The sequence below is a fragment of the Saimiri boliviensis genome, chromosome 20, assembly GCF_048565385.1.
Source record: "Saimiri boliviensis isolate mSaiBol1 chromosome 20, mSaiBol1.pri, whole genome shotgun sequence".
In the NCBI taxonomy this organism is placed as follows: Eukaryota; Metazoa; Chordata; class Mammalia; order Primates; family Cebidae; genus Saimiri; species Saimiri boliviensis.
In genome coordinates this window covers 25996629-27150061 of record NC_133468.1, presented here as the reverse complement: position 1 = coordinate 27150061, position 1153433 = coordinate 25996629, and the positions used below count along the sequence as shown (strand labels likewise).

At 42.3% G+C, this 1153433-nt stretch overlaps 1 protein-coding gene, 1 non-coding gene and 2 pseudogenes across 5 annotated transcripts; 1 reads left to right on the top strand and 3 right to left on the bottom strand.

Annotated features, from left to right (window-relative positions):
• The first annotated feature begins 102658 nt into the window (after positions 1-102658).
• LOC101033713 (small ribosomal subunit protein uS8-like) lies at positions 102659-103053 on the top strand (annotated as a pseudogene).
• An 81741-nt stretch (positions 103054-184794) lies between these two features.
• LOC101043021 (HCLS1-associated protein X-1-like) lies at positions 184795-192749 on the bottom strand (annotated as a pseudogene).
• Positions 192750-194551: 1802 nt separating this feature from the next.
• On the bottom strand, positions 194552-1142824 carry SDK1 (sidekick cell adhesion molecule 1). Of its 4 annotated transcripts, XM_074390484.1 has the most exons (46): positions 1142495-1142824; positions 807538-807697; positions 788562-788668; positions 785510-785657; positions 611152-611285; positions 489462-489573; positions 488580-488770; positions 480645-480728; positions 476604-476798; positions 473702-473818; positions 471405-471572; positions 469348-469450; positions 466716-466892; positions 455662-455798; positions 433188-433335; positions 432074-432214; positions 426130-426311; positions 405504-405619; positions 403094-403286; positions 389003-389101; positions 379792-379983; positions 377308-377429; positions 346696-346805; positions 343706-343856; positions 342895-343132; positions 329340-329455; positions 327258-327447; positions 324961-325059; positions 309731-309925; positions 306898-307099; positions 297336-297439; positions 294118-294188; positions 283171-283306; positions 281737-281796; positions 278362-278463; positions 254350-254465; positions 252141-252327; positions 250273-250410; positions 240491-240652; positions 239595-239720; positions 227896-228060; positions 223751-223888; positions 216831-216951; positions 212231-212360; positions 195702-195826; positions 194552-195136 (listed from the first exon to the last, which is right to left on the bottom strand). In XM_074390484.1, exons 1-46 carry the CDS (start codon positions 1142790-1142792, stop codon positions 195070-195072), a joined length of 6573 nt encoding a protein of 2190 aa, XP_074246585.1. In that variant the 5' UTR covers positions 1142793-1142824; the 3' UTR covers positions 194552-195069. The 4 variants fall into 4 exon arrangements, with proteins under 4 accessions (XP_074246585.1, XP_039316540.2, XP_074246584.1 ...); XM_039460606.2 differs by having other exon boundaries at positions 194552-195826; XM_074390483.1 differs by lacking the exon at positions 281737-281796 and having other exon boundaries at positions 194552-195826.
• On the bottom strand, positions 1133034-1133140 carry LOC120360479 (U6 spliceosomal RNA). The gene has a single exon (XR_005576967.1). It is a non-coding gene; the product is annotated as a U6 spliceosomal RNA (small nuclear RNA).
• Positions 1142825-1153433: the final 10609 nt, after the last annotated feature.

Here is a 1153433-nt window from a genome sequence, read left to right as displayed (position 1 = left end):
AGTGATCTTCCTGTCTTGGCCTCCCAAAGTGCTGGAATTACAGGTGTGAACCACCACACCTGACCTGCTGCTGGTTCTTATAACACCTTTGTGTGGATTATAGGACAACCTTCCGTAATCGGTTGGAAATTACAGACTTCCCAACCAATGAAAATTTCTGTATTTCGTTGGAGCCTGACATGTGACTGCCCTCTGCTGGAGAATTGTAGAAATTCTTTGTACAAATCTTAGATGCTCGTGTTAGAAATGGTGCCCTTGGGCAGTAGACACCCTAGACAACCAGGCAATGTGACCCCGGCCATTCTCCACTCTTGTCAACGCATACGGGAGGTAACCTCTGGTGATCTGCCTGCCTTGGCCTCCCAAAGTGCTGGGATTACAGGCATGAGTCATTGCGCCTCACTTTTACAGGTGTATTTTTACAGATAAGCAAATGGAAGCCTACAGAGGTTGCACAGTTGGACCAAGATCACGCTAACTGCAGGACTGTCTTGGATCTTTCTGCTCTTCTGCCCAGATATCATCTGGTTTAGAAGCAGAACCCCTTAATGGTAGCACTGGGTACAATCTAGGTTGGACACCTGTGATTTGTAATATTCCAGGTGTCAGTGTCATACCGCTAAACGCGTAACATCTTTCTTGGAAATGTGGGTCTTTTTGGTCTTTGATGTTACATGCTTTCAGACCCTAAATGCTGAAAACCACTGAAGTCTTACTCCATCATCTTCCAGGGTTCTCCAGAGTGACCTGATGTTTCCACAAGGCCATACAGTGGCCTGTCTGTGGCGGGTTGGAAGTCTGTGTCCCCAGTCGTGGATTTTTTCCAGCCACCATTGGGTCTCAGAGTTTCCAGATCTGGGAGGTGTCAGATCTCATTGCTGTTAGAAAAGCTGAGCCAGTTTCCATGTCGCCTAGCTGAATGTGGCTGCCCTCTGTCCTGGAGAGACCTTTTTCAGATTGGCAGGTGTCAGCAGGCTTGATTCATGCCTGAGGTTTCGAAGTCATCTTCTTGCTTGCAGGGAGCGCGGCTCAGCTTTGATTCCAGCCATGGCACAGAGGCCATGGCTCCTGCACTCTCGCTGGAATGAGTTCAGTCTTGCCATCGCTGAGAGGGCGTAACCAGGCTATTGTGGGGTAAGCAGCCCTGCACTACGCCCGCACAGGGGTATGGTGAGGATTCTATGTGAACTGCACATGAAAGTGTTTAGAGAAAGAGAAAATGCTGGGCACATACAGAGCATGATGATTACAGCGGAGGAGAAGCAAGAGGGGGAGGCGGCGGATGGGAGGGCTTTTGATTTCTTCCTCTGGAGTTGGTCCCAGGGTGTGGAAGCCTCCCTGTTTCTCACGTCGCCGTGGCCTTGCAGGGGGCTCCCGGCTCACGTGCATGCTAGATCAGGGAGTGGCTCCATTTCCTGACATTTCAGATCTGCACTTTTATTTGCACTGGGTCTTTCCATTGAAGACATCTGCCAGCAAGATTAAATAAAGCTTTTCTTAGGCCATGGAAAGGTGATTATTTGCATTATGTAGGAGTAACCATCCATGAAAATGAGAAATTTCCCTCTTCAGAGGAAAATAAAGGGAGGCTGCCTGGAGTGTCAAGGCCACGACTCACCGGGAGGGCGACGCCTTTGGAAGGAAGGGGGTTTATGATGTGCAGGGGTGGTTATGGGCGTGAAATCTTTCCAGAGGGTGGAAGTCAAAACAGGTTGGACGTGTTCATTCTTCTATTTCCTCATTAAAGAATCATTTACGGAATACACACCTTGTCCTGTGCCCCAGGACTCTGGAGTCCAGCGTGTAGGCAGAAATGGATACCCACATGGCTGATGAAGTCCTGTGGGGGCATAGATGTGGGAAAAATCAATGCTTCTGGGGAGTTGGGTGTCAGGGAATGTTCTGGAGATGAGGTAACATTTGCACTAGGTCTTTTTTTTTTTTTTTTTTTTTTGAGAAGGAGTCTCACCCTGTTGCCAGGCTGGAGTGCAGCGGCACAATCTCAGCTCACTGCAACCTCTGCCTCCCTGGCAATTCAATTCTCCTGTCTCAGCCTCCTGAGCAGCTGGGATTACAGGTACATGCCACCATGCCTAGCTAATTTTTATATTTTTAGTAGGGTTGGAGTTTCACCATATTGGCCGGGCTGATCTTGGACTCTTGACCTCATGATCTGCCTGCCTCGGCCTCCCATAATGCTGGGATTACAGGCGTGAGCCAGCACGCCTGGCCTGCACTGGATCTGAAAGTGTTCATATGAATTTTCCAGTTAGACAAGGAAGGAATAGGCATTTATGGCGATGGAACGGTACATGTAAAGGCTCAGAGGCTGGAAACCATAGGGGGTTTTGGGGTATGAGGGACAGCCTAGAGCGGGTGGAGCACCAGGCACTTCAGGAACAGGAGCTTCATTAAAAGGGGGCTATCTGTCTCCAGGAGAGGAAAAATACTATTAAAGGGAGACTCTCTCTTGTCTTTTCAGAAGGAGGGTAGCTCTTCTGATTGGCAGACTGAGCTAAAATTCACTGCTAGCACACATGTCTTTCTCCGTGGGATCTGTTTTCCCGTTGCCAGAGGCATCCCTACATGCTCAGAGTCACAGCACACATGCTTGCCCTGTGTCCTGCAGTCCCATGAGCCTCCCCATGGCCAGCGGGGAGGCATGGGACACCCACGCACATACACAGCAGACAAGCTCCTAAGATGAGGACTTAAAGGAGCCTGGATCCCTGCATGACCTAGAGGAGCAGAGCACTCCCACCGTGGCCTGTTCCGTGAGTGGGAGGTACATTTTTGTTTTATTTAAAATTTTAGAGACAGGATCCCACTCTGTTGCCAAGGCTGGAATACAGTGGTGTGATCATGGCTCACTGTAGCCTTAACCTCCCGGGCTTAAGCAGTTCTCCTCCTTCAGCCTCCTGGGTAGCTGGGGTTACTGACACATGCCACCATTATTCACCAACTCCAGAGGAAGAAATAATAATTTTTTTAATAATAAATTTTTATTTTTTTTTGTACAGATGGGATCTTGCTGTAGTGCGCAGTCTGGTCTCGAGCTCCTGGCTTCAAGTGATCCTCCCAACTTGGCCCCCCCAAAGTGCTGGGATGACAGGTATGAACAACCACACCTGGCCTTTAAGCTGTTGAGTGTTTCAGGCTTGTTTGTTACAGTGGCTTGCTTTACTAATGCCTCAGGTAAGAAAGGGAAGGTAGGTGGAGAGAAGCAGAACTGGCGGATGAAGGCAGGCTCTCTTTGAAACACATGCAGTGCGGCTGAGAATGCACGGACACAACCCAGATACAGTGTATGGTGCACCAAAGCAGGACACCACAGCTGAGGCGCAAGTTGGAACCCAGAGGGGAGCAGGTGTTTTTGGGAGGATTCATAGCTGCAAACAACACAGGACACCCTGGATCGAAAGGAGTTTAGGTAGCTTACAGATGTGCTGGGTGGGAAGGGGTTGGGACAGAGATCAGAACTGGAGGCTATGGGCTGGGCGCAGTGGCTCAAGCCTGTAACCTCGGCACTTTGGGACGCTGAGGCAGGAGGATTGCTTCAGCCCAGGAGTTCAAGATCAGCCTGGGCAACATAGTGAGACCCCATTTCTACAAAAAATTTTCAGAAATTAGCTGGGCACGGTAGTGTGTGCCTGTAGTCCCAGCTACTTGTGAGATTGAGGTGGGAGGATCACGTCAGCCAGTGTAACACCCGTATGACCCCACAGGCCACCCCTGGAGACACTCCTCCAACCATTTTCTCCCCACTGCCCCCCGCATGGGGGATGTCCCACTAGGGCACTGTCCTGGCTGCCTCTCAATTCCATGTCGCTTTCCGTAGGGTGGTGGCCTTCCTTCCTCAGGGTGCTCTCGTTTGGGTGGGGGCCTTGTGGAGCTGCATCTGATGGGCGGCACCTGTGCCAAATACCGGCTCTCAAGTGTGTTGGGAGGCTGAGTCCTGGCTTCCAAGGGGAGAAATCCTTGTACCATGGGAGGGTCTTTTGAAGGCCCTGCACGGCCATGTCCAGGACAAATGATCATGACTTGACGGTTTATTCCTCCTAGGGCACAGGGCAAGCTGGGGAGAGTAAGGAGGTTTCCAGGGAAGCTGTGGCATTTGACCTGGGGCTTGAGAAATGAGTAGAGTTTTTGACAACAGAGAAGAGGGGTGAGGTGGGGCGCGTCTCAGGAGAGGAGGCTGCCTGCAGGGTTGGTGCAAAGGGTGGTGGGTGTGTGCGGGTGTGTGAGAGTGATGTGTGCTTGTGCGTGTGTGTGACTGTGTGTATGTACATGTATTTGTGTATGCTTGTGTGTGGTATGTGTGTACCTGTGTGAGTGGTGTATGTGTGTACGTGTGTGGTGTGTGCATGTGTTATGTGTTTTATATGTGTGCTTGTGTGTAGTATGCATGTATGTATGCACACATAGGGATGTGATGTGTGCAAGTGTATATATGTACACGTGTGGTATGTGCACACGTGCATGTGTGTTGTGTATATGCATATGTGTGTGTGATGTATGTGTGTATTGTGTACGTGTGTGCTTATTTGTCATAGTATGTCAGCACATGTGTGCTGTCTATATGTGTACTTGTGTGTGGTGTGCATATACATGTGTGTGTGGTTTGTGCACATGTGTGTGTGTGTGTTGTGCAGTGTATGAAGGGAGACAAGGCTGGCTGGTAGTTGGGACCTGATCAAGGGAAACAACTTTGAATTTCAAACATGGCATCTGATCTTTGCTGGTGTGGGGAGCTCTGGAGTTTTAGGGTAGGCAGTGGACACTGGCTGGGGCTGCTAGAAGGTGACTGTCGTGGCCGGGCGCGGTGGCTCACACCTGTAATCCCAGCACTGTGGGAGGCCAAGGCGGGTGGATCACGAGGTCAAGAGATTGAGACCATCCTGGCCAACATGGTGAAACTCCATCTCTGCTAAAAATACAAAAATTAGCTGGGTGTGGTGGTGCATGCCTGTAGTCCCAGCTATTTGGGAGGCTGAGGCAGAAGAATCACTTGAACCCTGGAGGTGGAGGTTGCAGTGAGCTGAGATCGTGCCACTGCACTCCAGCCAGGTGACAGAGTGAGACTCCATCTTAAAAAAAAAAAAAAAAAAAGTGACTGTAGCATGGTGGATGCTGGGCTGGGCATGCTAGGAGGTGGGCCAGGAGACTCACCAGGGAGGAAATGCTGTGTTGACAGGGGGAGGCCCAACGATGTGGGACTTGGGAGGCGGAGTGGGGGTCCAGGCCTCGCCTGCCTCGTGGGGAAGGCTTTGCAGGGAATGCTGGGGCCACACAGGTGCAGGAAGCTGGGTCAGCATGTGGCAGGGGAGTGCCACAGCTCAGCTGTGCCTCCTATTGGGATCTTGTCGGGGGTATTCTGTGGAGAGCCTAGTGCCTGAGACACTTGCTTCCTGAGGCCAAATAAGGCAAGGTGGAGAAGCAAGTGTTGGGTCAGGACTAGAATCTCAGGCCAGAAAACCCGTAGGAAATGAAGACAAGGGACCAGAGAGCGGATGCAACAGTCACTGTGCCTTTCCCAGGGAGTTTGAATGGATCAGACCAGGAGGGAGGGCAGGTTGGGCATCAAAACATAAATATCTGCAACACTAAGCTTTAGGTGTGGAAAATAAAAAAGAAAGAAAGAAAGATATACCATGAATAACAAATTGCAGCACTGCTTCTAATCCACAGGTTTGGTGTTTTTCAAAGAAAGTTACAGTCAGTGATTTACTGCCCTAAGACTTGAAGATGGATGATTTGGGTTTGCACATGCTGACACACACCGTATTCTCACTCTTATTTGCAGAAAAGACATGATTTCTTTTTCTGGGAGTGCCTTCCATCTCCAGATAAAATCCTGTGTGTGTCAAAGGGATCTTAGAGACTGCGTAATTTTATCTGCATGCTGAATATTCTAGAAGCTGCAGGGCAGCAAGTTGTGTTGTGGATTGCAGTACACATCCTCAGTGGTCCCCCATGTTACTGGCTAAGTTGATTTTTTCTCCAATTTTTTTAAACGTGTGAACTTCCATACATTTAATTTTGCATCTAAAGCATTTGCAAACAATATATCAACATTTATAAAAGTGAAACCGCTATAAACCACATGAGCATGTACAATGCAATACATATATATTCTATCATGTGCTTTTTTTTTTCGAGACGGAGTCTCACTCTGTTGCCTAGGCTAGAGTGCAGTGGCATAATCTCTGCTCACTGCAACCTCCGCCTCCCAGGTTCAAGCAGTTTTCCTGCCTCAGCCTTCGAGTAGCTGAAATTACAGGTACCTGCCACCACACTCGGCTAATTTTTGTATTTTTAGTAGAGACGGGGTTTTGCCATTTTGGCCAGGCTGGTCTCGAACTCCTGACCTCAAATGATCTGCCCAACTTGGCCTCCCAAAGTGCTGGGACGACAGGCGTGCTCCACCATGCCCGGCTAATTTTTGTATTTTTAGTAGAGATGGGGTTTCACCATGTTGGTCAGGCTGGTCTCGAGTTGCTGGGCTCATGAAATCCACCCACCTCGGTCTCTTAAAGCGCTGGGATTACAGGTGTGAGCCACCATGCCCAGCCAGCTAGAAATCAGGGTTTGACATGCAGGCATCCCCCGCCCCCAGCAGCCTCAGACAATATAACAGTGGTAATTAGAGGATAAGTTCTCAGCCTCCTCCTCCTTGGGTGAGATGACTCCTGGTGGTACAGATAGATTCTTTCTGCTCTCCGGACTCAGGTTCTGTTCCTTTCTTCAGAGGTTCCTGGCACCAAACGGTTGATAAGTGGTGACCTCCTTATCAACCATTGCAGTTACCTATTTCTGGGTAACAAACCATGTCAAAACCCTAATGACTTAAAATGACAGCACCTGCTTACTTCTCTTGGTTCTGCAGGTTGCCTGGGCAAGTCTCCTGCTGGTCTTGCTTGGGGTCTTTTATGTATGTGTGGTCAGTTTGGGACCAGAATGTGTAAGATGTCTGGTACTGAATCATCGAAAGGTCGAACTCAGCTATTTTTTTGGTGGTGGCTTGTGGGGTGGCGGGGACAGCTCAGCCTTTCTCTTTAGCTCAGAGATTTGTTCTCTGCATATGCATTTTCCTTGAGGTCTCTCCTGCAAAGTGGCTGGACTTCTTGTATGGCAGCTGCCTTCCCTGAGTGTAAAGGCAGAATCTTCTAGGTCTTCTGAATGCTGTGGCTACGGCTGGCAGAACATCCCTTTGGCTGCATCCTAGTGGTTAAAGGTAGCCACAGAGAGGCCGGGTGCAATGGCTCACGCTTGTAATCCCAGCCCTTTGGGAGGCTGAGGTGGGCAGATCACCTGAGGTCACGAGTTCGAGACCAGCCTGGCCAACATGGTGAAACCTCATCTCTACTAAAAAAAAAAAAAAGCTGGGTGTGGTGGTGGGCCAGTAGTCCCAGCTACTCAGGAGGCTCAGGCACAAGAATTGCTTGAACCTGGGTGGCAAAGGTTGCAGCGAGCTGATACCATGCCACTGCACGCCAGCCTGGGTGACAGAGTAAGACACCATGTCAATTAAGAAAAAATAAAAGCTAGGCACATGGACAGCTTAGATTAGAGTAGGAGAACAAAACTCAGTGTGAATACCAGGACGTGTGATTCTCTGGGTGCTGTCCTTGCAGGCAAGTTACCTCGTTAACACGCTGTTTCTTGTCTTGTCCTTCTTGTTCCTGTGTCACCCCTCCTCTCTCCTACTGGGTCCTGGGATTAACTCCCAGGTAGACTCCTTGCACATCGATCAGCATCTCAGTGCCGCTGCTGGGCTAACTCAGATTAAGACAGCCCTCTACAATCGCCAACTGAACAGACAGTGGTGATGACAAGAAAATCCACAACATCAAGGCTTTAGTGATAATCATGTCTCCACGCTGCCTTCAGGTCTGGGATTGTATGTCAAACATAAGTTTTTAAAAGGCAGCATATGTTGACCAAGTGCAGTGGCTCACACCTGTAATTCCAGCACTTTGAGAGCCCAAGGTGGGCAGATCACTTGAGGTCAGGAGTTCCAGACCAGCCTGGCCAACATGGTGAAACCCCATCTCTACTAAAAATACAAAAAGTAGCCAGGCGTGGTGGTGTGTGCCTGTAATGCCAGCTACTTGGGAGGCTGAGGTGGAGGCAGAAACTTGAACCTGGGAGGCAGAGGTTGCAGTGAGCTGTGGTGACATCACTGCATTCCAGCCTGGGTGACAGAGCGAGACTCCATCTCAAAAAATAAAACGAAATAAAATGCAGTGGATGTCTATAATTTTATCTACTCAGGCTTCCATTTTTGGAGAATTTCCCTTCTCTCTGGCCTGTGCCCAGATTCTTTTTTTTTTTTTTGAGACAGGGTCTTGCTCCCTTTGCCCAGGCTGGAGTGCAGTGGTGCAATCACAGCTGACTGCAGCGTTATCATCCTGGGCTCAGGTGATTCTCTCACCTTAGCCTCCCAAATAGCTAGGACTACAGGTACACACCACACACCCAGCTATTTTTTTTTTCTTCATATTTTTAAAGTAGAGATAGAGTTTAACCATGTTGCCCAGGCTGGTCTTGAACGCTTGGGTTTAAGTGATCTCTCCACTTAGCTTCCCAAAATGCTGGAATTACAGGTGTGAGCCACCAGGCCTTGCCCCGTGGCCCAAATTTTATCTGTGGTCTCATTGGGAGCTGCCGTTTGTTCCGCATGTGCTGCTGGTACGGTCCTTTGCTCTGGAGGTGGCTTCTGATCACAGCTGGTCCAACCAGAGACCTTTTCTGAGGAATGCAGCATTGGCACTAAGAGACTCCAGGTGGGTTGGAGTTGAGCAGAGGCCTTGCGGGCCTCAGTAAAGAGACACCCTGTGTCCTGCTGGGAGAGATCGTTTTCTCCTCATGGCCAGGCGGCAGTGATGGCAGAGCGCCTGGATCCCCTGCTCTGGTTCCTGGTTTCAGTCCATGCTTGAACCTACACTCATCACTTTTGTACTCATATTATAAAAATCCTCTCTGGTTTGGTTGTAACTTAAAACCAAAGAAATCCTGCTTAATACAGAAATGGTGGCCTCCAGGTGCTCAAAGTGTCTTGTCATCAAAGTGGGATTCAGCTATGTTTATTAGCTGACACTCACTAAGTCTGGAGGGTAGAAAGCTTTACAACACCCAGGGTCAGAGCAGAATGGCTTCAGTTCCACTTCCTGTCAACTAGGAACACGATGACTCAACATGGTCCATTTCCCAAGCTCCCTATGGGCTTAAAGCTTTACCGTGTTGGAATATGATTTAATAGATGATTTTTTTTTAAAGGAAAGGGCTGGCATGCATTAAACAAACAAACAAACAAACAAACAAACAGGCGACTGGAAATGACTTGCTCACTCTGACTGACCCAGGCTATATGTAAGGATTAAAGAGTAACACTGGATTTTATTTTTATTTTTATTTTGTTTTTTTGAGATGGAGTCTCACTCTGTTGCTCAGGCTGGAGTGCAGTGGCACAGTCTCAGCTCACTGCAACCTCTGCCTCCCTGGTTCAAGCGATTCTCCTGCTTCAGCTTCCCAGGAAGCTGGGCTAATTTTTTATTTTTACTAGAGACAGGGTTTCACCATTTTGGTCAGGCTGGTTGGTCTTGAACTCCTGACTTCAGGTGATCCACCTGATATCTAAAATCCCCCATCACAGTCCCAAAAGCTTAAAATTTCCAATGCTGAAGTCCTGAAAGCCTAATTCTGGGGAAGGACTTTGTACATTTTTGATTATAGCATGATAGTTGCATCATGTCAGACGGACCTATTATCTTGTTACTGTCTTTAATAGAAAATTAAGTATGATTTAAGCAGATTCCCATAAGTGCCAAGTTGAATGGGGTAGATTTATGGACTTAATTTTGTGGGCCAACTTGGCTCAATTAAGGAATATCTAGAAGCCATACTAAGGTTATTATTATAAAAAGCATTATTTTGGCCAGGCACGGTGGCTCACCCCTGTAATCTCAGCACTTTGGGATGCGAAGGTTGGTGGATCATGAGGTCAGGAGTTTGAGACCAACATGGTGAAAACCCGACTCTACTAAAATAAAAATAAAAAAGAAATTAGCTGGGCATGGTGGCAGGCACCTGTAATCCTAGCTATTCAGGAGGCTGAGGCAGGATGATCACTTGAACCTGGGAGGAGGAGGTTGCAGTGAGCCAAGATTGTACCACTGCACTCTAGCCTGGGTGACAGAGCAAGACTCTATCTCAGAAGAAAAAAAAAAAAGCATTATATATTTTTTGAGGTGTGCTCATAAAGGTGTGCTCATTCCAGAGGAGATGAATGTGTGGGCCTGAGTGTACTGGGTGGGGAAATGTGCCCTCAGTGTTGGTGGGCACCATCCAATCAGCTGGGAGCCCAGAGAGAACAAATTCAGGAGTCAAATTGGTCACTCCGAGAGCTGGGACAGACTTTTCTGCTGCTACCTTGGACATCAGATCTGTTCCAGCATCACTGATCTGGGCTCCAGGACGTACACCAGTGGCTCCCCAGATCCTGAGGCATTTAGCTTTGTACTGAGAGTTACACCATCAACTACCCAGGTTCTGAGGCCTTCAGACTTGAACTGAACCATGAAGCTACCATCACCCCAGGGTCTCCAGCTTGCAGGTGGTCTATCATAAGACTTCTGAGCCCCTGTAATCATGTAAGCCAACCCTACTAGTAAATTCCCTCTCATCTATCCATATCCGTATTCTGTTGGTTCTGTCTGCCTGGATGTTGGAAACAGATGCTTGGTGCTGCAAAGGAAAATTAGCTCTGAGACAAAGGATCTCTCAGCAAGTCAATCTTTACTTTCTGCAGAAAGGGTGCTCCTGTTAGCCATCCTGCTATGAGAGTACAATGAATACAGGAAAAGCAGACATATTTATCCCTTATTCATTGGGAGTCATCCTTACTGTTGTGTCTGATCTCCATTGGCTGGAGCCAAGCCTCACGATCGAAAACTGAATCTGATTGGCTAATAACTTAAAATTCTAAATAGGTAAGAGCCATGGAGAACAAAAAGGAAGTCCAAATAAGGAAGGAGCATAGGCTTCGAGCTGGGACATGCCTGTGAGCACATCCAGCACAGATATCTTGGTTAAAGCACAAGGACATAGAATGTACTACATGCCTGTGAGCATGGCTAACAGCTACATAGGATAGGGCTTAACAAAGAGCTACTAGCAAAAAGCAAGAAGGCCTTGAAGAAAGTGTTTAAAAGAGACTATTATTTCTAACATTTATTATTATTATTCTTTAACAAGAAAGGAAACTTAGAAGTGGAACTTTTCTACTTCCCATACTGGAGAACCCTGATTAATACAGATTTAGTATTGGGGAAGCCAAATATCATTCCTCCTTACTGTATTCCTTATGGCACAGAGGAAGAGATCTGTGAAACTGTCCCCTTGAAAAAAAGGCCGTATTATATGTCTGAGGCTACTTAACGGTGAAAGATAAAAGTTTAAAGCCTAATTATTATCAGTGCTTCAAAAGCAGAAAATCACTTGATTGCAGTGGCCAAGCAATAACCTGACTTTGAAATGGTCAGCACCTACAAAATTAGCAGCCCACAGCAAGTGTTTCGAAGATTACAGAAGAAATGAAAATTCAGGTGAAAAATAAAATACAAGAACCCCCCCGAGGCCAAATTATTCCATCATGTACAACTCCTGCCCTTCCACACACTGCCACCAATTCGCTATGCTATGTATTTTGCCTTGGTGTCATTTCCAATACTAGAGGTATAAATTGTGTAAAGACTTTTAGAGTGCTCTAATTCATTTTCTGCAGTTTCTGGGGGAAGTTAACTCCAGGAAAGTGCATGATCACAGTGACTTCCTGGGTAAGCATTGTGGGTGTACATCAAAACATCGAGCCTTCCTTGATAAATGAAGAGATGTTCTTTTAGTACATACACCTGAATTTGTGAAAGAAACTTTCTGGAGGTTGTGACTCTTTGGGCCACCTATTGTGGTTTTTTTTTTTTTTTTTTTTTGAGATGAAGTCTCGCTCTGTCGCCCAGGCTGGAGGGCAGTGGCACGATCTCAGCTCATAGCAACCTCCACCTCCTGGGTCCTGGCTCAAGCAATTCTCCTGCCTCAGTCTCCCAAGTAGCTGAGATTACAGGTGTGAGCCACACGCCCAGCTAATTTTTGTATTTTTAGTAGAATCGGAGTTTCACCATGTCGTCCAGGCTGGTCTTGAATTCCTGACCTCATGATCCACCTACCTCGGCCCCGAAAAGTGCTGGGATTACAGGCATGAGTCACCGTGTCTGGCCCCCATTATGGTTTTTAGTGGATCTCATCCGAAGACTTAGATCGTCTGTCACAGTGTTTCAGATGACCACAGTGATACAGCTGGGTGCACACAATTACAAACCAGAGTGATATGCATTCATACGTTTTGCTTTTTGACCTATTTCTTTATGAATACAGTTCATCTGTTCATAACTGTTGACCCATGTGATTGTCATTACTATAACTGTTTCTGCTTGCAAAAATATGCATGTTATTATTGTCTATTTTATTGTGTAGAGTGGCCAAGGAAGTGCCTATATTGTTTTTGTGTGTTTCTCAAATAAGTCCTCTTTACAAATGTAAACAAGTTGATTTTTTTCTTTTCAATATTGGGTTACACTTTTTCACCCAGGCTGGAGTGCAGTGACGCAATCATAGCTCACTGCAGCATTGACCTCCTGGACTCTGGGACTATAGGTGAGCACCACCATGCCTGGCTAACTTTTGTATTTCTTTTTTTTTTTTTTTTTGGATGGGGTCTTGCTCTGTCGCCCAGGCTGGAGTCAGTGGCATGATCTCGGCTCACTGCAGTCTCCGCCTCCTGGGTTCAAACAATTCTCCTGCCTCAGCCTCCTGAGTAGCTGGGATTATAGGCCCTTGCCACCACACCTGGCTAATTTTTGTTGTCCAAGGTGGTCTCAAGCTTCTGGCCCCAAGTGATGCTCCCACCTTGGTCTCCCAAAGAACTGGGCTTACAGGTGTGAGCCACTGCACCTGGCTAAACAAATGTCTTTTGAAGACTTTTTTAAAGATGGTCTTTTTCAGAATTCTATTTTTGAGGTTTTGATCTTTTGGTTTCGTGATTTGGGGGATTTTTAGACTGCAGGGATGTTATTCTTTTTTTGATTTCAACACTGGGAATTACAGCATTTAGGATTGTGTCTTTTGGGGTTATGACCCAAACCCCCCAGTCCTCCTGATTCATTTACTCATGACTCATTCGTCTGTTCATTGAACAAATATTTACTGAGTGGCTACCTGACAACAGGTTTGGTGCTATTGTGGGCTGAGCAACCAAGGTGCTCATGGAAAAGGTGCTGTTGAAAATCAGGAATGGCTTGGGTCAGGATCTGAAAGTGCTGGCCTCAGGGCTGCACATCCTCCTAAAGGCAGGCAGACCCAAGAAACAGCCACCCAAATTTCCCCCTAATGTTTTTTTGTTTTGGGAAAAATTAATTATCTGCAGAAAAGTTATAAGAATAATACAATGATCAGCCATATTAGCCCCTATTTTTTGGATAGGGTCCTGCTCTGTTGCCCAGACTGGAGTGCAGCCATACCATTGTGGCTCACTGCAACCTCTACCTCCCAGGTTCAAGCAATCCTCCCACCTCAGCCTCCCAAGTAGCTAGGACTACAGGTGTGCGCCACAACACCTGGCTAATTTTTTTTTTTTTTTTTTTTTGTGTAGAGGCAGGGTCTTGCCATGTTGCCCAGGTTGATCTTGGACTCCTGGGCTCCAGTGATCTGCCCACCTCAGCCTCCCGAAGCACTGGGATTACAGCTGTGAACCACGGCACCCAGCCCATATTACCCTCTATCACTGGGTTTTCTGTTGTAATTGGGCAGAGGGTTAAGCTGTTAGCTCCTAGACACTGCCTTGAGGTGCAGCTCAGGGATTTGACCCACCAGAGCAAGTAAAATTCAGCAGCTCGATCCATACATGTAACTCACACACAAGCCCCTGAAGCTGCCCACTATTCACTCCTTTCTCCCTCAATTCATTTATTCATTCAACAGACATTTAACTTCGTGCCTACTCTGCAGCAGGTGCTGGGCTGGGCACTGGATGTTATAGTAACAATAAGAGTATCATATGGGTGTATACATTTTCCAAACTCATAAAACTGTTCACTCAAAATTGGCACACTTATTGTATGTAATTATGCTTTGATGACATTGCTTGAAAAAGTTCTTAGGGACTTGCATTCACATAAAGTCAAAGCTGGACCTTGGGGGAAAAAAGTAAAAAACAAAAAAAGTAAAAAGAAAGTGATTTGCAGCCGGGCGCGGTGGCTCAAGCCTGTAATCCCAGCACTTTGGGAGGCTGAGGCGGGTGGATCACGAGGTCGAGAGATTGAGACCATCCCGGTCAACATGGTGAAACCCCGTCTCTACTAAAGATACAAAAAATTAGCTGGGCATGGTGGCGCATGCCTGTAATCCCAGCTACTACTCAGGAGGCTGAGGCAGGAGAATTGCCTGAACCCAGGAGGCGGAGGTTGCGGTGAGCCGAGATTGCGCCATTGCACTCCAGCCTGGGTAACAAGAGCGAAACTCCACCTCAAAAAAAAAAAAAAAAAAAAATAAAAAGAAAGTGATTTGCATTCATGTAGTGGAGTATTACACCTCCAGCAAAAAGAAGGAGGTAGGATATATGGACTAATTTGGAACAATCTTCAAGATGTAGCAAGTGAAAAATACAAAGTGCCTTACAATGTGCACAGTCGGTCTGTTGTATGTCGATAAAATCTATTTATGTCCATGAAATCGTGGCTTTCCTCACTGTGTGTTTGGTCGAGCCTCTGCCAACTCACCACCACTCTAATGGGAGTTTTCAGCGGAGTGATGTGGTCAGCCTATACTCTACCTCCTGATTTTCTTTTTGGAGATAGAGTCTTGCTCTGTCACCCAGGCTGGAGTGCAGTGGCAAAATCTCAGTTCACTGCAAACTCTGTCTCCGGTGTTCAAGTGGTTCTCGTGCCTCAGCCTCCTGAGTAGCTGCAATTACAGGTGGCTGCCGCCATGGCTGGCTAATGTTTTTGTACTTTTAGTAGAGACGGGGATTCACCATGTCAGTCAGGCTGGTCTCGAACTCCCGACCTCAGGTGATCTGTCTGCCTCAGCCTTTCAAAGTGTTAGGATTACAGGCATGAGCCATTGTGCCAGGCCACGCCTCATTTTGACGAGAGTTGTTCTGGTTGGCATGGGGAGGCTGGACTGGAGGCAGGGAGGCCAGAGAAGAGGCTGCTTTGGGCACCCAGGCAAGACACAGAGGACCACAGTGATGGTGATGAAGGACCAGTGTACTCAGACCACAGCGCTAGTGTGACAGTGATCATCTGCTGGACATATGTGCGTGTGCATGCGGGTGTGTGTATTAGTCTCTTCTCACACTGCTATAAATAAATATCTGAAACTGGGCAATTTATAAGAAAAGAGGTTATTTATTTATTTATTTATTTATTTATTTATTTTTTGAGATAGAGTCTTACTCTGTCTCCCAGGCTGGAGTGCAGTGGCACGATCTTGGCTTGTTGCAACCTTTGCCTCCCAGGTTCAAGCGATTCACCTGTCTCAGTTTCCCAAGTAGCTGGGATTACAGGTGCCTGTCACGATGCCCGGCTAATTTTTTGGATTTTTAATAGAGACAGGATTTCACCATGTTGGCCAGGCTGGTCTCGACCTCCTGGCCTCAAGCGATCTGCTCGCCTCGGCGTCTCGAAGTGCTGGGATTACAGGCATGAGCCACTGCACCTGGCCAAATTTTTGTATTTTTATATATGTCAGTTTTATCGAGGGATAATTTATATATCGTGAAATTCACTCCTTTCAGTGCGCAGTTTTATGAATTTTGAAAAGGTTGTATAGTCACAGAACCTCCCTGACAATGAAGATCTAGACCATTCCGTCAGCTGGCCAAAGCTCTCTGTCTGTACTCACCATCTTGTACCCTCCTCAATCTACTGTAATCCGTCTTCTGCCCCCAACATCCCACTGGAAATTCTCTGATCAAGGCTGGGTGTGGTGGTCCGTGCCTGTAATCCCAGCTACTTGGGAGGCTGAGTTAGGAGAATTGCCTGAACCTGGGAAGCGGAGTTTGCAGTGAGCTGAGATTTTGCCACTGCACTCCAGCCTGGAGACAGAGAGAAACTTTATCTCAAAAAAAAAAAAAAAAAAAAAAAAAAAAAAAAAATCTTGGTATTCTTCATTGAATAGAAACATTTAATTTGGTATAATTAAATCCATCAATTTATTTCTCTTATGGGTTATGTTTCTAAAGTTTAAGTAGGTCTTACCCAAACAGTTCATAAAGATAGTTTCCTCCAGTCTTGGTTTTGACTATCTTTCCCAAAAGATATTGAGGGATTTGGAGTCTTTGATTGCAACATCAGGCAAGATGCAGCTGGAGAATCAGTCTTCTCAATGCCATCCCTTTTTTTTTTTTTTTTCTTTTTAAGACTGGGTCTTGCTCCATCACTCAGGCTTGAGTGCAGTGGCACAGTCTTGGCTCACTGGAACCTCTGGCTCCCAGGTTCAAGCCAGTCTTGTGGCTCAGCCTCCTGAGTAGCTGGGATTACAGGAATGCACCACTACCCCTGGCTAATTTTTTGTATTTTTAGTAGAGACAGGATTTCGCTATGTTGGCTGGGCTGGTCTCAAACTCCTGGCCTCAAGTAATCCGTCTGCCTCGGCCCCCAAAGTGCTGGGATTACAGGAGTGGGCCACCATGCTTGGCCCCCAATGCCATCTGCTAAATAGCCAGCACTCCTCACATTGATTGGTGGGAAGGTCCCTTGGAAATGTTAATAATTTGGACATTGTCCCCTCCAAATCTCATGTTGAGATGTAATCCCCAGTGTTGGAACTGGGGCCTGGTGGGAGGTGTTTGGATCATGGGGGCAGATTCCTCAGGGCTTGGTGCTGTCCTCGTGATAGCGAGTGGGTTCTCACCAGATCTGGTTGTTTAAAAGCATGTGGCATCTTGCTGCATTCTTGCTCCTGTTTTTGCCACGTCAGATGCCTGCTCCCATTTTGCCTTCCACCATGATTGAAAGCTCTCTGAGGCCTCCCTTATAGCTGAGCAGATGCTGGCACTGTACTTCCTGTGCAGTCTGCAGAACCGTGAGCCAATTAAACCTCTTTCCTTTATAAATTACCCAGTCTCAGGCATTCCTTTACAGCAACACAGGAATGGCCTAATGAACCCTGAAGGGTGCATTAAGATAGAATACAGTCTTAGACATGAGTCCTGGGTTTCTGTTCTGCTTCACTGGTCTATTATTCTGATCTTGCACCAATAGAGGGTTATTATTATTATTATTTTTTGGACAGAGTCTCACTTTTTCACCCAGGCTGAAGTGCAGTGGCATGATCTTGGCTCACCGCAACCTCCACTTCCCAGGTTCCAATGATTCTCCTGTCTCAGCCTCCCTGGTAGCTGGGATTACAGGTGCCCATCACCACGTCTGGCAATTTTTTGTATTTTTAGTAGAGATGGAGTTTCACCATATTGGTTAGGCTGGTCTTGAACTCCCGACCTCAGGTGATCCACCTGCCTCAGCCTCCCAAAGTGCGGGGATTACAGGTGTGTACCACCACTCCCAGTGCACCAATAGAGTTTTAAAAAATTATGATGGCCTGGCCGGGCGCGGTGGCTCAAGCCTGTAATCCCAGCACTTTGGGAGGCCGAGGCGGGTGGATCACAAGGTCAAGAGATCGAGACCATCCTGGTCAACATGGTGAAACCCCGTCTCTACTAAAAATACAAAAAAATAGCTGGGCATGGTGGTGCGTGCCTGTAATCCCAGCTACTCAGGAGGCTGAGGCAGGAGAATTGCCTGAACCCAGGAGGCGGAGGTTGCGGTGAGCCGAGATCGCGCCATTGCACTCCAGCCTGGGTAACAAGAGCGAAACTCCGTCTCAAAAAAAAAAAAAAAAAAAAAAAAAAAAAAAAAAAATTATGATGGCCTTAATGTCTGCTAAGGAACGTTCCCTTCTTTAACCTTTTTTTTTTTTTTCCTCTTTTTGAGGTCAAGGTCTTGCTCTGTCACCCAGGCTGGAGTACAATGGTGTGTATTAGTCAGGGTTCTCTAGAGGGATAGAAATAATAGGATATACATGTATATTAAGGGGAGTGTATTAAATATTAACTCACACAATCACAAGGTCCTACAATAGGCTGTCTGCAGGCTGAGGAGTAAGGAGAGCCAGTCTGAGTCCCAAAACTGAAGAACTTGGAGCCCAGTGTCTGAGGGCAGGAAGCACCCAGCACAGGAGAAAGACGGAGGCTGGGAGGTGAGGCCCATCTTGTCTTTTCAAAATTTTCTGCCTGTTTTATATTCTAGCTGCACTGGCAGCTGATTAGGTGGTGCCCACCCAGACTGAGGGTGGGTCTGCCTTTCCCAGCCCTCTGACTCAAATGTTCATCTCCTTTGGCAACACACTCACAGACGCACCCAGGATCCATACTTTGCATGCTCCAATCCAATCAGGTTGACACTCAGTATTAACCATCACAAGTGTGTGATCACGATCAGACTGATTGCAACCTCTGCATCCCCAGCTCAAGCAGTCCTTCTACCTCAGTCTCTGGAGTAGGTGGAACAATAGGCGTGTGCTGCTATGCCTGGCTATTTCTTGTATATTTTGGAGAGACAGGGTTTCACCAAGTTGCCCAGGCTGGTCTCGAACTCCTGGACTCAAGTGATCTGCCCACTTTGGCCTCCCAAAGTGCTGCGATTACAGGTGTGAGCCACTGTGCCTGGTTTACCCATTTCTTAATTTGACTTAGATTTTTGTGACCTGTTACTCCATAAATAAATTTTGAAATAAATCATACAGTTGCTTAAATAAATCCAGCTGAAAATTTGATTGGGGATGCACTGAATTTACAAATGACTGTGATGTTTCCAGAACCCAGGGAGCTGGAACCTGAGCTTGGATGAGAACTCTGACCTGCTGAGTCCCAGGTGCTCTTAGCTACCTGTTAGCATTCACACAGGCAGGGAGGAGGTACTGCAAATGGTGCTTCACGGTGCATGCCAGGGTAACTGCAGGTGACAAGAAATAAGAAGATGAAATGTCACATCTGCAATGCCTACCTGGATTTTTTTTTTCCACCACAAAAAGCAAGAATGAGACTTTAATTTTCATGTGCACATGTCTACAGCCTCTTTGGTTTCAACTTCACCTTGAGCAAATAGCCCAAATCAGCATCCCATCTGCACCCTTTCATGCCACCTTTGGATGAATGGACTTGTGCATCCAGCTTTGACAAGAAGACTTACAGTGTTTTCTGCTTCTGAAGCTGAGTGTGATCTTACACGTCGGAGCGACTCAGGTGAGAAGAGTGAGTGGCAGACGCCAGCCTTCTACCTTGATGTGCTGATGAATGGAGACCCCAGCTCATCCATCACTTCTTCAGCTGTCAGGGGAATTCCTGCATCCGGAAGATCTGTTTTCCTTCTACAGTATTCGAGAGGGAAAAAAACAATCCTTCCACAGCATCTGGTGTTAGTGCTGAATCTACTAGGAAAGTGGAACTGTAAAATGTAGTGTGAAGACGCGTTCTGATATGGAAAGACAAATGGATGTGAAGGGAGTGCTGGAGGGCTGTGGGTGGGAGATGATGGTGGTATCCTGACTATAAAGCTCAGAAAGGAGGCAGGTGAAGTCGTTCATGCCTGTAATCCCAGCACTTTGAGAGGCCCAGGCAGGAGGATAGCTTGAGTCCAGGGGTTCAAGATCAGTTTGGGTAACACAGTCAAACTCCATCTCTACAAAAAAAATAGAAACATAGCTGGTCACGGTGGCTCACACCTGTAATCTCAGCAGTTTGGGAGGCCAAGGAGAGTGGATCACGAGGTCAGGAGTTCAAGACCAGCCTGGCCAAGATGGTGAAACTCTGTCTCTACTTAAAATACAAAAATTAGCCAGGCGTGGCAGTGGGTGCCTGTAATCCCAGCTAGTCGGAGGCTGAGGCAGGAGAATTGCTTGAACCCGGGAGGCAGAGTTTGCAGTAAGCCAAGATCTCACAACTGCACTCCAGCCTGGGCAACAGAGCAAGACTCCCTCTCAAAAAAACCAAAAACAAACAAACAAACAAACAAACCAAAAAGAAACAGTTGGGTGTGGTGGTATGTGCCTGTAGTTCCAGCTACTTGGAGGGCTGAGGCAGGAGAATTGCTTGAGTCAGAAGGTCAAGGCTGCTGTGAGCTAGGATTATGCCACTGCACTCCAGCCTGGGTAACAGAGGGAGACCCTGTCTCAAAACCAAAATCAAAGCCAAATCAAAATCAAAATAAAAAAAGGAAAAATTAGCCAGCATGATGAGACATGCCTATAGTCTCAGCTGCTCAGGAAGCTGAGGCAGAAGGATTGCCTAAGCCTGGGAAGTCGAGGCTTCAGTGAGCTATCGTAGTGCCACTGCACTCCAGCCTGGGCAACAGAGTAAGACCTTGTCCATAATAAAAAAAAAAAAAAAAAAAAAAAAAAAGACAGGAAAAAGCTCAGCCAGTCTCGGTGACTCACGCCTGTAATCCCAGCAATTTGGGAGGCTGAGGCAGGTGGATCACTTGAGGTCAGGAGTTTGAGACCAGCCTGGCCAACATGGTGAAACCCTGTCTCTATTACAAATACAACAATTAGCCAGGCGTGATGGTGGGTGCCTGTAATCTCAGCTACTCTGGAAGCTGAGGCAGGAGAATCACTTGAACCCAGGAGGCAGAGGTTGCAGTGAGCCAAGATTGTGCTATTGCACTCTAGCTTGGGTGACAAGAGTGAAACTTTGTCTCAAAAAAAACACAACAACAACAACAACAAAAAACAAAACCACATACACACACACACACACATACACACACACACACACAAAACAAAACAAAACAAAAGCTCAGAAAGCATTTGGAGGTGGCAACTTTATTGAGAATCAGGCAGCTATAGAGTAGAAGCATTAACAGGAACTAGCCTCCTATTTTTTTTTTCTTGAGATGGAGTCTCGCTCTGTTGCCCAGGCTGGAGTGCAGTGGTGTGATCTCTGCTCGCTGCAACCACCTGGAATTACAAGTGTGCACCACAATGCCTGGATAATTTTTATATTTTTAGTAGAGACGGGGTTTTACCATGTTGGTAAGCCTGGTCTCATCAAACTCTTGACCTCATGATCTACCTGCCTCAGCCTCCCAAAGTGCTGGGATTACAGGCGTGAGCCACCGTGCCCGCCCTAGCCTCCTATGTTAATGGCTCTCCACAGAGGCAATATCAGTGTGGAATAACAATACTGACCTACAGAATAATTCAATAACACAGAGTATCACACTGACCTACAGAGGTGCTGTAGATATTTGGGGGCTGTTGGGAGGTGTTGACCTTTGAAGAACTAGAAAATGAAAGCAATAGGATTGTCTGTTTTTCTTTTTTTTTCTTTTTGAGACAGGATCCTGCTGTCACTCAGGCTGGAGTGCAGTGGTGCAATCATGGCTCACTGCAGCTTCAAACTCCTGGGCTCAACCGATCCTCCTGCCTCGGCCTCCCAAGTAGCTGGGACTACAGGTGTGCACCACGCCCGGCTAATATTTTATTTATTTGTAGAGATGAGAGTCTCACTGTATTGCTCAGGCTGGTCTTGAACTCCTGGTAATCTTCCACCTCGGCCTCTCAAAGCGCTGGGATTATAGGTGTGAGCCACTGTCCCCTGCTGAGACTTCCTTTTGATGAGACAGTGTATTGCCCTTAAGGGCAAGAGATGGGCTGGAGCAGAGACAATCAAGGTCACCAGCAGGGCACCACATTGCTCCAGGACAGCAGGATTGGAGGGTGTCTGACCTGTTTTATCTGAGGGTTTCTCAGACTGTAATAGCAGTCCTGCGTGACAGTGTGTCAGGGAGCTCCAGAGCAAATATGGCATATCTTCTTGGGAGCTTCAGCTTGACCTGGTGGCAAAGTACGTTAGAAGAGAGCTTTTATTTGCAAATACCTACACACAGAACATAGATTAGAATGGGTAGTTTCACTTGTTTTAAAGATACAGCTCCAGGCTCATTTGGACTAGGACTCTATGTCTCCTGGACATTGCATTCTCCCTCCACTGCTCTTATGGTACTTTGATAAGATGTTAGAGACACAGCGTGTCTGTAAATAAATACGTCCAGCCCAAGGGCAGTGTACACCTTCAGGGGAGGCGGAGGGAAAGCAGTCTCAGAGGCTTCAGCAGATGCTGTTGGTGCTCTACCCAGCTTCCTGGGGTTCCTATCACAGATGGGGTGCACCCTCTCCAGATCCTCATCGCTTGTCTTGTCAAAGCTTGCACCTGTGACCTTCTGTAGAGGGCTTCTTCTGGGCACTAGAACTGCCTCCCCACTTCCCTCACTAGCTCCGTCCCCTCCCTGTCTGCTCTTCCCCGCTCTTTTTCTGGTTTCTTCTGGGAGCACATCCTTCATGCATCACTTGCATACAAGTCTCCTCAGGGTTTGCTTCTGGTGAATGCGACCCAACAGAGCGGCCCACAATGAATAGTTCATTCAAGAGCTCTCAGCACTTATGGGCATTCTGACCACTGAACTTGGTATTTCTGATTTCTGTGGCAAGGCCTTCTTAGCATGCAGATGGATGTATGTGCTTTGGTCATGGTAGCTGTGGGAAGTAAAAGTTCCTCTTCAAAGTTTCCTTTCTTGTTAAAGAATACATCATGAGTGAGCTAATAACTCTTTGTTAAGCCCTATCCTATGTAGCTGTTAGACATGCCATGCTTACAGGCATTTCATGTATTTTATGTCCCTGTACTTTTCTGTTCTGGACATGCTCACAGGCATGTCCCAGCTTGCCATTGCTTTTACCTGTTTAAAAAAGTCTTAGGTTATAAGCCAATCAGGTTTTAGTTTAAATTGTGAGGTCTGGCTCCAGCCAGCAGAGATCAGACATAGCAATAGGGACAACCCCAGAGGCTTTTAGCTGTTTTAAAAAAATCTTAAGTTATTAGCCAATTGGGTTTTAGTTTGAATTGTGAGGTCTGGCTCCAGCCAATGGAGATCAGACCCAGCAGTAAGGACAACCCCAAATGTGTAAGGGATAACTTTGTTTTTCTTTGTTCGTTGTACTCTCGTGGCAAGATGGCTAGTGAGGGTACCCTTCCTGCAATTCAGGAAGTAAATATTGCTTTGCTGAGAGATTCCTTGTCTCAGCACTAATTTTAGTTTGCAGCACCAAGCATCTGTTTCCAGCAGCAGCTGAGCACGTCTGGGTCCCATTTGCAAGAGCATGTCCAACGCGGGATGGAAACATTAGGATGGATATTGGACCTTTGACCCAATGAGACCTCTTATTGAGATGTGGAGCTTGCCCCATTGCCTTCTGATCTGTACAGGGGAATGTGCTGCTCGTGTTGACCTTGGGAAATTCTAGTTCTTTCTTCAATGATTTCTCATGGCAATTCCATGGGATCTTTCCTCTCATCCAAGGAGATGCTATAGACAGAAATAAGTATTTCTGGCTGGGCGCAGTGGCTCACTCCCATAATCCCAGCACTTTGGGAGGCCGAGGTAGGGGGATCACGAGCTCAGGAGACTGAGACCATCCTGGTAAACATGGTGAAACCCCATCTTTACTAAAAATATAAAAATTAGCTGGGCTTGGTGGTGGGCACCTGCAGTCCTAGCTACTTTGAGGCTGAGGCAGGAGAACTGCTTGAACCCAGGAGGCGGAGGTTGCGGTGAGCCAAGATCGTGCCATTGTACTTCAATCTGGCAACAGAATGAGATTCCATCTTAAAAAAAAAAAAAAAAAGAAATGTTTCTGGTCTGACAGTTTTAATTCTCATCATAGATGAGTAGTGGGCAGTCTGGTATCAACTCCCAGACATTGCAGGTTTGTTACTCATTGGTCACTCCTAGAGAGCAGCAAGACACACAGACTTGGGCAGTTTCCTTAACCTCTTGGAAACTTCCTTTTCTCATTTGTTAAATGGAACTAGTAACTCTAACCACAGAGGCACAGAGGTAGGAAAAAACACAGCCTCCTTGAAGAAGCAGAAATTAACTCATGGTACCAGGAAAGTAGAGTTGAAGTTGGGGTGCAAGGCCAGATCGTGTTGGGCTTTATAGCCAATGGTCTACATTGACTACTACCTACGGTTGTGCAAGCTGCCTACTGCACAACTCCAGAGGGTGCTACTGCATAGGCTACAATGAATTTGGAAGTGTTCCTTCCTACTTTATATTTTGGACAATGTTGTATAAAATTGGTGCTAATTCTTCTTTAAGTGCTTGGTAGTATTCTCTAGTGAAACTATCCGGAGCTGGAGATTTCTTTTTTGGATGTCTATTATTAATTTTAGATCTTTCCCCTTCTAATGGAAGCATTTAGTGTTAAAAATTCCCTCGCTGGACTGCTTTAACTGTATCTCACGTATTTTGCTATGTTGCATTTTCATTTTCATTCAGCTCTATATTTTATTTCCTTTGAGACTTTCTCTTTGTCACATGGATTATTTAGACGTGTATTATTTAATTTCCAAGTGTTTGGAGATTTTCCTGTTACCTTTCTATTACTGATTTCTAGTTTGAGTTCACTGTGGGTTGGAGAACATACTTGGTATCACTTAAACTCTTCAGTTTGTTGAAGTTTGGCCAGGCGCGGTGGCTCACGTCTGGAATCCCAGCACTTTGGGAGGCTGGGGCTGGCGAATCACGAGATTAGGAATTCGAGAGCAGCCTGACCAACACAGCGAAATCCTCTCTCTACTGAAAATACAAAAATTAGCTGGGCATGGTGGTAGGTGCCTGTAATCCCAGCGACTCAGGAGGCTGAGGCAGGAGAATCACTTGAACCCAGGAGGCAGAGGTTGCAGTGAGCCAAGATTGTGCCACTGCACTCCAACCTGGGTGACAAAGCAAGACTCCATCTCAAAAAAAAAAAAAAAAAATTGTTGAGGTTTGTTCTGGGACACAGGTCAGGATATGGCCTATTTTGGTGGGTTCTGTAGTTGTGTTTGAAAACATGTGTATTCTGTTGTTGGGTAGAAGGTTCTACACATGCCAACTAGATTCTATTGGTTGCTTGTATTGTTCAGTTCTCCCGTAATCTTGCCGATTTTCTATCTCTTGGGTCTGTCAATTGTTGAGAGTGTAGTAGTTGAAGTTCCTGACTATAATCGTGTATTTATCACTACAACTTCTGCCTCGTGGGTTCAAGCGATTCTCCTGCTTCAGCCTCCTGAGTAGCTGGAAATACAGGTGCATGCTACTACACCTGGCTAATTTTCTGTATTTTTAGGAGAGATGGGGTTTCACCATGTTGGCCAGGATGGTCTCAATCTCCTGATCTTGTGATCCTCCCGCCTGGGCCTCCCAAAGTGCTGGGATTACAGGCGTGAGCCACTGCACCCAGCCTAATTTTGTATTTTTTGAAGAGACAGGGTTTTACCATGTTGGCCAGGCTGGTCTTGAACTCCTGACTTCATGATCCACTTGCCTAAGCCTCCCACAGTGCTGGATCTATTGTTCTGTCATCAAGTTCATGGATTTTTCACTCTGTCATATACATTCTGCCACTGAGCCTCTCCAGTGAGTTTTAAAATTTTGTTTGTTGTAGTTTTCAGTTATATAATTTCCACTTTTAAAAATATCTTCTATTCGGTAAGGTTTTCTATACTATCTTGTCTGCACTGTGAATCTCTGATTCTTAACTACTTAAAATATATTTTTCTTAATTGTTTCATTATTATTATTGTTATTATTTTTGAGATGGAATCTCTCTTTGTTGCCCAGACTGAGTGCAGTAGCGTGATCTGGGTTCACTGCAACCTCTGCTTCTCAGGTTCAAGTGATCCTCCCACCTCAGCCTCCCAGGTAACTTAGATTACAAGCGTGCACCACTATGCCTGGCTAATTTTTGTATTTTTAGTAGAGATAGGGTTTCACCATGTTGGCCAGTCTGATCTTGAACTTCTGAACTCAAGTTGTCTGCCGCCTTGACCTCTCAAAGTGCTAGGATTATAGGCATGAGCCACTGTGCCAGGCCTTGCTTCATTTTTTTTTTCATTTGTTTGATGGGTATTTGTAACAGCTTGTCATAGCTTTTTAATGACAGCATCTTTAAAACCAGATAATTTCAACATCTGATTCAGGTTAGCGTTGACAACTGCAGATGACCTTTTCTTATTCTTATTGTGATTTTCCTGGTTCTTGGGATAATAAATAACTTAAAAATTTTTACCCTGGAAATTTTGCCTGTTATACTAAGAAGCACTGGGTTCTATTTGAATGTTCTATTTTAGTAGACTGTCAACCTCTTTAGATTTAGCCTACTTTGTGGCTACATTACCCAGTGACAATTTAGTTTTCAGAGTCCATGCTGTGCTATTTTGGCCTGCTTGGCTCATCTGCTGCTGTGGGGGCTCCCACTGATCTCTGCTGGTGCCACACGTGGGAGTGGAAGGCACTTTCCCTGGTTGAGTTACCTGGCACCTCTCTATGGGTGAAGGAGCTCTCCGGCCCAGTAGGGTGAAGGGTACCCCTCCAGCTCATCTTTTGTTGTTGACAGGCTCCCAACCCTGCTGGGGCCATTGGTGCGTAAGCTATCTTTATGTGTAGGAAGAGAGTGTGTGCAGGGACGGATGATAATTTCTTGACTGGACCATTTAGTGTCATAAGTGGGAGAAGGGATAAAGATCACTTCCCAGGCTGGGTGTGGCTTCTTGTAGGTGGGATCCCCCTGCTGGTGCTAGGATGACCTCATGACTTCTTTTTTTTTTTGAGATGGAGTCTTGCTCAGTTGCCCAGGCTGGAGTGTAGTGGTGTGATCTTGGCTCACTGAAACCTCTACCTCGCATATTCAAGTGACTCTTCTGCTTCAGCCTCCAGAGTAGCTGGGATTACAGGTGCCCACCACCATGCCTGCCTAATTTTTTTGTATTTTTATTAGAGACAGGGTTTCACTATGTTGGCCAGGCTGGTCTCAAATGCCTGACCTCAGGTGATCCTCCCTTCTCGGCCTTCTGAAGTGCTGGGATTACAGGTGTGAGCCTCCACGACCGGCCAGGACTTCCTTTTGATACAGGATAGGAACGTGTCTACTTAGTTGATCTTCTGCCGTTATGTTGGGGCTTAGGGGATACATCAGGTCTGAGTTGCCATCTGTTGCTGTGAGATGTGGGGACACTCACTTGTTCCTTCAGTCTTGAGATCCCTAGGCAGTCTGCCTTCCTCTTTCCACTTTCCAGAGTCCACTTGTAGACTGCTGTTTTATGTCTGGGACTTAGTTGTGTTTTGTGGGAAGGAGAGGGAGAGTTGAGTCTACACCATCTTCTCTGAATTGCAAATCTCCTATTCTCAACTACTTAAAAATGTCTTAGGCAAGGCACAGTGGGTCATGCCTATAATTCCAGCACTTTGGGAGGCCAAGGTGGGCTGACTGCTTGAGCCCAGGAGTTGGAGACCAGCCTGAGCAACATGGCAAAACCCTGTCTCTACAAAAAAATAAAAAAATTAGCCAGTTGTGATGACACACACCTGTAGTCCCAGTTAGGAGGCTGAGGCAGGAGAATAACCTGAACCCAGTAGGCAGAGGCTGTAATGAGCTGAGATCACATCGCTGCACTTTAGCATGGGCGACAGAGTGAGACTCTATCTCTAAAAGAAAAAGAAAATTAGCCACGCATGGTGGCACACGCCTGTAATCCCAGCTACTCAGGAGGCTGAGGTGGGACCATCACTTGACCCTGAGAGGTGGGGGTTGCAGTGAGCTGGCATTGCACCACCACACTCCAGCCTGGTGACAGAGTGAGACCCTGCCTCAAAACAAAATGAAAAAAAAAAAAAAATCGAGATCGAGGCAGGAGGATGTCTTAAAACTAGGAGTTTGAGACCAGCCTGGACAACATAGTGAGACCCCATCTCTACAAAAACTTAAAATACTTAGCCAGCCATGGTGGTGCATGCCTGTAGTCCTAGCTGCTTGGGAGGCTGGGGCTGCAGGATGGCTTGAACCTTGAGGCTGCAGGGAGCTATGATCGCACCACTGCACTCCAGCCTGGACAACAGAGTGAGGCCACCTGTAAAAAACAACAACAACAAAACTTTGTCTTCATCTATTTCATTGTTTGCCCTTTTTCTTTCTTCATGAAACACCTGCTCAGCTTTCCTTGTCTGTTCTCTTGTGTCTTCCCTGTAATTTGCCCTTTGTTTCTCAAACGATTTCCAATTTTTTCTCTGAGCACTGTCAATTTCTTTTTCATAATCTCTGAGCTCTTAAATTTCATGTTTGTGTTGTTCCTTCAAAAATTCAATTATTTTCTTAATTTGTTTTAGCTCATGTTGAAATACTGGGTCTTGGCTTTCATCTGTGGCACACTTCATTTGTCTGGGATGTTCTCTCGTCTGCTGGAAAGTTAAGTTGCTCTTCTGTGTCCTTTTTGTTATGGCACCTTTGTGTGAAGGTCAAGCCTATTCCTTTGCTGTGATTCATTGTTGAATGGGATGTTTTTTTTCTGGAAAATGACCAGAGATTCTGCTAGAGGAAGGAGTGGACGAAGGTAGCCTTCTGAAGAAGTTTTGTGTCTCAAGGGCTCCCTCCTCTGTTATTACCACAAAGGGTTCAAAATAGAGCCTCTTGAGGCAGCCTACCCTCTGGCTTCTGGAGCCAGTCCTGGTGCAGGAGGGCTTCTGTATCCACCCATGTTTTAATTTGGATTCTCAATAGGTCTTGCCTTCTAAGTAGGGAGAACAGTTGTCCTGGTTTGCCAGTGACTGCCTTGTTACTTTTATTTTTCTTTTATTTTTTTTGAGATGGAGCCTCACTTTGTTGCCCATGCTGGAGTGCAATGGTGTGTTTGGCTCACTGCAGTCTCTGCCTCCTGGGTTCAAGCAATTCTCCTGCCTCAGCCTCCTGAGTAGCTGGGATTACAGGCGCCCACCACCATGCATGGATAAGTTTGTATTTTTAGCAGAGACAGGGTTTTGTCATGTTGGCCAGGCTGGTCTTGAACTCCTGGTCTCAGGGGATCTGGTTGCCTTGGCCTCCCAAAGTGCTGGGATTGCAGGCATGAGCCACTGTGCCTAGCATCGTCCCATTTTTATAAGGTCACCAGTCACACTGAATTAGGGCCCACCTTCTTCCCATGCGACCTCACCTTACTAATTACATCTGCAAAGAACTTATTTCCAAATATGATCATCTTCTCAGGTTATGAATTTTTGGAGGGATGTGATTTAACCCATAACACCTTGCCCCTTCCCTGGGACATACAGTAAGGAGCACAGTAAGAGAGAAAACCAATGACTAATATCAGAATCTTATTACATCCAGAGGTGTCTCCAAAATACACTCATGACTACTCCATAAATAAAGATGCTACCCCATACATATATACAACTGCTCTGTACCTACAAAAATTAAAAAAACTCAAAATACGCCATGACAAAAGTGTGTCTTGAATTCCTTTTAAAATAGGAGGGAAAACACCTTTTTTAGACTTCCCGTTCTTCCCTAGCAACTGATTTGTCACCTTCTTTCTGCAGAAAAAGTCCTTGAAATCATTGTCTCAAGATGCCTTACACAGCGGGCAACATAGTGAGACCCCATCTCTACAAAAAAATAGCACAATTAACCCGGCAGGGTGGTGTGCACCTGTAGTTCCAGCTACCTGGGAGTCTGAGGTGGGAGAATCTCTTGAGTCCAGGCGGCTGAGGCTGCAGTGAGCTATGATTGTGCCACTGCACTCCAGATTGAGACCTCATCTCTTAAAACAAACAAACAAACAAAAAAAAACACCAGACCAAAAAAACCAGGTTTAGCTAAACTAAACCAAATCAAGAACCCAAACAAAGCAAATTTCTCTAAATCGCACCTTGACAGCATAACCTTCCTTGTACACATGCATGTTGAGGTATGTCTGTTTTACTTTAGCCAGTTTTCACAGCTGAATAATCTAATATGTAAACACTTTCCAGATGGTTCTGTTTATATAAAATTCAAAATGCTAAACTATAAAACCGGTTGCATAGATTCAAGAATACTGTCAGTCATCTGAGATAATTGCAGGTGTACCCACTGGGTAACACTCCTTCACCTTGTATTACAGACAATTCATACTCAATGCAAAGAGTTTGAAAAAAAAAAAAAAACCCAGAGTAAACACAAAAATTCAACATCTGTCTTATATCCTGCTACCCAGGAATAACCACTCCTAATATTTTGAAAATTATCTTACAGTTTTAAATATATGTGTACACCCATAAATTATACATACTGCAAATTATTGAAGAATAATTACCAAATTCTATATATTTATAAAATTATATATTTGTATAAGATGACAAGACATACATATTTACAAAATTAATGGTGCGTTCAGTGGGATATTTTTATGTCTGCTATGTATTTTTTTACTCTGCAATATTTTATGAATCTTTTCATATGAATAGATGCTCTTCTTCAACATCAACTTTTTATTTTTTTATAGCTGCACCTATTGCATGAATTGCCCTTTTTTTTCTTGTAAAGGAAAAATTTCCTGTGCATTTTTTTGTTTGTTTGTTTTAGGTGGAGTTTCGCTCTTTTCACCCAGGCTGGGTGTGCAATAGTATGATCTCAGCTCACTGCAACCTCCCCTTCCCAGGTTGAAGTGATTCTCTTGCCTCAGCCCCCCGAGTAGCTGGGATTACAGGCACGTCACCGTGCCCAGCAAATTTTTGTATTTTTAGTAGAGACAGGGTTTCACCATGTTGGCCAGGCTGGTCTTGAACTCTTGACCTCAGGTGATCCACCTGCCTCAGCCTCACAAAGTGCTGGGATTACAGGTGTGAGCCACTGTGCCCAGCTTCAGGTGCATTCTTTATGTCCTTGGGCTTGTTTTCAATTCCTATCTCATTTAGTTTTTTTTGTTTATTTGTTTTTTTGAGGCAGAGTCTAACTGTGTCACCCAGGCTGAAGTACAGTGGCATGATCAGAACTCACTGCAACCTCAACCTCCCAGCCTTAAATGATCCTCCCACCTCACCTTCTGAGTAGCTGGGGCTACAGGTGTGCACCATCATGCCCGGCTAATTTTTTAATTTTTGTAGAGATGGGGTTTTACTATGTTGCTCAGGTGTGTCTCAAACTCTTGGACTCAAGCGATCCTCACTGCTGTACCTCCCAAAATGCTGGATTACAGATGTGAGCCACTGCCCTGACATCCCATCTCATCTGGTTCTCATATGACTGTTAAGGCAGTCTTGTTACCACTTCATGGGAAATAAGGCTAACAGAGGCTCCAAGAAGCTGCCTCTTGTATGTGGAGTTAGAATCCATACTCAGGTTCTTTGCCCAACATGCTCTTTTACCATATCCCAGCTGCCATGAACTCACAAATAAATGGAAATTCTCTGAAAGTTATCTTTAAGGCTGTTTTCACTTCTAAAATGATATTTTAAAAGTCTGAGAAATCTCTTCAGACTTTCAGGCACAGGTTATATGCAAATGATGCTGGAAAGTACTACATAAGGAAGCTTCATACGTTGTCGTGATTTAATGTGTGGTTCTCAAGCTTTGTTCCTTCAAGCCTGGGGTGCCACAGGCGCACCCTGGTGCAAGAACTCCCTGTATTGGCCTGGCAGAGCCGGGAACTTTTCGTCTGTGGGGGAGGCGGTTGTCCTGTTTTAAAATTATTATTATTGTTGTGGTTGTTATTAAGGTTAAATTCACGTAACATAAAAATTAGTCTTTTTTTTTTTTTTTTTTTTTTTTTTTTTTTTTTTTTTTTTTTTAAAAAGATGGGGTTTCACCATGTTGGTCAGGCTGGTCTTGAACTCCCAACCTCAGGTGATCCGCCTGCCTTGGCCTCCAAAGTGCTTGGATTGCAGGTGTGAGCCACCACACCTGGCTACAATTAGTCATTTTAAGTTGAGCAGGTTAGTGGAATAACGTCTCACAATGCTGTGCAATGGCCACCTCTGTTGGTTCCGGTATGTTTTCATCACCCCAGAAGGAAAGCCCGTTCCCACGGCACTCTCTCCCCATTCCCTGCTCTCCAACCCTGGCAATGCTACCTGCTTTCTGTCTCTATGGGCTCATATCTTCTGGATGTGTTATTTAAACAGAAGCACAAAATTACTCTTTTTTTAAGAAGGGGTGACTGAGACAGGAGGATCACTTGAGGCCAGGAGTTTGAGACCAACTTGGGCAACATAGTGAGATCCCATCTCTACAATATATGCAAAGATTAGTGGGGCGTGGTGGCACACACCTGTGGTCCCTGCTACTTGGGAGGCTGAGATGGGAGGGTTGTTTGAGCCCAGGAGTTCTAGACTGCAGTGAACTATGATTGCACCACTGCACTCCAGGCTTGGGCAGTAATTAAACTTGGGCAGTAATTAAAGGTTTTTACACAGCAGAAGAAACTATCGTCAGAGTGAACAGGCAACCTACAGAATGGGAGAAAATTTTTGGAATCTACTTATCTAACAAAGGTCTAATATCCAGAATTTACAAGGAACTTAAACAAACTTACATGAAAAGAAACAACTCCATCAAGAAGTGAGCAAAGGATATGAACAGACACTTCTCAAAATAAGACATTTATGTGGCTGACAGACATATTGAAAAAAAGCTTAAAATCACTGATCATTAGAGAAATGCAAATCAAAACCACAATGAGATACCATCTGATGCCAGTCAGAATGGCAAGTACTAAAATGTCAAGAAACAACAGATGCTGGTGAGGCTGTGGAGAAATAGGAATGCATTTACATTGTTGGTGGGAATGTAAATTAGTTCAACCATTGTGGAAGACAGTGTGGCAATTCCTTAAGGATCTAGAACCCAAAATACCGTTTGACCCAGCAATCCCATTACTGCGTATATACTCAAAGGAATATAAATCACTGTTATCAAAATACGTGGATGCACATGTTTACCGCAGCACTATTCACAATAGCAAAGATGTGGAACCAAGCCAAATTTCCGTTAATGATAGACTGGATAAAGAAAATGTGGTACATATACACCATGGAATACTACGTAGCCACAAAAGGGAAGGAGACTGTGTCCTTTGCAGGGACATGGATGAAGCTGGAGGCCATCAACCTCAGCAAACTAACACAGGAATAGAAAATCAAACACTTCATCTTCTCACTCATAAGTGGGAGTCGAACAATGAGAACACATGGACACAGGGAGGGGAACATTACACACCTGGGCCTGTCAGGGGTGGTGAGGGGTGGGAGAGCATCAGGATAAATAGTGAAGCCATGCAGGGCTCAAGGTCTAGGTGACAGGTTGATAGGTGCAGCAAACCACCATGGCACACGTATACACATGTAACTGATCTGCGCATTCTGCATATGTGTCTCTACTTAAAGTTAAAAAAAGAATAAAAGAAAATGTGAGCAGAGTGCCATAGAGAAACTAAGACCTGGATATGACATAAAGTACACGCAAAGTGCTTTGCACACTGGCGAGGGCTACACAAGTAATGCAAGGAGTTAGAATTTCTCACTGGGGCTGTTCCAGTTGTACTGTGGGATCCGCAATAGTCAATTTCATGTGTCAAATTGGGCCATGGGGTGCCCAGCTATTTAGTCAAACAGTCTTCTAGGTGTGTCTCTGAGGGTGTTTGTAGATGAGATTAACATTTGAATATGTGGACTAAGTAAAGCAGATTGCACTCCCTAATGTGGATGGGCCTCATCCAGTCAAAGGCCGAGATAGAACAAAAAAGCTGATTTTTCCCTGGGTAGGAGGAATTTCTTCCTGCCTGACTGCCTTTGAGCTGGGATATGGGCTTTCCCCTTGTCCTTGGACTTGAACTACCAGATCTTCCTGGGTTTTATACTGTTAGTCTTCAGAGAGAAATTCTATCATCAGTTGTCCTGGTTCCCAGACCTTCAGACCGAAACCGAAACTACATCATCAGCTTGGTGTGATGGAAGGGGAAGGAGTCAGAGGCTGAGCTGGCGAGGTGGACAGTACTGAAAAATGGAAGGGGTCGGGCGCAGTGGCTCACACCTGTAATACCAGCACTTTGGGAGGCTGAGGTGGGTGGATCACCTAAGGTCGGGCGTTCGAGACCAGCCTGATTAACATGGAGAAACCCCATCTCTACTAAAAATACAAAATTAGCCAGACGTGGTGGCACATGCCTGTAATCTCAGCTACTTAGGAAGCTGAGTCAGGAGAATTGCTTGAACCTGGGAGGCGGAGGTTGCGGTGAGCTGAGATCATGCCATTGCACTCCAGCCTGGGCAACAAGAGTGAAACTCAAAAAAGAAAAAAAAAGAAAGAAAGATGGAAGGACATTAAACTCAGGCATACAAAAGTATAAAGTTTGCTGGGAAGTAAAATATATAGACAAATACAGAATAATGTATACTGTAATGGTGGTACATATATCACCATTAATTCTGGTATAGAAGTTAAAAGACAAACGTATAAAAGTAACTATAACTATAAAAATGTTAATGGATACACAATATAAAAAGACATAATTTGTGACATTGGCAACATAAATTGGGCGGAAGAAGTAAAAGTGTAGAGGTTTTGTTATGTGATTGAAGCTAAATTGTTATCAGCTTAAAATGAATTATAACCATAACTTGCCTTCTTTTCTTTTTTTGAGATGGAGTCTCACTCTGTCACCCAGGCTGAGAGTGCAGTGGTGTGACCTTGGTTCACTGCAGCCTCTGCCACCCAGGTTCCAGTGATTCTCCTGCATCAGCATCCTGAGTAGCTGGGATTACAGGCCTCCGCCACCATGCCTGGCTAATTTTTGTATTTTTAGTAGCGATGGGGTTTCACTATGTTGGCTAGACTGGTCTTGAACTCCTGACCTCAGGTGAACCGCCTGCCTCAGACTCCCAAAGTGTTGGGATTATAGGCATGAGCCACCATGCCTGGCCACCTATAAGATGTTTTATGTAGGCCTCATGCTGACCATAAAGAAAATACCTATAGAAAATGCTTAAAAGAAAATGAGAAAGAAATGAAAGCACGTCAGCACAAAAAATCAGCAAAACACAAAGAGACAGCAAGAAAGGAAAAGAGACAGAAAAGCTGCGAGACAAAAAACAGTGAACAAAATAGCAATAGGAAGTTGCCTTAGTCCATTTTTGCTGCTATAATAGAATATCTGAGACAGAGTCATTTATAAACAATAGACATTTGTTTGTTGTAGTTTTGGAGGCTGGGAAGTCCAAGATCAAGGTGTCAGCATCTGGTGAGAACCTTCTTGTTGTGTCATTCCATGGTGGAAGGGCAAAGTGAGGGATGGGATGGGAAGAGGAAAAGAGAGTCAGGGAGAGAGAGGTAGGAGGAGGGAGAGAAAAGGGGCTGAACTCATGCTTTTATGAGGAATCCACTCCCATAAGAATGAACCCACACTTTCCAGAATTGCAGCATGAATCCAGCACCTCTTAAAGATCTCACCTTCTGATACTTCTGGCATTGGGGATCAAATTTCCAGCACATGAACTTTGGCGGACACATTCAAACCGTAGCATACATCCAACCATATCAATGACTTTAGATGTAAGTAGATTAAACACCCCTGTCAAAAGACATAGAGTGACTGAATGAATACAAAAAATAACACCCAACTATGTTGTCTAGAAAAGACCCACTTTATTTATTTGTTTATTTTAGATAGAGTTTCGCTCTGTTGCTCAGGTTGGAATGCAATGGCATGATACCAGCTCACTGCAACCTCTGCCTCCTGGGTTCAAGTGGTTCTCTTGCCTCAGCCTCCTGAGTAGTGGGACTACAGGTGTGCACCACCACACCTGGCTAATTTTTTTACTTTTAGTAGAGACGGGGTTTCACCATGTTGGCCAGCTGATCTAAAACTCCTGACCTCAGGACATCTGCCTGCCTCGACCTCCCAAAATGCTGGGACTACAGAAATGAGCCACTGTTCCTGGCCCAAAAGACCCACTTTAGATTGAAAAAACACACATAGGCTGAAAATGAAGAGATAGAAAAAGAATGTGTGATTAAAGGTTAATATCTGAAATATATATGGAATATACAACTCAGTAGCAAACATCCTGAGAACTTGATTAGCAAATGGGCAAAGGAGTTGAATAGACATTTCAATGAATAGACGTTCAATAGACGTAAAAAACATACATATGGCCAACAGGTATGTGAAAAGATACTCAATATTACTAATCATTAGGGAGACCTCATCTATACAAAAAATAAAAATAAAAAATTAGCTGGGCATGATGGCATGCACCACTGCACTCCAGCCTGGGCAACAACGTGAGACCCTGTCTCTAAAATAAACACACACACACCACACACACACACACACACACACACACACCCCAAAACACCAAAATCCCTTGGAAGCCATGGACAGTTTTCACAGGGGAGTAAGAGGATGGGAATGGATACAAAATATGTGTGCAGAGACCAGTGAGGAGGCTCTGGCCATGGGCCAGGTGAGAGGAAAAGAGTCTGGACTAGATGTGGCTGTGGAGGTGAAGAGATGTAGATGGAGTTAGGAGGTATCAAGAGGGAGAAACCTACAGGTCTTGGATTGGGCATGGTTACCTGGATTAAGAGAAAGAAGGTGATGAAAGTGCTTTGTAAATGGTGAAATCAAACAATAAACACATTGGTTATTATGAGAATTAGAGGATTGCCTTTGGGTGTACATCTCATAGGAGTAAGTATTTTCTCTTTAGACTTGGTGGACAGCCACATCGTTAGACAGTTTTATTCATCAGCATAAACTCTGCTAGCTGCTGGAACAGATGAGCCGCAGACTCAGCAGCTACTGTGATCACGTTTGTTTCTCCTTCACGTCACAGGCTGTAAGCCAGCAGGCTGGGCAGGAGGGAGCCTGAGGTTGAACCTCCCAGAGTCACCACCAGGTTGCTTGTGGAGAAGTGGTCTTGATGATGAGAGACAGGTTCCTTCAGGGATGCTGAAGTTGGCCAAGTTGACCCTTCAGTAGAAGCTGGTGTGGCATATTGTGTCTTCCAAGATGGCCATGACAATGTCTCCTGTCCTGTGTGTTTTTCTAGAACCCTGTCTCCTGCCATTGAGGTCTCTTTTCCTCAAACCTGGACAGAGCTCAGTCACAGCTTTGACTCATAGAGTACAGCAAAATTGATGCTATGTAATTTCTGAGTCTACGTCATAATAACATGGTACACTTGGACTTTGTTCTTGTGGGACACGTGCCCTTGGAGTGCAGCCACCATGCTCTGAGGAAGCCCAAGCAGCCATGCAGAGACCACATAGAGATGTCATCCATATGTAGGCGTTCTGGCTGACAGCCTGCTGAGGTCTGAGCCCATGCACAACATCAACTGCAGGCATGTGAGAGAAGTCATCTCTAGAGGACTTGACCCCCCAGCATCCCCGCTGAGGCCTCGGACATGGTGGAGCAGTGAGAAGTCATTCTGTCTATGCCTGGTCCTAATTCCAAGCTCACAGAATCTATGAGCTGAATGAAAGTCTCTCAATTGAGGGGTCAGGGCCTTCTGGGATGCCTTTTTTTCTTGTTTCTGGCAGAGCCCTGGCCCTCTGGCCTTCCTAATAAAGGCCCATCTCTTTCATTTTGTTCTCTGGGGAGGAGCCTGTGAGGACAGTTGCTATAAATGGCTTAATTTTATTAGGTTGAGCCTTCATTTGTTCTGATCCCAAGAGACTCTTTGGAGCCATTGCATGCCCTTTAAAAATCGAACTAATTGAGCTCTAAATTAATTAGAAACATAAGGAAATTGATCTTAGAAGCAAAGTCAACTGAGAGGAGAAGTGAAATTAAAATTGAACCCTAGACAAAGGTTTACAATCCCACCTGGCTCTGTTGGACAGAGGCTGCTCTGCTTAACCAAGCTGATGTTCTTTTTGTGGAGGTGATTGTTTCTCATCAAGGTCTCCTCCAGGATGTGATTCTGATGCTTCCCCAAATGTCAAGGAAAAAAATCAGCTGGGCATGGTGGTGTACACCTGTAGTCCCAGCTACTCGGGAGGCTGAGATGGGAGGAAAGTTTGAGCCCAGGAGGTCGAGGCTGCAGTGAGCTATGGTTGCACCATGGCTCTCCAGCCTGGGCAACAGAGCAAGACTCTATCTCAATTAAAAAAGAGTTTCATACTTTGGGAGGCCGAGGCAGGCAGATCATGAGGTCAGGAGTTTGAGACCAACCTGGCCAACATGGTGAAACTCCATCTCTATTAGAAATACAAAAATTAGCTGGGTTTGGTGGCATGCACCTGTAGTCCCACCTACTCAGGAGGCTGAGGCAGAAGAATCGCTTGAACCCAGGAGGTAGAAGTTGCAGTGAGCCAAGATCACGCCACTGCACTCCAACTTGGGCAACAGAATGATAATCCATCTCAAAATAAATAAATAAATAAATAAATAAAGTTCCTCAAGTAATTATACTAAAAGTCATACAAAAATGGAAACTGGTTGTATTAATTCGTTTTCATGCTGCTGATAAAGACATAGCTGAGACTGAGTGATCTGTAAAGAAAAAGAGGTTTAATGGACTCATAGTTCCATGTGGCTGGGAAGGCCTCACAATCATGGCAGAAGGGTAAAAGGCACATCTTACATGGCAGCAAGCAAAGAGAGGATGAGAACCAAGAGAAAGGAGTTTCACCTTATAAAACCATCAGATCTTGCAAGCCTTGTTCACTGCTATGAGAAGAGTATGGGGAAACCTGTCTCCATAATTCAATCATCTCCCACTGGATCCCTCCCATGACACGTGGGAATTGTGGGAGCTACAATTCAAGATGAGATTTGGGTGGGGACACAGCCAAACCACAGCAGGGGCCAAGAATGGTGAAGACAACATTGAAGAAGGAAAACAAGGAAGGAGGAGGAGAAGAAAGCTCTGAACTGCTAACAAAGACCAATTCCCAAGACCTCTTATAAAGATGAAGTAATGAAGATGGTGTGGAAATAGCTTGGAGATGACAGGCAAAGGCTGACAGGCTTTTAAACTAAAAACAAAAGCCTTGAGCTAGAAATATTCATCTCTGCAGGAAACGAAAATGTCTGCAATGTTAAGAAGAATCTGGGAGAGAACTGAACGACTCATGCAAATGGTGAGAGGGGTCACCCTGGATGGCTGGGCTCATTCTTGGCTGCACAAAGCCCCCAGCTAAAGGGACAGATGGGCCCAAAATTCAGGTAGCCCTTGACTTGCTAAGATGTGCCCTACCCGGCTGGGTCTGCCGGAGAAGCGCTTTGTTCCCTCCAAATTTCATTGTAAAGAATTTAAAACAAATAGCAAAGCTGAAAGAATGTTAAGGTGAACAACCATACACCCAGCACCTAGAGTCTACAATGAATATTTGACTCTGCTGACTTTAGCACAAATCTAACCATTTCTCCATCCCAGACCTTCTTATATCTGGGTGCATTTCAAACAAACTACAAACATTGGTATGCTTTTTCCTAAATACGTCATGCACATCATTAACTAGAGTGTTTGTTTATGCAAAATTTGCATATGATGAAGATGCACATTTTTTTGTTGTTGTTTAGATGATGTCTCACTCTGTCGCCCAGGCTGGAGTGCAGTGGTACAATCTTGGCTTAATGCAACCTCTGCCTCCCTGGTTCAAGTGATTCTCCTGCCTCAGCCTCTCAAGTAGCTGGGATTACAGGTATGCATCATCACACCTGGCTAATTTTGTATTTTTAGTAGAGATGGGTTTCTCCATATTGGTCAGGCTGGTCTCGAACTCCTGATCTCAGGTGATCTGCCTGTCTTGGCCTCCCAAAGTGTTGGGATTACAGGCGTGAGACACCATGCCCAGCCCTAAATGTCATTTAATTGTACACTTAAAACAATTTATTTTTTGTTATGTGAATTTCACCTCAATTAAATAAAAAAGTAAAAAGAAGCGTCAGTTAATAATTTAAAAAATGTTATCCCACAGCATTACCGCATAATCTAGAAGCCAGGTGGAGAGGATGACATTGGTGCCTTTGATTCTGTCCTCACTAATTGGAATGAACTCTGGTTTCTGGCTACGGCAAACTGCCTTTATGTGATTAATTTAGAAAATGTCATGGTCAAGAGGACATGCTGTGGATCAGACTGGCTTGGGTCTCAGGCGGGGCTCCGTCACTTAGGAGTTGTGTGACCTTGGCAAGATTTTTAATTTTAACAAATTGCTCATTTATTATCAGCAGCCCAGGAGGAAATGTGTGACTATCATCCAATCTTCTACATTTAAGCTTTAATGTCTTATGAACTCTCACCTGAGAAAATGTCAATGCCAGTGGAGAAACATCCAAGAAAGAATGAGGGTAATCGGAAATCATCATATTCCAAAATGTTTCCAAATGTTAGAAAATTAATCACCAACCAAAAAATACTTCTGGGAGTCACAGAGACTTAAATTCTTTGTGCTTCAGTTTCTTTATTAGTGAATTGGGAATAATAAAATCCCCTATCTCGGTGAGGATGTGCCGAGGTGAAGGGTGTTTAATTGTTGACCCAGTAGCTGCAAGCTTTGCAGCTATAATTATTAGTATTAATTCACTCATTAGCTCTGGCAGGGCAAGAAACTTGGCTGCTTTTTTTTTTTTTTTGCACCCAGTAGACCCAGCTTTGAATAGAGTGCACAGTACTCAATGAATGATTATTTAATGAATAATTGAATGCAGGATATCAATATTTAAAATCCAAAAACATCTTTGGATTTAAGATGGAGTCATACCTTTTCTGCACCATTCTAGTTCTCATATTCTTCGAGATTCTCTAGTAGTGTTTAACAAAGCAGTCACCACCCAGGAAAGACCAGGAAAAAATGTTTGTTGAATGAATGGATAGATACCTTGCAGGAACTTGTCTGGGCTCCTTGGATGTAGAACATTCTTTTTCTTTTTTTTCTTTTCTTTTCTTTCTTTTTTTGATTTTTAAACATGCTTTATTAATTTTTTTTGGTTTATTGTATTTTTATTGTACTCTGGGCTCTGGGGTACATGTGCACATCCTGCATCCTGCAGGATTGTTGCATAGGTACATACATGCCATGGTGGTTTGCTGTCTCCATCCCCCTCCCCTGTCACCTGCATCAGGCATTTCTCCAGGTGTTATCCCTCCCCATCCTCCCCCACCCCCGCTGTCCCTCCTCTCCCCTTACTCCCCTCACCCCCACCTAGCCCAGTGAGTGTTGTTCTCTTCCCTGTGCCCAGGTGTTCTCATTGTGCATCACCCACCTATGAGTGAAAACATTTGGGGTTCGGTTTTCTGTTCTTGTGTCAGTTTGCTGAGAATGATGGTTTCCAGATTCATCCATGTCCTACAAAGGACACAAACTTGTCTTTTTTAATGGTTGCATAGTATTTCATGGTGTACATGTGCCATATTTTCTTTGTTCAGTCTATCATGGATGGGTATTTGGGTTGGTTCCAGGTCTTTGCTATCGTAAACAGCGCTGCAACAAACATACGTATGAATGTGTCTTTATAATAGAGCAATTTATAATCCTTTGGGTATATATCCAGTAATGAGATTGCTGGGTCAAATGGAATTTCTAGATCCTTGAGGAATTGCCACCCTGTCTTCCATAACGGTTGAACTAATTTACACTCCCGTCAACAGTGTAAAAGTGTTCCTTTTTCTCCACATCCTCTCTAGCATCTGTTGTCCCAGATTTTTTAATGATCGCCATTCTAACTGGTGTGAGGTGGTATCTCAATATGGTTTTGATTTGCATTTCTCTAATGACCAATGATGCGAGCCACCATGCCTGGCTATTTTTAAAAATTTATAATAAAGAGGAGGTCTTGCTATGTTTCTGAGGCTGGTCTGGAACTCTTGAACTTCAGCGATCCTCCCACCTTGGCCTCCTCAATACTGGAATTGCAGGTGTGAGCCACCCTGCCCAGCTGGGACGGGTTTTTCAAATTGTATCGTATTGCACTGTAGAAGATTTTGATGGTCATTACTGATGGGGTCAGAGATAAACATTTATCGGAAGCCAAGGCTGATGCTGTACAGCCATCAGTGCCCTGGGGACTCCAGAAGCCTTAGAGGGCAGTAGAATTCTGGTGGCTTCTTTCAGCCCATGTGAAGAAGTGAACACCTCTAACTTGCTGCCTTGTCACAGAACCAAGTCAGCCTGAGCTGGTGGGAGAGAAAGAAAGAGCCAGTTTCTCTCTCTCTCTCTCTCTGTCTCTCAGATGGTGTCTTGCTCTGTTGCCAGCCTGGAGTGCAGTGATGCAATCTCGGCTCACTGCGACCTCCGCCTCTCTCCTGGGTTCAAGCCATTCTCCTGCCTCAGCCTCCTGAGTAGCTGGGACTACAGGCACGTGCCACCACACCTAGATAATTTTTTGTATTTTTAGTAGAGATGGGGTTTCACCATGTTGGCGAGGATGGTCTTTGTAAGGGTCATTGCTGAGTTTAAAATGAGGAAACTGAGACCAGCATAAGAAAATTAAATGCCAACTTATTCAACTCCCGGTGAGGTTCCATGGAAAGGTGCCAGGGAAGTCACGCAGGGCTTCCCGAGGCGTGGGGTGTTATAGCAAGTGAGGGTGTCTTGATTGGTTATGAGGGAACAGGACGTGGTTGGGGCAAGCTACTATTTGTAGGTAGGCAGGATTTCTGGTGAGTGGTCTGCCCAGTGGGAGTGGGATCTGAATGGGGCAAAATGCTATCAGGCAGGTTTTGGTGGGGCTTCTTTTAAATTTTGGCGGGGTTTTTTCAATGGCAGGCCCTGAGCACAGAGTGGTGACGCGTAGTTATCAGGCGGGGAGAGGGATGGGCGTGTCCGAGCTCCCGGCGAGGCAACTGGCCTTACAGTCTTGATCTCTTGACTTCATGATCCACCTGGTTTGGCCTCCCAAACTGCTGGGATTACAGGTGTGAGCCACCGCACTCAGCCCGGTTTTCCTATCTCTTACCTACGGGACAGTTCATTGACTCCCTGGCAGCGAGAGTCAATCTCCATGTGTGGAATCCTGCCAGAACTCGAGGGGCTGGCATGGACCAAGGTGCATGTTCCAGGGGTGCCTCAAATCCATGGCCAGAGCATCTGTAGCCAGAGACCTTCCCAAGGAAGATAGGGTAGGTTACCCAGCTGGGCACGAGCAGGCAGCTGGCTGACCTGTGTCTCTGACACTCTACTTCTCTTTCCTCCTGACGTTTGCCTATGTTTGCCCTTTGTGGTACCTGCACTTTTGCACACGACTCAGTGGCATTCCTAATGACCTCTGTCTCTTACAAGAAGCCACATGTCCATCTGTTAAGCAATAAAAGAACATTTTGGCCGGGCGTGGTGGCTCATGCTTATAATCCCAGCACTTTGGCAGGCTGAGGCGGGTGGATCACCTGAGGTCAGGCGTTCAAGACCAACTTGGCCAACATGGTGAAACCCCATCTTACTAAAAATACAAAAATTAGCCAGGCATGGTGGTGGGCGCCTGTCATCCCAGATACTTAGAAGGCTGAGGCAGGAGAATCGGTTGAACTCGGGAGATGGAGGTTGTAGTTAGCTGAGATCGCACCACTGCACTCCAGCCTGGGCGACAAGAGAGAAACTGTCTGGAAAAAAAAAAAGAACATATTGATCTACCATGGGCTGGTGCCCCCTGCCAAGAGTGTTTCAGATCACCCAGCAATGATGATAGGCTCCCTTTGACTTCAGGGAGGACCCAGGGATAACTCTTGTTCTCCCAAATTCTCCTGGAACCCAGTAGAAGTCTGCCTTTGTCTTTAAAGCCTTTTAAGTTGACATTTATCTATCTTGGGGTGGGTCTTTATTATTTATTTATTAATTATTATATTTTGAGATAGGGTCTTGCTCTGTCATTCAGGCTGGAGTGAGGTGGCATGATTATGGCTTACTACAGCCTCGACCTCCCAGGCTCAAGTGATCCTCCTACCTTAGCCTTACAAGTAGCTGAGACTACAGGTATGAGCCACCATGCCCAGCAAATTTTTCTAAAATTTTAGTAAAGAGGAGGTCTTGCTATGTTGCCCAGACTGGTCTTGAGCTCTTGAACTCAAGCGATCCTCCTGCCTTGGCCTCCTCAATACTGGAATTACAGACACGAGGCACCCATTCAGCTGGGATGGGTCTTTCAAATTGTCTTGGATTGGATTGTCTTTTATTTAAGAAATTTTGTCTTTAATAATTGCCTAATGATGGTTTCTAGTTTCAGGCATTTTCTAGTCTAGTCAGTATGGGTAGGGCCCTCTTAATCTTCTGACCAGCAGAACATTAAAAAAACAAAACAAAACATTTTCTTAAAAAATAGAGCCAGGGGCTTGCTATGTTGCCCAGGCTGGTCTCGAACTCTTGGCTTCAAGCAATCCTCCCTTCTTGGCTTCCCAAAGTGCTGGGATTACAGGTGTGAGTCATTGCATCCCATCATGTTTGCCCAACTATTTGAATATCCTATTGCAAGTTGCCCTAGTAATTCACAATTATATTTGCATACATTATCTGGTATAAGAAGAGGGCAAGGTGATTCACTTGACATGAGGACAGACAGCAGTGTATGGGTGGGAAGTGGTGAATCTTGATGGCAGGCAGATTCAACTGGGAAGGAAAAGAAAATAAAAGAATGTGCAAATGGGTCGGGGGATCTGTCCTGACAAACGTCGCTAAAGGGCTTTCCCCTTTAATTGGAGATTCTGTGGCTCTGTTGGGCCCTCTAGGAGCAGAACCCCAGTGATGGCAGAAAGTGGCTGGTTTGGCCGGGCATGGTGGCTCATGCCGGTAATACCAGCACCTTGGAAGGCTGAGGAGGGCAGATCACCTGAGGTCAGGAGTTCAAGACCAGCCTGGCCAACATGGTGAAACCCTGTCTCTACAAAAAATACAAAAATTAGCTGGATGTGGTGGCGGGCACTTGTAATCTCAGCTACTCAGGAAGCTGAGGCAGGAGAATTGCTTGAACCTGGAGGTTGCAGGTTGTAGTGAGCCAAGATTGAGCCACTGGACTCCAGCCTGGGTGAAAAGGGTAAAACTCCATCTCAAAAAAAAAAAAAAAAAAAAAAAAAAAAAAAAAAAAGGAAAGAAAAGAAAAGACAGAAAAGAAAAAGAAAGTGCCTGGTTTGCCTTTTGTGTGTTTGACTTAATGCACACGTTTCCAGGACGGCATTGCATACAGCATTTGAGAGCTGCTCATGTGTCTTTATCATCCTAAAGCCTTTTTGAAATTCTTCATCCGTTCCTCACAGCTCTGGCAAAGCGTTGCTTAACTTTCAGATTGATTATTCTCTGAAACAATCAATATGGGCCTTTGTTAACCTTTGAATCAACTTCTGTTCCTCAAATCTCTTTGGATTTCGGCTATGATTTGAATGTTTATCTCCTCCAAAACTCGTGTTGAAACTTCATTCCCAGTGTGGCAGTATTGAGAGGTGGCCTTTAAGAGGTAATCGGGTTAGGAGGACAGCTCTTGTGAATAGATTAATCCATTCACAGATTCATGGATTAATAGGCTAGCACAGGAATGGGACTGGTGGCTTCTTAAGAAGAGGAAGAGAGACCTGAGTCTCAACTTCGCTGTGTGATTCTCTGTGCCGTCTGGGAACTCTGCAGAGTCTGCCTGTTAGTCCGTTTTCACACTGCTGATAAAGACATACCTGCGATGGGGCAATTTACAAAAGAAAGAGGTTTAATGAACTCACTGTTCCACGTCGCTGGGGAGGCCTCACAATCATGGTGGAAGGTGAAAGGCAAGTCTCACATGGCAGCAGAAAAGAGAAGAGTTGCTTAGGGAAATTCCCCTTTAGAAATCCATCAGATCTCGTGAGACTTAGTATCATGAGTACAGCATGGGAAAGACCTGCCTCCATGTTTCAACTACCTTCCACCAGGTCCCTCCCACAACATGTTCGTGTTCAAGATGAAATTTGGGAGGGGACACAGCCAAACCATACCAGTCCCCACAGCCAGAAGACCCTCACCAGATGTACCCCCTCCACCTTGGACCTCTCAGCTTCTATAACTGTAGGAAATACATTCACTTTTAAAATAAATTACTCAGCTGAGCATGGTGGTTCACATCTGTAATCCCAGCACTTTGGGAGGCTGGGGTGGGTAGATCATTTGAGGTCAGGAGTTCGAGACCAGTCTGGCCAAGATGGTGAAACCCTGTCTTCACCAAAAATACAAAAAACAGCTGGACATGGTGGTGCACACCTGAAATCCCGGCTACTAAGGAGGCTGAGACAGGAGAATGGCTTGAAACTGGGAGGTAGAGGTTGCAGGGAGCCGAGATCGTGCCACTGCACTCCAGCCTGGGTGACAGTGAGACACCATCTTAAAAACAAACAAACCAAAAATAAAATAAATTACTCATTTCATTTGTTCTGTTATAAGCAACAGAAAATGGACTAAGGCCATTCTTTATTTCTTCATTTTCTTGGTTCTCAGCTCTTCATTGTTTTGTAATAATCTTGGAGCTGTGGAATTCTATTGAAGAAATGTTCCAGATCATCCAACAATTAATGTAGGCTTCCCTTGTCTTCAGGGAGGATCCAGGGGTAATCTCTGTTTTACTAAATTGATGCAGAACTTTTCTCCAAAGCCTTTCTCTCCTGCAGAGCCCAGTGGGTGACAGAGGTCATAATTACTCTCATACATCTTTTTCCTTCTTTTTTTTTCTTGGAATTTACTAGAAATCTATCTTTGTCTTTAGTCCTCGAACTTGATATTTATCTGCCTGAGGGTGGGTCTTTAGGGTTCTGTTGCAGATTGCCTTTTATTTCAGAAGAGTCGTCTTCACTAATCGTTCGGTGATGGTTTCCAGCTGCAGATGCTTTCTAGTCTGACACCAAGTCTCCCTGACTTGTTTTTGCTTTTCTCTGCTATCCTTCCAGTCTTTTTTTTTTTTTTTTTTCATCATCATCACCTTGGCTGGAGTGCAATGGTGTGATCATAGCTCATTGTAGCCTCCTACTACTGGGCTCCAGTGATCCTCCCACCTCAGCCTCCCTAGTAGCTGGGACTACAGTCACGTGCCACCACACCCAACCAATTTAAGTTTTTTTTTTTTTTTTTTTTTTTTTTTTTTTTTTTTTTAAGAGACAGGTGTTGTGTGCTATGTTGTCCAGACTGGTCTCAAACTCTGGTCTCAAGAGCTGGGATTACAAGCATGAGCCATTGTGCCTGGCCTCCTTCCAGCCTTTTTTATTTTTGAAACAGAGTCTTGCTTTGTTGCCCAGGCTGAAGTGCAGTGACATGACCTTGGCTCACTGCAACCTCTGCCTCCAGGGTTCAAGTGATTCTCCTGCTCTAGCCTCCTGAGTAGCTGGGACTACAGGTGGGCGCCACCATGCCTGGCTATTTTTTTTGTATTTTTAGTAAAGATGGGGTTTCACCATATTGACCAGGCTGGTCTTGAACTCCTGACCTCAGGTGATCCACCCATCTCAGACTCCCAAAGTGCTGGGATTACAGGTGTGAGCCATCGTGCCCAGCCTCCTTCCAGTCTTTAATAGCTCCAAATCAAGTCAGTTGTCTTGGCAAAGCCTCAACACCCCTGATTTTATGTATGTCCTTTCCCCTTGGAAGCTCCCTAACTGTAATCTGAGTGTGTCCTTTTTTTTGAGATGGCATCTCACTCTGTCGCCCAGGCTGGAGTGCAGTGGCATGGTCTTGGTTCATTGCAACCTCTGCCTCCCTGGTTCAAGTGATTCTCCTGCCTCAGCCTCCTGAGTAGGTGGGATTATAGGCGAGCACCACCACGCCCAGCTAATTTTTGTATTTTTAGTAGAGACGGGGTTTCACCGTCTTGGCTGGGCTGGTCTCAAACTCCTGACCTCATGATCCACCCACCTTGGCCCAGCCATGTTGCCTAATTTTTACTGAACACATGGTGATGAAGAAAAAGGAAGAGGGAACCTCCATGTTGAATATACCTGGTTTCCAGGTATCCCTTTTCTATTGACATAGCTGTTGGCATTTACCTATGCAAGCTTTTAGCTTGCTTATCTATGCTTGCAGCTTGATTTTTCAGGCTGCTTTTTGTTAGAAAAGAAATGAATTGGGGGCTGCTTTTTGTTAAAAGGAAACTTTACCAAGGACTCTCTTACCCTCACTATCTGCCTAAATAATTTATTTCTAGTTCCTGTATCAAAAGCATGGGAGTAAATCTTCACGATGTTGGATTTAGCAATGATTTTCTATCTTTCTTTTTTTTTTTTTTTTTTTGAGATGGAGTCTCACCCTGTCACCTAGGCTGGAATGCAGTGGCATGATCTCGGCTCACTGTAACCTCCGATTCTCCTGCCTCAACTTCCCAAGTAGCTGGGACCACAAGTGCGTGCCACCATGCCCAGCTAATTTTTGTATTTTCAGTAGAGATGGGGTTTCACTATGCTGGCCAGGCTGGTCTCAAACTCCTGACCTCAGGTGATCTGCCCACCTTTACCTCCCAAAGTGCTTCCAGGCAAAGATTTCTTGGATGTGACACAAGCATCAAAAGAAAAAATTGATAAATTGGACTTCACCAAAGTTAAAAACTTTTGTGCATCAAAGACCGCTATCAAGAGAGTGAAAAGACAGCCCATAGAATTGGAGAAAATATTTCAAATCATCTATCTTATGGAGAAGTAATACTCAGAGTATATAAAGAGCTCTTACAAAACAAAAGGACAACTCAATTAAAAAATGGGCAAAGGACTCGAATAGATATTTCTCTGAAGCCATACAAGTGGCCAATATGCAGATGAAAAGATGCTAAACGTCATTATTCACACGGGAAATGGAAATCAAAACCACAGTGAGATACCCCTGCCTACGCACCTCCTGGCTGTGATTGAGCACAACGGGATGTAACGGGCGTTGGCAAGGATGTGGAGAAACTGGAACCTTTGTGAATTGCTGGTGGGAATGGGAAATGGTGCAGCTGCTGTGGCTGTTTGGTACGTCCTCAAATAGTTGGACGTGGGATTACCATAAAATTAACAGCAATTGTTCGGTATATATCCAGAGGAATGAAAGCAGGAACTTCAAGAGCTTAAAGAGATACCTGTATGCGAACGTTCACAGTAGCATTATTCGTAGTAACCAAAAGGTGGAGTCTGCCCAATTGTGATGAATGAATGTATAAACAAAACGTGGTGCATCCAGGCAATGGAAGATTTCTCGGCCGTAAAAGGAAATGATATTCTGATATGTGCCAAAACATGGATAAACACTGGGGACACTATCCTAAGTGAAACAAGCCAGACACAGAAGACAGATATTGTATGATTCCTGATACGGTTTGGCTGTGTCCCCACCCTCATCTCATTTTGAACGGTAGCTCCCATCATCCGCACATATTGTGGATGGGACGAAGTGGGAGATAATTAAATCATGGGGCTGTTTCCCCCATACCATGAGCTACCGTGCCTGGCCCTAACTAGATTCTGAATTCTAATCAGGAAAAAGTATTTTTCTGATGATTATTTTACCTGAAAGTCCTTAGGGCTGTTTAGGGAAGAGCAGTCTTGGATTTCACTTACATTAGTGTCCTAGGTTGCTGTGGCAAATTATAACTGGGTGGCTTAAAGCAGTAGAATTGGGCTGGGCGAGGTGGCTCATGCCTATAATCCCAGCGCTTTGGGAGGCCGAGGTGGGTGGATCACCTGAGGTCACGAGTTTGAGACCAGCCTGGCCAACATGGTGAAACCCCATCTCTACTAAAAATACAAAAAATTAGCTGGGCGTGGTGGTGGGCGCCTGAAATCCCAGCTACTTGGGAGGCTGAGGCAGGAGAATCACTTGAACCCAGGAGGTAGAGGTTACAGTGAGCCAAGATCGCGCCACTGCATACTCCAGCCTGGGCAACAGAGCAAGGCTACCTCTAAAAAAAAAAAAGAGAGAAGAAATTTACCCCCCTGGCATTTTATTCAGAAGTCAGAAGACTGGACAGGTCCTAGGCATCTGGTTCTGCCTCTTTTAGCTTTAATTTATTGTGAGATACAGGGCCAAAGAATGTGGGTTGCTAATCCCCACTCTCAGCCCCAAGGGTCTGCATCAAAGTTCTCAAATTCTTCATCAAAAATCAAATTCAGATATTACTTCTTATTCAAAGGCAGTGACCTTGAGCAAGCCCGTTGTCTGTTTTTGCAATTCCAAGCAAGGCTTTATGTAAACCTCAGACTCTGCGGAATATTTTTCAGATTATAAATCTAAAAATATGCTTAGTATAAAAACACTACATTCTTTATATCAAAGGACTATACATATTTATTATTATTATTCCATTTCCAGACAATCTCTTCCCATTTCCTCAGAGATCACAAATGTTCAATTATTTCTTTCTTTTTTTTTTTTTTTTTGAGACTGAGTTTCGCCCTTGTTACCCAGGCTGGAGTGCAATGGCGCGATCTCGGCTCACCGCAACCTCCGCCTCCTGGGTTCAGGCAATTCTCCTGCCTCAGCCTCCTGAGTAGCTGGGATTACAGGCACGTGCCACCATGCCCAGCTAATTTTTTGTATTTTTTTAGTAGAGACGGGGTTTCACCATGTTGACCAGGATGGTCTCGATCTCTTGACCTTGTGATCCACCCGCCTCGGCCTCCCAAAGTGCTGGGATTACAGGCTTGAGCCACCGCGCCCAGCCAATTATTTCTTAGATATGTCAGAATTACATAGACGTATCTCAAAAATGGTTTTCATTCTTTTCCCTCCCCTCCCTCTTTCCCTCCATTTTCCCTCCCTCCCTCCTTCCCTTCTCCTTCCTTCCTTCCTTCTTTCTTTCCTTCTTTCCTTCTTTCCCTCCTCTTTCCCTCTCTTCTCTTCTTCCTCGTTCCCATATCATGGCCTCCTCTTTTTGGTTTTATTCTGGAATCATTTTTGTTTATTTGGGCTTGTGTCTCTCTGCTCCAGCTATTATGCTGTGAACGTTTTTTTTCCTTCCTTTTCCTCTTTCCCTGAAGGTAAGACTTGTAAATCCACTTTTCTAGACACAGCTTGACTACACTCTCTTTCTTGTAATTTTGCTAACTGGCCTCAAAAGCCATTTGTTGTGAAGCATTCATGGACCAGGCTTGGTAATTTCCAAAGAGAATTAAGGCCACTTAGGATAAAAGGCACATACAATGAGATTATTGGATGAGAAAAATGAATCAAAGCCATGTAAGGGACCAAATGTGCTCCCTCAAGGACTGAGTTACTCTAATTAAATTTTAGATTTGGCACTGAGATTCCTATTGGTCTGGGCAATAAGAGAAACGGCAACATTGCATAAGTCACTTTATTTAATAGAGAACAGAACTGGTCCATTTGTTATTAGGAACCTTTTCTGGTTTTCAGCTGTAAAAGGAATTTTCCAGATCGGTATCATACAAGGGATGCTGAGCAAGATAATCCACAAGGCAGAGATTATTTTGACCTAAAAGATTTCTGGGCTGGGCATGGTGGCTCGTGCCTGTAATCCCAGCACTTTGAGAGGCCAAGGTGGGTGGATCACCTGAGGTCGGGAGTTCGAAACCAGACTGGTCAACATGATGAACCCTGTCTCTACTAAAAATACAAAAATTACCTGGGCATGGTGGCAGGCGCCTGTAATCCCAGCTACTTGGGAAGCTGAGGCATGAGCATTGCTTGAACTTGGGAGGCAGCGGTTGCAGTGAGCCAAGATTGGGCCACTACACTCCACACTCCAGCCTAGGTGACAGAGCACGACTCCATCTCAAAAAAAAAAAAAAAAAAAAAAAGTTTCTGCTTCTCCCTCTCACAGGAACCTGGGGGATCCACCTGTGTAACTTAGTTCAGTCCCCTGGAACTGAACAAGTTGGCTTTCTGAGTGTAAGGACCAGGACTGACTATGTTTTTGTTGGACAGCATCAACCAAGGCCTTACATGCATGCTGGTGACGGCAGAGGTTTTGCTGTGCTGTTTACACTCTTGTGTTGAATTCTAGGTCAATTGCTTCTTAAAGCCACTCTGGGTCCCTGATAATAAAATGAGCTCATGAACTTTCTGTGGAAAAGTGGTAGCAGCAGGGAGTTTTTTCCACATACACCATCTTGCTTTGTGTCATGGGATCTTTCAACCCTGGGCTCCACTGCTAGGACCCCAAATCACTACTTGGCCAAAGGAAATGATAAAAAATGATGATGAGGATGATGATGGCAATGTCAGCCAACCTTTCTGCTTATCTTTGTTGAGAGCTTAATTTGTGATAGTCTTGGCCATGCCTTTTCTTAATTAATCTTAACAATAGCCTTATAAGGAATGTGTCCTGCTGTTTTGATCTTCATGTTATAGGAGATCAGAGGTCCATCACATGTCTGAGTTGGGTGGTACCTGCATTATCTCCTTAAGGCTGCCACAACAAAGTACTACAAACTGGGTGAGTTGAAAAATAGAAATTTAAGCTGGGTGCAGTGGCTCATGCCTTAATCCCAGCATTTTGGGAGGCTGAGGCAGGCGGATCCCCCGAGGTCAGGAGTTCAAGACAAGCCTGGCCAACATGGTGAAACTCTATCTCTACTAAAAATGCAAAATTAGCTGGGCGAGGTGGTGCATACCTATAATCTAAGCTACTTGGGGGGCGGAGGCAGGAGAATTGCTTCAACCCGGGAGGCGGAGGTTGCAGTGAGCCAAGATCATGCCACTGCACTCCAGCCTGGGTAACAGACCAAGACTCCATCTCAAAAAAAAAAAAAAAAAAAAAAGAAAGAAAGAAATTCATTTTCTCATAGTTCTGGAGACCAAAAGTCCAAAATCAAGTTGTTAGCAGGGTTGGCTCCTTCTTAGGGGCTCAGAAGAAGAGTCTTCTCCATGCCAATCTCCCAGCTTCTGGTGGTGACCAGCAGTCCTTGGCTTGGAGCTGCAGCCCTGCAATCTTGACCTCCTTCACTGTGGGACTTTCCCCCTCTGTGACTATGTCGTCACTGACTTCTCTCCTCTGTGTGTATCTGTCTCCGTCTCTTTTCCTCTTCTTGCAAGCACATAAGCCATATTGGACTGAGGGTCCATCCTACTCGAGTACTGCCTCATCTTAACTGACATCTTAATTACATCTGCCAACACCCTACTCCAAAATATGGTCACATTCATAGGTATCGGGGCTTTCAACTTCAAATTATCCTTTTGGGGAACACAGCTTAACTCACAGCAGTGATCTTTTTCTTGGGGCACCTGTCCAGGAGAGACACAGGGAGACTTGGTAAAGGCAGCGGTAGGAGTAGATGTGGTCACAGAGGAAGCAGAACCAGTGAGAAGCCAGGTGGCTGATTCAGCGTGACATTTCAGTGATTTCATGACTGCTGAGATGATTGTGGAAGATGCTGTTTATTACTGACTCAGTGGTCATTTTCCCCTTCTTTTCTAACAGCATCCCGATTTTATTTCAGTGGCAAGGTGGCCAACGACAGGGGAGAGATCATCACCAGTTTTTTTTTTTTGTTTTGTTTTTGAGACGGAGTCTTGCTCTGTTGCTCAGGCTGGAGTGCAGTGGCAGGATCTCAGCTCACTGCAACCTCTGCCTTCCAGGTTCAAGCAATTCTCTGCCTCAGCCTCCCCAGTAGCTGGGATTACAGGTGCTCATCATCACGCCCAGCTAATTTTTGTATTTTTAGTAGAGATAGGGTTTCACCATCTTGGTCAGGCTGGTCTTGAACTCTTGACCTCGTGATCCTGGCCTCCCAAAGTGCTGGGAAGCCAGGTGTGAGCCACCACGCCTGGCCGATCATCACTAGTTTAATGCACATGTTGCCATCATCCCATTCCTCTTGGCCAATGATTGGTTTTGGGTGAACATGTGATCCAGTTTTAGCCAACTTGATAAAAGGGAAATCCTTCTGGGGCCTCCTGGAAACAGTTTCATCCATGAGAAGAGAGAAGTGTGTGAGGACAGAATCCCTTTACCCTCAGGGGAAGAGATGGTGCTTTGAGCTTCAGCAGCCATCTTGCAACCATGAGCGGAGCTACTCTGAGGATGCAAGAGCTGAGAGATTAAAGGAATTTTGTATTTAAAGAATCATTGAACCAACCCTGGCACTCTCAGTCTCGTTATTGTGAGAAATAAATATTTTCAGCTGCTGCTTATCCATAATTATTTTGTTTATTGCTTGAGGCCAAATATATTCTTTATGATATTATTTCAATATTCTGTGTCTCCATGCATTTTCATGTAATCCTGAGGTAAATTTTTTTCTGAGGTGGGGTCTTGGGGAATGCAGTGGTGCTATCTCAGCTCACCGCAACCTCCACCTCCCTGGTTCAGGTGATTCTCCTGCCTCAGCCTCCTAAGTAGCTGGGATTACAGGTGTCTGCCACCATGCCCAGCTAGTTTTTGTATTTTTAGTAGAGACGACATTTCACCATTTTGGACAGGCTAGTCTTGAACTCCCAACCTCAGGTGATCTGCCCACCTTGGCCTCCCAAAGCGTTGGGATTACAGGCCTGAGCCACTGTGCCAGGCCCTGAAATAAACATCCATTACCTAAGATTGCTATTGTAGACTGAACGTTTGTGTCTCACCCTGCCTCCAGTTTGTGTGTAGAAACTCTAACCCCAATATGATGGCATTTGGAGATGAGGCTTTTGGAAAGTAATTAGAGTTAGACGAGGTCATGCGAATGGGGCTTTTGTAATGAGATTAGTGGTCTTAGAAGAAGAAAAAGAGATCTTTCTCTTTTATCCTGTGTGAATGTGCTAAGGAAAGGCCATATGAGAACATAGCAAGAAGGTGGCAGTCTACACCTCAGAGAGTCCTTACCAGGAAATGAACCAGAAGGCACCTTGATCTTGGATTTCCCAGCCTCCAGAACTGCGAGAAATGCATTTCTGTTTTCAAGCGACCTATTCTATGATACTTTGTTACAACAGCCCAAACTAACTAAGACAGTTATGCATCTGTGTATGCAGTAAACATATCTCTAGTATTTGCAACTTGAAAGAGATTACCACACATCTTTCAAGGAGTCAAAATCTTCATGAGTTTGTTTGGCAGCAGTTTCATTTCAATAATTTTTTGGGGGTAAACAATTGAAAGTGATTGGAGGAAAGAGACTTGTGGGCTGATTGTTAGTGGCTGTAAATACTGCCATGAGAAGCGTCTTGATGCAGTAACAACTTTATGCATCTTTATGGCTGTGGGGTCTAGGGCCAACCTTGTGGGACTATCAGCTTCGTGGTTGATCAGTGGCTAGCAGTATCTTGCCTAAGCCTCTCTTCTTCCTCCAGTCTTCTGTCCCTCAGTCACCAGAGTGGGAAGGTCTGCAATGATGCAGAACCCCCAGTTGGTGGAGTCCGCACGTGACCCATCAAAGATGAAGTGCAGGCAGGCCTGCTATTGGGAGCACCAGCCTTAATGGGTTTTCCTACAGAGATAATTGATGTACAGATGCAAGAAACTAACTGCTTTGTGATTGACCACTTAGAAAGAAATGAGCTTGCCTGCCACTGTGCTTATCAGGTTGAGTATCACCTATCGGAGGGCCAGATTCCACAAGGGGAGGAGAGGCCTGGAAGTGGATATTTTAGTCATTGGTTCCTCTGCGTAGTGGCATTCAGGGAATGTGCGGATCAATCTCCTTACCTATAGCTCAAATCTCTTATTGCTCAAATCTTTATTGCGTTTGGTTTTTAAATTGTGGTAGGCTCTCTCTGTGCCTGCAGACCTGTGTGATTAGGCTGAGATGGAAACCTAAGATCACTCGACCATGGAGACTTGGCTATAGCTGAAAGGCGCTCACATTTCTATGAGGCCAGTGGAATCCTTGAACATGGTTCTCATTCTGTATGAATAAGAACACTGGCTTCTCTGAGGCCTCTCTGTGAAGGCAGAGTGAGGAAGGGCCAGATCCTAAAATGAGGTCCAGGCATAGAGGAACGAAGCAGCGTAACAGACAGCAAGCGGTGAGAATAATGTCACAATAGGCTCTTGGTGACCCTCTGTGATTGAGGGGATGCACTTTGACAAAAGCTCATTATTGGAACTGTATTCTCAGGAGTCTTCAGAGAAGCAGAGCCTACAATACGATGCATATGTGTGTTGAGAGCGAGCGAGAGAGATTTATTTTAAGGAATTGACTCCTGATTGTGGGGGCTGGCAAGTCTGAAATTTGCAGAACAGGGCAGCAGGCTGGAGACTCCAGGAAGAGTTGATGTTGCAATCTTGAATCCGAAGGCAGTCTGGAGGCAGAATTCCTTCTTCCTTTGGGGAACTTAGTCTTTTCTCTTAAGGCCTTAACTGACCTTGTGAGAGTAATTTGCTTTACTCAAAGTCTTTCAATTTAAATCTTAATTCCTTCTGAAAACTACCTCCATCGTAACATCTATATTGGTGTTTGACCAAAAGCTAGGTCTGACAAAAAATTAGGTAGCATGGCCTGGCCATGTTGACATAATTTTATCTATGTGACAAAATTAACTATTACAGGAGCAGATAGTCCATGTTTTTACCTAGTGTGAGAATCCCTAAGTCATGGTAGAGTTGACTTACTAAATAGACATAAGTGAATGAAATATCCTGGAAGAATTCCAGCTAGAACCCCTCAGGAGCACTTAAGTTTGGAAATGGTTATTAAGTGTTAACTCTAGGATTGGGACCATGAAACCTTCAGCTGCTTTTAGCTAATCACCATTACTTTAAGAAGATCTCACAGTGGAAGAGGGAAAGGGCCTGATGAGTGAATGTAATTATTGCTGTTGGAGTTGCTGATGCTATCTATCACCTACATGTTACCTCTCTTTCTTGACTGTTCCAGTTCTTAAGCCAGAGACTCACCAGCCTTCATGTCTATAAAGTCACAATTCCTGTGATCTGGTTACACTTTCACTTTATTGATATGGGACCCGTTCACATGGTCTTTTTAAGTTGCTGGCAATTCCTGGGCTGACACTTCTGCCTTTTGGAGAACTGTTTTGTCCTAACGTAAAGTGAATTGTTTGAGCTCCCTCTTTTGCTTCATAAGGTTGCAAACCCCAGCTTAGTTCCATCAGTAAAATGGCCCCCCTCAGCAGGAAGTTACGGGGATGTATGCTTTCAGAGGTGGTGCGCAGGCCCCACAGAGAGCACGGCCAGGTTTATCCAGGGCTGTCTTGTCTACACACTCTCAGGTGTGTCTCAGTCGAACAGTCCAGATCTCTGGCAGATCAGCACCCAGCATTCAGGACTTGATGTTCAGACTTTGTGAGTACCACAAAGAGGATTTTATTTTTGCCTGGAGCAAAATCCTGGGAAGGCACAGTGGTACTTAGCACTAAGAGAAAAGCAGGGAGGACTCAGGAGGCGCTCATTAGCTGCGTGCATTAGATTCATACTTTCCTGTCTGTAGCATGAGCTCTTGGTGACCTTCCCCGCCACCATCCCCTCCCTCCTGAATGGCTTTGAAACTTGTTTATTAGGCAGCCCAAATATTCACCACCAGATAATTTGCACTTACTTGAATTCTCTCAATAACTGGTAAATTCCCTGTGGATATTCCCATGGCTGCACCCCAGCTTTTGCTCCCTGTGGCATCCTTTGAGGATTTTTGAGAAAGAACAAGAGGGTTCTGTTTTACTTCTTTTTCTTCAAAGGCAGCACCCTATGGGTGAGTCTGAGCAGAGAATGAATATAACAGACAAGATGGTGCCTTTCTATTGACTTCAGATATTTAACCATGAAATGAGTTTTTTTTTTTTTTTTCTTTAAGACCTCCACCTTCTGGTTTCAAGTGATTTTCCTCCCTCAGCCTCCCGAGCAGCTGGGGTTACAAGCACCCACCACCACACCTGGTGAATTTTTGTAATTTTTTAGTAGAGACGGGGTTTTACCATGTTGGCCAGGTTAGTCTCGAGCTCCTGACCTCTTGATCCTCCCACCTCAGCCTCCTAAAAGAGCTGGGATTACAGGCGTGAGCCACCACGCCCAGCCGTGAGTTTTTTTTTTTTTTTTTTTTTTTTTAAACAATGGCAGAATGGTGTATACCCATCACTTGTTTGATAAAATTACCAAACAGTCAATTTAACTTAATGTCATATGTGCCACACTGACTGTGAATTTTGGCCCAGCCTTTGTGGCTAATGTGGTCCAGTGCTTTGTCCACAGCCAGGCCTCAAGCTCATGTCCACAAGGCTGGCAGCAAAGCCTCTGTGCAGGCATGCTCTGCCCAGATTTCCTTTCCCTCAGCCCCAAGGCTTGTTTCAGACTGAGGCCTCTCTTGTCTAATTACTTGCCTAAAAATTCCATACTTTTTCCCTCTGAAAAAAGCAATCTGGTCAGGCATGGTGGCTCACATCTGTAATCTCAGCACTTTGGGAGACTGAGGTGGGAGAATTGCTTGCGGTTAGGAGTTCAAGATCAGCCTGGGCAACATAGCGAGACCCCATCTCTATTTCATTAATTTAAAGAAAAAGCAATAATTTCTTCTCACCACTTCCCAGATCAACTCTTTAGTAGGTATACCCCAGGACCCACATTTCTGGGACTTTCTTTTGCATAATTAAAGCATTACAGTCAAAACTTAGCAACAGGAAGATTTACTTTTAAGCTTTATTTTATTATTTATTTGTTTATTTTGGGGATGGAGTCTTGCTCTGTTGTCCAGGCTGGAGTGCAGTGGCATGATCTTGGCTCACTGCAGCCTCCACCTCGGAGGTTCAAGGAATTCTCCTGTCTCGGCCTCCTGAGCAGCTGGGATTATGGGCGCCCACCACCACACCTGGCTGATTTTTGCATTTTTAGTAGAGACAGGGTTTCACCATGTTAGTCAGGCTGGTCTTGAACTCCTGACCTCAAGTGATCTGCCCACCTCGGCTTCCCAAAGCTGGGATTACAGGCATGAGCCACTGTACCCAGCCACTTTTATATTTTAGAAGTGTAAACTTAGAGCAAGTGTTAGTTTTTTTTTCTTTTACTTTTAAGTTTAGCGGTACGTGTGCAGGTTTGTTACATAGGTACACGTGTGTCATGAGGATTTGTTGTACAGATTATTTCTTCACCCAGATAGTAAGCCTAGTACCCATTAGTTATTTTTTCTGATCCTCTTCCCCCTCCTACCCTTCACCCTCCAGTAGGTGGCGATAAGTGATAGTTCCCAGTGTGTTGTTCCCCTCTGTGGGTCCATGTGTTCCCATCATTTAGCTCCTACGTGTAAGTGAGAACATGTGGTATTTGGTTTTCTGCTCCTGTGTTAGTTTTCTAAGGATGATGGCCTTCAGCTCTATCTATGTCCCTGCAAAGAACTTGATCTATTCCATTTTTTAGCTGCATAGTATTCCATAGTGTACAGGTACCACATTTTTTTTTTTTTGTCTTGAAACAGAGTCTTGCTCTGTCACCCGGGCTGGACTGTAGTGGCATGATCTTGGCTCACCGCAATCTCCGCCTCCCAGGTTCAAGCGATTCTCCTACCTGAGCCTCCTGAGTAGCTGGGATTACAGGCACATGCCACCACCACACCTGGTGAATTTTTTTAGTTTTTTATTTTTTTGAGACGGAATCTTGCTCTGTTGCCCAGGCTGGAGTGCAGTGGCATGATCTCAGCTCTCTGCAATCACTGCCTCCTGGGTTCAAGCAATTCTCCTGCCTCAGCCTCCCGAGTAGCTGGGACTGCAGGCACCTGCCACCATGCCCGGATAATTTTTGTATTTTTTTAAATTTTTAAAATTATTTTAGTAGAGACAGGTTTTCACCATATTGGTCAGGGTGGTCTCGAACTCATGACCTCAGGTGATCCATCCGCCTCTGCTTTCCAAAGTGCTGGGATTACAGCTTTGAGCCACCTTGCCCGGCCACGTACCACATTTTCTTTATCAAGTCTACCATGGATGGGCATTTAGGTTGCTTCCATATCTTTGCTATTGTGAATCGTGCAGAGCAAGTATTTTAATTCGTCATGTCCTGTGTGTATGTGTAGAGGTGACATTTCCTGACTTCTTCCGTGTGGAACGGGAAACTGTAAAGCGAGTCCACTTTGCCATTTGCTCACTCTTCATTTTCCCACTGAACAATGTGACTTAGATGTATGTAAATCTGCTAGACTAAAAGAGGTCCCTTGTGTCATTAACTTCCTAATTCCACTAGAATTTTAGAGAGTACTCACAAGATAAATGAAAAGGATGTTGAATGAGGAGATAAGATATTGTGTATTCCTGGCGTCACTTGCTCGCTTTCCCTCAGCCTCAGTTTCCCCAGGTGTCCCTGGAGGTGATAATTCAGAGAGTTATGAGATTTTAGAGAGGATACATGGAACACCACTTCAGAAAGACAAGGAGTTACTTAGGTTACATTGACAAGGGTGAGTTGCTCCGTGTCTATGATACTCGGAGAAAATTCAAGAGTGACTTGAAATTCTTCATTTCAAATATCTCCTCTGTTTTCTCGCATTTCCCCTAAGACATCTCAGAATAAACTTCCCTCTAACTTCTGGTGAAAGAGAGCAAGACTGATTTTACCAGGTTCAAATGTTCCACTCCCCTCCCCCTCCATTAGGGGTAGGGTCCAGGACATAATAGTTACATTTTACATTGTTTTTCTTCCCAGTGTTTTGGGATGCTGACATAGAATGGAAGTGTGTCCATAGAAGTATGGGAAAATATGGGGGTACGTCTTCCAGAAACTTCCATTGGGTAGACTTGTTGCTATAATGAAGTACCTCTGGGCATGGAAGGTGGTCTCAGCCCAGCCTTTTGGGATAAAGCTATCCATCATAAAGCTTTTGAAGGCTTGTCCTACCGAGATTGCCATATGTCACCAGGCATGGAAATCTATTGTGAGAAGTAGAAAAGTTCCTTTTTAAAATTTCCTTTCTTGTTAAAGAATAAGTCATAAGTGTGCTAATAACTCTTTGTTAAGCCCTATCCTATGTGGCTATTAGACATGCCATGCTTACAGGCACATAGTATATTCAATGTCCTCGTACTTTAACCAAGATATCTGTGCTGGACGTGCTCACAGGCATGTCCCAGCTCACCATTGCTTTTACCTGTTTAAAAAAGTTTTAAGTTAGTAGCCAATCCGGTTTTAGTTTAAATTGTGAGGTCTGGCTCCCGCCAACGGAGATCAGACACAGCAGTAAGGATGACCCCAAATGCATAAGGAATAAATATGTTTGCTTTTCCTTTGTTCTCTGTACTCTGGTGGAAAGATGGCTAGCGAGGGTACCCTTCCTGCAGTCCAGGAAGTAAAAATTGCTTGCTGAGAGATCCTTTGACTCAGTGAGTGCTAATTTTTCTTTTCAACACCAAGCATCTGTTTCCAACATCTATTATCTGAATCAGGCTGAGAACATTGTAAGTTATCACTTTTCTGTAGGCTCTGATGGCCCAGGGACTCCTAGGGTCACTTTCTTCCTAGCATCTGACTATTCCTCTCTTCTCCATTTTTTCTTCCTTAGATCCCCTGCAATACCATGAAATGCCTTATTTGCTTCTAATATGTACTCATAGATACATGGCATTATCTCCTTCCCAGAGGGAGTCACTTTTAATTAAAAGCAAAAAACCATGCATTTAAAATTTGGATTTAATATGTGCTTTCGAAAGGAGGGCTGGGGATACAGGTAAACAGATCGGGAAGGTGGGAAGGCATTTGTGCTCTGCTTTAGTTTTACTTTCTCTGCACATGTGGAGTTTTTTAATTAAAAAAGAATTTTTAGCCAAGACTTTTCAGTAGAAACATATGCAAGTATTTCCAGTCTGCTCCATTCTGCTGACTTTGAAGAGGAGAGGTGGGTATGCTTAAACCACTGTGTTCCCTGGTGGGCTGATGGACTTGATGATTTTGTAGGGTGACCTCAGCCAATTGCAGCAGCTGTTCCCTTTTGGAGGGGCTGGAGGTTTGGCAAGAGCAGCGGAAGAGGTGTACAGGGTGTTTGTACGCCGCAAGTAAGTGGGAGTAGGCTTTGCATGTTCATGCCTCTTCATCCTTTCTTATTGAATCCTCAGAAACCACGGTGCTGGCTCGGGGGTGCTGCTGAGTTTGGCACAGCCCATTAGGCGATTCGACTGATTAGGAAGAGCCAACAGGCTGGGCGCAGTGGCTCACACCGGTAATCGCAGCACTTTGGGAGGCCGAGGTGGGCAGATCACCTGAGGCCAGGAGTTCGAGACCAGCCTGCCCAACATGAGGAAACCCTGTCTCTACTAAAAACACAAAAAATTAGCTGGATGTGATGGTGTGCACCTGTAATCTCAGGTACTTGGGAGGTTGATGAGGCAGGGGAATCGCTTCAAACTGGGAGGCAGAGGTTGCAGTGAGCAGAGATTGTGCCATTGCACTCCAGTCTGGGTGACAAGAGCAAAACTCCATCTCAAACAAACAAACAAAAAAGTAGAGCTGGATCTCCCTGGGCCTGAGTCTACCTGTCCCAGCAACAGGTAGTCCTCACGTGTACCATGAGCCTCTGTCCATCTTGGTTCACCGCAACCTCTGTCCTCTGGATTCAGGTGATTCTCCTGCTTTAGCCTCCTGAGTAGCTAGGATTATAGGCACGCGCCACCACACCCGGCTGATTTTTGTAATTTTAGTAGAGACCTGTTGACCAGGCTGGTCTTGAACTTCTGACTTCAGATGATCCACCTGCCTCGGCCTCCCAAAGTGCTGGGATGACAGGTGTGAGCCACCACTCCCAGCCCCCAGTTCCTTCTTTAGAAAATGGCTCTTGATCTTGAGTGGACATAAGGGCTACCCAAGAAAGGTTGTTAAAAATGCAGATTCTTGGGATCCACTCTCAAGCAAGACTGAATCTGGAGGCATCTGGGGTGGCACCCAGGAATCTGAATTTTAACCAGTGATTAAAGAAATCCTGGGATTGGTGTGAGATCATGAATATAAAGAGACATGTCCAGGCAATCCGAGGAGAAAAATAATGCAGTCGCTACCGGAATCAACTTGTCACTGTTGTTACCCACAATGTCACACTGTACCTTCTCCACCCAGAAATTTTTGAAAAAAATATGTGGAAGAATCATCCAAGAAATACGATCAGTCTGATGGAGGACGGGAGCTAAGTGCTACCTCCGTAACTTACGTCAGTGGTCCAACACTAAATCTGCTCAGCACCCACTTAAGCCTTCTAAGCTTTAGAACATTTTTGGAAGTGGGCAGCGTATGTGTAGCACCTCTCATCCATTTTATTTTTTGAGATGGAATCTCACTCTGTCACTCAGGCCGGAGTGCAGTGGTGTGATCTCGGCTCACTGCAATCTCCACTTCCTGGGTTCAAGTGATTTTCCTGCCTCGGCCTCCCGATTAATTGGGATTACAGGCATGAGCCACCACAGCCAGCCTCTCATCCATTTTTATATACGATCATAAAACTATTTAACATTCTTCCATGAAGTCAGGGAAGAGGTGACTTGTAGAAAATCTTCCAGTCTGTCCTGGCAAGTGCAAATAATTTAGAATGGAGCACAAAATACCAGACACTGTAATTCAACTGAAAATAAATATTCTAGTGGTCTATTGCCATGAACTGGAATCCCGACAGCAGGGAAGCAGGTGCTGTTGGTATATATCACATACAAAGACTCAGCTTTGTGTGTCAAAAATGGGCTTGCCTGCCTGCTAAGAGGTCCACACCTACATTTAGGAATAAATGTAAATAATGAAAAGCAGTTAAAAATAAATGATACGTGCTTCTTTGTACTCCTTTATAGACTTTGTCCTTTGGTTTCAAATTTTTCTACCCTTAATATTACCAAAGATCTCTCTTGAATAGTTAAAACAACATTGTCTTTTAAAAATTGTAAAATAGGAAATTTTGGAAAAATAGGGCAAAGAAATGATTCATCATCTCATTATCACTTTTGAGCATCCCAAGTCTTTTTCCATTTGCACACACATTTTTATGAATTTGGGATCAGTGTGTCTCCACTTTTCATCTCATATTGTGTCAGATAAATTTTTCATGTTTCTGACATATCTTTAATATTATAATTTCTAATGACTGAGCACATGGACTCTCCTTAATTAATTTTCCTCTCTTAGATAATTTGGTTGCCCTCAATTTTTCACTAACCTAATGTCCTTTTTGGATAATGAAATATTTTAAACCCATAAAAAATGACAAAGAATGGTATAGGAAATATTCATGTACGCATCACCTAGACTTAAACAAATGTTCTGTTATTTCTAACCGTCTCTTTGAAGGGCTATTTTGTCTTTTATCTCTTACCTGTTTGACATGTCCTCATTCCTTTTATGAAGACTCAAGTGGCTTCTGTGGTCAGAATCTTGCTGTGTCATACCCTAACTTGACCTGGAAGTTAATATTGCTGTGTATTGTACAGCAGGGGTATGGATGATAAAACGTTAGGATGAAAGTCTGGTTTCCTGGGTGTGACTCCAGCTGCAGAATCAGGCTTATGAGGTTTAATAGCTGTGTTTTCCCATCAGAGATTGTATGGTGGTCCACAGTCTGCACTGTTTCTCATAGATCCTGACATGATCCAAGAGCGCCAGTGAAAAAACATTACACTATCTTTACAAACTGGCAGGTAGGCATCCACTTAAAAAGTTTTAAAAATGTATTCATTTACTTAGAATTTTATTTTGAAATAATGATAGATTCACAGGAAGTTGGGAAAAATGTACAGGGAAGTCCCATATACCCTTCATCCCATGCACCCCAGTGGTAATGTCCTGCATAACTATAGTATGGTATCGAACCAGGAAATTGCCATTGGTGCAATCCACAGAGCTTATTCAGATTTTATCCATTTTATGTGCGCTCTTGTATGAGTGTGTGTGTGTGTGTGTTTGTACATGCATGTGTGTGCATCTCTGTGCAAATTTGTCACGTGTAGATTTGTGCAACAACCATCACAATCAAGATACAGAACTATTCCATCACCCTAGGGCTCCCTCTTGCTATTCTTTTATTTATTTTCAAAATTGAGGCAGGGTCTTACTATGTTGCCTGGCCTTGAGTACAGTGGCACAATCATGGTTCACTGCAGCCTGGCCTCCTAGGCGCAAGTAATCCTTCCACCTCAGCCTCCCGAGTAGCTGGGACTACAGGTATGTGCCACTACACCTGGCTAATGTTTGTATTTTTTTTTTGTAGAGACAGGATTTCAGCATGTTGCCCAGGCTTGAATTCCTGGGCTCAGGAATTCAAGATCTGCCTGCCTCGTCCTCCCAAAACTGTTAGGATTACAGATGTGAACCTGGCCTGCCTTCCCCCCCTTTCTTCCTTCCTCCCTCCCTCCCTCCCTTCCTTCCTTCCTCCCTCCCTCCCTCCCTCCCTCCCTCCCTCCCTCCCTCCCTTCCTCCCTCCCTTCCTCCCTTCCTTCTTTTGATCTTTCTTTGATGGAGTCTGGCTCTCTCTATCTCTGCTTACTGCAATCTCTGCTTCCTGAGTTCAAGCTATTCTCTGGCTTCAGCCTTCCCAGTAGCTGGTATTACAGGCGCATGCCACCACACCCAGCTAATTTTTTTTGTATTATTAGTAGAGACTGGGTTTCACTACATTGGCCAGGCTGGTCTTGAACTCCTGACCTCAAGTGATCCACCTGCCTTGGGCTCCCAAAGTGCTGGGATCATAGGAGTGAGCCACCATGCCTGGCCACCACTCCCTTTCTACTCTGCACAGCCCTGGAGGAGGTGCCAGGTCTTGTTCCTGTCTATTCCACTAGAAGAACAGGTTTCTTACTGCAAAGGCCATTTGTATTTAAAAGGAGATTGGGACATAGAGACTGAAAACTACACCAGTGGGCTGGGTGTGCCCTCCGCTCTCACAGGAAGTTGGGCCTTTGGGATGAAACAGTAAACACACTAGACTATTTTTATTTCTGAACTGAAGCCGTGCCCTGACATGTGCCTCATTCTCCCCGCATTGTGCCATTCTTTGCCTGCTGCTGTTCCCATTCTGTGGCGCACTTTGATTGGCTTTTCCATAAACGCACTTTACTGTTTCCTTTCTGGCAGAGAAATGGATTTCTGTCTCCATCTCTGGCAGAGAAATGGCAGGGACGGGGTATCCCAGGTCTCAGATGTCTTACAGTTTTGGCGAATGGACTTTTCTCAACCCGACATCCAGGGAAGTAAAGTGCCTGCAGCAGGCGCTGGGCTTGAAGGAGACTATCCCAGGTATTAATCACCCCATGGCCCTGTAGCCATCTGGCCCAGTCCTCAACCCACCCTCTACCAGTGTTTTGTAAGTGGCTTACATCACAGTCTGGGCTCCAAGACCCTTTGTGCTCTGTCCTAAGGATTGGGCATAGCAACACTAAGGACTAATTAATTGGTCTGTTTACAAAGCCATGTGACCTTGCACTATTCCGCTTACTCCATTTACAGGTGGTTGTGAAAAATGAAAGTGATTTCTCCATTCACATATCCATTCAAAAGTTGCCATGCCCGCTATAGCACTCTTAGGCCCCAGGAATATAGAAATGAATGAATTATGCTTCCTACCTGGATGATCTCGTAGTTTAATGGATGAGACAGAGCATAATTATTGTACATACAGTATGACAACCGTCGCCATGGGTACGTTCATGAAATGCCACTGGAACGTGTGTAAGAGGAGGGAGTCAGGGGAGGCTTCCCAGAAAAGGGGATGTTAAACTGAACTTCATTCAGTCCCAGGACACCGAAGTGGAAAGTGCCCACATGGTCATATTCTAATGTCACTTCTCTGCCTGAATATTGGGCAAATTGTGGAATTTGCTAGTGCACAGTGGAAGATTTAATAAAAACATTTATACTGGGCACAGTGGCTCATGCTTATAAATCCCAGTGCTTTGGGAAGCCAAGGTGGGAGGATCACTTGAGGCCAGGAGTTTCAAGGCCAGCCTGGGCAACATAGCAAGACCTTGTCTCTACAAAAAATTAGCTGGGTGTGGTGGTGCATGCCTGTAGTCCCAGCTACTCAGGAGGCTGAGGTGGGAGGATGGCTTGAGCCCAGGAGGCTGAAGCTACAGTGAGTGTGACCACATCACTTTTCCTTCCTTGTTTTTTGCTTTTACCAACAATTCTGCAATAAGCACTGCATATAACATACACTGATGGAAAATAGCAAACAATTTTAGGCTGTTGGAAGCGTGTAACACCAGATTATGCCATTTGGTTCTCCAAAGTGATTGTACCAGCTTGCATTTCTATCATATTTTAATGCCATTTTTTATTAAACATCTGGCCTTGTCAGACTTTCTGAGTTGCCAGGAAGTCTGGCAATGAAATGGTACCTCACTGGCCGCTGTGTGCTGGAACTGCATGGGATAGCAGGTTGTGTGCGTTTCATTCCAACTCTGGGTTCAGCAACTTCACCAGGTTAGTCTGAAATTGTTTTGTTTTGAGACAGAGTTTCACTCTTGTTGCCCAGGCTGGAGTGCAATGGCGTGATCTCAGCTCACTGCCACCTCTGCCTCCTGGGTTCAAGCGATTCTCCTGTCTCAGCCTCCTGAGTAGCTGGGATTACAGGCATGCACCACCACGCCTGGCTAATTTTGTATTTTTAATAGAGACAGGGTTTCTCCATGTTGGTCAGGCTGGTCTTGAACTCCTGACCTCAGGTGATCCATTTGCCTTGGCCTCCCAAAGTGCAGGGATTAGAGGCATGAGCCACTGTGTCCAGCTTTTTTTTTTTTTTTTAATTAAAAAAAAAAATGAATGAGAGGTTCTTATGTTGCCCAGGCTGGCCTTGAAAACATAGCCTCACTTCCTCAAGGACCAAGACAACCCGCCTGAGCCACCGTGGCTCCTGCACCCAGTCAGTTTTTTAATTTTTTTTTTAGAGATGGGGTTTCACTGAGTTGGCCAGGCTGGTCTCGAACTCCTGACCTCCTGATCTGCCTGTCTTGGCCTCCCAAAGTGCTGGCATTACAGGCATGAACCACCAAGTCTGGCAATTTTTGTATTTTTAATAGACATGGGGTTTCACCATTTTGGCCAGGATAGTCTCAATCTCTTGACCTCGTGATCCACCTGCTTCGGCCTCCCAATGTGTTGGGATTACAGGCATGAGCTACGGAGACTGGCCATACTTTATGTTTTTTATAGGTGCAGAGTACTCCTTTTTATGGATCTACTACAGATGCAATCAGTCCCCTATCAATGAACATTTGGGTTGTTTTCAGTCTTTTGTTTGTACAAAAATGTTACAATAAATAGACTAATACATGGGTCATTTTGTATTTTACAAACATATATTTAGGATAGGTTCTTGGGGGTAGAATTTGTCAGTAGTGTGTAGGAGATTAGAAAATATCTTTATTGAAGTATAATTTACATGCCATAAAATGCAAATATTTTAAGTGCACAATTAAATGATTTTTAGTAAATTTACATGGCTCTGCAACATGATCGCTATCCAGCTTTAGAGCACTTCCGCTACCCTCAAAATTTCACTGTGCCTGTCTCCAACCCCAAACTCAGACAATTATTGATCTGTTTCCTATCTTTGAAATTCTGCCCTTTCTGGAAATTTATCATATAAAGGAAATTGTCCAATATGCAGATTTTCGTGTTGATCTTCTTTTACTTAGCATCGTGTTTTTGAGTTTCATTAATAGTGTTTAATGTCTGATGTGGTTTGGATTTGTGTCCCTGCCCAAATCTCCTGTCCATTGTGATCTCCAATGTGGGAAGTGGGGCCTGGTTGGAGGTGATTGGATTGTGGGGGCAGAATTCCCCTGTTGGTGCTGTTCTTGTGATAGAGTTCTCATGAGATCTGGTTGTTTAAAAGTGTTCATCGGCTGGGCTTGGTGGCTCATGCCTGTAATCCCAGCACTTTGGGAGGCCAAGGTGGGCGGATCATGAGGTCAGGAGTTCGAGACCAGCCTGGCCAACATGGTGAAACCTCATCTCTACTAAAATTATAAAATTTAGCTGGTCATGGTGGCATGCACCTGTAGTCCCAGCTACTCGGGAGGCTGAGGCAGGAGAATCGCTTGAATCCGGGAGGTAGAGGTTGCAGTTTGCTGAGACTGCACCATTGCACTCCAGCCAAGACTCTGTCGCAAAAATAAATAAATAAATAAAGTGTGCAGCACCCCCCCCTTCTCTCTTCCTTCTTCTCTGACCATGTAAGATGTGCCTGCTTCTCCTTTGCCTTCTGCCATGATTGTAAGTTTCCTGGGACCTCCCAAGCCATGCTTACCATACAGCCTGAGGAACTGTGACCTAGTTAAACCTCTTTTCTTTATACATTACCCTGTCTCAGGGATTTCTTCATAACAATGCAAGAACAGACTAATTCCAGGTCTCAGTAGTTCATTCCTTTTTATTATTGAGTACAGTGTACTGTATATCTATATCACAATCTGTTTGTCTGTTCATAAGTTGATGGATAGTGGCATTGTATTCAGTTTGAGGCTCTTGTGAACAAAGCTGCTATGAACATTTGTGTACATCTCTTTGTGTGCACACGTTTTTGTTTCTCTTGAGTAGATACCCAGGAGCAGAATTGCTGATTTGTATGATAAGATTTATGTGATAAGTGTATACTTAACATTTAAAGAAATTGCCAAACTGCTTTTCAGTTTTATATTCCCACCAATGATATTTGAGAGTTTTAGTTTCTCCATATCCTTGCAAATTGACAATCTTTTTGATTATAGCTCTTCTAATAGATGATAATGATATCTCAGAGTGGTTTTAACTGGCATCCAGCTAATGACTGATAATACTTTGCATATATGAGCTACCTATATAACTTCTTGATGGAATGTCTATTCACATATTTTAATTCAGTTTTTTCTTTTTTTGAGTTAGAGTCTTACTCTGTCACCCATGCTGGAGTTCAGTGGCATGATTTTGGCTTACTGCAACCTCTGCCTCCCAGGCTGAAGCAATCCTCTTACCCCAGCCTCCTGAGTAGCTGGAACCACAGGCATGTGCCATCATGCCCAGATAATTTTCATATTTTTTGAAGAGATGGGACTTTGCCACATTGCTTTGGACTTGAACTCCTGGGCTCAACAGATCTGCACACTCTGGCCTCCCGAATTGCTGGGAATTACAGGCATGAGCCACTGTGCCTGGCACTTGACTTTTTTTTTTTTTTTTTTTAATTGGGTTGTTTGTCTTTCTCTTATTGAACTGTAGAAATTCCTTATATATTCTTGATACAAGTTCTTTATCACATATGTGATTTGCAAATATCTTTCTCAGTCCGTGAGTTGTCTGTTTTTTTTTTTTTTTTGTAGTTGTTGTCGTTGGGGGAGACAGGATGTCACTCTTGTCACCCAGGCAGGAGTGCAGTGGCGCACTCACGGCTCACTGCAGCCTCTCCACCTCCTACCCTCAAGCGATCCCCCCACTTCTTTTTTTTTCTTTTTGTAGAAGTGAGGTCTCATTATGTGGCCCAGGCTGGTCTCAAACTCCTGGGCTCAAGCCATCCTCCCGCCTCGGCCTCCGGAAGTGCTGGGATTACAGGCCTGAGCCATTGCACCCGGCCTTTCCGTTTTCTTAATGGTGTTTTTGAAAAGCAAATATTTTAAATTCAGATGAAGTCCAATTTATCCCTTTTTTCTAATATAAACTGCGCTTTTGGTGTCATATCTAAGACATTTCTGCCCAACCAAAGGTCACAAAGATGTTATCCACTGCTTTTTTTATGGATGCTTTATGGATTCAGCTCTTAAATTTAGGTCTATGATCCATTTTGAGTTAATATTTTACACAGTGTGAGGTCAGGGTTGACGTTTCTTATTATTTAGTGCATAAGAATATTCAGTGGTTTCAGCCCCACCTGTTGAAGAGACTATCCCTTTTCCTTCCGACGGTCTTGGCACCTGCGTAATAAATCAGTTGACGATATATGTGTGTGTCTTTTTCTAGGTTCTCATTTCTTCCTGCCATCTTTACTTCTAGCCTTTCAGAAGTCTTTTAAATATCCCAGGAGGTAGAGCCCTTTGAAAAATTATTGATCTCTTTTACTGTTTATTATAATCATCCTTTTTTTTTGGGAATCTGGCCCAAGTCCCCTGTAGGGTTGGGTGGGGTTAAGTGCACAAAGGTGTCCAAAGTTATCTTTGAAAGTGTTTTTATTATTCAGTACCTCCCCGTGCCAGTTTCCCAGGTCTCCTGTGTCACTAGGCACATTTCTTTAACTACGGGCACCTCCCCTGCTGGGCACAGTTTACTGAGGAATCGTAAGCCTGGGACCAGGCTGGAAACCCAACGCATCTCCCCTGGGTTTTCTCTGTTCCATGAGACTCATGGGGCCCTCATGGCCCCTAGAGATGCCCCCAAATTGCAGCAATGCCAGCTTAGGAACCTATGCCCTGCTTACAATCTAGAGAGGTAGAAGATTCACCACGAGTTCATGAACATGTGTGTTTAAGGCCATTACAATTCCATTTTGATTAAATTCAATCCTCAAGTATTTGGATCTTTTTTTTTTTTTTTTGAGATTGAGTTTCACTCTTCTTGCCCAGGCTTGAGTGCAGTAGCATGATCTTGGCTCACTACAACCTTTGCTTCCCAGATTCAAGTGATTCTCTCGCCTCAGCCTCCCTAGTAACTGGAATTACAGGCACTCACCACTACGCCCATTTAATTTTTCCATAGTTTTAGTAGAGACGGGGTTTCATCATGTTGGCAAGGCTGGTCTCAAACCCCTCACCTCAGGCGATCTGCCCACCTCAGCCTCCCAAAGTGCTGGGATTATAGGCATGAGTCACCACACCCAGCCTAGTATTTGGGTCTTTCCTCTCTGTCCTGGGTGGGTGAGACAAGGCCTGGTTCCCACCAATCCTTCATGCACCTTCCCCAAAACACCCCCCACGGCTAACAGGGGAGACACACATGTGCACAAGCAGCCGTAAGTGCTCTGTGAAAGGAGGCTAATGGAAATACAGTCTAGGCAAAGCCGTGGCCCAGTGGGAGAGTTGGTGACGTTCAGGACAGGTTGTGGGTAGTCAGGATGGAAAAGGCTTCCAAAACCTGATGTTTGAGCTGGGTTTGGTCCAAAAATAAGATAAAGATGGCAAGAGTATTCCAGGCAGAGGAATCAGAATCTTGCAAACTTACCCAGGTTTAGACCAGCAGAGTGTAATGGAGGAGTTTGGAATGAGGGTGAAATTGTTGAAGCCAAAGCTGGGAGCAGAGGGAGGCTGGGTTTCAAGGGAATGAATCTGTTCTTGGGATTTTACCTTAATTTTTTAAAAAATTAATTAATTAATTAGTAATAGAAAGAATTAATTTTTAAAGACAAAGTTTTGCTCTGTAGCCCAGGCTGAATTGCGGCGGCATGATCACAGCTCACTGCAGCCTTGAACTCCTGGGCTCCAGCCCTCATCCTGCCCCAGCCTCTGGAGTAGCCAGGACTACTACAGGTGTGCACCATCAAGCCTGGCTAATTTTTTATTTTTATTTTTTGGTAGCTGTGGGGTCTCACTATGTTGTCCAGGCTGTTCTTGAACTCCTGGACTCAACTTCCCAAAAGTTGAGTCCTCCTGCCTCAGCTTCCCAAACAGCTGGGATTATAGGCATTAGCTACTGCATCTGGCCATTTAATTTTTTTTTTTTTAAATTGTGAAGAATACATATAACACAAAATTTACCACCTTTTTTTGAGATGGAGTCTCGCTTTATCTCGCCCAGGCTGGAGTGCAGCAATGCGATCTCGGCTCACTGCAATCTCCGCTTCCTGGGTTCAAGCGATTCTCCTGCCTCAGCCTCTCGAGTAGCTGGGATTACAGGATTGCGCCACCTCACCCAGCTAATTTTTGTATTTTTAGTAGAGACGGGGTTTCACCATGTTTGTCAAGCTGGCCTCAAATTCCTGACCTCGGGTGATTCACTTGTCTCAGCCTCCCAAAGTGCTACAGTTACAGGCATGCGCCTAGTCCCATCTTTTTTTTTTTGAGATGGAGTCCTGGTCTGTTGCCCAGGCTGGAGTGTAGTGGCACCATCTCAGCCCACTGCAAACTCTGCCTCCTGGGTTCAAGCAATTCTGTCTCAGCCTCCCAAGTAGCTGGGACTATAGGCAAGCACCACCATGTCCAGCTAATTTTTGTATTTTTAGTAGAGACAGGGTTCCACCATGTTGGTCAGGCTGGTCTTGAACTCCTGACCTTGTGATCTGCCCGTCTTGGACTCCCAAAGTGCTGGGATTACCCTGCGCCCGGCCATCTTAACTTTTTGAGTGTAGAGTGCAGGAGTGTTAATTCACATTGTTGTGTAGCCATCCAGTCATCTCCAGAACTTGTTCATCTTGTGATCCTGAAACTCTGTCCCCGTTAAACACTCTCCATTCTCCCTCCTCCCTGGCAACCAGCATTTTACTTTCTGTCTCTATAAGTTTGATGAATATAGGAACCTCCTATGAGTGGAATCGTATTGTGTTTGTCTTTCAGGGAATGGCTTGTCATACCGCATAACGTCTTCAGGGTCCATCCATGTTGGAGCAGGTGTCAGAACTGATCTCCTTTTAAGGGCTGAATAATATTCCATTGTATGACAGGCCACATTTTGTTCATTCATCCATCTGTTCATGGGCACTTGGGTCCCATCTACATTTTGACTTTCGTGAATAACGCTCCTATAAACGTGGGTGTGCAAATCTTTTTTTGAGACAGTGCTTTCAATTTTTTTTATTATTATACTTTAAGTTCTGGGATACATGTGCAGAACGTGCAGGTTTGTTACATAGGTACACAAGTGCCAGGGTGGTTTGCTGCACCCATCAACCCGTCATCTACATTAGGTATTTCTCCTAATGTTCTCTATCTCTTAGCCCCCAGCCCCCGACAGGTCCCAATGTGTGATGTTCCCTTCCCTGTGTCCATGTGTTCTCATTGTTTAACACCCACTTAAGAGTGAGAATATGCAGTGTTTGGTTTTCTGTACCTGTGTTAGTTTGCTGAGAATGATGGTTTTTAGCTTCATCCGTGTCCCTGCAAAGGACATGAACTCATCTTTTTTATGGCTGCATAGTATTTCATGGTGTATATGAGCCACATTTTCTTTAACCAGTCTATCCTTGATGGGCATTTGGTTCCAAGTCTTTGCTATTGTGAACACTACTGCAATAAACATATGTGTGCATTCAATTCTTTTGGGTATACATCCAGACATGGAATTACTGGGTTATAGGGTAACTCTGTGTTTAATTTTCTTTTCTTTTTCTTTTTTTTTTTGAGATGGAGTCTTGCTCTGTTGCCTAGGCTGGAGTGCAGTGGTGCAATCTCAGCTCACTGCAGCCTGGTAGAGACCTTTCACATGCCTACTAACAGTGCACAAGGGTTCCGATGCCTCCACATTCCCAATACTTGTAATTCGCTGTTATTTTCTTTTAGACTAACCATCCTAATGGGTATGTTTACTCCACCTTTGATAAAAAGAACATTTACCTGTGAGTCACCAGATTGTGAAGACTGACTCCAGTTAATGATTTTTATGTGAACGGACTCCCCTGAGGTTGGGCCAGGTTTGACGCTTGGAACATTTGACAAGTCAGTGAAGGTCATCTCTGGATCTTCAACCACCAGGCTGTATTTTCCTTGCAAATCTCGCCCGCTGTGTCTTGTGTCGCCAGCTGGTATTCTCACTCCTGCTGCTTCCATTCCTCTCATGGCTGGAACACTCTTGTCTCCTGCCTTCTGCAGCTGCAAAACAAAATCGTTTATCACAGATAGAGGGTATAAGACAGAGCAGACAGGCTGGACTCAATAGCTCACGTCTGCAACCCCAGCACTTTGGGAGGCAGAGATGGGAGGATTACTTGAGGCCAGGAGTTTGAGACCAGCCTGGCCAACATAGTAAGATCCCATCTCTACAAAAAATTAAAGAATTAGGCTGGGCACGGTGTCTCACACCTGTAATCTCAGCACTCTGGGAGGCCAAGGTGAGCGGATCACCTAAGGCCAGGAGTTCGAGACCAGCCTGGCCAACATGGTGAAACCCTGTCTCTACTAAAAATACAAAAATTAGCTGAGAGTGGTGGTGTGCACCTGTAATCACAGCTACTCAGCAGGCTGAGGAAAGAGAATTGCTTGAACCCAGGAGGCAGAGGTTACAGTGAGCTGAGATCGTGCCATTGCACTCCAGCCTGGGTGGCAGATAGAGACTCTGTCTCAAAAAAAAAAAAAAAAAAAAAAATTATAGAATTAGCCTGTAGTCCCAGCTACTCAGAAGGCTGAGGTTGGAGGATCACTAGAGCCTAGAATGTTGAGGCTGCAGTGAGCTGTGATTGCATCACTACACTCCAGCCTGGGCAACAGAGTAAGACCTTGTCTCTGAAAGAGAGAGAGGGAGAGAGAGAGGGTTTGAGAGAGAGAGAGAGAGAGAGAGAGAGAGAGAGAGAGAGAAAGATCAGATAAAAGCAAACAAAAATGAACTCTGTCTGAGTCCTTCCACTAAAACCTGGGTCCTCCCATTACCTTTCCTCGCTTTCTTTCTTTCTGTGTATGAAATTGCCTGGGTCTTTATCTCTCTTTATCAGCTTAGAGTGTCAGGTTTTCTTACAAGCTCATTGGGCCGTTCTAGGGATCAAATGAGATTATAGATGGGCAAGTACTCAGGTTTGAAGTGCTACATCAATGTATAGGATTATTATTAATCTCTCATTGATCTCTTCATACAGAAAAAAAAAAAAAGCCTCCTCCCCTGGGGTTTCCATGGCAAAGAGACGGCTGTGACTCTCCTCTCCTCAGCCCCAGCTCCTCTCCTCTGCTGAATCCAGCTCTGATGCAGGTAACACCATCATTGCCCTTGTGATTTATGACCAAGGAGCCCACACTGTAAATCAGAGGTTGTAAGCCCGTTTGGAATCAGGTGCATATATTTGTTTTGCTTGGCTTGTTGAATGTTTTAAAACTATTTTTATTTTGTTGTCAGCATAGAGAAATCAGGAGAGTTACCAAAAGATAAATAAAATTTAAAAATCCAGGTTTTCAACTTTTTTTTTTTTTTTTGAGATGGAGTCTGGCTCTGTCACCCAGGCTGGAAAGCAGTGGTGCAATCTCGGCTTGCTGCAAACTCCGCCTTCTGGGTTCAAGCGATTCTCCTGCCTCAGCCTCCAGAGTAGCTGGGATTACAGGCAGGCACCACCATGCCTGGCTAGTTTTTTTGTATTTTTAGTAGAGATGAGGTTTCACTATGTTAGCCAGGCTGCTCTTGAACTCCTGACTTCAGGTGATCTGCCCACCTTGGCCTCCCAAAGTGCTGGGATTAAAGGCATGAGCCACTGTGCCTGGTGGTTTCTGACATTTTGGGAAAGATGTGGAAGCCTGAAGAGCTGGCGGTGCGGGCCTGTGTTGCTTCTGCTGACAGAGGGGCCTCTCCCCACCGTCTGTACTTGCTCAGGGGGTTTGCTTTATAGGCCTGATGGGAACGGGAACCCGGTGTGAGCAGGGAGGAATAACACCCATCAGTGATCTCTTGAGGGTGTTTCTGAGCAACACTGACCTCAGATGATCCACCCACCTTGGCCTCCCAAAGTTCTGGGATTACAGGTGTGAGTCACCATGCCCTGCCGTGATAATGTGTGTGTGTGTGTTTTTTTTTTTTTTTGGTTTGTTTGCTTGTTTTTGTTTTTTAAAAAGAAATTCCTTTCAAGGATAAAGTTACCAGTCTTGAAACTCACTTTGAACCACAGCAACACAAGACTTCCTCTTCTCTCCAAAGTGGGACAAACAAACTAAACAGACGTTTTCCAAAAAGCTTTACAACCTCTACTCTGCTGTTCCCCTTGTCACACAGCTCTGTCAGTGAGTCTAAATTTAGATTGTCCCTTGTTACGAAACCAGGACATTCCATTTTTGTTCAAACAGGAATGACACAGAAGTCAGTTCAGCTGCTTTTAATTCATAAAACGGATGCAAATGTATCTGAGGAAATAAAAGCCGCTAATTGCATCGTTATTTATAATGGCACAAATTGGAAACAACCACAGTAGCCAAAAGCAGGAGAAGAAAATGAGTCACGGTGTGTGTGCAGTCAGAGAATATGATATAGACATCAAAAACGACAGCTACAAAGACTCGGGGCAAGATGGGAGGTGCTGATAGGAGGCTGCATGCAAAACAGGACGTAAAATCATACACGTGCTGCTATGACGATGACGCATATGTCACACGCACTTGAAAACAGGAAAACATGAAAAAAGGTGGTAACGAATCGGGATACTTTTTATGGGGGAGTTTTTTTTTTTTTCTTGTTTGCTTTGTGAAGCCTAAGTTTTGCCACATGAGAAAACTTTTAAAAGATTACGTTATTAAGAGAAAGAGAGAAAGAAAAAAAAAAAGAGAAAGAGAAAGAAAAAAAGAGAGGCCGGGTGCTGTGGCTCACGCCTGTAATCCCAGCACTTCAGGAAGCTGAGATGGGAAGATGGCTTGAGCCCAGGAGTTCAAGACCAGCCTGGGCAACATAATGAGACCTCATCTCTACCAAAAAAACAAAAAAAAAAAAAAAAATTAGCTAAGGGTGGTGGTATGGGCCTATGGTCCCAGCTGCTTGGGAGGCTGAGGAAGGAGGATTGCTTCAGCCTGGGAGGCAGTGGTTGCAGTGAGCCAGGATCACACCACTACACTCCAGCCTGGGTGACACAGCAAGACCCTGTCTCAACCAAAAGAAAAAAAACAAAAACAAAAAGAGAGAGAGAGAGACAGAAAGAAAGAGAGTGAGAGAGAAAGAGAAAAAAGAGAGAGAAATATATACATAAGATACAGAGAGAGAAACAAAAAGAGAGAGCCAGAATTAAAGTGATTTTTGTTTTGTTTTGTTTTGAGACGGAGTCTCTTTCTGTTAGCAGGATGGAGTGCAATGGCGAGGTCTTGGCTCACTGCAACCTCCACCTCCCTTGTTCAAGCAATTCTCCTGCCTCAGCTTCCCAAGTAGCTGGGGTTCCAGGTGACTGCCACCACACCCAGCTAATTTTGTATTTTTAGTAGAGATGGAATTTCACCATGTTGGCCAGGCTGGTCTCGAACTCCTGACCTTGTGATCCACCTGCCTCAGCCTCCCAACTGCTGGGATTACAGGCTTGAGCCACTGTGCCCCGCCTGCAATTGAGTTTTAAAGTTAGGGTGGCCTAGTGGGTGTGGCCTTTGGACTGATTCAATACCCTGAATTGGATGCGTCCAGAGAGTGGGTGTGTGTGTGGAATGCTTTTAGTGCCCCGTTCTCGTTAGTGATGGCGTGGCTCACGCTGGTCCCACCAGAGCTGCATGCCGTGTGACAAGCTGGCTGCTGTTCACCACCACGGATAGGTCAGGGCTTAGCGTGAACTCAAACGCCTTCTAGCCTTTTTGAGTTAAAATAAACTTCCTACTACTCCGGATCTGATTCAGGAGCTAGAGTCTTCCTCTGTGCTCTACGTGGGTGGCTAGGCATTTGATGACACTCCTCAGATACTGGAGGCAGAACCAGGTCCACAGTTTTGCCAGTGGGAGCCTCTGGCCTCTGAAGGGAGGCAGCCTCCACCAGGAGGTACCCTCTGGGGGGTTGGGCTGGGGTTTCAACACAGCTGCTAGATAGATACAGTACTTTCCAAAAGCCGCTATGCCAGTGAGAAGGCGGAACCCAATTTGATTTTCCTTCCTCTGTGGGCAGGTGTTTTCTTTCTCTCTGCCTTTCCTTTCTCTCTCTTCTCCTTCCTTCTCTCCCTCTCTTCTTTCCTTCTTTCTCTCCTCTCCCTCTCTTTTCTCCTCTCTCTCTCCTCTTCTCTGTCTTTTCTCTCTCCTCTCTCTCCCTCCTCCCCTCCCCTCTCCTCCCCTCCCTTCCCCTCTTCTTCCCTCCCCTCCCCTCTCTTCTCTTCCCCTCCCCTCCCCTCCCCTCCCCTCTCCTTCCCTCTCCTCTTCGCCCCTCTCCTCCCCCATCCTCCCATTTCCTCCCCTATCCTCCTCTCCCCTCCCTTCTCCTCTCCCCTCCTCTCTTCTCTCTGACTCTCTTCTCTCTCCTCGCCTCTCTCTGTCCCTCTCCCTCTGTGTTTTGGAATCTTTTGGGACTGCCTCTTGATCCCTGTTGTGAAATTCCTCAGTGCTGCATGTAAGTGCTTATCTCTTCATTCTCTGTGATCAGCTTCCAGTGAGCTCATTCAACACAAATTCTGCTACTGACGGGTATTGCTACTGAGATTTGAGCCCTGGTTGAAATAGAATGGCTGACCTGTGGAGGCTAGACCCCAGTTTCTCTGCTTGGCACACCTAGTTTAGGTGATGGGTCAAGGAGCTCTAGGCCTGAACTCCAGGCCGGGCAAGTCAGAAGGGCCCGCAAAGCCTTTCCTGTGTGATGGATGCGGGGCATTGAAGACGCCAGTTGGCTGGGCCCCAGAGGCAGCTCAGCCTCCCATGACAAAGTGGCAGCTCTCCCTGTGGGACACACTGTGTCTCCCTTTCTGCTTCCTGAAGCAAAGCCTAAGTGACCAGCTCTTTTGGGGCCTTTTGCTCACAAAGGTTCCCCTAACTGCTTGGACCTCACTGAGCTGCATCCCAGCGGCATCTGCACCAGCCATCCAGTCTCTGCCACGCAGAACCTGCAGCAGCTACGGGCACTTAGCAGGTGGAGCTCAGGCTGCCGGACCACGGCAGATGCACGACAGGCTGTTGGGAGTGGGAACTGTGGAAACAGATGGTGGTCGCTGGTGGAGCAGACTGGGTCACACATGCATGGCCCAGCATTGGCCGTGGGAGAGGAGGGGCAGACATCCTGCAGGACAATGAGAGCTGCATTTGCTGGGCACCTGCTGTGTGCTCTGATGAGGCCCATGGGAAGTAAGCAGCTGAGAGAGACTGTGACTTGTTTTCAGTTTTTCACAAACAAGGCTGCTGTGAACGTCCATGCTCTGGCCTCCCTATGTACAGGGGCTGGTGTAGAGCCAGAGATGGAGAACTCTTTGCTATTTTTACAGGTGCTGATAAATTGCCTTCCAAAGCAGGGTGTGAGTGTTCCATCTCCCTATCCTTTTTTTTTTTTTTTTTTTTTTTTTTAATTTGAGATAGGATTTTGCTCTGTTACCCAGGCTGGAGTCTAGTGGTGCGATCACAGCTCACTGCAGCCTCAACCTCTTGGGCTCAAGCGATCCTCCCACCTCAGTCTCTCCTGAGTAGCTGAGACTACAGGCACATGACATGATAGCTAATTATTTTATCTTATTTATTGTTGTTGTTGTTGAGACGCGATCTTGCTATGTTGTCCAGGCTGGTCTTGAACTCCTGGACTCAAGCAATTGTCTTGCATTAGCATCCCAAAGTGCTGGGACCAAAGGTGTAAGCCACTGCATCTGGCCTCTGTGATTTTTAACATAGGATTTGAGAAATATTTTAACTGAAGTATTCAGTGTCTGACTTATGTTTTATTATACAATGTTTTTATTTAAAAGAACTCTAATTTTGGGCAGGCACTGTGGCCCATGCCTGTAATCCCAGCACTTTGGGAGGATGAGGTGGGCAGATCACCTGAGGTCAGGAGTTCAAGATCGGCCTAGCCAACACAGTGAAACCCTATCTACTAAAAATACAAAAATTAGCCACGTACGGTGGCACATGCCTGTAATCCCAGCTACTTGGGAGGCCGAGACAGGAAAATCACTTGAACCCTGGAGGTGGAGGTTAAGTGAACCAAGACGGATCTCACTGTGTCGCACCACTGCACTCCAGCCTAGGCAACAGACTGAAATCTGTCTCAAAAAAGAAAAAAAAAACCCTCTAGTTTTGTCTAATACCTGATGAATTGCGTTAAAAAATTAAATTAACATATGATAATTGTACATATTTATGGGGTACATCATGATATTGCAATACATATAATTTATAGTGCTTAGATCAGAGTAATTAGCACATTCATCATCTTGAACATTTATGATTTCTTTATATTGGGAGCATTCAGTATACTCCTTCGAGCAATCTGAACTCACATAATATATTATTGTTAACTGTGGCCATCCTACAGTGCTATAAACACTAGAACTTATTCACATCCTATCTAGCTGCAATTTTGTGTCCTTTAACAAATCTCGGTGGGTCATAGTGGCTCTTGTCTGTAATTCCAGTGCTTTGGGAGGCTGAGACGGACAATTTCTTGAGCCCAGGAGTTCAAGACCAGCCTGGGTAACATAGCAAGACCCTGTCTCAACATAAACGGAAAAAAACTAGCCAGGCATGATGGCATTCACCTATAGTCCCAGCTACTCTGGAGGCTGAGGCAGGGGGATGGTGTGAGCCCAGAAGTTCAAGGCTGTAGTGAGCTAAGATTGTGCCACTGCACTCCAGCCTGGATGACAGAGCGAGACTCTAACTCTTAAAAAACAAACCCCAAACCCAGAAATCTCTCCCTATTCCTTTCTTTTGATGAATTGCTTTTTTTTTTTTTTTTTTTTTTTAGGTGGTGTTTCACTTTCATCACCCAGGCTGGAGTGCAATGGTGCAACCTCCACTAAATGCAACCTCTGTCTCCAGGGTTCAAGTGATTCTCCTGTCTCAGCTTCCTAAGTAGCTGGAATTACAGGTGCGAGCCACCACACCCAGCTAATTTTTGTATTTTTTAGTAGAGACGGGGTTTCACCGTGTTTGTTAGGCCGATCTTGAACCTCTGACCTCGGGTGATCTGCCCGCCTCTGACTCTCAAAGTGCTGAGATTAGGATTACATATGAGCCCCCGTGCCTGGCCTGACGCATTACTTTTTACTCAGAAACATTTACCAAGTACTTACTGGGTGTCTGGCACTGTCCTAGGTGCTGAAAACTGAGGCGGACGCATAGCGGGACGCAAGCAAAGCCCTTTCCTTGTGGAGCTTCCACCAGAAGTGGATGAAAGATGCCAGGGTCTAATAATTGCACTCCTTGTCACAGGATGACAGGCAGGGACAGGAGTGATGCATAAATGTGAACTAGAGTCAGGGGTGGAGAGGGGATGCAATTTTAGGACAAGAAAAGCCTCTCCAAACTCATGACATGGGAGCAAAGATCAGAATGAAGTGATCAGTATCAGAGGGTCCATCAGTGCTGACTAAGTGAATTAGAGTTGCATATAAAAGTTTCCACTACAGCAGTACCTGTCTAAGACACATCAAAACTGCCCCTTGTGTTCCATCACATCTGGCCTGAGCCAGCAGCCACTGACTTGCACTGACCCTAAATCCCCTCTGGAGCAAACTGAAGACATTTTCCATGCCAATGAACAACAAGGCTTATTTTAACCCTCGTGCACACGCATATGAGCTCTTTCTGCTGCAACCACAACACTGGTGATCAATCCTCGATTAGCACAACCAGCAGGGCTCCCAATCCAGAACTTATTCCTTTTATCTAGCTGTCATTTTGTGTCCTTTAACAAATCTCAGTGGGGCATAGTGGCTCTTGTCTGTAATCCTAGAGCTTTGGGAGTCTGAGACAGGAGGATTGCTTAAGCCCAGGAGTTCAAGACCAGCCTGGGTAACACAGGAAGAACCTGTCTCAACATAAACTGAAAAAAACTAGCTGGGCATGATGGTATGCACCTGTAGTCCCAGCTAGTCTGGAGGCTGAGGCAGGAGGACGGTGTGAGCCCAGGAGTAAATGCTGCATTATGCTCAGTGCATTTTTTCATGAGCTCTTCCTCCTTTGCTTGCATCTGAACAGACTCAGCTCTGTATTTTTTAAAAACAAGCTCTGGTCGTTTTTCTTTATTCATTCATCATCTTTACTGTGGCTGATCTCACACTGCAAAGTAGCACCCATGCTATTCTTATCCCTTGGGTGCCTGTTTCCCTGAAGTTGTGCCATGAACAATGACCAGAAATGAAAACAAACTTCCAAAAGCCTTGCAAGTTGTCATTTTTTTTAATCACAGAGGAAGCCAGAAAAAAAATCACTTTGACATTCAGGAAGGAAGACAGAATTTACTTTCTGTAGCAGGTGAACTGCTGGGAGATTTCTGATGCCCTTTCAGCTGTCTTCATTTCTAAGGAATGTTTTTTGGTATCAGCCAAATATCCAGTGAGCTATTCTGGACACTCAGTGAATTAGAAATGTATAAAGTTAAGAGCTGAGTCGTTACTCAGTAACTTTTGTTCATAATGCTGATGGTCATGGTTAGTGTAATACCATCATTCAAAGCACGTATTTTGTCTTAATATTCTATGGTATTACATTCATGCAATTTGATGAACACACATTCATAAAAAATACTGTCTAGGGAAGGGTGCAGTGGCTCACACTTGTAATCCCAGCACTTTGGGAGGCCAAGAGAGGTAGATCAATGAGGCCAGCAGTTCTAGACCAGCCAGACCAACATGGTAAAACCCCATCTCTACTAAAAATACAAAAATTAGCTGGGCATGGTGGCACCCGCTTGTAGTCCTAGCTACTCAGGAGGCTGAGGCAGGAGAATCACTTGAACCTGGGAGGTGGAGGTTGCAGTGAGCTGAGATCACACCATTGCACTCCAGCTGGAGTGACAGAGTGAGACTCTATCTCGAAAAAAAAAAAAAAAAAAAAAAAAAAAAAAAAAGAATTGTCTAATGCCTAGTATACTTCAAAGTAAAATCTATACAATAGAAGTGTAACCTGGCTGAGTGTGGTGGTTCATGCCTGTAATCCCAGCACTCTGGAAGGCTGAGGTGGGTGGATCACCTGAGGTCAGGAGTTCAAGACCAGCCTGACCAACACGGTGAAACCCTGTCTCTACTAAAAATACAAAATAAGCCAGGAGTGGTGGCACACACCTGTAATCCCACCTACTTGGAAGGCTGAGGCAGGAGAATCACTTGAACCCAGGAGGGGGAGGTCGCAGTGAGCCAAGATCACATGTGGACTCAGGGAGAGGAGCATCACACACAGGTGGCAGTAGTGGGTGGGTAGGGGAGAGACAGCAGGGAGTGGGGAGGGAGGGGATGGTGGGGAGGGATATCATGGGAAGAAATGCCAGATATAGTATGCACCTAAAATAAAATAAATAAATTAAAAAACAAAGAGTGAAACTCTTGTCTCAAAAACAAAACAAAAAACAAAGAAAACCACAAAAACGAAAACAAACTCTAGTTTAAAAAAATCAAATTAACATATCATAATTGTACGTATTTATGGAGTACATAATGATGTTGTCATACATATAATTTATGGTGATCAGATCTGACTAACTAGCACATTCATAATCTCAAACATCTATGATTCGAGGGCCTGGAAGCTCCTGGAGTCTCCAGGCTGGTCCACTCCAACCAAGAGCAGCCTCACATCTTGACTCCAGTGGTTCCATTTTTTTGTGTGTGCCGTAATGAAGTCAGCAGTACCTTTGACTTTTAGACCCTAAGCCATCTGTATCTGTTAGAAGTTTTTAAATTTCACGGGACAGAAAAAAAACAATTCAGAATGACTTTGAGGAAAAAGAAATTTATTGGTTCATGCAATTGCAAAGTCCAGGGATAGGCCTGGCTTTAGGCATTCAAATGATGTCAGCTGGAGAGATGGGGTCTCACTCTGTTGTCCAGGCTGGAGTGCAGTGGTGCAATCATAGCTCATTGCCGCCTTGAACACCTGGGCTCGAGCAATCCTTCTACCTCAACCTCCCAAGTAGCTGGGACTACAATCACGTGATAGCACATCTGGCTAATTTTTAAGTTTTTTGTAGGGATGGGGTCTCACTGTGTTGCCTAGGCTGGTCTCAAACTCCTGAGCTCAAGTGATCCTCTTGTCTCAGCTGGAAGGGGTGTTAGTATTTATGTTGCAATTGAACTTACTCAGGGTAACAGATTAGATAATTAATAGTAGGATTAGAATGGATGGGATTAAAAAAAAGAGAGGAAATAGACTTTCATGAGGCCTTTTTGAGTAGATATGGTAATGGAGGCTGAAACTTGCGTGTGTGAAATGGTTTTTGGCATAGACTTTTGTAGTCAAATTAGGTTCTAGCAGAAGTGAAGCCAGAGTTTGCCTTGGGGACAGGCTTGAGTGGGGAGTTGAACAGTGAATCGTGGCTGGATAAAAACTTAGTATTTTAGAGAAGTTGAATGTCTGTAGTGGGTGCTTTAGTTTAAGGTTATTAGTGACGAGGTTAAGCTCTATTGCCAGTAAGAGGCCTGAGGCGGTCATGCCTAGGAATCCCAGTGCTTTTTCCAAAGCACTGGGATTACGGACATGAGCCACATGTGCCTAGATTCTATATTTTCTTAGCTCCACTTGCCTCCAAGAGGAGGCTGGTTTCCTTATATTCTCACGTTGTCAGACTCCTATTCCTGTTCACTCACTGTGATCAGCTTTCAGTGAACTTCCTCAACATGAACACTGCTACTGACCAGTATTGCTATTGATCTCTGGTTGGAATAGAATGCCTGACCATGGAGGCCTGATCCTGATTTCTCTCCATAGTGTAGGTGGTTGGTCAAGGAGCCTGAGATGGCTGGGGCACGTCTCAAGCTCACGGTTGCTGGGTTCCACCCTCAGGGTTTCTGATTCAGTAGGCTTGGGGTAGGACCCAAGAACCGGCATTTCTAAAAAATTCCCTGGTGATGGTGAAGCTGCCAGTCAGAGAGCCATGCTTTCAAGAAACCTTCCCTCAATCCATCCTCTTTTCTTCTTCTTTCTTTCTTTCTCTTTTCTTTTTTCTTCCTTTCTTTCTTTCCCTTCCTTCCTTCCTTCCTTCATCTCTTTCTTTCTTTCTTTTTCTTTCTTTTCTTTCTTTCTGAGACAGAGTCTCACTTAGTCGCTCAGGCTGGAGTGCAGTGGCATAATCTTGACTCACTGCAACCTCCGCCTCCCAGGCTCAAGCGATTCTCCTGCCTCGCCCTCCCGAGTAGCTGGGATTACAGGTGTGTGCCACCACACCTGGCTATTTATTTTTATTTTTTATTTTTAGTAGAGACGGGGTCTCCCCAAGTTGGCCAAGTTGTCCTCGAGCTCTTGACCTCAAGTGATCCCCCTACCTCGGCCTCCCAAAGTGCTGGGATTACCGGTGTGAACCATTGCACCACCTGGCCCAACTGTCCTGTTTTCAAACCGTCCTCATTTTTGGTCCTCATCTCTAGGTCTCACCATGGACTGCCCTGTATTAGAGATGAGACTGCTCTATATTCCTCTCATCTCAGCCCCGTTCAAGCCCCTGAGAGCTACGGATGCCCTTTCTCATTCAGAACACAATAGACATGAACGTTGCCAACGAGCATCTAGATTAGTAGCGAAAAAGCTAAAAGCCTCTAGGTAGTCTGTTAGTCACTAAAGGCGCAGAAGTCCTCTTTAACCCATGATTTCCGTCCTTTCAACCTTCCTAATAGGGTTCCCATTTATCCGCACACCTCACCACGGTCCCCCCCAAAACGCAGCCTCATTTACAACTTTAGAAAGGAAAATTTCACATGCTTCCCCTAGAGAGTTAAAGCAAGGAGTCATTAGCGTAAATGCTGTTGCCACTCAGCAATTTGAAGGAAATCTAAATGCTCTTCCTCAGATGGTGCCAATTACAACCGGCGATGGAGGCGACCTCCTGCCTGCCCCACGCTGTGGCAGCAATCACCGTGTATCTTCTCAAATGGAGGCAAAGTGGGCTCTTCTTCCCTCCACTTGTAAGCATTCTCCTTGCATGCCTGGCACAATTGTTTCTGTGCCTCTGCCCTGTGCTCTTTTCCCTGGCTACAAGAGGACCGAGAGAGATGAAAACTGTGCAGGCATACAGCACATCTCTGCTTGTGTCATGTATGCTCACATCCGTTTGGCCAGAGCAAATGCCCAACATCAGCAAAGTAGGAAAATAGATTCTGCCTCTGTAAGACGACACAGCAAGCATGCAAAATGACACAGCAGCAAGAAAAACAAAAATTCAGTCTACCACACCCTGCACCCACTTACACCAGGGAAGAGTTTTTCCTCTCCAAAGAATCTTCAAAGAAAAGAAGAACTTGGCCAACAAAACATCACATCAGCCTTTATTTACTCAAAAGGAATGTGCAGGCTGGGCGTGGTGGCTCACACCTACAATCCCAGCACCCTGGGAGGCCGAGGCAGCTGGATCACCTGAGGTCAGGAGTTTGAGATGAGCCTGGCCAACGTGGTGAAACCCTGTCTCTACTAAAAATACCCAAAACATTAGCTGGGTGTGGTGGTGGGTGCCTATAATCCCAGCTACTTGGGAGGCAGGAGAATTGCTTGAACCTGGGAGGTAGAGGTTGCAGTGAGATGAGATAGCAACACTGCACCCCAGCCTGGGTGACAGAGTGAGACTCCATCTCAAAAGAAAAAAAAAAAAAAAAAAAGATGAAGATAAAAAAGGAATGTGCAGTTTAGCATTCTAGGCCAGACTGGCTTTTCCCTTGGGTAGAATAGATGATTATCCGGAAGTGTCTTGGAGGACTGTTTTGTCTGAAATCCTACAGTTCATTTCCTGGGGTTCAGTAATGGTCCCACATAATACTCTTCCTAATAATGCAAATTTCACTTCCTCTCATTCCATTCACAGTACCTCCTTGTGAAGAAGCCAGGGACTGCATGAAGACACTGAATGGCTCAGTAGGAGAAGAAGTGGTGAATGAGATTTGCTGAAGTGCAGGGTGTGGTAGATTGAATTCTTGTTTTTCTATCACGCATGCTTGCTGTGTAGTCTTACAGAGGGAGAATCTATTTTCGTGCTGTGCTGATGTTGAACATTTGCTTTGGCCAAAAGGATGTGAGCATAGATGATCCAAGCAGAGATTTGCTGTATGTTTGCACAGTTGGGAAGGTACTCTTGCCCTTTTGCTATTGACATGAGAAGAGCTTCTCCTGAATAATTTCTGCCCCTTTAACATGGATCCTATAATGAGTACACTTGATGCAGACTGAGGTTAAAATCATACAGGTGGAAGGGGTGGGGCCAACCAGACTTGTTAGCTTGAAGAAGCAGAGACTCCTAGATGAGCCCAGTTTAGTTAAAAAAAAAAACACATGCCACTGAATTATTTTTTGGTCTGTTCATTACACAGCAATAGCTGACTGACACACAGAGGTCAAAGATACTGGTGAGAAAGTTGGGATTGCCAAAGAAGGCGTTATCACCTTCTTAAAGTTGCCTAGACAGTCTCTGCCCCCGTATCATAAATCACAGGTCTATGCACGGCTTTACCAAAAACCTGATTCATTTTTATCTCCTTCACAATGATTTGCAGGATAATGATGTCACTAAGCAGCTTTTAAAACTTTCACATTAGCCAAGGGATGGGATCAGAGCAAACACTTTGGCAGGATTTCAAAACTGAAGGGGGGTTGTGAGAGGTGGGTTCATTTATAATAAAAATAAATGACTTGAAGGTTTTAGTTTTCAATTATTAAGATTCTAGTGCCAAAGGCCCAGTCATACAATTTCGTTCTTAGCCATTTTTGCTAATATCTGCTCAGTGTTTGACACCTAAATACTCAGTCAATCAACAGCTATTACAGAGTTCTTAGTACATGCAGTGTTGCACATGGAGCTGCAGAGAGAATATAAGAAGTAAAAAGTGCTCCCTACTCTTTGAGAACTTATAATTTACAGTAAACACGAGCCAGAAACAGAGTAATTATTCATTTAAATGTTGAAAGAATTTTAGCAATGGATTCTTTAATAGCTTAATTTTTTTTTTTTTTTTTTTTTTTTGAGACGGAGTCTTTCTCTGTTGCCCAGGCTGGAGGGCAGTGGTGCAATCTTGGCTCACTGCAACTGCTGCCTCCTGGGTTCAAGCGATTCTCCTGCCTCAGCCTCCTGAGTAGCTGGATTACAGCCACCTGCCACCATGCTCAGATAATTTATTTTTTATTTTTAGTAGAGACAGAGTTTCACTATGTTGGCCAGGCTGGTCTCGAACTCCTGACCTCAATTGATCTGCCTGCCTCGGCCTCCCAAAGTGTTGGGATTATAGGCATGAGCCACCGTGCCTGGCCAATAACTTAATTTTTATACATTATTATAATGTGTGTTTCTTTCAAGTAACTTACACAATATAAAAAAGCACAAAGAAAAAAATGGGTTGCTAATAATGCTAACATTCAGATAGGCATTGTTAAAACTGTGATGAATAATTTTCAAATATTTTTCAAGGTATGCATATTTTTGTACACACATGTTTCTTTTTAACAGCAAAATGGGCCTGGCATGGTGGCTCACACCTGTAATCCCAGCACTTGGAAGGCCGAGGTGGGAGGATCACCTGAGGTCGAGAGTTCGAGACCAGCCTGGCCAACATGGAGAAACCCTGTCTCTACTAAAAATACAAAAATTAGCTGAACATTGTGGCATGCGCTTGTAGTCCCAGCTACTAGGGAGGTTGAGGCAGGAGAATTGTTTGAACCCAGGAGGCAGAAGTTGCAGTGAGCCGAGATTGCACCACTGTACTCCAGCCTGGGTTAAAAAAGAAAAAGTCATGAGTTTTAGTCTGTCTCTTGAAGTCGAAGGCTATCTTTCTCAAGTTGATAAGTTGGTTTGAAAAGTCTGATGTACTTGCAACTCGATTTAAAACTTTGAATTTTGCTTCTTTTTTCTTTTTCTTTCTTTCTTTCTTTTTTTTTTTTTTTGAGACTGAGTTTTGCTCTTGTTGCCCATACTATAGTGCAATGGAGCGATCTTAGCTCACTGCAACCTCTGCCTCCCGGGTTCAAGCAATTCTCCTGCCTTAGCCTTCTGTATAGCTGGGCTTACAGGCACCCACCACCACGCGCAGATAATTTTTTGTATTTTTAGTAGAGAAAGGGTTTCACTATGTTGACCAGGCTGGTCTCGAACTCCTGACCTCAGGCAATTCACCCACTTTGGCCTCCCAAAGGGCTAGGATTATAGGTGTCAGCCACTGCACCCGGCTTAAATTTTGCTCCTTTCTACTCAATGTCCCTAAGTCCCTTCTTTCTGTCTAGTACACCAGAGGATCAGGTATACATGTGCAGAAAAAGAAAATGGGACAGAAGGTGCGGTGCGATAGCATCACTCCTAAGACTTTGACTCTAGCTCACTCTGCCTTCTGTTTTTCCTCCCAGCTAGCCATCCCCACAGCAGTGACTGCTTTCAGCCAACCAGGCACTCTCTCCACAGACACCTCTGAACTGCTCCAACGTTTCCATGGATCTGAAAACTGATTGCGGGCAGATGGGACCAGTACTGCCTCACTCACCAAATTCCCCCCTGCTCCCTGATGGTTAAGGCTGGGCGCTTCACCCACATGCTGCCCTTGCTTTGCTTCTCTGGGTATACAAGTTTTGCTGTAATCAATGATCTTTTGACTTAGTGGAAAAGGATACTGCACGCAAGGAAGGAGCTCGTAACGAACTTAAATGTGCACTCTCTTTCATAGAGCAGTGTGGAATTAACAGACCCAGGAAGGGGAACTTCCTGCCCTGGTGGAGTGGCTTTTCACTGGGTCTCTTTTTACTGAGTTCTTCTTTTCTCTGCAGGCTCTTTCAGTTTCTGGTCCCCAAGTTCTGTGTCTGACCTCATGGAGAGTCAAAAAGCAACAAAAACAAAGGCCAAATATAGCAAAAGCAAAGGAGGAAAGAAAACGGAGGGTGCCTGCATTCTTTCCATTTCCAGAGACACGAGGATTCCTTGGGTTCTTCTACGTGGAAATTGCTCTTTCCCCATCTGGTTTCTCTGACTCCATCTAGGGAACCAGAAGATGGACAACAGCTGAAATGAGCCCCTCCCTTAAATCCAAGCCATGTCTGCAGAAGTCAGTGATTTTACAGCTTTCTCTGGAGGAAGAGGGAGGGGGCCATTATCTTAACTACTCTTTCCACCCCTGTCTCTTGTTTTAAGAGACATATCTAAATCATAGGGTACTCAAAGGTTGGAAATAAAAGGATGGAGAAAAAGATCTGTCCATAATATACTACCCAAAAGACTGTGGTACTTAGATAAATAACAGACGAAATGGACTTGAAGATAAAAACCATTAGAAGGCATAGAGCTGGTCTCTGCATAATGGCAGTATGTTCTATTTAGCAAGAAGACAGACATTCTATACAGGGATGCACTGGGTAAAATATCCCTAGACAGATGAAACAAAAAATGGACAGCACTGAAGGGGAAATTGATAAATCCACCCTTGCCATTCTTTCAATTATTGATAAGCCAATCACATGATCAATGAGCAACGATATGGGTAATCCACACAAGCCACAACCTTGATCCACACGGAATTCTGCCTTTAGTGCTAGAGACGTAGAGAGCCCTGATCACCTGCAGACACTAATTGTACAAATGCTAGGCCACACAGTAGCCTCCATAAATCTTACAGAATAGGCTTCATAGTCTTTGTTTTCTGATTACATTGCTATGAAGTAAGAAACTTCTCGGTCTGACACCCAGGCTGGAGTGCAGTGGTGCAATCATAGCTGATGGCAGCCTTGACCTACTGGGCTTAAGTGAGCCTCCCTGCCCCAGCCTCCCAAACGGCTAGGGCCATTGGTGCTTGCTGCTATACCTGGCTAATTTTTTTTTTTTTTTTTTTTTTTTTTTTTTTTTTTTTTTTTTTAAGAGATGAAGTCTTGTTATATTGCCCAGGCTGGACTCAAACTCCTGGCCTAAAGTGATCCTCTTGCTTCGGCCTTCCAAAGTGCTGGGATTACAGGTGTGAACCACTGGTGCCTGGCCAAGTTAAAAGTTAATACAAAAGGTATATTTTAAAAATGCTCATTAGTTGGGAATTTAAAAACACACTGCTAAATAACTTGTGGGTGAGAGAAGAATTTTTTTTTTTTTTTTTTTTTTTTTTTTTTTGAGATGGAGTCATACTCTGTCACCAGGCTGGAGTGCAGTGGCATGATCTCAGCTCACTGAAATCTCTACCTCCTGGGTTCACAAGATTCTCCTGCCTCAGCCTCCCAAGTAGCTGGGACTACAGGTGCATGCCACCACACCCAGCTAATTTTTGTATTTTTAGTAGAGATGGGGTTTCACCATATTGGCCAGGATGGTCTTGATCTCTTGACTTTGTGATCTACCCGCCTTAGCCTCCCAAAGTGCTGGGATTACAGGCATGAGCCACCATGCCTGGCTGAGAAGAAATCTTAATGCAAGTTGAAAAAGAGCCAAAAGGCATGCAATGGGCATACTTTTAAACTGGAAGCTTTGTCCTTTTAAGGTCACTATATGACTCTCTGACAATGACCTTGCTTTTTGAGTACTAAGAGAAAAGAAAACAAAATGTCTCAGGCTTGTCATGTACCCTTCGGTCTCAGACCTTGGGTCAGCTATTTCTACAAGGAATGTTGGTTCCTGTTAGAGGAGAATGGTATTTAGATATCAAAATATAGGTGCAGAGGTGCTCACTGTCCCGGTAATGGTACACCTAGGACACCCTGGCTTGTCTTTGCTTCTACAAATATTAACACTAAAATATCAACTATTGAATATTGACACTTGAATTCTCAGAATGAATTTGTAATTTTTATAAGATTAAACTTTTAAATTTAAACATTTAAACTTAAAGTTAAATTTAAATATTAAATAGTTTAATTAAAAACAATTTATTTAATTTAAATGTTTAAAACTTAATACTATTTAAAAGCAAAATCCAGGAAATAGAAACTTTCTAAATTTTACATTTGCATTTCCTTTCTTTTATGGTGAAAATCTTGTCTCACCTATGATCTAACTTGGCTTGTTTCAAAATAACAATATCAATATTACTCAACAGTAAAGCAAAGCAAATATGGCTGGAGAGCTTTTGCAATTTTATTTTATTTTAGTTCTCAAAATATGTCCCACTAAGAAAGTATGCTCTAAGTCCCATATTCTAAAGTTGTGTGAAATATCGCTTAATATTCTTTATGTGCTTATGCTATCAATTTTATGCATGATTAGGCCCATTCATTTCAGTTTGGTTCAAATTTTTAGGGATTTACTTATTTTGTTTTGTTTATTTCCCTCCCTCCCTTCCTCCCTCCATTCCTCCCTCCCTTCCTTCCTTCCTCTCTCTCTTCCTCTCTCTGCCTTTCCCAGGCTGGAGTGCTGTGACAATATGATCTTGGCTCACTGCAGCCTCGACCTCCTGGGCTCAAGTTATCTTCCTGCCTCAGCCTCCTGAGTGGCTGGAACTACAGGCCTGTGCCACCACACCCGGCTAACCTTTCACATTTTTGAGTAGAGACAAAGTCTTACTATGTTGTCCAGGCTGGTCTTGAACTCCATGGCTCAAGTGATCCTCCCACCTCAGTCTCCCAAAATGCTGGGATTACAGGCATGAGTCACAGAGCCTGATTTTCTTACTTTGTTTTGATTTAATTTTATTTTTAAAGAAAGATATTTTAAGCAATTACATGGTTCCGATGTCAAAACCACGTAACACACAATATTCAAGGAAGTTGGAATTCCATCTCTATTCCCTCCACCCATCCCTCCCTGGCCCTGTAGGTAACCATCTCTAATTAGTTGCTGGTTTGAAAAAGAGAGAGGAGAGTTGAAAGAATGAGAGAGAGAGAGAGAGAGAGAGAGCACACACTCCCGTGCTTCCCATGACAGGGAAGTGAAAACAGCTGAGCCTGTGGGCAGCCTTTGCCAATTTCCTGAGCCAGCACCAACCCTTCCCTCCCTCTTCCCTGTTCATGCTATTATTGTTAAATCTCTCTAATTTTTTGTATTAAATCTCTTCGAGCTGGAAATGTCTAAATTGGTCTCTATTTTCCTAACAAACTCTGACTGATACAGGTGGAGCCTGTCCCTTATTTCCCCCAATTTGGCATCTTACAATTTCCAACTCTCACGGAGAGAGGGGTGGATATCTCAGGTTGGGAGGCACCCCTAATGTCACAGCCCTCAGAAAAAAGGAGCATTAGCCTCAGCAGACACTCAGACATATGACAGAGCTGTGCTCGTGGAGATGGCTAAAGTTCTGGGGCAGGAAGAGAAAAAGGCCATGGAATAGATTTGAGAACTCAGGAATAGGTTCAAGTGCCCATGGGAACCTGTGAGTGATGACGTGGAGGCACCCCTAATGTCACAGCCCTCAGAAAAAAGGAGCATTAGCCTCAGCAGACACTCAGACATATGACAGAGCTGTGCTCGTGGAGATGGCTAAAGTTCTGGGGCAGGAAGAGAAAAAGGCCATGGAATAGATTTGAGAACCCAGGAATAGGTTCAAGTGCCCATGGGAACCTGTGAGTGATGACGTGGTGTTGGCTTTCAAACCACAGGCAAAAACTGGATTCTTTACCATATAATTTCAGGCAAATAGACAAGCCATTTTTACAAATATGATAGGACATTGGATTTTGACCACATTCTTTTTACAAAAATAAATTCCGCTGGACTCAGGTGATCTTCCTGCCTCAGCCTCCCTAGTAGCCAGGACTACAGGCATGAGCCACTGAGCCTGGCTCATTTTAAAACTTTTTTTGTAGAGATGGGGTCTCGCTTTGTTGCTCAGGTTGGCCTCAAACTCCTGGCCTCAAGTGATCCTCTTGCATCAGCTTCCCAAAGTGTTAGGATTATAGGTGTGAGCCACCACACCCAACAAAAATGTAAGCTTTATGAAAGCAGAAGCTCGGTGTTTCACTGCTGAATTTCCAGTACAAGCACAGTGCCCAGGACTTGGGGAGAAGCCCTGTAACTGTTTCCTGAATGAATCCTGATCATCCAATAAGACATTTGCATGGATTAGTCCAGGGATCAGAAAATGTGACTTGTGGGTCAACTTCCAGCCCTCCTCTTGTTATTGTAAAAGAAAGTTTTATTGAAACACAGCTATATATTAGCTTACTTTTGCACCATGGTGACAGAGGTAAGTAGTTGCCACTGAGACTGTCTGACCTGCGGAGCTGAAAACTACTGTCTGGCCTTTTACTGAAAAAGTTTACCCATTTCTGTATTCGTTGATCAGATCAGCCAGTTGCCCCTAGGAGGGCAGCACTTTGGAGGAAAAAAAAATACAGGATTCATTTTGATTTTTCCACACTTCCTTTTTCACTTTATTAATCATTTATTTAGTCAGACATTGTACCAAGACCTCGGATGCTACGGATCGATAGGGAGCCAGCTAAACCGGGTAGAATAGAAAGATGTACCAATACAGGTCCACAGTCCTTACATGCAACTCCAAAATTCAAAAGTTCTGCAAACTGAAAGTTTTTGGAGCTCTGTTGGCTGCAAAACCTGACCTGAGCTGATGAGGGACTATTTATAAACATTATTTTCCTCACCTTCTCTGAATATTCATGTTTTGCTGCAGAAATATTAATGGTTTTGATCATGGGGTGCTGCATGTGGATCCTTCAGGTGTTTTAACGCAGAACAGAGCAGCTGCAGACACAACATAATATCTTTTTGAAAGCTGCAAAATGCTGAATTCCGAAATACATCTGGCCCCAAGGGTTTCAGATAACACACCTTGGCTTCTAATTGTAACACGAAAAACAGAGGGCTTGACTTCGTACAGTGGGAGAATAAAAATCCTATAAAACTGTGGAGGCTTGGGGGCTCAGGTGGGCAGCTCTTAATAGGCATCTGGTCGCTAAGTATATATTAGGCATTCAGGAACATTTGGGGAGATGACAGAAGAAGGAAGGGAGAGTTCCAGAATAAGCCAGAAAAATGAAAAGCAAATTTCTCATTTTTCCTAGATCTGACCCTATCTGAGGCCTCATCTGTTATGAGTTGAACTCATTCACCTCCCAGTAAAATTGTGCCACTTCTATGATGTTGACGTCTTTTTGACCCTTTGCATGATCTTTTCTTTTTGACTGATGTCCCCTTTTTTAGATATCTAGTATTCTCATGTTGGAGACATTCCCCAACATTTCTGATTCTGGTTTTGGTGAGGACACTGGAATGACAGAGCTCCCTGTCCCCAGCCTCCTATATCACTGGCTCAGGGGTCAACATCTGGTGTGTTCTGATTGGAGAGGGCAGGTCACATGTCCCAGCTTGAGCTGCAAAGGAGGCTGGGAAAATGAGGTGTAGCATTTTCAGTCCTAGTCATGGGGGCGGTCTGCACCCATCCCTGTAGACCCCCTCCCCCCAGTCCCCAAGAAGGTGAGAACTTACCAAATGCTAAGAGGGGTTAAGATACTGGGCATGTAGGATGAATGACACGTTGGTTGATGTGTTGGAGAAGTAGAATGATGGTAAAGCAAAATGGAGCTAAAAAACCAATGAAATCATGGAAATTCCAAAATGATCTGTTGTTTTGATTGTGTTTGCTATAAATGGGTGTCAGTCTTTGCATTTTTTTTCTAGCTTCAATTTAGAATTAAATTATACTTTCAGAAGCTAGTCATTTTTTTATGGACTGATTGAATGACTTCATTGATTTGAAAGAATATTCGGCCAGCTGCCTTTAATTGCTTTCTCCCTTTAAATCAAAGGTGCTTAGATTCAGGCCTAGGTCTGCTCCAAATTAAGTGATTATATGTTGTTACCTCCATACTCTCCTCTAATTTCTTGCAAGTAAATGGTCTATTCACTTCCCCTCCTAAAAGTAATGATCCATTCACAGAGGTAACACGTGCCATCCTGGGTGATTGGCTTTCTGGGGAGAGGTGGATTTTCATAGTGTAGGCAGCTCCCTTAGAATTCTTATTAAAAGGACCGAACTGAAGGTAGAGAGAGGTAACAGGAATGGTTGCCAGGACGATCAAGTAGGAAAAGTGGTGTCTGTAATCGAGTTGCTTTTCTCTGTGCTGGATTTTATTCATTAAAAAATGGAGAGTGATTGAACATCTACTCTATGTAGAGTTCTACTACCATGGCAGCATTATCTCTATCTCTCTATCTATGGCTTAAGGTCAGGGCTACTGAGATATCTATCTATCTGTCTATCTATCTATCCATGGCATAGGTGAGGGGTGTTGAGATGTCTCTCTCTCTGTATCTATGCATGCATGTACTATATCTATCTATCTATCTATCTATCTATCTATCTATCTATCTATCTATCTGTCTGTCTATCCATGGCATAGGTGAGGGGTGTTGAGATCTCTCTCTCTGTATCTATGTATGCATGTAATATGTATTTATCTATCTATGGCATAAGGTCAGGGCTATTGAGATCTGTCGCTCTCTATGTATCTATGTATGTACATATCTATCTATCTATTATCTGTCTATCTACCTATGGCATAGGTCAGAGCCATTGAGATCTCTATGTATCTGTTTATGGCATAAAGGCAGGGTTATTGAAATCTCTCTCTCTCTCTCTCTCTCTCTTTCTCTCTCTCTCTGTATCTATGTATCTATGGCATAGGTCAGGGGTGTTGAGATCTCTCTCTATGTATGGATATATGTATGTATGTATCTATCTGTCTGTCTATCGCATAAGGTCAGGGATGTTGAGACCCGTCTCTCACTCTCTCTCTGCATATACACTGTACTGTCAGAGAGGACTTGAAGGGGATAGGCGAGAAGGAGGTTGTAGGTGAGAGGCAAAGCTCAAGCAGAGAGACAGAGGTAAAAATGAAAAAAACAAACAAACCCATGACTGAGGACAATGAAGATGTCTCAATCAGTCAGCATTAGGTATATGGATCCGTGCCAGTTGTCACAGCTTTGGTAGGAATAGCTTCTTGTGGAATAAAAATCCTTTGAAATGCAGTTTCTTGGGCACCTTGAAAAGCAGAGAACATAAGTGGCTATCATGAAATGCAATCTAGTTAGAACAAATTGTCCAGGCATGAAGGTGAATTAGCTGCAGAGATGCTGATGGGTAGGGACTGCCTGATGTGGTGACTACCATCTGCTCTATTATAAGGTGATAATTATTCGAAGTGACCTCTCAGCCCATCTCTAGACTAGTATAGAAGAGCGACAATATTCCCCAATCCACTTAAAAGAACCTTTTGTGTCTGAATTCTGTTTGAAGGAAGGGAACTCAGAATTGACAGGGAGTAGTAGATAGTAGATGGAGACAGCTGGGGGCCTGGGTGAGGCAGGGGCTTAGGAGCTCTGGGAAGTGGAAAAGTTCCTCTTCAAATTTTCCTTTCCCATTTAAGAAAAATTCATACATGTTAAAAATAATAGTTTGTTTTAAACACTTTCTTCAAAAGCCTTCTTGCCTTTTTGCTAGAAGCCCTAACCTATGTAGTTGTTAGTCATGCTCACAGGCACGTAGTACATTCTATGTCCTTGTACTTTAACCAAGATATCTGTGCTGGATGTGCTCACAGGTATGTCCCAGCTCGCAGCCTATGCCCCTTCCTTATTTGGACTTCCTTTTCTTTGCTCCGCATTGCTTTTACCTGTTTAGAAAAGTTTTCAGTTGTTAGCCAATTGAGTTTCAGTTCAGATTGTGAGGTCTGGCTCCAGCCAATGGAGATCAAATGCAGCAATAAGGACAACCCCAAATGCATAAGAAATAAATACGTCTGCTTTCCTTTGTTCGGTGTACTCTCCTGGTAAGAATACTAACGGGAGCACCCTTTCTGTAGGAAGTAAAAAGAATTGCTTTGCCGAGAGATCTTTTGTACCAGTGCTAATTTTTCTTGTGGCACCAAAAAGAAAAATTTTATGCGTAACAGGAGTCGAACGTTCTCGGGGAAACTTTTACGCCAACATTTCCTAGAGGCGAGGACTTTGATGCATGGTAAAAAGGAATGAAGAATCCATGAAAGTGTCACAAAAGAGAGAAGGAAGAAAGAAAGCCAGGGCCTCCCTTGTCAGCACTGTCGTCCATTTCTGCCTCTGTGTAAGATTCTATTGCCTTCCGGAAACATCGCCTCCCCTCTGAGGCCCACACATTCCTTATCTTTCCCAATTGTGAACATTATCCAAGGACCAATCTTGGCATGAACGCATCAATGTGAGTACTTTTGATAATCTTCTTTTCCTTGAAGACCACTGGTGTTCTTAAGACTTTTTTTTTTTTCTTTGAATCAGGGTCTTGGTCTGTTGCCCAGACTGGAGTGCAGTGGTGCAGTTTCAGCTCACTACAGCCTCTGCTTCCCGGGCTCAAGTGATCCTCCTGCCTCAGCCTCCTAAGTAGCTGGGACTACAGGCTCAGAGCCACCTTGCTCAGCTGATTTTTGTATTGTTATTAGACACTGGGTTTCACCATGTTGGCCAGACTGGTCTCAAACTCCTAAGCTCAAGTGACCCATCTGCCTTGGCCTCACCAAAGTGCTGGGATTACAAATGTGATGGGGTAGATAGTTGCCTGGTACCTGGTCTTGGGAGATTCAGGGCAGGGGAAACAGTGGTTTGGTGTGTGGGAGTTAGATAAAGGAGGGGTCAGCTTGGCCAGGAGATGCATGTCCGAAGTTCACTTGCTTTCCATCTTTAAAAGTCCGCGAGCTCTCGGGAAGGGCAGTCTCTCCCTGGCCAGCAAGATTTTCAAAATGTAAACGTGGTAAGACACAGAAAATTCAAGACATGATGAATACGGATGTATTTAGCTTTAGTAGATGTTGCTCAACAATTTACCAAAGGGGGTTGTACCAGTTCGCTCAGTTCACTCTTTCACCGTGATAAAAGGCTGTTCCAGCTGCTTCACAGGATGGACTAGCATGTGTTATAACACCGCAGCCTTTTTTTTTTTTTTTTTTTTTTTTTTAATTTTAACCATTCTGATGGATATGTAGTTGGATATCATTGTGGTTTTAGTTTGCTCTTCTCTACTGAGCAACTCTTTGTATGCTTATTAAATATTCAAGCTGGGCACAGTGGCTGCTCACGCCTATAATCCCACAGGTTTGGGAGGCTGGGATGGGAGGATCAGCCGAGTCCAGGAGTTTGAGACCAGCCTGGGCAACACAGTGAGGCCTCATCTGTAAAACGAAACACAGAAAAATTAGCGGGGCGTGGTAGTGTGCATCTGTAGTCCCAGCTACTTGGGAGGCTGAGGTGGGAGGATCACTTGAGCTCAGGAGTTCGAGGCTGCAGTGAGCCATGACAGTGCCACTGTACTCCAGTCTGGGCAACAGGATGATACCTTGACTCTAAAAATAAATACATAATAATAAATAAATATTCGACTAGGCCGTGTTTTTTGTGAAATGTTTGCTCAGATCTGTTCCCCACCTTGTAATTAGGTTATGTTTATCCTCTTTACGTACTTAGTATGATTTCTTTGTCAGAGCTCTCTGTTGTGAATATCTTACCAATGTGTGTGAATTTTCTTTTTCTGTCCTTCATAATGTTTTCTGATGAACAGAATTTTTTAGCATCAAGTGTAATGTTTGAGTCTTCTCTCTCTCTTTTTTGTTTTGAGATGGCGTCTCACTCTGTCGCCCAGGCTGGAGTGCAGTGGCATGATTTCGGTTCACTGCAATCTCCGCCTCCCAGGTTCAAGCGATTCTCCTGCCTCAGCCTCCTGAGTAGCTGGGATTACAGGCACCTGCCACCATGGCCAGCTAATTTTTGTGTTTTTAGTAGAGACAGGGTTTCACCATATTAGCCAGGCTGGTTTTGAATTCCTGACCTCAGGTGATCCCCTCACCTCGACCTCCCAAAGTGCTGGGATTACAGGCATGAGCTACCACGCTTGGCTGAGTCTTCTCTTTCATGGTGAGTTCCTTCTGTGTTCTTCTCCTTCTTCTTCTTCTTCTTTTTTTTTTTTTTTTTTTTTTTTTTTTTTTGATAGAGTCTTGCTCTGTCAGCAGGCTGGAGTGCAATGGTGTGATCTGCAACCTCCGCCTCCCAGGTTCAAGTGATTCTTCTGCCTCAGACTCCTGAGTAGCTGGGACTACAGGCGTCTGCCACCATGCCCAGCTAATTTTTTGTATTTTTAGTAGAGACCGGGTTTCACCATGTTGGCCAGGATGGTCTTGATCTCTTGGCCTCATTATCTGCCCACCTTGGGGTGCCAAAGTGCTGGGATTACAGGTGTGAGCCACTGCGCCCAGCCCCCTCTGTATTCTTTATAAAAATTTGGTTCATACTCCGAGTCCTGACAAGTGTATGCCATGTTTTCTTCTGAAAGCTATTTTGTCTTCTCACATTTGGATCTATGGCTTATAGCAAATACATCTTTTTTTTTTTTTATCGGGATGGAAGGCATCAGGATTCCTATTTTTCTTTCCATGTGGATGTCTAAAGACTCCAGCATCATTTATTGAAAAGACCCCCTCTTCCCTTCAGAATGGCAGTGGTGCTGTTGTTGATGAAGTGACCGTTCGTGTGTGGGTCTGAGTCAGGACTCTGGGCTCAGCGTCCCTGGTCTCTTTATCTATCTTTGTGTCAATAGCATGCTGAAATCCTTGCTAGAGCTTTAGTGAAAGTCTATATTCTGTTCTTACTTTATTCAGCCAACCTTGTCTCTCACAATTTTGCAGGATAAACTCTCTAGTTTAGTGAGACTAGTTTTTTAAATGTTTGCCTATTTATTTGCCTTTTTGTTTTCATGTTTAGAAATCAAAATGAAAAATGACTTGAGTGCATTTTTTTCTTCTTTTTTTGAGATAGAGTCTTGCTCTGTCGCCCAAGCTGGAGTGCAGTGGCATGATCTTGGTTTACTGCAATCTCTGCCTCCCAGGTTCAAGTGATTCTTCTGCCTCAGACTCCTAAGTAGCTGGGATTACAGGTATATGCTAATTTTTTTGTATATTTAGTAGAGACGGGGTTTCTACTATCTTGGCCAGGCTGGTCTTGAACTCCTGACCTGGTGATTCACCCGCCTCGGCCTCCCAAAGTGTTGTGAATACAGGCGTGAGCCACCGGAGTGCAAATGTTAAACTACTGAACCCTGTTGTGCTCTGGTGGGCTGGTGCTGAAGCTGACCCCCTTGGTTCCCCTCCAGCCTCATGTCTACCATTCATTCACTCAGTTGTGTTCATTCCATGGGTATTTATTGAGTGTCTATTATGCACCAGTCTCCTGCGCAAAACAACAGGAAAACAGCAGTCTCCTTAAAGCTTCTAGCTTAGAGAAGGAGCCCTAGAAAGATGTTGTAAACCGCAAACAAATAGCATATTAAAATTATCAATTGTGGCCAGGCACAGTGGCTCACACCTGTAATCCCAGCACTTTGGGAGGCCAAGCTGTGCAGATCACAAGGTCAGGAGTTTGAGACCAGCCTGGCCAATATGGTGAAACCCCATTGCCAGGCATGGTGGTGGGCACCTAGTGTCTCAGCTACTTAGGAGGCCGAGGCAGAAGAATGGCTTGAACCTGGGAGGCAAAGGTTGCAGTGAACTGAGATTGTGCCACTGCACTCCAGCCTGGGCAACTGAGTGAGACTTCGACTCAAAAAAAAAAAAAATATATATATATATATATATATATATATATATATATATATATAAATAAAATAAGTCATAATCACAGCTTATGATTAGGGCTTTGAGGAACACAGAAACAGAACACGGTGAAAGAGAGCAATGAAAGCAAAACTCCATGTGTAAGTGGTCTGGGAGAGCTCACAAGCCAAGGCTTGGAGGCTGAGAAGGAGCCGGCCTTGCAAAAGACAAGCTTGTTCTCAGCTGGGAAGTTAATGCACTTGCAAAGGTCTCAAGGCAGGTCCCCAAAGGATTCCAAAAACTAAAGACAGAGGAGCACACACAGCTGCAGTGACAACTCTTAAATAATGGATTCATCTAGAACTGATTTCTTCAGTGTTTGTATGTTCTCGGAACGTAAGGACTGGGTCCAGTAACCTTTTTTTTTTTAAATTTCTCAAACAATTTGCTATAGCAAGAAGAACACAGTGTGATGATTACAAAGTATTTGTGGAACGGAGTTGTCAACACATTGTCAGAAGCTAGAGGTGCATGACTGGAAAGGCTGACAAGCTGCCTTTGGCTTTTGTCACTGGCGAATTATTTGTCTTGTTTCGGTCTTGGAAAAAGAACAAAATCAAATGAGTAGGCTTCCAGGAGCATGCCCTGCATCTTACGGTTTATATTTCAAGATTTATCATCACTCATTTGTAACTTCTTTATTCATGGATGAGGTCCACATTACTCTTCATTACCTTTTAGGTACGTTGTGAAGAATGTGAATGAGTAAGTAATTAACAATGACATATAACTCTGAGCACTCTCTCCTCCCGTCCTCTTTCAGCCATCTTTCTACGCCGCCACAATGGCGCGCATGAACGTCCTGGCTGATGCTCTCTGGAGCATCAACGATGCCAAAGAGAGAGGCAAATGCCAGGTGCTTATTAGGCCATGCTCCAAAGTCATTGTCCGGTTTCTCACTGTGATGATGAAGCATGGTTACGTTGGCGAATTTGAAATCATTGACGATCACAGAGCTGGGAAAATTGTTGTGAATTTCACAGGCAGGCTAAGCAAGTGTGGAGTGATCGGCCCTAGATTTGATGTGCAACTCAAAGATCTAGAAAATGGCAGAATAATCAGCTTCCATCCCGCCAGTTTGGTTTCATTGTACTGATAACTTCAGCTGGCATCATGGACCACGAAGAAGCATGACAAAAACACACAGCCAAGAAAATTCTGGGATTCTTTTTCTAGGGATTTAATACATATATTTACAAAGAAAATGCCTCATTAACAAAAAACATAATTAACAATGATAACGTCTTCTGAACCTGGGGTGGGTAAAAATGAAGTATTGGCTGTTATTGGGCCATAGGTTTGGCCACAAACCACTATTTTTATCATTAACTCATTCAATAATAGGAGATGGAAAGAAAGCCTGGGAAGAGACATCATGTAGCTAACCATGGGCCACGGTGGTGAATCAATGGACATTCCCACCATATTTGAAGTAACCAGAGAGGATCAGCTGTGGCATTGGGAGGGCAGGCTCCAGAGTGTCTATACCTCCTCCCATCTCTGCTTCATCCTTCTTGTGACCCTAAAAAGTCACTTAATACCAGCATGCCTCAGTTTCTTCATTCATAAAGGGAAGGTTTTACTATTACCCACCTTGTAGGAAATGTGGTGGCCATTATATGAGATAATGGGGACTGTGAGCTGAACCTGACCTGCCATTTGTTTCTGTACAGCCTGTGAGCTAAGAATGGTTTTTTACATTTTAAAATGCTTGTGGGGTGGGGAATAAGAGGATAATATTTTGTGACGTGTAAATTAGATGAAATTCAATTTTGCCATCCATGAATAAGGTTTCATTGGGACATCCATGCTCCTCATTTCCACGTCATCAATGGCTGCCTCTGTGTGTCAGTGTGGGGTTTGGCAGCTGCCGCAGGAATCACGTGGCTGGCAAAAGTTTGCTGAACTCTGGGTTGATGCAGGAAAGAGCTTATCACAGCAGCTGGTCCTGTGTCAGCTACTAAAATAATGTATGAATAAAAATGTACACAATCATTTGGGTTAAGAAAGTAAATTGGTTCCCCCCATCCTTTGCCCTCCCTTTAAGATCTCTTTATTCTCATTACTGTTATTTTCTGAGGGATAGAGGAACATCCCAAGTGGTGGCTGAGATTGAATTTTCATCACCTTGAAAAGAGGGCATTGGGAGTCAGGTTTTTATGATTTAGAGAAATAAATCAAGGTGATTTTCTTGCACCTGTGCATTTTAGAACAAATCTGGCATGTGTATGTGTATGTATGTATGTGCCTGTGTGTGCATATGTGTGTATTGTGTGTACATATATATGTATGTGTATTTGTGTGTATGTGTGTTTATGTGTGTGCATATGTGTATTGTGTGTGCACATGTATGTGTATGTGTGTGCATATGCATGTGTATATTGTGTGTGCACATATATGTGCGTATGTGTGTCCATATGTGCACGTGTGTGCATATGTGTGCGCATGTGCGTATATATGTGCATATGCATGCATATATATGTGTGTATGTGTGTGTGTATTGTGTGGATACATCTGTGCATATGTATGTGTGTATGTTGTGCATATGTCTCTCTGTGTGTTATGTGTTTGTGTATGTGTGTGTCTATGTCCACATGGCTCACTCCCATGAACAACCACCATCTTTCCTCCCCATCTTCTAGTCCTGTCAGCTGGGCTTGGGAGACTTATTTTCTCCTGCTTCAAATATATATATGTATGTATATATGTATACATATACATACATGTATATATAAATTTTTTTTTTTTTTTTTGAGACGGAGTTTCGCTCTTGTTACCCAGGCTGGAGTGCAATGGCGCAATCTCGGCTTACTGCAACCTCCGCCTCCTGGGTTCAGGCAATTCTCCTGCCTCAGCCTCCTGAGTAGCTGGGATTACAGGCACGCGCCACCATGCCCAGCTAGTTTTTTGTATTTTTAGTAGAGACGGGGTTTCACCATGTTGACCAGGATGGTCTTGATCTCTCGACCTCGTGATCCACCCGCCTTGGCCTCCCAAAGTGCTGGGATTACAGGCTTGAGCCACCGCGCCCGGCTAAATTATTTTTTTTTGAGATGAAGTTTCATGCTTGTCGCCCAGGCTGGAGTGCAATGGTGCGATCTTGGCTCATTGCAAACTCCACCTCCAGGGTTCAAGCAATTCTCCTGCCTCAGCTTCCCAAGTAGCTGGGAATACAGGTGCCCACCACTACATCCAGCTAATTTTTGTATTTTTAGTAGAGATGAGGTTTCACCATGTTGGCCAGGCTGGTCTTGAACTCCTGACTTCAGGTGATCCACCTGTCTTGGCCTCCCAAAGTGCTGGGAATACAAGTGTGAGCCACTGCTTCTGGCCAAAAATATATATATTTATTTGACTTCTCAAACATTGGTTTCTCTCCTCCTACCCCACTGGCCACTCCTCAGCATGGCTTTCTGGTTCCTCCTCACTTTCTCAGATTTCAGTGTTGCTATGCCCAGGGCCAAGTCTCTGGGGCTCCCTCTCATGTGTCTGAGTTGCCCACATCATCTCATCCCCTGGCTCTTGGCTGAAAACAGCATCCTCATGCCGGTGCCTCTCAGCTTATGTCTCTGGGCTGGATTTCTCTCCTGAGCCCCAGATGCTGACATTTGACCAGCTCTATCTACCTGGATATATCTGAACACTCTCCTTTCCAAAGTGAAGTCCTGCTCTTCTCACCACAGACCTGTTCCTCTCTCAGCCCTTCCCACATCTGTAAATGCCAGCTCCATCTTTCCCATGCCCTCTCATTCCCTCATAACCCATGTCCAATTCGACTTAAGTTCCATTGGTTCTACCTTCAGAAAACCTGCAAAGTCTGGTCTTATTTTACCATTTCCTCCACTACCACCATGGTGGAAGCTATACTCACTTCTCACTCAGATGATGTCAGTGGTTTCCTTACCAGTCTCTTAGCCCCACCTCTTCGTCGTCTATTTTCAAAATAGCAGCTAGATGAATCCTTTTATAACACAATTCAGATGACTTCACTCTTGTGTTCAAAACTCTGCAGTGATCCCCCTTCTTATTCAGAATAAAGGCGAAAGGTCTTACTCGATTGCAACCCAAAGTAACTGAAAGGATTAGAACACAGTTTCAAGTAGTTTATTCAAGTGAAAAGCTGAGACTTGCCATTCAGGTGACATAGACTCCAAAGGAATAGAGTCAGTGCTCTGAAGTTAAAAGCTAAGGTCTTGCTTATACTGGCAGAAGACAAAGAAATTTAGTAAGATTATAACACTTTCCATACAAGGCTGTCTTGAAAGCTACCATGTAATTGTTACATTTTCTTTTCTTTTTTGTACAGCTTCTTTTCTTTATAGCTTGTTTTCAATTTCTTTCCAATTTAAAAGAGTATATTTAACATTCTGTCTTAGGTACTGTAACAGTCATGGAGTCTTCGTGTCAGAGAGGAAAGAGGGAAGTTAATTTACGGTGAAGATCAACAGTTAAGAGGGAAGGGGTCCTCCCTGGTGTCCTCCCTCCCACTTTAAAAATTTTTTTCCAAAACAATGTAGGTGAGAAAAAAAGGCTAATCTATAACCAGAGTAACAAAGGTTACAGTTGCCTGTTTATGTGACTCAGGTCCCATGATCACATTTCCTTAAGGCTCAAAGTGTTTTAAAGTTCTAACAGCTTAGATTTTGAATTACACATTTTTACATTATGATGCCATGTAATCTGATTCTGGTTTTCTTTCTGGCCTGGTCTTTCAACCCTTCCCCTTGCCCCAGCCGTTCTGGCCACCTTGCTGTTCCCTGAAATAACAGGCAGGCTTCCACTTTGAAGTTCTCTCTTCCTGGAAGGCTCTTCCTCCAGAAGGCTGCAGTTTATTCTGTCATTACTTTCATGATTCAGCTTAAATGTCACCTTACTAGGGAGGCTTTCCTCTATAAAATAACAAGATTTTCTATTCCCACCATTTCAGCACTTTCTAACTCCCTCATCCTGCTTCATTTTTCTCCGCCGCGCTTATCAGACAGAAAATATTTATCACTAGCTATCTCTCACTAGCCCCATCAGTGCGGGGGCATTGTCTGTTTTGTTTATCTCGTTTCTCCAGTGCCTAAAACAGAAGTTGGCTCATAGCAGGTGCGCAATGAATATTTGTTGATGAGTGAATGATACTATAAATAAATCCAAATAAACCCATATTTACTAGAAATATAAATAGTTTGACGTCTCCAGCTAAAATACATTGTCAGAATAAATACGAAACCAAAATTCAACTATGCGTTATATATTAAAATACATAACTTTATGTATCCATTATCTATCTATCTATCTATCTAGTCTACTATCATCTATTTATCTATCAATCACCTATCTAGCTTATCTATCTACTTATCTATCTTCTAGCTTTACTCTTCTAAACATGGACTTAAATACAAATACACATTACAAATAATTTTTATCTCTTTGTAAATGGAGTTCAGTGAGACCTCTTTGCTAACAGTTGATTTCTAAATGTAATCTAGTTAATAAAACTACACTCCTTCCCAAATATCTCAAAATGACCCTTCCCACTGCTTTAGGACCTGACTTTCTTTCTAATCAGTCCAGAGGATTGAGTTTCTGCCACATCGTCCATGGAATCTGGAATTTTATTTTCAAATGACCTTCTAGATCAAGAAGGCATCAGGTTGTGCGTTACAAATACGATTGGTTTTGGTATTTTTACAAAATCTTTCTCTTCTTGGGTTTTTCTTTATTTGTAGGAATGTTACCTTGCCATCTGGGACTTTTCAAAGGTGAATATCTCCGGGCTGTGTCCCTCTGACACTCTTTGAACCATTATGGTTTATTAAAAAGTCAGGGCTTAAAAGTTTCTATTCCTTTCCCTAAAACATCTGTTTCCAATAACTCAGGCTTCCTTTGGAAATTTGAAATTCTATGATTTTAGGCTTTCCAAAAATAGGTTCGCTGCATCTGCCTTTCAGAGTCATGACAGCTTCTTCGGGATGTAGGCTTATTTCAAAGAAACAATCTTCACACTGCTTTGGTCATTTCTGCCCTTTGAATGGATATTTTCTTAATGTATGTTCTCATTGGGGTCTTGGCACAGATGGAAAAATTCCTTTATGATTACAAAGTATTCCCAGCCAGCCGAACACAGTTAATAGATGCTCATGGCTACATAGTTCTATAGGCTAGTATTTCTAATACAGAGGAATCCTTGTCCTCATTTAATATAGCTCACAATTTAGAGGGGAATGAAGGATACAGATGGACTTTATCCTAAAGACTAAATCAATTGGTGTTCAGGATGTTGAAATGGAAAGTTTTCTGTCTCAGCCTTGTCAGGATAGGTAGACCGAGTCTAGTGATCTGCCAGGATCAGCCCACTGTCTGCCAGCAGGTCATCAAAAAGAAGGTAGAGAATTTATTGTGCGGACTGTGGAAATTGGAAAGGGTTTCCTTGGGGTGCAAAGGTATTGGTGTGCCTTTGAGAGAAGCTGGCACGAGCCTGGTGGTGTGTGAGGGACCCAGGGGTGGGTGTCAGACTCCCTCCTGGGAGCGGTAAAGGCTGTGGGGCCATGGGGCACCCTGGTGTCAGGGACAAAGAAAGAGGGCTGTAGGTACCTGCTCTTCCCACAACGGCAATGCGGGATCCAGTGTGGGGTAGGGGTGGGGGTGGAGGAATGGCTAGATGTAGATTCAAGGCAGCGAGCTATTGTGAAAGCGACTCCCAACGTACAAAGGTGTCCTCGAGGGCAAAGTGACTCCGCAGATGGGTGGTGGACTGCAAGAAAACCATGGTTGTAGGAAATAAATAAAGGGGTGGCAGGGGGAAGAGCGAAAAAGAAAGAAGCAGGAAAGAAATGGAAGAGGAGAAAGAAAAATGAAGAGGAGAGGTCATGGGAGTAATAAGGCAGATACCACATTTACAATAAACTAAGTGTCTAGCTCAGTGCTATGCATATGATGTGTCCAAAATGTGTACCTGAATGGTTTTAAAAAATATATTAATTTGTATCTAATAACAAATTATCTATACAATTTTTGTTATCTATATAATTTGTTATCTGTGTAATGCTCCAGGAAATAAAGGCATTTTGGGAATTTCTTGATACTGTTAATGGCCCTTGTCTCCAATAGGAAAGAGCACTGAACATGAAATCAGAATTCCTGGATCTGTAGGATATTGAGCAAAGAACTTGATCCCACTGGCCTCCTGAGTCTTATCTTAATAAGGGGGTTAAAATATCTAATTTCAGAGTTATTGTGAATATTTGGTAAGAGTGTATAAAAATGGTTTGGAACCTGTAAAGTACAATAACAGTGGTTTTCTGCTAAATTTTCCTAGACCTATCTCCTATCCCATTTACCCCTATCTCTGTCTCAGCCACCAGGGAAGTGAGTCCCTCCAGATCCTTTTTCTATACTGTTCCTAGTACATGCTCTGCACAGATCATGCAGCAGTTTAAAACAAGATGACTTGCAGGGCTTCTGCTTTTCTCCCAGACTATGGTACTGTTTATCCTTCTTGTAAACTGAAGAAAGGCATACGTGCTCTGGCCGGGCTGGGGAGGGACAGAGAAGCTTGCCCTGACACCCACTCCCTCCACTCCCTCCACACACAGCCCTATGACTCTATGACACCATTGACTTCATTTGTTGTAATTCTATCTGTATCTGTATATCTAACTGTGGCTGTATCTGTATCTGCAACTATTTTAATTCCCTTAGCAGACTGTACTCTGAGAGCACTGACCATGTTTTGCTCATCTCTGAAGGGCCAGCTCTAAACTCTAAGGTCGTGCTTGACAAGTTGTAAAGATCAGTAAGTATTTGTTGGATGAAAACAAATTCAGGATCCTCACCAGCCACCATGCCAGTGACTAAATCTGTTGGCTACCTGCCAGGTGGGGAATATCACCTGTTAATAATAAAACCTGAAAATTTATTACATAAAAAAAAAAAAAGAAAGAAAACCATGGTTGTTGAAAGCAGTCTGATGGAGGAGGCACTACTTATAACAAGGGAAATGTAGTTGGAGTTCTCAGCAGGGTAACATATAGGGGAGCCCTAAAGACACCCCTTAGAGCTTCTGCAGCATTCAGAGTGCTCCACCCCGGAGTACCACTGCACCAGCAGCTCAGCTTCCTCCCCAAGGTGCCTGGCTCTAGGAGCTGATGACAACAGCTAGGGGTGTGGAAGGAGGCTGCATTAAAGGAGCCTTCTCTCTCCCACTGGAGGTTCCTAATTCTAAAGCCAGCCCAAGCCAGTGGAGGAGAGTTTCAGGTTTAATATAATCAGGGAATTCTAGTGTTTTAATCCCTGAAAGAGATACTATTTATTTATGCATTTTTGGAAGCAACCCAAACGTCTATGTGATCTGCCTGAAATTTCATTAAGGGCTAAGAAAACTAGCCAAGAAAGTGAGTTTGAAAAGTCCGTAGCCAGAAAGACAGATATTTTTGTTTGCTACCAAGAAGCGAGCTCCTTTGATAAATCATACATGGGTTTTTCAGGAAAGCTTAAGCCAAGTTAACAATTCACTTTCCTAATGCAAGAGTCCTCATCCCTTCTAGGCTCTAGACAAGAACTCACGGTTTATCTCAACCCCTCAAATATTTACCTTAGGCGGCAAATCCAGTTTTACTACCACCTAAGTCAAACAACACTCAGACTTCAAGGAATTTACAAGAACATTATTCAGGGAAGATTAGAGCGGGGAGATTAACACCAGGGTCAATGTCTCTGAGAAGTGTCAGAGATTCTTCAAACTCTATGAAACTGCAGGCAAAAATGGTAAGATCCAAGTATTATTTTTTTCCTGGGTGGAAATATAACCTTGCTCATTTCCTCAAAAGTGTTTGTGACCAAAAAATAGTCAAGAACCCCTGAGTTAGACCTCGGATCTCTGATGAACTACTTGAGATAAAAGGAGTAAGTGCTCTGTCTGACAGCCAGGTGAATGACATGAGTACTCTAGGAGCAGGTGCAGAGATGGAGGTATGTGTGAAGGACCATCCTTAAGGCTCAGCACCTGGTTAGAAAATAGGAGGTGTGAGATTTGAATCTGGTTGAAAAAAAAAAAAAAAAACGAAAAGAAAGAAAGAAAAGAAAACGGGAGAAACTACCAGGACTGGAGAGAGGAAATAAACTGAATCTCCAGACAGGCTCAGCAACTCAATGGGGGTGCTGCAGTGAACATCTCCATGAGAGCACCCCTCCCTGGACTGAGACATTGTGAAACCATCCCTATTATCTTTATAAAATTAATCATGAAAGAAGTGGGGAGAAATGAAAACAAACCAAGCTCGCGGCACATCCAGCATCCATCATGCAGTCTGCTTTCTCTGACCTGCTTCCTCATGGCTGTTTGGTGCTTATTGTCCTAGAATCATGTAGACCCTGCTGCAAGGTTACAGCTCCCACACCTGTTCTGCAGATAGCAGCTCGAAACTTATGAAATGTTACGTTTTCCCTTTGAGATACTCCTTCAAGTCTTGCATACTTATGAAAGTAACAACTTGTTTGATCCAAAACACCCTGCTGATGCCAGCTGGTCTGAAGGACCCCACAGATGCTGACTCACCAAAGGATGCGGTTTTTACCTTCTGATGATTTCATTCCCCTGACCCCACCAATGAACAACCCCAATTTCCCAGCCCCTCATCCTCCATAATCCCCTTTAAAAAAACCCAGAATTCCTCAGAGAGATGGATTTGGTTTCCTGCCATCTCTCTGCTCGGGGTCCTGCTATCACTAAACTTTCTTTGCTGCAAACTCTGCTGTCTCAGTGCATTGGTCTGTTACTCTGCAGGGGGCACAGGAACCTGTTGGTTCTGTAACAGCAGAGCCTGCCTTTGCACCCCTTCCTTGCTCAGCCACCAGATGCAGGCCACCCAGGAAGTGGTGACCTTGGGCGGGGTGGCTCTCTGCCACTGAGGCTCACCTTCAGGAGCTGGTGGCTGAAGGCACACACTGGCCACACTCTCCCAGTTGGGCAGCAAAGCCTTCCTTGAATAAGATTCCATCCCACAGCTCCATGTCCAGTACAGCTGCATTCTTTCTTCCAGAGTTAGTCTAAAGAAGCTCTCCAAGAACATCTGTTTCCCTTCGATGGTTTGTTGTATTTTCCCAGAGAATCAGAGGGCTATGCTTAGCTTCAGTTCAAAGGACCATTCTCCCTCCCACTGGAGATTTGCAATCCTAATTGCCAGCCCAAGCTAGTGGAGGAGAGTCTTAGGTTTAATACAACTAGGGAGTTTTAGTATTAGAGTGTTTTAATCCCTGAAAGAGATACTGTTTACTTACTTTTTTGGAGGAAATAAAAAAATCTATGTGTTCTGTCTGAAATTTCATTACGGGCTAAAAAAAACTGCCAAGAAAATGGGATTGAAGAGTCCATAGGCAAGAGGGAGGATGGAGCTTTGCGTTTGCTACCCAGGGACCAGCTCCTTTGATAAATCTTACATGGGTTTTTCAGGAAGTACAAAAAAAAAGCTGAAGTCAAATTAAACATTTATTTTGCTAATGCAAGAGTCACCCCTCTCTTCCAGGCTGTAGATGAGAACTCATGGCTTATCTCAATCCCTCAAGCTGTAGGTATGGCTTCAACTTGACTCAAATGTACATCAGAAGATGCTCAAACTTTGAAAGAAAACCAAGTCTAAAGTTCAACTCAGAACCTTTCTTACGAATCATGCACAATTGTAATTTTTAGAACTAACATTGCAGCTTCTGAAAATAAAAGAATAGGAAGAGCAACAAACCGATAAACAGAGAAGCATCCTGGCCTTCTTTGTGCGCCTTCTGGCTTTGCTGCTGCCGCAGCAGGCACTGACCGTGCTGGGCTTCTGGGATCCAGGTCTTCACCTGCTCTCAACAGCTTGCCAGCTGGGCCCGTCTCTCCCCAATTAGAGATTTTACCTTCACAAACAGCATCCTTCCTAGGACGAGGCTCTGACCACCCAGAAGAACGCTTGCCTTTTGCCTTTTCAACTTCTGTGCCCTTAGCTCCGGTTTAATTCCTCACCAAGTGTCAGTACAGGAAGGAGAAAAGAAGGGGTCAGCTGTCAGGGCAGCTTTGTGCTGGGAGCATTACACCCTCGTGGCTGTTTTCCCCAATTAGAATGTTTTCTGGACAGTTTGCTTGTGAACTAGGGGCATAACCTGTTCAGCTTCCTCCTTTTGAAAAAAGCCCGCTGATTCTCTGTGTCCATAGCGAAGTGTTAAAAAAAAAATCCCTATTGTACAAATTCAACATTTGATATAGCGCCAGAAAAACTGAGCATCTACTGAGAATATGTAATTCATCATTAGTTCCCTAAGCATATTGATGATTACGTAGCTTTTAACATCGAAGGATCCACCAATTGATGGAGGAAGATGGAAACTAAGATGGTCCCTGATTTTAAAAAAAGTTTAAACTCATTTAAAAGAAAAAAAAATTACAGAACGGAAGTCTGGACGTTTCTAGTTTTCCTTCCTGGAGATTAACTGAGCCATCTGAAACTCTTTGAGAAACTGATCTTTAAAAGGCTTTGTGATAAAGTTTAAATTTTCCTCAAATACTGCTGTTTCTCCAACAAGAAATGTTCCTGCTGAGGCTGGGACAGGCTCACAGAGAACGACTTAGAACATGGGATTTGTGGCCTTGTGTGGTGGCTCACACGGTAAGCACGGCACTTTGGGAGACCGAGGTGGGAGGATTGCTTGAGGCCAGGAGTTTCTGCCAGCCTGGGCAACACAGTGAGACCTTGCTGCTACTAAAAAGAAAGAAAGAAAGAGAGAGAGAGAGAGAGAAAGAAAGAGACAAAGAAAGAAAATGGCAACATAGTGAGACCTTGTTGCTACTAAAAAAAGAAAGAAAGAAAATGGTGTTTGTGAACTCTATAACCAACTTCTGAGTCAACATGGAACTTCTTGGCTACATCCATTCTTTCTCTCTCTCTCTTTTTTTTTTTTTTTTTTTTTTTTTTTTTTTATTGAGATGGAGTCTTGCTTTGTCGCCCAGGCTGGAGTGTAATGATGCAATCGGCTCATTGTAACCCCTGCCTCCAGCATTCAAGTGATTCTCCTGATTCAGCCTCCGGAGTAGCTGGGATTACAGGCACCCACCACCACGCCAGGCTAATTTATTTTTAGCCCATGTTGACCAGGCTGGTCTTAAACTCCTGACCTCATGATCCACCCACCTTGGCCTCCCAAAGTGCTGGCGTTAAAGGCATGAGCCACCCATACATTCTCTCTTCATGGAACTTAGGATGGGGAATCATACATCCAGCCCTCCTTCAAACAGAGCTCATGAAAACTGACAGGACCCTCGACAAGTGACTTGTAAGTATTCACATTTAAGACCAAGTTTTTTCTTTTTATTTAAAATTTCAGGATAATAAATATATCCATCTTGTCCAAAAGCTTCTTTGTGTCCCGCTGTGGTCTGTGTGTTAAGAACACTTAACATAAGATCTACACTCTTAACAATTTATTTTGTTTATTTTGAGATGGTCTCACTCTGTCGCCCAGGCTGGAGTGCAGTGGTGCAGTCACAGCTCACTGCAGCCTCAACCTCCCAGGCTTAATCCTCCTGCCTCAGTCTCTACCCACCTGATTTCATTTTTTTTTTTTTTTTTTTTTTTTTTTTTTTTTTTTTGAGACAGAGGTTCACTCTGTCACCTGGGCTAGAGTGCAATGGCGAGGTCTCAACTCACTGTAACCTCCACCTCCCAGGTTCAAGTGATTCTCCCACCTCAGCCTCCTCAGTAGCTGGGATTACTGGTATGTGCCACCACACCTGGCTAATTTTTGCATTTTTAATAGAGATGGGGTTTCACTGTGTTTGCCAGCCTGGTCTCGAACTCCTGACCTCGTGATCCACCCACCTTGGCCTCCTAAGGTACTGGGATTATAGGCATGAGCCATCGTGCTCAGCCTATCCTGATTTCAATTCTTTTGGATGTATAGTAATTCCTGCTTATCTGTTGGGGATATGTCCCAAGACTCTCAGTGGCTGCTTGCAACCATGGATAGCACCAGACTCAATTGCTGTCCATCCAAACACAGCTTCCATTCATGTCTTCCACCCATACATTTAAGTACTTTTCTGTCTACATTAAGCACTCATCACACACTGTGGCCATAACTTTTGCAGACTGAGAGGTGACAATAAAACCAGCACACCTTTTTCCCTCCTTCTTTACAATTGCATAGACGAAAGGTTCGTTCTTACTGTAAATCTTACCAGCCTCAACATAGATTTCTTTTTCTTTCCTTATTAAGTTGAGAACAACTTTCACTTCTTGACTTAAAGGAAGTGCTTGATGGCTTCTCTTTGGCAAATCTGAATTACCAGCATCTCTATTCTTGCACTTTCGGGACAATATGAAGTAAAAGAAAAGCCAAGAAGCTTTTCATATTGTCCAGAAAGTGCAAGAATAGAGACTCAATGTGTACAGTGTGGATCCATGGCATGGATCAGTCACGTCCTGAAAGGGACAGAGTGGGGCAGCTCAAGATTTCATCAGGCTGTTCAGGACAGTGTGCAATTTACAATTTATGAATGATTTATTTCTGGAATTTTCAATTTTATATTTTCAGATTACCATTGACCGTAGGTAACTGAAACTGCAGAAAACAAAACCATGGCCGGGCATGATGGCTCATGCCTGTAATCCCAGCACTTTGGCAGGTCAAGGTGGACAGATCACGAGGTCAGGAGTTCGAGACCAGCCTGATCAACATGGTGAAACCCTGTCTCTACTAAAAATACAAAAATTATCTGGGCTTGGTGGCGTGAGCCTGTAATCCCAGCTACTCGGGATGCTGAGGCGGAGGTTGCAGTGAGCCATCTCTGTACCATTGCACTCCAGCCTGGGCAACAGAGCAAGGCTCCATCTAAAAAAAAAAAAAAGGCAAACAAACAAACAAACAAAAAACCCCAGAAACTAAAAGCATGGATAAAAGTTACTGTTGTATACCCAGAAGCGGGATTGCTGAATTATCTGGTTATTCTATTTTAAGTTTTTTTGAGGAAGCTTCATATTGTTTGCCATGGCGGCTGCGCCAATTTCCAGTCCCTGCCCACAATGTACAAGGGTTCGAATTATTCAAACCTCACCAGCACTCGTCATCGTTTGCTTTTTTGTTAGTAGTCATCCTGACAGGTGTGAGACGATATCAAACTGCAGTTTTGATTTTCATTTCCCTGATAATTCATGATGTTCAGCACCTTCTCATGTGCTTTTAGCCATTTCCATGCCCTCTTTGGAGAAATGTCTGTTCAGCTCACTTACCCGTATATACATTGGTTTATATATAATGTGTATGTATGTGTATTAGTCCGTTTTCACACTGCTGGTAAAGATATAACCAAGGCTGGGCCATGTACAAAAGAAAGAGGTTTAATTGGATTTACAGTTTCACATGGCTGGGGAGGCCTCTCCGACAGAATCATGTCTGAAGGCAAGGAGAAGCAAGTCACATTTAACGTGGATGGTGGCAGGTAAAAAAAGGGGGTGTGCAGGGAAACTCTGCCTTACAAAGCCATCAGATCTCCTGAGACTTATTCACTATCACCAGAACAATGCAGGAAATACCCACCCCAATAATTCAATCTCCTCTCCCTGGGTCTCTCCCACCACACGTGGGGATTCAAGATGGGATATAAATAAATAAAAAAAATTAGCCGGGCATAGTGGTGCATGCCTATAGTCCCAGCTACTCAGGAGGCTGAGGCAGGGGAATCCCCTGAATCTGGAGGCGGAGATTGCAGTGACCCTAGATCGAGCCACTGCACTCCAGCCTGGCAACAGAGAAAGACTTCGTCTCAGAAAAAAAAAAAAAAAGAAAGAAAAGAAAAGAGAAGAAAAGAAATTACTGCCTTGCTGTTGCAGAGGAAGAAAGGCAACATTTGTTACAGATCAGCTAGTTGCTGAGCATGTGCAGACACTGTACTGAGCACTTCCATAAGTGTCAGCGCACATAATCATTATTATTAATATCTCTGATACAAAGATAAGGGAAGTGGCTGGGTGCAGTGGCTCATGCCTGTAATCCCAGCACTTGGGGAGGCTGGGGTGGGTAGATCACCTGAGGTCAGGAGTTCAAGACCAGCCTGGTCAACATGGTGAAACCCCATCTCTACTAAAAATACAAAAATTAGCTGGGTGTGGTGGTGCACACCTGTGATCCCAGCTGCTCCAGAGGCTGAGGCAGGAGAATTGCTTGAACCGGGAGGTGGAGGTTGCAGTGAGCTGAGATCGTACCACTGGACTCCAGCTGAGGAGACAGAGCAAGACTCTGTCTCAACAACAAAACCAACCAACCAAGCAAACAAAAAAAAAAAACAAAGATAAGGGAACTAAGAGCCAAAGCAGATATGCAGGAAAACCAGCTCAAATATCCTGACTCCACTGCACGTTGGAGATGATGACAGGCATAAAGGCCGTTGGCATCTGTGACAGTCAACTTAAGTTCTTACACAAAGGACATATGGCAGAATCCCTACTACATAGTCAGATGCCATGGAGAATAGGCACAGAGAGGAGTGATCAAGAGAACTATCAGAGAAATAGTGAATGGAGGAGTGAGTGCTGGGGTATCTTACACTTTCCCGGAATGAGGCAGGATGTGGGATCTTGGCTCATTTGTAAACTTGTTGAAATGCTCCTGGATTTTCTCAACATAAATATATTACAGTTGGGCTTTCCCCAGAGGTATATCCTAAGGCAAGTTCAAGTTTATTTGGGAAAACAGTGGGAGGGAAGGAGAAGGAAATACAGCCAATACAGGGTCCATTATCAAGCAACCTTCCATGTGGATACCTGTAAAATGGTACAGGCACTCTGGAAAATTGACAGTTTCATGGAAAACTAAACATATGCTTACTGCATGGTTCAGCAATTGTACTCCTGGGCATTTATCCGAGAAAAATGAAAACTTGTGTCTACTCAAAGCTTGTATACGGATTCCTTCCCACCATGATTGGAAGCTGGCTCAGCTTCTGGGGAGGCCTCAGGAAGCTTCCAATCATGGTGGGCAATAAAGGAAGAGCAGGCATGTCACATGGTCAGAACAAGAGAGAGAGAATTGGGGGAAAGTGTCACCCACTTTTCAATGACCAGATCTAGTGAGAATTCACTATCACAAAGATAGTACCAAACCATGAGGGATCCACCCTCATGATCCAATCCCCTCCCATTAGACCCCGCCTCCAGAATTGGGAATTACAATTCAACATGAGATTTGGTGGGGACAAATATCTATACGCTAGCAAGCCCCAAACTAGAAGCAAGCAAAATGTCCCTCATAGGTTAATGGTTAATTGGTGTTTTGCAGTGCATCCATCCATGGAATACTGCTCCCTACTAAGAAGAAATGACTTTTTTTTTTTTTTTTGAGATGGAGTTTTACTCTTGTTGCCTAGGCTGGAGTGCAATAGCGTGATCTCAGCTCACTGCAACCTCTGTTTCCTGGATTCAAGCAAATTATCCTGTCTCAACCTCCTGAGTAGCTGGGACTACAGGTGCCCACAACCACACCCAGCTAATTTTTGTATTTTTGGTAGAGACATGGTTTCACCATGCTGGTCAGGCTGGTCTCGAACTCCTGACCTCAGGTGATCCACCTTCCTCAGCCTCCCAAAGTTCTGGGATTACAGGTGTGAGCCACTGCACCCAGCCAGAACTATTGACACAGGCAACAACTTAGCTGGATCTCATGGGCATTATGATGAGTGAAAAAGCCAATCCCAAAAAGTCACATCCTATATAATTCCATTTCTATAATATTCTCAAAATGCCAAAATTATAAAGATGGAGAATAAGTTTGTGGTTGCTGGCATAAGGGATGTTGGAGGCTGAGGATTGGCTGGAAAGGAGTAGAATGAGACGTGTCTTTGTCAGGATGGATCCATTCTGTGTCTCGATTACGTACAAACCTACATGTGATAAGATGACAAAAGTGCATGCACATGTTATGCCAATGTCAACTCCTGTTTTTCTACATTCTGCTATAATTAAGATGTCACCATTTGTGGAAACTGGTGATGTTTTCTTTTCTTTCCTTTTCTTTTCTTCTCTTTTTTTTTTTTTTTTTTTTTTTTAGACAGAGTCTTGCTCTGTCACCAGGCTGGAGTGCAGTGGTGTGATCTCTGCTCACTGCAACCTCTACCTCCTGGGTTCAAGCGATTCTTCTGCCTCAACCTCCTAAGTAGCTGGAACTATAGGTGTGCGCCACCATGCCCAGCTAATTTTTGTATTTTTAGTAGAAACGGGGTTTCACCGTATTGGCCAGGACGGTCTCGATCTCTTGACCCAGTAATCCACCTGCCTCGGCCTCCCAAAGTGCTGGAATTACAGGCATGAGCCACGGCACCAACCTGGTTGATGTTTTCATGAGACCTCTCTGCACTCCCTTTTCAACATCTTGTGAATCTATAATTATTTCAAAATTAAAAAAAAATTTTAAAGAGTGTCTAATGCCTATGGTTTCTGAAAGTATCAGATGAGATAATAACTAAAACACTTAGAAGAGTACCTGAAACCTAGTACACACTCAACATTAAAAATGGAAAAGCACTGTCTCATAATATGAGTTCCATAATATATCTTCAGATTTCAAAATAGTTCATGTGAATGTTGGAATTTTATTTTGGCAGGGTGCCGGGTGGTGGAGGTAGCGGTTGTTCCTGGAAGTCTGGAAATATTTTCCAGTGAATTTATCAGGATTAGTTTTTTTCCTTTGGTTGAAATGTTTTGTTTTGGGTAATTGCAAATTTATGCCATGAAATTGCAAGAACTGGCCACTGTGGCTCATGCCTGTAATCCCAGCACTTTGGGAGGCTGAGACAGGTGGATCATGAGGTCAGGAGTTCGAGACCAGTCTGGCCAACATGGCAAAACCCTGTCTCTCCTAAAAATACAAAAATGAAAGCCAGGCACAGTGGCTCATACCTATAATCCCACCACTTTGGGAGGCTGAGGCAGATGGATCACCTGAAGTCAGGAGTGATCCACCTTCTAATTAAAATTCAGAGCTTCTGTACAGCAAAAGAAACCATCATTAGAGCAAACTGGCAATGAACAGAATGGGAAAAAATTTTTGCAGTCTACCCATCTGACAAAGGACTAATATCCAGAATCTACAAGGAACAAAAACAGACATACAAGAAAAAAACAAACAACCCCATTCAAAAGTGGGTGAAGGATATGAACAGACACTTTTTAAAAGAAGACATATATGAGGCCAACAAACATGAAAAAATGCTCATCATCATTGGTCATTAGAGAAATGCAATTCAAAACCACATTGAGATACCATCTCATGCCAGTTAGAATGGCAATCACTAAAAAATCTGGAGACAACAGATGCTGGAGAGGATGTGGAGAAATACGAACACTCTTACACAGTTGGTGGGAGGGTAAATTAGTTCAACCATTGTGGAAGACAGTGTGGTAATTTCTCAAGGAACTAGAAATATAAATTCCATTTGACCCAGCAATCCCGTTACTGGGTATACACCCAAAGAACTATAAATCGTTCTACTATAAAGACATATGCACATGTATGTTCCTTGTAGCCCTGTTTACAATAGCAAAGACCTGGAACCAACCCAAATGCCCATCAATGATAGTCTGGACAAAGAAAATGTGACACATATACACCATGGAATACTATGCAGCCATAAAAAATGATGAGTTTGTGTCCTTTGTAGGGACTTGGATGAATCTGGAAACCATTCAGCAAACTGACACAAGAACAGAAAACCAAACACAGCATATTCTCACTCGTAGGTGGGTGTTGAACAGTGAGGACATGTGGATTCAGGGAGAGGAGCATCACACACTGGGGACAGTTGGGGAGGGACAGGGGGTGGTGGGAAGGGTGGGGAGGGATAACATGGGGAGAAATGCTGGATAGAGTATGCACCTATACAACAACCCTGCATGACCTGCACATGTACCCCAGAACCTAAAGTAAAATAAAATTAAATTTAAAAAATGAAAAAAAAAAAAAAAAAAAGAGAAGGAAGTGATCAGCCGTGTCAAATGCTGCCACTAGGACAAATCAGATGAGAGCTGAACACTGAGCACTGGTGAAATTGACAAAGGGTGATTGAGTTGGAATGGTGGCTTTAAAGGCCTGATTGGAGTCAGCTTGAGGGATACTGGCAGGCAGGGTGCCGGCAGGCAGTACAGAGGCAAGATCGGGATCAGCGGGTGACGTGTCAGAGGAAAAGCTCCAGGCTTGTGGAGCTGCCATAGCGAAGTCTTAGCGGCACTGGACCTCGCCCAGCAGAAACTGGATGCGTGTTTATCAGGAACATTGCGGTAGGGATAGATGCAGCCTGTGGACGTTTGAATGTGATGATTTATTAGGCCATTTACAGCTCCGAGATTCTATCATTCACTTTGCCATGGGTTTTATGAAAGTCAGTTATTGTGGTCATAGAACCCCAGGGAGCGAATGCACCTTGCCCTGGAGATAACGGCGAGGCAGAAGGATACTCCTGCTGTAGACCTCTGTTTCCACTGTGTGTTCTTTTCCTTTTTACAGTTGTACTTACATTCCCGGCTCCTTGTCTTAAAATGCGGACTGTAAACCAACTCCCAGAGAAGTACCGGGATTCTTCATCGGATCAATAGGGAGAATTGAAAGAAAATTGTCAAAAAGATGCCTGCACAGTCGACAGAGCTCCCCGGTGGAGAGGAAACAAATGTTCTTTAATGAATAATGAGAATGAAACTCATTCCTGAATCAGGCTGCACTTGGTGTTCACATGCAGAGTACAAAGGGCCTCGAAAACTTTGTTTAAATGAAAGGAATATTTCGAGTAGTGCATAAGGGCACCCTCAGGAGGCAAGGCAAGTCACGCTCTCACTTTCAATTAGAAGGTAACTTGATTTTTGAAGAAAATCCTCGGTGTTCAGTACAGCTCGGTGTAGCTTTTCTCAAATATTATTTTAGATTTTGGTTAGAGTTATTCACATTTCTGGCATTACTTTTGACCTCATTAGGCATTTAAGGAAATTTCTTTTTTGAGGTAGGGTCTCACTCTGTTGCCCAGGCTGGAATGCAGTGTTGCAATTATAGCTTACTGCAGTCTCAACCTCCCCAGCTCAAGTGAGCCTCCCATTTCAGTCTCCTGAGTAGCTGGGACTACAGGTGTGTGCCATTACGCCTGGCTAATTTTTAATTTTTTTGTAGAGGTGGGGTCTCACTATGTTGCCCAGGCTTGTCTTGAACTCCTGGGCTCAAGCAATTCTCTTGCTTCAGCCTCCCAAAGTGCTGGGATTACAGACATGAGCCACTATGTCTGGCCCTATTATGCACTTTTATTTTCCTTAAAACATATATCCCAATTTAAAATGAGCATATGCACTTAACTGCATATGTGTCTATTGTCCCTGTATCCTCCCTAAAATGTAAGTTCCATAACCTATCTATGACTTGGCATTTCATAGATGTCCGACATGAATTTGTCTTCTAAATCTGGTTTAATGTGTTTCAGCCTATGACACCAATCTGCTTTTCTGATGTTGGGAGTAGGTGTGGCCCTGAGACAGACCCTCATCAAAATAAATGCTCACTGTCAGACCACAATCATCCCCATTTCCCTTTTCGTTTATTTATCTTTCACTTTAGAGAATTGCAAATGGTCAGATACTGCTTTTCTGGATTTATTTTACTTTTTTTTTTTTTTTTTTTTTTTTTGCCACAAGGGATTGCCACATATCATACTTTTGGCCAGTGGGACTTAAGGGAACATTTGCTGAGAGCCTTCAATACTTTTCCTTCTTTGTTACTAGGAAGTTACCATTTTTTTTTGAACCATTACAGGAAATGACCTTTAGCCACTGCCCCATGGCTTCTTGCTTTTGAATTAAGTCATAATGGCTGAAGCTGCAGCAGCCCATCGTGCGTCCATGAGGCAACAGGTGTGAGATCCAAAGGCCTGTATCTTAAGGATGAAGAAGCAAACACTGGAAATATAAATGCAGATAAATCACATTTCCTTTGGTTGAGATGGTGGGGATGAGAGGGCTGGGGCATGAAAGAGGGAGAAGATGGAATCCTAAAAAAAGGTAACAACAAATTGTCTATCATGAAGGCATGCAGAAAGAGCTGTGGTAGCACAGATAGAAGCAGAATGCTCGCGAGGCATCTGTAACAACTATACTCGGCTGGGCGCAGTGGCTCACACCTGTAATCCCAGCATTCTAGGAGGCCGAGGCAAGCGGATCATGACGTTAGGAGTTTGAGACCATCCTGGCCAACATGCTGAAACCCCGTTTCTACTAAAAATACAAAAATTAGCTGAGTGTGGTGCCGTGTGCCTGTAATCCCACGTACTCAGGAGGCTGAGGCAGGAGAATTGCTTGAACCCAGGAGATGGATGTTGCGGTGAGCTGAGATCACGCCACTGCACTCCAGTCTGGGCAACAGAGTGAGACTCCATCTCAAAAAAAAAAAAAAAAAAAAAAAAAAAAAAAGAGGTGGGAACGACAGGAAAAGGAAGAACATTCCAGGCACAGGTCAATACACATGTAAAGACTTCTGGAATGTTCTGGAAGCTGATAGTATGTCAGAAGAATCAGTGCACATGGAAATGAGGTAGGAGATGGGGCTTGACTTGACTCTGGACCACATTGAAGACTGGCAGAAATAGGAAAGAGAGAGATGAAAGAGGCTCTTTCATCTCACAAGACATGCCTACTAGTGCCATGACAGTTCACCATTGCCATGGTAACACCTGGAAGTTACAACCCTTTTTCTAGAAATTTCTGAAGAAACCCTTAATTTCTAGGTAGTTGAGCATGAGAATAAATACAATGGCAGAATTGCCTTGGCGCTGCTTTTCTACACACACTGCCTGCAGGGGTAACCCTAACTCTGCAGGAACAGTCACCTGGCTATACACTGCTGCTTCAAACAAGCTGTTTTCTTTTCTTTCTTTCTCTTCTTTTTTGAGACAGGGTCTCACTCTGTCACCCTGGCAGGAATGTAGTGGCAGGATCATGGCTCACTGCAGCCTCAACCTCTCTGGGTTCAGGTGATCCTCCTACCTCAGCCTCCCTAGTGGCTGGGACTAGTGGCTCCCTAGTGGCATGCGCCTCCATGCCCAGCTAATTTTTCTTTTTTTTTTTTTTCTTTCTTTCTTTTCTTTTCTTTTCTTTTTCTTTTTTTTTTTAAAAAGATTGGGTTTTCACTATGTTGCCCAGGCTGGTTTTGAACTCCTGAGCTTGAGTGATCTTCCCACTTGGGCCTCCCAAAGTGCTGAGACTATAGGCGTGAATCACCTTGCCTAGCCAATAAAGCTGTGTTATTCCAGCTCTGGCTCACCCTTGAATTTCTTCTTGGGTGAAGCCAACTATCTTTCTGGGCGGAGCCCCGATTTTGGGGTTCATCTGCTCCTGCAACAGAAGGACTTCTTAAATCCCACCACAGGTTTCTGGCCAGACAATGAGCAGTGTTTGGAAAGAGCAGTCATTAAAAACCCACAGGCAGTTTTTAACTGATGCAAACTGTCACTCTCTTCTTTCCCCTGGGACCTGTGTATGAACATCTTGACCAGTTTCCCCATTTGATTTATATTTCTGGCAGCAGCTCAAATGGGCCAAACTCTTCTATTTAAGAGATGGATGTGGGCCAGGTGTGGTGGCTCATGCCTGTCATCCTAGCACTTTGGGAGGCCAAGGTGGCTGGCTCGCTTAAGCCCAGGAGTTTGAGCCAAGCCTGGACAACATGGTGAAACTCAGTCTCTACTAAAAATGATAATAATAAAAAAAATCTGAGCATGGCGGAGTATGCTTGTCATCTCGGCTACTCAGGAGGCTGAGGCAGGAGGATCGATTGAGCCAAGGAGGTTGGGGCTGCAGTGAGCTGTGATTGTGACACTACACTTCAGCCTGGGTGGCAGAGCAGGACCCTGTCTCAAAAAAAAAAAAAAAAAAGATGGATATGCTTATATTCCATAGGAAAAATGAAGTTAGCTAATACTGGACACAGGATCAGAATAGGCGACACAAGGGTAAACTGCGACCACAGCTTCTAGGATGCTGATGAAAAGAGACTACTGAGAATGGAGGTGAATGTGTGTTGGGAAAGACATAGACCATTAATACGCATTGCGGGCTCAAAAAACCTTCTAGGCACAGAACCAGCAGCGTACCCCAGACTCTCACCTTCCCATGTGTAGTAGTGTAACATGAAACAGCAAAATAACTAGTGTAACTCACTCCATTTTTGTTTAAGGAGGCTTTACCCTGCATGTAGGCTAGGATAATTTTAGAGCGCTGAGATCATGCAAAAAGAGACCGGGTGGGTGGCTCATGCCTGTAATCCCAGCACTTTGGGAGGCTGAGGCAGGTGGATCACAGGATCAGGAAGTCAAGACCAGCCTGGCCAATATGGTGAAACCCCATCTCTACTAAAAATACAAAAATTAGCTGGGCGTGGTGGCAGACACCTGTAGTCTCAGCTGCTCAGGAGGCTGAGGCAGAAGAATTGCTTGAACCCAGGAGATGGAGGTTATGGTGAGCCAAGATTGCACCACTGTACTCCAGCCTGGGTGACAGAGCAAGGCTCCTCAAAATATAATAATCATAGTGCAAAAAAGCAATCAGTAGTTTTTGAAACTAACTCTGGGATGAAAGGAAAAGTGTGTAAACAGCTAAGCGGGTTTTGTTAAAGATTTGCAGGAGCCCTGTGAGCTGACCTTCTCAGATCCTTGCTGGCGTCCAGATGTCTGCACTCATCTGTCACCTCTTTATCCTAATCCCTTCTTCTTCCCCTGCTCTTAACATCAAAGGAGGCTGAAATTTTTACTGACTTAAGATGGTTTCTTAGGACACTAGTCTGTCATCCTCTTGCTTTGCTGGCTCTCCAAGTAAAGGCACGTTCCTTGCTCTCCAGCTCCTGTCTCTCAACTTATTGGCCATTGTTCAGCGAGCAGAGTGAGTTTGGCCTTGGTTATAGCACATTGCATTTTCTGAAGATAATCTCCATGTCTTCCACCCCATAGACCTCCCTTATGGTGTGTTATTTTTGCCCTTCTGACCTAGTGGAAGACTCTTTGTCTCCTGGCCTAGGACCTGGGCAGCCCTTGGTACTGCCTCCACCAGTAGAGTGCAATGGAAACAATGCAATGTGACTTTCAAATGAAAATTTGAAAATAAATTTTTAATTTTAAAATTTTAAATAAATTTTATTTATTTTAAATAAAAATGCCTTTATTTAAATAAAAATAAATTAAAATGCCCATAAAAATGCCTTGCCCTCCTGGAACCCCACTTATGAAACCCAGCCACCATGCTGTGAGGAAGCCCAAGCAGTCCACAGACGAGAGAACTGCAGACCCCTGAACCACAGCCAGCTGAGGTGCTGGATGACAGCCAGCACCAACTTGCCAGACATGTGAATGTGTCATCTTGAAAAGTGGATTCTTCAGTATTTGGATAAACTGCCGTAGGTGATGCTGTTTGGAGCAGAAGTGGGTTGTCTTCTTTGAAACCTGGAGATAGTGAGCAAAATCAATAATTGTTGCTAAATTGCCAGGTTTTGGGTGGTTTATTGCACAGGAATCAATAACTGATTTTGTTACTTTATTAATTTATTTTGGAGACGGGGTCTTGCTCTGTTGTCCAGATTGGAGTGCAGTGGTATGATAATAGTTCACTGCAGCCTTGAGCTCCTGGGCATAAGTGATCATCCCACCACAGCCTCTTGAGTAGCTGGGACTACAGGCATGTGCTACCATGTCTGGCTAATTTTTTATTTTTAAATTTTTATTATAGGGACGGGATCTCATTATGTCGCCCAGGATGGTCCTGAACTCCTGGCTTTAAGCAATCCTCCTTCTTCATCCTCCCAAAGTGCTAGAATTATGGACAAGGGCCGCCACACCTGGCCAATAACTGATTTTAATATTACTGCCCTCTTCCCACAGCAACATCTTCCAGTCTACTTACTCTTCTTATAACTTGATGTAGAGAGTCCTCCATCAAGTGATAGGATCTGTATTCCCTGAGCTCAAACCTTGGTAGGCTTGTGACCCTGGCATAAATGACACTATAGGACTCCCAAAGTTGGGTTATAAATGGTGATATAGCTTCTCCTTGGGTCTCTGGGGATGCTCACTCTTGGAAAGCTGCCATGCTGTGAGGAAGCCCAGCTAGGCCATGCAAAGATACTCCAGGGAGAGGTCACATGTAGGTGCACCAGCCACCAGCCACCAGCCAGGCTGCGGTCCAGGTCAGCAGCTGGCACCAACTTCCAGACACAAAAGCGAGGCTGACTTCAGACCTACACAGTCCAATATGATAGCCATTGGCCATAGATTGCTATTTAAATTTAAATTAATTGAAGTTAAAATATAGTTCCAAATTCAGTTATTCAGTAGCACTAGCCACATTTCACATGCTCATAGGTCACATGTGGCCAGTGGCTGCTGCATTGGATGGTGCTGTTCTAGATGTTTCCAGGGCCCAGCTTTTGTATCACCTCCCAGCTTTGAAGTCTTTGCAGTAGACGCTGCCGATGTGGTGGAGGAGCAGCGACAAGCTGTTCCTGAAGATCTGTGTCTGAATTCCTGACACACAGAACATGTGAGCGCGATAAAACAATTGCTTCATGTCTCCAAGTTTTGGGGTGGCTTGTTGTGTAGCAATGGTACCTGGAACCCCACGGAAAGGCAGGGGGGAATCAGACACAGCTGAATGCACACAGGCATGGACCTGGAAGAAGATACTATTCTCTGCTACCTTGCATTATAAGGGAATCAGGGGGCAGGAATTACATGCATGGGGTTACTGCTTTGCTCCTGTGTGAACATCCTCTTATTGGATGCCAAATGCCTGGGAACTTTGTGTACTGGCTGCTGTGGTTTGGATCTGTGTCTTGCCCAGATCTCATGTGCAGTTGTAATTCCCCGTGTTGGAGGTGGACCCGGTGGAGGTGATTGGGTACAGGGGAAGATTCCCCTTGAATGATTTAGCATCATCCGCTCAGTGCTTCTCTTGTGATAGTGAGTGAGTTCTCTGAGATGGGGCTGTTTAAAAGCACATGCACCGCTCCCCTCCCTTTCTCTTGCTCCCACTTCTGCCATGTAAGACACCTGCTTCCTCTCTGCCTTTTGCCATGATTGGAAGCTTCCCAAGGACTCCCCAAAAGCAGAAGCCACTATTCTTTCTGAACAGCCTGCAGAACTGTGAGCCAATTAAATCTCTTTTCTTTATAAATGATCCTGTCTCAGGTTCTCAGGTATTTCTTTTTTTTTGAGAGAGAGAGTCTCACTCTGTTGTCCTGGCTGGAGTGCAGTGGCATGATCTTGGCTCACTGCAACCTCCATCTTCCAGGTTAAAGTGAGTCTCCTGCCTCAGCCTCCCAAGTAGTTGGCACTGCAGGTGTGTGCCACCATGCTTTGCTAATTTGTTTGTTTGTTTTTCAGTAGAGACGAGGTTTCACCATGTTAGCCAGGCTGGTCTCTAACTCCTGACTTCAGGTGATCTGCCCACCTCTGTCTCCTCCCAAAGTGCTGGGATTACAGGCATGAGCCACCATGCCCGGCCTCATATATTTCTTTTTTTTCCTTCTTTCTTTTTTCTTTGAGACAAAGTCTTGTTCTGCTGCCCAGGTTGGAGTGCACTGGTGTGACCTTGGCTCACTGCAGCCTCTGCCTCCTGGGTTCAAGTGATCTTCCTGCCTCAGCCTCCTGAGTTGCTCATACTACAGGCGTGGGCCGCCATATCCTGCTAATTTTTGTATTTTTAGTAGAGATAGTGTTTCACCACCTTTGCCAGGATGGCCTCGATCTCCTGACCTTGTGATCTGCCCACCTCGGCCTCCCAAAGTGCTGGGCTTACAGGTGTGAGCCACTGCACCCGGCCGTCAGGCATTCCTTTATAGCAATGTGAGAACCAACTAATATACTCAACTTGTTTCAGCGGCCTTGCAGTCTCATTTGTTTCTGTTTCATTTTTTTTATTCCCTATTTGCCACTAAAAGAGTTTCCAAGTGATTTTTTTTTTTTGGTGACTTTTGGACAATAATAGAAATGTACATAAATTTAAACTTGGGTGGAATAAAAATCACATATATTTTATAAATAGAAGACAGCTGCTATGACCAAGGTGTTTCTTGGGCAATAAAAATGAACATGCTTGATCTCTTTTTCTCTAAGATGCAGCCTATTTGGGCATTAGAAAAACAGTCATTTGGAGTGAAAATGAGTAAAAAAAGTAAAGTAAAAAGTAGAATTAAATGAAGCTGTTGATTGGAGTCAAATTTGATTGGCAGGAGAGAGAGTTCGGATCTATCATAGCTATGCTTTTGTAGCTAATTTTTCCTTCGTTAATAATTCCTGCATACCGTGTGTTCTCACTTATAAGTGTAAGCTAAGCATTTAATGCACAGGGTCATAAATTTGGGTACAATAGGCTGGGCATGGTGGCTCATGCCTGTAATGCCAGTACTTTGGGAGGCTGAGGCAGCTGATCACTTGAGGTCAAGAGTTCAAGACCAGCCTGGCCAATATGGTGAAATGCTGTCTGTACTAAAAATATAAAAATTAAACAGGTGTGGTGACTCATACCCATAATCCCAGCTACTCAGGAGGCTGAGGCAGGAGAATTGGGACGTGGTTTGCCAATGGAATGCACTTATTTAGACTATTCCTCTTCCTTCCTTGTCCTCCTCCTCCTCATAATCTTCCCCCTTCTCCTCCTCCTAAATTTTCCTCCTCCTCCTCTTACTTGTCCTCTTCATTCTCCTCCTTGTGTTGCTATAAAGAAACACCTGTGACTGAGTAATTACTTTATAAAGAAAGGAGGTTTAATTGGCTCATTATTGTGCAGTCTGTACAGCAAGCATGATGCTGGCATTTGCTCAGCTTCTAGGGAGGCCTCAGGACGCTTCCAATTATGGCAGAAGGTGAAGGTGGAGCAGGCACGTCATCACGTGGCAAGAGCAGGAGCAGGAACTGAGACAGGGAGGTGCTGCACACTTTCAACCAGGTCTCATGATAACTCACTCTCTGATGTGGTTTGGCGCTGTGCCTCCACCCAAATCTCACCTTGAATTGTATCATGGGAGGGACTCAGAGAGAGGTAATTTAATCATGGGAGTGGGTATTTTCTGTGCTGGTCTCATGATAGTGAAAGTCTCATGAGAGCTGATGGTTTTATAAATGGGAGGTTCCCAGCACACGCTCTCTTGCTTGCCAACATGTAAGAGTGACTTTGCTTCTCCTTTGCCTTCTGCCATGATTGTGAGGCCTCCCTAGCCATGTGGAACTGTGAATCCATTAAGCTACTTTCCTTTATAAATTACCCAGTCTTGGGTATGTCTTTATTAGTAGCAGGAGAACGGACTAATACTTTATCACATAAGGACAGTGCCAAGGAGGAAGGTGCTAAACCATTCACAAGAATGAATGATCTCCCATGATCCAATCACCTCCCATCAGGCCCCACCTCTGACATTGGGGATTACATTTCAATATGAGATTTGGTCAGGGACACAGATCCAAGCTACATTGCCTTCTCTTCCTCCTCCTCACTCTCCTCCTTTTTCTCCTTCTCCTCCTTCTTTCTTCCCTCAATTCTCAAACCAAGTTTGGTAAAGAAAATGAAGAGAACCCTTCATTCAATTCAACAAACCTGCTATGTGCAGGTGCCCACCAGGCCATGGGGATACAGAGACCGATCTCCGGCCTCATGGAGCTGAGATTCCAGGTCCCGCCACACCTGCCTCCCCTCTGGTATTGGCCCCAGAATCTCTATTGCAATTCCATGGGCTCTTGAGAGCACCAAACACCCTATCGTTTCTGCTGCAGGATGTTTCCTTCAGAACATGTAAAGAAGAGCAGATAAGAAAACAGACTAGAACTGTAGCGATAATGAATCCATCTGTCAATATTTCTTCCTGACTTTCTCAATTAATTCATATTGGTTGCAGAAAAATCAAACAGTAAACTCAACAAAAAGAAAAAAAAAGGAAAGTTTCCCGTAATTCCATTCCTCTACTGAGAGGCTGATGTTAACATCTTAAGTTTTTTTCTTCTACATTTATTTCTATGCAAATACACGTGCAGTTTTTGCAAAGCTAGGATTAAAGGACATGTATAGTCCTGTGGTCTGTTTCGCTCACTTAAAATACGTTTTATTTTATTCTAAGTCAAATGAACTTTCTAACCTGAGCTGAGAAAAACAGGATGAATCATCAATGCTGTTTCATGTTATTTGCTTATCGGAACGTTTCAAGTTGTGGATTCTTGTGTCAGGGGTGCAGGCTACAAATACATTACCTGAAAAGATGTCATTAATTAAAGGATTTAAATAGTTCAGCAAGAAAAATAATTCACAATATGTGTTTCTACAGGATGCTATCTCTGTGGCTGGGTCAATTCTATTAGGTCGGCACAAAAGTATTTGTGGTTTTTGCCATTTGAAAAAGTAATGGCAAAAAACCGGAATTACTTTTACACCTGCCTAATAAACAACGCTCTGAAATGGGAACCAAGGATTATGAACTCAGCTGATGGAAACCAAAGACAGTTTGTTTACAGTAGATATTGTCTCCAGGGTCTCTGTGCAGGAGGGATATCAACCCCCATCCCAACCCAAATTAGTGGTTGCTGTGTACTGAGTGTTTATGTCTGCACCGAATTCACCTGTTGAAGCCCTAATCCCCACTGTAACGGTCCTCAGTGATGGGACCCATTGGAGGTAATTAGGTCATGAGGGTGGAGCCCTCAGGAATGGAATTCGTGCCATTATAAGAAGAGATGGCTGAGTGTGGTGGCTTATGCCTGCAATCCCAGCACCTTGGGAGGCTGAGGCGGGCAGATCATGAGGTCAGGAATTTGAGACCAGCCTGGCCAAGATGGTGAAACCCGATCTCTACTAAAGATACAAAAATTAGCCGGGCATGGTGGTGTGCATCTGTAGTCCCAGCAACTCAAGGGGCTGAGGCAGAAGAATCGCTTGAACTAAGGAGGCGGAAGTTGCATTGAGCTAAGAGTGCGCCATTGCACTCCAGCCTGGGCGACAGAGTGAGACATCGTCTCAATAAAATAAAATAAAATAAAAACCCAGTCCTGAGTATGTCCTCACAGCAGTATGAGAACGGGCGAATAAAGCATTTTACATGAGGTAGGAGCCTGGCAGGACTTGTCTTCTGCTCACAGCTCTGCTAACCAAAACAAGATCTGTTCCAGACAGAATGTAGTGAAAAACAAAACAAAACAAAACAAAACAAAAAAACCCAAGCTCTCAGGCACCAGCAGGTGGTGAAGAAAGTGATCCCCAGCTGCTCACCTTGCTCATTGGCATAAGACACTCTCACCGGCATCCTCAGTTTGCATTGACCCACTCCTTAATTTGCAGGTAATTAAAAGTAGCTTTACATGAATATAAATACAGTTGGCAAGAACCCATAGCTTGCGTCTTGCTCCTCAAGGAGCAGTACCGTTCAAAGAAGATTGCTGTCCAACACCACTGGCTTGCCGTTGAATTTTTTCCTGAATGAAGCCAATGAAGCCTCTTGTTCTGACCCCACTTTTGGGGGCTTGCCTATCTTGCCACATAAGGGCCTAGAGGTTACTTCCCAGGAGCCAGTGAAGGACCAGACTTTTAATGTGCAGGGTTTGGACAGCTAACCTGCTGAGTTAATCCTTCACTGCATAGGTCCCTTTTCACCACTGGTTACTTAAACTCATCAACTGTGCTTTAAATTTCTGTATCATCCCTGACACTGACTTGAAGCTCAGCCCAGCGTGAAGATGAGAGATGAAGAGTGTCTTTACGGTACCTCCTGCACAGCCACTTCTCTCATCTTGCTCTTGAATCTGATTAAGAAACTAATGAAGGATTTATTTATGACAGAAATTGGTAATGCTCTTCCTGATGTGCTCATAGTCAAGAAAATAGATAGGTCAGCAAGGAATGCCAGCTAAATAGAACTCAAAAATCTGGAATTGCGATCAAAGGATAAATAGCTATTCAGGATTCAACAGAACCTAATATAACTGGTACTGTTTAGATTCCCTTGGCACTTGCGTGAGTTAATGAATACAAGTGTAGGCTAATAATACAATGAAAGATCAGTAAATGTAATGGAATTATGATGACTTTATTGGGGAATATTACTTGATTTTTCTCAAGATGTTATTATTCATACTTGAGAATTATAGTGGTTCAAATCCTTATTGGAGTCTCCAAAGAAAGCATTATTTATTAACTGTTACAAATACCTTCCCAAGGTATTATAAAGAGTTATAATTGAAAAAATCCTCAAAATGAACACACACACACACACACACACACACACACACACACACACACACTCTCCTTCCTGAGCCACACACATGGGCCTATGGAATTAAACACTCAACACCAGACTTTTTTTTAAGGTATATAATCATCAGTAAGTACATAAAATGATGGTGGGCCTCCATGGAAATGCAGATTAAAGCCACACTTACCAGGCTGGCAACATTTAGGAAGGCTGACTCTAGGAAATATTGGTGAGAACATGAGTCAATAGGATTATTTATATTTTACCAGAGATGGTGGAAATTGATGCAATGACCTTGGGAGTCCATTTGGCAATATCTGGTGTTGACGACACCCCATCCCAGCCCCCGGTCCCCAACCTCCATCAAATCCTGATTGCAATCCCAGGTCCAGATCCTAGAGAAAATCGTGCATGTACATTCACGAAGACTCTTTGAGGAGGTCCGTAGCTGCATTGTATGCAAATGGGAAAATGATGGAAATAACAAATTCTGTCTTTAGGAGTTTGGGTGGTGTACAGTGATACAGCCACACCAAGGAATATCTTTGGGGTCTGACAGTGCACCTCTGAAAGCTCTTGACTGCTAGTGCTCGTGGCTTTTTGATTGTGGGTACTTTCTCTGATCACGGGAACCTAATTAACCTTTGCTCAGCCCCTCTCCTTCCCAACAGTCTTCAAACAATGGCTGGTGGAAAGCCCGGGGCCACCATTCCTCCAACACCTGTTCTTCCTGTTCTCCAAGAGTTCTTGGAGAAAGGAGTCACACGGAGACTCTGCTGGTGCACCAAGATAACCTGTGAAACTACCCTCTGTTGATTGGTTGCTTTCTCTTCCAATCTAATTTCCCTTTGCCTCCTCCTTGGATCACCTTCAAATAAACAACCTGGTTGAATCTTTGTCTCAGGGTCGGTTTTTGGGAAAACCCAGGCTAACACCTGACTTGCAAGGAGCTCCTTTTGGGAACATTCCGTCAAAATCTGTTTCTTAGCAATTTTTGGTAAAGGCTCCCGCGGGTCCGCCATACTTCCATTCATAGCAAGAAGCATTCATTGTCTCTATAATTCACCCATTTCTCTCCCCTGTGCCCTCATCTTTGTACCCTATAAGAACAGGAAGGCTCTGATCTTTGGGATATGGTTTTCATGTCTATGAGTCTCATAGACTGACTCCTTCCCACACTGCCATCAATATTCCCTGACAGCTCCTCTCACCTACTCACTCACCCTATGCCCACCTGAAGAAAGCACTTTCCCCGGAAAATGCATCTGTTAAATCTCTGTAGGTCCTAATGTCTGTTTTTGTTTTTGTTTTTTTTGAAATGGGGTTTCACTCTGTCATCCAGGCTGGAGTGCAGTGGTACAAGCTCGGTTCACTTCAGCCTCGACCTCCTGGGCTCCAGTGATCCTCCCACCTCGGCCTCCTGAGTAGCTGGGACTACAGCTGTGCACCACCACAGCCGGATAATTTTTGTATTTTTTGTAGAGATGGGGGTCTCACCATGTCACCCAGCCTGGTCTCAAACTCCTGAGCTCAAGCAATCCATCTGCCTAGGTCTCCCAAAGTATGGGGATTACAGATATGAACCACTATACCCAGTCAGGTCCTGCTGTCTTGATCACACATCTGCACACCAGAGAACACAGAGGGACAGTAGTCTCATCTCTACTGTCAGACTTTTAGATACCTTTGAACAAATCAGAGACTTTTTTCTCTTATCTTTTGATAAAGAACCTTATTATCTAGCTGTCTTCCCTTACTATCATGTCTGAGAAGGTCGTGCCACACCACGGATGGGGGAGGGGTACCCGTTAACCATTGATGATGACTTTCAAATTTAAAATGTGTATGAATAGTCTACTATGAGTACCTGAAGATACCATATCTAATATGCTTCTCAGGAGTGAGTTGGAGTCAGATGAATTAGAATAATTATGAAGCAAAATAAAAACTATTTAATAACCCTAATTTTATTTAACAGCACATATGAAAATTATCCTAGTTAGAAACTGGTCACTTTAACTAAAAGCAGGACAAATCCTGAAAAGGGATTCTAAACCTCAAGAATCTGATTTAGTGAGGTTCAAAGCTGGGAAGTCCTACATCTTTTTATGTTTCTTTAAATCTCTTCTGGAACAAGAAGGGTTCTAGATGAAGTCAATATTTAATTTTTTTTCTGTCCAAACAAAGAAACTCCTGAGATTGAAAAGGGATGCAAAAACAGAAATAGTTTTGAAAATATCTTTATTGGCTAACAAATTGGTTTCATTATATTAATGGACCTATAAAATAATTCCTTTCAAAAGCTGTTTTTTAAATCTTTAAAATAAATAACTGAAATGTATAAGCATTTATTATCTGTGTTCTACATGCAGTTTATCACTACCTTAAGGGAAAAATAATTTTAAATTTGTTATATTAATGATCTGACATTAAATATTAAAATAGAATATTTATGCTTGCTAGTCATTCACATATTTCTCTCTGTTTCTTAGCCATATTTACTTCCAATATCACATCACTGGCATTTTTCTGAAAAATAAAATTTTTCAATTTTTTTAACGTTATTTTTCATAAAGTTACCTGCAATCTTCTTCAAAGTGGCTTTTACTGTTAATGAATTTGAAAATGCTGACACTTTAGATTGATTCTTCTCAGTCAATCATAATATTTTAAATTGTAAAAATGCTTCTCTCTACAGATGCTGAGGTTTTTGGTAATCTCAGAGCCATTCAGATACATGGAAGTTATCAATTTTAATATTTTTTGTTAAAATGTGTAAATATTTCAGTCTAATTTTTTAACAGATTTTGTCTTTTTGCTATCATTCAGAACACCTCTGTTGACAAATATCCTTATAAATCAAAATTTGTGAAATAATTTCCTTTAGTTTCAATTCTTCTGAGTGTTTTGCTAATCAGAGCTGCTGGGAAATGATAGGTACTGAGTATCAATTTATCAAATTATAAATAGGAGCTGCATTGAAAGATTTTTTTCTCTGCACATCTAAATCACTCCCAAACACACTTTTAGAAGTTTAAAATTAAATCTTGTACGTGGTTTGAGCTCACATCAATTAAGTTGTTTACTTCCAGGCTTGCTTTTGTGGGGACAAATTTCAATACCTTCCTGATTGCACACTTTATTTCCAATAATTGCATTTTGCTAAGATCTTCAAGTGTTGGAGATCTTTCGGTATGCCATGATTACTTTAATTAAAAATTTCCAACTGACTTGAAAGAAAAATTCATCCAAAATTTCGAAGACTCATTTACAAAAATAATAGTCACAGTCATTGTAGGAGATTTATTTAAATAGAGTTCTATTTTAAATTGCTTAAAGGCTCAGACATTTCTAAAATACATTGAAGGTGAAAAGCAAGGAAAGTATTTATTTTTTAAAAATGTATCTGGGCAGCATAGTGACTCATACCTGTAATCCCAGCACTTTGGGAAGCTGAGATGGGTGGATCACCTGACATCAGGAGTTCAAGATCAGCCTGGCCAACAAGGTGAAGCCCTGTCTACACTAAAAATACAAAAATTAGCTGGGTGTGGTGGTGCACGCCTGTGGTCCCAGCTGCTTGGGAGGCTGAGTCAGGAAAATTGCTTAAACTCAGGAGGCAGAGGTGCAGTGAGCCAAGGTCATGCCTGGCAACACAGCAGGACTCAGTCTCAAAAACAAAAAACAAATGATCATAAACATCATTTAAATAATATTGTAGTTTAGTCACTCTTAAATAAAAATAGTTTTAAGGTGCAGCAGGCATAGTTTCTGTTTCTACTGAGGGAATATTTGCTGCATATTTGGGAATAATTATATATGTAGCACAACCTGCTCAAAGTACATTTTTTGTTCCTTAGGTTGTGTAATTTGGTAAGAATGATGTTTTTATCTTGACACTGTACTCCGTTAAAATCTGTTATCATCACGGTCAAAACATTATTTTATCTTCAATGTTGAACTTAACTGAATTTTCAGTAGCATTTATGATAATGTTGATTCACCTTCAACATGATGAATTTTCAAGGGCTTTATTTTGATCATATGAATTGGATGAAAAAAATCAAACTGGATTTGTAATGATCTGATTTTCTAGTTGAAAAGCTCGCCAGGATTTGGATATGGGTGTATCTTTTATGGAATGGGGCATCTTTCAGCCCGTTACAAGTCTTCAGTGGTTTAAGACAGAGGTTTCCAACTTCTGGGGCCATGGACCAGTACTGGTCCATTGGGAACTGGAGCACACAGCAGGAGGTGAGTGGCCAGCGAGTGAGCAAAGCTTCATCTGTATTTACCAGCCACTTTCCATCGCTTCCATTACTGCCTGAGCTCTACCTCCTGTCAGATCAGCCGCAGCGTTCTATTCTCATGGGAGCATGAACCTTATTGTGAACTGTGCATGTGAAGGATCCAGGCTGCCTGCTCCTTATGAGAATCTAATGCCTGATGATCTGTCACTGTCTCCCGTCACCCCAAGATGGGACCGTCTAGTTGCAGAAAAACAAGCTCAGGGCTCCCACTGATTCTACATGATGGTAGAATCTACATCTATTATTATTGCAATGTAATAAGAATATAAATAAAATGCACAATAAATGGATATGCTTGAATCATCCTGAAACCATCCCTTCACCCCTGTATTTGGAAAATTGTCTTCCACTAAACCAGTCCCTGATGCCAAAAGGGTTGGGGACTGCTGGTGGAAAGTCAGTCCCTCAATGGATGTGTAGTCACATCAGACTGAATCTAGTTCTTCAGCTTTCATGTAACGACGTTGAGAATTGTTGTTAGTTGCCGTGGTTATGCACACATAACCTGAGCGTTCCCAGATGAGCCGAGCAGCCAAGCACAAAGAGAACCTAAGTGCTCGGCTGAGGATTCGGGACTGAATTAAGAAGCAGACACCTCATGGCAGGATCCAGGATCCAATCAGAGCAAGCTCTGGCGTCACACCATGACAGCATCCAGTCAGATCGTGTGTCTTGACATCACCTCACTGCAGGATCCAATCATATCACACCTCATTATCCTATGCTTATAAAACCCCACTCAGCTGGGGAGACTTTGGGGAGCTATCCTCAGTGCTCTCCTGTAATAAAATCCGCCTTGTTTAATCCTCCCTGGTTGTGGTCATTGGGTTGATACCTACCAAGTGACTGAGCCTACCCATTGGGGGTTAACAGATCGTCTCATTGGAGCTGGGTGAAGTTCTTGATATAATAGTTTAGGCTTGGGGGGCATAGTGAGGTGGGGAACTAAAAGTGAATTTTAACACATATGTAATTGCTTAATAAGCAAATGCTTTGCCCCTTTGAGTGATCTCATGTCCTGAAAGGTGTCTATCTGTGGGAAGTAGAAAAGTTCCTTTTTAAAGTTTCCTTTCTTGTTAAAGAATAAATGTGTTAATAAATTTGTTAAACCCTATCCTATGTAGCTGTTAAACATGCCATGCTTACAGGCATGTAGTATGTTCTATGTCCTTATACTTTAACCAAGATATCTGTGCTGGACGTGCTCACAGGCATGTTCCAGCTCTCCATTGCTTTTACCTGTTTAAAAAAGTTTTAAGTTGTTAGCCAATCAGGTTTTAGTTTAGATTATGAGGTCTGGCTCCAGCCAACAGAGATCAAACCCAGCAGTAAGGATGACCTCAAATACTTAAGGGATAAATTTGTGTATTTTCTTTTGTTCATTTTCCTCTTGTGGTAAGATGGCTAACAGGAGTACCCTTCCTGCAGTCCAGGAAGTAAAAATTGCATTGCTGAAAGATACTTTGTATCAGTGCTGATTTTTCTTTGTGGCACTGAGCATCTATTTCTAACACTGTCCAAGCAGTGTTGGGTTCAGATAATTGAACTTGAAGAAGCTCCTGAATCAAAAAGTGAATTTCTTCACTGCATGACAGCCCGTGTGCCTGAGCAGAAATCCTACAGTCTCGGTCCTAATCATTAAGGTAAGTGCATAGAGACTGAGACAGCCTCACAGGGGCAAGATGAATCTTCTGACCTCCCTTCCCTATGTCAAGGTCTTGGAGGGGAGGCGTGGAAGAGAAGCAAAAGAGAAAGCCAGCAATTGACAACCCACGCTTCATTCACCATGGGAACTCTTGGTTGGATATGGCTCCTCCCAGTGGCCCCCAGACTCCATCCGTATAAAGGCTGCAGCAGAGAGGAAATGTCATCCCCACCCGACCCAGTGCATTCATCCAAGTGGAGACATCAAATAATATTGGATAATACCTTTTAGTTACGCGTGTTATTGTGCCTTCAGGGCTGAATGAGAGTCTCAGATCATTTGCTACACTTCTGACGTTATTAGGCTGAGGCATCCCAGAGACATTAAACTAGGAGTGTAATTACGGCGACACAGTACACTAATGGGAGAGCTGGGCTTCAAATCCCCACCTACATCCTCTTGACATCTCTGCCATGACTTCCTGGGCATCAGTAAGCTGAAAGGTCTCTCCCTGCCTCAACGGTCCTGGGAATCCTTTGTCCCTGCAGAGCAATCTCTGGCCCGTAAAGCAGCAAAGAAGACATAGCCTCTTGAAATTGTAACTATATGTTTTACTCTTTCTTCTGATTGACTCCTCTTTCCTCCCCTCCACCCCTATACACCTCATTTCAGCCTGTTTCCCCCATTTCAACTCTCTCCACTCTATGATTCCACCCTGGGTTCCTCTCTGTCAAGCTTGATTATCTTGGGGTCACCTGTGCTCCAGTTCTCCTGACCTAGGGTTCTCCTTGGAGGAAATTCTGAGTGTCCCCTGTTCTTATAAGTTACAAAGGCAGGGTGTTCTTGAATCATTTCTGACATGAATATTTTTATTATTTTAATTTTAAAATTCTTATTCCTAGTATTTTTTGGAGACAAGGTCTCGCTCTGTTGCCCAGGCTGTACTGTAGTGATGTGATCATAGCTCACCACGGCCTCAACTTCCTGGGCTCGAGTGATCCTCCCATCTCTGCCTCCTGTGTAGCTGGGATTACAGGTGCATATCACCATATCCACCCTGAAATGTGTATTTTATTTTTAAAGGAGAGCTGTTGCTGCTGTGGCTTCACATTTTTAATTCTAAATGTCTTCATGAGATCCATGCTACTGCGGACTCAAATGTGAGGAATTAACACGTGAAGCAGAAACATATTATTAGTTAGGGTTTTGTTTACAAGCAACAGAGACTGGATGTGGTTAATTAAAGCAGAAAAGGAATTTGTTAAGAGGATTTTAGGGACCTCATGGAGTCCCCATGAGGTCTAAGAAGCAGGCTTGGAGGCTGCCTTTGCCATTAATGATGTCCCCAAGTCACACTGGTGAAGATGCTGCAGCCGCCACCCTGGTTCTCTGAGAGAACTGCTTGCCTGTCCCCTCTATCCCAAACACAGCAGCTGTGTCTACTGCTGGCTTTGGACACCGGACACAGCAGCTCTGCTGTGGCCACTCTTGGCTGGAAGAGACCCAGGAGTTCCTTTTCCCTTGCCTCACTGTCTGCGATTTTAAAACTAGTCTGTAGGAATGAACAGTCAGACTGAAGCCTCTGCCATGAGCATGTGCCCAGCTCCCTGGGAGTCTGGAAAGTGAGGAGTCGGCATTTTTCAGCCTGTCTTGGATGACCCAGAGTCAGCCCTGTCTGAAAAAGGGCAGAGCCCCCAAACACAGAAAGGAAGGAGGCACAGGTGCACACTGCCCAGAATTAACCACGTTCACAGCAAGAATCTGTGATGTGCCCACTCGAAGTGACAACAAAATAACTATCTTCCTAAAATATAATTTTGGTGATGCCATGTTCATACAGTGAGACTTTCAGTGCATCCTGTGTAGTGGCGAAACAAAGTTTGGTCATCGTCTCATCAGCACCAGCCCGTCTTCTCAGGTTCAGACAAAATATTTCCTCCATGATGAAACTGCCTCTGATCTCGAGCTGAAATCAGGCACTCATGCCCCTGCATTCCCACTTAAGATTCAGCTAAGAATTCATTCATTCATTCATTCACTGAAGGAATTTTTAGCAAGCACCTGCTATGGACACTCTATCAGTGAGGAATAAGTCTCTGTCCTTGTGGAACATACATTCTAGAAAAAAGAGATAATGGCAAACAAATCAACAAATGTATGTATAAAATGTAGTATCAGATTCCACCTCACACTCAACAAGATGGCTGTAAGTTAAAACATGGAAAATCACCAATGTTGGCAAGGTTGTGAAGACACTGGAACCCTCATGCTTTGCTGGTGGGAATGGAAAATTGTGTTCCAGTCTCTGTGGGAAACTATTTGCAGCTCCTTAATGAGTTGAACACAGACATGTCATGTGACCCAGTGATTCCACGGCTAGGTCTGTACCCAAAAGAAGTGGAAACAAATACTCAAACAGGCACACGTGTGCATATGTGTTGGAAACAGATGCTTAGTGCTGCAAAGAAAAATTAGCACTGAGACAAAGGATTTCTCAGCAAGCAATTTTCACTTCCTAGACTGCAGTAAGGGTACCCTTGCTAGCCATTTTGCCAAGAGAGTACAACAAACAAAGGAAAAGCAGACATATTTGTCCCTTACACATTTGGGGTCATCCTTACTGCTGTGTCTGATTTCTGTTGGCTGGAGCCAGACCTCACAATTGAAACTAAAACCCGATTTTCTAACAACTGAAAACTTTTCTAAACAGGTAAAAGCAATGGTGAGCTGGGACATGCCTGTGAGCACGTCCAGCACAGATATCTTGGCTAAAGTACAAAAACACAGAATGTACTACATACTTGTAAGCATGGCATGTCTAACAGCTACATAGGATAGGGCTTAACAAAGAGTTATTATCTTACTTATGATTTATTCTTTAACAAGAAAGGAAACTTTGTAGAGGAAATTTTACTTCCCACAACATGTTCACAGCAGCATTGTTCACAACAATCAGCAGGTGGAAAACACCCAAATGTCCATCAATGGGTAAACAATAAGGTGCATGCATCAATGAAACATACAATGGAATATTACTCAGCCGTAAAAAGGAATGAAGTGCTGTGTTAGTTTTCTACAGCTGCCATAGTAAGGTACCATAGATTGGGTGGCTTACACTACAGAAATTTATTCTCTCACAGTCTGGAGGCTGGAAGTCTGGGATCAGGTGTCAGCAAGGTTCATTTCTCCTGGTGCCTCTCTCCTTGGCTTGCAGACACCATCACCATCGCCTCCCCATGTCTTCATATGGTCATTCCTCTGTATGCGTCTGTGTCCTAATCTTCTCTTCTCATAAGGACACCAGTCAGACTGGATTAGGGCCCACATCAATTTCCTCATTTAACCTTAATTATCTCTTTAAAGACCCTATATTAAAATGCAGTCATCTTCTGAAGTACTGGGGGTTAGGGCTTCAATATATGTATTTTGGGGGAACATAATTCAGCCATAGTCAGTACTGATGTTAGCTACAAAGTGAATGAAACTCAAAAGCACGATGCTAAGTGAGAGAAGTCAGACACCAAGGATCATATGTTGCATGATTCTTTTGATGCAAACCATCCAGCACTGCTAGAGCCTTAGAGGAAGAGCATTGATTAACAGGCACATGGCTTCCTTTTGGGGTCATGAAAATGTTTTGGAATTTCATTTCTTTTTATGGCTGACTAATATTCCATTGTAGCTGGGAGTTTCACAACATTGTGGATATTCTAAATGCCATTGAATTGTTCATTTTAAAATAGATATATTGTGTGACATGGATTTCACATTGATAAAAAATATATGTATGTATAATATTGAATATTTTTAAATGCTGGGGAAAAAATTAAGCATGGCAGGTATATTTGGCCATTCTTGCATTGCTATAAAGAAATACTTGAGACCAGGTAATTTATAAAGAAAAGGGGTTGGACAGTCATGGTAGCTCATGTCTGTAATCCCAGAACTTTGGGAGGCCAAGGTGGGTGGATCACGAGGTCAAGAGATTGAGACCATCCTGGCCAACATGGTGAAACCCTGTCTCTACTGAGAATACAAAAATTAGCTGAGTGTGGTGGCACATGCCTGTAATCCCACTACTTGGGAGGCTGAGGCAGGAGAATCGCTTCAACCTGGGAGGAAGAGGTTGCAGTGCACTGAGATCACACCACTGCCCTCCAGCTTGGGCAACAGAGCAAGATTCTGTCTCAAGAAAAAAAAAAGGTAGAATCAAGTCACAGGTAATTTCAAGTTTCTTGAAAAATGACAAAATATGATGTCACTGACAATCAATATGATAATTTAGGAATAAGAGTCCTTCTGGAAACAGCCTTTTTTAAGCCACTTATAAAAATCACATTTCCTTATTCATAACACTATATTGTAAAACTTAGTTTCCTTCTTTCCCTGCTGCAATTCCACTTTAGTTTTATAAAATAAAGCCCACCTGGTATACTGGAAACAGCTCAGCCTTTGAAACCAGACAGTGCTGGCTTATCTCTACTTAGCAAAGTTTTTTTGGGAAAATTGCTTACTTTGTCCAAGCCCTGAGGAAAATGCTTTTAAGCTTTCAGATGCTTTTGATGATTCAATGAAATACGTAAAATGTTTCACATGTAATAAGTGCTTCATAATGTTGACTTTCTTCCTCTAAGCATATATTTTTTAAACATAGTGTAACTAAAAGAGAGAAATCCATCTGTGGGTGCTCTAGTTATATCGTTGTTGTTGTTTTTTTTTAACTGAGATTTGTAGTTCTTGGTTTTTGATTTAAAAAATATTTATCAAGATTTTCTCTGAAAATAGCACTCTCTTGAAAATCAGAAAGATGTGGACCTGCTTTATAGTTCTGTAAAGTGCTTTGCCATCACTGTTTTAATTTTGTCACTGCATTCTTAAATCTTTACAAAGAACTCTTCAGTTCTTCAGGCTGACTTGACTTCATTATAATAATAATTATTAATTATTTTAGACAGAATCTTGCTCTGTCACCCAGGCTGGAGTGCAGTGGTGTAATCTTGGCTCCCTGCAACCTCCATCTCCTGGGTTCAAGTGATTCTCCTGCCTCAGCCTCCCGAGTAGCTACAGGTGCCCACCACCATGCCCAGCGAATTTTCGTATTTTTAGTAGAGTCTGAGTTTCACCATGTTGGCCAGGCTGGTCTCGAACTCCTGGCCTCAAGTGATCCGCCCACCACCAGATACCAAAATGCTGGTATTACAGGCATGAGCCACTGTGCCTGGCCTGGCTTCATTATTTTTTAAAAAAATTATATTAAATTATAATTCTTAAATAGGTCAAGTAAGTATTTGGTGAAAGAGATGTATAGTAAAAACTGAGTCTGGCCGGGTGTGGTGGTCACGCCTGTAATCCCAGCAGTTTGGGAGGCCAAAGTGGGTGGATCATTTGAGGTCAGGAGTTTGAGACCAGCCTGGCTAACGTGGTGAATGTCTCTACTAAAAACACACAAAATTAGCCAGGCGTGGTGGCAGGTGCCTGTAATCCCAGCTAGTTGGGAGGATGAGGCAGGAGAATCACTTGAAATTGGGAGGTGGAGGTTGCAGCGAACCAAGATTGCGCCATTGCAGTCCAGCCTAGGCAACAAGAGTGAAAATCCATCTTAAACAAAAGAGAGGACATTCTGATGTTTGCTACAGCATGGGTCAACCTTGAAGACATTAGGCTCAGCGAAATAAGGCAAACACTGTGTGATTTCACTTACAAGAGACACTTAGCATAGTCAAAATTAGAGAGACACAAGGTGGCCTGGTGACTGCTAGCGGCTGTGGGGAGAGTCGAATGCGCTGTTATTGGTTAATGGGCGCGGAGTTTCAGTTTTACAAGATGAAAACAATCCTGAAGGTGGATGGGTTGCTGGTTACGCAGCATTGTGAATATGCCTAGTCCCACTGAACAGTGCACTTACAAGAGGTTAAGATGGTAAATTGTATGTTTTGTGTTTATTTTACCACAATAAAATAATCGGAAAAAAGGAATGAATGATAGATACAGGCAGTAGCATGAGTAGATTTCAGATGTACTGTGGAGAGTGAAAAACTTCCCGTTCAAAAGGCTCCATACTGAATCCTGGCAACTGAGGAGGCTGACGCTGGAGAATCATTTGAGGCCAGGAGTACAAGACCGGTCTGGGCAACAAAGTGAGACCCCATCTCTACAAAAAAAAAATTAGGCTGGTGTGGTGGTGCACACCTCTGGTCTCAGATACTCAGGAGGCTGCAGCAGAAGGATCACTCAAGCCCAGGAATTGGAGGTTACAGTGAGCTATGATTATACCACTGCACTCCAGCCTGGGTGACAGAACAAGAACCCATCTCTTAATAAAAAAAAAACCAAAAAAAAAAAACAAGAAACCAAAAACTCGTGTAACTAAGTGTCACCATGGAGATTTCTCATTTCTGCCACAGCCTTAAGGACACAGCATCTAACCAACAAGCAAAGGCATTCCAGAATTCTAAGTAAATGAAAGACTCATCAGGCATGAGGCCAGTTACTGGAAGGACGAAGAACTAAATCCCAGTGGAACAGCCCTCAGGCCTTCACAGGTACCTCGTCTGTGTTGTTCACATGTAATTTTCCTAAGCTTGGAGACTTTGTTTCCCAGCAGACAGTAAACGCAAAGAGTGGGAGTTTCTTTCCACACACCCCCCAAAAAAAGAAAGAGTAAGGGGTCTGTTGGGGGGTGGGGGGATTAGGGGAGGGATAGTAGGGGGAGCTGAGGTTGGGGAGGGATAACATTGGGAGAAATGCCTGATGTAGGTCACTGGGGGATGGAGGCAGCAAACCACCATGGCATGTGTGTACCTACGCAACAATCCTGCAAGATCTGCACACGTACCCCAGAACTTAAAGAATAATAACAACAATAAAAAAAAAGAAAGTGAGGCTGAGCATGATGGCATTCCTCTGTAGCCGCAGTGACTTGGGAGGCTAATGAGGGTGATCTCTGGAGCCCAGAATTCAAGTCTGCAGTGAGCTGTGGCCATGCCACTGCACTCCAGCCTGGGTGACAGAGTGGGGCCCTGTCTCTAAAAAAACAAACGCACACACACACACACAAAGAGAAAAAACAAGAGAGGAGATAGGAAAAATACAAACAGGCTGGGTGCAGCGGTTCATGCCTGTAATCCTAGCACTTTGGGAAGCTGAGGCGGGTGAATCACCTGAGGTCAGGAGTTTGAGACCAGCCTGGTCCAACATGATGAAACCCCATCTCTACTAAAAATGCAAAAATACATGGCATAGTGGTGGGCACCTGTGATCCCAGCTACTCAGGAGGCTGAGGCAAGAGAATTACTTGAATCTGGGATGTGCAGGTTGCAGTGGGTCAAGATGGCACCACTGCACTCCAGCCTGAGCAACACAGCACGACTCCATCTTGAAAAAATACAAACAAAACAAAAGGCTACATGCTATATGATTCCATTTATATGACATTCTCAAAAAGGCAAAATCACAGGGCCAGACTGTACATCAGTGTTTTCTGGGAGCTTAGGGGCTGGGGAAGGACTGGCTCCGGGGGCACACAAGAGAATTATTTGAAGTGATGGGTGATGGTAGCTGTGGTCACACAACTATAGGCATTTGTAAAAGTCACGGAACTGTGCACTGAAAGGTAAAAGTTTATTGTATGCACGTTATACCTCCCTAAAACGACCTTTTAAGAAGTGAAAGAGAATGGAGGAAGACGTTCTGAAGGACTGGTCAGAAAAGAAAGCCTTGGAAAATATTTAGAAGAGAATATTTAGAAATCTGAACTAAAAGTTATTCCGCAAGCCAGGCATGGAGGCTCACTTCTGTAATCTCAGCACTCTAGGAGGCTAAGGCAGGTGGATCACAAGGTCAGGAGATTGAGACCATCCTGGCTAACATGGTGAAACCCCGTCTCTACTAAAAATACAGAAAATTAGCCGGGTGTGGTGGCACACGCCTGTAGTCCCAGCTACTCAGGAGGCTGAGGCAGGAGAATCGCTTGAACCTGGGAGGTGGAGGTTGCAGTGAGCTGAGATCTTGCCACTGCACTCCAGCCTGGGTGACAGAGAGAGACTCCATTTTCCTTCCCCAGTCCCTAAGCTCTCAGAAAACACTGATGTACTGTCTGGCCCTGTGATTTTGCCTCACATTTAAACTTCAAACACAGTTTAATGAATTGTACAGTCAACAGCTATATAGCACCCCCCTAGATTTCACGGTGAATATTTGGCTGTATTTGTTCCATCGTGTTTATCTCTCCATCCACCCATCAGTCTTTCTGATTTTTGATGCATTTCAAAGGAAGTGGCAACATCAGTGCACTTTACCCCTGAACACTTCAGCATGCATCTCATGAGCTAGAGCTCATGTTTGTTTATGATTATTTGTAGGTGAAATTTACATATAACGAAATGCACATCTCAGGTGGGAGTTGATGTGTTGACAAGAGTAAACACCTATCACCCGAGATCAATTCTCTCCTGCCCCTCCCTAATAAATTCCTGCCCTGCCCTCCTGTCCCCCTGCCTCCCTGTCCCCCTGCCCCCCAGAAGCAATCACGAATCTGCTGTTGCTATAGATGTATTTTGTCTGTTCTGGAATTTCATATCAATGGAATAAAAGAGCACGTGGCACTGTACTTTCCTGCGTCTGGCTTCTTTCACTCAGCAAAGCACATCTGAGGTTCATCCTTGCTGGTACATGCATTGGTCGTGAGTCTGTGATTTCTGTTCAATGCCACAGGATAAAGTGAGGCACACGGAGGATCACAGAAAGGCTGTGAAATTCATCGCTTTCATTTGAACAAATGGAAAGTTCGTTCTGATCACTGACAGTTACTGAGAAAGAAGGAATGGGGTTGAGAGGAGCCCAGAAGACGGATCCATTGAACCCTCCAAACCTACCATGATCAGACTCTCTTTTGTCTCTTTTTATATATGGGTGCTTTGGATACGATTTTGTTTGAGGACCGAAGAAAAAGAAAGGTTTCTTCTACTAAATAACATTTGAAGAACCGCAGAATGGGAATGGGTCAGGTGCATGCATGAGTGGTTGTTTTCTGAATGGAGCCCATACTCCACCTAGAAGCTGTCTCATAGTCAAGAGTTTTGAATTGTTTAGAAAGTCAACAAACATTTTGCTGCCCAGTGTGGGCCAAGAAGTGTGTTAAAATCCGGAAGCTTCTGCAGACCTCAAGACAAGATGCTACCTGCGGTGATTCATGGTCTAATTGGCAAGATGGGTTGAAGACACTCAAGAGCCCTTGCCATTTGTTCCAGGTACGTTTGATGCAGTCCTTCTGGAGAGCTTATGTCTCACAGAATGCCCAGAAAGCCTGATAAGCTCTCCCTGAGCTCTGTGAAATAGGAAAGGGAAAAGGATTAGAGCTGGAAGACGTGTGCAATATGTTTACTGCGGCATTGCAGAGGAAATATTATTGGGTTTCTGCACAGTTGGTGTTTTCTGAACCAATTTTACTCAAGTTTCAGGTCCTGGACTAAGAACAAGCTTTGCAAGTTAATTGGCAACTGCATAGACAGTCAGAGAAGTCGAGAGAGATTTACTGAACTCTCTGCAGAGAGGAGGACGTAATCAGGATCTCGAAGACACCTGGTTTCTCTGGCCCCTGGAGAGGCTGATTTACTTAGCAAAGAGGTGAAGTAAGGACTCAGGCTCACTCCTTTTCCAAGGAGCCCTTCAAGGGCAACTAAGCTAATGACACCGTTTCAGGCTTTTGCTATGTTCACGCTTCCAGATGCAAATCTATGTTAAGGATTTAAAATAGAGAGCATAGGTTAAAGCCATAGAAAACAGCAGCTTAGATAAGAGAAAAACTTGTTTTCCTCTCGGAGCAGCTCCTAACAATCCTGGGATTCTCAGTCCAGGCAGTTGGGAAGGCTCCACACTCCATGAAGTCACTCTGTGATCCAGGTTCTTTCCACATTGTTGCTCCTTCATCACCTAGATTCCTGTCCAAATCCAGCATGCTGGGAGCTGCATCCTGACTGCTTCTGCTTTCCAGATGAATGAAGACAAAAGGGCAGAGTCCAAAACACATAGTTTTCTTTCAATCAGAAACTTTCTGCTTACCCTCTGCTTACGTCCCATTGGCCCCAGTTGGCCCCATGACCACATCTGGCTGAAAGAGAGACTGGGAGATGTAGTTTCCAGGCAGTTGGCCAAGCACCCAGTTCAAACTCCATAAACATGAAAAAAAAGGAAAAAAGAATTTGGGAAGACATCCAGCAACAATCTTGTGAATGAGCCTCTCATGGGAAGCTTTTGAGAAACAGTGGAAGGAAGTGCACCGGAGCTGTCTTCACAGCCACAAGTATTTTTCTTCTCTCCTGTCACAGAGTTAGGCAACTGCTGGTACATATGGCTTCCCTCTCTACAGCTCTCTGCATCTCTGAACTAAACCAGGTCCACAAGAGCGTCTCTCATGCGTCTTTCCCTGGTTTCCATGCTAGCTGGTGTCATAGGCAGCAGGTGCAGCTGCTGAGCTTCAAGGTGAACACCTCACTTTTGGGAGGTGCCTTGAGGTGGTGCGTTCCTCAGCTGCAGCTGGGATCCCCCCACTTTTTCCCTTCCTCTCCCCCGTTGCAGTTCTGCTCCAACCCAGCTGTTTTCTAAGTCTGGACACGCACTTCAAAGTCTGTGGACTCTATCTGTGCCTTTTCTGGCTTCCTTGAAAATGGAGTTGATGCAGTGTTTAAATTCTCCTTGCTCCTCATGTATGATTTCCAGGAGGAGGTGTAGAAAAACGTTCTTATGCAGCCATGCTCATTCCGAAGCCAACAGAATAGTTTAACGAGTCACTTCATTCTGGTTAGAAGGAGCCAAGGACTTGGCCTCTTGGGATGAGGTGGTAAAAGGAATTTCTCTGTAGGGCAAAGAGACTGCAGCAAGTACCACTTTAGGCCGTGACAGAAAATCAGCTTGATTAACGACAACAAGGTCAGGTGAGGAGGAGGGAATGCGTCTGGTTTAAGGATGAAAGCGATGTCTTATTGTATGCCATCCAGAACAGCCCTGGTGATACTGCCCTGGGCAAAACGTAAGCCAGTTTTCTGTGACTGAAATTGGCTGAGATGGAGGCAGGTAATGATTCTACAGAAAAAAAAAAAAAAAGTAGAGCCTCCAAGAAATGAATGTGTAAGAGCCGCAAAGTAAGGCAAAGAGGGCATTCCCCAGCGCGCCTGCATTTCCTACCAGGCATAGCAACCATGGGTCGTAAATGAAGCCTGAGCCGAGGCCTGACGGTGCCTCAAGGGCCATAGCTCTGACTCTAGCTGCTGTCTCCAGTCTGAAAAAAGACAGAGAAACTGCAGCTCACATGTGAGCTGATTATGACTCGCAGCACACACATTTTTTTCTAGAATGTCCACTTTGGTGTTTTTTGTTTTTTTCTTCTGAAAACGTATTGCTGGACTCCGAGCCAGAGATGTGATTATTTCTGTGTTCTCATGATGCAACCCACCACCAGGCTCAGGATAGGCATTTTGCAATGTATTTAGATAGGGGAAGCTGCCCAGCTTTCTGCTGGGAATTCCTTTTTTTCAGCACATGCTTTGTGAGCCAGACACACTGCTTGGTGAGGATATAGTGCTGTTTCGTTATATTGATAATATAACTAAGGTGGCCGAGTGAGGTGGCTCACACTTGTAATCCCAGCACTTTGGGAGGCCAAGGTGGGCAGATCACGAGGTCAAGAGATTGAGACCATACTGTCCAACATGGTGAAACCCTGTGTCTACTAAAAATACAAAAATTAGCTGGGCGTGGTAGTGTGTGCCTGTAATCCCAGCTACTCAGGAGGCTGAGACAGGAGAATCACTTTAATCTGGGCGGCAGAGGTTGCAGTGAGCCGAGATCGTGCCACTGCACTCCACCCTGGTGACAGAGCAAGACTCCATGTCAAAAAAAAAAAAAAAAAAAAAAAAAAAGAGAGAGAGAGAGAAAGGAAATGATGCATGTTAATTGAAGAAACTCTAAAAAGCAGAAATCATGCCATGCTGTATGCAATCTTAGCAGGGATATCACCATTTTCACATTTTGGCATGTTTCTTTTCAATTATTTTTTCTCCAAAAATAATCTCAGGTCATGATAGTTCTAAGCAACAAACAAAAAACAGAATAAGGAATAGGACAGCTCTGGAGTTACAGAGGCACTGCTTTGGATGAAATGGTTGCGAACGCCTCTCAGTGGGGAGGGGCAGGGAGGTGATGTTTTTACCGAAACTGAAATGACAAAAATACTTAGGAAGAACAGAGTGCAGATGAAGAGGAGAGCTGGAACAAATGCCAGGAGGTAGGACCAGGTCTGATACGACTGGACCCGAAATTCTGGAATTTATTGAATTTCAGGAAGAGGCAAAGAAATAAATAAATAAAAAGAGGGCAGGGGGAGATGTCAGCAAAGACTCATGGTAGGGAGGTGAAAATGAGGTACGTATACACCGTGGAATACTATGCAGCCATAAAAAAGAATGAGATCACGTCCTTTGCAGGGACATGGATGGAGCTGGAAGCCATCATTCTCAGCAAACTAACACAGGAACAGAAAACCAAACACTACATGTTCTCACTTATAAATGGGAGCTGAATGATGAGAACACACAGACACATAGAGGGGAGGAGCACACATTGGGGGATTTTGGAAGGTGGAGGTTGGGAGGAGGGAGAGGATCAGGAAAAATGACTAATGGGTACTAGCCTTAATATCTGAGTGATGAAATAATCTGTGCAACAAAGCACCAAGACACACATTTACCTGTGGAACAAACCGGCACAAGTACCCCTGAACTTAAAAGTAAAAAAAAAAATAAAAGAAAGAAAGAAGCTCTGTGTTTTAGCCCAGCACTCATTTGAATATATAATTAACACGAGTCAGAAGGACAAGACAAATCCCAGCAAACCGATTCAGCAGAAATATCAGCACCGGTTATTGACCTCAGCAGGGGAGAGAAAAAGCAATCAAGGAGGCTTGTAGCGGCCGGTGGACGAGATGTACCCTCCCAGACTCGGCTCCCCATCCGGGACGAGCGATTGTTAATCTGTGCACAGTAAAAGAAGGTAAGGACAGCACATAAACAATACTCAGTGTCTTAAAAAATGAAACCATTAGTGTAACTGCATCTGCTGCTCATCCCTTGCCTCCTGAAATGCATGAAAAATCCCTTCACTAGGGCCAATTAGGATCTGCTACCACTTGTACAAGAAGGGCTGCTTATTAGAGGTGACAACATAGTGCTAAAAAGACACTTAGAAATAAAACTCAAGCTGTAATCATTTGGCTGAATAAGACTCCCTGGTTTTGTCAGCCTCGTATATTTGGTAGAAACCCCTTTATGCATAACCATAAGGGTTATATCTGATTACTAATTCTGTTTTATGGTTTTTTTGAGATGGAGTTTTGCTCTTGTTGCCTGGGCTGGAGTGCAATGCCATGACTTCAGCTCACTGCAACCTCCACCTCCCAGGTTCAAGCGATTCCCCTGCCTCAGCCTCTGGAGTAGCTGGGATTACAGGTGCCTGCTACCAGGCCCAGATGATTTTTTGTATTTTTGGTAGAGACAGGGTTTTACCATGTTGGCCAGACTGGTCTCAAACTCCTGACCTCAAGTGATCCACCCGCCTTGGCCTCCCAAAGTGCTGGGATTACAGGTGTGAGCCACCATACCTGGCCTCTGATTTCTATTTATGATGGTGCACCTGTGGCTGGGTGGGGGTTATGGGGGTGTGGGCGAGACTTGGGTGTGCCAGAAACGTTCTGTGCCTTCAGTATCTATAAATCAACTTAGTTTTGTCTGAGTCCCTGTCCTGCTTTGCTGATGGAAATATAACCTCCGATGTTTTTGTTACTGTATCTCTCCTTATGGAAATTGTGCTGAGGTTTTGGAGAGCTAGAGAGCCCCTTGGATCACAGATGGATGTGGACAGAGACAGCTGTCAGTACTTGCGGACTGTCTAAAGTGCTTTTTGCTGATTCTGATGTAGTTTAGAGGTCCTAGAACCTTTGGTGAGGCTGAGTCCGGGCTGAGAGCCACCTCCTCTCCCCCCATAGGACATCAGGTGGCCATTGTCTCTGAGGTCCCAGCACCACCTTGGGGCATAGCTAAAGGTCTGGCACAGGTGTCGGCTGTTGAGGGGAACTGTAGCCCCCAGCTCCTTGCAGTCAAGAGAAATTTCTTTTTTGTTTTGTTTTGTTTTGAGACGACGTCTCGCTCTGTCGCCCAGGCTGGAGGGCAGTGGTGTGATCTTGGCTCACTGCAATCCCCGCCTCCCGGATTCGAATGATTTTCCTGCCTTGGTCTCCTGAGTAGCTGGGATTACAGGCACACACCACCACACCTGGCTAATTTTTGTATTTTTTGCAGAGACAGGGTTTCACCATGTTGGTCAGGCTAGCCTCAAACTCCTGACCTCCTGATCCACCCACCTCAGCTTCCCAAAGCACTGGGATTATAGGTATGAACCACTGCGCCTGGCTGACAAATTCCTTTTTATCTGAAACAAACTCCCCCTCTGTTTCCACGTTTTCCTCAGAAACTCACTTCTGTCTTCACATTCTGTCTTTCTCAATGAGCTTAAGGATTTGAATATTGACCAGATACAGAAAGTATCTGGCAAGCACTTCCTGTCTTTCTTTCTGCTCCAAATCTTCAGAGGCTGACAGCTTCAACAGGGAGAAAACAGGTAAGTCCAGGGGGAAAAGAAGTCTGGCTATCTGTCTACATCCATTTTGGCTGGAATAACAAAAATACCATGAACTAGGTACCTTAGAAACAGTAGACACTAATTTCTGGTTGGACATGGTGGCTCACACCTGCAGTCAAAGCACTTTGGGAGGCTGAGGTTTGAGAATCACTTGAGGCCAGCAGCTTGAGACCAGCCTGAGCAACATAGTGAGACCCCATCCCTATTTAAAAAAAAAAAAGTAAAAGATAGCTGGGCATGATGGTGCATGACTGTAGTCCCAGCTATTTACTGGAGAGGCTGAGGAGGGACGATTGCTTGAGCCCTGGTGTTTGAGAAAATAGCGAGCTGTGATCACGCAACTGCACTTCAGCCTGGGTGACACAGCAAGATCCTACCTATAAATAAGTCATAAATGAAAAAATAAATAAATGAAAATAAATTTGGCCAGGCACAGTGGCTCATGCCCATAATCCCAGCACTCTGGGAGGCCTAGGTGGGTGGATCACCCGAGGGCAGGAGTTCGAGACCAGCCTGATCGAAATGGAGAAAGCTTGTCTCCACTAAAAATACAAAATGATCCAGGCATGGTGGCTCATGCGTGTCATCCCAGCTACTCCGGGGGAGACGGAGGCAGGGGAATTGCTTGAACTTGGAAGGTGAAAGTTGCAGTGAGTCGAGATTGCGCCACTGCCCTCCTGCCTGGACTACAAGAGCAAAACTCTCTCTCAATGAATGAATGAATGAATGAATAAATTTTAATCCTCACAGTTTTGGAGTCTGGAAGTCTGGAATCGAGATGCCAGCAGATTCCATGTCTGCGAGGGCTGCTTCCTGATTTACAATCTTTCTCCCAGTGTGTCACTCAGTGGGAAAGATGAGGGGGGTCTCTCTAGAATCCATTTGATAAGGGATTTCATGAAAGGGCCACCCTCATGACCTAATCACCTCCCAAGTCTCCATCTCTTTTTTTTTTTTTTTTTAAATAGTCCCCAGTAGCTGGGACTATAGGCATGGACCACTATGCTGGGATCATTGTTTAATTTTTTGGTAGAGTCGGGAGCTCACTCTGCTGCCCAGGCTGGAGTACAGTGGTGCAATCATGGCTCACTGTAGCCTTGAACTCCTGGGCTCAAGTGATCCTCCCACCTCAGCCTCCCGAGTAGCTGGGACTACAGGTGCACGCTGCCATGCCCAGCTAATTTTACAATTTTTTTTGGTAGAGATGGGGTTTCACCATGTTGCCCAGCCCAGTCTTGAACTCCTGGGCTCAAGCAATCTTCCCGCCTCAGGCTCTCAGAGTGCTGGGACTACAGGTGTCAGCCATGGCACCCAGCCGGCTCCGCCTCTTAATACCTTGGAGGTGGGGATTTCAGTATAAATTTGGTGGAGGGAGAGGACACAGACATTCAGACAAGAGCAGTATCTCAAACAATACGCTGATGTTTTGACTGGGAGATCCATGCCTTTCCACTATGAGAACTCTGCATTTGAACAAGTCAAGGACTGTGCACCTCTGGACTTGTCCTTGTGTCTTCTGATAAACTCTTAAAGAATCACCAGGGAATACGATGCAGATGCGTCTGGTATCTTTTAATTCATGTTTCTGGAGTTGGGATTGCCATCGACTTTCTCATCTATTAATATAATAGAGGTCAGTATTCAAAACTGTGAGCCAAGATGATCCCTGCAGACGTCCAGCTGTAGAAAGCAGCAAACCCTAGAGTATGCGGGTTATAAAACAGCATTAGAAAGTGGTAATGTCCCTAAGAGTCATTTATTCATTTACGCAACCTCGTCCAGTAGCAGCTGGAAATGTCAATGAAGAATCCTTTCAAATAAAGCAAAATTAGATAAAGATATGCCTAGGGCATGAAATTTAGACTACGGTAATAAAGCTGTCCTTTGTAGGTGAAGATGATGTCACTACCCTGTCACCAGGAGACTCTGGCTTTAATTATCTTTCAAGTAAATAGAATGCATTTGTGCTCATCTGTGTTAGTCTTTTGGTTTTAGTTTCTCAAATCCAATTCAAGTCTCAGTTCTGGGTAAGATAGAATAAGTACACTGCCATTTTTTCCGCAGTATATAATTATAAAACCTGGACAGAATGCACAGGGCAGCTACCTGAGGATTCTAGAAATTAAATAAATCCTAGCAGGCAGATCAGGGACGAAGATCAGAATTCAAAGAACCACCAAGTGGGTGGCGAGTGGCAATTTTCCCTTCCAGTATTACCAGCTAGAAATAATGCATCTGGAAATCCAGCGGTGAGCCCTGGTGCCAAGGCAGAGAAGCTCAGAAAGACAGTGCAGAGCTGGCGAGGGCATCCTGTGACTATGGGATGTTCCGGCTCCGGGAGGAAAAAAAAAAGACTCCTAACGTACAGAGGGAGAACAGAAACCCCCCTTTTCAGGTTTTCTTTTTCTCTTTGTTTTTGCCTCTTTCTCTTATGACCCAGCCCTCAGGCAATCCTGCAGAGGTGTGGCAGCGAGGGCCAGCAGAAGCCATGCTCTCTGGAGCAGAGGTTGCTGCGCCTGCCTTTAGTGCGGTAGGGATCTTAAAAGCCGGTCTCTGTTCTCTCTGTGTCTTTCACCACTTGGGCCCAGGAAATTGGGATGCAGCAGGGAGATCATGGAGAGAGAGGAGCTCAGGAAAGCCTCCGTTAAGCTCCTTATGAACTCCAGTGCTTGCTCCCAAGCATAGCAAAGAACTTCAGAGATGAACTGATGGAGAAACCACTTCTCAGGTCCCAGATGGACCAGTGGCTGGCACACGCCCAGGAGAGACATGAAAATTCTGTAGATGTCTATACCTTGAATATAACTTGAAAATTGCCAGTTAAGTTACACTGCATCTTTTTTTCATGTGCTTAACTGTTAAATTGCCTCAGCTGTTACAAAGAGTAGAGAAGCTATAGAACAGATTTATTTGAAAGAACCCTAGGGGGCTGGGTGCGATCACTCATGCCTGTAATCCCAGCACTTTGGGAGGCCTAGGCGGGTGGATTAGTTGAGATCAAGAGATTGAGACCATTCTGACTAACATGATGAAAGCTGTCTGTACTAAAAATACAAAATATTAGCCAGGCATGGTGGCACGGACCTGCAGTCCTAGTTATTCGGGAGGCTGAGGCAGGAGAATCACTTGAATCCAGGAGGCAGAGGTTGCAGTGAACTGAGATTATGCCACTGCATTCCAGCCTGGGCAACAGAGCCAGCCTCCATCTCAGAAAAAGAGAGAAAAACCTAGGAATAAAACATTTGATTTGTTTTTGTCACAAAAAAAGGGGCCTCTGGGAATGGGCTCTTTCTCTTGCCTTTTCACCTTTAGCCATGGGATGACAGAGCAAGAGGGCCTTGCCAGATGCTAACACCTTGATCTTGGACTTCACAGCCTTCATAACTGTGACAAAGAAATTTCTGTTAATTGTAAATTAAAACAAAGGCCCACAGAACCTGTGACTTGAACCTACCAAGGTTAATTGTTCATTAAGCAAAAATATCAATACTCTCTATCAGATGGCTCACACCTATAATCCCAGAGGATCACTTGAACCAGGGAATTTGAGACCAGCCTGGACAACACAGTGAGACCCCGTCTCTACAAATAAAAAAATTTAGCTGGATATGGTGGTGCATGCCTGTAGTCCCAGCTACTCAGGAGGCTGAGGTGGGAGGATCACTTAAGCCCAAGAGGCTGAGGCTGCAGTGAGCCATGATCACATCACTGCACTCCAGCTTGAGTGACAGAGTGAGATTCTTTCTCAAAAAAAATTATTTTTATGCTTTAAATAAAACCATGAAGAAAATGAAACTACAACTCACTAACTGGGAGAAACTGTTTGCAAATGTATACCTAATAAGGGGAACTTGTATTCAGATACATAAAAACTCTTACAACTCAATAATAATACTTTAAAAAATAACTCAATGTGAAAAAATGGGCAAAGATCTAATAGACACTTCTCCAAAGAAATGTCTAAAAAATGGCAAAAAATGTTTTAACATCATTACCATCAGGGAAAAGTAAATTAGAACCACAATGAGATATCACTTCCCACCCTCTAAGATGACTGCAGTGAAAAAGACAAACAATAACAAGTGTTGGCAAAGATGTGAAGAAATTGAAACTTTTGTGCATTGCTGGTGGGACCATAAAATGTTCAGCCACTTTGGAAAACATTTTAACAGTTTCCCAAAATGCTAAACATAGAATTTTCACTGGCCCAGCCCTTCTACTCCTAGATATATGGCCAGTAGAAATGGAAACATTAAAAACTTGTATGTGAATGCTCATGGCAGCATTACTGGTAACAGCTAGAAAGCAGAAACAACCCAAACGTATGTCAGCTAATGAAAGGTTAACATGTAGTCTATTCCTGCAACAGAAAACTTTTCAGCAATAAAATGGAACACAATACTGAAACATCCTACAATATGAATGAACCTGGAAAACATTGTGGTAAAGGAAAAAAACCTCAGCACAAAGTATCACATATTGTAGGATTCCATTAATATGAAATGCCTACAACAAGCAAATCTGTAGACACAGAAAGTAGGAGGTGGGTAGTTTCCTAGGGCTGAGGGTGGGAGCTAAATTGGGAGTGATGCTTAATTGGAGACAAGGTGTTCTTTCTTGGTGATGAAACGGTTCTAAAATAAGAGTTTATCAGCAGATGGTTGCAAGACTGTGCGAACATACTACAAACCATTGACTTGTTTTACTCTATATACTCTAAATGGTGAATTGAATGGCACATAGTTATATCTCAACAAAGCTATAAATAAAGCAATGAGGTCAATATTGGAAAATGATGCTGGCTGATTCACATAATCACTTCACTGCTGTCGTCTTTGACATGTGTACAACAGTATCTGATATGAGTCAAAGGATATTGCTGTGAAAAATAAGGCCACACAAGTGCCAGGTTAGAGTTTGGAAAGATTGTGATATTCAGGGGTGAGGCCTTATTGGTTGTATTTGCTCATATTTTGACAGAAGTGATGTTGGATTTTGCCCAATGTCTTCATCATCATGGAAACCTTAGTATGCTTGAGTTAGAGCCAGTAGGTCTATGCCACATATGGAGAAGCCCCCGAGAAACCCCCAATTCTGCCCTATTAGAGGAGTCCATGGGAACAATGCCTGCTCTAGGATAAAGTCCCTTCTTATGGCTGTCTTGGTGCACAACTCCAGGGGACGCTGTCTGCACTGCGATCTATGCAGAGGATGGCTTCTTGCATGAATAGTTCCACCTGGAGTCATGCAAGCCACAGAGCTCACATGCTATCCACACATTCTCATAGTAAACAATTGCAATTGGGGGCTGTTTATTTATCCCTGATGTTCCTGTGGTCACTCCAAATTAAGAAAAGGGATACAGGAGACTGTCATTAAGTTCATGAAGCCTTTCCAAATTTGTGATAGCTGTATCGTCGGGTGACTGTCAACCCGCAGTACTCGTGGCCGCTGCACAAAACCTCTTCATCTTTAGGAAGCGCGGAGACCATGAGACGTACTGAATACGTTTCCCATTGCGTGAGTGATGTCTGGTCTCTAGCATGCATCTCCCATGAAAGATTTCAGATGGACAAGAGATGTCAATGTGTAAATTGGTCCAGATATGAGATGACGGAGCCGGGGAGCTGAAGGATAAGTCATGTCTTGGAGATGTCTTGGTTGCAAAGTGAAGTCGGGAACCCCCACTGCAGCACCAATATTTTTATCTGTGTCAAATCTGGCTTTGGGTCCTGATCTCCAGGAGCACCAACAGACATTTGCAGAGGTGGGAAAATGCGACTTTGCAAAGGAGTCACTGCCCAAGAGCCAGCTGCTGTGGGAGTGACAAAGGAGGTTTTGAAAGGGGTAAAATGCTGGGGCTCATTGTATTTCATCAGCCACCTCTTTGCAGTTTAACTTTTACACAGCCCTCTTAGGAAGACTGCTAGGGTTGTTACACTATTTTACATTTCTCCAAATATTGAAAATTTGAAACCCGAGTTTTAGGATCATAAACGTAAATCTGAGTGGCGGCGGGGGGAGGGGGCACCTCGTCTGGAGTAGGGATTGGGATAAACCAGACAGAATGACTCTGGGTCTATAATGCAGCTGGTTAATATGAATCACATTACTGTGTCTGGCTCAGAGATGGTCCAAAATCTTCTTTATTGTCTGTGCCTCAGCTGTTCTCCAGAAACATTGTAGCTACTCTTATGGGTAGATGATGAGACAGCCTGCCTGTCCTAACCAAGAGCCAGGTTTAGGGTTTTAAGTTTTCAGTGTTACATTTTTGTCTCCATTCTCCAGAAATCATTATGTGCATTATTAAGGACATTATGTAGTCATTATGTGCATTATTAAGGACGTTCACTGCCCATGTTCATTGGCTAGGATGCTGCTAGTGGCCAGGGGGTAAAAAGTAACCCAGGATTCTGCACAGCCACATGGCAATGTGGGGAAGAGGGGATTCTGTCAAAGACAAGGGGCTTTGGAAAACCAACACCCATCCCATGCTCCCCTCCGAATTGTTCTTGTGATTTTTCATAAAGCAGCTGCCATTTTCCACCTGTTCTGAGCCAGCTGTGGTAATAGGCTCTGATAAAGGGGATAGTAAATTATTGACTGCGAATGAAAAAATAAAGAAAACCCATGGCAGTGTTTTCGTGGTTGGTAACTGTTGTGGTTTTTATTTAACCCAGGGACAAGGAACTGAAAATCAGCTCCACACGCATTTGTCGTGACTCTAAAGGGTAAAGATACAGAGTCTGAGTTTGTGGTCAGCCTTCCAAAACCTATCCGTCCTGCTTTCCTTTCATTCACATTTTTATCTGATAGTTTTCACCTACTTGTTTAATATAATGGGCAGTTTTCAGTCTTTTTTTTTTTTGACATAGCTATAGCCTTTTAAAATTTAATTATATTTTTTCCTGATAATAAAGATAGTTCGTTGACTGTAGAAAAGTTAAAAAATACCCACAATCATAGACAAAACGTATATCCCAGATCACACCTCCCAAAAGCCAGCCAGCGTTCATATGTCAGTGTTTGCCTCCCAGACTCATCTTCAGAGTCCATTACTGAGTGCCCGGTAGATGCCAAGCACCGTTCTTTCCAGTATTTTCATGTGTATATGTCTAAGTGTTTAGTTATTTCAGAATGACGATCCACTTCATTTTCTTTTTCGTATCCTGCTTTTCTTCCCTAACGTTTTATTCCTTGCACTTCCTAATGCCAATCAACAGCTTTTTAATTGGTATATATAATTTGTTATATACATCTGTTACAGTTTAACTGTTTACTTATTCTTACATGTTTAGGAGCTTTCTCCTTTCTGGCTGATATAAATTCACATCTGCATATAAATCTTTGTGTGTTTATTGAATTGCTATTTGAAGATAAATTGCAAAACAGGATTCTTTAGTCAAAAGTAGGAGCTTTCTGCAAACTTTGGAGGCACGTTTCCGAATGGTGCTTCTGAAATCTTCTGGGATTCTCTCTTCTATGAGCAATGAATGGGAATGCCATTTCATAGTACTTATACTCACCATGCACTACCTTTTCTTTTTTTTTTTTTTACAGCCTTGATTCTTTAATACTTCACTTTGCCTTATTTTTGACTATCATATTTTTGACTATTAAGAAGTACAATATTTTACATATTGGCTAGATATTTATTTTTCTCGCTTTAGAGCTTGCTTTCAAAGCCATCGTCTTTTGTACTTATTTCTTTTTAATTTGTCTTCTCACTTTTTTGTTGTGGCTGGTCTTCCTACTTGCACTTGATTCATTTTTTTTCAAATTTAAACATCATAGTCCATTTTTTTGTGTCTGTTGCCTCTTCTTTTTCTTTCTCCTTCCTTCCTTCCTTCCTTTCCTGCCTTCCTGCCTTCCTGCTTTCCCTCCCTCCATCCCTCCCTCCCTCCCTCCCTCCTTCCCTTCTTCCCTCCTTTCTTCTGCAAAGTGAAGTCAGGAGCCCTCACCACAGCACCAGTATTTTTCCTTGTGTCAAATCTGAAGTGTCTCATGACACTTGCAATGCATTATGGGCTGCAATAAAACGCAGGAGCAAGACCGTAAAGAACATACTTGAAGCCCCTGCCTAACAATCAGTAGGTGACATCCGGGAAGATCGTGACCCCGAAATACTCAGCCTATGAGGAACTGGGGGAGGGAGATGGGCACTAGGGAATCAATTGCTTGTTGAAACCGGGCTGGGTGTGCCTGCATGCCAGACACCCAATCCCGGAAGACTGCATATTTGATGATTAAAAGCTGCACGTTTGATATTCTCTGGGTCTCTAAGTCCGTTTGTTGGGTTTGGACAGTGAGTTTGTTTCTCACAAGCATGAAACAGACTAATACAGAAGGCAAGCTGAATGTACCCCTTCTTCCTCCTGCTTTGTTCTAGCCCTGTCTCCAATAATTGGCTGGCGCTGCTCCCATTGATGGTGGGTCTTCCTCTCCCAGTGCCCTGCTTCACAGGTGAATCTCATCTGGAATTGTTGCAAAACCCCCAATTCAGGCTTGTGTACTTGATGCGCAGGTGGAGCTGATAATGAGACACTGGTGTGTGGAGATAAGAGCAAGGTTTATTTGATTTGGCCAAAGCAAGAAGATGGGAGAACAGGATCTCTCCAATGTGTCTTATCAAAAAGACGAAGCAGGGAGTTTTTTTTTTGTTTTGTTTTATTATTATTATTATTATTATTTTATTTATTTATATATTTTTTGAGAGAGTCATGTTTTGTCATCCAGGCTGGAGTGCAGTGGCACAATCTCAGCTCACTGCAATCTCTGCCTCCCAGATTCAAGCAATTCTCCTGCCTCAGCCTCCTGAGTAGCTGGGATTACAGGTGTGTCCCACCACGCCCAGCTACTTTTTGTGTTTTTAGTAGAGATGGGGTTTACACCATGTTGGCAAGACTGGTCTCGAACTCCTGACCTCATGACCTGCCCACCTCAGCCTCCCAAAGTGCTGGGATTACAGGCGTGAGCCACCGCACCCTGGAGTTTTTATGCAGCTACGGAATAAGGGAGGGAGATTTCAGAGAACTGAGAGGAAACATCTGTGTTTCTTTAGTCTCATATAATACGCCTGCCGCAGTCAGCGTTCCGGGCGTCAGCAGCTGGCTGCAATGCCCTCGAAGGCGGTCATTCTGTCTGCAATTTTTTTTGTGTGATCCCGGAAGTTATCTCCAGCCTTGGCAACATGGTGAAACCCCCATCTTTACTAAAAAGACCAAAAAATTAGCTGGGCATGATGGTGTGTGCCTGTAATCCTAGCTATTGGGGAGGCTGAGGTGGGAGGATCCCTTGAACCCTTGACAAAGAAACAGCACATTCTCAGTTTATGATGGTATTGTATGGACAAGGGATTTCAGGTATGGAATTCTCGAGGGGCCCTGTCTTAGGCTGTTCTTGCATTGCTATAAAGAAATTCCTGAAACTGGGTAGCTTATAAAGAAAAAAGGTTTAATTGGCTCATAGTTCTGCAGGCTGTACAGGAAGCACAGTTCTGGCACCTGCTCAGCTTCTGGGGAGGCCTCAGGAAGTTTCCAATCATGGCAGAAGGGGAAGGGGAAGCAGGTACATCGTCACAAGGCCTGAGCTGGAGCAGGGGAGGAAGGAGGTGCCATACACTTTTAAATGACCAGATCTTGAGAGAACTCACTACCTGGACACCACCACCAGAGGACTGCTGATGCTAGACCATTTATAGGGAATCTACCCCCATGATCCAGTCACCTCTCAGCAGGCTCCACCTCCAATATTGGGGATTACAGTTCAACATGAGATTTGGGTGGAGACACAGATCCAAACCACAGCAGGCTTGGTTACAGAAACACCCTCATGACACCCCCAGAAACATTGCTTCCTTCACCTGCCATCTCTGCGTCTAGTTAGTTTCCCAAAATTAACCCTCACAGCCATGGCATCTGGACCTCAGTTGGGCAAAGATTACACAGATCATTGTGGATGAGAATTAGCTTTGGGTGATTATTAAGGGCTTCATCTCCCAAGCCACTCAGCCTGCAGAAGCCCCCAACCACCAGGTCAACAAGAAGGGATATGAAACCAGAATGTGCTGATGGGTTGATTGGGTTTTCACATGACATGTGCTGGGGTGGGAGGCAGAGTGCCTGATTGTAAAGGAAGAAAGCTTTGGAATTTCAGATCACACTTTCCTTTTTTTTTTTTTTTTTTTTGAGACAGGGTCTCACTGTGTCACCCAAGCTGAAATGAAGTGGCATGATCTTGGCTCACTGCAACCTCTGCCTCCTGGGTTCAAGCAATTCTCCTGCCTCAGCCTCCCAAGCAGCTGAGACTACAGGTGAGTGTCATCACACCCAGCTAATTTCTTGTAGTTTTAGTAGAGATGGGGTTTCACTGTGTTAGCCAGAACGGTCTTGTGATCTGCCCACCTCAGCCTCCCAAAGTACTGGGATTACAGGCATGAGCCACCACGCCTGACCTCAGATTACACGTTCTTCGCATGTGGTTGTAAAGGGATGTGGGGCCATCCAGGCACCAAGCACGGTGCACGTTTCTTCCTGGGATCCAATGTTCCGAATTCCCTTGTAATTACCCAAAGCTAATTCCCAGGGTGCAGCTTGAGGGGTTTGAAACTTCCCGTGACATGGATTCTTGCTTTTCACTCCCGAGTCTCCACTGTGACCCTGGGCCTCAGTTTCAGTGTGATTTCCTGAGCAGTACAAAGCTCCTGTCTCCCACTGCTAAGGGGATCTGCAGAGAAAAGCAGAGAAGACTCTGAGGACGATTAAAAGGGTTGCACATGTTCAGAACTGCAACGTGTCCAGCACTGTCTGTATGTAAATCAGGAAACAAGCCTGCTCCCCGTCCTCACGTCCTCTCAATTAGGTCTACAAGGCCTCTTCCTTGGAAAAGCAGAAGCAGTTGGGAGTTTTAAAGCAAGTCTCAATTCCCTCCTCCCTGACCCCAGCCTCCATCAAAACCATTTCTAGGCCAGGTGCAGTGGTTCATGCCCTCAATCCCAGCACTTTGGGAGGCTGAGGCAGGCTGATCGCTTGAGCCCAGGAGATCAAGGCTTCAGTGAGCTATGATCACACCACTGCACTCCAGCCTGGGCGACAGAACCAGACCCTGTCTCAAAAAACAACCACGAAAAGTTTCTGAGGTCCCCCCCAACTTTACTTCAGAGTCCTACGATTAGGGGCATGATGTCTGCAGGTTCCAGACCACATGTTGTAGCACGTCTACTTTGCAATGCAGAGTATAAAACAGGAGTCCGCCGGGTGAATTCCTGGTGGAACCACCTATGAATTCTTCACAGTGCAGTGAAAAATTTCACCTGGGCCCAAGGAGAGGTTCAACCGTTGGCCTCCATTTCAGGAGGTGACCTCTAAGCCCTTGGAATGTCCCGACTAATAGGAGTGTTTTTGTTTTCCTGGGGGCCTCAGGTCTCACCAACTCTTCTAACCATGTGATTTAGGGTAGGAGATTTGGGCAGCCCAGTATTGGCTCAACCTCTGGATGGGCTGGGGCTGAGTTCAGTGTTGGAAACAGATGCTCGGTGCTGCAAAGAAAAATTAGCACTGAGACCAAGGATTTTTCAGCAATGCAATTTTTCCTTCCTGGGCTGCAGGAATGGTACTCTTACTAGCTATCTTGCCACGAGAGACAGCAAACAAAGGAAAACACACACATTTATCCCTTGCACATTTGGGGTTGTCCTTACTGCTGTGTCTGATCTCCGTTGGCAGGAGCCATACCTCACAATCTAAACTAAAACCCGATTGGCTAACAACTTAAAACTTTTCTAAACAGGTAAAAGCAATGGCGAGCTGGGACATGCCTGTGAGCACTTCCAGCACAGATATCTTGGTTAAAGTACAAGGACACAGAATGTACTATGTGCCTGTAAGCATGACATGACTAACAGCTACATAGGATAGGGCTTAACAAAGTTATTTAGGGCACACTTATTCTTTAACAAGAAAGGAAACTTTAAAAAGCAACTTTTCTACTTCCCACACTCAGCCATGTGGGGAGTCAGCCCTGCCTATGGGATGGGGCCACAGGAAAACCCTGGTGTGGAGGAGCCTTCCTGGTTGACTGTACTTTGTGTATGTGATCACACATTGTCAGGGGGTAACGCTGTCCACAACTCTACGGGAGAGGACAACAGACGCTCCGTGTGCGGAACCTTCGTGGGCTCTGCCTCTGCATGCTGATTTTAATCTTTTCCCTGTGATAAACCGTAGCTGGGACTATCACAGCTCCCAGTGAGTTCTGAGTCTTTCCAGCAAATCATTGAACCTAAGGGTGGTCTCGAGGGCCTCTGAACTCGCAATCGGTGTCAAAAGGGAGGGCGGTCCTGTGGACCGCTCCTGAACGCGGCATCTCCCTCCCAGCTAGCCTGGCTTCTTGCAGACGCAACCCAAAGACCACGGGGACGTCTGAATCAAATAAATTGGATTGAAAGTAGAGAGAGTGCTGTCTCACCGGGGTCTCTTTGCAGGTCTCCGTGGGGAAATGCTGCTGGAGCCTGGCAGAGGTGACTTCAGAGAGAAGAGAGCAAACCTCGTTGCAACACGGAGCAGAGGCCTAGAGCAGAGAGAAGGAGAACACAGGAGCCCAGAGACTTCCCACTGCCTTTCCCGAGCCTAATTACCAACCAGGAGATGATCAGAAAGATACAAACATGACGGCATCTTTGTTTTTGGACACTTACGTGAATCCAAGTGATTTAAGGAAGTCTTGAGGCCAGGAGTTCCAGACCAGCCAGGGTAACATAATGAGACCCCCTGTCTCTACGACAAATGAAAAAATATTAGCTGAGTATGGCAGTGGCATGTGCTGTGCCCAACTACTGGGAAGGCTGAGGCAGGAGCATCGTTTTAGCCTGGGTGTTTGAGGCTGCAGTGAGCTATGATCGCACCAGTGCACTCCGCCTGGGTGACAGAGTAAGACCCTATCTCAAAAAAAGAAATTCATGTGGTTCTTCATTCACTTCTTCCTCATGGCCTGGCATTATGGTGGATAAGGTGTCGTTGTAGGTTTTATGGATTGAATTGTGTCCCCACCCTCCAGAATTCACCGGTTGAAGTCTTAATCCCTAGGACTTTAGACTGTGACCTTATTTGGAACTGGGGACACTGCAGATGGAATTGAGTTAAAACGAGGTTAAACTGGAGGAGGCTGGGCCCCCAACTCAATAGGGCTGGTGTCCTTATGAAAAGACCCCATGGGAAGAAGAGATAGAGGAAGCTACCACCAGCCGGGGGACCACCAGAAGCTGGAGAGGCACCCCGGACAGATTCCTCCCCTGTGCCTTCAGAGGGAGCACACCCTTGCAGGCACCTGGATCTCCAGAGCAGAGAGAGGATCACGCCCTCCTCTGTGAGGCCTCCCATAGCAACACGGTGGGGAACAGAGAGGGCACTGAGGGCTGGATCTGTCAGTGCTGGTGCAAGGAGAAGGAGCCGTGGGCACGCTGTGCACGTCAGCAAGCATGCCTGCAGGAGCCGGCGTCTGAGGTGCCCTCCAGGATGGAGGCGTTTCAGCAGGTGGAAAGGGGGACAGGTGTGCGGCGAGGCCAGGGCTGGGGAAGACATCCACGTCCAGGCTGCAGAGCCAATGGGAGGAAGGACAAAGCCGGGAACCGAGACGCAGTGGTCGTCTTGGGGCTGGTGGGCGCCACATATCCAACTGCAGGTGGCTCCCAGGGGAACAGGCTGTGCCCCAGAGGCGGGGCCTGGCCCTGTTGTGCCTCGCTCACTCCAGGCAAACGCAGGAGGAATCCTGCTGTGCTTGACCCGCTGTGAAAAGTGATTTAGTTAAATAGGTTCCAGGTGATTCCTTTGATTGCAGCCATGAGGATTTATGCAGAAAAGGCCGCGAACTTAAAACCCTTCATTGAGGTTGCTCTTGTGACGGCTCCAGCGCATGCGTGGGGTGGCCAGAGCGTCCTCAGTCCGCTGCTCGCCTGGGTTCCCGACGCCATCCTCCGGGCGGGCCTCATTTGTTAGGCTGTGACCCCTCAGTGAAGCCGGAATAATGACTTGCTCATAACCGCGACTGGAAAATTAAATTTTATTTTCAACACCTCTTTAGCCTTCTTGCTGGTGATTTGCCTGGCTCCAAGCCCGTCTCCCTATGGCTTTGCTTTTAATATCTGGCCATAAACCCCTCAATGTTACAGCAGCTATAATCTGGTCCTGATGTCACATTCCTCCATAGAGTTAATTAAATTCCAGGCATAGTACGTGAATGGAGATTATAAAACTCCTTGGCTGGAGAGAGGGGGTTGGACGCTCTTGACCGGCATCTGGGTGCACATTTGGATTTCTGTTTACAGTGGCATTGACATAGGATGGGAGAAGGCCATTTGGGATTGGGTGGGAGGTGGCTCTTCCAAGATCCTTTTGAAAGTCCTACTATAGGCTGGGTGCAATAGCTGAGGCCTGCAATCCCAGCACGTTGGGAGGCTGAGCGGGGAGGAGAGAATCCCTTGAGCCCAGGAGTTCAAGACCAGCCTGGGCAACATAGCAAGACCTCATCTCTACAAAAATTTTAAAAAATTAGCTAGGTGTGGTGCCTGTGGGAAGTAGAAAAGTTCCTTTTTAAAGTCTCCTTTCTCGTTAAAGAATAAATGTGCTAATAACTTCGTTAAGCCCTATCCCAGGTAGCTGTGAGACATGCCACGCTTATCAGGCACGCAGTACACTCTATGTCCTTGTACCTTAACCAAGATATCTGTGCTGGACATGCTCACAGGCATGTCCCAGCTCTCCATTGCTTTTGCCTGTTTAGAAAAGTTGTTAGCCAATCTGATTTTAGTTTAGATTGTGAGGTCTGGCTCCAGCCACCGGAGATCAGACATAGCAGTAAGGATGACTCCAAATTGTGTAAGGAATAAATGTGTGTGTTTTTCTTTGCTCACTGTACTCTCGTGGCAAGATAGCTAATAAGAGTACCCTTCCTGCAGTCTAGGAAGTAAAAATTGCATTGCTGAAAGATCCTTTGTCTCAGCGCTGATGTTTTATTTTTTATTTTTTGTGGCACCGAGCATCTATTTCCAATAGTACCACATGACTGCAGTTTCAGGTATTTGGGAGGCTGAGGTGTGAGGATCACTTAAGCCCAGGAGGTCGAGCCTGCAGTAAGCCGTGATCATGCCACTGCCCTCCAGCCTGGGCGACAGAATGAGACCTCATCTCTAAAAGGAATAAATGACAAATAAAAATCCTACAATGCTTCCATAGTTGTCTATCCAAGAGAAACGAAGACGTATGTTCATAAAAGGCTTACACAAGAATGATCATAGAGGTATTATTGGTTTTAGCTGGAAAGTGGAGGCCATGCAGGTATCTGTCACCCAGAGCATGGATAAGCAGACTTTGGTACATCTCCACAGCAGACCACCGCTCAGCAATGAAAAGGAAAACATGCCACAAAAATCACATACTGGATGACTCCATTTTATGAAGTTCAGCAACCGGCAAGACTAATCTCGCGCAGTGGAAATCAGAACAGTGGTTTCCTGTGGTGCAGTGAAAACTGGCTGGGCAGGAGTGCAGGGAACTTCCTGGAAGAGATGTGTGAAAATTCCTTATCTTGACAGATGGAGGGTTTGCACTGGTAGATTTGTTTATTAAAGCTCACACAACCGAGCACTGATAACCTGGGCATTTCACTCTCCAAACATTATCTTGAATGAAAATAGTACCAAGACGACACAACCCTGAAAGTGACCAGAGCTTAGAGCCTCTGGTGCTCTCATGGTGCAGGACAGAACTCCTTTGGCTTGGGCCAGGCTTGGGATCACGGTGCAGAACACGAATGGGCTCGTCCTCTGGGGAGCTCTGCTGTCGTCTTGCAGATCCTCTCCGGAGATCCCATGGGGACATACACTAGGCTCGAGTGTGAAGGGTTTGCTTAATCTTAATCTGCTCTGCAAAGGACATTCGATGCATGGGGAAGTTTTCCACGGGATGTAGTTCATCTCCTGTATTTCTTATTTATTTATTTATTTTTTGAGACGTAGTCTTGCTCTGTCACCCAGGCTGGAATGCAGTGGCCTGATCTTGGCTCACCGAAACCTCTGTCTCCTAGGTCCAAGCGATTCTCCTACCTCAGCCTCCCGAGTAGCTGGGATTACAGGCACCTGCTACCACGCCTGGCTGATTTTTGTATTTTTAGTTGAGAGGAGGTTTCACTGTCTTGGCCAGGCTGGTCGTCAACTCCTGATCTTGTGATCCACTCGCCTCAGCCTCCTAAAGTATTGGGATTACAGGTGTGAGCCACTGCACCTGGCCAGGTTTGCTTAATTTTAAGCCACTCTTGCAAAGGACATTACGATATGTGGGGAAGTTTTCCAGGTGATATTGTTCAGCTCTGGTATTGCTTTTCTTTTCTTTTTCTTTTTTTTTTTTTTTTTGAGATGGAGTCTTGGAGTCTCGCTCTGTCACCCAGGCTAGAGGGCGGTGGTATAATCTCAGCTCATTGCAACCTCTCCCTCTTGGGTTTAAGTGATTTTCCTGCCTCAGCCTCTCCAGTAGCTGGGATTACAGGCACCTGCCACCACCCCTGGCTAATTTTTGTATTTCTAGTACAGACAGGGTTTCACCATGTTGACCAGGCTGGTCTCGAACTCCTGATACACAATGAATGTTTGTAGCAACTTTCATCATAACAGTCCCCAACTTAGATTTTCCCAAATATTCATCGACAGCAGAATGGGTACATAAATGCTGTTATATCCATAGGATGAAATACAGCGATGGGTGGGGAGTGGTGGCTCGTGCCTGTAATTCTAGTACTTTGGGAGGCCAAGGTGGGCAGATCACGAGGTCAGGAGTTCAAGACCAGCCTGGCCAACATGGCAAAAACCAGTCTCTACTAAAAATACAAAAAATTAGCCGGGCGTGGTGGAGCATGCCTATAATCCCAGCTATTCGGGAGGCTGAGGCAGGAGAATCGCTTGAACCTGAGAGGCAGAGGTTCAATTGCTTGAACCTGCAATGAGCCGAGATCAAACCACTGCACTCAAGCCTAGCAACAGAGTGAGACTCCATCTCAAAAACACAACAAAACAAAACAAAATTAGCTGGGCGTGGTGGTGCTCACCTGTAATTTCAGCTACTCGGGAGGCTGAGGCAGGAGGATCGCTTGAACCTGGGAGGTGGAGACTGCAGTGAACTGAGATGGCACCATTGCACTCCAGCCTGTACAACAAGAATGAAACTCTGTCTCAAAAAAAAAAAAAAACAAAAAAACTATAGTAATGAAATGAATGAATTCAGCCACACAGCATGAGTGAATGTCCATGACATGGAGCAAAGCAGGCTGGAAACAAGACAACTGGTATACCATTCGATTCACATGAAGCTCAAGAACAGTCAGACTTCCCTATGGTGATAGAGGTTGAGCAGTGGTCACCCAGCAGGGCGAGGCAGGGGGAGGAAGAAGTAAGGAGGAGCATGGGAGAACCTTCTGGAAGCTGGGAATAGTCTACATTGTGATTTGGTTGATGGCACACAGGTAGGGATATATGGGGAAAAGGCACTGAATTGTACATTTAAGATGTGTGGTTTACTGGGAATAACTCAATAAAAGTGTGGATTTTTTTTTTTTTTAGAGAGGAGAGCTTGCTCTGTTGCCCAGGCTGGAATACAGTGGCACAATCATGGTTCACTGCAGTCTCAACCTTCTGGACTCAAGCAGTCTCTCGCCTCAGCCTCCTGAGTTGCTGGAACTATGGGTATGCACCACCACATTTAGCTAATTAAAAAATATATTTTGTGTGTGTGGAGATAGACTGTTGCCCAGTCTGGTCTCAAACTCCTGGACTCAAGGGATCCTCCTGCCTTGGTCTCTCAAAGTGCTAGGATTAGACATGAGCCACTGCATGCCACCGAAAAGTGGCTTGTAAAAAAAAAAATGACCCAAAACTACTATCAAACAGAAAAAAAGGACAATTCAGATAATGAACAGAACTAAGTTCTAGTAATTCATGGAGGAAACTGCTCCCATCTGTTTAAAGGAACAAAGTCTTATCCTTTGAGTCATTCTTATCCTTACACCAGCTTCCTGAAGCAGAAATGTACATCTCTGCAAAAACATTTGTCCAAATTCTTATCCCCTGCCTCACTCCCCACCCGTTCCCCCACCCATATCCCCACCGTTAAAAGCTGTAACATGCTCATCTGTCCTGGCCTGCAGGGAGAAATGGTGTGAAATGCATCTGTATTCCAAAGCAAAATTGTCCTATTCTTGAAGCTTCATTGAACAGGATGTGTTTTGGAGATTGAATATATGTAGATTTATTTACCTTCTAAAAGCAACACCCTGTACTTGGCAGCCACCAAGCAAGCCTGCCCAGGGAAACATTTACAACTGTTTTAATACTCAGAAAACCGTGGACAGAGGTGCTCCACACCTGTCAGGTATCTGCAGAGTCTGTGTGGGCAGAGACAGGCCGATGGTTTCCCACTGAGAGGGCCAAAGTCGGGGGCCAGGCTGGCTCTTTCCTGGTGCTGGGATGGTTCGCATAGAAGAGCAAAGACACCATGGATTAGAAGGGCCCAGGCAGGGGCGGGAGTGATGGCTCACGCCTGTCATCCCAGCACTTTGGGAGGCTGAGGCGGGTGGATCACCTGAGGTCAGGAGTTCGAGACCAGCCTGGCCAACATGGTGAAACCCTGTCTCCACTAAAAAAAAAAAAAAAAAAAAAAAAATTAGGCCTGGTGGTACAGCACAGCTGTCATCCAGCTACTCAGGTGGCTGAGGCAGGAGAATAACTTGAACCCAGGAGGTGGAGGCTGCAGTGAGCCGAGATCATGTCATTGTACTTTAGCCTGAGCTATAGAGTAAGACTGTCTCAAAAAAAAAAAAAAAAAAAAAGGAGGGACCCAGGCTGGAGGCAGTGCCCGAACCTCTAGACCCCTGGAGGCCCTCAGCCCTACACAGGTGCACAAGATTCCCACTGATACAGACAGACCCGCCTGCATGCTGCCCAGCCTGGACCACAGGGGCCAGGCAGTGACCGAGGCCTCAGCTCGTAATTTCTAACTCTAGTAAAATCTTCACATTTTAAAATAGCTGTTCTAAATTCATTTGTGCTCTGGGCCTTTTAGCCCATGCCAATAAAGTGCACAGCCGGGAGAGCCACGTGGGGCTTGTCTCGCTTCGTCCCATCAGCTATAAAAGGGAGGGAGAAAATCCTAAATGTTCATGGCTGGGCTTCAGGGCTGTGACCCACCTCCCCTCGACTTTAATTCCCAGACGCCGTAAAGAACCAGCTGCTCCTCTGCTTGGCCCTCCCCGACGGCCACACTTGCTCCTTCACGTTCTCGCCAGTGTTTTGCACCAGAAGGTCTCTGTGAAGTCTGAGGAGGGAAACAGCCGGAGCACAATGATAGCAGTTCAGCATTTTGTCCTGGGCATACCCACAGGTCACCAGCGCCAAGAACGACACTTGGGTGGGTCAGTGCTGGTCTCCTGTGAAACCTCCGTTAGCCAGAATTGCTGAAACCAAGGGGGAATCAGATTCATTAAAGAGAATTAAGGGCTGGGTCCAGTGGTTCATACCTGTAATCCCAGCACTTTGGGAGGCTGAGGCGGGAGGATGGTTTGAGCCCAGGAGTTTGGGCTTACAGCAAGATTTATTTCTACAAAACGTGTGAAATAGCCAGGCATGGTGGTACACACCTGTAGTCCCAGCTACATGGGAGGCTGAGGTGGGAGGATCACTTGAGCCCAAAAGTTGGAGGCTGCAGTGAACTACGATGGTGCCACTGCACTCCAGCCTGGGTGAAAGAGTGAAACCCTGTCTAAAAAAAAAAAAAAAAAAGGAAGGAGGAATGAGAGGCTCTGATTAACAGGCTTGAGCAAGAAAAGACTTTTATTTCGTCCTTTTAAAAAGCATCAGGTTAGTGAAAACATGATGATTTTTTAAACGTTTGAAGCTTGAATTGAGTTGCCTGCTTCTGAGAAGTCCAGGCTCTGAAAATCAGTCTCTTGGAGACTGAAGCATTGTGTTTGTGTGAGCAATCCCCAAGCGGGAGAGGACACTGGCCCAAATTCTAGATGGAGGGATATTGGTGCAATGTGTGTCAGTGTTCAACAACCTGCTGGCCTGGAGAACCAGCATGCGTCTCTAGGAATGCCTGCGGGGTAAACACTGCTGCCAAGACCACCTTCAGGCTACTGCAGCCACGCCCCCGAACATGAAGTTGGGACGAAACGCACAGAATAGGCACTCACATGTAGCAGGTGCAGGGTCCAGCTCACTGCGTACCAGGTATGTCTCTCCCAGCTGCAGACTTCTGTCTTTTTTTTTCCTATTCTACCTACAACTTTACTCAGCTATCATCTGGCTCCTTGTGCCTACATGTCAAATGCAGATAGAAAGTCTGGCCAAATTGGCTGGGTGTGCTGGCTCACACTTGTAATCCCAGCACTTTGGGAGGCTGAGGTGGGTGGATCACCTGAGGTCAGGCGTTCAAGACCAGCCTGGCCAAGATGGCAAAACCCCATCTCTCCAAAAATGCAAAAACTAGCTGGGTGTGGTGGTGCGTGCCTGTAATCCCAGCTACTTGGGAGGCTGAGACAGGAGAATCACTTGAACCTGGGAGGCGGAGGTTGCAGTGAGATCATGCCGTTGGACTACAGCCTGGGTGACAAGAGCAAAACTGTCAAAAAAAAAAAAAAAAGAAAATCTGGCCAAATGAGGCTTTGAGTTCCTTGCTGGTTAATGAAAATTTCTGACAACACAAGCTCTGTCCTTTTCTTCAAGATGCTATTTTTAAATTTGATTACGTTGTTTTGAGATGGAATCTCACTCTGTTGCCCATGCTGGAGTGCAGTGGTGTGATTACGGCTCACTGCAGCCTCCTCCCACCTCAGCCTCCCACGTAGCTGGGACCACAGGCATGTACCACCATGCCCGGTTAATTTTATTTTTTGTAGAGAAAAGGTCTTGCTACGTTGCCTAGGTTGGTCTTGAACTCCTGTGCTCAAGCAATCCTCCCACCTTGGTCTCCCAAAGTGCTGGGATTACAGGTGTGAGGCATGGCGCTCAGCCAAGATGTTGTTTTTAATAGATACTATTCTGGCAAAGCTAACTGTGGCATTTGGGGTTTCAGTTTCTCGGCCTTAAGACTGGTTTGGACCAGAGAAGGTTGCTTACATTCAGCCCCACAACTCTTCCTTGAGAAGAATTCTGTTTATTATCCAGCGTGGGAAGTAAAAAAGTTCCTCTTTAAAGTTTCTTTTCTTGTTAAAGAATAAGTGAGCTAACAACTTTGTTAAGCCCTATCCTATGCAGCTGTTAGACATGCCATGCTTACAATCACGTAGTACATTCTGTGTCCTTGTATTTTAACCAAGATATCTGTGCTGGACGTGCTCACAGGCGTGTCCCAGCTCTCCATTGCTTTTACCTGTTTAGAAAAGTTTTAAGTTTGTATCCAATCAGGTTTTAGTTTAGATCGTGAGGTCTGGCTCCAGCCAATGGAGATCAGACACAAGCACTAAGGATGACCCCAAATGCGTAAGAGAGAAATTTGTCTGTTTTTCCTTTGTTCATTGTATTCTAGTGGCAAGATGGCTGGCAAGGGTACGCTTCTTGCAGTCCAGGAAGTAAAAATTGCGTTGCTGAAAGATCCTTTGTCTGTAGGCCGGGCGCGGTGGCTCAAGCCTGTAATCTCAGCACTTTGGGAGGCTGAGGCGGGTGGATCATAAGGTCAAGAGATCGAGACCATCCTGGTCAACATGGTGAAACCCCGTCTCTACTAAAAATACAAAAAATTAGCTGGGCATGGTGGTGTGTGCCTGTAATCCTAGCTACTCAGGAGGCTGAGGCAGGAGAATTGCCTGAACCCAGGAGGCGGAGGTTGCAGTGAGCCGAGATTGCACCATTGCACTCCAGCCTGGGTAACAAGAGCGAAACTCCGTCTCAAAAAAAAAAAAAAAAAAAAAAAAAAGATCCTTTGTCTCAGCTAATTTTTCTTTGTGACACCGAGCATCCATTTCCAACACCCTGGTTGAGAAGCCCCTCTTTTCCTCTGTTTCCACCTTAACTCCTTTCTCATGAGGGGGAACTGAGCTCTGAGGTACTTCCCATGAAGTGGGAACCCACGAACCTAGCACAGGGGACTTCATCCCAGTGTGGTGAGGTCCAAAGAGCCCCCTCCTCCCTGGCTCCAGGCAAAGAGGAGGGCAGCTCTATGTCACTGGGACCTACATGTAGGGATCTCAAGATGAACCTTCCCCAGCTCGCTGGGAGGGAGGGGGCAGGAGAGACTCACAGGAGAGTGTGTGCTGTTGCTACATCTCGGTTTAACAATTTGAAGCCTGCATCCTCCCTCACCTCCCACCCTCTTGCTTCTTAAGAATGACTTACAGCCTGGGCAACATAGCAAGACTCTGTCTCTACAAAAAATTTAAAAATCAGCCAGGAATGGTGGCATGCACCTGTAGTCCCAGCCACTGTGAAAGCCAAGGCAGAAGGATCACTTGAGCCCAGGAGTTCAAGACCAGCCTGGGCAATGTAGCAAGTCCCTGTCACTGCAAAGAAAACTTAGAAAGTTATCCAGCTATTATGGCATATGCCTGTAGTCCCAGCTACTTGGGAGACTGAGGCAGGAGGATGGTTTGGTGCCCAGGAGTTTGAGGCTGCAGTGAGCTATGATCCCACCACTGCACTCCAGTCTGGGCGACACTGTGAGACCCTGTCTCTAAAAAAAATAAAATGCTGCTTTAGGTATGGCTCCGCTATTTTGTTACACATATTATTGATGCAAAGATAATGCCTGAACTTACCTATAATGCAAGAATTCATGCCAGATGGCGATGTTCTCAGATATTTAGCTGCTCCTGCTGAGAGAAATTGGGAAGAGGGTGCGCCCATCCTCAGGGGGACCTGGACCCCAATCCAGGTTGGCCTCCTTGGTTACATGCACTCTCGGAATTGGGTGTCTTTCCTTTAGCGCCATTAGATGACAACAGATTCATAGATGAGGGTGGGGCAAAGGGGCTCATGCCTATAATCCCAGCACTTTGGGCAGCCAAAGTGGGCAGATCACCTGAGGTTGGAAGTTTGAGACCAGCCTGCCCAACCTGGAGAAACCCGTCTCTACTAAAAGTACAAAACTAGCTGGGCATGGTGGCACATGCCTATAATCCCAGCTACTTGGGAGGCTGAGGGGGAAGAATTGCTTGAACCCAGAAGGCGAAGGTTACGGTGAACCCAGATCGCACCATTGCACTCCAGCCTGGGCGACAAAAATGAAACTCAGTCTCAACAAGTGAACAAACAAACAAACAAACCAGATTCACAGATGAACGCCTGTCTCGGCCCCTAGGATGCAAGGGAGGAGGGTTATGGGCACCACTTTACTCTCGATGCCTGGAGCCCAGAGAATCTGTATTGAAGAAGGAAAGGAAGGATGGGAGAGGGAGAAAGTGAGAGGAAGGAATAAAGGAAGGGAGACAGGGAGAAGGAGGGAGGGAGGAAGAAGAGGGAAGGAGGAAGAAAAACCAGCTATGGAAGATGGAAAGACTTCAGGCCCCAAGATCCGCCACCTCCCTCCAGCTCAGACATCTTCCTGCCCCACAGGTAGGGCCTCTGAGCTGGAGGGCTCAGCTTCCTCCCTGCCTGCCCTTGGGACTGGCTCGCCAACCAACCTGGAGCTCTCCGCTGGGGAAGGCAGGGGAGATGACAGATCTGAGCCGCTTCCATTTCTCATACACAAAAATGGGTATTGAATTGCTGTGTGATTGCGCCAGCAATTCAATATCCATAGGCTAAAATATCAACCTCCCTCTAAATCTTTTACTTACACAAAAACTAACCTCAAAGCGATCATGGTCTTAATGTAAAACATAAAACTAAAACTTTTAGAAAAAACAAGCTGGGTGTGGTGCCTCACATCAGTCATCTCAACAGTTTGGGAGGCCAAGGTGGGCGGATCACCTGAGGTCAGGAGTTCGAGACCAGCCTGGCCAACATGGTGAGACCCATCTCTACTAAAAATACAAAATTAGCCAGGTGTGGTGGCACACACATGTAGTTCCAGCTACTTGGGAGGCTGAGGCAGGAGAATTCCTTGAACCCAAGAGACAGAGGTTGCTGTGAGTTGAGATTGTGCCACTGCACTCCAGCCTGGGCAACAGAGTGAGATTCAGTCTCAAAAAAAAAAAAAAAAAAAAAAAAGAAAAGAAAAGAAAAAGAAAAAGAAAAAAGAAAGACATAGAAAATCTTCAGCTACTTAGGAGGCTAAGGCAGGAGAATCACTTGAACCCAGGAGGCAGAGGTTGCTATGAGCCGAGTTTGTGCCACTGCACTCTAGCCTGGGAAACAGACCAAGACCGTCTAAAAAAAAAAAAAGGAAAGAAAAACATAGAAAATCTTTAGGATGCAGGGGCCTGGTAACGCATTCTTCGGCACGAAGCCAAAGTATGATCTATACAAGAAAAAAGATCAATAAATTGAACTTCATCAAAATTAAAAGTATTTGCTCTGTGAAAGACCCTGTGAAGAGAGGGGAAAGGCAAGCTGCAGACTATGAGCAAATATTTGCAAACCATGCTCCTAACAAAGTACTCACCCAGAATATATAAAGAATTCTTAAACTGAAAAGCTGAAAAAAGCAAATAATCCAATTAGAAAATGGGTCAAGGACAAGACATTTTACTGAAAAGGATATAGGATGGCAAATGTGCCCATGAAAAGATGTTCAGCGTCACCACCTAGCAGGGAAATGCAGATTCAAACCACAGTGAGACATTGCCACACACCTGTCAAGCTGGTGAAAAGAAAAACTAGGGACAGGACTAAATGCTGTTGAGGAGGTGCAGAAAATGGTTTCCTCCCACATTGCTGGTGGGATGTAAAAATGGTACAACTGCTCTAAAAAATAGTCTGGCAGTTTCTGACAAAAAGAAACACTCTTCACCAAATAACCTAGCAAACACATTACTGGGCATTTCTCCCTCTGGAAGGAAAATTTAATGTAGGCACAAAAGCCTACATGTAAATGTTCACAGCAGCTTCATGTATATAAACCAAAACCTGGAAACAACTGATTATCCTCCAACATGGGAAATGTTAAATAAACAGCCCTACCTCCGTACTATGCATTGAAACAAAAAAAAATGCTGCCCAGGTGCGGTGGCTCACATCTGTAACCCTAACACTTTGGGAGGCCAAGGCAGACAGATCACGAGGTCAGGAGTTTGAGACCAGCCTGGCCAACATGGTGCAACCCCATCTCTACTAAAAATACAAAAATTATCAGGACATGGTGGCACACACCTGTAATCCCATCTACTCTGGAGGCTGAGGCAGGAGAATTGCTTGAACCTGGGAGGCGGAGGTTGCAGTGGGACGAGATCATGTCATTGCACTCCAGCCTGGGTGAGAGTCAGACTCTGTCTCAAAAAGAAAAAAAAAAAAGATTCTCAAAATGACAAAATTATAGTGAAGAAAAACAGATGAGTGGTTGCCAGGTAGGGATGTCACAGATGAGGCAGGTGGGTGTGACCATAGAGGGGACAGCTTGGTGACCTTTCTGGGGGCGGACAGTTCTGTATCTTAATGACAATAGGTTTTATGTGAATCTGCAGCAGTGGTAAAATTGTGTAGAACTCTAGACACACAAGATACTGACTGTGCTCATCTGAGCTTTCTGGGTTTTCTCTTGAACTGTAGTTGAGTGAAGGGCACAAATGAGGACCATCAGAGTCCCCTGGGTGACCTTCCTTTGCCTGTAAGAGCCAATAGCTTTTAATTGTCCATTTGGAGGAGACTGTATAAACTGGGTAATAATGAAACTGGGGCAATCTATGCAGCAACTTAATGCATTTAATGAATTAATGTGTTTAACGCAGCCATTTAATGTATTCAGACAAATCCAATTTCTGGATTTGTCTGAATCCAGGCCAATGTGTCAGGTAGAATCTCTCTCTCTTTTTTTTTTTTTTCCTCAAAGATGGAGTCTTGATCTATCGCCCAGGCTGGAGTGTAGTGGCATGATCTCGGCTCGCTGCAACCTCTGCCTCCTGGGTTCAAGTAATTCTCCTGTGTCAGCCTCCCCAGCAGCTGGGATTGCAGACACCCATCATCATGCTGTCTAATTTTTGTGTTTTTGTAGAGATGGGGTTTCACCATATTAGCCAGGAGTTCAAGTCATTGAACTCCTGACTTCAGGTGATCCGCCCACCTTGGCCTCCCAAAGTGCTGGGATTACAAATGTGAGCCACCGCACCCAGCCTCAGATAGAATCTTTTTTTTTAAATGCAGAGTTGGTTAGAAGATCTTGGAGCTCTGTAGATCAGGAAAGCCTTTCTCCTTTTGTGCAATTTTGTACAAATTGAGGCTGAACTTTTGAGTCTGGACCAAACACAGTTGCCGTGGAAGCAAAGGGTCTCTTTTCATCTCTGTGCTCTTCTTCCTGAGATCCTGGCAGTGTCTGGTTATGATGGTTTTTCCACAGGATGGTGCAGCCACTGCGTATAGGGCAGGGAGGACTGCAGTGGGCTAAGGTTCAGTCACGTCTTTGATGACGCGATGTAGGAAAATCTAAGATGCAAAGCCTAAGGCTTACTGCGGCCTCTGAGTGACCGGTGCTCATGTCTTGCTGGGCCAATGTTGGAAATAGATGTGGGAAACAGATGCTCTGCGCCACAAAGAAAAATTAGCACTGAGACAAAAGACCTTTCAGCAACTGAATGTTTACTTGCTGAGCTGCAGGAAGGGCCCCCTCACTAGCCATCTTGCCATGAGAGTACAGTGAACCAAGGAAAACACACAAATTTATCCCTTAACACATTTGGGGTCGTCCTTACTGCTGTGTCTGATCTCCATTGGCTGGAGCCAGACCTCACAATTTAAACTAAAACCCGATTGGCTAACAACTTAAAACTTTTCTAAACAGGTAAGAACAGTGGAGAGCTGGGACATGCCTGTGAGCACGTCCAGCACAGATATTTTGGTTAAAGTACAAGGACATAGAGTGTACTATGTGCCTGTAAGCATGACATGTCTAACAGCTACATAGGATAGGGCTTAACAAAGTTATTAGCACACTTATGATTTAAAAAGAAAGAAAACTTTAAAAAGAACTTTTCTACTTCCCACAGCCAGTTCCTTGGAGCGTGATCCGAGCTCCTTGCAGGGAAGAGACCAGTCTTCAGCACAGGCCTCCCTGATGCTGAATCCCGTTCTGTGTGGCAGGAACTTTATTTGAAATGACCTGACTTATTTTCTGTCCTCCCTCTACTCAGAACATCAGCTCTGTTAATGAAGACAATTACCTTGTCTTTCTTATCTGTCCCTAGCACATAGAAGTGGCTCAACTCCTAGCAGACCCTGGGGAAGGGCCCAGACAGCTTAAGATCCCCACCCCCGCGGGGTTACATCATAGAGATCCAGAAGGCCGTCTGTCCTCAAGTTGTAGCCACTGTATTTAAACACAAGTCAGGTTTGGGTATGAGTTCTGCAGTCACTCTCGAGAGACAGCGAGATGTGGGTCTCCGTCTGTGGAGGTCTGACCTGCAGACCCTGACTCAACGACGGATGAATGGACGCACTCTCACACCATTACAGTGATTCAAGTGGGCTAGTGATGGCCGTTGGCTGCTTTCAGAGGATGAAATGCAACCAATCGCCAGACCCTCTGTCCATCTACACTTTTATTCATAACAGAGGTTCTAAGTCAACACCCTTGTGGATAATTAACACGGTTAAGAAAATAGTTTTAAGACTGATGAAAGCTGTAGGTTCTGGGGCCCCAGAAAAAATGCTATTAACAGGCAATTCCCCTTTGTTCTTCCCCGGAGAGGGCCACCCAGCACAAAAGTTAACATGAGTACACAGTTAAGAGTGGAGACAAACGGGTCTGGTGTAAACAGACTTAAACTGGGAAAATCCTCCTCCCTATTTTCTCCCTAACTTAATGGACTGGCTGGCCACCTTCAGCCTGCCCCAATAAAACCTTTCGGCCTTCCAAAAGGTTTGAGGCTATAATCTATAACCTCCCCTGAATATTTTCTGCAATATTTTGCCGCCACCTCAAGTGAATAGCAAGACGGGACAAGACTCCCAGCCACTCAATGGCTTTCACTTGTTAAGAAAGTCCTTTCACGGAGACTCCTTGATGGCAGGGATGGCTGGGTCTGGTCACCTCCGGCTGGGCACTTTCTGCCTTATTTCCAATGATTGGGAAGCTCTGTTTCCTCCCTATCCATTTTTATCTGTCCCCAGATCGTCCCACCCCTCTGTCTCAGGGTCCGTTGATCCTTCCCCCATCATAAGGCATCCCCAGCTTCCTCCTGCCTGCCACGAGCCCTGCTGGCCCTGGACACTTAAAAACAGTAGCAGTTGGCCGGGCGCGGTGGCTCAAGCCTGTAATCCCAGCACTTTGGGAGGCCGAGGGGGGTGGATCACGAGGTCAAGAGATCGAGACCATCCTGGTCAACATAGTGAAACCCCGTCTCTACTAAAAATACTAAAAATTAGCTGGGCATGGTGGTGTGTGCCTGTAATCCCAGCCGCTCAGGAGGCTGAGGCAGGAGAATTGCCTGAACCCAGAAGGCGGAGGTTGCGGTGAGCCGAGATCGCGCCATTGCACTCCAGCCTGGGTAACAAGAGCGAAATTCTGTCTCAAAACAAAAAACAAACAACAACAACAACAAAAACAGTAGCAGTGGCAGCAGCAGGAAGGAGCTAACATCTGTGGAACTATTTTTATTTATTTATTTTTATTATTTTTTTGAGACTGAGTCTTGCTCTTGTTGCCCAGGCTGGAAGGCAGTGGCGCGATCTCAGCTTACTACAATCTCTGCCTCCTGGGTTCAAGCAATTCTCCTGCCTCAGTCTCCCAATTAGCTGGGATGACAGGCATGTGACACCACGCCTGGCTAATTTTTGTATTTTTAGTAGAGATTGGTTTTTGCCATGTTGGCCAGGCTGGTCTCGAACTCCTGACCTCAAGTGACCCACCTGCCTTGGCCTCCCAACGTGCTGGGATTACAGGCATGAGCTGCACGTCTGTGGAACTATTAAAAGCAGCCAGGACTGCGGGGGCGTGCACGTGCATCAGAGGCGCTTGTGTCTACAGCTGTGATGTGGTCAAGGTGTCACTTGGCACCTGGAACTTTTCTCTGTGTATTCTGCCAGGTCAAGCCATGTCTTACACTTCTCTGCAAGCCTCTGGCGGTGGCCTGGTGAGTCCAGGGACTCAGGGATGGGGAGGGTGGGGAACCTTCCTGAATGCCTTCCTGATGTTACCTGAGGCTTGGCCCAGTGTGGGGAATTCAAGTCAGCTGCTGGGCCCTGGGTAGCTCGCATGGTATAGGGGCAGCTGCAGATCCTCCGCCACACCCAGAGCCCAGGTTTGTGCTGTCTCCAGGCCCTGAGATTCCTCCTCTTCCTGCAGCAGCTTTCTTTCCCACCCCTTGTCCTCACCCCATCCAGCATCCCTGGCCCCCAGATGCCAGGGGAAGCTCCATTCCTTCCCATCTCCAATTAGTCCTCTGATGGAGGTGGGAACCACCTGACCCCCACACCACCCTGCAGCAGGCAAGTGTTAAAAATCACAAGATCCAGAAATCTGGAAAGGAGGCTTTATTTTTTATAAAGAGCCACAGCCTGTGGCACAGGCTAAGGGAATCCCCCGGAATGGACCGGCCAGGTTGTAAGATGCTCATGGAAACAGAGTATAAGACTCCAGGAAGCAGAAACCAACAGGTGCATTTTGATTTAGAAAAATGTAAACAGATCATCTACGTGAGTACTGCACACAACACATCATCAGCTGGTGCAAGTGAGAGAAGGAGTGGGGTTTTGACAGCATCTGATGCAGAATTGAGCTTCCCGCACACACATCGGGAAGACAGCCGTTCACAGCCTGCCTCTGGGGGACACAGTCACAGCCACACAACGCTCTTGATCCCTGACATCCTGTAGTGTCTTTGGTTTAGCTGCCTCTGGCTCAACCTGGCTCAACTGGCTATTTCCTCAGCCCAGCCATGGGGATGAATTTCTCTGCCCGTTGGCTAGATGGGAGCAGCTTGTCAACAGAGGGCAGACAAATTGTCTGGTGGTAGATTTGGTTAACCAACCTTCCTGACAGCAGACAGGGGCATTGGGCGAATGCTCTGACCACCTCAACCTCCATCTCTGCCAACACGTGCTTCCTTATGCTGTTAATCATGTTTTGCAATAATCTCTGTTAAGAGCCACCAAGATTCTTCGTGGTCTAATTGAGATTCCAGTGGGTTTCCAGTTTTAGTCTGAGCTGGAATCTGATTCATTTGGAAGGCAACAGAACATCCAGAGTCAGATTTAGTGGGGACTGTCCTGGCTGTGACAAAAGACAATCGGAATTAGAGGCTACTCAGAAAGGGAAGACACAGAGGATGGGATGCAGGGTGTGGGTGTGGAAGATGGGCTTCAGCTGGCTAAGCTTTTAAGTCAAGCATTACAAATATAAATTAATAAATACATTTATAAAGATTATGAATAAATAAATATTTCTGAAACTACAAAATATATTTTTAAAATCCATACTTTCCAGTACAGATCATTCTGAACGGACGATGGGACTGACCCAAGGTACAATTTCTCATCCAAAAGATCCTAAGTTGCCTGCAGATGAAATGCTAACTGCAGTCCATCTTCAGTGTGGGATAGTTAAAGCGGATACAGGGCGCGGCCTCCTCTCCAGGTACGGAAACCTTCACTTAGGAGGGAGGCGGAATCGGGAATGAACCTTCACTTCCCTGACTATGGCCACGGAGTGGGCTCGTCCGGTGTTTCCCGCTCGGGCCGCTGACTCTGGGGCCATGTACCCGGCATGTGGTCTTTTTTTTTTTTTTTTAAATCATAAATAAAGGTTTTATTGGTCAGTTTGGGTGAGTGACAAAAACTGACATACCCCCAATTCACTATTCCACATATCCAAGGCCCTGAGGTGGCAAGAGGGGAAGCTAAGCTTATTGATGGTGGGCAATGGGCGGGCGGTGGAAAGGACCTGAAGGCTTTGAGGGTTAACAAGGCTACCGGGACCGGAACCAACGTCCTAGGAACAAGTCCAGGATGGAGAAGGCATCATCCAGGGCTGGAGATCCTGGTGGTTCTGGGTCACCCTGGGACTGCTATCTGCCTCATTGCGGCCTCTGTCCGGCCCTCACTGTCCACCGCAGTCCTGCGGTGACATCTGGCTTAGTGATCTTGGTCACAGAGACGCTCTTGAATGTCACCTGGCGGTGACATCTTCCATCTGGCCTAGTGATCTTGGTCACAGAGATGCTCTTGAAATAGGATTTAGGCTGGGGCTGTAGAACCGAGCCAAGACCCTCCTGGGCAACCCGGGAAAAAAAAATCATTGTCCTCTCTGGTTCTAGGATGGGGTCCACAGGCCATATGTCATCAAACCTACGAAACGGTCTCTGAGAGCCCCAGTCTGGTGCTGGTTTGGGGATTCACTTCTTGCATCACTCTCCAAGAGCCCCCCAAAGATCCTGGGCTGGTGACTTTCTGGATACTTAAGCATTGAGTCCCGAAGTGTTCATCCCTCCCACAGTCTCTCACCAGATGTCTCTGACTCGACCTGGAAGTTCAGAAAGATGGGTTATAAATTCTGTTTTAAGAGGGGCTATTTTTTTCATTTACTTAAAACCCCACCTGTATGAATGGGTTGGTGGTGAAATCTTGGAGTAGCTGGGTTGGGCCATCTCTGACCTACTCGTGACGGCAGGTGTCCTGGTCGTTTGTCCCTGGTTTTCCCATGAACACCTGGGAGGCCAGGGTGGAATGGTTCACACATTGACTGATGGACCCTGTTTCTTACCTGAAGTTCCCTGAGATGGTGGTGGTGGAAGCAATGGTGACAACAGGAATAAACTAACAAATGCTAACATATCTTTGGTGTCTTCACACTGCTTTCCCACTAATTTTCCATGTAAGCCTCAAAATGAAAAGAAAACATTTATGCGGCCAACAAACATGAAAAAAAGCTTATCATCACTGGTCAGTAGAGAAACGCAAATCAAAACCACAATGAGATACCATCTCATGCCAGTTAGAATGACGATCATTAAAAAGTCAGGAAACAGATGCTGGAGAAGATGTGGAGAAATAGGAACGCTTGTACACTGTTGGTGGGAGTGTAAATTAGTGCAGCCATTGTGGAAGACAGTGTGGCAATTCCTCAAGGATCTAGAACCAGAAATACCATTTGACCCAGCAATCCCATTACTGGTTATATACCCAAAGGATTATAAGTCAGTCTATTATATGGACACATGCACATGTTTATTACAGCACTGTTCACAATAGCAAAGACTTGGAACCAACCCAAATGCCCATCAATGATAGACTGGATAAAGAAAATGTGGCACATATACACCACGGAATACTATACAGCCATAAAAAAGGATGAGTTCATGTCCTTTGCAGGGAAATTGATGAAGCTGGAAATCATCATTCTTAGCAAACTAACACAAGAACAGAAAACCAAGCACTGCGTGTTCTCACTCACAAGTGGGAGTTGAACAATGAGAACACATGGACAGAGCGAGGAGGAGAGGAAGATCACAGACTGGGGCCTGCTGGGGGAGTGGGGGGCAGGGGAAGGATAACATTAAGAGAAATACCTAATGACGACAGGTTGATGGGTGCAGCAAACCACCATGGCACGTGTATACTCATGTAACAAACCTGCACGTTCTGCACAGATATCTCAGAACTTAAAGTATAATAATAATAAAATAAAATTTTAAAAATCTAGTGTTATATTATGGAATAGAAAATAATTAGAGAGGGATGTGATTTTTCCCAAGACCACACAGCTAGGAAGTGGCTTGTTCTCTCCAGCTGAGGACTGTGCCCGTTGCCTAGGAGGCCAAGAGAAGACGGACACTGAGTGCTGGTGAGGGTGGTCTCCCCAGGCTGGATGCCTGGGCATCTCCGATTCTCTCCTTTTTATCGGGAAGAATAACACATGCCCACGGTGAGAAATGCAAGCTAGTCCCCACTCTGGTTCCTTTCCCTTCATTCTTCTTTCTAGAGGCAACCCCTGTTACCAATTTCTTGTCCATCTTTCCAGAGATAGTTTGTACTCTTTCTAGCACATGTATGTGTGTTTACACACACATATGGAGATGGCTGTCTTCATGCATGTAATCCCATTTCATTCCTTTTTTTTGAGATGGAGTCTCTCTCTGTCACCCAGGCTGGAGTGCCGTGGTACAGTCCTGGCTCACTGCAACTTCTGCCTCCTGGGTTCAAGCTATTCTCCTTCCTCAGCCTCCCAAGTAGCTGGGACTATAGGTGTGAGCCACCACGCCTGGCTAATTTTTTATATTTTTAGTAGAGATGGGGTTTCACCATGTTAGCCAGGATGGTCTTGATCTGCTGACCTCAGGTGATCTGTCTGCCTTGGCCTCCCAAAGTGCTGTGATTACAGGCGTGAGCCACCGCGCCTGGCCTGTCTCATTCTATTAAACAGCTGCATGGGTTCCCATGTGTGGAGTAGCATAATTCATTTTCTAAATCCCCTTCAGATGAACATTTAGGTTGTTTCAAGTCTTACATAATGAAAAACAACACAATGCCTGCTTTCTTTCCCTTTTAATTATTTTTTAAATTAAAGTAACATATGTAAAAGTCAAACAGTATAAGAAAACATGTCATAAAAGCTGATGGTCGCTTGTGTGGTCTCAGCTCCAGGTCTGCTTACCCTGCCACAGCCCTGTAGCCCTGACTTTGCATCCTAGGCTGGCACTTCCAATTCCTTTAACTACTCAATCCTGTATTTATCCTCATCTTTCTTTCTTTTTCTGAGATGGAGTCTTGCTCTGTCACCCAGGCTAGAGTGTAGTGGCACCATCTTGGCTCACTGCAACCTCTGCCCCCTGGGTTTAAGCAATTCTCCTGCCTCAGCCTCCACAGTGGCTGGGACTACCACTGTGTGGCACTACATGTGCCATCACACCTGGGTAATTTTTGTTTTTAGTAGAAATGGGGTTTCACCATGTTGGCCAGGCTGGTCTCAAACTCCTGACCTCATGATCTGCCCACCTGGGCCTCTCAAAGTGCTGGGATTACAGGTGTGAGCCACCATGCCTGGCCCTCATCTAAGTACTGTGCTTTGCTGTGACTTTGATCATTTTTGATCTTTTTTTTTTTTTTTTTTTTTTTTGCAGTTTATGACTCCTCAGTCAGGAATTTTAAGTCTTAGCCTTCACCCTGTTCACAAACATTAGAAACATTGCCCTCCCTCACTTCCCAAAAGAGTTATATCACAATTTGTGAACAAATCAATACACAAAGTTCAACATATAATAGCTACTTAAATACCACCCACAACTGAGCCACGTAGTGTGAAATTTCCTTTCTCATATGACTTTCTTTGCACATGTGGCAGACATTTCAGCAGCTCCCCAAACCCCAGGAGTACGGGCCTCACTGGCAGGTCAGGCAAGTCCAGGGAAGAGGAGTTCCCTGAAAGTGACTGGTCTTTCCATGTGCTGCAGAGCACGTCTCTAAAAGTGGCCCTCAGAGGGAATGTGGCATGCAGGGTTTGCATCAGGGTCCACACTTATGGAGGGAAGAAGGACAGTACTGGGCAGAGCTCAGCCATGTTGTGGGCCTGGCAGAGCCTTGGCCCAACTCCCTGGGAGCTTCAGGGTAAACGTGTCCCACCAGAGTTATTCCCTGTCTAGCTAAAATGGCCAGGCCTTCCTTGATAGGCCCACTTCCATCAGCCAGAGATGTGGATGCTCCTGGAAGAATGAGTCCTTGGGTAAGGCAAATCTCTGTAGCTGAGGCAAATCCTGAAGGCAAGGCACTGGAGGCCTTCTCTGCAACATGGTATTATGCCCTTTCTTGACAGGGGCTTAGGGGGTGCACTTCTCTGTCCACCCTGCATGCATGGTGTATACACATATACAGCCCACATACACATATATGTACAGTCACACACAAATGGAAGCATGCTTATTTTGCACTTAATGGTATGACTTAGAGATTGCTGTGCCCCTACCCTGGGCCCGGAGTTCGGTTACGGGCAGGCTGCAAGGCGGGTAGCATCCGACATGCTGCCATCTCCCTGAAGCACCCAGCATGTGGGGATTGTACAACAGAGTTGGTATTGGGGCATGCAAACAAAGGAAGAAAGGACAAACTGCAACCTTGCAGAACTCACGGCCTGGTCATGGGGAGGATGCAAAAATCATGAAGGAACAAGGTCCCAGGTTGTGGCCTTCCTGAGACAGTGGGTGGTTGGGGATGGGGGGGACCGGGCTAGCTGGAACTGTTGGGGTGGGAAGGTGTGGTTCCTGAGGAAGCAACTGAGCGTGGGCTGAGCAGGAAGTGCAGAAAAGGGAAAGACATCACTGGTGGAGAAAGCAGGAGCAATGGGCGGGAGAGAGTGCAGTGAGGGAGGCCAGGCCAGGCCACACCTGTGCTGGGGGCTCTGCAGGGGGCCCACTGGGAGGCTGAGTGGCCCCTGTCTCCAAGAGAGATGCCTTCGGAGACCTTCCAAGGGACTTGCTGGATCTCCACCAGGTTTATGCCATATCCCACCTCTGCGGCAAGCGAGTCCAAGACTCCAATTCTCTGGCACTCAACATCGTTGCAAAACGTTCCCTAAGACAGAGGAGAGGGACCCATCCCTGCAAACCTGGGACTCCACCAGGGGAATGGGATTCTCTTCTCGGCCTCCCTTTGGGGACCCCATGGGGCTCTCTGGACCCACCAGGTCTGCAGGCCAAATCTATCGGCGGCAGCTGGAGAATCCCACAGACACGGATGCATTTTCAAAATGCCTCAGAAATATGACTTTTTTTGTAATTAAAATATTTGAGTCTGGATGTAATTTAGCCCCATAATATAGTGGTTTGCTTAATGACTGCAGAATATTGTCTTATCTGAGGAGAAGCAGGACGTTTTAAGACCACAGAGTCCAGAATTCACAGCTTGGAATTTTCACCCATGCTGGCTGTTAATTGACTTGAGCCATTAAAGGGAAAGAATTTCTGGCAAATCCTGAGGTGTTGGTGCAAATCCACAGACATGCTCAAATCCTTTTAAAATAAGCATCCGGTGAGCCAACCATTTCAGAAAAACAGGCTGCTTCATCAGGTTTGCAAAGGCTTCTGTGGCTCCTAAATAAAGTTTCTGCACGTGGTTCCACTTCCTGACAAAGACCAAACCTCTAAAACCTAACCGCATATTTAACAGACACTGGCAGAACTGTGCGGAATTTTGATTTTCCTGGGAAGCATGGAAAGACCTCGTTGCCCACCTCAGAGCCACGTCTTGGTCTGCCATTTTTTGGGCACTGTGGGTCTTGCCTGGCTGTGATATAAACCAGGGCACACAGGAGAGTCCCGTCCTGTATTTTAGTAGAGATAAGGTTTCACCATGTTGGCCAGTATGGTCTCAATCTCCTGACCTTGTGATTCACCCGCCTCGGCTTCCTAAAGTGCTGGGATTACAGGCGTGAGCCACCGTGCCCGGCCTTGCAGAGGTATTCTTATCTAATCATCCAACAAGACAGGGCAGTTCTTTTCTCTGGGCTAACTAGTTGCATTTAAAACTTTCTCTCATGAACTTTTCAGAAATAGTAGTAATGATGGGGCTTTGCATAACCTATCCATATGCCTTTCCTCTTTATAATAGGAGAGGATGATGTGGGGAAAATAAAATCTTCTGAGCAGCATGTGTGTTCAGCCCGAGAAATCGCAGTAATGACGCCAGGCTCCAAGCTGCAGGGAGAGGTGCCTGCCTCCTCCCAGGATAATGGCCCACGGATCTGAGGGTGACTGCAGCCTTGTGGGAGGCAGTGCTGTGCAGTGGTCAGACCTAGGGACCAGGCTCTGGAGCCCCCAGCTGCCCCGGTTCAGAGCTGATCTGTCCCTGGCCAGCTGGCTACACCTGGGCAGATGGCTTCACCACTCTGAGTGCGTTTCCTCATGTACAAAATGGGACCCCTACCGCACCCACCTCACAGGGTCCTGGAGGGAGTTCTATAGCCGAACAAGAGCACAGAATACCGTCTGGCACATGGTATGAGTTCAGTAAATGTCAGCATTCCCCACAGCAGCTGCAACTTCTGAAATATTGGAGTTGGTGGAAAATATGCAGATTTGTGGTAGGATGTAGGCTGGCCATGGTGAGAAAATGAAAGTGCTCTTACCTGGGGCTTATCAGTGGCAGCGACTGCTTCCGGAGCAAAAGGGTAATGTTGGCAAGGTCAGAACCCCAGCCTTTTCTTCAAGGTCAGAACCCTGGCTCCTCCCCAGCCCCTCCTCCAGGCAGCATGGCGTCCTTGCTGCATTGGAATCACTTGGGGAGCTTTCAAAACAAATCGATGTCTGCACCCAATCCCCAGAAACTGATTTAACTGGCCTGGGTGTGGCCTGGACACTGAGATTTCTAACGTCCCTAGGCCACTGAGACCCTAAAGCCTGCAGGTGATACGGGGGCAGCCGTGCTTCCTCCTGGTGGCCCCGACACTGCAGCCGGAGGGGACCCGTGTTTCACAGGAGCCCAGGGCTCCCCCAGTGATTGGCGGATGCCTTTGAAAATTCTGCTGCAGGCACCCTGCAGTCCCAGCACTTAGGGAGGCTGAGGCGGGAGCATCACTCAAGCCCAGGAGACTAGCATTGCAGTAAGCTATGATTATACCGTTGCACTCCCTCCTGGGAAATAGGGTGAGATCCTGTCTCTTAAAAGGAAAGAAACAAGGAAAATTCCACTTCCAAAAGGGAAGGGAAATGGCCTCGTCTCATTCCCAGAGCACACCTGGAGCCTGACAAACTATGGTGTGGCCAGACCCCTTAGGAGGGGAAGGCCATCTTACTTACAGCTCCGCTTCCCCCACCCAAGGCAAAGTTTGGCTCTGAGCTGTTCTTCCCCTTCTGGGCACCTGTGAAGTCTCCGGTGGCCCAGCCAGGTGGTGGGTGGAGTTGGGCTGGCCCTGGGAATGCTGCTGGTTCAGGCAGAAGGTCTCCCTGGCTCAGGCCACCCTGCGAGGGTGTGAAGTGGTTTTCACTCCAACCTCAGCTCCAGTCCGGGGATGCTCACTGCCTGTACGCACCTGCACGCCAACAGGATGGGCTCTGATAAAGGGAAGGGTGTGTGGGGGGAAGGCAGAGGGGTCCCATACAGCACTGGGGTGAAGGAAGTGGTTCATATTTACAACCTTAGAATTTGAGAAGGTTCCTAAGGCCTCCTGAGTCACTCCATCCACACTTGAAGAAAACCACAAGCACTTAAGGAACAAAATAATGTTTTTATTAAAAATTGTACCCATAGCACCTCTCTGTCTTCCTACAAGTTGTTTTTTTCTTTTTCTTTTTTTTTTTTAAACGAGATCTGGTTTTCTGCACAATTTCAGAATACGTTGTAGGGAACACTTCAGGGCTGACCGGGGCACTCCCTAAACCAGAAGGTGACGCAGGAAGGAGACATGTCCCAGCAGGTGAGCTCAGCTCAGGGGTTTCCACTTGTCCTCACCTTTCAGACTGGATCCAGGGACACGGACCGACAGGGAGCCGCACTTAGGAACACAGACGGGTTGCTCATCGGGAGAATAGCTACACTGTGCGCCATGAACGCTTAAGAAATAAAAACCATGCTACTAGCCGTTACAAACACCATGCTTCAGCCCGGTCACAGTCAGATAGAAGCACGGCCTCCGGAGAACCGTGCAGAGTGAGCCACCTCCCAGGGCTGTGGAGGCCCCTTCCGCGCAGTGGCCGTCTGTGCCTCCTCTCCCCGGGGTCCCTCATTATTTTGCTATGGCATTGAATGAAGTGTGCCTTATAAAAGCAGGCAGGGAGAGAAGCTGAAGGGGAGGCTGGGGAGAGGGGGTTGGGCTGGACCAATTCACCCAGAAGGTGGCTGCGCAGGAGGCCGAGGGGACACGGCCTAGCAGCTCTCAGCTCACCTGCCTGGAACCTGTGTCCTGGCGCCCGAGGAGGAGGGAGCGCTGCACGCCCATCCTTGTGGCTCACATGGAGCCTCCTTGGCCCTCCGTGACAGCATCCTCACAGGGCCAAACAGTGTGAAATAAACCGCGTCAGGGGTGGGGTAGTGGGGTAGGATTGGGGGGTAGGTGTGGGGGATGGGGAGACTCAGCCACTGCCATCACGAAGCACCTGCAAGGTGTGACTTTCGGCACAGCAGGAGAGAGCGGGAGCGCGTTCCGCCTAGGCTGGCTTAGAGACATTTTGCTTGTCCTCTTTTCAAAACCGAGATTAAAATACAATATCCATCTTCCTAGGGTGTGATTTTCTTTCCCTTCCCTGAAGATGAGGAGTTAGGAATCGACGCTTCTCAAAGCCCGTATTGCTCTAAAAGGCTGAAATCGACCTGGAAACACCCAACTCTGTTCCTTCGCGAAGGTGGTTCTCATGGGACAGGGTCACTCTGAATGATGGGCGTGGGCACCATCTCAAGCACAGTCCAGCAGCAGACAGGAGGCCAGCGCAGCCTTGGACAGTACACCCTGTACAAATCAAGGTTTACTAAGAGTGGAGGGAGACAGAAAACACGAGCTTGAAATGAAAGTGTCATGATGCTGTATCAAAAACCCAAGAGCAAAACACGCCTTGAACCTGGTCATCCTCAACCTCTCTCCCGGGCATTTAAAGCCACATCCTTACGGCTGAAGGGAGCAGTCGGAGCGCACAGAAGGCAGCGCTGTCCTTGTTCTCCATTTATCACTTCTCTTCTGAGAAATTCCAGTGCTCACATCCTGGCTTCCTGCCCACCACGCCCTCTCCGGCGCTGAAAAGAAGGACGCAGCTCTGTCCACCATGTTGAGTCTCGTCCAGGGAACTGTGGGCTGCAGTTTTCATGCAGAAGTGGCTTTGGGCAGAGCATCTAGGATTTTTGGTTTAGAATATTTCCCCCTCCACTCAGGAAAAGGAGGAGAAAAGGAAGAAGGAATGGGGAGGAAGGGAGGGAGGGGCGGAGGAAGGGGGAGAGGGCAGAAGTAGGGGAGGAGGAGAGGGAAGAAGGAAAGAAGAGAGGGAGGAAGGACGGAAGGAAGGGAAGGAAGAGAGAGAGAAAAAGGAGACTTTGCGTACTGTCTACTTTTGGAAGGACTGAAAGGGGTTTCCACTCCAAACAACACTCCTTAGTCTCCTGGGGCCACACCCAGCAATGCTGACAGCAGGGAATCCAGACAGTATCCATACCCTCTGCCCACAGAAGTGCACAAGACATTGGGCAAGCAGAGGCCGCACCGTCTGTACGTGGCCAGGAGACTGGCCCCTGGTGGCACTGGCCAGATACTGCTCAGCTGTCCCCTAACCTCAGGTCACTGGGGGAACAGTCCCTGCCATTCACAGTGCACAGTGGGACACTGACAGACTGATCTTGAATCTTGTGTGTGTCACGCTTCTGCTGGTATGGGGGCACTTGGGGGCACTTACAGGGACCTGGGGCACACACGCCCAGCAGGGCACCCGTTCCATCCAGACCCGGGCCCCAGGCTGAGGGGTGGACCACAGCAGCCCAGCCATCTGTTGCAAAAATGATGTTGAGGGGCTGGAGGCATGGCCATGCCTGGACTGTTAAGTTTTCCAAAGCAGTTCATACTATTTTCATCTAGCCAAAAGATTTAAACCAAACAAGGATGATTAAAGAAAAAGAAAATATTTCCGGAAAACCTGTTAAGGCTAAAAGCTGGCCTCAGACTGGGAGGGGGTCAGCAGCAGGACCAGCGGTGGAGAAGCCGAGAAGGCAGGACAGAGGGAGGGGCGGCCTGGTGTGCACGAGGCAAGTTGGGAGCGCGCGTTCTCAGAGCTGTTTTGCTTTATTTGCAGACACTGTTGCTTTTCATCTTTCCCACATACAAAGCTGAACAATGAATAAAAAGGCACCTGGAGACAGCAAAGACGCATTCATTTCATGTGACATCGTTTAAAAAAAGATAAAAAGATTTAAAAAATACTCTGGTTAACAATGCACGCTTCCTACATAACAAGCAATCCTGGAGAAGCCGTCCCATGGCCTCGTGTTCCGTGGAGTTGGCCGTGTGCTGTGCTGTGGGGAGGAGAGGGCCCTTGTGGCGAGGCCTCCCACTCCCACGCTGTCAGGTGGGAAGGAAGGAGGAAGGACAGGCAGAAGAGCCTCAAGACCGCACCACGGCAGTGACGCAGACGGTGACAGCTGGGTCACACCTGAACATCCCTGCCTGGCCTGTCAGGAATCTGAAAGCTGACTCCTTGCCTAGAAACTGCTGAGTGAGAACATTTCAGAAAGGGATGAAGTTGGGACAAAAAGCGCTGAGTCCAGGGAAAAACGTTTGCTTTTCAGACCCCAGGAGTGAGCTGCGAGCCAGGATGTCCTGTGTTGAGAAGGGTGTGAGCCGCTGGTTCTCTGGAAGAGGAGGTAGAAAGAGACAGTGACCAGCCGGGGCAGCTCTGAGATGTCACCTGACTCTCCACTCCCTCTCCCTGCTTGAGCCTTCCTAGTTGGTCTTGAAGATGGAAAAACCCAGGGCTGGGGAGGTCTGAGGTCCTCCCAGGGCCCGGAGGTGCCAAGCCATTGCACCAGTGAGATACACCTTCTCTTAAAAAGAAAAGAAAAAGAAAGAAACCTGCTTCCTGCAGCGATGTTACAAAAAGCCATTTAAAAAAACCTTCCTAATTGAAATCTAGTGTCCACAAGTAGGTAAAATCATCACTTATCAGAATTTTTTTTTAAACAAAAACTTCAGCTCAGTTATTGGAGTTGATTGTCTTAACAAAAATAGACTCCGCAAAGTGTTCGCCTCCGTTCCGCCCTGAGGGAGGCGCGCCACTGCGCTCACACGAAGGAGGAGAAGCCGGTGAGCGGAGTCCGCGCGCCGGGGCCAGCTGGGGTGTAGACGCCGCCCGCGCTCTGCGTGGTGATGACCGGGTGCAGCTGTGCGCCTGCCTCGGCGCCAGCCACCGCCTCGTACCTGTGCGGTGCAGGGGCGCGGCCCTGGGCCCGGCGCTTCCACGAGTTGTAGTAGGTGGGGTCGCTCATGTAGTGGTTCACGAACGAGTGCTTGGGCAGTGCCTCCTCGTAGTCCGAGTCGGTAGCCTGCGGGGCAGGAGAGAGGCGGTGTGAGCATGGGGCAGGGCGTGGCCACTGCGGGCCAGAGCATGCTGGACAAAAGGCCTGGCGGTGGGGAGTACCTCTCCGGGTGGGGGGGGGGCTGTGTCGCGGTCTCAAGCCCTCTACCCCTCTACATGGGAGAGCAGGCAGCCCCCACAGGTCTCCCTCTCTGATCCAGGCCTGGCCAACACTGCTTTCTCGCTGCATGCAGCCCCCTCACTCTGCACCAGATGGTCTGTAGAAGAGCTGGGCCTCCACCCAGGAGAGGTCTATACAGCCTCCTTTCCTCAGGAGAGGTCTACACGGCCTCCTCACTCAGGAGAGGTCTACACCGCCTCCCCACTCCAGGAGAGGTCTACATGGCCTCCTCACTCAGGAGAGGTCTACACCGCCTCCCCACTCCAGGAGAGGTCTACATGGCCTCCTCACTCAGGAGAGGTCTACACCGCCTCCCCACTCCAGGAGAGGTCTACACGGCCTCCTCACTCAGGAGAGGTCTACACCGCCTCCCCACTCCAGGGGAGGTCTACACGGCCTTCTCACTTAGGAGATGTCTACACCGCCTCCCCACTCCAGGGGAGGTCTACATGGCCTCCTCACTCAGGAGAGGTCTACACCACCTTCCCACTCCAGGGGAGGTCTACATGGCCTCCTCACTCAGGAGAGGTCTACACGGGCTTCCCACCCCAAGAGAGGTCTACACAACCTCCCTATGCCAGCAGAGATCTATGTGGCCTCCACACACAGCCCCGAGGGGACTCTGCCTGCCCCATGGATCGTAGCATAGAAGAGCCCCAGGGCTGGGGGAAGATCTGGGTCTTCAGCTTGCCTGAGACTAAGACATGGGCTGCTACAGGCCCAAGTGAAAGGATTCTGGAGGTGATGAGGCAGAGGGGAAGAATCGGGAAGGGAGTGGAGGGGCGAGGGCCAGAGGGGTGCATCCTCCCCTTGCAAGTGACCCTGCAACATCACATCCATGGAGCCCTCTGACGGTGGGGAGGTCAAGAAATGAAGCCGCCTGAATAAGCCAGGAGTCTCATACGTCTCTCCCCGCCAGATATTGAATGGCCTGGCCCCTCAAACACCTGGAAAAGTGGCCTGGGGCCTCCCACTGATGTTTGAAGATCAAGTCCCTTTGAGCTTTTTCCCCCCTTTTTATAAAGTAAATCAGCAGATTCCATTAAGAACATGGACCCCACACGTTTTCTATGATGTAAAGTCATTGGAAGGACTGTTAAAGGAGAAAGTGGACTTTGGGAGGCTAAGGCGGGCAGATCACAAGGTCAAGTGATCGTGACCAGCCTGGCGAACAGGGCAAAACCCCATCTCTACTAAAAATACAAAAATTTGCTGGATGTGGTGGCAGGTGCCTGTAACCCCAGCTACTTGGGAGGCTAAGGCAGGAGAATCCCTTGAACCTGGGAGGCAGAGGTTGCAATGAGCTGATATCGCCCCACTGCACTCCAGCCTGGGCAACAGAGCAAGACTCTGTCTCAAAAAAAAAAAAAAAAAAAAAAAAAAAAAAAAAGAGAAAGAAGAGGCTGAAATGGGTATTTTTTTTCCCCCAAGAAGGTGAAGGTCTCAGTTTTGCTGGTAAATGCCACATCCTCCCAGATGCACGGAATCATCATGGGACCCTCACCTGTGTGTCCCTGGAGCTTCCTGAGCTCCTAGGGGATCCACCTGCTGACACAGAGACTGAGGCTCTGCTGTGGAACCAACACTAAGATACCTCCAGAGCCCCCATCTCTCACAGGGGTCAGGCGGAGCTGCCCTTTTTCTCTCCCCAGAGGGTATCAAGAGAACCGGGGAGGGGGTAAAAGAGTTAGCCGCCTCGAAATGACATCTGAGAATTATCAGCTGCGTTGAGGTAGCAGATTCCTGGGTGTGGCTCCAGCGATCCTGACTCTGTGGGTCTGGGGGAGGCCCGGGAATGTGCATTTAGAGGCCCCCTGAGGACTCTGATCAGCGGTCAGGCTGGGAGCTGTGCCCTGTGGGTATTAAGATGGGGGGCTGTGGCTCCAGATGTGGGCCCCACTGCCAGCCACAGCAGCTCTTTCAGAAGTAAACATTCTAGAAGGAAAGTTGCAAATCCAGTTCCCCCTACGGTGTGTGAGCAGCGTCCTTGCAGCTGGCAGGGGAGGGGGGCCAGGGGATGGGAGAGCTGCCAGCTCCCCTAATTTTTCAGGGAGTCCACGCTGAGACCCAGGAAAACAGAAGCATCCCTGGGTGCGCTGTTCCTGCCAGCTGCTCTCTCATCTGACAGTTGGAGAGTGAATTACCCACATCAGCACCCAGGCAGGAAGATCTGATCTGTGAGCTGACACTATCCCGCACCAGGGGATGTGCGTCCGTTCCGGAAGCCTGTGAGAGCAGTCAGCCTCCAGGCTGTGCAGAAACCCCATGGAGGTGTAGCAGGGAGCCAGAGACTCCTGGGATTTCGGGACACAGACTGAAAATCTAGCTCTAACTGGAATATTTACGTGAAAGTAACAGTGAGTCACAGATTTGGAACTTTTCTGAATATTAACTGTAAACTGTTTGGTTTATGGTACAATAAACAGAACAGCTGAATCCATCTGTGGCTCCTCTGCATTTAGGAGAATTGCGGAGGTAAGACATGTCTTCCCACACACACTGGGACCCCCGATCAGCCAGCTTCTCCTTCGTCGGGAGAGGATGATAAACGTGGCAGTGGCTCCTTTTTCGAGATCACCAATCACACACCAGATTAATGCCCCGCCGTGATCTTTGTGACTGGCCGAGGATCTTACGATGCAGATGTTATTATTCCATTTTATGAATAAAGAAGCAAGACTCGGTGGGAGAGGCTGGGTGGGAGCCTGCACCTGAACTCCCAACCCCTGACAGCTCACCCACCTCCACAGATCCTGCAACTTCCTCCCAGCTCCAGGTTTGAATCCTCCTGGATCTTCTGAAGAGGTTCTACAGCCCCCTATTCCAAATTCCAAAAACCACAATGCTCTGAAACTCAAAAGGCTTTTTAAGGTGGTGACGGCTGAGCTGACTTGAGCTAACTTGGCAGCTTACCCCCAGCTGAACTGATGTAGAGCCATTCAGTGTGAATATTCTCATGTTTTGCTATAAGCAGACTAATGTGTTTGACTACAAAGTGCTGGCCTGACCCTACTGGAGCTGTTCCTTAACAATGTACTCCCAAACTTGAAAAACACGGAATTTTTAAATATATCTGGTCTCATGGTTTTTAGCTAAGAGATCAGGGATCTGTATTTGTGGCTAAGATTTATTTATTTATTTATTTATTTAATGGAGTTTCACTCTTGTAGCCCAGGCTGGAGTGCAGTGGCACTATCTTGGCTCACTGCAACCTCCGCTTCCCGGGTTCAAGTGAGTCTCTGGCCCCAGACTCCCGAGTAGCTGAGATTACAGGTGTCCACCACCACATCTGGCTCATTTTTCTATTTTTAGTAGAGATGGGGTTTTACCATGTTGGCCGGGCTGGTCGCGAACAACTGACCTCAGGTGATTTGCCTGCTTTAGCCTCCCAAAGTGCTGGGATTACAGGCATGAGCCACCATGCCCAGCCTGTTTAAGATTTATTCTTCATCTGTTTTCTAAAGGCCTTGAGGTGGCTTATAAAGGAAAGCTCTGTGTAAATGCAAACAGAAGAAAACAGAACAAAGATCATTTGAAAGAAGCCACAGGAATTTCCACGATTCGCCCCTGAACTGGATTTGTTACTTCTTTAGAGACCAACTTGGAATTGAAACTTCCTGAAACTTAGGGAAAATCACACGTATTGAAATGCAGTGAAGGTATCACTTTTCTTGTGAGAAATTCACAGAATGGTTAGGAACGAATGACAGAAATTTAGTGCTAGGTTTCACAGACTGGGGTTAGGGTTCATTATTATTTGAAGGTCAAGTATGAGGTTCAAGACTTTCACCGTCTTTTGACTATATTCCCAGGTCCCAGGGGTCTTCCCCGTTCAACTTCCATACCACAAGGGATCCTGGTGTGGAAAAACAAGAGAAGTGGTGACTGGATTCAATTTCCTCGTCTTGTGTCTGAAAGAATCAACATCCCCAAATGCAAGTGACCTTCTTTGGGTCATACTGGCCGGGGCCAGACTGGGGCCAGAACCAGCCTGGTTTCTCAGCCAGAGGTGACAGAAATAAAGTCTTTCTGGTAGCAGGGAGGAGAAACCTTCAACCCCAGTTCTAGAAAAGATAAACACTATTTATATGGGTGCGTCTTATTTGAAAACTGTCTCTGCATGGTGGAGAAATCATCAATTGCAGTGGGAGGGCATGCCATGAATTCTGTTTCAGTTAGTCTGTCTTGTACCCACTTGGTGGCCCTTTGGGCATCTCTCTGCCCCCTGCATGCCCCTGCCGGGCTGTAGGGACACAGGGTTCATGTCAGGTGGGGCCTAGGGGTGGTCCGGAAGGAACTGCTGAGCTCTTGCTGGAGTCTACATTTCCAAGAGCATGTCCAGAACTCCTTAGAGAATGAAGATGACACATGGCCCACACCCATCTGCGTGTTGATATCATTTCCTTCACGGCTTGTATGTATGTTGCTATGTTATTATGATGTGTTTCCTCAGCCAAAGATCTAAAAATCCTATAGTTTCAAGAGAAAAGTCTGTGACACATGTGGGTGCCAAGAAGGGGGCCTGGCAGGAGACACAAATTGGGAGTACATGGTTGTCCAGCTCACAGTGATTCCTGTCATTTGCATCTGGGCCTCAACCCCTTCTTTGAAGAAAGCAGTTCTTCCACACCACATGGATGGGCTAGCCTGTCTCTCAGAAAACTGGAATTGGCTGATGGCTGGGCATATGACTTCAGCTCAGCGAATCAGAGTCTTGCCCTGGGATTTTTTTTTTTTTTTTTTTTTTCACACTGCAGCTGGAAGGGAGGAGTGCTTTGTTCTGGGGCGAAAAGCTGAGAGGCAGTGAGTTCTGAGTGGCCACTGCCCACAGACCCAGCCAAGTGATCTATAATAACAGCCAACCAGGGAGAACAAAACCATTGTGCAGAAAGAAGCAGAGACAAGAGGCTCCAAGAGGTTTCTCTTCCTTCTTGCTCTCTATTTAGGGAGGAGAAGTGAGAATATACCCAGGGCCACATGACAAATAAATGCCAGGCAGAGCTGGAGCTAAAAGCTGAGCTTCCTGGCTCCTGCTCAGCTCCTGTCATTGCCTCTTTGAGAAAGCACAATCTTAAAATGCCATTCTTCCTCCTGCTACCTGCTCTGTTTATTATTTATATGACATTATTATTTTTTAATGGGGATGTATTTTAGTGAGTTACAATTACTGACAAAAAAGAAATGCTGCAGGGTCCTTTTTTGGTAAGTTTCCTGTGTGATGTGAAGTAGCAACGTGTGTCGGTTTCCCGGGAAACCCTGGAAGGACAGAATGTGATTGGATGTGGTGTCAGACTGTGAGAGTTTCTAAAGGTGCAGACCTGCTCGTAAAGCTGCTAATAAAGATAATCTTAACACCTTGGGTATTATATTGGCAATATGAAAGACTCAAATATTATTAAGGAATTAATTAGGTACAATGAGGTTGGTCTAAGTTGGTCGGAGCAGGTGGGATTTTAAAGACAGTTTCTTTGGATTTCAAAAACAATTTTTAACATGATTGGAACAGCAGATATCATTAATAAGCAGCCTTGTGATAAAGTCATGACAAACCCTCCAGTTTCTAAACAGGAAAACAGGAATAGCCACAGCATGTGTCGTGTGACACTTACGGTCTAATTCAGAGCAGCACCTCGGATCAGGCAGGCTCCTGTGCACCTGGGAACTGATTCGCAGGATTTTCACTTTAGCAATAGTTCTGAGAATGGTTTAAAAATTCCCTGGGGATAAAAGGATGGCATCCCTGTTTTCTTAGTGAGATCGTAGCTTCTCAAGACAGTTTTTCTAGCAGAGACCGTATAGGGCTTCGCACTCTTATACCGTGGGCCCTGGGAGAAGAGGGTGAGCAGGATAAGCTGCCTCTGTCTGTGGTTCTAACCAGCAAACATGCTGTATCAAAACACTGGCTTGAAGCCAGGGCCAAGGACGTACATTACTCTTTATTCCTAACATCTCAGTTTATAATATATTCAAATCTATAAGCTGCCTCCAGTAGAGAGGATAAACGTCTTAAACCTTCATCTAAATCCAAGCCACTTTTTAGATAGTCCTATTTGAAAACCAGCATTGCAGCTTTGGGATTTATTCCATTGCTGAGCAGCTCTCTGACTGTTTGCCCTGCAATGCGTTCTCCTCTCTCTAACAGCCTTTTCTACAGTTCTGTGACTTGATTCTGTCTCTGTAAATTTGGTGTTAAAGGACCAGGCCGAAGCCCATGTTTCTTCCAAATTCCCTCTGAATATCAGAGTTACTAGTCATGAAGGCAAGGCTATTTCTGGAATGGCAATGTGAGGAGATCAGCAGACCCTCTCCTCAGCTTCATTTAACAGGTGAAAAGTATTTTATAAACAACCATCTAAATCTTCGAAGGCTGGGTGCAGTGGCTCATGCCTGTAATCCCAGCACTTTGGGAGACCCAGGCAGGTGGATCACCTGAGGTCAGGAGTTAGAGACCAGTCTGGCCAACATGGCAAAACCCCGTCTGCACTAAAAATAGAAAAAATAGTCAGGCATGGGGCTGCACACCTGCAATCCCAACTACTTGGGAGGCTGAGGCAGGAGAATCACTTGAACCTGGCAGGTGGAGGTTGCAGTGAGCCAAGATCATGCCACTGTACTCCAGCCTGGGTGACAGAGCGAGTATCCCTTTCAAAAAAATAAAAAAGTCTTGGGCAATGGTGCTAAGAGTAGATAGCAAATGGAGAAAGATTTATACAAGAAGATCTGCTAAATCTCACCTAATAATGAGAGTCTGTGGTGCCTGAGCCATGACCTGCTCTCACTACCCAATGCCCCCAGCCCAGTGTGACAGAAACTCTACTCTGGGCAGATATGACAACATGGTAGGGCTCCTGGTCTAGGAATTTAACTTGGAGAGGAAAGTTCTGGCATCTCTTACCCATCTTCCCCTTTCCCCCAACCCAGCTCCATGTTGAAGAAGCTCTATTCTAGGCAGAGATGCCCAAGAGTACTGGGGCTCCTGTCCTGTCCCTCATCCAGCCTTCGCTAGGAGGCTGGGAGTCTATACCAGGTGTGGCAGGCCAAGAATACTGGGCCCTGATTGCCCCACTCCAGCCTGTTTGTAGGAAGAAGTCTCACACTGGGAGCAGCAAGCCCAGAAGTCCAGGGACTGCCCTCTCAACCCAGTGCCCTGCTTGTGTGGCAGGTGTCTCACCATGGAAGAAGGAGGCCATTGTTCTCACCTCCAGCTTTGGTGCTGTGACATAGAGGTCCTGCATGGGGTGGACAGTTAGTCTATAAAAGGACAGAGAGCTTCCAGCTCCACCTGATGAAAATGACTTTATTTGGAACAGAGCATACCTAAGGACATTGTCGAACACTGTGGAGCCTTTAGGGGTAAGGGATGAAGAGGAAGCTGGTAGTTCCATGTCAGCAACAATGGAAATTTAACAGAGAGAACCAGGAAAAGAGACTTCTGAAGCTAAGAAGAGGCCTCTTAGTGTCAGTGCAAGCTTCAAAGACTGACAGCATCTGGTAACCACAGAAAAGCTGGACTTCAACTGGATCGGAGGTGTAGAGCAATTTTTGCACTAAGGCATTGCTGAAAAAAACCAGAACTAGCAAGTAGTAGAGGTGGACTGCTGGTTGTGATACCAGTAGTGGTAAACCATCCAGAATCTTAATGGGGACAGGCAAAGGGAGCCCAGCTAAAACCACAGTCATCCCTGGGAGGCAGGAAGATGCTATGCATTGCCCAAGACTGAGGAGCAACATCAGAGCATACACAATGCAGGGGAAATGGACTTTACTGAACCAATCCAGCCAAATCACTGAAAAAACAAGCAAATAAGCAAGCAGCAATAACCTTCAAGGAGGCATAAATGTCATTATTCAGAGTTATTACGATACATTATAAAATATGATCTGTTTTCAAAAAACCCCAGCAAAGTATAATGCATACCCAGGAAAACAATAAAAAGAAGGTAGCCTCTGAGGGTGCCTAAACATTGGACTAAGCAGGCAAAGACTTCAAAGGCAGCTATTATAATTATGTTCAAATAACTAAAGAAGACCATGTTTATAAAATGAAAGAAATGTATGATCACAATTGAAGAATATCAATAAAGTGACAGAAATTACTTAAAAAACCAAAGTGGGAAGTTCTTGAGTTGAAAAATATAATAACTGAAATTTAAAATTCATTAGATAGGCTCAGTAGTAGACTTGAGCTGGCAGAGGAAAGAATCAGTGCACTTGAAGATAGATTGATAGAGATTATGCACGCTGAAAAAAGACTTAAAAATTGACAGAGCCTCCGATAAATCTGAGACGGCACTAAGAGCACCAACATACGTGTCATAAGAATATCAGAATGAGAGGAGAAAGAGAAAAAGGCAAAAAAAAAAAAATACTCAAAGTAATAATGACTTAAAGTTTCCCAAATTTGATGAAAAGCATTAATCTACAGGCAAAATGTATACAATAATAGCACAAAAAGAAAAGGAAAAAAATATAGCTATAGGAGTAAAGTTCCCCTAAGTCACCAAAATTTACTATAAATTTTAAGTAGATACTAAAACTAGAGTAAGCCACTAACAAAAATAACCAAATAAATACAGCAAAAGCAAAAACAAGGAAGTCAAAATGATATATTTGGAAAATTCATTTAACAAAAAGAAACTGATAATGGAAAATAGAGAATAAAGATATGAGACATACCTTTATTAGAAAGCAAATACCTGATAAAGGGGTAGATATAACAAAAGGATATAACAATTATAAATATACATACACCTAACAACAGAGCCTCAAAATACATGAAATTAAATGAATAGATGTGAAGAGAGAAACAGACAATTCAATACAAATAGATATTTCAATGAATTAGCAAACGGAAGAACTGAGGAGAAGAGCATACAAATAGAAGATGGAAACAACATTATAAATCAACTAGATCTACAGACACATGCAGAACACTCCACCCAAAAGCAGCAGAATAACACATTTTCTCAAGTGGATAGGAAACATTCTCCAGTACAGACCATGTGCCAGGCCTTAAAACAAGACCCAGTGAATTTTAAAGGACTGAAAATAAATATATAAAATAGGTTTCTCTAACCAAAATAGGATACAATTAGAAATAAATAACAGAAGGAAATGTGGGAAATTCACAAATATGAGAAAATGTAAAACATAGCCCTAAATAACTATTGTGTCAAAGAAGAAATTACAGAGAAAATTTAAAAAATACTTTTAGATAAGTGAAAACAAAACCACAACATATTAAAACTTATGAGATTAAGCTAACACAGTTCTTAGAGGGGAATTTTTAGCCATAAAGTCTTGTGTTTAAAAAAAAAAAAAAGGAAGATCTCAAATCAAACAACCTAAACTTCCAACTTAGAAAACTGAAAAAAGAAGAGCAAACTAACTCCAAGGCAGGCAGAAAAAAGAAAATCATAAAGATTAGAGTAGAAATAAAATAGAAAGTAGAAAAATAAAAGAGAAAATCAATGAAACTACAGTTAGTTCTCTGCAAAGATTAACAAAACTGACAAAACTTTAAACAGAAATAAGAGAAAGAAGGCTCAAATTATTAAAATCAAGAATGAATTAGGGATATTAATTAACACTGCCTTTACAGAAATGAAGGATTATAAACAACTGTATACAATTATGAGCAACTGTATCTTAACAAATTAGATTAATGAGATAACATTAAAAATCCTTAGAAAGACACAAATGAGTGACACTGACTTACCAAACAAAGGAAAAACTGAATAAATCTATAGCCAATAAAGAGATGAAACTTGTAATTAACAACTTCCCACAAACAAAAGCCTAAGACCAGAGGACTTCACTGATGAAATCTGCCAAACATTTAAATAATTAATACCAGCTTTGGAAGTAATACTTCTTAAACCATTCAATAAGGCCAATGTTATGCTAATATAAAAATTACACAAAGATATGTAAGACAAATAAACTACAGACCTATATCCCTTATAAGTACAGACATAAAAATGCTCAGCAATATTGCAAACTGAATCCAGCAACATATAGAAAGGATTATACAATATAAACAAAGGGCATTTTCTGCAGGCATGCAAGGTTTAACATCCAAACATTAGTTAATATAATGTGCCATATAAATAGAATAAAGGACAAAAACCAGCCAAACAGACACAGAGAAACCATCTGACAAAATTCCAAACCTTTTGATAATAAAAACATTCACCAAACTCAACCAGATAAAGGGCATAAAAGTAGAAATAATCTGAAGTGGAAAAAAGTTAATAGAGTAGGTCTAACACAACTAGCCTTACAATGTCCTGCTTTCGAAGATTACCCTTGGTTGGCATCTGGGAACTTGATTGGTAAAAAGTTTCTTTCATTGATAAAATATTTTCCCTAGATTATATGAGTGCAGTGGCTAAACTGCACAAATAATGTGGTTTATGCTAAACATTTGCTTTCTTTCTGGAGTCTGGAGTTTTGCTACATGCTTGGAGGAGGATGCCTATGTGACCAGCTGCCAATAAAAACCCTGGGCACTGAGTTTCTAGTCATCAGTACCTACCCTGCAGGTGCAGTTTGCTCTAAGTACAAGGCTATGGTAAAGCTGTGGTAGACAACAATTCGCATGTGTCCTCAGAACTCCCTGGTAGAGGATTAAGTGTGTCCTGTGTGCCTCTATAGGAGGGGACTCTTGTAAGCAGGAACTGGTCTCCTCTGGACTTTGCTCTGTGCACATTTTCCCTTTGCTGATTTTGCTCCGTATTCTTTTGCTGTAATACATCTTAGTCATGAGGATATGTGCTGAATTCTGTGAGTCCTTCTAGTGACTAACTGAACTTGGGAGTATGCTTGGGGATTCCAGACACAACAAACCCTAATGTTCATCAACTGATGAACAGATTTTTAAATATATTGTATCCATACAATGAAAATTTCCCCCATATAAAGAAATGAAGTACTGATATGTGCTACAACATATATCAGTGAACCCTGTTGAACCCTGAAAACGTTTTGCTGAGTGAAATAAGCCAATCACAAAACCACACATTGCATAAGTCTGTTATATGAAATGCTCAGAACAGGCAAATCTATAGAGACAGAAAGTGGCTGCCAGAGTTTGGAGGGAGAAGGGAACGGGAGGCGACTGGTAGAGTTATGGGGTTTCTTTCTAGAGTGATAAAAAAAGTTCCAAATTTGTGGAGGTGACTGCAAAACTCTGAAACTACTAAAACCCACTGAATTGTATATTCTAAATGGGCAAAGTATATGGTATGTGATTTATAACTCAATAAAGCACTTTTTAAAAAGAAGATCCTGACTAGAGTAGGGTTTGGGACTAGGAGGAACTAATTGTCAGATGGCAGCCTTTTCAAATCGCCCTGCGATACTTGGCCTGTGTTCCGTTAGACCCTACAAAGAAAGGTGCACTTCCCAGCTGGATGTGGTGGCTCATGCCTGTAATCCCAACACTTTGGGAGGCTGAGGCGGGCAGATCACTTGAGGTCAAGAGTTTGAAACCAGCCTGGCCAATATGGTGGAACCCTGTCTCTACGAAAAATACAAAAAATCAGCCAGGCACGGTGGCAGACACCTGTAATCCCAGCTACTTGGGAGGCTGAGGCATGAGAATCACTTGAACCCAGAAGGCTGAAGTTGCAGTGAGCTGAGACAGCGCCACTGCACTCCAGCCTGGGCTACAGAGCGAGACTTCGTCCTCCCAACCAAAAAAATACACCTCTGTTCCAAGAAAGCATATGGGTAAATACGTCAAGGAAAATATAACATGTTTGTTTTCTGTGAAGGGAGAAGTTCTGAATTGAAGTCGGATTTAAAAACAATGTGAAAGAGAACTGATGGAACTTACAGATCGATGACTTAGTCAAAGTGGATCAGATGCATTGAAATCAGTATGCAAGTGAAGGAAGCTAGTCACAAAAGACAACGTACTGTATGATTTATTTAGATGAGAGGTCCACGGGGGCACACCTAGAGAGGTAGAAAGTAGCTTAGTGGTTGCCAAGAGCTGGGGTTGGCTGCAGGTTTATGTGGGCGGAGTGACTGCTAATCAGTACAGGGTGTTTTGGGGGCTGATGGAAATGTTCTACGTTTGACTGTGGTAATGGCTGCACACTTTTGTGAATGGACTAAAAACCACAGAATTGTGTACTTCAAATGGGTGATTTGTATGATATGTGAATTATGTCTCAATCCAGCTGATTCAAATAGTGGTTCAAAGTGAACTTTACCATGTGAGCTGGCACTTCCAAAATGATCTAAGTCCCCAGCTCCCTCTGTTGGGATCCCATGAATACTGAATGCCTTCAAATCTCTCAAATTCATAAGCTTCAAAAGCAGGAGGCAGCAAGATTACACAGCAAAGAGCTCTAAAGACAAGGGAGGCCACGCTTTATCTGCCCAAGAACATGGGGAGCACGAGATGATCCATGTGTGGGGATTCTTAGCTGGCACTCCATGGGACACTAGGTGGAGGGGTCTATAGAGACTTCTGGGGTGCCTTGGGACCTCAGCTCCTTGGTGAAATTCTGCCTGAAGGTGGAGAGAGTGTATGCACCTTTCATCAGCTTCCAGAAGCAGCCTGTGACCCAAAAGGCACTAGGAACCTCCATTTGCGAGAATGCTTTCCTTCAGCACAGGGCTTGCCACATGGGAACAGTGTGGCCTGGCTCCTGGGACCCTCACCACACCAGCCATGCTGCCTGAGACTTAATTCTGAGAGCAGGACTGGTGGGAAAATGGGATTTCCACTTAGATGCTGAGGTCTGCCTCTTCAGTACAGCTCATCAGTGCGTGTCTCGAGAAAGACATTCAAAAACTCTTAGCCTCGGCTTTCTGCCTGTTACATGGGATGATAACAACCTCTGTGCAGAATTCCTTTTAGTGTGGGTTCCATGTCCTGCCCTCTTCCCCTTTTCCCCCCTCCCCACACTCATCTCCCTCCCTCTTGCCACCTCTGTGTGTTTGTATTTAGATGTATGTGTGTGTGCATATGTGCAGGTGTGTATGTGTGTGTGCATGTGTGTATTTAGGTATATATGTGTTGTGCATGTAAGTATGTATGTGCATGCATGTATAATTGTATGCATGTGTGTTTGTACTTGTATTTAGGTATGTATGCATGTGTATCTGTGCATGTGTACTTGCACGTGGTATATGGGTGTGGTGTGTACCTGTGTGCATGCATGCATGTTTTAGGTGTGTGTGTGCATACATGTGCATGTGTACATACAATACGTGTATAGTTTGCACATGCATATTTAGGAATGTGCATGTGTGTATGTGTGTATGTATTTAGGTATGCAGGTATATGTATGAGTATGTGTATATGATGTATGTCTGTACATGCATATTTTTGCATGTACATATTTAGGTATGTGTATGTGTATATATTTAGGTGTGTGCATGTATTCAGGTGTATGGGTATATGTATGTGTGTGAATGTATTCAGGTGTGTAGTTACATGTATGTGTGCAGTATGCATACTTATATATGCCTGTGTCTAGGTATGTGCATGTGTTGTATTTAGGTATGCATATGTGTATGCATGTGTGTGCATGTATTCAGATGTATAGGTAATATATGTGTGTGCATCTGTGTATGTGTACATATGTGTGCATGTGTATGTGTGTGTATTTAGTCATGTGTGTGTGTTGCATATATTTAGGTATGCATGTGTGTGTGTGTATTCAGGTGTGTAGGTATATGTATATGTTTGCATGTTTGTACGTGTACATATGTGTGCATGTGTGCAAGTGTGTATATTTAGGTATGTGCATGTGCGTGCATGTATTCAGGTGTGTAGGTATATGTATGTGCATGTGTGTATGTGTACACATGTATGCATATGTGCTTGTATCTGCATGTATCAGTATGTATGGTTAGCTCGGTTCATGGGTGTGCTCAATAACCTTCCGTAAAAATTTGCCGATGTTAAATCTCCAAACACACCACACATGCAAGACGAGAAACAGACCAGTGTATTCCATTAGCTCATGTAGAAAACGCCTTTAGGAACAAGTAGCTCAGAGTTCACGGATCTAATCCTGCCCACCTGCTCTAGGACACACCTCCATGGATGCCTCCATCCCCTCCTCTGGTGTGGGGCTGGAGGAGAACGCTGGGGAGGGGAGGGGTACACTGAGCTCTGGAGACACAGGGGCCTCGCTGGGAGTCAGCTTCAGCAGTTGCCTGCTGGACGACCTCAGCCTTTGACCAACAGGGAGGCTGGCCCCACCTCAAGGGTGGGCAGCACAGGAGTGCACGTTCATCTTGGGCCTGGCCCACAGTGAGTGCAGAAAACACAGCAGCAAGTATGCAGCACACAGGAACCACCCACAGCTCTGACACCTCCATGGTGCCCGGATTCTCTAAAGAGCAGCAGCCTGGCAGCAGGGACAGGCCCAGGACTGGCGCTGTGGGGTGCAGCTCTTTGGTGATGGAGACTATCCTGCTCAAAGGCTGCCCTGCTCCACTCCACGTGCTGCTTTTGTACATGTAGCTAGCTTGTGATAAGCTTTTTCCTCATCACAAAAAGACAGGTCAGTTTTGCAGGACTTCACTTGACAGCCCCTCAGTTTTAGACAAATGTCCCTTTCCGAGCATCTGCTTTGCCACCTGCTGTTTTTGCCAAGCCCAAGGCTACAGCGCCGACAGTGAACCCAGCGTCCTCTGTAAACAGAACACATGAAGCAAAGCAGAGCCGGCCTCGCCACACCCACCTGCTGGCCCTTCCTGCGGGGAGTTCATCTACAACCCACAATTGAAAAAAAGCCATTTGATAGAGCCCTGGGGCTCAATAAGGCCTGAATTCAGGTTAAAATGAAGGTGAGACATGTTTTAGATTAAATATTGATTTAGAAAATGAGTGCCAGGAAGTGGGGCAGGCCTACGTGTCCAGCAAATGGTGGCTGGTTTTCATCCCTCTCCAGACCTGGCATATCTGAAAGAAAAAAGTCCAGGACTGATGGGGCAACCTTTCCAGTTGCTGCTTCAACCATCTTTGCTGGTAAATGTCAGAAACGCAGATGGTGCACCTGTAGGGAAGGGGTGCTGACACCCCCTTGGAGCCCCCTCATGGCTGCCTTGCTGGTTAAAGACCCTTTGGGTGAACACCAAGACTTTGCACAGGCGACACACTCCACTTCTGAACTGCTGCAGGGGAAGCCTGAGGCAGGTGGGCCCTGGGGTCCTGGAGGGAGCACTTGGAGGCTGACACTCTTGGGAAGCCATCTCCTTGGTCCAGCTGCTCAGTGAGGAGAGGAACACATCCTGGGTCTGAGCTCACCCTGAGCCTGATACCTGACCCGGAACTGCCGTGAGAAAATCCCTTTTCTTTAGCACAAGGGAGGGAGCTAGAACAGAAGCTCCCTGGACAGGTGGGAGGCTGGCAGGGTATGCGGGGAAGCGAAGGTTCGGGGTGAGCAGGAAGCTCCTATATGGTGAAGGTTTCACATTTTCTATCCGTCCTGCAGGATCAGAGCTGCTGCCACTCTAACAAGGGTCTAGAGCAGGTGTCCCCAAACTTTTTACACAGGGGGCCAGTTCACTGTCCCTCAGACCATTGGAGGGCCGCCACATACTGTGCTCCTCTCACTGACCACCAATGAAAGAGGTGCCCCTTCCTGAAGTGTGGCGGGGGGCCGGATAAATGGCCTCAGGGGGCCGCATGCGGCCCGTGGGCCGTAGTTTGGGGACACCTGGTCTAGAGACTACCAACCTATGTTTATCTCTGAAAGTGAAATGGAGAGAGAATGGGCTTCCAGGGCAGGAGTCCACACTGGGCAAGTTACTGATCTTCCCTGAGCCCCACTGGCTCCATCTGTAAGAGGTGGTTTAGGTCGTTATCCCTAGGACTACATGAGATGGAACATGTGACAGCAACCAACCGACACTGTCTGCTGGTGCCCAGGCAACACCCACATTCTCCTCTGCAATACACCCCTCATGGAGGGCATCCGCCTTGTTTATCTCACTGCAGACTCTGGGACTTGGGAACTGGAACCTGTTCTTCCATGAACTGGCCTTAGAGTGTAGACTGCTCAAGGCTGTGTGAGCCCTGCGGGGCCCAGAGCAGGCTGTGGGGTTGACCCTGGGCTCCCTTACGTTTTTCTCATCTGCAAAATAGAGTCCTTTGTCCTTGACTCTGCCTGTGAGGATGCTGTGAGACTCAAATAGGACAACACAGCCTGAGAAGGTAGAAGTGTCCCTGCAGAAGTAGGGGTGCATGGTCACTGCCCGGAAGTAGGCGCTGACACTGACCTCGGATTCTGACACATCCGCCGACTTCTCCTTGAGGCTCACGCTCTCGGTCAGCGCGGCGCCGTTGTACTTGTTGCAGATGTCCTCGTCTGAGTAGTGCAGGCCGCCAGGGCTCGGCCGGGGTGGGGACCTAGGATGAGGACCCACACCACAATTACCCTCTGGGCAAAAGACGCCATCCCCCAGAGGTCTCCTAACCTGGCACCTGGGCTTTATTGTGCTGGACAAAGAGGAAACCCACAGTCTTTGACAGCACTTTGGCAACTGATGCCAAAACTGCTGAGCACTGGCTATCTGGTGAGTTAACAGCCCCGTGTACCAGTGCCTGTCAGTGTGGGGACTGTGCTAGGCCTACAGGCACAGGGGAAGAGCTGGTCTGTGCCAGGAGGGGCAGTGAGACATTCACATACAAAGAGCACCCTGAGGTCGGGACTGATGGGAGGCTGGGGAGCTTGGGTGCCCACCAGCTGCAGGCAGGGGAGTGTGGTGGAGAGAGATGAGGATGAAATTGTGAGGAAGCATCTGATCTGCCAGGTTAAGGAGTGGGAATTGTCTCCTACAGGTAAGAGGGAATCAGGGAAGTTTGCACCAGGCCTGATCTCCTTGTCTGGTTGGGGAGTGTTCATCTTCTCAGGCTGATGGAATTCTAAGATGGCTCCATCACTGCCTCCACCCCATCATCCCATCCTTCGAATGTGGGAAGGGCCTGTGACGTGCCTCTAATCAGTGGAACATGGCAGACAGAAGACTTGGTTACATTAAATGGAATGGGTGAAGAACTACTACTCCCATCACTCCCATGATCACATGACATTATAGGAGACCCCATCTTGGCCGGCTGGAGACAGAGATGCTCTTGCTGGTCTTGCAGAAGAAAACAGCATGTTGTGAATAGCCCCTGGAGAGGACCCCATGGCAGGGGACCATGAGCAGCCTCCAGGACATGAGGGAGACCTCTAGAGGAGGGCCAGGAGGAAGCTGGGGCCATTGGTCATGTGGCCACAAGGAAATGCAGGCTGCCAGTAGGCTCCATGAGCTTGGAAGAGGATTCTTGCCCGGTTGAGCCTCTAGATGAGAACACAGCCCAACTCCACCTGAATTATAGCCATGTGAGGCCCTGAGAAGAGGAACCAGCTGAGTTGTCCCCAGACTCCTGTCCCAGGGAGACTGTGTGGTGCTACATGGGTATTGGTTTAAGCTACTAAACTTATGGTTATTTGTCATATAGCAACAGAAAATGAATACTCTCTTGAGAGGGGAGACTATCTGAGCTGAGTAAAAGCCCAGCTTCTGTTTTTTCAGATGGAGAACTTAGAACTTGGGGGAAAACTCTGAGCACAACATTGCTGAATTTTCAAACCAGGCAGGACTGACTGCTTCCTAGTTCTCTGAAGGGCGTGCAGAGATTTGACAGTGAGAGCAGCCTGTGGGCAGTCAGATAGGCAGCTGTGCACTCAAAGGGGCCGCATACAGGACCTCCAGCAGCCCCAGCAAGCCCCCCTTCATGCTGCAAGGAGTGAGTGCAGAGCCGAGTGGTGGCTGCAGAGGGAGCATCTTCTCATCCCTCAATGGGAGAAGTAACCCTGGGTGATCAAGCAAGGAAAGGTTACTGGCCAGGAAACCAGGCCTTGGCTGGAGACTCTGCTGGGAAGGCTGGAAGGGATGGAGACTTCTGGCTTTGTGTAGTGGGTGTTGTCTACCTTGGGGTGTGCCTCAGTTTCTCCTGGAAAGCCCAGTGATGGCTCAAGGGCCTTTCTTTCTCTATTTCAAAGGTAATTTATTTTGTGAAAGATGCAATGTCTCATCTAAACACTTGGGCACCTCTTTTTATCTAAGGAGCTAAAATGGTCTCTTCCCCACAAAGAAATTGGAAGCAAAACACATGTATTGGAGAGATAGAAATCAACTGTGCCCATATTTCAAAGACATTTTGGGGATGGCACTACAGGATCAATCTCAAGTGTCCCTGCCCAGAGACTTCCCCTCCCAGCAGATAATCCTTTCCATTTGGGGTCACATTTGGGGTCTGATATGGTTTGGCTGTGTCCCCACCCAAATCTCATCTTGAATTGTGGCTCCCATCATTCCCATGTGCAGTGGGAGGGACCCAGTGGGAGGTACTTGAATCATGAGGCGGGTCTTTCCAATGCTCTTCTCGTGATAGTGAATAAGTCTTACATGATCTGATGGTTTTACAACGGGGAGTTCTCCTACACAAGCTCTCTCTTTGCCTGCTGCCATGTAAGGTGTGACTTTGCTCCTTGCCTTTTGCCATGATTGTGAGGTCTCCCCAGTCATGTGGAACTGTGAGTCCATTAAACCTCTTCCCTTTATAAGTTACCCAGTCTTGGATATGTCTTTATTAGTGGTGTGAGGACAGACTAATACAGAGTCCTACTGCTAGGACTGAAAAGGTGATGGCTTATTTAAAAACTGAAGGGAAGGGTCTATTTCCTTTTCCACCTTAATTTTATTTTGTCCTTGGGTCTTAGCAGGTTCAGGAGAGTTTGCAACCAGCCCTACTGGGAAGTTCAGGGCTTAACTGGAGCCAGTGACCTGGATGGACAAATCAAACCAAAGAGCCTCTCTCCCTGGGAAGTGTGTAACTTGCAGAGCAGGGAAGCAAACTCCCAGCTGGCGTTAGACCACCCAGAAGTCTCGGCCTGCGCTCTGTGCTTCCATCAGCTGGAAATGATAAGGCAGTGGGTTCTGCATACATGATTGCATATTGAGAGGTGTAACCTTAGAGCTTTAGAGACGGCCACTTATAAATGATCAAGGATGGAATACCTGAGGACAGGGGCAAAACCCTCCCAGACCCAGTAGCCCCTGCAGACTCACACAGCTCCTTAGGTCATGAGCTGGGCTGGGGAGCCTCAGAGATGGAGCCATGTAGGCAGAACATCTTCCATCTTCCACCCTGACCTGCTCACGCCCCTCCATGGCTGCCATGAAGCATCTCAAATACTTCCTGTCTCGGGGAAGGCTCTTGGTCTCCGCCTACCCAAGAGCTCTTCTTTAGAAATGGGTTTCTGGGATTGCCTCCCCGCAACACCGGGTAAGACCATGCTCACAGCCCCTTCCCCTGGAGCCACATGCAGACTAGTTCTGAAGATACGAGGTTCCTTCCTGTACTGGGGCCCCCTCTGGGAAAAGTCTTTGTGGGCTGAGAACCTCCAACCTCACCATCAAATGATGTTTCTTTTTCCTAGAAAGCAGATGGACTTAACAAACTGAACGAATGTCTATTCTTGGGCAATGTGCTTGAAGGCTTTGAGTGTCTCTTCTCAGACTCAGAAGACAGATTTGCAGCAAGGGAGCAGGGCATATAATATTTTTAAATTCTTTGTGACAAGTTACTCCTGGCCTTGAAACTACCTGTGGTTGCTTTTTCATGTTTCTGTTACACGGCAGGAAAAACTTGCTTCCCAGTAGACAAATGAAATGAAAGATGTGATCAGACGTCACCACCAGCATCTGCCTCCAGCCTTAGGGAAGGCCTTGTGGGGTGGCGGCCTGCGGTGCTCTGGACTGGCGCCTATGGGGCTGGCAGAGAGTCGGCAGCTGGGAGATGGCACCCTCCATGCCTCGGCAGCATCCGAGTGGTCTGAGATTCCCAAACTGCAGTGGAGGGCGGGGGTGGCATAGGGACTCTCCAGGCACTGCTGGCCCTGCAGCTTTATAGACAATGAAGGGAAAAGGAAACCCTGGGGTCTCTCTGGGTCTGGAGGATGTGTGATTTCCATGCTCTTCCAACTAAGTGTAATCCAAGGTGAGTCTGGCCAAAGGAGAAGAGCTCTCTCCATCCCGATGCTGGGGCACCCAGGGAAGGCCCCGACTATCTGTTCTCCAGGTGAAGCGTCCTCAGGTGTTTGAGGTTTTCCTTCCAGGCGCTCAAGACCCCTCCCCAGTCCTGGCCCTCCTCCTTAGTCAAGGGTACTCAAACCAGAGGATGGCGCTCTCCACATCAAAAAGGCAAACTCAGGTCATCCTCTGTCTTCTTTGGGAGAAACCCTGTTTCCTGCTGGATTTAGGAAAAGGATTAAAAGCTAAGAGGCTTTGGTAGTGAAAATCCTTCTCGCCCACACTCACATCCACGTATGGAATGGCAATGTGAATCAGCACAGAAAACTTTGGAATACCCAGAACAATGAAATCAGCAACAAGCACCAGGCTTGTATGTGAGGACACCTGGTGAGGCCTGCAGCAGCCCAGGTAACACCTCCGTGAACTAGGAACGCTCTGATCTAAGGTGCCCACGGTGGACACAGGAGGCTAGCCTGGCAGCCACTGGGTGTCCCAGGTCCTTCCCACATACCTGAGGCCCTACCTTCTTTCTAAATCTCCAGAGATGCCCTGAAAACACTTCTAGCCACTCTGCCAACCCTGTCTCTCCTAGACTCAGGGCTGCCCCTGGTGGGCTTGGGATCTCACCTGCCAGTGGGTTAGGTTTTGCTTCCTGGAACGATGGCTGGGTGGGGGCAGGATGGGGGATGCTGGAGGCGCCAGTGGGCATAGGCCATCAATGGCGGCACCCCAGCCCTGCAGCTCAGGTCCCTGGGTGGGTGCGACATACTGGATCACAGCACTGCCTGCCTACCTGGTCCCGTTCTTCTTGGAGAAGGTGCTCTTGACATTGAGGTGGCGACTACTGAGCTCCAGGGCAGCAAATCCTCCGTTGTCCAGGGTCACAGACTCCTCCATGGTGGAGATGCCCTTCCCTAAAGCCAGGCAGGAGAGCAGGAGAGACATGTTACTGGTGTGGCCACCGCAGCTGTGCCAAGCCAGAGCTGGCCAGAGAGGCAGCTCCTGAGTCCTGCTGCATGCAGAGCCCAGAGCTGGGGACACCTGCTTCAGCCCCCAAGGCCCTTAGGGCCAAGCTGGGGCAAAAAGCTAGGTATTGATCACAGTGTTGGAACAAAGTGACAATATTAACATTTCAGTTTGTTCTGCCTGATCCTAAAATACCAGCATTCTTGCCAGTGTTTTATGAAAATATACTCAGAACACATGAACTTTTTTTATTTATTTATTTTTTTGGTAGCGATGGGGTCTCACTATGTTACCCAGGCTGGTTTTGAACTCCTGGCCTCAAGCGATCCTTCTGCCTTGGCCTCCCAAAGTTCTGGGATTGCAGGTGTGAGCCACTGCACCTGGCCAAGAATGCATATACTTTTTAAAAGTCAGGGAAGTTAAATAATAAATTTCAAAATAAAAATTCACAACCATTTAACAAAACAGGAAATAAAAACAAATGCATGGGAGTGTGACAGCTAAAGAAAGGATACAGGGCTTCCTTCTGAGGTGATGCAAATGTTTTAGAATTGACTGTGGTCATGGTTGCATACATCTGTGCATTCCCCACTGAACCGTACCCTTTAAAAAAGAGTAAATTGGCTGGGTGCTGGGGCTCACGCCTGTAATCCTAGCACTTTGGGAGGCCAAGGCAGGTGGATTGCTGAGCTCAGGAGTTCGAGACCAGCCTGGGGAACACAGAGAAACACCATCTCCACTAAAAATACAAAAAATTAGCCAGGCATGGTGGTGTGCGCCTGTAATCCCAGCTACTTGAAAGGCTGAGACATAAGAATCACTTGAACCCGGGAGGTGGAGGTTGCAGTGAGCCGAGATGGCGCCACTGCACTCTAGCCTGGGCAACAGAGTGAGACTCTGTCTCAAAAAAAAAAAAAAAAAGAGTAAATTTACAAAGTTACAAATACATAGCAAAACATAATCTAAAATATATCAACAGATCACACAAATAAAAATAAAGTTTTGAAAAATCAACCTAAAAAAGAAATTCCACTGGTTTTTCTCATCCCATTGTGCAGGAAAGTCCAAGGCCTCCAAGTGGCTCCCGAGCTTGGCCTGGTCCGTCCATCCCGCCTACCCCCATGTCACCTTCCAGCCCTCAGCCCCTCCCTAACACAGGTTTCTCCCTTGGGAATCTCCCTGTTGCTGGAAGCTCCTTCTCCCAGTATTTTCTGGGCTTCTCATCCCTTCCTGCAGAGCACAGCTCAAATGCCCTGAGGCCAGAGGGGTCCCCCCTGACCACACAGAGTGAACTCTGTTTCTCACGCCCATGTACATGTTTGCTCTTCGAGGTGCAGACTTAAGTCTATCACGTTCCCCAGTGCCCCCCCGCCGCCCCTCCAGCCCCCAAGTCAGCACCTACACACATACCAGGGGCTTAGCAGGTATTTGCTAAGTGTGTTGACATTTCTAAACCCCAAGAGGCTCTTCTCAGCTCGGACCTGGCCCCAGTTTGATGTGCCTTAAACCTTAATGTGTGTAATGGAAGAACACAGAGCAGAAAATGAAAGATGGGCTTGTCTGAGAGAGGGGATTTGGGATGATGGGAGGTGAGCAGGTGGAAACCAAGATCAGAAAGGAATTCAGACATGGATGGGAGGATAAGAAGTGAACACAGGAAGGGTTGTCAAGGGAGGCCGCAACAGCAGAGGTTTAAGTTTCGCATGTCTCCTGGGCAGGACGGGAGACATTCTGGAAGATAAGTATTATTTTTTCCAGGCTTCAATTATGATGTTAAATTAATACTCCAGGGTGAGGCTGAGCATCAGAAGCTGCAGGTCAGATCTGCCTTTTCAAGTCTGTTTTCCAGATGGAGGAGGAGAGTGAAAGGCAGGGAGATTTTCTATGCACCAGACACAGGATTCTGTAATAGCATTAACTCGGGAAAATGACACGTCATTCATACATTGTAAATCCCACAGGAATCAAACCTGATTTATGAACACTTGTTAGAAGTGAATTTATACAGAAAAAAATAAGTCCTTTCTTTGAGGGATGAATTGCTTAACATTATAGAAGCAAATATGGAGGCATTTTAGGGGCCTGGTTTTTTTAACCCCTCTGGCACAAGGACAGTGGGACTTGGTAGCTGGGGTCAGGAACCTACTCTGCCCAGTTCCTTGGCCCAGAGAGCTAATGTAGCCTGCTCCTCTTTTTAAGAACAGCTCATCAGGGATCCGCCTTTCCAAAAAGAGAAGACCCAGTTGATGGGAAACCCTCCAACCAATGAGTTGGGCTCAGGAAGAGGTCTGGCCCAGCGGGTGTGGTGATATCATAGAAGTGACCATGTTCTTGGGCTCTGTTACAGCTCTGTTGGATGCTTCGTGGGATCAAAACAGGCCGGGATCTGTGGCCCATGCCTGTAATCCCAGCACTTTGGAAGGCTGAGGTGGGAGGATCACTTGAGCCCTGGAGTTCAAGACCAGCCTCACCAATGTGGTAAAATCCTACCTTTATTTAACAAACAAAAACAGGCTTTGGTCTAGAGCTCAGTTACATACTCGTTATCCAAAGAAGTGGTCTCACTGGTAATTATGAGGTTTGTTAAATTGAGGGTAATCAAATGTACAGCCTGCGCTAATCTTGAGTGTTCAGAATGATGTTTTGTGGTTGTGAATGTCACCACCGACCACGCAGAGAGATAGAGTACATTCAGCACCTGTGATGCTCTCTCATGTACCTTCCCTGTTTATACCTCTGCACCAAGAGGCAAACACGATTCTGCCTTCTGGAAACTTCCATTCACTGTGGGTGTTCCTGGCCTTCATGTATATGGAGTTACGAGGTCTGTGTTCTCTGTGGCTGGCTTTACTCTGCATTCATTTGTTTCTTTCTCAAACAACAGTGATTCATTCAGCAATAAATGCTTATTGACAGAATGTCTGCTCTATGACTGGCGTTGAGTTTGTGCTGGAAACACAGTAGCGACCTGGCTTAGAGCTGGAGCACAGACCCAGGACAAGGTTCAAGCTGCAGTGGGAGAGAAGAGCTATGCCATGGAGATGTTTCTGTGACAGTCTGTGAGCCACAGCAAAACATCAACATCTGAGGTGTGCCCCAGTTCACTGTTTGTATATTACGTAGTATAAGAGGCCTCCTGTTTAACACTTTATACTTTTTTTGTAAGAGACAGGATCTCACTTTGGTGCCTAGGCTGTAGTGCAGTGGTGCGATCATGGCTCACAGGCTCAGGTGATACTTAGCCTCAGCCTCCCAAAGTGCTACAGCCTCCCAAAGGATTACAGGCATAAGCCACCATGCCCGGCCACATCTCATACTTTCTAATTGTATTATAAAATTTGATTAGGCCAAGCATGGTGGCTCACATCTGTAATCCCTGCACTTTGAGAGGCCAAGGCGGGTGGATCACCTGAGGTCAGGAATACGAGACTAGCCTGGCCAACATGGTGAAACACTGTATCTACTAAAAATACAAGAAAATTAGCTGGGCGTGGTGACAGGTGCCTATAATCCAAGCTACTCAGGAGGCTGAGGCAGGAGAATTGCTTGAATCCAGGAGGTGGAGGTTATAGTGAGCCAAAATTGTGCAACTGCACTCCAACCTGGGTGACAAACAGACTCTGTCTAGAAAAAAAAAAAAAAAAGCAATTGCATTTGAGTAAAGGTACAGAGTGGGGATCTCTGAGGCTGGATGACTCAAACACCCTTATCCAAGACACATGGCTAATCTGAGTGCAGGCAGGGTCAGCATCTGGGTACTGAGGCCTCGAGGGCTTGCTGGGCTGTACCTGGCTGCCCCCAGAAAGAAAAGCTATTGCACCTCTCTCAGCACCTACAGGCAAATGAAATGGAAAAGTGGACGCTGGCCTGGCAGATACACCAGAGAAGAATGAATGTCACGTTTTGGCCTAGTGGTGCAGTGGGACACGGGAGGAAGGGGAGGAAGGGGAGGCCGGGGAGGAAGGGGAGGAAGGGGAGGAAGGAGAAGAAGGGGAGGAAGGGGAGGAAGGGGAGGAAGGGGAGGAAGGGGAGGAAGGAGAAGAAGGGGAGGAAGGGGAGGAAGGGGAGGAAGGGGAGGAAGGGGAGGACGGGGAGGAAGGGGAGGACGGGGAGGAAGGGGAGGACGGGAGGAAGGGGAGGACGGGGAGGAAGGGGAGGACGGGGAGGAAGGGGAGGAAGGGGAGGCCAGGGAGGAAGGGGAGGAAGGGGAGGAAGGGGAGGAAGGAGAGGAAGGGGAGGAAGGGGAGGATAGGGAGGAAGGGGAGGACGGGGAGGAAGGGGAGGAAGGGGAGGAAGGGGAGGAAGGGGAGGAAGGGGAGGAAGGGGAGGAAGGGGAGGAAGGAGAGGAAGGGGAGGAAGGGGAGTATGGGGAGGAAGGGGAGGAAGGGGAGGAAGGAGAAGAAGGGGAGGAAGGGGAGGAAGGGGAGGAAGGGGAGGAAGGGGAGGACGGGGAGGAAGGGGAGGACGGGGAGGAAGGGGAGGAAGGGGAGGCCGGGGAGGAAGGGGAGGAAGGGGAGGAAGGGGAGGAAGGAGAGGAAGGGGAGGAAGGGGAGGAAGGGGAGGAAGGGGAGGAAGGGGAGGAAGGGGAGGACGGGGAGGAAGGGGAGGACGGGGAGGAAGGGGAGGAAGGGGAGGAAGGGGAGGACGGGGAGGAAGGGGAGGACGGGGAGGAAGGGGAGGAAGGGGAGGCCGGGGAGGAAGGGGAGGAAGGGGAGGAAGGGGAGGAAGGAGAGGAAGGGGAGGAAGGGGAGGATGGGGAGGAAGGGGAGGAAGGGGAGGAAGGGGAGGAAGGAGAGGAAGGGGAGGAAGGGGAGTATGGGGAGGAAGGGGAGGAAGGGGAGGAAGGGGAGGAAGGGGAGGACGGGGAGGAAGGGGAGGACGGGGAGGAAGGGGAGGAAGGGGAGGAAGGGGAGGACGGGGAGGAAGGGGAGGACGGGGAGGAAGGGGAGGAAGGGAGGCCGGGGAGGAAGGGGAGGAAGGGGAGGAAGGAGAGGAAGGGGAGGAAGGGGAGGAAGGGGAGGAAGGGGAGGAAGGGGAGGACGGGGAGGAAGGGGAGGACGGGGAGGAAGGGGAGGAAGGGGAGGAAGGGGAGGACGGGGAGGACGGGGAGGAAGGGGAGGAAGGGGAGGCCGGGGAGGAAGGGGAGGAAGGGGAGGAAGGGGAGGAAGGAGAGGAAGGGGAGGAAGGGGAGGAAGGGGAGGAAGGGGAGGAAGGGGAGGACGGGGAGGAAGGGGAGGACGGGGAGGAAGGGGAGGAAGGGGAGGAAGGGGAGGACGGGGAGGAAGGGGAGGACGGGGAGGAAGGGGAGGAAGGGGAGGCCGGGGAGGAAGGGGAGGAAGGGGAGGAAGGGGAGGAAGGAGAGGAAGGGGAGGAAGGGGAGGATGGGGAGGAAGGGGAGGAAGGGGAGGAAGGGGAGGAAGGAGAGGAAGGGGAGGAAGGGGAGTATGGGGAGGAAGGGGAGGAAGGGGAGGAAGGAGAAGAAGGGGAGGAAGGGGAGGAAGGGGAGGCCGGGGAGGAAGGGGAGGAAGGGGAGGAAGGGGAGGAAGGAGAGGAAGGGGAGGAAGGGGAGGATGGGGAGGAAGGGGAGGAAGGGGAGGAAGGGGAGGAAGGAGAGGAAGGGGAGGAAGGGGAGTATGGGGAGGAAGGGGAGGAAGGGGAGGAAGGAGAAGAAGGGGAGGAAGGGGAGGAAGGGGAGGAAGGGGAGGAAGGGGAGGAAGGGGAGGAAGGGGAGGACGGGGAGGAAGGGGAGGAAGGGGAGGCCGGGGAGGAAGGGAGGAAGGGGAGGAAGGGGAGGAAGGAGAGGAAGGGGAGGAAGGGGAGGATAGGGAGGAAGGGGAGGCCGGGGATGAAGGGGAGGAAGGGGAGGAAGGGGAGGAAGGAGAGGAAGGGGAGGAAGGGGAGGATGGGGAGGAAGGGGAGGAAGGGGAGAGAGGGGAGGAAGGAGAGGAAGGGGAGGAAGGAGAAGAAGGGGAGGAAGGGGAGGAAGGGGAGGAAGGAGAAGAAGGGGAGGAAGGGGAGGAAGGGGAGGAAGGGGAGGAAGGGGAGGACGGGGAGGAAGGGGAGGACGGGGAGGAAGGGGAGGAAGGGGAGGCCGGGGAGGAAGGGGAGGAAGGGGAGGAAGGGGAGGAAGGAGAGGAAGGGGAGGAAGGGGAGGATGGGGAGGAAGGGGAGGAAGGGGAGGAAGGAGAGGAAGGAGAGGAAGGGGAGGAAGGGGAGTATGGGGAGGAAGGGGAGGAAGGGGAGGAAGGAGAAGAAGGGGAGGAAGGGGAGGAAGGGGAGGAAGGGGAGGAAGGGGAGGACGGGGAGGAAGGGGAGGACGGGGGGAAGGGGAGGAAGGGGAGGCCGGGGAGGAAGGGGAGGAAGGGGAGGAAGGGGAGGAAGGAGAGGAAGGAGAGGAAGGGGAGGAAGGGGAGGAAGGGGAGGAAGGGGAGGAAGGGGAGGAAGGGGAGGAAGGAGAAGAAGGGGAGGAAGGGGAGGAAGGGGAGGAAGGGGAGGAAGGGGAGGAAGGGGAGGACAGGGAGGAAGGGGAGGAAGGGGAGGAAGGGGAGGACGGGGAGGAAGGGGAGGAAGGGGAGGAAGGGGAGGAAGGGGAGGAAGGAGAAGAAGGGGAGGAAGGGGAGGAAGGGGAGGAAGGGGAGGAAGGGGAGGAAGGGGAGGAAGGAGAAGAAGGGGAGGAAGGGGAGGAAGGGGAGGAAGGGGAGGAAGGGGAGGAAGGGGAGGACGGGGAGGAAGGGGCTGACGCCGCACCCGTGCTGCAGTTCTTGTACTTCTTATTCTGCCCGTGCAGGACCAGGGCGAACACCACCAGCAGGATGACGATCAGGCTGGACAGAGCCATCACCAGGAGGAACCACCACTCCTCGTAGAACGGGGCTTCCACTTGAGCTGCGGAGTGCAAAAGACACAGATACACAGTGATGTGGGGCAGACACTCCAGGTGCAGTCACCCCCCGAGAGCCAGGTGGGTGGCGGGGAAGGCTGGGTGGATAACTCCCCGTTACAGGTGAGATGAAACCACTGTCCAGCCCAGCAGGTGGACTTTTCCCACGGGACAAGCTCAGGAGGTACCATGGGTCCTCAGCAGGCTTTGGGAATTCAGCAGTCCCCATTCTCCACCTTTTCTGTGCAATCAGGCGCCAGGCTCCTCTGTCCCCCAAGCTGCCCCATGCCCTGGAGACTTCTCATCTTTGCCCTTGCCCTGACCTTGCCCACCAAAACTGCCCTTCCTGCTTGATTTCTCCTAATTTCATCTGTTTAAAAATACTGTCTGACCCGGTGCAATGTAGAGAGATCCCATCTCTAAACACAAACACACACACACACACACACACACACACACACACACACACACACACACAGAGCCAGGCACAGTGGCATGTGCCCAAAGTCCCAGCACTGTGGAAGGCTGAGGTGGGAGGACTGCTTAAGCCCAGGAGTTTAAGATCAGCCTGGGCAACAAAGCCAGACCCCTTTTTCTACAAGATATTTCAAGTATTAGCCAGGTGTGGTGGCGCACCTGTAGTCCCAGCTACTCAGGGGGCTGAGGTGAGGGGATAGAAATTTCTTCCTCAGATAGAAATCAGTCTCTCCGCAACCTGAAATCCTTCGGTGGTTCCCATCAGCCACAGGGTTAAACCCTGAGCCCACAAGGCCCCCGAGGACCTGCCCCTACCACCTGCATGTCTGTAGAAACCCCTGCAGCAAACACGCACTGTGTGATTTTCTCCAACTGTTAGCCCCTCCACAGACCAGGAACCCCTCAAGTCTGGGGCTGTGTTTTATTATATTTTCTGCCTCTAGCAAAAAAGCAAGCTGAATGACTAGCCCCATCTTTAGATGTGTTTTTGAGAAATGAACAGAAAAAAATGCATTTAAAGGAGGCTTTGAAGGACACTCTTCTTCCTTCTGTCTTGTTCTGCTCGCTAAGAACAGAAGAGTGGGGAATTGTTTCTTGGGGTGCTGGGTAGTCCTGGCATCCCATTCAGGGCCTTCCATGGGCCTCTGCAGGGGAATGGGTTCTGTGGCACTGGAAGCCTCCAAGAACACAAAGCCTCTCACAGGCAAAGCCCAGGCCTTGCCCCTCAGCCACCAGAACCCTTCCAAACACAGCCACCCAGAAGCTTCTATATCTCATGAAAGAGGACGTATGCATACTGGGAAGAAAAGCAGGGAATTGGCTTTGGCCAACACAGTTGTTCACAGGAATCCTTAGGAGATGATGGTGCTTTCAATCCAAAAGACAGAAGTGGGTTTGTGGGCCACGCATTCAGTACTCCATACAGCAAGTCTGACAGATGCTACACTGATCACCAGCCAAGTGGCCTGGAGTGGGCCTGGCCCTAGCACCTGGCAGGAAAGGCCGGCCGGCTGTTCTGGAGGACTCTTATGTCAGGTGGGACACCCTGTGCCAGGTCTGGCCTGGTCCTGACGCTAGCAAGTGATGGCTGCCGGCTTCCCTGAAGGATGTGATGAGCTCAGTGTAGTCATGGCAAGGCCGGCTCTGTGTGCGACAGAGTTTCAGAGACGCCTGAGCCACAGGTCCCAGGAAGTGGGGCCAGGGTGTGTGTTTCGCGTGAGGAACTTGCTTTGTGTGCATGTGGAATTGCTCTGTATCAGTTTTCCAAAAATAAAACTCATGCAGCAAATCTTGAATCACTGAATTAGGATGAGGGGTGCTAGGGGTTCCTTATTCTCTCTACTTTGAGGTATGTTTAAAATATTCATAATTAAAATTAGGGAAATGCGAAATCTGTACTTTTTCTACATCTTAATCATTAAAAAATCAGTGGTCAGCTGGATGTGGTGACTCACTCCTATAACCCCAGAACTTTGGGAAGCTGAGGCGGACAGATCATTTGAGGTCAGGAGTTCGAGACCAGCCTGGCAAACATGGTGAAACCCTGTCTCTACTAAAAATACAAAAATAAGTTGGGTGTGGTGGCACATGATGGTAATCCCAGCTGCTTGGGAGCTGAGGCAGGAGAAATCACTTGAACCCAGGAGGTAGAGGTTGCAGTTAGCCGAGATCATGTCATTGCACTCCACCCTGGGTGATGGAATAAGACTCCATCTCAAAACAAAACAAAACAAGACAAAACATCAGGTGGTCTTCTGGGTCCCTTCTCACAGGCCCTCTTACAGAGCAACCCCAGAATTCAAGCATGTTCCCAGGCAGGGCACCAGGCGTAAGGCCCATGCTCACCCACAGGCATGTTCCCAGGCCGGGCACCGGGCTTAAGGCCCACGCTCACCCACGGGCATGTTCCCAGGCCGGGCACCAGGCTTAAGGCCCGCGCTCACCCACAGGCATGTTCCCAGGCCGGGCACCGGGCTTAAGGCCCACGCTCACCCACGAGCAAGCACAGGAGTACTTGGTCCTTCCTCCAAACTCACAGCACACCAAGGCCGAAGGCTGTGTTCCATTTCAACAAGTGTGGTCGGTAGCTCAGTCAGCTCTAAGCAGAAGAGAGGAACAGCTTCTTCCTGGTCCCAGGAAGAGGACCAACGGAGCTGGCCCTGCCTGGAGCTTCTGGCTGAGGCTCTGCTGCCCTGACTCAAGGCCCCCCTGCCCTTCGTGCTGCTGAGAGTCCCTCTCCTCAAACACAGCCCAACCCTCTCTTAACCCCCAGCGTCCTGACTTGCAGCTGGTCTGCATGACAGAATCACTCACTGCAGGGTGAGGAAAGTCATGCCCGGAGCCATGGAAGTCACTGTCTGGGGTGAGGGCTCAGTAAGGGTGTGTATTTAACCTTCTCAAATAACCCTAAATTGCAGCCTGGTTTGAGACCCTCCCAGGCACATGGGGGATTGGGGGTGGGGCATGACCAGGGACCAGCTTCACCACCCCTCTCTTCCCCGCTCCCTCACCATGGCTCTTCAGTGTCCAGGACTTTTTCTCTGCCACGCTTTGCCTACTGCAGGTTTTCCTTCCACTGTGGGATGCTTTGGGCACCTTCCTGATTCCCAGGCGATGTCACCGCCCTGCCCTGTGTGTCATCACCCCTGCCATGGCTGCTGACTGCAGACACGTTTGTCACCTAATACGTGTGCTCCAGGAAAGGAAGCCTTGCCCTGGCTTTCTCTACCACTTCCCCCCAGAGTAGACCTGCACCCACAGTGGCCTCTGGAGCCTGCAGCACCTCACAGTGATGAGCAAGCAGAGAAATGCCCAGCCTGGGAGTGGCAGTACCTCCACCTGCACCTCAGGGATGGTGACACTGCTTGCCTCATGCCCAGAGCAGCTATTGTCCCCAGCCCCTCTGGTGGCTCTCAGGGAGGCCCCAGAAGACATGACCTTTTGTCAGGTACTTGTGGGCTCCCCCATTGCTGCTGGGGGGGGTTCTTGCCCCTCCAAATTTCACACGTGCTCCCCGGCAAGGATGCATCAGCTATCACAGGGGCTCGGGGCTCTGCTTTGCTTGGGAATACCTTTGCCACAGAGGGGACACTGTGTGGTTCAGGCTCATGCCTCTGACACTTGCATGCATCTCTGATTTTAAAACCTATGAAGAAACACATGAGGAATTGCTGGAGCACAGCGTGGACACAGAGCCCAGAAGGGGCCTTGCTGGTGGTGGTAAGGGAGGCTCTGGGGCCTGGGGACCTGCCAAGGAGGATGAGTGGCACTGGGGAGGTACCCAGGAATATGGGTGGCACTGGGGAGCTGCCCAGGAGACTGGGTGGCACTGGGGAAGTGTCTAGGAGGATGGGTGGTACTGGGGAGGTGCCCAGAGACTGAAAATGCCCTCCCTACCAGCAGGCTCTTTGGGCAGAACCCTCCACTAAGCTGAAGACACCTAAAGCAGCAGGTACGAGGGTTCCTTTCGTCCCCCTTGACTCCATTTCTCCTTCCAGTCCTTCAGAAGAAGAGAGACCTCCCAGGAAGGGCCTACCTGACACGGCCATGGAGGGACTGCTGGGCTCCCCGTAGCCTGCCTCGTTCACAGCCACCACTCGGAATTCGTAAGTCACTCCTTGCCGGAGCTTATCCAGGCTGAGGGTGTAGGAGGTGGCACTCCGTGGGATGTCCTTCACAAACATGTCCCATAAGCCTTCATCTGTAAGAGGATAGGGAGGCGAGGGCAGAGGTTAGAAGGGTGAGCTCCCAGGTGCAAGCCCCATGCACCTGCCCGGTGGGTCGGCTTGAGGCGGCCCTGATGAGGCATTTGGGAGCCTTGGATTCAAAGTGAGTGCTGAATGGGGATGGAGTTTCAGTTTTGCAAGTCGAAGAGCGCTCTGGGGACAAATGGTGGGATGGCTGCAGAACAATGTCAGTCTGCTCAGTGCCACTGAATTGTACACTTGAAATGGTCACAGTGGGAGATGTCAGGTTATGCGTATCTTACTGCAGTATATATATATATATATATATATATATATACACACACACACACACACACACACACACACACACACATATATATATATATATATATATGATTTGTTATAAACCTCATAGATAGGAAAACATTAAAAAACTTGAACTTAAAGCCAGAAAACTGACATAGAAAGTTAGAAGCATATGAGTTGGGTTCTGAGACATCTCTCTAGCCACAGAGCAAAAAAAAAAAAATGTGATCAGTGAAATCTGTGATTAAAAATACCATGATGAGCCAGGCACAGTGGCTCATGCCTGTAATCCCAATTCTTTGGGAGGCTGAGGTTATAGGAGTGCTTGAGCCCAGGAGCTGGAGACCAGCCTAGGCAACATAGGGAGACATCATCTATACAAAAAATATAAAAAATTAACCAGGCATGGTGGCGTGCACCTGTGTTACTCAGGAGGCAGAAGCAGGAGGACTACTTGAGCCTGGGAGGCTGAGCTTGCAGTGAGCTGAGATTGTGTCACTGCACTCCAGCCTGGGCAAGAGAGTGAGACCCTATCTCAAAAAACAAACAAAAAAAGAACTTCGAAAGCAAGCAAGCAAGCGAGCCTATGGTACTACAGCATCAGAGTGAAAGGGCTGCTGGAGCCTGGGGCCAGACAGCCTCTTTGCAAAGTCTGGCCTCACCAATTCAATTAGCTGTGTGACTTTACACAAAAAAATGGAACTTCTCTGAGCCTTGTCTGTAGAATGGTGATAACAAAGGCATCTTCATCACAGATTTGCTTCTAGTATTAAATAAGTTAATCTATAAAGTGTTCAGAACAGTGCCTCACACATAGTAAGTGCTGCACATGTGTTTTCTCAAATAAAATATAAATTTACTTCTAAGAAGGCTGTTTGTTAAAAAAGTGGGCTCAGAGCCCAAAATGTTCATTTGAAGTAGCAATCCTTCATGAATTGTATTTGCTTGTATAGGCACAAAAGCAGAAAACCTGGTGAGGGAAAATCCATTTGAATATGTGTGCACCTGTGCTGACTGCCTCATGGGCACTGAGACTGCTCTGGAAATCAACCTTATCACACACCTGAAATCACCAGGTACACTCAGATGGATTAGCCCAATAGTAAACAGGAAGAAAATTGCTATTGCATCTGTCTGTATTTGCAGAGGATTTAGACTTTGCACCAACTAAGTCCTTACAGTCACAGGTTAATGAGGAATAGATGTGAATGAGATTTTAAAGGTACAAATCTCTGTACAGCCAGAAAGGTAGTACAATATTGATCTTCCCTCCCTGCCTCCCTCTCTGCTTGCTTTCTCTCTCGCTCTTTCTTGCTTCTCCTCTCTTCCTCTTTTCCTTTTTTTTTTTTTTTGGATACAGGGACTTGCTCTGTTCACATAGGCTGGAGTGCAGTGGTGCAATCATAGCTCACTGCAGCCTCAAACTACTCGCTTCAAGCAATCCTCCTGCCTCAGCCTGAATAGCTGGGACTACAGGTGTCTGCCACCACGCCTGGCTAAGTTTTCAATTTTTATTTTTTCAGTGACAGAGTCTCCTTATGTTGCCCAGGCTGGGCTCGAAGTTCCAGGCTCAAGCCATCTGCCTGCCTCAGCCTCCCAAAGTGCTGGAATTACAGGCATGAGCCACTATGGTTGTTATTTCTAAATATTCTCATTTACAGCCATTTCTCACCAAAATCCTCATCACCACTAGTAATATCAGAATGGCAAACCAGAATCTAAGCTTCTCTTCTTCCTCCTGGGATGTTGAGGCTCACATGCAGAATGCTGGTTGTATTGTAGTTTATGCTGGCTGTATGTGGTTTATATTTTCATATGTGAGTTTGGCATCAGAACAGTCAGGGAAGACTTGCTCATTTACTCTGTGCAGGCCTCCTCTTGCCCTGGAGAACCTGTTGCCCCTCCTCTCCTGCCTCACTCCCTTATTCAACCACAAATGCTGTCCACTCTTTGGTCAGACCCTGTGCTGTCCATCAGGGAATCAGATGAGACTGCTGTTCTCAGTGAGCTATCCACAGCCTGTGGACAGGGGATGGAGGAAAATCAAGAGTCCTTTAGCCCTTTCAGACTCATCTTTTTGAGGCCAACCATGACCCCACCCCACATTCCAGGAAGGAATGGCTGCTTCTGCCAATGGGCTTCTAAGGCACATCAGCACGTTTGCTTGCCTGCTCACACCATCAGGCTTAGCATCATCCATCCATCCATCCATCCATCCATCCAACCATATATCCATCCATCCATCCATCCATCCATCCATCCATCCATCCATCCATCCATCCATGTAACCATCTACCCATTCCATTCGTCCTCTCATCCCTCCAGCTATCATCTATCCATCCATCCTTCCATGATCCATCTACCCATGTAACCATCCATCTATCCATCCATCCATCCATTACCCATCCATTCCTCCTTCCTTCTCTCCCTCCATCCATCCATCCGTCCTTCCATTTATCCATGTAACTCCTTTTCCTTCCTTTCCCTCCCCTCTCTGTGTCCTCTCCCCTCCCCTTCCTTTCCCTCTACCATTCACTCGTCCATCCATCCATCCATCCACTCACCCTTCCTTCCTTTCATCCATTCATCCATACACCCACCCATCTATTCATGCATTCATTCATCCATTCACCCATCCATCTATCCAACCATATATCCATCCATCCATCCAAACTTCCTTCTTTCCTTCCATCCACCCACCCACCACCCACTCACTAATTTACCTACCCATCCATCTGCCCACCCACACTTCCTTCCAATCAACCAACCACCCATCGTCCCCAACCCCATTCATCCCTCTTTGTATCCCATGGCTCTTCTCAGGGCCTAGTACAAGCTGGCTTTCAATACATAATAACCACCACTATTTTATTTACTGCTTACTGTGAGCAAGTCACTATTTTAAGGGCTTTAAATATGGAATGAATTATATTTCTCCTCTTAAACCATAGACAATTTTATGTTGTAATAGACAATAAAGACCAAATACAGACTCTTATAAACTGGATGTTGCTTAAAGCCACTGAAATTAAGAGACAAAGAAAGTGAAAGGTTTCTTCAGACTTCTCTGAGGTTTGAACACCTCTGAGTGGATTCTCTGAATGTCTTTTGCATTAATGTTTCTGTAATGCTTTCCTGCTTCTGAGAAAAAAAAATGATTCTTCCTTCCTCTACCATCACCTAAAGGCCACATTTTATTTTAAGCGCTCTGTCATAGCTCCAGGAATTGTGTGCATTTTTTATAATAACATTTTAAAATATTGATACAGAATCTTAATGCAGAACGATTTATTTAGCAGTCCATTTACACTCAAAAATGTTGGGGGAGGGGAAATGTCATACCGGGAGAATTTCCTTCTGAATTAACAGAAGAAAATGTCCCCATTTTTATTCTGCTTAATTCTGCCTTTCCCAAATTAGCATATTTTCTACTCCAGCTATAATTCACCGGGCTACTTATCCCGTACTAATATTTACACCATGATCACTGGTGGGGAAGAGAAAATTTGGCAGCTGGTAAGGCTCTGTCTCCCAACTGTGGATTGTGTTTCTAATTTGTATTATGCTGTTAAATATCTCAATAAATCAATGATGGAAAAAAGTATTGCTACAAATTAGAGGGAAAATAACATTACAGAACTATTAGCAAAAATGAGATTTGTGCAATCGATTTTTCCATGCTCCAGGACAGTGTCTGGATTTCCATCTCAGTCTACACTGCAAAGGACAGCAGGGCCTTATCCTTCTGAAAGGCAGTTCTGGGCACACAGTCAGCTGCTTGTCAATCAACCCTCTGGGATGTCCAGAAGAGCCAGCCTGGCTTCTCTTTCCCACTGAACGAGCTGTGTCGCCATGATAGGAAAAGTAATGCATGGCTGGAAGAGCATAGTCACGACCCCTGAAAAGCCGCATCCCCGGATAATTGATCCCCCAAAATGACTGAGGCCCAGGCTTTGAACTTCCTGCGGGTAATGTCCACCTCTGGCTGGACCTACCACCTGATGTCTGAGGAGGGAGGAGGTGCCCGGGTGGTGGTGGGTGACTGCAAATCACACCTGTCTATGGGACTTGGTCCTTCCTTCCTGGCTGCCTGAAAGAACACTTTCCTGGACTCTTGCTACTGAAACACCATGGGAGAGATACCACTAAGAAAGCAAGAAACCACTGAGACAGGGACTTTGCAAAATAGTCCTAAAGAAGCCACGCTGTCACCACAACCTCAAATCCTGTCCACCTCAGAAGGAAGGATGAGTGGGGAAAAGCGAGAGCCAATTCAGCTCCCCATTGAGGCTGCTGTTCTTTAAAGAATATAAACTATTCATCTTCATTTTTTACAGTGTCATTTGTCCACTTAAACAAGGGAAGTGGCTAATATTGGAGAAACTTGAAAAAAGAATCTTTTCTATAGAAATAGGTTTTGCTATCCACCCATGCTTGTCTCCAGCCGACAGAATGAGTCAGCTGTTAGCTTCTGGTGCCAGCATCTCCCCCGCCCAAACGGTAGAACGCACATCTGTTCCCAGACAATGTCCTAATATACCCGGAAACGTGATCACCTCTTTCTGAATTGAGCCGGAACCCAGCGCAGCACGTCCAAGGGTCTGCACTCAATTTATCCCTCCAACGCCCAGAACAGAGCTGTGTGCTGCAGGTATTAGAGCCGACGTCATGCCAATACAAAAGTTTGATTTCATGGACAATTAAACAGGGTCTCCATGCTGAATGAAACTGTCATTCACCGTCCAAGATTGCTGGTTCACCGACTCACACAACCAACCGCTTGACTGTCAGCCTGAACCTCAGAGCAAATGCAAGCCTGTCAGCTGTTTATTCTTAAATACTGCCATTTCTCTTTGTATAAATGGTCAATCCAGTTTACAAATTTTACTGAAGCAGGTGGGGCTTAAACAAGAGGTTAAATATATCTGATTTAAAAAAAAAAAAAAAGAAAGTTACCTTCCATCCAATGCTCATTCAAGGCAGGAGACAAAATGCATTACATGTTAAGATGAGGAAGAAAGACAGCTGGTGATGGGGGCTGACCCCAGGAAGGAGTGGGAAGCAGAGCTGACAAGCTGTCAGAAATATGCTTATGAAAAAGACAAGCAGTGAATGAGGAGACTGTGGTGCCATCAGAGCCATGGCAGCAGCCCCTCCTGCTGAAACTGCTGACTTGGAACTTCTATGGATGTCAAACCTTCAGAGAAATACTGATTTTCTTCCTTATACACTTGAAAACTCCTGTCGCCAAAGACTGAAATTGAACAAAATCAATGGAGAGGGAACTGGAAATTCCCCAGGGGGACTACCAGTGGACAGTGGTCCAGGCCTCCGGCTGGGGGGTGTCCCCATCAGGCATGGGGCCTGTCCTCCAGCCATCAGCCCTCTTATCTGGGCTAAATACGTTATTTGAGAAAAAAAAAAAAAAAAAAAGCAATACAATGTCTGCCTGCATTGGGTAGTTTCTAAATATGTATTTCATAGCTGCTTTGGAGAGGAAAATATATTTATAGTTCCTTTAGTGTCATTCCAGTCTATTGTGTAAATATGTAAATGAGGCTTCATGATCTACACAGTAAAATGCCTTAGAATAATCTGTGTAAATAAATCATCTGCATATGCCCAGTGCATCGTTTCCAGTGCCTTCCAGGGAGCTTTGCAGCATTGATTTGGAGGAAACTTACACACAGCCAGAGAAATGAACGTGTCGGCCAGGCCGTGCTGGCGGACGCTGATGGCAATGTCCTTGGGCCCACACTCACGGAGCGCCCTTTCCAGGAGTAAGAGGTAATCTGTGCTCTAGCCTGGTGCTAATTTCATTAGCTGCTGCTCGGTTCTGCCTCTCCACATGACCACAGCAACAAGGGCTATGCAGTAGAACCTGCAGGGGTGGAAGGAAGGATGGGGGTGGGAGGCCAGGACGCTGCACTACCATCTGCCCAGACTGCTCAAGCCCACCGGCCGCTTTCTCCAAAGCAGCAACAAAGCTGATGAGTGGCTTGTCTCCCAGGGGCAAGGCAGAGACTCAGCTGGATACAGAGACATCAGGCCGAGCCGACCACGTGGGTCACAGGGTCTGCCTGGCATTGAGTACTCATCTCCCAGACACCCAGTGGTGAGGCCCCTGCATGGCCTCTCCCAATACAAACCAGGATCCATTCATTGCACGTCAAGCAAACCCACTCCCTGCCTGGAGAACGTCTTGCCAGGGAGCTTCGGTGGGGAAAATGAGATGATACAGCATTTAATGTTTTGTGTAATGAGGCCTGTAATAGATGACAGCTGAGATCCAAAGCCCTCAGGTCCCAGCAAGGTGTTTAAATATTGACAATCCATAAAGCGTTTCATTTGCCTGAGCTGCTGCTGGCCTTAGTCATGGAAGGGAGAGGGTGTCTTTCGCAACCTCCCATGAAAGACCACAAGTCCAGTGACCCACTTGGGTTCCCTTCATGATCTGAAAGGGAGACCGTTGGCGACCAAATGCTTTTGAATGTCTGGTAGCCAGGCAGAAGTAAGTGCAAGGTCTCTGCCCTTGCTGAAAAAGCCAGCGTCTTCCTGGCCAGTCTATTGTCATGTCTTAGTCCCCCGAAGGTCAGTTTCCATACTCTGGCTCCAACCCTGCTGAGCTCAGACTCAGCTGACTTCAGAAGCTTCTCCATGTTCGGGCAGGCCCCTCCAAGCCGTGGACCCAGTGTGAAGCCCTGACTGGATGACATGCCAATTACTTCTTATTCACACGGCCTGCCAGACTCCCTGGGTTGCACCAGTAACCAACAGGCGCCCGTTCCTTTTGTGATGGCAAGTGGAGCAGCACATGAGCACCTGAGGAGAAAGTAAAGGGCTCCCCCGGCAAGCATGAGAACCAAAGCCTTATCGCTTCTTGGAAAATGCCGAGATGTGTTCATAGCTTTAAGAGGCTAAGCCCAGGCACCTGTGTCTGGCTGGTGCTGCCCCATCTCACAGGCTGGTCTCTCACACAAGAGTGCTGAAAGACACATTGGCGTACTTGACGGAGCAGGCTGAGGATGGGCATCCCTGGCTTTTTAAATGATTACTTTAAGCTAAACATATGATTTTGAGGTAGCTGAAGAGTCCCATGTGGTTGTAAGAAAAAAGCAGAGAGTCAGTCCATGTGTCCTTCACCTCATTTCCCCCGATGGTAACACCCTGCAGAACTGTGCTGCCATCTCACAACTGGGACATGGGCAGGGGTGTGGACGAGATGCACAACGTTCCTTCTGTGGCCCTGTGACAGTCACACGTTTGCTGGCATCCTTCATCTCTACTCAGGGAGGCAGGTGTTCAGCGGGGAGGAAGTTGCATAGCCAGGCCCTTCTGTGGTTTTCTGGTGTTGGTGTCTTTTTTTTCCGAGGCAGAGTCTTGCTCTGTCACCCAGGCTGGAGTGCAATGGTGCGACCTTGGCTCATCGCAACCTCTGCCTCTTGGGTTCAAGTGATCCTCCTGCCTCAGCCTCCTGAGTAGCTCAGACTATAGGTGCGCGCCACCAGGCCCGGCTAATTTTTTTGTATGTTGTAGTAGAGATGGGGTATCACCATGTTAGTCAGGCTGGTCTGGAACTCCTGACCTCAAGTGATCCACCTGCCTCGGCCTCCCAAAGTGCCAGGATTGATTACAGGTGTCTTAATTTGCTCTTGGCGCCATGGGTCCCTGTGGTGATCTGTTGGCTCAAGGATACTTTCTCAGAATGGTTGAGATGCATAAAGAAAAACTGAAAAGGAAACTAATTGTACTGGTGATATGGTTTGTCTCTGGGTCCCCACCCAAATTTCATGTTGAGTTGTGATCCCCAGGGTTGGTGGAGGGTCCTGGTGGGAGGGGCTTGGACCCTGGGGGTGGGTTTCTCACGAATGGTTAAAGACCATCCCTTTGGTGCTGTTCTCATAACAAGGAGTGACTTCTCAGGAGACCTGGCTGTTTAAAAGTGTGTGGCAACCCCCCCTTCCACCTGCTTTGGCCATGTGGCATGCTGGCTCCCCATTCACCTTCCAGCATGACTGGAAGCTTCCTGGGGCCTCTCTGGAGGCAGAAGCCACCATGCCTCCTGTACAGCCTGCAGAACTGTGAGCCAATTTAAACTTCTTTATAAATTACTCAGTCTCAGACATTTCTTTACGGCAACATGAGAAGGAGTCATATGCCTGGTAATGCCTACAATCACCTGAAGGCACCTGCAGGTTCCTGGTAGCCCGTGTCTTCAGGTAATGCCGGAGGCGTGGAATACGGGTGGTTTTCGGTAGCCCGTGTCTCCAGGTAATGCTGGAGGTGTGGATTATGGGTGGTTTTCGGTAGCCCGTGTCTCCAGGTAATGCTGGAGGTGTGGATTATGGGTGGTTTTCGGTAGCCCGGGTCTCCAGGTAATGCTGGAGGTGTGGATTACAGGTGGTTTTCTTTACGCTACTTGTTGGGCAACGCCATTCCTTGGAAGATGCGTAAAGAGCTGGGTTTAGGTGACTTGCGGCAACTCAAAAATCTATGCTTCATCGACTCATTAGCTGACAAGGTCCAGCAGAGAGTCTACAAATGACTGTGATTTCAACATAATGACACGTCTAAACAGCATCGTGAAATAGCTGCAATGGCTGGGAAGTTATATGAAAGTATTGCTGGGAGTCTCACAGGTCCTGCTATTAGTTATGTAGTTTCTTAGCTACTAGTATGCATTGAATTCTGTCCCTGCTCCCCACTGCAAACTCATATGTTGAAGTCCTGACCTCCAGGACCTCTGAATGACCTTATTTGCAAATAGGGTAGCTGCGGATATAATTAGTTAGGATGACATCCTGCTGGAGCATGTGGGTCCCTAGTCTAGTATGACTGGTGTCCTCATAAAAGCTAAAACCGAGACACAGATACACATACAGGGAGATCACCATGGGACGGTGACACCAGAGATGGGTGAAGCACCTGTCAGCCCAGGATAGCCCAGGATGGCTTGTAACTACCAGAAGCTCGGGGAGAGGTTATAGGAAACAGATCCTCCCTTACAGCCTCAGGAGGAGGAACCCGCCCTGCTGCCACCTTGACTGTGGACTTCTGGCCTCCAGAACTGGCAGTCAACCCATGGCTGTCATTGAGGCCTCCTAGTTTGTGGGACTTTGCTACAGCAGCCTGGGCAAATAAAAGAGCCTACACACATAATTAAAGGAAATGCTAAATCCAGTTAGAGGTCAGTGAAAATCAAATGTGTTATTTTCCCCATCTAAGATCATGGATCTGCTGAGTTCTATTGATGAACCCCTTGATAGGCTGGAAGAGCTGAAGAAATCAGTGCTCTCCCTGGATGTGGGGAGGAAAGTGTCTGAAATGGTTTCTTTTCTTTTCTTTTTTTTTTTTGGAGACAGAGTCTCGCTCTGTTACCAGGCTACAGTGCAGTGGTGCGATCTGGGCTCACTGCAACCTTCGCCTCCTGGGCTCAAGCAGTTCTCCTGCCTCAGCCTCCCGAGTAGCTGGGACTACAGGTATGCACCACCACACACAGCAAATTTTTGATTTTTAGTAGAGACAGGCTTTTCATTATGTTGGCCGGGATGGTCTTGATCTCATGATCCACCTGCCTTGCCCTCCCAAAGTGCTGGGATTACAGGCATGAGCCACTGCACCTGGCTGAAATGGTTTCTTAAGTCTGGGCTGCTCCCTGCCACTGGCCTGCTCCCCCTTGGCCTCATTTTGGCCCCAGACCCCACATTTCTCAGCTCTTGTCAATCTCCGAAAGTGCTCTTGAATCAAAGAGCAAAGGGCCAGCTGGCTGTGCTAGGGGCCATCGGCTTTCACAGGTAGTGACCACAGGAGGGCCTGCCAAACTCACATCCTTCACCAGCTCAAGACCCTCTGCTTCCACAACAAGACAGGCACCACGCTCAAAGGAATCAGGGTCTGTCAGGTGAGTATGTCTGGATTTCTTAATTATTGAGCCAAAGAAATGTTTACGTTGCCTTTGAGTAGAGATTTTTTCATGCTTATGCACTACGTTTCTCCTTAGAAGTTTCTAGAAGGCGGCGGGGCTCAGTCGCTCATGCCTGTAATCCCAGCACTTTGGGAGGCCCAGGCAGGTGGATCAGTTGAGGTCAGGAGTTTGCAGCCTGGCCAACATGGTGAAACCCCCTCTCTACTAAAAATATAAAAATTAGCCAGGCGTGATGGTGGGTGCCTATAATCCCAGCTACTCAGGAGGTTGAGGCAGGAGAACTGCTTGAACCTGGGAGGCCAAGGTTTGCAGGGATCTGAGATCGTCCCACTGCCCTCTAGCCTGGGTGACAAAGTGAGACATGATCTCAAAAAAAAAAAAAAAAAAAAAAAAGTTTCTAGAAGGCAGTTGTAACTAATCATCTTTCAAAAGCAATTTGGTGGGGGAGGTGGGAACGTCTGTCCTGGCACAGTGACAGATGTAACTTTGGGGTCTTTCTTTGTGGTGTAACAGCCTCTTTAAATATTAGACTAAAGCAGTTCCTAGCACCAAGGTCCATCTGGCGGGCGGGGTTTGATGGTTCGCTTCCTGAATAGCATCCCTAAAACATCACCTATTTTCATGCTCAGATGTTCATGATTAACTGCGCAACTATGTGAAGGTCATGTTGAAGCTGTTCTGTGCTCTCTGTGTTAGGTGACACCCTCTAGCTCTAAGCAGTAATATCCGATGCAACCGATCAGAAACTCATTTTCCAATAATGTCCATCCTTAGTTATTAAAGTCAAATGGAAGGAAGGGTGAAAAAAAAAACCCTTTGGGTGAATAGGGTTGGAAATGGATCTTAGACCTCATTTTCAGAAGCCTAAAAAATGAAGCCAATGATGTGTCGGTTTCACTATTAATAAGAATCTTCATATTATCAGAAACAAGCATGACTCTTTCCATCTCAGCTGCAAACATTTAGAACCCTGAGATTAGTCCCTGAAAACACTCATGGATGAGTTAGAAAATGCCTTTCGTGTCCCTAAGTTCTCATTCACCTATTTCTAGGAATAACCATTATCATCCTAAGTAAGTGTCCTGGGGCTAAAACATCCCAAATCGAGTGCCCTTAAGGTTATCAGCACAGCTGTGACTATGAAAACTGGAAGGAGTTGAGTGAGCAATGATCATTTTCTTTCACCAAAACCACCCTCTTTCTCTCAGCTTTGTTGGAGAAAATGCTGAAAGAGAAAAGGATGGAAGCCCCCGACAATTTCAGAAGCATCACTGTCAGCTGGGCTGAGACACCGTTTATGGGGCCCGCCAACCTTACCTGAGGGCCGGGCCTCGATGACGTAGCCTGTGGTGGGTGTGTCGCCAGCATATCCCTCTGTCCATTGCAAGGTCAGCTCAGAGGCAGACTTGGTGACCAGGACATCTCTAGGGGACCCTGGGGACCCTGTGGGATAAGGAAGAGGTTAGGCATCAGCCCTGCTGTGGGGGGCTCACATCCCACCATGTGAGATTTCAGTGGCGGTCAGATTGGTCAAGGCTGCAGAGCATTTGGGCAGATTACTTAACCTCATGCAGCCGTAGTTTTCCATCTTAAAATCAGGGAGTCAAGGTCGGGCATGGTGGCTCACACCTGTAATCCCAGCACTCTGGGAGGCTGAGGTGGGTGGATCACCTGAGGTCGGGAATTTGAGACTGCCCTGGCCAATATGGAGAAACCCTGTCTCTACTAAAAATACAAAATTAGCTGGGCATGGTGGTGCATGCCTATAATCCCAGCTGAGGCAGGAGAATCACTTGAACCCAGGAGGCAGAGATTGCGGTGAGCCGAGATCATGCCATTGCACTCCAGCCTGGGCAACAATAGTGAAACTCCATCTCAAAAGCAAGCAAGCAAACAAACAAACAGAAACAAGGAGGCAAGGCAGGGCACGGTGGCTCATGCATGTAATCCCAGCACTTTGGGAGGCTGAGACAGGTGGGCACAGTGTGGGGCACCCTGCACGCGTCATGTCCAACCTCTCTTTCCACCTGCAAAGTCTGTGTTGACATGTGCTTTTGAAGACTTCCATGTTGCCCAGACGTCCCTGAGTTTATGCCAGCTCTCAGCCACCAGCACTGCCTTAATGAGCATGTAGACGGATCCCAGCTCAGTGAAGCAGGAGGCGAGAAGCTAAAGTTGCAACTGACACTGTCTGCCCCTGGTGTTCCACTTACCCTCAGCCGGCCCGGCTGTGACATTGGCTTGGAGCTCAGGCCCGTAGGTGATGGTCCGAGCTTGGACATGGAAGAAATAGGTCACCCCCTTGGTGAGGTCCCGAACCTTCAGCCAGCGCTGCCAGTTCCCTCTCACTTCCACGGTCACCACCTTGCTCACCCCTGCAGCCGCCAGAAGCAAAGGAAAGAAAGGGGCTCAGCTTGGAGAAGCAACCATGCACCATCTGTTCCGTTGTGATAACAGGGCACACGGTCCCCACAGTTGGCTAAGGAAGTATTTCTTACAATTAGGAGGAGTTTACGTGGTGATAACAGCTAATTTTCAGCATAGATAAGTGTAATTAGAGCTTAAGCTTGATAAGTGGGTGCTGACAAAAGAACAGAGGCTTACAACACAAAAGGGGGAGGCTGCCATCTGAGGAACGATGCCAGGGAGGAGCAGGGGAGGGGGTGATGGTCCTGCTTGTCTCCAGGTTAGACACTTTGGGAAATGTCCCTTCCCACTTGGCTCTGAGCTGTGCAAAGTCTGGTGTCACTTCCATGGTGACTGCAAGCTTCCTGACACAGTCACGAGTGAGGGAAGTTATATGGTTTGCCTGTGTCCCCACCCAAACCTCATCTTGAATTGTAACAATCCCCCTGTGTCAAGGGTGGGGCCAGGTGGAGTTAATCGGATCATGGGGGCAGTTTCTCCTACACTAGTCTCATGGTAATGAATAAGTCTCATGAGATCTGATGGTTTTAGAAATGGGAGGTTCCCCATACACACTCTCTTGCCTGCTCCCATGTAAGACGTGACTTTGCTTCTCCTTTGCCTTCCACCAGGCATCCCCAAACTTTTTACACAGGGAGCCAGTTCACTGTCCCTCAGACCGTTGGAGGGCCACCACATACTGTGCTCCTCTCACTGACCATCAATGAAAGAGGTGCCCCTTCCTGAAGTGCGGCGGGGGGCCGGATAAATGGCCTCAGGGGGCCGCATGTGGCCCGCAGACCGTAGTTTGGGGACTCCTGCCTTCCACTATGATTGTGAGGCCTCCCCAGCCATGTGGAACTGTGAGTCCATTAAACCTCTATCCTTTATAAATTATCCAGTCTCAGGTATGTCTTTATTAGCAGTGTGAGAACAGATTAATACAGGGAGAGTATAAAAGATGCAGGAAGATACTCCATCTAGTTAGAACCCATGAGGAGGCTGCAGCCTGCCTGCGTTGGACAACTTGTGGCATATGGGTCTCAAACAAGTCATCGGAACTTCAACTGTGGACGTGGAAGCAAGGATTTGAAAAATTAATTTTTCACTACAAGTACTGATACCTCGATTCAGAGGACGATGGCAACAGAGACAAAAGTCCTCAAACCTATGTGATATTATAAGCAAGTGATAATGCAAAAGTCTTGCTGGTTGTATTATCTAGAAATAGAAAATTGAGATTTGACATTTTTGGGGAGAGAATAAATACTGAAAATTACACAAATGCAGCATTTTCCAGAAGGAAAAATAAAGTTCTTTGGTCAAACAAGTTTGAAAATGATGCATTAAAAAAAAGTTAGGTAAGTTCTCAACTGCAGGAGTTCTCAGAACTTTCAGTAGATTAATATCCACCAGGCAGCTCTTGGAGGAGGATACCAAGGTGTAGCACTTCCGAGATGTAGTGATTGGCAGAACTCATTTTCAAAGCAGCATCCCTGAGAGGGGCTGCACTTGGTGAGTGGCGCCCACCATCCTGGGTCCACCTGCCCAGCACTGCCCTCCCACTGTCAGCCCAGAGAAACAGACGCCCTTGGTGTGGAAGGGCTGTGTGTTGCTGGTCAGCACCTGGAATACCCCAGTCACCTCGACTTCAGGACAGAACAAAGCGCCTTCTTATTACAACACGGGTCCATCTTTCAAAGCCATCAAAGCAGATTTCTCTTATCCTAAAAATCTCCAAAATGCCTTCTAGCTGGTTCAGTGTTTTCTTATTATGCCATTTATCAAACATTTATTCAGCTAAATAATTTTCTTCCCAATTATTTCAGAGAAATTTTGGCTACTGATTTCATTTTTCGGTTTTGTTTTGAGACAGAGTTTTTGCTCTGTCACCCAGGCTGGAGTGCAATGGCATGATCTCAGCTCACTGCAACCTCTGCCTCCTGAGTTCAAGTGATTCTCCTGCCTCAGCCTCCTGAGTAGCTGGGATTACAGGTGTGCACCATCATGCCTGGCTAATTTATTTTTAGTAGAGACGCAGTTTCACCATGTTGGCCAGGCTGGTCTCGAACTCCTGATCAAGTGATCCACCTGCCTCAGCCTCCCAAAGTGCTGGGATTACAGGCATGAGCCACCACACCTGGCCAATTTTGGCTACTTTTGAGTGACCCTCCAAATCTGGGTTTTCCTTTAGAGCAACAGGGAATTTCTGCCCAGAGCCTGACCCTGACCTTCCATTTCTCAGAGGGGTGATGAGGATGACAGTTTGTGCACACAGTGACTGTCACCAGCACACAAACTGGGTCCTGTCCAATGTAAAGTGATTCTAGAAAACAACTGTTTGTTTTCTTTTCAGTGTTGTTAAAAATGCCTTCATTCTCCCTGGAGCAAAAACAAACTCATGTAAAAATTTTGTAAATTCTATCCCAATAGGAGGCAGAGCCAGCCTGGCTGCCTCCCCTTCTCAGGTGTGTCAGAATTTTATTTGTTTAATCAATTTTTAAACCATGCCCTGCACTACAAAGCCTCAGGATACACTCCCACAAACCACCACCATTTAAGACATTAAAAAAAAATGTAAAAACAGGTCTGCCGTAAAATTGGTTTGCTAAGCACATGGTTCAGTGCTCAAGTGGCCTGGTGCTCCAGCTGGACTGGCGCTCTGGGTGGACTGGCACTCAGGGTGGTGTGGCACTCCAGGTGGACTGGCACTCAGGGTGGCATGGCGTTCCAGATGGACTGGCACTCTGGGTGGCCTGGCACTCTGGGTGAACTAGTGCTCAGGGTGGACTGTCACTCAAGGTGGACTGGTGTTCCAGTGGCCTCGTGCTCTAGGTGACCTGGCACTCTCCGTGTTATGCTGCTCCAGGTGACCTGGTGCTCTAGGTAGCCTGGTGCTCCAGATGGTCCAGTACTCCAAGTGGTGTGGCATTCCAGGGGCCTGGTGCTCCAGGCAGTGTGTGGCATGCTGAATGGTGCAGTGCTCCAGGTGGTGTGGTGCTCCAGATGGTGCGATGCTCTGGGTGGGGCAGTTCTCAAGGTGGTGTGGCACTCTGGGTGGCGTGATGCTCCGTGTGGCGTGATGCTCTGTGTGGCGTGATGCTCTGGGTGGCGTGGTACTCTGGATGGCCTGGTGCTCCAGGTGGTGTGATGCTCTATGTGGTGTGGTACTGTGTGGTGTGATGCTCTGGGTGGTGTGATGCTCTGTGTAATGTGATGCTCTGGGTGGTGTGATCCTCTGGGTGGTGCGGTGCTCTGGGTGGTGCGGTGCTCTGGGTGGTGTGATCCTCTGGGTGGTGTTGTGCTCTGGGTGCTGTGGTGCTCTGTGTGGTGTGATGCTCTGGGTGGTGTGATGCTCTGGGTGGTGTGATCCTGTGTGTGATATGATGCTCTGTGTGGTGTGATGCTCTGGGTGGTGTGGTGCTCTGGGTGGTGTGGTGCTCTGTGTGGTGTGGTGCTCTGGGTGGTGTGATGCTCTGGGTGGTTGGTGCTCTGTGTGGTGTGGTACTCTGGGTGGTGTGGTGCTCTTTGTGGTGCGGTGCTGTGTGGTGTGATGCTCTGGGTGGTGTGGTGCTCTGTGTGGTGTGGTGCTCCAGGTGGCCTGGTGTTCTGGACAATGTGATGCCCTAGGGGTCTTCTAGGAGTGTTCCCTACAGTGACAGTGATGGTGAGGGATGGCCCTGGGCTCTGCTCAGCACATCAGATGAACCACGACTATGTTCTTAGTGGAGTGACTAGAGGAGCTGCCCATACCTGGTAAATGCTGTGTCCTCTACTTCCCCTGGCCTGACTGGTGAATGCCTGGCCAGAATTTTGCAGATGTCTGCCCTAGGCATGCCCTGGTTCTGAGTAGGAAGCATGGAAAGAGGTCAGAGGACCCCACAGACCCCTACTAGGTGAGATCACTGTTTACGTTGTAACTACTATCTTTACTACATTTTAAAATATTTTGTCCTCACAATATACTTCAAGCAGGTAGCAATTCACACACTCACTCACACCCACACACGCACAGTCACACACACATACAAACATAAACATATGGATCATTTTGTGGCAGTCTTTATAAGAGAACTTCTATGACCATAGCACGTGAATATAATTCCAGTCCAAAACAAGGACACCTGATGTTTCATTGCATTTGCAATTGTTTTTTGGGGACATGGGCACACTCCACGAGGCATATGAAATATTGAAAGTTGCAAGGAGGTCCGGTTACTGCTTTGTGGTTCTCCGTTGGATATCCTGATGCAATAGTGAATGGGTGAGGGTCTGGATTTTTCATAAGAGGACCCCATACAGCCACAGCTGTCTCCTGGGGGCCTCAGGGAGGAGCATAGAGGAGGGCAGTCCCTCTGGGTGAGAGGAGCAGTGGCCATGGGGCAAGGCCCGTCTGGGCCTGGAGGTTCAGAGCAGGGAGCGCTGGACGAGCCGGCTGGCATGTTGGATGGTGCAACCTCCGTGGGGTGCAGGAAGCTGCTCTGCTTTTTCCCAATCATTGCCTTCTGTTCGACCACCCTGCCCTTGGCCTCACTCCATCGTGCAGCACTGTGGTCCTTTCCAGGCTATCCCGGCATCCTCCCACATTCAACAGAGAGTTCACCTCCTCCCTTCCCCAGCCCCAGCAGGCCAAGATGCTCAGAAACTCCTGCAGGCAGAGAGCAGCCGCCAGGATGAGTGCTTCGTGAACCACCTTCCTGCCAAGGCTGATTGTGAAATCTGCAGAGTCAGCTGGGAGGAATAAAGAATGAAAAAAACGGGGATGGGAATGAGTCTGAAGCCCTCTGCTTGCTCCCCGTGTGACACTGGGCGGGGCGTGTGGTCTCTGCAGAGTCCTTGGTTTCTCCCTCTGCCCTGAAGTTGGTGGTGCTTACCTCATAGGACCATGGTGAGGGGTTCGGGGGATGAATGGGAATGTCCAGCCGAAGGTCAGGACCCTGACTCTATTGTCTAAGAATGCATCAAGTAACAGGTGCTCTGTAATCAACACGGACTCCTGACTTGCTGTGCCTCACATGCATGGATGTGAACAAAACCACTCCAAAACCAAGTGGCTCGACACCACCACCACTGAACCAGCTCCCAGTCCTATGGGGCAGTCCTTCGGCCGGGCTGACCTGCGCCAGACTCAGCGTGTATCTGTGGTCACATAGTGAGTCTCACTGGGGGTCGGCTGGCCCAGGTGGCCCCTCTCCTGCTGGGTCATGGGTGGCTGTCACCCCACAGGCCAGCCCAGATGTGTTGACGTGGTGGCTGGGTTCCAAGGGTGGCAGGAGGGCCAGGGTGCCTCCCAGGTGCAAATGCTTTTGAATCTACTTGCTTCATGAAAACTATTGTCCCACTGGCTAAAGTGAGTCCCGTGGCCCAGCACAGTCTGTGTTGGGGGACTCCACCCACAGGCTGGACTCAGAAGGAGTGAGCAATGGGCCCCCGCCTCTGCCCCATCCACCTTCTCCACCCACCAATCAGGAATCTTCATCAGAGGCCACTGTTCTGGCCCCCGGATGGGATATAAGCTGACTCAGTGAGTCTAATCTGTCATCTTGGTCCACATTCTTCTTTGGCATGTGTGGCTGTGGGATGTGGCTTGTCAGACAGGCCGGGGGTTAGTGTCTCACTGAGCCAGGGTTCTGGCCAACACCATTGGGGTAGGCAGGGGAGTGCCAGGGTTCCGAGGCTCTGCTGCCATTCATGGTGAGTAGGACCTTCCCTGGGCGGCCATGAGGTCCACTTGGGTGGAACCGGGAAGCAGGATTGCTGAGTCCTGCCTGAGGGAGAAGCCAAGAGGGGTCTGAAGCCTACAGCCAGACTCAGACTCATCCCAGGCTGACAGTACCTGCAGCCTGACGGTGCTGAGGCGGGAAAGACCCTAGCGGGGACCCCCTGGCTTAGTCAGAGCCTGGTGTTGTGTCTAGAGGCAGCTCCGCAAGGCCATTAGGCAGGGGCTGGACACTTGATGTCACCATCACAGCTGGGTAGCCCACACCTGGATCTGCCACTTGACTAATGTGCAAGAATCGAAGGTCTGGAAAGTGCCCTCCTGACAAGCCCAAACATGGGAGTCCGTATGGCTTCTTCTTCCTAACACCCGGGGGGGGGGGGCTGATGAAGCTGTTTCTGCTGAGATCCTGGCCACCCCTCACCCTGCAGAGCCAAGGAGGGAGTTGCGAAGCAAGACAGCGCTGTTCCCTTCAAGCTCTAGTCTCAGAGCACACTGCCTTGGTTGCAAAGCCAGGAAAATCCAGGCTGAAGGAACCAGCCCTTCACAACAGATAAGAGACAAGGCTGGTGATGGATGGTCTTGTTATCTGTGAAAAGTGGTGAAAATGGTTGTGACAAAAGTGACTCCAGCTGTTGTCATCCAGGGGAGAGGCAAGACCTTTACTCAGCTGTGCAGCCCGTGATTTGTCTGGAATACGAAGAGCTTTAGTGAATCCTCCTCATGCCCCGTCTCTGAAGTTCACCTTCACATTTACTTTCAGAAACGTGAGCGCTCCAGACACTTTTGGCCCATAGTGGAGCAGTTTAGGCCTTGGCTCTGGAATCAGAACACCTGGGTTCAACTCCTACCTCTCTTCATCACTTTTGAAACGCAGGCCTTGGGCAACTGTCTTCATGGCTCTAAGCCCGATTTCTTTGTCTGCAAGAGGAGAATAAAACCTGCAGCCACAATGTAGAGCTGTTATGAGGATTTGGAGATAACGGATATTAAGGGCTTAGTACAGTGCCCGATTCGAGCTCAACAAACATCGCTTATCTCCATTATTATGCTTGAGGGGTGCCTTGTGTATAGTGAGAACACAAAATGCCCGTGTGAGTGGAACACACTGAAATGATTGTCTAAAAATCTTCCGAATGCTTTGACTTTCCCAGTGATGCAAAAACTGTCACGAAACAAACAAGAAGCAGTGACGGTGGAAACACAAGGGAGCCAGATGTGCCGGGTCTTGTCCCTGGAAGACTGGGTTGGGAGAAAGGTTTGGTGGAAGCCCAGAAGTGATTCTGGCGTGGAAGTGCAGAGAGAAAGGGACCACAACAAATCCAGGGCCCCTGTGCGGCACTTCTGACCGGGTAATGACCCATGGAATGGACTTGCCTGGAATGAAGTACTTTCTTGCAAGACGAAGAGCAGCAGCCCAGGAGAGAAGCCAGAGGCACACACCATGGAGTTACCCGGGAGACTCTGCACAGCCATTAACACAGAAGACTGGGGAGTGGAACCAGTCACTTATTTGAGGAAGAGTGGGAAACTCGAGCTGTCTTTGATTAGGAAAGCCTCGTAGGTCAATCAGAACTATGATGCTTTCACAATCATTTCTCATTTGAAGGGTTCTAGTTGGTTATCACCCTTGAAAAGGCATTTGTAATACAGGCTCATGGAACCTGTGTGTGTCTCCAAAATTCTCTACCATTTCTCCCTGCAGACTGAACAAGAGTGACGGGCATGCCTGCTTCTGTGCAGCTGCTGTGGGCAGCCGTGTCCAGATCCCCTGGCTCCCAGGCAGGTGCTGGGTTCTCGGAAGGACACAACAGAACCCAGCTGCCCTCCGCCCTTGAAGCAGCCAGGCTAAATCCATGTCCCTCCCGTGGCCTCTCTGCCATTTCAAAAACCACACCCACGTCTCACCTCTACTGTTATTTACCAAAGTCCATCAGTTGTCTAAGATGTGCTTCTCAGGTTTTCACATCTCTGATTTGGGACGCAGCTCAGAATTGATGATACAAAAATATTGGGCCCTAGTTTATTGGGAGCATTTTTTCTTTCTGAGTACTTCATAAAATAATGATGAATCTCGTAGTGAACAGCATCTGAGATTTGGTGAAATAAAAATCTAGTGCTTAAATTTTCTTAATCACATCAACTCCCTGTTTCATCTAAACGTACTTATTTTAAAAGGAAACTTTTATCACTGCTTTAAATGGAGCGCCAATACTCATTGATGTGCTGGTTGTATTTTTTCCTCCCAGACATTAAGTAATCTATAATTTTTACATCTGTCTGTGTATATTACAGGTGGAACCTTCCCCTGGATTATAAGGCAGAGGTGGCTGGACTTGTATTCCCGCCCACATTGTGGTGAGGAAGAAATGCTTCCTGAGCCGGAAACTTCAGTGGACACACTGGTGTCTAGGTGGCAGGAGAGATGGACACAGAAGGCATTAGAATAATACCTGACCCAGCAGGTTTAGAGTAATGGCCACATGCACAGCAGGGCAGAGCCACTTGCCCCCAATCCCCATTCTGTGGCTTCACAATCAATACCCCACTGGCTCCACCTTCAACACACACCCCTGATCTGGCCACTCCTCCCCTGCCCCGCACCCTTCCCCTTCCTGCTGTTCCCCTGGAGGATGCTGCTACAGCCCCAGTCGGCCTCCTCACTCCCAGCTCTACAGAATCTCTGCCACCCATTCCTCCTCCCTGAGACATCTGCATTCCACCTTCCGTCTTCACCTGTCATTCGTTTTCAAGCCCATGATTTCCTCTCTCAAACTCCTTTGTGATGGAAACACTTTCCCTGCTCCTCTCTGGAGGCTGTTTCCCGTTGATCTAGGAAGTGCTGAGATGATCAGTACCTTCTTTCCATCTGTGGCATTGAGACGGGTGATTTGGCCCGAGGGATCCCGGTCTTGGGGCAGTCAGGTCCTCCTGCTCCTGTCTCACTCTCCAGTGGGATCCACCACAGCCCCGTGTGCTGTGGCCTGCAGTGCATGCACCCCACTCACCAAGCTCTGGCCACCGGCACCACTCAAGCTCTGCCCACTGTGGGGCCCTGGATTGGCTGATCCTCTGGTCGGAAGCCCTTCCCTGGGATTCTTGTGTGTCCAGGCCTTTGTCACTCCAGTCTCTTCTGTAAGCCTCTAGTGTTAGCCCTCCCCTCTTTGCTTCAGCACATTAATCACACTCAGGCTGTTGTCACTTTAATTACCTGTGTGTTACGTCTGCCCTGGAATAGGAACTCCCTAGACTTAGGAAAGCCAGGGTCTTGATAAACAAGCCAGTCAAGATCCTGGCTTTCCCAGGTCCTTCAATTCCAGCATCTAGAGCAGGTCTTGGCTTTTCCAGCATCTAGAACAGGTGCTTCATAGATGTCAGCCGAGTGCGTGGATGGGCGGAGGGTGGCACCAGGGCACTGTCTAAGACACGAGGATGTCAGTGCCCCTCCGAGGATGCTGAGGGTACCCGAAGGCCCATATTGCAAGACGTGGCTTCAAGTGGAACCTCAGGTGGTCTCTGTCGGTGACCACAAGACAAACATCTTGGGAGGAACAGGAGGGGAATGTCTTGGGTGTGACAGAGACAAGGTCAAGGGCGTATACGACATGGCTCTAGGGAGAGTGCCGTTCTGGTCTCAGAACACAGAGGTCTGGTCTTGACCTGGCTTTTCCTCACAGGCCTCTCCCAGCGAGTCCCCACTCCCCACACACTCAGCTCTGGCCCCCGCCAGCTCAGATTCCAAAACCCCCTGCTTCAGGTACCAGAAGACTCCTGGCTCAAGGAGGAGGTCAGGCGCGGCTTGCTGTGTAGACTGTGGATGGCTGGGCATGACGCGGCCCACGCTCCCATCTCCCCAACCCCAGGTCTTACCTTGGACAGGGGCCAACGGCTCGTACACCACCCGATAGCCCTGCAGGATGCCGTTGGCTGCCGCAGGCTCGCCCCAGGAGACGTTGAGCGTGGTGGAGGTTATTTCTGAGAACGCCAGAAAGCTGGGGGCTCCAGGGGCTGGGAGAAGAGAACACAAAGAGACTTTTACGAAGGCCCCTTTCTAGATCATATACATACATGTCTGTGCCTCTGTATAGAATAAAAAATGTTATTAGATGTTATTTTCAACTCAGTAAAAATCTAAATGCCGTAAAATGAAAAGATTTATTGATCACCTCAGAACTTCCAAGGATCCATCAGAAACACAGACCCTCCCCAGAAGAGCAGAGAAAATGACAGTGCTTAAACACAAAGGGGCTGGAGAGACGAAACAGCAAAGGGATAAAAATGAATAATAGATGGAAATACAAAACGAAACACAGAGAGCTCCATTTTCTAGCAACCGCTGGAGGATTCCAGAGGCCCTTGTCCTGCTCTTGGTGGGAGAGACGGAGCTCTGTGATGGATGAAGCCTCTCTTGAACCCTCCTCGCCTCTCTCTCAGAGGCCTGGGGGGTTTCAGAGGACGCCCTCAGCTCCTGCACGTGAAATGTCCCATGACACTCTCCCAGCTGTGAGCGTCCCCCTGGGTCTGGAGGAGGGAGGGGGCTGATGGGAATATCTAGAACTACAGAAGGCCAGGGGTGTGGCCAGGGTGACATGGAGCCTGGTGGCAGCTCCCCCTCTTCCCAGGCACTGTGTAAGGTGGGCATGTAGCAGGGGCTGCCCCTACCAGACGGCCTAGATGGGGGACCTCATCTCCTCGCCCCAGCGCCCTTGCTGCTCAGAAATGCCTGTTAAGTGGCAGCCCCTGCTCCCTCTCTGCCCTCCCTCCAGTCTCTGGTCCCGTAGCTGTGACCTGCCAGGCCAGTAACGCTCAAGGTGGCCTCACTCCCATCTCTGTCCATAGGTTGCCTGTGTCCTTCCAGCTCAGATGTGGGCACTAGATGAAGCCCAAAGAAGTGGCCCTCACAATCTGGTTGTGGTCAGCACGTGGGAGTGTGATGCCGAGGGGCTCTGATTCCCGGAGTCCATCGTCTGTAGGGTGGCTGAGCCACAGGACGTCGGAAAGCTCTGAGCCCTGTGTCTCTGCCCATGGCTTCTAGACCTCACTCTCCCGGTCTTGGACTTCCAGAATCCTGCAGAGGGCCTCGGAGAGCGCCCGGGAGTCCAAGGCCAAGCTGCTTCACAGCATACTCCAGGCCACCGGGAAGCTAAGATGCGCTGGAAGAGGGGTCTGCTCAGAACCCACGCTGCGCCCTGTGTGTGGTGAGGAGGCCACAGCAGTGCGGCGCCTGTCCAAGCCCTCGGGACTGGCCTGTGGTGTGCATGCAGTGAGCAGTTTCCAGGGGTGGTCTGTGGCCCTGAAACCCAGGGGAACGCCTGTCACCGTGGCCTGGACTTGCTGCCCAAGGAGCCCACCCTCAGGGATCTACACACACTGTAAGATGACCCTGATGAGAAGTTCTGTCTCCTGGAGGAGCTGGAATGGATCCCATCAGCTATGAATGAGGCATCGATGCAAACTCAAAGCCCTTCCTCCCCTCTGATCCTCCAGGGCTCTGGAAAAAAACATGCATTGCTCCAATGCCCCTAACATCTGTGCCACCGTATATCAGTCTGAGGCCAGGCACATGGAGAACACATGAGCCAAACCCAGTCCTGCACCTCCAGAAACTCCCAGCTACACAAAAGGTGTTGCCTTATGCCTGGGAGGGCCAGGAACCACCGTGCAAGGTGACCTGAGCTGGTGCTCTCAAAATACGTGTCCAAGGAGGCCTGCCCAAAGGAAACCCGCCTTCCTCCTACCGGCCTGGTGGGTGCGCCCCTGTTGGGGGTCACTCCTGGGCCCATCTCCAGCAGCGTTGAAGGCGGATATGCTGACCAGGTACTTGGTGTGGCTGGTCAGGTTCTTCAGCCTCACCACGGGCTCAGGGAGGAACAGGACCTTCATTTTCTCTGTTTCGTTCTGGCTGTCTGCCTCCCAGTAGTAAATCTGTTAGGAAGAGCAAGAGGTTGGGGTGGACCCTGGGGAAACCTTCTCGGAAGGGTGACCACTGAGGGGTACGGTCAGAGTGAGGCTCGGGGGGAGCTGAGTTCTGGGGTGAGCTGTGCCTGGGTGGGAAGGTGGAAAGGCTCCCTCTCAGAGGAATCAGGGAGAAGCTGAGGCTACTGTGCATATATGGGGACCCCCGGCTGCTGATATTGTTTGGGAGACGACGTTGAACATTTCCCTGTTACTCATCTAGAGTATGAGCCTTGCCTCATTAAACAAAGTACTGTTGAAGATGAGGTCTGAGGACGCAAGGGAAGCTTCCCTTTAGCTGCCAACGACGTGCCTTTGCCTGCAGACCTAGCTCTGTTGGTGTTTTGATTTTTGGCCTCTCCCCTTTCCCCGTCTTCTAGAGAGAAGGGAAGCCACCCCGTGTCTATCCCCTGCTCCAAGCTGTGGAGAGAACAAACCCCCCAACTCCTATGATGCGTTCCCACATTTTGTTCAGAGCCGACATCAAAGTATTCATCAATATGGCAACGTACTTTGGAGATTAAAGCAATCAAAAACAACAGGCAGGAGAACCATGTTGGGCTCAGGGCAGCTGGGAAGGCCTCATTCCTCTGGGGTGCCATTTCCCCTTGTCTAGCTTTTATGTGCTTGTAGTTGAACTTGATGGCCGAGCACAAAGGTTTAAAGAGGTTGCCAGAACTGCCTCCCTAGACAGCTGGCCAGAAAGCACCGCTGCCTCTGGCCAGTGCCAGCTGCGCTGCCCAAAGACAACACCAATCAGAAGACCCGTCTTGGCTCTGTGGGCCTAAACCAGAGCCAGGCTATTGGAGTGGCTTGGCCATGTGAAAAGGCAGCATGGAGGCTTCAGGGAGGCAGCCTGGAGTGCCCCAGGGCTGGTACTCCTGCCTTGCACGCCCACCCACCTCGCTTGTGCCAGGCAGGGCCTGGCAGGTAAGCATCGCTTATTTCTACCTGCAGGATGCAGCTGGGCTTCTGCTCACTGAACTGGCCGTCTGTGATCTTCCGCTCACCCAAGGCTTGCTAACTTGAGCTCTATACCTAAGTTCAGTGTCTTTATCATTACAAAAATTAGAAAACATATTTTGGACACACATAAATAGCGCGGTGCCTGGAAGCTCATGGGGCTTTCCATGAGCTCATTGGTCACTGTAACAGCCCTGCCATGGAGGATGGGATTAATTTTCATAAAATACCTGCAAAAATCATCTTTAAATGGACATTTAATTGGCCCAGTAGTCATTAGGGCAGGCTCGCCCCCAGAATCTGATGACTGATCGACTAGGGCCCCAGCAGACCAGACAGGGGAATTTATTCCAGAGAAGGATGGGGGCATTTTTGTGGCAGAGACCTGGGATATGTATGGGCTCCTGTACTCTCTAAGCAGGCCAGGCCTCAGGGATGGGACGCGGCCAGGCGCTTCCCGCCCCTGGATAACCCAGGCCTGTGTCGTGATTCCTCACTTGTCGCTTTACTCCATGGCCTGCTGCCTTTCTTTTTCCCCATCTCTAGAGCATCCAGGGACTATGGGCTTCTCATGTATGAGTGTGGCAATTTTCAAAGTGGGGATCCCAGGGACCTCACATCTGGGACCTCGTGAGGAATGCAATTGGTGGTCCCCATCCCGGACCAAATGAATCAAGGGAATTGCTCAGTGTCCAACTGTGACCCAAGGGCAGGGCTGGGATGGGGAACCCCGTCTCTTCCGGGTGCCCCATGTTCTTTTACTGCCAGCCACTATACTGGGGGCTCCAGGGTGGGCCCCAGAAGCGGAAGGGTTCCTCAGCCAGGCCATGGGGACAGAGTGGGGAGAAGCCACTGGATGAACAGGGGCCCCCAACCTGGGTTGTTTTGTGGTGGGTCCCACCCACAAGCAGCTCTGTGACCACAGCTGAGAGGCCAGGTCCAGCCAAGCTTGGACGCTTGGGCCCCAGTTCTCCAGGTGGAATGCTTGTGGCATCGCAGTGGGCAGGACCCCATGCAGAAGGGCCTTGCCTTGTAGCCTTGGATGTTTCCGTTCTGGCTCTCCGGGGGTGGTGGGTCCCACGTGACCTCCAGCTGACTGGCCGTGAGTGGGGTCACCTGCACGTTCTGCGGGGCCATGGCAGGGGCTGAGGAAAGAGTAACATGGAGAAAAGCTGAGATGTCCATTCAGAGCTAGCTGGGCCCCTCGCCCACATGCCCACAGGGCCCGAGTGTACCCGAATTCCACTGGGAGCCACATGAGCGATTCTGCTGTAGGCCATTACCCTGGCTTGGGAGGCCTTGGACACAATCAAATCCTGGGATCCATGGCTCTGTGTCCCTGCAAGAGCTCTCAGCCCTTTTATGCCAGGGAAGACTGCAAACCCATCCCATACGATGTTCTTAAATGTATAAAATAAAATATATAGAATTGCAAAGAAAAGCGATTATACCGAGATACAGTTAGCTGAGTATTTGAAACAAAAGGTATGAGATCCTAATCTACGTGCTTCTTGGTTAGCACCTGACCAGGCTTAGGGGCTGGTCTGATGGCTGCTGTGACAGCAAAGCATTGCTGGGTCCTAAGGATGTTAACCTGAGGTCCCAGCAATGCCTGGGACATGACAGGGTCACCGTGGCTCTGTTGGTGAGGGAGTCATAGGATTCCTGACTGCCATGATTTTTGTCACTGATATTCCTGATTGAGATGAGAGAAAATTGGCTGTGTTCCCATCACAGGTTCAGGCATCCCTGGCTACATAGCCCTGATGTGGATGAAGCTCGTCTGGACACACAGAGCTGTCTCTCCAAGGGCGACAGGAAGATCCAATGTCTGAGAATATTGCTGCACCTTGCTGTCTGAGGCCAGCTCTGGCTTCCAATTCTGAAGATCCAGTCTTTGCCTCCAACCCCCTTGCTCCCCCTGGGGAGGAGCTCACTGGGGTGTTGTCTGTCTGCAGGGCTAAGTGGCACATGCAAAAGCCCAAGACACACAAGGAGGACGTGGCCGCACCTCCACACCTCACCACACAGCCATCGGGGAGCTGAGAGCTCTACAGAGAGCACACACCTGCATTCCAGAACGACTCCATCCTGTCTGCACCGTGCCAGCTTCACACCGTCTTCAAATTCCATGCTGTGCACTTTCTCTTGACGGCCTGTACTCTGCTACTCCCTCCTCCCACTGGGGATCTCCCGGCTGTCCATGAGCTGGGCCCTGGGAAGCTCCAGGGCAGCTGTGCAGGGGGCCTGTCTCTGGGAGGCAGATCCAGGAGGCAGAGCGGAGCCCTGCTCTTTACCTGCAGCTGGGGCTGTGGCGCAGGAGTGCAGCCTTTTGACCAAGTCTCTTTACAGACCATTGAAGGAGACGATAAAACAGTCGCTGTCTGAGGGAGATGGCCCAGCAACCCAGCTCTCTGGAGAGGCCTTCTTGGGAGAGACTGACCTCAGGACTCGCCCCTTCCCTTCAACCCCTCCCCACTTTCTGCTCTCTCCCCCTAGTGCAGAATATAATAGTAATTAACACCTACCCAGCCCGACACCAACTATTTATTTTGTTCTAACTGTGTGGTTTCCGTATTATCACTGCCCACCCTGCCGTTAATGGAAATGTTAATAACCCACACCAGGTTGTTGTGACAGATGCTCAGCCTCATTATCAGAAATTCTTATTTACCGCTCCATTAAACAACAGAATCACACAAAAAACAATTCAATCAAAACTAACTGGAGGGATTTTAACAGCCACATTAATAATCCAAAACATAAATAAAGTTAATGTCTTCTGCATGTTTGCCACCGGCAACTCCATTGCAAAATTACTGTTGTACAATTAAAATGTGAAAGGCAAAATTGAGTGCGGCCATTACCCTGGTAGTTGGTGAGACATCGCCCTCGCCCCACTGTGACACCCCCAGGGTTTCCTTCTAAAGACGGCCCAACTCAGTGCTGGATATTCACCTGTGTGAGCTGCAGGTGAACCCCCAGAAATCAGGGGCCCGTATGCCCCTTCTCTGGTGTGGACACGAGCTGGGCAAAGGCCCCCGGGCCTGTCTCAGGCAGCTGAGCCACACCCACCAATGCTGCATCGAGGTGCTGGACCATAAAAATACTGCAGGCACCAAAGCATTTTTTGTGGACATCATCAGGGAAGAGAGAAATGTATGTCAACGCTGAGCAAAGCATATTGGTTTGGAGATTTCGTTTTTCGCTGCTGAAAGCTGCTAGATCTTCACCCTGACAGCAGAATGCCTTTCATGAAGGCACTGCTGTTGACAAGCCCAGGTGCAACTCTCACTCTTCGTAAAGCGTGTGTGGTTTGGGAGCCAGGGAGCATCTGACTGTCATTCGCTTTTTGTTTACCCACTTTAGTGTTTGTGGTGTAAGGAAGACATACATATCAGCTTGGAAGCTTTTTGTTTAAAAAAAAAAAAGAGTGAAATTGTTTTTAAAAAGCATTTTAGACCAGCAATGACTGGCATCTGCTGATAGGTAGATTGCCTGCACTGGTATTTAAAGGGTAAGGTGCAAAGCTGGGGCTTTCTCTGGGGGTGCACACTCAGATCTGCAATGCCATTGCAGAGCTGAGTGACCAAGGTCTTTGGTGGGATGGGTCTTATACCCTTGCCAGGGGGCCTCTGTGGCCTTGGAGAGGGATTTTGCAAGTGTAGAAAATAAAAATAAATAAAAGTTCCTCTTCAAAGCTTTCCCCTTAGTTCATTATAAATAATAGCTTCTTTAAAAGTTCTAGACCCTTTGCAAATACTCTTGAGTAACTGTTAGTCATAATAAAGAAATAAGTGTATCCCGTGTTCTTAGTTCTTACACTTTAACTTAGATATTTGCCCTTGCATGTCTGAACAAGCCCAGGCAAGTCTAGATCATAGCTTATTCTTATTCCTTATTTGGAAGTAGTTTTGCCTCTCTAATAAGCATTCTTCAAGTTACTTCCTCTTTTCAGTTGGTCTCCTCTGCCTTTATCTATTTAGGAAAGTTTTAAGTTGTTAGCTACCTGGGTGCAGCCTAGACTGTGAGGTCCAGTTCCAGCCAATGGAATCAGGACACAGCAGTAGGTGGATGTATTAGGCATAAATGGCCCTGCCTCCACTGTTTGGTGTGCTCTCGTGGCAGGGCTGCTGGTGAGTGGCACCCTTTCTGCGGAAAGTAAAGTTGCCTTGCTGAGAGAAAATTTATATTTGAGTGCTACTCCTTTTGCAGTACTGAAAATTTACATATAACACTGAGGCAATGAGAGAGAAGGTTCCAGGACTTCTGGAGGGACCCTCACCTGACAGCCATGTTTGAATTCCTGACATTTCTGAAATGTTCCAGAATTCTGGCTGGCTGCTTGAATGGCCTTGCACAGTTGGTTTTGGGGGATAAGCCGGGCTGCAGTGTGGCTCTCCCAGGGCCTCCTGCCTCTGCAGGAAGGGGTGGGCTGGACACTACAGGTAAGCCCCACACAGCAGCAAGGACAGTGTTCTGTCACCTTGCCCAACCTCCCTGGGCTTGCCATCCCTATGTGGCCAGCTAGCTTCAGTTGGATCAAAAACAGTGGCTAGGATGCAGTGGCTGTCCCTGGCTCAGTCTGAATTTGCTGGTAGGTGGAGAGTGTCACCTCAGCTCATGGTTCTAACTCCATGTTCCACCAGACCTAGGGCAAAGCAGGACCGGCAGCTCTGGGCTGCAGGTCCCTTACTTCAGGGCTTAGGAACCTCTGCTATAAGGTGAGGCAGCTGGACAGACACTGGTGTGGCTCCTTTATTCTTATTCAGGAGAAAAAGAATAAAGGTCCTATATGGCAGTTGGTGGAGGAGTGGAGGCTTCAGAGAGTGAGGGAAACTTTTCAGAGCTGTAGGAATTAACTGCAGGGAGAATGATGCTCATTCATTCAGGTTCCACTTACTCATTCAAAACATTCACGTCCTCCAGGCCAAGGGTTGTTCATCTGATCTAGGGACAGTGACATGGCCCTGGGACTGGTGGTAGCCCCAGCTGAGGAAGGGCTGCACATTTCACCCTCTGGCCCTATGTGACCAAGTGGCTCACTTTCCAGAGGGTCACATGGCCTGCAACCTTCTCTTCCTGCAGCCTTGAGGCTGGCCAGTCACATGGGGGCTGTGCCCCTAGTCAGAGTCTTGGGACAAAAACAGCAGGAAGAAGAGATGACGCCAGCACTCGGAGGGTGGCAGTGGGAGGGACTAGCCACTTGGAGGTTGTTTGTTGTCCCAGCCTAACCCTGCCAAAATCTTCCCAAATATTAACCAGGGCCTAGGCCTGGGACTTCAACACCAGATGTCTAAGACAAGTTTCACCAGAGAGGCACACACATCACAATAATCATGGTTCCAGGGGGAGTGTGAGGACAGGGTCAGGGCCCTAGAGAGAGCACTGTCCAGTTGGGGACATGGATGTTTCTGGGAAAGCAGAACATCAGGCTGGTCCTTAAATAACAGGGAGGATTTGACACTTGACAGTGGGCCAGGGAAGAAGGGCACTACAAGGGCACTGTAGAGGTGGAAGGAGAAAGAGGAGAGAGGTAGAATACAGGGGCACCTGTTGGGTTCACACCAGAGAGGTGGTCATCCTACTGCTAATCCACCTTGTGCCACACTGGGTGTCTACTGTTGCCAGAACCATGCTGTGCCAATGCTGGGCATCTGCTGTTGTCAAAGCCACGCTGTGCCATGCCAGGTATCTGTTTTTGCCAAAGTCACCCTGTGCCATGCTGGGCATCTTTTGTTGCCAAAGCCACCCTGTGTCATGCTGGGTGTCTGCTGTCACTATAGCCACCCTGTGCCATGCCTCCTGTCACCAGAGCTGCCCTGTGCCACACCAGGCACCTGCTGTGGCTAGAGTGGTATTAAACCATAACAGGTCACACTAGATCTCTACTTTCAGCTTTTGTGGCCAATTGATTTACTGTTTGGGTAAAGCAAGGTTTAAATGGATAATTTAACAATCAATGTTAATGTGTTAATATAAGGAAATAATTGTTTACATGATTAAAAAAAATTTTACATTCCTCAGTTTGCTTTAATGATAACATTTTCCTGGTGAGCTACTCTTTCTGATTCCCTGTGGAACTATGGGAAATAGGATTCTCTGATCTAATACACCTTCTTTGCAAACCTTGCCAGGGATCTGTTCCCTATAGCAGCAGGAACTGGAGACACGTTCCAGGTCTGGATGATTCTGCAGCTCTGGGGGCCTTCTCAATGCACCAGGAGGTTTAAAGGGATCACCTGGCTTCTACTCAGGTGGGGATAAGTGAGAGTTGGAGGCAGAGAGCAATGACTCAAGGCAGAAGTGTAAAAAGCAAGGGGCATAGCCTGAGCAGGCAACCCAGGAAATGCAGAGCCCCACGTATAGGCAAGTGCATAGCCCCAGGAAAAAAGGACACGATGCCTGGTGCACCCCAGCCAGCTGAGCAGTCATCCACCCTGCCCACCAGGAGCTTCAGGTCCCTACGTGAGCTGAGGGATGTAAGGGCTTTTTCGCAACTATTCAACTCTGTCTTCCTATGGCAAAAGCAGCCTCTAACAGTCCATAATGCATGGGTGTGGCGGTGCTCCAATAAAACTTTATTTACAAGAACAGGTAATGGGCTGGATCTGGCCCCTGAGCTGTTTGCAGATCTACCTCCTGGTACTCACGTCTTTGGGAATCTCCTTCCCTTGAATGTGGGCTGGATATGTGGGTTGCTTCTAAGGAGAATGTGGCACCACTGTGACTCAGCAACAAGAGCCTGTACCTTCTCTCCTGCTTGCATGCTCTTGCACTCTGACCAGCCCATGCTAATGAAGCCAGCTGCCATACTGTGAAAGGCCCCATGCAGAGGCCCTTCATGGCAAAGAATCGAAGTCCAATAGCCTATGAGAAATGAAATCCCACTAGCAACTGCATGGGTGAGCCCAGAAATGCATCCTTCCCTGGTTCAACTTTCAGAGAAGACCATAGGCCTGGGTGTTACTGTGCCAGAGATCCTAAAGCAGAGGACCTAGCTAAGTGTGCCCAGATTTCTGGCCCACAGAAACCAAGGTAGGAGATGTGTGTTGTTTTAGGTTGCTATGCTGGGATCATTTGTTACGTGGTAACAGATGACTGATACATCCCAGCTGTAGCTCTAGCTCCTCTAGGAAGGTGTCAGCCTCCGCCTAGCCTCTGCGCATTCTGAGGTCTCCAAGACTGGCTGGAGTTTGGTGCAGCCCTTGCCATCAATGTAGGATTTCATGATATGTGTGTGTAGGGCCACATGTTTTTACATACAGCTAGACCCAGCTCTGGGCAGGGCACTACAGGCACTACACAGAAGAAATGTTAATAGATGCTCCTGCCTTTTTTTTGTTTTTGTTTTTGTTTTTGAGATGGAGTCTCGCTCTGTCACCCAGACTGGAGTGCAGTGGTGCGATCTCGGCTCACTGCAACCTCTGCCTCTTGGGTTCAAGCAATTGAACTCAAGCCTCCCGAGTAGCTGGGATTACAGGTGCCTGCCACCACACCTGGCTAACTTTTGTAGTTTTAGTTGAGGCGGGGTTTTTACTGGCAGGTGTGTCAGTGAGGACGATAGAATTCTAGAACTGTGCATGGGTTAATTTGAGTGACTCTGAGTACAAGTGCCTTGAGAACACAGGCGAGGACTGAGTTGCTGCATGCTCTAAGTTCCAACTGAGCACAGGCTGTGTGGAGAGAAAGGCAGGGCACTCCAGGTGAGGGGCTGAGAGCAGCACAGGTGTGGTGGCTGGGGCAGGGGACACTCTCCTTCCACAGCCCTGGGGGCAGGCCTTAGTCTGCTCTGCTGTGACATGGAAGCTGCAATCCTAACAAACAGAGTGGCTTTAAAGACTGTTTTAAAAACAGTTGTCTCCATAGGAAAAGGAGGTTGAGGCCAGAGAGTGTCAGACTCATGATAACAAACGTATCTGTCTTACAGATATTTCCATTTAAAAGGTTACCTCCAAACCCTCAATACTGAGACAAACCTGGCATTTGATTTCATCCAGTAATGATCTTTGCTTCCCATCATCAGGAAATAGTGCTTACACCTGCTTATCAGCTCAGTCGCCATCATTGCCCACTGTTACATAAACGATGTTAAAAGCCACTCGAGCCAGCCAGCTCTGCTGCTTGCAGACTGTGCTTGCTTCCTGGCCCGCAGAGTAAGTCCCCATCACGCAAGATCCGGGTCCTCACAGATCATGATGGCATCACAACCAGTGGTGTTCATGCTGCAATCCACAGCCCCTAACTCATCAATTGCATTATATGCAGTTTGTACTCACAAAACTCAACCTATTGGAGAAAGATTTTATTCCCCTTTTAGAAAACTAAGGCTGAGTGAGGTGGCTCTCATCTGCAATCCCAGCACTTTGGGAGGCCGAGGCGAGAGGATTACCTGAAGTCAGGAGTTCAAGACCACCCTGACCAGCATGGTGAAAGCCCGTCTCTACTAAAAATACAAAAATTGGCTGGGCGTGGTGGTGCATCTATAATCTCAGCTACTTGGGAGGCTGTGGCAAAAGAAGTGCTCCAACCTGGGAGGCAGAGATTGCAGTGAGCCGAGATCATGTCACTGGACTCCAGCCTGGGTGACAAAGCAAGACTCCGTCTCAAAACACACACACACACACACACACACACACCCAAAACAAAAAAACCCTGAGGCTTTGAGGGGTTAAGTCACAGGCCTCAGAATGAGCTAGATCTGCACTTGGATCTGCCTAACTCTAAGGTCCAAGCTGCTTCTCTAAGGTGGGAGTTGTAAAACTTTAGGTAAAGAGCCAGCTAGAAAGGATGTTAAGCTTTGAGGGACATAAGGGCTTTGTTGCAGCTATTCAACTCCACCTTCTTATGGCAGAAGGAGCCACCAACTTGTTAACAAGCATGGATGTGGCAGTGTCCTAATAAAACTTTATTTATAAGAACAGGTCACGGGCTAGACATGACCCCTGAGCTATTTGCAGATCGTGCTCTGAGGCAGAGGGAGGGAAGTTCAGGAGGGCTGGGATGAGAGCAGAGGCCTAGACTGTGAGCTGGTGCGTCAAGAAGAGCCTTGGGGCAGAATTCAAGGCACCTGGCCCAGGTGACCCAGACCAACGCCCTTGTGATCTTGTCCCCATCCTTTAACCCTGGAGCTGTCAGGAGTGCAGTGCATACTGCCAGCAGGTTCTGGCCACTCTGGGACCCCTGTGAGGGGTGTGTGTGTGATGGGCGTGGGCCGCTAGCAGAAGGTGGCACTTCTGTGACAGCCTGCAGACAACAGGAGCTATAGAATGTTTCCACGGAGGCAGCTGACCACTTGGCCCTATGGGGCAAGAAGGAGGGCAAAGGCTGGCTTCACGCCCTCAGTGCCCACGTCCTGAAGCCCTCTGTCTCAGTTGTGATTGGATTCCACAGGGCCTCACTGCTTTAGATGCAGTGGTCAGGCCTGTGCGTCCTGGTCCCACTGACCAGCTGAGCATTCCTGCAGAACCCTCTGAAAGCATCCGCACTTCGCTTTTTCTCACCTGTGAAATGAGGATAACCTTTAAGCCCTGCATCTGCTTGCACGTGGCCAGTACCTGTCGTCTATGACAAAGGAGACCACCGCAAGCAGAGGGTGGGGGTCCTCCTGAGTTTCCTACAGTCCTCCCACATCTGAAGGCCTGGAGGTGCTGTGCCAGATACCAGTTGATCTCTGGTCCTCTAGGGGAAGGTCAAAGGAACACTGTTTACAAGACCCGGGGGCAAAAGAGGGTGAAAGAAACAGGCCAGGCCAACAAAGAGCAGCAGGACAAGCTGACCAACTCAGGACAGCAAGCCCAAGGCCGGCAGCAGGCATTCTGCTCCCCCGTACACCACCGCAGAAGCTACGAATGGGGTTTTACAGCCTCATACGAGCCTGGCCTGGCTGGCCATTAGGCCTTGACCGCAAAGCATCCATCCTTTTTATCCTTACAGAAGAATGTTTTCAAATAACTTTTTTTTTTTTTTTTTCTGAGATGGTGTCTTGCTCTGTCTCCCAGACCAGAGTGCAGCGGCATGATCACAGCTCACTGCAGCCTTGACCTTCGGGGCTCCTGAGGTCCCACAGGACCTGAGTAGCTGGGACTACAGCATGCATCACCAGCATCACCATGCCTAATTGCTGCTGCTGCTTTTTTTTTTTTTTTTTTTTTGGTAGAGATCAGGTTTTGCTACATAGCTCAGGCTGGTCTCATATCCAGAGCTCAAGCGATCCTCGGGAGACCTGAGTCTCCCGAAGTGCTGGAATTACAGGCATAAGCCACCACAGCTGGCCCTGAGAACTCTTAATGAGGGCAAAGTACCACCAGTCTCTGTCCTAGCCAGCCTGGGTCGCCCTCTAACCCTAGGTGGGAGAGGAGGCCAAGGTCTCATGTTTACCCTTGTGATCTGCAAGCGGATTGCTGTAGGCCACTCCCATTATTTCTGTTTAATAAGATGAAAAGTTAAATAGCATGTTCCAACAAGAAGCAAGACTGGAATTCCAGTCTAGATGGTCTCATTTCAGAGCCTGACTTTCCTAGCTATGGCTTTAGTACCTCTGGCCTTGTCATAAAGAGTCTGGGGAAGGACAGAGGAAGCCCTTGTTAGCCAGGAAGCAACATCCCTCTGATAAATCCTCTTCGAACACTTCTCCACTAGGTACTGTGAGAGGCACTGGCTCATGACGGAGGATCTGTGTGTCTGGGATGGCACTGGGCACTTGTTCTCACATGGTGCACAGTCTAGAGCAGGCCACGGGCAGGTGAGCAGGCCATTCTAGCCCTAGGGGTGGGCTCTGTGCTGGGGATGAGCCCAGAGCACTGTTGGGGTGAGCAATGCCTGGGCCGAGGAGGGCTCCCCAGGCCAGGCGCATCTAGGAGAGACTTGAGGAGTGGAAAGGAGAGTTACACATGGAGAGTAAGGGGCAGGGAGGGGCCAGCAGCTGAGGTGGAGCGGGCTGCGTGTTCAAAGCCTCGAGCGAGAGGGCGCAGCACGTCTGGGGGACTGAACGGCTTTAGAGATCAGAGGTTTCTCTGCGAAGATTTGAAAGCGGAGAGTGATACAGTCAAAGCTGTACATGAGAAAGGTGGCTTTGGCTGTAGCTGGGAAGTGCAAAGGGTGAGGGGATACTGCCTGGAGGAGCTTCTGCAAGGACGAGGGCTGCAGAGGGCAGTCTGAGCGAGGGCGGGGCTGTGACAGGGAGAAGAGTGACAGAGGTGGACCTGCTGGAAAGGGCCTGGAATCCACCAGTCGCAGTGACCAGGGAACCACGTGAGCTGAGGCCTCGAGGGTTTAAGTCACATCCCCCATAACGGGCTAGATTTGCACCTCAATCTGACTTGCTTGAAGGTCTACACTGCTTCCCTAGTCTGGGGCTTTTGAAACTTTCGATGAAGGTCCAGATAGTAAGGGTAGTAAGCTTTGAGGGACAGAAGGGCTTTACTGAAACTCTTGAACTCCGCTTTCCTGTGGCAAAAGCAGCCTCTGACAATATGTAATGCCTGGGTGTGGTGGAGAGACTGGGCTGAGGCTGGGGTTTCCGTCATGAATATTTGGGGTGGGTGGACGCACTCTTCCCAGGGCAATATGTGAGCAGGCTTGTTACCACCGTTGCTGCTGCTGCCAAGAGGCTGGAGAGGGACAGCGATGGCTTTACTCCCAGGCAGAGCTCCTGCAGCACTGCTCTGAGGGTCCCTCTAAGGATCTGGTCCCCTCTGCAGCACTGCAGGTAAGGAGACTGAGCCCCAGGAAGGCAGAGCAATTTGCCCAGGATTATGGGAACAGAGCCAGGAGCCAGACCTAGGCCTTTTGGCTTCTAAGTGCCTCATCTTGGCTATTACACAGAAATGCCATTTTGGACAAGTTGTGTCAAGGAGCTTGTGGGTCTCCTGGCAGAGATGCCAGGCAGACAGTCGGACTTGCAGGCCTGGGTTCCACCAGAGTCTTCCAGATGGGAGGGGACTCATGGGGGAGTTGTGACTCCAGAGGCAGCTGAGGATGGGGAGTGATGTGGGGGAGGGATGGGGGAAAGCTGAGCCCCAAGTAACCCCAGAGAGAAGTGGAGCTGGAGTGGCCAGGGCTGAGTGCTCTGGAAACCAGGCTTTGGAAGCCATTTCTCAAATCAAAGGCCAGGGCAAGACTGGGGACACAAGCTGCCACTGGACTTTGCAATGGGCAGTGAATCACGTGACTATAAGAAATCACAGTGCACTATTTCAGAGTTGCTAGAAGAGTAGGTTTTAAATGTTTTCACCACAAAAATATGATAGTATGTGATGTGATGCATAAGCTAATTAGCCTGATTTAATTATTCCACATCGTAAATGTTACTTTGTGCCCCATAAATGTATATGATTATTATTTGTCAAATAAAAATACAATTTTTTTTTAAAGAAGCTCATACATATGCATCATGGTTTCAATGGCATTATGGGCTGGGGCTGACAAGTCTGGAAGGACAGAACTGTGGGCTGTCAGAACAGAAAATTCCATGGGAATTCGAATGTGGACTGGATATTTGATTATACTAAGGCATTATTATTAATTTACCTGGGTATACGAATGACTTTGTAGTTATACACTGCGATGTTTAATACTGAGTGTCAACTTCATTGGATTGAAGGATTCAAAGTATGAATCCTAGGTATGCCTGTGAGGGTGTTGCCAAAATAGATTAACATTTGAGTCAGTGGGCTGGGGAAGGCAGAGCCACCCTTAATCTGGTGGCCACCATCTAATCAGCTGCCAGCAAATATAAAGCAGGCAGGAAAAAAGTGAAATGAGAGAGACTGGCCTAGCTTCCCAGCCTACATCTTTCTCCCAGGCTGGATGCTTCCTGCCCTTGAACATCAGACTCCAAGTTCAGTTTTGAGACTCAGACTGGCTCTCCTTGCTCCTCAAACTTGCAGATAGCCTATTGTGGGACCTTGTGATTATGTAAGTTTATACCTAATAAACACCTAAATATATACGGAAGTTTATTAAATATAAAAAAATATATATTAACTATATGTATTTAAATATATATATTAACTATATATATAAACTCCCATATATACTATATATATATGGGAGTTTATCAAATATATATGTATAATATATATAACATATATATATACTATATATATACTATATATATATATATATACTATATATATATGTATACTGTCACTGTGATGCTGATAGTCCTTGACATGAACTGTTTAGAGAGTTATTCAAAACAAATGCATTTGACACTCCTGATTCACCACTCATGAGAGGAAAGGAGCTTAGTGACTCTATACATAATACCTTTGGCCATATGTGGAGAACCAAGAAATGTAATGAAGCTGGTTGGTTGCTCCTCAGTTCAGTGGACAAAGTGATGACAGAAAATGATGAACTCAGGGATTCTGTCTCCTGGCTTCAGAAGCAGATACTGAGTCTCAAATCTGCTAAGATTGCCTTGAGTGACAGTCTCATCTCCTGTAGAGAAAGAGCTGAAATTGTGGAAAAACAGACACACGCTCTCATCATGTGAGTGGCTGACCTGCACTAAAGCTGCACGCACAGCCTCACCAAGCGTCTACTGTTAAACTGAGGGCACTGACTGAACAAGACTGGGACCCTGCAACTTGGAATGGGGATGTGTGGGAGGACCCTGTTGAAGCTGGGATCACTGAGTTTGTAAACTCTGACGAACATTTTTTGCCAGAAGGAACAGCTTCCCTGTCCCCAGTAGTGGCAACATCCCAGCCCATTGTGGGACCTTGTGATCATGTAAGTTAATATTCAGTAAACTCTCCTTTAATGTATATCCATAATATATGTATATATAAATATATATTTTAATATATTTGTATTTTTAGATTTATATATATTTTATATATTATGTATTAATATAAATATATTAATATAAACACATGATATATATTATATAGATATTAATATATATTCTATATACAGATATAATATGTATTTATATAGAGCCTATTGGTTCTGTCCCTCTAGAGAACCCTAACATGTGTGTCGAAGGGTTCTTGTAGGGATACATGCTGACAGTATTTGTGAATAAAATGATATGATGCTGTAGACTGCACATGAAGTCTGAGAGCTGCTTCAGGATGGTATAGGAGGGGAGCGGGTAGGTGTATGGATGAAACAGGACTGGCCATGGTGCCTTGCGGTTGAGCTGGGTGGTGAGTGCAGGAGTGTTCTCGACAGAGGCGGGCCGTGGAGATATTGTGACTTTGGTTCCAGATCTTTGAAAAAGGGAGTCACATACCTTTTTTGGTTTCCCAGTGAATATAAAAACTGTTCTACTACTATACCAGTCTGGTCAGTGTACAATAGCATTGTCTGAAAAAAATACTGTACATGCCTCAATTAAAAAATACTTTACTGAAAAAACAGTGCTGTCACAGAGACACAGAGTGACACAGAGTGAGCATGTGCTGTTGGGGAAATGGCACCAGCAGCAGGGCTGCCCCCAACCTTCCATCTGTAAATGACGCAGTATCTACGAAGCACACTAAGGCCAAATGCAAGGAGAGTGATGCGCCCACACTTGTCTATCTACTTCTGTGCATGCTTGAGATTAACCCAACTAGAAGCTGAACAGCAGAAACACAGGCAAAGAGGGGCGAGTTCTCTCAGGGAGAGTGTGGCTGGGGAGGAGGAGCAGGGCCAGGGATTGAGAGAGGCCTGGGGGTGGGGTGAAAAACTGCCGTCAAAGCCCTTTCAAATCTGCTGTCCCAGGTACACTCCCAACAGTGGGTTGGGTGTGAACCCCGCTTCTGCGGGAGATTCAAGCCCCTGGGAGGGGTGGTCTGCCTGGCCACACCCATGGAGACAGCGCTTCCCTCCTCTGGGAGGATGTGCCAGCTTCTCCTATGGTGCAGAGCCCACCTGTAGCCCCCAGTTTACCCTGAACTCTGCCACTCATGGGAGGCCCCAACCCCGGGCTGAACAGCTGAAGGGCGGGCCCATACCTCGGGGCTTTCTTGCTCCCCTTCGTGCCAGCAAGTGGCTGAGCAAGTTGGTGCTAAAGAAAGAGGCCTTTGCTGGCTGCTAGTGTGGTGACCGGAGGGATCCCAGAGAAGCCAGCTAAGGGCCTTTCCAAACGCAGCCCTGGGCATGGGAAGATGCTCCACAGCCTTTGTCTACAGTTACGGATTCAGCTTAGTAAAAACACCATCCCGCCACCTCAGTCTCCTGGGTACCGGCACCTGCTGGGCTGAGGGAGCAGCGAGTGAAGCCTGAGCACGTCCCCCCGGCCTGGGGGCCAGGAGGATGCCCACTGTGACCACAGTGTGGGTGGGCCTGGCAGGACCTCAGGGTTCCTGGGGTCAGTCTCAGGAGTGGGTTTGATTTTTCCTCCATATACCACAAGGATATGTTTCCTGAAGGGTGGAAACAAAAAGTGAGGGGATGGGATTTGCATTTCACAAGGGTCATCCCAGCAGAAGTGTAGAGGATGGGTGGACACTGGCCCCAGAGGCTTCCCTGAGAGCCTCCACCAGAGAGGCCGAGTTAGGCTCACACCCAGGGGGCACGGCACCTCCCCCCCCTCCCCTCACTGCAACCTCCGCCTCCCAGGTTCAAGCGATTTCTGACTCAGCATTGATGAGGCTGCTCTCAGGGCCATCCTCCCCCTGGGCTTCGTCTGCCTCAGGCACCACAGCTCCGTCCTGGGAGCACCTGAGCTTTCTGAGCAGCAGCTCCTGTCACCCACCCTCCATAGTCCTTCCTCCTACTCTTCTTGACATCCCATCCCCATGGTGCTTTTAGGGTGTCGGTTCCTGGCCTCAGGCCTCCCACAGGCCTCAGCAAGAGGGTGTCCCGGACAGGGTATGCTGCAGAGAGCCTGAAGGTAGCAGTGAGTCCTGAAATCCTCCCTGGCATGGGGAAGGGGCGGGGCAACCTCTGAGTCACTCAACAACACCTGTGCATGGCTGCTGTGGGCCGGGTGCAGTGCCCTGGAGAATTCCCCCACAGTGGAGGCACCTGCATCCCAGAACCTCTCCACTCTGCACTCCTTGGCAAGGGTGTCTTAGATTCCTTTGTGCATGAAGGGAACATCTAAAAAAACATAAGCTGCAGCCCAGAGGGTGGGACGGAGCCCAGGGAGCCCTCTGCCCCCTGCAGAGCCTAGATAAAGGTGACTCATCACTCATCAGTGCAAAAGGAGCACTGGTTCCCACCCAGGGTATTGTGACCATTTGTGCCCAACACACAGTAGGCTCTCGGCAAGATGTTCATCCATCATCCAGGACCATGTCGACGGCACTGCACACAGCACAGACCCTCGGCATCCACTGGAGAGTGTGGCCACAGAAATGACAGGGCAGCCTGTGGTTTGCACAATGTCATTACCGTGTGATGTTAATAATTACCCAGGGAGCCCTCTGCACATCGCTGCTGAGGTATTGCTGCCTGGGAAGTGTGGGATTGCGACGTTAATTACCCTGTAAACAAGTGCCATTCACACTTTCCTACAAACACGTTTTCAAACTAACATCACTGAATCCTTTTAATTTCACTTAATAGGCACTAGGACTGGCTTTATTTGTCACTAGGGGGAGCTGAAACAGCGAGAAGCTTTGTTATTTTTTTTTTCTCTCATTCCAACCAACAGTAATTAAAAACCTGGAGCACTTAGAAGAAAGGTAGGACCCACATTGTATAAGGTTTTCATTCTTAAAAAAAAAAGAGCAAGTATTTTCAAGATACTTTTCTGTCTTCTACAACCACATGTACACCAAGAGCAACCAAATACCACCTAAAGTCACTGAGTTATTTTATTTTTTGAGATGGAGCCTTGCTCTGTTGCCCAGGCTGGAGTGCAGTGGCACAATCTTGGCTCGCTGCAGCCTCTGCCCCCCAGGTTCAAGTGATTTCTGGCTAATTTTTGTATTTTTGGTAGAGATGGGGTTTCACCATGCTGGTCTCAAACTGCTGACCTCAAGTGATCCACCCGCCTCAGCCTGCCTCCCAAAGTGCTAGGATTATAGGCATGAGCCACTGCACCTGGCCCACTGAGTGATTTTAAATGCTGGACATGGGTCTCTGCCTGTCTTTTCTTTTTTGGTGAAAGTTGTAGGGCTAAAGGCCACAGTGCTGGACACTCGGCTCTGACCTGAGCTTGGCAGTTACTCTCCATTGGGTGTAGAAAAAAGGTAAGTTCTGGCTCCCTTTTTTTGGGAAAACCTATGTTGCTCTTTTTGCTGGACTAATATTTAACATGCCTGAGGAACCATGTGAGGCTCGCTCAGCCTTAAGCCAAGATTGGCGATGGACAGGGCAGGGACAAGCCGTTACAATACCCAGGCTCACAGCAACCACTGCAATAAAACTGCCAGGAATGACTTAACAAGCAGCAGCAGAACCTGCACCAGGATCGCTGCCAGCCCAGCAGCACGGTGCTGGAGGGACAGCCAGCTCCTGAGGAGCAAGCACAAATAGACGAATAGGAGGACAGCGAAGATTTCCAAATCCCTTTACAATTTAATACCTTTCCATCAAAATCCCAGGAGCATTTGCCTTTTTTGAGATCTTGCCAAGATGATTGTAAAATTCACAGAATGGCTGAGAAATTTTAGAAAACAGGAATAAGACAAGCTCTCTTAAATATGAAAACATGTGTCATAAACTCATATAAATGAAAGGTTTAGAGGTACCAGGGCAACAGGAAAGATGTCTGTGGAATGAAGGAAAGTCCTCAGACAGACTTGACTGTAAGAATTTAAAACATCATTAAGATGCATCACAAATAAATTAAAAATCAATAGATGGTTTTGGGGGGAAAAACTCTGGAAACAAATGATCTATTTAGAAGCTCACTTCATGCCAGGTTCCAGAATTAATTCCAGCAGGATGAAAGAGTTCAATGGAAAACATAAAACCATACAAATTCTGAAAGAATTTGGGTGAATATTTACATGGCCTCAAAATGGGAAGGAGTGATGCCTCAGATCCAAAGGTTTGAGCACATGACCATTTAAACACAATAAATTGAAGGCAACAGAAAGGGAAAATGATTTGCCATAAACATGATCAAACATGAAATCCTTAATCTATAAGATGCTCTAAGAAATCAACACAAAACACTTAAAATAAGATGGAGACCAGGCTTGAGAATCCCCTGAGCGAAGTCCATTAAGCCGTGGAGACAATCTTGACCTTGCTGGTTCTGCAAACATAAACAAAACTTAACCTGGGCTATGACTACATTAAAGAAAAATAAAACTTAAGCCCTGGAGCCCCCACTACTTCCAGCCCCTAGAAGGAGGCTACAGATGCCAGGGGTGGTGATTCTAGGTCTGGCTACCACTAGACCCCAGATCACAGGGCAAGATCTGGAGAAAGCCTGTGGAGAAGGAGGCTGGAAGGGGCACCTTTCTTCCCACGGAAGGGCTGTGCCTGGCCTGCACCGTCTACAGGGGCCTAGGAGATTCCAAGGCACCTCCTGGACTGGCTGGGCAGACAGCAGGTGTGCAGAGCATTTGAGGGCTTGGTGGAGTGGGCTGGGGGCTTCTGGTCTCTTCCCAGGAAGCTGGAACAGCCGGGTTTACTCATCAATCAATAGCAGCCCTTCCTCCTGATTCACCCTGACCCACCTTCCCAGCTGCAGGCCCCAGAAGCCCCCAGGACTGCCGAGTGACCCCAACCATCAGCAGCAGGGCTCAGCAGGCAGAGAAGTGAGCTGGCTCTGGGAATGAGCTAAGGGTCAAGGGAATTATGAGGCCACAGGCTCCAAGATGGTCTGCGTGGGAACACCACACCTCCTTTTATTTGGAGGCTCTGTCCTTGGGCAGCTGCCACTAGCTCTGGCTAAAAAGAGCCCCTGGGGATAGCAAGGGTGCACGAGGGGTCGCAGCGGCCAGTGTGGGTGTCAGGGGGCCCTATTCTAGGTGAGGAGGCCTCGCTCTTGCAGTCCCTGGGAGCTGGGCTGGGAGCCATGCTTGTCTGTGCTAGGACCCCCATGGCAGAGTGGGTAGAACCTGCCTGCCCCCACTGTCCCCACAACACATATGGGGCTGGATCAGTTTTTGGTCAGCATGGATTCAGAAAGAACAGAAAACCATGGGCTTTGTTTGGTGTTTGCGGCCAGCCTTGCTGTTTTGTTTTTGGGAGTGCTAATGGTTTCAGAGCTCCTGGGAGTTTTCAGAGCCCTCCCTCTTTGAAAGGACAATAGCCGCAGGGCAAACAGGAGAGCTGGGCCAGGCACCTCTGGACAGGAGGCCTTGCTTTAGGACCTCCCTGAGCCCCCTGGGCCCTGGGGCTTCTCTATCCCCCCTTAGAGTTCAGGGGTCACTCCATCACTTGTGCTTCTGGGCTGGTGGCCTGGGCTACGCTAGTTGTTCCCCTTCTTTCATTCCTGTCTACATGCGTTCTCTTTCCTCCTCCCTCCCTTCCTCCAACATCTTCAGAATGTGTTCTGTGTTCCAGGTTTATGCTAAGGTTCTGGGAATGAATAAGAGGGGTCCCTGCCCTCGTGGAACTCAGAGAGAAAGGAACCACCCTCAGGTGGGTACACAAAGAGCTGTGTGTGTGGCATGTTCTGGAGCAGAGGAAGAAACAGCTAGTTCCGCCAGGGGAGAGAGAACACAGCCACCCCTCCAAGGGCTGGCATGGACGCTGGGCTGCATGGGAGGGAGGACTGTGTGTCCCCCAAGGGACATGAGTTGGGAGAAGTCATTCTAGCTGGCACAGCTTGGTATGGATGAAGGGCACATGCTGAAGGGGGGCAAGACTGGGGGGTCTGGAAATACAGGCAGGGGCTGAGATGCCTGCCTGGGGTCTGGGCAGGAGTGCAGGCTTCTCCTGAGACCAGGAAACAGTGAATGTCTTGAAGGCTAGAGCATGGTTCCTTTATACCCCACAGTGCCCGGAACACTGCAGAATGTGGAGCTGGGCCCAGAACTCTGACTGGGAGTCACCTGAACAGCTCTCCTGCCAAGGAACCCACAGACACTGCCCATACCTCCACCAGAAAAAGTTCTGGCCACCTGGTCAGGCTCTGCACATGAGCGCTGCAGGACAGCTGTGGTGAATGCCCGGTTCCCTTCTTCTGACAGCAGCACTGGATCTCCTCTAGGGACCCTCTCGCCTCACAGTTGGCCCATGTGGTCCAGGTAGAGCTGACATCTCTCTGCCTTTGGGCACCTCAGGACATTGGCTGTAGCAACTAGTTTTGGGATAGATAAGCAACTAAAGGCAGGCTGAAAACAGCCAGGTGACTTCCAATGCAGAAGGAAGCTCTCTGTGCCAGGGGCTGTATGGCCACCTTGACGAAGAGCCTGATCAAGGAAGGAGCCAACTAGGAGGAAAGTGGATCCAAGAGGCCACATGGAGCAGCTTGCTGGGGCGCTGGATGCAGCCATGCCTGAAGCTGTCCCAGGCTCCGCAACTCTTCCAGTGCAGGAGTTAATAATGGTTCTTTCAGCTTAAGCTGGTTTGCATTGGGTCCTACCTCCTGCATACTAGAGTCCTTACTGTTATATTATTTTTAGCAATTTGTAATGCCTGGACTTGTACATCAATCTCAACTAAGAATCTAAAAATTGCCCCTTCTCTCTGACGTTAAACAGATTTAAGTAACACATATTTGAACTGTGGGTACCCAGCAATCATCTACTCTGAACATTTCTTCATTTTACAGATGAGGCCAGACAAACTGAGTCACTCACCCAGGGTCCCCATCATTCACCAAATTCTGACTGGGGGCTGACCCTGGGCCAGGCACATTCTGGACATTCGTCTTGTGAGCAGGACTGGCATGTTAGTGGCAGCAACGAAGCCAGAACCTGAATCTCTTCACTCACAGCTCTCCCCACAGCAGCACGAGGTCTCAAAGCTGGACTCAGAGGGGTTAAGGGACTTGCCCACGGTCACACAGGCAGTAAATAGCAGAGCCGACGCTTGGACATGCACGCTTACCTATGGGGCCATGGCAAAGTCTTAGTTTGAGCATAAAAGCCTTTGAGCATTTTGGGCCCAGGAATTTGTGGTGCTCTGAAGCTTCCAGCTGAGGAGACGGAAGTTGGCCCTATTTAATTTCCTTTTCTGAAGGCCCACCAGGCTGACTCAGCACACAACTCAGAGGCTGACTCAACACATGAAGACCGTTTTCCATGCCCCATGACATCATCCTCAGCCAGTCAGCAGCACCTACTCCCTAGCCCCCTGCCCACCAAACTATCCTGGAAATAACTAACCTCTGAGCGCTCAGGGAGACCAACTCCAGTGATAACTCTGGTTCCCTCACATGGCTGGGCCCTAATTACACTCTCTCTTTACTGCAATACCATGGGCTCAGTGAGTGGGTTTTGTCTGTGTGACAGGTAGAAGGAGCCCACTGGGTGGTTATGTCCCCTTGTGTAAACCCCAGCTCCTAGCACTGCTACCCCATGCCAGGGTCCTAAAGTAGCCGCACAGCCTCTGCCGGCCTGTGCACCCTCACCAGCCCTGCCTCTCCTCCCACATGCCAGGGCTGCAAAGTGGCCACACAGCCTCCACCAGCCTGTGCACCCTCACCAGCTCTGCCTCTGCCTCCCCTCCCAGGGCGGCAGCCTCCACCAGCCTGTGCACCCTCACCAGCTCTGCTTCTCCCTCCCCACTGCCAGGAGCCTTCAGAAGGAGCCTCATGGAAAGAGCAACCCAGGACATGAGTGTCTATGTGGCAGATGGTGACAGTGTCATTGGCCGTTATGGGAACAGAGGCCACCCATTCCTTCTCCCTCCCCTTCCTCAGGATGAGGAGCTTCCGATTAGCCTTCCCTGCAGCCCCGCTATGAGACACTGATTCCATCTTCCTTCAACTCAGTGCATTCGAGGGGCCCTGTCTCCAGGGCATGTCCCTGGGCACAGGGTTTCCCCAGCTGCACTCCTACCCTGTATCCTAATGTGGAAGTCTGGAACCTCCATTTGCCCAAATGATGAAGGTATTTTTCAGCCCCTCTGGCAATAACCCTGGGGGCGAGAAGCCGTTTGGGATGAAGCAGGCATGGTCTAATAGGGAGGATCAGCATTAGAGAGAAGACAGCCCCACTGCTAGGGGGAAGGCAGAGATGTGCACAAGGCACCCAGGATAGGAGCGCAGAGGAGAAATCTGGGCCCTGCCTAGAGAGACAGGGACAGGGAGGGCTCCCAAGAGAGGAAGCACTGGAGGGCATCCTGGGGCACCAGTAGCTGCTCCTCAGGGGATAAAAGCATAAAGGGTGCTTCAGGCCTTGGTCAGGTTAAACTGGAGAGGCTGCACAGGGCACTCTGGGCGGGTGTGACTCTCGGCACCTGCCTTCAAGCTCTGTGAGCAGCACAGTGTGGCCAGGTGGAGCTTGTGTGTGCATGGAAAAGGCCTCGGTGGTCTGGGCACAGCAGGTAGGCTTTCCTTACCCTTCTGTGGGACTCCAAAGGGTGCAGGTGGCAGAGCTCAGGCCTCCGGGCAGAGGTAAGTCACGTGGAGGGCATGGGTGTGTTGAGGAGGAGGCAGAGGAGGGCAGGCCTCTGGAAGGGAGGGCTGGAGCAGGGATGCCCATGTGGGGAGGGGAGGGAGACGCCACATCACACTGTTATGCCAACCTCAGAGGCCAGGCCCACCTCCAGCCTCTGCAGCTGCCTCTCACACCTGGGCTGTCTCAGCTCTGCACTGCGGAAAAGTCCCTCACTCCCCCATACTCACAGTAGCACATTCAAAAGTCCAAAAGGGGGAAGCCCCCTGAGGGTCCATCCATGGAGGAGTGGACACACCAAATATGGCAAATGCATGCAATGGAATATTACTCAGCCATGAAAAGGAAGGAAATTCCAACACCAGCTACAATGTGGGTGAACCTCAAAAAACCTCATGCTGAGTGCAAGGATTCAGACACAAAAAGACAAGCATTGCATTACTCCATTTGTAGGAGGTGTCTGGAACAGGTGAACTTGCAGTGACAGAGAGTAACTGAGAGGTTGCCCAGGATGGGAAAAGAAGGAAGAGAGGGTTTGCTTAATAGGTATGGGATTTCTGTTTGGGAAGAAGAGGTAGTTCCAGAGACGGCCATTGGCGATGGCTGCTCAACATTCTGAATGCGGCTGAACTGTACACGTAGAAGGGTTTAAATGTTATATGCATTTTTCCACAATGACAGACTCATGGCCTGGATGTGTCCCTGCCCAAATCTCATGTCGAGCTATAATCCCCAACATGGAGGTGGGGCCTGGCGGGTGGTGATGGGGACATGAATGGCTGAGTTCTCGCGAGATCTAGTGGGTTAAATGTGTGTAGCACCCTCCACACCACTCTCTCTTGCTCCTGTTTTCACCATGTGAGACACCTGCTCCCTCTTCAGCTTCCACCCTGGTTGGAAGCTTCCTGAGGGCTCCCCAGATGCTGAAGCCACGATGCTTCCTGTTCAGCCTGGAGAACTGTGAGCCAAGGAAATGTTTTTTCTTATAAATTACCCAGTCGCTTTCCAGTGGTATGAGAAGCAAGGAAGACACAAACAGCGCAAGCCTCAGACCTGGAGCCGGGTGCGGCACCCCGTCCCACTGCGGCTTGGCTTGCCCCTGGCACGACTCCTGAGTTTCCTGTACCACTCCTGGTTTCCCCGCTGCTTGCTAAAGCTCTTTCTCTGGACTTCTGCCTCAGTCCCTGACTCTCAGGGCCTGCTCAGGTGGCCTGAGCCCCCTGGATCCTGGCATCCCACCCCCGGGCACAGGTGGACCCTCAGGCAGAGTGTCAGCACCCACACCTGCTGCTTGCAGTTCAGACACTGAGGCTCCTGGCCCTCCTGTCCTGTGCTCCCCCCGGGGCCACAGGCTGACCTACCCACCCCGCCGACCTTGGGGGCCACCTGGGGCCCAGTCACCCGAATACGAGCAGAGAGCACAGAATCTGCTGTGGCCACTGGCCCCCACCCTTTACTGAAGACACCCTGATGCCCCTCCCTGATAGAACCCTCGGCGGCCCCCCATGGCCCTCAACGGGCTCTTCTCTAGCCAGGCCCCTGCCTGAGGAAATGCCTAGCCACACCTCGGCGGTTCATCGTGACCCCTGAACAATCTCTGTGCAGGGAGAGGTAGAACTGCCGTACGCTCTCACTGCCCCACTGAAAAGGCATCCTCATTTGTATGCAAATGCTGCTTGACCATTCCAGAAAAAAATCCTCTGGGCTAGACCCTTAGCGCTATTGATTAGCTTATAACAATATCCTTTCCCAATTGCAAAAGGTCACCCGATGTGTTTCCCTCCTCTGTCCCCCCAAGTCCAAGCTGCTCCCTGCCCGCTCCGGCTGTAAAGCAGCTCCTGCAAAACTGAGCCTCAGGGTCACTCCAATTATCCCAGGCCTGAAGCAACACCCTTCTAAATCTGCACCAGCAGCACTGAGCAGAAACACCAGGCTCTATGTGAAGTCAGGGAACTCTTTAAAATTACCAGCCAGTGAGCAGGGGGAGGTTCTGTGGTCTTCTTGTCCAAAGGGAGGCTGTTGCTTTCATTACCTGAGGCACGCTAGGCCCGACGAGGGATAGTCAGAATGTGATCTAAAAATGATGTTGCTTCTCACTGTGAGCCCTACAGAAGGCAGGGTCCCTTGAATCAGACCTAAGAGTCATATCTTATCTAAAAGGGGTGGAGACAATGGTCCACTGGACTTTCCAAGACCTAGAGAATGGGCTGTTACCAGGATATCAGGCTGGTTCCAGTCACCAGGCCCCTGCCAAAGCCCATGGAAGGACTGAGGCAGACATCTGCCCCTCCAGATAACGAGGTTCCATTTCGCACACACCCAGATCCCCACTGAGTTAACACTACTCTCATAGAGCAAAGCCACACTAAATATGATGGCCCCAGTTATCGAACAAACCCTTTGGGTCTCAAAAGCAAGACTTGACCATTCCCTTAAGCTGTCAGGACATTCCAGCTTGCCGTGGAGCCCATCTTTTCCAGCCAGTGCCGTGGAGACCTCGGCCCCAGTAGCAATATGTTCAAGGAGCAAGAACGCTGCTGGGCATCTGAGGGGCTTGGCCACAGCACGCCTGGCTGTCCCCACCACTATGGCCCTTGCTGGCAGAGGGCTTGGGGTGCATGGAGCTTACCGGCCTCGCCGACAAAGACCTCCACAGGCGCGCTGGCTGGGCTCTCACCGATGATGTTATAAGCAGTCATTATCACTTCATATCGCCGGTACTTCTTTAAATCTGCAGGGTTAAAGGAAATGGGATCAGCTTCCACCAGGACCATCTTCTGTTCCTAGAAAGCTTTCCCTATGAACCACACTGAAGGAAGCAGCACCCTCCAAGGAGAGGAAGGGGATTGCTGGAAGTCTGTGAAATGCCTGCATCCTCTGTGATAGGGCACTCTCCTCCTTTCCTCCCTATTAATGAAGCACCCACCAGCATTAAGCAAAAGATACACCCATTCTATCCTGTGTTCAGGTAAAAGGCAGAATGGAGGCTGGGCTCAGGCTCATGCCTGTAATCCCAGCACTTTGGGAGGCTGAGGCAGGTGGATCACCTGAGGTCAGGAGTTTGAGACCAGCCTGACCAACATGGAGAAACTCCGTCTCTACTAAAAATACAAAAAATTAGGTGAGTGTGGTGGCAGGCGCCTTAATCCCAGCTACTTGGGAGGCTGAGGCACGACAATTGCTTAAACCTGGGAGGTGGAGGTTGCAGTGAGCCAAGATCACACCATTGCACTCCAGCCTGGGCAACAAGAGTGAAACTCCATCTCAAAAAAAAAAGCAGCATGGAGCTCCCTCCTCTGAGGTATATGATTTAGAACAGGGGTCCCAACCCCCAGGCCACTAACCATGACATGTTAAGAACCAGGTTGCAAAGCAGGAGGTGAGTGGTGGCGGGTGAGTGAGAAAAGCTTCATCTGTATTTACATCTGCTCCCCATCCCTCGAATTACCGCCTGAGCTCTGCCTCCTGTCAGATAAGCAGAGGCATTATTTTCTCACAGGACTGTCAACCCTAGTGGGAACTGCACATGTGAGGGATCTGGGTTGTGCACTCCTTATGCTTTGCACAACCTAGATCCCTCGAATGTACAATTCACAATAGGGTTTGCACTCTCATGAGAATCTAATGCCTGATGAGCTGTCACTGTCTTCCATTGCCCCCAGATGGGACTGTCTTGTTGCAGGAAAACAGGCTCAGGGCCCCCACTGATTGTACATGATGGTGAGTTGTAGAATTATTCCATTATATATTACAGTGTAATAAGAATAGAAATAAAGTACACAACAAATACAATACACTTGAATCATCCCAAAACCATTCCCCCACCAGTTGGTCTGTTGCCTTCCACAAAATCAGTCCCTGGTGTCAAAATGGTTGGGATCCCTGATATTTTTTGAGAAGGAGTCTCACTCTGTCGTCAGGCTAAAGTGCGGTGGTGTGATCTCAGGTCACTGCAACCTCCACCTCCTGGGTTCAAGCAATTCTCTTATCTCAGCCTCCCAAGTAGCTGGGACCACAAATGCGCACCACCACGCCTAGCTAATGGTTTTTTTTTGTATTTTAGTAGAGACGGGCTTTCACCATGTTGGACAGGATGGTCTCGATCTCCTGACCTCATGATCTACCTGCCTCAGCCTCCCAAAGTGCTGAGATTAGAGGTGTGAGCCACCACGCCCAGCCTGGAGACTCCTGATTTAGAATAAAAAACATAACCTGGGCCTGCCTTTTGGTTCAGAACCTCTCCTTGAAATTATGAACAGATGGAGTAAGACTCTGGCATTTAAAATAGAGTATAGAAAGACATGGGTAACCAAAGGCCTCTGAGACCTTAGTGGCCATGTCCTGGGAAAGAAAGGGTGTGGGCTGCTGTACACGGAGATCTACTCGGGGCAGGTGGCCAAGCACCAGCTCGGCACTAAGTGACAGTGGGAGAGTAACTGACCTTTAAGCCAAAACATTCTGGAAGTTTCTTCCAGTGGTGAACACTGCATTGTGAGTGGCTTGGCTTTTCTGAGGCACTGCACCTGTGCCTGGCACCTGTGTGCTGGTGTGGATGGTGGTATGCTTGGGCCTGCAAATCATGCCTCCTGCTAGCTACCAGCCCAGCAGAGCTTCTGTGACTCAGGCCCCCGTCCGTGGAGCGCTGCCTTCAAAGAGATGTTTACAGGGTCTGCCCATGCTGCGGAGTCAGTATCTCAGCACGCTGGAGCTGTGCTGCCCTGCAAACATCCCCACTCCTGCAGAATGCCGGAACACAGCCGGGGCTCAGGGAGGGTCAGCCTCTCCCTCCTGTCTCCTCCACTTCCCAAATCAGCCAAGTTCCCTGTGTTTTAGTGAATAATATTAGGGCTCCACAATCTAGCCCTGCAGTTGGATTTTGAAATTCCTTCCTAGCTAGGAATCAAAGAAGAAACAACATGGGTTGTTTAAAGGCTAAGGGAGGTTGAGCGGATTAACAAAACGTGGTCTATCATTTAAGTGAATATTATTCAGTCTTGAAAAGGAAGGAAATTCCAACATCTGCTCTGACATGCATGGACCCTGAAGATGTTATGCTCTTGAAATATGCCAGCCACAAAAAGACAAATATGACATGATTCCATATGGGGTCCCTGAGTTGTCAAATCCATTGAGCCAGAAAGTTGAATGGTGGGTGCCGGTGGGGAGGGGCTGTAAGGAGTTAGTATTTAATCAGGACAGAGTTAAGGTTTGGGAAGATGAGAAAGTTCTGGAGAATGATGGTGATGGCTGCATAATGGTGTGAATGTGCTTAATATCACTGAACTGTATACTTACAAATGGTTAAGGGAGTGTGTCTTCTGCTATGTGTATTTTACCACAATAAGAAAAGAAAGAGGCTGGGTGGGTGCAGTGGCTCATGCCTATAACCCTAGCATCTTGGGAGGCTGAGACAAGAGGATTGCTTGAGTCCAGGCATTCAAGACCAGTCTGTACAACACAGCAAGATCCTGTCTCAAAAAAAAAAAAAAAAATTAGCCAGGCATGGTGGCACAAGCCTGTAGTCTCAGCTACTTAAGGGGATGCTGAAGCAGGAGGATCACTTGAGCTGGGAGTTCAAGGCTGCCATGAGCCGTGAGTTCAAGGCTGCCGTAAGCCATGATCATGCCACTGCACTCCAGCCTGGGCAACTATGTCGCTTAAAAAAGAGAAAAAAACGAGTGTTTGTTTGTTTGTTTGTTTGTTTGTTTGTTTTTTAAAGACAAAGAAGGCAGCTGGAGAGATCTTGTTCTATCTGGCTTTCTTCTCTGTCTCAAACTTGAAGACCAGATATTAGTAAATTTCCCTAGCCTCTGTTTCTAGAGGCTTCCTTTCCTGTCTCCCTGGTGGTTTGGTATGTGGAGATGCAGCATTTGAGAGGTGATTCCAGAAACTTGGAGCCATTAATCCAGGCTGGCCTTCCCTTGCACTGAGAGGCCAGTGAGTGCGCTCTGGGCGTAGTGTGTGCACTTTGTGGTGCGGGCTTCCGCAGAGAGCGCACACTTACGTGTTAGTTCACACATCGTCGATGTGGAGCTGCTGTTCACTGTCTTGAAGCTGCTTTGGGCTATTGGGGTAAGCAAAGCAGAAAGGTGGTTAGCATGCAGGGACGTGGTCATTACGGGGGATGTGCGGTGGGAACAGGGAAGACAGGTGCCTCACTGGGATGCCAGCCAGTTTCCACACTGCACCTCCCAGGGCAATAAAGACCGCACTGCCACCCAAGCTTTCCACCTGCTCCCGGTAACAACAAGGCACCCCAGTCCCAGACAGGAGGGGTGCATTCACCACTCGGATTCTGTGAAACACGTTAGTTTTCGGCACGACTTAGTGACAAGCGGCAGGACGCCTTTTTTCCCGGTCAGCTGGACGAGCCCAGCAAACCACCATAGAGAGAGCTTTGTGACCAGGTGTGTAAGCCCAGCCACATCCTGGGGCCTTCTATCGTGCTGTGTTTTAATTTTGCGAAAAAGACCAGGGAGATGCTAACTGTCTGGTGGTCATCAAGGGCCACCTTTGGCATGTGCTGAGAGTGCAGATCACAGCCGTGCACTTTCCCGTCTTCAACATTCACCAGTACCACACCTGGCCTGTGCTGGGGCACGCTGTGTGAGCACAGGAGCTGCCGTCTGCAGGCGGGGCCTCACGGAGGGAACCGGGTGTGTGGAAGGCCCCGCGGCTGGCGATGGCAAGTGAGCCAGGCAGCCCTGTTGGGAATGGCAGAGAGTGGGAGGGCACCATCCACGTGGCATGTTCTGGAGCTGTTCCCTCACTCTGTTCCCAGCACAAGGATGTCAAGGGACAAAGAGTACTTTTGTGACACCATTTGGTGGGTGCCAGGAAATGAACCCCTTCAAACCTCCATCCAAGGGAGGAGAGGTGAGAGTGGGCAGTCGTACTTCCCCAGGGTTCCAGAGTTGCCTTTAAGGCAGCTGGACCATCATCAGAGCCACAATCATGGCACAGTACAGGCTGAGCTGGGATCAGCCAGGGGATGAGCACCGTGGGCTCCAAGCTGAGGCTGTGCAGCATGCAGAGTGTAGGTGTGCAGTGCCTGGTATAGACAGGTGGGGCCTGTGCCTGGATTTGGTGGGTTTTACAACAGGTTTCCACTGGCTCCCTGCCTCCAACTCAGGCCCCAAAGCCCTCTCCCACTGAAGCCGGGAGTGCGCACTCCCTGGAGGCCCGGCAACTGCTCTCCTCTTAACACAGTCTGTGGCAGACAAGGCCCCTGTGTCTCTGCAGCTGCACCCACCTGCTGCACACCTACACTCTGCATGCCCCTGGTGAGTAAACCTGCCTGCTCCCTGTTCCCGCGGGCAGGGCTGCCTCTCCTCTCAGCCTCCTCTGCAGTATTTCCCACCATGATGTGCACTGAGCAGATCCTGAGGGTCCCCTGGGAACCTCCTTCCCTGCATCAGGACAGAGGGTACAGTCTCACCTGTGAGCTCAGCGCGTAAAGCTATAGGGCTTTTGAGCGTCTTGGCCTCGGTGCCTGACCCAGCCTCGTACTCCAGCTCCCGGTAGTAGATTCTGTATCCCTGAAGAAGGCCATTCAGGCTTTCGTCCCTAGGAGGCTGCAAAGACATCACACCGACTCAGCCACGCTGCAGGAGTCAACCCAGCCGGCCTGCAGCAGGGCTCACCTCCACCCCGTTTAGTTAGCCAGCTGCACAGAAAGAAGTCGCAGGTTCCAGCAGCAGGTGTCAGATTCGTCATGAGGAACGAGGCAGCTCCCAGGGCACAGCACTGAGCTGCAGAGTCACTCTCAGAACCCTGGTTTTTGTGTGCATGTGTGTGGGGACACGGCCATTTTGTCCCCTGCCCAGCTCAAATCCTTAAATGAGCACCAAGGCCGGGGCAGGAGGGTGGAGACAGACGCAGACGGTGAGCAGGCTGCATGCTGTGTGGTGAGCCCAGAGCAGGGTAGAATCTCAGGAGGCAGCCTGCTCTGAACCACCCATCAGCTGACCCCACCTTCCTTCTCACCCTCCACCACCCAGGCTGTGGCAGCCTCACTGTGCCCCTCACTGATGCCTCCCCATGCTAGGCCACCCCACCGTGCCTCACTCATGCCTCAGGCTGGAATCCCCATGGCCCCAAGTAGGACGCCTGCCTGGCCTACTGCCTTGCGGTGCGGTGATGTTTCAGCTGCCCTAAGCAACAGATACACTTTTGCCATCCAGCTGTGATCCCGCAATTCTTTCCAAGCCACGGCCAGGCGTTCATGAGACCCACATAAGAATTCAGTGAAACAGGGAGGACAGGCAGACAAGGAGGCGGCAGTTCAGGTCTTGCTAGAATCTAAACACAGGATCGTGAGACCCAAGACCTGCCGTCTACTTTAAGATGTGGCTGATCGCCACTCTAGACCCAGTGCAAGGCTTGCCTCTTCCTCCAGTCTGTTTCTGTTAATACGTTAAGTGTGGGGAGGATGTTTCCACATGGGAGACAAATCTGAGACTGAGAAGAGTCCTCCTACTCCAGGCAGACACCCTGTAAAGCCTCAGTAACCTTCCCACTCATCTGGGGGCTGAGCCTCTGAGCATCTGGTCTCCCTTCTTGGGATACTCAGATGAGGGATAAGGAACAGGAACCTGCCAAGCTGTGACCAGAAGATGGCTGAAGATGCGGCCATGAAGCCTTGTCTGAGGATGGATGTGCATGGAACTTCTGGTGTCCCGCTCACTGTGAGGTACCTGCATGTACCGCAGCACCATCCTGCTCCCTGGGCAGAGCCATGGCTTTGCTGTACAAGAGCCCCTTTGCTGTGGGTTGAACTGTGTCCCCCTGAAAGACATGCTCAAGGCTGAATGCTGTGTGGCGAGCCCAGAGAAGGGAGGCGGCCTGCTCTGAACCACCCACCAGCTGACCCCACCCTCCCTCTCACCACCCTGACACCCGTGAACCTGACCTTATTTGGAAATAGTCTTTGCACATGCAATTCATTATGACAAGGTCATACTGGATTAGGGAGGGTCCTAATTTGATGAGTGGAGGGAAATTATGAGAAGAGGGAAGTTAGGACACAGGACACACAGGGGGAACACACAGTGAAGATGGGGACAGAGACTGGAGTAATGTGTCTATAAGTGAAGAATGCCAAGAGTTGTCACCGGCTACCAGAAGCTGGGAGAGGCAGGAAGGATCCTCCCTGGACCCTTCAGGAGCAGCAGGACTCTGCTGACACCTTGAGTTTGGACTCTTGGCCTCCAGAGCTGTGAGAGAATAAGTTTCTGCCCTTTGAACCACCTAACAGGTGGTAACTTGTTTTGCAGTCACACAAAACACAGCCTTGTAATCCAAACTCTCCAATCATCGCTATCCGAACCCAGGCACCAAAAGGGGTTGGATGTTTAGATACTTTCTCTTTAGACTCTTGCCACTCGTGATGCAAAACCCAAATGTGGAGGAAGTGGTGTGCTTTGCTCCCCAGGCTCTCTGCGAGAATAGTGAGGATAGTGAGGGGCACTCGCACAGTGGCAGCAATGAGGAACAGCACTCATACGTGGAACATGTGACACTAACGCATGCACCGGAGGCACAGTGTGCACCCGGCAGACTCAGGACGTTTTCCAAAATGAGGCCTGCTACCACGTTAGCTTGGGTAGCCCCAGGACACTGCCATGTAGGGCCGCTGGCAGCTGTCCCTCTCCAGGACTTTCTGACTCCCCTGCAATGCTCCCAATTCAGGAACAGTACTACAGGATGCAGAAAAGCAAAACAGGAATACCTAAGTGGATTTGCTGGGTCTTTGTGATCCATGTCTGAGGGGCCCTGCAAACCCACACCATTAGACACCACTCCAACCTGGACACGGTTCCGCTTCTGGCCCATGTGCAAACCCAGGGGCTAAGAGAGCTGCTGTCCAGGGAGGATGCTTCTGAGTCCCCCGTGTCCCTGACACGGTGTGCTTGTCAATGCCCCACAGCCCTCCCAATTTTACAGAAAGTTACGAGTCACTCATCCATCCCATGGGCTGCAGCCCCAGCTCCGAAGACTCCTGCTGCCCAGCACAGACCAGAGAGGGGGAAACAGCCCTGCCAGGCATTTGGCTCCAACTTCTCAAATGGACAGTGGAGTTGGCAATTATCCAGGAGGGATAATCCTGCTGGCTTTTCCTTTTCTCTCTTCACCCTTCACTGGCCATCACTAACAGCTGAGGGGACCCTGGTGCTGGTTCTGCTCCAGCTCCTCTGCTCTGGCCTCGGCTGGTCACCTTCACAGGGCCGAGGCGTGCTTGGCTTGGACACCAGGCCAGAACCACCGACCCAGAGTCCAGGGACTTCAATGTCAAGTAAAGTCTCTTGTTTTTTGCTTTTTTTTTAAGCTATAAAAATACAAGACACCCAGCTAAATCTGAATCTGAAAATTATTGTTCTGGAATTCAGATGTAACTGGGCATCCTGGGTTTTCTCTGGATACTCACTCCATCCCCAGTGCTGCCTGCCTTCCATCAGGACAACCTACAGATGGAAATGCTTTTAAAAGCACCTCTAGTAACAGAGCTGGAGAAACAATACAGAAAGTGAGCCAACACAGATGAGGGTCTCTCCAGGGTGCAGGGTACCTGAGGCAGTGGCAGACCATCAGCAGGGCACAGCAGGGTCCCTGGGGCACGTGGCCACCCCATCTGTCCATGCCCTGTGGCCACTGATGACTTTCTCCAGCAGGGAGTCCTTCCTCACTGGTTCAAGGGGCTCCCAGCACCGCTCAGTTTGCCAGGAAAACAAAATAAAACCCAAACCTGACCAGCGATTTCTGAGCTCGGGAAGCTGAGAACTGGCAGAAAAAGAAGGAGTGAGAATTGGTGGCCCAGTCCAGAGGCTGGATGGGGGAGCAGGCGGGAGAGGCTACAGTGTCTGCTGACTTCATTAAATGCTCTTTTTCTTTTCTACAATTTTGATGACAAAACAGCATTTGGGATGCCAGCAACGGTCACTCACAGGTGTCCTGGGCTTCTCATTGGTTCTTTCTCCAGCTCACCCATCCTGGGCCCCCAGTCCTGGTCTGCCCCCTAGGGCTTGGCATGTCATATTGTTTCCTAAAAACTGGGGGTGCTGATGGGGTTTGTTTTTGGTTTCCTCCCTGTGGAGTCTATAGAATCACATTCAGAGCAGCTTTTTTTTTTTTTTTTTTTTTTTTTTTCTGAGATGGAGTCTTGCTCCGTTGCCCAGGCTGGAGTGCAGCGGTGCAGTGGTGCAATCTCAGCTCCCTGCAACCTCCATCTCCTAGGTTCAAGCAATTCTCCTGCCTCAGCCTCCTGAGTAGCAGGACTACAGGTGGCTGCCGCCACGCCCGGCTAATTTTTTGTATTTTTAGTAGAGACAGGGTTTCACTGTGCTAGCCAGATGGTCTTGATCTCCTGACCTCGCCAACCCCCTGCCTCAGTCTCCCAAAGTGCTGGGATTACAGGTGTGAGTCACCTCACCCAGCCCAGAGCAGCTTTTAGGTTTTCAGTGGTTTTACTCCCACTCTTTAAAAATTTGTCCCTTGTGCTAGGAGTGGGAGCCATTCAGTGTTGCATTCAGCTTCATACTGGGTGCAAACAGTGTTGTGATGAAAACAACAACAAAGATGTGGGGGCGCGGTGGAAAACCTGTGTGCGTAACACCCACACACACACGCAGTCAACTCACATCACACGCAATGGGGTTCTGGGCAGTCTGCTCTTTTTTTATTCTTTTTGAGACAGGGTCTTACCCTGTCGCCCAGGCTGGAGTGGAGTGGTACGATCACAGCTCACTGCAACCTCCACCTCCTGGTCTTAAGTGATCCTCTTGCCTCAGACTTCCAAGTAGCTGGGACTACAGGCATGCACCACCACGCCCAGCTAATTTTTAAATTTTCTGTAGAGATGGGGTCTCACCACATTGTCCAGGCTGGTCTCAAACTCCTGGGCTTAAGCGATCCTGCAGTTTGCTCTTTCATACTCTAGTCCTGGTTATCTCATGGGTCACAGCTGAGACTGAAATTAAAACCCTCATTCTGTAGGGCATCATTTTTCAAACACAACTGTTAGCCACACTGAGATAGGTTTACTGAACCTCTTTCTTAGAGGAAATACAATGGATGCAAAAGTTGGAAAAGTCAGTATGTAAGAATGAAGACAGGCGATTCTCTGCAGGCCATCTGGATTTCAGAGAGAGGAGGCCGTTTGCTCTCCAAGGTGATTTAGCTGACTATGTTAGCCTGAAAGAGTACAGGACATCTGTCCCATGTGACTCAGGCAACTGCACAGATGTGGCTCTAAGGGAGGCAGGAGAGCGCTATGCCCTTGGGCCCTCCCACAGAGAGGGAGGGTAGTGCCCAGAGCCAACAGGAAGGCCTGGTGTTCTGGCTCCTTGAAAATCTGCACCTGTCTCCTCACACTGCCTCACCAAGAGGGAAACACGTACGAACACTGAACTCTGCCCCTCGGGATATGTCTTGCCATCTCATTGCGTCTAGGAGAGCTCCTGAGCTATCATGCACCAGGTGCATGACTGAGGAAGATGGCTCTGAAGCCTCAGAGAGGGTGAGCACACTGCTGGGAAGAACTGGAGGGTAACAGCAGGGAGCGGCTTTTGAGCCGCCCTTGGAGGAGGAGGAGATATTTGATGAGGGAAGAGGGGCTGGCCCTTTGCAAGGTGGACACAGTGCCTGGTGTAGCCCCACAAGATGCGAGTGAGGGGCATGAAGGACAGGGTCACGTCTGCAAGGGTCTAGGAGCAGAAGCCAGGCTACAGGTATGGTTCCTGGGGCCTGAGCCAGGACTAGCCCAGGTCCTGAGTCATTCCCCACTTCAGGCTCCCCAGAAGGAGACTGGCCAGAATGGAGCTTCCTCCAATCCACTGGAGCCATGGATGGGTTTGGTGGGTCCTGTGGGCTACTGCTAGTCCTGGTAACAACCAGTCTTGCAAAAATGCAGAGACAGGAGCCCTTTGCTGAACGACAGATGGCAGTGATTTCCAAGACCCTGAGGGCTTCTGACTTTTCTTTTCCGGGCCCCTGACACGGCAACACTTCCCTGCTAAAGGCTTTCACCCAGCACCCAGCTGTGCATACAGAGGGCCTGCTCTTTTTGCCTAAGGCTCCTGGTCCACCCACATGGTCCCAGGCAGTCCTGCTGGGAGTCCTGTCCTTGCTGCTCACACTGGTGGCACGGTGGGAATGGCTGGATTCTGGGCAGTGAAGATGAGAGCCCCCAGCTTCCATTTCTGTGCTCTGGACTGACTCAATCAGCGGGACGAAGGGGCAAGCAGACAGATCAAAAGCTTGTAGCCGGGGCAATGTAAGTACCAGCCAAGCAACCTCACCCTGTGGTCACCTTCAAAGCCTCCCTCTCACCCCAGATTAGACCCGTAGCAGCTCCAGGCACTGAAACCTCAGCAGGAACACTGTAGAGGCCTCTAGCCAGCTCTGCAGACACACAGACGAGAAAGGATTGCAGAGAGAGCAATTTACTTTTGGGGAAGGAGGGAAGCTTGGGTGGGATGGGGAGGACTGGATTCATTTCACCAAAACTATCAACTAAGCAGAAAGTTAGGAGCTTGGAAAATAAAACTGTTCTCCCTGGGGACCAAGTGTGGTTTCCCAGTCTCTGGGGCTGGAAGATGGAGGGGAAGGGGCTGAGGGTTACTGAGCTTGGACTCACAGATATTTCTAGCCAAGGCAGATGGGACAATTTAGAGATATAAGGAGAAGAGGCCAATCTCCCTCCCCCAACAGGCACAATGTCCATCAGCCACTGGCCTGGGGCCATGTTTGGCCAACAGGCTAACTGATGCTGTTTGCACCAGAAATCCCTGAAGAGTCAAAATGCATAAATGCATCCCCACCAAGCAGGGGTCTTCCAGGCCCGGGGAGGGGATACAGTCGGCCCGTACCCTCAGAGGGTGGCTTCCTTAAAGGCAGCAGCTGGCACAGGTCTCTCTGTTAGCAAGTGCCATCTTCCCAGTGGGAGCCTTATAAAGGGTCTGGTGGCTTCACAGAGATGCGCAGGCCTGCCTGCATGGGGTTCTGAACTGGGTTCAACCAGTTTCCATTCCTGGACTTTGGGATTAACCTGTGAGTAATCTGTGAAAGAGGCTCTCCAACTCTGGAGGTGCTTTGGAGGCATCCGTAGGGCAGCTACAATGCACCCACGAGGTCAAGGTCAGGCTCCAGATTCGGGTCCTGGCCCTGCAGCCACCTTGCAGTATAAGCTTGGGCTGGCTGCTCACACTCCCAGGCTCAACCCCGTGCCCGTAACAGGCAGAAGTCTGGCTGGACGGTCTCCAGAGTACTATATGACTTGAAACAAAAGGTTCGCTTTGCACTGCAGACCGGTGTCCCCAGCCCGTCACATGTCTCTGACTCTGCATACACCTGGGGGCAGGCCACGTCTGGGCCATGTTCGTGTTTAAATGCCCACAGCAGCTGGGCCAGGCCTCAGCCATGGCAGATGCTCAGTCAGAGCCGGAGTTCAAGATGGCCTCATCTGTGTATCACTGCACGCTGGCTTGGTGATCTGTGTGGAAAGAAGCTTGAAGGGAGCTGGGAGCCCTTCCTCAAAACACCTTCCCTCTGCCTGCCATGCACCAGAAATTCCGCCAGCAGACTGCTGGAGGTTCTTCAGTTTTCAAAAGCCCCTGGGTTTTTTTTGTTTTGTTTTTGTCTGTCTCCAGGCTGGAGTGCAGTGGTGTGATCTCAGCTCACTGCAATCTCTGCCTCCCAGGTTCAAGCGATTCTCCTGCCTCCGCCTCCCGAGTAGCTGGGAGTACAGGCACGCGCCACCATGCCCAGCTAAGTTTTGTATTTTTAGTAGAGACGGGGTTTCACCATGTTGGCCAGGATGGTCTCCATCTCTTGACCTTGTGATCTACTTTCCTTGGCCTCCCAAAGTGCTGGGATTATAGGCGTGCCAAAGCAAAAGCCCCTGTTGAAATACAAATGAACTGGTAGGAGTCTGCCTGGATTTTATCACCAGATGTGAGAGGCAGGAAGAAGTCAATGCTCAGGGGCAGGGAAGGGCCGGAAGAGCTGCGAAGGTGGGCAATCTGGAGGCTACAGGGCTGAGTGGAGGGAAGGCCTGGAGGTGGGAGGAGGCAGGATGTCCATGGGGAGCCTCCCTCCTTCTAGCTACTTGTAAGGTGTCCCCTGGGCCCCCTGCAGTTGCTGGCCTCTGTGGAATCTCCTGCCCAGATCCCTCTGCTGAGCAGGGAGTACGGGGAGGAGGGAGGGAGGGGCAGCAGGATAGGGCCTAACTCTCCTAGTTCTAGAGACAGGGAGCTGGGTTGAGGGAAGCTCAACTATGTGCCACCGCCTCATGTGAGTTTGGCAGAGCAGGTGCCCAAATCCAAACCTAATCCGTCCACCATGATCCCCTGGGCATCTGAGCTTTCAGTTTCCATCCTGTGCCTTCTGCTTCATAGAGAGTGGAAGGAGTTCAGTCCTGATGGTTCTGAGAGCACAGGAGGCCCAACACACCATTCCATGCGAGACATGGCATCAAACACCACCGACATCACCCAGAAGCTTTTGCTCAGGCTGTGCCAGGGGCCACGCACTTCTTCAGCCTTTTACTGAAAGGGCCTGTCTGTCCTGCAAAGTATATTCAGGTGCCGTTCTAGCCAGAGTTAGTTTTGTTCCTTCTGCTGTCTTTCCATCAATGCCTTATAGAGCCCACTGTGCTTAATGAAAGCTCTTCACATTCTACAGCCTGCCTCAGTCCCCTCCGGAGCTCAGCACCCCACACAGGAGCTGGTCCTTTGTGGGTGATGGTACAAGTCAAGAGAAACAACCCCAAGATGTGTTCTGAAGAGGCAGGATGCCTCCCCACCTTTGCCCAGGCAGCTGTAACCCTCCTTTGGGAAGGTGCCTGCTAGAAACTAGAGTCTATCCTCCACTGAGAGCCTCCCTGAAGGTGTGATCAACTGCTTAGTATTTTTTTCTTTGCTAGAAAACAGCCTCAAAACCCACTTACAGGCTGGGCACAGTGGCTCATACCTGTACTCCCAGGACTTTGGGAGGCCGAGGCAGGAGGATTATTTGAATCCAGGAGTTTAAGACCAGCCTGGGAAATGCAGTGGGAAGTCCTTCCTCCCTTTGCCAGTGGCTCCCAGACGGATCAGAAGCTGTGATTTCCCAGGGGCAGGAGTTGGGCCCAGGCTGTTTTCTTGGTTCCCACTCCGGCCCCCTAAGCTCTAGTAAACTCAGCAGGGCCGAGTGCCACTTCCAGTTAGTACTCTTCCAGTTCCACCAGGAGACACTGGGACATTCTTTTATCCCCTAGAAAGGTTCCTGTCTTATCCAGAAAAGCTGGATCCCTTAGCAAGAAAAAGGTGGCCAGAAAGCAGCCCCGCACACACCATGGACACATGAAGGAGACTATGTGCTCTTCACAGAACCCAGCTTGTTACATGCCCACGCTCCATCCCTCAGACAAGTGGTAGTAGCAAGTGAAATGGGGTTGAATCCCATAAATTGCCACTTTGATACCTCAAACATGATCATATTTCATAGGATCATACAGCAAGAGGGGGAAGCAGAGCCCCTCCCAAAATCCCTCCAAGCCAGCCCCATCCACAGCCCAGACAGGCTCTTCCCAGCGGGTTCCTCTCCGGCATCTCTAGCACCACACAACTCAAGCCCACGCCCAGGAAGGTGGCTGATGCTGCTCACTCAGCACGTCTCTCTCCTGGCCTAGCAGGCATCTCTGGCACCTCCTATCCTAGCCTGGCCCTGGCCATTGTCCTCCGTGCTACAGAGTGAGGCCACTCTCCTTGGAGTCGCCCTTCTGCAGGGCCCTAGGAGATGCTCTGTCTGGGACATCCCTGTGTGGCCTCGGCTGGGTTTCCCAGCATCCCTGCCCTTTCCCGCAGCCCTTTCCTTTCCACAGAACCCTGTGCTGCCTCCCCCATGCCAATGGAGTGCATGTGGCCAGGATACCCCCTCGCTCTCCAAGGTCATGTCCAGACCATTTTTCCCCTCCTGCTTTTCTCCTGACTGCCTGAACCATTGTTCCCACCTGCTGCCTCAGGACCCTGCCATTGTCCTTGAGGACAGCATCAGCTCCAAGGAAGAGGCTCACGCCCACCAGACCACCCTCCCAACCCCAGCTCCCAGCAGCCACTCCTAGGTTGACCTGGCCTCATGCCAGCCCCATCCCACTGTGTTCCCAGCTCCCCAGCAAGGCAGCCTCCACTCTGGCCTCGGGAACTTCCCTGTGGGCCAGAAGCTTTGACTCTGCCCTTGTGTTTGGTCCCCTGCCCGTCTGTCTGTTGTGTCTGCTGCCAGGCCAACCTCCAGCCCCGAGGAAACTCAACATCTGCCTGCCCCAGACCCAGGCCACGTGAGCTCTGGGCAGAGTCCTCCATACAGATCACCAACCCACCCTTCAGCAGGGATCTCCCTGGGTCCTACAGCCCTTCCTCATGCAGTTTTGTGCCTCTGTTATTTTTGCCATCAATGCACTTGTTAGTAAACATTGCCCAAAATTGAAACTAAGGGAAAGAGACAGCAGTGTGTCCTTCAATGCCTTACTGAAGCATTGCTGAACAGGCCCCACCAAGGATTCTGTGATTATCTGGAAGAATATGCCTTTGGTTGACTCACTGCATGCTGGAGATTAAAGACTCAGACTTAGCCGGGTGTGATGGCTTGTCTATAATTCCAGCATTTTGGGAGGCTGAGGCAGGTGGATCACTTGAGATCAGGAGTTAGAAACCAGCCTGGTCAAAATGGTGAAATACCATCTTTACTAAAAATACAAAAATTAGTTGGATATATTGGTGTGTGCCTATAATCCCAGCTAGCTGGGAGTCTGAGGCAGGAGAATCGTTTGAACCTGGGTGGCAGAGGTTGCAGTGAGCCAAGATTGTGCCACTGTACTCCAGCCTGGGCAACAGAGTGAGGCTCTGTCTCAAAATAATAATAATAAATACAGACCCAGACTATGGGAAAATACGTACAATCTAGTAGATATTTTGTCTAGTTGCAGATGACTTCTCTAGTAAAGCTAACTCCAGAGGCTGCAGTTTTACTGCTGCTCTGGAGGGTGATAACCAATTTGTGTATACGTAACAGCCTTGCTCCAGTGTCCTGGGTCAAATGCAGAGACATACTCGGTTCCTCCAATGCTCTCAGACCGGCCTCCCCATCCTGCTGGTCCCTCCTGAATAAGGAGTGTCAAGTTCATTCGCTATGTGCATCACAGTCCTGCTTCTAATGTTTTGGAAACTACACCGAGATGATGACTGACACCATTTCACACTTGCGTTTGTGAGTCTGAGGGGGCGTCTCCTCGGTTCTATTCTCAAACGCTTAGCTTGGGGCTGGGCTTGCAGTTCATGTCCAGACGTCATGGCTTAATGCGCAGGAAAACGAGAACACATTTGACAAAACACACAATTCCCCTTGTTCTTACCTGCCACTGTATCAGGACAGAGGATGTGGTGTGTGGCGTGGCTGATACAGATCCCGGGGGCTCTCCTGGAACTGAAAACACAGGAGGGGAAAGCGGGTGTCAGGGTGGTGGTTATGTTCCGCTGCCCTTCCCAGGGCCACCCCCAGGGAGTATGGGAAGCTGATGAGCCCTGCCTCCTTCCTTCTCCAGGGGTCACCTTCTCCTGCCCTTCCTCAGGGATTCCCAGACCTTCTCTTTCAAAGCCTGTGCCTGGGATAGGAGGGATTGGACCCTAACAATGGCCCTGAGAAACAGACTCAGACTGGGCTCTCCCCATGGTGGACGTTCCTAGAGGCACCTCTCCAGTGAGGGCATCGTGGAGCAGTCTGGCTGTGACCCTCCCTGCAGGGTTCGGATCTTCTGGGAGTGGGAGAAACATATATATATATATATATATATATATTTAAGATACCTAGGTGAGAGCTACTTTTCCTGAATAGGACACATGATCACACCAGATCACTTGGTTTGAAATGCTAAAGGACTGTCAGGAAAGGGGATCAATTTCTAGTGAGGCTGCAAATGGCTGGGACAGCAGAGTGAAGGGGATCTGCCAGGGATCTGCTCTGCTCTCATTGGTTTGACTCTGTCCGTGGCCATGCCCTGCACTCTGGCCAAACTAAACTTCTTGTCATCTGCCACATCCAGGAGGTCTTCTGTGCCCTTCTTTCCTGTCTCCTCTACTCCCTCCGAATATATGCGGTCCTATCTGGGCATACTGAACTGAAATCTTATGCCTCCCCAGATCGCTGAGGCCCAGCAGAAGCCTGACACACATTCTGCGTCCAGTCCATATTTACTTGAACTGAATGAGGATGTTCTTCCCATAGGTCCACTTGTGCATCTAGCAGACACCTCTCCACTCAGCACAGAGAATCACCTACTCTGTGATTCTTTTCTAGGCCTGGCAGTGCCTGCGTCAGTCACACCTCCACCCTCCCCATTCTGCTTTAGGGACAGGTCTCCCTCCAGCTCCCCTCAACCCATGTTGTTCCAGCTTAGTGGTGGGCCCTCTAGCCAGTTTCCTGACAGCCCTGGTGACACAGCAGTTCCATTATAGGGAGTTCTCAATGTCCTCGAGTTTTAAGGTTATGCAGGGAAGTAGAAATCACTGTAAAAAGAAACTTCATCAGTAAACCGCCCGCATACTCAGAGGACTCTCCCTATCTTGCCAAGGGTTCCCCACCCCCTGGAGAGTCTGTGCCTGTCAGTCTCTAGATAGTGCAAGACAACACAACACAAATACAATGCAAATCCATTGCAAAGAGAAACTGCACATCCCAGGCAAGGCGATGACCAGATAGGCGTATCAAAGTCTGATTTGAATATCAAAGGATAAGAAAGGCCTCTTGAATATTTTTTTCATAAATGGTTCTTTTTTTCATAAATGGTCCTTTTGGATGGTGCCCTGAAGGTAAAAGGAGGCTGCTGCACTTCGCTCTCACACAATCTGTCAGAGAGGTTACCACAGCAGTATCAGCTAGTGTGGGGTTTTGTTCTTGATTCTAAGATTTAGTGCTTAGTTGCAAACATTATCTCAATTGTGTTAAAGGTAAGGTTAACATGAATGCATTTATATAGTTTTTGTTTTGTAATTTAGTTCCTGCAAAGCCTTTCCCTTGTGGTTGAGTGTGAAATTGGTCCCCGCTTTAAGCAGATTAACTGGAAAGGCTTTTCCAATTACAAGTAGCCTTGGCCTCCAGGTTTGCTACCATAAGGTGGTGCAGAATTTGCATGTAGCCTGCATACATCCTCCTGAATACCTTAAATCCTTTCTAGGTTACTCATAAGACCTCTTATAATGTTATAATTTGTAACATTGTTATATAACAATGTTATACATTTGTAACAAATGTTATACATTGTTGTACATTTGTACAATGTTATGCATTTGTAACATTGTTATAACTGTAGGAGCTCTCTTGAGCAACCTATAAATTGTACGATGTCATAATACTCTCCAAACAAATACAGAGTTACATTATACTTCTTTAATTTTTTTTTTTTCTCAACATTTCGAGGATGTGGGACTCTTGGACAGTGAGCTCCTGGGGCTAATCCCAGCTCCCCAGGGCCCATTCACTAAGGCCTTGGACCACTCCATATACCCAGAGCAGCTCCTCTCTTCCTCACTGGCTTCCCCTAGGGCTCCGACAAATTCCTAGGATTCAGGCTCAGCAAAGAGTTGGGTGAGAGGCAGGAGCCATAAAAGCCAGCCAGTGTTTCTCTAGGGGCAGGCATGGTTTTCCTGTAAGCACACCTAGGGCCTGTTGGAGCCCCTTGTAGGTTCTGGTCTGCTGGGAGTACAGGGTTTGCAGCAAAATAGCCTCTGTGAGTTATTGAGAAGCTGGGAATGGTTTGCTCAACCCCTTTGCTGGTCCCTGAGGTCCAGGGAGGCCTGTGTGGGAGAAACCACACTTCCAGGTCATCGAGAGAGCAGAACTGAAGATGCGAGGTCACAGAGCGAGCCAGTTGGAAACTGGTGTATTGGAAAATTCTTCCACTGGAGCGTTAAATGGTAAAGACAGTGCTTTGGGGGTAGGCTGAGGGAATGATAATGAAGCACTGCTGGGTGAACTAAGTGCTTGGTTTCCAGCCTGGGAGCTGAGCTATTACCCACCATCCATTCTTTTCCATCCCACCCATCCTGTGATCACGGCTGGATGTGGGTGATAGAGCTGCCTCCTGGGCTCACCACAGGCCTGGACCACACAGAAGGACAATCCATCTTTAGGCCCAGTGCCACAGAGGTGGGATGGAACGGGTGAAAACGCCACCTGGAGCTCGGAGGAGACCTCACTTCCTATCACTTACCTGCATTGTTGCCAAAGAGTGGCTCGAGAATGAGAAAAATTGGGAAAATCTCTTAAAACCCAGCTACCCGCTGACATTTATTTTTAATGGCCCTATCAATTATTCAATTTCTGGGATGCTAATGGATAGTAGGGGCTTTGGAAGCCAATCAAAGAAACTTCCATTCCATCTGGAAGCCCTTGAAGCCTTGATTTATGATCACAGGCTGTGCGGAAACCCTCCAAGCTGCCTGTCACTAATGGAATTCTACTGCTTGCCACCACTCCCTGGTGACCCCTTCCTGGCTCAAGACGACAGTGGGGCCTCAGTGTCCTAGGGTCCAGGGGCAGTGGCCAGGAATGTGGTCTGTGCCCTGGGTTGCTCACCATCCTGCAGCGTGGTCACTGCCTCTGTCTCCGAACTGAAGTCGCTGTCCCCAATGTCATTGGTGGCTTTCAGGCGCAGCTTGTAGGAGGTGAAGGGCCTCAGCCTGCAATGTGGAAGAGACCGTGACTGCTGGGGCCCTGCCACTCTGCCCTGCCCTCAGGCGCCCCTGGCAAAGCCTTGGGAAAAGGGGCAAATCCCTCCCCTGTCCTGAGACTCTAGGCTCCTGTGCGTGTCTGTTAGCGGGGAGGCTGTTCTTGACTCAGACCCAGTCACTTCCCAGGTGCAGTGAACAGGGGCTTCAAGGGGACCCTGAATCTGTCTTGGGAGAAGCCCTTGGACACCTGGGCCACCGTAATCCTCAGGGAGAAAGGAGCTGCACAGAGGGCAGTGAGTGCAGGGCATCCTGGCCCGGGGGAGATTCTGCGCAGGGCTCCTTGGGGAGGCACTGCCAACTCCTCACTGGAGCTGCCCTGGCACTCCAGTCAGCACTGCTCCCCAAGGAATGTCGGGAATTTCTCAGGAAGAGCTGACTTCTGGGGCCCTTGTGCTGATCTGGAGTATAAAGCGAGTTCCCGTCTATGTCTCATGCTTTGTCCTCCTGGCGCTCTTTACTGGCCAGGCCCAGCCTTGAGGGCCTCTCCAACGTCCACCACCTGTCTGGCTGCAGGCAAAGACCCACCAGCCCCACATCCCTGCTGTTCACTGGGGCTGACATGGTGCCAGGCGCATGGCAAGCACAACCCCTTTCAACCCGTGTGAGCTCTGTGAAAGGAGGCATAATTATTCCCATTTTTAGGATGATAAAACTGAGGCCCACTGCTGGAGGACTAGTAAATGGCAACATTCACATGTCACTTTACATAAGACCACATCCCTGGCAACCATCCAAGTGAAAAATGCCCCCGGACCTTCGAAGATGTCAACAGCACTAAGGCTTCCCCGAGGTGCCTTTTCGTGTTACCAATGCAGGCCTACTTCCATCTGCCCACCCACCTTCCTTCTGTCCCTTCTTCCCTCCCTCCCTCCCTTCCCTCCTTCTTTCCTTCTCTCCCTTCCTGCCTTCCCACTTTCCTTCCTTCCTTTCTTCCCTTCCCTTCTTCTCTCCTACCTTTCTTCATTCCTCCCTCCCCTCCCTCCTTCCTTGTACGTCTCCCTTCCCTCTTTCCTTCCTTTCTTCTTCCTTCCCTCCTTCCTCCTCTCCCTTCCACCTTCCTTCCCTTTCTCCTTCCCTCCTTCCTTTCTTCACTACTGCCTTCCCTCCTTTCTTCTTTCTCTCCCTTTTTCTCCCTTCCCTCTTTCCTTCCTTCCCTCCTTCCTTTTCCCTTCTCTTCCTTCCTTCCTTCCTTCCTTCCTTCTCCCCTTCCTCCCTCCCTCCCTCCCTTCCTTCCCTTTTTCCCTCCCTTCCCTCCATCCCTCACTTCCTTCCCTCCCTCCCTCCGTCCAGCCATTCTACAGGCAATGGGTCTCCTGTGCCAAGTCCCATGCCATTCCTTAGACTAAGCCTTCAGCCACACTGTTGTGTGCACATGACGCTGGGATCTTGGTCAAGCCCCAGTCGGTCACGGACCCACCCTACAGCCCGTGCATGCTCAGTCACTGGCTGGCTGGCTTCTCTCAGATGCCCTTCACGTGACTTCAGAATGAGCAAGTGAGAAAGCTGCTCTCTTATTCTCCCCGGCAGGCAGTGGCTCTGCATCAGGTGAGGGCTCCAGCCTCCTTTCAGTTTGCAGGAAACTTGGGGTGCTTCAGGACTCTCAACCCATATACCCCACATCTAAAATCTCCTCAATGATCACTCTAAGCTGACGCCCTCATCACCTGAAAACCAATCTTCTGTCCTCCCATCCAGTGGAATCTGTAAACCAGTGGTTTTCAAAAGGAGCCCTGTGGACCCTCAGGACTCCAAAGCCCTCTGAAGTCCTGAGCCCCACACGGCCCACATCAGCTAGCAGCATCTCTATGCTCACTGGGTTTATGCATTCGGCCTGGGTCATATTTGGTTTAAGGGAAGGATTCTGCTTTTTAGAAAACTGAAAACCATTTCTGGAAATCATGATCAGATTCTATTGCTGCTTTCATGTCACTGTCCTGCTTAATATCAGATTACAGTGTTTCTCTACCAGCTCACACCTCAAGGCATGCCTTTCCACTGCAGCTCTCCAGAACCTGGTCTGGTCATGCTACTTTCCAGTCCCTGACTGCAGGCACGTCTCAGCCCCTCTGCACTTAGCATCCACAATAGAAAAACAGCCACAGGAGGCAGCTGGCCTTGGTCCCAGCTTTAATGGAGATGCTTCTAAAGTCCAGCCATAAAAATGACCTTTGCTCCAGGTTTCTGGGAGACAACCTTTGCTAAGTTAAAACAATTTTCCCTCTGCTCCTACATCCTAGAGGTTACTTTGTCTTGTCTGGGTGATAACCACGTTATGTGGCCTCCTGTGGCCTCCCAGCCTTGTCTACCCGCATGGCTTACTGTAGCCCCACTGGCTCCTTCTCTTCCTGTACCAGGAGGCAGCACAGTGAGCATTAGGAACATGAAGCATGAAGTCAAACCACCTGGCTTCTACCTCCCAGTTAACCTTGGACAGCATACTTTGCCTCAGTTTCCTTATCTGGGCTGATAATAGCACAGGCATTGTGAAACCAGTGTGAGGCTTAAACTCAGGTGAAGCACTCAGCAGAGTCAGGCACGTGGTGCAAGCTCGCGAAGGATCAGCTGTTCCTATGGATCCGTAAATATCTGCTTAGATGGCTGTCCCCTGCACCTTGTTCCTTCCCTTCATCTTCTGCATCACAATGGGTGACATTTCCTTGACGACTGCCTGTCTGTCTTTACAGGACATCCACGAGGATGTGATCTCCCTGCCTTGTCCACCTGCTAGGTGAACAGGGACATCCACAAGGACAGGGACTGAGTCAGCCTCCTTTTCTGCTGTACCCCAAGAGCCAAGAACACCCAAGAGGTGCTAGGCAGATCTGCAGAAGGCAGACCTGAGTGAGTATGCTATTCCCCATCTCTGAAGTTTCTCAGCGCGGCAGTGGGAGGGGTGCCTATGAGGACATGTAAATACTAGCGTCGTATCTGGAACACAGTAGGTGTTACAGAAATGATTTGTTTACTTGTTTATTTATTTGTAATTATGTTTATTTATTTATTTTTCTCGCTGGCCTCTGGCACTGATTTGCAGTTGTATTCAGCACCACACCATTTAGAATTTCACACTTTGCTACAATTTGGGGGGTTTGGAGCCACACTGCAAGCTCCTTGAAGCCCCTCTTTCTCCACTGTCCTGCCTGGGTCTGGTGCTGAGCCGGGCACACGCAGTGTGCTGTAAGTGTGTGTCAGGTGGCTGGACACATCAGCCCGGCTCCCAGACAAATAGGGTTGGGTGTGCAGGAGGACAGAGAGCAGAGTTCCTAGTGTGAGGCCTGTGTTTTGCTGGGCTCACTTCAACGAGGATTGATGAAGTGTCTCTGAGAGCTGCAGGGAACACAAAGTGCAGATCTGCGGGAGTTAACCCTCTCGGCAGAAGCGACGCCAGTGCCCCGAGACCCGAGACCCGGCGGAAAGCAGCTCCAGCAGCTAAGGGAGCAGCAGCCCCACCGCCCAAATGAGACACACAGAGGGAGGCACTATCATCCCCTCTCCTGGTTTTGTGATCCCAGACGGTAGCATCCTCTGTGCATTCACCCTAACCTGCCTCTTTATCTCCCTGCAGCACTGCTCCTGTGGACGACTGGTCTACCTCCCAGCTCAAACGTCTGATCCTTGAGACCCCTACCTCCATTGCTCCTGCCATGCTCCCTACTGTGGCAGAGCAGGACTTTGGTGTCTCCACAATAGAAGAACAAATGCACACAGGATGCAGAAACACCTTCCTGCAACCCTTCTAATTCCCCCCAATTCTGCACTCTGTTCATGCTGCCAGGCCAGCTCAAACCTCTGCTTTGGAGTGGGCCAAGCAGAATTCCAACACTGGCTCTGCCACTACTCACTGGAGCGGTCAGTTTCTCAGAGCCAAGCTGTATTTGGCTATGGAAACAGAGAGAGCAGCACCCGGGCTTCCAGAACTGTTGTGAAAATGTCATCACACCACCCATCCTCATGGAGTTGCACAGATCCTGGCACACAGCAGGCAGTGAATACATGTGATGTGCTCTTTCCTGTCTTCCTGAAGGCTTTCTCTGACTCCCGCACCCTGGAGCCCTCCCTTGTACCCAAGAACCCATCAATGCTGCCTGCTACCTCCCCGGGCCTCTGCTTTTCCCCATGCCTCACCTCCCAAGTCTCCACGTACAAACTCAGAAACTGGATAGACGAAGGGATATTTTTGAGATCACATCTGCCATCTAACCTCTTTCTTCTAATCATCCCAAACTCAGGAAATAAATAATTTGGATAACACAGGATCCTCACTATCCAAACTTGCTATCAGAACTCTTGCTACCCCAAATCAATGATCAATATATTTAGAAAGTCAGTTTGTACACGTACTGCCTGGAATGGCTAAATCATACACACGAACTTGACCTCCACAGCCAAAGTGTTCTGGAATGGGTGTCAGGGAAGGACGTAGCTGAAGTTCCATTTTCCTCCCTCAGAGCTAAATGCAGAGAGATGGAGTCTCACTCTCACCAGGCTGGAGTGCAGTGGTGCAATCTTGGCCCACTGCAACCTTTGCCTTTTGGGTTCAAGCAATTCTCCTGCCTCAGCCTCCCGAGTAGCTGGGACTACAGGCATGCATCACCACGCCTGGCTAATTTTTGTATTTTAGTAGAGACAGGGTTTCACCATGTTGGCCAGTATGGTCTCGATCTTTTGACTTCATGATCCACCCGCCTCAGCCTCCCAAAGTACTGGGATTACAGGTGTGAGCCACCATGCCCAGCCACAGTCTTAAACAGGAGGAGCTCCATTCATGCATTTTGGTTCTAATATAAAATGGATGAGTGCTGAGCATCTTTTTAAAGCGATTCACTGATGTCTTTATTTACTTATCTGGAAAGCACTAAAAATGTTTATTAAGAATTCACTATGGGCCAGGCATGGTAGCTCATGCCTGTAATTCAGTACTTTGGGAAGTGGAGGTGAGAATATCACTTGAGGCTAGGAGTTTGAGACCAGCTTGGGCAACATAGTGAGACCTTATCTCTAAAAAATTAAAATAAAAAAATAAAAAAATTAAAGCATTAGCTGGCCATGATAGCATATACATGTAGTCCTGGCTGCCCAGGAGGCTGAAACAGGAGGGTGTCTTGAGCCCGGGAGGTGGAGGCTGCCGTGAGCAATGACCCAGCTCTTGTACTCCAGCCCAGGTGACAGACAAAAACAAACCAACCAACCAAATAAATTAACAAGAAGACTCAGACATCACTACTGCATCGCAAAGAATATCAAGCTCATGTAAAATATCCCTGCCCAAGTTCATCTGATTCTTTTTTTTTGGAGATGGAATCTTGCTCTGCCGCCCAGGTTGGAGTGCAGAGGCATGATCTCGGCTCACTGCAAGCTCCGCTGCCCAGGTTCCAGCAATTCTCCTGTCTCAGCCTCCCAAGTAGCTGGGACTACAGGTGCATGGCACCACACCTGGCTGATTGTTGTGTTTTTATAGAGATGGGGTTTCGCCATATTGGTCAGGCTGATCTGGAACTCCTGATCTCAGGTGATCCACCCGCCTTGGCCTCTGTAAGTGCTGGGATTACAGGTGTGAGCAATGGTGCCTAGCTCATCTGATTCTTAAATACTGGTGCTTTTTAAAATTACATTATATGGAAAAAGAAAAAAAACAAGTCATCTGAATGGAGCTAGTGCTGGCGTGCTGACAGTCATTTAATCCCTGCTGTTTTCTGTGCTAATTCCCTCTGGGGTTTTCTGTCTTCTGTTTGGACCCACTGCACCTATCCCACGGTAGGGCTCAGAGGAGGGGCCAAGCCCATCACTACCCGGATGCACGGCCACCTGCTGAGCCCATGCGGCCACTGCTCTGTCCTAAAGTGACATCCAGAACCTCCAAGTCACACTGTGCTCAGAGCCCCTCTCTTCTTCCTCTCTACTGCACTTCTGTGGGAGGCTACCCCATCTCACAACTTCAATCCCCAATTAGGCACTGGCAATGCCTGAACACGTCTCAAACCCAACCCCTCTTCCTGGGGGTCTAGACCCATAGTCCCTGGATGCAGTCATGGTCACCAAATTTAGACAGTTAAACTCTTTATGTTTTTTGGATACTAGCAGATTTTATGCAACTGGTGAAAGTAAAATGTAGCCGTCAGGATTATTAAACAGGAAGGGAGATTTTACTGTGCCAGTGTCCAAAATACCACTTTCCTGGGATTTTCCTGTGACATCTTCTCTATTGATAGGCAGAGGAAGCATTTGTCCTAGTTCTGGCTCATTAGGAAATTGACAACGGTCTCTCCTATATCAAATTAAACTGTCGGTCCTGAAACATGGGCCTCTCCTTTCCAACATGAAGTCCCTGGCACACAATTAGTCTGTTTGGTTTCAGAAGCCTTCAGGAAAAGTGGCTGGATATTTTTTTCCTTCTTTCAGGTGGTTACACAAAGGATGCGGTTGTTTCTATCTGTGAGCACACTGCCAATTAAGCTAAGCATCTAGTGTGGTTTACTAAGTCAGGCTGGGCGCACCCAGCCACACTCCCCTGACCTCGGGGCTGTGCCGGGAGAATTCCAGGACTCTGGGAGGATGCTGTCTATAACTAGGAGTGCCTTCCTCTGGAGGAATGATGGTCGTGCTTCTCGAGGTCCTTTGCTGTTACTCTAAGGGTAAGTGGGATGCTGGCAGGAACCTGGCGGACAGTCTGACTATTTCAATTGCCTTATTTCTTGGCTGCCAGTTTGCTGGCGGTCAGTAATGAGGCAAACCTTGGACTCACAGAGATGGAAGGAACAGCAGGATCTCTGCTCCAGCCCTGCCTTTCACAGATGTGAAGACAAAGTCCCAGCAGTCAGCCAAGGGTGGGACTTTTCCAAGGCCACGTGGCTACTAAGGGAGGCTGACTGCGGAGAGCTTGGTGTTCAGATGCACACACACTGGGTTTCCAGATATTGCAGACCCTTGTAAATTAAATGCAGAACATGGATTGTGTCTATGAAGCCTTGACTTCTGGCTCATGGAATGTGATAGCTACAAACACCTCAGGAAATATCTCTTCTATTTAGAGAAGTTGAGGCACCAGCATATGCGTTACTTAAGGTATCTCTGCCTCAATGTCTGCGTGTGTAAAATGGGGATGGTGAGAAGTCTGATCTGTATGTCCACATGGTGGTTATGAACATCATATGAAATGACACGTGGAAGTGGTGTTGAAAATGACAGACTCCAGATGGGATGAGGGGATCCTGGCAATGATGATGGTGATGAGGATGACGGTGGTGGTGGTCGTGTTGAAGTCCTGTCAAAGCGTTAACCTTCTGGAAGCTAAGTGACTAGATCACAAGGGAAAGACAACATCAGAGGGGACGTCCAGCCAGAGCTGCTGCAGCCCCGCTCTCCTAACATGAGGGGCATAACCATAGTTGTGGGAATGGAACAGCTTTGCTAACTTTCAACCTGCCTCCATATGGACCTCACCAGATGCTGTGCCCTGCAAGTGGAAGGCCAGGCAGTGACCTGCTGGAAACAAGCTCTGTGCGTAGGGACCATTCCACCTCAGTTTTCAGGAGAGCAGAGGACTGCTTGGACCATGAGACTGGAGAGGGTGCCAGGGTGGGTCCTTTGGGGCTGCAGAGGGCTGAGCTGTCCTTCTTGGTCTGTGGTCTCCAGTGGGGGCCTGGGAGCCACAGCATGAGTTCCTGAGGGTGCATGTGACCTGCTTTGGGCTGCTCAGGGACTCTGGTCAGGATTTCCGTTTGACACCTAGCCGCACCTCCTGGGAACACTGTGTTGGGGTGGCAAAGGTGATATTGGCATCCACAGTGACTGTTCCCAGGGCCTTATCATTATCTACAAACCTCACAACTCAAACTCCAGAGAGCCAGAGATACCTAAGAACCCATCACCTGTCCCAGATCACTCAACGGCAAGTGGCAGAAGCCAGGCTGAGCCTGCACAGTTCCAGCCCTGTCCCAACACGCCCACTGGGTCACCCCACCTGAACAAGTGTTTCGCCTCCATCCTCTCCAATGCCAGCCTTGGGAGGGGCTAGGTCCTTAAGCCTGGGATGGGAGTTTTGGGGGGCTTCTCTTCTCTTTGATCCCCACCATTGTCACATCTAGGACTAGTGACACCCAACTCCAATCAGGCCTCACTCTAAAGCCTGAATTTTGTCCCTAGGGCAGGGCGGGACAGGGTGAGGGTGGTATTATGAGGAGCTGCCAGGGGCTTCACCTGGGACCTGCCTCCCTCCCTATGTTCAGGTTTAGCCGGGCAGGGCTGAGCCAGGCAGCCTCAAAGATGAGGCCGGCTGGGTGCCACGGAGGCTGGGTGGGGGCTATGTGCAAGCGACCAACTTTTCTGGCCTTGGTCTTCCTCTGTAGAGTAGGTCATGGTCTCCACTTACGGGATGACTGCAGGAATGTAAAGCTGACCTGTGTGACCACCTGAGAGAAAGAAGAAGCTCAGCTAGCCTGGAGACACCGTCTCGGCCCCTCTACCCTCTTAGGCGCTGATGCAGGCTCCAGAGTTCTTGGACACTGGACTCACTCCAAGAGCCCTGCTCCCCAGCCTGGAGTGTGAGCTCAGTGACAAGTGACCAAACTCCAGGCAGATGAGAAGCACAAGGCAGGTGTCCCGGGTGGCCTTGCCCGGGCAGGGCCTATAAACCCAACATGCCCCAGGAGAGCCTGGGCAGGGCACACAGTGAGGGTGCGGGACTCCTGGGGTGGCTTCAGAGCCCTAGGGCGCCTGTTTGTGCAATGGTGGCAGTTCCTTTGGCTGTAAAGAGTGGGTGGACCTGTAACTGCAGCCATGAGGACCCTGGGGGACCCTCAGGATACCGCTGCTACCATCAGCACAACCCTCTCCCATGCTGAGAGCAGCGGTCCACTAAATAACTGGGAACTGGGTGAGTGGACAGATTCTTGTCTTGCCCCAGGCACGCCCTCCTATCTTCCAGTCAGCCATCACAAAGGAAGCACAGCATTCCTGGCACCATCCATCTCCCTGCTGCTTTTGAGAATGCAAAGGAAAGCAACGTCCCTCCAGCCCAGGACACCCAAGGCTGACCCTACCCTCCTCCACATGCTCCCCTCCCCAGTGCCAGCCTTGGAAAGGGCTAAGACTCGAGCCCCTACATCCAGCCCCCCATCACCTCTGCCTCACCAATCCCTGGGTCCTGGGGTGTTCAAACCAGCCCTGCACAGCTGGAAGAGCAGACTCCTGGAAGGGGCTGGAAAGGGCTGGAAGTGGGTCCTTGGAAGTGGCTCCAGGACCAGGGAGTTCTGGGGTTCCCAGCATGGGGAATGTCAAAGTAAAAGGGGGCCTGTGCCCTCAAGGGTGTGCCTGCTTGCCCCACACAGACTCCCCACTATCTAGATAGGAGCTGGTTGGAGGTGGCCAGGACCTGGTTCCCCAGTGATGTCCTCCTGCCTTCTCAGTACCTTTCGACGACGCAGGCTGTGGCCTCGTGGCTGATGGATGAGGAGAAGGTCTGCCACTCCCCCCGGGGCAGCTCTCGCACCTGCACCGTGAAGTACCGGATAGGGGAGGCCCCATCGCTGCCTGGAACCCACTGGAGCTGGAGGCTGCGTGCGGTCACTTCTGCCTGGGGCACCAGGAGTTCTCTGGGGGGTGCCGGCCGCTCTGCAACCAAACAAGGACAGACCAGGGGCATGTGAGAGGCTGCCCTTCCCAAGGAGGATCCCCAGGAGGCTACACCGCTGTACAGGGCTGACTGCCCACCCATGAGAGCTGCCTGAATGCAAAGGACAGGCTGAAGCCAGTCCCTTCCTTGCAGAGGCCGACACATAGGAGCAAAGCTGCACAGGAGTCTCGGGGCCACCAGACCACCAGGCACTGTGTCTGTGATGACAGGTGGGGTCGCAGGGGCTTGGGGCTGCTCCAAGCCCTGTGGTCCCTTTGGTCTCTCTTTTTCTGATGCTGGGCTCAGTCTACCTTTAATGCTGAATTTTCTCCCCGCCACAGTCACGCAGAGCCTGAAGCATCTACAGCCCCTACTCAGTGCTGCTCTGGGCTGTCACTGCCTCTAATGTCTGCAGTAGCTTGGACAGGGGCTGCGGGGTGCCCAGGGCCAGGCTCGGCCTGGAGTGCCCATCATCTGGCGCTGCTGGGCCTCTGCACTCCATCGATTTCAGCAGAGAAGCTCCGCAGCGGAAGGAATAATTGTTTAATTGTTTATCATGAAGATTATTGATTCTGATTAGAATGTGTGGCGTGCGTAAAGCGGCAATTGATTGCTGGCCCGCAGTGGCGGGCGTGGGAGGAGTGCGTCCGTCTCACTTCATCAGCACTCGCCTCCCTCTGCAAGCACGCACCCTGGCCGCATGATTTCTCCTGGCCTCCGGGAAGGTGGCCCAGGGTCTCCTGTTTCAAAGGCCCCTTCCTGGACTCAGCGGTAACTAGCAAGTCTCTTGGATTCCCTCTCCCTGAGCCATGAGAACAGAGGATGGGGGCCCTGGTGGGAAATCTCTGAAATCTCTGGGCCCGATAATCAGGTGCCATGGTGTAGGGTGGGGCTGTGGAGTGGGACGCGGGGAAATAAGAGGACCCGCTGTGAGACCACGTCTGTGACGCACCTGCACACATTCCTGGCTCACGGGAGGGGCACAGTCAATGCTTAAGAAAAATGAACCATAAAACTGCATGAGTATACTGGAAAATGAAGTCAGAATGTCTGCTTGGGAGTGTCATTACCATCTTCCTGAGATGCCGACAGCCCCGAGTGCTGATACCGAGGGTGACAGCAGGAAGATGGGAGTGCCCCTTCATAGGGCATCTCTTCCATGTGCTTCATGCTGCAAAAGCAGCTTAGGTGTCTGTGGTGACTGAGGGCTTCCATCCCTCCAACTAATAGCATTAATAATTAATAATAATAGTGATGGTGGTAATGGTCATGGAGGGGACGTGCTTTCATTGAATGCTGTGGGGGGACTGAACTTGGGAACTCATGCCTGCAATCACAGAGCTTTGAGAGGCTGAGGCTGGAGGACTGCTTAAGCCCAGGAGCTGGAGACCAGCCTGGGCAACATAGTAAGACCCACTCCCCATCTCCACAAAAATTAAAATAATTAGCCTCATATGGTGGCTTACGCTTATAACCCCAGCACTTTGGGAGGCCAAGATGGGTATCAAGGCAAGACTCTGTCTCTACAGAACATAGTTAGCAGGGCGTGGTGGTGCGTGTCTGTAGTCCCAGCTACTTTGGGGCTGAGGAGGGAGCACTGCTTGAGCCCAGGCATTCCAGGCTGCAGTGACCTACGATCACATCGCTGCACTCCAGCCTGGGCAACAGAGCAAGACCTTGTTTCAAAAATAAAAAAACAAAAATAGGAGAGAGGTCAGAGCTCTGTGCTCCAAGTGTCCCTACAGGGGTGCCTGGAAGCTCCCCCACCCTGTCCTCATTCCCACAAGGTCCCTGGGTCTGGCTGTGATGTCAGGACCTGGAATGGGAGCCAGGGCTGTGGAGGTGAGGGTTCTGTGGCATCAACCCTGGACGATGCAAGGTCTGAGGACAGGCATGAATCCCACTGAGAAGGGCGCCTGCTATAGACTTTCACGGGAAGAGCTGGCCTCACGGTGTCAGAGGGGGGTCCAAATCTCAGCTCCACAGCTGTGTGTCTGAGCAAATTAGTAAAACTCTCTCAGATTCCACCGTCTCTTCTTTGGTAAAAAACAGAGCTAATGCCACACTGCTCCCTGGGCTCCAGGGAGGATAAGCCAAGTGCAGTGCACGGAGCACCTGCCCCCCCGCCCCTTGTGTGTGGAATAGAGCCCTGCTCGCCTGGCAGTTCTCAGCGGGAATTCAGCTGTTTGGACAACTTACTTACTGAGAACCTGCTCAACGGGTGATACGGCTTTAATATCAGAGACCGGGGGCTGCCTTCAGGGAGCTCATCCTGAAACGTGGTGACTGTGCAGCCTTGCCCCAGGTACTCAGCCTCTGAGAGCAACGTTGCTCTCCTTCAACCTGAGACCATCTCACGTGTCTGAGAGAGGTGTGAGGCTGAAGGTGTCACTGCGAAGCTCACGTGTCTGAGAGAGCAGGCATGAGGCTGAAGGTGTGACATACGATGCTGTTGGACAGCATATCCAGCTCCGTCTTGGGCTACTGGGTGTTTCGTAAATGCTCATGTCGCTTCTCTTTCTCTGAAGGGAAGGCTGAAGCCTCCCAGGTACCCGAAGACCCCGGAAGGTCTGACTGAGGAAGCAGCACCTGCCACGTCCACAGCATCCCTGGGTCCCCACAGGTCTTACCTCTCTTCTCGGTGGTGATGACGGTGGCCTCCAGCGGCTCCCCCCAGCCCTGCCTCGTCTTAGCAGACAGCCTGAAGATATATGCGGACTCCGGGGCCAGGTCGGTGGCTGTGAACTGCCTCACTGTGGCACCAACCTCCACGGTGGTGAAGGTGTGGGGGCTGCTGCTGGCCAGGCGGTAGGCGATCTGGTACCCTGCAGGCAGGTGGCATAGAAGATAGCCACTGAGTCACTCACCCATGGTACAGGGACATCCTGCGCCCATACCCATGCTGGCCCTTGGAGTAGAAACCCTGGCAAGGCCATCTGTCTCTTCTCTGTTGCTGGAGGTCACTGCCTGTGCATGGAAAGGGCAGTCTCGTGGCCATGATGAATGGTGGGCCCTGCGTGGAATTTCCCCTGAAGCTTGTTTCCCCCTCCATCCTTCATGGGAAGAAGGGGTGAACACGGGTTCATCTTTCCTGAGGACACCAGCACTTGGCGAGCATGCCACAAGGACCTGGTCCCACCCTGCTCCCCATGGAGCTGCAGAGGGCTGTGGCTTCTCAGTCCCTGCCTTTCCCTCCCTCCTGCAGGCCGGCCCTCCCCCTTTCTCTTAGGAAGTCCTTTAATTCTTGCCAACAGCAGCATGGCCTGCGCAGACAGGACAGCAGCCCCACACTTGCAACTCCTTCTTCCCTCCTCCCTCTTCCCTGTCTGCCTGCACCTCTGATCCCCAGCTTCCTCCTGGGAGCCCAGCAGCCATTCAGCCCCTTCTGTGGCCCCACCCCTCCTGAGCAGCCCTACCAGGGCAGCTCTGCTTACAGAATCCCCCCGGGCTTCCTAGTTGAGGGAAGGCTCCTGGCTCCTTAAGTTTCTCTTAGGATGGGCTTGGGGTTGACCAGACATTCCTTATTAATGATCACCCCTCTCCACTGGCCGCCCCAGGCCTCCCCCACTGGTGTGTGGACGGGCCTTGTCCACACCGTCCCTGGCTCGCAGACAACATGTGGACTGGCGACCTGTGCTGATTAAAACCAGAACGGATGGGGTGCTGTGGCTTCTAACAAAATTAATGACAGCTCAACTGTTGGAGTTAAACAAAAGCTGCACTCTGGCCTCGACAGGGCTGCGTCTTTGTGGAGCGGCCTCTGTGCAGGGGGCTCACCCTGTATGGAGAGGAGTTGCAGGGCAACCCCACACCACCTGCCTGTAGCTCTTGGCCCCTGCTCTTGGTCTCTGCTCTGGTGAACACTGCTCTTGGCCTCTGCTTGGGGTGGACCCTGCCCTCTCTCTGCTCTTCCTGTCAGCCTCTGCTCGGGTGAACCATGATCTTGGCCTCTGCTCTGGGTGAACCCTCCCTCTCTCTGCTCTTCCTCTTGGCCTCTGCTTGGGTGAACTCTTCCCTCTCTCTGTTCTTCCTGCTCTTGGGTCTCTGGCTTGTGGGCAACTGAGCTCACGGGCATCCTCCCAGCTCCTGTACCTTGTTACTCATCCAAGAGTTTAATGAGCTCCTCCTCAGCCTGCCATCTGGAAGGTCAGACTTCAAGAGCATCCTCGCATCAGGCCCCAGGCATCACCAGTCACCATCAGCATCCTAATCACCACCACGCAGACCAGGGACACACACCCTGCCCTGCCCATGGCGCTGCCATCTCTAGGCCCAAGACCAGGTGTCTGCAGGACCCTGAACTGAGGTTGCCAGAGTGGCCATCACAGCCACTGCCTCACCTCCAACAGACAGGCTGTCCTCCCCACGATGGGGACCAGGTGTCCTGAGACTTCCTGGATGTGGCCCTGCTGGCCTTAGGCCTCTGACAAGGGTATCCCTGCTAGAACGCTGTTCCTTCCCAGTCACTGAAATACTGAAGGCAGCATAGAGATGGCGGCCAGCTCTTCCCCCAGGCCTCCCCTTCCCCCCTCCTCTGTATAGTGACAGTAGGGAGAGGGCCAGCTCTTCCCCCAGGCCTCCCTTCCCCCCCCCCCCCGCCGTGCCCTACCCATTCGTAGTGAGAGTAGGGAGTCTGCCACGTGCACACAATGGGAGCCCAGTCTGAGGCTTCCAGGATCCTGGCTGCCCTGCACCCTGACGCTGAGGAGAGCATTGCTACAGCAGCTACACTGCCCAGCACATCCAGGCAGGGACCCTGCTGCATCCCTGCAGTGCTTCCCATGGCAGACCTCACCGCAGGCCTGCCAGGAAGCATACAAAGAGGACGAGGCTGTGAAGCTCAGAGAGGGACTCCCAATGAGAAAGTGATGAGGGAGCTGGGCTGAAGCCCCACATGCCTAGTCTTCCTGGGAGAAGTAAACACCCACGCTGATCTGTGAGCAAAGGGAGAGCATCCCCTCACCAGGTCCCAGTTCCTCGGGCTCACACACCCCAGGGCCCACCACACAGAAGTGTCCTCTCCAACAGAAGCCAGTGGCCCCTCAAAGGAAGGACACACCTTTGGGGGAGCACCTCTGGGCTGGAATCCTGCTCTGCAAATCATTCACTGTGTGATCATGGACGAGCAATGTGGCCTCTCCAAGCCTCAGTTTGCTGGACTACAGGGTGTGAGTTGAAGACACGACGCCTCACGGGAGGCTAGCAGTGCTCTGGGGCTCACAGTGGTGATGACCTGGCTGGCACAGCCATGCCTGGTTGCTCCTGGCTTTAATATTATTAAAAAATAATCACAGTCACTACTTCTCCTCCTCCAGCCAGCAGGACACCTTCCCTGCAGTCCGTCGCCCTGTGGCGGCCGGTATGACCACAGAGCTATCAAGCCTCACACAGCCTCCATGAAATTTTGTTCCTAGGACCTGTCCACAGGCACCAACGCAGGGTTGGCGCTGTAGGCCCTGCAATTCCAGGACAGGGTGGTGAACGCCCACCGGAGGCAGCACAGGGGCACAGAACAGACATGGCCAAACCCCCAGGCAAGCCCTGAAGAGGGGGACCAGGACTGGTCATCACATAGGAGCAACACCCCCAACTTTGCAATGCCTGATTGAGTTAGCTACCTATGGTGCATGCTCAGCACTGAGCAGGCCACAGAGCCGGAGCCCCTGGGCTGGAGTTCCACCTTGAAGCAAAAATTCCCCAACAGTGTTCTGCATCATCAGAGCCAGAAGAACAACCCTAATTCTAAGGCCTCTGGCAGCTGCCTTCTGTCGGGAAACAGCACCTCTTGCCACGGAATCAATATTCATATTGGAAACGTTCTAGGCTTAAGTTACATTTTGTTTAAAGGCATTCAAAATTCTGTTATGATTTCTTGAGTTGGATAATATTCACATGGCTCAAAAATCATGCAAAAGTGTCGAGTAAAGAGTGTAAAGTGGCCAGGTGCAGTGGCTCATGTCTGTAATCCCAGCACTTTGGGAGGCTGAGGAGGGTGAATCACTTGAGGCCAGGAGTTCAAGACCAGTCTGGCCAACATGGTGAAACCCTGCCTGTGCTAAAAATACAAAAATTAGCCGGGCATGGTGGCTCACTCCTCCTGTAATGCCAGCACTTTGAGAGGCCAAGGTGGGCAGATCACGAGGTTAGGAGTTTGAGACCAGCCTGACCAACATGGTGAAACCCCATCTCTACTAAAAATACAGAAATTAGGTGGATGTGGTGGCACGGGCCTGTAATCCCAGCTACTCAGGAGGCCAAGGCAGGAGAATTGCTTGAACCTGGGAGGCGGAGGTTGTGGTGAGCCAAGATTGTACCATTAGACTCCACCCTGGGTGACAGAGCAAGACTCCATCTCAAAAAAAAAAAGAAAGAAGAAAAAGAAAAAAAAATTAGCTGGGCGAAGTGGCAAGGATCTATAATCCCAGCTACTTGAGAGGCTGAAGCAGGAGAATTGCTTGAACCTGGGAGGTGGAGGTTGCAGTAAGCTGAAATCATGCCACTGCACTCCAGCCTGGGCAACAAGAGTGAGACTCTGTCTCAAAAATAAAAATAAATAAATAAATAAATAAAATAAAAATAAAAAGAGTGCAAAACATGTGTCCCTCCAGTCTGTCTCTTATAAACAGGTGCGATCACTGGTTTCTTGCATTATTTCTGGAGGAGAGTTAAGGATACGAAACATCCCTGTTTGGGAAGTTGGAAATGACTCCTATTTCCCCACAACCACCAGGGGAAAGTCAGTCTGCGACTGGCACAAAAAGCAGGTGATCTCGGTCCAATGCCACCATCTGTGCATATTTTTAAACTAAAGAAAAATACTTTGCAAAGAGAAACCACACTTTGGCATCCCAGGCCTCCCATCCTGCCCTTGGCTTTTCTCACGGACTCCCCCGAGGTCGGTGCCCACCTGTAAGGATGCCTGCTCTCCTCTTGGATCCTTTGGAAGGTTTCTCATGGTTCTGGTTCTTCTAATACTTCCCTTAAGTTTCCATGTATGCAACTGACTCAAGCCTTGGCTTCTGTGGACAGTAGCTATTGCAGGCTTGCTAGGGACTACTGTGCTCTCTCACCCAGACTCTGCCTGTCACAGTTTTGGTTATGTTATTGTTTTTCTTTCTCCTAGTAGTTACTTTTATAGTTTTTTTGTTTGTTTGTTTTTTGAGATAGGGTCTTGCTCCATTGCCCAGGCTGGAGTGTGGTAGCATGATCACAGCTCACGTGTACCAGCTAGTTCTTGGGCTCAAGCGATCCTCCAGCCTCAGCCTCCTGAGTAGCTGGGACCACAGGTCTGAGCCACTGTGCCTGGCTCTAACCTTTACACTTTTAAATACATTTATATTGTTATTATCTGATTTATGAACTAACGCTGAATGATACCTTTTGACACTCGCCCACTGCTATGAGAGATACGTAAAGCAATGTTCACATGACCTCAGACCTTCCCCATAGACGTGCCTGGGCTTTGTGAGTCATTTCATTATTTGTATGTTGTTGTGACATGGAGTGTTTGGACTTCACTGTGTAACCAGGGGCTGCAGGTGAAGAGTAAGGCCCATTTCAGTAGTGGGTAATGGGACACATGGGGAGATCAAGGCTGGGGACACAACTGACCTCTGCACCTGGCAGAGCTGCCACCAGGATTTCAGGACACATACAGAGGCCAAAGCATTCTAAGCCCAGAAGAATGGGCTTAGAATTTCTGGCCGAGAAAGCAGGTGATCTCGGTCCAATGCCACCATCCCATGCATAGTTTTAAACTAAAGAAAGATACTTTGTAAAGACAAGTCACACTTTATAATAACACAAAAGACCACACTGGCAATAAGAATTGCCAATAAGAATCTGATCAAACACAACCCTTGAAAAACATCAAGAATGGGCCAGGCATGGTGGCTCATGCCTATATTCCCAGCACTTTGGGAGGCTGAGGTGGGTAGATCACTTGAGGTCAGGAGTTCAAGACTAGCCTGGGCAACGTGGTGAAACCCCGTCAGAAGGCTGGGGCAGGAGAACTGCATGAACTCCAGAGGTAGAGGTTGCAGTGAGCTGAGATCACGTCACTGCACTCCAGCCTGGGTGACAGAGCAAGACTCCATCTCCAGGAAAAACAAACAACAACAAAAAAACCCTGAACCAAAAACATGAAGAATGATGTGCAGCTTGGCATAAGTTCAGGCATTTGAACCTCGTTCCTAGAGATGAAGAGATACGAATCTTTCCCTAAAGCAGCAGAAACCATTTTTGTTAAAAACAGACTGATGTATGTATGTGTGGGTTTCAGCCAGCTCCAACCACATTGACGAGGTGGGCTGATTTTGCACAGCGGCTGAACAGATTTCTTTTTTGCAGTGTAAAAAAACATGCCTATCCCTAACAGCAAGGAGAAAGCCCCAGATGGAAGACGCTTGGAGGCCTGGCCCTGCTACACGATTAACGAGGAAATTACCTGGTGTCCCTGATGGCCAGGAACACACCTTTCCTGCAGATACCACCAGCCTGCCTAAGTTCCCTTAATTTGTTACTTAACATGTTGGAGAGTTGTGTGTGATTAAGACTTCTCATTCAAAATCTAAATTGCCTTTCAGTGACTATGTCTGAATTAATGATGTATTATTTACTTTCAGGAGCAGGACATGGTTACAGATGTGTTTTCATTATTGTTTAATCTTTACTGTTTTACCATGTTTTATCTCCGCTAAGATTATTCCATTGCTAGTGGTAGTAATCCTGAGATGAAATGAAGATGTTGTTCAAAAGCATGTCTTGTGGATCACAGGATTTGGGGATTATGTGGGAACTGGTTTTTTCCTGCCAAGCCATCTGAGGTCTGCTTACAGACCCTCCTTCCTATTAATGGCCCCACCTGACTCTTCCATCCTCCCCAGGGTGAGCCTTGCCCTTGGCCATGCCACAGACTACACTGGCTTCCATCACGTGGTCATCACTCACTCCTTCACTGCCTGAGTAGGCCTCATCTCACCTACCTTGGAGGATACACTGCCTTGGATTTGTGGGTTGTTTCTCATGTGTGGTTGTTGCCTCTGTCTCAGAAGCTCCTGACTGGACAGCAGGAGACCTGAGTCCTGATCCAGCCCTCAGGCAAGTTCTAACCTCTGCCTGACTCTTAATTCTCATCTCTTGCTATTAATCATTTTTTAAAATTCAAAACAGAGGGCTGGGCGTGGTGGCTCACGCCTGTAATCCCAGCACTTTGGGAGGCCGAGGTGGGTGGATCACGAGGTCAAGAGATCGAGACCATCCTGGTCAACATGGTGAAACCCCGTCTCTACTAAAAATACAAAAAAAAATTAGCTGGGCATGGTGGTGTGTGCCTGTAATCCCAGCTACTCAGGAGGCTGAGGCTGGAGAATTGCCTGAACCCAGGAGGCAGAGGTTGCAGTGAGCCGAGATCGCACCATTGCACTCCAGCCTGGGTAACAAGAGCAAAACTCCGTCTCAAAACAAAACAAAACAAAACAAAACAAAACAAAACAAAACAAAACAAAAACAGAAAGCAATTCAGAGAAAGCCACTCAGCAGGATATTCTGAAGGTGCTTGTCACAGAGTGGGGGAAGCCCCGCACTGTGGGGTCAGGGGTCCCCCTTGGGCCCAGCCATAGAGCTGTACCTCCAGCATGTGACACCCATCTGGGAAGGTGGATTGTTTCAGAAAATGCAAATTAAATGGAGCCCTCTGGAAAAGCCTTGGGGAGTAGCATCAAGTAAGAGGTCTGTCAAGGTGGGCCAAGGAGAGCCCTATGTAGTGGGCACCGGAGGCAAAACCACCAGATCTGAGAGGAGGAAAAGGAAGCTGTGAGGTGCAGACAGGGGTGGAACGGAGTGGCAGAGAGGACCCACAGGAGCTGCGCTGCTGTCTGCAGCAGCTGGAGCACAAGGAAGGGAACCTGCATGCTCCCAGGGAAGTGGCGGCAGGGGGACAAGGCACTCTGGATGTCACACTTCCGTGGGACTGGTGGGGGTCATCGTTTGCAGAGCTGGCCTTGAGGTGCACAATGAATAGGCTCATGGCAGGACGGCGGGGCTTGCTTTTCAGAGAGGCCTGGAGCCCTGCCCCAGTACAAGATCCTTTCCATTGATGGACTCTTTCTGCATGAGTCCCAAGGGCTCCACCCAGCTCCAAGACAGCCTAGACTGCGTGGGGTGAAGCCCTGTGATGTGATGCTAAAGCTCTCTCAGCCCCTCAGTCCCATAGTGCTCCTAGGGCTTCAGCTTTTCAAGATTTTATATATATCTGAAAAAAATATATAGCTCTTGAAAAATATATACAAACACACAAGCGTATCATATACAAATACATACACATATGTACATACATACATATAGTTGTGGCCATATACACATACACATATATATACACACACACATAATTGCTTCCTTATAAAAGCCATCCAAAAAAGCAGGAAAAAACAAAGCCCCATGAAATCACCTTTGGCCCTTATTACCCGGAGGCCAGGACCGGAGTGCAAGTGGTTTGTGGGGGTCACCCCAGGAAAGAGGAGGTGGGTAGAGAAGTGAGACGGAGAAGGAGGCTGATGAATGTGTGTATATCAGGGCAGGAGCTGCGGGGCCGGGCCTCTTCCCACTGGGGGGCTGGTGGAGGACCTGTTAGCCTCGTCCCTGACACATGACACAGGGGAGAGCTGCAGTGTGCACACTCCGTCTCTCAGCGGTAGGTTGAGGGTTGTTGGGGACACCCCTTGAATGTATGGTCCAGTCTTCAAAACCCAGCAGGCTCTGCAGTCACAGAAAGCCCTTGGCCAGAGTCCCAGACAGTGGCCTGGAAGCTGGGGTGGCAGCATGCTGATCTACAGCAGGGCCATGCTACCACTCAGAGATAACTGTGTCTATCTTGGGACTTTTTTTTTTTCAATCAGTTTTTTCTTTTCTTTTTTTTTTGAGACTGAGTCTCACTCTGTCACCTAGGCTGGAGTATAATGGCGTGATCTCAGCTCACTGCAACCTCTGCCTCCTGGGTTCAAACGATTCTCCTACCTCAGCCTCCCAAGTAGCTGGGATTACAGGTGCTGGCCACCATGCCCAGCTAATTTTTGTATTTTTAGTAGAGACAGGGTTTCACCATGTTGGTCAGGCTGGTCTCGAACGCCTGATCTCTGGTGATCCGCCCTCCTTGGCCTCCCAAAGTGCTGGGATTACAGGCGTGAGCCACTGTGTCCAACCTTTGGTAATCATTTTGCTATGCATATGAGTATTCAACAAACCCAGATTTCCACACTCAATATGGGTTTTTCGTTCTGTGATTCCTGCACAACATAGCAAAAACATGTTTTCCCTTTAGAAACATGAGTTTTAATAACTGTAGTCTGGTGCGGTGACTCACATCTGTGATACCAGCACTTTGGGAGGCCAAGACAGGTGGATCACTTGAGGTCGAGAGTTTGAGACCAGCCTGACCAACATGGTGAAACTCTGTCTCTACTAAAAACACAAAATTAGCTGGGCATGGTGGCACATGCCTGTAATCCCAGCTACTCGGGAGGCAAGGCAGGAGAATCACTTGAACCTGAGAAGTGGAGGTTGTGGTGAGCCAAGATCACGCCATTGCACTCCAGCCTGGGCAACAAGAGAGTGACATTCTGTCTCAAACAAAACAAAACAAAACAAAACAAAACAAAACAAAACAAAACAAAAAAACAAAAAAAAGAACAGTGCACTGGGTGATGGTTCAGCCAGGCCTAAGTAGGAAGCAGGCGGTTTGCAGTGGGGTCGCCCTTCCCTCTCCTCCCCTGACCTTTAGGGTGCAGCCCTGGCAAAGCCCCCGTGGGATAACGTATGCAGACTGCAATGCATAACACCATCTACTGCTCATTGCAGGAATCTGGGTTCTTCTTTTCTCTCTGATCTGGTTTCCTAGGCACTGGAAGAAAATTTCTTGGCCTCTGAGTTCTATTTGTACCTTCCTATTATTTGCCCTAAAATAAAGATAGTATCTGGTCCCCAACCACAGTTTGCTGAACATAAAGATGAATGGCTATATCTTACCTCGACACGTTTTAAAGGTCCTAGACTCGATGGACAAAAGAAGACAGCTTTTTTTTTTCTTTCTGTACATTAATGGCACAAAGGAGCAGCTGAGTAATAGTCCTTGCATTTTTAGAGAATAATGATAGATGGTGTTCAGAGATAAGAGAGTTTCCGTGGAAAAGGCTAGTTATGTAATTACAGTTACAATGAGATCAGAAACACCTACGTGTTGAATTTCAGTGATGCAAGGCCAGAGCAGTGGTGTCTGTGAGGGAACAATGAACAGGCCAAATCAATAGCAGCAGTAAAATGTGGCCTACGAGGAGCCCTATTTTTAAGGTTATGAGTGAATTATGATAATACAGGCATTAAAAGGAGCAAGGCCAAGTACGAGACATATTGATCCAAATGGAAGATTAAAAACATCAAGTGAGAGGCCTGAGTGGGTTTCTGAATACACCTGGAAGACAGTGGAGGTGCTACACATTTAGACAATCAGAATCCAGAAAGGGCCTGAGCCACAGGCATGAGATGAGTTCCAGAACTGTCCACTGCTTGAGACAGAAGAAGGTGCTCCTTTGTGCTCAAGATACTAAGGAGATGAGCCTGGTTACTGGAAGCCCACAGGCATCTCAGCTCCAGGCCAGTCTGAAGACTGATGCCACAGAACTACACACAGAGCAATGTGCAGACGTCTGCCTGGATGTTTTAGGTGGCTGCAAAGCCTTTGAGATAGAGTCTTGCTCTGTCACCCAGGCTAGAGTGCAGTGGTGCAATCTTGGCTCACTGCAAACTCTGCCTCCCGGTTCAAGTGATTCTTATGGCTCAGCCTCCTGAGTAACCGGGATTACAGGTGCATGCCACTGTGCCCAGCTAATTGCAAACCGTTTATAAATTGTGCATTTCCCTGGGAAACAAAAGGCATAATCTGAGAGTTGCCATTCAGTGAGACATCACTGGGGCCCCAGTGCTCAGGACCTCAAAGCATGGCCATCAGGGGCTTGTGCTGATGATCTCTCTGCAGCTGCTGTCAGTGGGTGAGTTGGGAAGACACCCCCTCCAACACCCATGAATGGGTCAGAGAACCCACATGCCACTGAATTGCCCCAGGAGGCCCATACTAGCCAAGCTTAGATATCATGGCCCGTGGGTTTTACAGCTTATCCATCCAAGAGATGGGGATCAAAACGTTGAATTTCCAAACAGGGATCATACTCGCTAGAGCTCCTGATTCTCAGCGGAATTCCCAAATACCCTTCCTAATAAGCTAAAGGTAAATGTCAGGCCCTCACGGGCAGGAGGCCCACTGACAGTGTAGCATCCCATGTGTCTGGCCAGGGCAGGCCCACATGGATCTGAAGAGCTCATACATCATGTTAGTGTAATAGCAGTCAACGGCATGAGGAATCAGGTAGTGGGAGGGAGGGATGTCTGTACTTAGGGGGCTCCAACCCCACTCTCCCCAAGAAAGGTTCTAAATGCTAAAAGCACTCTGCAGTAAAATATTTACGCAAATAAGCAAGTGTTTTCTCCTCTAGGCGCCTGCTGGTGGCTCACGCTGTTAATCTCTTTTGGAAATGCAAGAACATGTTTTGATATAGATCACAAAAGCTTGGGCGGCAGAGGTGTTTATGTACTCAGAAGGCTGAGCTGCCAGAGTGGGAATACTGATTCAAGGTCTCTGGATGTAAAGTGAGTCAGGTGAAAAGATGTTTTCTTTTCTCCCCCGTGAACACCAATCTGAATTTGCAGGAAGTGTCTTCCCATCTTTCCTGCAGCCTCCGAGGTTCGGTGTGCCGGCTGGAATGACACAAGGGTGACAGGATACCCGGACAACACACATGACAATTACAACCAAATGCTACACGACAGACAAAGGAGGCTGGGCCATGAGGTTGTCTGCCTCACAGGTAGACCTGGTGCTGTGTGATTCTGCAATGTTCTGCCGTGGTTGGAGCGCTCAGAGTATTTAAATGATCACCTTCTCCTTACCTGGGCTTTAGTGCTTTCAATGACCACAAATCAAAATCCACACCTCTCTACACACATTTGGAACTCCCTGGAACCCAAACAGCCTTCTAAGTTTTCTTTCTCTTGTCAGCAAGAACCATCTGCTTCAGCAACCAGAGTCACAGAGAATGAAGCGAAGCAGCGCACCACTGGTGCATGCAACGTAAACGCTAGGACCAGGCTGAGCCTGCAGGGATCCAGGAGGCATGTGAATAGCTCCAGGTTAAAAGAGCCTCTAGCCTCTGCTGGTGCCAGGGAAACGATGAAATATTCAATGTGATATGGAAGCTAACATTTACTCAGCATTTACTATGTCGCAGGCACTGTTCCAAGTACAACTCATTTCACCAGTGAGGGAGGCACAAATGTGCTTCCCCTTTGAGGGATGGGGAAACTGAGGCATGGGAAAGCTAAGAAACACACATAAATTCACCCAGCTAATAAGCACTGAGATCTGAGTCAGATCCTTATCCACGCTACCAGCCTGCTTGTCAGCGATGCACTGTTTAAAACACACGGGAAAAGAGAAGCAGGCAGCTCCAAGGTTCATGCCTTCTAACTGCAGACTACAGCTGCTTTCTTTCTTGCTGTTTAAGTGAAGCTGTGATGAACATCCTTGTGCATTTCTCCTTGTGCACACAGGCAAGAATTTTTCTAGGATGAAGGCCTGGAAGTGCAGAGCTGCTGAGTTACAGTGTGAATGCGCTCGCCTTTCCTGGGGATTGCCGGAGTGCTCCCCAAAGTGGTCGCACCAACTCCCATTCCTAGCAAGAGTATACGGGTCTTGTTTCTTCACATCCTCATGTAAACTTGGCATTGTCACAGTTTCTTATGGTTCCAAATATGGTTAAAGTGAAACGGGATTTCATTGTTGCTTCAATTATTATTTTACAGTACTCTTGCCATCAGAAAAACAAATGTCAGAGACACTCTAACAAGTAAACGACAGATGATAAACTCAGCTAACTGGCTCACTGGACAGCGGGCCCCACACTGCGCCTGCGGGAGTGCTGAGAACAAGCCTGACCAGGTGGACACGTGCAGGAAGAGGGCCAGTGAGGACCGGGGCCTACAGAGGAGAGCCGCGGGAGTCCTCAGGAAGGGCTGAGGCCCTGGAGAAGCGGGCATGTCAGGCAGGGCCCAGCCTACAGAGGAGAGCCGCAGGAGTCCTCAGGCAGAGCTGAGGCCCTGGAGAAGCGGGCATGTCAGGCAGGGCCCAGGCCTACAGAGGAGAGCCGCGGGAGTCCTCAGGAAGGGCTGAGGCCCTGGAGAAGCGGGCATGTCAGGCAGGGCCCAGGCCTAGAGCCGGCTGAGGCCAGAGGCTCCCCACGAGTGCAAGGAAGCGCTTGGTCAAAATCACACCGCTAGAATCTGAGCACAGGTCGGTCTATGGCAAGAGAGAAGCACAAATGAAGCGCATGCTTTGTTCCTGCACCTCTCCCACATCTTCACACTCCAGAACTGATTTGTGGCAGCCCGGTAAGGTGACAATGAGTGGACGGAGATGACCACAGAGTGAGGACTTGCCAGGAGGGTCTACCAAGGCTGGCAGTGGGAGCCAGGGGCCCTGCCATGGTGGAGGTGGGGCTGGGGCAAGCCCGCTTCTTCATGGGGAACACCGTTCCTGTGGACTCCTGTGCCTCTGTCCATGTTTCTTGTTTTACAGCGTGCTGGGTTCAGATCCTGCATAATCAGATATTAGCCCTGCTTGCTCCAGAAAAGGCTGAAGCCTGGGTGCTATGCTGAGGTGGAGGCCTGCCTGGGTGGGGTTCCTGCAAATCTTTTCACCACAGCTGTCTGCTGGGCAGACCATGTCCTACCCCAAGACTGGGCTCATGAGGCGGGCACCAGACGTGGCTGGGAGCTCCCTCACCCCTGGTCCAGGTCCTGAAACGCTCGCCTCCACAGTGGCTGCTGTGGCGGCTCATCTGAGATTTCAGTAGCAGGAACCCACAATTCCAGAGGTCACCTAATTCAGAAATGCTGTACTCAGAGCCAAACATTTCTATCTAGCAACTCCAGAAATCACATAAAGGAAGAGGCAAAGTGAAAACAGGCCACAGCCTTTTTGTACAGAAGACTTAGGAGGCTCCAGGCCCCCTCTCAGGGAAGCAAGAGCTCAATAAATATTTCACTCTGTGTCCACCCTTCTCAGGCTGCCAGAGTTATTACCTAAAAGGCAAATCTGACTGCGCTGCTTTCCCACTTAAAGTCCTTGGATGAATTCCTGCTGCCGTTCAACACAGGCCTCCAAACACTTTTTTAGAGATGTAAAAGTTCTTCTTCAGACTAACTATTAGAATCCCAAGATCAAACGCAGGCAAAAGTGGTGAGTTTTACCACCTGCTTGTAAGTTTGGTTTTATAACTTTACCGTAAATCACCTAGAACACAGGCTAGCCGAATCAGGGGTCTCCTGTGTGTCACGATTCGGTCAACATCCCGAAAGCTAACCTGGGGCTGGGGCAATGTTCTGTGCCTGCCGCCCTTGCCTCTAATAGGCCAGTTTAAAATGTCCAGGTCCCAGGGCCACATTCTCCAGGGCACAGCAGGGAACTTACAGCAGCTCAAGACCTGGCCCAGCGTCCATCTCTACCCTTGGAGCTGTCAATGCTCCCACAGGCTAAAAGTACTTGGTCTTGGCTGAGTCGACACCCCTCTTCCCTTCTTCCAAGGCCACCATCTATCTTCAGATCCCACTAAAAAGGAGGCTTCCACCCACAAAGACCCCACAGACAAGGAGCTATATGTAAGGCATTTAATGAAACCTTTTCCAGGTTGTTTATCTCACTGTATTCTCACCATATGTCTCCCTTAAGGGACCATGGGCATCTTGAGGACAGGCATGCCCTCATTCATTCCTCACCCCTTACTGTGTGTACCACGCCAGCACAAAGTCCTTGATTTGTCTCTGTGAAAGGGTGAGTGAGTAAAGGAACTAGGAATATTTTAAAATATAATTTGCTGCTTTGGGGAACTGGGAAAAATTAAGGCTTTTCATCAGTGTTAGCAGAGCTGGTATGCTGGCTGTAATGTAAACAAATTCCCTGGGACCCAAGGCATGTGCTTCATCTCGGTGGCTTCTTACAAGGACTGGGTGCAAGCACTGTAGCAGAAAGATGTTTCCAGAAACATGGGAGAAAGATGTTTCCAAGTCTGCATCTTCTATGAAAAACTAGACTATTTCCCAAACACACATCAAAACAGTGGGATACTTCAGAGAGGAAAGGAAGGTCGATTACAAATGGAATTGCCATGAACCACAAACGAAGGGAAGAAATTCCAGGTTGACAAAACATAAATTTCATTCCATACCAAAAACCCTTGGTACCTAGCTCAGAAAACAGCCAAGAGGACCACAATCACCTCAGTTCAGAAAACTCTAGGCTGCTGGAGACAGGCTTTTTTTAACGTCATAAATATATAACCAACAGGGAATATGTCACCATTCTGACTGTTGTTTCTCTCCTTTCAAACACCACTACAGTATTCCTTCTTTTTTTTTTTTTTTTTTGGGGGGGGGGGCGCGGATAGGATCTTGCACTCTCTCTCAGGCTGGAGTGCAGTGATGCAATCTTGGCTCACTGCAGCTTCAACTTCCTGGGCTCAATTGATCCTCCCACCTCAGCCTCCCAAGTAGCTGGGACTACAGGCACATGCCACCATGGCTGGCTAATATTTTTAGTGTTTTTTTGTTTTTGTTTTTGTTTTTGGTAGAGATGGGGTCTCACAATATTGCCCAGGTTGATCTTGAACTCCTGGGCTTAAGCCATCCACCTGCCTCGGCCTCCCAATGTGCTGGGATTACAGGCATGAGCCACCACGCCTGGCCACCGCCGCTCCCTTACCCAGGATAATGCCGTTGGGTTCCTCCGGAGGTTGCCACACGATTCGCACCGAGGTGAGTCTCACTTCAGGGAACACGAGCCTCACTGGTGGGCCTGGGGCTAAAGGGAAAACCACAGTGATTCAGATGTCAAGACCATGTTCCTTGGGTGTGTGACAGGTTATAAAGGATTGTGAGGGCCAGCTGTGTATAGTAACTACCACAGACTACACTGTCGTTGGTTTAGAACCCTCTGAAGTTTTGGATCGATGACTTTTGGAACCTCACGGCTAGTATGGCTCCCTCAGGATCTTGAGAAAACACTTCACTTTAAACCCTGCCCATCTGCTTTCTATGACTCCAAAGCAGGCTCCTGAACTATGCCAGGAACAGTGTGAGTGTAACCAGCATACTGGGAAACAAGTATATCAGTCGCTGAATGACTCTGAGAGCAAACATCAGGTTGAGAGAGAAGATTTCCTTTATCTGAGCTCAGATCCCCTTAACTGGGTTTGACATCTGCAAAGCAGGTGGTAGATAAGGTGGCCTGAAGTTCCTCCCAACTCTAACGGAGGTTACAATTTCTGATGAAACAACGACTTTATCCTCAATCACTCTTCCCGTAGGCATGCCACCTCTCTCCCGTATCATCCTAGAAAATTAAGAGTTGATGTGCACAAATGCATGTAATAATTCTTGCGTGTGGTTCAGTGCACCGATAATTCAAAAAGCAGTTAGGTGTGGTGGAGCTGCTCAATAACAGGGTCAGAGCCCTCATAAAATACATTTACTTAAACGTACAGGCAAGTAAGTGTGTGGCCAGTATGAGAGCTTCTTGTTGGAATTAATAACTGATTGATTCTCAGATAAGAGACAATGGGCATGAAACAATCAATACGAAAATAAAAGGCTGTGTGTTCGTCATTCTAGGCCTCTGAGTTCTGCCCCTGGCTATGAAGCTGGAAACAGTATTTTAAATTTTGAACGTGTGTTATGACACCTATTCTGGGGTGAAATAAATGTCTGAAGGAGGCCACAGGCTCTCGCAACTAGGACTAGGTCACAGATATGCAAACACTGACTTCAGCCTGAAGTAGTGCTGGAATGAAGAGGAGGAAAGGCGTGTCTACAGGAGGGCTGTGAGAGAGGAAGAAACAGCACTCCAGGACTCGCCAATGCGTGTGTCAAGACGGGTAGCTGCAGTGGGCCTGGTTCGAGACATACTTTCCAATATGCCCCTTTTTACTTTCATTTGGGAAACCTGGAATGCACCGCACTGAAGCTGCAGATCGCTTTGCAAAGAAACAACATCCACATTCCCTTCCTCTCCTGGATCCCCCTCTAACCTGAGACCCTGTGTCAGGGAAGGATGGACAAGACCTTCCATAGGCTCCTTTCTCTCCTGGAGGCTGGGCTCAGCTCAGGGACGGCGCTCTCTGAGTCTCCTGGAGAGAGCGCTTTCCACTCAGCAGTTAAGAGAATTTCCAGGCTAAGTTAGTTACTTAGCAAAGATGCTTAAGGAAACCAACAGTCGCTTCACTTTTTCAGCTGCTTCTGATGATCCCCAAGGTTGGTGTTTTGCGGGGGCGGGGAGATCAGTATTTCTCCCCCTGATGTATTCATTACAGTCTGTTTAATAATGAAAATGTAACAGCGCTAACCTTTACTTCTTTGACATCTGCAAAGCGGGAAAACATATTTACGGATGATTTAGACTTCCATAAAAACAAAGCTGGCAAGACGTGCTTGTTATTCAGGTCTGGAAACACGGGGATCTGGGGACCTTGGGGCGTCAAACACGGGGCTTTCTACAACCTCTAATTATCTCTCGCAGTGCAAACGGTGAGACCCGGGCAGTGCCAAGAGAATGAAGGCATGAGGCCCACTGTGGATTTTTTAAACTACAGTTGTCCCCTCTTGTCTGCAGTTCAGGCATCCCCTAGGGGTCCTGGGCTGTGTTGCTGGATAAGGGGGCACTACACTGGGTGTGTGTAGCCCCAGCCAAGAGGAGCGTCCACAGCTCACATCCACAGCTCAGCCCTGCCCCAGCCTTTAGTGCCTCTTCCCAGCACTGCCCACAGCAGAGTTATGAGGGAAACTCTGCACAGGTTCATAATTAGGCTGTAAAAATCCACTCCAGGCTGAAATTGGCCATATAAATGCTCAGCGACTGAAAAACAATTTTGTTTTGTTTCCCTCAACTGCAAAAGAAAGTGGTTTGAAAATTAAGTTAAAAGCGACAACAACCCAAACTGTTTGCATTGGAAATGCCAAGCTGGGAGGCTGCGAGGTCCCCGAAGGCACGAGGCCTGGACATACCGTCATCCTTGGTGCGCTCCAGGATGAGGGGCGTGCTGGGGACCCCGTTCCCGATGCGGGTGAACGCCAGCACCTGGAGCTCGTAGAGCACAAACTTGCGCAGGCCTGCCAGCAGCGCCGACTGCGTGTGGTTCCCTCGCACCACGTGACTCCTGGGCTCCGCATCCAGGTCTTTGGCCCGGAACAGAATCTGCGGCATCGACACAGTACGAGGGTTATGGGGCAGCAGGTGCCGGGAGGGACCTCTGTGGCATAGGGCAGGCCACCGTCATGAATCAAGGCCTAGCCCGCTGTGCTTTGTCCCTGAGGACAGCTACCTGCAAGGCTAATCTGTACCCACTGGCGTTGGGGGAGGAAGGTGGTGGTAGAGTGACTATGCTCCAGGGGATGCTGAGTTAGCGTCCACGGCTTGGCGAGTCTGCTGCCTGGTCATAATTTGCATGGTCTGAGGGCCCAGCTGCAGCCATGCCAACCACAGCCACTAAAACAAAGACTCGATGATGGACACAGACACATTCTGCTTCCTGCCACAGGAGCCAGAAGCTCACTGGGTTTCCCAGCCATGGAAGCTGGGTTCCTGCCCCAGAAGACCTGCTGTCCTCACACAGATGGGAACTCCGGCCTCCTTGGGCCACCTGCAGCTGCGCAAGCGGTACGCACCCCACCCCAGGCTGCTCTGCACCCCACCCCAGGCTGCTCTGCTCCAGGGCACCCAACCCCAGGCTGCTCTCCTTCAGGGCACCCCACCCCAAGCTGCTCTGCTCCAGAGACTCCTGCTAAGTCCTCACTCTACACCCATCCTCTCTGAACTACTCCCTGAGATCAGGGACCTGAAGGCCATAAAGGACAGAGTCATCAAAGAGGCGTTTGAAAATAGCACAGCAAGCATGTTTCTGTGGGCCCCAGGAATGTAGTGTGGATTTTTGGTCACTGAACCCACTCAACGGGACTGCCATGTGTCACAGAGCCAGTAGGGAGCACTTAGAATGCCCAGGGAAGGGGGAAAGCATAGGAGAGCAGGTGAGGGAAGCAAAGAATAGGGATGTGAAGTATGGAAGGGCAGAGGAGACACGCTCAAAACCCAGGGAGCAGCAATGTGACAAGCATGGCCTTGCTGTCTGGGTCCAGAAACGCTCATTCTGATACCTGGCATTGCTGAGCCAAGGAGCAAATGGGGAGACAGAGCCTGCTGCCCCTGAGGAACAGAAGGGGGTTTTAAAGGGCTGGGGTGGACGTATGGCAGATGGAAACCAGAAATGGTGCCCCAGAGAAGCTGGGACAGACCCAACCCTTCCAGCTGATGCCATTGCTGGGACTGTGAGGACACACATAGAAACATGCACACAGTGATCCGCCTCCCTCAGCCCTTCACATGAGCAAGGTGTGCTGTGTAAAAGACCCACTGAATTCTCACACCAACCCTGGGATGAAGCTACCATTGTTTTTCCCATTTTACAAGTAGGGAGACACAGGCACAGTAACTGGCCCGTAGCACCGAGGCCATTGAGGGCAGAGCCAGGCACAGGCCCAGAGGTCAGTTCCCCTCCTGCTGTGCTTTCCTTCAGGCACCCTGTTTTGGCATTTGTGATGTGGTTATACTAATGCCTAATTCCCAGACAGCAATGAGGCTTAGATAAGACAACTGGATGCATTTTTTTTTTTTTTTTGAGATGAGTCTCTGTCACCCAGGCTGGAGTGCAGTGGCATGATCTTGGCTCACTGCAACCTTTGCCTCCTGGGTTCAAGCAATTCTCCTGCCTCAGTCTCCTGAGTAGTTGGGATTACAGATGCATGCCACTACACCCTGCTAATTTTTTTGTATTTTTAGTACAGACGGGGTTTCACCATGTTGGTCAGGCTGGTCTTGAACTCCTAACTTTGTGATCCACCTTCCAAAGTGCTGGAATTATAGGAGTGAACAACCATGCCCAGCCAACAACAGGATGTATTAATAAAAATCACAAACTGGCTGGCGCTGCAGATCTGTGGGAGAATAGAAGGCTCATTGCTTTGGGGGAATGGCACATGGTCGCATTTCCCCAGCCCACTCTTTACGCAAAAGGAAGTCACCCCATCACACACCTTGTAGCCCAGTATGAGTCCATTCTGGTCCTGCTCTGGCACGGAAGCCCACGTCAGTAAAATCTGGGTTGAGCTGACAGCCTCAGCTGACACGTTTTCAGGGGCTGCTGAAGGAACTGCAAAGAACCAGTGAAGTAGATTGGCATCCAAAGTCTAAAGCTTCTACAAATAAAGATCCAGTTTTCACCCAAATAATCAAGTTGTCCTTGCAACAGCAACGTATTCTGAGCATTCTGTAGTGATCAGATTAAACCGGCAGGGGTATAACAGACATGTAAATCTCTTTAATATTAGTAACAAATTCCATAAATCCTGGGTATTTAGCAGCTCAATTTTACCTGAGTCCACCCAGCAAGAAAAACAAAGATGCTTGGTCTGTTTGCTGTATTAACTTGTAAAAACTGCAGACTTTTATCTTGAATAGGAAATCCTCACTTTCAGACACATGCCAGTTCACTGACAGCTCTGAACATGGTATTCCTTGACAGGGACAGGAGAGGCTGAAGAGAGGAGGGGACACGAGGATTTACATAAAAGAATGGAAAGGGAGGGCAGGTTGACTAGGTGCTTAGCCGGTGCCTGTCTGTGCCAACTGCCTTCAGTTACATAATTGCATCTAATCCCACAATGATCCCAGTGAAGCTGGTACCATTACCACTTTTCTACCAGTGAGAAAACTAAAGCTGAGAGAAAATTGTATTCATCCATTTTAATGAATGATCTTCTACAAGGAGATAGGCAGCAGAGGCCAGCCATGCCCTTCTTGACCTACGCACACTTTTTTTTTTTTTTTTTTTTTGAGAGTGGAGTGCAGTGTTGTGATCTCGGCTCACTGCAACCTCCACCTCCTGGGTTCAAGCAATTCTCCTGCCTCAGCCTTTGAAGTAGTTGGGATTACAGGCATGCGCCTTACACTATGCCTGGCTAATTTTTATATTTTTAGTAGATACAGGGTTTCACCACGTTGGCCAGGCTGGTCTCGAACTCGTGACCTCAAGTGATCTGCCTGCTTTGACCTTCTAAAGTGCTGGGATTACAGGTGTAAGAAAATGTCAGATCATTTTCTTACTTTCATGCAATCTCTCTTCTGTCTACACTATCAATGAACTAATTTGTCTTGATAGGTTTGCAATGATTCAGATATAATGTGTATAAAAGCAGTGAAACTTTAAAAGCACGGGCATTATATTCTAGATAATCTCCATTTGCTTCGTTAATTTTCTTGTGGACCCATTTAAACTTCAAACACCATTCAGACGAGAAAACCTGGACCTGAGCTAGCCTCCAGCAAAGTCAGAGAAGGCACTGTTTATAAACAGCATGGAGGAATTGCTCTCAGTTGGGCCTGAAGATCCCACCACACTTCAGGGCCACCATGGTTGAAAAAGAAGGAGACACTTTAGGTCCAACATGTCCTATGGGGGAGGGGTACCATGGGAGCCCCCAGAGCAATGCAGGCTCTGGGAGGTTATTGCTTGGTGGCAAAGTCTCCTTTTGAACTCGGGTGGTCTCCAGGATACCCAGGGAAGTAGCCTGGGGTGACGGAGTAAGGCCAGACTTGGTGGAAGCCAGGGATGCTGCTCCAATCACCTGTGTCTCAACTGTCCCATTTGTGAAAGGCTAAGCCTGGCCTACCTTCCTTTGAGTCTTCTCCCTCTCCCCTCTTGGTGGCCAGTACTTGTTGGTCAACAGGAGATCAATAGCTAGTTGTTTTGAAGAAAGTGAAAGGAGATGCTAGGACTAGTCCTAGCCTATAGAGTGAGAATGGAAACGAACTCTGAGAAGTGCCTGGTAGGGTGCTGGCACACAGAGATAAGTGGAAGCATCTTTTTCCTTCCCCTTTGCAAGCCAACTAGGGCTCCAAGAACAGCAGGATGCACACATGCACCTCTGTAGCAGGAACACTCACAGGGCTTGCTCTGCTCTTTCTTAGACTTCATCCATCCATCCATCCATCCATCCACCCACCCACCCACCCATCCATCCATTCACTCATCCATTCATCTATCCATCCATCCATCTACCCACTCACCCATCACTCATCCATCCCTCCATTCATCCATCCACTCACCCATCTATCCATTCACTCATCCATCTATTCATTAATCCATCCATCCACCCATCCATTCATCCACCCATCCATTCATCCATGCATCCACCCATCCACTCATTCATTCATCTACCATCCATCCATCCACTCACCCATCACCTATCCATCCAATCATTCACTTATCCATTCCTTCAGATATTCAGACTTCCTCCTCATTACACGGAGACTGAGAGGGTAGCAGTGTTATTTAGTTTAACATGGGGGAGGGGTTGCACAATAATGCAAACTGTGACATTTGATTGTCACACTGCATAGGGTGGTCCCCCAATCCAATATGACTAGTGTCCATATAAAAAAAGGAATTTGGACACAAACACACACATAGGGAGAGTGCCATGGGAGAAGACAGACACAACACACAGGGAGAATACCATGGGGACATGGGAGAGAGGCTGCCTAGGCCATGGAACCACCAGATGCTGGAGAGGGTCCGAGGACAGATCCTTTCCAAGTCTTCAGGGGGATCATGGCCCTGCTGACACCTCCAGCTCAGATTCCACCTTCCAGAATGGTAACAGGATACATTTCTGCCATTTAAGCTACCCTATTTGGGGTATTCTGCTATGACACAAACACAGTTTTTAAGACAATGCCAGTGTTAGTTTGCATCCTGGAAGAGCTGTTTTCATGCTATATAGCAAGCTTCTCCCCTCACCACCAAACAGGCGTTTTTCTAGACAAGAGAGGGGCAAGAAAGGGCAGGCCCATAACAGGCCATAGCCTAACAGGGCCAGCGGCTGAAGATGACTAAGCCTCAGGATCGGGGGTCAGCAATCACACCACACCATCACTACACCCTGTGGGAGTCTACCCAGAGGAGAAATCACAGAGGATCCTGAAGAGCAAAGGCCTGAGATGCCTGCCGCCAGGGAGGGGCATGTTCCCTGGTCCTGAGAGCCCTGGGAGTTAGCATCTCTCCTGAACCCTTCTCTCCCTACCATGCTGGGCACCTTCCCTGCATAGGCATTAGATAGCTGTCGAGTATAGGTCAGTGAGTGTGTCCACAAAATAGAAAACCCCTAGTTATGCCTGTCACTATAAAATCACAGTGAGCCCCCTTGTATATCTGGAGGGAGATGTCAGTCAGTCCAATCTTCGCAAATAAGTCAGTTGAGTCATTCATTTAGTTATTCAGTGTGTTAATGAAACAATATCAATTTATTTGAGCAGAGAGCTGTCACAGAAATGGAATACTTGCAATGTTAAGTTTGCTCCATTCTCCAAAGAAGAAGGGGGCTTGCCACAGATGCAGCCCTGGGTTCCTGGTGCCTTCCAGCTATGGCTCCACCTGGCTTACTCCTGCTCCCTAGGCCTGCACAGAGCTCTCACAGGATATCTTAAATACCACCATGGCTGTTACCAGGAAATGGTTGCACATTGCTCATATTATAAAAAAGATTGATAGGCTGGGCCCGGTGGCTCATGCCTATAATCCCAGCCCTTTGGGAGGCTGAGGCGGGCAAATTGCCTGAAGTCAAGAGTTCGAGACCAGCCTGACCAACATGGAGAAACCCTGTCTCTACTAAAAATACAAAATTACCTGGGCATGGTGGCCTGTAATCTCAGCTACTCAGGAGGCAAAGGCAGGAGAATCGCTTATACCCGGGAAGCAGCTGAGATCATGCCATTGCACTCCAGCCTGGGCAACAAGACTGAAACTCTCGAAAACAAACAAACAAATGAACAAACAAACAAATGAACAAACAAACAAACAAAATTGATAAACCCTGAATAAACTATGAGCTAAAGGGGGCATTAACATTAAAAAAAGGTAGATTAATAATGTATCTGACTTTATTTAGAATAAAATAAGAATACCAAACACACTGTATGCCCAAGACGTCAGTACTAGGTCCTAAAACCTCTGTCCCCATCTGTAAAAAGAGAGGCCATTGCCACAGCAACATATATGTTCCACTTCTGTAATCCTTAACTGCTTCCTGTGGGTCCCTCTTTGAAACTGTAAGTGCCCAATTCTCCCTATAGACCTACAAATCACAGCTGTTTTCCTAAGATGTGGCAGGATGTGCATCTAGTTACTGGAGAGCCAACTGTGCCCTTGAAGAACGAGGGAAACCTGGGGATTGCAGCAACTGAGACACCTACTGGGCTTTGAATGTGGCTGAATTTCTTACACAGAGACAGGGAAGTGAGGTGGCTAAAGCAGAGAAAATGGCAGAGTTCAGGAATAAAAATTTCAGCAAATTCAAATTCTCCCAGGACAACATCTGTCCTGGAGTTGGAAAGTTTTCAAGAATTGAAAAAGAAACCTCTTACCCATCATCTATTTTGAGGTAGATGCAATTCCTTTTCTAACCTTATATCTTATGTTTTGAGATGCTCTTAGGAATTCCCCTTTCATTAAAAACAAAGCCATTCCATGGCTTATTTTCTCCTTCGTTTTTTTCTCTCCCCTCTGTAGGATTTTACACTATGCAGTTTGTTATTACTCCTCATGTGGTCTCTCCTGGTTTTTAAGGCCTCATTTGTTGTTAGAATATAACATAATATATCATAACATGTCAAAGAATCTGTTAAACTGCACTTGAAAACTGTAAATGTCATTGAAATGTGGCTCCAAGTGTTCTGCTCTGTGTTCCTTGCATATTTTCAGCACTCCTGCACACTGCACCATTCCTAAGCACCTAGGAGCTGCTATCTCCATTGAGGGGAAACTTATTTCAGAAAAAGGGTTGTGGTTTTATTCTCTCTCCAATCCCTCTCCCTCTCCACTGGGTCCACTTTACCATTCAGCTCTGACAACCCCTTCACCTTCCTATCTCCTCCCCGCCTCCCCCATCTCAAAAAAGGATGGAGTTCACTGCTGGGGAGGGTAAGTGTCAGATGTCAGTAGAGCCAGGGAAGGCAAAAACTCAAAACTGCTGGACCTGGGAAGGCCTTGCCAGTCAGAGGTGGGGAGATTCCCAGAGGAGGCTGTGAAAGCTCCATTCTGATGAGCTAACAAGGTGGGGAAACTGAAGTCCTGGAGCATCTGGGCACCTGAGAAACCCCAGGTGGGAGGAGGAACTGAGACAGAGAACCAGCATAGACCACAGAGTGGTCCAAGAGGGGTCCCTGGGAGTTTGTTATTCCATCATTAAACATGTCCAGAATCTGAATCATCCACATCTTGAAATGAAGATCAATAACCCAATTATAATTTTTTTGATGAAAATAAGTGAACTAAAACTATTCTTTCCAGAGTGATATCTGTTGCACCAAAATTTCTAATTAAACATAAATTCAATTAAAAACTAAAACTACCCTTCTCTAAGTTATAACTCTCAAAAAAGAAAAAAAAAGAATGTAGTAACTGACAAAACAAAGCTTCAGTTGCAAGAACAATTCCTATTCTTGATCAAAATCTTCCCAACAAGTGAACGGAATATGAACTATGAACAGAAAAACAGTGAGACTGATATGGCCGATTCTGTGAGGGCTCTACGTGATTCCTGTCGAGCCATATGTATCAGTCCATTTTCATGCTGCAATAAAGAAATACCGGAGACTGGGTAATTTATAAAGGAAAGAGGTTTAATTGACTCACAGTTACATATGGCTGGGGAGGCCTCAGGAAACTTACAATGATGGTGGAAGGGAAATGAGAAGCAAGGGCCTTCTTCACATGGCAGCAGGAGAGAATCGAGAAAGCAAAGGGGGAAGAGCCCCTTATAAAACCATCAGATGTTGTGAGAACTCACTATCATGAGAACAGTATGAGGGAAATTTCCCCCATGATCCAATCACCTCCCATCAGGTCCCTCCCTTGACACATGGAGATTACAATTTGAGATGAGATTGGGTAGGGACACAGAACCAAACCATATCACCATACATGATGCAATCTGCTAGGACAAAGACAAATCCACTTGCTTCTTTTGATACAAAATCTATATCTCAATATTAATTAAAACATAGTAGTGTCTACAAAAATAAACAACACTGCTAGAGAAAGTCTCTTCGGGGTTCTTGTGCAAAGATGATACAAGATTGTCTGAAAAGAACAAAGTCATAAGAAAAAACCTGGAATGCATTTACATATAAAATATTATCCTTTGCATTCTCTTCTTGACTACTATAAAGATACATTTCCAACAGCTGGCAATGTAGGTATGTAATGTTTGTAAAAAAAAAAAAAAAGATAGTCTCAAAAATCAGCAGTTTTGCCATAGGTTTCCTTTTTTTTTTTTTTTTTTTATTTATTAAAAAAAGAGTGTTCTTGGCCAGGTGTGGTGGAATCTCAGCACCTTGGGAGGCCAAGGTGGGCAGATCACTTTAGGTCAAGAGTTCACTAGCCAACATGGTGAAACCCCATCTCTACTAAAAATACAAAATTAGCCAGTCATGGTGGCAGGCACCTGTAATCCCAGCTACTTGGGAGGCTGAGGCAGGAGAATCACTTGCACCCAGGAGACAGAGGTTGCAGTGAGCCAAGATCATGCCACTGCACTCCAGTCCAGGTGACAGAGTGAGATTCCATCTCAAAAAAAAAAAAAAAGAGTATTCTTTGAAAAATTATAAAAATGATATTTTTATTTTGATTAAATTGCCTTCATTTTATATTACATTTAGTCTGTTGTTTTCTGAATAAAATCCTGGAAGATTAGTTTAGCTGGGTATAAAATTTGAAGTTGACAATTATTTTCTTTTAGCTCCTTCAAGATTACTATACCATTGTCCTCTGGCCTCTGTTGTTCTTGAGTAGTCACTTCAGTCAAATGGCCTTACCTTTGTGATTATTTGCCTTTCACTCTAACTGTTTTTAAGATTTTCTCTTTGGCATTTTACAGTTGTACCAAATATACTTTGGTATGAATTTGGTTTTATTTACTCCACTAAGGATTTGTGTTTCTTCAGTCTTGTAAATAATGCTTTTCATCAGCCTTGGAATTTCTCAGCTATTATCTTTGTGTATTTTGTCACTCTCATTTTCTTCCTCTTTCATTCCCTTTTGAGTCTGATTAGCTATGTGGTAGATCTTCTCACTCCATTCTTCATGTCTTTTAATCTCTCTGTCATATTTTCAATCTTACATCTTTATGTTGTTTTTAGAGTTATTCACTTAAATCTAACTTCTAATTTGGTAATTCTCTTTTTGGACCAGCCTGACCAACATGAAGAAACTGTGTCTAAACTGCTTTCATTTTCAATGATTGGGTCCCATTTGTTTTTTTCTTTAAAAAAATCTGCTTTAAGAAATACTATCTTAATCTTTCTTATTAAGACTTTAATCATTTTAATTGTAGTCATATATTTTATCTCAGACTTGTATATATTTTAATGCAATCGAAGCCCTCTATCTTTCTTTCTTGCTTTTTAAAAAGCTGGTCATTTTTAGTCATGGCAAATTATTGCCTGTGTGCTTCACAATTGTGATTCATCTTTTAAAAGGCTTAATTTTTATTTTGGATAATTTGGTTTTGGCAGTATCTCTCTAGAGAGGAGTCATTTTTTTCTTCTTTTGATTGCCCAGATGGACTGGCCTGAAACCATGTTTCTTTAGTTTTTTGTGTATTTCTTTTTATTTTATTTTTGGAGGAGAGTAAAATCCTTTATTGGAGTATAATATGTAACTATTTCAGGAAGAGTTGATCAGTGTTTTCCTTGAGGGTAAGAAGATACTATACACACATCTTCAGGGCCTTCCAACCATAGGCAAAGTGTGCAATCTATGAGCCATACTTACTACTTTTTTTTTTTTTTTTTTTTTTTTAGAGACAGGATCTTGCTCTGTCACCCAGGCTGGAGTGCAGTGGTGTGATCATAGCTCATGGCAGGCTAGACCTCCTGGGCTGAAGTGGTCCTCCTCCCTCAGCCTCCCAAGTAGCTAGGACTACAGGCATGTGCCACCATGCCTGGCTAATTTTCTGTAGTTTTTAATTTTCATTTTGTAGAGATGGGGTCTTCTTGTGTTCCCCAGGCTGGTCTCAAACTCCTGATAATCCTCCTGCCTCTGCTTCCCAAACTGTTGGGATTGCAGGTATGAATCATGGCCCCTAGCCCATACTTATTTTAATGACATTTTATCTGTATAAAATTAATCTTAGGAAGGCTGAGCTTTTTTTTTTTTTTAAAAGCCTTATTATGAGATGATTGATATATCATACAATTCCCCTAAATTGTACAATTCAATGTTTTTTTTAGCAAATTCCGAGCTGTGTAATCATCATCATGATGAACTCTGGAACATCTCATCATCCCCAAAGGAAGCTCCGTTTCCATTACCAATCACTTCCCATTCCTCTCAAATGCTCTCCCCTGGTCTAGGAAACCGGGAATTCACTTTCTGCCTTTCTAGATTTGCCTATTCCAGATGTTTCATACCAACAGAATCACACAATATGTAGTCTCTTGTGACTGATGTCTTTCACTTAGTCTAATATTTTCAAGGTTCATCCACACTGCCGCATGTATCAGAATTCCATCCATTTTTATTGCTGAATTATCCATTGCATGCATAGACCACATTTTATTTATCCGTTTGTCAACTGACAGACATTTGGGTTGTTTCCACTTTTTGGCTACTGTGAATAAAGCTGCTATGAACATTCATGCACAAGATTTTGTGCAGACATATGATTTCTATTCTCTTGGGTATATACCCAGGAGTGGAATGGCTTTGTTGAATGGTGACTCCCTGCTCAACCTTTTGAGGAATGCCAACTGTTTCTTAATGTTTCTGCATCATTTTACATTCCTACCAGCAACGTACAAGGGTTCCAATTTCTCTATGCCCACCAATACCTGTTATTGTCCACCTTTTCTTATTTTAGCCATCTTATTTTAGGAGTGTGAAGTGATACCTCGTTATGGCTTAGATTTGCATTTCCCTAACAGTTAATGATGTTGAGCATCTTTTCAAGTGCTTGCTGGCCATCTGTAAATCTCCTTTGGAGGAATGTCTATCGTGATCCTTTGCCCAGTTTTTAATTGAGTCATTTGTCTTTTTGTTGTGAAGCTGTAAGAAGTCTTTATATATTCTAGCTATAAATCCCTCATGAGATATATAATTTGCAAATATTTTCTTCCATTTGGGGAGTTTTTTCATTTCCTTTATAACATTCTTTGAAGCATGTTAAAAAGGTTTTCACTCTGATGAGGTCTAATGTATCTACTTTTTCTTTAGTTGCCTGTGCTTTTGGTTTCTGGAACCAAATGTCACATTAATTTCTGTTCTGGGAGTTCCTGGGCCATTCATATAATGAAAATTCAAAACCTAATATCGAGTTGGGCACAGGACTCAAAGTGACTCTTCATTCTCTACTCTGTCTCCAGCTAGACATATGGTCAAACCTCTGCAGGCAGAGAGTTTCAGCCTCTCCTAGGAAGGAGGGAATGGCTTTTAAGAGCCATGTCTGAAGTGCAGGAATTTAGGCCTTAACTCTCAGCTTACACAGATTCATAGATGACTCTCCTGTTCCTGCATGGCCATCAAATCCTAGGTCCTGAAACCACCAGGAAAGAACCAGCCTGACCCCACCCCACCCAGGGCAGTTGTGGCACCAGCTCAGGACTTCCTGCTGAACCCTTTCTAGTTCCTGTTACATCTCTGACATCTGAGGATTTCCTGTTTTCCTTATGAATGCGTTGATGAATTTATTTACTTGTTTTTCTGAGGCACATCCTGCTCTGTTGGTCAGGCTAGAGTTCAGTGGCATGATCACAGCTCACTGCAGCCTCAAACTCCCAGGCCCAAGCCATCTTCCCACCTCAGCCTCCCAGGTAGCTGGGACTATACTAACCTACCCAGGGCTAGCATCACTGACTCCATCTTTTTTTTTTTTTTCTTTTTTGAGATGGAGTTTCGCTCTTGTTACCCAGGCTGGAGTGTAATGGCACGATCTTGGCTCACTGCCACTGACTCTATCTTAGCTGTAAACTCCAACCTGCCTTCCCCCTTCCTGCCACAGCCCCTCTGAGTGCATAACTGGGTCATACTGCACTTAGAAGCATTGAAGCTACTGTTCCTAACACTTGTAACCATTGTAACCGCATCCTGCTTGACATACCTCCCCACTGCTATTGTAAGAAAAAAGTTTCCCTTTGATCATTGTGTAGAAGGAGCCTGATTGCCCCTCTTCTTGGTAATTGTATGAAAACCACCTGTGTCCGCAGCCCGTTCCTCTAACCTGCTTTTCTGCTTCTATAAAATTCTGTTTCAGCTAGGCTCCTCCTCCCCTATCTCAATCAAGGTATAAAAGTTAATCAAGCCCCTTCCTTGGGACCGAGAGAATTTTGAGCATTAGCCGTCTCTTCAGTTGCCGGCAAATCAATACAGGACTCTTAATTTGGAACACAGAGCGTGGTGCGTTCCTTCTAATTCGTTCAGTTACAACAGGACTACAGGTGCATGCCTGGCTAGTTTTGTATTTTTTGTAGAGATGGGGTCTCACTATGTTGCTCAGCCTAGCTAATTTTGTATTTTTTGTAGAGATGGGGTCTCACTGTGTTGCTCAGGCTTGTCTTGAACTCCTGGACTCAAGCCATCTTCCTGACTCAGCTTCCCAAAGTGCTGGGATTATGAGTGTGAGCCACTGTGCCCAGCCAATACATTTAAGATTTCAAAAACTTACATTTTATCCATAACTTTTTGTTGGTTATAGCAGAAGTTTTAATTTTGAAAAAATATGTTTGTGGCCTGCCTTTTACTGGACTGAGAACTGTCCCTCGGAAGTTCTTAAGTTCTCTTCTTTGTCACAAAGATTCAGACAGTGAAGATAACAGAGCTTTTCAAAATCTGTGTGATCACGATCCCAGGCTGAGTGTCAGTGTGTCTCCACCTTTCCTCTGGAACGTAATGACAGCTGCAATCTAAAGGAGAGCTGAGGGACACCGGGCCGACTCTGCTGCTCGGGTGGTTCCCTCCTTAAACACTGGTCCTCTCAGAAGCACACTGGTTGTCACCACGGCTGCTCTTCCAAGGCTCCCATTAGTGGGCTCCAGGGTTCACGCCACACCCTGAGAGCATTCCCACATGGCAATGGCTCCACTTCTCTCTACTACTGAGTAAGAGTCCTCCCATCTACCCTCACCTCCTGTCCTCTGAGAAGAGTAGGAAGAAATAAAACTACCAAGCGTCACAGGAGCTTTTGCCTGGAGCTGGTGACCAAGAGTGGAAGAGCATTGAGGAAACCCGGGGGTCTCTTTGCGACGCAACCCACTGTGCATTACAGCAACATACGTGGGCAGCAGCAAGTTCAGACCTGTCACGGGTGGGAGCCAGGGGATGAGCAAGAAAGGACGAGAGGAGCCTTTCTCCAGAGCTTCCTAGGCCATTCCACACCATAGCACACAGAGCGGTTGGCACCTGCAGATAACTGGGCCCTCACTGGTGCCCTCAGGTTGTCGGGTACTGCTGGGCCTAAGCCCAGGGTACAGACTCCTTACCCTGGCCTGGCTGCTTCAAGGGTGGCGGGGTGGTGTGGGGCACACCTGCACCCATTGCAGTACCTGGCAGGGTTAAGATGAGCGTTAGGAAGCGATAAGGGGCTGGCACTGCCCGGGGCTCCAGGGCCCCCTTCCTCATTGCTGGGAGCTGATCTGCTTCCTCATTCCAGCTGTCCTCAGAGGCCGCCCTCCCACCTCGGCACCACCGTCCATGTTTCCCTCTTCATCTTTGGAGCAGACAGGCCAGCCCTGGGAGCCCTGGGCACCCCAAGTGTCTATGCCTTTCTCCCTTTTAAACTCCTCCGTCCTGAGGACTTCGGTCCCCAAAGCCACCTCCAGCCATGCCAACAGGCCCTGTGCCCCGGTGTCCTCTACCTCCTCTCGCTGACTGTGTGAGGCTTTTCTCCGATGCCTGCCATGCACTTGCCTTCCTAGTTCATCCTTTCGTCCCTTTCCCATCAAAGCCACTCTGAGTTCCAACTGTGTCTCCTAAGGCAGTTTCTAGAATCTAGTACATTAATTAATTTTTCTATTGAAAACAACAACAGGGGAACCATTTCTGCATGGCATCATAGCACAGGGACAGAGGCAGGGAGGCTCTGGGTAAGGGAGAGGGCAGGCACTGGGCATTTCTGAGGACTCTGGGGTGGAAAGAGCTGTAGGCAGGCGCTGGCTACCTCTTGACTCCACAGCTTCAAGGGTGATTCTGTCCCCTGGGAGCCACAAGAAGAGGAGGACTCATGCTAGGCTCAGGAGCTGTCTCCAGGAAACACAGCCATGTCTACGACAGCGGAAACAATGGAGCCAAATATGCTCATTAACACAGGGAGTCGGTGAAGAGAGAAAAAGAGAGCGAATAAGAGGGTTTGATACCAATAAGCAAAATGGATCAAGGCCCCCTGGGGGAAGGAGCCAGGGAGTCTTGTCCTTTTCCTCTGACCACTGGTTCACCATCTCAACCCTCTAGGCCTCCTCTTCATCCCATGTTCGAACAAAGGTCAGGAATCTAAGTCGTATTTCCAACAGCCTATGTTAGTCCAGAATTAACAGCCCCTCCCTCTATCAAGCACTGCTGTGACTTTCATTCAAGAAGCCTGGACAGAGATGCAGCTGGTTCATTCCTACTCCAGACAGAACCTCAGTAATTCAGATCAGACTAAAGGGACCAGCGGCAGGTGACAGTGAGTCCTTAATGAGCGATAACTGCTCTCCTTCCCTGGGTTTCTAAAAATTCAAGGGAGGCAAGAAAAGCTCCTCCAACCCACAGTTGGCCAGTGGAAGTTAGTCCACAAAGCCTAAAAATCAGGTGGCCCTGCTTTCAGCATGAGCACAGTGCAGCAGAAGTCTACTCAAGGTTGGCCAAAAACACTTCTCTCTTTCTTTCTTGCAACTGGCAGAACCCCACGACTGAGCCCAAAGAAGATGAACAGAGTAATGTTCCACTTCTGAATAGGTTTGAAAGGGCCCATTCTTTGCCTTCTTTTCCCTGCTGGCAGCTGGGTGCAGAAGGAGATTAGTCCCACAGAACAGTAAAGCCTGGGTCCCTGAATCACCCATGGAAGAGAGCCACTCACCAAACAGGAATACCCACCTTAGATCCCAATATGAGTGGGAAATCAACTCCTATTATGTTCAAGCAATTAAACTTTTGGAGGTCTAGTTACTACTACAGGCTGGATTACTTACTATACTACCCCTATTAATTTGTGACAAGAAGGTCCTGAATCCCTTGTATTTTAAAGATTCCCCATTGGATCTTTACACATGCTTGCTTTTCGTCATTGGTAGTGAAAACAATTCCTAATTTATAAATCGGTAATGTGAGTCAAGCCCCTGTTGGAAATCACCACCAGTTTCTAATAAGTGGCTTGGGGCCCTAATGAAGTCGGATGGAAATTCCTGCCGAGTTTTGGCCTAATTGTGGATTAGGAAATCTCCAAGACAGACACAAGTGCGACAGGCCAACGAGACACCACTAGGCTGGGATACGGAGGCTCAGGGGCACTCAGCCCCATCTCTAAGGAGGTGTCTTCAGGACAGGAACAGCCTTTCCCTCACCTGACTCCCGCGTCCGGCCCCGCACCACCTCGCTCCATGGCCCGGCCCCGACGGCATTGAAGGCCTGCATCTGCAGCTCGTATTCCATCCACTCCTCCAGCTCCTCGATGGTGAACTCCCTCTCCAGCCGGTCACTGACGACTTGGGCCAGTGCTGAAGACTGGACGTCTGAGCGCCAATACTTAATCCTGTAGCCCACAGACTCGGGGTTCCCGTTGTACTGAGAATCGGGCAGGGGCTAGGAATGAACGAGGGGGCGTGATGAGCTGACATTTCAGAACTGCCACCCTCATGGGTGAGGCCAACTCCATGGAAGAGGCTTTCCTGGGGTAAATAGTCTTAGAATCATCTACTTAATTTTTCCCTGAAACTTTTCTTCTGTGAATTAAATGAAACCCTGTCAGTAACTTTGGCTGCATATAATTTCTTTTAATACATTTTGGCTTAATTTTGTGGGCAAACGTTCTGATTAAATATCAGGCTGGCTCTCTTACAAATACTGAGTATTGGTTCCATGTTGACCTAGCTTAAGGACCTAGAGGTCCGGCCTGTGGCACCATCAGCTTTCCTGCCCCAAGGAATAGTCCTCAGTTCCAAGAAGAGAGTAAGCAATGCTACTAATTAATCGGATCTCCTGGGCTGGCCTGAGATCCAACACTAATTGTAAAATGCAATACTTTTTGGTTTAACGATGAGATTAGTTTTCACTAGGACAAAGGCGTGACTAAGAAACTCCTAAGCCCTGGATTTTGTGGGCCCCCGCTCACTCAGGACCCGTGAGCCTCTAGCCTCCCTTCCCACCCCCACTCACCACCCAGCGAAGCCGAAGACTGGTCTCACTGGCAGTCCGGACCGTGACGCTGGCTGGAGCCACATCGGGTGGGGCCTGCAGGGTCTGGATGACGCGGGAAGACTGACTGTAGGGGCTGGGCCCAACAATGTTCACTTGCTTCATTCGAAATCTAAAGGCAAAACCACTGATGAGAGTTACAGCGAAGCAAAGGTCAGAAGGAAAAAAATAAACAAAATCACAAGGTCCTGACCATTTCTCAAGGGAAATCTCAGAAAAGTGTCTACCCATATCATAAAGGCCATTGCTCAAGAACACCCTCTTTTCACTTGGTTTCATTAAAAGTGCAAATTGCGGCTGGGGGCAGTGGCTCACACCTGTACTTAGAGACCAAGGCGGGAGGCAGTGGGGGATCACCTGAGGTCAGAGTAGCCAGGCCAACATGGCGAAATCCCATCTCTACTAAAAACACAAAAATGAGCTGGGCATGGCCGCATATGCCTGTAATCCCAGCTACTCAGGAGGCTGAGGCAGGAGAATCACAGAACCTGGGAGGCTCACTTGCAGTGAGCCAAGATCGTGTCACTGTACTCCAGTCTGGGTGACTGACGGAGTAAGACTCTGTCTCAAAATAAATAAATAAATAAATAAATAAATAAATAAATAAATAAAAGCAAATTGCATATGTGGCCTTTTTTTCCCCTAAAAGACTTCAAAGAATGGTACAGGTACATCAATTGCAATGTAACAATTTTCTATCTGCAAGTGAAACGTAGTTGGATGGGTTGGGTGTCCAGAAATCGATAATACCAGTTGCCAGCAGCTGATTCAAATTTAAGATAACCTCAAGGGGTTAAAGAGCAAGTAGCTATGGTACCAGAATTAGAATGTCGGGATGTTACTACCAATTGGCAGTTTTGAAGTCCAGCCTTTTAAATGACCAATGACACCCCTGCACCTCTTTTTCTGTTGGTTCAGGAGAAGAACAAGGGGCCCCAGAACCTATTGTGAAAGGAAAATATCCTGGGTCCCCCAAATCATGAAGCTAAAACAAACAAAAAACCTCAAGCTGGAAACTGCTTAAGGCAAATCTGCTTCTCTCTATTCAAAGTTCTCTCTCTGCTCAGGGAGATAAATGCATATCTGATTGCCTCCTTTGCAATGGCTCATCAGAAACCCAGAAGAATGCAACCATTTGTCTCTCACCTATCTGTGCCCTGGAAGCCCCCTCCCTGCTTTGAGTCTCCCCGCCTTTGCTTGCTCCACTTTTCAAGACTGAACCAATGTCCTTCTTGCTTATATTGATTGATGTCTCACATCTCCCTAAAATGTATACAACCAAGCTGTGCCCTGACCACCTTGTGTACATGTTGGCAGGACTTCCTGAAGCTGTGTCATGGGTATGTCCTCAACCTTGGCAAAATAAACTTTTTTTTTTTTTTTTTTTTTTTTTTTTTTTTTTTTTTTTTGGAGACAGAGTCTTGCTCTGTTTCCTAAGCTGGAGTGCAGTAGCACAATCTTGGCTCACTGAAGCTTCTGCTTCCTGGGTTCAAGTGATTCTCCTGCCTCAGCCTGCTGAGTAGCTGGGACTACAGGTGCTACCACGCCCAGCTAATTTTTGTATTTTTAGTAGAAACAGTGTTTCACCATGTTGGCTGGGATGGTCTGGATTTCCTGACCTCATGATCCACCCTCCTTGGCCTCCCAAAGTGCTGGGATTACAGGAGTGAGCCACCGTGCCCAGCCAAAATAAACTTTCTAAAGTAATTGAGACCTGTTTCAAATTTTCAGGGTTCACACCACACTCTGTGATTCTAATCCAATGAGTAACTGTTAGACCTTTGGCAAGTCAGATTATCTCCGTTTCCTTAACTACAAAATGAGGGGGAAGTCAGATGTTCTTTAAAACCTACAGGAATGCTTCCAGTTCTTTCTCTTCTTTATTCATATATAAACAATTATTTAAATTCAGTTTACACACAAGAAAAAAATCCCAAGTTTACTATAGAGGTTCCTCAAATGTACCTGAATTTCAGACAGGGACACTGATCTCTAATTACAGTTTCTGATCTTTGAAACAATTACATAGCTTCAGTTAATTTCACATGGTAAGTCTGGAATCCCAACAGCTCATTTTAACCTAAACTGGTTTTTCTTGAAAAACCAGTGCATTGTGCCTTGATTTGTCCGTTCTAAGCTTCTGAAGCATGTTAAAATGAATAGAAGCTAAATGGCATCTCTCATTAGTTCTTTTGTTTTTTTTAAACTCTAACTTGGGTTTTGTGCTGGAAAAAAATTCTTCACAACGATGTGATTTCACCTTTTACTCCCTGAATTAGTAATTCCTATTCTTTCATTCTCCAATCTTACGAAATGTATCCATCCTGGCAGAACAATGACATAATCAAACTCAACATCTGGTGATAACTGGAAATTTTATCTCCTTCAGTGGTCTTACGGGAAGTGATCACAGCACTAACAGCTCATGATCACCCTGCCCTTTGTTAAGTCCAAGGATTTACTGTCCGGACCCATTTTGGGGATCAAGAAGCTAAAGGTTAAATGGCATATTAAGTGCTTGATGAGTGAGACTAGCAGCTCCTGGGCACTGCCTGGGAAAGGGAGCAGAGGATCTTCCTAGGTCAGCTGCTTTGTTTGCACATAGCATGTTAATAGTCCCAAGAGGTTGTGGAGTTTGGTAAAGTGCCACGTCTCTGCTGCCTGCGGTTCTTCATTATTTGGCCTAATATAATAGGCTATTTCCATGAGGTGTTTTGCCGGCTGGTACTGATGGAAGAAACCTCGTGAGTTTAACATTTGCCTATCATCTCCCCTGTAATAACACCCAGCTATGCATCCTGCCTGCTCCTTAAGGCTTTGATATACTGTTACTGCCACTTAGAAACATCTCATTTACATATGTACGACTGGGTTTTACTATTGCCAACAGAAGCCACCTGTATAGGCTGCCATCGTTTCCTCCTGCGGCAGCTTACCATTGCTGTTCTCACCTGTAGTGAGTATAGGGTGTGAGGTTTGGGATCTCCAGCGTCTGGGCATCGGGCTCATTCTCTTCTTCATAGAGGGTGACCCACTCCTCCTCATCGCCGATAGCTCCCACCTGTGCAGAGGGAGACACTGAGATGGGCTGGACACATTATAGGGATTGAGTCTGCCCTGTAGACCACGTGCACCTGCTGGTACCTGGTGAGCTGCGCAGGGCTGCAAGGTGTCCCCACACCTGGGACAAGTTGAGTCCTGCACAATCCCTTCTTGTGCCTTGGAGATACAGGCTCTTGCTATGCCCACCATCAAGTCTGGGTGAGTTTTAGTAAAAAGCTCACCATCAAGAACTGGGCCACAGGATGACTGGAAGTGAAGGGTGAGCCCCCTGGGAATAAAACTCTGAAGGCTTGGAGGCCATCAGTGATGGAGAGGACTTTCCACACCATCTCATCCTTCTTCCTGTTTGACAAGTGAGGGCTCAGAGAGAGCCTGGAGAGAAAGACTTGGCCAGGACCACAGTGAGCAGTGACAGAGCTGAGGGCACAGGCTGGGGGTCCAGCATCATTTCTACCACTGGCTGGCCAGGGGCTCAGTCTCTCCTGGGCCTACCCCAACCCTTTCTGCCTCAAACACACACCAAACAGACACCACTGCTGGGCCACGGCATAACAAAAGTCCTTAGACAGAGAAGGACGAGGCTTCTGCCCTGGAAGCCAGACTGGCAGGCACAGTCCCCATAAGATTTAAAGAAACCTTAAGGGGTTTAAAGAAACCTTGTGGCAGCACTGATGAGGGAAGAGCCACTCCCTTCAACAGACACTTGCCTTTTCAGAGTCTGCTGGCAAGGCCCATGGGGTGCCGTCCAAGCTCCCCAGCTTCTGCCTCTCCTGAGTCTTTGCTCTGCCCCATGGTCTGTCTTGTGCTGATTTTACTACCCGGCTGGGAGCTCCACACCATCAGCCTGCTAAGCAGCATTTTCATTTCCCCTAATCTGACCCTGAGCCCCACCTCTCACTCATCCTTGCGCTTTTCAGAAACCCGAGTGCCAGTGCCGCTTCTGCTGCTGCGCCAAGCTGACCACGTCCATCTCTCCCCTTTGTCAGTGCCACATAAGCCATGCCAGGAAGGGACCATGGGGGAGACAGCCATGGCCTCGTGTTCACCAGGAGAGCCCTGGAGCTCTTCTTTGGAGATCTCTGCAGCATGGAGAGCATGTCAGGACAAATAGGTTGCCAGAGCGGGATCGGCCTGGGGCCTGGTGCATTTAACACTTCGTAAGCGGCTTAAATGACAGGATAGGAAACCAAGCCGGCAGGTGGCCAAGTCTTGGGAGGGTGGCAGGAAAAGTCCAAACAACGTTGGTAAACTGGAAACATGGATGCAGAGGAGACTGCATAAGCAGGCGTGCCGGTGGCTCGCTTCCTAGAGAACTCGAAAGGCAAAGCACAAAACTCCCAGTGCTCTCAGCTGAAAACATCCACATGGTCGGTGGCTCCTCCAAACGTTACACACAGAGCCACCGCATGACCCAGCAACTCCGCTCCCAGGCACTGACTCAAGAGAACAGACAACAGGTGTCTTAACAGATACCTGCAGGCACATGCTCCTAGTGCACTAGCCACAACAGCCAAAAGCCATGAACAAAGCAAAATGCCCAGCACTGTGTGGATACACAAAAGGACTCTGCACCATAGAACAGGATTCAGCCACAAAAAGGAACAAAGCACCCGCACCTGCTACCACATGGATGCATCTCAAAACATGATGCATGCAAAGTGAAGGAAGCCTGACCGAAGTCCATGCACCATGCGATTCCATTTTATGAAATGTTCAGGATCTGTCAATCCATTGAGACAGAACACAGGTTGGTGGCTGCCAGGGAATGGGGAGAGTAGCGGATGGGAAGTGACTGCTATTGGGTATGAGGTTTCTTTGTGGCGTGATAAAAATGTTTTGGAATGAGACAGATGTGCTGGTTGCACAGCATTGGGAATCTACTAAGTTGTGAGTGGTACTCTTGAAAATGGTTACTTTTATTTGAGGTGAATTCACCTCAATTTAAAAAAGAAGCATTAAAATGAAATGTAGAATGGCTCCAAAAACATTTGGTAGAGAACAAGCTGGAGGTCAGCATAGTTAATGAATAGCCTGGAAGTCAGCAAAACCACAGGGAGGTGTAATCAGGAAAAGACTCTGCAGCTTGTGCAGCCAGAGGGGAAGGGGGCACATCCCCTGGCACCAAAGTGGGCCAGCTCTTAGCACTGGGGTAGTCACTGAAACCTTCAAATCCTCACTTTGGAGACACAGGACATAAGAGTCATGTGGATAGATAAAGGTTCCACAAAACACTTATCTTGGAGAAGGGAGGGGTCTAGGTGAAGTTGGAGTTGGACTAGCTCTGGAGTTAGACAGGACCAAAGCCTCCCTATCCCCTCGTCAGTGCCCATGGCAGCCACTGTCTCCTTCCATCGCATCTGTGAAGAGGGAAGGGACCCGGGAGTAGAATGCTGAGATTGGAGCCATCCAATCCTAATACGCAAAAGAGAACAAACTTCAGGACCCAGGGATCTCATGGGAGCTCACTCAAGTCGGCTCGAGAGCTCTGGCCCCAGCAGAGTGTCTAGTGGAGAGGGGCCATGCAATATTTATCTGCACAATTGATGGGTGAATGGACCAACCAATAAGCTAGGAAGCTGGAGGATATTGTTCCAGCCCAAGTTACACTGAAAGCAGCTGAGGCCCAGAAAAAGAGTGACACATTCAAGGTCACTAAGTGTTTGTTACAGATCAGCACAGCTCACCACACCTTACAGGCCTCCAGGTAATGGAAAACATGCATTACAGCAGAGGGAAGGGCAAGCAAAACGAGCTGCTCAGGCTTCCGGGGGAGGCCCTTGGCTGCCCAGGCAGTGTCTCAGGGGAGGAGATGGGGCTGGTGGGTGGGCTGGGACTAGATACTGGGGAGTGCGGAGGACCGAGCTCAGCATTTTTTCAGTTGGATTTTACTGGGTGCAAAGGTCCTCCCTGTTGAATGCGGATCCCGTGGCATGGTTTAGTGGTTTCAGAGTCCTTGGTGACTTAGGTGGGATCCTCCTAGTGAAACCAAGCCTTTGGGTATTAAACCAAAGCACTGGGCAATTTTGTGGAAAATAATTTTTTAAAAAAGGAAGAAAAGAAGAAAAAGGGATGACTTCAGTTTCAGGCCATCAATTCAGGATCTTTTATTTATCAATCAATCACACATAAGCGCTAAGGAAAGAGCCGGCTGTCAGGTCGCCCCCGGCTCACGTGTGTAGATCACGGCACCAAGTGACCGGTGGGAGCTTTGCCCGGCAGCTTCCTGTCTTCCAGGTCCTTGGCTGATCTGTGCATGTGTAAGGGGAAAACAGATGCCTGCAGTTCACCTTACTCTCCAAGACCCCCAGCAGCTCTGTGGATGCTCATTGACCTTTGCTAAGCGACTCCATGTCTCCTTCCTCTGGTCTGACCCTGCAGCCACCCCCTTCCCACCCTGGATGTGTTTTGGGCTGCCTGAGAAATGAAAGACTGAGGAACATTGGTGTCCTGGAAGGGGACTTTTCCTGGAGCTCCCTGCCTTCCTCTGGCCTGGATCCCCAGCAGGTATGGGTTCAGTCTGTCTGGCTGCTTTCCTGGCTGCAGAAGCATTCACCTGAGGCCTGGGGGCTTCCTGATCCTGTGGGCTCTCTCATCCTGTCAGGCACTGGGCACTCAGGAGCATGCTCTTGGCCACAGGGGCTACTTCGGGGTCAGCGCTGGTCAGGGCAGCGACTCTGGGGTTTAGAGCTGTTCTACCCCTGTGACCAAGATGACGGAAGAGAAGTGGTTAAGGGCTGGGAGGCTGCCTGGGAGAGAAAGGCAGGCACTGCATTGAGAAACCAGGAGAGTGGAGAAAGCGCAGCAAGAGGTCTCCAGGCTCATCAGGTTTCTCTGAGAACGCTGGGCCTGTGGCTCCCTCTGCAGAGATGCTGGGAAAACGGCTGCAAGGTCAGAAACAGGGGCCAGCGGGGCAGCCACATCCTCCCCGCCAGAAGAGCCCAAGGAGGGAAGCGTTTTCTAGGGCCTGTGGCCATTCTCCATGAGGTGACCCCTCACCTGCCTTCTGAGCAGGGTGTGTCTGGTTATCTACAGGGCTGTTGTTTTGCCGAACATAAAACAGTTTCAGGGCCAGGATCAACAGACTGGGACAAGCACGGGCCGCTGAATGTGGCAGCCAAGGTCAAACGCCCTTGCCCTTCCTGCCCAGTGCCTGGTCTCCCTTTTTGAAAGATGTCAACTGGAACAGGTGCCAAATGATTGGCGAGCCCAGGCAGGCACCACATGGCTCCATTAGACTCTGCCTGCACTTCCTCCCGCAGCCGTGGTTTGTCATTACCTGGAGGCATCACGCAGTCTCCAACACCTGTCCCCTGCACCTCTCTTTCCTCTCTGAGTACGTCTGCTCCTTCTGCCCCTTCTCTCTGCAACTGGCTGACTCCTTTGGAATCTGGAGAGCGTCCGGGCCTTTGGGAAGCCTCTAAACATCATCCCTCTCAGCACTGCCCCCGCCAGGCTGCCAGAATCTATGTCCTTATTCTGTGCTCGCACAGCCTCTTCAATGTAACCCCAGCACAGTGCAGATGATCATTGTCAAAGCGTTCATTTAAAAGCACAACTCCCGGCCAGACGCTGTGGCTCATGCCTGTAATCCCAGCACTTTAGGAGGATAAGGTGGGTGGGTCATCTGAAGTCAGGCGTTCAAGACCAGCCTGGCCAACATGGTGGAACCCCTGTCTCTACTAAAAATACAAAGAAATTAGCTGGGCATGGTGGCACATGCCTGTAATCCCAACTACTCAGGAGGCTGAGGCAGGAGAATCACTTGAACTTGGGAGGCAGAGGTTGCTATGAACTGAGATTGCACCACTGCACTCCAGCCTGGGTGACAGAATGAGACTCCATCTTAAAAGAATAAATAAATAAAAACATAACTCCTGGGAGACATAACAGGAGGATCTCTTGACCCTGGGGGTTCAAAAGCAGCCTAGGCAAGATAGGAAGACTCCACCTCTACAAAATAATTAAAAAAAAAATTAGCCAAGGCATGGTGGCATAGCCCATAGTTCCAGCTACTCAGGAAGCTGATGCAGGAGGATCATTAGAGCCCAGGATGTCAAGGCTGCAGTGAGCTGTGATCACACCACTGAGCTCCAGCCTGGATGACAGAGTGACATCCTGCCTTGAAAATAAATAAGTAAAAACCCACAATTCTTATACAAATACAGAGTGTGTTTCAAAGATTTACTTTGCTCATTAATCAGGAAATAGGATGGTAAAACTGGTTCAGAGGGAAATATACATCAAAGTATGTAGAGTGAATGAAAGAAAGAATGCTCAAATAAGATAAAAAAGTTAGAAACAAAACCGGCTATGACAGCAATATAACTGTGACCTCTGGCTTTGCAACTCATAATCTTCTACCAGGTAGCATCTAACTTCACAGAGTCTGGGGCAAATCAAAAAACAGTAAGTCAAACACAATTATCCTCCCTAATGTGATGACTCCTATCAGGTTTATTAAAGCAGGCTCTAGGCCAGGTTCAGTGGCTCACACCTATAATCTCAGCACTTTAGGAAGCCAAAATGGGAGGCTTGCTTGAGTCCAGGAGTTCAAGACTAGCCTGGGCAACATGGCGAGATCCCATCTCTACAAAAAATACAAAAACTAGCTAGGTGTGGTGGTGTATGCCTGTATTCCCAGCTCCTCTGGAGGCTGAGGCAGGAGGATCACTTGAGCTCTGGAGGTCTAGGCTGCAATGAGCAGTGATTACACAACCACACTCCAGCATGGGCCACAGAGAGAGACCCTGTCTCAAACACAAACAAGCAGGGCTCTAGTATTGCAGTCAGCAAACTCTAGCCCAGGGGCTGAATCTGGTCCACTTCCTGCTTTTATAAATAAAGTTTTATTGCAACACAGCCACACTCACTTGTTTGTGTGGCTGATGGCTACTTTCATGCTTTTGCAGCAGAACTACAGAGCTGTAATGGAGAACATCTGACCTGGAAAGCCTAAAGTATATACCATCCGGCCCTTTGCAGAAAAAGTGTGGCAAGCCCTGTGGGAGTGTACCACCCCTGTGGCACTGACTCCTTCTCCTTGGCTTCTGAGTCCTCTCACCATGCTGTGACATCACTTCGGCCTGCTTGTGGACTCACCCTGAGGCAAGTCCAGGGTCTCACCCATCCCTGCACCTCCAGCATCTCTTCCAGGGTCCAGCCTCAACTTGGTGTTTGTTTAACCCATGAACAAATCTACAAATGAACATGTGAATGATGTAAAAATCAGTACTGAAAATGGGTTGCTTTACACACAGCTCCAAAACAAATGATCACCAAAAATGTAACTTTACTTAGAGATCTCTAGGGGAGAAACTGCAATTTCTATAATCAAAGGTTTACATTTTTGTCTGAAGAGGCTAGGTTTCTTTTTGGAGAGAGGCAGGAGTTCTGTAATCCTTGCTGGGCTCCTCCACTCTCTCGTTAGATTTCAAGGCCATCAAGACAGAGTGTTCTAGAAGCAAGTAGGTGCTTACCAGCAATGTGCTGACTTAGAGGGAGGCAGAATTCTCTAAAGATAAAACAAATCAAAGCTCTGTCGGGAAGCTGGAATTTTGAAAGGCATTTTTGTTCTTTAACTTTTTTTTAAGGCTAATAAACAGCACTTTACAATACTTAGGACAAAGGCAGAAATGCCGCCTATTTCTAATGCCACCTGGCAGGGGCAGCCCTTCAGGCCCATTAGGAGCACCGTCTGTCCATTAAACCCACAGGGATGCTGCTGCCCACCATGCACCCACAGCTTGCCCAGTTCTGGCCAGAGGTTTGGTGCCAGTAGGCCAGGATACTGGGTCTGTGTGCGTACATGAGGTCAGGCCTCGCGGAAAACTGGTGGAAATCAGTGGGTCTGGCAGCACCAGGGAAAACTGGTGGAAATCAGTGGGCCTGGCAGGACCCGCTGGAAGGCTCTGGTGGCCATGATGAGCTCAGCACTCCAGAGTCCAGAGTCAATGGCTGCTCAGAGGACAGTCATTAACCTCATCCCAAAGGTAATTCTGTGCACGGAGGGGAAGCAGACAAGGCACAGCTGTGTGTGGGGAGGGGCGGAGGGACACACGGAGGCAGCCCCCTCCATCCAGAGCTAAGAAGACGCTCCAGATCTCCTTCCATGGAAACCTGCCAAACCAGACCCACCCTGCCCGGCTGAAAGTCTGGTGTCAGCAGGAAAACTTGCACGTCTAGCAACTTCTGCAGACACCAAGTACCCCTGCTTCTGAGGGCCGCTCCCCGCGCCCACCCCAGCCAGATGAAGCCTCCCAAGAGGGGGGCCACTGCAGAGGGAGGGACAGATGGGGGCTTCCAGCAAAGGCACAGGAAATCAGGAAGGCCCAGTGAAGCCCAGAGACAAGTTCCCCTAAAAATATCTGCAGAGTTTGCACACCTGATGAGCTGGCAGGGGACGTGATGTGACGCTGCACTATTTATCTTCACTCCCAAGGAGGTTTTAGGCTTTGATCCAGCCCATTGCTGGATTGTCAGTCCTTCCCTTCAGACTTCTGTCTTTCCGAGGCGTCATTGTTTTGTCTTTACTGTTTCATACTCTTTCCATCTTCAGAGGCAAAAGGGCTGTGGACTGATGAGGTTTTTTCCTGCTCCTGAGCTCCATGCTTGGGCTCCCGGGGTGCTGGCTCTCTCACTCTGCCCCCACTCCCCTTTTCTGCCCCAGCAGCCCCAACTGAAGCCTCTCCTGAGCTTGTCCTTGCCTTCTCTTTCCTCCTTTCTCTTGCAAGGCCTCCTTCCTGGAGCCCTTCCTGTCCCTCCACAAGGAGACAGAGACCTGGGTGCAGAGCCCCCTTCCTGCTGACCACAGGCAGATGCTTCTGAGCACCGGCAGCTCACACAAGTCAGCCTCACCCCAGAACCGCGATCTTCCTCCCAAGACGGGCCCCACCTGTGGAAGGCCCTATTTCTGGTCACGACACCACTGTCCTCTGTCATGGAGGGTCAGTGCTGCTTCTGTCCCCCTTTCCTGCTGTAAGTAGCAGGGTCTCCTCCACAGCCTCTCTTACATGTGCTTGATTTCAGCAGCAGGAACCCGATTCAGAAGCTCCAAACCTCTTGCTTGAACTATTTTGATAGATTAGTGAGTTTTAAAAAATGCAAATGTCATTCCTACTTTAAAACAAACCTTAGGGTCAGGGCTACACAGCTGTTGGTTTTTGGGGCCCAGGCAAGGCGGCTTCTCGGGCAAGCAGTGTGGAGAACACAAGCCTAAAGGAGACCCCTAAGAGCACCTCCACGTAGACCTCCCTGCCTGTGGTCACGCGCCCCATAGGGCTCCTCTGGGGCAGGCCTCAGGATGTTCTGGGCCTCGGGGCTCACAGCCACAGGAAGGAAGGGGCAGGAGATGAGCCTGGGGCCCCTGTTAACCCACAAGCCCCCAGCTCATCCATCTCACCCGACTCTGATTCACAGCTCTTGCTGTGCAGAGTGGTCCAGCCTCCCTCTCCAGGGCCAGGGGCGCCTGGTGCCCTTCTGCCCTACCTTCCCCACTGTTGTAGTGGGTCCGGTTGCTGTGATGACCTGCCACAGACCGGGCGGCTTACAAGCAATGGGAGTTCATTTCCTCACAGCACTGGGGATGAACGGACCAGGGGGCCAGCCTGGGTGGGTCCCAGTGAGGACTCCCTTTCAGGTTGGGGATGGCCAAATGCCTCTGTATCCTCACGTGGTGGAATGGGAGGGGCATTCATCCCATCGTTAAGGGCTTCACTCCCTGACCCCATCTTCTCCTAAAGGCCTCCTGACACCCTCGCCTTGGGGGTAAGGATTTCAGCACAGGAATCGGGGGCATACTTGGTCCACAGCACCTGGCACCTGTCTTACCTCCTCCTTGCTCCCTGCATTCCGGCCAGTTTGTTCACATCTCCCAAGTGTGTCCCCTGAAACAGCCTTCCCTCCTGATCCCATGCCCTGAAGGAACCAGCTCCTCCATAACGCCCTTCTCCTGGAGGCCATCTCTGCCTGTGAAGGCCCCTGCCCTGAGAGCCCTGGGCCCTTTCTGAGCTGAACCCTGCAATCTCTCCACCAGCAGCTCCAGTCTGTATCTGTCCCTCCCCCATCAGATCCGACCCCTCTCAAGGGGAAACAGGGACGCTATTGCTCCCTGTACCACATGCTGTGACTCCCCACTAACGTTTCTAAATTCCTGAAAGGCGGGCGAGGACTTCTGCTCCACTGCCCAGGAAAGGGAGTGAGGAGAGTGGCAGCGGAGGCTCCGCAGCCAGAAGCTCTGGGGTGCGAGGCCTGGCCCGAGAGACACTGAGCTCCTCGGCCTTCTTGTCCACATAGCGAGGACCACAGTGGTCACCCCAAAGGGTTGTCAAGAGCCCCCAATGGGACGAGGTCAGCCCAGGACACTATGGCCTATGCCAGCAAGCTCAGTGACCAGCAGCCAGAGTTTTTTAGGGACACTATTAGACAAAAACAAGCCAGCCCCCAAGCTCTTCCCACCAGCTGCACCTCCCCTCGGGCCACCTCCCATCATGTCCCGCTCACACACGACCCACTCTGTGCCTGCCAGGCCTTGCCTATGGTGTGTTAGCCACCACTTCCACTGGACGTGGCACACCTGGGCCTGGCTGGCCCTGGAGAGACGGCCCTCCCAGGGTGAGCCAGTTCCCGGAGACAGCAAACAGCTCACTTGGAGGGTACTTGTCATACCCAGTCTCACCTCCTCCTCTGTGAGCGCTCACACTCAGAGCTTTGTGCCCCTGTCCTGTCACTGGGGTGGGGATCTGACAGCAGGAACAGCCCCCAGGCCTGGAGCCTGCTGAGACTGTGACACCAGCCAGTCTTAACCTTGCCTGGCCCAGCCCGTCCCTTGGAAGCCACAGCAGAGGTTTCTGCCATAGTCCCCTCCTTCTCTGCCTCCTGACCCACCTGTGCTTCCCCATGTGGCCCTGCCCCCTCCCCTTGGGATCTGTCAGCAACAAGCTATCTTTCCAACGCCATTTGTCTCCTGATCTGTTGGCGTCACGTTTCCCGAGTAAAAATAAGATCTATACTTTAAAACAGTGGGTGCTGTGCAACTTTCTAACTCTGAGCCTTTCATTCCTCTCTTCTCTTTGCTTAGGATGGCTTCCTTCCCATCAAAAGACTGTGTCTCCTTCCCCACCTGAGTCTCACCGCCTCTGCAGAGCCCTCCCGGCTGACCCTGCCCACTCACTTGCTTTCACATACTCCCCTGGCAACAGTTCATTCCGATAATTCTCACAAGTCTCACGTGTACCAACATGTACACTACAGTTCTGGCTGGGCACAGTGGCTCATACCTATAATCCCAGCACTTTGGGAGGCTGAGACTGGAGGATCACTTGAGCTCAGGAATTTGAGACCAGCCAGGGCAACATAGGGAGACCCTGTCTCTACCAAAAAAGAAAAAAAAAAAAGGGGGAGTGTGGTAGTGTACTACTGTAATCCCAGCAGCTCAGGAGGCTGAGGTGGGAGAACCACTTGAGCCTGGGAGGTTGAGACTGCAGTGAGCCAAGATGGCACCACTGGACTCCAGCCTGGGTGACAGAGCGAGACCCTGTCTCAAAAAAAAAAAAAAAAATTTCCATCCTCCCTCCCACATCCCTTCTACCGAAAATTGTGAATTCTTGGAGGGAGAAACTAAAAGGTTTTCACCTTAGTAATCTAATATGTAGCATGATACCTGAAACAATAAAATCTATAAAACAGTAGGTGCTTAATAAATGTTTGCTGGGTGAATGGACGAATGAAGGAAAGAAATATAAAACCTAATGGCTGGAAAAATGAAACACACAGGCAAATCTAAGAATCCAACAAGAGAATTAGGATGAAGGAATCAGAGCACGGAACGGTCCTTGGAAAGAATGGGGAAATATGAGTCTCATAAAATTTAATTTGGTCTGACAGTTGTGATTTATATATACGTTGACCTCTATTTCTCGAAAATGACATTTGTGGTAAAACACTTCCTTGGGTCCCACTTGAGTTGTCACTTACGCTGCAGTATTTTCCCCTCCCGTGGTAGTTTTAAAGGTCCTGAAATAGGACCTAAATGGATCTGATAGACTCATGAACAAAAAGGCCACTTTACAACATTCATCTCATACGGATTTTCTATGCCGGTTGAGAAATAAGACAGAAAAGTCATTGTGAGGGTATTGTTATGGACAATCAGGCAAACAATAAACATCCTGAAATTTCTGAGTATGTATGTCATTGTCACCTGTCTCCACAGTACCTAAACGCTTAGGCAGAGACATTACACCAGAACAAAAAATGAGGCCCGTCTCGGCAAATTTACCCAGATGACCATGGTATTATTGAAGGCGCCATTAGGGCCAATGACAGCTCTCCTGTGCATATGTGAATGACTATTCAGAAATAATGTCACTCTTGTTCCTCCTATTATGAAAAAGAAATCCAACTACAGTCAGCGTTTATTACAGCCGAAATGCTGACAGATACTTATCCAAAGGGCCACAGACAGGTCTCACGTCCATCCATAATGAGGGAAGGAGGAGACACAAGCAGTGATGAGAAAGCCCCAACCCCAGATCTTGAAGTGATGACATAAAAACATTTGGTTTATGAACCTGCAGGAGATGGAGCACACTAGAATTTCTCCCTCCAGAGGTCATGGGTAGCCAAGTGGACAATTAAGTCAATAAAGGATGGAAACTTGATTGGGCCTTGGGCGGCTGGGCTGTCTGTCTCAGCTGGTGTGTGCCATGCCCTGTCCACCTGCTCACAGGCACTTCCCGGCATGATGCCTGACTTCTATGCAGCAGGCCTTCTGCGTGCCCAGGGGAGATCCTGCACTGCACAGACAAGGTCCCTGCTCTCACTAAGCTTGTGTTTTTGGGAGGACAAAGATGGTAGCCACGTAATAAATAAACACAGGATGTTACTATACTAAACGCAGCAACTTGAGAGCCCCTGGCCATACTGGCGCTCTCTGCTTCATGACCCAGGTGAGCCCCTCACCTACAGCCAGCCCAGGCCGTCTTGCCATCTTTGTTTGTTACGAGGTGGGGTGGGGCAGGAACAGGCCAATGCCTCTGCAGAGATGGGGAGCTCCTGACCTTCTGCCCAGCTGGGTGAAGCCTGGGACACCAGTGTGCTGGGTGAGAAAGTCAGTTTCTACCAGGAAGAGGGGATGGGGATTGCTGGATTTGACATTTTCAAGCTGTGGGAGTTCCTAGTTCTGCTTGAGTGCACTGCGAGTACCACCAGCTTGACTCTCCACTGCTGCTGTGGGTGTTCAAGCCCAGGCTGATCTTTCCCTGGGCTACAGATACAGTCACTGGGGACTTAGCAGGCCTGGGTTCTCTGATCATAGCAACCCACATGGGGATTTCAGTGTCCCCTGCCCCTGATTCTCAGCTCCTGTGTGAAGCTCATCCTGCCTGAGCCTGCTCTGCTGGCCTGCTTGGTTTCCCGGGTATTTTCCAGGACGTGGCCCTGCATTCACTCCACAGGCCTCCCTCTGAAGAAGGCGGTCTTTCCTCCAAAGCTACAGTGTCTCAAGCAGCCTTCTTGGATGCTAAACACTTGCCTTGACTGCATTATTTTTATTATTAGGAACTTCCATTTATTAAATGTCTACTATGTGCTAATCCCATGCTACAGTGTTAAATGAATTGCTAGTCTCCGAATTTTATGATGAAGAAACTGAGGCTCACAGAGGTCCCACAACCAATCCCAGTTTGGCTGGCCCAGAGCCCCTGTTCTCCACCGTCTGCCAACCAGCCAGTTCTCAGGCACTGTCCCTCATACCCCTAACAACCATTGCCGGGAGGGTGGTTCATTGCTGAGGTGCCTGAAGTTCCTCTCTGGTGCTGGCTTTACCGGGTAAGCTCGCCTTCCCCTGTCCTGGCCTGTGGCCACACAAATCCAAGCAGGTCCCAGCTGGTTCTGCCCTGCCACAGCCAGGCCTGGTTCCAGACGGAATGCTGGCAGCATTAAAGGTAGAGTGAGGAGATCTGAGTGTCTTATTCCAGGCGTCTCTGGGATTTCTAAGCCTTGACATTGTCTGATGTGCTCCTAAACACTGTAGACTTGAAGAGAGGAGAGCAAATCACAGAAAAGACATGCACAGCAAAGTGGACACTTCACAGCTACATCTCAGGACAGGTCTCTTCTGACATGTCCACGCCACCTATTTTAGAAAGGAAGGTCCTCATAATGAGATGGGGCAGGGATCCCTCTTAGGGACCAGTGGGCCCCCCAAAACATGGAAATAAAGGAAAATCTTGAGTTCCTTCAAGGGAAATTCCAGGCATCTAGCTAGCCCCGAGAAGTAAACGAACAAGTCTGGGCATGGTGGCTCACACCTGTAATTCCAGCACTTTGGGAGGCCGAGGCGGGTGGATCACCTGAGGTCAGGAGTTCGAAACCAGCCTGTCTCAAACCAACATGGTGAAACCCTGTCTCTACTAAAAATACAAAAAATTAGCTGGGCGTGGTGATGGGCGCCTATAATCCCAGTTACTCAGGAGGCTGAGGTAGGAGAATCACTTGCACCCAGGAGGCGGAGGTTGCAGTGAGGCAAGATCGTGCCATTATACTCCAGCCTGGGCAACAGAGAGACTGTCTCAAAAAAAAAAAAAAAAAAAAAAAAAAGTAAATGAGCAACTTGACAAGCCAAGCAAGAAGGTAAAAGTAGCTTAAAACAACAGCCAAGGAAGCTAGAGTCAGGAGGTGTTTGGTTTCCAATATAAGCTAAAGTGACATCTTAACCATACAGCCCTGAGTTGTTTTTCAGAAACCCAGACTCCTACCAAACAGATATGCTATGGCAGGTCCGCTACACGTAGACCTCAGACCTGGGGGAGCTGAGGACTGAACTCTAACCTCTGTTCTTTGTTCTAAATTTCTTCCTGAGAGGTCTGAAGGAAGTCACACCCACAGGCCAGAGCCAATGTTCTTTTCTGCTGATCCAAAATTTTTAGACAAAGCTTCGCCCCCTTAACCAATCACAAATCAGAAAATCTGAATTTACCTAAAACCTGTGGGTCCCTGCTTGAAGATGTCCTCTTAGGTCAAACCAATGTGTCACCTCTATGTACTGATGCACAGCTTTGCCTGAAGCCTCTGCCTCTCTGCTTTTACAGATCTTGACTAAGCCACAGGAGAGGTCAGGTCTTAGGCATGAGTGACCCGATTTAAATGCCTCACCTTCTCTCACTGCAATCCCAATGTCAATGGTTTGGCTTGCTGTCCCAGGCAGGTGCACAAGTTCAGTTTGATAACAATAAATGAAACCTCCTCTGAGGCCCCCGGGCCTTTGCTTCTCCCTCTGAGGCACGGCCACCTGCCATGAGGTCTTGGGATCTTGCCTCTTTCCTGAGTCTCTCTTTCCTACTCACTGAAGGCAGGTTCTCTTGGTATTTGCCTCTGAGGCCCCTGCATCTAGCACAGAACTGGAACACAGCAAGTGTCAGCACATGGGGACTGGAGGGGCCAGTGAAGCAGAGGCAAGTTCTGTGGAATGAAAATCCCACCCCAGGATTCCTGGGCAATCCATTTGGCTTTAAAACCCCTGGCCAGGCTGGGCATGGAGGCTCATGCCTATAACCCCAGCACTTTGGGAGGCCGAGGTGGGCAGATCATTTGAGGTCAGGAGTTCGAGACCAGCCTGGACAACATGGTGAAACCCCTTCTCTACTAAAATAAAATTTTGTAAAAATATAAAAACTAGCCAGGCATGGTGGCATGTGCTTGTAATCCCAGCTACTCTACTAGGGAGGCAGAGGCAGGAGAATTACTTGAACTCAGGAGGTGGAGGTTGCAGTGATCTGAGATCGCATCATTGCACTCCAGTCTGGGCAACAGAGTAAAATGCCATCAAAAAAAAAAAAAAAAGAGGGAGAAAAGAAAGAAAACCTTGGTCCTTTAGGCAAAAAAGGGGACTGCCCCCTGGGTTGTACAGGCTTCAACTTCTGAAAAGGGAAAGCAGATACACTCATCTGCTGAGACGACATTTCTCCAGGATTCACCTCTGGGAGAAATGTATTGCAAGAGGCTTTGGATCAAGGGCACACTAGGGAAACAGAAAACCCCATACATCCTGCAGGATGTCCTCGCAGGTGAGTGCCTCAGCAAACAGCAAAATGAAACACAGCCCATGGCCTCCCATCCATCAGCCCGGCATCCGGTCCCTCAGCACAGTGTGTGCTGAGGAGATAGACAGTGTTGCTTCACGCCCCCGACTTCACCAAGGCATGCGTCATTCCAAACGCTGTCACTGTTGATGGCGCCGGCAGCCTCGGCGTCTCTAAGTGTCCTACCTGGGGACGCCCGGGAGCCCGGCTGCTCTGTCTCCACTACTCTTTAGTTACAGGGAGACCAGCACTAAACAGATTTGTGCTTTATTTTATTAGCCCATAACACTCTCTCAGACTGTTTCTTCTAAGCAAATGGCTACTATTATGCACAAATAAGCACTAAGTGGGAGGTTTTTTTTCTTTCCATTTTCAGAATGAAAAGAGTTTTAGCTGTACCTAAAGTGTTACCACTAGCATCATCACTATGGAAAACTCTGCTCAGAGCAGGCTTTTGAGGAGACTAGATGTTATTTTGGCTATTAGAGCACAGCAAATGGCCGTGAATGGCAGGGGTTTGCAAAGGTAACAGAGCAGACAAACAGGAGTGGCAAATGAAAACATACAACATTTGCATTCTCGCTTTTATGGTGCACCATAAAAATGTGGGAAGAGATGTTTTGCTCACTCTACAGTCAAAGGTTACTAATTAAGCAAAACATTACTGAGCTAGAAATCTCTATAAAAGCTGCTTTTTTTTGCAACCCACATCTGAGCATCAGCTTATTATAGGGCCTTTCAATGGGCTCCTCCAATGATTAGGATCCTTCATTCCATAATTCACTGAAGATATAACTCTAAGTAATAATACCTTCTTGGTGCACTTTTAAAAATGGTTAGCATCTAAGGGAGACTTTTCTGCAAAGAAGATATGACTGAAGAGTGGATCAAAGGGAAGCAGCATGAACACTCTTCCAGCACAGTGTTGTGGTGGGAGGCCTTTGTCCCCGCCTGGCTCTGCTGGTCTCCGCCTAGGCTCATGTTCACAGAGCCTCGAGACAGGGCTCAGCTGCTGTCCCCTTCCTGGGCCCTTCACACCCACCTGATGGGTTCTGTTGTTCCTTCCTCAGTGTTCTCCTGGCAGCCCAGCAGACCTCTCTGACATCACTTCCCTGACGCCTACATGATTAATGATTTTGCAACTAGACCATGTGCTCCAGAGTCTTTCTCCACCCCAAATTTCAGCCCAGGGTCAGGCACAGACTAGTAGTCAACCACCACTTCCCCAGCAAGAGGCTGTGAGAGGGAGCCCTGGAATCTCCCTGCAGTAGAGAAAGCCTGGGTTTTTCTTGCATCCCATTTAAAGAGGATGAGATGTCGGAGGTCCCAGAGGCCTGATCTACACTAGCTACAGCTTCAAGGGTCCCGCTGCCTGGAGTTTAGGACAGCTGGGCTTCATGGGTGCCTCTAGAGCCTGCCTGGACCAGGGAGCCCATGGGACATTCTCAGAGAAGTGGGTGGGGCATGAGAGCCAGGTAGTTCTGGGAGGACCACGGGACGGGGTGGACGAGCACATAAGGAGGCTGGGACAGAGCCACAGATGATCTCAGGGGCTGTCAGGTTTCTCAGAGGAGATGCATTCATAAAATATCTCAAGATCTACAGAACGTGGAAGCGTGTCACCTCAGATAAGTCAGTGTAACACCATGTTCTGGTTCTCTCAGTCTCAGTGAGACAGGCATTGTTATTTGAGCTTTACAGGTAATGAACACGACCTAAAAGACTACCCTAAAGCCACACAGCTAGAAAGCAGCAGAGCTGAGATTCAGGGCCAGCTTGCTCTAATCCCAAAGCCTATGCTGCTTGTGTCCACATCCCTGACAGTTTGGTGCTGCTCGCTCATGTCATGGCATCTTTCCTGGGGGATGAGTCAGAGAGACCCGTGGAATGTGATGAAGGCTTGGAAGATGGCATGTGGAAAGAAGCAGCATGGAGGTCCCCAAAAGATTGTGTGGCCAGAGTCCTGGCAGTAAGAATGAGAAGAGGGGGCTGCAGAATTGTTCTTTCCCTGGATGGAGCCGTAAAGGTGTTGGGTGATGATGTGGAGGGTTGGAGTGTATTCTGAGTCTGTAGAAGGCTGAACAGAAGCTCTTATATACACTAGCCTGCCAGTGAAATACCCTAAGAAGGTGTTTAAAGAGGTGCCTGTTCATTCATCACTGTTAAAAGCACACTCTGTGTTGGCCTGGCACAGTGTCTCACGCCTATAATCCCAGCACTTTGGGAGGCCAAGGCAGGTGGATCACCTGAGGTCAAGAGTTCCAGACCAGCCTGGGCAACATAGTGAAATCCTGTCTATAATAAAAATACAAAAATTAGCTGGGTGTGATGGTGGGCACCTGTAACCCCAGCTACTCAGGAGAATCACTTGAACCTGGAAGGTAGAGGTTGCAATGAACTGATATCATGCCACTGCACTCCAGCCTGGGAAACAAGAATGAGACTCTGTCTCTAAAAACAAAACAAAAAGCATACCCTGCTGTAATAGCAGGAACAGGTCTCAAATAAAAGCAGGATTGGTTTGGCCAACAAATGGATATTTGTGCTAACCTCTGCCACATCAGATCATGATATTTTCTTGGGATAATTTAGTATACAACTGAAATCCAAACCAATTGTTAAACTGAAAGAAAATTAGCACAATATAAAACCAGGGTAGCATTCTTTTGAAATAAGAAAGAGATAAGATTACAACCGGATGTTTTTAGAAAACAGCTAACCCTTTCATGGTGGCAAGGACAGAGGCTTAAATGCATAAACATAATTACAAAGACATAGGATGACATAAAAGAACAAATTTATAGTACAGAATAAGCCACTAGTTACTAAAAAAAAAAAAAAAGGAAGATTTGAAGAAGTAAGTAATAGAGCTCTGTAAAAGTGAAAAAAATGCCGTTGAAATTCAAAACTCAATGACTAGATTAAAAACAAATTAAACACAGGTCAACAGAGAATTAATGTACTGACAGCTGGATCTGAGGAAATCACTTAGAAAGTCACACACAGAGATGAAAGGACAAGACACATGAGACAGGTGCTAAGAAGCACAGAGGAAAGAGTGAGGAGTGGTCTCCTGTATCTAATTTGAATTCTAGAGGGAGAGAAGAGAGGCTATATTCAAAACAATCATGACTAAGAATTTTCTAGGACACATAAATTCTCAGATTCAAATGCTTAACAAATCCTGAACAGAATTGTAAAAGAGATCCCTTGCCCATTGCTCCCCACCTCACATACACTTAAGCTCCAGAACGCAAATGACCAAGCGATATGAAAATGCTAGATTATCTACAAAGCAATAAAAACTGGCTGGGAAGCAAGCTTCAAAATCAACAATAGGAGCAAGAAAAAAGATGAGATGTTAACTTCAAACTTTTAAGAATGACTGCAATTAGAATGTTAAACTATCATTCGGAGAAAGGCACTGGGGTAAAGGTATTTCCAGACTGCCCAGTGCCCACCATGAGAAAATGTGCCATCCGCTAACTTGCACATGGAGAACAACTAAAAGACATACTTGAAGGAAAAGAAAATTGAACCTGGAGCAAAGACTCGGGAAGAAAGGATGAGCAGAAAAATAAAAAATAAAAAATAGCAAATGTGAGCCAGGCCTGGTGGCCCACACCTGTAATCCCGGCACTTTGGGAGGCTGAGGCGGGTGGATTACTTGAGGTCAGGAGTTCCAGACCAGCCTGGCCAACATGGTGAAACCTTGTCTCCAGTAAAAATACAAAAATTAGCCAGGGGTGGTGGTGTATACCTGTAATCCCAGCTACTCAGGAGGCTGAGGCACAAGAATCACTTGAATCCAGGAGGCAGAGGTTGCAGTGAGCCTATTGCAACCTCCTGCTACTGCACTCCAGCCTGGAGTGAGATTCCATTTCAAAAAGAAAAAAAAGAGAAAGAAAGTGGTAAATGTGGAGAAATCTAAGCCAGTACTCACTATGAGACAAGATGCCAATAAGGATTGTTGCCTTTGTGGATATAGAAAATTGAGGCAGAATCAACATGCTAGACATAATCAATATGACTTTACTGGACTTCAGGGATTTTTAAGTCCCATACTACTGGAAGGAAGATAGTGCAGTAATGTTAGGCTTTGATAACTTAAGTTTACATGCAAAATTTTTAAGGGTAGCTATCATCCTCTCCTTCCCAGAGTAGGGTGTGAAAGAGTCCAGTCAGGAATCAGGATCTGGGCAAAGAAGGTGTCCAAGCAGGGTGGCAGCCCACTTTGGTCATGAGACTGGCCACATACAGTAAAATTCATCAAAAAATAAATATATTGAGGATACTGCAAGCCAGAGAAAGGCTGGCATAGATGTAGAAAGGGGACAGTTTACATAAACTGAGGGTTTTGCATTGTATTTGGAGGTGATGATGTGAAATAATGCTTACCAGAATATGTGGCTAGATATGGAAACTGACCTAGCTACAGACATATGTACATTCCTTGCTGGGAGCAGTGATGCCTCAGTGGCAATGGCAATGAGCACACTACTACCTGGATCTTGGCTCCTAAATCCCACTCTCCACTGCAATAACCCAACATTCCAGAGAGAAAGAACAAGATGAGTTGGGAACATCTTGTACCAGAAGATAAGGAAGTGCTCAAAGAATGATGAAGACATCAAAAGAATATGGAAGCCAGCTGGAAGTGCCCCCACCCCCACTGGCCAAATGGAGGGAAGTTTGAGCATCAAAATTAGTAATGATAGCAATGGTTGAAATCTGTTAAACAAAATACAAGTCATGAGTCTACACTGATGATATTTCAAGGAAAAATAAATGAAAAGAAAGCCTTTGCTTTCAGAAATAAGCTCATAGATAAATGTAGAAGAAATGATTGAATTTTTAAAAAAATAACTGGTGCTCTCATTGTTCTAATTAATTCCAGCAAGAAATATTAATGGATGACAAACTGGTGGATGGGACTGGAAAGGGAAACGGGGTTTTAATAGAATCTCAAAGTATCTTCTCACAAAATGCTGATTAATTAAAGCGGGTGGTATGGAGGTGGGGGTAATTTTAGAGTGGAGAAATCTTAGTCAAGTGAGCAAAATAACTGGACCAACAACAGGACATGCCAAGGCCAGGTCAAACCCAACAAGGCATAGCAGGAGGAGCCCAGCATCACTTCCCCCACATTCTGGCCAAAAATGCACCACTGAGGACTACTCCTAAAGACACTAGTATAAAGCCAAATCAAGAGGAATCTCAGAAATAACTGGCCTGTAGTCTTAAAACTGTCAGGGTCACAGATGCCAAGAAACAGTGGAAATGGCAGGAGACCACTGGGTGCAGCCCATGTCCTGGGTGGATCCTTCTGTTATCAAGGGCTTTTGGGGTCAACTGTTAAAACATGGATGGGGGTTTTGGGTGAAGGGGTGCTCTCTGTAGGATTCTTAAGGCTTTTCTGTAGTTTCTAAAATACTTTTGAAATGAAAGGGAAAGAGTACCCTTCAAGGGAATTGGAAATTTCAGGTAAAATGTTAAACCACTGGCTGCAGGCTATGAGCTGGCCCAGGAGTCAGGAAGCCCCAGGGATTCATGGCATGTGGGCTCTTTGCTATGCAGCTTCCCTGCCCTGGATGCTCAGAGACAGACAGGGGGTATGCTGCCAACACAGGACTGGGGAAGGGGCAAGGCCACTATGGGGAAGGCAGGAAGCTTGTCTGGTTCATTCTTCCTTGGGGCACCAAAACCTCTGAACTTCTGGGTAAAAGCAGCCCAGGAGAGGCTGCCTAAGCACATCCTGCCACCAGGGCCCAGTACAGAGGCCCCTTGAGGTGGTGGGACCCACATTGGAGATGCAGATCTTTCATTTCCAAGTCTCACAGATGGAAGAGTAAGGCAGCCACTGTCCCAAGGGTTCTGATGAACTGACTTGTGGGTCTGGGCGCCTCCCTGCCCACTACATGTGGCACAATTGGGAGGCACTAGGCACCCTGTGCAGATACCTGGGAAGGTGAAGACCCTGAGGGAGGGTCTCACCTCCACCTGAGATACCTCATGGTGCAGATGCCCACGAGGGTCCTCCACCTGAGGGCTAAGGAACACGAGCTCAATTCAATCTCTGTTTATGAAAACTGGTGAGAAAATAAACTACTGATTTTAAAACCCAAGCCAGGCTGGGTGTGGTGGCTTACATCTGTAATCCCAGCACTTTGGAAGGCTGAGGCAGGCAGATCATGAGGTCAAGAGATTGAGACCAACCTGGCCCACATGGTGAAACCCTGTCTCTACTAAAAATACAAAACTTAGCTGGGTGTGGTGATATGTGCCTGTAATCCCAGCTACTTGGGAGGCTGAGGCAGGAGAATTGCTTGAATTCGGGAGGCGGGAGGTTGCAGTGAGCTGAGTGCGTGCCACTACACTCCAGCCTGGTGACAGAGCGAGACTCTGTCTCAAACAAACAAACAAACAAACAAACAAACAAACAATTCAAGCCAAACCAACAATCAGAAAAGGCCAAGTTCATTTATGAACATAGATACAACAATCTTAACCCCAAACAAAACAAACATCGTGACCAAACTGCTTCTGTCTCAGGAGCTCTCGAATGGTGAAATAGAAGGGCAACATGAATCACCTTATCAACAGATGAAATCAGAAAAACCATACAAGCAGCTCAATAGATGAAAAAATACTCTGATGCAATTACATTTATTTATACTTTTAAAAAACTAAAAAACCCAACTCCTAGCAAACCAGGATTATAAAAGAATAACCTTAACCCAATACAGGCTGGATATTAAAAAAAAAATAGCCTACATCAATGGTGTAAATGTCGTACCTGATGATAAAATCTAAAAATAATTATTTAAGGTAAGTAATAAAACAAAGATTGCCTTTTATCACCGTCCCAATTCACTATGATAGAAGAGGTCCTATATCTCCCAGTAAGATTACAAAATACTCGAATAAGAAGAAACAGGCCAGGTGCAATGGCTCATGCCTATAATCCCACCACTTTGGGAGGCCGAGGCAAGTGGATCACCTGAGATCAGGAGTTCCAGACCAGCCTGACCAACATGGAGAAACCCCATCTCTATGAAAAATACAAAATTAGCCACTCATGGTGGTGCATGCCTGTAATACCAGCTACTTGGGAGGATGAGGCAGGAGAATTGCTTGAACTCGGGAGGCAGAGGTTGTGGTAAAAGTAAGCCAAGGTCGTGCCATTGCACTCCAGCCTGGGCAGCAAGAGTGAAACTCCCTCTAAAAAAATAAAAACAAAACAAAACAAAAAAACCCCAACAAAAATACAGAAAGAAAGAATATTAAAAAATTCAAAGGAAGAAATAAAACCTGTCACTATTAACAGATGATATGAATTCATTATAGGAAATTACAGTAAAACTAACTAACTAACAAGAGAATTCCCAAAGTTTCTGGTTATAACATCAATACACAAGGCTGAGCAGCCACAGACTTCCCAGGTTTGCAGGCTCAAATCCAGCTTCATGGCTTGGCTGTGTGACCTGGGCAGGTAACCCAATCCCTCATGTCTCATCTGTGACACGGGGTGATAATGGTAACCAGAGAGCCATTACGAGAATTAAATGTGTTAATAGTTGTGAAAGCACTTAGAATACAGAAGGGTTTATTAAAGAAACAAAAACATTTAAAAATCAATTGTGTTCCTCTATGCCAACAACACAGGTAGAAAATATAATTTAAAATATGCACACGTGAGTTCATCCTCATGACAACGTTGCAGATAGTACTACTGGCCCCATTCTCCAGATGAGGAAATTCAGGCTCACAAAGAAGAAGCATGTCTATAAAGCCAGGAAATAGGGGCGCTAAAAAAGAGGAAGCAGGTCTGTCTGATCCAAAGCCTGTATTCTTCACATTACAGCTTTCAAGGTGCATTGATCGCCCCTTGTTTTCCTGGAACATGCTATATCTTTTCACTTGTTTAAATCTACTTTTATCAGCTGCTTTCTTTTTGGCAAAGTGCTGGGCTCTCTAGTCCTGCCTTCACCTGCTCACAGAAAGGCAAGAAAGCAAGGGGCAATCAAGGCACCTCAAAAGCTGCAATGTGAAAAATACATTGGGCTTTGGATCAGACAGACCTGGTTCCTCTTTTTTAGCAACACCATCAGATGTCCACAAGAGTGGCCAGGAAAATCCTAAGGAAGTCAAGCAATGTGTGTGTGTGTGTGTGTGTGTGTGTGTGTGTGTGTGTGTGTGTTTGTGCGCGTGCGCATACACGCATGCATTGGTTGGGGGGAAGGAGGCCTCACCAGATGTTAAAACATAGTTTAAACCCTCTCTAAGTAAACAATATGGAATGAGTGCATGAATAACCAGACTAATAGAAGAGAATGAAAAGTTCAGAAACAGACCTAAGTGCATATGGGAATTTAATGTTACAAATCAGGAAAAAAAATGGTCATATTAATAAATGACACTGAGGTAATTACATAGCTATTTGCGAAATGATAAAAATGGATTCCTACCTCACTCCATATACAAGAACCAGTTTCAAATGGATGGAGTTCTAAACGTAAAAATGAATTGGTAGCAGAAAATTGGTTGGGTTCCTTTAGAACCTGAAAGTGGGGAAACCCTTTCTTCGTATGATTCAAAAGCCAGAGGCATGCAAGAAACGAGCCATAAATTAGATGACCATTTTTTTTTTTTGTATGGCAAAAAATATATACATGCTGCTGATGGGAATGCAACATGTTACCACCTGCAGAAGAGGGATATGGCAATGTCTGGGAAGTTTACATGTGCATTTGCCTTGTAATCCAGCCAACCCATGCCTGGAAATCTACTCCAAAGATACAGTGGCGAAAATACAAAATGACTATGTAAAAGGCTGAAAATAAGCTTAAGGCTGAATGAGGCCCCCTGGAGATGCCACACCCTAATTCCTGGAACCCATGAGTATGCTGTCTTACCTGGCAAGAGAGGCTCTGCAGATGGGATTAAGGGTAAGAGCCTAAAATCAGGGAGGTGATCCAGGTGAATACAAGGCAATCACAAGTCCTTAAAAGTGGAAGTGGGAGGATGAAGAGTGGGCCAGTGAGATGATAAGGAAGGAGGAGGAAAAACCCAGAGTCTGAGAAGACTCAACCTGCCCTGGCTGATCTGAAGATGAAGGAAGGGGATCCTGAGCCGCAGACCATGGTGACCTCCAGGAGCTGGGAGTGACCATGGCTGACAGCACAGTATGGGGACCTCAGTCCTACAACCACAAGGACTGGATTCTGCTGCAACCTGAATGAGCCTGGAAGCTGACTCATCTCCAGAGCTTCCAGAAGAAACACAGCCTTGCAGCCTCCCTGATTGTAGCCAGTGAGATGCATGTTGGACTTCTGACCTACAGAACTAGAAGACAACACATTCATGTTGTATCAGCCACTAAGTTTTTGGTCATTTGTTATAGCAGTGATATAAAACTGATAAACATCCCAATGCCCGTCAGCAGAGGACTAGCTACAGAAACAAACCCCAGCTCATGCACACCAGGAGACCTGAGCAAGTGTGAGAAGAAAGGCCAAGTGCATGCTGGATGCCCAGGCGTGTTCAGGGTGCACTGTCATGGGAAGACAGCAAGGTGCAATACGTCACCTTCTGTGGAAGAGAGAGGAAGTACACAAATACAAAGAGTTGCTTATGTTGCCAAAAAAGGGATAAACCAAAAGCCTAATAAATATGGGTATCTACAGGGCAGAAACCGGGTAAGGGGACAAATGAACAGAAAGTTCTCTATATAGCTCTTTTTAAATGGTTTTGACTTTGAGATCATGTAAATGGGTTATATCCTCAAAAATCAATTTAAAATCCTCCAACAATTTTTTAAAATGTAAAATGAGTTAGGCATGGTGGCTCACACCTGTAATCCCAGCACTCTGGGAGGCCAAGGTGGGTGGATCACTTGAGGTCAGGAATTTGAGACTGGCCTGACCGACATGGTGAAACATCATCTGTACTAAAAATATAAAAATTAGTCAGGCATGGTGGCGGGGGCCTGTAATCCCAGCTACTCAGGAGGCTGAAGCAGGAGAATCACTTGAACCTGGGAGGCGGAGGTTGCAGTGAGCTGGGATCATATCACTGTACTCGCTTGTGTGACAAAAAGAGGTTCCATCTCAAAAATAAATAAATAAAATGTAAAATGATTTTTAAAGAAAGCCAATGCTCAAAATTGAAGCAAAAGAACAAAACAAAGTCCTGAAGTGAATGAACTTAAATCTGTATCAAAATAACCACAGAGAGAAAAGAATGTTGTGGCCTCAGAACATGGTATTTCAACTGTACTTTTATACTATAAGTAGAAACTAAATATATTATAAATGGAATGTAAACTGTAAGTATAAACTGAATCTATTATACTTCCATGGTATAACATATTCTAAGGACAAATATTTAAATTTCATTCACTAGTCTCTGTTAGTCACACCACTGAGATTATCATTTTGAAATTCCTAATACAATAGTATTTGTGTTTTAACACAAAGGTTTCATATAAGTAAGATACACAGGTAAATTCACAGACCACAGGTCTATGCAACTTTGAAACTCTTAATACAATAGTAGGATAAAGAAAATAATCATTTAGGAGTTCTAAAAAGCACAGTTTTAGTGTAAAGGAAAATATATTTAAAATATACATTTAAGGTCTGTAATCTTATATTTCAATTGGAAATGTCAGTATGAACTCATGATGCTTCAAAAGATTGTTCTCTGTCTACTCGGAAGGTGTAGAAGCAGCAATCAGTTGGGAACCATGAGCACCCACCTTGGTGCTCAGGTTATCGTCTTTAAATAGCATTTGACACTCATGAAACCAAGGCCACGAAGACGTGGCTCCATCTCAGCTTGAGGCAAGAAGTCATCAAAGAGCGCAGACTCATGTCAGAGCCCTAGGATATGAAAGTCTCCCGAGGCCAAAGCCAGGCCAATTCTAGGTTCAAAAAGAATGATGACTACAGGTGGCTGAAACCTACTGAACATGTAAGAACCTATGCTTTCATAACGATACTCAGCAAAAGAGACCTCAGGACAAAAAAAGAAAGAAAAAAAAAACCCATTTAACATTGGAAGTAACCAGGGGATCAATTCCTCATCCTTAAAATTGGTAATTAAGGGAAAAGAATTAAGCATTTATTCTGCCTTCCCGTATTTGAGGATCACTAAATAGTCTGAGGGATGAGGGGAGATGCTTCTTTTCAGAGTTCCAACAGCTAAATGAAGAAAGATTGATAGAAGTAGAAAACTATCATCTCGAATGTCCTAAGAATATAATTAATTCAGGCAAAGATCATGGATGGATGAGACCATTAGATGAAAAGCTGATGGAGAAATTCACAAGGTAGGGATCAGTCTGCTACACTCTGCTGCCCAAGTTAGCACCCCTGAGTGGGACAACTAGACCTATGTGCCTCCAGTCTACTGCAGTAACTGGGAAGCAGTCTTAAGGAGGGAAGGAAAAGAGGGAGGGAGGGAAGAAAAAAGGGAGGGAGGGAGGGAGGAAAGAAGGGAGGGAGAGAAAGAAGGGAAGGAGAGAGGAAGGGAAGATGAGAGGGAGGGAGTGAGGGAGGAAGGAAAGACAAGAGGGAGGGAGGAAGGGAGAAAGGAAAGAAGGAAGGGAGGGAGGAAGAGAGGGAGGGACGGAGGGAGGGAGGGAGGAGTGGAAATGGAATCTACCAGTCCTTTGCAATGAACTTCCAGTTTACAGGGAAAATGGGGGGTAGAGGAACAGGTCAAGTAACCCCACAGAGTTACTTGAACAGGTCAAGGATATTACCAGGTGCATCTCCAATGCAGATGTCCCATGGGATGACTGTCTGGGTTTTCTCAATGAGGTAACTGCACTGGAGAGAAAGGGTGGGGTATTCCTCTGGATTAAGAGATGCAACTTACAGTGACTGGAAGCAGATGCATGGTTGTGGGGATGGGGAGGCTTGGTAGGGAGGGATACTGACGGCTGCAAGGACACCTTTCAGGATGAGGAACATGTTCATTATCTCGACTGTGGTCACAGCTTTCCAGGTGTGTGTATATGTGTAGCTGAGTCAAAAGTTGTCAAACTGTCCACCTTAAATATATGCAGTTTACTGTACGTCAATTACAACTCAATAAAGCTGTTTTCCTTTTTTTTTTTTTTTTTATAATTTGAGAGACATGACAACAAAATAGAGTAAACTTTGTTTGAATCCTACTTTTATCAAATCCACAGTAAATAGGTGTTTTGGAGACTGGGGAAATATGAGTGTGAACTGATTATGAGATGATATTAAAATGTTCAAATTGCAAGGCACAGTGGCTCATGCCTGTAACCCCAGCACTTTGGATGGCTGAGGCTGACAGATTGCCTGAACTCAAGAGTTCAAGACTAGCTTGGGCAACATGGCAAAATCCTGTCTCTACCAAAAATATAAAAAGTTATCTGGTGTGGTGGCACATGCCTGTGGTCCCAGCTACTCAGGAGGCTGAGTGGGGAGGACTGCTTGAGCCCAGGAGGCAGAGGTTGTAGTGAGCTGAGATCGTACCACTTCAGTCCCGCCTGGGTGACAGAGTGAGATCCTATCTCAACAAAACATTAACAGTAATTTTTTCAGGTATGATGATGGTAACATGAGAGAAGATATCCATATTTTCATGTAAAGTTTTCTTTAAAAAAAAATTTTTTTTTTTTTTTGAGATGAAGTCTCGCTCTGTCTTCTAGGCTGGAGTACCATGGTATGACCTTGGTTCAGTGAAACCTCTGCCTCCCAGTTTAAGCAATTCTCCTGCCTCGGCCTGCTAAGTAGCTGGAATTATAGGCACCCACCATCATGCCCAGGTAATTTTTGTATTTTTAGTAGAGATGGGGTTTCACATGTTGGCCAGGCTGGCCTCAAACTCCCAACCTCAAGTGATCTGCCTACCTCTGCCTCCCAAAGTGCTGGATTACAGGTGTGAGCCACCATACCTGGCCAAAGTTTTCACTGAAGTAAGACGCAGGCAAGCTCACAGACCACTGGTGTATATGCAAAATAAGCACACGCATCTAACCCAGATGCACATCAAGAAACAGCACTCCTGTTATTCCAGACGCCCCTCCTCAGGTGGACCCCTCTCAGTCACTGCCACCCCCATGGTAAGTAACCACAAGGCTCCCAGGGGAACCCGGCAACACCAAAGATTACTTCTTCCTGTTTTGGAACATTCTATAAATGGAATCACGCAGCATATGCTCCAAGTAGGGGTCTGGTTTTTCTTTTGCTAAACATTATGCCTGTGAAATTCATCCATATTGGCATGTGAACAGGTATTTTAGACACACGTGTGAAGTGTATGGGGGCAAAGTGACATGTAGTCTGAAATATGCTTCCAAATACGCCAATAAACTGGAGATGGACAGATGTGGCGAAATCTTGAGGATCACTGACTTCTGATGGATATAAGGGGCTTTGCTATATTATTCTCCCTCCTTTTACATATATTTAAGATGTCTTACATTAAAAATGTAAACAAATAGGTTGTAGGACATAAAGCCAGGATGCTGTGGCTGAGAAACTGTGCAGAGAGTCCCCACATCACATCTTTCCCTCCTGGGCGAGTTTAAACAACACTCCCAGACTCCCCTGTAGCGACACCCAGCCACGCAACCAAGTTCTGGGCAACAGACCGTGGGCTAAAGGAGCATCATCCACTCCCAGGCCTGTCTGGATGCACAAATGAGCTCTCATATATTGAGCCCCATGATGCTGGCATTTCTGTTGCTGTGGCCTTCCTAGCCTAGTGTGACACCACACGCTAAAGTCTGCAGAAAGCGCTGCCTCCTGGCCTCAGCTATGTGGCCCTGTCAGACACCAAAGACCACAGCGTGTGCTTCTGTGGGCCTAAAAGTATTGCATGGCTACTTCTGCTGATGGATTTTTTTTTTTTTTTTTTTTTTGAGACATAGTTGTGTTCTGTTGCCCAGGCTGGAGTGCAATGGTGTAATCTTGGCTCACTGCAACCGCCACCTCTACATCCCGGGTTCAAGCAATTCTCCTACCTCAGCCTCCCGTATAGCGGGGATTACAGGTGTACACCACCATGCTTGGCTAATTTTTGTATTTTTAGTAGAGATGGGTTTTCATCATGTTGGCCAGGCTGGCCTTGAACTCCTGGCCTCAAGTGATCCACTTGCCTCAGCCTCCCAAAGTGCTGGGATTAAAGATGTGAGCCACTGCACCCAGCTGATGGATTTTAATACTAGAATTGGTTTTCATGAGACATTGTGATTCTTGTCCTATATTTAATCTTATGCATTTTAAAGCTTGTTTCCATTAATTTAGTCTTCATTTGCTGGGGTCTGATTTTCTTCATCTGATGTGAGGTAGGGCTCTACTGCTATTTTTCCTAAGTAAATAATTGTTCCAGCCCCATCTGTGGGTCAGACCCATCCAGATGGCTTCTACCTTCAGGATCCTCCTTAGGTTTTCAGAAATGTTTGCTTAGTGGAACTTTTGAAGAAGTGGATAGAATTTGTTCCCTAATTTATGGCCAATTTCCGGGAGTGGATCATCTTGCGATATAGTACAAGTACAGTCATGAAAACCACTAGGATTTTACTGCAGATAATAACTATTTTGAAACTTTACTACTCCTTATAATTTGGCCCTTTATCTTTTTCCTCCTGCTTTTATTGGAACATGGAACTGGTGGATTGCATGGCTTCGCCCATGCCAGCGTAATCCTATTCAAACCAGGTGCTGTCCTGGACCCTCCGTGCTCCTGTGCTTGCTAGCACACCTGGAGTGGGACCGTAAGTCTCTTGGGGGGCCCACTCTCTCAGGTCCTGTGGAACGTTCTCCCAGTTCTCCCCAGACTCACTCCCTGTCACGCCAGGGCTTGCTCTCCTCCCTGCAGCACCCAGCCTCCCTGCTGCCCCTCAAATATAACAGCTTTCCCACAGCTGGAGGTCTTTCTTTCCCAGACAGCACTTTTCTCCTCGACAGCAGAAACTCAGCCAGCTTTGTCTACTGCAAGAGCCCCCATGCCCAGAATAGTGCCTGCAGATAGAACAATCGTCTCTAAAAATATTGTTGAATGAATGCATAGCTAATGACACACAAGCTGTACCAAGCAATTAATCCTATTAGTATATTTAGTGGCTAATTGTGATATAGAATTTTTAAAAACTCAATCAACGATGCTATCCAATTTTGGATACCTATTTTGCATCACAGCTTTCATTTTAACCCTTCTTATCCTTGTTGTATCACCTGGTAGGACCCCAGACTGACATCTTGTTCCTTGTTTTCCTACATTCTGCCCTGGTATTTGGGCTATCCTCAACCCCTGGTGCTCCCTCTCCAAGTATGCCCCTCTCCTCCACACCCCACGACATCATCTGCAGGGACACCACTCACACACAGGCTCCAAGACTGCTCTTGGGAAATGCCAGCTTCCGGTTTGCGACACACATACCTGGCCCTCGACAATCCACCTGGAGATGGACGTTTTCCCATCATAGCCGGGCCGGAACTGAAGAGTGGCAGAGCGAGGGCTGATGTTGGAAATGACCAGGTTGGATGGAGCACCGGGAAGGTCTGGAGAGGAACCAGGACGGAAGAGGAGAGATTTACACTCCACCACAGCTTAGGAAAGGTATCCAATGCGTCAGCTTCAGAAGTAAACAGTTTTGAAATGATGCTATACCAAAAAGATTTGTTTTCAAAAGCATGAAAGTGAGAAGCAGCACAGCTTCCCCAGGGACATGATCCATGCATGGTTTTTACTTTAATAGGGTGACCCAGTGAGTTTAGCAACACGTGGCTAATGTGGCCTCGTAGATGAGAAACTTGGAAGGCACATGCTACGTCTTAGGCATCTCTGTACACTGTAGGTAATTAACAGATGCTCCCTTAATGAGGAAGGGATGAATGAATGTAATTCTTCCTGGCTCCTGAAACAATACAAAGAACAAACGGCCATGCTTCCTTTCATAACACCGTAGCCTCGGGGGGATAAGAGAGCACAAGCCTAGGACTGCAGCCAGGCAGCATGACACCTGGTCAGTATCAGGTCTTGAGCCTTAGGTTTCTTGGGTCTGGTTTCCAAGATGACCAAATTCCAGTGAAAGTGCAGAAATCTCCTCATTCTGCTTGTATTCAGTTGCTCCGGTAACTGGATAAGGTGGAAGGTAGGTTCTGAATGAGCCTGCCATTGAGGGTGCCTGTGGCTCAAGCCTACTCCTAGATGAGATACCCTTCAGTACACTCACCCCAAAGAGCGTCTCCCACTCAGAAGTGTAGCACTGTGAGTTCAGAGTGAGAGCTTTTATATTACTGTGCAATGCAAAATACTCTAGAGAAAGACAAAGGGATAAAATGGTGGAAAAAATGCAAGGCTAGTGCAGCTCTCAGACTGTACTATCTCTGAGGAATGCTTTCCTCATTTGCTGTTGCTTGGGGTGTTTGAAACCAGGTCTTACACAGGGACAATGAAACTATTTTGGTGATCAATTCATTATCGGCACAGGCAGGGTCCGTAGGATCTCAAGGGTCCTTTCTACTTCTAGTTTTTAATGAATTTGAAATAGAAAAATGTTTAAATCGAAGGACAAGTGGACTCTTTCCTTTCTATTTCTTAGCTCTCTAGATTTTTAAATGGTTCTTCAATCATTAATGGCGATAAACTTCAAGAACAGTAAACAGAACACAGCGTCCCCAAAGCAGTCCTCGCCATCTGAGTTGTTTCCAGCCACTACTGAGGATGAGTGGGCAGAGCTGAGGACCCCTCTCCAGCGACAAGCATTCAGCCTTGGCAATGAAGGAAGGGCAACTTCAGCGCCTCCTGCACATTCGTTATCAGGGGTTTGGCCAAAGCAGCCAGGCCTCAGTTTCCCCTCTAACGCTCCGCTGTGTGGCTCCAGATGTAGTATGGATCATAGTGTTCCTGGAAGCACAGCCTTCTGGAGGTCAGCTAACCCATTTTCCTGCCTTGGATGTACAATATCCAAGACATCCCAGGAACATCCTGGCAACTTGCACACAGATGTGCTTCCAGGGTTACCCTCAGTCACTTATGTACCTATTTTAAACCAATTAAACCACATGCCATTTTGTTGATATGATTTGACTATGTCCCCACTCAAATTTCACCTTCAATTGTAACTCCCACAATTCCCACATGTCATGGGAGGAACCGGTGGGAGGTAATGAAATCATAAGGGCGGCTCTTTCCTGTGCTGTTCTTGTGACAGTGAGTAAGTCTCACAAGATCTATTGGTTTTAAACATGGGAGTTTCCCTGCACAAGCTGTCTCTTTGCCTGCTGCCATCATGTAAGACATGACTTGCTCCTCCTTGCCTGCCACTATGATTGTGAGGCCTCCCCATACGGAATTGTAAGTCCATTAAACCTCTTTCTTTTGTAAATGGTCCAGTCTAGGGTATGTCTTTATCAGCAGCAAGAAAATGGACAAATACAATCATCCCTACTGTTTTGAAAGTATTCATATTTTAGATATGCATTGGGAACTGGCTTTAAACACTTTCAACGTGTGTTCTGGGTACTGGCTATTGGTTTAAAATAAATGAAAAAACTGAATTCTTCCATAAATCAAAGACTTCTGTCTTTACCATACTACATTTCATCATTATTTTGTAAAAACATTTTAAAATAATACTGATTTCTTGGCTGGGAGTGGTGGCTCACTTCTGTAACCCCAGAGCTTTGGGAGGCCAAAGCAGGAGAAGATAGAAGAGATGTGAATGCGTGTTGGAATTTCAGCTCTAGAGAATGAGGCTGACATAGAGTCAACATCCATTTATCCTCCAGCATCTTGGCAGGAGGCCACTACTTTTCAATGCACTCAGTGGCTTCCACACAGAAGTGCCAATCAATGTTTAGCCTCAGGAATCTTTAAGGGAAAGGCGACAGCAGGAGGACTGCACATGATTTTACTGACCTGGGGGCACTCCAGAAGAAATGGTGGATGACGTCACCAGGCCAGCACCCACGGCAGTCACAGCGGCCACATCAATGGTATAGGTGGTGAGAGATGAGAGGCCTTGGATCTTGTACTCGTGTGTTGTACTATTCAGGGTGTGCGTGAGACGAGAATCGTTCCTGCCATACACCTCCCAGGAGATCTGGTAGCCTGGAAAAGAACAGGACCAGACCAGTGTTGGTCTCCTGAAGGCCTGGGCTGACCTGGATGCCACAGCAACATCTTTGCAGTCTTGGAGCTTTGGAGAACTCAGCTGGGTATGCTGAAGGCGCTTCAGAGCCACTGTGCTACTGAAATGAAGCACAGATCAAGGCTCCTTCCTCCGTGCATCCATCAAGATCTCATAAGCCTGTTTATGGAAGTGATGGTCCCACCACGGGGGACCATCCCTCCCTACCAGGGTGAGCTTCACAAGGACAGGGCCTACTGGATGCTCTGGTAACCTCAGCACCAGGTGCATGGATTGAAAAATATGACAGCTGCCAGCCTGCTGTGCCCAATTTGACCTTCTCTTGTCAAATTATGAATGCATTTAACCAATAATTCCATTAAAAATTTTGTACATGTGTATGTACATTTCTATTTATTTATTTTTGACTCTGTTGCCCAGGCTGAAGCACAATGGTGCAATCATAGCTCACTGCAGCCTCAACCTCCTGGGCTCAAGCCATCCTCCCACCTCAGCTTCCTGAGTAGCTGGGACCAAAGGCATGTATCACCATGGCTGGCTAAGTTTTTGTGGAGATGGGCCTTCCCCTGTTGCCCAGGCTGGTCTGGAACTCCTGGGCTCAAGGGATCCTCCTGCCTTGGCCTCCTTAAGTGTTGGGATTACAGCCAACGCACCCAGCTAATCATTTCATTTCTGGAAGCTGATATTTTCATTATACAGTATTTTAAATCAATGGCTTGTCTTGGGTTGCAAGTAATTCATGGAAACACTTCTACTTTTTCCTTTACAAAATGCCTGATAGATCACCCTTCCATTTTGCAAAGTGCTTTGCCTGGAAAAGTTTCTTTTCACCTGTGTGAGTTTTACTTCTAGCTCTGTCTCTCCCCTTTTAAAATCTATTTTCTAATAAATTTGATTTCCCCCTATACTCTCTTTAGTCCAGTGGAGACTCATGATCAAAATTTATTCAACCTGGGATTCCACTGTAAGTTGGGGCTTAGATAAAACAGACCCACCGGGTATGGTGCATTACACCTGTAATCCCAGCACTTTGGGAGGCTGAGGCGGGTGGATCACCTGAGGTCAGGAGTTTGAGATCAGCCTGGCCAACAAGGTGAAACCCCGTCTCTACTAAAATAGAAAAATTAGCCAGGCATAGTGGTGGACATCTGTAATCCCAGCTATTCAGGAGGCTGAGGCATGAAAATCACTTCAACCCAGGAGGTGGAGGTTGCAGTGAGCCAAGATCACACCACTGTACTCCAGCCAGAGCAACAGAGAAAGACTTTGTCTTAAAAAAGAGGAAAAAAAAGAGAGAGAGAGAGAAAAGACCCAACTATCTCCTGAATCAATCAACTCCTGTGGAGGGAAGTTTATGCGATTAGGGAACACAAAAGTGTCTTTTAAAGAGGGAGACAGTGATAGAAAGAGCTCAGGGGTCCACAGGCAAAAGAAAACAGCTGAAAACGCTTGCTCTTCCCTATTTTTAGTCAATAACCTCAGGGATATAGAAGTACTAGGATGCACCTGCAGCTTCCTCCTCATTCTGATGAAAGCAATAAATAAAGCTAGGAGTTGCACTTGCAGGTAAACAAAGATTTAGTGGACAGCATCTGGAGACTTTACTATTTGTTTTAAAAAAGTTAATGTTGTAACCAGCTCCCGGTGGTTGTCTCACAGACCCCATACCGCCCTGCAGCTTCTGTGCGTGGGCAGGGGGGACTCCCACGTGGGCTCATGCAGGGGGAGCTCCAAGGAACAAGGGCCGCCGAGGGGCAGCCTGGACGCTGGGTGTCTCCAGAGCACTCGGAGTGCCTGCCATCCCGTGAGCCATCACCAAGTGGTGCTCCCCACCTGCCTTCAGGATCTCTGCCCGGGCCCAGGCAGGTCACTAAACCATCCTCCACGGTAGCTTCATCCAAGGCGCCAGGCTGCTTCTCAAGCCTTGGTCTCCTTTTCCTCCTCACAGGGAGAGGGAGAAGGCTATCCAGGCTGACCACTCACCATCACCTTCTCCCCACTTTCTAACTTTATTAAAAAATATATATATATGTATGTATCCATATATATATATATATATATATATATATATATATATAGAGAGAGAGAGAGAGAGAGAGAGAGAGAGAGAGTCTTGCTCCATTGCCCAGGCTGGAGTGCAGTGGGGCAATCACAGATCACTGCAGCCTCAAACCCCTCAACTCAAGCAATCCTCCCATCTCAGCCTCTCAAGTAGCTGGTACTATAGGCACTGGCCACCATGCTTGGCCAAGTTTTAAAATTTTTTGTAGAGATGGGGGTCTCACTATGTTCCCCAGGCTCGTCTCAAACTCCTAGCATCAAGAGATCCTCCCACGTGCCCTCCCCAAAATGTTGAGATTACAGGCATCAGCCACTGCTCCTGCCCAGCCCGACTGTAGCTTTAAATCTTAGCATTTCCCTCATCTGCCCACCCTGACGATGAAGATTTCTAGCTTGCACTATTCTTTCCTGTAACCCTCACAGCACACCTTTGAAATTAGAACCATTGTTATCCTATTTCACAAAGGAAGGAACCACACCAGAGAAAGCTTCATGGACTTGCTGGAACCCCAGACAGTCCTCAGTGGATCAAGGAAATGATACAGTGGTCCATCTCCAAGACAAAGGCACCTTGAATCACTTAGGTCAGCAAACTACAGAAGAAACAGGATGTACTAGGCACCTGCTTGGAGCGCCAACGCCTCCTTGTCAGCCTCCCCCAAGCTTAGTTGCCCCCACCTGAACCAAAGAAGTTTAGTCTAAGATGAAAGTTTACTATCCTGCCGAATAGCTCATTTTCTTTGTTCTTATCAGCCTGCCAACCGCTTAGGTCATAAGGCAAATACTTGAAGAGCTCCTGAGTGGACTAGTATTGCAATGCATTGTGTGTGGCAACAAAATGCAGCAAGACAACCCTAAAAAAAAAAACCTAAAGCCCATACCCAACAACCAATAGGCAACGTCTGGGAAGATTGTGGCCCCCACAGTACCCAGCCTATGAGGAAATGGGGGAGGGACAGAGCACAAGTGGATAAATTGCTTGCTGTGACCGTGCTGGGTGTGCCTGCCCATCAGAAGCCCAATCTTGCAAGATTGTCATTAAAAGTCTCACTTTTGCTGTTCTCTGGGTCTCTAAGTCCATTCTTTGGGTTTGGACGGGTGAGTTTGTTTCTTTTTTTCTTTTGAGATGAAATTTCACTCTTTTTGCCCAGGCTGGAGTGCAATGGTGTGATGTGGGCTCATGGCAACCTCCGCCTCTGAGGTTCAAGCAATTCTCCTGCCTAGCCTCCGGAGTAGCTGGGATTACAGGCATGCGCCACCATGCCTGGCTAATTTTGTTTTTTTTTTAGTAGAGATGTGGTTTTTCCATGTTGGTCAGGCTGGTCTTGAACTTCTGACCTCAGATGATCTGCCCGCCTTGGTCTCCCGAAGTGCTGGGATTGCAGGTGTGAGCCACTGTGCCCGGCCTGAGTTTGTTTCTCACAGTGGATGAGACCCTGCCTCTTGAAGAGCCTTTTCCTCCAGTACCTCCTCCTGATGTGTGTGAGGGAACCGAAAGGCATCCCTAACCTTGGTGGGTCACAGCTGGTCAATCACTAAATAATTTGATCCTCAGGGTCTACTCTGAACGTATGGGAAGAGGAGCCTTTGCTCAATGTTACAACCTTGTCTGCCAGAAAATTTTCTTGGTTTAAAAGCTGTTCTTCATCAGAATTTACTAAAACACAGCATCATGTTCATCACGTCAACCCAGAGCTAAAACCTGGCAATTCCAGTGTTGTCAGGAAGGGCAGTGTTGCTAGGATTTGTTAGGATCAACGTTGAAAACACGGTGTGCTCAAATGGTTATGGATACAAACAAAAACCAAATGGACAGTTAGAGAGGGCAATCTGCAGAAAAACGCCAGGAGACATGGCGCAGGCTCGGGACGTGTGATGCCTGTGAGCACAGATGGATGGAGTGGTGGGCAAGAGGTGGGAAAGATATCCTTGAATTTACGAACAACAGCTTTTGGGGAACGTGTGTGGAGGGCTTGGGCAGCACTGGCCAGGGTATGCGTTCTCCGCTTCCAGCTCCTAGAGGAGAGAGGAAAGAGGCACCCAGAATCCGGAGCAGGGGTACCTCCTGCTTGGCATCCTACCTGCTCCCAATGGCTGCTAACTGAGACTAATGGCCAGAGGAGTTTCAGAAATAATTTTCTGTTGATCTGAAGTAAATTCTCTACAAGAGAGCAGTGCATCCAATCACAAACTGTCTGTCTGCATCCTGGCCCTCATAAATCAGAGTTTACGGAGGGAGAATAGAGGACGCTAACATTTACAATGAGCGCACAATGGGCAATTTACTCGGGTGGGTACAGCTGCCCCCTGCTCCACACTTCCCTCTTATTCCAGGCCTCCAATTAAAATAAAGGCTGGGGGTTGCTCAGCACCAACCAGGGCTAATAAACCACCGTTTCCAACAGCGCCTCTAGCCCGTAAAGCAGCACTGAGCCCAGGCCCAAGCCGTCAGCCATCCTGGGCTCCTGCAGCTGCCTTTAATAGCAGGTGCAGCCTTTGTAGGAAGCCTTCGAGAGGATGGTGGCACTGCACCAACCCTTCCAGAAACTGGCTTTTGTTGGCCAAGTTTGCCCACGAACGTGGGTTTTTTTTTTTTTCTGTCCTTAATGAAACACTCTGCATTTAGCACAGAGTAGAATTTCATGGGGCTGCCAGCACATTCCACTGGAAATCTGTCTACTTGATGGGTGCTTGGGAGAGCTTCCCTGATTCGGGCATCACTGGGCGTGACAGGGTGACGTTGGGTTGGTGAGGTGATAACATCTCATCTCACCTCCTCTAGGACCTTCTCTTCCAAAGACCTGCAGGCATCCACTACAGCTTCTGAGCAGGAATGGAGAACACAGAGCCACACAAAGGGAGAAGGGGACAATGTGGCCACCAAGAGGAAACTGCAGGGAGTCTGCCTGGTGCTCCCACTGGAACTTTGCTGCCCGCCACGGCACAGGCATCTCCTAACCCAGCCTCTGCCTACACCCAGCCTGGGAAAGCTCCAGCTTCAAAGTCAAGTTCCACCATAAACAATAGACTGCTGCTTGCAACTACAGGTATTTATTTAAATAAAATACGAAAATGAGTTCATGAAGCCCCATTAGCTGGTGAAACAGATGATCATAAATTGGAAACATTGGCAAACACCGCTTAGCCATGAAATGTTCACTCAATGCGAATTATTATGCCCATAGATTTTTTTCTTTCAGCTTTAGAACAGGAATGAGGTGTGTGCTGTGTTCACAAAGGGCAGGGCAGAGGCCAATGTGTCTATCTGTAAAAAGGGAATTCCTTCTGTGTGGAGACTGTCTACCAAGGAGTCTCTGCCAGATTTCCAGAACATGGCTGAGAGTAGACCTGAAAGGCGACTGGGCAGAGACGAATTCTTTTTCTCACCCAAGTAGCCCGGTTTCTGGGGTCAGTGGTGAGCAGAGCTCTAATTCCAGCCTCTGAATTGGTCCCTGAAGGGTCTGAACTGGAAAGTCTTTTTCTTCCAAATGGTAGCGTCCAGCTCAGCTTTTAAATATCCTGCCTCCCACCAGTTCATTTGTTTTTCCTTTCTTTGAATGCTTTAAAACAAGATTAAACTAAACAAGGTTCTTGCCATCTAGAGTGGCCTCCCCAGCTTACTTCACCCTGCCTTTGCTTAATTCCTTGACTCCAGGCAACAGGAGGCCCTTTTAATTGTACATACTCAGCACTTGTGACTATTTACTTAGCTGACAGACCCAGGGTATCGTGTCCAATTCTGGTAGTAACTTTGCCCATTCCTGGAGTTTTCACACTGTTTAAAGTGGGCATTTCAAAAGGCAAGCTTCTGAAAGGCAGAGCCAGATTCATAAATTTACTTTTTTTTAAAAGTTAAGGTGAGGCCAAGCACAGTGGCTCATGTCTGTAATCACAGTGCTTTGGGAGGTTGAGGTGGGGGATCACCTTAGGTAAGAAGTTCAAGACCAGACTGACCAACATGGTGAAACGCTGTCTCTACCAAAAATGCAAAAAATCAGCTGGGTGTGGTGGCACGCACCTGTAGTCCCAGCTTCTTGGGAGGCTGAGGCAGGAGAATCGCTTGATGGGAGGTGGAGATTGCAGTGAGCCAAGATCGAGCCACTGCACTCCAACCTGGGCAACAGAGCGAGACCCTGTCTTAAAAAAAAAAAAAAGTTAAGGTGATGTTGTATTGGCTCCAAGGTGACCCGGTGTATGGGCTCTGGACATCTCACTCTATCGGGGATCTGGTTGGCACAGATGATTACAGGAGATTCTACCAATTAGTAGTGGTGGGGTTGGCATGGGGTTTGCTGCATAGCAGGAGTTCTGTGTAGAAACAGGTCACTGTAGGAACACAGTTTCCCACTGCCCACTGTGCGCCGGGGCATCTGGGATGCTGCAGTGACCTCCCAGGAGCACTACAGGAAACCTCAGGACACTCAGTGTGAGCCTCCAGCTGGAGGTGGCTCTGTTTCAAGGTCAGAGCATGCCATGCGCCCTTAGATATAGCCTATCTTTGCAAAGTAAAGTTTTTGGTGGATGCCATGATAAGAAAACAAGTATCACATGGAAACTAACATGAACCGGGAAATGAAGGTGGAGAAGCTGGGCAGTGCCAGACAGGTGCAGACACCCCATTAAGAACCAACTGTGGCCACTGAAAAAAGAAATGCAAGTATTATTTCTTTCGACTACCACATATTATTTTTTAAATGGCAATTATAATCAATTAAAATATGTTATTAGCATATACACACTTCAGTTGTTTGGACCTAAATACTTAATAAACAGAACTGTTAGGCATTTCTTGGCCTTGGAGTGCTTTGAGAAAACTCTGAGACACTGAGAGGACTGTGGATGGGGAAGGTGAGCATCCTCTGCCATGGTGCTCAGACTATGGTTCAAACCTTACCCTGGCACACAACGCTGCAGAGGAGGGAGCGTGCACACACCTGTGGGCTGTGGTCGTGGGACACCACCGCCCTAAAGCTCACCCTTGTCATTGCCAGGCCTGGATTATGAGACACCCCCGGTGTGGTGACTGAGAAAGCAAAACGAGATCCTGTGAGGCTAAGGTGCCAGGCACAGGGGAAGTGGCCAGGGTGCTTGCTGCCGTCATCCAGGCCACCAGCGTGGGGAAGAAACGGCCCCCCCAACTCTGCAACCTGGCAGCAGGGACAGCCCCACTGCAGGCTTGTAGTCTCTGGGCAGCCCAATCCCAGCACAGGCTTCTTGGACATACCCAGAGAGCATGAGCTTGCTTCACAGAACAATCAGGCACTGGAATTCCGTGGCTCTCGCGGACAGCTGAGAACACGGCCGCTGCAGAGAGGTGATGCAGCTCAGCTCCGAACTGACCACTAGCATGAAGACAGGCAACTCAGCCTCAGGGACCAGCTGCAAAATACCCAGGCAGGAGGCCCTGTTGAGACATGAGATGCCACAGGCAAAGCCCCTAGAGAGGGATGAGGTAGAGGCGACCCGTACATGGCTGACAAAGAGGAAGATTAAGTGGCTTCCTAGAAATCTCCAGTAATGTTTATTAAAAAAAAAAAAAAAAAAAAAAAAAGGATGCCTATTGGAGGCCAAGCGGCTCTGGGCCAGGCAGTGGGCAGCCACAGACATAACTTCTTTCAACTAATCCTCCCGACAGCCCCAGTCAAAACTGAGGATCTCAGAGGTCCGTTGAGGTTCTTACAGTGACTAAGACAGTGGAACAGGGGGCCCTGCCCAACTCATCTGAGGCTAAAGCCCATGCTGCTTTTGTCAAACCAAGAATTTTTTCTGAACTAAGATGTAAATTAAGCTTTAACCAAAAGGGTTTTTCAGAGATATCTATAAAAATTTGGCCTGGCGCAGTGGCCTGTAATCCCAGCAATTTGGGAGGCCAAAGCAGGTGGATCACTTGAGGTCAGGAGTTCAAGACTAGCCTGGCCAACATAGTGAAACCCCATCTCTACTAAAAATACAAAAGTTAGCCGGGTGTGGTGGCGGGCACCTGTCATCCTAGCTACTCAGGAGGCTGAGACAGGAGAATCACTTGAACCAGCAAGGCGGAGGTTGCAGTGAACTGAGATCGCGCCACTACACTCCAGCCTGGGTGACAGAGTGAGACTCCGTCTCAAAAAATAAATAAATACATAAATAAATAAAATCATTAAAAACTCCAAAAATGGTGAACTGTTTCCGACAGAGACCTCTTAAAGCAGGAGAGGAGATTTCACCGCCCAGGGGCCTCTAAGGCTCAGTCCGCGCCCCACGCACAGCTGAGAACCTCCTCCGAGGTACCTGCTTCACGATCTCCTCAGGGCTCTCACTGGAGGGCAGGCTGGGGAGGGGACCCAACATGGGATCTGGAATCAGAAGACCCAGATCTCATCTTGGCTTTGCAGCTCACAACTGTGGGATGTGGGCCAAAACATGGGCATGGGAGCCTCATGATCACACCTCCTGGCTGTGTCTGAGAAGGCTGGCTGCACACAGGAGCTCTCAGTGCCATCTGCTGAATGAAGGGAAGGTCACCTAACCTCTCAGGGCCTCAGTTTCCTCATCTGTAAAATGGCCATAATATTAATATTGATCTTACCATGCTGCTATGAGAATTAAGTGAGACGTATACATGTGAACACACATGTCAAAACATGACTCACTCTCATTGATCAGAGACTTTGGAGGCCTGGCAAAATCATGCAAGGGGAATAGATCTCAAACTATAGCTGCTGCCCACACAGTGACAGGCCCCTGGACTAGGTGGGCTCTTGCTGGGGCAGTCTCAGTGCTGGGACTCTGCCACGTGTCCAGGAAGACATTTCAGTCACTCTCACGAAGGCCGTGGGCATGGGTCCCTGCTGTCAACAGTTTGGTTTGACACGATATCCACCTCTTTTTGTGAGGACAGACTTATCTTTTTCTTCTTTGGAAGGCAGGGCTACTTACCTATAATGATGCCATTTTTCTCCAGGGGCTCCTGCCAGCTGACCTTGAGAGATGTGTCCAGAATCTCCGTGAAACTCAGATGTCCCACAGCTCCTGGCTCTACCAATTAAAAGCAAAGTCATCTGTTAATACAATAGCCCCAGTTTTCTTCTGATCAGAGGTGGGGGGAAGGTTCTAACTATGGAAGGAAAGTGGTGGGCTGGGGCTGCAGAACGCTGCAGGAAACATCAGTGAAATGCAGAAGGAAGGAGGGCATTTGAGGCACCCTGGTCATCATCATATACATTACTTTCTCCAGCCTCATCCTAGCCATGCAGGGCACTGAAGCTACCGGTGGCAGGAAATTTATACACAAATCATTCTGTCTTTCTCCTTGATCTGATCTGATTAGAACAATCTGACTGCTGGATCCTCAAGAGCAACTGCTTCCTCTGAGTGTTCCTCCACGGTGCATGCAGCCCCGTGTCTGGCTTGTGCGGGTACCATCAGGAACCTTGTGCAGGCCAGAACAGGACCCTGGGCTCAGGGGCAGGCTCACCTGCCAACCTGGTCCAGAACTCCAGGCTCCACACCCCACTCACAACCCTGAAGGATTCCAGAGGGGCAAGCCAGTGGCCTGAGAAAGTCCCAGCAAAAACAAATTCCTTTCCCGGACGTTTCTGTGCCCTGTGGCCCCCTTGGCAACATGGGTGGGCAGAGCTGCAGAGTTACGCTTGAACACCGGAGTCCGAGCTGGGTGTCAGACCTGGCTGAGCTGCTCGCTGGCTATGCAATGACACTCTCAAAACCTTAGTCTGTTCATCTGTGAAATGGGGAAAATAAAGATAACTCGGTGAGGCAATTGTGAGAATAAAATGTAATAAAGCATGAAAACATGTCCCAGGCACTATGAAAATGCTCCATGATCATCAGCTGCTATCATCATGATGAACCTCTCATCAGAACGTAGTCATTCCTAGGACTACATGGTGGCCACCCCAGAGAAAAGACTTGAGAGTCTAAAGTGTGAGTTAAAAATCCAAGACACAGGCCCAGGTCAGCAAAGCAAACTGTTTGAGGATGTGCGGCCACAGGCGCAGAGCTCCGCCCCACAGGCAGATGGACCCCATCTGTGACTCAGGGACGGCAGGGGCATTCGGTGGTTCTGACTCCCTCTCTTGCACCAGCTCACCGAGGTTTAGAGCAGTTAAAACTGCTCCCATAGCGGGTTCCACAGGCCCAGCCCACACTGTGTGGTGATGGGGACGGAGGAGAGGATGCCTAGCAATCCGGAAGAGACGGGTAGATGTGGTGAAGGCAGTGTTCTCCCGGATGCTGTTACTCTCAAGCCCTGCTGTGTGCCCCCAGCCTGCCGTGGTCTCTCTATAGCCACAGCTGCTGTGCAGGGCATGAGGAGCAGATGGAAAGGAAACACTTTTGGGGAGGCTGGTGTCTTACAATCAAATGGAAGGAAGGGGTGAGGGGAAGACAGACAGTGCACTCCCATTCCCTAAGCCAGGCCCTTTGCGGTGCCTGAAAGTGCCCCTCTGTCCATTGCTCTCAGCAGCAAACACAAACACAGCTGCCCAGGTTGTCTCTGCTTCTCCGCCTGCCGTTCAGGGCCCCACCTCCTCTCTGACAATGCACCCATGCTTATTCCTCCAGATACCCATTCAGGAGAAACATAAATGACAAAGCCAGGGAGGATAAAAGGGAAGGAGGAAAGGGTGGTTTGAAGGCAGAACTGGAGACAAGGGAGGAAAAGAAGAATGGAGAAGAGATGAGAACTCCGTCCATTTCTGCACCTATCAGTTACGTACGTACAGCCTCCATGCCAGGCAGGGAACACTGGTTCCTACTGAAAGCTCCATGCCACACGACTCCCCTAGTGAACCTGCTGGATGGTGCCACACTCAGATCTTTTTAGTGATAAAAAATGCCAGTCTTTCAGCTTAAAATAGGAGAGCATGAAGTCAAGGGTGTCAGTTGTCCTGTTAGAGTTTCTGGGATTCCTACAGAGAAGCCTTACCCCTGCAAAGTCCCTGTTCTGGCTATTGCTAACCTCACTTGCACAAACATTAGATTTTTAGGGTGAATTCCGTACTGAGCACTCAGTTGGTACTTGGACAAAGCCTTCTAAAACAAGTTGTAATTTTCAAAAAATGGTAACAGCCTCAGGGGGAAAAAAAAAACACTCATCTGGATGAAACTTTGAAAAGACTTTACACAGATAAGCTCAAACACTCTGACAAATTTCACTTTTCTAGTGTGGAAGATGGTAAAATAGAGTGGCTGTCAAGACCATCTCATCCTCCTACAATTGTGAGCTTCCAGAAAGACATTCTGACGGATTTTTGAACTGACTTGTTCTTTTTTTCAATTGATGGAGAAAGGAAGAAAGCTTTTTGCTCCTTTTATATTCTCAGTGTTTCTGCTTCCTGGATCCTGCCCAAAGATGCTGTCCTCTAGCTCTGCTGGAACCAGCTGGAAATGTCTCGGCTTAAAATTTATATTCCATTTCCTCTTTACTGCCACCATCCCCCAACAAATTCTCATTTCCTTGGAGCTTTAGAAAAGAAGGCGGGCTGGGTGTGGAACTAACTATAGTACCATCAGCTAGAGAGAAATGGAGTCCATTTCTCCAGCACCCAAGAGTCCAAAGCTTTCTTTACTTTCTTTTTTATTGATACATAATATCTGTACACATTTCTATGGTCCATGTGATGTTCTGTTACATGCAGATACTGAGTAATGGTCAAGCTAGGGTGTTTGGAGTGTCTATCACCTGGAATATTTATCATTTCTGTGTGTTGTGAACATTTCAAATCCTCTTTTCTTGGTATTTTGAAACATACATCACTGTTAACTACTCACCCTACCATGTGACTGAGCATTGGAACTTACTCCTTCTATCTCACTGAATGTTTATACCCATCAACTAACCTCTCTTTATCCCCACCACCCTGCTCCACCAACACACCCCTCCCAGACTCTAGTATCTTTCATTCCACTGTTATCTCCATGAAACTGACTTTTTAAGCTACTACTTATGAGTGAGAACTTGTGATATTTGTTGTTCTGAGGACATTACTGCCCTCCAGTTCCCTCCATGTTGCTGTAAATGACAGTAGTTCATTCTTTCTTATGGCTGAATAGTATTCCATTGTGTATATACACTGAATATTCTTTACCCACTGGTCCACTGATGGACACTTAGGTTGATTCCATATCTTGGCTACTGTGAATGCTGCTTCAGTAAGCATGGGGTATGGGTATCCTTTGATGCACTGACTCCTTTCTATGGATAAATACCCAGTGGTGGGATTGATGGCTCATAGGGTAGTTTTATTTTTAGTTTTTTGAAAAATCATACTGTTTTCCATTGTGACTGTACTAATTTACATAATCACCAAGTGTATCAGAGTTCCCTTTTCTCCACATGATTGCCAGCATTTTTTTTTTTTTTGTCTTTTTAATTCTAGTGATTCTAACTGGGATAAAATGATATCTTATTGTGGTTTTGATGAGTATTTCCTTGATGGTTAGTGATGTTGTGCATTTTTTCATAGACATGCTGACCCTTTGTATGTCTGTTTTTGACAAATGTTTATTCATGTCCCTTGCTCACTTTTTAAATGGGATTTTTTTTAAACTGTTGAGCTGAGTTCTTTGTATATTTTAGATATTAATCTCTTATCAGATGAATAGTTTGCAAATATTTTCTCCCATTCAACAGGCTGTCTCTTCACTCAGCTGACTTTTTCCTTTGCTGTACAAACGTTTTTTAGTTTGATATAGACTCATTTGTCTATTTTTGGCTTTGTTGCCTGTGCTTTTGAGATCTTAGCCATAAAATCTTTACCTACACTAATGTCCTGAAGTGTTTCCCCTGTGTTTTCTTTTAGTAGTTTTATGGTTTCAAGTGTTACATTTCAGTCTTTAATCCCCATCTTGAGTTAATTTTTTTATATGGTAAGAGATAGGAGTCTAGTTTCAATCTTCTGCATATGGATATACAATTTTCCCAACACCAATTATTGAAGAGGGTGTCCCGGCACCTTTATTGAAGATCAGTTGATTGTAAATATGTGGATATATTTCTACGTGCTCCATTCTGTTCCATTGGTCTATGTGGCTGTTTTTAATGCCAATACCATGCTGTTTTGGTTATTACAGACTTGTCATATATTTCAAAAACAGCTAGTGTGATGCCTCCAGTTTTGTAATTTTTGCTATGGATTGCTTTGGCTATTTGGGCTCTTTCTGGGTTCTACAAGAATTTTAGGTGTTTTTTTTTTTGTTGCTATTTCTGTGAAAAATGACATTGGTATTTTGATAGAGATTGCATTGAGTCATTAGATTCATTTGGGCAGTATGGTTATTTTAATGATGTTAATTCTTCTGATCCATGAGCATGGGATGTCTTTCTATTTATTTGTGTATTCTTCAGTTTCTTTCATCAACGTTTTATAGTTTTCTTTGTAGAGTTCTTTCACCTCCTTGGTTAAATTAATTCCTATATATGTTTTTCTTTTATAGCTATTGTAAATGGAATCAACTTCTTGATTTCTTTCTCAGCTACTTCATGATTGGTGTATAGAAATGCTACTGATTTTTGTATGTTGCTTTTGTATCCTGCAACTTTACTGAATTTATAAGATCTAGGAGTTTTTTGGTGGGGTCTAGGTTTGTCTAGATACAAGATCATGTAATCTGCCAAGAGAACAATCTGACTTCCTCTTTTCCAATTTAGATGCCTTTATTCCTTTGTTTTGCCTGACTGCTCTGGCTAGGACTTCCAGTACTATGAATAGGTGAGATGAAAGTGAGCATCTTTGTCTTGTTCCAGTTCTCAGAGGAAAGGATTTTAGTTTTTCCCCATTCAGTGTGATGTTAGCTTTGAGTTTTTCATATATAGACTTTATCATGTTGATGTATGTGCCTTCTATGCCATTTGTTGAGAGTTTTTATTACAAAGGGATGTTGAATTTTATTATATGCTTTTTATGCATCTGTTGAGATGATCATATGGTTTTTGTCCTTTATTCTGTTGGAGTGATGTATCACATTTATGGATTTGTGTATGTTGAGCCATCCTTGCATCCCTGGGATAAATCTCACATGAGCATGATGTATTATCTTTCTGATGTGCTGTTGGATTCAGTTTGCTAGTATTTTTGTTGAGGATTTTTGCATCTGTGTTCATCAGGGATAATGGCCTGTCTTTTTTTTTTGTTGTGTCTTTGTCTGGTTTTGGCATCTGGGTAACACTGGCCTCACAGAATGAGTTAGAAAGAACTTCCTCTTCAATTTTTTTGGACTAGTTTGAGGAGAATTGGCATTAGTTCTTCCTTGAAAGTTTGGTAGAATTTATCAGTGAAACTATTCAGCCCTGGGTTTTTCTTTGTTGGGAGACTTTTTAATTACTGATTCAATCTCATTACCCATTATTAGTCTGTACAGATTTTATGTTTCTTTCTGATTCAAGCTTGGTTATATGTTTTCAGGAATTTATCCATTTCCTTCCTCTATGTTTTCCAATTTTTTGGTGTATAGTTGTTTATAAGAGTCTCAGATGGTATTTTCTATTTCTGTGGTATCAGTTATAATGTCTCTTTTTGCATTTCTGATTTTATTTATTTAGGTCATCTGTCTTTTATTCTTCTTAAGTTTAGCTATTAGTTTATTGATTTTGTTTATTTTCCCTAAAACTCAATTTTGTTTAGTCATTTGTATTTTTTTAAATTGCATTTTAGGTTTTGGGGTACATGTGAAGAACATGCAAGATTGTTGCATAGGTACACACATGGCAGTGTGGTTTGCTGCCTTCCTTACCCTCACCTGTACATTTGTATTGTTTTGAAGTCTCTGTTTCATTTAGTTCTGCTCTGATCTTTATTATTTCTTTCCCTGCACTTATTTTGCATTTGGTTTGTCCTTGATTTTCTAGTTCCTTGAGGTGTATCACTAGGTTGTTTAAAATCTTTCTACTTTTTTTCTAATGCAGGCATTTATTGTAGCCTCTTAGCACTGCTTTTGCTGTATCCCACAGGTTTTTGTATGTTGTATTTCAATTTTCACTTGTTTCAAAAAAACATTTTTTTTTTTTAAAGCCTATGGCACCCGGTATTCCCAGGTGGTCTCCCATCCAAGTACTAACCAGGCCCGACCCTGCTTTGCTTCCGAGATCTGACGAGATTGGGTGTTTCAAGAAATTTTTAAATTTTCTCCTTAATTTCTTTCTTGACCCAGGAGCATGTTATTTAATTTCCATGTATTTGTTCAGATTCCAAAGTTCCTCATTATTGATTTTCAGTTTTATTCCATTGTGGTCTAAGAGTATATTGATATAATTTCAGTCTTTTACAAGTTGTTGAGATTTGTTTTGTGTCCTAACATATGGTCTATATTGGAGAATGTTCCATGTACTGATGAAAAGAATGTGCATTCTGTAGCTATTAGATGAAATGTTCCGTAAATGTCTGTTAGGCCCATTTAGTCTAAAGTGCAGTTTAAATCCAATGTTTCTTTGTTATTTTTCTGTCGAGATGACCTAATGATGAGAGGGGGATGTTAAAGTCTCCATCTATTACTATACGGTTGTCTCTCCCTGTAGATCTAGTAATATTTGCTTTATATATCTGAGTACTCCAGTATTGGCTGCATATATGCTTAGAACTGTTATATCCTCTTGCTGAATTGATAACTTTATCATTATATGATAACTTTGTCTCTTTTTACTGTTTTCTACTTATTTTATCTAGGTGTAGCTACTCCTGTTCACTTTTGGTTTCTGTTTGCACAAAATATCTTTTTCTGTCTCTTTACTTTCAGTCTACATGTGTCTTTACAAGTGAGTTGAGTTTCATGTACACAGCATATACTTAGGTCATGGTTGGTTTTTGTTTTTGTTTTTATCCATTCAGCCAGTCTATCTTTTTGGATACTTTGGTCCATTTAAATTCAAGGTTATTATTGATATGTGAGGGCTTATTCTAGTCATTATTATGATTTCTGGTTGGTTTGTATATCCTTTGTTCCCTTCTCACTGTCTGTCTTTGAGATTTGGTGGTTTTCTGCAGTGGTAACATTTAGGTTTTTTCTCTTCCTTATTTGTGTGTTTGCTCTACTAATGGGTTTTATACTTTTGTACATTTTCATGTTGGTAGATATTTTCCTTTTACTTCAGGTGTGGGAATTCATTAAGCATTTCTTGTAGGGCCAGTCCAGTGGAGATGAATGCCCTCAGCTTTTACTTACCTAAGAAATACTTGACTTCTCTTTCACTTATGAAGGATAACTTTGATGAGTATAGTACCCTTGGCTGATAAGTTATTTTTTTCCCAGTACTTTGAATATATCATCTCACTTAAATCTACTGTTAGTCTGATGGGAGTTCTCTTATAAGTGGCTAGATGCTTTTCTTTTGGTGATTTTGGAATTCTGTCTTTAACTTTTGATAACCTGTCTATAATGTGCCATGGAAAGGACCTGTTTGAATTCTATCTATTTATTTGTGAATCTCTGAGCCTCCTGTATCTAGATGTCTAAATCTCTTGCTATACTTGGGAAGTTTACAGCCATTATTTTGTTAAATCAGGTTTCTGTCCTTTGGTTTTCTTTTCATCTTCTGGGACATCAAAAATTCAAATATTCATTGCTTTATGGTGATTCATATGTCATGTAGCTTTTGTTCATTTTCAGATTCTGAAATTTCTTCTGCTGTCTTATCTAGTCTATTGCTGAAGCTTATGACTGTATTTTCAAATTTCAGTCAATGAATTAATTAGTTCCTGGATATCTGTTTGGTTCTTTTTTTTAATAATACTTATCCCTTTGGTAAATTTCTCATTCATGTATTGAATTGGTTTTTGGATTATTTTGTATTATTTATCTGTGTTCTCTTTGATCTGAATTTCTTTAATATCATTATTTTGATTTTTTTCTGGGATTTCATAATTTCTTTTTCACTGGAATCTGTTGCTGGAGAATTACCATGTTCCTTTGGAGCTGTTATATTTCCTTGCATTTTCATATATCTTGTGTCCTTATGTTGATATCTGCACATCTGGTATAACAGTTGCTTCTTCTAATTTTTTGGATTTGTTTTCATAAAGGAGGGCTTTTTCCTGAAGATGTATCTATGGTGTTGATTGGGTAGGGCACTTTGGCTTTGATTCTGCATGAAGCAGTAGTGTAGTTTGCATATAATTTATTTGGCTGTAAACAGCATCAGTGGTGTCTGTGATTTCCTTAGCAGCTTAAATTGTTAGTAGAGGTTGTGGTAAAGTTTTACTGGGGACAGGGACACCAGGTGAGCCAATCCTTGGGCCCCAGTAGTGGCAGCAGTGGGCTGAGTGTGCCTGTCCTTGGGTCCCAGAGTGGTCTACACAGGTGCTGGTGTTAGCAGGTCCAGACAGGCTCATTCTTGCCATTCTAGGTGGATTTTTCAGGTGATGACAGTGGCTGCAGGGGGCCAACCAGGTGGGTGGGTCTTCAGGGCCCTGGACAGCAGACATGCTGCAGGCTGCCTGCTATAATGGTACAGCAGGTTGGGTGGACCCATCTCAGGTCCCCAGGAGGAGTACTCAGGTGCTGATAGTGGTGGGCCAGGCAGGGTGAACCCTGGATAATGTTGCTCATACTGAGGGAGGCAGAGCAAGCTGGGCAGGCCTGTCCTCAGGACCCCTGGTAGTGTGTGTAGGTGCTGGCTGTAGTCAGTAGGGGTAGGGTGACCCTGAGTCTCCTGGCAGAACACTTGGTAGGAATGGCAGTGGCTACACTGTGGCCCTGCTGCTGGGGAGGTGTGCTTCGGACCCAAGTGGCAGGTATGGGTGGGAGAGCCTGACCTCAGGGTGCTTGGAAGTGGAGTCTGTCCTCAGGGTAAGTGAAAATGCCCAGCAGCCCCACCATTGGGGATGATGGGATCACTGCCAATGGCTTGCACTTTGCCTCTGGGGGCAGCAGCCAGCAGTGGTGGTAGCTGTGGGCAGGGCATGTCAGTGGGGCTCCAGGCTATGGAGATGCAGAGGTTGCCGGGACCCAGGGCAGAATGGTCTGGTGGGGCTGGACTCTCATAGCAGCATGAAGCAGTGTCTGCTTAGGGCTTCAGCATGTGGGGCTCAGTGTGAGCTCCCTCTCTGGAGCAGGACATCACACGCTTTCCCTGTGTGATTCTCTCTAAGTGAGTCTTGGAGCCTGTGAGTTTTGAGGGCCTTTTCTGTGGCTCAGATTGCAGGAATCTGTGGTAGGAATGTGGACTACTGGGGTCTCTCACTTTTCCTTTTCCCACAGTGGGGAACCTATCTGGGTTCCCAGCTGATCCCAGTCCTGGTAGAGCTGCCTCGCCTTACCTCCCTCCTTGCCATAGGTGCTTCCTGTCACTTCTCTACTGAATTCCAGGTTCTCTCTTAGATCTATTTGAAGTGTGGTTACCTACTTGCTGTTTTGGTTCTTCTTTATGAAGGAGGCCAGTACCAAGTGACTGTGGTCAGCTGGCCCCTGAAGCCCCTCTCATTCCAGGCTCCAAACTTTCCTTTTAAAAGCTACACCCCCAGAGCTGACTTCAACCTTACCTTCAGTCTTTTAATGTGATATCTGGTAACAGATGGGCTATTATCCTAAATAGGATGAACAGACTCCCTGCCTATCAAAAAATGATGCAGTTAGAAAATTCTAAAAAAAACTGATATTATTTCCAGTTTTCTCTGATGAGACATAAAATTTACAACTGAAAAGCATAAATAGACATTTAAAAAAATCATTCATTGAACATTCACCAAGATCAACCACATCCTGGGCCATTAAACAAACTTCAACAAATATAAAATAACTAAAATTATACAAAGTGTGTTCTCTGATCATAATGGAATCAAATTAGATATCAATAGCAAAAAGACAATAGCATCTCCAAACACATGGAAATTGAATAGCAGAATTCCAACTAATTCATGGGTGAAAGAGAATATCTCAAAGGAAATAAAAATACAGAGAACTCGATGAAAATGAAAGCACAGAGTATCAAAACGTGGGATGCAGCTAAAGCAGCAAAGAAGCAGAAATGTACAGCACTAAAACGTTCACAATGAAAATGAAGAAAGGTCTCTAACCAAAAACCAACATGCCTACCTCAAGAAATCAGAAAAGTGAAAGCAAAATACACTTGAAGCAAACAGAGGAAAGATATAATAAAGAGCAGAAACCGATAAGGTTGAAAATGAAGGAGACCATGAAGAAGAGAATAAGACCTGGAACAAGAGGCTGGTTCTTAAAAACAAAACAAAACAAACACAAAACAAACAAACAAACATAAAGTTGGTGAACCTTTAGGAAGAATGACAATGTTAAAAAGACAGAAGATACCAATAATCAATATCAGGAATAAAACAGGACATCACTACAGATCCTGTAGCCGTTAAAAAGGTAGTGCTGCAGATATTTTCATACTCACAAATCTGAAAATCACCAACTACCAAAACTCAGCCAAGATGAAAGAGACAACCTGGATAGTCCTAAAAACCATTTATAAATTGAATTTATATTAAAAATCTTCCTAAAAAGAATTCTTCAGTCCCAGAGAGTTTCACTGGAAAATTCTACTAAACATTTAAAGAGAAATTTACACCAATTTTACACAGTCTCTTCCAGAACATAGAAGAAGTGGGAATACTTCCAAACTTTTTGTTTGTTTGTTTGTTTATTTGAGATGGAGTCTCACTCTGTCACCAGGCTAGAGTGCAGTGGCCTGATCTTGGCTCACCGCAACCCTTGCCTCCTGTCAAGCAATTATCCTGTCTCAGCCTCCTAAGTAGCTGTGACTGCTTACATGCAAAAGCCCTTCACCAAGTACTAGCAAAATGCACCACCATGTCCAGCTAATTTTTGTATTTTTAGTAGAGATGGGGTTTCACCATGTTGGCCAGGATGGCCTTCATCTCCTGACCTCGTGATCCACCCACCTTGGCCTCCCAAAATGTCAAACACATCTTGAGACCATATTACTCTGATTCCAATACCATACAAAGATAACACAAAAAAAGAAAACTACAGATTAATATCTCTCATGAACTTACATCCAAAAGCCCTCCATCAAGTACTAGCAAGGTGAAACCAACAGCATATGAATAGAATTATACACTGCAACCTAATGTAAGTACACAAAGCTGGTTTGACATTTGCAATTTAATTTAACCTATCAACAAACTAACAAGAAAAACCAGATGATCATATCAAATGATGCAGTAAAAGCATGAGAAAAAAATTAACATTTATTCATGTCAAAAATTCTCAACCAATTAGTAATAGTGAGGAATAACTTCAACTTGATTAAAAAAAATCATCCTTAACAGTGAACAACTGAGTATTTTCCCTCTCAGGTGAAGAGAAGGCAAGTCTGGTCTTATCACTTATTCAGCATAGTACTAGAAATTCTAGACACTGCAAATCATGCAAGAAAAGGAAACGAAACATATACACGTCCAAAAAGAAGATCTGGAGGAAGGTGGATGTGGCTATAAAGGAACCTGGATGATTTTTGTGACTTTGGAAACATTCAAGATCTTGATTATCATGGTATATACACAAACCTACACATGTGACAAATTGTACAAGTCTAAACACACACATATGCACAAACAAAACTGGAGAAACCCAAATCAGATCTGTGAATTGTATCAGTGTCAATATCCTGGACATGATACAATACTATAGTTTTGGAAATGTCAGCTTGGCAGAAACTGGACTATAAGTACATGGTTTAAATATTATTTCATATAATTGCATGTGAATCTGTAATGGTCTCAATAAAAATTTCAGTTAAACATGGCTGAGCATGGTGGTTCATGCCTGTAATCCCAGCACTATTAGAGGCCGAGGTGAGTGGATCATCTGAGTTTGAGACCAGCCTGGCCAATATGGCAAAACCCCATTTCTATTAAAAAATGCAAAAAATTAGCCAGGCATGATGGCCGGCACCTGTAGTCCCAGCTACTTGTGAGTATGAGGCAGGAGATTGCTTGAACCCGGGAGGTGGAGGTTGCAGTGAGCCAAGATCCTGTCATTGTATTCCAGCCTGAGGAACAGAGCAAGACTCTGTCTCAAAAACAAAAAACAAAAAGAATGAAAAAACCTCAGCTAAACAAAAGCATAAAGCAGAGAAAAGGCAGAAAGGCAGAGTATGGGAAGAACTTCTGGGATGAATTCACAGCAGCAGCATGGCTACTTTTCATTTTATCTTCTTTGGTGAGGAGGGGTTGTTGGTCTCAGAAGGTCAAGAAATTCATGTTTTATTCCTCACATATCACTCACATGACACAGATCTTGAGTCAATGGTGAGATCATTCCAGGATTGTGTCTAGGAGAAAGCTAGGCTGCCAAGGGTCAAGGAGAACATAAGGTGTTCAAGGTCAAAGTAATGGTTACACTGAAAGGATTGGGGGCTATTCTGGCAGCTCCGTGGGCAGCACAGTCAGGAGATGCCGATTTTGAATGAAGAAGACCTGAACACATTTGTGGGTGGAGGGAAAGCATTCAATAGTAAAAAGATCAAAGAATAGAGCCATGAAGAGGGACAGGGGAAGAAGGGAACAGGATGATGGAGGACGCTTAGAGAGGCCATACTTCATCGTTTGAGAGGAAAGGGGAGAGAGGCAAGGGCAAGGACGTGGAAACAGTGGGTGAGGTGGGAAGGTGAGGAGTTCATCCTGGTGGCCTTGGCCTCTGCCGATGTCACCTGCTGGGAGTACAATAAGGCTAGGGGTCCAAGAATGGGGTAGAGCAGCACGGGGTAGAGCTGGTGACCCGCGAACTCCAGTAGAAACAAGTTCAGAAGGCTGAGCCCATCCAGCACTGGGGGAGAGACAAGCAGCAGCTCTGGGTGACTTAAAAAAAAAAATTATCCTTGTTTTAACTTTCACTATAGAGGGAGTAAAGACTCATGGTAGAAATTAGAAAATACAGAAAAATACAAAGTAATCTGTAAAAACGACTCATAATCATACCACATAGGGATAGCAAGTATTAAATGTGTGTGGCATATTCCTTCCATGGACTTTTCTCCATTCATATTGTTTTCATGTGGTATCTTTTGAAAAAATTTGGATCTCACAGTTTTGTATACCATTATTTCACAATGTACTATCATGGCCATTTTCACTCACAATTTTTGATCTTCAAAGTTTTGTTTTTTCAACAACTACAAAATATTTCTTATATTGCCATTCTATGCTTTTTTCCAATCCTCCCCATCTGGAACATTTGAATGCTTTTCACATTTTTTTTCTGACTACAAATAACTGTAACAAGCTGCCTTGTATATAAATCTTTGTGTGCATCTGTGATTATTTTCTCGGGGTAACTTCATTAGCTAATGTTTTCCAGATGTGTCAGCTGGCCTGCAAGCAGAGAAGGCATGGGTTCAAACTGACCAGATGTAGATAATGCAAACTCATGGAGCTTAGAAGGGCGTGGGGGAAAAGGATCCTAAGCAAGGGTCAGGGAAGAATGGGCTGGGAGGCATCAGGAAGATCATGGAAGGAGGTGCAGGAATTAGAAATTGAGATTTAGGTGAAGAGCAAGTTCAGCAAGACCAACGGTGTGGCTGCACATCTGGAACTAGACTCTCCACCTCTGTCCCCAGGTCAAAAAAGCCATGTTCTATTCCTCCTGTGTCACTCATTTCACACAGACTTGAGTCAATGGTGAGATCATTCCAGGAGAGTGGCAAGGAGAAAGCTAGGCTGCCAAGGGTCAAGGAGAACATAAGGGGTTCAGTTAAAGCGATGGTTAGACTGAAAGGAAGTTGGGGGATATCCCGGCAGCTCCAGGGGCAGCACAGTCGGGAGCTGCCGATTTTGAGTGAGGAAGACCTGAACACATTTGTGGATGGAGGGCAAGGATCCAATGGTAAAAAGATTGGAAGGCCACAGCCATCCTCTGCCAGGTATTACCAGTACTTTCTGATGACCGATCTCCTTGGGTGAGCTGACTGCAAGCACTCTAAGAATACAGGGCTTCCTCATGACCCACCCCTGCCCTTGCCTGATTCTGGAAGTCACAGCAGTGCACACCTCTTTGACAACTGACTTAATGAGACATGCAGAAAGGAATACTCACTGTCTTCATGAGTCCAGACAAGCTGAGGTGTGCTTGGAGGCCCGTCCCCAGGGGTGGTGAAGCACAGAACCGAAGTGAAATAGGCAGTGAACTTCTTCAGGTTTGTTATGTGCCCGTGGTGGACTCCATGGAAATCTGGGGCAATGGTGACGACAGTGACAGCCTCAGGGGCATCTGCTGGCCATGCTAGAAGCTGAGATGGAACAGGGTGAAAAAGACATCCCTTTTTCTGTGGCATTGCTCCACATACACTTCAGTAGCAGAGTTTTATTTTGCAATGAGTATGTCTTGTCAAACATAAAATCATAATTAAGAAAGGCCACAAATCCTATGTCTTATAATAACACTTCAAAAAAGTTGAGATAAAAGTATAGTTTATAGGTTTTTGTTTACAAATATATATATTCACATGTATTTTATATTTGTATTTATAAATAAAATAGCTACTTAACTCATGTTGGAATAATGGATATGCCTTCAAATCTTCACCCTCTCTTCACTTAAGACATTTAAAAATATATATAATATATACTATATATACACATATAATACATATGTATATATTATATATACACATATCTAATATATACTATATATGTCTACATATCTGTATATATACATATATAGTATATATTATATAGACATATATATATACATATATAGCATATATTATATGGACATATATATATACATATTTTTGAGACAGAGTCTCACCCTGTCACCCAGTCTGGAGTGCAGTGGCACGTTCTTGGCTCATTGCAACCTCCACCTCCCAAGTTCAAGCGATTCTCTTGCCTCAGGCTCCTGAGTAGCTGAAACTACAGCTGTGTGCCACCACGCCTGGCTAATTTTTTCTATTTTTAGTAGAGACCGGGTTTCACCGTGTTAGCCAGGATGGTCTCGATCTCCTGAACTCATGATCTGCCTGCCTTGGCCTCTCAAAGTGCCTGAATTACCGGCATAAGCCACCGCGCCCGGCCATACATATGTATTATATACACATATATACTATATATTATATATACATATATACTATATATAACATTTTAACAGTTAAGAATAAAGATGAAACCATCTGTTAATTCAGCTAAAACAATGCAACAATGAAACAACACAAACATTTTTCTAGAAAGCACCTACTCTGTCTCAAAAAAGGCATGAATAATTCAACAGGAATAATCTTAATTATTTATAATTTATATCATACTAGTTTCGTGAAAAGGATTTTAGAAAACTGGTTACAGTTTTAAAGAAATAAAGTATATATATGCATCCTAAGGAAAGCTGTTTTAATGTTTTGGCAGCATTACGTATGTGTGTGTGTTTTAATTCCTTTGACGTCAAACATTTCTAGGATTAATTGGGTCTGAAAGTTGACACGCTGTGGGACGCCAAGGGTATTCACACAGATCAAACTGACAACAAAGTCATCACACGAGCACCGCAGCCTCACCGATGAGACTTGACAGGAGAGGCAAGAAGGCAAAAGCATCTGGGTGAGCAATATAATTTTCTTTCAAAAAAGCTTCTGGCTCTGAATACTTCTGAGGAGAAACAAAAGGCAGGGTAAATTTCCAGCTACTCCTGCCTTTCTGTCAGATGAATAAGTGTTTCAGCAAGTTGAATCAAAATGGGGGAAAAAAATGAACCGTGTGCCTGAGGAAGCACACCCTCTGAATGTGAAATAACCAGGTATGAAAGCAAATGAGATGGAATCCCTTCACGTAAAGAGCTTCCCTGGTTTACTGGCTATTAAAGATTAGTGGATGTATTGCAGCTAAATCAAGGTGGGCTCCCAAATCCAATCAGGAGAAGTTGATCTGAAAGGGAAGATCAGCTGTTCTTTTGGAAGGTGTATCCGGGCACATCAATGAAGTTAACGCACTCCGGTAATTAAGACATAAGAAGTTGGATGATGGAAATGTGTCTATATGTGTCTAATTCAGTCTGGGTGGGTAGAAACAACCGGTCTCAGTTCTTTAGACAGAGCTCTCCCTGAAGTAGCAAGGGAGGAGAAGAAATATCTTCTCTCGATGGAAATATCCCTTTGCCGGGGGCCTGTGTTCTCCTGAGAGGACCTGCTTCTGGGAAGAAGTGATGTGTGCAAATAAATGTTGATTCTAATCACCGAGACAGGACTCCGACTGGACATTTAAAAATGAATGGCCTTTCTCATAAGAAATTGCTCACTTATGTATGAACCATACTCTTGATAACTAAGATTTTGAGTTTCTGAACCTGTAGAGCTGATGCCAAGAGTTTGGATAAATGGTGATCTCCCCAAGGTCCAGATACTCTGTATCTTGATGCAGCCAGCTCTTGACGCACAGGAGGGGCTGCCTCCAGCTGCATTGCACAGTGGATCCAGACAACGACAGCCGCCCACAGGCCCTGAACCCAGGCCACATACCTTGTATCCCTGGTTTATGCCGTTGATGAACTGCTGAGGTGGAGGGTTCCACAGGAACTGAATGGTGGTGGAGTTCACGGCTTCCGTCTGCACGTTCTGCGGGGGCGCGGTAGGTACTGTGGCACAGTGGTCATTGACGACAGCAGAATAAATGGCAGGCAGCAGCATGGGGAGGAGAGATGGAAAGGAAACCCTTAGCTGCCACTCACACTCACAGGCAATTACCGCACTAAGACCAAGGAAGTATGATAAATGTTTTGGGAAGCTTACTGTGGCATTACAAAGAAAGAGAATGGGGCTATTTTTCATTTTCTCTTGCAGAATTCTTTAAGGCATAGGCAGAAAAGTGGACAAGAGCATCCTTTCATTCTACAGATGAGCCTTTCCTATAGTTCCAAGATGGACAGCAAGCAAAGCTTGAATTTCTTTTTCAATGATCAGATATTTGAGATCAAGGCAAGTTTTCATCTAGAGATCCTCCCTCAATATATACCACTCTGTTTCCAGCTAAATTGTTCATTACATGGAAAAAAAAAAAACAAGCAAACAAAATCATCACCCTCCTCCCATATACACTGTTAGTTATCCATTTGGAGGCAAATTTCTCTTTGTCTGTCAATGGGGACAATCATTTTTGGATTTTCCATGGTTTGTTTCTCTTTTATAGAACAGCTATTGAATCCAGTTATACACCTGCCAAATGACTGCCTTCAAGGAGTGCCCTTTCCAGGGGACATGCTCGTGTAACTTTAAGAGTGAGATGCTCTGCAGAGCAGTAAACTCGCAAAGGGCAGGTGCCTGCCTTTGGCCTGGGAGGGCGGGAGGGCCTCATCTGGACTGTGTTTGGGAGGAAGGGTGGCCTGTGAGGGGTAGGGTCTTGAGAAGGACACTTTCAGCTGGGGGAGCCGTGGGCAAAGGCAAAGTGCTGCCAAGGAGCCTGGCGAGGATGGGTGCGTGGAGAGCGCAACTGGATGTGGGGAGGGGGTAAGCGGGGTGCCGGAGGTGCACGGGTCTCACTGGGATTGCCTATCACACCCAGCAGCATGGCTGGTCACTTATATATAAGGCAATAGGGAACTGCAGGCCTTCCGGAAAGGGCAGTGGGCAGGGATACCTTCTTCAGGATGGGAGCCCCAGGGACCTGCAGAGAGAGGCCAAGCCTCCGCTGCACCATCAAGGCTTCTACTGGGTAAAAGGAAAGTCCTCGCTCTTCGGGTGCTTGTTCTGAAAGTGAGGCACGGAAGCCCAAGGGATCCAGTGGATCCACGTAGAGAAACAAAAACAATTGTCTTCTTGGCCCAGAACACATGTGATCCCATGTGGTCCTGGTAAAAATCACTACATTTTTCTGGGCTCCCTTCCCCAAAAGCCCATCTCAGGCAGAGATCAAACAAACATAAACTTCACCAAGCCCCTCAAGTCTTCCCAGGTGTGCAGGAGGGCCCTCTGTCCCCAACCACTGCTGTGATGCCCCTCAGTCCCCTCTCTAAGTCACCAGGAAACTGCCCTACCTGCCATCCAGTAAAATGTGTGGGTTAAAAATGGACACAGGGCTTCCTGTGCCTGGGATGCTGAGCTTTGCAAAGAACATCACATCCGCCTAAGAACAAGACTGAATGAAGTGCAAAACAATAACTTTTCCTGAGCCCACAAGGGAGCTTCACTTGCGCACCAGCCAAGTGTTCAGAAATACAAGGAAAGATGGGCCTCTCCAAGGAGTCAGGATGGGTCCCATTTACCCGTCACAGAGCGCGGGAGGAGGAGACAATGGAAATTCACCCCAAATTCTCAGTAAACGGCTGAAGGGTGAATGTGAGCTATAAGAGAGGACAGAATCTTTGGGAGCTACAGACATACAGCATCTGGAGGAACAAGACGAGGACTACGTGTATTTCTTGGGTGATTTCCAGCAAGCATTTGAGGACTAAATTAAACTGATTCTAAAGCATTACCCTGATACCAAAATCAGAAACAGCCACTGAAGGAAAACTATAGACCAATATCCCTCATGAACACAAGTTCAAAAAATCCTCAACAAAATATTAGAAAATAAAATTCAACAACATGTAATAGTCATAATCTAGCCTGTTCAAGTGAGGTGTATCTTATATAAGCAAGGCTGGCTCAAGATGCGAATAACAAAGTAATTCCTCACATCAACAGAATAAAAAAGAAAAACATATGAACATCTTAATAGATTTAGAAAAAGCATCTGGCAAAATTTAATAACCAATTGTGGTATTTTAAAAAAGAAAAAACCTCGCAGCAAAGCAGAAATTTAGAAAAAAATTTAAACTTTAAAAAGAGCCCCTCTAAAACACCTAAAGCTAACATCTTATTTAGGCAATAAAAACAGAAAATAGATATAAGTTTAACAAACTATGTGCAATACACTGAAAACTACGAAACACAAGTGAAGGAAACCAAATGCCTAATTAATACAGAATCATATCACATTAATGGACTGGAAGAAAACACAGTAAAGAGGTCAATTCTCCCCAAACTGATCAATACAGTGACTCCAATCCCAATCAAAATCACAGATACACTGCACTTCATCCTGGGTGACAGAGCAAGACCCTGTATCAAAACAAAAACAAAAACAAAAACAAAAACAAAAACAAAAACAAAAACAAAAACAAAAACAAAAAAAAACTCAGCTAGATGTTTCTTAGACATTGAAAAGGTGATTCTAAAATTGATATGGAAAAGCAAGGTAACTAGAATAGCCAAAGCAAGTTTTGAAAAAAAAAAAAAAGGGGACAACCTTTACTGTCTGATTTCAAGACTAACTATAAATCAATAGAAATTAAAACAGGGTGTTACTGGAGAAGGGGTAGACACATTGACCAGTGACAGAGAATACAGGCAAGAAATTACACATGTATCACTGGCTTTCAATAAAAACACAAAGAAAAGATAGTAATTTCAACAAATGGTACTGGAAATATTAGACATTCATTCACAAAATAAGACAAAATCTGGATCTATACCTCATACCATTTATAAAACCTAACTCAAAATGGATCAAAGGCTTAAATGTAAACCTATAATTATAATACTTCTAGGAAAAAACAGTTGTGACATTGGGTTAGGCAAAAGTTTCTCAGATACAATACCAAGGACATAATCCATAAAAAGAAAAAAAAAAGAATAAATCTGACTTTATGACAGACATCTGTTAAGAAAATTAGATATAAATAGGAATTTTCCAGGCCACAGACTGGGAGACATGTGCAAGACAGATAACCAATGAAGAACTTACACCCAGGTCAGGTGCTGTGGCTCATGGCTTATGGCTATAATGCCAGAACTTTGGGAGGTTGAGGCAGGAGGATTGCTTGAGGCCAGGAGTTTGAGACAAGCTTGGGCAACATAGTGAAACCCCATTGCTACAAAGAATTACAAAAGGCCAGGTGCTGTGGCTCACACCTGTAATCTCAGCATTTTAGGAGGCTGAGGCGGGTGGATCAACCGAGCTCAGGAGTTCAAGACCAGCCTGGACAACATAGTGAAACCCCATCTCTACTAAAAATACAAAAATTAGCTGGGCATGGTGGTGGGCACTTGTAATCTCAGCTACCCAGGAGGCTGAGGCAGGAGAATCACTTGAACCTGAGGGGTGGAGGTCGCAGTGAGCCGCGATCATGCAACTGCACTCCAGCCTGGGTGACAGAGCAAAACCCTGTCTCAAAAAAAAAAAAAAAAAAAAAAAGAATTACCAAAAAGAAAATTAGGGTGTGGTAATGCATGCCTGTAGACTCTGCTACTTGGGAGGCTGAGGTAGGAGGACTCCTTGAGCCCAGGAGTGTGAGTCTGCAGTGAGCAGCTAAATAAGACTCTGTCTCTTAAAAAAATAAAAGAATAAAAGCCAATTTTTCAGAAAATATAAAGAATTTTCAAAATTCAACTATAAGACAACCAAAAATGTGAGCAAAAGGAACAAATAGTTTCTTCACCAAAGCCAATAGAATGATAGGAAATCCACAAGTGAAGAGAACCTCACCTTCCTATCACTGGTCACCAGGGAAATTTACCATAATGGGATGCCCTGGACCCTTATTAGAAGAACTCAAACTACACAAACCAACTGCAATAACAACCAGTGTCAGTGAAGATGTGGAAGGCCTGAGGTCCTCGTGGCATGAGAGGGAGATGCCCATGACACGGCCATGGGGTGGGACCGTTTGGTCCTTTCTTATGAAGTTAAACATGAGTGCGCCACGTGCCCTGGCAATCCTGCCCCTGGGTGACTGTGCACAGGAGATGTAAAGGTTTACATAAAAATCTATATGAAGCAGGGCATAGTGGCTCACACTTATAATCCCAGTATTTTGGGAGGCCAAGGTGGGAGGATTGCTTGAGCCCAGGAGGTTGAGACCGGTCTGGGTAACACAGCAAGACACCATCTCCACAAAAAAAAAAATTTAAAAATTAGCTGGGTGTGATGGTGCACACCTGTAGTCCCAGCTAGTTGGGAGGCTGAGGTAGAGGGGATCATGAGAGCTCAAGAGATTGAGGCTGTAGTGAGCTGTGATTCCACCACTGCACTCCAACCTGGGCAACAGAGTGAGACCCTGTCTCTAAGTAAATAAATACGTACATACATAAATAAAATCTATATGCGATATTCATAGCAGCTTTAATAATTACCCCAAATTTCAAACACTCTAAATTTTTAAACAAATGGATGGGAAACAAAACTGTGGTGCATCCATGGAATGGGACGCTACTCAGTAGCAGAAGGGAACAAAATACATATACACATGAACACATAGGCAAATCTCAAATGCATGACACTAAGGGAAAGAAGCCAGATTCCAAAGACTGCACACTGCACGCTCCACTTATATGATGTTCTGAAACAGGCAAAGTTATGAGAAGAGAAAACAGCAGTGCTTGCCAAAAGCTGGGGCAGGGTAGAGGGGTGATTACAGAAGCACAAAGGTGTTTGGAGGAGGTGATAGAAATAGTCATATCTCCATCACGATGGTGAAGTGGGCTAACGATGTTTGTCAAAATGTATTTGTAACTGTACACGAGAAAGGCTGAATTTTACTATATGTAAATTATGATACCACAATAAATCTCACTTTTAAAACATGCTCCAGGCAGGGCATGGTGACTGACACCAGTAATCCCAACAATTTGGAAGGCCCAGGTGGGAGGACAGCTTGAGGTGAGGAGTTTGAGACCACCCTGAGCAACAGAGTGAGACCCTGACTCTACAAAACATAAAAAATGAGCCAGGCATGGTGACGTGCACCTGTAGTCCTAGCCACTTGGGAGGCTGAGGGGGCAGGATGGTTTGAGCCCAGGAGTTTGAGGTTACGGTGAGCTATGATCCTGCCATTGCACTCCAGGTAACAGAATGGGGCCTTGTCTCTAAAAAAAAATAAGACAAAGCAAAATGCTGCACATTCTTTGATACTTTTCCCATGAAGAGGTGGTGTCTATGTCTGAAACCCTTCAATGTAGGCTCTGAGACTGCTTGACTAATAGCAGATGACCCAGGTCCTAATAAACTAGCAACTTCTCATTGGAGCAGCCGTAGGAGGGTGAGGATCCTGAGACTGCAGGCTGGTGAGGCCAGGGGCAGCTGCCTCAGCGGACAGTGGAGGGAGCCAGCCTTCCTGCCTTCCTAGCCGCTGTGCCAGCACGTGCACAAGACATCTTCCCAACTGAATGAGTGGCACAAACGGTCACATATCCAAGCCCTACTCCAACTCCTGACCCCAAAAATCATGACATATTACAGGTGTTGCTTTTAACCTCCAAGTTTTGGGGTAATCAGTTAGGCAGCAATAGATGACCAGAACAATCTCTGCTAAAGGAAAAAAAGAAAACAAGAGGGGAAGGAGAAAAAGGAAGAAAAGGGAAAGGAAAGAATAAACACCAGGAGCGACTGGGAAAAGACTAACAACTGTTGTGACATTTTCCCTTAGAACCCACAACCTCTGGGGTTGAGGAAGGCATCTCATTCTCATTAGGTTTAGCTCCAGGGTTTCATGAAGCCTAATTACTGACTCTGGAATGCCAGAATACCAAATATCAAACATCGTTAAATTCTCTAAAATAAGGCTACACAGATCATATGCAAGAAAAAAATATTTGCATAATTTAAATAAGTAGTTGTTTTCTGAAGATTCAAGAGGACGTCTGTATCTTTGCTTGGCAGCAGCACAATCCTCACATCAAGTTCTGGTCCTGCATCCTGGAGGCAGTGCCTCTCGGGCGCACCCTGATTACATAGAAACAAACTCTTAACTGAGCTGGCCCATGTAATAAGGCATTTCCCCGCCCTTCCCATTATGTGGGCTACCTAAAACCACCAGCTCTTACACTTACTCTACCTGGGATCCTGGCTGTGACACCCACTCTACCTGAGACCCTGCTTGTGACACCAGCTCTACCTGCGCTTCTGGCTATGACACCTGTCCTACCTGGCCCCATGATACCCACTTTACCTAGTCCCTGGCTGTGACATTGACTCTACCTGTCCCCGTGACACCCACTCTATCTGAGCCCCTGGCTGTGACACCCAATCTCCCTAGTCCCTGGCTGTGATACCCACTCTACCTAGTCCCTGGCTGTGACACCCTCTCTGTCTGTCCCCATGAAACCTACTCTATCTAGTCCCTGGCTGTGACACCCTCTCTACCTGAGCCCCTTACTATGACACCCACTCTACCTGTCCCCATGACACCCATTCTACCTAGTCCGTGGCTGTGATACCCACTCTACCTGTCCTCATGACACCCACTCTACCTAGTCCCTGGCTGTGACACCCTCTCTACCTGAGCCCCTGACTATGACACCCACTCTACCTGTCCCCATGACACCCACTCTACCTAGTCCCTGGCTGTGACACCCTCTCCATGAGCCCCTGACTGTGACACCTACTCTACCTAGTCCCTGGCTGTGACACCCACTCTACCTGTTCCTGTGATGCCCACTCTGCCTGAGCCCCTGGCTGTGACACCCACTCTACCTAGTCCCTGGCTGTGACACCCACTCTACCTGTTCCTGTGACCCCCATTCTACCTGAGCCCCTGGTGTCAGATTCAGAGGCTGACCTGTGGGCACGCATTCTCCTTTCCCAGTCACAGGACAAGGGACATTCTAAGGCCTCAGTTTCCTCTCTCTCAATACCCTAAGCTTAATTCAAAAAAATCTCCAAGCCTGCCTTTATTCCCAGGTCCTCGGCTTCTCTTTGTCCTAATTGTTGCCATCAGAAGTGACTCAGAAATTTGTTGACAATGGAATTAAAAATGCCCTCAAGCAAGAAAGAGTTACAGCCAGCAAATCCTTCTTGACAGTGTTGAAAATAAAAGAGTGGTTATGGCTGGGAAGGTCTTAATTATGAGGGTTATATAACTCTACCCCTTCTTAAGCCAAAGACAAGGGCTTAGTCCCACTATGCCACAGAAAAGGGAAGGCCAAAGGGGTTTTGGCCATGCAGGGTGGCCTCCTGCTGCTCAGACTAAGCCTCTAGGGACACTTCCTCCCCAGATGATTAGCATTAGGCTCTTGCTGTGCCTCCAACACCAGGCCTGGAGGCAGCCTGGTGATGTGACAGGTGTTATGCTCCTTTCTGGTTTTCACTGAGCAGAAAAATATCTTTTCCTTGGATAATCTCCCCCCAATGAAGGCACACACCTGAGCAGGCTCACAGCCTAAACCCATTGAACACGGTCTTGATGCTCACAGCCAATGACAAGGTGTTCTGTCCTGAAGCCCCCGACACTCAGGGAATAATCACAGGTGAAAGGAAAAACCGGAAAAGCAGTTTCAGGCACTAGGGGTTTCATTTGTCATGGAAATGTGTGCAACCTTGATCAGACAGTAGCAGTTTCTCCTACTTGGAGAGGAAATTTCCGGGAGTGGGCAGGGAAGACGGAGGCGGGACAGTGCAGTAGTCTCTCACTGTACCTCGGATGGGTTACAAAGGGGCCAAGACACTGATGTCTGTTAGTTTTCAGAGTCATAAACCATGGTTTACAGCCATTCAAAAACTTGCAACTGTTGAAATTACATTTCATGCTGTTTTCACTATACATATGCTGTGTTTTCACTACACACAGGCATTGCACATTGCTCAGTGAAAGAAGCCACTCTGGAAAAGCCACGTGTTGTGTGATTCCAACTATATATGGCATTTTGGAAAAGGTCAAACTATAGAGACAGCAAAAAGATCAGTGACTGCCAGGGGCTGGCAGTCAGGAGGGATGAACAGGAGGAGCACGGGGATTTCTCAGGCAAGGAAAGTCTTCCATAGGCTCTAACGATGGATACATGTCACTATACGCTTCTCAAAGTCCACAGAATGCACAGTGCCAAGCGTGAACCCTAATGTAAGCTATGGATTTTGGGTAATGTGTCAAGGTAGGTTCACTGAGCATAAGAAAGGTACTGCTCTAGTGGGGGACGCCGATAAGAGGAACAGGCTGTGTACACATTGGACAAAGAGTATATCAAAACTCTCTGAACCTTCTACTCAATTGTTCTGTGAATCTGAAACTACGCCAAAACAAAACAAAACAAAACAAAAAAAACACAAAAAAGTAAAACAAAACTATGCATGTGGTTCCTGTAACTTTCTAAACCCAGTAACTTTCTTTGGAGCATCTGCTGCAGAGAGGCACAGGGTGGCTGAGCCACGTGGCACTTTCCTGACACCCCCATGGACCCCGCGTTATCAAGCTGTTTTATTTCAGTTGCAAGTTGTTTCTCATATGCGAATTTGTCTGTACCAGGCACAGGACCAATTGATACGGGAGCTAGAAAGAAATTATTTAGGCAGATAGTGAGGGTAAAAGAGTCCTTGGCAAGGCTTCCCTTTTAACAAAAAGCAGCTCCCAAATCATTTCTTTTCTAATAAAGATCAGCCTGAAAAATCGAGCTGCAGACATAGATAAGCAAGCTAGAAGTTTGCACAGGTGAATGTTGGCAGCTGTGCCAGGAGAAAAGGGCTACCTGAGGGCCAGGTGTGTTCAACACGGAGGCCCTGTCTTCCCTTTTCTTTGTCACTACGTGTACAGTAAAAACACAGGCAACATGGTGCCAGCCAGGCAGAGAACCCATCTGCACAATAAAAGATTAGGGTGAGGGTGGCCACATTTTCCCACGCTATGCAAACGGCACATCTAGTCCTAACCAGTTTTTCGTGCCTTATGCAAATTGCACACCTGCTCTGACCAATCTTTTGTGCCCTACGTAAATCAGACATTGTGTCCTCCAGCTCATCTGTAAAACCCTTTGCATTTTGCCGTGAACTGGAAAAACCCGCTCGGGACCCCTCTGCAGGAAAGAGCTCTTCTCTTCACTGTGATGTTGAGCCTTCCTGTTCAAGAACATGGTCCATTTGTTTATACCTACTGTGGTGACTTTCAGGAGCATTTGCAGTTTTCTTCATCTATGTTGGGTATTTCTTGTTAAATTTATCCCCAGCTTTCTTTTCTTTTCTAATGTTGTTCTGTTACTGTAAATGGGATCTTATCTTTGATTATAACTTCAAGCTGTGTTTTGCTTGTGCATATGAAGTCAGTTTGTTTTTACATGCTGATTTTATAGCTTGCTAGTTTACTAAATTCTTTATTGTTCATAGCAGTTTCCAGATATCAGATCTTATTATCTGTAAGTAAAGATAGTTTCATCACTTCCTTTTTGGGCCTTATACCTCTCCTTGCTTTCTCGTCTACAGCTGTGGCAAATATGTCCAGTTCAATTTTAAGAGCAGAGAAGGCTGTGGGCATCCTTATGCTTCTGCCTTCAGCAGGGATGCCTGTAGGGTTTCCCAATCAAGTAGATGGAGAACACACATCCAGGGGGTGGACGTACATGCACAGTTTACCATATTGAATAAATGTCAATACATTTCTATTTTATTACATGTTTGTACTCCAGATGGGTGTTGAATATTGGCAAATGTCAAAACTGTATTCTTGGAATAAATCCCACTTGAATAAACGATCTACTGTTTTAAATGCACGGTTGGACAGCTGGCAGGGCTCATGTTTATGAGTCCCAGGTGTTACATTCTTCTACCTATCAATGCCTAAAGAAGGTTCCCAAATTGGAGGGTGCATTAGAGGACATGTTGAAACATATATGAAAGTTCTGACTCAGTGGGTCTGGGGTGAGGCCTGAGAATTTGTATTTCTAACAAGTTTCTAGGAAATGTGAATCCTGTTGGTCCACAGAACATCTTTGAGAACCACTGCTGTAAATTTCCTATACTAATTATTTTCTCCTCCCTCCCATCCTCCTTCCTAATCTAATTCTAATCTACCTAATTTTCTACCTTCCTGTCTGCTTTCTTTCTTTCCTCTCTCTCTCTCCCTCCCTTCCTCCATTCTTCCCTTGGTTGTTGCTTTGAATATATCTAGATTCTAATTAATTGATTGATAGAAACCCCCTACTCTCATCCCCACAAGCCTCTTCTCCTCTCCTCTACCAGGACTGTGTGCTGCTGGTTATAGCCCCCAGAGTCTGTGACTATGTCCAGCAGGAATTTTCCCTGCCGCTGAAAAGAGAGACACACATTTTTATTTTCTATATTTAAGTCAAATAATGTGATGAAATTAATATAACACTTATTTGCAACACCCCTGAGTAAAGACAGTTACTATTCATCTTCCCTTCCATCTGTGTAAATGGAGAAATAGTTGAAAATAATCGTTAATCAAAGGAAACCTGTGCTGACCACGGAGCTACAGGATGTTTTGGAGATTTGCAACATGTCAAATAAAATTAATAAAGTGATATTAGGAGGTGCTGAGATAGCAATTCATAGGCCTTCTTGGGCCAGGTGAAAGTGAATATCCAGGCCTCTGTGGTAAGAAATGAGTGATTCCTACATCCTACTTAGCATCTTTATGGGACTGGGCAAACCCCACCTAAACATGCTAAGGAGCCCACTGAGAATGCTGTAAAATCAGCTGAATTTAGCACAGAAGGAAATTAGAGTGCACTGTCCGATATTCTAACATGCCCAGTTGAATTTACTAAAGCAACACTACCTTACTTTTTACAGATAAACCATGAAATCTCAGTGTCTTAACACAGTGAAATTTCACCGTCCATGACCCTCAGATGCAATATCAGTTCTCCTGGGTGCTGGGCAGCCTTCACTGGACCATTCAGGGCCCACCTACTGGCTCCCATCTCCTCTAGCAGGCCAGGGGCTGGGAGCCCAGTGGCCAGCCAGGGCAGCTGCTTCTACTGCACACAAGAAGCATGAATCTTCATGTCCTTGCCATAACGGCACACCCATTTTTCATGATCCCAAATGTATACAGTTTCAAATATGAGGGACTGACACGTCTATCCAGAACTTAGTGGGGGTTCACAGGTGTCCATTTCTCCAGGTTACCTCATAGAATTAAACGTATACACCTTTCAAACCAGGGAGCAGTGAGCTCATTACCTGGAAGAATTACTGGCCGCACACCACTGGGTGGGTGTATATATTACAATTTGTGTGCTGGCTGTTATCGTTAATTCCAGATTGTTCTGGGCCACGGCTGAGCTCTTGCGTCGTTATGGTTCTTGCAGTTCTGATACACCTGAAGGTTCTCAATGCATTAAACATTTCTATCGCATTATTATGTTTACAAACCTTTGACTAATAAGCTCGAATATCTTTCCTGATGGCCTTGAGAAGAAAATACTTTAACACTTAAAAAAGTGCTATGTGTCCCTTTCTGAACTTATTTTGTTTCCAAATCTTTATTTGCTTGGCATTGAGAGAAGCATTTGGGGCCAGTGTTTAGGCTGGGGTCGGGAGCACATCAGATGGGGAGAGCCTGCAGGCCCTGGCAGGCTGTCTGCACACTGAGCCCTTGTGAACCCAGTCCTCTGACTCTGAAGCCAGTTGGGAACAAGATGATATTTCTATTCACGAAATACAAGTTTCATTCCTAAAATACATCTTTACTTGCACCAAACACCAAGTTTATAAAACACAGGCCCAAGGCCGCCTCGAGTGGGTGGAAGCTCTAGCTGCTTGCTTGGGCTCCGGCTCACTTGGTGTCTCCTCCTCTTCCTCTCCTGACCCTTGCTTCCCATGCACCTGTCTGCGTGCATTTTCCACGTCTGAACATTGCATATCTGTGGTTTCTCTTCTGCTCTTCCCATGATCAGCCTTTCTCTCCAGCTGTGGGTCAAGTGGCTTTTCCACACAGTACAGGGACTGAGGTCCTGAGGGTGAGTGCTGCCTGCGGCCTGGTGTGTCCAGGGTGCTGAGCGGCATACCTCCCCAATGCTGGGGACACATTCATGGACATCATTTCCCATGCACCTTCTTGGCTGCAGTCCAGATTCAGCTTTTCCAGCAGGAAAATGGGTCGGAAAGAATCTGCATTTAGGCTCCTGAGCAAAGCCAGGCTCAGCATCAGCATCACCCCGGAAGGGTTGCTGTTGGATGTCATGATGCAGAAAGACAAGAAGGCCTAACCCACATGTGACAGGGCTCAGGACAGCAAGAGTTGGGGCAGAAGGCAGGGTGTGGTGCTGAAGATGGAGATTAAACCGGCGCAGCTTTGGGTATTGAGACAGGAACAATAAGCCCTGTGTTTTTAATCAGACATCTATTTATGCTGTGTTTACTTACAGGTTAGGCATTGTGCTTGGATATGGGAATACAGATATGAAAAGACAAATCCGACACAGCCCTTGCCCTGATGGGGTTCCTAGGCTAGCAGGAAAGACAGGCCTGTGAGTCACAAAATAAGGCGATGCTCATAGTAACTTAGACTGGTTTATCTTTCCACATGTCCTCTAGTAGCAGGTGAAGGGCAAGTCCCAGGAACCCCTTCCCTGTGTACACAAAGGTGATCTTCAGGGATACGGATGCTAAAGCCCACCCTCCCTGCTCCACCCCAGGCCTCCACTCTGTGCCTTGGCTGGCGGCCCTGCTCACACCCTCGCTCAGACCCTGTCCGTCTTTACAGTTGGAGGGACAAGACAGGCTTCACAGACCAGACCTGAAGAATCCTAGGTTTGGTAAAGGCTTTTTCTGAAAGGGAGGTAAGAGTCAGTCAAACCAAACAGCCTATATTGCTGGAATTCAGTATTCTTCAAACTGTAGGTCACAAATACACTCATGGATAGGGAAATCAATTCAGTGGTCACAGCTTTTTAAATAATGAAACAGAATGGAATAGAACAGAAAATACCAAAGTACATCACACACTGAGAGAGTTGCTATTGTTCCATGAACGCTGTATCAGTGTGTGTATGTGCTGGGTTTCAATGCAAAATAGAGTTCTCAATGTGCACTGTGGTCCAAAGTACCCAGAGGCCACTGCAAGCCCGCCCTCCATGGCAGCAGAGTGAGAGGAGCGCTTATGCCATTTCTACTCCACATAGTCACAGCAGGAAGAATCTGGAAGTGATTCTTCACCATGCGTGATACATTTAGAATGAAAAATAAAAGGTAAATTGTAGTGACGGCAGATGATAGCCTGGGCTTGGGAGCCCAGCAGACCCAGGTTTTGGTTCTGGCATTTCTCAGCATTGTCTAGCTATGTCACCTTGGGAAAGTGAGTTGCCTCTCTGAGATTCCATTTTTGCCTCTGTCAAATAGGGATATGATGCTTATCCTGATGACCACCAGGGATGCGTGGAATAAGATAGTGAGTGTAAGGGCGCAGCGCGGCATGGTGAAGGCTGGCATACAGCGGCTTCCCCTAAAGTGCGAGCTTCCTGCTCTTTCCTTTCCTGCAGGTTCTACAAGACCAAATAAAGTCCATACCTAATGGAACAGCCCATATCTATTTTGTTCAGCTTTTACTTAGTGTTTTAGGTAATGCTGGGAGAATCTGGAACATTATCCTATTCTGCAGGTACAGCCTGAGGTCTAGAAAGTCGGAGGGATTGAGAAACAAATCTTTTGTGCAATGTCACTTAATGCCACATTGAGAATTTCCCAAGAGGAGATAAGAATGGGGCTTGCAAACAGAGTGCCCATTTATAATCCTCGCTTTAGAAAACCTTTCACAGCCCAAGTGAACATTTAGGAGCTTTTACTAATGAGGATAACCAAATGTTTTTTTCCATTTCTTTTAAAATATGAAATATTTCTCTTTCATTATAAAGTAATGTTCTGAAACCAGAATAAATCATTATAGCACATATATAGCTGTTATAAGAAGAAAAATGATAAAGAAACAAAGCCAGGAAAAAAAAGGTAAAATCTTGGTGTGCTCAGAATGATGATTTATAGCATAATTTGTCTTTGGACCCCTTATAGAAAAACCAACATCTGCATCTTAATGGATGAATTTCCAAAAATGAATAGAAGGAGTTTGCATATCCATACAGACTTATTTTAGGACAAAACTGTAATCGATGACACTTTCTATCCTGGCCGGGTCTAGTTTTCCACACTCAGGTGCACTTGAAAATTTCGCAGCCATGTTATTTCTCTCTGTGTCTTTCATCCCTATTTGAATAATTTCTAACAAAAACTGAATTTTTGAGCCAAACAGTGAATCAGCATCGACTGTGAACTACTGATTGCTTCAAAGCTACATTATTAGAAAGTTGCTGAAGTCAACACTGGCAGTAAGAAAAATGTTTCTAATTATACTGGGCACTTAGTTATACACGACTTACACTCTACGGATTTTTTTCCACTCGAAACCAACAGCGTATTGATTTCTGAGTAAATTTAAGTTATTTGAATTTAAAATTCTTGAGTAAATTTATTTTCCATTTCATTGTGGATAATCATCATGGAAATCTGACATGCGGAACTGAGTCTGTTGGAGTTTCAGGCCACAGCTTCTATGACAGCACCAACCTTTCCTCTCACCCCTCGCAAAGTTCACTTGGCTGAAACTGTATTAGAGTGTTGCTACTCAATTTGTAAGTTAATATGTCCCGTTTTAAAATGCCTTGAGCTGAAAAGGTCATGGAGGCACCGTTAATAAAATCTATTAAATGCAATTGGCGGACAAGATAATGGTGGATGGTAGATGGAGGGGGATAAGAAAAGCCAGTAAAGTTAAAGGGTTTATATTAAGTAATCCCCATGTGTCCAAGGTGCTAGCCCATGCTGAGAACTTGCAAAGAACTGGAGTTGACAAACCATGCATTTTAAATATATCTCAGCCATAAATGGGATTGAAAAGGAAAATGAGGCGTGTCCAGTGAGTAGTAGGTTCAAATGGCTTCAGGGGTCAACAACGTACTACGCTGAAGACCTGCTGCTGATCTTCCTTAAGGATCTGCCTTGAAGGAAACACATTTGAGACCAAAAATCATGCTCTAAAAGAATGAGCTGCTACCTCCCCTCGCCCCCACCAACTTGCAGCAAACAGCTTTTCTATTGCTCTGTGCCTGCTGCTGGTGCCAATCAGGGCAGCCTGCATGCCCTCCATTCCCTCAGCCCAGCAAATCCTGCATCACTGCTAAGTTCTGTTTGAGACGGACAGCCTAGCAAGTTCGACACCCACCTCATGATAGTGCACGGGGCCCCATCTTTCCCTGGCATTCTGATACTTTCTCAGGAGGCGCTCAGTCCAGGGGCCTTATTAAAGTCAAGATGAATTAATTCTCATTTCCCCGGATGCATCAAGCTGCCATTCGCTGAAGGGAGGAGGAAAAATGAGGCTGGCTGGCCTAGGGCTTCCTTCCCCTCCTGGATGGGATCTCCTGCCTTCTGCGTGCTCTCTGACACACTGTCAAATTCTGTTTGCAGACATTACAATAATTTCCCAAATTATGCTGACAAATAATTAATTTTATGAGTTATGCTTTCCCTTTCAGTATAAAAGCGTTTTAATTACTCCCTTTTCAGCTTCAAGGACCTACTCAGGCCTCTAGGCTTCCTTGACAATCAGTGCTAATAGCTGGGGGGGTACTTCAGGCCCCTAAGTGCGGCTCCTGGCAGCAAATAAGCATTGAGCACTTCATGCCCAAACAGCTCCACGGAGCTGGAGCCTGAAGTTGAGAGGCCCTCAGGGGAATTCGGGGGCCTGAGGCTGAGGGGCCCTCAGGGGATGGGTGGGGAGCCTCAAGGGATAGGTGAGCCGCCAAGGCCTGGAGGACCTGTGCCTTTGCAGTTTTCACTCAGTGTGAGTTTTCACTCAGGAGCCCATTGTCAGGAAACTTCATCTCACTTAGAAAGTGAGGCCGAAGCTCTGAGCTTCCCCTCCCATATCCATTACTCCTTCCTTCCTTAACAAGGAACAGAGATGTGTCCCGCTGAAAGGCCACACTGCCAGCCTCTCCCATATAGAGAGAATTCCAGGAATTGTAAGCAGAGTCAGCAACAAATGGGACTTCTAAGGAAGTTCCTTAAAGGTGGGCATATTGTCCCTGAGGCACAACCCTGAGCCTCCTCCTTGCCTTCTTGGGTGGGGATGCAGCGGCTGACAGTGTAGCAGCAGGTGTGCCATTTGAGGCATGTGCTTAAGTGGCAGGCAAAAACACAAAGAACCCTGAATCTGTGATGACCCTGGAGCTGCCACTAGGACTCTGCCCCACCCACTGCCCACTGCCCAACCCCCTGATATGAGAAAACTAAAAACACTGCTCCATCTTATTAAGCTCCTGTCACTGTGGGTCTGTTTCTAGCAGCAAGACACCACTCCTAAGCAACACAGACAGCTGCAAACTCTTAGATGCCCCCACCACGTGGATCACAGTGAGTGCCTCTTTAGCCACGGCCCTTGAGTCCACAGCACGTTTTCTGGGTGCCGACTGAGGACTCTTTGAAGCATGCCCAGCACCCCTATCTGCGGATAGATGAGGGGTAACCGTGCATGAGTGAGGCTGATCTCTTTGACTTCCTGCTCATATTTCATGAATGTCAGCCTCACCTCCGGGGCCAGACTGTAGGCCCCCAAGGATGATGACATGCCAGGCATCTTCCCTACCCTCGGAGTCAGGGCCCGTCTCACAACTCCACGCACGCCGCCGGCTCTCACATCACTTCTTGAGTCTGTCTGATTTTACTGTCAGCAAGATTGCCTCCAGATCTCTTCCTGTGCAATGGCCCCTATGGAAGCATTCAAAGACTGTAGCAGACACTTGTCACAGTGGAAAAAGGAATACAGACAAAGCACCACTGCTGGCACGTGTGAGATGTCTCGTCTTCAAAGTCTTTTCACACGTAGTATCTCATCTTCTTTTCACAGCGCCCTTGGAGTCAGGACAGTTCTACAAATGGAAACTGGAGGCTCGGAACGGGTACAGGTGCTTCCTGAAGGCACATTAGTAGTAAATGCGGAGAGTGAGGCCTGGATAGACTCCCAGGAAGGGCTCTTTTGGGAGTCACGCATCCAGAAAGATGTGTGAATATATACGTGCATATGAAACCTGTTGTGCTCACCCAGCTGCCATCACAGTTCCCCTGAAACATTCACAATCCCTCTTGTCACTCTGCTTCCTCATGTGTCACTTTCTAGGCAGATCCCTCTCTGTCCTGTTTATTATGTCTTCCTCTCCAAAGCCAGGCAAGCATCGCCCTGTCTTCCCTTCACCTTCCCAGCTCTTTCCAAACTGGTGGTCTGATGTCCTCTCCTAGCTGTGTCCTGTCGCAGAGAGGAATGTGGATTTGGGACAGAATTCATATGCTCATTTCATCCTGTTCCATGGTGGCATGGCTGACTGGGAGGTCCTTGAATAGCTCAGAGGGATAAGTGCAGTTGACTATACCAAGGCATCAAGGCTGTGTAGCCGGCCGTGTCCCCCAGGCCATGGGCCACCTCCTCCTGCAGCCTGCCACATGCCTGACACCAGCCACATCCAAAGGACAGTGTCCTAATGCTTTGGTCAGTAAGTGTTATCACCCCCAATTTGTTCTGGGACTCAAGCATGTCCCTTGAACAAAGAAGGGTCAGATGGGTGATGCCTGGCATCTTGAAGCTGTCACAAGCCTGAAATGTTCTGCCTAGTGACCCAGGAATGGGTATAGGGTTGGAGTCAGGGTCTGGAAGAAAAGCATGACGTGAACTGCCCAATCCTGGCAAGCTCTGGGGAGATTCCCCAGGGGCAATTACCATCCCACCAAGCACATGGGAGTCTGAAACATGCAGAGAGGGAGGGCTGAGTCCCTCACAGGGAAGACAGAGCCACCTGTGTTTCCACACTGGGCTTAGTAGAAAACAAAAGAGGGCCATCCATGTCCATACAAAGTTGTTCCAGGGAGTGCCAAGGTGGAATACATGAAGACAGGAATTATGACCGTGTCTGCTGGGTGTCCCAAGACCCATGAGGGACTCTGTGCGCCAACCACCAATGTTAAACACCCAAGCAAGGGAAGGATGGTGCTGCTAAAGAGCCAAGCTACAGATGGGAAACTGCATGTGCAGCATTATTCACTCATGAATAGTGGTTTTTTGTTTGTTTGATTTTTTGTTTTTAAAGCAGATAGGATGAACCAGATGTGGAACAATCCAAGTCAGGTTCTCATCATATGTGGGAAAAAGTTTGTTCCCAGAGCAAAGCATAATTTAATAATTTCCCCATCCAGAAGGCTGCTTGGATGTGGAGGTGGGAACCCACCCACTGAGCCACCATCTTAGGGGGAACCCTGTGCCCCAGCCCACTAGTCTAAGTGCAGACCCTCACCAACTAGGCTGAAATCTCCTCTCAAGTCCTAGCGACATCAGAGGAAGACAATATTGCACAGAGAACAGCAGTCTTGTCTTGGAAGCCTGGATATCAGTGCTGGTTCTGCCTTTGTGGCCATGTGATTTCAGACCAACTAAATTCCTGCTAGCTAATATTCAGCTTCCTTATCAACAAGTGCCTGAATATGAAACTTGCCCTGCTCTATCTTATAAATTGTCTGCACTTTGAGGAAGGGGTCCAGGCCCTGTTCCTGTTTTTATACTCAGTCCCATTGTACAGGAGGTGCTGGGCCTGTTCCTATTTTTATACCCAGCCCCATTGTACAGGAGGCACTGGGAGGTGCTTGTGGAGCAGAAACTGCATTTGTTTACAGAGTTGCTGGAAGGCACAACCTTGGAATCCATGTGAGCTGTTTTGAAAACGATGGCATCCCACCAAGACTTACATTCCTATCCCTTCTTGTTGCCAGCCTTCGGAGCTGGGGGACATGCATCACTTCATTTTTTTGTCTCTGGAGTCCCTGCTGCCCTTCTCTGCTCCCGGCCTCCCACCTTTCCATGCACAGATTCCTCCTCCTAATGCAGCATTTTGCTCATGTCACTCACAGCTCTTAAGCCTTTAATGGTTCCCCAATGCCAACTGAATAAAAGCCAGAATCCAAAAGCTCAAAGCCCTTCTCAATTAGGTGGAGATCCACTTCCCTCTGCCCCATGCAAAACTCAAATGCACCGTCAAGAAAATGAAACAGTCACAATTAATAGTAATAAGGGATTACTAATAGCAATATGAGTCTTCTAAATGTTTCTAAGTTTACTGTTATTTTATTAAATACCCTAATTAAAGCAAATGCTAACTGTCCAAGTTTTCAGCCATTTTCCTTTTCAAATGAGTAATCAAGAATCACTTGCAGATGGACAGGTCCTTCCTGGCTGTCCTGTGTTTTAAATATTTCTGCTAGTCACTGTGCAGGCAGAACTGACTGCACTTAATTTATAAAGGAGGATTTATGGACTTACAGATGACAACAGACAGCCAATCAATAAGGGATGATAATAACGGCATGTAATATCAAGGAACATTAGGTCTCAGGCATGATTTGGGGAGAGAAGTGGGCAGTTAGAAACCTTATCATTTGAAAAAGGTCAAGGTCTGGTAGCAATAAAAATGCCTAAGCAAATAAAATCACACCTGTGAATCAGGCGAGGGCATAAATCGCAGAGTGAAAAAGGATTTTAGACTTTGTAGAAAAATTGCTTCCCTGGGCAAGGATTTGGGCTGCTGTAGGACAAATGAGGCTGTGCTGGGAGAGGGTCTATTTATTCCTGCTAAGAGCAGTAACAGTGAGATGCAGATGCGGAGGGGGTTTCCAATCCTCGCGCCTCCTGGGGCTGACACCTGCATTCTTCAAAAACAGTGGAGGAACCAGATGTGGTGGAGAGCCTGCAATGCCATGCCAGGTCTTACCACATATATTTAAGAACCACTGGCTCTATGACATTTATGTCTGGTCAATTTTTTTCCAGGGGTGGGACAGTTTTTATTGATGTAGTAGATTGTCTGCTGTGTAACTGAAAAAGGCAACCAAAGAAAAGTACGAAGTTGTAAATTCTATGACCAATAATCATGTTATATCTTTAAAAATACTGTGAAGAATAATCACGCTCTTTGAAAAACACTCACACTATCACACAGAACTCCACAGCCAGCTTTCCTGCAAAAACCTACAATCATTCCATTTAGAAAAATCCAGCTCCACAGACTTTTCAAGAATAGATGCACCCACTAACGGGTGTGTACCGAAACGTCCTTTCCATAGTCACTGAAAGAAGCAGCTGGAATATTATTTGTCTCCTGTCTATGGTACTGCTTTAGTTGAGGAATAGCTGGAGAGATCCCAATAAATATGTGATGAATTTTCTTCTAAACGCTCCCTGGGGGACGGAATTCTCTGTTTTTCTTTCTAACGCACTCCAGTTCAACTTTGCAAATCCCACTCCCCGGCAAAGATTCTGCCAGCTTGTGGTTTTAGAGACAAGCTTACCTCCTTGCAAGGTGTACTCGGTGACTGCCCTGCTGAAGACGCCCAGGCCGGCCCCATTGTACGCTGCCACCTGTATCTCGTACTGTGTCCAGATGATCAGGTCCGTCACCAGGCAGTAGTTCACCTCCGGGCTGGTGATGTTCCGCTGCTGGTACTCTCCGGGAAGGCCGGCCAGACGGTACCTGCCATGAAGGAAGCCCGTCATGGTAAAGAAATAACTGGACCCTGAAACTGCGTTTACCTGCAGCTATTCTGCAGCGTTGGGGGAAATGGAAGTAAATAAACAAGAGCAGAGCTGAGAGGTCAGCCTTAAACAATATCATTTCCTAACTCGATGATTTTTTAAAGTGTGCTTTAATCTCACAGTGATTATAAGCTCAAGGCAAAACGGAACTGACATTTCAACTGCATTATGGTTAAGAAAAGAATTATAACTTTTTACGTGTAACTCGCCTGGAGACCACAGTGACTTAGTACCAAAAATTCCAGACATGATTTCCGTCGGGGAGCTGCTGTAAATCATTTTGGGAAACATTTTCCTCTTGTGAGTCTGAAACGTGGGGAGACTTCCAGAAGCAGGCAGCACACAGCCTCACGGTCTCCAGGGATGGAGCTCCATTTACGAATTGCAGGTATGTCCAAGTGTATCCCAGAATTGGAATGAGTGGCTTTGAAAAGATGTTGAAACTTCCAAAATACCAGTCCAATGCTAAGGATGACAAATTGCTTTGCAGAAGACCTTTGTGGTTGCTTGTGCAGTACGTTCTTAGGTGGAAATCTGAAGTTGTCTTTATGAAAAACATAATGTACACAACTCAAGACTTAGAATGTACAAATTAGGAAATTGCTGTGTGTACTGTGAGAAGATTTTCACAGTATTCTTTTGATGAGCAAATGTGTTTCCATGATTTGGTCTACAGAAGTTAAGGCACTGAGGCTGGGTGCGGTGATGGCTCATGCCTGTAATCCCAGCACTTTAGAAGGCAGAGGCGGATGGAACATGCGGTCAGGAGATCAAGACTGTCTTGGCTAACACAGTGAAACCCTATCTCTACTAAAAATACAAAAAATTAGCCAAACACGGTGGCACACGCCTATAGTCCCAGCTACTCAGGAGGCTGAGACAGGAGAATCACTTGAACCAGGAAGTGGAGGTTGCAGTAATGGCACCATTACACTCCAGCCTGGGAAACAGAGTGAGATTCCATCTCAAAAGAAGAAGAAGAAGAAAGAAGAAAGAAGAAAGAAGAAAGAAGAAGGGGAAGGGGAAGGGGAAGGGGAAAGGGAAGAGGAAGAGGAAGAGGAAGAGGAAGAGGAAGAGGAAGAGGAAGAGGAAGAAGAAGAAGAAGAAGAAGAAGAAGAAGAAGCAGAAGCAGAAGCAGAAGCAGAAGCAGAAGAAGCAGAAGCAGCAGCAGCAGCAGCAGCAGCAGAAGCAGCAAAAGTAGCACAAGCAGAAGCAGAAGAAGCAGCAGAAGCAGAAGGAGCAGCAGCAGAAGCAGCAGCAGAAGCAGCAGAAGCAGCAGCAGTAGCAGTTGTTCATGCACTGAACTGACTCAGGTAGTTTACCGAACTTTCATGGATCAGCCCTGCTGAGTAAAGCCAGGGGCATGCCCCAGTAGGAGTGACTGCCCCAACATCCTGCAGCTTCCAAAAGCCTCTAATTTCTACCCTGGAAGTGGCTCCTGCCTCACAGTCCCATACTTGAGTGGCAGCAAATCTGTTGGCTTTTCATGGTGTGTGAAAATCTTCAGGCTCCTCCAGGACACTGAGCTCTGAGCTCTGTGGATTCCATGTCCATTACTTGGGTGGTTCCGGGGGGGCAGGGCATCTGAGCACGAAGGCGAAGGATCTGAGACAGACATGCAGGGACAGGAACATCAGTAAGGCTGCCGATGTCGGAGCAAAAAAGAGACCCAGAAATTCAGACCTTAAAATGTAAAACAACTTTCCCAAGAGAAGGATGGCTTGAAAATGAAGTGAAGAAATAGAGAAATGGTCATACAAGGTTCTTCAAAAAAATCAGGAGTTTCCAAGAGCATTCTCTTGTCCCCTCTTGCTGCAGGCCATTTGCAGTTGGTGGGGCCTGTTTGATAGGAAACAAATGATCAAAAGCAGATGGCCCTTGAAGAGCAAGAATGTACCTGGTCTCCTTCTGTCTCTTGCCTGAAAGGAGCAAGTAGCCCCTGGGCTCACCTGGTGGGAGACTCAGGGAAGGGAGAGTGTTATTCTGTGATGGGCAAAAATGAAAGTCAGGCTGGGCATGGTGGCTCACCCCTACAATCCAAGCACTTTGGGAGGCCGAGGCGGGCAGACCACGAGGTCAGGAGTTCGAGACCAGCCTGGCCAACATGGTGAAACCCTGTCTCTACTAAAAAAAAAAAAAAAATTAGCCTCATGTGGTGGTGCACGCCTATAATCCCAGCTACTCTGAACCTGAGGCAGGAGAATCGCTTGAATCCAGGAGGCAGAGGTTGTGGTGACCAGAGATCAAGCCACTGTACTCCAGCCTGGGTGACAGAGCAAGACTCTGTCTCAAAAAAAAAAAAAAAAAAAAAAAAAAAGTGAAAAGTGAAAGTCAAGTTATCAAACTACATTGTTGCTTCATAGTGTGTCTACCTCTGACTCCTTTACTGAACGACCCGCTCCAAGCAAGCACATGTGCAATTCCCAGAGGGTGTTCATATCATTTATGTAGCATGATGATCCTCAAGGCAGTGGCCCTCAGAGAGAAAGCCTTGGCATGGATTCACCTGTGTGATGGACATTTCCACTTACATTCACCATCTACAAAAGACAAACTCTTAAAATAAATGGCACTGAGACAGTTAGACAGCCGTTTGGGAAAAGGTAGAAACTGGCTCCTTGTCTACATCATGTACCTGAGTAGTCTGGGCATACTGGCACCAAGCACCATCCGTAATCAATACCACAGAATGAGCGTGGCCCTTAAGAAGGATTCCTCCTGTGGACTCAATGCTACACGACGCACATTCCAGGGAAGAACAGAGGAGCCAGCATCAGAAGACTTTGCTCAACAGCCAATGAGGAGCTGGGTGGTCTTGGGAAAATTCCAAACTTCTCCAAGCCTTGCTTGCCGCCTCTTTAAGGTGGGAATGATAATAGCATTTCTGTGCTTGTTGCAACAGTCAAAGGAGACAATGAATGTAAAAGACATGAAGGTGTAAAGCACTCCCTAAATATTTTTTTTAAACACCACTCTTCTATTGAGAAGCATGGAAAAGATAATTATGAGTTATAAGGAACTACGCCTGCATAAGCCACCCATCTTCTCTGGGGCCCACTCTTTATACCACTGTGAAAAACAAACTGCAGAATTCACATCTTCAAAAGAGCCTGTGCTCCCCTCTGGAACAGGCACGCTGGCCCATTCTGACCAGTGGCTCCGGGTGCTTTTGTAATAGTCACAGGATGTCTAAGAAGGTCACAATTAATAACGGAAGTGCAGGGCAGCCTCCTCTTACTGGTAGGATATGTTGCCCAGGAGACCATCTCAGCCAGAACAAGATGATTTTTTATACGGAAATAAACAGGAGAATGTTTTTAAAGGACATAACCCCTATGCTCCTCTCAAAGAAACACCCTGCCTATTATTATAAATATTTTATTACTGCACACGCATCCTAACTACTTCTTATGGCTGGAGCCACGAAAGTGATTTATTTCTCTTTGCTTTCCTTGCATTGTGCCTCAGATCTGACAGAGAGACTGTGCCCTGGAGGATACAAACTCGCAGAGAGCTGATGTGCAGACCAGAGGATCATGCGGAAATGTTTCCAAGCAAATTCATTTTGGCATGGCTCTTTAATTTCTGAAAACTTTGATATTCACAGGCCTAGGGTAGTGCACCCTCATTTTCGGGCTTTCAGGATTTAAGCCCCTGCAAATACAGATGCCCTCATCTCCAGCACCCAATTCCACTGACCCCATCACAGAAGATCCTTCTAACACTAGTAATCCCCCGAAACAGAGAAATGTGCAGTCCGAGATGCAGCCTCATAACATCAGAGAGATTTTATTATTAAACTCTGTGCCCCGAGCCTGCTTCTGTGGAATGACTTTTAAAGTCTTTACTTGGCAGCTTCAGCCTAAGGAAACTTTTCCTGCCTGGGCTGAAGAGAGGTGACAGGCCCTTGCGGCTGAGTAGAGAGGGCGGCTAATTATTCTCATTAGTCCAGGGGTGCAGAACGAAGGTAACGGCTAAGGGGCCAGAGCAGATGTGCCACAGGAGCCCTTGGCCACAGGCAGCAGGGAGCATGGAGCTGTTTTCCAGAGCAGAGAAGGTCAAGCAATTAGATACTGTCCCAGAGGATCAACAGGAACCAGAGCCTGCGGCCCCCACCCCAGGGTGACAGAACTGCAAGCTCCTCTTGTCCTTCTTTGAAATGAGGAAGGACAGTTGGAGCCTCAAGACAAAAGGGGCCCTGCTATTGATTGGAGCTCTCTGTGTACCCCTGGGCATGGCCCATTTAAACCACTTCAGGTGGGTCACGGTCTGGCTTACATTTAGAAGAGAATCCCTGTACTGGAGGAAAAACTTGAAAACCGTGTCAAATTGGTTTTGGCAGGCAGATATTCAAGGCATATAGAAAAACACATAATAAATGATGAATGGATGACTATACAAATATATGTAGGGAAGGCGTTGCCCCTCATATGCAAGGATAATGGAGTTGAAGATGCAACATTTCACAATTTCTTACATTTCTCTAAGAAATTAAATTTGTCTACTTCAGACCTTTGTTAGCCACTATTTACTGATCACACACTTAGAACAAGCCCAGGATGGGAATAATGGATACCCACCATGCTTGTCCCAATAACAGTGGTAAAATTAACAAATACATCCACAGTGCTGCAATCTATTAGAAGAGATTTAACAATCATCATGGAATTCTGCTTTACTTTTTCTTTACTTGTATCAACAGGCCATTGCAATTATCACGTTCAGTGTAATTTTTAAATTAGCAGTAGTTTTGGCAAAGGAGATTTCTTCTCTCAAACACAGACAAGTTCTGATACAGTGTCCCCAGTACTCCTAGAAGCCCAACTGTCCTTTACAAAGCAAAGATAGCACACTGGCCACCCTTCAGCCACACCTGGCCTGCAGAAGTGCGCGTTAGCCCTGCACTTTGTTTCCAGATACATTGATTTTATTTCCAACATCTAAAAGTTGTGAGGTTTCAGGTAGAAAGCTAGATTTTTGGATTTCTGGAAATACTAGAAGATATGGCAATAGTGAGCAACGTATCAGCATGGTAACAACTGGCTAACAATTACATCAAATTAATTATTCTTAATTTAAAATTACTGTATTGAACAACACATGCCCCTGGTTGAAAACTTAAATGGAATCAAATGACTCACAATGAGGCTGGGCGTCGGATGGATCACCTGAGGTTAGAAGTTTGACACCAGCCTGGCCAACATGGTAAAACTGTCTCTACTAAAAATACAAAAATTAGCCAGGTGTGGTGGCACATGCCTGTAATCTCAGCTACTCCAGAGGCTGAAGCAGGAGAATCACTTGAACCCGGCAGAAGTTGCAGTGAGCTGAGGTCATGCCACTGCACTCTAGCCTGGGTGGCAAGAGTGAAACTCTATCTCAAAAAAAGTAAAAAACACAAAGCCTCACAATGAATAATATACCTGGCTTCCAACCCATAATACCCCATCATTCTCCTAACAAAATGCTACCCAGACACCAGTTTTCTGTGTGTCCTTCATGGCTAGATACACACAGAATGTCTGTGCAAGACTGCCCACATTGGCCTGTGTACTCCAGTTTGCCACAGTCTAAAGTCTCACACCTGGACTGATTCTTTGGTTCCTGTTTGGCTTTTATAGACATTAGAGTTTGCAACCTCAGTGAATCGATGCTTGGCTCTGATGGTGGCCTAAAGATGGCCAGTCACTGGCTACTTGCCTGAGGATGTATCCACGCAGCACCCCGTTGTGCTCTGTTTCTGGGGGCGGCTGCCACTGGACCATAATGGACTGGTTGGTGCGCCCACTGGCTACTATATTTTTGGGGGGAGCACTGGGTGGTTCTTCAGGTAACATCAACCTAAAAATAAAAGACAGGAAAAAGAGAGATCAGTACCAGAAATAGAGGGGGCCCATTTGCATTTCATTTATCTTGCTGAATCTTAAGCCTGACTATTCATGAGAATCAGGTTTTGAGAAAAGCAAAACACACCACTGATGAAACTGAAAGGACATGAGAAACAGTTACAACAAATCAACATAACAGAAAATCAGTTAACCAAGCAATGGGAAAGGCACGAAGGCGACTTTGTTCCATTTGAATAACCCCAGCGCGTGGGCTCTTTAGAAAGAATGCAAGCCTGAATGTGTACGCTGGTGGGCCTGCCATCTCAGACTCCTCCCAAATTGTTTCCTTCGGCTCTTTCAACATTTCTCATCTCAAACTCCCACATTTTGAAAAAAAGGCATTTAGAACTCAGCTGTTTTACAAGTCAAGCCCACTGAAAGCTCAGGTTGGTTGGGGAGGGCGTGCTGACATGTGATGAAGCCATTTTCCCACGTCACCTCCGAATGAGCTTTTCCAGAGGCAGCCCTCCCAGGGATGGCAGAGCAAGACCACTCAGGAACACGACACCTCTGCAGAGACAGCGGAGTCTTTCCCTTACAGCACCCCGCTAGGTGTTCACTTGTCAGGACTGTGGCGCCAGCTTCCACCTGGCAGTGGGGTGGTAAAGGACATGGAAAATGTGTAAGCTCTTAATTTCCTGTATAGAGAGGGCTGTGCTGTGAGGAATGATTTATGTAGGCACAGCCAGATCGCCACAGGAAAAATCTGAGAAACCTGCCTCACAGCAATGAAGGAAGGCCCAGCTAAGTCTACATGGGACTGTGTTTCCCTCTTTGTGACAGGCTTTTGGGCTAACATTTTGGTCAGTGTCCCTGAGGGAGGCTGTCCAGTTGCTGTGTTCAATTTCTCCACCTAATGTGATGCTGCTGTTTGGCGTTCAGGCCCTGGCTGTTCCATGCCCCCACCTGGGGTGGGATTCACGCACCTGCTTGTCTCAGCGCTGTACTGGCCCCTGCCCACTTCATTCACTGCGCATACCCGGAATTGATAGGTGCGAGCCGGAGTCAGGCCGCTCACGGTGACGCCTGTCATCTCGGGGCCAACATTTGACAGATGCACTTTCCATGGAGAGTCTGAAAGAGTGAAGAAAATGAATTCAAGCCCACAGAAGTGCATGCCTGAATAATAACAGGTGAGTGCAAAGGCCTTCTCAGGAAACATCTCATTTGCTTAGCAGGCCAGCTCTAGGAGAAAGAATGTTTATCCCATTTAGCAGATGTGGAAACTGAGGCTCTGGCCCTGTGGCTAGTAACTAGCAAGCCAGAAAGGAAACTTACCCCCATGCTGCTATCAACAAGCAAAAGGATTTTTTTGTGTGTGCAACCTGCATATGGCGGTTTAAAAGGAACCAGAATGTCCCTAATTCCTGTGTTCAGTATGTAAGGGGAGAAAGTTCTCTGTCGGCTCACATGGTTGGGCAGATTGCAGATTTGTCTCCCCGAAAAGGATGCCGCACATGTCACTGAATGATAAATAAAAACTATATTCATTAACATTTTAATAAAAGAGGAAATGAGCACGATAAAGACAGATGGGCTGTGTATTTCGCAGCCCATCTGTGTGGCAGGCCCATTACGCCACCACACCCCTGAGTGGCTTTGGCTGGAGAGAGACGGAATGAAATTCACAGTGAGTTTAGAATATCTTCCCACCCAGCTTTCCAGCAGGTGTGGAAGAGTAACTCTGCCAGCCAAATGCGCTTTCTTCGGCAAGGCTTCCGAGGGTTCTGCTGGAGATCCTATACCCTCGTATGGGTTTTTGCAGAGTTTAAACATGCGTTTCAGCCCAGTCAACTTGTGGAGTGATGCCCTGGAATGAACAAGGTCTGGCAGTGACTTCCAGCATCCGCCGTTGGTTCTCTTCCTGAATTTGGAAGATGCCTGAACTGAATTTTCAGGTTATTAGTAAAGTAAAACCTGGGTGGGGGAAATTCTCCTGGAAATTGAGCTGTCTTGCTGACCGGAAGTGGTGCTAAGTCCCTTTCATCCACATTACAGATGATCAGAAAGAGGTGGCACATGCTTTCTGCCATGGTGCCGGGCTGGGCAGAGCCTGCAGACAGCACCAGCTGCATGTCAACATTCACACATAAAATCCCAGCCACTTCTCCAAAAACCTACAGCTCGAACCACAGGAATTCACAAGTCTGTGCTATGAGTTCATCAGAAATGCACTCTGGCTCCTTACAGATCACTAAGCAGTGGCCATAAATTGCTCTAAAATGAAAATGAGAGTCTCGAAGGCAACTTTTGTTGCCTCACACAGAGATGTCTATCACTAATTCCGAATCTGCTCACTGGATTCCTTAACACAAAGTTAAGCTGCTCTGAAGCATGACGCCAGTTGGCTATGAAGATGGAATCTTTCTAATTATTTCAAATAAAGCTGCTTCCAAAAACAGCTTTCTGGGAATGCAGTCTTTGCCACCAGCTGGGCATTTCAATGTTCTTGGCTTCTGATTTCCAGTGACATGGATAATGGGCAGCTGAATAGGATCCCCTCTCTGTGTGTCTCCTTTAAAAACAAAATGTGTGCATTCCCAGTTACCTACGGAAGAACTCATAGCAACTTCTCTTGTCTCTCTGGGAGCCTGAAACCCTTCTACTTGCATCAGTCAGCTCAGGGTGATCTGGTTTGCTAAGCAGTTTCCCTTATAGAATACAGCCATTTGTCAATGTGGAAGATGAAAGGCCCTTCCCCGCATCAGGGCAAGTGGACTCGGTTGGTTGGAAGCAGGGCCCCTTCGTGCTAAGTCCAGCTTCCATGAAAATATTATTCTCATTCTGAAGATAACTGGTTGGTGAAGAAAGAAGCATGGAGCCCACTGCTGACTATGAGCTCTCCCACTTACGGGTGTTCAATTTTGTTTGAACTTCTGTAAAAACAGTGGACAATTCAGAACCACAATGATACTGCATCTAATACCCACTAGGGTGGGTACTATTTTTAAAAAACCCCAAAAAACAGAAAATAACAGGTGTTGGGGAGGAGGTGGAGAAATTCTACCCCATCGCACTGTTGTTTCAAATATAAAATGGTGTAGCTGCTGCAGAAAACAGTATGGGGGTTCCTCCAAAAATGAAGACAGAATTACCATATGATCCAGCAATTCCGCTTCTGAGTATACCCCCAAAGAAATGAAAAGGAGAGGTTCGAAGAGCTATTTGCACGTGTGTGTTCACAGCAGCTTTATTCACAGTGGCCAACAGGTAGAAGCAACCCAACTGCCTGCCGCCGATGGCTGAATGGGTAAACAAAATGTGGTCTGCCCATAAAATGCCTACTACTCAGCTTTTTTAAGGAAGGACATTAGGACACATGCCACCACATGGATGAACCTTGAGGACATTATACTAAGTGAAATAAGTAACAAAAAGTGCATACTGTATGATTCCACTTATATGAGACATCTAGAATAGTCCAATTCACAGAGGCAGAAAGTAGGAGGAGCAAGGGAAGGAGAAATGGGGAGTTACTTTTGGTGGTGCAGAAGTTTTGCCACATGAAAGAGTTCTAGAGAAGGATGGTGGTGATGATTTTACTACAGTGTGAATATGTTTAATGCCACTGAACTGTGCACTTATAAATGGTGAACAGGGTGAATTTTTTTTATATGTGTTTTACTGCAATTAAAAATTAAAACAAATGATGAAAAGATGGGGGGATAACAATAACCCCCAAGACTCCCTGAGTATGAAATAACATACATTGAAAGCATCTAGCTGTAAGCTTGGCCCAGGGTGCTGGATAGCTCCCTCTCCCTAGATCCAAGCTCCACTCTCCCTACCCAGCTCTGCCCTGGAGGCTCCTGCCCTGAGGCTTCCCGTAGATAAAGGGAGCAAATTTAAGTCTCTTCCTTCCTCACTGGGAGGCTGCCTGGGTCCTTCATCCAAAGGGTACTCCTCTTTTCCAAGTGGGCATCCTATGCAATCTCTCCTTCTGGGGTTCTGCATCTGCCTTGGGCTCTTTAACCTAAGGGTTAAATCAGCTCTGAGGCTCGAAGCCCCAGGTAACAGTGGTTCCTCTCCACCCACACCTCTGCAAACATTCCCTTTCTAAAACTTCCTCCTCGATTGCTCTAATTCAGCAGTGCCATCTTTTCCCTGCAGGATCCTTGACTAATACTGGACCCAGTAAAGCTCTTTTTCCACCCTTTTCTTCCTTCAGATGTCACAGTGTCTGGAAGTGAACCATTCACCTGCTTGGTCAGGTGCAATGAACAAACGTAGTTTCAGACAGAGACAGTCAGAAGGACAACGGTTGTAACCAGGTGACTGAGGCGATTAATCAGACCGCAGGATAGGATACTGCCTTCCTGCCCCTGGCCCCATCCTGCCAGCCTGGCCCTGCCTGATCCTGGCTGTCTGTTCACTCAAGAGTGTAAACAGCTCCTGAAAGTCCATAACCCCAGCCTCGGTTATGTCCAGAGTCTGCTGCCGGGTTTGATTTGACAACAGGGCCTATTAATCTCCTCTGCACCTCCCGGCTCTGCTCAGTCCTGCTGCAACTATAGGATTCTTTATTTCTTCTTTTTCCTCTCCTGCTAGAAGATAAAAGGTCTGGCAGGAAAAGAAATTAAACTGAAAACTAATACAAATGAACCCGATCCATCTCTGGGCACCCTGATTTGTACCAAAAAATAAAAAAAAAAATTGGTTTGGGAAAGATTTGCTCATTCACAAGCTCTGGAAGTGCAAGCTTGCTGAGAACTGTTAAAATTTAAATAGCAAGTCTGTTCCTGACAATCAATAAGCAACATCCCTTTAAAAGGTCCTCCCCAAGCCGGTCCTCACAGAGGAAGGCCACAGGTGCTTGTCTTGGAGGCTCAGGGGTAGAAGACTCTTTTGATAAAGGAAACTCATCCCATAAACGTTTAATACCTGTTTTCTTCTCCTTCAGGGACTCTCTGACCTGGAAGACTGAGGGATTGTACTTCCCCAGACAGGCTCCGTTCTACAGAGGGCATCACTACACTTCTGTTTTCTTAGTAGTAAGGCCCAGAATATTGAGGAATTAATCACTACCCCACTTCAGCTGTTGGTTAAAAAGCAGGTGGTTTCCAATTTTTGAAAATGTTCCGCAAGTTTTTTCCAATAAAAAAGAGCATTACCACTTTCTCAACTAAAGGTATCTGAAGAAGGAAAATTTTTTCTAAAAGAAGATTTTTCTTTCTTTCTTTTTTTTTTTTTTTTTTTTTTGGCAGGGTTGGGAGGAGGACAGGGTCCTGTTTTGTCGCCCAGGCTGGAGTGCAGTGGTGTGATCTCTGCTTACTGCAACCTCTGCCTCATGGGTTCAAGCGATTCTCCTGCCTCAGTCTTGTCCCATTCCACCCCTCCCCTCACAACCAGCATTCTACCCCCCAGTCTGGGGCCACAGGTGTGTGCCACCATGCCCAGGTAATTTTTGTGTTTTTTGTAGAGACGGGATTTCACCATGTTGCTCAGGCTTGTCTTGAATACCTGGACTCAAGCAATCTGTCTGCCCTGGCCTCCCAAAGTGTTGAGATTACAGGAGTGAACCACCATGCCCAGCCAGAAGATTTTCCTTAATTGCCAAAAGCATCGTTATATGATTAATACATAGCATTTTGATGGCAGTTTGCAGCCTGGAAGTGCTTTCAGGTCTGAAGCCACAGAAACCCACTTGGGGAGGATTTTCGCTCCAGGAAATCAAGACTCAGGGAAGTTTAAATAACTTCTGACCTTCACAGGTGGTGGCTACCTAAAGTGGCTTTATTTCAACATCACCAGAAGTAGAGTGGCTGGTCTCATTTGCCTCCTTGGGTTCCACGCAGGAAGTACCCACAATATCCAAGAAGTATTCACACACACACACTGTCACATAAGAAATGAAACCAATCAGAAATGGAGGGCAGCTCAAATCCAGTCTGCAAGCAATGAAGAAGGTGCAGGAATGAATTAAATACCAAAAATCCTCATCTGGGACCTAGGCGCTTCTATAGGACAACTGTCATGGTTTCTGCCCAGTCAGGAATCGGGGAGGGTGGTGGAAGTTTTTGGATTAAGAGACACAAGACACAACCAATACAATGAATGAACCTCGTATGACTCCTGATTCAAGTGTAAAAGGACCTTTTTTTTTTTTTTGAAGACATTTAGGGAAAATTAAATATAAACTGAATAGCAGGTGATATTAAGGAATGCTATTAATTTTGTTAGATGTAATCAACTTTGTGAGCTGCTTACTGACCACATAGGGATGAAATGACATAATTTCTGGAATTTCCTTTAAAATGCTCTAGCAAAAGAAAAGTGAGGAACAGATTAAATAAATGTGGTTGAAATGTTACTGGTGGTTGAAGCTACATTTTTGTGTTTATTTAGTACTTTTAATAATAAAAAATTTTTAGAAAGTGACTATTTTTGTCACAGTATTGCCTGCATGGCGCATTTTATAACTGTTGTGATTGTCTATTGGCAGGTGAAAAATGTAATTTGGTTGATGCTTCACTTTGCATTTTTATATGAATGAGAATGAACATGCTTTTATTAAAACAAGGACAGTTCCCCCAGGTTACAGAGTTAAGTGGAAAGATTAGTTGCAAATTTATTATTTTTCTAATTCTAATTCTACTACTGTTTTGGTTACAACAGTCTGCATATTGAATCTCCTGAAATAGAAGTATTAGCTTATAATAATAATGATTATCCATTTAAAGAGTTATTTACTGGCTAAGCTCCCTTGCGATCTATTTTATTCCCTGTTTGGTCCTCAGCAACCAGAAGAGTGCCTGACACACAGTAGGAGCTTAATATCTATTTAGCGAACAAAAGCACCCACTCTGTTGGAGCTACTGTTAATGCCTGTATGTGTTGTACATGGTCAACCCTCACAGTAGCCTTGAGGGAGAGACGATGATCTTCATTTCCACATGAGAAATGGATAGAGTGAAGGCTCATGGTGTCTCCATTCACCATTAATGCTCCCTGTGCAAGCTCCACCGTGGTTTTTCCACATCTCACTGGTGCCTAGGATTTAAAGCTGGGAAGTTACAGGATTGGCCACAGAGATGAAGGAGAAGATGAGCTTGTCTTGGAGCAATGCCTGCAAGGGCCCTCACCATGGAACTGAGAGGGCGGCCTTGTGCCACTCAGAGACTCCCTTCCACCACACCAGAGTGTCTCTCTAGGCATTGAGTATAAGCAGGCTGAATTCCTTAGGGTAGCACTGCACACTCAAGGCAGGTGTTGCTGAGAGTCTAACCCTAGGCATAGATCAAGTTAAATTCCTCATGTCTGGAAGGTCTATCGAGCATTAGCAGTGATGAGTCATGTTGACAGGGTCCACCCATGATGTGATATGATGAGAATGGTATTTTACCTCCTTCTTCCCAAAACCCCATAACCCTGGTCTGGCTAAGAGAAGAACATCAGACAAATCCTGATTGAGTGATGCTCTACGAAACAGATCCTGGATGGGATCCTGCAGGAGAGCGGGAAAGACGTCATCAGGGAGACGTCTGCAGAGCTTGCAAGGGAACAGGGACTGATAAGATGTCACTGTGAGCTAACTGATTGTGACAAATGTACCATACTAGTGTCACAGGGGAAACTGGGGTGGGGGGTCCATTTTTTGCAACAATTCTATAAACCCCAAACTGCTCTAAAATACAAAGTTTAGTAGGAAAAAGGAAAGACCTATCATGAATGGTTGGTCCAGAGCCAGGCAGGGGAGGGGCGAGTAAGGAGGCCCTGTGTGGGACCTGCAGTGGAAGGTCATGTGTTTTGCAAGAGAAGAGCAGATTTGTGCATGTGTGTGTGTGTATGGTATATATACTATATATATATATATATATATATATATATGGTATATGTACGTTATATATACCATAAACCATAATACAAGTTCACTTAAAATTTTTGGAAAATAGAGTATGAGAAGGAAATGAAATGAAACAAGCATAGGTCCATATTGCGGTTCTTGTTTTTTAAACTATTCTCATAGTTGCTCAGTGCTTTGGGTAATTACTTTCACATTTTGGAGACTCTGACCTGTATCTCAGTGTTCAGCTCAGTGAGTTACTGAGATTAGTTTGGTGGAAGGAATGACATTTCCTCCTCTACATTAAAGTGCCCTTAAATTAGTCAAATGAACAGAAAACACAGTTTGAAAGCCCAGACAACAAAGAACTTCAGCCTCCATGCAGTTAAACTGCTTGGGGTGAGGCTTCAGAATCCACTCACCCCTCCAGGCTGGAGCCTGGGCTCAGAGATGGGCACAGCCAGAGCTAAGAAAAAGCTTCTCTTGGTCTAGTCAGAGCTCACCTGGGCACTAAGAGAGGAGCATAGACAACAACTAGTTATGCTAAGGTTATATAAAAAGTTTTCTGAAGGATTCTAGTTAAAAACTATTACAATGACAAAAGGAACACAATTTTTAGTGACACTGTAGAATTCCAAGCTTAAGCTGGTAAATACATTTGTAGAGTAGACTATACTCCTATAAGGAGACTGGTAGGGCCCCCAGATGAACACAACTCTATCAAGGCATGAAACATATTTAAGACAAACACAGTTTGAAAAGAAAATAGTGAAACAGACCCGTTCATGGCAACCCTGGAAGATAAGATGAAGGCCACAGGAGTGACAGGGATAAACCACTAAGGATGCCTGAGAAAGAAAGGGGCTTAGGCCAGGCAAAGTCTTCATAGAACAGGGGGAAGAAAGAGTAGGAAGTAGATGGATATTTTCTACCTGAAACAAGACACCAAAGAGTGGACAGTATGAATACATTTTGATATCCTTCCTTTTGGGAAGGCCTTCTCTGTTGTATATGTCTTTAGAGAAACCATAAAGATCTGCAAGGTCAGGATTAAAATGCACCAAGTTTTTGCCTTAAAAGTTAAGAACTAAAGAGCTGAGATATTTAGAAATACATGAAACCCCCAGCTAAGGAGCACAGCCAAAATGATCCCAGAACAGGCTTTGAGGCCATAGACTGTTCACATCCAGGGCACTATGGCCTCCAGAACCTTAGGTCAAGACACCAGAGGTGGCTCATTGAGGCCAAACTTTGGCTTGGACCCAAGGGGAGAGATATGCTCACCGGGAGGTGTGGGCCGATGTGCTGGAAAAGCCATTGCCTCCAGAGAAGGGGAAGGAGGTTGGAAATGGTGACTGGACACATTCGGAAGCTTGGGGAACTCGGCCTTGGGTGGAAGATCCATTCTGATGGTAGCAAACCCGTGTGACAGGCTGGAGATGGTGAGCAGGCAGTGGGTGGAGCAGGGGGCCCTCGCTGGGTGGAAGCTGGCCTGACTTCTGTGAGCTCAAGCTATGAGAGCCCTGCTGTATTCTGCACCGCATGGTCACCACAGGCTCACTTGCACAGGAAGTTACGCCATCACGTGGGACAGCCTAGGTCAGAGGTTTCCAGAAGGTGAGGAACAATCAAGGATGTGGAAGCCACCCTGGGCTCTCTGACCTCACCTCATCTTGCCTGAGGGCATAAAACTAAGGGGAAGTGAACTCAGAAGCAGACCTCAGCCCCTGTGGGCTCCCAACATAGCCACGGTTCCCCACTTCATAAACACCTGTACAGATACTGTCTCCCCAGATACGCATTTATTAAATGGGGACAAATGCGACACATGCGAGGCTTTATATGCAAAAGCCCAAAGAAAGACGAGCTAAAATATGAAATACTCTCCAACAAGTCTGAGGCCATTAGAAAATGCCTGTGTGAGGTGTGTTTCAAAGACAGCATTAAATGATTTGAAGCATGAAGAACAAAGTCTCTTTGCCATTTTGGCAAGCAAAACAGCACAAAGCCCATCAGCTTTTAAGTCCATAATAGCAACAGGGAAGGGAGATGTTTAACAGATTGTGGAGTGACAACCAGGAGCAGCTTTCATGGAGAGTGGGGTGGAGACAGCAGATGGGTTCCCTACATGAAAAGGCACCTGTGGCAGAGACAGAACCAACCGAGCCATGCAGCTCAGAGACTCTCTTTGTGGAGGAAGAACCCCTCCCCCAAAGGCTTGGGAGAGGCACTGGGCCTAGGAGAACGTACTCCAAAAGCTAGTCTAGGACCAGCAGCTGACAAAACCAAGCAGAGGTGGAGAGGCACAAAAAAAGCAGCAGACCACTGTGGGCACCAGGACGTTCCATGCTGGAGAACGGACAAGCTGCCTGGAGGATACTGCAATCTGAACCCAAAAATTTCATGCCAGAATCAGCATGGTCCAGTCAAGTTCATGGATGCGCTTCCCAGACCAGTGTGCCTCAGCGGGCCTCCTGCTTCCAGGTCAGGCCTGGGGTTCTAGGTCCCTTCCTAGGGAAACCCCATCAGCATTTTGGGAATGACCACCTCCCTGCTCCAGGCCCTCGGCCTCCTGCTCACCTCCACTCCTCAGCCTCACACAACAGCTCCCTGTAGGCCACTGCCAGGTTACTCTTGCTAAAAACGTGCCTTCACACCCTCTTCCCTAGCTCCCAGCTTTGTGTAGCTCTGTTGTACAAGACTCAGGTCTGGCATCATTTGGCCCCTCTCTGTTCCTCACAGGAGTCCCTTTTCAGCGAGGAACGATGCATGCTAGGCTGTTAGCAGTACTCCCTCATGGTGGGGGGAGATAAGAACTCTTCCTTTATATGCTGTGTACTATTTCTCCATCTTTGATGAGTGTGTATTACTTTGTACTTGAAAATACATTATTAGTTAGAAAATGGTTTTTTAAAAAGCAGTCCATTTTAGCCTCCAGCTTCTCCTCCTCAAAGATCCTTCTGCTCTTACTAATTCATTCACTGGGAGATTTCCTGAACTCCCATTTCGCCACCCTGCATCCAAGCCTCGGAGTCCTTGGCCACTGTATCCTCAAACGCACCAGGGCATCTGAATCCTGTTCGTTCCAACATTCTGCTCAAGGCCCACCTTGAAGGGCCTCCATGTCCATGCCTGCCCACAGGGAACCCCCCTTCCCTGAGGGTCCTGATTCTCAGTTCCACTTTCCTGGCAAGTGAGCACATACTACCCTACACCCCCTCGTGTGTTCTTCGATATGTGACTTAATTTTGCTAGTGTTCTTTGCCTTGCAAATTGACCTCATGCTCTTCCAGGTATCTCCTGGTGTCTAATACTGTCAGGCGGGAGTGGATGCATGATTCGCAGACTTGCCTGAACTTACTGTGCTCTGTACCCAAGGGAATGGTGAGAGAGAAAATAAAGGGGAGAAAGAAGGTCGATGGCTGATTTCCCATGAGCCTGCTCTTAAAGGAGGGTCACATGATACATATGTGTGCATGTGTATGTGTGTTTGTGTGTGTGTGTGTTTGGGGAGAGATCTCTGGTTTTTTTATTTGTTTGTTTGTTTTTTGAGATGGAGTTTCACTCTTGTTGCTCAGGCTGGAATGCAATGATGCGATCTTGGCTCACCATAATCTCTGCCTCCTGGGGTTCAAGTGATTCTCCTGCCTCAGCCTCCCAAGTAGCTGGGATTATAGACATATGCCACCATGCCCTGCTAAGTTTGTATTTTTAGTAGAGATGGAGTTTCTCCATGTTGGCCAGGCTTGTCTTGAACTCCCGACCTCAGGTGATCCACCTGCCTCGGCCTCCCAAAGTGTTGGGATTACATGTATGAGCCACCGTGCCTGGCCTGATATCTCCTGTTTTTAAAGAGAGCTTAAGGATCTTCTAAAGTAAAAATCTGCATAAAAATGGGTGATACATGAAATAAATATAAACAAAAACAAAAACTAATTCAAACTCATAAGGGAGAAGAATTCAGAGATGTGCTAAGCAGATGGAATGACTTAGGTACTTTAATTAGGCACTCAGGGTAGCTTTGGGCTTCCTGGCAGCCAAGGCATAAAGGGGCACATGGATGGCAAACTTGCAAAAGGAAGCTCCCATGTTCCTCCAGAGAAACAAGTATTCCCTAGGTAGGGGAGGCACCAACTGCATAGAACTTCACGTGGAAGACAGTGAGTGATGCAGAAGATACAGAGGTGTCGTTCCTCTGCACATTGCTAGAAAACATGAAGATATGGGATGAACTCCTAATTCATAGAAAACAGTGTTGTTTTCTGAGTTAAGGAAGAGTACATTATTTCAGATTTGAGCCTTGGGAACCCTGAGTCACAGATGACGACCACGTCCCTCAGAGCACCAGCTCTGAAACCTGTCCTGGGGGCACGGCCTTGGGAGTTCATGCCAGACCCTGAAGCTTATTCATATACTGAATTCTCTCATATAAATGTAGGGGTATTTCTAAATGTTGTATTTTGTTATTTTAAGAATAATTTGCTTAGAAATAAAAAATTTTCCTACATAATTTTTTAAAAAATCCAAGAAGTAGGAATGGAAGGAATGTATTACATGATAAACAAACTGTTCATTCAGGTCAGTATCCTGTTCATTTTGATGACAGCAGCCAGCTGTTCTAGACAGCCTGCTGTTGCCATCATGCCAGCTGCCGCAGTGAGGAGCTGCCAGGGCTGCACGCTCCAAGAAGCCGACAGGAGCAGAGGACACCTGGGAGCTCTGCCTCTTCTGAGGTGGGGCAGGAGCTCCCTAGGTGCCCCTGTAGCCACCCAAACCATGGCTGCGGATCTGGGCCTCCCACTCCACGAAGGAGGCAGGAGTCCTGCCTGCCCAAGTCATGGCCGCAGATCTGAGCCTCCTTGTGCTCTTGAGGGGCTGGAAGCAGGAAGGATCCCTGCCCTCTTGGGCGCAGCTGCAGCTGCCAAAATCCGTGGCTGCAGACGCAGGCATTCTTGTACTCTCTGGGGCTCAGGAAGGCCCCCCTACCCTTGCAGGCTCAGAAGTGCCTGCTTTCACTACCTGGCTTCTCCCTGCTGTTGGCACTGCTCTGATCTGGGAGCAAAGTCAGAGCAAGCATGAGTGCCATGAATGGCAGTAAGAGGCAGACAGATTCCTGGGCAGAAGAAGGCAGGTCTCTGATGAGGCCCTACTTTCAGACCACTGAGGGCCTGAAGGCTGGGAACAAAGCTGCCAGTCCCCCTGGAGTGGGAACTTGTGGTGCCTTTTCCGGGCCCACTCATGGTTACCCAACGACCAATCAGCACGCACTTCCTCCCCTCTTATGACCATAAAAACCCTGGGCTCAGCCAGAGCTGAGCAGACGACAGGAGGACCAGCTGTAAAGAGGAGCTACCCTCCCTGCTGGGAGCTGCAGACATCGGAACAACCTCTCCAGGGCCTCCTCTCCACTGAGAGCTGCAGATGCTAGGACAAAAAGCTGCAGAGAGAAGCTACTACCCTCTCCAGGGCCTTCTCTCTTCTGAGAGCTAAACACTTAGGATGACCTGCTGGTAGAGAGGAGTCGCCCATTCCAGGTCTGCTCTCTGCTGAGAGCTGCAGAGGCGATGGGCCGACCTTCCTACAGAGAGCAGCTACCCATTGAGGGTCTCCTCTGGGCTGTGCTGACACTCAGTAAAGCTCCTCTTCATCTTCCTCACCCTCCATTTGTCTGTGTACCTCATTCTTCCTGGATGCAGGACAAGAACTCAGACAAAAGTGCCACTAGCCAGAGGTTTCTGGCTAGAAAAGAGACACCCCAAAGATCCGTAACAATTCCCTATATGTTCAAAAACAGGCAAAACTAATTTATGGTGACAGAGGTCAGAAGAAGGGGTCAGACTGACTGGAAAGGCCACACAGAACCTTCTGGCATGTTGTAAATGACTTGAATTTTGTTTGAGGTGTGGGCTGTATGGTTGTATATATTTGTCAAAACCCCCTTAAGATCTCTGCATTTTGTTATATTCAATTGTATCTCAATAAAAAACAAACAAATATCACACATAACAGTAAAATCCTAGTAGACATCCCATTGAGATCAGGAAAAAAACAAGAGACATTGCTATGCCAATTATTTAAAATTATTCCAACCAACTCAGTGAGATAGGAAAAATAAAAAGAAAACAATACTTTTTTTTTATTTGGAAAAGTTACGATTGTCTACCCTGAAAGCAAAGACGAGCAATGGAAAAACCATTAGAATAATAAAAGAATATGGAATGTAGCTGAATGAAAAATCAATACCTAAACATCAGTAGTTTTCTTATGTTCTGACAATAACTAATTAGAAGATGAAATGGGGAAAAAATTCCTATTCACAGTAGCAATGAGACAAAATCTTAGGACAACCTTGACAAAAAAAAGTATAGAGCCTTTGGTTATAAACTTGCAAACCTCACTAAACAGCTGAATAAATAGGGACACATATTATTTTCTGGATGGAAAAACAGAATTACTAAGAAGTCGCTTCTCATAAAACAATTCATAGGTTTAACATGATTAAAACTTCAATGGGACTACTTTAGAAACAAAATAATTTCAGTTTTTTTCTGGAAGAATAAATTATGACAAGTAATAACAAAATTCTGAAAAGCTGAAGAGACTTGCTTTATCAGTTATTAAAAAACATTCTGGAAGTAAAGCAATGAAAACACTATGAAACTGGCAGAAAAAGAGATAATGAATCAGTGGAACTAAATAATGCACCAGCAGAGCAGATTTTTGTATAAACGAGTCCTCTGAACATGCAAAGAAGGAAACACCATAAATAAATGGATTATTCAATAAATCATGGTAGGAAAATGGACCATCTGAAAGAAAGGAAAAGTCAAATACTGGAGTATATAACACACCTAGATTCCAGAAAAATTAAAGAGTTAAATACATTAAAAACGAAACCTTTAAAAACAAGGCAAAAATCTTAAGAATACTCAATTTAGGCTTGAGAGTGTTAAAATACCCAAACACAAAAGTAATGAATGAAGTGACAAAGGAAACTATCAATAGATTTAACTACATAAAAATCAAACACTTCTGTATGCGAAAAAGTAATGTACAAAAATTAATGGTAAAAGCAAACTAAAAAATACTTGTCACAAATGACAGAAAAAAAAAAAAAAAAACCCCTAAGGCCTTGGATAAATAAATGGGGCAAAGGAAATGAACAGACCATAGCAGAGAAAGTGCACAAAGCCAACGCAGAATGGGTTCAACAATACTAGCGATCAAAACACAAACTACAACCACCATCAGAAGGCCTGAAACTCAGAACCCTTAACCTTCTGAATGAAGACCCAGGAGACTATCTGCAGAGTTGGAGTAGAAAGATCATTCAAATAACTTCCTTCTAGATACTTGCATTAGTGTTGCTGTCTTGCCTTTACTGGTGCCCTGAAGGCTGTTTGCCTATTGGTTGATTCAGCACTGCTGAGGCAACTCAGGAGGGAGGTGTTGGGGTCAGCACCCCCAAGGGAGGAAATGGGGACAGCCCCCCAGGGGAGCAGATGGGGACAATACAAGCAGAGGAAGACATGGGGATGGCACTCTCAGGAGAGGGGCTGGGTGTGGCGTCCCAAGGGGAAGAAGATAGGGTAGCACTTTGAGACCAGAGTCAATGCCTGGGGTCTGGTGGGTCAAAGGTAAACCATGGACAAAAGGAGATGCTGAGTAGGAGCTGACCAGGCAAAGGCAGAGCTGGCAGGATCAAGGTGAGAATTCCCAGACTTGCTGAGCAAAGGTGCAGTAGCACTAAATATCTGGTGTCCTCAGGGAATCTGGAGCAATGCTTTGTTGCTGAAGCAAGAAAAGCAGAGTGGTGAGTGGCTAGAAATAAATCGGAGAGGCAGGGGGTGGTCAGAGAGTAAACAGTGCTGCTACCATGCTAAGAAGCCTAGAATCCCCTCTTCAGGGAACAAGAACGTCTATTCAGAGGGAGTAAGGGTGGCAACTTGGGAGGACACGGGCCAGGACGAGGCTTTGTGCCATGTCTGCAGTACCAGCTGGTGTGGGGAAGCCTTTCTGCCCAGCTCCAGTGGCAGCTCCTCTGAAGATCCTTTGGAAGGCTTTAGGCAGGGGAGATTGCTTGGTCAGGTTCCTGCATTACTGAGCTCACTTTGGTGGCTCAAGGAAGGATGGATTTGAGGAGCCCAGATCTGCAGATCACACGGATGAGGCAGCAGCCTATTAGGCTCAGTGGTGGCAGGAACAAAGAAGGGCAGGCAGTAGATCTGATAAAAATGCAAGAGGTAAACCCCAGAAAATTGATTGATTGATTTGTTGGGGAGAATTAATGGTGAAGGAGTCAAGAATTACCTTATGTTTGTCTCTTTTTTTTCTTTTTTTTGAGACAAGGTCTCACTCTGTCGCCCAGGCTGGAGTGCCCTGGTGCAATTGTGGCTCACTACAGCCTTGAGCTCGTGGGTTCAAGCAATACTCCTACCTTAGCCTCCAGAGTAGCTGGGATTATAGGCTTGAGCCACCATACCTGGCTAATTTTTTAATTTTTTTTTGTAGATATGGGGCCTTGCTATATTGCTGAGGCTGGTCTCAAACTCCTGGGCTCAAGTGATTCTCCTGACTCGGCCTCCCAAAGTGTTGAGAACACAGGTGTGAGCCACTGTGCCCAGCCTTGACAGTATTTCTAACTTGGAAGAGGAACAACTTTGGGGGCAGATGATGAGTTCTATGTTAGAGAGCTGGAGTCTGATAAGCCCATGGGACATGGAGGTGCAGATGTCTGGAAAACATTTGGTTACAAGAATCTGAAGCTTAGGGAAGAGGTCTAGGTTGGAACACACATTAGGGACTTATGACATGTGGGTCAAAGGTAAACCATGGAGGAACACAAGATCTCTAGGAAAGGCATGTGTGATAAGAAGACCAGCAAATGAGTGAGACAAAGCAAGGAATTCCAACCTTTTAGGGGCAGGAGGGGAAACAGAGTCTTCAGTGAGTCAGAGAAAATGGACAAGAGAAGAGAGAATAAGAAGGAAGAATGAGGAGAAAGACTTAAGCCAAGCCCTAGGAACAGAGGTCTGTATGGGGGAAGTGACCAAGAGCATTGCTTGCAGAGAAACTGAGGGGGTGCAGACTGAGCTGTGCTCACTGGCTGTGCCCTTTAGAACAATGACAATATGGCCTCAGGAGAGGAGAGGAGATGGAACAAGTGAGAGGCGAGGAGGTGCAGAGCTCACTCCTTTGAGGAAGAAGCCAGGAGAGAGAGAGAGCTTTGAGACAGAGTGTAGAGAGGGAATAAATATGTAGCCAAGCCCCAGAGGAAGGGCTGGGGGAGGGACCAAGGGCTTGGGTGTAGGGCTGGCTTTTGACATATGCAGGATTGTAGCGATTGCTTTTATTCTTTGTGCTTTAAGGAATTTCTAAATTTTTACTAATGAGCATGTATAACTTGAATAATAAAAAGTACAAATGTATTTTACATTTTAATTAAATTTAAACATTACAAGGTACAATACAAAATCACAATTATGAACACTCATCCTATTAAAAACTAACAGTAGGACTGAGTAGAATGAAGGATTCTGAATTTTTAATATAAGTATGTTTGTTACCTACAAGCCATTTACCACAAGACACACAACAGCAGGTGTTAAGATTGAAAAAAATCATAAGAAAAATACTTAATTTTTCTTAATAACTGGCAAAAGGCCACCATCCTTCTATTTCAGCAGTGGGATGCCTTTGCCCAACCCTGTGGAAAACACACGGGGAGTTCAGTTTGAGAACCAGGATGGCCCCTCCCAAATACCAAGGTTACTATGGAAACTGGTGGCAACTGTTGCATTAAAGAGTATCTAATTCCATGATGCAATGCCGATTCACTCATGTTAAGGAATAAATTTTTAAAAAGGCAAAATAATGGCTCTAATACAAGTAGAAAATCAACATGTATCAAAGAATTTTAGTTAACTCATTAATTTATGAGGGAACCAGTAAGATGTTTCAACCATATCAAAAGAGAAAGCAGACAGCACACAACATATTGATAGTGCTAAAATGAATTTATGAATAGATGCAAAACTGGTCAGTATCTGCAGAGCAATAGCCAGTTATATTCTACAGGACAAAATTTGCATTTATTTGCATTTCTGTGGAAAAGAAATTTGCGTTACTGAAAGTGCCTTACTATAAGATTTCTACAATTTACAGAGATAAGTAGCCCAAAGACAATGGAAAGTGCGGGTCCCTAGCGAAGCAGATAGTCCTGAGGGGTGCCAGGTGAGACACCCAGTAAGCCTTTTTATGGCCCAGTGTAAAGTCTTCCACAATTTTTATCTGACAGTCTCCCTCCATGGGATCATAATAATCTCAAAAAATATCATTCTTGATCACACTCAGTAAGCATTTTAGACAGTGGGCCAAATGCTTTTATTATTCAACAGAATTCTCAGCCTGGTCACAGGGTCTCCACTGTCAAGCCATCAAGAATCTCTGTAGTCTCCTTCAATGCAGGGATCCCCCAGGCTTCCCTCATCTGCCACCTGGTCTGACCCTCTGCCCTCCTCAATCCACCAGGTGAGTACCTTGACACAGGCCCAAGGACACCACTGCCCCTCTTTGAGCCCCAGGCACCTGGGGCAGAAGAACCACTAAAGTTCTCGGAGAGGCAACCCCTGGGATGCCTGCAGAAGGCCATGTGTATCTTCTATCCAGAGATGCACCTTGAGTCCAGTGTATGGATGCAGGCCCAGTTTAAGCCCCAGGCTCTGCTCCATAGAGCTAAGAACCCCCTCTGCAGTGGCAGAAACATGGTTAGGGCAGAGGCCATCAAATGCCTGCCTCACCCACTAAACCACGTGAGTTTGGCCCCTGCAGGATCCCTGGCTTCCAGGAGAATAGCATCCCAGTCAGCCTGCCAGGAGGAGCTGGCTGTGGAGGGTCTCCTGAGTAGCTGGAGGGATAGACCTAGTAGATGGCGTTATTTAGTGCTGACCACTTGCACATGCTGAGTGTAGGCCAAGTGCAATTTCCATTTTAGTGCACTTGCTGCTAAGCTGTTCTTTCTGGCTCTAATTAGCCAGCAGGTTCAGCTGCTTCTTCAGGGCATTTGTTGCTAATAAAAATAAAAACCAGACCATTGGCCCAGATGATGGTGCTGCTTTTCCTATTTGCCATGGTAGGAAGACGTGGACCAACCAGCTGGTAGCAGCACAGGCTGCTTCAGCCAAGGTCCCAGGCCTCCTTTACACAGTGGAAATCAGAACAGGCAGGAGGCAACCATGGTACCCACTCTAGATGCTGCGTGCCATGATACCCACATTCCGGGCTCTGAAGGAAAGAGAGCTGGAAATGTCAGCACAGGCCCCGTCAGGAAAGCCAGAGGGTAACAGGGGTGACTAATGTTCTCTGTCTCCTTCTGAGTGTAATAAAGCAGCCAGACACCTATAGAGCCATCCTGTGTGTGCCAGGCACTCTGCCGGTGTCATAGCACAGAGCACAGAGTCTGACACATGGACCCTGCCCCCGCTGAAGGGGTTCATGGTCTTGCCAGAACACAGACAACAGCCAGGAACTGTGATGCACGTGCTGAAAGGGAAGTGTGTCTAATGGCATGGGAGTCCTAAGGAGAGAAAAACTGTACCTGCCTGGGTGTAATGGGACATTACAGAAGTGATATTCAATCTGAGCCACCAAGAATGAGTAAGAACTTTCCCAGATAACACCCTTACATACTGCCAGCAACGCCCTAGCCCCATCTCATGAGCAGCTATTTCCTACGGAGCCTTGAGTCCTGGCACTGAGGGGCCCTTGCTGATGCTATCCCTCGTTGCCAGCCTGGCCCAGGTCTGATGTCACATCTTCTTTGAAGACTTTCTCTGACTTGCCTTCTATCCAGTCACATTACTATGTACGTACCTCACCAGAGAATGTGTTATGAGGGGGATAGAGCTTCTGACCGGCTCCTTGCTGTTCACAGTGGAGACTGATCATGTCAGCTCTGCACCCAGCACCCAGAAGAATGCAGAGCAGATGCCCAACCCAGATTCACCGATTTAACGGTTGGCTGGATAGTTACACACGAAACCTGCTTCTCACTGAGGCAAGAGGTCTGGCTGGAGGAGCCACTCACACTGCGAGCTGAGAAGAGTGCTGCCAGGCATTCTGAAGCAACGCCTTCTTTCACAGAAACTGGGGAAGGTAGAATGCCTCTGTTTTGGAAGACAGTCCATGACTATAATTTTTAGTCCATCACGAGGGGACTCCACTGGAGAGAATGATTTCACTTCATTTGCTGAATACTTACTAAGTGTAAGGGATGAGGAACACCAAGACAAAAGGAGACGCAGTCCTGAAGCCCAAGGCAACAGTGCCTGATAGGGGCTGTCTTTAGGGTGGATGCAAACCAGAATTCAGATGACACCAGCTCTGCTCCTGTCCTGCCCTCTCCATCCAGATCACTGTCAAGTCCTGTTTTCCATGCAGGCAGCACAGCCATGACATCCTCAGGAAACTCTTCTCTCCTCTCAGAGGTTATCTGAATCAGTAACACCCTGGCCGTCCCCCTTTGGTCAGAGCCACTGAGTGGAAGCTAAGATGGCCACCTGCATGCAGGCTGGTTTCTGTCCTGCCCCATCTCTGGGAGGAAAGAGTCCAGAGTGGGAGTTGGAGAGACCCTGCAAGGGAAGGAGGGCCTGGACTCCAGCCTGAGAGAGGCCACTGCAAGGAAAGAGGGGCCTGGACTTCAGCCCCAGAGATGCCCCCGCAAGGGAAAAGGGCCTGGACTGCGGCCTCAGAGAGGCCCTGGCAAGGGAAGGAGGGGCCTGGGCTCCAGCCTCAGAGGTGTCCCTGCAAGGAAAGAAGAGCCTGGACTCTGGCCTCAGAGAGGCCTCAGCAAGGGAAGGAAAGCCCAGACTTCAGCCTCAGAGATGCCCCCACAAGGAAAAGAAGAGCCCGGACTACAGCCTCAGAGGTGCCCCCTTGAGGGAAGGAGGGCCTGGACTCCAGCCTCAGAGATGCCCTGGCAAGGTGGAGAAGGGCCTAGACTCTGGCCCCATTCCTAGGTGGTGCCCAGGACTGGAGGGTGTAACCTTAGAAGCCCAAGACACAGAATAACATACTGCCTCTGGGCCCTCCCTTGGTGAACTGGCTTGCGTGATGCCCAACTCAAATAACGGTTCTTCAGATTCACAGCACAGCTTCCTTCACAACCACACAGACTGATGCCCAGGTGTGGCCTCCCCATGAAGCCCCGCTGCAGCGTAGGATGGGACACTCAACTCCCCAAAACTCCTCTGAGGATGCCTGACACTCATGATGAGCACAGGCTCTGGAGTTAGGCAGCACAGGGATCCCATCTTCCCCTCCCATCACCATGTGGCCCTGGGCAGTGACAGTGACTTAGTTTCTGCACATCCATTTCCTTCGCTATAAAATGTGAATCAAATGGTGTGGCTGTGGTGTGAGCATGCAGTATCAACAGAAGGGAACCTCTACCAGGAGAAGGCGAGGGTGTATAAAAGGTAATTAGGAGAAATAAAGTGAGTTATGTCCATAATTGCAGGAGGTGTGTCCAGGCTGGTGTGAGCTGGGAAGAGCCACAGCAGAACCCAGACTAAACCTGCCCACAGAAGTAAGCAGCACCAGGGACCCACAGGGAGCTGGGTTTCAGGGGACGGTACCTGAGAGTGCACCACTCCTAGCTGACCTGAAAACTGGATCCTGTTTAGAACACCAGTGCCATCAAGAGACAACCGCAGGCCAAATAAAGTTGATCATGGTAAGAGCCATGATACCTACGTCTGGCTCTGCCCTGGGGAAGGACCAGGGAAGGAGACCCTCATCTGGAATAAAGGATGGGTGATGTGGGTTGGCTGTGTCCCCACCCAGATCTCATCTTGAGTTCCCATGAGTTGTGGGAGGGACCCGGTGGGAGGTAATTGAATCATGGCCGCAGGTCTCTCCTGGGCTGTTCTCCTGATAGTAAGTCTCATGAGGTCTGAAGGTTGCTGTAAGGGGGAGTTTTCCTGTACAAGCTCTCTTCTCTTGTCTGACATCATGTGAGATGTGCCTTTCACTTTCCACTATGATTGTGAGGCTTCCCTGACCATGTGGAACTGTGAGTTCTCAATTAAACCTCTTTCCTTTGTAAATTGTGTAGTCTTGGGTATGTCTTTCTCAGCAATGAAAAGGGACTAACACAGATGGGATAACAGAGGGTGGCCTCCAGTTTATTAGGTATTAGAAGGTTAAATCAGGCTGGTGTGCTGGAGAGCATCTTTGTGGAGGTAATGGGCTATCTACCATGAAGGGTAACAATATAGCCCTGTGGGTTTCCAGGGGAAGGAACAGGCTGTGAGATGAGATGCTTGGCCCATTGAGGGAGTCTACATCAAACCCATGTTGATTTTCATGTGACCTGTGTGGCTGACCGGTGTGGAGAAAAAGCACAGTAGCCCAGGGTGAGCTGAGGCTGCAGAGGGAGGGAGGTGTTTGGCTTCTATATTGCACGCAGCAGGAAGCCCTGCAGGACTTGTACAGGGAACTGGCCTGGTCTGGGTATATCTTAGGAAGATCAGTGTTGCTGTTGTTAGGGAAATGGTTTGGAAAAGGAAATGGGGCCGGCTGGAAGGCTGGTGCAGTGGTCCTGGCAAGAGGTACCAGCGGTCCGAGGCAGAGAGGAAAGAATCAGAATCCTAGTTCATAGACTGAGAGGACTACTGGTGCAGGGGTGTATGGCGGGGAGTGCTGGGGTCCATGGAAATGAACTGGAGACTATTCCTAGGCTTCTGGCAGAGGAATACAGAAATGCAGGGTGCTGGGTGTGGAGATTAGGGTGGCTGCAAGAGTGAGGTGAAAAAAACATTAAAAAGATGCAGTGGAAAGAAGGTAAGTTGGAGAGGTCTGTGAGACAACCCAATACAGATGTCAAGTCACTGGGCCCCATAAGTGATCCTGGAGGCTTGGGTGAAGGATAAAAATTTTTGAGTCATCAAGGGAAATAGGCCATTTAAAATCACAGGAATGCATGCGATTTCCTAGGAAAAGATTCCAGGCAGAGCAGAGAGGTGTGAGTGGGTGAGCACAGTGGGGGACATGTCACCCAGCCAGCTGGGAAGAGAAGGGAAGAGGGGTTTGTCGGCTGGAGGAAAGCCAGGGCTGTGAGTAGCCCACGGAACAAACATGTTTCATGCAGAAGAGTTCCAAGGACGGCGCTAAAGGGACAGAGGGGCCCTGGAAGGTGAGTTGGGAAAAGGGTACTGAACACTTGGCACCACATCTATACCAGAGAAAACTTCCCAAAGATATGAGCTGTGGCGGCATTGGTGAACTCTCAAGGGGCAGGCATTGTTAACCCACCTCCAGCTCACCCTGGGAGTGACACTATGCAGAGCTTTGCTCAGGGCAGCCTGGTGTGCACGGACATCCCATGGGGCCCCAAATCCACTCTCCCCCGAGACTAAGAACTTCTTCCCTTCCCTCTCCCAGGCCCTGCATGGCCTTTTCTCTTTCCTGAAGGGCAGGCTGTCTTTGAAACCCCGTAAAGCATTACACCATTTTCCTAGTATTTTTGGGTCTGACCCAGAGGTAAAGGTTAAGGACATTAGGCGCACACATGAAAATCTGATTATCATCCATGGTGACAGTTTCATTTTGCTACTTACTGTTTTCAGACAGCTCCACGATGTAATAAAGAATAGGACTGTTTCCATCAAAGGGCCGGACCCAAGAAAGCACCACGGCATGGCTGTGGGAAGAATTAGGGCTGGCCAGGAGGTTCTGAGGTGAATGAGGCAGTTCACTTGAATTCAACGGGATGAAAAGGAAAAAGAAGAAAACAGACATCAGAATCCATGGTTGGCCTCAGTTCTTACGTCAGACAGTCCTGGTGTGTCATGTTTTAGAAATGAAGAACATAAAACATAAAAGCACAAATGTTAACTCTCTTCCCCGCAAAAAAGACAAACAAAACCCAGCTTCACCATTCACAGTGTTACTTTCTCTTCTGATTATAATTTGATTGAATCCTTACGCTAGGTACCAAAACAAGTATGGACACTGTCATGTAAATGGGGAGAGGTGACGCAGATGTTTACACATGTTCTTTAATTGAGAAAACTTGGACAACGATTTGTTTTTACAACTAGAAGCCAGTAACGGAAACACCGTATACACAGGAAAAGGCCTGGTAAATTTAATGTGAAAGTTTCCCACCCTAGCCATTTGGAGTTATGAGCAAAAGTGCCCATATTTATCCTTAGACAACATAGTTGCTGCATTTATTGGCAGCATGAGGTTAGATTGTCATTATATCTTCTGTTGAAGTTACGGGGATTTGGGGGAAGCACTTAAAAGGAAATGTGGTGAAAATCACTAACTAAATCCCATGGAAATGGCAAATAACACATCAGCAAGGCTATAAAATGGAAATGCAATTAAAGCAAATAAATTATTTTAAAAGTTACTAGTAAAAAAAAAGTTTTTACTGGGATTTACTGGTGACAAAGTTGCAAAACCCCACTGCATGGTTTCTACCAATACTGACTCTATAACCTTAAAATCATGAGCTGCCTGGGCCCTGTATTTACCTTTCATGTCTCCTGAATCTGGAGCAGGACCCCATTATGGGGCTGTTCTGGATGGCTGCCCCTCCATAAAAGCTCCAGGCAGTGCCAAGGAGAGGGGATGTTGAGTGTGACCCGGCTCACCCGCTAACTAGTTTTTGGTCTCTTAGGCGTCAATTACTGCTGAACCACACAGGTCAGAACAAAAAGCCATAATTATACTCAATACTTTTAATTTTAAAAATGTACTCATTACATTTTGGAATTTATTAAGTTGTTTTGTGCTTTCAGCTACCTAAGAAACACAGCTCTCTCCAATCCATGAACACCATTTATAAGCAGACTAATATTTCTAATGTAGACTGCAACTATATTGTACCTTAGTGAGATAGAGAATAAATGCGAGCCCAGAATCTTGGCTTGTTTTCTCTTTAATTGTGAATTAAGTTTTAAATCAGAAAAGGAATTCTTCCTTTCTTTTATTTATTTTTTGTACAAATGGGGCCTGACTATGTGGCCCAGGCTGGTCTCAAACTCCTGGCCTCAAGCAATCCTCCCACCTCTGCCTCTCAAAGTGCTGGGATTATAAGCATAAGCCACTGCACCTGGGCAGAGCTGTCATTTCTGTTTGAGTTCTCTGTAACCAAATCTCCATTAGAGGTGGAAATGCCAGGATAGAAACAGCAATTCTACTTCTCCCAAGCCCCATTTCCTATTTCCCCGACCCTCAATCCTGAATTGGTTTGGTCTGAAACCAAACTACGAGTACCAAAGTTGAAAGAGTCCCACCTGAAAAGAAAATACAAATAAACCTGATAGACAAAGCCAAATAAAATAGTTTATCATAAAGAATGTATCTGATCTGGAGTGGAGCTTCTTAACCCTGAAGTTTCCCAAGTGATTGGGATGGTTTTCGTCACCACAGTGCACCTCTCAGAACACAGCTGAGCTCATGCTTCTTGGGGGACTCATGATGGTCCCCCAGGTCCTTCCAGGTTAGGTCTGGCCATGCTGGGAAGGCCAACCATAGCATTAGAGGGTTGGGGATTTGAGCCAGTGATGGCAGCCCAGCCTTCAGGACTTTGGGGAGTGGAGGAGGCTGGAGACTGGGTTCAATCATGCAGCTAATGATTCAACTCTGGGAGACTTGGGGACCATGAGGGTGGTAGGAATGCAGAATTTGTCCTGGATCGCAGAGAGGCCAGAGAGGGTCAAGGGATAATGTGCTGGTCTGCACAGAGAGACCAAGAATGAGCTTATGTTCACCATTTCTGGGATGTCTTTTTGATATTGACTCTTGAACCCCAAGGGCAGCTCACTGGAAGCAGTTCTGACAGACTGGACAAAATGTCAGATGATAATCTGTAATAGTCAGGATAGAAGACAGACCATGAAACTCAGGGTGGGTTAGAGGCTCAAGGAGCCAGGCAGCTTTGCAGACACACAGCAGGAGTTGGGGAGAAGCCGGAGCAGAAGGGTGTACAACAAGCTCAGGATAAACCTTGCAGAACAGACATTCTCGGCCCAGGCGACCATGCTATAAGATGTGGACAGGCTCCTAGGAGACAATAGGAAGAGTGACCTGTGGCCCCTGACAAGCTGCCCTGACTCTACACACTTTATCTGATGGCCTCAAGGGGGTTACATTTGATTGAACTCTAAATTATGAAAGTGTCTTTCCTATAGTGGTGAAAACATGGGGTTCTTGTGCTTGATTTCAAATCATGCTTCTCTTAGCCCAAGGTGGGAATGCACACAGAAATGACCCATCTTCCAGGTGGGTGGACTGCCTTTCTCTCGGGGCTGGAGTGCTTTGCAGACACTCACTTCAATGTAGGCCACTCACTGGGCAGCTTCTGCCCTCCTGGGGCCAGCTCCCATGGTCCCTGGAATATGCTCACACGTGTCCCTCTGTCCTTCTGCCCCCTCTCAGAGCTGCTCTGTCTCAGCTAGGATGTGATTCTGGTCAGAGTGGTTTCTGCTTTCCCTCCTGACAGCAGACCATGAGCAATGGATGAAAAGAATCTACTAAAGGCAGGCACACCGAATAGCAAAAATGGTCACGAGAGCCTGAGATTACGGGATGTAAAAAGATATTTTAAAAGATTAAAAATAAATACTTAAGAACTGAAAAAGCAAGTCTTTTGAGGCTTAGTGTAGGTGCCAAGAGCTATCAGCCCAGCAGTGCCGAGGACCTGAGTGCCCATGATGTGCAAAGAAGCACTCAACCTTCTCTGCTACTGTCCCATGAAGTCACTCCATTGGCTCAAAGTCATACTTTGTGTGATTGCCCAATGCAAATGTGATTTTTCCATATATCACAGGACTCAAGCATTGGAAGGAGATACAGATGTTTCCCAGTTCCAGCTTCTACCCTCTGTGAAAATCCCTCTATAATATCTTTTGTCTTCAGTATTACTTGTTTCATACTGTAAAGGGCCTTGTTATAGAGAGGTGTGTCTCAGATATATAGCAGGGTCAGTTCCTGACCATTGCGATAAAGTGAATATTGCAATTTAGCGAGTGACACACATTTTGGTTTCTCAGTGCATGTAAAAGTTATGTTTACAGTATACTGCAGTCTATTAAGTGTGTAATAGCATTATGTCTAAAAAACATGTACACACCTTAATATAAAAATACCTTATGCTAAAAAATGTGAACAATCATCTGAGGCTTCAGTGGGTCGCAATCTTTTTGCTGGTTGAGGATCCTGCTTGGATGCTGATGGCTGTGGACTGACTGGAGTGGTGGATGCTAAAGGCTGGGGTGACTGTGGCAATTTCTTCAAATGAGATAGCAGTGAAGCCTGCTGCGTCCATAGACTCTTCTTCTCAAGAAAGATTTCTGCATGGCATGCAATGCTGTTTGATAGCATCTTATAGAACTTCTTTCAAAACTGAAGTCAATCCTCTTGAACCCTGCCACTGCTTTACCAGCTAAATTCATGCAGTATTCTAAATCCTTATTGTCATTTCAACAATGTCCACGGCATCTTCACCAAGAGTTGATGCCATCTCAAACCACTTGCTTTGTTCATCTTTAAGAAGCAACTTGTCATCTGTACAAGTTTGATCATGAGATTGCAGCAATTCAGCCACATCTTCAGGCTCCACTTCTTTTTTTTTTTTTTTGACACAGAGTCTTGCTCTGTCACCAGGCACCAGGCTGGCGTGCAGTGGCACAATCTCAGCTCACTACAACTTCTGCTTCCTGGGTTCAAGCAATTCTCCTGCCTCAGCCTCCCAAGTAGCTGGGACTACAGGCACGCACCACCACATTCTGCTACTATTTATATTTTAGTAGAGGTGCCGTTTCACTATGTTGGCCAAGATGGTCTCGATCTCTTGATCCGCCCACCTCAGCCTCCAAAAGTCCTGGGATTATAGGTGTGAGCCACCACGCCTGGCCTTCAGGCTCCACTTCTAACTCTAGTTCTCCTTCTGTTTTCACATCTGAAGCAACATCCTCCATGGAAGCCTTAAACCCCTTTACCCTCATCCATGAGGGTTGGAATCGACTTCTTCCAAACTCCTGTTAATATTGATATTTTGACCCCTTCCCATGAAACACAAACATTCTTAATGGTATCCAGAATGGTGAATCCTTTCCAGAAAGTTTTCCATTTACTTTGCCCAGATCTTTCAGAGGAATTATCATCTATGGCAATTATAGTCTTATGAAATATATTCCTTAAATTAATGAGACTTGACAGTCAAAATTATGCCTTGATCCATGGGCTGCAGAATGGACATTGTGCTAGCAGGCATGAAAACAACATTCATCTCCTTGTACACCTCCATCAAAGCTCTTGGGTGACAAGGTACATTGTCCAAAAGCAGTAATATTTGGAAAGGAATTTTTCTTTTCTGAGCTGTAGGTCTCAAAAGTAGGCTTGAAATATTCAGTAAAACGCTGTAAACAGATAAGCTGCCATCCAGGCTTTGCTGTTCCATTTACAGAGCACAGGCAAAGCAGATTTAGCATCATTCTTGAGTCCTAAGACTTTTAGCATGGTGAATGAACACTGACTTCAACTTAAAGTCCTCAGCTGCATTAGCCCCTAATAAGAGAGTCAGCCTGCCCTTTGAAGCTTTGAAACCAGACACTGACTTCTCCTCTGTAGCTAAGAAAGTCCTAGATGGCATCTTCTTCCAGTAGAAGGCTGTTTCGTCTACAATGAAAATTTCTTGTTAGTGTAGCCACTCTCGTCACTGTTCCTAGCTAGGTCTTCTGAATAAATTACCAAGTTTCTCCATCAGCACCTGCTGCTTTATCTTGTACTTTTATGTTATGGGGACAGCATTTTCCTAAAATTTCACAAACAAATCTGTGCTAGCTTCCAATTTTTCTTCTGTAGCTTCCTCACCTTTCTCGGTCTTCATAGAACTGAAGAGAGCTACGACTTTGCTCTGGGTTAGGCTTTGGCTTAAGAGAATGTTGAGGCTGGTTTGATTTTCTCTCTAGACCACTCCAACTTTCTCCACATCAGCAAGAAGACTGTTTCACTTTCTCATCATTTGTGTGTTCACTGGTGCACTTTAAATTTTCTTCAATAACTTTTCCTTCACATTCACAGCTTGGCTATTTGGAGCAAGATGCCTAACTTTTGTCTTGTCTTGGCTTTCAACATGCCTTCCTCACTAAGCTTCATCCATTCTAGTGTGTTTTATAATGAGAGATGTGCAACTGTCTTGGATACTTAGAGGCCTTTGTAGCATTATTAAGTGGCCAAATTTCACATTGTGTGTCTCAAGGAATACAGGGGCCCAAGGAGAGGGAGACAGACAGGGAATGGCCAGTTGGTGGAGTAGTCAGAACACACACGACATTTATAGATTAAGTTTGCCATCTCACTTGGCCACAGTTCCTGGTGTCCCAAATCAATTACAGTGGTAACATTAAAGATCACTGATCAGGGATCACCATCACAGATACAATAATAGTGACAAAGTTTGAAGCACTGTGAGAATTCCCAAAATGTGACACAGAGACACTAAATGAGCATATGCTATTGGAAAAATTGCACCAATAGATTTGCTTACTAAAGGGTTGCTGCAAACCTCCAATTGGTGGAAAAAAAATTGGTAAAAACCATGCAATACCTGAGACATTCAATAAAAGAAGGCATGCCTTATTCTGGAAATATAAACTATTTCTTTTCTTTTCTTTCCTTTCCTTTTCTGAGACAGAGTCTCCCTCTGTCACTCAGGCTGGAGTGCAGTGGTGTGATCTCGGCTCACTGCAACCTCTGCCTCCTGGATTCAAGCAGTTCTCTGCCTCAGCCTCCAGAGTGGCATGGATTACAGGCACACACCCACCACACCTGGCTAATTTTTGTATTTTCAGTAGAGATGGGGTTTCACCATCTAGATCAGGTTGGTCTTGAATTACTGACCTCATGATCCACCTGCCTCAGCCTCCCAAAGTACTGGGATTACAGGAGTGAGCCACCGCACCTGGCCACTATTTCTTTAAATTATAAGTTTTGGTTATTTAGAAAATGAAGCTTGTGAGATCCTTGACTAACCCATCAATAACAGATAAATGAAGCTTTAATATATTCTGAATCCATTTCAGAAAATCTTATCTAATGGGGATAGATTACGTTGAGACATTACTCTGCCAACTTTGAAAGGAGATAAATGATCAGCAGAGTGACTCACAGACAGTGATAAGCACACAGGCTGATAAATGGAAGAGGTCTCAGAGAACAATGGAGGCGAAGCCCAGTGCTGAGTCACTTTGTAATTTAAAGAGAATAGGGGAAAAATCACCGTCCGGCACAGGACACCACAGGAATATCAGAAATTAACAACAACAGAAACCCAACTGTACAGGAGGGAGATTAAGCGAGGTGTGTATGAGAAAAACAGTTTTAAAAAACACTCAAAAGAAAGCAATTGGTGCAATTGTGGCTGTAGGGGGGAATTGCTCTGGCAGAAGAGGATCAGATAAGTACTTTTTCTATATAAAAGGCATTGGCCCTTTAATGCACAAATGATGGCTTGGTCAAACCCATCTTCTTTGACTTCACTCTGAGGATGAAGATGATGGGGCTTGATAACTCTGGGGAAACAGTATTAAATTCTTCACTCCTTGTGATGGCTTTGTCAGAAGTGGTTTTATAGAAAGAAACCTCTCCCACTGCCTCGGGGTCTTAGAGTCAGCTCCGTAAATTGGGTTTTCTCTATACTCCAGGCTCATGAGAATTAGTCTCTGATTTCAGGAGAAGAGATGAAATGCTAATTGGATCTTTAAATGATTTAACAATTAATCAATCCATAAAGCCTTAGGAGCCTGGTCCCTCTGGTGTGCTCAATACAGGAAGATGCTTTGGGGAATATGAAGTCATCCCGGAAACTGCTCCTGTCCCCATGGCACTAGCAAACTAGAGCAAAGACGCTACTAAAACACGGGGTGACCAGCATTTAATGATGACTTGTGTTGTAATTTACAGGCTGCCTCATGGAACCATCTGGAGTTTTAGAAGCCTCTTCTCTCAGGCAGGGGATGAAGGCAGAGCCCTCCCAAATTAGGGAGGATGAATTAGGGAGTCCTCCTCAGTAGGGCAAAAGACAGCGTCACATTTCAGCTCAGTAAGTGGAGTGAGGCTTACCCAGACATTTATTAGGCTCCTACTGTATACCTGGCACTGGTCCAGGCATAGAGGGCTCCACAGCAAACAGACACATCTGGAGTCTAGTGTCAGAAGGTCACAGAATGTGGTCAGAATAATGCCGGGTAAAGGGCTAGAAAGTTCCCAGCACCAGGAGGCAGGGTGCTGCTGGGAAAGGGGGAACAACACTCGTGTACGAGATGGTAAGAAATCAGGAAGAGCTGGGACTTACACATCCCTCCTCAGCTGGCTTCCACACCAGGATGTTATAAACCTGGGTGGGTGCCATCCTCACAGCCATCCTTTGAGATGAATGATATCATGTCCAGTCTAAAAGGTGAGAGGCTGAGGCTGAGAAGTGAGGTGACTTGTCCAAAGTCACATGACAAGTGAGAGGCAGGCAGGGCCTCTCATGCAGGCCTCACTCCTATCAGCCCACTGTGGCCAGCAGCCCAGCTAGGACTGTGGTGGGTGCGAGGTGGGTGTGGGGGCCACCCTTCCACTCAGGCTTAATGAGGTGAAGCTTGGTGCTGAAGTGCAAAACATGGGGCAAACAGTTGTGAGATGAGGCCAATGGATGGTCTATTTTTGAAAAGCTCACTTCTAATGCTCCTAATTTCTATATTTAACAAAGCAGTTTTGAACTGAAGTGGAAAGGCAAAGAGAAAACAGGCTTTCAGGCTCCTTTGAAGGACACTGTTTAGCCATAAGTACCTCTCAGTCCCTTCCCTTCTGCAATGAGAGATTTTTTTCTTGTTTTTTCTTTTGGTTATCTGAGTAAATGATGGAAACATAGGGCTCAGTTTGAAAGTTACCTAAGAAGGACAAAATGCCCTGCCATCATGAGTCATTATTATTATCATTCTATTGTCATTATTGTTGTAGAGTCAAGCCCTGTTGAATCTAAAGACATACCACAAGGGAACACCCTTCCCAATTCGTCCAGATTTGGGATAGAGGAGCATTCACTGCACTAACAATTCATGAGGAACAACTGTCTTCCTAATAAGTTCTGTAACCAGTTTGTACTTAAATTGGTTTGGATCACAAATTTGCACAGATTTCTATATTTAGAGATGAGGTGTTTTACCATTACAGAAAGCCTATTATTTTATACATACAGCAACATTTGCTGAAAAATGTATTTTACTTAGAGGAAATAAAATAAGCAAACAGTAGGGAAGATATGTAAATCAGTAGAACATAAAATTGTGCAGAATAAAAAGAATGGGCTATATTGGAAGTATGCAATTTGGCTTCTGCTCACAGAGTATGAACTGCTAACACTTATTTATTTGATACTAATGATGGATGATCTAAGGTTCTCAAAGGTAGCTTTAAAAATGTGCATAGTACAACAGCTCCTAGGAACTCACTGGCTGTATCCTCCAATATGATCAGAATGAAAAAAAAAATCCTCAGCTTGAGACCCAAAAGGAAGGAGGAAAGAGGTGGGAGCAGGGCTGGGCCAGGGCTTTGGGCACTGGCTGTTTGGGTTTTGGTGGAGCGACCTGAGCTTGCTTGTTTAAACATGGTGGGAAAACCAGGGCATATGAGCATCAGGGTATGAATGGTGAACAGAAGGAGGCCTGCCAATGGGCTGACACATACACACATTCATTCATTCCTTCATGCATGCATGCAGGCACCAACCAACCCACATATATTGACTGAACACCTGTTATATACCAAACACTATGTCAGGTACTCAAAATTCAAAACAGTGCCACCAAGGTACTTATGCGCTAGGAGGACAGGGAGCCACAAAGACATGCTTGTCCTCTACAGCATGGTCAGTGCTTCCAGGAGGATCAGCTGTGGGCAGGGAAGAGCTGCAAGTGGAATCCTGTTAACTGAATGGCAGGAAGTGCTACTGTGGCTGAGTGCTAAGGGCTACATGAGCAGGAAACCTCTGGGGAAGCCCGTAGATGACAGGAGCCCAGAGACAGCAGATGGCTGGGGTTCACTGCATGGGGGGCGAGGGCATGAAGAGCAGAGCCCAGGGTTGTCAGCTCCAATGCCTGAAGGCAGGGGCTGGGGGAGACCTCACTGCCCCATGTGTACACAAAAGCTGGAGGACCCTGTGTGACAGCCTTCCAGCCACATCACCAGGACCCCCAGTGATTCTCTGGAGGACCCCCTGTGTGGCAGCCTTACAGCTGCAGAACCAGCACCCCTGCTGATTCTCTGGAGGACCCTCTGTGTGACGGCCTTGCAATGGCAGCACCAGGAACCCAAACCCACTCCTGCCAGCCAATTCCGTAGGGCCATGGGGACTCCTGCCACTTCATGACTAACCAGAATGACCTCTGTTGTCTAAGAGAACAAGGGGTCATCCTAGAAGGAGACAGAGGAGGAGGTGGGATGGGGTTTTTTTCAGGTACTGAAGGCACCACAGGGCTTTCCAGACTGGCTGCTACACATCGTGAACCTTTTACATCCATAAGTAGGGGCTAGAGGAAAGCTGTTTGTTAGTTCACTAATTTACACATGCGTGTGGCAGACACAGAAGCCATGTGCTCAGCACTTAGCAAGCATTCTTCCCATTTTTAATCCACTCGGCTAGAGTCTCGGGATTCAGGGAGCAATGAGACACGGCTCCTATATTTGGAGTGTTCAAATTCTATTTTTAGGGAACGGTTTTGTATACAGAATCTTTCCTGGATCAAGGCGGGCAGGGTCCAAGGAGGAAATCTCTCAAGATTGCCTTTGTCGAATGGCCCAGCACATCAAACGGCGGCCAGGGATGGACAGGCTGGGGATACCGCCGGAGCTGGCTGCTGCCCTGATGAGTGCTCAGTTGGGATTCTTTATTTTCAGGTTTTATTCCTGTACTCTTGCACTCAGGGAATATTAAGACGGCACAACTTTTGAAAAGCAAATAAATACATGTGAGAAAAATAAAATTTGTCAGCAGGCATTTTGGTTTCCCGGTCCATGAATAGACAGGGGAGTGGAGGAGAAGAGACACAGGAGACGGAAGAGATGGATGGTTTCCCACCTGGGCTCTTCAGACCCCGCAGGAAGGCCCAGATTGGAAATAATGGGCAGCCACTTTCTGTTTCCAGGATTTCAAAAGACTGAGTGGAAAGTTTCTATTTACCCACGAAGAGGCCGCTGGGACTGAATGAAGGCCCAAGTACAGGTGGCTTTCACGGGAACGACCTCGCCTCAGTGGGCCTACCCCGACATTTCTCACAGATTGGAAGCTCTCAAGGACGTGGAAAATTGAACTTGCTGCTTAAGCACAGGGTGGTCAACAGGGCCTATCAGGATAAGGTGTCCATGGGAAAAATATGACAAAAAGGATCAGCGGAGACAAAAACCAACGATCATACCATCTACACCAAAAAGGAAACTTTTCAATTTTGAAGTTGAACAAAACCATACATAGCTATTTAGCATGATGCGCTGGCCTCTGACTGCTGACTTGGGACACAAGGTGGCATCACACGTATGAAGGGGCAGTGACACATTGGAGCGCAGGAATGGAGATAGCCAGGAACTGGCTCGTACCAAGAGTCTCGGTACTCACATCACTTCCAGCCGGGCCATCCTGGAATCGTTCCCTCCTTCAGAAACAATATCGCAGGTGTAGTCGCCGATGTCACCCGACCATGTCTGGCTGATGAGGAGGGACCCGTCCTTCTCCACCACGATCCTAGATGTGCTCAATGGTGTCAGGACCACGTTGTCCTTCTTCCAAACATAGCTGTGGGCCAAGCAAAGGGTCTTGAGTTACAAACCCACAGGGACAGAATCACTGGTCCGTCCTTGTCTCTTAAAAAGCAAGCAACTGACAATTTTGTGAACCGACTTTACAAACCACTGAACCCTGCTTGTTGAAAGAGTGAATTCCTTCCTCTCTCTCTCTCTCTCTCTCTCTCTTTCTCTTGTTTTTGAGACACAATCTTGCTCTGTGGCCCAGGCTGGAGTACAATGGCACAAGCTTAGCTCACTGCAGCCTCTACCTCCTGGGTTCAAGTGATTCTTGTGCCTCAACCTCCCACGGAGCTGGGACCACAGGTGTGTGCCACCACACCTGGCTAATTTTTTGTATTTTTAGTAGAGACAGGGTTTGTCATGTGGCCAAAGCTGGTCTTGAACTCCTGGCCTCAAGTGATCCACCCACCTGAGCCTCCCAAAATGCTGGGATTACAGGCCTGAAACACTGCACTTGGTCTAAAAAGAGAGAAATTTATGGCATATGAATTAAACCAAAAATAAAAAGCGAAAAGAAAAGCAACCAGATACCTTGGTCATGATACAAAAATGGATGCTGAGGTTAAAAACAGGACAATGAAAATGACTGGCCCTGCTCGTCAGACCTTGTGTGTTGGAGATGAGACTCTGTAGAACCATCTGCATATCTGTCACCTGTGAAAACTGCACCTAACATTCCCAGCCCGGTAATGTTCCCAGAGGACAAGAGTATTGTCTGGACAGCAAGCAACAATTGTTTAAAAAAATCCACAGACTGGAATTGCCCAACTCATGAAAAAAAAAATCACACTTCAAAAACATATTTTCTTAAAAATTGACCATTCTGGCAGATGGTCCTTAAAATTGCATTTCTTTCTCATTTAATCTAACTGTAGCAATTTTGGCACATTTTTCTTTTCAAATACAGAATCAGTTGAGAGCCTGCCCCGTCTTTAGATGACCATGGGCAGGGGCAGTACTCACTGCTATGTGGAATGAAAGTGCTATTTTTCTTTTCCACAATCATTTGATCAGATTTTCAAAATGTGCCCAGTTCTTTAAAGCCTTCATATTCATAAGCACAGACATTTACAAACTACTTATCAGCAATTACCCTGAGATAGAACAGGACTGATTCCACAAGAGGGAGATGGACTGGTTGCTCGCTCCCGGGCACCGCATCCGTCTGGTATGGTCACTTAGGGCCTGGTGCTCCTCAGGGCAGAGCAACCCTGGGATAAGGGTGAGTAATCCAGTCCCATTTTAGGAGGGGGTCTCTCATTTAATCTCATATAACAAGCAACAGAGAAGCCAAAGAGATCGGAGGGGGTTCTTTTTGAGCTGTCAGAGTAGCAGTAAAGCAGATTTCCTTGAAATCATACTACAAACCACTTTGAAAGGAATTTTTCCCACCACTAGTGTGGCCACCAGCGGGGCTCTAGGTCATCTTTCACTTGCTAGTTTTTGTTTTGTTTTGCATTCGGCACTCTTGTACCTAAACCAAACTTGGATTCTGAGCCCTGGGAAACTCAGTGGAGTCCCTTGGAGACATAGAAATTTACAATTTGCCCAACACCTGCTCAAGAAGCACGAGAGAATGGCCGAGTCTCTGCATCCTGCTGCTGACTGTGTGCTCCCAGCCATCCCCTCTGCTCAGAGTCAGAGGCCCCGGAAAGCAGGAGGACATCTTGAGTTGCCCATTCGACTTACGCACTGCGTCCCTTCTGGGCTAAGGCTAGAGTGAAAATACTCTGATGACTGGATTTTTCATTTTTATTTTCAAGGCTGATTCCAAAAATTTACAACTATCCTGCCTGAAGGTGGTGGCTCTTCAGGGAACAGCTCCCCAGGGCCACCCACCTGTCTGCTGCCACACCTTCACCTGGTGTCTCATATTTTGCACAGTTACTTTCCTGGCCTGAATTCAAACAAAGACAGGATGTTGGCATTCCTTCAGAGAACCCTCACGTCTGGTCTCCTTCTCCTCACGTACCTTCCTGTGAGTACACTGGGTGCTGTGGCTGCCTTTCTCCTGTGCACAGGCCTCCCTCCCCCAATTGATAATGAAACTATCCCGAGAGTAAAGAACTCCCCTCTGAGAGCGGCATGGCCCCCATGTAAACACTGCTGAATCCTAGTTCATCCCTCTGGATTCTTCTCTCATTAAGTATCAGCCTCTGACAAGTACGTTTTACAGATAGCGTATTAACCTTGGCAGGAAAAATCATGAAAAGCGGCACTGAAGTCATGAAGTGGAACGTAGCTCACTGTAAATAATACATAAGGCTGGAGTGGAAAATGGGATTTGCGTGATTAATGACGGTGCCCGCAACTAGAAGATGCCGTAATCAGGGACCTGCAGCTGAAATCCAAGTTCCCCCAATTCTTCCTTCTCATCTCAACTTCACTTTAGAAGTGCACAGAATATCAACAAGCCCCAAAGCACTGTAACTGATTGTGCTGACCGGAGCGAAACCCGGGGGTCATGCATGGCTCCACAGCGCAGGGTGGCCGTGGTCCCTTTGATCACCACGTGGTCCTCAGGAGGGTGGATGATGGACGTTCGATCTGAAGAAAACACAAGTCACAAATCAGATGAAATGACAAGTTTGAGAGTTTCTGCCCACAGGGAGATGATGCACCGGTCATCTGACATCACAACCTCCCAAGTTTTCTCTCATCTTGGCAGAATGAGTGTAAATGTAAGCTCTCAGAAATGCTAGGGGAGTTAAAAACAAGCAAATAAGTCAACCGTTGCAGCAAAGTAAGTTAGCCTACCCACTCATCTTTAACCTTAAATGCCAGGGAAGTAAATGAACATGGGCGATCACATGCAGATGTGAATGAGGCTCTAGGCTCTTATATAAAATCTAGATTCTTTTCCAAGATGACCATCATTCTAGTCATTTCTCGTGTCTGCATGACACTTTGTGAGTCTGCCAAGTGCTTTTGCTTAAATTGTTTTATTTATTCCTCACGACAATCTCATGAGGACTATACTATTACTCCTCCCAGTTTTCAGGAAGGAAAATGGATGTTCAGAGAGAAAGTGACTTGCCCACCTCCCCCAAGCCAGTACGGGGTGGGGACTCACAGCATGCCAGTGTGATGGGTCACTGTAGCACCCCTACCTCTAAGGGGGAGCTGCTCTGTTCTGCTTCCAGGAACAGGGCCCAGAACTTGGGAGTTACACAGCTAAGTTCGAGGCCACTGACCCTACTAATGGTGAGTCCAGAAAAACATCTCTGTATCTTTGTTTTCCTGGCTATTGGAGAGAATGCTAATATCACTAATATGTGTACAGATTAAAGTGGGCAAAGTGTGTGAACATGTTCTGTAAGCCACCAAAGTGTTATCCCAGTCATGCTAGTGTTGTTATAACGTTGAATTTTAGCAGATCCACAAAATTTTCTGGTGAACAATATACAGAGATTCAGATACCACTTTTTCATAAGCTTTTCAATATCCTGCTGCTCAAGGTCATTGCTGAGGTCTGATTGCAAAAATTCAAAAAACTGCAGCCTCAGGCATAAATGGGTTAAATGTATGGTTACTTAGGGATGTGTAATGAATGAAGTGGTTGACAGAGTCATCCACTAAATGGAACAAAAGCTTCTTTTTACTACTTGACAGTATAGTGGGAATTTGGATTAATTTCTTTTAAACTCATGATCATTTTAGAACACCTAACAAATTAGAAAGAGTCATTTATCAAAGTGGATACCAACTATATGATAGAAAATGCTAGACAAATATGAAATAAAGCACAATGATTTAGTTTTTCTTTAAGAATGTCATTTTAACAAATTACTCCCTCAAGCAAGTTAAAACTTTCTCTCCTCATTAGAGAGCTTTATAATAATCTGTGAGTGAGCATTCTTTTGCTTTTTGAATAATGAGGTTTTAGTAGTACAGACTAAGATGAAAAAGAGAAGAGAAAGTATATTGGCAAGCTAACAAGTGGCAATGGGGGGATATTTGGTCCAATCCTTAAGCTCCAGAAAAATACCCTGCATTTCCAAAACATGTATTATTGATTAAAAAAATAATGGCAAAAGCTGGAGAAACAATGAAGATTCTCCTTTCAGTTCACTCCTAATATACAAGAAACATTGATAGGAAATATATTAGAAGTGTTTTAGTTGATCCTAATAATTGTATAGCAAAATATTCATTCTTTAGGATTTTAATTATTAATTTTCTTACAAAATGCTTATCAAATTAACCAACATGTCAACTTTGTTATTTGAGCTAGTTTTGTATAATATCTCCACTGACTTTAAGAAGTCAATCTTCTATTTCTCCTGCAATGCCCCCATGCAATCTCTGAATTCATTTCTAATTATGCTTTTAGAAACTGAAAATTTAATTACTCAACAGATTTCTATAAATTAGTTGTAAAAATAATCATTCTCTTTTGATTAAATCAGGAAGTCCAAGGGCATGTTGACATCCCTGAAGCCCATGATGACACGATGATTAAAGCATGGCTAATAGAAGGCTGAAGTGGGCTGCTCCTTACTCCACACGGTGAGCATGGCCGATGCGTTCAGGGAGCCCTCTGTGTTGGCTGCATAGCAGGTGTAGTTGCCGGCATCCTGGATGAAGACGGGTGTGATCTGCAGACCCCCAGATTCAAGAAGCATGAACCTAGGAATTTGGACAGAGCCACTGGCCAGAATGCGGTTTTCTAAAGAACAGTAGAGAAAAGAGGCGTGTTACAGTCGTAACACCTGAAAGAAATGAAGATAGTGGCTGGAGCCATAACCAAGTAATAACATGCTTTGGCTCTGTGTCCCCACCCAAGTCTCATCTCAAATTGTAATCCCCATGTGTTGGGGGAGAAACTAGGTGGGAGGTGATTGGATCATGAGGGTGGTTTCCCCCATGATGTTCTCCTGATAGTGAGGCAGTCCTAATGAGATCTGATGGTTTAAAAGTGTTTGGCACTTCCCTGTTTGCACTTTCTCCTGCAGCCATGTGAGATGAGTGTGCTTTCTGTTTACCTTCCACCATGATTTCCTGAGGCCTCCCCAGCTACTCGGAACTGTGAGTCAATTAAACCTCTTCTCTTTGTAAATTGCCCAGTCTCAGGTATGTCTTTATAGCAGTGTGAGAGCAGGCTAATACAACGAGGAAATAACTTATGGAAATAATCAGAATAAAGTAAAAATTGTATGCAAAGAAATAACTGAAGCAGTATCTGCTAGCACTGTTCAGAATAACAAAAATCAAGAACATCCTAATTGATCAATATTGAGAGATTTGGTTACACAAATTATGATCCGTGAACGTGATTGCTATATTTGGGTGATCGGTTTTTAGTTTTCTTTATATTTGCATGTATTGGAAACATTTTTATATAAAGCCATTATGTTCAAAATTAGGAAGGAAAACATGAGAAAATAAGAGCCCAGCCCTCTTGTTGATCTGTAGTGTCCCAAATCTTTATGAGCCATGTCTGAGTGCAGGGACTGTACCTCTGAGACTCGAGAAGCTGCCATGTGGTTTTCCAGCAGGAAGGGAAAGATAAGGCTTTTGGCAATGTCAGCCCGACACAGCCCACCAAGTGTGAGGAGTTCATCCGTGTGAATCAACAAGACTCAGCACAGATTTGTTCAGGATGGACCCTGTGTGCTGCTCCTTCAGTGGCCCCTGTGGAAGGGGCTATGGGAACTGCAAAGGCAGCCTTCCCAGGAACTGAGCCACAGTGGGATGAAGCGTCCTGGGTTGACTGGGAGGGCATGGAACCATGCAGTCCTGGAGGCATCTTTCTTCAACAAAACAAAGGCTGTGATCCTTAATTCTGAATGTTATAAAGAAGAACTCCACTTGACAGTGGGAAAAGTGAGTGCCAGCAGAGTGACTTCACATCCGATGCTTAACATTTTAAGGCCTTAGGCACTCTGTGAAGGGCTTGGGTAGAGGAGAGTGACATTTGCAGAATTCTTCTCTCATTTTTTTTTTTTTTTGAGATGGAGTTTCGCTCTTGTTGCCCAGGCTGGAGTGCAATGGTATGATCATGGCTCACTGCAACCTCTGCCTCCCTGGTTCAAATGAGTCTCCTGACTCAGCCTCCCGAATAGCTGGGATTACAGGCATCTGCCATCATGCTTGGATAATTGTGCATTTTTAGTAGAGATGGGGTTTCTCCATGTTGGTCAAGCTGGTCTCAAACTCCCGACCTCAGGTGATCCACCCAAAGTGCCTGGGATTATAGGCCTCCCAAAGTGCTGGGATTATAGGCATGAGCCACCACACCCAGGCTTTTTCTTTTTAATTTCTGTTTCCCTTTCTAGAAGGCAGTCATCTTATCTGTCCTATTTATCCTTGTGCCCCTGGTATCTTTCACCTGGTAGGCATTCTGAAAATCAGGGGTCCCCAGCCCCCGGGCCACAGACCTGTTAGGAACAGGGCCACGCAGCAGGAAGTGAGCAGTGAGCCACCAAGCATTCCCGCCTGAGCTCCCTCTCCTGTCGGCTCAGCAGAGGAATTCGATTCTCACAGAACCGCAAACCCTACTGTGAACTGTGCATGCCAAGAATCTAGGCTGCATACTCCTTATAAGAATCTAATGATCTGAGATGGAACAGTTTCATCCTGAAACCAGCAGCCCTCCCCAGTCCATGGAGAAATTGCCTTCCAAGAAACTGGTCCCTGGTGCCAAAATGGTTGGGGACTGCTGCCATAAAGGGTTATTTAATCTTCATTAAATGAATGCACAAACGAATAAACCAGAGAGGGGATAAGAAGTAAGCACTGCCCAATAGGTTATGTTCCACATGAGCCATGCTGTGGGGGGTGGCAGACACTACCCACCTCTTTTCCAGGTGATGGCGGGTTTGGGAGCCCCGGACACCTCACACCTTAGAATGGCTGTCATCCCATCGGTCACCGTGGTGTCTGCTGGCCGCTGGGTGAACACTGGAGCAATATCTGAGAAGAGGAGTTAATGAAATGATCAGGGCTTTGTGCCCCTGGCAGAGTATCCTGCACAGGCTTTATAGAATCAATCGCAGAGATAACTGTAGCAATACAAAAGAAAAGCCACTCAGGAGGGACTGTGGCCCTCCATTATCTGTTTCCTAGGAGTTACCTACCTTCGTTTACAACCTGGAGTGTAACAGATACACAAGTGGGAACATGCAGGGGCCCGGGGAAAACAGTTTTAGATGAACATTAGAGAGAGGTGTTTATTTAGATCAGCCAAAATACTGCTTTGTTCTTTAAATGAAAGGTAGCTCACACCTCTAATTCCAGGACTTTGGGAGGCAAGAGAATTTCTCAGGAATTTGAGACCAGCCTGGGAAACACAGTGAGATCCCTGTCTCTATCAAAAATTAAAAATTAGACAGGCATGGTGGTACACGCCTGTAGTCCCAGATACTTGGGAGGTGGAGGCAGGAGGATTGCTTGAACCCAGGAGGTCGAGGCTGCAGTGAGCTATGATTGTGCCACTGTACCACAGCCTAGATGACAGAGTGAGACCTTATCTCAAAAACAAAAACAATAAAAGCTAATTGTTGAATGTAAAATGTCATCCACAAGATGATACTTCCTAGGATCTGTTCTGAGAGTTAAAATAACCAGGTTTCAAAGACCTTCATAAAGATGAATTTCTGGAAGATGTCATGAGCCCCCAGTGCTGGCTTTCTTCTCATTCATGGGGGATGGCCAGGGCCTTCAGCAGCCCTGAGTCAGACCCAGGAACGACAAGAGTAACTGTTGGTTTCAGCAGGGCTCACCTGACTCTGTGTTACCTAATAACAATTAACTGGAACCCCTCGTACAACAGTGATCTGCGTCTCTCAAGTCTTCTGTGGGGGTCCCTGGGCTGATACCCCTCAAGCAAAGAAGTAAGCAGACCTCACAGAACCCAGGGCACAGCTACTGCCTCTTCCTGCAACTGCTGAAATCCCCATGGACCACGGCAAGTCCCAGCAGCTTCACTGCCAAGGCCCTTCCTGAAGCTGACCCTGTCTCTCCACCTCGCATGTAACCACCTGGGTCTGGGGTCTTGCCAGATGCTGCAGCCCCCTAACTTGTCTCAACACTTCTGCGCCTGTGTCAAGGTTCCTGAGGCAGCCAGCTTTGGGCTGCCCTTTGAAAGCTACAAAGGCCTTCATGCCCCTTCCCTGCTCACAGTTCTCGAGGCTCCTCCTGTTCCCGGCCTCTGCCCCTGCCTATTCCTCTGCCCTCTGGCTCGAAACAGATGAGAAAACTGAGGCTGAGAGAAACCCAGCCATGTTCTCTGGGTTCTCCATTATTCTCATTCCTAAGTCTCTCACTGGAATGTAGATGGGCAAACTACAATCTGGGGGCCAAATTCAGCCTGCACCCTGTGTTTGTAAATAAAGTTTTATTGGAACACAACCACTCACATGTGTTAAGAATTGTGGCTGCTTTTAGGTTACTACAGCAGAGTTCAGTAGGCTACATTCTTCAAAGGTCAAAAATATCTACCATTAGGTGCTTCACAGAAGAAGTTTGTCGATCCCTGCCCCAGAACGTTCTGGCCCACGATTGCAAGACAGGCTTCAAATAATTCTAATCGATCAAGACTCATCTTCTGACTTGAACATCCAATATTATTTCTACTGCTTGAAGAAATATTGGTTTCCTAAGCTCCAAAATGAAAGACAAATTTGACCCATGGGCAAGATTCAATGGAGGGCCCCCTAGTTAACCAAAACACCTGTATGGCTCTCTATACACCTTGTCAGTCTCTTCTCAGGCTCTGGGTCGGAAGAGCCCTCGGCTATGCACACAATGGCACTGATTTGCTTTCTCCAACAGCTCTCACCCCTGACGATATCAGCATTTTGCTCCTAAAAGGGCAAACATGAAAGGTATAATTCTATAATCACTAGATTCTACTTCATTTTAGAAGAACAATATTATACGACCATGGGAGATTAGAAAGAAAACCCACAGATACAATGAAAACCTTTACCTTGATTTTATTTTTCAAAGACAGGTACCAAGGTATTTCTGTTAATGGGATAATAAAAGAAACTCACAAAAGAACTATAATTGTTCAATAAAAGTAAAATAGAGAATGAATGTAAAAAATAGAAAAAAGATCAAAAGAAAAAGATTAGGACTGAGCTATTCACTCAGTAGTCCTTCCATTTCTGTCCAGAAAATATGGGGAATTTTTTTCTACTTCTCCTCAAGAAAGAGGAGGGCTTAGTGTGGGAAGAAGCAAGGCTGATCTGAGAACAGGAGTACACTAGGGGTGGGGAGTGACTGGGCGTCTGTGCTGCTCCTGGGCCTCAGCAGTTTCTACACAGGACCTACCAAGGCTTCAGGTGTGCTTGAGAGGTGGCTCTCCTGGTCTGGCCATATCACCCCTTCCGTTTACTTCAGAGGGATGAACAGACACTACCATTTTCTGTGTGTGTCATACAGGGCAATCTTTGGGTAGCTCTACCTTGAAGGCCTGGTCTAGTAGGTCTGGCTGTGCTGATAGTTGTACCTACTGAATATATCCAGGTAGCTGTCGGCCTGGGTGTATTTACTGGATATATCCAGGTAGCTGTCAGCCTGGGTGTATTTACTGGATATATCCAGGTAGCTGTGGGCCTGGATCTACCCACCGGATATGTTCAGGTAGCTGTGGGCCTGCGTGTACCCACTGGATATACCCAGGTAGCTGTGGGCCTCAGTATACTCACTAGATTCGTCCAGGTTAGATAGCTGCAGGCCTGGGTGTACTCACTGGTTACATCCAGGTAGGTGTGGGTCTGGATCTCCCCTCCTTCATTACTGGCAAAGCACTGGAAGATTCCGGAGTCCTCTGGATGTAGCTTCTGGATGCGCAGGCCTCCACTGGCGAGGACTTTGTATCGAGGATTCTGGAGTTTGCTGATGGAGATGGCATTCTTGTACCACTGGAGGGTGGGAAGGGGGACCCCTGCGTAGAAATGGGAATAAATAGCATTTAAAAAATAATTCTTGACATAAGGACTGAGGCACATCTGTTTCAACAGCTAGAATGACAATATTTAATAGGCATTTTCTTGTCTATTCATTCTTTCAACCACACTGTAAGGAGCTATTTTTCTCATCGCAGATGAAGCAATCCACACAGAGAAACACTGAGAGGAACAGTGGGTAGGAACCCTGGCTGCCCCGGCCACGGCTCCTTCCAGCTCCACTCTGAACCCACACAGGCTCATGCTCTTGTTTGGAAAGAAGGAGATTCCAGCTTAGACTGATCATAAGGTTCAGATGAGATGAAGCCCTCTCTGCTCTGCAGTGCCCTACTCAGCCACTGTGGGAGGGCTTGGGCACAGGGTCATAGGGGCAGAGGGCAGGATGCAGGCCACATCCCAAGTCCGCACCTTGTGGACAGTGTCACCTTGGGCAGAGAACGTTACCTACCCCTTTCTTTGTCTCCATTTCCCCACGTGCAGGTAAGCGAATGATAATCACGACTTCAACTTCAGAAGGTTTGAAGATTGGATGTGTTTTTGTGTGTGTACATGTGTGTGTATGTGTGTGTATGTGAGTTTGTGCACATGTGTATGTATATGTGTGCATGTGTGTGCATGGGTGTTTTTGCATGTGCCATGTTGATGTGTATGTATATATGCATGTGTATATATGTGCATGTGTGTATGCATGTGTATGTACATCTGTGTGTATATATGTACATCTGTATATATGTGTGTATGTGTTTATATGTGTGCATATGTGTGTGTGTCTGAGTTTGTGCATATACGTGCATGTGTGTACATTTATACAAGTATATGTAAAACTCTTATGCCTGGCACCTGGTGATTGCTCAGTGGGCAGTATCACTCTTCATCCTGACAGCTAACAATGAAAATGAGTGCCATCTTTTAAACACCTGCTATCAAAACAGATGGATACCATGGGCCTTCATGGAGTTCTTCTGTCTCAGAGGAGCGATTTATTAGGTTAAGTAATCTTGTTAAGGGTTGAGGAGGCACAAGAGGTATTACACTGTGGGTACAGGAAAAGATGCTTTGCTCCATGAGGCATATCTAGACTTAGCTCAAGATGATTCTGTACCTCAGTTTCCCTAAATAGAAAATGGATTTAAATAAAAAATACATCATGACATGCTTTAGTACAAAGCACACCAAAAGCCCTTGATTTAAGATGCTGTGTAGGTAGGTGAGAAATGTCGACTTTAATAAATAAAGTTAATGTCACGGAATATCTCAAGATAATGTCTTCTCAGATTCTCTTCTTTGCCTTAATTATGTTTCCTGTCACTTTTCATTAAGTCAGGAAATGTTAAAAAATCCATTTCAAGGTAAAAGCAAAACCAATTCATGTAAAATCTCATAATAGCAGTTACATGATGTCACTTTCATAAGGAATAACCACTTCGCATGCTGCTATAGTTTCATTGTCAAAATTAAAAGAAAGCAGTAAATTAAATGATGGTAGTGCAGTCTTGGAAGATCTGTTCTCTCTATATTTATAAGTCGACGCTTAACAAGCAGTTTACCCTGCAGAAGCCATGCAAAAAAAGAGCATTTTCTTGTCAAAGGGTGTTTAAGATTGCCATTTATTGAAAAATAATTGTTAGTACAGAGGGAACTAGGAGCATTTCTATTTTTGGGCAATTTAATGTCATAACAGAAATCTTCTCCCCCGTAGGACTGTATACTCTTATTTCTGAAATATAAGCTCTCTAAATATTTTATAGCTTCACATTCACAGAGTTGCTGGCCTTAAGAAGCTGGCACTTACACAAGAAAGAACAATACAACCACCGTAAGAAAAATAATTCCATGTAAAATTCATCTTACTCTTCTCTCACCTTTTTCTCCCCCTCCCCTATGCTGAATCAGTAGAGCAAGAATAGAGAACAGAAACAGTACGGATCCATGGACAGCAGCCACTGTGAGCTGGTCAGGAGCTGAGAACCAGAACTCCTACTCAACTAAGTCCTGGGCCAGGAGCAGTGGGTACAAAGCACAGAGGGTCAGGAGGGGGTCTCTGGGCCAAGGCTGATCTCTCCCTCCACCACCAGCACTGGAAGGGTGACACACCGCTCATTTTCAGGAATAAAAAATGGCAGGCTGGGCGCGGTGGCTCACATCTGTAATCCCAGCACTTTGGGAGGCCAAGGTGGGTAGATCACAATGTCAAGAGTTTGAGACCAGCCTGGCCAATATCGTAAAACCTGGTCTCTACTAAAAATACAAAAAGTAGCCAGGTGTGGTGGTGTTACTTGGGAGGCTGAGGCAGGAGGATCGCTTGAACCCAGGGGGCAGAGGTGGCAGTGAGCTGAGATCGCACCACTGCATTCTAGTCCGGGCAACAGAGCAAGACTCCGTTCTGGGTCAGGGCAGGGGGCCCCGCGGGGATGAAAGGTATCCACATAGTTGCAAGTATGGACAAATGGGATTTGTTCTAAGTCCAGGCTTCAGGTCCTGGGGGAATCTAGTGTCCCGGCAAGAGCCTAGTGGCTCTTTTGGTGGCAGATGGATTTGTTTGGGTCTTGTCTCCATTATCACGTGACCCTAGGTAAGTTATTCACCTAGCATTTAATGAGCAACTCCCACAGGTCACACACTGGGCAATAACTTCACAAAAGAAGTACTGTATCCCATTTCAGTGCCGTTTCTTAGTGCCTTGGGCACATTACTTAACCATGCTTTCTAGGGCTTGGTTTTTCTATGGTACAGAGAGAGAACTGTCTCTCTCTTAGGGAGCTGTTGTGAAGATTTACAAAACTGGTAGTCATCCTTACCCTCCGAGCTCTTAGGGAGCAGGAGAAAATGCCATCCTTAGGATGGATTGGTACAAACAAAAGAGAAAAGATCCTTTTCATTTCTTGATAGTTGCCAGAATACAAACACAGGTTTTGTTAACGAAATTGCCTTGAAAAGCCTGTCTCTGCTAGAAGATTTTGTGTAGTCACCTGTGCTGCCCGACATGAGGTGGTGACAGTGGGTAGCTCATAAATGAGGCATGGGAACAAAGGTTGGAATTACCTGAACTGCAAAGGAAAAGTTGATCCAGAGTTGAAAAGGCAAAAAAAACAGTAACATTTCCTATTCAAATACTATTCAGCCACAAAAAAAGAAAAAATCGTGCCTTCTGCAGCAACTTGGAAGGAACTGGAGGCCGTGAAGTTACGTGACACAACTCAGACACAGAAAGACAAATACTGCATGTTTTCACTAATAAGTGGGTGCCAAGTCACATGTGCACATGGAAGCAGAATGCAGAAGGACAGGCAATAGAGGCTGAAAAGGGTGTGGGTGGGTGATGAGAAATTACTTAACGGTGATGAGAAATTAGCTATTCCAGTGATAGACACACTCAAAGCTCTGACTTTACCACTGTGCAATACAACAACGTAACAAAATTACTTTGTGCCCCATACATCTACACAAATAAATGTATACCAGTCTCCCTTTCTACAGAGAGGATCTGGTTACCAGTCTCAATCAGCCCATGGATGAGAAAGAATTGAAGAAGAATCCATGGGATGTGACACAGTCCCCTCTCTATCTAGGGTGGATGGGGGTTTCCTTTTTTGCCCTGCTTGGTAAATATTATTATCTCTGTTTTGCAAGAGAGGAAGCAAAAGCCTGGCAAAGTCAAATGCTTTACTCACGGTCACCGCCCCAATACCGTTCTACCCTCTGAAGTCTGCTCTTCACCGACACACTCAGTGTCTCCCTAGAATGATGGCAATTCTGCTACTGAAAAAGGTTGTTTTCCTCCCTCCCAGTCACGCCTCTTTGTTCAGCAGCCACTCCGCACTCACCCATGGCCCGACATCCGATGTCCACGGTTTCTTCTACTTCCCCTGAAATCCGACTCTCAGGCTCAGCAGTAAAATACGGTGGCTCTTCAAACAAGAAAAAAAAAAAGTCCCTAAGCCAAAGGAAGATATGGGGAGACTATATAGCCTAAAATAGTTTAGGCTCCTCTTAAAAACTATTCTTTAAAACTTCATCATTAGTTAACATCGTGCATACAAACTCAGAACTTAGCACAGGCCAAAAGCAATTTATAGTCTGGGGTTTCAGAAAGCAAATTACTACTCAGGGTGATGGCTACTTTTCAGTTTATGGGCTTGAATCATAGAATATCTTAATTCACATTTTAGAAGGATTACCCCAAGAGGTTCATAAAGGTTTATATTTACAGCAGTGTATTTTATGGGCTAGTTTGCTTCAGTATCTAAACATGAACTCAGGAAGCTTGTCAAGCGCCTGAGGAAGGTATGCAGCCTGCATCGAGAACAGTGCCGTCAATTAACTTATTTTTAAAATTCTTAGCAGTTCTTCTCCAAAATATAGATTTAATACTTCAATGGAATGCAAAATAATAACTAAGAGAAAAAAATAGGGGAGCGCTCATTTATCTTTAGTAGTAAAGGCAACTCTTGGGCACTCACATCTCTAGATACTCCAGTTCGCCTGTTCCACAAAAAAATAGTGGTTAAATTAAACAATGAATTTCCTTGGAGAGTCAACTGCAATATTTTTCCAGTTTATTCGGCGGAAATTCAACAGAGGCATGGCCAAGTTTGTCAAGTATTAAGGTGGTAGCGATTTCATTATCACAATAACAAAAGGCTGTTGTGTTCACTTTCTGTGTGATAATTAATTTCTGGGAACTGCCTTCCAGAGTTGGTTTATTCTCATTATGATTGCATTGAATGTGGATAATATAGCTTGGCATGCCCTCCTAGATTGACTGTACCTTTAAAACAAGGTGGGACCTAAAGAAGGGAGAAGAGAAATGAAAACTTAGCATTTCAAAGAAACGATTAAGGGGAACTGCTGAAGGTTTCTGAATGGAGGCAAAGTGAGGTTTCACTTCTGCGATTACCTGGACCACTCAGGCAGAAAGAATCTGCCTGAATTAACCACCCTGGCTGAGATGACCGCAAATTCATTAGAAGGAAGCAGATTCCTCTACCTAGGTTTTCATGTGTATAGACCAAGCCTGAAGAAATACTGCAAACATTTAACGTCTACCTTTTTCAAGCTCGTCTTCATTGCACAACTCATACATCTTCCATTTGGTCACCCTTTCTCAATCGATAATAATGAAGGCAGCATTATTTATATTCTAACTATGCAGTAGCAGCCTGCTATCAGAGCCCTTGTGTGCGGGTCCTGACCTGTATTTATCAGGAAAGTTAAGTCAATATCGACCTTCACGATCTGATCAAAAGGATATGAGGGAAAAAGGAAAAAATATAAGTTCAACATCAACATCTGCTTATGATTAATTAGTTTTCCTCTTCTTAGTCAAACATTTTCTTTTTAGAAAACTGTAGAGTCCTGTGTGGTTGTGAGAAGTAACACTGAAAGAGCTCATAGACCCTTCACCCAGCTTTCCCCAATGGTAACATCTTGCAAAAAGACAGTATAACATCATGACCAGGATACCAGGATACTGCTACGGATACAATCAGCCTTGTTTATCCAGCTCTTGCCAGGGTTTCCTGGGCTCAAGTGTGTGTGTGGAAGAGTCACATGCGCGTTCCATTCAACATTATCATGTGTGTAGGTCCACATGTCCATCAGCACAAGGATGCTGCCTTCCAGGACACTCCAAGCCCCCGGTCCTCGAAACCACTGATCCGCTCTCTGTTTCTGTAGTGTTGTCATTTCAAGAATGTTACAGAAAGGAGGTCATCCAGTGTAACCTTTGGAACTGCTTTTTTTCAATCTTCATGGTTCCCTTGAGATTAACCCAAGATGACCTGTGCTTTGGTGGTACAAAATCCATATACACAAACGGTCAAGGCCTGTGGGCCCAGAGTACTTTCCCCGAGGTACTGATTACCTATGTCCCCTGGTACAGTGCCCTGGGGCTTCCCTCGAGCACCAGGAAGAGACCTCGCTGGAGTCAGGGAGAAGGGCATTCCACACAGTGACCAGAAGCTAGCTTGGCTGAGCAAATGCATTGCTCTGGGGACCTCTAGGCCCAGATCAGGCTAGCCTATACCCCAGCCAGTGACCACCTACGCTTGGCACACAGCATGTCGCCTGGCGGGAAAACTTACCCCACTCCACACTCTCCATTGTACTGTGGCCTGGGTGAGGTCTGGGGGGCAGCCTGCCACTGCTTGCAGGGGTCAAAGTCCTGGGCCGTTTTGGTAGCTCAGTGCTAGGCATGGGTGGAAAACATTTGGCTATTTATTGTGGATGTTCCTAGCTTGTTCTGGAAAGACTTCCAGGGAGCTGTGCACAGGGAGCAGGTGTGGAGCTGCCCATGCCCTGCACAGCCTCGGAACTCCCCTCGGTACCTCCCCACTATGTGAATTACCACTTCTCTCCCTGCCAACCCTTCCTATTATTTGGGGTTTCTCCCATTTCCAGCTAGATTTTTACACATAGTCTACTCTAAGGAAAAAACGTGGAGAAATCCCTAAGCCTATTGACTGTGAAAAGGCTGTGAGTTAAACAGTGGGGAAAATATGTTTTGAATTAGTCATTATGTGCATAGACTCTCAACCACTTACTCTTCAAAGGGCAAGAGGGCGAGGGCATGTCTTAGCTAATCAGCAGCAACTCTGTCTAGAAAGGGTACTCTGCCAACACGGGCCCACCCTGGACTTCAGAAAATTGATCCTGACTGCAGCCAAAAACACCGGGGATTGAAACAAACACTTCTCCCTCTTTTGAAACAATATGAAGACATCAGGGAAAGATTCTCATTCCCTGTGTGAAGTCAGGATGTTAGGAAAAGGCCAGCATAGGCTTTTTGCCTTCCACATGGCCCAGAGCCCATGGCAGCTGCCTCCAGGGTCAGCACAAGCTTCTAGTTCCCCAGTCTTAGGACGGGAGGTGGGTATACCTCCCAGACTGCCCCCAAACCAAGGGCCTCTATCAGATGACTCCATTCTCCAAAATGCCAGTGTGCCAAACTGCAGGCTTGGGCCTGATAGAGGTAGCCGTGGGGGAGATGGCCCCCTCAACACCACACATTTGTCCTGCTCTCCTACTCCCAGTGCGGCTGGGTTTTGGCCTCTGAGTTGCAAGGCTTCTCCTGTGCTCCTGTGTAGGGATCACTGTGAGACCCAAAGATGTTCTCTGCACTGCTTCCCCATTTCTTCCAGATCACCCCTCTCTGGGAGCACCAAGTCCCATGTGTCCCCTTGGCTGCCCTGCACTGCACGCTAGTCCACTGTGGTGGGCAGAATGGCTCCCAGAGTTGTCCACATTCACCTCCCTGGAACCTATGACTCTGCTGTGTTACTTGGCCAAGAGGGACTGTGCAAGTGGGATTAGGTATTCAACCTTTCAAAATAGGGAGACTGCCTGGATTAGCTGGGTGGGCCCAGTGTAATGATGTGAGTCCCTAAAAGGAGAGGACTTTCTGCATCTGGAGGCACAGGGGAGAGCAGAGAGCTTCCATGTGTGACAAGAACCCGGCTGCAGCTGCCAGCTCTGGAGATGAGCCAGGGATGTGGGAGCCTCTGGAACCTAACGGGACCCCTGGCCAGCCCTCCAGCCACACGCACTGAATTCCATGAACAACTTGAAGGGGGTGGCAGCAGATGCCCCACCAGGTAAGAGTCTATCCCAGTTGAAACTCGCCCTCCAAGTTCCCGAGCTGGCATGCTGGCATCTGCACGCTTGCAGGAACAGGGTGCGTGTGGGAGCTGCCAGCTTCATGTGTGATAAAGAGACAATGTGGAAGCCATGTGTTGGAGGGAAAGATGTATCTCACAGACACATCCTTGTCTTACTTAACTCCAAGGAAAAAAAAATGGTGTCATAGGTGGTGAGACACATCTTGGTTCCAGAGACAGTAAACATGAAAAATGTATGTCACGTAACTGATTACTGGTAAATAGCTAGTACAATGGGATGTGTGTGATAACAGGGGAGTTATGCCAACTGCAAATAATGGTGATTCAGTGCTTCCGTGACAGACATGATTACATCGAACCTTCACAATATGAGCTGGCATCCTCTACATCTCCTTTGTTTCATGGATGTGGAAACTGAGACCAACACTCATTCGGGCCAGTGAATGGTGCAGTGAGAAGTGGACCCTGGTTCTCTCTCCAGAGCCCACACTGTTTGATGTCGTGTTACACTGGCCCCGCTGTGTCCCCAGGGCCTGTGCTGTTTGACATCATGCTGTGCTACCACCGCTGTGTCTCCAGAGCCCACACAGTTTTATGTCATGCTGTGCTGTCCCCACTATGTCCCCAGAGCCCACAGTTTTACGTCATATCCTGGCACATCCCCCAGGCTGCAAGAGCCCAGCTGAGAGTGCAGTAGTCTGCCCCAGGGCGAAGCATCCCAGGGCTGCACAGCAGAGGGGATGCTTGAGGTGAGTCGTAGATGCAGAGCCCTCACCAACCAGGGGAGCCATGGATGCGCAGCTCTTACTAACCAGGTGGGTCATGGACACACAGCCCTTGCCAACCAGGGGAGACGGCACCAGGGCCTGAAGCACATTCCTCCTAGGCACAGGCATGAACAGGTGCACAGGGTCTGCAGGAACAGACCCAGACTTGGGTTGGCCTCCCCAAGAAGCAGGCCCTGAGACAGGTTTGATGCTGGCAGTTTTTTGGGTGGTGAGGGAAACACCACTGAGAGTGTGGGGTTGGCTATAAAGAGCCTGTTATCCTGCAGCTCCCAGGTGGGCGGCTGCAGCCTCATGCCCAGAGACACTCTGGGAGCCAATGTAGAGGAGGGGTAGCTAAGGGGCCTGAGTATTCACCCACCAGCTCCCCTCAGACACTGGTTGAGGGTGTGCCTGAGGGTGTGCCTGGGGGGTGTCGGCCCCTAGCACTTCTGCCTGCTGCAGAGGGCAAAGCTGGCTCTGGGCCAAGGATGCTGCCAGGGAGGACAGGGGGTCACCTGCAGTTGGAAGTCACACATGGAGGCCAGAAAGTTGGGGGCTCTGCTGGGCTGCAGCCTCCTTGTGTTCTGGGAACAGCTGTGGCGTGGAGTGTGCGTGTGTGTGTGGGGGGTTGTGGGTGTGTGTGCGCATGCACGCTGTGGGGGAATAGGAGGGAATAGCAGAGGGTGTGGAGGGGAGACAGGAGGAGAGGACAGAAAGTGTAGAGGAGAAGCAAGAGGGGAGGGCAGAGGTGGGAGAGGGGAAGTGGGAGAGGTTGGAGTAGAGGGGAGGCAGGAGGGGAGAGTGTAGAGAAGAGGTAGAAAAGGAGGGGAGGGCATAGAACGGAAGTGGAAGCTGGAGTGAAGGAGAGGGGAGGGTGTAAAGGGGAGGTGGGAAGGGAGAGGAGGGGAGAGCTTAGAAGAGAAGCAGAAGGGGAGGGTTTAGAAAAGAGGTGGGAGTGGAGGGGAGGGCATAGAGGGGAAGTGGAAGGACAGGGTGGAGGGCATGGAGAGGAGGCAGGAGGGGAGGGTATATAGGGGAAGCAGGAGGGGAGAGCAGAGGGTGTAGAGGGGAGGCGGGAAGGGAGGGTGTAGAGGGACTGCTCCACAGGACATGGCAGCCAATGGCAGGGTGGTGCATGGAAACCACCTCTGTGCTCCGGATTTAAGCCACAGAAATTAAGCAACACAGCAGGGGACTGGGCAGGTGGGGCAAACAGTACTTCTAGCCTGTCTTGTCTCATCAGTATAAAATACAAGCGATAGGAGGCAATTTGTTTCTCTATCTCTCCTCTGTGTGCTCCTACGAATGGCTCTTTTGACAGGTCCACAGTGACAGCCCTGTGAAACCAGTAATGCTCTGGCTGCAGGGCGTGGGGTTATACTCTCATCCAAATCCCTGGCAATTGACAGAGACACTCTCCTCAGAGCTTTTGCAGTATGCGCCAACCACAAGAATCCTACTTGTCACAGCAAATTCTTAAGAATAAAAGGAGAATTTAAATCAACCTCATAAAGAAGTGAAGTGTGTTCTTGTACCTTTAAAAGTCAGAACACGGAGAGGTGCTAACTCCAGAGAACACAAAAACAATCTGCTCTGGAATTCAGATGTAAATGCAAAACCAAAGTTCATATGATAAACTATTTTAAAAAGGAATTATGATTGAAACAACCATTCTACTTTACAGGGAGATAAATTTCTTCTCTTGCTTAGATTACCTTAAAATGTTTGAACATAGTATAGTCTGTCTACTAGAGATTTACACATCACAAATTTTAATTTTGGTTCAATCTATAATGTGCTGTGCTCATATAACTATAGATCAACCCTGATGAAAAAGTCTTTACAGAGAATGGGATGTGATATTTACATCTACAGCGGAAGCACAGATGAAAAAGGTAGCAGTACCAGCTTAGGCCCCTCATGTAGAATCCACAGTGATTGGTGATTCAAAGCCGGCTTCCCCTGATGCTTTTAACAGCCTTTCTCTTTCAGAGAGAACACTGTATTTAGAAGAGTCTCAGTTAGGACACATAGCCATTTCCTAATGATGAGAGAAAAGTGATCAAGGCAAACTGCCTTTTATGCAGTATTCCTTGATACTCTTGCTAATTTTATAGGAAAATACAAGCTTTTTTTCTTACTTTGCAAAGCAGCAAATTTTTTTATTTAAGGGGCTCTCCGCGAGTTTTCTTATTTGATTTTTCCTGTTCTCAATTCCCCTTGTTCTCAAAGAGGAGAGATGAAGTGGAGATTCTCCTTCCTAGGGGGGGCTTCTACGGCTCCCTCTTATCAACAGTGGCTGCTACTGCAGAAGACAGGCCACTATGATAGTCATCACAGCCACTTAAGAATAAACCCATGACAGTAGCTGGAGAAATAAGAGACATAAAGGCACTTGCTTCACAATTTAATCTTATCATAAACTGAAAATAAGTTTAGTATTTCCTTAGCCACTGTACAATGCACACTCCCTAAACGTTAATACTTTCCAGCATTGAGAGCTGGGCAAGTCCAATGGACTTAATTTTACGTCCTTCCTCTCTGTGGTTCAGGAGTAATATGTTGCCCAGTTTTAGGAAGCATCTCTGTTCTCCTTTTTTTTTTTTTTTTTTTTTTAGTTTAACAGAAGGTACCATCCAATAGTTTTAAACTTTTTCCTAGGTCAAAAAAATAATAGCAATGATAGAATAATTTCTTTCTTCTCTTTTTTTGAGATGGAGTTTTGCTCTTGTCACCCAGGCTGGAGTGCAATGCTGCGATCTTGGCTCACTGCAACCTCCACCTCCTGGATTCAAGTTATTCTCCTGCCTCAGCCTCCTGAGTAGCTGGGATTACAGATCCATGCCACCATACCTGGCTAATTTTTGTATTTTTAAGCAGAGATGGGGTTTCACCATGTTGGCCAGGCTGGTCTCAAACTCCTGACCTGAAGTGATTCACCCACCTCGGCCTCCCAAAGTGCTGGGATTACAAGCATGAGGGCCACCGCACCCGGCCAGCAATAATAGAATAATTTCTGAATACCAATCATGATAGCTAAGTAAGAGTTATAGAAAAGCTTAGTGGCCTAAAAGCCAGAACAGGAGAGGGATCTATATGACAGGGGCTTCACTGATCTATTTCCCAAGCTTCATGACTAGAGAATTCAGAAGGACATTTCTTGAAAATATTCAGAACATCAACACTTTGAATTTAATGGACTTATATTCTTGAGAAAGAAGACTAGGAAGGATTTAGAAGATAACCTCAACCTCACCTTCATTTATCGAGTCACAAATAAAGTCACCGAAATACGCGATTTTGTGTCTGCAGAAGTGTCAGTGTCGGATGCTATCTGAGATGCTGACAACACCACCGTTAGTGGCCCGGACATTACCTATGATGAAAAGAAAGGCCTTCGCCCTGGCTGGTTCAAAAGCACTCCTGCGTAGCGCCGCCTCGCAGACGTACAGCCCAGTGTCCGCAGACGTCGGGTTGCTGATGGTGAGGCGTCTTCCAAAGCTGTGGAGGCCACTGGTGATTCTCACTCCATTCCTCTTCCAGGTCACACTCAGCTCCTCCACAGGTCTGTGGGAATGAAAGGCGTCTGTGACGACGATTGGGACTCATGTAGGCAGTGATCATTGTCTCAGGTACTCAGCACCAGGCTTGACAAAGCTAGGTCTACCAGGAAGCATGGCAGGTTGAACAAAGGACACAGAAAAATCAATCCAGAAATAACTCTACTCCCTCCCAGCACGCATCGATGATGCATTCTGCTCAAGGGCTATTGAGCAAGGATAGCTAATTGCAGCAGCAATGGACCATGAGTGTTAATGATTCTGTTTGCTCAGGAAAAGGATGTTTAAAATAAATACTATGAGGGGACACAGCTACATGGAAGGCAGGATGGTCCAAACTTGATTCTGAAGTGACCACTAAGGAGTCAGAGAACACCCTGGATGATGACAGGGAGAAGAGCAATGAACTTTTTCCTCTGCCTCCACTCCTCCTTCTTGCCTAGAGAATGTCTCAGAGGAGCCCCACTACCACCCAGAGCTACACAGAAAGTACCGCCCTGTTGCAATGGGGGGTCTGGAAGATGTCAGCATGTCCATTTCCTTATCTACCCATATATCGTGTTCACGGCCCATCTGGACAAACAAGACCACTGTTGCTAGAAGGTTGAACCCCACGCACCAGTGTCTCCTCCTGTCATCAGCTCATCACAGGTCATGTAAATATTTACTAGGATTCTCACAGGAGACACCCCTCGTACCTGGCACTGGCTATGCATTCCAAGGTGGTCTCACTGGATCCAGCCACGACACTTCTGTTGCCTGGGGGAACCACAATGGTGGGGGCCATGGTTTCAGATGTGCCAATATCTCCTGTAGCAGAGGAAACAGAAATATCCATAAAATTCTAAGTACAGGGACACCCTGCTCTTATTTGAGGGGGATACGTTCCAGGACCCCTGGTGGATACCTAAAACTGAAGAGAGTACCAATCCCTACAGATACACAATGTCCCTGATGTATGATGTTCTACTCAGGATTTTTCAACTTTATAATGGTGCAAAAGCCACACACATTTAGTCCACTCCTTGACTTACAACAGGGCTACAAAAATGCATTTTTGACTTTCGATATTTTCAACTTCTGATGAGTTTACTGGAACACAAACCCATCCTGAGTAGAAGAGATCAGAAGTTTTTGCTCTGTATACATACCTATCATACATGCGTAAATAAGGTACACTAAGAGACTGACTACAACAATGAAACAGAACAATTACAACATAATGTAATGAGAGTTACGTGAATGTGGTCCTTCTCTGCCGCTCAAAACATCTTACTGTACTGTACTCTCCTATTTTTGGACCATGGTTGACTGAGGGTAACAGAAACCATGGAAAGTGAAATGGCAGACAGGAGATAGGATGACTGGAGCATGACAAATGAGACTATTGTCAAGCTACACTAACAGGAAGCCCAAATCTCATGGCCCTATCTGAGCCCCCATGAGAACCCCCGGGGCAGGGTCACTGCTGATGGCCTTTCTCAGACCACAGGAGCTGAGGTCCAGGCCCAGCCAGTGTCCTCTGGCGGAATCCACAGCGCCTTATGCCACTGCTCTGTGTGTTGTGTGGCTAAGGAGCTTTATTTAAACTGTTTGCCATTTTCCAAACTGCTTGCTGGCTTTTTCTTTTATTGATTTAAGACTTTGCTTACTGAGTTACCTAGTCTACCTGCTATTTTGGAATGTGCTCAGTTCCACAAATATTTCATGTATCAGGCACTATGTCAGGCACAGTGTCATTGGAAAGCAGTGGGCATTCTTACTCGTGTCCAAATGTGCTTCCTTGGAGCCAATATATTCAATTAACAAAGTGTTCAGTTCTGTTGCTGCAGTTTCAATCCCTTTTTCCTTTCTGTAAAGTAAATATCCTCAATCTATGTTTTTTTGAGTATCAAACTATAAATAATTTAGCTCATACTTCTGGTGACAAGGGAGAAAAAAAATAGGACACATTTTTGCCGCTTTTCTCCAAAATACACTTAACATCAAAATTAAACTATCCTCAGTGCACTTTACTATTGTTTATTTAAGGAAAATGATGACCAATCAAATACTTCTAGAACAGGAATTTCAATAAAGGGCGGAGATGTAAGAGACTGAAAATAAAAATAAATTTAAATAACTACAAATGCAAAATGCTTTATCTGTGCTTCACACTGAAGGGACCCACCACCATTGTGAGCAGTGGAGGATTCTGGCAACTGAAAGGTTCTAGCTTGCCGGCGAGTGGTGCAATGACGGCCACTGAGAGAGAACAACAAGAAAGAGAGGACTGGCTTCTCATCAACACCGATTTCCCACAGCTCTGTGCTCTGGCTTGCACTGCCTAAGCAGTATGTGATTTTTGTGTTAAAGGTGCATGTGAATTCTAAAAGAGAAACAAAGGCTTGATGCAGACAGAGCCAACTAATTAATGTTTTAAAACCTGTATGTTGCTTGCAGGATGTGAAGCTGACTCTCACTCAGCCCCTGGATCCCTGGGGGGCTGAGGCAGCCTGCCCCTTCCCCAGACTGTCGGCCTCTTAGCTAACCCTCCATGCTTCTCCAGATACCTTCCTGCTGATGCCTTCCCTTTGTAAAATTGCCGAGATTCTTGGGCTGGTTAGGAGATTTCTGACAAGATGCCAGATTTCAGACACACTTATGATGGGGCAAAGGATATCAACAGAATGCCAGTCAGACTAACGGCCTGCCTGTCATCTGTGAATGTTGCTGATGAGGAAGAAACGACCGGAGAAGCTAATATTTGCAAATAGTTATGAGAAGTGAAGGAAGGCGGTGGCTAACGCTGAAAGGTCACTGAGCAAGGTGCTAATTTGGCATTAATCACCGCTCAGCCACAGTGGCAGATGAGGAAGCCCCAGCTCAGGGCTGGGGAGGATGCCTGAGGAGGATGGTCCTGGGGCCACTGAGTCCCCTCGTCCCTAGACTGGTGGGTCTCACCTCCTGGCAAACCCCAAGGGACTGTGCTGTGGACCCCAAGGCTGAGTCTGCAGCCCCTTAGGGCCAAATATAGCAGACATTGCATGCACCCCTCCATCACGGGTTTCAGTTCCACCACAGGAGGAGGAAGCCATCCTCTGTGTTGATTCGCATGGAGCCTTAGAAGAGCAATGGTAATATACATGCAAGGTCACCTCCAAGGTAAATTTGACTTATGGAAACTGCCACAGCAAGATCAAGGTTATGTACATCTTCTGATGGCAAAGCTGTGCATTTTCTATTGAAACTGTGCAAAAACATTTCAGTAGAATTTTACTTAAGTGACCAGAATCCAGATATCCCAATAGCAAGGATAGTGCTCATTACAGCATATAATTCTGGTGTATTTTCTTCCTTTTACAAAAGTTGTTTTAAATTTCAATCAAATTCACATGTGCACATAAATTAAAAAGAACAGTACAGAGAGGCTTAAAATGAAACAAAACCATACCCCTTCCCCCTAACGCAATCTCCCCTAAATCTGTTAATGCCTTATCTTAGTTTTTAGCTTTATGTCTTTAAATTATATGCATCTATTGCTATGTCTTGTTTTTAGCCAATTTTAGACATTACCTAATGGCTCTCCGCTACAACAGATGAGCTTTTAGTTCCCACCACTTCACAATACTCTCAAACAGGATTTTTACTACTTCAATTATTTACCTTTGTAACATGTGTGTGTGTGTGTGTGTCTTTAAATAATACATGGATATATATATATATAGTTATAGAGATATAGATATACATATATATATTTTTAGAAGATATACATAGTGAAACCTCATGCCTACAAATATATATATATGTGTATATATATATACATATATATATACATACACACACACACACACACACACACACACTTATGCAAATACATTTTTTTTTAAAGGAAAGGCAATTAGAAATCCCAGGGGAGAAAATCTGTAGAAGAAATATAATCTTTCTATACTGTCTAGTGGTGCAGTAATCTTTACATAAAAACCATAAACACTATATGTTTATTTCAACTTTAGAATTGATCTGTAGTCTAAAATGCCAGATGTAATTGTGCCTAGGAAACAGAATGTAAATATTTTTAACCTTGATGATATAAAACTGTAGAAGACAGAATGAAGTGGAAGAGCCAAAGAGAACTGAGGGTAAGTGTGGCTTCCCATTACACAATAGGGAGCGAAAAGCTACTGTTTCCAATAGCACAAGAAATTGTGTGTGTGTGTGTGTGTGTGTGTGTGTCTGTGTGTGTGTGCACGTGTGTTCTCATGTATATACCTTAGAGTTACAAAGGTAAACAACAAAAGGCCTAAACATATGGTTTGGACTATATTTTGAGAAGGATGTATGAAGAGGCATGAGCTAAAAAAGCTCATCTATCACATCAGGTCAATAGATAATGTTCAAAATTGGTAAATCAAGAAATAGCAATAGACACATATTATTAGAAGATGGAGTTAAATACTGGAACAAAGGCCTACATGGAGAAGAGCATGCCTCTGGCATGAGAGTGGGGAAAACGGCTGCACTTCCTTTAAAGCCTTTTATACTGTTCTCTTTTACCCATGTGCAGGCAATCTCTTGAGCTCCCTTTGAACACAGAGACATTCCCTTTCTTGTTCACTGCAGACTCATCACTCTGAGACGGTCTTCCGCTGCATTCTTGGGTAATACCCATCATTCCCTGGACCTCACTGTCTTCTTCTTCTTGGCATATGTTCTCACTTTGCTTGAGCATCCTTAAGTAACTTAAGAAAAGGTAAGTTTTCGAAGTTCTTGAATGAAGTAAAGAATGATTTTTGGCCAGGCTTAGTGGCTCACATCTGTAATCCTAGCATTCTGAGGGGGCCAAGGTGAGCCACTCTCTTGAGCCCAAGAGTTTGAAACCAGCCTAGGCAACATGGCAAAACCCTGTCTATAACCGGAAAAAAAAAAAAAATCAGCAGGCGTGGTGGCACATGCATGTAATCCCAGCTGCTCAGGAGGCTGAAGTGGAAGGATCCCTTGAATTCAGGAGTTCAAGACCAGCCTGGGCAACATAGTGAAACCTCATGTCTACAAAAATAATTTTTTTATTAGCCAGGTTTGATAATCTGTGCCTGTGTTCCCATCTACTTGGGAGGCTGAGGTGGGAGGATCACTTGAGCCAGGAGGCTGAGGATGCAGTGAGCTCTGATTATACCACTGCACTCTAGCCTGGGCAACAGGGTGAGACCCTGTCTGAAAAAAATAAAATAAAATGTGTCTAAGTGTAGCAGGGGTTATACATTGTGCTAGGTAATTGAAAGGCCCTTTCAATCTAGAAATGCACACTCATTAGAATCAGTTCCTTCACAATTTTCTCCCCTCTACTTTCTGTTTTTTCTTTCTAGGGTTCTTATTAGTTGGGTTTTAGGACTCTGGATTGATTCAATATGCTCTTACTTTTTTCCAATATTTTCCTTTTTCTTATTTTGGAAAGTGCCTCAACTTTATCTTCTAACTGGTCTTTTGGATTTTTATTTCAGTAACCATATTGTAACTCCCAAGACTTTTTTTTGTCCTCTGATTGTTCATTTTTCATAGCATCCTGTTCTTGTTTCATGGGTGAAATAAATTTCTAAATGTCTCAGAGGGTATAAATACTTTCTGAAGTTCTGTTTTGTGTTCCTTTGGGATCTTTTTTCTCCCTTTTTGTTAATTTGATATATCTTTCACAGCAGGGACTCCCTTTCAAATGATCTCCCTGTCCTTTTATACATATGAATGAACCAGGAGATGTCAATTGACAACTTCACTTTAAAAACGTGAAACAATCACCATTATTCTGAAAGGACCCTGCATCCCAGAATGTGAATGCCTTTTCTCTGGGGCCATTCATTCTCCATAGCCTTATGTTTGTCTGTCCATCTACCTTTTTATTCTAGCTTAAGTATTCTGCTTATAGTTCAAGGGGTAACAAGTAGACTGTCCTCTTTTTTTGAGACGGAGTCTCACTTTGTCACCCAGGTTGGAGTGCAGTGGTGCAATCTCTGCTCACTGCAACCTCCACCTCCCATGCTCAAGCGATTCTCCTGCCTCAATCTCCTGAGTAGCTGGGATTGCAATATAGACTGTTCTTTACAAAAACTACCAATGGCTCCCCTGTTTTTAGCTCTCTGTCAAAGCCAGCTCCTCCAGGACCAAGTCTGCTCCCAGTGTCCCCAGGTGGAGGCCTTCTGCCCCAGCGGTTGTGATGCCTCCTTCCGAGACCTGCTCTCTGGGTGTTTGTCCTTATGCTTCATTGATACTGGCTCCTTTCCCTTTTTGTCATTGTGGACCTCAGTCTCTTCCTGTTTTACTGCTTTTGAGTGGGTTTTTGCTCCTTTTGTAAGCAAGAGGAGGTCAATGGATGGGCTCTGTCTGCCATTTTTTACCTGCCATGATGGCTCTTCTACCAAAAGTTTTTCCACATTCAATTTTTAGAAGATGCAAAGAATATCTAAGCATTTTTAAAAGAATGAAACAATCTCTTTATTTATTTGCATAATATCTGAGCTATAATAAACATTCAACAAATACTCAATGATTAATTTATAAATATTCTAACATACAGAGCTACCACAACTATTATCTTTTGTTTCAACATCCTATATTAACAAAACATTTTTAAAATGCCATATACCTGTGAATAAGGCCTCAGTTCTAAGAACAAAAACAAAATAATAGAGAAAGGAATTCTGTTTTGCCAAGCTCCCATGTAGCCACTAAACATCTTGATAAATGATTTACACATGTTGCCCATTTAATATAATGACAACCCAGTAAGATAACAATTGTTATATCCTTTTTACAGATGAGAAAATTGAGGCCCTAAGTCACATGGTTTCAAGTGAGAGAAAGGCTTTAAATCATGGAATGTCTTCTTCCAAAGTTTATAATCTTACTTTTACATAATGCTGCCTCCTTGTAACAAAAATACTGGTTGTGCTCTGTTAAGCAAAAATTAAGTTAACTAGAACACTCTTTCCCCCAAGCATTTTCTTAATTGAGACTTTACAGTAGTGTTCTCAACAGAACATTTCCCAGGCTGGTTTTAGGTGGCTGGAGGTCAAGACACTGAATCAAGAGGATTTCTGCAGAAGTCAGCAACCAACAGGCGCCAGGTAGCTTTAGAGGCAGAAAGGCAAACACTTCAGATGACGCCTCTTTGTAGTTACAGGAATAAAGTACATGTAGCAGAGGGAAATGGAGCCTAATTCTAGTCAATTTCCCCCACAAGAACCTCTTTACTCACTGAAGAGGCTGAGGAAGGAGAAGTTGTCTAGGTCACATTTAATTAAAAAGCACACTGAAAGAATATCAAGTCTCTGAAATAGAAAAAAAATAAAAGTTCAAAGTTAACTGGAACTGCTAAGCTGTGGAATTACTGCAGATAAAGTAGGATGAATGCAAAACATCCCATTCCATGGCAGCCCCGCAAGGTGCTCCAGGTGGAAGAGCGGGCAAATGAGGAACAGCAGGTCATGAAGTCTCTGCACTAAAAACACAACCAGGAGGCAGGGGTGGGGTGGGTGAATGGACCCTGCCCTAAAGGAGGTGAGGAAAGAAAGCAGTCCCATGGGCAGCTGGGCACACAGCCTTCCAAGCAGAGAGAACAGTAAATGCAAGATCCCATGGAGGAGGAGAGAGGAGGAAGGAGGAGGAGAAAAGGCGGGGAGGAGGGGAAGGGGGAAGGGAGAAGGGGAAGGCGGGAGAAGGGGGAGGAGGGAGAGGAGGGGGAGGAGGGAGAGGAGGGAATAAAAGGAAGGAAGAGGGAGGAGGGAAGGGGAAGGAAGGAAGAGGGAGGAGGGAAGGGGAAGAAAGGAAGAGGGCGAAGGCAGAGAGAAGGGGAGGGAGGTGGGAGGGAGGAGAAAGAAGAGGGGAAGGAGGAAGGGAGGGGAAGAGAGAGAAGGAAGCGGGAGGAGGAGGAGGAGGAGGAGGAGGAGGAGGAGGAGGAGGAGGAGGAGGAAGCAGCGGCTAAACCTTGAGGCTCCTGGGAAGGCAGGAAGCCTGGGCACAGCTCAGAGGGCATATCCTGACCTTGGGGCTCTGAGCACAGTTGTTCCCCCAACGCTTTTGTACAAAGATCGCAGCACCTCATTAAAAAACACAGCCTTCTATTTTCGGGAAAAGTCTAAACATCTGAGACAGAAAATCCCATGTTTTGGTTTACTCTATTAAAACCAGTGTCTTCTGAGTCAGAATTCACAGCTGAGTGCTCCTGGCCAATATGCCTCTTGAAACCTTCGCAGCAGCTAGCTTGAACCGGGACAGGTCATGGGCTGTTCCCCGAACACCACCAGGCTGCTCCCTGAGCCACACCAGAAAACAGTGAGGTCAAAGCTGCCCTCAATCAAAAGATGCTGAGTCATATTTTCCATGAGACATGAGACTCACACATAACTTCCAAGTGAAAATGGGCAAAATGAACAACATAAATAGACGTTTCCAACAAGAAGTGGCTTTGTTACGAGAAAAACCGTAGTACAACTGTCACAAATTCTAAGATTAAAAACAATCTCCAGGGTTTTCCTTTTTAGTGTGTCTATATCTATAGTGTTTTTGTTTTTGTAAAAACAGGATTCTATTAAAAAACCAGCATGTAAGGGGGTCTATAGGACCATTTGAAAACTCAGTATCTTCCTGCTCCAAAAATGACTGGTCTAAAATTTGTATAAACAAAAAAGAAAACAGTATTTTTTAAAACATACATGCACACAGAAAAAGACTCTATCTTTAAAACTCCATGTTGAGCAATACGTTCTTTCACTTATTTTAAATATTTTTTCAATATCCTATCATAGTATTTATTGACTGTGTTGTTCAGATAACAGTTAGAAAAATGCTTAAAATTTTGCCAGCTGTTTATCTGGAGAGAAGATGAAGGGATCCCTCTCAAACTGCTGCCTCGGGGACCCCCGCTCATCTGACACTGCTCCCTGAAGAATCATTACCTGTTGGTGGGCTGGCTGGTCCATATGAAACAAGGAGAAATGCATGTGTTATCTTTGTACCCAGCAAAGTGTCTAGATGACAACAGTCTGACTATGAGCACTTTCTGAGAGAAGAAGGAAGTCTTGTCCAAATACACCACGGCTGGTTATCACCAGCAGATCATGATCGCTACAGGATGGCTACAACAGTAACAATTGCCTCTTATTTCAGGAATACTATGGCAGGTGCTGGGGATACAAAGTTGAACTGGCTAATATCCACGTCATCAAAGAGGTTCGAGTTTGGGGGAGGATGGCAGCCATATGAACAGAGCAAGTGCATTGTTGCAGGGCTATGAGAGCCAAAGTGAAGGGATCTGGCAGGACATGGAGGGTGGGTGTTGCACTGAGGTCAATTCTTCCAGGGGAAATTGGGAGAGGCTTGAGCAGGGAAGATGAATAGGTATCCCCCAGTCAGACAATGGACAGAAAAAAGGCATTTCAGGAATAGGAGAAAGGGAGGGAACCCATTTGACCCATTTGGGAAAATGGAAGCAGTTCTTGGTGGTTGAGGGGTAGCTGGGGCATGGGCGTGGCCACAGCAGGCCATGGAGGAAGCAGGAGCACCATACTAGGGAGTGTTGACTTGATCCAGCAGGGGATGGGCAGGCAGGGAAGAGCTTCAAGGATGAAAGCCACAACCAGACTTGCACACTGTCTACAGTGGGAAGGAGCATTGTCAGGGAGCCACAGCCAAAGCCTACCACAGGGTTAGGGAACAGGGTGCGAAGCCCAGTGGGTCAAAGGTGTTGCTAAGAGGATGAAGAAAGACGGGGGTGAGTATGACAGACAGAAGGGGGCAAAGGGACGGGTGAGAAGGACAGAGGTGTCTAAGGCCCCTCACTTCTCTCCAGGTCTCTGGCTTGAGCTGCTTGGTGGGTGGTCAGGCAGCTCATAAGAGGGAAAGTTCAGGAGACAGACAGGGGCTGGGAGTGGCAATGCTGGCATGTCAGGAGGGAGGAGAAGGAAGATGTTCTGCAGAAGCCGCCTGAGCTTCCTAAGAAGTGCCTGTGGGGTACCCAGGTGTGTAGGTTCAGGGGGGTCGTGGGTGGTGACTAAAAGTAGCAGACAAAGAGGCCACTCCATGAGAGTGTGAGGAGCAAGCACAGGAGACGGCCTGCAGAGGAGCCAGGGAGCACTGACCTTAGAGACAGAGTCTAGCTTTGTCACCCAGGATGGAGTGCAGTGGCATGATCTAAGCTCATTGCAACCTCTGCCTCCCAGGTTCAAGTGATTCTCCTGCCCCTGCCTCCTGAGTAGCTGGGATTACAGGTGCCTGCCATCACTCCTAGCTAAGTTTTGTATTTTTTAGTAGAGACGGTTTCACCATGTTGTCTAGGCTGGTCTTGAACTCCTGACTTCAGGTGATCCCCCGGCCTCTGCCTCACAAAGTGCTGGGATTATAGGCGTGAGCCACCGCACCCAGCCAGCACTGACCTTTAAAGAGCAGGTTCAAGGAGGCCACTGAGGACAGTGAGAATGATGGCCAGAGCCGTGAAGGAAGAGAAAGAAGCTATAACACAAAAAGGAAGGAGGCTATTGTTTTTTCCAAATATAACAGGAGCTTCCATGTATAAAATCAAGGCTAAGTCTGCTTGAGTTTTAAGAAGAATCTTAGAGTTTGCCTTGTAGGACAGTGGCTAAGGAATGCAGACCTATTGAGAAGCAGAACTCGTGACCCCCACTAAGCAGGGTTTCACTGCCCCACAAAGCAAGTTTGGGACATTAACCAACTTGAATTAGTATTCTGTTCAGTTCTGTAGGTCAGTTTCTGCAGCCAGGTTGGCTCCAGCCATCCTCCACCTGCTTTCTGATAATGAGAAGCATAGTAACTGGTCTTCCCTGGCTTCTGACATTCCTCATGCATGGCAAGGTATACTGGTGGTCTTTCAAGGGATGGGTGAAGACAGCTTCATGATACTTCACTTAAAATCAGGTGGACTTTTCTGCTTATCAATTGCTTTGAAACCACGTGAAGACTGTCACCTTTCTCTGCACTGTTAAAATGGCCTGGTGAAGTAATTAAGCACTTGCCTGTCTGCAAAAGCATCTCAGAGCAACAGGTGTGTTGGATCTCTTGCCACCAAGAGGGGCAGGAGTCTTGATAGCTCAGGCTGTGACTCTGTCCCTGGGATAAATATTTTTAAAGACACTTACACACACAAGTCTCATAAAGAGATAAACATACAAATATATGTATATCTCCAAGAACCCAGGTAAGTTATTATTTTTTTCTTAAAATGTTCAAAGTAAAAGACATGCAGCCAGTAGGCAGATCCAGGTCATTCCCAGCCCACCAAGGGGCCAATCTCTTGTGGCAGAACCTGGGCAATTTTGAGATGCACTTCATGGTGAAAACTGAAATACACTGTGATTTCTCTCCTAATAGGACACAATATGTTCACTAAATAGAAAATTCTTCCCCCCCTTTCCTTCCCCAAATTCATTTTCTTAATCTGTACTCACCCAGTCCCTGGACTGGTAAAGCTGGTTTATACATTCCTGAGTGTTACTTTGTTGTGCGTGGAGGACATTTTCTAGTGTTTTTGGAAGCTGGCTCCTGTATAGTTCATCATCCAGAAGGCAATCACAAATGTGAAAGGCATTAGAATCATGCAGTGAGAGGAATCAGATGCGTGGGGACAGGGGAGTCTCCTGTGTGAACAAACCCAACTCCAAAAGCTCTAATCCCGAAAAATTTCCTGGAGACAAGTGTTCCCGGCTGACTAGATCCTTCTCATTTCCTGCCCAGCAGAAGGAGGGAAAGGGAAAGTGGGAGGAAATACAGCAGTATATCCCATTTCCAATTCTATCTTTACATGCACCTTCATGTTTATCTCAATACACTGCTTCTGGACTTTTCTACTGATAAGAGACAATAAATAAAATAATATGACACTTTGATGAACAATCCAGCAGTTTTTCTTCTCATTTATAACATATTTGAAAACTTACACATTTAGAAATGAATGGAAGGTAACAAAGAATGTATCTTCTTTGGCTTTTTACTGGGCAGAGAAAAATGAAGGTGATAAAAGACAATGCTGCAGTTGGCTCATAGATTTGTTTATTTCAGGATAAGCACAAATTGATAAACCATAAAATAGGTGTGTGGATTTAGGAGCTGCATGATTGGACACTAGAGTGATGCAAATATTTGACTCAAGAGACAATAGCCAAGGACTTGCTTTTTATCCAAACACATAAATGCATTATCTCCTACCGAGTAGAAGAACCAGCCCCAGTAGAAAGACTGGGACCATAGGCCTTTTCAGTGGACCAAGGGGTAAGAGGATATTTGTCTCAAGATTAGGTCCACTTCTGAATGGAATTCTAAAGTTGTTGAAAATGTTAGCAGGGATGTCATAAAGCACTTTTAATTAGCTGCTATAAGAAATGGCCTGGAGGCCGGGTACAGTGGCTTATGCCTGTAATCCCAGCACTTTCGGAGTTTGAGGTGGGTGGATCGCCTGAGGTGAGTTCAAGACCAGCCTGGCCAACATGGTGAAACCCTGTCTCAACTAAACATACAAAAATTAGCTGGGCGTGGTGGTGGGTTGCCTGTAATCCTAGCAACTCAGGAGGCTGAGGCAGGAGAATCGCTTGAACCTGAGAGGAGGACGTTGCAGTGAGCCGAGATCACGTGACTGCATTCCAGTCTGGGCGACAGAATGAGACTCTGCCTCAAAGGAAAAAAAAAGATACGCTCTTGAGTAATTCTGCCAAGCATGCAACCCCAGGCGTGAAGCCCAAGCCCATCAGGGCAACTGATGCCCATATGAGGCTATTAACATGGACAATGGGAACCTGCAAGACACGCAGGCAGGGGCCTTTGAAGCCTTGGTCCTCCTCGACCCAAACTGCAGGAGCTCCTTGGCACAAAGCTCTTTTCAAAGTTGAAATGAGAGACACAAAACATTGAGAGGTTGCTAGGCAGAGTGGTTAATATTCCTAGATCCGTCCAAGGAACACCACTGTGTTTAATACCTTGGAATGGAGGGATCAAAACCGACCTTCGATTTTGTTTTTAATGTCCACAAAACCATCATTTGAAGCCCAACATTTAAGAGCGGTGAGGACACAAGCTCACTGTCCCAATGATGATCCTGCCTCTACCGGCCGGGTAATTCTGCCATAGGCCTTTGTTCTTCCCCATGGTTCTCAGCTCCATCTGAAGAATGACTTGCTGTGCTTGTTTTGTTCATGTCTGTCTCTCCCCACTGGAATGCAGGACCATGAGCACAGGTATTTTCATCTGCTCTGTTCTGCCCATATTCCCAGGGCCTAGCACAGTGCCTGACATGTAAAAGGGGCCTCGTAAGTATCTGTTGAGTGAACAGAGTGAGTCCTTGGGACAAGACTCTCCTCCCGGGGTAGACCTCTGCACGGCCAAATGTCAAACACCTGAGAGGGTGCCGCTTCAGCTCACAGTGCAGTCTTCTTGAGAACTGCCCTGCTCTTGAGGCACAAGCCATTGCATGGGCAGCTTCCTTGACATGCCAGTGAAGACCAGGCACACGATGACCACAGCCAGGCAGCCAGGGCTTCTGTTTCACAGCATCTCCAACATTTCTGAGCTTCGGCTGCATCTTACCATATGGCATTCTCTGAAACATGCCCTCTGCCCTCCTCTGACCTGAGTGTCTCCACCTATAACAGCTCTTGCCATTCCTACCTTGTCCCCACCCCTACTGCTACCTTCTGAAATCCCACCCATCCAGCAAGGTCCAGAGGACACAGCACCTCCTCCATGCAGACTTCCTAGGACCCTTGATTAAAGTGGCCTTTCCTCTTTGTACTTTTGGTATACTTATTTTTTTCCTCATTGGGGTTAAATACACAAAACATAAAATACCACCTTAATCATTTCTAAGTGAACAGTTCACTGGTGTTAAGCTCGCTCAAGCTGTGGTGCAGCCATCACCACCATCTATCTCTAAAATGTTTTTATCTTCCCAAACTGAAACTCTACGCCCCATTAAACACTCACTGCCCACTTCCTCCTCCCCAGCCTCTGGCACCCATCATCCTACTTTCTGTCTCTATGAACTTGATTCTGGATACGTCATGTAAGTGGAATCATACTGTACTTGTCTTTTGGTGACTGCCTTAATTCACTTACCATAATGTCCTCAAGGTTCACTGCTGCAGCCTGTGTCAGAATTCCCTTCCCTTTTAAGGATGAATAGCATTCCACTGTGTGGAGGGGCTCTGTTGAGTTTATCCCCAGATGTGTCAATTAACACTCGGGTTGCTCTCACCTTTTAATTACCATGAATAGTGCTGCTATAAACAGATGTACAAACATCTATTCAAGTCTCTGCTTTCAGCTCTTTTGGGTATATATCCAGAAGTGGAATTGCTAGACCATGTGGTAATCTGATGTTTAATTTTTGGAGGAACCACCATGCTGTTTTCCAAAGTCAGCTAAGTTATACATTCCTCCAGCATTGCATAAGGGTTCCGGTTTTTCCACATCCTTGCCAACACTTGTTATTCTGTGTTTGTTTTGCTTTCTGTTTTTAATTACAGCCATCCTAACGGAAATGGGGTGGTCTTTCATTGTGGTTTTAATTTGCATTTCCCTTGTGATTAGTGATGTTGAGTATTTTTTCATGTGCTTACCGGTCATTTGCATCTCTTATTGGAGAAATGTCTATTCCAGTTCTTTGCCCATTTATAAATCAGCTTATTTTTTTTGTTGTTGAGTTGTAGGAATTCTTTGTATAGTCTGGATTTTAATTCCTTATTATATATGCGATTTGCAAATATTTCCTCCCATTTCATGGGTTGCCTTTTCACTCTGTTGACAGTGTCTTTTGATGCAGAAGAGTTTTATATTTTTATGTTTTTGAGATAGCATCTCGCTCTGTTGCCAGGCTGGAGCTCAGGGCATCATCTCAGCTCACTGCAACTCCACCTCCTGGGTTCATGCGATTCTCCTGCCTAAGCCTCCCAAGTAGCTGAGATCACAGGTGCCTGCCACCAGGCCCAGCTAATTTCTCTATTTTTAGTAGAGACAGGGTTTCATCACGTTGGCCAGCATGGTCTTGATCTCTTGACCTCGTGATCTGCCTGCCTTGGCCTCCCAAAGTACTGGGCTTACACGTATGAGCCACTGTGCCTGGGCTGCAGAAGAGTTTTTAATTTTGATTTTTTCTTTTGTTGCCTGTGCTTTTAGTCATATAAATATCACTGCTAAATCTAATATCATCAATTTTTCTTCTAGGAGTTTGATAGTTCTAGGTCTCACATTTAGGTAGTTGACCCATTTTGCACTGATTTTTGTACATGGTGTCAGGTGTGCAGTACACTTGCTATACTCTCTTAATAAGGCTTTGTAGCAGGTGCTGCCTTTGCCCGTCCCATCATCCCTGGTGCTCACCATTCACCTACAGGCCCTAGGCCTTCCGCAAGCACTCATCAGTTCCTATCAAAGGCCATTCTCCAGCCAGAGATATGGCCGGCTTACAAAGGTGAGGCAGATAGAATAGAATGCTCTCTGAAAGTTGTTCTTGCCAATGCAGGAGGGGAGTTGATGCATGAATACCCAGGCCTTCTCCCCTCCTCAGGTAAGCAATGGGGCAAGTGGCTTCTGCACAGTCTTCCTGGAGTTTCCTTGGAGCTGAGCCTCACTGTTCACCACAGTGATGCGCTCACTGATGAATGCTCACCAGTGCCTTTCCCTGCTGTGTCTCTTTTGCACACTCCTCTACTCACTCTTCCTGGGGTCAGCTCAATGCACTATTGCAGGTACATCTTCGTTGAGCTCACAGTCTCTGCTTCTGGGGAAAGTAGGACAAGCATCAGGATCAGCTTGGTGCAGCGGCTCTTTCAGCCTTGCGCATTTGTACATGTGCTTATCTGCCCCACTCCTTGCAAACTCCTGGAAGGCACATGATACTTGTGGACCCCTGTAGGCTTCAGAGCATCTGGCAAACAGTAAGTGCCTAATAGATGTTTGCTAACATTGCATGAGTCTAACTTTACACTTTCCAAATAGACATCAACACCTGTTCCTACAATTTCCTCTCATTAAGAATTTTGCATGCACATTTTCAGAAAAGCAGCAGAGCTCTGCTCCTGAGATGTTTGTGACCACTGGGCTCCAGTCCGCTACTAATCAGATGTTCTTTGCATAGCATGTGATTCACAAACAGTATCTGTAACTAGAAAAGTGTCTTTAATAGATAAACCAAGAACAAAGACATTCAATCCCAAGTCCCTGGAGAAAACAGAAAATTGTCTTAACAAATGCTTTGAACACATGAGAGAAAGAAAAAGGGAAATAATTAAGAGGGAAGGGGTCACAGTCTGTTCAGAGAATGTGTCTTGAAATTTACCATTATGCCCCCTCCTTAAAATACAAGAAAGATCTTTAGAAAACCAGACTAAATTGAAGTTATTTTCTCTTGCTACAGATATCTCTGTTCTACTCACAGACTAGAAATTATGGTTATTGATGCTGAAGGTAAATTCATAGTCTAGTTATAAAGAAGCCTGCCTGGATGCCATGCTGCTGGTGAATGGCCCCAGGGCTGTTACATTGTGAAGACTTTCTTAATGGGAACAACATCAGATGGAAAGCTCTCTCTTCCATACCCTCCCCTCACCATGGGAAAAACATACAGAGCCAAAGGCCAACATTTTGATAGGTTTCCTGGGGCTTCTGTTTCCAATCAGAAAGGGCACCCCATGGACCAAGAGGTCACTCCCTTTTTATTTTTTCATATCTTAAGTAAAACCAGACCTTCTCAGGTTAGAAATTCAAAAACCAAATGCTGAAAAGTAGTAGTATCCAGAACAGAAGAAATACATAGAAATATGTATGTGTGTATGCATGTGTGTGTGCGTGTATGTATGTATGTATGTATGTATGTGTATATATATATATTTCTCTTTTTTTTTTTGAGATGGTGTCTTCCTCTGCCTCTGTTGCCCAGGCTGGAGTGCAGTGGCAGAGTCTCAGCTCACTGCAACTTCTGCCTCCCGGGTTCAAGCGATTCTCATGCCTTAGCCTCCTGAGTGGCTGAGACTATAGGTGCTCACCACCATGCCTGGCTAGTTTTTTTTTTTTTTTTTTTTTTTTTTTTTTTTTTTTTTGTACAGATGGGGTTTTACCATATTGGTCAGGCTGGTCTTGAACTCCTGACCTTGTGATCTGCCTGCTTTGGCCTCCTGAAAGTGCTGAGATTACAGGCATGAGCCACTGTGCCCAGCCCAGAAGAAATATTTTTATCAGTCATAGGGCATTTTCTTTTCTCATGTATTCCCATCTTAAAAGCAAGGCTTATACAAATATACCAAGGAACACTTCCTCTACCATGCTTTTAGATACTCTTACTTATTTAATTTTTGAGGTGCATGAACTCTGAGGAAGAAACTCTTGCAGGGTTTCTATCCCAACCAATATCAAGTGACTGTGACTACACAGTGTTCCAGAATGATAAGGAGCAATAAGCAACTGAAGCTAACCAAGTCCTTTGACTGCATTCATTCCAAAACGGTTCCAGGAACGGAACAGCATCCCATGTCCTAGTATTAGCATCAGCATCAGCTGGGCGTGGCCGCTCACACCTGTAATCTCAGCACTTTGGGAGGCCAAGGTGAGAAGACTGAGCCCAGGAGTGTGAGACCAGCTTTGGCAACATGGTGAAACCCTTTATCGGCAAACATTTTTTAAAATTAGCTGGGAGTGGTGGTGCAAGCCTATAGTCCCAGCTACTCAGCAGGCTGAGACAGGAGGATCATGTTAGCCCAGAAGGTCAAGACTATAGTGAGCTATGATCATGTCACTGAACTCCATCTTGTCTTAAAAAAAAAAAAAAATCAGGATCCAGGAGCATTTCCCTCCGGAGGATGGAAAGAGGATCTGTGCTACCCTCATCTCCAGGCAGGCCTGGGTGAGCTGTGTCCTCTATCAGCATGGTGGGACCAGCTGCCCGCAGAGAAGGGCAAGTTCTTCCCAGGGCAGATTCTGGGCTTAGCCTTTTAGGGGATTCACTGTCCTGACTGGAGAGCCTTGACTCTGAGGGGAGTAAATAATCAGGCTCAGCACAATTGGTCATAGAGCAGTGCCACACCCTATCTGAACTCACATGAGACAGAAGCAGGGTGTTGACTTCTTTTGGGGGTCTCCCTGTCCCTCTCTCATGTGTATGTACTTGTTCTCTCCTGTCCGTCTCTGGGAATTGGTGGGTCATTGTTTTGGATGAGGAGCAGAGCGAACAAGGTCACAGAATGAGTGAGGGCACAGGGATGCTTGGATAGTGAAGAACGATAACTCACAACTGTAGAGGAATTTTCCCTTCTTTTTCCCATCTCTTTTCATTTTGTTGGAAGCTGCTATATCAGAATTACCCATGGGTGTCACAACAGATGTACAAACAAATCAGGAAGTCTTAAGAGAAGAAAATATTTCTTTTCCTGTCTGCCCCATCTTCCTTTAAATGAATAAAGTCAGTCTCATGGTGCAAGAATAGAGTACTCTGCCAGAACAAGGCATTTTCTGATATGACCCAAGGTTATCTATTTAAACCAACTGGTTCTCTACTCAATCTGCTATGAAGCAAGGTTTTTTTTCTAAGTGTCAACACAATCTCATTTATATTTTGGTTGAAAATCAACACTGACAATAAATCTAAGGTTGACGACAGAGAGAGGAAGAGAGCACCAGGCAGGGACTGTGTGTGTAGAGTTAAGTGCACAAAAACACAGCTAAGATCCCTTCTAAGATACTTATGGACACATTCTCACAAGCATTATTGAGAGGGGAGATACTGTTGCTGGAAACATAAGGAGTCTGTTCACATAGACTGGAAAGCAGGTGAATAAAAAAATGAAGTCCTAATTCCATTTAGGTGATTGTTCAAATATATTAAGGACCAAGCTGGTCAGTGTGGGCCTATTAAAAATGTGGCAGGTCAATGATTACTCAGCAAATCTGGACTGTGCAAACTATCAATCCAAACCAATGAACAGTAAGAGCACCTCAGGCACCAAGCAGTTCGTGCCGTTTTAAAGCAGGGCGATGGCCAGAATGAATAACAGATTTATAGCAAATTTATAGAAAATCCAAAAAGTAATTATGGTGAGTCAATTATAATAGGCACTTCTACCAAACCTCTCCAAAGCTTCTAATAGGAGAGTGCCATTTGTTGATTTAAAATTTCACTTGGGGCCAGGTATGGTGGCTCACGCCTATAATCCCAGCACTTTGGGAGGCCGAGGCGGGTGGATCATGAGGTCGAGAGATCAAGACCATCCTGGTCAAGATGGTGAAACCTTGTCTCTACTAAAAACACAAAAATTAGCTGGGTATGGTGGTGCATGCCTGTAGTTCCAGCTACTTGGAAGGCTGTGGCAGGAGAATTGCTTGAACTTAGGCGGTGGAGGTTGTGGTGAGCCAAGATTGCACCATTGCACTACAGCCTGGGTAACAAGAGCAAAACTCCATCTCAAAAAAAAAAATTTTTTTTTTCACTTGGTCTCTGTTCAGTTTATGGAAACACTCATACATGAGAAGTAAAATGCTGTGTAAGTCAGTGCGGAGGGGGAAAGAGAACAAAACTTGGCACTCTTGGTAACCAGCATAGACCAATCAATCTACAGATGCTGAGCGAAACTCACTGAGGAAGATGGGGAGTTTTAGAAACTTAAGATGTACACCAGATGCCTGAGAGAAAGCAAGGATTTTCAACAAAATTATTCTTAAGAACAAAAGAGGGACTTGGTTAGCTATGCAGTTGTTTACTTACTGTTTATTGTTTTAGGACATTGAATACTCATAGTTCCTTTATGTTAGTTAGGATAGAAACACCATAAGATTTTCAACCTCAGAGTCTGTCATTCTCAAAGATGAAATAAATAAGAAATTGATTATCTAAAACCATGGCAGAGGAAGTGTCCATCAATATAGTTGTATGAACATTTGCGCTTATGGTGGGAATATGTGAGAAAAGAAAATGCCCCTGACTGATAGAATATTTCTTGCATTCTGGGTACTACCACGTTTCAGTGTTTGATTGTGAATTTCTCATTTGAGAAGCTCTGGTTTTACTTAAGACATGAAAAAATTAAGACGGGGTGATCTATTGGTCTATGGGGTACCCCTGTGGTTAGGAATCGAAGCCACAAGAAACCTGTCTTTGGCTGAATTCTTATGTCTCTCAGATTAGAAGTGCTCTCCGATGTCTTTATTTTTATTCATCTTTATTTAGAAATGATTATACATGCACATCTGCTATTATTTACATAAATAAAAATTCAGCAGGATGTGGAAAAATCATTGTTCTTTACAACTAGACTTTTCTAAGAAATGGCTATAGATGAGATGTTCTAACTGCTGCTGAAAATACAAATCTTAAATGCATTTATAAATACCTTTTCTTCTTCCAAACCTAGTACAACTCTTGTTTTACTCAGAAAGACTTTTCTTTCTTCTTCTTCTTTTTTGGTGAGACAAAGTGTTGCTCTGTCACCCAGACTGAAGTGCAGTGGTGCCATCTCGGCTCACTGCAACCTCCACCTCCCAGGTTCAAACAATTCTCCTGCCTCAGTCTCTCAAGCAGCTGGGATTATAGGTACCCGCCACTGCGCCTGGCTATTTTTTTTTTTTTTTTGTATTTTGACCTTTCTGATTAATTCATTTCAACCCGCTTACTAATTAGCTTAACCTGATGCCAGAATTTCCATCTCTGAGCACTGGGAACCACACCTGGCTTTACTGGTGTTCTTGACACCTGTCAGTGCTTCTCAAACTTGTGCGTGTGTACATGATTCACCTAGGAATCCAGTCCAGGTGAAGATTCTGCACAGGCAGGGCTGGGGTGGAACCAAGACCCTACATTTCCACCCCATACCCAGGTGAAGCTCAGGCTCTGGCCATGCTTTCTGAGTTCTGAGTTATTCGAAGAAAAGGGCATGTGTCCTAGAACCTGGTGCGTTACTCAATACACGACAACCAACTCCTTGTTCCTCAAAGTGGAGCATCAACTAGCACCACAGACCTCTCCTGGGAGTTGGTTATAAAGGTGATGTCTTGGTGGATCTCACCAGACCCATCAAATCAGGACCTAAATGTTAACAAGCTGGCTGGGTTACATATACATCACCTCGGTGACTTCTCATTCAGTGTGAGAAGTTCTGTGCTAGGTGAGCTTAGTCCCCAAGTAGGATTATATTCATCTGTTTACCAATTAGGTAAAATAAAATAATTAAAACACCATGTTTTCAGGAATGTGACATGCTGGCGCCCCTCACCTCCCACCATGGGCAAAAGCTTCTTGACAGTGCAAGAGAAGCTGAGCAGATGCTGGCACCATGTACAGCCTGCATAACTGTGAGCCAGCTTCTTTATAAACTACCTGCCTCAGGTATTCCTTTTCATCAGTGGAAAACCGGCTAATACACTTCTTTACCTATCTGCAAATGACCTCATCAGCCATCTAGCACCACAAATCCCACCATCCTTCAAGGACTGGATCAAATCTCACCGCCTCCAAAACACTTCCTATTGCTCTGACCTTTCCTCCAAATCCTTACAACTCTTACAGAGTGTATTAGAAAAGATAACACTTCAATCAACATTTTGTTCAAAGGAGTTTAGAATAGTTCCACCGCTTTATCTAAGGATGCCAACAAAATCCTGAAATTAACTTTCAAACACATTCTAGGGGAAAAGAAAAGAAACACAGCAGCCCTATTTATAGGTTCCTTCTAAGTTAAGGTATAAAACCTTTTCTGGTTGTTGGATCTCCAGAAAAGAAAGAACAAGCTAGAAGGTGTGAAAAGACATAAATGACCCCATCAACTGGGCAGGTGAGAGTGTCTGGTGCATGAAGATCAATCGTGTTCAAGCTGGCAAATTACAGCTGGCAAAGCAATCCAAGTCCACAACCCCCTGAGGAATCTGTCAGAAGATCAGAACGAACATTTCATCAAGTCAAAATAATCAGTCATGGAATTTGGTGGCAAGCTTGTCATCCATTAAGGATAGTAAGTGGACGAATATAAGCCAACTTCAGATAGCTGTTTAACAAAGGGCAATGACAAAGGCACTGGTTTCCCACCCTTAGTAAAATCCTAAGACAGCCAAGACTCTTTTGAGGAACATTCCTCTCTGTCTAGAGTTGACATCAGGAAGGATAATTGTGTCTCTGATGTGTCCTCTGGTGACATTGAGAAAGAATAAGGACAGGGCAGAGAATTGGGTCCAGTGAGACAACTTTTATATCCTTAAAATAAGTCCACTGCTGTGCCGCAGTTCAGCCGAGTGACAGAATGCACACATGGGATTTCCCCACCTGGGCATAAATCTCACCTCTGCCACTTTGCTGTTTGAATTTGAGCCAGTTCCTGACCACCTCTGGTTTAGTTTCCTCATTTATAAAGTGGGGTAACACCTTCTATGGTGAAGATTCCTATAAGTGTGAAGATGAGCAAGAATGCATGTGAGGTACCGAACCCAGTCCTGGGGCAGGCAAGGGGTGCACTGATGTTGGTTATTGCCCTTGCTATCATTGTCACTATCGCTATTCTTTATTATTGGCATTTCAAAAAAAAAAAAAAAAAGCCTTCTGTTTCTCCTGCAGAGTAGAATTAAAGCTAGATAAAATCAGTCCCACAATTTCATATTTTTTGACCTGAAACTTTCTTCACCATGCTTTATTAGATTTTTTTAATTAAAAAGGTTCATCATTACCATCAAATAATATTTGTACATGTAGATAAAATGTGTTTATATTAATAAAATTAATTCATGAAAGGTTTTTAGGTTGTAGAATTGAGCCATTTTAAGCTAAATAATACTACTGGCTCACTGTGGGGAATTTGATACTGCAATAAATAAATAAATAAAATAAAGATTCGTTTAACTATCTAGAGAATTCAGACCAAAAAGACTCCACTTGTACTTTAATCAACGAGCTTGGCAGGCCTGATGGTTCTGGATACAGTAGATAATGAGTATAATTTATGTTAACGGAGAATTCTATTAATTTTCCTATACCTTTTTTGAAGTTTTATCATTAATTGCTATTAATGCTTCCTAATCAAGACAGAGCCAATCACTGAAACAATTAACCTATTTCTGAAGGTGCAAATGGAAAGATAATTCATCAATTTCCTAATTTTTTTCTTCTGCTTCGACACCAGCTCAGTTTCTCTCACTAAACACTTTTCTACTGAGCACCCACAGCAGCTGCTGCCAGCAATCAAGAAAAAACAAAGAATCTGTTCATTTGTAAGGGTCATTCCTATAGTTCTGTGGTGAGGAACAATCATTTGTTAACTTAGAAAAGAACCTCAGCCTCGACCACAACTTCCATCATCTAAAGACAGTAAATGAGCTAGATTCTTGCAGAGACATATACCTCAAAACCCTATCTCTTTATGAAATTAGATGATACTATTTTTACTTCTGAATGGAATAAGGTAGCCAAAGTATGTTCAGGCAAATGAGTTGGATATAATAGGGGCAGACGAGAGAGACTGACTCTTGACTGCAGCAGCTTATCAGCTGAGTTTGGTCTATAGCCATGGTGGACCACACACCCTCTGAAATGACAGAGTCACGGGAGAAGCACAGGCCTCAAGGCCTCCGACTGTGAAGCCTAATTCATGCTTTGGCTGCCCACGAGCTATCTGACTCTGGCAAGCTTCTCTTTCCTTCCAAGTTCCCCTTCACTACAGGAGAAAAAGGGTTATGCCTATTTTCCAGTGTTGTTGCAAGAACAAAACATCTATGATGCATATAATACAGCATCTAGCACACAGTGGGTGCTCAATAAATGAAATGCTCCAAAGTACCTAATTAAAAATAGGACAGAAATTAAAGAACCCAATATTTGCTGGAAAAAAAAATTCTATTTCAATTAGAAATATGGTTCCTTTGGAATGTTATTTTTTTAAAAAAAGAATTCTGGAATACCAACATGTTCCTAACTTTTCTTCCATTTAGCGTGATGATGTCAGATGTGGTTCAGTAAGATCTCACAGGCTATTTCTGTGCCTCCCAAATCCAAACTATGAAACCTAAGCTAGAGAACGGGAACGGAGTGTCAGCCCTACCTGCCCATCACAGGAAATAACCGAAACCCACTGGTGGACTGTTCAGGAATTCTTTGTGGCCAAGAGCCCAGTGAAGGCATTGAGGGGCCCCAAGTTAAGCCCTAAGGATGGTCAGGCTACTTAGACAGACTTTTATTAAGTTTAAGTCCCATGAGTTCTGGTGGAAATTTGGCATCTGTCCATCCTCTCTCCTAAATGTGAAAGGCTTGTGGTTCCTGTTTTACGGCTAGGAAGCTGACATATGGTGAAGTCGAGCAATGTGGCTGGAGTCACACAGTTGCCAAGTGGTTGAGACCGAACACAAACTCAGGTCTGCAGAAGCCACAGCCTGTGTTCTGAACCATCATGCCTTATAGCTTCGTAGAAAGTGGTGGCTGGTATGTGACAGCCTGGGCTTTAAGGGATGAGTCTAAAATCAAAACAGGACAGCACGGTGACTCATATCTGCAATCCCAGCACCGTATAAGGCCAAAGCAGGCAGATTGCTTGAGCCCAGGAGTTCGAGACCAGCCTGAAAGCCTGAGGCAGAAGTATCACCTGAGCCCAAAGAAGTCAGGACTGCAGTGATCTGAGATCACATCACTGTACTCCAGGCTGGGTGACAGAGTGAGACCCTGTCTTTAAAATAAAATAAAAACAATTTCATGATGTTTCACTCTAAACAATCCCAGAGAAGACTGGGAAAAGACAATGGAAACAAATTTAACAGCAGATAGACAAAAATGTAACAGACCGAACATGTGCTGGGCACCTACTATTTGCCAGACATTATGCTAAGTGTCCACAAAGTGTATATTGTCATTTTCATTGCAGCCCCAAGGATTTCATTTCTTCTGGTTGAGGGTTTAAATGAGTGGCCAAGGGGCCCCTGATGACCAGCTGCGCCATCTAGAGGCACGGTACCATAGCCATGCTCTTCCCACCGGAATGCATGCTTCTGTAGACTCCATTAGTGCTTGTTTCACAAAATGGGTTTATTCGGGTGCTGGAAGACTAGAAAAGCTAGCTCGTGACTCTGCATAGGTGGCACTGATTTCCCTGGAGTCACTCAACATCCTCCTCACAGGCCATACTCTCATATGCTGCCCTTACACCCTCCTGAGCCCCTCTTTTACTTTAGGATGTGAAAAGGTATAACACGTTTGTTCATCGTATTGCAAAATCCTACCTGTGGAGACGTAGAGTATTGTTAACAACACAATTCCAAAAGATAATTTCCATGTTATCCATGGGAAAAGGCGTAGTGGCCAATGGCTGACCTTGCATTTTTCAGGTGGGAGGGCTGCGTGGGTGTCTTCTCAGTAGACTGGAGCACACACCTGCCTAGCCCTTCTGCAGCACATCATTAGTTCACTTTCCCTCCAAGACAGCTCTGAATTTTACAACACTTACCCTTAGCATTTCCTAAACTGAAAAGAGAGGGAAGAATCCAAGTGCCCCACACTGCCTACCCACTTGCAAGAAGCCCCAGGGCTGCTCTCTGAGCACCCTGTCCAGATGGCAGACAACAGCAAGAACATGCCATCTCTGGAGACGCGTCTTGCGCACGTTCAGTTGTCTCCACTCCGTATCTGGATTAAAACTGCTTAGTTTGGTGATGAGAGATTCATAGAGACAGTTTCTCCTAATGAGGGTAGAAACGCCATTGCTCTTGCCCTAACGGCTTGAGCAGGGAACCCAAGCATGTGTCACTGACCACAATTCCTAAACAGAAACTTGAATGTGCTTTTTCCTCTAAGCAAACTCAGGTGGCAGGGATTTCTACGCGGCTTCTCCTCCTGGCTTCTTTTTATTTTAAAATAAAGGGCAAAGAGTTCTCAGCTTATCAAAGGTTCTTCCCAGAAGATGTGCTCTATGTTTCTTCCTGTTCAGTGTTCTTATAGTTTCCCATGGCAGGGGGCCGTTGGGGGCTTTAGTCCTAAACTAGGCTGTGGGACAGCCCCGGAACTCTGGTTCTTGGAGTGGGCTGTCTAGGCTTGCTTTATTACATGCTCAGGACAAGCAGACTGACTCTGAGCTACAATCGGACATGGAGAACAAGAGAAAATGAGCTGACAAATCACTTGTCAAGAGTCACATTAAGAGGCTGTACCTCACAGGTCCTAGAGCCCCTGAGAGGTTTAAGCTGATGTCCTCAGGTCTCCAGCTGGGGGAAAATGACAGTGGCCATCATTAGGAATGCAGACCCTAGACCTGAAGCACCAGACAAGTGGGCTGTCCACCGTGAAGGCAGCAGACCCCTCAAGGCTGTCACACACATACAATAAGGAAAATAAACATGTGAAGTGGGAAGAACCATGATAGCGAGGAGGAGGGTGACGGGTGAAGAAATTCATGATTATCTTTTATGCCACTTGGTAGACTCGAAAATTAACATGCCCAAACTCTCTGAGGGATAGTTGTGGGAAAGCTACGGATGAACTGGAGGTGCTAGAGTCTGAGGAAAAGGGCTGCTTCTCCTTGGCTGTCTCTCAGGGAAGCTGGAGAAATGTCCTGAACACTGCTGCCATTGGTAACAGATGATAATGTACAAGACCCAAACAGAACCACTGGCAGCATTGGTCCTTCTCCCTGGTTGTTATCTGACAGTGAATGTGCAGGATGGCTCTGGGTGTGGCAGAGGTGGGGGAGATCACACCCCGTCACCACGACGTGCTCATGTGTGGTTGGGAATGGCCGCCCCATCCACTCATCCAGCGCCATCATTCTGCCCAAGCCAAACACAATCTGAGGTCTTCCAAAAGTCATCTGGGCAGCCAGGCTAAAAAGAGAGAGGCTACAATTCACTGTAATTGAATGAACTGAGCCACCCTAACTCCATCCTCTCCTTCCACAGAACTGCTCCTCAGGCTGATCTACTGGACCTCAGAAATACTTGGGAGACCACCTTCTCCCTGTCTCCAGTGCCAGACCCTCCCCACCCCCACCTGGATGGTTACAACAGCTTCCCTTCTACTCTGTAAATCTCCCTTGGGTCATCCAAAAAAAAAAAAGGAACTTCTACTTCCAGGTGATTTGAACTCCCCCATGCTACACCTCCTCCTAAATCTCTATAGAAATATCTAAAAAAAAAATAGTAGAAAAATAGTCTGTATTTGTGCTGACAATCGAAATCATGATCACCCACAAGGGAGCTTTTGCAAGACAGCATGAGCGAGCCCTGTCGGAAGGAGGGGCTTCCTAACCTGAAATTCTCCACCTGCAAAGGAAAAGCCCACCTGGACATGAAGTGAAAGGAACCCCTGGGGAACCATGTAAACTTCACGGAGGTCGGGATTTGGGGCAGGAACTGTCCAAGGGCCGAGGTACAGGCGGGGCATATCTGCAAATGACTCGTGAAAGTGCACAAATATTGGAGTGAGGGGACTAAATGTGAACTTGGACCTGGCTAACACTTGCTATGGATGGAAGCCAAGTGGTGAGCAAATAAGCACTTCCCAAACTTTGATAGCACCAACATCACCTGGAAGACTTGTGAAGACACACATTCCCAGGCCCCACTCCAGAGTTTCCACCACCACTGAGCTGGTGCATCTGGAGTGAGCATTTTTTTTTTTTTGAGATGGAGTTTCGCTTTTGTTGTGCAGGTTGGGGTACAATGGTGCAATCTCGGCTCACCACAACCTCCGCCTCCTGAGTTCAAGTGATTCTCCTGCCTCAGCCTCCCAAGTAACTGGAATTATGGGCATGTGCCACCATGCTTGGCTAATTTTATATTTTTAGTAGGAGTGAGGTTTATCCATGTTGGCCAGGCTGCTCTCAAACTTTGGACCTCAGGTGATCTGCCCACCTCAGTCTCTCAAGGTGCTTGGATTACATGTGTGAGCCACCACACCTGGCCTTGCAGTGGGCATTTCTAGCAGGCACTCAGGTGATGCTTATACTGCCAACTCCAGGCTCCACTGTGTAAACCTCTAGGGTATACTAAGGGCTGGTGAGAGGCAGCCCAGGCAACTTCTGGATTATTAACACAAACAGAGAAAAGATTCCTTTAGCTCTGTAACAGACCTCCCTTCATTCAATTACAGTGAACTGTCGGCTCTCAATACGGCCTGCACATTCATTAATGAGGCAAAATAAAAGTGAAGTAGCCATGATAATAAAGCTCATAAAAAAAAGTCTGTAATAACAAGATCAATTTAAAGAACATAAAGAAACATCATCCTTAGGAAACAGAACATTTAGGAAATTTCTGAAGCACATTGTTTGAGATGACCCAGAGAATCTCAATCAAGTAAGAACTCATTGAGAGAAGTCAGTAACATACCGTGAATAGGAAAAGGGAATCATCTGAGATCAGAAAAGATTACTTGCAGATGAGAATACAGTTGCCAAAATTAACAATGCAATAGAAGCTCGGAAGAACAGACTGGATGGTGCATACAATCACATCAGTGAATCTGGCTGGAATCGAGAGTTTTCTCCAGAATTCAGACAAAATAGATTCAGTGAGCTATGATGAGGAAAAGATAAGCAAAATGGAAGATTCATCCAAGAATCAAATATAAGTGTAGTAGGAATTCCAGAAGGTGAATGCACAGTAAGTGAAAGAAACACATTAATCAAATTAATAACGTGGAAAAACTTCCCCGAAAAAAAGATTTGCCTCTTCAAATAAAATGGGCTTACTAAGAACCAGCAAAGGGAGCACCACCACAGTCATAGCCCTGTAAAATGTGCTCACTATGTGAGCAAATCAAACCGACAAGAGTGCAGACAGATAAAACAACATATCAATCTAAAGAAAAGTAATGAAAATCCTAAAACTAGATTTCTTCTCTGGGACATTAAACACGAGAATAGAATGAAGTAACATCTACAGAATGTTAATGAGACTAAATTATTTCAGAAGTATTCTAAAGATGTCAGTCACTGGCCATACCCATTTCTCAAGATGTGAGAGAGTTTAGTTCCATGTGACACCCAGTGGTATTTGGATGAACATCTCACAACCAGCCCTGACTCAGCACTTGTTGGTTTCCTTGCTGTAAGTACTCTGGCACAGCAGGTTTCAAGCTCCCAATATGTCGTCACTGAACTTGGAGCTGGGAGGAGGTGCCCAGTATCAGCTATCACTAGCTGGGGTGAGTGGCTCCCGCACATCCCTATTGGAATCCTGCTCCCAGCCCCAAATCCATGGCTGCCTGAGGTTAGCTGGCTAGGACTCAGGACTGGTGAGAATCTGACAATCAGACTCACCTTCTCCAGCATCTTGACTAAAAAGCAGAGACTGCTGTCAAGCCACTGAAGCTGAGAGGTCATGATGTAAAACTGAGTCTTGTGGCAAAAGAAGTAAGCAAACCAAGCTGATAAAGAAGAGAAGGTGGCAGAGAGGCACAGAGGAGTGGGGGTGAGAGGCCCTGCGGCTCCTGAGTAAAAGGGGAAGGGGCTGGAATCCAGGGAACTTGCTTATTTACTTACTTATTTTGGAGACAGGGTCTCCTTCTGTTGCCCAGGTTGGAGTGCAGTGGTGTGATCTTGGTTCACCACAGCCTTGACCTCCTGGGATCAAGCGATGCTCCCACCTCAGCCTCCCAAGTAGCTGGGACCACAGACGTACACCACCATATCCAGCTATTTTTTTTTTTTTTAATTTTTGTAGATGTGAGGTCTGTCTATGTTGCCCAGGCTGGTCTTGAGCTCTTGGGCTCAAGTGATCTTCCTGCCTCAGCCTCCCAAAGTGCTGGGATTACAGGCATGAGCCACTGTGCCTGGCCCAGGGAATTTTGATTTCTAGTTTCTCAACAAGCCTGCAGGAATCAGCTTCTTGGCTCCTTTAGATTCCCTCATTTCCTTTTGTTCATAAAAATCCCCTCCCTCTACTTTTATGCTGGAGCTAGGAAGTTTATAGGGAAGAGAGGCCTAGTTCTTGTAGCTAAAGAGCTTAACTAGAATATCCTGTAACACAACAATTCCATTTCTGGGAATTTATTGTAAAGAAATAATGCTGATGTTTGCACAGATGTAGCTACTAGAATATTTGCCATTCCACCTATCATGGTGAAAGCCGGCAACCAATCTAAATGTCCAATGATGGAGAACCAGGTGAATAAATTATAATACATTCACTAACAAAAGAAACTAGGCAGTTATTCAAAATGATAACATAGTTAATACTATATAAATAACAAAATATTAAGTAAAAACATTTACAAAACTTAGTGCTATATGATCTCATTTTGCTAACAAATGTTTTTTTTATTTGTATAAAACATGCATGAAAATGTTACGAGCCACATGTCTGGGTTGTAGAATTATGAATTATGTATATGCTCTTTCTGTTTCTCTGTATTTTCTAATTTTTCTACAGTTAACGCTTATTACTCTTCTAATAAGAAAGATAAATGAGGTCTGTGCTCCCATAGTATCTCATTTATATCTCAACTCTAGGAATTGAAAAGCTGATGTCTAGTTTATCTGTTTCCACAATGGCTTTCATTTGAGAGCAGGGGTTGTATTTAGTCACCTGTGTGCCCACACCTGGCACAGAGAAGGGGCTCTAGTTGTTACCAAATGCCTTCTTTGAGCACTCAATTGCGAGATCTCTCTGTCTTCTCATAAATAACCTCTGAGTGGTCGCTTTATGTCCCATGCAATGCCACTGATTGTTATTTATCCTCCTCTTCACTCTCACTGCTTAGCCCTCTGCATATTCTCCGTTTACCCTGGGTCATCTTATTTGAGGTCATTAGAAATTAACCCTAAAACGGTGACTCCTAGATCTCCAACCGCAGCTCCAGCTTGTGGTTTAAGTGCCGCCTCACTGCTGGACAGTTGGCAGCTAGAATGGAACGGATCGAAGCAGAACTTACTGTTTTGTCTTTTTTACTGCCCTCCCACCTAAATATGTTCCTTATATACTCCTGAGCTCTGAGAAGATCACCCTTACCCCTCTAGCCACTCAAGCTAGAAACACAGTCTTAGAAGGTACTCCGGTTCTTTCTCCCCATGGATTACCATGTCATAAATCTGGCTGACTTTACCTTCCCCTCAAACTCCCAACTATGTTCCCTTCCTGTCACCCTCACAGCCACTCCCCTCTCAGTCCAAGTCCTAATGACATCTCACCTGCAAGACTGCAAATCCTTCCTTCAAATTGGTCTACATGCTGCATGTTGCCCGATCTTCCTAAAACACACCTAGGCTTAAGATCCTTCCATGAATCACCCCGACCCATGGCATGAAGTCCAGAACGCTCAGGACACACAGCGTGATCTTCCCCTATAGATCCTCAGCGCCACTCTCCATCATTTCCCCAAACACGACCTGGCCCCCGAGGTGAACTCACTGCCATTCCGGAGCCATCTCAGTATCCCTGCACGTGGCTTCCTCTGGGTGCTGCCCTCTTACTCAGTCCTCTTAACCATCTCCTTTCATCCTGAAAGTTCTGCTGATTGCCATCCCTTCTCTAAAGCCTTCCCAGAGTGGTGGTGCCCCCTCTGCGGTGAACCCAGAGCCCATGTGCTTACTCTAGTGGCCAGTGCCACGATCACACCTGATTGGTGCTTTGCTGGTCTCTCTCTCAGAGGGTTGTGATGTCCCTGATGTCCAAGTCTGTGTCTGAGATGTGAGGTGTATGTGCAACCCCAGTGTCTCACGCAGCCTCTGACATGTAGCAGGTCCTAATGAATTAATTACACCTTATAGTCCCTAACAAAACGATACATTCTTTCAAGCTAACAGCTGTTAACTACTCCACAGGGCCCAGTAGTGCAACATGGAGTCAGTTAATAAAGCAGAATCTTTAAGCGCTCTAAAAGTCAGTGGTCTGTTGAAATAGATACTATAGAGCATGAAACACATGATATTTTGGTCAATCCCTCCACATGATGAATCTTGTCTATGAGCTCTTTCAGTTCACCAGGGAGAGTAAGAGCACAATTCCAGTCTCTCTGACCTCCTCTCCTTCCCCTCCAACTGTCACCTGTTGTCACTTGACGGGTGTAGGGCAGGACACACAACTTGCTTCTGATGCATGACCTGCGGCATTAGACAGTTCCTATGGCAGCAGCAAAGGCATGACTGGGGCACCCACATGGGCTGCAGAGCTGGCGATGCATCCCAGGTCTTGCCTTGGCAAAGGAACTAATTGTGCATTGCTCACTGACACACCCTCATTATAGCCTGGGGGAAAGCCAGGCTCATGGAATATTCAAGGTACTCTAAGTTGTTTCATTTGTAACATGAGGCAGGGGGAAGGCCAAAGGAGACAGAGGGAGAGGAAGCAGCTGAGATAGATTATGTGAGATGGAGTATAGTTAATAGTAGTAATTATATTAGTGATAGCATAAATTATTCATATTTAGTTAATAGTCATTATATTAGCAATGATAGTAATAGTTATGAGTTAATGGGCTAATGATGATTACAGTGAATGTTATAATAATAATAGAAGAATAATTCTACGGTAACACATCAATCTGAAAAGTGAAAGATGGAACTACAAATGGAATAAAAATGTTCATGAGAAGAATAGAGTGTGAGAAACCATGTATGTGGGAAACGGTTCAAGGATAAATGAGGCCAACTAAGACAGGAAGGCTTTCGGAAGAACTGCCTGTCCAGCGTCATTTCTACATCATCATTTCCTACAGAGACCTGAGTGGCATACAGACGTCTCCTGAGTGCTCCAGGGAAGTGCTCCAGATCCCCAATGCTTGTGGCACCAGGAACTGGTTTCATGGAAGACAGTTTTTCTACCAATGTTGGGGAGACGGTTTTGGGATAATTCAAGTGTATTACCTTTATTGTGCACTTTACTTCTATTATAATTACATTGCAATATAGAATGAAATAATTCTACAACTCACCATCATGTAGAATCAGTGGGAGTCCTGAGCTTGTTTCCTACAGTCCTATCTGGGGGTGATGGGGGACACTGACAGATCATCAGGCATTAGATTCTCTTAAGGAGTGTGTAAACTAGATGACTTGCATGAGCACTTCACAGTAGGGTTTGTGCTCCTCTGAGAATCTCATGCAGCCACTGATCTGAAAGGAGGCAGAGCTCTGGTGGTAATGCCAGGGATAGGGAGTGGCTGTAAATGCAGATGAAGCTTCACTTGCTCACCTGCTGCTGTGCAGCCTGGTTCCTAATAGGCTATGGACCGGTACCAGTCTGTGGCCTGCTCCAGCGTACCGTGGTGTTGAGAGGGAGGACATGTGGCCCATGCTATCCCTGGATCTTCCATTGAGTTTGAGGTGGGAATTGCTGTAAGAGCTAAAATCCTCTATTATCTATCCATCCATCCACCCAACCATCCATCCACCCATTCATCCATCCATCTACAACTTTCCCTTTTCCATCAGCTGGAAGGTAAAATGCAGGGTAATTTGAAGTATATAGAATTTGGGAAGAATATTGCTAAATTTTTCTAGCACATAATTATTCAGAAAAGAAACTGCTATTCAATATTTCCCCTAGAATGCAATGCACACACACCTACAGAGGCAAAATGTGTAATACAGGCAAAGAGGAATAATTCCTAGCTGGTCTCTTAAGTGATTATTTGAGGCCATGTTAAATCTTACCTAAGAATTGCTTAAAACAACGATTTGCCTATAACATGCACAGGCAGTTGACTTTCCATCATCTTTTAAGACAAAGGTGGCAAGAGTTCAAATAATCTTCTTTTCTATCACAACACTAAGAAATGTGCAAGGAAAATAGAATCTCAGGACCCCAAACTCACCACGCCAAAGGAGAAGTTAAGGTTGAGAACTGAATCATGCAAAACACTGCCTTCCTTTTGTTCCGAAAGAGACAGCTATGATCTCACACGTTTACTTTATCTTCTGTAAAGTGTAGGTTTACCAAGCAGAGAGGGAATCATAATGACTTTCCCTCACTCCCTCTCTTCACATGTAAAACGTAGATTCACTGAGGGATGGTCAGGACCTCGCAGGAATGTGACCACTGGCCTCCTTGCCTGCTCTCCCTCCCTCTGTTTCTCCCCTTCCAGCTTGTTCTTTTCTCTAAATTCTGAAGTTCCCAAAACACTCTTTGGAAAAAGCACAGGCCAAGATCCTACTACAACTTGTGTTTCTTCTTCCCAGGTGTCTCCTCAGCCTTGAGACAAAATAAACTTCTAATCAACTGAGATGTGTTCCAGTCACTTTTTGGTTTACAGAAGTAAAAGAACAGACTTTTCAGAGATTAATGTCTCCTTTCACTTAATAAAGTGATGAAGAATAAGAAAATAAATGGTAGTTTGCTAAATAAAAAAGTAAAGTGTCTACGAAATGAATAGTTATCCAAAATGTGACCTGGCCAGGCCAGGTTTTAGATAGAGTGGTCTGGGTGGAAGGAGGCTAGAGCATGTAAAACCCAGTCATTCAGTACATGACTTGGTACTAAGCTCTCAAGGGTACTTTATCAATTTCCACGACAACTTGGAGTTGGCCACAGAGGGTAGTTGGTTAGGGTATGTATTAGTCCTTTCTCACGCTACTAATAGAGACATACCCAAGACTGGGAAATTTATAAAGAAAAAGAAGCTTCATGGACTCACAGTTCCACATGACTAGGGAGGCCTCACAATCATGGTGGAAGATGAAGGAAGAGCAAAGGAATGTCTTACATGGAGGGAGGCAAGACAGAATGAGAGCCAAGCAAAAGGAGAAACCCCTGATAAAACCATCAGATCTCACAAGACTTATTCACTACCATCAGAACAGTATGGGGGAAACTGCCCCCAGGATTCAATTCTCTCTCACTGGGACCCTCCCACAACATGTGGGAATTATGGGAGCTACAATTCAAGATGAGATTTGGGTGGGGACACAGCCAAACAATATCAGGGTACATTCCCTCCCAGGGTCACCTACCAAAGACTCCCCTGGTTCCAACAAGGCCCTTTTCGCACTGCCCCAGCCACTCGCTTTCTACAGCAAGTAAGCTCCGGAGAACAAGGCAGAAGCCAGGCTCCAGCTTCCTCCGGCTCATCCTACCCCTGCTTCTACCAGGTCATTTGCATGGAGACTCTGTGATTTGGAAAATACCCTCAACTTCTTGTGCTCTTAGGGACAAATTTAAAGCTCTTAGGTTCTGCGGCCATAGAAGTGAATAATCAGCAATTTTAAGATTTCCGAGAGGAATATGTCTTACAAAGTTGGCTGAAGGATGGTGTATGATTCGAGTGTGACAGCTGCATCCATATCATCAACACCCACCTAACATAAGTTCAATCTTGCCAGTCACTTTGACACATAAAACATACTTTCTTTTGAAGACTTTTGAAAGGATTTCTTTTTAAAAGTTCCAATGATTCTGAAGGTTTCCTTTAAATTCTCAAAAAAGCAAGCAAATTAACCGGTCAAATTGTATGGACATTTTTTCAACATTCCATTTGCCTTTTAATTACCCAATGGGCCATCAGGGCAGCGCTGGAGCTGCTCTGGAGACACTTCCCAGCCCATGTCACTGTGGCTGTCACAGATACCCAACACTCTGTCCTCCAGCAAAAAATCATTTTGCAATAAGAATTGGGAAAGATGACTGCACACGTGCAAGAGCAAGGCTTTGAACTTCCCTGCCTTCATGGTTTCAGTGTGCTTTTTAAAAATAGCATCAGCAATTAGACTGTGTTTGTGTAGCAACTGCAAACATACCATTTCTGAGTTCCAGGAGCATAAAAACACTCTAAGCCGTTAATCTTAGGTTTTCTCATTTCTGCCACAACCTTGCTGTGATTTCCATGCAGTTTCTCTCTGTATGTACACATGTGCACACATTTCTTCATTTTCTCTGAATTTCTGACATAACGATCTTCGCCCCCTCCTGATTTCAGAAAGCAGAATATTATAAACATTTAAAAGATTTGACATGAAGCCAGTAAGACGCAATAATGTAAGATGAGCAGGAATGAAAAAAGGCAAGCACAGTAATAATGCAGACAAGCATATTGCAGCAGCAACTTGCACCTAGTTATGATAAGGGCATAAATGAACTGTATAATGCAAATGCTTTCAAACAAAGATGAGGAAAAGCTACAAATGGGTTTGCACTAAATGCAAAATGCTAAGCTATCCCCAGTCTATCACCAGTGCTGGTCCTTCAGAACTGCTCCTTATCTTTTTTCAACATCCGGAGTAGATGCTGCTTTCTTGATAATAAAGCAAGAAGCTTTCAGAAAAGCAGGTGCTGTCAGGGAAGGGAGTATGGTATAGCAGAATCAACCCTGGGCCTTGGTGCTAGTATCACAACTAACCTGATGTATAATCTGGGGCAAATCAGTCACCTCCAGTCATTTTTATTTACTCTGGCTTCGAGGTTAGTAAAACAAACTAACAAACAAAAACAAAATAAAGAAAAATTGTGGAGGAAAATCGAAGAGAAATTGTCAGAGGTCAGCATCTGTCTACTGCAAAATAAGCTTTCTTATTTTTGCTATACTTGCAGAGAACAAGAACGACGAACATCCAGAAACCATCAGTGAACTTACTCAATGGGGTTTAGGAGAGTTGGGAGTTTAATGAGGAAAAGGATGATACTAGAGCAGTGACATATTCCACAGAAAATAATGGATGAGGGGAATAAAGATAAGGTATGAGAGAAAGGTCAGAGGAAAGGCCCAGGAGGCTAGAAGACCAGGAGCTGGAGGCGTTTCCACACAATGCCCTGAAAACTTCATGGCAGGGCCCCCAGTGCCCCTCGCTCTACCCTCATCCCAAATGCTTCCTTCAGGCAACCCCTTCTTCTTTTTAACTGTTTTCCCTGTCATTAAACTCTCCTTAATCACAAGTCCTCACTTCAGAAGGGGAGGGGAAAAGGAACAGAAGAGAAAAACAGGAGCATGATCCATGTCTTGCTTGCCCTCTGCCCTCCATGGTTTCTTTGAGCCCTTACATGAAAACCATCACTTGCATCTCATAGGAACAGATGCTATAGTGGAGAAGTCACTGCACTTTTTGGTTAAGGACTGAAATATTTTTCAAGTAAGTCAATGTATAAATAAAGAAGTCGGGTCTTCTCCACCCAGCTGTCAAGTCTCTTAGGTCTCTTTCCTCTTCCTTCTGTAAACTGTCTTGAGTCTCCACAGGCCAGACTGTGCTAGTCTCTGCCAGAGGCGAATGATAAGTGAACGCATGAAAAGCCATTGGTGGAGTGGGCCCAGGAGGCAGGAGAGCCCAGAATTGGGTGCCCCAACCATGGCTGCCTGGGAGAGGAGGTTGCCTGGAGGAGTTATGCGTAGCTAGCTTCCCTATCTTCAGTCCATTGCTTGAGCAATCCATACCTCGTCCCCAGATAAATATCAGAGCCTCTCACTGGCCCTGCTTCTTGCTTCAGCCCCTTACAGAATGCAGTGTTTCTTGCACCATGCTCCGTGGTACGCTGGCGTTGTACTTGCTTATTTGTTAATGCAAAAACACTGAGGGCCTACCATGCACCAGTTACCATGAAAAAGAGGTTTTGTGGTTAAATGTACTTTGGAACTCTCTCTCTTCTCAGAGCTCACAGTACATGCATTAGCATCTGAAAGAAAATTCTGGAAGAAATAAAGGAAGCTTCTCCTCCTATAGCCTAAGAAACACATTTAGAATGGAACCTCTGGCTCATCTTCTCTTATGGAGTCATCTTCCTAAAACATAGTGCTCATCACAGAGCTCCCAGGCTTTAAACCTTCACCAAGGGCATAAAATAAATGTCAACTCTGCTTAAGTTCCTCTGTAGCTTGGTTTGTTTCCTGGAGTTGCTTTGCCGACCCTTTGTTCAAAGTGAACTGGGCCCCTTGGCCTGCATGCCCCTGCACCTACAAGCTCTTGCTTGAGCTGGCCCCTTCTCTAGAACGTCCTCCCCACCTCCACATCTCTGCTTTGAGTCATCCTTCTTGGTGCAAGTCAAATGTCTCCACAGCAAGGTGACTGCTTTATCCAGCTCCCTCAGCTCACATATCTGTGCCCTGTGCTAGATTACAGCACAATGCACTGCTGAGGGAAATTTACGATTTCCCCTTAAGGTCCTCTAGGGCAGAGCCTGATCCTTGTTCATCTGACTCATTTTCACACCTGTATGACCTCCCTCCTCCAACACCTAATACAGAACTAGAGACAAAATGGATACAATAAAGAGCTGGCTGGTCTGGGCTACCCTCCAGCTGTAAAACCTTGGGCAGGTGATGTAGTCTGAATGTGTCCTCCCAAAATTCATATGTTGAAACCTGCTACCCAATGTGATAGCATTAAGAGGTTGGGCTTTGGGGAGGAGATTGGATCATGGGAGCAGAGCCCTTGTGAATGGGATTAGTGCCCTTCCTCATGAGGCCTGATGGAGTCTGTCTGTCCTTTCCGCCAGGTCAGGACACAGCAAACCAAGAAATGAGCCCTTAGCAGACACCAAATGTTCTGGCACCTTGATCTTGGACTTCACAGCCTCTAGAACCATGAGCGGTAAGTTTCCATTGCTGACAAGCCACACAGTCTATGGCATTTTGATACAGCAGCCCAACAAAGACAGTAGGCTGCCTAATTCTGATTGCCACCCTAAGTAAACTGGGGATACAGATGCTAGAGGACAAAGAAGCATGGGTTTGAAATCCAGCCATTCCACAGGCAGAGGGAACAATCCCACAGCCACAGCAGCCATGCGAGCACATGTGCCTTCAGATTGATCTGTGATTTTTTGTGTGTCCTTTCAACTTTTGTCCCAATTAAAAAGAAAGACTGCTTAAGTCTCCAGCTGGGCTGTCCTAGTCCCCCCAAGATGGACAGCTGGCCCAGAGGCCAGGCCATCCTCTTGGAAAGTCCCTGCATCAGCAGCGCTGGAGGAGAACAGAATGCCCAGAGAGCAGGTAGCATGAGACAGAGTAGCACACCTGAGCTTGGGGAGAGAGGAGTCCCCAGGTCCGCAGGAAGAAGCCCACCCTGCTCCATGGTGTGGGCCATGTTTATGGGATACAACAAGATGCTGATTACCAGACTAATTGGGGATTTAACAATCTGAATAATCAATTTTTCTGGATAATTGGTCATGATGGATGCAAGAAGAATCATCAGCTATTCAGGTAGAAACACCCCCAACCTGGCCTTTTAGGTGACCTGAATTCCAGAAATTAACACTGAAGACTACTACCATGCCTTGATAATAGGAAAGGAAGATGTCCCATTCTACACCTTTCAATCACATGAGCATGGGCAGCATACTTATGCAAAAAACAAGACTGGGGTCTGAGGAAGATCTCCTTAGAGGTCTGTAGAAACTGCAGACTGGCTGGGCACGGTGGCTCACACCTATATATCTGCACCTTGGCCTCCCAGCACTTTGGGAGGCCAATGTGCAGTTCACTTGAGGCTAGGAGTTTGAGACCAGCCTGGCCAACATGGTGAAACCCCGTCTCTACTAAAAATACAAAAAAAAAAAAAAAAAATAGCTAGGTGTGGTGGTGTGTTCCTGTAATCCCAGCTGTTTGGGAGGCTGAGGCAGAAGAATTGCTTGAACCCGGGAGGCAGAGGTTGCAGTGAGCCAGTATCATGCACTGCACTACAGCCTGGGTGACAGGCACTGAAGGTAACCAAATAGCACAATGACTCAGTACTTTTTGATCATCTCCAAAAGCTCAGGCACCTTCCAAAATGCTAAGGACGCAGATGCCTGGGACACACACACAAAATCTGTTCTTTTCAGGAAATATTCTGCAACATGCAGCTATTTTCCCTACACATGCAAATTCTCCAACACAGAGAGCCTTTGTAAATATAATACTGCTTGAAAAATGTGCCTGACAAGAGACAATTTTGAACAGAGTATTGTGCTGCGGCAATGCAGCAGCACAGCAGAATAATCTGTTTTTGTTTTGTTTCTCTTTGAAACGCTCAGCTTCTCTCTCTGCTTGGCTCTGTGCGCTACAGACAGAACAGAGGCACCAAGCGCTGCACATTCCAGGGGAAAATAACGTGCCTGTCTGCTGATGCAGCACCACGCAGGGGGCCATTCGCACACAGGACTTTTTTTTTCCCCTTGCAAAGAAACACAATGATTCCACATCAGCCTCTCCAAAAAGCTAACAGTCCTTTCAGATGGCCTTTCCATCCATGAGTGCTTTTATTATTTTTATACATTTTAAATGAACCTTGCCCTTGGCCTCTACTTTTTCTAATATGAAATATTCACTTCCCTGGGGTGTAGATTCATAATAATCCCTCCTGCTCATTACAGGTTTTCAAGGCTGCATTTCCACCCTGTTGTATTTAACTTTTATTCAAAAAAGGCTGATTTATAATGAAGAGGTGCCTTGCTTTCGGCAAGCATGCTGTGTGAAAAGATGAAGCCATTGACCATGAGAATCAAGAGATGGACAGTTCTTTAATCCCTGAGCTTCTTTGTAGTAAATTAAAAAAATTCCTACTTTAAAGTTGTGTATTTGTGTATCCTCAGACATAATATAGCCTCATACTGGAGAGCACACATGGGCCAGCTCAATGGACACACATGTGATGAGTGCTCAATGCTGTAGCGGGAGTGGTGGGGTCACTAACACCATCCCTGTCCACCACATTTCCTAAGCTTATCTTTGTTTTTGGGAGAGGTAGGGACTGGCAGAAGTATAAAAGGTAGACAGTGCTGCTGGGTGGCCACAAAAGCCTGAGCAGAGGCCACAACTGGAGGATAGAGGAGGCCCCTCAGAATGGGCAGAGGCCACTCCACCCACCCCTGCTCCACAGCTGCTCCTCACAATGGCCAACAGCAGTGCCTGCAAAGTAGATGAGGCATCCGCCCCACAGACCAGGCAGGATTTAAGCCTGGAGTTATTGGTGGCCATCTGGTCACTACCCAAGAGCCTGCTGGAGAGCAGAGCTGAACTAAAGGACAGCAGAACTCAGTAGTGAAAAACAGGTCTGATGGAGTATCTCGCTGCATCTGAAGATGGTCTGCCCTGGACCCTTCTCCGACTTATGCCAAGATACTTCCTATCTATTTCTAAAGTCAACTCCAGAAATAAATAACTTTTAGGGCAACTGAGAGAAAGGGGTGAAAAGGCGCAGCCGTAGGGGCTGTCTTCCTCATCTCCTCCCACCCCCGCTAACCTGAGCAGGGGACAGCCATCTGGAAGTGGCCTCACCTTCATCTCCTGGTGACCCATCCCAGGATCCAGTGTGGAATTCCTTCACCCACACTGGTGGAAGGAACACCTAGGGAAGGAGGAGAGTCCAACCCATACCTTTCAAATGTGGATCATTGTCTCTGTATTTTATGGTACCCATCCCCACCAAAAAAAAAATGAGTTATTTCCTCCTGAGACCCCCAAAGAATGCTTCCTTTTCCTGACTCCCGCTCTAGACACCTGGGATACACAGGGAAAATAAATTTATTATGTATTCTCCTACAAAAGAAGATGATTTCCCCCTTGACATGAAAAATATATTAAAGGGGATTTGGAGGAAAACACAATTATCAGCATAGGCTTAGGTGTGATAAGAGTTTGAGATGAATAGTTGCCAGAATATTTAAAGGAAGGAAGAGATGAATGGTGGGTGCACCAGACGGGGTAAGCATCAGAATATCACCCTTTCAGGGGAAGCTACCTATGAATCTCTATGCAGTTTTCAAATGACCCAGCAATCCTGGGACACAGCTGAGTGGACGGCAGAGAGCACCTGGCCAGCAGTGTATGAAGGAATCTGTCAATGCTGCCGGGACACGAGGTTCGTGGCAGGGAACAAGACCAAGCTGATCGTCTCCTGGACCTGGCAACATTCCCAAGAATCCTGCCTTCCCTGTTCCCACCTGCACTTGTGCAATGAATTTTCCATTCCTTTCTGGAACTTAAGTGAGTGTTTATTGTTTGCAGTCTGATTTGAAAAGTGAGTGGGACACACAGCGCTCATCTGAGTTATGCACACGATCCCCTGAATATTCTGTGCTTTCCCTATAGCAGCCCTCAGCAAAGCTGCTCCAGGGTCAATTTTCTCTAAGTGTATCACAGAAGCCAGCCCATTATGGGCACTCAATAAATGTTTGTTAAATAATGAAAGCTAAGCAGCAGAGAAGGGATGAGAAGGCTCCAGGGAACAATGTATTGAAGCAGGAATGAGTAGTGGTTCAGTATCACCTCTAAACCCCAAGCCAACAAAAATCCCTCTTGAAACAATGATTTTAAAAGTAAACAATACACGCACAAGCCCTTGCTCAATCAAAGTATTTTAGTTCCATTGAAACTCACACTAGGTGGACATGGTGTACACAGCAGAACAATAGGAAACAAGAACTGGGCAGTTCTAGAACAAAACAGTTTGCTCTTAACTTTGAAAACCATATATATTAACCTAAATAGATGAGAGATGATACAAGACCCTTACCACCTCTGCTGTTGGGGTGCTGTGTCTTTGTGATTTATTTCATTTTGCTAAGAGTCTATTTTAAAAACACAAAGTTGCTATAAGACACGGTAATCCCACTACCAGAAATATGTCCCAAGGAAGTGAACATAGAGAGTCAAACAGATACTTGTACACGAATGTTCATTGCAGAATTATTCACAATAGCCAAAAGGTAGAAAGAATCTAAATGTGCATCAACAGGCGAGTGGATAAAAAAGTGTGGTTTGTCATATAATGCAATCATGTTCAGTCATAAAAGGAAATGAGGTTTTGACACATGCTACAATATGGACAACCCTTAAAAACATTATAAGTAAAATAAGCCAGACACAAAAGGACAAATACATGATTCCAAATACGTGAAATATCTCAAATATGCAAATTCACAGAGACAGTAGGCAGAATAGAGGCTACTAGTGGCCAATGAGGAGATGGGAATAGAGGAGCTGTTGTTTAATATGCGAGGAGTTTCTGTTTGGGTGATAAAACATTTTTGAAATAGATATGGATGATGTTTGTATAACAGTGTACATGTAATTAATGCTAGTAAGTGGCATGGCTAAAATGGCAAGTTTGAGTTTTATAAATAGATAGACATCTTTATAATAAAAAAGAGAGAGAATATATTTAAATATATCTGATTTTAGCAACATGTCAGAATATACTGTCACAGACCGTATTCCTCCCATAAGCATATAAGATCCTAGGTGAAATTTAAGATGGAAATTTTAAATGAAAAGGTACGCTTGATGGAAAAAGGAAGCCAGCGTGTGCTAGAAAGGTGATCAAAAAAGACACAGAGCGTGGCCTGGTGGCTCACGCCTGTAATCTCAGAACTTTGGGAGGTCGAGACAGGTGGATTGCCTGAACTCAGGAGTTTGCAACCAGCCTGGGCAACAGGGTGAAACCCCATCTCTACTAAAAAATACAAAAACTTAGTCGGATGTGGTGGCTTGTACCTAAAGTCCCAGCTATTCAAGAGTCTGAGGCAGGAGAACTGCTTGAACCCGGGAGGCAGAAGTTACAGTGAGTCAAGATTATGCCACTGCACTCCAGTCTGGGTGACAGAGCAAGACTCTGTCTCACAAAAAAAAAAAAAAAAAAAAAAAAAAAAAAGACAGAAATGTTACCTGTGTTTTGGAGGGCTCCTTAATCTGAAAATTTAATTTAAACCAGCCCTAAACCACTGAAACCAGCAGGACAATAGCACAAGCAGAGGTAAAACCATTTCATGGTAAGACACAATCCAGGGAGCATGAGAGTTCCATGAATATAACAATTAATTAATGAAGATGAGCTCTCTCTTCTCTCTCTCTCTCTCTCTCTCTCTCTCTCTCTGTCCCCTCCCTCTCTCACACATACACAGCCAACATTGTAAAGATTAATACATTCTGAAAAAAGAATGGTCACCCCTGAAGGTAACATAATAATTTGGGAGGCATTATAAGATAAATAAGTTTAAAATTATTAAACATAAAAGAAGAATTAAAATTCTAATAAAATACCAGAACACAATTAAAAAGGTGGATTTGAAAAGTAGCAAATGGAACTACAGATGAAAAATATAGCCATTGGAATTAAAAACTCAGAGGTGAGGATAAACATCAGGTAAGACAAGCTAAAGAGAAAATAACTGAATGAAAAAGAGATTGAGGAAATTTTCCAGAATGTAGCAAAGAGAGACAGAAATGACGAATAGGAAGTTAAGAGAAAATAAGGAAAAATGAGAAGATGCAAGATGTGCTTAAATAGAAGTTTTAGAAAGAGACTAAAACAAATGAAAGAAAAAAAATATTCAGAAAAAATAAGGCTAAGAATATTGAAACTCAGGCCAGGTGCAGTGTAATCCCAGTACTTTGAGAGGCTGAGGTGGGAGGATTGCTTGAGGCCAGGAGTTCAAGACCAGCCTGGGCAACATAGCAAGACAATTATCTCTAATATTTTTATTTTTAATTAGCCAGGGATGGTGGCACGTGTTTGTGGTCCTTGCTACTCGGAAGGCTGAGTCCAGAAGATTACTTGAACCCAGGAGTTCGGGGTTACAGTGAACTATGATTGTGCCACTGAACTTCAGTCAGGAAAACAGAGCAAGGCATTTCTTCTAAACACACACACACACACACATACACACACACACACATACACTCTGGAATTGATAAAGAACATAATTCTAAAGAAATAAGAAGCATAATGATTCTTAAACAGGAGAAAATACCTCGTGAAACTGTAGATAAACAAAGATAAGGAAAAAAAATTCTAAAAACTGTAGAGAAAGATTATCCACAATAGAATAATTATACAGAAAGCAAATTTCTTATCAGAAACATAAAGAGCCTAAAAGAAAATGTAACAATAATGTCAAAGGATTGAAAGAAAGTAAAGTATCAATCTAGAGTTTTATATACATCCAGACTATCATTCAAGAATGAGGGTAAGATTACCTTCAATGATACAAAAATATGGCACAAATACTCATTGCAGCATTACTTATAATAGAAAAATATTGAAAGCAGTTTAAACGTCCATATAGGAGACTGATACAATAAATCACAATATAACAAATGTGTAGCAGCTATTAAAAAAAATGGTGAAGATATCTATGAACTGATGTGAGCTGATTTCCAGGATATTAATTGGAAAAAACAAGGTGCTCATGATTATATTTTAAAAATGCTTGTATTTTTATTGAGATATAATTCATATATTATAAAAGCTACCATTGTAAAACACACAGTTGAGTAGGTTTTATTATTATTATTAATTTTTTTTTTAGATACATAGTCTCACTCTGTCTCCCAGGCTGGAGTGAAGTGATGTGACTATAACTCACTGCAATATTGATATTCTGGGCTCAAGCCATCCTCCCACCTCAGCCTTCTGAGTAGCTGTGACTACAAGTGTGCACCAGCATGTCTGGCTAATTTTTACATATTTCTTGTAGAGATAGGGTCTTGCTATGTTGCTCAGGCTGCTCTTGAGCTCCTGGACTCAAGCGATCCTCCCACTTTGGCCTCTCAAAGTGAATTACAGGCATGAGCCACTGCACCAGGCTAGTTTTATTGCATAATATTTATATTATGTCATATTCACAAGGTTGAGAACCACTTCCTACTTCCAGAGTATTTTCACCACTTCAAAAGGAAATTCTATACTCTTCAGCAGTGACTTTCCACTGTCCGTCTCACCCCAGTCCCTGCCAACTACTACTCTATTTTATGTCTCTATGGATTTGTCTATTTTGCACATTTCATATAAACTGATTCATAAAGCATGTGGGTATTTGTGTCTAGCTTCTTTCACTCAGCATAATGTGTTTAAGGTTCATCTATGTTGTACCACATCTCAGTCTGTTTTGTGTTACTATAACAGAATACCTGAGACTCCGTAGTTTATAAAGAAAAGAGGTGTATTTGGCTCACAATTCTGATGACTGAGAAGTTTAAGATTGGATGTCTGCCTCCGGTGAGGGCCTCAGGCTGCTTCCACTCATGGTGGAAGGGGATGGGGAGCCTCATATGCAGAGTTTACATGGGCAGAGAGAAAGCAAGAGAGAGTCTGGAAGGGGCCAGGTTCTTTTTAACAACCAGCTCTCTCAGGAACCAACAGAGCAAGAACTCACTCCCAAGGGAGAGCACTAATCTATTTATGAGCGACCCATCTCCATGACCTAGACACTTCCCATTAAGTCCCACCTCCAACCCTGGTGATCAAATTTCAACATGAGGTTTGGAAGGGACAAACATCCAAACCATCACATACCACATAGTGGTATTTCATTCCTTTTGATAGCAGAGCAATATTCCATTACATGGATGGATACATCACACACTGTTTACCCAGTCATCTGTTGATGGACATCTGGGTTGTTTCTGCCTTTTAGCTATTACTGAATAAGGCTGCTAAAAACATGTGTGTACCATTTTTTGGGTGAACATATGCTTTCAATTCTCTTGCATACATACCTAGGAGTGGAATCTCTAGGTCATATGGTAACTCCATATTTAACGTTTTGAGGAAGTGCCAAACTCTTCCGTAGTAGCTGTACCATTTTACATTCCTATAAACAATATATAAGGGTTAAAATTTCTCCACTTTGAAATAGGAACACTTTTGCACTGTTGGTGGGAGTGTAAATTAGTTCAACCATTGTGGAAGACAGTGTGTGATTCCTCAAAGATCTAGAAATAGAAATTCCATTTGACCCAGCAATCCCATTACTGGGTATATATCCAAAGGATTATAAATCGTTCTACTATAAGGACACATGCACACGAATGTTCACTGCAGCACAGTTTACAATAGCAAAGACCTGGAACCAACCCAAATGCCCATCGCTGATAGACTGGACAGGGAAAATGTGGCACATATACACCATGGAATATTATGCAGCCATCAAAAAGGATGAGTTTGTGTCCTTTGTAGAGACATGGATGAACCTGGAAACCATCATTCTCAGCAAACTGACACAAGAACAGAAAATCAAACACCGCGTAGTGTTCTCTCACTCATAGGCGGGTGTTGAACAATGAGAACACATGGACACAGGGAGGGGAGCATCACACATTGAGGTCTGTTAGGGGGGACTAGGGGAGGGACAGTGTGGGGTAGGAAGTTGGGGAGCGATAACATGGGGAGTAATGCCAGATATCGGTGATGGGGATGGAGGTAGCAAACCACATTGCCACATTGCAACAATTCTGCATGTTCTTCACATGTACCCCAGAACCTAAAGTGCAATTATATATATATATACACACACATATATATATGTGTGTGTATATATATATATATATGTATGTATATATATATATATATATATATAGAGAGAGAGAGAGAGAGAGAGAGAGAGAGACAGAGAGAGAGAGAGAGAGAGAGAGAGAGAGAGAGAGGTTATCATGGAAAACTGTATGGAGTTTCCTCCAAAAATTAAAACTAGATTTTCCATATGATCTGGCAATCCTACTTCTAGGCATATGGCCAAAGGAAATAAAATCAGTATTTTGAAGGAAAAAGAAGAAGAGCAGAAAAGTAAGGGAGAAGCAAAGAATGAGGGAAAGGAAAGAGAAAAAAGAGTAAAAGAAGGGAGAAAAGACAAGAAAAGGAACATTTAAGGAAAGAAAAAAAGGAATATGGCAAGAAAAGGGATTTGATCAAAGTTCCCTAATTAACTATAACCATTTATTTCATCTTCTTCCCATTATCTCACACACACTCATGCACACACACCTGTAAAAACAAGTCGAGAACTACATGGTGAGATAACCATTTAAAGAATTTTAACCAATTTGTTGAACATTAAAAACCACTTGTTGAATGGCAGCAGTGTTCACAATAGCCACAAGGGGGAGCAGCTCAAGTGTCCGTCACGTGAATGGAAACACAAAATGTGGTCTATACATATAAGGATCATATTATTTAGCCTTAAAAAGGAAAGAAATTCCAACATATACTACAATATGGATAGCCTTGAAGACATCATGCTGAGATAAGTCAGACACAAAAGGGTAAACACTGTGTGATTCCACTTACATGAGGTCTCTAGAGTAGCAGAATTCATAGAGACAGGAAGTACAATGGTGGGTGCCAGGGGCTGGGGAATGGAAAATTAGAGAATTATTGTTTGGTGGGAAAAGTGTTTCCATGTGGGCAAGATGGAAACGTTCTGGAAATATATGATGGTGATGGGTGTATGGCAATGTGAATGTACATAATATTCTTACGGAATGGTAGACTTATACAATGGTGAAGATGGTACATTTTATGTTACATATTGATATGGTTCGGCTCTGGTCCCCTCCCAAATCTTCTCTCAAATTGTAATCCCCATGTGTTGTGGGAGTGGCCTGGTGGGAAGTGATTGAATTATGGGGGCAAACTTTCCTCTTGCTGCTCTCATGATAGAATTCTCACGAGATCTGGCTGTTTGATAAGTGCACAGTTCTTCCCCTCTGCTCTCTCTCTCTCCTGCTGCCATGTAAGACATGCCTTCTTCCCCTCTGCCTTCCGTCATTATTGTAACTTTCCTGAGGCCTTCCCAGCCATGCAGAACTGAGTCAATTCAACCTCTTCTCTTTATAAATTATCCAGTATCAGGTAGTTCTTTATAGCAGCTTGGGGACTAATACATGTGGATTTTGCTACAATTAAAATTTTTTTTTAAGTAGATGAGAGGAATCAGATTTATTCCCCCACCTTCAACAACTAGAAAAACAGATGAAATATGTGAAGAATGATTCCTGACACTGGAGCACCGGCAGCACAGGACAGGGATTCCTGAGTGAAGGAAAACAAAAGGGTGTCCAGCTCCCGCCGCGAAAGAGTTCCCGGCCCAGGGAGAGGGAAGCCAAACAGATCCCAGTGGGCCTGCTGAGTTGACAAGCCAGAATTCAGAGTCTAGGGAGGCCCAGGAGGCTAAAGCTAGTGGAGCAAAATGGCAGAGAAGGGGCAGCTGCGCAGATGGAGCCTCAGGCTCTTTTGCTGGGTGCTGATCTGTGCTTACTAAGGAAACTACCAAGGCCAGGACATAACAGGAGGAGGCAACATAATCCTGACAGTCCACACAAGGCCAGGAAGAGTGTGTGCTCCCACTAACACTCATGCACAGGGCACTGGGGGAAAATTTATCACTGTCAGACTGGCATTGCAGGAAGTGTTAAGGACATGTCTTCAGGGAGAAGGAGGATGATGCCAGACCAAAAGCTGAATGTACACAGGGCAGAAGTGGTCAATATGTGAATAAGTATATAAACATTTCATTTCTCATTTTTAAAGATGTCTTTAAAACTTAGAAAATCAGTAAACAGAGAGAAGACTTGAACAGCGCTATCAACCAGCTTGACCTAATTGATATTTACAGAACACTCCACCCAACAACAGCAAAATACAAATTCTTTTTAAGTGCACACAGAACATTTGCCAAGATATTCTGGGCCATAAAACAAATCTCAATAAATTTAAAAGGATTGAAATCATGCAAGGTATGTTCTCTCGCCACCGCAGAATTAAATCAGAAATCAATAACAGAAAGTTATTTGGAAAATTCCCAAAGAGTTAGAACTTAACAACACAATTATAAATAAGCCACAGGTCAGAGGAGAAAATGCAAAGGGAATTAGAAAATATTTTTTCATGAATGAAAATGAAGAACCTACATAAAAATTGGGAGATGAACCTAAAGCATTGCTTGGGGATACTGACAGCCTCAAGCAATTGCACTAGAAAAGAAGAGAGGTCTGAAATCAGTGATCTCAGTATCCACTTTATGCAACTTAAAAAGAAGAAGAAGAACCCTCAGGACAGCGGAGTGGGAACAGAGAGGGAGCATGGGTCCTTCTGTGAGTAGGCTCCTGTCCTCCTGATCACTGTTTCATGGTCAAGAGATGGCTACACTAACTCCAGCTTTACATTCATGTTCCAGAAGAAGGGATAGTGGCCAAGTGTGGCTAGCCACATTTCCCCCTTTTTATTCAAAACAGAAAACATCTCTGGAAGCCCTGCTTAGCAGACGTCCACTACATTTTGATTGGCTAGAACTTTGATACATGGATGTCTAGCTGGAAGTGTCTAGGGAATGCGCCCTGAGTCAGCCTGACTGTAATGTGTTGCTATAAAGATGAAGCACAAATAAGCCATGATAGTCATCTAAAAGTAAGGTAACGTCATCAGCCTCCAATAAATAAATGCATGGATGATTTCTTACAGTGATTATGAGATGAATCTATGGGTACCGAGCCCCTTAATTACTACTTATCATGATTTCTTTCTTGAACTGCAATGATTTCCTCCATGCCTGCTATTCTTCTTACTCTATAATAGAAACTTTTACCGTATTGAGTAAAAGCAACAATATTTTTAGAGAAATGAATGAACAAAATGTACATTAGTAACATGCTTGTAATCAAGAGGAAATAAAGAGGGTCTTGGCTGGGCTCGGTGGCTCATGCCTATAATCCCAGCAATTTAAGAGACCAAGGTCGGAGGATCACCTGAGGTTAGGAGTTCAAGACCAGCCTGGCCAACATGATGAAACTCTTATCTAGTAAAAAACACAAAGAGTAGCCAGGCGTGGTGGTGAGCACCTGCAATCTCAGCTACTCAGAAGGCTAAAGCACAAGAATCGCTTGAACCTGGGAGGCAGAGGTTGCAGTGAGCCCAGATCACGCCACCACACTCCATCCTGGGGGACAGAGTGACTCCATCTCAAAAAAAAAAAAAGTATTATTCTGTTTTAGTATCGACACACATTGGTGTATAGTGAAGCACATGTACTTTCTGTGGATCTGATGTTCTGACATTGTAGCTCTCCAGGAAGATGCACTGGTGGAGACCTGGAGCATCTCTGGGTTGCAAACTGAGGCTCAGTGTTGCTTTCAGCTCCCTAGCTGGGGAGCTTCTTCCTGAACATGGAAAGCCTAGAGGCTTTATAAGAAGGAGGGCCCACTCCCCACCACCCTGGGAAGGCTGGCACCAATGCCCTGCAAAGGCTATCAGGAGTTTTCAACACAGACACAGAACTCACAGCTTCACTCAGACACTGCAGTCGCCAGGCTTCCTGGCTCAGGTTGTTCCAGGCCCCAGCTGAGAAAGCAAAAGGGGAAGCTGTTAAATTTAGCAGGAGCCATGCACATTTTAAAACTGTTCTTGATTTAAGTTACAGGGAGAAGTAAATTATTTTGTGAAAGCTTTGACTTTTAATACCATCGGTAGTATATTAAAATGTTCTGAAGATTATTTATGATATATATATTTTAAAACTGGTCCAACTGTAATGATGGAAATGCATGAAAAGCTTCAAGCATGAAGTACTTAAAACATTCCTCGCCATATTTAGAATGGGAAATCTCAGGAGACATGGCTTACAAAACTTCCCATGTCTTTACGTGACTTTCTTCTCATATCTTATATATCTCTGCAGTGCGTGGCCATTGGGAAACCAGCAGGGACATGACTGGCAGTCAAGCTAAGGGAGGCTGAGAGGGGAGAAAGCAGGCCATGATTGAACGTGCCTGTCCAGAAGCAGTGGCTCACACCTTGAATTCCGGCATTTTGGAAGGCTGAGTTGGGAGGATCGCTTGAGGTCTGAAGTTCAAGACCAGCCTGGGCAACATAGTGATACCTTTTCTCTACAATAATTTTTTCATAAATTAGCTGGGCATGGTGACAAGTGCCCATAGTCTTAGTTACTCAGGAGGCTGAGATGGGAGGATCGCTTGAGCCCAGGGGTTTCAGGGTGCAGTGAGCCATCATTGTGCCACTGCCTTCCATCCTGGGCAACAGAGTGAGACCCTGTCTCATAAAAAATTCATTTCTTCAGCAGCATGAGACAGGCGGTACTTTAGAGAATTTCCTTCTCAGACCCCTGCTTGTGTAACTCTAGTATACCTAGAGTATACTATGCTTCCTTTAAGGTGATTGATTTTTAATGTAAAAACTGTGAGAACTAACAATATTCATTCAGATTGCTAATATGGCTTGCTTGATATCTAAAGCATGGTGATATTTTTTGAAAAGTCTTATTTGACTTGATTTATGAGGATCAAATGCTAAGTAGATCAATCTCTACTTTAAATACAAGGAGGAAATAAGTGACCATGTCATAGATTTTAGAAATGTAACATATTTCCCCTTTGTCCTCTACCTATAAAGGCCAGGTAATTTTTAATTTTTCTTACCCTGTTTGAGTAACTTAATTTTCATGAATCCACTTAGCAAATTAACTATTCCAGGCCATTCAAACAGAATACCGGCAAATGAGAAATGTTCCCTAAAGCAAGAATAAATAAATGGTTGTATTGCTGGAATTAGAAGTTCAAATGAACTTCCAATTCCAATGTAAATCCATAAAATCCTTAATACTGGTCCAGGAAAATCACATTTAGACAAAAAAATTCCAAGTGGCAAGTGGGTGGCCCAGGAGCCAGGCTCAGATAAGGTGAGGGTGGGGGCAGGTGACTGGATCATGAAATCACCATCATCTGTAGAAAGCAGGGCACGACCCAAAGTAGAGGGAGCCGCAGGAGAGGAGAGAGACGTGGGACCCTGGGCAGATCCTCAGTGTCTGTGTAGACATCTGGAGACATTTAGAATGCAATCGTGCCTGGGATAATGAACTCAAATGCACTCACTGTTTCTTTATCTCTTAACCAGAGCTCCTGAAAGAGATTCTCAAGAGGACAGCTAGATGGGGGAGGATTGCAGAAAACCTGACATCTATAGAATGCTGGAGAAACATGGTTGCTTAGCCTGAAGAAATACAGGAGGACCCAGAAGGTATGGAAACCAGGCTCAGGTGCTTGAAGAGCTGCCAGCTGAAGTATTAACAGCCACTTGAGTTTGCATGCATGGGCTCATTTATCCCCACAACAAAACTGTGAGGCTGATATTATCAGTGCCTCATTTACAGATAAGCATGGCAAGCCAACCACAGGGACATGAAGTATTCTCCCGCCAGCCATCCTGACCAGGAGCTGACAGTACGATTCAGACCCAGGTAGGCTGACCCCTGTGCCCATATTCCTGATTACTGTTTTGCTGCCCCAGGTAGATGTAGAACTGGGGCTGGAGTTCACTAGTAAGGGCATCAGATTTGGACTCAACACAACAAAGAATTTCCTAGCAAAAGGCACTGTATAAAATAATTATTCTAACCACAGCTCTGTGAGTTAGGTGCTATGACGTTAGTTTCACATACAAGGAAACAGACTTAGACGGTATACGATGGAGCCATACCTGGTAAATGGCAGCCTGGGCTCAAATTGTCCTGATTCCTAAACTCATCCTCCTTCTACTGCAGCTCGGCCTCCTGGGAAGGCAGCCTGTTCCCTGCCACGTGAAGTGTGCTGGCAGAGATCAGAACAGCATCCTCGAAAGCAACCCACGATCGTGCTTAACTCTTGGTTAATATTGAAGACGAACTTGAGATCCACAGAGGGAAAGTGGCTTGCTGCGGAGATACAGGTAAGAGGAACTCAGGTTTCCTGACTGCCTGCAAGGTTCTTTCAGCTGCACTAAGCTGGCCGCGTAGCTGGACATCCACCTAGGCTGGAGGGCCTCTGGTCTCGTGGTTCATCATCACACCTATGCTTCTGCCTCGATAGAAATACAACATGGCTGTTCTTGATTTGAGGCATGGTGACTCTCTTCTGGGTTTCCTTTTTGGAATCTATGCCTGTGAAAGACTGTATCACTTGTTCAAAATGATTTGTCTCCACCCTGCCTTTATCATGACTTGCCAGGAGGCGAAGGGTATGTGGCTCACCTCGTTAACCTTGGGCTTGCCATATGACTTGTGGGAGGAGGGGACAGCTGCCAGGTCCTAGCAGAGGCTTTATGAGATCCTGGGGGGTCCCACTTGCCCTCTGGAGCTTCTGCCCTCCAGCACGAGAAGAGCAGGGCCCAGATGGCAGCTGCTCATTCAGCCTCAACCTGGCATGAGGAGACGCGGAGAACACAGCCAAGCTCGGCAGAGCTGCAGCTGACTCGCAGGATTCTTAAGTGAAAAATAAATGTTTGTTGTTGGAAGCCATGGAGATTTGAGAATTGTTAGTTACTGCAGCAAAAGCTAATACAGAATTTGGTACACAGAGTAGGGCTGCCATTACAAAAACCTAAAATATGGGTCACTGGTTTTGGGTTTAGGTGATGGCAAGCTGGAAAGCTATTAAAGGGAGCTGGAAAAACGGCAACCCAAGGTATGCAGTGCTGAAACATCAGCAAAAAAGAAGAAGATAAAAGAAATCACCTGTGATAACTTAGAAGGTAGAAAATTGGCCTAGCCAAATTTGTTTTCAAAAAAGAATCTTGCCTATGTGAACTATATTATAGAATGCCTTTGATACAGTGCTACAGGAACAAAATGTAGTTTGCCCCACTCCCAAAGAACTCGCTGCTTTGCAAATACAATTGAAAGGGAACAGAGGAAATCCAAAATTTTCATGATTTGAAAATGAAGCAATTTCTCACCAAATTACGGTTGGCCATGAAAGCACAGCCTACTGGTAAAGACCAAATCAAAGATGCGATCATCGGCCTCTGCCCCGAAACCTCTAGTTGGATTACCAAGGTCCCCAATGAAATCTTTCAACTGCACAAAATGGCCTAGAGAAAGAGACCCAGAATTTGGCCTTTTGGAAGCGCAACGCACTCAGCGTACTTGGAATTGAGTTTAGAGAAGGGAGGACCTGCACGGGAAGTGACTGTAGGCATATAGGGTTAAGCAGAAATCAAAGAGAGTAAACACAAACAGGATGGCTTCAAAAGGGACGAATCGATAGCCACACTTTTGGCTGGATTAAAGCAGACTGTGGCCATTTGAGATCTAAAATGATCCTTCTGCTCAGCCGTGAAGGAGGGCATGTCTTCCAGCACCTTCCTCAGAGGTAGCCACGGAGGATGATGGAAGAGTACACCTGGCAGAAGGCAGATTCAGAGCCACGCAAACAACGGCCTAGGAATTCCTCCCCAGGAGCATGACAGAAGCCCAATATTCACCCAGCAGGGGACTGCTGTGGACTATTGTGGGCCTCCTCATCTTCTTTCCCAGTGGAAGGACCACTGGGCTTACCCTGTCTTTGAGTCTCTACCGTGTTTCTGGTTCTATTCTGGTGCTTGAAGAATGTGCTCTAGACAGTGACAGCTCCACCAGAGCCTGGGTCCCAAAATGTAAAACACATGGAGCCCAGTTAAGGTTAGCCTGGCCTGGTTGAGCCCAGTGGAGCCACGGCTGACCAGTAGACCCATAGTGAAAAATAAATGGTGGTTTGAGATGGAGTCTTGTTCTGTCACCCAGGCTGGAGTGCGGTGGCACAATCTTGGCTCACTGCAACCTCCCCCTCCCAGGTTCAAGTGAGTCTCCTGCCTCAGCCTCCCAAGTAGCTGGGATTACAGGTGCCCACCACCACGTCTGGCTAATTTTTATATTTTTAGTAGAGATGGGGTTTCACCATGTTGGCCAAGCTAGTCTCAAACTCCTGACTTCAGGTGATCTGACCACCTTGGCTTTCCAAAGTGCTGGGATTACAGGTGTGAGCTACCACACCTGCAACCTTTTTTTTTTTTTAACCACAGCAAAAACAAATACAATATTCCAGCACAATAACCACAGGCCCAATGCTACCCATAGAGAGTCAAGTGTTATCTTTTCTTATAATTGCATACAGCAGCTTGGTTCAGTGTGTACATAGTCTATGTTACACATGCTACTTTAATTTTTCTGACAGCCATATTGAATAAAGTACAAAGAAAAAGGTAAAAAACAAGATTAATGATGTTTATCTCACCCAACATTTCTAAAATTTCAACATGCGATCCATGTAAAAACATACAAGTGAGCTCATTGGCATTTTTCCTGTCAGAAAGTCTTCGCAATCTGCTGTGCATTTTACATAGGGTACGTATCAATTTGGATGCACTGCATTTTAAATGCTCGAGAATTCCATGTGGCTACCGCCTACCATGCAGTGCGGTCTGTGGAGTAATTCTCTTGACTAGAATGGCCACAAGTGAAAAGAGTACTGTATCTGCAATCAAAGGAAAAGAGTTCTAGGGACTCCTCAGCTACCAACTGCCTGCAAGACTCTGCGCTAGGGCCATGTCTGAAATCCACCTGTAAAATGAGGGATAGACCGTCTCCCAAGTCTCTGTCTGCTTTGAGCATTTAGGAAATGTTGAACCAATACTGACCACTGAACCACTAAGAAGTTCTTGGTTGCAAATGATAAAACACAATCAGGTTAACTTATACAAAAGTGAGGAGTTGGAGTGGGGAGTTTCCTGGAAGGTTCTCAAGAGTTCACAAAATCTGTAAGAGGCTGGCTGGCCAGCATTGGAAGACAGACCAGCAGGAGACCAGTTACCTCTGAAACACAACCTCTGCCTTCCAGTAAAAATCGTCTAGCTGTGATGCCACTCGCACTGTTGTAGAGCATGCCACCTCTGGACACCACCATGGTAGATTCCAATGCAGCTACAGCTACCATGAAGAAACTTGCCCCCCCTTTTGTCTTTCTGTCACCTGCCCTACACTCAGTGTCCTGGGAGAACCTAACTGCAGGCCTGACTCCTAGATGCCAGGGGCCAGAACAGGGAGAATGACCTCCCCTCAGGACTTGCTGCCAGCCTCAAGGATCTTAATATTTGATTGAATCTCAGAGGCAATGATTAGATATCACCTTCAGTCTCAATTTTTATCAGACTTAGGAGTGCTAAGAGCTGCTAGTGGGTTTGCTGAGCTTCGAGGTCCCAGAGGAAGCAAGACTCATGGTTGATTATGTCAGGATCCTTGAAACATTATCAAGGAGTATCAACACGTCTCACTAAAAACTGAATAGCAACAGAATTATGCTACTCCTAGATCTCTACTTTAAAAACAAAATATTTATAGTTCCTTTTTAACATCCTTACAATTTTTATACACGTAGATTAACATCCAGTAAAATGAAACATTAAAATAACATACAGCATAACATACAGAATAAGAGAATGAGTCAAAAGATGTGAACCTTGTGAATTCTGCACCAATAACTTAATATGTGTACTGGTTTCTCACAATATGTGTGAATTCTTTCTCTTAGGATTTTTTTTTGTATCTCTGTACAATGTAAAAATGAAATCTCCTTCTCCACCAAGACTTTTACCCTAAATTAAATCAGTACTAAATTCTAACACCCTATTCTTGTATAATTTATCAAAGCCATTCCTATTGTGGTGATATTGCTATTGTTTTGTGATGATATGCTGTACAAAATGTCATTAACAAGGAATTACATTCTATGAACAATGAATACAGTAGCAGTCTATTAATGCATCACCACTGATTTATCGAACACATTTTCTCTTTGGGTCCTCAAAGGCCTTTGTGAATCCACTCTGCATCAGGACAAATAACAGCACAAGCCCTGCAGAGGCGGGGTACGGTTTATGTCCTGCTTTGCTCTCTGCAGGAACCATTTCCAGTTCCTTCCCGATGCTGTGGGCCAGACTGTGGGATGGGACAAAATGATGAAAACAGCATCAAGTAAGTGACTTGTTCTCACATGGAACGTGAAATTATTTCCATAGTTTTCACAACAAACAGCTGAGTGAGGACAACGTGGGAAAAGCCACAGGGGTACGAGGTCCTCCTACATCAAATGGAGTCTGTGCAAGTCAGGTAGAAAGCACGGTATCTATTATTAACCGATGAAAGAAGAAAGTCAAACTTCAACCATTCATTTCAGGACGGCAGACCCAACACTTTGCCAACTCTTTTGGTCTCGTTTTGTCTGAAACATAATTAAAAGAAATATCTACCACTTGGAAAACAACTTTATTGTTAAGGTGACAAGAACTATATAGTTGTCACTTTTTCTGTAAAACGATCAGACAGAGACAAGAAATAGAAGATACCATATGTAAATAAAAATTTGTAGAACTCAAGACCAGCAAATCTTATGTCAGTTGCTAAGGAGGAAAGAATTAATGAACTTAACATTAAAATGCCATTTTTTGGTTTAGATTTCAACACAGCTGTGAGAACAACTGCTGACTACTACCCACGATGATATTTCAGGCCAATGATTCTTACTCCCTACCCACTTGGAGAGGTCGAAAAGAAAAAGATGCTTCAAACTAATATGATGTAGAAAATAGAGAATAATCATCTGCTTCAGGATGGTTATTCTCAACAGGTCCAGGGGAAAATAACAATAGGCTTTTTTGTTTTGTCAAATAACCAAAAAATGTATTTTATTAGCAATAGCAACCTTGGCTGTGGGCATTTCTGAGGAATTAATGAGCAATTGACATTTACAGCCCAAGGCAAAATTCTTCTAGCCTTTCAGAAAACCCCAAGAAATGCCCTAGGTGGGTCTTGATCATGATTGCTCAATTATTATTACTTCTCTACTGGGGAAGATGCTTCCCGTGTTCACTAATACTCCGTGGTCCCACCACCACTCCCCCACCCCCACCTTTTCTAGGCACAAGGAGGATTGTACTTCTTAGCTTTCTTGTAATTAGGTGGGGTCATTTTTTGGCTAATGACATGGAAATAGAAATGTCATGATCATTTCTGGAGTGAATTAGTGAAAGGTCCAAGCACAAGTCTCCAGTCATCCTTGTGATTCGCCAGGGCTACCACCGAGCTTGAGATAGGAGAGCCACAAGATCAAAGCAGCCTGGATCCCTGAATCCCCACATGGACCCCACATGGACTCTGTATAGGGGAGAAATGAACCCAGCCTGTGTTAAACCACTGAGATTACCGAGTTGTTTACAACGGCAACATAATCTAGCCCTTAAATTACACCAAGTTTGAATGGAAAATATATCATTCCAAAATATATTTACCTAGCCTCATTGGTTTCTCTTCAGAATAGGCTGCAACATACTCTTTCATGGACACAAGTAGGCTTGGCACTTCAAAAGCCAAGTTTTTTGAACTGAGATCTCATTCTGTTGCCCAGGCAGGAGTGCAGTAGTGTGATTACAGCTTACTGCAACCTCAAACTCCTGGGCTCAAAAGATCCTTTTGCCTTAGCCTCCCAAGTAGCTGAAACTACAGGAGCATACCACCATGCTTAGCTAATTATATATATATATATATATATATATATAGTAGAGACAGGGCCTTGTTTTGTTTCCCAGGCTGATCTCAAACTCTTAGCTTTATGTAATCCTTTATGTTTACCAGCTTATGAGAAAAAACAGAGGCACACAAAATTCTCTCTCAACATCAAGAGGGAGGAGGGCAGGGCTGGGAGCTGCAGCCAAGTGGTCCAGGCCTGAAGCGCTAGACAGGGCCAACTCGATAGGACAAAGCCATGGTGGGTTCTTAGTAAGTTACATGTGTACCCAAAGCACAGGGATAATAATGTACAATAAACAGATAATAAAGCGGGGACATCATCAGAGAGGGCTACACTGCATTCTCTGTGGAATCTGACCAGTGTGCATCATAGGTGGCTTCAGATCCCACAACTCACGCAGCTCACTCCCAAGTTACCAAACTCAAGGAACTCTGCTGCCACCGGGCATCAGTCAGTTTACATATGTTATTCCCAAAGCAGCCAGCCTCAAGTAACTGCCAGTGCACTTACAGCACTCACTTAAAACCAGCCACCAAGACTGCCACAGCCAGTAGGGAAGGCAGCAGGGACCCACATCCCTCACATTGTGGACATCCCTCATTCTGGAATTATCAGAACAGCATAAGGTATGGGTGGGTTTAGGCTTAGGTGCACCTGACCCCTTCCCCATAGTCCCCAGGGGCTATTGGTGCAGAGATGGAGCGGGTGTGGAGGAGACACACCAGGAGGTCAAGGGTCAAAGGATATCACCTTCCTATCTTCTTTCCAATTTGCCCAGCACCACTCTGGAGTGACAGCGCTCAAGGCAAGAAAGGGATAAGCTTCCACCTCCCCTAATCCCAGGCCTTAAAGCCCAGGCACACTCTGTAGCCAAGAAGCTCCCACTGGCGAATCTGTAATTCAGTAATGACTCACTAGTTGGGAGGGGCCACACCATAGGCACATCTAATTTATGTAGATCTAACCACACTTGCTTCATGGGGTCCGTCCACAGCTCTGATTCTCCAGAGTTGGAGCTGGAGGGGCTAATCTCCCCACTGGTCTGTGCATTTGCCCAGGTGGGGCCTGCCCTTGGCCTCTAGTGAGTTTGTTCCTAGCACCTAGAACAAGCCTGGAACACAGTATGTGCTCAAAAACGGGGCTTGCAAAGGTTGCTAAATAACAATAAAGTTAGGCCAGGTACCTAATCTCTCTGAGACTCAGTGTCCTCATTTGAGAAACAGCGCTAACTGCTCTCACTGATTCAAGTAGTTGTGAGGAGGTAGAAAGAGGCAAACATCAGATGCCTAGTGCACAGTGATGCTCACAAACCAACAGCATCAAACCACAAAGTACAACTTCCCACACACTGAGTTCAAACCCTTGGAAGTCCTTTTATGTGCTATGCACAAGGATTTCAAATGCAAGAGGCCCTCACTGAGCCTCAGTCTTGTGGGACATGAAGCAATGCACAGCCATCAAAAAGCTACAAGGAAAGAAAGGCAGCCAGGCACAGTGGCTCATTCCTGTAATCCCAGAACTTCTGGAGGCAGAGGTGGAAGGATCGCTTCAGTTCAGGAGGTTGAGGCTATGGCGAGCTATGACTGTGTCACTGCCCTCCATCCTGGGTGACAGAGTGAGACCCTGTCTCAAAAAAAAAAAAAAAAAAAAAAAAAAAAGAAACAAACAAAAAAAACCTCTCAGAATGAGCCAGTGTAAAGTTTTAAATATCTTGTTAAGAGGATTGGTCTTCGGACTTTCGTCCTCTGGCAATGAGAAACAACTAAAGATTATTTTAAACCGTGGTGATTTCAACGTATTGATGTTTTAAAAGTAGGAATACTGAGGCCATGTGGAGGCTTGATGAAGGAGAAAATGTTGGAGACAGAACAATTAAGATACCAAGTCATTTAGGCCAAAATGATGAGACTAGAACTAGGTTGATAGGAATGGAGGAAGGACTAGATTCAAAACCCACCATGGAGGAAGAATGATGACTCCTCCATTAGATAATGGGAGGGAGGTCCAGAGGACAACTCTGGCTTTCTGGTTCTGTCTTCTTGGCGTAACTTCCGTTTCTTAGAACCGAGGTCAAAGATCTGCACAATCTGGGGTCCAGGACTGTTTAAGCTCAGAGTCTTCCGTTGGTCCCCACATGCCCTGGTTACTGGATGAATTTCTAGAACTCGTTTTGGCAATGACATTATTTTCATTTTTTAGGAGCCTCAAAAAATGAAGAGCTGCACACACACACACGTGTGTGTGCACACACTCAGACACACACACATCTAGATTCACAGGCCGCCGATAGGCTCATGATGGCTGCCACGAGAACTTGGCCTTTCAGACGTGTTCTTCCCTTAAGACTTATCAAGGAGATCAATCTTGTCTTTACAAATTCTCTTGAGACAGAGCAAAGGGCTATATACAAGGCCTTCTGCTTTTAAGAAGCCTCTTTTTCCTCCAGATAAATCTTAGGAGGAACCCCAATGTAGAAAACAGAAAAGCAGGCTGCTCTGGTTGAAGGCTGTATGTGTGGGGTTCTGCCCACTGGCCGCCCCGTGAATCTCCTGCTTTACCCTCAGAAAACCTCTAGGCACCCTCCCTGGAACCCCTGGGCTCTGTAGAAAGAAGCAGAAAACCTCTGAGCTCCATACACTGCACCAGTAACTCAGAGTGGCAGTTCCTATGTTCCAGTTTCTTATGAAGATCACATCTGGGTGGCCCTTCCAGCCAACACTTCTACTGATCTATGGAAACGAGGCAAATGTTCCATTACTTCAATTACATTTGAAGGGGAAAAAAGCCAGAACAATCTCTTATGTATGCATGACTAAATTGTTTTTTGCATCAATACAGTAACTCAGAGGAAGCAGAGAACGTCTAAATTATAGAATTTTTTATAATTCAGTTTCATTCACTTTAACTAGTTAAACAAATTGCTAACAAAGTGGTTTCCAGGAGAGACCCTGCCAAGTCTGCTTTGATAAAAATAAAAAAGAGGGCTGATTTGTAAATAGTGACATCAGTGGTATCTAAGTCCTTAAAAACAGTTTGTTCATGGAGGTGAAACGCTCCGACAATGCTATTTACATTCTACACTGGTTCCACACACACTTTTCACAAAGATGGTGCAGGAGTAAATTTCATCCCAGGCCAGGTCAGATCATCATAAATTCTAAATGAGTAGAATCCAAATGGAGGTATTTACTGAGTCCAAACACAAATTCTGGAAGGAAAGAATCAGTGTTTGGGGTCAGATTATAAAAGAGAGAAGAATGAGCAAAGGCCCTGAAGAGAAAGAGGGGCCTCTGGTATCAGGGTCTCCTGTCCCACATGGTATTGACCTTCACTCCGCCCATCTGAGGTCGCCCTGCCTACAGAGTTCTCAGGAGTGAAAGGTATTTCAGGTGGGCCTCTACAGCCACCCTCACCTGGCGATATAGTTGGGCTGTGTCCCCACCCCATCTTGAACTGTAGCTCCCATAATTCCCACGTGTTGTGGGAGGGACACGGTGGGAGATAATTGAATCATGGGGGCGATTTCCCCCATACTGTTCTTGTGGTAGTGGATAAGTCTCATAATATCTGATGATTTTATATGAGTCTCCCCTTTCACTTGACTCATTCTCTCATCTGCCACCATGTAAGAAGTGCCTTTCATCCTCCACTGTGATTGTGAGGCCTCTCTAGCTGCATAGAACTGTGAGTCTGTTAAACCTCTTTTTCTTTATAAATTCCCAGTCTCCCATATGTTTTTATCAGCAGTGTGAAAATGGGCAAAACAGCTGATAATTCAGGAGCCTCCCAGAAGCAGAGCTCCAAGCTTCTGTAGCCCATCCCTCAATGTGAAGGGAAGCTATACATGAACCACTTCAGAAAAAACAAATCAAATGCATTTTTAAAGACACACAAATGAGAAGCATTTATAGGAACCATTCTGGTGTGGGGGCTCACTTTAGAATGTTTCTGTGCTTTCCTGTTGGTGGGAATGTAAATTAGTTCAACCATTATGGATGACAGTGTGGTAATTTCTGAAAGATCTAGAAGCAGAAACACCATTTGATGCAGCAATCCCATTACTGGTTATATACCCCAATAAATAGAAATCATGCTGTTATAAAGATATATGCATGCATATGTTCACTGCAGCACTAGTCACAATAGCAAAGACATGGAATCAACCCAAATGTCCATCAATGATAGATTGGATAAAGAAAATGTGGTACATATACACCATGGAATACTACACAGCCAAAAAAAAAAAAGGAATGAGATCATGTCCTTTGCATGGACATAGATGGAACTGGAAGACGTTATATTTGGAAAACTAATGCAGGAACAGAAAACCAAACACTGTATGTTCTCATTTATAAGTGGGAGCTGAATGATGAGAACACATGAGCTGGGGGGACAACACATACTGGGGGGCCTGTTGTGGGGGAAGATATAGCATAGGAAGAATAACTAATGGATGCTGGGCTTCATACCTAGGTGATGGGTTGATCTGTGCAGCAAACCACCATGGCACATGTTTACCTGTGTAACAAACCTACACCTCCTGCACATGTACTGTGGAACTTAAAGGTTGAAGAAAAAAAATAAAGATGAACAAAAAAGAATGTTTGTGTTTCTACCAAATTTTATTAAAATCCTACCACAGATGAAACTATCTTTTCTTTTGTTCTCAAGGGTGAATAAGTGGCTAGTTACTCATTTCTTTCCCCTAATCCCAGGAACCTCATGTGTATTTGAAGTCTGGACCCGAGGCCTCCCTCAACCTTTTCTTCACCAGGGTAAGTGACCCATGCTACATAAAGATTTCCTAACAAGTGCTGCCTTCCACTGTCAGATCGTAGTTCATAACCACTGCCGGCAAAGCTGTGGGGGCTGCAGCCTCTGGAGCCCTGGCAGCTGCTCTCAGCCCGTGCAGTTTCTCTGTCAGTGAAGGTTATGTCAGCAGCATCACCTTGACCTGGGGAATGTGTTTTTGGGAAATCCAAGAGAGGGGGGAGTGGAAGCAGCAGCACTCAGCCCTCTGGGATTTAGTTCAGGTGCATTTGAGCTGAAAGGATTTTTGTTTTTCACCTGTCTGCATGTTCTTAAAAAAAAAAAAAAAAGATCAGGGCATTATTTTTAAATGTCACCATGCACCTGCGCATCACTGCACTTGTGTTTTGATCTTGGCAGCCCTCCAGAGAGGCACTGGAGTTCGTGCAGGGGGGCTAGGCTCCTGCTGCTGGGGCTGCCCATGGCCCTGCCCCACGCTGGTCTTCATGGTGTTGTCCAACCACTAATCAGGGCTTGGGCCCTTCTCACCTTTGACCTGCTGCAGCTCATTCCTGAATTTCTCAATCACCACTTGGTATGGCTGGTCTGAAACCTCAACCAGCTTTTGGAATTTATTTCTAATAGAGCTAATGTTTTAAAATCGTGTTTGTCAGCAATGGAGGCCCTCCTGGCCATCCCGAAATCGCGGAATATATCCGTCTCCCTGAGGAGTTCAGCGAGCATTATGTTCATTAAAAATCCTTTCATAATGACATCCTTACTATCAAAGGGCACAGAGATGATTGACCTTGGCATCCAGGATTAAGGTGGCATTATTTTTCTTGATTACCATCAGCAGAATAGAAGGGAAATTATAAAGCCATTGAGAGGATTAATACAGCCTTGATCTCTCTCTCCTGGCTCTTTATCTCAAGTGATTAAAATTCTGCAGGAAAAAAAAAATGGTCATGTAGCATACGCCGGCTGCCACAGACAGATATGGTATCAGCTCCATGCATCAGCCTGCTGTGACAGCTGCGCAAAGGTTAATTATGCATGCTGTATATAGTTTTAATCACTTTAATCAGAGCACTGTTCCACTAGAGCCCAGGCTATAACTTCTCTACAAGCAAGGAAGTACTTCAGGCATGGCAGTGTTTGTGTAGGGGAAGAAAAGAGAAGAAAAATGGTACATTAACCACAAAAAGAAAAGATAATGCAAAAGCTATTGACTGAACAACAAGATTAAACTGGGTGTCCATCCTGGACACGCGGCGAATGGCTAAGTGAAGCTGAGTACTGAGAGCGCAGCTGGCTGCCAGGAGCTGGTACAGAATCGGAACCTTCTCTGCCAAGGTTCTGAAGCACAGCTTGGCCCCTTGGAAAGGGTGTGGGGTCCAGGAGTTGGAGTGCTGTGGTCTCTGCCTCCAGTGAGTTCTGAGGTCAGAGGCAAGTGGCTGAGCCCAGTGGCTGCACTAAATACTTGTAACTCTCTGCAAACTTCCCAGATGCAGAGTGTACAGTCGTTTGCCTCCACTGTCATCTAATAACTGCAAGGTTAATACCAACTTCTTTTTGACTTGTACCAAATCATTTGGTTTTAGGCCACGGTGGTGTCATTCCAACCACACACTCTTGCAGCTGCCATGTTTTGTCCTTAGAACTGCTTGGTTTGGCTTCATGAATAGTAAGAATTTTCAGTGTTGTGAATTGTTCTAAAACCATGCTAGTTTACTGCACACAGAATATTACAGATTATCCCTAGAGAATAATAATTTTAAAGGAGGGGAGATCAACTGGGTACCTTCTCCCAGAGAAATTACCGACTGTCGGATATAGAAGCTGTAGTCCAAGAGACTGTCACGGCAATTTTACATTTTTTATTATGATCATCTGTATTAGCAAATATTAATTAAATTTTTTAAAATCTTGACCTGAGTGGTGATTACACAGGCATTTACTTTGTGATAATTCATTCAGTTGAGATTTGTATACTTTCCTGTATGAATGTTGGACTTCCAATGAAAGAATTTTAAATGTCACAGGGCTGTCCTGATATTAGGAGAAAAACAGTATTTCCTCTAGGACTAATAAAAGGTGATTATTTGAATATGAGAAGGTGGGTGAGAAGAAGAGAGAGAACAGAAACAGAGAAGATTCTTCCTCTTCAACCCTTCTGGGTGCAGACCTAACCTCGCTCATCTATGAAGAGAGAGAATTATACAAGATGATATTTAAGATTTCACTGATTCTCATAGATATAGATACAGTGTTAATAGTTGTTATGACAAATGGACTTGGGTTTCTGGTTAAAAGCCTTTATTTTTTAAACAACTGTGTTTTTCTCCTTTAATATGAAAAAAAGTATTGAAAAGATACTGTTTGATTTTGGGGAGAAAATTCTCTCATTTTTCAAAGACTATAAAAATGTTTTATTCAAGAGCTTTTAAATGTAAAGATAGGGACACTACGTATGCTTTAATGGGAGTATGTAGAACTTAGAGCAGCCTTCCAAAGTGAATGTGGTAATATGTTTCATTATTTAAAATAGGCATTCCCTCTGTTCCAGCAACTTTACTTCTAGGAATGTATTCTAAGGAAATAACTGTGTATGTATTTAAAAGACTTACGTGAAAGGTAGTTCACTGGAAGTAATCTAAATTCCATTGATGGCTAAATACATTTAGAAAACCCTTATCATGGCATTCAATGAAGGCGTGATTTGCTGACATGAAAACATGTCTGTGCTAGAGCACTGAGTGAAAGGGGATTAAACACATGGTCTTTAGGATGATTCCCCCGTCTTATATGTATCTCTATATTTTCACAGAAAAAAAGTTTGAAAAGAATGCTTTAAAAGTTAACAGTGATCAACTCTGTGTGATAGGATTACAGACGGTTTCATATTTCTTTTTCAGAACTTTTCTGTATTCTTTTATTTTTAATACTTTTATAACCAAAATTAAAAGGGATAAATCATCTAAAGATTTTTCTATGGAAAATAAAGACATACCTCGGCTATATATAGTTCAGATCTCTTGATTAACTAATCCCCAAAAAGATGTGAGTTCCAAGCTCGGCACACTGAACTAGGGTGGAGAAAGAACATGGTTGAAGTTTAAGAATGTCATAGTAGCTACTTTCTGCTGAGGGCCTAGCATGTGCAAGGAGCCTCAGTTAGTCCCTCAGTCGATCCTCCCAACAACTCTGCAAGATGGAGATCATTGGCCTCAAGTGCGGAGGAAACACAGCTGAGAGAGGCTGACTCTCTATCGCATGGATGAAACAGGGTGATGCTCAGCTGCTATAGACCAGGAGGGTTGGGATTGATAGACCAAGTGGCCATTCTGATAAGTTGTTCATTCATTCTGATGGACCGGGGTCTGTTCCTGGACAGAATTTGTATCCATGCCTCTCTGGTTCTGAAGCTAGAGCTTTTACTGTGACTTTTCAACTATGTACACCTCACCTCTGAATCTAAGAATGAAAATTTATACAAAAGACAAATGGGAGGGGGCAGGAGAGAAGTTATTTAACTTAGTATGAAAGTCTTTGCCGTAAGAAAAGAACAAAGTAGCACTCATTTTTTTAAAAATCCCTATTAAAATTGACATAATTCAATTTCACATCGGGGACACTGGGGGAAGGCTGGTAGAGCTTTGCTAAAATGCTAAGATCTGGTGAATCCAGCCCAACTAGTATCTCTTGCCTTAGCTCTAGAGACTTCACTTGGAAGCATGGTCACTTATCTTGATTAAAAGTGTCACTATGTCAAAAGAAAAGACAGTAAGTATACATTCCCCTCCAAAAACATCTTTCATTTGGCCACTTAAAGTCTACTATAGTACTGTATTTTCAGTTTTGAAATATGGAATGTACTTTTCAATATCTTAAACTCTAAGTATCTTATGATGTTATGAGTTCTCAATGGCCATCTAGCTGTTTTTACATTTTTTTTTTTTTTTTTTTTTTGAGACGGAGTTTCGCTCTTGTTACCCAGGCTGGAGCGCAATGGCGTGATCTCGGCTCACCGCAACCTCCGTCTCCTGGGTTCAGGTATTTCTCCTGCCTCAGCATCCTGAGTAGCTGGGATTACAGGCATGCACCACCATGCCCAGCTAATTTTTTGTACGGGGTTTCACCATGTTGACCAGGATGGTCTCGATCTCTTGACCTCGTGATCCACCCGCTTGGCCTCCCAAAGTGCTAGCATTACAGGCTTGAGCCACCGCGCCCAGCCTGGTTTTACATTTTAAAATTATAAAAATAATACCCAGAGAAAAAGTACTTCCTGGAACCAGTTTCTAAAAGCATCTATTTATTTTAGGAGAATGAGGACTGATAAAAAGATTTAAACATTGAATTCTTCCTGGCTTAATTTATATTAAGGTCCTAAGAAGTTTACGTGATGATTCTTTCCACATCCCATGGTCTAAGAGCCTCAAAACAGGACCTGCAACATTGGATGTCAAAAACTTGTTTTGCAACCTTTAGCTGGTCACGCATTTCTACCCCAAAGAAGACTGGGGAAAATGACACCTAAAAAGCTGGAAATTAGGAGAAACACTTTGGATAAAGTTGCCAGAATGCTGGGAGTTCAGCTTCAACCCTATTTTACTTCAAGTCAAGCGTGCAGGGCTTCAGGAGGACACTGGGAGAGTCTGGATATGTCCCTGGCAATTTGGAGGGAAACAGCAGACTAGTGCCTGACACACCACAGCAGTTCTGGCCATAGTCCCTGCAGTGGAAGAGTGGTTGATCGGAATGACATACTACCACCACCTATGGCAATGAGCTACCAGGTGAAACTTTCCCCTAGATCATGCAAGAGAGAATGTGGTAGACTTTTCTCAAGGAAAGAGAGACAATGAAGAAGCTGGAAGCAGAGCACCTGATGGGAGAAGTTAAGGAGGAGATACAAGAACCTTACCAGCTGCAGGAGGAGCACTCTTACAATATTAAAGGGCCTGAGGGTGGAGATTCCCCAGGATGTAGGGGTCTCGGGAGTATCCACCAAGAATCTAATAAGAGAACAGCATCTATAACCACCTCTGCTAGTTCGAGAAAAGTACTGGTCAAGTATGAACTTTCTGTCTCCTTTCTTTAGATCCCTGTCTATACCCAAGTTCTTGCCAATCTTTCCTACCTGAGTCCCTACATCTACAAACTGGGAGGGTTCAGTGGAACCCACAGAGCTGGGAGAGATGGAGAAGAAGCTGAAGTGGGAAAAAAGAGGGGAAGCCTACCACAGCCCCTTTCCCACTGCAGAGAGCCAGCCTGACACAATTGCACAGGAAAGGGGAAAATTCGCTCCAAGAGCATTTCCTCTATGTGGGACCAAACAGTTTAATTTCTGACCTGGAGATTATCTCAGGTATTAAAGGAACTAAGGAACGATTTAGTTTTCTGAGAGTGACTTGAAAGGTAAGTGGCAGAAACTGGCTACAGCAAACATGTGCTTTTAGCTCCTAGAGTTAGAGAGCTGAAAAAACATTGCTCCGACTCTTGCCATGGGAAAAATGCTGGATGAAGTGCAAACTAATGACTTCTCTTGAATCTGTCAGAGAACCAAGGCTAGAGGGTAAAAAAGTAATTCAAAACCTAGAAAATCCAGAAAGTAATAGATATTTCCAGGGAGAAATGGACCCAACCATTTGCTTATCTGGGACAGACACCTTTAACTCAATATAAGCCCACAGGAAGATCCAACTAGAAGTTTTAATAACCTGCCTAAGGCCACTTATGGGCCAGTCAGAGTGTGTACAAAGCCCAAGGGACCAGGACATAAAGGGGTTAAGAGCCTAGAGTAGGATTTTCCTCCAGAAACCCTAAAGGGTGCTCTCAGGGAAGCTCAATGAGAAATCTAAGAAAGCTTCCTCCACTTGGTGCCAGATGTGAGGGAAGAACAGGCACCTCTGCTAAAACTCTCTTCAGACGCATCTCCCCTGTGTTCCTGGAAGAACAAAAGCTCTAATCTGTAGGGTGAAGGACAAAAAAAAACCCAAAAAACAAAAAACTAAACTAAAGCTTTAAGGTACTGGTAGACTCTTACTGTGGTCAGGAGAAGGAAATGATAGCTACCACCAAACTCTGCACACACTCATCATCCCTATCTTCCCTATGGAATGAAAGCGTTGCTATGCAGTAGAAAGAGCAAAGAACAAAACAAAAAAACTGTAGCATGAGGGCAGTGGTAGGATCCTACTGCAGATAGGGGAGGGGAAAACGGGGTGGAGAAGGAGTTCTACCCCTGGAAGAGAGGTGGGAATATATGCTAGGCCCAGCATGACAGGTAGAAAAGGAGCAGGAACACGTCTAAGGACTACAGCCTCAGGCCCCAGGTTCACAGGGACCTGCCTAAGACTGAGACTTAATAAGAACAGAAAAGAATGCTTTCAATCCCTGCACACACATGACCCACACACTCAAAAGCACCAAGCAAACATAATTGAAGGATACAGCAGGGGAGCTGCAAGAAGCAGATTCCCTCAGGGGACCAGTGTAAAGAGAAGACTCAAAGTCAAGTCAGGGAAACTCAAAGATAAATGGGGAGCAGACACTGAGGCAAGTTTGAAAAATTATCTCATGCTATAAACACATGATATCATTAGAGAAATTTAAGCCTCAAGGAGAATGAGAGTAATCACAGCAATGGTAAACTTTAAACCTAGCCAAATCTCTGACCAAATGAACAAAAACCCTCATATTAATGGCCCAGTAGAAAAAAGGCATGATCATCTCCAAGTACACAAAATATTGACCTCAGTATCTACTGTCCTATATGACATATTAGGCTTTCAACAACAACAAAACTATTATGAGGTATATGGAAAAAAGCAAGGAAAAATACTCCAGGAAGAGACAAAACAATAATCAGAAGCAGACACGGATCTTGGACCTGTCAGATAAAGAATTTGAAACAACCATGGCTAATATACGTTAAAGGCTCTAATAGTAAATAACATATAGGATCAGATGGGTAATTTCACACAAAATTGGAAACTATAAAAATAAGTGAAAAAAAGAATTAAATAGAAATGATAGAAATCAGAAAAACAGTATTTGGATTAAAAATGCTTTTGATGGGCTCATGAGCAGACTTGAAAGGATCAAGAAAAGACTATTGAACTTGAAGATGGGTCAATAGAAATTACCCAAACTGAAATGCAAAGAGAAAAAAAGAGCAAATAAAATTAACAGAGCATGCAAGCACTGTGGAAGAATATCAAACAGCTTACCATATACATAAATGGAATTCTAAAAGCATAAAGAAAAGAGAAGGGACAGAAGAAATGGCTGAAAAAATAATGGTCTAGAATTTTCCAAAATTGGTGACACACCAAACCATCAAAGCTTAGAGAAAATCAAGCAGCAAAACAAAACAAAACACAAATTCTACATCTAGTCATCATATTCAAACTACTCAGAAATAGGGACAAATAAAAAAATATTTAGGAAAGGCAGAGGGGAAAAAACAAATTGCCTACAGAGAAGCAAGGTAAGAAATATAGCAAACTTCTTGGCAGAAATCATGCAAGCAAGAAAACAGTGGAATGACATCAGATATTGAAAGAAAAACATCTTAATACAGAATTCTATACCCAGTAAAAATATCCCCCAAAAGTGAAGGAGAAAGATTTTTCAGACAAAAACAAAGTGCATGGAATTTACTGACAGTAGATATATTCTTCATGAAACATTAAAGAAAATTCTTCAGACAAAAGGAATATGATATAGGTCAGAGACTGAGATAAACAAAAAGAAATGAAAAGCATCATAAATGGAATTAATGAAGGTAAATTAAATTTGTTTTATTTATTTTTATTCTCTAAAAGATTACTGACTGGTTAAAGCTATAATAGCAACAATATCTGGCGTGTTGACAGTATATATAAAAGCAAAGTATATGACAATAATAGCAGAAGGAATGGGAGATGGGAATTGGAAATACACTGTTATAAGTTCCTTATACTACACGTGAAGCAATATGGCATCGTGCGAAGGTAGATTCAGATTTTTAAATGTATACTGCAAACTCTATAGCATTCTTGATGAAAGTTTTCAGAAAAAAGCTAGTAAAACCAAAAGCTACTTTTTGAAATTTTCAATAAAAACAATAAACTTTAAGGCCAGCTAATTAAGAGAAAAAAGAGAAGGCACAACAACAATATTCAAGTGAAATATGGTATCACTGCTGATACCATGTATGTAAAAAATAATAATAATAAGGAAGTACCAAAAACAATCCTGTGACCATAAATTCAACAACTTAGATAATGTAAACTAATTCCTTGGGAAAGAAAGCTAAAAAAACTCACTTAGGAAGGAAAATGTAACCTGAATAGTCTTACGTGTATTAAGAAAATTGTATTTATAGTTGAAACCTTTAAAAACAAAACTCCAGACTGTTACTGGTTAAATCTTCCAAATACAACAACTCTATATAATATCTTACAGAAAATAAAAGAAAAGGGAATACTTCTCAACTCATTTTTTGAGGCTAGCATTTACGCTACTGCCAAAGTAGATAAACACATCACAAGCAAAGATAACTGCAGATGAATAACTCTCATGAATGTAGAATATAAACATTCTCACCAAAATGTTAGTAAATTGAATCCAGAAATATATAAAACTATAAAAAGGAATAATATATTATTACCAACTGGGATTCATTTAAGGATTGTAAGCTAAGTTCACCAATCTATGTAATTCACCAAATTAACAGACTAAATAAGAAAAAAGCAAAACAAATGATCATCTCAACAGATGCAAGAAAATATTTGACAAAGTACATAATAAAAACTCACAGAAAATGAGAAATTGAAGGGAACTTCCTTAACCAAATACAACACATCCACAAAATACACATAGCTAGCATCAGATTTAATGGTAAAAAATAATGGCTTTTTTGTTAAGATCAGGAATAAGGAGAGGGTTTTTTTTTCTAACCACTCTGATAAAATCTGGATATCCATCCTCTCCAAATCTCATGTTGTAATTTGATCCCCAGTGTTGGAAGTGGAGCCCAGTGGGTGATGTTTGGGTTATGTGGCAGATCCCTCATGAAAGGCACGGCTACTCACTCTACTTTGTTCCTGGGAGGGCTGACTGTTAAAAAAGAGTTCTGGCGCCTCCCTGACTTGCTTCTGCTCTCGACTTGTGATCTCTGCACACAGGCTGTCCTTTACTTTCCACAATGAATGGAGGAAGCAGCTTGAGGTCTTCTCCAAAAGCTGAGCAGATGCTAGCACCATGCTTCCTACACAGCCTATAGAACTATGAGCCAAATAAACCTCTTTCCTTTATAAATTACCCAGCCTCACATATTCCTTTATAGCAACACAAATGGACTAAGACACACCTCCTACACTACACTCTAGTCCTAGCCAGAGCAACAAGGCAATACAAATTGCAAAAGAAGAAATATAACTCTCTATTCACAGATAAAATAATTGTCTATGTAGAAACTCCCAAAGAATCTGTGAAAAAGCTTCTATTAACAATAAATGAGTCTGGCAAGCTGGCAAGATAAAAAGTCAATATATAAAGATCAATTGTATTCTTATATACCAGCAATGAACAATGGAAATTTGGGGGAAAAACTTAAAAACCCAAAAACTACCATTTACACTAGCACCAAAAAAAAAAAAAAAAAAAAAAAAAGACAGGAAATACTTAGGTATAAATCTGTCAATATATGTGTGCAGGATCTATATGCTAAACACTACAAAATGCTGATGAAAAAAATCAGAGGACCTAAATAAACAGAGAGGTACAGCACATTCATGGATTGGCAGATCAATGTGAAGATGTCAAGTTCGTCCAATTTGATCTGCAGTTTAATACAATATCAATCAAATAATCTCTGCAAAATAACTGACCAGCATCTTTCCAAACTATGAAGGTCATAAAAAACAAGGAAGGAATGAGAAACCATTATTATACACTTTGGAGGAGACTAAGAACTTATAACAACTAAATGCAACATGATGCCTTGGAGTGGATACTGCAACAGACAAAAGAACATTAGTCGAAAATGGGTAAAATCTAAACAAACTCTGTAGTTTGGCTAATGCTAAAGTGCCAGTGTTAATTTCTTCATTTTGATAAATGTATTATGGTTACATAAAGTGTTAATACTACAGGAAACTGGATGAAGGGTATATGGGAACTCTGTGCTAACTTCACAACTCTTCTGTAAGTCTAAAATTACTTAAAAGTTTTCCTTTTTTTTTTCTTTTTTACAAAAATGTAAATGGTACCTGCTAGAGACTTCCCCTAAGAGGTCACAGAAGGACTAGTATAAGGAGAGCATTTTGAAGAAGCAGTGGGAGGCAGAAAGACAAACATTTTTGCTTTAAAATTATGACATCCTCTAAGTCCTTCTTGTTTAGTATAACAGCTATATCCTTATTGAGCATTCCTTTTACTCCTGATGGCCATCATCTTACCCTGGAAATTGACACATATACTCAGTTCCCTCTGCTTAAAAGGGGCCAACTAGCTGTAAAAATAATGAGGGGTAGCAATCGCTTTATATGTTAGAATAAATTTATAGAATGAAAGAAGTTGAATATATCAAAAATTCATGGAAACTATGGCCCCTAGTTAATAATATCTTTATGGAGTCTTAAAAGCAAAATATTATATAGCTTTACATAAACTTCCCTGAGTGCTGACCAAGGCTTTGTATCAAAGAATAATGTAGTTTTAAATGTCCTTTCTTATTTTGATCATTTTTACTTTTAATGATGCAATGACAGAACTCCATTTATGCAGAACCTTTTGCACTATACTTAGATGGATGATCCTAAATAAATCCATGAAATAAATCCATGAAATTTTTAAGTTGCAATACTCAGAGAACAATAAATATCAGATGGCATTTCTTTCAAATAAAATAATTTCAACAGCATTTTCTTTTCCTATCCTGTGGGAACCAAAGGAACCAATGTATTATTTGTTAAAGGTTGCAGGCGATGTGTTAGTTTGGTTTTTAATTTAAATGTACACTGTAGCCCCTTCTTCCTTTTTGCTGAGCAGTAAGACATTTCCATGTGCAGTGGACTGCCTGAGAGAGCCAATGTCCTCTTCCAGGTGAGATCTCAAAATCTACGATTTCAAAAGTTAAAAACAGAGTACCCACATTTTTTAATTTGCAAGAAAAGTAGATGTGGCCCATGGAAGCCTACTGCTGAGCAAGCAGGGAGAGGAGGAGCTGTTGGGAAGAGGAGGCAGTGGGCTAGGGACACAGAAAGCCTGGAGGAGACCCCAAAGCCCAGCCATCCCGCATCCCTCTGGGCTTGCACACCTGACTGAAATCTTGGAGAAATGAAAAACACAAGCTAGGCGCAGTGGCTCACACCTGAAATCCCAGCACTTTGGGAGGCCAACACAGCCAGATCACCTGAGGTCAGGAGTTTGAGACCAGCCTGGACAACACGGTGAACCCTTATCTCTATCAAAAATACAAAAATTAGCCGGGCCTGGAGATGGATGCTTTATAATCCCACCTACTTGGAAGGTTGAGGCAGGAGAATCACTTGAACCCAGGAGCAGAGATTGCAGTGGGCCGAAATTGTACCACTGCTCTCCAGCCTGGGGAACAGAGTGAGACCCTTTCTCTAAAAAAAAAAAAAAAAAACAACGAAAAGAGAAATGAAAAATACAACTGTGCCAAAAAGCATGCTGTGTTAGTTTCTACTCTTTTTGAAAAAAATAAAAATCTTAAATTGACAACGCTCTGCAGCCCAGTGCAATCTCCCACACAGAATCACCAGAATTAGCTTTGTTTTTCCTGAATGAGAAATGTCAGCTCACTTCATATTTCCCTTTTGTATTATTGCTTTCCAACAATGTAATGTAGTAATTTACATTTTCTTATACAGAGCAATGATACTGTACACATCATTTATTCAGCTCAGAATATTAGGTAACAGAAACAAGCAGGGTTGATGCTTCTGACTCTGAAGGCTAAAATGATGCCAGTGAAATCCCTTTTTATAAACAGCAGCCCATGAATAGGGACCTACGTGCACAAATTACAGGTAACAGATGTGCTCCCGGAAGTGCCCTTGGTTTATGAAGACATACAATAAAGGTTGTCTGTGTACATGTATGCTGATGTTTAAAATTGGGATGCAAGTCTAGACTGTTTATCAGGGTAGAATGCAGTATTAAAATAGTAGTAAATTATTGCGGAAGAAAATTACAGATGAAAGAACAGGGTTGGACCATAATAGTAGAGCAGATTACATCATCTGATTGTGAAGACTTTCATCTATTTTATCTAACAGAAATATAAATTATGCTTTCAACAAAAATAGCAAATTTATTAACCAGATGTCACCTAGTCTGTAAAGCCAACTTTGATAAGGTGGCTTTCTTTTCCTATCTGCACAGACAGTTTTAACCTCATTATATCTAGGGCCTGCTTGATGGTATTTAATAACTACAGTGCTTCCCTGAGACAAATCCTCCCTGCTCATATACCAATCACTGGAATAAACTAAGTGGCACATTTTTCAGAATCAATGATTGGTGACAGATTTGTTTATTTTTTACCAATAAAGAATAAATAATAACACTCCTAGTATGTGATGTTAGGTTACCTGATTATATTTCTTCCCAATTTATAAGGCTGACCTATGACTCATCCCTTTGGGTCATTTCCTCTGAACTTTCCACACCACACAGCTGCAATCCTTCATGATGGAAGCCAAATATGCCAGGATTAACATTCTGCTAAACATTCAAAGCAAAATGACTCTCAAGTTAGAAAATAGGGTTTTTCCAATAAATTTTACACAATCTTTGGAATCTTATCATCTTGAGAAAGATATAAAGGATAAGTCACAGTCTGTTGGAAATGATACTTATTTCTTCCATGAAAGGAAAAGAAAGAACATGTTCATGCAGCAGAGAACCATGCGCAGTCAAGGAATAATAGCAAGAAATAAAACATATTGTTATTTCTAAAGAAAATTCTGAATTATGAAACAAACATGGTACCTCAAAGCCAGAAAATAAGTCAGAGATCAAAAACCATATTTTAGGTGATGTCGTTTGGCTTTGTCTCCACCCAAATCTCATCTTCAATTCCCATGTGTTGTGGGAGGGCTCTGGTGGGGGGTAATTGAATCACGGAGGCAGGTTTTTCCCGTGCTGTTCTCGTGATAGTCTCATGAGATCTGATGGTTTTTATAAAGAGAAGTTCCCCTGCACAAGCTCTCTCTCTTTTTGCCTGCTGCCATCCATGTAATAAGTGACTTGCTGGTCCTTGCCTTCTACCATGATTGTGAGGCCTTCCCAGCCATTTATAACTGTGAGTCCATTGAGCCTCTTTTTCTTCCCAGTATTGAGTATGTCTTCATTAACAGCATGAAAATGGAACATACTAGGTTTTTAAAAACAGCTTAATCAAAAGGACTACATTTTTATATACTCTCACATCAAAACAATCAAATTCTAGGTTTTTCATGTGCTTGAGAAAAACATGCTTTCAATGAAGAGTTCACTTCTTTTCTCTCCTGTGTTAGGGGCCAACTGTTTTTTTTTTTTTTTTTTGGCCAGTTTGAACTCATCTCAGATCAAAATTGACAAAGGTAAACTTTAATTTCTTTTCAATCTAACTTAATAAAATAAAGCTTTTTTATTGATTTTTATTAAGTTAGATTGAAAAGAAATTAAAGTTTACCTTTGTCAATTTTGATCTGAGATGAGTTCAAACTGGTCAAATAAAAAAATATGGCCAGCTTCAGACAAAAGCTGTTTGACTCTAGTTTAATTTTTCTTAGATTTTACAGCATCACTTGGAGAAAATATGGCTTTTCCATTAGCCCTGGGAATGAAGGTCTGTGCCCACTCACACTAGCCATGTTTATCTCTACATGAGGGCCACTTTGTTGTTAATCTCCCAGAAAGACACAGGATGAAGGAACTGGTGTAACTCACCAGCCTGAGGCCTACCAAGGAGACCGAGCTGAGGGCTGTGGAGGGAGGCCATGTATTCTCTCAGCAGCCCAGCTCCCAAGGCTAATGGGATCAAAGCCAAACTCCTCAGCTTGAACATCAAAGTCCTCACAGTCTGTCCTTAGCCCTCCTCACATGGTTCCTCCACTGTCACCGTCCCTAAACACAGCATGCCATTCCTGTGCCCTGGGAACAGTGTACTTCCCCACTCTAACCAGCTTGGTTTCTGCCTGCCTCAAAATCAATGCTCAGTCTCTCTCATCAATTATTCTGTGGTCCATGGATTCTGGGCAGGGGTAGGGGAGTCCACAACCTTCCTGGGACTGCATGAAAAATTGTGCATGCATGCACTGTTCTGGAGAGCCTGCCCTCAAAATTCTTATCTCATCCTGCACTCTCCTTGGGAGCTGTAACCCAGGTATTCTGGCCTTCTTTCCCTACACACAACAAAGTCCTGCCTTCCTAGGGCCTCTGTAGTTGTTCTCTCTACTGAGAGAATTACTCGGCCTCCTTTCATCGTTCAAAGCACAGATCACTCTCCGGAATGATCACAGCTATGTGCTTGTTGACTTGCTTATTGCCTCCCTCACTGGAATCGGAGCTCAGAAGAGTAGGGTCATCTTTGTTCTCCTCACCCTAGAATTCCCTGAGCCTGGAATGGGGCCTCTCCAGTAAGGGACATGCAATCGGTATTTGTTGAAGTAATGAATGCATGAGTGAATCAGCTCTTCAGTGTGGTCTGAGACCTAAATAAGCCTCAATTTGGTGGTTGTGGATGAGAGAAATCAGACTTCCAAGAACTGAAAGAATTTTATGTCATGTATTCTAAAATAGCTAAAAAACCAACTAACAAAATATATTCATAATGTTTTATTCTGTCTTCTATTACTGTGCCTCCTTTCCTTTTCAATCCCATCTCATCCTTTGCCTCCCAATCTCCTTTCAGATCTGTGTGCCACTGGGTTCACTGCTGCTCTCTCTGCTTTTCAAATGCACACTTAAAGTGTGTTTACTTATGACTACGAGGACTTCTTTTCCCTGTAGATCCCAAAATAACTTCTGAAAAGATGTTCGTGCTAGTGATCTTGGGTTATTTAGAAGAAAAATCCATAAAACTAATGGGTTAAGAATGGAGTTGAAGCCAGACGCAGTGGTTCATGCATGTAATCCCAGTGTTTTGGGAGGCTTGAGGCCAGGAGTTTCAGACCAACCTGGGCAACATAGTGAGACCTCATTTCTTAAAAAAAAAAAAAAAACAAACAAACAAAAACTTAGCCAGAGGTGGTGGTACACACCTGTAGTCCCAGCTACTTGGGGGAGCTGAGGTGGGTGGATCACTTGAGCCTAGGAGTTTGAAGCTGCAGAGAGCTGTGATCACACCACTGCACTCCAGCCTGGGCAACAGAACAAGACCTTGTCTTCCAAATAAAATAATATAAAACAAAATAAAAGAACTGAGGTGAAATAGACACCTGGCTTCTGTCTGGTGGCTGTTCTTTCATTTCTGCCTACAGGCAGACATATTTGTAAATAGCATGTCAAATGTCAAAACATTTTGAGCCTGTTGTCTCACTCCTCCACATTCCCATATTCCTCTGAAGGGAGTAGGATAAAATGCCCTCCTGTACAATCTCCTTTCACCCATCAACCCACCCTGTAGGCCAACCCACTCTCACTTCTTCAGGAGGATCACCAGTTCTTCCACACTCCCTGCTTCCACAACCTCCAGCCCCCTCCAGTCCTCCCACTCACTCTGCTGTGGCTCTGATGGGGCTTCCTATGAATTTCATCTCTGCGGACATTCAGCACTCCCCAACACAGGGGCATGACATGTCCTTCCTTTCCACTCCCGTCAGTAGAACGTGCTGGAGGGCACGGGGACCTCATGCCACAGCCAAGAGGCTGAGTGGTGGGAAACTGAACAAACATATAGGAAGTATGCTCAAACCTAGCACCCCTGAGACACCAGTGATCAGAGAGCAAGCTCAAATGGGGCAGAGTCTGTTAAACACGGAAGATTTGTGCTGGAGGAAAATGCTTTTTACTCACATCTCTTTTCTTCTTTGCAAAAAAAGGAGAAAATACACTATTATCACTCCTGGTATTAGTAATTCACTACTGTCACCCCCTCTCTTTCTTTGCCCCCTCATTCTTTCCCTCACTGGGGAAAGAAGTGTGACTGAGCTAACTGGTGAATTTGGGAGAAATAAACAGGATGTATCCCTGGGGCTCATCCCTGTTTCCCGTTACTAAGCAGGCTACCCTGGGAGGCACAGCAGTTCTGGGAGGTCAAGTTCACCTCTGGTTTTGTTGTCTGGAAACCCACTTTCCTGCAGATATTAACATCTCTGATATCTGCGTTTTAGTTATAAAGACAATATTTTAACTTCCTATCTGCTTTACCCTTTTGTCTTACTCTTCAACAGATGGAGAAGTCAGGCAGGAAAGAGAAGGTACTGTTTACTGAATCTCTTAACCTATAACAACTATCAATATATATTGACCTTCTTTTCCTCTCCCAAAGCCCCACTAAAATGAGGGCAAAAGATATTTAAAACTGATTGACCCACAACAACAAAGTGAACAGAATAGGAGATGCAAGAAGTAACCTTGATCGCTACCCAAATTTACATAAAAACAATCCCTCTTCTATGTGTAAAAATATTAGAAGTGAGCCAGTTTCAGGCACAGTGTATTAAAAATAGACTATCCCACCTCTTTGTACTCATTAGAATGCTTATTATGAAAACAAACAAACAAGCAAACAAACAAAGAACAGAAATTAAGCACTGGAAAGGATATGAAGCCATTGGAACCCATGTGCACTGTTGATGGGAATGTGATGTAGTGTGGTCAGTGTGGAAAACAGTATGATGTGTCCCCAAAAAGCTAAACACCAAGTTACTATGCGACCCAGCAATTCTTCCCCAGGGTATATACCTAAAGGAACTGAAAACAGACTTGAAAAAGTATCTGCATACCCATGTTCATAGCAGCATGCTTACAACAGCCAAAAGGCAGAAACAACCCAAGCATCCATCCACAAGTAAGTGGATAAACAAATGGGGTTCATCTGTACAATGGAATATTCTTCAGCCTTAACAAGGAAGAAATTCTGACAACTGCTAACATGGATGAACCTTGAGGACATTGCACTGAGTGAAATAAGCCAGTAATAAAAGGACTAATACTGTATGATTCCACTTATATGAGCTTCATAGAATAGGTAGATTCACAGAGACAGAAAGTAGAATAAAAGTTATGGGGGGAGGGAGGATGATGAAGAGTTACGGTATAATGGGTGCAGAGTTTCTGTTTGGCATGATGCAAAAGTTCTGGAAATGGATGGTGGTAATGGTTGTACAACAATGTGAATGTGCTTAATGACATGGAATTGTACATGCAAACATAGTTAAAATGGTAACATTTATGTAATATATACACTTTGCCACCATTAAAATAAAAAGGGCCAGCCAGGCAGTGGGGTGCCAATCTCAAAAGGGCAGTAAAACATCAGTGGAAAAGCTGACAAGTGGAGAAAAGTTTCAGGAAGAATTTCCCTCAGAGGAAAGTTCTCTGATAATTCAATTGGTGGGAGGGGTAAGGAGCCCAGGAGGCAAGCAGGGGTAACACTATCCATTCCCTGTGCTCCTTTAAGGAGTCTGTGTCATTTTGCTAGTAGACTACTCCAGCTTGGAACAGAAGGGAATGGCTTAGGAGGACAGGAACCAGGCTCAGGGGGTGCACCGGCAGTCCTCTGTCCATCCCCCAAGGCAGGGGTCTTCAACCCCTAGGCTGCAGCCTGGTAGGATTCTGGGGCCAGTTAGGAACTGGGCTGCATAGCAGGAGGTGAGGCTCTGGTGAGCAAGCTTGACCTCCTGAGCTCCTCCTCCTGCCAGATGAGCGGCGGCATTAGATTCTCAGAGGAGCACAAACCCTGTTGTGAACTGTGCATGCCAGGGATTCATGTGTGCCAGGTTGCATGCTCATTATGACAATCTAATTAATGCCTGATCATCCTGAAGCCATCACCATCAACCACCATGGAAAAATGTTTTATATGTTTCATGAAACTGCTCCCTGGTGCCAAAATGGTTGGGGACGGCTCCTCTAAGGAGCTCTGGAGTATGCAACTAAGTGATGTCCCGAATAAACCACTAGTAACTCAAACTCAAATCTTTTTCAGAAAAAGTCTCAATCATATTAAAAAGCCTGATAAGGAAGAGACTAAGTGAAAGTCAATGGTGATTCAAGATTTGCCTAACAAATAATTCAGATAACCACTTTTCCAACTCGGAAATTAGGAAGCATTATCGGAGAAAGGAATCTTTCTGATGCAGAAACATTAAAAAGTCTGACAAAGTTACAAAAGTTATCCTAGTTATGTTACGCATTAACACATACCCTTTACCAAAAAGAATATATTGTCAAAAATCATTCTATTCCCAAAAGATTTGGTCACCGTGCCGCAACAACACAGATGGAGACTGCACCAGCCTGGAAATGCTGTCTGAACCCAGGAGCTGTCAGTCCTGGCTGCAGACTGAAATTACCTGGGGGACTTTAAAAGGTACTAGCGCCCTGCTTCCTCCCCCAGACATTCTGATGTAATTGGTCTGAGTGTATTCCGGGACTTTCCAAAGTTCTCCCATGTGGTTCAAATATGCAGCCACTGCTGGGAGCTGGTCTAAATAAAGGAAACCAATTTCCTAAGCAATTGCCTAAGTAGATGGATCTGTAGATGTAGTAATTCAAATGAGATGTTTGTGCAGGAAACTCCCACCACCAATGGCAAGGAGCTTTTTCAAACCCCGCTCTGGGAAACATTTATACACAAGAATACTTGGCAGCCTTTGTTTGCTGCCAGGTCACTTAAGGCACAGCCACTGGAGTCTGCAGGATGCTCTGCAGGTTTGCATGCAGGAGCTCCGGCATGCCACCGCTGCTGGCATTGTTTTTCACCTTTACGTTGGTACAGATAAACATGAACTCTTCCAATTCAGTAATCAGGACAGATAATTGCATCCTCTTAATTGTTTTCTTTTTTCAGCTTAGGTTCACATTGATGGGAGAGGGTAAAATTAGTCCACAAGCCATGTGAAGTTTGCTACTTTGCTGATTAAAGCCTAATTGATTCAGAATGTTTTACAAATCAATCTCTGTGAATTACTTCAGGCCTATGAAGGCAGCTTATAAAGAAGTGTTAGCCCCAAATAAGGTTTTGAATGAGAACCAAGTTAACAGGCATCCCTTCTGGTGAAGACATTCAAGTTCTCCATAGTATGGAAATGAGTCTTGCTTTCTCCCATTTGTGTTCAAATTACTCATTCCATTTCTTTTTGGTGGCACCCAAGCAGCAGGTGGTCAGCTGAAACTGTTCAGTCTGAAGCAAACAAGCACTCTCCAAGCCCGAAAATGCCTGCACAGTGATTACTACCCTCTTGAAAGCACCATAACAAGTAAGAAGATGCTACAACTTTACAAAGACAGCAAATGGAACTACAAAATAATTTTGCTGAAACAAGTACGTAGATGACTGAAATAACTAGTGGAGAGTAAAATGAGAACACTGTCTTTGATGATCCTTTCGCATGGCACTGCATTGACCTTTGCTTATAGTATCGCATTCTAGCTACATAACAGGATCTTTAATCATCCTTCTCAGGAACATTAGAACTGTTTCCAGTTGACACTAGGACAAACACCCTTACACATGTCTCCCTGTGATCATGAGCAGCTATTTCTCACAGCAGTAGACTGAAGTGTTACAGAGCCTTGGACATTTATCATTATAATCATGTTGGCCTAAAAGGAAGAGGCTGAGGCACAAAATATAATTTAAAAAGTTTACTTGAGCCAAAATGAGGACAGCTGCCTAGAAGACTCAGAGACTCAGACCACAGTAACTTTGGATGTGAGCTTCATTAGGCCTTTGTTGTAAGCAGGTTTTTAAAGGCAAAAAGTGGGGACAGGGAGTGGGCTGATAAAAGTTTTGTTTGGTTTTGTTTTGTTTTTGGTCAGCAATTCTCATTGGTTTATAGGAATCACATTGATTAGTTACATATTGTTAAACTATAGGGTGTGGGTTACCGTGTCAGGTACGGCATATAAAGAAGTGTTAGCCCCAAATAAGGTTTTGAATGAGAACCAAGTTAACAGGCATCCCTTCTGGTGAAGACATTCAAGTTCTCCATAGTATGGAAATGAGTCTTGCTTTCAAGTTAATATATAGCTATTTGTGGCAAAAAATAGCAAGCAGTTTCAAGAGATGGATACAGGCCTCCAAGCAGGGAGGAGGACATGACTGCTACGTTACTTTCATGTCTCTCTGAGCCTGGTAATTTGCAAAGACTCACATTCCTCAAATGAAAGTTATTTCCTCAATAGATATCACCAAATTGCTCCCAAAAATGGCTTTATTAATTTACACATCAATTGCATTTTGAAAATTCCATTATCTCTTTACTCTCCTCAACCCTTGATATTATCAAACTTCTTAAATGTTTGACAACTTGAGTGAAAATTTATGTCCTGCCTTAATTTGGATTTCCTAGATGAAAAGTGAACTTGACCATCTTTTTATACATTTACTGGCAATATGTATTCATTGGCTATCAACCGTCTTGTCAAATCGTGTGCCCATTTTTTTTCATTGTCTTTTTTTGTACTGATCACCTCTAAAAAGCCTTTGTAGATTGACTAAGCTACAAATATTTTCTTCCAGTCTGTCTTTTGTCTAAATTTTGTTACAGGGCCATTGTTACACAGAGGTTTTAAGTTTTGATGCAATAAAATATTTCTATCAGTTCTTTTGTTGCTTTAAAATTTTGTTTCTTAAAAAGGTCTTCCCTACACAATCATTATTTTCTAAGGATGCACAGTTTTGTGTTTTGCATGTATATGTTTAACCTGTTTAGAACTGATCTGGATAACTGTGATGTGAGTGAGAGAGGTGTGGTGGGCAGTGTGATAACCCAGTGTTGACTTCACCCCGGAAAATCACTTTCGGCCAGTGAGCATCTGTAACTGAAGTTGTCCTTAGAAGACAAAAGAGAAGGAATTTTTATGGCATGACTTGCTTTGCTGGTTGATAATGTAACAGGAAGCACAATGCCCAGACTGCCACCAGCTGCCATCTTGGTTGTGGATCAAGCCAATGCTGAGAATGGTAGAGCAGAGAGACAAAAAAATCCAGGTCCTTACAATATGACAAGCCACAGTGGGCACCTACAGCCTCCCTTTAATTACCTTACTGAAAAAAAAAAACAGTGTGAGTTGAGGTTTTTCTGTTACTGAAGTTCAAAGTGCCTAACTCATAAGTGGTTTTCACTATGAAAAAACTGCAACTACCCTGATGCCATCATGCAATGACAGCCTCAAGCCACAAGCCAAGGCTGCCAGGAGAAGCCACCTTGGAAGGAGACTGCCAGCCCAGTCTTCCAGCTAAGCAAGTGAATCAAAGATGAGACCCCCCACCATCACCTGCTGAACCCTTTTCCAATTCATGACCCACAAAATCTTGAGCAAAAGAAAGATATGAGGTTGTTTTAAACAACTAAATTTTGGGACAATTGTTATACTAGATAACCAAAAACGACACGACTGTTCATTTTTATTCTAGTATCACACAATTATTACTTTACCTTTACAATATGCTTTGACACCTGATAGGGAAATTCTTCCTTTATTTTTTGCTTCCTTTTAAAGCTTGTCTTGGGACTTGTGCTTCCTAGAGCAGGCGTCCCCAAACTTTTTACACAGGGGGCCAGTTCACTGTCCCTCAGACTGTTGGAGGGCCGCCACATACTGTGCTCCTCTCATTGACCACCAATGAAAGAGGTGTCCCTTCCTGAAGTGCGGCAGGGGGCTGGATAAATGGCCTCAGGGGGCTGCATGCGGCTCACGGGGCCGTAGTTTGGGGACTCCTGTCCTAGAGGGATGGTATAGATAAACCATTCCCTATTTCTCCTGCTAAGTACAACAAAAAACCCTGGGTCTTATATGCAAGGAAAACATACATAACTTGGAAAGGTGGGTGAAATAGCCTTTTGAAAAATTTTCTACATTCAGTCCTCATCCCTTCTTTCCAGAAAAAAAGTTAAGTTTGTTGTGATTTTTTTTTCTGGATATTTTTCAATTCACTTAGATGTATATACAGGCACTAGTAAAATATGTAAAGTACTGTTTTGTCATTTCGTTGTTTTGAGATGGGGTTTCACTATGTTGCCCAGGCTGGTTTCAAACTCCTGGGTTCAGTAATCCTCCCACCTTGGCCTCCTGAGAAATGGGATTACAGGCATGTGCCACTGTGCCTGGCTTATGTTCTGTGTTTCAAAAAGTGGTATCATATTATATGTACTGTTGAGAATTTTCTTTTTTCCCCAAACAAAAATGTATTTCAGAGGTGTAGCCATTCTCATATGTACAAATTCACCTCATTATCCTTAACTAATTCATTGTATTCTGTAATATGAAGATACTATGGTTTATTAAGCCATTCATTATTAAGGCTTCCATATTAACTTTAGAATCATCTTGACAAGTTTCATGATTTATTGAATTCGTAGATATGGAGAGAGGTAATAGCTTTACATAATTGAGTCTTTCCATCCATGTACATGGTGTATCACACTGTTCCTTTTAAAAATCTTCATTAAAGTTCTATAGATTCTTAACTATTTGTTGTTCAGTTTATTTAAAAAAATTTAACAGCTTAGCTTGCTATGGTGAATGGTATGTTCCTATTTTACTATATTTCTCTTAGTTATTCCTGAACAGGAAAAAAATATTTCCATATGCATCTTATATCTAGCCATCCTTCAGAAGTCTCTCATTAATGCTAATATTCACTTTGTTATCTTTTCTTTTCTTTTTCCCTCCCCTTCCCTTCCCTCCTCTCCTCTTCCCTTCCCTTCTTTCTTTTTTGAGACAGGGTGTTACTATGTTGTCCAGGCTGGAGTGCAGTGGTGCCATCATAGGCCATTACAGCCTCAACCATCTGGGCTCAAGCAATCCTCCCACCTCAACCTCTTAAGAAGCTAGTACTATAAGCATGTACCACCACATCCAGTTAATTTTTTTTTAATTTTTTGTAGAAATGGGGTCTCACCATGTTGCCAAGGCTGGTCTTGAAATCTTGGGCACAAGCAATCCTCCTGCCTTGCCCTTGAAAAGTGCTGGGATTACAGGTGTGAGCCATCACACCCAGCCTATCTTAGGTTTTCTATGCAAGTAATCACATTGCTTGAAATAATGACATTTTATTCTTTTTCTCATATCTGTACCTTTTTCTTTTCAGTTTCTTTCCCCCTTTTTCCTCCTCCCTCCCTTTCCCATTTTATCCTACTGCACTGTGTCCTGAGTATAATAATGTTAATAGCGACATCTTTGCTAAACAATGCTCTAATAATTTATCATTATGCTGTTTCCAGTAGATTTTTGTTAGATTCCCTCTATTTAGATACGTTTTTCCTCTATACCCAGGTGGCTAAGGTAACTTTTTTCAATGAACAGGAGTTGATTTTTTTCATAGTGTAATTCTGAACCAACCTTACATTTTTGGGGATTCAATCTACTTGGTTATGGTATATTGATTATGACTTGTAATTTCTTGGTAGATTCTTCCTTTCCAGCATGAAATATCGCTCTTTGCCCACTTTAATACTATTTACTTTGAATTCTAAGTTTTATTATATTAATATTGTCCAACCTAATTACCATGGTTAATGTTTGACGTGTTTACGTACTCTATTTCAACCTACGCAATTAAAAAATTTATATTCTATAAGTAGCATATAACATAGCTGTTTTTTTTTTTAACACTACCTGAAAGGCTGTCTTTTAGAGGTGGGTTGAAATTAGCCTTGTTAGTCAAAATTAGTCACATTTACTGAGATTATTAATCTATCTGGACTACCTGCTATTTTATGTATTTATTTTGCCATGATTCTGGGTTGTTTCACTTTTTAAACCATCTTTTCCTATCTTTTCTTGGATTGATCAGATTTACTACATTATTTTTTTCTCCAGTAGTTTGTTAGTCATGAATTCAGTTTCTATTCTTCTACTAGCTACCCTTAAATTTTTAACACTTACAGAAACTTACTTTTTCCTTGTATCTATACTGAATCAATAGGTATATCCTTCTCTTGGCAAAATAAGAAAATTAGTATGCTTTTTCTTTATTCTTCCCCGACTCTACATCTCTCTTTTCCCCAGTCTTCCAATAGCTCTGATTGCTGATAACTATTGAAATTTTAGTTTTATATTAATGTTATCAACAATAAACATTTAGATTTAGAGTAAATTTCAGTAAATGCTTTATTGTTACTTCATTTGTATGCAGCTTTCTTACTGCTGGAGTACACCATTTATTAATTCTTTTGCTATTCATCAATTCAAGTTTTAGAGACTCTGAATGTCTAAAAAAGTCTTAGTCTTCATTTCATTTTGACCCTTGAAAGGCAGCACAGATTTCCACGTTCTTGTTTTTCTCTCAGAACTTTGACTAAAATAGCCCCCACATCCAGGCCAGGATCTTCTAGGATATAGTATTAGGAGTCTTTTGTTTCTCTTTTATTGGCATCCAATGGCCTCTTTGTCTTTCTGCAGCTATGGAAAATTGCCTAGGGCTTCTTTGTATATCACCTCCCCTACATTCTCTTATTATGAAACGCCTGTAATTTGATGAATCTTAGCACTGCTGGCTCTATCTTCTACATCCATTAACTTTTCCATGTGTTTTTTTTTTTTTTTTTTTTACCACATATATTACTTCTCCTAGTCTTCTGTTGATACATCCTAGGAGAATTTCTAAGCTTGTTCTCAAGTTGAATTCACTTTTTTCTTCAGTCTGTTTAATTTTTACTGCAACTATCAATGTTTAATTTACAGATTTATCAGTTTGTAATGGATGCAATATGTTACGCATCTTTCCTAAAATAATAAATGTACCTTTTCTGTAGTTCTCTTCTGCTTGTTCTACTCAGCATTTCCTTTCATAAGCATTCTTTGTTGAGTGGGTGTCTCTCTTTCACGGTGTTGTCATTCCCCAGCTGTCTAGTGATTCTTGGTGTGGTGCTCATCATTCTATTTGAGATTTCAGGTGAGAATATCTGCTGTGTCTATCCCCTGCCTTGAGAGAAGGGGCTGGATGTGCTGTTGAGGATCTTATCTAGATAATCTTCTGGGAGTTAAGTGCTCTTCTGTCCTCCCAGCTCACTAGAAAACTGACCTCTCTCTTTGGCCTAAGTCCTGATACTGATAGCTGCTGTGGGCAGGCAAACCTGTGACCACAGCAGGGGCAGATTATACTGTAGATAAAGCAGTTAGAGTTCAGTGAGCCATTCTGCATGTGCACCTGGGTTCACTTTGCTCCCAGTGTCTCCTAACTCTAGTGTTCCTTCCATCTTTTGCAGGTTTCTTTTCAATCCAACTTTGTCTGTTCTTTTTCTATAGGGATTCCTTATAATACACCCCTTCTCATCTTTTCTGTTATCTATCTATGTATCTGTCTATCTTTTTTGTTGTTTCTATTACTTAGAGTGAGAAGGAACAGCTATAGAAGGTACTTTAGTCTGACATTTGATCTAAAATCCCTCAAATATTCTTCCAATGTTTACAGAAGATATTGCAGAGAAACAATAAATTGTCACTTTTATGTTTTCTCATAAACACAGGCATTCAAGTGTTGTTGTGTGACTCTAAAATTTCATGAGCAAAAATATAAAAATTGCATTCCATTCTCACTGAAAGATCTTTTTGTTGACATTATGGAATATAGTTGCTAAGTGACTCTATAATAATCAGATCACCTTTAGCAGTTAACAATGAACACCAGTAATTAGTACTGAAATTTCAGGTATGGAAATGAGAAGGGGCAATCTTTGTTTAGCAAGCATCTACCATGTTCCATGAGTTATATTATCTGATTTAATTGGCATACATACTCTATAAGGTATATACTGTTATGTTAATTATTTATATTTTCAGATGAGGCATCTAAGGTCTGAAGAGCTTAGGTACTCTTCTTAGTCACAAAACTAGGAAGGAACAGAGTTGAGATGTGAACTGAAGTCAGATGATTTCAAAACCTCTGTTTCTCTACCACACCATACATAATGTTTGACTCCTGAAAGTTTTCTAAGAAAGTCAAATCTACCATACCCTTCTCAAGTATTCTGTCTCTAGAAGTTACAACCCCTATTCCATATTCTCAAATTTAAAAATGTGTAAACCTTTATTTAAAAAAAAATTACAGGTTGAGCATTCCTAATCTGAAAATTCAAAATGCTCCACAATATGTTTTGTTTTGTTTTAGACAGAGTCTTGCTCTGTTGCCAGGCCAGAGTGCAGTGGCATGATCTCAGCTCATTGCAACCTCTGCTTCCTGGGTTGAACCAATTCTCCTGCCTCAGCTTCCTGAGTAGCTGGGATTACAGGCATCTGTCACCATGCCCAGCTAATTTTTGTATTTTTAGTAGAGACGGGATTTTGCCATGTTGGCCAGGACGGTCTTGAGCTCTTGACCTCAGAATCCACCTACACTGGCCTCCCAAAGAGCTGGGATTATAGGCATGAGTCACCACGACCAGCAAGATACAAAACTTTTTGAGCACCAACATGATGCTCAAAGGAAATGCTCATTAGAACAGCTCAGATTTGGGATTTTGAATTTTCAGATTAAGGGTCCTCAACTGGTATATATTCCGAAAACATTCCAAAATCCAAAAAAATCTGAAACTAGAAACACTTCTGGTCCCAAGAATTTTGAATAAGGGATATACAACCTGTAAAAGTAATGCATATACATAAAATTTCATTATAAAATGTTCTAAGAGTTTTTAGTATTAAAATCACTTGATTAAACACACACACATGCAAACACACACACACACACACACACACACACACACACACACACACACACAATAATTTTAAAACATAGCCAGATTAGACTGTGACATCCTTGAGGACAGTTAGTATATGGCTACATCCTCAGCAGCTGGTACCTAATAGATGCCCTCCAAAATTGTTGACTAAATGAATAAACTCCAGAATCCACTTAGGACTACAAATCATTTCCAAGATAAGGCTGAGCAGTAAGTTATTTTCCATTATTGCAATGGAAAGTGAATGCATAGCTGACCCTTGAACAATATAGGTCCATTTCTATGCACTTTTTTTTTCAACCAAATGTAGGATTGAAAACACAGTAATCACAAGATGTGAAACTCATGTATATGGAGGACTAACTTTTCCTAGATGTGAGTTTTGGTTAATGCAGGGGTCCTGGAATGGAAGGATGACTATACACACTGGGCTTCATCCAAATGGCAAATGTTCCCTTATCCATATGGTCAGGTAGAAAAACAGAACTAATTAGTTTGACCCCCAGGTAACATTCTGCACCTATATGAGATGTTTTTCTCAGAAAGGCTCTGGGGGTGGGTGACTATTATGGCAAAGGTACCTGGAGAATTGGAAGCTTACAGAAACACATTTTTCTTTCCTGAAATAGCATGTTTTAAAAGCAAATATCAGGAAAAAAATCCTTTTAAATAAATAGTACCTCTCTCATCTTTTGCAAGACTCATGAACCTGATGTGTTGGCAGTGGTGATGGCTGATGACAGCACAGTACCCACAGCAATGCAGCCACATCTTCCAAACACACAAGCTACCCTCCAAAGGCTTGGTGTCATCAGTCACTCTGAGCTGGCCAGTTTTCTACACTTCCATGGAATATTAGCCAGAACTATTTTAAAATCAAAACTTCAAAATGATTTAAAGAATCCCAAATTAAAAAACAAAGCCTAGAACCACACTCTCGTCCATAGCTCATTATCCACGAGGTGCTGAGAACTAGCACTGAGGCCAATACTCTAATTTGACTGTAAACAAAGATGCTCTGTGCAAAGCAGACCTCCAGTGTCAAGCAACCCTTCCTTCTCTATTTGTTCACCAAGATTAGCTCAACATCAAGTCCATCAGCAACCTCTCAGTGCACCAGCGGCATGAAATGGTGTAAAACACACTTCAAACACATTTTTCTTATTAGACACACCTTTTTCTCTTATTTGTCAAAATCTGTCAGGGGTATGAGAATATACTATTTTATTTATAGATCATATTCTTTAATAATGACACTTTAAATCTTATTTTTATCCTCTAGTGATGTCTGAAGCTATTTACCCACTTAGCTTCAGTGCCCAATTCTTTTCCAAAGGCCGTTTCTTCTGGGTTCAACCTCATTTCTATCTATGAGGAAGGTTTTCTGGTGAACTGTGTAAAATCACTAAAAGGCGTTCCCATAAATCACATATACCAATCCACCCAATACCAGTGAATCTTACTTAGTAAGGCTCCTTTTAAAAATACATATCCTCATAACACCAGCATGATTGGCAAGTTTTCACATCAAAGATATTACTGATCTAAATTATTATTCCCTTGGGATTAGCATTTTCAAAATATAGCTACGGAAAAGGGAACATAAACACATAATACAAAGAAGCATATTATGTTTCTATCTTTAGTTTAACTGAGGTTTTAAATATGCTAAATACTTATAACATTAATATAAAGAAGAAATTAAATATCAGTTTCTAAGAAATCTGAAAAGAGAATAATTCCTTCATTAAAATGTTAATAACATCAAATAATTCAATTAAAAAATACTATATCATGTCTTCAAGAAAGACATTGTCTCTAAAAGCTTATTATTCGGGGCAGATAGCATCTTTGTCTGGTTTTAACAAGCTTTAAATGAATTTTAATAAAATGATAATTTTTACTCCAATAAGTAAAAATGCCAACATGTAGTGTATAATTTGGAATTACTAATCATGCACACATGGGATTTTTTTAGTTGCTCCATTAGGTTTGGTCAAGAACTCAGAGGATGATTAGAAATAAAAGGTGTCTTATTTTCATTTCAGGAAATAGTAAAACAAGTAACACTTTACTACATGCCAAGCACCATTATACATGCTTTCCACATATTTACATAGTAGTTAAAATGTTCTTTTGAGATACACAGGGTTGCTACCCCCTCTGACAGATGAGGAATTAGATTCAGAGAAGGCTTCCTACCTTGCCAAAGCCATACGCCCGATGAGTGGCAGGGCCAGGCTCAAAGTGGGTTGGTCTATTCCTAGGGCGGGTGCTCTTTGCTCTACCATGTGCCATGTCGCTTACCTAGCTTTGGTCACAGGACAGCAATGTGGAAGAAAATAACTTATAAATATAGAAGGATATATCCTCCAAGTTTTGACTAATGTTGCATAACCTCAAGAAACTCTACTGAGCCTTAAGACCTTTCTCAAATCGTTAATTATTGGTCATTTCAACTTGTGAAAACACATATTATTATTCCAAACTTCTGAATTCTCTCTCTAGTCAAGCTAATATTTTATTGTGATGCCAAGTGCTGTCTTCACAATTAAAGGTTTGTCAACAAACTCTGTATTCAAGCTTTGGAACAGCTTTTTAAAAAAGATTTATTTATAATTTTTGGAAGTTACACAGATAGGTACAACAACAAGAAAAGAAACAAATGATCCTGCTACCCAAAAGACTATTTGTTGTAAAACAGGCAATGGCCAAGTATTAGCAACATTCCAATCTATTATCAAAATATGCTGCCCTCTAAGAATCATCTATCAAAATGAGTTCTCCCACCCGCTCTAAATTGAAATTCACTAGTCAGTATATGGTTCAAAGGATCTTCCAAATTCATGGTATTTCCTTGTAATATTCTCTGAAGTCAAAAGTTACCCTCCAATTAATGAACATATACTGAACTGTTTAAACAAATGTTCCTTAAAAATTACCTTTCTGAAGACTAATAAATCAATGTTTCCACAAATGTTCAAGAAGTCTAATTTCTTGCCATTTGAAACTATAAAAATTCCATTCTAAACTGTGTCCTGGGCTTTGTAGGATTGAAGGATACAAGGTCAAAAAGGGGTGTTGCCTGGAAAGGAGCTCAAACCTCACCAGGCAGGGCAGGCGGGAGCACCAACACTGAGCGGTGAAGATCAAGAGAGTGAATGAGCCAGAAGTGGATACAGCTCCAGGGAAGAGGTGATGCTGGGGCCATCCTGAAGACATGCTTGCTTTGAATCCTGCTGGAAGGCTTGCTTCATAGCCTGCTTCTGTCACTTACTAGTCTTGTGGCCGTGGCCACAGCAGTCTCCTCTATAACACAGCTGCCTCGGCATAGCTTGTTAAAGGCCTTGGTAAATGCTAAATAAAACAACAATTATTTTTAGAAACAGAATCTGTAAAATCTGGAATTTTAAGAGGTAAAGAATTTAAGACCATCCCATGATTCCTGGGTTTATGATGACCAAGTTGATAGTGACAGCGGAATTGGTCTGGGCAAGAAATAACAAATCTGATGAAGTAGATGGTGAGTTGAGGAGTCCATGGGACATCTAGACAGCAGGTGATACCTGTGAGTTGCAGGAGTAAAGGCTGAAATCACAAAAGCAGGTTTGGAGGTTTCAGGTATAAGTGAGAGACATGAACAGAGAAGAGCTGTGAGGCATTGACTGCTAGGACGAGAGCATTCCAGGCCAGCAGATTTGTTCAAGAAAAGCCCAGCAGGGGAAGGAACATTAATTTGGAGAGAAAAGGGAACCTTTGACATGGAAAATACGAATGCAAAATGGAAATCCTACACACAGACCAGATAGGTATGTAAAGTCTTAAATACCAGGCCAGGAAGTGAAGATCTGATTTGCTGGGCCTCGAGGGAGTCCAGAAGAAGGGACGAAGCATGTTTAGGAAAGACAACTCCATTGTCATTGTGGAAAGTGGCCAAGGTGGTGGTCTTCTAACTATGCTCCCCGTTCCCTTGGGGCTAAGTGTGTACCTATTGAACTTTTCAAACACAGGCAGTTTTAAGGGGATCAACTTCTATTCACAGATACCCAGCTTCCATGTGTCCTACTGCCTACTCAAGAAGCCTCCCCAACTCTGGCTTCTCCCTCCCACCTTCCCCTTCAGGAATGCCCTCCTCCTACTTTAAAAAGGAAAGGCTTCTACCATCCTGCAGCTGAAGGACTTAAGGACACCCTGAATAAGACAGGACTGTCAGGAAAAGTGCTGAAGATGCTTGTAGAGTTCTGATAAGGGATTTTTAAAATAACATCCTCCTGGGTTCCAAAACAAAGGAACAATTTGAATTCCTTTCATCAGGACACCTAAACATAAATGCCCCTGAATCCATCTCATTGAGAGATGCATTTCCAACTAAAATGTTATAGGTTTAATAATTATTTATGAAATTTGTAATATATGATGGAATTCTGATCAACTGTGTCATAAAGACTATCATCATAATAGCTCTATATGGAATTCATTTTTTAAGAGTTTATGGTCACTGGAAATAAACGTGTTTCAAATGCTATTTGTATGTGTATATATGCTTGTGCACACAGACACATGTATGTATATGGGTGGATTTGATATGCATGTTGCAGGAACATATGAAAGTACGATCAATAACAGTTTGTCATGCATAAAAGATTATATTAGCATCTAATTTTGGGAGAGGGAGCAGTGGAATGTAATAGTGTGTCAGTACCATATCCAACTGTCAAAGAAAATGTTTTCTGCATACTTTTGAAATAGATAATGGTGTCATCTAATGGATATTCTAGTTGATCCATTCAGAAGAATGATGTAATGGTTTTATTTTAAAATGTCAATACTTAACAATAAATATTCCTTCCAACTATTTGCATTTATGAAAAGAATGTCCTTTTTAAAATGTACAAGGGGACACATAGCTTTCAAAAATTCCTTTAGGATAAACAGTAGCAAAACCATCTGAGAGTATTATCCCAGTGAGAGATAATGAAAGCACGACAGCGTCAACAAGGACCAATGTGAGAGGCACGTGGGAGGGGGAAGGCCGGGCTTTGCAGTCCCACACGCTCGCTTCAAATCCTGCTTCTGTCACTTACTAGTCTTGTGGCCATGGCCATAAGCAGTCTCTTCTATAAGACAGCAGCCTCAGCATAGCGTGTTAAAGGCCTCGGTAAACACTAAATAAAACCACAATCACTTTTAGAAATAGAATCAGTAAAATCTGGGAATTTAATGGAAGAAGTAAAGAATTTAAGACCATCCCATGACTTCTAGGTTTAGGATGACCAAGTTGATAGTAACAGCAGAATTGGTCTGGGCAAGAAATAATGAATTTGATGAAGTAGATGGTGAGTTGAGGAGTCCTTGGGACATCTAGACAGCAGGGGACACCTGTGAGTTGCAGGAGTAAAGGCTGAATCGCAAAAGCAGGTTTGGAGGTTTCAGGTGTAAGTGAGAGGCATGAACGGAGAAGAGCTATGAGGCACTGCTACTCTCCATGAGAACAATGCTTAATGGGAGGGCAGAAAAGAAAGAAGCATGATTACACTGAGCGGAAGCTGTTGAAGATTCGAAAACCTGAGAACACCAGGGTGACTCAGGGGACGGCCAAACCCACTGAGGGCCAAGGTGATGAGGACCAACACAGACCTCTAGAGGTGGAGGTGGACAGATTACCTTTTACCTGCTGGGGGCAGTTCCAGTAGGAACCTGACAAGCAGCAGCCAGACTAAAGAGGACCATAGAGAGGGGACAGGGCTGCCACTGCCCTTTGTAGTGGGAGGAGAAGGGAGTTGGAGGTGTTTCCTGATAGGAACCAGGGGTAAAGACACAGCTGTCAGGAAAATATGCTGAGTGTGCTCACAGAGTTCCAGGTAAAGGCAAGAACAGAGCCAAGCTAGTGGAAAAGATGAGTTCAGAGAAGTTTTAGGCTCCAAAGGAAGCAGTCAGACTCTTTGGCACAGGAGGGAGGTTTACATACATACATTTAGAGAGAATTTATAGAGTGGTGGATAAGGCCACATACATATATTTAGAGAGAATTTACATAGTGGTGGATGGCTTCCTTTTCTCAAAGAACCAGGAGCCTGCTGAGAGTGAGGTGTGCAGGGAGCGGGGCCTTGGGGAAAGCAGTCCACAGGAAAGCCTCCACCATGATCCAAGATGAATGCACCATATTCTTTTCAGAAATGACCTATCAGTAGACAATCAAATTCCTTAAACAAATGTCCTTCTCTTTTTAAAATCAAAGGCTGGAATTCCCCAAGCACATTTAGAATGCACACCTTAGACTCTACTTATTTTCATGCAATAAACATAATTTATAGGAAATCTTTATGGAGATCCCTTTAAACAGTCTATGAACTGTATACCCAAAGGGACATGCCAGTACAGTTTTCTTTTCCTGTGTGTGTGAGTGTGTGTGTACATGCATGTGTTGGGTACGTATCCCCAGTGAGGTTTCTTACTATTAAGTTCATGAATTAAGAGCAAATGTCATTTCTCAGCAACCTAAATGTATAGTTAATAAAATTCCTGGGATGCACTTTCCTCCTGTTATGTGCAAGTTACTCCTCTCATTTATTTCAAACAGAAATACATATGTGTTATCAAGAAATACAAACTCACCCTTCTGCTTCAAATAATTGGGAATACTGTCTAAAATTATTAAATTGGGTTTCTGCAAAGTTGTAGGTAGGGGAGCAGCTCAAATAAAATTTCACTTCTACTGAATTTATTCTAGAAACCACAATTTCAATCTGTTTATGCTGCCAATTCATCCGCTTTCTAAATGTACCAGTAATTTATTCACTCAAATGTTATTTTACTTTTATAATTTTTGGTTTCATACAGCAAGCAACCTGTTCAGTGTTAAATAAACACTCACTGCAAATGGAATTTCTTTTTAATTGACTAGGCTGCAATTGTTTTTAAAAAAATGGTGCATGGAGAGAATTCTCTCTGAATGCTGAAGGGATACTGAGCCAAGAGTGGCTTTTTTAGGACACTTTTGTCACCTGGTTTCCAGTCTTGCTGACCTGCCTAACATACCCAAATTTCAGTCCATCTGGCCACTCCACATCTTGCTCTTTTCTCTACTCTTTCAATGGGTTTGGTTAACAATGTACAGATGAGGTTTTGATTCTATCCTTACCCTCAAGGCTGGAGTGGCCCTGCCTCGGGACCCAACATCCCTCCCCATCAACCTGGCTCTCATGACCTCCCCTCTCTGAAGCTGCACCTTTGGGAAGCTGACCCACTTTGCCTCTCTGCTCCCGGTAGTTAAGCCTAGATTTTTCAAGTAGCCCTGTCTCTTGTGTGATGGCGGATGTTCTGCTGAAACATACATCCTAACTCATAAAGTATTATGTCAGAAGCTCTCTTCTAAAAAAAAAAAATTATTTGGTAACTAGTCATTTGATTAATTCAGGAGGTTCTACTCATAAAGGATTGTGAAAAGCAAACTGTACATTTTATAAAAATGAGGGCTCTTATGTAATCAGACTGAATCAGCAGCATGAGAGGCTCACAGGCCTGACCTCTGTCTCCAAGGCCTTGGGCAAACAGCAAGGTTCTCTGTATGGCACTCAGGCTGGAGAGCTGCTATCTGTATTACATTAAGTGGTACTTTTTAAATGTGATTTTTCTCTCTAAACTCATCCTTGTTGAAATTATACTTAGGGAAGTAGGTTTTTCTTCGGCAGTAAAATTCAGTTTCATAATGCCCTGTTGTAAAAGACAGTAAATTACAGGAAGCTGTCCATCTGGGGAAGATCAGCCATGATGTGGGTGCCCAGCTTGACGATTGGTTCCCTGGGAGCCAGGCTAACACATCCAAGGTCCTTCCAGGCTATTGAAGGGCCTCCAAATCTTAATAATTCAATGTATGGTGGGTCCGATGAAGTCCACTCCTCCTCCTCCTTCTCCTCACCTGTCTGTGTGAGCAATTCCCCTTTTCTCTAGGCCCTTACCTAACCCTAAATAGAGAAGCACAAACTCACCCTTCTCCTTTAAATAATTGGGAATATGGTCTAAAATTATTAAATCGGGCCAGACGTGGTGGCTCATGGCCTGTCATCCCAGTATTTTGGGAGCCTGAGGTGGCCTGGCAAATGTGGTAAAACCCTGTCTCTACTAAATATACAAAAATTAGTGGGATCTGCTGGCGAGTGCCTGTAATACCAGCTACTTGGGAAGCTGAGTCAGGAGAATTGCTTAAATCCAGGAGGTGGAGGCTGCAGTGAGCAGAGATCATACAACTACACTCCAGCCTGGGCAACAGAGTGAGACACTGTCTCAAAAATAAATAGATAAATAAATAAGAAAATAAAATTATTAAATTGGATTTCTGCAAAGTTGTAGGATATTGTCATTCTATACTAGGCTAAGAAAATCTTGGATCAACATAATACTGTGCTAAACCTTTATATCCATCTTCACCTATCTGGTTTTTAAGATTTTATTTCATTTTGTTGTGTTCATAAAACAAAAGTTTAGAGTTCATCCAGCTCAATCTTCTCATTTCACAGATGGGAAAACTGAGACTCAAACCCAGGTAGCCAAAAACCATCAGCATCTTCACGGCTTCATTGTCAGGTGAGTTTCCTATGAAACAGACCCAGGCTTTCACCCTGAGACCAGCTTCATAACAAGGTCCCTTTGTGCAACAATGTCTGAGTGCCAACGATAATACTGTTTTAGATCTAAAAGAAACTAATTAATTTCCATCAAAAGCATTATGAATTAAAAAATCAGATGTGCTTAAAAATGAATTAAAAGTAATGAAGGAATATCACCAATTGAAAACAGGTTGATTTTAGTTAATTTGAGAAAGAAAGAGTCAAGTCCTATTTTGCAGGTGATAGGACTTTAACAATTTCTTCTCCACAATAAGAGCTCCTTTTTCAAATACATGGCAACAAAGTTAATAAATCATATCCCATCTGTAGTTATACAACAGAGAATTTGAAGGCAGGAGATTCAACTTGTCTTTAAATTCAACTTACATAGACAAAGCCATGTGAGTCTATGTTATGCAGAATTCTGAAGCTAATATATGTTATCAAACGTTGAGGAAAGTGGTTCTTGTTTTCTCTTTTGCCATCATGTTCCATGCTACAACTTAAGATTGGTGTCCGCGCCTGTCAGTTCAGCAAAACCCAGTGTTTTGTAAATCAAGGCCCTGGGAAAGAGCCATGCTGCATTGAGCCGCTGACATTCCTCTAATCCTAAGTTCCCAAAGGCTGTTCATTAGATCTATGTTTTCATAAGTCCAGGCTGACTGGCGGAGGTTAGGCACTTATTCAATGCACTTCCACCAAATGAGAATGTGCACTGGGGCACCTTCTTCTCCTTGGCCAATACATGTTCTTCTGGGAATCCTTTTCCAAAGAGACCACTGTGGTGAACACTGTAGCCACAGATACCACGATAAATGTCTTGACTCTGTGAGGACACTGTCTTCTCTTTGCTATATAGATTCAGACAACTCTGCCCTAGCTTGGGTTCAGTGTTACCAGGAAGCACAGTTCCCATGAAGCAGAAGTGAGAGAGAAAAGGAGCACAACCTCCCACTCTCAGCCAGCACTTTAGCTGGTCTAGGGTACGGGTCTCATGGGATACCCCAGACCCGTCTTAAAGTGTTTAGTGGCCTCACCATTGTTTGTCACAACTGTCCACTGACAGTATACCAGTGTGGAAGCACAAGGGACACCTGGCGAGTCACCTGGGTTCCAGACAGATTTCTCCTGCTCCATTGCATAGCAGTAACCCAGGCACCCTGTGGTCATCGGCACCAATTCACTGTGCCAGTGATCCATTACCCACATCAGTACAGTGACCCAGTACCTTTGCCAGTGCAGTGCCCCAGTACCCATATCAGTACAGTGATACACTACCCATGCCAGTACAGTGACCCAGTGCCCATGCCAGCATAGTGTCCCAGTACCCATGCCAGCACAATGATCCACTACCCATGCCAGCACAGTGACCCAGTACTCATGCTAGTACAGTGATCCACTACCCATGCCAGCACAGTGACCCCAGTACCCATGCCAGTACAGTGACTCAGTACCCATGTCACAGTGATTTCTTTGACTATTTGTCCAGGGCACCCTTGGATATTCTCCAGTAGAGATATCATCTCCCAGGATGCAGGACTCTAACACAGCAGAGCCTAAGGTTTGGGGAGGGAAAGGATAACTCCAGAACTGGGTCAGCGGGGATGGTGGTACAAGTACCACCACTCACAGCTCTGTCCATTGAATGGACTTCCTTTACCCCTGGTGATTCGGGCCAGCCCTGGAAAGGAGAGTATTGAACAACTACATTTTCAGCTGCCACCAACATATCCTTCTGACCAATCTGTGAGTTAGCCCCAAGTTTTTTACTTTTTTGCCAGTTGGTTGAAAGGATCCCTTATCCCTGAGGCTACAGACGTGAGGTGAAGGAGAGGTGTCAGTGCTAAAGAGGTGGGTGACATGGGAGTCTGAGGCTACTTGTCATGTAATTTGCTCCTGCTTTCTTATTTCTACCAACCAATGGGTCTGTGACTTGGAGAATGTGATAATACCTGGGATGAGGCGCAGTGGGACACTCCTGTAATCCCAGCACTTTGGGGGGCCGAGGCATGCAGATCATCTGTGGCCTGGAGTTCAAGATCAGCCTGACCAACATGGTGAAACAGCATCTCTACTAAATATACAAAAATTAGCCAGGCATGGTGGCAGGCACCTGTAATCCCAGCTACTCAGGAGGCTGAGGCAGGAGAATTGCTTGAACCCACATGGCAGAGGTTGCAATGAGCCTAGATCATGCCACCACATTCCAGCCAGGGCAACAGAGCCAGACTTTGTCTTAAAAAAAAAAAAAAAAAAAAGAGAGAGAGAGAAAATGAAAAGGAATCTGATAATACCTGACCTAAGATGGGTAGTTCTGGTTCCAGCCAGTTGGTGTTCAGTGTCTACTCATTAGAGCAAGATGTTTGTCCTCCTCAAATAATGAGCAATTCTATGCTGCCAAGCAAATGGTTTTGCTCCAGAACTCCAGGGCCCCAAGCTGCAATTCTCCAACGGGGGCTTGCACCGACTCACACAGAATCATTATCCAAAGGATGCCTCCAGCATATCAGTTCGGCTGGATGGAACGATGCAAACAGCTGGACAGTCTGGGCCCCTCTCAAGACTACAGTCTTCTGGCTCACCAGAGACATGGGTAGGGGCAGTGCCCAAGGGCTGTGCATGCACATGGCAGGAGGAAAGAAGCAAGACACCATCAGCTCACTCTGGTGTAAAACTGGTCAAACATTCGGGACCCACTGCCAACAGGAATCTCTGGGCTTGGAGACAAGTGAAGCTGTGATGACAGCTTCAACAGCAGCTCTCTCATTAAGAGGGGCCTCTTGGTATTAACACACCCCTAGCCACCTCCCAAAATTAACTAGAGGCTCAGAGCTATCTGAAGTTGCAGTGGATTCTCTCTAGGGTGGTCCTTCTCAAACTTTAGTGAGGGAGAGCTTGATAAAACACAGATTCCTGGACCCCACTCTCAGAGATCCTGATCCCTAGGTCTCGGATGGGTTCTAAGACTTTTCATGTCTAACATGCATCTAAGTGAGGTGATGCTTGCGATTCTTGGACCATAGTGCAAGTAGCTCTGCCATAAACCTTCTGAGTACCACGACTTGAGAACTTTGCTTCCCAGCTGCAGTCTGTGAACTGCAGCATCAGCATCACCTGGGAGCTTGTTAGAAATCTTGGTTTTTTAAAACTTTAATGTGCATATGAATCACCTAAGTATCTTGCTAAGATGCAGGATTTGATTCAGGAGGGCTGAGATGGAGCCCCAAAGTCTGCATTTCTAACAAGCTCCCAGGATGATGCTGATTGTACTAGCCAAAGGACCACTCTGTGAGTTGAGCCCAATAATTCATAACCCCAGCTGTGTATTAAAATCACCTGGGGACCAAAACAAAGTCCTGGCCCAACCCAAGTGATTTTCATGGGCATCTAGAGTCAGAAAAAAACTGTTATATATTTAAAAGATTTATGTTTTATTTTTTCTTTACCTGTTTCTTGATGCTTATTGTTAAATATATTGGCCCAACACATTCTTTTCTCCCCCTCCTCTTCCTCTCCTTCCTTCTGTTTCAAATTTTCAGTTTTAATCTACACATATGCCTCTTATTACCACTTTCACTTAACATGGATGGCCTTCAAATATTTTGGTCACATACTCCACAAACATATTGAAAAACAATGTCCCTGTCACATATTTTAAGTTTACATTTAAGTGTTTTCATTTCTAGTGTACTATAAAACTTTAGGTTATTCTTTTCTATGTATACGGATACCATTGTGATTTGATACCTACCAACAACCATTTGAAAAATCTCCTTTTTAACAAATGCACATTTTACATCATTTATTTTCTCTAATTCATACAGAGTTTTATTTAATGTAATATATATTAAGCTTGAAAGCTTTATCACTTTACTACATTCCTCTATACCAGAAAGATAGTACAATAATTTTTTTAAAAAAACTTTTCTGTGATCCTAAAACTCCAAAGTTTAAAAAAGTAGATTGACACCAGGGCATGTGTATACCTATGTAACAAACCTGCATGTTCTACACATGTATCCCAGAAAGTAAAGTATAACAATAAAAAATTAGGTTGATTATCCATAATTATTAATAATTAATCAAACCATCATACATCATTATAAATTACTACAAATAATTATTGAATAAGAAAAGTAAAATTTACTGGAAATACATCTTTTAATGAGATAAATGGGAACGTTCTTTTTAAAATTAGTTCATGTATCCAGGGATGGATATTACTTCTAGGTAAAATGAAAAAGTGTTCAGTATGAATTTCATTTCTATTTTTTTGTTTTTATAAATGTGTATGTTGAGAAAACTTATTTTCATAAATAAATAGATAGGAAGGAAGGAGTTTTGTTATAACAATTTCACCCAATTCCTTGACAGCACTCTGATTGCTATGCCCACAGTCACATAGTGATTTATAATCAAACAGTATTTTTAATGATCTATTGGCTGACAATGTGATTGGGTTCTCCTTCAATTCTGTTGAAAACCAAGAATTGTAAGCTATCTGGCTTGCAAGGGGACTTCTTACCCACTTATGAAAGTCATCCACTTTTTCAATACTTGAAATTCTCCTTTATCTGGAAATCAGAGGGTTCTACAGGCCAGAACAATGCATCAAGGAAGAGGAGGGTTTGCTGGGAGGAATGCCTTTCCTTTGGAAGGCGGGAGAAAAGCAAGCATGAAAGAAGAGCTGGGAGGGAAGATCACAGGTACATTCTCAGGCAGATCTGTGTGGGGAAAGAGTACACATGGAAATTGAGGATGTGGATTCCCTAAAAAACATTCACCACTGACTCTCCCCTGGAGTCACTGAGCCCTGATGTGAAGATCCCTACTCTAGATTAACACCATCTATTAGTGGGGAGCAGATATGACATGCCTCTGCCCAAACTAATGCCTGCAGGGCCCAAACAGATAGGTACCATTAATAACTTGATGGGGCAGTGAAAGACACTCTCCTCCTTCTTTGTCTAACTTATTTTTGATAGAGACTTGGTTATAGCAAAAGGTTTTTGATAGAGACTTGGTTATAGCAAAAGGTTTCCCTACTACAAGAAAGACAAGAGTGCAAACATTTTGATCAACAACCACTGCATGGTCTGCTGGTGAGGGACACAGCTTGGAACTGCTGAGACCCAAGCAGGATGAGATGATGCCCCAGTAGCAGCATCCCATCAGCTCCCGCAGATCGCTGTGTTCAGGGATGGGGGCTGGCACCACAGACCATCAGTGTGTATGTGGAATCCCCAGCTTCTAGAGGCTGTCGTAGACAGTTCTGTTTGAGCCCTCTGCTAGGCAGGGCTTTGTTCCTACCTACAGCAGGAGACAAGCTGCAAATCTGTGAACAGAGAGGCACCTGCTGACTCTAGCCTTGCAGTCTCCTTTGCCAGGACGCCTCTTCCCAAAGCCTCAGCTGAATGCCTCTTACTCAACCTTTAGGTCTCAGTTAAATATCACCTCTCAGGGGAAACCTTCCAATTCCCACTTACGTGTCTGGGTTTTCCAGAGCAAACTATGCTTCTCTCAACCATGGCTCAGGTACTTTTGGCTTTACTCAGCCATTTAGATTACCATCTCCCTTGACTTCCCTAACTTCCATGCCTAGCACTGGGCCTGCTGTACAAGAGATATCTCACAGTAACTAATGAATGAATTAATCAGGATTGCTGTGTATAGCCATGCAGGCTATATACCAACCATTTATTTGGGGTACCATTTATACAGACAACTATAGACCACAAATGTGTGCAATGCAACAGCCAAGCAAACTGACTAACTGGCTATACTTGTTAAGGGAGTGTCTCCCAGCACACAGGGCTCTCCAGGCACAGATCTTCAGTATATAAAATAGAGGTAAGTATCCTGCTCATATGAACAAGGGCTCTCAAGGGGACCTGGGAGTCCAAGTCTCGCCAGTCAGGACAAGCTCTTACCACTCCTAGATCACTCCTGGATCATACAAGGAGCAAATAAAGCTCAATGATGGGTCATGTGGGCAGTTTCACTGGGAAGCCCTTTTGGATGCAAAGTGCTATGCATTTTTATAAAACTGTCCTGCTCAACATGGTAGCATCCAGCCACATGAGGTTACTAAAATTAAAAATAGTTGAAATTAGATTATAAATTCAATTCCTCAGTCACAATAGTAACATTTCAAGTATTCAATAGCTCCATGTAAAAATAGAGAACATTTCCATCATCACAGAAACTAATATTGGATTATGGGTCATACCTCAAATGCTTCCAGAGTCAGCTAATGTAGAAGCAACAGGCTAAGATACAGAAACATTTCTCTCCAAATGGGAAGTTTTCTAACACAAACTTACCTCAACAAAGAGGCAACCTGTCATCCAAAAACATCTGCCCCTCATGTTGCTTTTAATATGCAATAACTTAACATTCCACAATGAATATTTTCCCAAAACAAAGAATATAGTCCTCCACAGGAAAACTCAAGTTTCTTCATTAGGAGAAGGCAGAGATTGTTTAAACTGGGAAAGGGGTCCTACCATGGTCAGGTATTTTAAGAGAAGCTGGAAAATTTTCTCCCAGCTGTTAAATATTGGCTCATGTATTTTTAAGGTATTGTGTGGGCTAAATAAAACACAAGCCGCAAATCCAGACCACAACTGTCTAGTCAGGACTACTGATCTAGAGAAATATTGTACCTTAGGAAAGAAAACGCAAGAGGAACAAGAAATGTGTACTTGTTATGGACTGAGTTGTAAAAAAAAGTAATATGTTGAAGCCCTAACATGTAATGTGACTATATTTGGAGACAGGACCTTTAAGGAAGTGACTAAGGTTAAATGAGATCATACGGGAATCTCTAATCCAATAGGACAGGGGTCCTTACAAGAAATGGAAGAGACAACAGAGCTCTCTAATGCTCCCTTTCCTGAAACCCCAATACACAGAAAGGCCATGTGAGGACCAGCAGAAAGGTGGCTCTCTGACAGCCAGGAAGGGAGGCCCCAGTGAGAAACAAACCTGGCTGGCCAAGCTGGTTTCATCTTGGACTTCCAGTTTCCAGACTGTGAGAAAATCAATGTCTGTTGTTTAAGCTACCCAGTCTCCTAAGGAAGAGACTTGAGTTTTCCTGTGGAGGGCCCTATTCTTTGTTTTGGGAAAACACTCCTTGTGAAATCTGAAGTTATTGCATACTGAAAGCAACATGAAGGGCAGATGTTTTTGGATGACAGATTGCTTCTTTGTTCTTAAGCTGGGTGTTTGTGTTAGACAATGTCCCATTTGGAAAGAGATGTTTCTGAATCTTAGCCTTTTGCTTCTATATGTTCCCTGACTTAGAACATCCCAAACCATATTGAAAGTGCTTGTCTTTTGCTTCCACCAACAAATGCTCTGACAGTAGAAACCAGTCTGCCTCAGTCATGATATCCACAATGCCCATATTGCTTAGTGAACACTCAGTAAAGACATCTTGAGTCAATGAATTAATGAATATCTTGTATGGCAACCCAAGTTGACTAATGTAGTACTTTTGACTCACTCATACAGTGAAGTTACATATATATGTATAAGTTATATATGTAACTTATACATAAGTTATAAGGATATCAGTATTCACAATTGCATATTGAATGGCTTGGAGATGCAGAACTAATATTTATAGCTCATTTAAAGCAACTCATTTTTAACACTACAGTCTGACACGTTGAGCTTGCAAAACATGGACAGTAGTGTTATTCCACATGGCTCACTCAGTTTGCCCACAGAGGACTCTGCTCATGAGACTAATGAGGCCTGTGGCTTGAAGGCTGTAATTTTACTGATTTGTTCTATTTATAACACAGTCCCTCTCTGAGAAGTCTCCCGTATTTTCTCTATATAAGCCTATACCAATACTCATATAAATAAGAACGATTGTGAAGAATCTTTCCAAGGAAGCATTTCTTCAGCTTACAATCTTGTGTGGCTTGACCTTACCTTGTCTTTAACAACCCTGTCTTTACGACAGGCAAAGGTCTGAAAATGTAAATGGCAGAAACTCAGGATGTGCAGGAAAATTACTATTCTCTGACTTAGAACATCCCAAACCATATTGAAAGTACTTGTTTGTCTTTTGCTTCCACCAACAAAAGCTCTGATAGTAGAAACCAGTCTGCCTCAGTCACAATATCCTCAATGCCCATGACGCTTAGTGAACACTCAGTAAATACCTCTTGAGTCAATGAATTAATGAATGCATTTCTAAATAAACAGAAGAACAGAGAAACAAATATTCTTCCGAAGCGGGACTTAAGCCAAGAGTTCAGGATAGGTAAGAGCTGAAAACATAGCATGGGGGTGAGAGAACTTTCTAGGGAACTCAGAAGAGAAAACAGCTGAGGGATAGAAAGTATATGGAGGCAGGCTAATTTAATTTCCTAGTGAAAATGTCTAGCAACATAGTAAATTCCATCTCAAGGCACAGTGTCCCAGATAGTAGGTTCAACAGGGCAAGGTTTAGCCACCGTATCCAGAAGCAGCATAATTAATTTAATGAGTAAGACTGAGACAAAGAGGGATGCCCACAACCAGCAGGTCAAATGAAGTCATAAAACAGAAGAAATGTGAGTGAATAATGGAGGAAATGCATGTGGACAAGCCTTCCATCTTTGGGCACCTTACTAAGTCAGACAGAGAAGTTCGCACATCAGAAGTATCAAATTTTAGAGTCAGGGTGACCTTGAAGTCACTTGTCCTACTTTTTCCTTACCAAAGATTGAAGGCCCAGGCTGGCATTCAGGCCTGGAGATAACATTTGATTGATTGTGATGTGTAAAGTCACAAGAGTGAATGCAAACTCCAAGAAGAAAAAGAAAAGTCACAAAGACAAAGCAAAACATTGCACTGAAGGATTAAAGGATGAAGAATCCTTACATCTTGGGATGAGAAGAGCCAAATGGAACAATAAATACCAAAAGAAAAGGAGCTACAGGAAGAACAAGCTGATGAGCAGGCATCCTCAGATGCCAGGGATGGAGAGGGGACCAGGAAACGGTGGGTAAAAAAAGTCTTGCTGCACAGGCTTTCATGCACTCACTGGACAAGTATTTACTGAGCCCTTAGCATCATACAGTCTTCCCGTTGCTTATGGAAACAAGCAAAAATCCTTATCCTCACAGAACTTATGGGAGATGAAGACAACACAACTAAAGATTCTCTTGGAATGGGGTTGTATTAAATGCAGAGTCTTGCTGGGGGACACTGATATTTAAATCAAGGGAGCAAACTAAAGGACGGTGGTTATGGCAGTTCCCAGTCATAGAAAGCACTGTTCTACTCCAAACCCCCTTTTCCTAATCATCTCACTGGTGGTGCATCTCTCCGTAAGTGAAAGAAAAGATTTTTAGAGTTCTGCTAACAAAGCTGTTCCAGCTTCGGAAGCAGAATTAATTGCTCCCTTGCCTGTGCTTCCGGAGCTGCTTCCATGTAACTTCCTCTCGTCTGGCATTTAACACACTGTGTCCTTGTCGTTTGTTGGTGTGCCAGCCTCTCCTGGCCAAAGTGAGCTCAGAGAAGGCAGGAACAACGTGTTGTGTCACCAAGTTTCCTCGGCATTAAGCGTAATGTCTGATAAGTATCAGATGCTCAGCGTTTTCTGAGTGAAATACTAGAACTGAAGTCTGAGTGTTTAACGGGCAGGGAGTAGTGGGGAATCATATACTTAGAGACAGAAGTGAGACAGAGACTCTAAAAGCCAAAGAAAATCATATTCAACCCTTTCCTTGATTCTTCTATATAGACACTGAAAATGGTATAGGCTGATGCCAGTATGCCAGCTGTTTCCCTCTATGATATTAAGTTTACTCTTTTACGCATCCCTGAGTATCCTTCCAGGATGAGATGATATTCAAAATATTTAGTGACTAACATGGCAGGGTCACTAGCTAACCAGCATGGAGGCCCGTGGGGGCAACATGGCTTAACATCTGTCCTTCAAGTGCAAACTGCAGAGGTAGATAGGATCCAGGTAATCTAATGCCAGGCTAGGGTTCAAGTAAGTAGAACTGCTTCCTAGATTTTCATCAAGAACATGCTTTTTGTCATGGTTTTTACAAATACTATTAACTAAAATGAACAAAGAAAAGGCTCAAAATACTGCCCATCCGTTTCATACATTTTCAAATGTGATGGTACCATTTTTGCACTTGCCATTTTCTCAATTTAAGAGAAGTGACGTTTTCTTGAGGAGACTAAAGAAGTATGAAACTACTTAAGCTTTCTGAAATGAACCAATAACCAAAGGGCAACATATGCATATGGTTTCCACTCCTACATCATTCTGACTGATGAGGATGCTTCTCAGCGTTTTAAGGATTAGAAAGGAAGACGTTTGAATTCTGGGTACATTTGTGCTGAAAATTTTCCCAAATGGAAGCAAACCTTTGTGAAATTCAACACTGTCTGAATTAATAAAACTACAGAGTGACATCCTGTTGGGGAAAGAAGGTGTGCAACAATCTTTCAAGGAAAGTGAAGGGTATTTAATACCAGACACGGTCTTTAACAGCAGATGAGACACACCTCAGCAAAATACATCATCAGCAAAACAGCAAACAACCTCATGGGGCCAGCCAAATGTTCGCCATTACTGACTTAAGTCAACTCTGACTCCTACTCTTTAAATTCAAGTTGGGAACTAAAATGGAAAAGCCTTCATTCTTTCACGATTTTCTCTAGAGTTTTGCACTTCCAGTTTTGATATTTGTATCTTGTTCCCTAGAAAAAAATCGCAAAACCATTACAGCTTTCAGACTTCCCAGATCTCATGCAGGCCTAATACCAAGGTGAGCTAGGGAATTCCCAGCTCACATGTTTATGATTCTATAAAACTACATAAAATAATATCTTCAGTATCTACCTCAAAAAGCTGCACTTGCTAGCTAGTTATTCCTCAGCAAAATAACAGTTTACACTGACAAGCAGGGGTCACAGGGTTTCTTAGACCTTCCTCGGACCCTCTCAGCCAAACATAGAGATATACTAGACTTGAAGGAACTAATTTTGTGCTAAAGAGGATGTTCTTCAAGATCATGAAAGGCGAAGGGGTGCAGGGAGGATAATTACCTCAAATAACAAAGAATCACAGGGAGAGACTATTGCTAAGAACTCACTAATTAGAACCCATAAAGAAAGAATCTACATCTTCAGATAAATTTCTGGTTTCTATTATTCCTGATATAAATTCCATGTCTTTACGTCTCAGATACAAAGTGCTCTTGGAAAAGTGGGGAATACAGCACTCTGGATTTGGTAATGGTCTTCAGCATTATTAAGTGGCCTTTTACTTTAACAGACACTCTACCTGATTTTCTCCAGGCTTGATTTAATATTCTCAAACACATTGTAAAGATCTACAATTTTAATTACCTGCTGTAAGAGCCAAAAGAACATCATTTACAATGAACAGTAATAAAACATTATGACTAAGTGGTAAAGATGGAACAGAACTGTTATCAAAAGGTGACCAATCGTTAGTCTGTATTCACAACAGCCACAGCCAGATTAAGAAATTACAACATGATTTTAAAAATCAAAAACCATTCTACAATATAAGTAATCTCAGTAAGTAAAATGGTGAAAGTCTCCTTGGGAGAAAGACAAACCTGGATTCAAAACAAATCCACATAATCCACTGCATATGATTATGGAAATAATTTGCTGCCTTATCTGCAAAATGGGGATAATACTGACCTTATGGCTTCTTGTTTGTTAAAAAATTGTGTTTAAATGGTGGTTATTATAATTATTATAGCAGTATTTTAAGAGACAGGGTCTTGCTCTCTTGCCCAGGCTGGAGTACAGTGGTGCAATCTCAGCTCACTGTAGCCTCGACCTCCCTGGCTCAAGTGGTCCTCTTACCTCAGCCTTCTGAGCAGCTGGGAACACAGATATGCACCACCACAACTGGCAGATACACACACACACACACACACACACACACACACACACACACACATATGTAAAGACAGAATCTCCCTGTGTTGCCCAGATTGGTCTTGAACTCCTGGGCTCAAGCGATGTTCCTGCCTCAGCTTCCCAGAGCACTGGGCATGAGCCAACACGCCTTGCTGATTGTTTTTTTAAATGAGATATAATATTTACATACTGGGCATAGGTAGACGTCCAGTGAACAGCTGTTGTTACTACTACTACAATAAGCCTTCATTATGCTTTGGACCAAATTGCATCTTTCGGTCTTTAAAGTTGGAAATTTTAGTTAACCCATGAATTAGTCAGCCTACCCTTAGCACAAATACCATTTTATTATTGAAGAGATGGGTTCCACTCCAGATGTTCCCTCTGAATCTGAAAATAATATATTCTCATTTTTCTGAAAGAGGAGATATGAAAAGACAATTTAGCTTAGCAACTAACACAATCTGGATTTTGAAAACCTGAAAAATTCTGAAGGAAGGGAAATTAAACAGGTGTTTCTTAATTAGCAGTTTCAGAATACTGAGCTCATTCGTAAAAGAAAAAATCGTATGAGTAGAACCATTTAGTCTAGAAAGTAACTAAAAGCTGAACCCTAGGAAATTCACCAGAATCATTGCTATATCCAACTACTGCGTAAACACAGTTTCTCTAAGAAAACTACATTTACAACTAGCAACTTGTTCTGTGTGGTCTTATCTCAGCCAATAACGATTACTTTGCCTAGGATTTCTGCAGACAAGCTGTGTAATGGATGTATGGTAGAGACTGTACAATGAATGCAGGAAAAATTCAATTTTCCATCCCCCTTGTTTATGCCCTCCAAAAACTCCTTGTCTTTCATATTAGTTACAATGACAAGGAGTGTAGACAACTTCAATGACTGTAATATCTACAGTGATCAGAGCTAGAAAGAAAACCCATAAGTTATAATCTTGGGTCATTCTCAATATATTACATACTTGGAAATGTTATATTTACATACTATGACTCAACAAGGAAATTATCTTCAATTCCCTATAGGTAAACTGAATTCAGGTACTGGCTGCTGGCTAAGTCTAAGAAATTAGGTCCCAGAGTCAAAGGTAAAAATTACTTTTACCTTAGCCCAGGCGCAGTGGCTCACTCCTGTAATCCCAGCACTTTGGGAGGCTGAGAAAGGAGGATCTCTTGAGCCCCAGAGTTCAAGACCAGCATGGGCAACATGGGGAGATCCTGTCTCCACAAAAAATTTTTAAAAATTAGCCAAGTGTGGTGGTTCACACCTGTAGTCTCAGCTACTTGGGAGGCTGGGGTGGGAGGATCACTTGAGCCCTGAAAGTTGAGACTGTAGTAAGCCATGATTGTGTCACTGAACTGCAGCCTGGGCAACAGAAAAAGACCCTGTCTCAAAATAAATAAATAAATAAATAAGGGGTTATTTTAAGTTCTAGCCCCCAAACTGCCAAAATTAAAGAACTCTTATGCTTAAATATCTGAATATAATAATTTCAATTGAGACATTTAACAAGGGGACAGAGGGAAGGTAGATTGGAGGAATTACTAATGCTGAGTTATACAGAGGAGTTTGTAAAAAATCTGGTTAGGCAAATCACTACCGTAGGATAATTTTTGTCTTTCAATAATCACAGCATAATTGGGAGAAGTAAATGAATACTCAAGGTCCCTCTACGGAATCCAACTGGTCAGTTCTGCTTTGTTTATTAAGTCTCGAAGTGCTTGCCTTACTCCCTGGGTAAAGTTTACTCACTGCAAAATCTGTCACTACAGTTTGATATCAGTATCTGGAAATTAGGAAGTGTAATCACGCACATCAGTCTTATAAATCCACCAGAACAGATCATGTCTTACTTTATATCCTATGTGCTGTCTAATGCATTACTGATAACAAAACAACTGCTTTGTTATGAGAAATTGTGACTTTTTGTTATGATGCTTCATTCATAAGCACTGACTCCAGGGCATCTCTCACTGCATCCTTAAGCCAAGCGTGTGTGCTGTCCACCCAAGTGTGCCTCACTGGGGTTGCAGGGGGCCAGCCTCAAAACTGCTGGGCCACAGCATACTGCTATTCCCTGGTTTGAGTGTTTATTGGGAGTAGTTTTGGTATCAGAACAGAAGGCCTCCTTTTTTTAACTCAGAACCAGGCTCTTCTGAGGTCTGCATGCACAGAGCTCTTCGCAGAGAGCTTCCCTGCTGGACAGCCACCTCCCTCCAAGTTTTGCCTTCTCCTTGGGCTTCTCTCTCGGACACATTTGGATACTATGGGCACACCCAGCTGCCATGGTATATGCTGTTCTGCTTTTATAGGAGAAACAAGGGTTTTGGGAAGAGGACAAATAAACTTTGGCTTGAATCTTCAACTTCCCATTGACTATTCTTGAGGTCAATAACCTCACCTCTTAAAGCCTCAGTGTCTTCAGCTGTGAAACAGAGTTGATTGTTAACCCACAGGGCTGTCGTGGAATTTCAGAAGGAAAATATATGTGACAACATCTGTCAGGTCTCAAGAAATTTAAGGGCCTTCTTCTGTCTATGTCGGTCCTTGGAGGATCATCAACAGTATTCTTATTTATAAATTATTATCAGATCTGCATATAGCCTGAAACAGTTGTTGCTCCTAGATGACCTAAAAGAATTTTGTAAAACTGTGTATCTTGCCCACATCTGGACATCTAAAATTTTTCATTATGAAAAATAATGAAAATTATAAAATGAAAAATTATAAACATATATTTATAAATTTTCATTATTTTATTATTTTTACATAATAAATTTGAAGGACTGAAAATAATATGATTTCTAATATATTCTAATGTTTAATATTTCAGTATATTTTAATAAAACTACTGCAACACATTTATATGTAGTCAAAGGAATCTAAATATTTGATAAACAGGTCTAAAGATTTGATACACAGCATCACCCATTTAAAAAACACATGAACAAGCTCTAAGTTTTAATAGGAAGAAATTTTACAACATTCCTTTTCTTTCTTCTTTGTATTTCCATCTTACACCCCCACAGAATTGTATCCTTTATGCATTACATTTACTGAGTCAAAGTATTTTATTAATTACCTTATAGCCCCTGAAAAAATATGTATATCAATTTAAATTTTGGTAGGGCTCAGTAGCTCACACCCGTAATCCCAGTGCTTTAGAAGGCCAAGGGGGAAGGATTATTTAAGGCCAGAATTTGAGACCAGCCTGGGTAACATAGCCAGACTCCATTTCTATAAAAAAATTAGCTAGGGTTGGGGGTGGCAGCTCTCGCCTGTACTCGCAGCACTTTAGGAGGCCAAGGCAGGTGGATTACAAGGTCAGGAGTTTGACACCAGCCTGGCCAATATGGTGAAACCCTGTCTCTACTTTAAAAACACAAAAATTAGCTGGGTGTGGTGGTGGGCATCTATAGTCCCAGCTACTTGGGAGGCTAAGGCAGGAGAATCGCTTGAACCTGGGAGGTGAAGGCTGCAGTGAGCCAAGATTCCACCACTGCACTCCAGCCTGGGCAACAGAGCAAGACTTTGTCTCAAAAAAAAAAAAAAAAAAAAAAGCGAGTCACGATGGTTCATAGCTGTAGTCTCAGCTACTTAAGAGGCTGAGGCAGGAGGACTGCATGAGTCCAGGAGTTTCAGGCTGCATCAACCATGATCTCACCACTGCACTTCTGTCTGTGTAACAGAGTGAAATTGTGTCTAAAAAAAATATATATATTTCTTAAAAAAATTTTTTTAACCATGACAAATTTTGATGAATAGGTTTTTATATTTTAAAAAACTAGAAATTCGGCCGGGCGCGGTGGCTCAAGCCTGTAATCCCAGCACTTTGGGAGGCCAAGGTGGGTGGATCACGAGGTTGAGAGATCGAGACCATCCTGGTCAACATGGTGAAACCCCATCTCTACTAAAAATACAAAAAATTAGCTGGGCATGGTGGTACATGCCTGTAATCCCAGCTACTCAGGAGGCTGAGGCAGGAGAATTGCCTGAACCCAGGAGGCGGAGGTTGCGGTGAGCCGAGATTGCGCCATTGCACTCCAGCCTCGGTAATAGGAGCGAAACTCCGTCTCAAAAAAAACAAACAAACAAACAAAAAAAAACTAGAAATTCATCTCTCAATGACACAGAGAGTGCAACAGATAAAAATGAAAGAAATTTTGTTAGAGTATCTCTCAATTCTTTACATTCTTTTTAAGTTATATACCAAAAGTCATATAGTAATTTATTCATTTATTTTATTATTATTATTTTTTTGAGACAGAGTCTTGGTCCATTGCCTGGGCTGGAGTGTAGTGGCGCAATCTCAGCTCACTACAGCCTTTACCTCCCAGGTTCAGGTGATTCTCCTGCCTCAGCCTCCCAAGTAGCTGGGATTACAGGTGCCTGCTACCACGCCTGGCTCATTTTTGCATTTCTAGTAGAGATGGGGTTTCACCACATTGGTTAGGCTGGTCTCGAACTCCTGACCTCAGGTGATCAGTCCACCTAGGCCTCCCAAAGTTCTGGGATTACAGGTATGAGCCAATGTGCCCCACTGTCATATAGTAATTTATTAGTTAGGACAGACATGTTTTGTTCTAATAACAAACCCTGAAATCTCAGTGCCAACCATACAAAGGTTTGTTTCTTACTCATAATGAGTCCAATTCTGCTTGGGTGGCCCTCCTGGGCTATTCTTCCCACGTACTGATTAAAATATCCAGACAGCTTCCATCTTGTGGTTCAATATGTGGCCTGGCCATGGTTGTCCCAAAGGGGAAGGGAGATCATGAAGGTAACACTCTGGCTCTTAAACACATGGCCTGAAAGCGATACTTTGTCCCATTCACATGGCCCCCCACCTGCAAAGGGGCTAGAAATCTCTTCCTGTTCTAAGAACATGTGGACTGTATTACAGTTAGCAATGATTAAGTTATTTGTAATGAAGTGTCAGCTGACAACACACATAGGACCTACCTCATTTTGCGGACAGCAAACGATTCAAAACACCTGATTTATAAAATGATTTATTTCCCAATTATTAGAGTCTTTTACTTTCTCAATTCTGCCACTGATGTTTAGAATTCTCCCTTTGTTTGGCACTTGGGCATTTATACCCTCAGATAATTGCCCATGTTAAAGATTCAGGATGAGCAAGAAATGAGCCTTCCATCTTATTCAGAAAGAAAGGAGCAGTTGTGAAAAGCAAAATTTGACCTCAGGCATCCTCAGATCCAGTTTTAGAATGTGAATATGAAAGGACTGAAAATAGGTTCCCTGGAAATTATACATGCCTGCCTATGCCTTGGAAATCTGTATGTATCCTGGGTGATACTCATAGACCAGTGATTACTGCTTTGGGAAACTCGGGCTATTGGGCTACCCCAAGTTTGTTCAAATGTTGAGGGCAAATGATCATAGCTTAACCTGATTTCCTAAGATTTAGCAACAGTAAAATCAGGTAGAAATAGATCTCACAGGGGAAAAGAAGACACCTTGGGATGAGAAGAGATGGGAATATGGTGAAGGAGGCGTGAGTGGGTAATAGAAACGGTCCAGTTTTGCCTTGTTGGGTGGGGAGAGAATGATGTCTTTGCTGTGGTTACTGAAGTCTTGCTGGCAGTCACCAGCTACATTCCTCTTCTAAAACTCATTCCCCAATCCATCTGTTTGGGGCTCAGAAACAATTAGACCTGGTATTTTCACTTATGTTTTCTCACCAAAAGCACGAGAAAGAGACAAGTTTAAATGCTATTTTTTATGCAGGTTGAGTCTGTTAATTGGATGGCCCCCTATGACATTCTGTACACAAGAATTTTCTGTCTGAAAATTCTCATTGTCAGAGATGTTAGCAGGCTGTGCATGCCCTATGGTTCACCTTTGCCTAGAAAGGTGGATTTATGTCCTTGTGTGTTTAGTTTTATCTAAACTAACTCTCACAAAGTGGACAACTGAAGACAAAGGCATTCCTAGGAAGAAACCACAGATCTGAGTCACTCAGAACACCAGCACAATCAGATGACAACAAACGGCAGTGGGGACACTTGCACAGTTAGAAGCCATGTCGCCAGGAAAAACAATTATCTGTAACCAGATGTCATAAGGAGTTTTCCAAAAAACTAAATTATATCAAGAAAATCAAGTAAAATATGGATTTCCATTCATGAAGTGCATATTGCACCATGAGACATTGAGTAAAGACGGAAGGAAACTTTCATGATTAGCACTGCTGATTCCCTTAGTCTCTTCTGTCTGATGGTTAATGCTTAGAATTGATAGGTAACTAGGTGTTCACGCATAAGGGGTGTTAGATATAGTGAACTCCAAGTTTCTTTTCAAATAATCAGTACGTCAGTATGTTCAGCTCTCTTATTCTTTAATTCCCCATTTTAAGGTTTAACTTCCTGGTTCTCTGCGCCCCCTTGCCTCTAGTTTCAGTAAACAACTTTCCTACCAGGTCTAATCAGTAGTTTACATCTTTTCCCCTGGTCACCGGCTTTGACCTGAGTCACCCTGGTCACCTGCTCTGACCTGTTCCTAACCATCCTTCCTGCCAAACTACCCACCCCGCCACTCTGGATTATACCCCTGCTCTCTTTAAAATAGCCAATCGGAATTAGCTTAGATTGTGCAGTCTAACCCTAGTCAACAGGGGAACGACACAGCAGTAGGGGCTACTTACACCAGGAATAAGATCCCCTTCCCCTCCCTTGACCAGGTTTGTGCTCACCATTGCTCCATCTGTGAAACATATCCTTGGCTTGCTGAGGAAATTTATATTCAAGTGCTACTTCTTTTGCAGCACTGAAAATGTACATATAACATGGGAAATGCTGAAGGCTTATTTCTTGATGGTGTGTTTACGGAAAAGTGTTAGGGACCATGGCCTAGACTTAGTTCTAACACCGGCTCAGGAGACCCAGGGCCAGAGTATGCCTCATGCTTCACTCTGTACAGCAGGTTCAACGAATGGCTAAATAATTAAACTCATGATTTTACTATAAAATACATACTTATTTATGTTTCTGAAAATTCTGGCAGTAAAGTATCATACAACCTATAAAACTGTGCGTGGTTCTAAATTGCTCACTTTTGATGGGAGGCTAGGCCTCAGATTGATTTTTAGTAATATTTCAAACAGTTCCTATTGTTTTAGAAACCCAAGCCATGTTACAGTCCATCTGGAAGGCTTCTGCCTTTAATGTTAAAGGTACAAGGAAAATAGGAGAGAGTTTTGTCCAGGGAACACAAAAGCCTTATTTTACAAAGCAGTCCTTTCAAATGACTGTTCACAGACATGATTCTCAGGAATCCACTTTCAACTACTAAACCTATATGAGGTCTGCAGTTAAATTAGCATTATAGAGGACAAAAAAAAATGTTAAGTGGTCTTCAGAATTAAAAGCAAGGGTTTGTCAGCCTGAAGGAGGATCAGCTGAAATGATATCCTATCTGCAAATGCTGTTTGAAGAGAAGACATTAAGATGAAAGAGGGGAAAAAGGAATGAGAGAGGCAATCATTCCTTTTTTAATCCAAGCTTCATCGCTAGTAGAGAATCTCATTACACTGGACATTCTGAATATTGGATCAGAACTGATGATGTGTCTAAGGTATGTACAATGGCATTTAAACAATGATTGATTCATCACTGTATAGAATTCGTCTCATCTCCTAACTCTATGCTTTTTTTTAAAAAGAAGAAAACTCCTATTCACATATTAATTTGGTTCAGAAGTTCTATTCCACAAAGGTTAACGCAATGTAAAATCCTCAAAGCAAAAGCCAAAAATAGGTTGACAGGTTCATAAAGCTTGCCTGGGTCTGACCTCAGAACAGAAGCGTCTATTCTGAGCCATGCCCAACCCCTTCTTTTTCTGGTGTGCACCTGAGCTGTGGGAGCTGGCTATGAAAAATTCATGTAGGACGCTTCAACAGTCCCACCTATGTCCTTAACATCTGCTTGCTTCACATCACATTAAAACTTCAAAGTGGATCCACCCCTGGGATGGCAGCAAGCTCTCACCAGGGAAGCGGGGTGGAGAGTTCAGAGAAGTCCTCTCTTCCCTACAGGAATATCAGTGCAGAACATGCAGGAATTTATCTTCTTAACCATGCAAAAGGGGAGATATGTTAAGAGATAATAATGTCATCTACTAAATATGCACAAAACAGCAGGCAGTATCATTACGGGACTGCATCTCACTTCTAACAGTCATGAATTTTTTTTCAAAAAATATTTATTTAAATCTAAAACCTCTTTATCTTTTGCTTTCCATAAGCTTCCAGTGTAGCCACAGTATTTAGTAATTGAAAAGGTGAAGATGTTTTTGAACTCTCAAGTACAAGGTTGTTGATGAAAATGTATTATGTCCTCCTGTTAGCTGGGTGACAGCGCATCACTTATTTAGATGTTTTGAGACAGGGCTAGACCTGGATGCTACTCCCCGCCAACACAGTGCTGTCCTCGAGGAAGAAACGGATTCTTACTACAACAGCAAACAAGAGGTGGGGCTGCATGACACTCCAATTTTAAACTAATTACAGCACAATCCACCAGGAATTTAATTACCAGGACCGGATCATACCCATGGGGTTCACTACATAAAGGTTCTCTGCTTTATTCTCTCGACAGCAAGGAAAAATTTATCTTCGTTAAATGATAATTGGCTGTAATATCTTCTGATTTTTCAGAAATGCCGGCTGGAAAGTTTTTAAAAAATTTTCATCAATCTTGTTTGGAGTTTCCACAAAAGGCTACATCAGAAGAAAAAGATGTCTAAGTCTGCAGAACACACTCTATCTTACTACTATTATGAATAGGTCTTGAGAATATCTAATTTCATAACAAATCTGGTGAGGAGTCGCATCCTTCAGTACTTCACAGTCTCACCAGGAGTAAGGCGGCCAGGTCCTGAACTGCAGTGTTCATTGCTTAGACCACTCATTGCATTCCAGAAAGAAGCACGATTTAAACAATTCTGGGGGCTTCTACAGATTAATCAGGACTTCTGACTTTTAGAGGTTTTCAAAATAAAACTTTTAGAAAAAAAAAAAAGCATAATTGGTTGCCATTTAACATTTAGCTAAAGCCAATATGTCAACAGGAAGGTTCTCCTAAGAATTAAAATAAGGCAGTTTCTGCAACCTCCTTACTTCTCCTATTTTACCTGGCCCTGATAAAAAGCAAACAATTCATGAAGGAACAAAATGTAGCTTTTTCTCCTAAGATTTAAAGTAAGTCCATATATCTCACTTTTTACATATTTTTACCTGGTGCCAATGAAAAGTTAAAAATATACATACAAAGGAACAAAATGCAAGCCAGTTAATTATAATATTTATGAGCAGCTTTCAATACACTTTTTGGTCAGGGTAGAAACTGAAATTACTGAAAAAAATTTACGTATTCCAATTATCTAAAGCCACGGTATAGCATTAGTATGGCAGTTTGCAAATTTACTGTATTCGCTTTATTTTCAGGTAGGCAAGTACCAGGTAAGGACTGTTTTATAACTTTGTCATGTTAACCACAATTTTTGTGGAATAATTTTTTTCCTTCTTCTAACAGAGGAAGGCCAACTTCCTTGTTTCTGATGCAGAATTTCACCCTCTTTGGCCCATTATTATCTTGGTAGTTATATTACAATTGAGTACAATATCATATTTGCTAAACAGCATAAATGACTCTACTTGTAATATCTGGAATCATTAAAATAGTAACAATGTATTTGACAATACAATTTCCATTCTTTATCATCACCATTGGAAAAAATCATAATAAATCACCCTTTTTTCTATTGTAATTCCTGTTGCAGACAGTCCTTTCACTCGCAGTACAGCATGCACTGGGTTTTGTGAACCCCACACCTAATCCATGTGCATAATTCTCCACGGCATCACAAAGGCCCCACTCATCCTAAATCTGTCACAGACTACATTCTGGAGAGCAAGATTCAATTCCTCAAATTAAGGAGCTAAAGGCAGGATGACAGCACATCATGGCCACTTAGGACCAATTAGGTAGGCATGTGAGAGCCCACTCAGTTAATTCCCACAGATGCCTGTACCCAGAGTTTGCCATAAAGATTCGCCCAGGAAATTCTACTGGGCCTAAGGCAATTGTACCCCTCCAGGGCCATGTGAGGCAAATACTATCACTCTATCCCACATACTTATTTTATTTTTGAGATGGAGTTTCACCGGCGTGATCTTGTCTCACTGCAACCTCCGCCTCCTGGGTTCAAGCAGTTCTCCTGTCTCAGCCTCCTAAGTAGCTGGGATTATAGACACCCGCCACCATGCCCAGATAATTTTGTATTTTTCATAGAGATGGGGTTTCACCATATTGGCCAGGTTGGTCTCGAACTCCTGACCTCAGGTGATCCGACTGCCTTAGTCTCCCAAATTTCTGGGATTACAGGCGTGAGCTACCATGCCCAGTCCCACATACTTTTCAAACCACTTGCAGGGGGAAATCATTCCTTTAAGATAATTTTTTAAAAGATGAAATCCACTACTATACAAATGAATCAATATAATTCACTCATATGATATGATCATAATATTTTGAAATTTACCATCCACCATGACTAGTTTCAACCCTATTTTCTCAACCACATGACAATTTCATTTCATCCCATGAAGCTTCATGCTGCAAACATTTGATGACAAGCCTTCTGATATGGATATCTGAATCTAGTTTAATTCAGACTTCTTGCTTTGGGTGACTTTCCCTTCTTTAGCAACTAACTCTTGCTGGTAGAATTTAAAGGCCAAACATGTGAAACTAATTTTGCTCAAACTAATGTCCCCTCAAATAAAATATACAAATACCCATGATTTTTGTGCATTCTCTTCAAGAATCAGGCTTTTAGTTAAATTAGGTGGAAAAAAATGATCAACCGATTATGCTTAAATACTGCTAACTTTGGTACAACTTACTGGGTAGAATTTCTCAAGGATTTTCTTGTTAGATTAAAAGAATATAATTTGTCCCTAATTTAGGCCTAATTTAGGTTCATGGATACAATTCATTTAAATTGAAAGATTTTTTGTTGTTAGGAACAATATGTGTTGACTGCATAAAAAGCAAATACTTTCTTTAAATTCCCAAAACAAGTAAGATCTGGCATTCAAAAGTATCAGTTAGATTCACATTTTTCTGCATATCATTTCAAAGAAAACAGCCCTAAAGCTCTCCAAACTACTGACATTGGATAAATATTAAATCATAACTACTATGCTAGAGAGATAAAATTTATTGCAGTGGTTATTAATTAAAGCAAGATTTTATTGCTTTCAGAATTACCATTTGGGATTTCAAAACTCACTTGCTATGCTCAAATGAATGAATGGGCTTGTCTTGTTTTCTCCATTCTTCTCATTCACAGCCTGCACGTAGTATGCCCCAGTGTCACTAGGTGTCGTGGCAAGGATCACCAGCTGATTCTCCAACGTGATGGCTCTGTTTCAGAAAAGAGGAGGACAGTGTCAAAGCTATTCCCGGGAACATATTTGTAAGACAAAATTAATTAGGCCAACTCTAAATGAATGACTAGAGTTTAAAAGAAGAGCTGGAAGGGCAAAAACAATACACGGGCTGACTTTAAGACCACGACAATGGCAGAGAGAGCCTCTTCTGATGCAGCTGGCACACTGCGGCCCCAGTGTCTCAGCCTACTGGTGCTCCACTCATCCTGATTCTCACTCATCCTGATTCCAGCACTTGACTGTGAAGAAGGCAATGCTCTGGAACACATACATCCAGACTTTATTAAAACTCAGAGGTTCCTCTGAGTATGCATAACATGGTCAGCTAGAAGAAATCCCTTCAATTAGAAGGCTGGACCACAACAACCCTGACCCAAGGCAAGTGAATTTATTGCGGTTTTCTCCACCTTAGGGGAGCTTCATCAGAGCCTTTGTGTATGGATGTCTGTGCTTGTGCATAGAAGGTAAGCTGTCAGTGGGCATGGTGCTGTCCCCCTTCAACTTAAATTCTCCCATATTATCAACTCCAGGCCACATGGTTTTCACCTATACTATCTCCCCATATCTTAGAAGTGCAAAGGACAAGTAAATGGTCTCCTTGACCATGACCAAGACCTTCTCATTCATCCTGATTCTAGTGGGAAAGGACACTCTGAGACTTGTTTAAAGCACCCGCCCTTTCTCTGAGCCACTGAGGCTCACAGAAGTTAAGTCACTTTTCCCAGCTAACACAGCAACTTAATACCAGAGGAGGACTAGGTCTTCCCACATGCAGATTAATACTCATCTAATCATACCATAGAAAGACTCTTGTTATACTATTTTTTTTAAAAGAATAAAAGCATTAAAGATCTAACTTCCATGCATCCAAAGAACTTTCATTTGAAATGGATGTCTCATGGTATCCTTCACTTATGCTATAATTCCGTATTCTTTTTGCCAGTTAAAGAGGTGAATGAGGGAGGTAAAATTTGTTTAAAAAAATATGAATGTGAGTAAACTATTCCTTGGCTAGTAAATTTGGCACAGAAGGTAAGATGCATTCTGAGCACCAAAATATCATTTAGTCTAAGCTCTTATTTCAAAAACATGAGAAACACCTTGGGACTCTAGAGTGAGTTTTGTTACCCACCACAGTTGTGTTACTCTATAGGGAATCATTACAGCACTCTCAGATTCAGATAATCTAACATCTTTATTCTGGTAACATTAGAGGCAAGCAAAATGAGTAACTTCTCATGAGGAATTTTGGCATTATAATAATCCTTTTTCTTCCTGCTACCTTTTGCAGAGCTTTTTCAAAAACTCTGGATTTTTATACATTATATAAAATTATCTTAAGCAGTTATTGCTTATTCAGGGTTCCCATAGGATATATTACTGTTTGAGGTCTCTCTATGACTAACTTACTTCATGTCTCATTTATGAAAATTTCCCTATTAGGAAGTTTTCAATTTTTAGTCCCATAAAAATATTTCAAAAGAGTTTTATTATAATTATTTATGACTCCCTTATAGATTCTTTTATAGAACCATGGAAATTATTCCATTTTATTTTAGTATATGTTACACTGGCAGCTAAAATTAAATATGAATATTTACTACACATGAAGTTACACATTTAATAGTACAATTTAAAAACTGAATGTATAACTTTTTCTTTAACATCTGATTTTTATCATAGTAATTTCAAATATGCCTATTATTTCTCAGAATTATCCTTATAAAATGTCCATGAATTCTCTATATTATTTATGGCATTATTTCAAGAGTATTGAAAACAAAAAAGTATAAAAAGATAAAAATATTAACGTTTCCATCTATCTTTAAGCTTTTATCTTTTAGTTTTTAATTCCTATACAGGTGTATGTCAAAATTCATGAAGAAAAACTGCTACTGCCAAAATGATACCATGAAAATGCTAAATCTTTGGAGAACATGAAGATTAACTTCCCAGAAAACAAGTCTTTGTTCCTATTCAAATCTTTCTGAACAGAGCATTTCTATAAGAGTATGACTTTTCAAATGAATATAAAACATCTAAAGCCATTCATCTTAATTTTGAATTCTGATAACTGCTGTAAACCTTAAGAAGAAAACCACGTTTAAAAGCAGTAAAGCAGGGGACATGGGCCCATCCTGTCTTCCTTCTCAGTGGCCCTGATTTTGTCACGGCAACTATGCCTTTCCTCTGCAATCCAGCCATGCAACAAGAGAGAGCATCAGGTGTGGGTCTTGATGATTTTGCCCCACGTGTTCATGGTGGTGATTTTATGGCCATGAGAAGAAAGACTTTTGCATGAAACTGATCATGGTGATAGCAAAACAGACAGAATGGAAAGCATGTGAGTCTTTCATGACCTCACAGAGCCAATGAACCAACCCTCCTGCAGCGTCTCCTGTCTGCGGACTTCCTAGTTCATGAGGTCAGATACTTTCTGTTTCATCACGATAAGTTGGGGCTGCCATCACTAGAAGTCAAAACATGCCGATACAGATTCACAACAGCACATGCAGTAACATCGTTTTTGGATTTTTTTTAAGTATGTGTTCTCTGCAGTGCAAATAAGTCCTATATATCTGTTTCTACATATGCGCGTGTACATAAAATGTTAACAGTGGTTAGTCTGAACAGTACAATTATAAGCTATTTTCTTTTGAGTCTACATTTTAATAAAATATTTTCCAATTTGTCCACAATAAATATCACTTCTGCTATCAGAAGGTAACAAAAAGAACACAGGGGCATGCTAGGCATTATGGTAACAAAGTTGAATACTTTGCCCATAATAGGAATTACTTGGCTTTATTATAATATAACACCAGATTACACATTTAAAACTTACATTGACTTCATAGAAAAATTATATTTGGCCCGAGAGGTTTTCCTTTAACTTGATTGAAACAAGTGTATATATGGCTTTATATCAAATTACTTCCTTAGTCTTCCCCCATCTTTCTACATTTAAAAATGAAATCTTCTAATTTTAACCTCTAATTCCATGGGATAGTAGTAAAGAGAAGAGGGAAAAAATAACTGAGTCCCACATGGGTGAGATGAGCTGCCGTGCAGGAGAAAAGACTGATGCATTCATGAAGAACAAGATAACCGGTCCTGAGGTACCAACTATAAGCACGGGAAGGGTTTTCACAAGAAACCAACCAATCTGTTGTCCTTCATTGCTGAGACTGATGAACAAAGTACCTGTGTGGTTCAGTAAAGGAAGATCATTTCCAATGGGCACTTGCTAGGTGCTTCTGGCTATTCTTCACTTGATTCTCCAACACTCTCTTGAGGAACTGGGCACAATCATAGTTCTCTATTTCAGAAAAGACGAAACCCATGGCAGAGAGGAACTAGCTGGGGGTCTCTGACCACTAGCATTAAGGTGAATACCTAGACCCACCTCTTGGGCATGGGGGAGGGAAGGTCACTTTGCTGGGTATCGACTGGAAAGCTCGCTGCTATGCTTGCATGGCCAGGGGTGTGGTTTTCCCCATGTCACAGCAGATCAGCTGCCTTCGGGGACATGACACTGACATCATAATCCTGGAAGCACAGGATTTATGGTTGGTGAAAACAGCCCACTGGGCACCACATAGGTACCTGAAGACCAGGAAGGAAGAGTAAGAGTATACATGCACCCTGATCACCATTGGAGCAGAACCAAATAACTGTTTTACTATTTAATCAGAACTACTGGAAGCCCCATTCCCTGCTCAGAGTGGAGGAGACAGCAACCTGAACCAGGACACACTGTTCATGTCCCATGAGCTTCGACTGGACGTACAGAAGCTGCAAGAAGTAACAGGATGCACTTTAACAACTTTCCCTTAAGATTATCCGTGGGCCCAAAGGGAGGAGTTCCAGGGGGTGTCCAGAAATATTTTCATGATGTGCTCCCAAAACTTGCAATGTAACCCATCCATTGGCTTCCATGAAAATATAAATTGTCTTTGGTTATCTAAATATTTTGTTCTTTAACACTTACCACAAACTAGGGTGGTAATAAACACATCTATTTATACATTGTGATGAAAATTCAGTCAAATATTTAGTAAAATAAAAACTTGGCCCGTAAAACATAAAATAATAATTTGAGTCTATAGTTTTACCACTACAAATGTTAAAGTAACATTTGACTAGTTTCAATTGGCATTCAAGTACATTAACAAAAGGTCAGTGTGCAGGAAGATGAAGAATACTAGTTTGTAAAACCTTAAAAAAACATAAACACTTAAGACATTCTCCTTTTTAATTAAGCAATTTTTAAGAGTTGGTTCTAAGGCCTAGTGTTCTGAGAATAATCTGGATCTCATGCCTCACAGTTTAAGCAAGTTCAAGGCAGACAACTTCGAAACTGATGAACTTTCCTTAGCTGTATAATGACAAGAACTAAAGTTGTTTTCAAGTAGCTTTGGCACTAATGAGTTCCTGAATGCTCAATACATGTTAAGTCGCCAGAGTGACATGTTTATTCTATCAAGAGCAAACCCCTGCTACTGATCATTTGCTCTGGGTATACTAAAAACATTTTAAAAGCAAGAGAAGAAAGAATTTGGGAAACCTGTTTCTCGTAATTTCAAACCCACAGAAACCAGTAGTTGAGTTGTATTCATTAACACAATGCATGAATCCCTAGCACAGACCAAGAAGTCCTGGGCAAATGGGACTGCAGCACAGCACAACTGCATACAGGCAGGCAGGCTCAGAGGAGAAAGACAGGCATTAAACTTGAGAATGGTGGTAAAGGATATACTTTTGCAGTGGGAGAAAGACCAAAAGGTGACCAGAGAGGGAAGATACTAGAGACCAGTCAAGCCTCCACTAGTTTCCTTACCACAATGGCCCAGGCCTTGCAAAACATTTCAAGTTAGTCTACACAGGGATCCTTTTCTATGAGAGTATTTCTTAATCTCAAAATGGTAAGTATGTGGAAAAATTCAAGTGAACTTACGTGAATTCGCCTTCTATCCAACTCTCCGATATTGACTGTTTGTCAACTCTTAAATAAAGACCCAGGTGGTGGTAAGTTGCAGGGTGGATTTTCTAGAATGGTAACTCCTTTAAAATCCCTTAGATCTGAAATGCATTCAGACACACCTTTGTTTTCCCTGTACACAATGATCCTCCAGCATTTAATCACAGAGCCGAATCGTGTGTAGTCAATAAATGTGTGTTAAATTAATGAAGAAAAAGAAGGGAATATACAAGTATTCATATTTGCATTTTTACTCTGGCTATTCCTGTCTGAGCTTGCACATTTAGGTACCTAGAACGCAAGCAAGAACAGGAGTAACTTAACCATTTCCTAAATATCTTTGCAGTGCCTACTGTGTGTGTTAACACTGCCCAGGGAAGACACACTGAAGAATATGATTGTCGAACACAAGGCAAGAGCTGTGTTAGTTAGTGGCAAGAGCTGTAAAGGTGTAAAGAGATAAATGATGGCAGCATGAAGTGCCAAATGTGTGAAGCCAGTCTGTTCATTTTACAGAGTTTTAGAGGAAAAGTAGATATGCCATATAAGCAGCAAAGTCACCACAAAACAAGCAGGTCCAACCACATCTGTTTCCCTAGTGATAGCTTCTGAAAGTGTACAAATCTAATGGGATATCAAATTAGCAAGACAGGCCCAGTTCTCTAGCCTACAAGGTATTAATAGCTCAGGAACAGAATGGCTGCTTCTGCAGGTGACGTGGGAGGAAACACCATCCCTCTTGACCCATCAACCCAGGCTCCTTCCCCTGGAGCTCCAGCCAAGGGCTTCTGCATGGCAGGGCAGCACATCCAACTCCCTCCTGGACTGCCAAGCTGGCCTAGGGCTTCCCTGACTGCTCCCAGTACCATGGCCAACAGCAGCAGCAGAGAGGAGCTTTGGTCGATGGTTAGAAAAGAGGCAGAGAGGCCAGGCGCAGTGGTTCACACCTGTAATCCCAGCACTTTGGGAAGCAGAGGTAGGTGGATCACGAGGTCATGAGTTCGAGACCAACTGGCCAACATGGTGAAACCCCATCTCTACTAAAGACATAAAAAAATAGCTGGGTGTTGTGGCACGTGCCTGTAATCCCAGCTACTCAGGAGGCTGAGGCAGGGGAATCACTTGAACCCAGGAGGTGGAGGTTGCAGTGAACTGAGATCATGGCATTGCACTCCAGCCTGGGTGACAGGTTGAGACTCTGTCTCAAAAAAGAAAAAAAAAAAAAAGAAAAGAAAAAAGAAAAGAGGCAGAGAGGGACACCTGCCTGGGTGCACACTGTCAGTCTCTGAATTAAAGCCCAAAGAAGACATGAGCTCAGGGCACTTGCATCTTCTCCTGACCCAGCTCCCTGAGCTAACTGGAACCAGAAGTAGAGTAGAATCTCCCTTAAACTTAAAACCTAAGGTGGTCTGCAGAGAAGACACCTTATTTTTCTACCAGAACAAGATGATCACAGTTGACAGGAAGTAACACTATCAATAACACCATGATACTGTATGTTAATACAGAGAGGCCCTCAATGGGATCAGGCAACTGTGACCTGGATGGGGCAATAGAACTGGAACTGCATCTGGGCCTGATTTTGTTCCTGAGGGCTCAACACTTGGCTTTCTTATCTGTAAAATGGGAATAACAATTCCTTTTGTTAAAGGATATTGACAAAGTGCAAATCAGGGAATGAGGTGAATGAGGCTGTCTCAGCAGCTACAAATTCCTCGTTTGCTAAGTCTAAATCTGGTTCATCAGGGTGTAGAATGTGATTGACAAGTAAGAAAACAGTAAATGTCATCAACTGCCCTCTTCCAGGGGCTAAATATCAAATACTTCATAGAGTTTAAGTTAACAGACTTCTGTACAAACACAGCTAGGTCACTGAATTATCAGATTAGAGTCATAAAACAACCAGAACCGTCTACTACCTAAAACAAAGCCCATCTGCTCAAGAGCCTACATGTAATGATTTAGCAAAGAGGCCTAGAAATAACTTATCTTCAGACGCTTCCACCCAGATGACACAAACATTAAAACCCACTTTACAAGACTTTAATGCTGGAAAATCCTGGCCTTTTCTCAACATGTGTTTAAGTGTCATAAATAAAATTGATTTTTTTCCTTTAGGAAAGATGCTATGTAGTAGGAGGAACAGAAAAGAAATGAAGAGATTACAGGGTAACTGTTGATGTAACTGGCGAAGGATTTATTTCATCAGGGACCTTTGCCCAGAAGAAATATATTTCTTATTTATGGCAGTGTTTCTTAAATTTCCTAGCTAATCTTCAAAAGCACTTTAGTCAATTTGTATTTACCCAGGGACCTTTTTGTTATTTTAACTAATTGTTTCAATGCTAGGCCAAAATAAATGGCCATGCCAAATTTCTGGTGTGGTCATATGGAGAGGAACAGCATGAACAAGGAAAGTTTACACAGAGCCCAGGTTTAGGCAGACACATTTCCAGTCAAGACTTTTTCTGCTAAAATAAGAATTCTAGAAAAAGAAAAAGAAACACGACGTAAGCAAAGTGTGTAGAATACATGTTTTAAGGTCTTTAGATTCTTAAACAGTGGAACGTACCAAGAGTGCAAAATCCACTCAAATAGAAACCATTAAGAGTGATGACAGAAAGGCATGTAAAAAGTAGATGAGGACAACTAAAGCTGCTCCAGATGAGGGGCTCCCCATGAGGAATCCTCCTCTCCCCAAGACACTCTGCAAACAGCCGACAATTTTGAAGTCAGCTCAGTTTATATAGTGATAGAATAAAATGCAATAAATAATTTGGTCAGAAATTAAATAAATCTGGTCATGGCTAAGCAAGACACAGCAGATACAAGAACATCCCTGGGATGACTGTGCACAGCTGTTGGCATCTGCACCTGTACCCTTTGCCTAGAAGCATTGACCCAGCCATTCCTACTTTGTGGGCTGAGCTGGGAAAGCCTGGGGCTGGTAACTCTCGCTTCCTGACAAGTCAAATGCTTTCTGTATCTCACTTTCTTCAGAACGAGGCACTCAGAAGTCTTTCTTCCCTTGTGCAGATAAAGGGGCACTGGGCAGAAGACTTGACCCTCTCTCCATGTGATGCTGCCCACAGAGGATTATGTCTACATGACTGGACCAAGCATAAGCAGCAGCTGCTAGGAAGTAGAGGGCTCTTCTTTAAAAGCAAATAATAGCAGAGGAATACTATAAAATTGCAAGCAGAGTGAATTGCTTTTTGAATGCTTTCTAGCCACCTTTCCAGTCTGTCACTGCATTTGTTCCTCTTTGAAGGAGCGTAATTATTACCAAGGGGTTCCACTCTCGTGTTAGACTCTTGTCGACTGCCGAGTGACAAAGCTGTGTCCGGCAGGGATGAGAGCACCTGCAATGACTATAGCAGACTCACAGCACCTCGAGCACAGCTGATCTCAGGGCTATGGTCTCCAAAATCTCAGGTTGAACTGTAATCCCCAGTTTGGGAGGTGGGGCCAGGTGGGAGGTGACTGGATTAGAATCTTGGGGTGGATTTCTCATGAATGTTTAGCACCATTCCCTTGGTGCTGTCCTCATGACAGTGACTTCTTGTGAGCTCTGGCTGTTTAAAAGTGTGTGGCACCTCCCCCTTCCCTCTGTCCCTCTTGCTCCTGTTCTCGCCATGTGATGCACCTTCTCCCCCTTTGCCTTCCGCCATGATTAGAAGCTTCCTGAGGCTTCCATAGATGCAAATGCCACCATGCTTCCTATACTGCCTGCAGATCTTTGCACTAATTCAACCCCTTTTCTTTATAATTACCTGGTCTCAGGTATTCCCTTATAGCAATGCAAGAACAGCTTAATACCTCAGTGATGGTGGATCCTCAGTGCATTACTCAAAACAGCTGGCATACACTTAAAACTCAGAAATCCTTAGCTGCTGTTATTATCTCCATTTTACAGACAGGAAACAGAGGCTACTAGAGGTAAAATAATTTTGCCAAAGAAGGTGAAGGATAAAGACTGTAACCCAGCCCCCCAGCCCATGCCCATCCAAATATATTCTCTCATCAAGTCCCTTAACTGCTGTCTCTGTCACCCCCCTGGCCACAGACCCAGTTAGACATGTGCCCAGGAGAGGAGTCTCTGCAAACCTTTGTTGTGATGCCTTGGTCACCACTCTCTGTTTCTCTCTCTCTCTCTCTCTGCCTCTGTCTTTGTGTCTCTTTACCTGTCTCTGTCTCCCCATTTCTCTTAAGTCTCACACCTGATCCCCTCACTGGCTAAGACAAGCCTGGCCTGTGGTAGAAAGGATTATTAAACTGGTGACCAAATGCAGGGGTGGACACTACAAACATTCAAGCTTGAGGAAGCCCCTGGCATTACCATCTACCAGGAGTGCAACTACATCACAGCATGCTGGGTGTCAACAGGGGAGCCCCCACACCACCAAGTTACATAAGGGGACATTGAGCACTTCCCCTTCCTATCCTGGTAGAACCCTCCTAGGCAGGCCTTCTTTGGTACTGTTCTGGAGGTTATCTTCTCCACCAGGCAGCCGTCGGTCCAGCTAACAAAAGGCAGAGCTGAGGCCGAAGTTCCATCCATGAAGACTAAGGAAAACAGTTTCTTTTGGGGATAGGGTAGATTTCTTCTCAAGACGTATGAACTTTGGACTTTCCCAGGTAAGGCTTTATAAAGCCCTTTGTTTTGAACATTAGGATATGTCTAAAATGAAAAAATAAGATGGCAACTTCAGATTTGCCTGGGTGAAATATAAGCTATAAGTAATTCAAAATGGGCCATTTTGAGAAAGTCTAAGTATATTGAAAACATTATTAATCACAAGAATACACATGTAAGATACAGGCAGGAAGCAAATTTAGGTAATATCACTCTTAGTTCCCAGACAACCCCACACAAAAATAAAAACAGGAAAAAATGGATAAAAATAGAACAAAAGGGCAGCAGCTACTCCTCCCAACCATGTCCATTACTTGCCATGGTTAATGATCGTGCTGTTCATTTCCATGACAAACACAACACAATAACATAAAACGTAACTGCTCCATTCATCTCCTTGGAGAACTGCAATGTGGTTTGTTAGGTCGTGATGTGTTTGCTCTTAGTCCTCGGCCACATTTTTCCACAGGTGTTTTAGGTTTGCCACAAGCAGTATGTAACGGGGCATCCTGGTCCAAAATGATTCAAACAAACAGGCGTGAAGTTCTGCACAGGACCAAGGCTGCAGAAAATTCTTTGCCAGGGTCTACACAGGTAACGTGGTCTCTGCTGGGTGGAGAAGGGAGGGAAAGGTGAATATCACAGAGCTCCAGGGCCCAACTCTTTACCCATCTGTTGCGGCACATGAGCCTTCTCATGGTGGGCAGAATAATGGCCCCCAAAGACATCCATGTCCTAATGTGGACATCTACACCTAGAGAAATGTTACCTTACATGGCAAAGGGACTTTGCAGATATGGTGAAGTTAAGGATCTTAAGACGGGAAGATTGTCTTGGATTATTTGGGTTGGCCCATGTGAGATAAGGTCCTAGGAGTGAGAGAGGAATCAGAAGAATCAGAGGCAGAGGGAAGGGTTATGCTGCTGGCTTTGAAGATGGAGGGAGGGCTACAAGCCAAGCGCCAAGCATTTGCAGTCTTTCCTTGTCTTTGACCTTAGGGCCTTAGTATGCAATTTGTGGTAGCAATAGGGATCTACAGAAGGAGGAAGGCCTTGAAAATTCACAATGAAAAGAGAAGCACAAAAACTAGAATAGCTCCATAAAAGAAGAAGGGGGGCAAAGAAGCCAGACCAGCTGCAAGGAGCTGACTTGGAAGGAGAAAAAGGGTTTAAAGAGAAGATTTTTCATTCCCATTAGTTGGGTCATTCTTTGACAGACCATTGATGATCTGAATTGCTTTGACAGTATTTCTTCTTTGGATGATGTCTTTTTTGTTTTGGCTTTGCCAACAAGCAAAGACTAGCACTAGATGTGTTTCATTTCTGTGTTCACTAACTTACTCACTCTTCTGAGAAACAATTATTGAGAACTTACTGGGGGATTTACTAATAGATAAGAGAATATCAGGGATCTATAAGTCTACAGTCTATAGCCTCCACAGGGGAACTGCTATGATCTCTAAATACCATTTGCCACAGAAAGAAACCGGTGCTTTTTAGAGAAGTGGTTAGTTATGGGTCAGGTCAGAAAATGTACAAGAGGACCCCAGAACATCTTACACCATATAGCAAGAAAGCAAACACTATGTCATGTCACAAGAACTCAAGAGTCAACCTGAAGAGGCTCCTGCTACCCTAGAAGGGGACAATTTGAGCATCAATACAAAGGCATTTAAGTAAAAAAGGAAAAAATGAACTGTCTCTATTTGCAAATGACGTGATCTATGCAGGAAATAGGAAGGAATTTACAAAGCAAAAATGACAGCAACACTCACTGAACTAATAAGCAAGTTCAGCAAGGGTTACAGAAATCAAGATGCACATACAAAAAACAATCGTATCTTTTAGTAGCATAAAATAGCACACATTTCTTTTTAATGGATGAATAAAAATTGTATATACTTACGGTGTACAACATGATATATGAGTACCTTGTGAAATGGTAAAATAAAGCTAATTAACCCACACATTACTTCATGTATTGTTTTTGTGGTAAGAACATTTAAAATCTACTCTCTTATTAATTTTCAAGTATACCCCATATTATTAACATGCCATGAAATAGGTTTCTTGAACTTATTCCTTCTAACTAAAATTTTGTGTCCTTCGACCAATATCTCATTTCTATATAATTATATTATATATTTTGATATAATAGCAATGAACATGTGAAAACCAAAATTAAAATATAGTATCATTGACAATCACTCAACAGAAATAGGTGAACATCTAGCAAATATGTGCAGAACTTCTATGCTGAAAACGACAAAAATAAGAAAGAAATTGAAGTTCTACATAAATGGAGAGAGAGAGAAAGAGTTCATGGATTAGAAAATGCAACACAGTAAAGATACTGGTTTTCCTCAAAACAGGTCTATATGCTTACTGTGATTCCTATCAAAGTTCAGCAAGATTTTTTCTATAGACATAGAAAATATCCTAAAATTAACATGTAAAGGTAAAAGAATTAGAAGAGCAAAAACAATTTTGAAAAGGAAAAAGTGGGGGGAATAAGTCTACCAGGTATACAGCTATATTCAGACAGTGTGGTATTAGCAAAAGACAAGACAAATAGGTCATTGAGGCAACATACAGAACGCAGAAAGAGACCCATAACGGTATGGCCAACAGATTTTTTACAAAGGGCAAAAACCAGTTAGTGAAGGAAGAAAGTCTTTTCAACAATGAAGCAACTGGAGATTCATAAGAAATAAGAAAACTGACCTCAGCCAAATTCTCATAGAACTGATGCAAAAATAAACTTAAAATAGATCATATATACACATTTATAAAACTGTAAAATTTTTAGGGGAAGTTATCAGAGAAATTGCAGAGTTTTTAGATATGACACCAAAAGCACAATTCATGAATTTAAAAATTCAGTCAATTAGACTTCATCAACATTAAAATGTTTTGTTCTGTGAAAGACTCTATTAAGAGGAAAATACAAGTGGCAAACTGAAAGAAAATATTTGCGAGACACAAATTTGACAAAAGATACATACTTAGAATATATAAAGCACTGTTAAAAGTCAACAATTTTTTAAAAATCTAATCAGAAAATGGGCAAAGTGGATCAGGTGCAGTGGCTCATGCCTGTAATCCCAGCACTTTGGGAGGCTAAGGCAGGTGGATCACTTGAGATTAGGAGTTTGAGACCAGCCTGGCCCACATGGTGAAACCCCATCTCTACCAAAAATACAAAAATTAGTCAGGCGTGGTGGTGTGTGCTTGTAGTCCCAGCTACTTGGGGCTGTAAGGTGGGAGGATTGTTTGAACCTGGGAGATGGAGGTTGCAGTGAGCCAAGATCACACCATTGTACTCCAGACTAGGTGATAGAGTAAGACTATGTTTCAAAAAAAGGAAAAAAAAGAAAGAAAGAAAACAAAAAAGAAAAAGAAAGAAAGAAAGAAAATGTGCAAAAGACAAGAAGAAGCATCTGACCAAAGAGAAAATGTAAATGGCAAATAAGCACAATAGCCATTAGGAAAATGCAAATCAAAACCACGATGACACATCCCTCCACACTATTAAAATGGCTAACATAAAAAAATAGTAATGCAGAGAAACTGGATCTCTCATACATTGCTGGAGGGAATTAAAAATGGTACAGCCACAGAAGAAAATACTTTGGTAGTTTTCCAAAAAGCTAAACATACACTTACCATTTGACCCAGTGATTTTACTCCCGAACATTCATCCCAGAGAAATGAAAATTTACATATATGCCAAAGCCTGTATAGAAATGTTCATAGCAGCTTTGTTTGTAATAACCAAAACCTTGGGAAAAAAATGCACAAAAACAAGTGTTCCTCAATGTGAAGAGTTAAACTGCTACCTCCACTGTGCAGAATCCTGCACACAGTAAAAAGGAACAAGCCATTGATACATGCAACTTGGATGGGTCTCAAGAAGATTATGTTAAGTGGGAGAAAAAGCCAATTTCAAAAGATCACCTAATGTAGATTTCCACTTACATAACATTCTCAAGATGAGAAAATTGTAGAGATGTAAAACAGGTTAGTGGTTGCCAGGTTGGGAAGCTGCTGGGAAAGGAGGTCTGACCATTACAGGGCAGCACAAAGGGGATGGATGTCTGTGCTGATAGAATAGCTCTGTATCTCTTTTTTTTTTTTTTTAAATGCAGGGTTTCATTCTGTTCCCCAGGTTGGACTGCAGCAGCATGATCACAATTCACTTCAGTCTTGACCTCTAGAGCCTCCTGGGCTCAAGTGATCCTCTGATCTCAGCCTGCTGAGTAGCTGGGACTACAGGTATGTGCCACCATGCCAGGTTAATTATTTATTTTTATTGTAGAAAGAAGGTCTTGCTATGTTGCCCAGTCTGGTCTTGAACTTCCAGGCTCAAGTGATCCTCCTGCCTTGGCCTCTCAAAGTGCTGAGATTGAAGGCGTGAGACCAGCCCAGTTCTGTATCATGGCTGTAGCGGTAGTTACACACATCTGCACATGTAGTAAAATGATACAGAACTACACGTACACATTGTACAAGTGTCAGTCTCCTGGTTTTGATATTGTACTGTAGTGATGTAAAATATAAACATTGGGTGAATGGTACATGGGACCCCTCTGAATAGTTTTTGCAACCTTCTGTGAATGTATCATTATGTAAATTTCAGAGTAAAAAGTTAAAAAGAAAAAAGAACAACTCTGCTAAAGAAAAGAAAAAAGGAGTATCCCAACTTACTCTATCAGAGCAGAAAGACTAAACTAAAACTAACAAGCGATTTCATTCTCCAGCTGGTCAGCAGAGAGTTCTGGCTAGAGTTTTCAGGGAGACACAAATGTTGGAGTTTGAGAACTGAATCACAAAACAGGGCAAAGCACATGAAGACAGAGGTAAGAAAACCCAGACAGAGAGCTCAAAGTGCCAAGGCCCTGCAATGGAACAGGCTGGGCATGTTCCAAAGGCCAAGGGAGGCCAAGGAGGCAAGAGGAGAAGGAACCAGAGAGACAGAGAAGATACGAGCTGGGAGCAGCCACAGCATCTGGAATTCGCAAGGCCTTGCTCAGGGTCCTTATCAATGAGAAGGACTCATTATCAATCCACCCCTCCCGGGCCCTCTGCCTATTTTCGTCAAACCCGATGATTCGGTTGTTCAACACTTAGGGCTGAGGAAAGAGGACGATAGAGAGAGCACATTGACAATCTACAATGGACATAAATAAATTACATAAATGTAGCCATAGGAACTCAGAATGCACAGCTGAGGTCAGTTAGTGAATTTTTTAAAAAAGGATTAAACATTCAGTAGACTCTAGGGTCATGAAACAGGAATTCATGCTTTTAATTATAACCTTGCAATGACATTGAAAAGAGAATAAATTATATGCACTATGCTCCAAAAGAAGTGAAGACATATTAGGAAAGTTTTCATTCACCCAATCACAAGGAGGGGGGAAAAGGTTATGTTGATGAAATACTACATTCAGCTAATTTAAAAATTCAGTTATATGAAATAATTACACAACAATGTCTTATAAATGAAATAGTGATGTGTCTTATTTAATCATCCACATCTATGTCTTCCCTTGCTCAAAAATGGTCAGGTTAGTCTGGCTAGTTCAAATGCGCTTTGGAATATATTAGGAAAATAAAATGAATTTGCCAAAAATTTCATTCTGTTGTGCAGGCACCTGAGTTCAGGATATTTTTGTTAGGGTGGGAAGGACAAAGGGGTCAGCGTAAAAAGAAAGTTAAAGGGTGCTCAACCAGAGCCAAGAACTGTGACAAGGACAAGTCTCCTAGGCCAAGACAAAAACTGGGCCAGGCTGCTGGGATACCCAGGCTTCCAATGCACCACCGTTTCTACAGGTCAGTAAGATACCTCAAAGACTATGAAGGACTTTTCTCTTTTGATTCAGGGATTAGGTATGTGTGTATTTAGGGGTGATTTGGATGAAAAACTCTGAGTCATTTGGTATGTGATTGCAGAGAAAACAGTACTTGACTTTAAAAAAATAAAAGATGGTGGCTGGATATGGTGGCTTACTCCTGTAATCCCAGCACTTTGGGAGCCCAAGGTGGGTGGATCATGAGGTCAAGAGATCAAGAACATCTTGGCCAACATGGTGAGACTCCATCTCTACTAAAAGTACAAAAATTAGCCTGGCATAGTGGCAAGCACCCATAATCCCAGCTACTCAGGAGGCTGAGGCAGGAAAATCGCTTGAACCCAGGAGGTTGAGGTTGCAGTGAGCTGAGATTGTGCCTGCCATTGCACTCTAGCCTGGGAGATAGACTGAAACTCAGTCTTAAAAAAAAAAAATTGGCCAAGCATGGTGGTTCATGCCTGTAGTCAAATAAATAAAATAAAATTAAATTAAATTAAATTAAATCAAATCAAATTAAATTTTTAAAAAATGGCAAGAAGTGTAGCTGAGCACACATCAATCCGGGTAGAAATGCTCACCAATGAATAATGGGAACTAAGATTCTTATATCCATTACTCCAATGCCAGCTGGCTAAGAATTGAGAGAAAAAAAGATTTTCAAAAATAAGGAAATGGAACTGTTGTGTTCCCTCATAATATTAGAAACACAGGCTGGAGGCTTCCTAATACAGTATGCCAGGATATGAAATGCAAACCCTGCTCCAGTGAAACCTGCCCAACAGAAAGGCTGGGGACTGGGAGCTGAACCCACACCCCTGCTGTAATCTCACCAAAAGCATCTATTGTTTAAAATCTTGTATGCTTTAAGGTTATCATAAAACCTGCATAGTAATCTAAATAGTAACAAAGTTCTGAGAAAGGAATATTGTTCCATCTCATGGAGACAAGAACCCCAAACTTCACCTAGGAGACAAAGAAAGAAAAGCATAGAATAAATAAGAGAAAAACCCCATGAACTAAGTATTTACTTTACAATAATTTAGTCAATAAATTTAGACACATAAATCAAAAGCACCTAGTTCCAAATTTAGCATTTGGAGGCTCACGTAAACTTAGGCAAGGGTAGAGAGAAGTCATGGGCCCAGTATGTCAATTTTGGATAAACAGAATCTAACATACTCATATGTCTTCAGTACAGAGAAGCCAGAAGGGGTCTCAAGTGAATAACTGGGAAAATGGAGAGACATGCCACAATTTCAGATAGAATAATTATTGGAACGTAAAGATACTATTTCTTTCCAGATTGAGTTGCCAAATTTAACACAATTTTAAAGTACATACCAAATGAATGTTTTGAAAATGAAAAATAAGTATTTTGAAGTTTATAAGAAGGAACAGAAAAGTAATAAAAAGCCCCAAGATTTTTTGAAAAGAAGAAACATGAGGGACTTATTCTACTGGTGATCCAATGACATTAAATCCATACTATTATAAATAATGATTGAATAATAAATAATTGAGGGGGAACAGACAAATCTTCCTTACACAGGAATTCAAATTAATAAATGTAAAGAATGAGGGAAAGAGAAAATTGACCATTAGAAATCCATAGAAATAGTTACTAGAGGCAAGATCCATTGATGAATGCTAAAATTAGTGGGCACAACTTCAAAGAAAAGCAGAATATGTACATAACTTCAAAGTATTGATGCAAAATATAAATTAATTTTTTGTAGCCATTTTAATGTGTGTCCACAAAGTCATTGATACTTCTCCCTCTGGTGGGCAGGGGTGTGCTAAACTACTCTCCCCTTGCATGTGGGCTGGACTAAGAGACTCATTTCTAAAAACAGAACCTGGAAAGGGAAAAATGCTGGCTGATTTTGCCTTAACCAAGTGACCACACTGCCACTGCCACTGCCAGTGACAAGTCATATTAATGCCACGAGCCCTGAGATGATGAGTCAGCTTGACCATGAGAAACCATCAGACAAGCCCAAATCGAGGGACATTTTAAAAAGCAATGGGTCAGCACTCATCAAGAGTATCAAGATCATAAAAAACAAGGGAAGTTCAAGAAACAGTCACAGGTTGGAGACAACTACAGAGACACAGTGACTCAATGAAACACAGGAGTGTGGAAAGAATCCCTGAACAGGAAAAGAGCAGTAGGAGAAAAATTGGGAAAAATGGGGAAAAAGTCTCTAGTAAATGGTACTGCACCAATCCAAATTTCTTAGTTTTGATAAACGGACTAGGGTCATGTAAGATGAACATTACAGAAATCTGAGTGAAAGGAATAGCAGAACTCTCGTGCAACTCTTTTATAAGTCTAGTTATTTCAACATAAAAAGTGATCCAAATTATCCTAAAAGCAACAACGAAAAGTTGACATCTTTAGGCTCAAAGAAAAGTGGGCCTAAAGACAGAACACAGTGGATATAAATGATTAATACATAATAAAGAGCTATAAATCAATAGGAAAGACAGTTCAGAAAACACCAAGGAAATATTCACTAGCCATTTAGAAAAATTTATATCCTTAACTTATGTCATACAGCAAAATAAAATTCCAGAGGGATTTTCCAAAGGAAAAGAAATTGTGGGAAAACTTCATCAATTATGACATACACAGCATGGGATATGATACGTATTTAAAAGTATAAATTAGATCTATATAAATGGGGTTCCATGATTTTTTTTATAGGTATTAGGTATGAAAAGATACAGTAAAGCATATAAAATACAATCTAATTTTTTAAAACACTGGCAATAAAAACTGTGTGTATGGGTGTTTGTGCTTGCACACGCAAGCATACCTACCACTTTGCACATGTACACATCTGTATGAAACTAAATGACTACACAGAAAAATAAGAAAACATACATTAGGAAATACACATTTCCCTCCACATTTACATATGTGGAGGGAAAGAGAAAAAAAGAAAAGGCGAAAGCAGCAAAAAGGGAAAAGGGGAAAAATGAACCTTTTAAAAAGATGTATATGGGACAGGTATGGTGGCTCACACTTACAATCCCAGCACTTTGGGAGGCCAAGTCTGGATGAATACTTGAGGCCAAGGGTTAGAGACCCCGTCTTTACCAAAATTTAAAAATTAGCCAGGCACAGGGGTACACATGTGTAGTCCCAGGTACTTGGGAGACTGAGGCAGTAGGATCACTTGAGGCCAGGAGGTTGAGGCTGCAGTGAACTATGACTGCACCACTGCACTCCGGAGCCTGGGAGACAGAGCAAGACCCTGTTTCAAAAAGGAAGGGTGGGGAGGGGAGGGGACAAACATCACATTTACGTATATCTAAAGTAAAACTTAGGTAAGTATATACCTAATTGCTAAACCTGAACTTACTTTCTAAATGTAACAATTATGTAATACACTTGACTATATAACAATAACTTGAGTCTCTTTGAAAAACAAGAAAACTGAAAAGCCAATGGGCAAAAACGTGTACAGCGAACAAAACATTCATTTCAAAATTAAAAATGAGTAATACAAATTTGAAAAATGCTCAGCCTTGTTAATCAAAAGAAACAAAAACAATGAAAGCTACTTTTGTTATCAAACCTGGGGGTGTACAAAGGCACCCAAGTGCCCAGAGACGTTGGTTTGAACCACGGTGGTCATGAAGGAGACGGTAAGAAGTGGTTACACCTGGGTATGTATTGAAAGTGGGGCTGGAAGGTGCGGTCCTGGACTGGGTGTAGGATGGGGGAGACAGGGGAGTTAAAGACAAATGGGCCGGTACCACTCCGGCCAGGGAGCGTGCAGGGGCAGCCCTGACCTCAAGGAGCTCTGCTTCCAGCAAAGGGAATCAACAGAAAACAGCTTCAGAGTATCATTCTGAGATCCACTGCTATGCCCTTTACCTTCTTGATTAAGAAATTCTCTTTCATGGCCATAGAAACCTCTCCAATTCTATTTAAGCCCCTTCCGCCTTCTCTGACCATCCATGGACACAGAGTATAAATGCTTTAGCATGGGCCGGGCGCGGTGGCTCAAGCTTGTAATCCCAGCACTTTGGGAGGCCGAGGCAGGTGGATCACGAGGTCGAGAGATCGAGACCATCCTGGTCAACATGGTGAAAACCCGTCTCTACTAAAAATACAAAAAATTAGCTGGGCATGGTGGCACGTGCTTGTAATCCCAGCTACTCAGGAGGCTGAGGCAGGAGAATTGCCTGAACCCGGGAGGCGGAGGTTGCGGTGAGCCGAGATCGCGCCATTGCACTCCAGCCAGCCTGGGTAACAAGAGCGAAACTCCATCTCCAAAAAAAAAAAAAAAAAAAAAAAAAAAAAAAAAAAAAAAAAAAAAAAAAATGCTTTAGCATGGCTTTCACTTACAGTTAAAGACCTCATTACATTAATCGTCCCTTTATTAACCTACACAAACTCGATTTTCCCTTTCATTTTACAGAACTGTTTTCTATCATTTAATCATTACTTCTTCCTCTTCCACACATCACAAGAGGCTGAACTTATGCCTCTAAGCAAATCAGGAGAGCCAAAGAAAGAGAAAGACTGCATAGAATTGTCGAACTTCAGAGCAGCCTGGTGGAGCTCAGAAAACAGTCTGTGATTTTTAAAGCCAAAGGTTATGAATCTATTTCTTAGCACTCTCATGATGTCTATGTGTGCATCTGATCATGAATCATTACCTTCGCAGAAACACATTTTATGAGAGCCAAAGTTGAGATTTATTGCCCTAACTGATATTATTCTGAGTATAATCAGTCAATTTCACAGATTTTACTACTTGACTTGGAGTGGAATACAAATGGGTACAAACCCATTCTTGTGACTTTATTGTATAACTGTATAATACGGGAAGAACACCAATGCTTTCAGAGTTGATGCTTCAGAAAGGGCACATTTTAAGTCAGGTATCGGTTCTCAATCTAACGTGATGGGTTATAATACATCAGTGTCACTTTCCAATCTAACATAATCTAACTTTTCTCGATAAATAAGAAAGAGAATGCTGGCTGGAAGACAGGCATTTAACAGGCAGATACAGTGAGGGATGAAAGGAAAATTTCCATGAGTGCAGCCAATCCTCCTTGCTTTGCTCTTTAAAGTCACCAAGATTCCTCTCAGGGACCATTTCTGAAGTTCTGTGCACTCTATATTTGCTTCCAAGACCTTGCACTCATCTCTCTGTGATAAACTCACAAAATGATCTATAAGGCCCAAGTCAGACCCCTTCCAGCAACACTGCAGGAGTTGCCAGGGTGTACTGAGAGCCAAGTCTCCTGGGGCCTGGAATGCCAAGTGACGTTAATTTACAAGACACCCTATCCAACATACCTCTAAGGGGGAAAAAAATAATAGCCACAGAACACATGGTCCCATCTAAGTATCATGCAGAACAGACGTGTCTGAGTCCCCACTAATACATTTCATCTAGCGTGCTAGAGCAACTTGATGTGGTTAAAAGATTTTAGAGTCGGTTGTGCCACTAACCTTGGACAAGCTAACTGCCCTCACTGAGGTTCTGTCACGCTATCTGAGAAAAGGAATAATGATGCTTTGTAGGACTCCTGCAAGAAGTGGAGGAGGCTACACTTGCAAAGTCTCTAGCAGAGTGCCTGGCACAGTTTGTCCTTAATACTGTAATAGTAACAACAATAACAATAGCGATCATTTTAAAATAAAAAGCTCATTAATATTTTCTTAAAGGCCAAGTTTACTGTCCAAAAATTCATGTAGGGCAACAGACAGAGGATCTAGAATAGATGTCTTCAGGGCCAATGAAATGGAGGAAAGAGAATGATGTCCAACCTCTGAAATGTAGAGCATGGATGCGTCCTGTCTTGGACCATTTTCTGTTTCTGAAATTGGGTGATCTGTAAAGAAAAGGAATGCATGTATCTTACAGTTATGGAGTCTGAGAAGTTCAAGGTCAAGAGACTGCATCTGGTGAGGGCCTTCTTGCTGAGGAAACTCTGCAGAATCCAGGCAGTACAGGGCATGACATGGCGATGGGGCTGTGGGTATGAGCTCAGGTCCCTCTTCCCCTTCTTACAGAGCTACCAGTCTCACTCCCATGATAACCATTAATCCATGAATGCTTTATTCCATTAATCCATGAGCCTTCATGACCCAGTCACTTCTTAAGAGCCCCACATATCAATACGGCTGCATTGAGGGTTAGGTTTCCACATGAGATTCAGAGGGAATAAACATTCAAACCATAGCATGTCCCAAAGCCATGCCCTTGCTACTGATGCCTTTTTTTCTTCCTATTTTAAAAATTGTTATAGAAATTTTAAAAGAAGCTAAAAGGGAAATGTTAAACAGCAAGTTCAGGTATGTGTCTGTGTCTTGAGGCACAGGAGAGGTGGTAAGGGGCATTCATTCATATTGGTATAATCTTCAAGGGGTCAGCTGGGTATGTCCACATTCACACCATTCTCCTTCATACTTGCTTTGTATATCTGAAATACTTCATGATACATTTTTTTAAAAAGGTAAAATCATAAAATGTAAAATAAATTCAGAGTACATTAGATAAATTATATAAAGATAGCATGTTTCTTAAAAATAAAAATCTTTAAAAATTTTTGGCATGTGCTCTGAGGGCAGCTGACTACTAGGATGTGGGGGTTGGAGGTGCCCTCAGAACAAAAGGCCTTCAGTAGTAGAGGATTTTCATATTCCTCAGAGCAGGGCAGGGAGCACCCTGCTCCCAGACACCAATGAGGTCCTAATCAGGCTTAGGCAGATCCAACTACACCTTCTAAGGTAACTGCCATTGTGCAAAAATGTGGCTCCCCACCCCACCCTCACTTAAGTCCACTCCATTTTTGTGATCCCAGAATAACCACATTCATGGCCATTAAAGAATCCCGTACTGTGAATGTGGACACTCCATTTATACTTTAAACCTTGCTTCCAACAGCTCAGTAAGTGGCAGAGGAGTGGAAGGTTTTGAAAGATACAGTGTGCAGCTACCTACATCTAAAGAAAAAACAAGATTGCTTAGTTGCTGACAATAGCTATAGAATCGACGCAAGAAGGATGCAAAAGCTGTAAAGGGCAGAGCTCGTGGGTAGACTTAAAAGTTTGCACTAAGAAAGAAACCTGAAGACTATCTAAGGCACGAGTAAGCCTTTCATGAGCTGAAAGCAACCGTCATTGTGCACCAAAATATTCAGCATTTGTCACGTCAATTGCTGGGCAGGCTTTTCTTGTACAGCACAAAGATCTTCAAATATATAGCTTTTCTATCCACGAAGAATACAACATAGGTACAACTGATTACTCTATAAATAATAATCAGGTCTTTTCAAAGAGAAATGGAAGACAAGATTTAAAGCTGTGTAAATGAATCATTGACAGGATCTTTTAGTATCTGAAGATTGCCTTCAAATTTAGAAATGTATTTCTGCTTCTACAGAAACAGACCAAAATATTAAAATTCTAACCCTTACATGGAAATACAACTTTTTAAAAGGACATCTGAGTAGATATTTTTTATAACAGCACATCATTCTTCTTAATAGTACTAATTTTTTGTCATCATCCCATTTGTAGGATTCCAGAATCCTTTGACCTTTTTTCCATTAGCTCCCACACAATTCTCAGTATTATTGTGAAAAGAATCTTTTTCTCCCCCTTATGTGAAAGGCTTGAGTTATTCCAATGTTAACATTTCACTGTTTCGAAGAGAATTGAATGCATTCATTAAGCTTTCCACGTTAAAATGCCAGTGCTGGAGCAAGGTTATGGGAACTGCAGGCAGGAACCATCAAGGGTCCTGATGTTAAGTCAACAAGCTCAAGAGTGAGAGGTACAGAGAAGCAAATGGGATGGATGAATGAGTGGATGAGAGACTGAAGAAGGAGGTGGGGGGATGATGGTTAAATGGATGGATGGATGAATGAATGGATGGATGGATGGATGGGAGAGAAGGCAATATTCAAGCACCTGATGGCAGTAGGTTAGAAAGTGAGAGCATAAAAGCCTGATTTGTGTAATTCACTTATTCACCACCTAACAAGAATGACACAGGTTAGTTTTTTTCTGGGTCTGCTTGAGCAAGGGAACAGTGGATGTAAAGTTGTGTAAGTCACAGTGCATGCCCTCAAGAACATAATCTTAGTAAGAAAAATGACAAAATTAATTATCTAGCACTCACTAGAAATGATTGCAGAAGAAAGGGAAGAGGAAAGCAAAGAATGAGGAGGGAAGGCACATGCAGCCAAGTCTGTGGTGAAGGAGTGAAGGGGTGCAGGACTTGTGGCCCCAGGCAGCAGCAGGTCAGGATCTGGACACTGAAGGAAGGGCCTGTAAGTGGGGGCCTACGATGGTTTAGAGCCAGGCAGTTCTCAGATGCCCAGTTTAAGGTCAATGCAGGGATTTTTTTGTTAATGCAAGACTTTTTTGTTGTTGTTGTTATTTTGTGTTTTTAGGAAGGGGGTCTTGCCCTGTTGCCCAGACTGGAGGGCAGTGGTACATTCACAGCTGACTATAGCCTTGAACTCCTGGGTTCAAGCAGTCCTCCTGCCTCAGCCTCTTGGGTAGCTGGGACTACAGGTGTGAACCACTATGTCTAGCTAATTTTTAAATTTTTTTAGAAAGACAAACTCTCCCTATGTTGCCTAGGATGGTTTCAAACTTCTGAACTCAGGTGACCCTCCCACTTCAACCTCCCAAAGTGCTGAGATTACAGGCATAGCCACCACACTCAACTCCTTGCAAATGCCAAGTACTGAGGAGCTTTTTTCACTATCTGGCCAAAAGACCCAGAAAAGAATCACATCCCTAGAGCACTCTCTGGACAGATCACCCTTGATTAAGGTCAGTTTTACAAACTGATTCTCCTTTCAGAGACAGGAAACTGGAGGCTTCCTGCAGCCGAGTGGGCACCTGTTGTGAGCCTACTCATCCTTCTCCAGTCACCCTCCCCACCCAAGGGAGCGACTGGGGCCATCCCACTCGGTCTCTGCCTGGATACTGAGGGGATGAAGGTCAGGCAGGAACCACACTGGTGGCCACATCCCTCAGGAGGGTAGCCTCTGCAGCATCATGCTATTTAGGGCTCATGACTGATGATCCTGAGGGAGCCTCAGAATGGCCATCTGCCACGAAGTCAAGTCTTTCCTCATGCCCATACAGTGATGACCTGGTCCATATGACATGGCTTCTGCCTCGGCTTCTTGTAAAATATGGAGCCCTGATATCTACATAATGCAAAACAGTTCCTAAGGATTAAATCTGTTTCCTACTCACTTGCTGTAGTTCTACCAGGCGGATTGATCTACCCCACCATGATATTGCTAGGTTACACTCATGTTCACCTAAACTCAGCTTTTGTCTACCATCTCAGCTCGTAATGATACAGGTGTTTTTTGTTTTTCTTCTAATTAAAAACTAGCACTTATATAATATTTTCCATATGCCAATCACTGTTTTAAGACCTTTAAGAATACTAAATAATCTTTATAACGCCCTAGGAACTAGGCACTGCTATGAGACCCAATTTACCAATGAGGGCAGTGAAGCTCAGAGAGATTAAGTAACTTGCCCAAAGTCACACAGCACAAGTGATGGAGCTGTGATTCAAACCAAGCTGGGTGGCTACAGAAGCAAAGCCTCTCTAATCACTGTCAAGTTAATTTCTACACACTTTAGCTTCTGCCCCTAAAATTAGCATTCCCCTGTCCCAACCTCCCTAGCCCCAAGTTCCACAGCCCAAAAGTAAGTACTGTCAGACTTTTTTTTTTTTTGAGATGGAGTTTTACTCTTGTTGCCCAGACTGGAGTGCAATGGCATGATCTTGCCTCACTGTAACCTCTGCCTCTCAGGTTCAAGCAATTCTGCTGCTTCAGCCTCTCAAGTAGCTGGGATCACAGACATGTACCACCATACCCAGCTAATTTTGTATTCTAGTGAGATAGGGTTTCACCATGTTGGTCAGGCTGGCCTTGAACTCCTGACCTCAAGTGATCTACCTGCCTTGGCCTCCCAAAGTGTTGGGATTACAGGCATAAGCCACCATGCCTGGCCCGCTTTGCCCATTTTCTAACACCTAGCTGACTGTCAGACTTTTTAACCATGTGATCTGGTATTCATTCACCTCTGTGTGGTCCATTCACTTATGATTTCTCAGCTCCAAACCCACCTTTCTACACACTGTTCTCTGCAGACTGGTTTTGCAGGTCCCTTTGCCAGCTGGCTACTCATCAGAACCTGCCAACGAGCAGCCACAGGGAGACAGGAGGGTGGAAGAAGGGAGAAGAGGCTTTTTCCTGTTGCAGCCCACACTGGACTCCAGGAGCAGCAGCCCTGTAGCCCGCAACTGCTTCTGCACTCAGGACAGATCAACTGTGCCCCTCAAAGCCCCTATCATCCACCAGGTGGTGCCCCCTGATCAAACACCTGAGCCTAGCTCAGAGGGCCATCTTCCCAGGGAGTGGTCCCAAGAGTCTCAGCCTCTTCACTTCTGTCCTCCAACCCTAGAGAGGGTAACTGCTTCTTGAAGGTTGTAGCTTGGGTTACCTCCTTTCTGCTCTTCCAGCCTTTCATCACCTATGAAATCAATACCATATGTTAAATCCCTCTGTTGAAATACCTAGTATGGTTTCTGTTTTCAGATATAAATATCTAAAAGTCTTCTCTCTGAACCCATTCCATTTCTTCAGAGGCAGCTCCCTGGCTCTTAAACTGTGACATAAACATAAGTTGCTGGTATCTGGGGAAGGATGGCAGAAAATAGGACAGCGGTCCCACCATTCAGTCTGCAGACTTCTCCTCTCAGGTCCTCACCTCCCACTCTGCTACACCTGCATTCGGAGTATGAGGTGTTTCTCAACTTCTCCAATGAATAACTGGTCCTGGGGAAGCAGGAGAGGTGGTGGCAGGAAATGGCGCAGTTAGCTGGTGACCATGCTGGACATAAATTACCCTCCACTCCTGCTACTTCACCTTACCCCTTGCCCCGCCCCTCCACAGCCTGTTCTTGAGCCTGTCCAGGGTGTGTGGGCAAATCGATCTGCAGGCTCTCTGACTGCAACTGTCTCCTTTCTGCTAGTCAGCTCCTGTGCCTCCAAGTGCTTTCTATCCTGCAAAGGTCTTACAAGCCATCTCATCTGCAACCCACTGCTGCCTCCTCTCCAGTTCCTTTGTCCTTGTATCTTATACTTTATCTTCTCCTGTTTCTATCATTTTCATGAGGTTTCAGGAGGAAGAGATGAAACAAGAGTAGAGTTAATGTTCCATGTTTGATCAGAAGTTAGATGATATGGTTTTTCAACCTGTCACCACTTTTCTTTTTTAATTCCCAAAGTATATACAGACAACCAATGTTTCTAAAATAACCTAACACAAAAAGTCCCATTAAAATCACTAATTTTAAGAAGGAACACTTAAATTGCTTAGGAACACTAATTCACATATGTAAAGTAGTAAACACAGCTACAAGTGGAATTACTTTCTCCAGTTACTGGACTTCCCCAGGATCGATCTATTTCATTCTCTCAGGCTCTATCCTTGAAAACCAGGAACCACATCAGCAGCTACAACCATTTCTTATATATGGTCAAGCTCTGCTCCCTCAGAAAACAGTTCGTCAGCCATGGCACTTGTGCCAACCAACAACAACCCATGCTCAGGAAACAGAGGGGAGCCCCTGAAAATAGTTCTGTTCTATGTCTAAATCCCACCCCATGCCCAGGTCTTCTCCCCAGGATCAAGTAACAGACTCACAGCCTACGGGGTCAGGCCTGAGTTTCATCTCCTCTTTCAGCACTGGGAGAGGCAAGGGCGAATGTTGCTTTTTGAGGGACCTTTGGGTAGTGCTGCTTGATACACCATACGAATGACCTAAAGCAAGCTTGTCCAATTTGCAGAATTTGTGTTGAATGCAGCCCAATATAAATTCAAAAACTTTGTTTTTCTGAGACAGAGTTTCACTCTTGTTGCCCAGGCTGGAATGCAATGGCATGATCTCGGCTCACCGCAACCTCCATCTGCAGGGTTCAAGCGATTCTCCTGCCTCAGCCCCCCGAGTAGCTAGCATTACAGGCATGTGCCACCATGTCTGGCTAATTTTGCATTTTGAGTAAAGACTGGGTCTCTCCATGTTTGTCAGGATGATCTCGAATTCCTGACCTCAGGTAATTGCCTTCCTTGGCCTCCCAAAGAGCTGGGATTACAGGTGTGAGCCACCGCACCCAGCCTTAACTTTCTTAAAACATTGTGAGATTTTTTTTTTCTAGCTCATCAGCTATCGGATGTTAGTGTATTTTATGTGGGGCCCAAGACAATTCCTCTTCCAATGTGGCCCAGGGAAGTCAAAAAATTGAACACCCCTGACCAAAAGGTATAGAAATAATGGCAGCAGAATCACAAAGCATGCAGGATTCAAATATAAAATGTGATTTCTTTGCCTTCAGGAGGTAACTGTACTTCAAACGCAGACGGGGTGGTAGATATCACAGACAGACTGGCTCTTCCCCACCTTATCCCCTCTTCACAGACCTTCCAGCCTGGCACAATCTAGAAAGCACAAGACTGCGTTTCTCAGATTTTCACACATTGACTGCACATGGTGTTATGGGCTATGGAGGGAGACGCAAGAGGAGACCAGGTTTCTGCTGTTCTTCCGACGAGCACATATGAGGGTATCTGGTGTCCGCAGCAGTGGCTACTTCACGTGTGTGGAGAGGTGGGGACACTGCTGTAGAAGCTGGTGCTGGGGCACTCTCTCCTGGAGCCAGCCGGCACAGAGCTATCTTCCTGCTTCTAATCGAAGCAGAGGATCTGAGGTCCTGGGCTGGGAGGTGGGGCCGCAACTTTGAGACTGCCCACTCCCTGGAGCACACGGGCTCCTTGGCATTATCCTCAGAGCCACTCCCAAGGGCCTGCCTGCCCTCTACACTAGCTCTGTAAGAAATGAACTCTCCTATTCAGTTCCTTTCTCTTCAGACTTCTGAGAGCAGCTTCTGTGCCATCCACATATGACACAGATAGCCACACAAACTCCAGCGATCCTGAGGTAGAAGGGCCCAGTGAAACCACGTCTTATGTTGAAATGCTTTCATGCAGGACTTCACAAAGCTACTGAACAGGTGAGGGACAGCAGAGAGAGCTGACTTGCTACACTTCTGCCATGCAGGTCAACTTCAGAGAGGTTTTCAGAGAGCATCTCTGAGTTAACTGTTTTGTGGTGACCTGGCCAATATTCTATAAGGAAAGGACAGCTAGGGCTCAGGCCAGCTGAAAAAAAACCAAAAGGAATGATCATCCAGAGGAATTATACTTAGTATTTATAAAAAGGTACTGCAGGAATCACTTAGATACAGAAATTGAGGAGAAGGGCTTTTTTTTTTTTTTTTAAACCAATGCCATTAGTTTTTCTAAAATTGCACTCCATTCCCATCATTATTTACTTCTTTTTACATAGGTTCATCTCTAGGGTAAGCTAGAGTGGGAGTAACACACGTTGTGCACAAAGCTCCAGTGTGACCAGTTTCATTAAGTTGCTACGCTCTGTCACCTTTGCCTTTCTGCAAATGAAATAAGTATTTTCTTTGTGCTTTCCTGAATTAATCAGAATTTAGATGCTCATGTACAGAAAAAAGAATTTTGTCAGCCAGGCACAATGGCTGATGCCTGTAATCCCAGCACTTTGGGAGGCCGAGGCAGGTGGATCACCTGAGGTCAGGAGTTCAAGACCAGCCTGACCAACATGGAGAAACCCTGGCTCTACCAAAAATAGAAAAAGTTAGCCGGGTACAGTGGGGCATGCCTGTAATCCCAGCTACTCAGGAGGCCGAGGCAGGAAAATCGCTTGAACCCAGGAGGTGGAGGTTGTGGTGAGCCGAGATCACGTCATTGCACTCCAGCCTAGGCAAAAAGAGTGAAACTGTCTAAAAAAAAAAATCTGTCAGTTATAATTATCATTCAAACAATGCCAGGTAATTAGGTGGGAAAAAAGAGAAAGAAGATTAAGGGCAACAGTCTACTGCAGGATAGTTTCCCTTATGGGAGGGAGAGAGGGAGGGAGAGGGTGTGTGTGTGTGTGTGTGTGTGTGTGTGTGTGTGTGTGTGTGATTTCAATAGTAAGTCTTTTCTGGAATAAAGAATTTTAATGATATGAATATATTGTCATGTCTCATTTTCTACTTGCAACCTGAAAACAAAAACAATGCTTATGTCAAACACCACTGAAGTATTTAAGGAAAGATGTCTATCGATTCTGTTTGTGCAAAAGAAGAGAATGATGTTTATATTCTATTTCTTCTATTTGTTTTGAAATCTTAAAAAGATGATGTGGAGTTCCAGTAATATGACTTTTATATGGATTAGTGTGTTGGGGGGTTGTAGGGGAGCTGGAAGAGCCAAGAGAGTTGTAGTTTGCTAGCTGTAGACTAGTACTACCTATGTTTATTCTCCAAAACCAGTTTTAAAAAGGAAAATTGTAAAGCACAGGCACAGATAACAGTTAAAGCATGCCTCTTTCCTCCCTCTAGCCCTAACATAAACATTCACTTCATCAGAGAGAGAAAGACCAGAGAAAGTATTCACTGTATAAAAATTCATTGGTATTAAGGCAAATAGACTGTACTGTATTTCAGTCCATCCGCAGAGACACAGCAACAACTTGATTCATCAGAAGACATCCAGTGGTGGTCTCTGCATTTTTATCTGTATCCTTGTATATGGAGAAGCTTATAAGAGTTTAGCTATAACCTTCTCTCTCCGTATTTGTTTCACAATGTATGACCATTGCTAGGTCAGGATTTAAGGTCCTGGTATGTTTTTAGGTGAGAAAGGGGAGAAAAGCTACAAAATGCCCCGTAGGAAGTCTATTTCAATTAATATCACAGATTCCTGTATTCTAAAGTGAGGATTCCCTAGAAATCTGTGTTTAACCCTACAACAAGTGGAAAACAGATGACTGATTATGCCAGCAGATGACAGGTATAAAAGAGGGCTGCACTTTAAGTCAGCCTGGACATGCTTCTGTCCAGTATGTAAATGCTTTTTACAAGGATGGAAGGAAGAAGGGAAAGAGTAAAAGAGAAATTAACAGGTAGAACCCTAAAGAAAGAGGAACAAACCGGGAGTCCTTAAGGAGAGCACTGCTTTCTCTGCTTCACTGCAATTTCAGCTTCTCCTGTGTTGAAAGAGACCACATTTGTGTTACCTAAGTGACCATAACTGCGTTATTTGACAAATCCAGAAAACAAGATCTACGACCTAATAAAAGTAAGCAATCACTAAAACTGTTAATTTGAAATAAAGACCACATTTGGTCAAGGAATGTTTATCTATTTTGCCTGGAGAAAAAAGATAAATTCATGTTCAGCAGGATGGTGGTGTGACTGACAGCAGAAGAAACAACTTTCAACCAAGATCTACGTCTGTCATGCTCGGGCCTTTTTAAGAGACTGTCTCCTCTTTCCTTACAGTCTTCACACACTGAGCTTAGAAGTCTTATAATCATGGGCAACGGTATCTTTTAAATTAAATGCCTAAACTTACTAATTTCCCAAGTATGTTCAAATTTCTTCCCCCTTTCCCTCCAGTCGATAGTTACTTAAAAAGCATTTACACCAAAATAGTCTGTTAAGAAAATAATTATTTAATTTGTAATGTTTTCCTACATTTTCTCTTAAGTTTTCACATGCCCTAAGCAGTCCAGCCTCTGCTTTTCAAAATATTTGAAAAACTTTTTAATTGTAAATTGACAATTCACAATTGTATAAATGTATGGGGTACTGAGTAGTTACAATTGATGAATAAAATGTGGAATAATTAGGTGAATCTACTTAACATATTCATCAGCTCACATATTTAATGATTCTTATGGTGAGAACATTTAAAATTTACTCTCAGACATTTTGAAGTGTACAGTTCTCTATTATTAATGATATTCACTATGCTCGGCAACAGAACTAAAATAATTCCTCTTGCCTGAGTTTTTTTTAACTCTTCCATCACCAGCTCCCCATTTCGCCCACCTTCCAGCCTCGATAACCATTATTTTACTCTCTGCTACTATGAGTTATTGTTTCAGATTCCACAGATGAGTGAGATCCGGTGGTGTTTGTCTTTCTGTGCCTGGTTTATTTCACTGAGGATAACATTCTCTGATTCCATCCATGCTGCTGCAAATGAAAGCATTTCCTTCATTTTTAAGGATGGACAGTATTACATTATGTGTGAATACCACGTTTTCTTTACTCAGTCATCTGCTGATGGACTCCTCAGTTGATTCCATAACTTGGCTACTGTGAATAACACTGCAATGAACATGTGTGTGCAGACATCTCTTCAACAAACTGATTTCAAATATTTTTGGTAAATACCCAGAGGTGGGATTGCTAGATCATATGGTAGTTCTATTTTTCATTTTTTGAGGAATCTCCACATAGTTTTCCACAATGGCTATATTAATTTACATTTCCACCAACAGGGTTCCCTTTTCTTCACATCCTGGCCAACACTTGTTGTACTGTCTTTGAAAACAGCTATTCTGATAGGTGTGAGATGTGGTTTCTCACTGTGGTTTCAATTTGCATTTCCTTAGTGATTTGTGATGTGACCATTTCTTCCTATATCTGTCAGCCATTTGTATGTCTTCTTTTGAGAACTGTCTATTCCAGTTCCTTGCCCATTTTTTAATTACAATTTTTGTATTCTTTGAGTTGTCTGAGCTCCTTATATATTTTGGATATTAACCCTTATCAGATGTATGGATTGTAAATATTTTTTCCCACTCTGTATGTTAGTTTTATAGTTTCTCATCTTATATTTAAGCCTTTAATCCATTTTGAATTGACTTTTGTATTAATATATGGTGTGAAATGAGAATCCAACTTCATTCTTTTGTGTATGGATATCCAGTTTTCTCAAAGTAATTTATCCTCCTTTTCTTATTGCATATTCTTGGTATAACTATGTTGAAAATCAGTTGAACAGGCCAGGCATGGGGTCATGCCTGTAATACCAGCACTTTGAGAGGCTCAGGGAGGAGCCCATTGATGCCAGGAGTTTCAGCCAGCCTGGGCAACACAGGGAGACCCTTTCTCTATCAATAAAAAAAAAAAAGAAGAAAGAGAAAATAAATCTAACTCATATGCAGGTTCATTTCTGGGGTCTCTATTCTGTTTCATGTGTTGGTGTGTCTTTTGGCCAGTCCCATGCTGTTTTAATTACTATCGCTCTGTAGTAGTATAGTTTGAAACCAGGTACTATGATGCCTTTGCCTTTGTTCTTTTGCTCATGATTACCTTGGCTATTTGGGGGTATTTGTGTTTCTACATGAATTTCAGAATTGTCTCTTTTATTCCTATGAAAAATGGTGTACATTTGATAAGAATTGCACTGAATTCGTAGGTTGCTTTTTGGGAGGTTGCTCTTTGGACATTTAACAATATACTTCCAAACAATCAACATAAATATTTTTCTATTTATTTATATCTTCTTCAATTTTTTAATCAACATTATATAGTTTTCAGTGTAAAGGTCTTCACTTCTTTGTTTGAATTTATTCCTAAGTATTCTTTTGTAGCTGTTGTAAATGAAATTGTTCTCTTGATTTCCTTTAAGATAGTTCATTGTTATATACAGAAATGCCATTGATTTTTGTGTGTTGATTTTGTATCCTGCAACTGTAATATATTCATTTATTAGTTCTAACAAGTTATTTTTTTGGGTGGTGGGGTCTGTAGTGTTTTCTATATATATAAGATCATGTTATCAGCAAACAGTGATAACTTCACTTCTTCCTTTCCTTTTAGAATGCCTTTTATTTCTTTTTCTTGCCTCACTGCTCTGGTTAGGGCTTCCGATGCTATGTTAAATATAAGTGGGAAGAATAGGCATGTTTGTCTTATTCCAGATGCTGGAGGAAAGGTTTTCCATTTTTTACCATGGAGTATAATTTTATTTGTGGGCTTGTCACATATGGCCTTTATTGTGTTGAGGTCTACTCCTTCTATAACTAATTTGCTGGCAGCTTTTATAAAAGGATGTTGAATTTTTGTCAAATGCTTTTTCTGCATCTAACAAGATGATCACATGGCTTTCGTCCTTCATTCTGTTAATGTGATATATTACATTTATTGATTTGTGTATGTTGAACCATACTTGTATTGAAGAGTAAATCCTACTTGATCATGATGAATGATCTGTTTAATGTGTTCTTGAATTCAGTTTGTCAGTATTTTGCTAAGAAATTTGCATCTATGTTTACCAAGAACATTGGCCTTTAACTCTCTTTCTTGTAATGTTCTTATTTGGCTTTGGTACCAAGGTAATGCTGGCCTTGTAAAAAGATTTTTGAAAGTACAGACAATTCCTGACTTACAAGAGTTCAACTTACAATTTTTCAATTTTGCAATAATGCAAAAGCAATACATATTAAATTCAAATTTTGAATTTTAATATTTTCAACTAATGATATGCAGTATGATACCCTTATATGAGATATTCAATACTTTATTGTAAAATATAAATTCAGCACTTTGAATATATCATCTTGTTCTTTCCATGTCTACATGGCTTCTGCTTAGAAATCCACTGATAGTAGTATTGGTACTCCTTTGCATATGAAGTGTTTCTCACCTCTTGCTGCTCTCAGAATTTTTTCTTTGTCTTTGATTTTTGACAGTTTTCTTACTATGTGCCTTGGTAAACTCTTCTATGGACTGAATTTGATTGGAGAACTCTGCTTCCTGTACTTAGGTTGATATGATTTGATATTTGCCCTCTCTAAATCCTATCCTAAACTGTGATTCCCCAGTGTTATAGATGAGGCCTGGTGGGAGGTGTTTGGGTCATGGGGACAGATCCCTCACAAGTGGCTTGCTGTCCTCCCCATGGCAAATAGTTCATGTGAGATCTGGTTGTTAGAAAGAGTTGGAGACCTTTTCCGACCACCTCTTGTTCCCATTCTAGCAATGTGAGAGAGTGCTTCTCCTTGGCCTTCTGCCATGATTGTAAGCTTCCTGAGGCTCTCACCAGAAGCAGATGCTGGCAGCATGCTTCTTGTACTGTCTGCAGAACCATGAGCCCATGAAACATCTTTTCTTCATAAATTACCCAGTCTTGGGTATTCCTTTATAGCAATTCAAGAACAGCCTAAAACATGGGTATTGGCATCTGTTCCCATATTAGAGAAGTTTTCAGCTATTATTTCTTTAAATATGCTTTCTACTGCTTTTTCTCTCTGTTGTCCTTAACTCGTATTATACGAAGGTATAATCTCTTGACAGTGTTCATAACTCTCATAAGCTTTCTTCATTCTTTATCATTCTTCCATCTTTTTGCTCTTCTGGATAATTTCAAATGTTCTGTCTTTCAGTTCACTAATTCTTCTACTTGACAGTGTCTTCTGGTGAAGCGTTCTATTGAATTTTTCAATTCAGCAGCTATATTCTTCATCTCTAAGATTTCTATCTGGTTCTTTTTTATTGTTTCTATTTTTCTGTTGAATTTCTTGCTTTGTGTACTGCTTTCCAAATTTTATTCAATTTTGATCCATAGATTCTTGTCGTTCCCTGAACTTCTTTATGAATATGACTCTGAATTCTTTGTCAATCATTTTATAGATCTCCATTTCTTTAGGGTCTACTATTGAAACTTTGTTTTCTTTGCATGTGTCACGATTCCCTAATTCTTTGTAATCCTTGTGTTATCTGCACATTTGAGAAGACAGTCCCCTTTTCTGGCCTTTACAGGTGTTCTTTGGCAGGAATAGATATCCACTATCTAATCTAGACTGTGATTCTGGAAGGGCCATCTGGTGATAATGCTGGGCAGGCAGAGCTTGTTGTGAGTTCACAACTTAGTTGGGCTACTGCTTTTGCTCTGCTGTCAGGTGGGGTGTAGGCCTGGCTTCCCCATTTGATGAGATTGCTGGCTGGGTACTGCAATGACTTCTGGTTGGGCCAGTTACAGGATGTATTCCTTGGCCACTATTGATCTATAGTTGGGAGGGCTATAAGCTGGTTTCTGAGGTTAGTGAAGTCATTGCTTGAGACAAGCAGACCAGAGGCTATGTTCCTTAGGAAATTCATGATTCAGGACTTTCTCCCCATCAAGGTGGAGCTATGAGGTGGGCTTCCGACTGAGGTGAGTGTCTGTTTGACTTCCTGGTGAAGCAGGTCTAGCCTCTATGCTTCTTTAAAATCCATGAAGGTGGGAGTCTCCCTGCCTAGGTGGGATCATTGCATGGGATTTTGGCTGAGTGGAATTGCTGCTTGGCTTCCTAGGTAAAGCTAATGTAACCCCTTCACTTCTCTGAAATCTATGGAAGTAGGAGTCCCCCTGCTAGGGTGGGGTCACTGGGGAGACTTTTTGGCTGAGTAGAGCTGCTGCTTGACTTTCTGGATCCAGCATGACTAGCCCCTACATTTCTCCAAAATACCACAAAGTGGGAGTCTCTGCGTGCACAGGGTTGTTGAGAGGGCTTTTTAGCTACATAGAGCCACAGCTTAACGTCTTGGGTCAAGTTGGTTTAGCCCCTTTGCTTCTCTTAAATGGGAGGAGGTGAATGTTTCCCTGCCTGTGCAGGCTTGTAGAGGTGGGTTCTGAGGCTAGGCAAGGAGACTAGCATTCCAGGAACTCAGGCTAGGTTGAAACTCCCACCATGTTTATGACGGCAACCAGCTCAGCTTTGCATGTGGGCTATAAAGTTGGCTGGTATCTAAAATTGGGAGCCACAGCTGCCAGAAACATGGAAGCACCTCTAAGATCCATGTGCTAGTCACTATGACCTCTGCCTCCTTTCTGTGTTTCTACCTGACCCTGGGCACTCTGGCCACGCTGTTTCTCCTAGTGTTTCCTATGAAATGAGACTAGAGTGGGCTTCTTGTGATGCATCCTGGAATGCTATGGACACTAGATGATGGCCTCTTGTTCTCTTTCCCTGCTGCAGAAACTGTGTCGGTCCAGGGAAAGCCTCTTAGTATGGCACTGTGCCAACTTGGTAGATGAGAAGGGGCAGTGTGGTCAGAGTGAGACCATTCTTCTCACCCTCCTAATTTGGATTTCATTCAATTATGCAGACCACACAGGCATCTCAGGCTTGCTTCCAAGTGTTGACATTTTCAAAAAGATATTCTAGTCTGTGTACAGCAGCAAGTTCAACTTTTTGCATGTGTAGGTTTGGAGGAGTAGAGATTGAGGCTTCTGATTCTACTGTCTTGCTGATGTCATGCTCATCCATCTTAATTATGTTATTTTTTTCAAGATTTTGATTTAGTTGCAGATTCTTTTTATTTAAAATAGTATTAGAGTGAAAGAGAGCAATATAAAGATCATCAATATCCAAATATAAAAACTACTTTCCAGTCATGGATGTTTAAATATAAACAGGTCAGATTTGGTTAACTTTGTCCTTGATTTTAAAACACATAGTTTACTATTTTTTGCCACATTAAAAAGAGTATAACTTCACAAAAACCAACTACTGTTTGACGTTTCCAATCTGTCTTAGAATACTTTGTCATTCTGGTAGCTACAACATAGAAGACAGAGCTGCCTTGCCCTTACCCACTCAAGAATGGGGATTTATTGCAGACCATTTTTAAACTACTCTAGCCCTAATGTAATTGCTTTCCGAAGCTTAGGAGAGACAACTTGGCCAACTCGAGCTCTGTATGCATTCTATTCAGAATTTCTTGGACCAGATGGTATACCTAGTCCTAAAGATAGTGTGTTTATTTTTTCATATCAATCAATTTAAAATAATATAATCAGTAAAGAAACTCTGCAGAATTCTTAGCCAAATGATAAAAAAAGAAACATCCATAATTTAATACTTTCTCTGTTAATTTCATTTTACTCTAAGGCATTCAATTAAAGTGTCATGCAATAAAAGCTGCTGCTACAATGGAATCTCAAATCCTATTAAGTGTCAAGGATGTTAAACCTACAAAACTAACAGATTCTTTAGTTTGAAACCATTTAGGTACTTTATAGTGCTGCCAGCTAGTCTCCCACCTGAATAGTGTTTTACTGGAAAGGCGGCCTATAATGTGTAATCATTGAAGCACTTTGAAATCGACCCCACAGGGCCCTTCAACCTTATTCAGTTTACATTAAATAATTATGAACTCATCATTTTGTTTAAGCTTATGTTTAAAGTCAGCCATTCCGCCAAGTCTCCTCTGTTAAGATTAAATATATTTTAGTTTATAGATCATGGTGGATTCACGTTTGATCTAAAAATACTTCAGCCTATTATAAGCATATGTGAAGTACTTCACTACAATGAAATACAAAATATACACTTACGTTGTCAATACAAAAATACAGATGTGTGCAGGCAGTCTGGTCAGAGCTGTAGATATAACTGTTAGATGAAACAAAACCATTCTCTGGGTCTATTTTCCAGGTGTAAAAAGATAAAGAATATGAACTTTAACCCAGCCTGTTAAGAAACTGTGCAATGGGAAAAAGTGCTTCTCAAGGAGGCTTTTTGTTCAAAGCCAAAACATTTAACGAAAGTATTAGTTTTAAAATCTAAGCCATGAGGGCATTTTCTAAAATACAGTATCACCTTGCTTTTTCATGCTGACATATTTTCTTTAGGAAACTACTATTAAAATATGGACTAACTTAGTCAAAAACAAAAACAAAAACCCTCCACAACTCCAGCTTCAGTTTAACCTTCTTTCTTAATAAGGAAAATAAAAATTTGCTTAAAGGTGGGGAGGCTTTCATTTTATATACTACTGATTGCTACAAGATGAGAGACACAATGGCATGGGAAATGAATTGTTCTACTTGATTTTTATGGGCAAAAAATGTTACTTTGCCAGAAAGGAAGGCAAGACAATAGTCAACAAAACCTTCAAACTACTTACGTAAAACGAAATCACGTTAGAAAACGTCAGCTACCAAATCACAATGTCCATCATTCCCTGCTGATCCTTTCTCAGCATGAAGCTGTGGCTTTTACTGTTTATAATTAGGGGAGATGATAAAAGAAAAGGACCACGTCTCTCTTTGCAATTGCCATATACTTTCAGCAACACTTTAAGGATGACTTTCTGTAAAGTCCCTAAGCTTATGATAATTATTGCAAAATAATATATAGATGTGCATTGAGGGGAGGCATGGGAAGTTTTAAGCTGGTGGTCAAACACAGATATGTGAATACCCACCCTGGACTTACAGCTACATATAACACCAGTAGATAACAGGGGACACTGTTGGCAGAGGGGGAACAGGCCCTTTAGAAAATTGCTGCTGGGCACATCAGGAGGAATACTGTGGCAACCTGAGGACAAGGACACAGGCCTGGGTTCTGGTTCCAGCTCAGCCATGGGTTGGTTAATTCCCATCAGACAATGTTTCCTCATCTGTGAAATTACAACCATCCTACCTGCAGTATCTCACAAGGTGAGGATCAAACTGGATTATATGAATAAACACTTTGACAGCCATAAAGTCTTACTCAAACATTCGACTATTTGTTAAAAGGCTTAGGAATATCTATTAACCAGAATGCCAATAAGGGAAAATTAGCACACAGCATCTGAATACAAAGGGTGGAACAAAAGTCACTTGAAGATCAAACCCGTGTTCTGCACAGGTCTGCAGTTAAAGCATATATTGTATGTCTCAAGAGTCTTCATCATCACAAAGTTTACAGCCCTACAGTCACACCTTTATCTCATCCAATGTAAGTGCCAAGGGAGTCGAGAGTAAAATCAGAAAGAATGAGTTATGAAGTAGATTTCAGAGAAAAATATCATCACAATTAGCAGTGAGGAAGTAGGTCTCTGAGGCACTGGGATAGAACAGAGGTGAACATGATCAAGTATGTGTGGGGGTGGAAACAGATCTCTCTTCCTAGATCGCAGTCCATGTAGGTATACACCAGCCTCTATGATACAGTTATCTTCACGTTACCATGGAGATTTTCAGAAGTTTCACTACATGGTGGTTACACAAGACTACTGCCTGATAACAAAACCAATGTCAATTTCTGTTAAATGTCCTTTCTAGATTTATCCTTGTCCAGAAAACCACTCCACTGCACACAATTTGAGTATCTGCTGTATTTCTTCCAGAAAAAAACAAAAAAGCAAAATATCTTGTTTTCTTTTTCCTAGTGGTTGTTTCTTAGGTCAGTCACTGTAGGCAATGATGAACAACTACCACCCATAGTGACTGCTTAACATGTATGTTTTCTGCATAGTGGTTTATACACATTCACATACTATTTTCATTTAAGCCTCACAACAAACCTGTGAGATAGGTGGGGGAGGCATACATCCAAAAAAATGTTACATAATGGGATCTGATTGGGTTCATAATATTGAGCCAGAAATGTCAAATGTGATTGAGAAATCTGTATAATTTGTTTAGGTGATAGTAACAGATGCCTTAAGTGATCAAAACACAAATCTGACAGAACAGATTTTCAGTGTGTAACTGGGAAGCAGAATGTGGGTACAGTGCATATGAAAATGGATGTCTCTGCAGCGTTCCCAAGGCCCTTTGCATACACATTTATTATTGTCCTTTGCACACTGAATTGAAACTGTTTATAAGTTTCTCTCTCCTGAAGACAGACAGCTCCTCTAAAGTAAATGCAACTTGTTCATTCATTAATTCACACTCCCTAATGGATTCATTCAACAGACAGTTACTAATCACATACCATATGTGAGTTGCTGTCATATTTATGACTACAGTGTCTGGCACTCTACCTGATGCATGGCAGGTGATGAATGAAGACTCCTGTGAACAACACAGGGTGGGAAATACATCACATGTGATTAAGATAACAGGGACTGGTAAAGATTCACTTATTTAGAGAATCAGTGCAAATACTGGTCAGAGACAACTTGTGGGAAAGAGAGTCAAGACTTTATCAAATAATTATTTCACTTAAAGAGATAATAATAAAATAAAAATGTTACGAAAGGCTGACTTAGAAACATCAGTGTGAATGGCCAGGACAAACACATATGTGTCAGAGCTGGAGATAATATGTCTGGCCTGGGACAGAGCCTTCAAATAGTAGGGGCGGGGGCGGGAAGGGCTTTTTTGAAAGTTGAGAAGGAACCAAACAAAGCCATAATCTGCTTCAGGTAAAATGCAAAGGGTTATGTTGAACCACAGGCAGTTGCCACTATTCCATTGCTTTTGACTTACAACATGACAATTACATACAGTTGAACTTAATAGAAACCAAGAGGGCCAAAACAGTGAAGAGAGACTATTCGGAGCTCAAACAACCAAACACCTTAAACTACTTCTAAACCTCTAATTTGACCTATATTTACTAAAAACCAATAGCACATTCAGAACAACGACCCAGGTAATTCCCAAATCACCAGTTGGGTCTTTGTGAAGGTGACTTTCTCCAGAAACAGGAGTGGAACAGCACAGACAGGGCTCCCAAAGCGCTGACCCTGCCGCCGACCAGTGCTGAGACATTGCCCAGCCTTCACAAGTCCTTGGCAGATGGACTCTCCACGTGGGACCCACCACAGAAGCAAAGGCTTCCCTCACAGGAATGCATGAGTGTGAAAATTTAACAATTCCATTTACAAGTAGTCCCATCATGATTCATCAGACTTCGAGGATCGCAGTTGTCTGGATACTAATACCACAAATTTTAAAGGGCTGGACGAAGAGTAACATTCATATGAAAACCGTAAAACCTAGCAAAATAACTCCAAATTTCACAACCATTTTTTTATATTATAAAAATGATACAGAGGATGATTCTGGCAAGATGGAAGAGTACAGAGCACCAGGAGTCTGTTTTATCACCTGGACAACCATTGCACTGGCAGAATCTGTCCAATACCACTATTTTAGAACTCTGGAGGCTACTTAAGGCTTGTAATTTCCAGAAGGTGGCTTGGACAGGAAACTGAAGTTGTTTTCAGTTAATTTCAGCTCTTGGCATAATAGAGCTACGTATCCCACACCCCAACTCTATGGCAGGCAGCAGGGCACACGTTCCTGGAGTAGCTTGGCATACAGTTTGCAGGAACCAGGGTAGGCAAAAAGGACACTGCCCTCCAAAAATCAGACATCTGTTCTTATCACTGATTGCTGATTCTGATCACAGAGCTAAAGACAAAGAGGCCAGTGGCCATTGTTGCCAAACCCTCCCCCACTGTTACAAGCCTCCACTAACCACCTAAAGTGACTCCATGAAATTTAAAAAGCAGTATTTGTATATTCCCTAATTTTTCTCTTTTCCGTCTTTTGGGAACCAGACATTGAAGACTAGAACATTCAAAAGCAACTGCATATATAAGGAAAATTAGGAAGTGACTGTGCATGTCCAGCAAAAGGCAGAGGCTCAAAAAAGACCTGAGAAGACCTTAAGTATACACCTTAGGCTGATCCATGGCACAGTAACAGCCTAAAAAACCCAGCAAAACAAACAAAAAAATAGCAAACTTTGGATAAGGGGGAAATTTGATTTCCAAATTACCTAATTAGATTCAAATGTGCACTTTTCAACAACAACAAAAAAATCACAAGGCATACAAAGAAATAAGAAAGTATCACTCCTAAAAAAAAAAATAAAACTCCAGTAACTGTCCCTGAAAAAGACCTGATGGGAGATATACTAGACGAAGACTTAAAAACAATTGTCTTGAAGATGCTCAAAGAAATAAAGGCAGATGTGGAGAAAACCAAGAAAACAATGTTTGAACAAACTGGAAATGCCAATAAAGATAGAAAACTTAAAAAGAAACCAAAAAGAATTCTGTAGCAGAAAAGTAAAACTGAAGTGATAAATTTACTTGAGGGATTAAAAAACAATTTTAATGAGGTAAAAGAAAGAATTAGTGAATGTGAAGATAGGGCAAAAAAAATATTCTCAGGACTAGAAAGAAAAAAGATCGAAGAAAAGTGAACATAGCACAAGAGACTTACGGGACACAATAAAGAGAACAAATATAGCATTATGGAAGTCCTAGAAAAAGGAGAAAGAGAGAGAGAGAGAGAGAAGAACAGAGAGAATATTGGAAGAAATGGCTAAAAACTTCCCAAATTTGAGGAAAGATGTGAATACAAACATCTAAGAAGCTTAACAAACTGGAAGTAGGAAGAATTTTAAGATATCCACATTGAGACACATTGTAATTAAACTTCCCAAAGCCAAATACAAACAGAGAATCTTGAAAGTAGTGAAACAGAAGTGACTTATCTTTATACAATGGGTACTCAATAAAATCGTCAGCAAATTTCTTATCAGAAACTTTAAAAAAAAAAAACCAAAAACCTGTAATCAAGAATCCTACAGCTAGGAAAATGGGCCTTCAAATGTGAAAGTGGAATTAAAACTTCCCAAATAGACAAAAGCTGAGGGAATCTGTCACCATAGACCTGCTCTGCAAAAAATGCTAAAAGGAGTCCTGATTAAAATGAAAAGACACTGAATAATAACTTGAAGCTGTATGAATAAATACAAATTTTAGTAAAGGTAAATATGTAAGCAATTGTAAAAGCTGGTATTATTTTAACTCCACCTTTTTTCTATGTGATTTAAAATGTGAATACTCTTTTTTTTAAAAAAAGCAATTATTAGTCTAAAAGCTAGTATCATTATAACCATGGTTTGTATCCCCACATTTTGCTTTCTATGTCATTTAAAAGGCTAATGTAGTTTTTAAAATTATTGATGCTTTCAGATATACCATGTATGTGGCTTTGTGACATCAACAACTGAAAACAGTGGAATGAAGATATAAAGGAGCAGTATTTTGTATAATATTGAAGTTCAGCTGGTATAAATCCAAATTAGAATATGTAACTCTAAGATAGTAAATGTCATCTACATAGTAACTACAAGAAAAACAGATGTAGAATATAAAAAAAAATGAAAAAAATTCAAACATTTCACTACATAAAATCAACTAAACACAAAAAAACACTAATGCAGAAAATGGAGGTCCAAAAAAGCTGTAAGACATATAGAAAAAAAAACACACACACTGCAAAACGACAGAAGCAGGTCCCTCTTTATGAATCAGCCTTAAAAAGGAAGGAAAGTCTGACATAGGCTTCAGTACAAATGAATTTTGAGGACATTATGCTAAGTGAAAGGGGTAGCCAAGGGCTCAGGGAAGAAGGGAATAAGGAGTTACTGTTTAATGGATATAGAGTTTCAGTTTTACAAGATGAAAAGAGCTCTGGAGATGGATGGGGGTGATGGTTGTATAACAATATGAATGTACTCAACGGCAGTGAGGTATACATTCAAATATGGTTAAGACAGTAAATTTTTGATTATCTCTATTTTACCACAGTAAAAAAATATTCAAAAACAAAGCTACATATTTTTAAAAGGACACTTGAAAAATGCAGAAACACGTCAAGAAATAACCTGGAAAAAAATAACAATTTCTGAGAAGACAAAGCATGTTTCTTTCCATGATAGATGGCTTCAAAAGTCAAATCCATCCTATGAATCAAAGAGAAATGACTGAGATGTCAGACCCTGTAACTAACATCCAGACAGGTCAAAGGCATTCATCAGAACCCCAAGAGACGAACTCAGTCATACATATGGGTGACGAGGGTGAAGTAAGTTTATTATAAAAATGGCCTCGATTCTTTATGCTCCTCTGTACCTATGCTCTTTGCAATATGAATGTGAAATTCCAGCCAGCAGGAAGCATATCCTTTCCTCTCCTCTGGACTCTGGGCTGATCCTGTGACTTGCTTTGGTTCACATGATGCAGCTGAGGTGATGACTTGCCAACTTCAAGCTCCAATTCCAAGATGTCTTGTGCACTTCCACTCTCTCCTGGATCCCTGCAACAACCACATGGACAAGCCCATGTGGGCTTGCTGAAGAATCATAGACCACACAGAGACGAGCGTGACTGTCCAAGGTGAGGCCATGCTAGGTCAGCCCATAGCCAGTTGATCCCCAAACATGTAAGACAGCTCAGTCCAGATCAGCAGAGCCACCTACCTGACTTTCAGTGGAGCATCAATGAGTGCAGGGGATAAACAAAGCCAGGACCAGAAGAAATACCCAACCAACTCAAAGGCTCATGAGTAACAATAGATGCCTATTGTGAACAAGCAAGGAGACTGGTTGGGACCCCAGGACTGGAGAAAGATAGCAACATAGTATGGTACCTTCCTTCCCTAACCAATGGAAGAAAGTACCCAGGCCTAGTATCTCCTAAACCCTAACCTACAACAGAAGGTAGTCCAGGCAGGCTTATCCCTTACCTGAGTTGAAAAGGGGTCCCACCGACAACAGATGGCAAGCCTGGCAGCATAGGCAAGGGACCAACCAACTGGGAGCCCACTGAGGATCAGCAGACAGAAGGACGTTCCTTCCCCACTAGGCACGAGACTCCCTTCCTCAGCCACAAACAACAAGGCAGCTGGGAAGTCGCAGCAAGGGGGAATCTCTCCACAACAAGCATCCAGGCTGGGAAACCTCTCTGTTCCACTCACACAGTGGTGGTGAGAATGCAAAACGGTATAGGCACTCTGGAAAGCAATTTTACAATTTCTTATGAAACTAAACATATAGCTACCACACAATACAGCAACTTCACTCTGAAATTTTTATCTCAGATAAACAAAAACGTATGTTTATGTAAAAACCTGTATATGAATGTTCACAGAAGCCCCAAACCCGTGAATATCCCAGATGTCCTTCAATGGGTGAATGGTTAAACAAACTGTGGTACATCCATACCATGACATATTACTTAGCAACGAAACTGAATGAGTTTGTATGGACTTTAAGGGAATTACACTGATGGGGGGAAATAATCTCAAATGGTTACATACTGTAGGATTCCATTTAGATAATATTCTTGAAATGACATATAAAATGGATACAGTCCAGATACAGAATAGTTCCAACATTGCAAGGATCCCTTCTGTTGCCCTGTTATAAATACCACCACTTTCGGCCCCATTTCATCTCCCTCAGCCCTTCATAACCAAGAAACTATTTTCTAGGGCTATGTGAACTTACACATGTGGCAAAATTACATAGGTGTAAATATACACAGACAATAAGTACAAGTAACACTGAAAAAAATATGAATAAGTCTGGTGGATTTTATCAATGTCCATATCCTGGTCATGATATTCCAGTGCAGTTTTGCAAGATGTCATTGCTATGGTTTGAATATGTGTCCCCTCCAAAACTCATGTTGAAATTTAACTAATACCCAATGTGGCAGTATTGAGAAATGGGACCTTTAAGAGGCAATTGGGTCACAAGGGCTCTGATCTCATGAGTGGATTAATCTATTCTTGGATTAATAAATTAATGAGTTGATGGATTAATGCGTTATCATAGGAGTATGACTTGTGGCTTGATAAGAAGAAGAGAGACCTGAGTTGCCAGACTCCGCATCCCTTACTATATAATGCCCTATACTATCTCAGGACTCTGCAGAGGGTCCCCACCAACAAAACATCCTCTCACCAAATGCAGCCCCTTGACTGTGGGCTTTTCAGCCTCCACAGCTGTAAGAAATACATTTCTTTTCTTTATACATTTCCCGATTTCAGGTATTCTAAGCAATAGGAAATGGACAAAGACAATCACCATTATGGGAAACTGGGTAAAGGGGTACACGGGATCTCTCTGTATTACTTTTTTTTTTTTTTTTTTTTTTTTTTGACACGGAGTTTCGCTCTTGTTACCCAGGCTGGAGTGCAATGGCGTGATCTCGGCTCACCGCAACCTCCGCCTCCTGGGTTCAGGCAATTCTCCTGCCTCAGCCTCCTGAGTAGCTGGGATTACAGGCATGCGCCACCATGCCCACCTAATGTTTTGTATTTTTAGTAGAGACGGGGTTTCACCATGTTGACCAGGATGGTCTTGATCTCTCGACCTCGTGATCCACCCGCCTCGGCCTCCCAAAGTGCTGGGATTACAGGCTTGAGCCACCGCGCCCGGCCTGTATTACTTCTTAAATGTGCATACAATTCGACAATTATTTCAAAATAAAAAGCCTCATTCTAAAAGATCTACTGTACAAAATTAATCAAGGTTTTAGTTAGGGCACCAAGAGAATGCAGCATGATTGTAACCATTTTACAGATGTTGCCCAGCACACCTATGGACTTTGGTCACAACATAGCAAGATCATCAGCACTTTATGAATTCAAGAAAAAATGCTTCATACTGTTCTGTATTCCTACAGCAAGTCTACCAAACAGGATCTAAAGGAGTGGGGAGGGAAAACTGAATGGAAAATGACAATTTGGGTCATGGAGCAGGTAGAATGAGAAAGGGACTTCAGAAAATTAGATATGGAAGTTTTAGAAAATATGAAGCATTGGTGACTCTTTCTGGGCAATTACTCAGTGTTGAGTATAAATGTGTATGTACAGCTGTGTGCCAAAGCTTTAGGCTGTACCCGATGCACAGTGTGAAAACTTCTGGCAATATGTGAGAATATGCATGTAATTTACTAAAGTCTGCTGGTGGCGCTGGAGCTTCCAGGAGGCAATTCTTTTTTTTTTTTTTTTTAATTGCATTTTAGGTTTTGGGGTACATGTGAAGGACATGCAAGATTGTTGCCTAGGTACACACATGGCAGTGTGGTTTGCTGCCTTCCTTCCTCTCACCTGTATCTGTCATTTCTCCCCATGCTATCTCTTCCCACCTCCCCACCCCCCGTCCCTCCCCCATTTTCCCCCAACGGACCCCAGTGTGTAGTGCTCCCCTCCCTGTGTCCATGTGTTCTCATTGTTCAACACCCGCCTATGAGTGAGAACATGCGGTGTTTGATTTTCTGCTCCAAGAGGCAATTCTAAGACATTTCAAATGTAAAGCACATGCCTACACCATCCATTCACATTATTAGACACAGTCTCAGGAACTGCTGCTGAGCCGAAAAATACTGAGGGGTTAATAATAAAGACTTGTCTATTCAATGAAGTGCTCTTCGAGGTTACTGATTTTTATTTATTTTTCTTCAAGTTTAAGGTTCAAGATGATAATGCAACATTTCATTGCCATGCTCAATCTGCTGTATTTATCCATGACAATACTGTCCTTGAGTTTTGGGGACCTTCACACTCTGCTTTATGCCATCTACGTCTATGCTCTTGCATGTCCTTCAAAGCAACAGTTTTTTTCTGTTGAAACTTAGGTGGTAGAGGAGAGGTATGCTTGCTGTCTATTATATTCAAAGCTGCTTTAAAGAGAATAGTAAATGCAATTCGAAAGCAGGTTGCTAAACTACCAACCAGGATAATAAATGGCACTTTAATGATCATTGCTATGACAATCAAGAGCCTGGAGTTGCGCCATGCTTTTGCCTCTTATTTGCTGGGTGGCCTTAGAAGATTAATGCACTGCTGGTTTCCACAAGTGTGAACAGGGGTGAAAGTAACAGTACCTACTTATTCGAGTTACAAGGATTAAAATGGGGATGATAATGTACATGGCTTAAGATAGAAACTGGCTCAAAGTAAGTGTTCAATAATCATCTCTCCTTGCTTTGGCAGAGAGTCATTTTATGATAATTAGTGACCTGCAGAATACTTGGTTGTGCTATTTATTTGTTTGTTTCCTTCCAAACGATTCCTAAGGTTTTTTGTTTGTTTTCTGAGGCAAAATACCATCATTAGATAATTAAGAACACAGACTTGGGACTCAGACTGCCTGGGTTCAGACCCTATTTTCCCCTCACAGTTACATTACCTAACTTATCAGAGCTTTTGTTTCCTCATCTGTAAAGTGATAAGAAGGATATTACCTACCTCTGAAAATCAGCAGGAGAATAGAACAAGCTGGCATATGTAAAGTATTCACACCAGATCAGTGCCTGGCATACAGTAAGTCTATGTAAGTGTTAGCTAACATGAATTTCATTTTGTGTTAAAAGAAGCAATCGCAATAAAAATATGAAAGAGGAAAAAAATTGTTTTAAAGCCTTATCATATTTTCATAATCTGAAGTTTCTCATTCCCATGGGCTTTCAGGACTACTTGGCACTTTTTTGTTTATTTATGTGTTGTTTTTTACATATTCCTAGGCTGCTTTTCTCATTCCCCTTAGCAACAATTTTGAACTTTCTCTCCTTGGTCCCTGTGTCAACTCACCAAAGGCAGTCCCAGTGTCCAAGTGTCCCTCTGCAGCCACGACTGGTCTTCGGACTCCACCCGAGTGCCTACCCCTCCCTCCATAGTCACCTCCAGGAGTCAGGCCTCCAGTGTGTACAGTTCACTTCTCCTCTCACCTTCTCCTCTCTAGTCTTAACAAGTAACTGGATGCCTATTCTAGTCCACGCTCATTCAAACTTCCCCCAGCTGGATACACACTCTCCATGTCCTTCCTATCTCTTCTTTCCTCTGGCTTGTCCCACTAAGATTACTAATACACTCCTAATTTCCAAATCCAAATAGCTATGAACACCCAGTGCTCTATATAACATCAAAGACCCAATGCTCTATATAACATCACTACTTCTCTTGTGTGAATTTAAATATAACCACTTTGAGGCATATCGTTAAAGTGACAATGACATGAGCTCACTCTAAGGAGTACTAATTACTCATTTGTATCTTTAATTCCAAAGTATCCATACCTGATAGTCAATATATACTTGTTGACTACTAAGAAAATGAATTCCAAAAATTTCAGAGGAACAAGTCTTAATCTTATCATTTGTTTATATTTCTAAAGTTAGAAATATATTAGTAATAGCTAATATTACGATTAGCTTTATAATTATTATTTCTGAAGTCATAATAGCCAATAATAACCAAAAGCTGTTCTTTACAGATCACTTACTAAAAGCTTACTAAAAGTACTATTCTAAGTATGTCACATTATATTATTCCATCTAATAATTACAAAAACCATATTAAGCAGCTACAATTTATAGTATTAAGTAGGTATGATTACCCCATTTGAAAGATAAGAAAACTGAGGCAGACAGGAAAGTGACCGGTATGGTAGAGCCAGGTTAAAATCAAGGCAGTCTAACTTCAGAGACCTCATTTTTAGCTATCAATCTGCTTTTTTCCCAAAGTGAAAAATAAGTGGATACACTTTGCAATTAATGACACTTGGATCATTTTCCTAGAATAAAAGAACTTCTTGAGGCATGAATTTAGAAAGTGTTAAGACTGAGAAAAATGGACAACTTTGCTTATTTAATATTAACTAATGCAAATGAGATAATGTGGAGATAAATATGATTATATACAAGAATAATGTCCTCTATAAACTAATATTCAAATTTTGCACAAAATCCAAGACATCAGTCCTCAAATACAAAGTTTCTACCCCTTACTAAAAATTTTGGTCAACCGGCCAGAAATGTCATCTCTTGGGAAAATGCCATGTGTAAAATAAATGATACACTTATTAAAAGCATGTTCTTGTGAAGCAAATGATTAATTCTTTGTATTACAATGTTATTGCTCCTAGGTTCTGTAACTCATCGAGGATGATGAGATCAGAAGGGAATAAATACTTTAAAATATGATCTAAGGAGGTAGTTTGAATCCTGTTGGACTCAATGTTCTCCTGCTTTTTAACAGCTAATATTTAATAATGCCCCCTTTAATACCCTGAAATAAAATTCAGATAAAACAGCCAGGCTTTTCATAGAATTTTTAAAAAAATCAATATAATGTCCTAACAGTGATGATGTAAAGGAGAAACCAAAGAAGGCAATTTATAATGACTACATTTCAATATGTAAATTCTGAAGGCTTACTATACTGAAAGCATAATGAAATTGTTAGATGCTTCCACCTTCGTATGAGTATGTCTGAATGTAGAAATAGTAGAAGATAAAAAGCTATTCCACGTGAAAATACAGGGGAACAAAAGAGCACAGATACAGATGGACATTAGAACAAGAACTAGCGTTTGAAGGAAGGAGAAAGAACAAACCATTCACAAAAGCACAGGTGAATCTTACAACATAACACTGAGTCAAGGAAGTCAGACATAAAAGAATATACTCTGTTTCCTTGCACATGAGATTCGTACATGAAGAATAACAGTCACCTTTGGGGGAAGCGTGGTAAGGATGTAAATACTTTACTTCCCAATCTAGATGGTGTTTTCATGGGTATATATTTTAAAATTCATTGGTGGCATATTCATACAATGGAATACTGTTTATTGATAATAAGGAACAAACTGCTAATATATAGGTGGATCTCAGATACATTATCCTGAGTAAAATAAGCATCAGATTTCTTTTTTAAAGCCTCACACTCTCTGTATAATCCATTTATATTGTTCTAGCACAAGCTGGGCCAGTGATTCTTAAATTTTTTGTTCTCAGTATCCTTATACAGTTGAAAAACTATAATTATTAAAAACCTCCAAAAAGTTTTGCTTTATGTTATATCTATTTACATTTACCATATTACATTTTAAACTGAGATACTTAAGAGATTCATAATTCATTAAAATGACAATAAACCTTACATATTAGAATATATAACATGTTTTATGAAAAATAATACTTTCCAAAACAAAAAGAGTTAAAAGAATGGCATTTTCATATTTTTGAAAATGCCTTTAATGTTCAGCTTAATAGAACACAGCTGGATTTTCATATCTGTTTCTGAATTCAATTTACATATTAAGCTACATATTCATTATGAATTCCTTTTATTTCTCCTTTTTATCAAAGCTAGAACATTATACTGATTTTTTTAAAAAAAATTACATGTTTGGGATGATTATTTTACTTATTTATTTTTTTTATTTTTTTGAGACAGAATCTCATTCTGTCACCCAGGTTAGAGTATGGTAGTGCAATCTCAGCTCACTGCAACCTGTGCCTCCAGGATTCCAGTGACTCTCTTGTCTCAGCCTCCCAAGTAGCCACCTCATCTGGCCTAGGATTGTTATTTTAATTTATGAATTTTATTGCAGGAGAATAATAGGGCCATGATTAAATATTTGTTGTAAAAATAAAAAGGGAGGGGATATTTTGTCCAGTAAGATGGAGAATGCTGCCTTAGATCATGTTTCAAAGTATTCATTCTTTCCTTAGCTCATCATCCTCACTTAAATACAGAACCTAGAAGCAATAATACTACAATGCAAGAAATTACTGCAGCATCTGGAAACCCCCATTCAAAGAGAATGAGATAGAAAAGAAAAATACCAAAGTAGCATTATGAAAACAGGAGTAGTATTATAACAATGCCACTCTTAGCTTTGACCCCCATCACCCTCTAAATGGTTTCCAGGCCACCCACAAATCTCCATACCAGTGCTGTATTTTCTATGGCAAAAATTTTCAGAACTGTGGTTTCCTTTTGGGTTAGGGTTAGGTTTGACTGGGAAGGGATATGAGAGAACTGTTTGAGGTAACAGTGATATTTCATACCTTGATGGGCTTATAGAACACAGATATATGCATTCATAAAAATGTGTGAGGAGCATTTATATGTTTGTCCTTTATTAGTAGTAAATACTATTCCACTGTATAAATATGTCAAGAATGAATTTTAAACTATACACCCGTGAAAACACCATCTAGATAGAGACATAAAATATTTGCATTCTTACCACTGCCCCTAAAAAGGTAACTGTTATTCTGGCATCTATGAATCTCATGTGAAAGGAATCATAAAAAATATATTCTTTTATGTTTGATTTATATTTATATATTTTATTGTACACAACTTTTACCTTAACAGGTAAACACATACAAAACTCCAATGACATGCATAAAGTGTTTGGGGACAATGTGTACTGATGTCTGCAGCTTTGAAATGTATCAAATAAGATGGACTGGTGGAAGAATGGAGGGGAACAAAGATGTCTAGATGCAATGAAGTAAATACAGCAAAATGTTCATTGTAGAATCTAGGTAGTGAGTATAAGGATGTTCACTTTACAATTCTTTCAGCTTTTCTGTACGTTTGAAAATGTTGGGAGGACTTATAGCTGTGATGAAGTAAATATAGCAAAATGTTCATTGTAGAATCTAGGTGGTGAGTATAAGAATATTCACTTTACAACTCTTTCAGCTTTTCTGTACATTTGAAAATGTTCATCATAAAATGTTGAAAAAATTATTGAGTTGTACGCTTAAGATTTGTGTATTCTGCTACATATAAGTTGTGCCTTGATTTAAAAAACTGAAATATTATTAAACAGTCAAAAATACTAAGATTAGAAAAAAATAAGACTATGCTTATTGTAAATGACAAGAGGAAAGACTAATCTTTATTAAAGAGAGTTTATCCAAGACAATCACTCATTATTAAAGAAAAAGAAATCTATGAACTTCTCAGGAATAAGAAGGCTTATTTTAAGTGAAGTGTCAAAATAATGTCCTGTGTTGACAGGATAGGGTACTGATGAAGCATCCCCAAAAAAAGCTCTCCTATCTCAAATGCCTATCACATGCCAAGCAAGAGTCTCTTTAGAATCCAGTCTCTGATGCTAAAGAGAGAAGCAAGAGGCTAGAACACAGTTATGCTGTAGACTTCTGGGCACATCAGCATAAGACTAAAAAACTGTAGGCAACCTCAAAAATCAATCATTTAAATATGTGGTTTTCTAACGTATTCATATTGTCATACTATAGAAACAAAACTACATAGATGACAGTGATGTTTGTAAAAACTGTTAGTAACAGTCAGTGATATCTTCACACTTCACAGTCTTCTTCTAATTAAAAAATATTTGGTTTTAAGCCTATTACAGTGAATTTTACATCCCCTCTGTTAAATATTTGCATGCCATGGCTACAAAGACGGATTCACATGTGTTGCACTGGCAGCTCCAATACCACAAGGGCATTGCCGAAATGCAGAATGGCTACTGGTAAAGTACCCAACGAACCAAAACACAATTTTCCCTCAATTTACTTAGTAACTGCATTTGTAGAAAATATCAGTGAAAATTAAAATACCACAAAAATACTATGTGTGTATTAAAAAAAATGAAATTCTAGGAATAGTTTTTTGTTCTTTTGTTTTGCTTTCACCTACATAAATATCTGAAGGGTCACGCAAGAGATCTATGAGGGCACAGAGTGGCTCTCCATCCTGCAAGACTATCCACGTGCTGCAGAAGGTGTGGTCTGGCTTCTGTCCTCTCAATCACTGCCATCATCAGGACCATCAAAAATGCCCACAAAACACCCAATATGTCCCATAGGAGGCAGTGTTGCCTCAACTAGAAACCACTGATCTAAGCTGAAAGGATTGTCCTAGGAGCATTCAGATTTTAATAGCAGAAATATCTTCCCCCAAACCACTGTTATGCTCTCATTCCTAAATCATTCCATATAAAAATTTATTTAACCTCTATAAATAATTTGTAGCTAACTGTGGTTAAAGATAGGCTCAGATAAACCGTCATCTGCTGATAGTTTGTGACTATAGTTCACTACAAAGAAAGCATTTCACTAGCAGCTAAAGGCTTGTCATATGGAAACAATATTTGCTTATTTTTGCCTAGGGCTAGATTTAAACCACTGAGCCTGAAGTGAAAGATCATTTTGCTATTCAAACTACAAGCCTCAAGCAAATACAAAAGCTTCTTATTAGCTTTTACATATTATTATGATTTTTGTTATCAGTTTGTATTTAATCTCAGTATTCTTGTCCTGCACGATTTCGTAACTTTAATCTGTTGCTTAGTCACTGTACTTGCATGTTTTTCCCTAATCAAACTTGTCATTCCTAAGTTCTCTGCACTCCAACATCCTAGATCTTTCCTGCCTTTGTGACCTCCTCTCCCTTTTTTTTTTTCTATCATCATCCTTGCACAATGATTAGGCCTATTTTTTAAGCCAAGAAAAGATGAAATGGTATGTGAATTCATTTTGTTGACTTGAGTTTCCACCCAATAACTAAATAGATCATCAGCAATGGTAAAAAAAAAAAAAGTGCTTGATTAAAAGAAAAACTACTAGATTTTTCAATGAAAATCAGTCAACTTAAAAAGCTATATGCAACTTGGCAATCAACATGCTCACCTGGGAAAAGTGCTACTCATTCTGTTACAGATTAACAAAATTCTTATAAATGTTTACATAAAAATTACACATATACTTATCTGACCCACTCCTAGGTATCTATTCAAGTGAACTGAAAATGTAAGTTTCCAAAAAATTACATGCAGGCAAATGTTCACAGCAGCTTAATTCATAATCATGCCAATAGCCAAAATATTCTTCAACAGATGAAGGGTTAAACAAATTGTGATACATTCAGACAATGAAATACTTCCCTACTCAGCATTAAAAGGAATGAACTGTTGATTCACACAACAGCATAAATAGATCTTAAATGCTTTCTGCTAAGTGAAAGACCCAGACGGTTACATGTTGTATAATCCTAATTATATGTCCTACTGAAAAAGGTAAAAACAGATCAGTGGTTGCCAGGAGCTGGTTATCATCCCAAAAGACACAATTCCAAACACCATAATCCCAAACACAGAAATCCCAAAATATCAAAACCCTTAAAGTCTAAAAATCCCAAAAATCACAATCCTGAAAGATCAAAATTTCAAAACTATTATTCTTCAGAAAAATGTTTTAATTCCTTAAAAGACATTTATTTACATGTATAAAAGAGGATTTATTTGAGAAACATAAAAATGTGACCGAACACTTTATAGGCCACTTTTTGCAATAAAATGAACAATAATAACATACATTTTTTGCATGCATAAACATTCAGGTGTACTAATGACAGTCACACAAGTGTAACAGCTATGAGCAACTTGTATTCATAAAGAAACAGGTAATAGGTTAACAAGGGGAATGTAAGCATGCACATCACTGTGGTTGGTAACTGCGCACACCCAGCTTTGTTACTGTGGTCATGTGAAACACCATGACAGACAACCTGAGTCTTCTGATGAAATTGATCAAAAACTGTACTGGGTCATCACTGCATATGCAGCCACCCAAATGGCCAAGACCTTGAGAAATTTTATCTTTCACGAATGCAGATAGGCAAAAAGGACAACTCTTTACAGAGGAATTTTCCACATTTTTATATACAAGCACAATGTGTACACAATCAGTGTTATGATAATGGTCTTTTGTGGAGTCAAATTTGAAAAAAAAATGCATAAGACAAATCAGAACCCTCTCAGTCTCTAAAAAATTTACACCTCCAGTATTGAAAATGATGTGAAAATGAAACACATAGCAAATTGTAAAAAGTAAATAAATAAATAAATGCAGACAACTTAAAATAATGGAGAAAAAGCCAGGTGCAGTGGCTCATGCCTGTAATCCCAGCACCTTGAGAGGCCGAGGCAGGTGGATCACTTGAGGTAAGGAGTTCAAGACCAACCTGACTAACATGGTGAAACCCCGACTCTACTAAAAATACAAAACATTAACTGAGTGTGGTGGTAGGTGCTTATAATTCCAGCTACTCCGGAGGCTGAGGCAGGAGAATCATTTGAACCCAGGAGGCAGAGGTTGCAGTGAGCTGAGGCTGCACTCCAGCCTGAGCAACAAGAGCGAAACTCTGCCTCAAAATAATAATAATAATAATAACGGGGAAAAAACTTTAAAAAAATACAGAGAAAACTAAAAAGAAAATTCAACATATGAAAAAGTATATTTCAAGGACAGATTATGGGCAGCTGCACAGAGACAGTCCACAGCCACTGGCTTTCACCATCATTAATTAGTATTTTAAAGTCCCACATCAGAATGAATAGCTGCTTTTCTTCTTATAGGACATGGCTCTCCTCAGAAAAGACATACACATTTATTTTCTATGGAGCACTCCCCTTTTAAACATTCTTCTGATTCGACAGACACCAACATGAGCATTCTTTATTAAACCTTTCCACTTTCTACTTAGAGATTGATCTTTTGGGATTGAGACTTTAGAAAGTACAGCATTTTAGACTATGTCTTTTGGAACTATGATCCAAACTCCCTTGGGAAATAGTGATTTGACTGATTATTTCAAGCCAAAGGATAAATGAGCAATTTGTAAAAACTGTATACTGGCTGGTAAATTTGTTTCTCACAGGGTTTGCATCAGCAATCCTAAAGGTAGTTTACACGTATGCTACCATTGAACACCTAAATAAATTGTGGATAATGGGACTCAGGCTTCTCCCTGTCAGAGAAATAAATTACAAATAACCAAGGGAGGAAGACAGAATGAACCCCATGGTACTGGATTAGACTCAGAAATACTTGTAGAAACTCATGGTTATTCTAAAACATATACAGATGGATACAGAAAGAAACAGAGACTTGTGTGTACACACAGGTTGGAATATATACATCTGTTTCCTAGCTGGGTCCACTAAGAGGCCTAGAGGTCATGACAGTGCGGTGGCTACACGCATATTCCACACCCCAGTCTTGGTTTTTATCCTATTTCCCCATAAAAGGCAGCAGGGATTCTTAAAGAAATGGCTGATCCTGAGCTGGTACAGGTGACATACAGAACAAACCTGGCAGATCTCATAGACCAGAGTAAGTGCCAAGAAAAGAAAAAGATTAAGAGCACATCAAACGAACATAGCAGCCAACTGGAGAAAGCTCCCAAGGCCACAGTAGGAGCTATTTGAGCTACAAATTAAATATATTAGGTTGGTGCGAAAATAATTGTGGTTTTGCATTACTTTTAAGGACAAAAACCACCATTACTTTTGCACCAACCTAAGTAGAAGATTATAACTCAGAGAATAACATAAATACTCATATATCCATAATGATATAAATACATGATTGACTACATAAATGGGAGATGAGACAGATCTCCTTTACAGAAAAATTCCAAAAAGCAAATGCAGGAAAAATGGAGGAAATGAAAAAATCATCATTAGAACATTACCATAGGGCTGCTGCAAGCAAGAGCCACTGCCAAATACTAAAATGGGTGGGTGAGAGTTTAGGAAAAACAGATATTTGCATTGCCTCAAAGTGTATGCCTCAGAATATTTACTAAGTACTGTGGTGGTTTTAACATATGCCCACAAATCCTTTGCTACTCTACCCCGCAGAGTGGAGCTTAACCATCCTCTGCTTGATGGTGGTCTGGACTTAGCGACTAGCTTCAAAGGAACTGTGGTATAATGAGAAAGACATATTTGGTCTTTCTGCCCAGCTCCTGGCACAGAGCTACCAAAACTCTTGGAATTTCACGAGTGATAAGGGTTACACAGAAGTCTTTTGTTCTAACAAGGCAACTCTTGGCAGGCCCCTAGACAGCTTCAGGATGGGTGCTGGTCACCAGAAAGACCAAGCCTTGATTAGAAACTTGGAACTTTCAGCCCTACTCCCCAATCTCCCGGGAGGGTAGAGGGGCTGAAGGTCAAGTTCAGTCACCTAGGGCCAGTGATTTAATCAGTCATTGTTATATAATGAAACCTCCATGAAAAACCTTCAGCAGTGGGTTGGAAGAGCCTCTGAAGTGATGGACACATGGAGGCACTGGGAGGATGGGGCACATGGAGAGAGCTTGGAAGCACTGCACCCCCCCGCCTAACACCTGTCCTAGGCATCTCTTCAATTTGGCTCTTCCTGAGTTGTATCCTTTACAATAAATTGGTCATAGAAAGTAAAGTGACTTCCTGGCCAGAACTGGTGACTCACACCTGTAATCCCATCACTTTGGGAGGCCAAAGGGAGGACTGTTTGAGGCCAGGAGTTTGAGACCAGCCTAGGCAACATAGTGAGACCCCATAGCTACTTAAAAAAATTCAAAAAAAACAAAATAGCCAACCATGGTAGCACCTTTGGTCCCAGCTACTCAGGAGGCTGACAAGGGAGGATTGCTTGAGCCCAGGAGTTGAGTGACAGAATGAGACCTTGTCTCAATGTCTCAAAAATAAATAAATTAATTAATTAAGTAAAGTGACTTCCTGAGTAGTTATATAAGCTGTTCTGGTGAGTTACTAAGCCCAAGAAGGGGGTTTGGGGATCCCTGATTCAAGGTCTGTCAGATGTATAAGGGGACACCTGGGACCTGAAGTGGGGATACTTTTGAGCCCTCAATGTGTGGGGTCTGAGAATTAAATTGAATTGCAGGACACCCAGTTGGTATCAGAGAGTTGGAGAATCAGTATGAAAAACACCATGCATTTGGTTAGTGTGAGAAGAAAACCTTTTTATGAGGAAAAAAAATTGTAACTTTATAGTAGAAAATCCTGGCTGCCGCCACTTCACCAAGGAGTCAGGGTTCACATCACCAGAAATAAGTCATGGTGATGTGAAGTGCTCCCTGATTAGATATCATCAAAAGGGTCCTTTTACCCTTGTGAGATTATTCCCCAAAATCCATAACCCCAGTATAAGAATGAAGAAACAACAGAAAAACCCAGATGTAGAAACATTACCCAAAGATACCTAACCAGTGTTCTTTAAAAGTGTCAAAGTTGTGGAAAGTATAGAAAAACTAAAAATGATCACAGATTGGAGGAAACCAAGAAGACGGGATAACTACACACAACATGGGGTCCTAGATCGGATCCTGGGATGGAAAAGGACATTAGGAGCAGCTGAAATGTAATATAAAGTTGAGCATTTATTTTAAAAAGGAATAAACTATTGATGGTACCGACACACGTGCAGTGATATACACGTGTCATACACACTAGGTTATGTGAAAGGAGTCAGATTCAAAAAGTTCCACACTGGATGTAACCGTTTATATGACATTTTGGAAACAGCAACATTACAGGGGCAAACAAACCTATTGGTGGTGGCTTGGGGTGAGGGGTTGGGGGAAAGGAGTTGGTTACAAATGAATGACACACATAACTTTTTTGATGTGATGTTCTGTATTTTGGCTGTGGAGGTGGTTATCAGACACTATGTTCCTCATAAAGAGTCAATTTTATGGTGTATGAATTTAAAAATAAATTCATTTTTAATTTTAGATTTTCTACTCAAGTGTATTCAGTTCACACATTGCTAGGTAAATTTCTCAGTATCCAGTGAGAGGCTGACTACACAGACAGACAATGGTCAGACTGGGGTTGACAACACAACTCCTGCCTGCGTGAGAAACCCAGGAAGCCAAACACAACCTCTGCAACCATGGGTACTGAACAGTCAGCCCTTGGCCAATGACCTCAGTCACTGCCCTATTTTTGCCCCACAACCCTTTCCAACTCAAGACCAACCAGAGAAAGCCAAATGTGCTTCCCAAACCAACCACACAACACACCCCCTTTCTAGTAGGCCCACTTTAGGCTTCCCCAGGCCAAGAGCCTCCAATCAGAGCAAGCTGGAAGCCTCCTTTCCTTGGAAGCTTTCCTACCTCTCTGCCTGTCTGAGTCTCTGCCAAGAGCAAGGGATGGTTCCCTTGCTATAGCAAGCTCTCAATAAATAGCCTCTGTTTGTTCTCCTTTGGTTTTTGTTTATTTCCACAGAGGCAAGCCCACTTTATAAGACAAAGCCTTATCAGAAAATAGATAAAACATCACCCGTGTGTGGCATAATCAGTAATGTAAGAAACTCCAGGAATAACAAATGAACATTAGAAGGGAACCTGGTGAAGGCCCCTGCACTGCGATTCCCTTTCAAAATCACCAAAACTCTTTTGAACTTCTTGTATTTCCCTAACTAACGCCATCATTATTTCCACACTAGCTGTTTGGTGAAACGGGTACTATCTCCTCAAATGAGACTTTCTGTCATCATGTCTGAATTATTCACTGCATATTGTTACCATGGACAAGGGAATAATTTTTTCCCCTGTTACTTAGAAACCAGGTCAAGCTGCTTTTTCAGTCCGCAATCCTGTAAGAACTTCACTGGGACAGGAGGAGATAGGAGGAAGGAGGAACACTGGAGAATGCCAGCAACAAGACACCAAGGAAAGGAGAATCAGCTTTGGAGTGAAACTTAACTTTTCTTGAACAGATACAATGTCACTAATAGAATATCTCCAAAGGCTGATAAGATTTCACCTCACAACAATGTAACATTTTAATGTTTCCTATAATAGAGTTTTTTTTTTTTCTTTCTCACCACCTGTAACAATTTGTCAAGTTATCTGAATTTCAGGGGAAATATTAATATGGGCTAAATTAGCCAATGTAAAATTAAATTATTGTGACAAAACAACACCAAGCAAAATTTGCTGAAGGGTGTAATACATTAAGAAACTTTCTTAAAAATACAATATTCAATTATAATTTAATAAATCCCTGGGGTATGAACAAAGACAATTGTATGAAAATGTAGTATGAATTTCTCAGAAAAAGAATTTCAGTTCAGTTGAATAAAAACCTCTTCAAGAGCCAACTTCATTAGCCTGCATAACATCAAAGACTCCTGGAGTGATTGGCTAATCTAAAACATCTTTTACAACCAATTTCCATATGGCCTCGTCATTTGCTTTCATGGTTTGGGCAGAAGTCCTGAATGGAAAGCCAAGAGGATCTGCCTAGAAATATCACATTTCTTTTAGAAAGATTTTCCTCATCAAATCATTAATTATATTTCATTTTACTTTCCTTCAAAATTCTATTTTACAGATAATGCTGAATTCTCATTGATGTATTTTATCAAATACAGTAAAAAGAAGAAAAGAAGGACAGTAAATACAAAGTGTCCAGTTCTAGCTCCATGGAAACATGCCTTTTAAAATGTATTATTGGCTGTACATACTTATAGTCATATTCAGTCTACAAAAGCCACTTCACCAACCAAGGCCTTGTCACTTCGTGCATTTCATTGATAATAAAAATTCCACTATAGTCAGACACCTAAAATTTTGCCTGTTAAACAGGTTTGCAGAATGGCTGGGAGAACGTGGCTTGGTTGTAGGTGGCTCACCCCTGATGCTCCCAGCCTCCGAGGGAGAAATCAGAGTCAACTGCAATAAACTGCAAGAATCTTCTATCTGGGGCGACTGCAACCTGGCCAAGTGCATTCCTGTTTTCTTTCTTGCAAAGGGCTACTGCGTTGCATTTCTATTTTTCGTTCTAATATTAAGCTAAAAGATTATCTCCTCTTGTTTTGTAAAGGCTCATTCAGTGGCACTGTCTCTTCAGTTTAGGAAACTTGCAGGCTTGCATCTCTAACACTGATGGAGATGTTTTTAGCTTTTTCTTGATGGTAACGTTTTACAGCCAAAGGAATTATATTTTACATCTAAGGAATTAATGGCTTTAACATCAATAGGTTCCAGGGAAATCCAGAAGTAAGGTTCACAAATAAAGTAGAGTTTCTAATTTTTATTTCCATAAATTAAAAAATCATAAAATTTAAATATGACAATCCATAACTAGCTTATCAATGACCAACTCTGAAAATATTGCCCCCATCCTAGTTCTCTGCATTTCTGATCCCCACCTCACAGATCTTAATGATGTGACAGCAGTAAATTCCAAGATTTCAGTGCCTTCCTGCGATTTATATAGACACCAAGTAGTATCAACTTGGGCTACCCTTTATCTTTTAGGGTAGAGAAACAGCAATTCAATAAAGATGGAATTTAAGACTGAGATAACAACAAAATTTAGATAGGAAATAAATTTAATATATTTATTATATATTTATTACAAATACTGTGGGTATTTCCAAGACTGTGTTAAGATAACAGACTTACTATATAGAAAGAGGTAACAAATAAGCATTTATTACACAATTGTTCCCCAATAATAAGGTTCTTGCCTTGGAAGATGAGTCTCATCATTCATAATAATAAAAATGCAAAGAAAGAAATGGATTCATAGAGCTTTAAGAATTGAGGATTAGGAGATGGGAGAAAAAAGGAGTGTATTATCCAGTATCAGATTATGTAAATCCATGGTAGAATACTAAAATCAAACTCTCAAAAAATAACTTCTACAAATGTTGTCTTTAAAGGCACCTCCCGGCACATTTTGATTTCTTAACACAAAATCACTTTAACTAAGGGTTTAAAACTTTTCCCAAAGTTCAGTAACAAATCAAGTTTCCCCATGACTCATCTCCTCATCTTGTTTGCATTTAATTCTATTAAAATCTTAAGGTCAGATTGGGCATTGAAAGTATTAGGATCTCTTGCAGAATAGTAATTATGTATCAAAGCAAAGGCACCCAAACTGTGATGTTCAGAAAACTATTTAAATGAGGGGAAAAAATCAAAAGAAAGGGGTCTTTGAAGTCCTAAATATGCATTATGATAAAAATAATTGATCTAATAAATTCATTACATAGACTGCAGTCCCTAATAACAGTGAATAAAAGCTAATGGAGAAGAGTTAACAGAGTCAATTTCAGGTTCAACTATCAGGTTGGGCAAGATGGAAAAAAAGTGCAATATATGTTCAATAACATAGACAGTGACGTAGAAAGTGTTTATTGGTTAACTTTCTCCCAAAAGCTTGTTGTGAAATGTAAATCATCAAAGGTCAAAGTAATACTTTTCCCACTGGTTGAAAGCTCATTTTGTCTTCTCCCCATCTGAAATACACCTCCCATGAAACACTATCTTAGGTCTTTTCCCCATTGTTTGCAATGTTTCAAAAAATTTGATATAACCACACAAATTTCATCACTGAACAAGAAAAGGAAGTAGAAAACCAGTTTCCCAGGGCTTTCAGAAGGGAGTGGTCCTCAGAGTAAATGGAGGAGGAGGAGAAGGGCTATCTGGAGCCCAAGGGTGCCAATCACTGGGCAAGGCAACCTCAGGGCGCTGGCAGGAAGCATCCTTGCCTGGAACCCCTTCCCACACCTGTCAGCTGCACTGGATCACAGACCTCAGTACTGCAGTCCATGAAAGGATAAATGGCTTCTTCTGAGAAAAGGGACCTTTGAAGAGGAAGTCAGTGTGGCTGTCAGAATCATCTCTGACCATGATCCAGGCCTGTGAAAAGCGTCCTTACTAGACAATGAGGGGATGGCCAGGCTTTGAAGCACTGGAGGCACTGGGCCACTCTCCAGCTCTCCAGAGTGCTGTTCCTCCTCCCGCTTCCTCCTGCTTCCCTCCCAACCCCCAAAGTTCTTTTAGCTTGTCCTCTGTTTCTGTGTCTCACATTTAGTTTGCCATGGGCAGCATCTTGGAGTGGGCAACTGTAGTGGCAAGGATTTATGAAGGGAGGCGCTGACTTCAAGGTTTACAGGACAGGAAGTAAAGAGGGGCATCATCCTAGTTTTATTTGACACCTTGAGAAGGACCTTCAGAAGACTGAAATGCTCATGAAAACCACAGGCTAAATGTAAGTTTTATTTTAGTGAGTGCCTGAATGTCCTGTAATGCCAGGAGCATGAGCCCTGGGGATGGTAGCCGCACAGGAACCAGAAGGAGAGTGTGGACCAAAACAACAAGAAGGTCCCCAGCCTTCCTCTGTGACAGCGGCTGCAGGGGGGGAGCTGTAAGGTATTGCTGGTGGGGGACAGGACTATTCTTGAGAAGGAAAAAGACAATTCTCAAAAGGGAAAGATTCTGCATCCGCAGGGAGGAAAAACAGTCACATAAAGAGGACAGCCTTGACATATACCTCTCTGTGCTATCAACACTAAATCCAGGCACAGTTTCACAATTGAAGCAGGATCGGAGCAAAACAGAAAGGTGTAAAGAGATAGCAGGATTAGAATTCATCTCATCCTATTTGTCTCTATCAAATCTCACTTATTTCATTAGTATTTACTGAAAAAGATTCCTTGCATGGTCAAACTTTAGTTGGGCTTCTGAACCTTCTCCTAGACTTATTTGCATACTTCTTTGGAAAATCCAATTTTAGCAAAGCACTCTGTGATATCAGTTTAGCCAGAGTGCTGATGCTTCCTCTTGGTCATGTTCCATCCGCTGACCCATCCACTGCTCCTTGGCTATGAATTCCCACAGGCCCACACTGTTTTTGGAGTTGAACCCGATCTCTCTCTCCCACTGCAAAATCCTGCTGTCCCTATATCTACTGCAGTGGTCCGAAATAAAGTCTTCCTTATTGGTCTTTAAAAAGTATCACTGAATAATTTATTTCCTAACATTACTTATAGAAGGCAGTGCATATAAATTATATATTTAAATACTTTTCATGCTTGACAACTAAGCACACAATAGTAAACTTCAAAATTAAATGGTTTGGTTTCCTTGCCACTCTTCACCAATGGAATTAACACCTCTTTCCCAGTCCTTGTTCTCCAACTAGTCACTTTTCCACTTAAATCAAGCACCTTCTTTTAAAGATGTGTGTAAGTTCTTACTAACTCTCCAGTCCCCCTTTGCAACGATAAACAAATACTAAGAAGTGATTTTTAACTGAAGCAGTCAAAATAACCAAACATTCAGAGTAAAACATTTTTGCCAATTTTGTTCAATAAAGTAAATTTTGTGCTAGGCAAATATATCACTTATTAGTCTCTAACACATATGTTTTAACCATCGTCTATAAAGTCTATGTGAGCTTTGTATTAAAAAGTGTGAAAAATGCCCGGATTCTAACAAGAGCTCATGTTCAACCAATTTATATTGATTTACACAACTGGGAAAGGTGAGATTTTGTTTTCATTTTTGTTTCTTCTTGACAGTACTGACTCAGTCTAAATTAATCTTTATTGCTGCTATTTTACACCAGGACAGCTCCTGCCTTGGGAACTGTAGGGTCCCTTACTACCATTAGAATACTGGAACGCCAGCCCATGAGGTGCTTTCTCTCTCTCTGCACCAAGGTTTAACTATAAGCAAGCTGGTGCAGCAGAAAGGGGCTAAAGGCAGCAGAGCCACATCTATCCCTGTATCAGAACTTTGATTCCTTTTTTTATATCAGATTAAGAGGTGATGTTTGGCCAGGTGCGGTGGCTCATGCCTGTAATCCCAGCACTTTGGGAGGCTGAGGTGAGCAGATCATGAGGTTAGGAGTTCAAAATCAGCCTGGCCAACATGGTGAAATTCTGTATCTATTAAAGATACAAAAAATTAGCCAGGCATGCTGATGCATGCCTGTAATCCCAGCTACTTGGGAGGCTGAGGCAGGAGAATTGCTTGAATCCGGGAGGTGGAGGTTGCAGTGAGCTGAGATCAGGCCATTGCATTCCAGCCTGGACCACAGGGGGAGACTTCATATCAAAAAAAAAAAAAATTAGCTGGGCATCATGGCAAATGCCTGTAGTCCCAGCTACTCAGGAGGCTGAGGCAGGAGAATCGTTTGAAACCGGGAGGTGGAGGTTGTAATGAGCTGAGATTGTTCCACTGCACTCCAGCCTGGGCAACAGAGAAAGACTCCATCTCACAAACAAAAAAGAGGTAATGTTCTCCTTAACCTTCTTTCATGTATTTATCTATTAAATCATCTGATTAAATTCTGAAAGCAAAGAATAATGAGAATATGCTCTGCTGAAAGTATTCACATAACTGGTATGTCTCCATCTAACTGTGGGTTGGGCTGATCTTCTATGTTTTTCCCCAGTATACTGAAACTTACCACAAACCAGAATGTGATTACTGCCAATGAATTTCCAGAGAACAACAACAAAACATCGTCAGGACAGGATGAGTCAGATATACCTGAACAATGGTGATGCTGTAATACTGAAAACGAAAGCATTCCGTACCTGAAACCCTGGATTTACGTATGGTAATTATATGGCTATATCAAGTACTCTTAAATTTTAAGATTTGTTTTTTGTTTCCAGTCAAATGAAACAGAGATGAGATTTAATTGCCCTGTGATTGTCCTATGGTGACCAAAAGAGAACTTTTTACAGTTCAATGCATGAAGAATGAAGAAACTGAACATGTATTAGAATTTCTGAAGCAAATGCCCAAGGCCAGCTGGTTTCAGTTTTTCTCCCAGATCCATATGACTGAATAAAGTATTTCAATAAAAACTTTGAAACTTAAGGGTCCTTAATGGAAATGTACACAGTGAAGGAGACCTCAAAGGGACAAAAGCCAGCACTGGACGAGACTACTTGCTGTTTAATAGGTATTGTTCAGTATCATTCCATAAGCCTGTTATAATATGTACAGACTCTTCATTTAAATGTTCCAAGATAAACTAAACCTGTTTTTCTCAAACAGTACAATTTTTCTAAGTAAGCTGTAGCACCTATTCATTTTTAGAAAATCTGGGAAATAAAGGAACTATAAAAAGCAGCCTCTATCCTGCTACACAGAAAAATCACCATAAAAACAATTTAGGTTTCAGTGTATGTTAGAGATATTATTTTTCCTTTTCAAAATTAGGATTAAACCAAACATGCTGTTTTGTTCCCTGCTTTCATCATTTAATATTACAGCATTAACTACTGTGTCATCATCTATCATTAAAGTAATATCATTTAATTATATAGATGTAATCCTGATCATGACATATACTATAACATATATAGTCATTGTGATATGTAATATAATCAAATATATACTAATATTCTATCATTACAATTGCATTATTAAATCTCCCTTGAAAACATTATTTTTTGTATCAGTTTCCTGGCTAAAGTCTTAGATTTTCCTAAAGGGTGCTATGCCCCTTTCCTACTTCCCCAGAGTTGCCATTTGCCCCCGCAGGTCCTCTCTCTGCTCCAGCCTCCAACCTCCCTGTATAGGGTCTGCTGCTGGTTACCTCACACCTCAATCCCTCCTTCCCTCCTCCCTTCCTTTTACCACACCTTTGTGTTGCAGTGTTCATCAATTCCTCAGTGAAAACCCCCCACCATACACAAACACACACCCCAGGCTAAGTTAAATCCTCCAGTTACAGGCCCTCATGCACCTTGTACAGTACTTCCACTTTCAACACTAGTGATTATTTCCCTTTGCTCCATTATTGATTTAATGTTTGTCTTCCTGTTTTCATCACTACTCTATTCCTAGCACTTAGCATGATGGCTTCCATAGACAAGGCCCACAATAGCATTAGCTAAATAAAAGAATGACTATAAATAAAATCTTAGTAAACAAAAGCCATAGTACATCTGATCAATTCTCAGAATTCTTTAAAATATAACTGTCAAAAGTTACATAGGTTTTGAACACCTTCAATAAATATTGCAGGTGGGCACAGTGGCTCATGCCTGTAATCCCAGAACTTTGGGAGGCCAAGGCAGGCAGATCACAAGGTCAAGAGATGGAGACCATCCTGGCCAACATGGTGAAACCTTGTCAAGTACAAAAATTAACTGGGCATGGGTGGTGCATGCCTGTAGTCCCAACCACTCAGGAGGCTGAGGCAGGAGAATCACTTGAACCCAGGAGGCAGAGGTTGCAGTGAGCTGAGAGCACACCAGTGTGCTCCAGCCTGGCAACAGAGCAAGACTTCATCTCAAAAAAAAAAAATCCTAATTTATATATTACATCATGCACCTGGTTACCCAAGAGTTCTAATGGAGATGAATGTTGGTCTTATGCCACAGCATCCATTCTGCAGCATATGAATCAAGGACTAAATTTTACTTCCACGTCCTACTACTTAAGAAATGCATTTTGTAAGTCTAAGGCTGCCACAGATGATGACTCCTCTGATAGTCTTGGAAAAGTCAATCAAACACCTTCTGAAAAGGGTTCATCATTCTAGATGCCATCAAGAACATTCAGGATTCATGAAAGGAGGTCAAAATATAAACATTAAAAGGAGTTTGGAAGAAGTCGATTCCAACCATTTTGGGTTAGTTTGGGGGGTTCAACACTTCATTGGAGGAAGTAACTGCAGATGTGGTGGAAACAGCAAGAGAGCTAGAATTAGCAGTGGGGTCTGAAGATGTACCTGAATTGCTACAATCCCGTAATAAACTGTAACAAATGATGAAGTATTTCTTATGGATAAGCAAAGAAAGTGATTTCTTAAGATGCAAACTACTCCTGCTCTGAACTTTGTTGAACTGACAACACACAATTTAGAATATTACATACTCTTAGTTGATAAAGCAGAAGCAAGATTTGAGAGGATTGGCTCCAAAAGTGGAAGATGTTCTACTATGGGTAGAAAAGCAGCAAGCAGTGCATGTTATAGAGAAATCTTTTGTGAAAGGAAGAGATCAATTGATGTGGCAAACCTCACTGTTGTCTTATTTTAAGAAATTGCCACAGTCACCCTACCCTTCAGCAACCACCACGCTTATCAGTCAGCAGCCATTACCAATAAGGTAAGACCCTCTACTAGCAAAAAGACTTGCTGAAGGCTCAGGTGATTGCTACTGTATCTTACAATAAGGTATTTTAAAATTAAGGTATGTAATTTTTTCAGACATAATGATTTTGTACACTTAATATAGTATAAATATAACTTTTATATGCACTGGAAACCAAAAAATTCATGTGACTCACTTTATTGCAATAGTCACTTTATTGCAATATTCACTTTATCAGGGTAGTCTGGAGCAAAACCACAGTATCTTTGAGATATGCCTGCATTACATTCTTTCATCCTCTCAACTCATTAAGGTAGGTACTATTATTATCCCTGCTTTACAGATGAGGAAAATCTCTACAGAGAGGTTAAGTGATTTGCCAGAAGACTGACAGCTAGTCCGTAGTGGAGCTGGAATCCAAACCTACATAGCAGGCTCTACCAGTGTATGTTCTTAATCATAATTATACAGAAAATCTCAAATTAATAGTTTCAATCCATTATTTTGGATTTTTCTCAAGAGATAAACATATCATTTGCAAATAATGATATGTTTTCATTCTCACTTTTCCTTGCCAATAGTATTACTACTACTTATCATGGCTAATTACATTGGCTAGACATTCGAAAATAATGTTAAACAGCAGTGGCATTGAGAGGGGAGGGGGGTGTAACAGAGGAGGTCGCTCAAGGGAGTTCCTCCGTCTTGATGGATCAGTTGCACATGTTGATTGTGAAGGTGATTAAATGGATCTATGCATAGGATCAAATTTTATGGAATTTAGAATGAATTTAGAACATACATGCAAATGAGGGATATTAAAACCAATGAAAACTGAGTATGTTTCTATTCTAGCTAACAGTAGTATAAATGTCAGTTTCTTGGTCTTTATGCTACATTCCAGTTATACAAGATTTCACCACTGGCAGAAGTTCAGTGAAGGTTTTATAGGATTCTGTGTATTATTTTTACAACTTCTTGTGAGTCTACATTTCAAAATAGTAGTAGCAAAAGCAGGTATCTTCATTTTAGCCTAGACATTTAATAGCAATGCTTTAGGATTTCACTTATGATTTTGGTTTGAGACATATATTATTTATATACCTAAAGGGTAATATTCCCATGAAACCTAGAGAAACTGAGCTAAGTGACTCTGAGATACCACAGGACCTTCCCTAAGCAAATTTGATAGAATTCATGCATAGGTTAAAAACATTCCAAAGATTATATTCAGCAATGATATGGAACTTTGAGTGTTTTATGAGATGTTCACATTTAAGACAATAATAAAGCTAATAGATCACCACAATATGAAGGTCCATTTAGTCTGATACCTGCTACTTCCTTCTTGTCACTGATTTCTATTGAAGCACACAAGGAGATTTGGCCATGATGAGGTGAAAAGAATTGCACAACCATAAAAAAAAGACAGGTTCTTTATTATGGATATACTATATATTTTTGTTTGTTTTTTATTTTTAAATTGTTTTCTTATTTATTTTAGTTTTTTCTCTTTTCTTTTTTAGATTGATGATATTCCTTACTAGGTTATACTGTATTAATTCATTTACTGGATTTACAGGATATCTAGTATATGTTTGGCAGATAAGTCTATGCCTAAGATAAGACTTATATTGTAACGAAAAAGACATTATAAACAATAAACAAAGAAGCTAAATATACATATGTAAAGAAAGGTAGTGATATGTGCTATGCAGAAAGTCAAAACAGGGTAAGGAGCTCAGCAGTAATTGGAGAAACGCGGGGAGGGGAGCTATTCTGGATGAGGAGGACCTTTCTTGGGAGATAGCATTTGAGAACACAGTGAAATAAAGTGATGCACCAGGTCATGGAAAAATCTTAGGAACAGCACTCAAGGAAGATGAACTGCAAGCAGAAGGATCCAGAGGCAGAAACAAATAGGAGGTTGTTGAAATAAAGTGAGAGACGGCAAAGACTGGAGACATCCAGTAGTGGGCTTTGGATGCAAGTCACAGAATATTTGAGTCAAACTGTTGATTAATAGTGTTTTATTAATCATGCAGGGTAAGGCCACAGGAAATTCTTCTGGCACTGCTGCTGTGGCTAAATGATGTCACCATGTTGGAAGACATCTTTTATGATCCATGCATGCGGCAGATAGCTGCTAACTCATGGCCAGTAAGGTCCAGGCATTGCCCTTTCATACAATGATATCCAAAAGCAGAAGTTTTTCTCATCATGCCATTTGGTTTACCTCTTTATATCACTTTTTTCATACACGCAGTGGTGATATATACCCTCTTCCTCCTCTTCCTCCTCCTCCAACATCTACTTACAATAACTAATAGGTATCAAGCACTAAGCACACTTTCTGGCACATAGCAAATGTTCCTTAAGTGTTTACTATTTTAATTGCTTGCAGTTGAGAGTATTCGGTGCCCCGTACATCCATTCTGGTAAAGTAAATAGGTCTGGAGGGTAAAAGTGCGATTTGTTAGAGACTCTCATCTTCTCAGGGACTACTTGTCCTCTCTCTATAATTAAAGTAAAAGGTCCACTCTAATTTGCTGGTTCTAGCTCTGTATACAGAAGCCTACAAGAAAGATGTAAGGGAACTGTGGCAAGGAGAATGGGCTGAATGTTTTGGGTTCAAAAATCTGTGACTTAGCAAGAGTATTCCGCTACAGAGGATGAGTCTCGAATCTCACCCAGAAAGTCAAGAAACTTCTTCCAACTTCAAATTCACCTGCTAATACATCTACGCAGAAACTTAACAAAGGGCCTCTTTTAAACTAACCCTCACGTGATTCCCCTCACCCTCTCTTACCTCTATATTGAGCCTTTTCCTCTTAGTTGGTCTGCGTAAGTATTACTCTCCCATTCAAGGCACCCAAGGCCTGTGACATTCTTGAACAGAGCCTTTCCTGACACACATGTGTACTGCTCCAGAAAAATTTGGTACAATCTAATTTATGCCCATCAATAAGTAGGAGTCATGTGTACTGAATATCCATCCAGGCTTACTCACGTTGATGAAGGTCATTTATCTGGTAGAAAACCAGTCTCCATTTATGACGTACAATTTGCTGCCATTTGTTTGTTTGGTTCTTTGCTTGCAAAAATTTCTTTCTAGCATATTTCTCCGTGGGTGTCTTTTCCAATAACCAATCCCTTTGTCCTCTAACCAAAAGGACACAGACCTTGTAGGAAAGGAAAAGCTTTTCTCCACCCTCTTCGGTTCTCTGACTGGGTCTGAAATAAACTGACAACAGGCAGACTCACAGGGAATTAAAAACACATGATTTTATTTAGTGTTAAAAGTTTTACACAGAAAGGGGTAGAGGGAGGACTTCATAGAAAGAGCTGTGCTTGGAAGCTTTTATACTATTTGGAGAAAAGACAAAAATGTTAAAGAGAAGTGACATGGCAAAGGAAATGGACTTTGAGCTTCTAGGAGTGGCAGATTATATGAAGGCAAATATGCAAATCTATGGAGAAACTAATGGCAGATGATGGCTGGCTCCTAGGGCTGGATTGTGTAGGCTCTTTCATGGTGTCCTCTCATCTCCAGTAATGAGGCTGTTACTCCTTTTCTGGGAAATTCTCCTTACCAGAAGTAGAGCTGGGGGGAACATCTTTACCAAAGAAAATATATGATGTTTTCAGGCTGACAGGAAAAGGCAGAGAGCTTATCCTGTGTCTTTTTCTTAATTGTTTTCAGCTCAATATAATCTGTATGCCAGAATGGTACATTTGGGGTAACATAATCTGATCTCTTACTGCCTTTTATGTCATGAACTTTGACAGAAATAGAAGAGATTAAGGAGGAGAGAAAGAAGGAAGAAGAAATGGGGGGGAAAAAAAGAGCGACCAAGAATTTAATGCAATCAGATATACAAAAACAAAATTTAAATTGCCCTCTCCAAAATTAGTGTTCTATGTGTTCTATTTTTAGCACTAATTCTAAATCAGTAAAAAATACAGCATACACACACACACACACACTACAACATGGGTACACAAACTGCAGCTCAAGAAAATAGACAGCGTATAGTTCTTACGGTCAAGAGATATGGATCCTGGTTTTGGTTCTCTAAGTGTGCATGTATGTGCATCCAAAGATATGTCCAAACACATGCATACACATACAACCATATATGTGTGTGGTATGAATGTATGAGGGGGTGTGCGCGCACACACACACACACACATATATATATATATATATATATATATATATTTATGGAAAAGTCATGTACTACTTGTTCTTTGGTTTGCATGGCAGTGAAAGAAAAATAATAAAGTACATCCATCCCAATAGTTCCTGTCTTTCTTTGAAGGGTCAGTGATATGGAGACATGGGATAAATGGGGTTGTAAATGTAAATGATATATTACTAGCTTCAAAGCTTTATGCAATTTACATAAATCTGCATGCTAAGTTCAAAAAACACAAGTCTGTATTATTAAAGTTAATTAGGGCAAACTACTATTTAATATAATAAATCTAATATTCAAGAATAAAACAGAAAATACAGAACAGTATTAAAAACCAATTGTTTTAATCATTTCCTGATTAGGACAGCTAAAATAAGCTTCACACACATATGACACGGCCAGTGGGGTGCATGATTCCCACACAAAGAGACCACTGTGGTATCACAGAGCAAAGATGAAGACCATCCCCTGGAAGCTGAGACAACAGGGGCCTGGGGATTCTGGCTTAGTGCTCCAGTGAGGGCTTCCTAAAGTTTTGGTTACACCAAAGATTGCCTGGAAAAACTCGAAACACATTGGCCAGTCCCATGGTTAGTGAGAAAGACCATCACGGCAAGCCTTTTGATACATTTCTTAGGACTTAAGAGAGTAATCAGCACATCCACTTGGTATACAGGAGGTGGCAGGGTGGGTTCTTCAAGGAGATGTGGCCGAGGAAGCCAAGTTTTCCATAATCTACAGATACCACATTCCATGAGGCTCCAGAGGGAGGCAACAGGCACATTAATCACAAGGATAGGTCCCTGATAGCCTTTCTATACAACATGAGTCTTCCCTGTGTCCACACCTGATGAACCATAGAAAGGTTCCATGGTTTCTATGAACCATAGAAAGTCATCTGAGAAAAGACGGACCTCAGGAATGGCAGAGTAAAAGTCTCTGAAAATCAGCTCTTCCATAAAATCAGTGAAAACACGGACAAAAATTGTGAAATCAACAGTTTTGAAACTCTGAAAATTAAACAAAGGCATACAACAATCTAAGGAGTGTTTATTCCAGAAAAACAGAGAAATCTTGCTAAGAACAAGCAAACTATAAGCGTTTTAACTCACCCTACTCCCCTAGTTCCACAGAACCCTTGAAAACCAAGTCTTACAACTACAGGAGCTGTGAAACCCAATAGGCTTAAAGCAACTAAGGGGGATAGAAGAGAGAATTCTTACTATGGTATCTGTTGAGAAGTTGCCTTGAAAAGCTCCATTATTAGGCTTGCCTGTACATGACCTAAATCTGACTCTGTGCAAAAAGCCCTATCCCTAGGGCAAACAATCTGTGACAAATACTCAATATTGCAGTTCCCTAAGGCAGCAAAATGAGTTAGGGCTAATAAGCAACAGACCAAAAAACTTAAATGGAAAAACTGGAGAATGACATGGCCATAGGGGGTTCCAAACTAATCTGACTCATTCCTGGAAATTCAGAAGGTCACATACATGTACGAGACTAAGTGCATGTCCAGAAAAAGCATTGGAAAAGGCCCTAATATATCACCTCTGGCATGACAGATTGACAATGTATGTCACCTCTGGTTGACTCTGGCTCTAGCACGTGGAGGGCTGTAAACTGCCTGCCAGCACATTGCAGGCAAGCTTCAATAAACACACAAGTCCCTTTCCAAAGGCTTGAATATTTATCCCTCAAATCATTTAAAGAAACCTGTATCCAGTCAGTAGATGACCACTAAGCTAAGTGACAAGAGGCTAAACATACAAATAATATATATCTTACAGAATTTTCTTAGGCAGGTCACTCAACAAACAGAAGCAATATAAAAAGTAAATTCTGCATAGGGTAGGAAGTCTGATTTCCAAAGTTGCCATATTGTATCATTAAAATGTCAAGTTGTTAAAAAACATTTATGAAATGTGCAATGAAATAGGAAGGTATGAAGTATACATGGGAAAAAAAGCAATCAATAGAAACTGTCCCTAAGGAAGCTTGCATGTTAGGCTTTACAGATAAAAACTTTTAAATTAGCTACTCTAACTATATTTTTAAAGATAAATAATTTCTAACAAATTAAAGTATGAGAACTATGTCTCAAAAAACAGATTATTAAAAGATGAAAATTATTTTAAAAGTATCAGTTTTTTGGTTAAAGGGTAAAATAACAAATAAATTCACTTGAGGGACTCAACAGTATATTTTAACCTGCAGAAAAAGAATCATTGAAGTTGAAGACAGGCTAATAGCAATTAGTCAATCCTAAGAACAAAGAGATAAAAGGAATAGTCTCAGAGAAATAGGAGATGCCATCAATTGCACCAATACACAACTAATGGAAATAGCAGAAGGAAGGATGAGAAAATAACAGAAAGACTATTGGAAAAGTATTTAAAGAAATAATGCAGTAAACTTCCCAAGTTTAACGTAAAACAATAGTCTGTATATGTAAGCAGCTCAAAAACTCTAAGAAGGATAAATGCAAACACATCAACAGCCAACTACATCCACGTAAAACTGTTAGATGGCAAAGAGAAAAGTCTTGACAGCAGCAAGAAAAAAATTATTTGTCAAGAAAAGAACAACAAATAAGATGAATGTATGCCTTCTCATCAGAAACTATGGAATCCAGAAGGCAATTGGATGATCTATTTAATGTTCAGAAATAAAAACTGTCATCCAAGAATTAGCTACCCAGGTGTGTACATTCAAAGAAAGAAGTAAAATTATCTCTTAGATGAATAATCTTATATAAGAAAATTAAGGAAATATTAAAAAACAAAACAAAAAAACCTGAAAAATAAGATAAATGATCACTTAGGTAAAGGATGCTAAAGATTCCACAAAACACCTGTTAGAAAAAACAAATTAGCAAAATGATAGAAAACAAAAAACACAATGAAAATTAGTTGTTTATACACATTAACAACAAATAAGAAAAGGAAAAAGAAAACAATTTCATTTACAATAGCATCGAAAAGAGTAAAATACTTACAAATAAACTTAACAGAGGCACAAGACTCATACAATGAAAACTACCAAACATTGCTGAAAGAAATAAAAGAAGACACAAATGGAAAGACATCCCATGTCACAAATCAGATGACTTATTGTTACAATGTCAGTGCTTCCCACAATGATTTACAGATTTAATTCAATTCTGATAAAATCCTAATGGCATTTTATTTTGTAAAAATAAAAAAAAAACATGAAATTTAAAGGTACCTCAATAGCAAAATCAATCTTGGAAAAGAACAAAATTGGAAGTTCATACTTCCTGATGTCAAAATGTATTATAAAGCTAGAGTAATCAAAACAGTGTAGTAGTTGCATAGGGAGAGGCATATAGACAATGTAATAGAACAGAAATTCCAGAAATAAACCCTTCCAAATAGGATCAAATGATTTTTCAACAAAGGTGCTAAGACCATTCCATGGATAAAGGACAGTCTCTCAATAAATGGCATTGGGGAAATTGCATATCCACAGGCAAAAGATTGAAGGTGGCCTTTATCTTACACTACTTACAAAAATTAACCCAAAATGGAACAAAGATTTAAACATAAGACCTAAAAGTGAAAGCACTTAGAATGAAACATAAGAAAGAGGATTCATGATGTTGAATTTAGCAATGATTTCTTGGATGTAACAACAGAAGGACAGGCAACAAAAGCAAGATGGTAGAAGAGGAGTTCCCCAGCTTTTGTCACCTCATAGAACAACCAACTAGCACAACTATCTATAGACAAAACACTTTTGTGGAAATCCCAGAATAAGGCAATCAGGCAGAAGCACGCCCTTGGACCACAGAAACCAAGAAAAATTTCATTAGAAGGGTAAGAGGAGTGGAGAACTTTGGTTTGGTCATGCTGCCCCTCCCCCAATCTGTCAGAGCACCAGATGAAGAGGCTTCCCCTAAGCTATACATTTTCCAGTAGGAAAAAGAGAGCCTAAGGTAGACATATAGCATTCCGGGGTACTTCCCAGGAAGCCTCCTTCTGTCTTGTCTCACAGGGAACACTGAGAAAATTAGCAGGGCTAGACCACCTGGGGTTGGCTAGGAACAGAGAACGATGGAGCTCAAAGCAATTAGCTCGTGGATCTCAGTGGGAACACCAAATCCCTGCCAGTGGAGTTGCCTGACCAGAAGGCAGAGCCAGTGGCCTTTTGGCCACATAGCTTTACCAGTGTCACCATTTGGCCAGGGAGGGCAGTCAGCAACTCTGCCTGCCATCAGTCGCTAGTTAGCAGTCTGACTCAGCCCTGGAGCCCAGCCTACAGCCCTCCTCAGGCAGAAAGCCAAACCCCACCCAGCAGAAAAGCATAGCCTGAAATCAGCCAGAGACCCTGACCAGCTATGGAACACAGTGGACCTCCTTCCCCCTGCCGCCACCACCCAGGGCACAGAGCTCAGACGACAGCCCCGCCTGGTAGCAGAGACAACCTGCAGCCACCCCAAGCAGGGAGACCAGCCAGGAACCCCGCTGACCACCTGACCAGAGAGCCCAGACAGCAGTCCTAACCAATTGTGAAGCCCAGCCTATGGCCATGCCCAGCTGGGAGTCCTGTCAGTATCCCGCCCCAACTGCAGGGCACTGCCTGCAGCCCCACCAAGCTGCAGAGCACATCTAGAATACTATTCCACCATAAGGAAAGAAAGCCATCCCACCATTTGTGACAATATGAATGTATCCTGGGGATATTCTCCTAAGTGGAATCAGACAGAGACAAATACTGTATGATCTCACTTATATGTGAAATCTAAAAATGACAGCTCATAGAAACAGAGAGTAAAATGTTGGTTGCCAAAGCTGAGGCATAGATGTTGGTCACAAGGTGCAAACTTCCAGTTATAAGATGAGAAAGTTCTGAGGATCTAAGCTACAGCATGGTGACTAATAATTAGTTAATAATACTGTATTGTACATTTGAAGTTTGTTAAAAGAGTAGATCTTAGTGGTTCTCACCAGACACACATAAGAATGGTAACTATGTGAAGTGATGAATGTGCCAACTAACTTAATTGTGATAATAATATCACAATACATATGTATATCAAAGCATCATGCTGTACATCTTAAACATCTAACATACATATATATGTGTGTGTGTGTGTGTGTGTGTGTGTGTGTATATATATATATAAATGTAATTGTGCCTCAGTAAAGCTTAGAAAAACTCCCACAGTAGTGGGGAAGAGAGGAATTAAACTGAAGACAGCAGCTAAAAAGAACCTCTAATGTTTAATTATAAAATTTTTAAAAGTACAGAAAATAAAAGAAGTAACTAGATTGTATATTAAGTGTGAGAAAAAAGTAGATACACTGGACCACATCAAGATTAAAAAATTCTGTGCATCAAAGGAAAAACTAATGGTCAAAATGCAACCTACAGAGTAAGAAAATAAATTGGCAAATTATATATTTTATAATGGGTTAATACTCACAATAAACAAAGAACTCCTACAATTCAAAAACTGAAAAACCAATAACTGATTAAAAAAAAAAAACCAAAACAGGCAAAGGACTTGAATGGATACTACTCCAAAGAAGGTCTACAAAAGAACAAAAAGCATACGAGAAGATGCTCAGTTGCACTAATAATTAGGAAATAAAATTAAAACCACAATGAGATAGTAGGTTCATCTTCACATATTAGGATGGCCACTGTAAAAAACAAAACAAAATAACAAATGTTGGTATGGATATGGGGAAACTGGAGACCTTGTGCACTGTTATTGTGGATGTAAAATGTAAAATGGAGCAGTATGGATATTCCTTAAAAAATTAAAAGCAGTATTGGCCACCACCACCACAGGGGCCAGAGCTTCTGCCTCCAAACTTTCCTTCCTTCATGGGTCCAAAATTTGAACACTGATTGTTGTAATTGCCAAAATCATTGTAGTTCACCTTCAATATTGCCTCCATCATTACCAAATCCATTGTAGCCATTCCCACTGCCACCATATCCACCACCACCACAGCTGCCACCAAAGCCACAATGACCACTGAAGTTTCCTCCATGACCAAAGCTGTCATTCAATACTTTGCCAAACCATGAAATCAAGGTGGCTATGGTGGTTCCAGTAACAGTAGTAGCTATGGCAGTGGCAGAAGCTTTTAATTAGAAAAAAAAGCTTAACAGGAGAGGAGAGCCAGAGAAGTGACAGGGAAGCTACAGGGTACAACAGATTTGAGAACTCAGCCAAGCACAGTGGTGGCAGGGCCTAGCATCTACAAAGAAGATCTGATTTAGACAAATACTCATGTGTATGGAAAAAGTTTGAGGACTGTATTTGTGACTAATTGTACAACAGGCTATTTCAGTTTTTGTTCTGTGGAAAATATAAAGCATTCCAACAAAAAGTTTAAATGTAAGTTTTTTTTTTTTTGCACCCATGTTATTGATTGCTAAATGAAATAGTCAGATTGTGATACGAATAAATGTGTGTGTGTGTTTTTTTTTTAATACGCTGTATAAAGTTTGTCTACTCTGAAGCCATCTTGGTAAATTTCCCCAACAGTGTGAAGTTAGAATTCCTTCAGGGTGATGCCAGGTTCTATTTGGAATTTATATACAACCTGCTTGGGTGGAGAAGCCACTGTCTTCAGAAACCTTGGTGTAGTTGAACTGATAGTTACGGCTGTGGCCTGAAGTTCACCATTGAAAGGGATTACCCAAGCAAAATCATGGAATTATTGGTTATAAAATTGATTGTTGGCACATCCTATGCAATATATCTAAATTAAATAATGGTACTAGATAAAATTACAGATGAGAATGAAGCTTGTCTATCATCCATTATCATGTGTAATTAATATATCATTTCATTCTCAAAAAAAATTAAAAACAGAATTATCATATGATCTAACAATACCACTTCTCAGTATATATTTAAAAGAATTGAAGACAGGGTCTCAAAGAGATATTTGTATACCCATGTTGATAAATGGCATCATTCACAACACCCAAAAGCTGTGAACAACCTTAGCATCTGTGGACAGATAAACAGGTAAACACACTGTGGCCTATCCATCCAATGAAATATTCTTCAATGTTAGGAAGAAAGTTCTGACACATGCTATCACATGTGTGAACCTTGAAGACATTATGCCAAGTGAAGTAAGTCCGTCACACAAAGTGAAAGTACTCTATGACTTCACTTATGTGAGGTCACTAGAGTAGTCAAACTCATAGAGACAATGTAGACTGATGGCTGCCTGGGGCTGCAGGGGAAGGGGAATCAGAGAGCTACTGCTTAACAAGTACAGATTTTCAGTTTTGTAAGGTGAAAAAGTTCTAAAGATGAGTTGCACAATAATGGGAATATATGTAACACTATCAAATTACACATAAAATGGTTATGATGGTAAATTTTATGTTATGAACATTTTACCACAATTAAACATTTTTTACAAAGTTGAGAAGAAACAAGCTGATCTGTAGTAAAAGCAATTAATGGCGCTGGACTCCTGCCCTATGATTCTGAAGATACTTCTATATTCCAATGATACATTCTCCACTGGGCTCAAAGTAGGTTGAGGGAGTGTCCTGCAACTACAGGGGCCTTGACTGACCAATAGCGGAGAATGAGGGACACGTAGGGGATGTATATGTGGGGAGAACAAGAGACACGGGGCACTCAAGGCAGATTGCCTACTTCAACATTAAGTCAAGAACAGGATTTGCTTGCTATGTGCTGAACTTGGAAAATACGGATTACCTGAGATGAAAAAAACTGCCAACAAAAAGAAGGTTAATAATCCGAACAATATGAGAATCTGTCTGTAAGACAGAGGCTGTTCAATGGCTCCATCCCTATGCAGTGGAGATAAAGTGCTTCAGATGCACATCAGCGGCACTCATTACGAATGTCCCATACAACACAAAAATAATTTGGCCTGCAGCCTTCCTCCAACTGGAAAAGAACTGGTGTTTAATTAATGGTTATTTCATTTGATAGATTTTTGGAAGGGACACATTATTTAAGCTGTAGATGGTAATCAATCTTAGATAATATCTTGAACTGCAATGTTTAACCCTGAAGTACTGATTTGATACTTAAAGAGCAATTCCACAACAGACAAATCCTAAAATACATCCCTATTCAAGGATCATTCTTGACACCATCTATAAGTGAATTAAAATCTGAAAATGGATTTCAGGACCTATTATTAATTTGGGGTAGAAGTATTTCCTCATGCTAATTTGTGTAAAGACAAATTCAATATTCTTCTTGATCTAGGTATGTCAATGTAGATTTCATTCTTAAGTAAGACACAGATTTCATGTATCTATCCTTCCATTGCTTATAGAACACATATTCTGTATTAGGTCTCTGCTAATAGGCCTAGCAGTGGGGTCCCTAATGATATAAAGAAATGTAAGAACAACTATAGTTAATTTTCAGCATGTTACTACAGGTAAGAGAACTATCACTCCTTGATTCAAATTATCTGTCATGAAGAAGATGAGATGTGTTTCACCAGCCTTCATCTTATGGGGAGGCAAGGAAAGGAGCTGTGGGTCCAGGGCACAGCCAGGGATTACGGCAGATATGGATCAATAGTTCCCAGCATGAATCCTCACAGTAGTTGCATCTGAATCATCTTGGGAGCCTGTTGAAAATAAAAAGCTCTCAGGGCCCAGTCTTTGGAGATCCTGGTCAGTAGCTCTGGGCAGACTCCAGAATAGGCTTCCTAGGTGATTCTTATGCGCAATTCTGATTCAGATCTAGAAGCAATTTGTTCTCATAACAGCCGTAATAGGTGTTGGTGTTATAGCCTTGTGCAGGGAAGGCTCCTCAAGCCAACAGGCCTTAAGTACAAGAGAGAGAAGCAACTGGTAGTTACCCTATTTGCCCTTTGATCCATCTCTTTATTTCGTACATCTGTATTGAGAACTTACTTCATTACTAGTCACTATAGTAGGGGCTACAAAAACAAAGCCAAGAAAGACGGGCATAGCTTTTGGAACTTGCGGGCAAGAGGTAAACACAGACCATAAACAGGGGATTCAACGATGGAAGAATGCCTGCCACACACCCACAGTCACTCACTGCTCAGCACTCGAACCTCCAGAGCAGGGAAGCTTAGAATTTCCAGCCTGGAGAGACAACTATGAATCCGCCAAGGCAAAGACAGCACTTTTATTATTTGTAGTTTCTACAAATCAATCATGTAAACTAACAATCAAACAAACTAACTTACTGAATCAGACACTACAGACAATTTATAATCACTGCCTAACTACACATATTTAGGAGGCTTCCCAATGTAGTACCTGTTTTCATGCCAAAAGTTCTTCGGACAAAGCATATTCTTGGATATTAAATTTGGTTCAAGGGACCTATTTAAGGACATAAGGTAATAAAATATCCTTTAAAGACTTAAGATATTGAAAGCCAGGCACAGTGACTAATGCCTGTAATCCCAGCTCTTTGGGAGGCCGAGGTGGGTGGATCACCTGAGATCAGGAGTTCAAGAACAGCCTGACCAACATGGAGAAACCCCGTCTCTACTGAAAGTAAAAAACTAGCTGGGCCTGGTGGCATGCACCTGTAATCCCAGCTACTTGGGAGGCTGAGCTAGGAGAATAGCTTAAAACTGGGAGGTGGAGGTTGCAGCAAGCCAAGATCAGGACATTGAGCTCCAGCCTGGGCAACAAAAGTGAAACTCCATCTCAAAAAAAAAAAAAAAAAAGACCTAAGACATTGCACAGGGAGCCATTTGTATGTACCTAACATGTTCTTTCCAAGAAACTTGTCCAACTCTTTTAAGCTCATCACTGAACTACCTAATGTCCATCTTGTTTAATTGGTGATAAACGATACTGATCCCCAGGAATGAAGTCACTTTTCAATGCATAGACAAACGATGGAAACAAAACACAAGCCTGTAACTCCCAAGATCACTTGCTATAAACTAGGTTGCCTCCCTAGACTTCAGGGTAACTTCCATTCAAGATAAACTCATTCTCCACAGCAAGTCAGGATGACTGCAGTCAGAAAGGTAGAATAACACATAAAGATACTCTAGTTGCTGCACCTATATCCCAAGGAAATTTAAAGCCTTGAACTGCCTCACAACCATGCCATATGATGCTTATTGAAGCTGCAACGGCATCTTAAATTAAAGCTTTCATACCCTCTCTGTCACTGAATTATATGGCATTAAATGTGTGGCTAGACATTTCAGTGCCTCAGTTAAACGAATGAAGGAGACACATTGCAAGGATTAATTAGTGTTTGCTGCTCAGTCTCTTTAAATGCTTCCCGAGGAGAAAGCAATGTTTTGCCAGTGAGAGAACAAAAGTATAATTATTAGCAATGAACAAAAAGGAAATATGTGAAAGAAATAAATAGCTCAGACTGAACTGAACTATTAAAGAGATGACTGATGGAAATGCTATAAATACAAATTGGATAAAGCAGAAATGAATTGTGTCAAGTTTTTAAAAAATCTTCCTCTATCTTTCCTTGGACTTTTAGAAAGTTCTACTTTATTCTACCTAAAAAAGCTCCAAATAACATATCTATTTCCTGACAGAGTACAAAGATATATTCTTATTATTTACACATGCTTATAAATACCCCTGCATTCATCTGATCACAACAATTTGAAAATCAGCCATTTTCCCATGACCTACTGACAAAACAAAAAGTAGTTGGAGTTACCAATTCCCTACACCTTACTGTCTACTTCAAACACATAGAAAGCGCACTGGAGCTCTGTGTAGGAACAAATATTCCTTCATTCACTCTTCCATCTTAGAAATAAAATTACTAGGAGGTTCTTCTCCATGGAGATGTTATTTTTCTCTTGCTTCCTAAATCTGTATGCTTCTTTTATTCAATTCTTCTGAACATGCTGTATTGGAATGGTGTTTGTATTCCTGGGGTTCTATCATCATCACATAGAAGAGATGACAAAATGACTAAGAGATAGAAAAATTATCTACTTAAAACACCTAGTCCAGATGCCTGCTCAGGTGGATCTCAAGCACAAAACAGAGTAAGACACATAGTGTGTAACTACAAAGCAACACTACTAAACATAAAAGAATAGCAGAAGAGATGTTGTCTGGCAAATCATCAAGCTGTCGGCTGGCTTCCTTGTATTTCACCAGTGATGGCAGGGTGATGGGATCAGTGGCTCCACATTGTCCACAGTGCCCTCCCATGCTGACTTGGGGCATGGTGATAGGGTAATGGTTCAGTCACAAACTTGACACAAGCAGCAGCTTGAAAAAACACTTGTATGTTTTTTCTTTCTCTCCTAGACCCACTTCCAGGAAACATGCCCATGTAAACTTTATGGAAGAATGTAAAGAGGTGAAAGAAAATAAGAGACCTAACAGGGGCCATCCTTGATCAGCTGTCCCCCTGTTATCCTGCCGCTATGATCATGGATGCATGAGTGAGTCCAGATCAGCCGAATCACCTCGCCAACCCAGAGACTTGGGAGAAATAACACAAAGTCATTCCAAATAAGTCACTAAATTTGAGAGTAGTTTTGTTACACAGCAACAGCTAACTGATACACCACTCAATGGAAAGGGAGAGGATATGAACTAGAACCAAAATTTTCAAAAATAAAAGCTGTCCTGAGGTTCATCAGGGACCTCAGGCCTGATGCTGTGTTTCAAAAGACTGATGGCAAAGACGCAAAAGAGTCTCTAGTCTGGGAGCCAAAGCAGAATCTTCAAGGCTAGGATGTGGTAGGCACAGTTGCCAAAGAGGGGTCATATGTCCTCTCCCTCCACGCCACTCTCTTGCTATGCCTGAGGCTCCTCCAGTTGGCTGCCTCTTGATCCATTTACTCTTGGAAGTTTCCTGGAAGGAAGATGAACCTTAATCTTGTGTGTAAGGAAAACTGATCTAAGATCTGGAACCCAAGCCACAACTCTTGCACACTACTGGCTTCCTTCCCAGAGAAAAAAAGCCATTTGTCACCTCATCCTCTCGGTCTTGCTGCCAGGACACTCAATCTTCCGCTGGGCTCTTCCCACTGGCACCCGTTCTCACTGTCTCTCTTCCTAGAGTCTTTTCATTCACATCTCTATTACCTTCCATGTCCTACCCGCCTGTCATTTCATACAATCTGCTTTTTGAAAAAGTAGACACAGATGGTCCCAGAAGATTCAGAGTCTTGGCAAAGTTCTATTCACTGGCTTCACTCCAGAGCTCCTACTCTCACCAGTGCTAAAGAAAGCAGCCTGATGCCTCGGCTGTCAGATTCTGTTAACAACAGGTGATTACGCATGAAAACCACAGCAGAGCCCCTCCAATCATATGCAGAAACTTAGTAAGTGGGCACTGTGAGGCTAAGATGCCCTTCTCTATTTCATAGAGTGTGTGTTTCAGCTACAGATTGACTGTTCTCCACATCATCTCTGTCTCAAAGGGATCCTCATGAGCAATGGTCCCTAATCTGTGGCTCGTTTTCCCTATGAGGACAAAGATTTCTTGCTAGGGGCAATCAAATCCATGTGTACTCAAGTACTATCTGTAGAATGAATAATGAAATAATGGATCTCTCAGACATATATATGCACTACTGTTTTCCAAATGTTGTGCTCAATAAAATGAAAATTATCTGAGGTATGTTACTAAATCCACAGTCATTATGGGTGAGATAGCATATATGTTAGCATCATTATGCATTTTCTCAGTTCTTGAATAATAAGATCTCAGAAATTATGAGACTGAAAATTTTGGTCATTAAAAAAGTCTTCAATTCACATAGGCTGGGTTGAAACCACTGATCTAGAAGTCAGACTCATTCTTAAGCTGGCCCAGGGCCACAAATATTCTCCAGGGTGATCTAACAAAACTAAATACACAACACATCTTAGGGTCTAGGGAAGGCTACTGCAAAAAAGATGGCAATGCAGTCAACCAGTTAAGTTACTCAGACCTAGCACTGCTGGCATTTTGGGTCAGAAAACTCTTTGCTGTGGAGGGTTGTGAATTACAGGATGTTTAGCCGCATCCCTGGCCTTCACTCACAAGATGCCAGATGTGGCTCCCACCCGGTTGTGACAACCACAAATGTCTTCAGAAATTGTCAAGTGTTCCCTAAGGGGATTAATACTCCCCTTCAACCAATAATCTAGGCTACTGTGTTGGAATATAGCACTAGAGTGAGCACTTTCAACAACCCAGCCATTAAGCTATGAAATTATGTATTGGCCAGAATGAGAACAGATCTTCCCAGTCCCACACCTGAATATCTAAATGTTAAATATGCTTCTTTCTTTTTCTTTCTTTTTTCTTTCTTTTTTTTTTTTTTTTGAGACAGAGTCTTATTCTTGTTGCCAGGCTGGAGTACAGTGGTGTGATCTCAGCTCATTGCAACCACTGCCTCCTGGGTTCAAACAATTTCCCTGCCTCAGCCCCCCGAGTAGCTGGGATTACGTGTGTGCACCACCACGCCCAGCTAACTTTTTGGTTTTTTAGTAGAGATGGGTTTCTTCATGTTGGCCAGGATGGTCTCAATATCCCAACCTGGTGATCTGCCCACCTTGGCCTCCCAAAGTGCTGGGATTACACGCATGAGCCACCACGCCTCAGCTAACTCTGCTTCTAAATGCAAAACAAAATGATGTTTTTCTAAGATAAAGAACACTTAATTTCATTAGATCTTACATCCAAACTTTATTAATATCCAAAAAAGTTTGATGCCATGATAAAATCAACATCCTCTAGGCAAGGACAATGTCACCAAGCACAGTTAAACCACATGATCAAGTGGGATTTCACACAATCAGCACCTAATCTCAAAGGCTAAGGTCAGGAGGCACGGTTGTCATCTTGTATTCTCCCTCAAGTTGCCTTCATAATTTTTAAATACAAGTTTTTCTAGTAATTTTTTTTTAGAGAGAGAGAGTCTCTTAGAAATAGCCACTGGAATTTGCTAACTCATGACTACATGGTCATCTCCTCCTCTCAATGTCACAAGACCTTTCTCTGCTGTTGACCACAAAGTAATGCTGGGAGGCGTTTTGGGGCTTTACTTCCATGTAAAAGACTACAGTTTCGATTTGTGATGGAATCGTAGCAGGGTCACTCAGCTAAGAGGTGGTGAGCACACCCCGCCTTCCTTCTTAATGCAGTTCTCAATAACTGGGCTATTTAAAATTATGCCTGTGGTGAAATATTCCACTAAGTTGGTCAGATTTAAGATACCGAGAAGGAGGTAAACCCTGAGATAGTCCTCACAGGATCAGTAGCATTAAAATAGGTAGAAGTTGTATGAAAGCAAAGAGAAACAGAATAACTTTATAGTGGAGATAGCTGACAAGTGATCAAGTTCAGCAGTGATCAAGTTCAGCATCAACAGTGACACATCATGGTGATGGCATGGGCCCTTCACATGGTATGAGAATGGCACTTCACTTCTGTGGTCTTCCTCCTCAAACTCATAATCATTCTAACCATGAGAAAAACATCAGCAATATCCAACTGAAGAATATATTACAAAATACCTGACCAGTGCCCCTTAAAACTGTCAAGGTCATCATGAACAAGGGAAGTTTGAGAAACTGCCAGAGACTAGAAAAACCAAAGGAGATATGGTGACTAAATGTAATGTGGTATCCTGGAAGGGATCCTGGACAGAAAAGAGGCATTAAGTAAAAACTAGGAAAATCTGAATAAAGCGTGGACCTCACTCGGTTAGTATGTTTTACTCCTGGTGACTCATTTTAAAATTTCTTGGCCATGTGCGGTGACTCACACCTGTAATCCCAGCACCTTGGGAGGCTGAGTTGGGCAGATCACCAGAGATCAGGAGTTCAAGATCAGCCCAGCCAACATGGTGAAATCCCATCTTTATTAAAAATACAAAATTTACCCAGACACAGTGGCGTGAGCCTGTAATCCCAGCTACTTGGGAGGCTGAGGCAGAAGAACTGCTTGAACATGGGAGGTGGAGGTTGCACTGAGCCAAGATGGCACCACTGCACTCCAACCTGAGTGACAGAGTGAGGGTACATCTCAAAACAAACAGACAAAAAATCTCTTCCTGGCAAAAGAGGATGGCAGGGCAGAACCAGCCTTACAGAGAACACAAAAAATAATGCAGAGGGCTTCAATGGTGACAAGCTGATGGCAAACGTTAATGATAAATCCAACATCAGACTTTCTCTCCAGAATACAAGGCAATGGAATGAAACCACTTCCTGTTAAGGGATTCTGATTACACATTAGATGAGCAGACACAAACAAACAGAACTCTGATTAAATCAATATGGCAACTAGGTTGTTTTTTAAACTAAAAGTAACTTGCTTCTCTATCTGCGATGTAAACAATCAGTGAGTGATACTTTTGCTAACACCTATTTATGATGCAAGTGAAAATTTTGAAAATCAGTTCCTTCAAAAGAGGGAAGCATTGTTTCCTAACAGCAAGCCTGCTTTCTTACACAAGCATGTCATGCCTATAAAGACTGCAATGCACATTCCCAAGAATGTCAGTCAGAGACCTACCTTATTCATGGTCAATTTATCAGGGAGACAGGCAATTACAGTTTGATTAGCATGTAATAAATGGTGTTTCTTTCCAATCTATCTAGCAAAGTGGTTGAGCAAAAACTGTTTGGTGTGATTTACACCCTAATAGACTACACAGTAGAAAGATGTTTCATGTCAAGGGATGAGGAAAGAGAAGAGTTGGGGAGCTGGTAGAACATTTAATAGAATAACAAAGCCCAGAAAGTTTGACATCCTTCTGCAAGAAGGTCTGCTGGTACTGAGGACACTGGCAAAATCTGCTGTGATTTCTCCCAGCTCCTGAGTATATGGAGAACACAGAGGTTGATGTTTGCCACTACCCACATTTTAAAGTTTTGGAATCATTCAAGTCTAAGTTTTTTTTTTTTTTTTTTAATTTAACTTATAACCTTGGAGATGATTCAATGACAAAAAATAAAATCAGAAACTTGCAATGGATAAAAGCAAATGAAAACAAATACTTTAGAAAGTTCTAACAGGACACAAAACAAAGAATTCATTTACTCCCTAAAGTAAAACACGCAAAAGGCTGACAGTCGGGCCTCAAAATTTGTCGTAAGACTGCAAAAAAGGTTTCCTATAAGAGAGAAATACTTACAGTCCAGTTACTGCTTTGAAATTTCATTGTTTGCCTATATCGACTATCTTAATATCCAAAAGCACTAACTTTATTCTTCATACTGATCAGAATTAACAGATTTTAGTGAGCATACTTCTAAATCTGATCTTTACAAACAGTGTGTGTCAATCCATTGGCTGCCATATTTTACTTGGAGTAGTGTAAAGAGTTTTATGAATCAGGTTCTAGTACTCATCTAAAATGTTCTTACATGATGGATTCTCACATCTCTAGATCCTTTTTCTACAAAGTGGAAATTCCTGCTTTACCTATTTCACTAGGAGGCTATGAGGAAAGAACATTAGGCAGATGTAAGGTAATATTACTTCAAGCACACTTAGCAAATCAGCAATTTATTTGCCCCTAAAGAATTTTAATAGTGTCCCTCTTGCACTGAGATATTGGCTCCTGAACACAACCTTATTTTTCTCAAACCAGTCATTATTTTGTGATGTAAGCATGTTTTAACCCAGAATCAATTGACTGTTCAATACAATTGGATTCCGACTGCAGTAATTTTAGAAACTTTATTACGGTAGTAAATTGCAGTTTCAAATCACATGTCATTCGTGACCATGCTTATAAAAGAGAAGACGACAGTGTAACTCCTGCACTGGCACTTGCAATTTTCTTCTCTCCAGTGGTCATGGTTTTGGGCAACTTAAGTTTGTTCAGTTATGGCTGGGGCTCCAGGGACAGAGAATGCTTTGATTATTTCTCCGCTTGGCCAGCCTCTCTGTTCTTGGGGCTCCTGTCTCTCTACATATAGTTTATATTAAAAAGTAGAGTGCTGGCTGAGTGCAGCTCACACCTGTAATCCCAACACTTTGGGAGGTCAGCGTGGGCAGATCACGAGGTCAGGAGATCGAGATTATCCTGGCTAACACGGCAAAACCCCTTCTCTACTAAAAATATAAAAATTAGCTGGGCATGGTTGCACGCACCTGTAATCCCAGCTACTCAGGAGGCTGAGGTAGGACAATCACTTGAACCTGGGAGGTAGAAGTTGCAGTGAGCCCAGACAGACCCACTGCACTCCAGCCTGAGTGACAGAGCAAGACTTTGTCTATAAAAAAAAAAAAAAAATCTAAAAAGTAGAGCACCAAAGAGTGGCAAGAGCGGGCTAAAGGTGTTGGAATAATAATAACTGTATTGATAGTATTAACATTCTCTTAAGGGGATCTCATCACAGTTTCTTCTCTAACTATGATTAGAGAATTTTTTTGAAAACCATGAAATTTATCAAACCTATTTAATGTTCTGATTTTAAGACAAGCAGGCCAGAGAATCATTTAACAGGCCTTCTGCCCAGTCCCTCAACCCTTTCAACCCTTGTCAGGTAGCAACACTTTGAGGACAGTTCTTTCCTCACACAAAGTCCAAGGATGCATGTACTTTGGCTCTCATGAGATTCCTGGCAGTGACATGTGAAAGACTTGTCTTTTTAAAAACTCTACATTCTTTTACCTCTCTAGTACAAACAAGCACAGATTTTCTTATAGCAGGAAAATCCCTAGCAAGTTTTCTTTCTTAACTGAACTCTATTCAGAAAGTTAATTCCTCTATCAACTGAAAATGGATTCGGCTCTCTAGAACTATCTTTCTCTTACAAGTAGTATCTGGCCAGGCACGGAATCCCAGCACTTTGGGAGGCCGAGGCAGGCAGATCACAAGGTCAGGAGAGCAAGATTATCCTGGCCAACATGGTGAAACCCCATCTCTTCTAAAATACAAAAAATTAGCCAGGTGTGGTGGCGTGCACCTGTAGTACCAGCTACTCAGAAGGCTGAGGCAGGGGAATCACTTGAACCTGGGAGGCAGAGGTTTGCAGTGAGCTGAAATCACAACATTGCACTCCAGCCTGGGAGACAGAGTGAAACTCCATCCCCCCAAAATAGAAATAAAAATAATAAAAGTAACATCTAGGCCCATTCACAGGGAATCAGGATGTGATTAAGTAAGAAAGTCTACACTAATTAATGCAGCTTAAGAAGGTCTCTGAGGCAGCTGAACTGGCTGTCCACCAAAATCCATTTTCTATTTCTAAAATACACATTTAAATCCCAGCCAGAAATTGTATTTCCAACTCTCTTTCCAGGTAGGCATGGCCATACAGCCATGTGACAAGCTCTCTTCAGTGGAAAGTTGGTGGAAATGATATGAGCTGCTTCTGGGCCAGGCTGGGCCAGGCCGGGCCAGGCTTGCAAGAGGTAGGTGGGCTTCCTCCTCATTCCTTTTCCCTTCCAAAAGGTGGCTGCAGGCAAGCTGGTGGACAGTACAACTGCAGGACCTAAGGAGCCTGTGTCTCTGAATCACCTCAGGGAAGACAGCAACACCAGGACCAGGCAACCTACCCCGGGTTTTTCTGGGGATGAAAAGCACTTCTATAGTCTTTGCGCCTTCATACATTTTTGAGTCTATTAATAACTTACCCAGTAGAGTTCAATACTAGGCCCCTTGGAAGGCATAATCATGCCTACAAACAGTTTTCTCTTTCTCTCTTCTCACCCTTTAGCCTACAACAAGTAAGTACTGCTCAGATACATTAAGGTGATGGCGCAATCAAATAACAACTACTTATTTTATTTTATTTATGTTTTATAAAGATAGGGTCTCACTATGTTGCCCAGGCTGGTCTCAAACTCCTGGGCTCAAGCAATCCTCCTGTCTCAGCCTCCCAAAGTGACTGACAACTATTCAATATAGCAACTTTTGGCTGGGTTTGGTGGTTCATGCCTGTAATTCCAGCACTTTGAGAGGCCAAGGCGGGTGGATCACCTGAGGTCAGGAGTTCGAGACCAGCCTGGCCAACCCAGTGAAACCCCATTTCTACTGAAAATTCAAAAAATTAGCTAGGCATGGTGGCACATGCCTGTAATCCTAGCTCCTCAGGAGGCTGAGGCAGGAGAATTGCTTGAACCTGGGAGGTGGAGGTTGTAGTGAGCCAAGATCACACCATTGTACTCCAGCCTGGGCAACAGAGTGAGTCTCAGTCAGTCTCTCTCTCTCTCTCTCTCCATATATATATATATTCACATACACACACACACACGCACACATGTGCACACACTCTCTCACTTACTAAATTTATGAATTGTCTTCTTCCAATTGTTTAAACTTCATTAAAGAAAACAACATATATATGAATTTCAGGTTTTATAATGAAAAGTTCATAAGATTATATCAACAAAACAGATAAGATTTTCTCACTGATTTTTCTAATTTTGCTACTAGTGTGTGAATAAAGAAAACTGAAGAAAAATCTCTTTTAACTGACCCATCCCCAAGTATATCCCCTTATTAAGTCATCAAGATATAGTAGCAGCCCTTAGAAAGTTTCCTTTTATCAACAAATATTGTATTTTTCAAAGGCTTATATTTCAAGATATAAAAATTACTATTTTTTCAGGAAAGTGCTGCCTGTTTTCTATGGTAATCATATGAATTTATGTTTCTACCTCCATACTCAAAGGCAGCTTACTTATTTGGTCTAACTTATTTACTGTCTCATTTTGAACTCTTAATTTACTATTCAACAGGGACAAAGCTAAATTTTAAGTACAGAAGCCTTTTATTTTAGAATACACTTGAGAAAGATCTGAGGACAGAAATTTATATGTAGTCACAAATTCTCTCCTAATACAGATATGTTATCCAACATCATGAAAGTTACTTAACTTTACTGTTTGTTTTCCAAGTGTGAAATTGAATATTACGTGTTACTTCTTTTCTTCTCCCAAAGAGTAATGTGAAGTTTAAAATTTGTAAAGCAATTACATAGTGAAAGGAGTTTACAAACACCAAGTACTCAGGCTGGTTCTCTCCATCTTGGGAAAGTTTATGTTCTGAGAGAGGAGGGGAATAGCCCAGAGGGGTGTGGCTGGATGGCCCTGTGAGCGAGAAAGCCCACCCAGCTTCAGCCTCTCAGCATGACCTAAGAACAGCCACCTGGGTTGGGCAGAGTCCCTGTATCTGAGGATTCTGCACTGGGGGTGGAGCACTTGAGTTCAGCCTGCAGGTATCTGGGCACCATGTGGTAGCTGTGGGATGCTGCTAAATACGCTACTGTGCTTTATTAAGCACCCCCTGTATGTCCAGAATTGTATAGCGTGCTATGGAGCATACAAACAGTGCATCCCTGAGGGGCTCCCAGGTCTGAGCAGCACAGGGACATAGATATGGGACTGAAGAAGTGGGAGGGCAAATAGTTCCTGCCCGCTTTCCCCCTGGTGGTGTCCACTGTGGTGAGTGACAGAGCCCTGCAAGCTTCCCTGATTAAAGGCTCCAAATGCAGTTCTCTACCCTGGGCTTACTCCCCAGGGTGTCCCTTCCTTAGGGCTGCTTTCCAGGGGAGGGAGATTGTTCTGATTGTTTCCTAAACTCCACTCCTCTTCCTGTTCTCTGGGTTTCTATCTCTCTAACAGTGGTTATGGCATAGGACATGGCCTCCAAGTCTCCTCCCCTTCTTCCATAAACTCTACCAAGCCAGGGTGTTCTTTACGGGCAAATATTCTTAGCAAGATTTACTGCTAACCTGGGCTGGCCTGGTGGCTCATGTCTGTAATTCCAGCACTTTGGGGAAGCCAAGGCAGGCAGATCACTAGAGCTCAGGAGTTCAAGACCAGCCTGGGTAACATGGTGAAACCCTGGCTCTACCAAAAAAAAAAAAAAAAATTATTGCTAATAATGAAGAGAAAATCAGGAGATAATTGGCCCTAAAAGAGAGTTTAAGGGTGGCCGACAGTTCACAAAGTTGCTATGCCAGTTGGTCTAAGCCCTAGTAGAATGGAGCAGACATTCCTCCTACAAGCCCTCAGCTCTAGATTCCCTTTAGAGTCCCTTTTCTTAGGGTCCTATAGCTCCCCTTCCTATTTTAATCCCTGGGTACAGATCATGATTCCTCCCCCTTCCCCAGGGAGCATACAATACACTCTCTAATCTCCTCCTACCCTCCTTTGGAAACGCCAGACACCCACAAGGCCAGGTCGCCTGGTTAGAGCAGAACAGACAGCAGAGGGCCATTGGCATCAGAGGGGCATACCTACAGAGGTGTTACTAAATCATCTTAAGGCCCTCCTCCCAAACTTTACAAGTCTATTCTGTACTGTGAAAGCCTTATTAATTATGCTTGCACATTCATGTTTGCACTTTAATTCATTTTATTTTGAACCAGATTTACGAGGAGTTGCAAAGAAATGTACAGTGAAACCCCATGCATCCTTCACCCAGCCTGCCCCAGTGCTGACATCTTGCAGAGTAACTACAGCTACCAAAAAACATCAAACCAGGAAATTAACATTGGGACAATCCATAGAGAGTATTCAGATGTTACCAGCAGTGTCTGCACTCATCTATGAATATAAATACAGTCTACGCAATTTTATCCCATGTGTAGCTTTATGTAACTACCACCACAACCATGACAGGGAACTGTTCCATCACCTCAAAGCTCCCTCCAGCAACCTTTCTAAGCCCTACTCATGCCCTTGCTCTCCATCCCAAGGCCTAACTCCTGGCAACAAAAGGTCTCTTCTCCATCACTATCATTGTGTAACTTCAGAAATCTTATATAAATGGAATCTAAATGGGATCATGCAGTATGTGGCCATTTGAGATTGGCTTTTCTCACTCAATGTAATTCTCTTGAGATCTATCCCACTTTTGTGTATCAGAAGTCCATCACTTATTAGGAGCAAAGTTTGATGGAATGCAAGCAGTACACTTGGTTTTAAATGTTTGTCTATTGCAAGATATTTGAACTTTTCTAGGTTTGGGTGCTATGAACACTCACACACAGGTTTTTGTGTGAACGCAGTTTTCATTCTCCAGGATATGCCCACGAATGCGGTTGCTTGAAAAGGGTCAGGATAAGTGCCCATGGGTCACAGTGTAAGTAAATAGGGAAAAAATTCTCAACTCCCTATTTTCCAGAGTGGTTGTGTCAGGTTACAGCCTCACTAACGATATATGAGTGATCCAGTTTCTCTGCATTCTCACACCAGTATTTGGTGTTATCAATATTTTTTTAATTTTATCCATTCTGATAAGTGTGTAGTGATATCTCATTGTGGTTTCAGTTTATATTTTCCTAGTGGCATGTAAAGTTGTATATCTTTATACATGGTTATTTGCTGTTTGTATATCCTCTGGTGAAATTTCTGTGCATGTATTTTGCAAATTTTCTAATAGGGTTTTAATGTTGAGTTCTGAGAGTAGTCTATATATTCAGTGTATCCTAGTATGTTCTAATTCCTCATCAGATAAGGTGGTTAACAAAGTTTTTTCCATGTCTGCAGTTTTTTTAATACTATTTATTTATTTATTGAGACAGAGTCTCACTCTGTCACCCGGGCTGGAGTGGAGTGGTGCAATCTCAGCTCACTGCAACCTCCACTTTCTTGGTTCAAGCAATTCCCCTGCCTCAGCCTCCCGAGCAGCTGTTTTTAGACTCTTAATAAGGTCATTCATAAAAGTTTTTAATTGTGATGAGATTTTATTTTTGTAGATTGTACTATTGGTATCATCAAATTTAAGAACTCTTCTCTTTGTCTTAGGTCCCCAAAATACTCTGAGTTTTCCTAGTTTTAAAGTTTTTATTTTATGTGATACTTTTTTTGAGTTTTCTTTTTAATGAAATACAAAGTTTAGACCAAGGTTTTCTCCACTTTTGTCCTGAATGTCCAAGTGCTCCAGCTACACACTGATTTACTTCTGCACCTTTGTCAAAAATTAGTTGGGCATATTCGTGTGGGTCTGATTCTGGGTTCTCTGTCTTGTTCTACTGACCTATGCCTCATTTCTTTTGCCAATACTACACAGTCATGATTACTGTCAGAATATAATAAGTCAACACTGGATAGAGTAATTCCTTCTACTTTTTCTTCTTTTTCAGAGTTTTAGTTATTATAGGTCCCATATACATTTTAGAATGAGACTGTCTAGGTCTAGCACCTAAAAAAAAAAAAAAAAAAAAAAAAAAAACCTTGCTGGGTTTTCTAACCCACAAAGTCACTCTGATTTTTTAGGTCTTTGATTTCTTCCAAATGGGTTGAGTTTTGGTACTTTGTAGTTTTTGAGGATTTGGTCCAGTTAATATAAGTTATTAACTTTATGAGCATAAACTTGCTGTAGTATTTCCTTATCATTCTTTTAATAGCTACAGTAACTGTAGTGATAGTTCATTTCAATTATAGTGTTACTGGATTTGTGTCTTTTCTCTTATTATCTAGGTTCTTAGGTGGGAGCTTAAATTATTGATTTGAGACTTTTCTGTTTCTAATATAAACATTTAATGCTATACATTTTCCTTTCAGCATGCCCTTAGTTGCATCTGCCAAATTTTGGTGTTTTGCATTTTCCATTCAGTTCTATATGTTTCTTTTATTCTCTTTAAGATCTTTTCTTTGATACATGAATTATTTAGAAGTTGTGTAATATCCATGTGCTTAGTTTTCCTATTATCTCTGTTAATTTCTAGTTTGATTCCTTTATGTTTACAGAACATATTGTGCATTTCTATTATTTAAAATTCATTGAGATTTTAATAACCAGGATATGGTCTATTTTGAAAACTGTTCCACAGATACTTTAAAAGAATATGTATTTTCCTGTTACCTGGTAGAATTCTATAAATATGTCAATTAGATCCTATTGGTCAATGTGCTGTCAGTCCTTCCACATTCTTGCTATCGATTGGTTCTATCAATTGCTAAGTGTCCCCAAATATGATTGTGATTTTTCTATGTCTCTTTCCAGGTCAATGAGTTTCTAGTTCATGTATTTGGAAGTTCTGTTATCCAGAGCATACATGTTTACAATTTCTATGTTTCAGTGCAGTCATCCTTTTCATCATTATGTGATGCCTGTTTTTCTTCTTGCAATTAATTGTCTTAGCTGTGAAGTCAATTTTATCTCACATTAATATAGACAGTCCTGCCCTTTGAAAAAAATGAATGTTTGGTATAATTTTCCATATTCTTAGTTTCAGCCCATATATGCTATTCCATCTGAAGGAAGCTTTATAGTTTTGTTAAATCCACTCTGCCCATCTTTCAGTTAGCACATTTGGAGTCACTTATTCCCCCTCTTTCTTGTTCTTCTGTTATCTTTGTCTTCCTATGGGTTAGTTGAACAGTTTTTGGAATTCCATCTTAATTTACTTATAGTATTTTTTAATGTCTTGCCTTGTACTGTTTTCTTGTAGTCCCTCTAAGTGTTATAATAGGTATTTATAATTTGTCACAGCCTATTTGTATTCTCATTCCACTCCTTCAAGGGAAGGACAGAAATCCTTTTCCTTTCCCCACTTTAAAAATCTCATTGTCTTAAGTATGTCTGCTACATACATTTAGCACTGCTTGAGGTGGCATTAAAATTTTTTTTCTTCAAACTTCAAATCTAATTTATGAAACTTATGAAGTGAAAGGTAGCACATTTTATTCACCCCTATGTTATCCATTTATTTGTTCTTCATTCCTTTCTGTTTTTCAAACTGTCTTCTCTGATAATTTTCTTTTTCTATTTGGAGAAACTCCTTTAGCTATTGTTTAACAGCAGATATTATAGCAACATATGTTATCTGGTTTTTCCTTAGTTTGATTTTTTTTTTTTTTTTTTTTTTTGGTGAGACAGGGTCTCACTTTGTCACACAGGCTGAAGTGCAGTGGTACCATAGCTCACTGCAGCCTTGACCTCCTGGGCTCAAGCAATTCTCAACCTCAGCCTCTTGAGTAGCTGGGACTACAGGGATGTGCACCATGCCTGGCTAATTTTTTGATATGTTTGTAGCAATGGGGTCTCACTACCTTGCCCAGGCTGATCTCAAACTTCTGGCCTCAGGCAATCCTCCCTCATCAATGTCCCTCAGAGTGGTGGGATTACAGGTCTGGGCTATCACATGGCCTCTCTTCATTCTTGAATAACATTTTTGCCAAATACAGAATTTATGACTGACAGATTTTTTTCAGAGTTATAATTTTTCCTTAGCTTTCAGACATCAATTATTTTCAACACAGAAGTTTAAGTGTCTTCAAACTAATTTCTTAGGGTTTATTGTGATTAGTTCATCTTTTTTTCCTCCAATTTAGAAAGTTTTCACCTATCATTTCTTTAAATGCTTTTTCAGCCCCAACTTTCTTTCTCATCTCCTACTAGAACTCCAATAATATGAGAGTTAGATCTTTGGTTACAGCCTCACAGAGCCTCTGGTGGTTTTTTTTTGTCTACTTTTTTTCACTGTTGGTCAGACTGAGCAAATTCTATTGATCTATCCTCATATCCACTGATTTATCTTTGTCTTCTCCACTCTACTACTGAACTAATCCTGCTCGTTTTTAATTCTGGTTATTGCTTGTTTCAATTCACTCATTTTCACTTTTTAAAAAATTTCTTCTTTGCTGAGATTTTTCTATTTCTTCATTTGTTTAAGGAGAATGAATAGTTTGCTGCTGAAGCACTTTTATGATGGCTGCTTTAGAAGTCCTTTTCTGATAATTCCAATGGCTGACTCACTTCAATTTTGGCCTCAGTTGATTGTGTCTTCTTATTCAACTTGTGATATTTCCTGGTTCTTGTATGCCGAGTAATTTTCCATTCTATGTGGTTATTTTCAATATTATGTTAAGGCTCCTTATCCTATTTAAACCTTTTATTTTAGATGGCAGTTGCCTAATGGTTTTAGCGTAAAGGACTTTGCCTACTTTTTTGGGCTGTAGTTACAGAGACAATGTGTTTTTCAGAGCTGTCCTGGTCTCCTTTGTTCTGTAGGGTCTGGGGATCCTGTTCTATCCCTGCCTCCTGTGGGACAGAAGGCTGGGCTTCCCTGTGTCACTGGCTAGAAGGTGAGGGGTGTCTGTTCCTACAGGCTGAGAGAATATCTTTGGGCTATCAGTTGCTGGTGGCTCTGTCAGTCTTGAGTAATGCCACTTGGGGAGGCAAGTGCCTACGCAACCTACCTTCTGTCACTGTAAATGGATCAGAAAATGCTGGGTGAAATATTTTGTGATTTAATACAATTTCTGGTAAGTAGTTACATACATGAATTCATTTATAGTCTGCAGCTCATCTGCAAAAAGTAAAATAAAACCTTAAGTTTGCAATTACATTTGGACAATTTATGACAATCTAGTATATTTGTGACTAGGGTAATTTAATATATCTAATTGATGTTAATCATATGTGCAATTATTTTGGAATATAGTAAAAATAAGGAAAGTTACAATCTTAGTATTTAACAGATTTTAAGTCATCATTGGAGAAGTCGAGCCATCTGAGAGATGAGTGTTCTCTCTACTTGATTCTTCATTTATTTTTTATTTAATTGAGTTTTAATGCTACATAATATTGAATCACAACTTAAAATATGAGAATTACAATCAATCTAAGCCCACACTGCATTCTCTCAAAGTACATTTTAAAAAATTAGTGCCATTTATTAATTTCATTGTAATTTGCACTTAATTAGAACCTCTCCAAGCCTGACACTTATACACAAAATGACTCATTCTGGCACAAGTGGGAAATAAACTGTCCTACAAAAGCAAATCTCCCAGATACTTGATGCTCAATGCTTCAAACATGGAATCTTGTTTCATAATCACTTTTTAGAGAAAATAAATGTCTTGAAATTAATTATACAGCAGTTCTGTTCCTGGTTCAGTAAAGTGTATTAAATGATATTTAAACTTTTAAGGCCTCAGGACCATTTTTAGATGTTGTATACTGTGTTACAATGTAGTAATGATAACATCAGCACTTACACATGATGGAACAGAATGCAAAGCAATGAAAGAATATTGTTTTACTGGCATAAAATGGGCAAATTAGATAAAATTATTATTCCTAATTTAAGAGGAAACTGAGGCTTAGGAAGGGCAAATGACTAGTTCATAACTAAACAGGTAATCAACAGGTTGAAAAGAGAGTAAAAAAGATAAGACCATCTCCCTATGGTACTTCTATCATTCCAAAGCCCCTTTCACAAATATTTTATTTAATTCTAAGAATAATAATTATTTTCCTTCATATTTTACAATAAGGAAGCTGAAGTTCAGAAATTTTGAGCAATGGGTCTGGTTACAGAAGGAGTGATCAAGGCCTCTATATCCTGGTCTATCTGTAGCCTGTGAGTTTCTCTGTTCCTCTGAGTCTAAGTCCAGAGCTCATTCTGCTGCCATGGATGTGCACCATGGCATCAATGTGCCATTGTTTTGAATTCCTGGCTCCGCACTTTGTATGCTTCCTCCTTTGCTGTCAGGCGGCTGGCTCACTACTTGCTGCTGTCTGCAAACCTGCCACTCAAATGTTTCTCATCTGATATTTCAATGTGTTTGTGAACTGAGATGAAACAGTCTGTGAATTAGGGTCTGAGGCACTCTCTCTTTTAAATGAAGTCATGAATTAATATGATGTTTATTTTGGCAGTGGAAAGCCTGATTTGCTGATTCCTGGCTCTCGGTTTTGTTCTTAATCATAACGATTACTTGATGTAGGACTTGTCAACAAGTGAGGGGAGAGGCTGTGACTATAATACCTTAACATAAGCAAATTAAACATATTTAATTAATTAAATATCAAATTCTTGAATGGTTTTCCTTTCGAAGTGAGTACATTCTCCAGATGCAAGCTCCAGTCCAGGTTCCATAATCAGTGATCAAATACCATGACAGAAAGCTATTGAAAGGTATCTGATGACTGATGGGATCTATTTCTAACAGAGCTGACATACTCTTGCAAAGATTCTTTTCTGTACTCTTCAGTATAAATCCTGAAGTCTAGACCAGGCCTAATTCAATGGCAAAAGACAGAAAGGCAGTGTTGCCGGTGGGGGAGAGGCATATCTAAGAAACTCAAGGCAAGAATGAAGCAATTCCTGTGGGGAAGCAAAGAGAAAATGTGTAGCAGTCATCTTTTCCCCTCTCTCCACCTTTCTTTTTTAAAATCCTTCCTTAGTTTTAAACTCTTTGTAGGCTCTTTATTTCTTTTCTTGAGGAATAGGATTTCTGTAGGCATGGAAAGACAAACAACCCCAATTGTATTTCATCACAACACAGAGCCTGAGTTCCCAAAGGATTTGGAAGGAGAAAGATCATTATCTTTCTTGACCTAACAGAGGAAGACAATGTCTTCACCATCTATCAATGTGCTGACCAGCCAGGCTCAGCTTTGAAGGAAGTGTTTATCTCAGGGCTGTGCTGGCAGAGGGTTCCCAGTGTCTTCAGGCTGCTCCTCACTGTGCAAGATCTGCTTCTCCAGGGATGCAGTGCCCACCTCCTGGCACCCTGCCATGCCCCAGCCACATGGGCACTGCCTTGGTTGTTTCCATCCTCTTAAGACAGGATTTTGGCCAAGAGCAATCAGCATTCCTGGGTGTTGAGCACATGGGGTTGCAGCTCACAGAGGCTTTTGGGGAACAGTGTGCCAACCCAAAGAAGAGAATCCAATGGCACCACTGAAGGTCCAAGGGGTCAATATTGTGGTGCTGCCTGGCCCAAGTCACAGCGCCATTTCTTGTTTATTTAGCCACATTTAGACTCTGTTCCTTTAGGAAGCCTTTTCTGACCCTATCTCCAAAATGAACTTCTTTCCTAGGTGACCAGGTATACTCTTGTACTATTTCTCTAACAAGGTAACTACTGCCTGGTGAATGTTCATATGTCCACTGTCGTGTGCTTCATGAAGGCAGTGAAATGTCCTGTCTGTCTCTCAAACAATATGACAATATCTTTATAATACCGTAGAGCAGGAGTCCCCAACCTTTTTGGCACCAGGGACCAGTTTCATGAAAAACAATTTATCCACAGACCAGAAGGTTGGGGGATAGTTTTGGGATGATTCAAGTGCATTCCATTTATTGTGTACTTTAATTCTATTATTATTACATTGTAATATATGATGAAATAATTCTACAACTCACCATCATGTAGAATCAGTGAGAGCTCTGAACTTGTTTTCTTGCAACTAGACAGTCCCATCTGGGGGTGATGGGAGACAGTGACAGATCATCAGGCATTAGATTCTCCTAAGGAGCACATAAACAAGGACCCTCGCACACACAGTTCATGACAGAGTTCAAGGTCCTATGAGAATCATATACTGCCCTTTATCTGACAGGAGGCAGGGCTCAGGCAGGAATGTAAGTGATGGGGAGTGGCTGTAACTTTCCCACCCCTTGCTTCCTGCTGTGCAACCCGGTTCCTAACAGGCCAGAAACTGGCCTGGTTCCTACCCAGGGTGTGAGGATCTCTGCGTAGAGCACATGCTTTTCTCCAAGCACCAGATTAACCCTTTCACATGCATGTTCTTATAGAACTGTCATACCAACCCTACTGCGTAGATGCTATCATTAGTCTTGTTTACTAATGTGCGTAAACTGCGCTTTGGACAAAGTAACTTGCCCACATAGGAAAACTGCCACAGAGACATTTTCCCTGGAGGTCCACCTTGGCAGCTCCCTGGTTTCCCAGCAGTCAAATCGAAGATCACAATGCCCCCAGTTTCCAGGCATGCACTGTATTCAGAATGAGAAGAACCTACATGGCCTCCAGGGCCTGCAGGATCTAGTCCCTGCCTAACTGTCCCTCCTTGCCTTGACCCTTTGCCTGGCATATGATACTCCAGCCACACTCATTTTCTTCCTGCTTCTTGACCAAACAGCTTTTCTGCTTTGGGTTCTTTGAGCATGTCAACTCCATGGCCTGAAATACTCTGAGCCCTGGTACCTGCCGCATGGCTGGCTCTTTCTTATGCTTAGGAAGCTATGCACATGTCACCTCCCTAGAGCCTTCCCCATCACCCACCAAAGCAAACTATCACCTCCATGACATGAATCACTGTTTCCTTCATATGATTCACAGCCATCTATCATCATCTTGTTTATTCATTTGTTTACTTGTAACTGCCTGTCTCTCCCAGGCAAACTTTACAAGGTCAGAGGCCTTGTCTACTTTCTGATGCATCCCTGAAGTGTGAGCCCAGAACGGAACACATATTTAGTGACAGAGTTAATCCTTACTAGCAAAGATAATGGGTAGCACAGTCTCCAAAATTAAAGGAGATCATTCTTACTTTAATGTAACAAAGAAATCTGTAAAAATATTTAGAAATACTTTTATATAGTTTAGAAAAGTCAAATCATACCTATTCCTGTGATTAGAGAAGGTATATCAACTTTCCTAAATGACACAATTCAAACTTTTGGATATGAAACCATTTTCCTTTCTGAAAAATAATATAAGTTGGTAACAAATTATACCTTATGAATACACAAAAGAACTTCCTGAGAGTTTCCTGTGAATAAAATTTAATTTTAAAGTTTGAAATTGATATACATGTAAAAGAAAAGCTTTCAAATATACTTTGTATTTTAGAGAAAAATCTTTATATTACTACCTGAAGCCACAGTAATAGAGGTATAAACCAGGTATTTATTAATGATCCAACATTCAAAATACTACGTAATAAGGTAATCTGAAGATAGGAACAATCAAATGCCAAAGCAAACATTCTGAAGGAATTTTCTAAAATGTACATGGAGGTTGGTTGCTGAGACTGTTGACCCATGCGCTTCTCTCCTGGTTTCCCAATCATCGAGGAGCCACTTTAGGTCAAGTGATAACACAGCTGTGGTTAAGTTAAAGGTAAGGGTAATTTAGGAGGGTGTCAAAGCACGTGCGCAATCTTTGCCTTATATTTCACTGTTCTGTTTTAGCACAGGAGATAAAACAGTAAATGCATAAAGATTCTTCTTAACTAAGAGGAACTACACTGTCAAGCACTAAAACAGGACATTTTTCCCTAAGCAGTTTGTTTCCATATCACAAGTAAAAATTTCCCTAATGGCATCTGCCCTTAATAATTCCAACATGAGAACTTTAATAAAGAATAATCAGGCTGGACGTGGTGGCTCCAACCTGTAATCCTAGCACTTTGGGAGGCTGATGTGGGCAGATCACAAGGTCTGAAGTTCGAAACCAGCCTGACTAACATGATGAAACCCCCATCTCTACTTAAAATACAAAAATTAGCTGGCATGGTGGCAAGTGCCTGTCATCCCAGCTACTCGAGAGGCTGAGGCAGGAGAATTGTTTGAACCTGGGAGGCAGAGGTTGCAGTGAGCTGAGACTGTGTGCCACTGCACTCCAGCCCGGGCAACAGAGTGGGATTTTTTCTCCAAAAAAAAAAAAAAAAAAAAGATTTGAGCAATTGCTGTTTCCCCAGCCTCAATACACATGAAACAAAAGAATAACCATTCAACAAGCAAGTTACTGTGTGTTCATCATATGAGGATCCCACACCAACCTAATTATTTTGAAGGATACAGAGGAATGTAACATGAACCCTCTTTATAAGAACCCCAGGCCAAAAAAAAAAAAAAAAATTCACTGCTGCATGCTACTGGCTCTAAGTACCAACAGGTCTCTCACTGAAAAATGAGAGAAGAATCAATTCTCTAACTGTCCTGAAGCAATTTAAAATGTAAAAGGTTTGTGAGCAACATGAAAAGTTTCCTTAGGAATGTTTACAGTTTTAATAAAATCTCTGATTTTTTTCCTTTAGAGTCAAATAATATATCAAATAATTTAAAAAATACTATGAGATGATGAAAAGATACAAGAGTAGAGAGAACATTGTCTTGAGCCACCTGGCACATGCTTTCCTCCTGTGAACACACACAAAGCCCAGCCTGCAGCTGGGGCCAGGATCCCTGTGTGGGCCTTGATGGCAAAAAGTAGGAGGAAAGAGCCTACTGTTTCTACCCTTGGGTGGCCCAAGTTCTCCTTTGATATTAGTTAGAAGTTTGGTTCATCTTGCAAAGTAGCTAAGCAAATGTTTCAAAAGCCCAATTTCAGGATAAGCATTTTACTTTAAAATAGGAAAACTTCTTTTTTTCAATATGGTGGATTAGAGGCAGTGTTAGCATGACTCTCCCACTTGGAAAGACAAAATAGTGTGCAGAGACACACCATGAACTTTCTTCCAAGAATCAATGCAGGATCTTAACGGGAAAATGGAAAGAAACCACAGACCCTCTGAAAGAAGCAGGAGGCTGTAGTTTATACTATGAGCCAGGCAAATAACTGTAATTCCCAGAGTGTGAGAGTGGAGAGACTGCCTCCAGGTAACCTGGCAATCCAGTATGCAGGAAAGCCTTAATCCTACCCAGTGCCAAACCTGATACAGGGAGAGGTGGAGAATTTTACGTAGGAGCAGCGGAAGGAAGGGCCTTGCATACATGCCAACTCTCCAGCATGGCCTGAGGGAAGCCATTCCTGATTCTGCCTCACAGGGGACCTCAGGGAAGTCTGCCAGCTAACTCAGGCCATGGTCACAGGTTGAAAGAAGCTCCCAACTCAATATTTGTGATATAATCTCAAGTGGGTAAAAATTCCCTTGGGCAAAACTTGGATGGGGCGGGGAGGGAGGCGTGGCATGGATGGGAAATGCACCGTAGCCATGGGTGCAGAATCTGGGCATCCTGGCTTTGCTGGCCTGGCTTAGACTGGGAGGGGTGGCCTAAAAGCCAAGGTTCCTGTCTCCAAGGGGAAGGCTTATGGCCTGGGGCACTTTTGATTCTGAGCATAGATTGTCTGGAATTTAGCTGGCTGCTGCTAGGGAACACTGCAGGTATGAGCTCTGCCTTGCCAAATGCCTCAGAGCTGAGTGGGGCTTACTACCACCTGCTACTCCCCATTCCCTGTCTGAACTCTTCTATGTAGCATGTTCCTTCCTAGAACATCAGCCCAGTGGGAAGAGAACACTGCCCCCCCAACTCCCACAGAGGCTTCTGCTTGTCCTGCATGTGGAAAGTCAGAGAATGGACCTGCATGACCCAGCCCTCACATAGTTTTGTCCCTCTACCTGTCCTGGTAACTTAACACAAAGGAAAGAAATGTCTGGGAGCCCTATAGCTCCACCCATTGCCTGAGAAACCAGAGTACCTTACCTGAATAACACAAGGCAAGTACAAATCCCACTGCTAGCTACTACTGAAGCTAGCACTCCTGTGCATGACCACATCTAGCATCACTGCCTATACCACCCTGGCTAAATAGGAGGTCCTGAGTCTGTCCATATGACCAGTTCATTACTACTACAACCAGCACTAGAGAATGCCTATATACTAAAGCTATTTATAAACAAGGAATCTGAGTCTAAGTCACTTCCCTGTGACCCCTATCATGGCAGGTGCTGGTACCCACTGCTGGGAGACTTGAGGACTGGTCACATTACTGGATCCCTTGCAGACATTCTCCAACATCCAGCCTGGAATGTGGCAGCCCTAATGTGTGGCCAGACTCAGGGGAGCAGCAGCATTCACAGTATTCTGGCTCTCAAGGACTCCTACTGCTAGGAGATGGGGGAGTGCACCATATCAGGAGCACACCATAAAACAAGAATGTGAATGACAGGCCTTGAGTCCCAGATATTCCCACTGGTGGGAAGTTTGTCAGCAGAGGCACTGTTGCAGTGTTGGGCTCAGCAGGGAAAGTTTGTAGCTCTATCCCAACAAATAGGCAGCTCTGGTGCTCAGGAAGGGTCTTGGACTTCCTTTCCCCTTCATCCACCATCACAGACCAGACACAACTTATGCTTCTCCCATGGGAGCTCAGTGTGGCTGCACCTATAGAGAGTCTTTCTGGAACACTTCAGGATGACTGCGTCCCCACAGGAGGAGGACCCTCTAGGCTCAGGCTTACATGAGAGGTAGAGTCAGAATTCCTCCCTACTTGGAATATCAACATTGCTGAAGATGGAAAGAGATGTCTTTCTGATCTGAATAGCTGGAACACTGGGTCACGACTGTGTCTGGGAGGTACACCACTTTCTGCTGGTCTGTCAGGGGAGCTACGGTGGCTCTAATCCTTCTCCTGGTAAGACCTCAGTACAACTCTGAAAGCTGCCCCAGCCATCTCTGTCAAGGCTGGGACCTCTGCCCACAACTGCACATTGCATTTATCCATCTGCTTTAGCCACAACTGGTTTCTACCCAGTGACACTTCTCTTCTAGCCTGAAGCCTAAACTATTCAAACCAGTAAATAAAATATTTGGGGAAAAATAAATTTAAAAGTTCACAACATAGAAGAATGAGGTAAGTTTCAAGAGACCGCAGCCATTTCAACCCTACAGGAAACAGTAAACTTGCTCACACACCAACCACATTGTTAATACAATCAGTATCTGAGAAAACCATCAGAAAAAGACTCTCTATAACCCAGGAACTCATATAGAGTCTTCACCCCTGAAAGCACCAAGAGTCAAATTAGGCTATAATAAACTATAAAGTAACATCCTTAAGGGGGAGAAAAAGTAAAAAAAAAATAAAAATAAAAAAATAAAACAGTCAAATAAAAAATAAATTCAAGAATAACTAGAGGCCAGGCACAGTGGCTCACAATGGCTCAAGAATAATTGGAGGCCAGGCACTGTAATCCCAGCACTTTGGGAGGAGGCCAAGACAGGCAACTTGCTTCAGGTCAGGAGTTCAAGACCAGCCTGACCAGCATGGTGAAACCCTGTCTCTACTAAAATACAAAAATTAGCCAGGTGTGGTGGTGGGTGCCTGTAATCCCAGCTGCTGAGGAAGCTGAAGCAGGAGAATCACTTGAAATTGGGAGGCAGAAGTTTCAGTGAGCTGAGATTGTGCCACTGCACTCCAGTCAGAGCAGCAGAGTGAGACTCTGTTTCAAAACAATAATAATAAGTGGAAGAAAGAGTCTACTCAAATGAGAAGAAACCAGAAAAATAATTCTGGTAATATGATAAAACAAGGTTCTATAACACCCCCCAAAAGATCACACTGGCTCTCCAGAAACAGATCCAAACCAAGGTGAAATCTTTGAAATAGCAGATAAAGAATTCAAAAGGCTGATTATTAAGCACTCAAGGAGATAAAAGAGAAAGATGATAGCCAACATAAAGAAATGAAAAACAATTCAGGGTATGAATGAAACATTTTCCAAAGAGATAGATACTTTAAAAAAAATCAGAACTTCTGGAAATGAAAGACATATTTAGGGAATTACAAAATGCAATAGAAAGTCTTAACAACAGACTAAAACAAATAGATGAAATAATTTCCTGTCAACTGTGATCATCTTGTTCTGGTAGAAAAATAAGGTGTCTTCTCTGCAGACCACCTTAGGTTTTAAGTTTAAGGGAGATTCTACTTTATATCCTCTACTTTTAATATACTTATTTGATTTTCCTAAAGTTAGTTTCTTGTAGAGAGCATATAGCTGGGTCACATTTTTTTTTTTTTAAATCTACTCTACCAATCTCCTACCAGTGAAGAAAACCTAAGAGAATGTGTTCTTATAATACCCACCTTTAAGGAATAGCTGACAGAAGCACACCAAAAAAATAGAAATAAGGGGAAAAAAGGTGGGAAGTATTTGGGGTTACCTGGAAGGAAGGAAGAACAAAAAGTACAAAAATATAGATGAATAGACTTTTCTCTATTGTCTCTGTCTTTTCATTGGTTTATTTAAACCATTCACACTTAATTATAATTATAGATATTCTGGGGTTTAAGTTCACAATTTACTTTTTGTTTGTTGTTTGTACTCTCTGTGTTTTGTATGTTTCTCTGATTTCTTTTTTTTGCTTTTCTGTTACTTGAACATCTTATTGAAATTCTATTTTGACATATCTATGGTATATTTTGTCTCTTTGCATAGCTTTTTAGTGGCTGCTTTAATTATTGCATTGTATCCACAAAATTTATGGTGCATTAGTATCAACATTTACCAGTTTAAGTACATAAACCTTACCTTTCTTTAAGTTCCTTACCCTACACCAAGTATAATGCCATAAACATCTCCTCTACATCACTGTGAACTACATTTGACAATGTTATACTTTTTGCATCAACCAACATAATTTAGAAAACTCAAAAGGAAAAGTCTGTTTTATTTTTCTATATTTGTTCTTTCTGTTATTCTTTTTTTCTTCCCAATGTCCCAAGAAAACTCTCATCTTAAAAAAAATTTTTTTTTAAAAATCATTTGTTTATGGAATGCTTCCTTTAGCTGCTCCTTAAGGGTAGGTACTATATAAACACATTCCCTTAGTTTCCCTTCATCTGAGAATGTCTGAATTTCCCCTTCATTCCTGAAGGATAGGTTTACCAGATGTAAAATTAGCTGTTCACAGTTCTTGTCTTTCAGTACATGTCAGTACATGAAAAATGTTTGTCATCTTGTGGTCACTATGATTTCTGATGAGAAATTGGATGACACTCAAATTGTTTACCCCTGTATGTCAGGTACTGTTTTCTTTGGCTGCTTTTAGAATTTTTTTTTTTTATCCTTACTTCTAGAAGTTTAACTATTATGTTTCTTGATGTGCACTTCTTTGATCATGGGGTTTACTCATCTTCTTGAAAGATTATATATTTTAAAATGCTATATTAAGAAAAACTTTAGCCATTGTTTCTTTGAATAATTCAACTCTACCCTCTTCCTCTTCTTCTTGGATATTGACTACACAAATGTTAAGTATTTTATTGTAGTCCCAGAAGTCTCTGAGGCACTTAGGTTTTTGTTTGTTTGTTTAGTCTGTTTTCTCTGTTGTTCAGATCAAGTATTTTCTATTTTTCTATCTTCAAGTTCATGGATTCCTTTTCCTGTCCTCTCTGTTCTGCTGTTGAATACATCATCAAGATTTTTAGCTGAAGTTACTGTATTTTCCAGTTCTAAAATTTCCATTCAGTATTCCATTATCTCTTCTATTTCTATGCAGAGACTTTCTATTGCTTTCACGAAAGTCTTTTTTTCTTTCTCATTTATTTCCAGCATGTTTGTAATTCCTCATTGACTGCATTTTTATGACTTGCTTTAAAATGCTGTTCAGACATCTCTGACATCTGTGTCATCTTGTTGATGTCTCTTGTCTTTCCTCATTCAGGTTGAGATATTATTGATTCTTGTTAAGATTAACGATTTTTGCAGGAAACCTGGACCTTAAGGGTATCATGTTATGAGATTGTGTATGTTACTTCTCATAACATGAAAAGTTCTATTTTATCAGGCCCTTCTATTTTATCAGGACTCTTCTGAGACTACACTAGTAGGGATCCAAGAGGAGTGCTGCCCCTCATTTCTGCTAGGCGGCAGGTGGACATCTAGGAGTCCAACTTGGCCGCTCTTGACACCTGGGAGTGGGAAGTTGACTCCTTGTTACCTGCCCCCCCAGGTTTGGGCGAAAGTTCCAGCTGTACCCTGGGCCTCTGCTGATGCCTCTCCTGGATAGGTTATTACAGACTGATCTTTTGTGTCCTCCCCAAGTGATTCATATCTTGAAGCCTTAAACTCTAATGAGATGGCATTTAGAGATAGGACATTTGGGAACTGATTAGGATTGGATGAGGTTATGAACATGGGCCACTTGTGATGAAACCGATTTCCTTATGAAGAGACACCAGAGAGTTTGTTCTCTCTTTCTGCCATGTGAGGAAACAGTGAGAAGGTAGTTGTTTACAAGCCAGGAAGAAAGCCATACTAAGAATTTAGCCAACCAGCAGTGTGATCCTGAACTTTCCAGCCTCCAGAACTTTGAGGAAATAAACATCTGCTGTCTAATCCCTGTCATCTGTGGTGTTTTATTATGATAGCCCGAGTTAAGAGACGGAGGTGGAAGGGGTTCTGTTACTGCTCATTATATGCCTCTACTGACATTGTGAGTATGGAGGGCCCTTGTTACCAATGAGATGATGGGAAAAATTCTGATTCTCTACTAGGCCTCCTCTAACATCACCGCAGTGGGGAGGACAAGGGACACCCTGATAGCACAAAGTAAGGCAGAAGTCCAGATGCCTCACATGCTCTCCTCTGGTACCATGAAATGCAGTGCATGACCACACTGAGGAAATATAAGCCCTGGCTCCACACTCATCCTTCTTTCTTACCATTCTGATGGGGGTCACACTGAAAGTCTAAGCTCCCTACTCAGCCTTTGCATGGGGGGTTGTGAATATGGCCACAGTTTTCTTCTGTAGTTTTGGCTATAGCAGAGTGGTTATTGACTAAAAGTTTTCTGTTATCGTAAGCTGTCCCTTTTGTGGTCCTTCTGTAGAAAAAGGAGGATTTGGGGGTACTTTTCTTGTTTGTGCCCACTGGCAACTGGGTTGTTAGCTTCTCAACACCCAATGCAAGATAAGTGAGAGAAACAGAAAGCTCAGAGATCCCAGCATTGTGCTGTTCATCAGGTCCCAAGGTCCTCAGACTGACTTCTCGTCACTGTTCAGAATCTTCTTATGCTTTTTATATAATGTTCAGGGTTTTAGCTGTACTAAGCAAGACAAAAAGGGAAAAGTACATCTACTCCATCTTCCTGAAAGTGTGAGTTAAGAAGCCTCTTTTAACAGTCTTTCTCTTCCACAGATTGATGATCAGCAAAATAAGATTCAAGGATCATTACCACATAGAAATGCTGGAGACAACAGTAACAGCAGTAAAACCTACTGTACGAGTGAAGTGGGGAGAGGAAATGAGTAAATTATAAACTGTATATCAATTTTTGAAGTAAAACCAAGTACTTTTTAGGCATCTTGCTTAGGGCAACATTCAGACTTGGAGATGGAGATGGTCAAAACTTTGTGTGGGGCAAGGGGTAAGAAGACAGTAAGACAAAAATGGTTCAAAAAGGGGGTATTAGGATAAGTTAATATCACTTTGCCTTAACAACAAACAGGAAACCTTTCTCAAGGTCTCATACCAACTTCTAATGAAGCAGAACTGAAGAGAGATTCCCCATATTACTAACTAAACATCACTCAATTCCATTAGTTGAACATGAGACCTAATTGCTGAGAAAAAGCAGAGACAGAAGCTCCAGATCGACAACTGACACCCTGAAGACACACTGTAAATTGCAGCAGGACAGGAGGGGATGAGTAATTAGATCTACACAAATTTCAATATCTTGGCTTTTCTTATAATTAGCAGAAAAGCAATTTAAAAACCACAGCCCTGCACATAAATATTATCGTTATTTTCCAAAAGTAAGAAAAACAAACCTAGCAAGGAATGGCTGACTTTAATGTCATTCATCCCCTCTAGTTTTACTATAATAATTAGTCAAATCGTTAAAGAAGGTAAATCTAGAAAATAAAAGATATCTTTCATATTCTGATTTTTATGTTTAAGAATCTGAGAGTATATCTCATTAAAGATCTTCAAAGGATTTCTAAAATATAAGTTCCACTCAGCACCTGCCATTCCATGAACTAGATGAATTTATTCCATAAGCCATGTTACTTAATGAGTTTTTTTTTTTTTAAAGGAACTGCTACGGTAAACACCGGAGGTCTCCTATCTACTAGTTATTGGACACCATACAGTATTAGAAACAATTAAGTGCCCTTTCCTTAGAGTGAATTGCTTTGTTATAATTACATTTTAGTCCCTAAATTCAATATACTGTTTAATACAAGAATTGAAAAAACTCAAAATAATTAAATATATATTATTTTATTTCATGATTACTTTTGTTAACATTGTTTCAGAAATTAGCACCAAAGGATTAGAAATTTAGACAATTAGATGAGATCATTATTGCTGCTTTTTGAGTAACCTTAAACACAGATAACAACACACACACAAATGAGAAATGTATGCTCTGTGAGGAAGAGAAAGTTGGACTATGTATTACAGAGAACCATCACCAAATCCTGGGCAAAGATGAGGATTATATAGGAATTAGCAAGGAAGGATTTTTCATGCATAACAGTGATTCAATCAGTTACTGGTCAATCAATCAATCACTCATTGCCACCGCTCTCCGCATATGCAACATGTCTTTTGGGAGTCAGGGCACAGCAAACATGTATGGTGCAATGTATACAAGCAGAGATCATGTGACCAGGGGGATCCAATAAGTAAAGGATGACCAAGATCACACAGCAGAGCACAGATCTGAATCAGGACCACAGTGAGTGGTAGGAGGTGAGAGGAGTCTCATGGCAGCGAGAGTGGCGATACAATGTAAGTTGACAGGGCATCATCTCGAGGAGGGAGTTGAAGACATGGGAGCAAGAAGAAATCAGCCAGGAGCTAGTTTAGAGTGAAAAGAGGATAAAGTATTGCATCAGAACAAGACACAAATGGGAAAAATGAAACTTGTAGTAGAGACTGAGAGGAACGAAGGAAGAAACAGGGAAGAACGGTGTGGAGGAAGCAAAAGAGAAGATGCCAGGAGGCCAAAGAGCACTAGCAATTCCAAATGCTGCAAAAACCAAAATAAGCGAAAAGTAGAAATTGCTCATTAGCTTTGATTGTTCCATCACTGCAGAATAAAATAAGGTAATTAGGGTGGTGATTTCTGGGTGTTACACTGCTGGTCTTCCTCTGTCCTCTACCGCACAAACAGGCTACATCTCATGTTTGCCTTCTCTGTTTACTTTAAAAGATCTATGTCACCAGCATAATAAATACATGTTATAAAGAAAACGTACACATGATATAAATGTCTCATTTAATTGTGTTTGGTTGAAATGCTTAATGCACTGGCAATGTAATTCTCCATGTTTTTTAGTTCTGACTTTGTAAGGATATTCATATCAAAGTATGGTACCTCCAGTATAATAAACTATTATGCAGCCATTCAAAGGATTTTTTACAAAGTTTTTCATAAATGAAAACAGCTATGATATAATCGGAATTTTCAAATCTTTCTAAAGCAGCTTATCAACTAGGAACTCAATAACAAAAAACATATGTAAGAGAAAGAGAAAACATGAGAACATGCTTCTGGGTGCCTATATAAAACAGGATTATGAGTGATTTTATCTACTCATATTCTTCAGTACTTTCATACTACGATGAGCATGTATTTTGTATAATGTTTAAAACCATGGAAAGGAATAATTAAACCCTATTATAATGACAGAATCAATTTCCTATCCTTCTGCAAGTGTTTAGTACACAAATTCTTACAGAGAAATACCTGTTTAATTTGCTGTGTGAGGCATCTAATGTAGATCATGCTGCCTTGTAAGAGTTCTGTGATCATGTACTAATATTTCTAGTAATTAAGAAAGTGTGACATGTGGCAATACAACAAAATTTCACATCATAACAATTGTTAGCTTCTAATATGTACACTTTCCAGTGAAACACCTTTATATCTGCTTTCTGGGAAAACATTTTTATGCTAGAAGTATTTTAATGTTTGGTAGATCAGTAAGAACACACTCAGTGAAATTCTGGAGCACAGAAATGTCTATTCCAGGAAATGTGCTTGTGTGTTTATACATGTGTTTGTTAGCTTTTCGTTTCATAGAACAAATTATTTTCAGTAAGGCCTGCATATCACTATTAAGAATCCTGCTGTTCTAGTGCAATGATACACAAACTTGTGATAGGAATTACCAGGGATGCTTGGAAAAATGCAGGTTCCTGGGCTCAAACTATAGAATCAGAAACTCAAGAGATGTGACCCAGAGACTAGTGTTTTTCAAATGTCCCCCATAACATCAGACACAAAAAGACAGTAGCACTGTTTTAGAACATCCATTGGATCACCTCACCTATTTTCTGAATTTCAGATGCTTTGTTTTTCCTCCACATAAATACACTCTTTCCAGACCAATGTAAGTCCCAAAGTAACGAGAGGTCCCCAGATTAGTGTGTAATTTCTAATTTTACTACTTGGAATCCATCATTCTCTGTACATTGCAAAGTCCACTAGAACTTGGCTGTTATTCCCCACTTGCCAAGAGTGGCCACCCTCCGATTCAATCTAACTGCGAGTGTCTCTGAGAGAACAACTCTGTGCTAAACAAAACCTGTGTGGAAGTACTGTGAAAGCCAGGCCTTGCCTTCAGGCACCACCAAACCAAGGAGGGGAAGTGACCTCCCGGTCACTACCTCTTAGATTCGCATTTCTCACATCTTGAAGAGCTTTCACAAAGTCTCACGAGGTGGGCAAGGCATAACTTAGTATCCCTATACAAGTTTAGAAACTGAGTCAAAGAGCAATCTAAATTACTTTCCCACTGTCACAGTGCTTAGTCTTTTACAATTTGCTTTCCACTCTGGCACACTTTTGGGTAAGACAGGTATAGTCATATATCCTGAATGGTGAACTACGACAAAACTCCCAAGAAAGATACAAAGAAAATGCCATGAAGGTCTGGAAGAAGAGGCAGTTACCTGCAGGTGGGACGAATGAGTGAGCGAGGCAGCATGAAGCTGAGCAGCAGAGCATGGGTACAGTCCTGGGGCAGAGATTGGAGTTGGGATGGAGACAAATGTGGAGGAAGGAGAAAATGAGATGTCTGTGGGGACCAGGTGTCAACTGCAGCTTCAAAATATATATATATATAGCTGGGGGGTAACAGAGCTGGTAAAAACTATAGGCCATTGCCAGAATCTAGAGGCTATAACCCATTCCCAGATATTCCATGGATCTGAAATTAGACCTCTTGTCACTTCCTTGTACTTAGTTTAAGATGTTCTCCAAGAGAGAAAGGTAACAATTAGAGCCAGGAAAAAAATAAATAAATAAAAATAAATGATTCATAGTAACAGCAAAAATATAAAAGATCTAGCAACATAAAAAGCATGGCATCTATGAAAAAAACCATACCAAAGGTCACAGGAAGACACAAAGAAAAGCATGGGTCAGCTGAGGGACAGATATCACTGGAATAGAAGGGGCAATGTTGCAAAGATGTCAGTTCTCTCCAAATTGATTTATACTTTTAATGTAATTCCAATCAAAATCCTTAATATATTTCTTGAACTGTCCATTGTGATTCTGAAACTGATGAATTAGAAAGTAACACTATGAAACAATGCAAATTAAATGAGAAGTATTTGCAATAATGAATATTAAGATATTTTTATGTAAAAAGAGAAATAGGTAAAAGAAAAGCAGCTTTATGAAAGAACAGAGATAATGAGGGGAAAAATTGGTATTTATGTAACTACACAGTATCAAAGTAAAGTAGGATTATAAATGAGTACATAACATTTTGTTATTTGTAAAAAAAATAAATAAATTTTTAACATCCTTAAGAAATATGTCTAGGAAGGTCGAAGACGGTTGAATAGGAACAGCTCTGGAGTGCAGTTCCCAACACGAATGATGCAGAGAGTGAGTGCTCACTGCATTTCCAAACAAGTTTTCACTGCTCACAGACCAGGAGATTCCTGGGCCGAAAAGTGCCACGAGTTTTCAGAATGGCTGGTCCACAGGTTGGCAGACAGAAACCGACACAAATCTGAGCAGCTGGTTCAACCGGCGCCTGGAACGCCTGGGAGACAGGGCCACTCATTCAACTGAAAAGGAGGGGGCTGAGATAGGGAGCCAGGTGATCTGGCTCAGCAGGTACCACCCCCACAAAACAAGCAATCTGAAATGCTCTGGATTGAGAATTTCGCAGCAAGCACAGCTGGACCCGGGATGGTACAGCTCAGTTGAGGGGAAGGGTGCCTGCCACTACCGAGGCAGTACGCCAATACCGAGGCAGTTCACACAGCAGCTGGGCAGATACTGCGGCAGCTCAGCAACACCTCTGCTGGCAGACTCTGACTAGACTATTTCCATGCAGGGCAGGGTATCTCTGAAAAAAAAGCAGCACAGGAACTTATAAATAAAGCTGACCTTCCTAGGTCAGAGCACCTGAGAAATGAGGTGGTTATGAGTTCCACTGCAGCAGACTTAAAGGTACAAGCCCAGCAGCTCTGCATGGAACAACAGAGCTCCCAGTACAGCATTTGAGCTCCTATAAGGGACACACTGTCTCCTTAAGCAGCTCCCCAAGCCCTGTATACCCAAAGAGACATCTCATAAATGAGAGCTCAGGCTGACATCTGGTGGGAACCCTTCTGTGACAAAGATAACAGAAGAAACCAGCAGCAACCCTTACTGTTCTGCAGCCCCTGCAGGTGATCCCCAGGCAAGCAGGGTCTGGAGTGGACTTCCAGCAGTGCTGCAGCAGATGGGCCTGTTAGAAGGAAAACTAAGAAAAAGAAAGAAATAGCTTCAACATCAACAAGAAGAACATCCACTCAGAGACCCCATCTGAAAGTCACCAACTACAAAGACCACAGGTAGATAAAGCCACTAAGATGGGAAGAAACCAGCAAAAAGAAGGAAAACACCAAAAACCAAAACTTCTCTCCTCCTCCAAAGGATCAAAACTCCTCACCAGCTAGGGATCAAAGATGGATGGAGAATGAATCTGATGAATTGACAGAAACAGGCTTCAGAAAGTGGGTAATAAACTTCTCAGAGCTAAAAGAACATGTGCTAACCCAATGCAAAGAAACTAAGAACCTAGAAAAAAAGATGAGATGAGATGCTAACTAGAATAAACAGCTTAGAGAAGAATATAAACAATTTGATGGAGCTGAAAAACACAGCATGAGAACGTTGTGAAGCATACACAAGTTTCAATAGCCAAATCGACCAAGCAGAAGAAAGGATATCAGAGATTGAAAATCAACTCAATGAAATAAAATGAGAAGGCAAGAATAGAGAAAAAAGAGTGACAAGAAATAAACAAAGCCTCCAAGAAATACGGGATAATGTGAAAAGAACTAATCTACATTTGATAAGTGTACTTGAATGTGATGGAGAGAATGAATCCAAGCTGGAAAACACTCTTCAGAATATTATCCAGGAGAACTTACCCAACCTAGCAAGGCAGGCCACCATATGAGTCCAGGAAATACAGAGAACACTGCAAAGATATTCCTCAAGAAGAGCAACCCCAAGGCACATAATCACCAGATTCACCAGGGTTGAAATGAAGGAAAAAATGCTAAGGGCAGCCAGAAAGAAAGAATGGGTTACCCACAAAGGGAAGCCCATCAGACACCCAGCGCCATCTCTCCACAGAAACTCTACAAGCCAGAAGAGAGTGGGGACCAATAGTCAACATCCTTAAAGAAAAGAACTTTCAATCTAGACTTTCATATCTGCCAAAATAAGCTTCATAAACAAAGGAGAAATAAAATCCTTTATGGACAAGCAATCCTTTATGGACAAGCAAGATTTCATCACCACCAGGCCTGCCTTACAAGAGCTCCTGAAAGCAGCACTAAACAAGGAAAGAAACAACCAGTACCAGCCACTCCAAAAAGGGACCAAATGGTAAAGACCATTGACACAAAGAAGAAAATGCATCAACTAATGGGCAAATCATCTAGCTGGCATCAAAATGGCAGGATCAAATTCACACATAACAATATTAACCCTAAATGTAAATGGGCTAAATGCCCCAATCAAAAGACACAGACAGGCAAATTAGATTCAAAATCAAGACCCAACAGTGTACTGTATTCAGGAAACCCACCTCATGTGCAAGGACACTATACATAGGCTAAAAATAAAGGAATGGAAGAAGATTTATCAAGCAAATGGAGGGCAAAAGAAAGGAGGATTTGCAATACTAGTCTCTGATAAAATGGATGTTAAACCAACAAAGATCAAAAGAGACAAAGAAGGGCATTACATAATGGTAAAAGAATCAATGCAACAAGAAGAGCTAACGATCCTAAATATATATGCACCCAATACAGAAGCACCCAGATACCTAAAGCAAGTTCTTAATGACCTACAGAGAGACAGACTCCCACACAGTAATAGTGGGAGACATTAGAACTCCACTGTCAATATTGGATGGATTAATGAGAGAGAAAATTAACAAGGATATCCAGGACTTGAACACAGATCTGGACCAAGAAGAACTAATAGACATCTATGGAAATCTCCACCCCAAATCCACAGAATATACATTCTTCTCAGCACCACATTGCACCTACTCCAAAATTGACCACATAATTGGAAGTAAATCACTCTTCAGCAAATGCAAAAGAATTGAAATCATAACAAACAGTCTTTGAGACCACAGGGCAATCAAATTAGAAGTCAGGATTCAGAAACTAATTAAGAACCACGCAACTTCATGGAAACTGAACAACTGGCTCCTGAACATTAATGGGAAAAACAATGAAATGAAGGCAAATATTAAGATGTTCTTTGAAACCAAAGAGACCAAAGGCACAATATACCAGAATCTCTAGGACACATTTAAAGCAGCATCTTAAGGGAAATTTATAGCAATAAATGACACTATGAGAAGTGAGGAAAGATCTAAAATCGAAACTCTATCATCAAAATTGAAAGAGCTAGAGGAGCAAGATCAGAAAAACTCAAAAGCTAGCAGAAGACAAGAAATAACTATGATCAGAGCAGAACTGAAGGAAATACAGACACAAAACTCTTCAAAAAATCAATAAATCAATGATTTTTTGGTTTTTTTTTTTGAAGAGATCAACAAAATAGACCACTAGACAGATTAAGAAAAAAGAAAAGGGAGAAGCATCAAAGAGATGCAATAAAAAATGATAAAGGGGACATCACTACTGATTCCACAGAAATACAAACTACCATCAAAGACTACTACAAACAACTCTATGCACATAGAAATGGATAAATTCCTAGACACTTGCACCCTCCCAAGACTAAACCAAGAAGAAGTTGAAACCTTGAACAGACCAATAACAAGGGCTGAAGTTCAGGCAGCAATTAATAGACTACCAACGAAAGAAAGTCAATGTCCAGACCCGTTCACAGTTGAATTCTACCAGACTCACGAAGAGGAGCTGGTACCATTTCTTCTGAAAATATTCCAAACAATACAAAAAGAGGGAATCCTTCCCAAATCATTTTATGAGTCTAACATCATCCTGATACCAAAACCTGGCAGGGATTCAACAAGAAAAAAAAACTTCAGGCCAATATCCATGATGAACATTGATGCAAAAATCTTCAATAAAATATTGGCAAACTGATTGCAACAGCACATCAAAAAGTTTATCTATCACGATAAAGTAGACTTCATCCAGGGGAAGCAAGGCTGGTTCAACATACGCAAGTCTATAGACATAATCCGCCACATAAACAGAACCAAAGACAAAACCACATGATTATCTCAATAGATGCAGAGAAGGCCTTCAACAAAATTCAACAGCCCTTTATGCTAAAAACTCTTAATAAATTAGGTATCAGTGGAACGTATCTCAAAATAATAAAAGCTATTTACGACAAACTCACAGCCAATATCATACTGAACAGGCAAAAACTAGAAGCATTACCTTTGATATCTGGTGCTAGGCAAAGATGCCCTCTCTTACCACTCCTATTCAATACAGTGTTGGAAGTTCTAGCCAGAGCAATTAGGCAAGAAAAAGAAATAAAGTGTATTCAATTAGGAAAGGAGGAAGTCAAACTGTGTCTATTTACAGATTACATGAATGTATATTTAGAAGACCCTATCATCTCAGCCCCAAATCTCCTGAAACTGATAAGCAAATTCAGCAAAGTCTCAGATACAAAACCGACGTGTAGAAACCACAAGCATTCCTATACATCAACAACAGGCTAACAGAGAGCCAAATCATGAGTGAACTGCCATTCACAATTGCTACAAAAAGAATAAAATACCTAGGAATACAACTAACAAAGGATGTAAAGGACCTCTTCAATTGAACTACAAACCACTGCTAAAGGAAATAAGAGAGGACACAAACAGATGGAGAAACATTCCATGCTCATGGTTAGAAAGAATCAATATCATGAAAACGGCCATACTGTCCAAAGTAATTTATAGATGCAACGCTATCCCTTTCAAGCTACCAATGACCTTCACAAAACTGGAAAAAAACCACCTTAAACTTCATATGGAACCAAAAGAGAGCCCACACAGCCATGACAATCCTAAGCAAAAAGAACAAAACCAGAGGTATCACGTTACCTGATTTCAAAGTATACTACAAGGCTACAGTAATCAAAACAGCATGGTACTGGTACCAAAACAGAGATGTAGACCAAAGAAACAGAACAGAGGCCTTGGAGGCAACATCACACATCTACAACTATCTGGTCTTTGACAAACCTCACAAAAACAAGCAATGGGGAAAGGATTCCATTTAATAATTGGTGTTGGGAAAACTGGCTAACAGTGTGCAGAAAGCAGAAACTGGACCCCTTCCTGACACCTTACACTAAAATTAACTCCAGATGGATTGAAGACTTAAACATAAGACCTAACACCATAAAAACCCTAGAAGACAACCTAGGCAAAACCATTCAGGACATAGGCTTAGATAAGGACTTCATGACTAAAACACCAAAAGCATTGGCAACAAAAGCCAAAATAGACAAACAGGATCTAATTAAACTCCAGAGCTTCTGCACAGCCAAAGAAACCATCATTAGAGTGAACTGGCAACCAACAGAATGGGAAAACATTTTTGCAATCTACCCATCTGGCAAAGGGCTAATATCCAGAATTTACAAAGAACTAAAACAGATTTACAGGAGACAAACAAACAAACCCATTCAAAAGTGGGCAAAGGATATGAACAAACACTTTTCAAAAGAAGACATATATGACGCCAACAAACATATGAAAAAATGCTCATCATCACTGACTTAGAAAAATGCAAATCAAAACTACATTGAGATACCATCTCATGCCAGTTAGAATGGCGATCATTAAAAATTCTGGAGACAATGGATGCTGGAGAGGATGTGGAGAAATAGGAACACTTCTACACTGTTGGTGGGAGTTTAAACTAGTTCAAACATTGTGGAAGATAGTGTGGTGCTTCCTCAAGGACCTAGAAATAGAAATTACATTAGAACTAGCAATCCCATTACTGGGTATATACCCAAAGGATTATAAATCACTCTATTATAAAGACACATGCACATGTATGTTCATAGTGGCACTGTTTACAATAGCAAAGACCTGGAACCAACCCAAATGCCCATCAATAATAGACTGGACAAAGAAAATATGGCACATATACACCATGGAATACTATTCAGTCATAAAAAAAATGGTGAGTTTGTGTCCTTTGTAGGGACATGGATCAATCCAGAAACCATCATTCTCAGCAAACTGACACAAGAACAGAAAATCAAACACTGAATGTTCTCATTCATAGGCGGTGTTGAACAATGAGAACACAGGGAAACAGGGAGGGGTGTATCTCACACTGGGGTCTGTTGGGTGGGGCCAAGGGAGAGACAGAGGGGTTGTGCAGAGGTCAGGGAGGCATAACATGGGGAGAAATGCCAGATGTAGGTGACGTGGGTATGGAGGCAGCAAACCACATTGCCATGTGTGTACCTATGCAACAATCCTGCATGATCTGCACGTGTACCCCAGATCCTAAAGTACAATAAAAAAGAAGAAAAAAAAAGAAATATGCCTATACTATTACATAAGATATTGTCATAATAAATATACATGACATCTATAATTTTATTATATGTCTAAAATACGTTCATATATTTCATAACAGGCTATTATCTCAATAGAAAACTGATAAATATAACACAGGCTCATGTGAAATACAACTGGATGATATATAAGTAAAAATATTAAATTAAAATTCCAGGATGCTACTTTTATTTGTCATATCAATATATAATTAAAATATAAAAATATTTGATGGTGCAATACTTGATGGTGCCACAGATATGTAAACTAGACACAAATACCACTTGGATGCATGTGTAAATCGATGCAATTCTAGAATATAGGAGAATGTTTCATACTGTATATTACATATAATAGATCAAAGGACATAAATATTCCGTCTTTCATAAAATATATGAAGCATCTCAAAAATACTTATACCCTTTGACCAAGTAATTCCAATTCTAGATTCTATAGTAAACTAAATAAAAAATATATACAAAAGTTTATATTTTTATCACATCAGTTTAACAAAAAAATTGAAGGACATAACTGAAATGTACCCAAATAAACAATTAAATAATTTATACTACATAACTAAAATAAAAATCATTCAGCAACTTTAAAATATATTAAAGAATATGTAATAATATAAGAAATCTTCTCCATTTAATGATCATTTAAAGAGAATAAACTGACTAGACAGTATGATCCCAAACTACAAACACACCTGGGCACAGATGCCTACACAGACACACCCATACTCACACTCACACATAAAAGAAAAGTGCAGGAAAATGTATTTTAAACAGTAACAAGTTATTTTGAGCTGGTGGGATATCTTAGGTTATTTCTTCCTGATTTATTCCCAATTATTCTTAGCTGTCTATAAAGTTTTAGAATCAGAAAGAATTTTTTAAGAAGAAAAAATGGAAGTTGGAAATTATATTGGGTCTCTGAACAGAAATTATAATTAAAATAAAAATTATTAATATAAATATTTACTTAATGTCTGTCTCCGAACTCAATTATAGGCTAAATGATAGTAGGAAGCATAACCGTCTTGCTCACAGCTATATTCTGAGTGCCTGGTATATTGTAGGAGTTTAATGAATATTGATGAATGAGTAAGCAAAAATAGAGATAGACTGAAGGACCAAGGGGGAGGGGAGTGGAAAAGCAAGGTCATGGTGAATCTGGCAAGATCAAAGGCTCAGAGAAGCTGTTACCTTCTTAAAGATACCCCATTACTTCACATTACCTGCCTTATAATACATTTTCAACCCATGCTGTCTGAATGAACAAGTAGATAAACCAAGTATTAACTGTTAATTAAGGCGAAAGCGAATACTACAAGCCCACCATTTTTTAATTCTCTGACATCTACGGATTCACAACTGAAACTAGACCTACAAGCAAGGGATACAAATTTGTGCTGGTGCTGTACAACCAAGGTCACGGTAGGAAAATCAATAACATCAATTTATAATGCATCATGGTAGATAATCATATTTTTTCTTTTAAAATACCATGCCAGCAGAAAACATTTATCTTCTGTTTTGTATTTTGAGTATGACTGCCTCCTTACATAGATTCCTGAAAAGAGAGTATCCTATGGCCATTTATAACATGCTCCAAGTCCTGTAATGGAAGCAAAGTGCTACTTGAATTCCAATTGTTTTTTCCATGCAACTGTTTTCTGTGTATTTCCACAGCTGAAGTGGAGGGAGGGGTCCACTGTGATCCAAAATTAAACCTGTGATTTATCTTGTACTTCGAGTAAGAGCCTGACCTCTTCCTATCAACATAACACATTTTCATTCTATGGCATTTTTACTCTGTGGTTATCATAAAAACTTAAGAAAATTTGAGCTTTTCTGTTTCTTCCAAATCTGAAGTTCAGAAGTCTCTATCGCTTTTCATATACATTTGAATTCATGTTGAAAGGTGATTCTAAGGTATGAAATACTGCTGTAATTGTCTACAAGAAATTGGTAAGCTTCCTGTCAAATGATAAGAAAATGAGAAATGGGTATTTTTCTCTAATAAGTTGAAAATTTTTTCTTCCAAATAATTTTCCTTAAAAGACAGACTCATCCAATGAGGACACACACTGTATTTGAGTAATTCTAGAAGGTCACAGTTCTGGAAGGGAATATTAGCCCAGTGAATGCCTAGATAGCCAGGCTAAATTATTGTTATATTTTATTTCCGAAGTGTTTTGAGACTGCATATTATGAAAGTTCTTATATAGATGCAAAATACTTTTAAATTAAATTTTCTTGGCTCTCTAAAGACAAATCATACAGTTTTTATTAATATAAGGTTTATTTTGACCTCGTAGTAGAGAGTTATAATCAACTTGAAAACAAATTAGTATAATGTTACAGGGGGTTAAGATCAACACGGGATCTTAAAAAAGAAGACCTGCTTTCATACTTTCTAAACAACATTGACTGTGATGTCTCTTGGTGATTTATCTGTAAAAGCTATACTATGATCTTATAATTCAATATCAGTGAGGCCACTAGATGCATGATTTATTGGGTTTCTCTTTATCCGAAATGCCAGCAAAGGGTATAAGCTATCCAGTGGGTTTATTTTTATATTCCCTACATATAAAATTTGAAAGAGAAACAATATAAGAATTATAAAAGGATAAATCCCTGCCACCATCACTGAACATTACAATGAGTCTCAAGTAAATTATACTTTTGTCAAAAAATACAATTTTTCTCATGACACTCAAAGAAAAAAATTTCTAGTTACAGTAAAAAAAAAAATCAATATTACATAATGCTTGAGACAGAAGTATAACCTGTCATTTAGTTCCGGATTTGTGCTAATCGTCATGTGGAAGTTCAACTAGCAATCACTGGAAATGTTAGAGACGTTATTAGGTAGGTGACGCCTGGCATCTGTAGTCACTGGGCTGTTAGTCCCAGCTTCCATTTAATTTCAGATTTTTTTAAAAAGGTTTGGTCTGTTCTGTGTCATAAACATGCCTAAGAACATAATTGCCACTGGGTGCTTCTCTAAGGCAATATTCTAAGAAGTGGATGAATATTTTTGCAAAAACATTTAGCAAATATATTTTGTAGCTTAACAACTCAAACACAAAACATTCATTTCCACACGGATGATCAAAACAAGTATTTCTAGACTGGAAATATTTCTGTTTGCAATAGAAACACATGTTCTGGCTGTCAAAGCATTTCTAAATAAAACATGTCTTTTTTTGTAAAAGGTAATTTGGCAAATATGTGCCTGTGTAGACAAAGGCTCAAAATAATTTAGAATTATGAATGGATTCATTGGAAAATAAAAATAACAACTTCCAACTTGCTTCCACTCTAGTAGGAATTGAGCAAAAGCCTTGTATTTTTCATCCAAGCTAATCCTCATTACTAGAGAAACAGAGAGAAAATCTGAGGCCCAAGAAAATTAAATAATTTATTAAAAATTTCACCAGTAGTAAAAGGCTGTAACAGGTGGATTGCATTTAGTTACAGGCAGCCACAATAAACAATTTTAAAAGTCTTTTGAAAAAACAAGAGTTTATTTTCTCATATAATAAAAAACACTACAGGTAGGGAACTCAGAGCCAGTACAATAGCTCGATAATGGTTGTCAAGAATCCAGGCCCGGGTGCAGTGGCTCACGCCTGTAATCCCAGCACTTTGGGAGGCCGAGGTGGGTGGATCACCTGAGGCCAGGAGTTGAAGACCAGCCTGCCTAACATGGTGAAACCCTGTTTCTATTAAAAAATACAAAAATTAGCCAGACACAGTGATGCATGCCTATAATCCCAGCTACTTGGGAGGCTGAGGCAGGAGAACTGCTTGAAGCTGGGAGGCAGAGGTTGCAGTGAGCCAAGGTTGTGCCACTGCACTCCAGCCTAGGCAATAGAGTTAGACTCCATCTCAAAATTAAAAAAAAAAAAAAAAATCTGGGCTCTTTCTTCTCTCTGCTCTACCCCACTTGGCTTATGCCAGGTTTACTGCCTCATAACTGCAGAATGGTAAGTACACCTATAAGCACCAGACCTAAAAACAACTGCACACAATCCAACAGGAACAGGGAGGAGGGAGAGCAGCAGGCTCCAATGGCTTGGGCTGACATCTTTGTGGATGAGGTGAGTCATCAAGTCCCTACAGTGCAAAGGAAGCTGGAAAACTAAGAAAGGCAGGGTTATCATAATGATCTTAGGAAAGATTGGCAAACATTTTCTGTAAAGGACCAGATAGCAAATAGTTAGGATTTGCAGGCCATATGGTTCGTCCCTATCACAACTACTCAACTCCACCTGTAGAAATGGAAAAACCACCATAGGTGACACACAAATGAATGGGTGGCTGTGTTCCCATAAAACTTTATTTACAGAAACACAAGCGTAGCAGAGGGTGGGAACTGGGATGGATTGGCCTGTTGGGCATAGTTTGCTGACCTGTCTTAGAGCAATCATGATTCAGCATGGGGTTGGAGAGGTAGGAGGGAGCTCACAGTGCTGTTCTAAATAAAACGGAAAACTGTCAGGAAGACAGATGACACAGGACATGGATTGGCCATGAGTAGTATATGCCTCAGAATGGACACAGGATCCAAACCGAGGCGTGAAAGTCTCCTCAGCCTGTGCTTTCAGCCACTATATTATTTTCCCTGTAAAAAGTTCACTTTAGCATCCAAGAAGGTGAACACTGGAAGATACTTTAGATACTATCTACTCTAACATACTAAGACTTTAGATGAGAAAACTGAGGTCTGCAAAGCTAAGTGACTTTCTATAAATCATGCTGTTAGAAACAAAGATAAAATCTGTCTCTGGATTCCTCTGCAGCACTACTGCTCCTACTTCTAATTATAAAAATAACAGTGGCAGCAGAGCTGGCATTTGCAGAGCATTTTTGAAGTGCTTTGTGTTAATTATCTCATTTATTCTTCCTAACACTCCTTCAATATAGATACAATTATTACTTCTCGGTTTTCATACTGCATACAAGAATTAAAGCCCCAAAAAGAGAAACTAACTTTCTAAAGGGCATAAGACCAGAAACTGGTAGAACTAAAATTTGACCCAGGTTTGACTTCAGGGCCTGGTCTCTCAACCTACCAGACTGTATTGATTATAGCCTCCTGTATCTACACTTAGTTGCTCTCCAGGACTTCAGAAAGGCTTGTAACACTCCTAAGAAACACTTTAAAAGCCTCAGTTGTTTTGAAATAGTGATGATATAATTAACTTTGTCTTTACAGCACCCAGAAAGGAGTTAGGAAGTGGCTGTATCATTTCCATAATGAGCACTGATTGTCTTAGCTCTTACTACACTGGCTTCCCTAAATGCAATTAAAAATCCTTTCCAGAGTAGTTTCCTCTTTGGAAATCCTCTAATCTTTGGAAATAAAACCTTCTCTAATAATCTTGGAGGGTGCCATGTTTCTCCTCTCATTCCGTTACTCGAAGCGATAACACAGATTCACATGCAGTTGTGAGAAAACTACAGAGATCCTGGGCACCTTTACCCAGTTGCTTGCAATAATGACAGCTTGCAAAACTACAGAACAACATCGTGACCAGTTTAATACAGTCAAGACACATGGCATTTCCATCACCGCAAGGACCTCTTGTGATGCTTTCTGATAATCACATCCACCTCTATCCTCTCCCCTATTTTGCTGACCCCTGGAAACCTCTAGTCTGTTCTCCACTCTGATAATTCTGTCATTTCCACAATGCCATATAAATGGAACCATATCATACACGATCTCTTGGGTTTGAATTTTTCCATTACCGCAATTTCTTGGAGATGCATCCAAGTTGCAATGTGCATCAACAGTTCGCTCCTTTTCAGGGTAGAGCCATGTCCCATATTACAGATGGACTGCAGTTTGATTATCTGTTACCAGTTGAGGGATATTTGGGATGTTTTCAGTGTGGGGTATTATGAATAAAAATGCTATGAACATTCGTGTACAGACTTCTGTGTGAACATAATTTCTCATTTGCCTTGGAAACAATGCCCAAGTGATACAGGATGGTGTGTGTGTGTGTGTGTGTGTGTGTATGCTGATGCTGTCCCAACTCAGTTTGGAGGCCCTGGCTAGAGGCCAGTGAGATCCCCTTTCTTAAGCTGCAGATTAAGTTCAAGTTCCCATCCAACCACTTCCCTTATTGGACACTCACACTCCAGGGCCACTACCCGCCTACCCTAAGTGCTCCAGGGCCAGGCACCAGACAACAAGGGACAGTCCCAGTGCCCTGGAACCTACTGAAATTAGTCAAACTCTCCAATCCACAGTGATCCTGAGAAAATTAACTATCTGCCTTCCAGACATAAGCTGATCCCCTACAGCTCCTGCCTGCCATTACCCAGTCCCCTTGGCCCTGCTGGTGGCCTGGCCTTCTCCTTCAGAGCTGTAAGCAACAAAGAGGTAGTTTCTGTCTAACTCTGGGTCAGCATGCTGTGTCCTGTCATCCAACCAATCTTTCGATTTTATAACACAGCATATAGTAATTGGCATATTTACATTTATGAAAAACTGCCAAATTCTTTCCCACAGTGACTGTCCTGTTTTCCATTTCCACTGGCAATGTATTTGTGAGTAAGTGATCGGCGTCTGTGTCCTTATACAGCTCATGGTGATATACTTTCTTACTGCAGCCCTGGGCACCTAATACAACTGTGCTTTGTTTGATGTTAATACAGACACTCCTGCTTTTTTTTTTTTTTAAAAAAAAAAGAATGTTTGCATTGGCTGGGCATGGTGGTTCATGCCTGTAATCCCAGCACTTTGGGAGGCTGAGATGGGTGGATCACCTGAGGTCAGGAGTTCGAGACCAGCCTGACCAATATGTTGAAACCCCATCTCTAGTAAAAATACAAAACTAAGCTGGGCCTGGTGGTGAATGCCTGTAATCCCAGCTACTTGGGGAGCTGAGGCAAGAGAATCACTTGACCCTCAGAGGCAGAGATTGCAATGAGCTTAGACTGCACCACTGTACTCTAGCCTAGGAGACAAGAGTGAGACTCCATCTCCAAAGAAAAAAAGAAGTTTGCCTCACATGTCATTTTCTAGTCTTTTACTTTCCATCCTCTTAGGTCATTGCACTTTTAAGTGAACTTCTTGTAGACAGTATATTATTAGGTCATTTTTTAATTCATTCTATAAATCTATGTATTTTGATTGGTATATTTAGATCTGCTACATTTAACATAATTATTGATATGTGAAATCTGCCATTTTATTATATATTTCCCTGTATTCTTATTATTCTCTTTTCTTAAATTCCTATAGGTTATTTGAGTATTTTTTAAAAGTCCATGATGATTTATTTCTAATGTTTTTCTGTGTCTCATTTTGGATAATTACCTTAGTGGGTAAATGGGTATTACAATATACATATGTGACGTACCATTCTGAAGGAAGTGTAGAAACCTTACTTCCATTTAGGTTCCTTTCCATTTCTAAAATGTAATTGTTTTAAATATTTCTTCTACATTCACTAAGCACCACATAAAGTTATAATTTTTGCATCAAACATCAGATATGAACCTCAACAGAAGTTTGACTATTACATTTGCACCTATTTTTATGCATTCCAATGATCTTTTCTTTCTGAAGTTCCGGGATTTTATTCTATCATTTCTGTTTAGAAAATTTTATGCAGCTCTTCTCTGAGGATAGGTTTGCTAACAACTTTTCTTACCTTTCTGCTGCTTAGAAATGCCTTGATTTTCCTTTCATTTTTGAAGGATGTTATTGCCAGATACAAAATTTGCTGTAGACAGTTCTTTTCTTTCAGTGCTTGAAAAGCATTGTGCCACTTACTCCCAGGCTCCACAGCTTCGGATGACTGCTGTCATTTTCATATTCCCTTATAAGTAATCCCTCATTTCTCTATGACTTTTTAATGTTCACAAATTTATTTATGGCGTGTCTTGGTCTAAATTTCTCTGCATTTATCGTACTTGAGGTTCACTCAGCTTCTTGAATTCACAGGTTTAGGTTTTTTACCAAATCGAGGATGCTGTCAAACATTATTTCTTCAAAAACTTTTCAGCCCAACCTTCTTTCTCATCTCCTTTTGAATTTTGATAATACAAATGTTGGCTCTCATTCTCATCCCACAGGTCCCTATGGGTCTGTGGTTGTTGTTTCCAATAGGTTTTTTCCTTAGTTCAGATTGGCTAAATTACTGATCTGTCTTCAAGTTCATGAATTCAGTCCTCTGTGTCAATTCTATTCTACTATTGAGCCCATCTAGGGAGCTTTTATTTTGGTTATTGTATTTTTCAGTTCTCTGCTTGCCACTGGCTCCTTTTTATCTTTTAAATATTTCTGTTAAGATTTTCTATTTTTTCATTTATTTAAAGAGAATTCAAAATTACTTACTGAAGCACTTTTATGACTGGCTGTCTTAAAATCTTTTCCAGGTTATTCTAATATCATATTTACCTCTGATTTAGTGCCTGATAATTGGCTTTTCTCATTCAAGTTGTGATTTTGCTGGTTCTACGTATGACAAATCATCTTCAATTCTATCCTAGATATTTTGGGTATGATATAATAAGACCCTTGCCTCCTATGTAATCTCCGTTCAGTGGACTTACCCATTGTTGATGTGTAGTATAAGAGCCAGCTGGGTATGTATGTTCAGCTTTGTACTGGGCTTCTCTTACATTACCATGGCACTGACTCTTCTCTTCTCACTGCCTCTCAGTGGGGGGTGAAGATCAGCTTCTGTATGCACCCAACATCCACCAGGAAGTGGGAGGGGAGGCTGACTCCCATTGCTTGGTAGCTCCAGCTTGGGACTGAAGCTTACTTCCTTGCTGTACTTGATAGAAACGGGTGTGTAGGGTGAAGCTGAATCATAACAAGCACAGCTTTTCTCAATGTTCTGAAGTATCTGCTGCTGAGTTGGGGTAGAGACTCAGCTCCACGTTAGACCTGCTGAAACTGCAGGGGTTGTGGGGATCAGCACGCTGCCTGTCACTGCTGGGCAGGGAATGGAGGATCAGCCCCTACTCAGGCCTGCCACCACCACCTGGCAGGGGAACAGAAGCACCTGAGCACGTGAGTAAAGCAGCAGTGGTGGTGCAACATTACCTTTCACTCTGCCCACCAGAACCAGCTGGAGGACCAGGTGATGAAGGAGGTGCTTTTCCCACTCCTGTGTGGCTGGAATGGGACAGGTGTTACCAAAACATTTTTTTGTTACTAGGTCACACTTTGCCCATCCCTATGCCTAGAGGAAACAAGACTTTTCTTGGTGCATTTTGCGTCTGTGTCTGTTGCTAGTTCCAGATTAGAGATTTCTACAGCTTCCTGTCCAGGACATGTGCTGTCTAATGTACATGTCTAAGGGAACAGGGAAACTGAGAGAACCACCAGCACCTCACATCTCAGGTCCCAAGGTCCCCAGGTAGCTGCCTCTCCTTTCACCCTCCAGAGTCTTCTACACTTGCTGTGTTATGCACAGGGAATGTCAGCCGTGAAGAGGAGGACATGGGAGGAACTGGATTACACCATCTGGATGGAATGTGAGCTCAGTAAATACTTTTTGAACACCTACTATGCACCAGGTATATACGAGTTTCTTGCCCTCACAAAGTGAACAAAATCTTAGCAGAAGATACATAAAAATGATTGTAATAATCTCTAATGAGTGTTCTCACAGGGCATGTTTAAAACTACCTACTCCCCTCAAAATTCTCCCTGTCTGCTTCCCATTGTCTAAACAGTTTTGTTAATAGAGCTGAAAGGCATTATCTCTTAAAGATAAAAGGCTTAAATAATTATTCATTTATTAAGCAAGTATTTGGCAAGTACATAGTGTGTGCTGGGTCCCACAGACACTGGGGAAGCAACAGAGAACAACACAGATAAAAAGCCATACTCATGCCACTTGCCTGTGCAGGAAACAGACAAAAAAGCAGTAAATATAATAAGAAAGGAGACTGCACACTACATTCCCTCTTCTAATCAATCCACTCAGTGTAAATGCCTTGCTAGGTAATACCATGCCTGAAAATCACTCTCAGTAACATTTGTTATTTAATTTATAAATCCAGACAGGGCGTAGTGGCTCACACCTGTAATCCCAGCACTTTGGGAGGCCAAGGCAGATGGATCACTTTAGGTTAGGAGTTCTAGACCAGTCTGGACAACATAGTGAAACCCTGTCTCCACTAAAAATACAAAAATTAGTCAGGCATGGTGGTGGGTGCCTGTAATCCCAGCTACTCAGGAGGATCTCTTGAACCCAGGAAGCAGAGGTTGCAGTGAGCCAAGATTGTACCACTACACTCCAGCCTAGGTGACAGAGTAAAACTCCATCTCAAAAAAGGAAAACTTATAAATCCAAATTGTTGATTCGAGATCCCCTTCTGAGAGAGAAGAGCAGGGTGGAGTATAACAGAAAGCTCTATGAGGCTGATGTAGGAAAAGAATTCTCAAGAAAGGAAGAATATAGGAAGGAGAGGCCAGCCGTGCTGAAAGTCCACCTTTCCGTGCGTGGGGGCTCAGCACTGTCTCTGTGGCCGACACATGCATTCTGACCCTGGACAGTCTAGTGCATCCAAGCACCTCGGTGGGAACACTGCCATTAGCTATATTCCAAATCCTGGGACAACCCTGCATGATTTATGACAGCTTCATTACAGAGGAGTTTTCTTCCCCTCTGGAAATATTAATTTACGAATCACAAAAATTGCTACTTTTATCAATAAGAAGCAACTGTCGCATGGTTTAAAAAGCAGTGGACAGAATTGAATGACAAAGTTTGCGTGTCAGCTCTGCAGTTTAGGAAGCCAGGGGGTGAGAGCCTCACTTTCTGGTACCTTGATGATATCATCTGTGCAATGGGTATAGTAATACCTGTGCTCCCTATCATCTCACGGAGTGGTAGTGAGAGGTAAACCATGTTTGTAAATGCTGATGTATAATATTTAGCAGCATAATCTTCATTGGTGGTCTGACAGACAGATAATTCAAAATTCTACCAACTAAACAAATACTTTAATTGATATAAAGCTGTTTAGAGTCTGTTCTTATCCCATTTAGTTTTCACTGCAGAACTTTAAAACATTTTATCATATTATGCTGTCAGAAACCATTCTTGTGGTATTGGGCTATATACAGTATAGAAACTGTATTATCTTTCCAAAATATAAAAAATAAAAAACTCGGCCGGGCGCGGTGGCTCAAGCCTGTAATCCCAGCACTTTTGGAGGCCGAGGCGGGTGGATCACGACATCAAGAGATCAAGACCATCCTGGTCAACATGGAGAAACCCCGTCTCTACTAAAAATACAAAAAAATATTAGCTGGGCATGGTGGCACGTACCTGTAATCCCAGCTACTCAGGAGGCTGAGGCAGGAGAATTGCCTGAACCCAGGAGGCGGAGGTTGCGGTGAGCCGAGATCACGCCATTGCACTCCAGCCTGGGTAACAAGAGCGAAACTTCGTCTCAAAAAATAAAAAATAGAAAAAAACAAAAATAAAAATAAAAAAATTAAAAAATAAAAAAAAAATTAAAAAAACCTCGAAGTTCTAAAATGTATCTGGTCCCAACAGTTTCAGAAAAAAAAAAAAATGTCAGATCTCTGTTTGTTCTAATGTAATTCATGTGAAAGGAGAGTTAATTGGTAAACAGAAAGCTGTCTTTTCATTGCAGCATTCATCAATTCAATTTATTCAACAGATAATTACTATGTGTCTACTATATCCCATGTTCTGTTCTAAATATCTGGGATAAAAATAGAGAAAAAAAAAATCACATGATCTTTGGAGCTTATATTTTAGTGATGGAAGACATATAATAAACATTATAAATAAGTATGGTATGTCAAAAAGCATTGTTATTCAAAGAAATGGGCAGTTAAGAAAATCATTTTGAAAAATAGTCATCTTTTTTAAAAAATAAATTTGAAGACATGCCTACTTTTATGACCCAACAATTCAGTTCTGAGGTAGAACCCAACAGAAAGATGTACACAACTATGCCAGGGATGTGTCCAAGGAGGGTCAGAGCAGCAGTTTATAATCAGATAATCAGAAAGTAACTCAGAAGTCTAACAATAAAATGAATCAACACGGCCAGGCGCCATGGTTCACGCCTGTAATGCCAGCACTTTGGGAGGCCGAGGCAGGCAGATCACAAGGTCAAGAGATTGAGACCATCCTGGCCAACATGGCGAAACTCCGTTACTAGCAATACAAAAATTAGCTGGGCGTGGTGGCACACGCTTGTAGTCCTGGCTACTCAGGAGGCTGAGGCAGAAGAATCGCTTGAACCTGGGAGGCGGAGGTTGCAGTGAGCCAAGATTGTGCCACTGCACTCCAGCCTGGCGACAGTGTGAGACTCTGTCTCAAAAAAAAAAAAAAAAAAAAAGAAAAAAAAGAATTAACACACTAGGGTGTACCCACAATGGAATATTAAACAGCAATGAAAATGAATGCTTTCCAGAACAAATACAAATGTTACAAAAACTATGTTCAAAGAAGTTAGAGGCAAAAAGATACACACAATAAGATTTCAGTTATATATAGTGAAAAAACTAAACTATAGCAGTTAGAGGCATACTCAGATGGCAAAACTAAAAAGAAATACAAAGTGGCTAACGCAGAAGTCAGGATAGCTGTTGTCTTTAAGAGGAAGAAGAGCTGCACTGGGAGACATTCATATGCAAATAGTTACCTGATAATAATTAAGCTGCAAAACTACATTTTAAAATCGGTAATAGATTTTAAATAATAATTAATAGGAAGATGCCAAAATTGTACAGAAAGGTCTTATGTACTCTTTACCTAATTTCCCCCAAAGTAAAGCCTTATATAATTATGGGACAATATCAAAACCAGCATAGTCACTGGTACAATACCCAGACCTCACATTTCAACATTTTTACATATATTTATTTTTGTGTGACAATCTTACAGTTTCATGTAGTTTTATCATATGTGCATTTGTATAATCAGCACCACAATAAACACACAGAACTGTCCCACCACCACAAAGATCCCCTGGGCTGGCCACCTAAATTCACATCCATCTCTCTCCCCTCACCTTCCCTGGCAAGCCCTCCTCCATCTCGTACTCCCAGCAACCATTAATATTTTCTTCATCTCCATAAGTGAGTCATTTTGAGAATGTAATATAAATGGACTCACACACTCTAAAGCCTTTTGAGTTTGAATTTTTCCCTAAGCATGATGCCCCTGAGATCCAGCCAAGTCATTGCTTGCATCATTCACTCATTCCTTTTATTGCCACAAAGGATTCCATGCTGTGGAGGCACCATGGTTTGTTTACTCTTTTACCCACTGAGGAACATCTGGGTTGTTTCTAATTTTTTGCCAATTACAAATAAATTTCTAAAATTTGACTATTACAAATAAAGCCTCTGTGAACATTTGCATGTGTATTTGTGTGCCAATACAAATCTTCATTTCTGTGGGATTAATGTTCAGTGTGATTGATAGGTCATATGGTAAGCATATGTTTTTAGACGAACTGCCACACCATTTCTCAGAGTGGCTATGCCAGTTTACACAGCAGCCAGCAATACAGGAGTGATTCAATTTCTTTACATCTTGACAGTATTTGATGTTATCATTCTATCTTTACATTAGCTGTTCTGATAGGTATGAAGTGAAATCTCACTGTGGTTTGAATGTGTACTTTCCTAATGGCCAATGATGGCAAAGATATTTTCATATACCTATTTGACATCTGTATATCTCCTTCCATAAAATGTCTATTCATCTCCTTTGCCCATTTTGTATTGGGATTTTTTGTTTGTTTGTTTTACTATTGAATTTTAAGAGTTCTTCATAGATTTCAGATAAAAGTCCTTTGAAAAACATGTGGCTGGCAAATATTTTCCCCTAGTTTGTAGCTTGTCTTTTCATCCTCTTAACAGAATCTTTGACAGAGCAAGAGTTTTCAATTTTGATCAAATACGATTTATTGATTTTTTTTTTTTTGTTTCATGTATGGATCATGCTTTTGGTGCCATAGCTAAAAATTCTTTATTAAACCTTAGGTCCTGCCTGTAGTCCCAGCTATTTGGGAGACTGAGCTGGAAGGATCCCTTGAGCTTGGGAGGCAGAGGTTGCAGCAAGCCGTAATCAGGCAACTCTACTCCAGTCTGGGTGACAAAGAAGATTATATCTCAAAAAAAAAAAAAAAATTGTCAAAATAATGATTCAATTTAGTTGAACATGGGAATTTATCTGTTTCATGTTATAAACATAGAGGATCAATGATAGCTTGTTTAATTGGTTAAAGCCATCGTTTTTTAAATTCTGAATTTATTAAATTAGTCTCATTTGCCAAAGATTTGCCTTTTTTATATAAGTTTGGGTTCTTAAAAGGTTCTTAATTAGGTTTTCTAAGGATTTTTTTTGTTTTTGTTTTGTTTTGTTTTGTTTTTTAATGCACATACAGAATATTACAAGTTCTGTATTTTTATTGTCTGGGAATTTAGTTCAAAGGAAAGTGAAAGGCCTGGAAATGGATAATGGTGGAGGTTGCACAATGTTGTGAATGCACTTAATGCCATCTAAGTGTCCACTTAAAAATGGTTAAAGAATGTGTCTGATCTCTGATCTCTAAAGCGAAGCAGGAATAGGCCTAGTTAGTACTTGGATAGGCGAATATAGGCTTTAAAAAAATTGTAAAAATGGTAAATTTTATATTACAGCAGTCTCTGTCTTGTCCTCGAGAAGATAAGTTCCAAGATATCCAGTGGATGCTGGCCAACCCCCTGTGGTTAACTATGTTTTGTCAATCTAATAACTAGACAACTATTAAGTGACTAACAGGCAGGTAGCGTTTATAGAGTGGATATGCTGGACAAAGGGATGTTTTGTGTGCCAGGCATGATGGAGGGGGAAGGCATACAATTTCATCATGCTACTCAGAATGGCACACAATTTAAAATTTGTAAATTGTTTATTCCTAAAAATTTCCCTTTACTATTTTTGGACGTTGGCTGGCTGCTCGTAAATCAAACCTCACAAAGTGAAAACGTGGATAAGTGGGGACTATTGCTATGTATATTTTACCATGAAAAACAATGCCCCAAAATAAAAAGAACAGTGAAAGGCACAGATAACTTGGTATGATGCCGTAGATAGGACATAATCTTTTTTGTTTCCCTTTGTTAAAGTCTTCCATAAATTTTTCCTCACAGGAACATTCTTGTAAGAGGGTTAAGATTTCAAGGGGTAGGATACATAGAAATACATTCCAGATTTTACGAAGATTAAATACAGAGATGTGGCCAAAGTCTGCATGATCACTGAGGAAAATAACGATAGATAAAGTTGGAAATATAGATTTTGGATATACTCTTTGTTCTCTGATGGTACAGATTAGACTGTCAAATGTTTTATTAAGTGAACATTTATTTTCTTTTTATTATTTCAGTTGTCATATGGAGTTGGGGGCTTAAATTTTTGTTTCCCTTATCAAAAAAAAAAAATCCTCAGGTCCTAAAGATTTCCTCCTATGTTTTCCCAAAAGTTTTATAACCTTACATTTTACATTGAAATCTATAGTATGTTTTAAGTTGTCATTTTTTATTGTTCATTTGAGTTTTTTTTTTTTTTAAGATATAAAATGTGAGGTTCACCTAGGTCAGGTTCATTATTTTGCCTGTTGATATCTAATTGCTCCAGCACCATTTGTTGAAAAGATTATCTTTCCTCCTCTGAATTGCTTCTTTAAAAATTGTGGTAAAATATGCATGAAATTTATCATTTTAATGATTTTTAGGTCTAAAATTTCATAGTATTAATTAAGTACATTCACATTGTTGTGCAAACATCACCACTATTTTCATCCAGAACTTTTTCTCCATCCCAAATAGAAACTCTGTACCTGTGACACAGTAACTCCCCATCTCTCCTTCCTCCCCAGGGACCTGATGACTTCTATTCCACTTTCTGACTCTCTGAATTTGCCTATTCTAGATACCTCATATAGGTGAAATCATACAATGGGTGTTCTTTTATGTTTGGCTTCTTCCATTTAGCATAATGTTTTCAAAAGTTCATCATGTAATGTTGCATTTTTCAAAGCTCATTCCTTTTATGGGCACATAATAGTCCACGGAACCTATAGACCACATTTTGTTAATCCATTCATCTGTTGATGGACGCTTAGATTATTTCTACATTTTTGCTGTCGTGAATAATGCTGCTACAAACATTGGTGTACAATATCTGTTTAGGTCTCTGCTTTCAATTATTTGGGGTATATATTAGGTGTGAAATTGCTGTGAATTGTATTTTTAACTTTTTGAGCAACCAATCTCTCACAGTGGCTGAACCATTTTATATTTCTACCAGCAATGCACAAGGACCCCAATGTTTCCACATCCTTACCAACACTTGTTAGTTTCCTACTTTTTATATTAGTTATTCCAAGGAGTGTGAAGTTATACCTTATTGTGGCTTTGACTTGCATTTCCCTAATGACACTGAGCATCTCCTCATGTGCCTGCTGACCTTTTGTATATCTTCTTTGGGGAAATACTTTGTTTGTTCTTTGTTGTTGAGTTGTAGGGGTTCTTTACATATTCTGGACATCAGCCTCTAATTAAATTCTATGGAGTTTTGTACCCTTGTCAACAAATCAGATGATTATCCATGTGTGAATCTATTTCTGGGTTTGCTACTCCTTCCACTGAGCTATTCACCTTGAATTGTAATAATCCCCATGTGTCAAGGGCAGCGCCAGGCGGAGATAACTGAATAATGGGGTGGTTTCCCCCATACCCTTCTTGTGGTAGTAAGTTTCATAACGATCTGATGGTTTTATAAATGGAGTTCCCCTGCACAAGCTATCTTGTCGGCCAGCATGTAAGACATGACTTTGCTCCTCATTCGCCTTCAGCCACAATTATGAGGCCTCCCTAGCCATGTGGAACTGTGATGTCATTAAACCTCTTTGTTTTATAAATTATTCAGTCTCAGGTATATCTTTACTAGCAATGTGAGAACAGGCTAATACAACAATATTAACATCTAGAAAAGAAGAATCCAGGGCTAAAGATACATATTGTTTGTTAACTAAAAATAGTGTACACACCTACATGCATACACACACACACCCCTGTACACACAGAGCAGAATCTCTGTGGAAGAGAGAGTTGGAAATTCCAAGAGTTTAACTAGTGTGGCCAGAAAAGTCTTCAGTAAGAGGATATTTGAACAAAGTCTTGAAAAAAAGTACAAAATTAGCTACCCAGATTTCTTGAAGAAGACATAAGAAACAAACATCCCAGAATTCAAGAGATACAGGAATCTTTGGTATGTTCAGGAAACAGAGATAGGTAAAAGATGAGGTTAGAGAAGCAAAAAACAACAACAACAACAACAAAGTTAAGGCATCATACTACCCAACTTCAAACTATACTACAAGGCTACAGAAACTAAAATAGCATGGTATGGATATAAAAATAGACACACAGACCAGTGGAGCAGAATCTAGAAATAAAGCCACACACCTACAACCATCTGATCTTCAACAACATCAACAAAAATAAGCAATGGAGTAAAGACTCCCTATTCAATAAATGATGCTGGGATAATGAGATAACCATATTCAGAAGAATGAAATAGAACTCTTTTCTATCATCAAATATAAAAACTAACTCAAGATGGGTTAAATACTTAAATGTAAGACCTCAAACTTAAAAAATACTGGAAGAAGCCAGGTGTGGTACCTATAATTCCAGCACTTGGGAGGCCAAGGCAGGAGGATAACTTGAGGCTAGAAGTTTGAGACCAATCCGGGCAACATAGTAAGACTCCATCTCTACAAAAAAAATACAAAATTTAGCCAGGTGTGATGGCATGCATCTGTAGTCCCAGCTACCTGGGGGGCTGAGGTAGAAGAATCACTTGAGACTGGGAGTTGGTGGCTGCAGTTAGCTGTGATCATGCCACAAAAAAAGAAACTCTCAATAGAGTAAACAGACAACCTAGAGAATGGGAGAAAATATTGACGAACTATGCATTCAACAAAGGTCTAATATTCAGAACATAAAAGGAATATATAAAACTAAGTTAGATAAATCAACAAGCAGAAAACAACCCAATTAAAAAGTGGCAAAGGGCATGAACAGATACTTCTCAAAAGAAGACATACTGGGCATACCTATAATCCTAGCACTTTGGGAGGCCAAGGTGGGAGGATCACTTAAGGCCAGGAATTCATAACCACCCTGGACAATACAGTGAGACTCAGTTTCTACAATAATGCCTGGAGTGGCTGAGGTAAGAGGATGGCTTGAGCCCAGGAGTTCCAGGCCACGGTGAGCTATGACCATGCCACTACACTCCAGCCTGGGTGACAAAACAAGATCTCATCTCTTTAACAAAAAAAAAAAAAAAAAGGAAGACAGATAATGGTGAACACATTATGTAGACTTTTATAGGACATTGTAAGTACTCCAGCTTTTAATTGGAATCAAACAGGCGACTCAAAATTTCTGATTCTGAAGAATGACATGATCTAACATACATTCTAAAAAAGATCATTAGCTAAGTGTTGAATGGAAGCAAGTGGGAAGACTAGATCGCAGATCAGAGGCTGTTATAATTCCAGTTGTAGATGACCATCACTTGGTCCAAAATGGTAGCAGTGAAAACAGCTAAATGTTGGTTTTCGAATAACTTTTGAAAGGAAAGTTAACAGGTTTTTCTATGGCTACAGGTGAAAGAGCTGTCAAGAATGACAGCAAGTTTTTGGCCTGAACCATTTTAAAGATAAAGCTGCCATGAAATGATACAATATGGACTATGGGTGGAGCAGGTTTGGGACACGGAGGGAGATCAACATTGAAGATATCTGTTAGATGTACATGCGAAGATGTCTCACAGGCATGAGAAGGTTTAGTGCAGTGGCTAGCAAACTATAGCCAACATGCCGAATTTGACACAGGCCTGTTTGTATATGGTTCACACACCAAGAAGACTATTGATCCTCAGGTCACTATGCTTCTAGCCACAGGAGTCAAGGGGGATACCAAATGCCCTCCACTCCCTACCACTCACAGTCTTGCCCAATTATCTGCTTGAGTCTACCAGCATTAATCCAGCCATGCCCTTTTTTTCAAGGTGTGCTGAATACAGAGCCAATCTTGGGATTTTCTGTCCAACTCCTTATAGAATGATGTCATGTTGGTCACCTGGAATATACTGTGGTGGAAGCATTCACACCATGAAAATCAGCAAAAGCTAGAAATCAGGTCTCTTCCCTGCCAAGAGCCAGTTATCAAACATTTAACAACACATCACTGCCTTTTGTCCCTATTTACAGAACAAAGTCTCAGAACCTCAGTTCATCCCTCATTTCCTGCATGTGAATCCCCAGTCAGCCATGAAGAGGTCCTATTCCTCACTGCATCCCTCACCAAAGCAAAACTCCTTAACCACTTCCATTATGCCTTCTGTGACTCAAAGTCCAGCCTCAGCAAAAGTCCCTGTATTGTCATCCTCTCCTCTGAATGTTTCTTCCTCTTGCTATAATGGAGGCCTGGTACTCCCCTGCTGACACTCATGCCCTAGCAGCCCTCTCTAGCTCTCTCCCAATGGGGTAGATGCCCTCCTTCCTCCTCATTACCATGTTCACTACACTTTACCCGTCTCTTCTCAAATTGCCTCCATCTGGAACACTGAATCTCCTATCGCCCAATTTTATTTCCCACTACACCTTTGTTGTTGTAGTCAACTTCTGATGATGTCTTTCCCTTATTTTAGTGATATAGTTCTTGACCCACAATTTCAATATACACATTGGTAGGACTTCAATCGGCATGTGATCAGTCTACGCCATTCAGAGATATTTTTTCTCCTATTACCTCTTCTATGCCTTAATAAATTTCAAGACTTCAAAAGGATTTAAAAACTCCATGATCAAACAAATCTCCCTGCTGTCACCTACCAAAAAGTTATTAGAAATAATCCCTTATTCTTAATCAAATTTCTATTTAGTTTTAATAAAATTTGCTTTGGTTTTATACTTAAGAATAATTTGTAATCAGTTCATCAATAATAATCTCAATTTTCAAGAAGTACTTAAAACTCAGTTTTATGATATAATTCTCAAATAAAACCAACGTGTATGTCTTCTGCTCTTGAAATGCAAATACTGCCTGCCACATAATGGAGTGACCATGATAGCCACCAATTACACAAGGCAACAGGGGGAGTAGTTTCTGGCTCTCCTTGTCAATGACTGAGCTTCTGTCTTTCCAGAGCAAGACAAAACTACCAAATGCATTAGGAAAGTAGAATATCCAAAATCACATGAGAGAAATAAAAGGAGTAAGACTATATCAAAGGCATCTCACGGTGAATGTGAATGAACTCATGTAGTAACAGGCCAGTGGGGCCTATGGCATGCACTTCTATTTTGCCATGTTTAAACATTGATTATAATTTATTATGAGTTTTAAGGTTCTTATAGAAGAACTTATATAAGCTGATGAACAACTGGGAATAGACAGTATACTAACCGGAAGGGCTAGCCAACAAAAACCTTCCGGGGAAACTCTTTCAGGAAACTAATGCTTTCATCTCCCCTTTTGTCTCCATTGACACTGCCTAGCTCTCCGACCATTCCATCCAATGAATGAATCTGTTGATCATGAACTGTTCCCATGGGATTTGTTACTGCAATGCTTCATTCTGGTTTTACATTCCCATTCTATCAAGTGCAGTCAATATCCTGTCTGTAGGATGAGAGTATTGCAGATAAAAATCAATTCCCTTTGGAACTCATTTTCTGAAAAGCCTGGTGCATCACTGAAATTGAGGAACCACTGCCTTAAAAATTGGTCAAATGTTACAAGAAAGTATCTTCATATTTTAAGTATTTATTTACTATCAGCAAGAGCTGCTTCATAGCTAAAAGAAGTAAAAGGAACACGTTTATTTTCTAAAAATAATAGAAAAGAGGAAGTAATATTGAAAGATGGATCTAGAAAAAGTTTAACCATTTCAAAAGTCAGAATAGAGCTTATACCCAAAAATCACTCCAAACCCTCAATGGTGGGGTGGGGTCCTCACTGCAGGTGCCTATTATAGCAAAAGTGTGATCTGTGCATACTTAGAGCTTTCTATATTTTTCTCATTTCTCCACATCATCTACTTTATCAAGGCAATCTCACTTTGGGCTTTATAACTGAGATTGTTTCTGGACTTATTAAGGTTCTGGTTTCCAGCTCATCTTTCTTTTTTGCCTGTATGTCCTATCACTTTTGGCAATGCCTCTGTTTTTTTCTCAAGAGTTCTCAGTAGAAGAATAAACGTAGCTTTCATTTTTCCTGTTGGCTTACCTACAGTAAGGCCAAGAAATAGAGAGACACTTCAAGGACTTGGGGGTGCAGTAGGATAGATAAGCTGCTTGCCATGACAGAATAATGCATGGTGGGTGTTCAGGACTGGTACGGAAGCCACTCTGGGGATGTTGTCATCCTTACCAGCAGTATTGGCTACCTCCCTACGATTCCTCATTCCTATAATCCTTCAGGTTAGACCAATGGTCTCCACACCATGACCCACCATTCCTCAGAGTTACCAGGAAACTCCTCCAAGACCTCAGCAGATCCTGCATCCCAGAGCATGAATATGCCCTCCCAGAGGCCACCATGACTTCAGAGCAGCTATGTCCCAGTGTCCAGGTCTTGCTGCTTTTAGCTCTAAGCAACTACTGTGTAGGCATGTATCAGTTGTAAAGGGACAAGTTAGGTTCAGTTGATTCCCCCACACTATAAACACAAATGATAAGCAAGCAAACAAATAAAAACCTGCCAAATCTCACAGACATATTAAATTAGAAGGAAAAAAGGTATAAAATGGTTTCAAGATTTCCCACTGGTGTTATGAATTTCATTTTCTGCTCTTAATTTCTGCTTAATCTCATTATAAAACTCAGCAAAAAATGTGTTAGGTTTTTCATGAGACTGTCTCAGGGATTATTTTGTTCTGAATGACAACATCAACAAAAAAAAGTGTTTGATTAGTTAACTTCCTGGAGAAAGACAAGTTTATTTTAAACAATCTTCACTTGGATTTTTTTTCTATTGACTCAGTCTTAAACTTGTAAATAGGTATAACAGTAATTATATGATCACACAGACTATATATTTGTCTCAGATATATTGAGAAAAAAAGGAATAACATCAGAGTTTACAAATTAGGAATTCATAGTAAGAAAAAAGGGTAATGGCCAGAGCTTAATTCACTGAGCAACAAAAGTATTTTACTATATCTTTGAGGAGATCTAAATTGATTCCATATCTTTCTTAAATTTATGACTCCAAATAATTAAAAATTGGTTTAAAAAATTTCCCTGATGGGCTAGACTTATACAATGTAGAGTCGAATGGAATTCTAGAGAATATTAAGCCTAATTTTCTAAATTAACATGATGAAGAACTGAAGGGCCAGTGAGAGGAAATGACTTGACATTTAAAGTTGGAAACAGAAACAAAGTCCAGACCAGATCTTTTTCAGTTCTTCTTCTCTCCTCTAAGTGTATTTAATCAGTAATGGCTTGGATAAGACCAATGCTAAGAACTCAGAGGTGAGGCAAGATGCCTCCAAGGTCCCAGTCCTCCAAGGGATTAGAGCCCAATAGAAGAAACAAACCTTGAGGAATTAGCTATCCAATGACCTTTTTAAACTGTAATTGTAACTCTGACCAAAAAAAAAAGTTACAGGATGTGCTATAGGAACGAATACAACCTGACCTTGTAGGAATCAGAGGTGGTTTCCTAAGAAAGATTACTTTTGAACTGAGCACAAAACGGTGATCATGAAACTTATTTCACAAATCAGCAGTAAAAAGAGATACCTAAAAACAGGAAGTGTGAACTGATCTACAACAGACATAAACTGGGTCTGTTCTGAGCCAGCTAGGATGTAAAGTCCTTTGCTGCAGAAGGATAAGTCAGCACTAAGCAAGTGGGTGGGTATCTTGTATAACGGGGATAGCAATGGAAATTCCCAGAGACGAAAAGAGAGCCCATATAAAGGGCGAGAGCAACGGGAATTCCCAGAGACGAGAAGGGAGGTGGTTTGTTAAGGAAATAATCTCATATTTACTGGGCTTATCAACTGGCAGGCACTGTGCTACCACTGCACATGTTTCATCTCATTTAATTCACACAAACCCGCCAAGAAGCTGACACTAATAACTCCATTTCGGAGATGAGAACACTAATCCATAGGTTCCAGAACTTGTCCATTAATAAGTGTGTTTATTTTTTTAAGAACTTGTCCCAAGATCATACCTAGTAAGTGAAAAGTTAGGATTTAAACTCGAGTATCTGACCCTGGAAACTAAGAATGTAACCAATATAACAAAGTAGCTGTGGCCAGACATCAGAGTGAAAGAGATGGAGTACAATAATTAGGCCAGATCAGGGAAGGAACCAAATTACACAAACCCTGCTGCTTATATTAAGGATTTGGTTATTCAGACTAATATACTAATGGATTTGAAGGAACGAAGAAACGAGATCAGGTTCATTTTAATAAATCATTCTGACCACAGCATGGAGAATGGATAGAGAAGACAAAAGTAAACAAAGGGAAATAAGGTAGAGACTCATGAGAGAGGCAAGAGTTTGGTCAGGACTGGTGGCAGAGATGGACATAGAATGATGTGAGTAGATTTGTGGGATAATAGGTGGTACAATAAGAGGAACTGGTGATTGACTGGATATGGTGAAAGAGAAAAATACATATCAAGAATAACTCCTTCGTTCTGGCTTGGGCAACTGTCAGATGGCAGTGTCATTTATGTTAAGAAAGGAGAGCCAGGAGTACGCCAGGGAAAATAGGTTCGATGTAGAAAAAATTGTTTGGAACATACTGATTATGAAGAGCCTTTGAAAAAACTCTAGGAAAATATGATGAATAAGCCATTAAATACATAGGTCTGAAGCTCAAAGGAGTGGTGTGCACTGGAGATGTAAATTTGTGAGTCATCTGCAAGTACTATAGTTGGTATGTTAACTGAAAAAGTTGGATGAACTTACCTAATGAGGGAGGGTAAGGTGGGAAGTAATGAAGTGCTAGGATCAAGGATTGAGGCAGTACAAGGTTTAAAGATAGGTGGAGGAAGACGAGTTGGCAAAGATGTCAAAGAGAGCCAGAAAAAAACAAGCAGGAATGTGTTGGATATTGAATTCAAAAGAAGAGATTGCTTTAAGAAGGTGAAAGTAAACCAAACAGTCAATACCAGCTAAGTTCAAGGAGGATAAGAACTGAAAGATGACTGTTTTGGTGGGAGCAGAAGCAGATCTTCAAGAGTTGAGTGAAAGGGGGGTGAGGAGGTGCTATAAAACCTGAACGTGTTCCAAATACAAAAATTCTGCAACATGTTCTGGAGTTAATATGTATCTATGTTTGTTTATGAGACAAAGTGGAACTTTAACAGGTTTTTAATCCTCTCTGCTCCTACACTGCTCTCCATGCTCTTATAATTTGGGATTTTTGTTCCACATTTCTTTGCTTTTCAAAATATTCAACATTAATTTACACTAACCAATATATTTTACCACCTTATTTGTTCATTATCACTCCTAATATTCTACTTCTTCTCAGATTAATTTTTCTCCTTAAGATGTGACCTTTTTAGATTCTCTCAAAAAGCTTTGGTAAGTGGTAAACTTCCTGAGCCTTTACATGGCAGATTATAATTTCCATATGGGCTACAACAACATTCCTTACCTGACCTGCTCTTCAAGAACCTCACATGACCTCACACAGGGACAGGGCTATGTCTCCTTCTCTTGAGCCTGGGCAGACCTTTGCGACTCTTTCAGCTAGTGACACAATGATAAAAATGACACTTTGTGACACCCAAGGCTCATCATAAAAGGCAATATAGTTTTTATGTGACACTTTCTCTCTGGATGTTTGTCCTTGGAACCCAGCATATAACCTTGGAAGGAAGCCCATGCCCCATGAAGAGGCCCATGTAGAAAGGAACTGAGGTCTCTGGCCCTTAAGTCTGATGAGCTCTCAGTTAACAATCAATACAAACTTTTGCCATGAGAGTGGATCGTGTTGGAAGAGGAACCTACTGCTATCTGTGGAACCACCCTAGCTGACATCATGTGGAGCAAAGACAAGCCTTCCCACTCCTGCCCAAATTGCAGATTTGTGTATAAAATAAATGATTATTTTGTTTTAAGATGAGTTTCAGGGCAGCTTATTAAGCAGTAAAAGATAATGAGAACATCTTTCATGTCTAAAACTGGCATTATCCCTCTGCCACCTACCTCGAATGATAGTTTTGCTAGGTATAGCAAGTTAAGTTTCTGATTATTCCCTGAGAACTTTGAAGTATTTTGTAAGTTTCTTATAAAATTAAACATACACATACCATAAGACCCAGAAAATCGGGGCCGGGTGCGGTGGCTCACGCCTGTAATCCCAGCACTTTGGGAGGCCGAGGCGGGTGGATCAAGGTCAAGAGATCGAGACCATCCTGGTCAATATGGTGAAACCCCATCTCTACTAAAAATACAAAAAATTAGCTGGGCATGGTGGCACATGCCTGTAATCCCAGCTACTCAGGAGGCTAAGGCAGGAGAATTGCCTGAACCCAGGAGGCGGAGGTTGCGGTGAGCCGAGATTGCACCATTGCTCTCCAGCCTGGGTATCAAGAGTGAAACTCTGTCACAAAAAAAAAAAAAAAAAAAAAAAAAAAAAAAAGCCCAGAAAATCTACTCCAGGCATTTAGCTGGACAAAATGAAAGCTATGTTCATGTGCAAACATATTTGTGAATCTTTATTTGGCCAAAGCTGTAACAATCCCAAATGCCCTTCACTTGGTGAACAGAATAACAAGCTGTGGTACATGCACACAATAAAATACTACTTATGAATAAAGAGGAACAAAGTACTGATATGTTGCAACAAGGAGATGTGTACCAGATGCATTATGATAAGTGAAAGAAGCCAAAGTCAAAGACTAACTACTTTAGGATCCCATTCATATTATATTTTAGAAAATGCAAAACTATAGGTACAGAAAACAGATCTGTGACTGCTGGGGTCTACTGGTAGAGAGAAGAGGTGATCACAACGGAGCATGGAGAATTTGGAGGTTGAGAGAACTATTTTATATCTTGACTGTGGTAGTGGATCAACACTGTATGTTTCTCAAAATTCATTAAGCTATATATTAAAAAGAGTGAATTCTGTCCTTGAATCTTAAGCATGAGAGTGAAAAAGATATTTCCTCTGAATAGAAAAGATTTGGGGTAGTAAGAGGTTAGAAAAAATCTTTTCCATGATAAACTCATTGACTTACTACCAAAATGTCATTCTACAAGTGACTCATAAAAAGTAAATGATGTTATCATTTTAATAATGGAATAAGTAGAAGCTGCAGTGTTCCCCATACAAATGAGTGTTTTTTATAATAATATGATTATAATAAAATTACAATTGAACACACTATATAAAGTTCATGGACATACATTTCTCAAATGAAAATTAGCTATAGTTAAGTCAGAATAATCTGCCAAGGTACACAGATACATACAAGACATATTACAATATCTCACAATTCATTGAGATTTTTATTTCTTTTATCATTTATTATTCTTCTAGGAGCACTTAGTGGAAAGAACAAGTCCTTACCATAAAATTTCCCTAACTGTAAGAACACCCAAAAGCACAAAACACAAGTCCTTAAAAAGAAAAGTAAATAAAAACCCCATTTCAATTCTGAGTTTAAAAGAGTGTGATATGACTGTTCCAGCCAGCACCTCTTGTGATGAAAAGCAGATGCAGACAAGAGGAAATGTGAGGATTTATCATTCATTTCCACCATACAAGACCTGAAATAGGAAAGGAAGGGACCACCTGATGTTGCCACTGACATCATTAAAGGATGTGTCTCTCTTTGATTTTTTTTTTCTATTTCCACAAATGTACTTTGACAGGTAAGTATAAACAGAAAATTAATATTAGGCATAAATATCAATTTATTCAAACAAACACCAATTGTCTACTATGCACCTGGCACTATTTTAGGGCCTGAGATACAGTGTCTGTCCTCAGGAGCTTATGATGTAGAGAGAACCAATGCCCAAGCTACGGCAGCACATAGCAGACAAGACCTGTGACAGGGAGAGGTGCTGCTAGATCCCAGGGAAATCCCCCTGAACCTGCTCTGTGTGGGCAGCGGGGTGAGAAAAGTCGTCTGGGAAATGGTCTCAGAGAAAGTGATTAGATCTGAAATCTGAGATAAAATCCGAAGCTGAAAGTAAAAGCCAGCATGGTGATGAGATTCCAGGGAGGGGAACGGCATGTGCAAAGTCCCATGACAAGACACCTGGGGGAGCCAGGAGAGTACACAAGGCTGAGCATGGCTGTTTTATTAAGGGAAAGGGAGAAACAAGCCTGACAGACGAGGCCAGAGGCAGGTGGCACCAGGCCAGAAGGACCAGTGCTCCAGCTTCATCCTGAGGCCTGGAAACCACTAAAAGAGTTTTAAACGTGGGTGGGGGTAGGGGTGTTATATGCCACCTTCAGAAAGATCTGCTTAACTTCCGGCACAGAGACTGGATTGAGATGTGAAGAAAGGACAAAGCTGGAGACCTGGAGATCAGCTGAGAGTTTTTGCAAGAATCTAAGCAGAATTATGTCAGTGGCCGAAACAAAGGCAATGGCAGGGAGAAAGAGTGAACTTCCTGACTAACTGGAATACAAAGGGTGAGCTGACCAAGAAGTCATGGGTGTTCTGAGTTTCCCTGCCCTTCATAAATGAAACCAACTGAGAAAACTTCTTCATCACTAAGTCAATCTACATCTGTCAACAAAGAGAGAAAAGCAACACAAGGAACCCTGGATACTCCAAATGTGAATGAACTTTACCACTTTTGTCTCTAGACTCTGGAGGGCAAAAGGAATATAAACGAAGACTTCAGATTGCTGCAGGATCTGCATGGGAGAAAGAGCCGCTCCTCAGTGAACAGCATGCCATATCCTGCAGTCACCATGAAATACTACTTCTAGCTGCCTCTTGCTGTAGCACTGCCCTTCCCTCCCCAAGCCAAAAAAAAAAGAGAGGGACAAAGAAACAAACATAAGAATATTTATTAACTGGTCAGGCACAAGACAAAGCTACATGCATTCAACAAACAAATATTTCTTGAACATCGAAATGTGTAGTGTGCTGGCATGTTGTATACAAGAGATCCAAAGGTGAACAAAAATCAATCCCTGCCCTCAAGGAATTGCAATCTGATTTAAGGTAGCAGAGGCTAGAGGACTGAAAGAATTATTCATTATTTTAACTGATATGTAGATTCATGCACATTTTCTCTAACGTTAAGGACTTGCAGAATCTGCTCAAACTGTTCCCATAGGTGAGGCCACAGAAAAAAATATGGTGAAAGAAGGGGCTCAAGGCATGATTACATGGTGGGGATGATGGTGGACTGCTCTGCGCATACAGTATGGGTCTCCATGCCCAGGTCTTCTGTTGAGGAAGCACAGAGGGAATTCATACCTGGGACCTACTTCACATATGAAGGGCCCATCTCCAAGGTTTCATAGGCTTCAGAAACAACAGCCAGAGAGTCCACTCTTTCTTAGAGACTTACATCCTAAATTTATTTCTCTACTTTCAGGTAAACTTAAGAATCTCTGAGTTAGTCAAAAAAACCCACTCAAAGTTATAAAGGTCTGAATCAACCTGCTGTGGATATGGACTCTTCCTGAAAATGACAGACTGTCCTCTAAAATCATTGCTATTTTTCAAATATGATGATTGAAAGTAACAGTTTCTGTTTCTTGAAGTAAATGTTTCTTCAACTGAGAGGCAAAATAAAGATGGCAAATTATTAGAATGCATGTAGATTTCAAAGCAGACCAAGAGCTCTGTAAGACCATTGCTAAATCTCAATTTTTTTTTTTCTTTTTTAGATGGAGTCCTGCTCTGTGACCCAGGCTGGAGTGCAGTGGTGCGATCTTGGATCACTGCAATCTCTGCCTCCCAGGTTCAAGTGATTCTCGTGCCTCGTGCCTCGTGCCTCGTACCTCCCGGTAGCTGGGAATACAGGTGCCCATTAGCTGGGATTACAGGTGCCCACCACCACAACCGGCTAATTTTTGTATTTTTAGTAAAGACAGGGTTCCACCATGTTGGCCAGGCTAGTCTCAAACTCTTGACCTCAAGTGATCCACCCACCTCAGCCTCCCAAAGTACTGGGATTACAGGTGTGAGCCACCAAGCCCAGATGCTAGTTCTCAAATTTATAAGCACAACAAAAAAGGCTGTAAGATTCCAGAAGAAAATATACATACAGGGACCAATTACACACATTCGATTTTCCTGTTATACTTTTCCACAGAGCAATTGCATTTTAGCTGGAGTTGTCCCGAGTTGTGGGGCAATTAATAGCCTGTGGTTTTTCATTACAACAATGGTCATAGTCAAGAGCCTCCCAGTGATACAGCTCCTTGATACCCTTCTGATTTGCCTCACACTTTCTCTTCGAGGCATGTGTGTCTTCGTCAAGCATTCCACCAAGAAGAAAGAAAAACATCTCCCAGTGGCAAACTGGGAAATGCTCACTGAGCTGATTCCTACAGGTGTGTTTCAACAAGCACTGATGTTCAGAGAAAGAACGAAGGGGAAATAAACTAGAGTGAAGGTGCAATGCAACCAAAATAAGACGTTAGGGGTCCGGAAATATGTTGTGGTTAATTTTTCTCAAATTTATAAGCCTCACAAACTATGGAAGCTTATCAAGTTCTTCTTACAGTGACAATGATACATTACTGAGAAAAATGATCTGAAAATAAATTCAGTTCTGTACATGAAACATTTCTGCCTTGCTTAGCCTTTACAGGATAGTCAGCTAATCTTAAATTTATTTTTCTACTTTCCATGCTTCCTTTTAGATGTAGAGCCTTTGACAGTAGTAAAGAAAAGATATAATTCTAGTATGGCAAGTTTTATACCCACATAGCTATAAATGAGTAGGGTGGCCAGCCATCTTGGTTTGCCCAGGGACTAAGGGGACTCTCAGTGCTAAAACTGGGACAGTCCTGGACAAACCAGAATGAGATGATTACCCTGCCTGTCACACATACTGTCTTTCTCTCTGGCCACATGGTCTAAACAGTAATCTCTCTTTCTCATCTTATCTATCATTGAATTATTCAAATCCCTCAGCTGAGGGACAAATCTCTAAGAGGACAACATCAGAGAATGTAAACAAAACCATGAGAACAAGCCCCAAGTCAAGAAGATATGTCACAAGCATGAATCCCACTTCCCTAAATATTTCATTTAGTTACAAACTCCAGAAGGGAACAGATATTATGTATGCACCAAACTAGCTTCAGTCTTTGCACATGCCACCTAAAATTATCCCACTTGAAGACAAAAATATGGATGTTCATTTCTCTGATGTAGGACATTGTACTATTATCATTACAAATCTTACTCTAAAAGTTAGTATCACAGTTTTACTTCAAACATGAACAAGAGTCAGAGCCTTTTGCCACTGTAACAGATGTTTTGACAATTTTTATGTTTACCATTGAAAAGAGATTTTGTTTTCAAATATGGAAACAAAGTAATTACATATTCCCTCAAAGTCCAAAATGAGATCAAATATGTGTACTATCTGATAATAAACACATATATATGCATACACACCTATGCATGCATGCATACTTGCATATACATAATATATATTACAGGTTGAGTATACCTTATTCAAAATGCTTGAAACCAGAAGTGCTTTGAATTTCAGATTTTTTCAGATTTCACATATCTGTAGAATGCATACTAGTTAAGCATCCCAGATCTCAAAGTCTGAAATCCAAATCCAAAATGCTTCAATGAGCATTTCGTTTAAGCATCATGTGGATGTTCAAAAAGCTTCAGATTTTGAAGCATTTGAAATTTCAGATTTTTGGATCTTTGACCTGTATATAACTTTTATGTATGTATACAAATACCGTACATCTGTGAGACACATTTAGAAGACAAAGAACCCTGAACATCTGTTGTTGCTGTTGCGCTCTTAATAGAGGAACCACTTCTCCGCCCCAAGCCTGTGAACTCCCAAGCCTCTCTGTAGTAGCCCGTCAGCAACCTTCTTTTCTCAGAACCATCAGAAAGACAGCCTGGGTCCTCAACACTTCTCTGCCTTGCTAAGTAGGGCCTTCCAGTGGTCAAGCAGAATCTAGGAGAGTTGTCTACAGTCATGGGTTTGTTACTTTCAGGACTAATGCATCAGACAAGGAAAGGGGGCAAAGAAAGGATGTGTCCCTGGTTCCAAGTGCTGTACTGTGAAAAATGCTGGTGCTGCATCTTCTCTATAACTAGACAGGATGTCTTTTTGAAGAGGATTGTGAAATGTTCAGATGATACCTTTCAAACCTGCATAACTTGGTTACAACTTTCCCCACAGGATCCATTTCACTCCTGTTCCATCAGTTCCATTTTACTTGTTGTTATTGATAATTTGGACTTTTGGTCACATAAAGGATTAAGAAAATAAATGTTGTGCCTCCAGATGGTAGGAAAGTAATCAGATATACAGAATGCAATTTTCTTTGCAAGATTTCCTTGAAAGGAACTAACATCCCCTCCCTAACCCCATACAAAAAAAATAATACAACCATTGCCTCTTCCTCTATTTGGAACATCTGAGTAACTGGTAATAATAATGAGAGTTGTAAGAACCACTGATGGTTATGATGGTCTAAGTATGACCCAGGTACCAGTCTAAACCCTCTAGGTTTGCATGTGCTTAAACAGGTAACCCCCCAACAGCCATGCTATGAGGCAGGTATTATTACTACATCAGCTTTACACAAGAGGAAAGTGTGGTGCAGAGAAACTGAGTGACTTGCCCAAGGCCACACAACTATTAGGTGTCAGAGCCAGGATCTAAACACAGACAGCCTGATTTCTGAGTTTACATTCTTAGCCACCATTTTATATTTAATTTTTCCAAATAATATGTATTCCTCAAGATGTTAAAAACAGCAGAATAATAGAAAATGTTAAACCAAGGGCATTTCACAAGAAGAATTTAGAAACGGTTTTTAAAATTTTTAATCAGTAGATGCTTTCCAAAAATTCAATGATAGCCACAATTCCTTATTTCATCACTAGATCAAAGAAATGACTAAATCAAATCCAGGGCATTTACAACTTATTTAAATTCACATGGAGTGTGACAGATGAAGGCCGGGCACTAAACAACTGGACATTCCACTCACAACGGAGGATCAGAGGTAAGCCAGCGGCAGGTTGCTAATGTCCCCTTTCTCTCCAACTCTAATTAACACAAGTACTGTTTTGCATACATTTCCATAGACAAAATTCTTAAATTTAGCTAAAATTTAATCCAGCAATGTTAATCCATATATACCAGCTTCCAACCATACTTTGGTTTCTCTGCATATAACCATTATTTAAAAATATAAGAAAAAAGTTAACAAAATTATGTATAGTGAATTAGTTGTTCAAAGTACTTGATGTGATACAGTTTTTTAGCTGGAATACTAAACTCACCAAAGCTCAGGCAAATGGTCATCTAGATCACTGGAGTTGACAATAATGGATTCTCAATGATTTTATAGAGTGAGAGATAGGTGTTAAAATGATCAGCAACATGGGCAGACCTCACATAAGTAATTTCTAAATATCAAAAATAACTCAGCAGATGTAATTCTCATAATTGCTTCATTCATTAAACTACACACCCTGACTATAAAAATAAAGTATACACATATCACCAAAGGACAGAATTTCTCTCTCAGATATAATAATTTACCTCATCTAATAATGAATGGGCAAGTCTAGATTGAAGAAGGAAAGATTCATGCTGTCAAAGATAAATAAGTTCTAAGGATGTCTCCCCATTTATAACCTTCCAAGGTAAAACAGTGCAATTCCGTCAGCGATGACAAAGACCAAGCACTAAAACATGAAGAAAAATCATCCTGGGTGAAGCATGAACTAGTGCTGCTATGGTTGTTTGATCCTAAACTTCCTAATCTGTCCATAACACATTTTTTTTCAGAGGGCCTTCCAATTTATAGCTATGCTGGGAAGTGAAACGGGACCTTTCAACCAGGTTGTGGAGCTGAGCCCATTATGTCCAGGTTTTATTCAAAAGGTGGCAAAAGATATAGAAAGACAGGCTCCCCCATCTCTCTCTCTCTCTCTACTTCTGTCTCCCTCCTCTTCCCCCATTCTCTTTGTATGCTTTGTTGATCTCTTATTTTATTTATGTGTTTGCTTGTTTATTTATTTATTGCTAGAATTCAAGTCCTGTTGGCTCAAACTTTTGTCGAACCGCTTATGGGCTAGAATCAGGCAAAAAGCTCTCTTCTTGGCCAGGTGCTGTGGCTCACACCTGTAATCCCAGCACTTTGGGAGGCCGAGGCTGGCGGATCACCTGAGGTCAGGAGTTCAAGACCAGCCTGATCAACATGGAGAAACCCCATCTGCACCAAAAATACAAAATTAGCCAGGCGTGGCGGTGCATGCCTGTAATCCCAACTACTTGGGAGGCTGAGGCAGGAGAATTGCTTGAACCCGGGAGGCAGAGGTTGCGGTGAACCAAGATTGTGCCATTGCACTCCAGCCTGGGCAGCAAGAGCAAAATTCTGTCTCCAAAAAAAAAAAAAAAAAAAAAAAAAAAAAAAAAAAAAAAAAGGCTCTCTTGTTGGTTGTCCATGGCACTAGGCCCTCTTGGCTGTCCCCTCCCTTTCTGGCTGTCCCTTTCAATATTTTCATGGATGTCTTATTTCTCTACCCTTCTCTGCATGGCATAGCTCCTCAGCAGTTGATTATCTTCTTTGCTGTGTCTGAAATCTCTCTATAGGCAAGAGCTCACACATTTCCAAGGTCTTCAATATCACCTACATACAAATGATCCCCAATATCCTATCTCTAGTCTGATCTTCCCTTTAAGCCCCAGACTTGTGTGTATACAAACACCTAGTTAATCGTTCTCACCAGATATTTCACAGGCACCTCAAACGTAACAAGCCCCACACCCAATCTGAATCCAGTTGTCATCATTTCAATAAAAATACGCCCCCAATGGTTCAAATCAGAAACAAGAAGCCTAACTCCACTATATCCCAAATCCCTCTTTTCACCCTGTGGATTCAACTTTTAACCTAGACTCTCATTCATCCACTTTTCTCCACATCTTCTGCCCTGTCTTCATCCGGGCTGCCAGCCCCACTTGCCAGGCATTTGCAGAAGCTTCCTACATGTTCTCTCTGCTTCCCCATCTGTCCCTTACTCTCCATTCTTCATAAAGTAACCTGGTTTTCTTAAAGCCAATCAGATCATGGCTCTCTCATGGTTTAAATCCTCCCACTGGATGCAGAGATAATTCAAACCTGTTTCCACAGACAAAGCCCAGCACAGTCTAGTCCCTGCTGACCTCACTGTGGGCCATTCTTCTCAGAGCACTGCACTCCAGCCTGGGCAAGAGTGAGACTCTGTCTACCAAAACAAAACAAAACAAAACAAATAGTGATAGATACACAACCCTGTGAATATACTAAAAACCACTGAACTAGATGCTTTTGTAAAAAGGTGAACATTACGGTAAGTAAATTACATCTCGATAAAGTTTTATTCTTTTTAAAAGACTACATGAGATTAACTAAAAGATGGCTATAACCCACTCGGCAGAATGTGAGCCTTTCAGACGCCAGAATTGTTATATTGATCTTTTTTATCCCCAGAGCCTAGCACAGTGCTGACTGATTAACTGAAGGAATGAATAAATGAAGGATGACCTTGATATTAGGGGCTGTCACTTGGAAGCAAATGCTGTAGCAATTAGATAGAATGAAGCTTTGGTCAGATCTCATTACAGCAAAGAATGAGCCCTCATGAGAACATGATTCCACATCACGGCGACGACAGCTCATGATTCACAAAGGGCTCTTACACCTGTGACAGGATGTGATTCCCATGCACAAAAATAAAAGCCCTGCAAAGTGGGCAGACCAGGGTATTATCAGTTGCACTTTATAGATGAAGAAAAGGAGCCCCACAGAAGTTGAGGACTTGCCTTTAGACACCTGGCCACACCAAGTATCATGGAACCCAAGGCCTGTGCAGGATCTTTGGCCATGTTACCACCCTCATGGGCAGGCTGAGACCAACTTTGTCATAAACATTCATGAAAACGATCAGAAAGTTATCATTCAAATGCCAAGCTCCATCCTCAGCTCTATCCCTGACAGACGACTTGACCTTAAATCATTTAGCCACTTTCTTTCCCCATGCAGTCATCCACAAAATTGGTGTGATAAGACTTCCTCTGCTTTCTTTACTAGCATGCCATGAAGATTTAGAGCAGTCTTGCAGAAAGATAAGAAAAATGTATGCCCCCTCCACATCATCTGTATGGGCTGCATACTGCCTGGCCCTGCCTCCAGGAATGTCGCCCTCCTAAGGACAGTCAACTCCTTTCACACCTCCTCAGAATCCAAACAGATGGCTTGACCCCATTTCATAGGTAGGAAAAACCCGGAGTCCCCTAAATATTAGTCAGGCTTGCCCATAGTAGGAAAGGGATGACAGAGCACAGCTGGCTCTCACAGTCCTTCTTCCTGCGTCAAATCCTGTTTTTAAACACTTCACATTTGTGTAGGACCCTGAATTTCAAGACAGTGGTACTCTTCACCCTCTTTCCAGGACTCAGCAGAGTGTGCTGTGCCCCACCCAGGAATGTTACCTCCCTTCCCACAAAGAGGGAACCCATCCTGGAGATACTGGATGCCAACTGTGACAGCACCTCCAGCCAGCTTCAGGTGTCCACCTCTTATCTTTTTAACACGTTTTGCTCTCTCTTTATTGCGCACTGCCTTGATCTTTCCAGCTGACAGCCTTATCATGGTTGTGCACAAATGCCCTGGGTGGGACACACACCCTGTGACTCTCCTTCACCTCCAAGCACATTCCTTTCTCCCTAGAATTCCTTCTAGAGGACAGCTTTCCCCCTCCTCCTTTGTAGGGAAGAAGGTAACTTTGACAGCCAAGATTTCCACCTAAAGACCCTGAGATAAGACCAGGCTTGCCATGAGAGCATTCCCAAGGAGCGTGTATGGGCTGAATCCCACTGACCCTTGGCTCTCCACAGAGGTACAGGTGAGATGCATCCTGCAGTGTCACCAGAAGCTGCTCTTAAGAACCCTGCCCTGGGTCTAGGTTACAAATTAAACAATATTACAAAGTGTTCTTGATTTTTGACTCCGGCAGTATCCCCTTAAGAGTCTAAAGAACATTTGCTTTCAAGGGAATTTTGCACTTTGGGAATGACTTTTACAGATAACGTCAGTCCAAGGAGGTATTTGTTAGATGAAGAAATGGCTTGTATTTGGGAAGAGTAGCACTGACTCTAACAGTGTAGAAGAAAAGCTAATAAAAGTCACTTATATTTGACTGTGCAACAAATTATCTAGCAGATGTGAAGGCAGCAATGTCTCTCTTATGATCCATCAGCATTGGGACTCACTTGAGTTTCCCAAGGACATTATAACTGGAATGAAAGAAAAGGAGAAGGGAAGGACGGAGGGGGCATATCTACTTATAAGGTACCACCAACCAAAATTTATTATGCAAATATTTATTGAGAAACTTTATTATGTAATAACTACCTAAAAAATACAAAGTTCCAAATGAGCTGAGGAACAGCTGACTGTGAACCCTAATGTGTGCTCATGGAGACAGGAGAAGAGCACCATGAGCAGAGGTGGGGTCATAATCCCACCACACTATGTGCATGTTACGGTTTAGACAGGATTTCCACTCCTATAGTCAATTCATCAAATAAATGCACCCAATCATCATCCCCAGATGCTGGTGAGGTGACCAGCATTACTTCCACTTGAGATATATGATGATCCCAACTTCCTTGAGAATAGTTAACTCACCTGCTTAAGGTCACACAGCTACCACGTGGCAGGGCCGAGATGGAAACCTGTTTTCTGAGTCTCAGTCTAGTGTACTTTGTCTCACACCATCTTCCCAGAATAAACCATGTGCTATTATTTATGTATTAATTCAAGAAACGCTTATCTATTCATTCAATAAATATTCACTACTTAGTATGACCAGGTACTGTTGTTAAGTTGCTGGGCCTTCAAAGGTAAAAACTTTTCCTCATTTCTGGAATTACTAGTTAGCAGCAAATAACCAAATGCATGTAAGAGGGATAGACAGATATATAAGATAGTCATAAGGAAACATGTGATTTACTAGTGTATATTATTATTATTATTATTATTATTATTTTTAGATGGAGCTTCATTCTTGTTGCCCAGACTGGAGTGCAGTGGCACGATCTCAGCTCACTGCAATCTCCGCCTCCAGATTAAAGCAATTCTCCTGCCTCAGCCTCCCAAGTAGCTGGGATTACAGGTGTGCACCATCACACCCAGCTAATTTTGTATTTTTAGAAGAGATGGGGTTTCTTCATGTTGGTCAGGCTGGTCTTTAACTCCCAACCTCAGGTGATCTGCCCACCTCGGCCTCCCAAAGTCTTGGGATTACAGGCATGAGCCACCATACCCGGCCTTTAGTACATACTACTATATGCATTTAAAATGCCTCTTGATGGTGATCATTGCTATTTCAAAACATAATGTGGGTACAGATTTAAGAGCTAAAAAAGAGCAAGGTATGATTCAACTAACACATTCCGGGCCTGGCAACTTCAGAATTTATTCTTCATTAAAACTGTATTTTAATTATCCTAGTTTTAATTAAAGTATTATGTAGACTTGGTGAAATGCAATTATGTGCAACTGACTTAAGATGTATAATAGGCTAATATTTGTAAAGAAATGCATTATTGTCACAAGATCTGCTCATGTAAAATGAAGTGGTATTTTACTTCGAATGAAAAATTGGTACATAGAATATTAAACTCTTGTCATTAAAGTTAAATAGTACATTGCCAACTCTAATGGAACCAAGTAATTCTACAATCCCCATTCCCCATGCCCTTGGGCTATTCAGTTGACACAGAAATGTTTCTCTGTGATGTGTCCTTCCTTCCAAAACAGCAGGGACAGTGTCACCTACCTGCAGACAGGTGCCCAAGAAGCATCACCTAAGAGAAGACACTTGAGTGACCTGCATTAAGTCCAACTGCATCATGTGATGGTGTAGACATCAAATGTACTGCGAACAAGAGCCCATAAACCTGATCTAATATTGTTTATAAGTTAACCCTTCATCCCACACAGCCTGACAATCTGAAAGAAAACAGGAAATCCTCACAACCATTTGAGTCTACCTCTCACTATGCATGGTGAGGCTCTGGCATAAAGCGTGGTGACAGGGAGCTCATCAGCAGTCTGCAGGCTGTTCATTAAAGCAATGTGGCACTTTCCATCTTCTTAACCACTTTGAGGGACACTAATTTGCCCCAGGATAACAAAAGCTCAGACAATGGGGCTCCCACTGTGCCCTGTCTTCCTGAATGTGGTGATAACAACAAAAATATCTTTCAGGGTTCTACAAACCAGCACTTGGAGGAGCAGGGTGGCACTTACAGGAGCACACTGGGGCACAGGGGCTGTGCCTATGGCTCCATCACATTCCCTATACCAGGGTCCTTCCTCCCATGTCCCCTCTAAGTCAGAGACAGGTACGTGCAAGGAACACCACAGATAGATGAGCATTTTTAAGGTGAGCATCCTTGCATAACTTTTTTGAGGGGTGGCATATAGCATATACTCTCTATCACTTAACTGAATATTAGCTGGCAAATTACTTTCTTGCTCATTCTCTTCTGTTAAGTCTCACAATTACTCCAGGAGGAAAAGATTATCCTCTCTGCTTCCTAAGTGAAGCTGAGGTACATCAGGGCAGACACCTCCTAGGTGGGATTCCAAGCTGCAAAGTCTAGCAGCCAAATACGCAAAGGAGCAGCTCTAGGAGACCTTCACTTTATCTAGTCTACCTAGAGCAAACCCTCATCCAGCTGTGAGATGGCACTACCAACCCATTCCTCCTCTTCCTCCTTCCAAATCTCAGTTCCTCTGAAGCCCATGTGATCAGGATGTGTTTATCCTTAGCACTCTTCCCTACTGAGGTTCTAATTCCTCCTTCCCTCTCCATTTACTAACAACTGTAGCCCCTGAATTCCTGCCTTCCTCCATCACCTTCTCCTGCCATCCTCCCTGGTGGTTTTACATCCATGTTGCCATCCACTCAACACTGTGGCCTTGAAGTCTTGAACCTCTCACCACCACTGACCTGCCCCTCCATGCCATCTCAGCCCCTATTCTCACAGTCTCTCCCTTAACACTGTCAATCCCAACAAAAGTTCCATTCTGAAGTCTAGACTTCAAATACCCCATGTGACAGCCCAGTTTTTTCAAGGAAACAGCAAAAAAAACTTCTTTCTTTTTTCAAGAAACCCTACAATAGCTTACACATGGACCCTGGAGTGAGAAGGGAAGAGGAAAGCACAGCGGAAGGACAGGTGACCCAAAAGATGACTTCAGAGATGCTGCACAAAGCTAAGTCTCACCTAACAGTCAGCTGGGGCAGTGTCAGTAAACTATCCGCTGATTCACCTGCACACAACCATTCTCTGATTCCATAAGGATTCAGGGTCACCCCACAAAAGTTTAAGCCTGCTCTTTTTCTCATCTGCATCACGAGATTCCTTCAACGTGAGGGAGAAGTCTGCCATTTTGCACCAAATGAAATAGCCAAAGTGAGGATGAGAGGACTTGAGGTGCTCAGTACACCTACTTCTTTGCCCACTGTAATTAATTCTTCTAGTCAATAGACTCCTGCCATCTTCTGGTTGTATCCTATTTGAACATCCTTCACTCCTCCCTTATAAAGCTGGTAGACAACCAAGACCCATCACTCCCTTGCAGACACCCTCAACATGCCCCTCGCTTATGAATTCCACGTGGTAGTTAGGCTAGACTTCAACCTTATGTGAACCCACTTAGCTGCCTTCTCTATAGCTGTATCAGAACTTCCAAACTTTACTGAAGAAATCCATCACCACAAACCATAACCGTGCACTTGCTCTCATATGTTCCCATAAACCTGGAATGTTTCCTGGTTTGCTTCTGACAGTCTGAATGATTAGCTAATAGCTTATCTTCTTGCACCAGCCCTCACTCTCAAGTTCTAAGTTCATCCCAATATTCATAGAGAAAATAAAAATCCACAAGAAATCTCTCAATTTTCCACAAGCACATTTACCAAACCACACATACCTGTGTGCATATTCTGGCTGCCATCCTGCTCGAGTGGAAGCTGTGAGGCCATGAGGAGCCACCACAGGCCACCATCAAGGCCATGACACGACGCCAGGGCCCTCCTTCCCATACTCGTCTGTGCATGTCGAGGCCACATTTGCCAGGACTCTGTTTCCCCTGGCATACTCACTCTCTCTTGACTCTTCACATTCTCCTTCTCTACTGGATAATTTCCATTAACACATAAATTATAGCTAGTATTTTCCACTGTAAGAAAAACTCCCTTGACTTCATGTCCTCACTATGAACACTGCACAGTTTCTCTGCAGCCACTTGCTCACAATAAAAATGCCAAAAGAGTTATCTCAACATGCACTCTCTCCACTTCTTAATCTAATATCTAAACACTTAAACATTCTAATCACTAAACATTTTCTAACTAGAGAAAATAAAATGAAGGTCAACATTTTCAACCTTGCATTTCCTTCTAGGTTCAGTATCCTTCTTTCTCAAACTCATTCACAAATCTCTGAGCAATGTTCTCGGAAATAGAGATTCTCAGGCTTGTCTGAAAGTACCATCATATCTCCCCCATTTCAACTTGTTAGCTTAGCTGATGCAGAATTCTAAGACAGCAGTTCCATCCCTTGGCATTTGGAGGATATCATTCCCCTCTGTTCTCTATTACTGCTGTCAGCTATCTCCTGATCGCTATTCCACTGAGGCAACCTGAATTACCTGTATGGTTGCCTTAAGGTTTCTTCTTTGTCTTTGATATTCTGCAGTTACACTAAAACAGGCGTCCCCAAACTATGGCCCGCTGGCCGCATGCAGCCCCCTGAGGCCATTTATCAGGCCCTTCCCCCCACCCCTCTGCACTTCAGGAAGGGGCACCTCTTTCATTGGTGGTCAGTGAGAGGAGCACAGTATGTGGCGGCCCTCCAACGGTCTGAGGGACAGTAAACTGGCCCCCTGTGTAAAAAGTTTGGGGATGCCTGCACTAAAATATGTATAGATTTGGATTTATTTTGTTTATCTTACTTAGAGCTCATTCTGCGTCTTGACTGTGAAGTGTCACCATGTCATAGCAATAATCTCTCTGCATAGTATCTATCCCCCAATTTCTCCATTGGATGCCTATTGATTACTCTGTCCTCTATCTCTTGGCCTTTTTCTAGATTTTCCATCTTTCTTCCTCTGTGTTTTATTCTAAGTAATGTCTTCAGATCTATCAGAACAATAAGTCTTACTTTAGCTGCATGTTGTCTGCTCTTTCACCCATTCAATTGACTTTTCAAATAAATGAATACATTTTTCACAGCAAGAAGTTTTTTTCTAATTTCATTCTTTTTAAAATCAGTACATTAAGAGATGTTCAACATCATTAGCTATTAGAGAAATGAAAATTTAAAAACACAATGAGATATCATTAGACACCTATCAGAATGACTAAAATAAAAAATCATGACAACAACAAATGCTATGAGGAAGCAGGGAAACATGATCATTCATACAATGCTGGTGGGATTACAAAATGGTACAGCCATTCTGGAAAACAGTTTGGTAATTTCTTAAAAAAACAAAACAAAACAAAACAAAAAAAAACTAAACTAAAAGTGCAACTACCATACAAACCACTCATTCCATTACTGAGCATTTTTTGTGTGTGAACACAATGAAGTCTTATGTTCATACACAGAAAAAAGGAACAAGAATGTTTATAGCAGCTTTATTCATAATGGCCAAAAACTAGATACAATCTAGATGTCTTTCAACAGGTGAATGATTATCAACTTCACAGTATGGCCACAACAAGAAACACTACACAATAACAACAGGAAACCAACGAGGCTGCAGACAATCACCTAAATGAATAAGAGAATTGCACTAGGTAAAAAAAGCCAATCCCCAAAGGTCACATACTGCATGTATATCTGCAAGAATGTCTGCACAACATTCTTGAAATAACAAAACTATACAAATGAAAAACAGATTAGTGATTATTAGGTCTTAAGAAGGGGATGAGGGCAAGAGGAAAGTAGTTATGGCCATAAAAGATTAGCATGAAGAATCCTAGTATTGATGGAAATGTTCTGTTTCTTGACTGTATCAATATCAATATCCTGGCTGTAATACTGTACTACAGTTTTACAAAATCTCAACACTCAAGAACCTGGTTACACAGTACGTAAAATCAACTTTCATTACTTCTTTGGACTGTATGCAAATCTACAATTATCTCAAATACTATATTTAATTAAAAATAGGTGGGAAAGGATAAATACTATATGATTCCACTTACACAAGATAATTAGAGTAGTCAAATTCATAGAAACAGAAAGCAGAACACTGGTTGCCAGGGATGGGGAGTAGGAGGGAGTGGGGAGTTATGTATAACGGGTACAGAGTTTCACAAGATGAAAAGATGTCTTGAGATGGATGTTAGTGATGATTGTACAACAACGTGAATGCACTTAGTGCCACTAACTATACTCAAAAGTGGTTAAAATAATAAATCTTAGGCCAGGGATGGTGGCTCATACCTGTAATCCTAGCGCTCTGGGAGGCCAAAGCAGGAGGATAGCTTGAGCCCAGGAGCTTGAAGCTGCAGTGAGCTATGATCATGCCATGGCACTCTAGCCTAGATGATAAAGTGAGACTCTATCTCTTTTTTTTTTAATTATGTTGTGTCACACTTATTTTTTCAAAAAAAGAAAAAAAAAAAAGCAACCTCTTGCAAAGACTTTCCACTGTGTACAGAATAAAATCCAGATTCCTTCCCAGGTTCGGAGGCTACAGGGCCAGAGTCTCTTTCAGTTTAGCAAATACATCAAGCTCTTTTCTGTTTCTGACCTCTGTGCCTAGAACATTCACTCTCTGGAGCTGCACATGGCTGGCTCCTTCCCATCTTGCAGGCATGAACCTAGGAGAAAAGCCTCATACAGAGGGGAGCAGTGTGGACTTGGGAGTCAAATGGCTCCTATGCTGGCCAGGTGCTGGCCTCTCCCTGCCTTAGTTCTCATTCAGGAAGGGCCACAATAATAACATTACTAAACTGCTGGGCTACTGTGAAGATTAAGTGAATAGTTATGGAAAAAACCCTTGAGACAGTGGCTGGCACTCAAAAATCATTAATTATTATTATTAAATATCACATTGAGAATATCACAGAAATTATGTGAATGAATGAAGCTAGACAAAGGATTTCATATTCAATGATGTCCTTTTAGAGAAATTCTGAGCAGGTAATCTAACCTGTGGTAATAGACATTAGACAAGTAGGAGGGCAGGGCTGCAGGAATGCATACTAACTGCAGGAGGGGCCCAGGAACTCTCTTGATTTGGATGGTAATTTCTTCTGTGTACATATTTACTGAAATTCTTCCAGCAGTGTGCTTAAAAAATGTGCATTTTGGGCCAGGCGTGGTGGCTCATGCTTGTAATCCCAGTACTTTGGGAGGCCAAGGCAGGCGGATAATGAGGTCAAGAGATCAAGACTTTCCTGGCCAACATGGTGAAACCCCGTCTCTACTAAAAATACAAAAATTAGCCGGGCGTGGTGTTGGGCACCTGTAATCCCAGGTATTTGGGAGGTTGAGGCAGGAGAATCGCTTAAACCCAGGAGGTGGAGGTTGCAGTGAGCCAAGATCGTACCACTGTACTCCAGCCTGGCAAAAGAGCGAGGTTCTGTCTCAAAAACAAAAAACCTGTGCATTTGTCATATGTAAATTATAACTCTATAAAGTGTTTTTTTAAATGTCACCTCCACAGAGGGCCTATCCTTAGCCACTCAATTCAACTCCCTCCAGTTTGGGACTCTCTCTTCCTACCCATCCATGTCCTCAGAGCATGGCAGCACAACCCTCACCCCAAAGTGTCCTGTGTATTACCTGCTACCATATCAGAACACACCTCACTGAGGGTCACACGTGAGATGCCTCAATTCCCCTTTCTGTCCCGAGCAAGCAGACCAGTGCCTGGCACTAAGTACTCGGGAAACATTCATGAATGTATGAAGGAAGTAAGAGAGGGAAGGGAGGTACAACAGCCATAGCATTCTTTTCCTTAGCAGCAGCACTGAATGTTAATACCAGAAAGGACTATAGACATGGTTAGAAAATCCTTTTCATTTTTGACACAGGAAAATGGAGGCAAAGGGAGAATAAGTAATTTTCCCAAGGTCAGAGTTATGGTGAAAGCAGGTCTGGAACTCATATCTACTCATCTGTTTTACTTATACCAATATGGCTCAGTTCACACATATACTCTATAAACATTCATGAAATGCCTATAAAATATAAAATTTTAAAAGCACATTATTTTGAAAGCCTAGTTAATTATAAAAATATTATTACAACCAGATCTACTTCAGTCGAGCATTAAGTTGTGACTTCCAATGCAAGTGCTAATTTAAACAAATCTTTCTTGAAGAAACTGAAATGTAACAGTAGTAAGTTAATGGATGTGTAAGTATTTAAGGATGGACAATTATAAGCCAGACTGTTTCTGAATCACCTGGGACACTGTTTACTACCCATATTTCACAATCCAGAGCATTACTAGCAAGACATCTATTGCAAGGCTGATTGAAGGTTTGAAACATTTAATCTTTATATAAACTTCACATTTCCAGGAAAAAAACATTCAAGAATACTTGTGCTTGCACATTCCTGTCAGGTAGGCTACAGAATGCAATTTGAGCACAAGAACCTGCAATTAAGCAAAAGAATGGCACTGTACAGAGTAAATTTTTATGTTGCAATCTGATAACTACCAACATAAATTACGTCGTGGGAGTTAGAGAAATTCAGCACATCAATATTCACATTCATATTTTGAGAAATAAATGGGAACAACGAAAATATATCTAAACGAAAATAAAACAGAACAACTTTATTATGAAATTAGACTGCATTTATAAAACAAGCAATGTTCATATTTGATATGCAAAGATAGCAAACTTTGGATTCAGTAAATCAGGAAAATAAACATACGTGTTTTCAGCTTCTCGGATAAATAAAACCTATAATTACCTACTCAAAATTGTGAATATAACTGATTCTCAATTCTCTCAAAATATTGTTTGGCCTTCCAAGTTATTTTTTCTGCTTCATCAACAGCATTTTTCCTTGAGGTTTGTCCTTATTTTTTTTCCCCCTTCTGCTGAGGAAGTCTGTGGACATTACATGACTTTTCTTCACATTCATTCATCCAGTCATTCTGGCACTGTATATCTCCTGTGCATACCAGGAGGCCAAATATAGGTAGAAAACAAAAACATTTTAGGTGGTCAAAACCACTTAAAACTGGCCAGGCATGGTGGCCTGTAATCCCAGCACTTTGGGAGATAGAGGCAGGTGGATTGCCTGAGGTCAGGAGTTCAAGACCAGCCTGAGCACCACTGTGAAAGGAAGTCTCTACTAAAAACACAAAAAATTAACCAGGCGTGGTGGTACATACCTGTAATCCCAGCTACTTTGGAGGCCAAAGCACGAAAATCGCTTGAGCCCTAAAGTTCAAGGTTACAGTGAGCTGAGATTATGCCACTTTAACTTTACTCCAGCCTGGGAAAAAAAAAACTCAAACAAATAAAAAACCACCTGAAATGTTCTCATTTGTAGGTCTTGTCTATTTAGACAGTTTTCTACCCTCCCTCAGGGTACAAATGTGAACAGTTAATTCAAAAGATAAATAGCAGGATGCTAACTAAAGTTTTTCTCATTTCAGAGTTTTGATTGAAGCCATAATTCTTGGCAATGGTGTTTTTAAGATGCCAAGAATTCTAAAGAGCACTTGATAAGAAGTGGTCAAAACAATCCAGGTATATTGCATGTATAAACCTACTACTCACACTAAAATTAACTCCAGATGGATTAAAGATTTAAACATAAAACCTAACACCATAAAAACACTAGAAGAAAACGTAGGCAAAACCATCCAGGACATAGGCATAGGCAAGGCCTTCATGACTAAAACACCAAAGGCAATGGCAATAAAAGCCAAGATAGACAAATGGGATCTAATTAAAATTCAGAGCTTCTGTACAGCAAAAGAAACCATCATTAGAGCGAATCAGCAACCAACAGAATGGAAAAAAATTTTTGCAATCTACCCATGTGACAAGGGCTAATAACCAGAATCTACAAAGAACTAAAATAGATATACAAGAAAAAAAACAAACAACCCCATTCAAAAGTGGGCAAAGGATATGAACAGACACTTTTCAAAAGAAGACATATATGAGGCCAACAAACATATGAAAAAATGTACATTATCACTGGTCATTAGAGAAACGCAAATCAAAACCACAATGAGATATCATCTCATGCCGGTTAGAGTGGTGATCATTTAAAAAATCTGGAGATGGACGCTGGAGAGGATATGGAGAAATAGGAACACTCTTACACAGTTGGTGGGAGTGTAAATTAGTTCAACTACTGTGGAAGACAGTGTGGCAATTTCTCAAGGATCTAGAAACAGAAATTCCATTTGACCCAGCAATCCCATTACTGGGCATGTACCCAAAAAACTATAAATCATTCTACTCTAAAGACATATGCACATGTATGTTCACTGCAGCCCTGTGTACAACAGCAAAGACCTGGAACCAACCCAAATACGCATCAATGATAGACTGGACAAAGAAAATGTGGTACATATACACCATGGAATACTACTCAGCCATAAAAAGTGATGAGCTCGTGTCCTTTGTAGGGACTTGGATGAATTTGGAAACCATCATTCTCAGCAAACTGACACAAGAACAGAAAGCCAAACACTGCATGTTCTCACTCATAGGTGGGTGCTTGCTGAACAATGAGAACACGTGGACTCAGGGAGGGGAGCATCACACACTGGGGGCAGTTGAGGGGGTAGGGGAGAGACAGTGAGGTGGGGAGGCAGAGAAAGGTAGGAAGGGATAACATGGGGAGAAATGCCAGATATAGTATGCACCTAAAGTTAAATAAATAAATTTTTAAAAACAAACTACTATACCTACATGTATAAAACAAGGAATGCTACTACTACTCCATGTATGAAACAAGGAATGTTAACCTGTCTCCTCCCACAGTGGAACCCATCAAGCTTGGGAGAATCAGATCTCTGCCCTCTGGCAAATGTGAGTCACAGGTTGAAGTCCTAAGGTGAGATGCTGGCAGACAGCTCTGCCAGCATTTGGGCTTGTATCAAGTCGTAGGGTACGGACACAAAGCTTAACTTCGCTTGTCCTAAGATGCCCTTTTCTTTTGCCCCATCATTTCAACTATATCAGCTCCACATTGTTTTGGCAGCCTTACTTCCCCTCTGCCATGTAACCTAACATGTTCACAAGTTCTAGGAATTAGGACCTGGGAGGCCATTACACTGTTGATTTGTTCTCTGCTCCTCTGGCTTCAGGAGCAGTCCTGATTATCACGAAATTTTCTCCTATTGATTTGATTCTGTATTTCTCTATATATTCAATACATTTTCTTTTTGTATAAGACAGCCAAAGTCAACCTCTGTGACTTACAGCCAAGAGCATCTTCTTCTTCTTAGTTTTGGAGGCAGAGTCTTGCTATGTTACCTAGGCTGGTCTCTACCTTCTGGGCACAAGTGATCCTCCCACTTCAGCCATCCAAGTAGCTAAGATTATAGGCATCCATCACCATTTTAACTGATACAATGGAAGTCTTTGGGGTACACCTACTGCCTTATTTATTTCATAGGTTTGTAAAGAGCTTTAAATACCATCAATACACCAAGTTTAACCTAGACCTCTTTGCTGATCTTGAATCAGCTATTCAGAACCAAAGATAATGGCTCCTTTTGGCTATCTGCTATGTATCTCAAAATGCAGACAGCACTGCAAAACCTTCCACTTATATAGACAAAATTCACATCTCCCAAAATCATCTATTTCAGCAAATGGTATCTCCATCCTGCAAGTTGCTCAGGCCAACAAAAGTCACAGAGTTATCCATCATTATTCTTTAATTTCCCGCATCCAATCCAACAGTAAATCCTACTAATTCTACTTTCAAAACATTGGTATCAGACACTTTTCAACCCCTCTATGCAAACCCAGGTTAATCCAGTTGAAAGCTAGTCTTTTAAAAGATGAGGAAAAAAGACTAGAAAAATATATGGAAAAAATAATCAAAAATGTGAAAGATGATCAGCAAATAAAGTGGAAAGAGTAAGGCTGATACAGAATCAAGAGTGAGACTGAGAGTCAGGCAGACCAGGGATTGAACCCTGGCTCTTGGTATCAGCTGTGTGCCCCAAGGTAAGTCGTTTAACAACTATCATCTTTGGTTCTGATAACTATACACAGAGCTAATTATACCTGCCTCCAAAGCAATTGTGAGGATTAGAGAAGATACATTTAAAGTAGGTACTCAATAAATAATAGCTCCTGTTAAGATTATTAATAGGCTATTCAACTAATTTTCAAGTTAGAAACATTAGACTCACTGTTTCCCTTGAAAATGAAAACAAAATCATTTAATTATAAGTCTAAAGCTCATATTTTAAAAGCAGATAATGAGATAATGTTTAAAAGTGGAGGTGGGGAGAGAAAATGAGACTCCTTCACCACATGACAAAGGTACATGTATTAGGGAACTGAACTCACACAAGGAGGTTAAAAACAGGTGCAGAGAGGCCAGACACAGTGGCTCATGCCTGTTAATACCAGCATTTTGGGAGGCAGAGGCAGGTAGAACATGAGGACAGGAGTTCGAGACCATCCTGGTCAGCATGGTGAAATCCTATCTCTACTAAAAACACAAAAAGTAGCTGGGCATGGTGGTGTGTGCCTGTAATCCCAGCTACTCAGGAGGCTGTGGCAGGAGAACTGCTTGAACCCAGGAGGCAGAGATTGCAGTAAACCGAGGTCACACCACTTCACTCCAGCATGGGCGACAGAGCCAGACTCCATCTCAGAAAAAAATTAATAGGTACAAAAGCTTGACTTGCATTTCAGTACGTGTGAAGCACCTTGAGTCAAATGCTGTAATTTTTAAATGGCATCTCTGTGGATATGTAACAAATCTGACACCATCTGACTTGTGCTAGCAATCATGTGGGTGAGGGAAACGCAAGGATGCCCTTCCATCTTCAGTCAAAAGCTGTACTTTCCTAGACATGGAAAGTGATATATCTGGGTTTTTTTCATATTTAGATTTTTTAATTTTAAAAAATTTAAACTTTTTACTGATGCATAATGGATGTACATAGTTTCAAGATACATGTAATCATTTAATACATTCATATAATTTGTAAAGATCAAATCAGTGTACCTGGGATAGGAAAGCTGTATCTCTTTGAATGATGTATAAACTTGTGGAGAAAAACACACCCATACTGATTAATGTAATCTTGCACAGCAGGTATTTAATAAATGTGGGGTGATGATGAGGTGGAAAATATGAAACTAAAGGGCCTTGCAAAAGTGTAAATATCCATAATCAGCCTCATCTCATCTCTTTAAAAAATGGTATACTGCATTATTTCCCTGAGATTAGAGATTTATCAACAGCTTCATGCTTGTAAGCAGACCATTTGTTTGATATTACACTAAGTTAAAGCCCTACTAGCATCTTTATCAGCTCACCAGGAATTAAACCAGCTTTAGCATGCATTTGCAAGTTTAAAAAATTTATGAAATTAAGAGTTATTTCATTCTATACCCTGTCACACTTGTGAATAAGTGTTGTCTCATAAATATAGCTAGAACACAGGTTAACAGATGCATTAAGACAGACTTATTTGCTACTAAGTTGAAAGAATTCTTCCACTATGAATTTTGCTGCAACTGACATCAATTAAAAGCTCCAGTGTTTGAGAAGAAAGCCTAATTCCATCTACCTCCTCATCCCTGGTACCAATTCTCCCCCATTAGAGAGCTGGATAGGCCTCCTAGACTAGTTTGCTCTTTTCAAGATACAAGAATGTATCTTGCCTGACCTTTTTTTTTTTTTTTTTTTTTTTTGAGACAGGGTCTTGCTCTGTCACCAAGGCTGGAGTACAGTAGCACCATCATAACTCAACTCCTGCAACCTCCCACTCCTGACCTCAAGCAATCTTCCCACCTCAGCCTCAGGAGTAGCAAATAGCTGGAACTACAGGTGTGTGCCACCACACCCAGCTAATTTTTTTTTTTTTTTAAGTTTTAGTAGAGATAAGATTTCACTATGTTGCCCAGCTGTTTTCAAACTCCAGGATCACTTTAAACTCAAGCAATCAGTCTCCGAAAGTGCCGGGATTACAGGAACAAGCCACCACGCCCAGCCCTTACCTGCCTTTTTAAGCCTAACAGTCTGCTAAGAATGAAAAAAATCCATCCTTCATCTTTGTTTCACCCAAACTCAAGAGGCATCTTTTATGACTGGAATTAATATAAAGTTGGATACCTAAGTAACTTGTAATGAAATAAAGAAAAAAAATACAGCAAAACCCATTTCCTAAGGTAATTGATATTTTTACTAGAATTTTTAAATATGTGGCATGCATATGTATATATAAATTTTTGTTTCCAATAACCAAAATAGAAACATCTGTGAAATAAGTTTAAGTGGTGGCTCATGCCTGTAATCCCAGCACTTTGGGAGGTTGAGGCTGGTGGATCATTTGAGGTCAGGAGTTCAAGACTAGCCTGGCCAACATCGTGAAACCCCCTCTCTACTAAAAACACAAACATTAGCCAGGCGCGGTGGCACGCTCCTGTAGTCTCAGCTACTTGGAAGGCTTAGGCAGGAGCATTGCTTGAACCTGGAAGGCAGAGGTTGCAGCAAGCTGAGATTATACCATTGCACTTCAGCCTGGGCAACAGAGCCACTGTGTCTCAAAAAAAAAAAAAAAAAAAAAAAAAAAAAGTTTAGATTCCAGCAGGATTCCAATCCAGAGGTAAAACACTGGAGACATGGGGCTTAGGGAAGGCATTCCACAGATGCTGAGGTAGGGATGAGAGACCAGAATCACGAGGCTTAGGAAAGGGATTCCACAGATGCTCCCGCAGGGAGAGAGCAAGTGGCTTCCCACAGCGACTTTCATAATTACATTTAAAATCTATTTGGCAAACTATCTCACAAATATTCTTTTGGAAAAAAGCAAAACAAGTGTTTTCTCCTGATGAATTTTTATCTGAGTGCAACCACCTGACAGCATAAATATCTGACTTCTGGCCTAAGCTTACGGCATTTCATGATTCTTCTGGAAATGTTCATCCTTGAAACCTTTATGTTTGGAATATTGTCTTTAAATTAGGTTATAAAATGTCCAGTTATGAAATATATACCAAATGTTCTTTTTAATCACTTAAAGCTCCGAGTAAAGAAAACCTGTCTGGCATTAGATAAATATCTTGAATGTGAGATAGGCAAGAACACCTTGAAATAATGCTTAACTAATCACAAAGCAACTATTCTGCAATAGATGGGTGAACCACTAATTAGATGAAGAGAAATAAAACTGTCATGGTAGGATAAAAGGATAAAGAGAAATAAGCAGTAATTACTGTTTTATCATCAGAGAAAGCAGTATCAAACATGGCTTAATAAAAGGAGGGGAAAAAAACCCACAGCTCTGTAAGTAAATACCAGCACTCATTAAATTACTACTAGGAGGCAAACACAACTCAGGGATGACAATGACATCTTAAAAGTGCATTCATAAAAGAAAAAATGGACTGTGAAGTTAGGTAAGGGTGCTCTAGCTTTAGGGCACATAACATACTGAAGAGTAACATTACAAAGCTATTTGCTTAAACTGCTTACGAATAGTCAAGCCAGTCCTAAAATAGATGTTTATTAAAGATTAGGATAGGCCTCCTAGACTAGTTTGCTCTTTTCAAACCATCAGTAACCTTAATTGGTACACTTAATGTGTAAATGGTGCCAATAAGTGACATGAAAATTTTATTTGAAGCTTTAATATTTGGAGCAACTTACATTCTGTTGCTTGGAATAATCTTGTGCCCTTCTCTAAACCAAGTCACTTGAGGTCTGGGGTAGCTGGTGATGGGTAGCAGGTTTAGAATTGCTGCATGTCCTTGAGAAACTGTTTTCCTCTGGTCCGTATCCATGAAACTTCCCATATCTGCAGAGAAAAAATAAGTGCTTTCAAGTTCTAGAAAACATTTTTGGGGGAGGGAAGAGGTCACAGATAGAAATGAGTATGTGTTACAGTAAAGTCATCTAACAACAGGACAAGCAAGACTGCAATGAACCGCTGAAGAACATGGATCTGGTATAAGTGTAGCACCAGGCAAGTCATGAGTCTCCCAAGTGCCCATGCTGCAGATGGCGTCGGCAAAGCCACATGGCTCTTTGCCCTACCTGACAACACAAGGGAATGTCTGCAACTGTCTATGATATTGAAATGAAATGCCGAAGCCATCCTAGAGCCACATGAAACAGGTTTATCAGAAACTGTCATAAAAGAGTTCCGGACATCTAGCTCCTAAATCTTTCAAACTAGTCCCAGCCAGCACCAGTCCTTGCTCTCTTCAGCTTGTTTTTTTTCATTTTTGAGGTCACTGTCTCCCTCACAGATCTTTTGGGAGCACTATTTCCTAACTACTGACAAGTCTATACAGCATTCTCCCACTCCCATATAGTTGACTTAATTTGAGGCAACCAGCGTTTGTCCAGTATTTGTTCTACTGGTAAAAACATTTCAAAAATGGAGTCATAGGAAAAAACACAGCTATTAGAATGTAGGTGTAAATGGCTAATTTTAAAACTGTTAACATTTGAAATTTTTGAAAAAAAAACCATATTATGGTCAGATAAAAATATATATACAAATAGATATGGCAAAATAGTGTATTTTTATTTATATTTAAATAAGTTTGAAATATTCCACAGAAAAGCTCTACTATCAATGCCTTCTTGATTCAAAAGAAATTTCCTATGTGACAATATCTAATATTTGAGGGAAAAGATGAAACAAATCAAAAAATCAGATTAGAAAAATATTCATACTTATTTTAAAAGAAAATGAAATTTGTTATCAAAGCAAAAGAGAAAAACAAGATTAAAAAAAATCTAAAGGTAGAGCACAGTGGCTCATACCTGTAATCCCAGGACTTTAGGAGGCCATGTTGGTCAGGAGTTTGAGGTCAGGAGTTTGAGACCAGCCTGGCCATGATCAGGAGTTTAAGGTCAGGAGTCTGAGGTCAGGAGTTTGAGACCAGCCTGGCCAACATGGTGAAACCCTGTCTCTACTAAAAATATAAAAATTAGCTGGGCGTGGTTGCGGGTGCCTGTAATCCCAGCTACTCAGGAGGCTGAGGCAGGAGAATAGCTTGAAATCGGGAGGCAGACGTTTTGGTGAGTCAAGATCGCACCATTTGTACTCCAGCCTGAGCAACAGAGTGAGACTGTCTCAAACAAAACAAAACAAAAACTAAAAGCTAGAGATATAGAATAGAAACAAAAACATAATTAAGTAAAATTCAATTTTGTAATATAGAATTTAATGTAATAATTTTGAAGCTCTTCTTCAAATATCATTTAGGTATTGATCTTCACTCCATTAATAACATTTTCAATTATTCAATTGAATAAAAGTTCTCAATTATTCTGTAAAATTCTTGGCATCACAATTTAGAAAAACTTAAGCCTTCCTAGTGATTTAAAAAAGCAGTCAAACATATATAGCATCACCACTTCACTCAATCACTAGGCTTATGGCAGAATAGTAGAATAACTAGATATTATTTTATTTCATATAGTCACACAGAAAGCTACAAGCCATAATTGGGGTTAAAATGACAAATGAGAAAATACTGTCATCGACAAATAGTACACAGCCCAACTCAGGAGCTCTTTTGTTCTCTAAAATTTATAATGATATAAAATGTAATTTAACACCTTATAACATTCTTTGCTTATTTTTAAACAAAGAGAAATTTTGGTAGTACAATCAAGATATAATAAAACAAGCTAGGCTCACTCCGTAATCCCAGCACTTTGGGAGGCTGGAGCAGGAGGATCCCTTGAGGCCAGGCATTAGAGATCAACCTGGGCAACACAGTGAGATTCCCTCCCCTACCAAAACCAAAATAAATTAGCCAGATTAGCCAGGCATGGTGGCAGACAGCTATGGTTCCCACTACTCAGGAGGCTGAGGAGGGAGGATCACTTGAGCCCAGTTCAAGCTTGCAGTGAGCTATGTTTGTGCCACTGCACTATAGCCTGGGAGACAGAGAAAGATCTGTCACAAATATATATTTATTTATATACATATTACATATATCAGCTATATATTTGATATATAATATATAATTATTATATTCTGTCTGTATTTTATATACATAAATACATAAAATTAAGTAGGCAGTCCATTTTTATTCTTCATAGATTTTGAATTAGAAAAAGGACTAAATACTTTGCATAGGCCAAGTTCACTCTCCTGTTTCTCCTCAAGACTACAGGAAAATGTAAGCTTCCTGCATTCTTTCTCCTTCATTTACATCTAAAAGTTTCATTCTCCAAAATGAATCTGCTGAATAAAGAATTAATAAATCCCCATAACATGAATACCGTCTGGGATACTTACTATCCATGTACTTTTCGTGCTGCAGCAAAAAGATTTCTAAACGAATCATCATTGGGAAGAACTGACAATGAATGAACTTTGACCTAAACAGACTTAACTTTTTACTTTAAAAATATTTTGAATCCAAACATAGTACAAGCTAAGAGCAGCTGATTCATAAAACAGAAGGCATCCTATTCACTTTTTCATCCTCCTCAGAGCCTTGTAGGGTCCTGAATCTTTTCAAATGAAGAAAAGTGGCCTCTGCCTCATAGGCCCCTCTCCCGTCCAGCCACACTGGCTGCTTACTTATCTCTCACTGAGTTTAGCAATTATTCTACTAGAAATAGAACCAAAGATAAAAATCTCAGTTACTACAATGGTGAAAAGTGATTCTGATTCACTACCCAGCGACACTTTGTTCTTTAACATTTGGACATCTCCCTACTGTACACATACATGCGACGTGAACTTCTGATTTTCTTTGCAGGAGTGCTCCCATTCTGTTTCGCACCACGCAGCGGTAAAACCCAGCATCAAGTTTCTGCAGAGATGGAATAATATACCTGTTGAATACGAGAAAAAAGTGTTAGTGCTTATATCCAGTGTTAACAGTCATATCTAACCATCAGATGCTATTTTATCAAACAGTACTGGCATCTCATTTAGTATATGCTCAACAAATACTTTATTTTTGGTAACCTAATATCTGTGCAATCCTTCCCTAACCAAGACGCTTACTAGAATTACTATTTATTTCTGAGATTATTGCACTGATACCTGTCTCCCCAAGAAGGCTGTAAATATCACCCAAAGCTAGGATCTACTCTATCTTATTCATCATTGCAATGTGGTGTCTAGCACAGTGCCATGCACACAGGAGATATTACAACTGGTGGAATGAGAAAGGTTAAATAATTAGAAGTCATTTTTTTTTTTTTTTTTTTTGAGATGGAGTTTCGCTCGTTACCCAGGCTGGAGTGCAATGGGGCAATCTTGGCTCACCGCAACCTCCGCCTCCTGGGCTCAGGCAATTCTCCTGCCTCAGCCTCCTGAGTAGCTGGGATTACAGGCACGCACCACCATGCCCAGCTAGTTTTTTGTATTTTTAGTAGAGACGGGGTTTCACCATGTTGACCAGGATGGTCTCAATTGCATTTAAACTAGCCCTCTCAATAAAAAGTCATTTGTAATTCTCTCTCCACAGAACGTCAGAATTTCCAAAGATTATTCCTAAAACTGGCGATAGTCTTAACACCATATCTGGTATCTCTCTACATGAAAGGGCAAACAACACTTTCAGGATGAGATACAGAGTTCATCAAGGCAGAGAAAGCAATGCCATCAGGAGGCCTCTCTCCAGTCACTAATGACTAATGTGAACATACCTCAGCATAGCATATTCACTTCCTTTCCTTACTTCTCCACGTATGCCCTGACGTTAACTTTAAAAGCTTTTTTCAGATGATAAAAAAGTCATTTCATCTGTATTTTCCACTTCTGTGACTATAAGGAATCATCCTTCAATTCCATGCCTGTCTATATTTTTAGTATATCTTCAAAGGAAAAAAATAAATAAAAGATATAGTTTCTATAAAAGCCTTGCTTTAGGTTTACTACTTAGTTTCGTTACTTGGGATGTTTTAAAATCCATGAGCAAGTGAAGATATGTAACAACAATCACTTGAAATGAGTTTTACAACTCCTGAGCCTACACCTAAGCTGCCCAAGATGGTACAGTAATTGAGTTCCTGGCCAGATTCACAAACAAATTAAGAGTAAGGTATAAGCAAACTACATAGCTAAGAAAGAGTTAATATTCAAAATACATGAGGGGCCAGGTGTGGTGGCTCATGCCTATAATCCCAGCACTTTGGGAGGCTAAGGCAAGCAGACCACTTGAGGCCAGGAGCTCAAGACCAGCCTAGTCAACATGCTGAAACCCAGTCTGTACTAAAAATACCAAAATTAGCTGGTGTGGTAGTGTGTGCCTGTAATCCCAGCTACCTGGGGGTGCTGAGACAGGAGAATCACTTGAACCTGGGAGGCAGAGGTTGCACTGAGCTGAGATCACACCACTGCACTCCAGCCAGGGAACAGAGCAAGATCCTGTTTCAAAACACACACACACACACACACACACACACACACACACACACACACACACTACATGAGGAAAAAATAGCTAAAAAGAAATACTCTTAATACAGGCAAAGACACTAGATAGACATTTCTCCAAAGCCATACACATGGTCAACAGATGTATGAAAACGTGCTCAATGTCCCTAGTCATCAGGAAAATGCAAACCCAAACCACAATAAGATGTCATCTTACCCCTGTTGGGATGGCTACTATCAAAAATATGAAAAAATAAATGTTGCTGACAATGTGGAGAAAAAGGTACATGGGAATGTAAATTGGTGTATCCACTATGGAAAACAGTATAGAGGTTTCTTTAAAAATTACACATACAATGACCATATGACCAGCAAATCCCACTTCTGGGTATATTTTCAAAGGAACTCAAATAAGGATCTCAGACGTCTACACTTCATGCACACTGCAGCATTATCCACAACAGCCAAGACATAGAAACAACTCAGGTGTCTGCTGAGAAATGGAGAAAGAAAATGTGGTATATACACACAATGGAATATTATTCAGCCTTAAAAAGAGAGAAATCCTGGCATTTGCTACATCGCATAAGATCCTCAGGTTCATCTAAGTGAAGCAAACCAGAAACAGAAGGACAACTGCTACCTAATACCACTTATGAGAGGAATCTAAAATAGTCAAGTTCATAGAAGTGGAGAGTAAAATGGTGGCCACTAGAAGGTACAGGGGAGGGGAATTGGGAAGGAATCCAAGAGCAGAAAGTTTCGTCTATAGGAGATGGGTAAGTCCTACAGAGCTCCTGCAAAGCATAGTGTCTACAGGAAGAATACTGTATTACATATTTTAAAGTATGCTAAGAGAGTAAGTCTTACGTGTTTTTAATCACACAAAAACAATAATAAAGAGGGCAGGAGGAAACTTTTGGAGGTGATGGAGAGATGTATGCCATATATGGTGGTGAAGTTTTCATGGGTGTATAATTATCTCACAACTCATCAAGTTGTACACATTAGATGTACAACTTTTAGCTTTTTCTATATCATATCAAAAAATATGATAATGTATCATATCAAATGTATGCAGGTTGCAGTTGAATAAGTGACATCATATTTGAACAAAAAACAAAAAAGACTTGAGGCTTGGATACTTTTCACATATGGGAAGGTGTCTATCGTAAGAAAGAAAAGAAACCAGCCTGGGCAACATGGCAGAACTCTTTCTCCACAAAAAGTACAAAAATTAGCCAGGTGTGGTGGTGTGAACCTGTAATCCCAGCTACTTGGAAGGCTGAGGTGGGAAGATAGCCTGAGCCTGAGAGGTAGAGGATGCAGGAGCAAAAATGGTACTACTGCACTCCAGCCTGCGTGACAGAGCCAGAGCCTATCTCAAAAAAAAAAAAAAAAGGAAAAGAAAAGTAGCTCAAATATACGAATTTCCGAAAAGGGGAGAATAAAACAGAGTGATGTATTCTTTACCCCCCAAAAAAAGATACTCTAGTAATACTTGTCTACAATTTAAACATATTTCCTTTTACAAACTATAATCAGAGAAACCTTTCCAAAATCGAGTAAAAGACAAAGTGTACACTATGCTGTATTTGCTCAGTTCCCAAGCACACCTTGAATCACTTATATTCAACTCATTGCTCATGTTTTTATTCAAGTATGTACAATTAGACAACCTGAAAAAGGAACTGATAGGCATAATTTTAAGTGATTAAAACGTTTGGACAACACAAGTAATTCAAGATTAAGCAAATATTAATCAAAGTTTGTTTTCCCCTCTGATAATCTTCTTGAGCACCTAGAGAAGGATTAATAAAATCTTTTACAAAGAAAAAATATTGCTGAATTTTCATCTTAAAATTCTTATTCTTGCATGTGGAATGGTTCATCTAAAACAAAATTAATTAGTGAATACGATGACAAAAACATCAAATTGAACACGATGAGCTGATGCCATTTATTTAAGTTACAAATCCAGACCAGGACTATGTGCAGTTTTGATTACTATAAGCTGTGATTACAGTAGAGGGGAGTTTTGATAAGCTTAAAACAAAGTCAACAAAAGTTTTTGGAAAGAAATAGCACAAGTCATTGCAGTATATATTTGAAACACTACAAAGACAGTTTTATCACTGCAACATAACCATATTTATATGACTGTTCATTCTACTTTTTCCTTTTTTTCGGTAGCTAAATAGGTCTTAAATTCTTATGAATTTCTATAGTATTCCTATGTACTAATGCACAAAAATAGAACTGCTTTCAAACACTAGGGAGAAACAGAGATAAAATTAATATTAAACATATGCTGTTTTGTACCATCTCTTTAGTCTAATGGCTCACGAGGGAAAAAAATACAAAAAAAAGTTGCAAAGTCCTCTACCTATTATGGGAATTCCTACCCAAATTATGTTCACCTAACAGATGGGAATATTCATTGTAAGTCTATTGTTTATAAACACACATTTTAAAGCAGGCAAAGTTTCTTGGCTCTTTATAAGAAAGTATGATAAAATCTTAGCACCATATGCCATATAGAAAATGCCTGTTCCTATTTCAACTCCACACAGCAGGGAATGTTTGCATTCACTGTATCAAGGCAGAATTCTACTCAACTAACAGAATGTTTTCCAGGGTCAGCTCATCATCAGGAATGGCAAAGAAAATAAAACACAGAATCCAAACAAAAACCAAGGGCCTAAATGTCCATTTCTGCGAATAGGAGAATGCCTCAGCTGTGACCTGCAACTCGCAGTGGACCATGGGAACACCCCTAGAACCCCTAGAATTTCTTTAGGAAGCAGCATCAGGTCCATCTCATGGTCCATCCCATGAACAATTGCTTAGACTAGACATCTGACATTTTCAGTCTGCCTAGGATCTGAATCACTTCCCTATATCTGGAGAATTCTCCACCCTATGAGCTTTTGTGGAGATAGGGCTTAACTCAAATTAAAGGCTAAAAAGATTACATATGGCTATTTCCAGACCACAGCCTCCACAGGTACCAGGTCTGAGACATAGCATGGCCAATTAGACACATGTGCTCTAGATTTTTAAATCTGGGGCTGGTCATACCCAGGAAGAGGCTAAAGGAGAATTCAACTGACAGCAACAGTAGTGGGGGCAGAGTGGAGCCCTAGTCCAGAGGAGCAGTGGAGTGTCCAGTGCCAACTGGGGCAGTGGCTCAAGCAGTGATGCCCAGTGTGTGGTGGGGCCAGCAGCAAAACCCTCATGGGACTAGTTCTGGAGGAACTGTGGCTCACTCCATTCCTGTCCAATCTCCAAGCTACCTAGTGATTGATTCTAAGGGCACCCCAATATCCATTCAACAACTCACACAAGAGAAAGCTGGTTTCTGTGGCTTTAGAACCCTTTAAAATTTCACTCCATAGAACACGGCCAAAATAATTTTGGCTGAAATATATTCTTAAGTTACTAGGTGTTCACCACGGTCACAGCAAAACTTAAATAATACCTCGTAGAATCATTTCTTTGAGAAAAAGAAAAACATGGCTTCCTGCTAAACTACCAAAAATCATGAGAAGATAAGGAATCCCCCCAAATTGGGACACATTTACCTGTTATAAGAAGTCTTCTTGAATATGAGCCACTAAAATTTTAGAAAATATCTCACAAAATAGTACTTCAGAATAGTTACTGTTCAGCAGTCCTTTACAAGCACTGCCAGATGCTATGCCTGAGTCTACCTGTCACAGCCACAAAACCACAGCTTCATCATAGAGGGGAAAATTTATACTTTCCCTATATGGTCAGGGAACCTAATTTGAGTCACAAGAAAAAGTCTGCATATTCATTAAAATTAGATGCAAGAGTTTTCTTTTTCAATGGTGGGGGGACTGTTAATATCCATTTTATGTCACTTTAGATAAGACTATTCTCCACAACTGTAATTTTTATGCTGGTATAAAAATATCTATTTTGCATGAAAATAAGCAACCAAGTTCTATAATAAGCTTTTATACCTTGGACCAAAGCCTATTCTTATCGTTAAAGTGAAAAAAAAGGGTTAAGGTAAAAATAACTGTAAGCCATTTATGTCCTTCTTGGAAACACATCAATTCTCTTTTCTTTGGAATGGCATGATAAAGAATTGTTTTCAATTTTATTTTTACAAATTTTTTAGATGAAATTTTAAAAATCCAAGTGGAATAAGTCTATAGCAGGTTTTCTCCTGAAGCAAAACAATGAAATGAAAAATCCAGACTGTGCCATGATATGCTGTCTTAGAAAAAGAAAAACAAAAGAAAATTCAGGCTGAAATTTGTTAAGAAAGAGATAACATATATGCAACTTTGATGGTATACACAACATGCTAACAGGTCCTAGGCATCAGGCAAGCTTTAGTTTTTAGTTCTTTCAAAAGAATTGAAGTAATCAATATGAAGTTAAATTAAACAGTATGGTAATGATGGAAGTTATACAAAGGGAACACACCATTTGCAAAAGTTATTTAATCTGTATTTTATTTACGTCAAAATTCATATTAAATTGAGAAGGGCAATAAACAGGTCCCTGTGTGGAAGGCTCTATGGAATTTGTAGCACTTGCTTCAGGAATATAAATCTGGCGAATATAAGCTCTCTGGGTATCAATTAGATGTTAATCTTCCACAACCTTTTTATTGACACCATACCATGAATGAGTATATTTAAATTTTATCTTCATTAACAGTTATGAAAGCCAATCCAAAGATTTAAGAATTAATGTTGAAATGTTCCCAAGAATCCTCCTCTGGGACTCCAGTTTATGTGATTTTCTCTAACATAAACAATGCTTTGGGGATCATTCATTCTTCATTCATTCCTACTTTTCCTTATTAAATCACTGGCAGAAAATGTGCAATCCATAGTTAGTGAAGCAGGAACAGATGACTAGAACCGTCTGTCAAATCTCCTGTGAGGATGAAATGCTCTCTCAAGTCAGTAAAAAAGGAATTTCAGAAAACCTTCGGAAAAGAGGCCACTGATTTTTTTAGGGCTAAAAGTCTTTTACTGCATTTCTATTGACTTAATTCTTTATAATGTCAGGTTCTCTATGAACATAAAAGTTGGGACCATTGCATCAAGAATTAAAGAATGAAGGTAAATGCTAGTTTCTAGACAGTAAAAAAAAAAAAACAAAACACCAAGACACAATGGAAAAACGACCTAAACCACTCTATTATGCGTTATAATATAAACATGTGCAAATTAAAAACATAAACTTTTAAAGCTTCCACTTGTCTCATTTGGGAGTATTTGTCAACAATGAATTATGTTACAGAGTAGTTTGGTCATCCTGTTTAAAGATCTTTACTTAGCTTCCACAATGATCCCTAGACAAAGAACCAATAATTATCTAAATCCAAATCATTTCCAATGAGAACTTTAAAAAGCCTAATGTTAATTCTGTGTCAGAGATTCTCCATAAACATTCATATCTGTTATGACCATATAGAGTTCAAAAAAGCAGTCAAACTAAAGCCAGAAACAAATACAAATAGTGCTCAACTTTGTGGGGAGAATATGAACACGAGGTCACACCATGTTAATATTATGGATCTAAATCAAATAAGATAGCACATATTGTTCTTGCTGTTGTAAGCAAGGCAATTCATAGAGGATAGGCCCAAAGAGGAGTTAACTAGAAGAAGGGAGCTGACATAAACCAAGGTTAGAAAAATGGAAGCTGAACATCAAGATGGACAACTAGAAAAATGAAGCCCTTTTCAGGAAGATGTAGATGGGAGCCACATGCAATTAGGTTGGCTGATGAGGAAACCAACTGAGAAAACAGTTCTCAATTAAATATAATAGACTATTCTTCTTGGTGAGGAGAGGGAGCGCTCAATAGATTAAAATAAAATGAAAACAAAAAGCATGTAGAACCTGAGCATGGTGGCTCACACCTGTTGTAATCCCAGCACTTTGAGAGGCCAAAGTGGGTAGGTCGCTTGAGCCTAGGAGGTCTGAGACCAGCTTGAGCAACATGGTGAAACCCTCTCTACAAAACATACAAAAATTAACCAGGTATGGTGCCGTGTGCCTGTAGTCCCAGGTACTGGAGAGACTGAGGTAGGGAGATCACTTGAGCCAGGATGGCAGAAACTGGAGTGAAATCTCACCACTGCACCCCAGCCTGGGCAACAAAGTGAGACCCTGTCTAAAAAAAAAAAAAATCATGTCAAGAAATCTTCCCCATAGCTTAGTGATGAATTTTAGTTATATAATTTGTCGCAGGGTCTCAAGCTTAAGGAATATCACCAAAGGATAAGTTTGGGGAAAAAATGAACCTGTTAATAACATTAAGCCTTCAGATACATAAACACAGTGTATCTGCCCATTGATTTAGGTATTATTTTTTTTTCTCTCAACATTGTTTTGAAGTTTTCAGTGTAAAGATCTTACAGACCCTTTGTCAGATTTATCCTTAAGATCCCTTTGTACTATCTTAAGGTTTTTTTCTTCTTCTTGAGATAGAGTTTTGCTCTTGTTGCCCAGGCTGGAGTGCAATGGCACAATTTCAGCTCACTGCAACCTCTGCCTCTCAAGTTCAAGTGATTCTCCTGCTTCAGCCTACTGAGTAATTGGGATTACAGGCATGCACCACCTACCTTTAATTTTACAGACATGCCCAGCCTACCTTAAATTTTAAATACATAATTTCAAAAATTTTTTGCTAGTATATAGAAATATAATTGATTCTTATATGTTGCTCTTCTATCTTGTAATGTTGCTAAACTCACTTATTAGCAGCTTTTTAACTTCTTTTTGAGACAGAGTCTCGCTGTGTCACCAGGCTGGAGTGCAGTGGCTTGATCTTGGCTCAGTGTAACCTCTGATTCCCTGGTTCAAGCAATTCTCCTGCCTCAGCCTCTTAATTAGCTAGAATTACAAGTGCATGCCACCATGCTCAGCTAATTTTTGCATTTTTAGTAAAGACAGTTTCACCATGTTGGCCAGGGTGGTCTGCATCTCCTGATCTCATGATCCATCCACCTTCACCTCCCAAAGTGCTGGGATTACAGGTATGAGCCACCGCACCCAGCCACAGCAGCTTTTTAAAAATATGTAACATATTTTCTACATAGATAATCATGTCATTTGAAAATAAATACAGTTTTACTTCTTCCTTTACAATCTGGATGCCTTTTCTTTTTCTTGCCTTATTGCACTGGCTGGTAACTCCAGTAACTGGGATTTGCAAATTTGAAAAATTATTTCTTCAAATATTTGTTCTCTCACTGCTTCCTTTGGAGATTGTAATTATACATCTATTAGGCCATCTGAAGCTTTCCTGCAACTCACTTATGCCCTTTTCATTGTGTTTGATTTTTTTTTCTATTTGCCTTTTATTTTAGATAATTCTATTGCTATATCTTTATTAATATCTTCTTCTGTGATGTCCAGTCTCCCGAGAGTCTCATCCAGTGTTTATTTCACATATTATAGTTTTCATCTTTATAAGTTTGATTTCTGCCTTTTTTGTGTTTTTCATGTCTCTACTTTGATCATATACAATACAGTTATAAATGATTCACTGTCTTTCTCTACTAATTTTAATAACTGTATCAGTTCTGGCTTGGTTTCAATCAACTGATTTTTCTCCTCATATGGGTCATGCTTTCCTGAAACTCTATATGTTTGATAATCTTTGATTAGATTCCAGACACTGTGAATTTTCCCTTGTTCGGGACTGGAAATTTTTGTATTCTTATAAATATTCATGAACTTTGTACTCTGATACTGTAAAGATATTTAGCAACAGTTTGATCCTTTGGGGTCTTGCTTTTCAAGACTTTTCAGGCAGGAACAGAGCAGTATTTGGTCTAGGGCTAATAATTCTCCAGACCCAAGACAATTCTACCTGATAAACGTATGAGGTTTTATGGTTTGGCTGGTGAGAACAGACACTCCATCCAATCCTGTATAACCAGAGGGAACTATTACATCGAATCTTCTTGGGTAGTCCCTTTCCTTTACCTGGGGTAGTTTTTTTACATGAATGTGCTGATGAATATATTCTGCCAAATCCTCAAGAAGGGCTCTCTGGAGGTCTCCAGCATTCTTTTTCTATGTAGCTCTCTCTTTTCCAGTACCCTGTCCTTAGAAATCTAGCTGCCTTGATCTTGCCAAACTCTCGGCTCTCTTGAACTCAGAAAGTCCTCTAGGTTCTGCCTGGGTTTTCCTTCTCTGTGCCACAGCCTAGAAATCCCCTCAAGGCAGTAAGCAGAGAGCAATCATGGGGCTCACCTTGTTTGTCTTCCCTCTCTCAGGGATCACATTCTTTCACTGCCTAATATCCAATGCCTTGAAATCGGTTCACATTTTTTGTCCAGTTTTACAGTTGTTTCAAATGAGGAAGTAAATCTGATCCCAGTTACTTTGTCTCAGCCCAGGTTGCCAATTTTTAGGGGGACAAAGAGCAAGAGAGGACTCAGCAACAGAATGAGACAACAGTTCTAGAAGCTGCCCTTTCACTTAAGCTACATATCCCACCATATTGGATGCTGCCAGATATATCTGTTGTGAATAACAATGTTGTGGGGAGGTTCTATTAATCTCAAAGAAGAGTCAAGCACACATCTGTAATGTCCTGGAATAAGATTATGCCTTCTGCAGAAGGAAACTACATACACTGTAGAGTGTTATGACCCCTTAGATATTAAAAAAATATGACAGTGTGGGAACATAGTGAGATACCATCTCTACAAAATACATATACACACTCCAGCCTAAGCAACAGAACAAGACTCTATCTTGAAAGAAAAATAAAATATGCAACAGGAGACAACTATGATGACAGAATTACTGACAGAACTATGTAACTATAAGAGTAAGACTACTCTCTCAGTTACACAAAGGCCTCACCAATTGATAGAACAGTTAAACACTCAGGCCTGGGATTATACAAGGGTCACCTTGATCCAGAAAATGAAGATGCCACACCATAGCCTTATTCATGCGTGGCCAAAGGGAGCAGAGTGAAGGAATATCCTTCCAAGTAGACAGAGTTGTAAGTAGTACCTTTGGTACTTAACTTTGAAAAGGGAGAGATTTGCGAAAGAAATAGCTTGAGAATGGATATAAAGAGACACTTGGGCAGTGACAAATGGCATGGCTGATGGGAAAGAGGCCTGGCAGAAACATGACTGGAAATTCAGAAACAAGAAAGTCATATGTTAATAGCCCAATGGGGGAGGCTACAATATGTGGATTTTTTATATCACTAGAGAGCATCCACTTCGGATAAGGCACTCATCAATCAATTGAAGAGGATGACTCAACTGTGGGTGTCATTCAGATTTCTTCTCAAAGAATAAAATGAGGCATAAATTGGTCAGGTTGGCAAGGACTGAGGCTATGAATGAATCCAATAGCAACAGCTTCTCCTCACAAAAGTTAATCTGGCTTTTGCCAATGCCAGTAGTCAAACCTGGCAATAGCAGAGATGGACACTGAACCCTCAGTGAAACATGATTCTTCAAGCTGGCCACTTGTGACTGGCTGCGTATACCTGACCTTTCTACCATGCAAACATGCAGTGACTCTTCCTATCAAACTCAGTAACTTCTCTGGATACGGGTTTGCATTCCCTGCTCATTGACTCAGCCAGCACGAAAATCTGGGGACTTACAGAATATCTAAACTTAAGCATGGCAGCCTGCACAGCATTGTCCCAGATCAGGGATTCATTGTACTTATTAAAGGAGGTATGAAAAAAGGCATTTTCTCCAGGGGATCCAGTAGGCCCAGTACACATTGCCTCACCTGGAAGTAGCCACACTAACAGGATTGGAAACAACACCTGGTAGTGTTGGCTGGACATGGTGGCTCATGCCTTTAATCTCGGCACTTGGGGAAGCCAAGGATGAATCACTTGAGCCTAGGAGTTTGAGACCAGCCTGGGCAACATGGTGAAACCCTGTCTCTACAAAAAATAGAAGAATAAGCATATGAAGGTGGTTGACACCTATACTCCTAGTGACTTGGGAAGTTGAGGTGGGAGGACCAACTGAGTCCAGGAGGTTGAGGTTGCAGTGAACTATGATTGGGCCACTGCACTCCAGCCTAGGCAACAGAGCAAGATCCTGTCTTAAAAAAATATATACGTACATGTGCATGTGCGTATGCGTATGCCTGTGTGTGTGTGTGTGTGTGTGTGTCTGTGTGTGTGTTGAATCAGTGGCCATAACTAAGAGGTCAAGATATGATTGGCCCCTATCCTGGCCATCTATTTGTTTTTTCTCAACTTTAGGCCCTTTTGGATTAGAGATCTGAGTTCTCAGGGGGAAGATTTCCCACAGAAGAAAACGGGACCCAGAGACTTTGACTCTCTAATTCATCCTAGTCACTTTGTGCACTTTGTGTCAGTGGGATGGTGAAAAAGAAAGGAGTTACTATACTGATGGAGGTAAATGACTCTAATTACCCTAAAACACTAGAGTTGATACCATACAGCAGAGGCGAGGAGGAAAGAAGTCACTGTGGTATCTCTTAGTGCTTGCAAGCCTAGTTGCAATTACAGCATCCAGTGCCCAACAAAAATCCCATTCAAGGCAACTAAAAGCTGAAATGAGGACCTGGGCCACCTAGTCCCAAGCAAATTCGACCAGCTGAAGAGCAGGCTGAGAGTTATACATACCTAGAATGGGCAGGAGAAAAAATAAATACCAATTACAGCCTTGAGACTTGGTCTAGTAAGAAAAACAGCTTGTTCCACTAACCCTCTTGAATCAAGTTCTTGTTAGAAACTATAGCTGACTATCTTCTTAGAAAGGACTCTTTCATGATTTATACTTAATAATATATACAAGTCACTTTTACTTGTAACTATTATACTGAATAATAGTTACAAGTAAAACTGAGCGTTTAAGGAACAGACTCAATTTTATCTTCTTGTGCCCCACTTTAAAAATCCTTTTGGTCTGGAAATGGTGGCTCACACCTGCAGTCCCAGCACTTTGGGAGACAAAGGCAGGAGGACTGCTTGAGACCAAGAGTTCAATACCAGGCTGGGCAACATAGCAAGACCCTGTATTTAAAAAGAAAAATAGCTAGCTGTGGTGGCACGCATCTGTGATCCCAGCTACTAGGGAGGCTGGTGCAGAAGGATCACTTGAGCCTAAGAGTTAGAGGCTGCAATGAGCTAGGATCACACCACTGCAGTCCAGCCTGGGTGACAGAGTGAGAAGGAAGGGAAGGAGGAAGGGACCTGTTGGGTCCACCTTTTACTTGAGCTGCTACCATAGTCAACACTTTCAGGCAGCCTTGAGTGGCTTTATGGTGGTGCAGCTGGCATCACTTTGCCTCAACCCATGCCTCATATTTCTCGCTTCCTGTCTTGGGGATTTTCTGGCACCACAGCTAGGATGTTTAGTTGCATACTAATGCTTGAGCTAATTAGAAATGAAAGGCTAATAACCATGGGGCCCACTTATCAGTCAAGTACAGGAGCTGATCAATATTTTTCTCTTTTACCCTCTAGGGTGGGCATTTCTGAGATGCATTTCATAAGACTCCATAGAAGTTCCAAAAAAGATTGAGCTCCAGCCACTTACAGTGATTGCCAATATGATTCGGCATCCCTGCACTAGTGCTTCCTTCCTCCCTGCTTCATTCCCTTGCTTTTACACTTGCTACCTGGGATGACATTCACAAAGGAAGAAAGAGAAGCAAGCTTTGTCTCCACCACTATCAGCAGAACATCCCAAGAAGTTATTAGACACAGAACTGTCTGATTCATTACAAATATTGTCCCAGTTTATTGCTTGCCTTTTAACTTGTAAGGATTATTTAAGCATATGGACGTATAAAAATGTTTCATATTTTACACAAAACTTGTAAATATTTTGTTAATTTATCTGTGATCTGTTGCTGGTGAATTTTCTCAATGATTCTACACTTTGTCCTTGTATAGTCTGAGATTATTCAAACATTCCCTTTTTTTATATTTAATTCTTCAATGTATCTGAAATTATTTTGATGTTTAACGAGGATTTGTTTTGAATGCTGTTTCCAAAAAATCACTTTTTAGCATTGGTTTGAGAGCTTGTTTGATGATATATTTTTTTAATAAATATAATAGTCTGGCTCAAAATGCACCTCTGGTATATATTTTTTAATTTTATACCATTAATATGTTACTTAATTATTATGGCATTCTAATATGTCTTAGCTCCTAGTAAAAAAATGTCTCCCCATTATTCACTTAAGGTTTTGAAAATTTGTTGATATTCTTCTGTTTATATTTCCAGATGAGCTTTAGAAAAACTTCATCAGTCAAGTTACTTCCCTAGAAAATCCCATTGGCATTTTTTAAAATATCCAGGTACAGTGGCTTACACCTGTAATCCAGTACTTTGGGAGGCCAAGGCTGACGGATCACTTGAGACCAGGAGTTTGATATCAGCCGAGGCAACACAGCGAAACCCCACCTGTACAAAAATTACAAAACTTAGCCAGGTTTGGTGGTGACTCCTGTAGTCTCAGTTACTTGAGACACTGAGGCAGGAGGCCTGATTGAGCCCAGGAGACTAAGTCTGAAGTGAGCCATGATCATGACACTGTACTCCAGCCTGGGCAACTGAGTGAGACCTCGTCTCAATAAAGTAAAATAAGCTATTGATACTAGGTTTCTTAAAAACGCTACTGATGTTAGGCTAAAATTCTATGATGGTTTCAGAGGAACTGTAATTTTTACAGCATTTGGGTTTCCTACATAAGGATCTTCTTTTATATCTCATTATAAATTTTCCATGTGGGTTCTACTCATTTCTTATAAAACTTATTCCCAGATATTTCATAACTTTTCTTGTTACTGTGAAATGTTTGCCTTTTTATAAAACAAAAGAAAAAACTAACTTTTCCCTTAACCTTTCCTATTTTCCCTGTAACAAAGCAAGAATAAACATCCATCAAATTTCTATTTTTATACTGTCATTGAAATTGAACCACTGAGGCAGGTTACAGAAGAAAACTATAAAAATTTTAGGAGTTTAGAGCATACAATTATTCTTTCTGTTACAATAATAAATATTGTTCCTAGCATTAAGAAATACCTGGCTTATGTGTATGTGTATCTTGAATGTAATTACAACAGACTTTTTTTAAATCTCAAAGTAGAAAATAATTTAGAGTAAATGCTTTCTGAAAAGAATACAAATCCACCTAAGACATCGATGCAAACTTGGTTTAACTGCTGAACTACCATCAACTTACCAATATAGTCACCTGTGCCTAAATGTAGGCAATGTAAACATGAGTCACGTAGACATGAGCATTAATATGAAATATAACATCTGAGGCCAGGCACAGTGTCTCATGCCTACAATCCCAGCACTTTGGGAGGCCAAGACAGGCAGATCATTTGAGGTCAGGAGTTCGAGACCAGCCTGGCCAACATGGTGAAATCCCCTCTCCACTAAAAATGCACAAATTAGCCAGGTGTAGTGACGCATGCCTGTAATCCCAGCTGCTCGGGAGGCTGAGGCAGAAGAATTGCTTAAGTCCAGGAGATGGAGGTTGCAATGAGTTGAAATCACACCACTGCACTTCAGCCTGGGAGACAAAGCAAGATTCCGCCTCAAAAAAAAGGAAAGAAATATAACATTTGAAATTCACTGTGCAGTGTGTAATGCACACAGCAAAGAAAATGGTATTTTAAGTCATAGCTAGAAAAAAATAAATGTATAGTATTTGTTCTTTATAAGGTGAGCATTTTCATAACTGACACCAAAGTGGAGAAAAATAAAAACTCTGTTAAGGCAGGAAAGTTATCATTTTCATAAAGTATCCATGTTTTTTTTCATTTGAAACTTAGAAAGGTCTCATGAAGACTAACATGTTAACTAAAGGTGCTTATTGGAAGGAATTAGATGAAAGAGTACTTTGGAAAAAACAGCATGAGATTTTTAGGCAGGTTTTAATATCTTAAAAAAATAGCAAAATATGATAGATTTCTGAAAACCCATCTCAGTGTCTGAGGCCCTCATTGAATGTAGTATAATTTATGACATCCACTCCAAACAATACTTGCTTCAGAATCACTGATTTCTTATGTTTCCCATGTCACAGTACTAAAGCACCTAGCTTATTTTAACTGTCCATATGCAATGAGTCACTCCTTCAATCTTGCTTCAATACAACCAACAATGTTTTGTCTTCTTGTGTGTTTCCAATGAACAAATAGATTTGCAAAGGGAAGAAGCCATGCAAATAGAGTTCCACCTCTTCATGTAGTTTTAAGTTGACTGAAAATTGTTTTATCATACACTTGAAAGACTGCATATAATAGCATATTGTACATTTTGGCATTTAAAATAAAACTGTTACACAATTTTTTAAATTCAATTTTGGAGACAGAGTCTCACTCTGTCACCCAGGCTGGAGTGCAATGGCATGATCTCAGCTCACTGCAACCTCTGCCTTCCAGGCTCAAGTGATTCTCCTGCCTCAGCCTCCCGAGTAGCTGGGATTGCAGGCATGCATCACCGCGCCCAGCTAATTTTTGTATTTTTAGTAAAGATGGGGTTTCACCATGATGGCCAGGCTGGTCTTGAACTCTTGACCTCAAATGATCCACCCGCCTCAGCCTCCCAAAGTGCTGGGATTACAGGTGTGAGCCACTATGCCAGGCCTAAACAGTTGTTTTAAATAGAGATGCTGCTTACCTTATGAAGGTATTATGTCCCAATTAACCTATCATACATTAAAAATATCCTAGGTCAAAAATGCATTGAACATACCTACTCTCACAGACATCATGGCTTAGCCTTTCCTACATTAAGCATGCTCCGAACACTTATATTAGCCTAGAAATGGGCAAAATCATCTAACACAAAACTTACTTTATAATAAAGTACTGAATATCTCATATGACTTATTAAATCCTATACTTAAAGTGAAAAACAAAATGGTTTCTCACCTACATCAAGTCAAAAAATTGTTGAGTTGAACCAGCACAAGTTGGGGACACTCTGCCTTTTCAGCAAAATGCAAATAATACTTTTAGATCCATATTATCCATTTAAAAATGAAAAGAATTCTTTAATAGTTTGAACTTTGATATTATTTTTTCTTACTCTAGCACCCTCAAGAGAGAGTTCCACAGAAAGACTCAGATAAGGGAGAGGTGTGCTTTCTTCTCTGATGGAGGAGAAATCACTACTGCAGGTATTCAGAAAAGAGAAATGGGTTGGTGCCTATACAAAGGCATGTTCTCAGGAAATTCAGTTTCAGAAAACATCTACGAGGAAACTGAAGATCTAGGAAACATTTCCTTTCCCATCATCTAAGGTGTGTAGCCTGGCTGCCAGGCCACTTTTACACATTATCCACATCACACACACTTCTTATTGGGAAGAATAATTTGGGTTCTTTGAAACCCAATTCCTTTCTTTCTGAGGCAAACAAAGCACTGCGTAATTTAATTTTTATGAGAAACCACATAAACATGAGAGGGAGGTGGGCTTTATTATATGCATTTTACAGATGGAAAAAGATCAATATGGTTAGATAACTTGTCCAAAGTCACATCGATCAGTTGAATAGCAAGTATCTGAGCTCCAGTCATCTGTCCTCATCCACTACTCATGCATGGTTCTCAATTCTATTTTGTTTTTGCTTTCTTACACCACTTCTAATAAACCAGGCCTTACAGTATCACATGGTAATAATGTATAATGCTGCCTACAATTTTTAAAGCATTGCTTACATGCCAGAAAACATGCTGTGACACATTCATTAGAGCATTAATGCTCACAACATCCCAAATGGGATCATTCCCATTTTGCAAATGTGTACAGTACTCTCTTTACACTTACGGGCTGGTGGGCCACCACCTGAAGTTATAACACCACTGCTCAGATGCAGTGGAGCTGTATTCTACCAGTCTTGGGATTCAGGGCTGTTTGAGTTCAACGTGCTATGATCTGCTATGATAAACTGCTCCCCAGTGTAGATCCTCTGACAGTGTGTGACAATAATGTAAGCAGTCACACACTCTCTTGTCTAAAGGGTGGGAGGATGATGGGAATGGGCAGAGCAAGTGACGTGTTACAAGGGAGGGGGGTGTCAGAGAGCACCGAGAACCAGGGAGTGTCTAGGCCTTTGCTGGAGGCAGCTCTGCTCAGCCGCCTGCTCCTGTGTGGGGCTGCAGACCAGGCAGCCAGGCCTTCTGACTGGTCCACAGAGGCTGAGAGGCGAGGTTTTTACAGAAAATCTTACAACTGTCAAATGTTGGCAGTCAGTAAAAAAATATGCTGTAAACATTCCTAATATATTTTTAAATGATTTTTAAAATACTCACACACACAACTGACACACATATACATTCTGGGCAGGCTAACTGTGGTTCCCCGGACCACCATATCACAACCTCAGAGGTAAAGAGAGTGACTGGGTCAGCTATTCCCCATTTTGAGAAGCTTATTATTCCATTTAAAATGCATCTGTATGGCCAATTCTTTCTTATTTCATCTGAGGAAGAACATGGCCTCGCTGATTCTGCTGATGTTGGAGTCTCCTGGACTTTTCCGGCACTGCTAGTTGTCCATCCTGCACAGAACTGCAGCAAATAACATTATCGTCCTCACAAAGCACAGCCCTGAGAAGCTCTGTGGTGTGGTAAGACCCCGAGGCTCCAAAGGCAGTGCTGCTGCTTCCAGGTGAATCCACACCTCAGTCTTATCCTGATCTCAGGCTCTGCCCCAGGTTCAGCCCCTCCATCCCCACATCACGTCCACCCCATGTGCATCAGATCCCTGGTGACTGGCACAGTGCCAGGCACATGGCAGGACTTCAGTATCTACTGGTTTTCGCTGCTGAATATAGAGGCTATACTTATGCCCATTCTCCATGATTCCATCCGGTCCTATCTTCACTTGAAAACAGCTAGGAAAGATTTTTGCTGACTACTCAGAGCTCTAGAAGCTAGCATACAGATCTGTTTAAACATTTGCGCTCTCTAGATAGAAACAATACTTGTGGGTGGGGCTGTTGCCCTTGGAAAGTAAATGCATTATACTAAAGCTGCTATTGGCATTGCTCTGTAACCATAGCTTTTTGTTGCCTGATTATTTCACTAATGGGCTTACTTTTACAAATATAATAATAGACTTCCTAGGTATAAACACAACCTATATGAGAACAGTAAATCACATTCTAATTACATATTCAAATCTATTCCTTTAACCTTTAATGCATTAGAAATTCAATCCAGTATTTTCACTCATTGTGCTATTAGAGCCAATAAGGCAAGTATTCCAAACATATCAACTGAAATGGGATCTTATTTTCAAGTAATCAATTACTTATATTCGCTGCTGTAGGTGGTGAGCTCACTGTCATCACGCATCCACTTGAACTCCAAAGGCCAGCTCCCTTCGGCAAGGCAGGTAAGAACAAGGCGGTTCCCTTCCAGGTGGATCTGTGGTAGGCCTGGCTCCGTTTTAAAATATGGAGCAACATCATCTAAAATATTTAAAAAAAAAAAAAACAAAAAAAAAACTGAAGTACACATGAAAGTGGCACTCATCTAATCAATAAATCAATTATTTAAACAAATCTAATATTAAAATGAAGGTGGTGACTATTTGGCCCAATTAAAAAGCAAATAATCCTTTACCACCTAGAAACAAGCAATACCTCAGATAATATTTCAAAAAGCTGAAAGCTCAGTGATACCCGCATTTGAAAGCATCTGACAGGTTCCTCTAAGTTCTTTCCACATATAATTAATAGCTTATTAAAGGGGCATATGAGGCAATCCCTGTACATACAAGCCTTTGGTTTTAACTAAGCAATCTATTTGCAAGTTAACAGTCAAGCGTATTAGGCTATAAAAGAGAAGTTTCCTCGTATAACCTTCAATTGGTTAAAAAAAAAAAAGATAAGCAAGAGTAGCATACATACATAAATGACATGAATCACAATCTAGCTTTCCTTTCATACACATGTGAAAATGATCTCTTTTTGGTGACTTTCAATGGGATACAACATGAGAAACTGGTGGTATATTCACATAATGGAACAGTGCACAGCAGCGAGAATGGACCAATGATTGCTACACACAGCAACATGGGTAAATCTCACATACGTCATGTCAAGTGAAAGAAGCCAGACAGAATTTTCAAAAAAGCTTATAGCATGTGCTACTATTCAAAAGCTCATAAAAATTCAGAACCAGATAAAACTAATCTATGGTGTTAGAGGTTAAGGTTAAGGGTTACCGCTGAGGGATGGGATAACGACGAGGGTGAAGGTAATGGAATGGCTTATGGAAAGCAGGTCAAAATTTATTTCCTGATATGGTTACAAAGGTATATTTACTTTGTGAAAATGTACAGAATACTAGATATGACTTGTTAACTTTTTGTAGATCTGCTTCAATAATATTTTCTTTTTAATATGGATACAGCACACATGGCTTCTAGCTCTAGCATCACTAATTAGCTACATGATCCTGATCAGGACATACAGGTTTGTTTCTTCATCAGCAAAATAAACAGAATTATATGACTCCTCATTTTTCTACAAAAGTCCCCAAGATCCACCTGCATAATCTGCTTTCTGTCTAACATTCATTCAGGCCTCCTGTCCTCTCTGCTCACACAGAGCACTCCAGGCACACTTCACTTCTTCCACATTTAATCCCAAGCCAAGCTCTTTCCTAGTGTTATGGTCTGAATGTCCCATACGAAACTCATATTGAAATGTGACAGCCATTATAATAGTAATAAGAGGCGGGACCCTGAAGATATGATTAGGTCATGAGGGCTCTACCTTCAGGAATGCATTAATGCTGATATTGTTGGAGCAGGTTAGTTATCAAGGCAGTGGGATCCTAAAAAAAGAATAAGTTGGGCCCCCATGCTCTCTCTGTCTCATGCACTCCCTTGCCCTTCTGACTTCCATGACAGGATGATATAGTACAAAGGGCTTCCCCAGAAGCACTGCCATGTTGTTGAACTTCCCAGCTTCTAGAACCATGAGTCAAATACACTTCCATCATTTAGGAATCACCGAGTCTGTTACAGCAGCAGAAAACGAACTAATACTCCTCCTGTGGGGCCTTCACACTTGGTCTTTCCTCCACTCAGGATACTCTGTGCATGCTGATCTTTTCTCATCCTTCAGGTTAACTAGAGCTCCTCCCACACAATATGCTATGACAAGTCATTATGTTTATTCCATTCACAATACTTATCAGATTCTAAAATTCAAGTGTTCGTAGGTTACTCTGAAGTACATCAGCCTTGATCACTTCTGAGTTCCTTGTACCTAGAACAATGCCAGGAACTAAGGAGACATTTAATAAATATTTACTGAATGAATAAATATAATACAAATATCAGCAACAGCTAGTATTTGTTATTTACTATGTGCTGGAAACCATTCTAAATGTCTTATATAAATTAACTTATTTCTCACAAAAGCCCTACAAAATAGACATCACCACTATACCCATTTTATGGATGAATAAACAGAAGCATGAAGAAGTTAAATAACTTGTTCAGTACTACCTGGCCAGTAGGTAGGAAAATCATGATTTAAATCCAGGTAATCTAGCTCTAGAACCCACCAATTTTATCTATTTTGAGTCCAAATATCACATATTTCTCAATAAGGAAAATTTCTTTTCAAGAACACATACCCAACTTTAAATTTTTGATAATTTATTTGTGACACTAAGCTGTTCTTATAAATTAATGTATATTTAATAAACATCAAATAGCATATTAGAAATGTTAACATTGAGACTGTAGTTACACATTAAACTACAGCATATAAACTAAAAATAATATAATTTAAAAATAAATATATAGGTTATTTTGTCATTTGATCACTATAATCCATAATAATCAGTATATTGGTAATACAATATTACCAACCTCTTACTAGTATTTGTTTATTTATTCATTCAAATAAATAAATATTAAATTTCATCTATGAGCATGACAAGAACTTACAGCAGGAGATTTAACCTAATCAATGAGATGAAATGCAGGGGCTGAGAACAAATATGTCAGTAGCAGTCAAAATACCTAAACAGGCCCTCTGGTAGGAGCAAACATGGTGAGTAGCCTTGGGAAGTGGAAAGGACTGAACTACAAGCCTTGTTGCAGGTGCAAAAAGTGTGAATGGAAGGGGATGAGCAGAGGCCAGGTAGTGCAGGGCCCTGCAGGTAAGGCAAGCACTCATTCTGGTTCCCATATCATCCTTGCATGATTATTCATGGTGCCCACTTCACATTCAAAAGTGTTTGAGTATTAACAACTTATGTGATCACCCTATTTATAACGTTGTAGAAAGTACTGTCAATATGATAATGATTATGATGATGATAATGATGATTAGCTATTATTACAAAAGGACAGCCAGTTGTGGTGGCTCCTATCCATAATCCCAGCATTTTGGGAGACTGAGGCAGGAGGATTGCTAGAGCTCCAGAGTTCAAGACCAGCCTCGGCAACACAGTGAGATCACATCTTCATAAAAAGTTTTTTTTTTTTTTTTTTTTTTAAAGTCCATAATTTATTCAAATTTACTCAGTGGTTTCCATAATTTATTCAAATTTACTCAGTGGTTTCTTTTTTTTTTTTTTTTTTTCATGGTAACAACAGTTTTTTTTTTTTTTTTCCGTTTTTTTTCTTCCCCACCCCCCCGCCCCTCCCCCATTTTCCCCCAACGGACCCCAGTGTGTAAAAAGTTTTTTAAAAATTGGCCAGTGTGACGGTATGCAGTCCCAACTACTCAGGAGGCTGAAGTGGAGGGATTACTCGAATCTAGTAAGTCAAGGCTGTAGTGTTTGTGCCATTGCACTCTAGCCTGGGTGACAGAGCAAGACTCTGTCTCAAAAAGGAGAGCAAAAAGCCTTTGAAGGGGTGGTGTGGTTGTGTTGTTAAAAGAACATTCTGGCTGTAACATGAGAAGGAATTAAAGAGGGAGTAGAGTAGTGGGAAAACACCAGTCTGGAGGCCACTGCAATGATCCAGGTAAAATGCCCTAAAAGGTGACAGTGGGTTGGGCCAAGGTGATAGTGGGAACTGCAGTGGAGGAGATGAAGAGAAATGAGTGGCTTTAAAACAATAGTTACTTGGTAAAGAAAGATTCAGTGATAGATTGGATATGGATGTGAAGGATAGGGAGATGTCAAGTAGGAGTCTTAGGTCTCTGACTTGTACAACTTCCTGTTCAATAAACAAGCACTGATTCTATGTACTAGCCTCTGAAATCAGCATTGGAAATAGAAAGAGTAAGACACAGTCGCTGTCCCTTAAGAGTTTACAATCTAGGTCTGACGCAGGAATATAAATAATAGTGTTAGATACTGTGATAGCATATGTAACTCAAAGTCAGTAGTCAAGCCTTATCCTTTTCTAAGAGATCCACCTGCTTCTTCTGCACCCAACATGCACTAAGCTATATTTCAAGTGCATTCTAAATTTGATTGTCAGCCTGTGTCCAATTTCCCTTTTTGCTATGTAATTCAGCTAAAATCACCTGCTCTTATGACCCAAACAGTCTAATAAAGCTGAACTTCAATGGAGGTAGCTTTGATCCTGTGGGATTTACTGAGCTACAGGCTTTATTAATGTCTTGCCATTTGCACTCTGTTCAACAATAGACAAAGAAATGCCACTTCATATTGTTCCAGTGTCCTACACGAATGAGTCATAAAAAATCCATCTTTTTGAAAGGGAAAAGCTTCAAGACAGAAGCTCAAAAATTTGAATTTAGTTTTGCAATTGATAGAGCATCATCAATTTAATATATTATACAATGATTTTGAATTTAAATGATAATTCAATTTTTCATAGACTTTACAGTTAACCAAACATGCCTATACTATGTACAAATTCCAATGTTGGGTACTGTGCTCTAATAGGGGAAAAAATGCTCATAAAGAATGGTTTCATACAGTTGGCAAGCAAGTATCTTGAGATCCAAATGACCATAATGTTATGGTTAGCACAGATAGTAATATTCATTATAAGAATGTTATAATGAATGTTATAATGAATGTTTCCCTCCCTTTTATAAGGGAGGGAAAATATGTCGATGCTCTGGAATTTTAAGCATTCAAACTAAAATCATAACCACAAACATACTGACATAGATTAGCCAATGCAGGGAATAGCACTTCTCCATGCCCAGCACTATTTACCATTGAAATACCTACAGTGGGTCATCAAGTTAAAAGAGGGCATAAAGGTAACAAAACACAAAAACTTTGGGGACAAAAAGAGAGAAAGAAGGATCAGTATTCAAGTCTGCACAGATCCCTGCAAAAGCATTTGATCTTTACATACTTTAAATGGGACAGAGAAAATTCTGAAATGATTCACAAAGAAAATGATAGCATTGCCTCTAAGGTAAAGTTATAGAACTTTTACCTGGGGAAAAGCTAATGGCCCACGTAATAATCTTTGAGGGGTGTGTGTATATTTCATATAATAACTAATAGATATATCCTTCCTCAGTAAAATAAGCAGATGTTAAGAATACTTCTGTATTCTAATAATGAACATTAGAAGACCCCTAGAATAAATTACTAAAAGTGAAATTTCCATTTTCATATAGAAAATGTTCTATTTTTAAACTAGAACACAAATCATTTATGGAAAAAAGAGAGTCTCATTTGTCTGGATACTATAGATTTAAGGTCTGCCCAAAGGACCGGAATGGACTTAATATTCTCTCAAGACAACATCATAATTTTTAAGTTCGGGGGTACATATGCAGGACGTGCAGGTTTGTTACATAGGTAAGCGTGTGTCATGGGGGTTTGTTATACAGATTATTTCACCACCCAGGTGTTAGGCAGAGCATCCATTAGCTATTCTTCCTGATCCTCTCCCTCCTCACACCCTCCATGCTCCAATAGGTCCAATGTGTGTCTTTCCCCTCTCTGTGTCCATGTGTTCTCCTCATTCAGCTCCCACTCATACGAGAAAACGTGGTATTTGGTTTTCTGTTCCTGTGTTAGTTTGCTAAGGATGATGGCCTTCAACTCCATCCATGTCCCTGGCAAAGTACATATCTGCATAGTATTCCATGGTGTATATGTACCACATTTGCTTTATCCAGTCTATCACTGATGGGTATTTGGGTTGATTCCATGTCATTGCTATTGGGAACATATGCATACATGTGTCTTTATAATAGAATGATTTCTATTCCTCTGGGTAGATACCCAGTAATGGGATTGCTAGGTCGATGGTATTTCTGTCTTCAGGTCTTTGAGGAATTATCACATTGTCTTCCACAATGTCTGAACTAATTTACCCTCCACCATTAGAGAAATGCAAATCAAAACCACAATGAGATACCAGTTAGAATGACTATAATTTAAAAATCAGAAAATAAAGAGATTCTGGGGAGGCTGTGGAGAAAAAGGAAGGCTTATACAACATCATAATTTTATGAGGAAGATGACACTTCTCTAAGGAAACTTTTAAGGTTTTCAGATTCAATGTAAATGTACTTAATGAATGGTACCTTTCCAATGTGAGACTAATCTACTCATACTAGAAAGGGACCATGACCCATCTATCTGCAGAGTAAAGATCATTCCCAAGGGCAGGAGCTAGAGCCTAAGAAGTGTGGAGGCAAAGCCTCCTCTCTCGGCTTCCCTAATATGAATAAGGGGGTCTTGCCATGGATTTTCATGCTGTTTGACAACAGTTAAAATTAATTCTTATCACCTGAAACCCTTCAATGGCAAAATAGGTAGGAATCAACTATGATGTACCAAGAAACTTAAACTCCAAGTTCTTCTGACTGCCCATGAGAGCTTCAACTAGGATAATCATCACCTATTTGATAATTTGCCCTTTTCTCCTCCATTTTAAAGCGATGATGAATAAAGAAATAATCAATCTCCACGTAGCAGAAGAATCAACTGTACCACAAACAAGGGTGGGGGGGGTCTCCGAAGCCTACAAAATCCACGTGTTCTGGTAAAGTGGCCATGAGATGTATTAAGCCATCGTAATCAGCACTGTCAATCAGGTGGGAGTCCAGCCGAGAGGATCAGAATGCCAGCGTGAAGGGAGCAATCAGCTGGGGCAGGTCCTTTATTACTGAACTCTGATTTTCCCACAGCCGAATTTCCCAGGGCGACTAATCTTTCAGTTTAAACCACTAATCTTCCTTTCAAAACTTCTTTTATATCAAATTCAAACATTTTCATGCCCCAAGCTTATGAATTTACCATGAGTGAAAAGTTTTATTTTTCAAATTCCAGTGAGAAACAAAAGCACAGGGCATAATGTATTATTTGTGAACAATTATTCTGAAAAATATGGGTAGAAGATCCTTTTCTGGTAAATGTAGTCATTCAAATTTCAGCTGCTGGCACTTCATTATGTATACCTATCGAAGCCAAGAATTTAATCTCACAGTGCAATGTGCTTTCTTCATAATAGTAATATCAATCTTTTTAAAGACAACAATTATTATTTTCAAGTGTATTTCTGGGGTAAGGTTTAAATATATAACTAGATATGTTCCACTATAGTTAAATATGCAAATATAGACAGGCCCACAGTATGATGCTGTAAGAGGATCTGATGACTGTTTTTAATTTGACTTAACTTTTTTATTTCCATAGGTTTTTGGGGAACAGGTGGTGTGTGGTTACATAAGTAAGTTATTTCGTGGTGATTTGTGAGATTTTGGTGCAACTATCACCCAAGCAGTATATACTGTACCCAATTTGTAGTCTTTTATCCCTCACCCCCTCCCACCCATTACCACAAGTCCCCTAAGTCCATCGTGTCATTCTTATGCCTTTGCATCCTCATAGCTTAGGTCCCAGTTATGAGTGAGAACATATGATGCTTGGTTTTTCCATTCCCTAGTTACTTGACTTAGAATAATGGCCTCCAGCTCCATCCAGGTAGCTGTGAATGCCATTATTCTTTTTTTTTTTTTTTTTTTTGTGACAGAGTCTCACTCTGTAGTACAGTGGCATGATCTTGGCTCACTGCAACCTCTGACTCTTGGGTTCAAGCAATTCGCCTGCCTCAGCCTCCTGAGTAGCTAGGATTACAGGCGCACACCACCCCACACCCAGCTAATTTTTGTATTTTTAGTAGAGACAGGGTTTCACCATATTGGTCAGGCTGGTCTCAAACTCCTGACTTCGTGATCCACCCTTCCGTCCTGGCCTCCCAAAGTGCTGAGATTACAGGTGTGAGCCACCGCGCCCGTCCCATTTCATTCCTTCTTATAGCTGAAAAGTATTCCACAGTTGTACTAGTTTACATTCTCACCAGCTGTAAAAGTGTTCCCTTTTCACTCCATTCCCACCAACATCTGTTTTTTTTTTTTTTTTTTTAATTTTTTCATTATGACCACTCTTGTAGGAGTAAGGTGGAATGGCATTGTGGTTTTGATTTGCATTTCTCTAATCAACAGCCATAATTTTAAAAAAATAATAGATGTTGGCTGGATAGGGTGAAAAGGGAACACGTTTACACTGCTGCTGGGAATGTAAACTAGTACAACCACTACAGGAAACAGTGTGGAGATTCTCTAAAGAACTAAAAGTAGAAATACCATTTGATTCAGCGATCCCACTACTGGGTATCTACCCAGAGGAAAAGAAGTCATTAGATGAAAAAGATACCTATGACTGTTAAGACAAAGTCCTCTATTTGAGTTAGGATGAGGCAGTTCAGGCTGCACTTCCTGTCACCACCCTTGTAAATTCTTTTGTTGTTAAATGTGAAACAGAGGAGGTGGTGCAGGAGGAGGAAGAGCAGGAGGAGAAAGGAGAAAAAGGACAAAAGTGAATGGTACGTATTTATTCTCAAACTAGATAATTCTCCCTCTATTGTCACAGCAAATTCCCAGGCTTCATTTTCTTAGCTTATCATAAATATTTCTAAATACTTCCTAGTGATAGACTTTCAAATATAGTTGGATGTACCATCCTATTCTATGGATCCAAAAAAAAAAAAAATTACCCAACTTCTCTGTATTTCACCTTATGTCTCTCTACTACTGCCTTGTAAAATAAGTATCAGGCATTTTAGGATGAAAGGTAGCTACAACTGAACGAATATATATCTTATTTCAAACAATCAGAAGAATTAACGCAGGTCAAAGTTTGTGTTGCATATTCCTTGATCTCACCATAAATTCATTATTTTGTATTCAAAAGTTTGACTAACAAGTGTGAGATTTTCTCCCAGTAATTTCTCACTGCTGTCCTCTCTACATTTGAGTCAGGGCACATGAAAATAGAGAAAGCAGGAGGGTACCAGAGATTGCTATTGAACAGCACTGTGAACAGTTTGCTTATGCAGTCAGTCAGTGGGGAAGTCAAACTGATTATTTCTGTTTTCTCTGAAATCAATGTGAATTAACAGCATGTTTAAGGGAACTCTTGGGGTAAACCTACCCCTCCAATATTTTCCCCTAAGAAACCATTCAAGCTTCCAGTGAGATTAATCCACAGTTGAAGCTGATGGTAGAAATATAAATGGCTATATTTATGTACTAGTTTTCTCTTGCACTGTGCTAATCTATTTCAGTATATAAATTAATAACAAGACACAGTGGGATAAATACAATTCCCCTGTTTCTCCAAACTGAAATAAGCTTCTAGCCCTCCAATATTTTACTTCAAAGTAGAAGTATACTAAATTGTCATTTCTATAGTTTGTAGTGAAAAAGTATCACCAACCAAAATAAGAGGAAAGTCGTCAGAAATAACCAACATTATTCTTGAATATGGCATAATATTTCTTTCAAAGATTCTTTCAAATAATCTTTAAAATTTTACTCTGATTAAATAAAAAGACAAAAGGTCCAAGAAAAGAAACTCAAATATGATTTACCTTCTCCTGCTTAGCCGTTTGCTAGTGAGTTTATGACAATTATGTACTGCCATAAAAACTGAGATGAAAAAGATATCTACATGGTGAAGATTTAATTTTACATCAAGAAATTACACATGAGAAAAGAATCTGTAAGGATATCTAAGTTCAGCCAAAGCTTATTGATTTTAGCAAAGTTACAAACCATAGAGGTTTCTCAAGAAGTACTCACATGTGATTCAAGTTTAGAGCAAGGACTTTGGAGCCCTTGGTTCAAAGCCCAGCTTTAGGCCGGGTACAGTGGCTCCTACCGTAATCCCAGCACTTCCGGAAGCTAAGGTGGGCTGATCATCTGCGGCCAGCAGTTCCAAGACCAGTCTGGCCAACATCGCAAGACCCACATCTCTACTGAAAACACAAAAATTAGCTGGGCACAGTGGTGTGTGCCGATGGTCCCAGCTACTTGTGAGGCTAAGGCAGGAGAATCACTTGAACCCAGGAGGCTAAGGTTGCAGTGAGCCGAGATCAGGCCACTGTACTCCAGCCTGAGAGAGAGAGTGAGACTGCTTCAAAAAAAAAAAAAAGAAAAGAAAGAAAGAAAGACAGGTTCCAGCACTTTGGGAAGGCAAGGTAGGCAGATCACGAGGTCAGGAGATCAAGATCATCCTGGCTACCATGCTGAAACCCCATCTCTACTAAAAATACAAAAAATTAGCCGGGTGTGGTGACATGCACCTGTAGTCCCAGCTACTCAGGAGGCTGAGGCAGGAGAATCACTTGAACCCGAGAGGTGGAGATTGCAGTGAGCTGAGATTTTGCCACTGCACTCCAGCCTGGGAGACAGAGAGACACTCTGTCTCAAAAAAAAAAAAAAAAAAAAAAAAAAAAAGAAGAAGAAGAAGAAGAAGAAGAAAAATAAAAATCCTAGCTCTCCCCTTACTGGCTCTGTGATCTTGGGTAACCTACTTAACTTCAAATGCCTAGGTTTCTCAATCAACAAAGTAATAGCACCAAGTTCTTCAAGAGCAGCAGTTCTCAAGGTTTTGCATCTCAGGGTCCCTTTGCAACTTAAAAAAATTATTGAGGACCCCTAAATTGTAGTTTATGTGACTTATTTCTTTCCATATTTATCATGTTAGAGAGTAAACCTGTGAACTTTAAAAAGTTATTAATTCCTTAAAAAATCAAAGTCATTACACTATTAAAAGACACATTTATGAAAAATAACCATATTATCCAAAAGAAATCTAAAACTTCTTCAGAGTGGCACTGTTTAAATGTTTTTGAAATTTTTCCAGTGTCTGGTTTAATAAAGGACATCTAGATTCTCATACCTGCTTCTGCATTTAGTCTCTTGTAATATGTTCAGTTGAAGGATATTAATAAAATACAGCCTCCCAGATACATAGTTGGAAATGAGAGGAGTATTTTAATTGCCTTCTGAAATAGCTGTGAATATTTTTGTTAATACTGTAGTAAAACTAAACAAGTGTCATTTTCATAAAGGTTAGTTGCAGTGTGGAATCTGAAACCCCATAAACGACACTTTGGTGCTTTGTTACATTAAAATCCTTTGGACTCTCTTGCACTTGGAATGGATCTTTTCCATATGCTTGGCTTTTCTGGTTCACTGAGTTATGTAGACCTTCCAAATGCTGACACATTTCATTATACAATGTAAAAAAATATCGCATATTAATACAGCTACCTATCTCATCAGATAACTCCTTAAATAATGAGAAAATATCAAGCTCATGGTGGCACATACAAGATTTCCAAAATTCTAATTTTTACTTATGAGTTCAATTTTTATCTTTATACACAAATACTGTCCGTTTTTATTGATGCGACAGGCTTATTTGTTCGTTTTCAAGAAAATCCTGCCAAATGCTCAAGACTGAATTACCACAGTTTTTTTGTCAGTCATTACCTTCAAGTAAAAATAGGATGCCATGCAAAAAGGCAGCGAGTTCAGCTCAGACAATCTCCCAAAGCCTTTGCCTTGAGACAACCATCACACTTTGTTGCACAGCAGAAGTGTTTAGATGTAATTCACATTTCCACACAGAGTATTTTTAAAATTTTATTTATTTGAGTCAAATTAATTAATATAATTAATAATTTTTACTACTTTCAGGATTTTTTGAGAGCGCTAGATTTTATTTCTTACTGATACGTGTGTGGCAAGCATGAGTAACAAGCCAACTGGTAGAGTTTGGTGCCATTGCCTCAGGATACATGCTCAAGGGCCAGGAGTTTTCTCATGACTGCTTTTAAAGCATTGCCAAAAGTTCAACAAGGAGAGAAAAGTACAAAGGTCTATTCTGATAAAATATTTTTGACCTTGTGGCCTCCTCCACCAAAAGGGCTCAGGGTCCACCACAGGTTCTTGAACCACACTTTGAGAACTGCTGCTCTAGACTTGTCTTGAGGATTAAATTATTTAATGCGTGCAGAATGCTTATGCCAGCACCTGCTAGAAAAGCACAATCTATGTGTTAGTTCCTATTAAAACGCATTGTCACAAAATGAAATTGCATCTTCCTACAGAATGCTGAATCTTGAACTTCATCCACAACACATTTACTTTTGACTTTCTAAATAACACACATAAATCAGGCTACCGTCTTAAATGTCAGTAACTATCAAGCCACAGAAGTTGTTCAATTTAAAGAAAAGAAGATATTCATATTTTCAATTACTGCAGAATTCTAGAGAAGTCTAGATACTGATTTCATTATTTATTCTATCATTCAACAAATATTAAATACCTACTAAACGTCTATGAAATGAGAATATAAATGAGAATTTTAAAAACGGAACAAAGAATAGAATCACACCTTCATGGAGCTTATCTTCTAGTTCAGAGAAATAAACAGTAAATAAAAGGTATAGTCAGTTTCACTAATGTACATTATTTCTTTCATTCAAATTACTTCATATGTGGTTGATAAACAGGAACTGATATTTGTATAACACAGCAGTTGTAGTGATCATGAACAAGCTTTAATATTTAACTAAAAAGTGAGCCTTAAAATAAAAGGAAATGATTAGCAGCAGCAGCACAACAAATAACAACTTTAAAAACTAAAAAAACTAGCCAACAAACATATGAAAAAGTGCTTATCATCACTGGTCATTAGAGAAATGCAAATCAAAACTACATTGAGATACCATCTCACACCAGTTAGAATGGCGATCATTAAAAAATCTGGAAACAACAGATGCTGGAGAGGATGTGGAGAAATAGGAACACTTTTACACTGTTGGTGGGAATGTAAATTAATTCAACCATTGTGGAAGACAGTGTGGCGATTCCTCAAGGACCTAAAAATAGAAATTCCATTTGACCCAGCAATCCCATTACTGGGTATATATCCAAAGGATTATAAAGCATTCTACTATAAGGACACATGCACACGAATGTTCATAGCAGCACTGTTTACAATAGCAAAGACCTGGAACCAACCCAAATGCCCAACGATGATAGACTGGAAAGGGAAAATGTGGTACATATACACCATGGAATATTACGCAGCCATCAAAAACGATGAGTTCACGTCCTTTGTAGGGACATGGATGAACCTGGAAACCATCATTCTCAGCAAACTGACACAAGAACAGAAAATCAAACACCGCATATTCTCACTCATAGGCAGGTGTTGAACAATGAGAACACATGGACACAGGGAGGGGAGCACTACACGTGGGGGTCCTTTGGGGTGATATGGGGGAGGGACGGGGGGGTGGGGAGGTGGGAAGAGATAGCATGGGGAGAAATGACTGATACAGGCAAGGGGACAGAAGGCAGAAAACCACACTGCCATGTGTGTACCTATGCAACAATCTTGCATGTTCTTCACATGTACCCCAAAACCTAAAATGCAATAAAATAAATTTTTAAAAAAATTAAAAAAAAATAAAGAATTTACCAGTTAAAAAAAAAAAAAAAAAAAAAACTAAACTAAAAAACAAAAGGACCTTCCTTTGTGTAGTGCAAGTAGTGGCTAGTGGCCAGTGTAGGGGCTTCACAAACCACTTCACCTTCTACATTAAACTACTGAGAGAAGCTGAAGGTGTATCTTGGAAGCCCTTTTTCTTTTTATCAAAACAGCAAATAAGTGAAGAAAGTTACTAGGAGCATTATATTTTTATTAATGTCCTGACTGCAAAATTCCACAGATTTTGAGGGTTTGTACCTAATGCTTTTTTCATAAGTTCTGTTATTCTGGAGTATCATTTCATGGAACATAAAATTTTTCAGGAACACACATATGGAATAATAAGAGAAACACTTCTATATAATGTGGTGTTAATACTACAGAAAAAAATAAGAGAAAGAAGAGGAAAAAAAGAAATTTGGGGAAAAACTGGCAATTTTCAACAAGGAAGATTTTTTAAAAGGTCTTGTTAAGATACTTTTCTTTGATACCTAGTTTATTGAGAATTTTTAGCATAAAGGGCTGTTTAATTTTTTAAGGCCTTCTCTGCATCTATTTAGATAATCATGTGGATTTTGTCTTTGGTTCTGTTTATGTGGTGGATTACATTTATAGATTTGTGTATGTTGAACGAGCCTCGCATCCCAGGGATGAAGCCTACTTGATCATGATGGATAAGCTTTTTGATGTGCTGTTGCAATAGGTTTGCCAGTATTTTATTGAAGATTTTTGCATCTATGCTCATCATGGATACTGGCCTGCAGTTTTTATTTTGTTTTGTTTTTTGTTTTTTTGAGTCTGTGCTGGGTTTTGGTATCAGGAGGATGTTGGTCTCGTAAAATGATTTGGGAAGGATTACCTCTTTTTATAATGTTTAGAATAGTTTCAACAGGAATGGTAGCTCCTCTTTGTATGTCTGGTAGAATTCAGCTGTGAACCCATCTGGACCTGGACTTTTTTTGGTCGGTAGGCTATTAATTGCTGCCTCAACTTCAGCCCCTCTTATTGATCTGTTCAGGGTTTCAACTTCTTCCTGGTTTAGGCTTGGGAGGGTGCAAGTGTCCAGAAATCTATCCATTTCTTCCAGGTTTACTGGTTTATGTGCATAGAGTTGTTTGTAGTAATCTCTGATGGTAGTTTGTATTTCTGTGGAGTCAGTGGTGATATCCCCTTTATCATTTTTTTTTTTTTTTGCATCTACTTGATTCTTCTCCCTTTTCTTTTTTATTACTCTGGCTAGTGGTCTGTGTATTTTGTTGATCTTTTCAAAAAACCAGCTCCTGGATTTACTCATTTTTTGAAGGGTTTTTTTGTGTCTTTATCTCCTTCAGTTCTGCTCTGATCTTAGTTATTTCTTGTCTTCTGCTAGCTTTTGAGTTTCTTTAATCTTGCTCCTCTAGCTCTTTCAATTTTGATGATAGAGTGTTGATTTTAGATCTTTCTCATGTGGGCAGTTATTGCTATAATTTTCCCTCTAGAGACTGCTTTAAACATGTCCCAGAGATTCTGGTATGTTGTGTCTTCGTTCTCATAGGTTTCAAAGAACATCTTTATTTCTGTCTTCATTTCATTGTTTATCCAGTAGACATTCAGGAGCCACTTGTTCAGTTTCCATGAAGTTGTGTGGTTCTGAGTTAGTTTCTTAATCCTGAGCTCTAATTTGATTGCCCTGTGGGCTGAGAGACTGTTTGTTATGATTTCTGTTCTTTTGCATTTACTAAGGAGTGATTTACTACCAATTATGTGGTCAATTTTAGAGTAGGTGCAGTGTGGTGCTGAGAAGACTGTATATTCTGTGGATTTGGGGTAGAGATTTCTGTAGATGTCTATTAGGTATCTCAAAATAATAAGAGCTATTTACAGCAAACCTACAGCCAATATCATACTGAATGGGCAAAAACCTGTCTAGTGCCAGGTTCGTTTCTATGGGACTGATAGGGCATGGAAAATAGGCCCGGGGAAGAGTCACAGGGTGAGAGCCACATAGGGGGGAAATTAAGATGGGGAGTGGGGGGCATGTCCCCACCTGAAATGTGCAGCTTGCTCAGAGGGTCACGGGACTTAACCTCCTTGGTGCTCTGATTCAGATCCTATGCTTACCTCATCCCTCCTGCAACCCATGGTCCATGAGAGCCCTGCCAGTCTATGGGATGCCATGGGTACTCAATGCAAATCTGAGCAGCGGCTACCACCAGGCTTGGCAATTTGTTGCAGGGACCTGGGCAGGAAGTTGGACTAACACCAGTATGACGGACACCAGTCTGCCTCCCACAGAGGGAGGCAATGTTGAAAGCAGGGAAACAGACCTTAAGGCCTGGCAGCCCTCACTGCCATGGAACTCAAACTGAAGCCCTCACTAGAGAGCTTGGCAGCAAATACACCAGCTTGACCCCAACCAGGAAGATCCAGCTGGGGAAAGAGAGACACCATTGGGAAGGCAAGGCAAACCTTACCTGCAAACAAACTCCAGGAAGGACCACCCACCCAACAACCTGACTGAACCCGAGAGAGCCCAGCAATGACCTCTACAGGCCAAATAAGATGCAGCTCGAACCTCAACAGAAAAAAAGTCCACTCAGAGACTCTTCCTGAAATCACCAATTTCAAAGATTAAAGGAAAAGAAATCCACAAAAATGTGGGGAAAAAACAGTGCAAAAAGGATGAAACCATCAAAGAACAGAACACCTCTTCTCCTCCCAGGGATCACAACTCCTCACCATCAAGGGAACAAAAAAAAGAGAATGAATCTGATAAATTGACAGAAGCAGGCTTCAGAAGGTGGGTAATAACAAACTTCTCTGAGTTAAAAGACCATGTTCTAACCCAATGAAAAGAAACTAAGAATCTTGAGAAAAGGTTAGATGAAATGCTAACTAGAATAACCCGCTTAGAAAAGAACATAAACAACTTAATGGAGCTGAAAAACACAGCATGAAAACATCACTAGGCATATACAAGTTTCAACAGCCAAATCGATCAAGCAGAAGAAAGGATATCAGAGATAGAAGATCAAATCAATGAAATAAAAGGAGAAGGCAAGGTTAGAGAAAAAAGTGTGAAAAAAAGATGAACAAAGCCTCCAAGAACTACGGGATTATGTGAAAAGACCTAATCTACGCTCGATCGGCATACCTGAATGTGACAGAGAGAATGAATCCAAGTTGAAAAACACACTTCAAGATATTATCCAAGAGGACTTTCCCAACCAAACAAGGCAGGTCAACATTCAAATCCAGGAAATACAGAGACCACCACAAAGAAATTTCTCAAGAGGAGTAACCCCAAGGCACATAGTTGTCAGATTCACCAGGGTTGAAATGAAGGAAAAAATCCTAAGGGCAGCCAGATAGAAAGGTTGAGTCACCCACAAAGGAAAGACCATCAGACTCACAGTGGATCTCTTGGCAGAAACCCTTCAAGCTAGAAGGGAGTGGTGGCCAATATTCAACATCCTTGAAGAAAATAACTTTCAACCCAGAATTTCATATCCGGCCAAACTAAGCTTCATAAGTGAAGGAGAAATAAAATCCTTTATGGACAAGCAATTGCTGAGAGATTTCGTTGCTACAAGACCTGCCTTACAAGAGCTACCGAAGGAAATACTAAACAGGGAAAGGAACAACCAGTACCAGTTACTGCAAAAACGTACCAAATGGTAAAGAACAATGATGAATTGAAGAAGCCACATCAACTAACGGGCAAAAAAAACAGCCATTAACAAAATGGCAGGATCAGATGCAAACATAACAACATTAACTGTCTATTGCTCTAAATGGCCTAAATGCCCCAATCAAAAGACACAGACAGGCAAACTGGATAAAAAGTTAAGAACCAATGGCGTGCTGTATTCAGGAGACCCATCTCACATGCAAAGACTCACATACACTCAAAATAATGGGACGGAAGAAGATTTACCAAGTAAATGGAGAGCAAAAAAAAGCAGGGGTAGCAATCCTAGTCTCTGATAAAACGGACTTTAAACCAACAAAGACCAAAAGAGACAAAGAAGGGCATTACATAATAGTAAAATGATCAATGCAACAACAAGAGCTGTTTACAATAGCAAAGACCTGGAACCAACCCAAATGCCCATCGATGACAGACTGAACAAAAAAAAATGTGGCACATAGACACCATGCAATACTACGCAGCCATAAAAAACAATGAGTTCGTGTCCTTTGTAGAGACATGGATGAACCTAGAAACCATCATCCTCAGCAAACTGACACAAGAACAGAAAACCAAACACCTCATGTTTTCACTCATAGGCAGGTGGTAAACAATAAGAACACTTGGACACAGGGAAGGGAACAACACTCACAGGGCCAGGTTGTGGGGTGGAGGGGAGGGAAGGGGAGGGACAGCAGGAAGTGGGGTGCAGGGAGGATGAGGAGGGATAACACTGGGAGAAATGCCTGATGTAGGTGACGGGGGGGTGGGAGGATGAAGATAGCAAACCACCATGGCATATATGTACCTATGCAACAATCCTGCAATGCAGGACGTGCACATGTACCCCAGAGCCCAAATACAATTTAAAAAAAAAGACATATATGAGGCCAACAAACATACGAAAAAATGCTCATCATCCCTGGTTATTAGAGAAATGCAAATCAAAACCACACTGAGATACCACCTTATGCCAGTTAGAATGGTAATCATTAAAAAATCTGGAGACAACAGATACTGCAAAGGATGTGGAGAAATGGGAACACTTCCACATTGTTGGTGGGAGTGTAAATTAATTCAATCGTTGTGGAAGACAGTGTGGTACCTCCTCAAGGACCTAGAAATAGAAATTGCATTTGACCCATCAATCCCATTCCTGGGTATATACCCAAAGGATTATAAATCGCTCCATTATAAAGACACATGCACACCTATGTGCATTGTGGCACTGTTTACAATAAGAAAGACCCGGAACCAATCCAAATGCCATCTATGATAGACTGGACAAGGAAAATGTGGCACTTATAAACCATGGAATACTATGTAGCCATAAAAAATAAGTTCATGTCCTTTGTAGGGACATGGATGAATCTGGAAACCATCATTCTCAGCAAACTGACACAAGAACAGAAAATCAACCACTGCATATTCTCACTCATAGGCAGGCATTGAACAATAACACATGGACAGAGGGAGGATAGCATCACACACTGGGTCTGTTTGGTGGAGCCAGGGGAGGGACAGTGGGGTGTGGGGAGTTTGAGGAGGGATAACATGGGGAGAAATGCCAGATGTAGGTGACGGGGGGATGGAGGCAACAAACCACATTGCCATTTATGTACCAATGCAACAATCCTGCAGGATGTGCACATGTACCCCATAACCCAAAGTAAAATAAAAAGAAAAAAAAAAGGCCTTGTTGAAAAGGAAACATCTGAGTAGGAAAGGGAAGGAGCTGAAGAAGGGAGTCATGCACTCAGGCATCCTGACAGCAAGAAAAGCAAGTACAAAGTCACTGATGTATGAGTCAGTCCAGTGTGTTCTAAGACCAGTAGCGAGACCAGGGTGGTTGAAGTGCAGTGAACGAGGGGTGCGGATAGATGAGGGTAAAAAGTAAGAGGGAGAATTCTAAAGGGCTCTGGACTTATAAGGGAAGCCAGTGGAGAATGTTGAGCAAAGTGTGATACGTTCTGACTTCACTGGCTCACTGTCCACTCCACACTCAACTCTGCTGGGATTAGGCTATAAGGGGTGAAGCTGGGAGACCACTCAGGAGGCCATTTTATTATTCCAGATAAGAAATGATGGTCATTTGGTAAATTATTTGCAGTAAAGGTGGCAATAGGTGATGAGACCTGGGGTCTATGGTAGAATTTATAGATGTAAGGTAAGCATAAGAGAAAAAGAAGAATCAATGACCAAACCAAGATTTCTGGCCTGAAAAAATAGAAAGACATAGTTGTCATTTCCTGAAATGGTAACTCATGATGGAAGGAGCTGGCTCAGAGGAAAAGAAAAAGAGCTCAGTGTTAAACTTATGATGTTTGAAATACCCATTAGACATCCACATAGAGCAGCTATTAAATTAGCAGTTAAGATTCATGCAGTATATGTGATTTTCACAAAAGTACAAAATTAACACTTTGGAAATTAGTATCTTTCAAAATTAACATCTGGAATTAGATAATTGGATAATTCCAAATCATAAATTTTATTTTAAAAAATAAACTTTTGTCAAAGACATGAAACGTACAGATTAACTAAAACAACTTAATTTCATGAGAAGTTAAAATTTAAATATCCCAGTTGATTATTTTTAAATCAAAGCCAAAAATAGAAATCATCTTGATTATCTAAAACAAATATTTGCAAGAGCTCTTAAATAATTTTACTCTGAAACATTTTAATTCTCATTTTCTTATCAAGTATACCCAGTTGGTATGTCAAATCTAATTATGTAATCAGATTTAGTGAAAATTACTCTGGAAAAAAAAGAAAAATTAAATAGTGGCTGACATTTCTATTATTCAAGAAAGAAAAATGTACTGTCTAAATATATAATGGAATCAAATCTAGGTGCATAATTTTTAACCATTAAGCTGTACTTTAGTTTCCTTCCCAATAAGAAGGAAAAGTAAACATTATTAGTAAACAGGAAGGACTTGCATGTCTGAGCAATGAAGTAAACGAGACTCAACAGTTCACTGACAATTGTGGGCATTTTTTCCTTGAGAATATTTTTCTTTAAATAACATTATTTCTTCAAAGCATAAAACAATCTTATAAGCAGTGAGCTATGTATGCTTTCTCCTCACAGGCATAATTCTACAGTAAACTTTCCTGACAGCCTAAAATTCCACAATATATCCCTTTGAATTATTTAACTGTTCTTTCAAATGCCAATATCACAAGGTGAGAAAAAAATTACATTATACAGTAGACATCACACCTAGTGTGTGTGTGTGTCTTATTTTATTTTTTTCCTCAAGTGCTTACAGACCACTAATCATGATAGAATACATCCTGGACTCGTAAACAAACCTGAACAAATTTAAATTTATACAGAATATATCCTCTGGCCACAGTACTAATAGAATAAAACTAGAAAACAAAACCAAAAGACAACAGGAAAATCTCCAAAGACCTGGAAACTGAACAACACAATTTTTAAAAATACACAAGTCAAAGAAAAAGTCTGGAATTAAATAAAAAATATATAAAACAGTACAAATGAAAATATAACATATCAAAATATGTGCGAGATGCAGCTAAAGAAGTGCTGAGAGGAAAATATACAGCACTAAGATGCTTACATTAGAAATGAGAAAAAGCCTAAAATCAATAACCTACCTTCCTACCTCAATGAAAGGAAAAGAAAATTAAAACAAATTTAAAGAAATAAAATAATAAAGATAAGAGCAGAATCAAAAAGAGAGAGAGAAAATACAAAAAATAAAATGATAAGAAAGCTGGTTCTTTGAGAAAAAAAATGATAAACCTCCAGCAAGACTAAAAGAAACAAAAAGAGAGAAGACGCAAATCTTCAACACCAACAGTGATATCATAGCAGATCTTGAAATCATTAAAAAAAAAATACTGTGAACAACTTTAAACTCACAAATCTAACAACCTGAAAAATCTAAACCCATTCCTGGAGAACTACAAACTACTAACGTTCAGCCAAAATAAAATATTAATAGAGAGTCTGAACATTCCCATAACCAATTAAAGAAACTGAATTTATAAAATAAAAGCTTTCAACAAAAATTCTCCAGATCCAGATGATTTCACTGGTGAATTCTACAAAACGTTAAAGAAGAATGAACACCAATGTACACAATTTTGTCCAGAAAATAGAAGAGAAAGAAACATTTTCCAATTCATTTCTTGGAGGCTATTATTACCCTGATAGAAAATCCTGAAAAAGAATACAAAAAAGTAAACTTTAGTATCTCTCATAAACTTAGACCCAAAAATCTTCAACAAAACATTTGCAAATCAAATCCAGTAATGTATTAAAATAATTTATATACAACTAAGTGGAATACCTTCTAGGTACGTAAGGCAAGTTCAACATTCAGAAAAAAAAATAAGTAAATGTAATCTGCCATATCAATGGGATAAAGAAAAAAATTAGGTGAGCTATCAATTGAGGCAGAAAAAACATTTGACAGAAATCCAACATTCATGATTGGGGACAAAAAAAAAAAAAAAAAAAAAAAAAAAACACTCACCAAACTAGGAATAGAGGAGAATTTTCTCAATCTTATTTAAGAAGTTTTTTAAAAACTACATATAATATCGTACTTAACAGTTAAAGCCAAAATAATTTTTCCCTAAACTTGGTAATGAATCAAGGATGTCTACTCTCATCACTCCTATTCAACATAGTATAGAAAGGCTTCACCACTGAATAAAAATAAGTAAAAGATGTACATACTGGAAGAAAAGAACTAAAATTGTTATTATTTGTAATGATCTTATTGTCTATGTAGGAAATCCCAAAGAAGCTAAGCACACACAAACATGCACCCATTCTAGAACTGAGTCAAACAAGATCAACACACAAAATCAACCATATTTCTATAAATAATAACCATGTAGAAACCAAAATGAAATATGTAATACCATTCACAATCACTCTGAAGAAAATGAAATACTTAGGTATAAACTTTAAAAATTATAACCTATATGCGGAAAATTATAAAATGCTGGTAAGAGAAATCAAAAAGACAGAATTAAATGAGGAGACATACCATGTCCATAGAATGAAAGACTCAACATCGTAAAAATGTAAAATCTATACCACCAGACACACAGGTTTAATGCAACTGTTGTCCAAATACCAGCACATTTCATTATAGATATATATAAGATTATTCTAAACATAATATGAGAAATGGAACTAGAATATCTCAAACAATTTTGCAAAATAATAAAATATGAGGAACTTCTTAATTTCCAGGTTACTATCTAGCTACAGTAATAAATAAATATAAATAATAAAGTATGGCATTTGTAGAGGGATCAAAGACATAAAATGGAGAGCTGGAAAACAACAGAAGGATAGCCAACTGACTTCTGAGAAAAGTGAAAAACAAATTCGGTGGAGGAGAGACAGACTTTTAAACAAATGATGATGCAAAACTGAATATCTAGAAGGCAAAAAATTAAACATTTACCTAATCTTCATACCTTCTATATCAATTAAATCAAAATGGATCATGAACTTAAACGCAGAACCATAAAACATTTCAAAAAAAAATGGGAGAAAATATTTGTAATGTAGGACCAGGCAAAGTCTCTTAGACCTGACATCAAAAACATGATGCAAAAAAGAAAAATGACAAATTAAACCTTATCAATATTAAAAATTTATGCTCTTCAAAACACTCTATGGAGAAGACTGAAAAGACAAGGACAGATCAGGAGAAAAGACAGGCAAACCACAGTATCTGAAAAAGAAATAGCATCTAGAATATACAAAGAATCCTCACAAATCAGTAGTATAAAACAAATAATGCAAATAGAAAATGGGCAGAAAATATAAGCAGACATTTCACTGTAGAGGACCTACAGATGGCAAATCAGCACATGAAAAGAGGTTCAATATCATTAACCATTAAAGAATCACAAATTAAACCACCATGAGGAATAGCTACAGTAAAAAACAGCAAGAACACCAGATGCTGGTGAGGATGTTAAAAAAAAAAAAAAAAGTGGATTAGTCCCACATTGCTGGTGGCTATGTAGAGTACTACAGACAGGCTGGAAACAAGATAGGCAGTTTCTGATAAAAGTAAGCATGCAACTACCATGCAACCCAGCAACTCTACTCTTGGGCACTTATCCCAAAGAAATGAAGACATATGTTCACATGGAAACCTTCCTAGATAAGAGCTTTAGTCATGACAGCCAAAAGCTAAATACAGAACCCAGACGTCCTTCAAAAGGTGAATGGTATACAAATTGTCATACATCCACACCACAGTTTACTACTCTGTAATAAAATGAAACCAACTATTGATACCTGCAATAACCTCCATATATTTGCAGTGAATTTTGCTGAGTGACAAAAATGTGATCCCAAAAGGTTACATATAGGGTGATTCCTTTTATATAACATTCTTGAAATGACAAAAGTATAGAAATAGAGAAGGGATTAGTGTGTTTGCCAGGGCCAGGGATGGGGGCAAGGGAAATGAGGTAGGTATGACAATTAAAGGGCAACACAGGGACCTTGTGCTGATGGAAATGTTCTGGTCTTGAATGCCCTGATGCTGGTGTCCTGGCTGTGATATTGTATTATACTCTTGTAATATGCTACCACTGGGAGAGTCTACATGGGTATATGGGATCTCTGTGTATTACTTCTAATAATTGCACTTGAGTCTACCATGATCCCCTAAATTTTTTTTAAAAAGCTTAATTTAGAACAAATACAGTGTTGAAATGAATAAGAAAGCCACAGAGTAAGAAATCTGATAACGCATTTCTTTTAAGAATTTATATCCAGATTCTATAAACAATGCCTACTTAATGATAGAAAAGACAAATGGAAATACATAAATAAAATGAGCAAAAGACTTGAACATACACTTCCTAAAGAAGGATCTACAAATACCCCATAGGCACATGAGAAGGTGCTCAACATCATTTGACATCAGAAACTGAAAGCGGCTAAGGTGAAAAATACAAACAACACTAAATGTAGGCAAACAGGTGTAGCAACCACAACTCATACATTACTGGTAATATGTAAAAATGGTAGAACAACTTTAGAAAAAGGCTTGATAATTTATTATAAAATTAAATATCTACACAATGATCCAGAAATTCCAGGCCTGGATATTTCCCCAAAGAGGAAAAAAGCATATAAGCATATATCCACACTAGTAATTTTTTAAAAATAATTAAAGTTGTATTATTTATAGTACCCTAAATGATAAACAACAGAGATGTATATTAATAAGAAAAAAACAAACTGATAACCTCAGCCCAATGGAAGAATCTCACAGACATTTTGATGAGTGAAAAAAAGTCAAAAACAAAACTGTCCATATTGTATTGTCAAAAAAAACTATGGAAGGCCATTGCTGTGGACTGAGCCCCCGCCCTAGGCCCCAACAGACCAGACCACAACAAAATGAAGTCACTAAGCTAAATGCAACCTAATCAAACTAAGACTGTAAGGAAGCAGACAGATCTCAGAACAGAGCAAGCTGTTTTCCTCCTAAAAATGGGAGACTCCAGTATAATAAGGTAGTTCTCTCTAAGGCTTATGAAAAAGCAGCCTGAAATAACTAATAGGTATTTTCCTTTCCCCCTGGTGTTCTGTTTCCTGTTTCCACCTTACAAAACCCACTGCTCTGCTTTTTCCCAGCAGGGTTTGAGACCAAATTAAGTCTCTTTATGTTGCTGAGAGTGATGTCAATATTGAGAAGCTCACCAAAAGGGGAGAATTGTTAAGTTAGGCCAAAAGTTTTCCCAGTACATAGTGAACTGTACTCTAACAAGATATGTAAACAGACTGTAACCTACTCCTATACCAATCCATTTTGGCCAATCACAGGTGGCCAATGTTCAAACTGTGTTCAAATAAGGGAGATGCCAAGCTGTAACCAATTCCACTCTTTCTGTACCTGAACCTCACTTCTGTCTTCTATGACACTTTCCTTTCTCTTATGTATTACATTATTACATTACATCATTACATTATGAACATATTACATTATGTTCATAATGTAATCTGATGGTGTGGCAGCCTAGTCACTCTGAACTAGGCTACCCTGTGGGCCTTCCATTCCAGAATTAATCTTTGCTCAATTAATCTCTGTTAAATTTACTTTGTCTGAAGTCCTTCTTTTAACAGTATGATTTCTTTCATATGAAATTCAAGCACAGGCAATATTTATCTATTTGAAAAGAAATAAGAAAAAGGATGGTTTACAGGAATGGAGAGATTAACTGGAAGATTAACTGGAGATTAATGAGGGAACTTGTAGGGGTGATGGAGATGTTCACCATCTGGAATGAGGGGGTGGTTACAAAGTCTATGCATTTGTCAAAACTCACTGGCTTATATACTTAACATCTATGAAATTCTTTTTAAGCTTTCTGTAAATTTTACCTCAATTAAAAATCCTTAGAGCAGACATCTACCCATTGTTGCAGAAATGGAGACACACCTTCTTCAGTCACTGCCTCCAGCAACTTTATTGCAATGACTGGACTATTCTAAGGGTTACTGGTACTGAAAAACTTATTCTTTTGTACCAATTATTGTGCTAAGGAGAGAGACTGCCTATTACTCAAATTTCAATTCCCCTATTACCATTTAACTCTCATGCATCCCAACCAGACAGAAGAGCCAGCAAGATGACAACTTCTGTTACTACTCCTAGCACTACAGACTGAAATGCTCCAAAATGTGGAACTTTTTGAGCACCAACAAATAAAATGCTCATTGGAGCATTTTGGAGTTTGGATTTTTGGATAAAGGATACTTAACCTGTGCTTTCTAACAATTACCGACCATCTACTTCATACCAAGGAGGAAATATAAATATAAATACTATCTGAAATGTTCCCACAATGACCACATCAGGTAGATGGTATTACATTAAAAAAAAACACACACACAACTCATTAGACGGGTTAAAACACTGAGCCAGAGTGGTTAGGTAACTCATTCAAAGTCACACAGTAAGTGGTAGAGTCAAGGTCAAACCCCTGTCGTATAAATACTTCCACAGTCATGTCACTCTGTCTCACTGCCCCAACATTCAGAATGTAAACTAAAAATAAATAGAATTACTATTGTATAATTAAATATTGTCAGTAGTACTGGTATTGTTAAATATATCACTGGGAAAAGTTTCTGTTTCTGTTTCAAAAATGAGAAAATACACATACAAACATGCCTCTTACCCAAGACCAAGCAAAGTCCAGATAATTATTATTAGAAAAACAATCAAAGATAATCCATGTAGTAGCTATTAATATATATTCCATGCAGGGAACATTTAATGAATAAGGTAAATAGAGGAATAAAAATGAAAATATATATATATGTATATATACAAAACTTCTTACAAGCAAAATATCATAAAGTCACCAATATGGTGGAAAAAACTGTTAATTAGCTAACTGAAAAGCTCACATTATTCAGGCAAGATGAAAAAAATACCACAACTGGTAGAAAATTGGTTGCATCTGACTTCAATCTTTTAAGAGTTGCTGAAAACAAATTGGAACTCACTGTGGTGGCAACGAAGGTATTTTCCATATTACCAATCACCTATTTTTGTTAAATTAAAACACAATAGCAAATAGAGATCAAACCAAACAAAATGAGTGCCCTACACATAAACCTACTGGGAAAACAATTAAACCCTATATATTAATGATGATTTAGCTTTATCTAGAACTAACATTTTCTTTTAATGAGATGTAGGTATGATTCTTTAAGTATGCTTGATTTTAAAACTGTCCTCACTCTTGCCACTCTAGTAAAAGCAGGGACTGATAGTTCTTATATCGGTATTATCTCTAAAACAGTAAGTAATTTTTCTTATAATCAATAGTATATTTAGGTTAATAAGCACAGGAAAAAGGTTCAACATCATTATTCACTGGGAAAATTAAAATCAAAATCACAATTAATGAGATAAACCACCCAAACCACCCAGTAGATTGCCTACAATCCAAAAGACAAACAACAGCAAGTGTTGGCAAGGATGTGGAGGAATCAAAACCCTCATATGTGACTGGTGGCAATGTAAAATGGAGATGGTTTGGCAGTTGTTCAAAATGTCAACAAGTTATCATATGACCCAGTAATTCCACCCTTAGGTATACACTCAACAGAAATGAAAACATACCATCCACACAAAAACTTCTATTATCCATGCTCATAGCAGCATTATTCATGATAGCCAAAAAGTAGAAACAATCCAAATATCTATCAAATGATGAATGGATAAGCAAAATGTGGTATATATATACCCTTTATTATTCTGCAATAAAAAGGAATTAAATGTTGATACGTTACAACATGGATGAGCCTTCAAAACACTATGTTAAGTGAGAAAAGTCAGTGACAACAACCATCTATGTATGATAACATTAATAAAAATGTCCCTACTAGGCAAATATATACAAAGTAGATGAGTGATGGCTTGGGAAATAGGGAAACAGGGCAGGGAGGGAGAAGATAGTAACTCCTGGTAGGTACATGGTTTCTTTTGGGGATGTTCTAAAATTACATGATGGTGATGGTTGCACAAATCCTTAAACATATTAAAAACCTTGAATTATACACTTAAAAAAGGTGAATCCTATGGCTAATTATATATCAATAAAGCTGTTAAGATGATATATTTAGGAAATAACACTTAATGCTAGGCATGGTAAATGCTATTATCTTCATTCTTTTACAAATGAGAAAACAGAGGCATAGAGAGGTTCAGGAAGAGTATACAGCTGCAAAGCGGCAAAGCCAGAACCTCAAACCTGTCTCAAGAGTTTATGCTGTCACCCACTGTGCTATATGCCCTCTTGAGAATAGACAGCTTTTTGTTTGAAGGTGTCACCAGTGACCAATGAATGAGAGGAAAGGAAGGGAGACTGGAGGGGAACCTTCAATCAGTTGACTGAAGCCTGAGCATACGTTCTTAAAAGCTAGAGAGTTCCCCAGTAAGTATGGGTGCCTTTTTTAGACCAGGTCCTTAGCTGAGGCTAGTCAATGCAGTATGAGAACAGGAAAGACAAACATCTTGGGAAGTTGTTTTCAAAGTTTTCTTAAAATTAATGATGTTCCAAAGCAATTAGAAGTCTACAAAGATAAGCTGAGCACTTCCAAACCACGAAGGTCTTTGAGTAAAGCAAAGTTCAGAGAACAGGGCAGCTGATCCATGGTGAAGCTCATCTGCATCACATCATTTCCAGACCTAAGGGGCAAGAGATTTCAGGAATGGCCCACTTTGTCCCCAATGCCCCATTTGCCTTACACCAGAAAGAGAAGCACAGGAACAGTGCTTCTATGTAGAAATAAGACAAAAGGCCAATTTTCAAAATTCCAGAGATGCTGAGAAAAGGGTTACTGCATAAATATGTTCTTAACATCAAGAAATTAACTTTACAATGACTAAGACTCCTTAAAATAGTACCTAACACCCTAGTTTACTGAAGATACTGCACCAAGTTAAATATGTTCCCCATTAGCAGTACATTGGCAGAATTCCCATCTGCGTGCGCCTCCATTAATTTCCACTTGTAACACTCATTTTGTTCATACATCAACAATGCATTTCCACAGATGGGTAATCTTGTCCTAGGTACACGTCTCAGCTGCCCAATGCCTTGCAAGCCTGCAGATGGCAGGGGGATAAGGACTATAGGTTATCCACTGGCTGGTTTTCACTTTCACATATTAATCAACAATGCATTAAAAATAATTAGTGTTTCACAACACAACACAGACTTCCTAATAATTGGATCATATGTTTAAGCTGTCACAATCTGAGCAGATTCTGGAGCTGGTAAGATGGAGCAAAGTTCTTTATATAAAATGGTGACATTTACCCAAGCAGGGTTCCCACAGCGCAAGTCCCCACACTTCATCAGCCTGCTGTGCATTATACAAAGGCATGGAAAGGAATGTGTGGTAGCAATCAGGACAAGAAACAGAACACCAACATAAGTAAACAGAGGGTAAAATCCAGCTCAGGGAAAAATAAATAAATAACCTTTGCTGGGCAGAATTCGTCAGCAGCAATACACAAACAGTATCATTAAAATGTCGCAAGAATGATGAGGAGGTAGAGAGAAAGAAAAGGGCAGTGAGCAGAGTGATAATTATCTGGACTATTAAAAGACTTAAAGTAGAAGGAGGTTTCTGAAATTTGCATAGGCTAGAACGTTGAATGTTTCTTCTCATTTTGCAGGGATTCTGTTATTCTGAAACATCTGAATGTAAGGTGTGGGAGAGGGGAGGAACGGCAATTATATTTTTAAATGGCACATAATCTTTTACGATAGCTGACATTTTATAGTAAGACATCATTTTGACTTCAAACTGTTGGGTGATTCTTATAATGACTCGAGGAACTCTAAAGAAATAAAGTATCAGCGGGTGGTCAGTCAAATACTAAAAAATTCCTCACTCCACAGGCAGTAATCAGGTTGAAATACTTCCTCCATTACTTCCAAAAATAGAGCTGATAGTGATACATAGGGCTTCCTAGTTTCAAAACTGTAATTTCCGCAAATGGTAAAAATATATTCATTTGTTTCTCTATTGAACTAGCAACAGCCTTGTTTGTCATCTGTATCAGGGCATCTAAGAAGAGTCACCTTTTGTGGAAATTTATTGAGCCCAGTCCTTTCAAACATCAGACATCAAGCCAGGTTTCCTTTATCTAATCTTGATGCCCTCAAAAAAGTTTGAGAATCACTAATTTAAAGGTTTTCCTCCCTTTGGATAAATTTTGCAAGTACTTTTAAAATGAGCTTCATGTTTGAAATGCAAACAAAAGCAGTATATGAACACCTCTGCACATAAGCACACACCCCCCACATGAGTGCTAAGATTATAAATAGCTTCCAGCAGCCATGGCCCCATAGTGACCATTAACACTTTCCACCCATCAATGCACAGGAGACCCACAGCAAATTCTACCTACAGATAAACCAGAAAGACACCAGTCACATGTTCTTTCAAAAGAAGAAGCCACAGCAATTACTGCAATTTGTTTTGCTGAATGTCAGTGTGAACAGCCAGTGCAAAATATTTCTTTAATTTTATGACTTTCACAACGTGGCCAATGCCAAAACCTCCGGGCAGACACGTCAAGGACATCCAGGCAGGAATTAATAACAGTAAGGTCTCCCCTAGGTGGCCAGTGATCCTTCCCAGGTCAATCTGATGAAAGTACTAAATTAACAGCTAGGTCAAGCTATGCCCAGCAGGCTCAGAGCAGTTTAAAAAGGGGCTACTGCAACATTTCAAAAACTTAGGTCCTGGCACTCAGTTTTATAATGCTGCAAAGGAAAAACATAGTCCTTATAGTAACTGCCATCTGACACATAAAAACATTAAAGATAAAGGTCAACACCTTGAACTGCCTACAGGTTGATATAAGCTGCCTTCATCAGACTATTACAACCTTAAAGTTAAAATGTTAAAATACAGGAATCTACCTTTAAACAATTAAGTAAACAAGATTAAAGAAGGATTACAATATAAACCGTTGTTCTTAACTTTGCACATTAGAATCTCCTGAGGAGTTTTTTAAAATGCTGTACCAGCCTGGGCAACATGGCAAAACTCCATTGCTATTAAAAAAAAAAATACAAAAATCAGCCACATGTGGTGACACATGCCTGTAGTCTCAGCGACTTGGAAGGATGAAGCAGGAGGATCACTTGAGCCTGGGAGGTCAAAGCCACAGTGATCTGTGATCATGCCACTGAACTCCAGCCTGGGGGACAGAGCAAGAGCCTGTCTCAAAAGAAAAAAAAAAAAAGCTACCCAGCCTTCACTCCAGATCAGTTAAATCTGAAGGTCCAGGAGTGAGGCTCCATTATAAGTATTTTTCCTTTGTGAATTAAACGTGCAGCTAAGGGTGAGAACCATATTAAAAGGAACTGGAGGATACCATACATAGTTATAACATTTAGAATCTTCCCCCAAAATATCTTTAGGTTTTTCACTTTAATTAATAGATTTCTGTTGCATAAAGCGAGAAATTACTGTGATTTAGTGATTTCTAACTTATTAGCATTCATTTTTTACAAGCTAAACAAAATATCTTAAATTGTCAATTCATTTGTTGGCACAGTTTATGTTATTAAATTTGTTGTATCATGTAAAAATAAATTTATTTGTTCTGCAGGGTTTGATTTTCCAATTTATCCATAATTTGCCTTTGCTATTATATTTTGTCTATAGCATTATTCATTCACACTTCAAAGAAAAGAAAAAAAGAAGGGGGGGGAGAACAAGAAACGAGATAAAAAGTTGAAAAATCTATCCATTTCTTTGCTTTAAATCCACTGAAATTCAACTTTTATTCCAGTATTCATAACAGAAAACTGAAGAAACCTAAAGAAACTGAACACGTGCTCCCAACAGCTCGGGAGCACAGCCTGAGGCTACCTGCTACAAGCTTTACAATCCAATTTTAGTTTTCAATTTTCTAAGTCTGTTACAGTGTATCATCTACTCCCTAACACATCTGTATTTATGCTAATAGAAAAACTAATTTTCCAATCACTGTAACTTTCATGTATATCCTGGCCAAGCATCTTGTAAGGAGTTCAGGAAGCACATGACTCCGGTCAAGTGCAGACTGTTACACGCACAGCACAAACTCTGCATAACCTCAAGATTCCATTTATTACTTATTATTTTGCTTATTCCTCAAACAGTATGGGTATTATGCAAATAATATAATTGACTTCTGATATGGTTTGGCTGTGTCCCCACCCAAATCTCATCTTGAATTGTAGCTCCCATAATCCCCATGTGCCATGAGGGACCCAGTGGGAGTTAATCGAATCATGGGGGTGATTTTTACCCCATGCTGTTCTCATAATAGTGAGTCCTCAAAGATCTGATGGTTTTATAAAGGGCAGTTTCCCTGCACACACTCTCTTGCCTGCCCCCATGTAAAACATGCCTTTGCTTCTCCTTTGCCTTCCATCATGATTGTGAGGCCTCCCCAGCCATGTGGAACTGTGAGTCCATTAAACCTCTTTTCTTTATAAATTACTCAGTCTAGGGTATTTCTTTATGCTGTATGAAATGGAATAATACATCTTCCACAAATGGTGCTCACAACAGCCAACAGTAATATACATGAAACCTAAAGAAGGCATGGGGAGGCATCATGGAGGTGGTGTTGGTATGCAGGAAGAGTCTGTGCACTGATGTCAAAAGGCCCATGTTAACTGTGAAATCAGTTTACAAATCTCTAAAAAGGGGATAATAATTTGGGGTAATAATTTCTCCTGGCTGAGTTGCAGAATTGAGTTGATGTCCATAAAGCAGCTATTAGCTAATTTTGATCTAATATCAATACAAATTATCTCCTGTCCCCACATCTGATTCACTGCTCCATGTCCAGATACTAAAATCCTAAATGAAAAAGAAGCTTCTTTCATAGTAAATAACAACTTCTATCTCATTTTTGATAAGCCCAAACACACAAAATGACTACAAAGAGAAAGGAGAGCAAATCAAATGCATGCTTTGATTCTTTTATTTGGATCATCCAAAGTAGTGACACAAAATACCTTCAGTCTTTTCTCAGTTCTTTCACATATAATAAATTACTTTATTCTATAACATAGCAAGGATAAACTAAATCAATCCAATATAGATGTTGATAAATCTGATTAATTTAAAATGAATAATTACATGAGTGAGGTGTCCAAAAGTTCTCCCTAAATCTTTTCCAACATCTTTCTCACACTTAACATTAAGCTACTGACAGAAGAGACTTTCATCACCTCAATAATGAATCTAGGAACACACCTTCAGGTGTCCCCAAACTTTTTACAAAGGGGGCCAGTTCACTGTTCCTCAGACCGCTGGAGGGCCGCCACATACTGTGCTCCTCTCACTGACCACCAATGAAAGAGGTGCCCCTTCCTGAAGTGCGGCGGGGGGCTGGATAAATGGCCTCAGGGGGCCGCATGCGGCCCGTGGGCCATAGTTTGGGGACGCCTGCCCTACAGGATCCCAGGACCTGGCACCTGTCCAGCACATTCGCCACTCTCTCTCACACCTCATAGAAGAAAAACTAAATGCTTCAAGCTAGGGGGCTTTCAGAAGTGAATTTTCTTAACCAGAAACTTTCTGTGTTCTTTCATTTTTTGTTTCTAACCTGACATAAACCGCAACACAGTTCAGCACAGCCTTTATTCATTAGCATATGACCAAAGAATGTTGTAAAGAAACTTAATAAATATCTACAGACTAAAAATAAATGCTTCTGAAAATACGATGTTATGAATCTAATGTTAGAAATTCCATAGTTAGGCTTTTCACCAAATCCCTCTCCACCTAAGTAACAGGTATACTTTGCTTGAAAAAACCTTATATTTGACTGATAAACCAGATTGTAATAAGTCACTGAATTTTGCTGTAACTCAGCTTCCTTACCTGTAAAATGAAAACGACAGAATATAGGACTCTTAAATTCACAAAAGATTCATCTAGGGTTCCTTGAAATGCTGAACAACGCTACTGTATTGGAAATAAGATTCAATTTACAAAGAATTGATTTACCCACAGCTTTTCAAGAGCAAGCCTGTATTAGCATAGACATAAGTTTATTGGATCAATGACCCATCCAACACATTTTTACTGAACATTTAGTACATGGAAGCCAATTGTGTCAGCTACTGAGAACACACAGGAGAAGATCTGGCCCCTGCCCTGGAGGAGCTTACAATTTAGATGTGGAGAACTGATAGCTACACATGGAAAACTGGATAACACCCAAGAAATTCCAAGGGCAGTGTATTTTTATTCATCGACTTGACTGGGCCATGGGTGCCCAGATACTTAATTAAACATCATTTCTGGGTGTATCTGTGAAGATATTTCTGGAAGACACCAGCATTTGAATTGGTGAATTGAGTAAAACAACCAGGCATCCCCAACATAAGTGGGCATCGTCCAATCCACTGGAGACTTAAAAAGCTGAGGAAGTCGGATTCACACTGCCTTCTCACTGCCTGATTGCTTGATCTGGGACATCAATCTCTTCCTGCACTTGGCACTTCTGGTTCTTAGGCCTTTAGACTCATACTGGAATCTATACCCTTGGATCTCTGGCTCTCAGGCCCCTGAATACACCACCAGCTTGCCTATGTCTCCACTTTGCAGCTGACACATCAGGGACCTTCTCAGCCTCCATAATCACATAAGCCAACACCTTCTAATAAATCTCTACATAAGCACACATGCACACACACACAGACACAGACACACACACACACACACACACACACACACACTCTCTCTCTCTCTCTCTCTCTCTCTCTCTCTCTCTCTCTCTGCTTCTCTGGAGAACCTTGACTAATACAAGCCAGCAAATGCTTAAAATCTCAAACTCTCTAAATCCCCTCTGACCACTCTTCCTTGCCACCTTCTTTCTCCACTCCCTCAATTTCTCCTCTTAGGCCTCAATTTGACTGCTGAATTCTTAGGTCTTCCCTTTTCCCTAGGTCCACAGCAGAGTTCTCTGCTAGGACTTAGCCACTGTTTCTGGACCCTTTCAACAAGGTTTTTACACATACCCAAGAATCGCTCCCTGGTAGGCCCTCAGCCCAAAATCCAAATATCTGCACTGTGCCCAGGGTCCTTCCCCCTCCTCCTCAAGTTGGCGCTATGCTGCTGCTTCACTACAATACCTGCTAACTCTATATGCACTCTCAATGCTTACAAAAAAAATATCTTAAAGAACTCTTATTACTTTGCCTCTCACAACGGCTCCAGCACTGTCACCTCTCAGCTGAAGTGGTAGCTTCTGTCTCCAGTGACTGCCTTCCCCTTGCTCAAAAAATATGAAGAAATCCCACATGACACCCAGATGGCAGTTAAGGTTATTCTGACCTTAGACACGGTAACAAAATTGCTTCAGTCCTCTATTTCTATATATCATTGGGAGTTTCAAGCCTTCCTCAATTTGCTGTTAATTCCTAAGACACACATTCTCATGGTCACATTCAGTGGGTGCACTTCCTCCCACTCACAACTCCTGGCCTGGGGTGGGGGGTGCTCTTTTGCAGGTCTGTGTTGACCCAGTAACTTAGCCCTTTTCGTATGACTTAAATCCTACCTCTCTCTTCCTCCCTCCCATCCAAGGCACCTCTGGGTGTGGCACACTTCACTGAGAGTTAGGCAATCATGAAGCCCTCAGCTCTCTCTCCCCCAATGATTCCACACACCTCCCTGCTTCTCTCACAGGCCAGCACCACCAGCAAAGGCAATTCTTCTTCCTTTATTTAGCAAAGCAATGTAGCTCTCTTCCACTCTATCAGCTCTGCAGCCCATATTTGCATATCCTAAAGCTCATTAGTGTTTTGCTAAAACAAAGAGCCACATACTGTGTTTCCTTTAGCAACAAAGAAATGGTACAGGCCCTGAGATGTCAATCTTCTAACCCCTTTCCCTCCCTTCTCAGGAAATGGAAGAGAGAAACAGATTTCCTCACTGACAAAAATTATACCACACCTTTAGAGGCAAAAGTGATAGACCTGTTTTTAAGACTTTTCCCCATTTCATCTTTTACACTGTGCTTAACCTGGATACACTGTCTAGCTATCACCCTTCTTCCCTCCCCTACCAAACTCCCAGCCCTTCACAGTCCCATCCCTCCCCTACCAAACTCTCTCAGAGCCTCCTCGGCATACCTTCTGTGTGCCCCACTGTTCTCCATTACCACTAATCATGTACTTAAGGAATCCAGGGCCCTGACCAATTTCTTCTTCATGACACTCTTCCTATTCAGGGTTCTTGTGGTTCTGTGTCCTGGTACTCCATGCCTCCAGCTACCATCAGTCTTTTCTTTATCAAGAGTTCCTCCTCCTCTCTTTCCATGCTTAAATGTTGCCATCTGGTATCTTTTTTCTACCTATCCCCCCAACTTATGCAGCCTATATGCTCATTCTTTTATCCATTATCTCTATGAGACCTACTCTTAAATCCATTACCCTACCTTTACTGAAAGTTCTGATTCACTTCATCAACTGCCTACTAGATGTTTCCTCTCCCTATTTCTTGTCTGGTCATTACAAAACTGGTCACTCTTAATGCTCGATGTCTGAGTTCAGCCTATGTAGCCATTTTCCAAAGTAAGTCTGTGAAACACCCATCTCAAGCACTCAGTCAGAGACTATCTTTGCTCAGGTCCTGCAGGAAGCAGAGGCTGAGGCAAGGATTACATGCTGATGCTGTATTTGAGGAGTATAAAAGTAGGACGGCAGGATGTAGGGAAACAAGCAAAGGAAGCGAAGAAAAATGTGAGGTAGTGCATCTCGCAAAATGTGAAGTCATGGGTCACCCCAATTTCAGTAAGAGCAAAGACCCAAAAACATACCAGCTCACTTCGTGGACATGCCCAAGCATGTATGACTTCTCTGAAAGGTTCTCAGAAGAAAGCACACCTTGCAGCAGTCTGTGGACCAAGAAAGAATGGGAAACCACCTGGCCAGGCTCCTTCCTGTTTCCCACCAATAAAGTTTCACCTCTCAAGGAGCTGCCGCCACAGGGGAATGCCAGATGATGCCACAGAGCCCCTGGTGGCCGCTCAGCTACCCTGTTTGCAGCATTTTATCCAAGTCCAGAAACGAAGGGAAAAATCAATCAGAATAGAGCCCAGAATGAGGGGTCATGTGAGGCTGTAAACAGATGGGGCAAATTTGATGTGAAACTAGGCAGAGAATGCCAGGCAAGAAGGAAGGAGCCAAGGGAATCCTAAAAGGTGCATTAGGTTTGTATTCATCCAGATTTCATGGTCAAATATGTTTGGAAATGGCATGACATATCCTCTCCTAAAGTCACCAAGCATATTAAAGGCTCTAAAAGTCTTACAAGGACCTGTTTATTCCCAAATTTATCTAAGCACAGAAACTTTTAACCTAATACCCCAAAATAAGTTTGTCTATTTGGGAAAAATTATTCAAATTGATTTCTTTCCCTTGCTGCACACACTTCAAACACTTCTCCCTAGCACCTTAATTGGCATTCAATTCCCTCCTGGAATGGTATGGACTGGGGGCGGAGTCTGACCCCAAACTAAGGCTCCAGCCTTATTTCTTCCTGGTCTGCTGATATAGGACCTTCACTCCAAGCAAACTAAGCCTCTCTGTTCCACAAGGGTTCCACGCTTCCTTCTGCGCTTACTGTTCCCTCCACTTGACATGCCTGCCACCTCTCTACGGCTAAATAAATTCTATGTTGCAGACGCTGTCCTCTCAGTGGAATTCATAGGACCCTGCAAGCAGGTGGACGTGGTTTTCCTGTCCACACCATGCCTCTCAGAGGGCACCTGGGACTCTTGCCTCTTACATTCATACTTACTTTATTTCCTTCTCCAAAGTGTAGAAGCACAGATACCAGAGACTGATTATATGTTATTCATTTCTGTATCTCAAGGAACTCCCCAAGTAGAGGGCTCTGTACTTCATAGTTACTCAGTGAATGATACAGAAATCAGTGCTATGAACTGGACAGAAGCAACCTCTGAAGTACTAAATACAGAAGTGGATTCCAATGCCTTCGCTCCTGACACATTTCCAGCAATGGTTTACTGATGTTCCTTGTGTTCTAATACTGTTCCAAACAGAAGCTGAGTTCAAGTTAAATAAAACAACCTTTATGAATCACTCACCTTTAAGAGCTATTTGGCACCAGAAGAGGAAAGTTTCTAAATGATAACATAATAAACTGAAAATTTGTTTACTAAGAAAGCAGTTTGCTCCCGGAAAGATGGAGAATGTTATTTTAGAGCAGGAACTGCCAAATTTACATACTCTCAGGCATAAATGATAATCCTCATTAGCCTGAGAGCTGTAAACAAGGTCGAGCTGCTACACGGCCTGCACAGCTATAGCCAGCACCCACTCGCAGGAACCAGCCAGAGGCCAGCAGAGTGTTTACACCAACACCTCCAGTCTCCAACATGAGTTTCTTTGTCTAGATGCTTTCACTCCCATCCCCACCCCCACCCTCTACATATAGGACTAGGCCTGGGTCATGGAAGGGAGGACGGACCTTGGGAACACAGCCTGCAGCACATCGGAGTTCTAGATGCATGATCACTACCTATGCAATTGCTTGGTTATCTGTCCCAACTCTTTTCCTACACATAGTTCTCTTCCACTCAGCATCTCTAAAGTCTTAATGATAAAGCTGTTGCCACATTCTAAGTTGGAAATATGGGGGAGAGAGAGTGCTGGGAAAGGCAAAAGGCTACCTGGAGAACGTGAAAGGGAACTCTATTTCCTTTATTTGCAAACTCAGAATGAGGAATTAAGTCCCTAGAGTCTCAGACTAGCCCTAATAGTACTTTTTTCTTTTTTTTTTTTCAATTTTAGTTTAGGTTCAGGGCTACATGTACAGGTTTGTTATATAGGTAAGTTCATATAATCGGAGTTTGTTGTACAGATTGTCACTAAAGAACTAAGCCTAGTACCCAAGAGTTATTTTTCTGATCATTTCCCTCCTCCCATCCTCCACCCTCCACAACAGACACTGGGGCCTACTTCAGGGAGACCTACCTGAGGGAGGTTTCCATCCTCAAGTAAGCCCCAGTGTGTGTTGTTCCCCTCTATGTGTCCATGTGTTCTCATCATTTAGCTCCCACTTATGAGAACATGCAGTATTTGGTTATCTGTTCCTGTGTTACTTTGCTGAGGATGATAGCCTCCAGCTCCATCCCTGTTCCTACAAAGGACATGATCTCATTCTTTGTTATGGCTGCATAGCATTCCATGGTGTATATGCACCTCATTTTCTTTATCCAGTCTACCACTGATTCCATGCCTTTGCTATTGTGAATAGTGCTGCAATGAACATATATGTACATGTGTCTTTATGGGAGAACAATTTATATTCCTTTGGGTATATACCCATTAATGGGATTCCTGGGTTGAATGCTAATTGTTTTTAGCTCTTTGAAGAATCACCACACTGCTTTCCACAATGGTTTAACTAATTTACACTCCTCACAATGGTGTATAAGTGTTTCCTTTTCTCCACAACCTGGCCCACATTTGTTATTTTTTTACTTTTAGTATTCTGACTAATGTGAGATGGTATCTCATTGCAGTTTTGATTTGCATTTCCCTAATGATCAGTGATATTGAGCTTTTTGTCATATGCTTGTTGGCTGCATATATGTCTTCTTTTGAAAAGTTTCTATTCATGTCCTTTGCCCACTATTTGATAGGATTTTTTTTCTTGTAAATTTAAGTTACTTACAGATACTTGATATACCTTTGTCAGATATGTAGTTAGCAAATATTTTTCTTCCATTCTGCTGGTTGTCTGCATACTCTGTTGACAGTTTCTTTTGCTGTGCAAAAGCTATTAAGTTGAAGTAGACGCTATTCGTCAATTTTTGCTTTTGTTCCAATTGTTTTCAGCATCTTCATCATACAATTACCACTAGTTCTTAAGTCCAGAATGGTACTGCATGGATTGTCCTCCAGGGTTTTTACAGTTTTGGGTTTTACATTTAAGTTTTCAATCCATCGAGTTGATTTTTTTACATGGTGTAAGTTAGTCTCCTGCATATGGCTAGCCAGTTATGCCAGCACCATTTATTGAATAGGGAACCTTCCCCATTTCTTGTTTTTGTCAGCTTTGTCAAAGATCAGATGGTTGTAGGTGTTATGGCCTTATTTCTGGGTACTGTATTCTGTTCCATTGGTCTAAGCCTCTGTCTTTATACAAGTATCATACTATTCTCGTTACTGTAGCCCTGTAGTATGATTTGAAGTCAGGTAACATGGTACCCCGAGCTTCATTCTTTTTGTTTAGGATTGCCTTGGCTTTTCAGGCTTTTTTGTTTCCATATGAATTTTAAAATAGTGATTTCTAGTTTTGTGAAGAATGTCCTTGGTAGTTTGATAGAAATAGCATTGAATCTATATATTGCTTTGGGTAGTATGGCCATTTTAATGATACTGATTCTTCCTAACCATGAGCATGAAATATTTTTCTATTTGTTTGTGTCATCTCTGATTTCTTTGAACAGTGTTTTGCAACTCTCCTTGTAGAGATCTTTCACCTACCTTGTTAGCTGTATTCCTTGCTATTTTTATTATGTTTGTGGCCATTGTGAATTGCATTCCTTATTTGGCTCTTGGCTTGGCTGTTGTTGGTGTATAGGAATGCTAATGATTTTTACACACTGATTTTTGTATCCTGAAACTTTGCTGAAATTGCTTATCAGTCGAAGGTTTTGGGCCAATGATGGCTCACCCAAGGCACTTCTGGATGTGGCAGATTTCACCCAGTTTTTTCCTTTTTTAAATATAGAATCATGTCATCTGCAAACACAGGATAGTCTGATGTCCTCTCTATTTAGCTGTCTCTTTGTTTCTTCCCTCCCTTCCTCCCTTCCTTTCTTTTGCCTGTTTTTAGCTCTTTGGGGAATTGCCACACTGCTTTCCAAATGGTTTAACTAATTTACACTCCAACCAACAGTGTATGAGTGTTCCCTTTTCTCCACCACCAGGACTGGCCAGGACTCCCAATACTATGTTGAATAGGATTGGTGACAGGGCATCTTTGTCTTCTGCCACTTTTCAAGGGGAATGCTTCCAGCTTTGCTCATTCAATATGATGTTGGCTGTGGGTCTATCATAGATGGCTCTTATCATTTTGAGGTAAGTTCCTTTAATACCTAGTTTGTTGAGAGTTTTTAACTTGAAGAGATGTTGAATTTTATCAAATGCCTTTTCTGCATCTATTGAGAAAATCATGTGATTTTTGTCTTTAGTTCTGTTTATGTAATGAATCACATTTACTGATTTGCATATGTTGAATCAATCTTGCATCCCAAGGATAAAGCCTACTTAATCATGGTGGATTCTTTTTGATATGCTGCTGGACTTGGTTTGCAAGTATTTTGTTGAAGATATTTCCATCAATGCTCATCAAGGATATTGGCCTAAAGATTAGTTTTGTGCATTTCTGCCAGGTTTGGGCATCAGGATGATGCTGCCTTATAAACTGAGTTTGGAAGGAGTCCCTCCTCCTCAATTTTGGAATAGTTTCAGTAAAAGACATTACTTTCATAAGCCCTCTTTTTATAGGAAAAGTAATGCAAATTAGAAAAAATATATAAGATGAATACAGAAAAAAGGGGGGAGGAAAGAGGAAAAGAAAGAAATGTTGCCACCTCTCTCACCACTCTAAGTTGTGTGGAAAAAAGAAATTTCACCAGTTTCTCAGCTCTTTCTCCTTCAGATCATTTCTCTAAGAGCTCCAGGTCCCTTTAAACCAAATCAGCAATGCAGTCATTGCATGCCTCTAAGTTGTATGGACATTACAGGAGTTGCCAGGCAATGCAGGAGATGAGGAAGTTACAGTTTCTGCCCGCAGAAAGCTTTTAACACGGCTGAGGGACAATATGACCATACAAAAGCTTAATGCAAGCCACTGCCCTCATTAGTAACACAGAGAACGCCTTCCTCACAGCACAGCTTCCAGGACTCAGTACTCAGTTTATTTTCTTGTAATTTAACCTAACAGACATGGACAGCACCTAGCACAGTGTGACACAGACTAGGTTCAATAAAGAGCAGAAGCAAAAGTGAGTTCCATGAGGATTACCTGGAGGGAGGTTCCATGATGGTCCATGAGTTCCATCATGAACCTACTGCACAGAAGGTTACCCTTGAGATGGAGGCAGACACAATGAGGAAAAAGGGAAGAACATGAAAGGAGTCCTCCTGTAGGCTATGAAAGCCTCCAGGAGCCCATGAAGTCTAAGGCAACAGTAAAGGGAGCATGTCTTGGTGAAGACCTCCACAGTCAGACATCCTAGGCCACTCTGATGCTGTGACTCTCAGGCCATAAAACCTCGGCCTAAATACATATCTCTTCAAGTCTCTGTTTCAAATCTTGTCTGTAAAATGGTATAAATAACAAAATCAGTCTCAGAGTGCTGTTATTAGCTATTCTCATTGTTACTGGGACCATGTGATGATTTGTAGAGTAGTGTAAGGAAAGGGAATAAAAAGATGGACTATCGTGGTTTTGCAGTAAGTCAGTCTGGGATTCCAGATGGAGGAGTGTGGATTTCATTTAGAATGGGGCCCAGAGACAGGTTAAAAACCTCCAGCATGGCCAGGCTCCAGGGGGATTTGTGTGCTGTCATCTTTTTGCAACATGGACTGGGCAAAGAGGTCATGTCAGGATACGGCTGCAAGGGCACCAATGAAAAATGACGGAAGCCCACTGACAGTGAGAAGTGCAAAGGATACACATCAAAAGTCTACTATTTCTTCAGGTGCCCAACCAGCCACAAGGAAACTAAACTGCTACTTTCAAGTACAGGTTTTAAGATATTCCAGCAAATAGCAGCTGCAGCAAATAGCAGCTGACTTCTGCTTTGCAGAGACTATGCACTGTATATAATTTACAAGTACCTTCCTCCTGAATCAAGGAGGCATCAGGAACAAAATGTTCAAGCTCCTGTTTCTAGAAACTAAGAAACACTTCTTGATTTGTACACGTGGCTCAACACAGGCCAAAACACAGTCACATACACACCATGCATAAGTCACATGGATATCAGTAATTTGCCTACACTGGAGAAAAATGACAGAATCTATTATGACTTCCATTTTTCTAGGAAATTAAAGATACTGGCAGATTTACTACAGTACAACCAAAAATATCAGTTATTTTCTGGGTATCTATGAACTGAATCTTTTCTTAAAAGACAAACATATCAAGGAGCAAGACATCTCTAACTGACACCACTGCCATCAGCTGCAAACAGGGACTTCTTTGCTCTATGTTTTGAGCACCTCTGAGTCCTCCTCAAGAAAGACACAGGCTTTCTCTAAGCACGTAATACACAGCTTATCTCACCTGCAGATAGCCTCACCCAGCTCAGAGTCACACTGAACATTTTAGTGTAACTTCAGAAGCTTTCACCTGGGTGTGGCCACTGTCAGAACTCCATAAACAATGGTGATCCCCAAGGAGCCTATTTGGGGGTGATGAGCATGAAACAGAAGTCTGAATGGCACAGCATTATTATTCTACATTATTTACAATGTCCCGTAAGAGATCCAAAGCACAATTGGTTTAGTGGAAAACTTTGATGAGAGCTGAAAATAATGTTGCTTTCTCTAATTACTATTTGAAACCAGATCTGAAATGTAAAGCCAGGCTTGTGATTTTCCTCATCTTTCCCTTTCTTTACCTTTTGTACATAGTCCAGGTAAACAAACATATTCACAAGAGCAGGACACCCATTGAATCACTGGTGACCCAGCTCATATGGGGAAGAACAGAGCAGAGATGAAAGGCTTCATCTCCTATTTCTCTGGGCTATTCATGAGCCTCACTCTAGAACTTGCACCTTTAATGAAAAATAAATAATAGATTTACAGCCTCCTGGTTTATAACAAGACAAACACTATTGTGTTTTAGGTTTCAATGATACACGATAGACTGGGAAGCCTGCTTCTACTTCATTCCCATAAATCTGGGAGAAGAAAATGAAGAATTTGAATGTTCTTTATAAGCTGATCCCCCAAATTTTCTCTAAACAGACTTACTGCCTTTACAAAGACAGTCCCTTTGAAGTTCTTAATGAAACTGTATTGTTTTGCTCTAGACCTGTTGTTCTTGATCCTGAAAAATCAAAAGCCAGCCAAAAGCACTCTCCACAGCCAATGTGGGTGCCCCCCCGCCCCACCCAAAAAATGTTAAAATGTATTCTTTTAGCTTAAATGAAAGTATCAAATTAAATATTCTTAAGGACTGATGTTTGTGTCCCCCCAAAATTCATCCATTTGATGTCCTAACCCCTCAAGTGATGGTCTTTGGAGATGGGACTTTTGGGAGGCATTATAATTAGAGTTAGAAGAGGTCATAAAGGAGGGGCCCTCATGATAGAATTCATGTCCTTACAAGAAGAGACACCAGAGAATTTGTGTATGCTTTCTCTTTCCCCAACTGCATGCACCAAGCAAAGGCCACGTGAGGATGCCGAAAGAAGGGAGCCCTCACTAGAAAGTGGGCCAGCTGACACTTGGATTTCCCAGCCTTAAACCACCCAGTCTAGTGTATTTGATTATGGCAGTCAGGTGACAGATGTCAACTTAAACATAAGAATTTGTCATTTAAGAGGCAAAGGAGGCATTCTTTAGGCTTCACAGGAATGTAAGCTGTGATGATTCCAGCAACTCAAAGTGGGGTGGAAAGGGTAACTCAGAACATGGCTACCCTGCACGTCACAGCTACCAAGAGGCTTCCACACAACAGCTCACACTCATTTTCTACAACTTACAGAAAATGCCTTTCATGTTATTAATTTGCAAAATTGATACTTCTCCTCTTAATCCTGTAATGCTAACTTGCTCATTTCAGTAGAGTTTCTATCACCTTTTATCATGTGTTTCCTCATTCCTGCCTTTGGTTCAGTAGTTGTTTTGCAACTTTAAATGAAATGTTTTCCTTCTGAATTTCACAAAGCCAAACAGTACAGTATTGCATTGGCTTTTTTTGTTGTTGTTTTTGTTTTTTTGAGATGGAGTCTATTACTGTTGCCCAGGCTGTAGTACAGTGGCATGATCTCGGCTCACTGCAATCTCCACCTCCTGGGTTCAAGCAGTTCTCCTGCCTCAGCCTCCCGAGTAGCTGAGACTACAGGCATGCACCACCACACCCAGCTAACTTTTTTGTATTTTTAGTAGAGACAGGGTTTCACCATGTTGGCCAAGATGGTCTCAATCTCCTGACCTCGTGATCTCCCCTCCTCGGCCTCCCAAAGTGCTGGGATTATAGGCCTGAGCCACCACACCCAGCCTGCATCAGCTACTGTACACACTACTTTAGTCACATGGAATGTGTGGGTGGAGGGGAGTGATGCAGAGTAGGATTATAGGTTGTTTTGCAAATGGCAGGCACCTTGTACCCAACACTGACCAGAGCCAAGGGCATAAGGAGAAGGTCAGGAGATTTTCCCACATTCATATACTTCAGCAACAAGCACACTGGCCCCACTGGTTACCTTAAATGCCAGTTGTGATATCAATTAACAATAGTAGAAATAGCCACTTCACAGCACAGACTCAAATCAGGTATGTGTCTAGTCTGCTCTGGAAGGATAGCTGCAGAGGCAAAGTCTACCCATATTATCAAAGTAAACGATAGGAATTCTTCAACACACACCCTATCAGCAGAACTGAAGTGAAAACAGCAGCTTCACAAAGAATGATATGTAAAATATAGCCCTGACTTCAGTAAGTGTTCACTAAATGCTTGTAGAATGGATGAACTTGTCAGAAAAAGACACAAAACATAGTGCTTAGGTTTGGCCTAATTCCACATTCAGTTTCTTCTTTCTTTTTTTTCTTTTTTATGAGCACTGGAAGGAGAGAATGGAAAGCAGAAGAATGGCAGGGAGCTTCCAGGGTTCTCAGCATGCCTTAGAAAAGGAAGACTAGGAATCACAATGTTATGTGGCCACATCAGCCAGAAGGCAGCCTGGCTCCCAGAAAGCTTCCAGCTTTCTAGTTTTAACTTTGGCCCTGGAGCTAATGAGGATTATTGACTCAACTCCTGGGAAGAAGATCATTTGATTATTGTTTTTCATATTCAAAGACTGGCTCTGGAAGAAGTGGTCATTAAGCAGGTGCTGGGTGTGACTGAGAAGACTGTGACTCACTTCTTCCCAAGCTGTGCACGTGGAGGCTGTGGTTTCCCAGTAGACAGCTGCATCTGTTGTCCTCAGCCTGCAACGGTGGCTTCCCAAAGCCTGTCTTCCCTGGGCTCTTCAACAAACAGATACACCCAGTTTTCTGTTGATAAATCAGCCCAAAACTGGCCCAGCAGAGTAGAGTTCTCTGCTCAGCCCCCTGAGACTCTCTCTGGCCCCACGTCCCCATCTCTGTGGAGTCACTTGTGTTCTTTTGCCTGTGCAAGTAAAAGTGTCAGTCCCTTGCTCGGTTCCAGCCATGGTCCCACCAATGCCTTGACTCTGCTGCTCTTCCTCCACCCTCCCAGCACAGTCGCCACTCTGAGACCAGGGTCATCTTTCTAAGTATTTCATGAAATCAGGGCCCTACTTAAAACTCAACTTTAGCACCCTGCTGCTCTGGGATAAAGCCCAGGCTTTTGCATAGCAAGCTAAGGGGCACAGCCCACACCAGGCCCCACTTGCCTGGGCCTGAGCTGCGTAAAGGAGTTCCTGGGGCTTTGAACTGTCCCTCACTTCTGGGTAGTCACCCTAGACGCTCTGTCTGCCTGGAACACTGTCTACCTTTCCCTCCACCTCCTATTCTAATCAATTCCCACTTACTCTTCCACTGAAATACCTCTTCCAGTGGAAATTCTTCCATGAATCTCTTCTTCCCTTCTTCAGGGTAATACATTTCAATAGCACTCTATTCTTCACCATGGTTACATTTACTCAGCTGTTTAGCTCACATACTTGTCTGAAACCCCACTAAGGTAAAGTCCTATGACAGCAATGATGGAAGGCCTGGCTCACAGTTAAATCTCTATACCTAGTATCACGCCTGTCACGTTACAGGCATTTGATGAATAGATGATTGAATGAATAGTTGTCTATCTTGACTGAGTGAAGTTCATCAGAATAAAATAATAATAGAAGCCACCATTCATTGGACTCACACATGGTGATGTGATTTACTAGGTACTTTTATGTTTGGCTCATTTAATGTTTGCTTTTTCTTGCACATGTCAGCTCTCTCCTCTACGGTCATTGGTCTGTGCAGTTCACAGGAAATTCCCCCAGTCAGACATGACGCCTACGCCAAGCCCAGGTCTTAGGACCCATTGTGAATATGATCTCCATACTCTTGCTCTGAGGGGCTGGATGATCCTGATCCCAAAGAGGCTCTCCATTTTCACTGAGGCGTTTCTGCCTAGAATTTCCATTAATTAAAAATATCTTACTTGACCAAAATTCATGACATTTCATTAAACAAATGAAAGGTCTGACAAAAAAATAGACAAAAAAAAATTTTAAAACAGTGTGAGTTACTTCCAGGTAGAAACTACTGACTCATTAGTTCTATCACCCACAGTACTTTGAACATAAGTGCCCAATAGATATTTGTAGAGTCGAATAAAACATACCAGTCCTTTCTTGACGATCTAAAAGCCTCATTTTAAAGGATATCCTTTTATTGACGGTTAGGCATTGGTAGTTAGCCAAGTAATCCTGTGTACTTACATGTTCAATACGTAGATTTTAAAAATTTTCCTAATAGGATAGCAAGTGAGTAACTTAAGTAAGAGAAACAGGATGGAAAGAGAGAATGACTGATGGCCTTTTAAGGGATAGGTAGAAGTATATCAATTAGATTTTAAAATATAGATTGCAGATTTAATTCAACATTTAGAAAACAGGTCACTTTATACTTTCTCATAATTCATGCTACACCTGCTCAGCCAAGTTAAAAACGTAATCCCATTCTCTGATCACCAAGAATGTTGTATTCAGTGAGCTCCTCCCATTACTCAAAGTTGATTACTTTAAAAAGGTTTTAGATCAAATAGTAATAATTTTTAAACAACATGGAGTTTTGAATTCCCTTAGAACAAACTGTAAAACAAAAAGCTACTTTCAGGCCAGATGCCATGGCTCACACCTGTAATCTCACACTTTGGGAGGCTAAGGCAGGAAGATCACTTGACCTCAGGAGTTCAAGACCAGCTTGGGCAACATAGCAAGACCCTATCTGTACAAAAAAAAAAAAAAAAATTAATTAGTTAGGCAGGGTAGTATGAGTCTGCAGTCCCAACTACTCAGGAAGCTGAGGCAGGAGGGTCACTCGAGCCCAGGAGTTTGAGGTTACAGTGAACTATGATTGTGCTGCTGCACTCCCACGTGTATGACAGAGTAAGACCCCATCTCGAAAAGAAAGTAAAAATTAAAAACCTGTTCTCTTAATAACAAAGATAATCAACAATAATAAAAACATCAAAATCAAAATTTTATAGATTGGTAATATCAAATATCTAGGATAAGTTTTCTAAATATACACAGTCCAGCTATTACATTTAAGTAAATTATCAACTTCAATAAGTCAGCTCTAAATTAAATGACATAGACTTACTTAGTTAACATAATTTAAGTCAATTTTTAAAAATAAACATCTCAACATGAAGATCCTAATTTCATTAAATAAATATATTTTGGGAAAACAAAGTATTAGCTCTCTGAGAAGATGTAAAACAAATGTGTGTACTGTAGGTGCAAACATCTCAGTTCATATTCTGACAGAAAAATTCATGCTACAGATGGTAAACACATAAATCACCCTGGAATAAAGAAGCATGCATGAAAAGTAAGCAAGCAAACTGTGATTATAATAAATTCTAAGCATTTATATATTGACAAAAGTCACTGAACAAAATAAAGAACATTAATTTGTGCTAAAAGAGAGTACTTTGTGGAGCAAAGCTTGAAACGCCTTTAGGGACCCATCAGTGCAGTAAATTGCACCGGCTCTCCCATGCCTCATTACACGAGACTGCGGGATATGGTCGGGCCACTGCCATCTGTGATTGTGACATAAGTTAATGATCATGTTGTTACAAATTAACCTATCATTAGAAAACAAGAAATATTTCCAGATAAGACAGAATTAGAGACTTTCTCCAAAGAGCAATGGAGTAAATGGGAAACCTCCTCAACCAGCAAGAGACAGAGAAGAGTTGGGGGAAAGGGATCCATTTGTTAAGGCAGGGGTCCCCAACTCCCAGGCTGTGGACAGGTACCAGTCCACAGCCTATTAGGAACTGGCTGCAGGAGGGGAACACTGGACAAGCAAGCATTACTGTCTGAGCAACTCCTCTTGTCAGGTCAGAGGCGGCATTAGATTTTCATAGGAGCACAAACCCTACTGTTGAACTGTGCAAGGATCTAGGGTACACACTCCTTATGAGAATTTAACTAATGCCTGATGATCTGAACAGTTTCTTCCCAAAATCATCACCTCCCTACCCCTCAGGCTGTGGAAAAATTATCTTCCATGAAACCAGTCCCGGTGTCAAAAAGTTAGGGAACCACTGAGTTAAGGGATACTTAAAAAGCCAGGAAACATGCAGTCCAAGGCTTGGCCCAAATCAACTGGATGCTGGTGGCAACACAGAGAACTGGGTCCCCATCTCTCTCAAACGATGGGGCTGTTGTGTTATTCAGGTTTGTAAAAAAATAAAATAAAATAAAATAAAAAAATAAAAAACAGAGTGGTAAGAGAAAATAATGGTCCCAAGGCCAAAGTAAGAGAAAAACACTCTTAATCTCTGAGAGGTAGAGGAAAAGAATATGGAGTTTATCACACACAAGCTGCACCAAGTGGACACATTTACCATATAACAGTAAACAAAGTACCAACTGCATATCACGAAGGACAGACTCTAACAAGTTTCAGGTCAAATTTTTCCTCCAAAAGTTAACAAAGCCAAGACACATTAGTAGCATTCACTAAATATTCAAACAAAGATGAGACTTAAAAAAAATTCATACCAATTAACCCAGAGCTTTGATTTCTAGCAATAATTCTATAGTCATGGCTACCACTTCCTGAGGGTCTACTCTTGCAAGCACTTCCATAGTTCATGCTGACGGTGAAAATTGCCTTGAAGAAATGCAAAGCAGAACCCAGTGATGAACCGTGAGCACAGACACCCTGGCCTCAGCAGCAGAGAATATCCCAATACTGCCAGGCCTGAGGGGCCATGAAGGGCAGACCCTCTGGGCTCATTCAATCATAGTGTTCTACTCCACAGACTTCTCAAGAGAAATATCCTTCTCCCAGCACCATGATTAGTTGTGCTTCTCAAAGTTTATCTCATGAACCTGGGGAACCAGGTGACTGACTGGGATTCCTTTTCTCTGTTAGTTGCCGGAGAGCAAATCACTCAAATAACGCACAGTCCTGGCAGATGAACTAGGCTCTCAGCATTTTTCTATTTGCCTTATTTCTGTTTCTAGCTTGAATGCCCATTTCTGTTTTTTCCTTGTTTTTCTCACTTCTAACTTATTATATATAGTATTTGTTTTTGTATTCTCTGTATTCTCTTCACCAACTTTAAACACATTTTAAAACATTTAAAACTAAGCCAGATAAAAATTTTAAATGAGTAAATATAAAAAAATACAGACTCATTAATTTTTCACATGAGAAAATTAAGGCTCAAAGAACCACTCATGGTAATGTGTTACTAGAAAAAAATATATACCACACTAAATATTCAGCAATAAATTAAGAGAATTTAAACTAAAAAATAAGTGTTTGTGTAGTGAATAAAGATACTAAATCAATTTGCCTATAATTCCTTTAGGAAAATATTTTCTGTTTATTAGCAATGTTGAATAAATATATGTTCCTAAGGAGGGGCAAAACTTGTTGGAATTTGCGTGGTGCCTCAACGGATCTGGTGATCAGATCCATTATAGGTACTCCCAAAGATGACATCAACTCAGAATAAACCATTTTGAATCAGGTAGACTGCCAAAGGCCACATCTATCTGTCACCAAACAAAGAGTCATAAATTATAATGGCTCTGTGTGCCACGGGTCTACTCTTTACCATATGTGGCTAGTGAGAAGCATGTCTGAGGTCCTCTAAAATCTAGTGATCAATAACTTTGGGGACATTCTAAATATATCACAGAAGAGAGCAAAAAGGATACCAAGGGGGAAGGACAGAATTCAATTTGACAAAAACTTCTCGAATGTTAACCATTTTAGGGATTCAAAGGTGAATTACCCATGGTCTCTGGCCAGAAGAAACTAAAATCTAGTGAGAAAAAATATATACATATACCACAATATAAAGAACAATGATTATTGCTATAACAGAGGCACAAAGAGCTATTGGAACACTGAGTAGAACATTAGTTTCATCTGGAGGGAGGCTGGGAAATTAGATATAGATCAGAGTTATCTAAAGTAGCCTACTACATTAACATCTTTATGTATTTATCAATTATCAATAATGACACTGGTTCAAACAACAAATCTCTTAATGATCATTGTTAAAAGAACTATGGAGATCAGGCACAGTGGTTCATGCCTATAATCCAAGCACTTTGGGAGGATGAGGTGGGATGATTGCTTGAGCTAAGGAGTTTGAGACCAGTCTGGGCAACATACGAGAGCTCATCTCTGCAAAAAATAAAAAATAAGAAACAAATCAAAAAGTTAACTGGGTGTGGTAGTACATTCCTGTGGTTCCTGCTACTCAGGAAGCTGAGGTGGGAAGACCAGCCGACTTGAGCTCATGAGTTCAAGGCTGCAGTGAGCTATGATCACACCAATGCACTACAACCTGTGCAACAGAGCAAGACTCTGTCTCTGTTGAAGAAAAAAATAAATAAATAAAAGATAAACAATGTAGAAAATAAAAAGAAAGAATCATGGAGAATGTTATGTGGCCAGCAAATGCACAGCCCTCTTGCTCATCTCAGTTAGGAACCAAAGAAAACCCTCAGAGGTTTACCATCTCCTTCTGATACTTCTGGAATGATACAAAGAATGAAAAGTTATCAGATGACCCAAAAGCGACACACATTTACCATTAACTCCACCTGCAGCTTCATCTGTAGCACTGACTACGGTGAACCTAGTTTACTTCCCCCACTTCCCCTGCTTACTATGGCTTACTATGGTAGTTTAGTAGCATCAGGACAAGGATTTTTGAACACTTTATCTAAATGCCAAGACACATAGTAGCACACAATAAATATTCAAAATAAGATGAGCCTTTGAAAGGTCCATAACATTCAACCCAGTGCTTCAGTTTCTAGGAATAATTCTATAATAATAGCAACTACTGACTAAGCATTTACTCTTGCAAGAACTTCTAATTCTGTAACAGGTAAGAAGCCATTTCATTCTCATAACAACCCATGAAGCCGCTGAGAAAGAGAGGATAAATGCTTGTCTGAGGTTGCAAAGTTAATCAACAGCAAAGCAATATTCTCCCTATGTAGATAATCTGAAAAGTGACCAAATCATAAGTCCAAAGATGTTCACTAGTGTTTTTAAAAAACCTAACAATTTAAATACTTACCAAGAAGGGCATCTTGCCATAATGATACCATAACTCATGCACATCCCTTATTCAATTATCTAAAGTGTTCCTGGGATACGTACCCAAGGGAATAAATGTAGGATCAGTATTTCTGTGCCTAATTTAAGAACTTCTGGACTGTTCTCGAGTATAGATGCCAAGTCTACATTCCCACTACCAGTACATGACAATTCATAGGTTCACGCATCCCCACTAGTATCTGCCGTTCTCGACAAACTCTTGTTAGTGTAATAGGGATATCATTTTACTGCTTTGATTTTCATTTCTCTCAGTAAGAATGAGCTTCATGATTTGTTTCTATGCTGGTTAGCCTTTTGTGTTTACTTTTGTGTGAAGGGCATGGTCATATTTCTTATTTTTCTACTTGGATTTCAACCATTTTTTTTTTTTTGGCAGGAGTTTCTTGCAGTTCTAGACAAAGATTTCTTGTTAATCTAAGCTGTGTACATTGCATACATCACTTTCCAGTCTGTCATCTGTCCATCTGTCTACAGTTACCTTCATTGAATAGAAATCTGTAATTGTGATCAAATGAATCAATTTCCCCCTACCGCTTTATGTTTTTAAGAAGTTTATCAAGTTCCTCAAAAACATACAATAAAATTGTTAGGGTTTAAAGATTTTGTGAAGAACTGACACCTTTTTACTGCTACTTCCAAGAGAATAAAATGTCTATATACTCACATAATCTTTGTCTTTTATTAACATTTTAAATTTTACTCTGAAGAGAGTTTGTGCATTCTTGATTAACTCATAGATATTATATAGCTTTTGTTACTATGAGGAGTATCGTATGTTTTATTTTTAATTGGATATTACTAGAATAGATAGATTCTTATAGTTTGATCATATGTACAGTTGATCCTCTGTATCTGATGGTTCCACTTCTATGGATCTGACCAACTGCGCATTGAAAATATTCAGAAAAAATTGCATTTGTACTGCATATATACAGACTTTTCTTGTCATTATTCCCTAAACAATATAACAACTACTTACATAGCATTTACATTATATCAAGTGGTATAAGTTATCTAGATGTGATTTAAAGTACACAGGAGGATATGCACAGGTTATATGCAAATACTAAGCCATTTTATGTCAGGGATTTGAGCATCTGTGAATTTCAGTATCTGAGGAAGGTTCCAGAACCACTCCCCTGCAGATACCAAGAGATGACTGTTTATATACAGTAATGTCATTGTATTCTTTAGTTCTAGTAATCCATTTATTAAATTCTGTTAAGATGACCATACTTTCTATAAGTAATGACAATTTTATCTATTCCTTTAGATACATATGCCTCTTGTTTTTCTTCCTAGATAGCATTGCTCAGGACATAAAATACAAATGCTATATTAAGTAGCAGCAGAGAATAATGAGCACATGTGGTACATACTTTATACTGAATCTCTCAAACTCCATTCCATTATTTTTCTACTGAATAGGTCTGACAGATAAAAACCACATTTCCCAGATTCCTTTGTAGCTAAGGTTCTGGATATAATTTAGGATCTTTTAACTACATGCTTTCTCATACCATCTGGAAGAGGGAGGAAAAATAGAGGCCATTTTCCTGCTACAGTGGATGGAGGAAAGACAGGAGAGATGTGTTTGCTGAACCAAACTCTGCATTCCAGTGTCTAGTTATCCCCTTGTGGAGTTTGCTTAAAAAAAAAAAAAAAAAAAAAAAAAAAGTAATGAAAGTGACAGCAGTAGCAACTTCCTATCTCCTGGATTGTCATGTGATCTTACTATGGACCCCACAGCCCAAACCGGCTTCTCCCACACTTACAACTTTTAAAGTACCTGATCCCCTATATTATATCTCCTTCTGCTTGGAAATCCAGATTTGCCTCCCAAAGTAAACATTGACTGCTTAACATAATCATATTTTTGCCTTCACTCTTTAATGTACAGTATTACACTCACAGGTACTCTAATCAAGGTTTCATTAGCTTTAGAAAAGTATTGAACATCTTTCTCTTCCCTGTTTTCTGGATTAATTCATAAAAGAACAGACTTTCTTAAAAGTTCAGTAGAACTCAACCCAAAATTCTCCCAGGTGCTTTCTGGGAGGAAAGCTTTTGACTACTTTCTCCATTTCTTTACCATGTATTGGTGTAATCATATTCTATATTTCTAAAAAATAATTTTTACATTTTATATTTCTGAGAATTTATTCATTTTAGCTTTCCCCTCAAATTTATTAAGAATACATTTGTTCCAATACACTCATTTGAAAATTTATTTGGTCTACAGCTATTTCCCTTTTTGTCATTGTCTTGTCCTGTATTTTATTTTTAGTTCTCTTTTCTTCTTTTTGTCTGTCAGAGGTCTATCTTATTTTTCAAAGAACCAAGTTTTGACTTTCTTAATCATCTCTATCATGTTAAGTGTTACTATTATTATTCTGTATTTCATTGTTTTCTATACTTCCCTTTATTTTTCTATCTTGTTTCCTTGGATTTTGCTTTGTTCTTTTTACCAACTTTTTGGTGTTTTTTAAACCTCTGTTTCCTAATAAATGTATATAAAGTCATTTTAAGTACTGCTTGAACTGTATCCTACAATTCTGAAATTTCATGTTTTCACTTTCTATTCTAAATATATCATAATTTCATTTTCTTTTTAATTCAATAGCTATTTAGAAATGTGTTATTTAATCTGTAACCACGAGGGGTTTTTTGGGAGTTAGGAACTAACATTTTATTAGCAATTTATTTCATTGCATTATACTAAGTGAACTTAATTTGTATCACTTTCATTTCTGAGAAATAGAGGCTTCTTATATGACATAATACATAGTTTATAACCATTCTAAATGAGCTAAAAATTACACATTGCCTCTTAAGTTCAAAGTTTTAGGTGTATTCCTAACAGCTCATGCTTATTAATGATATTTTTCAGGTTTTCTCTACTTCCATTTGCTTTTTGACTGTAGGATTTACTAGTTTCTGAGAGCAATGTGTTAAAAATTTCAGCTGCAACTGTTGCTTTTCTCTCTCTGCAATTCTGTCAAATGTTGCTTGATACATTTTCAAGTTACACTTCAGATTACCATTTTTTTATGGTTACATCTTCTTGTCATATTCCCTTTAACAATATATAGCATCCTCTTTGTCTTTGATAATATATTTAAGTTACCACTGCTTTCTGTTGGTTCATATTTATGTACTCTCTCTTCCAACCTTTTATTTCCAACTTTTCTGTGTTTCTTTTGAAGTGTCTCTTACAGATAACCTATTTTTATATCTCGTTTTTCCATCCCATCTGAGAATTTATCTTTACAATGAATAATCCTTAACATACATTGTGATCACTCCAATACTTGAACTTTTCTAGCTTTTTTACATATTTTCCATTTACTGTATTTTCTTTTTGTTTTATTCTTTCCATCCCACTTCCCCTTTCTTATTTTTAATTAGCTAGATCAAATTTTCTTATGCTGGTGTAAAAGCTGCACCTCTTGTTTTTCATTTTTATAATTTCTCCCCATCATATCCATTGTATGTTTCTTCATCCCTACTGTCAGGTCCCTGTGGTTTCCCCTCCACCCAATCATGATGGTAATATCTAGAATTTTACCACTGGGTTACTTGCATGCATTTTCTGTTTTCTTTTGTCTTAGCCTTCTTTTTCAAGACATCAGTGAATTTTGCCAGGAGATCTGATGCCCCTTATGTCCCCTATTTTCATGTATTTATTGACTTCATATTTAAGTATTTCCTCCCAGCATGTTTCAGTGTGGCTCTTTATATGGAAAGTTTTATGAGGTCTTACATAGCTGAAGAAACTTATTATACCTTTGCTTGTAAGTGATGGTTTGGCTGGAAATAAAATTCAAGGAAGGCAACAGAAGGCAAAAGCAGAACTTAATGTGATTGTACTTAGTGCCACTGAGCTGTACACTTAAAAGTGGTAAGCTTTATATTATGTATACTTTATCGTAACTTTAAAAAAATAAGTTTTAAAAAACAGTTTCCTCCAGACTCTCCAGGCACCTCTGGCTGCCTCCTCCACAGGCTGCAGCCGTCCACTTCACCACTCTGCAGAAGCTGAAGCCTACTTCAGTCTCTCTAGGGACTTCCTGCATTTTCATTGTTAGTTCTTAGCACCCATGTGTCCCTCTAGTTTTTATTCTTTCTCGACAGCTAACATGGTATTAGGAACTCAGTAGTCTATGCTAGTTGACCCTTTTGGCGGAGAATAAAAGCCTAGACAACTTTTTACACTTAAAAACCTGTGGAAGAATAGGTCAAAGTACTTTCTATGAGCATGTTTCACTTGAACAAATAGAAAATAAAATGTTATCTGAAAGATAGGGATCAAAGCTGATGATGGCTGGTTATTTCTGGAAGCTATAGAATATGGTCTGAAATCCTTGGAGATAAGAGTCTGTCTTGCACTTGGAAGCATTTTTCCCTAGGGTGCTATGCAGTTTCCCAAACATCCAAATTCTATTCCCCAGGTGAACACTAGCTTTGAGGCACCATATTGTAGAGACAAGGCATTGCATTCTGTCCCAGATTAACTATTTACACCTAACTGTGGGTTGTTGAAAAACAAGGCCTAAAATATTTATTATGATGGCATATTTTCTCCGTATTTTTCCCCACTGGCATTTATGTTAAATTAATCTTTCTCAATCCATTTTAACAAGAAAATGAAAGCAAATGTGCATTTGAAAAGAAAACTTAGAAAAAAAAGTGAAATATTCATGACTTACAGGTTCCTTATAAAAACATGTTACAAGGCTAGCCTTATGACAAATTTTGCTTAAATCCAGATTCAGAGAAATTTATTTAGCTTGCTTGTTAGAAACAGTGTATTGTGGAAGGGAACGTGAGCTTGGCCTCTAATAATATCTCCTGTAGCTTCAGAATGTAAAAATGGGAAGACCAAGTATAACCCATGTAAGGAGAAACTAAGTCATAAGATTAAAATTTAGGGACCCAGTCTTGATTCAGAAATTATTTACTGAGCATTTACCATGTGCCAGGAATCATACCTGACCCGTAAGTACCATTTAGGGAAACAACCACTACCACCACCACCTTAGGGGTGGTCTATCCACAGGGAAAACAGTGTTTATGAGAAAGTTTATGTTCTGGGCTGGGCACAGTGGCTCATGCCTGTAATCCCAGCACTTTAGGAGGCTGAGGCAGGCAGATCACGGGATCAGAAGTTCAAGACCAGCCTGGCCAACACAGTAAAACCCTGTATCTACTAAAAACACAAAAATGAACTAGGTATGGTGGTATGTGCCTATAATCTCAGCTACTTGGGAGGCTGAAGCAGGAGAATTGCTTGAATCAGGACCTGGGAGGCAGAAGTTGAAGTGAGCTAAGATTGTGCCACTGCATTCCAGCCTGGGCTACAGAATGAGATTCCGTTAGGAAAGAGAAAGGGGAAGGGGAAGGAGAAGGAGAAGAGGAAGGGGAAGGAAGAAAGAAAGGAAAGGAAAGGGGAAAGAGGAAAAAGGAAAGGAAAAGGGAAAGGGGAAAAAGGAAAGGGAAAGGGGAAAGGGAGTAATGGGGAGGGGAGAGGGGAGGGGAGAGGAGAGGAGAGGAGAGAAGGAAAGTTAGTTAATGTTCTCAGAGATCTCTGAGTTTCACTGAAATGTATCTATGAAACCCAGGAATAAACAAGTGACCAGAGAGGGGACAGTGTCTTTCTTTTCTTCAATAAAAGCTCTATCCCTGATGACCATGGAAAGCAGCTCAGATGTGTTTTTGATGAAAAGTTGGTCTAATATCCTAAAGCCAAGAGACAGACTTTTGAGGGTGTTAGGGATCAACCCCCTGCCCTTGCCGAAAAACAGGGAGAGTTAAAAGGAAGAATTCTAATAGAACTCTGGAGACAGATCAGGATTAAGCAAAGATTTCCTGGCAGGTCTCTTATACAACAAGTGCCCTTCTCCCTTATCCTCATCAGGTTTGCAACCTAGGGATGCACTGGGGGTGGGGGTGGGAGAGGAGAGAAGGAAAGATATTAAATATCTTCACCACGTAAAACATATAGTATGTTAGATGTGATAAGTGCCACAAAAAATGTGAGAAACTGGTGTGAAATTTTAGGTGGAATGAATGGGGAAGACCTCACTGAAATGTTCTGAGTAAAAACTCAAAGTATTGGAGACAACCATCTAGATACCTGCAGGAAGAGCAAATTAAGAGCCCTGAAGCAGCAGCAACTGGGGTAGGCTGGAGGAACAGCGAGGACAGAGAGGCTGGAAGAGCAGAGCTGGGGAGGGGCAATAGGAGAGGAGGATACAGAGAAGGCTCTGCAGGCCCTGCCAGGCCCAGGGGAGACATGAGTCTTGACTCTGTTTAAATGGGTGGCCACTGGAGAGTGCTGAGAGGGGTGCCACTATGCTTTGACATGTTTATAACATCACGCCAATGCTGTGTGGAGCCTGGGCTGTGGGGGTCAAGGGACAATCCACAGACGAGCTAAAAGCCCAGTGCAGGAATCCAGGTAAGAGACAATGGTGGCAGACTGGTAAAAGTCATAGGATGGTTAAAAATAACCAAATTGCAGATACATTCTCAAGTCAAAGGCAATGGTATTTTCCAATAAACTGTATATAAAATATAAAAGGAAAAAAAACAACAAGGATGACTTAGAACTTTTTTTTTCCTCTATCAACTGGAAAAACAGTTGCCATTAACGAAAGTGATAAATTCAGGGATGAAGATAAAAGACATAAATTTGGATATCATTAGCATATAGACAGTACATCAATAGAATGTAATTAATTGGGCATTTGTATTTCTCAAAAGCAATACAAGTACATACTTCTGAAGATATGCTAGGGCATTCAGGATAAACAGTGTATTTGGCAAAAGCATAATATCTTATGAGAAGTCACATTTAAAACAATCTCTGTGATATAACAAACATTCCTAATATAAAGAAGAATTCAAATTTGTATGGGTTAAGATAAAACACCAGACTTCAAAGAAATGTGCTCCTGACAGGTTGCTTTGAGCTATCTTCGGTCTCTTAGGGCTGCACATTTCTGTCTTCTGCCAATACAAGTGTTTCTGTCTTCTTTAAAGTTCTGAGGTGCTCAGTACTTTCCAAGTTATTCAACATCAATCATCCTGAAACATTTATGTCAAGCACTATAATAGAATCAAGGGATACAGCTAACAAAACATAGCCTAGCCCTCGTGAAGTCTACAATCTACAATCTATACTGACACTCAGTTCATCTGGGCTTGTTTCTGTTTACTTTTTGTTTGTTTTTAAGGAAAAACACAATGTCATCTTTATTTATACTTTACAGGGTTACTTTGAGGCTCAAGTATTTATGATTCAAAAACTACTTAGAAATTACAAACGGACACAGGTGAGTTGTGTTGGCACTACTGTTACAACAGGGCTGGAGGTAGACCAAGTGAAAGCTCTTCTAAGACACTCGCAGTGAATCAGAAAAGAGGACGAATGAATGACTGCATCTGAGGAAGCTGATTACTAAATCTGAACACTGAGCTGAGATTCTTCTAAGTATCCTGGCACTAAACAAAAATTTGAAACACGCATCTTTTTTTCATTTTCTGGCAAAAGAAACACAAAAGTTCATTGGCAGAGACAATATTTCTCCTAGAAATGGACCCACGCAGAGTCTACATAGGTCTTCATAAACACCATGCTGCGTAACAGTGGACAATACTTCCAACTACCATTTCACAAAGGAAACAGAATTGTTCAAATGAAAGCTTACTGTGTTGATGTGCTATCAAGTCAGACTGTATCACAGTAAATGACTCAATTATAAATCCATGCAACAGTCATTATTCTGTTTAGAATTTTATTTTCAAGTATATATGTAACATTATATAATATATAGTAACATAATATATAATAATATCTGTATATCATATGTTCAACATCTGACTTAAACACTAATGGCTTCAAGGAACATAATGTAGTCAGAGGGAACATCATGCTTGCTTTCTATTTTCATTATTAACTCTTCAAAAAAATATATCCTGCATGCAACAGGACATATTAAAACAATCAGCCATTCCTTCCAATAGCCACTACCCAAAGCCTTCTTTCAAACAATCTAAGTAGCTTGAGTACAGTGGGGAAAAAATGATTATATAAATTTTTACCAGAATACACAATTGTCTAATAAAATACATATAAAAGTCTACAAAAATTATTCCTTGTTTAAATGCTTCTTGTAAAATACTTTCGACAGTCTCTAATACAGACTGCCTTGTCCTCAGCAGAGGAGAAAAAACCTGAATTCAAAAACTAAACAATTAAGCATACTTTGAAAATTATTTTTATATTCATGATTTAACTGTCATTTAGATATTCTGCCTTGATAATCTCAGACACAGGATTCAGCAGTTCCTTGCCCCTAGCAGTTGCTCTAACAGCTCTGTCTGGGTTGCCCCTCTGTCCTCTCCCAGCTCTTTCTCCCCTCACAGAGCAATAACCTCTGCCTCCCTGTCCACATTGCCTGTACCAGACCAATCACTGCCCCTTGCCCACTGACTGGAAAAGTGTTGAGCATGTGATCCAAGACAGGCAAATTCTAATCTTCCCTATGATCTTTTCAAACAAATTCTGGAACAGAGAAGTTATTTCCTTTGGACTGCAGGATTGGTAGATGATACTGGAAACCACCAATGATTCCATTGCAGGCAGTTTGTGCCAAAATTCAGGAAGAAGTAAATTTGACATGAAAATAAAAAGAGTGAGTCCTGGGTTCCCAACTCTGAGGATACTAGAGCTCTCTTGTGCCCTCCAGCAACTCCTTCGATCCCTATGACCTAAACCAGAAATCCCCCATTTTGCTCAAGTAATTTCTTTGAACATATGAAAAGAAATGACATATGAAATTGCCATTTCTGTAAGCTAAAAACATCGGATTTGGCAACTATACTGGCCATTTCAGTAGTAGAATATGTTGGTTTTATGCCACATGGAATCTAAAGAGTCTTTGGGGATTATAACTGTAATACTTCAGGAAAACTTCAAACTATGAGACAGGAACAGGGTGGAGGCGTTGGTGGGTAGTGAAGACCAGAAAACAAAACTATTCTGTGTCTAATACTGATAACTGCAATTAAAGACAAAGTTATATACAAACATACTTTTCTATTTACATATAGCATGATCTACATGTGATCATGTAAAACTACTAAGAACGCAATGTCTCAGGATAACACCAAGGTGCAGATGTGTGAATGCGAACAAGGGCTCTAGTATCACATGGTCAGAGTTCAATTCCTAAAGCAACAAGCTGCTAGCTTTCTTTAATTGAAAATTTAACTGAGATAATTACAGGTTCACATGCAAGTTATAGAATATAATACAAAGAGATTCTAAATACCCTTTGCTGAGTTATCGTCAATGGCAACATTTTGAAAGCCTTAATACTGGGACCAGGATTTCTTGGACATTGATATAATCCAATTATCTTACTCAGATTTTCCCAGTTTGACTGATATTTATTTGTATGTGTGTATATTTAATTTTATGAAATGTCAGCATGTGTGGGTTCCTGTATCCATCAACACACCAATACACTAAACATTTCTATCACCATTAGGACCCCTGGTCTTGTTCTTTTGTGACCATAGTGAGGTGCGGTGGCATACACCTGTAACCACTACCCTCTCACAATGTCCCTAATAGTTACAGGACTCTTCAGATTATCTATTTCATCTTGGTTGAGTATTAGTAGTTTGTACTTTTTGACAAAGTGGCCTCTTTTTTTTTTTTTTTTTTTTTTTCCTGAGATGGAGTTTAACTCTTGTTACCCAGGCTGGAGTGCAATGGCACGATCTCGGCTCACCGCAACCTCCGCCTCCTGGGTTCAGGCAATTCTCCTGCCTCAGCCTCCTGAGTAGCTGGGATTACAGGCACACGCCACCATGCCCAGCTAATTTTTTGTATTTTTAGTAGAGACGGGGTTTCACCATGTTGACCAGGATGGTCTCTATCTCTCGATCTCGTGATCCACCCGCCTTGGCCTCCCAAAGTGCTGGGATTACAGGCTTGAGCCACCGCGCCCAGCCTCATTTCTTCTTAATTTGGAAAATGTGTGGGTGTAATCTTGTCCTTTACTAGTTCTTTAGTGGTTTTGGGATCTGTACTGTCGTCCTATTTCATTCTTGATATTACAGATTTGTTTCCTCCTTTTCTGTTTTGTTAGAGATTTATCAATTTTATTAAAGATTTTTTTAAAGGACCAGATTTTTTTATACATTGATTTTTTTCTAATGTTTCCCTATTTTCAATTTTTTGACTTTTGCTTTTACTATCTCTTTCTGCTTGTTCTGTATTTATTTTGCTCTTCTTTTCCTAATGTCTTGAGGTAGTAACTTAGATTACTGATTAGACCTTTCCTCATGTTTTAATATTTTTTAATTTTTGAGCATACAGTAAGTGTAAATATTCATGGAATACATGAGATATTGTGATGCAGACATACAATGTATAATAATCACATCAGGGTAAATGGGGTGTGAGTAACCATCACCTCAAGCACTAATCCGTTCTTTGTGTTACAAACAATCCAATCAATTATACTCTTCTAGTTATTTTATTTGTATTTATTTGTTTACTTGAGACAGAGTCTTGCTCTGTTGCCCAGGCTGGAGTGCAGCGGTGTGATCTTGGCTCACTGCAACCTCCACCTCCCAGGTTCAAGCGATTCTCCTGCCTCAGCCTCCAGAGTAGTTGGGATTACAGGTGTACACCACCACACCTCACTAAATTTTTGTATTTTTAGTAGAGATGAGATTTCGCCATGATGGCCAGGCTGGTCTCAAACTCCTGACTTCAGATAATCAGCCTGCCTCAGCCTCCCAGGGTGCTGGGATTACAGGTGTGAGCCACCACACCAGGCCTCTTCTAGTTATTTTTCAATGTACAATAAATCATTGACTTTAGTCACCCTGTTGTACTATGAAATACTAGATCTTATTCATTCTAACTGTATTTTGTACCCATTAGCCATCCCCACTTGGCCCATCCCCCTACCCTTTTCCATCCACAGAGAACTATTCTACCCTCTAACTCTATGAGTTCAATTGTTTTACCTTTTTTTTAGCTCTCAAAAATGAGTGAAAATGCGTTAAGTTTGTCTTTCTGTGCCTGACTTACTCCACTTAACAAAATGATCTCCAGTTCCATTCATGTTGTTGCAAATGACAGGATCTCATTTTTCTTTATAGCAGAATATACTCCATTGTATGTATGCACCACAGTTTCTTTATCCAATCATCTGCTGAAAGACATTTAGGTTGCTTCCAAATGTTGGCTATTGCGAACAGTGCTGCAAAAAACTTAGGAGTACAGCTACCTCTTCAGTATACTGATTCGTTTCTTTGAGGTATATACCTAGCATTGGGTTTGCTGGATTGTATAGTAGCTTTATTTTTACTTTTCTGAGTAACCTCCAAACTGCTCTCCATGGTGGTTGCACTAATTTATATTCCCACCGATAGTGTATGAGGATTCCCTTCTCTCCACATTCTTGCCAGCATTTGTACTGCCTGTCTTTAAAACAAAAGCCATTTTAACTGGGGTAAGATGATACCCGATTTGAGTTGATTTTGATTTGCATTTCTCTGATCATTGGTGAGGTTTAATATACCTGTTTCCCATTTGTATGTATTCTTTTGAGAAATGTCTATTCAGATCTTTTGCCCATTTTTTAATCAGATTATTAAATATTTTCCTTTTGAGTTGCTTGGACTCCTTATATATTCTGATTATTAATTCCTTGTCAGATGGATGGTTTGCAAATATTTTCTCCTACTCTGGGAGTTGTCTCTTTTGCTTTGTTGATTGTTTTCTTTGCTGTGCAGATATTTTCTCTATGTGATCTGATTTGTCCATTTTTGCTTTGTTTGCCCAACTTGCAGGGTATTATTACCCAAGAAATCCTTACCCCATCCAATATCCTGGAGAGTTTCCCCAATGTTTTCTGTTAGCAGTTTTATAGGCTTCACATCTTAAAGTTTTAAATCCATTTTGATTTGATTTTTGATTGCGATGAGACATAGAGGTTTAGTTTTTCTTCTGTATGTAGATACCCAGTTTTCCCAGCACCATTTATTGAAGAGACTGTCCTTTACCCAATGTATGTTCCTGGCACCTTTGTCAAAAGTAAGTTCACTGTAGATGTACAGATTTATTTCTAGGTTTTCTATTCTGTTCTACTGGTCAACTTGTCAGTTTTTATGCCTATATCATGCCATTCTGGTTACTATAGCTCTGTAGTATAATTTCAAGTCATGTAAATATGATTCCTCAAGTTATGTTCTTTTTGCTTAGGATAGCTTTGGCTATTCTGGGCTTTTTGTACAGATTTATTTCTAGGTTTTCTATTTTGTTCTACTAGTCAACTTGTCAATTTTTATGCCCATATCATGCCATTCTGGTTACTTTAGCTCTGTAGTGTAATTTCAAGTCATATAAATGTGATTCCTCAAGTTATGTTCTTTTTGCTTAGGATACCTTTGGCTATTCTGGGCTTTTTATGGTTCTATATAAATTTTAGGATTGTTTTTCTATTTTTGTGAAGAAAGTCATGACTATTTTGATAGGGATGGCACTGAATCTATAGATTTTCCTGGGTAGTATGGATACTTGAACTATATTGATTCTTCAAATCTACAAACATGCAATATTTTTCCATTTTTTTGTGTCCTCTTCAATTTCTTGCATAAATTTTTATAGTTTTCATTATAGAGATTTTTCACTTCTTGGGTTAACTTAATTCCTAGTATTTATTTGTAGCTATTGTAAATGGGATTTGTTTCTTGATTTTTTTTTTTTCAATTTGTTGTTAGCATAGAGAAATGCTGCTACCTTTTGGATGTTAATTTTGTATACTGTAACTATAATGAATTTATCAGTTATAATATTTTTTGGATGAGGGAAAGGTGGCCTAGGTGATTGAAGATTATCTCTCCTACTTTCCTCAGTGCCTCTTAGTGTGATGTTAAAACCAGGCACTGTGATTGCTCACCTGATTTTTGGTTCTATGAAGACGCTTTTCTCTGTGAGTAGTGGTTCAATTTGGTGATCCTATGGAGGGGTGGAAACAATCACTGGAGGCTTCCATTGAAGTATCTTTCTCTGTCTCTCCTTTCCTCATTTTTAATTTAGTAATTTAGTGCCATAAATTTCTCTCTCGGAACTGCTTTACCTCCATCCCACATATTTTGATATGTTCTGTTTTTGTTTTCGGTTTTACGTATTTTCTTTTCCTTTAAAACTTCCTCTTTAAATCATGCATTATTTAATGGTGTGCTGTTTCATTTTCACCTGTTTGCAGATTTTCCTGTTGTCTTTCTGTTATTGATTCCTAACAGTCTCCAATACGAACAGAGAGTGCACTCATTGCATGAGTTTGGTTGTTCAAAAGTGCTCTATGGCCCAGGATGTGCGCCATCTTGGTGAATGTCCCATGAATTCTTTGGAAGGCTATGTATTCTGTTTTTTCTGGGTAAAGTATTCCAGAAATGCCAATTTAGTCCTGTTGCTTGATTGTGTTGTTAAGGCCTTCTACATCCTTGCTGATTTTCTGTCTAGGCAGTCACCCTGTTTAGGATTAGCATGCAGGTCCAGTCTACTTTTGTGGGCTATGGTTCCAGAGCCAGCTTAATTTTCAGACCCTTTGCAGCATTCTTTAGGTCTGCTTCACTTGTCTGGTTCTGACAGGGGCTTCCACGGGTCCCTGCTGGTTTTGCCTAAGGGAGTGAAGGGAACGTCCCCAGGCCTAATTCCCAGTGTCTCTCCGTAGAAGGAATGGTCGTGTTCAGGCCCACAGGCTGGATGAGGCTTTCCTGACCACCTATTCATCTCTTGGCAGAAGAGGTCAGTCTTAGGTGCATGAAGATAAAGAAGCTACTCAGCTGGGCCATTTGTTGCGGTGGGATTCTTCTAACAAGTATTTCCCAGAAGCCCAGGTATCTCACACTGGGAAAAGGCATCTCAGCAAGGAAGAAGGTATTTCCGCTGGCTACTTGATTGCTTCCATTTGAATCCAAAAAGGAAACAGCCTCCTTAGGCTACCTCAGTTGCTAGTTCAGAGATCAAGAAAGGCCAGGCCTGCCTCTCCTGATGGGTGAGGGAATGTGAGATGCTCTGCCATTGTTTCAGTCCTTTAGTCCTGAGACCCCAAACCATCTTGCCTTCTTCCTACCAAGTTTTAGGCTTCTCCTTCTGTTTCTTACATTATTTCTGCGGTCTATCATTATATTTAGTGGAGAGGAAGAGGAGAAACAGGTCTGTGCCATCTTGCCCAAGCTAGATATCTTAAATTTCTAATTTTTTGACATAGAGCAAAATCTAAGTTTCAGATTCATCATTGGAAAATAACTATCTCAAGACTGCTGTGAACACTAAGTAGATAACGCATTTAAAGCTCTTAGATCACTGCCTGCTATGAAATATGCACTCAGAAAATGTCAGCTGTTGTTGTACAATATAAGGCAGTAAATTTTATGAGAAAAATGTATGAATAGGAAAGACCAGAAAGAAATCAATCAAAAAAGTATACTAAATGGTAGGATGAAGGGTATCTTCAAATTTTTTGTTTACTATTTCTCTGTTTTTTTCAAATGTTCTTCAACTAATAGGTTTTAGTTTTATGAAAAAAATGGAATAAGCAAAATAGAAATATACAACTTATAACTGTGTAAAGCACTGATTTAAGTATCTTCTGTACAATCTTCAGATAAAGAGGAAAGGATAATTATGCAACAATAAGATCCTAACTTACTTACTTCTGAATTTATGAAACATCAGAATAAAATGACTAGGCAAAAGCATTTAACTGCTGCTGCTTTGTTCTGAGAATGTAATGATTATTTCAAAGTCTTTCATTTCCCTCAACCCCTCGAATCACCTAATTAACAAATTGCATGACAGTTAAAGACAAATGGCTCAATATGATTCACAGCCATGAAAAAGGTAAGATCTTAACTCTGTGGTCAGTCCAGCTCAGACACATTGCTCAGAATCAAATCCAAAAAAGTGAGGCTCTCTAAAATGTGGTCCAGCAAAATGAAAATAATTATTTCCAAGGGAAAAATATGGATCATAAATGAACAGATTAGCAAACTCTGCCTTCCTTTCAGAGTATGTCAGCCTAGATGAGACGGGAGAAGAGGTAAGTGAAAAACTAGTAGCCTCTAGCAAATAGAGTGGCTGAGTGAGCGAGCATTCAATCAACAAGCATCTACTGAGGTCAGGACTTCAACTTCTGGGAACCAAGGGGTTCAAAAGAGTAAGATCTGATGTGTATCACACTACAACCCGAATGACCGAGGCTATAGTATTAGTACTTAATTTTCTCAATTAAATTAAGAGTTTTTAAAAGCTTGATAACATGATTCACAATTTCTAATTCTAATAATTCTGTCCAGAAAATTGTTCCTTAAAAAAAAAATTTTTTTTTAGGCCAGGTGCAGTGGCTCATGCCTGGAATCTCAACTCTTTGAGAGGCCAAGGTGGGAGGATTACTCAAGCCCAGGAGTTCAAGGCTGTGGTGAGCCGTGACCATGCTGCTGCACTCCACTGTGTCCTGGGTGACACAGTGAGACGCTGTCTATAAATAAATAACTTTAAAAGTTGTCTTCTGTATAAAACTACTAAATTTAGGTGGAAAGTGAGGTCAGCCAAATGGATGTTTCTGGATTTATTTTTCAGTAGCTTTATTTTCCAGAAAAAAAAAAAGAAAAAGAAAAAAAAAAAAAGCCAATGATGCAAGCAAAGCAAGCTTTCGGTTTAACCGACTCACAAGTTATTAACAAAATGATATATAAATATGCACATAATTAGCTCTTTTTAAAGGTTGTATCCAACTTTAGGCTTCCTTGACCCATGAAATAAGGAAGAAACATTGCTGCTGACTCCCCATTTGGATTTAAAAACTTTACGAAGATAATCTTGGCATATTGTATAACATAAGAACATTAAAAATTCAGTTTATTTCAAATACCAAAAAATAGTACCCAGATGCTCATTTTAAATAATTCACATATCCATCAGGTACTGATGATATATTAAGGTTATATGACCTATATTAATAAATATTACCTTATAAACACAGATGTGGGTATCGAGCCCCCTGCCCCCCAGCACTGGCCAGGTTGTAACTCCTGGAAAACTACTGTTACAATAAACAAAATACAAAAGAACAAAGACGAAAAATATTTTTAAAATTAAAAAATACTTTTCATGATTTAAAAGTAGGTTATATACTTAAATAGGTTATTCTTTCTCCTAACCTGCTAAAAAATATGTTAAAAGCTATTTGAGTTTACTCAATACTGTTATAGATTTTGTGCAGTGAAATTCTTTATTTCTTTTAACAATCAAAAACAATAAGAAAGAAGTTTAAACTAAGATAATACACTAAATTAACTAGGCTGCAGAGCAGTATTGTTAAAAATTACAAATCTTTTATCTTTAATGGAGTAAAACATTTTCCAGAAATATCAAAACATGAAAATAGAAGGAAATATGACAAGAGTTCTTAAAATAAATCTTTTCATTTTAAGCCATCACGTGTCATAGTAATCACCATATTAATTTCATATAAAGCATTTCAATTTTTATTTTATAATGACTGTAAGAAAATTTCTGAACACATCTGTCAAAAGGATATAATCAGCACAAGAGACTTCTGATTTGTTCTACATGCTCTAAAAGTTCAGCATTAAGGATGGAGAGGAACAAAGATACAATAAATAAGAAAAGAAGTATTCCAGTGCACACATGGCAAGAAAATCGGCAAAGGAACAGCAATGAGCACCAAGCAGTAGCCCAGAAGAGGCTGAAGGCAAAGGGGATATGAGGCACATGCCTTAGCCAAGTGGGTGTCAGGACAGCTTTGAACTTGTATAATATACACAGTTTTATGTTGACTGTAAGTATATTAATTCATCTGAGGACTACATTTAGAAAAGGGAAGAGAATGCAAATAACTAAAATAATAAAGGCTAGAATGATTTCAGGCACTGAAATATGGGATTATTTAATGACAAATACCTAAATTTGCATCCTCTTTAAGAAATCCTCTCCAGTCTATCATTGATGGGAATTCGGGTTGGTTCCAGGTCTTTGCTATTGTAAACAGCGCAGCAATGAACATTCATGTGCATGTGTCCTTACAGTAGAACGATTTATTATCCTTTGGATACATAGCCAATGTTCTCACTCACAGGTGGGGGATGAACAATGAGAACACATGGACACAGAGAGGAGAGCATCACATACTGGGGTCTGTCGGAGGGGAAATAGGGGAGGGACAGCAGGGGGTGGGGAGTTGGGGAGAGAGAGCATGGAGAGAAATGCCAGATATAGGTAATGGGGAGGAAGGCAGCAAATCACACTGCCATACATGTGTTCTTCACATGTACCACCAAACCTAAAATGCAATAAAAAAATCAAAATAAAAAATAAAGAAATCCTTCGTAATCTGTGCTATCTCAATTATAAAAGATATACATATGTAAATTTGAGATATACATATATCAATGTTGAAATATGTATGCATGCATGCCTATATATTCGTATATAAAGCTACAAATGCACATATTCACATTGATTTTATAAATATCATTATTTTGATAACTGTTCTAATGTTTAAGAGGCATATTACAGTCTTAAAATATATTTTTAAGATGTAGGTTAAAGGAGACCCTAAATGAAGCTGCATTGTTTCATTTTCATACCACATGCACCAAAATGAGCCTTTTTTTTTTTTCCTTTCTGGCTAAATTTTAGCTCAAGGAAAGAGCTGACCTATGCCTAAGGAAAAAAAAAGTCAAGATTCAGATCTCTGTTAACACATTAATTGCACTGTAAGTAGAAGGAAATGGTAGAGAATAGTCCCTTCACATGCATTAATAAAGCTATTTACAGAAAGATCAAACATTCTTGTTCAGAGCCAATTTCAACAATTTCTGTGAAAATTTTCAGCTTATTTATAAAAGTCTAAGTCTATGCTAAAAAGTAGGAACAAAACCAAAATATTCTCTGCACTGAGACCAGGTAACTCTGATCACAGGATGTAAATGCTCTAAATTCTGTTCACTGTGCACTATGATTGATGATATACCTCTATCCTATTTCACACTGAATACTGTAAGACATAAAACTCCCTGCTCTGAAAAGAACTTACCTTTGTTTTCCTTTGGCACAAGGATAATATTTAGCAACTTAAAGTTTTTACGTTAAGATGGCAACTCACAAGGAATTCTATGTATATCAAATACTTGGTAAAATTATTTCTCTTCAATACAGCCTCATATTGGTTACAGAGGAAGGTACAAAAAGTATGTGGAAGAAAAATAAATAATACTGTGTCAACCCCATGGTGCCTTCCACAAAAAGAATGCATCCTCACAGGAAGACTAGAACTCATAGAGATCACATTTCACAGCCTTCAGAATGAATTCAGTAAATTCCAGATTCTATCAAAAAGAACTGTATGCATGAAACATAACGAAGATAGGAGGAAGCCTCATACAGCACATTTTTTTATGAAGTTTGGAAATATGCTGCACTTACCCTGAATGGCAAGTGGTGGAAGTCATATCAGAGCAAGTTCTTCCTAGGGAGGGAGCTCCCTTGGCTGCAGGAAGAAGCAGGGGCCTCACCTCCAGCACAGTTTATAGAGAGCAGAGAGAGTAAAACTCTACTGTTGTTGTTCTGTGTGGCTAGATCTTAACAGAGGTCTCTGATTAATGCTAGTGAAAGAGATATCTGGGGTCAAAGTGATACTTTCTTTATGAGTTTATTAATATAGATGATAAAAGGATATAAAATATCAGCTTCTCCCTATTTCACAGGAAGCCCTAGGTTAATTAGAAACTTGCCAATATAAAAGGAAGATGAGAGTACAATACTTCTTCATAACAAAAGATGGTCTATTCTAAAGAGAAAAATAGTGAGACATTAAACATGACAAAAGAATAAAGTCACTAAATTAGCACAGACTTTCTGCAGAGCAATTTGAAAGTTTATTTCAAAAGCCTTGGTGCCCTCAAACACAGCTATTTCCAGAAATGCCTTCAAAAGAAAATAATCATGTATCCACTTATCAATGTAGACATAAGAATGTTCATCTCAGCATTGTTTACGACAAAAAATTAAAACAGCTTAATGTTAGCAAAAGAAAATGTTTCTCTCCTCTCATATTTGGGAAACGTAATCTGGCATTATCTATTAACATTTAAAATGTGTCTCAGTAGCTTTGGAGTAAAAAAGACCAAGGTTTAAGACCTGTTTCCATTACTTGTGTATTTTTAGAACGTTTAGAACAATAATTCACTTAGAATTAATTTTTGTATATAGTGTGAGAAGGGTGCCTAAAATTATTTTTTCCAGATGTATAATCAGTTATATCAATGACATTTATTGAATAAACCAACTTTTCTGAACTGAGCTTTGCCAGGTTTATCACATATCAGATCTTCATATATACTTGAATCTCTAATCTATTCAACTGATTCATTTCAACACCTCTTCATGCTGATCTAATGGTTGGAAACTTACAGTACATTGTATGTGTTTTACAATCGCATTACACTACAATTTTTCAAAAATTGGAGGGGCAAATTCTTTGATTTATTTTTCCATTGGTACTTTACAAACAATAAAAGTTGTCTTTAAAAGAATAGAAGGAAGAATAATGATAAAACACACTGACAATGCTAATACATTCTTCAATGAGAAGGTACTAGGACATACAACACAGTCAGGGAAGATTCTAAGAAGGAGATGTCCAGGCAGAAAGGAAAGCACATGGCAAAAAGTCATCCTTTAAGGCTGATATGTATCTGCCTGTTAAGAAGGTGATGAAACGTGCTACGCATCTCAAACCAGCTAACAGTCAGTTTTCCATCATTGCTTCCTTTAGAAAATGTATCTCTCCAAAAAGGTAAGAAATACATAAACCAACACTAACAGTGATCTACAGAGTCAGTCAAGATGAAGGGCCATGGGCTAGCATGGACTAGGTCAGAGATTTCCAATCTTTTTCAAGTATGAGTGAGGATTCCTTTTTTTAATGCCAAGAGTTTAAACAGAACCTGTATAGTGGTAACTGACCTTTTAGTATTCATTGGTGAAAAATAACACAACATAAAATGCTATTACAATTGAAGTATAACAATGCATTATATTAATCACAATGGTAGGTAGTATCCAAAGGTACACTTCACCGTCTAGCGCTCAATCTATTACCCAGATACAGTCTTTGCCCAGGATAAGTTTCAAAACCTCAATTTTATTGTCAAAAATAATTTTTAGGCCAGGCGAAGTGGCTCACACCTGTAACGCCTACACTTTGGAAGGCTGAAGTGGGCAGATAACAATGTCAGGAGATGGAGACCATCCTGGCCAACATAATGAAACCTGTCTCTCCTAAAAATACAAAAAAAATTAACCAGCGTGGTAGCACATGCCTGTAGTCTCAGCTACTCAGGAGGTTGAGGCAGGAGAATCGCTTGAACCTGGGAGGTGGAGATTGCAGTGAGCCGAGATCACGCCATTGCACTCCAGCCTGGGTCACAGAGCATGACTCCCGTCTCAAAAACGAAATAAATAAAAAGTATTTTTTATTTATCACATAACTTGCTTTGACCTATACAATTAGTTCATATTTTTATTCAAAACAATTATAATAATTATGACTGGTAAATTACAATTTTTATCTAACCTTTTAAATATGTGGCTATCAAAGCACTTAAAATAGAGTAAAAATGTTAATATGTTACAAAGGACATTAATCTCTAAACCTACTATTAAGTATAATTTTAAAACACATTAGGGTTAAACCATAATAAAAATGATCTAAAACTCTAGGTATAGACAAGGTCACACACCTTAAAAGAAAAATGCTAGTGCAGGTCAACTATGTATCAGCTACATTTTTTTTTTTTTTTTTTTTTTTGAGATGGAGTTTCGCTCTTGTTACCCAGGCTGGAGTGCAATGGCACGATCTCGGCTCACCGCAACCTCCGCCTCCTGGGTTCAGGCAATTCTCCTGCCTCAGCCTCCTGAGTAGCTGGGATTACAGGCATACGCCACCATGCCCAGCTAATTTTTTTTGTATTTTTAGTAGAGACGGGGTTTCACCATGTTGACCAGGATGGTCTTGATCTCTTGACCTCGTGATCCACCCGCCTCAGCCTCCCAAAGTGCTGGGATTACAGGTTTGAGCCACCGCGCCCAGCTTCAGCTACATTTTTTAATCGTAAGATTAAAAACTCCTTAAGATTCCTCAGCGATTTTCCTCTCCTCCCTCAATTAATTAAATCAAAAGTATGAATAGATGACTTCATAGATCTTTCAGATACTTTTATTTGCAGTAACATCTCCTTGTTGAGACGATGACTTTTAAATGCTTGCAAAATGAGTCACATTATACTCTTAACTTCACAAACTCTAAGGGGTAGGTAACCTGAGATTGAGTCCAAGAAAGGATAAACTACCCAAAATGCATCAATATGACAGATTTCTAGATTTCAGGACACCGCCTGTGCAGTAAGCCATACTGAAACAAAGAGTGACCAGAGTCTCCTTGTGAAATGACAGTCAAGTCTGGGAGAGGCCCACCCTAGGCAGCACACCACAGCCTGTCTTTCTCTTAATTCTTAACATCCATGTCACTCATTTTAGTGCTTGGCATGTGCCACGTTTCTCCTGTTCTCTTTTTCTTTCCATGTCCTATTTTCTACTACCTGGTTCAAAGCTGTGAATACTTTGAATGTAAAATAAGTGTCTATGATTCTCAACCTGTAGGATACCATAAGAAGATATCTTTGGAGAGACTTATTTTTTTTTAATGGCTTTAGGGTACAACCTCATCTGATCATATGTTAGGTCAACTACAACCTTCATGTTCCACAAGATGGAAATACAATTAGAGGGGCTGAGTTACTTACTGTCAAATGGTTATCAAGTAGCATGGGAGATTCACACCCATGCCTTTTTCACTGTTTTCAGTGCTCTTTACTGTATATTACTGCTTGTCACAGTGTGGTCCCAGATCTGCAGAATCATCATCCTCAGGAATGACACAGAAATGCTAATTCCCAGACCCCATCCCAGACCATCTGAAATACACACTCTGGGAATGGGGCCCTAGCAAGCCCTCCACGTAACTCTGAGGTACTCTGAAGCTTGAGAACCACTGCTTTGCGTCCCAAGGATTCAAAGTTGTATCATTTGTGTAATTATGTTCAGCAAGTTCATAATAATAAAATAGTGAAGACAGGACTAGGTTATTAGAATAGGTTATTAAAGTCTTTCTTTCAATGACTGGGTTATACTGATTTAGGTATTCTTGATTCCACTACACTCAAAGTACAGCAACTCAAAAGAAGGAAACTAGAATACACAAAACAGAAATTATATTTTAGGTACAAATTTACTTTTCTCTTTTCACTTTTCAGATTTCAAAGTACTATTTTATTACCCTTTCACTTGACAGCACCAAAATTAACAGAACAGTGGCCAGAAATCTCAGAAATGCCATCTTGCTTTAGGTGATTCTATAAAACCAATCCTGTGCCCAGCTCTGGCCTGGTGAAATGCTGGGCCAGAGGATGGCAGGCACATGGGCACCATGGGAGAGAGTTGCCAGCCAGTTTCATTTCAATCATTCAGTATTCACTTAGTGCCTACAAACTATGTGCTAGGATGAAATGGCCCCTTGTCCTAAAAAAATTCACATTTCAGTTTGAAAAGAAAATACATGTAGATAAATAATATTTGAATTAAGCCTTGAAGGATGAGGAGCAACTGAGACTTCTAAAGGGGATAGCTATGAGGAAAACCACAATCCCCACCATGCTGGAAGTGACTGTATATTAGTCTTTCGATGTGAAAGATGAAAATTTTCAATATAATCTTGGCCTAAATTTGGCCATTAACACTAGGCCTTTCGACCTCCCACCGAAATGTTTATTTGGTGTACCACACCATTTTTCTGACCCTTGCATCAATCCTCTGCTTTCTACCTAAGGCCTTTTGCCCATTCCTCGCAGTTCTGACACCTACTATCATTCTCCTTGGGCACAATATGGAAATGTGCCCAGCAAAGGTCCATTAAGTGTCAATTAAAACTCTCTCCAAAAGTTGGCTTTGGTCGGAAGCAGCTCTCTGCAACATGTGGTGCCAATACTGCCACCCACCACATAGCACTAGCCCTGGTAGGACCACACTCTCCCGCTCCTGCATTGGTGATGGTCACTTGCTGTAGCCAATGAAAGGCAAGCAGAAGTCAGGGACTCAGTTGCAGGTAGAAGGCTCAGGAGTCAGTGAGTTATATAAATTCACCATACTTTGCCGATATTCGACTGCTATCAGCAACATCTAAGATGGCGGCTGCTCCATCAGCCTGAGTCCCTGGGTAACTGTGATGAGCAGTGACACCTCACTCAATCCACATTAACTGTGCACCCTAAGCAGGAAATAAACTTGCTTTGAGCCACTGAAATTTTATGGTTGGTAAGTGCTGCAGCACAACCTAGTGTTCCTGATGTTTTCAGAATGCAATGAAAAAATCTGCTTTGGTTCAAAGAGAAATACTAAGACTAAATGAGTTGCCGATGTTCATTTTGAACTTCTAGATGTTAAAATCTAGAATCAATGACTTTTAAAATCTAAATGTTACTGTGGGGCATCATTAGGCCAACAACTCATTTTCCAACTGAAGAAATGTAAGCCAAGAAACCGGAAATGACTGGGAAAGGCCTTGCCCCTTGTTTGGGTATAGCCGGGACTTAGGCCACATTATCAGACTCCCAGTGCAGTGCTCTCTGTGTGCCCCATACTGTCTTCAAGGGTGCTGGAGGTCTATGAGTATATGGCTGCTTGATCCAAGCTGTTTCCCACACCACTTTCTCTGACAAAATGTGTTCTATTCTAAATTAAGTTACAAAGGAAAAATGTCTTTTAAATTATTCTGGCAGTTATAAACTGCTGGGAACCAAGACGGATCCATATGGTCTCTGGGAAGTGAAGAATTCTTACAGAACTCTACTAGAAAATTTATATGCAGTCAAGCATGTCTCCACAGGCATTTAAAAATAAAATTGATGCTATAAAGGCCAGATAGTCAAAAGCATTTACTAAAGAGAAAAGCCTTTAGTCAAGGATAACAATATATTAGGAAAATAATTCAAATATAAAAACTACACAATTGTTAATGGTTTAGGAAGGAATTAAGTTGAGCAGAGGCATAGATGGCTAGTAATAATAATCTATGTATAGAGAAATGGTCATTTTTCAAAAATAAAAAAGCTCATCTTAATGATAAAAAACAGTTTACAGAACTCAGATGGCCATTGGTGTTTTCACTATAGGGTAACCAATAAATGAATATTTTGAAGTAACATAAAAGCTAGTAATTCATTAAATACTGTGAAAAGATCATCATTCTGTACAGAATACACCAAAAATGGAATTTACACATATAAACATCAATGGAATTTAAAACGCACTGTAAATGTGAAGTCCATGTAATTCCTGCCTGTATCTACGAGCACCACAATCTCACTCAACAAACCCAGTGCTCTGCCTGCTGAGAAACACAGAGTGTGCCATTCCAAACTTTTTTCTCAGAAGTAGGCAGATGGACATCTTCAAGTTTCCAGACCTGCCTTTATGCAGCTATGCCATCCTTTTTCCCTACTATCAGAGGTGGCCCCTGCAAGGATATTACCAGCCAAGAGCAGACCATGAGTAAGGCAGTCTCTCCCACCCACCTGGCACTCATTCTACTAGTGCTCCATTTGGTCTTGAAAGCCATCTCTTTAGGAAGAATGGCTGCCCTATGGGGTAAGAATCTAGTCGCCTGCAGCTTCACCCTCACATTTGCAACAGGTAATGATCATGTCCATGAAACAGAAATTAAGCACAGAGTTTAACAGGAAGTCAAGAATGATATATTTTTTCAAAAGCTCAAACCCTATCACTAATGCCATTTCAATAGCAATTTCTCTATGGTAACACCTCAATTTTTCTTGCTAGTGGTAGAACCATTAGTTTGTCGATTTTCAAAACTAGAGTAGAAATGATATATAACCTCTGTTACTTTGGAGACATAGTTCAACATGTTTTTGGCAGGAAACTTTGAAATACAAATAGGAATTCTGCCTGAGCTTGTCCCAGATGGAGATGAGAACAAAACAACAACAAATGCAACCTTGCCATAAAGTTTAACCTCCCCAAAGAGGCTCTTGGCACCAGGGAATGAGACAGAGCAAGGGAGGGGAGGAAGAAAACCTTCAGTATGGTCTGGTCTTCTATTTTTCCCAGTCTCCCCTTTTGGGAAGCTTCTAAAGCAAAGGTAAATCAATTTTTATTTTCCTTCTTAGAAGTCTTTGTCTTTGATGTTTTTTCTAATTTCTCCCTTTACACTTGAAAGAGGCCCTTTTTAGAGCTCTATGCCTTCTTTAAAGGCACTTCTAGTAATCAAAGAATAAAACTAAACCTAACACACAGTTTCTAAGAGAGGTTTAAAGGGAGACAATAGTACTGCAAGGCATAACCAATAGTTATTATAAAGATATTAAAATATCTTTAACATTTTTAAACATTTTTATTTTAATGTTTTTGAATAAAATATCAATGCCATTTTAATCCAGCAATGTTGCATAAACACTTTTAAATGCTAACTTACCAAATGCCAGGCATGATCCTATGAGCTTGGCATACAACGATGTCCCATTTCAGCCCCTCTTCCCTGGGTCCTTCTCTCTGAAAGAGGAAGAGTCCAGCCCAGGAGCCAGGGAGAAAAGGCCATGACAGCTATACAGGTGTAAAGCAAAGGGTCATGCCCCAAATCCCTACAAAGCACAGGCTGAAAGGACCCTTCTGAAACATAATTACCTTTCCAACACTGTTGTTGGGGAGAAAATTTATGCCCTAAGTTCTAATATGCAAAACATCTACAGTCGCTAGATTTCAGAGTCATGATTTTATTCAAGGCATATCTAACCTATGTTATCAGGCCACAACATAAGAAGAAATCTGCAGATTAGAAAATTCTATCATTGGGAATAAAAATTCTACAGTTTGGGTTTGTCACTAAAGGTTTATCAACAATTAAATTTTAAATCAATCTGAAATATGTTAAAATATAATCATGTTAAGTTTACATTAATTAGTTTACAAAGGCTTAAGTACATATCTAGTCCTTCTTCTCTTAAATAATTTTATTTTTTTCTTTGTTTAAATTATGTAACAAACGTATGAGGACATTTAGTTCCTTAATACTGTTAAGCTGAATGGTTCTTCAACATCACACTGGGTTAATGACTTATTTGACTAAGTCATCCACTAGGGTGATGTCTTATTGGATGGATTCAACCTAATTCAACCATCAGTTATTGAAAAGCTCCCCTGTGTCTGATACATGCCTAGATGCAGAAATTAATGACACGGACTTCAGGACATACACAGTCATGTGGAAGAGAAAAATACCAAATACATTATTTGAAAAGTGCCACATCTATAGTATATACAAAGTGTCATAGGTACAGTGGTAAGGAGGTGTTAGGGATCTCTACAGAAGGACTGACGTATTAAACCATCCCTGAAGCATAATTAGGACTTTGCAAGAAAGATGAAAAGGAGAAGAGGTTGGGTATGGGTGGAACATTACAGGCACAGGCAAACACATGAGAAAGGCATCAAGGCATGGAAGGCCACCCAACGATCAGTATATGGCTTGGATTACACCCTCCTCTGAATCATTATAAGAAGTTGCCTGTGTGGCTCTGAACATGTGGAAGCACACAGGAGGAGCTTAGTAAACGGATTTTGCTCTACTAGACAATTTCTAATGCCCACAAAGCACTCATTAATTTACAATTACTTATCAACTCTCGACAATTAACATAAAAATGAAAACATATTCCATGAATCCCATGCCTTAGATAGGATACAGTTATACTATACAGTTATAAGCATAGGATATAGTTGTATTCTTAAGGATATACTTTGTTCGATTTTTACTCAGAATGCATGTATCACCCAAGAAACACAGATCAAGTTTAGCAAATGGAAATGACTGTGTCAAATGTTTGAGACACTCTGGAAATCTGTTCTTTGGTAGTTAACATGACAGGAAATTAACACTGGGATTTTAACTGGGCTTCTCTCCAGTAAAATAAAACTTCCTGGAATAGGATCTGCTGTCATAACTTCCCCTGAGAGACAAAACGAAGGTCCACCCCATCATGGTGAAGATATAAAAATAGTGATTCCTTGACAGTTTCATGTAAATTCCTTGAAATATTTTAAATACTCCTTTAAAGTATTTTATTATAGATAGATGAATGATGACTTTCAAAATGAAAATTTATATGAACTTTGACTCTTTTTTGCCAGAGCTTTATAGAAACAACTTTAAAAGCAAGTTTGGTCCAAGTGATGCCAATGTCACAGACTGCACCATGTTTGTGTCAGACCCAAAATATCTGCATATTAACATGCATTCTCCCTGCATTCATAAACAAATCACTGTGTTCTCTGTCTGACTTCCCCATAGCACGTATCATAGCAGATGTCCATCAACTTTGGCCAGATTTCCTTAAGGTCCTCTTCTTAGATTCAGTCACTTCTTTCTCTGGCTCTTTCAATCTTGTTGAAGGATTCTTTTTCTTCCACTTGCCTCTTAAATGAAGGTTCCCTGCAACCCAGTCCTTTCCCCCCAACCCTTTTTTTTTTCCCCCTGAGATGAAGCTTCATTCTTTTGCCCAGGCTTGAGTGAAATGGTGTAGTCTCGGCTTACTGCAATTTCTGCCTCCCAGGTTCAAGCAAGTCTCCTGCCTTAGCCTCCCAAACAGCTGGGATTACAGGTGCCTGCCACCATGTCCAGCTAATTTTTGTATTTTTAGTAGACACCAGGTTTTGCCATGCGGGGTTTTGCCATGTTGACCAGGCTGGTCTGGAACTCCTGACCTCTGGTGATCCACCCACCTTGGCCTCCCAAAGTGCTAGGACTACAGGTGTGAGCCACCGCACCCAGCCTTCCTCTTCTTTTGGATTTACCAGTGAGGACAATGTGAAGGCCTTCAATCAAATGCAATCCATATGTGTGTTTTATCTATGACTCAAAATATCATAATTTTGAAAAGTAAAGACATTTTATGCTATCATTCGGAGTTTTACTTAAATCTAAAAAAAATTAGGAAGTATGTCATTATGCCTACTGGCCACAGCTAGCAACAGCTCCCATCAGATGAGGTGTGTGCCTTCCAAGCTGCCACTCTCTGCTCCTATACTCTCTGCCCTGAAATTTGAGGCCAAATTTCAGCTGCCATTTATCATCCTAGAATGGTCAGTGTTCATTCTTTCATTTGGATCCTGTATGCACTGAGTTGGTGAGCCCTAAAAATTAATGCAATAATTCTTCCTAACCTCATTCATTCCCACTACTTACCCTGATGTGGATGACTGCCATGGTGATCACTGCCTCATTTAGTCATTCACTCTACAATCCTTCATTGAGCACCTATTACACATCATGAATTATTCCAGATGCCAGGTTTTCAAAGACAGATGAAATATGGCCCTGCTCTTAATGAGACAAGGAAGTCCATCCATCTTTGCTGAGAGATCCCAGACAGCAGGGATCTCTCTCATAGTGGACTTTCAAGGCTGGGAGAAACTCAGCTGTTCTGGCCTAAAACTTCCACAAGAAACCCTCTTCTGAGTACTCCAGGTAATGAAAACAAGGGTCCAATATCTCCTCTTTCATTTCCCCATTAAAATCCCATGAAATCTTGCAAATAATTGTTTAAAGCTCTGTCTGTCTATCTATCTATCTATCTATCTATCTAATTTTGAAGGAATTGCTAAAAACTAAGCACCAACTGGAAGAAGTATTTATAGCCATGTTCCAAGTCCTTGATAGGTCCAACTGAGAAGATCCCCTGGCCTACCTCTCTCCCACAGGCCCTAACTTGTGAATAGAAAATAGGACCAATCTGGCAAGTAGGTGGCATGAGGAAAGAAGACAGAGCTAATATACCACGTGTGATTTTGATCTTCTTACCTGCATAAGGGTCACAGACACTATTCAACAAACAACAGACACTTTTTCTTATGTACTGAGCCATACCAGTTATTAACTGCATTGAAGACACGTGCCAATTTGGGGGATGGGACAGGAATCCAGCAAAAAGCTTTGTGTAGACAACCATAACATCATGCCAACAGCCTAAGTGTGCTTTTGGAATGCTTTCTTTGGCCCTCCTCTATTCCTTAAAATGTCATCCAGCCACCAAAGTGATTTCCTCTTGATCTGGGCCTGAATGGACTTTTCTGCCCCTCACTCTATGTTCATGAAGTTCTGGAGTTTGCATAGTAAGTACAAATTCCTGTGCCCTAAGCCTGGCACAGAAACAGTCAGATGGGCAGATACAAGGGGACCATGTAGGCTTGGTCAGTTCTGCCATTAGAAAAACTGGATTATCTTTTAAACAAGCTTGCAGTTTGTTATTCTTTACAACCCCCAAGCGTCATAGTACTGCAATGGAGAATCCGTATGTGAAAAGTAAGAAACAAATTCCTTAGAGTGACAGTCAAAGTACCTTACAGTCCAACCTCCTCCTCCCCAGCAAGTGGATTTTCTGTCTGGGGCCTTGGAAAGCAGCAAATGCTAGATTACGGGAAAGAGCTCAGGGGCACACAGACCTGATGCCCAGCCCTGGCTCTAGCACTTACCAGCTGAGTGACTTTGGGCAAGTTACCTAAGCATAAAGAAAAGAAGAGTAATGGCTATTTTAAGATAGTGATGAAGACATGTAAGCAGTGATCAAATAGATAATGGGAGAGTCAGACACAAAAAGTACATACGGTTGGATTCCATTTATTCAATGTTCTACACAGAAAACACTAATCCATGATGATAGGTAACAGATCGGTGGTTGTCTGCATAGAGGGAATAGACTGATTTAAAAGGGATAACAGGGATTTGAGGGAATTTTATGAGATTACTGGAACGTTTTATATTTTAAGTACAGTGGGTAAAAGACTCCGAGGGTATAGGTAAAATCTGTGCATTTTATTATGTGTAAATTATACTTCAATTAAAAATAGATTGAAGAAAAATATAAAATATTTTTAATGATGTGTGATTTAATAGTCTATATAGAATACGGTTTTATATTTCAATTAAACAACTACTGATTCATAATTTATAATAGTATGGCACTTTTCTTAAAATGGATTTTTCCCAATAAAATATCAATTGTTAAAAATATGAAATACACAGAAAAAAAAACACTTGAAATTCACCAACAAATACAAGTATTGTTAACATTTGCTATATCTACTTCCAGACATTTTTCTACGCATTGATTTTTTTTGAGACAGAGTCCCATTCTGTTGCCCAAGCTGGAGTGCAGTCGCACAATCTCAGCTCACTGTAACTTCCCTCTCCCAGGTTCAAGCAATTCTCATGCCTCAGCCTCCCAAGTAGCTGGGACCACAGGTGTGAGCTACCACACCAGGCTAATTTTTTTGGTTTTTTTTGTTTGTTTGTTTTTTTAATAGAAACGAAGTTTTACCAAGTTGGTCAGGCTGGTCTTGACTCCTGGCCTCAAGTGATCCGTCCACCTTGGCCTCCCAAAGTGGTAGGATTACAGGCATGAGACACTAACCCCAGCCCTATGCATAGACTTTTTTTTTTTAATCATCCTGCTAGCACAACTCAAACATGAGGGGCAGGGTGGGGGTGGGGGAATTAAGATTTAAGAAAAAAGGTAAAAAATAAAAACTTAAATTTCTTATTAATTTATAAATTATAATACCAGATATTGACTAGTAATAAATATGTTCAGGAATATGTTTACATAAAAGTATTTTTAAGATGTAAGAAAAAACTGTAAAGTACCTGGATAATGATTTACATGCAAATATTGACACATGCATGAGAATATCTGCAAGAACTTACGAGAATCCATTAGCAAATGTAGCTCTATAAATCTATTTTGAGTGAGAATGGTGTTTTAACTACATGTGTTTATGTATTTTTAACCATATTCTGTTATGTAGATATGCATATACATACATAGAAAACATTTGCATTATTTACTAACTGAAAAAGAATGACCAATATAGACATAATTCGTCATACAATGAGGGAATATTACAAATAGAAGGATGCTAAGGGACCATGGTATAGAAGGCCCACACTTAACAGCTGAGAAAATTTTCAGGCAAAGAAGTTAAGAATCCTGCATAAGGTCACCACTAAAGAGCAGTATGGTTGAGCCTGGCTAGGTCCCCCCCTGGCTTTCTTTCCATACACCCCACTGCAGCCATATGTTGGCAAAGTAATCAGATGTTGTTGGCATTAGGAATATGACCTATAGACTTATGAAGGTAACATTCAACATTAATGCATATAATTAGAATAATATATGTTTTACTTTTAAATTAAGCAAACCAATAAACGGACTCTTTGTAGCCTAAGAGTTTTCTTTTGTTTTAATGTAATAAAATAAACTAACCACACTTAATACAATCACACTAATGAAAAGTAATGTGTAAGCTTTTAAATTTTATTAGCTTTGGTAGTTCTGAAATAAATTGGCACATTTTATGAATTTAAACCATAAGGCTAAATGCATTTTTTTCTCACTTCACAAGACCCTTAGCATCTACTGTTAAAACGATTTTGAGAAAACATCCATCATCACTGTTCTTTCAATGAATACACTGAACTTTCTTTGCAATATCTGCCTACTTTTTACTTGAGTTTAAAACATTTAAATTATTTTTATATAAAATGGTTCCCCAAAAACTAAGTTTATGAGAATGAAGAAAATGACCCATTATTTCATCCTAATTAAGGATCACAGTAATGAAGTATCACTTAGTAGTTCTCAACCACATAAGTGGCTAGTAATTCTACCATAAAAAGAGAGCATAGGCTGTAATGTGTTGGTTTAAACCACTTTAGCTCCTAAATTATGGAGAACTCGGGAGCAGTGGAAATTTAATGCTCTTGAAACAACACTCTCCCCATCTGAAAAAGGACAAGAACTCTGGTCCCAATTCCTCCAACAAAATCTCCCACACCAAAAATAGCACAAACAGAAAACATTCATAGTTAAAATAAAAAATAATCAATAAGCATTCAGAAGTTCCAATTCCATGAGAATTCAATGCAATGTCTAATGTTTCTAGAATTTAAGACTTTCTCATTCTTAAACAGATTTCTAGTTTTGCCAGGTAAATATGGAGAACCTAATATACCAGGAAATAACTATATATACTTCCAGCTGAAGAACTCCACTGAAATAAGATGGATTACCCTACAAAAAAGGCCTATCAGTCACATCCATGTGTAAGGAGTTTATGAAGGGGCAACAACTTACCAACAGATGAAGTGGCTACATTGTCTTGGGTATATACTTTGGAGTTCATCTGTGCCAGGAAAATTTAGGACATGGACACACACGAGGAGTTTAGGAGCAGAGGTTTAGTAGGCAGAAGAGAAGAGAAAGAGAAACAGTTCTCTGTATAGAGAGATGGGTCGCTAAGCAGAAAGGACCAGCAGGTGGCTGATGCCCCGGATTTTATAGTCAGGTTTGAGGCTGTGGTGTCTGATTTACATAGGGCTAACAGATTGGTTCAATCAGGTATGACATTTAAACAGCCCACAGGGAAGGCTGGCCATGCCATCCTATTCTCATTATGCAAATAAACTTTTCCATTGACTGGCACCATCTTGTCTGCTCCTTACCAACATGTGGCTGATAAAGAGAAGGGAAGATGGGGCCACCATTTTGACCATGATTGGCACAACTGCCAGCATCTATGTCTGCAGCTTGATTTTACTGGCTGTTCTTTGTTAGAAAGGAAAATGAACTGGGGCTGCTTGTCATTAAAAGGAAAACCTTACTGAGGACTTTCATACCCTCACTATCTGCCTAAGTAATTTCTTCTTAACTCCTGTATCACAGACAACTGCAGAAGGCCTCCAATGTGAAAGGCAGAGACCAAGAGAAATAAAAATGGAAGCAGGAACATGCAAAGCAAAGCCACAGTGTAACACCACCTCACATTTGTCGGGATGGGACTACCAAAAGAAAGACAAGCACTAGTGAGGATGTGGAGAAACTTGAACTCTATACATTGTTTCGAGGAATGCAAAACTGTACAACCTTTATGAAAAATGGTATGGAGTTTTCTCAAAAAATTAAAAATAGAATCACTATATGAGCTAGCAGTCTCACTTCCAGATATGCACCAAAAAGAACTGAAATTGAGAGGTCAAAGAGACATCTGTACTGCAATGTTCACTGAAGCATTATCCACAATAGCCTAAATGTCCAATGACAGATGAATGGATAAAGAAAATGGGTGTGTGTGTGTGTGTGTGTGTGTGTGTGTGTGTGTGTATAAAATGGAATATTAACCTAAAAAAAGAGGGAAATCCTGCAACATGTGACAAGATGGTTGAGACTTATGCTAAAAGACATTATGCTAAGGGAGACAACCTAGTCAAAGAGAACAAATACTGCATGATTTCACTTAGATGAGCTAACTAAAACAGTCAAACTCAGAAGCAGAGAACAGAACAATGTGGGGCAGGGAGGACAAATGCAAGGATTTGCTAGTGAAAACGTACAAAGTTTCAATAATGCAAGATGAGGAAGTTTCAGAGATCTGCTGTACAACATTGTGCCTATAATCACAACACTGTATTCTACACCTAAAAAATATGTTAAGACCGTAGATCTCAAGTGTCCTTATCACAATAAAAGTTTTTTTAAATAAAAGGAAGAAGAAGAAAGATGCAACAAAGAAAGTGAAAGGAAATAAATTGAATATCTTCACATAACTAAGAAAAAAAATATTGTGAAACAAGGAATGCGGTGGGGGGAGAGCAGCCAAAGAGATGGATGAAAGAAAAATAGATGAAAACAGGAAGATCAATGCAGCAAATTCAACAGGAAACTAGCAAGAGTTCTGAAAAAAGATAAAAGACAAAAAGAGAAGAAAGTTATCAAAGAAATAATACCAAAAATATTTCCCAGAACATGAATTTCCAAATTTTAAAGATAAACAGAATACCCAATACTACCATTTTTCATTATAGACTTAAGGGATAACTGATTTCATATCATAAATATATTCAGTTGATAAAAATAAAAATATTTACATTTAAAACACTGCTTATAAACATAAGCCTTTACTGCCTAGAGAACACATAGACTTAATGTTGGTGGCACCCTTGAAATAATAAAATTTATATATTTTGAAGTCAAATGGAAGTCCTCCCTTGATCTTTCCTTTTCAAGTCTGAGTAATCAGTTTCCTCTCATCTTTATCAATGGGTCTTTTAATTCAAACTTTTCAATTCACTTAGTAGAGCACACATCCTTCAGCCCTGTCAGTACTATTTATTTAGTACTGCCACGTGTTGGAAATAGGATTCTAATCAGAGTCTTATCAGCAGTGACATTAATCTTCAGAGAGTGGTAAGAGAGATGTCTACGTTCCACACCACATGCACTCAGGGTTTTCGCTATATCAAACTCTACCTTCATCACATGGTTTAGGTTGGCGATAATGCTGGAATCATTTTCCTTCCAATCTAATACATGCATAGTTCAATGGAATAATTGAACTATTTTGATTTTTCTGCCCATTGGTATTTATTCTCTGCCCTTCAGGTGTTCATGTCTGTACAGTTTCTCCCTCTCCACTACCACATTTTTGCTATTTTTTCTGAGTGCTGATGTTGGCTAAATGCATGGTGTGTTTGAGAATGAGAATCCAGAGGCAGGGAGCAGAACAAGCAGGGAAGGAGGGCTAAAGATGACAAGGGCCTGAAACAGGGCAATGTGACAAGAACGCAGAAGAACTACAATGCTACAGGTTGCAGTAAACTAGACAAGGCTTTCTTTAGTCACTCTTTTTAAATGCAGAGTGCAGAGGAGTCTAGGATGACTCTAGTTTTCAACACAGGTAAGAAAGTGAGTAGCAAGAATCCCTCTAAGAAAGAACAGAGTCTTTATTATTTATCAAGACTACTGTGTGCCTAATAACTACTCGGAGTTAATATTACAGTTATACTAGAAAAACACTAGACTTGGAGACAGAAAACTTGAGTCTTAAACCCACTTAGCATGTGTAAGCTTGAGTGATTCCCACAATATTCCCAGGGCTCAATTTACTCAACCATGAAGAGAAGGCAAAGCTCCCAGGTGAGACCTAACATGCCATGAGTCAGTGACCTCCCATTAAGCAACCTTTCAGAGCAAAGCACCAAAGCCAGAAGCAATGTAGGACGATGTGAATGGCTGACACAACTAACAAAAAAGAACCACACTAAAAAATACACTTTCTTCCTTACTCCTTCACTCTGACTTACCATAAACAATAATTTCTAACAACTTTGGGTTCACAAATCACAGGGAATAAAAGGCAAAAATCATCAAGGGAGAAAAAATAGGTACTGGAGGTGGAAAAAACAGTAGGCCTAAGCCAGAAAACAGATCAAATTACATTGAGTATCCTCTGATTTAAAAGATACATAAAAGTAAGAAGGTTAGAAAATAAGTTCTATAAAAATTTCCATCAAAAATAGTTAAATTTATAGGATTTAGTCCTTGAAGGTTTAAGATTCAGTTACCTGGAAAACTAATTTATGATCATTACCTGGAAAATTCCATCTTATTCTGGAAAATAACCAGATAATTGGGGTATTACTGAATCTGCTACTTTAGTGCAAATAAATGAATCAAGTTTAAAACAAAAGCCTACTTAAATTTTAGACAGCTTATTTTTACCTGAACCACAGAGTATTTCTTATGAACTCCTTGTGTATTTAAAACAGGAATCTATAACACTTTACATTGTTTGGATAAGCATCATAAATAGTAAACCAAAATCATTCCTTTTCTAAGAATAAACTCTCCCATGTATCCTTTGTCATTACCTAGGTGAGGCAACAAAAATAGATAATGCAATCAATTACCTACACTAATATGGGAGAAAACAGTATGGGTGATAGCAAATAATGAACACATTAAATCACTTATTTTTTACTATCTAAGACATACTTAGGTAGTGGCACATATTTAATTACTTACACACGATGTTCTAACCAAACTACCTTCTCTACTGGCTGGACTCAGAATACGGCTGGGAAAATTGGGGTCTCCGTAAAAAAGTCCAAAGGACATTGCAGTTAGCTTAAATTCAGTTATTCAAATTTTAAGAAAATAAAAAATTTAAATTTTCAAATGCTTACTATTCAAATGAAGATAATGTCTGTCATATTTCTTAATACTAAGTAAACTAAGTCAAAATAAGCATGAGCATTTCAATACAAAACAATGGGTAAAGGACTTACATTAAGCATTAGAATAGGGCACAGATAAAGATCAACCCCAAACATGCTCAATGTGATCAAGTAAAAACATGAACTTACCAAAAGTTCCACACTGAATATCAAATGAAAACCCTACGTAGTTTGAGGGTTAGTATTTTGGTCTGACAATCAGGAACATCCAAAATTCAAAGTAGAGTTCATATTAGTCAAATCTTGTTAGACTCTTGAGTGATGATTTATTCACTAGTATATGAAGCAGAGTTATTTTGGTAGAATATTCTAATAGCTTAATTCCAAACACAAGCCACATCATTTCCAAATCAATGAAAATTCAACAGACGTTACCAACTATACAATAAAGACTTCTCATTGCAAGACTAATTTTAATGATATTTAGACTTGACCTACGGAGAGCTGTGGACAATGTTTTTATACATAGGGAAATAATAAGACAAGTGATTAATTCTTTCAGAAAATATGTTATCACACAAATTGTTTCACAGATGGAATTCAAAGACTCACTGAGTAACTCTTATATTCTTTGTTCGCATTTAGCTACCTTGGTCTGTATTTTCCTTATTTATGTACATAAGCTAACTTCATATTCAAAGTAATTTTGAAATATTAACACATATTTCACAGGCCTATCTATTTGAAGTATTTTTAATATTATCACAAATAAACAGGAATACTATTTACTCCTTCTGTTGTTCATTCTATCAATATATTTTTCTTTTATAAAGCATGAGTGAACTTTCAAGTTCTATTCATTCCTTACACTTTGAGAACCCATTATCAGTAGATGTTTTCTGTAGGTTATTGCATAGGTTAGTAACATTATGAAAAACAAATTTTCCTTTAGTAATTTGGAAAGCCCTAAAATTTTAATAATCATTTAGCCACTGTGAAAAAACATAAAATCCATAAACTTTCATTGAAAATGTTTATGCGGGGGTGTGATGAACAGCTGTGAAGGATGCCACAGAAGATATTCTTTCATCAGAGATATCTAATTCCTGCTCTTAGGCAAGTTGAAATGGGTCATTTCTAAGACTCTCTGGTTTATTGTATCTTTATTTTTAAATGTATGCAAATAAACTCATTGCTATTTTGAGCTAATATAATGGGTCCTTTTATATACAACTAGCGTGAATGTAAATTGGTGCTGGGTTTTGGGAATATAATTGGACTATACTTTTTTAAGAATCTTTAAACTTTCTTATTTGATCAAGTTACTTCATTCTTAGAACTCTAGTCTAAGGAATACTCTTAAATACAGAATTTCATCCACAAAGTTATTATCACATAATAGTAAGAGTTCAGACCTGTCCTTCCCTACCACATCCCCCAACCAGCGTCTGTCAGTGTCTCCTCTTATCCAGGCTCAGGCTGGGATGTCCTTAGGAATACAATTTTGTCTGTAAGGATGCGGTACTCTTCTCAGTATTTCTCCCTGAGAGGCACTTAATGTGACCATAGCCCACCACTCAATCAACTGGTCACCAGCTTTCCCTCTGTAATTAATATATATTTTGGGGGAGATAGCTCAAGACTGCATCAATACTCTGTTTCTCATCATACAGCCCCACTGTATGATAATTAATAGATAATTATTAATTATTATCTATTAATAATTCCCACTTGAATCAACCACCACCACAGTGGTTTCCAAATAGTGAATTTTTAACTCCATCATTCCCTCATTTATCAGGCATCCTACTGTAAACAACAACAAAACTTACCCTCTCTCTCATTTATTTAATATATACCCATCACCATCATTTAGTCTCTTGCTCAAATTGTCCAAAATTTGGCCAGTGAGAGTCCCTTCAAGGTGAGTCCTGTAACTTGAAATGCTCCCATCATGCTGAGTATTTTCTTACTTTCTAGCACAAATATGTTTTCCAAGGTCATTTTGTACTCATCCTGGAATTAACAATTTCTCAAGGAGCCTTGGTTCCCTTTTAGTAGAGAATGGAATTTACAAACCAGAATTGAGGCACGTGGCAAACTCACTGCTGATAGGTGATCAACTGCTCCTCAGCTTTCTGGGTGTGTATATGAGTATCTATATTACCATCTACAAGTACATGTTTCCAAAACGATGAGTTTACCTTAATTCTTCCAATTCTAGTCTAACACCTCAAGATTCTATTTAATCTTCCCCCTTGCCACATTTATAAATCCATTATCTGTTGATGATAAACTTAGTTCCCTTTACCCTCAATATATTTACTTATTTGCTCAATCCCCTGCATGTAACCAGTTTAGCACTCATGCTAGGTACCTCCCTAGCTCAGTCCCAGTGCCCCTTTAAACCCTGGCCTGATTGCTCCTTCTTCAGCCCCTATAGCTGGTAATATTTCAAAAGCAAGGGGAGAAAAGGAGATCAGGAAAAGCCCATAAAAAGCCCAAATGGAATTCCTTATTTCTAGCCCCAAACCTACCTGTCTCTGTGTCTTCCATTTTTTGATAAATACCATAATTCACCCCATTGTTCAGGGCAAAATGTAGGGTTTACTTCTTTCCCTCATTCTGCAGATCTAATCCATTATCAAGTCCTATGCACTCTGCCTTCAAAATAAAACCCAAGTCCTGTCACTTCTCACCATCTTCAGGGTGATCCTATAGTCCTAGCTGCCTTCATCACTTACAAAGATTGTTAAAGAGTCTCCTACATTACCTCCCTTGCAATCCTATGGTCTACTTCTCCAGATAGCAATCAGAGTAAACTTTTTCTTAAAATAAATCCTCCACGGCCTTCTCTTATGCCTAAAACCAATAAAATCTAAATACTTTCCCATGCCCTAGGCTCCTGGATCACCCCTGCTACCTTTTCAGCCTCACCTTCTTCACTCATCCTAGACACTCAGCCTCACCTCCCACCACTCACTCCTAGCCGACTATCATCTCACCTCACCTCCCACCACTCACCCCCCAGCCGACTATCATCTCACCTCACCTCCCACCACTCACCCCTCAGCCGACTATCATCTCACCTCACCTCCCACCACTCACCCCGAGCCGACCATCTCCCACCTCACCTCCTACCACTTACTCCCCAACCATCATCCCACCTCACCTTCTGCCACTCACTCCCCAGCTATCAATCCACCTCACCTCCTACCACTCACCCTGCAGCCGACTGTTATCCCATCACCTTGCAGCCGACTGTTATCCCACCTCACCTCCCACCGCTCACCCTCTAGCTGACTATCATCCCACCTCACCTCCTATCACTCACCCCAGCCGACTATCATCTCACCTCACTTCCCACCACTCACCCTCCAGCCAACTATCATCAGGCCACTCTGACCTTCTTGCCAGCCCTGAGACACTCCAGCCTCAGGGCCTCTTGACTTGTTGCTCCCTTCCCTAAACTTCCCTTTATGGCATCATATCAGTCAGGTCTCTGCTTGAAATTCAATTCCCCTGAAAGGCCTTCCATGATCACAGCACATGCCTTTATCTCCATGTTCACAATCTGCTTCGTGTTCCTCACAGAACTCAACACTATCTGCAGCTCTATCAAGTGTCTTTATCACTTGCTGACTGTCTCTCTCCCACACCAGAATGTAATTTGTATATGGCATCTTATTTACCATAGCATTTTCATTGCTTACAACAGTGCCTCAGATGTTGTGGACATTCGGAAAATATTTGCTATGCTGACACATTAAAAGAAATGTGCATATAAAACATTTTATAAAAGAGAAATATAATTATAAGATATGTGCTCACTATAAATGCCAAAATAGCAGTGCTAGTGACCACTAACACTGTCAAGAGAAGACCAAACCAGAAATCTGTCATTAATAATAGAACTTATATAATTATAGCACACTGAAACTGAAGGTAGATTTATAGCAAGTTAACTGACAACCTGCTGTCTGAACATTATAAAAGGTAAGCAGAGAGTGTTTCAAGAAAAAGCCTTTCTGAGCTGCCCACATGACAAATATCTTTATAATACAAAGCTAAATCTGGAAGATAAATATAAAATTCAAAAATGTATACTCCAGTGGTTTGTATATGCATCAGGACTGAAAACCAACCAAATAAAAGACCATCCACGGCTCTTCACAGCTGTGAAAAAGGAAAAAGAAACAGAACTGATACACAAATAAGATAGATTGATGGCATGAAGAAAAACTTGAGAAAAGTAAATGGGACTGCAGGAAACAATAAAGATGGTGAAAAAGAGAAATGAAAGTAACCACTCATCCAGCATTCCCAAACAAAATGATGGACAAAAACATAACTAAAAATAGAGTTCCACCAAACTACTATCTGCAGACAATGAAAAAAATTCATAGACATAACACGCACACATGTATTATATATACTAATATTACTTTATATGTGGAAAATACGTGCTATAGAAAGGGAGCTGATACAATTCCAATCTGAAAACAATGATTAAATGGAAGTTATGATAAACTGTAGAGGAAGAACTGACTTTAAAAATTACCTCCAATATGTGAAAAATATTGCCAGTTTAAAGTAAAATAGGTATCCTAACAAAAAAATCCATGGTAAATTCTACTAAGTAAAACTGAACAGTAAAAATATATCCTATAAAGGCCACAGTGTGAATTATTTGAGAGTAGAGATATATTATCTCAATCTCTATTCCCAAACAAATTTTAAATCCTTAGTAAAACATGAACCATATTTAAGTAACAAAATTACACAAAACAAACTATTACATTAAAATTGGTAATTTTTTTTTATTTATCAAAGAACAAGAAGTTAGAGAATTCCATGAAGAAGAAATCTTTTACAATGAAGACAGGAAATAATAGGGCATTCGAGGGAAGTCATTTGGAAAATCAATTCCAAAGATGGCCTGGAAGTTGATATCACCTGTCCAAAATCATCCCCTCATTAGAAATGGGACTCAGAGAGAAAAAAATACCTGACAGGAATTAATCCTGACCTAATGCCAGAGTAAAGGCCTTTGCAATCAGAAGGATATTGTACACACAGCACCTACCAAAAACACTTTCCAGGTTGGTGGTGCTGGGAGAGGCCGAGTTCAGTTCAGGCACCTTAACCAACCAATCACACTCAGAGACTACTTGGAGAGTAAGCGTACTACGCCATCAACCTCCCAGACACAAGAAAAGGGAGACACTGAGTCTAAACAACCTCAGGAGTAAAGAGGGTTCTCCCTAGGCACCAGTGAGAAAACTACCCAATCTCTATCTGCCAGAAAAACAGACAGAAAATGAGCTGATGCTACCCAAACCCACTCCCGGTGGCTTAAATCTATGGAGACATGCTCATTATCATGTCCAGACATACAGTCATCCCTCAAGATCCATGGGCGTTGGTTCCAGGGCCCATCAAGAATATCCAATCCTGAGATGCTCAAGTCCCTGACAGAAAACAGTGTAGTATTTACAAATAACTGATGCGCATCCTCCAGTATACTTTCAATCATCTCTAGATTAGTTATAATATCTAATACAACGTAAATGCTATGTAATAGTTGTCATATGTTTTCTTATTTGTATTATTTCTATTGTTGTATTTTTTTTTTTTTTCAAATATTTTGATCCACAATTAGTTGAATCTGTGCATGTGGAACCTGAGACATGGAGGGCCAACTATAATCCGACTCTCTTATGGTGTGATCTTTATTTTGGCTCCCAGGCAACTGACTGTGTCTGGAGAAAAATACACAATTATACTGACTGGTCTTCCTCTGAATTTATAAACACAGCCTCAAGCAGACACTTCTTGCTGCCTGGCATGGTCCATTTACATTCCCACTGCCCTGGTATTGCGTACTGCTTTCTGCAAGCCTCCCACGTCTCCACCCACTTCCTCACTTTCTGCTGATGACCTTGCTCCTGGAAAAATAAATACAATCAGAAGCATCCCTGTCCAAGCACTCACTTCTTCATCTTCCCACCTACCTGCCTCCATACTGGATGTTCTGCATTCTCTCCTTGTGCTACAGATAAATTGGCCATGCTCCTATCTAAGGCCAAAGCATTCATTGGACACTAGATCAAGAACACAATTCCGGCAATTCTACCCTCCCTCTTCTTATTGCTAACTTTTGTCTCCGCTGATATTCCCCCTGTCCACAAATACTCTATATTTTTAAAGCCTCTTGAAAGCCCCTCTCTCCCTCCACCAGCTGTCACTTTCTCTCTACCTCCTTTACCAAAAAAACAAAAGAAAAAAAAAACCCACATAAGAATTGTCTATCTTTGCAATTTCCCTTTTTCATTCTTTCCATTGCCTCCTGAATCTACTCTGGTTTTCATCAATACCATTTCATCAAAGCTGTTCTTTAGTGGCACCAATAACACCCACGTGGTTAAAATTAGCATGTGGGTCTCAGGCATCCTCTGGCTGAGGGGGAAGCCATGCTCAGCACAAGGGATCTTTCTTCCCACAGCTTCCAGGACACCATATTCTTCTTGTTTCCCCACAGCCCTGGCTGTTTCACCCAGTGCAGGCTCTTTTGCTTGTTCCTCTTTAACACTCTACATGTTGGAGAGGCCCAGTTTTCAGTCAAAACACCTCTTCTCTTTTTTATCTATGTTCCTTTAGTGATTCCATCCATTCCACTGGATTTTTTTGTTTTGTTTAAGGCAGGGATTCTGTCACCCAGGCTGGAGTGCAATGATGCAATCAGAGCTCACTGCAGACTCAAACTCATGGGCACAAGTGATTCTCCACCTCAGTCTCCTGGTGTCTGCAACCATGCTGGGCTTTTTTGTCCAGGTGGAGGGTGGGGGTAGAGATGAGGTTTTGGTGCGTGGCCCATGTGGGTCTCGAACTCCTATCCTCAAGTGATCCTTCCTCTTCTGCTCTGATCCCTTCCAAAATGCTGGGATTACGGTGTAAGCCACTGCACCCAGCACATTTTCATGATTTTTAAACAGGAGTCACCAAACTACGGCCCGCGGGCCACATGCGGCCCCCTGAGGTCATTTATCCGCGCCCCCCCGCCACTGCACTTCAGGAAGGGGCACCTCTTTCATTGGTGGTCAGTGAGAGGAGCACAGTATGTGGCAGCCCTCCAACGGTCTGAGGGAGAGTGAACTGGCCCCCTGTGTAAAAAGTTTGGGGACGCCTGATTTTTAAACCTTTTGCTAGAGTGATGACCCTCCCATTTTATTTCTAATCTGGACCTCTACAGAGTATAACTCTGATTTGTACATCTAAATTCCTGTGCACCAGCTCCTTCTGGCTACCTAACAGATCTCTCAAAGTGAACATGTCTAAAGCTAAGCTCCTCATGTTGTCCATCAAACATGCTACTCTGTTTCCCCACCTGAATGTAGAAAACACAACTCAGCTAAAAACATTGGAGTTATCCTTTCTCCATTCTTTCTCTCCTTTATTTATAGGCATATGTACACACATGTATGTGCGCATACACACAAACTCCAAATCCCATCTGTCAGTTAAGCCTATTAGCACAGCCTTTAAAATATATTCCCAAATCCTATACTTCCTGCCACCTCTACTGCTACCACCTGATCCAATTATCTTGTTATCTTTTGTTTATCATTTAAATAGCCTCCTAATTGATCTCCCCACTTCCATCCTTACCACCTTCACACTGTTCTCAACACTGCAATGACAGTAATTTTATTAAAAACCTAAGTAGGATTTTGTTATTTCTGCCTTGACTCAACATCCTTTATGGCTTGTCATCTCACTCCAAATAACGCTTTAGAAAGCCCTATACAAATTGGTGCCCCTGACCTCCCCTCTCATATCTCAAGGAATTCATTTTGCTGTTTCTTCATTCTGGGACATTCTTGCGCCACATATCCACTTAGTTAACTCCCTCCTTTCCTGCAGGTCTTTGCTTAAATTGCCATCTTCTCAGGCAATTATTTGTTGAATGAACCAATGTTGTCAATGAAGCTAATGTGCTGACTCGGGCCAGGCATCGCAGGCTTCTAATTCCTGAGATGGAATCACAGGCCAGGATCAAGGACCCAGACTCAAAGGAGACTGTACAGACATCAGGTCTCGAGCTGACAGCAGGGGATATACTCACAAACACAGTAATATTTTTGCCACATAAAATGGTAGAAAACCAAATGTACAACCATAAGACTGCTTGGTGAAGATAAAATTAGAACAAAGAGACTAAATTGGCTAGAAAATTAAAATAATTAACCTTAATATTTGCTATTATTAACCCATAATTCTGATTTCTTACAGTTACAAGTTTTTCTCCTGCTCCAGGAGACTGGGAGTCCCAGACTTCCCCATCTTGCACTTATTCTGGTACACTATGCCCACTGAGGTATCATAAATGCTGGGAAAGCAGTGCATACTGAGTGCCTTAGAGCAGGCGTCCCCAAACTTTTTACACAGGGGGCCAATTCACTGTCCCTCAGACCATTGGGAGGGCCGCCACATACTGTACTCCTCTCACTGACCACCAATGAAAGAGATGCCCCTTCCTGAAGTGCGGCAGGGGGCCGGATAAATGGCCTCAGGGGGCCGCATGCGGCTGGGGGGGGCCGTAGTTTGGGGACGCCTGCCTTAGAGGATAAGGAGTCGAAAAAGACTCTCCACAGGAGTCTTAGGTGCTTTAGTTAATGCATTCACCAGACAGAGAGGGTTAGAATGGTCACTTTCATCCACTAATCTAGCATTCAGCGGTAACCTACCCTGTGTTATGGATGCTTGCAAGCTCTCGCTGGACCCGTGGTGGACTACTTTGGAAAGTACATCCTGTGTCTGTGTGTGTCACCTCCACTAGGTTAGAAGCCCTATGTCAGCAGACTGCTGCTCTAGGATGCAGTCCCTAGCACACGTCCCTGCACACAGAAAACATGTGTTAACTGTTAACTGAGAATAAAATAAGCTCTTTAATTTATGATTTGCAAATGCTTTTGCAGTGGCTCTTTAACATGACATCACTCAGGTCAATTGCATATAGTGTTTTTCAAGAGATTTTGCTCCTTCAAGCTTTGTTAGAAATATACAAATGTTGCCATTTCCAATTCAAAGGTGATACCTAATTTTTTCCATTTATTTAATCTTGAGCTACATCACCTGTTTCATGAAACAAATGTTAAAGGTTTACCAATTTACCATTTTGTATTAAATTACAAATTTGCCTTGAAGAGGGTTTTTATAAAACTATTATCCAAGTCCTGTACACTTTAATTAAATAAGTCAAACTAACCCGTAGGGAACTCTCACTTTGAAATAAAATTTAAGAGCCAAAGAGTGCCCCTAACCTTTACTGAAATCATGTCTAAAATGCTACTTTGAATTTAACAAACTAATCAGATCTCCATAGACAAAGGGTGTCCATACTCATTGATGTGAGTACTTGAAAAATTTCACACACACCCCCTCTGCCGCAAAATGGATCAACATGGGAACAATTTTAAAACTAGATCATGATTTTCAAAAGATTCTGTGAACCTTAAAGCTGGAATCTGTCAGTGATTTAGGATAGCATTTCTGCCGATTAGGATAGCACCTCCCCAGGTTTGTCACCTGTCCTCCCAGCCTCTGGCAGTTTTGAAGAGTGTAAGTAGTAAGAAGTCTTTCAGAGGTCAGCCCAGGCGGTCCCAATCAACAATCACTGATTTAATAAACATCTCAGAGTTCCTTCTATGAGCCAGGACCCATAATAAGCTAATTATTAAATACTAAGATAATCAAGACACACAAGATAATCAAAACAAACACCCCACATCCAAGGAGCTCCCAAGTATTTATTTTATGCTATCTACATAAGATATTTTAAGCTGTGTGTCTGAAGATTATCTGAAATTGTCTCTAAGAGTAGCCACAAGTGTTGGGCACTGGCTCGAAATTACAGACGGGAATTTTGCTTCTACTAGAGACACTGACATGCTGGTTGATCCTAATACAATCACTTCAGATTTCTGAATTTTAGCTCTTCGTATTCATATAGAAAAAGCAGTTCTTTCTATCCTGAATGAGTTCTGAAGACTACTATCTGAAAAATATGTGAAGCACTGAAAGTCCAACAGGGAGAATGATGTATCGTTCTTATTAACATCAGGGTCTCAAAAAAAAGTTACTGTAAACAATAAAACCAAAAGATAGTACTGTTAATGGAGGAGTTAAGGAAGTAGCCACTTAAAGCCTATGCTTTGAAATGGTAACAATCCTACGAAGTCAAAATTTAAGATTATCTAAACAAGAAGGTGATTGATGGTGGTGGCCCAAACCCTGTATCCCATGCTGGCCTGGTTAACTCCACCTTCTCTCCATCCTGCAGATCACTCCCAGACTCATCTTTATGAAACACTTATTTCCTATATTACTATCTTGCTCAAAACTTAGTGAAATAAAATCCCTTTTTAGGAAATCAGATTGAAATTCCACTGCATGCCTCTCCAAACCTTGTACAACTATACATATATTATTTTTTACCACTTCCTCATCCATATAGTCACTCTGCTGTCACATTAAACATATCAGGCCCAATCCTACATCATATTTGTTCAAGTTGATCAAGTTCTTCCCCCACTTCTGTAACTCCTCAATCCTTAGACTATACAATCCATAGTAGCCTTCAAGGGCAAAACTCATGTGCTTCCTCCTCTGTAAGGCCTTCTCTATTTTCCATCTTCACTAATTTTGCTTTCCTTTAAACTCCTAAAATACCAACACATGTGCTTATCACAAGTTCCCAGTTAGTTTTTTTACAGTGGATACCCAGATCATAAGCATGTGTCAGGACTATGATGCTTATGGTCTGGGTATCCACTGTAATGCTAAACACATAGACAGAGTATGTTTGTATATATGAGAACAAACAGGCTCACTGTGGTAGGCAGAGTGGACTCCAAAATATGTCCATGTTCTGGATCCCTGGAACCCATGAATTTGTTACTTTACAAAGCAAAAGGGACTTCACAAATGTAATAGGGAGCTTACTTTGGATTACTTGGACAGCCCCAGTTTAATCACATGATCTCTTAAAGCAGAAAGATGTAGCAGAAGGGAAGTAAGAGAGTCTCTTGAATGGCACTTTCAAACTGCTGTTGCTGGAGAGGGTCACATGGAAAATGGGAAGGGATTTGAGGATGTGAGCAGACTCCAGAGGCAAAGGCCAGCCTCTGGCCAAGAGCCAGGAGAAAATAAAGGCTTCCATCTGATAATCAAAGAAACTGAACTCAGACAATTCAAGTAAGTTTGGAAGGAGATTCATCCTCAGAGCTTCCAGAAAGCAACATAGACAGCCCTGCCAGCACGTTGATTTTGGCCTTGTTAGCCTAAGCAGCGGCTTAGTGGAGCCGTGCCTTACCTAAACTTCCGACCTACAAAAGTGGGAAATGATAAATGAATGTTGTTTTAAACTGATCTATTTGTTGTAATTTATTCTGGCAACAACAGGAAACTAATCCACTCACAAATATGGCTGTGCAAGGTCTAACAAAAAGGTAGGCAGGACAAAATACAATTTCAGACATGCAATGCAAACAATAGCTGGTTCTTTAAATGCTGGTAAACAGGTTAAAGTATTGACATACCCTCTTGAACCAGGATTAAAGTAAAAGAGCAGACTTAATGTTTCAGTTTTTACTAAGGAGAAGATTGGAGAGATAGCCATAGCAAAACTGAATTGTAAAGGAAGCAGATCAGATACATTAAAACTCTAGTATATTTTAAGACTATTTGCTTCAATTGCTTTTTATGTAAGAGATTTATTTTATAACTTCCAAACATCCTTTTATGATCTCATAGATTTTCTTTAACAGGATTCTGGGTATAGTCTACACCACCAAACATAGTAAAGTTCGACAGCTGTGTACAGAGAGATTTTACACACAGCCTGTTATCATTAGCACTATACTAACAAGATAACCATACAAGGACTCAATAGAGCAAACAGAGAACTGCACAGGATGTTCTTACCTAAGTTGACAAATTGAATATAGATAAATCAATGAAACCAGAGGAAGTTTATCGAGGAGCTCTAGAAGAATGCAGGGTGAAACTAAGAACTTGTTGGTCCAAATCCTTACACCAGGAGTCCCCAAACTTTTTACACAGGGGGCCAGTTCACTGTCCCTCAGACCGCTGGAGGGCCACCACATACTGTGCTCCTCTCACTGACCACCGATGAAAAAGGTACCCCTTCCTGAAGTGTGGCGAGGGGCCGGATAAATGGCCTCAGGGGGCCGCATGCGGCCCACGGGCGGTAGTTTGGGGACACCTGCCTTACACCATGCCACTTATAAATCACTGGGTCAAAAGACAGGCAGGATATACATATAACGCCCAGAGAAAGGGCTCCAGAGAAGATTCTGGTAACTTGATATCTAGCATTTTTACTTGCCTGACACAATGACAAAAACAGAATTAAATGCAATAACTTGAATATAATTAAAACAATTCTAAATAACTTTTCTTTCTCAAATGCAGAATGTGCTCATTGAGAAAGCACTGGAAAATAGAAAAACACATGCACAAATAAAATCATCCCTAATCCCAATACCCAGAGTTAATCACTACTATTAATATAATGTTGCATGGGTTTCTAGTTTATATATACAATACTTGCATTCAATATATGTATATTGACATCTATTTTACTAAAATAGAATCATATATTTTTTTTTTTTTTGAGACGGAATTTCACTCTTGTTACCCAGGCTGGAGTGCAATGGTGCTATCTCGGCTCACCGCAACCTCCGCCTCCTGGGTTCAAGCAATTCTCCTGCCTCAGCCTCCTGAGTAGCTGGGATTACAAGCACGTGCCAACATGCCCAGCTAATTTTTTGTATTTTTAGTAGAGACGGGGTTTCACCATGTTGACCAGGATGGTCTCGATCTCTCGACCTCGTGATCCACCCGCCTCGGCCTCCCAAAGTGCTGGGATTACAGGCTTGAGCCACTGCGCCCGGCTAGAATCATACTTTTTACAAGTTTAGCATTACAGAAGGCTAGATTTGCCTTTTTTAATCTTCTCATCGAATTCTATTATATGAGTCTCCTCTTATTTAATGATAACCTCTATTGTGGAAATATAAATGGATTTCAAATTTCTAATCCTCTACATATATTTTTATGCATATCTCTGGATGTAACAGAGGCAGAATAAAACTGGACAAATTACTTAATCTTCTGTGCCTCAATTTATTTATATATAAAATTGGTATAACCGTATCTACTTCACAGGATTTCAATGAGTTAGGTAAGTTAATATGCATCGAATGCTTTAAATAATGCCCAAAATATAGCATGCAATACAGAAATGTTAACTATTATTGTTGTTACTCTTAATTCATACAACAAATCCCCAAAAGTATAATTATTGGGTAGCAAGGCTCACACTTTTATTTTTATTTGACACATAATAATCACACATACTTACGGGATACACAGTGATGTTTTGATACATTACAACGTATAGTAATGGGCAACTAGCATAATTCATCATCTCAAACATTTATCACTTGTGTTGAGAACAGTCAATATCCTTCTAGGTATTTAAACTATAATCATGGTTAATGATAGCCATCCTACAACACTATGGAATGCTTGAACTTGCTTATTCTTCCTATCTAGATGGAGTTTTGTATCCTTTAACAAATCTCTCCCTATCCTCCACTCTTCCTTCAACCCTCCTATTCTCTGTTCTACTTTTGACTTCTATGAAATAAACTTTAAGCTTCTGCATATGAGAACATATGTGGTGTTTAATTTTCTGATCCTGGCTTATTTCAAGAAACATAATGTCCTCCAGTTCCCATTCTTCTTGTCTCAAATGACAGGACTTCATTCTTTTTTTAAGACTGAATAATGTATTCCATTGTGTATATGTAGCACATTTTCTTTATCCATTCATCTGTTGTTACACATAGGTTAATTCCATGTCTTGTATATTGTGAATAGTACTACAAAAATCACAGGAGTGCAGATATCTCTTTGATAAACTGGTTTCCTTTCCTCTGGATAAATGCCCAGCAGTGGGACTGCTGGTGGAACTTCCATTCTGCTCTCCACAGTGACCATACTTCCTTACATTTCCACACAGTGTGTTAGAGAGTTCTCTTTTCTCTGTATCATTGCCAGCATGTCAATTTTTGTCTTTTTAATAATAACCATCCTATTGGGAATGAGATGACATCTTATTGTGGTTTTTGATTCATATTTCCCTGCTGATTAGTGATGCTGAGCATACTTTTCATATATTTGTTGGTCATGTATACGTATTCTTTTAAGAAATGTGTGTTCAGCAGGTCATTTGCCCATTTTTTAATTGAATCTTTTTTTTTTTTTTTTGCTGTTGAAATGTTTAAGTTCTGAGTATATTCTGGATGTTAGTTCCCTTTGAGATGAACGGTTTGCAAATATTTTCTCCCATTCTGTAGGTTGTCTTTTCATTCTGTTATTTCCTTTGCTGTACAGAAGCTTTTAAGTTTGAAATAATCTCATTTATTTTTATTTTTGTTGCCTGTGTTTTTGAGATCTTATTCATAAAATCATTTCCCAGATCAATGTCCTGAAGTGAAGAGGCTCACACTTAAAAATTTTTAATATGTATTACTAATTTTATCTCCAGAAAGAATAGTATAAAATAAATTATTCAACCCTAAAGAATGTATTTTCCTGCCTCATACTCAAACTGGGTATGCTATGTAAGCTCATCCTATCTTCTAGGCAAAACAAACAAACAAAAAACTACAAATATCTTACTAAAATACTTTGAAAAATAAATAATTTGACAAAATAAGGGCCTAAAACTCTAACTTCTGGTAAGCTTCTCCACCAGAGAGAGAAGTCACAAAAACAAACACAAAAAATACCAAATGCATTACCATTAGACTGAGAAAAAAATACTTAGTCACTGAGAATGGGTTAAAGCTACCATAATAAAAAGGAATCTGTTTTCCAGAAAGACCAATTTTAACTGTAGTGTCAAGTATTAAAATGGTCTTATGTAACGATGACCTAGGAGAAGAAATGCACAGGCAATTCTTTCGATGCAATGGGAAAAGGAAGCACTGGTGGCAACAGAATTCACGGCAAATAGATTACACAACACACAACAGCTAAAAGCCTTATCAGAACAATGGTGGGCATCAACCTGGACAATTTGCAGGTAACACATCCAAAATAATACCTCCACCTACTCTAGGGGTGACAGGCTCTGAGCTGTGAGTCATGAAAAGTGACATGTGCCTGGCTCCCTAAGTTGTTGTGGGCTATTTCCTAATGAAACAGGCCAATACGTTCCTGGAGAAAGCAAGAAAAAGTGTTGAGTATCACCAGGAAGAAGAGCAGAAACACAAAACACTACTTGATTTCCTCTTCTGTAGAACCACGATGCATCTCTCTCTCTCTAATACTCTACAGAATTTACAAAGATACAACTCAAGAGGAAACGAGGTACACTAGACAAAAATCAGCTAAAATAATGAAGAGGATATGAATTCCACATGAAAATAGATTAAACATTACTGCTCTACAAAACTCAAGCATAAATTGGGAATAACTGAAATTGTTACATGATGATGAATATGTGTGAATTACAGGCAGTGCTCAACTTAGGACTGTGGTCGGGACCGTGGAATGGTCGTAACACGATTTGGTCGTAAGTTGAGTAGGCTATATGTACAGTTGAAATGGTGCACGCAGAGATGGTAGTGCTTCCAGAAGCTGGTCTGCTCTGTGGTACGCCCAGCTGGGCAACATTTGCGCTGCCAGATGCGGAGCAGTTGTGGCTAGCGATTGTGGTCGTAAGGTCGAATGGTCATTAAGTTGCATAGGTCGTAAGTCGATCAATACCTGTACTGGGCACTCTTGCAAACCTAATAATACAGTTTCCTATCACAGCACACGCTGCTATTTTTCTCAGAAAGCTTAAGAAATTCCTCAGACTAAAAATGTAACTAGGTTCAGTAATGATTTTCATACATTTATGAATGATGTATAAAACACAGGGTAACTGGGCACAGTGGCTCACACCTGTAATCCCAGCACTTTGGAAGGCCAAGGTGGGCAGATCACAAGGTCAAGAGATTGAGACCATCCTGGCCAACATAAGGAAACCCTGTCTCTACTAAAAATATAAAAAAAAAAACAAAAATTAGCCAGGCATGGTGGTGCATGCCTGTAGTCCCAACTACTTGAGAGCCTGAGGCAGGAGAATTGTTTAAAACTGGAAAATGGAAGTTGCCGTGAGCCCGGATCAGGCCACTGCACTCCAGCTTGGCAACAGAGTGAGGCTCTGTCTTTTAAAAAAAAAAAAAAAAAAAAAAAGGATACAGAGAAAAGTCAGTAATGTTTGCTTATAACCCTAATCCTCTGAGATCTCTGAGATAATGCAATAAAAGGCACACACACTTATCACCTCATGATAAAGTCTATTATAGTTAACGAATTCTTAAGTGAGTGTTTTCCTTTGAATGATTTTGTCTCCATTTCTTTTAAAGTAAAAATGTCTAATACTCAGTATCTTTCAGACTGTTGTCAAATAGAGTTCTTCACACCAGACTTCCATGAACTTTTCCAAATTATAATTTATACACATAATTCATCCAAAAGACTATTACAACCTAATTAATGTATGCTTAAAACACTTTGTGAAAATATTAGCACACTAGAAAATAAATTCCTTAAGAAGTCATGAAAGCTCTAAAAATACTTCATTTAGTAATCAGGAGAATAATAAAAGATTTGACAATTATTTTTAAAAATATATTATCAGTTAAAAAAAGCTATTTAAGTAAAACACTTAAAAATTACCTATACTTTCAATAATTAGCCTGTGACAAATAAATTCACATTATAAAAGTTAGTTTTTAATTAAAAGAATATGAAAAGCATCACCCAGCAGGATGGTATGACATAGGTAGCTGCCATACCTGGGGTCTGTGTATCCTATGATTTATAGGTGTTTGTATAAGTAAACATAATGTATATGTATATTATAAATGTATACATACTATGTATTAGTAATATATAATATATAATCTATATATTATAAATGTGTATCTATATAAACATCACCTTTATATTTATAAAGATACATGCAAATGTATATTTTTGAGTATACCAAAAAACAAGAAAATATCTTCTGAATTAAAGAATAGGAACAAAGGTGAGTTCTACAATTTTCTTACATTCTCAACTTCACGCATTGAAGATTTAACACTTTAGCTATCATCTGATGAATTATAAGTCCAGAACAACAAGTAGTAATGAAATGACATGTGCAGAAAGCCCTAATTATACTACATGAACATTTCAGAGGTCAAAAAAGAAAACTTTCAACTAAGTCTCCTCTACATAGCGAAAAATATTTTTCATTAGTTTTGTTTCAATCTTCAAAAACTGATCAAAATAAGGTGATTTATGTCTCTTAGACTGTACCACTGGGATTTTTAAATAATGCATGTGTAATTTCAGCATTAAAATCAAGTGAGTTGAAAAAACAGAATGCAATGTACAAAGCAAAATTTACATCAGCATTTCTCTTTGGCTAACCTCCTTACATGATTCTGAAATGACTTCCAAATACTGAAACAAGAAAGTTACTTGTTCTTTCAGTTTTAAATTTTGGAATAAGGAAAGTCTACTATTTTGAGAGTACATTCTAGGTTACAGAGGGCACTTGATTTGATCACAAATATAATGTAAGCATAAATTAAAGAGCACAGTATGTATTTTTAAATGAAATCATTCATGAAGTTACAGAAGTTGAAATTATGACAGTTTTAGCACCATCATATCACTGTCATTAAAGTAATTACTAAGCACCTATTACATGGAACTGTGCTCAGCAATTCAGAAGGATGTAATCTGTACCCTCCCAAGTCTTGCTGGCCAGCCTTACTTCTCTTTCTGAATTTAATACAGACACAACAAAAAAAGAATGAATTTTCCTCTTTTCCTAAAATATAGGACTCTTTCCTCCTAGAGATGTTCTCTCAAGACGGTCACAACTCAAGAGTCAGTACTCAGTTGCAAAGCCCTGCTCATCTTCAGAAGGTTGCTCAAAACAACAGAATGAGAGTTCACTGAGCCTCCAGGTTTGGTCTCCACCCCACCAAGACTAGTTTCCCTGCTTCTCTCACCTACTCCTTCCACCCACAAAATATCCTGGATGATGCCAAGGGAACTATACTGTCAAAAGTACCTTCCAAGCCTGATAATGCCTCATTATGAAAACTTTACATTCAGTGGAGAAAAATGCCTAAGGAATTATTGTTCTGATTTGTGTTAGAAATGTTTCCTTTGCTCTTGTCACATTTAAAATAAACAAGTGTGTGTGCGCACGCACGTGTGTGTGTGTGTGTGTGTGTGTGTGTGCATGATGGAGCCAAGATTGCTACTCTACCAGCCCAATATCCATTCTCTTGTTTTTCTTTAGAAATACAAATCCTGATTTTTAGCTGGCCATAAAACAATGTGCCTTGTTCCACGGACCTACAGTTCTGGCTAAGGAGATGGGGTCTAAGTACTTATTACTTGGCAACATCCAGAAACCTCCTTCAAAGACACTAAGCATATGCTCTCACCTCTACTAATTTTCATCTACTACTCCCCTCCTTATTACATGCTGAAAGGCACTGCAGTCAGACTAGAGCATCCACCCAGGACTGTGAGGAGACACACTACATGAATGGCAGAGCAGTGACTGACAAAGAAGCTTAAGTCCCAATGGCTGTGGAACTGCCTCACCAACACTGGACTATCTACCTCTCTAAATTTAAGAGAGAAACAAACCTTTCACTTGCTTAAGCCACATGGATTTTCTATCAGAAACAGTAATAGTTAATCTAACTGATACATAAATTAACTACCAATATATTTGGGTGTTTTAGGTATATATTTTTCCTTGTTTCATCAACAGAAAACACAAAATCACACATAAAGACACACCCAAGAAATAACAGGAGACTGTATAACATATTCTACTTCTAAAATGCAGAAATGTTGCTTGTAAATTTCCTATACACAAAAATCAGACTGGAGATTTAGACTAAAAACATACAAACTCCATGAGCCAGTAAGTCTAAAGACATTTGTTCTGAAACACTTATAACCTGTCTTGTTGCTCTGCTCTTTCCTCACTTCTGAAATATAATTCTTTTCCATCACAACAGTAAAGACACAGAATCAGCCTAGGTGCCTATCAATGGTGGACTGAATAAAGAAAATGTGGTAAGTACACATCATGGAATACTACATAGCCATAAATGAGAATGAAATCTTGTCTTCTGCAGCAACATGGTTGTAACTAGAGGCCACTACTGTAGGCAAATTACCACAGGAACAGAAAAACACCACATATCCTTACTTATAAATGAGAACTAAATACTGAGTAAGCATGGATATAAAGATGGGAACAGACACCGGGGACTACTAAGGGTGAGTGGGTGTAGGCTGAAAAATTGTAACACCTGCTCACTACCTGGGTGATGGGATCATCTGTACCCAAACTTCACCATCACAAAATATACTCACATAATAAACTTGCACCTGTATACCTTTAATCTAAAATAAAAATTGAAATCATTTTTAAAATATTACAAACTATATAGAATAAAAATGTACAGTTCTTAAAACAGCTTAAATATGAATATTTTCTTTATATTGTTTGCCAGTCCTTCATCTGTTGGCCACATAAGTCTTAGTTCTTCTTTGTATCTTACATGACTTCTTCTACTGCACTGAAATTGAGAAACATCATCCAAAAAGTTGATAAATATGAACATCTATATTTTACCTTAATTAAGGGATTTTGTTTAAAACTGTGTTAACACTGTAAATCAATTTGGGAATAAGTGAAATTTTAAAAAGTCTTCCTGGTTAAGGGAAGATGGCCAACTAGGAACAGCTAAGGACTTCAGCTCCCAGTGAAAGCAGAGAGGGTGAACGGACGCTGCATTTCCAGACGGATTTTTATTGCCCACAGACCAGGAGATTCCCAGGTGGAGGAGCCCCACGGGTCACCGGCGCGGCTGTTTGTTTTGGCCTGCGCGGCTGCTTTGCCCATGCCCTGGTGCGGTGATTCTCTGTACAAAAGACATTGGTCCAGGTGCCCTCTTAGCTGGCGACTGGAGTCCTGAGACAGTAGAGTCGCCCATTCATCTGAAATAGCAAGCTAGGCCAGGAGATTCCTAGGCAAAAAAACCACCAGGAATCTCAGCGCTGCTGTTTCAGCCGGCTAAGTGAGTCACAGCACAGGAGATCCTGGCGCCTTTTCAACATGCGACTGAAACACCTGGGAGAGATTCCACCATTCAACTAACAACAACAAAAAAAAAGACTCTGAGTCAGGGAGCCAGGTGATCAGACTCAGCTGGTTCCCCTCCACCCCCCACACCCACCACCCCCCACCCCACCCCGCAAACAAAAAGAAAAAAAAAAACAGTAATTGAAAACACTCTGGGTTGAGAGTTTCAGAGCAAGCACAGCTGAACCCAGGACGGTCCGGCTCTGTGGGGGAGGGGCGTCCGCCATTACTGAGACACTCCACCACTACAGAGGCAGCCTGCCATCATGGAGACAGCCCACCGTTGCCGAGGCAACCTGCCACTACAGAGAGAGTCCGCCATAACAGAGGTCGGCCACCACTGCTGATGCAGTTCTAACTACACCCACATAAACAGGACTGCAGGGAAGATCACAGGGCAGCTGGGCGGAGCCCACAGCAGCTCAGCAAAGCCTCTGCAAGCAGACAGTGACTAGGCTGCCTCCTTGCTGAACAGGGCAGCCCTGAGAGGAAAAAAAAAAGGCAGCAGCACAACGGAAACTCATAAATAAAGCCCTAACTCCCTGGGACAGAGCACCTGGGGCGGCGGGGGGGAAAGGAGCTATGAGTTCTGCTGCAGTAGACCTAAACGTACCTGCCCAGCAACTCTGAATGAACAACGGAGCTCACAGCTCAGGACTTCAGCTCCAATAAAGGACAGACTGTCTCCTCAAGCAGCTCCCTGACCCCCATAGATCCAAAGAGTCACCTCATAAAGGAGATAAGAGACTGATATTTGGTGGGTATCCTTCTGGGACAAAGATAGCAGAAGAAGAAACTGGTAGCAACCCTTACTGTTCTGCAGCTACTGTGATCCCCAGGCAAGCAGGGCCTAGAGTGGACCTCAGCAGCCCTACAGCAGAGGGGTCAGACTGTTAGAAGGAAAATGAAGAAAAAGAAGTAACTTCAGCAGCCACAAACTGGAAGTTCACTCAGAGACCAAATCTGAAAGTCAATTAACTACAAAGACAACAGGTGGATAAACCCACAAAGATGGGAAGAAACCAGTGCAAAAAGGATGAAAACACCCAAAACCAGAACACCTCTCCTCCTAAAAGGGATCACAGCTCCTCACCAGCAAGGGAACAAGGCTGGATGGGGAAGGAGTGTGATGAATTGACAGAATCAGACTTCAGAAGGTGGGTAACAAGAAACTACAGTGAGCTAAAAGAACATGTTCTAACCCAATGTAAAGAAACTAAGAACCTTGAAAAAAGATTTGATGAAATGCTAATGAGAATGGACAACTTAGAGAGGAATATAAATGAATTGATGGAGCTGAAAAACACAACACGAGAACTTCGTGAAGCATGCACAAGTTTCAACAGCCAAATCAACCAAGCAGAAGAAAGGATATCAGAGGTCGAAGATCAACTCAATGAAATAAAATGAGAAGGCAAGAATTAGAGAAAAAAGGATAAAAGGAACAAACAAAGTCTCCAAGAAATGTGGGACTATGTGAAAAGACCTAATCTACTTTTGATAGGTGTGCCTGAATGTGGCGAAGAGAATGAATCCAAGCTGGAATATACTCTTCAGAATATTATGCAGAAAAACTTCCCCAACCTAGCAAGGCAGGCCAATATTCAAGTCCAGGAAATACACAGAACACCACAAAGATATTCCTCAAGAAGAGCGACCCCAAGGCACATAATCGTCAGATTCACCAGGGTTGAAATGAAGGAGAAAATGCTAAGGGCAGCCAGAGAGAAAGGCCGGGTTACCCGCAAAGGGAAACCCATCAGACTCACAGCAGATCTCTCAGCAGAAACCCTACAAGCCAGAAGAGAGTGGGGGCCAATATTCAACACCCTTAAAGAAAAGAACTTTCAACCCAGAATCTCCTATCCAGCCAAACTAAGGTTCATAAGTGAAGAAAAAATAAAATCCTTTGTGAACAAGCAAGTACTCAGAGATTTCATCACCACCAGGCCTGTTTTACAAGAGCTCCTGAAAGAGGCTCTATACATATAAAGGAACAACCAGTACCAGCCACTCCAAAAACATACCAAATGGCAAAGAGCATCAACACAATCAAGAATATGCATCAACTAACCAACAAAACAGCCAGCTAGCATCAAAATGGCAGTATCAAATTGACACATAACAGTAGCATCCCTAAATGTAAATGGACTAAATGCCCCAATCAAAAGACACAGAATGGCAAACTGGATAGAAAGCCAAAACCCATTGGTGTGCTGTATCCAGGAAACCCATCTCACATGCAAGGATACACAAAGGCTCAAAATAAAGGGAAGGAGGAAGATTTACCAAGCAAATGGAGAGCAAAAAAAAAAAAGCAGGAGTTACAATTCTCATCTCTGATAAAATAGACTTTAAAGCAACAAAGATCAAAAGAGACAAAGAAGGATATTACATAATGGTAAAAGGATCAATGCAACAAGAAGAGCTAACGATCCTAAACATATATGCACCCAATACAGGAGCATCCAGATACATAAGGCAAGTTCTTAATGACTTACAAAGAGACGTAGACTCCCACACAATAACAGTGGGAGACTTTAACACCCCATTGTCAATATTAAACAGATCAACGAGACAGAAAATTAACAAGGATATCCAGGACTTGAACTCAGACCTGGATCAAGCAAACCTAATAAATATTTACAGAACTCTCCACCCCAAATCCCCAGAATATACATTCTTCTCAGTACCGCATCACACCTACTCTAAAATTGACCACATAATTGGAAATAAATCACTCCTCAGCAAATGCAAAAGAACAGAAATCATAACAAATAGTCTCTCAGACCACAGTGCAATCAAGTTAGAACTCAGAATGCAGATACTAACTCAGAACCACACAGCTTCATGGAAACTGAACAACTGGCTCTTGAATGTTGACTGGATAAACAATGAAATGAAGGCAGAAATGAAGATGTTCTTCGAAACCAACGAGAACGAAGACACAACATACCAGAATCTCTGGGACACATTTAAAGCAGTCTCTAGAGGAAAATATATAGCAAAAAGTGCCCACATGAGAAGTAAGGAGAGGTCTAAAATCAACATCCTAGCATCAAAATTGAAAGAGCTAGAGGAGCAAGATCAAAAAAACTCAAAACCTAGCAGAAGACAAGAAATAACTAAGATCAGAGAAGAACTGAAGGAGACAATGACACAAAAAACCCTTCAAAAAAATCAATAAATCCAGAAGCTGGTTTTTCGAAAAGATCAAAAAAATAGACCACCAGCCAGATTAATAAAAAAGAAAAGAGAGAATAACCAAATTGACGCAATAAAAAACAATAAAGGGGATATCACCACAGATTCCACAGAAATTCAAACCATCATCAGAGATTATTACAAACATCTCTATGCACATAAACTAGTAAACCTGGAAGAAATGGGTAAATTACTCGACGCTTGCCTCCTCCCAAGCCTAAACCAGGAAGAAGTTGAAACACTGAATAGACCAATAACAAGGTCTGAAGTTGAGGCAGCAATTAAGAGCCTACCACCCAAAAAAAGCCCAGGTCCAGACGGGTTCACAGCCGAATTTTACCAGACATACAAACAGGAGCTGGTACCATTCCTTCTGAAACTGTTCCAAATAATCCAAAAAGAGGGAATCCTTCCCAAATCATTTTATGAGACAAACATCATTCTGATACCAAAACCTGGCAGAGACTCAACAAAAAAAACTTCAGGCCAATATCCATGATCAACATAGATGCAAAAATCTTCAATAAAGTACAGCAAGACGATTGCAACAGCACATCAAAAAGCTTATCCACCATGATAAGCTTCATCCCAGAGAAGTAGGCTTCATCCCAGAGATGCAAGACTGGTTCAACATACGCAAGTCTGTAAACGTAATTCACCACACAAACAGAACCAAAGACAAAAACCACATGATCATCTCAACTGATGCAAAGAAGGCCTTTAACAAAATTTAACAGCCCTTTATGCTAAAAACCCTTAATAAACTAGGTATTGACAGACCGTATCTCAAAATAATGAAAGCTATTTACGACAAACCAATAGCCAATATCGTACTGAATGGGTAAAAACTGGAAGCAATCCCTTTGAAATCTGGCACTAGACAAGGATGCCCTCTCTCACCACTCCTATTCAATATAGTACTGGAAGTTCTAGCCAGAGCAATCTGGCAAGAAAAAGAAATAAAGCGTATTCAAATAGGAAAGGAGGAAGTCAAATTGTCTCTATTTGCAGACGACATGATTGTATATCTAGAAGACCCCATCTTCTCAGCCCAAAATCTCCTGAAATTGATAAGCAACTTCAGCAAAGTCTCAGGATACAAAATCAGTGTGCAAAAATCACAAGCATTCCTATACACCAATAAGAGACTTCAAGAGAGCCAAATCAAGAACGAACTGCCATTCACGATTGCTACAAAGAGAATAAATTACCTAGGAATACAACTAACAAGGAACGTAAAGGACCTCTTCAAGGAGAACTACAAGCCACTGCTCAACGAAATAAGAGAGGACACAAACAGATGGAGAAACATTCCATGTTCATGGTTAGGAAGACTCAATATCGTGAAAATGGCCATACTACCCAAAGTAACTTACAGATTCAACACTATTCCCATCAAGCTACCAATGATCTTCTTCACAGAACTGGAGAAAAGCTCCTTAAACTTCATATGGAACTAAAAGAGAGCCTGCATAGCCAAGTCAGTTCTAAGCAAAAAGAACAAGGCAGGAGGCATCACACTACCGGACTTCAAACTATACTACAAAGCTACAGTAATCAAAACAGCATGGTACTGGTACCAAAACAGAGATATAGACCAATGGAGCAGAACAGAGGCCTCAGAGGCAACACAACACATCTATAACCATCTGATCTTTGACAAACCTCATGAAAACAAGCAATGGGGAAAGGATTCCCTATTTAATAAATGGTGTTGGGAAAACTGGCTAGCCATACGCAGAAAGCAGAAACTCAACCCCTTCCTGACACCTTACACTAATATTAACTACAGATGGATTAAAGACTTAAACATAAGGCCTAACACCATAAAAACCCTGGAAGAAAATCTAGGCAAAACCATTCAGGACATAGGCATAGGCAAGGACTTCATGACCAAAACACCAAAAGCATTGGCAACAAAAGCCAAAATAGACAAATGGGACCTCATCAAACTCCACAGCTTCTGCACAGCAAAAGAAACAGTCATTAAAGTGAATTGGCAACCAAGAGAATGGGAAAAAAATTTTGCAGTTTACCCATCTGACAAGGGGCTGATATCCAGAATTTACAAAGAACTAAAACAGATCTACAAGAAAAAAACAAACAAGCCCATTCAAAAGTGGGTGAAGGATATGAACAGACACTTTACAAAAGAAGACATACATGAGGCCAACAAACATATGAAAAAATGCTCATCATGACTGCTCATTAGAGAAATGCAAATCAAAACTACATTGAGATACCATCTCATGCCAGCTAGAATGGTGATCATTAAAAAATCTGGAGACAACAGATGCTGGAGAGGATGTGGAGAAATAGGAACACTTTTACAGTGTTGGTGGGAGTGTAAATTAGTTCAACCATTGTGGAAGACAGTGTGGCGATTCCTTAAGGACCTAGAAATAGAAATTCCATTTGACCCAGCAATCCCATTACTGGGTATACATCCAAAGGATTATAAATCGTTCTACTATAAGGACACATGCACACGAATGTTCATTGCAGCACTGTTTACAATAGCAAAGACCTGGAACCAACCCAAATGCCCATCGATGTTAGACTGGACAGGGAAAATGTGGTATATATACACCATGGAATATTATGCAGCCATCAAAAACGATGAGTTCGTGTCCTTTGTAGGGACATGGATGAACCTGGAAACCATCATTCTCAGCAAACTGACACAAGAGCAGAAAATCAAACACCACATGCTCTCACTCATAGGCGGGTGTTGAACAATGAGAACACATGGACACAGGGCAGGGAGCACTACACACTGGGGTCTGTTGGGGGGGACTAGAGGAGGGACAGTGTGGGTAGGAAGTTGGAGAGCGATAGCATGGGGAGAAATGCCAGATATAGGTGAAGGGGAGGAAGGCAGCAAATCACACTGCCATGTGTGTACCTAAGCAACAATCTTGCATGTTCTTCACATGTACCCCAAAACCTAAAATGCAATAAAAAAAATTCAAAAAAAAAACAGTCTTCCTATTGGTAGCATATGTCTGTATTCAAATCCTTGTCATTATTAGTGTCTCTTAATGGCCGCTTTGACCTTATTTCTAGGCTTCAGTTTCTCCACTTATAAAACAAGAAACATCCTAAGTCCACACACAGCAGTACTGGGAGAAATGTAAAACATCTGAAAAACTAAGTCTAATGCAGGGCGCAAAGAACTCAATAACTGTTAGCTGCTAGTATATATATACATATTTTTGGAGACAGAGTTTCGCTCTTGTTGCCCAGGCTAGAGTGCAATGGCGTGATCTCAGCTCACTGCAACCTCCACCTCCCAGATTCAAGCAATTCTCCTGCCTCAGTCTCCCAAGTAGCTGGGATTACAGAAGCCTGCAACGATGCCGGCTAATTTTGTATTTTTAGTAGAGACGGGATTTCCTCCATGTTGGTTAGGCTGGTCTCAAACTCCCAAGCTCAGGTGATCCGCCTGCCTCGGCCTCCCAAAGTGCATAGATTACAGGCATGAGACACCGCAGCCAGCCTAGTATTTTTGTTAATATAACCATTGGAAAGTAATATCACAATATGTTTAAAACCCTCAAAAATGTCTGCTCTCTGAACCTGACACTTAGCTTCTAGGATATGCTCTAAAAAAATAACACAAAACACTGGGGAGGTTTTCAGGTACAATCATTTTAATGGCAATAATATCTACAATTTTGCAAAGGTAGAAAGAACCAAAATTTCTAAGAATAGGTGAATGTCAAATCTCACTATAATCACATAGCTGTTACAATGACATAATGCCTTTTAATAAAACAGAAAAAGATTTCATTATGATGTTAAACAGAAAAAAGATGAAATATTTACTCAAATCTCAACCACTCACGTAAAAAAGCATAAAAATAAAAAGATAGGAAGGAAATAATACCATTAAAGGTGGTTGCTGAAGAAATGGGCCCATTAAGAAATGGGCTGAAGACATTAACAGGCACTTCATGAACAACAACATACCACTATATACCACTAGAATGGCCAAAATCCAGAACACAGACAACACCAAATGCAAAGGAGGATGTGGAGCAATGGAAACTCTCACTCGTTGCTGGTGGGGATGTAAAATGCTACGGTCACTTCTCAGGACAGCCTGGTGGTTTGTTACAACACGAAACATGCCCATAACCATATGAGCCACACTCCTTGATAGTTACCCAAAGAAACTGAAAACTTATTTCCACATACAAAAACCTGCAAAGAGATGTTTATGGCAGCTTTATTCATAATTGCCAAAACTTGGAAGCAACCAAGATATTCTTCATTAGGTGAATACACAATCTTTGGTACAGCCAAACAATGGAATACCACTCAGCATTGAAAACAAATGAGTTATCAAACGAATGAGCTATGAAAACACACAGAGGAAACAATAAATATTACTAAGCGAAAGATATCAGTCTTTAAAGTCTATATTCTGTATGATACCAATGATATGACATTCTGGAAAAGGCAAAACTACAGAGGCACTTAAAAGATTCGTGGTTGCCAGGGGTTAGAGGGAAGAAAGAGATAACTACGCAGAGGACAGAAGATTTTAAGGGCAGTAAAACGATTCTGTAGGATACTATAATGGTGAACACATGTCTTATAAATTTACCCAAACCCAGCGAATGGACAATACCAACAGTGAATTCTAATGTAAAGTGTGGACTTCGGGTGATACTGGTGTGTCAATATAGGCTCATCAGTGGTTGCAATGTACCGCTCTCGTGGGGGACGGTTATCACAGGGAAGGTTGTGCACGTGCAGGGACAGGAGGTGTAAGAGAAATCACCGTACCTGCTATTCAATTTTGCTGTGAAGCTAAAACTGCTCTAAAAAGTTTAAAAAAAGAGTGGCTACCTAAGAATGGTAAAATTATGGTTGATTTTTTAAACTTATTTTTTGCTTCTTTAAACTTATTATGCTTTACTAACTTTACACAGTGACTTATTTTCATAATAAAGAATTTTTAAAATAACTGCTAAACAGTACCACTTATTAACACAATTACCCAGAAAAAACTGAAGTAGAAGGTTAAAGAGATCCACAATATTAAGAAGACAGGAATAACTGCTAAACAAACATTTTGACAAGCCATTTAACACAGTCTGACAATTTGATAAGTAAATTTTACTAATTAGTTAATGTTCATTAAACAGGAAAATTTTAATGTAAAGCACTAAAGTAAGTAAAATGACCTAAATAATCTGCTTATTGAACTTTAAATAATTTAAGCTTCAAAGAATTCTGGTTATTTTTGAATTAGAGCTTTATCTAAAATCTTTAGCACTGAAATCAAATGCAAAATCTCAATACATGTAAATAAGTAAAGACATAATTCTGCATCTAAAAAGAAAGCAAAAATAATCTAACTATAGAAAAGTTTTCAGAATATACTAAATTATGTTGTAAGTGCCCAATAAGGAAAATATAAAATTATAAATCACCTTATTAACTAACACAGACTAAGGTAAACTTCAGCAGAAACAAGGGGAACATGGAGTCATCCTTGGTTCCTTTCTCAGACCATGGAAACCTAATCCTGCTGGCTCTACTCTCAAAGATGCCGCTGCCACCCTGGCCCAAGCCACCGTCACCTTTCATCTAGATTGCTGCAACAGCCTCCATTTTCACCCTTGTTCCCCTACATTTTTTCAGACAGCAGCCAGAGCAATTCTTTGCTGTTTGATCTGGTCACTTCTTGTTCTGATGGCTTCCCAAGAAAGGAAATAAAAATATTTTAATTTGACATATTTTGAAATGGCTGCTGCAGGGCCAGCAGACAGAAGTACCTCTGGAAAGCCGTCTTTTGTTGGGGTAATTTACATCTACAGAGAATCTCCATAAATGTGTCCAGGCATTTCTTGGATATAGGAGAGACTGAGAGTCTGCAGCCTCTAAAAGTCTGAAAAGAAACATCTATCATCTATTCTCTCTGAGGGCAGCTACTCCTGAGGCTTCATCTGTATAACAAGACCACCTTTGCTAGACAAGCCGCCTCCTCCTTCCCTCCCATTACTTGTCTTGTCACTAAAACCTGTTTTGGGTCATGCTCTGAGCCTGTATTCCTTCTGTAACCTGAGAAGGGGATAAATGTTTCTATTCCTCATTTGGGGTTTAGGTCTTCATTCTGAGAGCTCACATATACACACATTAAATAAATCACATGCCTTTTTGCCTATTAATCTGCCTCACATCAATGATTTTTCAGAGAACCTTTAGAAAACTGAGTGCCTTGGCACCAACCCACAACTATATGGAACATAACTAAAACAAAAACTTGGAGCAGCCACATTATTCAGTAATACCTACTAGGGCAGCAGAACATCTGTGCAAGTCAATTACAGAATAATCTAAGTATTCAGATATTGCTTTTCTAGGAAATGTTAAACTTCTTGAGACAGGCTGGCTTCCTCATCACCTTGTGCACTGCTCCTCCCACACCACTGTGACTAGCAGCAAATAATGGTTTGAATTAAAGCTTAAGTAAAAAAATATCCAGGTCCAGGCACTGGGTTCACACTGTCAGATCTACTTTTGAGAAGGTCAACGCTTAGGAAAACCTGAAGGAACAAGATAATAAGTGAGCCCCCTCCCAGCTCTAAGTCAATGGTTGTCAACCGTGGCTGCATATTTGAACTACTTCGGGAGCTGTGAAAAGTCCTTGGCCCCCACCCATTGGTGCTATTCATAACTTAGAGATCCTGATTTAATTAGTCTGGGGTGAAGCCCTGGCATCCATATTTTTAAAAAGCCCACTAGGTGATTCTAATGTGCAGTCTGAACTGAGAACCACTGATTTAATCATTCTATTCTATATAATTTAGACTCCAAGCACTCATTTTCTATGTGTCTTTCTCTGACAGGGCCTTTCTCTGTCATGTTGCTTTTCTTACAGAAATCCTCTGCAGGGCTGAAAGCAGAAAACACCCACGTCTGGCAGCTGTTCTCTGAGCCTGCCTTGTGACATTAAACAGAGTTTAAGTGTTAAGATGCAGGTAAGCATAGCTGAGGAAGAGGAGCCTAGAGACAGAACAGCTCTGCTACTAGAAGGACACTTAGTAATACTCAGCAGTTTGGGTCTTGCCAGGCCTCCATGAGCAAGCCCAGACCCAGAAAGTCTAAAGTCCTGCCTGCCTTGGCTGATCACCTCCCAACCCCCGCCTGCATTTGCCATTATCCCTGATCGCCCAGTGGAGCTTCCCTGGAACATAAGCGTCCCCTCACCTCACCCTGCCATCTTAACTGTTATAATGATCATGTAAATACGCCTCACCCCACCCTACCATCTTAACTACTCTTATCCCGCCATTGTAACTGAACTTATGGTAATGTATACTCCTTGCCCCTACCCCCACCACTGTAACTGATTTTACTCTGTAACTTTCCACTGCCCACCCCAAACCTATGAAACCAACTCCTATCCCACTGCCCTTCATCAACGCCCTTTTTAGCCTTAGCCCACCTGCACCCAAGTGAATAAACAGCCATGTTGCTCACACAAAGCCTGTTGGTGGTGGGGGGGATGGGGGCGGTCTCTTCATTCAAAGCATGCATTTTTAACAGGTCTAATGTTTCAATCTGTAAATGGAGGTAACAGAACAGCCCCAAACATTGTGGTTGTATTTAATAAACCTTTAAATAGCAATTATCATGTGCCAGGTACCATTTAAGTGTTTTACAGATATTACCTCTGAGAAGGTGTGTATTATCATTACCCTGTCTTACAACTGAGGAAACATACACAGAAAGATAATATTTGCTAGAGGTCACATGTTGGCAGAGCTGGGATTCAAACCCAAGCAGCTCTGGCTCCACATTCAGGTTGAGAAGTTCATATCATGAATATTAGAAATCCAGCACAAAGAGGAAAACCAGAGGACCCCTCCTCAAGCTTCTGTAACAGAGGTGATATCCTGGGAGTAAAGTCACCGGGCAATATTCCATTGTCTAACACGACTTAATTTTACTTAATATGCTGATGTCTTATTTAATATGGATAGATATGTATGTGTCTAAGTATGTATCTTACAGACATGTTAAGATACACATACACATACACACACACACACACACACACACACACACACCCCATACCTTCCTTAGGCTGCCCTGATATGCTGAGTTCATAACTGCTGCCTACCTGCTGTGACCCACCATCACTGCCACAGATATTACTAGAACATTCTAATAAAACAGTGCAGATACGTTTATCCTTTAAAAGTAGAACAAACTAAATCCTACATTGAATAAAATAGTCACTTCCTATAACCTCATTCATTCCTTCATGTATCCATCCACAAATACTTACTGAGCACCTACTGAAAGCAGCCATTCTGCCTTCAAAGCATTTCATGCCTAATGAGGGAAATAAGCAGGTTTGGGGCAATGCCAGTGCACTACAAGGCAATTTCAACACTAGGGCTAAAAGTGTTCAGATGGAAAAAGTACAGAACATGTTGGAGAATCAGGAAAGGTCTCTTGAAATTAGAGCTATCTAAATTGCAATCTCAAGAATGATCACGTAGGGCTGGGCATGGTGGCTCACACCTGTAATTCCAGCACTTTGGGAGGCGGAGGGAAATGAATCTCTTGAGGTCAGAAGAATTTAAGACCAGCCTGGCCAACATGGTGAAACACTGTCTCAATGAAAATACAAAAAATCAGCTGGGCATGGTGCTGAGCGCCGATAATCCCAGCTACTCAGGAGGCTGAGGCAGGAGAATCACTTAAACTCAGGAGGCTGAGGTTGCAGTGAGCCAAGATCATGCCACTATACTCCAGCCTGGGCAACAGAGCAAGATTCTGTCTCTTAAAAAAAAAAAAAAAAAAAAGAAGAAGAAGAATGATGATGTTGGAGAGTAATGATTAACTTAATTTGGGGCATACTTTTGAGAGCTTCAGGGATGGGGAAGTCAACAGCCAGTTGTCCACATGAATCTCAGACCAGAAAAAATACATATTTTCGGAAAACACCAGCTTCTGGATTTTAATTTAAGGTTGAAAGTGCATGAGATTTCAAGGCAACAGTAGGTAGAACAGACAAGGGCGATGGACAACACCCTAATTATCACCAGCAGTTAATGCCTGGTCAGAGAAACAGAAGCCAAAAGGACAGCCAGAAGGAAAATAAGTAGAAAATATGGTGTCAGGAAAGTCAGGCAAAAGAGAATTCCAGGACAGTCAGCAGTGTCAAATGCCAGCAGGAATCAAGGGAAATTAAGATTGAGAGAGGTCTAAGCCATAGGGGAGTCATGAATAACACTTTCAAATGCTATTGCAATGGAACTGCTAGATGAAAGCAAGACTGAAGTAGGTTGGGAATCAGGTAAAGGCAGGTCCAGATATGACTGTTTTATACAAGGTGGACACTAATACATATTTAAATGCTAATTGGAAGGAGTCCAAACTGAAGAAGAAATTGACCACGCAGAAGAAAGGGAGAGATAATCTACTGCATACAGCACTCAGCAAATAGTTACTAAGCACTTACAATGTGCCAGGCTTTGTTCTGGAATGTGAATACAGGATGGAAATGTTTCTGCATTAATGGACTAAAAAATAACAGGTTGAATAATAATATAGAGGGGACTGTCAGCCATTGTGGAGTAACTAGCACTAGAACAGCCTTCCTGCAGTCAACAACTGGAAAGAAGAATATGGGAAACAACTGTTTATCAACACTAGACTGTTATTCCTGAGCATTTACTGGACCATGCTGTAGTGGATGGGTACCCCAAAAAAGCACACTGGTCTTGTTAGATGAGTACACAGAGATCAGAGCAATTTGAAGGGAGAATACAAAAATAGAAGGAGTTCTACAGAGAAAGAGGTCCAGAAATCCACATACAGGTCCCCTTGGTTTTTTGTCAGAATACTAAGCTGCACATGTGTAGGGTGAGATTTCAAAAGACAACACAAACAGCTGCTGGAGAGAACTAAGCTGGATAACAGCTGAAGTACACACAGCGTTGGAAGACATCAGAGTCCCACTGGAACTTCAGTAAACACCTAGGGCATTCAATAGAAACTCTAGAAGACCAGGGGTCAGGATTAGGGCTAAACAATCCCTATGAAAATACACAGTTCACCCACCAAACAAAACTCAAAACCCAGGCTTGAAGAGATCAAGTTGATATACTTGTAATGTAGCTTCCACAAAAATAAAAACAAATACCTTCTAAAGGAAAACGCAGCCCTTAACCAAGAGAAAAAGCAGGCTATATTAAAAAATACAGCAATGATAGAGATGATGGAATTAATAAGGAAGGAATTCAAATGAACAAGCATTTTTATGTTTATTTAAACAAAAACAAGACAGATAATGTATTTAAATAAAGTACAGGAAAAAGGCAAACATCTGGAGTTGCAAAACACAACACTGAACTAGAATAGTCCCTGGATACACTTAAATGTATATGAACATAGGGGAAGAAAAGATCAGTAAATCTGAAGATAAGTTGCAAGAGCAACTACAAAAACTGAAGCATGAGGAGCAGGGTGAGGAAGACTGTAAGAAATAAACACACTCAGTAAACAGGGAAAACAGCAAGCAATATAATATAATATAATGTAATATAATATAATATAATATGCATGTTACCAGAGTACATCAGTCATCAGAGTCAAGAGAGTAAAGCATTTGAAAATATAATGTTTAAAATTTGGCAAATTATATTTTACAAAAACATAAAACCATATATTTAAAAGATCAAACCCAAAAGAGAATAAAACCAAAGAAAATATAACAACACATATGATAATGAAATTCCTGAAAACTAGTGATAAACAGAAGCAGCCAGAGGGAGAAAAGTACAAATTACATGGGGAATAGGTAAGAGTTATTACTGACTTTTCATCAGACACAATATAAGCCAGAATACAATAGAAGAACATCTTCAACGTTCCGGAATTGATAAAACTATCACCCTGCCTACATACAATGAAAATGTCATTCAAAAATAGAACCAAACTTCTTTCAAGCAAACAAAAGCTGAGAGAACTAGCTGTCAGAAGATATGAACTGCAAGAAAAGCTACAAGAAGTTCTTTTGGCAAAGAGAAAATGTTGTCAGATGAAAACCTGCAACTACAAAAAGAAATAAAGAACACCATGAATGGTAAATGTGGGTATACACACGTGAAATTTTTTATTTTTAAACTTAAGAGAAAACTAACAGTTAAAAGCAAAAATAAAAATGTATTATAGAGCTTATAACAAACATAAAAATAAATATAAAATGCATAAGAGTAATTGCACAAGGGGCAGGGAGAAAGAAAGAAAATTAACAGTCTTCCCTTGGCATCCAGAGGGGATTGGTTCCAGGACCTTCCATGGCTACTAAATCCAGGCATACCCAAGCCTTGCAGTAGGCCCTGCAGAATGTGCATACTCAAAAGGTCAGTCTTCCACATCTGCAGGTTTTGCATCTCAGAAATATTGTATTTTTGAGCCACTTTTGGTTGTGGATGCAGAACCCACAGACAAAGAGGGCTGAGTTTATTTATTGAAAAAAATCACCATATAAGTGGAACCATGCAGTTTAAACCCATGTTTTCAAGGGCCAACTATATCTTATTTTAATAATATTATATTTGATGTGAAGAAATATATTATTTAAAGATAAACAATAGGCCAAGTGCAGTGGCTCACACCTATCATCATAGCACTTCGGAAGGCCTGGGCGAGAGGTTTGACTGAGCCCAGGAATTTGTGACCAGCTGAAGCAACAGAGTGAGACCTCATCCCTGCAAAAAGATTTTAAAAACCGACCAGATATGACATGCACCTGTAGTCCTATCTTGGGAGGCAGAAGCAGGAGGATTGGATTGCTTGAGCCAAGGGGTTTGAGGCTGCAGTTACCTCTGATCATGCAACTGCACTCTAAACTGGGTGACAGAGTGAAACCCAATCTCAAGTCAGTTGAACAATAAATTACAGATGTGCATTGTAAACCCTAGATCAAAAAGAAATTAAAGATCAAGAAAAAGCAAATATCATAGGTTATACTTACAGTACACTAACCCAAAAAAGATTATGAAACATTCCTACTTTATTCTGACAAAACACATACAACCTATATTTTTTAAGGAAATTTTTTCCAATACTCTAGGGGGTTTACCATATAGAAAAAGAACCAAATGAAACATCAGGAGTTGTATCAGCAATGGACATTTTATATATTTGGTTTATTGACTGCCTATCTGCATTACATTTGTGTACTAGTTTTTGCAGGTATGTATGTTTTCATTTTTCTTGGGCACATAACTAGGAGTAGAATTGCTAGGTAATACGTTAATTGTATTTTAACATTTTGAGGAGCTGCCAAACTGTTTTCCAAAATGGCTGTACCATTTTACATTCCCCCAGCCAAATATGAGATTTTTTTTCTCCTTTTGCTATTTGTGTTTTTAGTGTAATGTCTAAGAAACCACTGCTAAGAAATCTAAGGTAACAAAAATTTACTCTGATGTTTTCCTCTGAGAGTTTCATAGTTTTAGCTGTAATGCACTTTGAGTTAATTTCTGTATATGGTGTGAGGCAGGGATCTAAACATGCTTTTCTTGTAGATATCCAGTTGTCCTAGCACAATTTGCTGACAAGACTATTCTTATCCAGTTTAACTGTCTTAATAGTATTCTTCTTGAAAATCAATTGATTATAAATGTAAAGATTTCTGGACTCTCAATTCTATTCCAATATATATGTCTTTCTTTATGCCAGTACCACAGCATCTTGATTACTATGGCTTTAAAATAAGTTTGAAATTGGAAAGTGTGGGTCCTCCAACTTTGATCATCTTTTTCAATATTGTTTGGTCATTCTGGGTCCCTTGTATTAATACTATGTGGTTTTAGGATCAGCTGGTCAAATTCTGCAGCAACAACAACAACAGAATCCAGCTGGGATTTCGATATGAATTGTGTTTGATCTGCATATTTTAACATTATTAAATCTTCCAATCCATACATATGTCATACCTTTCCATTTACTTAGCTCTTCTGTTTCTTTTAACAATATTTTAAAATTTTCAGTGTACTAGTCTTGAACTTTTTAAAATTTATTCTTAAGTATATCATTCTTATTAATGATACTATAAATACATTTTTTTTTTTTTTTAAGATATGAAGTCTCACTCTGTAACCCAGGCAGCATAGTCATAGCACACCAAACCCTCAAACCCCTGGTCTCCAGTGATCCTTCCACCTCAGCCTACTGAGTAGCTAGGACTGTAAGTAACACCATCACAACTGGCTAATTTTTTAATTTTTTGTAGAGGAAGGGTCTCACTATGTTGCCCAGGCTGGCCTCAAACTCATGGGCTCAAGCAATCCTCCTGCCTTGGCCTCTCAACCTGTTGACATTGTGGGCATGAGCTACTACACCCCACCTGAAGTTGTTTTCTTAACTTGTGGAATGTTCAAAACTGTGCATGGTGTCTGACATCATCGCTGGCTAAAAAGGAATCTTTTTGAAATATTATAAATACCGTAAGCAAATAATCCAGTTCTTCCAAATAGGAATGCTGAGGTTCCTGAATTTTAATGACTGATTTTTCACTTCTTCTTTTTCCATGGAGTTGACAAGTTCTAAAGAACCTTGAAATTATGTATAATTTAAATATTTTGTGATAATACTCACTTGCCATTTGCAGAGGAGGACAAGATTGCAGCAAGTATACCAATGTCTCCATACAATTTTAATTAAAAGAAATAAAAAAAATCAACTAATACAATAGCATCATTAGTCTAGTCCACTGTGAACATAAAACATAATATATAATATTAGTGATAACATCACAGATGTAGGTAATTCCAACTTTAAGAACAACAAAATATTTGACAAACAGTTCATTAATCCCTATAATATCAAAGTCATCCGATTAGATCAGCAGTAACATCTTCATCTCACTTTTACGGCCAAGAAAAGTATATTACAGAAGAAGTAAACAATCTGGTCAAGGTCATTCAGAAAATCAAAAGCTGAACCTGATTTCTAAAAAACAGCCCTCTCACGTGTAAGAAATGTGTTAATTAGCCTGATATAATCATTCCACATTGCAAACACATAACAAAATATCACACTGCACCCATTAACATATAAAATTGTCGAAATAAAATTTTAAGTATTTTTAAAATTCAAAATTATAACTATATACTTATGTAAAATATATGGTTCTGAAAATGTATATAAATTACAATTTTGTATATGCAATCATGCTTTAAATACATTAGGTGTGCTATTAAAAATCATCCTTGGAAACACTTTGAAAAAGTAGTTTACTAATAATGTCAAAATTATTTGAAGAAGCCCCAATTAATAAGTCTTGTGTACACCTGAATTTCTAACTCATAGGTTTGTCTAATATAATGACTGACTAAACTCTACTTATAACATTAGCATTTTTAATCATAGAAATCAAATGGCAGTGAGCTTTTATATAATTACAATTTTTGTTAAAAGTTTACCTGTCACCGGAAATCCAACTGTTAAATATATGAAGTTCTAAAGAATAAACACCTTTGGTTTAGGAGGTAAAACATTAAGCAAGAATAAGGATAAGAATCAAATAGTTAAATTTCCAAATGCCTGTTAAGTCAATAAGGGCTCATAATATGAATCTTGGAGAACATCAAGAGTAAGAAATATTTGTAAAATATAGTCTCCCATTACTTGCAAGTACATACTGGTAGTCCATCATAATTTGAAAAAGTACAAAATACTGTACATACTTCAATAAAGAAAAGAAGATTATTATAATTATGGACCAGTAACTAGAACAAATTAGTCAACAAATCAATTTATAATCAACTGGAAAAGTACACACAGTGGATCAACTGAAATGGATTAGGAAAAACAAATACTCTAGAACAATTTGCATTAATACTTCATCTACTTAGAATTCTGTTGTATGAATAAATCACGTTTCCACAATACAATCAGGAGCACAAAATCAACAAAAAAAAACATGCTCCTGGGTCACCAAAATAAATGCCATAAGTTCCACATGTTAAAGCATTTTATGCACAGGCCAATCCCTTAGGCTGTCACTCAGAACCTAATCGTTCTACTTTGAAACTGTCCTAGTAAGTTTTTTTTTTTTCTTTTTCCTGAATTCCTAGCCCTCAGCAAGTTGGAAATAGTAAGTTGGAGAAAACAGAGGAAGAAATAGTAAAAACAGTTAATAACCAAGGAGAAAACAGGAATCTTCTCTAGAGAATCTATTCAGTCAAAGAGGAATTCTCTAAAGACACTAACAAAAGATACCAACAAAAGTTACCCCAAGAAAAGAGCTCAAGCAGATCACCCTGCAATGAAGCAATTGCCCAGATCTTTAATCTGAATGCTCAGACTTTCAATGTTTTAGTCTGCTACTTTGCACTACATCTAAGAAAACACTTCAACAGAGAAGTCAGAAATCAAAACAATAATAAAGAAAAAAGTATGCAGAGAAAAGAAAACTCCAAAAAATCTATCATTAAAATTCTCAGATATAAAGAAATGCTACATCTATTAAACAAGAACAGGATGCTGCAAAAAGAAAAATAATTCTTAATAATTAACAAGATAGAAGAAAATAATCAGTTTGAAAATGAAGTAAAAGAAATGTCCCAGAAAGTAAAATGTCAAAAAATGAAAGAAAGAAAAGGTAGAAAATAGAGGGCTAGTATAGGAGGCAAAACTTCCAAATCATAGGAATCTCAGAAAGAAAGGGAAGAAAAAATTTAAGAAAATCATTAATGAAATGACTCTAGAAGCCTTCTCAGGAATAAAAGAAATTTGTTTTCAAGTTAAAAGAATCCATTGAGCACCTAGCACAAGGGAAAATGAGATCTACAACTAGCCACATCTTTGTGAAATTTCAAAACATTAGAGAAAACAAAAATTCTTACAAATAATCAGAGAAAAACAGCAAGATCACATAAGAATAAAGAGAAAGTGGAATGACTCTTAACTTCTCAAAAGTAACACTGGAAGTAAGAAGTCAATTGAACAATACTTTCCAATAATTGAGGAAAATGATTTCCAACCAAGAATTCTCTATCCAGTAAATCTAAGAGGGTAGGAAATATCTACATTTTTGAGTTAATAAGATCTCAATAATGCATTTCTCATGAACTTTTATCTAAAAGGTTCTAGATGACATGTTCCACCAATACAAGAGTAATCTAAAAAGGAGAAAATAAGGGATATAAAAAAGGAGACTCAATACAAATAAGAAGCAAATGAAATCCTCAAAACACAGAGAAAGAGGATCATATGATCAGAGCTAAACAACAGATATAAAAAGAACAGATACACATTTCAGCAATGTGACTCGAGAGATAGACAAGTTGAAGGCTGCCACCAGAAGCACCCTAAACCCCACTCAACCACCCAACTACCTTTTTAACCTGAAGACAAGATGCCGGAATGAGCCTGATCAGGATTCCTATGGCTATTTGTCCTAATCACATGTTAATGCAGTTCCATTAACTCCCAGCCCCACCTTGATGACATTATCTCCTGAGGACATTCCTTTCACCCTACAATAGTCCATTCTAATCTACTCATATTGAACTTAGAAACAGGAAACAAGGAGGTGCTCATCCCCTTTTAACATATTTCTGTCAGACATCTGACACATGACCCTCAAAACAGCCCTGCCAGTTGTTCTGGCTATGTTAAGCCCTGTGTTTCCCAGGACTCATTCTTGCCCTCAGCCACTGACTTCACCAGAAGGACTTTGGTAAACTCCAGGAAAAAAGAAGCCTGGCTATATGACCCAGGCTCAGCTCAGTTTCTCTTCTTATAGCAGCCTACAGTGGCAACACTGCCCTTCCCTTACACAGTGATGGGTATTCAAGTTACTCCATTTTCAAAAACAACAATAAACTGCTTTATGCAAAACAACAATGGTGTGGTTAGTCTACAAAGAGCAAGCAAACCTGATGTGTTTACCTCTTCGGGTGAGAGGGAAGAAACAACGGAGGGACACATAGGGGCTTCTAAGACAGTGGTAATGTTGTTAACCTGGAAGTTGGGTAGTTTTGAGTTCAACTTTGCTATTCTTTACACCGTAATACACATTCTTAATAGTATTCTTTATGTAGCAGACATCTAACAATTAAAAAAACAGCAAAAAACAAAATGGCTAAGTCTTTAAGGAATGGTCAGTTCATAAATTCTATTTTAATCGCAAGTTAGTGCCTGAGAAGGCATTGTATGCAAGTTACTGTTGCATAAATGATTAATTGTTGAATAAAATAAATCTGGAAAGATGTCCGTCCTAAAGACACCATTATTGCTGAAATAGGTAAAATTTCAGCTATTCAGAAAGCCAGGTTTTTCCAAACAAATAATTCCACAGGCTACATCAAAATCAAGAGTTGTAGAAAGACAACACTTTACTAAATGCATTTGTATTACAGTGTGATATGCAAGATCAGATTTTAAAACACAAAGTATAAAACAAAATTTTAATTAAACTTTAGATTTCCATAAATTCTTATTCATTAACCTATAAAAGTTAATGCCAGATCAATGGTATTCATTCCCAAATTGATGTTTACTTGCCCCTATGCCCACTGGGTCTCCTAAACTGTCATGTAGCAGGATAAGAAGTGCCTATCAGAGGAACCAAAGAGAGAGACATCAGTTGGAAATAACCATGTGGAAGTCATCAGCATACAAGTATGTGCTGAAGTCTTGATTGTGGATAAGAATATCTATGAAGAGAGTAAAGGAAAGGAAAAGATGAAGCCTACAGACAAAATTCTGAGATATTCCAATAACAAATATGCAGAGAGCTGAAGAAACACATCCAAGACTGGGCAACTGTGTCTCTGATGTTGGAGGAAAACAAGGCAAGAGGAAGCCAACAGGTGGAAAAGTTCAAGAAAGGAAGAAGTAAATAGCTATCAATGGTAGCTACTAATTTGTAACGGTAATCATTAGTAAAATAAATCTTTACTACCCACAATATAGTAAGCAGTGTCTTAAGCACTTAACGTGTATTTCATTTAATATTCCCAAGAAATGCAATGAGAAAGTTACAATCAATCACTCATTTTATATACGAGAAAACCAAGACTCAGAGGTCAGGTAATGAGCTCACATCTAGAAGGCTGGTAAATAAACTAGTCTAAAAGTTTCTAAACTTTCCCAAGTCCTAGAACCCAAGTCTACCTAAGTTTTAAACTCTAGCAAAATCTAAGAAGAGATAAAATCTATGTCTATGAATACACATGTATATATAGTCTTTAGTTCTCATAAAAGTTTACTTTTTTCAAGGCAGGCTCTGAATGCTTTCACTCCAAAACCTCACACAGACAAGAAGCTAGCTGAATTTTACAAATAGGCCCAAATTAGTTTTAAGAATAAAGTTTAGAAACTTCAAATTAAATGTAGCCTTAGAGTTTTAAATGACCAACTTTTGGAGTGCTAGTTTCTTTAAATCAATTATGATCAATACAAGCCAGATGGCTGGACTGTCAAACTGCATAAAGCTGTCTGCGTGATAAGGTCACTGCAGCTGTCACTGGGAGACTTTGGAAAAAGTATCGCATCCAGAAACTCCCTAACCTCATAGCCCATAGAGCTGAGAAAAGTCCATCAGGGATTAAGATGTGCAGTGAGGGGATTAGATGGGGTTACAGTGTGTGACAGTGTTTGTCTGTCAAATTATTGTTTACGTTTTTATTTTGGGAAGAAGGAAAGGAAACAAAATCAAAAGCTCTCTACGGCCTAAATAGCATCTAAGGGGTTTTTCAAGGTGTGATTTTTACTCCTTCATTTTAAAACCACTTTTATTCATCTTACTACAAACAATATAATCTTAACAGGCGCCACACTGTGTCTGATATCAGGGAAGATATTACCATAATTAAATGTTATTTCTGTGAAGATATGTGTGTTACAGGTTGAGACAAGATCATATATGGTATTATACTGTAATTTGCAAAATCATCTCTCTCCTGCTGCTTCAGAAACTCACTCTAGAATAGCAATGACTGAAAAGCTACATATAGCACTTTCATCATAAAGATGTAATGATGTCTGCAGCAGAGAGCTGCAAAAGAGTGATAAACATCATCCATGAGAAAATAAAAAATAAAATGTAAAAAAGAGTAGGTAGCTTGACATTCCCCACAAATACTACATTTATACACATAAATCTACAAGCAACGGTCCCCTTGTGTACATTTTATTTCACAGTTTTAGCCCTGGGGATGCCTACCTTCAGGGCAAACTGATTTAAAAATAGAGTAACCACTTCTTTCATAGAGGTAAAGTCCCTGTTGAGCATTCTTCTGGGTCTGGTTTCTCTTTCCAGTTAATGAGCACTGTCTTGTCTGTTAAACATTCCTCTCTAGAACAATTTTAACTGTCACATATTTATTGGAAACATTTTTCACTGGAAAAATGACATAAGCAAAAGCTATAATCATTTAATTATTCTGTGCTGAGAATGTAGAGAAACAGAAATTAAAATATGGGGATTCAGATTAGCTGCTTCACAACCACAATTAAATCAGATGACCTCTGAAAAGGAGTCTGATCATGTCAAGCACTACTAATATAACTATGGGGGCAAAAGGATTTTATCTTCTGGCCTACAGGAGAAGTTAGCCAAATTTAGAATTTATGTACTAAATTTGTGTACCTCCGCTAGACTAAATTGATTAACCAGTGGCCCATGTTTTATGCTTTCAGAATATAACAAATGAAACCAAACTGAGAAGTAGTCAGAATACAGACATTCTTCATGAAAAAAATTGGATGTGAAAATTCATTATGAACTCTGTTAAGTGTAAACCAGTATATTATACTTGAACTGAATCCTGTTTCAAATTTTCACTTTCACCAAGCAATCTGTTCCCAATAGCTCATTTGTTCATGCAAAACATGACTTTCCCTATATTTTATAATTAGAAAGCAAAATAAGATAAAGTACATACAACTTTTTTCAGTAATGCTTTAAAAAAAGTTAAAAACACAGCATGGTACCTCGAGTTGTAAGAACATATATTTATTTATCACCTATAAGAATAAAAAGAAGATAAAATGGTTTTATTCAGAATCCATTAAACAGCATACAGTGAGATTCCAAACAGTGCTATTGGCATGGAATCAAAATTGTTGATAGTAACAGCAGCTAAAACAAGCACATGCTTCCACACCAGACACTATTCTGAGAGCCTCAGATACGCTAACTTACCTGACCCTCCAGTGATCCCATGAGACAGTTCCCACTGTTAGCCCCATTTCAGTGAGGAGGAAGCAGCAATGACAGACAAGTTAAAGGCATACGGATGCTCAGCCCCAGAGCAGAAATTCAAGACCACACTATGCAGGTCTAAGCTCTTAAACAATGTTATCAGTCTACTCCTGGGAAAACGTTTATCACTTAAGTGTATTTTACAATTAAGGTGGCGCGTGCCTGTAATCCCAGCTACTCAGGAGGCTGAGGCAGGAGAATTGCCTGAGCCCAGGAGGCGGAGGTTGCGGTGAGCCGAGATTGTGCCATTGCACTCCAGCCTGGGTAACAAGAGTGAAACTCCGTCTCAAAAAAAAAAAAAAAAGATTTTATTTAATTTTATAGTGACGGGCCACTGAGAAAATATGATAAATATGTTCTAGTTGAATGCAAAATTCTTCTGGAATTTGTGAACTGAAATGCTGAGAAGTGTAAAACTGATCTAGGTTAGAACACGGTATTAACTCAGGGAACAGCTGGCATCCTCTCTTCCTGGCGCTAGTATTCTGCAAGAGCACCCAGGCCATGGGACCAGCTTGTGCAAAGGCAGAGCTGTGGTAGAACTTGGCCCACAAGGGCAAAGAAGGGCTTGCTGTCTTGCCCCTCCTGGCATGTGGAGAAGGCAGTGGAGAGAGCTAATATTGAAGAGTGATGCAGGAACCACACAGAGTAGTTGCTGACGGTCTTTATGGTAACTATGACATCATCACTATGTTTTTAAAAAGACTAATTTCAGCAATGCTGCAGAAAGCCTAAACATAGGGAGAACCATCAGAGCCATTATGTTTTCCAGTCCAGCGCAGTGGCTCGCACCTGCAATCCCAGCACTTTTGGAGGCTGAGGCAGGAGGATCTCTCGAGGGTGGGTGTTCGAGACTTGCCTGGGCAACATGGCAAAACCCCATCTCTTCTAAAAATGCAAAAATTACTCTGGTGTGGTGGCACATGCCTATAATCCCAGCTACACAGGAGGCTGAGGCAGGAGAATCACCTGAGCCCAGGAAGCAGAGACTGCAGGAAGCTGAGATCACACTACTGCACTCCACCCTAGGTGGCAAAGTAAGACTCCATTAAAAAAAAAAAAAAAAAAAAAAAGGAACCATTATGTTTTCCAGCTCAGAACAGGAGGGGGGCTCACTGAAATGACAGTCTGAGGGAATCACAACAAATGCACAATCGGGAGGATGTAAAACTAAGAAAAGCGCTGTTAACGCTGCAGTTTCAAGCTTCAGAGACTGACCGAGGGCGGCATCTGTCATTAACTAAGACAGGGAATACCCCAGAGAAACAGCACTTTAGAGAAACAAATCAAAGAAATGAGATGACGGAATCAACACCAGGTTTATGGTTCTTACAGGAGGTTAACAGCTGCACTAAATGTTAACCCGTAAGAAACTTGGAACTCACGAGGGAGGTCATGGTTGCAGAAAGAGAGAAGGAGACACATTTGAAACCATGGGAGCAGGAGTGTGAAGACATCCTCCCATCACTTCTTACACATAAGTCTTTAATAAATAAACCATGTGTAGGAACCCCTTAGTTACACAGCATAATCAACCAATGAGGTGACCTAATTAGCTGAAACTTACAAACATTTGCTCTCAAACACAATGTTAAAATTGTAATGACTTCAGTCTTTTTCCCAATATATTCTCTGCCTTCTTTAACAGAGTATATAAAATATAATTATTGAGGGATTAGGAGAGGTTGGTAGTTGCAATTAGGAAGAACAAATGGTAAGTACTTAAGGTGATTAATATGTTAATGAGCTAATTTAGTCATTCCACACTTTATACATAACATCACTGTACACCCATAATTGTATATTATTTCTCAAAAACAGAAACAAAAAAAATTCTTTCACGAATTTGTAATTTCTAACACTATCTTCCCATAATGTTGACACCCTTATAAGTCATTACTATATTCAAGCACTGTGACACTGCAGAGTTATTTGCCACCACTCTAAATGTCCCAAGACTAATTACAATCTCTTCGTTCTGTTCCAGGTAGGATGCCCCTATCGTTTCTAATGACCTGATCTACCCATCTCTAAACTGCTATCTTTAATCTGGATTAAAACAACGTAAAACAACAGTTATTAAAATTGTAATGTAAAATAGAAACACTAATTCAAAATAAAAGCTCCTAAAAGTCTTCCCAATGCAATTTTTTTTAAATGGCTTTATAATAGCTATGTTGCGGCAGAAGGGAGGAGGGAGGTTTCACTTTCTTCCCCCTAGGTTCTTGGAATAACATGTCTGACTTCTAAATAAATAAGATCAGAATTTACTTACAAAAAAAAAAAAAAAAAAACCTGGCTTTTCAAAACTCACCTAGGTATAAAACAGAATGAACTGTTTCAGTGAACCATCTATACCAGGACATATTCTTCTGCCTGTTCTGGCTTTATGAAACCACTGAAACATTTGATGACTTGTGAGCTGCTTGAATTGATATTTCCAATTCAAACTGGAAGACTGGATGAAGGATTTGTAATGGAACTTTGGTGCCAATTCAATCTGGTCATTCCATGTAGAGACAGATTCAGACTGATCTACTATAGCAAATACAATGTTCCATAAGTCATAGAAGCTATGTCATAAGGGAAAGGATGATCAAATGCAGTATTTGTGAGCCAACACAAGAATAATTCTTTTAACCTTGCTAGAGAGAAATTGAAACTGAAAAGTCCTAGCACTGCAAAAGCCTTGACTCATGAAGATAACATTACTAACATTCTTTTCTATAATTCTGCTTTTCTTTAGTTGAATAACAGTCCAAGAAAGTCAAATTTCTTGATTAATACTGACCTTTATCAGTGTGGCCATTACGTAGTAAATATATGTAAATTAAAAACAAAAGAAACAATACTCGGCAATGAGAACACCACACCACACTAGAAGGAATATTTTTAATTTTCTTTGAGAACAAAACTATAAGCATCCATTAAAATCTGATGAATACAGAAACTGAATGGACAGAATTCTGGATTTAAAGATTCAAAACTGAGGCAGAGTTCAGCCGTGAAGAAATGTCCTAAATGAACAGTCCGATGATACGTAAGGAGATAGATGGACAGACATATATTTAAATCTTCTCTTTGAATACAGTTCATGCATAAGCTGCTTATTACATGAATCTCAAATGCTTAGTGTTTTCTTATCTTTATGAAAATTTTAGTCATTAGTCAACTAACAGCCAAACTATGTCCTGTGTTCAAACAAGAAGAGCAAGCTAAACAGGTTCATTGTTCTGTTTGCCATTATTGCCAATGAGTTGAAACTTTGTTCAATAATTACAGCCTTAATAGGATGTCAGGATATTATGTAACAAACAGAGCATCAGTCACCCAGGAAGCAACTGGGCACCTGTGAACTGTGAACTGTGGAGATACAGGACCAAGTCGGCTGTGCCGAGGAACAGGAACGCACACGAAGAACTACTTGTTGTCCCGCCACTGCTGTCCACTCTTTATTTAGTGTCCCCCAATTTCACTGATACCTGTCATTTTTCTTAATTAAAAACATTACTCTAAGACTCATTAATCTCCCCTAGCACATAACAATTTTAGCAGAGAAGACAGACTGAACAGAAAAAACTTTTGAAAATGCTGTAGATTGTAAAAAGCGCTAAGTTCCCTAGTATCTTAAGTCCTTAAAAATATGTATTAGAGAAACTTTAATTTTTATCCTGCCAAATAACATCTGGCTTTGAAAATGAAATTAACACCTTGAGTTGTAGTCAGAAACCAGCAGGAAGTCAATGTAAACTGAAACAAAACTTAATGTGTTCCACATGGATAGAGGATTTTAAATGATGGGGTTTTTTTTTTTTTTTTTTTTTTTGACATGGAGTTTAGCTCGTTACCCAGGCTGGAGTGCAATGGCGCGATCTTGGCTCACCGCAACCTCCGCCTCCTGGGTTCAGGCAATTCTCCTGCCTCAGCCTCCTGAGTAGCTGGGATTACAGGCACATGCCACCATGCCCAGCTAATTTTTTGTATTTTTAGTAGAGACGGGGTTTCACCATGTTGACCAGGATGGTCTCGATCTCTCGATCTCGTGATCCACCCGCCTCGGCCTCCCAAAGTGCTGGGATTACAGGCTTGAGCTACCGCGCCCGGCCTTAAATGATGTTTTATATGAGCACCTGTATTCACTGTATCAGCTAAACAGTGGTCATCAAGATACTGTTACCAATGTAAATTACTATTTTTAATTTTTAAATTTAAATTATTTTCAAAAGCAAGGAATCTTTAAATGGCTACTTTGTACTTTGATTACATAATCATTGGCATATGAGAAAAAGTATTCGTCTTGTCAACAACATTTGAATTTATTGTTCTGGCTCATTTAAAAAGCGTAACAGTCAGGTTACTTTCAATGGAACAAAGAGACAATAGCTAAAGTTCTAGCTCAACTGAGAATGTGTGTACCTTCATTAGTAACTGCAAAGACTTCAGGAGAGATATAGCTATGTGTTTATTTCCATTTCTAAGTAAATCTCATCAGGCAAAATGGGTGATTTCTATAGAAGACTGCTATCATGATGGTTTATGAATAGGGGAAAAAGAAATGCTCTAATCTTTAATTCATTTTATAGGCAATTCAACAACATATTTCTGTAACAGCTACCATAAAACAGTAGCAACTACACTGTTTACAGCTCTAAACCAGTGGGTCTCATATTTGGTTGCATGCTGAAAAAGTTTGGGAATTTTGCAAAATACTTATGCCTGGGTTCCACCCCCAGATGTTCTGAAATAAGTGGCTGGAGAAGAAAGTCTGAGTATTATTCGTAGTCTTTAAAGTACCCCCAGGTGATTCCAATACAACACCCAGCACAGACGCTTAACCAAAGATGGGCTCCTCAGCAATTCTAGACACCCTAGAGGGGATTTAACTATAGATCCCCAGAGGGTACACACTTCTGTAAAATCAGGTTCCAAAACCATATGTTTCAACTTCTACTGGGAAGTTCAACAACAAGATCCTTATCCTCTTTCTGCTGTAATCTATAAAATGGGATGATAATGCCTCTCTGGAGTTACTGTGAGGACTGGAGTAAATGTGCACAGGGCACATGGCATAGGCAAAGTGATCAGTCTGTTGATAGTAGCTATATCACCATTGCAAATGGGAGTCCCAGGGTAAATGCTACACAGAGTGAATGCCTAACAGAAACTAGTTTGCCTAGTTGGGTGGAGGGCAGTAAGAATCTACCACTCTTCCTGTCTTCTACCAGAGTTCCAAGAACATCCAAGAAAGGGGAGAGTATACATTAAAAGGAGAATCTGGGAAAATACCCAAATGTGGCAAGTGCGGCTCCCTGCAATAAATTGAGACTGTAAGATGGGATCACAGGGGCTCACAGACCCCTCCAAGTCTGCCTGGCCTCATTTAAGGATGTGGATTTAAGGGAGCATTTACCTACCCATTCAACCATTTCAATTAGTCTGTTTAAGCATGCAGTTCTTCACGTGTTCACAAAGAATTCTATCCTTGATATAAAGCTAAATGGAAGTGGTGGGAAGTCACAGAATTCTATATGATAAGTTCTTAACACACAAAAAATAAGGTCTTTAAAGAAATACCAGAAGAAAATGAATGGCAACCTTTAAAATGATATATAGAACACAGGAATGACTGGCATATCACAGGCACTCAATAAATACTTACTGAAGGAATAATTTCATTTCACACCAGATACAGTGCTTAGGCCAAACTGCATACACCTTCCCCAAGAGTAACAAAGCAATCCTGAAAGAACTATTAAGAAATGTAAATTCAGGGAATTCATTTCTCTTCTGCTAATTGGTATCAGTGATAAGAACTATTAACTTAAAATATGCCTATTTCCTACGGAAAAAAAAACTTAATAATCCATCATTCACATTATATTACCTGGATGCAAAGTAAAGGATCTGGCAGTTACAAGATTAAACAGTTACAAGACGTACTGTACTAGTAGTAATAATTTCATTTAAGACAGATTTCTTTTCACTTAATTGGTACCTATGCCTAAAACATGAAGAGAATAATTCCAGCTTGAAAGCAAGTGACAGTAGATCATTTCTGTGTATTCTCTCAACAAGAATGCAAACAAATAACCAGTAAGTATGAGAGATGGGAAAAAAAACCATCCTGACAATTCTCTAAATGTATTAGCCTTCGACTATTTTATGTGTAATTGGCAATATCATTTCTTCATGACAGGACTCATTTAGTAACATTATAGCATCCCATAATTCAGCATTTTACTCCAAACTTGAACTAGTAATTAGTTGGCACAAATATTACTGCATTTACCATATATACTTTGTGATCAAATTTTAATAGGACCATCTCATCTGTATTCAAACAATGCTGTTAAACCAATTATTTTTTGAATGTTGTCTTTAAAAAGCTACTTTATTTTTCATATTAGAAGCTTTCCCTGGATTACAAATATGCAGGAAAAAATAACATTTAATAAAAACAAACTGGGTAGCTAATCACATCTTGAGTTACACTTCAATCTATCTCCAAATATGCACCTTTTACTATTACCAATAATTCGTTTTTGGAAATTCAGTGCTCAGTCAGTGCTGGATGAACAATAATGAAGACACAATGTCTGCTCCAAATCCTAAGATTCTGAATTATAAATAAAACAGTAAAATATATATCTGATATACTAACGGAATAGAACCTTATAGTAATCATTTCTCATTGCCGTGGCAATTACTTATTAAAGACAAAAATCACTGGAAACTTTCCATGATAAGCTCAATTGTTTAGAGTCAAAAAAGATGCTTGTTAAGTTACACCTGAAGGAATACACATACCAAATGAAGTGCGTGGAATGTTTGCACATTGTTGTGGCTGATAAAGTATTCAACTGTGCAGATAATATCACTAGTGCCTGGCTAACTGCCTTCCCTGTACCTGCCTGCCCCAACCTTTGCCTTAAATTCAGTGATAACTCTGATTCTGTTCACTTGGGTACAGGGTCTAAGTCTGCAGGGAGAGACTATTACCCACTCTGTACCACTAGCATGGACTGGCCCTCAAGCCATGAATCAACATTACACTCTACCACCCATGGTGATATCACTCCCAAAAACTGGTTTAGAAATGGACATATAACACTACGCCACTCACTCAAAGAGCTATGAGTCTAAAAGAAATGTCTGTGAAGGCCACAAACACACACACACACACACACACACACACACACACACACACACACGGAGGAATGAAGGCAAAGAGAGAAGTGCTAAAAAGGGGATATGCAACCTCTCATGTGAGTGTTATCCTGAGACCCTGAGGACAGCCAGTCTACAAGGACAAATCCAAGCTGTCAGACTAAATAGGGAAGAACTGAAGAAACGTAGGTCTTTGATGATACTACTGAGGCCCACAATCAACAATCTCTAAAATTACCCTACTTCAGGACTTCTTATTACCTAGATAATAAATGTTCTTTCTATTCAAGCCATTTTCAGTTGATTTTTTTCATTATCTGAAGCTGAAAACATCCTAACTGATTAGCACTGTAAGGGACTTCAACAATCATTTTGTGATCACGGAACACTTAGAAAACTTGATGACATATCATGCCACAAACTAAGCCTCAATCCAAATGAAGATAAATTATAAGGATCACAGCCCCTGAAAATAATGCAATAAAAACTGAAATTCAGGACAAAAATATAAATGAAAAATAGCTAAAGAAGGGAAATATTTTTAAAAATTCTCCATTAATGGCCTCAAAGAGGCCAACCAAGCAATTACAAAATCTTTAGAAAATAATGACAGTAAGGACACAGCATATCAAGAAAGTAAGTTAAAGAAAAAAAAAAAAACACAGAAAAAGAAAAGAAAAAAGCAAATATACCCAGATTTACAATTAGAGGAAAAGACACAGCATAAAATTGGGGGGATGGGGTGGCCGGGGGAATGGGAGGCAGAAAACAAATTAGTCATTCCATTAAAGGCATCAGAAAGCACACAGCAATAGCAAAGTAAAGATAAAAGATAAGCAGACGAATCTGGAAAAGAGTTGAATTGAAAAATTAGTCCAAGAGAGTTCTGTGAAAGGTGTGAGGGGAGACAAGCCTTTAGCTAGTCTAATAAGAATAAATTACAGAAAATACAACATGCAGAAGTAGGAGTAAGCAAAATGTGTAGCTACAGTACCACAGACACAGATGCTACAGACACTTAAAAGAACATTACATTAATAAATTTGAATACCTTACTTATTTTTAATTATCAACCCCTAAAAGAACCTGCCTTGCTCAATACCCTGCACTTGGGAATAAATGCTAAGGAATGATTTTGTTGGGCTGAGCTCTGGAGAGCTCCAAGACATTGTAATTTTTTGTTTGTTTGTTTGTTTTAGAGATGGTCTTGCTCTACTGCCTGGGCTGCAATGCAGCAGCATGAGCACAGCTCACTGCAGCCTCAATCTTCTGGGCTCAACTGATCCTCCCACCTTAGTCTTCCAAATAGCTGGGACTACAGATGTGTGCCACCTTGCCCGGCTAATTTTTTTTTTTTCTTTTGTAGTGAAAGGGCTTTGCCATGTTGCCCAAGCTAGTCTCAAACTCCCGGGCTCAAGTGATCTGCCCGCCTTGGCCTACTAAAAGTGCTGGGATTATTAGAATGAGCCACCATGCCTAGCCATTGGAATTTCTAAGATTTTTTTTTTTTTGCCTCCCCCCACCCAGATTTTCACAGTATTGTCCTTGTTGAGAATGCAAGCATTAAGTATGATTTTTTAGAAAAATAAGGATTTTCACAATGATTAAAAAGGGAGAATCCCAGAGAGATCAAAAACAATGGGTAAAGCTGTATGATTTTCAACAAATTACTACTCAAAAGGTTAACAGACACACACGATATTACATAAACTTAGTATCTAAATTTCAGAGTAGCATTAAGGCTTATGCTGACCAGGAGCTGGCAGACTAAGACCAGTGGGCCAATTCCGGCCTGCTACATGTTTTTATAAATAAAGTTTTATTGGAACAGAGTTTCACTTGCATTTACATATTGTCTAAGGCCTACTTTCACAACACAATGGCAGAGTTGAGTGGTTTTGACAAAAGGCATCTGGCTCACAAAGCCTAAAATACTATCTGGCCCTTTACAAGAAAAAATTGCTAACCTCTGTTCCAGACCATAAAAAGATAGCTAATATAATCTTAGCAAAGTAAATGTAACCTTTATGCACTTAATAATAGTTTTAATATTTATATAAGATAAAGAGAAACTGGTAGAGAATAAGAGTTGAGAGGCCGAGAGCAATGTACCCTCTTATCAAATATGTGGAATGTTCATAAAAATGACCAAGTATTAGGACAAAAGGATATAGTTACGAATTCAAAAAATACAAGTCTTCCAAATCTTTTTAAATAAATGTAATAGGATAAAATTTAAAAATGGCTAAAAACTACTATCTCTACATTTATCTATCTATTGACACCTTACTTGTGCTTTGGGGAGGAAAAAAATGATAGAAAAACACATACATAACAATTAAGGCTTACAAAATGAAGACTGAGAAACACCCACAGCAGGGTCAGAAAAAAATCATAGCATAAAATGCTTTTACCAGGAAACACAAGAGATTGAAAATAAGTAAAATTAGTTCATAACTTAGAAAATTAAGGGGGAAAAACAAAGCCAAAGAGAAAAGTAGAATAAATTATTGGAGATAAAAGAAAAAATGAATTAGAAAACAAAACAAAAATACTAGGACATTTAAAACCCAGGTTCTTAGAAATGACCCATAAAACTGCCTAAGTTTTGCCAAGTCTGACTAAGAAAAAAGAAGATCCAAATAAAGTACAATAGAAATGGAAAAGAAAGCATAACTTCAGATACGAGAGATTTAAAATTTAACTCCATATAATTTTAATATTAAAAGCTAGATAAAACAGATGAAATACTAGAATGTTCTAAAATTTGCATAAGAAAAAAGAAAACATAAACAGACCAAATAACCACAGAAGAAACCAAAATTACATGTAATAATTTAACTCAGAAAAAAATAAGCACTAAGCATAGACGGTTTTAATGGAGTTTTTCAAATCTTGAAGAAATAGATAAAACCAATATTATATAAACTGTCCTAATAGGACAGAGAAAAGGATTTCTAAAAACTTACCTAACACATTTCAGAAGGCCACCATAATTGGATTCATAAATATAAGAAGAAAAGACACTTAGGTGGGAATAGTACTTACAAATACAGATGGAACATTTTTAAATAAAGTATTTTAAAGTTTAAAAATTACCAGAGAGAAAGGTGGAGCAAGATGGCTTAAAAACAAACAAACAAACAAAAAAAAAAAAACCTCTAAAGATCATCCCCTCAGCACAAACATCAAAACGAACAACTATCCATACAACAAAGCAAGCATTTTCATAACAGCTAAAAATCAGATGGGAGATCACAGGACCTGGTTTTAGCATAATAAGAAAAGATGTATTTAAGGGGGTAAGAAGGACAGTCTCATATTACCTATCTCTCTGCTACCTCATCCACCCACAGCATAGCCTAGAGAGAAAAATCCCTATACTTGAGGTAGGGGAGAAGAAAGTGAGTGTGGGACTCCACAACGGAACTCGGTGCTAGCCCTGCCACAGTGGAACCCAGCACTGAACTCAAACAACTCAAAAGCAAATAAGCGAATAATCTGATTTTTAAATGGGCAAAATATCTGTAGAGATATTTCTCAAAAGAAGACCTGCAAATGGCCACCATGTCTAGGGATAAAAATGCTCAATACCATTAGTCATTAAGAAATGCAAATCAAAAAAATAAATAAAAATAAAGAAATGCAAATCAAAACCACAATAAAATTTCATCTCACCCCAAATAGGATAGCTCTTATCAAAAACACAGAAAATAACAAATGCTAGCTAGGATGCAGAGAAAAAGGATGCTCATACGCTCTTGGTGAGAATGTAAATTGGTAGAACCATCATGGAAAACAGTATGAAGTTTCCTCCAAAAATGGAAAACAGAACTGCCATATAATCTAGCAATTCCACTGCTGAATATATACCCAAAAGAAAGGAAATTAGTCTATTAAACAGATTACCCGCAGTCCCATGTTTACTATAGCTCCATTCACAATAGCCAAGATATGGAATCAAACTAAATGCTCATTAACAGATGAACAAACAAAATATGTCATATATCCACAAAGGAATACTATTCAGCCATTGAAAAAATGAAATCCTGTCATTTGCAGCAATGTTTAGAACTGGAAGACATTATATTAAGTGAAGTAAGTCAGGTACAGAAAGACAAATATCACATGTTCTCACGCATACATCGAAGCTTAAAAAACTGATCTTGTGGAGGCAGTGAGTGGAACAGTGTTTCCCAGAGGCTAGAAAGGGCAGGGAGGAGGAGAGTGTCAGGAGAGGTTGGTTAATGGGTACAAAATTACAGTAGAGAAAAGGAGTAAGTTCTAGTGTTCAATAGCAATAGCAGGAGCCTATAGTTAACTATTGTACAGTTAACCCTTAGCAACACTGGTTTGAACTGCCAGGGTCCACTTATATGTGGATATTTTTAGAACCAAACTGAAAATATACCGAATTCCTTGGTATACATGGGGAACTGGTTCCAGGACGCTCATGTTTATGAAACCCTTGCATACTCAAGTCCTGAAGTCGGTCCTGTGGAACCTCATATTCAACAAGTTAGCCTCCGTATGTATGTAAGTTTTGCATCCAGTGAATACGTATTTTCGATCCATGATTGGTTGAAAAAAAAAATGTGTGAATAAATAGACCCACACAGTTCAATCTGATGTTTGAGACAACTGTACAGAAATTGAGGGATGTGAATTCACGGATACAGAGAATCAAATTTTATATCTGTAGGTTCAGCAGAGCCAACGGCAGATTGGAGCAGATTGGAGCATTCTTCGATTTTGGTATACAGGAGGCCCTGGAAACAACCCCTCACATATACTAAAGTGTAAGACTGTATTTTTTAAACAGCTGCCAGAACGTTTAAACTCCAGAATATTTGGAGTTTTCCCAACACAAAGAAATGATAAATGTTTGAGGTGACAGATACCCCAATAACCCTGATTTATTATACATTATATGTATATATCAAAGTACCACATGTATCCCATAAATATGTCCAACTATTATGTATCAGTTAAAAATTAAAAATAAATTTTAAAATGTTACCCAAGTATTGTGGCCATGTAGAGCTTATCCAAGGTGCATATAAACATTTTAATGATAAAGAAGAGAAAAAAGAAATGTTCTAATGAATTTACTATAGGAATGTATCAAAGGAGAAACATCATGTGACTATTAGAGGCTGAAATAAATCACCTAATAATACTCAACACCCATTCCTAACAAAAATGGTTAGCAAATTCTGATAAAAGATATATATCAAAAATTTAGAGAAAATATTAAACATAATGGTAAAATATTAGAAGCATCCATTAAAATGAAGAAAAAAAGGATATCTGTTCTACTTGTCAAAATCCCACATTGTAGTGGTTCAGGCATTGCAATAAGATAAACAATAATTTAGAGATAGATATATTCAAAGGGAAATGATTATCACAATTTACAAACAATATGATTATTCACTTAGAAAATCAGAGGCAATCAAAAAAATAAGGAATTTTTGGCAAAGGGACAACATACAAGGTGAACACAAAAATCAATAGCTTTCTTACACCTTCAAAATAGCCAATTTAAGAATTTAATAGGAAAAAGCAACAAACGAAAAAGTGGGTATAAAACTTAAAAAAAAAGTGGCAAGATCTTCATGAAGACAACTATAAAACTTTACTAAAGAATATAAAAGCCTAAATAAGTGAAAAGATATACTCTGTTCAGAAATGCTAGGATTTAATATTGTAAAGATGTCAGCTTTTAACAAAGTAATCTATAAAGGTAACCCCTATCCCAATCAAAATTCAAACATGGTTTTTCAGGAATTCAACAAGCTAATCCTAAAACTCACATAAAATATGTAAGAAAACTTCTAAAAAGAACAATGAAAGAATCTGAGTAGTTTTAAATGTTTACAATATGAAAACAACATAGTTTATGTGAATTAAAATGGTGTAATATTAGCACAGCAAGAGAAATCAATTAATAGGAGAGAATTAAAAAGCCTTGAAATCATCATCATTGTCATCAGCATCATCATAGCTAACATTTACTTAGCACTTACTATGTGTCAGGCAATTTTCTAAGATTATTACATAGATGAGTTCATAACCAAGATGTACATTTTATCTCAAGTGAGTTGCTTGGTAATCCTTTACCTGTTTTCCTGTTTGGTTGCCTTCAGTAATGCTTTGAATATTGGGAGAAGCTGCTTTCCTCCAAAGAGGAGTTGTATTTGTTTCTCCAGTTGCCTGGGGATGCAACCACTTGAAGACCACATTAACTTGTTTGCGGGAGGTAGTTTTGGACCTCCCCAGTAGGATAGCAGGAATGTGGAGGGAAGACCTGTGGGAGGCCCTCTGGTGGTCATAAATCCTCAGAGAAGAGCTTTCCTCACCACTCCAATGAGTTTAGGATTGTTTCCTTCTCTCTTCTACAGAGATTTCTTTCTCATTCACCTTTTACACTACGTACTTTATGGTTCCAGCTTTATTCAGCAACCTCTTTAGAGCTTCCCACTTTGTAGAAAACATAAGCTTTACTGCCTATCTCTGGAGTCCCGTGCAGCCATCAAACCAGATGCTCCAAGCCCCTGAGTTCAGAAAGATGATGAAGGCAGTCTAAGAGCTCACTGCCCTCGCTGGAGTTCAGCTTTCCCTTTTTGACCCTGCCAATTCCCTATTCTCTTGCCTGGTCAGAAATACATTTTAGTTTTTTAAGTCTCTCCTCTAATACTTTTAATTGTTAGTAGGTAGGTGGTTTAAGGTATCTGACAGATCAATATACCATAAAACTATGTCTTTTTACACACCAGTATTACCCTATTTTTTTTTTATTTTTATTTTTTATTTTTTTTGAGACGGAGTTTCACTCTTGTTACCCAGGCTGGAGTGCAATGGCGCAATCTCGGCTCACCGCAACCTCCGCCTCCTGGGTTCAGGCAATTCTCCTGCCTCAGCCTCCTGAGTAGCTGGGATTACAGGCACGAGCCACCATGCCCAGCTAATTTTTTTTGTATTTTTAGTAGAGACGGGGTTTCACCTTGTTGACCAGGATGGTCTCGATCTCTTGACCTCGTGATCCACCCGCCTCGGCCTCCCAAAGTGCTGGGATTACAGGCTTGAGCCACCGCGCCCAGTCTATTTTATTTCTATAGCTTTTCGATGTCTGGTAGGATATGTCCCTGCACTTTACTATTGCATGGCTTGTCTTTTTTTTAATAGATGTTTTGCCATTTTTATATATTTTGATTATTACTCCTTTATTATATTTTTTTCAAGCTTTGCTTTCTGATGTGAGGGAGGACTTTAATAATTTATTTCTACAAAGGATGACTGATTTGATTAAGCATTCCTTTCTCACTGTATCAGTCAGAGTCCTGGCAGAAAACAGACTGTGCAATCAAACAGGGATAATTTGGGAAGCACTTAATAAAAGGAATTTCACAAAAGGTAGGACAGTTGAGTAAAACCAAAAGGAATAATGCCATGCCCTGGAGCAAATGACAACTGCTGTTTCTACCCCTAGGCTTTAAGGCATAAGAGCAGGGAAGCAGAAACTAGATACTGAGAGGACTAAGTGGACAGGGCCTCTGACAGGAGCTGTGACCTTTCCTAAGGGATACAGTGAGCCCTGCAGTAACCCTATATAAAGGGAGAGGTTCCATGTGGGGAGGAAGAGTGGTTCAAGGGTCAGAATAAATACCTTGGCCTATTTTTTTTGCCCTCATTTCTCACTGGCTGGACCCAGTTGGTAGCCACAAGGGGTCAGCTTCTGGGAGCGCAGAACAGAGTACAGAGGGATATCTAGAGCGGTACATGGAAGACATCTGGCACATCCTCAATTCACAATTCTACTTTTTTTTTTTAATCTATCAAACTCTATATATACATAAAACTGTACCAGGACGATATATGGTTTCTATAGTCAGATGTACTGAGTTCAAGCCCAGCTTCTGCGACACACTAATTGTGTGATCTTGAACAAGTTACTTAACTCTCTGTGTCTTAGTTTTCTCAACTGCAAAGTGGAATAAAAATACCTACTGTAAAGGATTATTGCCCAAAAACAACTTTTAAAATTGCCTCTTTAAATTTAAGTAAAATAGTTTTAAAGTGAAAGGACAAAATAAAATGGTAAAAATAATTCAAATGATTTCAAATGAATTAGTAATCATAATAAGTATAACTCTTTGAAATTCTCTAATTTAAAACAAATATTGTCAGAATAGGTAAAAAAAATTCAAAATCTATATACATAACACATATACATAATGCTTACCAGAGACACACTTAAAACACAAGGATACAGAAAAAAAGATTAAAAGAAGGAAGAAAGATGTACCAGAGAAACACTAACTGTAAGTTTGATACCGGTGCCACCGTTCTACAATCAGCAAAGCTGCATTCCTTTCCAGAAGCTCTAGACATGAATCCATTTCCTCGACTTTTCAAGCTTCTAGAGACTGTCTGCATTCTTTGACTCATAGCCCCTGTCAAGGTAAAATAAATGAGAGATTGGCTTTCCAAAACAGTGTATTCAGGAATAGCAGGGGACTGCCATCCATATGCATGCTAAGGCAGATCCACAGGTACATCCAAACAGGTAGAGACAAGAAAAGCTTTTAAAAGGAAAAAAGGAGGAGTCCACATGAACTGTCTTGAAATGAAGCTCACTGGTTACAGGGGCTTGCTGAAGGAGCTAGAATTAGGCAAGTGTCCTTGGGCAAGCAACTTTTCGGAATACTAAAGTTCTTGCAACAGTTCTTACGTGAGCATATGTGCACAAGGGCTCCTTCTTCATGGCCTCATGGCTCCATTTTCTTAGGTTATCACAAGTCATTCTATTTTGCTATTGCTAACTTTCACGCCCCCCTCAATCTTCAGAGTCAGTAATGACTGACTGAATCCTTCTCACGTCACATCTCTCCTCTTCTTTTGCCCACTTCTTTCACATTAAGGACTTGTGATTTTACTGTACCCAACTGGATAATCCAAGATTAGACCCGTATTTTAAGATGAAATGATTAGCAAGCTTAATTTCTTCTGCTATCTTAATTCCCCTTTGCCATGTAAAGGTACACATTCACAGGTTCTGAGGGTTAGGATGCAGATATCTTTATTTTAAGCATGGATGGGTGAGGGGAGCATTATTCTTCCTACCACAGAATCTAATAACATAGCTTCAAAGCATGCAAATAAAACATTAAAAGAACTCAGAGAAAATTGAAGGTCTATCATTTGGTGAGATAATCTTTTTTTTTTTTTTTTTTTTTTTTTTTTTTTGAGACAGAGTCTCACTCTGTTGCTCATGCTGGAGTGCAGTGGCACAATTTCAGCTAACTGAAACCTCCACCTCCCAGTTTCAAGTGATTCTCCAGTCTCAACCTCCCGAGTAGCTAGGACAACAGGTGTGCACCAACATGCCCAGCTAATTCTGTATTTTTAGTAGAGATGAGGTTTTACTATGTCGGCCAGGTCTCAAACTCCTAACCTCGTTATCCACCCACCTCGGGCTCCCAAAATGCTGGGATTACAGGCGTGAGCCACCTCACAAGTCTTAGTGAAATGATTTTTAACATATCTCGTAATTGCTAATCAGACCAAAAACAATCATTAAAAATACTGACGATTTAGACAATATAATTAACAATCTGATTAACAAATATTTTTAGAGCCCTGCATCCAACAACTGGACAACAGATATTCTTATGCAAATGTGAAACATTTATGAAAAGCGACCACATACTGGCCCATAAACTCAGTCTCAACAAGTTCTAAACAATCAGTTTAATACAATTCAGGTCCTCTAAGCACAATGCAATTAAGTTAGAAATCAGTATTTCAAAAAACATAACATTTTTCACTTAAAAACACATTTCTAAATAACTCACTGATCAAAGAAGAAACCATAAAGCACACATGAAAAAGAATAAAAACACCATATATCAGAACTAAGCAGCAGCAAGTGGTTAGAAAAAAATGTGTAAATTTAAATGTTTAAATATAGGCTGAAAATGAACAAGGTAAGTATCAAATTTAAAAATTAGGAAAGGAACAACAGTATAAACATGAATCATGTATAATCAAGGAAATAATAAAAGAGCAAAAATAAATAAATTAATAAAGATTCAATAAAACCTTTGATTCAGCTGGACGCAGTGGCTCAAGCCTGTAATCCCAGCACTTTGGGAGGCCGAGGCGGGTGGATCATGAGGTCAAGAGATCGAGACCATCCTGGTCAACATGGTGAAACCCCGTCTCTACTAAAAATACTAAAAATTAGCTGGGCATGGTGGCACGTGCCTGTAATCCCAGGTACTCAGGAGGCTGAGGCAGGAGAATTGCCTGAACCCAGAAGGCGGAGGTTGCGGTGATCCGAGATCGCGCCATTGCACTCCAGCCTGGGTAACAAGAGTGAAACTCCGTCTCCCAAAAAAAAAAAAAAAAAAAAAAAAAAAAACCTTTGATTCTTTGGAAAGTAATAAAATCGATAGACCTCTAGCAACACTAATCAAGAACAAAGAAAAAAGCCCACACAAATACAGACTTACAGATACACATAAAATTCACAACTGAATATTCAACTTTATTTTTAAACTTTATTTTAAAGCTGAATATATTTAAAGAGAATATATGAATATGATTTTTGTAGGTTATTTTCTAATAATTACCATAGTTGCGTTTTTTAAAATTTTCCCTGAATTAAAAAATAAGAAAATGAAAATGTCATTTATAATAGCAATAATATAAAATACCCAAAATACATTAAAAGGGATGGAGTAAATCTATCTCAAAAAAGATGTCAATAATCTCAAAATCATTTATAAAATTTAAACATTTCTAATAAAAACTCCAAGAAATTATTTCATAAAACATAAAATAACTCCCAAATTAATCCCAAACAATAAATGAGAAGTAACGGCCAAGAAACTTCAGGAAAATAACAAGGGATATTTTCCCCGAGAACATTTAAATGTATTACAAAAGGATAATACTTCGAAATTTTTTTACTGATGCAGTGATTTAAAGACAGATTAGTGGAACAAAACAGAAAATTCACAAACAGCCTAAAGTTTCCTGAGGAGTATGTTTCAAATTAATAGGAAGATACAATTCAATACACATACTTAACTGTTTAGGAAAAAACGTAAAGGTAGACCTCTAACACACACCATACAACTAAACACTCTACATAAGGATTCAAACACTTGTGAAATGAACAAACGAGTAAGAGGAATTACAGATAAAATTTCCATCCAACTTCCCATGATATACTTTATATACGAAAACCATAAAGCAGGCCAGGTATGGTACCTCATGCCTGTAATCTCAGTGCTTTTGAGAGTCTGAGACAGGAGGATCACTTGAGGCTAAAGGTTTGGGACCAGCCTGGACAACAAAGTGAGACGCCCATCTCCACAAAAAAATTAAAATTAGCTGGGTATGGTAGTGTATGCTGAAGTCCTAGCTACTAAGGAGGGTGAGGCAGAAGGACACTTTAAGCCCAGGAGTTTGAGGTTGCAGTAAGCTATGACTGCACCACTGCACTCTAGCCTGGTAGACAGAGTGAGACCCCATCTCTTTAAAAAAAAAGAAAAAAGAAAAAAAAGAAACAAAGAAACAAAGAAAATCATAGGCCGTGCACACTTTGGGAGACCAAGGTGGATCACCTGAGGTCAGGAGTTCAAGATCAGCCTGTCTAACATGGTGAAACCCCATATCTACTAAAAATACAAAAATTAGCCAGGTGTGGTGGCACACATCTGTACTTCCAGCTACTCAGGAGGCTGAGGCAGGAGAACTGCTTGAACCCAGGAGGCAGAGATTGTAGTAAGCCAAGATCATGCCACTGCACTCCAGCCTAGGCAACAGAACAAGACTCTGACTCAAAAAAAAAAAAAAAAAAAGAAAGAAAGAAAGAAAACCATAAAGCATAAATGAAGTCCTAGGATATTTCAAGTTGCAAATAGAAAATCTCAACTAGCTTAAACAAGGAACTAATTTAATGGCTCATGTGATTCCAAAGTACAGAGGAAGGGCACAATCAGACTCATCTAATCAATCTTGTTTCATTTCTCTGCCATTCTCTCAAATTTGCCCTCTTCTTATACGTGCCACGTGCCATCTTCTTCAGCCATATGGCTTCCATCACACCTACAGAGTTTGCGCCCTTAGGCCTGCATGCCTTACCAGTTAAGAGAAGAGTTCCACTTTCCCCACCTACTGCCAAAAGTCCTAGTTATACACCTATCTCTTAATAGTCACGAATACCTCCACTAGTTGGATGAGGCCTGAGTCCCCAGCCAGCCACCTTGCTCGGTGTATGACTAGGGTCAATTGTTGGGCCTGTGGATGAGGTCATCCAAACCAAACTGCAGCCTCAGTCAACAGTTACAGAGAAAAAATCAGACATTGGAAAGTTCACTACAAAATGACTGACAAAATTAACTATATAAAAATACTAAATTTCAACATATAAAATAAATCTATAATTAAAATCAAAGGACAATGGCATAGGTAGAAAACTCCCATGTATTCTGAAACAAAGTAATAGTAAAGTCCTATATGACCCCAAACTTTTTGGTAATAAGGTATTAGAACATTTTACTACGTTGTATCATTTGGCAGAAACATGGGTATAGATTACAATGAGAACAGTATAATAATCTAGGAAAAAGTAACGTCTGCTTAAAGGAAAAGAAATATTGGAACTACTACTTGCCATTTGTTGAAGACATAGCCCTGGTCGTGTTGGACGCTACCAGGAAAGGTAATGGCAACTGAAGAATATTGCCTACATATAAACAGCAAACAGCTGTGGATGATGGAATCCTGTGTAACGTTCAAGTCACCGGCATTTAAAAAAAAACCATAAAAGGTGAAAGAGGATCAGAACAGTAAGACCTCAGAAAGAGTTTTCACATGCATATCATACCTTTTAGGACGCTCTCCAAAACCTTTGATGAGTGAAACAGAATATAAATAAAATTAGTTGCCTAATCTAAAAGTGAGATAAATTATTTGAAAATAGGTTTAAAGTGAATTGAAAATAGGTTTAAATATGGGTTTTAAAAATATAGATTTTGTGATGATGAATAGGAAACGTTTTAATTATCAGAATAAACAGGAAGTATAAACAGCATTTAAAACTAAATTAAAGCTACTAAATGCTAATAGAATTTTAAAGGGAAAGTCAGAATGTTTGAGTTAATTAATGGTTTTGGGCAGAAGGCACATGGAGCAATGAATAAGAAGCACTGCATGATGCCATCGAGAGTCACAGAGGCGGCTCAGGTGATTTTTTAATGCAGATCCACTATAAAATCGTGCATCTGTGGAAGACCATCTTATACAGATATAATATACTTCATTCTTTTGAATCAATGATTCATAAATCTTGAGAGTTAAGTAAACGTCCTTATTTTTAATACAATTCTCCCCTGGACTTTCATCTGGAGGGGGAAAACCTGGCCTAACATAATCATGTCATTTGATTTTTAAACAATCAAACAAATAATTTCTTTCCAATAAAACATAAATAAATAAATCAAAATAAATTTCACAATCAGAAAACAAGTTGGAGGGAAAAGAAAACTAGTACGTGAAGCATCTCCTGCGTCCTGCTTGGATTTTGCCAAATCAGGTCATCACAGCACCGAGTGATAGAGACATGCTCTGAGGGAGGAAATGCTGCTCTGAAGAGCCCCACACCCGAGGGGGCTCAAAGGAAGAAGCCTAGAGAATGAGCCGCTGTGAACCAGGGCGAATAGGTGAAGCAGTAAAGGTGCAGGGCTGGGGAGGGCGCTAGAGAGCAGGGAACAGCACTTCCAGACAGAGAGGAGAACAAGTACCCAGGGAAGAGCCACTCCTTGAAGACAACAGGAAGCAGCTGACACTCAAGAGCAGGAGGGAGAGAGAGTTCAGGTTCCAGACCCTGGAAATAACTATGCCTCAGCTTTTACAGAGGGAAAGAATGGGACAATTGGAAGGAATTGAAGAGTTTTAACCAAGAGGATGTTATGATTTAATGCGTTTTAAAATTATTATCCTGGTTGCCATGTGGAGAATGGACTGGAGAGTAATAAGTGAATGCAGGGAAATCAGTTAAGATGTTACAATGGCCCAGGGCCATGTGTGGCGGCTCACACTCGCAGTTCCAGCACTTTAGGAGGCCAGGAGGAAGGCTCACTTGAGCCCAGGAGTCCAATACCAGCTTGGACAACATAAAGAAACCCTGTCTCTAAAAAAATTTAAAAATTAGCCAGGTATGGTGGTGCCCACCTATATAGTCCCCACCACTGAAAAAGTTGAGGTGGGAGGATCACTTGACCCCAGCAGTACCAGGCTGCAGTAAGCTATGACCATGCCACTGCACTGCATGCTGGGTGACAGAGAGAGACCCTATCTCAAAAAATAAAAATGAAAACAATGACAACAGTTTAAATTTATATGATGCGAGATGTGCGAAATGGCAATCATTTGAATTAATATGATGACATCAGAGGTGAAAAGACATGGATGGGTTACAGAGAAATACAGGAAGTAGAGGTGGCAAGACAGTAATAGGTAAGGAGAGGCAAATGAGCAATGTGATAAAAGACAGTTTTGTTAAAGGAATTAAAGAGCACTGACCAGGTCAAGGGTAGGCAAAGGGGCCGGAGGGAGAGACTGAGTGGTGAGATATTGGGATTGGTACTGGACAGGAAGGATGTGAGGTGTCTTTATAACATCTGGTAGAGATGTCAAGTTAACAGGTAAAGGGACACTCACACAATACCACATGGCGAGCGGCTAGCCTCATTTTACAGGTTAAAGGTGGATGCCCAAAAACACCAAAGCATTTGTCTAAGACCACATGGCTGTCTTTCAGCCCAAACTATTCTGGCTCCAAAGTCCACATTCCTTCCACTACCCTTAACTGCAGCGGTAGCTAGAAACATACGTGAATTTCGAGAGGAAAATAAATTAGAAAAACACAGGCAGACAATACAATGGTCTAAGAATTTCATCCCATTTTTATCACACTCCCTGAACATTATCATATATATTAACCTATTGTGGGAGCTAGGGCTCTGTGTTTAGGAAGCCACAGCCAGAAGTAGAAGGAAGGTAACTAGAAAGATGAAATGGAAAAAAAAAAGCAATAATTCAAGATGTATTAGTAGCTGGACCCAGAAATAAAAAGTAGTCATGAATAAAGCATATGGAAGCAAGGAACAGAATTTAAAAGCCCTTTTCAGAGGTCATTTAAGATAGCCAACATCCCACTTACTGCAAGAGTCCTATCTAGAGATTGGTTTCTTAGGGTTTAAAAGCTCCACAAAGCTACTGGTTTAAACCAGCCTTGACTTTTGTTAATGCTATATAATTCCTAACAATGCACTAAACACACATCTACAAGGATTACTGAGGAAGTAAACTTATAAAGTATTTTAAAAGGTACAAGCCAAGTAATTATTGTAAGCATTTGAACACAACTTCACTCCTTGTTTTCCACATGTTCTTCTAATTTAGTCCCTTGTTTGGGAAAGGATTTGGGGTGGAACCAGCTTTTTAAGAGGGAGTGTGTACAGCGAAAGGCTTGGAGTAGGAAATTTGGGTTGGAGGTCCTGCTCCACTTACTCTAGTAAATTAGTTCACTGGTTTGCAGGTGTGTTTTCTCATCTTCAATCAGAGTCAGTGCTGACCTTCCTGACAAGGCTGTTGTGATGCTTCAGTAAATGTGAAGGTATGAAAACAATTTCAAAACCATAAGGAGTCATGCAATTGTCATGATGCTGATACTGATGGCAGAAGAAGAGTAAAAGTAAAATGGAGGAAAGGAAAGGGTCAAATAACAAAGACCACTGGTCTGTGTGCAATGCCTTTTGTTTTATTAGATTAGCAGTGCTTACTAGCTTAACCTCCTGTGGCCATCAACTCTAAAGCACCTAGCTGTTACCCCATGTTCTAATGCTGGTACTGTTAGCCAGACTTGAAACTCAGGCAAGTCACCGGTCCCAGTGTCTTCAAATGCAAATTCTGTAATCTAAGTTAAAGTTCTAAATTTTGAAAGTTTTGTGCTGTTCCATAAAGTTTAATAAGATACTGATTTCGTTTTCTTTAAAATTCAAAATGTAGCATTCTGTTTCAGGCTTTGACATAGGGAAGCAATCATTTTTACCTAAATGTAGAACCAGCCATTATCAGTTATGATTATTCCATTAAGATATACCCATAATAATCTCATAAATTTGTTCTTTTAAAACATACTTACATATTATCTTCATCATGTGTTGTTTTCTACCTTTTTAGTTAGCCTTGTCTCTCTAATTAGATCATAAAGCTCTCCAGGCAGAAAAAATTACTATTGTTTTTCCATTTCCCTCACAGCACTTAATAGCATACTGGGCATATATCAGAAACACAATAAAATTGCACAAAATGAGTAATATGTGGAAACTAACCTGTTATCTCTAACTCCTCCCCATCTAGTCAAAGGTATTACAAAATCATAAAAGAACTATGGCTAAAGATGGAATTCTGTGGACATCTAAAAAACTAGAGATACAAAACAGTATTTACAATCCCTGCAGGCAAGAAAAAGTAACGGAGGGAACTATGCATTTACCAGCCCACAACACCATGGGGAAGGAGACAAGGATAAAGGATAAGAACGCACTTGCAGACAATCCCACAGCACTGCTGTCTCATCAGCAAAAATTCAAGATGGTCATACAGAGTACAAAAGTGAAAAAAATACTCAAGACTATAATGCATACTTCAAGTAAAAGTGACTATGCTAATGAATACCTTACCGACTTTGGTTATTTTCAAGATGAAAATAAATCTTTCCTCAAAATCAAATATATAACACTGCAATATTTGTTTCAGACAAAGTTCACATTACCGCTGAAGTTCAATGGATCAAGTTCCAAAGAGTGTTTTAAACTACCATAAACAGGCAAATTTTAAGAACAGAAAGGCCAAGTGGACTATAAAAAGTAAAAACATACAGAGCTTACTTTGTTCTTGCTGAGAAAAGTAGTATTTCATCTGTTTCCTTACAATGTTATCAGTCCTTCATCTTGAAAACAAGCTAAGCTGCCCTATGGATCTAAAGTTGACAACATTTCTTATTCTTGACTGACTTCAAACGTCTGAGTCAAACTGAAAATATAGTGTAAATATGCAAAAATGAATTGCATCTAAATGATGTGAAGAATCTAAACTGACTGCTCATATTGCTAACTTTATTAATGACTCCTTAATTAGCAAGGTTTAAGTACCTGTAGTTTAAGGATTAACACATATTAAAAATAATGGCGTGAAATAACCCAATTTACAATATCAGGAGATGATAATGATTTTTCAGAAAGAAATAAGATCTAATAAAAATAATCTAGATTCCTAGTACCACTTACTGACTGCCACAGCTTTAGATCATGCTAAAATTATATACTTATCTCCTCATTAGCAACTAATCTCACTTACTCCTCTTGCCAAACCAATTATAAGAAAATTTTCAGACTCAAAGGGATTAATAGGACACTTGGACCTCACTCAGTCTTCTCATGACTCAAGTGATTAGCAGGCACTTGTGTATAAAATCCAAATAGTTTTCCTAAACTAATTAACAAAATGAAGGATATCAAAATGTTATCAAATAATAGCAACTCATGTCACATACACCAATAGTCCTCAAACAGACATAATAATTGCCAGGCGCTGACAGGATCTTGTTGGTCAACTCAGAAACTAATTTGAGGTGTTTATAAGAAGGAGGAAAGAAAGTTAGTTGTTTATCAAATATGCAAACTATGTGACAAAGAAATATTTTATAGGCAATGCCTTGTATATTAAACAGTTTCTGGGTTCTCCAACTCCTTAAGCACATAATACAAGGTGAATAAATGATAATAACAGAAATTTGCATTTATATGATATTTGCTTCTAAGCAGCTCAAAATGGAAGAACATAAGGCTAAGCCATTCTCTCAAAATTTCATAAATAGCCTAGGATTTTGGAAAAGGGCTTTGGAAAACTTGATTCTCCTCTTGGCACCTTATTTTCTGTGTCCTTTCAAGTAAACATTCATTTTAGAAATCAGACTACAACCCTTTGTAAGGCTCTCCTTTTGTTTCCTCTCCTTTCATACCACCAAAGTCATAAAAAGTCTCCAGTGTAACCAGGTTAACTTCTATCCCCAAGGTTTTCTGACTGACTGACAGAGAACCTCGATGCAGTCTTTTGTGTATATTTTATTTTCTAAATTAACAGCTCATTAGCTGCTGTTAGCTATAACTCTTCAAAAGGTCAAAAGAGTATATCAGAATTAAATTTAGTTTAACTGCAGAGTTTATATTTCTATACTAAAACTGAGGGTGTTCATGAGATCTTTAAATAGTTGCACACGCTTTAAGTGTAGTACCTTGACTACCTTGGAGGCACACGGTGTATCAGATCCTATACCTATCTGTTGAGTTTGCTCCTAGTAAATAGCACAAAACCAGAGTTTGGCAGAAAATAAGCATTCTATATATAGATTTGTTTAAAGGGAGGGAGGGAAGAAGGGAGAAAGGAGGTGGGCATATGGATCTTGGAAATTTCTAGTATCTAGATTCAAACTAGACCAGCTGAAAATTCTTCCTATGATGCTAGGCCCCAAAAAAGCCTGAAAACAAATGGACCCTCTCTAGTCTCTTCTCCACAGACCCCGTTAACTATGGAAAAATGAATAAAAAGCAGTTGCTTCTGGCCACTGATATTATTGCATGCATTTTGTGTCTCAGACGAAATAAAAAATATTCCTTCATATCAGAAGCAAGTCTCTGCAATCTATGACTTAGGATGAAATCACTGAGTGTCATACTTATTTTCCTATGTCTTAATTCAGAGAAAACACTTTACCTACCTGACCTGAAATCTTAGGAAGCATTTTCAATTTCTTTGGGAAAATGCCTGACAGATTTCTTTTTAATCTCTCTTCAGATAAAGCTCTCTGAAGATCAAAGGGACCTCACTAAGGCAGATGTGTTTTCTGTCTGGCTAGGAAGGAAAAACAGACTTCAAGCAAACTGCTCAGAGAATCCTTAAGTAATTAGGCATTAGATATAGAATACAAAGTCTTTACAAAGGTCAATGGATAAGGAAAAGTAAGGCATACATACACAAAAACGTTCTTTGGAAAAGCAACCTAGGAATAGGCCCTAACTGGAAAACTAAGTCATAATTAAGTAGACAAGCTCTCCGCAAATAATAAAAAATACCAAAGAAGTGTACATACCTAATGCTATTTACTGCAGGTCTTAATTTCTTCTCAGAAATTTTTAATTTAATTTTATTTTTTTTTTAATGTTTAAGAGACAAGGTCTTGCTGTCACTCAGGCTGCAGTACAGTGGTATGATCATAGCTCACTTCAGCCTTGAACTCCTGGGCTCAAGCAATCTTCCTGCCTCAGCTTCCCAAGTATCTGGGACCACAGGTGCATGCTACCATACTTGACTACTGTTTTGTTTTGTTTTTTATAGAGAAAGGGCCTTGCTATGTTTCCCAGACTGGTCTAGAACTTCTGGTTTGAAGCAATTCTCCCACCTCAGTCTCCTATGGTGCTGGGATTATAGGTGTGTCCTCTGAGGAATTTCTGATGGAATCACATAATTGACACAAAATTCCAAATTTCAAATCACAACAGAGATCCTGTCTCTAAAAGTGTATAAAATTAAAAAAAAAAAAAGCCTGTATATAATGATGTGACTAGAAAAAAAAAATCAACCTTTAGCCTAACAACATGTTATTAATAAGAATATTTCATATGGTAACTTCAGCAATTAGGGAAAAGCCCAAATTGTGTTAAAAGTTGTAGGGGTCAAGGGAAAACTACCCCCTTCACCCTCTGAAAGTTTGCTGAAAATCACTGACAACAGGAGGAAGAATAGGAGAACTGGCATACCAATTTATTGATGTGTATATAGAGGCCTTCATAATGAAGACCCAAAGATAAACGGGACACTGTCCATTTTGATGCTTCAGATTAAAAAAGTATGAACAACCATGAAGAACTATGATTGAACAGAGATGGTCTGATCTAATGCTAATAGGCTGAGTTGGGAACCCCAGTAGGATTCTGCCCGGCCTCCCTGGTATGTGTTCCTCCTTCCTTCTGGGTATAAGGCAGGACTCTGCAATGAGGGTGTTATGCCCTATGGGCAAACTCCATAGGTTAGACAATGTCCTTCTGGCCAGTTTTTACAGAGAGGCAGAGGAAAAGTTACAGTAATACTTTTAGGTTTTATGGCTGGCTATGGGGAAAGGGGTTCTGGTTTCTATGACCTGCCTTGGAGAAGACAGATTCTAGCTTCCGTGGGTAGATTCTGGGGAGAATGAAACTGAGACAGGAAGGCAGGAGGTCAGAGAAAGCCTTGCTTCTGAGGCTTCTTCTGAGGTCTTCATTTTGGGATATTCTGAGTCCCAACACAGTTAATAAAATCATATTAACCACTTTTTGTTTATATAATTTCAGGAAACACATCACTGGACATCAGAAAATCACATTTCATTAGTAAAATATTGTATACTTATTTAGAAAAACATGAATAACAGATGCAGTAATACTAAAGGAATGTTAAACATATCTCTATACTTTTCACAGCTGAAATGAATGATTTCTCTGCTTTATGATTTCTGATTTTTTCCATTTTAAAATACTGACACAGATATTCATTTCTTGGATAGATTACGTGACATTATAAATGTCTGGAGTGGAAAATGACTTAAAATCTTCGTTAAAGAAACATGACAACAATGATTACATCAACTATATATGACAATTAGAAAGCCAGAAAGCCTAAAATTACATAAAAGCAAGATCTCTAATAAACTTCTGATGCATTTTCAGATTTCTCCAAGCATTGTTTCAGCAAATAAGCTAATCAAGTCTAATGCTAAGAGAAAAAGACTAAATTTTCATTTAGAGAACAAATTTTAATTAAACACCATCCAATGTCAAATACTTTACTAAAAAAATTAAGTTTACCTTTAATATTATCTCAATTTGTAATACAAAAAAACTATAGAAAGAAATCACAAATGAAATCTGATTTTAAGGTTTAAACAAATTTTATTCTTAAGAAAACTTAATAGCTAAAAGATAAATTCCAATTTCTATGGTACAGATAGATACAGATACCAACTTTAAAATAATTTACTATGATAATTATTAAATACCTAAAAGCAAACAAATCTATTCAGATAAAGAAACATCTAGCTCATTTCTCCAAATACCAAGTAAAATCCTGTTTTACTGGGTTATTGGTACATTTTTACTTTTTTTTATTTTTATATTATACATGTTTGGTATATTTTATATTTTTACATATACCAAAAGTACAGTGGGCAACAATTCTTAAATGCTCGTGAGTGGGGCTCTTAATTACATGAATAAAAGTATTTTACTTTTTGTAGAGAAACATAAGTGGCATTTAATTGTCTCCAAATGTTTCTCAATATGCAAATTATACCGTGTTCTTAATTGCTGGCAAATTTTGAAAGCACTTTAATATTGTAAAAGTAGTACATACATATTACAGAGAAATATTTTTACTGATCATAAAAATACTATGTTTCCCATGAATAAAGCAAGTATAAAGAAGTATAAAATATCTTCAATTCAACCAACCAGGTATAACCAGTTTTACCATTTTGATGTCTTTCCTTAAAGTCTATGTATATGTAAAAATACTATGTTTCCCATGAATAAAGCAAGTATAAAGAAGTATAAAATATCTTCAATTCAACCAACCAGGTATAACCAGTTTTACCATTTTGATGTCTTTCCTTAAAGTCTATGTATATGTTTTACATCACTCTGTGTATATGTGTGTGTGTGTGTGTGTGTGTGTGTGTGTGTGTGTGTGTGTGTAGAGAGAGGGAGAGAGAAGAGAGATTTCAGTGTAACTAGAGAGAAAATACTAACGAAAAAGAAATGGATGGTTTGTAAATATTCCCAATTTTAAGAACTCAAGTCATTCAGCATCAATTTAAATCCAGAGTAAATAATTAGTAAAATTCCTTGGTTATGAAAACGTCCTTTATGATGTTCAGTTTAACTCTGCTTTAGAGAAGGGATGGGGAAGATACTTTGCATAATCCTCTTGACAGATTATCATAATCGTATGAATAGTTCTGCCACTATTAGTAAATGCTACAAAAGAAGGGAGCCAGTTATTATTTTAAGTGATAAGCAAGAATGACAAGCAATTTCACATGAAACATGGATATGTAACATACTCAAAAAACAGATATCCTCATCTCGAGATAAGAGTGGATGAAGACGAGTAAACCTGCCAGAAGCAGTGCAAGGCTGAGCTTACCACACAAGCTAATGTCTCCAATTGACAACACACAACTTAGCTGGATTCCTTAGGTTAGGATGCAAGCTAGGTAAAAACAGGGTGACAGAATAACGTTCCCCTTGTTAGCCAAGTGAACATGCAGCATTTCTCCAATCTCAGAGAGTGAGCGTGGTTTGATGCTGTGCTTCCTATTAATGTTTTGAGAAGCAGCATCCAGGACTTCAGGATGGAACATCTCACTTGGGAGGTAAAAGTCTGCTGGCAGAGCCTGCAGAACATGGCTCCCAAACTAGCATATAAAGCTGAAAATCTGCCGTAGGACTCTAAGGCTCTGCTTATTCCAAGAACTGAATGAAAGATAGGTAGTTTCCCATGGGGTTTTCAAGTGCTTGGTCATGGCTGGTAACATGTCCAGTAGTCCCATTCCATGCGGTAGAAGTCAAGGCAAATCCTGGAACAAAACCTCACCTCTCCTAGCTGAGAAGAGAAAAACCAACCCCTCCTGAAGCACGATTCAAAGGGTTCCATATCCATCTTTATCACTCCAGAAAGAAAAAAAAAAAAAGAATGGTGGAAGATTACAGCAACACTTTTTATTTAGAGAGGACTTTCTTTTTTTTACTGATAAAATGCATTTACTAATAATGATTACAAATGAGAAGAAATGGGTGCTAGGATGGAACCTAATTTTTAGACTTGGTGGCAGAGAAAGGCCTCCTTATTTGTTACATATTTTTCTTGGCTAAATACTTTCTTTATGTACGTGTCTTGATTGTTACACTTTCTCTATGTCCTAGAAAGAGCATGCTTTGTAAGCTTTGGCTGAAACAAGTGGAAATAGTTCCAGTTTGGATGATCACTCCTGTGGTCTTAATTCTTGTTTCAGCAAATTGAGGATGAGTTTTCAGTTGTTGCTTATACCGCCTTTTATTCATCCATTCCCTAGTGGATAAATATTTAAGTTAGTGCCAATTTGCTGTTGTTATATAAAATAGCAACTTCAGAAATAGTACATACCTCATTGAACTTGCTCCCTCTCTCTACATTTCCAATACCAATAGGGGTCTGTGCACTCACGACTGCCGTGAAGGTGCTCTGTGCACAGAATACAGAGCGTGGGCCCCTCCCGAGAGTCCTCACTGGGACACTGTCCCCTCCCAGATTCTCTACCAGGGCCCTTCATCTGAATCACTTAGGAGAGACTTAAAGTGTATCTCTCGGGAAATAACAATATATCTTAAGAACCCAATGCTTTCTGAAAGACTTTCCTCTGTTACTCAAAAGCCTTTCATTACGGCCATTTCCTATGTTTTCACCACGGTGCCCTTCAGCTGTAAAGTGAGTTGTTAGAAGTGTCATTTTCGCTGCTAAATGTTATTTCTCTGATTCTATGTTTCACTGTTTCCTGCTTACTAACATGTGCATTACAGTTGCCTTGACCTTATATTGCTAAAAGACAATGCTAAAATAAGATAAAGCACCAGTGAGTTTTTAAGGAGTTGCTATCAGAAAGAACTGCAGACACCTCTTGCAGGGGTTCCTCTACATGGCTAGATGGCAGAATCGTACAGAGGAGCTTCAAGGCCCCTATCCTATCCTTATTCATACAGTCTTTGGACAATATATTTTCTAAAAGAGGCCTGAGTCTTGCCAAAGTTGGTTTCAGATATATTATAAAAGGAGTACCACCACTGGTAACTATTTTTTTGTTCTTTTTAAAATAAAATTTATTTTTACTTCTTATCTTCCTTCTTCTAAAATTCAACCTAGTTTTGCTTTCTTATGGGGGTGGGGGGAACTTCTGATGTTACATGAAGAAAATGTAATCCAAACTAGTTTAGATTTTACATAGTCTGTCTAGCATATAACAATAATGATTGCCAGCAGTTCCATGAAGAAAATCTATCCAAACTAGGTTAGATTTTATGTAGTCTGTCTAGCATATAACAATAATGATTGCAAATAGGACAAAATGGGCTGAACTGTTGTGGTGGTAGATGAGGCTCTTCAGTTATAGGACTCTTTACTTTTAGGGACTTTGAAAGAGGACGCTATCTACTTACAAACTCTCATCAAGTAGGTAGGCATGGGGGACCCTCCTGAGCCTCACACCTGTACAAGATACGACTTAGGACAACTGGATATTCGTGGGGCTTGATCTTTTTATTATATGGGTGCCCTATTTATGGAAAAGAATACAGAAGTACCTTACTTTTTCAAATTTCACAAAAACGTGATAATGTGAATTCATCGCCAAGGTCATTCCCAGGACCTTGGAAGGGGCCTGCCTACATGCTGGGCCCTGAAACTTAGCTTCATGGTATATCTGCCTATTCTCCTTCCACAAAATATTGTTCCCACTCAGTTTTCTACAGTGACTGAAGCTGCACATGTGGAAGGGCACTCTGGTGCTACACTTCCTTCTCTAGAATTGAAGTTCCCCCGGGAGACTGAAACAAGACAAGTGGATGATTCCTCAGGGCCCAAGCTCAAGGGTTGGAAGTTGCCTCCAAGGGCGCGTGGTTGAGAAAGAGGCATGAGAAAGACTGAGGTGGGCCAAGGCAGGATTAGAGCTAGGACGAGAGGAGGGAGAGAGTGGAGATGTGTGGGGGCTTGTTTCCTCTGCCATTGGTTACCTCTGCCTGACATTACAGCATGCCTTACTTGATTGATTTATGACCTCACTGTCTGCTGTCACTGTGCAAGCCCATGGAGAATGCTGAGGCTGGGGACTAATGAATAGAGAAACAGATAGTGGGACTGGGAAGAAAAGGGCTGAACGAAGACTCTGACCCAAGGACAAACTTGTCTTATTAACCTGTTTTGCTCAGTATATCCTGACCTTAGTGTCTGTTTTAAAACATACTGGTTACAGAAAGGATTTCCCCCGCCTTGGCATTCTGTCATCCGGTAGAGAACAATAATGACTGCCAACAGGACAGAGTGGGCTGAAATGTTGCAGTGGTAGATGAGGCTCTTCCGTTATGGGGCCCTTTATTTTTAGGGGCTGAGAAAGGAAGCTATATTATACTATAATTAATTAATTAGATAGGCACGAGGGACCCTAATGATTCTTTGATGTACCTAAGAGCAAATCAATGAAAACCTCGGAAGGCAGAAGAGAGCCTCCCTGACTAATCTACGTCAATTTTGAGAGACACTAAGTAGTTATCTGTTAGCAAGTTCCCAGCATGAAAACTTCAGACTAGGAAATCTTGAAAATAATTACCCTTGTGAAAGGAATCTAAAGGACAGAGCAATTGGATCTTAAAAGTCTAGGAGTCTACCAATTCTTTCATCTCTCTACCTCACAGGGCTGCTATAAGTATTACCTATTACAATGCCACTAAGACACATAAAACACTGCATAGTACACAGCAAGCACTCAATAGATGTTTGCAAATTGTGTGTATTAGAAAACTGTTTATAAAACAATATAATTGTTATCATAGCTAGAGAAAAAATACTGCAATCATATTGTATCATTCCATTTTCACCCTGCTGATAAAGACACACCTGAGACTAGGAAGAAAAAGAGGTTTAACTGGACTTTCAGTTCCATGTTGCTGGGGAGGCCTCAGGGAGACAAAAGGCACTTCTTACATGGTGGTGGCAAAAGAAAAAATGAGGGAGAAGCAAAAGTGGAAACACCGATAAACCCATTAGATCTCATGAGACTTTATCACGAAAATAGCACAGGAAAGACTGGCTCCCATGATTCAATTACCTCCCACTGGGTTCCTACCATGACACATGGGAATTCTGGGAGATATAATTCAAGTTGAGATTTGGGTGGGGACACAGCCAAACCATATAACATATTTAAACCTTTGAGCACTGGACTTAGCTAAACTTGTTTCCAACACTAGATATGTTTAAAGAATACAGTGGTTATTTGTGAGGCGGGAATGGAGGGAAGAGAGCAGAAGCAATTTTTGAAAATACCACTATTTGACTTTACTTGATACAATCATATAAGAGTAGTTAAAAGGAGTTTAGCAGGTCCTTCAGGTCCTGCTGAGGACAATTACTTTGTGTCCTTGATAAAGCAGTCTCAAGGCCATTAAAGAGCACATACTGTGGGAGTGAAAGGCTGATGAGGAAAGCCGCCAGTGTAAATCTGCTGGTGGGGGAGATCAGTGAGATGCAGAGAGAAATATCAAGTGAGGAAGTTAATGCCGCATCAAGATGACGGGATGCTGCTGGATGAAAGGGAGAGAGGAAGAGGCTTGGCTGTGCAGCGGTGAGCCTGGAAGAAATATTTGCTGCCCTGTACATGCAAGGACACATCAGAACACTGACATGCGCCTGTGTGTATATGCACACGCAGACACACACACACGGTTTGGTTTCTTGAACAGAAAGAAGCAAGCATCTTTGAAAGGCAACCCACTTTCTCACTGGGTTCATTTGGACTCTGAGCTGCAAACCTGACTACAGAGAACTCATTCACTCCATTTTCCTGGACAGTTGTCCTTCAGAGCCCTGCAGTAGCCGGCCACTCTCCCTCTCCTGGGTGGTGAGCATCTTAGAAGGGCTGCAGGCTATCTTGGCAGTGTGTGCCCAGCATGTACCCCTGAAAAACCTTCTGTGGTTTGTGAGCTCCCCAGAGGGGGAGTGAAGGTGATTATAATGTGTCAGATTCTCATTTGGGGTGAGAAGTGTTGATCTGACAGAGATGAAAGCCTTTGGCTGGGGAGGGGTGTGTGAGGAGCTGTGTGGTGAAGATTCCCGGGTCAGACTGTGATGTCAGTGGTACCCAAGGGAACAGCTTGCGCTCAGCCCTCAGCAGTTGGAATCTGTTGGGATGGCAGTTGGCCAATCCTGGGCCTAAGAGTCTGGCCATGGGAGACCCCATCTGCCTGTTACCTTTGCCTCCATGTAGAAAGAAAGTAATCTAAGAATTTGTGCAAGTCTGCATTCCTAGGCGAGTTTGTGTAACCCATGCCAAACCAGGGAGGAGGGCTGTGGAAGAGGCCGTGGAGACCCGCTCACCAGTCCCGGGCTGTTGGCCAGAGACACACTCCCGCTCCTGCCTGTGACCCAGCAGTTGACAGTTAACTGGTATGGCAACATTATATGGTGAGGAGGGTGCTTGCTTGTTCATACGATAATAGCAAAAATATTTATTAAGGTCTTACTCTTACCAGGTGTTCTTAGACTTGGTGTTTTTCAGGGCAGCATGCTGGGAACACACTGCCAAGACAGCCTGTTACCAGGTATTCTGTTAAGCCTGTTTAAACACCCTGAGGTTCTCCAAGAAGTTTTATGGTACTAAAACGTAACTGAGGCATACCTTATATTTTCCTAATTGACATGGGGTAAGTGATAGAAACAGTGACTCCAGGGGTTCCTGTGACATTTCGTTACTCCAGGAAGTCAGAAGAGAGACTGGTGAGAAAATGAAAACTAAAACTGAAATTGATCAGAATGAAGCTGGAAAGGGTAGTGCTGAAGAACAGAAAACTGTACAGGCACTCTGTATTTGCGTAACAGAGAAAGATTCATCCTTATTGCAAGGGCATGTGTTTAACTGAGCAAGGGCTGAACGTAAAGATTTGTTTGCCTCATAAAGGTGAAGGCTTAACGTTTTGTGACAGCTTCTTTTTGTTTGCTTGTTTCAGTATGCTTTTGTTTTCAACAAAGCATTTACTATTTGCCAGAAATGCTAGCATCACAGTAATGGAGGAGTTGGTATACAATTCATTATGATTGTTCATTTCCTTTAAAATTCCTTTACAATTGTCTTATGGCAATTCTGAAATTACCAGTGGGAGAAATATTAGTGTATATGACAGTGTCTAGATTAGAGTTAAGGCTGATCCGGAAGTACTGATGGTAGGACTGCTTCTCACCTCTTCCGAAGGACTGGAGAGACAGTCTGCGTAGGGTGGAAAAGACAAAGGAGAGCATTCCACAGAGAGAACTGGACGTGCACAGGGAGCCAGAGGTCCTGACCTGGTCCCTTTGTCTTACAGAAGGCAAGGTCCTAGTTATTTCTTGTCTTCTGCTGGGTTTTGTGGTTTTTTGATCTTGCTCCTCTAGCTCTTTCCATTTTGATGATAGAGTGTCAATTTTATCTCTCTCCTTGCTTCTCATGTGGGCATTTATTGCTATATATTTTCCTACAGAGACTGCTTTAAATGTGTCCCAGAGATTCTGGTATTTGTGTCTTCGTTCTCGTTGGTTTCGAAGAACATCTTCATTTCTGCCTTCATTTCATTGTTTATCAACATTCAAGAGCCAGTTGTTCAGTTTCCATGAAGCTGTGAGGTTCTCTGTTAGTTTCTGAATTCTGAGTTCTAACTTGATTGCACTGTGGTCTGCAAGACTGTTTGTTATGATTTCCGTTGTTTTGCATTTGCTGAGAAGTGATTTACTTCCAATTATGTGGTCAGTTTTAGAGTAGGTGTGATGTGGTGCTGAGAAGAATGTATGTTCTGTGGATTTGGGGTGGAGAGTTCTGTAAATATCTATTAGGTTTGCTTGATCCAGGTCTGAGTTCAAGTCCTGGATATCCTTGTTAATTTTCTGTCTCGTTGCTCTGTCTAATATTGACAATGGAGTGTTAAAGTCTCCCACTATTATTGTGTGGGAGTCTAAGTCTCTTTGTAAGTCATTAAGAACTTGCCTTATGTATCTCGATGCTCCTGTATTGGGTGCATATATATTTAGGACCGTTAGCTCTTCTTGTTGCACTGGTCCTTTTACCATTATGTAATGTCCTTCTTTGTCGCTTTTGATCTTTGTTGCTTTAAAGTCTATTTTATCAGAGATGAGAATTGCAACTCCTGCTTTTTTTTGCTCTCCATTTGCTTGGTAAATCTTCCTCCTTCCCTTTATTTTGAGCCTTTGTGTATCCTTGCATGTGAGATGGGTTTCCTGGATACAGCACACCAATGGGTTTTGGCTTTCTATCCAATTTGCCATTCTGTGTCTTTTGATTGGGGCATTTAGCCCATTCACATTTAGGGTTAACATTGTTATGTGTGAATTTGATCCTGTCATTTTGATGCTAGCTGGCTGTTTTGCTCATTAGTTGATGCAGTTTCTTCATTGTGTTGATGCTCCTTACCATTTGGTATGTTTTTGGAGTGGCTGGTACTAGTTGTTCTTTTACATGTGTAGATCCTCTTTCAGGAGCTCTTGTAAAGCAGGCCCGGTGGTGATGAAATCTCTGAGTACTTGCTTGTTCGCAAAGGATTTTATTTTTCCTTCACTTATGAAACTTAGTTTGGCTGGATATGAAATTCTGGGTTGAAAGTTATTTTAAGAATGTTGAATATTGGCCCCCACTCTCTTCTGGCTTGTAGGGTTTCTGCTGAGAGATCTGCTGAGAGTCTGATGGGCTTCCCTTTGTGGGTAACCCGACCTTTCTCTCTGGTTGCCCTTAGCATTTTCTCCTTCATTTCAACCCTGGTGAATCTGACGATTATGTGTCTTGGGATTGCTCTTCTTGAGGAATATCTTTGTGGTGTTCTGTGTATTTCCTGGACTTGAATATTGGCCTGCCTTGCTAGGTTGGGGAAGTTTTCCTGGATGATATTCTGAAGAGTATTTTCCACCTTGGATTCATTCTCTCCGTCACATTCAGGTACACCTATCAAACGTAGATTAGGTCTTTTCATAGTCCCATTTTTCTTGGAGACTTTGTTCATTCCTTTTTACTCTTTTTTCTCTAATCTTGCCTTCTCATTTTATTTCATTGAGTTGATCTTCAACCTCTGATAGCCTTTCTTCTGCTTGGTTGATTTGGCTGTTGAAACTTGTGCATGCTTCACGAAGTTCTCGTGTTGTGTTTTTCAGCTCCATCAGTTCACTTATATTCCTCTCTAATTTGTCCATTCTCGTTAGCATTTCATCAAATCTTTTTTCAAGGTTCTTAGTTTCTTTACATTGGGTTAGAACATGTTCTTTTAGCTCACAGAAGTTTCTTATTACCCACCTTCTGAAGCCTGATTCTGTCAATTCATTACACTCCTTCTCCATCCAGCCTTGTTCTCTTGCTGGTGAGGATTTGTGGTTCTTTGTAGGAGGAGGGGCAGTCTGGTTTCAGGTGCTTTCATCCTTTTTGCACTGGTTTCTTCCCATCTTTGTGGTTTTATCCACCTGTCATCTTTGAAGTTGTTGACTTTCGGTTTGGGTTGAGTGGACATCCAGTTTGTTGATGATGAAGTTATTTCCTTCTGTTTCTTAGTTTTCCTTCTAACAGTCTGGCCCCTCTGCTGTAGGACTGCTGAGGTCTACTTCAGGCCCCGCTTGCCTGGGTATCACCTGCAGCAGCTGCAGAACAGTAAGGGTTGCTGCCAGTTTCTTCTTCTGCTATCTTTGTCCCAGAAGGATAACCACCACATGTCAGTCTGAGCTCTCCTTTATGAGGTGACTCTTTGGATATACGGGGGTCAGGGAGCTTCTTGAGCAGATAGTCTGTTCTTTATAGGAGCTAAGTGCTAACCTGTGATCTCCGCTGTTCATTTAGAGCTGCTGGGCAGGTACGTTTAAGTCTGCTGCAGCAGAACTCATAGACCCCCTCCCTTTTTTTTTTTTCCTGTTAGTTAGGGCTTTATTTATGAGTTTGATTGTGCTACTGCCTTTTTATCAGGGCCGCCCTGCCCAGCCAGGAGGCAGCCTAGTCACTGCCTGCAGAGCCTTTGCTGAGCTGCTGTGGGCTCCGCCCAGCTGCCATGTGAACTTCTCTGCAGTCCTATTTATACGGGTGTAGTTACAGCTGCCTCAGCAAAGCCGGCCCACCTCTGTAATGGCGGACTCTCTCTGTCAAGTGATGACAGGGAATACAGCACTACTGGCTCAGATGACAAGTTACAGACCAACTGGTATTCCTCTGATTCAGCTGTGGAGTGTGGTTAGAGATGAAGTGGTGTTGATAAACCAGTCCCTTGTGGAATGAGGCCTTGCTCAGTGGGTAGACAGCTACTACGCAAGACTTTGACCCCCAGTTCCCCATGCTGATTCCTGAGAGTCTTTTTTGCACTGTTGAAACTAGGCTTGGCACTCAAGTCGAAGATTAACATCAGAATAACAAACATTGTCCTCTCCAGAAAGTCCTTTCTTCCTCCATACTGTAGTCCTATTAAGAAGCGTTTTGTCTCTGAGAGAAAAGGATGGAACCATGGGTTCTTCTCAAAGCCAAAGGATAGTGTTTAGCAAGCCAGCTGGCTGATCCTGGTTCTCAGCTGTTTAAAAAAAACAAAAGGAATAGCAAGTCTCAACCAGATTGTCCTATTACCCCTGTTCCATTCTCTTCTTCTTCCTTCTATATCCTTCCCCAGCAAAAAACAAACTGGCACCCAGGCCAGGGATGTATGTTGCTTGCTTAAGAGGGTTTCTTCTACTTCACAATCTTTCTTCACAGAGCAAGACGTGAACGGACTAATTAGTATCCACTACTTGTACAGCTTACATACATGAATTGATGATATTTTATCCAGTTTTTATAAACTTTATCTAGGTGTCTAAACAAAGACTTTTAAACTGCAAATGTAAATATGAAATGGTCATCACACCTTCAACCTTGGTCAGTGGGGAGGCGAACTGGTATTCTGCCAAGCCTGGTTGTAATTTGTAACCATTTTCTATTTGTCCAAACTCTGTAAATATGTGTTTACACAAACATAATATTTTGTATGAGATACACTGGAGAACAAAGGGAACTCAAGATTTTTCCAGCCACATGTCACCTGTAAGTAGAAGTCAATTCTGCAGTCAGCTGCCGACCTTGGTTCCTGTGGCTGGGGCCCCTGTGGCTTTCCTGTGCATTGGACGGGTGACTGTAGGGCAGAGACTGTGATCTGGGAATTTTTTGCTGTACAAATCTTTTTTAAAAAAGGAACTCATTGAATTTATTTAAAAAAAAAAAAAAAAGTCTTCCTCCTACTGCCTTGGGAGAAGGTGTCTTGCTTTCCGTTCCCGTTATCAGTCACCGTGAATGCAGCCCTCCTGACACTTCCCCAGTCATGCAGAACTAGACCGGGTTTCCTTCACCATCTTGACCAGGCTAGTCTTGATGTCCTTACCTCAGGCAGGGTCTCGCTCTGCCGCCCAGGATCATTCCAGCCTCAGGGACACATGCCATCCTCCCAGCTCTGATCCCTCCCCTCCCAACTACCTGGAATTACAAGCATGAGCCAAGCCACGACAGCAGTTAACTATTGCATTGACTTCATGTATGTACATAGATGGAGGCACTGTCGTCAGACATCTCCAGGTGATCTCAACTTTTGGGGTTCTAGCGATCCTCCCACAGCGACCTTTCAGATTGCTGCAATGACTGGTGTGAACATGGAATGGCCTGGTCATATTTGTCTTGTGTTGATTCTTTCCAGTCCTCGTTTCCGGTCCAGATGCATAGTTTATAGTATAGGCATTGCAAACAAAGACAATTTTCTGACACATCTCACAATCCTGCCTTTTCTTTCTAGTGCCACAATCCCCATCGAGTGTGCTGTGCCTGATGTCTGGTGGTTGGAAGTCGTGTACAAATTGTTGGCATTGGCTGTGTGTACCTAATTATTATTATTATATTTAATGCAGTCTTTCTCTTTGTTGCCCCAGCTGGAGTGCAGTAGTGGGATCACAGCTTACTGAAACCCCCGCCTATCGGGTTCAAGTGATTTTCCCACCTCAGCTTCCCCAGTAGCTGGGACTACAAGGGCCTGCGAGTCACTGTGCTAGTTTTTCTGTATTTAGTAGAGATGGGATTTCACCACGTGAACCACGATGGTCTTCATCTCTTAACCTCATGATCCATTCGCCTCGGCCTCCCAAGGCTTTTGAGGTGAGATTTCTATGGGAGAGGCATGAGTGCAAACTGATAGGGCTTTCCACATTTATGTCCTGGCAGATGTCTTTGTCTCAGCCCCCATCGGCTGCCTGACTTTTTTTTTTTTCCTTACCCTGGTCTTCCCTTCCCATATTGCTCAGTTGTTCACGGTGATCTCAAACTCATGGCCTATTTCAACGTTATTACTATTATTGCTTTGGTTGTTTCCACCTTCAATAGGCATATGGCAGAAGCTATTGCTACTTCGCTGTGTAGAGAAAATCTGTTCTCAGGACAAATTTCATAATCTGTGAAATTTTCCCCTTCAAACGAGCCTCTCTTGTAATATGGAAATGATTTTAAAAATAAAGACCCCCCCGAAAAAAGTCCATGTAAATGCCTTGAGTGTGGTTGATATGAACCTATCCCCTGCGTATCCCTATGGTTGCTAGAAGTATTAGACTGATGGCCAGCCCAAAAGTTCACTCCCTGAAGTGCTCCATCCTAGGCTGCAAAGACCTTCAGAGAACACCAACACAGTGCTCTAAACTGGCTGAGGTGATACTCCTTCACACCTTCCAAGCCATGTGCCTTAATAATCAGATACAGAGGTGACAAGAGAACATAGGACCATCCTCTATCATTTCCCATCCTCAGTAAAGTGGTGAATCAGGATGCATGTGTTTACAGCACACAGGGGGCTTGATCCCACCCATCACCCAACAGTGTATGAACCTAGCAATGAGGGCAGCGCAAAGCCATTCAAAGAAAAATGGGAAGCTTCTGTGGGTATTAAATAATAGGACAAACTGATGTCAAGTACACCAGACTACCCCTACCAGAAATACTTCTCAACTTCAGTCACTGATTGCCAAAATCTCAAATTATGCTGATGTTACTCATTATGTTTAATACGCCTATTTTTTCTCATTTTTATTTTTGGTTTAAGTATTGTGTGTTATGCAAATGCTGAGGAGAATTATGATGATCTCTAGACAACACCATTCATTATCACAGTTGACCAACTGGGCATGAGGGCCTCTGCTTAAGCCCAGAATCCAGAGATACTACAAATCAAAAAGCACACTCTAGGGCTCCCCCTGAGAATCCCACTTGTCACACTGAAGTGCAGACACAGTGCCGATTTGCATTGGGGAGCTCCCTAATAGTAGCCTCACTTACAGATTAGCGCTACCACATGTCAATTCTGACTCTTGATGTCTGTAAGAGTTTGTGCCTTCTCTTTTAGACTTCTTCCTCTGTGGTTCCTCTAGTTAACAACAATGTTAGCCTTAGCAGCACTAAGTATATTATTTTTAAAATGCTCAGTGGAAGCTATAGCTTGATGTTAAATACTAAAAAGGAAAAAAAAATCACATAAACGTATTATGTTTCCCAAGGACTAATATACAATATTGTTAAGTCACAACTTACTCTTTAAAAATTTGTCCTAAAAAATGAACAGAAAAATAAGTCAAAAATTGAAATATATTTCTGCCAAAGTACTTTATATGTGTGTATAAATATATACCTACACATACAATGAATGTTAACAACATATACATATTTGCTTCATGCTTCATTTATTATCCTTGTCTTAAATGTTGGCTTCAAAAAACAGCTTTTCTCAAAAAAAAAGAAAAAAAAAAGGCCACTGACAGAATGAAAGGCATTCCAAGTATTAACTTTAATACCTTTGTATTTTTAGAAACAGGATCTCACTCTATCACCTGGGCTTCAGTGTAACATCATAGCTAACTGCAACCTTGAGCTCTTGGGCTCAAGTGATCCTTCCACCTCAGTCTCCCGAGTAGCTGGGGCTACAAGCATGCCACTACACTAGGCCAATTTTTAAACTTTTGTAAAGATGGGGTCTTGCTATGTTGCTCAGGCTGAACTAAAACTCCTGGCCTCAAACAATGCTCCCGCCTTGGCCTCCCAAAGTGTTAGGATTACAGGCATGAGCCACCATGCCTGGCCCAATACGCTATTTCAACAGAGGGAAAAAAAGTTACTCTGTCCCAAAGAAGCGCTTCATATACTTGAAATATGCATGTATAAGTTTCACTCAAGGAAAGATGTGCCAGTGTAATCATTCTCAGAAATAAATGCATAATATACTTTAGAATAATTTTTACAATTGGTTAAGCCACAGTTAAAATATACTACAACAATTTTGATTATTTTTAGATTAAAGCTATCAGAGAAAGATAAATGAACTATAAGAGGAACATTTGACATCTGCCTGGTCCTTTGGTAATGAAGCCCCAGAGCTGGGAGAAATAGCCCTGAGGTTACAAATGCCTAGGGCCAAACAAAAGAACTTTGGGACCCATATGCCTGGAATGTGTCCGAGAAGCCAATTCGGGTTCTAAAGTCACAATTACATTAGACCCTCCTCATATGGCCTGTCCTGGAGGGAACATGTTAAAAGCCATCATATACTAAGGCAGAGAAACATATGGAGAGACGAGCATTTGAGGAGTGAGGTAAGCAGAGAGGGGGAAATGAATGAAGCTCCTCGCAAGACCTAAGCCCTGGCTCCATCCATTTTTCCTGAGGGATATAAAGTAGTTTAAATAGGCACAGAAAACTCACCTACTTTAGAAAAACAGAAGTTGAAAATACTTCAGTAGTGATAACCATGATCCCATGATAATTTGGTAGCACTTCCCATGGGCTGGCACTAAATTATGCAGTTTTCATTCAATTATACTATTGTGTACAATTATTATCTGTATTTAACAGATGATGAAGAAAGGCTTTTAGCAAAATTGACCTCTATAAAAGCTTGTCCAAGATCACACAAAAGAAACATGTAGGTCCAGAGTTCAAAACCCAATCTACCTTCATTCATTCATTCATTCACTCACAAATATATGAGTCCTAACTATATGACAAGTATTTTGCAGCACCCAAGTTAAAATGGTGAAAAAACAAATGAAAACAAAAGGATATTGTCCTTGCTGTCATGGGTACTGAGACATTCATTAAATCCCCACAAAGTTAACTGTAAACCTACACATCTAAAAGACTATGAAGAATAAGCAAAGCCTACAAATCTTGACCCTATCTTCATGGAGTCAGGGAAACCTTCCCCAGAAAATGACACTTGTATTAATATCTAAAGCACAGGATGGAGTTAGATAACAAGTCGGTGAAGGAAGGGTAAAAAACAAGTGCAAAGCCCCATAGCAGGAGAGAACAAAGAACAATTCACCTCTTAGAGGAAAGGAAGGAAGAGCACACTGGGGAGTTTCTAAATGGGGTAGCCCAGGGAGAGACTGTGGTCTTTATCCTAAGAGCAATGAGAAGGCACGCAAGGATAACCTGGTGGGGGGAACATGATATCATTTCTGTTTCTCAAAAGCACGATAGCAGTGAGTGACTAACAGACTAGAAAAGAACCACAATGGATGAGACTAAATCTACTACAGTTGTCAAAGAAAGAGATGATGACAGCTTGCATTAGGATGGTAGCAATAGAGAGAGAAGGAGATTACAGAGGTGTTTGAAGTGAAAATACGGTAATATGTGGGGTTAATGTGGATGAGGCATCAAGGTTAAGGCATCAAAGTTTATGGCACAGCTGGACTAGATAGACAGGTAAGTTTGGTCTAGTTCAACTTGAGTTTGAGGTGGCTTGGAAATATATAAATAGAAATATCAAGTTAATGGGTATATGTAACGAGAGCTCAGAGACATTTTTGAATCATCTATAACATTACGTAAGAGGACAATTCAAACTATGCACATGAATGAAATAGCTTAGGAAAAGGGCGTAGGTTGAAAATGGAACAGAACTAGGTCTAGCTTTGGGATATGCCAACATTTATTACAATGATACTCAACCTGGAGGAGGGGAAGAGAGAGATATTGAGAGGAGGGAGATCAGAGGTCATTTAGGAGGGAAACCAAGGCAGCATGCTTATTACAGTGTTTCAAACAGAGAAGCAAGTGGTAAAGAATGCTACTGAGAAGTGAGATGTGAACTGAAGAACATCTTTTAGTCCTGGTTTTGCTGAAGTCACTCATTAGCCTCTGCAGGACAATTCTGATAGAAAGACATAAGCAGAAACCACATAAAAAAGGTATAGGCTGAGGCAGCATTTACAGCAAAGCTCCACCATTAGCCCCAGAATAAGTTTTTAATTGATTCATTCCTAATGACTAAACAAAGCCACTTGACACCACACACAAAACTATTTCTAATTCCTTGCAAATTATGACATTAGGCAGATAATGGAACCTATAAAATAAGGCTATGCCTAAAGAAAAGAAATGGTAAGATTCAGGTCATTAAATCTGAAAACTCTGTGAATGAGATTTTGGTGTAAATCAATTGTATGACATACTGACATAAATTATCAGAATTCCTTCTCTTCTTCTAAAAGCACATTTCTAAATTCCATTTTGAAATGTACAAAAAGTTATAAAATCTTTTGAGTTGTCAAATAACCAAAGACAATCCTTAAGATTTTCAGTAGCATAAACACATATAGTCTGTAGTATTTATTGACTCTTATTTCAAAGTAGAGCTCCTAAAAATTAATAATTCACTAATTAAACCTTCTCAGATACTCATTTCCATCTTAGAGCATTCTTATACAAGGCATAAATTAATCAATCACCCCAAAATACAACGATGGTAAGTAGGTTGAGACCCACATACTACAGTTGGCCCCATTCTATGACTTGGCTGAGGGAAATTTAGAAAGCATTTTACCATCAAAAAGATAAAAGTTTATTTTGCTTGAAACACTTCAGGAAGCAACAGTTTATGGAACTAGTAATGCCATTTATTACACCATCTTGAAATATCATATCTTAATAAACAATAAAATAGACTTCAAAATAAATATTTATCCCCAAATTACTTAATTTTAAAAGGCAGAACAAAGGAAAACCAATACAAATAAAAATCACTTTCTTTGCTATCTAAGAGGCAGGCAAGTTTCTAAAAAGTAAAGGCAAATTATATATTGAAAAGCCTTAGTAAATGTGACAGATGCCTTCTTTAACCTACACATTATTTCTCTCTCCTTTTCTGTTCAAAGAATGCCAATCAGTTCAAATAGTAGCGGAGAGGAAGGGAAGGCTCCTATCTGAGGCCAAGGATATGGATCACAACTGGGCTAAACCAATAGGAGCCATCTCACTACCCTTGATTCGTGATTAACCTGGAGGTTTATGTGACCAAGGTCTTCTCATCTTGAAGAAATTTATGGGGTGGGGACCTAGAAAAGCATTTTCTTCCCCAATTTTAAAAAAGAGCAAATACACTCTAAGGGCATCTCCTTCATCCCATTGTCCTCGAAACAGAAAAGTGATGCCTCAACTATAAGGCAAAAGCATAGAACAAAAATTAACACATTTAGAAAAGAGAAGCAGAAAGACACACAAAAACTGGGTTCTTGATGGCACTGGGAAGTGGCTACATTCAGCACTATATCGACTATCTGTCAAATCAGATAATGTTAAAAACTAGTACATACACAGCAAATGATTTGTGCATTTCAAGTCATTTGAAACCAAAAACATTTCAAAGTGATGAGTCATTCAAAAAGTATGACAACTAACAGCATACCTTATGTAAAGAGGAGTGTAAAAATGTACTACAAATATATCAAATTCCTATGAAATGAACAAGGTACTTCAAGGAATAGACATAACCTCTCATGCATTTTTTTTCAGATACAATGCAAAGGTTGCAACAAAAAGAATACACAAAAATCATAGGTTAGAAGATACAATACTATAAAGATGTCAGTTGTTCCAAGTCAATCTACAGATTTAACGCCATCTCATTTGAAATCTGAGCAGAGTTTTCTGGTCTGTGTTTATGTGTATGTAATTTGACAACTAATTCTACAAGTTTACATGGAAACACAATAGGTCAATAATGATCAAGACAATCTTGAAGAACAACTAATTTAGAGGACTTTCATTACCAGACGATTCATAAAACGATGGTAATTAAGACAGTGTGATAATGGTGCATAGGTAGACAAATATAGACCAATGAAACATAATCAGTGTTTGCTGGAGCAAGTAGAAAGAGTCCTACACATACAAAGTCACTCAATTTAGAACAAATGTGACACTGCACTGGAGAAAGGATGATCATGTTAATTATAACGATGCTGTGTCAAATAGACTTTTATAGGGAAAACATAAATCTTGATCTCCACCTTGTACCCTATGTAAAAATCAATTCCAGGTAGGTTGTACACTTGTAGATGGTTCTGTTCCTTGCCACAACTCTTAACTTAAAAATGTGCCAAAAAGGGCCAGGCGCTGTAGCTCACACGCCTGTAATCCCAGCACTTTGGGAGGCTGAGGCGAGCAAATCACTGAGTCAAGAGATTGAGACCACCCTGACCAACATGGTGAAACCCTGTCTCTACTAAAAAATACAAACATTAGTCAGGTGTGGCAGTGTGCACTTGTAGTCCCAGCTACTCAGGAGGCTGAGGCAGAAGAATCACTTGAACAGGGAGGTGGAGGTTTCAGTGAGCTGAGATTGCACCACTGCACTTCAGCCTGGTGTCAGAGCCAAGACTCCATCTCAAAAAAAAGTACCAAAAATATATATATATATATATTCTGAAAAAAAAAGGGGGGCAGAGGGCCTGAAAAAGAACTGAGCTATAATAGAGGAAAATAAATTTGAAGATAAATTCAGGAGACTTAACAGCCAAAGAGAAGTTCATTTATTTATTCATGCAACATATTTATTATATGGAGTACCTGCTCTAGGCACTTAGGATAGACAAAAATCCCTATACTTTTAGAGCTTATATCAGGCATCCCCAAACTACGGCCCACGGGCTGCATGCGGCCCCCTGAGGCCATTTATCCGACCCCCCGCCGCACTTCAGGAAGGGGCAACTCTTTCATTGGTGGTCAGTGAGAGGAGCACAGTATGTGGCGGCCCTCCAATGGTCTGAGGGACAGTGAACTGGCCCCCTGTGTAAAAAGTTTGGGGATGCCTGGCTTATATCCTAACTGAATTTCAACTAGAGAAAAGAGAGACAACAGGGGAAAAAGATTGTTTCTTTGTGGGGAAATATGTTATTTTCTCACAAAGGGAAAACATTAGTTTTCAGATTAAATAACCCACCAAGACCTAGGCCACGGCCACCATGCGACATCAACAAATATCAATGCAAAATTTCAAACCATTAAAGAAAAAGAAAAGTATCTAAAAGTATTCTGACAAGGAAAAACACGTGTCAAAATCTGAGTGTCATTTCTATTCTCAAGAGAATCACTGGAAGCTATAAGGCAAAACTGAGAACTGTATACCTACACAAGTGTAAGAGCAAAATATAAACATTTCCAAAGCTCAAAAGTGTCTAAACATTTACTTTTTACACATCCATTCTCATGAAACTCCCCAAGGGTATGCTCCAATAAACAAGCAGCAAAACCAGAGACAGAGACATGGAATCCAAGGAATTAGGGTAACAACAAAGGAGACAGGAGGAGACAGGTAGAAGGTGGTGGTTTAAGGTACCAAGATGAAAGCTGTGTGGAAGACCCAGAGAACAACCAAATCATACTGACGTGTAGCTCTTAAAAAAAAGATCTCCAGGAAAAAAAAGAAAAGGAAGTAATAAGCCAGCCAACAAGTTTGGCCATATTAAACTAAATTTCATATAAAGATGAGCTAATCATATATATATATATATATATATATATATATATATATATATATATATATGGAATCCAACCAGGTAAACAGAAAACTGAGAAGGAACTATCCTCATAATATACTGTATGGGCCAGCTATGACCAATAATTAAAGTTCATAAGGATGAATGTACCAAGTTCTGATTTAACCACAAGTTGTGAGATTGGGAAGGTAAAGGGAGGTAAAAAGACCTTGTGGATAGTATCTGTGGGGATCTGCTGGGGAAAGGCACAAGAATCAGAGAAGAAAGTTAAATTTTCTTCCTGCAAGAAGAAAGGTGGAAAGAGGCAAACAAACTGGTTAGGAAAGCCAAGACTGAAGGGACAACACAGTGCCAGGGCATCTTATGAACCCCACCTAAGGGAGGAAAGCAAACCAGGCCCTTTGTTTCCTGACCTCCAAACGACCAAGGCAGGTAGCTAACGCAGGCTCATTCCTTGCCCAGATCAAACAGGAATCCCAGCAATAACGCCCAGATAAGCACAGTGCCACCACAAAGGCGGACAACAAAGAATCACACTGACAACAGTCGCCAGGAGAAGCACTTTCCTTTCCAGCCTCCCTTCCCACATTAGAGTTCCCAAGCAGCCAGGACTAAGGAATCAAGTTCTGCACCCTCCAGAGGTACCTGCAGGGATCAGGGGAAGGCCTATGGGCAGCATAAAAACCAAACAGAACCAAACAGCAAGACAAATGCTCGAAAATTGAGATCTCATTGGAACCACCCACAAAAGTAGATCAGAACCTGAGTGCTAAATCTGGGGGCTGTTAGCTAAAATAACAGGTTTAAATAGGACCAAAAGTCTCCTAACATGACAGCCAAAATGTACAAGAGACCCTTAAAAATCACACATATCAAAACCTATGGGAATCACAACTTGTGTGAGAAAAAGCTAGCATCTGATGCCAGCACCAAGATGACATATGTTGGAATTATCTGACAAGGATTTTAAAACAGCCATCACAAAAATGTATCAACAAGCAATTGTTTTCTCTTGAAAAAAATAATCTCAGCAAAGAACTAGAAGTTACTTTTTAAAAAACAAATGAAAGGTAAATAAATGAAAAATACAGTAACAAACTAAAAAATAAACTCACTGGCTGGGCGTGGTGGCTCATGTCTGTAATCCCAGCACTTTGGGAGGCTGAGACAGGTGGACCACGAGGTCAAGAGCTCGAGATCATCCTGGTCAACATGGTGAAACCCTGTCTCTACTAAAAAACACAAAAATTAGCTAGGCATGGTAGTGCACGCCTATAGTCCCAGCCACTCAGGAGGCTGAGGCAGGAGAATTGCTTGAACCTGGGAGACAGAGGTTGCAGTGAGCCGAGATCGTGCCATTGCACTCCAGCCTGGTGCCTGGCAACAGAGCAAGACTCTGTCTCTAAAAATAAAATAAAATAAATAAACAAACTCACTGGATGAGTTAAATAAGAGAATGCAGATAACAAAGCATAAAATCAGTGAACCTGAAGATAGAACAATAGCACTGACCAGCAAGCAACAGAGAGAAAGAGACTGGGGGACAAATGACTGAACCTCAGAGACTGTAATAAAAAGCAAAAGATCCAACATTTATATCACTAGAGCTTCAAAAGCAGAAGAGAAAGTTGCTGAGGCTGAAAGAACATTTGAAGAAATAATGACTAAGTATTTCCCAAATTTAGCAAAAGGCATAAAACTACAGATTCAAGAAGCTGAATAAAGCCCAAACAGAATAAACCCAAGAAAAAACATAGCAAGACAAATTAATAAAAACTAAAGGAAAATATATTGAAATCAGTGAAAGAAAAACAACACTGTACTTATACAGGAATAACAATTCAAATAATAGCAGATTTCTCAACAGAAATCATGGAGGCCAGAAGGTTTTCAACACAACATTTTTCAAGTGCTGAAAGAAAAGGACTGTCAACCATGAGTTCTACATCAATGAAATTACCCTTATGGAATGAACAATAAATAAAAACATTCTAAAATAACTACTAAACAAATTAAGAATTTGTGACTAGAAAACCCTTTCCTTATAGAATGTCAACTCTTCGCCAAATTGATCTATTGGCTTAACACAATTCCTATCAAAATCTCTGCAAAGTTTTTTTATAGACATAGACAAGACTATTTAAAAATTTATATGAAAATGCAAAGAACATAGACTAGCTAAAACAATCCTGACAGAGAATAAAGTGAGAAGAATGACTCTCCCCCATACTAAGGCCTACCATATAGCTACAGTAATCAAAATTGTGTGGTATTGGTGGAGGAATAGAAAGACAGATCAATGGAACAGAGTAGAGAACCCAGAAATATACACACACTAAGATACCCAGCTAATTTTTTACATGGGTGCAAAAGCAATTCAGTGCTAGAATAGTCTTTTCAACATATAGTGCTGGCATAATAGGATATCCATTGACCAATCAAAAGGAAAAAGTAATCTCAATCCAGGTCTCACATTTATAGAAAATGAACTTGAAATCAGTCACTTATATGTAATGCTTAAAACTATAGAACTTTTAGGAAAAAAAAAAAAAAGGAAATCTTCAGAAGCTAATGATAGGTAAAGAGTTCTTAGACTTGACTCTAAAAGTGAATCCACATAGAAAAAATTGATATGTTAGACCCATAAAAATTTAAAATTTTGCTCTGTGAAGACTCTCATAAGAGGATGAAGCAACAAGCTACAGACTGAGATAAAATATCTGCGACCCACATATCCAACAAACAAGTATCTAGAATATATTTTTTTAAAAATTCAACAGTAAAAAAATCAAAAATTCAATTATAAAATGAAAAAATGACATGAACAGATATCATATGATATCCAACACCAATAGCCATTAGAAAAATGTGAATTAAAACCACAAGATATCACTGCATACCTATCAGAATATCTAAAATAAAAAATAAGGATAACACAAAATACAGGCAAGGACGCAGAGAACTGTACCATTCAAGCACTGCTAGTGAAATACTGAAATGGTACAGTCACTCTGGAAAATAGTTTGGCATTTTCTTATAATACTGAACACACAAGTACTATACAACCCAGCAATTATACACATGGGCATAGATTCTAGAAAACTAGAAAGTAATGTCTGCACAAAAACCTTCATGTAAATGTTCACAGCAGCTTTTCTGGTAATGGCCCAAAACTGAAAGTAACCTACATGTCCTCCAGTGGGCTAACAGTCAAAACATGGTATATTCCATATCATGAAATACTCCTGAGCAATAAAAATGAATTAACTGTTGATAAGCACAACAAGTCAGATATTCCAAGGAAATTATGCTGAGTAAAGAAGTAAATCCCCAAAGGTTACATACTGTATTATAGAAACAGAAAACAAATTTGTCACTGCAGCTGATTAGAGATTGGGGAAGGGATGGTTATGAAAGGACAACCCAAGGGACTCTTGTAGTAATAGAACTATTTTGTACCTTGACTGTGGAAATACAAACCCACACCTGTGATAAAACTGCATAGACTTAAATGCACGCAACACACACATATGTACCAATCTTGGGGAACACGAAAAAAAATCTAAATGCATTAACAAAAGTTCATTTTTAAAAGAGAAAAATTGAAAAAACATAATATTAAAGTGAATGATAAAGACAAAATTCTAAGAAGTGAGTTGACTTTCATGATCTAGCTGTATCAATTTTGTTTGTGGGCCTAATTTTCCTTTACATAAATTATATTTGTGTATTCTTATTGCACGGTGCTTCCACATTTTTACAGAATGAGTAAATAGTTAACCAATCAATCTTGGGTCCAAGTTTATATAAGTCGAAAAGCTGTTGGTGATGTACTATGAATGGGAAATAAGTTATAATGAAAAAGCCTTTTAATGAAAATGACAATGTTCTCAATGTTTAAAAAACTCACATAATTTATAATTCCTAAAACTTCTCAATTCTTTTTCTTCTAAAAATCAGTCATACATTGTATCAAAATCAGAAAATGACTGTGATTACTTAACAATTAATCCAAATGTACTGGGAGGAAATAATACTCTCAGTGCCATTAAAAAAAATACTGCCAAGACAGGAGGATCACTTGAGTCCAGGAGATCACCTGAGACCAGAAAAATCACTTGAGACCAGCCTTGAGTAATACAGCAAGACCCTGTTTCTACAAAAAGTAAAAAAAAAATTAGCCAGAAATGGTGGCATGCCTGTAGTGCCAGTGAGTGGAGAGACTGTGGCAAGAGGATGCTTTGGGCCCAGGAGTTCCAGGCTGCTTTTCCTCTGGAGGTTCTAAGGGGGAATCTGCTCTTTGCCTCTTCCAGTGGGCAGCTGTTGGCATTCCTTCCTGTGTGGCTGCCACCTCAATCTCTGCCTGCAGTCACAGTGCCTCCTCTCCTTTCTTCTCCTCCCTTTGTGTGTCTCTCTCATAGGGATACTTGTGTTGGCATTTAGGGTCCACCTATATAATCCAGAATAATCCATTCATCTCAAGATCTGGAATTTAATCATATCTGCAAGACCCTTCGTCCAAATGGCCACGTTCACAGGTTCCGAGTATCTGATGTGGATAGCTACTGCAGGGGAAAAGGTGAGGAACAACATTATTTAGCCCAGCAGAGCAGCTTAATCAGGGGACCAGGGCAAGTCAGTAATATTCCTCATGACCAGAGAAGTTCTAGAGCCATTGTTTAAGCATTAGGACAGGAAACTCACACAGAGTGAGGCACTGGCTCTACTCAGATGCCAGTTTGGGGGCTTTACAAGTTGGCAAGAGAAAGAGTTAGAGAACCTGGGGGGTTTAAACTGCTCAAAGTTCTAGACACCAGTGGCAGGATGTGTACCAATGGTGCTGTGACACAGGGTCCATTCTATCATGGTGGCAGGACAGAAGAGGAGGCAGTGCCAGGACAGAAACGCCAGTGGCATTAAAACCCACGAAGGCCATGTGTAGTTTTCTCAAGGATGAATCAGGTGGAATAGGGTAACTGACTTTAACAGGACAGCATAATCAATTATGTTCTGTGATGGGAAATAAAACAGGAAGAATCAGAGAACAAAAGGATGGAAGGAAGAAAGAGATGACCTAAGCAAGAACAGGGAGAGGAATTGGACTTTTATCGCAACACCCTGCAAGACTTCTGGAAATAGTCAACAGTGGGGATTTCTAACAGGGTGGTGGAGGAGGGAAGGGAAATTCCACACAAAGTCAATGACTATGTATATTTCTTTGAATTCTAAATATCACCATATATAGAACATTATAGGTATTTATTCTATAACATAGCTAGTTGATAAATATTTTCATTTTTCACTATTATGAAGAGTGCCTTATATTAGCATTAAAGTGTACACAAAATTAAGTCCTCTCAATGTGACATTTTATTAGTAAAGGTTTTGGTTTGTTATTAATGCTTTTTCACCATAGCTTTCTTGCTTTTCTGACATTACAATTATAAGGTTACTGTTATTACAGGAATGTTTATAGTAAGAAGCTCTCTACAATTGAAAAGAAAATTAGTAAATCTCTGTTTTTAATGGAAGGGTACATCATTCACAACCTGTCAGTTTCTAGCATCAACCACCTGCTTCCAAAGAACGGCAGAAAGCAATCAAGTGCTTAGCAAAGGCAACACACATAACCAGCACCTAAGAATTTGGGGTATCTAGCATCATCCTAGAGTCCTAGAAAAAACAGTCACTTACTCTGAAGAGGTTACATAAAATTCTACCTGTCCTAAAGAAAGCTGACATGACAAAGGCTCCAAACACACTGAGCAGATAACAAAAATGTTCATAACTTAGTTATTTTAATCATGTGAAGTCAGCTTATCCTTGAAATCCTTTAAAAATTTATAATTTAACTCAGTAAAAGTTTAGTTCTCTGTCTCTGTATTTAAAATGCAAGTTCCTTCACTGTAATGAGTTCTCAACAAATTATATTTTCTATATACAAAAAAGAGTCAATACTGGAGTCAGAGCTCATAAGAAGAGAAGCCTGCATGCTATGCTAACACTCTCATTTGGAGGCTATTCTCTTGGCAATTGCCCAACAACACCTGCATGCACTTCTCTAAGTCTCTACTTAGTACACTGGCTTGATTGGCCAAATACAGTTGGTTTTTAAATATGTATGGCTGAGAGAAAAAATGTGAACATTTGAAGCAGAACAAAATGGAAAGTGATCAGGGAGAGCAGAACCCCTGGTGGCTGACAGTGCTGTTTAATTTCATACCTGTATTGTTAATCAAATATTTACTGTAGCTTAAATTTCAGTAAGTCACTCAGTCCTATGTTACACATAAATCCTCAGGATAAAAACATCTCACATACTGAAAGATAATGGAAATTAGATGAAATCAATTTGTTTATGATTCCACTGCTGATAACACTAATGTCATTTTGATAGCAGTGATGCGCTGTGATCATCTGGAGAGGCTTTACTACAAGGCAGCTGCCTTCCCCATGTCCCTCAAGTCCCCTGATCCTCTATCTTCCCTCCCTCTCCTCAGAATGTTTCCTTTAATTCACCAACAAAAACACAGAGATTCTCATTCTTTCCTGGACTACTCTGCCCTGCCTTAAACTTGCCTGTGCCTTATATAAATAAAACTTTCCTTCCTCTCTCCAGACTCAATGGGAAAGGTATCCCAATATTTCCTGAAACTCCAGGCTCCCTTGTCTCTTTAGAAACTTCCTATCAATTACCCCTTTCTCATGTATTTTCACCCTCTCCCCCACCCCTAGATTTAGCACATTGCTCATATCTTGTTCATCTTACACACACATACACACCCTCACTCAGCCCTACATCATCTCTCAGCTACTATATTGTCCACTTAGCAGCCAATCTACTGAAACAGAACAGCAGTAAACTTATCCCCACTTCACCTCCTATTCTCTTGCCTGAACCACTGATAACCTCTTTATTGCCAAACCCAGGAAACATGTTTGAGGGTGAGCTGATGTGAAATCTCCATGCCAGCTGACTATAATGACAACAGTTTCCTTTAGGAAAACTTTCTCCTCCTTTGGCTTCCACAAAACTCCTCTCTTCCTATTTTCTTTCCAAGTCTCCTGCCATTCCTTCTCCGTGTCTTCTTGCAATTTTTTGCCTACATCTTAGATGCCTCCATCTTCATCCCTCTCTGTCTTCATGCAATTATTCCGTCTATGCAATTTCATATGCTCCCACAACTGAAATACCACCTATATACACTGATCATGTCAAATCTCCAACTCTTTTCATGAGCTACAGTCAGATCTATTCAGCCACCCAATAAAGATCTTCATTTGTCCCCACAAATCACTAAAAGCCTCAAAATGTTTAAGTCTAAAACAGAAGTCACTAGCTTCCCATTCCCAAACTCATTCCTCCCCTCATTTTCATAAACCAAATCCCTGCATGTCTACTTATTCCAAACTAGAAATCTAGGTATCATCCTAGACCCCTTCCCTTCCTTTATACCCCAAATCCTAGCACTGCTACTTCTTAAAATCTCTCTCCTATATCCCACTTTATTATGTGCCCCAAACATTTCTCATCCAAATTATTATGCTACCATTCTACTTGTCTTCATAATCCTGGGCTTAACAATACCTCATCCATGCATCACTCTATGTCCAGCGAAATCTTTCTAAACAGCAGAGCTGAAGAGACTACTTCCCTACTTATTATAACCCCCTTTTAAGATAAAACCAGTCACCTTAGGTTGGCGTAAGAGGTCTTCCTCACTATTACCAAATTCTACACATCATCTCTCACATATTGATAAACGTACACACATGTGCACATACACATGATCCAATTATACAGAATAACTTGGGCTTTATCATACACATTTCTATTTTTCTTCAGTGTCTATATTTACTATTCACCCCTAGTTGAAAGCTCCTCTCCCTCCAATCACCCTCACCCTTTTTGCCTGGTTAATTCCTTTCTTCCTTTGGAGCACAGCTCCAAGGTGGCCACTTCCATGAAGTCCTATTGACCCCCCACAGCCAGTCTGATCTGCATGTCCCCCTCTATGTTTTCATGGCATCCTGGGCAAGCGACTAATTGTTAATAAACAGCTCTGCAGTGATGTAACCTGTGTGTCCACTAGCTCCCAAGCTACAGAAGGGCAAACACTATACCCTTCATCTTTGTTCCCTGGAGTCTCACAAAATGCTGAAAACACAGCTGATATTCAGTAAATATTGGCTGAATGAACAAACTAGTTACACAGGTTACTCTGCTGCTCAGTGTCTTTCGAGTTTAAATGCTACATATCTACCATAGAAACTGCTTTATCATAGAACATGACATTGTAAGAATATTTACCTACTATTAAATATTCAGAAAACATGTTATTTAATAGCCACATGTTATTCTATCCTTAGAATGTAGCACATTATATTTATTTATGGCCTTCCTGTTAAATATTCGAGGTGTTTACAGAATTCTTTGTACTCTAAAAGTCGATTTCTAATTATAAAGAAAATCTAACCTAATGCAATACATAGTCAAATCTCAAATCTGCAGCTGATACAAATCTTCAAGCTACTCCTGGCTAGAGATACTGGAGTTACTTTGCCTCTCCTTCACCACTTGTATAATGGCAGATAAAGCCAATCAACATTCCCTAGCAGAAGACTGTGGAAAGCATGATATTGTATTACCAAGCTTGAGGATGTTATTTCCACAATGAATGAAAGTAAGATATGTATGAATCTGATCTCTGTGTAGGACATACTTAAAGGATGAGCCCAAAATAAAAGTGTGAAATAGGCAGTTTGCCTTCATATCTCTCTGTAGGTACAGCTTTGAGGTACCCTAGCCCCAAAATGTGACACACAGCCTTACTTGGAGAGCCATACCTACATAGCTTATGTCATAAAGGAAGAAAGTAGGTCTCAATTAATCCTAATTTCTTTGTATCTGAAAGGCAAAGAGCTTTCCTTGATTCCATAAATGCCTTTCTTCAAAGTATTTACATGTCATTGCTTTTACAGAAGAACTGAATAAATATCCTAAATTTTCCCTTTTTTCCCCAGGATCTTCAAATTTTTAAGTTGAATCCCAATTAGTAGATTTGTTCACAGCAATAATCCCTTCTGGGCTTGTAAATTTTAGCCAGAAACAGCAAAGAGTATCAGGTAGCATTTGAAATTTGATCAAAGAGAAATAATCTTTTCAATTTACTAAATCCTACTTTTAAAAGGTCATTACCTTACTGAACATGGGTTAATCTTGCGAAGAAATGTAATCATTTAAATATTTTTTAAAAAAATACTGATGGCATTTAAATTCAGAGAGAAAGGGTGGTTTATTTACTAAATGGCATCAGCAAAATAAATAGCTAGATATCTACAAAAAGGGAAAGCTTAACTCCCATATCTCACCACATATACAAGTAAATTCCAGATGAATTATTCACATAAAAAATAAGACAGTAACATTCATAAGAGAATTTAAGAGAGTATTTGTAGAACTAAGATGGAAAACTTAAACAATAAAGATAGATCAATGTGATTACATATATTTTAATTTATCCTATAGCAAAAAATACTCTAAACCACTTCAAAAATACACAGACTGGGAAAACTTCCAAAATAAATATCCATAGTGTTAATACCCCTAATATAGAAAGTACTCCCACAAATTGATAAGTAAAAGGCAACTCAATATAAAAATGGCAAAATATTATGAACAGAAATTCACATAAAAGAAAATCAAAAAGGCCAATAAACACAAAAAGCCATTCAGATTCACCAATATTCAGAAAATGCAACTTAAAGTAACAATGAAATATCAGTTTTCACCCATCACATTTGCATAAATTAATAGTGATAACACCTAGTACCGTTAAAGATTGATAAAACGAACCACGTTATTAGAATACTTTCAGGAATAAGAATTTCAGTAAACATTTAGAAAAAAATATAGCAATATCTGTACAATGTTAAGTATATATATCCTTTAAACTGTCAGTCCCATTATCAGAAATCTACCCTTTGGAAATCAAAGCATTGTTGTATAAGGATAAAGATATATAAGCAAAGATATTTTATCAACTCATTGTTTATAAGAGAAAAAATATCTCACAAGAAACCATCCAAATGTACATCGATATGCAATAACTGAATATATTCATATATTCATACTATAGAATACACTATAGCTAATTTTAAATATCTTCTGATCTATATCTACTGTCCTAGCAGAATGGAGTGGAGGCAAATTAGAGAACATTCCAATTTAGGAAGCATACATTTGTTATTATTAAAGTCCAACACATGTGAAGAAAGAAAAGAGAGAGCGCGCGTGTGTGTGTGTGTGTGTGTGTGTGTGTGTGTGTGTGTACTTGAGCATGGGGAAGAGTATGAAAAGATACACCCTATAATGTTAACATTAGTTGGCGATTAATGTCACATTATTTGAGAAGAGATGGTACAGAATCAACTATGGTGAAGGTAATTAAGTTTTGCCTCATAATATGTTAATCATTTCAATTGTTATAATTATTTTACTTTTTTAACTAAAGAAAATATTAAATATTAAAATGCTGTTTCCTCTAATGTAGATTAATATCTAATATACTAAGACATATATAAACAATGCTGAATTATAAATTTCTTAAGTAGAGAACACTTTTTAAATGAGATATATTCTATCTGCATCTTCAGAGATTTTAATAAGATTTCAAGTTTAGAGCTCTATAATCGGTCCCTTGCACAAAAACAGAAACCTAAAACATATTGCACATCATGATTCACTGATGTATCAGACTGCTTCATTAAATTTCCATAGAACTCATCTGTATTTTTTTCAGCCTTTTTCTTGACTGTTGTTCTGCAAATTACATGGTGTCTAAAAAGATGAACCAGGCAACTGCCACAGCTGAAAAAAAATTTTGAAGAGAATACATGGGAAAACAATAATCTCATAAGCAAATCCTCTTGACTATGCAGTAATCCACACACACTTGCCGCTAAAACAATACCTTGGGATATTAACTACATTTTTTTGTGATACCACTGATTTGTTACTAGTTATTTGTTAGGGACTGAATTCAAATATATTAATAGTTTAGCCTTGTTTGAAAATAGGTATTTCTTAAAAGTATTATTAATTTCTTCTAAAATGCTATTTTATAATACACTGTGAGGAATATAGAAAATGAAATTAAGAGGCCGGGCGCGGTGGCTCAAGCCTGTAATCCCAGCACTTTGGGAGGCCGAGACGGGTGGATCACGAGATCAAGAGATCGAGACCATCCTGGTCAACATGGTGAAACCCCGTCTCTACTAAAAATACAAAAAATTAGCTGGGCATAGTGGCGCATGCCTGTAATCCCAGCTACTCAGGAGGCTGAGGCAGGAGAATTGCCTGAACTCAGGAGGCGGAGGTTGCGATGAGCCGAGATGACACCATTGCACTCTAGCCTGGGTAACAAGAGCAAAACTCCATCTCAAAAAAAAAAAAAAAAAAATTAAGAGCAGAGACTTATTAAATTGAACTGATCCAAAATATTTAGCATGATATTCTGAAAGTAAAATTGGCAGCTCTTACACAGTGTCTTTTTAAGATTCTACTTTGAGTCAAAGAAAGGACTAATAGAAAAATTGTAATTTTTGTTATTAAGGAGCTGGTAGAAAACTTACCAACTATAAGATTGTCTTCAACTTTCTGCAATTGTATGAAAAAGTCAGAGTGCAAAAATTTTAGATTTACACAAGTCTTGGTTCATACCCTAACTCAAACATTTCTGAATTCTGTGACCTTAGCTAAATTTATGTACTTGCATGAGTCTCAGATTCTTTATTCACAAAATAGAGATAACAGAGATTTCAAGAAGGTTAGAGATAGCATATACCATGCCAAGCACATAGTAGGCACTTGATGAATTACAATAACTAATATTATGCTTATTGGCATGCCTTGAGAAAGAAATGAGACCTTACCTAACAGGGAAACCAAATCAAATGACAGAACTTCTCATCATCAACTAAAGAGAACCAGACAGGAATAGCAGAACATTTTTCAAGTGCTGAAAGAAAAGAGCCGTCAACTGGAAATTCTATATCCAGCAAAATTATCCTTGGCAAATAAAAATAAAAATCAAGACATTCTCAGTTGAAATAATAAAGAGAATTTATCTCAAGTAGACCTGCCATAAAGCATATTAAATAAAGTTCATAAAACAAAAATAAAGGGCCGGGCGTGGTGGCTCAAGCCTGTAATCCCAGCACTTTGGGAGGCCGAGGCAGGTGGATCACGAGGTCAAGAGATCCAGACCAACCTGGTCAACATGGTGAAACCCTGTCTCTACTAAAAATACAAAAAATTAGCTGGGCATGTTGGCACGTGCCTGTAATCCCAGCTCCTCAGGAGGCTGAGGCAGGAGAATTGCCTGAACTCAGGAGGCGGAGGTTGCGGGATCGCGCCATTGCACTCCAGCCTGGGTAACAAGAGCGAAACTCCGTCTCAAAAAAAAAAAAAGGCAAAAATAAAGTGATAAAAGAATATTAGAACATCAGAAAGGAAAGGAAAGGAAGAAATAACATATGCAAAAAATATGGGTAAACACAACAGACTTTCTTCTCTTTTCTAAATTATGCTTGATGGTTAAAAATAACATTGTCTAATGTGATTCTTAATGTGTGTAAAAAAAAATTTAAGAATTATAAACAGTGTGTGGTAAGAAGACTTCAAAGAAGGTTCATAAAATGGCATATAACTGCACATATACACTGCACCAATGTCAGTTTTCTGATTTTGATATGTACTAAATTATACAGGCAATATCCATTAGGAGCAACTGGGTGAGGAGCACAGAGAGCTCTCTGTACTATCTTTGCAACTCCTTATATATTTATAATCATATATCTATAATTATTTCAAAATAAAAAGTTAAAAGGAATGGTTTCTAACTTCAGTCATGTGAATAAACCATTCAAGACTATAATTTGCTCTTAAAATTTTCAGGGGAGAGAGAGCACAATTTCCTTCTATAGTTTAACCTAACTTAACCTAATCATACTAAAAGTCAGTAAATTCTGTTTTTTTGAAATACTCTTCCATTCATATTGAGCTCATTTTTGTTTTGTGCTCTTTTATAGGTATCTAAGATTATACCCAAATGCATACAAGTTGTATCATTTAAAACCCAAGTGTTAGAATGTGAATTATTAAAATATACTATTTGACCTGATAATAAGGTGAACAATTTTAATATAAATGCAGCTAGGTTTTTAACATAAATCTCTCTTTTGAACAGAGTAAGGTATTTTGTCAGATATAATAATGTGATTTTACTGTGATTCATTTTAAGAAAATATACCAAAATTTATACTAAGTATCCTACAAATATGCATACTGACTCTGCTGATATTGCCAATGTTTTAAACATTTTTAACTCATCTTTTGAAATTTTTCAAAGTAGTAAGTAGGAAAACACAGTTTCATTATCTTATTACTCTACATTATATAAACCTTACATTTTTTGTTTGTGAAACTGGCTACTGAGGATATTCAAACCACGAAGGTATGGGCTATAACAATGATCACATTTGCAGGAGGTTTTAAAAGTCATCTGTGCAAACAGGAAACATCACTTTAGATAAAACTGGACACTAGCAAACTTGGTCATCCAATTTAGCTGGGCACTGGCCTGCTGAAAACAGAAAACCAATCAAGGGCAGCAATCTAACAACTGCCTTTGGAATAGAAATATACATAGCTGGAAAGAGGGGGCAGAGAGGTGGGGCCATCTAAGGAGAACACTAGTGAACAATAGAAAAGTGTGACCAGTTCTGGTGGCTCATTTTAAAGAGAATTTTCAAAAACTAGAGTTTTCTTATAAAAAGTCCTTAAATAAGGAGAAAATACTTCCTTTTTAGTACTACCTACGACTGTAATTGTATCATTAAATCACCCATTTACTCAACAAATATTTTTTAAGCACTCCTAAATACACAAATACAAGATTAGATAGATAGACAGACAGACAGACAGACAGACAGACAAAAGAAAAGAAGGTAGAGTAATTAATTTGGGGAAAAGAAAACTAAAGCAACACTAAGGATATGGAAGTTGGGGATGTCTGTGAGACATCCAAGCAGAAAGGTCAAACAGGCAAAACCAGCTAGCAGGCAGACATAAATACTGCAAGACCACACTGCCAGGGAGACCACCCAAGGAAGAAGGCAAACAGCTAGGAGATGGGCTCAGGAAGTAGCCACTATCTCTGTCTTACAAATAAGGACAGAACTAAACCTGCCCTTTCCAGGGAAAGAAGTGAAAAGGGAAACAGCAATGTAGGGTAAAGGTTTTGTGAAGACAGAAGAGCAGTTTGGCAGTCTGTTTGGGAGAGAGGTGGCACAGACAGGACGGCCACACAAGCACATCTCTTGAATCCTTCTGCTTCTTGTCAGGTTTCCATGCTTACAGCCAAGACAACTGTAGCTGCTTCCTAACTGCTCAAGCCCACATCTGCTTTGGCTCACTTTGGTACATTTTCCAATGGCAGCCTAAGAGATGTTTTTCAAAACTGAAATTGTATAATATTATGTCCCTTCCTTAACCCCTCCAGTGGTTTCTCTTCACTCTTAACATAAAGACACCTCACTTGAAACTGGCTTCCAGGGCCCTGCATGTTCTGATTCTTACCTAAATATCTAGAACGAATCACCTGACCACCACCCACCTGCTCCAGCCTCACTGGCCTTCTCTAAGTGCCCAAACCTACTGTGTTCTCTTCCACCACAGGGACTTGGCCCTCGCAATTCCCTTTGCCTGTACACTCTTGCAACCCTTCTCAGCTGGTCAGCTTCAGATCTCAATTTAAGCACCAGATCCTCAAGGAACCCTTTCGTGACCTCCAGCAACAGTAACAATAAAATGTTTCTACCCTCAGAAACACCCACCACGTTTCAGTGTTGGTGTGACTATACCTCACTATAGAGTATAACCTGTTTACAGAAGCTAAACAATTTGGCTTATCACTGTATCTCCAGTACCTAGTTTAGTGCCTAGCCTTTAGTAAGCTCTTGCTAAGTACTGGTTGATAGAATGATAGAATAAACTAACAGAACCATGAACAAGGACTCATTATCACTAGTGAGTACAAGTTCTGATGTCAGAAACACCTGAAACAACCTTATTTATGCTTAGAAGTTCATCACCCATCTGCAAAGTATTTATTTCTCTATTAACGTGTCACATTATATGATAGAAATAATTAATGCTCTTTTGTTATTAAACCATTTGTTAATAGCATTCTGTGTTCGTGTCTTCAGTCATGTTGACATCATGTTCTGCTTTGGCTTAGTTGAACTTGAAATAATCAGTTTGCACGGTATTATACAACTTCCAATGGTGGTATCACTAGCCTGATGACAATAATTTTATAAGAAAGAACCTAAAAATAAAAGCCATTATGCTTGCTGACCACCAAATAAAAATAGATTTACCATCTTCAAGGTCACTCAGAGCTGAATTTAACAAATTCAGTTTCCCCTTGGCAATTACAAATGAAGAAAGTAAGCACAAATCAAACCAGCATTGAGGCTAGTGTGGCTCCTATTAATGCCAGCTGTATGAGAAACATTTAAACTTGGTATTCAGCTAGCACTATGGATTTTGTAACTAGTCATCATCTCCTTCATTAATAAGCAGTTAGTGACAAAATCAGATCACATCATCTGTGCAGTTAATTACAAGCTGGAAAATATTCAGGGTATACAAATTTTATTAGCATGGCTGACATCTGTCAACTATTTTGGTTAATTACTCCTGAATTTGGATTCCAGCCTTCAACTATTTCAAATTTTAATATATTTGACATAAACGGTTTGCAAGCTACCATTATCTCTCTTGAGTATTTTTATCTTATTCCTATTCTAAAATTGTCAGACATAAGTAGTGTTAGCTCTCATGCTGAAATAGTTCATTCTGTAGCTAAATAAAATAAATTGTTAATTGGTACAATGCTATCTACAGTAAGGTTAAGTTTTTGTGTTAATGCTTGTTAAATATTTTCAGCATTGCTATATAGGACATAAAATACCTTGAACTCTCTTAATTACATGGTAAGGATATAACCCTGAAATTTCTCTCTTTACTTTGGAGTTAAAAAAAAAAAAAAAGCACTTGGCTATTTATTTTTACAGGCTGAATATGGTATAGGGTGTTTGTGTTGCTTTATAAGTAAACATGCTTCTCATTCCTCATTAATTCTACACATCACTTGTAAAGCAGGTTTCTTGGGAGAAATTAGTTTTTCAATGAAAGAAGACTGGGGCAAAAAGACAAGACCAAAAATGTTCAGAGGGAAAGGAAGAGATGGAACATAGTGAGAACAGGTAATTCACAGAAAGTAAAGCAAAAGCAGTTCACTGAACAGTTCACATTTCACAGGTAGTCAGTGGCAGCAAGAACACACAAAAGCAAAAATTAAAAATGGAGAAAATATGTTAAAATGTATTAAGCGCACTAAACTTGAACAATTACTTTTAATCTCTCCATGTTACTGTAACAATTTTCCATATTCTCAAAGAAAATAGGCTTAGAGAAACTAAATCCCTAAATTTGCAAAGTTAGCAAATGGCAGAGAGGTGATTTGAACTCAGGCAGGTTGACTTCATGCCCTTAAACACAACACAACCTTGTTTCCAAAATGTATATTCTCCTCTTAAAATAGAGGTCTTAGGAGGATAGTGCAGGCCCATTCTTAAGGATAAATATATCCTGAACTGTTTTTCAAAAGTGATTAATTTGCAATGACCCAGTTACCATTCCATTTGTAGTCTTTATGTAGCTGATCAAACAGAACCATGGGTGTCAGCTGTGGTCGTAATGACTGATCCAGCTACCTGACACATACTTGAGTTGAATCTTGGCTTCCTAACTAGTAGTCAAGACTCCTTTAAAAAAATGTAGAGCCTTAACATGAAAGGCTATACACTATAAAAAACATAGCTATCTAACTACATATGGCACCCTGATCTCTTTCCTTCGTAACTAGAATTCGGCTGCTCCTAATAATAATGGCTTAATCTTCTTTTTTGGAGAATTTAATATATTCCTCAACCTCTGGCTTAAATCCATCATAATCTCACCCAAAATGCCCACCGTCTGGCAGGTATCAACAGCCTAGGTGAGTACACATAGTGGTCAACTGGCATCTGTGGGGTGAGGATGCTTGTGGGGAGTTTCAGTTTCCTGCTTTGGATAAGATATCCCATATTTAGACCTATCATATTAAATGAATATTTTGTGAAGAATCAATCAGGCAAATCAAGCAAAAAGACCAGTTCCCAGTGTCCTGCTTAATCTAATTGCAAGGTAAGCTAAGTATTACTTTTGCTTTCTTTTCTGATCAGTGGCATTGAGTGGTTTACATTTTAAATCCAGATCATGATTTTACATGTCAGAGACTCAGAAATGACTCAACATTGTTAAGACGCCTATTCTACCCAAACTGATTTATAGATCCAATGCAATCCCACCAAAATCTCAGGATACCTTTTGGTAGAAATTAACAGTCTGTTTCTACAAAGAAAAAGTTGGAAGGCTAATGATACCTAACTTCAGGAATTATGATGAATTGACAGCAATCAAAATAGCATGGTACTGTTGCAAAGACACACCAATATCAAGGGAACAAAATAGACAGTCCAAAAATAGATCCACACATACATGGACAAGTAATTTCCAAGAAAGTGAAGAGGCAATTCAGTGAAGAAAGGGAAGCCTTTTCAGCAAATGGTGCTGGAACAATTCAATGTCCATGTACACAAACAAAAAAATGTTTTGGATCCACACGTCATGATGTAAAAGAGTCCCCTTTATCTGCAAGAGATACATTCAAAGGCCCCAGTCAATGCCTGAAACCACAGATAGTACTGGATCCTATATATACTGTTTTTTCCTATTGATATTTACCTATGATACAGCTTAATGTATAAATCAGAAACAGTACAATATTAACAATAATAGAATTATACTGTAATAAAAGTTATGTGAATGTGGGGTGTCTCAAAATATTTTACTGTACTATACTCACCTTTAGTCTTGTGATGATGTGACATGGTACAATGCCTATGTAATGAGATGGAGTAGGGTGACTGATGTACACATTGTGACACAGCATTAAGCCACTACTATCTGTATTCTTGAATCTGTGTAACTATCCCTTACGTGCAGTAAATGGCTTGGTGTAACGTATTTCAAGGGATCCCTTGCTGAAGTCATCATATAGGCTCAATGATTTCTGACAACATGTTGCTGTCAATTGGAACATCTTTTTGGTTCATGTCTTCCACCCACAAATTTACCTTTCCACCTTAACAAAGCACTTAATATGCATTGTGGCCACAACTTTTGCAGTTTGAGGTGCAACAGCAAGACCAGCACAAATTTATTTGTCCTGTTACACAGTATCATGGATAGACTTGTTCTTAATCTTAGCAACCTCAGCATATTTTTCTCTTTCCTTATTAAGTCGAGAACTTACATCTTTTCATGTAAAGGAAGCACTTTCCAGGTTCTCTTAACACATCCAAATTGCCAGCAACACTACTCTTATACTTTGGGGTCATTATTAAGTAAAACAAGGGTTACTTGAACATAAGCATTGAGATACCACAACAGTTGATCTGATCCCTGTAAACTTGAAAGAGCAAATCCTTCAAGATGAATCCCGAGTGGCTAACTGGGTCTAAATTTACAATAGAGCCAAGCAGCCACTTGTTAACTAGAGGTCACAACACATGTACCCTGAGTTCGCAGAAAACCCACACATCTGCTTAACTCCAAGCCTTCACAGCTGACTCTTTCTGTTCAGGCCACCTGAACCAACCAACAGACTGTAGCCTGCATCAACCAATTAGAAATCACTTGCACTAAACAATCTGAACTAAGCAAGTTTGACTCCTTCATTTGAAAAAAAAGGACCTGAATGGGAACCTGGGCAGAAAGATTCTCTCTAAAACCTCCATCCTTCTTGTGTTCTCTGGAACACACCTTCATTTTATACCAATGGCTGCATCTCCCCAATTTGCAAACTGTTCACTGAAATAAAGGGTGTTTCCTCCAAATTCCTTTTCAATTAACTTTTGTTCATATTACCAGGATGGCTACTGACTAGCAGGCAGCATAGACAGCATGGATACGCTAAACAAAGGGGTGAGTCACATCATGGGCAAGTTGAGGGCAGGAGGGATGGTGCAAGACTTCACCACACTACTCAGAATGGTGCACAATTTAAAACTTAGGAATTATTTACTTCCAGATTTCCATTTAATGTTTTCGGACCACAGGTAACTGAAACTACAAAAAAAGAGTATGCAGATAAGAGGGGACTACTGTGAATATGTCAAAGCATATCAAATTATATATCTTAAATATTTCCCATTTATTGTATTTCAATTATAGCTTCATAGAGCTGTAACTTAAAAAAAGTCCAGCACAGGGTAGTTTGGGAGTTGATGCAATTATTATCCCATTCTGACCCACCTCAGATGCATCTGTGAACAGCAAAAGTGTCCTAAGGAGGTCTTCACAGATGTAGTTAAAGCTGTCATGGCCATTCTCACCATCTTCCTCCCACAAAGCTGGTGGCTTTAAATCATGATAATAAAGCTAAATAATGTATGAATGACAACGCTTTTTCTGTCTATAAAGCAAGCTGTATCTTATCCAAAAGTGCATCAGATCATTAAGATACAAATTCAAAAGGAAAAACATACTGACTTTTTTAATCCCACTGGAAAATATTAATTAAGCCATCAGGACATTCCCACAACACTGACTCAGAGCAGCACTCCCATCCAGATTCAGAATGAGTATTATGCTGCATTCTGAATTTAGCTTATGCTTCTTGGCACGTTAACTGATTGCCATCCATTGAGTTAAAGTCTTAGGAAAGGCTGACCAAACCCCAAAACAATCTAACATTACTCTTCACTAGTGCTCTACAGGCTTGTAAGGAGTGCAACAGTAGTCCCTAGAAGAACAGCTATGTCCAGAGCTTGCACGCTACTCATATATGATGACTTGAGAAACGTTAGCTTTATTGGTTTTTAAGCAAGAAAGCCGCACATGTTTTGGATGAAATGTTCACTCAGGGGAAATACAAAGTGTTTAATTATTTAAATAGGTTAACTATATTGCTTCTAACCACCACCCCAAAAATGTGATGCACTGCACATTTGAGATGCTGGCTAATTTAAAGGGGGGCTGGGTACGGTGGCTCACACCTGTAATCCCAGCACTTTGGGAGGCTGAGGTGGGCCAGTCACCAAAGGTAAGGAGTTCGAGACCAGCCTGGCCAACATGGTAAAACCCCATCTCTACTAAAAATACAAAAGTGAGCAGGGTGTGGTGGCAGGTGACTGTAATCCCAGCTACTCAGGAGGCTGAGGCAGGAGAATTACTTGAACCCAGGAGGCAGAGGTTGCAGAGATCATGGCATTGCACTCCAGCCTGGATGACAACAGTGAAACTCTGTCTCAAAAATAATAATAATGATAATAATAATAATAATAATAATAACAGAAAAGGGAAAACAGGGTTGCTGCCAATGAGAGAACTTAGTAAAGGATAAACTTTTCAGGATAAAGACATATGAGTTGTTTGAAGCGAGAGGAGAAGATTCCAAGGACAGAAAGATTAAGAGTTTATTAATTGGTAAAGAAAGAACCAAAAACTTGGGTTGGCGATATCAAGATGAGAGGTCCCACATCAACTAGGTGACAGGTCCGGATTGGAAGTCAGACACTGTCCACTCCAGAGCCCATATTCTTAACCACCCTACTGACCAACCCTTTCATGACATCAGCAGCACTGACACATGGGCCTTCACAATCGACACTTCATGAGACTGGCAGTGTCTCTGCAGCTGTCTGCAATGTGCAGACAGCACAGATAACAGGGAAATAGCAGCAACAGAAAACATAATGTTCATGAAGCCTCTCATATATAAATGTTAGAATCTAGAATACATCATGGTAAAGGAGAAATTATTTTGAATACACAGCATATTCTGTTTTCTCTGTCATTACATGAAGATGATAAACTTTAGCAGGAAGATAGACACATACTATAAAATGATAACCCCAGTTAAATGTTTTTATGCAGAAGTCATATTCATTGGGAATATAAAATAATGTAGGTCTTAGCAGCAAACTTTCAGTTTAGTGTTAACTATGATTCATAAAATAAAATGAATAAAAAGACCATACAATGCAGCACATTAAAAGCACTCTGGGGCAAAGGCAGGGTGCAGGGGACTAGGTCAAGAGTTCTGGGGCGCAGGTTAGCTGTAAATAACTTAATTATTCCAAGTCCATTTCTTCATCTATAAAATGAAGAATAATTCAATTTGCTCCAGCAATGCCTCAGGTCTTAGAAGATGTAAAAGAAACTCTCAAGGCTCATACACAAATGTAGGGAGAGTATTCTCATCATCATTGCGTTCTCTCTTACAGAGATGACAACTATGTAATCCCTTCACTTGGTTCCAATACTATAAAAGATGGAACTTCTATTCAGCCAAAGCTTCTACCTAAGCTATCTGAATAATTTTTTGGTATCCTTAATCATATGTAATTTATTATTCTTACTATTTTGGTAAAGACAGGATCTGGCCGGGCGCGGTGGCTCAAGCCTGTAATCCCAGCACTTTGGGAGGCCGAGGTGGGTGGATCACGAGGTCAAGAGATCGAGACCATCCTGGTCAACATGGTGAAACCCCGTCTCTACTAAAAATACAAAACATTAGCTGGGCATGGTGGTGCATGCCTGTAATCCCAGCTACCCAGGAGGCTGAGACAGGAGAATTGCCTGAACCCAGGAGGGTGAGCCGAGATTGCGCCATTGCACTCCAGCCTGGGTAACAAGAGCAAAATTCCACCTCAAAAAAAAAAGACAGGATCTGGCTCTGTCACCCAGGCTGGAGTGCAGTGGCATGATCACAGCTCATTGCAGCCTGAAATTCCTACCCCTTCCCCATAAAATAGGTGGAACTACAAGCGCACACCATCACATCCAGCTAACTTTATTTTTTATAGAGAAGGAGTCGTGCTGTTGCCCTGGCTGGTCTCAAACTCTTGATCTCAAGCAATCCTCCTACCTCAGCTTCTCAAAGCTCTGGGATTACAAGTGTGAGCCTTCATAACCAGCCAATCATATGTAATTTTGACTACCAGCACATGAAATACAGGATATTTGCACATCATTTTAAACTTTGCTTTCTATATACTACAAAACATTTGTGGTATTATGCTAAAACATTCTTTATAAAAAGCATACTTCATCCTTACAAATAATTGTCCTTACAAATGTTACACTAATTTTTTATTCCACCCCAAAGTGGAATAACAATAACCCCTCAAATCTGGGAAACGACAATGTTATGACACTTTTTTTAAAAGAAAAAGATCTTTTATCACTTATCATTCAGGTTTTCATATTTTTTTCATTGGACTATCTCCTTTCACCCCTGAAGGGTACTGAGCAATAAAGGTGAAGGACTATAATAAAATGTCCTGTATTGATTTTTAAAGGATGTATTAATTGTCTTTTAGTGTCATGAGATCATGTGGAAAGAAAAGCAATGTGAAATCAGACTAGGCTCTCCTGAACTGATGGAGGAGAGGCTGCTGCCCCTTAGATATACAAACCAGGAAATTTTTCTTTTATTGTGACTAATCCATTAGACATTCTATGTTCTATATTTTTGCTCAATTAAATAAATAAATAATGAGGTAAAGATACACTTTCATTACAGAACATTCTATTGTCTATGTAGGTTCTTGGGGAGGGCAGATGAGTTTTTAAAAAGCAGTTTAACATTCTTCTGGTTCTTATTTACAACTCTAGGCTACAGATTTCAGGGAAAGGGGAAGAGAATGAGGACAAAGAATCTGTTCTAATTTAAATATTCTTCAAGATTTAATGGTAATTACTTCTTTTAAGGTTCAGTCACCTTCAAAATGTTACACGATAGAAGAGAAAAATATTACATGGTTCATAGCCAAGAACATTAATAAGAGTACTTTCTAAAGTATAATCATTATTTTCATTTTCTATTTAAAATTTTTCATTTTTTATCATCTCAGCTGCCAAATTTCAATCTTCATTGATTAAAAACATGCAAAACTCCTTGCATACAAATTTATTCAGGTTTGCAAACATTAAATCATCATTAGATTAGAATGACAAGCATGACAAAATTAATACAGCAAAAGAGGTTCAGGGAAATATAAAATCTAAAATGTACTGAATTAGGTTTTAAATTGAACCGATACAAGCTTAAGTTCAAAGAAAACCAATATTGCACACTTTTTAATCAATTATTTCATAATTATCCCTCTAAATCCTTTAATTTACCAAGAAATCCTACCTAAAAAGTTTCCTAAAATCAGCCATAAAATAACACTGTAATGTAAATTGGGTCTAAACTTCCACTAAGTCCATCAAATGTCACCTTACTTCATCATATCACTTTACATGAATGAATCTTAAAAATGTCTTTAGCGTTCATTAGTGTTACATACAATTAGGAACCACATTAGATTGAAAATAAAATGACATTTATTTTGAACAATTATGGATTTAAACTCTTTAAAGTAAGTTATCATGCAAGTTACATGATATTAAGCTCATTTATAAATTCCAAACATAATTCAGACCTCTCCAAAGCTAGTGTTTAGGCAAAAGCAACAGTTCTGCTTTTTCAATTACATCTAATAGAGAGAAAAACCTTTGTTGGTTCCTTTAACACAATCTTGTTTTTAATAAATGATTATAGAGGAGGTTAGGGCTGGAAATATAAGTTTGAGAGTAATCATTGTAAATCCATGAGAAAGCATGAAGGCCGCAGAGACTGAATATGAGGAAAGCAGAGAACAAGCTACAAGATACCCCTTAGAAGACAGGCAGTGGGAGCTGGACTTGGGTGGGGCATGTAAAGAAGGACAGAGATGAGTTACCCTTCACTTCCACTTTAAAAGGCAGTCCCTTTCATAAGTATGAAAATAGGCGGATTTGGTGACCACAATGGAATAGATCTCCAGTATAATCTGTTTCGATGCCTAATAATATTTTGCTTTCTCTCAATCACTATCTTCCATAAAAAATGAGAAAATGAAAAGATTTATTTCAAAAATAATATAAAGAGACTCTTATAAAATTATTAAGAATCACAAGATAATTAAGAAATCTTTGATTTATTTGAAGCTGAACAAGTTGCAATGAACTGATCAGAATAAGAATTACATAATTTGATGCTTTTGGGATATAACTTTGTATCTTATTAATGGGTTCCAGATGGAGATTTGACAATCAGGAAAAGTATTCAAAAGCTGTTGTAAGATGTTAGCTTATCATCTTTCCTCCAGAAATATCACCTGTGAGATGAGAAAACATGAAATAAACATTTCAATGAAACTAGCCAATTCTAACCTGTATCTCAGTTTTCCGGGCTCAGTGAGTCTTGGGAAGCTCCACTAGGGTGTGCTCTGTCCACCCACCCACCGACCCCCACCCCATGATTCTATCTACCCTTCCCTGCATATAGTTCCAACTCTAAACCCCAAAAGCAGATGGGCCTGGGTTATGATGGCAACAACTCACATCTCACAGGTATGCAATCAAAAGAATGGTTAAGACCATCCATACTGGATGAAGTTGGCTTGGGCTGGAAACTCAGCTTGGTGCCTCAACTGGCAAAATAACCTTAAGTGAGCTACTTACATCTTTGAGCCAGAGCCAGATGCCCCCATCTACAAAATGGAGATAATACATAAGGAGCTGTGAGGATTAAAATGAAAAACATGCAGGATCTTCAATAAATGTTAGCTATAGTTATGACACTGTATTCTCCAAGAGAAGTGGCTGGCACTTGAGCTATGCAAACTTCCTCAAGGTAAACCACGACGGCATAGCCAGGGCAAATATCCTCAAAACATGAACAAGGAGGGCACTTAAGTAAAAATTCCACCTCATATACCAAAACCAAGGCAAACCTAATAAAATATATTTCTTCTTTTTGGTAGTAATCTTTTAAATATCTAAAATAGTTACCTAAATTCAACATAAAGAGGTAGAAATTCTCTTACAGGTTCTGGCTGAAAGAAAAATCATGTTGACATGTTCATCTGCATTAAAAGAATTTTAAAACATGGTTTCCTAATATCTGCATCACGCTGGCTCTTTAACCTGGTGGAGTGAGTAGCACAGCTAAGTCTTATAATAGAAAGGAAAAACAAAATCATCAGAAAATATGCCAAAATTACCAGCAAGAACAGGTTATTAGATGAACCCATATCAATAGTTTTTGCCTTGTTTCTGTTTCATTACTGCACTTCCTTCCACTGACTGCCCAAATGAAACACTACTTTAAATCATCGGATACGTGGGATGAGAATTCTTAACACTTCCTTCTTAATGCATTGTGGTAGTTATACACAAAGTAACCTAACAAAAGTTAAACTTATTAATAAATCATATTTACAATATAATGACTTTAATGTAAAATTTTGTCTAAAACAGACATTTCTGAAGTCAACCACAGCATGCATGTACTCTGTAAGGCTGTCCAGCTTCTGATATAAAAGAGCCATGTTAAAGATGAGAGCTTCTCAAATTTACAATAGTATTCTTTTTTCTTCTAAGCACTAACTATTGCTCTTAAAACTTTTCTGAATCAATTGAGCTGGCATGACAAAAAAGATTTCTAACATGTGTGTATTTGATAGCTGGTCCCTAAAGCCAGCTATACAAAAATTAATCATTTCTTGGCCAGCCAGTCTTTAATGTTGCAATTCACTTAGTCATTGTGCTGGAAAATTGTTTCTATTTCATAGAAACCTAAGGAAGAGGAAGAAGAAATCAGGAAACAGAAAAAGATAGAGATGGAGACAGAGAAAGAGACAGAAATAGAGGAGAGTTTACCAACCAAATACAATAAACCGAGAACATTCCTTACCTCTTCTAGAGAAAAGAAATAAAAACAGAAATCTACTTCAACTAACCCCTCCTCTCAAGACATGAAATTACTAAACCAAACATCAACTAGCACACACCTTCTGAAGTGTGAATTACAACAGTCTGGTTTAACATTCACCTGAGGTGGCTGAACTGAGGGTTGAAGCAGTTAACCAGATAACATGGGTGAAGCCAGGAATAGTCTCTGGCCTCCATCTGGTTTCACTTAGACTTGCTGAACACTGTGTTGTCACACTTGGAATCTACTGGTCAGTCTGAATTATGTTGACTGGAATCTCTGGGGATAGGTTTTGCAATCATGAAGAATCCTTGTTCAAGAAAATCTTCCTCTAAAATGAATGAAAAACTGCATAACTTGGATAGAAACCTCAACACCAATATAAAAGAATTCAAAGATTCTAGTCACTCTCTTCTGTAAATGAGTATTTACAAGTTAGTAATAACATGCTACGAATCTGTACAAGAATGAGGCTCAGCTACGAAATTCTTCCTAGAAAAGGTGGCATGGCAGTATCCCTCTTAGCAATTTTTCAGAATGGTTTACGAGAAATCTCTTTTAGATAGAAAAAGAATTTATTTGTGGATTATTAAAAAAATTGGTTGCCATATTTGTGGAGGGAAACTGACTCTTTCAAAAGCAACTTAAATGTGGGTATCCATCTATTTCACAACCAGATCAACCAACTCTTCTAGGACAGTGCAGAGCATAGTCTACACTGGAAAGACAGCAAACCTGGGTTCTTACTAAAATTCAAGTACTGTCTCTAACCAGACACAAGTTTTTATATGTGAAACCTAACAAAATATATTTCTTCCCTTTGGTAGTAATATTTTAAATAACTAAAATAGTTACCTAAATTCCACATAAATATATAACAAACTACTGTTTCTTCCTACTTCTTTAATTCTTTAAGCTTGTTTACATGTTAGTTTTTAGGATATTTTGCCCTCTGGAGAATTCACATTTCGGCATCAGACTGCCATAGTATAAATTAACCTTTTGACACTGCTACATCAAGATTTCTAGTGGCAATAGATAAACTGAAACTGCCTACAGTCATTCCTGATTGGAGCAGGATGACATGGTGCCAGTGACACAATGCCATGACCAATTTGATGATACTGATGTCATCACAATAGCCAAAATACAGCAGAACTGGCACTAATGTCATTCTCATCCCGGAAAAAGTTCACCCCAAAATCTTCAGGTATGTGGATTTCTTTTTTACTGTAGCCTCCAAAGCTCTGTTTATGAAATATTTCATATAGACTCACTGAGTTCTTATAATTCTACGAGACAAAGAGTCGTGTTTGTCTCACTCCATCCAATGGGGATACTTTGTAAATTGGGATGTATAAATTTAACTTTTGTTAATCACAGTTTAAATACTTGAGAAAAGTTAGGTCTTAAAGGAATTCTATGAAGCATCTTTTTATCAACTGCAGGCTTCTGCTATTTAAAAAAAAATCACTGATTTATGTCAGATCTTATTATTCAGTTTGCTCAAATCTGAATGCACCTATATTTCTATCAGGTAGATCCCATTTTATACATGAAGACATAGACAGAGGTTAACGTCCTTTCTCAAGGTCACAAAACTAGTCAGTTGCAAAACAGATCATATCTCAGAGCTCTAAATTCCCCATCCTCCCTTAGTTCACCAGGCTATGCTGCTTCTCTGAACTGAAAATAGATTACAATGAAAGATTACCATAAGAGCTTGATTCTCCCATTTACCACTTCATGGACTGTCTTTACAAGTAAAATACTTTTAAAAATTGATTTGGTATTCGCCTTTGGTATTTTTCATTGCAATGAAGCAGCAGACAATGTGACTAAAAGGCAGAGCCTTACTCATAGACCACACCAATGCATATATTTTCAGAGTAATCATCTAAAAAGATCAGCAGGCTATTAGGATTCTAATTAAGTAAAACAGATGAATTTGCTTTTGTACAAAAACAGAAAACAAACAAACAAAAAAAAACACCTCACATTTTCAGAGTAAGTATATCCCTGGTCTGTCTTCATAGCTGAGCTCTTTGGTAGTACTTTATAATCTGGGGGTACTTTGGATGTGAAAGTATAGTTTAGAAGCGGAGCATGTGTGGTGATCATTGTTTTCTTAGTTTAAAAGTAGTAAAAGGGCAGGTTGTGGTGTCTCATGCCTGTAATTCCAACACTTTGGGATGCTGAGGTAAGCGGATCACTTGAGGTCAGGAGTTCAAGACCAGCCTGGCCAACACGAAGAAACACCGTCTCTACGAAAAATACAAAAATTAGCCAGGCATGGTGGCACGCACCTGTAGTCTCAGCTGTTCAGGAGGCTGAGGCAGGAGAATCACCTGAACCCCCGAGGCACGGGTTGCAATAAGCCAAGACTGTGCCACTGCACTCCAGCCTGAGCGACAGAGCGAGATTCTGTCTCAAAACACAAACATACAAAAAGTAGTAAAAGAGAGCCAGAGGCAGGAAAGCTGAATACGAGTGAGTGACACAGCTCGGCAGGCAGCCCCATCCTCACTCCATTCCATCCAACAGAGAATTGGGACCTATCAGGTCATGCACAGGCAGGATTCAGCCTTCAGGACAACAGACAGTTGTACTAGTGATAGATTCCTAACAAGCCATGGATACCTAACTAGTGCCAGATACCTAGTTCCAAGTGGGTCAGCCAACATCACTCTGCCTGTTCAAATTCTAGAATCAGGTCTCAGACACCCTCTTGAAACTGAGGGGATATAAAATCATAAGCTGAGAGACTGTCACATAGGACAGTAGGCTCAGATGGCTGGAGAAAGACAGTCATCAGAAAGAGAGGAATGAAGCTGACAAGCCAGAGGAAGTTTTTTTCAAGCAACCTCTAGGTCATAGAGGTAAAAGTAGAGACAGAGATGAGGCAGATGAAGTTCTTGAGTATCTAGGGGAGTTCCAGTGTCTGGTCCCCTGGGAGACCAGGCCCTTGGGAGACCTGGAATTTGGAATGTGAAATGCTATTTTAGCCTTAGAATTAGCATTTTTCTAATACTTGCTATCAAAATGGCCTTGATTACTGATTAGGACCCAGTTCCCCAACTCAAAAAAAATTAACATTGATATGATCAGAGAAACTGCACCTAGAGTGCATCAAGTCCTTTTATTACCAAATGTAGAATATCTGAGAAGTGATTCTCTGAAATGGCTCCTTCTCTAAGAGCATGCGGAGATAAAGGCAGATGTCATTCCTACACAGATGTAAACACAGGCCCACTGTCCCCCTAGTCAACTGTGCTGCGATGAAGAGCTGTCCTCAAGATAAGAAGCAAAGTTCTACCATTCCCAAGTTGGCACTTGAAATGTAACACGTTAGGCAATGATTGTATGTATTTAAAACAGTACAGAAAAAGATGCAAAAACAGATATAGAGACACAGACAGATATGCATATGAAATAGGCTTTTGGGCCAGGCATGGTTGCTCATGCCTGTAATCCCAGCTCACTGGGAAGCCAAAGCAGGAGAACTGCTTGAGCCCAGACCTTAAGACCAGCCTGGGCAACATAGTGAGACCTGTCTCTACTACAAAAAAAAAAAAAAGAAAGAAAATTAGTCATACATGGTATCTCACACCTGTAATCCCAGCTACTCAGGAGGCTGAGGCAGGAGGATTGCTTGAGCCCAGGCTGCAGTAAACTGAGATTGTGCCACTGCCCTATAGCCTGGGTAACAGAGCTAGGCCCTGTCAAAAATAATAATAGGCTTTTGCAGTGTGTATGGGGTATCAAATTACATTTTCAAACATTTCTACAGAAAAACATATTCCAAGGTCCATACAACATGATATGCAAGATCAAAAATGAAGGATGCACTCCCCAAATATCTTTCTCTTCATAACGTTTGAGTCTGGTATCTTTCACTTGAGAGTGATATATTTAAAAGGGTCTCAATTAAAAACAACAACAAAATCCCAACTGTATCACTTACTAGCTCTATAACCTCAGAAAATTTCTCTCTAGATAACAACTGTAACACCTACTAACAAGATTTTTATAAGAATTACAACAGTAGCAAGTAAATGCAATCTATAAGATCTGGTATTTTAGAGGCACTTTTTAAAATGCCCCCTTTTTTTTCTTTAATCATATTTTTTCTCAGCCTTCATCCATCCACAACTGAGTATTATTTTAGTCCAGCTCTGTATCACTGTCCTCTTGTACCCTGAACAATTGTAGATGCTCCAAACTGAGCCCTCTCATTATTGTGGAAGGTGGACTGTATCTTACAACAGACTGACTCAAATTTGACTACTTAATGTGGACTCTGACTACCAGCTATGAAATGAGCAGAGACTATGCTGAACTTATTCTTGAATCCCTGAAGTTTAAGGTCCAGTCATTAACATCTCTACCCACTGCTGCTGATCTCTTATCCTAACCAGATTCTTCCCACTGCTAACTATTTAGACCAGTTTTCTCCACTTGACTATAGGATGTTCCTTTCCTTTTCAGGGATTTTTTTATTTGTTCTGGCTGGTCCCTTCTTCACTTCAGAGCTGTGGACCCTTGATTCATTCCAAAAAATAATCTCATATAAGGTCAGGTGTGTTGCCAGCTTCCAGAGGTCTATACAATAACTGGATTTTTATGCAAATCTTGGCAATCTTACATGCTTAGCCAAGCTAAGCATAGACAGAATATAGGGCTAGGGACCTAATTACATATGCTGATAATTTTTTCTGAAGACAATCAATTTGTATTTGAACTCCATGAGTATTCAACTTGACAGAAGCATCAAGAGACAGATTGTGCCTCCTTATAAATATCAAAGATATTTTAAAGTTATGTTAATGTAATTCTGCCACTTTTTAACTATGTGATGTATGTAGTCATTTAACCTTTAAGACTTTGTAAACTGGTTATAACATACTTGCAGTCCTTGCTTTGCACAGTTCTGAGATGCATAAACTTCAGTTACCAGAGTTTAATTAACATCATTCTGCCAATAATAAGACTCAAATGTCAGTTACCATGGTAAATTAATCAATAGTAATTACATAAAAGAAACTTCACTAGCTCTTCAGCGCACCAATCACTGAGTAAGTAACAGATATGTATCACGATCCGTGACTAACCATGTCACTTCTTTCAAAGCCTGTTAATGATTGGTCACTGTGCATCTGAATTCATACACAGAGAGCAAAGCAAACAGTTGTGATGCTTCCATGTCTCACAGTGATAAAACCACTTGACATTTTACAAAAATGGATAACCCAAAGAGGGAACTGGGCGGCAAAGATTAAAGTGCAGCAATGAAACACTGGTAAACTCAAAGTGAAATCTGAATCAAACATAAATGAAGTTTAGAGAAGAAATAGCTGACTGTGGGAATGACATCTAAGAGACACTAATGACATTTACCAGACCACTATCATCTATGAGAAACTGGATGTGCAGCCACAGGCACTTGGTAAAGGCAGCTTCACATAACTTAGCAAAAGAATGATGTCCCAAAAGAAGTGATGCCAGCAAAAAATCTTCACATTAATGGAACTCACTGAAAGCACAAAGAATGAAATGTGGGAAACTGATCCAAACTTGGAAAGGAATTTGAAAATTCACCAAGGCATAGAAAAAATGCTAGGCCCCATCTTATATGGTATGACAAGATGAAGAATACAGGCACTGTTCAAACTACTCTAAGTTTTTATTTCTCAATTCTTCTAATGTTTTACATTACAGTATACTAAATCATTACTAGTTTTACTACTTTTTCATTTCCCTACACATTTATAACTGAGAGGGAATTTTAATGTTTTAACAAAAGCAAAGATCCTGAGAACACTGGAGTTTTTCCCACTATTATTAAGTAGTTCAGCTTGCACCATCACTGTTATGGTTCTGCACTACTATGCAAAATGAGGACTGCCTTTTGGAAAGGTATCATAAGAATTAGAATATATGATGTTCATAAAGTATCTGTTGAGAGATAAGGTTGGAAGGCAAGCAAGGGCTAACTTCTGAAGAACTCTGCATGCCTTTAATGCTGAAAATTAATTATAAATTCCTTAAGGATGACAGAAAACCATGACAGGGATTTAAGCAGAGTGGTAGGGCAAGATCTGCATTTTAGAAAATTAACAGATCATATTATGCACGATAGATTTTAGCAAAATTTGACTAAAAGAAGAAACTGAATTAATTTATATAAGAGTTTAGCCGGGCGTGGTGGCTCAAGCCTGTAATCCCAGCACTTTGGGAGGCCGAGGCGGGTGGATCACGAGGTCGAGAGATCGAGACCGTCCTGGTCAACATGGTGAAACCCCGTCTCTACTAAAAATACAAAAAATTAGCTGGGCATGGTGGTGCGTGCCTGTAATCCCAGCTACTTAGGAGGCTGAGGCAGGAGAATTGCCTGAGCCCAGGAGGTGGAGGTTGCGGTGAGCCGAGATCGCGCCATTGCACTCCAGCCTGGGTAACAAGAGCGAAACTCCGTCTCAAAAAAAAAAAAAAAATAGTTTAAAAGTCTCTAAAGCTATGGCCATGAGGGCAGAGAAGATAAATCATCTTAAAGACATATTTAAATGTAGAATTGACCAAAGGTGGTGACTAACTGGAGACAGATACTAACTGGAGACTGGATACAGGTGACTGGTGAAGGTAATATTTTGCTGACACTTGTTGGATTCAGTGTGATAGGTACTGTCCTATGGGCTTTACATCTACATATCAGCTCAGTTAATCCTAACAATCTCAGGCAATAGCTTCTCTTATTTCAATTCTATTTAGAGAGAAGGGAAATGTGGTGCAGAGAAGGTGACTTGCCTAGGGTGGCACAGCTAGTAAATGGTGCTGTGAGAACAAGGCCAGCCTGTTCAATTCCACAGCTCTAACCAGAACCCTCTCTCACTCTACCCATCCAGTGGGCCATCCTGCACTTAGCACCCTCATCACTCAGTGATGCACTTAACACCCTTCTGTGCTGGAGTCCCTTCCGGCCAGTGTGTTTTTCTTCCTTCTGTCCCACAGCAAAACCACTACACGATTGCACTGCAGGACCAGCACTGTCCTTCTCTTCGCTTCAAAATCACAGGATCAACTGCTTATCTCCTGACCAACTGGTCTTCCATGTTGTTTACTGATTAAGTAGCATAGTTGCTTGAAACAAGGGGAAGATAAAGAATGGGCCATATATCTGAGAAGAAAATAAAAAAGTAATTTTGTGTATTTTTTCACCCTTCCATATATAAGTTATCATTTACAGATTAAAAATCTTCTGAGAAGGGGACGATAGTGTACATGAAACTATTTTTAACCCACCTGATTTCTAGCTTTCCATCCTATATGGGCTCCTATTGTCTCTTATCTATTGTTTTTAGAAAGACACATCTTGCTGAGGGAAAGCCTCTTAAGAAGTGTAGGTAAAAGATCATCATGGCTACCATTTTTCACATACTTTTCCATGACTTTCAATAAAAGATTTTTAGTCTTCAAATGTTCAAGAAATGACTGGCTTTTTCTACTTATCTTCCCTAATTAATGATCAAATTTCGTAAGAATTTTAAAAATTAAACATAATATATTACTACCATTTTCCTTCTCCTGCCTAAAACTTGGATGTAGTTGTATTGTTCATTCCCATTAATGATATTTACACTGTGTATATTTGTCTTCCATTCTGACTGATAACTGAGTTATTTATCAAGGTCTATGAGAAATCTAAATGAATTCTGGACTATCTAACAGATGAAAAACAAATCTATCATGCTGGTATAAAGTTATATTTCAGTTATTCAGTTTATGCCAAAATACAGAAAATTGGTAGATGACAATTTAAATGGGTTACCAAAGAGTTACCAGAAATCAATCTCCCAATCATAGATTTATGCTCAAAGGGAAAAATATTCATTCAGTTCTTGATTTATACCAGTCATTCATAAAAGTCCTCAAGAGATATGAACCATAAATTTCCCTTCTGTAAAAGTGTAAATCAGTGCCATAACAACAGGCCTGTCTCCCTGAGTTCACTTCACTGTTCAACAGAAGCTTATGGGGAAGAAAAACACAAGGTAATTTTTTGTTTTGTAGATCTTACAATTTGTTTACTACTTACAAAAAAGCTGACAATTTTATGACTCTCAAGTTTGAAAAAACAACAGCCCTCAAGATTTGAATACTTTTTCTGCATAGAGAATGTAGTAACAACATTAACTAATAAATAATTTATTTGGCTAAAAATGGCTTTGGTCAGCCATATTACTTCAAACCAAGAAAAACATTGTGTTGCTCTTCTTAGATATTTTAGGTTTTATTTTTCCAAGGATGAAAGTATTTTTTGTTTTTTGAGACATGGTCTCACTCTGTCACCAAGGCTAGAGTACAGCAGTGCTATCATAGCTCACTGCAGCCTTGACCTCCTGGGCTCAAGGGATCCTCCCACCTCAGTCGCCCAAGTAGCTAGGACTACAGGTGCACACAACCACGTCTAGTTAATTTTTAACTTTTTGTAAAAATGGGGTCTCCTTACATTGCCCAGGCTGGTATTGAACTCCTGGCCTCAAGCAATCCTCCTATCTCAGCCTCCCAAAGTGCTGGGATGAACACTGCCCAGCCGCTATTTTATTTTTAAAGAGAAATTCTTAGAAAACTAAACTCAATTATGCATACACCAGACTATCAGCAGAAAACAAATTGGTGCATCAAGATTCATAAAAGAGACATATTTTCAAATTTCTTATTTTTCTTCCTATAATAATATTAAAGTCTCTACATCAGTGTGAAAAGATTTCCTAAATCAGCCCACATAGTTCATAAACCCCTTATATTTGAGGATGGTATAACTAGGCGTAAATGTTTAGGAATGTTTCCAAAGAAAATATTTATCTAAACAAATGTATTCTAAAAAGATACCAAATATCTACATTGAGCTAATTTGATTATCACACATATGGGCATAAAATAATCTTCTTACAATTTTGTTCAGAATGTGCTATAAAACATTCCTAAAATTAAATTAGTATGGTCTGGGAGTGGTGGCTCATGCCTGTAATCCCAGAACTTTAGCAGGTTGAAGTGTGAAGATCACCTGTGGTTAGGAGTTCAAGACCAGCCTGGGCAACATGGTGAAATTCCATCTCTACTAAAATACAAAAATTAGCAGGGCATGGTGGCATGCACCTCTAGTCCTAGGTACTCGGGAGGCTGAGGCAGAAGTTTAGCTTGAACCTAGGAGGCAAAGGTTACAATGAGCCAAGATTGCACCACTGCACTCCAGCCTGAGCGAGAGAGAGAGAGAGAGAGAGAGAGAGAGAGAGAGAGAGAGACTGACTCATCTCAAAAGAAAAAAAAAAATTAGTATGTATTTGCCAAAAGCCATTTGTTTAATGTTCAGAACATTCAGAGGAAGAAACAAATGGTTTGACTTATTTTTAATATCTGTTATTTACAGAGGACATAACATTAGAAAAGTTTTACAAGATTGAATTATAATTTTTATAGCAGAGAAATTGATATGGTGTTTGTCTGATCTTCTGGTCTCTGGTTTCCCAGAAGGAACTTTCCTAATCCATTCGTATATCAACAGCAAAACTAAAATTAGTTTTATAAACTACTGAGTTCCACAGTACAGTCCTACCCTGAAATATACCTCCTTTATATTTAGGATACTTTTTACAGAAAACAAAAACGAAAACGTATAAAAGGCCATTATTTCCATGACTGAAACACAATTCAGGTTCTTTATTGATTAACTTCTCATTCCTGAATTTGTTTTTATATTCTCACTGCACCTCCCCACACACACACATAAAATCTGTCTTATAAAAGCATAGAAACCTGCTTACCCGAAGAACTCTTTATAATAAAGATCCCATTAACCCTGCTCTGTATTTTCTCTGCTCAGCCAATCTGCTCAAAAGTTCATTGTTCTTTTGATAGGAATTATATAAATTAACTACATAATTTCCTCTTCCTAAGACAGGAAATTCAGGCCTGGTTAATCAATAAAAATTTTCCTCTTCTCTCCTGTCTGATTTAAACCAAGCCAACTACATTAGCCACGATAAAAAATGTAAATTGTTGGAATCATTTGTGCTTAAATTATCTTATGGAAAAGGTGACAGTTCTTACCAACCAATTTATTTTCTCTTTACAACCTGGATCTACAATAGTTTCCTGAAACGCCTTATTGATTAGGACTATTCCCTAGACTTTTCCATTTAAGAGTTAAAAAGAAATATTTTTAAAAGGACACAGATACACTTTAAAATTCACATATCTATAATGCTAATGAGTGTTCATTACACATTCTTTGGGTATATGAATTAGCCAGCCCATTAATATCTCTGATAATATACAGGGTAAACAAAAGATAACAAAAATAAAGTACTTAGCAAAGGCCTTGCAACGTTCAATAAATGCTATCTATCTTTATGATTACTTCTGGAAATCAGATCAGTTGTTTCTGGTATTTTTCCCAGGAATTAACAGTCTATCATATTTGTATCATTTCCTCTCTCACATCCTAAATACCCCCACTTTTCCCCTACCTTTCATTCCCCAGCTCAATCTTTGTGTTGCCAGAGTATGGTTTTCAATCATTTCATTAGATATGCACATGAACTCAGAGCCACAGAAAGAAATAATTTGTTATTTTTGGGGTGTGTGTGATGGAGTCTTGCTATGTTGCCCAGGCTGGTCTCAAATTTCTGAGCTTAAGTGATATTCCTCCCTCAGCCTCCCAAGTTACTAGGGTTAGAGGTATGAGCCACCACATCCAGGAATCATTTGATTTTTCGAAAGGACTTCCAGTGTTAAGAAAAGTTGGTCATATCCTATAGTATTTTTCATGCCAATGAATCCACTTAGTTTCACATCCTATTAATATTTGTTTAGATTTGACTCAGTTACACAGGTTGCATAAAAGCCGTATGTTCTTTCCTGTAGGTTTTTCACCCTTGACTTCACCACTGCTTTAAGTATTTTCTTTTTTTTTTCTGAAAGGATTCAAAGTTAGAATAATAGCAGTTTTTTAAATATTGATCCTTTGGCCACCTACATAAAAGTAGTTTGGCTGGGTATAGAATTCTTGCATCTTACTCATTCTACTTGAAGGTGACATGTTTTATTCTAATTAGATACAGAATTTTCTCTGTATTATGACATTCAGAAATCTCATTATAGATAGATAGACAAACAGATCTCAGTTTTGCTGTTGTTGTTGTTGTTAAGGCCACATGTCTTCCAATATCCTATATTATTTTGAGTACCATCCAGTCTGCTATTTAATTCCCCCACTCATCAACTATGCTTTATATTCCAGGAATCACACAACTCCTGGACTCAACCTGTACACCCACCTCGGCCTCCAAAGTGTTGGGATTACAGACATGAAAATCAGATCTGTTGTTTCTGGTATTTTTCCCAGAAGTTAACAGGGCCCACATTGGGCCCACTTTTCAAAAGAGTCTCAAGCACCCAGAAACCAGGAAAGAAGGCAGCAGCCCAGACAGCAGCTCTGTTATTTGAGGTTGAGAGCAGTTCTCATAAACTCACAATACTCTAAATGTCATCTTTAAATCAGAGGAGTTATGACTTTGAACATAACATCCATTGTCAAGCCCAAAGAACATGATCCCAACCAAGAACTAACAGAAAGCTGCCTCACTGCCTAGAGATACTCTCTAGTTAGACACTCATGCAAGGTAGAAAATGTCCATTCTCTACTCATTTCACTTTAAAATACAATGAGTTTACAGATACCAGCTCAATACTGAAAACTTGCCTAGGGTGGCACAGTTTTCAGTTTTAAAATTAAATCTTACACATCAAAATTAATGTCAATAATGTAAAATTGAGAAAACATATATAAGATATTTAAGTCAAAAGGTTTCTATCAGAAAGCAAAAATTATAAAAATGCAGTTTTAAAAGGCTTTGGTAATTAGGAACATCATAATTATTCGGTGACAAACGATAAATTTAACAGTGATAATGATAAGTGAATGTGCAGGCCAGGCTTAGTGGCTCACGCGTGTAATCCCAGCTCTTTGGGAGGCCAAGGCGGGCAGATCACTGGAGATCAGGAGTTTGAGGCCAGCCTGGCCAACACGGTGAAACCCCATCTCTACTAAAAATACAAAAATTAGCTGGGTATGGTGGCACATGTCTGTAGTCCCAGCTACTCGGGAGGATGAAGCAGGAGAATCACCTGAACCCAGGAGGCAAAGGTTGCAGTGAGCCAAGATCATGCAACTGCACTCCAGTCGGGGCCACAGAGACTCTGTCTCAAAAAAAAAAAAAAAAGTGAGAAGGCAGATTTGTTGCAAAAAAAAAAAAAAACCATTAATAAAAGCTTTACTCTTTCTCAACAAAGCCACTTAAACAGTACAACAATAAAACAATCCAGGTACTAAGCTTAAAAAAGAACTGTTCTTATATGGACACCACATAAGGAAGGGAACACCACACACTGGGACCTGTCAGGGAGATGCAGAGGGAGGGAGAGCATCATGATAAACAGCTAACACATGTGGGATTTCATACCTAGGTGATGAGTTAAACTGTGCAGCACCACCATGGTACACATTCACCTATGTAACAAAACTGTACATCCTGCATATGTATCCTGGAACTTAAAATAAAATTAAATTTAAAAAAAAACCTGTTTTTGAGACATCACAAATTCTCCCATAAAGATTCTATGTTAAAAAGAATATAATTAGATAACGTTCACTTTCTCTAAAAAGAGGATAATGAGATAACGTTCATTTTCTCTAAAATAACAACTTGCTATAATCCTACTTACTGGTGAGCCACATACCAAGCTCTGTAAAAGTAAATCCCAAAATTAGGTAAAATCTTTCCTTAACCTCTCCCCCAGTAATGAAGCAAACGATTAAAAAAAAAAAAAAAATGGGCAGGAGGAGTTTACTCTTTCTCAACAAAGCCACTTAAACAGTACAATAATAAAACAATCCAGGTACTAAGCTTAAAAAAGAACTGTTCTTATATGGACACAAGGAAGGGAACACCACACACTGGGGCCTGTCAGGGAGGTGCAGAGGGAGGGAGAGCATCTTGATAAATAGCTAATGCATGTGGGATTTTTAGCACCTAACTAGATACTTAGGAATCTCTTTCAAAACAGTAAAATGATTACTGCTCTAAAAAGAAAAATTGGTGAGAAAGGAAAAAACCCAAGATCAGAAAGGTGTTGAAACCATCTGAGTTGTGGCTTTCCCTGCTGCTGGTAATCCATCAAACTGTGCAAAGTAAATGCTATTGCATCTAACCTTTTAAAATCTTTTCTGTTAAACAACACTTTCAAGTTCACAAGTCAAAAATAAATGGGAAAATTTCAATGCCAATATGACAATACTGTTAATCCTGCTACAATAGTATCACTACAACGTGTAAATTCAAAGGACACCAAATTGAATGTTAAACAGCATTTTTACTTTGTTTTTGCTCTAGGGTATGCTTTTCTTTGCACAGAATTATGGAAGGCTCTCCAGTTTGCCACTGACAAGGAGGTTCAAGTGCCAGAGAAATATTTCAAAAACCCAAATCTTGGGTGGCATGTTTAACAGTCACAGAGGTTGGGTGCATTTCTCATTACTACCTACTTCTGAGTCACTGGTACACCTCTAACGGCTTTGCATATTTTCCAATTTTACTTATTTATCTCTGCTTTTCCACATTTTGCCCTTTTGATTGTGAAACTTCTAGACAGGGATTAACACCAGGCCATACTAAGCTTAGTTTTGTTCTTTAGAGAGAGCTGTTAATTCTCTGTTAATAGCACAGGGCATTTCTTGAACACTGGGAACTTTAGTACTTGATGAACCCAAAGGTAGTTATCAACCTAAAAACAGATCATGTTCCAAAAGTGTACATGTAATTCAGTTGTGAGAACTAGGAACATATTTTCCCATATGGTCAACATTGTGAAAGATGACTAGGATACCTGACCAATATTCAAAAGGCAACTAAGTCCACAAGGAAGCTCCTGCTATAGAAGAATCCTACAGAACAGATCATAGTGTCCAGAGCACTCAATACTTTCCAAGCAGCAATCCCCTGCAGACCTGCTGGGTGGGGGAAAGCAGAACCTCTGTGTTGACATTTCCCCAGACACCCACTGCAGGTGAAAGGGCAAGCAGGTGCTCTAGTATCAGGGAGGAGAACATGAGCAAAAGGTCAGAGGCACAAGAGGTAAGGCAGTGGATCCTAATTACTGATTTTATCAAGTGGCCACAGAGAAGCAGTATAATCTAAAAGGTAAGAACATGGATTCTGAAGCTAGAATGCCTACGTTCAAATGCCAACTTTGCCACTTCCAGCAAAGTCCTTAAGCTCTGTGAGCTTCAGGTTCCTACTCTGTAACAGGAAGGACTGCTTCCTCACAGGATTTGCTGCAAGGATTAAATAAGTTAATACTGGTGGACTCTTGAACAACACGGGTTTCAACTGAGCAGGTCCAAACGCATTTCAATCAATGCAGATCAAAAATATCATATTAATGGGACATAAAAACCACATAAATGTCATCTTTTTTTTTTTTTTTTTTTTTTTTTTTGAGACGGAGTTTCACTCTTGTTACCCAGGCTGGAGTGCAATGGCGCGATCTTGGCTCACCGCAACCTCCGCCTCCTGGGTTCAGGCAATTCTCCTGCCTCAGCCTCCTGAGTAGCTGGGATTACAGGCATGTGCCACAATGCCCAGCTAATTTTTTGTATTTTTAGTAGAGACGGGGTTTCACCATGTTGACCAGGATGGTCTCGATCTCTCGACCTCGTGATCCACCCGCCTCGGCCTCCCAAAGTGCTGGGATTACAGGCTTGAGCCACCGCGCCTGGCCATAAATTTCATCTTTAAATCAGGGAAAAGGAGTTATGACTTTTGATATAACATTCTTTGTCAAGTCCACAAGAACATAGTCCCTACAAGAGCTAACAGAAAGCTGCCTCATTGCCTAGGGATACTTTGCTTTTCACATATATGTGTTCTTCAGGGCTGACTGTAAGACTGAGTATATGCAGATTCAAGTACAGGCAGGGGATGGGGGAGGTCCCAGTGTATACTGAGGGATGACTGTATATGTGAAGTGCTGAGAACAGTTAACTTGCCCAAAGTGTTGAGGGTATTTGTAATTATTAATTTTCAAAAGTAGAAAAAACCTGGACTATGTACAGTATCGCCCATGCGTCTGCCCATAGCACCTCCCAAAATCACCTTGGAAAGTCTTAATAAATGTCTTCATAACACCACTTCCATTACAGGAAGATTTCTAAGTTATATCATGCTTATGTAACGAGTTAGTCATTTAAGGCTATGTTTCAAGTCCTGCAGAGCAGAGAGATGAAAGAATTCATTTTTTTTTTAATGCCACTGGTCTTTTTTTAAGCTAATGACTGTACTTTTGGCTGAGTGATAAGCAGAGGAAATCAGAAACCTCTAGGCTCCTCTTTGCTCTTTCTGCAGCACAGTGTTGTGTACCACATGCCTCTGATTATTTGTAGTGAAATGAATATTCCATCCTGTTCACTATCAATTGAGAAAAGAATCATGATATCATGCCTTGGGACTTTTTTTTTTTTTTGAGATAGAGTATCACTCTGTCGCCCAGGCTGGAGTGCAATGGCACAATCTTGGCTCACTGCAACCTCCACCTCCCAGGCTCAAGCAATTCTCCTGCCTTAACCTGCTGAGTAGCTGGTATTACAGACATGTGCCACCCCGCCCAGCTAATTTTTTTTTTTTTTTTGTATTTTTAGTAGAGATGGGGTTTTGACATGTTGCCCAGGCTGATCTTGAACTCCTGACCTCAAGTGATCAGGACTCATTTTTTATCCTTTTGTTGTAATCTGGCAGATTCTGACAGCATCTACTGAGTTAGTAAAACTCAAGACAAGTTGCTGTCAGTAGAGATATCACTTGCAAGGGTTCCAATGTTGCATAAGTGAGTAATTAAGTCTTGCTTTTTATAAGAAACTTTGCAAACTCACTTCTGTCCCCAACACCCTACTAAAACTATTCTTTGTAAAACATCCAATGACTTCCACTTGTCAACCCAATAGAAGCCTTTCAGACTCTGACATGCCATATCTCAGCAGTCTATGTTGCTGCTGGACACTTATTTTATTCACTCAACAAATCTCCCTTAGGCACCAAATATGTGTGCCCAGCTCCATACTAAACACTTTATGTAACTATGCAAAGAAGACTGTTAGAAAATCTAGAAAGGCAACAAATACATCATGGCATAAATAAATATTTGATTAAAATTGTGATAAATCTTACAAAAGGGAAACACAGGAGGTAGTGAGCACTGATACTCAGGGTATTTTTGCCTTAGTATAGTGAAGCAAACAACCTAGGCTAGGGAGTCAGAGAAGGTACTATTTAAGTGTATGCTTGAAGAGTTAGAACTTGACCATAAAAGCAGCAAGTTGGAGCTTAGCAAAGAAAACAGCATAGGCAAAGGACAGACACAGGGCTAAAAGAAGTTCGGCAAACTTGAGAAGCTAAGATGGTCAGACTACGTTGAGCAGAAAGATGATGAAGAGTTGGAGAACTGGCTGGAGAGGTGGGCAGGGGCAGCCTGTGTTCCACCTCTATTCATTCCATAGTTTTAAACGTAAAATTATTTACACTTTAGCTTATCGCTGAAACTAGAACCTCAGTCTGCAGCTGTATAGCTCCCTTTTTTTGATTTTTGAGACAGTTTAGCTCTTGCCCAGGCTGGAGTGCAATGGCATGAAATCAGCTCACTGCAACCTCTGCTGCCCGAGTTCAAGTGATTCTCTTGCCTCAGCCTCCAAGCAGCTGGGTTTACAGGCACCTGCCACCACATCCAGCTAATTTTTGTATTTTTTAGTAGAGATGAGGTTTTACCATGTTAGGCTGGTCTTGAACTCCTTATCTCAGGTGATCTACCCGCCTTGGCCTCCCAAAGTGATGGGATTACAGACATCAGCCACCATGCCCAGCCCCACGTGGCTCACCTCTACCACCTTTCTGGGTTGTAACCAACTGAACGTAACCACAAATAACATCTAACAGATGGGATGACAACATGGGCTTTATTCAAGGTAGGGTCACACACAACCCCAGAGGCTTCTGGTAAATGTGCTGGAGAATACAACTTAAGCCTGAGGTCAATGGGGCTTCCTATGTTCTTTTTCCTGACCTGAAGGTGGCCAGTTCACAGAGCAATCCTGAACTGACTTACCCACCTAGGGAAAGGCCTAGAAACAGTATAGACCAGGCCAGGCCTATCAGGGGAATACCTCCCTATTCTCCTTATTGCTCGAAGACAGCAGGCAAGAAGTAGAGGAGAGTTGGCACCTTTCTGTAGCACAAAACAAATAAAAAAGAACAAAAGCCATGTGGAAATATTAATGTCAAACTCTGAGTTTTCTGATTTGCCATTCTTTCTCCCATGGGAAAAAGTTAATAAAGAGAAAGGAGGGAGGAACCTAGAGTGGGAGCAGAGTTCCCTGCTATCTAAACACAAAGAAGTAAGACCAACTCCTCCCTGAAAGGCAAAAATTTTAGTAATACTACTTCCTAATCTGATCATAGACATCTTTCTTTCTACAACTACCTGACTAAGCTGTGTAATTTGACACTTGATACAACAAAGCCATAAAGATTTATATGATCCATAATCATTACCTTGACAATGAAGATAAAATCTACTGAGAAATCAGAAAATACTTCATACTAAAAAGGAGACAGCAATGACTTCTGCAGCAAAGACCTCTTTTATCCTGCTTATTTGCACACACCATCTGCTTTATTAGCATGTCGTGTCATATGGAACTGCTCTGGTAATTGCAAACCTCATACTATGACAACACTAACAGAATATGAAGGTAGGGAGCAGAGACAAGGCGCAGGAAAGGGGAGGGTAGCTTATTTATTAGTCCTGAGCTATCTTGTTCTCAGAATCATTTAATTAATTCAGTTAGTCATTCAAAAATATGTGCTCACACTCACGTGCTAGGCAATGAAAATCAGTGAAGAAAATATAGTCCCTACTTCAAAGAAATGTACAATCATGTAACAGAAATGATTTGTAAATATATAGTAAGGAAAAATGGAATGGGTTTTGCAGCTCAGAGTAGGGATGCAAAGCAACTACTATCATAATTTGTGGGTATCCTTCCAATCCTTTTTTGTACTTTTGTGTGTGTGTGTATGGCCATTGATATCTATGATACTACTTTGCGGTTTTCTTACATAAATGTGTCTTTGGGAGGTATCAACTCACTTATTCACTAACCATTGTTTTTTAATCTACCTCTGTTGAGATTACATGTATTTGGATATCACTTCTCTACACACATACACCTGCAATACAGTCTTCTACCATATCAATGTTGCACATTTTTACTTTTCCTGACCTATCCATGTGTCCAGGTCTGCCCTATTTTAACCAATGCATGAATGAACTTCATTTTAAATATATTTTTGTGACATACGCAGATTTTTCTCTAGCCCATCAAATCCTTCAGTATTTCAGGTTCCTTTCACAGTTATTGTGATAAATAAATTATAAAAAGAATATATAGTTCTTTATAAATAGTGAAGTTCGATATAACCTCAAAGGATAAAAAACAAGTTAACATAACCCAGCAATTCCACTCCTACATATATAACCAAAAGAAAGAAAATGTGTCCAGACAAACTTCTACACAAATGTTCACAGCAATGTTATGTATAACAGCCGAAAAGTCAAAACGACCTATGTGTTCATCAACTGATGATGAATGAATTAATAAAATGTGGTATATCTGTGCACCGAAATATTTTTTCAGCCATCAAGAAGAATGGAGATCTGACACATGCTACAACATAAATGGATCTTGAAAAATGTTATTTTAAGTGAAAGAAGCCAATCTCTCTCTCTCTCTCTCTCTCACACACACACACACACACACACACACATACACACACAAAGTTACATGACTCTATTTGTAAAAATGTCCAGAATAGAGAAAGTAGATTAGTGGTTGCTAGGGGCTGGGGGAATGGAGGAAGAGGAATAACTGCTAGTGAGCATGGGTTGCTTTCTGGAGAAATAAAAATGTTCTCAAGTTAGACAGTGGTTATGGTTGCACAATCATGATTATGTGAAAAATCACAATTGTGCAATTTAAAATAAATTTTATAGTATGCAAATTATATCCAAAAAAGGTTCACAAAAATATAAGGTATTACTTTTACAGTTCCATAAATTTGCAAACTTCATTTTCTGTGAAGAAGGAAGATCTATAGATATACAGATAAAAGGGGAAAAAGTAAAACACACCAAAAAATCCTCCAGATTCTAAGACATTTCTTACCTTCACTGGATGCTCTGCTCCTGATTTTAGGGCTCCGGGCACCATGATAGAAGTCAGGGTTCTGAGATGCCCCATTTCTGAAACCCAGCACTGTTCTGCTCCACGGGGTGGGCCAAACAGTCCATTCTGTTGCACTATTCAGGTCAGTCCTCTCAGAAAGTGCCCTAGGACACTTCAAATTTCTTCTCCTCTTCTGCACCCCACCCTTGTCTCTTCCTGCCTCTATCCCAGCTTGCTCAAGTCAAAATTCTAGGAGTCCTTGATTCCTCTTTCTTTCTGCACCATCACCCATAAGGCATAGAAATCCTGACAGTTTCACCTCTGCAAAAATATGTCTCCCAAAGCATATCTACCTCTGCTGCTGCCACTACAGCCCAGCCCAACACATGTTCTCACCATTTAATCCCTTGCCCCCTCCCAATCCATTCTCTGCTCAGCAGCCCAAGTTATCTTTTTATTTTTATTTTATTTTTTAGAGACAGGGTCTCATCCATCACCCAGACTGAAGTGCAGTGGTGCAATCACCGCTCACTGCAGCTTCAAACTCCTGGGCTCAAGCAATCCTCCTAACACGGCCTCCCAAGTAGCTGGGACCACAAACATGTGCCACCACACCTAGCTAATTTTTAAATTTTTTGTAGAGATGGAGGATCTTGCTACACTGCTGAGGCTGGTCTCAAATTCCTGGACTCAAGTGATCCTCCCACCACAACCTCCCAAAGTGCAGGGAGGAGCCACCATGCCCAGCCTCCAAGCTATCTTTTTTTATTTATTATTATTACTTTTTGAGATGAAGTCTCACTCTGTTACCCTGGAGTTCAGTGGCATGATTTCGACTCAAGGAAACCTCCACCTCCTGGATTCAAGTGATCCTCTTCCCTCAGCCGTCTGAGTAGCTTGAATTACAGACACCTGCCACCATGCCCAACTAATTTTTGTATTTTTAGTAGAGATGAGGTTTCACCATGTTGGCCAGGCTGGTCTCAAACTCTTGACCTCAATGATACACTAGGCTTGGCCTTCCAAAGTGCTGGGATTACAGACATGAGCCATTGCACCTGGCTGCAAGTTATCTTTTTAACAAGTAAATCTCAACATAATATCCATATTTAAAATCCTGCAACTCCTTACCACAGCGAGGATCTACCTGGTCTGACCCCTTCCCCTCTTCAGCTTCAGGCTATGCCCTGCTCCCCTCTGCTCACAGTGGTCCCTTTGCTATTCTGCCCTTTTTGTTTCTAGAACCACTAGGCCAACTAACTCCTGGTTTAAGATCTTTGCAGTTGTTGTTCCTGCTACTGCTACCCAAATTTTCCACATTTCTGGCTCCTTTACATCATCCATGTTTAGGTGAAATACCACTTTCTCAGGGAGGCCTTCCATATCCAGTCTACTCCTTCTAAAAAGTCTGCCCACTGCCAAGTTACAATCATATTATGTGCATTATCTTCACAGTATTTATCACTCCCTGGAATTATCTTGTTTATTTACTAGAATATAAACTCCAAGACAGCAGTAACACCTTGCTGCTTGCTGATTCCCTGGAACCAAATAGTAGGTTTGCAATAAATATATGTCACGTGGCTTAATCTCAGCTGGGCATTACGTTGAAATCACAGTGATTAAAAATAATTTGCATTAGGAAGGTCACATTCCTTATATCTTCCAGGTATTGGTGACTTATTAACCCAAATAAATTCCTAATTGGTAGTTATAGCAGGCAGCATAGAAGAGAGTGGCTTGGAAGTAAGTCTTTCACACACTTGCAACCTCTGAAGAAGGCCACCTGGATATATATTTCAAAATCATAACTGCCCCTGCCTTTTAACCCAGCGACTCTAGGAATTTATCCTATAGCTTTACTTGCACATGTGTGAAATGACACATGGAAGATTGCTCACTACGGCACTCTGCATAATAGCAAAAGGTTATAATGTCCATCAATAAAAGACTGGTTAAATAAATTATGGTATAAACATATAAAAGAACATTTTGCAGTGTCCTTTAACAAAAGAGTAAGAAGCTGCCTGTGTCCTAATAACATAGTCACAAACTGTTTAAGGATCAGCTCCAAGAAACATGTTGAGTGAGAAAAAGGCAAGGTGCAGAAGAACACATACAGTTTGATACCATTTGGGAAAAATAAATGAGGGAGGAGAAATAATATACATGATTGTATTATATATATAATATATGCAGAGTGACTCAGGAATAGCCTGAGTGGCTGCAGAAAGAGGGCAGAAAGGGATTTTTCACTGCAGATGCTTTCCAACTCTTTGAATTTTGAGCCAAATAAATAGACTAATTGCCCACAACTTACACTTATAAATCTAGCTCTACTTCTGTTTACTTTCAAATGTTTCAGCTAAATTGGAAATCAGGTTCTTTAAACACGCCTTCTTTCTCGCCACCTTTGTTGGGAATGTCCTCTTTCCCTTCTTTTAATGAAATTTTACATTTCTTTACATTGTGCAAATCAAATCTCATTTGCTTTGTGCGCTTTTCCGCCACATGCTAATTCTCTTTGGAAATAATTTCTTCTTCCTAGGAATACCTGTAAGAACCTGCAGCATACAATTTCTCGGATTTCAGCATCAGCTACTTCATATTGCTGTTTATCCTTCTAATATATAGACCCCCTCTACTTGACCAAACATTACGCCTCCCCAGGATATGACCTGTGCCTCACTAATATCTGCATTCCCCCAAATACCTGCTAAACAGTAGTTTCTCAAATTACAAGGAATTTCAGGAACCATAATCAGGCTAGGTTACAAGTCTAGGAATCTACTATACTATTTTTTTTCCCTGCCAGGACCTGAGCTTGGTTCCATAATGCTCCCACCCACCACCTGTGTCCCCATGTCCCACCACCCAGGCATGTGCGCATACAAGCTGAATTGCAGAAAAGTCTATTATATAAATTATACTTAATGACAATGTACCCAGTCTTATTCATATTTTTGTTTCTTTAGAAGCACAGCAGTTATGTATACCATTGTGTACATAATTGTGTGCATAATTGTGCCAGAAATTTTTTTCATAAATTTTACCAATATAAAGCTCCATGGAGAGTTCATTCCTATTTAAGGATATATTTCTTAAGGACCTACTATATGCTGGGCACTATTCTAGGCAATGGGTTCATACCTAATGAACAAAGTCCCAACCCCCATCAAGCCCTCATAGGCATTAAACAAGTTAAACTCCAGAGTTTCTAGTCTATTGCTCTTAAGTTATGATCAAATCGCAATTGTGGAGAGACTAGACACAAAGGATACAGAATGAGAATTAGTATGAGGAAGAGAAATTGCTGCATTAATAGAGAGCTTTCCCAGGTTAAGATTAGCATATTTTTCATCATTTCATGGCAGTGTACCTATTGCATTTCAGATTTGCTGGGAAGTATCACAGATCCGTAAGATAGCTGAGTTTGTAACTGATCTCTAATTAAGCTGACAAATGTCAGACACTGCTTGCTACCAGAATACTTTATTGGTAAAACATGAACTGGAAAAGGGACGGAAAGTCAAAGGAATAAATCTATACCCCAAATTTCAGTTTCTGATTCATCTATGTTATTGAATCGTATGTTCCTGATTCTTACAACTGTACGGATAGTCAACCGTTTTTGCTTCAAAAGGAAATTTAATCTGGTTAACACCAAAACATGACTCCGACTGCCTTTTCTTAGTTCTCACTCTCCATGACTTCCATGCAGCACTTGACAGCAACAACCATTATGTACTTTTGGAAGCTCTTTTGTCTGCAAATGCAGAAACTACATGATTCTTCCTGTTATCTTCCTGGCTGTCTCTTGGATTTGCTTTACCCTACACTCATCTTCCCTTCTCCCTCTTGTTCTTCCACAGGAGCTCAAATGCCAAGCCTCACTCCTACCTCTCTGTTAAGTCTCTATCTCTTATAATGATGATTTTCATTAAAAAGCTCTCCTTACACGATTTAAAAGGGCATTGTTCATTCAATATGCAAAACAACCACTTGTATGTTAGGTATTTTATCCTGTCTTTCCTCTACACCACTAAGTCTCTGTTGAGCTGTTTATTTCCACAAAGGCAGGTAAGAGACAAGCAGAATTAAGAATATGGGCTGGGCGTGGTGGCTCACACCTGTAATCCCAGCACTTTGGGAGACCAAGGCAGGCAGATCACTTGAGATCAAAAGTTCAAGACCAGCCTGGCCAACATGGTGAAACCCCATCTCTACTGAAAATACAAAAATTAATGGGGTGTCGTGGTGTCTACCTGTAACCCCAGCTACTCAGGAGGCTGAGGCAGAATTGTTTGACAACCTGGGAAGAGAGGTTGCAGTGAGCCAAGATTATGCCACTGCACTCCAGCCTAGGCGACAGAGCAAGACCTGTCTCCAAAAAAAAAAAAAGGGATATAGTTTGACCTGCCACTTACAAGTTATGCAACCTTTGGCAGAGTATTTAAGTTGCTCAAGCCATAGCTTCCCCTATATAAGATGTATACACAAACTGATGATCCTTTATCCAAAATGCCTCAAACCAGAGTGATCAGATTGTTTCAGATTTTTGAATATTTGCATGTATATAATGAGATATCTTGGAAATGGGACCCAAGTCTAATATGAAATTCAATTCACGAGGTGTTTCATGTATATCTTACACACACAGCCTGAAGGTAACGTCATACAATATTTTTAATGATGTTGTACATGAAACAGTTTTGACTGTTACCCATTGCATGAGGTCAGGTGTAGATGCACTTTGAGGTGTCAGGTCAGTGCTCAAAAAGCTTCAGATCAGGGATGTTCAACTTGTAATAATACCTCTTTCCAAAGGGATACTGAATTAAAATGTGATTATAACAACATTTAAATATTACTTATTATGTGCCAGCCATTGTTATGGACTTTACATATATCAATTCATTTAATCCTCACAAGAACCCTACTATTAAACCCCTTTTACAGAGAAGACACTGAAGCACAGACAGCATGTTCATAAAGCACTTATCACTGTAGCTAGTATGCACTCAACAAATAGTGGCTGCTGTTATGATTAATTCTGTGCAGTGACTCTCAAATATACACCCCATCAAATGCATATGTCCATTCATTTAAACTCTGCTAGGAGAGTTCCACAAGATGTCTTACCAAGAGAAACACAAGAATGTCAAAAATCAAACTCCACAACTCATTCCCCTCTACCCCACCCTACCTATAAACAAAGTGTGGTTCTCCTCTTGACTTCTTTCTCTGGGTCAACAGTCACCAAGGTTCAACTTAGAGCCATTCTCAATGCTCTTCTCTTCTGTTGCTGTCTCCAATCCACCTCCAGTCTTGGGATTTCTTCCTATGTGAACTTCCCTCTCCTTCATTGCCATTTCCTCTATCCCTGTCCTGCAAAAGTACTGAATTCTGGAGCCAAACAAACTATACTAAATGTACATTTGCAGAAAAGCTGTGTAATTTGCAAAAGTTTGGTGAAAATAGAAGCAGTAACACTTCAAAGTCAGCTGGGTGAAAGCCAAGGGCGAAGAGGCATAACAAGACCACCTGACTGTACCATACAGGCAACAAGACACAAACACAGGAGTAAGTACGTGATCAGATATTCATTCTCAGATTAACCAAGAGCACTGTTCAGATGGCCTCAAAGGCATTCAAAAAAAAAAAAAAAGCCTAATAAACTCTTAAAACAGAGCATCAAAAGGGAAAGGGGGCAATTAAGGAGATGAGGATTAACAAAAATCTCAGTGAGGCAAAGGAGGGTAGAAACACCAACATGAAATTGAATTAAGAAGGCTCATGTTAATCTGAAGCAGAAGTGTCAGTTTATGTGATCTGGTATTGTTTTTATCTCACACAAAAGCAAGCCAACTCATATCTCAAGGGTGTGGAGGAAAAGAAGCTAACCATGGTTATGCCATTCTTATGTTTCATTTTAGCAGCCTGACAAGCCAGCACTATGTGTCTCTAACTGTCAATAGGGCTGAGTGAACCACTTAAGCTAATTAGCTGTTGGGTCTTTGAAATGCAACAAGAACTGTACATCAGCATTGTTCAATTATTTTGTAACTGCAAATGCTAAATAAATACTACAAGCCTTTGATAAAGAAATAGCACTGCTATTTTATAAAGCATTATTATCAAACATTAGTGAATATGGTTGAGCATACAAAAGCAAATAAAGTTCCAAAAGCAGGATCCTAAAATGCATATTAAAGAAAAATGTACAGTTCATAAATAGAGCAATTTGTAGTACTGTCCAACATATCAAAAATAAATAGTTAATTCAAGTACAGGTCAAATCAATAGGTTTATACCAACAGGTACCTTCAGTAGGTTTACACTAAAACAGGTACCTAAAGAGAATAATCAGTTCAATATACAGAAAGCAAAAAGCAATAGGCTAAAATCCCCTTGAGTAACAGAACAAATGAGATACTCAAGTGTATTATTTAACTATTTCTTCAGTAATTTGTCAACTGGCATGCTGTATGAAATTTTGTTTATAACTTCCTTTAGAAATAATAACCAGAATCTAAATTTAAAAATAATTAAAGCCAATGCTCTAATTATAAACAGAGGATTGTTTAATAAGAAGATCAAGTAAAAGAAACATTTTCATCATAAAGTGAATTTATTTGAGCCAAAATTAAAGAATGAACTGGCCCAGCACTGTGGCTTATGACTGTAATCCCAGCCACTTTGGGAAGCCATGGCAGGAAGATCACTTAAGGTCACGAATTCGAGATCAAACTGGCCAACATGGTGAAACCCCATCTCTACTAAAATTATTGAAAAAATAAAGTTAGCCAGGCATGGTGACACATGCCTGTAATCCCAGCTATCCAGGAGGCCAAGTCACGAGAATCCCTTGAACCCAAGAGGGAGAGGTTGCAGTAAGTCAAGATCGCACCACTGCACTCCAGCCTGGGTGATGGAGCAAGACTCTACCTCTGAAAAAATAAAAATAAAAGAATGACCTATGATGTTCTCCATGTTATCATACACTTGCCTTTATCTAAGTATTTTTGGGTTCTCTCTCTGCTTCCCAGCCTCCTGCCTATACCCTTCTCATCCACCTGTGTTTGCTGAGAGCAGGGCTATATTTGCCCCTTTCTCCAGATCCTGATAGGATGGCTCGCCCATGGTAGTTACTCAATAAGAGGGAGTAAAAGGATTTGTTTTCAAGGCCCTCTGTGCCACAAAAGTGGAAACACCTTGAGGGGAAGGATAGATTCTTAGTTATCGTTGTATACCCAATACCCAGAACAGTACCTGACGCACAATATTCCATTATATAATTTCTAAATGAAAGAGCTTCATTTTCAATTTATAGTATCCAGCTTGGGAGTTTATAATATTTTATAATGTAGATCACTAGCAGAAGGCTGGTTTCCTAAAAATAAGCCTAATTTATTAAATGAGAGCTGGCTGCCCAGTATCATACACTTAGATAAACATTATTTCTAAATTAAGTATCCCCGCCACTGTGCTGATTTTTCCTTCATTTTACAGGTTCATTCATTTACATCTTTTAATTGCAGAGATTTCATCAGGTTGCTGAGACCAATCAACCAAGGCACTGGTCACAAAAAGTGTCACTTGGCAGGATGCAATTGCCATAAAGGCTAGCATCATCTAAGAGAGCTCGAGAAAGCTTTGTTTTCAATCAGCCCCTGAAATAACAAAATACTGGGTAATGGCTATAAGCAAAGATTGTGTTTTTTAGAAAATTCCTGCTGGGATCTATGAAATTTTTAATACAAAGTTCCAGAAAGTGCTGAGTAGGTTGTGAACCAAGCAGGAAAGATGAGCCAGTCTGCAAGGACTTCTTTCACCCCACGCATCATTAGTGCAGACCAGCAGCTCTTGTCTCTGTTATTTGTTTGTTTTCCTACCTGGTATGGGAGAGACAGAGCAATGCTGGGTGAAAGGATAATCTCTGCCCTTTCCTCTAGCATTCTTGATCCCACTGGTAACCAGTTCTCTGTGCCTCATCCACTCTGTAGTTTATTCAATCTTGTCTACAAAGAGGTTAAAACAAAAAAGAATACTTTCTGCTTGTTTGAGCAAAACAAGTAGACTGCTTACATTACAAATGTACTGTTCACATTTATCTTATAAAATAGAAACTCTCAGATTCAATTAACTTTCTAATTTCATTTTGTGTATATGAATGTATATATGTACATGCTGGAGTCTCCTATGTATATATGGGTATGTTCCTACATGGACACTGTGCATGGTTTCTCCATCATTCAAAATGTCTTTGATGAACTGTCAAATATTATTTTCCCCTAAATATCCCCTGTAGCAAACAAATCCAAAAACTAGGAGGTTGGTTTATTTTCGTTTAGTGCCCTGGCCCAGATAGTAAAAGTAAGTGCTTTTGGTATGATGTTTCATGTAATCCACAAAGCAATTTATAGAATAAGAAACCAAAGTTCAAGTAGATTAACAAACTGGCCCACAGTTGAAGAGAGAGACAAGATTTGAACAAGGTCTGTCTGACCAGAGGGTCTGTTCTTGGCAATCATATGCCAAGGCAGTCCAATGGAGAAGAAAAAATAACCCAGAGAGGATCCCTCAAACACAACGAGTAACTCCACAGAGAGAAACACATTTGCTACTTGAGGATAAATCTAGGCCTATTTATATTGTCTGACCTATCTGAAAAGCTTTCCCACAGATTCAGATAGATGGTTTTTAAAGCCAAGAGTCCAGTGTAATACACATATCCAAATTCTATGCCAACAGCAGCTCAGTAAGGTAGTAATGGAGTTCACATTTCAATGTATCAGATTTTAAATGAGAGCAAAAACCATGCAGATTAACCACTTGGCTAACTTGTTCTAGAGTTTGTTTAGAAAATTAGGCACAACGAGCCAGGTGTGGTGGTTCACACCTGTAATCCTAGAACTTTGGGAGGCCGAGGCAGGCGGATCACTTGAGGTCAGGAGTTTGAGACCAGCCTGGCCAATATGGTGAAATTCTGTCTCTACTAAAAATACAAAAATTAGCCAGGCGTGGTGGTGTGCGCCTGTAATCCCAGCTACTCAGGAGGCTGACGCAAGAGAATCGCTTGAACCTGGGACGCGAAGGTTGCAATAAGCTGAGATTATGCCACTGCCCTATGGTATGGGTGACAGAGCAATACTCTGTCCCAAAAAAAAAAAAAAAAATTAAGCACAACAGAACTACATTGAAGACGTTAACTAAGCACAATCAAGATGACTAGTGTCAATTCTCTAGCAGAATTCACAACCTGCTACTACTCTGTCAGCTCTGTTGCTAATATAAGCTTTCCTTATAAGCATATCTGATAACACTACCTCCTGCTCAAAATCCTTCTAGATCTACATGTTACCCTAGCATGGGGTAAACCCAAAAGCTTTCAAAGGCAAGAGACAGGTAAAACAGTCTAGCATGAGACTAGAGAGAGGCAGAGATCGTGTGGAGCTAGAGAGAGCACACAGATCTGTAAAAGCATATACATTCAAATTTTTTGGCACACTGTATTCAGGATAAACACAAAAACCGGTGATCAGCCCACAGGCTACTTGCATCCAACTTGGGCACATCAGTATGTAAAATCTGTGCTCCTTTCTGCAGCAATAAGACTGAATTTTCTGGATACCAAAGTTCTAAGTTTCATCCCCAGTTACTCTATTCTCCACCTCACACCTCAATTCCTATAATACCAGAGTACTCAAAGTGCTACCAATATGCCACACTTTGTTTTTTGAAAAGCATTTCAAGATTAAGGAAAGTTTTACAAATGAAGAAGTCTGACTACCAGTATTGGACCAGATCCTCTTTAAAAATAAGAAAAACAAGGCTTCCCAAAGTCACAAAGGCTGCTGCAGGTAAGACAGGATGAGAACCCACACCCTCTGGCAACAGTTAGTTCTGTTCTGAAAAATTACTTGTTTTTGTTCAGAATCTTTCTGAACACAGGCAGTTCCTTTTCTACACAGTTTCATTTGAATATTTTCATTTACTTAATACAAACATTAAGACCTCAATCTTATACATTACAGAGCACAAAATTAACACTGCATTATTTTAAACTTCATGCCTTTGAAAATGCTCCAAAATAGCTTTTACGTTTTTATTCAACCAAAACATATTTGTTAAAATACCAATTACAGTAGCATTTAAAAGGATCTCATATTGTACCACTGGATAGAATTGAACCATTTACCAAGGCTGCAGTTGTTCAAGCTTTGAAGTAATTGACCTCAGTCATGTAAAAATACTGACAAGAATCAACTGGCTTTCAGCCCAGAGAAGCTTTCAAAACCAGTTTGGAAGTATTTAATAATTTTAAACATGTCAAGACTTTTTAATGAATATTCTTGCACCCCAAAAATAATGTCAAGCCTAAGGGCAGACTAACAAGTTTTTTAGGTAAACAAAAGAAGTCAACAGACCCTACTAATAATAATGTGCAGATACTCTGTTCTCTGAGAGTAAATTAACTTCTTGTTTATCAACCATGACAGAAAATAATAAACTATATAAAAAAGTAAATTACTACAAATCAGTGATAACAACAATGACAAAGCCATATGCCAGAAGAAATCTACTATTTACAGCTATTAATATAAATTACTTACATATACACAAACATATATCGGTACACCTTGTCTTTATTGTATTTTTGCTTTATTGCGCTTCACAGATATTGTTTTCCACAAATTGAAGGCTTTAATTTGTAAAATTATAAATTTTGAAGGTTTGTGGCAGCTCCATGTCCAGCAAGTCTATTGACGCCATTTTTCCAATAGCATGTGCTCATTTCATGTCTCTGTGCAGCCATTTTTTAGAAAATATTTAATTAAGGTATGTTCTCTTGCTAGACATAATGCTATGCTCACTTAACAGACTACAAAATAGTATAAACACAACTTTTATATGCACTGGGAAACCACAAAATTTGTGTGATTCATTTTATCACAATGGTCTGAAACCCACAATATCTCTAAGGTATGCTTGTATATGGGATACATAAATGTATGAAATATAAATCTCTCAAATATTTCATATCTCTATAATGCAACTTGGAAACATACTATCCCAGTATCCAGTTGGATGCACAGTGCCTCATCCTTTCAGGAGAACACATAAATGAGCAACCAGCATGGAAACAGACTATTCTCATAGGTAGTAACTACTGCACCATTTTACATCAAAAACCAGATAGGATACTGAGTCTCCTTATTTTATTGTACTTGTGCTTTTTTTACCCTTTACACAGATATCAAAGTGTCACCTGTCCTCTTTCTCATGGGTGCAAATAAACTTTTACTTACCAAAGTCATTAAGCTGCTACCTAAACAATCCCTTCTTCAGTTAAAACAAAAAGACTTGTTTTTCATGGCATTTTTGAGTCAGCATCACAAATCAAACAGAAAATCAAAGAGTCACAACATTCAAATAACCTTAAATGAGCAATAACTAACAATTCCCCATAATTCATTTCCCACCATTTGAAAGAAGCAACCATTTATTACTTTAATGAGGGAAATAGGTAAAACGAAATGAAACCACAAAATTTTAAATTAAAGGAATCTTAGAGATCTCCTAACGAGCAAGCTAATAAGAAACAGAGGTATAGGCCGGGCACAGTGGCTCATGCCTATAATCCCAGCACTTTGGGAGGCCGAGGCAGGCGAATCACCTGACGTCAGGAGTTGGAGATTAGCCTGACCAAAATGGAGAAGCCCTGTCTCTACTAAAAATACAAAATTAGCTGGGTGTGGTGGCATGCATCTGTAATCCCAGCTACCCAGGAGGCTGAGACAGGAGAATCACTTGAACCCAGGAGGAGGAGGTTGCAGTGAGCCGAAATTGCACCATTGCCCTCCAGCCTGGGCAACAAAAATGAAATCTGTCTCAAAAAAAAATAAGAAGAAGAAGAAAGAAATGAAAGAAACAGAGGTATTGAAATGTTTTATCTAATGCATAATAAGCCAAAGTTTGCATAATTAAATTTCTATCAATCAGAAACTATCACATTTATATAAGTGCAAAATAATCATAAGATTCCACATAGCTATAATGGAATCTACTGCTGAGTTTAAAATAAAGTTTATATTAACTATATTAACTAATAGATTCAAAAATCTTGAAATTTAAACACATTGCTTTCCATTTTTAAGCTACACAAGTAGTGAAGGGAAAATTGCAATCAAGAAGAAAAATGACTTTGTGATTTATTTAAACACCTCAAAAATGGCCCGCATGAAAAAAAAAATCGAACTACTTCAAGTTATTTGCCTTTCACAATGCATAGTCTTATTTCACTTGGGAAATTTAATTGTGTTTTGTGTATGACCTTTAAAGCATCATTGTCACAGCTTGATGACAACATTCAAATAATTTCAATAAAGCATCTACCACAGATGGGAAGTCATAAAATCATAATAGAAATACTCAAACTTTATAATAGTGTTTAGGAGAAATTTCTTTTCTAAAACTTAGTCTTTGTTTCTTCAGAAATAAATATTGTGCTTCCAGGTGAATTTCTTGTGAAGACACAATAAAGGCAATTGAAGTACCTCCTCCATTACTCTCTGAATAGCCAAGCTTTACCATCCTTTATAAGATCATTCATTCTTCAGTCTTCATTAAAGCCTGTACCGAGAACCTCAATTAGATTTTACATATATCCTCCACAAATCCTACTGAGTACAGGACACTGAGCCACATGGAGCTTTCTCTTCTTTAAGTTCTTCTTGCATTTATTTTCTGCATATTATTTTCTGTAAGTGACACTGTTCTATCTATGAGTAACATAAAAGCCAAACCTCACATAACCAGATTGAGTTCCATGAGGACAGAATCCAGTTTTGTGCTTCTTTCATATCTTCCACAATAGCTAGCACAATGTACATATTCAGCAGGTGTTCTTACCTCCTAATTGACAAATGCAGTAAAAGCAGCTACACAAATACATAGGAACATGATATAAACTCCTAGCAAATGCCATGCACTGGCCTTCAAATCCAGATGGTTAAATAGTGATAACATTTAATAACTATGGATTTATACATATGTTATTTGTACTTATTTTGGCCAAGATTCAGATGTTATTTTAATAGTTTAAGTATTTTAAAAAATTAAAGGGTAGTTCATACATTCTAAAATTAGTAGATATAAAATTATTACACATTGGTAGTATTATCTCCATAATAAAAAAAAAAATAAGGCTCAGAGAAATAATGTAACTGCCCTAAATGCAAGTAAGAAGTAAACCTGGAGGTCAACCTTTGGTCTTCCCAATCAATTAACTACAGCTGGCTCAGTATACTGTGGCCATAGCCTCTTGAAGAGTCAGCTGGGCCATGAGTGGTCTTGTTATTTTCCCCAGCAAACCATAAAATTATGACGTTCTATGAGTTCAATACATGGGAAAGTTTGGAAGTACCATTTGACTCTACAGATACTCTTTCTCAAAAAGTCTTTCAATAAAATAGATTACCCAGTGGTGACACTGCCATTTTCAAGGATCCATAATGCTGTTCTATTACAACACAGTATTTTTCAAAACAGGAAAATTGTAATTGCTTATATTTCCAAGTTATCAGTTACCTTTCCATTCTGATCCTGCCTCCATATTATCCAATTGGTGTGGGGGACACTTTCAGAATGGTGGAGTGAAGATCTGTGGAAATGCTCTCATCCATAAAAACAATGAAAACACTTAAACAATTTTCAAAATCAACTTTTAAAAAAATTCTTGAAATTAACTAAAGCTGTATAACAATCTAAAGCATTATCCTAGAGCCGCTGAATCTTGGCTAGAAAAGCTTGGTTCATGGCATTTTAACTTGGTCTACTCCATCCCTCTCTCCTAAGCTTCACAGTGGCCTAAGAACCAGCAGCCTCTCTAACACAGAAACTGTGAAAATGTGTAGCCCTGTAGCCACCAGAGGGAGCAGACCCTAGTTCAGACTTCCCCAAATGCACCCTCTCTGGAGCACCGTCACCATCTGACCTGCTTCACAGCTCTCAAGGAAGCCCCATTCACAAGGTATTATCATTACTTGATGTCAGGCAGAGCTCACCAAGCAGGAAAAGCCCTCTTCCCCAAGGCATTTGTCAAAAACAATCAGCTGCAGTTGATTAACACTGCAGCTATTAAGTCAGCCATATCAGCTTGGCAACAAACAGTCCAACCAAAAATGTAAACAGGAGATCAGTGAAATGAGTTATCTGGTATATCTGGAACAGCACCTACATGTACTGGGAATGAGCCATACACAACACACATACAGAGCCCCTCACAGAAGGATGGGAGACTTAGTAAAAAGGGATTTCAGGAAATTGCTGTCCAATCATTAAGTGACTACTAATCAAACCCAACAGAGACTTCAGTGTCCCCACACAATGAAGAAAATAAGCTTTAAAGGACTAGTCCAGAAAAGTCACAATACATAGAAACAGCAGCCATATCAACAGGATGATACTCTGAGGAGGTAACAAATTTGGACTTCCAAAGTTTATACATTAAATCATTTAAAATTTATAGTGTTCAACCAAAATATAAAGCATGCAAATATACAGGAATGTACAGACCATACACAGGAAAAAGAGGAATCAATAGAAACTGTCCCTGAAGAAGCCTAGATGCTGAACTTAAGACAAAAACTTTAAATCAACTATTATAAATATGTTTTTAAAAACTAAAGAAAACCATCATGCTCACACTTTTCTTTAATTCTTTAATTCTCACACACACACACGTCAAGAAAGAAACAGACATCATAAAAAGGAACCAAATAAAAACTCTGCAACAGAAAGGTACAATAATTGAAAGGGAATATTCATGTAAGGGGTCCACAGCTGATAAAAATGAGCAGAAAAAAAGACCCAGCATATTCAAAGATACACTGATTGAGATTATGTGGTCTGAGGAACAGAAAGAATAAATTATGAAAAAAAAGAATAAATTATGAAAAAAAAATGAACACAATCTCTGACACCTCTGGGACATCACTAAGTACATGAAGTTACATATAATGGGGGTCCCAGAAGGAGAAGAGAGAAAAAAGAAGAAAGAATAACTCTCTGCCTCACAGAAGAGGAGAAAAAATTGCTAAGAAACTCTTCTGAGGGTCACAGCCCAGGGACTCAGGCCTACTAAACAAATCTGAGGTTTATTACAGATTATAGAATGTTTCATTTCCACAACACCTTATCATTATCAGCAGGACTCTAATAGAATAACAGTGGATTACAACTACTATAGCTGCAAGGCGCAGACTCTACTTAAGAAGGAGTTCCTAGGAAAACCCAAAGAAAATAAGGGAGAAAAAAAGCAAGAATACTAGGGTAAACTAAATTCTGAAACCTACAGTTACAGAAAACCTTACACCGAAACTACTGCTGCAGAAAACCTACAGTTACAAAAAATGTTAAACCTACATTTATAAAAAATGTTAAACCTACAAGCCAGATACACAAAACCTCACACTAAAGGCCTATTTACTACTTCAGTTCCTGTTACTCAGTACATGATGCCTGGCTTTCCACAAAAAATTACAAGGCATGCTGAAAGGCAAGCAAAAGCACAACCTGAAGGGGCAAAGCAAGCATCAGAGTCAGACTTATATATGGCAGAAGTTATGTAATTATCAAACCAAAAATTTTTAACTATGATTAATATGCTAAAGGCTCTAATTGAAAAGAGTGTAAAACATGCAAGAACAGATGCAAGAACAGATGGGTAATGTAAGCAGAGATTAAAAACGCTACGTATGAATTTTTAAAAACCTCAAAAACACTGTAACAGAAAAGAAATTATGGCCAAAAATGTCTCATTTGATGAGAAACATTAAATTACATATCCAAGAAGCTTAATGAACTCCAAATAAAGTAACTCAAAGAGAGTCAAACACACGTCAAGACAAACTGTTCAAAGACAGAACCTGGAAAACAACAGAAAAAAATGACTTGTCTACTACAGGAAACCCTCTGTAAGATTAACAGCTGACTTCTTGTCTGAAATATAAAGGCTAGAAGGCACTGAGGTGACATATTAAAAGTGCTGGGGGAAGAAAAAAAAAAAACTATGAGCCAAAAATTATATATCCAGCAAAACTATCCTTCTGTAATGAAAATAAGACATTCGTTTATAAAGAAAAAAATTAGAGAATTTTTCACTAGCAGAACTGCTCTACAAGAAACACTAAAAGGATTACCTCCAGCTGAAATAAGATGAAACAAACCCACACGAAAAAAAAAAATGTAAAAGTACCAATAAAGACAAATAAGTAAATATAAAGTACAATATAATTGTTTTTGAGAACTCTTTTCTCCTATTTGTTTTAAAAGGCAACTGTATGAAAGCAATTATAAAACTTTGTGATAGGCTTATAATGTATAAAGATGTAACTTGTAAGGCAAAAAAAAAAAAAAAAAAACATAGTGAGAAAAAACTCTGCACACTTTTGAAATTGTGCCAGAATTAACCTGAACTGAATTTTAAATTATTGGTTATGATCTCCAGGATCACCACTAAGAAAATAACTCAAAAATCATACTAAAAGAAACAACAAAAAAGGTACATTTAAAAAAATTCACTTAATACAAAAGAAAGCAGTCATGGAGGAATGAAAGAACAAAAAATATATAAGATATATAGAAAAAAATAATAAAATGGTATACTTAAATCTTATTACATGTAAATAAATATAAATAAATTAGACACTCTAATCAAAAGGTACAGATTAACAGTGTAGATTGAAAAAATAAACATGACAACTATATGCCATCTGGAAGAGACTCACATTAGATACAAAGATACAAATGAGTTGAAAATAAAAGGATGGGAAAAGACATATTGTGAAAATGGTAATCAAAGGACAGCTATATGAATATTAAACAAAATGAATTTAAAGACAAAAATTGTTACTAGAAAGAAATAGGGAAATTTTATAATAAAAGGATCAATTCAGCAGGTAAAGATAATTTATAAATATGTATGCAACTAATAACAGGAGCTCAAAATACATAAAACTCAAACTGATAAAACTAAAAAGAAACAATAGTTGAACACTTCAATACTCAATTTTCAGTAACCTATAGAACAAATAGACAGAAGATCAACAAAAATAGAGAAGACTTAAATAACACTGCCAATCAACTTACCTTAACACACATCTAAACAGCAGCAAAATAGTCATTCTTTTCAAGCTGCCATAGAACCCAAGATATGTCATATGCTGAACTATAAAGAAAACATTAAAAGATTTAAAAGGTTTAAAATCCTATAAAGTGTATTTATCAACAATATTGCAGTTATTTCCAAATATGTGTCAAAGAAAAAATTTTTTTAATTACAAGGGAAATGAGCAAGTGTTTTAATCTGAACAGAAATACAACTCATGCCAAAATGTATGGGATGCAGCTAACACAAGACTTAGAAAAAATTTTATATTATTATATTCCTATATTAGTAAAGAAAACAATCTCAAATCAATAATCTAAAAATTCATCTTTAAAATGTAGAAAACAGATGAATAAATCATATCAAGGGAAAACAGAATGAAGAAAATAAGGATGACAGGAGAAATTCAAGAAATGTGAAACAGAAAAAAATAGAGAAAAAATTAAAAGGTGGTTCTTTAAGAACAAAATTGACAAACCCTTGGTGAGAGAGAGAGAAAGAGAGAGAGAGAACAGATCACAAAAATCAAGAAGGAAAGAGAGAAGATTACCAATGACCCCTTAGGATTTAGACAAATTCCCGGAAACTCACAAATGATCAAAACTGACTAAAGAAGGAATAGAAAATCTGAATATATCTACAGCAAGTACAAAAATTAAATAAGCATTTAAAATATGTTGCCACAAAGAAAAGCCCAGGCTTAGATTGCTTCACTGGGGAATTTCATCAAATATTTAAGAAGGAAATAATACTGATATACCACAAATTCTTCTGAGAAGAATAAGAGGTAGATTAATAAATTATTCACATCTCATTCTAGAACATTCCCACTCACTAAATGATGCAGTAACAACCTGATAGCAAAGCCAGGCAAATTATCACCAGAAAAGAAAACTAAAAACCAATATCCCTCACAAATACAGATGCCAAAATCCTCAATAAAATATTGGTGAAACAAATTCAACAACATATATAAAAAAAAGATAAGCCATCTTTTGGGAATTACTCCAGAAATGTGAGGTTGTTTTAACAGCTAAAAAAAATCAATTAAAGTAATATATCATATTAATGCAAAATAAAAACCACATGAACACTTCAATAGGTACAGAGAAAACATTTGACAAAATCCAATATGCAGTTAAGATAAAAATTCTCAGCAACCTTAGAATGGAACCTGATAAAGAACATGTGCAAAAAACCTACAGTGAATATTATACATATTGGTGAAAAAACAAATTCTTTTACCCTAAGACAGGGTAAAAGGCATGGATGTCCACTCTCATCTCCTCTATTCAACAAAGCACTGGAAGCTCTAACCACCCAAGAAAAAGAAATAAAAGGCTTTTGGGATTTTCTATATACAGGATCATGTCATCTTCAAATAAAGGCAGTTTTACCACTTTCTTTGTAAAGAAAATCCAGAGTCCACCAAAAAAATTTAAAAAACAACATTGGAACTAACTTTAAGGCACATCTAGTTCACAGGATATAAAAATAGATCAATATATAAAAATTATATTTCTACAGGTGAGCAATAAACAATCTGGAAGTAAAATTAAGAGACATTCAGAATAACATTAAAAAATTGTAAAGTACATACAAATAAAGGTAACGTAAGAACAAGACTTGCACTGTAAAAATTACAAAGTTTTGAAGAAAATTAAAGATTTTTTTTTAATGATGAGACAGTCAATGTTTATAGATTGAAAGACTCACTACTGTTAAAATGGCAACACTTCCCAAATTGATCTATATATTCAAAGTAATCCCTATCAAATTCCAGGCTTATTCTCACAGAAATTGATGAACAGGTCCTAAATGCATAAGAAAATGCAAAACATTTAAAATAACCAAAACAATTTTGAAAAACAAATTTGGAGATCTTTCTTTTCTAAATTTCAAATCATATGTAAAGGTACAGTGATCAAAACATTATAGTACTAATAAAACTCATAGGCATTGATCAATGGCACATAATTAAGAATCCCACAATAAATTCTTATATTTATTATTCATTGATTTTTAACAAACATGCCAAGGCCATACGCTAGGGAAAGGATAATACGTTCACCAAATAAAAACAGAACAATTGCTATATACATGCCAGAAGATGATCTCAGACCCTATCATTCACAAAAGTTAACTAAAAATGAGGGTTGTGGGAGAAAGCGGGGAGAGACTGACTCCGTTTGTTTGGAAGAAAGGGAGGAGAGTAAGATCTCTGTCTGGTCGTCCAGAGAATTCTTCTGGATCTTATCCAAGATCACCAAGGCAGTATCCATAGGAGTCTGCAAGAACCAGTGTTCCTGGTTTTAGGGTACCCCCCTAATGCAGATATGGTTTATCCAACTCCCTTTGAATACCTGGAAAGCCTTCCCAAGAAGGATGGGTACAAATAAGCCCAAATAGTGAACACTACCATAAATACCTAACTCTTTAAAGTCAGATACTGACAAACATCCACAAGCATCAAGACCATCCGGGAAAACATGACCTCACAAACTAAACTAAATACGGCAGCAGGGAATAAACATTAAGAAACAGATCTACATGATCTTTCAGAGAACTCAAAATGGCTGTTTTGAAGGAACTCACAGAAATTCAAAATAATACAGAGAAATAATTCAGAATACTATCACATAAATTTAACAGAGATTGAAATAATTAAAAAGAACCAAGCAGAAATTTTGGAGTTGAAAAATGCAACAGAATCACATTCATTTTAACTTCTAGCTCATTCATTTTAACTGCTATGTAGTATTCTGATCTGCAAATAATCCAGTTTTATCTAGTCTTTCCTGGTATTCCCTTCAGTTGTTTTTCACTTGACTGTGCTGCAAAGAACATTTCTGTAGCAATGCCATTTCACATCTACTAGAAAAGCTATAGTAAAGGAAAATTAAAAATAACATGTTGGCAAGGATGTAAGAACAAAATGGAACTCTTAAACATTTTCGGTAAATATATGTATAATGGTGCAGCCACTGTGAAAAACATTTTGGCATTTCCTCGTAAAGCTAAACACAGAATTATCATATGACTGAGCAACTTCACTCCTGGGTATATGTCCAAAAGAATTGAAAACAGGAACCAGGTGTGGTGGTTCATGCCTATAATCCCAGTACTTTGGGAGGCTGAGGCAGGTGGATCACCTGAGGTCAGGAGTTCAAGACCAGGTCGGCCAACACAATGAAATCCTGTCTCTACTAAAAATACAAAATATTAGCCAGGCGTGGCGCTGGGTGCCTGTAATCTCAGCTACTCAGGAGGCTGAGACAGGAGAACTGCTTGAACCTTGGAGGTGGAGGTTGCAGTGAGCTGAGATCACGCCATCGTATTCCAGCCTGGGCAACAAAGCAAAACTCTGTCTCAAAAAAAAAAAAAAAAAAATGAGAACAGAGACTCAAATAGATACTTGTAAGCCAATGTTCATAACAAGCCATATTTGCAATAGCCAAAAGGAGGAAACAACACAAGTGTCCATTAACAGATGAATGAATACACGAAATGTGATATATGCATACACTGGAATATTATTATTCAGACAAAAAAGGAATTAAGTTCTGTTACATGCTATGATATGAATGAATCTTAAAAACATAATGAAAATAAAATTATTAAATAAGTTAGATACAAAAGGACATGTGCTGTATGATTTTACTTAAATACCTAGAATAAACAAATGCATAGAGACAAAAAGTAGATTAGAAGTTACCAGGGTTGGAGGGAGAAAGAAATGGTTAATTACCGCTTCAAAGTTGCAATTTCTGTTTGAAATGACAAAGATGTTTTGAAAATAAATAATGGTGATGGCTATACAACTTTGAACATAATAAATGTCACTGAATTGTACTTTTTAAATGATTAAAATGACAAATTCTATGCTATATGGGTATATATATTTTACCACAATGAAATAAAAAAAAATTAATGGATTCATGTCAAAAGGTCACAAGGTCCAACTTAAAGGTAACTCAACTGGACAAAGATTTGACAATTTGAGTTTCAGTAACAACAAGCGACTGACATAAACACCTCGAGTGTATTTTAAAGTTTCATAAGTTAATAATGATAGTACATTTTTAAGAAATCATTGGTCATCGGTGGAATTTGCTAGAGTACATGGGGTTCATTATGTTCTTCTCTTGTATAAAGTTTGAAAATGTCTGTTATGCAAATATTTTAAGTGTTCAGTTATTGATTAGAACTGAATTTAAGGATTAATGTGGACATAATAAGCATCTTTATAATGTTGATACTTTCCATTATGAATGTGGTACATAGGTACATTTATTTGTCTCTGTAAAAGCCTTGTATAGTCTTTGTTGAATTTAACTTGGGTAGCATGCATACATATAGAGAGACAGAGAAAGAGAAAGAGAAAGAGAGAGAGAGAGAGAGAGAGAGAGAGAGAAAGAGAACATGAGATACATACTTTTTAAAAATATTTCAGTTGGCTGAGCATGGTGGTTGACACCTATGATCCCACCACTTTGGGAGGCTGCATTGGTTGAGCTCAGGAGTTTGAGACTAGCCTAGGTAACATGGCAAAACCTCACATCTACCAAAAAAAAAAAAAAAAAAAAATTAGCCAGGCATGGTAGTGCACACCTGTAGTCCAAGTTACTCAGGAAGCTGAGGCAGGAAGATCACTTAAACCTGGGAAGCAGAGGTTGCAGTAAGCCATGATCATGCCACTGCACTCTAGCACAGGAGACAGACCAAGACCCCATCTCAAAAAAAAAAAAAAAAATCAGTTAACAGGATACATGTATATACTTTTATTCTTTTCTCTGAAAGCCAGAGCCACAGTACATATACATACTTTTAAATTGTTTTTAAACATATTTTGGGTATAATTATTCCTTTGTGGAAAGAAATTTTTTTATTCTACAACAGAAAACAAAAAAAACCATTTCACTTCCAAATGTACACTTAAGCAAGATCTCCAGAAACAACTGTATTCCATAAGATGAGGCATCCTTTTACTTCCGGCAATGCTAGAAGAAACTGCTTACATTCAAAGTGTGTTCCTAAGTCCTGCACAATGGAACAAAGGTCATGTGTAGTTGATAGGATGGAGGTAAAGAATGACAGAAAAGCCATTTTTAAGAGTTGACTTCTATGGAGTCTATCTATTATTTCTCCAGCCAGCTCAGGGCAAATACTACAAGAAAACAAACAAATTGCAGAAGACCAATTTATGTAACCTTCCTGCTAGTTCGTTTTGTCCCTCACAATTTGATGTAAGTCTGATTTTGTGTCTAAGGTTTATATACTCTATAATCTGACCTGGTGTAAAAGTTTTAAGAATTACTCAAAGAGCTATGGTAGGTAACAAACTTCCAGAACTCCAAATGTGGAAAACAGCCATAGTAGACATTGGCTCTGTGGAAGAGTGACATTTTCTGTTGGGTGTTTAAAAATTAATTTGTTAGAGTCCATTACTTTACTTTTACTTGTCAGAAGACATATTCATTTCCTAGGGCTACCATAACAAAATGCCACAAACTGAATGTCCTAAAACAACAGATATTTATTCTCTCAGCTCTGGAAGCCAGAAGCCCAAGATCAAGGTGTCAGTAGGGTTGGTTCCTTCCTGAGGGTTCAAAGGGAGAACCTGTACCACCTTTCTTCTAGCTTCTGGTGGTTCCAGCAATACTTGGCATTGTTGGCTTTGGCAGCATAACTCCAAAGCTGCTTCCATATGCATATGGCACTCCCTCTATGTGTCGCTATGTCCAAAGGCTCTCATGATATAAGGATATCAGTCATTGGATTAAAGTCTGGTCGAATCCTATATGACTTGATCTTATTATATCTGCAAAAGCCCTATTTCCAAATAAAGTCACATTCATAGGTGAAAATGATTTTTTGACAGGGACACTATCTCAGTACAGGAAAGATGCTTCCAGATAAATTTTGTACAACAATAAGAAAATGCACAGTTCTTACAATATTGGTTTAGATAATTATAATTAGATCAGTATAGTCATTGTCAGTGATAAACATTTAAAAGGCTGATGAGCAATTCAAAACTCTTTTATAGAGATACAGTTGACATTCTAAATGAGTAAACATGATTCTCTACAATCCTGCTATTCAAAGGGCAGTCTGCAGGGCAGACTATCAGAAAGGGCACCCTGGAACTCTCCAGCATGAAGCTGAAGCTGCAGTCTACAGTTAGAATTTCTTCTCACATTTTACCATAAGCAGCAAGAAGAATCCAAGCAGTACCTTCAACACATTGCTTAAAAATCTCCTCCTAAATAGCCAACTTCATCACTTAGAAATTGTTTCCGCAGAGCTCTAGGACACAATTCAGCTACAATTTTTGCCACTACCTAACAATGATCTACTTTCCCCCACTTTCCAATAACAAGCTCCTCATTTCCTTCTAAGCCCTCACCAGAAGTCTTTAATATCTATATTAAGTAATTGAACAGTCTGTTCAAGGCAATCTAGGTTTTTTTAATCATGCACCTCAAAAGTATTCAAGCCTCTACCCACTGACCATTTCTAAAGCCACTTTCACATTTTCAGGTATTTATTACAGCAGCACCCCACTTCCAGGTACCAACTTCCATGTTACTTTTTTTTTTTTTTTAATTTCTGTTGTCCAGGCTGTGAAGAACAGCGGCATGATCACAGCTCACAGCACCCTCTACCTCCCAGGCTCAAGCAATTCTCCTGCCTCAGCTTCCTGAGTAGCTGGGACTACAGACTTGAGCCATCACATACAGCCTGTATTAGTTTTCTATTGCTGCTGCTACAAATTACAATAGATCTATGGCTTAAAACAACATTAATTTATTATCTTACAGTCCTGGAGGCCAGAAGTCCAAAATATGAGTCTAAAGGAACTGTATCCAAAGTGATGGCAGAGGTGCACTCCCTGCTGTCCTTGGCTCATGGCCTGTTCCTCCATCTTCAATGTCAGGGATACAACATTTTCTCTGACTCTGCTTCCCTGTTTCTGTCACATAGTTGTCTTCTCTTTAGTTAAATTTCCCTCTTCCTCACTCTTATAAAGACACTTGTGATTGCATTTGGAGCCCACCCAGATAACCCAGGATAATCTCTCCAACCCAAAATCTTTAACTTAATCATATCTGTAGTCTCATATATCACTGAAGGTAACATTCACTGGTTCTAGGAATTAGAACCTGGACATCATTAAGGTACATTATTTCACCTTCTACATTTGTCTAGAATGCTATTCTCCCCACCCACCCCCACTCCTTTACCTCTGCCCTTATTCCTCCCAGCACTGGCTTTTTGTGATCCCTCTGTCAGCTTTTACTTAAAATGACATTTCCTCTGAGAGACCTCTCCAAACTACCCTACCAAAAAGTTGACCCATCAGTGACTCTGTATCACAGCATAATGCCATTTCCTGTCCAGCAGGTATCACAGCTACTATTAATTTTATTCACTCATTTATTTGTTGATTACCTGCTTTCCCACTGGAATGTAAACTCCATTTGGAAAGGCCACCTTTTCTTTATCATCTGTATGCTCTACCATCAAGCATGTGCCTGACACAGTAGGTATTCAATAAATACACATTAACTGAGTATGATGGAACTCCCCTCAATATGAAATCTCATAAATTACATCCCATAATATAAAGTTATGTATATTATACTTTATAAAATTCTTTCTCCTTTTATCACCTCTAATGTCAAGGAATAATTTTTAATATCTCATCTCCACTAAAGCAGCTTATTAGTTTCAAACTAGAAGGTACACACAACTACTACCTATGTGCTATTATCATCACATTTAATATTTTAGAAATTCAATTTTTCTGAATAAGATTTAATAACAATTCATCAGGAGGCTAAGATGGGAGGATCACTTGAGCCCAGGAGTTTGGGAGTACAATGAGCCATGATCTTGCCACTACACTCCAGCCTGAGCAATAAAGTGAGACCCAGTCTCAAAATAAAATTTTCTTCTTTTTATCTTCAATCACATAGCATTTGACAGATGAGATTCCACAGGTTTAGTTTAGACCACTGAGAAGATAAGACTCATTCAACCTTATAACCTTACATACATAATAATATATACACATTCGTAGCATTTATAAATAGAAAGGAATTTAACAGTGAACTTTATATAATTCACTTTAAAGCTAAAATAATTGAAGACCAGAGAAGCTACTTCTGCTCACAGTCACAAATGTCGTACAGTCACACAGCCAGAACTGAGAACCCGAGTCTCCAGATTCCCAGAGTACGTTCTATCTAAACATAAATATAGAATACAATTAGGACAATGTAGATTTGGAGTAACACAGTGGCTGACAGCATGCGCTATGGAGCTAAACAACTTTGGTTTGAATCTCGTTATCTCACCTAATAGAAAATTATATAATTTCTATGTAGCAGAGTTTTCTCATGTGTAAAATAAGGATATTAGCTACTCAATGGGGTTGTTGTGAGGATTAAGTGAATTGTAATGTGTACAATGCTCAAAATGGTACTGGCATATAGTATAACACTGCATGGATTTTATCAAGTATTTTATTATATGCTCTCTGCATATAATACTTTTTTCCATTTTTATTGTGGTAACAGACATGTAACAAAAGTTACCATCTTAAACAGTAAGTGTACAGTTCAGTGATACTACATACATTCATAATGCTGTGAAATCATCACCACTATACATCCCAGAACTTTTAAGCAATGTACTTAAACACACACACACAAAAAATGCAATGGAAATTACCATTTATCATCAAAACAGACCTGAGTACAGGATTAGAAACTCCACTGGGATTGGCATGTGCAGCTCTTACATGATGGTGGGGGTGTGAGATTTTGTTATAAACAGGAGATAGTCTTAGAAGGATCTGATCGTTGCTGATGCCAGTTGCCCAAAAGGAGTCAGAGCTTTAGAAATTAAACAACTGTCATCCGGGTGAGCCCCTAAGAGGAGGTGGGAGAAGACAGCCCACCTCTGAACTTTGAAGAGGGCCTCTTAAGGAATTCAGGAGTTGATGGGTAGGGGGAATGAGGGGCAGTGCAGGAGAGCTACTGGAGGTACTCTATGCCTTCTGAAGGTAAAGGGAGAACTAAGAAAAACCTCAGTAGGCAACCGCTAATACACATATAGATGTACCCTGCACAAAGGTCCCTAGGTTGGGGGTAAAAGTGGAGGCTGAAATCACACACACCATCTTGGCGCTGGTTCAGAGGCATGTCAACCAACAGCAAACATATGGTCACTTGGGAAACGATTTTTGAAATGTGAAAAGCCACTTACATGCAAGCACCCATCCCAACTAACTGAAGATGAATGTGCCACAACTGTAAAGTTAGAATGCCTAAATTCATGATTCACGGTGCTCTCTGGGTTTTCCTCTATTACTCTGTAGCATTCAGTAAAGATGTCTTTAAACATGACAGCCTTGTGTCAGTTATGATATATGTTGTATATTCTTGGGCTAAAACACTGAAGAGAGAGCAGCATCCAGTCCCCCAAAAGAAAAACATGGTGGCAGCAGCTGCCATCAGCAGAAAACCTGCAAGAAGTCAACTCCCTGGGACTCACCCAAGGTTTCCAGTTCAGGAGCTGAACTGGAAAGTCTGGGCTTGATTTTCATTAGGAAAGCAGCATTTTCTTGCAAATGGTGAACAGGTGGACTGGGTGTAGTTCCAGAAGGAAAATGTTTATAGAATCTCAAGAGAGTCTAATTCTACAGGAAGAGGAGACTCTCTCAGCAGAGAGCATAGAAAATAATTCAAACATCATGAGTAGCCTATGAAAAACTATAAATTACTTCTAAACAGCTCTGTCAACTCTAAACAACATATGAGTGCATTTTGAAATGATTCCAAGAGTCTGACATAAAGCCATATAAAGCTAAATCACGTTCTAGCTTACAAAACCTCAACTTTAACTCTTTTAAAGGAAGTATCTTTATTTTACATAAAATATTCAGAAATTCCTGATAGTTAAAATTACAATCTGCATGGTATTAAGAGTATCACCAAAAAAACAAATTTCTAATAGATATCATATAAAACCAATCCTGCATAACTTCATATCACTAACCTTACACAATCAGTTGTGATCATTTGGCTGTATACTAACACATGAAACAACTCATTTCTGCTATCCAATTTTTTTTTAAGTTACCAATTTTAAGTGATTCCATTATTTCCTATCTATACCTACTCCATTCTGTCAAGAGAAACATCTTCCCATCATTTATTTGATTAATATTTCTTGTGGGCAGCAGCACAGGCCAAATCCTGGGGCCAAGAGAGCCCAGGTGCCGCTTGTGGGAGGCTCAAGTCCTGATGATTCAGGTCCAGCCCGTGGATGGCACGAGGCTGGTAGCGGCACCTGGCCGGAATTTCCCAACTGCAAGCTTCCTTTGCCCCGCCCCCCTGCCTGGCCTATTTAAGCTGTGAGCTCAGCAACAATAAACGAGACTTGATCAGACTCCTGTCTTGTCTCCATTCTTCGCGTCTCCTGCCCATCCATCCCCACTCCCTCCCTTCGGGCTCCTGTTGTTGTCCTGCAATTTCTAACTAGTGAAAATCTGTAACATTATTTGCCACATCTTCCCTCATGTCAGAAAAAAAAAAAAAAATTCCATTTGCAGAGGAAAGAGACAGCACATGTATTTTGATTCTACCAGAGAATTTTACAAAACTATCACTACTAAGTAACTGTACATCTGACACAGTCATTAAAGTGCTGAAATAATGGGTGTAAAAGCTGTACAAGCAAACAAAACTTCGGTCTAAGGCAATTTTGTTACTGCAAGATATTACAATCCCTTACTAATCGACACAAAATATGATCTCCATCTCACCTCACTAATGACGTGCAATAAAATGTCTGATAAGTATTATAAAGAAAAAAGTGGGTAGAGGGATAAAGAGATACATATTGGGGCTGTATTCTGGTGGACAGGGAAGTGAGAGGTTGACTGAGAGCTGAAATAAGATGAAAAGAAATAGCAAGTCACCTTGTTTTAAAGAAAATTCCAGGTAGAGCGAGCAGCAGGTGCAATGGGTCTGAGGCTAAAGCATGAAGATCTGGACTTTTTTGATTAGAAAAAAGGATGGAAGTTTGCTAAACAAGAATAGAAAAATAACATTACTGTCCACTGATGGTAAAAAAAAAAAATAGTTTTATGTTCATTAAGAAAATTAGTATCTTCATCAAAAAATAAAATGGAAATTTTCTTCCCCAACATATGTATGAAATGGAAAAATTAAGTTACTCACATTTTTTTAAATAAAGCTTTCACCTGTATCAGGATCTATAATACTTTCACAGCATAACTTCCAATTGGTTAAAAATAAGTTTTCGATGTTCTATAGATTATATTTCAACAGGCTTACAAAGTTAAGTATTATTGATTCATAAATGAGAAAAACCAAGGCTCAGGAAAAGCCCGTAACTTGCCTAAAATGACATGAGTGGAAAGTGGTAGAATTCACACCTGAACCCAGGTCTCCTGACCCAAAATTCAGGGTCTTTTCCCTTTGATACACTTAATATTGAAAAAGTACTGACAAATAGTTTGTATCTGATGTTTCAGATGTCTCTAGAAAGATCACATCTACTTTCTCCAGAATGTCACATTTTATTAAGCCTGGGGGTGGGGTTTTCTGCATCCTGAAGAAGGTAGCAGGGAATATGCCATGGACTGATAAAAGTCTCTCATCCATTTAGTCAATGATTATTTTCTGATTCTACTATCTGCTATATGCCAAGGTACTGCAGTGAATAAAAATATAAGCATACATATATGTGTGTATCTATGTGAGTGTGTATATACGCTTAAAATGTATATATTTATATATATACTGGTATATTTTTATATATATATATATATGTATGTGTAGGCATAAGTGCAGCAGATAAACATATCTGCTACATTTCAACGTTGGAAATTCAAGATGCGGCAAGGGAAGCTACAGCTAATATAACAGCATATCCCAGAATAGTTGTGTAGACCACAAAGTCACAGAAGTCCTTCAGATGTTCATGGGTATGATGCAAAACGAGAGTGGAAATGTCTGTCTTCAGATAAGTTTGGGAAACACTGGATTAGACAATGTTAAATTTATTTGCTCTAGCATTTATCAAATCCTTCAGTATGTGATTATACATTGTGACTCTTCTAAAAACATATAGTATGCAGTCTTTCCCAAATTTATTGAACCACAGAATCCTTTTTGGAAAAGCATTCCTGAAAAAAATTAGTACTCTTCAGAGTGCCCTTCAGCATATGTTGTTATTAAAAATCAAAGTTTTGTAAAATAAAAATAAAAATCAGAGTATATTTCACCTACTACTCTGGAACCTGCTAATGATTACAAAGCACTAAAAAGTATATATAAAAATACTGAAAGATAGTTTAAGAAATATATAATAAAGTTTGGCATTTAAAAATGAAATAAAAACATTAATATTAAAGTTCTCTTCCATGAATAGCTGTAAAAGAAGTTTCATTTCAAATAAGCATAGTGATAGTTGCTTATTAATTCTACCCAATTAAGGCCTAAGCTAAGTCTGTATAAAATACAAAAATTTAACTTATAAGCTTCAAGTAAAACCTCAGTAGCTCTATAAGGGTAATAAATGATCTAAATCATCTGCAATACAAAATGTTTTAGTGTCTTAGATTCTGAAATATAAGAAAGTGTTGTGACTCATAAGACTGTCTCGAGCTGAAGGGTCTCAACAAGTTTCTCTAAAGAAATATTTTAAAAGGCACTGTTATTGTTGTCCTTTGGATGAGATCCATTTGTGAAAGGACTACTCTAGTTAAATTATTCAGATGATACTAGCATTTAATAGGCTCTATGCATCAAAGATGTTTAACAATCATTAACCTTTTAGGGCTACAGTAATTTGTGCAATTAACTTGGAGGAAATTATTTTTCTCAGTCAGGTAATTAATTGTCCATGCTTCTTTAAAGAATTCTTGTACCTGAACTAAAAGTTACATGAAAATGCCAAGACCATACAGTTTAAGATCAGGTCCTCAACACAGAAAGCACAACTAGCCAGATATTTTTTAAATGTCTCAAATATGCATAAAATCTGATTATATGGAGGCCAAAAAGAGATAGCTAAAACTGCTCCACATCTTTTTATCCTTTTATTAAAGACTTCCAAATTAGGGAGAAAAATCATCCTTTAAAAAAAAAAAGAAAAGAAACAGGGTCTCATTCCGTCACCCAGGCTTTAGTGCAGTGGAACAATCGTAGCTCATTGCAATCTTGACCTCTGTGGCTCAAGTGATCCTCCCATCTCAGTCTCCCTAGTAGCTGGAACCGCAGACACATGCCACCACACCAGGCTGATTTTTTAATATTTTGGTAGTGACAGGTTCTCACTATTGCCCAAGCTGGTCTCGCACTCTTGGTTCAATTCATCCCCCCATCTCAGCCTTTCAAATTGCTGGGATTATAGGCCTGAGCCACTGCACTCAGCTTTCATCCCATTTCTAAATTCATAATTTTAAATCGGATTTTTTTTTTAGCTGAAATACAAGAATTTAAGGCAACATTTCATCAGTAAAGTGGGAGACTGGGTGATTTACTAGTAATATAACTGGTTGATAGCTATGAGTATTCATAAGTTGGAGATAAAGTGAGAAGATGGAAAGATAATCTTTTTTTATCCAAAATAAGCTGCATATATAGAAGAGAATATACATTGATCACAAGTCAACACACACACAATAAAATAGAAATCTACTGAATTAAAAACCAATCTGCAGGTCTCTTAGGTGCCTACCACTCAATGAGTCAGATGTTGTGAAAAATATCCCAAAAAAGTATTCATGTTGTGAGAAACTAGATGTGTGATGATTTTTCTATGTTTTGCCAATATTTCCATTCATTTCCTCAAAATACAATTTTGCTAACATAGTCAGGATAAAGTAACATTGCTAATCAAACACACTCATTTAAAGTGTAACACATTAAGTATGCTATTCCAAAATCATATTCAAAAATATGATTTTTTAAAATCAGGACAATTAAGACTGCAAATATTTCAAAATGTTACAACAGATTATGGCAATCAATACGCTTAGGGCAATGCCAGGCACAAAGTAAGCAGTCCACTGACCTTGGCAATGACTGTGGTGTGGAAGTATATGAGGTAGAGCTATATAAAAGTGCCAATATTTTATCATATTTCACTTACTAGTCAATTTCATATAGAACATGTTAAGTTCTTTGAGCCCAGGTTTTGTCATCTTTGAAATGGGAATAAAGGGTGGGTGCAGTGGTTCATGCCTATAATCCCAGCACTTTGGGAGGCAGAAGCAGGAGTATCACTTGAGGCCAGGAGTTCAAGACCATCCTGGGAAACAAAGGGAGAACCTGTCTCTACAAAAAAATTGTTTTTAAGTTTGGAAAAAAATAAAAATAAAATGAGGATAAATAGTAATGTCTATTTCATAGGTTTTTCTTGTGCAGACTGCACAGGGAAGGTGCTTACCTTTTTCACTGAGACAGAGTAGGGCATCAATAAATATTAGTCAAATTATTTTAGAGACAAACATTTAAGTTTTAACTGCTTTGGGCATATTTATGCTTCTATATCTCTAGTGCTAGTCCAGTAACTATCATTCAAAAATGTCAACTAAACTTTCCAAAAACAATTTATATCTAAGATAATGGCACTGCACAGACATAAACTGACCTTAATTAAATTCAAGTTCTCTAACCAAGACTGGATTCTTATTGCAGCCCAATTACCCACATTTCACGCTCTCTAGAATTTCTGCCACATTTATGATGACCTTTTCCATCCTCTTCCTACTTCAGATCTGCTGTCTCTCTCCTAACACCGCGGAAGAGGTTTTTTTCTCATTTCCCAGAGAAGACAGGCATGAGCAGGTTACCTCTATTATCACTGCCACCAGACTACGTAAGTCCCTCATGTCCACACATCATTCCTGTCTTCTTTTAGGGAAGCAGAGATGCTTTCCACCTTCCTTCAAAGTATATCCCCTGGGCTCTGGATCTCAAGCCCTTTCCACCTCTCTTGGAAAACACAATCCTTCTAGGACCCTTCTCAAACACCTTAATGGCCCTTCTTCTCCTTAAAACTAAGCATCCTACAGTATCACCAACCTTTAAAACAACCAACACAAAAAGGCTTTCCTTGAGCCCATGTCTCCCCCTTCTCCACTTCCTCTCTGTCCTGCTTAGTTGGCATCAGTTTTTGAGAGGAGCTCATTCTTGCAGTCACTGCTTTGGCCCCTTCACTCTGCAGCCCACAGTCACCATTGTGGGTGCTCTTTCTTTTGCTAAACTTCAAGTTCATGTCTCAGTTCCCAGTGGACTTCATTCAGCAGCATACGTGGTAATGTCACCTCTGCCCTTCCCTCTCTCCCAACCTGTACCATTGGTCCACACCCTCCAGATGATCACCTCCTTCCACTAGCCCCTGGCCACTTCATTCTTGGTCCCCTTTGAGAATACCTATTTCTCTGCCAGTCTCTCCAACACTCAAGTTCCTTTCAGTTCCTCCGCTGATTCTCTTTACTGATACTCTGTATACTTCCCCTGAGTAATGTTAATCACACTCCTGACTTCAATTACCATCTCTAAGCACATAACTCCTGCAGCTGACGCAGCAAGGTTGCCTACCAGTATAAATTCTCTCCTTATTTATTAACAGAACTGATTTTGTTTAGAATGGCAACGTGCTCTGGTTTGAAAACAAAAAAAACACAAAAGCCTGATTTTTCAGTTTTCCTTGCAGCTAAAGATGGCTCTGTCAAGTTCTGGACACTGAAATGTAAAAGGAAGTCTAATGGGTGTGGTTTCTTTGAAAGACACCATTTTTTCTGATTTAAAAAAATAATAATAAGAGGATAAGCCAACTAGCAGGCCCTTCCCCTTTTGCCTGACTGAATCATGGACGTAGTTTCTAGAGGCGCAACAGCCACCCTGTTATGATGAAGTCAAGAGCCATACTCTACAGTAAATCAAGAAGACAGAAAGAGCGAGGCTCCTTAATGACATAGCTCCTCTACATCACCTGAACTTGAAAAAGTTAAAAGTTTAAAGCTTGTTCCTTTAAGTTACTTGGTTAAGCTACTGTTCATCTGAACTTGTTACTTGCAGCTGAATACAAACCCAAGTGATACGAAACCAAAATTGGCCAAACTGATCCGCGAATTCCTCAAACACATATTGTCAGCCTGAATATCCAAGTACTGTTCTGCAAGCACTTCATTCTCAAGGAAGCTCAAAATGACAGCTTTTCTGTAACTCTTAAAACGTTGTGTGGAAGACAAAGATTCTAAGTCTCTCATCACTGTGAACCATTTAACAACGTTAAAACAATGACATCATAAGATGCTAGCAAGAATTCTCAAGAAAAATGTTCTCCTTTGTATAAGTCGCTTTGTTACCAGTCATATGCCATTTCCTGTAAGTACACAATAACATCTTCAAAATGTTGTGGACATTCACCTAGTAACAAACTACATTTACATAAGCCAAACCATAAGAAAAACATCACTTTAGGAACTTTTTTTCTGATTATAAAAGCAATCCACAGTCATAGAAAAGTTGAAATTCAAATTAGGAGTTTTAAAAAAAATTGTAAGAATCATTTGTCATTCCACCTCTCAAAAAACAGTATTTTTGGTATTGGTATATTGCTTTCCAATATTAAATACAGGTTGAATATCCCTTATCCGAAAGGTTCAGGACCAGAACCTTCGGATTTTGGATCAGGTTTTGGATTTTTCAGATTTGGGAATATTTGCATCATATCAACTAGCTAAGCATCCCAAATTGAAAAACATGAAATCTGAAATGCTCCAATGAGCACTCCATTTGAGCATCATGCAGGTGCTCAAGAAGTTTTGAATTTTGGAACACTGCAGATTTTGGATTTGGGATATTCAACCTATATGTATGTATATGTGTATATATTTCACATACAGTATGTAAATTCTTCGTGCTTTTTCATTTATTGTTTGCATTGTAAAATGCTCCCCAGTCATTATTCTCTGAGGTTACCTGGATCAAAACCAAGTTCATCTAACTTTTTCTCCCTCCCAAATCCTATGAAATAGGAGAAGAAATAAGAGAATGAAAATGAAAGCACAACAACAGTGAATGTCCTTGAGGAGTGATATAAGCAGACCCTGTACCCCTTCATCTACAAATAAAGGTCTTTCCACATCCTGTTTCCAAAGCTTGGAACACTCTTACCCCATTTCCTATCACAGTCATTCCTTCTCTTCCTTTGAATCTCAGCTCAACCTTCACTTGTCCAGGTAGACTTCCATGACAACCCACCTCCCAGTAAGTTAGCCTTTTCATATGCTCCATCAGTGCAGGGCAACTTTTCCTCACAGAACATGTACTATGTGTGTGCAAATTGTTTAATGCCTGTCTCCCCCACAAAACCATACATAAGCTCCATCATGACAGGCCTTCTCTTCACCATTATTTCCTAATGCCTAGCACACTGCCCCCAACAATAAAGAGTTGTGGAACAGATTAGTAAATATCTAGAAAATTGATGGGACCAATGATGGCAAATCTAAAGAAACAGAAGGAATCCATGTCAGTTGAAAGCTCAGCAGAAGCTCAGCATAATCCCATTATCAGTACAGCGCAGGCCAGGAGGAGCAGGCCAAAGATAATTGGTCAAGTAATTAACTAGAAGCTGGAAGAGCTGTGCAAGTCCCCTTATTTGAACTGTTTGACTCAGTGTCTGCCTCCAGGGAAGGGGTAGGAGGTCAGTGGGCATGAGTGCAGCTCTCTGATGAGGAGTCCTAACAGAGAAAACAGCAGAGCCCACAAAGAGACAACCTCCGTGGAGCAGAACTCCCACACACATCCCCATTGAGCAGGGCAGCTGAGTGAATATTCTGCCCTGCAATACGCTTCCTATCCTTCCCCTGCAAAGTCACCTGAAGTTGAGCTCCTGCAATGAGAACCTTCACCACCACCAGCTGAGGAAGGATTCTCACTTGAGCTGAAGTATGCTGAGTTGTAGATCCTCACCTACAAATGTGAACAGAAATACAAGAAACACCAAGCCTTTAAACAAACAGCATGAAAGAGGGCCCCAGCTGCACAAACAGAAGAGACAGCAGAGAAGTTAAGAGGAAGGGCTTTGGGCTCAGAGCCTGGATCTGAATCCCTGCTCAACTTCAGGATTTCCTCATGGGTAAGTATGCACTCCTGACCCCTGAATACATGGTTGATACAGTAAGCAAAAGAAAACTTAGAGTGAATATACCCGAAGAAACTCAAATGATAACACACCCACAGAAAAAAAGAGCATTCCCCTCCCACCCAAGGTCTTATGAACAAAGACTTTTGTTTTTAAGTAGAATTAAAGAATCCTGTAAGGGAAAAAAAAAAAAAAAGTGTCATCAGCAGATCATATGTTTTATGGAATACCTAAGACACAAAATACGTGAGACCAAAACTATGAGGAACTCTTGGAAGACAGAGCAATGTTAATTGTAGCCCCCAAGAGAAGACTGAGAGCAGTTCTCAAGAGACCCAAGAGAGCTCAGGGTCAACAAATAAACACAGGCAAGAGTGACTCAACAAGAATTTGATTTAAAAACAGAGTTTGGGGCCGGGCATGGTGGTTCACACCTGTAATCCCAGCACTTTGGGAGGACAAGGCAGGTGAATCACTTGAAGTCAGGAGTTTGAGACCAGCCTAGCCAACATGGTGAAAACCCCATCTCTACTAAAATACAAAAATCAGCCGGGCATCGTGGTGTGTACCTGTAATCCCAGCTACTCAGGTGGCTGAGGCAGGAGAGTTGCTTGAGCCCAGGAGGTAGAGGTTGCAGTGAGCCAAGATTGTGCCACTATACTCCAGCCTGAGTGACAGAGTGAGACTCTGTCTCCAAAAATAAATAAATAGCGGGCCTAGGAACCACCCCATACACAGTCCCTGACCTCAGTGAAAAAGGAACCCAACACGGATGATGTCTCTGTGAAGAGCTTCAGGTGTGGATATCAGGGCTTTAGAGAGAACAGAGAAACAGGGAAGTGGGAGGATGAAAAGCAGCAGCTCTGCCTGACAGGGGACACTCCTGCACCTCCTGACCAAGTCCTGCTTAGGATAGCAATGTGGGGGGAATTTCTCCCAATTCCCCACCCAAACAACACCCCATGAGGAAGCTTGCCAAGCAACCCGACCACATTCCACAGAGCCTGCAGTGCATTCTCCTGTTCAGGGCAGGGGGCAGTTGGAACATCCACACAGAGAAAACCTATGACAGCTACAGTATTAATTAACCTAGTCCTTTATCCTTAAACACGGACAGTTAGCTGAGGACCAACAGGCCTTGAAGATCTTAAAGCACAGGAGGAAAGGAGCAAGATGAAGACACACAGCCACAATCAAGTTATTCGAGAAAAGTTTTTAAAATTCTAATTCGTATCCTCGGGGAGATTCGACAGCTATATACGCATTACAGAACAGAATCCTAAAATAATAATTTATCAGAAATTAAGGTATTTTTGCAAGTTGAAAGTAATTGCAAAAATAAAATTTTCAAAGCAGGGCTGAATGTTAGAATCAATGTTAGAATAGAGATTTGGCAACAAGGAAGTTAAAATTAAAGAAATTACTAATATTGAGAGGAAACCAAGATTTGAAAAGTATGAGTACAATGTTGAAAAGTGAAGATGGATCCAGGGAAGTCCAAGAGTAACTAGTGAATAAGGAAAGAGACAATGGAATGGGGAAATAGAGGAAGAAGGGATTTCATAACAGTATACACATCTTTGTGTGTGTGTCCACTTATTACCTTAGTACAAATTTATGTAATACCTGAATCAATGTGCACTCATTTGGTATTTGCATTTTGAGACATGATATTAGACTTCCCTCCAGAAAAGAGCCATACTGCCAATCAAGGAATCTCTTTAACCTCGTTTATCGTTTTCACCTCTGTGAATCTGGTAAATACAATGTGATCTCTCATCTTACTGATTTTTAAGAGTTCAATGTATTTAAGAAACACTGCATTTGTAATACAGGTTGCTCACATCTTCCTCATTTGTGGTTTATCTTTCACCATGTGTATAAGGTTTGTCATTTAAATGTTCTAAATTTTTATGGCTTGGAGATTGCATATTTATAACTAGGAAGTCCTTCTCCACCCCAAAAGATTAAAGTTTTTCAGCCTTATTTTATAATACATTAGTTGTTTCATTTTTACATTTAAATATTTGATCCCCATATGAGATTTTTTTCTCCCCAAGGCAGGGTCTCACTCTGTAGCCCAGGCTGGAGTGTAGAGGCATGATTATGGCTCTCTGCAGCCTCAAACTCCTGGGCCTGAGCAATCCTCCTACCTCAGCCTCCCAAAGCACTAGGATTGCAGGCATCAATGCACATGCCCAGCACATCTGGAATTTTCTTGACACAGAAGTCAGTAAGAATCCAACTTTTTTCCCCCAATTCTAGCTGGCTATCCCACCACCACTGATTAAACAATCCATCTGATCAGTTGCTTATTTCTGTGTATGAATTACCCCAAAACTTCACGGCTTAAAACAGCAATCAGCATTTTCTTACACCACTTCTGTGAGTAAGATATTCAAGAGCAGCTTAGTTCTGTGGTTCTAGTTTAGCTGTATCCACATGAGGTTGTAGGCAAGATGCCTCCGAAAACTGCTGTCATCTGAAGGCTCCCTGGAGCTAGAGGATCCACTTCTCAGATGGCTCACCCACATGGTATGCAAGTTGATGGTAGCTGTTGACCAAGACCCTCAGTTCCTCTCCACAAGGACCTCTCCACAGAGTTGTCTGAGTGTCCTGATGAAAGGTAGCCAGCTCCCCCCAGAGCAAATGATGCAAGAGTGCACAAGACAGAGGTTGCAATGACCTAACCTTGGAAGTCACACACTAACATCTTTATTATATACTACAGGCTACACAGGTCAGCCCTATACATGAAACAAGAGTCTATACACAGATTAGAATGCTAGAAGGCAACGATCACTGGGAGCTATCTTGCAGGCTGAGAACCAACCATCTATTTGATGCTACTTTAAAATGAAATACATCGAACATACACTAAACCCCCATATACACTTGGGCTTATATACTCTAGACCCCCACATATACACTAAACCCCCTTATATACTCTAGACCCCCATCTATATACTAAACCCCCTTATATACTCTGAACCTTATTTCATTTTCTATTCCTGGGTATTATACTGATTTAACAATTACAGCTTTATCATAAGTTTATTACATGTAAAGGCAAGTCTCCATTAGTGTTTGTTTTCTAAAATTTTCCCACAATGTTTTTTTTTTTTTTTTTTTTTTTTTTCAAATTAACTTCAAATGAGCTTTATCACATGTGAGAGACCATAGTGGCCTCTGTGATAAACTGTGGTAGACACTACTGGAAAATGCCTATGCAGGATCATTAAATACGTTAAATGTTATTTAACTAATAATACTTAAAATCACTGCACATTAATTCACTAAAAAATAATTAACAAATGTCTACTATGTGGCAGATACAATTACAAGTGTTAGATATACAATAGTGAACTAAAGAAACACAGTCTCTGTCCTTCAATGGTACTGAAAGACTATAAAGAAACTGCATCAAATACATGATTACACGTAAGTGCTGTGAAAAAAAAAAGCATACAATCTGAAATAATGGGCATGACAAGGGGATCTAATCAATTCTGAAAAATTTTTTAAAGTCTCTTTGAAGAAATATTACTGAATCTGAGACCTGAAAGGTGAGTAAGAGTTGACCAGGGGTACGGGAATGTGGGTATGTGGATGTGTATAGTGGGGGCTGGAGGGGCAGAGGATGGTTAGAAATTGGTCCAGGCAGAGGGAACAGCATATGTAAAGGTCCTGGGGTGGGGAAAAACTTGCCTTGTTCAAAGCACTGGCAAAAAGGCCAGTAAAGCTACAATGTAGGGCAGGCGTCCCCAAACTGCGGCCCCCTGAGGCCATTTATCCGGACCCCTGCCGCACTTCAGGAAGGGGCACCGCTTTCATTGGTGGTCAGTGAGAGGAGCACAGTATGTGGTGGCCCTCCAACGGTCTGAGGGACAGTGAACTGGCCCCCTGTGTAAAAAGTTTGGGGACGCCTGGTGTAGGGCAAGTTGGAAGACCTAAGAGGTCCAGTGGCCAAGGAAGTATGCAGGAGAGAGACCTTCTGGTGGCAGCCACTGAAGGGCTTTCAGAGATAAGCTATACTGCACTGGTGCAACATCTGTGATTGGCTATGACGCTATAATAAGGCAGCCCAATCTCAAAAGACATAGTAAGATGAAGGCAGAAAGTCAACCATAGGAAAAGCTCTTTTGTGTAACCACAACATCTGATGACAGTGAGTCCTCCTACGCACAGCTCAGGGGAAGAAGTCATAAGTCTTCCAGAAAGGGAATATATCCCAAGTAGAAAACTTAAGATCAGTTAAGTGAGGTGGAATTGTTCATAAGGAGTGAGCCACCTGAGACAACAGTGGGTTCCTGATTCCAGACTCAGATAATCTCCCCCAATGCCCCAATACTCCAGCTATGAAAAACACACTGCAGCAAATCCAAGACTTACATTGCTCCAATTAAAAAAAAAAAAAAATCCACAATTTGGATTAAGATTACATTTAATTTATAAAGCAAAGAAAAAAGACATTTTATAAAGTTAGCTATTCTTATGTTAAAACAAAGTATGACCATGTTTCAAACTTTTTAAAGACCCTCTTTAACGTTTTATGGTTTTCCTCACATAAATCATGTAGTCATCAAGTTTATTTCAAGTTTTTGGGCCTGTGATTGTAAATGGGGTCTTCTTTGTTATTGATTATAAGTAGTTAATATAGACAAAAGCTATTGAACACTTAATTTGTGAACAAGCACCTTTATTAAATTGCTTCTAACCATGGCTGTTGACTTTTGTTTTTCTAATCATATATCTTCAAGTAACAACTTTGCTTTCTCTTGTCATTTAGTGTTTACTTTTTAGTTTCAAGTAATGTATTTCACATCAAAAAAAAAAAAAAAAAAAAAAGAACCGAACATTTTTAATGGCATTGCTAACAACTTTATTTCGGAAGCTTAAATGTTTCTAGGGTTTCACTGTAATAAATGATGTTGACTATTAATTTGCAACACACCTTTGACTATGTTAAGATAGAAAACACTCTTCAATCTTTTTATTGCTATTACTAAAAGATTGTCTTTTTAGAAGGGATAGATATTAAGTTTTGTCAAGTACCTCCCTAACATCTATTGAGACCAAATGATTTTCCTTCACTGACTTGTTCATAATTTGAATTACAGACAGAACCTGACTTGCAATTTTTCAGTTTTGCAATAGTACCCATACAACCATTCTGTTTCACTTTCAGTATAGTGTTCAATAGATTATATGAGACATTCAACACCTAATTATAAGATAGAAGGACAGATTTTGCCCTTCCAGGCTAATGTAAGTGCTCCAAGCACATTTAAGGTAGGCTAGGCTAAGCTATGATGTTTGGTAGGTTAGGTGTATTAAACACATTTTCAACTTATAATATTTTCAACTTACAATGAGTTCATCAGGACAGAGCTCCATTGTAAGCCACAGTACATCTAGTATAGGAAATTTCTTAATACTAAGCAATCATTCTTAAATATTGAGCAATAAACTCTACTTGATGTTGTTATTCAAATTAACTGATGTATTTTAGTTTCTAAAATTTAAGCTTCAGCATCAAAAGCCTGCATTTTTCTTTTTCCTATGCCTTGTACAAAGTATTTTAAAGCAAATTTCTACAACGTTAGAATTTAGGTAACTCTGGCTTTTGAAATAAAATCCATCACCTTTACACATTTACAATTCTGCCAGTAAAGCCTAGAATGCATGTTCTCCTACACTGTGTGCTATCTTCTTAGGTTGGCATTAACTTTTTATTTCAGCATGGATCACTGAGGATGTAGTCAGCTGCAAGTAACAAGCTTCAACTCTCACAATAGAGAACTGACCATCTCACATAACAATAAACCCAGAGGTACGGCAAGTAATAGAGTTCTTCATTTTGGGGGCCCAGTGATGTTCTCAAAAACTCAGGGTCTTCCCCTCTCTCTGCTCTGCCCTCCTCAGATATTCTTCAATTTGTCCTCACATTGGCTCCCTCCTCGTTACAAAAGGATAACAGGCAATAGGGCGTGTTCTGAAGAACAAAAGTTTTCCATTTTGATTAAGTTCAATGTATTGTTTTCCTTTAATTGTTTGTGCTTTTCACATCAAAGAAATCATTTGCCTAGCCCTGGATTTTTAATTATCAAACTGTAACATGGGCTACATTTTCTGATGGATGACCCAACTTTCTGATCAATTGTGTTGGACTAGCTTGGGAGCCTTTACTGCTAACCACCAGTCAGGACACATGTAAATATACCCCAACCTCCCAAAAGGTCAGGACGTTGTAAGACTTTGTGCTGTTCCAGCCTCTCCCTTCAAAGTCTGAGACATAACCTAAAATCTAAGAGTGGTCTCCTCCGTGGATGAAATGCATATTTATGTAGCTTTTTAAGGAATGAATGGAACATAAGTGCTGTTCTTTCACATCTGAATTCAGTCGCTAAACTGTATGATAGTTACCGAACCACAGCCTTACAGATTCCTGGCATTCAACAGACAAGATACCTGAGACAAACCTAACCTGTGTTTCTTCACAATCTGCTCTATCCTCTGGGATTGTTTTATCCTGAAAATTCAAATCCTTTGTCAGGATAGGCCTAAGCAGAAACCTCTGTTAATTTTGGCTGAGTGTCAGGGCTTCTTATGCTATTTACTCACACTCTTCTGTGGTGCAGTAAATTTAACTTATTATTTCCCTGATGACTTCGGTTTCCTGCTCAGGAGCTCCTCCAGGGCGAAGCATCCATTATCTGTCCTCCATGTCTACCTTTCGTATTTACCTATCTTTATCTTTTTCTCCTCTGCATCTTGAGAGTGTCCAAGTTTGTCATCCATATTCCTCTTCCATTTTTGGAGATCAAGTCTTCTGATTATCTTAGTAGGGATTTTAAGTCTTATTGCAATTTTGGTTTCCTCCCATTCTTTTATTTCACTCAGATTTTTTGTTTGTACATTTCTGTTTTCATCTCAGTCTTTTCCCCCTTAGGGCCCTCTGGTTTCTTTTCCCAAAGTAATGATTTTTTAAGATATCAGATTTATCCTAAATTTGTTAACTGTGTTTCACACGTAACCATTTTTAGTGAGATACACTGTCCTCAAAGTCATTCTGTCCTTCCTCTGCATTCTGGAGTTTTTTTCCTAAGCCACATGCTCAGCGTCTTTGACAAGGAGAGCCCCAGCTAGATCTAATGCTCCTGCACAGATGTGTAAAACACATTCTTAGGTTATCTCAATAGCCACTAAATGCTACCATGTTTCTCTCTTTCAGTTTGAACTTGTAAATGAGATATGTTCTCCTCTGAGCCTGGCTGGTAATGTGTGACATATATTCCTTTCAATGCACGTGGAGACAGAATAATGCCTCCTGCTAAGACTCAAGCATGTCACATGTATCTTATGTTGTACATGAAACACGGGGATGCAAGGCTCTTCCTACCTGTTTCAAACACTTTAAGTGATTTGCAGCCAGGGGTGTACAGCTCCCTTAGCACCTTCCTCTGGCTCCTGCTGTGGGGCTGCATGTTGGGAGTTTGGGTTTTTAAGTGAAAGTGGAGAGAAAGTTGCTAGTGGAGACAGAGGAGGCTCAGTTGAGGGACCCAGGTATGACTGGCTCCACAGACTGGGAATGACAAACTTGTACTATTCAGCATGACCCAAGGCTTCCCAAAGCTATATACACTGTGTAAATGGATTTTAAGACATGTCCTACCTAGTGTTGGGCATTTGTCTTGTTCTAGTTCAGAGAATAGAATGTGTGCTATATAGTACAAGACCATTCTCAATCTGTTTAGCCAGCCATATTGAAGAACATTCTGCCCAGATCTTGGCATATGGCAATTTGCTTTATAGCACAACTGCTGGGCATTTTAAGGAGAATTCGGAAGCAGTATATCAGGCCCAAGGAGTCCAACACCATGCTACTCCAGAAATGTCAAACAGTCTGTTTCCTTTTTAAGTGATTACATCATCTTCTACCATTTTAGTTGGACTCAGAGTATAGGCTGCTCCTGTGCATTTAATGCTGCTTTTCTTAAAAGAAGAAATTACTTTTTCACATCATTGTGAAGTCAAGATACAGACTTATAAAGAACAACTGACTGCAATTGTTTCCTCTGTCCCTCAGGGGTTAACATTTGTATAACTGTCTCTTTTGGTTGGCACACCCTGTACTGAAGAGAAAGAGCCATCTGCTTCCCTGTCTGAAAAACACCACTTGTCTGACATTCCCCTGCCGGTAAGGAGACTGATACTGAAAACCCACGTATTCATGAAGCCGCTTTAGTTCTGAGACATTAACAACCACACTATCAAAACCAAACTCTCTCAAGTCATATACATCTTTCCATTCAAAATCAGGTATAAATGCAAACTTTATCTTAAGCCAATGTTCATACTATTTATTATGGCTCTGAATCCAAGTGAGTCAAATAGGTAATGATACATGTTAAATCCAATATTGATTTTAGAAGTCCTTTTCCTTTGATAGTAAGAAATGGACTGCCACAGATACTCACAGGCTGCCTCTGCCTAGGGTGCTGTGCTCCCAGTCAGTGTTGTAAGCCAACAGTGGCTTGGTGCCACCCTGAAAGACCTCACTTTCTTTAAAAAGTGAAATACTGCATGCCATAAATTTGTATAAGTATTTACTCTTAATAAGTGAAAAGAAATCTACCACACGTTTAATGGGTTAGTTTTTCATTAAGAAAACAACTTCAAACCTTCGAATTAATTTACATAGCTTGTTGCAAATGGCAACATTTTATTACTTTATAATAATTCTTTAAAGTCAATTCTTCAGTAGTAACATAAATGAAAACCTGAGGAAACATTCTGTGCTATCCTCTTTTATACAACATCTTATTCTTCAATAGGAGATGTAAAAGAAAGAATGTTGATTTCAGGAAGCTGCTCTATAATTGGTTACTTTTTCCCTGGACCAGAACACCCTGTAAGAGTTGGCAAGCTTGCCCTGTAACAGGCGAGATACTAAGTATTTTGTTTTGCAGGCTGTATAATCTCTGCCACATCTACACCGCTCTGTCATTGTAGAGCAAAAGTGACCATAGATAGTACCTACACAAGCATGACTATTTCAGTAAGAATTTAAACTACTGGCAGGGTGCAGTGGCTCACACCTGTAATCCCAGTACTTTGGGAGGCCAAGGTGGGTGTATTGCTTAAAGCCAGGAGTTCGAAACCAGCCTGGCAAACATGGTAAAACCCGTCTCTACTAAAAGTACAAAAAATCAACCCAGCATGGTGGCACAGGTCTATAATCCTAACTACTCAGGAAACTGAGGCACAAGAATTGCTTGAGCCTAGAGGCAGAAGTTGCAGTGAGCCAAGATCACAACCCTGTATTCCAGCCTGGGCAAGACTCTGTCTCAACCAAAAAAAAAAAAAATAATTTACATAATTACTGACACTACTGAGGCAGCAGGAAGAAGCACAGTGTAAAAACATATTCAAATCTGGGACTACACAATTTCACAGAATTATACAGCATTCCTTGCTCTTTTATTAATACAGTACACAGAAAGCAATGTTTAGATTCTTTAATTCCAATCAAATGTTATGTGTAATAGCTAACTCTTCGTCAGTTCCTAATATGTGCCACGCACGGTTCTAAGTGCTTTGTGTTATCTCATTCAGCTCTCCCATCACTCCAGGAGGTTTGGAATAGAATGGGAAGACAGAGGCGGCATCAGGCAGTATCCTGATGCTTCTCACTTCTAGAAATGAAAATGACAAATGAGCACATAAAGGTCCACAGGGCACTCACCTGACAGGCTCTCAAAGTCCTAGAGTGCTTCTAGTGGGTCTCCTCTGTTACTGTCCTCTCTGGTTACTCCTTTAATCCTACCATCCCATGATCTAAACCCTTCCATGCTGATTTTAATTCTAAAATTATCATTTTCACTCAATCCCCCTACTCCATGCTGACTGCTCTTCTTCAAAACCATGAAAATTGGATAGAAATACCATAGTAAGAGGTATGGGATTTGAAATCCATTAGATAAAAATGTTTTCCACAAAGTATGACAGATAAAAGGTGATTTTTAAGTGTTCGTTTTAACAGCACCCTCACAGGAGAGCAAGTACCTTTGATGTCAATAGCAGATACCCAGCAGATTCTGTTTTCTAGGAAAGGAGAAGCTTGAGAACACTTTCTTCTCTTTGCAACACCTAAAAATTATCACGACTTATATAACTGGCTCAACAATATTTAACTCAATGTTACATACCTTAGTTTGAGATTTTGTTACTTACAGATGCCATTACTACTAATTTTAGTTGGAAGACTATAATATACTTACAAAAATATGACATAATTCCTTATTGTAGATTGTTTTCTCTTAAAATTATAACTTCTGCAATAAGAGATCTGATGCTGTGATAGCACCACTTTTTCAGTCTTTCTGCAATGTTCATCCTTATAGGGAATAGAGTCAAGCAGCATCAACATGCAATAAGTGGAAATTTAAGGATGTTCTGGTTATTCTGCATTTCTAAAGAAAACATTTTCCTATATATTCATTTTGAGCTGCAATTTTGTTATAATCGCTTATATGAAAAAAATAAGTTAAGACCTAATCATCATCTAAACAATACACTGAATTCCCTGGAGGTACATGGCTCTACTAGCTGATTTTATAGTTAAGGCAACTGGGATTTGACTAACTCAAACCAACAGTAAGGAAGTAGACAGTTAAACAGGCTGAAGAATTAAGTTACAAGTGGTCTAGACTCCAACTCAGCAGACTATAGCCCCCAGAGTAAATCTGTCCATAGATCATGGGAACTAATTACAAATACAGAAAAGTGAAAAGGACATAAATGCAATTCTACAGAAAGAATTAACATCACTAGACACTTGTTTTACAAATTACAAGTACGAGATATATGAAATACCAGGAATGGCATTCTGTGATTTTCTAGTATTGAGTGAGAAAAGAAACCAAAATAGGACCTGGAATGATGCCCTGTTTGTGACAGTTGGCTTGCAATCTAGTCAAAAAAAGTGAGAAGTTAGAGAATGGAAACATAAAAAGTAATGCCTAACTTTTCTATTTTCTATTCTATTGTATTTCCAATATTCTATTCTATCGTATTTCCTAGACAAAAGTAATTCTTAAGCTTTCTATTCTACCCATTGTGGAACATGTAACATAAAGATTCAGATCACAGAAATTACAACTATGACAAATTACACATATAAAAAAGATACATTATTTAAAACTCATTCAGGGCAAAAAAAAAAAGTCATAGGGAAAGTCAAAAGACCAATGACAAACTGAGAAGTAACATGCACAATTTATCTTCCAAAGAGATCATTTGCATTCCTCTTTAACAATAAAACAGTAATTATCAAAAACCCAATATACAAATAGTCAAAAGACATGAACCAATGGTAGACAAAAAGGCAAAAGTCTTGCGCCAGGCGCGGTGGCTCAAGCCTGTAATCCCAGCACTTTGGGAGGCCGAGGCGGGTGGATCACGAGGTCGGAAGATCGAGACCATCCTGGTCAACATGGTGAAACCCCGTCTCTACTAAAAGTGCAAAAAATTAGCTGGGCATGGTGGCGCGTGCCTGTAATCCCAGCTACTCAGGAGGCTGAGGCAGGAGAATTGCCTGAGCCCAGGAGGCGGAGGTTGTGGTGAGCCGAGATCGCGCCATTGCACTCCAGCCTGGGTAACAAGGGCGAAACTCCGCCTCAAAAAAAAAAAAAAAGGCAAAAGTCTTTAAATGTTTTTTAAAATGTTCAACTGTTCTCAAAAATGTAAATAAAAACTACACTGAGATAGCACTTCTCACCTATCTGGCAAAAATCTACTCTCATGACAAGGCTCAGAAGAAACTGAAAGTCGCAAATACTGTTGATCAAAGTACAAAATAAAGTCCCCATAAAGGAGAATTTTGCAGGATCTAATAAAAGTACACATGGCAAAATTACCCAGTACTTAATGCAGCTGTAAAAAGGAGTGAGGAAGATCTCTATGTACTATTATGGAGTAATCTCCAAAATACATTATGAAATAAAAAAAAGAAAGGGGAATAACAGAGAACATAGACTACTACATTGTATATGAGAAGGAAGAAAAAGCAAGTACTTTCTTGTTTTAACAACAAAATTTAATAAAAATGGTTACCTATCAAGGGATACTGGGAAGACTGAAAATAGAGAAAGTTTCTCCATATGTAACTTTTTATTTAATTTTAACTTCAAATCTATTTATATAGAAAGAATTAAACCAGAAATTGAAAACTCAGAATTAGAGAAAAAGAAATAAAGCACTATTCACATCAAATTGGTAAAACATCTACCCAGAAAAAACTTCTAAACTCAGTGTTCTGTCTCTAAATCCTTAGCAGTATTACTGAAAGGATTATACCCTGCAAAGAAATCTTAAACTTTATTCAATAGTTTTAATATTAATACTGTAATTTTAAAACATTTTATGTGTATTGTAAGATAAAGCAAATAAGTAAGTTGATGTCATTAAGAAATTACTATTTTCAATGTAAGAGAAAATAGAAATATAAAATGAAATAAAGGGAAGAACTTCTCTTCTGCTAAATTTGACTTGAAAAACATTGATCCGAACTCAGTTGTTTTTATTTCTTAGTTCTGACCACTGAAAGAGTTCTGAAGCAATGGTACCCAAATCTTGGTTTTCAAATTATCATCTCCCCCAAAGGGAACCAGAGTTTCCTGGAGAAGGGGTTCCAGGTCTTACAAAAGCATTAGATGAAAAGTGACTTACCCAAATTGAAAATTAATACAATTGAGAGACATGTCCTCCACCACCATTCTCTAGCAAACAATCTACTATGTGGCACTCCAATTTACTTTTTTGTTTTGCCCTCTTCATGTGCAATACCTTTACATTACACTGCAGAAGTTGTGGCCTCATATTATCAAGGTCACAGGACATAAGATAAAAACTCCTATATACTAGCAATGAACACGAGGACACCAAAATTTAAAACAAAATGCTACTTACCATTGCCCCCCAAAAAATTAAGTTCTTCTGTATGTACAGGACTTAAGAACTTTACAGCATACAAGTCCTGTAAAACGTGTAAAGGACTCGTATGCTGAAAACTAAAAATGCTGATGAAAGAAATCAATGATGTAAACAAATAGTGAGACACACCATATTCATAGATTAGAAGATTCAACACAATAAAGATGTCAATTCTTCCAAAATTAATCTAAAGACCTGATGTAATTCCTATCAAAATCTCAGCAAGATTTTTTTGTACACATAGAAAAGTGTATGCTAAAATTTATCTGAAAAGACAAAGGAACTAGAATAACTAAAACAATTTTGAAAAAGAAGATAAATGGGAAATCATCAGCCTACCTCATTTCAAAATTTATTATATACCTATAATAATCAAGACACTGTGATACCAGCTGGGGGACAGGTACACAGATTAGTAAAATAGAATAGAAAATGCAAAAATAGATGAACAAATATATCCAAGTGATTTTTGAGAGAGGTGCAAAAAAAAAATTCAACAGAGGAAAAATAGGCTTTTCAACAAATGGTGCAGAAGCAACTGAATATCCATGGGTTTAAAGGGAAAAAAAAGAACCTCAACCATATACAAAGTTAACTCAAAATGCATCATGGACTTTAATGTGAAACACAAAACTATAGAACTTTAAAAAAAAAAAAAAAAGTAATTCATGAGAAAATTTTCAGGATCCAAGGCTAGGCAGAATTCTTAGCCTCGACAGCAAAAGCATGATTCCTAAAAGAAAAAATTGATTAATTTGACTTTGTCGAAATTAAAAACTTTTTCTATGCAAAAGACCTTCTTAAAAGAATGGAAATACAGTCTACAGAGAATATATTTGTAAGCCAAATGTTCAACACATGGCTAGTATCTAAAATATATAGAGAACTCTTAAAATTCAACAGTGAAAAATGTTCCAGTTAGAAAATGGGTAAAAGAAATAAACTTTCACTGAAGAGGATATACAGATGACAAATAAGCACATGGAAAAAATGGTCAACATTAGGGCATGTAAATTAAAACCAAAATAAGATATCACTACATACTTCTCAGAATGGCAAAAATGAAAAGATAACGGGAACACCAAATACTGATCATTCACACATTTCTGGTGACAATGTGAAATAGTATACCACTATAAAAAAAAACATTTCTTAGACCAGGGTTCCCCAATCCCCAAGCCACCAACTGGTACCAGTCCCTGGCCTGTTAGGAACTAGGCTGCAGGAGGTGAGCGGTGGAGGAGGGAGCATTACTGCCTGAGCTCCTCCTGTCAAATCAGCAGCAACATTAGATATTAATAGGAGCGCAAACCCTATTGTGAACTGCACAGGTGAGGGATCCAGGTTGCGTCTACTTCTTATGAAAATCTAATGCCTGATGACGTGAGGTGGAAGTTTCAACCTGAAACCATCCACACCACCTCCCACCCCTGGTCCATGGAAAAACTGTCTTCCAAGAAACCCGTCCCTAGTGCCAAAAAGGTTGGGGACCACTATCTTAAAGAATAAACATACAATTAACATATGACCCAACAACTGGATTCCTGGTTACTTATCACAGAAAAAAATGGATACACAATAAAATCTATAGACAAATATTTATAACAACTTTATATGTAACAACCAAAACATAGAAACAACCCAGATGCTTTTAACAGGTGAATAGTAACAATCTGTGGTACGCAGTTTCCATGGAACACTACTTAATAAAAAGGAATGAACTATTGATATATACAACAATCTAGATGAATTGCCATAGAACTATGCCGAGTGAAAAAAAGCAATATCCAAAGTATAATTGCATTTCTATAACATTTTTTAAATGATAAATTTATAGAAATGAAGAACAGATTTGTGGTTGCCGAGCAATGCGGAAGGAGGTAAGAGAGGTGGGTGTGGCTATAGAAGGGCAACATGAGAGATCCTTGTGGCGACAAAAATGTTGTTTCTTGACTATATGAAAGTCAATATCCTGGATGTGACACTGCTCCACAGTTAACAAGATGCCACCATAAGGGGAAACTGATGAAGGGGGAAGAGAATCTCTCCATGTTACTTCTTAAAACTGCATGCGAATCTACAACTGTCCCAAAATAAAATTAAGTGGATATTTTTAAGTGACTGAACTACACTGAAATGAGATAAAGTGTTTATTATCCTAAAATTATCCAAGTTTTTCTCAGAAGTCTAATAACACATGCATGGAAAACCATACACGTATAAATAATTCCAAAAAGTACTTTTTACATGGTACATGAAAATGTCTTCTAGGAAGAAATATGGTTGTATATTCATTTAATTATCAATAAATATTGTTTTCCATTTTCAATATTATTTCACATTGCGAAGTGCTGGGTTACTAAATGCAAATTAATTTATCAAAGTTAATTTTAAATCTTGTACATTCCTTCAGAGGTTTGAAAAAAGTAAATATGCTTTAAAAATATTTTAAACTTAAATATTTTAAAGAAGCTTGTAAAGATATAGGAAAAACATAAGAAAAATTTGGCATTCCTTTAGATATAGTAAATCCAAGAGTAATTATTAATTTGGTGCTATAAAAATTTTCTGTTGCCATATATTTATGATCAAACACAATCACCAAAATCCTACTCAGTAAGATTACCACGATAACAAAAAGAGAAGATTTAAACAGGTGTTAGAGAAATCCTCTCCAAAAAAAGTCTTCAAAAGGACAGTCTTTTAAAAGGTGAGAGAAGTCTGAATTTACACTCAGCTCACATGTGTATCTGTGTGTTGTACTATGTAAAAACAGATTACACACTGTCACAATCAGCCACCTAATGCCTCAGGGATATATAGGGTTCCCCCAGGGTTAATTTCATCTAGATTCTACAGTAAGAGTTATTTATCACAGCACAGTCCTCAGATCAAAATACTATTATAAGAACTAGGTCCCTTCACTCAGAAAAATTATTTCTCTTTCCTTTCCTTTCTATCCTGCTTTAAAATCACAATAAACTTTAAATCCTTTAGGTCTGAGAGTTTTGCAATAAAGTATGGTGCCAAGACATAACTCAATGTGGAGAAAATGAGGACTGCCACTGAAAATTTAATCTGCTCCAAGATAGATAGATAATACTTAAAAGAGATTTTTTAAAATTGCCAGGTTGTGCATACAGCTTACTTTCAGTATCTATTGTTAGTACAGCACTTTAAATAACCATCTTGGAAAATTCACTGGTTATTCTTAATTGATCAAGAATAGAAACCTACCTAGCTATACTGTGCATGGAACAATTGCTATTTCTCCCCCCTAATAACCTGCAATAAACTATTTCTGCCCACCAAGGAACCTGCAAAAAAAAGCCCTATCTATTCTGTGTGACCAAAGGTGATTTCTAAGCCAATAGTTCTAAAAAGAAGGCAGCCATAGGGTAACTGATCAGGCACCACACCTTGCTCCTATCTTATTTCAAACTGCTTGCTGAGATTTATAAGTAATTTAAAAATAAACCAGTGAGAGAGGGTCAAACTGTAGATTTAAATGTAGAGTGAATCAAAGGGCAGAGAACAAATACAGAAGATGTGGGAAATGAAGATGAGAGAGGAGAAAGAAACCCAAGCAGGGGAGAGCCACTGTGAGGGGAAGAGAAGCCAAGAACAAGAAGTTGAAACAGAAAAAACAAGAAGCGAAGTTACCAGTAGGCGGGACAAGAAAATGGAATCAAAGAACAAGGAACACAGAAATCCTATGATAGAAATGCAAATATTCTCACCACACGTGTTTAAAAATTTACTAATTTCAATTAGGGTTTTAAAAATAATTTTTTAAGGGACAGAGTATCTGTTGCCCAGGCTGGAGTGCAGTAGTGCATTCATAGCTCACTATAGCCTCAATCTCCCAGCTCAGGCAATTGTCCTGCCTCAGCCTTCCAAAAGCTTAGGATCACAGGCATGCGCCAACACACCCAGCTAATTTTTAAATTTTTTTGTAGAGACAGGATCTTCCAATCTCTCCCAGGCTGGTCTTGAACTTCCAACCTCAAGCAATCCTCCCATTTCAGTCTCCCAAAGTACTGGGATTACAGGCGTGAGCCACTCCACCTGGCCATAAATAATTTTAATATAGAAAAAACTACAGTATCAGTTACATATTTTTTTCTAGGAATTTGGTATGTGTTTAAGACGATTAATTGATCTTCGATATGGTTCTTAAAGTATAACAGTTTGCCACTTTAAATTTCAACCAAAGAGGAAAGATGATGATGTTAACCGCCAACACACCATTTTGTGTCTTCAGCACATATGCTGTAAATGGCAACTGGAGGCCTTACTATTCAAATGCGTTGAAAACCCACTGACACTTCATGTCAAATGTATATGACACATAGGCCGTACTATTTCCAATACAGAAATTCCCCATATTATAACTTTCTCCACTCTATCCCAGCACTCACAATTACGTACTAGAGTGGAGTCTTCTCTGCCTCTAGCGGGAGAGGGGACTGCTAAAAAAGTCAGACTTTGACAGCTTCTCTCCCAGTGTTCCAGGATCAGACAGACCAGGTGGTTGGGATGGTGGCAGCAGCACTGGGCCACGGAAACAAATCCTGGGACAATCAACCCAACCCAGCTTGTCATATATTCATAACAAGTTTTAAAATACCTGTGAAAGAAACATTTATATTTCAACAGCAATTTTCAAGTTATCTCTATTGAAAATATCCATAAACCTAAGGAGGTCCAATATTAAGAAGAGAATTCACTTCCCCTGCAAAACACACACAAATTCAAATAACACTTCATTCATTAACATTATAAGCTTGACATCTGAGTGGGACATCCCAGAGATACATTTGCATAATGATGTTCTGTTAAATCTAATTGCTTTTAAAATACCCGTTGTTTTTTGCACCTGTCTAATGAGAATCTGCCCCAGCAGTTACTAAAATCCAGGTAACTTAAGAGCTCATTCAACAGATTGCATATAATTCAACAGATTGTACATCAAGCACCTGTTTTGTCAGGTACTTGGCTGGGGCTATCCAAGAATACAGTGACTAGTGTGACTCCTAACCTCTTGGAGCTTACATTCTAACACTGAATAAGCAAACTAATAAAAGTGGTTGGAATGTTAAAGAAAGCATGCTGTGGTCTAAGAATGCTGAAGGCCATGAGATAAATGAGGAAAAAAAAACTTCTTCTGTCCCTAATGTTTTGCAGCTTGCAAAGATGACAGCAGAATGGCAGAACCAGAAGTAAAATAAAGAGTTAGAATATTTTGCTTATAAAATTTTCGTGTGTGTGTGTGTGTCTGTTGCTGTAAATAACGTCAGTAACTCCAAGGCAAGGTGGATGCCTCAAGATTCATTCAGCCAAAGTCTTCATTTGCCCTAAGACTTCAAGGGTTATGGGTACAGTAAGAATTTCTATCTCCAGGGCTTAATTACTGAATATTATTCCCTAATCCAGAATACCCTCGATAGTAGCATCCCCCAAAGAGTCCTACAATGCCTGAAGATACTGTCTCACAATTGCTGAACTCCTGAAAGTGAGGTTCACAATCGATACAGCTGCAGCGCCCTCACAGTGTGCCACCCAGGAGCCCAGCATCTCCTGGAGTTGTTCCTGTGATGGGGACAGACATTTTAGAGGAAGTATCCAAAATGTTTATCTGAATGTATCCTTGGCCAGGTGTAGAAATACTCATCACAAACAAGCAAAAATAGACAATAATCGAAAAATTAAAAACTAGAAGCCTAGCCTCTGTGATTCTTTTAATAACAGCCTGCTAGTGTAGTTCCTAACTTGCCACCTTCCCTAAGGTATTGGCCGTATTTCTCAATTCTGTATGAAACAACAACAAAACAAAAACTGAAGCTTAGACAAAAAGGGAATGTATTCACCAGGCAAGTGGATAGCCCTAGCATGGAGGATGTCTGCCATTCCAGGACCCACATTCCTCAAGTGCCATCAGGTTCAAGCCTCTGGGCTCTGCTCCCTCTGTGTGCCACATTCTGCTTGGTGCCAGGAAGGCAGCCCACTTGGCAGCCCACACACCACTAGCAATCCAACCAGAAAAGGCAGTCTCTCCATGCTACTCCTACAGAAAAGCACCAGATGGGACTCCAATTGACCTAGGTAATCACATGTCCATTCCTTGAACTAACGCTGTGTCTCCAAGGTGATGCCATAAGGTTCTACGATGAGGAAAATGCCAAAAACAGTCCCTGAGGAAAGCAGTCTAACTCCTGGAGTTCTGAGGAAAACAGACTGAAAACCAGGGATCTGATTAAGATGTTCTTGGAAAAGAAACTGCACCAATGTTTCAAACCATGCCCTAGAAATGGACTTACACTATTCCTATCCATAACAATCATTTAACACTATTTGAAACTGAAAAAAGGAAATAATAGTTAAAATGTTTAAAATGCTTATTAAATGCTTAAAACCATCCCATTTTGGCTCCATCTAGGACATATTCTTATTTACTATAGCACAAGTACATATAAAGGTGTCAAATCGAGTCTTCCAAGGGATGACTGGCAATTGGATGCATTCTCAAAATCAGTACCAATGCTCAAAGCTGCTACAACCTTCAATCCTACATAAAATTCTAGCTGCATAGTAATTCCAGAAAGCACTTAATTCTATTTTGAGGTTGCCTTTATAGAAATATTTTGTGAGTCCTACAGTATGCTGTAAGTATGAACACTGTAATGATGGCTGACTTTGGACACCTATCAATGGGTTAGCCCTGCTCTGCAAGGAGCAGTGGTATGGGGATGGGGAGAAGAAACAGAAAAGAAAGAACATTGTAATGATTAACTAATTGCTCTAAATATTTGCCCCTCATTAAAATAACTTCATATAAAACAAATTGTCAAAGATCACTTCTACTGCAAGAAATGAATGAGGCTGGGTACGGCAGCCCATGCCTGTAATACCAGCACTTTGGGAGGCCGAAGCAGGCAGATCACTTGAGGTAAGGAGTTCAAGACCAGCCTGGCCAACATGGTGAAACCCTGTCTCTATTAAAAATACAAAAATTAGCCAGGTGTGGTGGCATGGGCCTGTAGTCTCAGCTACTCAGGAAGCTGAGGCAGAAAAATCGCTGGAACCTGGGAGGCAGAGGTTGCAGTGAGCCAAGAATCCTGTCACCACACTCCAGCCTGGGACACAGAGCAAGACTCTGTCTCAAAAAATAAAAAAGAAAAAGAAAAAAAAAGAAATGAATGGGAACAGCTTATATGTTAATCTATGAATATCATTAATGATTTAAAGTTTTATTATGCTATATTATTTATGTTACTACTTTTTAAAGAAAATATTATAATTTAGAAATACATCTATCACACATAACTAAGAGCCTGCAAAGGGGAAAATACGCTTAATCCCAAATCATAAATCCAATACCAAAGAAAGTTCCTGGTTTATCATTTTGTTTTTTAGAAGATACTGTCACTGCAGATATGGTCAGTGGTCACATCATGTGTTCCCCAACTCCTTATCCATCCAAACTTGTTTGCCTTTTTCTTCAGTCCCACAGGTCACAGCTAGATGATCTGACCACCTATGCCATTAAGTTGTTTATAAATTTGATTTTGTGGAGTTTTTTGTTTCTTTTTTCTGTATCGTGTCGAAGTCATGGAAAGAAAGAGTGAAGGGAGGCAAGAACCTAGGCAGGGGAAAAAGCAGAACAGGAAGCTCAAGACTGGCGAAGAGGGAGAGCAGGCCAGGTGTGTAGTCATGCCTATCATCCCAGCACTTTGGGAGGCCAAGGAAGGAGGACTACGTCCAGGCATTCAAGACTGGCCTGAGCAACACAGCAAGACCCCATCTCTACCAAAAAATAAGCCAGCCATTGTGGCATGCACCTGAAACCCAGCTACTAGGGAGACTGAGCTAGGAGGATCATGGGATCCCAGGGAGGCTGAGGCTGCAGTGAGCCGTAATCGCACCCTCGCACTCCAGCCTGGGCAACAGAGTGAAAGCCTGTCTCAAAAAAAAAAAAAAAAATCAATAAAAGAAGGGGAACAAGAGTAAAAAGACAGTGAAACATAAAATGCCAAATTCCTTAAGACTGTGAGTATGCACATATACATCACAACAGAAGCATCCAGAGTCTCTAAAAGATTAAATCATATGACTTTACAAACACGATTCCAACACAAAAAGGAAGAGCTGCTTAAAGAGATTAATGTGGTCAAGTAGGTATTTTTCTAAGGAGTTTAGATTTTTAAAGGAAATGTTAAACAGAAAGATAAATTATTTGTATAAAAGAACACAGGGATCTCTAAAATTCCTATCAGGAAGCAATGGCAGAATAAAATCAGGTTTACAAAAATTGAAAAAGTTTCACTTAGTTATACTGTAACAAACAATTACAGACAACACACTTAGTTCTATACCTACTTTCTTGGTCAAATAAAATTATCTTCAGAATACACACAGAAAATAAACATTGCAAAGAGAAAACTAAAATCCAATGGTAAGCAAAAATAATAAAGGAGGAAATCCTAGATCCTCCAAATATACTGCAGCCTCCCAACTCGTATGAATTATAACAGAGACTTGGGGATAAGTTCATGGAACACCTGCCTCAATTTTTACAGAGCGGTAACAAACACGAGGGCTTCAGTAGCTGGCAGCATCCTACTTCTTGATCTGCACAGCAAATGTCCAGATGTTTGTTTTACAGTTGGTTGAACTGTACATCTGCTTTACGCACTCTGTTATATTTCGCCCACGCACCCCCCAATAAAGGTTAAATCTAAAAGGTACAGGATGACTGGAGAAGGGCAAGCACTACCTCAATTTTCAAAAACTACAGATATTTATATTTACTGTGAATCACTAGCAAGATTCTTACAAGCTAAGAAAATACCTTGTAAAAGCTAATGAGGCTGACATGGGAATTCATAAGATGCAAGGCTGTGAAACTTCTTTTTTCAACTGTGTTATCTGTCAGGAACTATGGCCTATAAGCACTATGAGGTGTCTATTTGTTCAGTGCAGTCCTCATAACAATGGAGTGAGAGTGGAGGGCAGGCTGGAGAAATGTCATGAGTGCTGGAACATGATTTCTTAACTTTGAAGAGCACAAAGAGAACGAACAGCAGGATCAAGTTCACTCAAGAGGGAAGACTCTGCAGACGTGCTGCTAGTTCTATGCCCTGACCTTTCAACATCTGAAGGTAAGAATATAGGAGACATAAAATAGCAGATTTCATGGGTAATGAATTTGGGAATAATAGATGAGTTTAAAAGCTATTTCCTGAAATTAGGATCAGAAGCCTTTGTTAAAATATAAATTGCAAGGATGGATGTCTATAGGAATAGATTTGCGGGTGGGAAGTTGAGGGTATTCCAATAATGGCTTCTATTTCTTCTGTGAAAGGCACTCTGAAGACAGAGAGAACAGGGGATTGAGAATGGGGAAGATCTAAGGAGCTGACGCAAAGAACAGATGAGAAATCTAACTGGAAACACAACAGAAGTGTTCAGATTTAAATTTACAAACAGCAGCTGGGCCCAGTGGCTCATGCCTGTAATCCCAAGCCACTTGGGAGGCTGAGGCAACAGGAGGATCACTTGAGCACAGGAGTTAGAGGCTATGATCGCACCACTGCACTCCATCCTGGGCAACAGAGCAAGACCCCATCTCTAGCAAATGACTAATGGGACATTTTCACAGTTTTCTTCAGTGGATAGCCACAGGTTAAAAGTAACTCCATAATCTATGTGAATGATGAGTTTATATTTTAAGAACTTTAGCTGTAATTTCAGAGAATATACACAACTTTTAGATAGAAGATACTCTGGAATCTTCAGTTACTTTAACAGAAAAACACCTTGCTGCAAATTTTAATAAAGGGTATTAATGGAATTAACAAATAACATGACTGAGAAAGGACTAGATTTGGCCAGATATTTAGCACCCCAATTTAATCAAAGAAAATGAGAAAATAAACTGTAGCTTAATTATAATCATATAATCACAGCTTTCCAACAGACACAAGAAAGTAAACTACTTTCACATGTAGTGAGTGTTGGCTGGTGGATTATTTTAAGCATCTTTTGTTACACAGCAGTGAGGCCTCTTTAATGTGATCAAGTACGTATGCTTTAAGTCCAACAGTTTCCTTGTTTAGCTGTTTCATTCTATTCTCATTAAGATACTCAAGCATAATCTAGTCAATAATATTTTGCCCTTATTCTTCAGGATATATTTATAATAAGGGCAGGGGTTAATATCTTAGCTAGCAGGGCTATTTAAATAATCTACCCCAGACTTATGAAGTCAATACTAACTCCCAATGAAACATAATTAAATTCTGTGATTTAACAAATGGGTAGCTTTGATATGCATGAAAAAATGTAGATGGATTACATTTTACAGTTTTCTTTCAGGAGCTATTAAAACACTAAATGACACCACAAAATATTCTTACAATTGAAATGTTAAGACTGTTCATTTTAACTTTTATTTTGTTAGCTATACTTTTTTTCACAGAAAACTCTAGAATGATCATTGGTACCAATGAAAAAGTATTTCAAAAACCAACTTTTTCCTTATATTCAACTTTCCAGACATAAACGTAAGGCATAAAAAAAAAGTCACATTGGTTTCTAATTGGTTCATAGTCCTGTTTTTTTCCCCCTTTGACTTAATAAACTGAATGCTAGTTAAATGAAAAATGGTCTGAAATGTGGCTATAGAGCCCAGTTCCAACATGAAATTTGCTACTTGAGCAAGTTAGTTACCTCCCTAACTTTCACCTCCAACCTCACGAGATGAGGACATGAGGGTATACAGACACCATTTGCATGGAAACTGAAATGCAGGACACACTCAAAACATGGGAGGTGCTTTTTCTAGTGATCTTCTGGATGAAATCTACAGTTAATGGTCCTTCACCAGCAAAAGAAGCATGGTCCCTTTAACTATGAACTGTTATCATCTGTGTATGTTAGTGTATATATTCATCAATCGTTTCCGTTCATGACAGAAGAAATATCATCCCTTGTAATAGGTTTGGCTTTGGTGGGCAGCTCCACTAACCATTCAGAAATGGACTCCAGCCAATTCCTGGCTAAACTGTTACAGAAAGTACACACAGGGCACTACTAATAAGAGCTACACATTACTTTTCCAATTTTACAAAGAGCATAAACAGAGAACATATGCTATTCTAATAATGCCAAGGAGTGGTATAAATGTAACTCTGTTCATTTGTATTTTAATCTTTTTTAGAAATTATGGTTACTTCAAAAATTGGGAGTCAGGTGAGTTCCTATGTTGAGTATATTTTATAAACCGAAATGTGGACGAAGGTTATAGCAACTGTTATTCCGAATGCCATCAATTTTCAAAATAACCCCCAAGATGAAAGATACTCATCAAAGTTTGTACGTGGCTATCCAGAATTAAGTCAAGCACTTTAAGAAAAGGATAGTAAAAAGGGATTTAATCTACTTAATTGTTCTTAAATTTTTCCATGCCATTACTTACACCACTTACATATCTATCCTCTACTCAAAAAAGGAAACAACGGTAACAGGAAACAAAATAGAAATAGAATTGCTACAGGGAAAAAGATCTAAATAGGGATAATATAGAAAAAGTACTTTGAAAGAACTAATGACACGATGGGATATGATCACCAGAAAAACACACATATCGACAAAACACTTCACATACCCTTTTATGTCCTGTTTTTCCTCAAGACAGCTCCTAACTAAAACAAAGTATTCCCATGTATAGCTTGTTCCTGCATCTATGATGTGACAAATTATTCTTCAACCTGGTGTCTGTTCTGATTTAGATTCCGACTCTTTAAAAAATACAGGCCAGAACTCATTTCCTTACCAGACACTGTGAATACCTCAATTTTTTCATGCTCCTCAGAACTTTAAAAAGAGAAAAAAAAGGGTTTTCCTAGATCACTACAATCAGTAATAATCTGAAAAAAGAAATCTCTTTTTCCTTCAGGAATGGAAATGCGAGGTCATGTTTAAACCCCAAACAATGTATCTGTGAAAGCCCATGAGTGGCTCTGTTACTAAACATGCAAACAGAAATATCTACTTCAACTTGTCTGAGTCTCAAACTACAGGCACAGCTGTTCCGTCAGCCTCTGACTAAATGAAAACAGGGGCCGCAGCCTGTGAATTGAACTCTGGATGTAAATCTCGTGTTTTCAGTAAATCCAAAAACCTCTCATTGTGGCACGCCCTCCCCCCTACCAGCAGGAATGATCTCTTCCCCCATTTAGCTCTATTACTTTCCTAACCCCACATACATGGTCACTAAACTCTTAAGAAGAATTCTAAAAAATACTGGGGTTCTCTGGAATGTGTAACAAATATTTAGACATTAAAAAAAAAAAAAAAAAAAACTCCCAAATCCTGACAATTTTTACAGTTACTAGGATCAAACGTGTAGTGATTTTGTGTTTAAGTGACAGATTATTTTCCCTTTATTTTGTAAAACTTTTTAAATGAAACTTTTATAAATACTGTATATGTAATTATGCATATAATTACATAAATGCATTATATATATTTCTTAATTTCCAGACATGAGGATTTTCCTGTTATCTTTTGATTCTTTCTATAATTATATCATTTCAATAATTTGATATTTATTGATACTTGCTTTATAGACCTATATGTAACCAATGTCAGATGTTCCTTGTGCTTGAAAAGAATGGGTTATACAGGAACTGTATGTAATATTCTATGAATGTCCATAATATTAAATTTGTTAATTAATCATGTGCTTTAAGTCTTCCATATCCTTCTAAGTTTTCTGTCTGCAAGTTGTATGATTCAGAAAGGTATGTTAACTTCCCACTAGGATTGTGCATTTAGCTATTTTCCTTCTGTTTCTGTATATATTTGCTTTATATATTTTTGCTTTATATAATATGTACCTTTATGTAATATGAACTGAACCTTTTACCACTGTACATCTCTAATGCCCTTTGCCTTGATTTCTCTTTTGTCTGACATCAACATGTTATACCAGCTTTCTTTTGCTTGAAGTGAGCCTGAAATATAATTTTCCATTATTTTGTTTTCTGTATCCTGATGTTTTTAGATATGCTTCTTGTAAACCTAGCATCTCGGATGTTTTTAATCCAGTCTGACCGCTATCTTTTAGCAGAATCCTCTAGTCTATTTACATTTATTGTAATTACTGACACTTGAATTTATGACTATCCTGTTATTGTGTGCTTTGTTTTTCCTTCCTCTGCTATACTGTCTTCACTGAATACAATGGTATTAAGGTCCATTTTCCTTCTAATTTTTCCCCTTGTGTTGAGTAATATCAATAAATTGTTAGGTAAAAAGATTCATCAATATTTATTGTTTATATGTCTAAATGTAACTTTCCTAAATTGTCATACCTTTAGTTGATAGCGAAGCATAGGACATAAAATCTTTATGAAATTATAATACAACTACCATCTGGTCTTTAAGATTAACCAGTCTATGGAAGTGCAAGCCTGTCCATTAAAAATGACAACAGTAGGCTTTCAGAACTGCTTCAGCTTAGTCAGTAACCAAACGGCTTTCAAATTTGTTTTTATTCTTCCAGTTTTAACCAATGAAACTAAGGTATATTATCATGAAATATATATCTTTATATATGTAGTATCAGATATTGATTCCTGTGGCAACCAGACGTCACTAAGTATGTTTACCCTATCAGAATTCTCTTTTAATACCCAGCACAAAATAAAAACCAATTAAAGCCAAATTCCTCAGAAGCAAAGCAGTGTCATTCCACTTTTAATGAGGGAAAAACTATTTTAACAGTCCTAATTTTTTTTAAATGTCACACAAACTATCATACTGCAAGATAAATCATGAGAAGTAAACAAGCCAGTACAAAGCCTACCATCTTAATACAGTAAATATGATACTAGTGACTGTAGAAGGAAAAGATGAGACATCACTAGGAAAAGATTACCATCCCCAAACACCTCAGTGACTAGTGGTTCAAGGAAAGATCATTAATCTTGTGGCCCAAAGACTCTATCATGGTCTAGAGTTGATTAGGGAAAATGCCTCAGAGCAAAGTTAAAGACAATCTATTATATAAAGCAAAATGATATATTATCAGTATTATAAATTTACAAGAAAATAACCACCAAGAAGACTGAAGACTGAACTCTTCTGGTCCATGTGAGCTGTTCCACTAGATTAACTACAACTGGAGAACAGATAATAATCAGATATGTGCTAAGTAAGTCTGGAATCACAACAAAGGGATTTACTGGTTTCAGAAGTTCACAGCATCACACTGCATCCATTTCCACTATGGAAATATGCCTGCCTTAGGATACTGTCCCCAAATAAATAATGCCTGCATAGACTCTGAAAAACTTTTAGTTAAATTCTTGTTTTTCCACACTCGTTGTTAATGACAACGTTGTTCCTTTGTGGCACATTCAACCTATGTTTTATGACAGACTGAGTTTCACCCTCTCTTTCCTTTGATCCACTGTATACTGACTGACTTAAAATGATTTCTCTCTCCTAAGCCAAACTTACTGTTATTAGGTACCTTACCCAACCATCACCAATAGCATGACCTTTTGTTATTGTACTACATTAAGAAGTGGGCACAAATGTGAGAGGTACAAAGTCTACAAACTTCATCCTCTACCTGTTACTTCATCAAGAGTCCAACACTGCCCAAGGAGTAAACCTTCTGTATCTACCAATCCAGACTGTGGTCTTAAGATACACATACTCTGGCCCAGAAAAGCAGGTGTGACTTCACAGGTTCCTTGGCTGTATCCTTCATTTCTTTGTCCTCTGCCCCAACAAGGCTGGTCCCCCGCAAACACACACCTAGCCAGCTCCTTCATGGACACCACGTTCAGTCACTCAGGTCCAACAGTCAAGCACAGTTCCATCCAACAAAACCCTTCCCTCCCCAGCCCCATTCCCCTTCCAGTCAGAGGAGCAAGCCTCTTTTTCAGATGACTGACTCCAAGAATGACCTTTTCTTTAATTACTAATGAGCCGTAGTCTAATAAGGGTGAGACCCTGCTCTTCCCACAAAACCATAGCCCTCATAAAGTCAAAGTATACATCTAAATTGGGGGGTGGGGGGAGTGTGTGTGTGTGTTTTAACTGCAACGACAGGGCAGCTGAAGACAACAGGGGACTGAGGAAGGAGGCAGCAAAAGTAGGAGAGGGGCAAGAATCCAGAAGGGATATGAGAACGAGAAAACTGAAGTGCACTTCAACATCCTGATGCCAAGGGCATAAAAACGAGAAAGAAGTGCAGACCAGACACATAAACGCCACAGTGACATGCATAAAAACTCAGGGGGCACACTCCAGGGACAGAGCCTGACAATATGATGTGCTACAGAGCATCAAACTCTTTCATGTGACAGGCAGCTTTTCACATGTGCATCTTAAGACTAGAACTTGCTATAGATAAACCTTCTGTAGTTAATAACAGCAAAAGCCATCCTCTATTCAGTGTTTGCTGAATAGAGCCATGTTCCAAGCAAACTACTTGGTACTTTTTATCATCTTATTTCATTTGATCAGTTCAGAAAGTCCTCCAAGTGAGTATTTTTAAAAAATAACAGCTCACATTTTAAAAAACAATTTTAACTTTTATTTCAGATTTTGGGGTACATACACAGGTTAGATGGGGAAACTAAATGATGCTGAGGTTTGGGGTGCAGACAATCCCATCGCCCAGGTAGTACACATAGTACCCAGCTGGTAGGTTTTCACCATACTCTGTCTTCCTCCCTCCCACTCTAGTCATCTCAAGTCTCTATTGCTCCCATCTTTATGTCCACATGTACTCAATGTTTAGTTCCCACTTACGAGAACATGTCGTTTTTGCTTTTCTGTTCCTGTGTTAATTCACTAAGGACCTCCAGCTGCATCCACCTTGCTGCAAATGACATAAGTTTGTTCTTTATGGCTGCACAGTAGTCCATGATGTACACAAACGGCTCACATTTATTGCACATTACCTTTGTAACAACTGTGAGTCAGGTACTAGTATTATTCCAGTTTACAGTAGAAGAAGCCGAGTCAGAAAGGTTAATAAAGTTGCCTAGGGTCACACAGTTATCAAGCAGTGAAGCCAAGAATCAAACCCAGACAGTAAGCCTTGGTTATGCATTATACCTAAGTGCACAACCACGGAGCTTCACTGTCTCTGATGTAAACATCATCCCCACTTCAGAGATAAGAGAAAATTAGGGAGGTTAACATACCCAGGTTTCACAGAAGTATAGGGCTGAGCTAGGACCTGAATCTACCTCATCTTTTTTATAATACCCCTTCTCTCATTGAGGCATTATATATATTTAAGTACTTATGAAGCAAGATACTTATATTTAAATTGAAACTCCACTTAGTTTCAGAGACTCACTTCACAAAGGAAAAAGGAAAAAAATATTTAGTGTGTTTGTAACTAGCTAGACACTAAGCCATACTCTAGTGCATAAAATTATTCCCTGGGAATCAATAAACTACTTAAGAAACTTGTATTAACTCTTTCAGGCCACAGGGGTACCATTCAGTAAGCTGAATTCCTAATTTACTAAAATGGTACCCGGGAGGTTCAGAAGAACATAACTTCCTCTGAGGGCATGGGGAGAAAAAACTTGTAAAGCCATTTAGGAATATAAACTAAATTCAGAACAAAATTTAAAACCAAGCTATAGGGAAATACTGTTCTAGTGGATAAGCCTCTGGCCCTAAAAATTTGTCAGAAATGAAACAGGGAGGTTGGAAATATCTAGGTCTCTGGGATAAAAAAAATCACCTTCAATGGCACATTAGGGCCCAATGGCTAGGGTGGAGTCTTGACTGCAGTAATCAGAGAACAGGTAAAAAGCTATTTTCTTCCAACTTCATCAGGTGCTTCTGGCTAAGGTATAGTAAGAGCAACGGCTTTACGACATCACCAGGTCTCCAATTGGTATCCAACACATCTTCCCATTTTTTTTCTTGTGGCCTCCTCACCTGGGGGTTCTCACCTATCAGCCTGTCTGCCAGGAATATTCCTCCCAATGTCTCATAATGGCAGCACATCACTAATCACAGGTCTCCAGCTATCTAAATCTTACTGCATGTATTGTATGCTCAAGATAATCCCAACACTACTGATGCAAAATTAGGCTCTTTCACCTATAAAGATATGCTCCGGGCCGGGCGCGGTGGCTCAAGCCTGTAATCCCAGCACTTTGGGAGGCCGAGGCGGGTGGATCACGAGGTCGAGAGATCGAGACCATCCTGGTCAACATGGTGAAACCCCGTCGCTACTAAAGGTGCAAAAAATTAGCTGGGCATGGTGGCGTGTGCCTGTAATCCCAGCTACTTAGGAGGTTGAGGCAGGAGAATTGCCTGAACCCAGGAGGCGGAGGTTGCGGTGAGCCGAGATCGCGCCATTGCACTCCAGCCTGGGTAACCAGCGAAACTCCGTCTCAAAAAAAAAAAAAAAAAAAAAAAAAAAAAAAAGATATGCTCCGTATACTAAAGAGTATAAGAAGATTGGCCAAGTGTTGTCAGAGTACTACAAAATTGCTAGAAGAATATGAAAAAAAAATCTGGTTTGTGCAACTGGAGAAGAGTTCTTGGAAGAAGTGGCATCAAGTACAACTTCACTTAATAGGCTAACATCTGGATGCAAGAGGCAGTGAAAGCAAGCAGAGGGAATGATATGAGCAACCAGCAGAAGCACGAAGATGCAAAGTCTTTCAGGGAACAGAAGAATTTAACTGTAGACTTCGGTGTAAGAAGTAAAACTCTCTCCAATTAGTTTAGTAGAGGAGGAGAATAAAGAATTCTCTAAGGGCCAAGTGCAGTAGCTCATGCCTATAATCCTAGCACTTTGGGAGGCCAAAACAGAAGGATCACTTGAGCCAAGGAGTTCCAGATCAGCCTGGGCAACATAGCAAAATGCTGCTATACAAAAAATAATAATACAAAATATTAGCCGGGTGTGGTGGTGCACACTCACAGTCCCAACTACAGGAGGCTAAAGCAGGAGGATCATCTGAGCCCGAGTTGGAGGCTGCAATGAGTCATGATCATACCACTGAACTCCAGTCTGGGTGACGGAGTGAGGACTTGACTATTTAAAAAATTAAAAATAAATGAATGTTAACTCTAATTATTATTACTACAAGGGTACCAGAGAGCACAGCACACTTGTAGAACCTGAAGTAGCTTCATCAATAAGGGCCATATGTACATCTGCAGCACTGGCAGGAAGGAGAGACAAGAAGGTGGAGCCTAGGAAGAAAGTGAAGCTAGATGAACAGCTCTGCACGGAGGCTCACTGGCGCTCCACTAGCCCAGATGACACCTCTCATTGAATTGGAAAGGTCCCCACCCACCAAAACCAGTGCCAGAGCTGCAGACAAGCTGGCAGGACTCCTCTACTTGCTGGGGCCCACATGCAGGATACAACCAGCTTTATTATGAGCAGCAGCTGTGCATGCACAGGAGGCTAAATTTTATTCTTAAGATAGTAGGAACCTCCCTGAAAGATTTAAAGCTGAAGAGGATGCAGCATCCCAAGTTGCAATGTGGAAAAACTGAGACTCTAAATCTTAAAAATTAGACCCAAAAATATTATATCTAGGAGTACAAACACCAGAAATATCTAACAATGGGGTTGTTCTAAAAGAACTGCTTTAATTATTCTGCTTAAAAGAGAGATAAAACAAGAACTGAATAACTGCAGTGGGTGATGACACTGCAATTCCAACAGACTGAGAATGCCTGACTACTGACGTCACAGCAGCCTAAGCTGTGTCATCTAGACAGGGTGACCTGCTTCCTAACAAATCACACATTACTGTGAGAAGCTATTTAATACAAAATACCTCAAATTTCATGGAACAGTATCATTTACTACCGAGAAGGAAATACTCCAGAGAAGCAGTGAAACAGAAAAGTAAGAAGGCAAGGCATTGCCTGCAAAAACAGATAACACTGAAGGGTCTTCTCAGCCATGCCACCTGGAATTTGGGTTTCTGTAAACATGTTACAAGCCCTGATACATTACTATCCTCCCATCTTTAAATCAAATAATTTTATGGAGAAATGAAAACTCTTGTTACTGAATGATGGGGTTTTCCTACCATTTAAATAAAATGGCACTACAAGTCATGCTTATTTTAAGAATGTGTAAGTTAAATATACTTAATGTGTTTATATCATCACTGAGTCGAATTTTAAATAATTTTTTTCAGGAAATTCTCATCTCTTAAAGAAATGACAGCTACTTCAGTTTGTTTACATACTACATTTATATTAAAAGGTTAGTTCATTCTCTTTTTAACCTTATTTGTTTCCTAACATATGTCCTGTCCAATATCTTTTTTTGATCAATGTATTCTTTTGAAGATATTTAAGCTGTGAAAATAATATTCATCTGGAACAAGTCAGGTCCTAGAGAAACCAGGAAACAGATTATATCAGCATAAGCATTTTCACTATGCAATCCATAAATTATCTGCAAATAAAATCCTCCAAATCCAAAATGCAGTTCCTAATGACATTCCCTCTGTGTACTTCAATGCAGCAGTGATCAAACCACATTTGGTGGAGTCCTAAAGTTGTGCAGCAATACTTCAAAGACTTCTAAAAATGCTTAACTTCTTTCAATATGTTTTAAAATCTGTAATAAAGTACAACAGTCATAATCTGATAGGTACTATTCAAATTTTTACATAAGAAGCCCCCAAAGCACTACCCTGTGTGGTAAGTCAATTTGTGCTTGTGTGGGCCTGGAAATGAAGCATCTCTTGTTATTACTGTATAAGAGTATGACTTGCAGTAATCATGTCATTAACTACAAAGGCTCTCCACTCATCATTTTCTGAATTTAGGACTGCTGAACTTTTATGTTCACTCTCACAGAACTTACTACCAAGTACACTCCTGCACTCTATGTGAAAAGGGAAATTATACACTAGACAGGGCTCAGGCCCATCTGATCAAAATGTGCTTTCAGCATGTCATTACATTCAGTTCAGCAACAAAGCAGAACACGATATCCACCTATTCTGAGATGGTAATGTAGTTTTGACATTTGCTGCAAATTTTGGGGGTCTTTTCTATTTATAACAAGAGCAACTGTCACATTTTTTTTTTCAGCCTGGAAATAAACTGTCTATAATTCCTCTGTTAAGCTTCCATATCCACATAAGCAAAGCACATCTTGAAACTGCAAGAGAAACTGTTTTCAAAAGCTATGCTACTTTTACTTTGCCACTACTTAAGTTGGAATTTTCTTAGATATATAACTAATGGAAAAAAATGGATCCTGAGCTAGGTATAGAGCTTCAGCTTTGCAATATAAAAGCAGCTGTGGAGACTGGATGCATGACAATGTGAATGTGTCTGATGTTACTGAACTGTATACTTAATGATTAAGATGAAAAATTAGGATGCATTTTACAATTTGTAAACATTTTTAAAAACTGGACATGTAGGAAGTTTCATTTTTCACTTTTTACTTTGTGTTCTTTAATCCTGAAGACATTTAATTCTGCAGATTTTTTTCTCCTGCACATAGTTTCCGTTGTGTCTATAGGCTTTGGGATGAAACAGTCCTTTTATTTCTTTGTCTCATCTAACTAAACAATGAAAATTTACATGCATTTCTAGTTTGTTTTGGGGGGTGGGGTTGTGTTTAGCAACTATGGTTTAGTGTGTATACACCTTGTTTGTCGTCTTCATAAATGATGTCTTTTATTATTAACGTGTCCTATAACATGTGTTTACTGCTTTCAACTGGAAGTCTCAACTGATCTGATATCAACATTGTCATTCTACTTTTTGCGTCTGTTTGTATGGTATCATTTCACTCAACTCTTCACTTTCATCTTCTCCTTTAACAACTGAAGTGTTACTTGTTATCAGCTATATTTTAAGGCACTTTCCAATCTTCTTTTCTAATAGAAGTCAGTCCATTCATATTTAATTAAACTTTTTATTAAGAGATAATTATAGATTCATGAGTAGTTGTATGAAATACTACAAAGAGATCCCATTCATCCTTGACCAAGTTTCCCATGGCAATGACACTTTGAATAGCTAGTGCAATACCACATACAGGATATTGATACTGATACAGCCAAGATAGAATACTTCTAACACCACAAGGATTCTTCATGTTGCCCTTTCATTAGCCACATCCTTGTCCTTCCTACTCTCTGTTCTTTAACCACTGGAAGCCACTAATCCAGTTCTAGAATTTTGTCATTTCACAAATATTACATAAATTATACAGCATATAACCTTTCAGAATAGGCTTTTTATCACTCGATGTGGAGATTCACAGTAGGTCCATCAATACTTTGTCCCTTTGTATTGTGAGAAATAATCATGATACAGATATACTATGGTTTAGTAATGCATCCACTGAAGGACATCTGAGCTGTTTCCTGTTTGGGGTATTCATTATAAATAAAGCTTCTATAAACACTGGTGTACAGCTTTTTGCATGACTATGTTTTCCTTTCTCTGAGATAGTTATATCCAACAGTGCAACTGCCAAGTTGTATGGTAGTTCTACGTTTAGTTTTATAAGAAACCACCAAAACTGTTTTCTAGAGTGGCTGTACTATTTTACATTCCCACTAGCAACGTTCAAGCAATGTTTCTCTGCATCTTCACCAACATTTGGTATTGTCATATTTTTTTTTTAATTTTAGCCATTTAGCAGAAGTTTTCTCCCTATGGTTTTAATTTCCATTTCCCTCACGGCTAGTGATACTGAATAAATGCCTTTTTTTGTGATTATTTGCCATTTAAATATCCTCCTTAGTGAAAAGTCTGTTGATGTCTTTTGTCCATTTTCTAACTGGATTGTTTTTCCCTATGAAATTTTGAGAGTTCTTTACATATTCTAGATACTAGTCTCTTGGCAGATATATCGGATGCAAATATTTTCTACTAGTCTCTAGCTTGTCTTTCCATCTTCTTAAATATGCTCTTTCATGTAGAAAAGTCTTTAATCGGTTTCAAGTTACCAAGTTTTTCTTTAATGAATTGAGTTTTGGTATGAAGACTAAGAACATACTGTCTAGTTCTGAATCCTGAAGACTTTCCTTTCTTTTTTTCTGAGACAGAGTTTTGCTCTTGTTGCCCAGTCTACAGTGCAATGGCATGATCTCAGCTCATCGCACCCTTTGCCTCCTGGGTTCAAGCAACTCTCCTGCCTCAGCCTCAAGAATAGCTGGGATTTTAGGTATGTGCCACCATGCCCGGCTAATTTTGGATTTTTAGTAGCAACGGGGTTTCTCCATGTTGGTCAAGCTGGTCTCAAATGCCCAACCTCAGGTGGTCCACCCACCTGGGCCTCCCAAAGTGCTAGGATTACAAGCATGAGCCACCTGACATATTTACTATGTTGAATCCTCCAATATGTCAATATGGTTTGTGGCAACATTTGGGTCCTCTTATTTTTTTCCATCAGTGTTTTATAATTTTCAGCACAAAGATCTTATACATGTTGAAATTTATATCATTTTCATGTTCTTTGGATCACAAATGGCAGTGTGTTTTTAATTTCAGTTTCCGCATATTTGTTGTTAGGGTATAGAAATGCAGTTTTTGTGTTGATCCTGTATGCAGCAACCATGTTGAGTTCCTTAGTTCAAGAAATTTTTTTCTAAATTTATTTAGATGAATAATGATGTAATCTATAAACTGGAACTGTTTTGTTCTTCCTTTTTGGCCTGGATGTCTTTTAGTATTACTGCTTTGGATGGCAAAGGTAAGACTGAACATACTGGCCTTGTTCACACCCTGGGAGGAAAGACATTCCATCTTCCATTATGAAGTATGGTCTTAGCTGGAGGAGGCTTTTGGTGGATGCTTTTTACTGTTGAGAAAGTTTTTTATGGCTAACTTTCCGAATTTTTAATCATGAATGAATGTTGGATTTTGTCAGATGCTTTTTATGGATCAATTGATAGATGCCAATTTTTCTTTGGTCTGTTGATATGGTGGACTACGTTGATTTTCAAACATTGAACTAGTTTTGCATGGCTGGCATAAATCTCATTTAGTAATGTCAAATATTTTTTATTAATCACTGGATTTGATTTGCTAATATTTTCTTAAGGATCATTGCCTTTAAGCTCATGAGCAACATTGAACTATGGAGTTCCTTTTCTGCTGTCTCTGACATTGCTGTTGGGGTAATACCAGACTTATAAATGACCTATAGGTCTTCTCTCCTGTTTTCTAGAAGAGATTGAAAAAAACTGGTGTTAATTCTTCTTTAAATGTTGGTAAATTCTCCAGTGAAACCATCTGGGCCCAGAGATTTCTTTTTTTAAAGGAGCATTTCAATTAAAAATTCAATTTCTTTAATGGCTATAACATCACAGTATACCTTATTTTATTGTACTTTACTGTGCTTCATAAATGGTTTTTAAATTTTACTTATTTTTTACAAATTGAAGATTAGTGACAACACTGCTTCAAGCAAGTCTACCAGCACCATTTTTCCAACAGCATGTGCTGTCAGAATTTTCTAGCAATAATTACAGTGTGTGTATTTTTAGACATGTTATTGCACTTTACAGCATAAATGTAGCACTGGGAAACCACTTTCTGTGACTCCTTTTATTGCCATATTTGCTCTGTTGCAGTAGTCTGAAACCAAATCTGCCATATCTCTGAGGTATACTTGCATTCTGGTTGTCTATTTTGTTTTTGTTGAGTTTTAGTAGGTTTTAGTTTTTGAGGAAAAACTAAAATAAAAAGCTAACTAAAACTAAAGATATTTCCTCCAAGTTGTCCAATTTATGAGCACAAAGTTATTTGTCACATTATCTAATTATCGTTTTAATGGCTGAAGTCTCTGTAGTGATATGCTCTATTTCATTCCTGATCACTGATTTGGGTCTTACTCCTTTTTATCTGTGTCAGTCTTGCTAGTGGTTTATCAATTTCATTGATCTTTTCAAAGAAAGAGCTTTTTATGATTTTTCTTTTTCCTGTTTTCAATTTCATTGACTTCTTCCTTCTGTTTGCTTAGGTTTGTTTTGTTTTTTTCTAGTTTCTTGAGGTAGAAGCTTATATTGACTTGAGACCTTTCCACTTTTAAACTTAATTTATAACACTTAGTGCTATCAATTTCCCTCTTGGGACTGCTTTAAGCTACAGCCCACATATTTAATATTGTATTTTCATTTTTATGTTTACCATTTTCCTTTGAGACAGACCCACGGTTTGTTAAGTGTTTAGAGATTTTCCTGTTGCCTTTACTATTTTTAGTTTGATTCCATTATTGTCACAAAACAAATTCTGTAGGATTTCAATCCTTATACTTTTTTTGTTTATTTTACAGCCCAGAATAATGTCTATAATGTCCCATGGGCACTTAAAAAGTAGGATATTCTACTGTTTTGGGGTAAAGTGTTCTAAATGTCAGATTCTATTTGTCAATTGTGTAAGACCTATATTCTTGGTGATTTGGTGTATAGTTTTACTACTGCTAAGAATATGGTGTTTAAGACTTCAATTATTTATTAAAATGTATTTATTTGTATATTTATTAAATTTATTTCTCCTTTCAGCTCTATTAGTTTTTGCTTCATGTATTTTGAGGCTCTGTTTGGTGTGTATTTAGGATGTTATGTCTTCCTAATGTGTTCATTCTTTGATCCTTATATTTCTGTCTTTAGTAATTTTATTCATTCTGAAATTATTTTTGAATGCTAATATGGCCACTCTTGTTTAAATTCAAGTTTTTATGGCATCTCTTTTTCCATCCTTTACTTTCAACCTACCTGTGTCATTGTTTTAAGATAATTTCTTGAACTGCACAGTTTTGGACTGGGTTTTCTTAACCACTCTGCCAATCTCTATTCTTTAACTGGTGTATTCAGACCATCTATATTTAAGCCAATTATTAATATGGCAAGCCTAAGCCTGCCATTTAATTATTTCTGTTATTTTGTTTCTTCTGTTTCTCCTTTCTTCCTGTGGATTATGTCAACTTTTTAATAATTCCACCTTGATTTATTCATAGTGCTTAAGTATATAACTCAGTTTTCATAATGGCTGCTCTAAGGACTACAATAAGCATATGTAACTTATCACACTCTACTGGTATCAACATTTCTACTAGCACAAGCAAAATAGGGAAAACACGCTTTCATGCTTTCCTGTAAGTTGCCTTTACTCTCCCCATCTTGTTGTTGTTGTTGTTGTTGTTGTTGCTGTTGTTGTTGTTGTTGTTGTTGCTGTTGTTGTTGTTGTTGTTAAACACCAATCATGCCACTGATTCACAGGGGAGAAGTCCAAGCTCAGTTTCCTCTCTACTACTTCTAACAAAGTGTGCTTCTCTGGGAACAGGCTGGTGTTTCAGCTAAACCCTGAACCCTTTTTCTTTGGCTTCCTTCTTTTTCTGATCATTTTCCTCCACATGTTTCAAGAAGCTATCTTGGCTCTTAGAGAGCTTAATGTGCTCAACACACAACATTAATTCTCTTGGCAAGAATCATGCCCTGACCTTGTTTGTTTACAACCATGCCAACAGCATGCTGGGGAACATCGTAGACTCTTCCAGTTTTGCCATGGTAACACTTGTGGGGCATTCCTTTTTAAACAGTACCCATTCCCTTGATGCCTCCAATATCACCTTTCTTATAGATTTGCAGGTATGCCGCAAAAAGAACAAGTTCATGTTTTCTAAAAGGCCTAGAAAACATATCAGGTGCCTCTTCCCTTTCCCTTTGCTGTTCATCATTTTGGCAAATTAACAGAAAATGGTGGTTCCAGCCAAAAGGTCCTTCCCCACTGTTTATGTCTTAAATATTTCCTCTGCATACATTTAGTACCACATAATATTGTGTTAAAATTTTGCTCCAACCAAATATCTCATAAAAAGTCTATTACATGTGCCCCTGTATTTGCCCATTCCAGTGTTCCTTTCAGAAAATCAAAGCCTTATGTTTTCATTTCTTTTCATTTAACGAAATTAAAATGAAAACATTTTAATGTTTAAATGTTTTCATTTTAATTTCTTTAAATGAAATAAAATGTTTTCATTTTATTTTGAAATAAAATAAATTTTTATTTTATTTCTTTTTATTTCATCTCTTTTCATTTTCCTTCATGCAAGACAGTTTCCCTTTCCCCTTGATTCCTGAAACCTATTTTTGCTGGCATACAGAATTGGCAGTTAATAGTTATTTCTTTCAGTACTTGAAAAATGTTGTGCCACTTTTATTCTGGCTACCATCATTCCAGATGAGAAGGCTCCTCTCATTTGGACTGCTTTTCCCCTACAAATTACGCATTGTTAAACTCCAGCTACTTTCAGTCGTTTTCCTGTGTCTACCTTGCACAAGTTTAATCACGATGTGTCTTGGCGCAAATTCCTTTGAGTTTATCCTGTTTGGGGCTCACTCAGCTTCTTAGACCTACAGCTTACAGTCTTTCATCAAATTTGACAAGTTGTCTGATTATTTCTTCAGATATCTTTTGGTTCCATTCTATTCCTTCTGAAAGGGCAGTGACACAAGTTTTGTCTCTTTTATCATCATTCCAGAGGTCTATGAGACTTTTTTTTCAGTTAGTTTTTGTTTTTCACATTGGGTAGATTCTATCTTCAAGTTGACTGATTCTCAGCCTGCAATTGCCATTCTACTGAGCCCATTCAGCAATTATTTTTAAAGTGCCATTATTTTTCAGTTCTATCATTTTTGGTTTTCATAAATAATTGATTTTTGGCTGAGATTTTCAAATATTTTTTCAAAAGAATTTGTAATAGCTTGTTGAAACATTTTTATCATGGCAGCTTTCAAATCCTTGTCATATAAATTGGTTAGCACCTGTTGATGGTCCTTTCTCATTCATAGGTGATATTCCTGGATCTCCGTATGAGTGACTTGTAGGAATTACACAAATTTGCATATGTTTTGAAATTAGGAGACTCTAGATTCAATTTAATCTTTTAGTAGGCAGCTTCCCTGATAAAAAGGTATTAATGCCAGGGATGAGTGGGTGTGCATGTTCAGCTACCCGCTAGCCCTCCCCAATCCCAGCCATCACCCTGACAAAAAAGTGGGGTGATGACTCACATCACCTTGTTGCAGACAGATGAGATAGGAGTTCAGCTCACTGACACCTTCTCAGCAAAAGTGTGGTTCCAACTCATCATTTCTATTACCTCTGTGTAAGATCAGCTACCCTCTGGGCCAAGTTACCACAAGGGAAGGGGAACCCAAGGGCTAAGCCACACCAATTTGTTACTGTATTCAGGAGTAGAAGTTCAGCACCCCCATGGGCCCTATTTATACCAGAGGAGGGAGAGGGATAGGGAGTACCAGCTAACCCCATTCATCCATACCTCATTTGCCACCAGTGGGTGTGTAGGCTCACCTCCTCACTGGGGGACAATGTGGGTAGGAAAGGTCAAGTGTAATAGTAATTAGCCTCCTGCTAGCACCACTTCCTTGTGGCTGGTGGGGGCTGGAAACAGCACTAAGCTGGGTCTTGTTGACACTACCCTGGCAGATAAATCAGAGCACCACCTGCTCCTGCCAGGCAGAGGGTGGAAGATCAGCTCCCCACTAGGCACTGTCAGTACCACCTGGCAAGGGAACTAAAGTGCCACCTGCTTCTGCAAGGCAGGAAATGAAAGATTAACTCTCTGCTCAGGCATTCCTCCAGCCTCTGGGTGGAGAACCAAAGCATGCTGCCTGTTCTCGAAGCCTGCGAAGGGAGGAGGGCAGCTTCCTTGGTGGTTAGCTGGAGCAGAGTGAGTACTGACAAAAGCTCTGTTTTGTTAGACCACCACCACCGCCCCCACCATTCCCCTATCCTTTGGCTATGAGGAACAGACTCTTCTCAGAGCTTTGCGGTCTGTGCCTACCGGTGGTTCAGGGTTGGAGGCTTCTACAGTGCACTATACTGGACACATGGGAGATAAAGAAACTCAGGGAAGTAACCCCCTTGTCATTTCTCAAGTCCCCAGGTCTTTAGAGTTGCCACAGTCTTCTCTCTGCCTTTCAGCATCTTCCTACGCTTCTTTGTTATATGAAGACCAAGGATTTTGAGTCCCAAGAGGGTAGAGCTGGTAGAAATGGGGCTGCTTCACCTTGGTAAGACAGCGGATCTCTGGCCCATTTCCATTTCTTCATCTTTCTTTGCTATCTTGGCATGGTTTCTACTTTTCCTTTCCTGACTCCCACTGGTTTGGTTGGGTTACTATTCATTTCATTTTTGCTCCTGTGAATTTGAAAGTTCTAGTGTTTACTTTCCTTTTCCTGGAAGCCCCATATTTTACTACTATTTATTACAGACTACTCCTTCCACAAAGACACTCTTTAAATCTTCCAATTAAGACAAGATCTTTAGAAAAATTTCACTGTCCTCATCTTCCATTTGGCAAACATTTGAGCACCTACTATGTACCAGGTAAAGAAAAGATAAGGAGGAAAATAACATCCCCACCCTATGAAGCTTATATTCTACTGGGGAACAGAAAAAAATAAGAAAATAAAAAGATCTGTACCATTATGTATCTTATCCCAATAAGCTGAGAAAGCGGTTGTTTTAAATACAGACCAATCAGGAGGTAGCTTGGAGGTAACTTGGTAAGCCAGATTGATAATACTTAGGAAGTAAAGAAAGATAACTGGGACCATCTATACAGAACTTTTTAGGACATAGCAAAGATTTTAATTTGTATTCTAAGTGCAATAGATTTTATATTCTGAGAAGATATGATTAAGTGTATGTCACTCTGGCAACTGGGTATAGAAGTTAAAAGTTAGGGCCACCATTTATAAAGCTTGTTAGTGATGATGGTAGCCTGGAATGGCAGCAATAAGGCTGATACAAGTGACTAGTTTCAGGATATGTTTTAAAAACAGAGAATTCAATGTGAGAAATGAGAGGAGAAAAAAAAACAAAGGATAACTCCAAGATTTGGGGCCTGAGTTACTGAGTAAATGATAAATTCACTTACTAAAATGGGAGACACTAGGTGAGAGAGATTTGAAAAAAAAAGAAAAATCAAGAGTGGTTTCAGGCATACTAGATTTGAGAAGCCTATTAGAGATCTAAGATGACCAACCATTGGAAATATACCTCTAGACTTCTGGGAAAGGTTGAAGCTAGATATAAACTAAGGAGATTGACCACAAAGAGAAGAGAAGTCAAGAACAGAATAAGGACTGAACCTAAGGCTAGGAAGAAAAGATTCCATGAAAGAAACAGAATAAGCTGCCACCAGCCAGCGAGACAGGAAAATGGAGTGCCCTGGATTCTAAGTGAAGAATGGTGCTACATGCTGTGTGAGGCTGTTGTGGGGCCTCCTGCCCTCACCCAGGATCTACTTTCAAGAGCTTCAGTCTTCCCAGCAACCTTGCTAACTCCTGCCACTGCACTCTCACACTCTCTACAGGGCTATGACATGTACTTGTGGTCATTTGAAAGGGACAGCAGGGAAGAACAGGAGGACAATTAAGTGGAGTTCATACCCAACAGCTTCTTTCTCTCAAGCGTAGGCTCCATCTACTGAGAGTGAAAGAGGCCAGCATAGAGTGAGAACTGCTGCTTTCAACAACAAACAAGTCAACTTATCAAGGAAAGGTGAAAGGACTACAGAACAATCTTGAAAAGCCAGCTACACTCAGAAACTATATATGTGGAAAATATTGCAGACTGACTCACTTCAATCTACTCCTACCTTCTAGCCCTGCAGACAAGCCAGTTCAGGGTTCTGATACAAGAGTTAGAGATGAGCCTGGAATCAAGGCTGCATGTGGAAGGAAATAAAGCCACTGCCAACACACAAGTAGTGAAAGATAATGAGAGACACAGACATGTAGGAGACCAAGACAGAACAAAAGATGAGCATTCCATAGTCACAGTCAAGAAACCTCTTTGACCTCATTAAATGGCAACATAAGGTTATGAAATGTAACGAACACCTCTGTAGAAAATGGCATGCTCCTTTCATACACCATTTGTATGTACTTTCCAAATGCCAGTGACCTCCTCAGAATGTCTATAAAACATTATAGACATTCCAAAAGTTTCTAAATACCATAATTTTTGCCAAGAGCTGGTCATATTGACTCTGCATTTTGGCCTTAGTAAAAATCAGGTACCCTCCCTCCCTTGACAAAGCAATAGAACCACAGGAAGCAGCCTAGTGCCCAATTTCTTAAGCAGAAGACCTGAACTCATTCATAGACAGCATACCTGTGAGAATGCCAAAGTCAAACACACTTCCCAAAGTAGCAGCTTCTCCTTTCTTGCCGCTGCCCTTATAAAAAGGTTACAACACACTGACAGGGAAAAATCTAAGAGCCCTTTTCTGGACAACGAGGCTCATTCCCTGGGCTCAACTTAGCCTTCAATTCTAATCAGTGGTAATGTCAAAGAGGTAAGCTGAATAACTGTTTAACTTAAAATGTTAGCATTATTTAGGCACCATTAATAATATTTAATATAATGAGAATCACATAAAAAACTTGGCAGATATACCAAAAATATTTCCTTTATCTATTCCTGGGGGGGGGAAAGAAGTTATTTGGAAATAGAAGCACCTTACTGGCTGAATGTCAGAACCTTTAAAAGTATCACTGTCCCCTACAGCACATTATGACATTCCTAGAAATTGTTTCAGCCTCTACTAACTTTAATTATGAAATGCAGAGCCTTTCTGGGACCTAGACATATTAACTTTCAAGAAAATAATACTTTTAATAAAGTATTTTTAACCTGCAATAGATTCAACGCCATCTTCTAACTACAAAGAGGCTTAATAGCAGTCGAAATAAAATAAGGCACGAGAAAGTTACATTCTGAAATTGAAGAAGTTGATTTTTAGTACCTGTAAAGTAAGCAGTAACTAATGTTTACTATAAAATGCAAAAGCTACATTTCAAGGTTACATTTTATTGTAAAACTTAGATCTTCTTATCAAAATACCTTTTTAAAAACTATATCCAAATAACACATCTGAACATCAACTAATTGGTACTGCCTTAAAATAAGCTGCAGCTGAGATCATCAAGGAATAAGTGATTGAGATGAAAAAAATAAAAACAAAAACATGGTGACTGCATCCAATCTTATAAACCTCGTATCCAAAGGAAAGATGTTTCACCAAACAAATTCATCCTTTAAAGACTTGTGTTCAGATATGACACCAAAAGCACAAGCAGCAAAAGCTCAATAAGATATCAAAATTAAAAACATCTGTTCATCAATGAATGCCATCAAGAAAGTGGAAAGACCCACAGAATGAGACAAATTATTTGAAAATCATACCTGATAAAGCAGTTACATATAATATAAAAAGAATTATTACAACTCAGTAAGACAACTAATGTAATAAATGGGCAAAGGATCTGATACATATTTCCCCAAAGAAGATTTGCAAATGGCCAATATGCACATGAAAAGATACTCAACATTACTAGCCATTGAGAAAGTACAAGTCAAAACCACAAGATACCACTTCACACTTACCAGAATCATGTATTGATCTACATTCTGTTGCTATAACAGAACACCATAGCATAGGTAATTTACTTATTTATTTTAATTATACTTTAAGTTCTGGGGTACATGTGCAGATGATGCAGGATTGTTACATAGGTATATACATGCCATGGTGGTTTGCTGCATCCATCCCCCCATCATTTATATTAGGTATTTCTCCTAGTGTTATCTCTCCCCAATCCCCTGCTAGCCCTCCCCAAGGCCCCCCACCCCGCAACACGCCCCGTGTGTGATGTTTCCTTCCCTGTGTCCATGGGTTCTCATTGTTCAACACCCACTTATGAGTGAGAACATGAAGTGTTTTGTTTTCTATTCTTGTGTCAGTTAGCTGAGAATGATGGTTTCCAGCTCCATCCATGTCCCTTTTAAGAGACAGGGTCTTACTCTGCCATCCAGGCTGGAGTGCAATGACAGGTTCATAATTCACTGCAGCCTCCTGGACTCCAGCAATCCTCCCACCTCAGCTTTCCTAGTAGATAGGACTACAGGTGCACCACCACACCTGGCTTCTTTTTTACTTTAACAGAAAGTGCTATGTTGCCCAGGCTTGTCTAGAATTCCTGTTCCTAAGCAATCTTCCTGCCTAGGTCTCCCAAAGTGTTGAGATTATGCATGAGTCACTGTGCTTAGCCCTAGACTGGGTAATTTATAAAGAAAAGTGGACACAGCTCAGGTTCTGGAGGCTGTGAAATCCAAGACCATGGTGCTGGCATCTGGTGAGGGCCTTCCTGCTATATCATGACATGGCAGGAGGCATCATAAAACAAAACAGTGCAAACACATGCATGTCAGTGCAAGTCTCCTTCTATTCTTACAAAGCCAACAGTCTCATCATGGAGGCCTCACCCTGATGACCTTTATCTAATCCTAATTAACTCTCATAGGCCCACCTCCAATCAACATATGAATTACGGGATAAAGTTTCCAACACATAAAATTTAGGGAACACATTCAAACCACAACAGAGACAATTTTAAGAAAGGAAAGTAAGTGTTAGCAAGGATGTGGAGAAATGGGAACCCTCACACAGTGGTAGTGGGAATGTAAAATAATGCAGCCACTTAGGAAACTGGTGGTTCATCAAATGCTTGAACAGATTTACCATATGATCCAGCAATTCTACTTCTAGGTACATACTCAAGAGAAATAAAAATGTATGTCCACACAAAAATTTGTATGTGCCAGCATTATTCATAGCCACCAGAAAATGAAAACAACCCAAATATATTTATCCACTGGTAAATGAAGAAATAAAATGTGACACGTACATACAATGAAATACTATTTAGCCATAAAAAGGAATGAAGTATAGACATCTACTTGGTATCCACAGGGGATTAGTTCCAAGACCTCCTATGCATACCAAAATCCATGGATGTTCAAGTGTCTGATATAAAACAGCACAGTATTTGCATATAACCTATGCACATCCTCTCATATATTGTCATCTCTAGATTACTTATAATACCTAATACCATATAAATGATATATAAGTAGTCGTTATACTGCATTGGTTAGAGAATAATGACAAAAATAAATCTGCATATGTTTAGTGCAGATGCAACTTTTAAAATATTCTTAATCTGTGGTTGAATGCCAGATGCAGAACCCACCAATACAGAGAACCAACTGTAGTGATACATAACACAACATGAATGAATGTGGAAAACAGCATACCAAGTTAAAGAAGCCAGTCAAAAAGTACATGTTATATGATTCTACTTATATGAAATGTCCAGAAAAGGCAAATTCAAAAACATGAAAAGTAAATTAATGGTTCTTTTAGGGTAGGAGGTGAAGATGTAGAATGATTATAGCCCAGGAGGGTGAGACTTCTTTTAGGGAGATGAAAATGTTCTGAAATTGACTACTAAGGGTTGCACAACACTGAATTCTGAATATCTTAAAAAGTATTGAATCGTAAACTTTGAATAGATGAATTATATGGCAGGTGAATTATATTCTTGAATAAAGCTGTTTTATAAAAAGTATATAAACAAGGAGCTTGTTTCCTCCCAAAGAGATCAAAATGAGGAGAGAGGAAACAATCTGCTTTTCCCCAAAGTCATAAAAGAGTGTCTCATGGAGGTTTAAAACAGTGTATCTTGGTTTAAAACCAAGAGCGATGGAAGCTTACATGAGTAGCAACCATTATCTGCAAAATGAAAAATTATATGCCTCATATACATGTAACCTTTTTTTCAAATTTAGTCATTAACAAAATATAAATCAATTTAAATTTAAAAATGCATTTAAAGACATACCTACTTAAATAACGTCTAGCAGCAACAAAAGAGGGGATAAACGGTATCCGTGAGCCTTGTAAAAGACCACATTGATGAGACCTTTTGTTTGGGTAATCTAGCACTATCAGTATATTTAAATTATTCCTTACATTATGCTAGGAATTTATCTTTAGAATTTTCTTACAAAAATATGCCAAACTACACAAAAAACATCCTTGTTCACTGCATGATCACTTCTACTTACAAAAAGAAAAAAAGACAACCAAACAACCTAATAGCCCAATAGCTGAACTAACTGAACAGTATAGCCCACGTACATACTTCAGTCACTAAAAGGAAAGTAGATCTATGTGTGTGATCATAGAAAGATTTCGAAGGCATAGAAGTAAAAGGGATGAAATGGGGAGCAAGTGATCCTATTTGCATATATTTTATAAATATATACTGACATATAAAGATTTTATGGAAAAAATACACAAAAAAATTCATACCAGTTATCTTTGAGTACAAGGATTAGGGGAAGGAGACTCTTATATAATACATTTTTCTGCTGTTTGATTTTAACCAAGTTTTTTTTAACATATAAGTAAATATTTGAAAGATCACACTGCCTTCCTTTCTGTGTGAAGTTTGGGTCTTGCCATACAAATAGAAGCAACCCAGATCATCTGAACTAGAATGTTAGTATGATCTAAAATGAAATCATCATCATCATTTACAAGCAACTTCAATATATATGCCTAAGAGCAAATTCTAAGAGCTCATAAATGTAGACCTTAAAATAGGCCTGATTCTGTTTTATGATACATTACTTCATTTCAAATAATTCAAAATAATACCATAATGTACTAATGACTGGATAAACTGAAAATATTTTTTAAGTATCATTTGTCATTTTGCCTCTGGAACACATCTTTTTGTTCAACAGTTACAGTATTTCAACTACAGATTTCCACAATATTCTTCCCAATTATCTTCAGGCGGAAAGTTAAACATGCACAGAATAAGAATATCATACTAGTAACACGTTATTTTTAGGCAGTTCTATTCTGAATATGCTCTACATAGTAATCTAATTTTCACAGCCTCCAAAGGGAAAAACAGGAAAAGCACCATCATTCCCTTTTTACACATGCATAGTGATCAGGTATCAAAATACACTGCATATCATTCAACATACCACAGAACAACAACTATAGGTACACACACCCTTTGCGCCAGAAGTGTTAAGAATTCAGAATTGAGTTTTTGAAGGGTAATTACAGCATTACATAATACTCCTGGGGTATGGAAAAGCATACCATAATCAGACACATTACTATTTCAGCAAAGAAATGTATGAATATTCACATCAAGTAGGATAAAGACATAACCGTTCAGGTCAAGTTTTGCCTCCAAATGAGTTATGAAACATTGTGCTATCAGGGTTTTTTTTTTTTATTTTGAAACTACAGATATGGGATTCTGGGCCTACCCTGGGCAGCTTTCAGCTGGAATATTATTTTTCTCTACTGAAAAATATTTTCTTATATGGCAAAACCACTTTAAATCTCAACGCCAAACCCCTGTTTGGAGAGATGGGTATGCGAAATAAAACCTGACAAAGATCATATCAAGGTTTCCTAGAAACCCAAAAGTATCATTTTAATCACAAAACCAGTCACTTGCTTTCAGCAGCTGTATACAAATAAAATCAGTAAAAGCTAAGTGTGAGCAGCCAGAAAGGAGATAAAATTTACTGCTACTTAATTAGCAGCTTCTTCCTTGTTATCCCTGAAACCTTCCACATAACACATCTGCAGATAGCTGCCTCCATTCATCAACATCTTCCCTCAATTTCTATCTTCTCTGAACTGAAGATCCCCACCTGGCTCCTTCAACCATTTGCTGTGTGACACTATTCTCTAATGTCACCATGCTGGTCACTGTTCTAGAAATGCTCATTTGCCAACGTTCTTTCTAAGATGTCACACCCAGGACCAATGCTGCAGATGCTACCTGACCAGCTCAGTCTGGTTATCTTTCTGGAACTGAACATTATCTTTACATCTGACAGCTTAAGATTATTCAACCTAAGAGCTAAATTACACTTTTGCAATTGGTGTAAACTCACAGGAAAAAAATCAATTAAATCACTATTAAATTAAAGTTTATAACCACTTTATATCCAATAAGTATATAAAAATATACTCATTTCAGTAATAAATGAAGAGACGTAAATAAAACTGAGGCATCACAGGTTAAATGATAGCCTGTGAAGCCTCTTGCTTCACAAAATAAAAAGAAGTAAAACAGGTGGAATGTAGATGAACCAAAATTAGCCATGATTTGAAATTTGAAACTGAGTGACGGATGCATATTCTACCATTGCAGGTATTTACATTTTCCATAATAAAAAGTTAAAGCAGTAAAAAATAAAGGAACTGCTGGGCACGGTGACTCACGCCTGTAATCCCAGCACTTTGGGAGGCTGAGGCAGATCACGAGGTCAGGAGTTCAAGACTAGCATGGCTAACATAGTGAAACCCTGTCTCTATTAAAAATACAAAAATTAGCCAGGTATGGTGGCAGGTGCCTGTAGTCCCAGCTACTCAGGAGGCTGAGGCAAGAGAATTGCTTGAACCCGGGAAGCAGAGGTTGCAGTGAGCTGAGATTGTGCCATTGCACTCCAGCCTGGGCAACAAGAGCAAAACTATGTCTCAAAAAATAAGTGAATAAATTGGAATAATTCATTTAGAAAGCAGTGTTGGTGAGAAGATGTAGAAATGAGGACCTAATGGGAGCGTAAACTAACACTACCTTTCTAAAGGGCAGCTCTGTGGTAGGGAATGAGAGAGACATCCTCTATGACCCAGCAATCCTACCTCAAGGTAGTTACCCTAAACTAATTATCAGACAACCATGTTCATCATAACGTAATTTATAATGAAGAACTAAAACAACTTCAATGTCTAGTAATTGATCAGAGTAAACTAAACTATGACCCACAGTGGAAGAACATACATCCATTGAAAATAATAATGCATATCTATATTTATAGATTTGAAAACTGGCAAGTTATAAACTGGCAAATTATAACTGGCAAGTTATAATTTGATCCCATTAGATATGTACATTTTCACATATGTATATATGCATAGAGATTTCTAGAAAACCATTCACCAAAATGTTACCAATGGTTATCTCTGGGTAAAAGGATTTCTGCTGATTTCTACTTTCTTTACACTTTTATATACTCTAAAATTTGCAATAAACAAGTACAATTTTTACAAACACTAAGCTATTAGGAGGCAAAAAACTAAACATCTCGTTAAGTTACATTAAGAAATATGGTACAGCCGGGTGCGGTGGCTCATGCCTGTAATCCAAGCACTTTGGGAGTCCAAGGCAGGCAGATCACGAGGTCAAGAGATCGAACCATCCTCGCCAACATGGTGAAACCTGTCTCTACTAAAAATACAAATATTAGCCAGGCATGGTGGCAAGCACCTGTACTCTTAGCTACTCGGGAGATTGAGGCAGGAGAATCGCTTGAACAGGGGAGGCAGAGGTTGCAGTGAGCTGAGATTGCACCACTACACTCCAGCCTGGCAACAGAGGAAGACTCCATCTCAAAACAAACAAACAAACAAACAACAACAAAAACTGTTGTACAACAGCTTCACTATATATACACACATTATGGTAGACAGATACAGCTAAGTATATGTCTGCCCTTTTATTTGGTTGGCTCTTTATCCCTATGACAATGTACACTGGATATAACCAAGTGAGATGGTCTTTCTTAGGCCTCTCAAAGGGAATACGTTCAATTCAGGCAGCCTAGTCATGGTTCCTAAAGCATGTCACTTTTCCTATAAGAACCACCTATAAGATTTTCCTGCACAGAAAAAAACTAGTTGAGCAAAATGTCAGAGAAATCCAATCGAACTGAGGACTATTTATGTACTTTGTAAAAAATTTATAAGGCATTATCCAGCAATTTTTCTGGTACTTTTATAACAGATATAAAGCTATATTATTTAGCAATATTAATAATTTTACACAGGAAGCTGGTTTATTTTGTTGATATACCCTTTAATCTTTTATAACAGTTCTGTGATTGAAACAGTTACTTTTATAAATCTATTGTCTGTAATTAATCATCATTTTGGTTCCTGGGAACTAGAATTACAGAAAAAGAGCTTCTTCACATGCTTATTATAATAAAAAGAATTTTAAGTGCAATGCCTAAATTCTTTTAAAAGTATATCATGTTTCTCTCCTTAAATTGGTATTTGAATATCAATGAAAATCTAAAGTAAAATTACTTATTTCATTTATAATTGTAAGCAATAATCCATGGCATTAAAGGAATACAGAGCAACAGAGGTTAAGATGCTAAATATAAAGATTAGGATATTATATATTAAAGGTTAGGATTACTATAAAACATGCAATTAGGAAAAAACAGGCTATTAATGCTCAGATCACGAATCCTTGGGTGTTCAATGTTTAAGATACAGTCTATGGTTGTAAGATCTCAAATCTCCATGTTAGACTACCACATCAGAATCTGTGTTTTAAGCATCACCTGTGAGACTGAAGCATCGCCAAAAAAGTAGTTTGGTAGAGAACTTTCAGATCTCCTTCCTAGGGAACCTAGGATGCTTCTGGTAACAGTGATAATAAATGTAGTTCCAGACAAACAAAACTTATAGCTCTTCCACCAGCAGAATCTACCACTCTATATGTGGCTTGAATACAGTTTCCTAAAGCTTGTCCTCTTAAAAATAAAGAAAAGTTCAATGTGGAAAGTTTACCTCTGTTAAGAAAAAGGAAGCATGGGAGGACTTCCTTTCAAGGAAGTCATGTGTGACCATAAGAACTTTCCAACAGATTCTGAAATCTTGCCCTTTACTTTTTTCTGGGCATGGGTTTAATGAAATTGCTGGAGAAAAACTAGAAGCATTGGTCAAAAAATAAAAATATAAAAACCAGCAACCACCTCAAATTGACCCCATTAGGATGACTTTTCTAAAGAACAGTTTTTCAGTTTCTATTTTAACAGCAAAAATAAGAGCCTACTTTTGCTTTGAGTGCAAAACCCATTTTTGTAACTAAAAATTACAGTTATACAATGGGAGTTTATTTCCTATTACAGAGAAGATAAGGTATCTAGTTCCACATCACCTTTGATCACTAGGTCCCATACTCAGAAGCAGAAACTTCCAAGAGCTACCTCCTAACTATTCTTACTTATCCCAGGCTCCAAACATTTTACACATCGGTTTGTTATACCCACTTTTCAAATTAAGAAAAAAATAATAAGGAACACAGGATTACATAGTCTGAAAGTTCATTAAATTAACAGGCAAGCAAAATACTGCCTTTAAAGGAACCATTTAGTATTTAAGACTTCTGGGGTACCAGTAAATATTCTAACACTTTTATCTGGGTGTTGATTACATGTATATGTCTCTTTGTGAAAATATATCAAGAAATATACTATTTGTCTTCCTTTCCATATCTACATTTTAATAAAAATTTTCTTTTAAAGAGCATTCTGCTTACAACAAAAACAATCTACTCAATTTCAAATGCTCAAATAAAAGAGAACCAGAAAAATGACCAAGAAAAATGAATCTGAACCTACAACAGCAATATGAAAAAGGAGAAAAATATGAATATCCCCCTAGAATACATACTAGATTTTATTGTGAGGGCCAACAGCCCATTTACACTCATTTCTCTCACGCTTACTTCTACATATGAGCTAGATCACGTGATATTCTTGTAACATACATAAGAATATGAGACCAAAGGGCTTAAAGAAATGGAAACAGGTAATAGAAACTCTGCAATCAAAAGACAGAGAAGATGACATTTTACTGGCTAAAGAAGAACATTTACCTAATCTATCTATATATCACTAAACTATGAACACTGTGATAAGCAGAATTCAAAAAAATGTCCTGTCCCAAACTCTGGAACCTGTGACTAAACATGAGATCTCACTCCTGTTATGATGTCATATTCTATGGCACATTTAACCTGAAGACAAGGAATTTATTAAGATGGACCTGATCGAAGTACAAGAATCCAGAGTTTCTCCAGCTAAAAACGTAAGTCAGAAATACTTAAAGCCTATGAAGGACTTGGCATGCCATTGCTGGTTTGAAGATGGAGCAGGACACATGAAAAGAAACACAAGTTGGCCTCTAGAAGCAGGGTGTGCCCCCCAGCTGACTGCCAGCAAGAAAACAGGAGCCTCAGTCCTACAGCCGCAGGAACTGAACACGACCAGCAATGTAAATGAGTTTTGAAGTGTATTTTTCTCTAGAACCTCTAGACATCTTATGACCCAAACACTGCCCAATGTTACCACATATTTTCTTCCTATCTTTTACAGCAAACTCTGGAAATTCAATAGGCACAGACAGCAATTGTGATAAAGAAAAATCAATTATACAACATACCCATTCACTCAAACATGTACTGGGTTCCCATTAGGTATCAGGTACTGCGTGGGGTACAGGGAATGCAACAATGAATAAAGTAATCCTGTCTTTTGAAGTTCAGATGGTAAACACTGATATAATAAACTACAATAAGATACAAAGTTAAGGAGATACATAAAGTACTATGGAAACAAGGCCATTGTTGGCACAGAAGGCACTGAAATTAGAAAAGGCTACAAGCAAGCCAGTGCTGCCTAGGCTGAAACTCAGCAAATGAGTTGGAATTTGCCTGGCCCTAGGTGGAATGGAGGGGGAAGGGGGTTAGGAGACAGCATCACTGTTAAAGGGACCTGCAAAAAAAGGGCAAAACCTGGTCTGGTGCATTGGCTCACACCTGTAATTCCAGCACTTAGGGAGGCCAAAATGGGCATCTTGCTTGAGCTGAGGAGTTTGAGACCGGCCTTGGCAACATGGTGGAACCAAAAAAGAAAAAATTAGCCAAGTGTGGCAGCACACACCTGTGATCCCAGATACTTGGAAGGCTGAGGTGGGAAAACTGTTTGAACTTGGGAGGTAGACGCTGAAGTGAGCTGTGATCACACCACTATACCTCAGCCTGGGCAACAGAGACAGAGACAAGACCTTGTGGGTGGAGGAAAATGGGTGGCGGGGAGAGGGGTGGTGGGACAACACATTAGGTGAGAAGAAAGGAGCAAAAGAGTAGAACTACTATAATCCAGTGTTCTGAAAGTGCCACATGAAACCAGGAAAAGATTACACTGAAAAGGAAAACAAAGCTCAGATTATGAAGATCCCTGAATGCCACGGAATTTTTTTTAAACAAAGGAAAGTAATTGCAGTTAACAATCTGACAAACTGGAATTCTCATTCATTGTTGGTGGAAATGGAAGATGGTTCAGCCACTGTGGAAAACGTTTTGGTGGTTTCCTGAAAAGTGAAACACAGGATTGCCGTATGACCCAGCAATGCAACTCCTAGGCATATACTCAAAAGAAGTAAAAACAGTGCTCCAACACACATACATGTTCATAGCAGCGTTATTCACAACAACCAAAGGGTGGAAACAACAAAGATATCCATCAACAGACGAATGGATAAACAGACTATGGCACATACATACAATGGAATTCAGTCATAAGAAGAAATGAAGTACTGACACATATACAACATAGATGAACCTCAAACATTACACCAAGCAAAAGAAGCCAGACACAAAGTCTTATTCCTGTATATAAAAATATTCAGAATAAATAAATCCAGAGAAGCAGAACACGGGTCATTAGGGACTGCTTAATGAGCATGGGACCTCCTTTGAGTGAGGGATGAAAATGTTCCGGAACTAGAGGTGGTGATCACACAGTACTCTGAATGTATTCAATGCCACCCAACTTTAAAATAGTTCATTTGATGCTGTGTGGCATCTAAGTAAAAAACAAACAAACAAACAAAAAAAAAAACTTTAAAAAGAAAGAAGCTAATAAAAACAATGCCCTATAGAGGGAGAGGGCAAACAGGTTGGGGGAACAAGGGTATAAGCAGAGTTTCTGTGTATACATTCTGCTACAGTTTTACCTCTGAATCCTGTAAATATGTTTACAACATAGTAAAAAAATTAAAGAAAAGGAAAAAACATATTCATTGTATTAACTACTAAGTTTAAAAAATAACTTGTCAAAACACGAAGACTGTTTCTTTGGGCAGTAACTTCAGACACTAGGTGTAAAATGTCCTTAACTGTTGGGGAAAAAAGCACAACATGTCATTCATGTCAATTATTTTTATAGCAATTCAGTATCAACCAAGTAAGTGCACTGAGTTCCCACAGTAGGAAGACAGGTTCTGATGTATTCTTACCCAATTCACATTCCTGGGCTGAGTCTCTAGAGCCAGGGGTAGTATAACAGGTCAAAGTTAGCAGCTCACAAGGCTGGCTACCTGAGACTCTGTCATTAGTACTGTACTTTAAGAAACGTTATATGCTCTGAAGAAATCAACTTAAATTAAGTGACCCAGCAAAATCAAAGAGGACTTTCCAACTTGTTTTCACTTTGATTTTGAGGTTTCTAAGCAATCTGTCAAAAAAAATTCCATAGTATCATCTTGCTCATGAATTTTTTAAAGGATTTTTTAGTTTCAAAAAGATTTTATTTTCATGTATGATGAATACACATAGTTTTCATTTCAAGAGCCTTCGGTTAGTTGATAAGCCCTGAAATATCTTAAAATTTTAAGACTAAGACATCCACAAATCCTATGTTATATTAACAGAAGTTACATTTCAGAAGAAAAATACAAAAACTTGGAGAGCTTTTGATTGTGTCTGGAGTCTATGGGCAACATTCAATTTTTATGTAGCACAAGGTAAATTAAGACTGCTGAGTCCTAGCTGGGTTTTTTAAACCACATTTTTCCACACATACCAACATATTAATTTCTTCAATTCCTGAGACATACCAAAATTGTTAAACTTTATTTTGGTCAAACTTATCACTATATTATAAAGTTTAGTCTCACTCCAGGTGCAGCAAGAGATGACTGGTCTTATGGTATTTTCCTTTTTAACAAAGATGAGTAGTTGAACAAATACCCTGCGTCAAGCAGGTCTTATTCTGGGATGGCCATGATTAAGATTAAAACAGGGCAACTGCTTAAAATATGCAAGATCTTTAGCTAAAGTCTAGAAAGATCATGAGCTAGCACCACAGATGGATTTAGTTTGATTTCTGATTATGTGTAAAAAACAAAAATCAGTTAAAAATGCTTCATCTTTAGGGTTTTCATATACTAACCAAGGTGGGAGCAGAAGGAAATCAATATTAAGGCTAATTTTTTTAACAAGGAACTCTGACACTGAAATACACAATTCTGAATGCTAAAGAACAGTTTATAGTAACATGAGTTCTTAGACTATATAAAAATATATACTTTTATTTTACTTATAGCTGTCTCCACAGTTCAAAGTATGTATGAGCACTCACAAGAACTTACTTTTCTCTATTTAAAAAAAAAAAAATAGAAAAAAACTGTAACTGCAAAGGATGGCAAAGATATCTGGAAATTAGAGTCAGATCTCCAGAATGCTCACCTCCTTCAGCACATGTGTGCAGTGGGAAGGACAGGCAGGGAGAAAAAGAGGGGAGGGTATGTATGAAACAGAGTCACCTGGAGCTTCCTAAACCCACACATCAAAAGAGAATGGGGAAAGCGGGAATAAATCAGAGAGAACAATTTTAAAAAGGGAGAAGAACTGTGATTCTGCCACACCATATCCCTCCACCACGTCCAGGCAATTCTATTAGGCAAGGTGAAATTCATTTTTTCACATTTTCAGAAAGCCCTGGTATGTGATTAAGCTGCCATCTCTTCAATGTTCAAATTTTCAGAAAAGAAAATGCAAAAAAAAGAAGAAGAATGGGTTAGATTTAGGCAAATGGAAGAGGAAACCAGATTTTAATATAAAGTAGGAACAGTAACAACTAAAGTGGAATCCTTAAACAGAACTTTTCAAACGTATTTCAAAATTCTACATTTTTATTTCTTTCACAATGGAAAGGCAAAAAAAGACCAGAGACACACACAGACCATCACCAGACACCCTGGGAAAGAAGAACAGACCCTCCCTTCTTCATCACTGCATCATACAATGGCAGAAACTCACAAGGGACAAAAACAGTAAGATTATCAAAGAGTACATCTATGTATCATGTAAGTAATGAAAAACCTGCCAGGCCAAGAAGTCAGAGCATGTACTCTCAAGGAGATAATAAAAAGAAACCTCTAAAAGGTAAGCCAGCTTGGTTAGGTCACACCAGCCATGGGTGTAGATTGGAACATTCTGACAAAGAATTAATACCTTCAGCGCCACGGCTCTAAGCCCCCAGATGCTCTTACGGGCACTCAACCCCTTACGAGACCCTCCACAAGCATTTCTGGGTGCAACAATCCTGACTCCTCCAAGCATGACAGCTTGGCAGACCCCTGTCAAATGAGAGCCATCCCTCCCCTGCGCAAAAGGGTGAGGCTTCCCACAGCTAAACTGCTTGTACTCTGAAGAAGAATGTTAAAATATCCCAGGGAGAGTTCTTCCTGTGTCTACACACCCCATTCTTCTATTTTCCACACATACATACACCACGCCCTGCATATCATTCATTCTCTGTGAGGCCCCACTGCCCAAGCTGCCATGCCAATTTTAATTTAACAATTCATTTTTTTGTCTTTCCCATGCCCACCCACTCCCCCTCATGAATGTCCTCCCTCAGGCCATCCCCCAGATAGGCCCACACTGCTGACTGCTTCTGTGGCATTTCAGTCCCACATTTATTCCTCTCTGCCAGGTGCCATCTGTATCCAAATCTCAGTTCTATCCCAGCTGAAATCCTAATAACAAAAGGAATCATCTTGTCTAGTGACTTGAATAAATTTGATTGCCACTATTAAATTCCTTCTGGAGTATCACCAAGAAAATATGCCTTCTCTGTTGAGATTTTCTACTAAACCACCAATTACAGCACCTAATGCAACGGCAAGGGCTATGCTAGGTCGATATATTCATCAACAGGCCAAGAAACCACAAAAAGTATAAGAAATAGGTAACATTTGTTGGGGATAAGTTCAGGAGGGAAGTGGGAGAGAAGATAAACAATGGAAATGGAAGAAAAGGACAACCAAGGTAAGATAAAAGGTCACAGAACAAGTAATAAGTAATGCCTTCTGTGTATTTTAGTTGAGAAAAGGAGAAACACATTAGGGGTTCATTTGATCTGATAAATTAATGAGTACAATAATAGCTATGATTTATTAAGCAAGACACTGTACTAAATGTATTACATACATTATCTCTTCTAATCTTTACAAAAACCTTGTGAGAGAGAGATTAACTCTGCTTTATAAATGAGCACCTGAAACACAGACAAGCGACTCAACTTGTCCAAGGTCACAAGCTCTTAAATGGCAGAGCCAAGATTTGAATCCAGCTCTAAGACTCATGACACTGTGTTATAATGCCAATGCACCACAGCAGATGGCTTTAAAGTATATTTTCTGTGTGTACATGTTTGTAACAAGACATACCCATATGTACTAACATGAAATGATCTCTTAGACACAGTATAGGTGAAAAAAGACAAATGTGCTGGGACTAACCTTTAAGCCAGTACCATGCTACCATTTGTATAATGTCAAAGAATTGCAAGGAAAGACATATATAATTGTATATGCATAAAATACCAGTGAACAAATACTCATGAAACTGGGAACAGTGACAGCCTCAAGCAGGGGTAACTAGGGGACTGAGGATCAGAAAAGTAGAGACTTTCACTATGACATTTCGATATGGAATGAATTTAACCTGCTCAACATTTTACATAAGAAACAGGCACTGCATAATAAAATATAAGCACAAAAACTAAAATCCTGGAATTAAAGGTTACCTTAGCCTCCTAGTTTACCAAAGCCAAATAAAGAGGCTTATGAGCAACAAAAGAATACTTAGTTTAATCAAGCATCCTTTTGAGATGTTTTCACCTGTTAAGGGTGCCTATCAACAATGCTCATATCCTAAACATAAGCCAAAGGCGCTTCCATGCACAAGGAAAATCCAGCTCCTGTGAACATGGGGGAAGAGTCTGCAAGTAGAATACTGTAATACAGGTAGGGAAGGAAAAAAGGCCACTTAAAGATAGTTAATGAATGGAGAGAAATGAGCAGAAGAAAGCCCCCTCCTGGCAGGCCCCCAGGGAATAGAACACAGCTACAGAACAAAGTCAGGCTACTGAAAAGAGGAGGGAAGATGAAGGGGCAGAAGCATGTAAAGCAAACAGAGAGAGGAAAAAGAAATCTTGCTCCCCAATTAGTCTGGAAAGCAGAAAGATGAAAACAAAAATCCAAACACAAGATGACCAGTTTAATTTGTTGTAATTAAACGTGTCATATACTCAGCAATCAATGCATGTTCCTTTGCTTGCCTTAAAAACTTTACTTTTAAAATTACTATAATCTTATATTTAAAATAGGCTTCAAAATTGCTAGTAATGCTTATTAAGCACTCCCCTCATGCCCTTTTCTTTTTTTTTTTTTTTGAGACAGTCTCACTCTGTTGCCCAGGTTGGAGTGCAGTGGTACGGTCATGTCTCACTGCAGACTTGACCTCCTGGGCTCAAGCTGTTCTCTCACCTCAGCCCCACAAAGTGGCTGGGGCAGTAGGTGCACACCACCATGCTCAGCTAGGTTTCTGTACTTTGTGTAGAGACAGGGTCTTGCCATGTTGCCCAGGCTGGCCTCAAACTCCTGGCCTCAAGCAATCTGCCCACCTCAGCCTCCCAAAGTGCTAGGATTATAGGTATGAGCCACCCTAACCAGACTCCCGAACCCATTTTAAAAGGTTTAAAGTTTTATCCAAAAAAAAAGCAACTCTGGCTAGATTAAGCAAAAAAGTGGGATATACTGGAAAACAAATACTGTAGACTTGAGGAGAAACTGAACATCCAAACGTCACCATGGGCAAGAACCAATTCCTGGCTGTAATGATTTGTAGAGCTCCATAAAAAACAGCCAAGAGATGACAGTGCAGACAAATGGCCAGTGAGGCCCCTGCTATGTACATGTACCAGAGCATTCTCAGAAAGTGGCACATTTCTGTGATCCAGGCACTACCCAACTGTTGCCTACTACACTACAGCATTCATACATAATGCTCTAATTTACATTTATATTATATTGAATACGTAGGTCATGCATCACTTAATGATGGGATATGTTCTGAGAAATGCACTGTTAGGCAATTCTGTCACTGTTGAACACCACGGAGTGCACTTACACAAATCTCTATGTTATGGCCTCCGACACACCTAGCTTATATGGTATAGCCTATTGTTCCCAGACTATAAACCTGTGCAGCATGTCACTGTACTGCACATGTTAGGCAACTGTAACACAACTATTTATGTATCTAAACAAATCTGAACCAAGACAAGGTACCATAAACATATGGAATTATAATGTTTCGGAACCATTACTTATACAATCTGTCATTGACCAAAATGTCATTATGTGGTACACGACTGTACTTAAATTTAAGTTCAAAATACTAAATTTATGTATATTTAAATTTAAATTTACTAATTTTCATTTACAACTTCACACTTCAAATTTTTTATGCATACTACATACTATTAACTTGAATGTATGAATTGATTCTGTATCAGACTTGTGGGGAGAATCTGACACTAAGATCATAAAGATTAAAATGCACTAACCAGAAATCGATGGTACAAAAGTGTTTATCAATCCATCTTTCAAAGGAGTTTTTTATTCTTATAATGAGTCTGTAACTTAAAATATGGCATGCCTTTTTCAAACAGATGTGCAAAAATAAGGCCCAAAACAATAATTTAAGTTCTCTCAAATAGGAAACAAACGAACGAAATCCCAGGTACCCATTAATGCACTCTCAGTCTGAACCACTCAACAACTTTAGTACCATTCCTCCTAAAATCCAGTAATAATACATTATGGTAAATAATTGTAATTGCTTTCATAATTTTTTAAAAGTTGCAAATGCTTAATGTTTGAAAACTTAGAACATTCAGAAGAAAAGAAAAATCCCCATAACAGAGATAAGCACTTTAAGTAGGCTGGTCTATTTCTTAATCATACTCACTGCATCATACTATAAAACAGTAATTTCTTATCTGTTTTTACTTATTACATCTGCATTACTTTTATAATCTTTATGCTTTTCTATAACATTTTACATTATTTATTTCGAAAGCAATCTAGGCTCATTGCAGAACATCAGAAAAGAAAAGCAAAAGAAAATATCCATAATTCTACTCACCAAGGGATGACTGCTACCCATATCTTGGTGTGGTGACTTCCACACCCTTTTCTACTTGCATGTGCATGAATGACCCTATGTCAGAGAAAGCTGGTACTTGCAAACTTCCCACAAAGGGCTCATCATGTACAGAGGGCAGCAAAGGCGAAGGACTAGGAACAGGGGCTCCAGAGACAGGGGTGCATTCAAAGACCAGTTCCACCACTATTAAGTGAGTGTCCTTAACTTCTCTGGACCCCAATTTCCTCATCTATAAAACAGGGTTGTAAGGATGTTTGACACTGCATAGGAAGGCTATAGCACAATTCCTGATGCCAAGAAAAGCACTCCATAAAAACAAGCTATTATATTCTACAAAGAAGTCTGTAACCTCATTTTTCACCTAATATATTCTGAAATCCTTCCATGTCAACTGGAGCTAATTCTGCAACATCCATTTTAACACCAACATAGTAGTCTTCTCATGTGCCATATCAGCCACTGTGAAAGCCACCAGAAACATTCGAGTCCTCATCATTTGTCAAGGTCACCTGTTGTTGACTAACACAGACAGGGATGGAGGACTCCAGCCAACCCAGCTTGCACCCTAAAGTAAGGAAAAAGTCAGAGCAGCCTAGGACTCCCAATGTTTCCTCACTGGCTGATTTGGGACAATTCAGGTCAAATGAATTGTTTAAAACAGGTTAAATGAGGTTTAGCTTTTTTTTTTTTTTTTTTTTGAGACGGAGTTTCGCTTTTGTTACCAAGGCTGGAGTGCAATGGCGCGATCTCGGCTCACCACAACCTCCGCCTCCTGGGCTCAGGCAATTCTCCTGCCTCAGCCTCCTGAGTAGCTGGGATTACAGGCACGCGCCACCACGCCCAGCTAGTTTTTTGTATTTTTAGTAGAGACGGGGTTTCACCATGTTGACCAGGATGGTCTCTATCTCTCGACTTCGTGATCCACCCGCCTCGGCCTCCCAAAGTGCTGGGATTACAGGCTTGAGCCACCGCACCCGGCGAGGTTTAGCTTTTTAAAAAAAGTTTTTGTTGCCAATACGATTCTATGATGAAATTCAGTTTATTCACCCAAGAAAGAGTAACTTTTGAAGGAATGCAATTGTGGGTTTAAAATAAAACCTCTTAAGGCATCTCTACAGCTAATAAAATCTATAATTTGTTACGAAGTATTCATCTATATAAAAGCATAACACAACTTATATTTCATACTTTTGATTCCACAGAAAACAGCAGAGTTAGAGATGCAGATGGCCTCTGTCTTTCCAAGTATACCCTTCCATAACACAGACTTAAGTAATTTTCAAAATTCAGGAATTGATGAGCATCAACCAATCATATCAAGTTGCCACAAAAATGCTAATGGTTACAATCTCATCTGTCATTAACTCTCATCCACTGAGCTGCTCTATCTCAACCACTTGCCTCTCTGTGTATGCTTTATCTCAGTTCTTAACAGTGCTTTACTCTGCACATTCAATCTAGCTCTCTGCTAGCCAAGATCTATGTCCAAATTTCCTATAGCTATGACAATAAGACCCCAGTTCAGAATGTAAAGGTCATTTGGAATGTACTGGCTAAATATGAAGGTCTTGATGTTTGGTCCTTCTACCCGTTTGGCAAGAATCCTGTTCTGATGTAGATGTTAGATTCCTCACTCCTATGGCTCAGTGGCTTTCCATCTGAATCCTTCATCTTTGTGTTCCCACATGCCAATCTGAGTCCCCAGATTCCACCATGGCTTGCCTATCAGTATCCCTGCTAAGGTCCTATTTAAACTGATCTACCAGATGCTGAATCCCCTGTATTGTTTAAAGGGCTCTCCAGGGTCAACTGCACCACACTGTATTTTTTTGGTGTATCTATGCTCTAATCAATGATAAGCTCCCTGAAGGAAGAAATTGTTATTGATCACTATACCTTTAACACAGCACTTAACTCACTGAAGCACTGGATGAATTAACTCCTGCTCAAATATATTTTTAAATTTTATTTTGACTAAAAATTGTATATTGTGTACAATATGTTGGCTGGAAACATGTATATTGTGAAATGGCTAAATCGAACTAATTATATGTATTACTTCACATACTTTTTGTGGTAGGAATACTTAAAATTTAGCAACTCAAGATTAAAACACGTTACCATTTATTATAGTCACCATGTTGTAGAACAGATCTCTTGAATTTATTCCTAAATAAAATTTTGTATCCTTAGGCCAACATCTCCCTAACCCCTCCACACTGCTCACACTCTCGCTAATCCATTCACACACTATAGTACAAGTACTTGTAGTGAAAACTGCTGACACTTGCTCAAACTGCAAAGCAAGTACATACAAATTTAAGGGGCACATTACAACACTGCTTCCTATCATTTAGCTCTTTACTATCTGTATCTCACTCCTGGTTTCAATGTCTTTCTTTTTGAAGTGCATCTTTTTAGTAGTTTCAACTACTAACCATCAACTTTGCTTTTATCTACAGTCTTTATTTCACTTACTATTGATACTTATTCACTTACTCATAATACTTTATATGGACATGGAATTCTAGGTTGATTGTGGATTTCCACCTCCAGCCTTTGACAATATTATTCAATCATCTTCTGCTATGAACAAAATGCTTGCCAGTCTAGACATCTAGTTTACTCAGTTCACTTTACTCTTATTTTCTAAGGCTTCATCTACAATATATCTAGGTATGAATTTATTTTTATTTATCCTGTATGGGGCTCAGTATGGTTCTTGAAACTAAGAACTGAGGCCTCGTATTGACTCTGAAAAATTCTCAGCCATTGTATCTTCTAATACTGTCTCTCCTACTCTATTTCCTCTATCTGAAACTCACAGAAGGTAATATTGGACTTTCTCATTCTAAAGTTCATGAATCATAACCACTCATTTTCCATTTCTTTATCCCTTTTTACTGTATTCCAAGCAATTTTCTCAGCTCTCCTTTAAAAACCTATTGATTTTTCAATACAGTTTTTATCTTCAATTATATCTACTTGGCTCTTTAACCTGTCCATTGAGGTTACTTTTTTTAAACTTAATGACCATTATTTTCATTTCTAGAATTCCAACTGGGTTCTTTTCCAACTCCATACTATTTTTCTAATCTGTGCTATTCTTTCATTATGATATTACCTCTTTCATCTTTAAAATTTTAAGCAAGTAATCTCTTTCATATGTCCTATAATCTCAACCTCCTGGAATGCTATTTATAACATCTGCTGGCTCTCCTTCATGGTGATTCATTTCCTTGCGTGGCTGGGCAGTTTTCATATTGCAAGCTCACCTTTAGCATGACTTGTTTCTTCTGCAAGAGTCTTAGGTTTTTAATTTGCTCTGCCAGTCAGTTTCACACTTACTTTTGTAGGATCTATTTGTTTCCATAGCTCTAGACCAGATTTTGTGCTAATTTGTCTCAGCTTGAAGGTTAGCTGCGCTGTAAGAAAGGTTAAATTTGAATACACCCCAATTATGAGGTGCAATCTTGGAGTTTATCTCTTTTTTTTTAATATGGAACGCTCCACGAATTTGCATGTCATCCTTGCACAGGGGCCATGCTAATCTTCTCTGTATGGTTCCAATTTTAGTATATGTGCTGCCGAAGCGAGCACTAGATATCTCTTTTTTTATTCCTAATTATCACAACCCCAGGAGGACAAGTTTCCTATACTTCCCCAAACCAGTAGGCAAAGTTTTTCTAGTTCTCTTTTCTCAGATGGAAATGGCCTTCAAAGTTTGATGCTCCACCTTCCAAGTTTATGCAGACCCAAGGCCATGTCTCTAGCTCCTTCATGAGATGCTCAGAACTAAGCCATTGGGGCCTACATTCAGATCAGAAAACACCACAGGCCTTGAGCTCCTGATTAATGCCCTACCTCTGAATTTTCTATTCATAGCTGGCCCCTAGGAATTTCCTAGTCTTTCAAATTCAGAAACACTTGTTGGTTCTTGATGTATTTTGTCCACAATTTGTATGTGTTTATAACAGGGTGGGGAAGGGAGTCCTCGACATTCGGCTCTGGGGCAATGTTGCTAGAAGTCTCTAGTAGTCACAACGTATGAAACTGAAATGATCACTTCAGAGAATTGTGATCCTCTATTTACCATTTCGCCATTAACAACTTTTTTCCCCAACCTCAATAACAGATTTCAAATTTGGAAAAAATATTCCCAAGGCATTTTGAGATCATTTTGTCACTAACCATTTCAAATGTCTCCATAGTTCTCTTTCTTTGAGACTTTCAATAGAACAAAAACATATCTGTTGACTCCATTTTCCCCCACTCAAGATGATTTTAAAATACAAATCTGATCATTTCACAAATTTTGGACTTGGTACCAAAGCTTTAAGTCGACCTTTATTTCAGGGTCTGAAGCAATAGAAATGCAAAGAGTGGTGACAGCTGGGTTTCAGTCACAAAGAGAAGGCAATTTCCAGTGAATCAAGAATGATGCCAACAAACACAGAGCAAACTGAGAGATGATGGTAAAGAGGACAGTACCTGGGAGCTTTTGAGCATGAGGCTCTAGCTATTCCCTAGGTGGAAGTGAATATTAAACTTGCCAATGTAAAGAAATTATACTAGTTATACTGTAATAGCTCAGGACCCCTCCAATAAAATTCTTTTTTCTTAAGTAGTTCACAGACTGAGTTTTGAGCTTGCAACCAGGAGTTTTAGCTAAGACCACGATTTTAGAAGAGCCAAGACAACACACTTAGAAAAAGGGAATATGCCTACAAGGCAAAAATAAAACAAATTCTACATAGAGTAAAAATACCTTTGGCCAGCAAATACATAAATATGCTTAATGTTTGTAAACTCATGTATCTCTTCCTTTTAAAGGTGTTACATAAAATGCTTTAGGATAACAGCCATGTTTTCTTCTTTTATGTTCTGCAAATCATTACAGCTTACTATAAGAGCTAAATAAATGCTGAATAAAAAAATCAGAAGTAAAAGCATGACTATGCAATAATGTAACAGAGCTGCATCCCTGGAAACTTGCTCCCTATCAGTACAGTTTATACATGTACTCATGTTTTAAAAAAAATCTTTTTCTGGCCGGGCGCGGTGGCTCAAGCCTGTAATCCCAGCACTTTGGGAGGCCGAGGCGGGTGGATCACGAGGTCAAGAGATCGAGACCATCCTGGTCAACATGGTGAAACCCCGTCTCTACTAAAAATACAAAAAATTAGCTGGGCATGGTGGTGTGTGCCTGTAATCCCAGCTACTCAGGAGGCTGAGGCAGGAGAATTGCTTGAACCCAGGAGGCGGAGGTTGTGGTGAGCCAAGATCGTGCCATTGCACTCCAGCCTGGGTAACAAGAGTGAAACTCCGTCTCAAAAAAAAAAAAAAAAAAAAAAAAAATCTTTTTCTAGTGACACTCTGCCATTATTCTAAACTCACCTTGCTCTTATCCAGAAATTGTACATATTACCTAAGTATACTAAAAAGTGGTGTACCATGGAAGTGAGGGGAACATGGCTGTGGAAACCAGATTATATCCTATATAAACACTTTTTCTGTTGCCATCTGGTGGTTGTGTACAAAAATCAGCACTGATATCCACTGTACAGAAGGGCTCGGTCACACAGTATGAAAATCTCTTTCATTCTTTTTGGATCACACCTAACAGCTAGAGAGAAGCCGAGATAAAATTGACTTTCACTTTGAAAACAGGCCCACAAACACACAAAATAAAGGATCACACCAGAGACAGGGACCCGCAAACACTACCCTGTATAGATGAGCACCCTTAGTTAAGTATGACAGGTTATACCTTTGTGATATAAAGTCCCTCCTTACTCCAAATCTGAAATCATTCTAACTAGCCTGCTTGGGTTGCTAAAATTCCTGGTACCAATTATCCTTAATAAAGGCAACTACTAGAGCTCCCCAAGTAGCCATACACCTCCCCAAATCACCACAGTCATTATGTGGTTATTTCCCTATCTTTTTTCTTACCGAAAAGACCATTCATCATTGTAAAATTAATCTTACATACTTGAGCACTTCCAAACTTCTCATAGTAAAGAATTAGGTCTACAATACAGTGGAGAGTTCTAGAAGACAGAAAAGACAACCAAAAGGAGAAAAGGCAACCAAACATTGCACAAAGGCTAATTCTATGTAATCGTATGGGCCCCAAGGTCTAGCCCATTCTCTGAACCCGCAACTCTAAAGCCTAGCCTTATCCATTAAAAAATAAACTATTTAAAAATGAAGCAAAGCCAAAAACACTGCAGAAATTATAGTCTTAGCCCATGTTCAGTGAGCTAATCTCCAAAAATCAGAAATAGTTTACTTGACCAACATACCTGCATCTGTTTTCAAGAAACTGGACTACTTAATTGATAGCTATTATCTTCACTAGACATTATCTGTATATCAAGAGTGTCAGTTAAGCCTGTTAAAGTGAAAAATAATTATTGAATTATTGTGTTAATTTTAAAGATCCTTTGTTTTACTAAAAGGCCCTAATGAAAATAATTAAACCAACATAACATTAGGTTACAGCACAGAAACAGACAACATCTACTAATCTCTTTAATTACTGATGGTCACTGTACAGTAAATATAAACATTCTCATCCATGACGATTTTCTCATATCTTTTTAAATTTCTCACTGGATTATCTCCAGGTTTCTATTAGTCTTGTCCCTTCTTCTAGCTGTTTAGATAAATAAGCATCTCACATTTTAAGGAAATTTATTTCTCGAAATTTCAGGCTATACTGATAAATTATGGCACTAATTTATTTTACAGAACCTAAAGTTTTGAACATTAACCATTTTTAGACTAGAGTAAATATATCATGTGTTAGATGGCACACCTAAAGAGAAATAATACGTTGCATCTTAGTTGTCTTCAACATTGTAAATACTCTGGCAAAAGTAAAATGAAGAAAATTAGGTTCTAAGAGCTAAGACATACGGAGTTACAGAATCCCCAGACTGGAGACACATGCAGAGTCTAGTGAAAGGCAGAATGGATGACAACATACAGAAGATCAGAGAATCACAGCAGAACAATTTTGAACATGTAGTCTAACCCCTCCTTTTATAGGTGAGAAAACAGACTCAGAGAGACTAACAGTCTTGCTCATATTGCAAGGTAGTTACAGAATGAACTATAAACCAGGCCTACTGACACTTAGCCCAATGTCTTTTCCATTTACTATATCCATATTTCTAGGAAAGCTTTATAAAAAAAAAAAAATACTTTCATTCCCGCAATACCCACAGGAGACTGGGATCAGGCTGATGCAATGAGTTTCTGGCTTTTGAGCTTTCTGTCAGGAGGCTAACCACCTAAATACTAGAACCACATACATAAACAAGGGTTTCCTAAAGCAATGCTCCTATAATAATCATAATTTTTGTATCTGGATTTAATGGAAACACTGTTCATATAATGAAGCTCTAAGAGTAATAACCTCTCCAAAACAGGTGTCAGGTATAGGATCAATAACTAGCAGGTAGGTATCTAACTGTGTGACAGACTTTTGCATTTCAAGGATTCACTGAAAAACTTAAAACTTATTTCTATGTGCTACCATAGGATGGCAGGAGGTGCCATATTTGCTGTCTCCATTGACAAAATAGATCCTCCCTCAGGATTATGGATATGAATGTTTATACCCTTTTTTTAAAAGAGGTATACATAGGAGGAAATTTAAGACAATGCCTTACAGAAATGAAGTCAAATAAAGTAAAATTTTAGAAACTATGCAAATTAAAATGCTCAGCTACTTTGGGTAGAAACATACAATTGGTTACTAGGAGTATTCAATCAAATAACAAAACATCAACAGCTTTGCTTTGTAAATGACCCTTAACTTTTCTTTATACTACACCTTTTCATGTGATTTTCATTCCCCACCTTGAGCTTAATTCAACTTTCATGCATTTGGACTTACAGGTCTACTCTCATAATGAGCGCTTTCTTTACTTCTTACAGAAATTTAAGCAGTGACCTAATCAGAATCCTCACTTTGTGTCCATTCTATTCTCTAGTTTCAGTCAGCTGACATTACTGGCCTCTGATCTCTGGGGCACTGTAAGGCAGGCAGGCAGAAAGACACTAGAGGCCACACACCTCTGCCACCTTAGACACCAAATCCTATGTATCCCAACACAAACAACAGAGGGGCTTGGAGATGAGATGTGAAGCTGGCGGTTCACATCTGAGGACAGAAACAACATGAAGGCAACTGGTAGAGAGAATTAAACTACACAGTCTTACTTGGTATCACTTAATTACCCACTTAACTTTCAGCCTCACAAGTTGTTTTACTTAAATATTATGAGGGTCCAGGAAACTTCCTGGTTAGGTATAAACCCCAGTATATATCTAAACTTAACTGTTTACATAAAATGTGTGTTACAGCAAACAAAAGATCAGTACCTTACAAACTCCACCTCCTAAAAGGACTCAAATTCATATACTTGAGTCCAGATAAAAGAATTTTCCAAATGTTCCTCAAGGAAATGGTTGGTGCACTCCCAGTAGTCCATTCTGTGGTGGTCTAATCTCTGCCAACAGACCACCACAACACACGAAGCTAGAATTCATGTTATGTTGTGAAAGAAAAACTGGGGGTGAGGGAATACATCAAAATGGTAATGGTCATTTTCTTAGAGAAAACAGATGGGTAGATGGAAGGGGTTACGTATATTCCTATTTTCCAAATTACGTAATTTTTATTTTGCAATCATAATTGTAAATAAGGTTAATCTAAAACTTGAGATCAGATTACTCAATACTGTATCTAGAAAACATCAACCACCATTTTCCCTTTGGTACAGATCTGATTGCTGCCCATTCTTCCCTCTCCTTATAAAGGCAGAGGCTACATGCAAAACACTCCAGCCCAGTGGTTATGAACTCGAGTTATGTTCAGACTCTGGATCAGCCTTTTCATTCTGGCACCACCACTGCTAGTCCTGGGACCTCAAACAAGTTAGTTAATATCTCAGTGCCTCAGTTTTCTCATAGGTAAGATGAGAACAAAAACAACTATCTACCTCTCAGATGCTGCTGTGAAGAACAAATGAGCACTTAGTGCTTGGCACGTAAAGGTTCAATGAAGGACAGCTACAGGTGGCTATGTAGGCTGCAGAGAGGGTAATAACTGCTTATTGTTGGATTTAGAAGACAGTAACCAACCAAGAGACCAGTTGTCTGTTAAATACACAGTGGTCTAATTAAGTATCTGAGCACTCTCTAAGCTAAGACTCTTTATTAAGATGCTACTCAACTAAGGGAGTCTAGAACTCCAGTTTCAGCTGAAACTCAAATTACAAAGTTGTAAAGGGAGGGTTAGGAGGAGGGGAAGCAAAGCATTTCTGAATTAATGGAAAGCAACACGGACCCAAAAGGAAGCTAGATTTGTAGTGCGCTCAAACACCCCAGCAAACAAGTGGCAAAAAAGCATAATTAGTAGACCCTGTCGAAGGCTGAGAATTGGTCTGAGAAAAGCGAACCAGACCACAGAAAATCTGGCTAAAAGTGACAGAGAAATTGAGATTGTGGGATTAACCGACACAAGGATTTAAAAAAAAAAAAAAAGAGTAACACAAAATATAAGAATCACTTGTGATGTTTTTAAATGCATGTTTCTGAGAATCAGCAGGTCTGAGGGGGAGCCCAGATGACTGTATTTTAAATTTTCACTGGTGATTCTGATGTACGCCTAAGGCAGCACAAAGTAGGGGCTCAACAGTTTCATAGGAATAAACAATACATAACTGAAAAGCTGGTGTTCTCTGCGGAGTTTGAGATCAAGAACCTGGAACAGGTATAAGTGAACACTTATACCCAAGTTCCTAAAAGTCACTAGAATTGTTGGGGGAGGACTTGAGGGGATAAGCCCAATAAAAAGTGAAAGGGAAATCATGTCATGTAGTTCTCAAACTTGGCTAAACATGAGAATCACCTGGAGGGAGTAGGGGGTGTCTCAGCATTCTGATGCCCAGATCAAACCTCAAGTTCATTAAAAGCAATTCTGGGAGTGAGAGCCAGGTATCAGTACTGTTTAAAGCTCCAGGTGATTCCAACGTGCAACCAAGTTTGAGAAACAATGGGTTAGAGAGCTTCCAGGAACTCATTGGGTGTCTGGAATGGGGGAAATCATAAGGTAATAAGTGAGTAGTTCTCAAGCTCCATTGTATATTAGAATCACATGGAAAGCAAATGTGGCTCACCAAAGAGGAAGAGTAGGTCCTCTACAGGTTCATCAAATTCCCCAGGTGATTCTAACACATACCAAAACTTGAGAACCACAGGTCTAAGTGGAGATAATTTCAAATGAGAAACTGGGGACCTGAACAGCCCCATGGCAGAAATTGACAAGAACATTCCTATCCCCTCTAGGCCTTCTGAACGCAAGCTGGATCTAAGAGGTCTACTGAATCAGAATCAGCAAGCCTGTCAAGGGTCCGGGGCACCACAAACTTCACACATTCATGATGCTTATACAGCTTTAGCCTCAGAAACCATCCTTCTGAACCACTCACAGCTGGCTCTTTGGTGGATGGCATAAAGAAAGCATGTGTTGCCACCTGCCTTCCAGAATTAAAGACTCAACTTTTTAGGAATCCAGAAAGTCAGAAGCAATTAAACACCCACCAATAAACAGAGCATACAACTCAGAAATTCTCACCATCGCATGGAAAGAAGAAACTTCAGGGCAGATTAAAGTTACATTTGGAAGACCTGAACCTGGTAGGTCATATCATGATCAGTTACACAGAGGGTCTGTAACTTAGGCTATTAAAAATGTAACTTTTACTGATCAATGTTGCATATATTTTTTCCTTAAGATACATGACCATGCCTACCCACATGAAATGCACATAATTAGGCATAGCTTCACCTAGCTACAATGTAACAATACGGTACTTCAGAGGCGCTCCAACCTGGTGGTAACTATTCCATTTAGAATGTTACATTTTATCTGATAAGATTCAAGAGAATACATTCCTGTGCATATGACCAACTCATCATCCCATCAGAAATCTCTTATAACAGCACCAGAATTTTCATTTTCAAGATGCATGAGCTTTTGTCAAATGGTGACATCGCCTCTGTAATATGAATTTTCAATATGATATAAAAAATGATGGATATATTACACATTTCACAGAGCACAGAGAACAGAAACCTGTCAATGAATTTAAAATTTGTGACAACCTATTTGAAATTTTACACTTAAAGATCTGTACACTTTCATAAACCATGTAAATGTAAAACAGGTACCAATGTTTTTACTGCCAAAAAGGAATAAAATATTCCTCCCTAACAAAGTTTGGTTGTTGCCTTAGTATATTTTTAAAAATGTATTCTCATTAACATTTCAGTTGTAAAAATGCAATGCTTTACACGGCATTCAAAGTGCAACTGATAAAAACTTGAAATTATGTAAGGTACCTAAAAACAAAGCCACTGGCAGATTTTTTTTCCCCCACCATTTCAATTTGTGCACGAATCTTCAAATGCATGAACATAGAGGTCTTACTGCAAAATGCAAGTCACTGTTTAAAAAAAAGAAAACTTAATAAATACCATTTTTATTTTAAAGACCATCCTAAGTGATTTAGACTTCTTCACTTGAACCTGGTTTCCCTGGCAATCTACAGATCCCACTGTACAAAAATGACTTAATAAATGCTTTTCTTCTAGAGTAAGTCATTAAGCAAAAGCACAAATAAGTGACATGAAAATTTGCCAAGTAATGAAGGAGTTAAATTAACCAGAAATATAGCAATTTGTTTTCATGTAGTATGCTGGAGCGGGGCAGAGGGGCACAATTTAGATAACGTTACATAAGCATTAATAAAAAGTATGAGTTGGATGTTAAACTATTGCATGATAGTTTTGAGCGCAGACCTTTAAAATGTTTTTACATTTAAGTCATGTTACTACACATAAATTGTCTTCACATGACACAGAACACAGCTAATTTAAGTTTAATGCTCTCATCCTCGTCAATCTCAGAATACCAAGTTCCTTACCATGATAGTTGTATTCCAGGATACAGATAACGAACAAAGTTAATTTTCCTAAAGCCACCAGCAGCAAAGCCGCTTCACTAATGTGTTTTAAAGACTTCACCAAAGGATGTATTAAAATAGTTATTTCTGGGTTGAGGGTGTTATTTGGTTTTAAGACGAGCAAATTTCAAAAGAAAAGGATGCTAACTGGCAGGGGTATGTTACGGGTTTGCGGGGCGGGAGAGAAGCCCACATTTAGGAGGGAAAGCTCGTTTCACAAGAAATCCCATCTCCCTTTTCAAAAGGTCATTTCGAAACAGCAGATCCTCTTTCCCTATCTCAGAGCTCACCACTGTATTCTAAACAGAAGCCAACAGAGGGAGAAAAACAACGCCAAGTGCAAAAGCTGTAGGCACTGAAAGTTTTGCTCCACCGGCCGCGCAGCACCCACTTGGGGTCGGACGGCGGGACTTGGGGGAGTCAGGAGCCGGCGGGGGCTGGGTGGAGAGGACGGGGTCGTGGGGAGGAGCTAGAAAAGGCATTTCGCGGCGACTGGCACCTGGTATTTGCAACTCTTGTGGATGTCACTCACCGGGAACCAGACCCAGCGGTACAGAGATTCAGGTACAGATCAGCCCCTTTTTGCACTCGTGCAATGGGAACGGACTCAGGCATCCTTTTAAGGAGCGGAGGAATGGGTCTCAACTTTAAAATTTTTTGTTAGTGCTGCTGCGATGTAAAAAAATAAAATAAAATGCAAAGCAGCAAACGGGGTGCAGACTCTACAGGGCTCAGTTTCCCTCTCCTCCGAGTCCGGCGTGGAGGAGCCCCAGGGCTCCCTGCAGCCCCAGCGAGGCTCGTTCCGACCCGGGCCCGGCGGCGTGGGGACCCCGGACACTTGCACGGCTCAAGTTCGCGCCTCCGCGCCCCGAGGCGGCGCCCCCCGCCCGCGCCCCCCGCGCGCACCTACCTTGCGCCAGCGCCCGGAGCAAGTGCAGCTGCAGCGCCAGCAGCGCCCACCAGCCGTGGCGCCCCGGCCCCAACTTTGCCGCCAGCTGCCCGCCGCGCCGCCCCGCGCCCGCCGAGTCCCCGCCGGGGGTCTCGGGCGCCGCGCGGGGTCCCGGGGGCTCCGGGCCGAGGCGCGGTGCCGGCGCGGGGCGGACACGGCCGGGCGAGGATCTCCGCGGCCGCCCAGGGCCCGCGCGCTCGGGGGGCTCCGCGCCGCCGTCGCCACCACCGGCCGCCGAGGGCCGGCCGCCCCGCGCCATGCCGACCAGCCGCCACCCCGAGCGCCGCGCCGGACAGACGGGCGGGCAGGACCGGCGGGACGGCTTCGGGCGGGCGCGGCGACCCCCGGCCCGAGGTGAGCGGCCGCCCGGCGCTGAGGGGCGGCGTCCCGGGTCCCCGCGTGAGGGGCGCGGCGCGGGCCGGGGCAAGCCGGGCGAGAAGAAGTTGTCAGCCGGGGAAATTCACGTTCGGCGCTCACGCAGTCCCGAGCCTGCCGCGGTCGAAGCGCCGGGCCCCGCCGTTATCGCTCCGAGGGGTCCGGCGGGCGCTGAGGAGCCGCCGCCGCCGCCGCCGCCGCCGCCGCCGCCGCCCCCGCCCGGCGCTGAGGAGAAAGTGCGCCCGCCCGCGCGCCGCGCTCGCCCTCCGCCGCCGCGGCCGCCGCTCCCCATTCACAGCCCGGCCGCACGCGCCGCCTGCGCCCCCCGGCCGCCGCTGATTGGCCGAGGGAGGCGGTGCCCGCTCCCGGGGCCCGCCCCCCAGGCCGTCGCTTGTTTTCAAACTCGCGGCGCCCGCCCGCCTGCAATTTCGTGCACTCCCCGGCGCCAGGCTCGGGCGCCTTCCCGCGCCGGCTGCGCCCCCTAGGGACTCGCGGCGGGGACTGCAGGCGACGCCGTCTCGGCACGAGCTCCCTAGGCGGGCTCACGGGCCCCGCGTGCGCGCGCGAGCGGGCGGGGGTCGCGCCTCCTCTCCCGGCTGCGTGGCGGTGCGGGCGCCCGGGTGGGGCTGGCCCAGGTGCGGCGGGACGCGCAGATCGTGCGGGAGTCCCGGGCCGAGGGCGGAAGGGAGAGCGCCCCAGCAGGCGCCCGGCTCCCACTTGAGGGCTTGGTGCTTGGGGGTGACGCGCCAAGCTACCGTAATTGCAAACACGCGCAATCGGGTTTTTAATTTCTAGCAACCAAAGGCACCATTGGGTGCAAACTGGCCTCCTGTTCAGAGGAGTGGACATGGCGTCGTAGAGGTGTCCAAGGTCACTTTTGGCTGGGGCTGGGTAAAGGCGGTGGAGGGAGGGACACATCGCAGGTTTCCCACCGGGGAGTGGGCGGGTATCGAGGCAGGGTCGGCCAGTGGGAGGGTCTCCCAGTGCGGGGCTCAGGAGCCTCTGGGACTGGGGGTGGGGGACGGGTGCCGACGCTCAGCAGGCTCAGCATGTGGTAAGCGTTAGCTGAGTTTACGGGGTGAAGGAAGCACGCTGGAGGCTAGAATGCCAGCATTTTTGTGGGAGGAGAGCTGGAGGTGACACGCACTCCGCTGCCGCTGGATTTGGCCCAGGAGGAGCCTAGGGGCCTGTGATGATGGTGGCATGAGATCACGTTAAGAGATGAAGGCAGAGGGGCTGGGTGCGCCCAGCACGGTGCTGGCTCCCGCCAGGAAGCACTTGATGCAGACTTGATACCGTTAGTAGGTTTATTGTCCCAGCCAAGAAAGACTCCGGGCGGGAGAATGGAGAGCAGATCACAGGGCTGAAGGCTGCGATCCGAGCCAGCTCCTGCTCGCAGAGCGCCTATGGTTTGGTGATTCAGTATTAGCCTCTGTACATGTCCCCTAAGCCTTAGCAACGACCATGTGAATGAAACATAGGGAAACTGAGGTACAAGGACAGGCACGGAACAGGAGGCCGTTTCAGAAAGAGGCCTGACGCCAGAGCCTGCCCTCTGCCCTCTTTCCACACCTGGCTAAGAGGGGCAAAAAAGTAAAACGAGCCACAGGTGCCCTGTTCTGAGGACATGTTGAGCGATCATAAGTGGGACGAGCTGGACAGCGAGTGAGGTCATGGGGATGAGACTGGAGGCAGAGAGGCGTGTCTATTTTTACCTTCTGTTGCTATCACGGCTGGGTTTCTTCAAACTTGCAAGATTATGTGAGTCTGGCTGGTGGAGGAGGGAGATACAATACTTTCTCTGCATTAAGCACTCACTTTGGGCCAGCCCACCACAGCAGCAGCAACCTCACCATCCGCTGAGAGGTTCTGTCCCTGGTACAGGTGGGGAAACTGAGGCATAAAGCAGTGAAGTGGGCCGGGCGAGGTGGCTCACACCTGTAATCCCAGCACTTTGGAAGGCTTAGGCAGGCAGATCACTTGAGGTCAAGAGTTCAAGACCAGATTGGCCAACATGGTGAAACCCCGTCTTTAGTTTAAAAAAATTAAAGGCCAGGAGCGGTGGCTCAAGCCTGTAATCCCAGCACTTTGGGAGGCCGAGGCGGGTGGATCATGAGGTCGAGAGATCGAGACCATCCTGGTCAACGTGGTGAAACCCCGTCTCTACTAAAAATACAGAAAATTAGCTGGGCATGGTGGCGCGTACCTGTAGTCCCAGCTACTCAGGAGGCTGAGGCAGGAGAATTGCTTGAACCCAGGAGGCGGAGGTTGCGGTGAGCCGAGATCGCGCCATTGCACTCCAGCCTGGGTAACAAGAGCGACACTCTGTCTCAATAAATAAATAAATAAATAAATAAATAAATAAATAAATAAATAAAATAAATAAATAAATAAACAGGAAAATTAGCCAGGCTGTGACGGCGTGCACCTGCAGTCCCAGTTACTTGGGAGGCAGGAGACTTGCTTGAATCTGGGTGGCAGAGATTGCAGTGAGCCGAGATCATGCCACAGCACTCCAGCCTGGGCGACCCAGCAAGAATCTGTCTCAAAAAAAAAAAAAAAGAAAAAGAAAAGAAAAGTTGGAAGTGAAGTGACTTACCCAAGATGGGAGCTCACCTTCCTTCCTCTCCACCCCCAAGCACTTCTGTTTTGCTGGGAGATAGAGGGCTGGGGATCCAAGAGTGGAGCCGATCAGGCTTTGAGGTCTTACTCAGCTCCACCCTTTCTAGTTGTGAAATTTGGGCAAATCGCTGACTCCAAGTTCCTGTAAAAAGTTAGGAATAATTCCCATCTCCCAGGGCAGTAGAAAGAAAGTGAGGTAATTCACACTCAGTAAATGCCAGTTTTCTTTCCCTCTACTGATGTGGCAATCATTGTCCCAAGCTACCCTTGCTTTGCCCGCCAGTTGAGTTTGGTGCACATTTAACCTTTTCCTCTCCAATAGAAATCTATGCCCACCACTTTCCTTTCACATAGAAACTTGTGTCCATATACAGCTCCAGTCCATATAGGAATAAACATAACTCAAGCAACTTCTTGAGTTTAGGACACGTCAAAAATACCCAGAGTCTCTTTTGCTATGACTTATTTTGCAGTTAACAGAAAGCTTCATGGAATCTTGCTTGGAAATTGGAAAGCCAAGTTAGTATATGCCAAGTTACAACCGATCAGTGACCAGACCGAGTGCAGTGGCTCATATCTGTAATCCCAGTACTTTGGAAGGTTAAGGCGGGTGGATCACTTGAGGTCAGGAGTACAAGACCAGCCTGGCCAACATGGTGAAGCCCCATCTGTAGTTAAAATATATATATGTGTGGCCGGGCGTGGTGGCTCATGCCTGTAATCCCAGCACTTTGGGAGGCCGAGGCGGATGGATCATGAGGTCGAGAGATCGAGACCATCCTGGTCAACATGGTGAAACCCCGTCTCCACTAAAAATACAAAAAATTAGCTGGGCATGGTGGCACGTGCCTGTAATCCCAGCTACTCAGGAGGCTGAGGCAGGAGAATTGCCTGAACCCAGTAGGCGGAGGTTGCAGTGAGCCAAGATCGCGCCATTGCACTCCAGCCTGGGTAACAAGAGCGAAACTCTGTCTCAAAAAAAAAAAAAAAAAAAAAAATATATATATATATATATATATACATATATGTGTGTGTGTGTGTGTGTATGTGTACACACACACACACACACACACACACACACACAAACTAGCCAGGCATGGTGGCGGGCCCTGTAATCCCAGCTATTTGGGAGGCTGAGGCAAAAGAATCACTTGAACCTGGGTGGTAGAGGTTCATGAGCCAAGATCATGCCACTGCACTCCAGCCTGGGTGACAGATCAAGACTCCTTCTAAAAAAATAAATAAATAAAATAAAATTCTCTGTTTAATTAAGGAGAAAGAGAGGAGGGTTTTCAAAACATATAATAGTTTAAGTGTTGTTAGGATAATTCATGAAAACAGCAGTACTTTCCCTTGATATGATTTAAAGCCTGGCTACTCCGGGTATGGCCATGGACCCTCAACCTCACCTGGGAGCTTGTTAGACATGCAAAATCTCAAGCCCAGTCTTGGACCTATTGACTCAAATTCTGCATTTTTTGAAGATCCCCAAGTGATTTCTATGTAAATTAAAGTTTGAGAATCACTAACCTCATCAATCTCTTTAAATCTCAGGAATATAACAGAGCTCTCATCCCTCTTTTGCTTCATTCTGTCCTTTCCCCTCCTTTTTCTTAAGGGCCATGACATAAAAGGGAACCTTTTTTAAATGTTAGAAGCATTTTTTTTTTAATTTTAAAAGGAAAATATACAACTTTCTAGAACATCAGTAGATTGATCTGTATACAAATTCAAAACCAAAAGCATCTGTATGGTACTGTGAAAAAGAAAAAAAATAACAAACTGGAGAAAACGTTAATATCGCTCTATGTAAGTCAATAAGACTTAGAGGTTTTATGAGTTAATAAGAGAAATAGATGAACAAGACCTACAGAAATGTGAGCAGAGGCTGGGTGTGGTGGCCCAGGCCTGTAGTCCTAGCACTTTGGGAGGCCAAGGAGGGAGGATAACTTGAGCCTAAGAGTTTGAGACCAGACTGGGCAACATAGTGAGACTGTCATCTCTCCAAAAATATATATACATAAATTAGCATGTGTCTGCAGTCCCAGGTACTCTGGAGGCTAAGGTAGGAAGATCACTTGAGACTAGGGGTAGCAGTGAGCCATGATTGTGCCTCTGCACTCTATCCTGGGCAACAGAGTGAGACCCCATCTCACAAAAACAAAAGACCAAAGAAAAGGAACAGGCAGAGAGATATAAAGGGAAAATAAATGTTTGAAGAGATGAAGAGATGCACAAATAAATTAATCTTTGTTTTTTGAGTTTTTTTTTTTTTTTTTTTTTTTTTTCAGATGGAGTCTCACTCTGTCATTCAGGCTGGAGTACAGTGGTACAATCTTGGCTCACTGCAACCTCCGCCTCCCAGGTTCAAGTAATTCTCCTGCCTCAGCCTCCCAAGTATCTGGGATTACAGGCATGCATGCCACCATCACATTTTTATATTTTTAGCAGAGACAGGGTTTCACCATGTTGGCCAGGCTGGTTTTGAACTCCTGACCTCAAGTGATTCTCCTGCCTCAGCCTCCCCAAGTGCTGGGATTACAGGCGTGAGCCACTGCACCCAGCCAGAAATCGATCTTAAAAGTGAAAAAGCAATGAAGCTTATAAAAAATGTTTAAGGACTGACTGATAATGGCAAATGTGGTAAGACTGTGAGGGAATGGGCATTCATATATTCTTAGAGGAAGTGCAAACTAAAAAGCTTCCCTGGAGAGAAACCTGCAATCTGTAGTTAAAATTTGTTTATTTTTTGAGACAGAGTCTCACTCTGTCACCCAGGCTTGAGTGGAGTGGTGTGATCTCCATTCACCACAACCTCTGCCTCCCAGGCTCAAGCAATTCTCCTGCCTCAGCCTCTCGAGAAGCTGGGATTACTGATGCATGCTACCAGGCCTGGCTCATTTTTGTATTTTTAGTAGAGACAGGGTTTCCCCATGTTGGCCATGCTGGTCTTGAACTCCTGACCTCAGGTGATCCACCCACCTCAGCCTCCCAAAGTACTAGGATTACAGGCATGAGCCACTATGCATGGCCAGTAGTTAAACTTGAAATATGAATTGTCTTTGATCTATTATACCTCGTACATGCAAAAAGACGTATGGATAAGGTTGTGCATTGCAGCATCGCTAGTAGCAAAAAGAAAAAAAGTGCAATATGGTATCTCTACACAATACATTTCCTCATGACTATTAAAAGAATGAAGTACAGCTAGAAGTGCTGATGTAGAAATGTCTGCTATACAGAGTTTAATCTTTTAAAAGTTTTAAAGCAAATATATAGAGAATCTCATTTATGTTTTTTTGAAAGGATGAATGCCAAACTTACATGGTTTCCTTCAGGGGACATGGAATTATGTGCTTTCCGGTACCTTTAAAATTTCTAAATGTGAATGTATATTTTATAATTTACACACACACACACACACACACACACACACACACACACAAACTAATAAAGTTTGTTTTTAAAAAGTGGAAGGTGACGAGCCTAGTAATTTTTTTCTTACCCATAACTCATTAAGAAATCTCCCCCATGGGTTCCTGTGGTTCTACGTCTGAGAAAAATAATCCCCAATCCTATTAGAGGCCAAGTTACAGCATGAACTTGTCCACATGGGGATGTGATGCCCTCCCATGTGCAACACAAGGCCCCCAGTCCACATCCCGGGGGCCTCTCATGGGGGCCCTAAGGTCCTATCCTGATGAGAACTCCAGCCTCTAGCTGCCTCGGTGGTTCACTCTCAGATCCCTGCCAACCACTGATCCCGCCTCAGCCTCACCTTTGTTCTGTTGCCTGGCAACCCATTAACGAGCAGGGCGCAGTTCCAGGTGCAGCCTTTGAGCCCTAATGGGACGCGTGCTTTGGTTACCTAGTTTCCTGAGATATCTTCAAAAGCTAAAATCCGAATAAATGCTCTTGTTAAGGAAGCTAGGAAGAAGAGTGGTCCCAGAAATGTACCAAGCTTCCAAAATGTCTACCAGCTTTCCTTACTAGTAACTGTCCCTCAGCTTTCAGGCTGCCTTAAATTGCAAGAAGCAGAGTTTCCTGACTAGCTGTCATCAGCATCACCTGGGCATCGCCCCAAACTACTGAATTAAACACTCTGGGAGGTGGAGTCCAGCAAACTATGGTTTAACCAACCCTCCAGGTGCTTCTAATCACTCAAGCTTGACACCCATAGTGGAAAGCAATTCCTTCCACGTCTACTTTTCTGCAAGTATTTGTCAAATAACTGATTGATTGGTGCCAGCCCCAGCCCTAGGCAAGAGTGAAATAAACAATTAGAGTAATTGTGTGAATATGATAAGTGAAATCACTTAGGGGAATATCAGAGAAGGGAAAATGTGGCACATATACACCATGGAATATTATGAAGCCATCAAAAACGATGAGTTCGCATCCTTTGTAGGGACATAGATGAACCTGGAAACCATCATTCTCAGCAAACTGACACAAGAGCAGAAAATCAAACACTGCATGTTCTCACTCATAGGCGGGTGTTGAACAATGAGGACACATGGACACAGGGAGGGGAGCACTACACACTGGGGTCCGTTGGGGGGGAAATGGGGGAGGGATGGGGGTGGGGAGGTGGGAAGAGATAACATGGGGAGAAATGACAGATACAGGTGAGGGGAAGGAAGACAGCAAACCACACTGCCCATGAGGCGGGCGGATCACCTGAGGTCAGGAGTTTGAGACCAGCCTGACCAATATGGTGAAACCTATCTCTACTAAACATACAAAAATTAGCCAGGTGTGGTGGTAGGCACCCGTAGTTCCAGTTACTCGAGAGGCTGAGACAAGAGAATTGTTTGAACCCAGGAGGCAGAGGTTGCAGTGGCCAAGATTGTGCCACTGCACTCCAGCCTGGGCAACAGAGTGACACTCTGTTTCAAAAATAAATAAATAAATAAAATAATATTTGCTTCTAAAAATCCCAAGATGAATGCATTTCACTTTGTAATAAATAGTAAGGAAACTCCAGTACGTTATGTTTTAATGTGGGGGTGGTGCTGGCAACTGTCTTCCCCCAGATGCAAGAGAATGGACTTTGTCCAACGCATGCTGAATGGTGTTTGGAATTTTTATTCCTTCTGCCTCTTGCTACCCTCTCCTTCCTTTCTCTTTCCCCTACTTTCTCCTTACAGAGAACATTATAATTGAGTCCATCTCTGGTCCAGTTGGCTTCATTCTGGGGCCAACACTGGCACCAAAAAACATTTGGTGGGAGGACAAAGAGTCACAAAATTTTAGAGCTGGAAGGAGCCCCAGAAGCCATCTAGTCCAACACAGTTATTTATCTTGATGTCAGCCGGAAAAACAAGAAATATACAACAGAACATCTCAGTTCACCATAATAAGCCATTATGGGTCTCTCAACCATGAAGTTGTCTGAGTCATTTTTGAAGCTATCTGTATTTCCAAGCCTGCACCATTTCCATAAATCTGCTCCCCACTGTAGGAAACACAGGGTGGAGGGGACACGGTTTGATACCACCACATGTGAGAAAAGCCAGAAGGCTGCTCTAGTGCTGCCTGTGAGCCCTGTGGGGGTCAGCAATGTGTGGCGGTGGTCCCAGGTGACAGTCACTTCTGTATGGTGGGCAGAAGCAAGGCTTGCTGGCCAGTACTAAGCCAGCGTGGCTGTGGCTGGAGCAATGTGTTTGGATCCTGATGGTGCAATGCAAAAGGAATGGCCACAAGCTGGAGCCAGTCACGGATGCAGTGGTTGGCAGAATAAAGGATATGTAGCCTAAAAGGGGGAAGACTGAAGGTGAACTTGAGGCTGTTTTAAAATATCCGACTGTGTAGATAAGTTAGACTTCACTGCAGCACCATGGAGGGTGAACCCTGTCCAGCCATCATTTGCAATTCAGTAAGCAGGCAGATCACCTGAGGTCAGGAGTTCAAGACCTGCTGGGCCAACATGGTGAAACCCCCATATCTACTAAAATACAAAAATTAGCCAGGTGTGGTGGTGTGGACCTGTAATTCCAGCTACTAGGGAGACTGAGGCAGCAGAATTGCATGAGCCTGGAGAGGCAGAGGTTGCAGTGAGCTAAGATCACGCCACTGCACTCCAGCCTAGGTGACAGAGTGAGACTCCGTCTCCAAAAATAAATAAATAAATAAAATTTTGAAATCAAGTTTGGAACAGCGGGTCTAGGAAGCACCCCCACACATGAGAGGATTAATCCTCATAGCTGTAATCCCAGTACTTAGAGAGGCCAAGGCAGGTGGATCACTTGAGGTCAGGAGTTTGAGACCAGCCTGGCTGACATGGCAAAACCCCATCTCTACTAAAAAGCCAAAAAAATTAGCCAGGTGTGGTGCCTGTAATTCTAGCTACTTGGGAGGCTGAGGCAGGAGAATCACTTGAACCTGGGAGTCAAAGGTTGTTGTGAGCCGAGATCACACCATTGCACTCCAGGCTGGGCAACAAGAACAAAAATCTGACTCAAAAAAAAAAAAAAAAAAAAAAAAGCAAAACCTTCTAGCAATGGAAGCATTCACTGACTAGGCTATTTTAAGAGCTAGTGAGTTCCCTGTCAGTGGGGCAAATTGATGGAGACCAAGTAGCCAGTTTTCAGGGGTGTGATAGAGGTGGGAAGGTGGCAGAAAGAGGGTTGGATTTAGCAAGTTAACATTCCACTTGACTCTCCCTCTCCCTTCCAGCTCTGAGACTCTGAGAGTCTTTTTCTTTTATTTTTCTTTTTTTTCTGGAGGCAGAGGCTGGCTCTGTCACCCAGGCTGAAGTGCAGTGGCATGATCCCAACTTACTGCAATCTCTGCCTCCGTGGTTCAACTGATTCTCCTGCCTCAGCCTCCAGAGTAGCTGGGATTACAGGCATGTGATACCACACCTCTGGTTAATCTTTTTGTATTTTTAGTGGAGTAGGAGGTCTCACCATGTTGCCCAGGCTGGTCTCAAAGTCCTGAGTTCAGATAATCCACCCACCTCAACCTCCCAAAGTGCTAGGATTACAGGTGTGAGCCACTATACTAGGCCCAGCTCTGAGAGTCTCTCTTTCATTTTATTTATTAACACTGTGTTTCATCCACAACAAGAAATGTACATAATGTTTACAGCAGTTTTATACCTAATAGACCCAAGCTAGAAACAACTGAAATATCTTCAATAGGTAAATGGATAAAAAACTGTAGTACCAAGGTCCATATGGAATATTATGCAGCAATGAAAAAGATCCAATTTCTGATACACGCAAAAGGAATGAATCTGAAAAACACAGTGATGAAGAAATTAACCCAGGCTCAAAAATGCACACAGGAGGCTGTTGAACAAGCTAATCTAGAGTGACAGAGAGCAGATCCGTGGTTGTCCAAGGTGGAGGATGCTGCTGAATAAACTTTAAAGGGGCACGAGAGGTCCCTATCTTGATAGCAATGATGGTTACATGGGTGTCACGGGTGTATACATTTGTCAAAATGTATGGAACTACGCAATCACAATAGTTGCATGTAATTGTATGTAATTTACAAAAACAAAGCTGATTATTTTAAGTATGCTTTATACCCACAACGATTCATGGCCTCTTTCATTCATTCGACCAAAAAAAAAAAAAAAAATTTTAAGCTTTTCTTTTCTTTTTCTTTCTCTTTTTTTTTTTTTTTTTTTTTTTTTTTTTTGATAGAGTCTCACTCTGTTATGTCAGTGAGTTATAATTACGCCAGGCTGGAGTTCACTGGCGTAATCATACCTCACTGCAGCCTTGACCTCTTGGGCTCTAGGGATCCTCCCATCTCAGCTTCTCAGGTAGCTGGGATCATAGGCATACACCACCATACCCAACTAATTTTTAAATTTTTCCTAGAGGCAAGGTCTCACTATGTTGCCCAGGCTGGTCTTGAACTCCTGGACTGAAACAGTCCTTTTGCTTGG

Coding starts and splice junctions, on each gene's coding strand:
- SDK1 (XM_039460606.2), bottom strand. CDS start 1,142,792: ATGGCGCGGGGCGGCCGGCCCTCGGCGGCCGGTGGTGGCGACGGCGGC. Junction 807,698..1,142,494: donor GCTCCGGGCGCTGGCGCAAG/GTAGGTGCGCGC, acceptor TAAATATTTTAG/ATGATGTTGCTCCATATTTT. Junction 254,466..278,361: donor GGTCTTTGTCGGCGAGGCCG/GTAAGCTCCATG, acceptor CTCTTTCCTCAG/CCCCTGCCATGGCCCCGCAG.